The sequence below is a fragment of the Giraffa tippelskirchi genome, chromosome 1, assembly GCF_054371585.1.
Source record: "Giraffa tippelskirchi isolate mGirTip1 chromosome 1, T2T-mGirTip1v1.2.pri, whole genome shotgun sequence".
NCBI classification, from domain to species: Eukaryota; Metazoa; Chordata; class Mammalia; order Artiodactyla; family Giraffidae; genus Giraffa; species Giraffa tippelskirchi.
This window is the reverse complement of record NC_137275.1, coordinates 169,911,085-170,740,870: the sequence shown is the minus strand read 5'-3', so window position 1 is coordinate 170,740,870 and position 829,786 is coordinate 169,911,085. Positions and strand designations below refer to the sequence as shown.

The 829,786-nt window shown below is 39.6% G+C and overlaps 3 protein-coding genes and 1 pseudogene across 9 annotated transcripts; 2 read left to right on the top strand and 2 right to left on the bottom strand.

The window, feature by feature from the left end:
- The first annotated feature begins 34,612 nt into the window (after window positions 1-34,612).
- RFK (riboflavin kinase) lies at window positions 34,613-55,203 on the top strand. Of its 2 annotated transcripts, XR_014058434.1 has the most exons (5): window positions 34,613-35,056; window positions 35,988-36,139; window positions 38,242-38,344; window positions 50,510-50,834; window positions 52,968-55,203. XR_014058434.1 is itself a non-coding variant. In XM_081505865.1 (4 exons), the coding sequence occupies exons 1-4, from the start codon at window positions 34,975-34,977 to the stop codon at window positions 39,235-39,237; spliced, it is 468 nt and encodes a 155-aa protein (XP_081361991.1). In that variant the 5' UTR covers window positions 34,613-34,974; the 3' UTR covers window positions 39,238-41,221. The 2 variants fall into 2 exon arrangements, 1 of the variants encoding a protein (XP_081361991.1); XM_081505865.1 differs by lacking the exons at window positions 50,510-50,834; window positions 52,968-55,203 and adding an exon at window positions 39,107-41,221.
- A 6,687-nt stretch (window positions 55,204-61,890) lies between these two features.
- PCSK5 (proprotein convertase subtilisin/kexin type 5) lies at window positions 61,891-552,446 on the bottom strand. Of its 3 annotated transcripts, XM_081505747.1 has the most exons (38): window positions 551,752-552,446; window positions 507,468-507,572; window positions 459,857-459,970; window positions 418,855-418,998; window positions 413,394-413,470; window positions 377,831-377,919; window positions 373,976-374,148; window positions 339,373-339,585; window positions 325,092-325,192; window positions 288,896-288,999; window positions 264,937-265,054; window positions 256,895-257,083; window positions 244,034-244,170; window positions 232,619-232,762; window positions 228,519-228,621; window positions 226,840-227,033; window positions 214,167-214,251; window positions 209,054-209,151; window positions 207,989-208,118; window positions 207,459-207,574; window positions 158,395-158,497; window positions 153,027-153,163; window positions 148,028-148,234; window positions 146,626-146,694; window positions 109,686-109,728; window positions 106,097-106,233; window positions 104,894-105,094; window positions 99,787-99,867; window positions 96,520-96,603; window positions 95,026-95,221; window positions 89,847-90,064; window positions 88,348-88,584; window positions 85,693-85,923; window positions 83,211-83,388; window positions 80,890-81,107; window positions 71,786-71,886; window positions 69,880-70,066; window positions 61,891-63,916 (listed from the first exon to the last, which is right to left on the bottom strand). In XM_081505747.1, the coding sequence occupies exons 1-38, from the start codon at window positions 551,941-551,943 to the stop codon at window positions 63,516-63,518; spliced, it is 5,655 nt and encodes a 1,884-aa protein (XP_081361873.1). In that variant the 5' UTR covers window positions 551,944-552,446; the 3' UTR covers window positions 61,891-63,515. The 3 variants fall into 3 exon arrangements, with proteins under 3 accessions (XP_081361873.1, XP_081361878.1, XP_081361881.1); XM_081505752.1 differs by lacking the exon at window positions 99,787-99,867; XM_081505755.1 differs by lacking the exons at window positions 61,891-63,916; window positions 69,880-70,066; window positions 71,786-71,886; ... (13 more) ...; window positions 153,027-153,163; window positions 158,395-158,497 and adding an exon at window positions 201,688-204,297.
- LOC145512260 (uncharacterized) lies at window positions 76,877-232,798 on the top strand. Of its 4 annotated transcripts, none has more exons than XR_014058440.1 (12): window positions 110,145-110,322; window positions 110,552-110,619; window positions 214,552-214,729; window positions 214,816-214,866; window positions 215,002-215,061; window positions 219,050-219,089; window positions 225,109-227,085; window positions 227,832-227,903; window positions 228,344-228,492; window positions 229,090-229,194; window positions 230,025-230,245; window positions 232,591-232,798. XR_014058440.1 is itself a non-coding variant. In XM_081505875.1 (11 exons), exon 1 carries the CDS (start codon window positions 77,420-77,422, stop codon window positions 77,873-77,875), a length of 456 nt encoding a protein of 151 aa, XP_081362001.1. In that variant the 5' UTR covers window positions 76,877-77,419; the 3' UTR covers window positions 77,876-78,100; window positions 214,552-214,729; window positions 214,816-214,866; window positions 215,002-215,061; window positions 219,050-219,089; window positions 225,109-227,085; window positions 227,832-227,903; window positions 228,344-228,492; window positions 229,090-229,194; window positions 230,025-230,245; window positions 232,591-232,798. The 4 variants fall into 4 exon arrangements, 1 of the variants encoding a protein (XP_081362001.1); XR_014058445.1 differs by having other exon boundaries at window positions 110,194-110,322; window positions 214,549-214,729; XM_081505875.1 differs by lacking the exons at window positions 110,145-110,322; window positions 110,552-110,619 and adding an exon at window positions 76,877-78,100.
- LOC145521490 (U2 spliceosomal RNA) lies at window positions 381,170-381,299 on the bottom strand (annotated as a pseudogene).
- Window positions 552,447-829,786: the final 277,340 nt, after the last annotated feature.

The following is an 829,786-nucleotide window of genomic DNA, read 5'->3' as shown; positions in this document are numbered from 1 at the left end:
TGATTTTCTGACAAAGAAAAAAATGTGTGGTTTTTTTTTTAGCATAGGGATATAATATTTGGGAAATATTTATACCAAACATTATTCATTATTTATTTGAAATTCAGATTTAACTGGGCATCCTCTGCTTTATCTGTCAAGAAAAAGAGGAAGATAATGTTCACTGCGGAACTCTCAAGATCTTCCATGAGAGGGATGGCATTTTATTCTAAAGTTTGAATTTATGGTAGAAGAATTTCAGGTCTCATCCACAGGCTGGTGGGGAACTCTTCTGTAACAAGTCCTCTAGGAGCATGTTGACCTTCCATTCACGTATTAATAGTTGCAGGGTATTCTATATAATCTCCAGGTGAGACAAATCTTCAGGGAGGTTGATGGAGTTTTGCACTCTGATAATCCAAAATCAAAGGGCTTCTCCTTTCCAGTGACGTTTTCTGTTCTGCTCATCCCAGTGCCGGAGAAGGCACTGGCACCCCACCCCAGTACTCTTGCCTGGAAAATCCCATGGACGGAAGAGCCTGGTAGGCTGCAGTCCATGGGGTCGCGAAGAGTTGGACACGACTGAGCGACTCCACTTTCACTTTTCACTTTCATGCCCTGGAGAAGGAAATGGCAACCCACTCCAGTACTCTTGCCTGGAGAATCCCAGGGACAGGGGAGCCTGGTGGGCTGCCGTCTATGGGGTCGCACAGAGTCGGACACGACTGACGCGACTTAGCAGCAGCAGCAGCAGCAGCAGAGCGACTTCACTTTCACTTTTTCCTTTCATGCACTGGAGAAGGAAATGGCAACCCACTCCAGTGTTCTTGCCTGGAGAATCCCAGGGATGGTGGAGCCTGGTGGGCTGCCATCTATGGGGTTGCACAGAGTCGGACACGACTGAAGCGACTTAGCAGCAGCAGCAGCAGCAGCATCCCAGTGCAGAAATCGTTCATTTCAGGAAAGCAAAATAGAAAAGTGACAGAAGCAGCTGAAACACAGTTCTGCTAAAAGTAATCCTGGCCCCTCTTTTGTCTGATTCAGCTACTGGTTATGATGAGGTTGAGCTGGGAAGATACCCTGGAGAAGGGACCCACTCCAGTATTCTTGCCTGGAGAATCCCATGGACAGAGGAGCCTGACAGGCTACAGTCCATCAGGTTGCAGAGAGCCGGATACAGACTGAACAATTTTCACACTAGACACTAATAATGAGATTAGTAATTTATAACCAGCACTCAATCAGAGAAAAGGATAATTAAAAATATGAAACTAGGGACTTCCCCTGGCAGTCCACCAGTTAAGACTCCACATTTCCACTACAGCGGAGCATGGGTTCAATCCCTGGTTGAGGAATTAAGATCTGCCTGCTGAGGACAAAAAAAAAAAAGAAATGAAATTTAAAACTCTAATTTTCAGAATAAAAGCTCTGTCCCTATCAACTCCTTTCCTCTAATTTTTCCCCCTGCTGCTGCTGCTGCTAAGTTGCTTCAGTCGTGTCCAACTCTGTGTGATCCCATAGACAGCAGCCTACCAGGCTCCGCCGTCCCTGGGATTCTCCAGGCAAGAACACTGGAGTGGGTTATCATTTCCTTCTCCAATGCATGAAAGTGAAAAGTGAAAGTGAAGTCGCTTAGTCGTGTCCGACTCTTAGCGACCCCACGGATTGCAGCCTACCAGGTTCCTCCGTGGATGGGATTTTCCAGGCAAGAGTACTGGAGTGGGTTGCCATTACCTTCTCCAATTTTTCCTCCACTGTAATTTAAATATTCTGTAACCATCCAGGATATGGATTCTGTGGCCTGACACATCTGATATTTTTGACATTTGTTTGAGCCAGAGCTGATGAACAGAAGTATCTCCAGAAACACACAGTGTGAATTGCTATGGAACACAGTTAAAGTATTTTGATGTTGTTTCTGACCACATGTGAGCATTTCCCACAGTTCTTAGTCAGATTTAATATTAAAACCAAAACCATATTATTAATTTTAAAAATTCATGATCACTTAACTTCTTCAGGGTTCTGGTTTCTCACACAGAAAACCTTAATTCAGGAATTAATGCATGAAGATTCCATTCAAATTGTCTGCATCCTTCATGTATTGATAGATTCTCCATACTCTTTTTGGTCCCTGGAAACCTCAATGAGTAATAAGGCATTTACCATGTTTCAGTCCTTGATGAGAGCAGTGACACCTCTATAACCCCTGTAACAGTTCATTTGTGGCTTTCCTTATGAGTCACATTCTCCCTTTATGTATCAAATTTCCCATCTGTGAAACAGCAAGTGACGACAGTATAACTAATTTAGCTATGTGAAGTACTTTGAACAAAATGATTATAATGTCTTAGTGTAGTATATGATTGTGTACACAGTCTGGTCCAGTGGCTCTCAAATTGGCTGCATTTTGGAATTACTCAGGGAGTTTTTTAAAAAATACTGGTACCTAGGTCTGTACCAACGATTCTGATTTAACTGATGTAGAGTATGGCCGGGGTGTCAATATCTATAATGCTCCTCAGGTGATTCTAATGTGCAATAAAGTCTGAAAGCAGGAAACACTGCACCGGAAGCTATAAACTGGCTTCTTTCAGATGTGCACTTGTTAGAGTCCCTCAGTGACACCCTGTGGATACAACCTTCATTCTGCCCACTGGGCTTGGCTCCCTGTAACCAGGAGGGAGGCTGAACAGTGGGGGCAAGACCCGACCCACACTAAGGGGGCCTCACCCAGGTTGGAACAGTCATATGAAAGGAGACTCTGGAGTCTGACTGGAACAAACTGGAAACATGATATGGTTTTAATTCAGGTTTTCTCTGCCAGTGTAGTGAAACATCAAGTGATGTCACCCTTGCTGAGGACAGCTTTAGTGAAGCCTGGGGGCTGAGGAAGCTCTTGTTCACAAGGCAAAGCTTTCAGTCTTAATATAGTTCCTCCAATTTCCTTGAAGATAGTATTAGCTTGCAGGTGGGGGTGAGATAAAGACTTTTGAAACTTTTAGGGGCATTGAACTGAACTTAGAAGAAAATGTCAAAGAGAATGCATGGAGTCAGGAGCTGGAAGAGAAAGACCGCCCAAAAGCTGCCAAGCCAAGAAGAGAGGTATGGGAGAAGAGCTATCTCAAGTAGGGGAGGGGAGGAGACGGAGGTGGGTTGGGGAAGGTGGCAGAATTAGCTTTTTAAAAATGTTTATTTATTTATTTGGCTGTGTCGGGTCTTAGTTGGGGTGCACAGGCTTAATTGCCTTGTAGCATGTGGGATCTTAGCTACCCAGTCAGGGATCAAACCTGGGTCCCCAGCACTGCAAGGTGGATTGTTAACCACTGGACCACCAGGGAAGTCCCCAGGATTAACTTTTTCAAAAGCAAAACCCTGAGACCACGCTATTCAGCCCCTCTCCTGGGGCTCTCCTCTAACATCTTGAGTATGTTTTATATTCCTCACTAATGCACTAGTTCTAGTGCAAAGAGAATACTGTTTTCAAAGAGCTCAGAAAAGACAAGAGAAGATCAGAGTATGAGTCACAATATAAAGAAACAGGCTGTCACCTTTTACAAAACAGTGGTTTGCTCCCGTCTCTACTAAGAACATGCAGACAAATATTTAAAGTCTGTCTCCTGGAAGGACTCAAAGGTATTAGTCTGCTAAGGCACCCACCTGTCTCCATTCTGCACTGGGCGGAAAAATAAAAAGAAGGGTTATAAGGAGGCTTACAGCAGTGGTTTTCAAATCCTAGCAATGCATCAGAGTCCCAAGGAGAGTGGATTAAAACACAGATTGCTGACTCCACCCCCAGAGTTTCTGATTTAGTAGATAAGGACATTTCTAACAAGTTCTCAGGTGATGCTGACACTGCTGGTCTGGGGACCACCCTATGAGAACCTCTGGTTCCTCATGCTCTCATAGAAATTTATTTCCTAGTAAAGTGTTTATTATGATCCGTTTCTTGACATTTTAATGGGTTTTATGAGAGGAGAGTGATAAAGTTGGGTTGGGGAAACACTGGATTGAAGGAGGTTTTTAAAAAAAATTTTTTTTTTATTTGGAGTATAATTGCTTTACAATGTTGTGTTAGTTTCTGATGTACAACAACATGAGTCAGCTATAAGTATACATACAACCCCTCCCTCTTGAGCCTTCCTCCCACCCCCACAATCCCACCCCTCTAGGTCATCACAGAGCACCAAGTTGACTTCCCTGTGCTATACAGCAGCTTCCCACTAGCTATCTATTTTACACACGGTAGTGTATGCATGTCAGTGCTACTTTCCCAGTTCATCCTACCCTCTTCTTCCCCCTCTGTGTCCACAAGTCTGTTCTCTATGTCTGTGTCTCTATTCTTGCCCTACAAATAGGTTCATCAGTATTGTTTTGAAAGATGTTAAAAGAGGTTTAACTTCCTGTCTACACATACACAACTTTATTTGACGTTCCTATTCCAGGAAACTCTTACTCAGAAAAATGAAACGGGAAAAAAAGATTATTGTTTTGTTTGTTCTAAGAACTTCCTGAAAATCCATTAATTGGAACTCTAGACTACTCAGTTTATGCTCATTAAAGTAAATATGCTTTCCCAGGAAAGTATATACACAGAGGAAAAATCATGTGAGAACACAGTAAGAAAATAGCTGTCTACAGTCCAGAAAAAGAGATCTCACCAGAAGCCAACTCTGCCATGACCTTGATCTTGGACACTTCCAGAACTGTGAGGATATAAATTTCTGTTAAGTCACCTAGTTGGTTGTATCTTGCCATGGCATCCCAAGCTGGCTAATATACTTTTCTTAAGGCTGAACTCCAAACCAATGCGTCATGACCATGACCCTGACCTATGGCTCAGAAAACTCCTTCTTGCCCAGCTTATCCCCTGACATTATAGCTGTTTTATTTGTTAATTTATTTCTGGCATTGGAACTTCCTCAATCATGGACTGAACCCATGCCCCCCACATTGGAAGAGTAGAGTCTTAACCTCTGAATCATACAGGATAATCACTGATTTGATATTACTCTACAGATTCTTTCAGAGGCATGAGCTCAGAGGCCCTTCACAACAATTGAGAGATGTAAGGAGTTTTTTTTTCAATTAATTAATTTATTTATTTGACTGTATTAGGTCTTAGTCCTGGCATGCTGGATATTTTATTGTGGTATGCAGGCTTGGTTGCCCTATGGCATGTGGGATCTTAGTTCCCCACGTCCCCTACATTACAAGGTAAATTCTTAACCACTGGACCACCAGACGGAGAAGACAATGGCACCCCACTCCAGTACTCTTGCCTGGGAAACCCCATGGACAGAGGAGCCTGGTAGGCTGCAGCCCATGGGGTCGCTAAGAGTCGGACACGACTGAGCGACTTCACTTTCACACACTGGAGGAGGAAATGGCAACCCACTCCAGTATTCTTGCCTGGAGAATCCCAGGGATGGCGGAGCCTAGTGGGCTGCCGTCTAGGGGGTCGCACAGAGTCGGACACAACTGACGCGACTTAGCAGCAGCAGCAGCAGGACCACCAGAGAAGTCCCAGATGAAAGGAATTTTACTGAAAGCCTGGAAACTAAAGACTTACTTAATAGTCACAGCCACTAGAATATAGAAGGGCCAGAACCCTGTGTTGTTCCAAAATTATCTCAAATCATCCTGTCTGGTAATATTAAACTAACTAGGTAGTGAACATTTCTAAACTCAGTTGCTGGTATTTTCAGTGTGTGTGTGTGTGTGTGTGTGTGTGTGTGTGTGTGTGTGTGTGTGTGTGTGTGTGTGTGTAGTCACTCAGTTGTGTCCAGCTGTTTGTGATCCCATGGAGTGTAGCTCATCAGGCTCCTCTGTCCATGGGATTTCCCAGGCAAGAATACTGGAGTGGGTTGCCATTTCCTTCTCCAGGGGATCTTCCCAACCCAGGGATTGAACCCAAATCTCGTGCATCACCTGCATTGGCAGGTGGATTCTTTACCACTGTGCCAGTTGGGGAGCTCAGTATTTTCAGTAGACCGTTTTAATTGTGATTGCCCACATATTTTTTGGACTAATGTACTGTGTTTTATGTTCCATAATAAAGAATTTATTGGGTCTTCACCTCAGATTTCTGGCACAGAGCTTCTAAAAACCTTGGAATTTTCTCAATGAAAAAGGTATCTTGGTTATGCTAAAGAGATGATTTGTATTGATACTGATCCAACCTCTTGAAGCTTACAGATGGCTGCAGATTGAGTTCACTAATGTAGGCAATGACTAAACAAATCATACCTCCGTATTGAAATCCCAATAAAAATTCCAGACATGAAAGATGATTGGAGCTTCGTATTTGGTGAATAGATGCACACTGATGTGCAGACAGGGTGACATGCCTGTTTCTCCAAGAAGAGGGCAAGGATCTTTGTGTTCCCTCCCAGACCTCACTCTATGTGTATCCTTTATAATAAAACTATAAAAATAAGTGTAGCACTTCCCTGAGTTTTATGAGTCAATCTAGTGAATTATTGAACCTAAGTGAGTCATGGGAACTTCTAAGTCTACAGACAGTAGATCAGAAGTATAGGTGGCTTAGGGACCTTACTTAGGGCTGGCATCTGAAATGAGGGCTGTCTTGTAAACCACAAAGTCTTTAATTGGTGGAGTCTGATGTTACTCTGTGTGGTTAGTGTCAGAACTAAATTGTTGAACACCCAGTTGATGTTAGTTATGTTTGGGATTTTACCAAAATATTTTAACATGATAAGTTATTTCCCTCCTTCTGACTTACTTCACTCTGTATGACAGGCTCTAGGTTCATCCATATCACTAAAACAGACTCAATTTCATTCCTCTCTGTGGCTGGGTAATATTCCATTGTACATATGTACCACATCTTTATCCATTCATCTGTCAGTGGACATCTAGGTGGCTTCCATGTCCTGGCTATTGTAAATAGTGCTGCAGTGAAATTTGGGTTACATGTGTCTTTTTGAGTTATGGTTTTCTTAGGGCATATGCCCAGTAGTGGGATTGCTGGGTCGTATGGTAGTTCAATGTTTAGTTCTTTAAGGAATCTCCATTATGTTCTCCACAGTGGCTATACCAATTTACATTCCCACCAGCAATGTAAGAGGATTCCCTTTTCTCCACACCCTCTGGTATCTAGAAAAATGGTATAGACAAAACTATCTGCAGGGCAGGAATAGAGATGCAGACAGAGAGAACGGACTAGTGAATGCAACAGGGGAAGGAGAGGTAGGACGAACTGATTGAGCAGCATCGACATACACACACTATCATGTGTATAGACAGCTAGCAGGAAGCTGCTCCGTAGCACAGGGAGCTCAGCTTGGTGCTCTGTCATGACCTCGAGAGGTGGAACGAGGGGTGGGAGGAGGGCTCAAGAGGGAGGCGAGGTATGTATACGTGTGACTGATTCACCATGTTGTGTAGCGGAAACTAACACAACTTTGTAATGCAATTATATTCCAAAAATATATATATAATAGGGCTGCCACAACAAAGTACCACAGACTGGGTGGTTTATACAACAGAAATGTATTTTCTCACAGTTCTAAAGGCTGGAAGTCTGAGATAGAAATGTTAGCGTGGTTGGTTTCTTCTGAGGCCTCCCTCCTCTTATAGATGGCTGTCTTCTCCCTGTGTCTTCCTTATGTGTGTGTCTGTGTTCAAGTTTTGTCATATAAGGATATCAGTATCATTGGATGAGGGCTTACTCTAACAACTTCATTTAAAAAAAAAAATTGTTTGGCTGTATTGAGTTGGGGCACATGACCTCAGTAGCTGTGGTACGTAGGCTGAGTTGCTCCACGGCATGTGGGATCTTAGTTCCCCAACCAGGGATCAAACCCCATGCCCCCTGCATTACAAGGCGGATTCTTAACCACTGGACCAGCAGAGAAGTACCTAACAACATCATTTTAACTTATTATCTTTCTAAAGACTTCATCTCCAAATAGTCATATTCTGAGGTATTGAGGCTTAGGTCATCCACACATGAATTTGAGGATAACACAATTCAGTCCATAACAGATAGTGAATGTTTTTTCATAGATTTAGTAGCCAACTGAATTGTTCTATTGAAAATTTTTATACTTCTATCCTTTGTCCTTTTATTGCATCCTCTTATAGGAACTTTTGCTTACTGATTTATAAGAATTTATTATATATTAAACTACTTGTCACAAAAGTTGCATGTTGTTCAAAAAATGATTAGAGAACACAATTTAGGTGATGCAAACAAACTTTACTTAATATTTCCTGAAGTGGATGATCTCCATTTAAAGAACTGCAAGACAGGGCAGAAGATAGGAGCCTTTTTAGGATAAAGAATTAAGAAGAAAGAGGAAAAATGGAAAATATCTGATTGGCAGGGGTCACACAGTCAATCTTGTTTGGACTGAGAAGGAATAAGGAACTAAATAAATAACAACCAAAGTGGTTGACTAGTCATTTCAGGCAAAACATTTACAAGGACAGAAAAGTTATTTAAGTTTCAGCTTGCAGACATGGTACCTCATGCCTAGAAAGTTTTTTCAACTATATTTTTTCCCCAGTTTTTCATCGGTTACTTGACAAGATTTTGTTTCCAGGTAGAAGAATTTTGTTCCCATTCAGAAGTTTTATGTAGTCAAATGAAACAGTCTTTTCTTTTATAGTTTTCTGCATTGAGAGTCCCAAAAAGCTTCATCTTTATACAGTTTTTCCTTGGCATTCACTTAGAATACCATTTCTCAAGAATGGTGGTGGTGGTGGGGATCTCAAAATCTAAGGAAGTTCAACTCTTTTATGTAAAATATCATAATATTTGCAAATAACCTTTGCACATCCTCCCATATGTTTAAAATCATCTCTAAATTACTTATAATACCTAACAAAATGTAAATTACATGTGCATGAGTGCTAAGTCACTTTAGTCATGTCCAACTCTTTGCGACCCTATGGACCTTAGCCCACCAGCCTCCACTGTCCATAGGATTCTCCAGGTAAGAATATTGGAGTGGGCTTCTGTGCCCCCCTCTAGGGAATCTTTCCAACTTAGGGATCGAACCTGGTCTCTTATGTCTCACAGTGGCAGGTGGGTTCTTTACCACTAGCACCACCTGGGAAGCCCAAATTACATGTAAATAGTTGTAAATATAATGTAAATACATAGCATACAGTCGCTAGCAAAGGGCAAGTTCAAGTTTTGCTTTTTAGAAATTTTCAGATTTTTTTTTCCTGAATATTTTCAATCTGAAGTTAACTCTATGGCTACAGAAACTGCAGCTATGGAGAAACGACTATATATTTAATACACATTAAAAAGCTTTTACTTGTAATTCATAGATAAATTTTACCTATAATATACATTACTTTTATGGTTTGTTTTTTACATATAAACACTTAAGCATTTTTTACATGTAAGTATTTAATCCAGATGCGATTCATTTAGGGTACATTATGAAATGTAGAACTAACAATTTTTCCTAAAATAGCCATTTGCCTAAACTCGGTAGTCTTAATTTTTGGTAAATATTAAGTATTTTAAAAGCAAAATAAAAATAAAACTACTGTCTCTTCTTAGCCTTTTGGTAATGCTTTATATGTAAACTTATGTGGTGGGTCAATATGCTTTTTTCAGTGGAAGTTCTAGAAGTGTATCTGACTGTTGATTTTAGTTGTAGGTTGACTAATTTCATTTTTACTGTTGTCTGAGGTGGGGTAAATGAATCATGTTTGCCCTGATGTCAATATATAACTTCTTTCCTTTTCATTTTGAACAGGGAACACAAAAAGAGATTAGCTACTATTCATCTCCTAGTTCTATGTTACTCAGATCAGTGTACAAATGCTTCCATTTATAGGTTCGGTTTAGCTTTTGGAAAAAAAGAAGGAACTCTAAGTATTGAGAGTCTCTTGGACTGCAAGGAGATCCAACCAGTCCATCCTAAAGGAGATCAGTCCTGGGTGTTCATTGGAAGGACTGATGTTGAAGCTGAAACTCCAATACTTTGGCCACCTGATGCAAAGAGCTGACTCATTGGAAAAGACCCTGATGCTGGGAAAGATTGAGGGCAGGAGGAGAAGGGGGCGACAAAGGATGAGATGGCTGGATGACATCACCGACTCAATGGACATGGGTTTGGGTGGACTCAGGGAGTTAGTGATGGACAGGGAGGCCTGGCGTGCTGCGGTTCACGGGGTTGCAAAGAGACGGACACGACTGAGCGACGGAACTGAACTGAACTAAGTATTGAATTACTGAAGACTTCTCATAACACTCAACAAGAGAATAAAGACTGATTTTTTTTTTCTATCAATGAGGATGAATATCCATTTCACTAGGGGAAAACACACTCTTCAATTCTTCCCCTAGCCTTGGTGGCTCCTTAGAAAGTATCACAGTTCAGAAAATGTTTAAATAGTCAACGCTATCACCTTTTATTCAAAGGTAAACCACTCTTTGAAATCTCTACCATGTAGTAGTGAATGCAAGGTAGATAGAAAAATGTCAAAACATAGTTCTGCTGCTGCTGCTAAGTCACCTCAGTCGTGTCCGACTCTGTGCGACCCCATAGACAGCAGCCCATCAGGCTCCCCTGTCCCTGGGATTCTCCAGGCAAGAACACTGGAGTGGGTTGCCATTTCCTTCTCCAATGCATGAAAGTGAAAAGTGAAAGTGAAGTCGCTCAGTCGTGTCCGACTCTTAGCGACCCCATGGACTACAGCCTACCAGGCTCCTCCGTCCATGGAATTTACAGGCAAGAGTACTGGAGTGGGTTGCCATTGCCTTCTCCAAAAACATAGTTCTAATAAGGTAAATTTCACTATGAACCAACTCTGTCCGATTTGAGCAAAAGCCAATATTTGATTTATTTCAGAAATCAAAACAGTATTCTATCTCAGTAAACCCCTTGCGCATTCCACACTGGAAAGTTTAACAACAGTATCACATCGACTCACTTCTGTGGATTTCACTCGACTGTATTATAGTGTATGTTATTCTTAGAAGAGTTGTAGAATTCTCACTTCATGGAGGCATGAAAAGCATCTGTGATATTCTCCATTTCTTTCTTGTTGCAGAACGGCAAGGGACACGTCATTTTGGGGAAAAAATCTAGCCATTCTTTTATCCATAAGGGTTTTTGAAATGGGTTACTGTGGTGACCAGGAAAGAGGAAAACTTTGTGGCTAGAGGCAAGACGGGGAGAGATGGCAGTAGTGGGAACTCACTTCTCATTCTATATCATATATTTGTACCTTTTCAATTCTATACCATGTGCATGTATAATATATTTAAATGAGTTCTCTTTGAAGTTATTTTTAAACAGTAATTTTTATGTTAGGGCCCAATTACATTTGGAATAAATGAAAGTTAGAGTGTAACCATAGGATGTACCACTGCTCCAGATAGAAAAACATTGATTTACATTTTAAACAATTTCTTTTTTCTTTCATTCATTCAACAAATATGTAGATAACAACTCTGCCAATAATCATGTAAATAAGCTGATGAAGATCGTGGTGGGGCCGTAAGGGATTCTGCACAGAGAATGGAGAGGGGGGGATTACTGAGATTATACCTTCTGCACACCAACTAATAAAGCCATCATACAGGTGAAAAGTGAATGAGATTTGCTATAATCTTGCTGAGATTCTATTAGTTGCCAGAAAAGTACACCCTGATAAACACTGAAATGGGTAAAAAAGATGATGACACATTTTGTCAAATATCTGTCAGGCTCTTTCTCTGCTGCTGAGATGACATATTTCATCCATATGCTTCTTGTGCTGTTTTCCTAAATTGTGATCCTTGTCTTAGTCTGAAGAGGGGGAGTCAAGGTAGGATTCCTTGTATTTTACTAGTACTTATCGAAGCAAATAATTTCAGGAACTTCTAAATAACTTTAAAATTGATTCCAAAGAAAATTGTTTCTTATATCATTGTTTAGATATAAAGCAGATAACAGACAAATTTGTGACCATATGTGGTTCATAGCTTCTAAACTGCTAAGTATCATAAAAGAAGCATTCTCATTGTCTTCAACACACAAAAAAATTCTACCTTTGAGTGCAAACAAACAGAAAACAAGCCCTGCAAGGCTTGCTTCAGTTAAATGTGAGGGAGTGGCTGTTGCTCCAGTTCTTACTATTAATTACCAAGATGCAAAGGGTAAGCTTAGCAACAGAGTTCAAAACACTGAATAAACTTGATTTGAGGGCAGAACATAGGAAATCACATAAAAAGATAAATGCAAAATCTTTTAAGTTTTTTTCTGTTTGTCCTTTGTCTTGAGGAGGATGGAAAGAAATACTTTTCTAAAGCACAACTATTAAATTATCTTTCATATCTATTTTCCCCACTCAAATACTGTTAGAGTTACCTTCTACTATTTCTTTTCAAAACCAATATTTCCATTTCATTAAAAACTGCTTGACCTTCTAAGAAAAGCCCAAAGGCTATAAGAGAAATTTAACCACATTCTTCTCATGTTTGTAGTAAACTTCATAAATTCACAGAAGTAAACTTTTTATAATATAAATAAATTTTACATCAAAATGACCTTTTGATATCATTATTTAACACATTTTTTTAAGATACGAGATTTAATAGGGAGCTCTTATTCATTCCAGTAACACAGGGAAGCTAATGCAATTTCCCTATGGATTAGAGTTTTTATTTTGGAACCAATGAGTCACATTATATGCCAAGAGAGGAATGAGAACAGCTTGATGGAACCAAATGAGATAAGAAGGATCAAGTTCTCAAGTAAGCATCTAGTAATAATGTAATGAGTATTTTCAAATCGGAGCTTTCCTAACTATAAAGTAGAAAAACATTGCAAATGGTGCACTGATCTGTGCAATATTGTTTTTCTAAATATAGCACTATTCCAATTTCATTCAAAAAGCTTAGCTCACTTTTGTCAAATGACAAAAACAGCACAATTTAGTAATGAGGTTGATGTCTTTTATTCAAGGGAAAATAATCCATGGATTGTGGGGAATAGGGGAGGGTACAGTGCCTCATAAACAGTGGAATGATTCTGGAGGGATTTTGAGCAAGAGCAAATTTCATAGAACGTTCATAGAGACAATGCAGAAGTGGACATGCGTGACTAGGAGATCTGGGATTTCCTTGCAAGGCTGGCAGATCTTATTTTCTAGGATAAGCTGAGCTGGATGATTTCGATTGGGGGATGTTAGATCTCCTTGATTGGAGTTTCCCATAAAGTGCAGACTGACTTAGGTTTTGATCTGTAACATGGGCCAGGCCACTGGGGTGGCCTGCATTTTGTGGGTCCTGATCCATATATGGGGGGATTGAGATGAATTGGGAGATTGGGATTGACATATATACACTGTTGATAGAAGAAGAAGGAAAAGTCGCTCAGCCATGTCCAACTCATTGCGACCTCATGGACTATACAGTCCGTGGAATTATTAAATAGATAACTAACGAGAAGTTCCTGTATAGGTCAGGGAACTCGACTCAGTGCTCTGTGGTGACCTAAATGGGAAGGGAATCCAAAAATAAGGGAATATATGTATATGTATATATAGAGCTGATTTACTTTGCTCTACAGCAGAAACTAACACAACATTGGGAACAACCATCCAATAAAAATTAATTAAAAAAACAAACGAAAAACCTCTAAAATGTTTCAGGGAATAAGTTTCAGCAGTTCAACTTTATAACAATTATAAATAAACCTGTTACATTTTTTTTCTGGACAATGCAGCATTTGCATTTTTTAAAACAAGTAAATTTATTATTGACTGCAAAGTAGAAACTAAACGAATTAGCTATCACTTCATTGTTTACCGGATAACAACCTACCCTGTGATATTAGCTGTAACATAAAGAGCCAACAGTTTGAGGAACTCACACAAAACTCTGTAACAGTGGCAAAATTTTATATTACGGAATGTTTACTTTCATGTATTATATATTTAAATACATTCTTAGCATAGCTTATTTTTAATGATAAACTTTTAAAAGTAATTAGTTTTTTAAATCAGCTTTGATAAGAAACACATGTTGAGTGAACACTGTCTTTCCCACCTCTATTAACTCCTCCCCACCCCCACCTCAGGTTCTCAGGACAATCAGCTTCTTGAGTAAGGAATTCTATACATATCTAAGCATTATGTATGTATGTGACACCTTGGTTACACAGGGGTGTGATTAAACCTTATGTTTTTTTCTCTTGTCCATTTGACATTAATTCAACAGGCTTTACTTTCCTACTCCTGGATGAACACTCAGCCCAGGTGCAGCTAACACAGGACACATTCTTAGTTCAGTGATTTGTTCAGTCATGCATTAACAAACTCCAAAACTAACTTAAGGCTTCTTACTGCCCCCACTCCATTCTCTTTGGTTTTTTTAATTATTATTAATTAATTTCTACTGTGGTATAGTTGCTTTACACTCTTGTGTTAGCTTCTACTGCATAGGAAAATGAATCAGCTGTACATGTATATACATCCCCTTCCTTTTGGATTTTTCTTCCATTTAGGGCACCGCAGTGCATTAAGTAGAGTTTCCTGTACTATGCAGTATGCTCCCATCAGTCATCTACTTACATAATATGAGTAGTGTATTAATTCTCTCTGAAAGTGGTGGCTTCCCAGAGGACTGCAATAGCCATCTTCAAATAAATCTATTCATAAATCCTCCCTCCTCCCTATACTCTATTTTTAAACCTTGATTTTAAACACATGTGTAGTCATTTGCAGACCCATGTAGAATTTTTCTTACCTGATCATCTTTGGTCCCATCTACTACAATAGACTACTCTGTGTTTTGGAATGAAAGATGCGGCAAGAAGAACTAGACAAGGCTTTGATAAACAAAACTTTTTTCCACATCAGCATCACAATTATACTGGCTAGAGATGGAGGAAAAGTAGATGATGAAATCTTTAAGAGATACTCCCTATAATGTATATTTAGTTCTCTCTTTCCTGCACTGCCTTGCACAGTGATGTTAGCATTCAACACAGTCTTATTATCTGATTAACTCTACTTTAGCCACCAACTGATGAGAACAGAGGAAAGGGACGAAGCAGGTAATTAAACAGTTAATCCCCCTAGGGGATCAGAGAGAAAAAATATGGGAGCCCTAGTATGTTAATGATCATCCAAGAAATTACCCTTACTTAACAACAAAACCAAACAGGCTTGCCTAGCAACAAAACCAAGCAGATTTGCTTAACAACAAAACCATGCAACGGAAGCTGAGACATGCTCCAAACCATAGAACAGTGATGATACCTACCTACATCCTGCCCATTGGAGTCAGCAAGTTAGTGATCCTTTCAGTTCAGTTCAGTTCAGTCACTCAGTCGTATTTGACTCTTTGCGACCCCATGGACTGTGTCACGCCAGGCTTCCCTGTTCTTCACCAGCTCCTGGAGCTTGCTCAAATTCATGTCCACTGAGTCGGTGATGCCATCCAACCATCTCATCCTCTGTTGCCCCCTTCTCCTCCTGCCTTCAATCTTTCACAGCATCAGGGTTTTTCAATGAATCAGTTCTTCATATCAGGTGATTCTTTAGGAGCTTTTTCCACATGTATGAAACAGAAATATGGGGAAAAGGTGACATTATACTGAAACTTGAGATGACTTACTACATTTTAGTATATGTTACTGCCTTTTTGCTTATTTCCATAGCATCATGACAGTTCTGGTTGGGCCACATAGGGTCAAAAACGCCCCTGCCCAACGTGGAGGAAGAACTGATGACAGAAGCTTAGCATCTACTCAAGAAAGAGGAAGAAGGTGGCTTTCTTCCCTCCCTACTCTTCCTTTGATTACAAAAATGTAGCCCACTAAGTTCTCAGCACAGCATTCCCTTACCCACTTGCTTGTATCTCTCACAATTATCCAAAACTAATACGGTTTCTTTCATTTAGTAATATGCATTTAAGTTTCCTCCATGTATTCTCATGACTTGATAGCTTTTTTTTTTTTAATGCTGTACAGTATTCCATTGTCTGGATGTACCATAGTTAATTTATCCATTTTCCTACTAAAGGACACCTTGGTTGCTTCCAAATTTTGGCTATTATGAATAAAGATGCTATAACATCCATGTGCTGTTTTTGGTATGGAAACAAATTTTGAACTCCTTTGGAGTAAATACCAAGGAGTGTGATTGCTGAATCACATGGTAGAAGTAGATTTAGTTTTGTAAGAAACTGACAAACTGTCTTTCAAAGTGGCTGTTCCATTTTGCATTCCCACCAGTGATGAATAAGAAAGTCCTATTGCTCTCATCCCCAGCAGCATTTGATGTTATCAGTGTTTTGGAGTTTGACCATACTAACCGTTGTCTGATAGTATCTCATTTCTTATCTTAACTGCATTTCCCATATGACATACGATGTGAGCATCTTTTTATGTGCTTCTTTGCCACCTATATATATCTTTGATGATGTATCTATTTTGATCTTTTGCCCATTTTTAAAGATAGTTAATTTTCTTATTGTTGCCTTTGAACTCTTTGTATGTTTTAGATAATAGTCCTCTATCAGTTACGTCTTTAGCAAATATTTTCTCCTAGTCTGTGGCTTGCCTTCTTATTCTCTTGACAATATCTTCCAAAGAAAAGAAGTTTTTAATTTTAATGAAGTCTAGCTTATCAATTGTATGTTTTATGAATCACATCTTTGGTGCTGTGTTCAAGTCATCACCATATGCAAGGTCATTTAGATTTTCTCCTCTGTTATAGTAATTTTTTAGTTTTGCTTTGTTACATGTAGGTCTATAGCTCATTTTGAGTTAACATATTTTGTTGGATCTATACCGAAGTCTTTTATTTTCGGTGATGCTAATATAAAGGGTGACATGTTTTTTATTTCAAATTCCACTTTGTTTTTGTATATGCATCATGTATGCTGCAACCTCATTTTAATCACTCAGTTACTTGATTGGTGGACTTTTTTGCTCTCAGCACTTGAAATATTTCATTTCACTCCCTTCCAGGTTGTATGCCTCTGAGGAGAAGCGGGATGTAATTTTTATTTTTTCTCCTCTGTGGGTAAGATGTTTTTCCCTCTGGCTTCTTTGAAATTTCTTCTTTGTCTTTGATTTTCTGCAACTTGAACATGACCTAGTTCTTTTGACATTGACTTTACCTGATGGTCTCAGCTTCCTGGGTCTGTGGTTTGGTGTCTAACATTAATTGGGGGGAAATTCTCAATCATTATTGCTTCATATATTTCTTCTGTTCCTTTCTTTCTTCTCCTCCTGTTAGCCTCATTAGGCACGTATTACACCTTTTTAGTTGTCTCACTTCTCTTGGATGTTCTGTTCCAATTTTTTCAGGCTTTTTTCTCTTTACTTCTCAGTTTTTGAAGCTTCTACATATCTTCAAGCACAGAGATTCTTTCCTCAGCCCATCAAAGGCATTCTTTATTTCTGTTACAGTTTTCTTTGAGCTCTAGCATTTCTTTTTATTTTCAGAATTTCCATCGGTCTGCTTACATTGCCTGCCTATTCTTGCATGCTGTCTACTTTTTCTGTTAGAGCCCCTAGCATATGAATGGTAGTTGTTTTATTGATAGATTCACAGTGAGATGATTCTAACATCTCCGCTTTATCTGGGTCTGGTTCTGATGCTTGGTCTAGTTCTTCAAACTGTGTTTTTTGCCTTTTAGTATACCTTGCAAGTTTTTTGTTGAAAGTTAAGCTTGGTACACTGAATTTTAAAAACTGCTATAAATGAGCCTTTGGGCTTCCCAGGTGGCTCAGTGGTAAAGAACCCACCTGCCAATGCAGGAGATGTGGTCCGATCCCTGGGTCAGGAAGAATCCCTGGAGAAGTAAATGGCAACCCACTCCAGTCTTCTTGCCTGGGAAATCCTATGGTCAGAGGAGCCTGGCAGCTATAGTCCATGGGGTTGCAAAAGAGTCAGACATGATTTAGTGACTACAACAACAACTTAAATGAGCCTTTAGTGATGTGATGGCAAACTGTGGGAAAAGGGAAGCATTCTACAGTCCTATGATTAGGTCTCTGGTCTTTTGATGAGCCAGAACCAATGGGATGTGACCTTCACAGGTGCCTCTTAGTTTTTTCCCAACCTTAGTTGGGACAGGATGTCTGGAGGGGGATGGAACTGAGTATTTTCTTTCACTCAGGTCAGTTAGACTCTGATAAAACTCAATAAGTTAGGCCTTTCATAAAGTAGTTTCTCTGAAGGGCAGACTTTCTTCAGAAGAACGAAATACTATGTTGTATTTACAATGGTTACTTTCCCCTCACCCTGCTGAAAGCCCAAGGAGATTTTCCTCTGATATTTACTGTGAGCACCTTCCTGGTAGAGCTCCAGGCAGACTTGTAAGCATCGAACATCCAGCAATTCACTAATTACACCTCAAATTTTCCTACCCTGGCAATAATTCCATGGAGGTTTCTGCTCCACTAAGTTGTATCTCCCTAATTTCTCTTTCCATTTTTGGGAGCAGTCATTCGCCCTGTGAACTCAGTTTTCTGACCGATCTAAGAAGACTTGTTTATTTTTCAGTTTGTTCACATTTTTACTTGTTGGTAAAATGGAGTGGTGACTTCTAATCTGTTTGCATGCCAGACCAGAACCTAAATTCCCTTTCATGATCCAGTATTCCTATAAACAGAAGGAATATGTGATTTTGGAACCACAGAACACGTCTCAGGACTCAGTAGAGTATGGGTTCTTCTGTCTTGGCATAGAAAGCACTCAATGAGAGGCAGAGTGACAGGTGAGGAAAGAGTTTATAGTAATATAAAGAGACTGCATACTACATAATTTCAACTATTTGACATCTGGAAAAGGCAAGCCATGGAGAGTATTTAAAAAAAAAATCAATTGCAGACCTCTCTGGTGGTCCATTGGTTAAAAATCCATCTGCTGATGCAGTGGACTTGGGTTCGATTTCTGCTCCGGGAAGATTCCACATACCACGGGGCCACTAAGCCTGTGTGCCCCAACTGCTGAGCCCACACTCTAGAGCCCCTTTGCTCTGTGACAAGAGAAGCCACCAGTGAGAAGCCCTTGCACAGGAACTAGAGAGTACCCCGCTGCTCGCTGCTGCTAGAGAAAGCCTGGGCACAGAAACAAAAACCCAGCACAGCCAAAAATAAATAAATTTTTAAAAATTTTGTTTAAAAAGATCAGTTGCCAGGAAGCACAATATAGGGAGGAATGAATAGACAGAGCACAGAGGCTTTTTGGCAGTGAAACTATTCTGTATGACAATAAAATGGTAGATAACACATCATTACACATTTGTCAAAAAGTACAGAATAGAAAATACCAAGAGTGAACCTGAAAGCAATACGAACTTTATGTGAAAATTATGTCAGTGCATGTTCATCCATTTTAAGAAGTGGTCCAGTTGGTGAGGGATGTTGACTGGGGGGAAGCTGTGCACACAGGGAATTAGGGATATATGAAAACTGCTCAAATTTGCTCTGAACCTAAAACTGAAAAAAAAAAAAAAAAAGCCTTTTACAGTCTAACTAAAAGGAAAAAAAAACAATACTGGCAAAAACAGAGTTCACTAGCTGGTTTGGCTATCTATTCCTGCAGAACAAATTACTCAAAACTTAATGGCAAAACAATTTTTTAAAATTTATTTATGGCCACACCAGCACATATGGATCTTAGTTCTCTGACCAGAATCAAGCCTATACCCCCTGCATTGGAACACAGAATCTTAATCACTGGACCATCAGGGAAGTCCCAGCAATTTTTAACTTTTCATTTTTAACTTTGGGTTGACTGGGACTCAACTGGATATTTCTTCTTCTGGGATCTCAGCTGTGGCTGAAATGTCCATGATGTGTTAAGGTCTCTCTTCATACAGCTCTCACTGGCAAGGTGGCTGTACTGTTGATATGGCTAGCTTCTAAGAGAACATTCAAAGCACGTGAAGTGAATGCTGTAGATCTCTTTCGATCTATTCTGTGAAGTTACAGAGCATCACTTCTGCCTAATTCTACTTGTCAAAACAGATTCAGGCCAATTTAATAGGTTCTGGCTCTCCATCAAAGGAGCGGCAAAGAATTTGTGAACATTTAAAAACTACCACGCTACCTTTTATTCAACTGGTGACCACTTTTCAATCTGAATCACCCTGCGTATGTATACTTTTTTCATCCTCAAAGTATAGCCATAGTCCACGATGAAAACAACTCGGTGAAGTAGAGAAATTTTCTGTGTAGAAATTTTTCATACTGGGAAGAAAAAAATGGCCGATTTAGAAATTTCATAGGCAGATTTAGGAATTTCATATCTTAATTGTGAAAAAGGAAATACCAATAATTTTGAAGAAAAACTGAAATAATTAAATATGTAACTAGGTTTCATTACATGGATATTCTTAGCTTGATTGTCACACGGTGAAGCTATCATGAAGTTGAGAGAAATCAAGATGGGGGCTCTCATTGAATATAGAATGTCCATTTTTATGATGAGTAAATCCTGCCTTAAAAAAGGAAGTTTTCTAGGCATTCCCTGGAGGTCCAGTGAAATTAGGATTCCATGCTTCCACTGCCAGGGCTACAGGGAACTAAGATCCCACAATCTGTGCTGCAGAAAAAAGAAAAAAAAGTTTTCTGAAAAAAAGTGAAAATTTATCTCCACAATCTGAGAAGTATTTACTAATTATTCTGAAAATATTCCAGCACCCCGGAAATTTTTTCTTACTTTTATTTTCAGAAATTTTAGCATCTCTTTTACCCCAGGGCTTCTCTGATGGCTCAGATGGTAAAGAATCTGCCTGCAGTGCAGGAGACATGGGTTCGATCCCTGGGTCGGGAAGATCCCCTGGAGGAAGGCTTGGCAACTCACTCCAGTATTCTTGCCTGAAGAATTCCATGGACTGAGGAGCCTGGTGAGCTACAGTCCATGGTGTTGCAAAGACTCGGACATGATTGAGCAACTAACAATTTCACTTTCTCCTGTATCATAGTCACACCAAATATATAATTTAAAACAAATTTTTTTAATGGGAGAGAAGTCTGTATTCTTCCATTGAATAATTCTGGCTTCTCTTCCATATTATTCTTCTTAATGAATTCAAATGGAGCTTCAAACTTATAAACTTTTCAAATTAGAACAATTGATTCCCAAGTACTCTCATGCTTGAGGAGAGATTGAGGGTCCTTCCTTACTAAAGAACCAAATCCAAGTGCAGGGGACAGTGAGTAAGTCAACCTCTTCTGCTGAGGGTAGAATTCTCCTGTGGCTAGTAGTGTCTGAAATGAACACGATTACTTCACTTTTGATTTTCTGCTGGCATGTCTAATTGCAAGTATCAGAGAAATAATAAAAAACAAAGTGGTAATGTGCCACCTTGTGGATGCACATGGAATGGAACGATTTTAGGATTTTTTTTTCTCCGTGATGAGGATTTAACATTGTATTTTTATGCTTTTTCCAATTATATAAACAATAATTGTTCAGTGCGAAAACTCAGAAAAGCATAAAGAAAATGGATACCTGACTATTCAGTTCAGTTCAGTTTAGTGGCTCAGTTGTGTCCGACTCTTGGCGACCCCGTGAACCGCTGCACACCAGGCCTCCCTGTCCATCACCTACTTCGAGTTTACCCAAACTCATGTCCGTTGAGTCTGTGATGCCATCCAACCATCTCATCCTCTGCCGTCCCCTTCTCCTCCTGCCCTCAATCTTTCCCTAGTGAGTATATTTTTTCAAATATATGAACAAAAAATAGTAATTATCCCAATCTTGACTTGGAGGATGCTCTACTGAAGTAGCACAATGAACGATTGAATGAATGAATGAATTTTTAAAAATCTGATTTTTAAGGTCAGCTGCTACCCAGCCTGATGTTAGGATCTTATCTTCCAGAAATATTATTAATGTTCCATTTGGGCAGAAAGTTGATGAAATTTTATTTACATTCTGTATGAAAGTGGAAGTGTTGGTCTCTCAGTTGTGTCCAACTCTTTGCGACTCCGTGGTCCGTGCATGGAATTCTCCAGGCAAGAATACTGGAGTGGGTTGTCATTCCTTTCTCTAGGGGATCTTCCCAACCCAGGGATCAAACCCTGGTCTTCTGCATTGCAGGCAGCTTCTTTACCATCTGAGCTACCAGGGAAGCCATTACATTCTGCAGGTAATAAAAATTATCTGTTAGTACTATTGACAACTCTCTGTCTCCATGTGTGAGCTGCATCACCATCAACCACAACATGTGTTTCACTATGGGTTATTATGGGATAGTTGAATATAGAAGCTGTGGAGACAGTAGACTCCCTCAGAAAGGGTAATCTTAGGTCCACAGCTATAAGAGGTGGATGGCTCCGCATATTCTATACATTCTTCATGTTCTCCTGGATTTAGCAAGTTTCAGGCTCTCGGTCTGTTTCCTTTTTCGCAAAATAATACTGTTAGACAAGACTAGTAACTTTCAAGCTGTGTGTTTTAGTTTTATTATAAATATATATTTTATGAACTTAGTTCATACAATATTTTTCTTATAATATATTGATACTTTCTGGATGTAGTATGTTATAAAAATGTATACAGTAATATGAACCAAATTTGGAGATATTAGAGATTGTCAATGCATTAATGTATCCTCATTGAAAAAACTTATCAGTTCAGTTCAGTCACTCAGTTGTGTCCAACTCTTTGCGACCCCATGAATTGCAGCACGCCAGGCTTCTCTGTCCATCACCAACTCCTGGAGTCTATCCAAACCCATGTCCATTGAGTCGGTGATGCTATCCAACCATCTCATCTTCTGTCGTCCCCTTTTCCTCCTACCCCCAATCCTACCCAGCATCAGGGTCTTTTCCAATGAGTCAACTGTTCGCATGAGGTGGCCAAAGTATTGGAGTTTCAGTTTCAACATCAGTCCTTCCAATGAACACCCAGGATTGATCTCCTTTAGGATGGATTGATTGGATCTCCTTGCAGTCCAAGGGACTCTCAAGAGTCTTCTCCAACACCACAGTTCAAAAGCATCAATTCTGCGGTGCTCAGCTTTCTTCACCATCCAACTCTCACATCCTTATATGACCAGTGGAAAAACCATAGCCTTGACTAGACGGACTTTTGTTGGCAAAGTAATGTCTCTGCTTTTCAATATGCTATCTAGGTTGGCCATAACCTTCCTTCCAAGGAGTAAGTGTCTTTTAATTTCATGGCTGCAATCACCATCAGCAGTGATTTTGGAGCCCCCTAAAATAAAGTCTGACACTGTTTGCACTGTTTCCCCATCTATTTGCCATGAAGTGATGGGACCAGATGCCATGATCTTAGTTTTCTGAATGTTGAGCTTTAAGCCAACTTTTTCACTCTCCTCTTTCACTTTCAACAGAGGCTCTTTATTTCTTCTTTACTTTCTGCCATAAGAAAAAACTTATAGAAGTGGTCAAACAGGAGATGGCAAGAGTGAACGTTGAGATTTTAGGAATCAGCGAATTAAAATGGACTGGAAAGGGTGAATTTAACTCAGATGACCATTATATCTACTACTGTGGGCAAGAATCCCTTAGAAGAAATGAAGTAACCATCACAGTCAACAAAAGAGTGTGAAATGCAGTACTTGAATGCAATCTCAAAAATGACAGAATGATCTCTGTTTGTTTCCAAGGCAAACCATTCAATATCATGGCAATCCAAGTCTATGCCCCAACCAGTAATGCTGAAGAAGCTGAAGTTGAATGGCTCTATGAAGACCTACAAGACCTTTTAGAACTAACACCTAAAAAAGATGTTCTTTTCATTATAGGGGACTGGAATGAAAAAGTAGGAAGTCAAGAGATACCTGGAGTAACAGGCAAATTTGGCCTTGGAGTACAGAATGAAGCAGGGCAAAGGTAGAGTTTTGGACACTATCTACTCATTAGACCTAGCAAACACCCTCTTCTAATAACACAAGAGAAGATTCTACACATGGACATCACCAGATGGTCAACACCAAAATCAGATTGATTATATTCTTTGCAGCCAAAAATGGAGAAGCTCTATACAGTCAGCAAAAACAAGACCAGGAGCTGACTGTGGCACAGATCATAAACTCCTTATTGCCAAATTCTGACTTAAATTGAAGAAAGTAGGGAAAACCACTAGACCATTCAGGTATGACCTAAATCAAATCCCTTACAATTATACAGTGGAAGTCAAAAATAGATTTAAGGGACTAGATCTGATAGACAGAGTGCCTGATGAACTATGGAAGGAGGTTGGTGACATTGTACAGGAGACAGGAATCAAGACCATCCCCAAGAAAAAGAAATGAGAAAAAGCAAAATGGCTGTCTGAGGAGGCCTTACAAATAGCTGTGAAAAGAAGAGAAGCAAAAAGCAAAGGAGAAAAGGAAAGATAGTGAATGCAGAGTTCCAAAGAATAGTAAGGAGATATAAGAAAGCCTTCCTCAGTGATCAGTGCAAAGGAATAGAGGAAAACAATAGAATGGGAAAGACTAGCGATCTCCTCAAAAAAATTTTAGAGATACCAAGGGAATATTTCATGCAAAGATGGGCTCAATAAAGGACAGAAATGATATGGCCCTAAGAGAAGCAGAAAATATTAAGAGGAGGTGGCAAGAATACACAGAAGAACTGTACAAAAAAGATCTTCACAACGTAGATAATCACAATGGTGTGATCACTGACCTACAGCCAGACATCCTGGAATGTGAAGTCAAGTGAGCCTTAGGAAGCATCACTACGAACAAAGTTAGTGGAGGTGATGGAATTCCAGTTGACCTATTTCAAATCCTAGAAGATGATGCTGTGAAAGTGCTGCACTCCATATGCCAGCAAATTTGGAAAACTCAGCAGTGACCACAGGATTGGAAAAGGTCAGTTTTCATTCCAATCCCAAAGAAAGACAATGCCAAAGAATGCTCAAAGTACTGCACAATTGTACTCATCTTACACACTAGCAAAGTAATGCTCAAAATTCTCCAAGCCAGGCTTCAGCAATATGTGAACTGTGAACTTCCAGATGTTCAAGCTGGTTTTAGAAAAGGCAGAGGAAACAGATCAAATTGCCAACATCTGCTGGATCATAGAAAAAACAAGAGAGTTCCAGAAAAACATCTATTTCTGCTTTATTGACTATGCCAAAGCCTTTGACTGTGTGGATCACAATAAACTGTGAAAAATTCTGAAAGAGATGGGAATACCAGACCACCTGACCTACCTCTTGAGAAATCTATATGCAGGTCAGGAAGCAGCAGTCAGAACTGGACATGGAACAACAGACTGGTTCCAAATAGGAAAAGGAGTACGTCAAGGCTGTATATTGTCACCCTGCTTGTTTAACTAATATGCATAGTACATCATGAGAAATGCTGGGCTGGATGAAGCACAAGCTGGAATCAAGATTGCAGGGAGAAATCTCAATAACCTCAGATATGCAGATGACACCACACTTCTGGTAGGAAGTGAAGAACTAAAGAGCCTCTTGATGAAAGTGAAAGAGGAGAGTGAAAAAGTTGGTTTAAATCTCAACATTCAGAAAACTAAGATCATGGCATCTGGTCCTGGCACTTCATGGGAAATAGATGGGGAAACAGTGGAAACAGTGACAGATTTAATTTTGGGGAGCTCCAAAATCACTGCAGATGGTGACTGCAGCCATGAAATTAAAAGACGCTTACTCCTTGGAAGGAAAGTTATGACCAATCTAGAGAGCATATTAAAAAGCAGACCTTACTTTGCCAACAAAGGTCCATCTAGTCAAAGCTGTGGTTTTTCCAATAGTCATGTATGGATGTGAGAGTTGGACTATAAAGAAAGCTGAGCGCCAAAGAATTGATGCTTTTGAACTGTGGTGTTGGAGAAGACTGTTGAGAGTCCCTTGGACTGTAAGCAGATCCAACCAGTCCATCCTAAAGGAAATCAGTCCTCAATATTCATTGGAAGGTCTGATGTTGAAGCTGAAACTCCAATACTTTGGCCACCTGATGCGAAGAACTGACTCATTTGAAAAGACCCTGCTGCTGGGAAAGATTGAGGGTGGGAGGAGAAGGGGATGACAGAGAATGAGATGGTTGGATGGCACCATCAACTCAATGGACATGAGTTTGAGTATACTCCTGGAGTTAGTGATGGACAGGGAAGCCTGGCATTCTGCAGTCCATGGGGTCGCAGAATCAGACAGGCCTGAGTGACTGAACTGAACTGATACTATACAAAGTAAATTTTCTACATTTAAACTACAAAATACACTGGGGTGATACCTTGTTTGCTTCATTTCTCTTTTATATTGGGGTTTCATGTGAAATCTTACATGTCTGTTTTCAAGAATGGCGTTCTGAAGACATTTACACCTCAGCTAGCCCATTTATGTATGATCAGGGCACTCAAGATGGCTGTTCTCTTGGTCTCTGTACATTTCCTGCTCAACCAGTGCCTGCTTCAGTTCAGTTCAGTTCAGTTCAGTTGCTCAGTTGTGTCCGACTCTTTGCAACCCCATGAATTGCAACATGCCAGGCCTCTCTGTCCATCACCAACTCCCGGAGTCTACCCAAACCCATGTCCATCGAGTCGGTGATGCCATCCAACCATCTCATCCTCTGTCATCCCCTTCTCCTCCTGCCCCCAATCCTACCCAGCATTAGGGTCTTTTTCAATGAGTCAACTGTTCGCATGAGGTGGCCAAAGTATTGGAGTTTCAGCTTCAACATCAGTCCTTCCAGTGAACACCCAGGATTGATCTCCTTTAGGATGGATTGATTGGATCTCCTTGCAGTCCAAGGGACTCTCCTGCTTCACGTATACCCTACTCATATGATCGGCCTTCCTACACCCAGGCTCCGGCCAGTGATTGTTTTATTAATAGCTTTAGGTTAGAATATCTCCACTAGGAGATCAAAGGGACAGTGAGGGGTGTGTCCACTGCTGGTTTCCCTGGTAAACAATGAGCCAACTGTTATCAATTCCCCCTATAACTAGTAACCTCCCTCTCCCCACCAGGAGTGAAGGCTGGGGTGCTGGCGGCTCTAGGACCTTGCTTCAGTCATGCAAGTTTTCCCTATCCATTAAACCATTGAGTCTCTGAGGCTGATTCCAGGCTTTTTCTTTGCTCTTGAAGCTGGGCAAATACAGGGCTTGCAGGCCTGTTGGAGGCAGCCCAACACCCAATTATAATAAATTCACTACAGCACATAAACAGGTATAGAGGAGAAATAATAATTTTCTGTTTACATTCAGGTTCTTGGCAGAGACCCCTCTGTGAAAAAAGGCAGATTAAAATGAGAAAAACAAACAGAAGTTTACTAACATCGATAACTCCTGTATACATGGGAGTTCTGGGGGGAAAAGGGGTAGGAGAGTTTCAGAGAAAAGGAGAAATTTGACAAGAGAATCAGTATGGGGGATTTTAGGGTAGAGTCGAGAGGTAGTTGGCATAGACGTGAAGGCAGAAGATGGTTCTAACTACTGGACCACCACCTTGCCTCAGTTAATCTTAAAATCTTATTTTGCAGAGAGTAATTTTAGTTTACTGATAATGTTTGGATGCTTTGAAATAAATGTTCCACTGAACTCTGGAAATTTTTGAGTTATTGTACTCCAGTTCAATTTTAAGAGAATTAAGTTTGGAGATTTCAGAAATTCTCCGTAGTAGTCACTGATACTCTAAATTGCCTTTGGTCAAGTTGCTCCATTTAGTTAGAAATATGCATGAAGAAGGGCCATGGATTTTAAACATAAAATTGGCCTGAGTCCCTATGTGTGGCTGCCCTCAAAATACTTAGATAACTGGAAACCCCCATCCTAGAGATTTTTCCTCTAGAACATAGGACAATTCTCAAATGGCTTAAGGAACTTACAGCATAAATGGCTCAATTTAAACAGCTTGCAAGCTAACCCCAGCCAGTTTTAAGAAGACAGGTTGGTTTGGTGGGAGCCAGGCCAAAGACTTTTTTTCAGCCGTCTCCAGACGACAGCCATTCCAAAGGGATAGGTCAATTCTGAAAAATCCTGGCCATTCTTCAGAAACAGTTTCAGAGAAACAACCCCTGATCTCGATGAATGGCCAGGACTAGCCAGTTTCAGTGAATCAGTCTGATCGCAAAATCAGAGCCAAGTGCCAAATGAATACTCTAATATAGAACAAGGCCTTAACCAGAACAGAGAAACCTTTGAATATAGCCTGAGTAAAGCCTGGAGAGGTAAAACCCGAGTAAAGCAAAGAGGGCGCAAACTCAGATCCAGGAGAAAAACCTCCAACTCCAGGGCCTGTGAGAAAGCAGTGAGTGGCAGTGGCTCAACTGTGGTCAACACAACTGTGTGCTCACCAGCCCCGGAGCTATCAGGAGTCTTCTTTTTTTTTTTTGGCTGCACTGGGTCTTCCTTGCTGTGTGCAGGCTTTCTCTAGTTGTGGCCTGGGCTACTCTTTGTTTTGGTGTGAGGGCTTCTCTTTTTGCACAGCACAGACACACAAGTTTCAATTGCTGCTGCAATGAGCTCACTAGCTGAGTTCAAGGGCTCTAGAGCACAGACTCAGTAGTTGTGATGCATGGGGTTAGTTGCCCTGTGGCACGTGGGATCTTCCCAGACCAGGGATTGAACCTGTGTCCCCTGCATTTGGCAGGCAGATTCTTAACCACTGGATGACCAGAGAAGACCCCATCAAAAGTGTTTTGTGATCTCCTACTAGTCACAAAAATGTTGACTTGAAATGAATAAACTACTAGGTATTTCTTCAGCAAAGATGGGTCTATTTGGGATTAGCAGAGAATTGTATTTGGGGTTAGCAACCATTGTAAATCATGTACAAGTCCCCTACATAGAAAGGGAAGGAGAATGCTTTTATAGAGAGGAAAAGGAATTTTGGAAAAATGAAAGTGTTAGTCACTCAGTCATGTCCGACTCTTTGCGGCCACATGGACTGTAGCTCACCAGACTCCTCTGTCCATGAAATTCTCCAGGCAAGAATACTGGAGTGGGTTGCCATTCCCTTCTCCAGGGGATCTTCCCTACCCAGGGATCGAACTGGGTCTCCTGCATTGCAGACAGATTCTTTACCGTCCAAGCACCAGAGAAGCTATATAGCAAATAAAGAGTCTATGGCTTTTTTTGGCTGAGTTCTTGCCAGGTAAGGAGCCTTCTTCCTGTTGAGCTCTGCTATCCTCCCAGAGACAGAGAGCTCCCCCTTATGGTCTTCCAAATCTATTTGAGGTTTCTGTTTAATTTTTTATATTTCTAAGTTTTGCAATTCTGAATGAAGCTACTATAAGCATATAAACAAAAATGTGCAGGGTTTGTGTGGATATAAGTTTTCAACTCATTGGATAAATACCAAAACTGTTGGATCATACAGGAAGAATATGTTCACCTTTGTAAGAAACTGCCAAACTGTCTTCCAAAGTGGCTGTACAGTTTTGCACTCCCAGCAGCAATGAATGAAAGTTCCTGAAGTTCCACAACCTTGTCAGCATTTAGTATTGTTTGTGTTTGGGATTTTAGCCATTATAATAGGTAGTGGTATCTCGTTGTTTTAATTTGTAAATTCGTTAATGACATATGATGTTGCATGTCTTCATATATGTACTTGACATCTTTATACATTCTTTGGTGAGGTGTCTGTTCAGACTATTTGTCCATTTTTTAAAACTGGGTTGTTTGTTTTCTTATTGTTGAGTTTTAAGAGTTATTTAAATTCATTTTTTTTATTGTTTATTGTTTAATTATGGTGGGTCCTCTCTTTTTTCTTCACAAATCTCCCTAGTTCTGCTTCCCCTTGATTCCCAACTGTGCTCTTTCTTCCTGTTGAAAGTAAACTCAAGAGCAGAGAAGTATGCTGTTTGCCTACTGGCAGAGGAAATGATGCTGCCAGTGCAGCTCATAGGGCAAATCTAAAAGCATATTTCTAATATTTCTTTGGTTAAAAGTTTGGAGCTTCATAAAGATACATAGACACACACACTCTAGATTTATATCTGAAAATGCTGTAGCATATTTTTATAGTCAAAGGAGTGGGACAAGCAATAAATCCATTAAGTCAGGGGTCCCCAACCTCAGTGATCTAATGCCTGATGATCTGAGGTGGAACTTATGTAATGACAATAGAAATAAAGTGCACAGTAAGTGTAATGTGCTTGAATCATCCTGAAACCATCCCCCTATCCCTGGTCTGTGGAAAATGTTTCTTCCACAAAACCAGTCCCTGGTGCCAAAAAGGTTGGGGATCACTGCTTTAGGCTACAGAATCATCACCAGAATTGTTTCAAACATATTCTTTGGCCACTGAAGTGGGGTGGGGGTGTGTCTCTGACTAGACTAGTCTATAAAGTACTTGAGGGGCATCCTTAGAGATAAAACCCAGATGGTAAATTGAAGAGGACCCTTGGAAGGCTATTTTATTCTGTAGTACCAGGGAGCCATTGAGGGCTATTGAGTAGCAGTGGAAAAGAGTCAGGTTTTTGCTTTTCATATCCTGTGCTGATAACACAATATTTAGGCATAGTAATTGACATGTCAACACAGTTTAAAAAATTGGAGCCCAAATGCCTCATCTTAGAAATTCTCCAAGTCTCCCTTTCCCTCTTTTTAAATTGGGGTTAATGCTTTTACTCCAAAGCTGATATGAGGGTTACGTGAAATACTGTCTGAAGTACTTATTATGCATTTCATTCTTAAGACCACTTCTCCTCATTTATCCCAACTCATTTAATTATTTTACTTCATTTAATTGTCACACTTCCTGTAATGTTGAAGGAGTAGGACCCATCATATATGCTTTCTCGGGCTCTGATCTCTAGGTTTTTCTTTTTTTTTTAATTTTTTTATTTTTAATTGAAGGATAATTGCCTTACTACATTGTGCTGGTTTCTACCATACATCAACATGAACCAGCCATAGGCATATACATGTCCCCTCCCTCCTGAACTTCTCTCCCAACTTCCATCCCATCCTATCACTCTAATAATCACAGAGCCCCAGTTTGAGTTTCCGGAGTCATACAGTAAATTCCCACTGGCTATCTATTTTACATACGGTAATGTATCTATTTCCATTCTACTCTCTCCACTTGTCCCACCCTGTCCTTCCTCCACTGTGTCCACAAATCTGTTCTCTATGTCTGTGTCCCCATTGCTGCCCTGCAGATAGGCTCATCAGTACCATCTTTCTAGATTCCATATATGTGTGCTAATATACCATATTTGTTTTCCTCTTTCTGACTTACTGTATTCTGTATACTAGGCTCTAGGTTAACCTACCTCATTAGAACTGACTCAAATGCATTCTTTTATGGTTGAGTAAAAATATCAGTAACCTCAGATATGCAGATGACACAACTCTTATGGCAGAAAGTGAAGAGGAACTAAAGAGCCTCTTGATGAAGGTGAAAGAGGAGAGCGAAAAAGTTGGCTTAAAGCTCAACATTCAGAAAACTAAGATCATGGCATCTGGTCCCATCACTTCATGGCAAATAGATGGGGAAACAGTGGAAACAGTGTCAGACTTTATTTTTCTGGGCTCCAAAAATCGCTGCAGATGGTGATTGCAGCCATGAAATTAAAAGACACTTACTCCTTGGAAAGAAAGTTATGACCAACCTAGATAGCATATTGAAAAGCAGAGACATTACTTTGTCAACAAAGGTCCATCTAGTTAAGGCTATGGTTTTTCCAGTGGTCATGTATGGAAGTGAGAGTTGGACTATAAAGAAAGCTGAGCGCCGAAGAACTGACGCTTTTGAACTGTGGTGTTGGAGAAGACTCTTGAAAGTCCCTTGGACTGTAAGGAGATCCAACCAGCCCATCCTAAAGGAAATTAGTCCTGAATATTCATTGGAAGGACTGATGCTAAAGCTGAAACTCCAATACTTTGGCCACCTGATGCGAAGAGCTGACTCATTTGAAAAGACCCTGATGCTGGGAAAGATTGAGGGCAGGAGGAGAAGAGGACGACAGAGGATGAGGTGGTTGGATGGCATCACTGACTCAATGGACATGGGTTTGGGTAAACTCCGGGAGTTGGTGAAGGACAGGGAGGCCTGGCATGCTGCGGTTCATGGGATCACAAAGAGTCAGACACGACTGAGCAACTGAACTGAACTGAATATTCCATTGTATATATGTACCACTCATATTTATCCATTCATCTGTTGATGGACATCTAGGTTGCCTCCAGGTCCTAGCTATTGTAAATAGTGCTGCAATGAACATTGGGCTACATGTGTCTTTTTCAATTATGGTTTTCTCAGGTTACATGCCCAGTAATGGAATTGTTGGGGCATATGGTAGTTTTATTCCTAGTTTTTAAAGGAATCTCCGTACTGTCTTCCATAGTGGATTTATCAATTTACATTCCCACCAACAGTGCAGGAGGATTCCCTTTTCTCCATACCCTCTCCAGCATTTATTGTTTGCAGGTGTTTTGGTGATGGCCATTTTGACCAACATGAGGTTATATTTCACTGTAGCTTTGACTTGCATTTCTCCGATAATGAGCGATGTTGAGTATCTTTTCATGTGTTTATTAGCCATTTGTATGTCTTCTTTGGAGAAATGTCTGCTTAGGTCTTCTGCCCACTTTTGATTGGGTTATTTGTTTTTCTGGTATTGAGTTGCATGAGTTGCTTGTATATCTAGGCTTTTCTTATTTAGTATATCACTGATAAAGATGCTCCTGCCATTGTTGCTATTAGGTCAGGCAATTTGTTAAGTGCAGTGCATACATTATCTCACTTAAACCCCACAAAATTATTAATATTCCCATTTAGTTGATAAGAACACTGAGACTCAGACAGAGTATTTTGCCCAAAGTCACCCAGCAATTAAATGAGGCAGGGCCTGCATTCAAACCCTGGCTTATCTAGCTCTAGCTCCTATGCACTTCACCATTAACTGCACAAAAGGCCTTTTATGTGCAGGCTTCTCCCTCTAGCAGCTTTCCAAGCACTTTATCAGGACTTCATTGGCCTATTTACAGCATAGAATGCTATGTTATCAGGCTTCCCAATAGGTCTCCCCCACTAAACTGAGTCTTCTGAGGGCCAAGTCTTTGTCTCAGACACCTTTGTTCCCCAAGCACCCTGTACTTGTTCACCCAAGCTTGGTGAACAGTGGGCTCATTAATTCATTCCTTCTGCAGATACTTACAAAGTGTTTGCTATGAACCAGGTGCTATGCAGGAAGAGGAGAAGGGGACAACAGAGGACGAGACGTTTGAATGGCATTACTGACTCAATGGACGTGAGTTTAAGCAAACTCCGGGAGATGATAAAGGACAGGGAAGCCTAGCATGCTGCAGTCCACAGAGTCACAAAGAGTCAGACACAACTGAGTGACTGAACAACAACAAAGGTGCTATGCTAGTGTTAGGTAAATAAAACAGTGATACCAACAAAGACCCCTTTGGTACTGTCAACTTAAAAAACATTCACAACCTAAAACTTGAGTTATGTTTTGTTTGGTGGGAATTTTTAGGACTTCAAGCCCAGAAGGCAGCATCTCAAGTAACCCTGAGAGAACTGCTCTGTGGAAGCGAGGGGTGGGGGAGTCAAGGTTATACAGAAATTTTGCAACAAAGGGCAGTTACTCCAAAGGTCAAAAGATTATTGTTAATTAAGGAAAACCAGGTATTTCAAGTTCATAAATTCAGTGCTTTTCTATGTATGAGACTATGCAAGAGTCTGGGCTCACTGAAATCATTCCTTTGATAAACACTTCAACTATCTGGGGCCAACATGGTATAGTTTCACATCCTGCATTTGGTCAGCGCTCACCAGTGGGTACTGGCTACAGTCTGATGGTTACTAGGTGGCAGGTATTCTTTCCTTCCAGAGTCCCCTCAGGGCTCACCAGCTCACTTTGGAGGGCTATAATCTCTGATGACGTGACACACTTAACTGATTTGGCGGGCGATAGCCCATTTCTCAGTACCAATATAGGGAGAAGATAATTGGAACACTGGGTAAGCACTATCAGTTACATACATGTAAGGTAAAATGAAAATGACTATAAAGTTTGGACAGAATTTCACACACGTTTGTAGAGAAAAGTAGAACAGAAAAATTAAAACTTCGATCTCAAGAACAAGAGGATGTGTCTTGTGAGCAACCCAGAAACTATTTCCAGAATTGCATTTCGGTAGAGATCAATTCTTGTATCAAGCTTTTAAACTTCCTCAGAGATACCAGGAGATAAAGAGGGAGAGTGGGTAGACAGCCCTATCCCTCATCAAAAACTGCATCGCTGTAACCTTCCGCTAGTCTCTGGGATTGCAGGTTTACAGATCAGGGCACGCTCCCTGGAGCTTACATGCTAATATAACTTCAGACCGTGGACAAGTGGTCTAGAGAAGAGGATCACTTCCGGTAGGTAGTCGTGAAAACCTCAATGAAGAGGTGATTTCCGAGTTGAAATCTTTGAGGTTTATTAAATGTTTAAAGAGCAACTGATTGATGAATGAAGAGCAGTCTAGCAGTTGTCAAGGCGCTAAAGAAAGTTTCTCTTTGGCGTCAAATCATAATGAAAAGGAAAAAGGGGGAAGAAACACTCTGGAGTGTCCGAGAATAGTGCTTTTCACAGCCCTCAGGCTGAAAAAAACGCATCTCCGCCTCAGTTCCCAACGCCAGGGATACACCTGAGGAGGGGCAAAGCAGCGACTCCCCAGCTACAGCTAGGGGCGGGGCTACGGCTGGGGGCGGGGCTACGGAAGCCGAAAGGGCGCGCTCAGCCGGGGCAGTGTGCGCAGGCCCGGGGCACTCGGTGGGCTGGGGTGCCTCCCGAGCCGGTCCGCCCCCGCCGCGCTCCCCGCCCATGCCCGCACTTACTTCCGCGGTCGCCGGCTTCCCGGAGCCCAGACGCATCCTCTGAGTCGTCTGGCACCTTTTGTTGGGTCAGCGGGCGTGAGGATCTCGCGGCGGCGTGTAGTCCCCACCGCTCGTCCGTTGTGCGCGCGTCCGCTCGCCCGCTGGGCGGGCCGGCCGAGCTCCCTCACGTGTCCCCCGGCTGGTCCGGGGAGTCCGGGCACCGCCTCCACGGCGGCCCCGCCAGACGCGCGGTCGGGGCCGCAGCCCGAACCTGGAGCGGACGGCGTCATGAGGAACCTGCCGTATTTCTGCCGCGGCCAAGTGGTGCGGGGCTTCGGCCGCGGCTCCAAGCAGTTGGGCATCCCTACAGGTGAGCGCGGGGAGCGCGGAGTCCCCCCACCCACCCTTGGCTGGGTCACGTGGGAGCGGAGCGGGGACGTCAGCCGGGGGAGCTCCAAGCTGGGTCGTGGGACTACTGGCAGAAATGACACTTTCCTCCGCCCCGGTCCCCCTTTGTTGAGGCAGAAGACCTTTGGTCGGGCTGATGGAGCACGTTCTTGCTCGTGGCTCAGAGTTCACCCGGCTTGTGGGGTGGTGACCTCAGAAAGCTGAAGCTGAGTTTCGGGATCCCCCTTTCCCGCCTCCCAGTCCAGCTGTGATCAAGCCGCCTAGCGTGGCGCCTGTTTTGCCCTTTAGAAAATGTAATGTGGGCCAGATAGGCTAAATTCTTAAGCCAGCAATATGGTTTTCTTTCTTTAAATACGTTAGTAAATTGTGTCCAAATGACGACACAGGCACTTGAATGAGAACCAGGTATCATTTTGGTCTTTCTACATTAGTTTTCGTAGTCAGGACCTGAAGATATGCTTAATCACCCTTAAAAGTACATTCCTGGGCTGCCTTTAGAACTGTTAATGTAGTCTTTGAGCTTGGGGCCTAGGCATGTGTATTTCAAATAATAAGAATCTTTTCAAGAGATTCTGAGCCTGTTTAAGAAAGACCAGGGCTAAAAATCCAGCTGTTCATGTATTTGTTTTCTTCTTCTACTGTGAGACTTTACATTTTTTGATACATTTATATAACTAACATGGTACCTTACACACTAATAATCTGGTACTTTTTTCCTAACCAGTTGGTATGAAGAAGAGAAAGAAATCCTAGCCAGAGTATGAAATGATGGTATTAATAGTCTTAGTCAGAGTCCTAGGAATCTTTTGTGATGATTTAGACTAGGCTTGCATGTGACTTTTATAAATATTGAATATGAAACTCTAAACAGCATATTTTCTTCTGTTGTTTAGCTAACTTTCCTGAACAAGTAGTAGATAATCTTCCAGCTGATATATCTACTGGCATTTATTATGGTTGGGCCAGTGTTGGAAATGGAGATGTCCATAAGATGGTGGTGAGCATAGGATGGAACCCATACTACAAGAATACTAAGAAATCCATGGTAAGAATTAAGAATTGTATTTCACTCCATAAATGAGGATGAGATGATGATTTAGAGTAATATGCAGGTAGAACTCATCAGTGGTGATCACAACAGTAATCCAGATTCTAGAATTTTGGCAGTGTATCTGAAGGGTTTAAAGTGAAATATTTAGTTACTATTTGAATGGAATAACTTTTCCATCCTTTCACTTTCAAGCTGTTTGTGTCTTTGGATCTAAAGTGAGTCTCTTAAAAAGAGGGTATAGTTGGATTTTGTATTTTTTAACTATTCTGCTAATCTCATTTTTGGTTGGAGAGTTTAATCCATTTACATTTAAAGTAATTACTAGTAACGAGGGACTTCTGCTGTTTTACTTGTTTTGTTTTCTTATATGCCTTCCAGCTTTTTTGTCCATTGGTTCTTCGATCACTGCTTTGTTTGTTTAGTTGATTTTTTTTTTGTAGTAACATGTTCATTCCTTCTTATTTCATTCTGTTTATTTTCTATAGATATTTTCTTTGTGGTTACCATGGGGACTGCATTTAACATCCTTAAGTTATAAAAATCCATTTTGAATTTATACCAAATTGGTAGTATACCAAAACTCACAGATTACATCATTGTGTACCCAATAGCATAGATTAATAAATTTTATAAATTATGAAGAAAATAGAAAGTGGAATCACAAACCAAAACTACAATAATTAAATTTTATAACTGCCCATGTAGTTATCTTTATTAGAAATAAAAGTGAAATAAAGTTGAGTTTGCCACAGTTAATGTAGGTCATTTACCCTTTAATTATTGCTCACTCTGTTAGGGCTTCCCAGGAGGCACAGTGGTAAAGAATCTGCCTGCAGTGCAGGATACCCGGGTTCAATCCCTGAGTTGGGAAGATTCCCTGGAGAAGGAAATGGCAACCCACTCCAGTATTCTTGCCTGGATAATCCCTTGGACAGAGGAGAATGGCAGGCTACAGTCCATGGGGTCTCAGGGAGTCGGACATGACTTCAGCTACTGAGCAGGCATGCACCCTGTTAAGGTAGAACTGCTTACTCTATGAATGGTGCTTTCTGATAAAATTGCAGAATGATGCTTTTTCTCATCTTTTAACCCCCTTTGAGGGTATACATATTCTCCTGTTCTTACCATCAAATTTACACAGCTTAAGTGCTTAATCTTCTAGATATGGCTGAATCTTTTGGTCATCTAAATTTCATTCTCTTTGAAGGGTTTATAGAAATCTGTCACAGTTGGAAAGCTAGCTGAAAAAGTACTGGTGTAAGCAGTAGAGGTGGTCTAGGACTACTTAACGTTATGCTCAATGGTCCTCTTATTTTTCAGGATTAAGGGTGTGTTGGCGTAGATAAAGAAAAGAATTGATGAAAGAACACAAAATATTTTTCTGTGGAGTGAGGGAGGAAATGAAAGGGAGGGGAGGCTATCCCATGACTAATTTTTTCTTATTTAGCTACTCAGATAACAGAACTGTTATTATAGAGCTAGTTAAGGAGTGCCTTCCGTAGTTAGGAGAAACTCAGTTTTCCATTGGTAGGAGGTTCATTTTAGAATTTTTCTTTTTCCTTTTCTTTGCTGATAACAGATGTACATGATGTACCTGTTGAAGTCTTTATTTACTCCTTTTTTAAAAAATGGGATTGTCTGTCTTACTGACTGAAAGAAGTTCTCAATATATTCTGGATCCAATTCTTTTGTTGGAACTACGTATGACAAATGTCTGTTGTGTTGCTTTTTTTTTTTATTTTTTAATTTGATTAACGGAATGGTGTCTTTTGAGGAAGAGTTTCTTTGCTCATTGCCTCTTTGGTGTATTTGCTCAGTTTTTTCACCTTAATAAGAGTCTTAATTATTTTTTTGCTTGTTAACTTTTTCTAAAAACAGCAAATCACACCGGATTTGTGGGATAGCATCTACCTTCCTCAGTTATAATGTTTACCTGTAAGGTCAGGGTCAAGAACAGGAACAATGGAAGAGTTTAGGAAAAACTGCACTTATATTTTAACCTGTCTTTAAAAATTTAAGGAAGGTTGATTGTTTCATTTCAGTGATCCCACCATAAAAATAAAGATATATTCAATTTTAACATCTTTTAACTGTAGGAAACTCATATCATGCATACTTTCAAAGAGGACTTCTATGGGGAAATCCTCAAAGTGGCCATCGTTGGCTACCTCAGACCAGAAAAGAACTTTGATTCTTTAGGTAAGTTCTTTTTTAGATCTTCTTAGATATTGCTGCAGCTCCTTTTACTGCTTCTCCTAATAATAATCATGGCAGGACAGATTGTATTTGAGCATATAATATGCCAGGCCCTGTTTTAAGAGCCTTACATGAATCAACTCACTTTATCCCCACAACGACCACATGAAGTATTATTTAGTCTATTTTGCAGGTGAGGAAATTGTTAGAGAGGTTAAGTAGTTTGCCTGGGGTAACATAGTAAGTGATGCAGCCTAGATTCAAACTGACTTTCTCTCTCCAACAGTATGAAGTTAGTGAAGTATATTTCCTTTTGTATTTTAAGAACAAGTAAGAATTAATATTGTGAATAATGGGTGATTAGCAGTACTTGAAGTGTAAGAAACAGTAAATCAGAATATTTAAACTAATTGGTGCCGAGTATCTTATTGTAGTGTGATAGTTTTAATTCTAATGTAGAGTTTCTTTTACAAGTGTAAATACTGAAGAGAATTGATAGTGTTTGTTTCTTTCATTTAGTATATGACTTGTACCTTTTTGCTAATGCCTTTCTCTAAGTAATTGCAAGATGATTAGGGACATCTTTTATGTACCATTGACTTTTACTTAAGTCTAGAAGAAAGGATGAAACAAACATTACTGGGCATCTACCCTGTGCCAGGGACACTGCCAGCTTCTGAGATTTAAGGAGAAGCTGAACAAAGGAGTAGTAAAAAGCACAGCAGCAGTTTTTCATTATCTTTACCTGGTATAATCTCTCCGCAGAGTCACTTATTTCAGCAATTCAGGGTGATATCGAAGAAGCTAAGAAACGACTAGATTTACCAGAACATTTGAAACTCAAAGAAGATAAATTCTTCCAGGTTCCTAAAAGCAAGATAATGAATGGCCACTGATGGAAAAATCATCTTATTTATTCATTCACTTTTTCCTAATATTTTACTGCTCATAATTCTGCAGTCTTATCTTGGTTATATTTAAAAAAACAAACATTTTCCTACAGCTGTGAATTAGTTTAAACAATGCAATGTAGTCACCGTATTATGTCCCAACTGTTCAATTAAACCCATCATGTCACAGTACTAAAAAAGTTTATTTTAAAAAAATCAAGATTTTTATGTAATATGTTGATTAAAATATACCACTAGAAAGGTCTTAAGTGTCTTATAATGGAAATGAAATATGTATAAATATGGGTAACAGGCAGGCCATTAGTTTGAGATGAGAACAGTAATTCTCATGGTAAAATTCTAGCACGCATGTAGTTGTATAGCATGCTCTGCTGATCAGAAAGCTTATAAAAGTAACTGTATTAAGCAGAGGTTTGACAGTTTATTATAAACCTAAGGGGAAAATCCAGACTTCACATTTTTTATATTTTGTGCATTTATGTATTATTAAAGACATGAAGACTGGTGAAATTTCATTTTAATTAGTCATTTCCTTTAAGGCCTCAAATCATTGTACTGTGTTCCATTTTTCGTTGCAGCTGCCTCAGTTCTAATTGGTCTAGACTCCTTGCCTTTTATTTGTTTGTTTTTCTTTTAAAACAGTAAAATGAGTGTTTTTCATATCTCTAGGTCTCATTTTTGTGTTGTATAGCACTTCTCTCTTTTTAAGAGTAGATATTCTTCAACATTTTTCTTTAACCTTTGTTTCCTGTAAACAATGGTCAACATCGGTTTTTCATTTACAAAATGTAGAGTTTCATCTGCATCTGTATCTGCCATTCCACCTCTTCACTATATGAACAGTGGTGAAGTTGCATATCTCTTGCATTTAAGAAAAAACACCCCAAAACTTCATCTTTAGGTTTTCTCAAAGTTTAAATGAACACACAGCAGTTCATTTGTATATACCAGTTTCCTAACGTAAGATACTTATTTCCCCCCGCCAGAGAAAAATACTTATTTAAGAGCCAACTAAACTATAAAGTAGAAAGTTACTTATTTTTAATGTGATTATATGTTCCTGAGCAAATACGAACTGTTGTAGTTGTGTGCACACAATGTAATTTAAGGCTATAGAGTGTTTATGGTTGGGGGGAAGGCATAAGTAATCAAGTTTCAGTTAAATAACGTTCATGCTATGCATTTCTTCCTCCTGCTGACTACTGGGAAATGATTCTTAGCCACTCACGACTTCTGTTTATATTGGCAGAACAAAAACAGGTATTTGGGATATTTAGGAAATTGAGACTACAGATTGTTTTGGTTTTTGTAGCACATTGTAATATTGTCCACTTTAACATCAGATTTGGGGAGGGGATTGGAGGCAGAAGTATCTAAATGGTAATTTTAAAGATAACTCATTATAAAATCAATTTCTTCTAATCTGCATAAATGAGAGAACTGATTGGAACAAAGCTGTTTATATAATATTTAGCAAAACATCTAAAGCTAATGTTGGAGAAGGGGGGAAGCATGGGTAAAAGCAGTTGGATTGTTTTTAATTTTGATGTATGAATTTATGGCAAACAATGTAGTCTGTGTCTTTTCCATTTCTTTATAGAAATACTTAGGAGATGTAATTTAATGTTAGAAATCCTATACTTGAAAGAAGCCTTGATTATCAGTGGCTCTCTGAAACACAGTTAAAAACAACATGGAAAGTGTAAAAACATTTGTGTTTGAATAGCTTGCTGCTGGTTATGTCTTCATTAAGTGTGAAAATTGATATTGTTACCTTACGTCTTGTTAAATAACTTGCTTTTGAAAATCATATAATGTGTGGTTTAGAAGTTAGTTAATAGTGTCTACATTTTTTTAAGTTTTATATTAAGTATTTATACATTATAAGAAATTGCAGTAGGGCCTTTTTCGATTAGTCAGTGTTTTCAGGCCTTGAAATAAATCTTGACCAAGTGATGTTTCTTCTTTTTCTCTGTGTCCGTTTGAATCTTTTGCTTTGTTTGTGTGAATTCCTGATTTGTTGGTTGATGGTTACTGTAAGGTTGTTAGAGGCCCTGAATAGTGAGTTACGGGCAACAGTTACAGGGAGAACCTGGCAAGTAGCAGTGGTTCTACAACCAGAGGCCTTGCCTTTAAGGGGCCCTGTAAGTAGGTCTGGATGCTTCCCTGATGGCTCAGAGGTAAAAAATCTACCTTCAGTGCAGGAGACATGAGTTTGATCCTGGGTTGGGAAGATCCCTTGGAAGAGGAAATGGCAACCCACTCCAGTGTTCTTGCCTAGAAAATCCCGTGGACAGGGGAGCCTGGTGGGCTACCGTCTATGGGGTTGGAAAGTCGGACACGACTGAGCACACACACACTCAAGTAGGTCTGCGTATCTTTCCCTATCTCCTGCTTCAAAACGGTTCTGTAACCCTCATGACTTGCCACCAACCCCTCAGCAGTAATTGGGACTCTTGCCTATCTCTACTATATACAGAAATTCACAGATGCTCTTTCAACACTTCATCACCAGTGCTGTCAATTATGGAGGCTTAAAGGCTTGCAATTAGGGCTGTTAACATGGTTCTGATCAGGGAGATGTAAGCAGTAGTCTCCTTGGAATTTATGAGGACAGCTCCGCTTTCCCTGGTGAAAGTGCTAGCCTTTTCCTGTTCTCCTCTTACCTGGAAAACGGGGGCTGATAGAGGAGAACCAATCTGACCTTCAGGGGCTGAACTAGGAAATAAATCTACCTTGTAGAAAGAGATGCCATCATAAGCAAGAGTTTGCAAAAACAAAGTTACAAAATAAGCTCTACAAAGATGATGGATACAGAGATTATCAGATACTGAACTTGAAATCATTGTTAAAGAAGAGTGTCACAAATGGGGAAATAACAAAGTTCTATAAAAACCAGGCAGATTTAAGAATTGTCAAAATAGAATTTATACTGATGAAAAAATAATTGAAATTTAAAGCTCAGCAGACAGATTAAGTACAGCATAGACACTGAGCTATGAGATCTGAATCTGACTGCTCTCATACATTGTATGTGCACTCCAAATTCACCTCTCATGCTCTTTGTGATGTGGCTGGGACTTAACATTTCTTTGAAGTTGGCTTCCTTTTGGGTCAAGTCATACATGGAGGTTGAGCCCAAGCTTGTGTCACAGGTAACTCAGCCCTGGGACCTACACTCTGCTTACCTCCCCTGTTCCTGAGTATGTATTTGGGATAGACATACATACCTGACATACATACCTAACTGAACGAATCCCCATTTTGGTTCCCTGACCATAACGAGGGCCAAGTAGAAGTTGGAATAGTAAACCAAATCTACTACATCTTGGGAAATTGCCAAGTGCCATCATAAAAAATACAGAAAGATTCAAGGTAAAGTCTCCTATCTTCCAGGGACTTCCTGGTGGTCCAGTGAATAAGACCTTGCGGTACCAATGCAGGGGGCCCTGGTTTGATCCCTGGTCAGTGAACAAAGATCCCACATACTGCAACTAAGCCCAAGTGCCACAACTACCGAGTGTGCATACTGCAACTAGAGAAGCCTGCATGCCACAGTGGAAAAACCCAGTGCAGGCAAGAGGTTCATACCTGTTCAGTCTGTGCAGAAACTTGAAGGGTCTTGGGAAATGATTGTATTATCAAAATTGTCAGGTGATGACCTCAGCTGCAGCTATTGTACAAGATATATAAAACATCTCAACATTTCTAAGAATTGGTGAATGAACACATCACAACATAATGGAGAAAAACCAGTATTTAAAAAATATCACAATGGAGAGCTATGTTGAATGATGGTATGCAACGTACAAAAGTTTATAGGATGTAACATGCTATCAAAATATTACAGCTTTAAATACAAAGAAAAGAAAGATCAATGACCTAAGCTTTGATGTGTTAATGCAGTTCATCCTTGGTTTAAAAAAAAAAGTACCACTCTGTTGATAATGGCTACACATGTGAGGGGAGGGAGTATATGGGGAATTTCTGTTCCTTCCTGTCAATTTTGTTGTAAACCTAAAACTGCTTAAAAAACAGGGAGGGGCCTCAAAAAATTAATGTTCAGGATAGCTGTTTCTGGGAAAACTTTTGTTTCACTTTTATATATGTATATATATTATATATGTGTGTATGTTTGTTGGATTGTGAGGCAAAATGTTATTTTCTAGATCAAAAATTTTGCAGATCACTGTAGTTAAATTATACTGGCAAATAAAAACAACAGATTAACGTAAATCCCTGGTCTGGGAAGATTTCACATTGCTTCAGGGCAACTAAGCCCATGCATGCACCACAGCTACTGAGCTTGTGCATTTGAGCCGGTCCATGCTCTGCAACAAGAGAAGCCACTGCAAAGAGAAGCCTGCACACTGCAACTACAAAGTAGCCCCTATTCATCACAACTAGAGAAAGCCCACATGCAATAAGGAAGACCCATTGCAGCCCCCCAAAAAAGAAAAAAAAAGACCCCAGTGAGCTCTCTCACTGTCTTTCCACTATGTGAGAATATAATGAGAAGTGGACAGTCTGCAAACTGGAAGAGGGTCTCACAAGAGGACTGGACCATACTGGCTCTATGATGTCAGACTTCAGAACTGTGAGAAATAAATTTCTGTTGTCCCTGGGTCATCCAGTCTATGATATTTTGCACAGTAGCCTGAACAAACTAAGCCAGAAACCCTGATGTGAAACAAAGTAGATGAACTCTTCCCTCCCCTCTCCCCTTCTTCCTTTACCTCCTGTTCAGGCTCTCCTCCTCTCCCTCCTCTGTTTTCCCCCTTCTCCTCTTCTATCTCTAATGGAAACAGGTGTGAGCAGTTGAATTGAGAGCAGAGAAGATACAAAGGCATCATCTGTAAAGTATTTGTAATATTTCTCTTTGGAACTAGATATGAAAGCCCCCAGAGCTTCCCTGGTGGCTCAGACTGTAAAGAATCCACCTGCAATGCAGGAGGCCAGTGTTCGATCCCTGGGTCAGGAAGATGCCCTGGAGAAGGGAATGGCTACCCACTCCAGTACTGATGCTTGGAGAATCCCAGGGCCAGAGGAACCTGGCGGGCTACAGTCTAGGGGGTTGCAAGGAGTCAGAGATGACTGAACGACTAAGCAAGCACACATGCACACATGAAATGACCCCTAGGGTATTAGTCTTAATAGAAGTTATTAAGGTTAATGCTCTAAACCAGTACTAGTTACCTGGGTTACTCAGGACAATGCGGAGGGCATAGCTGCCGAGGGGTGTGCAGGAAAGGGGTTGTTGCTAGTCCCTGTACATTTAAGAGTCTTGTGTGCTTACCATTGCTGTGCAGAGTGGAGTCTCATCTTAGGAAGAGGTTAGGTTGTAAACTCAGCAAGCATGGTCAAAAGGCAGATACAGAGGTCAAAAGGACCCCAAAATTTTTTTGGCCACCTGGCTTGCAGGATCTTGGTTCCCCGACTAGTGGAACTTGCAGTGGAAGTGTGGGATCTTAACCACTGGACCATCAGGCAAGTCCCAGAAAACTAAACTTACCTTTAAATTTCTAAAACCTACGTTTTTTGGTTATGCAAACCTAATTAAACTCTTTTGTGTCTCTCTGCATTTTGGCCACAGACTCTTTACTCTGGGATAGTAGAGGTTGAGTTTGAACAGGCCCTGGTGGCTCAGACGGTAAAGATTTCCTCCTGTATTGCGAGAGACCTGGGTTGAGAAGATCCCCTGCACGGCAATCCACTCCTGTGTTCTTGCCTGGAGAATCCCCATGGACAGAGGAGGCTGGGAGGCCACAGTCCATGGGGGTCACAAAGAGTTGGACACAACTGAGCAACTAAGCACATCACCGTTTCATCTTTTTTATTTCCCATAGCAGACAGCCTCATAGTTACTGTCTCAGCTAGGAATCTGTTTGTAAGTAGCAAATGGATTCTGGCTGATTTAGGCTAGAAAGGAATTGACTGGAAGGATGATGGGTAGCTCAGGGAATAGATGGGAAAGCTGGAAACTGGGTGGGAAAAGGGGGCCTCTGAGCAAAGGGGACCTCAAAGTGGAGCCAGAATGACCACAAAGAGCCAGTTCACTGAGGGCAGTGCCACTGCTGCTAAGTAGGGAGGTCACAACTTCGCATCAAACGCCAGCAGATCCATGCCCTCCACACTGCTGCCTGGCCCTGTTGCCCTAGAAACCAATGTTTATATGATTAGGATCAGATAGGCCGAGCTTCGGCCACATGCCCATGTGTTAGCTGCAAAAGGGGCTGGAAAACTGAGTACTGGCTATTTCAGCTTCTCTGAGAGGAACTTTTCTAGCAAGGCTCACACAGTGGGAAATAAATTTCCTAATATATTTATCATATATATATATATATATTTATCAGAAGGGGTTCTGATACTGTGCATGTGTGTGCTTAGTCATGTCCAACTCTTTGAAACCCCATGAACTGTAGCCTGTCAGACTCCTCTGTCCATGGGATTCTCCAGGCAAGAATACTGGAGTGGGTTGCCTTGTCCTTCTCCAGGGATCTTCCTGACCCAGGGATTGAACCTGCATCTCCTGCTTTGGCAGGCAGGTTCTTTACCACCAGCGCCACCTGGGAAGCTTCTGATACTGGGCATTAAAAAAAGAAAAAAAAAGACAAATATCCACTACTATTATCTAATTCTGAAGGAAATGATCTTAGTATATGCCATCCATCCTGTCCTTCAGCCACTCTGAACAGCATTCTTTATATTAAATTAGAATGTTTCAGAGAGACTGATGAAAACTTTTGTTTTATTAAAGGAAGAAAAGGTGATCCACAGTATCTCCCTTTTTATCTTGATTTGCAGGCAGCTAGCTCAGGGCTAGTGTTCAATCACAGTACCTATAATTGCCTAGAACCCTAATTTTCAAAATGTCCTCCAAAGAGCTGCAGAGCTGAGTGGAAGTGCCCTGGGTAATGGGCAAGCCAGGGGACCTCTGCCCCTTCCCACTCTCCTTACTTTAAGGCAGCACTCTCAACTGTCTGGTGGAAACTACGGTTGATTAAAGGCCTCCATTGCTAAGAAATATTTAAACTTCTGCTTGGATGGATTAACCTACTCACACCCGCCTCCCTCAGGGTTCACGTCCTCGATTTCCATGTCAACAATTTCATTTGTATGTGTAAAAGACAGCACTGCAAGCACTTTTCTGGAAGCAGATGGATATAAATCCTACAAGAGTTGCTCCTTCTGGGGCTTCAAGAGTATTCCCTGGTGTGGGTTCTGCCTTGGCTCCATGTAAACAAAATACCTGCTTCTAACTAGGAGTCACACATGGGAATTCCAGGTTAATCTCGAGTCTCTTTTAGGCCTCTCTGAGCCTTCAAAATATTTTCTACCGTTGCCCAGGGAGCTGATTTGCTTACAGATTTGCTTATATTTCAAATGAATTAAAGGCTTCCCATCCATGACAGTATTTCTGTCAAATAAAATGTTTTGTTTTGTTTTTTTTTTCAAATCTATCTCCTGAACCTGACAAAATGTAATACTAATATTCTGAGATTTCCACCATATTTCAAAAACAGAATTTCCCCCAACTTTTCGTCTAACCAGCTAGGCCTGTTCTCTGTTGTTTCTTATTGCTTTGGTTTGAATACTTTTTTGAAGTTTTAGAAGATAGAAGGAAGTGTTATCTTGGATCCTCTGCCCCTTTTGAAAGTTTACTTTCTTCATTTCTCTTGAAACAGTCTTTCAAAGGGATGGCTAATGTGAAATATCACTGCAACAGTTTAACTACACGAAGGAGATCGTGTTCTTTGTAAGAATATGAAGGAGATCATGTTCTTTGTAAGAATATACTTTTACAAGTCAAGCATAGATAACTAAGCACACACTGAACATTCAAAAGAAGAGTAAGGTCCCCATGATCCACTATAGAGATTCAAGATGGGAGTGATTACCTTTTCTCCATCTTATCTATTGCCTGGTGGTAAACTGTAGTGATTGTACCACCAGGAGCTTCAATGTATCTTTACTCACATCACTTCATTGTTCCTCACAAGAAGTCTGAGGCATCCTGCTAGGTGTTATTGTAACTACACTTCAGATGAAGAAACAAAGTCAAAAGTAAACTCACACTCACTTGAACTGTGTTGGCAGAAAATTTCAGAGCTGAATGTGGAACCCAGGTCTTCACCCATTACATGTGGGAGTAAGTCTTAGTAGACTCAGGCTTAGCCTCCCAGTCCTGGAGGAGTTGAGTATATGGGAGTCTGGGAGCTATGGATGGTGGAGTGGTAGGTGAGGACAATCCCCAGGCCCATCAGTTAGCAGCTTTACTTTAAAAAAGTTGTTTTTTAAATTGGAGTATAATTGCCTTACAATGTTATGTCAGTTTCTGCAGTACTGCATCATGAATCAGCTATCATGCTCATACTTAGTCATTCAGTTGTATCTGACTCTTTGTGACTGTTTGGAGCCCACAAAGCTCCTTTGTCCATGGGGTTTTTCAGGCAATAATCCTGGAGTGGGTTGCCATTTCCTCCTCCATGGTATCTTCCCAACCCAGGGGTCCAACCCGCATCTCCTGGGTCTACTGCATTGCAGGCAGATTCTTTACTGCTGAGCTATCGGGGAAGCCCCTGAATCAGCTATATGTATACATCTATCCCCTCCCTCTTAAGCCTCCCTCCTACCTCCACTCCCACCCCACTCCTCTAAGTCGTCACAGAGCACTGAGCTGAGCTCCCTGTGAGTTTGCAGTTTTTGCATGACACGGCAGCTTAGCCTTTGCTTGGCTCTTTCCTCTACTAGCTGGAGTGTTTTAGACACAGGATAGAGCTAGCAATGCTAAGATCAACCTTTTAGTTGAGGTAGTAAAAAGGCAGAAAGTTCACAAACACATAAGTCTTCATTCCATCACATATGGACCCTCCACGGCAAGCTCATGTTCCCTAGTAATCCCCAGACTCTGCTTATCCTGGACGCCAAGCCTCTGATCATTCTCTTCCTTTCCCTCCACTTACCCATAGCCCATCCATCTGTAAAATGATGTGAATATGAAGCCTTTCTTTTCATCCTGCTTTTGGAAGAGCTTGCCAAGGAGAAAATCTCTGTAATAGATGATGCTAAATCCCCCATATTTCAATACTAAATCCTAGGAAATCTAGGCCATGCTAAAAGAATGTGAAACTTTTCTGCCCACCACCTATCTTCTACTTATGGGGGAGTGGAGTTGAAAAGGGGAAGAAGGAACATTCCTTTGGAGATAAATAGCAGTGTACTCTGTCTGTAGTCCCTTCAAGTGTATCCAACGGAGAGCTTGTGGGCCTTCAGTTGGGAAATGGGACAATAAAAATTGCATGAGAAGCTGTAGCTGGATTGGCCTTAGCCAACAGGGCAGAGATAAGGGGGCACTTTCATCCTCAATGGAGGGGAGAGTGTAAGGGGCAAAGGTGCCTGCTTCCCATGGACCAGAAATGCAGATATGGCTGGTTGTTGTGTTCAGTCTCTCAGTCATGTCCGACTCTTTGCGATCCCATGGACTGCAGCACACCAGGCTTCCCTGTACTTCACTGTCTGCCGCAGCTTGCTCAAGCTCATGTCCATTGAGTCGGTGGTGCCATCCAACCATCTCATCCTCTGTTGCTCCTTTCTCCTCCTGCCCTCAGTCTTTCCCAGTATCAGGGTCTTTTCCAATGAGTTGGCTCCTCTTCACCTCAGGCAGCCAAAGTATTGGAGCTTCACTTCAGCATCAGTCCTTCCAGTGAATATTCAGGGTTGATTTCCTTTAGGATTGACTGGTTTGATCTCCTTGCTGTCCAACAGACTCTCAAGAATCTTCTCCAGCACCACAATTCAAAAGCATCAGTTCTTCATAACTCAGCCTTCTTTATGGTCCAACTCTCACATCTGTCCATGACTACTGGAAAAACCATAGCCCTGACAATATGGACCTTTGTCGGCTGGAGCCAAATCTAAACGAGACTCTACGCAAGATGGCAGCCTGGAGCAGTGATGTAACACAGAAGATGAGCAGAGGAAGGATTTCCTTCCTTCCTCAGGCTCAGGCTCCAAGGGACCTAAAAGGGGCTTGGATGCACGACAAACATTGCAGTATATTTGGCCCAATAGAGAAATTTCAGAGAATCCATTTTAAGTATAGCAAGCTCATAGTCAGCCAGGTAATCTTGAATTCTTTTCCCTCACCCAGGGTTTTTTAAGCTATGCATTGTGAAATCAAATTAATTGATGGTAGTAAGCTTCAAAAAAACATTAGAATATGATGGAAAAAAATGTAATTTGGATAAGTATCTTTTCTTGAAACTTTTGCTTCAGTTTTATACAGGTATTGGTATAAAAAATTCTTTTTAATGTGGATCATAGTCAAAAGATGTCCCAAAGCCCCTGTTTTAATTTGCTCTTCTTGTGCTTGGTTCTGGAAGGATTAGGCAGCTGTAGTTTTGGAGATTAGAAACAAGGCCTGTGGAGCCAGTTTCTATTCAAACTTGGGCAAGTTATTTTACCTTTTTTTGATTTAGAGTCTTACCCGTAAAATAAGGATAACAAAAGCGCTTACCTCATTGAGTTATTATGACAAAAGGATTAAACAAGTTGATCCATGAGTAGTGGTTCTCAAAGTACCTGAAAAAGTGTTTACTTGATAAATGCTAATTATTGTAAAGTGGTTATTCCCTCCTCTGGCCAAAGATAACATTGTAACTTTAAGGACACTGCAAACTCTTTCCTAGATTATATGCAGAGAGTCTAGTATTGTTCAGCTAAAGACAATGACTTCTGTGAGCAAAGAAGCCCTCCACAAATATTTATGGAGCAATTACTGCATTTTAGCACTCTGTTGTGCGTTACAGATACAAAGTAGAATAAGACAGTTTTTGAGGAACATACAGTTTCCCAAAGAAATTGCATTTTATTTGACTTGAACTCTATCAGCCCCATGTGGTGCCTGGTATATTTTTGGTCCACAGTAGATATACGTGTGTGTGTGCACTAAGTCACCTCAGTCATGTCCGACTATTTGTCACCCTACGGACCGCAGCCCCATCAGGCTCCTCTGTCTGTGGGATTCTCCAGACATGAATACTGGAGTGGGTTGCCATGCCCTCCTCCAGAGGATCTTCCCCACCCAGGGATCGAACCCATGTCTTTTACAACTCCTGCATTGGCAGGTGGGTTCTTTACCACTAGCGCCTCCTGGGAAGCCCATATGTTGAACATATTCTATGATAGGAATCGTGAACTTTCTATCTCACCCAAATGCAGTAAATAAGGGAGTATCACATCCCTTTATTTTTTCCAGTACTTTCAAGATGTGGAGCAAACAACAGCAGCACTGGAGACTTTTCTGCAGATGCCAAAAACCTACCCTTGAGGAAATATGAGTTTGCTCTCCTAGACATCGTCTGTTGTCTATTTCATTGTGTTTATTGAAAAAAGGTTTTCAGAAAAGAAATGAGAAAGGGAACAGATGAAGCTACATGACAGAGAAGAAATTTACAAATTTCATCTCTCTTTGCCGCTCAGAACAGCTGACAAGTCAGCAGAAAAATAAGAGCTGTTGTAGCCTCCTGAATCATCCGTGCAGTCTCCTACCTCCATTCCAACATTCCCAGCCCTTCAACCAGGTAAACAGAGCTCTGATGTCACAACCCAAGGAAGGTCAGGCTGGGTAACTATGTCCAGCCCTTCTTCCCGCCCTAACTGCCCTTTTGAGCAGGGCAAAGACGTCCACGCAGGTTACACATAAAATTAACAAACTGATAGGGTGGTTTGCTTTTCTTTTTAGCCCAGAGGCAGTGGAAACTAGAAAAAAAGAGAGAGACAGACGGAGGGAGAGGCTGATTTGGGAGACTATTAAGTTCTTCCTGGGGCTTCCTAGGTGACGCTAGTGGTAAAGAACCCACCTGCCAATGCAGGAGACATTAGAGGCACAGGTTCAATCCCTGGGTTGGGAAGATCCCCTGAAGCAGGGCATGGAAACCCACTCCAATATTCTTGCCTGAAGAATCCCCAGGGACAGAGGAGCCTGGCGGGCTAGTTCATGGGGTCGCAGAGTCAGACACGACTGAAGCAACTTAGCACACATGCAAAACCCTCTCTATCTGTTGCCTTGGAAGGAGTATACAGCTGCATCTAGGTGGGGACCAACTCAGAATGTGTGTCTGTTTTTTCTAAAAGGACCGAGAACTACCCTTAAAAATGGCAATGGTAAAAGTTTACACTTTGTTTTGCAGTTTACAAGCTCACAATACACAAAGCACAGCCCCTGACATCATCTCCAAAGACTCAATCAGCATCTCATAGAGCTAAGGTGGAAATGAAGTTATCCTGACTGGACAATCAGTTGTCTTTAGATTTAGCTTTTTATCCTGAAAAGAAATCCTTCCTCTTCCAATATCTTGAACTCTTCCTTAATGTTGTCTTTATAGCTACATGTTTTGTAGATCTTAAAGACCTTCTCATCCCCTTTCCCCAAAGTACCACCTTTGGTATCTAAATACTTGGACCCATTTGCATTAGTGGATGCATTTTGCAAACCTCACATTGCTCTGAATATACTGAAGTCATGTTTAGCTTCATGGCTGTACTACCTGAGCAGATGAACAGGGCCTGATGCTTGCAAGGGCCCCAGGCTTAGTTTCAATGCTCTGCTGCTGCCATCTTGAAATTCTCAATTTTTATTCTGGGTCCCACGACTTACATAGCTGCCTCTGACTGACCCAGGTAGTTTCTCTGAGAAACCACACCCAGATGGTTGGCCTGAGAATATTGTTTTTCTGTTTTATTTTTTGGGTTTCTTTCTTTCTTTTTTAAGTGCACTTGGGGGATAACCCATGGCACCCTGAAATGGAAACAGCAGTCCTAACCACTGGACCACCAGGGAATTCCCCAAGAATATTGTTTGATTTCTCCCAGTTTCCACAGTATAAGTGGCATGCCTGCCTAGGATGGACTACAGGTGAACAGGGGAAATAACTTTGGTATAGCTGCTGCTGCTGCTGCTAAATTGCTTCAGTCGTGCCCGACTCTGTGCCACCCCATAGACGGCAGCCCACCAGGCTCCGCCGTCCTTGGGATTCTCTAGGCAAGAACACTGGAGTGGGTTGCCATTTCCTTCTCCAATGCATGAAAGTGAAAAGTGAAAGTGAAGTCGCTCAGTCGTGTCCGACTTGTAGCGACCCCATGGACTACAGCCTACCAGGCTCCTCCGTCCATGGGATTTTCCAGGCAAGAGTACTGGAGTGGGGTGCCGTTGCCTTCTCCACATTGGTATATCACCTTAGGGTTTACTATAGATTTTCACAAGTCTTATCTCCTTTAATGCTCATATGCAAATGTTAGCAGGCAGGTCTATTTAAGACCTATAGAAATTCACCTACAACGGATGAAATTGATTTGACAGGGAAACAGCAAACAGCTGTTTAAAATTGAAAATCAACAGAAAAACAGGACAGAGACATTATCCACATGTTATACAGCTGTGCTGCAAAGCATGTTGCAAAGGCAGTAAAGGACTCATGGAGTTTGGCCAAAGGGATCATGGGGAATAAAAATTTCAATCCCAGGCCAAAAGAGAGGGAGGGAGAGAGAGAGACATTGTTCTTAGATAATCCTGGAGCATCCAGTCACAAGGATCCCTTCTGATCCCTTAAAGCCCAGCGATAAGTATCACCAAGTCTGGCCTTTGTCAAGTCTATCCTTGCCCAGTCACTTCTTGATTTGCAATTTGATTAGGTTTCTGTGTTCTTTTGTTTCAGGAACAGATCGATACTGAAAATATTTCCAAAGCCATCTTTATAAGGCTGCTGGCCTGAGACCGGGGACTCTGGAACCCAGGCCAACCACCACCTTTTGACAATCTTGCAGCACCCAGATGAGGGTTTTACTTCCACCAAGTTGTCTGACTTGCTGATCTCCTGCCTCTGCCTGTCCTGTTTGCACAGCTCGCTCTCCAACCTGATGTCTGAAGTCCAGCCCACTGCTGACCGGCTGAGTGGAGCGGTGTGATGCCTACGTGTTCATCCTCAGCTCAGCCTTTTGGGGCAAAGGAGGCTTTCCTGAGTTTTCACCTCCGCAGTTCAGATGGGTCTGGTTTCCTGACTTTCTTCTCAGGCCATGTTCCAATCCTATATCTAAGGGTTTTTCTACATGGATTCAAAGTGAAAGTGACCTAGAGAGAGGGTCTAAATTCCTGTTGTCTTTCCTTTTCCAATGTTCTCAGCACATGGCTAAGATCACCTGGGGCTTTGTAGCCAAAACCTTTGAGGTTTTTAAGACTTGGGGAGAAAGGAGGGTTTTATTGTAGAAACATGGCTTCTCTTGGACAGACACGGTATAAATAGAATTTCTAATAAGAAACTCTTCTGCTAGTTGCTTTGTAGAGAGTGGTAAGTTGTGTGAGGAGAAACAGGTTTCATTAGAGGTCAAGCACTTGGCCAGTTATGGAATATGTATATGGCCCTTTAACCAGAACACGTATTACTTCAGTGAAGAATGAGTGTTTCCTCAGTATTTCTCCCCAGAAAGGTTTGTAGATGCATCGACTTGCTTTATCTAACAGTCTCTGTGTTCCAATGGTTTTGTTGTGTTTTTTTCCCCCTGGAATTATGGTACTGCTTTCATTCTCCCTCATTTTGTGGTTATTTGTACATGTATTTGTTTTTCCACCTCAGTATTAAGCTCTTTGGGGACAGATAATGTTTATCTTTGCTTTTTACAGTTCAGCTTGAATAATCCACACAGATTTTTAATTTCAGAAATACACACGAAATGGTAGTATACATGAATTTTTATACCTTGCTTATTATGTGTAACTATTATAGGGTATTTTGTATAGTATTTGTAAACTTAGAGTTCTGTAGTTTTACATTATAAACAACAATGATTTTTTTAATGCTTTGGTTCTGTTTATAATATTTCCTAGCAAGGAATTGGTGAATTCAAATAGAACACACATTGAAATGACTAACATATTTTGTTAAATTGATTTGTAAAAGAATTTTATTGGTTATAGTAAGAGGAATCCTAAAATAACACCTCAAGGCCTCAAGATTTCTCACTCTAATCCCCAGGACCTTGAATACAATGAGATATCATGCCTGTGATTATGTTACTGAAGCCAAAGGGAGGTTCTCCAGGTGGGCCTAATTGAGGAATCACAGGAGCCTTTTAAATGCAAAGTTTTCTCCAGCTGGTAATGAGAGGGATCATCGGATTCAGAGCCTGAGAGGATGTTGGCTTTGAAGGGGCCACACCCTGAGGGCAGGCATAAGCCCAGAGAGTCACCTCTGGGAGCCGAGTGACCTCTGGCCGACAGCCAGAAAAGAAAGCAGGAACCTCAATTCTACAGCCACAAGAAACTGGATTCTGTCAGCAATCTGAGTACCTGGGAAAACAGTTTTTTTCCAGAGCCTCCAGGTAAGAGCCAGCCTGGCTGACACCTTGATTTTTGACCTTGTTAGACTCAGGCAGAGAACCCAGTCAAGCCCACCTGGACTTCTGACTTATAAAATTATAAGATAATAAATAGATGCTAATTTAAAAAATTATTTATTTTTGGCTATGCTGGGTCTTCGCTGCTGCACACAGGTTTTTTTTTTTTTTTTTTTTCAGCTGCAGCCAGTGGGGGCTGTTCTCTAGTTGCAGTGCATGGGCTTCTCATTGTAAAGGCTTCCCTTATTACAAAAAACGGGCTCTAGGGCGCATGGGTTTAGTTGCTCCATAGCAGACGGGATCCTCCTGGACCGGGAATTGAACCCATGTCCTGTGCACTTTTAATCACTGCAAGTGTATTCTTAATCACTGGACCACCAGGAAAGTCCTGAATGTTATCTTAAGATGCTAGATTTGTGGGAGTTTGTGATGCAGGAATAAAAAAATGATATATTGGTATACCCTATACCAAGTTATACATGAAATTGTCCATGTCACTATCACTGGCAGTGGACAGAACTTCAGAATTATATGCTATAATTAAAACAGTTTTTGCTGTGACATTATTGATTAAATTTGCTTTTCTTTGATTGCTGGTGGAAATGAGCATAATAATAACAGTTATACTATCACTATTATTACTATTTTTTTTGTCTTCTGAGAGTATTAGTGAGGGAACTTGTGGGAAAAAAAGACAGAAAATTCTTGATGAGATATTTATTATTAAGAAAAAGAAAAAAAAATCATAGAAAAGATTCTACCCAAAAAAGAGTGGAAGAGTGGAATGCTGAAGCTGTCTTGCCCCAGATTAGAAGCCCAGTTGTTAATTTGTCAGGAGTCTTGTGAATCAGTTAGTAGACACTCAGACACAGCTATTACTAAACAAAAATTAAGTCATAAGACTTTCTACTAAAGCTACATTAAAAACTCGGGTAACAAATAAGCAAACCTGATATCTTCCTAATTATTTTACATTCCACTATTAGCTGTGTTCTTGAGGTTATTGCATCTGATGCATCTGCGTGATAGAAATGCTATATAATGCTTCCCCTCTTTATATTTCTTCCAACTGCACATTAATTGACATCACATTTGAAGCTTGAAATTGGCCACAGGTAGAGTATTTATACCTGGAAACTAGCAAATGCCTTTTCCGAGCCAATGAGATAGCACAGTTTTCCTGAGATGTGATCAGAGGTAGGGCCTTTTTCCTACTGGAAGTGGACTGACAAGTCTGATATTGCAGGCCCTCATCCTCTCAGTGTGAGACTTCCACGGAGGATGGAGCCAATATAGCAAAAGACAGGCAAGAGACGGAGAGCAACCTGTACCTGAAGCCATTGTCTGAGGCCCATTTCCAGGAGTACCTGATTTCACCCCTAGCCCTAGACCTTTTTGATTAAATGAGCCGATAAATTCCTTTTGTATTTAGGCCAGTTTGGGTTGACTTTTCTATCATTTAAAACTAAAAGCCTAAAGGATAACGGCAGAATTGATAGTTAACCCTTAAACAACATTAGGGTTTAATCTGGGTATAATTAATAGTTGGGCCTCCAGATCTGTGGTTCCTCTGCAGCTGGGGTTTCAACCAAACATAGCAGTACTATGTATTTACTGTTGAAAAATATCTGCTTGTAAGTGAGCCCAGGCAATTCAAACCCAGATTGTTCAAGGATCAGCTTATCAGGTCCAGAATCACACTCCAGAACAACAAAGAGCCTTCCTGGATAACAATAACTTAGTCAGAGGGATGATAATGCTCCTGACCTCAATCTGGTTCTGCTCTAGTATTAGTTATAATTCTCTGTTGTACAAACATATTTCTTTTTCACTCAATATTTTAGCAAGGCTTATATAATTTCCCTTGCTGGCTAGGATCAGTTCTTATCAATGAACACTTTTGTTAGAAAGGCCTTCTTATCAGGCTACCTAACAGCTACTTGGAGAAGGAAATGGCAACCCACTCCAGTGTTCTTGCCTGGAGAATCCCAGGGATGGGGGAGCCTGGTGGGCTGCCGTCTATGGGGTCGCACAGAGTCGGACACGACTGAAGTGACTTAGCAGCAGCAGCAACAGCTGCTCTGTCCTACCCTTCTCTTTCTGGATGGTGGAAAGCTTTCATTCTGGTGGCAAAGCCCTAGAAGATTAGTCACAATTGTGCTAAACTCATCATGGTAATCTCATATCCTTATACCAAATACTTGTTTTCAAGCCTTCTTTACAGTTAAGCATGGCTGCAGGACCTTGTTCTAGCTTCTGCCCTTAGCTCCAAAGGCATTCATATGCAATGATTTTCATTCCTATAAATAAATGAATGGCCTTTCTACCTAGTGTTGGTAACTGAGACTGCATAAGTGAGTAAAACAGACTTCATTCCTCAACTCTTTCTTTACCCACGACTTTTAAAAACAGGCTTCCTTGTCCATCACCAACTCCTGGAGCTCACTCAAACTCATGTCCATTGAGTCAGTGATGCCATCCAACCATCTCATCCTCTGTCATTCCCTTCTCCTCCCGCCTTCAGTCTTTCCCAGCATCAGGGTCTTTTCCAATGAGTCAGTTCTTCACATCAGGTGGCCAAAGTATTGGAGCTTCAGCATCAGTCCTTCCAATGAATATCCAGGTTGATTTCCTTTAGGATTGACTGCTTTGATCTCCTTGCTGTCCAAGGGACTCTCGAGAGTCTTCTCCAACACCACAGTTCAAAAGCATCAATTTTGCACTCAGCTTTGTTTATGGTCCAACTCTCACATCCATTCATGACTACTGGAAAAACCATAGCTTTGACTAGATGGACCTTTGTTGGCAAATTAATGTCTCTGCTTTTTAATACGCTGTCTAGGTTTGTAATAGCTTTTCTTCCAAGGAGTAAGCATCTTTTAATTTCATGGCTACAGTCACCATCTGTAGTGATTTTGGAGCCCAAGAAAATAAAGTCTGTCACTGTTTCCACTGTTTCCCTATCTATTTGCCATGAAGTAATGGGGCTGAATGCCATGATCTTAGTTTTCTGAATGTTGAGTTGTAGGCCAGGTTTTTCACTCTCCCAAGGTAGACATAGGAGGCTTTAAAAGTGAAATTCCAAATACAGCCTCAAATTTTTATCTCACTTCTTCAGTATCAGATGTTGTTTATGTGTGATAATTAGTTAGACCCAGAGTCTACGCCAAGCATTCACTGATAGAATTCATATATTTCCTTTTGAAACCCAATCTATTTACAGTTCTTACATTTCAGTGTAAAATGCAAGCTACTCTTTATTTCAGTTGATGGCATCTGAACTTCAGTCTTCAACTGGGTAGTAACCTAAGCAGCTTCTTTTTTCATGAGCTCTGAAATAGACCTCCTTAACTCTGAACAGATCTTAAAAGGTCTATTCCAATGTCAAGTGTTTGTGTTCAGCACCTAAAATCTTTATCTCCAGTTTCTCTAAATAGCAGTCTTCTTTCCCCACTTGATGCCCTTCTGATTTCCATGTTTGGAAATTCTTAATGTTTGAAATTTTTTTCTTTTATATGGTAGAATCTCTCATGTATACCTTTAATCTTTTAAAATTGTATTTTATTTTCTCATGAATACTTTTTAATAGTTTGACTTATACACAGTTAATGTGCACAATTACCTAAAATTATTTCTTTCCTCATTACCCCTCAACACTATGCCTCTAGGTGAAATTAGGCACCTGAACTGCAGGATCCTATGGGTGCTTCCCTGGCATCACTTTCTGATGATTCAAATTCCATATAGCTAAAAAAAAAAAATCCCTAAGTGAAATCCAGGAATTACTGACAAAGGCCATATTCTTTCTTCCCTTAGAAGCAGGGTGGTACAGCAGAAGGAAGGTGGACTAAAGTTCTAGATTCACATCCCATTTGGACCACTCACACCCTGTCTGATGGCACTCATCTGTAAAGAGGGAGCACATTTGTACTCTACAGCATTTGTGCTGTAAGGATTAAATGAGGTCATATGAGAAAAGGGCCCAAGACAGTGGCTGGCACGTAGAAGGCATCCAAAAAGGTAGTTGTGTTATTATTTATTTCTCCCCCACTAGACTGCAAATTCCTAAGGTCCAAGATTTGATTGATTTCATTGTTATTTCCAAAACAGTGTCTAGAATGTGGTAAATTCTTAATACACACCTAGTGAATAAACATTATTATAATTACTATAAAGGCCAGGTCAACAACTTATTAACTCCAGTGACTTCCTTGAGGAATACACTCTGCATCCTCTCTTCTTTTTCAAATCAAATCCAAGTATGAGTCCTTTTCCCATGAAGCCACCCCTAACAAGTTCTAGTTTGTGTTTATCTCATACTTCTTGTGTTTAACTGACAGAATCACCTGCACCACCTGCCTTATCATTTACACTCAAGACTAAATAGGAATGGACTGCATGATATATGTCTATATCATTGCCTGATTACTTCATATTTATGAGTCCTGTCTTCTTAACGTTCAAGTCCATCAATATTTCTTGGTTGTTTATCAAGTACTGGACACTGTGCTAGGTTCTGGAAAGGAAATAGTAGTTGCCTCGAGAAGTACCCAGTCTCTTAGTAGATATAGATGTAAATGAAACAGTTATTAACAGAGTATGATATGAAAGCACACTACCATTTGCACATAGTATCTAGGTAGCAGAGAAGTGATAAAGTGATTAACCTTCTTCAAGAAGGTCAGGGAAGGGCTCCCAAGAGAAGTTATAAGGGAATATGATTTTTAAAGAATGGTTAGAAATTTCCCAGGTCAAAGTAGGGGTGGGGGCAGAATATTCCAAGGAGAGTGAACATTGTATGTCCAAGGATGTGAGATAACACGATATACCCCAGAGACCTTAGAAGTCCCAGGTCAAAGTAGGGGTGGGGGCAGAATATTCCAAGGAGAGTGAACATTGTATGTCCAAGGATGTGAGATAACACGATATACCCCAGAGACCTTAGAAGTAATTCAGTACTATTGAGTGTTAAGTGGAGAAGCTAGGAAATGAAGAGGCACCAAGAACTGCTGGATGTTAAGATTAGAGACAGAGGCAGTAGTCACATCTTGCAAAATTTTGAATGTTATAATCAAGGTAGGTGATAGTGAGCCCTGAATGTGATGATCTGATAGAACTTAGAAATGACCACTGATAGTCGGAGAAGGCAATGGCAACCCACTCCAGTACTCTTGCCTGGAAAATCCCATGGATGGAGGAGCCTGGTAGGCTGCAGTCCGTGGGGTTGCTATGAGTCGGACACGACTGAGCGACTTCAGTTTCACTTTTCACTTTCATGCATTGGAGAAGGAAATGGCAACCCACTCCAGTACTCTTGCCTGGAGAATCCCAGGGACGGCAGAGCCTAGTGGGCTGCCATCTATGGGATCACACAGAGTCGGACACGACTGAAGCGAGTTAGCAGCAGCAGCAGGGTAGATAAATTGGGAGAAAGAGACTGAAGTTCAGCAATAAGTCAGGAGAAGTTTTATAGTAAAGGTCCAGATGAGAGAGACTAAGAGCCTAATTGAGCCAGTGATGATGGGACTGACAGATTGGATTTGATTTTTAAGAAGGTTTAACATTGACATGACTAATTCAGTCATTGGAAGTAGAAGGATAAAAGGGAGGGGAAAGAAGCACTTTCATTGCTTTGTACTCTTACTTGGTAAAGCATAATACTAATCACATAAAAAGTACTCAGAAGTAATTCATTAATAAGCTAGCTGCTATAGCATTATCTGGTTTTGATTTCATTTTAAATTTAAAATTACGTTCTATGAACTAGAACTTTCCAAGTTCTTGCCCAGCCTCTTGCTGTATTTCCAGTCTATGAGGATTCTCAATATTTCCAAGTTATTAGCAAACAGAACGGAGAAGGCAATGGCCCCCCACTCCAGTACTCTTGCCTGGAAAATCCCATGGATGGAGGAGCCTGGTAGGCTATAGTCCATGGGGTCATGAAGAGTCGAACATGACTGAGCGACTTCACTTTCACTTTTCACTTTCATGCATTGGAGAAGGAAATGGCAACCCACTCCAATGTCCTTGCCTGGAGAATCCCAAGGACAGGGGAGCCTGGTGGGCTGCTGTCTGTGGGGTCACAGAGAGTCGGACACGACTGAAGCGACTTAACAGCAGCAAGCAGAAAACCAAAAGGTGACTTTGTTTTCCAACCACATATTTATCTCTTTAGATAGTTGTTAGTGGAATATTCAGAAGTCTGAGAATAATATGGCCTAACTGTGAACAAAGAAGGAAAGATGTCAAAGTACCTATATGCAGTTTGAGCCTTCTTTTTAGGATCACATGGAGTAATGACACAATTTTTCTTAGTTTTCAAGGTCATCTTGACCTCATTTAATCCTTAATTGTGTATCCTAAAGACAGAATTTTCTTGGAAAACAATTTCCAGGCTACACAAAGAAAGGTCAGACTCAGCTTATCAGAGTTTTGAATTATCAGGGAAGATGCACAACACAGTATAAACAAAATTACTTATTTCCATAGGCTACACTCCAATTACACAACAAGAGATGAGGAATTCTTCCATTGATAAAATGGCTGGTGCGACATGCTCAGTCACTCAGTCATGTCCTCTGTCCATGAGATTTCCCGAGCAAGAATACTGGAGTAGATTGCCATTTCGTTCTCCATGATGAGATGGCTATCTTATATGCATTTCTATTTGTTTCTAAGATTTGGAAAAGGATCTATAAAGGGTTCAAATAGGTTTTCAGGGGGTGATTTTAAATGATCAAAATTTTTTGGAGTATAGCATGTGTGTCTATGATATACGTGGTCTCTTAAGAATTTTTGTCAGCAAATTACAGTCTCTTGGCCAAATCTGGCCCATCACCTGTTTCTGTACTGCCTTGAGGCAAGAATAGTTTTTCACATTTTTAAGTGGTTGAGGAAAAAAATCAAAAGAAGAATACTATTTTATGACATGTGAAAATTATGTTAAATCCAAATTTCAGTGTCCATAAATAAAGTTTTCTTGGAGCACAGCCCACCCATTTGTTGTGGGTTGGCTGCATGCATGCCACAATGGCAGAGTTGATAGTTGTGCAAAGCCTAAAGTATTTACTATCTGGCTCTTTTCAGAGAAAGTTTGCCAATCTTTGTTTCAAGAGCTTTCCCTTAAAGAAACACAGAGGCCTTCAGTAAACTGAAGACTTCTTTACAAAGATTTCCTGTGTTAGTGATATGTTTTTTTAAAAAAAGAAAATGTACACATTCAGGAAAGATAATAACGTTGCCATATCATAAAATAAGATAGGCCTTTATTAGATTAAGGATGCTTCTTTTTTTACTTCCTGTCAGTGTAGCATAGCCTTTAGGAACACACACTTTAGAGTCATCCTATTTTTCTTAAATCTTGATAAGCTTTCTGTGACCTTGGGCTATTTAACTTTTCATAAGCCTTGGCTTTCCTATTAAAAAAAAAGAGTAATAATGGTACCAACCTCAAGAAGTTACAGTGATATTAAATGGGGTGAGTTTTTAAAAGGAATTATCTAGCTCAGTACCTAGTACATAGTGTGAAATACATTTATTTTTTTGTGTGATTATCTTCATTATCTGAAAATATCTCTTTCTGGTGGTTCACTCCCAAGACTGCCTATCACTTCTGTTTTGACAAGAAAAGCCATAAACCCCTGCTTACTTAATTTCACTTAGCAGGAGCTCTTCTCTGTATTGCCTGCAGAAAAACAGTCCTGTGTGCACAAATCCAAGAGTGTATTTGACAGAAGGATGGGAAAAGGGATGCCTAGGATGTCTAGAAACAAAAATCATAGAGATGAAGAGTATTGGAAGGCTGGTTAGCAGCTGGATTAAGCTGGTGAGCAGGATGTTGGGAATTTCCATGTTAGACTCCATCCTAACTTTTTCTGTGGAGAGCCCACAGTTCTGTGATGGGCTGTTCATAAAAGCTCTTTAATTTAGTAGCTAAAGTCTTTTTTTTTTTTTTAAAGAGTATCTGAAGTTTTTGTCATTTTATCCCATTTTATGTTAGGTTAACATTGCCAATTTTGTTTTATTACTTGATGTTTTAGCTGATGTTTCTAACCAGAAACACCCTTAGAAAAATCATTAGAGTGTAAGACTGACATTCTTAGAAACAGTGATGTCTTTCCTCCTGGGCTTGCTGCCACCAATCTCCTGCTTGAGCTTGCTCTAGAAACATCATGACTATGGACTACTGCAGAGGAACCAGGGCATGGAGGACACATACTTCCTTGGCTATGAAGCAACCTCTCATGTCTTTCTTCCTGTCTATAATTAGATCCTGATCAGCCTCAGTAGAAGCGGTCTCTATTACTCAGGAGTGAGCTGGAGTAATTGGTATAAATGGCATGAGGAGGAGAACTTTTTTAGTGGTCCCTTAAGGAACAAATCTCTGCCCCAAGAGAACTAAAAGGGGAGGAAAATCCCCTAAGACAAACAGTTCTTTTGTCTCTTCATCCCCCAAAATCAATTACAGAAATATCAGAAATCGAAAAGGTAGCAAATATCTCTACCATGCAGCTGAGAAACAGAATTTGTATAGGTCGATTTCTTTTTGTTTAATCACATGAAACAGTTTGCACAAAAATTTCACTTTTTTTTTTAAACTTCCTATGTTTTATGTCTTGAGATATTGTTTTGAGAACAATTCCTCTGAATTTTATCCTTGTCCCTCAATCATGGTTGAATAATTATGGTTAATTGAGTTTAACCATCCAAAAGAAAAACAAAATATTTCAGCATTCTCATATACTCTAGTTGGACTCTTGGTTAAGAAGACAAACACCCTCACATCAGCCTGGTATGTTGGGATAAAATCCAAGACTGTAATGCTCACATGCATGCCCATGAGTGGAATGTGGTGGGGTGGGCATGGCCTCTGTTTATTGGTAGGAGTAGCTCTCATCATCGTATTCCAGGTCATCTTCATTGTCATCATCCAGCAGCCCATACTTAAATTTCCGGTAGACAGTGCCATCTTGGCCCATGTAGACAATGTCATCCTCATCATCCTCATCATAGTCCCGGTCTCTGTACTCAATCACTTGATCCTCTTCAAAGCTTTCACGATGGCTGCTCTTATAGGAGGAGTAAGACATGCTAGGTTCAGCCAGCTTTGCATAGCCGGCTTTTTCTGTTGACTTGGCTCTGCTCTGAGATTTCCTCCAGACAATCACAGCTGCCCCGAGCAGAAGCACCAGCATAACAGAAGAAGTGATCAACAGGGCTGTCTTGGAACGCTCACCTGCAGGCTCAACCTCACTTGCTCGAAGGATACACTCATCTGTTGGAAGATGATCCCAAAGGAAGAGGACAGAGGGGAAGGGTGGCAGAGAAGAAACGGAACGGAGAAAATTAGTTTCTGAAGTAAAGGGTTTCACCTTTATCTTTTGAATCTAAAATAGCAGATCAAAGAACCACTGTCTTTGATTTCCTTAGAGAGCATATCCCTCCACAGAATTGCTGTGTGTACTCCGGGAGAGTTTCAGCCTATCCCAGATGATACCAACAAACTCTTCTAGGGTGAAGGTCAGTCTGAGGACCAAAGGGAGTCCCCCGTCATACCCATACCTCATGGGTCAGTCATCAAGTGTCCAACCTTACCAAATCAATTTTTCTATTTCCTTCTTGAGAGAAATATTCCATTTTGGACCACGTTTCAGTTATTGTTAAATGCTCTATTTCTGTTTCAACTTTAGCTTTTTCTAAGACTGAGTCTTTTCCCCAGCTTTAAATCAGGTTTACATTTAAACCTGATTCAACAGGATTGTCCCATCATTCAAAGACAGGAACAGATTATTTATAAAACCATTGACTCATTGCTGTGTGGGGCCATAGAAATCACAGGTCAGTCTGTTGCTTGATAGTTGAGGAAACTGAGGCCCACAGAGAGAAAGTGAATTATCACATCATCAGAGGTTAGAAGTTGTTTGTGGAGTGATCAGAATTCAAACCCAGGAATCCTTACTTTAGGCTGCTGTCTGGAGACAGTAGGGCAAAACACTGGCAATGCTTTTTTTTTTTACTTTCTGACATCCTGTGGACCTTATCTGGCAGGAAGAAAACTGCTGCTGTTGCTGCTAAGTCACTTTAGTCGTGCCCGACTCTGTGAGACCCCATGGACGGCAGCCAACCAGGCTCTTCTGTCCATAGGATTCTCCAGGCAAGAACACTGGAGTGGGTTGCCATTTCCTTCTCCAATGCATGTATGAATGCTAAGTCGCTTCAGTCGTGTCTGACTCTGTGTGACCCTATGGACAGCAGCCCACCAGGCCACTCTGTCCTGGGGATTCTCTAGGCAAGAATAGTAGAGTGGGTTGCCATTTCATAGAAAACTACCATCTTTAAATTCTTTTCTCCCCTCATCTTTAAATTCTGACTGCCAAATTGAGTGATAGATTTCTTCTATCATAACTAAGATTTCTGAAGTTGAGAGCTCTGCCTCTCTCTCATTCATCATCCTTGGTTTTGATGACTTAATTGAGAACATGGAGCAACCAAAACAGTTTCATAACTCAATGATGAACTCATTTTCACTCATTTATTCAGGTGGTATGATTTAGCTATTTTTTTTTTTTTCTATTCTTTAACCCACCAAATGGGAGTGTGAGAGTATAAAAGAACTAGAAAGAAAAACTAGCAGGCATTATTGGATGTACAAGTTGAAATACAACTGTACATTTTCCATAAATATTTTTTGAACCAACTAGTTCTGCCCTCAGGATGTTTTATGAGATTCTAGGCACATTATGTACACTAGCTTAATGAATATAATACTGTGCCAGTTATTTTAGGGTTAACTGGACTGCAAAGAAAGCTGAGCACCAAAGAATTGATGCTTTTGAACTGTGGTGTTGGAGAAGGCTCTTGAGAGTCCCTTGGACTGCAAGGAGATCAGTCCTGGGTGTTCATTGGAAGGACTGATGTTGAAGCTGAAGCTCCAATACTTTGGCCACTTCATGCAAAGAGTTGACTCATTGGAAAGGACTCTGATTCTGGGAAGGATTGGGGGCAGGAGGAGAAGGGGACGACAGAGGATGAGATGGTTACGTGGCATCACCGACTCGATGGACATGAGTTTGGGTAAACTCCGGGAGGTGGTGATGGACAGGGATGCCTGGCATGCTGCGATTCATGGGATCGCAAAGAGTTGGACATGACTGAGCAACTGAACTGAACTTTTACATAATATGTATTGGCCAATTAGGTGTGAAACACTATGTGTTTCTTTCCTTCTTTTTGCTAATGATAAACAAGTTTTTTAAATTTTATCCTAACTTTCATCCTCGTGGGATTTTGCCCATCAAACAGAATTTCATCTCCTAAAGTAACAATACCATTATGACTACTTTTGTCATTAATATACTAGAACAGAATTTTTCCACTGGAAGAAATAGTAAAGCACTAGAGGGAAGGATAAGCAATAAGGATTGCAATCTGTGTGTGGTGTGTGCATGCTAAGTCGTGTTTGGCTCTTTGTGACCTTATGGATCATAGCCTGCCAGGCTCCTGTGTCCATGGCATTCTCCAGGCAAGAATCCTGGAGTGGGTTACCATGCCCTCCTCCAGGGGATCTTCCTGACCTAGGGATGGAGCCCATGTCTCTTGTGTCTCCTGCATTGGCAGGCAGATTCTTTACCACTGGAGCCACCTGGGAAGCCCTTTGTATGTGGTACTTTGTGATAAACCCTGTCTGAGACAGGAGACTCAATAAAAGACTTTGTGAGGTTGTTTCAATTAATAGGGCATCATATACAATCCTGTCTTACTATCCTCCAGTCTTAGGCCTGGAGAGTTAGGGTCAGCCTCTGTGATATGGGTTCTTCTTTGAAGGAGCAGAGTGTCTCAGTAAAGAACGAGCAGGTTATCAAGAATATTTAGTCTTTTGCAGAGTTGCCCTAGGTGAATCTTCAAGAGCTACAGAAAGCCCAGGAAATATGACTAAGTAGTTCTTAGGTGTAAAAGGCTTGGCAAAACCCTACATCCAACATACACACACTTCTGGTTTCATTTAAAGCCATCAATGTAATGAGGGTTGTTATTCTTAGCTGACACAGCATGAATATTAGGCAATCAGACCCTGAAGGTAGATGTGTGTGAAGAGCTGGGGAAACCAGCTGCTCACAGAGGCAGGATTGCTGCTCACGGAGGCAGGATTGCTGAAAGGAGGAAATAATTAGTTTTTCGAAAGAGGATATTTAGGAGTAAATGAAAAGGTTGATAAAAAATAAAACAGAAAAGGCTAGTAGTGGTTTGGGGTCTGGGATTTACTTTTTTTATAAATGGACAGGCTCCCATAAATATGATGTCTCTTTTTTTGTCAAGCCATGATGTAGCTGAACCCCAAAGAAATGATATGCTTTTGCACTATAGAATGTTTTAAGAATTTATATTTTTCTTTTTAGAAGAATGGAACAGGAGGAATCAACCTGCCTGACTTCAGGCTATACTACAAAGCTACAGTCATCAAGACAGTATGGTACTGGCACAAGGACAGAAATATAGATCAATGGATCAAAATAGAAAGCCCAGAGATAAATCCACACACCTATGGACACCTTATCTTTGACAAAAGAGGCAAGAATATACAATGAGAAAACACAGTCTCTTTAACAAGTGGTGCTGGGAAAACTGGTCAACCACTTGTAAAAGAATGAAACTAGAACACTTTCTAACACCATACACAAAAATAAACTGTAAATGGATTAAAGATCTAAACGTAAGACCAGAAACTATAAAACTCCTAGAGGAAAACATAGGCAAAACACTCAATGACATAAATCACAGCAGGATCCTCTGTGACCCACCTCTCAGAGTAATAGAAATAAAAGCAAAAATAAACAAATGGGACCTAATTAAACTTAAAAGCTTTTGCACAATGAAGGAAACTATAAGCAAAGTGAAAAGACAGCCTTCAGAATGGGAGAAAATAATAGCAAACGAAGCAACTGACAAAGAATTAATCTCAAAAATATACAAGCAACTCCTGCAGCTTAATTCCAGAAAAATAGGTGACCCAATCAAAAAATGGGCCAAAGAACAAAACAGACATTTCTCCAAAGACGACATACAGATGGCTAACAAACAGATGAAAAGATGCTCAACATTACTCATTATCAGAGAAATGCAAATCAAAACCACAATGAGGTACCATCTCACATCGGTCAGAATGGCTGCTATCCAAAAATCTACAAACAATAAATGCTGGAGAGGGTGTGGAGAAAAGGGAACCCTCTTACACTGTTGGTGGGAATGCAAACTAGTACAGCCACTATGGAGAACAGTGTGGAGATTCCTCAAAAAACTGGAAATAGAACTGCCATATGACCCAGCAATCCCACTGCTGGGCATACACACTGAGGAAACCAGAACTGAAAGAGGCACGTGTACCCCAATGTTCATCGCAGCACTGTTTATAATAGCCAGGACATGGGAGCAGCCTAGATGCCCATCAGCGGATGAATGGATAAGAAAGCTGTGGTACATATACACAATGGAATATTACTCAGCCGTTAAAAAAGAATACGTTTGAATCAGTTCTAATGATGTGGATGAAACTGGAGCCTATTATACAGAATGAAGTAAGCCAGAAAGAAAAACACCAATACAGTACACTAATGCATATATATGGAATTTAGAAAGATGGTAATGATAACCCTGTATGCAAGACAGTGAAAGAGACACAGATGTACAGAACAGTCTTTTGGACTCTGTGGGAGAAGGCAAGGGTGGGATGATCTGAGAGAATAGCATTGAAACATGTATATTATCATATGTGAAACAGATTGCCAGTCCAGCTTTGATGCATGAGACAGGGTGCTCAGGGCTGGTACACTGGGATGACCCAGAGGGATGGGATGGGGAGGGAGGTGGGAGGGGGGTTCAGGATGGGGAACACATGTAAACCCATGGCTGATTCATGTCAATGTATGGCAAAAACCACTGCAGTATTGTAAAGTAATTAGCCTCCAATTAAATAAAAAAAACAAGACTTTATATTTTTCTTTTTAAAAGATATCACTCCGTTTGGGGCCTTTCTAAGCTTGTAGCCAATGAGAACCAAGTATCTATACAAGTGGAGTTGGGGTGGGGAGAGAGTTAGGGGGTTGGAATTGGTAAATTGGGTTTTGTAAGAAAGTCTTCAATTAAAACTCATTTATAAAATGTCTTAAGTCTCTAATGGGAGCCCTGGATTTGAACTGACTTCCATAGAATGATTTTTCAACAGAATCAAGATAATATTGGCATCAGTTTCTGTGATAGATGATTCTTTTCCTTTTTTCCTAAGAAAGGAAAAACCAAAAAAAAAACAAAACAAAAAGAATAAAGTTTATAAATTTATAAAGATGAAACTTTAGACCTGCTTGAGTTTGAATCTGGGAGGCAGCACAGGAATGGAGAGAATGCTGGCTTTGAGTTCAAATGATCCACATTCTAATTTCACATGAGCCTCTTAACATTGGTACGGACTTCTCTGTCCGTGGAATTCTCCAGGCAAGAATACTGGAGTGGGTTACCATTCCCTCCTTCAGGGGGATCTTCTCGACCCAGGGATCAAACCGAGATCTCCTTCATTGCAGACATATTCTTTACTGTTTGAGCCACCAGGGAAACACTTGGACACACTAATCAAACCCTTTGAACCCAAGTCTTCTCATCAGTAAAATGGGATTGATAATATCTACTTAAATAGTGGACAGAAAATTCCAAATATTCTAGATACATAGTAAGCACTCAATAAAAAAGTAGCTTTATCTTATAATAAGCCATACTGGAAAAATATGTAAGACTATATATTATACAAAAAATATAAACATATATATCTTCCCCCATGGCTCAGTGGTAAAGAATCTGCCTGCAATGCAGGCGACCTGGGTTCAATCCCTGGGTCAGAATGATCTCCTGGAGGAGGGCGTGGTAACCTGTTCTAGTGTTTTTGCCTGGAAAATCCCATGGACAGAGAAGCCTGGTGGGCTACAGTTTATGGGGTTGCAAAGAGTCGGACATGACTGAACCACCTGAGCACGCAGACACGCATATATATAACTGAATCACTTTGCTGTACACCAGAAACTAACATAAATCAACTATACTTCAATTAAAAAATATATTTAAATAGTCATTAGGAAAAAAGGTAGCTCTATTAATCCTCTGAAACGTCCCATCCCTCTCTCCCTCATGCTCCTGTGAGCATCCTGAGGACATGTCCTTCCTCTGGTTCTGCAAACTCTCTTCCCCTCCCCTCACCTGCGGTGTCGTGGCAGTCACAGCACTCCTGGGCATCGGTGGGATTGGAGGCATTGCAGCAACGCAGGCAGCGGCTGTCGTCCATATGCAGCACCAGGTTGGCAGGGCACACGGTACAGTTCCTGGGGCCAGGTCCCTTGCATTCTATGCAGCTCTCGTGGCACTTTTCACAGTTAAATTTCTCCCCCTGTTAAGAACAATCAGATTCCTTTTGAGTGTGGAAAAATTAACAAGGCACTGAGAGTTCCCAGATGGGGGTTCCCTCTTCTCTGGATAAAGGAAGGAAGCAGGTTGGGGATAGCAGAAAGGTGATTTGTTCTGGGTCCATTTTAACTCTTCTGGTTGAAAGACAGAACCAGCTGTCTGCACTTGATGGAACTAGTGTTGAGCTTTTCCTCTGAGATCTGCTGAGAGAACAAGCTTCTAGAATAGCTCAGGTTACACCTTGATAGCCATGTGCTGTACCTGGTCAAGGATAAGTTTTGTTTGGTCCATACTCAATTGGATTTCATGGTTTGAAAAAATTTGAACTCATTGCCTACATTTCAAAATTGGGATATTTCACACATAAGTCAGTTCCGAGTTTCTCTTTCAAAACTATCAGACTTATCAACACTGGATTCATCACTCCCATATCACAGAAGGAGCTGAGTGGCAGTGGCCCCTTTTTGTGCTCTCCTATTTGATACAATCCTCAGAATGTGCTCTGATGTCACCAACACATAGATGAAATGTCATATTCTGCCTATGGTCAAATTTGCACTGTTTTTTTTGACTCAGCACTCTTCACTCATTTACATGATCTGCCCTGCCTCTGTGGCTATTAAGATTCTTGTGTGCCTCTGCCCTAGGATAATATAAATTGTGACTGTTTAGCTAACATAGTGAAATATCAGTGGAAAGATTGTTGAGACATTAGGTAAAGTGACTTCCTTTCCAATAGGCTGCTTCATTTCACTGGTGCTGAAAATGTGGATGAGGGAACATACCTTCTTATTTCACTTCTGTATTTTGGAAGGCAGAAAGAGAAGGAATGGAAATTGCCACTGTTTGGCAAGTTCCAGGTGCTGATAAGATGCTTTCTCAGCTGAGATTTCATCAAATCCCGGATTAGGAGTCAGAACCCCTGGGTTTAATCCCAACTTTGTTATTTACTACTTGTATAATCTTTATCGGTGTACTGTATTTAACCTCTCATATTCTCAGTTTCTCCAAAGTGTACTCAGGGTTCTTATCTGAATTTAAAGAGAGTGGCATATGTGAATATGCTGGGTCATGTGAGTTTTACCATTTACTTAATTTCTGAAGTTTGGAAACACAATCAAGAAGTTAGTGGACTCAGGTATACCTATGGCTGATTCATGTTGAAGTTTGACAGAAAACAGCAAAATTCTGTAAAGCAATTATCCTTCAGTAATTATAAAAAAAAAAAAAGTGGACTCAGAATCCATGATTTCTACACTAGCAAGTGAAACGTCTCTCTCTTGATAATCTGTGAAGGGAGGAGGTGAAGGACCAACATTGGTTGTGTAGTTCTAACATTTTTCAGATGTTTCAGGTTAGTCAGCAGAGGGGGAGAAGAGAAGACAGTTATTATTTCTGGCATACTATTCCTATGTAGACCTGAAACTTCTAGGGTTGTGAGCAATATATTGTTTTCCTCATTAAATAACTTCCCATTATTTCTCTCAGGTCTTCTCAGCTTCTTTGATTGGAATTAAGGCTACAGATGGGTAGTACCATTATTCCACAATGCAATGGTAGAAGATTTACAAATATTAAACCTGAGCTATAGTGTGTGCAGCAATTTTATGATTTTTTTGGACTTTGCCCAAAATGACAAGCAGAAACTAGCTCACATCCCTCTGCAGCAATGGTTGAAGGCACACCGCACCCAGCTCTGTACCTCTCCCACTCTGTACTCCCCCACAAGACAGTCCGAGCTACAGAGTCCTCCCACCAGGTGGTAACTCCACACACAGGATAAGCAGTCCAATGCTCCTTTTCCTGAAAGAAAAAAAAAAAAAGATTTCAAGTTATGAGACTGACCTTAGATTTCAACCTCTGTCTTGGATCTGAAATAGGAGCAAGGAATATGTCAAATAACTTGAAGTAGAAAGGTGAATTGATTGCTGCTGCTGCTGCTAAGTCGCTTCAGTTGTGTCTGACTCTGTGCGATCCCATAGGTGGCAGCCCACCAGGCTCCGCTGTCCCTGGGATTTTCCAGGCAAGAGTACTGGAGTGGGTTGCCATTGCCTTCTCTGAATTGATTGAGGATATGGAAGAACAAAGTCTATGAGATACCAAGTAAAGACCTAAAAATTATCCAGTTAGTCTAATCAATATAAACTTTCAGTTTGGAAATTATGGGTTAGGAGATGACAGATATTTTATTACAGCAAAAGAAAAGATTTTCAGAGAATGACAAATCATGTAGAAAGTTTGTAATAGTTTTTATTTATCATTCTGCTTATTGTTTAACTAGTAGAGAGGATGAGAATGATTTCGAGGGCTCCAAAACTTGATGAGTAAATCATGAATGGGCAGTTCCTAATTAAGAAACAACACCAGACTCGCAGTTTAAAATACTAGGGCTAAAACAATTAAGCAGATCATTTTGTCCAGTAGTTCTTAATTTTGAGCATTGTCATGATAGGTTCCTTTGAAATTCTCTAGGAAGGTGTAAACTCTCTTCTCAGAAATTTGACATCCTATTTATTTAATTTTTAAATAAATGTAAACGAATGCCCAGACACATGAATTCATCAGTCAAGGTTTACATGGAGAATGGTTTGAGTCAAGAGTTAGACCAGGTTTGTTGACTGACAGTGCAGTGCTCTTTGATCATACTACTTGCCTTCACACATGGACCAAGTAGAGGAAGTCTGCTTCCTGTGGAGGTAATACACTTCTCTCCTAATTCAGAGACCCAAAGAATGACTAACCCAAGCATTTCTTTCTATGCAATTAGCAAGGGATAACTTTTGGAGAGAGTTTGGGAACAGGAGAGCTGAGCTCTAGTTCACTGCATTAGAAAGAGAAGCAGGAGCAGGAAGATAGATGGGGCATGGAATGTACCTGATACCATGCACTGGAATGTGATCTATAGATCTTTCCATTAGAAAAATATTGTAAAGGGTGGTTAGTTGAAGTAGAACCTTGAGTCCTCATCTTAAATTCATTATGGATTTCAATCTACTTTTCATATCTGATCTATGAACTCAATCATTTATAATGTTTCTGTGAAAAAATGAATTTTGACTTCTGAACAACAGCTCAGATAATAGATCTTTATTACCAAACTTCTTAGATTGGGGGTTGCCTATAGTGATATAAATTCAAAGCCATTCTATTTCTATATTCCCTCCAGCTTCACACAGAATTTCCTACATGTTCTGGAACACAGTCGTGGTCTCTGATAAAAGAATCAATCTTCTCCTACTTCTTTCCTTCGCCCTTGCCAGTTTTCTAAAATATAGCTTCAGTGTCTTACTTCAATTTAAAACACAAAAATGTGGGTTTTTTTTCCTTTATGAAGAGAAATTAAAGGTAGGAGAAATTAACAGAGGGGGAAAAAAGGGTGTAAAAGATTAGGTCACAAAAGTTGGGTTGTAAGTTTGCTTACATTTTCTAGGAGGCCAGGAGCAATTTGGCTTGGATCCTGGGAAATTCCCAAAGGTACTACCTGTCACCTCTGGGTGACAAGCCAGGACTCCATTTACATCGCCTACACTGATTTGTTACAAAATCTGCATACTTAGGGTACTCTGTGTCTTTTGCAAAAGGTAGTTTGTTAATTTCCAGAATGTTTTCTATTTTTTTTTTCATGTTAAACACCTTACATTTATCATTGCTTCGAAGGATCTGTAGGAACCTTGGGACCTATAAAGACAGCTTTGGTATTTCCCTGAAATTCAGAACAGCTCACCATCTGCTCTCCCTTGGACTGACCCCCGTGGGATGAATTCAATAATGCAGAGCCACCCCAGGGTCTGTCTGTGGAGTCATTCCACACTGGAAGGAGAGGCAGCTTGAGAGAGTTAGGAGGCTTTGGTTAACCAGCCTGGATTTTTATTTAAAACAGTTTTGTGTGGAGGGTAAATACAAAGTGAAATGCATGAAGGCAAGGAAAGAGCTAATTATAAAGACACCTGGTGCATAAAAGATACATACTGGTCCTTAGTAGGTTGTCCTTCCCCAACCCCTTTAGTTCTTTTAAGTAATTTGTAACAGCCTAATATTATTGGGCAGTCAAATGTGAATGAAACACAATCTACTTGGTAAATTACTTATTTAGGGTGGGAAATTTTCCCTATACCCTTTATGCACCCTCATTTCTTAGTATGACAGCTAATACTTTAAGAAGGAAAGAATTCATCCTTTGTTTTTTCACCTAGTTTATGACCCAGGAGAAAACTTGTCCCCAAATTTTGTAATCTCTATATTGCAAAATCAGAAGGCAGCACAAAGATTCATTAACCAGCAAAGGATGTGTGTGGTAGGTGAAGAAAGGATGGTAGAAGAAATGAACATCAAAGATAGAAAGCATTGACCAGGAATACTCGGGGTTCACGTCAAATACAGAAGAGGAGGCACAAACACTCAGGGTGGCTTTAAGATTCACCCAGCTATGCCCTGTCATCCCTGGAATACAATCTCAGGGAGGCTGTGTTGATGAACTTTATCTTTAAGACTTGACTATTATTATTCATTTAGAGCAGTTGTAGGTTTACAACAAAATCTTTTGACAGAAAGGTACAAGGATTTCCTGTATACCTCCTGCCTTCACACATGCATAGCCTTCCCCATTATTAACATGACTCACCAGAATGGAATTTTTTTTAAACAAAGATAAACCTTCTTTGACATAGCATAATCACCCTAAGTCTGTAGTTTATATTGGGGTTCCCTCTTTGTGTTGACTACTCTATGGGTTTGGACAAGGGTATAATTACATGTATCTATCATTTTAGTATCATACAGAATATTTTCACTACCCTAAAAATCCTCTATGCTCTGCCTATTCATCTCTCCCTATCCCCACCCCTGCCCCCCTGCAACCACACCATTTCCAGAATGTCACATAGTTGAAATCATACAGTATGAAGCCTTTTCAGAGCTGCCTCTTTCACTAATAGGTATTCAAGTTTCCTCTGTGTCGTTTTAAGCCTTGATAGCTCATCTGTCTTTAATACTGACTAGTATTCCATTATCTGAAGGTATTGATGAATTTTTGAGCCTGGGCATGCTTTAAACCATCATCATTAATTCACTCAGGAGATCCCAAATTCAACTAAAGAAATTTATAGATTTTTCAAACTGTGCTGACATCACTAAAAATTTTTCCAATCTCCACAAAATTCTTAAAAAGCTGGTGTTGCCCTGTTTTGATTGACTGATGTTAAGAGACATTAACTTACCTAATGATGGTTGCCTGATCCTGATTAGAAACTATTAACAAATGTTTCTCCTCCCCCAAGTAGCACTGCACTGAACTAGGGAGTTGGGACTGGTGTTTTTATACGTAGGAAATTAAAATACAGTGTTTTATCTGGCAATCCTAGGTGGAATGATAGCCCCACATATCTAGTAACAGTGGCAGCAGAGGTACTACCTTCAACTTTCCAAAAAACCTCACAGAATGTCAATATTTACTATCATAGGGCCAATGACAATGCAAAGTTCCCACTACTCTCCAACCTCACTCCCAATTCACTGTAATCTCGTTTGTTATCTGATCCTGATTAAAAGTTCTGAGCGGCAACTATACATGCCTCTGAAATGGAAAAAAAAGAGAACACGAATGATTATTTAAATGCAGTTTGTTTGGAAGGTAATTCTTTGAAAGATTAAAATCAATTGTAGATGAGTGAAGAATGGGTACCACTGTATGCTATGGATTCATGGAGCTGCCTCAAGAACTGCCTGGAAGTGCTTGGGAAGGGACAAACGGGAGCATCAGATGCGGCTCTGATATCCTGTTCCGCTCCAATCTGATAGCTCTGCCCTGATTATTTACATAATAGGATTCAGCCAAAGGTTTCATCTGAAGAAGATGGCCTACTGCTAAAATACAATCTGAAACCACTGCTGTAAATTAGAAATGAGCTGTCCAATATGGTAGCTCCTAGCCACACAGTTGGAGAAGGAAATGGCAACCCACTCCAGTATTCTTGCGTGGAGAATCCCAGGGACAGAGGAGCCTGGTGGGCTGCCCTCCATGGGGTCGCACAGAGTCGGACATGACTGAAGCGACTTAGCAGCAGCCATACAGTGACTATTGAGCACTTGTAATGTAGCTACTCCAATTTGAGTTGTGCATCAATGTAAAATAAACAATAGATTTTGAGACTCAGTACAAAAAAAGGAAAGTATAATTGAAATAATTTTATATTGCTAATATGTTAAATATTTTTATCTGTTGGTTAATATAGTATTAATTTTACTTGTTTATTTTTAAAAATGTGACTATGAGGGATGGGATGGGGAGGGAGGTGGAAGAGGGGTTCTGGAAGGGGAAATCATGTACACCCATGGTGGATTCATGTCAATGTATGGCAAAACAAATACAATATTGTAAAGTTAAAAAATAGATAAATAAACTAATTTAAACAAAATGTGACTATGAAAAAAACTAAGATATATCTGGCTTGGATTATCTCTCTGTTGATCAGAGGTGACACTCCATGCTGTGAGATACATAAAAGAAATTCTAAGACTACTATGAAAAGCACAGGACCACTCCCAGGATAGTTGAGGTTGTCCACTAGCCTATAAGCACTTTCTAGCTATGAGTAATTTAATGTTTATGTTACTTAGAGTTACTTTAAAACAATACAAAAACTGTATTGAGCCCTCTCACCAAGTTTTTCCCCTCTTCGTGTTAAGACAACTTGGGGGTGTTACGGTTGCAACCAGCGAAGGAGGGAGGCCGTGACTGGGAGTTTCAAAAAAACCCCACAGGTTACATCTTAGCTGGAAGAGGCGGTCCTACGCTGGAGATGGAGACCGTGGGCGCCACGCAGGACGGTACCTTGGCCTGGCTCAGCCGCTCCGCAATTAGCATTATGGGCTGCAGATTCCTCCTGACCTGCTGTGGTTTCCTTTCTCTGTGTTTTTTTTTTTTTTTTTCCCTCGCAGAATTTTGCCCCTTTACTTGCAGCTTCTAGAAAGATTCTGATGGGAATGCCGGCCCCTCTGCTTTCTCTCCAATTCCTCTAGTTCTTTCTGTTTTCCTTTGCTTTGCTTCTCCCGTGCCTCTGCCTCTCTGGCGCTCTTCTGTCTGCTGTTTCAGCTGCAGAAATTTCTGCCGCTTGAGGAACCAGTTCTTAATTGAGGCATCACTCAGGTGTTTGGTTTAATCAAAAGAAACCCGGGGGCCGCAAACCGCGGCTTTGTAAGCCTCGCCTGTGTACGTGAGCGTCACCCCGTGCAAGGCGCCCGCGGCTTGGAAGAAGACCGGTCGTGCTGAAAGGTCCGGTGTCCCCCAGACTGAAGGTGTGCAAGTTCGGGTCGGTAGTCTCCTCCGAGCCGGGGTCACATGCCGTGTTTCCTCAGACTTAGACTCCTCGAGCAGAACCTCCATGCCCAGCTTCTCCGAGCCCTACTCCTTCAGGAGGAGCCATTTTCTGGGCAGCCCCCGCTGCCACGTGAATCGTGTCTGGCCTCTCCCGGCAGCGTTTCGTTCACTCCTTCCATCACAGGTGAAGGAGTCCCAGTCATGGCGGGTGGTGAAATCCATTTTGAACTCGGCCGTGCTTACCTTGAGGACGTCGGCGAAGCTGCTGAGCTGAATGGCCTTGCTCTGGAGGCCGGCCAGGAAGGAACTGACTACTCTTGCCTCCACCTCACCCTTGAAGTGGAGGAGGCCTGTGGTGCTCTTGGAAAGCCGGTGTGCGCCATGCCTTCCAGCTTCTCCATCACTTCCCGGTTGGAGATGGACTTCTTGGCTGCCTCAGCTGCGGGGGGCGGCACGCTGATGGTCATGATGGGTTGAGGTAGAGGCTGTACAGAGCGCAGAGCTCCACTGCCTTCAGTGTGTTGAGGACTGTGGTAGCTGCTACCATAACCCGGGCCTTGGGCAGGCGCGGGGCTCTGCCTGCGAACCAGACCTCTGCTGCCCTGGCCTGAGGTCCCCACCATCGCCCGCAGGAGCCCTTGAAGCAACCCACTGCCCCTGCCACCCGTTCCCATGACCGTGCCAAGTGCTAGAGAAGCCAAGGTAAGCAAGACACATTACTGTGTGCCTTTGAGGATCTTAGTCTAGAGAAAGAGAGACAAAAAAGTAAGCAAGCAATTATAAAATATGCCCTTTCGACTGCAGGGAACCTGTTTTTCCCATTCACAGTTGTATTGACATTATCTGGGTCATAGTGCTCGGTAAGTGTTGAACAAATAACAAGGTGAATGATTGTAGAGTACTTACCAAACACAAGTAAGTGGAGGCGGGTTACAGGAGGCCTTCTAGAGACAGTGCTGACTCGAATGGGTCGAAAAGAGGTAGCCAGACAAAACAGGCCACAGAAGTACTCCACAAGGAGAAGCAGCATGCTTGGCTCAGGTTTACAGTAACTAATTGTGCTTGGATTAGAGGATGGTGGAGGAGGAGGAGGGGTGAGAGGTGACTGTGAGCAGAGTCTCCTTATGAAGAACTTCCTATGCAAAGCTACTAAGTTAAGATTCTACCCTGAAATCAATGGAGAGTCTTATTTCAGCAGAGAGAGACGTCCTTACAGTATTAGTCACGTAGAAAGATCAGTCTGAGAGCTTAACGGAGGACTAGTTGATTACAGAGTGCCTGACGTTTTTTGATTTGCAAAAAGACATTAGAATTTATTTGTTTTCTATTCATTTATCCATTGGGAGAAGGCAATGGCACCCCACTCCAGTACTCTTGCCTGGAAAATCCCATGGATGGAGCAGCCTGGTGGGCTACAGTCCATGGGGTCGATAAGAGTAGGACACAGCTGAGCGACTTCACTTTCACTTTTCACTTTCATGCATTGGAGAAGGAAATGGCAACCCACTCCAGTGTTCTTGCCTGGAGAATCCCAGGGACGGGGGAGACTGATGGGCTGCCGTCTATGGGGTCGCACAGAGTTGGACACGACTGAAGTGACTTAGCAGCAGCAACAGCAGCATTCATCCAATTGGTAAACACTTAATGAAAACTTACTATGTATGATACTCTAGACTAGAAATAGGGGCTACAAAATGAATGTGGTCCAGTCCTTGCTTTGCTGCTGCTGCTGCTAAGTTGCTTCAGTCATGTCCAACTCTGTGCGACTCCATAGAGGGCAGCCCACCAGGCTCCACCATCCCTGGGATTCTCCAGGCAAGAACACTGGAGTGGGTTGCCATTTCCTTCTCCAATGCATGAAAGTGAAAAGTGAAAGTGAAGTTGCTCAGTCGTGTTGGACTCTTAGTGACCCCATGGACTGCAGCCTACCAGGCTCCTCCATCCATGGGATTTTCCAGGCAAGAGTATTGGAGTGGGTTGCCATTGCCTTCTCCAAGTCCTTGCTTTAAGGGTCTTACAGTTAGTAAGAGAGACAGACATGTTTAATTGAAATGTGATGTAAAAACAGCTGTGACTGTAAAATTAGGAAGAAGAAAGATTTCTGGGAAGACTAAGTAAAGCTTCACAGAAAAGACATTCAACCTGGGTCTTTAACTTGAGAGTTAATAGTGTTGTTCTCCAGGAGGAAGAAATGCACAGATAAAAGTCATGGAGGCATGAAAGTGATGATCTATTTGGTGGCTGCTGAGTGGTTCTGGATGGTTCTAGGTTCAAGGTATATGGAAGGAGAGTTGAGACCATAAACTAAGAGGACTGACTGAGGAAAGAATTCAGTTACTTTTTAAAGATAGAAAACATTTCTTTGAAATATCAGGAAAAAGAGTGAATGCATAGATTGGAGAGATAGCTATACCATGTTCATAAGCATAATGACTCTGGATTGTAAAGATGGATTTCAGTGCAATGCTAATTAATATCCAAGGGATTCTTTAAATGATATGTGACTGATTATAAAATTTATATAGAAAAAGAGCTAGTTATAGCCAAGACAATTTTGGAAAGGTTAATGAGAATGTATCCTGCCAGCTATCAATATTAATCTAATACATTTTAAGAATAAAAACGTAATAGGAGGTATTTCTTTCTTCAATGTTGAGAGGAATTCACCATAATATTCTGTGTCAGACTATGGAGAAAAATGAACAAATTTGAATTTTAGAAAGATTGCTCTGGCATTACTTATTGTACAGGATGACCTGAGTATGGAGTAGCAAGACCAGAGTTGGGGTGATGTGCCAACTATTTCAGGAAATCATCTAAGGTGCCAGGAATGAAGAATAAGGATAGTAGGAATGGAGAAAAAAATCTGAGCAGAGAAATATCTAGTGGGGAGAATAAATAGGCCTTGAAATTTACTGTTATTGAGGGGTATGTGAGTGTACAGGAGGCAAATGAAAGATAACTTCAAGATATCAGACCTGGACAATTGGTTGGACAGTGGATCCATTAACAGAAGGAGTAAATATCAGAGGAAACCCGGATTGTGTTTACTCTGGGACATGATGATTTTAAGAATCTCTGAGACAGACAAGTAGGTCTCCGGAGAATAAGATGGAGCTTGGAACAATTTTAGGCCAACATAGTTGTTGAAATAATGAAATTAATTCTGCTTGGCAGATTCCAAGTTAGTCAGGCAGAGAAGGAAGGCAGTAGGTGGAAAACACTTGCTGAAGGGGATATGTCTGTATCTGGGCCTTGAAGGATGGGAGGATCTGATGAGGCAGCAGTGTGGTGCAGGAGCAGTTAGGGGTAGAGGGCTGATGCGCAGAAGCTGAAAGAGAGCACTGAGTGCTGATCTTAGAGAGGATTGGCTATGAGGTTGGCAAGCAAGAGGAACCTCCAAAGGTGATGAAAGGAGAGAAGGACAAGAAAGAAAGAAAAACTTTGCATTTTTCCATTCACATGTGCAAAATGATTAGATGGGCCCTCACCTTTGCATTTATCACAGGTCGGGTGGCATCTCTCACAGGTCTGGGTGCTTTGTTCCACGTAGTGATGCTCTGGACAGGTGCGATGACACTGTCCTTTGGAGCGGAGCAGAAAGAAGAATGGATCGCAGGACAGGCAGTCTGTGGGCTGCGGGCCCTGGCAGGCCTTGCAGCTCCTGCTGCACCTCTTGCACTGTCCTGTGGAGTTTTCTGCATAATATCTGAACCAAGGAGAGAAGCAAAGGATCAGTACTAAGCTTGCTCAGAGGTTGGGTGTGGTGGGAAAAATCATGGTTACAAACTGAGTGCTTTTAGAATCTACTTATTAGATTCATTACCAGTTATATTAATACATCTATTGAGTCTCAGTTACTTATTCATAAATTGGACATTACAATCCCTCCCTGCTATTTGTGGAGATTAAGTTAGATTACACACTTGGAAGGACCTAGCACAGATCACACAAAGTTGTTGTTCAGTTGCTCAGTCAAGTCTGACTCTTTGAGACCTCATGGACTGTAGTCAGCCAGGCTCCTCTATCTATGGAATTCTCCAGGCAAGAATACTGAAGTGGATTGCCATTCCCTTCTCCAGGGAATCTTCCCAATCCAGGGATTGAACCTGGGTGTCTTGCATTGCAGGCAGATTCTTCACCGTCTGAGTCATCAGTGATGCCCTTTTTTTGCATGAGGTGACTATGAGATCACTTGAACCTCATAGCCTGGAAGAGGATCTCATGCATAAGTACAAACAGTAACTGGGCCTTGAAAACGTTCTAAGGTTAAACACCAAAATAATGATGTGCATGGGGTCAGGGTACAGAAGAGTATACACCTGCCTTCCCAAGGGAATTTAACATACAAAGTTTATGCATGTCAATCAGTGATTTTACAAAAGGAACTATTTCAATAAAATAGCCACTTATATCTAATTAATACCCTATTTATTCCCCATTTAAGGGATTTATGGCAACCTGTGCCTCACTTCCAAAAGGGAACTTCAGTTACTATGGAGTAGTTGTTTTCTTAACTGCATGTTCTGCAATATTTTTAGATTTTTTTTGTGTGTGTGTCTGCATAAGAGTATCTAATGACTTGATTTGAGGAAGATGGAGATTCTTTATATGGGATCCAGATTTTTCGAGCACTTTCTAAGATAAAGATGAAGGGCTGAGCCAGGCTGCCCCATCCCCTCTGTAGTCTGGCAGGAACCTTTCTTTATTGATTTATGTGCCTGGTGTTTTCTGAGAGTTGCTAATGTGTGTGGCTCTGTGCTGAGTGTTGTAGAAACTTGTGTGAAAAATAAGATGTTTTTCTTCCAGGAGCTTATAATTTTCTTGGAAAGAGATATATAAGAAGAATAGGCTCTTACAAAGTCTTGGTATTACTCTCCTTAACTCTTTATTAAGCATGTGTTGAATGAATGAGGTGAATCAAAACACAAGACAATGATACAAGCAGTAATTGCTATAGAACTGAAGATAAGAGATGTGCACATTTAGTCAAGAGCATTTGGGGGAAGTCCGAGATTATAGCCCTGCAATTTGGGTCTGGAAACTCTCAATACTTTGGGTTACTGACTGGGAAGGAAGAGTTAACAATAGACCTGTAATCAGTCTTTATCTTTTCTGGGGATGCCTGGTAGTGGAAGAGATGACCCAGTCAAATCCTCTTCCAAATGTGCTGGTAACCAGACCTTCTGATAAACACACTCACAGTGTTTCCTAGCAGGATAAGCATAGGATGGAGAGCTCTTATCTGTGAGATGCTTTTAAAAGGACACATCTGTGTATCTAGGTTGCTTATGGTAGCTAAACCTGCAATTTGTGGGCATGGCAGGTTGGAGAATTAGTGGGGTAAACGTGGAGATATTTAATGGAAATTGTGCCCTTTATAAAAATCAATGCTCCACGTCCATTGCTTAGACCTCATGTATTAAATGTGATCAGAACAGATCCAGAAGAGAAAGAACCTACCTTCATGGTCATGGGCTTCTCTAAGAGAAGAATCACCTCTGCCTTGTAATTATTGTGTCCTTCCAATTGGTGACGTTTGGCACGTGGATCTGACTTGATAGTCTGACTCTGTGTGTTATCTCATTGGGTCCCTCTGCCTTTCCTGTTTACTCTTCCATTACTGTGAACTGGCTGAAATCCTCTAGAGAGCAATTACATTTGGGTTGGACTCTCATCTTTGTTTCTTACTGGCAGTAAGACTTCAGTCTGGCTATCTAAGTGTTCCAAGACTTAGCTTCCTCATATGCAGAATGGGTTTGCTAACAGTGATATCTGGAGTGGTTATGGGATAGTGTGTTGAGCACCTTACCCTTCTCTGCACTGGGTCAGGCACTCCTGTCCCAGCTGGAACCAGCCTGGCTGGCAGGAGAGGCATTGCATGCTGTGTCTTCCTTCACATGTCCTACAAGAGCTGTGGCAGGGGGCACACCGGTGGCTGTCCTCATCAGCGTAGTAGCCTTTGGGGCAGTCCTGCACACAGGTTGTGTCTGCCAAGGGAGGAAAGAGTCTGAGTTGATATCAAGTATGACATGGGTCTTCCAAAGCTCTATATGCTCCCCACTGTTTACCGGGGCAGGGGGTGGTGAGAGGGGATGCAGGAGGAATGAGACAGTGACCCTGTGGGCTGATGGATATCCAAGGAGCTAAGATGAATGTCCAACAATCAACCATAAGGTCATTTGGAGTTGAGGAAAAACAGAGGTCAGAGTGGATGGACTGTGGTGGGCAGGACAGAAACCACCGTCTGTCAAAGTGTGCAGGAGGAAGTTAAGGGTCTCCCAGGATGGGGAGAACATTTGGGGCAGGGGCGCTGGGATAGCAGGAATCCGGGCTCCATTGAAGAAAACAAAGTGCAGGGACAGTGCGATGACAAGTTCTTACAATTTCAACTATTTTTAGCCTAAACTATAAGATTTTACCCTCAGCTTTGCTGTGCTGTCCAGACAGTGTGACTCTTGAAATGCAAATGAATTAAAATGAAATTTTAAACTTTGTTTCCTCAGTGGTAGGAGGACAGACATACAACATTACCATTGAGACACAAAGTTCTCTGGGCAGTGAGACTCTCTTTTTGCCCATGTATTTAAAGAATTAGATTCTAACCATGAATCCTCTGCTCAGCAAGATGAGTTGGAGGTTTGTTGTTCAGCCCCACATAACCCCAGTCCTTCCTCCACCCATCCCAGTGGAATCTTGATTCTTGCCTTTTCACCTTCCTCGACAATATTTAGGGGGTGGAAGGCAAGGGTGGATTCATGATAAAGTTAAAACATGAGATTTTCTGGCTTTACAGTTTAACATGCAGTCTTAGAGGCACCTTCTTCCCTGACTTCTGCTTAACCTCATAGAACAGAAGCCAGGCTCTCCTGCTTTATTAACGTGAGCCACTGGTCACAAACCTCTAGACCAGAAGCCGGTTTGTCTCTGTAACTTCAATCAGCATTTGCACAGGCACTGGTGAGAACAATAAAAAAACCCTAAATGATATTAGAGTTGCTGTTAGTACTGTCGATCCACCCAAACTCTGTCCTGGGAGACTCTGAGCTGCTTAGGGACAGTGGTCATGCCATTCATCTCTGCTTTTCCAGCACCCAGAACAGTGCCAGTTTTGGTTCAGTGGCTATTCTGTTAAAGATGGATGTTGACAGGGGTTTATTGTCTAGCTAATGTTATCTAGTTAACTACAGCGGAGGCCTGAATCCCCCTAAGTTGAAACACCTGTGTATTAGGTTCCTCTTAATGTGTCGGCTTAGAATAGTGCAGATTTATTATTCTGGAAGTCAGAAGTCTAACGTGGGTCTAGGGAATTACTTTCTTTTTAGAGACTCTGAGGGAAGATCTGTTTCTTTGCTTTCTCTAGCTTCTAAAGGTCATCTGCATGCCTTGGCTTGTAGCCTTCTCCTCCAGTTTCTTCTCAATGTTCAATGGCCTGATGTCACATAGACTTCACCTACTGACTCTGTTTTGTCCTGCCTCCCTCTTATAAGGACCCTTGTGATAATACAGAATAGTCCTACTAAATTCATTAATCACATCTGCAAATATTTTTTGCCATGTAAAGTAACATGTTCACAGGGTCTGAGGATTAGGTCCTATACATTTTTGGGGAGAGCCTTATTCAGACTACCACAGCCTCCAGAGGAACTATCTCGTTTATAAGTAGCCTGATCCTGATGGGGTGGCGGTAAGGGGCAGGGTGGGAGAATATGAGAAGACCAGGTCTTTGACATCTTGCATCCAGCTTTGGCGGGGACCACAAGTACTGAAATCTTGGTTCTAGTCTAATTTAGATCTCTAGTTAGAGAGAAGATCACCTTGTAGTGATAAGATAACTTCTGTCTGTATGAAGGCACCTGAGGTGGTCTCTGGTAACATTCTAGATTGGGGATAATTAGAAAAGAAGTTTTGGACATTGGGATGAGACAGGAGATCTGGAATGGTCTCAAGAAGCAGCAACTGCTGGGAAGAAGGTTTACTGAGATATGTGAAAGAGGAGCTAAGACAGATGGATAAGGAAGACTGAAGTCCTCAAATGTTTTCTATAGGGAGATGAGTGAGTGAGCGGAAGCATATGTAAGGCCAGTGGGGGTCAGTTGGTACAGGGCGCGTGTGCAGAGCTCTTTGTACTATTCTCCCTCTTGCATCTTTTGTGTAGGCTTCAAAATTTCCAAATACAGTGTGAAAAATTGAAAAAAAGAAGACACCAATTCCTTCAGGGCACCAGGCATTGTACAAGGTAGTCTCCCAGATGGAGGGAAAGACAAGGTCTCCTCAGAGGAGAAGTTACTCACTGAGCAGAAGGCTGTCCCGAAGGCAGGTCTGACACTGGTTCTCTGAGGGCCCCATGCAGTGGAAGCACTTGGCATGACAGGCCTTGCATGCCAGTGCCTCCTTGTCCCAGTACTCCACGGCGGCGCATTCGGTGTGAGGGACGCAGCCCCCGTGGTTGTTCACCCTCAGGCCTTCCTGACACGTCGTGCAGGCCCCCAAGGACGAGCAGGTGCGGCAGGACTTGTGACAGTCTGCAGGTGGGGTGGGGACAGCACACGAGAGTGGGAGAGAGTCAGGTCACCCCTTGAAAGAATCAGTTCCTTGAAAAGTGTGCTCACTGTCCTTGCTCAGAGATTTCTAGGGCTCTGTATCAAGGGTGTGGGGCCAGGAGTTGGGCTCTAGGGTGGAGCAATCTTGTGGCAAGACGAGAAAAAAAATGTCTGGTTCACTTTCTCTGTAATCCGCAGGCAGTCCCTTCTTGCAGCAGCCACCTCAGAGATGTTAGTAAGAGCTGCCATAATGACCCAAACTGCAGCATGAGAATAACCAGCAGTTCTGTGGCAGCAAAGTCACACACTAGTCTGTGGGCTTCTCACCACTGTAACGCCTCCTCTGTGGTCCTCTGCTGACCTCCCAGTAGTTTGAGCTTATTACTAACATAACAACTGCCAATGTGTGTTGTAAATACCTCTTGATTAAAAAAAAACACAAACCTCTTTTATAGTCATTTAGAAAAGCAGAGTGCACATTAGAGGGCCTGGAATATAACAGGTTAATTCCCAACAGCTGAGCTGGCCTGAGTTCAGTCATCTGTATTTTTTAAAGCTCCCCTGGTGGTTCTAGTGGGCAACCAGGGATGAGAACCAGAGGGCTTTCTCAATAAGAAAATTAAATCAGGAAGATTAAGAACATGTACTCTAAACTTGTAAAGTTATCTATGTGGCAGATTACTTTTATTATTGAACACCAGAGAAAGGCCCAATCGATCCTTGGTTCCTACCCTAGTGCAGGCAGGATGGCCTGTGGGCAGGGGGCCTCTGGCCAAGTCATTAACCTTCTTGTGGAAACTGACCCATAGGTTTGCAGCCTCCGCATGTGCTCACTCCTGGCCCCTTTCCCTCAGTTTTATAGAGATACAAATGACATACAGTATGTGTAAGTTTAAGGTGTACAATGTGATGATTTGATATATGCATATATTGCAAAGTAGTGACCACGATAAGGTTGGCTACACAGGTACAGCTGCTAATCTTCATGTGCCTTCACAAACGGGTGGAACATTGTCACTAGATAGAGCTTTACGTAAAACACACAAAAAACTATATCCAGATCGTAAGATTAGATCAGAAAGGCTGTAGGAATGTACTACATCTTCATGTTTGACCAAACACACTTCCTGAATGCGTTCTAGGATGTGGGTGGCCACGAGGTTCTCCTGCCACATGAGTTCACCCTCGAGCTCTCACTGTGGTTAGGGGGCCTGCCTCTGGATGACTGACTCGTGTTTGCTTAGTGGCAACATAAGGAGCTAAGTTGACTTCCCTGGTGGCTCAGATGGTAAAGAATCTGCCTGCAATGCCGAAGACCCATATTCAATCCTTGAGTTGAGAAGCTCTCCTGGAGAAGGAAATGGCAACTCACTCCATATCCTGAAGACAGGCATGGACAGAGGAGTGTGCTGGGGTCAATGGGGTCACAAAGAGTTAGACTGGACTGAGCGACTAACACTTTCACTTCATTCAAGGAACTAAACTACCACTAACTGCCTCATTGCTAGGAATCCTGTGATTGTAGTTAACAATAGTATGCTGTATACTTGAAAGTTGCTAAGAGTAGAGCTTAAGTGTTCTTACCGGAAAAAAAAAACAACACCTCAAAACTATGGCTATATTAGCTGGTCGACCTTATTGTGGTCACCATTTATCAATATATACATATATCAAATCATCACATCATATACCTTAAACTTATACAAGGCTATATATGTCAATTATATCTCAATAAAACTGGGGGGAAAAGGAAAGTCCTTTCAATCAGAATGCTTCTCTTACTTGCTTGAGAATCCCTCTAGTGGTGGGCAGTTTATTTAATTAATTTTTCTATTTCCTGACAACTAATAGGAAGCAAAGAATTCATGCCTAGTTAAAACATAAGGAGGCATAATTAATAACAGAACCTTTTTTGAATCTGTAGGGGCTGAAATGCCAAATGGGAGGTGGAATAGAGGACTCCAGGCAGTAGAGACTGCCTGTAGGTGATGGTGAGGAGGAGGGGGCTTTAGGGAGACAAAAAGCATGGAGAAAACCCTCTGTGGCGCAGCTTTCCTTACACTGCTATGAACCCCTAATGGATTAACATTTTAAGAAAAAATTTCTATCTTGGATGACTTTCAAAGGCTCATCATTTCTGTTGTAAATCTTCACCTGAGAATCCCTTTTGATCAGCTACCATTGTGAGGAGGGGTCAAAATAATTCAGTGCTAATAAGTTACATCATGAAGCTAAGGAATGATTCATTTAAAAATAAATAATAAACTAAAGCAGGTATAGTGCTGAGACCGCAGCTCTAGGGCTGGAAATGTGCAAACCCCAGACCTGCTTTCTCTCAGCAGAAACCCATCATCCTTATGGGTTCCCTGGAATGTGGTGCTCGGCTACACACCCGGAAATCTTTACCTTTGCAGACCTTAGTCTCTTTTTCAAAGTAAGTTCCTTCTGGACACTCATCTAAACACTGCCCATCGTAGAGAACCAAGGACGCCTCGGCACAGAGGTCGCAGTCATCCGCCGAGGGGCCACTGCACTCCAGACAGTCTTCATGGCAGGGAACACAGTGGCGCCCGTCTGCATAGAAGTGGCTGGGACAGGACTGGTGGCACGCATCCTTGTACAGGAAGAACTCAGGCATGCACTCTGGGGTAGGGGGAAGCAGCAGAAAGGAATTTATTTGTTCTGCAGTGGGCTAGCCCATCCCCTACCACTTTGACCCATTTGACTGCAGGGTACGTTTGCCTCACCCGCATCCTCCCAGGGGCTTCCCAGGTGATGCAAGTGGCAAAGAATTTGCCTGCCAGTGCAGGAGACACAGGAGATACATGGGTTCAATATCTGGGTTAGAAAGATTTCCTGTAGAAGGAAATGGTAAACTGCTCCAGTGTCCTTGCCTGGAGAGTCCCAGGCACAGAGGAATCTGGCTACAGTCCATGGGGTCTCAAAAATCAGATATGACTGAACACATACACACACACACCCACCCCTCTCCCAGGGCATGTCATCCTTGTCTCACAGTCCCTGCCTTGGGAAAGGAGACCACTTATGGTGGCCCAGTTAGATGGTCCTGGGTTCAAATCCTGAAGTGATCTGCTTGGATTGCAAAAAACCACAGGGAAGATGAGTCAGGGCTGAGATGCTGGATGTATTGTCCTGAAAGCCCAGAAAGCATTAACAGATTTTTAAACTTCTATTGAATACTTCTGGCTTTATTTAATACAGAAAGCAATTTCAGAATTAGTGGAATAGTTAATTTTCTATTCACTGATAGAGTAAACTAATGAAATATGCATGGTTAATCCGTATGAAGAATGCATTGTGTGTTTATTTGTGCCTATTCTCTTATTCGTGGGGGAATTCCAGAAAGCACTTAGGTTACACCAAATCCCTTGGATTGGACAGAGCCATTTAAGTGAATCTGTCTTATTCTGCAGTGGAAATTAGACAGCCTTTCTCAGGAGATAATCTCAGGGAAAGTTCCTAGCCAGAGGGCTACTCTCCGAGTCTTACAGTTGCCTGATCCTTGCTTTTGTATCTTTTATAACAGTTGAAATTCTCCAGCCACCTCTGTGTTTTGTTAATATTAGTCTCGCCCATGAGATTTTGTGATCAGAGCAGCAGAAACTTTGGGTTCTTATCTGTATCTCTAGCACTTGGGACAGTGCATGTCACACCCTAACTGCCCAGGACATGTGTGTGGGAGAAATCGTGTAAAAAATGGGCTCTTGTCTGTCTTAATTTGCAGAATCCATCATGGAAAGGCTTTATGTCACCCTCGGTTTTCTCAGTGACCCCCATAGAGGTCAGTTCAGTAAAGGCATGGGGATGGTTTCCCCCAGATCTTGTTGGACATCCCACTCTCAGGTAGGGGCCCCCACCCTCTCCCCTGTGAGGCTCCCGGGTACCTTTGCATGTTTTCTCATGGATGCAGTCCTGACACATCTCTGGGCAGCGCTTGCACACCCCTTCCACGGCCACATGCCTCTCGGGACAGGTTTCCCGGCACACCCCCTGGTCCAGGACAAGGCCTCCTTTGCAGGACTGACAGTTGGTGGCATTTCCTTCACAAGTTCTGCAGGAAGAGCTGCAGTGCTCACAAGTATTGTCATCTGCATAGAAGCCCCTGTGGGGAGAAGAGGGAGCCACTAGAGAAGCTTTCCAACTAGGGAGTTGATTCACACCTGGCAGTCAAGAATTAGGGCTGAAAATGGAAGGACTGTGGCTGTTGTCAACTAAAATGAACTCATCAGATTTCCTGGGGAACGCGCTAAAAAAAAAATCTGGTTTAAAAAAAATTAAATGAAAGGTGTAGGTATTATCCTTGTGAATTTAGGGTGTTTGAAAATAGCTTTTTAATTTGTATATAGTTTAGTCATCTTCTGATTTTCTATTTTATCTCCTAATTTTTGTTCTTTTTTTTTTTTTTGTTAGAGTAGATAATGCTTTTTATCCCATTTAATACGGTTTTCATTTAAAAACAGTTTAAAATGTAACAGTTAAAATATTTTTGAAAGGCTCTAAAGGTTTAATGACATATACAGCTTTTGCATATGAAAAGATGGGGAATGCCCTTGGAGTAATCACCTAGAACACCTCTGACCCCATAGGGTACTGGTAGCCAGCAACTGGGCCCTGTGGAATGGGGATACCCCTCTTGCCTTAGAGTCATTATAGCCACTACCCTTTCAGTTGAGGCCACTGAGAAAATTGTTGTGGAATTCCCTTTAGCCATTTTTGTTCCTCGCGCAGTAGAGATTCTCCTGAATTCTCATCCCATTCAACATTTCTCAGCCAGACAGTTCCTATGAAGTATTTTTGTTAACTGCTCCTCACCTAGTTCTTTTATGTTAGAATAACCTTAACCCCGACTACTCTTCTCCCTTCTGTCACCAATGAAGTATCTCACCTCTGCTTAGTGCTGGTGACCACCTTCTGATTCCTCATACTGATATGCAGGAAACTCCACTGGGCAACACTGACTTCTCATGGTTTACTGATGGTCTCGTTTAACAAGGTGACAATAGTAAATAGGGTACTGGGTATGTTATTACCACTCTTTTTGATGTTGTTGAGGCAGCATCTTTAGCTATGGCTACTTTAACTGAACAGGCTGAATCATATGCTCTTATACAGGTTTGTACTTTAGCCAAGGACAAAACTGCCACTATTTATACTGAGAGTAGAATTGCTTTCAGAATAACTCATGGTTTTGGAATGTTGTAGAAGCAATGGAAAGAAAACTTAAAATGCCCCCTATGTGTAATAATTAGTGAGTATAATACTTTTTGCCCATCACTTTAGCTATTACGGTTTTGGAGCTTCTCACTTGATTCTCTGGAAGCTAAGGGAAACCATCTTGTTGATATTTCTGCAAGGAATGCTGTTCTTAAAGGGACCAGTCACAGCCAAATGATATTTTATAATATCTTTTTCCAAATGATTTAGAAAAACTGGCTAGAAAGGTCTAACAGCTGGCCTCAGAAAAAGAAAAACAAGTTTGGAAATTCAACAGTTGTTAGTTGGATAAAGAGAGAAATCTCTTGTTTGGACTGTATAACAAGCCAGTCCTACTGGAGATTCCAAAATTCCCACTCCCCACCGCTGGTTACATGCATTTACCCTTCAGTCTATGACGAAATAATAGGCTTCATGAATCAATATTAATGGAGAAACATTAACAAGGCCACAGAAAATATTTATCTTACTTGTCCTGCTTATCCAAACTACAACCCAGGGAAGCCTCTTCCTACTGTTCCCTGACATTTTAAACTGCCCAGACCACTTGAGGTCTGGCAAATGGATTACATAGAACTTCCTCTGTCTAATGGATGTAAATAAGCTTTAGCCGTGGTCTGTATGTTTTCACATTGGATTGAAGCCTTCCCTTGCAGGCAGGCTACTGCCTTTTCGGTGACTAAAATAAATCCCTTTGGGAAATATTATCCTTACCTGGAACTTATTGTGATTGAGGAACCTGTTTTATTATTGGCCATGTACTTAGGTCTGCACTGTATGGCCAGTTTTACAACTTGTCACTTGCTTAACTACCCTCAATCCTCTGGTTTAGTCTAATGCACTAATGACATTATTAAGACTCAGTTGGCAAAATTTGTAGAGGCCCTCCCAATACCTTAGGGCTTCCCTGGTGGCTCAGATGGTAAAGAATCTGCTTGCAATGCGGGAGACCCAGATTCGATCCCTGAGCCAGGAGGATTCCATGAAGGGAATGGCTACCCCCTTCATTATTCTTGCCTGGAAAATCCCACGGACAGAGGAGACTGGCAGGCTACAGTCTGTGGGGTTTCAAAGAGTTGGATGTGACTGAGCAACTGACACTTTCCAAATACCTTGGTCAAAAGCATTGCCATTGGTACTTCTGAATCTCATATCCACCCCTTTTGAAACTCATAAACTCTCACCACTTGAGATAGTCATAGGATGCCCATTGCACTTGGCTGCTACTTCTTCTGACCCTCAACTGATAAAAGGAGAGAAACTCCAGTGTTGGAAGGGCCTAATTGCTTCTATTAAAAAAACCCATGCTTTAGTAGAGCAGTCTTTTCATGGTGTGGCCATGGATTACATCCAAACAGACAATTTTGCAGAAAGAGAAACAAAGCTGCCAAGCCAAGCTGGGTATTATATGTTCCTCAGACTTTATCTCCTCTATTTTTTTGGTAAGCATAAAGATGGGGGAATCCCATGATAATCAGACCACCCTACTCAAGACAGGAAAACATATACTTGTGATTCCATAGTCTGCAGGATTTTCAGGTCAGTTTAGTAGCTTCCCTATTGCTCAAAAAAATGAAAAAGGCTGCCATGTATCCATGTGTGTGCATAGTGTCTCATTATTTCACAAGTGTAGCTCAGCCTCCATTTGGAGGGAAAAAATCTCTTCTCCCTGTTGGGTTTTCATACCCTGACCCTTTCACTATTAAGCCTCTTTTCAAATACCCAACTGGGGAGGCAACTTGAAAATATTATGCTGAATAAAATAAGTCAGTTACAAAAAGTCACATTCTGTATTATTTATATAAAATGTTCAATAGGCAAATCTCTAGAGACAAGGTAAATTAGTGGTTGCTTAGGGCTGTGGGAAATTAGGAATAACTGCTGAAAGGGTACAGAGTTTTCTTTTGGGGGTGATGGAAATATTTTAAAGTCAATTGTGGTGATAGTTGCACAAGTCTCTCACTATACTAAAAATCATTGAGTTGTATACTTTATGTGGATAAATGGTGTGGCATGTGCGTTATATCTCAACAAAGCTGTTATAAAGAAAAAAGAAACCCTGATTGAATGAGAAGGTGACATTGTGTAGCGGTTAAGCACATGGATTTCAGTGCTAGAGAGATTTGGTTTGAAATCCTGACCATGCCATGTAGCAGTGTGACTTTGGGCATGCCACCCTTTTTTTCATCTGTGAAGTGAGGGAAATAATGGTATAGTGTCCCTCCATATCTGTAGGAGATTGGTCCAGGACCTGATGTGAGTGCCAAAATCCATGGATTCTCAAGTCCCATAGTTAGCCCTTTGTATCTGTGGTTCTGCATCTGCGGGTTTGGCCAACTGTGGATTGTGTAGTACTGTATTTATTGAAAAAAAATAAAGGGGATGGTGCGTTTGAAACTCTTAGCACTGTGCCTAGATATTGCAAGATCTCAGTAAGTATCTGTTTTTAAATGGTTTCTTTTCCTTTGGAATCTCTTAGCTCTTTGTGTATTAAGGACCTGAGAAGTATGACATTGATTGATGTAAACCTTCCCTACTGGATTATAAGCCTGTTGCAAACTCAGACGCCCTTCACTTGAGCTTATATTAGCTTCCAGTATCAATTCTTAACACCCAAAGGTATCTGTAGAATTGAATTGGATATGTTTGGCTTCTACAGTAGATTGGATGCTTCTTGAGGGTCAGTTCCTTGACTTATATTTGTATGCTATAGGATCAATCTCAGTAATGGATATAAACAGGTCATTAGAAAATAGGAGTTGTTTTTATCATGAAGTTCTTTTAAGCAGCAGGCAAATAAAATTTCTAGTTCCTTTAGATGTTGTTGGCTGCTTCCTCAAACCCATTTCTTGCCTCCCTCTCTCAGCTCTTCCTGGCTGTCAGTGTTGTGATATTTGTGGGTTTTCAGGGGTGAATCTCGTTCAGCCTACGTCAGTCCTTATATTTCCATTCTCCTTGCCAGGGGTCAGTTTAGGAAGGTGTTAATGATGCATTCTGGCTGATGAGCTGTGATGGGAAGTCTGAGGAAGTTTTGTTTCCTCTTAAAAAGAGATAAACAAGAAGAAAGGCACCCTTTTCTGTCTCTGGTTGTTGCAGCGTGGAATGATGATGTTGGGGATGGGCAGGCAACATGAACTCTGGGGAGGACAAGCTATGGAAGATATGAGAGCACAATGGAAAGATTGTGAGTTTCTAATGAAGCATTGGCCACCGAAATAATAAATGCTGCACTTCCAAACTTTGTATCATATGCATAAATAAACCCCATATTTTCTGTCAGGCCCTTTGACATTTTTGTTTCTTGTTACTGAAATTTTCCTGAAGAACTTTTCCATTTGCTATTCCCACTTCCCACTTAGGTAAATCCTGGAGGCAGGACCATTGATAGGAAGAGTAAAGGAATTGTAAACCAGGGGACCAAGGAAGCCATGAGGAATCAATAAATAACTAAGCAGGCATTACTCTCTATTTATTATCTGTGATTCATACCTCTCTTTCAACATGTAGAAGAGGTTCGTGCATTCCACAGCTTATCACAACCTCACTTTTGTCATGGGAAAAAAAAAACCCTGACAACTATTTGATCATAAATACAAGGTGAAATAAAGAACATATTTTCATAAGAGTAAAAATATATACATCTTGTGGTCACAAGGGAGAAGCATGCATCTGGCCTTAAGTAAGCTTTGGCTGCTGTGGCTGAGAGTGATGTCAGCCAGTTAGGCAGGGAGGAGGACATAGGTGCTCTAACTAGGGAAGAGAAGAGGTCTTTGGTGAATAGGAAGGAATTGCCCCCAGTGTTGCAGGAGAATGAACACAGTAGCAAGCAAAAGGAAGAGGAAAACTTACTCAGGGCACCTGGTGGAGCACCTGCCTTGGTGGAGGAAGAGAGGGTGGTCTGGCCGCGTTTGGCACTTTTGGCAAAGATTGACTTCGGAGCAAGAGGCACAGTCCTCTGGGCAGTTCTCGCAGCTGCTGCTCCTCACCGAGGGCCACATGCCTTGGGGACAGGATGGAACACAGGTCTGAGCCAGCAGATAGGTGCCTAGAGTCGCAGGGAAGAAGACAGGTCAGATGATCATCAGGTGTCTGCTCTAACAGTACACGCACCCAAGCAGAGAATTGACACTCCCAACAGCTTTTTTAACTGCTCAGGAGATGCAGGTTTGATCCCTGGGTTGGGAAGATCCCCTAGAGAAGGAAATGACAACCCACTCCAGTATCTTGCCTGGAAAATCCCATGAACAGAAGAACCTGGCGGGCTATAATCCATGGGGTCAGTTACAATTTAGCAACTAAACAGCAACAACAAAGACCCAAGTATCCGGAATACTTATTTCAGGATTACCAAAACATCTTTTAGTGATGACTAAGTCTTCCAAGATGAGTTAAAGCTCTAGAAAGGAAATTGACAATAGAAGACTTTTGGCTTGTTTCTTTGACTTTCCTATTGATATTGCTGCGGGTTACCATGGGGCTTCCCTTTGCCCAAGTGATCTGTCTGTTAAGACCTTTGTCTTCTGGTGTGAGGCAATTATGTATACACAGTTGAATGGAGTTTGCTCTGCATCTCAAAGCGTATCTGTTGGGACACTGACACAGTAGCAACCCTTCCACCCGACTCCGCCTTTAATGGACAGTCCATCTATTTAGTTTTAATTGAAAAAAATCAGATGCATCATCATTAAAACAACCCAGAAATCACCTTGAACTCCAAAATTCCAAGAAAATTGTCAGTTTTTTGTTGTTGTTGACTTTTATATATTGTAGGAGTAGAATTGTGGCAGATTGCACATTCTAACATAATGATCACTTTAATGGGAGTGTAACATTCCTAGTTTCTAATGTGCCATGTTGATAAACTGTCACCTTAATTCAGGGGAGTTTTTTCTGACTTGATTTTATAGATGATGAAGCCATTAATTTGTTGAGCTGTTGTCATGCTTTTTTTTCCCTCCCCTAAATTCAGTACCAAAAATGAAGAAAAATACCAGGTAGACGCTTCATCCCCATGTAGACTCTCTACCTTAGTTCTTTTGTTTCAGCTAATGCACTTTAAAAGAACAAGGGAACCTCTAGAAATGTCAGGCAGCCAGAGACCCTAGCAAACTCTGGCCAAATTGATCACTAACTTCACTGTGCTTTGAATAAGGACCATTTCTTTTCTTTTTTGTTCTGGTCCCTTGAAAACTAGTTTTTATTAGAGGGCAGTGTTTTGGTCCCTGTGTTTCTCCAGAGTTCCTACTGTGACAGCAACATGTGATGGGATTATATCACGAGATGCTTACAAATAACAGTGAATTGGCTTGGCCACCGCTTTCTCCTGTAACATGCCACACTTACCTTTTGGACATGAAGTGCACAGGGTTGCCGATCCATGGCAGGTTTTACAAGAAGAATGACATGACTGGTGTCTTCTCAAAAGGTCTGTATAAGGAAAGAAACAAGAAATCTGCCTCTTTTGAACAGATGCATAGCATTGTTGGGAAAATCTCTTGAGTAATCTCATTTCCCTTTTCACCCTAAATAGACCCTTCAATCTGATAGTAGTTAAATGTTGGCACCACCCATTGCCTACCAAGTGGACTTCATTTATTTTATTTTCCTTACTCCTTCATTGACAATTGATGTCAAGACTTTCTTTGCAAATTTCCAGTGACAGGATAGCCTTAAATATAGGGGGATATTTGAACTAACAGATGTTACTTATTTTATATTTTGTAAATGTGTGGTTGTGTGTATGTGTGCTGGAGTTTTTGTGCCAAAGGTAATCACTTATTTCTCCAAGATTCTTTGATGATCACTTTCCTTTACTCCAAGATGATAACTGAGAATTCATTGTGCCCCTTCTTTTTTTTGTTCTTTAGGACCAGATTTCATAAATTGGTCAGTGTTAGGGTCTCTGTGTTCTTCATAGTAGCCACTGTGGGATGCAGCCTAAATTGATCTTTTAAATTTGTCCAAAATCATCATTAAACATCAGCAGCCATCGGAGAACTTGCTGGCTGGTCAGTGACAGGAAGGTCATCCCAGATTAATAAGCCATTTATCTGAGAAACACGCGAGCTGCTTCTCCTTTCTTCCCCCTACAACCATTCGCTGGGCAGGTTTGTCAGCAGCAACTCAACGGGATAGTTGTGTAACAAAGAAAACAGCCTCAGTGACATCACTCACTCAGTACACATAGAGATCTTGACTAAATTCCAGTAATTGCTCAGGAATCAGCATGACTCATACAGGGGAAATTTAGAAAAAGAAGTTCTAGCTCACAATATGTCACACGAATGACCCTGAAGTTCAGTCAGTGGTTATTGTTGGCGTCTGGCCATTCCCCTCCCTTCCTTCCTCCTGCTTCTCCTCCTTTCCTCCCTCTCTTTCTCTCTCCCTTCCTTCCCCTCTTGCCTATCACTTCCTTCCTTTTCTTCCTGAGAGTCTGGCAGAGTCTAGTCACACCTGCCTTCAGATCCCAGGTGGCTTTTTCTGGGTAGGGTAACCATGGATACAGTAATTAAACTCTTCGGGTCTTACAATACTTTCCACATCTCTAAAATGAGAGCAAGTGATTCTTCCCTTACAGGACTCTTGTGAAACCTGAGTAAGATAACGTGTCAAGTATGCACACAGTGGCTCAGTAAATGGTGGTCCCTTCTGCTTCATTTCTTCGTTTGTTATCATTCCACCCCATTTCTCAGGCTTCTGTTTTATTTCCTGTTCTCTTTCCTCTGTTCCGTACTTGGAGTGGTACCAGGAGCCAGTATTTGGTTCCTCTGATGGCACTCACAGTCGATACACTGCTGAGCCTTGCTGCAGAGAAAGCTCGATAGGTAAGTAGGCAGTAGATAGCCAGAGATAGAGGTCTGTGGACATAAACGATTGTCCATGCTGCCATGCTGAGTGGCAATTTCTTTCCAACTTTGAGAGAAAATTTTGTACTGGTTTTCTAGTAGACCGATTAACTGATGTACTCTGCTGGGGAGTTCTGTTAAGAGTTTAGCTAGCCAGTGCAGAGCAATGCTAGTCCCTGGATTTTCACAAAAGTGATGATGATGGGTGTGTTAACTAACTTAATTGTAATCATTTTGCAGTATACACATGTATCAAGTCATCATTTTATACATGATAAACTTATGTAATGTTGTAAGTCAGTTACATCTCAATTAAGCTGGGAGAAGGGCTTCCCTAGTGGCTCAGAGGGTAAAGCTTTTGCCTGCAATGCGGGAGACCTGGGTTTGATCCCTGGGTCGAAAAGATCCCCTGGAGAAGGAAATAGCAACCCACTCCAGTACTCTTGCCTGGAGAATCCATGGATGGAGGAGCCTGGTAGGCTACAGTCCACGGGGTTGCAAAGAGTCGGACACGACTGAGCGACTTCACTTTCACTTTAAGCTGGGAGAAAAAGACGCTTACTTGATGAGAGCAGTTATTCAAGGAATAATAACTAAATATTCATCTGATATTGAGCACTTTGAATATCTTTATACATCCAGGCCATGGGTTGATTTTGTTTTGATTTTATCATTTTTGAGCTAAAATGTTATGTTTTAAATGCTAGATGTTTTCATTAATTTTCTCACATTTTAAAAATATAATGTATATATTTACACATAGTATATATACGTTTATAATTACACATACATATCTCACGTTCTGGTAGCTTGATATAGCACTCCAATACACTTGGTATAAAATTCTGTAATGTCCTCACATCTCAACTAGAGGGTGCTCTGCACACACCATTAGCAGTCAGGCTTGGGCAATGGATAAAGATTCCCAGCAAGAGCTCTTCTATCAGAAAAGATTAGATCTCAACAAGTAAAATTTTTGACCTTGATCAGTTTCTCTTTTTTCTACTCCAGAAATTCTAGACTGAACAGGACCTCACCCCCTCCCCTGCAAAAAAAAAAAAATCACCTTGACCAAGAAAATATAATGTACATCCTTCAAATATGACTAATTCAACCATGTAAAGTATGGGTTCTTCTTACTTAAATTTTTTAGGTTAAATAAGCAATACTCACAGGTTCAAAATGTAGACAAGGTATATACTGTGAAGTCTTTCTCACCATCCCCCCCCCTTTTTATACAAACTATTCACAGTGTTTATCATGTTGCCTTTTTTTTGTAGTTCTGTGTTTCAGAGCCCATTGTTTATCAGTATATAGACTCTCCTCATTCTTTCTGATGGCTCCGTAGTATCCCACTGTGTGGCTGTGTCATGTTTCATTTTTCTACTCTTGTTGGTAGCTGTTTAGTTTTTTCCAACCTTTGTTATTTCAAACAAGGCTGCAGTGACTAGGAAGGCAAAAGTTGCTTTTCTTCAAGATCTGCAAGGACAGAGGCTTTTCTTGATAGCTTTTCTCAAGAATGACCACTTTGTGCCTCAGGAATGTCCTTACATGTTCTTGAAGTCTCCACTGCTGAAATTCCTCCCAGCCTTTCCCTTTGGATACCCACTTGTATTTTAATCAGAGGTCCCATCCTCTCTCCATTTTTCTCACAATTTCTGCATCCCTGCTTGTTCCTCACTGCCTGATTTCTTGGGTTGGTTTTTACATCGCAGAGACTCTCCTGGTATGCTTGATCATCTTCTCCTCCCTATTTCCCTGTTACCTCTTTTGATTTGAAACTTCCACCTTCGTCGCTCCTGCAGCAGGCTCTTCACCAAAGATGGGCTTGCAGTGGACACAGGTACTTTTTTTATTAAAAAAAAAAAAAAAAAAAGAAATGTTTTGTTTTTTTAAATGCAAAAAGGATGAAGAAGATAAAGTTTGCCCCTTAATCTTACCACTCAGAAATGTCTGCTGTGTATACTTTGGCATTTAGATTTCCCATCTTTGTGTTGAATGCATGAGTATAATTACATATGTGTATATATATGTAATCATTGACATCTCCTGCATATATAGTATTGATCTTACATTTTTCATTAATGAATCTTATAGGAATTTTCTTTAGCCGTGAAAATTTTTGTAAAAATATTTTTTTATTGGTGTTTTTCCATGAATCTTAATTCACTTAATGTTTTTCTTCATTACATTTTTAGATTGCTCTCTCCTTTTTTTAGATTATAACTAAAACTGCTGTCAACATCTTTGTACACATTCTTGGTTAAGTTAGGACTCAACTTGGCTATTAGGCATCCCAGCTGACTATCATTTGCTCTTCCTTCTGGGACTGTTTTTTTTTTTTAAACAGACCTGTATTACTCCTTAGGCCTCCAAATTGCTTTATTTCATAAGCTCAAGAAGGCAGTTTTGAAAGTAAACTAGTGTTTCATGGGTTGAAACTGGATTAGGTTAAAAGGTTAGAGAATAGATTGATGTTTTTTGCGCCATAATATGTGCTGGGGGTTTTGTATGTATTCTTCCATTTAATTTTCCAAATGACCTTGTATGAGACATTTCATATTCTCATTTTATAGGTGAGAAAACTGAGGCTCGGAGAGGATGAGTATCTTGCTCAAGGTCACAGAGCTGGTAAAGAATAGTGCCAGGAATTGAATTCAGGTGTGCTGAATTCTAAACTCTATCTTCCTCAGAGAGATGTTTTAGTAATTCATTTAGTTTCAAAATAGTTTGGTAGAGGTCAAAGCAGTGATGTACTGGTAAAATGGTTCTTTGGAAAACAAAACAGCGACAAAGACTTGATTTGTCATGTTTACCAATTTCAGTGGTGTAAATATTCCCACCATAGCTGATTTCAAGCTGCCAGTTGTTTAATAATCCACTCATAAAATTCCTGGATGTTTAATAATCGACGTAAGCAGATACACATGGCTCCTTCATATCACTAGGCCAAAAGTTCACTTAGCTGCCCAGCCATGATTTTCTGCACTCTGAGTTATGATTGATTAACTAAGTAAAAATTGTGTCCTCAGTTGTAAGTGAGGCAACTATACACAAAGTTCTTTTTAAAAAAAATCAGATTTTTATGGTTTTTTAAAAAAAATTATCTGAAGTTCACTTACTATGAAGTAACATATCTCCCCACTGTTGAGAATTTTTTTTTCACACATGTGTGGCTTCCAGGGTTTGTAGCTGACTCTGGGATTTCGGTCTTTCTCAGAGCATAGGAATTAAAATCAAAAGACAGACTAGTGATAAATTGTTAGGATGTGGTCAAAGATAAAAATTTAATTTACCGTGTCTGCGCTTTGTAGATTAGACTACCATCAGAATATGTAATTAGAACCTGCTACAAATATGGTTTTAATCAATGATGGAAATAGGTGGGTAGGGGAAATGTGCAGGAATTATTCTGAGGACTTTCCAGCACCACCAGGGGGGAAACCACTTAAGAAAACCCAAATGACTTAACAGTAATAAACTGTTTCCATTCCCAACAATGGTTTTAGGAAACGAGCTGAAGCTATCGTTTTCTTTCAAAGCCCATGGCCTGCCACACCTGAGCATTTCCACTAACAGTGGGTCTGCGTGATGCCTGAGGCCCTGCTGATGCCATTGGCAGCAGTATGTTTGACATTGGTCGTTGCCACACAGGGACATTGGACTAAATAGTCCTCACAAATATATTAGTGACTGAGACAGGCAATCTGGGGATGACCTATGCTTTTGTGCAGGGACTTTTTGGTGGCAGGAAGAACCTTTGGAGATGACTTAGTCTTGGCTGAGGATTTCCAGCTGTGGTCTGATGTGTAGGTAAATCTCCATCTTGGACCAGGGTAGGAGGCGTTACTGCTCAGTTGGTAATTTTTTTTAAAGATTTGTTTATTTAACTTTTTTGGGGTGGGGGGCTGTGATGGGTCTGCGTTGCTGCACATGGGCATTCTCTAGTTGGGCTGAGCAGGGGCTACTCTTCATTGTGGTGACCAGACCTCTCTTTGTGGTGGCTTCTCTCATTGTGGAGCACGGGCTTTAGGCACGTGGGCTTCCGTAGTCACAGCGTGTGGGCCCAGTAGTTGTGGCTCACGGGTTTAGTTGCTGTGCAGCATGTGGGATTGTGGGATCTTCCTGGACCAGGGATCGAACCGGTGTCCCTTGCATTGCAAGGTGCATTCTTAAGCACTGGACCAACAGGGAAGCTCTCAAAGGGCTTTGACAAAGGGTGATGACCTGTCGTCATCAGCACTCTCATTATGAGTAGCCACCTTATTAAAAGCGAAGTCCAGTGGACTCTAGTTGGATTTTTATTTCAAGGCATTTCTCTAACACATGCTGACATAGACAGTGGGATGGTTTTAGCTTTTGGATGTAAGCATGATCTTATTGTTTCCACTGGCAGCAGTGTGGGTGAAGAAATGGGATTAAGTTTGTCACATGTGCTCTGTCCTACCCGTATCTGAGTCTGTGTTTGAAACAACAAAAACAACACAACACCTCGCTGGTACCACTTGGGTGGCTCCATTCTCTCATGAGCACTCTGGTTTGTCTGGGCTCCCTCCGAGTTGACCAAGGATGACTGCAGTCTTCTTTCTGTCATCTTAAAGGTGCGGCTAATAGTGCTTGTTCTCTGGAATCCTCTACTCTCCTATTACAACCTCAGCCTTGTTTCTTAAGGAAAAAAAATCAGGAGGAAAATGTAGGCATTGGTTTAAATACACTCAGGGCCTTGTGGAGTACGTTGCCATTTACCGTCCATTTCGGTGGTGCCTAAACCCTGCTGGGGAAGCTGAGCCGTGGCCTCACCTTGCTCAGTGAAAACGAAGTTATTTCTCATTGTTCGTAGTCTGCATGCATGTCTTATTCCCTGGATTATAGGTGTGGAAAAATTCTGCTATGTCATTGACTTTATTGCTCTTGTCCGGCCATGATAAACAGTCTCGTCTGCTTTGTGAATCCCTCATTAGGTGCTATCTCCCCAAATGGACTAATTCCTTTCTCTCTTTACAAATATTGCATTTTGATAGTAGAAAAGGCGGAGGGGTAGATGTGGTGCCTCACAAAGCGGGGAGCAGTGAAACCTTGATTTCTGCTTGCAGAGTGCGTAGTCCAGTTGAAAGGGATGTGTAATCATTTGGGGAATCGAGTCTGCTCTGGCTCTTGGCTCCCTGAACCTTTTCATCATCTGGACGCCAGATAAAATACAGATGTTCTGAGCTAGAAACACAGCACAGACTATTTTCCTCTTGGCTTGCACCGCCTCTTAAATGCCTGCATGCCAGACAAACTCGTTTTCAGCATTTTGGTTCAGCTATAATTCACGGAAGATATCCCAATCTGGAATGAATGATTTTCTTCCCACCTCTGTCTCTGAAATCAGCCCGCATTCTCGGTGGCCTTTGGCCGCTGGGTTTGTGATGGTGTCTGAGCTACTCTTGCATTAACTCACGTAGGCGACACTGTCATTGTAGACAGCAGCTGTGGACATCCTTCCTCTGAGACTTAGCAAGAGGCTTTTCTCCTGCCCCAGATCATCCCTCCCTCCAGCTCTTAAAAGACTCATCCCAAGCAGACCTGCTTTCAGCTGCAGCTGCTTCTGCACTGAAATGACCTTTTTAAACAAATCCTTGCCTTGAAATCAAGACAGAGAGCATCTCTTGTTTTCTTCGGCATCTCTGCATAGAATGTGAGTCAGATTTTTCCAGCAGGAGGAGGATTTTGTTTTTTAACCAACCTCAGACATGGAGAGGCCACTGCAAGGTTGTAATTACCTTACCAGGAAGCCTGTGACCAGGGCTTCAGGGTCTGGCGGCCACTTCTGAAGACTCAGGTGGGAATGAATACATGCAGGTCTTTACTGTTAGACTCCAAGCCCCCACACTTTTTCTCCCTCCTGCCCCCTCTCAAGTCTACCTGCTTCCCACATCTGCAACTAGAGAGGGTAAATTTTAAAAGGTAAGCTTGAATGATGGCAAGTTCTAATAATCCAGCCAGAAAGACCAGCCACTTCAGCTGAAGTTCCCATGCTTTACAGTGATTCTTTTTTGTCTAGGGGCTTCTCAGGTGGCACAGTGATAAGAAATCCACCTGGCAGTGCAGTAGATACAAGAGACCTGGGTTTGATCCCTGGGTCAGGAAGATTCCCTGAAGTAGGAAATAGCAACCCACTCCAGTATTCTTGCCTGGAAAATTCCATGGACAAAGGAGCCTGGTGGGATATAACCCATGGAGTCTCAAAGACTCAGATACGACTTACTGACTAAGCACTTCCTTGTCTAACTGGACAGGCTGTCCCACTAATGATTTTCTTTTTTTAATAAAGAGATATGTGAATGTCATCGAAGCTATTCTGAAATCTTTGAGAAAATGGTAGTCATTTCTCTTTCTCTCTTTGCATGCTCCACAGCCCACTCCACCCAGCTAGAAACACAAGTGGCCAGATCAGTTGTCAGTTGCCCTTTGGTGTTTCCGTCCTGACCAAGGGCTTCCCAAGTGATTCAGTGGTAAAGAATCTGCCTGCAATTCAGGAGACGTGGTTTTGATCCCTGGGTGGGGAAGATTCCGTGGGGGAGGAAATGGCAACCCACTCCAGTATTCTTGCCTGGGAAATCCCACAGAGGAGCCTGGTGGGCTACAGTCCATGGGGTTGCAAAGAGCCAGACATGACTGAACGACTAAACAGCAGCAGCTCCTGACCAAATGCCAGCCACACCCTCCTGCCCTTTCCTGTGGTGAGCATCACAGAGGCTCTGGGATGCCACGCTTTTGTTTCACTGCCTAGCCTGCATCTCTTGGGTATCCTGAAAGCAAGGGTTTGGGAGTAGGGGGAGAGAGAGGAGACAGCTGGACACCTGCGATCCCTCTTGGGGGGCACATACCATTCCAGAAGCTGCCTTCCTCCTGGGTCTGGGTGTGACGCACACATGTCCCCCCCAGCAGCTGCAGGCCTTCTCGGCAGCTGCTGCATTGGTCGTGGCCAAGGCCGGTGCAGGTTTTGCAGGCTCCGTGGCAGGGCTCACAGTCTCCCATCTCGGGGTCACCGTAGAAGCCAGGGCCACAGTTCCTCACGCAGCTGCCCCCTACGGGAGACCACAAGACAGGAAGCCTGAAGTAGAAGCTTGGTTGGCTGAGCCGGGTGCTCTGCACAGGGCCAAGTTCCAAACAGGCCAAAGGGAGGCTGAAGAACATTTTTTAATCTTTAAAGAAACCGTGATGACATTCGCGTATTTCAACCCAAGAATCGTGTCTTAATAAAGCCAACACTTTAAGTCCTCTTTCAACTGAAAATTTAAGTTGGCTATCAAGGGTTGGGAGCATAAAGACTTTTATGTTCTCAAGACCTTGAAAAATTGCAGATAAAATGATCTCCACACATACAGAACCCCTGAAAGTCACTGTGTCTGCCCCGCTCTCTCTCCCAATTGGAAGACTCACAGTGTATTTCCTTCCCAACCATTCATTTCCATCAAAGTCAATGAATTGACTTAAATCTAAGACTAAAAGATCTTATTTAACTTTTACAGTGCAGGGAATGTAGAACATGAATAAAGTCTCAAGGAAAGAGTCATGTTCTGAATGTTCCAGGTGACTTCAGTTCCATAGCATTTATTTCTCTTCAGTGTCTGTCCCTCCCCTCCACTCACTCTGCTTTCCATCAACTTGGAGATGCTTGAGAGTAATTAGTGAAATAGGAATTATGCTTCAGTAATAAGAGCAGAAGGAAGTAGTCCTGACTAACATTTATTTTCAAACCAAAGTAAAATTCCTCCTTGGACAAGAGGCGCAGGAAGACTCTAAAACCTATCAGAAGAGCTCTCTTGTTTCTAAATAGAGCCCTGGGGCCTTGTTCTCACTTTGTACCATGCCTGTTTTCAAGCTTGGGCCTTCCCTGGTGGCTCAGAGGATAAAGAATCTGCCTGCAATGCAGGAGACCTGGGTTCAATCCCTGGTCTGGAGAAGGGAATGGCAACCCACTCCAGTATTTTTGCCTGGAGAATTCCATGGACAGAGGAGCATGGCGGGCTACCATCCATAGGGTCGAAAAGAGTCGGATGTGACTAAGCAACTATTTTCAGGCTTACCCAAGAGGAAGAAGCCCTCTTCACACCAGTAACACTCATTCTGGTCACAGTTGCCACAGTTGGTATCACATGCTTTGCATTCAAATTCTTCCCTGTAGGTCTTCTCAGGACAGGTTTTATAACAGTGGTGTTTGAACCTGGGGCGATAAGATGCAGTTTCTTCCGTGAGCTATGTTAGCATATTAATATTTCTCTTTATCACCATAATTTAATCTCCTTATGTGTCTACACATCATTTCTTTTGAAGTTATAATCTTTTCTCCCTTAATAACTTAAAATATAAGTGACATACACATTACATTAGTTCCAGGTGTACAACATAATAATTCAATATTTGTATATATTGCAAAATGATCACCGCAGTAAGTCTAGTTAACATCTGTTATCATAGTTACAGAATTTTTTTTTTTTGTGATAGGAACTTTCAGGATCTATTTTCTTAGCAATTTTCAAATATTGTGCATTGTTAAATTTTTTATTGAGGAATAGTTGATGTACAATATTATATAAGTTTCAAGTGTACCACATAGTAATTCATAATTTTTAAAGATTATATTGCATTTATAGTTATAAAATATTAGCTATATTTCCCCTGTGTACAATGCATTCTTGTAAATTATTTGTTTTATACATATATTACACATCATTTTTAAATTGAAGTCTAGTTAATTTACTATGTTTTGTTAGTTTCAAGTGTACATCAAAGTGATTCTATATATATATATGCACACACATATCTTCTCCTTTAGATTCAGTTTTATATTTATATTCTTTTTAAGATTCCTTTTCATTATAGGTTATTACAAGATGTTGAGTAGAGTTCCCTTTGCTATATAGTAGGTCCTTGTTTTCTATTTTATATATAGTAGTGTGTGTGTGTGCTCAGTCCCTCAGTCATATCTGACTCTTTGCAGCCCCATGGGACTGTAGCCCGCCAGGCTTCTCTGTCCATGGATTCTGCAGACAAGAATACTGGAGTGAGTTGCCACTTCCTCCTATAGGGGATCTTCCTGACTCAGGGATCAGAACTGTGTCTTTTGCATCTCCTGGATTGGCAGGCAGATTCTTTACCGCTAGCACGACCTGGGAAGCCCCTATATACAGTAATTTGTGTATGTTAATGCAAAACTCCTAATTTATCTCTCCCTCTGTATTACACATTGTTTTTAACAGGTGTCCATATTTGGGTTCAAGGGAGAAAACTTGATCTGTTGTGTGTGTGTGTCATTAACCACCTCCCTCTAATCTTCAAGGACCCTTTATTGGGACCACAGGGAGGGGCCTAGGAAGAAGGAGAAGGGTACATTTATTCATTGAGTACTGATTATGTGTCAGGTATAAGCTCACTTAAACCTCTGCACAATCCCCATATGGTAGCTGTTACGTATCTTTAATTTCCAGATAAGGGAACTGTAATTCCCTTATCTGGGAAGGTTAGTGGTTTTCAGGGTTAAGTGCTCAAAATCACTTAGGTAAGAGAGAGGACTGGGATTCTACCCAAGGTCTGTTTGAACAGACAACTTGTCTGCTTTTGCCACCTGGCACTTGCCAGGTCTGAAACAGGTCAGTGTTGAGTTCAAGTAGCCTACCATGATGTTTACCAGATTATTAATATTACCGGGGAAGTGCCCAAGCTTTTCTGTGTATATCGTTTTATATAGATCATCTCTTATTCTCGTTCTACGGTAAAACGTTGTAATTCAGACTCCATTGAGGATCATTTGAAGGGGGAGTGGAATGAAGTTGACCTTTGCCCTCTGGTGAATTTCACACTGTCAAAAAGATATCACAGGGAAGCTATGTATTTCTTCCTTAACAACATCTATTGTGCAGTGTTTTATTAGCTGTATTAAAAGTGACTGCATATCCTAAAGGGCTATAATATGTATTTCTGGAAACAAATGTCTGATGTTTTACGCTTAGTGATGCTGGCCATGTTCTTTCAGTGTATTTGTGTCTCAAGGAGTTTTATGAAATGTGTTTGTTAGTGTGCAGTGCTGAAGTGGAGAGGTGGGCTCCAAAGTCCAACAGAGGAAACGGCTCTCAGGTGACAGAGGGTGTAGGTGCAGGTGAAGGGGTGTGTTCTGGTATCAAAGTGAAGAAGGCAGGTACGGTAGAGCTAGGCTGGCGGGGTGGTGGTTGTTGTTTAGTCACTAAATTGTGTCCAACTGTTTTGTGACTCCATGGACTGTAGCCCTCTAGACTCCTCTGTCCATGAAATTCTTCCCAGGCAAGAATACTGGAATGGGTTGCTATTTGCTTCAGGGGATCTTCCCTACCCAGGGGTCGAACACGTGTCTCCTGCGTTGCAGGTGGATTCTTTACCGTCTGAGCCACCAGTCAAGACCCAGGGTGCAGGGATGCAGAGCTGTAATAGGGACAAAGAGAATTACTCACCTGTTTCTGCATGGTTGCTATTTTTTTTTTATTTGAGTCTGAGTTCTCCTTCCTTGGCTCCTGGAGGAACATTTTGTACCTCCAACCATGTGACCTTGCCAAAAAATGCTTGCATTTCTGCTCTTCATGTCTGTTGGGGGTTCTTGTGGTGGGCCACATGCCAGCGATGAAAGTGCTGACAAAGGACTGGCTGCTCATTGAGTGTCATCTGGTCTACCTTACAGTAATCAAGTCTAGGGGCCTCTTCTCCACCTCCTCCCCTATTTAAATGGGACACTAATTTAAATCATTCAATCAGGAGGAGGTAGAGACATAGTCAATGTAGAGGATATTAGGCAATTCTGGAAAAGTTTAATTAAAACCATAAGTTTAAGTAATGCTGAGGTTAATAGATCATTTTACAGTATGTCTCAGCTTGTTGGGTTTCCCTTCTCTCCCATTGTCCTCATCCCTTTTAACCTCTTTCTACCCACCACCACATTTTGAGTTCTTGGAATCTGATGGAGGAGAAAGGCCAGGTGTTAACAGAAGGAGTCAGCCCACCAAAGTGGAGGCGACCAAAACATAGACCACCCCAAATAGCCTTGTCTCCCTTCTTCTCTTAGTTTTTCTTCCAAGATAGGCACCAGTGTATCCTGGAAGGGAGACAAGAATCGGAGGGGGAGGTGATACTGAGACATAACATCCTTGATTTGTGGATTTGTATCAGAGAACTTTGGGGGTAATGGTTATCTGCATTTCATTTAACCTAGTGGTCTTTGTCTCTCATTGCCAGTAGGGGGATTAAGAGCTTAACAAACACCTGGCTTCATCCTGGACTGTCTGAATGCCCTTTAGAACGAGGTCTCCATGCAGACATTTGGAAACAACTTGCTTGGGGTCGAGTGTATTATTAAAGTCTGTCCATAAACAGCAAGGTCTGAATCTTGGTAACCCATGGCAAGATTCCTAGACACCAATGTCAGGCTGGGTGACTTCCAGGACCAAGAGAGAGAGGTCCTCCTTTCGAGGCAAGAAAACAGCTGGGCTCTTATTGCTAAATCCAAGAATTGTTCATTAATAGCCTGACAAGGGAGAGTTGCTTCAGGCTGCAGGGCCTCTTTGCTTTAATCACTGGATTTAAGATTAAGTCAGTAATGCTTAAACTGCAGAAAAGTTAGTGCCATGGGAAAAAAAAAAAGACCAGACTTACATGTAGTACCCTGTAGCGCATGATGTGCAGCTTCCTGGATCATCTGGAAAAAAATTATAATAATAAAAATAATAATTGTCGAGTTCATCATTTGAAAAACTGAGTTTTGGAAAAGTTGTGGCTTGAGACACATGCTTGTGGGATGGTTTCACAAAATGTACTGTCTAGAAATGATGTTTGAGTAGATTGCGCCATTTTTAAATTAGTAACAAGATATACGCTACGATTTATCTTTATTAAAGCTAGTAAAATAAGAGTCTCATAAAAACTTGGCCCTGACTTTCAAGGAGGAATAGGTCCAAGCTACTGGGTCTTCAAATTGCTGATCATGAATGATCTACATAAAGAAGCTCCCGACCACAACCTAGATAAAGGCTTCAGGTGTGTCCACACACATATTTGGAAGGGACTGCAAGTTTCCACGGCAACCCACTCCAGTGTTCTTGCCTGGAGAATCCCAGGGACGGGGGAGCCTGGTGGGCTGCCGTCTATGGGGTCGCCCAGAGTCAGACACGACTGAAGCGACTTAGCAGCAGCAGCAAGCTTCCAACCTGAATGGTGGATTTTTCATGAATTACCCCCTAATGCCAATGTGAAGGAGTCTCGTCTAGGCAAGGCTTCTTTGAAATTTGGATAAGTATTTATTTTTTTTCTGATACAGTATCTCCTTTTGTTCTGCACTTCACCACCCTCTTAAAGAAACTGTCCTGGTCTCATTAAGTATAGTGATTCAATGTGTCCCTGTTGGCTCAGAGGACTCTTTCCTACAACTTTCAGGCGACTTAATGAGAAAGAAAGGACTTTGCGAACCACTAACTTAGACTGTTTCTCTCTCCTGTCCCTCCCTGAAACATCTCAACTCCAAGATCCAGTTATGAAGACAATTTGGTGACTTCCTCTGGCCTGGTTCTTGTGAGTGACAGAGTTACTTCCAGTAAGTTCTTTCTGTGATCTAACTTATAGTCTAATTTTGCTCTTTTCACTCTAAAAGGAGATAGAAAACAGTTGCTCCTTTTTGAAATGTTCATTTTGGTATATGAGGGTTTATGTCACCCTTAACTTTATTTAGACTAAATATTGGATTGGCCCAAAAGTTCATTTGAAATGTTATAGAAAAACCCAAACGAACTTTTGGGCCAACCCAAAAATCATAATTTGAACTTTGTGCTTGGTTTTCCTTTCTAATCTAATTTAGGCTTTATTCTGGTTTTTGAGAAGTCTGCTCCTTGATGGCAGAGTCAACTTCATCTGAGTCTTTAGTCAGACTTTCATCTTGGCTCCTCCTAAACACTGCTGTGTATCACGCATGCTGCGACTAATGCATGTGCCAAAAGTTAGTGGAAAAATTCTAGAAGAGGTTCTACCATGTAAGCAGGGATCCCTAGAACCTTCTGGAAACAGCCTAGTGAGGTGATACCATGGAGAGGGCACTGGCCTAGGAACTGGGCTACCTGTGTTTAATTTGAAGTTTTCACCCTGGCTCAATTGTTTTATGAACTTGCATAAGTTTCACTCTACTTTCTGGGCGCTGATTTCTGCAGGTATAAAATGATTCTGTTGGATAAGACTGTTGCTAAGCACCCCCCAAAGTCAAATATTCAGAAGCTAAAAGTCTAGCAGGAGTAGGCAATCTATGGCCTACTTGGGGGCCCCTTTTGTTTGCATATTGTGTGTGAATTCTTCCATGCCAGAGCCTCAGAGTGGTTGAAACAGAGTTAGAAAGTATTTACTGTCTGTCACTTTACATGTGCCGGCCCCTGGCTTATAGTACTGTTGGCTCATGACTTGGTCATGCTCACCTCTGTTAGATAACATGGGTGTAAACATTATTATCTTAACAGCTTGTCCCGAGTTCCTCTAAAGAGCTGTCTATATTTAGGAAAATATCTTGTTAAGCCACTTGGGATACAAGTTTAATCAGAATGATTAAACAAGAGCCAAGACAACCAAGGAGATAGCCAGGCCCTTCTGCAGGAGGCCGTGATTTGCTCATAGGAGGGAAATAGTTTTTATGTCTGGGTCAGGATGGTTTGCTGTAGGGTGACCAGAGCAGGACAGTAAAGTGAACCATAAACCAGGCGAATTGTGTCATCATGGGAAGGAAAAGCTCACTGGAATTTGTAGAATTCTCAGGACTGAGCTTTATGCTTCTACAATCCATTGATTGGGGATCTGAATCCATTTTAAGAGGGTGCAAAGGTCCCAGTGAGCACTAGTGGTTATATTGGGTAAGTTTATTTCCCACTATGAGTCTGTGTTTGCATCTGCATTCTTTTTAGTCCTGCTCCTAAAGAAATTGCTACTACTCGGCTTGCATTTGGGCAGCTTTCCTCTTCCCTGCCTGTCCTCAATGAACATATTTGACTCTGACAGTTTTGCTAATTTGGCAAGGGCTGAGGAAATTCTAATCCTGTTCTCTAATGTTCTGGCCATCCCTCCCATCTAGGAACTTAATGAGTTTGCTCTCTGCTCCCTTAAGCAGGTCACTGATGAAAATGTGAAACAGAACCAAGCCTCAGAAATGTGCATACCAATGTAATCTCCAGTCTAGGGACTTTTCCAGCCCAGTTGCACAGTGAATTTGGTACCTTTAGAACAGTTTGCATAAATGAATAATGCATAGAACAAGAACTCTGTCTTATAACAGCTTATGAATGCCCATTAGTCTTGCTCATTATTACCAGTTCTAAAGCATAAGAATTGTTGAGAAAAAATTTTCTACCCTAGAAGATTCACAAGTCAGACATAAGCTAAATGGATTTAGCTTGACCACTGGGAGGCAGCTGCTATGGGATGAAGGTAAGGTAACAATCCCAAACCTGGAAGTTGACTCTAAATCAAGTTGGCATTTGGATGGTAAGAAGGGCTTAAGGAAGAAAGATAAGTTTTCCTGACTTCCTGTGTGTGTGTGTGTTTGTATGTGTTTGGGTGGTGGTTGAAGAGTCTAAACAAGCTAGAATTGTTAACTGTCTTGGAAGGTGTTGTCCAGAGTAGGGTATTTAAATAGATCTGGTTATTTGATCTCATCAAACTTGAGCTGAGAGAGCATATTTTGAGGAGGGATGGGGCAAGTTCAGACAGAATTCATAGTGAGAGCCTTCTACTTTTGGAAAAAAGTCTTCAGAAACAGCCACTGACTTTCATCTGCTCACATCCCAGCTAAGGAGAATATGTGAGCAGGTGCCTTGTCAAGACGTCCCTTCTTGCAAAAGTTTGTTTTATTGTCTCATTTTTACAGGATGGGCTGGGACAGGTAGGACTACAATGACCACTCCGTCTGGAGAGAGTTTCGTGATTCTCTGCGTCCCTTTTCCATAGTTCCTTGGAGACCAGCAGGGCTGGAACTCAGCTTGAGTGCACTGTCGTCGTGGAGACATTGACTCCTGCTGTCAGTGTCACCTTCAGTGGTCAGCTTACATTCTCTGCCATTTTATTATATTCTCAGTAATACCTATAGCCTTTACCATTGAGTTGGGTGGATCAGGCCACATCAGGAGTTATGTAGTTCTTAATTACCAACTATATTGGAAAAGGGGTATTTTAAACTTGAGATGGAACCGAACATTTAAAAATTTTCAGAGGAAAATAATTTATTTTTATGGTTTACATAAACTTTGAGCCACAGAATTAAAAATACATACAAGTTAAAATGATTCTAGTTTGCTTTTTCTAAACTTGTTTCTTATTGTGTGTTTATTTTTCATTTGAGGGAGGCAGAGGAAACTGGTATTCTAAGAATAGCCTTTTATTAATATCATGTAATATCTAGATATGCCAGAATTAGCCAGGAGTTAGAGAGATTGTTTAGGCAGAACTGACTCTCTGCAGAACAGAAGGGAAAAGTTAATGTCAAGGTGCTCCCAACTTAGTTATGGTTATTTTTCTCAAAATTCATTTTCAGGCTCCTAGAACTTTTATCCATACCTATGCTAGCCAGGCCTCTATCTTATACTGGCTATTGAAACCTATCTGACCCCTGTCCCATCACTGCAAAGACCTACTAGGTTACTCCCTAGGATGCTAGACTAATGGGTGTGTTAAACTCGCAGTCTTGGGAGGCTCCTAATACCTCAGTCTCTTCTCGGGTGTCCTAGATTCATTAGGGTCCTGCTACCGTGGCCTCTTAGACCACGTCCATAAAGGTGCCATAAAACAATGCCCACCTCCTTGTAATTCAACATACCCTGGATGCTTGCTTGCTTTTCTCAGATGATCCCAACTTTTGAACTCAGTCACCTCCTTGGGTCCAGTCACCTATATCCTAGGCTTGAGAAAACCTGGGGCTTTACCTGCCTTCCTAGTGCCTCCTACTCTCAGGCAAAGCATTAGACCAAACTGATGCTCCTCCCATATTTTATAGGTTTCTAGTCCCAATAACTGTCCAAAGCTCCATAACAACACAAATCAAAAGCAGTAATCTCCATATTTTTTGAAATGTGGTTTAAAAAAATTAGCATGTGCCTGCAATGCATATATGTCTGTCTAAATTATTTATATGTACTGGTGCATGAATATTTTACATATGTCAGAAAGGCATGCCAAAGTAGAAGATTTAAGAGGATAACATAATTTTGAATACAAATTCTGTACTTTTCTGTAGCCCTAATGGATTGTCTTACATACTTTAGAGACCGCTCACTCAGGCCACACCTAACCAAAAGCCATATCTGAGCTAATGAATTCATATATCAAACTCCCCAAAATATGTCTTACATGTGGTTCCTTAAAGTTATAATTGGAAGGGATGGCTTTCCGATGGGTTCACTCATATGCATATGTCTAAGGATTGCCTGGTCTTGACTTCCAGCCCCTGTTTATAGACAGACTATATGATTCTAATCAACTTGTTCATCTAGCACTTTTGGGTTGAAGGAAAAGTTGAAAATACAGATGTGAATAAGCATGCTTTAATGATGGGGCTGGGTGCCACTTTCTCTACCTTTCCACCACCCTCTATAGATTTAGCACACAAATTTTGTTTTCTAGATGAAAATAACCAGTTCTCATGTCCCTGCAAAAGATAGCCTAAAAGTTCATCTGTTGGGAACAAGTTAAAAAAATATGGCACATTTGTATAAGATGGGCTAGTACAAAACCATTAAAATTTTGTTTCTCATGAGTGTTTAGAGATATGAAAACATTTTCATGATAAGCTAGGTGAAATAGGATGATAATCCATATCTAGGTACATGTATAATCTATCCATCTATATGTATGTATAGATACAACTTTATAAAAAATCAGAAGAAAAAGCTAAAATGTTAATAGTAGTCATATGTGATTTCATTTGTGTGTCTGTGTATGTTTCTATTTTCCTAATAAGTGTGTGTCATAGAATTTGTTAGAATCAGAAATGCTATTAAGGGAAGAAAGAGAGTGCTTAGGTTATGAGTCTCTGGCGTCCTTTGGGCCATGTGTCTGGAAACACTATCTGCCCACAGATCTCCCCTGAGGAAGCTGGCCTTTTGGTTCTGTTCTTCATTTTTTGTCCCTTTCCTGCCCACTTCTGTTCTTTCATCTTTCCATTTTGCTTCTCAGCATTCTCTAATTCTACATCACTGGGACAGGACTGACGTTCTTCCATAGGGTGCAGTTAAAACAGTGGCAGATGTTTGTACAAACTCCCTTGTAAAAATTCACTTTTAATATGAATTGTTTTTCTGATAGGATTCTGTAAAGGAGGTAGTTGACTAGGAAATGGGGTTGTTCCTGGCTCTGTCTCAGACTCCCTAAGTGGACTAGGGCTGTCCCTTGGGCCAGCCATTTTTTAACCCCCCCTTTATGAGCACCTGCAGCCTTCTCAGAGCAGCAGTAGAATGCCCACCTCCTACTGAGGTGCACTGCTGCTTCATTTGAGGAAACAGATAGCATTATAAGCAGCCAGTACTTAAATTGTTTAGGGAAATAATTAAGCACATTGTCAATAATGCATATTCTCTGAGAGTAAATATGTACTTCATTATTGCACAGTGCTGTACAAATCTGTAGGCAAGTCAGTGACGTTCCTCACCCCACCCCAGGAAAATGAACTGGGTTAAGAGATTTTATATGCCAAAAGAGTGCAACTACTTATAAGCCCCAAATAGCACTAGAAGGTACATAATTCAAATATGCTTTGCACTTATAATTGCTTCAAATAGTGAACACTCAGCTATGAAATGGACTCTCTGACAGCTTTGTCAAAGCAGAAGATTTTTCTGGAAGGTTCAGTGGTGCTGGGATACAAAGTATTTGGTTAGGGGGACTGTTGATGATTTTCAATCGTTTTGTCCTCAGTGGTGTCCAAGGACAATGAATAAATATTTGAATTGGCAGTACCACAAGTAGTGCAGCTGACAGTGGGGCACAACCCACTGGAGGGACACGGTAGTAGAAGAGACATGAATAAATAATCTAAATCATTGTCTACAAATGTTGGCCAAAGAGGGCTCTGTTCTATGGTGGATTTTAGTCTTTACCAAGTCTCCTGATTCCAACAATGGAATAGCATAATAGTTGAGCTGTTTATGGATTTTCATCCTTCTCTAAACCAACTAGCAGGTAAAAGTGATGGCTGAATATACACAGCTGAGTTCATAGGAGGATTGCTCACTACAGCTGCAAGTTCTTTCACTTATTCATTTGTTCTAGGACTTACACTTTAGGGTGAAGACAGATAATAAAAGAAAAATTAGATATTTTTTAGAATCTAAATAAAAATATATGTTTTCAATAAATGTATGAACTAGCCACTAAAATTCAGGCTCCATGAAGACAGCTTGTTTTGTTTGGTTTTATTTTTCTGTTCCTTAATACCAACAGCATTGCCTGACACATAGCAGATACTCCAAAATAGGCATTGAGTGAAGAAAACCATAAATAATACATTCAGATAAAGGGTTAGAAGTGATGAGACTATAATGGAGAAGGGAGGCTTTAACTTAGATAGGTTAGTTGGGAAAGAGCCTTTCAAGAACTGACATTTGAATAGAGATCAGAATGATAACACAGAGTTAGTCCTGTGTTAGAGTTCTGAGGGTAGAATGTTCTAGACAGAGACCAAAAAAGTTTGATCTGTTTATGGAATGTCAAGAAGGCCAGTGGGGCTGAAGAGAATAAAGAGAAAGGGAGAGAGTCAGGATATGAGGCCAGGGTCCAGGGCAGGACCAGATAAAATATAGTCTTATAGACTAAGGTAGCAGGTTTGCATTCTAATCTAAGAGTCATGGGAAGACATGAGGCGCTATATTAGAAAATAACTTATTTTACTGTAGACATGATTACCTTTATTAAATTGTGATCGCAAAACTACTATTGCATGTAACACATTGAGAAACACCCTTTTAAGGAGTATACTAGAGGAAAAATGATTAGGGATAAACTAATACTATAGCTGCAGTCATGAAGAAAAGTCAGATTTAAGAGAAATTGAGAAGATAAAATTGAGGAGAATAGATGTAAGATGTGAGAGACAAGGAAGTCAGATGACTCCCTGACTCTTGCTGGAGCACCTGGATGGATGGAAAAGAAGGAGAATTCAGCAATGAAATAACTTAGGAGCAATAAACACTTAACTGAAAGCAATCCATGCACTGCTTTTCATGTTGTACAGAGTATATGCAGATAAGAAAGGCAACCCCTGCTCTCAAGGAGCTTGCAATCTGGTGAGCGGACAGCAAGTAACAAAGCTGGCTAGAGAAGACATCATGATGTAGTAAAATGTAAAACAGAAGTAAAAACTTTTAATCTAGAGCACCACAGAAATATTTGTTTAGGGCCTGAAAGAAACTAAGTTGTGATTCTCCCCTCTTCTCCCTTAAATAGGCTTTTCTCTCTCTTGTTGAATGGAAAAATTCAGAGCATTCTTATTATTGTTAGGGTTGCCAGATAAAATATAAGACTAAAATGAGAACCTAAGGACTACAATTTCAGTGTAAGGATGAATTAAAAAATAAAGTTGCCTGGAGAAGAGGGCAACAACCACAGAAACCATTCTGGTCCTGGGTTTGGCATTGGGTAGATTAAAACAATGACAACAGCAAACCTCTTCTTGGAATTTGATCTTACATGGGTTTTTAATTATGTTGCATGTTACGTTGGCTTTTACATAGGTTTTTAATCAGAATTCATGTTATCTGTGTGTTCTAAAGTATCTCAAAAGGAAAACTCAATTTAAACTAGACCCAGGTAGGTAGTACCCCAAAGCAGTTGGTAGAGGCAAATGTGAATCCTTTCTGGAGAAATGTAATCTTAACGCAGATCTCAAAGTATTCTCACATTCATCTTTGATGTTAATCTCTCATTTTGATATTAATTTCTCATTTAAATTCTTTCTTTTATGCAGTTACCCTTTGTGTTTTTTCAGTTTTTTAACTTTACTGAGGCTTTTAATGCTAAGTCAAAGATCTCTCTTGGTAAATGTCCCATTGCACTTGAAAATATGAGTGTTGTTTGCAAGATACCTTTTTTCTTTTTTTACATTTTAGTATAACATTTTTAGTACCACCAGTACCTGTAGTATGTTTTCTTTTTTAATTTTAATTTTTTAACATCAAAAACATTTTGTATTGGGGTATAGCTCAAACATCTTTTGACATTGATTTTTAATGTAATTCCATAGTGGTAAGAGAACAGACTCTGTATGATTTCAGTACCTTTAGACCATGAAATTTTTGCACTTTGTGTCCTTGAATATGTTCCAGTGTCTCCTGTTTATAGCGTATGGGAACTTGAATAGAATTTGTACTCTACTGTTGTGTGAAAATTGTATAAATCTCAATTATGTTGAATTGGTTAAAAAAAAAAAAGAAATATTCTGACATTAAAGGAGAATGGTCACAGTTTAAAAACATAAGCCATAAGGAAATCATGTACTCTGAATGAAAGTCAGCAGAAATAATAGACAGCAGAATCAGACCCACAGAGACTACAGATCTTGAAATTATCTGACATAAAAATAAAAATTTAATATTTTAGAGAAATGAAAAAGCATCTTGAGAGAAGAAAAGTAACCAAATTGAAAAGAACCATATGTAACCTCTGTAAGTGAAAGACGTAACAATTCAAATTTAAAACTCAATGGATAGATTAAGTAGATTAGGCATAAGAGGAAGAAAACTAGTAAACTCAAACACAAATACAAAGAAAAGATAGAAAATTCAGTTCAGATAGACAAAAGCAAACAGGAAAGAACAATGAGAGATGGTGGAGGTTAAAGTGAGAAGGTCTAATATATGTTAAAGTTCCAAAAAGAGATGGTAGAATGTGAAAGAGGCAATGTTCAAAGGGAATAGAATACCTGAGAATTTTCCAGAGTTGTTAAAAGATAACTAGACATTAGTGCCAAGAAACAGCATAAACGTATAATTATATCTTTGATCTGAAAGAAGACCTCTCATACTAAAATAGAATAACCGAGAAAATGAACAGCTCTTAGACTGTGGAGAAGAATCAAGAGACTTAATAAAGAGAAGGAAAATACCTTGGGAAGATGTGAAATTTTGGTGGATGAAAGAGTATCAGTCATTTCAGAAAGACACTAAAAGAGTTGCAGGAAGTTCTCTGAAATTGTGATGAAAGACTTGGAATCATAAAATATAAGAGCCAGAAGAGAACTTAGGCTCAAAGCCCAGCTTAAATGTTAGAAGAATATGAGGCATTTTTGTTTGTTTCTTTTGAATACTCTGCTTCTTCCAAAAGAATGAGTCTTTTTTTTTTTTCTGAGTTTCCAGTGAATTTTGTGTTTATGCTGCCACTCTTATCCAGTGGGGGTGCTGAGAATTATTGATGATCTGCTGTATTCAGGGAATATATCTTACTCATCTCTGCAACCCTAGTCCCTAGTGTTATGCCCAGCATTAATTTATTCCTTTTGCAAATATATTTTGGGTTCTACTATATGCTGTGGCTACAATGATGACTAATTCCTGATACAATATGGAGCTATGGTCTATGTATCAATGCAGCAAGTAAAAAGATATTGTAGAATGCTATGTGATCAGTGTTACTAACAGAATTGTGAACAATTTATGAAGAAAAAAGAGTGTGTGTTTGTATGTGTGTGTGTGTGTGTGTGTGGTGGTGGGTTCCTTGAGGAAGTGAAAGCTTAGATGAAATCTGAAAAATGAGTTTGAGGGGGAGAGAGGGTGGAAACCTTTTAATGTGGAAAAGCCTGGAGGTAGAAAGAGCTGAATTTATGGAGATAATTCCTTTAGTAAACAGGCTCATGAGATTCTCCTTGAAGAAACCATAGAGAGAGTGGCAAAAATCTTGTTAGAATACAACATAGATGCCCTCACCTTAAAAACATATAGGTTTTTAAATTAAAGAATGGGAAAAGTACAAAATTGGTTTCCAAAGAATTTGAGGTAGCTCCTGTAGAGTAGATGTTAGGACTCAAGGAAACATGAAGAGATAGGAGAGAGAAAATGGAAGAAACCAGTGGCTGAATCACGAAGTTTTTATGTCATGCTCAGGAATACAGGTTTTACACAGGGCTGTAGGAAATCATTTAAGATTTGTAGGCAGTTGTCACAACAGGTTTAAGTTTTAGAAAGCATGCCATTTTGCAGGATAGAGCATGAGATTCAGAAGTGGAAGAATAGAAAAAGACTAGAATTAGGGAGACCAGTTAACAAGACTGTTGCAGTATCCAGATGAACTATGTTTATGACCTGAACTAGTGGATGTGGGTTGAAGTGGACAGAGTGAACAATGTTTAGAAAGTAGAAATGACTTGGTGACTGTTTGGGTTGAATTATGTCCCCCAAACAGTGTGTTCGTATCCTAACCCCTGGTGCCTGTGAATGTGACCTTTCTTGGAAATAAATTCTTTGCAGATATAACAAAATTAAGATGAGGTCCTACTTGTAGGTCGCTCAGTCCTGTCCGACTCTTTGCAACCCCATGGAATGTAGCCCACCAGGCTCCTCTGTCCATGGAATTCTCCAGGCAAGAATACTGGAGTGGGTTGCCATTCCCTTCTCGGGAGGATCTTCCCAACCCAGGGATCGAACCTGGGTCTCCTGCTTTGTAGGCAGGTTCTTTACCATCTGAGCCTCCAAGGAAGCCTCACGCTAGATTAGGGTGGCCCCAGCCTTTGGATTTAGGGGTCACACACTAGATTAGGCTAGTCCCTAGATCCAGTGATTTATATTTATATAACAAGGCACATGGAGACAGACACACAGTTTTGGAAGGAAGATGTTAATGAGATCACGGAGGAAGAGATTAGAGTAATGTAGTTGTAAGCCAAGGGAGGCAAGGATGACTAGAAACCTCCAGAAGGAGTCACTTGTGCTGACTCCATCATTTTGGACTTTCAGCTTCCAAAACTGTGAGAAACATACATTTCTGTTGTTTTAAGCCAGTTCAATTTGTGATTCTTCGTTATAGCAACCCTTGGAAACGAATGCAGTGATAATAGTGTTTAGTGGCCATCATTTTTTCTCTGTGTTTCTGCCTTCTTTAAAATATTGGAAAGATCGCTACTAGTTTTTCTTTGTAATTCACCTATTTCTTTTTAAGAGGAAGAGGAATGCTCTGTCTTACGTGATTGAGGAGTTTGGGAGAAGGGACTCAGCATGCTTGAGATGGGAAGTTTAATGGGGGTGTTGGAGTGTTAGGAGGCTCACTTTTTATAGAGCTAACCCATATTCTCCACTTCAGCTGTATAAATAATCAAGTTGATCCTTTGATCTGTTCCTGTATTCCACCCCCCACCAAATCTTAATGCTCACCTGGTTCTGAATTGTATGGAGAGGTATTTGTAATAAAGCCCAGAAAGAGGAGGAGAAATGATAGTTTCTGGGAATTTGGGCTTGAGCAGCTGAGTGGTACTCTATTTGGAACCATATACTCAGGAGTAGGGGGTCGTTGAGGACACAGGTGGGAGCTGATGACATGTAGAAGGTGCTTCATATATTGGCTGAATTGAAGGTGGTCCAAGCCCCTAATTTTTTTCCAATTGTTTTAATTTTTTAAAAAATTTTTTTGTTTTTTAATTGAAGGATAATTGCTCTACAGAATTTGTTGTTTTTTGTCAAACATGAAGATGAATCAGCCATAGTTACACATATCAAACCCTTCATTTTAAGGATGAGTAAACTGAGCCCATCCAACAAATCTGGAAAACTCAGCAGTGGCTACAGGACTGGAAAAGGTCAGTTTTCATTCCAATCCCAAAGAAAGGCAATGCCAAAGAATGCTCAAACTACCACACAATTACATTCATCTCACACGCTAGTAAAGTAATGCTCAAAATTCTCCATGCCAGGCTTCAACAATACATGAAACGTGAACTTCTAGATGTTCAAGCTGGTTCTAGAAAAGGCAGAGGAACCAGAGACCAAATTGCCAACATCCGCTGGATCATCGGGAAAGGAAGAGAGTTCCAGAAGAACATCTATTTCTGCTTTATTGACTATGCCAAAGCTTTTGACTGTGTGAATCACAATAAACTGTGGAAAATTCTGAAAGAGATGGGAATACCAGACCATCTGACCTGTCTCTTGAGGAACCTGTATGCAGGTCAGGAAGCAACAGTTAGAACTGGACATGAAACAACAGACTGGTTCCAAATAGGAAAAGGAGTATGTCAAGGCTGTATATTGTCACCCTGCTTATTTAACTTATATGCAGAGTACATCATGAGAAACGCTGGGCTGGAAGAAGCACAAGCTGGAATCAAGATTGCCGGGAGAAATATCAATAACCTCAGATATGCAGATGACACCACCCTTATGGCAGAAAGTGAAGAACTAAAGAGCCTCTTGATGAAAGTGAAAGAAGAGAGTGAAAAAGTTGGCTTAAAGCTCAACATTCAGAAAACTAAGATCATGGCATCTGGTCCCATCACCTCATGGCAAATAGATGGGGAAACAGTGTAAACCGTGTCAGACTTTATTTTTTTGGGCTCCAAAATCACTGCTGATGGTGATTGCAGCCATGAAATTAAAAGACGCTTACTCCTTGGAAGGAAAGTTATGACCAACCTAGATAGCATATTGAAAAGCAGAGACATTACTCTGCCAACAAAGGTCCATCTAGTCAAGGTTATGGTTTTTCCAGTAGTCATGTATGGATGTGAGAGTTGGACGGTGAAGAAAGCTGAGCACCGAAGAATTGATGCTTTTGTACTGTGGTGTTGGAGAAGACTCTTGCGAGTCCCTTGGACTGCAAGGAGATCCAACCAGTCCATCCTAAAGGAGATCAATCCTGGGTGTTCATTGGAAGGACTGATGTTGAAGCTGAAACTCCAATACTTTGGCCACCTCATGCGAAGAGTTGACTCATTGGAAAAGACCTTAATGCTGGGAAGGATTAGGGGCAGGGGGAGAAGGGGACAACAGAGGATGAGATGGCTGGATGGCATCACCGACTCGATGGACATGGGTTTGGGTAGACTCTGGGAGTTAGTGATGGTCAGGGAGGCCTGGCGTGCTGCAATTCATGGGGTCGCAAAGAGTTGGACACGACTGAGTGGCTGAACTGAACTGAACTGAAACTGAGCCCCAAGGAATCTCAGCCACTTGTTCAAGATCATACAGAACAAATGAAGATTTGGAAACTTCTATTCCTATGAATTCCAAGTGACTTTTCTATCTCTTCCACACTGCCTGTATTTAAGATTACATATCCTTGTTTAAAACTATTCCCACACTCACTCTAAAAGATCTTAATATGCAGGCTTACTGTGCTATTCAAGACTGCTGATTCGTCTGTCCATTAGTAAAAGCCCACATCACAGTGTCAGCTAATGAATGTCTGTCCAGGCACAGCCTTGGGACACTTCAGCTGGACTTTGCACTAAGTCTACCCACATCATGTAACTAAGAGCCTTCCGCCCTGTACAGAAGGGGTCCCCAGGATATTTCATCATTGCAGTTTTCATGTCCAGACTTTGCTTGGAATCTCCAATCTACTCAGGATACTCTGCCAAAGTTAAACTGCCTGGAGCAAAACAGAGCAATCCTTTGGAATCCTGAAATAAGTGTCCAGGGCTGCGGGAGCCAAGCTGGAGAAGGCAGAGGGACTGGGTGTGCAGTCCCCCCAAAATGATATGCTTTATTACCTCTCTATTCAGACAAGAGAAGGTTACAGAAAGCATAACCTTTCATTTCCTGACTCTGTTTAGGTGCACTTCACAACCTCAGCATCCACGGAAATTCTCCAGCTAAATATATCGTTAGAAGAAAAGAAAAGCCAAGACAACATACGTTATTCTCCCTTGCTGCCTAAACAGAAACAAAAATGCTGAAAAACAAAATTTATTCTCCAACAGACATATTTTCTGGTCATTACTTTTTGCCCAAATTGCTCGTTTGTGTAAGCAAACTAGAGCTTGTGTAAACAAGTTCTGTTATCTGGAGGAAAAGAAAAAATCTAAGCACCATCCTCCGTGATAGGCTCTTAAAGAAAAAAGCAAAAAGGAGCCTCTTTCATTTCTAAGAAGATATTTTGAACGACTCTGCCTATTCATCATCAGGAATATTTTAAAGAAGTGATGTTTTCTTTTGTGTATCTTCAAGTTGCTATAGCAACTGGATTACTTTCTACTTGTTAATCAGGTGGCACGAGCCAGAGAATCTATCCTTCCCCCTAGGTTTGGAGCCTTTGCTTCTTACTTTACCTTTTGAAAACTTCACAGAATTTGGAAATAGTTTTCTTCAAAAATGTTTCCATTGATCTGCGAGTTTTTCTGTGTTCAATGTCTTCTTCATCACTACACACTTTCTCTCTCATGTTATTTGATGGCTTCTGTGGAGGACTGGGTATGTTTTGATTGCTCCTTTTTTCTGTACTTCTGTGCTTTGATTTCTTACAGCCCTGGGAGGTTTTGCTGAGTCTCTAGAGTTGTGTGGTAGATTATAGAGAGACCTACTTCCTCTCCATTGTGTAGACTGTCAGCCACAAGTACATGTACAGTTAAAAGTGGAGTTTTGTTTCCTTTAATGTTCCTTTTAAACCCCTCCTCCTTCTCAAAAGTCAGCAATCCCATATTGATTTTCATCACAAACACTTGGACCTGCTGAAACAGTGTTGAGTGAGCGATGACCATAGCTCATCATTGTTCAGTGATCTGAGGGATTCAGTGACTGGACTCCCCGGTGTCCATACATTCTTCTGAATACTTGGTTTGCATGTCAGTTGCTGGATGACTCTAAATATTATACAAAATAAGGCCGGAGGACCTTGGAGGACGGGTAGTTCAGAAGCTGCTTAACTGGAGTCTGGTTTGCAGAAATGTTTGGTGGACCAGCACAGGGTTGACCTCTACTCTGTCTAAAGAAATCAAAAGATTTCTCATGACAGTCTGGATTACGCTCAAGTTCTACCTGCAACAACAGATAGCTGAGTAGCAAATGACTCATCTGGATTGTTGGACCCCCAGCCCTAGGCCTGAGGTCCCTAGCTGGCCCACCCAACTGTGGTTCCTGCCTGGCACCTGCAGGAATTTGAAGTTAGGCCCTTGATCTTGTTCAGTTTCCACCCCTCCCCCATTTGTGTGGATTGAAAAACTGAAACCTACATTTTTTAGGACTTGACCTAAGCGAGAAGCTAATTAGTGGCAGTTTGAGCTTTCAATGTGGATTTACTAACCACTAGCCCAGGGCTTCAAGTTCTTTGATGATCAAAACTACATTTTATAGTGTTTCTCGGATAGAATGGAGTTCACAGGAGATACACTTGAAACTATGGCTCTTTAAGAACTACACAAATCCACACACATGATCACCTGCAACTGGCGATGCTGTAACAAATCTTGTCAGCGTGAGCTTTTTGAATAACACTTGGCATGTTATTTAGAGTAAGAAGGGCATTTGTTTGCAGGTGTAGAGGAACAAAGTACTGGAGCTGAGTGTGTGCATGTGTATATGTATGGGATGGGTGGGGTGAGAAGGGAGAGACCCTCTGAGCACATTCTCCAAAAGTGGTAGTTTTTCAAGGTTTCTTAAGTGTACTGGATTGAGGTGAGGACTAGAATTAGAAAAAAAGCAGAAAGAAAGTTAGAAGCAGAACTATGAGCATAGCACTGATTTATCTAGAGAAGGTAGTGAAAGAGCAGAAACATTTTTATGTATTTGCTTCCCCACGTGTTAATGAAGGGCACATGTCCTGTCTCCAGTACAGAGTTAGTCTCTCCACCTGCCAATCATATGTTGGAACACTGATGTGTCTATGGTGTATGGGGGGCGGTGTTCCCCAAGCACACATGTGTGTGTGTATGAATGTACCCACAAGCGTGTATATAGGTTTTATGAGGGTGGGCCATGAATTACTGAACAAAAAGGTAATACTCTTCAGGTTTTTGAGAGCCCTTTCTCCTTGTAGCTGTTCCCAAAGGGAACAAAGATTAATAAATCCTAGTTGTTTCGGTGCTGCAGTAAATAAAATGAAAAGTTGACCATAAAAGAGAACTCAGGCTGTGGCTGTACTTAATCCAAACAGTCCATGGGGAAATGAATCCATTATCATAATAAAAATAAAAACATAGCACCTGCTAATGAGGCAAGCCACGCTGAGATATGATGGCTTGTGGGGCCTTGCAGGGATGGCGATGTGGGACTGCGGAACCACAGTAGCATAACACAGGGGCTTTGTGATGACAGAGAAATGATTCTGTGAAATAGCTGAATGCCCAATCTCTATAAAGCCAAACTCTTCTTAATGAATCTCATGTGACTTCTCTAACAGAATTCCGGTGGCACTTAGGTCTGAAAACAAGAGGGATTTCACAGTGTCATTAATTCTACACAATAACACGTGAAGTAGAGAGCAGGCTAACAATTGTCTGTTGAATTTGCGGAGAGCTTGGCCCCACCATGAAATATCTTTGATTGGCTGTCCATCTTGTAGGATTCTTTGAGGTAATTGCTGGCGGTGTCTTCCCTTCATTTCGTATTTTATGGGCCTGATTATTCTGTGAACGCTCTTCTATTTTCTTTCTCCATGGCATGGGAACACCCCAGGACTAGTTTTCAGGGTTCACTTAGAAAAAGAGCTCTGTTTTATAAGGCAGTCCCTTTTGCAGTCAGCTGAGATTCCTCTCTCAGGCACCACAAAGATTCTGTCTCTAAGGCCATTATTCTTTCTGCCATTCCTCAGCCCTCCAGGGGCCTTCATTCATATTGGCAGGTGATAAGCTATTTTCAAGTCACGGGCAATCATAGTAATTCGGCATTTTTCCTTATTAGCACCTCTGAATGGAGAAAGTGCGTGGAAACTGCTCATCTGTGCTCTTTTCTCTACGCTTGGAGCTTTTATGCTCCAGATGGGCTGTGTTGTTAGACCAAAGGGATTAAATGGAAGAGCATCCCTCAGTCTTTCTAATGGTCACAAATGACATGGATGAGATGCTCAGCGTTTCTTTCTTCACTTTGAGAGAAGCCACCAACTTGGTAGGAGAGCCGTTGCTATTTTCATTCCTGGGTCTTGAGACAGTTTTGAATAAGATGTTGTCAAATAATGGATGCACATGTGGGTGCCTGAGGGCATTCGTGTTTCTTGTCGGTTATGAGAGCAATTTTCCAAAGCTTTGATACATTTTAGGAATCTCCAGTGTTTTCTAAAGAAACTTGGCACTGAGGGAAATGGGGCTGGCTTGACCGCAGAAGGCTGAAAACCTCATATATTTTGGTGTGTGAATAGAAGGGAAGAGGATTCAGTCTCCATCAGCACACCGCCCCAAACACCGATGTTCTTCGCTAACACTGTCAAAGATGAAAGGGCTTATAGTGCAATGAGAATTAAATAGGCAAACATTTAGAATTATTTGGAGGCACCTGTGATTTACCCAACCCACCATGATCCCTCCTGTAGGTGCATTATTGTCGATAATTCTGTCTATGTGCAGTAAGTACATGTAATTATTTTTTATGATGAACTGATTATTTCATTCATCTAACATTTTGGCTGACAGCTGTGCCACCTTTTTGAGGCAGTGCATTTGCTTAGCCTTCTGTATGGATATTTCTAAGCAGGCAGCAAGCACTTTAGAGTCTAAGAACGATTGTGTCTAAAACTAGTGGGTTATTTGAAAATTGTGTTTTCTCTGACTAAGACTTATGTTTAATACATATAATGGAAAGTTTGAGAAAATTTTCTGTCTCAATGCTGGTTTGGGAAGCTGTACATTCTAAATGCCTGGAACATGGACAGGCATGATAAGATGGGGTATCTGATGGAATGACAAATCAGAAGAAAACATGTGGCTTGCCTTTAATGGACACCAGGAGCTACCCATTCCTTCCCTTTACAGGTTTGCAAACTGGGATTGCTTTTCTTTTAACATTTTACAGGCTTACTTCATTTTATTGCACTTCACAGATATTGCGTATTTTACAAATTGAAGGTTGTGGCAACCCTGTATTGAGCAAGACTATTGGCACCATTGTCCCAAAAGCATTTGCTCACTTCATGTCTCTGTGTCATGTTTTGATAATTCTCACACTATTTTCAGCTTTTTCTTTATTATTGTATGTTTGTCCCTGTTTCCTGAGACACAGTATTGAAATAAGGCCAATTTGGGTTGCAAAGAGTTGTACACGACTGAGCAACTGAACAACAACACAACAAATAATCCTACAGTGGCCTCTAAGTGTTCAAGTGAAAGCAAGAGTCACACGTCTTTCACTTTAAATCAAAAGTTAGAAGTGATTATGCTTAGTGAGGAATGCAGGTCAAAAGCTGAGGTAGGCTGAAAGCTAGGCTGTCAGCCAAGTTGTGAATGCAAAGGAAAAGTTCTTGCAGGATATTAAGAGTGCTACACCAGTGAGCACACAAGTGATAAAGTGAAACAGCCTTATTGCTAATGTGGAGAAAGGTTGAGTGGACTGGATAGAAGAGAAAACCAGTCAAAAATTTCCCTTAAGCCAAAGCCTAATCCAGAGCAAGTCTCTTCAGTTCTCCCAAGGCTGAGAGAGGTGAGGAAGCTACAGAGAGAAAAGGTTGATGCTAGCATAGGTTGATTCATGAAGTTTCAGAAGCCATCTTCATAGCATAAAAGTGTGAAGTGAAACAGCAAGTTATCCAGGTTTAATTAAGACAATTTATGAAGGTGGCTTCATTAAACAACAGATTTTCAATGTAGACAAACCAGATTTATGTTGGATGGTACCATTTAGGACTTTCATAGCTAGAAGAGGAGATGTCACTGCCTGGCTTCAGAACGTCAAGGAAAGGCTGACTCTTGTTACGGGCTAATGTAATTGGTGACTCGAAGTTGAAGCCAATACTCATTTACCATTTTGAGAATTTTAGGGGCCTTAAGAATTATGCTAACTCTATTCTGCTTGTTCTCTATAAAATGGAACAACAAAGCCTGGATGACCGCACGTATATTACAACATGGCTTGCTGTGCTTAGTTGCTCAGTCGTGTCTGACTCTGTGCCCCCATGGACTGTAGCCCACCAGGCTCCTCTTTCCATGGGGATTCTGCAGGCAAGAATACTGGAGTAGGTTGCCATGCCCTCCTCCAGGGGGTCTTCCTAACTCAGAAATTGAACCCAGGTCTCTCGCAATGCAGGCGGATTCTTTACTGTCTGAGTATCTTAAGACCACTGTTGAAATCTGATCGCAAAAAAGAGCGTTAGTATTCACAGACAATGTATCTGGTCACTAAAGAGCTCTGATGGAGATGTTCAATAAGATTAATGTTGTTTTCTTGCTTGATAACACAACATCCTTACTGCACCACATTGATAAGGGGGTCATTTTGACTTTCAAGTCTTATTATTTAAGAAATCTCATAAGGCTGTTGCTGCCATAGATAGTGATTCCTCTGAGGATCAGGGTAAAATCAATTGGAAAAGTCAAAAGAAAACTTTCTGGACAGGATTCACCATTTTAGCTGCCATTAAGAACACTTGTGATTCATGAGAAGAGGTCAAAATATAAGCATTTACAGGAGTTTGGAAGAAATTGATTTCAATCTTTATGAATGACTTTGAGGGGTTCAAGACTTCAGTGGAGGATAGGGCTTCCCAGGTGGCTCAGTGGTTAAGAATCTGCCTGCAACTCAGGAGACGTGGGTTTGATCCCTGGGTCAGGAAGATAGCCTGAAGGAGGGCATAGCAACCCACTTCAATATTCTTGCCTGGAGAATCCTGTGGACAGAGAAGTCTCACAGGCTGTAGTCCATAGGGTTGCAAAGAGTCAGACACGACTGAAGCAACTTGGCATGCATGCATGTGGTATAAATAGCAAGAGAACTAGAACTCAAGGTAGAGCCTGAAGATGTGGCTGATTTGCTGCAATGTCTTGATGAAATTTGAACACATGAAGAATTGGTTTTTATGGATGAGCAAAGAAAGTAGTTTCTTGAAATGGAACCTACTCCTGATAGAGACGCTGTGGAAGACTGTTGAAGTAACAGCAAAAGATTTAGAATATTGCATAAACTTAGTTGATAAAGCAGTGGCAGGGTTTTAGAGGATTGACTCCAATTTTGCAAAAAGTTTTACTGTGTTAAAATGCCATCAACACATTGATGGCATTGCCTGCTTCAGAGAAATTTGTGAAAAGAAGAATCATTCGATGTGGCACTCTTTACTGTTGTCTAATTTTAAGAAACTGCCAAAGTCATCCCAACCTTCAGCAATCACCACCCTGATCAGTCAGCTTCCATTAACATTGAAATAAGACCCTCTACCAGCAAAAGATTATGACTTGCTGAAAGCTCAGATGAAAGTTAGCATTTTGTAGTCAAAATGTATTTTGAAATTAGGGTACTTATGTTGTTTTTTTAGGTATACCGTTACACACTTAATAGACTACAGTATAATGTAAACATAGCATTTGTACTGGGTGAGGAGAAACAAATTTTGTTGAGTTGCTTTTTTGTGCTATGTGCTTTACTGTGGTGATCTAGAACTAAACCCACAACATTTCCAGGATATGCCTATAATTTCAAACTTACAAAAAAAGTTGCAAGACTAAAACCATTTATCCTTTACTCTGTTGTTTAGACTCTGATTGCTGTATAATTTGCTCACTTGGTTTTACATATATGTATATATATACATATATATATCTACACATATATACCTTACAAATATACACATACATTACAAACATATATGCGTGTTTGCATGTATGTATATATGGGTTTCCTTGGTGGCTCAGACAGTTAAGAATCTGCACGCAACGTGAGAGACCCAAGTTCAGTCCCTGGGTCGGGAAGATACCCTAGAGAAGGGAATGGTTACGTATATTTTCCCATGAACTACTGAAAATAAAATGCATACATTGTGGCCCTTATCTCTAAATATTTCAGTGTGTATTTCTTTAAGAATAAGTACATTCTCTTATAACCACAGTATAGTCATTAACTTCAAGAAATTTATCATTGATAAATACACTGATCTACCCTCTATATTCCAATTTTTTTCAGTTGACTCTGTCATGTCCAATGGGGATCTGTTCTGGAATTACATATTGCATTTAGTTATCTTGTCTCTTTTATAATATGGAACAACTCCTTGATCTTCTTTGTCCTTTGTGACACATTTTTGAAAGGCAGCAGTTCCTTTTTAATAGCATGTTTCTCATTTGGCTTTTGCCTGATATTTCTTATTGGTTAGATTCAGGTTAAATGTTCTCAGCCAAACTGTTGCATAGGTCATGTGGTGTCCTTCTCAAGCCATCCTATCCAGAAATATACAACATCCATCCATCCGTCTGTCCCCCTTTAGTGATGTTAATTTGCACTATTGTTTTTTTGCATCTCAAGAAATTTCCTTGAGCTGCAATCCAGTATACCACTCAGCTCCTGAAACTGGTAAACAGTTCCTCTAAAATAGCTACAAGGATGATGTTCCAAGAGAGGCAGGACAAGGGGTTTCAGAATTCAGAGTTCAACATCAAGGCAGGAAGAGATTTTTGAGATAATAAAACAATATTAGTAAGTATGCCATTAATAATATCTGTAAGAAATGCCAGCATTTATTGAGCCCTTACCATGTGTGAAGTACTTAATTATATATTTTAAATGGTGTATTAGGTTTCTATCGCTGTCATAACACATTATCGTAGATTTAGCAGCTGAAAACATTACAGACTGATTATTTTACTGTTCTGTGGGTTAGAAGTTGGTATGGGTCTCGGCCAGAATCAGAGTTGTGGCAGGGCTGGCTCCTTTCTGGGGGCTCTACATAGAGAATGCAATTCCTTACTCGTCTGGGTCGTTGGCAGAATTCAGTTCTTCATAGTTGTAGGACTGAGATCCATCTCCTTACTGGCTATCTCTGAGGGTTGTATCCAGCTTTGAGAGACCACCTACATCTCTCAGCTTGAGCGGGGGTGGGGGGTTTCAACTAGCTTCAGAGCCAGCAATGATGGCTCTCTCCTTCTCTCTCATCTCTCTCCGACTGTAGATAGAAAGGTTCTCCACTTTTAAGGACTCATGTGCTTAGGTTTTGCCCATCTGGATAATCTAGGATAATATCCCCATCTTAAAATCTTCAACATTAATCACATCTTCAAAGTCCCCTTTGCTGCAGAAGGCAACATATTCGTAGGATTCAGGGATTAGGGTGTGGATATCTTTGGGGGAGCTGTTACTCCCCGAAAGATGGATTGACGCCCAGCAATGCCGCCAGGTGGGTACCGAAATTGCCCCCAGTATGTACGATGATACCTAAGTTTAGAGAAGTTAAATGCTTTTCCCAGAATCAGACAACTGCTAAAGAGGCTGAGCCTGGATTAATTTCAAGCTGAAGGGTTTATCTAATCTGGAGGATTAACATTTTTATTTTAGCAGCAGAATCCTTCATCAAATGGGAACTTATGAAAAATCAAATCCATAAAAAAAGAGGAAAGCGAAGCTGCTCTGGCTAAATTGGGAGAAGTGGACAGTGAGGGAGAGAAAGGCTTCACAGAATAGGAAGCTGACCACTCACAGTCCAGTCTCTGCTTCCAGACAAGCATGTGCAGCCCAGAGACAAGTGTGTAGTGACTTGGCCTGCACAGTGTGCTTGGGGGCTGGAGTTCGGCTCTTCCACTCCCCACAAGGGCCCTTTCAAACCTGTACCATAGGTTTACTTGTTAGGAATCTGCTCGTCTATTTGTTCTAAAACTGTGGATTGAGCATCTACAGAGGGTGGGCAGGATTTAAAAACTGATGAGAGGACAGCAAAGAGAATAAAATCCCTGCCTGCCTGACTGGCAGTTACATGTTAATGACGAAATACAGCAAACAAGTTTTAAAACTACATACAAAATTGAAATAAGAGATAATTGCATGTGATCTGCCAGCATTAGAAAAAGGTAATTGATGTGCGTATGTGTGTTTGTCGAGGATGAGAATGGAGATGAGGGGTGGGGGCAGGGAGGAGAAAGAGAGAGAGAGAGACAGCGAGAGAGAGAGACAGAAAGAAAGGCTGGCTTTCGGTTGAGTGCTGAAGGGAAGCCTCTTAGAGGTGATATTTAAACTGAGATGTGATGACAGGAAGGAGCCAGCCAGGTTAATATCTTCCAGTCGAGGAAACCACAGCTAGGGCAGGGCCTGGGATCAAGAATGGGCCCGAAACATGAGCAGGAGCCCCCAGTGTAGCTGGCGAGTGAGGATGAGGGGAGAGAGGTAGTGCTGAGGTCAGAGTCATGGAGGAGGCTAAAATTAGTAAGGCTCTTTGGATTTAAACACACATCTGTCAGTTGCCCAGCATTTTCTACTAATTCTAACTTGAATCAGGCATAGAATCCCAAGTACAGTATCCCTGGCTTCTTGGCTGAGCAGAAGTGTTACGCCCTATCAGATGAGGTTTCTGTTCACTGGACAGGGTTCCAATGCTTTTTCCTGATTTCTTGCTAAATTCCCAGGTGGCCCATCCCATTAATGCACACTGGGCACATAATGTGACAGTCAGACAATGGCTCTGGGTAATTGTCATTAGCCATGTGTGCCATGGTCAGGGTAAGCAGTTACTGATTTCATGGTTCTGATTTGCATTTTAACATTCAAGGGGGGTAATTACGATATCCAGCCCCAGAAATAATTGACAGATTTTATGTTTTGAAATCTCAGTAGGTCAAACTTCCCATTTGTAAAACTTTTCAGTTGCTCTTTTGCTGAACACATAAAACAGTTTTACTTCTGAACTGAGACCTTGTATGCCAAATTTTTATAGCCTTAAATATAGTATTTTATCACTACTATAAATGGTTCTTGACTCACCTCCCACAGACCCTCCAGTGCTAAAGGCAATAGCCTCCCTAATTCACTTGTTTCAATTCATAGAAGATTTTTAAGTTGAAGCCAGGTCATTTGGATAATATTTCAGATGTACAGACTGCATTTCTGCTAAACATAATAAATCTGCACTTTTACAATTGATGTGGGCAGCCATCATGATTGTACTAGGCTTTCCAATAAACACACCTTCTAAACGACCTCTTTTCTCTTTTTATGCTCATCTCCAGACCTCACCCAATGGCTCGATGTCATCCTGAAATGCTGGGGACATGGTCATACGGAGACTACATTTTTAGGTTGATTTATTTTTCTAGTGGAGCATCCAAGTTTCTAGCAATTATTTTAGGGCATTAAGTTCCATCATGATGATAAATCAAGCTGTCAGTTCTTTCTGGTCCAAATTAGAGGTTGGAGAGATTGAGAAACTTTTCTGGTCGAATATTTCACCTTTTGCGTCTCCAGATCAGTTTACATTTGTTGCCATTAGTCTGGAGGTAATGCCTTGTGTATCCTAGGATTTGCTCTGATCCTGATGAGCTGATTGGATGGGGACTTCTCAGGCAGAAATGCTCCTCTCCCAGTGCTCTCATGGGCATCCCAGTTCCTGGTGGACATGGAACAAGGAAGGGGCTGGGAGGTAGATATCCCTGGGTTGCTTTCTTAGTTCATACAAAACATTATCTAGTTGTCTCACCTAGGGGTGGATAGTTTATAGACAGAACACACTGTCTTAATGGAAAATATTTGAAAAACAAAAGTTGGCAGCTACAGATGGCCATAGGCACCGGTGGGAGGAAAAAAGGTTTAATTGACCTGATAACATCACCAGTGAGGACAGGACTAATGTTTGGAGATGTCGGCATGGTTATCCCCTGCCTTGTAGTACTTCAACTTTGGGTACTTGGCCAAGGGGTGGGAAATGAGGATCTGTGCTGCCTGGACCCTGTCCCTGCGCCCTTGGCTGTCTTCGGCTTGCTTGGCCATTTTGTCCCCATTCTGCTTCTTGTGCCCTGGGCTGGCCCACTGTGCTGGACGCTGAACTGAGGCTGCGTGTCAGGCTGCAGCCAAGGTTCCTCTGGTGGGAGTTGCAGGGAGACTTCATGGAAAGGATGAGTCTGGACTCCTACCAAATTACCCTCCTGTTGACTGTTGGAAGGCTGGAATTTCAGACCCAGGAGGTGCAGAGGCAATTTACTGACACTCATTGTTGGCCTGAGTCTTAGCTGGAGATCTGCCTGAGGAGCAGCTGGGTATCAACATGCAGATGCTCCTGCCTCACCCACACTCAACTTCTCTCGATTCTGGTGTCTGCTCTGTGACTTCAATCAATTTTTTCCCTCCCCTGCCAGTGGAGCTTAAAGCTCTTCTTACCATCTGGCAAAGGACTGTGAAATGGTGCTGTAGCAGTAGTCCTGGGAGAGGAGCCCTGGGGGTCAGAAGAGGACAGCTCCTGGTAGGCACAAAAATCACAGGTACTTACTGAGTACCTACCTGGTGACAAGCACTATGCTAAGTGCTTATGACATGATGCCACGCAAGTTAGACACATGGCCTCAGGTATAACAACAGGCCTCTTGATGATGGCAGAGATGATAGGAAAGAAAAAGTTTGGAAATGGAGAGAAAGCAAACTGCATTTTATTTTGGTGTTAATAATAGAGCCTCTTGGTTTTACTCCCTTTAGGGAGCCCAAGATATGATCATTTTTCTAGTTTTCATTATAATCTCTAGGGCTGTACTAGAAGGTAGAAGGAAGGCAACTTATGTATGTTTTCCTTTACGAAACGGGATGGAGTTAGGAAATGAAAAATGTACCACAAAGATTTTCATTTGTGGTAGGGGAAGGATGGAGACAGATGCTATGATTATAGACTCCATTTTCCACAATCCCACAAAATCAAATAAGATCTAACCATCCAAGGTTCCAGTCACTATTGGTGGTCTCACTTTTACTTTTGTTTTAAAATTAGCTGATAGACATAAGCTGAACTCTTGGTTACTGAGGGATTTCTGAGTATCAATATTCAGAAATACCTTTCACTACAAAAAGTAATGTGGCAACATTTTTCCAGTTTGTGTTTCCAATACAGAAGAGGTACTCTCATTGGTTTCTAGAGAGCTCTGTTAAAGTGAAATCCATCCCCATCCAGCCCAAGTGTTCTTTGCCCCTGATTCCTGGCAGTTTAATGTTGCAGACACCATGGTGCTTTCAGAAATGGCAGCCAGTCTTCTGAACCCCTCCAGCCTGTGTGTTGTGCTCAACCACACTCTGTGCTTTTGTTTAACTAGGTTTGTTTTGGAAGTAATTGGCTCGGCTCTCTTCTGCAAGCATACGTGATTCAGACAGCCTTGGCTTGCAGCTTGACTTCGCAGATCAGTTACACAACAAGTAGAAGGAGCTTTGATTATACCCGACTCTGGGGGAAAATAGTATAAAGAGCCAATGATGAGCTAGTTGCTCTAGCATTGAACTTAGGATACCTTCCCACTATTTTCTTCTCCCTCATTGCTGTAAGAATGGGAACATGAATGTAGGAGGAGAAGGGGGAAACTTCAGGAAACACAACTAAGTAGCATGAGAGTATAGCCAAGAGTGAAAGAAATATGGCAGATTGACTTAACAACCTTCATTTATATTCTCTAGGGAAATGGTGTATGAGTGCAATCTGCTCTGGAAAAAGAACATATATTTGAATATTCTGTTGGTTTGGAGCCAGAGAGTCCTAAGTTTAAATTTGGTTCTGAAACTTGCTACTTATGTAACTTTGGGCAAGTTGCATACTCTCTGGGCCTTGGTTTTCTCATCTATAAAATGGGGATAAGGATTTTGAACAGAGAGGATTGTACTGGGGAGTAGAGATATGTTTGTAAGGTGCCTACCTAGCTGAGTACCCCATATGGAATGGACCATAAGTTGTAGTTGATAGAATGTATCCGACTTTGCTTTAGCTTCTGTCCTTAACAAAGTATTTTAAATGTGATAATGAAGTTATCTTTTTATATTCTAATCTTAAATTAATTCTAATTTCACATTAGAATCAGTCCAAGAGTTTTGAAAAAATATGTGTGTCTGAGCCTCACTCCAGACCAATGAAATCAGAGACCTTGGAAATGGGTCTCAGCACTGCATTTTTACATTCCCACCGCCTACCCTGACCACCCCGGGTGATTCTCAGAAGCACCTGGGCCCAAGAATCACCAAGCCTTACATTTCCACATGAGCCCTTTGAGAGCAGAGAGCATGTTTTCACTTGTGCATGGTGGGCTACAGTCCATGGGGTCACAAAGAGTTGGACACAACTGAGTGACTAATGCTAACACTGTATCCCCATGCTTAGCCAAATATAGGTGCTCAGTAAATGTTTCTTGAACTAAATTCCAAAAAATGGAGAGAAGTTGTCCAGATTCCCAAGACTGGTCTCATATGGCACATTTCTTGGGCAGCAGATGAAGGCAAGAGATACCAGCATTTTATTATTCTCATAATAGGGATTTGAAAGTGCAAGGTAAAGAAAGATCAAGGTCCTTTCAGCTGACAGTTTACCTATCATGTCATTTATCACTGGTCCTCTTTTTGACTCTTCTGTTGCCAAGGGATCAGAGAAGTGAGATAGTAGAATACTTTGGAAAACTCCATCAGTTGAAAAAAAAATAGCACCTTTTTCAGAAGAGTTTTTTTCTTGAGAGAAGGAAAAAGTCAGACACTGCCAAGGTAGATAGTGGACAGTTATCTTGGGTAAGATTCAGAGCTGCAGAAGAAAGAAATCAGTAACACAGATGGGGTGCAGGTTTGGGACTGTTCCATGCACAAATATATGAGGTGGGACCTCAGCATATACAGTAACAGTCTTAGTCATTACCTTGTAAGGATGTCCTTAGGGAATTCACAGTATTAGTTTCTTTCTTTCATGGGCACCTGGCAAGATTGCATCTCCCCCAGTCTGGAGGCTCAGGCAGAATCATATGACTTGCTTTGACAAAAAAAATATGTGAGCAGGAGTTACAAGTGTTAATCCTGGGGAAACCTTTAGGAGCCAGTGTATCGGGTTGGCCACAAAGTTCATTCAGGCTTCCATATTATCTTAAAACTTTTTGGCCAACCCAATACTTTGCTTCTGCCACAACAAGGTAATTAATGACTGCTCCATCACCCTGGGGCCTGGACTGAGGACCATGAAGAGCAGAGTTTTCAGCTGACCCATGATGGAGATGTAGCATGAGTGGGAAATAAACTTTTGTTGTTTATTAACTTAAGTTCTTGAGATTTGGGGATCATCTGTTATCATAGCACAACCTTGCCTATCAGAGTGTATACTTAGGACAAACAGTTTCAAAGTCAACTGCTTCCTCTGTGAGAAAGAGTAAGCAAAGTTATGTGCAAGATTGCTTGAAACTGACAGCTTAACTCCTCTTTCACTTCCCATATGCATAAAATCGATCAAGTTTTAGCAATTCTTTAGTCCTCAGTTTTTCTATCTGTAAAAACCACTGGATTATAGATGTGAAAACACATCATCTACATTAAGTGTTCAGCGGAGTGCCTGGTGAATGAATGATGATGCTAGATAAATATTAGGCTAAACAGTCCAATTATTTGTGGAATAAATAATGGGAAAGCACAAATGCAATAAATATTTGCTAAGTGGATTCATCAAGAAAGCTAAGATGAATAAGGAACCATGAAACTGCAAAACTTATGCAAATTCTTTCAACAATGGGTTCTCTTTTCTTAAGGTTTCTTTCCTTCTAACCCACCACCTTTGAAATAAGGTAGCACTTAGAAAATGAGGGGAGAAGGAGGCTCTAATAGATGATAAATAAATAAATAAATAAATATATATATATATACACACACACTTTAAGACAGTACAATCTGCGCTGTCTAATGGAGCTTGCTCGTTTCTCTTTTCTTCAGCAAACTGATGACGGTGCATTTAGATTCCAGTCCTTTCTCTGAAGATGGCTTGTATTGGCCTTTTAAAGAAAAGAAGCATTTTGAACTGCCCTTCCCCATCTATCCATGGAAAATGATAGTAGCAAACCACTTGGGTCATGCACTAAGGTTGGTCAGACAGAGAGTAATGCAATAGGTCACTAGAAGACCCTTCGTTTCACTTTTACCGTCAGCAACTTCTTTCCAATTTAAAGGAGACACCAGCCTAGTATACATTTTATTCTGCAATGCCTTTTCTTTGGAAGGCACCAAAACTGTTTGACACTGTTCTTGTTCCCCTGCAACTTTGTGGAAAAGGTCCAAAGGGAGATCTGGGTAAAATTCAAAGAGTGATCTGTGACCACGATGTTTAATTTGAAAAACCCTGTATGTCTGCTCCATTGGAAAACTAAAATGTGAGCTTCATGTCTCAAATGTCTTGATATTATTTCCTCTATGAACGAGGTCTCACTCCTTAATAGAAAACAGAGTAGCAGAAGGAAGTGAGGTTGGTTCTCACAATTCCTAGATCTGAAGCTTGAATTAGACATGGGTCGGGGGAGAGAGCACACCTCATCTTCACGTGGAGAAGAGAGGGATGTCTCTTGTGATGGAACCTATGTTCCAGAAAGCAAGAGAGTTACTGTGAAAGTGAATGAACTGAAGGGATGTCAAGTGACAGAGAGGAATCCAGGGCTAAACAAAAATGTGCCACTTACTCTCAATCTGGCTGTTGAAAGGATTGCCTTGTCTTCTCTACCCCACCTCAGAACATTCCAGATGCAGGTCCTGAAGGCTAACAGCCTTAGGTGAGCTGGGATCCAAGATTAATCTACATGACTATTATGAATAGTTTCATGATTTGGTAGGTTTAGTTATGGCATCTGCATAAAGTTGTAGCCAAACAAAGAATCACTATTGTGTGTAGAACTGAGGAAAGGGGCAGATATAAGGATTAAAAAAAAAATCTTTTTATAATTCCATAAAGCATAAGACTCTTTGCTATAGAATCAGAAGGCAAGAACATTAGATGGTATGGAGAGAGTGGTTGTAAAGCACATGGCTTTTGATCTTGAGTTATCTAGAATCAAGTCCTGGTCCTATGGTCACCAGCCCTGTTATCTTGCATAAGTTGCTTAACTGTTCTGAGCTTAATCTCCTCATCTGAAAAATGAGAATGATAATTACACTTGCTTCTTAGAACACAAGTAAGTGTTCAATAAATGCTAGTAATTAGTTGACTGTCATGATTTTACTATGTGGACGTGGGAAAGAGGGGCCTTGGTAGGCCCATTGTAATGTTATCTTTTTCTTTCTAAGTCGCATGTATTGAAATACAATTTTTATTGTGTAATGCTTGTCCCTTTCAAGTGTACAGTTCTATGAATTTTGACAAACATACAGTCATGTAATCACCCCGACAGTCAAGACAGAGAATATTTCCAACACCCTGGATAGTATCTTATGCCCTTTATGATGAGGACGATGAGATTATTATTAACTGAAATCCATAATAGACTCAGATTTCCCTAGTTTTTACCTAATATCTTTTTCTGTCCCAGAATCCCATCTAGGATACCATATTATATTTAGCTCTCATGTTTCCTTAGGCTCCCCTTGACTATGACAGTTTCCCAGACTTTACTTGTTTTACCACCTTAACAGTGTTGAGGAGTACTAATCAGGTATTTCATGAAATATCCCACTGTTGAGATTTGTTTGATGTTTTCCTCCTGATTATACTGGACTTATGGGTTTTGAGGGGGCTTCCCTGGTAACTCAGCTGGTAAAGAATCCTCCTGCAATGCAGGAGACCCCAGTTCCATTCCTGGGTCAGGAAGATCCCCTCGAGAAGGGATAGGCTACCCACTCCAGTATTTGTGGGCTTCCCTGGTGGCTCAGATGGTAAAGAATCTGCCTGCAATGCAGGAGACCTGGGTTCGATCCTTGGGTTGGGACCCTGGAGGAGGGCATGGCAACCCACTCCAGTATTCTTTCCTGTAGAATCCCCATGTTCAGAGGAGCCTGGTGGGCTACAGTCCATGGGATCACCAAGAGTTGGACACGACTGAGTGACTAAGCACATACACACACATGGGTTCTCGCGTGGAAAAGTGCAGAGGCAAAGTGCCATTCTGATCTTATTACATCAAGGGTACCTGCCTATTAATCTGATATGCCACTGCCGATGTTGACCTTGATCACATGGGTGGGGTAGAACTTGTCAGTTTCCTGCACTGTGAGGCTCTTCTCTATTCCTCCCTTTCATGCTTCCCTGCTGGAGAGAAATCACTACATGTGACCTACACTTCAGGAGAAGGGAGTTATGCTCTGCTTCCTAGAGGAAGGAGTCCTAGGTAGTTATTTGGAATTCTTTTGCACTGAAGGTATGTCTCCTTTCTTTCATTTACTTATTTATTCTACCATTTATTTATTTGTATCTTATGAGCTCATGGATTCTTATTTCTTTAATTTAATTTTTTCCGGCTATGTCTCGAGGCATGTGGTATCTCAGTTCCCCAACCAGGAATCAAACCCACACACCCTACATTGGAAGCACAGTGTCTTAACCACTGGACCTCCAGGGAAGTCCCTTGGATTCTTATTTTATGCTTTAGGCTATAAGCTAATATGACTTTATTTATGTTATTGCTCAAATTGTTCCTGCTTCAGCTACTGGGAGCTCTTTCAGATGTCTCCTACATCCTACCCCATCATGGTGGGGTTTTTCTTTTAGGGCATTCTTACCTTCTGTCACTACAAGAGGCTGCCCCTCATCTTGTGTATTTCCTCTCCCAGTCCTAGAATCAGCCAGTTCTCCAAGGAGCCCTGGTAACTTTTACTGAAGAATGGTGTTAGGAATCAAGATCTGGGCACTAGATGTGCTTGTTGCTACTGAGGTGTTGCTTCTAGGCTGACAGAGCATCAAGTGCTTTTTTCCCCTCCCAACTTTAAAATATTTTTTCACATCTGCAGAAAGCCTGAAATAGTACAAGAAACAATTTTGTATGCTTCACCTCGATCCTTTTTTACCCCTGAACCATTTGAAAATAAGTTGTAAACATGATGACATTTCAATCCTAGCTCCTTAGTCATGAAAATCGAAAGTGTCTCAAAACATTGACAAATGTCCCCTGGGGTCACAGTCACCTCTAGCTGAGAATCGTTTGTCTAGGCACTTTTATTGGGTCTACTGGGTGATATTGTGTACTTGTTCACGTATCATATCAGGAGACACATGATGTTAGGTTACATGGAACTAACGATGGTGATGTTTAGTGCAATAGCTTGGTTAAGTTGGTAACCAGCAAATCTCTCTATTGTGGTTAACTAGTAGTTATGGAAGTACTTTGAATCTGTGTGGTTATTCTGTTTCAGAACAATTTTCCACCTAATAACTTTTAGCATCCACTGATGGTTCTCCCTTGAGTCAGTACAGTATGGGATGTAAAATGATAATTTTCTAATTATTTTCTTGCATATATATCAGGTGAAAATTTACTGTAAAGAAGAGCTTCCTGCCTTATTCAGTTTTTGTCCTCTCTTCGTTGCTGTTTTTAAAATACCATTCTTGATGGATGGATTTTTATTTATTTATTTTTGGCTGTACTGGGTCTCCTTTGCTGCTTGAGCTTTTTGTTGCTGCTTGAGGTTTTCTCTAGTTGTGGTGTGTGGGCTTCTCATTGCAGTGGTTTCTCTTGTTGTGGAGAACAGGCTTTAGGGCATGTGGACTTCAGCGCAGGCTCAGTAGTTGTGGTGTACAGGCTTAGTTGCTCGGCAGCATGTGGGTTCTTCCTGGACCAGGGATTAAACCCTGTGTCTCCTGCATTGGCAGGGAGATTCTTTACCACTGAGCCACCAGGGAAGCCCCTGGATTTTTACTAATTGAATTGTAATTCTTGATCATCATTTTTTTTTAATGTTCAAATTGTCACACATTGGCCAGTGGGAGCCCATTCACACTAATTACTGTATCATTTGTATGAAAATGTAACCCACTTACATGGTTCAAATCAAGAGCATGTAAAAAGGTATAATACTTAGAGAAGTCTCACTCCCATGTCCTTTACCCTTTTCTCTATGGGTAAGCATTTTCGTGGCTTCTCAGATGGTGCAATAGTAAAGAATCTGCCTGCTAATGCAGGAGGTGCAAGAGACATGATTGGATCCCTGGGTCAGGAAGATCCTCTGGTGTGGGAAATGGCAACCCAATCCAGTATTCTTGCCTGGAAAATTCCAGGGACAGAGGAGCCTGGTGGGCTACCATCATGGGATCACAAAGAATTGGACATGACTGAGCATACACACACACAAGCATTTTCATTAGTTTGCGATTTATCTTTTCTGTGTTTCTTATTTTAAACTAAATAAAAAATGTATATATACACACAAATATCTTATTTAACCATCTTTTCTTACCAAAAAGATGGCATGCTATGTACATTCTTTTGTACTCTGCCTTCTACTTAACAGTATATCATAAAATCACTATCAGTTCTTATAGATGTTTGCTCTTTTATGGTTGCATAAAAGAGTATGTGTCATTTAGTTGATTCAATGTCCATTAGTTGATTCAGTTTCCATTAGTATGTGTCCTTAAGTTAATTCAATGAATTTCCTCCACAAAAAGGCATTTATGCCATTTAAAATAGTTTATAAAATGTTTATACCACAAATATAGGCTTCCCTGGTGGTTCAAATGGTAAAGAATTTGCCTGAAATGCAGGAGACCCAGGTTGGATCCTTGGGTCAGGAAGATACCCTGGAGAAAGGAATGGCAACCCACTCTGGTATTCTTGCCTGGAGAATTCTGTCGACAGAGGAGCTTGGTGGGCTACAATTCATGGGGTCGCAGAGTCAGGTACTACTGAGTGACTAACACTAACTATGCCACAAATAATACCACAACAAATAACATTGCGAATATGCTGTTTTGAGTTTGTGGATGCATATCCTCAGGACAAATTGCTGGAAGTGGTGTCATGGGGTCAAGGGATAAATTCATATGTGATTGTGTTATGTACTGCCACCTGTTCTTCAACAGTTACAAGTAAGACTGCTTTCTTATAGCCTTGCTTGTACAGTGTGTTATAAGCTTTTGAAGTCTTGCCAATCTGATAGGTGAGAAATAGTATGTTACAGTAGTTTTAATTTGCATTTCCCACATAATGACCAAAGTTAAGCATCTTTTCTTATGTTAAGGGCCATTTGTTTCATGAGATTTTTAAAACTTGTCTCTCTCTTCATAATTTGCTGGCTCCTGTTAATTCATAGCTGGAATTCTGAAATAGTCATCTAGCTGGTTTCTCTGCCTACAGCCTCACTCCCTGTCAGCTACCTTGAACATATTAATGGTTATTGTAGTTACAAAATTAATCTTCTTAAAACACCTCTTTAAAAAGCATTTTTTTCCCTTTTTTAAAGAACCTTTAATTATTCCCTTTTAGCCACAGAATACTTTTAAACTTATGAGTCCAGAATTCAAGTTATGGTTTTCATCCACTTCTCTAAACTTCTCTTTGCTTATTCCCTTATATTTATAGCCTTATGTTCCTTCTGCAAAATTAGTACACTCAGTGTCTAATCCATGGCAGAAATTCTTCCCTCCAAACCTTTTTTCTTGCAATTGTCTAGTTCTAAAGCCCCTCCATGGTGCAACCTTGTTCTTTTATCTGTCTTAATTCCATGGAAACTCTAACGCTTATGTCAAGTCTCATTTTCTTGGAAGCCTTCCTTAATCACTTGAGTGCCTGGGGGTTTCCTGCTTTGCTAAATTCACTTGGTACATATATTTATCCCCTTAAATGGCACTTAGTTTAAGTAGTCTTTTTTTTTTCTTTTTGCAGTTACTTAAAAATTTTCAGATTCATATATATTTCTCCCCAAGAGTAGGAACTACCACTATTTTAGTAAACAAATATTAATCAGTTTTCATCATCCATTTCTGAGCCAAGATAAAAGCACATTAACCTCTATTTTACTGATAAGGAAGTAAAGAGATCTTATACAACTTGATTAAAATCAATCATTAAGTTAATGGTGATGTAGGTATGGGCCCCAAATCTTAGGTTATAGTTAAGTGTCAAGTGTAAAAATGATCCTACTTGCTCATCCTCTCAATTAATGAAGAGATATAATGTAGGACACTTATGTAGATTTATCTTATTTAAAATTTCCATTTAAGGTATTGGTTAGAAAGACAAAGAATTTGGCATTAAATCCTCTTAGAATAAAATGGTATTATGTAAAATGCTGTTTTCAGCCTGAAGAAAGGCCCATAAACACAATTTGACTAGAGAGAATATATCTAAATCCCTTTGTGTTCTGAGCCATGCATCTCTGTTTTGAATTTGGGAAACTCTCAAGGGTTTGCACATTTATTGTGCTTTTATTATGCCTTAGACATGCTGCTAGTTCTGGTGGGAGCACAGTGTAAAAGTCATAGAGTTTGTTTGCAAGTATTGATAGTTTAACTCTCTAAGCAGAAAGATATGTACACACCAAATATTACACAAATCAGCAGTAAAAGGTATGATCATTGGCCTGCAAACAAGGAGAAGCAAGAAAAAAGAATTCAATTGGAAAGATTAATGAAAGCTTCAGAAACAAGATGATTGATTTCAGCTAAGGCAGTCCCCAAATTAACAAGGTCCAGCATTTAGAGATTTTATAAATTAAGAGAAATTTTCAATTAGAAATTAGCAGATTGTTCTGCGTCACTCTATGTCACCCTCTCCTGTAATCCTCCTGCACTGTGTACCTCTCTCTACTCTGGCAGGTTGACTTGTAAAAGACAGGGTTCCAGGTGTGCCACTTATAGCAGCCAGAGGGCCCTTACAGCAGAATCTCAATCATATTGCCTTTGAATTCCCTCTGCCGTGGCCAACACTCTGCACACAGAAGACAATTAAAGTTTCTTAAAGGAGTGAATGTAGTCTTTTAACAGCACTTTGTCAAGTGAATCAAACTATCTAATCTATCTCTTTTTTTCAGATTGATTCTTTTGGAGTTTGAGTCTCTAGATGGCTGGGATCTTCTATGGAATTTATTTCCCAGGGATCATCTTTAACTGAATCAACTAGGGGAGGGGTGGGTACAATGCAGATCATGGTTGTCACTGTTCCCACCCCCATGCCAGGATTCTCACTGATCCTAAATAAGTCCACACACATTCATCCATCCCTTTTAACTTTTAAGAGTCAAAATCATAGGTTTGAGATTTTACACACATGCACATGCATGTGCACACACAGACACACACACACACACAGCCACACACCCCTCTGTCCATGATGCATAAAAATGTTAGCATGGACACACAATACATGATAGCAAAGGTGTAGAAAGAGACCACAAAATTTAGCTGGGAAAATGAGCAAATGAGCTGGAAATGGGCAAATATGGTCCAAAATTGGCAAAAAAGTGAAATCAAGGTTGTCAAAACATCCTTGCTCCCTGCAAGAAAGACCACCTCTTGTCTCTTCATAAGAAACACTGGGAATTGCTCATCTTTTAGATTTTAATACTTTCATTACTTAGTTTAGATGTGTTTTTGCTTTCTAAAAAATTAGTATTTTATTTTTAAATCTCTTGACTCTAAATGTTACCTCCTTCTTCCGTGACTGTCCTTTCCTAAAGTTGAGTTTCATGAAGACAAGTAACCTATCCATTGCCTCAAAAGGGAGCATCTCTCTCTGTAACCACGTTTGTGTCAGAGTTAGCCTACATAATGGATATTGATGATGACAACAATAAGAGTCCCTGTTGAAGGAATGACAGGAGAGGATGTGTGAAGGACACAGTTGTTTCAACTCTAAGCAAAAGGGAAGATGACATACCTAAGCTGCATCCCAGACACCCTTCTTCACAAGACACACATTCTTCATAGTCTGGGTCTTGGATTTCACCTACACAATATAAAGAGGAATAAAAAAGCACAATTTCACTTTACTTTCACTGAATGGAAACACAAATAATTGCTATAAAAATATGTTGGTGTGTAGCTTATTTTCAAGCAAATTGTAGAGCAGTCACGAAACCCCAAACCATGCTTTGGAGATAAGTATGTCACCCACATTTTTAATCTCCTTCTATTAATTTAATAAATATTTAGTAGATTGGATTAGCTTGATTGGGTACAAGTAGAACAGAGTTAGACTGTATGCCATGCAACTAGTTTTGAAGTCAAGTTGGTGTGCTGTATCTGTTAAAGAAGTAAGTTCTGTTTCGAAAATGTGGTTGGGTATATAAAATGATGAAGCTCTGTCTCCTTATGTCTGTTGTCTTAAATGCTTTTTTTAAAAGTTTTAAATTCTATACTACCTTAGTAGGACTTCCCAGATGACACTAGTGGTAAAGAACCCGCCTTGCAATGCAGTAGACTTAAAAGACGCAGGTTTGATCCCTGGGTTGGGAAGATCTGCTGGAGGAGAGCATGGCAACCCACTCCAGTATTCTTGCTTGGAAAATCCCATGAACAGAGGAGGCTGGTGGGGTACAGTCCATAGGGTCACAAAGAGTTGGACATGACTGAAGTGACTTAGCACACACACACAACCTTAGTAAGCATTAAAAAGAAAAAAGAAAGAGGTCTTCGTTATTCTAGAAATGTGCTAAAGCTCCTTCAGCACCAGACCAGGCATAATTCTTATACAGCAGAGAAAATCTGCAGCATTTTACATGAGCAAGAGCAAAATCTATATGTACTGTTTTTTAATTTCCTTCTTGCAGTGTAAGTAGGAATTGAACAATAACAGTAACACATATATTCCCAGAACATTTTTATATTTCCAGGTCATTTTAAGTAGGCTAATTTTCACTGGCTGCTGCCAGCAAGCAAGCACAGAGCATGCTATGCTCTCCCTCTCACAAATGAAGAAACCAAGGCATGGAGAAATTAGATTGATTTTGCTCAGGGTCTCATAACTAGTGATTGGGAAGGAGAAAATTGTTGGCCAGGACATTTGAATTCTAATCTGATTTTCTCTCCATTATACCTTTCCCATAAACCCTCCACTGGAGTTCACCTTCTATATATGTGATTAGCTGCATTCCTTAGTCCTTGGATTGTGTCTAAGGAAATGCTTGGGGAAAGAGAGCAGGGTAGGTATCACTGTCCCCACTTGTGTAGAGTCGTGGGAAATCATCCAGGTGTGACCATTGCACCAGGTAGATATTCAAGTCTCTGGGGCATCCAGGGTACAGCCCCTTTTATCTGCAGTGGCTCCAAGGCAGCTTTACCTTGTCCACATTCTAACTTCTGGCAGGTGTGATTGGAGGGCACCATGAAGTAGCCGCGCACACATCGTGTGCAGACGTGTGTGCTGTGACAGAGCTCACAGTTGTCTGGGCAGGGCTGGCAGGTGTGGCCCTCGTCAGGGTAGTAGCCTGGGGGGCAGCTCTCTCGACACTCCCCCCAGTACAGGAACCGCTCTCGGCCATGCTTATCTAAAGAGAAAGGAGCAAAATGAAAAGAGGGAAAATGTACAAAATTAGCTATGAAGATAACAATAGCTGAAGACATTTTGTTTAAAAGGTATGACCAAGTACTTTTACTCCCAGCCGATCAAGGAGATAAGAATGGATTGAATGAAAAATGCAGTATCTTTGAACTTTTAGTTGAAAAGATTTCCTTGAACTCCTTTTGGTATCAGTGGAAGCTCTCAGAGTTGGTGACTATAAAGATCCCATGAGAATAAACAAGTGCTTGATGCATTTCTGTGATAGTGCAATCTTTTAGAATGATTTTGAATTCTGTTATCAAAATCACATGCTTGTCTTAATTGTCTAAGGACTGAATTTTTGCACAACTACCAACTCCTGTATTGACAGCCTATTGAAGCTCTCAACCAAACATCCCTCTTTGACTCCTTTGCATGAATTCCTGGAAGTCCTGTCAACATTGGACTCGACAAGGAAAGAATCAGCAGTACCCCCAATATGAGACTGGGAATTTGCTCCTGTGGAGAATCCAATGTTGCCACTGGAGAAATGGGTGCAAACTATCATAATCAATGCAAAAGGATTCTAATCAGTTCTAGTCACACACTTAAATACACAAGATTAATGTAGATGCACCTGAAAGCCTCTACCCCCCCCCACCCCCTGGAGTTTTCACTTGTGGTGCGTGTACCCAGAGCATCTGTCTTCTGTGAATCAGGTCTCCCATGTGCTTCTAGTTTTGAAAATATCTGTGTTCCCTAAAACAACTGGGTCTAGAGCTCACTCATCATGTGATCTACCACATGAAGATTCTGAACCATTGACCTTCGAGAAGCAAGGCTGCCAGATTTCTAAAGATAGCGCTGGCCACATGTTACAAGTGCAAAATCCAAAAGTCAGAATAATATTAAATTGTACCACGTGAAATTGCCAACAATCAGCTGTTTTTTTTTTTACCTGTAAACTAGGCACTTTAAAAGGTTTAACCTAATTTTCTTATTTAATTAAAGTCCTATTTCAAATACAATTTAAAAACTACACCCTTGAATTATGAATTCTGAAGCTCCCTTTTTTTCTGATGGCAGTTTCATGCCAGAAGTCTGCTGGTCCTTACAGGACAAGGAACATAAAGAGAGACTCCAAAGAGGTGGTTAAAAAAGAAAAATGTTTGCAGTCTCCAAGTTAGACCTAGAAGAACATTATCCTCTAAAGGAAGGGAGTGTTTGGGAGGATGCAACGTGCATTTGGTGATTCTACAGCTACAGATCAAGGTTTGGCACACAGAACCCTAATCTGGTGGGACCTGGAATCTTGAGAGACCACACAAAGGTCAACTTTCCAAGTTGTGTTCTTTTTAGTCCACCATGACTCATTGAGAAAAGATCCTGCTTTACAGAGTGCCAGCCTTCCCACATGTAGATAGTAAGATGTGAAGGAAAAAGCCCACCCTATCCTCCATCCTCCTGTCCATCCCCTACACCTTCACTTGATGTCAACTCAGGATCCAGAGGCTTTGGGACAGCTTGGTATATGGTTATGAGTTTTAAATATATATCTATTGAATGATTGAATGAGTGAGTGAGTGAATTAATATTTGTTAACATTCCTGTTTTTCAAACATATCCAACTGGATCAACAATCTTAAAAATGAATGATGATGATTTCAGATATTAGAAGAAATGTTGTTCAATTCCATTTTGATTGTTCAGATATGGCTGTTATTTGAACCTCTTTGGGTATTATAATTTGGGCTTAAAGGACAGAGATTTAAAGGGTCTTGTTTAAAATACATGGACTGTGCAAAAGGAAGTCACTTAGGCACCTTCAAAATGGCAGGCTTTCCCCACCTGCTTGGGTCAGGACTATGCCAAGGTTTGATCATATTTCTAATAGCTTGACAGCATGGCAGCTCACTTAGCTTTGGGTGATAATTTGGATACCTCAGTGATTTTCATATCATCTATAAAGTTTTGGCTACTTGCCCAGAGTCTCAGAATTTAAGTTCCTATAATGATATGTAGGAGAAGCTGGTTCTGATAGTAGAAAGGCTGATATTTTCGTTAGGTGCCAAAACCTTTCATGTGGCAATATGAGATGAAAGTTAAAAAGCAAAGAACTCCCAGAGAGGTTCAGGTTGGCTTTCATTTATACTGAAGAGTAATTAATTGTTTTCAGAGTATTTCTTGGCAGCTGATTTTGTTAGAAGGGAGGGTGGACCAACGTGAAGTCATTGGATGTTTGCCAGAGGAAAGGAAGGTTGAAGGTTGCAGGCAGGATGGGAACAGGATTGCTGGGAAGGAAGAAAGAAAGGTTAAGGACTCTGAAAATAAGCTTTATAAAGTTTACTTCAACATTTTGCTTACTGCAGCTACTGTATAATTGGTAGAATTTAGCTTCAGGTTCAGTTTGGTAGAGGATAAACTGGGGTGAGAGTGTAGAGTGAATTTTCACCAATAGAGCTAGCCTTCTGCCTTTCCAAAAGGATTCAGACCTAAATTTAACAAAGTTACAATTCAGCAAGAGATGAAGTTTCTACAAAGAGTTGGGAGAGGCTTATATGTGTGGATGGGGCTCCCTAGCCAGAGGAATTTCAGCCTTTGAATTAAGCCTCTTGATTCAGAACTGCATCCATTCCATCATCTATCTTCTGTAGCACTGAATCATGGATTATCTGTCGTAATATGTGGACTTGGGATATTACACTGTTAACAGGCAGAAAACCCTGCTAATCAGAACCTGTCCAACCATCCTCTCTTCAGGAAGCCTCTTTTACTGAAAGTCACAGCTGAAACGAGTGACATATGGTAGGGTTACTGCCATTCATTCAGTCTTTATCTAATATCTTCTCATTTTATAATACATGAGGACAAACCTGTTTGTTAGATTGTTAACTTGAATGTGAGTATCATGCTATCATTTACTGTATCTTCCATGGCACCTATGTAGAGTACCTTATACACAGGAGTGGCACAATACATTTAAAAAATTTTTATTGAAGTCTAGTTGATTTAAATGTTGTGTTTATCACATGCATTTGTGAGCCCGACAGTTATTCAGTCCTCAAAAACTTTTCTGATGAGATCAGTGGTGATATTAACAAATATAAAAAAAAAAGTTATATTTAATTTCTGCTGTACAGAAAACTAACTCGGCTAGAAACTGAAATGCCCATAGAAGTAAGTGGGTACAAACAATAACAGTAGTAATAGTAGTAGTAATAATAATCATTACTAATATGTTTTGTGTGCTTCCTGTGCAGTTCACCTTGTTCTAAGTGCTTTATTATTTTATCTCATTTCATTTTCATAATAATCCTAAAAGGCAGCCATCATCACCATCTTATAGGTGAGAAAGGAAACAGACTAAGCAGGCTAGAGGTAAAATTGGACAGATATACTTTGTTTACAAACACAAATAAATCATTTTAATTTATACAAAGATATGTGTTCTCCTCATTTTTCTTCAAATGCATGATACTGTTCATATATTCTTCATTTTTCTTTGTTTTCTGACAAGCAAGAATAAAGCTAAATAATTCTTTCCCACCAGTAAAACCATGTAAATGTCATGATGGTGGTAACTGACAGCCTCAGGATCAGTGAGACAGCTGGGAGGGGTGGGGACTATGGCAAATGGAGAGCAGCCTGGAGGTCTCCAATCATTTGAGGACCAAAGGAGCAGTGTTGCCAAATCTTCCAAGTTTTCAAGAGAAATAAAAAACCTAGGTTTTTGGTGTTTTTTTTTTTTTTTTAATTTCCCAGTTTCATTCAAATTTTTTAAGTGTAGGGCAAATGAAATATAAATCAGTCCCTGAACCTGTTTGCAGGACAGCAGTGGAGACACAGACATAGAGAACAGACTTATGGGGAGTGGGAGGAAGGAGAGAGTGGAATGTATGGAGAGAGTATTCATGGAAACATATTCATTACCATATGTAAAATAGATAGCCAGTGGGAATTTGTCGTATGACTCGGGGAACTCAAACCAGAGCTCTGTAACAACCTAGAGGGGTGGGATGGGGAAGAAGTTGGGAGGGAGGTTCAAGGAGGGAGGGGACATAGATATACCTATGGCTGATTTACATTGATGTTTGGCAGAAACCAACACAATATTGTAAAGCAATTATCCTTCAATTAAAGATAAGTAAATTTCATTATATAAAATATAAATCAGTCCTGCATGAAGTCAAAGTTGGGGACAGGCATATGTAGGGAGGCTAGAGAGCAGTCAAGGGTCAAACTGCAGAGGACCAGAGTGATCACAGAATATAATTTAATGACAGCAGAAACTTTAGAATTGTGAAGGTCTGGGACAGAAAAGGTCATGTGTGTTTGGAAAAGATTACCCTGCCATCCTACAGAGCTCTGACAGCTTCTAAATGGCGTCACTCAGGGCTGAGGGGCCCCTGACATAGCCTGTCTCAGGCTGTTTCTCCTGAAGACTGAATGTGTCTGTCTTAATTTCCTAGCTTTTCACTTCACCTCAGCAAAGCTTAGCTTTGCTGTCTAGCTCATGCCTGTCATCATGTTTGCCTGCCCTTACTTTCTCCTTCTCTGGAAAAACATCTCTTAGCTTCTCTGTCACCTCCTCAGGGGAAGTGGGTTTGTGTCTCTAGCAGTGTGAACTTATGTTCTGACAATAAGCAGAAACTTCAAGGCTGTACATACTCTTTAATGAACAGCTGTCTAATCTCACCTGCCTCTTCCCCAGAGATGAGGCTTCTGAGTCAAACAAAGTAATGTCCAGTGGGAGAGCATGTTGAAGTAGGGGGAAGAAATGAGCAACCAGACTCCCTTACCTACTCCACAGGAGGTGCAGTTGGAAGGCTCATCTCCTTGGCATTCTTGGCAGGTGAAGTGGCATGGATGACATTGGTTCCCAAATTCAAATTTGCCCAAGGAACAGTTCAAAATGCAGCGGCCATCATCAAAAATCCTAGAGGCAAGCAGACTTTAGTTTGTAAGGGTGGCTTTGTGGGATGGCATTAAGTATTAGAACATGTGGTGTTTGTGTTTTGCTGCACAGACTTGCTTTCATTGTTCCAGAAACAAGGATGATGCCTGGGACTGATCATATTAGAACATGGGGAGAATTAGTCACGTACCCATCCTTGGCCAAAGATTTGGACCCAACAGCAGGCATGCCAGGAACCGGCTGTGGATGTAATCTTGATTCTTGTTTCAAACAAATTAACCAGTGCCCTGGGGATTAAACCCACACTGTAGGCTCCAGCCAAACCCAGTCAACACTCAGATGGGGGTCTTTGAGCTTTCAAGGCACTTTAGTGGTCTTTGAATCCAGAGGCTTTGGAGAAAGTATCTTTCTTTAGTTATCAGTGTGCCTACACTTTGCAAGGAAATGTCAAGTCTAAGGGCTCTTGAAGAAGCACTATCCTGTAGTTCAGGTGCTACTTATAAACTTGACCTACACATATGGCAAGTAATCAATGAACTCTGATTTTGAGTGTCATTTTTGCAAGTGTTCCCTGGTGTATAGGGTACCACAGTCTTATTTTCTGACCATGTTTGCCATCACCTACAAAGGCACCACAGATAAGTTAGTATGTGGGCTTCTAAAACCTTTAGTTTTATACACATGCAATATATATATATATCATAATGTCATGGTTAATATGTTCTAAGTTTTCTTTCTTATTTCCCTTGCAAAGTAATCCCATGTGATGAAGTAAATTGTATCCAAGAATTTTGCTCAGAAAAAAAATACACAATGTCTAAGTGCAAGTCAGATGAGTAATGTGAATGGATGAAGTGAGCTGGGGAGCTCCAACCCCAGAGTTTCGGAGTCAGTCATTCCTTGGGAGAGAGAGCCAAGAATCTGCATTTTTGACAAGTTCTTGGATCATGTTCATGGTGCTGGTCTAGGGAATTTACTTCGAAAACGTCTCAGCGGTGGTCTAGGTTACTGTGGAACTTGCTAAATGACTGCTACCTAAGTCATACAGGTGGTGCAAACCAGTGTCTCAGAGACCTTCCTTAGAGCAATAGTTACTGTGCCAGTCGTGAGGGTAACTGAGCGGTAGAATACACCTGCTCCCCTGGAGGGCATGATGCTGGTGTCCACAGCTGGGAGAGCTGAGGGCCTGCAAACACTGCTAGGGTTTCTTCCTCTCTCCACCCAGAATGACGTCACAACTCGTTCCTGGGGTGGCATTGGTTTGTCAGACTTCTTCTGTTTCCATAGCTGGAATCAGCCCTAAATGGAGGACTGGCATTTCAATCCTGGGTTTGGAGGAAACTGGGGTGGGGACAAGGTATCCCGAGTGTGTGTCGCTTGCAGTCTTCCACCTCATCCTGAAAGTCTGTGTCATTTGCATCTGGTTGGCAACAGAATGGAATTCAGGCCAACCACACAAGAAGGCCACCTTGTTCTTCGATCCTCAGCCCCTCAGATTCTGGTCACCCTACCCAGCACAATGGAGTGAATAATACTTTTGGCCCACTGCAGTGTGTGGAGTCCCAGCCCTAAAAAGACATGCACACACTTCTGGCTGTCCATGTCAGAACAGAGCTCCTGCACCACGACCTGTAATGGGGAGACTGTGCTCTTAGGCCAGACGTTCTGCTGATGGCACTAATGCAAGCGGGGAAATCCTGACCCCACCCTGGCTCTCGTTTCTGAGCTAGAGGATTTGTCAAGGAATAATTCGGATGTGGCTGGTTAAAAAAAAAAAGAAACATGACAAAAACCCCCCTTTATGAAAAAACTATATAAGAGCTTTCTGAGGTTTTTAAACAAGTGAACTACTCTGTTCTTCACTAAGGAGAATGGGGCATATTTATTTGTGAAAGTTCGTTTTCTTGCTAAATAGAGAAAAAGATGGAAAGTACATCATCATTTTATTCTTTGTGGGAAGAGGTGACAGATTGGTTTTGGGGGCAATTATTTCTCTTGAGAGAGTGATCTAATACCGTCAATGGTAGGAAGCTTTTAAAACCATTCAGAAACTTGAGTGGGTGTGGCGGTGAAGCAAAGGGTGTAGTGCTGCCATGTTTATGTAGGGGAAGGGCTGTCTATATTTACTTGAGAGCCTGATCATCACAAGAATATTTACTGTAATTTCTTGGTAATGTTGTAACAGAATGAAATCTGACAAAAGGTTTTTTTCCCCCTGAATTCTTGAAACAGATCAAATAAAACATTTGAGGGTGGGTCAGAAAACTTTTACATGTTTTTTATTAGTTCATGAACTCTGCAATTCCTTCAGGACTGGGTTGGGAAATTATCTTGGGCAGTGAGGACCATGACATTATACAGCTATTGACCTGGCCAGAAAGTTCATTCGGATTTTTCCGTAAGATATTACGGAAAAACCCAAACAAACATTTTGGCCAACCTGATACATGTTATATAGTAGTGACAAAGACTATACCCCAAGTTTTTAATCATCTCAAAGGAGCAAAATAAACCCAAAGGTTTGTAGAAGATGTAATGGCAACCCAGTCTAGTATTCTTGCCTGGGAAATCCCATGGACAGAGGATCCTGGTGGACTGTATATGGTCCATGGGGTCACAAAAGTCGGACTCAACAAGTGACTAAACCACCACCACCACCAAAGGGAAAGCTAGAAGATAAAGAGTGGGCTTTTCAATTTCCTGTAAAACAACTTCAGAGTTAAATTATTTAAAAAATTTTTATTATGGAAAAACTTAAACGTGTAAAATAAACAAGACATAACAGAAACCCCCAACGTACTCATCTTTCATCTTCACCAATTATCAGCACATGAGCAATCTTATTTCATCTACATTCCCACCGATTTACTTCTCTCTCATATTAAGAAAACCTCTAAGTTAACATTTCTTTCCCAGATAAAAACTCCTTTAGGGATGACCTTTATTCTGTCAGTACTAGAGATCCCCCAAAAGCGTAAGAATAGAAAGAAACTCAGAGGGCCCAATAGTCCTGTTTGTCCTGTTTGCCCTACCTTACTGCTACCCCATGTCCATTTTCTGCCATTCTCTGACCTGCTGGGCCCTACTAGTGCTCACTAGAGACTGCATTCCTAAGCTCACTTTCCTCACTTGTAAGTGGTGTTTCCCTTTGGGATTCAGATGTTTCATTCAAGGAAACACCAGCAGGAGATCTGAGGATGGGAGAAGAGAGGTTGTGGTAATTATTCCTTCTGGAGCCACAGCTCAGGTTCCTCCTTGCATGGTTCTGGAGTGGTTATTTCCCCTCCAGCTCCAGTTTCTATCAAGCCTCTTTTCTTCTAAGGCTACAGGTTTTGCTTCAGGCCTAGGGTGTAAAAGCTGTCCCAGTGGTCTGGTCCCTGAGTGCATCAGCCCTTGACTTTGACCCACCTCCCCCAAGTCACCTATTTAAAAAAATTCATGGACCTTGCACCTAACTCAGAACTGGACATAAAGCAGGTGCTGAAGACTATCTTGAATAGACCTGATTACAGTCAAGGAAATACTTTGGAGAACACCTAAAGAAAATACCTTGCTGCCCCTTTGAGAACAAACAAGTCAATGACTCTATCCTTCAAAATAGTTTCTGAGATCTACACACTTGCTTTTCTATCTTCAAAAGCTAAACCATGGGCTGCTGAAGCTGAACTATCCAAATGGCCCAGGAGACCTCTGATCTTCTTATACCAATGAGCTTAGATTTTTTAAAATGGCCATTGATGGTAGTTGAACTTTTTCTCACTTCTGGTGAGCCTGGGACAGTCGTGACTTCTGCAGTGTACACTGGATGATGGTAGCTGCCTTACTAAACAACTACTAACAAGTTCCCTTGCTTCAAAGATGTTCAAACATGCTGTAGGGTTTGATTGTTGATATGGTGAGGACTTAAAGGAGAAACAGGAGAAACAGAATGTATTTTCAAAATGGTGTCTGTGTCTAATAATATGCCTTGAAGCTGGCTTAACACAAATTCAAGAGGCATAGGTATCTTAAAGAGACACTTAGAAAATGTTATCACAGCATTAAGAATTCCTAGTAAGACACTTCTTTTGTTTCCTTCTTTTCCTCCTTCCCTCCTTTATTTCTTCCTTTCTTTTTTCCTCTTTTCTTTCTTTTCCTTCCTCCCTCCCTCTTTCTTTTCTTCTTTCTGAGGGAGCTATTTGGAGGGCCAAGTTCATGATGTTAATTATATACTTTATCAGGTTTGGTAAAACATATATTTATTGATTTATTACTGTGTGCTGATCACTAGAGAATAAAGAGACAGATACACAACAGTTCCTGCTCAGGTTAGTAGAGTCCAGATAAAGAATTAGATGAAATAACTCTTGTGCATGGCAGAGGGGATGCCCATGGTAGAGATTTACTTGCCACTGGAGCAGCCTCATTATATTGATCTTGGGAGAGACCCTGCTTCCTTTGCATTTATCAGAACAGTGATGAGACCAACAAATATTACATTCAGAGACCCTGCTTCCTTTGCATTTATCAGAACAGTGATGAGACCAACAAATATTACATTCTAGAATTATTAATAGAGGAGTAGTGATTAAAAAATACAGTGTGCTCCCAACTCTCTTCACTAGAGATTCTCAGTGATTAGCAAAGATGCTCGTCCCATTCAGAGATTTGCTACTTCCTCATTTGTTCAGTTATCAAACATTGACTGAGTGCATACTATTTTCTCAGCACTATGATAGATAATGGAGATACAAAGATGAGTATTTTAAGGGGCTTACAGTCTAACAAATAGATTTGTGAATTAGTGTCTTAAAATGTCACAAGTGCACTTATGGAAGTTTGTACAGAGTATAGGGGACATAGAGGTTAATTCTATTGGAAAGAGTAACAAATGCTTTCATAGAACAGTTCACCCTTGAATTGACTCCAGAAATGTGAGTAGATATTTTATCAGCAGATGGAGATGATGGTTGAAGGATGGGTGTGCAGAAAGGGATGAGATTGTAGGCATCAAAGCCACCACCACCTTCATTGATGAGAAGGCTTATCTAGTGTCCAGGGAACCTATTCTTATGGTGGTTATGGGGTACCATGGCAAGAGGATGCAACAGAAGTGAGCTGTGGCCAGACCACGGTGGTTTTCTATGTCAGGGGAAGGAATGATTCTTCTTTTTGTATGCCAAAGAGGTGGCTCCAGGTGGCAAGCACCTCTTCTCTCCATCCTGCCTCTCATGAGCTTGCAGCCCCAGGAGATACTGAGAAAGGTCACTCACCTTGTGGCAGGGCAGCCTGTGCAGTCTTCCTGGGTTGGTCCTCGGCACCGGGCACACGAGGCTTCGCAGATCTGGCAGTGGCCGTGCTCATCGATGTATTCTCCTAGGGAACAAAATCTAGTTGTTTATCTTATTTCTACATGAGAGCAGCCAGATCCCTCTGTGGCTGTGAAAAAACAATGGAGATAATTCAGAGAGAAGAGACCTTAAATGGCTCAGCAACCAGTCCTAAATCCTGACTTTATGTTGTTGTTCAGTCGCTAAGTCATGTCCGACTCTTTGCAACCCTGTGAACTGCAGCACGCCAGGCTTCCCTGTCCTTCACTATCTCACTGAGTTTGCTCAAACTCATGTCCATTGAGTCAGTGAGGCCATCCAACCATCTCATTCTCTGTTGTCCCCTTCTCCTCCTGCCTTCAGTCTTTCCCAGCATCAGGGTCTTTGCCAATGAGTCAGCTCTTCGCATCAGGTGGCCAAAGTATTGGAGCTTCAACTTCAGCACCAGTCCTTCCAATGAATATTTGGAGTTGATTTCCTTTATAGTTACAACTATTACTCTCCCATGCGTCCCGGAAGTTAGAATGTCAGAAGGTTACGAGGCAGTGACGTAATTCTGAATCTAGTCAACATGTGTTATAGATGTGTTATATAAGTGTTATATGTGTTATATAAGTAGAAAGAAGCTGGGGTGGGGTGTCCCACAGGACCCCTTTACTGAGCTCCTACTAACTTTCCTGTTAAAACCTGAGGGCTCCTGGCCCACAGAGACCCCAGGTATAATCCTGGTTGAGGTCAAGCCACAGGCATGACCTGCTCAGATCTTGTCCCACTGCTCCAGGGTGAGGGGTTGATTGTGATTACTAGTCAGAAATGCCAGTTGAATCTCGGCTGACATTGGACAGATGTGAGTTGCATCTTACCCTGAGAGAGTAACGATAAGGAGATAGCCAGAGAAGTTCATCTTTCCCAAGGAAAAACCCATATGAGGCCTTCCCACATGAACGTTCCACAAAAGTTTCACAAACCTGGGGACATTTAAAATTTTTTTCACATGGCAAAGGCAGTGGAGAGAAGCCAGCCTTATTGCTGGTGATGCTCCAATAATGGGTCTCCATTCATTGAATTCAACCTTTTGGTCACACTACATTGTCATTGTCTTAAAAAGAAAAAAAAAAGTGGAAAAGTCTCTCAGTCAGATCCAGAGACCCACTCTGTATGATTTGGAAACTGATTACACCCAGGAAATATAGTTTCAGATTTCAGTCGAGTCACAACCTTCACTTGCCCCCCTACCTCACTTCCAACTTTCACAGCCCTGTAAGCCTGTTGAATGTTGTCAGTTGGAGATCCATCCAGCCAGAAGAGGGATGGGGCAAGACTTGCCCCTGGTTAAGTCAAATGGTCTTACTCAAACTACAAGGTTCACGGCCTGATTTATTGTAGTTGCCTTGCAAAAAGCCCTGGGAACTTGAACTTGACTGATGAGGAGTGGAGTGAAGTCCACCCCTCTGCCTTTCCCCGTAGCTTTACTGAACTAGCAGAGTTGGGTAAGGCAAACCTTACCTACATAAATCTTCCACTTGCTAGCACTAAACCACAGAAGTAAAAATGAAGAGGCAACTAGAATTTGCCTTTACATAGCAGAAGAAGCCTTTCACAGAGACTGAGTCTATTGGTTTTGTTAATTAATGGGGAAAAGTATATACTCAGAGCAGAGCAAGCATCTAACAGTGGCCCACCCTGCATATCTTGGATTCTTTTCTTCCTTACCTTCTTTTCTTCATGCCAGGATGCAATGTGGATCAGAAAAGTATAATTTTTAGAATAGGACTGTGGTTCTTAGCCCAGGAGTGACTCCCAGAAGTCCTAGCCCCCAAAGAGTGAGGAACCAGGGGGGCAAAGAATGCAGATGTGCAGGTTGCTCACTGTGCTAAAAGTCCAAATCACCTAGTTGAGGCAGAAAACCACCCCCCCAGGTTCATTTCACCAAGCCAGGGACTCTGGTGTGGGCAGCCTCCGCCTCTGTAGGGAGCTGCTGCTGCTGCTGCTGCTAAGTCGCTTCAGTCGTGTCCGATTCTGTGCGACCCCATAGACGGCAGCCCACCAGGCTCCGCCGTCCCTAGGATTCTCCAGGCAAGATACTGGAGTGGGGTGCCATTGCCTTCTCCGGTGCATGAAAGGGAAAAGTGAAAGTGAAGTCGCTTAGTCGTGTCCGACTCTTAGCGACCCCATGGACTGTAGCCTACCAGGCTCCTCCGTCCATGGGATTTTCCAGGCAAGAGTACTGGAGTGGGGTGCCATTGCCTTCTCCGCTGTAGGGAGCACCCTTTACTAATTCAAACAAAGGTGTTAGAATGGACTAGTTGTACTTTTGGTAAGCAGAATCCTGAGGCAGAAAAAAGCTGGAGTTTCTGTCTAGTAGGAGTGGTGGTTTCAAGATGGGACTGTCTCACTCAATTACAATACAGGCATTGTATTTCTGCAGCCTTCTTTTTATTTACTCAGCCTCCCCCATTTCACCTCTTTGTTATTGCCCTTGCTGAAATCTCTTCCATTTTTGCTGAGGGAGGCATAGTCAGTTGAGCAGTGTGATTTTCAGTCCAGGCATCAGCAGGGTAAAGAGCAGAGGAGGACTCAGGGTGGACCAGGTAGGAAGAAGCAGATCATCCCTACAAGGCCAATGAAAATGATCTGTGTTTACAGAGTTAGGTGACAGCTATGTGTCTTTCAAAAGATGTGTGCTGAGTGCAACAGGAATGGGAGATAGTCACAGAGACTCCTAAACCCAAAGAAAGTGTATTCTAGAGAAATGTAGGATCATGGAGAACACAGCTCACTGATTCATTCATTCCATGGATATTTTTTGAACATCTGTGTGCCAGGTACTCGGTGAAATTTAGATACGCAAATTTTAAAAGGCCCTTTTCTTGGGTTTGCAAAGATTTTTGGGTAGAATGATTTGTAAAGAGATAGTTATAATACAAATGCTGGCCACATGCCTTTGACTTCTTGGACAGTCTAGGTTAAAGTCTTAAACAAAAAAGCAAGGGCATATGCTAGACTCTGCTAGACCTAGAGGCAAAGACCATCCCTTTGCCTTGGCACCCATGCCTGTAGGAACTGACACAGTGGTGTGCGTTTCTCAGCTCCTAGTATCCATCTACCTTGACCTCCATGATATATCAGAGTCAATGCTAGGGTAGGATTTTAAACTCAGTACACTTTGCTCTGCTAACTCGAATGCTACTTAGATGGTTCTGAGAGTTATCCCATATCTATACCCAGAATCTCCTTTGTAATTACAGATGATGCATGGCTAGGTCAAGCAAGGGTTATCCAGTTATTACTGTGAAAATTTTAAATTCTACTCTGTATCTGATTTGCCTCCTCTTTGGCTTCCCTAAGCCAGTAGGTGGCACTGACAGCTTGGACTTGTACTTCTTGATCTGCTCACCTATTATAGCCTCTGTTGGTGTTCACAGAATGCCAACTTAGATATAATCATCACTTGGAATTGCCCCATCTCTGAGATTTCAAGTACACACTCCAAACACAACCTTCTTATGCCCTACTATGAATCTAGCTTACCTAGGTGGAACCCTAGGCTGCTTGGTCATCTTTTTCATTCATCTGCATTGCTTATTTGGACTAGGCCAACCTTTCCAAGACCTAGTCGCACCCATTTTATCCCCACTGTTTCTCAGAATGTGATGTCACTACCTAATTTGCTGTTAAGATACTGAGTATCCCCAGCATCTTTTTTTTTTTTCTTTTTCAATGTCAAAATTCCTGTGTTATTGACTGTTCACTTGTCCCCTGTCTTTGAGGAAGTTAATTTTTTTTTTTTTTTCCTGGCCATTGTCAACTCTTTGTCTAATGTTCTTAGTCTTTCCTCAGGGTATTTCCCCACCAGTCTTTCTTCAGTGTTTTCTTCACACCTCCCACCATCCTCTGCTCTGTAAAAGTTCTCCCCGACCTAAAACCTTCCCAAGCATTTTTCTTCCCCAATATGACTCTTCAAGCCTTTTTCCTCCTACCATTTGGAAACTAAATGGAGAAAACCTCATAACCCAGAAGCTTATGTAAGAGAGTCAGCGTAGGACAGCTAAACTGTTCATCTCTCTCCTGTCTGCACGCCTCTTAACTTGAGAGCAAGTTCTGGCTTTAGAACAGATGAGAAGAGAGGAACCTGCCCCATTTTTCATATTTATGTAGATGTCCGATTAGTTACATAAACTACTACCCCCAGCCCTTGGAGGCACAAGAGTTCCACTGCACATTTGAAACCAAAAAAAAAAAAAAACCAAAAACCCAGATTCCAAGAACGTAGTTACTTTTTTTTTTGGTTGTTGGAACAATAAATTCTTGTCATCTGTCTTCATTGCACAGTGAAGCTGAATGTTTATGACAGGCATGATATACAAAATTCTTAGGAAAAACCACTTTTACCACAGACTTCAGGGGTCAGTATTTTTGTTCTCCACCTCATCCTACAAGCTCTTCCTTCTGGTGTCTTCATTCATTATTATCATGTCCAAATTATCTTTCTTCTGTCATCAAAAAAATTTTTCACTCTCCTTTTAGTTTCTTTCTCATCTTTTAATAGTTCAAAGGACACTGAGACAGTAGGGTCTCCTGGTTGGGAATGATGTCTCTGCAGACACAGCTTAAAAATTAATACTTGTAAAACTGGCTTAGTCTGCCCGTTCTACCTCTTGATGACATTGCAGAATGTGTTTGTTTCAACAAGTCTAAGTTATAAATAAACTTTATGAAATCATCCAGAATAGGTGAACATTGATTACATCCTCCAAGATACTAAATTTGGTCAAGACTCACATGACAATATTTTTTAGGCTTATATGGGCCAGAAGAGCTTTATGTCTCCCGTGGAAATGCTATGTTTTCTTTTATACCTTGTAATATTTCTTTAATGATTAGAGCCAAATTTATTGTAATATTTAAGCAGATAAATATATAAACACAGTAAATTAATAAACACTTAAGTAGATTATAATGTGAGTTTAAAACAACTTTTTATCAAGGGTGATTAATTAAAGAAAATCAGGAGGGACATTGGATAAGAAATCAGCCATTTGGTTTTTGATCCAGTTATTTCAGTAAGCAACCTTGGGGTACCTGAATTATCTGTAGACTTCTGTTTAAGTGCCTTAGCACTCAGATACCAGAAACCATAGAATGTGACCTTCCTGAATGTCTCTACAACCAGAAGTACTAATCAAATAATACTGTTTCTCTGCAGGGATGTTAATAACTAGTTACCAGCTTAAGATACCACTGTGTGAAGATAGTTTTCATGAAAAAAGCTATATATTTATTGCATTTCACCAGCTAAAATAAATATGCTCAGTAACACTTTCAACTAGTTGTGAGTTATATACTAATGAAATAGTTCAGGTTTTAAGGCCTCATTAAGTGTGGAGTTTTATAGCAAGACTCAAAATATGAGGCCATCAACTGAGACTATTTCACTTCAAAGTCTACACAATTATTCATCCTTAAAAGGAAGGAAATTTCTTATACATGCTACAACATGGATGAACCTTGAAGACATGTGCTAAGTGAAATAAATCAGTCACAAAAGGACAAATATCACATGATTCCATTTATATGAGGTACCTAGAGTCACCAACTTCAGAGGAACAGAAAGTAAAAGAGAAGTTGCTAGGAACTGGGGAAATAGAATGGGGGAGTTAACTGCCTAAAAGGTACAGAATTTCAGCTGGGGAAGATGAAAAAGTTCTTGTGATGTATCCTTGGTGGTAAGGGTTGCACTACAGTGTGAATAGTAATTAATACTGTAGGACTGTACATTAATAATGGTTAAAAAGGTAAATAAATTTTATTTTTAAACTTTTTATTTTGTACTGGGGTATAGCCAATTAACAATGTTGTGATAGTTTCAGGTGAACAGTGAGGGGACTCAGCCATACAGATACATGTATCCATTCTCCCTAAACTTCCCTCCCCATCCAGGCTGCCACAGAGTTCCCTGTGCTATACAGTACTTTGTTGGTTATTAAAATGGTTAAATTTTATATTATGTTCATTTTGCCACACACATGAAGTCTACACAGTGAGTTTATTTCTTAGCAGAGCAATACTTAATTTTAACCAAAATCTCAGGATTATCAGCCTGTGGAGATGCGTTTGAAAAGCACCAACCATCTTGGGGAGCTAGTTTGTTCCACTGAGTCTTGGGAGACCCCTTATACTAATGGAGATGAATGAGTAAGTGGATAAAGCTTGTGACAGTGAAGAAAGCTGGCAGCTGGCACACTGTTTCCTTTCCATTAGGATTTACAAAGATAGAGTGAACATCAGGCGACTCAAAGGAGAGGTGTTTCCACAGCCTGGAGGTGTCTGGGGGCTACTGCTGCTCTCTCCTGTCCTGCCAATGATTCCCCCTTCTACTCCCCCATAGGCTTTTCTAATTGATGAAATTTATCTTTGCTGATCTCATTGCATTTTCATTCTCAGGCACTAGTGTTCTTCTGTGTGGTTTGTGCAGATGCTCTGAAAGGCCAGTCGGGCACCCACCCCCCCACATATGCTGGCACTCCTGCAAAAAGGATAGATCATAAAATGTGGATCCAACACATTGCAAATGTTTAGTTTCCCTCAACCTGCATGCTGTCTGAAGAGTAAGGAATCAAGAGTTGATCCTTTGAGTTTTTCCACTGTTGTTGTTTGGACCCTGACCACAGGCTTCTTAAAAAAAATGTATCCAGTGTATTCACCCCAGTGTTCATTGCAGCACTATTTACAATAGCCAGGTCATGGAAGCAACCTAAATGTCCATCAACAGAGGAATGGATAAAAAAGATGCGGTACATATATACAATGGAATATTACTCAGCCATGAAAAGGAATGACAGTTGTTCCATTTGCAGAGACATGGATAGACCTAAAGACTGTCATACAGAGTGAAACCAGAAAGGAAAAAACAAGTATCATATAATATCACTTATGTGTAGAATCTAGCAAAATGATACAGATGAACTTGTTTGCAAAGCAGAAATAGAGACACAGATGTAGAGAACAAATATGCAGATACCAAGCAGGGAAGGGGATGGATGGGATGAATTGGGAAATTGGGATTGACGTATATACACTGCTTTGTATTATATAAAATAACTAGTGAGAACCTAAAAAAAAAATATATCCAGTGTGAAGTCTTGGCCAACATACCTGAATAGAGTGCTGATGTAGCAATCACACAAACTCCCATTCACTGACACCTACCATGTTAGAAATAGTGTTCTATATAATGTTTAAGCCAAACAACAGTCTGTTCTATAAATGAGAAACTGAGGCTCAGAGAGTTGAAAATTTTGCATGAATTCACTCAACTAGGTCAGTCACAGTGTTGGGTTGTGACCCAGATGTGTCTGAGTCTGAGCCCATGCTCTTTCTGCAAAATTTCCCTGGTACAAATTCATTTCCACTTTTGGAGTTCCAAGTAGCTCTGCTATTTATGAAAAGAAAGAACTGAGCACATGCCTGCTCTAAACCACTTGATGAGGTAAGGGTATCAAAAAGGAATTCACTATGTAAACAAATGAACTTTGAGCAGGCATGGTGCACTAAGCAGATTTACTCAGTGATTGAAAATACCCTCCAAATTTATTTTCTGTGATACAATGGCCACCATTTATTAAAAGGCAATTCTGTTTATTGAATTGAGATCTTACAAACAGCTTATTCTGTCCACTAGGATAGAAGCTTTTAAGGGAAACCTCCACTTTTTTTTTTAATGAATAAAATAATTGGTTGGAGCTCTGCAAAGGGATTTTTCTATACTTAACTGCTGTCCAAAAGCAAAATAAACTACCTGCTAAGAAATAGCTTACAATCAGAATTATAGTAACCTCTCTCTGGTCCCTCAATTTATATGAAAATTTAGTATAGATGGACTGGTTCCTGTGTATCTTTTTCTCAAGAGAATTTTGCATTGCCTTTATGTTTGTGAAAAATCACTCCTAAGTCTTAGTTAGGGAAGCTGAAATTAAAAAGACACTGAACAGTTGATTCTAAAATCAGGCACAAGAGAACACAAGAGGCATGAGTGTGATTATTATCTGTAATTAAACAAAATAAATGTACAGAGCCTATTGTTAAATCTGTGGATGAGGGAAACTGTGAGCACTTTCCCACAAGCAGGGTTCAGTGGACAGGAACCATTTTTTTGCCCATTGGAGGTGTACAAACTGTTGTAATGTGATCTGCTCTCCCTGTAAGTGAACCTAGACTCACTACAGGTTCTTTTGGGCACTCCATCCCTCTCTTCCTCGGAGGTAAGGTTTTATCCCCCAGTGTTCAGTGTCCCCACTATTTGTACCAGAGAGACCACTCATGGGAGAAACCGTACAGATTCTGATATGTTCATGGTAAGGGGTTATGTGAGGTTCAATATCCAGTGCTGGAAGTAAGTGACCATAATTTGGGAAAATGACTTGTTTACCTTTTGGAAAACATGGCTGATTACCTGAGGCAGGTGACACTTATTGAGAAAATGAGTGGCTTGAAAGGAGAGGTTGTTGACTAGAGCTTCCTGTAAGCCAGTGAGTGATCGTGGGTGCTATGAGGCCTTAAGGACTGTATCATTTGCCTGCACTTCAGACCTGATGAAGATGGCAGGTGAAACTATCAGAGTTGTGGCCCATGGAGCCTTCCTGACACTTTTGAACTAAACAAAGGTCCTAGCCCATGAATTGGTTGAACCCAAAGTCTTTCCCAAGGATCTTAAAATACAATCTAAATGTTTTCTGTGATGATGGCAGTCCTGGACACAAGCACAGATGAGACTTGTTATCATCCACTTTCTTTGCTATAGTGACCCAGAGAGCCTCCCTAAATAACTGCTTTTATTGGTTGTTGGTTATTTTATTGGTTAAAAAACTTGCTCTTTTTTTTTTTTTAAGCATTAAGTTGGTGCAGCCATTGTGGAAAACAGTATGAAGGTTTCTCAAAAAACTGAAATATAGGACTACCATATGACCCCGCAATTTCACTCCTGAAATTTTTTTTCACTATCCAAAAAAAACCCCAAATGCCAATATGAATAGGTAATGCAGCCCAATGTTCATAGCAGCATTGTTTACAATTGCCAAGATATGGAAGTAACCTAAGTGTCCATCAACAGATGATTGGATACATGGTATATATATGTGTGTGTGTATAAAACATTACTACTCTTCTATAAAAAAGAATAAAATTTTACCATTTTCAACAATATGGATGGACCAGGAGGTTATTATACTAAGTGAAATAAGTCGGACAGAAAGACAAGTACTGTATGATAACTCTTGTATGTGGAATCTAAACTAGTGAATATAACAAAAAAGAAACAGACTCATGGATACAGAGAACAAACTAGTGGTTACCAGTGGTAGCAGGAGGGGCAGTACAGTGGTGGGAGAGTGGGTGTTACAAATTACTGGATGCAAGATAGGCTCAAGGATGTATTTTACAACATGGAGACTATAGCCAATATTTTATAATAGCTGTAAATGCAAAGTCACCTTTAAAAATTGTATAAAAGTTTTTAAAAAATTAAAAAATAAAATGAACATAAAACCCCAAACCTATGCTCTTAAGCCCATCAAGGCATCACTACTGTCCCTTCCCCAACACCAGTGCCCCTGGGAAGGAACATCCTCAAATTATCCTTCTACTCTGGCTCTGCAGTAACACATCCAAAGTACTGTCTTTGTCTTTCCTCTTCCTCCCTTAATCTTTCCTCTCCTTTCCTTAATCTTTCCTTTTCCTTCCTTAATCTTTTCCTCTCCCTCCCTTAGTCTTTCTTCAAGCCCTGCCTGCTAATGCTAAGTTGCAGACTAATTGCTAATTAAGAGAAACAAAAGCTCCTGGAAAGAGAAAGAAGTTGCCTTCCAAGGGCCAGGGCTCCATCTGCACCTGAGCTGGTAATTGACAACTTAGTCTTTCACTGGGTCATCATTAACTCTCCCCATCCTCAGGCAGGGGATGCTGCCTTCTAAGAGATGGTTTGGTTTGCCTAGTGACAGGTCTGAGTGGAGCATGGCTCCCAGCACACCCCAGTCCCTTGGTGACTGGGAAAGCATTTGATGAGTCAGGCTGCCATGTTTTGTTGAGAGTAACCAGATTGTGCTTTTGAAAAGACTCAAGTGTGGAAATAAGACAGGGAACCAAAGTTTGCATTGTGCCTACAGTGGAGTGCCAGCCTAGGAGGAAAAATTGTCTTGGGTAAATGCACAAATTTCAGAGTTATCCCCACCACCTGGGTTTGATTTTGGCGTCCTTCTCCAGCTGCCTGACATTAATCAAATCACATATTTCCCTGACATTCCTCTTCTGTGTACTGTGTATTGTGGATAATATTTTCTTTCTCACAGAATGTGGTGGGGATCAAATGAGAAAACAGACCCGAAAGTGCCTTGAATAGTGGATAAAAGAATGGTAGCTGCAGTTATCATGTACTTTGGTGTGTTATCTCATTAAACCTCAAATTAATAAGGTAGGGTAAAGTGAAAGTGTTAGTCACTCAGTTGTGTCTGACTCTGCGACTCCATGGACTGTAGCCTGCCAGGCTCCTCTGTCCATGGCATGCTTCAGGGAAGAATACTGGAGTAGGTAGCCATTCTTTTCTCCAGGGGATTTTCTTGACCCAGAGACTGAACTCGAGTCTGCATTGCAGGCACATTCTTTACCATATGAGCCAGGGCAGGGGCTATGAACTTAATTGGGAATTTAAGCATCAAAATGTTAACTCTCTGATCATCACTCGTATATCCTGGTCTAACTGGATCCCAAATTGTGCCTTCTTCACTACCCTTGAGGGGACTTGAACGTATTGCCTGCATAGGTCCGTGGCAATGAGGCAACTGAAATTAACAACGTGTATATGGAGAACAAGCCCTTCTCAAAGCAGTTTAGCTGCAAGACACAACTTGCACACGTCACGTACCTCATGCAGGCAAGGTCATCTTCATACATAATTAGCAGCCCCTTGGAGCCAGCCTCCCTCTAACAGAGCAGGCAGCTTTCCCTGCATTTAGCTGTGGAGACTTCTGAGGCCGTGACTGTGCCCTTCTCAGGCTGCTGAGGTAAAATTTCGGGAAGACACACGAGGCTTCTTCCAAGCAGAGTCTCACTGAGTCAGGCACAGAGCGTGGGATTCTGCACCGCATGCTGGCCTGGGCACTGCACTTGGACAGCCTGCTTCTCCTTTAGGTGAGAGGCCCAGGACAGGCCCTAGCTTCTTTCCTTGGCTGTCACTGGGACAGATTACAGTCTTCCCTCTCTGTCTCAGTGACGCTGGCACACATAAACAGACGACAGTGGAAGTAGGGGTGGTGTTGTAGGTTGTGAGTGTTGTGTGCTCCGTGTGTGGCCAGGGGGATGAGTAAGGGAGTTCATGTTGTGAGGCAAGGGGCCTCAGACTCCCTGGGCATCAGAGGGAAGAGTCTCAGGTGTGTCCCTGCCCACCAGCCTCCTTATGCATGGTTTGTGTGTCTGATTAGAGCTTTAGGCTCTGCCCAGAGCATGGGATCCAGGACTAGGAGCTCACTTGGCACCACCGTAGAATGCCCTAGCCTCCCTCTCCACTCTTCAGGATTCCTCTCTTTCCCACTGAGCCCCTGGATGACCGTGCGCTGGCCTTTCCTCACTGAGAGAGGAGAGAGGCCGGAACAGGTGAAGTGCTTGTATGTGCTGGAACCAGCTGTCCTAGCTGTGAATCCCAGGGCTCGCTCCTGTGTAAACTTGCACACGTGCTGGAACTTCTCCCCTGGGCCTGACCTCCACTCTTCACAGCCAAGCCCACCTCAAAGCAGACCCTCAGTGTCTCCCCAGGGGCCACTGCATCTTCCTGCTTTACTTACATCACTATCTTGGCTAGGGGAGGGGCTCTTCAGCATCACTGTGGGGGAACAGACCCCATGGTAGGGGGTCCTGGGCCCTCTGGGACAAGCCCCTGGCTTCAAGTCTGCAGCCAGCAGGCAGAGAGGTTGGGCTTGGCATCCAGGACTCCAGAAACCTGGCGCTCCCTATAAACTCCCTGAGATCCGCGCAGGCAGAGCTGATGAGTCAGGCTCTCCTCCCCTTCCCAAACTCCCTCTGGCGGCTGTCTGATCTGCTTTGACTCCTTTTTGCTCTCAAGGCTGCTCTTGATATTCATCTTAACCAGATTTTACACGGTGTGATGTGCCTGAGGCCCCTAGCCCTCCCAGAGCAGGAGAGGGCCGGTTCCTCTCTCTGCCGCTCACTGTTTGCCAAAATGGGCAGGGATGGGCTGTGGAAGAGCTGCTCGTGGGCTCGAGAACTTGATCGGTCTTTTGGTTATGCAATCGTCAAGTGTAATTTAGGTTGTAATTTCCTAAAGATGAATTTGTAAGAGGCCAGCATTTTCTATGGGATAAATACAAGCGCTTACTACGGTAGCATGAATGATGGGCAGGCAGAACTGCTAAGAGGAGCAGAGACAGGAGATGGATGTCATGTGTGTTTTGGGGATTAGAAGTCCAGGTCCTGGATCAGATATAAGGGGACCTTTTCTGGGATAGCTGCTGGGTGCTTTCTCGATGCTTCCACATTTAATTCTCAGAGCCAATTTGCAGAGGTAAGCACTGCTCTCATTTTGAAGATGAGGAAACAGGCTCAGGAAACTTAATCTGTCAAAGATCACTGAATTAATGATAATCCAAATAGCTCACACTTACTCACTGATGGCTGAATGCTCGGAATTGTCCTGAGCACTTGGCATGTATTAAATCAGTCCTTATGATAATAACCCCATGGGGAAAGGAGGACTCTGTATACAGCTGGTATTTTGTTTTTTTTAAAATGATCCTCATTTTTCTGTTGAGAAAGTTGAGGCAATGAAATACCACAGTGACCTATTACAGTCACCCAGCTGGTGGCAGAGCTGGGACTTAAACCCAAGAGGTTAGATTCCAAACTCTGCTTCTTTAATCCTGGTTTTGCAGCACTCCTTTCCCCAGAAGATAGTGGAGATGGTATTTATCCCAGGCCCTGCTGACTTTCAGTGTTATGTGCCTCTTCTGCAATACCGGAAATTCGAATAACTGGTGAGGTGTTTGTGTGTGTGTGTATGGGGATAAGTTCAAATATGCAATCCTAGACACCTCAGTTGTACAACCTGCACTATTCTCTTTTTTTAAATTTATTTTTAAATTGGAGTATAATTGCTGTACAATATTGTGTTCGTTTCTGCTGTACAATAGTGTGAATGAGCTATGCTGCTGCTGCTGTTTAGTTGCTAAGTTGTGTCCAACTCTTTGCGACCCCATGGAGTTTAGCCCTCCACACTCCTCTGTCTGTGGGATTTCCCAAGAATACTGGAGTGGGTTTCCCCTTGCTCAACCAGGACATCCTCCTGACACAGGGATCAAACCCATCTCCTGCTTGACAGGCAGATTCTGAGCCACCTGGGAAGCCCTGAGTCAGCTACACCTACGTGTGTGTGTGTGTGTGTGTGTGTGTGTGTGTACCCTCCTTCTGGAGCCTCCCACCCAACTCCCTATCCCACCCATCCCTCTAGGTATAACTGGTACTATTGCTTGCCTAACATTTTAGGAGTGCTATTTGGCAAGAAGGCTTAGTGTCTACCCTTTGTGAGATAGGCAGAATCAGCTCACTTAAAACACCAAGAACATCAGCCAGTGTAGAGTCAAGTGTTCAAAACCTAATGGTTGCCCAGGGCATCTGGTTCTCATTGTACCCCTCCCTGAAGACAGGGCCATTTCTTGTTCAGTTTTGGGTCCTCATGGCTTTACCGCATGAGCAGAAGATGATTCCTATACTTGTTTTGTGTCTTGGGGGGAGAAATTCAATAAATATTTGTTTGTTGTACTGAAATCAGTGACTTGGGCCTGAAAAATATGGGGGAAATGGAGCATATTTCAGGAGGGGAACCCTTAGAAAGCAAAGGATTGGGAGACTGGACGAGGCATGATGTCTCTGTGACTCAGGAAAATGTTTGGATTGACTGAAGCAAAAACTGAGTTTGGATAGAGGATACAGATCATGGAACATCAGACAGAGGTGTATCAAATGGGTGTGGTTGGCCAAAGCGGGCTGCAGAAGATCTAGGAATAGTGTCACTGATGAGAATAACTTTGGTGGATGATCACCCTGTTCAGGGGAGATTGACTGAACTGGGGGGCACAGTCTGAAAAGTCAGCTCGGAAGTTGCCTCAGAAATCCTGGAGTGAGGGACTTGGAGCTATTGCAACCCAAATCATGACGATAAGGTGGTTCGAGAAAACAGGGTCACAGGCTCTCAGGGAGAGGGGGATTTTGGAGCTTATCTACTCTCACTACTCACCCTCCCTTAGGGATCAGGCTTAATCATCTCAATGGTTTCCAGTCCAGTGACTGCCCAGTGTTTGAAGGAAAAGGAAAAGGGAGAACTCATTCTCCTCCATTTTTGGAAAATCCTGTTAGAAATGTCTTTGTAGTTAGTAGGACAAGATGGCTTCTTAGTAAATTTCACATATCGGTCATTTCCAAAGAAGAAATAGCTGCTATGAAAAAAAAAACATATTTATGAGAATAGTGAAAAGAATCAGATTTGAGTCCAAGACTCAGGCACATGTGGCTTTGAGTAAATCAGGTAAATGCTGAGCTTTAGTTACTTCTGTGACAGTGGGGTTAAAACATATCCTGCCTGGTTCTCTGATTTATTTGGAGGATCAAGTGATCTGCCTTGTGACAATGTTTTGGAAACTTCAAAATGCCTTATAAAGAAGGGGAAGATATGATGATTAATGCTCCACAGGAGGGAATACAGTAGTTTAGTGACAGACAAAGCAGGATCCATATTCTGACTCTACCGCTTTCTAGCTGTGTGATCTGCAGATCTACTTCTAACCTCATTTCCGTAGCTGCAAAATGGAATACAAGTAAACCTACTGTACAGAGTTGTTGGGACAACTATTTGATAAAGGACTCAAAAGCACTTAGCATGGAATCTGCCTGACATATAATAAATATTGAATGAATACGATTACTGATTATTGATAAATGATGGCTCCAGCACACAGGAGATGAGCTGAGAACAAGAAATCAAATCCATGGGCTTGAACTTTAGGGATTAAAGAAGTGGTGGTAGCATTGATAGGGCCTGAGAATGTGAGGGAAGCTGGTTGGGATGAACTGGCAGATGTTTTGAAAATGCACAACTCCCGGGATGGTTCTGTGTGTTTATACAGAGGCCCCGGGCAGGATTTTGACAGCGGTTGTTTTCTGGGTCTGCTCAACACTGAGCAGCTGTGTTCCCTATCCGACACACGTATAACAAGAGTTGATGGAGTAAAATATAGTGCAGGCATTCACAGCCCATTCTGCCAAGAGCCATGCCATAAGCAATCAGGAGCTCAGTGCTTTATTACCAGATAGAATGTCATGTTTGGATGCCAAGATGTGAAAGAAATGTCATCACCTACACATTCCGGTGGAAGGGCCATCCTGTTCTTGGCCAGGATGGCTGTTTGGCAGAAAAGTCAAACATCTGTAGACATTCAAATATAAAACCCATGCAGAAGGAAGGTCAGTTGTTACAAAGGGCTCTTATCATAGTGATTTCAGATGCTTACTTGTGTTTCGTGCCCATCCTATAACATGCTTTTCAATCAGTGATGTGTCTCAGGTAAGTGAACTAGCATTAGTAGGTTAAAGGCGCATCACACTAGCAGAGGCTATGCTTGTGGAAGGTGCAGTGAGCAGTGTCCTTATACCAATCTGGCTAAGTGCCTGGTAAGGTGAGAGCATGAGTTTGCTATTATTTGTGTTCAGGAGAGTGAGCACTTTGAAAAGTCTACATCTCTCAAGAAAGTTTCATCAGTTAACTATCAGGCAAGCTGATGTTCACCTAGGAGATCCCTTTTTTACAGATGAAAAAGCTGATAATGAGAGTTTACACAGTTCGCCCCAAATCACCCAGTTTGCCTGTCATGTGTCCATATTCAGCTATGCTGAGGGGAAAAGAAATAATCATTTGGGAAAACTGTAGAGAGAAATAAAGGCAAAGCAATGCCCAGAGATGATAGAAGCCGTGCTTTTTCTTGATTGGCAAAGAACTTGGTACCAGAAGGCTGTTGATTGTGACATTCAACTTAGCTCACATATTAAACTTCTAGAGCTCCATGGGGTCACAAAGAGTCGAACATGACTCAGTGACTAAACAACGAAAGTCGTCAAAACATTTTGGTAAATCTATTTGGAGTCAGGAATGCCAAAAAGTCACCTGGTAGTAGATAGCTCCATGGAAATGTATCCATTCATTCATTTAACATAATTTTTGATCACCTATTGCAGGCCAGGCACGCTTCCAGGGATTTGGGACACAGTGGTGGGCTAGATACAAGTCTCTTCCCTGGTGAAACACGGAGGTAGAGAGTAAACCACAAGTACAATGAGCTAGTAAACTTTGTCTAGTTAGAAGCTAATCAGTGCTACAGGGAAAACAAGGCAAATAGGGCAAGCAAATTGAGAGTGCTGGCAAGGGATGCAGGTTGCAAATGGAATATAATGAGATCCAGAAACAACAGCTATAGAACCCAAGATGTGAGTGTAGGCATTAAGCTGGAGTTGTTCCGAAAGTTAGTTGACAAGGTTAATTACCAACATGCAGTACAGTAATTTTGCTTCCAGTAGGCTAGACAGTTGCACTTCAGAATACACTATTCATTCCTATTCTATCTAGACTTATAATATCCATAGTTAAAAATGACTGCTTTCCTAGACATGTGGGCCCCAGGCAGATTGGCCGCTGTGAGTCCAATTTTTAATGCAAAATGTCTTTCCAGCGCAGAAATGTACTGCCAATTTATTGAAGTTCGCGAAGAGAATGATACTGGTTGACAAAAGCATGTTCAGTAGGAGTGTTATGTTTCAGGAGGTAAAGTGGAGGGATGAAGCAGACAGGGACCGCACATCCAGGCAAGCAGGTGTTCCCAACTAAATTCACATCACAGTTTTTATCAACCCACTTTTCAGAGAAACCACCTGGGCTGGAAAAAAGAATAACTGCCTGAGCATTCAGAATTACTGTGAGCTACCTAAGGCACTAATAGTTAATATAGTAGGTCTGTCTTTTGGACATCCTCATAAAAAGAACCATAAAGAGTAGGGGGTTAAATGTGATCCAGGGGGTTTAGCAGTATTTTTAAGAGAAAGTACTTTAAAAATGAGATTGACAGAGAGTCTAAGGGAGATGATGGCTTACTATATGAGGAGGCTCTAAAAATAAAAGTCTGAAAGTATAAGTCACAAAGGGTCTCAGTAAGGAAGAAAAGGAAGGAGGTGCTTAAAGAAACCAGTACCACTTCACAGAGAAGTCTGCCAAGTTTGATACTTAGATGTGGATAAGGAGGCCAGAGCATCCACGATTTCCTGCTTGGAACCCTGGTTGCTGTTGGGGGATGGGATGTTGAGGAAGGGCTGCTGAAACTTTTCAGTGGCTCTCCAGAGCACATGATGCTGTCTAGATCCTTTACAGGGCACTTGGGGCCATTCGCAGCTGGGCCCTGGTCTGCACCGTTAGCTCATCTCTCTCTCTGCTCCCCAGCTTATTGAACCCAAGACTCCTGGCACTTCTGAGCCCCTTTCTCCAACTCTGTCCTTCCACTCCTAACCTCCTGCCCAGAGGACTGACAACCCACTCTACTGTATCCATGGACAGTATTTCCTCTCTGGGTTTTTTTTTTTTTTTTTTCTTCATAGTCTATGTTGTTAGGTCAGGTTACTTTCTCTCAATCATTTATCTGTTTCTGGTGGTGGTTTAGTCACTAAGTCATGTCTGACTGTTGCAACCCATGTCCTGTAGCCCACCAGGCTCCTCTGTCCATGGGATTTTGCAGGCAAGAATACTGGAGTGGGTTGCCATTTCCTTCTCCAGGGGATCTTCCCGACCCCAGGATTGAACCCTGGTCTTCAGTACTGCAGGCAGATTCTTTACTGACTGAGCTACCATTGCAGTATAAAAGCCGTAAAGTCAGGGTTCCTCATTCATTATATCCCTTGTTTCTAGACAGTACTTGGCACATAGTATTAATATTTAGTAAAAAGGTGAGTAAATGAATAGTTTAATTAATTAATGTTAGATAAATGCTAATAAGAGAATGAATGTGTATGTTTTAAGCTACCAAGTTGTGGTCATTTGTTATAGCAGCCATAGGAAGTGGATACAGCAAGATTCCAAGGGCACGGTGGTGGTAGAAGTGTCTGATGACGTGTTGTCCAAACTCTGGAGTTCCCCATTAGTGCTGTGTGGCTGGGGATGAATTAATAACCTCTCAGTCTCAGGGCAGCAAGCCATGTAGGATACTGATCTTGCAGAAATGTTAAGACAGTTGCCTGGTTCTCTCTCTGTGAGGTGGGCTGAGGAACCCTTATAGGCAGGAGTAGAGAGGCAGGCAGAGGCTGAATTCACTGTGCCCTGCCCACCGCCCAAATGTCCCACAGCAGCCCTGCCAGGAAGAGTCACAGAGAACATCCTGTATCCTTGAGGGAGAGCAGAGCATGGGACATGGAAAGGTGTTCCTTCTCTTTAGATGAAGGGGGTGGTTTGTATGCACCCTTGTCTATCACCATGCATTATCTTGTGTTATTATTATCTGGTGCTATTATTGCTTTTTTTTTTTTAATAGATGAAGAAAGTGAGGATTAGAGGGATTCAGTAATGCATCCATGGTTACATGATAAATGGTCAAGCTGGGACTTGAATCCAGATCTCTCTGGTCTAATGACTAGGTCTGTGACTAACATCAATGCTCAGGGTGGGACTAGCAGCATCAGCATCGCCTGGTTATTACATCATTAGAAATGTAATTATTATATTATTAGAGATGTTAATTCACAGCTTCCACCTTAGAGCTACTGAATCAGAGACCCTGGGGTGGGGCAGCAGTAATCTGTGTTTGAACAAGCTCCTCAGGTGATTCTGATATCTGTTCAAGTTTGAGAACAGGTGCTCTCTGCTGTTCTTTTTCGAGTCTTTTGGAAGGACAATCACCATCTTGTTTGCTCCTCTGAGTTAGTAGTAAGCACAAGCAGAAGAAAGTGGCCAGTGTGCACAGTACAAGGATATTCCAGACCGTTGTAGAGATTGGTGACTATGGTGTAAAGTCTTCCAGTGGTGGATATAAGAGAGAAGAGGAGGGATCCAGCACAGAGTCAGAAATTCTGTTTACTGCCTGGAGAGTATTTCCTATTTGTAACCGTTGTGAAAATGAAAGTGTAGTCGCTCAGTCATGTCCAATTCTCTGTGACCCCACGGACTATAGCCCACCAGGCTCCTCTGTCCATGGGATTCTCCAGGCAAGAATACTGGAGTCGGTTGACATTCCTTTCTCCAGGGGATTATCCCGACCCTGGGATTGAACCCTGGTCTCCCACTTTGCAGGCAGATTCTTTACCATCTGATCCACAGGGGAAGCCCTCTATAAATATCTGTATAATTAAATAATTATAAATTATAAATAACATATCTGTATAATTAAATACAGATAAATATCTGTATAATTACCCTAAGACAACACCAAGAGACTGATGTTGCTTCTGTTGACATCATCATCAGCATTTTTAAAGCACCTACTTGCATCCGGAATTCTCAGCACTAGATGTGATCCCTGTGTTCTTGGATCTTATGAGACCGAAAGTCCAAACTATAATGATCAGAAGCCCAGAGAACACATGTCACAGAATGGGGCAGGGCCTGAATTAGATTCTGGAGGAAGCCTGACCTTCGTACTCTCCCAGTTTCATGAAGAATTTAGTGAGTTTGCCCATTTCATTTAGTTTATGTTTCCAATTTCTCTCTTTTTTTTTTTTTGTTCTTTCTCAGGCCTTTATTAAGTGTAGTAGAAAAGTTTTTGTATATATATATATATATATAAACTGGGGGCTTCCCCAATGGCTCAGCAGTAAAGAATCTGCCTGCCATGCAGGAGACACAGGAGACATAGGTTGGATCCCTGGATTGGGAAGATCCCCTAGGAGGAAATGGCAACCCACTTGAGTATTCTTGCCTGAAAAATCCCATGGACAGAGGAGCCTGGCAAACTACAGTACAAGGGGTTGCAAAGAGTTGGATATAACTGAGCCTCATATGTAAATGGTATATGTATAATGTAATACATATGTATAATGTCATACATATTTTAAAAACTTACGAATTTTTATGTAGCTAAAAAATTTGACATTTTGGTTCCACTTGTTTGTCTAAGTATGAATAGAATGCTAGAATTCTAATTTATATTCACTCAAAACTTTGATATAGTTCTATTTATTCTGGCATCTAGTATTACTGCTAAAAGTCTAGAAAGCTTATTAGCTTAGTGATTTTTTAAAAAAATTTTTGAATGAGGCTTGAAACTTGTAATCCAATTCTGAGAATATAAAGAAATACCATGTGTTGTTAAAAAAAAACAGAACAAAACCAGAAAACAGGAATTTAACATGTGATACAGTATTATTAACTAAAGTACAGATTTTGTTCAAATTTCACAAAATTTTATGCTAGTGTCCATTATTTGTTTTCATACCTTATTCAAGATTCTACATTGCATTTATTTATTTATTTTATTTTATTTTAATAAATTTATTTATTTTAGTTGGGGGCTAATTACTTTACAATATTGTGGTAGTTTTTGCCATACATTGACATGAATCAGCCATGGGTTTACATGTGTTCCCCTTCCTGGACCCCCCTCCCACCTCCCTCCCCATCCCATCCCTCTGGGTCATCCCATTGCCCCAGCCCTGAGCATTTGTCTCATGCATCGAACATGGAATGGTGTTCTGTTTCACATATGATAATATACATGTTTCAATGCTATTGTCTCAGAACGTCCCACCCTCACCTTCTCCCTCAGAGTCCATAAGACTGTTCTATGCATCTGTGTCTCTTATTCTGTCTCGCATATAGGGTTATCGTTATCATCTTTCAAATTCCATATATATGCATTAGTATACTGTATTGTTGTTTTTCTTTCTGGCTTACTTCACTCTGTATAATGGGCTCCAGTTTCATCCATCTCAGTAGAACCGATTCAAATGTATTTTTTTAATGGCTGAGTAATATTCCATTGTGTATATCTACATTGCATTTAATTGCATCGAGCAGCTTCAGCTGCATGCAACAAATTCTGATAAATTCTCTTCATTTTACTCTGTTGCCAATGTTTTCTAATTTTCCTTGTTATGGCTTCTTGGATACACCTATCATTTAAAAGTAGACATTTAATTTCCAAATACATGATGTTTTTAAAGTATCTTTGATATTAATCTCTCATTTTGATATTAATTTCTCATTTTGAAATGCTTCTCTGCAATCACGCTGTTTTTTTCAGTCTTTTAACTTTATTGAGGCTTTCAATGGCTAAGTCGAAGCTCTCTCTTATGTAGGTTATTTTCAGATATCTTTTGATATTGATGTCTAACATAATCCCACAATAAGACAACAGGCTCTGTATTTTCAATATCTTTAGACCATGAAATTTTTGCCCCTTGTTTTATGTCTCTGGATATGTTCCAGTGTCTCCTGGTTTATATTCTGTGGGAAGTTGAATAGAATTTGTACCCTGATATTGTGTAAAAACTGTATAAGTTGAATTGGTTCATAGCGCTTTTCAGGTCTACTGTATCCTACTTTTCTATCTATTCTATTATTTTTTGAGAGTTTGATATTTAAATGCCAACTAAAAATCTTTATTTATCTACTTAAAAATAATTGCAATGTATAGTAAGACTATATGTAACTTTGTTCTGTATTTGCGAAGTCTCCTGTAAATGTGTTATCATGCTTTCATAATTTAAAAAATAAAATAAAATGACGTTTGCAAGAAAAAGGTAAAAAGAATTTAGTGAGCTTGAACATTCCCAAATGATATACCTATTAGTCGGTTTCCTTTCTGACATAGATATCAAATGGAAAATTGCCAACTCTAAGAAGCCCTCTGTGGTCTGAAAATGTCTGGCCACGTCCTCACACTGTATTCTGTGGGAATAGCATAGGTGAGTCTTTACAGGTCTCGATCATGGGGTTTTACTCCCACAGAGCTGGGGAGGAAATAAGGTTTCACATAGTAGTGGGATAGTAGCAAACTAACATGTATTTTTTTTTTTTGGTGGGGTTAAGATCTTTCTAGAGAGTAGTCCCTAAAGAAATAGTAGGTTTCAAGTAGTGAGAATGTGGAAAGTCTATTTTTCAGCTTCTGTTTTTTATGTAACTCTTAAGACCTGTGTATTTTGAGATGATGGGCTTCCCTGGTAGCTCAGCTGGTAAAGAATCTGCCTGCAATGCAGGAGACCCCAGTTTGATTCCTGGGTCAGGAAGATCCCCTGGAGGAGGGCATGGCAACCCACTTCAGTAGTCTTGCCTGGAGAATCCCCATGGACAGAGGAGCCTGGCGGGCCCCAGTCCACGGGGTCACAGAGAGTCGGACATGACTGAGCGACTAAGCACAGCATATTTTGAGATGATACCTTTGCTGAACCAGCATCTGGTTGTGCCTCTTGTGCTGGCTCAGCTGCTTCAAACGTAGTTTGTGACATGCAGGCAAAGGTTGCATCTACTTAAGTTATCCGGCCAATGACTTGAAGCTTTTTTCTTTTGATGATTTTATTTATTTATGGCTGTGCAGGCTCTTCCTTGCTGCGTGGGCTTTTCTCTAGTTGTGGCAAGCAGGGACTACTCTCTAGTTGTGGTGTGTAGGCTTCTCACTGTGGTGGTTTCTCTTGTTCCAGAGCATGGACTCTAGTGCCCACAGACTTTAGTAGTTGCAGCTCCCAGGCTCTAGAGCACAGGCTCAGGGTTGTGATGAACGGGCTTAGCTGCTCTGTGCCATGTGGGATCTTCCCAGACCAAGGATGGAACTCGCATCCCCTGCATTGGCAGGTGGGGATTCTTTACCACTGAGCCACTAGGAAAGCCCTCAGGCATATTTTAGATTCTAGTTTTCCTTACTCATATCTGGTGAGAGAGGCCAGGATCAAGATGCCTGGGATCTGGGAGTCCTCAACCACAGTTCTGGCTCTGCCATCAAAACCTCTGGGGCCTCGTGAGTGCCTGCTACTTCCTCAGTTTTGTCTGACTCTTTGAGACCCCATGGACTGGAGCCCACCAGGCTCCTCTGTCCATGGGATTTCCCAGGCAAGACAACTGGAGTGGGTTGCCATTTCCTTCTCCAACTTGAAGTTTTGAAGCTAACAAAATTTAATCCTCACCCTCCCTCCCTCCAAGCAGGAGTGAATCCATGAGACACATCAGCCCTTACTGGTCCTGCCTGTACAGTTGTGCCACAGTGTTTTCATTCATTCATTAAAACAAAGTTTATTGAGCAAAATATTACATGCCAGTAACAGTGCTAAGTGCAGAGATGCAATAGTGAGGAAAGGTAAATGCATTTCCTGCTTTCAGAGAGCAACTGGGTTCTGGAATGGTAGATAGCTGTCAGTCAAATAATCACAAAAGCAAATGTGAAATTGTGACTACAGCAGTGCTGAGGGAGGAGGTAATTGGACATGGAGGAGGGGAGTGGGAGACACATCTGGAAAGATTCCATATCAGGGGAAGATTGGCCAGCATGAGGAGCTGAAAGGAGGCCAGAGCTGAAAGGTGGGGAGACAGAGAGACACTGAGACAGGGAGAGAGAGAGAGAAGAAATTGGGGTGGGGGGCAGAACTTTCAGGGTCTTAAAAGACCCCAAAAATACCTAAAAATCAGAAAGTTTCTGCAAGATTTGAATATTTTAAATGTCACTTAGGTTTCTTTGTAAAGCAACAACTGGAGAGGGTGCAGGAGAATAGTTTGCAGATTGCTTTTGGCCAATGATCTTGGTAGCTAACCTCATGTGGTAGTGGTAGAAATGGAGGGAAGAGGACAGACTCAGGAGGTAGTCAGGAGGTAAGTTAACTAGGTTTAGAGATGGGTCAGATGTAGGCAAGAGGCATCAAGGATGTATCCAAAGTTTCTGGCTCAGGTAAAAATAACAACCAACACATATTGTGTCTAATATATATAAGCACAAATGCTTTAACCATTTTAAGTGTTTCAGTCCTCACAACATCCCTAGTGGGGAGAGAGATGATTATTATCCTCATTTTATAAATGGGGAGACAGAGACACAAGAGATTTAAGTGGGTTTTTACTAAGATCTCATACCTAGTTAGTAACAGAGCCAAGGTGTGAATCCAGGCATCTTTCCTTCATATTCTGTGATTGTAATTATGATATTAAACTATCTGTATCCTGAAAAGGATGTATTGGAACTTATTTAGAGATGGATTGTTGTTCAGTTGCTCAGTCATGTCTGATTCTTTGTGACCCCATGGACTGCAGCACACCAGGCTTCTCTGTCTTCCACTATCTCCCAGAGTTTACTCAGGTTCATGCCATAGAGTTGGTGATGCTGTCTAACCATCTTATCCTCTGTCTCCTCCTTCTCCTGCCCTCAGTCTTTCCCAGCATCAGGGTCTTTTCCAGTGAGTCGAGTCTTCACATCAGGTGGCCAAATTATTAGAGCTTCAGCATCAGTTCTTCCAGTGACTATTCAAGGTTGATTTCCTTTAGGATTGACTGGTTTGATCTCTTGGCAGTCCAAGGGACTCTCACGAGTCTTCTGCAGCACCACAGTTCAAAAGCATCAATTCTTTGGCTCTCAGCCTTCTTTATGGTCTGACTCACATCTGTACATGACTACTGGAAAAATCACAGCTTTGACTTATGGACCTTTGTCAGCAAAGTGATGTCTCTGCTTTTGAATATGCTGTCTAGGTTTGTCATAGGTTTCCTTCCAAGGAGCAAGTATCTTTTTAATTTCATGGCTGCCGTCACTGTGATATTTTTGGCGCCCAAGAAAATAAAGTCTGTCATTGCTTCCACTTTTTCCCCTTCTATTTGCCATGAAGTGATGGGACCAGATGCCACGATCTTATTTTTTTAATGTTGAGTTTCAAGATTTTTCACTCTCTTCTTTCACCCTCATCGAGAGGCTCTTTAGTTCCTCTTCACTTTCTGCCATTAGCATGGTATCATCTGCTTATATGAGGTTGTTGATATTTCTTTTGGCAGTCTTGATTCCAGCTTGCAATTCATCCAGCCTGGCATTTCTCATGATGTACTCTGCATGTAAGTTAAATAAGCAGAGTGACAATATACAGCCTTGATGCACTCCTTTCCCAATTTTGAACCAGTCCATTGTTCCATGTCCAGTTCTAACTGTTGCTTTTTGACCTGCATACAGGTTTCTCAGAAGACAGATAAGGTGGTCTGGTATTCCCATCTCTTTAAGAATTTTCCACAGCTTGTTGTGATCCACACAGTCAAAGGCTTTAGCATAGTCAATGAAGCAGAAGTGGATGTTTTTCTGGAGTTCCCTTTCTTTTTCTATGATCCGACAGATGTTGGCAACTTGATGTCTGGTTCCTCTACCTCTTCGGAACCCAGCTTGCACATCTGGAATTTCTCTGTTTCCATACTGATGAATTCTAGCTTGAAAGATTTTGAGCATTACCTTGCTAGCATGTGAAATGAGCACAACTGTATGGTAGTTTGAACATTCTTTGTCATTACCCTTCCTTGTGATTGGAATGAAAATTGACCTTTTCCAGTTCTATGGCCACTGCTGAGTTCTCCAAATTTGCTGACATATTGAGTGCAGGATGTTAACAGCATCATCTTTAGGATTTGAAATAGTTCAGCTGGAATTCCATCACCTCCACTAGCTTTGTTTGTAGTGATGCTTCCTATGGCCCACTTGACTTCACACTGTAGGATGTCTGGCTCTAGGTGAGTGACCACACCATCATGTATCCGAGTCATTAAGATCTTTTTCATATAGTGCTTCTGTGTATTCTTGCTGCCTCTTCTTAATCTCTTCTGCTTCTATTAGGCCCTTACTGTTTGTCCTTTATTGTGCCCATTCTTGCATGAAATGTTGCCTTCATATCTCTAATTTTCTTGAAGAGATCTCTAGTCGGTTCCATTCTATTGTTTTCCTCTATTTCTTAGCAGTGTTCATTGAGGAAGGCCTTCTTATCTCTCCTTGCTGTTCTCTGGAACTCTGCATTCACTTAGGTATATCTTTTCCTTTGTCCCTTGCCTTTCTCTTCTCTTTTCTCAGCTCTTTGTAAAGCCTCCTCAGACAACCACTTTGCCTTCTCGCATTTCTTTTGCTTTGGGATGGTTTTGGTCACTGCCTCCTGTACAATGTTCTGAACCTCTGTCCTAATGCTTCAAGCACTCTGTCTTCCCTATTTAATCCCTTGAATCTATTAATCACCTCCACTGTTTAATCATAAGGGATTTGATTTACATCATACCCCAAAGGCCTAGTGGTTTTCCTTACTTTCTTCAATTTAAGCCTGAATTTTGCAGTAAGGAGCTGATGATCTGAGCCGAAGTCAGCTCCAGGTCCTGTTTTGCTGACTGTGTAGAGCTTCTCCATCTTTGTCTGCAAAAAACATAGCCAGTCTGATTTTGGTGTTGACCATCTGGTGATATCCATGTGTAGAGTCATCGCTTGTGTTGTTGTAAAAGGGTGTTTGCCTTGATTAGTGTGTTCTCTTGACAAAACTCTGTTAGTCTTTGCTCTGCTTTATTTGTACTCCAAGTCCATACTTGCCTGTTACTCAGGATATCTCTTGACTGCTACTTTTGCATCCCAATCCCCTATAATGAAAAGGACTTTTTTTTTGGTATTAGTTCTAGAAGGTGTTGTAGGTCAGCTTCAGCTTCTTCAGCATCAGTGGTTGGGCATAAACTTGGATTACTGTGATGTTGAATGATTTGCCTTGGAAACGAGCCGAGATTATTCTGTCATATTTGAGATTGTACCCAAGTACTACACTTCGGAGTCTTTTGTTGACTATGAGGGCTACTCCATTTCTTCTAAGGGATTTTTGCCCACAGTAGTAGATACAATGGTCATCTGAATTAAATTTGCCCATTCCTGTCCATTTTAATTCACTTATTCCTAAGATGTCAGTGTTCAGTCTTGCCATCTCCTGCTTGACCACATCCAATTTACCTTGATTCATGGACCTAACATTCCAGATCCCTGTGTAATACTGTTCTTTACAGCATCAGACTTGACTTTCACCACCAGACGCAACCACAGCTGAGCCTTGTTTCTACTTTGGCCCAGCCACTTCATTCTTCCTGGAGTTATTAGTTATTGCCCTCTGTTCTTCCCCAGTAGCATGCTGGACACCTTCTGACCTGTGAGGGCTCATCTTCCAATGTCATATCTTTTTGCCTTTTTGTATTGTTCCTGGGGTTCTCCAGACAAGACTACTGGAGTGAGTTGCCGTTTCCTCCTCCAATGGACCATGTTGTGTCAGAACTCTTCACTATGACACATCTGTCTTGGATGCCCCTGTATGGCATGCCTCATAGCTTAGAGATGCTTGGAGATTTAATAGTATAATATATTAGGTTCAACCTAGTAACTACTCAAATGTGCATAAGTGGGTGGAGGTGGTAGAAGATATGCCATCTGAATAGCAGGACTTTGGAAGGCTGGGATGTGGAAAGAAGAGGAACAGATAGGGGTAGCTGTTGGAGAAAGAACACCGGACTAGGAACAGAAGACCTGGCTAATTACATGTCCTTGAGAGAGCAATCAGCCACTTGAATCTTCTGATTCCTCACCTAGAAATGGGGACAACTGCACTGAGTTGCCAAGTAATGGACACAGAAGGCCCTAGTGCTGTGCCTGACAGAAGGCCCTATTTCTGTGCCTGACCTAAAGTAGGTTATCGGTAAGCCGGTGATAATTTTGAACCTGTAGTAAGAGAGTTAGACAAGGATAAGTCTTGCACTTGCCTGTTTGCCAAAAATGTAACTGATCATGCAGTCATTTAAGAGGACAGATGTGGAAAATGGTCACAAGGACAGTCCTTTATCTCCATGAGTACAAATGCTATCAAGGCAGAGCTCACTGGTGAACTGACTGGATTGTTAAAGTAGCTATGGACAGACTTTGTTGCTGCATCAACTGCTGAGACATAGTGTTGGGAACCTGTAAACAAATTTCCAATTCACAGCTCAAATGGCTGAGTCTTTCAGGCTCCCTGATCAGACTGGGGATCAGAACCTTCTAGCTGCCCTCTAGTTGGCTGTTTAACCTAAACTGCTGTTAACTTGCCTCATTTCTGATGATTAATGGTGAGTCAAGGACCAGCTGCCTAATTCCTCAGTGTGCATCCCTTAACACTATGAAGTTTGCAGAAGTGACTCTCAATAAATCAAGGGTACACTTCTCACATTCTGGAAAGAAGTGTCCATCCATGGCAGTGCTTTTTAAGCTTTGTGTTTATAGATTATGTGAGGACTTTGCAAAAATATATATTCGGTTGCGTGGTTTTGTTCTAATTGTATTAGTTTTTCTTTTTTTTTAAATGAAAATTATTCTATTTTTGAGGTATAATTGACATTGAACATTAGTTTCAGGTATACAACATAATGATTTCATATTTCTATATACTGAAAAGTAATCTAAGATCTGTTTTCTCAGCAACTTTCAAATATACAATACAGTATTATTAACTATAGTCACCACACTGTACATAATGTTGCCATAACATATATCTTGTAACTGGTAATTTGTACCTTTTGACCCTGTTAACCTGTTTCACAACCCCCCTCCCTGCCCCGGCCAACTTCTGGCAAGCACTGATCTGTTCTCTGTATATAATCTGTATCAGTTCAGTTCAGTTCAGTCACTCAGTCGTGTCCGACTCTTTGCGACCCCCATGAATCGCAACATGCCAGGCTTCCCTGTCCATCACCAACTCCCAGAGTTTACCAAAACTCATGTCCGTCGAGTCGGTGATGCTATCCAGCCATCTCATCCTCTGTCGTCCCCTTCTCCTCCCAACCCCAATCCTTCCCAGTATCAGGGTCTTTTCCAGTGAGTCAACTCTTCGCATGAGGTGGCCAAAGTATTGGAGTTTCAGCTTCAACATCAGTCCTTCCAACGAACACCCAGGACTAATCTCCTTTAGGATGGACTGGTTGGATCTCCTTGCAGTCCAAGGGACTCTCAAGAGTCTTCTCCAACACTACAGTTCAAAAGCATCAATTCTTCAGCGCTCAGCTTTCTTCACAGTCCAACTCTCACATCCATACATGACTACTGGAAAAAGGATAGCCTTAACTAGATGGACTTTTGTTGGCAAAGTAATGTCTCTGCTTTTAAATATGCTATCTAGGTTGGCCATAACCTTCCTTCCAAGGAGTAAGCGTCTTTTAATTTCACGGCTGCAATCACCATCTGCAGTGATTTTGGAACCCCCCAAAATAAAGTCTGACACTGTTTCCACCATTTCCCCAACTATTTGCCATGAAGTGATGGGACCAGATGCCGTGATCTTAGTTTTCTGAATGTTGAGCTTTAAGCCAACTTTTTCACTCTCCTGTTTCACTTTCATCAAGAGGCTTTTTAGTTCCTCTTCACTTTCTGGTATAAGGGTGGTGGTGTCTGCATATCTGAGGTTATTGATATTTCTCTGTGTGTGTTTGTGTGTGTGTGTGTGTATAAAGATTCTACATATAAATGAGATCATATAGTTTTGTCTTTCTTTGTCTAACTTATTTCACTTAGTGCCCTTAAGGTCCATTCATGTTATTGGCAAATGGCAAGATTTTCTTCTTTTTTATGCGTGAATAATACATCATGGTTCTTTTATCCTTTCATCCATCAGTGGATACTTAGGTTGTTTCTGTATGTTGACTACTGTAAATAATGCTGCAGTGAACACAGGGCTCCACATATGTCTTTGAGATAGTGATTTCATATCCTTCAGTTATATTCCCAGAAGTGGAATTGCTGGATCATATGATGGAAAGTGAAAGTGTTAGTTATTCAGTTGTGTCTGACTATTTGCAACCCCATGGACAGGATCATATGATAATTCTATTTTTAATTTCTTAAGACAACTCCACACTGTTATTCATAATGTCTGCATTCATTTACATTGTCACCAACAGTGTACTAGGGTTCCCCTATATCTGTATTCTCACCAACACTCATAATTTCTTGTCTTTTTGATAAAAATTGCCATTCTAACAGGGGTGAGGTGATAGCTCATTGTGGTTTTGACTTTCATTTCCCTGATAATTAGTGATGTTGAGCACCTTTTGATATGTTTGTTGACTGTCTGTATGTCTTCTTTGGGAAAATGTCTTTTCAGATCTTCTGCTCATTTTTAATCAGATTGTGGGTTTTTTTTTTTTCTTTTTTTTTTTTGCTGTTCAGTTGTGTGAGTTCTTCATATATTTTGGATATTAACTGCTTATCAGATATATGATTTTGCAGAAGGTTCCTTTTTTATTTTGTTGATGGTTTTCTTAGCCATGGAGATCTATTTAGTTTGATGTAGTTTCACTTGTTTTTCCTACCTGACTAAAAAAATTATCAACAAGACAAATGACAAGGAGCTTACCACCTATGCTTTCTTCTGGTAGTTTTATGGTTTCATATCTTATGTTCAAATCTTCTGTACGTTTTAAGTGAGGTTTAATTGTGGTATTAGATAGTGGTCCAGTTTCATTCTTTTGTGCAGCCCAGTTTACCCAAACCATCACTGAAAAGATGGTCGTATATCCTTGGCTTCTTTGTTATAGTTGACCATATATGAATGGGTCTAGTTCTAAGCTCTCTGTTCTGTTCCATTGATCTGTGTGTCTGGTTTTATGCCGATACCACAATATTGTTTTGATTATTGTAGTTTTGTAATATAATTTGAAATGAGAGAGTGATATGCACCTAGCTTTGTTGTTATTTCTCAAGATTACTTTGACTAGTTGGGGTCTTTTGTGGTTCCTACAAATTTTAGGATTGTTTGTTCTGTTTCTGTGAAATTGCTATTGTAACTTTGGGGGATTGCATTGAATCTGTAGATTGCTTTGGTTAGTATGGACATTTAAAAAAATAATTAGTTTTTTCATGATACTGAATCTATCGAGATGATCATATGATTTTTATCTTTCACTTTGTTAATGTTAGGGCTTCCCTGATAGCTCAGTTGGTAAAGAATCTGCTTGCAATGCAGGAGACCCTGGTTTGATTCCTAGGTCAGGAAGATCCGCTGGAGAAGGGATAGGCTACCCACTCCAGTATTCTTGGGCTTCCCTTGTGGCTCAGCTGGTAAAGAATCGGCCTGCAATGCGGGAGACCTGGGTTCTATCTCTGGGTTGGGAAGATCCCCTAGAGAAGGGAAAAGCTACCCACTCCAGTATTCTTGGGCTTTCCTTGTGGCTCAGCTGGTAAAGAATCTGCCTGCAATGCGGGAGACCTGGGTTTGATCTCTGGGTTGGGAAGATCCCCTAGAGAAGGGAAAGGCTACCCACTCCAGTATTCTGGCCTAGAGAATTCCTTGGACTGTATAGTCCATGGAGTCACAAAGAGTTGGACACGACTGAGCAACTTTGACTTTGTTAATGTAGTGACTCAAATTGATAGATTTGTGGATGTTGACACATCTTTGCACTCCTGGAGTAAGTCTTTCTTGATCATGGTGCATTATCCTTTCAATGTATTATTGAATTCAGTTTGCTAATATTTTATTGAGGACCTTTGCATCTATTTTATTAGGAATATTAGCCTGTAATTTTCTTTTCTTGTGATATCCTGGTCTAGTTTTGGTATCAGTGTGATGCTGGTCTCATAAAATTAATTTGGAAGTGTTCCCTCTTTTTCTGTTTTTTTGGAAGTGTTTTAGAAGTATTGTATTAATTTTTCTTTTAATGTTTGTTAGAATTCACCAGTGAAGTCATATGGCCCTGGAGTTTTCTTTGTAGGAAGGTTTTTGATTACTGACTCAATCTCTTTAATAGTAATTGATCTCATATTTTCTCTTTCTTCATTATTTGGTAATGATAGGTTGTGTGTTTCCAAAAAGTTACCCATTTCTTCTAGGTTGTCCAATTTGTTGGCATGTAATTGTTTACAATTGTCTCTTATTGTTCTTTGTATGTCTGTGATATCAGTTGTAAGACCTTCATTAATTTCTGATGTTGAGTCCTCCCTTTTTCCTGGCCAGTCTAAAAGTCAAATTTTTTTTTTAAAAGCTCTTATTGATCCTTTTCACTGTACTTTTATTTTCTATTTCATTTATTTCTGCCTAGATCTTTGTTTTCTTCCTTCTATTAACTTTGGGCTTTGTTTGTTCTCCTTAGTGCTTTGAGGTGTAAAGTTAGGTTGTTTGAGATTTTTCTGTTTCTTGATGAAGGCATTTATCATTATGAACAAATTTCCAAGAACTGCTTTTATGGCATCCCCTAAGTTTTGGCATGTTGTGTTTCCATTTTCATTTGTCTCAAGGTATTTTTAAAAATTTCTCTCTTGCTTTCTTTTTTGACCCATTGATTTTCAGCAGCATGTTGTTCAATCTCTATATATTTGTAAATTTTCCAGTTTTCTTCTTATAGTTGGCTTCTAGTTTTATACCATTGTGATTGAAAATGATACTTGATATGATTTCAGCCTTAATTATTTAAGACTAGTTTTGTGGCCTACCACATGATGTGTCCTGGGGAATGTTCCATGTGTGCTTGAGAAGAATGTGTATTCTGGGTTTTGTTTTGTTTTTGATGAAATGTTCTGTGTATCTGTTATGAAATGTTCTATGTATACGTTAAGTCTATCTGGCCTAATGTGGTGTTTAATGCCAGTGTTTCCTTATTGTTTTCCTGTCTGGATGACCTATACATTGATATAAGTGAGGTATTAAAGTCCCATACTATTATTGTGTTACTGTCTATTTTCTCTCCTCAGATCTGTTTTTTCATTTTCCTTGACTCTCTGTGTTAGTTTCTATGCATAAGATTAAACAGCCACTTTTCCCAGTCTTGAAGGAGTAACTTTGTGTAGGGGATGAACCTTGTCATTCAACCCTGTCTTAGATCTTGGTTGTTTCTCAAATCTTCATGATTTTATTTTAGTGGGTCCCAGTAGTTGAACTGTGCTAAAAACTTTCAGTGTCCCAAAGGGTAAGATCTCAGTCAGCACCTAGATTCAGATTGATTGGAAGCCAGGCCCTCAGGCAGCAGCCTTTAAAATACACAAACACATAGAGTTCTCTGAGACCACAAGTATAAATCCTGCTGGCTGCCAGAGCCAGGTGATCTAGAAGTGTCCCCTGCGAGGTAGTCACAAAAATCAGGGTGCTAGACAAGTGTACAAGATCTTTGCTGGGAGATACCAGCCACCTGAAGTGAGATAGAAGGGGAATGCAAAGATTTCATCCACTGGTTTCTGTCCCAGAAGTGCATTTTAGTAGAACTCTAGAGGGTGCCAAATCAGAAGCCTGCTCTCAGGCCCAAAGCTCCAAGCAAGCATATAGGCTTCTTTCACAAAGAGACTGGGAGTACATTTCAGTCTTCTCTCTGTACAGGTTCCCTTGAGATGATGGTCAGCCACAAACTGTTGGTACAATTCCATAGGACCCAGGAATGCAAGCTTTGCTGGCCACCAGAGCTAGGTAATCAAGAGGTAGTCCCCTGGGTTGCAGCCACAAAAACTGGGGAACCAGACATAAAAGCTCCCCTTTGGGAGATACTGGTGCTTTGTAGCATGGCAAAGGGAAAGTGAAAAGATAGCACCCACTTTTCATCTCTTCAGAAGATTATAGTAGGTCCTTACATATGTATTTAATTAGGAGCCTGCTCTTCAGGTCACAGTTATGAAAATAAGCTAATATGTATTAGTTTCCATTGCTGCTGTAACAAGTAACCATTATCTTTGTGGCTCAACAAAACATTTATCTTCTCAACATTCTGTAGGTTAGTAGTCTGGTTTCAGTATGGCTCAGCTGCTTCTCTGCTCCTAGTTTTACAAGGTTGGAATTAATGTGTCATAGGCTACATTCTTTCTGGAGGCTCTGGGAATGAATTCTGCTCCAAGTTTATTTAGGTTGATGACAGAAGTTCAGAACTGGGGTCTCTGTTTACTTACCAACCTGTAAGTTGGGGATAATTCTCAGTTGCTAGAGACTGCATGCATTTCTTGGCTCATGGCCCTCTTCCTGCTTCTTCAAAGCCAGTTACTGTGGGTCAAACCCTTCTCTTGTCTTGAATCTCTCTCTGTGATCCCCTCTTCTTCCTTATGCCTTCTCTGCCTCCTTCTACTGCATTCCTCTGATGAATACCTTGGACCCATATGGATAATTCAGGAATAATCTCCATATTTTAAAGTCAGTTGATAGTATTTCATCTGTAAAATCTCTTCACAGCAATGAATGGATGGTAATTTTGGGCAGACACTTTAGTGCCACCACACTAACTACCAACTGTACAATTTTAGTGGCAAGATCCTAAAACATTAGCTTTAGTGAGTTTGTTATAAAGGTTTTGTGTGTGGTGTGTTTTAGAGCTAGTGATAGAATCTCTATCACTGAGATTTTCCCTTACATTGAATACATGGGCTTACAAGGTTCATAGATATGACACTGTAGATGGGTGGACACATAAGGGGCTATATTGAAATTATATGGAATCGAGATTACAATTTAGTTGTACTGATATCTGGGCCAGGGCTATTTCTTCCCTGTGATTTATTCAGTTATTTACTTAATTATTCATTTATTAACTTATCTACTGATCAAAGAGGAATCAAGTGTCTATGAGACACATTTTGCTAGAGTCATGAGATGTAAGCTTCCCTCATGGCTCAGGTGGTAAAGAATATGCCTACAGTGTGGCAGACCCAGGTTCAATCCCTTAGTTGGAAAGATCCCCTGGAGAAGGAAATGGCACCCCACTCCAATATTCTTGCCTGGAGAATTCCATGGACAGAGAAGCCTGGCAGGCTACAGTCCATGGAGTCATGAAGAGTTGGACATGACTGAGCAACTAACACTAACACGTGAGATGTAAGACATTTACAGACTTTGTCCTCGTGGAACAAACTTTGTACTGAGAATACATACATCAAATATTCCTTCAACTAAATATATATTAATAGTATAATTGATATGAAAGTAGAGACTTCCATGAAACCTTATAGTAAAGAGATCTAATCTTGTCTGTAAGGATCAGGAAATGAAGTGTCATTTAAACTGAGATCGAAATGATAAGATTTAGCTGGGTATTGATAATTAGGGATAGAATAGTATTAGAGTAGGGGGAGTGTCATGTGGGAAAGTTATAGGGTCAAAGCAGAGTAGAGGAGTCAGGGAAAGTTAGTATTGTTGCAAAATATGAAGGGAGGGAGAGAATGGCATGAGATGAGTTTAGAGATGTGGAGTGGTCAAATTGACCATAGCCTGATGACCATGGAAAGGAATTTCAGCTTTATCTTAGGTGAAATGGGAAGCCACGGAGAGGTTTAAATGGTTGAATCTCATGTGAGCTTTGAATTTTGAGAAATAGCACTCTGGCCAAATCTATTCTGTGTAAAGATTAGAGGAAGAAGGTGAGGGCATGTGGAGTGTGGGCACAAGGGGTGCATTCAGTAAGGAGGTGGGAAGCAGCTTGACCCAGGGTGGTGTTGACAAGGATGGTGGCAGGTGAAGGACAGAAAATGGATCCAAGATATATTTTGGAGGTAGAACTGTCTTGACTTACTGAAGGATCAGATATGGGACTGGTCAAGGGAAGATGATCAAGATGACTCAGTTCAGTTCAGTTCTGTTCAGTCATGTCTGACTCTTTGCGACCCCATGGACTACAGCACGCCAGGCCTCCCTGTCCATCACCAGCTCCTGGAGTATACTCAAACTCATGTCCATTGAGTCAGTGATGCCATCCAACCATCTTATCCTCTATCGTCCCCTTCTCCCGCTTTCAATCTTTCCCAGCATCAGGGTCTTTTCCAGTGAGTCAGTTCTTCACATCAGGTAGCCAAAGTATTGGAGTTTCAGCTTCAGCATCAGACCTTCCAATGAATATTCAAGACTGATTTCCTTTAGGATGGACTGGTTGGATCTCCTTGCAGTCCAAGGGACTCTCAAGAGTCTTCTCCAACACCACAGTTCAAAAGCATCAATTCTTCGGCGCTGAGCTTTCTTTATAGTCCAACACTCATGTCCATACATGACTACTGGAAAAACCATAGCTTTGACAAATGGACCTTTGTTGGCAAAGTAATGTCTCTGCTGTTTAATGTGCTGCCTAGGTTGGTCATAACTTTTCTTCCAAGGAGTAAGCATCTTTTAATTTCATGGCTGCAGTCACCATCTGCAGTGACTTTGGAGCCCAAAAAAATAAAGTCTGTCACTGTTTCCACTGTTTTCCCCATCTATTTCCCATGAAGTGATGGGACCAGATGCCATGATCTTAGTTTTCTGAATGTTGAGTTTTAAGCCAACATTTTCACTCTCCTCTTTCACTTTTATCAAGAGGCTCTTTAGTTCTTCATTTTCTGTCATAAGCGTGGTGTCAGCTGCATATCTGAGGTTATTGATATTTCTCCTGGCAGTCTTGATTCCAGCTTGTGCTTCATCTAATCCAGCGTTTCTCATGATGTACTCAGCATATAAGTTAAATAAGCAGGGTGACAATATACAGCCTTGACGTACTCTTTTCCCAATTTGGAACCAGTCTGTTGTTCCATGTCCAGTTCTAACTGTTGCTTCTTGACTTGCATACAGATTTCTCAGGAAGCAGGTCAGGTGGTCTGGTGTTCCCATCTCTTGAAGAATTTTCCACAGTTTGTTGTGATCCACACAGTCAAAAGCTTTGGCATAGTCAATAAAGCAGAAGAAGATGTTTTTCTGGAGCTCTCTTGCTTTTTCGGTGATCCACCGGATGTTGGCAATTTGATCTCTGGTTCCTCTGCCTTTTCTAAATCCAGCTTCAACATCTGGAAGTTCATGGTTCATGTACTGTTGAAGCTTGGCTTGGAGAATTTTGAGGATTACTTTCCTAGCGTGTGAGATGAATGCAATTGTGTGGTAGTTTGAACATTCTTTGGCATTGCCTTTCTTTGGGATTGGAATGAAAACTGACCTTTTCCAGTCCTGTGGCCACTGCTGAGTTTTCCAAATTTGCTGGCATATTGAGTGCAGCACTTTCACTGCATCATCTTTCAGGATTTGAAATAGCTCAACTGGAATTCCATCACTTCCACTAGCTTTGTTTGTAGTGATGCTTCCAAAGGCCCACTTGACTTCATATTCCAGGATGTCTGGCTCTAGGTGAGTGATCACACCATCGTGATTATCTGGGTTGTGAAGATCTTTTTTGTATAGTTCTTCTGTGTATTCTTTCCACCTCTTCTTGATATCTTATGCTTCTGTTAGGTCCATACCATTTCTGCCCTTTATTGAGCCCATCTTCGCATGAAAAGTTCCCTTTGGATCTCTAATTTTCTTGAAGAGATCTCTAGTCTTTCCCCTTGTATTGTTTTTGCTATTTCTTTGCATTGATCACTGATGAAGGCTTTCTTATCTCTTCTTGCTTCTAATGATACAAGTCAGTTAAAAATTACATTTCTGTACATAATAAAACTTACATTTTCTTTGTAGTTTAGATTTTATTATGTTGCAACAGTTATGGATTTGTGTCAAGAAAATCCTGTTGACTCTCACCTGGAAATAATTTGTTTTAATGGATTTGTCAAAGGAGCTCATGGAATTTGTATTTTGTGATGGTTTTCAGCACTGTAATGTTTCTGTGTTCCCTGTATCTCTGCTCTGTTTCTTCCTCATTTCATTGAGGCTAGAGAATGCAAATGATGACTTCCAAGACAAGGAGAAATTAGCATGAAAGGGACATCACGTGCTCATTTCTTATTAGTCACTGCCTCATTTCCTTTAGGTCCTATCTGATTTCCTTTGCCCACATGGCCCATTGGTCACTACTAATTCTCATAGTGATATTGAAATACACTCCTAGCTTGGTCCCACAAAACACTATGTGGCCTTGCTCAGTAGTCCTGGGTAGAGATTGCTCTATTCACAAGAGACAGCATGGACCTTGGGCCAGACATTGTCAGGTGACCTATATAATCCTGATGTAAGCTTCATGATCACAGCCTGAAGCTTGTTTCAACAGACACCTTCCTTGGCTCTTATATTTTTCTTGGAGACTTGGATATCATCAGATCATCTGGATTTAAATTAATCCCAGATCTTCTATTTAACCACTGGGGTGCTTAAAGCATTTACCTCATCTGCATTCTCATTTGTAGAGAGAATAAAATCAGGCTATTGGCAATATTGAATGAGATAGCTCATATAAAGAACTGAGCACAGTGCTTAGTACATAGGAAGTGTATTCCATATATGGGAGTTACTCTTTCTGTTGTTCCGTTGTTACGAAGGGTAGTTCCTCACATATTAATTCTTTCCTTTTACTCTTCTCTGGTAATGACAGTTTAGAGGGCAAGGGGTTTTCTTTTAGACAGAAGAGAAGATTCTGAGCCAGTCCTTGTCCCCTAGTCTTGCAAACAGGCTTTGCCAGATTTCTTGCTCTAGTCATGGACATCCCAGGGAAGAGAAACTTACCGGCTGCCTCCTCTCATGTGAGCGAATCTGATAGTTGAGCTCTGCTTAGTACCCTGTCCTTTGATTTAGTTGGCTCAATGCAGCCATCAATCCCTTGGGTACTGAAGCAAATACAGCCTCCTCAGCATTCTGTCTGAATGAATGCTTCCTGCATTTGTTGGCAGGAGGCTACGAGTTGACTTCATGGGGTCCTTAAGTAAGTCAGTTAGCCTCTCTGAAAAGAAAGTTGATGATTCAAAAAATAAAGAGGTTGAAGAAGGGGGGCAATGGCCCATCCTAGGCCCTTTGTGAGTTGAACTCCGGGGTCTTCCCATTCCCTTCCTTCACTTGCTCACCTGCCCACTCTCTGCCTCTCAGTCCACAAGCCCTTTGATGGTTTTGTCCCTTTGTACCAGTTCTTTCTCTCAAGAATCCTTCTCCAACATCCTCACCTTCTTTGACTTACAAATTCCTGTTTATCTTTCAAGACTCGTGTCTAATGTAACTTCTCACTGAAGTCTTCTTATTCATTCATTCCACAAATATTTACTAAGCAAGTCACTGTGTTAGACACTGTCCAAGGCACTGTGTTAGACATCTTGTCCACTGTGGACAAGATGGAAAACTCCCAGCTCCTGTGGTGCTGAGGGATAGACTGACAGTAAACAAGTCAATGAACTGTAGAATGTCATGTTTGTGGTGCTAGACCAAAAAGGTCGACAGATGTGGGGTGAATGGTAGAAGGAGCTGCTTTTGAGAAAGCTGTTTTTGAACTAAGATCTGTAGGATGAGAAAGATATCAGCCATGTGAAGAGCAGGGTTCTGGATGCACAAATACGCTAGTTTTGTTTGGAGAACAAAAAGAAGTTTGGTATGATTAGAATATGATGAACAAGGGAGCATGAGAAGGTATCAGAAAGGTCTCAGGTAAGGAGTTCAGATTTTATTCTGAGTGGAATAGGGAGAGGCGAAATCAGATTTTGTGTTTATAATAGCACTCTGCCATCTGTGTGGAGCATGGATGGGGGGAGAAGCAGAGAGCCTGGTTAGGAGGCTCAGGCAGTAGTTTAGGGTAGAGAGGATGGTGCTTTGATCCAGAATTACAGCTACGGAGTGGGAAGAAGTCACTTATAGATATATCATGGAGGTCAGTGGGATTTTGCCAATGGATTGGGTTTGAGGGTAGCAAAAAGAGAAATCCTAGGGTTTAGGTTTGAGCAACCGGTGGATGGATGGATTTTTAGATGTATTTTAATACCATATGCTGAGATGGGAGACAATCTATGATAATGTTTAGGGGGTTGGCAAGTTTAAAGTCTATTTTGGACATGTTAATTTTGAGATGCCTGTTAGTCATCTGGAGGGAAATAGCAGGTAGCTACTTGGATCTACAGGTGGGAATCTTGAGGGAAGACATTAGATATATGTATAAATATATCCTCCCCCTACACGAGGAGTGAATTTGTCCCTCCTTTGCAGGGTTAAATTAGAAACCCAACAGATCCTAGGTTCTCCTGTCTCTGCCAGTACCACATCATATCAAAAATTGAAATTCACCTTTATCCCACATTAATTAGGTGATTCCTTAAGTGTTGAGTTGCAGTTGACTAGTTTGATATGTTGCATTTTATAGATATTTAATTAAAATATCATTTGATTTTGCACATTTTAAAGGCAAATCTGTTTTGAATGTTTCATGTTATTTTTGGATGCCTTTGGAAAGCTTATCATGTGAGACATGGTACATTTAACCCTTAATTAGTTAAAGTGAGCATGCTTGCTCTTTTTGACTCCCAGCAATATTTTGATGCTTAAGGCCTTTCAGTAGCTTCATATTATAACCATGTATTTTGGTTTGTTTACCACTAGACCATAAGCTTGAAGAGGGCACGAAGGACCTCAGTGCTTGGTATATAGACAGAAACTCAAAGTTTGCTTATGGAAGCAATTCACTTGGATTAATAAGGAGAAAAAGCCAAGTCCAGGAATATAGTGTGCTTTCTATCGACACTTGGGAAAAGGCTCTCACCTCCTGTCTTGCAATGTATGTAATATGGACTTGTTTTCTCCTTGGCGCTCATAAAAGGGAGGCAGTGTTGTACAGAAAGTTGATGTTCTGGGCTTGATTTTAATCCATACCCTTGACAGTTGTGAATCTTGCAACAGAAAGTTAGTTTCTGTAGGTTGCTCTGATTTTTGTGGGGGCAAAATTAAATAAAGCCATTGTAGTAAAACTGCCAGCTTAAAAACACTGTATTCTTATAGTATATTCTTTTCTAAAAAGTGTCTTACAATTCAGACCTCAAGGAATGTTTCTGGAAATTTCTAGAAGTGGAGATGCGAAATATCTTTTGTTGCCTGACATCTGACCTGGAAAAAGCCAAGAGTTGCAACAATTGTGGTGAGGGACTCAACAATGGCCCTTTAGAGACGAAATCTTGCAAGAAAATCCTTCAGCAATAAGACAGTTAAACATCTTTCTAAGTCTCTTATAGGAAGAAAGTAGGAAGGAACAGCTGGAGTTCCCAGGTCCCAGGCTTGCCCTAGGAGACTCAGTGATGTTGTACAGCTGTATCCTTCTTGCCCAAGAATTCACTTTGGGCCAGATCTTTGCCTCTCATGATGAAGAGGAGACATGATTTTATGGTTTATAGCCCCAGTGCTATTGCCAAATTGCTCCAATGAACCATAGTGAAATTAAGTCCATCTTGGCTATGCCTTGCTAAATGTGTCAGTGGCTCCAAAATATTCCACCAAGAATTTCAGATTTTATGGGTTTTAACAAAAATAACTTTAGAAATAGACATCAACCAGGGAAGAGAAATGGTTTATACTTTGTCATTGACACATACTGAGTTTGGAGCCCAGGCCCAGCTTGGGACAGGTGAGGTTGAACTGCAGCTGGCCTTTGTGGTCCCCTCCCATTTTGTATTAGAAAATTGCCTCCAGTTTTCTCTAATTGTCAAATTGCTGTCTGTTACTGCCCCTTTTGTGAAGCTGAATAATCATATGAAAGCAGTTAAGAATGCATGCCCACTTACATTTTAGCTGCATGATATTTTTTCTACATGAGGGGGATGTTAAGTACTTACATACTCAGATGTGCCTATAGTGTTGATCATTTGATGGAGAAAATTTAATTTAGTAGTTACTACAACAGTTACTTTCCCTTCTCTATGAAGCACTTAGTTTGCAAATTCCTCAAAATGAAGAAGTAGACTGCTCTGTGGAAATGAAGAGTCTGATAGATGAGTAGCATGATGGTAGAGTTCTAATATTGGCTGAAAGGTGAGAGAGTGCTGATCAGTCCACAGATGGATATTAATGAATAGCAAGGTCTTCCATGGGTATGGAAATTGAAAAAAATGGGCACACTATCCATCTTATGGAAAATGTAAAAATGTCAATTCTTCCTGACTGATCCATCACATCTTAAATTACTGTTCTTTGTAGCAATGGGGTAATAAGTTACAACCATTAGAACATTTGACTTGCTTCCCTGAACAACTCTTTAGCAGCAGATTTGCTGCTAGTGCTCCTCCTGCTTTAGTTCCCTCTGCTTAGTTAAGCCTCAGCCATCCTCCAAAATCCAATACCAGTCTAAACTGCTCTAGGAAATGCCCTGACTAATCCAATTCAAAGGGATTTCTACCTGTCTGAACTTAACTTACTCATCTGAGATTTAGAAGTCACTCCTTAGGATTAATGGTCTTACTGTTGAATTTTATTTTTATTATTGAGTCTGGTTATGCAATCCCAATCAATTTATTTCAAGTCCATACACCTCAGCTTTCTCGTTTATAAACAGAGGATACTACATGTACTTCTGCTCTAGAATTTTTGTGAGACTTAAAAGAGTATATTTATTGGGTTGGCCAAAAAAGCTCTTTCAGGTTTTTCTGTACCATCTTAGGGGAAACTTGAATGAACTTTTTGGCCAACCCAATATATCTACACACACACACACACACACACACACACACACACACACTCTGTATTCCCATATTGTACAGCACATAGTAAATGGTCAATAAAATTAGTTTCTCCCCATCTCCGTAATGGGACTTCATGGCAACAGAAGCTCTTTCTTATACCTTTTTGTCTCCCCAAATCTTTAAACCTAATTAGAGCTCAATATGTGTGTCACTTCTGTTGATTTCTCATTTCTTTTTTGCAAAAGACAGGACATTGAACCTTCAGGGTTAGTGACCATCACAAGCAGGGTTCACAAAGGTCTATGATCCATGGTTGTTTATTTGCTAACTATACAGTTCTACCCTGTGGCATGTACTAGAGACTAGTTTTAGACAAAGTCATCTTCTAGGCATCCAGGGATACAGCCACTGATAATGATGCACAGGATATCAGCCAACTGAACAAGGCCATCTTCTATAACGTCTTTCACACTCCTCACCTCTTTGTGCCCAGCACCATGGTCCCCACCGTTTCATACAACCACAGTTAGGTGTGCAGTAGTCCATGCCCTGGGGTAAGCCAAGGAAAGAGCAGGTCCAGATGGTTCTTTCATTGGACATTGCGTCTGTACAATGCAGTAGCAACTGCACCAAGCTTTTGTAGATTTTTTCACAACCTGCTTACTAAAAATGGGGTTTAACAGTCATTCATGACCAAACCTAAACTGTTCCTTTCTTCTATTGCTGTTACATTCTCCTTTTTTCAGTTCCCACCTCTGTTCACCCTGTCTTCCCAACCTTATTTATATGCTTCATTCACCTCCACCCTTTCTTCCATATTCAGCTTCTGTATGGAAACAGAAGTTTCTCATGACCTCACCCTTTCAGAGATGTTTGCACATGGTTATGAACAGATCAAATAAACAGGAACTTAGGTTAATTTAATAGAAAAAATAAAATATGGAATAACATTGATTTTGGCCAGTATCAATTACAACCATTCTACTATATTTTACAAAAAAACAACTGAACATTTTACACATGTACAGTATTTTTCAGTAAAAGTGAATTTGGATTTAACAATGGATCACTAATGAAAAGACAAAAGAAAACAGAAAGTAGGACTTCTGGCTCTAGGTTAGAGTATTTGTTAAGTCTCCAAACTTTGTACTATCCATTACATATATCTCATTATGAATATATATATTTATACATAATATATAACATTAACTTAAACTTTGAAAGCATTATGTTCTAGTTAATAATATTCTGTAGATAAACGAGGCAGTAACCACTAGTAGTTAAACCAGTATTTCCACAATGTGTGCCTGCATGGTCAATGAGAAATGGAACACATGTTGGTGGACCCCAATGGTTTTGACTGTCAGATTGATGGTTATTTGTCTAAGAACACAGACATCATTTTTATTTTTCCCTTCATAGTAACTTTGTGCCTCAAATATTATGGGCGGGTTCAGTTAAATGGATTCTTCTGCAGGCAGATCTGGTTTCACCATCTACTTGACCTTGCTTTAGGCTCTCACTTTTATCCACTTAAGAGACTGCGACTTTAAATGCAAGACTCTACATGCCATACCCGGGACTAACTTGCTTTCTTCAGGTCAGAAGGGCCTGCAGTGTTATGAAGAGGAAAAATTACTCAAAAAAATCAGTGGATCCCCTAGTTATATATGAATCATTACATGACTTAGTATCACTGCAGTGCTATTAAAAGGGTCATTAGACTTTGTACTCATTATTTACCTTGGGTTAAATGTTAACTTTGATGTCTTGGAATACAAATTTTCAAGTTAGGCTTTTTTACTAGCTTGCTTCTTGGATGGGGACCTTAGTTAGCATCCATTTCCCAGGATAACCTATATGGATATCATTCCTTCTCTCATCTTGGAAGTGAGGCTGTCTGAAGCCTAAAGCCTTCAATATGGCTGGTCACTCTCAAAGCGAATGAGGTCACCAATGGAGCTTTGATATGAAACATGAATAAACTTGATATTAGTCTCTGCTCTCCTAAATAGAGAAACTCAAGAGTTATAAAAAGATCTATCAAGCTTCCTCATTTCTGACCACTGATCCAAAGAGTATTCACATAAGTCAGTCTGCTAGATTCCAGGATGTGTTTGGGGACTCATAGAAAACCAGTGAATATATTTCCAGGAAAACAGATGGTCTCATTGACATTCAGTGGACAGGTGTATCAGCGTGGTTATAGAGAGACAGAGGAGTGGGGAAAGAACAGAACCAGGAGGGTACAATCATGCTGCCCATATTCCATTTCCAGTTTTATTTTCTTAAAATGATAAGATGAAAAACACTTCTAATAAGCACCATTGAAAAATGTTACCCTGCCAACTTGGGCATGGGCTTAAATATTATTTAAATAAATTCCATTTCTTAAAAAATACAGGACCTTTTAGAAGCTTTTGAGTCTAGGAAGAAATTTCCTTCATCATATCCAAAACACTTCCCACTACAACACATGGAATTTCTGATGGCCTTAAAAAATGCTATGGGGTAATGGCTGAGTAGCACCAAGAGCATGTGCAGGGTTTACGAGTGAACACTCTGGATTTGGGGGGAGCTGGATCAGTCTCAGCTATTCTGTGAATCTTTGCATTCGGTCCATCACCAATTTGACTATGCAGAGCAATCCCATTTGACCAGCTGTATGTAAAATAACCGAATCTACCATGGAAAAGCCAGTAGCAGCAAGTCTATCTGATGAAACCAGTGGAGCAGACTTATCAAGTGGGCATAATGCCAAAACCAGCACATAATGCATGAAGTAAATTATGTGTGGAAAGTGTCAATGGTCAGCTGTGAAAAACCAAGACAAATGACACTGAACACAACCACAACTCTCTGGGATGTTCTTAATGCCCTTAGGTCCAGTTTTCTGCCATTTCCCCCAACAGTGGACTCAGGCATGAAAAATGATGGATGCAAGAGCTTTCTGTTTCATTTTGATCTATGTCTGCTCTTGTGATGTTTTTGAAAGGGATTTTTAGGCATCTCAAAGGGGGAAGCAAGCAAGTAAATGCAAAAGAAAAAAAAAAAAACGGACCTTTAAAAACAGGGCAGGAAATCAAATTACTTTAAAGTCAAATTTTGGCATCAGATGCTTTGGTCATACAATACTGTCTCTGTGGTTCTGGCTGTTTAGCACTAAACACCCAGTTATAAAAGGTAGGCTTGTTGTAGGTTTATTTCTTTTTCCATTTAAGTTCTGACAAAACAGTTCACCATCTCCCTGCACAAATTGGAGCGAGAGAGAAAAAGAGAGCAAGAAAGAGAGAGGTGGCTTGCTTTTTTTTTTTTTTTTGCTTGTTTTTTTCTTTTTAATAATAATATGGAGTAATCTATAAGTCTACAGGAACAAAGAAATCTAGGATGGCAGCTCAGCCTTGGAATGTACATGTTTTGCAGCACAGTTGTTGAAGAACCTTCCGTTGGCACAGATTGTTCTTTTTCACTAGCATACAGAAGCCTCCTTCCGCCCAGGACTCTTCCGTTGCTTTTCCAGGAATTCAGCAAGAGACAGGGGAAGTTGAGGACGAGAGCAGCATGATGGACACACATGGAAGAAGGTTGTGATTGGCCAGAGAGGCAGATTGGGGGGATTGGAAGAGATCATTCAGGAGCAGTCAACAGGAGGAAATTTGGTCCACCCAAAGTGATTTCAGTCAACAGCATTGTTTTTCAAGAAGCATTGTTTTGCAGTCCAACGGTAAATGTGATTGGTATCCATTTATGAAAAGGAAAAAAGATTAGAAAAAGAATAAATTAGAAATCAATAATAATACAAGCGAGGATTTTTCTTTCTGGAATTACCTAGAGCAGAGCATATACACTCATTTACACTATATTTCATTGAGTCTAAGACACTGGATTTCAGATACACCGCTTTTTTAAGTGCTGCCAAGAAAAATTCTTATTAAATGGTGACACAATAACCTTTTGTCAATTAGCATATTAGTTTTATGCTTATTAAAGTATTAAACTTGCATAACATGCTGTTTTTTTCTGGGCTTATGTAATAACTCTTCCTTTGAATATTGAGAAATAGTTTAACATTTTGAAGCTATTAGGAAGTGCAATTAAATGCCACGTAAGTGGGAGTGATCATGTGCCGCAGTTGACTAGATATATCTGTGACTAAGTCACAGGTGATGACAACTACATTACATCAACCTGTGGGACAAAGCAGTTGTAAGCTGCCACGAATTAATGCATCTGATTCCAGAGCTACTAAAATATACTAAAAAAGTATGTCTTAGAATCACTGAAATATGACAGTTGAAAGAAAATAATAACACATCCCTAACAGCACATGGCGATTGCCATGTGATTTGAAAACCCTAGTGAGCTGTCAATGATCTCATTCTTTAACCTACCTGAAAATGGACTAATCACAAATCATGGTTCTTCATTTTCCACTTTTGCCCACAATCCTGACACTCCACTTTTACCAAAGTGCCATTGGCATAAATGATCCCATGCTTACCATGGTTTAGGGAAAGCAGTTAAAGATCATAAACCTTGAAATGCCTGTTACCAAGTACTATGGGTGAACCTCTCAAGTAATAGTGCATCTTTTGGGTCAATGGCTTAAAAATCTTCCTTGGTTTTTCACTTACTAACTTACAAAAATTCTGATCATATTCAGATAGAGGGGGATCAGCTTTTAATGTGAGGGTAAGGATCACTGGCTGATAACTAGAAAGTAATACATGGTATCTGGGGTGCCATCACTCCCAGTCTTCTTACCTGAGTGTTGTGTGGTGAGAATTAGCCCTGGCCATGAAAAGTTTGAATGCAGAGCCTGAGCAGGTCTGCCTGTCCCTGCCAGGTCAATCATACATTAGAAGAGCTATGAAGATGCAAAGTCACTTAGACGTTCTGTGGATATGAGAGCATAAATGATTTCCCTATTGGTGCCATCACATGCTCAGATATTTTTGTTCTTTGAGATTCCTAATGGGAAGTTATCAGATAACCATATGAGGGCAATAGTATTATTCTTTTTATTTTTACAGATGAGGGCAGTGAGGCCCCAAAATACTCATAACCTGTCCAAGGTCGGAAGCCTAGATAAGATGATGCATTCTGACTTCTGAATCTACATTCTCCCAACCATAGCACTCTTCTGCCTCTTGTGAAATTTTCAGAAGAGGAACCACTCAAAGGAACACAAAGATTAAACCCAGGGAAATGATTTTATCAGGGAAAACTGTTCCAAATGCATTGTTTTTTATTTTCCTATTTCCCTAACAGTCCAAGATGTTTAGAACAATGATGGTTCAAACATTTTATTTCTACATTGTTGAGATGCACATCTGCATAAAGTCTAGGCACAAGTTTAAGAGTCCTCTCTGCATGAATTATATCTAGAGTCAAAGCTCACAAGAGATTGGAGTTGGAATAATTTAGATTCATTCATTTTATGGATAGGGAAATGGCGGAGGCCAGAAAAGTGAGAGAACTTGGCATTTGCCAAATTATCAGAGGGAATGGCTGCACATTAAAAACACTTGAGAAGCTTCTAAAGCTATTGGTGCTTTACCCCAAGACCAATTTAAATGACTCTTGGGGGAAGGTGTGGGGTCCTGGCCTTTTGGTTGAGAACTACTGGTGCAATGAAAAGAAAAATGGACCAATATTAGCATTAGAACCAATCTGTAATTGGTTTTATCATTAGATATATGCCTATCTATCATGGCTTAATAAAAGATTCAGATGCCATTTGATTGTTATTTACATATCAAAATTATAAACCATCCAAATAAGAGGAGAGTGTCAGTAAACTGTGGCATATCCACAAGACAGACTATTAAGCTGTTATGAAAAGTGAAGTTTCTGAAGATTTTGTAAAAACATAGGGTAGCATTTATCTAATGCTTAGAGCAGAAAGCAAGGTACAAAACTCTACATGGTATTTAAAAAATCTAGCAAAAAGTACATATGACAGAAGACTGGAAAACAATACAATATGTAGCCTTTTCTAATTAGTGGTTGTATGATTCCAACTATATGCCACTCTGGAAAAGTCAAATCTATGATGACAGTGAAAAAAAAATTAGTAGTTTCCAGAGGGAGGGAAGAAGGAAGGGATAGGCAGAACACAGAGGATTTTCAGGGTAGTGAAGGGTGATCTGTATATTACAGTGGTGGATACTTGTCTTTATACATTTGTCCAAACTCAGAGAACACCAAAAGTGGACCCTAATGTAAACTGTAGATTTTGGTGACAATGATGTGTCAGTATTGGTTCATCTACTGTAACAAACATATCACTCTGGTGAGGGATACTGATAGTGAGTGTGTGTGTGTGTATGTATGTAGCATGGTCAGAGGATATATGGGAATTCTCTGTACTTTCTGCTGAATTTTGCTCTGAACTCGAAGCTCTAAAGTTTTCAAGAACAAAGTTTACTAATTAAGAATAATTAACTAGTGCCATCTTGGTCAGTGGATGCTTTAGTTCTTCTTGCAGTTAAAACAACAAGAAAACTAAACTCATTGAGGGTATACGTTCAAGGAACACCAACAAGACATCAGCACGTCCTATCTGAGACATGATTGATAGTTAATATTTTCAAGTGGAAATATATATTAGACCTTAACATGGAAGGATCACGCTGTTCTCAGAAGATCAAAATAAGTAGTTGTACTCACCGTCCTTGCAGATGGCCCCCATCTGACACATTCCTAAGTCTAAGAGATACCCACTGGGACAGCTCGTACAGTTCTTGATCCCTGGACCATTGCATGTCAAACAGCTAGCGTCACATCTATGGGGAGAATGTACAATGTATCATCCTTTCACACATCAGGCGCAGGAAAAGATGTGTTTACTGTCAATCTCTTAACATCTTAAATTTAATTCTCCCTCTGAAGATGCCACAAAAATATTTTCTTAATTGCTTTAATTGACAACATTAAAGAAAACCTAGCAGGTAGACCGATTTTAAAGAGAAGAGAGCGTGCACTTGAAACAGAAATACAACTTTAGAGGTTTTAAAGTGCTCCTGAGGCACACACACACAAATCAGCTGGGTTTAAAGCTGCAGAGTGGTGGTGTCCATAGGTAAATGTCTGCACCTTATTTTTCATTAATAATTGTATGTTTCGTATTATTTATGAAGGCAGTCAAATAAGGAACCCAGTCGCCAAACACTGGGGCTTAAATGGGGGGATCCACTTACTTTTTGCAGGATTTGTATCCGTTTTCTGAAGAGTGGTCAAAGTAGTAGCTGATACTACAGCTCTGCACGCATCTCCGCTCCTCCATGAAGTAGCCCCCTGTGCAGTTAATACACCCGTCAGCACCCGCTCCTTAAAAGCAAGACAAATGCAGGAAACAGAAACAAAACCTCAGAAAAGGTTGCACAGCGGGCTGCTTTTGGCATAATTGGTGAAAATGGCATTAATAGGTTGCAATTTTGAGAACTGTAACATTTGTGCTTTTCCTTATGTTCTCTGGGGGAAAACGCTTCAGTTTTAGATTGAACCCATTTGCCAAAAAACATCAAACCTCTTTTGAAAGCAAAGGAGGTATTGCTGGGATGTTTTAAGTTTTCAGTGAGGTTAGGCTGCTGATGGCTGACTTTTGAGAACGCATGATGATTGTCAGAAGAGCTCCAAGCTTCTCCAGCATTTACACTAAAATTATCAAGAGGTTGCCTGCACACATCTTGCGTCCACCCTTGGCCTCCTTTGAATGTATTTTCAACACAGAAGTTTGAGTACTACTGTTACATTTAAAATCCAACCCAGATAGGAAAAGACAAATACCTCGTGATCTCACATAAATGTGGAATCTAAAAAAGAAGTCAAACTTATGAAAGCAGAAGTAGAAGGGGAGCTGTCAAGGACCTGGGGTGGGGAAATGAGACCTGGATCCACGGGTACAGTTTCAGTTATGCAGGATGAATAAGTTCTGGAAATCTAAAGTACACCATGGTAACTATAGTTAATACTGTATTGTATACTCAAAACGCAACTAAGAGAGTTGATCTTAAGTGTTCTCACCACACACAAACGATGTGAGGTGATGAATATGTTAATTACCTTGTATTATGTATATCAAAACATCACACGTACATCTTAAAGTATATAATTTTTGTCAGTTATGCCTCAGTAAAGCTAGAAAAGTAAGTCTAATTTAAAAAAATTACCAAGAGGGTGTGCATGACTGATGGATAAAGACAGACAAATGAAAGCCAAACCAGAGCTAGAGAAATAAATAAGAGGAGTGGGGGAGGAGGTACCAGCACAGGTGGCGCAGAAGCGGTGGCAGGGCTGGCAGTCTTGGCCGTTGAAGTACCATCCGTCCTCACAGGTGATGGCACACCGGGACCCCTGCAGGCTGAAAACAGACGGCTGTGGTCAGGCAAAGAGGTCATGACTCCCCAAGGCCGTATGTAACATATATAGTTTCCCCCAGAGGCCAGTGGATTTGGGAGAACTTCAAAGCAGAAGAAATAGCCCCTCTACCCTGTTTTTTCTCCTCCCGATGCCTAGAATGCCTCCCTGCGCCTGTAATAAGTCTGTAGCCTATACATGTGCTGCCAGTTTGGAGGACATTCCTCTTAATTATTAGCCTGGCTGACACATTTTTTTCTTTACTCAACATTTTACAACCTGGAGATTTTTAAAAGTATTTTATGGACCAAAACAATCACCTTACCTAACAATATGTCTACCAGTCCCAGACCTCCTAGACCTACTCCACAAGAAACTTAAATGTTGTTCTGTGACTGTATATGTTGTAGGAATACGTGGTAAAATGAATTACACCTGAATAGAAGGGTACAAGGGAAGTTATGACCAACCTAGACAGCATATTAAAAAGCAGAGACATTACTTTGCCAACAAAGGTCCGTCTAGTCAAGGCTATGGTTTTTCCCATGGTCATGTGTGGATGTGAGAGCTGGACTATAAAGAAAGCTGAGTGCCAAAGAATTGATGTTTTTGAACTGTGGTGTTGGAGAAGACTCTTGAGAGTCCCTTGGACTGCAAGAAGATCCAACCAGTCCATCCTAAAGGAGATCAGTCCTGGGTGTTCATTGGAAGGTCTGATGTTGAAGCAGAAACTCCAATACTTTGGCCACCTGATGCAAAGAGCTGATTCATTGGAAAAGACCCTGATGCTGGGAAAGATTGAGGGCAGGAGGAGAAGGGGACGACAGAGGATGAGATGATTGGATGGCATCACCGACTCGATGGACATGGGTTTGGGTGGACTCTGGGAGTTAGTGATGGACAAGGAGGCCTGGTGTGCTGCGGTTCATGGGGTCACAAAGACTCGGACACGACTGAGTGACTGAACTGAACTGAACTGAGAAGGGTATAACTATCCCACCCAACCCTCAGCTCAGACTCCCAGGAATAGCCTTTTTAAAATTTTAAGTGTTTCTGATTTTAGTTCTTCTCTTGGACTGAAACAAGAAAACCCTAACATACTTTTGCTTGTTGCTTCATTTATTAATTTTACATTCTAATGAAATATTTGGCAAAATTATTTACTTATATTGCTGCTTCACTAAACATCTCAACTTTTCTTAGTTACATTATTATTTAGTATTTTTAAGTGTTATCTGTGCCATGTTTTCTCTAAATAGCACTCTTAGGCATTACCTAATATGTTGCTAGAATGTTGAATGAGGAATGTGTATTTTTTTTCTTCTAATTTTTTATCAGCTGTAAGGTTTTTCAGATTGATTCTTAAAAACAAATGTCTAAAATTTACAGCATTTAATATACAAACATTACTCATGGAATAACTTAGGATGAGACTGTTACCATAATCCCATGTCACCCAGTAGACAGTTCTAGAAAATGGGTATCTAAGCAACAGGGTTAAATGCTTTCTGTGTTCTTTTAGAAAATACATTTCTCTACATTGCTGCAATTCACATGTTACTTGACTGTGCTTTGTATATGGATCATACTATTAAAAACTAACATTTAGTTTTCCCTTTATTTTTTATAATTTATGTATATAAATATTTTTATATATTTATTTTTCTCTTTAAAGTAATTTGGAAAGAACAAAATCAAAGTAGATGAAAAAGAATCCCAAACAGTCCTGTTCACGTTTTAATCCATATACTTCTAGTATTTTATGTATAGATATTTTTTCTGTTTGCTTCAGTTCAGTTCAGTCGCTCAGTCGTGTCCGACTCTTTGCGACCCCATGAATTGCAGCACGCCAGGCCTCTCTGTCCATCACCAACTCCCGGAGTCTACCCAAACCCATGTCCATCGAGTCGGTGATGCCATCCAACCATCTCATCCTCTGTCGTCCCCTTCTCCTCCCGCCCCCAATCCGCCCCCAATCCGCCCCCAATCCTACCCAGCATTAGGGTCTTTTCCAATGAGTCAACCCTTCGCATGAGGTGGCCAAAGTATTGGAGTTTCAGCTTCAACATCAGACCTTCCAATGAACACCCAGGATTGATCTCTTTTAGGATGGATTGATTGGATCTCCTTGCAGTCCAAGGGACTCTCAAGAGTCTTCTCCAACACCACAGTTCAAAAGCATCAATTCTTCAGCGCTCAGCTTTCTTCACCGTCCAACTCTCACATCCATACATGACCACTGGAAAAACCATAGCCTTGACTAGACAGACTTTTGTTGGCAAAGTAATGTCTCTGCTTTTCAATATGCTATCTAGGTTGGCCATAACCTTCCTTCCAAGGAGTAAGCGTCTTTTAATTTCATGGCTGCAATCACCATCAGCAGTGATTTTGGAGCCCAAAAAAATAAAGTCTGACACTGTTTCCACTGTTTCCCCATCTATTTGCCATGAAGTGATGGGACCAGATGCCATGATCTTAGTTTTCTGAACGTTGAGCTTTAAGCCAACTTTTTCACTCTCCTCTTTCACCTTCATCAAGAGGCTCTTTATTCTTCTTCACTTTCTGCCATAAGGGTGGTGTCATCCGCATATCTGAGGTTATTGATATTTCTCCCAGCTTAGCCACTATTTAAAAATTTACAGGTCTTTTGAGGCAAAATGGTCAACCCTAGAAGCCCCTAAGAAAAACACAAGGAGCCTCAAGAAGACAGAAAGTGTATTTCATTCATAGATCTTCTCTTCTGGCCAGAGAGGTGTCATTTAAAAAGCTAATAAAAGAAAATCCCTTTCCTTTTGGTAGAGCTGGAAAAAGGGGACAGTGCATCAAATGAATCCGTTTGTGGGAGGAAATAGGACCACCGATAAACTTATCAAAGTTGTTTTTTTTTTTTTTAAACTGCCTTGTTTTTCTAACAAAGGAAATTACTTCTGAGGTTGGCACTTGCTCAGCCGGAGACAGAGGCCAGTGTGTGAGGAGGGAATGCACGAAGTGGGGCGTGCGGCAGAGCAGCACTGCGAACCCTGATGCCCTCTGCTGCTTCCAAACTCCAGGGGTGGCGAGGCAAGTGGACCCGGTACTGGGTTCATGCTGGGATGAGCCAGCTGAGTTAGATGTGTGCCGTCCCATACGCTCTAGCACCTGTGGACTTGAGAGCACTTGAAATGTGGCTAATGTGGCCAAGGCATAGAATTTAACATTTTATTTTCGTTCATTTCACTCTAAATCTTACAAATTGGCACTTGATTCAGTTATCAGAAAACTTTTGAATAAGTGCAGAACAACTTGGCTATCTAAAATCTACTTCAACTAAATTTTTATAAAATCTATATACAGAGCAAGTATTTCTCAAAAAATTACTGTCTTAATTGAGATGTGCTTTAAGGGTGAAATACACACCAGATTTTGAAGACTGGGCACTACAATCAAAATATAGAATATCTCACTGATTATCTTTCATATTGTCTTATATTGATTACATCTTGAAATAATATTTTGGATATATTTGGTTAAAGATTTCATTAAAATAAATTTCACCTGTATCTTTTTACTCCTTTTTATGTGGCTACTCACATAGTTAAAATTAATATATATGGCTCTCATTTCTATTAGAGAACATTTTTTACTCTATAAAATGTTCCCTAAGAAATATAGAAAACGATCTTTTATTTCTCATGGATCAATTCAGTGTCAGATATTGGAGTAAGTGCCTTAGATGTTATCACAATTAATCCATATCATAATCCAGCCATTTTGAGGTTAGTATCACCCTTTTATAGATGAGAAAACTGAAGCTCAGAGGAGCGAATCACACAGCTGATAAATGGTAGAGAAAGATTTAAGCCCACGTTTATCTTCCTTTTTAAAAAATTATAACAGTCTGCTCCTTCTCCAAAAAGTAGTAGGATATTGACTAGATTGATATTTATCAAAACTGAAGTCTTGAGATGAAAGGTGCAAAACAAATGGACACTGAATGCATTTATGGGGGGAAAAAAGAAAGCCACAAATAATCAATTAATCGAAATAAAAATGATGTTCCCCTATGAATTAATGTAAAGGATTGCCTGCCTAGAAGCTGCCTGGACCCTGATTATTGTGCCTTTGATCAAAAGTGGAAATAGAGGTATAAGTGAAGTTGCTCAGTCGTGTCCGACTCTTTGCTACCCGGTGGACTGTAGCCTACCAGGCTCTTCCATCCATGGGATTCTCCAAGCAAGAATACTGGAGTGGGTTGCCATTTCCTTCTCCAGGGGATCTTCCCGGCGCAGGGAGCAAACCCAGGTCTCCTGCATTGCAGGCAGATGCTTTACCCTCTGAGCCATCAGGGAACTCTTAAAAGGGATGGAATGGAGCGGAATTCTAGCTTTATGTAATAAAGCCAGAGTCTAGCCCCTCACTCAGCATGGGGTGATCTGACCGTCTTTAAGGATATCAAGAATACCTGCTTCACTTGGGCTGGGGGTTATTCTCTCAAAGAATCTGTCAACTGTCTGGCTTTGGCAATGAGCAAGCCTCATCCATTCAAGGATGACATCCCCTGGTGTTAAATCTGTGTGCATACCACAGCATAATGGAACCAGCCTGAGGTGCTTAAGATAAGACAATGATTGGCTATATGGAGAGAAATAATAAAGATAAGGGAACAGTTTCAACCATCAAAGGAATGAATCAGGGGGATTAAATATAATTCATTTATGTTACCTAGGCAGTAATCCTTGACTGATACACTGCTGGTCAAAAAGCCCAAAGAAAGCCTCTCAAATGGCCATTTATTTACTTGTAGTTGAGCCATCTTTTCTAAAGAGAATTTTATTTGGCTTATAAACCTTCCAAAGCTAAGATAGCATCCAATTTTTCACATAAAATGATAGAGATAATGCAAATAGCAATCAAGTGTCTGAATGGGAGTCAAACCAAGGGTGACTTATCAGAGAGTTACCTATTTACATTTTTTGTTTTTAAAAATTTATTGAGAAGTCTTTGGGCTATGTTACTTGGTGAAATCTTTCACTTTCTTACCTTAACCCCTCCCTGCATTCTGTACAGTTGTCAGATTCAGTACATGTCTTGCAGTTTTCATTGCACTTTCGGCAAAGATTTTTCTCTGTTAAAAAAGGAACAAGGTTGTAAATCAGTTGATCAGCTGGATTTCATAAAAGCATATGTTCTACTGTTTGCTAATGTATGCTGTAGTGTACATGGCCTTGAGTAGGAAATTGCAGGAAAAGCCCCAGACTCAACATTTGCTATCACTTCTTAGCAAATCAGATACAGGTAGGAATATACAGCATTGGGAAATACCTTAGTGATATCTACCAGTTTGTAGACAAGAAAGCTACGGCCCACTTAATTCTTAAATAGTTTATAGGTTTTTTTTCTTCTTCCTATTCTCTTTCCCAAGCAGAGTTTCCTAACTTCCAACAGTGAAAATCTCACTAATGAAGCTAGGGTACATCACTAAGTAAGTACAGAGAGGCGACATTAGCAGCTGAAGAATGGAATGGTAGACCTCATGCTCACAGCTTTAAGGACTACACCAATAAACTACACTGAAAAGGGGAACCTCCTTTTAAGATTGCAAGGTAAGGGTTGATTATTTCTTGCATTCTTTTATTGTCTTAAAGTTTATAGAAGCTGTGGAATCAATATAAATGTTACTATATTTCAGATAACACTTATATTTCTGGAGAACAGAAACATTTGAATGAACAAATATACTGTGAGTACTGGCTTTCTTGTTTAATACCAATCATTGAGGCGGTGGGGGGGGGGATGTTGAGGGGGGATGGCAAGTACGTTACTGTCCTTTAGTGGAAAATGGTGATGTTAGATTAAGTAAGGCCTTTTACCACAGGTGAAATTTTTCTGGAGACTTTGATCCCTTCTCTGAGATACTGGTGGATCCTAACTTCAGGTATGTATAGAACTGAATGAGGCTTTGTCCATAGGCTTCTGTCTGCTCTTTAAATGTTGGTGTTCTTCAGGGTTCCACAGAGAAGCAGTGCTTCACCAGATCCTTCTAAGGACCTCCTAGAGGTCTAGCTCCTTTCTCAATTCTGAGCTCCTTGACGTGAAATACAAAGTTCTTCACCGTCTATGACCTCCCCATCATAGGGTCATCGAGAATGCTGGACATGGCATAGGACCTGAAGCCAGAGGACCTAGAGTGGCATTCTGCTCTTAGCATTTCTAGTGGACAAGTTCACAATCTCTGTTTATTTGTTAACTAAATATTGCAATGATGACTACCTCTGAGCTGCTCTTGAGGAGTTAATGACCTTATTCGAGGGAACTGTAGATATGTTGGCAGTAATTATTGCTAGTCACATACATATCACTATGCTATATGTAAATGGACTTATTAAAGGAGGAAATTAAAACAAAAGGAAATTGCCTAGAAGGAGACAGATGCACAGACCACTTGTATCAGTGAGCGAAGTGAAAGTTGCTCAGTCGTTTGCGACTCTCTGCAACCCCATGGACTATGCAGTCCGTGGAATTCTCTAGGCCAGAATACTGGAGTGGGTAGCCTTTCCCTTCTGCAGGTGTATCAGTGAAGCAATTGTTTAAATAGCCTTCTTTAATTATCTACCTTCCAGGCTCTGGCAAAAGAACTGATTCTCTCAATTATCATTTTCCTACCATATACCACCTAGATTTCTTTCCCAAGGCTCAGCTTTCTTGATAGAATTTTGATTTTTTTCCTCAAGGAATACTACTTGTTTCTGATCCCTTTAAAATTTTTTTTTAAGTATAGTTGATTTACAGTGTTTATTACTGCTGTACACATAGTGATTCAATTATACATTATATACACATTATTTTTAAAATTTCTTTTTCCACTGTGGTTTATCATAAGATATTGAACATAGTTCTGTGTGCTATACAGTAGGACCTTGTTGTTTATCCATTCTATACATAAAAGCTTACATCTGCTAACCTCAAACTCTGTCTATCTCTTCTCCAACCCCTCCCTCCTTGGTAACCACCAGTCTGTTCTCTTTGTCCATGATTCTGTTTGTTTCATAAATAAGTTCATTTGTGTCTTATTTTAGATTCCACATATAAGTGTTATAATATGGTATTTATCTTTCTCTTTCTGACTTACTTCACTTAGTATGATAATCTTTAGTTGCATTCATGTTGCTATAAATGGCATTATTTCATTTGTTTCTATGACTGAGAACTATTCCATTGTGTGTGTGTGAGTGTATACACACCATATCTTCTTTATCCATTCATCTGTCAATGGACATTTAGGTTGTTTCCATGTCTTTGCTGTTGTGAATAGTGCTATTAACATAGGGGTATATGTATCTTTTTGAATTACAGTTTTGTCTGGATATATGCCCAAGAGTGGGATTGCTGGATCATATATGATAGTTGTATTTTTAGTTTTATAAGGAACCTCTATAATGTTTTTCACAGTGGCTCATCAACTTATATTCCTACCAACAGTGTAGGAGGGTTCTCTTTTCTCCACATCCTCTCCAGCATTTCTTTGGCAGACTTTTTAATGATGGTTATTCTGACCATTGTGAGGTGTACCTCACTGTAGTTTTAACTTGCATTTCTCTAATAACTAGCCATGTTGAGCATCTTTTCATATGCCTATTGGCTATCTGTATTTCTTCTTTGGAGAAATGTGTATTTAGGTCTTTTGGCTATTTTTCAGTTGGGTTTTTTTTGTTGTTGTTGAGTTGTACAAGCTGTTTGTATATTTTGGAAATTAATTCCTTGTTAGTCGGATCATTTGTAGATATTTTCTCCCATTCTGTAGGTTGTTTTTTCATTTTGTTTATGGTTTCCTTTGCTGTGCAAAAGCTTGTAAATTTGATTAGGTCCTGTTTATTTTTGTTTTTATTTCTATTGGGAGCCTAAGGAAACAGTAGTACGATTTATGTCAGAGAATGCTTTGCCTGTGTTCTGTTCTAGGAGCTTTACGGTATTACATCTTATGTTTAAGTTTTCAAGCCATTTTGAGTTTATTTTTGTGTATGATGTAATGGAGTATTCTAACTTCATTGGTTTACATGCGACTGTCCAACTTTCCCAACACCACGTGCTGGAGAGAGTTTCATTCCACTGAAATATGTGTCTCCTCTGAAGATTAATTGATGATAGGTGTGTGGGTTTATTTCTGGGATCTCTATTCTGTTCTGTTGATCCATATGTCTGTTTTGGTGGCAATAACATAATGTTTTGATTACTGTAGCTTTGTAGTATTGTCTGAAGTCTGGAGGGTTATACCTCTTGATTTGTTCTTTTTCTTCAGGATTGTTTTGGCAATTCTGGGTCTTTTATGGTTCCATATGAATTTTAGGATTATCTGTTCTAGTTCTGGGCTTCCCTGGTAGCTCAGTTGGTAAAGAATCTGTCTGCAATGCAGGAGACCTAATGTTATGGGTAATTTGATTTGTTATTCAGTAGCTCAGTCATGTCTGATTCTGTGAGACCCCATGGACTGCAGCACACCAGGCTTTCCTGTCCTTCACTATCTCCCAGAGTTTACTCAAACCCATGTCCATTGAGTCGATGATGCCATCCAACCATCTCATCCTTTGTCTCCCCCTTCTCCTTTTGCCCTCAATCTTTCCCAGTATCAGGGTCTTTTCCAGTGAGTCAGCTGTTCGCATCAGGTGGTCAAAGTATTGGAGCTTTTGGTAATTGAGGGATCACATTAAGCCTATAGATTGCTTTGGTAAGTATGGCCATTTTAACAATATTAATTATTCCAACCCAAGAGCATGAGGTATCTTTCATTTCTTTGAATCATCTTTGGTTTCCTTTATTAATGTTTTATAGTTCTCAGCAAATAAGTCTTTCACCTCCTTGGTCAGGTTTAATCCTAAGCCTTTTATTTTGGGGGTGCAATTTTAAAAAGTATTTTTTTTTACATTCCCTTTCTTATTTCATTGTTGGTATAAAGAAGTGCAATTGATTTTTGTATGTTAATCTTATATCCTGCTACCTTGCTGAATTCATTCATTAGTTCTAGTAGTATTTGTGTGAAGTCTTCAGGGTTTTATATACATAGAGTATCATCATCTGCATATAAGGACAATTTTACCTCTTCCTTTCCAATTTGGATGCCTTTTATTTCTTGTGTGATTGCTGTGACTAGGACTTCCTAGTATGTTGACTAGAAAAGGTAAGAGTAGGCATCCTTGTCTTGTTCCTGAATTTAACAGGAAGGCTTTCAGCTTTTTACCATTGAGTATTATATTGGCTGTAGGTTTGTCATTAAGTAGCTTTTATTATATTGACATATGTTCTCTTTGTACCCACTTTGGTAAGGGTTTTTATCATGAATGGATGTTGAATTTTGTGAGATGCTTTTTCTGCATCTATTCAGATGATCATGTGTTTTTTGTATTTTGTTTATTTGGTGTGTCACACTGATTGATTTGCATATGTGGAACCATCCTTGTGAACTTCAGATGAATCCCACTGGTTGTGGTGTATGATCTTTTTTATGTGTTGTTAGATTCAGCTGCTAATATTTTGTTGAGAATTTTTGCATCTATATTCATCAGAGATACTGGTTTGTAAATTTCTTTTCCAGTGGTGTCTTTGTCTGGTTTTGGTATCAAGGTGATAGCCTCATAGAATGGCTTTGAGAGTGTTCCCTCCTCTTCAGTTTTTTGGAAGAGCTTGAGAAGGATCAGTATAAGTTCCTCTTTGTATGTTTGGTAGAATTCACCTGTAAAGTCATCTGGTTCTAGATTTTTGTTTGTAGAGAGGGTTTTTTTTTTTTTTTTACTTCAGTGGTTACTTAATTTTTTAAAGTTAATTTTTATTATAGTTGCTTTACAATGTAGTGTTAGTTTCTGCTATACAGCAAAGTGAATCAGCTATACATATACATATATCTCCTCTTTTTGGATTTCCTTCCCATTTAGGTCACCACAGAGCATTGAGTAGAGTTCCCCGTGGTATGCCGTAAGTACTCATTAGTTATCTGTTTCATACATAGCAGCATATATATATGTTAATCCCAGTCTCCTAATTTATCCCACTCCCCTCATCCTTCCATTGGTAGCCATACATTGTTGAGAGGTTTTAAATTAGATTCTATTTCAGTTCTAGTGATTGGTCTGTTCAAATTATCTTTCTTTTTTATTCAATTTTAGTAGGATGTGTGTTTCCAGAAATTTGCCCATTTCTTCTGGATTGTCAAATTTGTTGGGATATAAGTGTTCATAGCATTCCCTTATGGTTTTTTGAATTTCTGTATCAGTTGTTATGTTTCCTTTTTCATTTATTTTGTTTATTTGGGTTATCTCTCTCTTCTTTTTGATGAGCCTAGTCTGAGGTTTGTCAATCCTGTTTATACTTTCAAAGAACCAGCTCTTGGTTTTATTGACTTTTTTCTATTTTTTTAAAATAATCTTTTATTTCATCTCTGATCTTTATTATTTCCTTCCTTTGCTTACTTTAGATTTTGTTTGTTCTTTTTCTTTTTTTAAAAAAAATATTATTTTCAGCTGTGCTGGGTCTTTGTTGCTTTGTGTGGGCTTTCTCTAGTTGCAGTAAGTGGATGCTGCTCTTTATTGTGGGGTGCAGGTTTCTCATTGTGGAGCTTCTCTTGTTGCAGAACACAGACTCTAGGCACTTGGGATTCAGCAGTAGTTGCAGCACACAGGCTCAGTAGTTGTGGTGCATGGGCCTCGTTGCTCCCTGGCATGTGGAATCCATCCGGCTCAGGGATCAAACCTGTGTCCTCTGCATTGGTAGGAGGACTCCCATCCACAGTGCCGCCAGGGAAGTCCCTATTCTTCTTTTTCTAATTTTATTAAGTGGTAGATAAAACTGTTTATTTGAGATTTTTCTTGTTGTTTTTTTTTTAAACAGGAAGCTTTTTAAAAATTTTATCTTATATTGGAGCACAGTATTGAAGTTGGTTAAGTCTGTGAGTCTGTTTATGTTGTGTAAATAAGTTCATTTGTATCATTTCTTCTAGATTCTGCATAAAAATGATATCATATATTTGTTTTTGTCTTGCTTCACTTAGTATGATAATCTCTAGGTCTATCCATGTTGGTGAAAATCATATTATTTCATTCCTTTAAATGGCTGAGGAATATTTTATTGTTTATATGTAGCACATCTTCTTTATCCATTCATCTTTTGATTGACATTTAGGTTTCTTCCATATCTTTGTTATTGTAAACAATACTGCAATGAACACTGGGGTGCATGTACTTTCTCAAACCATGTTTTTCTATGAAGATATGCACAAGAGTAGGATTGCTGGATCATATGCAGCTGTAGTGTTAGTTTTTTAAGGAACTGCCATACTATTCTCCATAGAGGCTCTACCAATTTACATTCCCACCAAAAATGTAGGAAAGTTCCCTTTTCTCCACACCCTCTCCAGCATTTATTGTCTATAGGTTTTTTGATCATGGCCATTCTGACTGGTGTGAGGTGATATCTCTTTGTAGTCTTGATTTGTATTTCTCTAATAGTGATGTTAAACATCTTTTCATGTGCCCCTTGGCCATCTATATGTCTTCTTTGGAGAAGTGTCTATTTAGGTCTCCTGCCCATTTGTAAGTTTTGGAGACTAATCCCTTTTTGGTTGCTTTTTTTTTTTTTTTTTTTTTTTTACCATTCTGTGAGCTGTCTTTTCATTTTGTTTAGGTTTCCTTCACTGTGCAAGCGCTTTTGAGTTTAATTAGGTAACATTTGTTGGTTTTTACTTCCATCTGGGAGATGGATCAGAAAAGATATTGCTGTGATTTATGTCCAAGAATGTTCTGCCTATGTTTTCCTCTAAGAGTTTTATATTAATAGTACTCAGTCTTACATTTAGGTCTTTAATCCATTTTGAGTTTATTTTTGTGTATGGAGTTAAAAAATGTTCTGATTTCATTTTTTTGATTTGTTTTTATTTTTTACATATAGCTGTCCAGTATTCCCAGCACCCTTTATTGAAGAGTCTTTTGTCCATTGTATAGTCTTGCCTCCTTTGTTGTAGATTATTTGGCCATAGGTATGTGGGTTTATTTCTGGGCTTTTTATCCTCTTCCATTGATCTACATTTCTGTTTTTGTGTCAGTATTACACTGTTTTGATGACTATAGATGTATTATATAGTCTTAAGTCAAGAAGCCTGATTCCTCCAGCTCCGTTTTCCTTTCTCAAGATTTCTTTGGCTATTCAGGGTCTTCCGTATCTCCAAATAAATGTTACGATTTTTTTTTTTTTGTTCTAGTTCTGTGCAAAATGCCATTGGTAATTTGATTGAATCTGCAGATTGCCTTAGGTAGTACAGTCATTTTGACAATATTGATTCTTCCAATCCAAGAACATGGTATATTTCAATCTGTTTGTCATCTTTGATTTCTTTCATCAATGTCTTATAGTTTAGAGTACTTTCCTTAGGTAGGTTTACTCCTAGGTATTTTATTGTTTTTGATACGTTGGTAAATAGGATTGTTTTCTTAATTTTACTTTTCTGATTTTTGTTGTTAATGTATAGAAATGCAGCAAATCTCTGTGTACTAATTCTGTATCCTGCAACTTACTGAATTTATTGATGAGTTCCAATGGTTTTCTGGTAGCATCTTTAGGATTTTCTATGTATAGTATCATGTCATTTGCAAACAGTGACAGTTTTACTTCTTTTCCACTTCTTTTACTCCCTTTTCTTTTCTGATTGCCATGGCTAGGACTTCCAAAACTATGTTGAATAAAAGTGGCAAAAGTGGACCTATTTGTCTTGTTCCTGATCTAAGGGAAAATGCTTTCAGCTTTTCACTGTTGAGTATGATGTTAGCTGTAGGTCTGTCACATATGGCCTTTATTATGTGGACATATATTCTCTCAGTGCCTACTTTCTGGAGAGTTTTTATCATAAATGGATGTTGAATTTTGTCAGAAGCTGTTTCTACATCTATTGAGATGATCATATGGTTTTTATTAATTTGTTGATGTGGGGTATATAGTATCCTTCTTTATTTTTGTTTATGGCCTTTGTTTTAAAGTTTATGTAGTCTAATTAAGAGTATTATGACTCCTGCTTTCTTTTCATTTGCATCTGCATGAAGTATCTTTTTCCATCCCCTCACTTTCAATCTTTGTGTGTCCTTTGCCCTAAAAATGGGTCTCTTATAAGCAGCATTTTATAGGCTCTTGTATTTTTTTAATCAAGTTGCCACTCTGTATTTTGATTAGAGCATTTAGACCACTGACATTTAAGGTAATTATTGATAGATACATATTTATTGCCATTTTAAACCTTGCTTTCTCATTGATTTTAAATTTCTTCTTTGTCACTTTATCTTTTTTGTTGTTGTGGTTTGATTTTCTTTTGTATTATACTTAATGTTCTCTTCTCTTTGGTTTCTGTGAATCTATTGTATGTTTTTGATTTGTGGTTATCCTGTTTTTCAATTATGTTAACCCCTTCCTATATCTACTTGCCTTAGACTGGTAGTCATATAGGCTCAAACACATTCTAGGAGAAAAAAAATCTACACATTCTTACTCTTCTCCACATTTTATAACTTTGATGTCCTCTTTTATATCTTCATTTTAGGGAAATTAAAATAGAGGTAGTCTTGTTCAGGCTTCAGAAGCAAGAGAGCAGGCCTCTGACTTCTGACCCTGCCAGGAATATGTGCCTGCCTATAAGTACACCACTTATTGCTGGAAAGTTAAGGGGCACTTTACATAAGAAAGTTTAGTGGGTCTTGGAATTTTCTTAAGCCCTTGAGAGCCTGGCCAGCCCCCTCCCCTCTCCAGGGTCTAAGAAGTCTTGTGACTCACAAGGAGAAACAAATAGCATTGTAAAAGTTAAAGGAAAAAACCAGGACTGCCGTTTTGCATACAAAGTGATGAATATATCAGTTTTTGGCCTGGGATTATAAGCAGGAGCTCCCAAAACTGCAATTTCAAGTCTTACCCTGTGGAGTGTATACACTTCCTAGGACCATTTCCCAACTGACTCCGGATAGCTGTCATTCAGGACCTTAAAAGTACTATTTAAGTCTAGATGTAGGCTGTCAGCCCAATTTGGTGATATTGTATGTTGTTACTTCTCTATATTGCTTCTATTTCTTTTGTTTTAATGACTATATAATTGAAACTAAGTCAAATAATCCTCTATTAAAATACTAAAATTGTTCATTGTGTGTGCAATGAATGGTTGCTTTTGTTAACTAATCCTTCGAACTGAAAACGAGGTAAAACTTTCAGCAAAACATTCATGTTCATCCTTTTGCTATTCGTTGTAATTGTCGTTACTTTCATAGACATTTTTTGATTTAATTTTATATCTATGTACTGGCTTATCAGTTTGTGTGCAAAACGGCAGCCCTGGTTTTTTTTCCTGATAGCTCAGTTGATAAAGAATCCACCTGCAATACAGGAGACCCCGGTTTGATGCCTGGGTTGGAAAGATCTGCTGGAGAAGGGATAGGCGACCCACTCCAGTATTCTTGGGCTTCCCTTGTGGCTCAATTGGTAAAGAATCCACCTGCAATGTGGGAGACCTGGGTTCCTGGTCTCCTGGAGAAGGGAAAGGCTACCCACTCCAGTATTCTGGCCTAGAGAATTCCATGGACTGTATAGTCCATGGGATCACAAAGAGTCAGACATGCCTGAGGGACTATCACTTTACTTTCCAACTGTGATTTTCTCTTACCTATAGATTATTTCTTTTCTATTTGGAGAAGACCTTAATATTTCCTTTAGGATAGGTTTAGTATCGTTGTATTCTTTTGATTTTTATCTGAGAAATTCTTTATCTCTCTATTCTAAATGGTAATCTTGCTGGGTAGAGTATCCTAGGTTGCAGGTTTTTCCCTTTCAGGACTTTGACTATATCTTGCCTCTCCCTCCTGGCCTGGAACATTTCTGTAGAGAAATGAGCTGATAGCCTTATGGGGGTTTTCTTGTCATTAACTCTGTTTTTCTCTTGCTGCTTTTAGAATCCTGTCTTTAACTTTTTGCCATTTTTATTATAATATGTCTTGGTATAGATCCATTTGGGTTTACTGTATTTCAAACTCTCTTTGCTTCCTATAGAAGACCTGTTTCCTTTAGGTTTGGGAAGTTTTCTGCCATAATTTCTTAAAATGCATTTTCAATCCCTTTTTCTTTTTCTTCCCCTTCTGGAATCCCTATCATGTGTACATTGGCATGCTTTATACTATCCCGTACGTCTCTTATATTGTTTCCAGTTGTTTTTTTTTTTTCCATTTGGCTTTCTGTCTGCTGTCCTGATAGGATAATGGAAATAATCCAATCTTCCAGATCACGTATTCATTCTTCTGTAACGTTCATTCTGCTGTTCACTGCCATTGGCTCAGCTTGCCTCTCTGTAAATGAGTTTTTCTAATTTTTCTTGATTTCTCTTTATACTTTCTAGTTCCTTTTTACAGTATTCTGCATTTCTGTCAATAGCCTTTCTTAATTCCTTCAGTATTTTCATTATCTCCTTTTAAAAACTGGTTTCTACTAGGCTGAAAAGGTCTGTTTCATTGTTCTTTCAGGGGAATTCTCTTGGTCTTTTAACTGAGAGCAGTTCCTCTCTTCTTCATTTTACTTCTCTTACCTTGTGAGTTTAGGAGAAAGAATTACCTACCGTGGTCTTGGAGGGCTGTTTATATGTGAGGGAGTTCATGTGTAGCTTGTGTGGGTTTAATGTATTTGGTGCAAGGGCTGTTTTAGTACTGATGCCTGTTGCCTCTTTCCTCAGTGTGTGCTGGTCATCATCCTCTTGATACAGGGTGTGCCTGGTCCTGGGGTTCTCGGCAGTGGTGGTGGCTCAGGCGTGCCCCCCAGGGCACATGATGGGAGAAGAGCTGGCTCACAACCACTCCTTGGGGCTGGGCATCTTTTCCAAGGTTCAGCCTTCTTGACAGAATTTTGAATTTTTTCTTCAAGGAATACTACTTACTTCTGATTCCTTAGGTCTTCTCCGCATTCTTTTTCTCCTTTTTCCATCAAGTTGCAGGTCATGTTCCAAACTTGAGGGAAAACAAAAACTACAGCCAGAACCCCTCCGCATTGCTCTAAAGGTAAGTCAAAAGCCCCATCTCTCTCATAGAGAAGTGCTGCCTGTGTTTGAATCAAAAACCTTCTTAAGGAGCAAGGGTATCCACGTCAAAATTCTTGCTGCTTTTTTTAAAAAAACAACTCTTGTTCCTTTAAAGTTGGGTTTTCTTTTTTCTTAGGTTGGGTAGAAACAAGAAATTTTCACTGTCATACTGTGGTGTGACACTCTCATTCAGATAAATTATCCAGGGCTCAGAAATAAAGCAAAAAATTCCTGCAGTCCTTACCAGGGCTATACTAGAACACTGTCTAAAAAGAGGTGTGCCCGAGGATTACTGAATTCTCTATAGGGAGGGTGCCTTGTCTGTTCACTAATGACACTTGATTAGAGCCCACATTCGGTGAAGTTACATGTTAATTTGTAAATTTTTGTTTGATAAAAGTTGCAAGTGAGGTCTGCCCGTTTGAAAAAATAACTCTCCAAGATTCTAATTGTATTCCCATGTATGAAATTTATTCAGTTTTTTTCTCTAACTCAGCAAATGGAGTTCATTTGCCTTTCCTGGTGGACTGTGATACCTGATAGTCTTTGAACCCACTTATCACCTATAGGTTCCTTTATTGATGGGTTAAATAACTCTCTGATAAATTTTCAGTCTCTATTTACATGCAAGTTTTTAACCTTACTCATATCATAAAGGTCTGTTTCCTTTGCTTAGTGTGCAGAAAAAAGCAGGCCTGGCTGCTCTCCTTGTAAGGCTGGCCCACGGCTGACATCTGGGAAGTTGAATTTCGTGAGGTTTCCCACTACCCTGACTAGAGTGGCTCATGGTGCCTAAACTGTTTGTAGAAACAATGTGGTTTGTATTGAATACCTGATTTCCTTTGCAGAGTCTAGAATTTTGGTATGTTACAGGCACAGGTTGCCTTCATGTTTTTGTTCAGTCACTAAGTCAGGTCTGACTCTTTTGAGACCCCATGGACTGTAGCCCACCAGGCTCCTCTGTCCATGGGATTTCCCAGGTAAGAATACTGGAGTGGATTGCCATTTCCTTCTCCAGGGGATCTTCACAACCCAGGGATCGAACCCATGTCTCCTGCATTGGCAAGTGGATTTGTTACCACTGAGCCACCAGAGGAGCTTTCATGACTAGATCCCAGTTACAACTCTGGGTGCTGAAACTCCAGGGAGGTTCCCTGGTAGCTGACATTCACACATAGTCACAGATTTTTGATGGGGAATGGGATATATCCTGGGTCACTCCATGGGAAGAAAACTCTTGGAAGCTTGCACCTAGTTTCCTCCAGACTTTGTCCCGAATGCCTTTCCCCTTTGCTGATTCTACTCTGTATCTCTTTACTATAGTAAGTTATAACCATGAGTTCTTGAGTACAATTATATACTGAGTCTTGTGGGTCCTCCTAGCAAGTCAGTGAATCTGAGGGTGAGGCAGAGCACCCCTTGAAGGAGTCAGTTACAGGCATTTTTACACAAAATATTTTTTGCAAAATTTTCTGCAAATTCATGTTTACAAAATATTTAATGTTCTCCTAAAAATTGACTAGCTCCTTTTTGATATTAAGAAAAGGCCTAGATTTCATGAGGGGGATGATCCCTCCCAAGGTCATTCAAGTGAAAGCCTTATATTTCCTCTCTAAAAACCAAATTTGGGAATCAACTCACTGGTGTCCTGATATGATCCATCAGGGCAGTGAGTGACACAGCTGTTGGTTTCTTCATTCAGGAAGTATCCATATTTACAGGACAGGCACTGGTCCCCGTGGCTTCCAAAGCAGGACTCGCAGTTGGGGGCACACTTTCTGCATCGCTTCTTATCAGCGTGGTAGTGGCCAGGAGGGCAGCTGGAGACACAGATTCTGCATCGTGGAATGATAAAGAAGAGCAGTGTCACCAGAAATTCAGTCCTGAGTGAGTAAGGTGCTGAGCACACAGCAGTCCTCATTCTCAAAATCCTTTTTAAACCGTGATGGTAATACCATATCCAAAGGGCCAAATTCTGTTGGTTAAAGCCTTCTCGTGTATAGGGTGCTGACGGAGCACTGCAGTTACATAATACCGAGTCCACCAAGCGAGGAATGTCTTGGTCCAAACCGTCTTCCAGTTCGGGTCTAGCTCTTTAAAGGGGATGATGGTTAGAAACTGAGTCTCAACAAGGAGGCTGTCTGTTGGGTTGAAGGGAAGACGTGTGAACCATGATTTTATGCAAAAATCCCTATATAAGGGATTAACTTCTATTGTTGTGTATTGTTATATGAATTCTGGGGTGTGTATGCTATTGTCTAAATTAATATATATAGGGAGTTCCCTACTGGCTTAGTGGTTAGGATTCTGGGCTTTCACTGATGTGGCCTGGGTTCAGTCCCTGGTTCGGGTACTGAGATCCTGCAAGCTGTGTGGCATAGCCAAGAAAAAAAATGTATTTGAAAATTTATGCTGTTCATGATAAAAAGAATAACTTCTTTGTTTGCCCATAACTGAAGGTCTGGGCTTTATTTATTCATCTAACAAGTACTTACTGAGTACTAATTAAATGTCAGGCATTTGCAAGTCTAGGAGATAATGAAAGGGGCTGGGGTAGCCAACGACTTTTCCTTTTAAGAAATTTATTTTTAATTAAAAATTCTTTTTAACTTTTGCACTATATTCCCTTTAAGGAACTGAAATTCCAGCATGGATGTAACAGGAATGGGACCCTCCTGGGTGACTGGAGTGTGGATACCGTGCAGGTTGGCTTCCCAGAGTGAGGTTCCTTCTGAAACAGGAGGGAGAGGTGTTAGGGATGTGGGAAAGAGCCTGGAAGAACATGGCTTCTGATGGGCAGTGTGTTCCACAGCCTTCCCTGTGGATACATATCCGCTCGAGGCGGAAGCCAGGGGCTCAGAAGCATGGGTTCAAGCAGGCCCACCTTACTGTCCAGAGCAGAGTAGTGAGAATGCACAGGGACCAGCAGCTTTGCCACATGGAAAGCTTACACTTTGAGGAATTCATCCATTTCCTGGAGGGAAAGTGCAGCTGTGGGGCATCAAACATCAGTGGGATGGAAAGGTCTAGAAGGGAAGATCAGGCATGTGCATAACTAGTCCCTCCCCATCATCCTTTGAAGTGTGAGAAAAGACCTCTGCAGTTTCCTAGCCTACAGATCAAAACTGGGTGTTTTGTAATTCAGTATCAGTTTCACTATTGGAATGACGCAGCGAGGTGTAGGGGCCTGTGCAGCATCATCTGGACTTTGATTCTGGTGGAAGACCATGGAACACCCTGCCCCTGGTGAACTGTGGGAGCTCCCAGGAACTGCCACCAGGGAGCGTGCTTCAGGTACCCTGATGGGGCATCTCTCTTACCTGGTGTTATTTTTCAGCTTGTAGTAGTAGTGCAAACAGTCATTGCAGTGGTCGGGTCCTGGCCCATCACAGCCCACCTCACTGCACTCAGGGTCACAGGGACCTCCAAAAGAAACCAGAACAACACTTGGAAAAAGTGATTTTAAGCAGGTAAGTAAGTGTTATCTTGAATTTGGGATAAAAATAGGCTTTTTCTCTCCCTTATACAGTGAGAGTTTTCCTTAAGAGTTTCTAATGCAGTGAGATGGAATAATGTTTAATGTGGCTATAAGCCCAGAGATGAATTCTTGCTTTTCTTGTGGGGGGGGAACCTCAATTACCTAAGTATCAAGCATGTAACACCTAGTTGGGACCTTGTCTTCAAAGTACACATATAGTTGGCTTTGTGGGAAATGGCAAATAATCCAGAATTCAAAAGAACAAAACCACTGCGGCAACTAGAAAAAAAAAATACTGATTGCAATTAAATACGCATAATAATAAAAATGTTGGATTTATAGAAAAATGAGACGGTTGGCAGAAAAGAGGGCTGCTATTCAATGTCCTGACCAGACTGCCTCTCTCATCCAAGGTCATTAAAGCCACTGAGTACCTCTGAGATTCTGGAGCCAGAAAGAAACATCATTATGGTATCTGGCACAATTTTATCAGCATCTCGTCTTGGATTACAAAGCAGGTACTTCAGGCACAGATAATAGATTTAAAATTGCATCCTACCTGTAGGCCAGTGGGCAACTCAACAAAAGAAGACTACTCATAAGTTTTAAAAGATGCGAGCAAGCTTAAAGAATTCCAGACCAAGGATGAAGGTTCCTCATCTATCCTGCTGTGTATTCTTTGGTGAAGGACTAGAAAGAATGCACAGGCAGGAAAAAAAATGCTACAAAGAGCTATTTTGTGATTGATGAAGAGATTTTCTAATGACATGGGCTAGTTATAGATAACTTCTTTGACTGACTCCCTTTTTTTCTTGTTTTCCGTCCTTCAAGCTATTTCCCATTGAAAACTCATATGATTTTAACTAGTGATTTACATGGTGCATGAAATGCACAAAAAGTCAGTCAAGGGTACCAGATACCAGAATTGTCTTGAGCCACACTTATTTTAATCAAAAGGTGTTACTTTTTTTGAAATTTGGTTTCCTTTAGTCATTGTAGGACTATGTTCTACAGTTACTAAATTGAAACATAAAATGGTAGAAGTAGGGGAGAAATGACCTGGAGAAAAATCTAGTAGCCATACACCCTCATTTTACAGATAAAAATGATTTTCCAAGAGTTATAGTGGCTTGCCTAGTTGATCATACAGCTAGGAGAGTTGGGGTCAACAGAGGTCCTGCTTCTTAGTTCAGGTCTCCTACTTAGGGGTAAGTCATGCTCTTTGGATCTGAATAGAAATGAGTCATTTTAAAATGCTACAAACTTGACGTATATTTCTGCTTAATCATTTGACAGCACTGTTTATCTCTATTTTCCCAAAAGCCTTAAAACTGATCTTGAAATTAAGTTCCACAGCTATTGCAACTTGGAACATTTTAGCTGACTACTGTAGTCCATGAGGAGAGAGTGCTTCTGCTGTGCAAGAGCTGAAGTTCAGCCAGCTATGGGTCCCACAGTGCCCGGAATTCGATGAAGCAGTACAGGGACCTGGTTATGAGAATGCCATCTGACCCTCTCAAAGGCTGACTTCTTAATGAAAGTGAAAATCACAGCTCCAAAGAAAAGGAGGTATGGGTGGCCCTAAAGTTTCACCAGATGATTTCTACAATTAAATGGTTTGGTTTTTTTTTTTTTTTTTTACTCTTGTTATGTGCCAAAGGACTCTGTATGGCAGGGCCACAAGCAGTGCTGTTTCTTTCATAATCCTAAACTATCCCAGATGCAGTTTAGCATTTTAGGTTGCTGGGTAATATTGAAATAATTGTCTTTGTTTTCTCACAAGTGCTAATGTGGACACTTTGGAGATGCAGTGAGAAAAACCACAAAATGTATATAAATGTTTAGAATTTTAACATTACCAAAATGTGAATGGCAAACATACCATAAGACACATAGTAATATATTACTATTATGCTTCATTTATGTTTTTAGATATACTTTCTCCTATCAGAGAAGACAAAATAAATGGTTTGCTGGTTGTAACATGAATAGTAATGTTACAAACTCAAAGCAAAAATTGAACACAGTCTAGCTCTGGTTAGTTCAATTGGTCTGAATTCTCTAAGCTGCTTATTGACACTGGGATACTACCTGTTCAGAATAAAAGGAACCAAATGCATATTTTAAATACTTTGTTAAAGTGATTAATGAAAAAGAATCTCAGAGAGCTTAGCTGCAGGAAGACAAGATGGTTCCTTCTGGTCTAAAGGTACAATAAATTGCTATTTAAAAACAGTTATCCATTAGGGAAAGTCTTTTTCATTAAGTGTTACATCCCAGAAGAACTGAATGCTGCTGCAAGTGGTAAACAATACAATATGACAGGGCTCAGAAATATACTGGGAAAGAGAAAAGATAATTTGCAGATGATATGGCTACAGTACCTAACTGCTCCAGAAAATCAACTCTAAAATACACAAATTAATAAAGTTAAGCGAAATGGTCAGATGTAAGGTAAACATACAATAGCCAATAGATATCTCTGATACCAGAATACAGTAGTTAGAAAATATGGAATATTTTCCATTACAGTAGTAACTAGACCCAAAATATGTAGAAATAACACTACCAAGAAAAACACTTCATAAAATGAAAGGATTTCAGTAAAAAAATCTGTTTTGGATGGAAAGACTGTAAACTGTAAAAACAATTCTTCCCATGAGATTGCATGTAAATTCAAACTAAATTTCAATGAGATTTTTAAAGGGGGACTTAAGAATTGCTATGAGAATAAGTAGATGTTTAGCATATGAAAATATAGTGTGGGTGCTACTGGATTAAGTATTATTAGATTGATAAATCAGAAAAGGTGGTACCGGAAGAGACCCTGGTATAAGAACTTACTGTACTGTTATAAAGGAAACAATCTAATAAAAGTAGGGATGGCAACTTAGTCGTTAGTCTGTTTGGAAGATAAAGACAGACCTTCACTTTACACTGTATATTCTAAATCAAAGTAAGTTCTAGATGAGTTAATGGCCAAATGTAAAATCAGATTACAAAAATATGCATGTGGATATTTATTTTTAAAGAATAAACATTCTGTATAAAAGAAATTATAAATGTTATATGAAACTATAAACTCTGCCCTCCAAACAAAAACTGCATTTTGGAAGCAGGTGATAACAGAGAAATGGTTTTAAGCAAATATGAGACAATGTGAGAGTCAATAACATACAAAGAGTTTTTATATATAAGAAAAGTGCTGCCACTTTGAATTGAAAAGTGAGTAAAAGACACCATTCAGACACCTTTGTAGTTACAAAGGAAAAAAGGAAAAAAATGTTTAGCTTTACTAAATGTTTAGATTTACTAGCAGTCAAAGGTATAAAAATTTAAATCTGTTCTGCCTTTTTCTTTCCACTCGAGGCTGGCAGGAATAAGGGCAGAAACACTCATGCACTGGTCAAGGTGTAGACTGTACATCTTGTCTGGAAAGCAACATATCCAAGCCCTAAAACTGATGATTCCCTCTGATGTGATAATTCTTAGAACTCTATTCTAAAGAAATAGTCAAAGATGGTATAGTCAAAAACTGATAATAATATTCATTGAGCTCTTATTTAAAATAGTGTAAAAAATAATGTAAAGCAAACTACATATCCCAGATTATGGATTAAATATAATACAATCACAGGATGGACGATTATGCTGTCTTTTAAATATGTGTTCTAAGGATATTTGACAACAGGGAAATATGCTATTAATAATACCTTTAATGGGAAAAAAGGATATGAACGTTCTATATACAGTGTGATTTTAGTTTTGAAGAAAAAAACATTGATATTTGAATATATGTATGTACACATCCAAATTTGTTTAAGAGATAGAAAGGAAGATAGATTAAAATAGATCACAATATGAGTAGAAGTGTGTCTCCTTGGGGGAATGACGCATGAGTTTTTTTTCCTTAGCCTGCCTTCTCACTGGAAGCCAGCTCACCTGCATAATCCTCCGTCCCATAGTCATCGGTGGGGTCTTCAACTCGGCTATACCGGACACGTTCCACTTTAGGAAACTCATTGGTGGGTGAGTATGGCTGCACAGAGGTGCCATAGAGGACCAGAGACCATTCTTTCAATTTACCTTGGGAAACAATAATAAAAGTACATCATGAGCAAACATTCTCTCTTGAGCTTTACAATTTCTTTCATTCCTTCTAACTGAAGAAAAAGCAGTAGAAGAATAGAACTGTAGGAAACAGATTCATATGAATCATTGCATCACATACAAGGCTAGAAATGCATTTTCCACTGCTTGCAGAATTAACTGTTTAATAATTCACATACCATGTATTTCCTGAGTAACAATTGCAGGATACATCCTAATTTAATCAGGTTTTTTGGTGAGAAACAACCATCTCAGATTGCTGGATCAAGGGCTGAATTTCAAATTATGAGTATTTAAGAGAATCCTAGAATCTTACAGAAGGCTTTCTTTTTCTAGGTATAAAGGCCTTATTTACATTTAAAAGCAGGATTGACATTCTCTGACTTATCAAAAATAAAAGGATTACAACAACTACTTGGTTTCACCTGATTCAAGTGATCAGTCAGTCTTAAGAATACATCACTATATTAACTGATGGACCTGTGCTGTCCAATGACAGCCATTAGACCCATTTGGCTGTTTCCGTTTAACTAAAATTTAAAACCTCAGTTCTTCAGTCAGACCACATTTCAAGTGCTCAGTAACCATATATGACCAGTGGCACTAGGTGGACAGCACAGCTATAGGAAACATTTCCACCACTGGCAGCATGTTTTACTGGGTGGTGCTGTCAGAGCATTTCCTGGCCGAGGGCACCTCGGGACACGAGGGAAGTGCTTTACCTCCTTTGGATGGTAGGCTCTCAAGGAACATTTGCTTCATCCTTATTTAGTCATTCATTTCTCAGCTTTATAAAACTAAAATCTTTAATGCAAAAAGTAAACAGAAAACATGTTTCCCTGACTTAAGATTCTTATTAAAAAGAACTATATTAAGTAAAAGTGATCAAGACAGAATCATTAAAAACATGGAAATATGCTGGCAGGAAGGCAGGATACTTCTCCCCCCAACACCTTAGATCTCCTGCTCACCTTGGTATAATACAGAGAATCTAGGCAAGGTTGGGGTTGGGCTCTGTCACAGTCCAGAGAGTGATGAACTTCAGATGTCTGATAATTTATCTGTTAGCATCTATTATCCCCATCAATTTGATGCTTATTTTTTATAAGTGCTTACTATATGCTAAGTACATATTAGTCTATTCAGTGGTCACAAGTGGGAAATAGATATTTTCACTATATAGATGAGAAGACAGAGGCACAGAGGCTGATAAAGTTCCCAAAAGTAGTAAGAGGACAGACGACTGATATTAAAACCCATCTGGGGGTTCTGATTTAAGAGTAAATATAGGAAGGTCCTGAACTCACTGCTTCTCATACACTCAGTGAATCTACAGCCACATGTGGGATAGTTTCCTCCAGAAAAAAAATAAAAAACCAAAGCAGCTGAGTGGCTCCTGTGTGTGTGTGCTCAGTTGTGTCTGACTCTGCAACACCATGGACTGTAGCCCGCCAGGCTCCTCTGCCCATGGGATTCTCCAGGCCAGAATACGGGAGTGGGTTGCCATTTCCTCCTCCAGGGGTTCTTCCTGACCCAGGGATTGAACCCAGGTCTCCTGCATTGCAGGCAGATTCTTTACCACTGCACCACCTGGGAGTGGCTCCTGCTCATCAGGAAAACAAGGAAACCCCATGTCAAAACGGGTAGGAGAGGCTTAGACACATCTCACCATAAACTTCACCTTCCATGCTGCAACCAACAATCAGGAGGGGACACAGTACCCCCAGCTTCTCCCCCAAGGAGTGAAGAGTTTGACCCCCACATTGGGTATCACAACTTTTAAGACCTGCACTCGAGCCCCCAAACCACGTAGCTTTTGAAAGCCAGTGGGGCTCGGGTCCACTAAAGAGTTGACCAGCGTAGACTCTCACCCTTGGGTATTGTACCGAGGCGGTTGACTGCAAAGCGCCCAGACTTTCTGTGAAATAGGCTTATTTGCGTATCTTAAAGCACTGGCTGAGGGGCAGACATGGAATTTAACATACAGATGAGGACCTACTGAATACTCTCCAAAGATGGAGGCTCATGGGAGCCATCTGTGTGTTCTCCCTTGGCCTCTCCATCTTGTTGGTACCAAAAAGAAAGGGGCTTGTACCCTCAGCTGGCACCCAGGGGACACCTCTAGGTTGCTGGCTCTGCTGGTCAGTGGGGCTTAGGCTCACACATCCCCTAAGACTGTGAATAAAATTGATAAACCTTTAGGCAGATTCACCAAGAAGAGAGAAAAAACTCAAACCAGAAATTAAAAAGGCTCATAAAACTACTATCAGCAATTATATACTAACAAATTGGAAGACCCACAAGAAATGAATGAATTCCTCGAAATACATATTCTACTAAAATTGAATCATGAAGAAATTGAAATCTGAATAGACCAATGACTGTAAGGAGATTGAATCAGTAATCAAGAACTTCCTAACAAAGGAATGTCCAGGATTAGATACCTTCACTAGTGGATTCTACCAAGCAGTTAAATAAAAATTAATACCAATCCTTCTTGTGCATGCATGCAAAGTTGCTTTAATTATGTCTAACTCTGTGTGACCCTATGGACTGTAGCCTGCCAGTCTCCTCTATCCATGGGATTCACCAGGCAAGAATACTGGAGTGGGTTGCCATGCTCTCCTCCCATGGATCTTCCCGATTCAGGGATCGAACCTGTGTCTCTTAGGTCTCCTGCATTGGCAAGCAAGTTCTTTACCACTAGCGCCACCTGGGGAGCCCGATCCTTCTCAAATTCTTTCAAAAAATAGAAGAGGAAGGAATACTTCAAAACTCATTTTATGAGGTCAGTATTATTACTATGATGGGTTCCCAGGGGGCACAGTTGTAAAGAATCTGCCTGCCAAGCGTTTGATCGCTGGGTTGGGAAGATTCCGTAGAGTAGAAAATGGCAATCCACTCCAGTATTCTTGCCTGAAAAATTCTATGGCCAGAGGAGCCTGGTGGGCTATAGTCCATATGGTTGCAAAGAATAGGATGTGACTGAGCTGAGCATACATATTACTCTGATATCAAAACCAGATGTAAACATAGATGCAAAAATCCTTAACAAAATATTAGCAAACTGAATACATCAATACATTAGAAGGATCATAATCAAATGGGATTTCAAGGATGAAAGCTTGTTTCAACATCTGAAAATCAATCACTCTCATTTTCCACAGTAACAAAATGAAGGCTTAAAACTCATAATTATCTCAATAGATGCAAAAAAGCATTGACAGAATTCAACATCCATTTATGAAAAAGACTTTCAACAAAGTGGTTATAGAAGGAACATTTGTCAACATAATAAACATCAGGAACAAGGATGTAGGCAAGAAAAAGAAATAAAAGGCATATAAGTTATAAAGGAAGATGTAAAACATTGGTAGATGACATATAACATATAGAAACCCCTAAAGACTCTACCAAAAAACTTAGAACTAAGCAACAAAGAAGTTTCAAGATACAAAATTAATGTACAAAAATCTGTTGCATTTCTTTACACAAATGATAGACTATCAGAGAAAGCAATCCTATTTACAATTGTATCAAAAGAACAAAATACCTAGGAATAAATTTAACCAAGATGGTGAGATATCTGTACATTGGAAACTGTAAGAAATTGATGAAATAAGTTGATGACATGAATAAATGGAAAGACATTCCATGTTCATGAATTACAGGAATATTATAAAAATGTCCCTACTACCTAAAGCAATCTACAGATTCAATGTAATCCTTAGGAAAATTCCAAAGGCATTTTTCACAGAAATAGAACAAAGAATCCTAAAATTTTTATGGAACCAAAAGACCCAAAATAGCCAAAGCCATCTTGAGAAAGAACAAAGCTGGAGTTATCATGCTCCCTGATTTCAAACTATATTACAAAGGTATAATAATCAAATAGTAATGGTATTGACATAAAAACAGATACATGAATGAAACAGAGACATACATGCATATAGTCAATTTATGACAAAGCAGCCAAGAATATATTGATGTAATGGAGAAAAGGCAGTCTTCAACAAATGGTGTTAGAAAAACTGGACCACTAACACCATGCACAAAAACTAACTTGTAATGGCCTAAAGATCTGAATGTAAGACCTGAAACCATAAAACTTCTAGAAGAAAACCAGTGGCACACTCCTTGACACTGATCTTGGGAATGATTTTTTGTATTTGACAACAAAAGCAAAGGGAACAAATGCAAAAATAAACACATGGGACTATATCAAACTATAGAGCTTCTGCACAGCAAAGGAAATCATAAATTAAATGAAAATGTAACTTATGGAAAATATCTGCAAATCATATATCTGATAAGGGGCAAAGATCCAAAACATATAAAGATCTCATACAACTCAACAGCAGAAAAGCAATCTGATTAAAACATGGGAAGAGGATCTAAATAAACATTTTTCAAAAGAGTACATACAGCTGGCCAGCATGAAGAGGTGCTCAACATCACTAATCATCCAAGAAATGCAAATTAAAACCACAATGAGCTATTACTTTACACCTGTTAGAATAGCTATTATCAAAAAGACAAGAAATAGCAAATATTGGTGAGGAAGTGGAGAAAAGGGAATCCTTATGTGCTGTTGCTGGGAATGTAAATTTTCAGTTATTCTGGAAAAATTATGGGATTTCCTCAAAAAATTAAAAATAGAACTACCATGTGGTCCAGAAATTCCACTTCTAGAAGAAAAAAAAACACTCTTAAAAGTTTTATGTACCCACATGTTCACTGCAGCATTATTTAGATAGCCTAAAAAAGAAGGCAGCCCACATGTCCAATGATGGATGAATGGATATACACACACACACATATATAGACATACACATATAAATGTATATAGATAATATTTGGCCATAAAAGGGAATCTTGCCACTTGGAAAACATGGATGGACCTTGCTAAGTGAAGTCAGATAGAAAATGACAGATACTATATGATCTCTTATATGTGGAGTTGTAAAAAAATTTAAAAAGTAGAATATTGAACGCATAGATACACAGAACAGATTGGTGGTTGCTAGAGGCAGGAGGTGTGTAGCAGTGGATGAAATAGATGAAGGGGATCAAATGGCACAAACTTCCAGTTAAAAATTATTAAGTCCTGGGAATATAACGTACAGATTGGTGAGTATATTTAATAATAGTGTATTGTATACAACAAAGTCATTAAAACAGTGTATCTTAAAAGGTCTCATCACAAGAAAAAAATTATGTGAGATGATGGATGTTCACTAGACTTATTGTGGTTATTGTTTTGCAATATATACAAATATAAAATTGTACAATTGTACAACTAAAACTAATATGTCAATTATCCCTCAATTAAAAAAAATTCTGTATCCAAATCTTACATTCTTAAACTGTTATATAATTCTGTCTTCCTGGTCATTTCTATGAGTATAAGAACATGAAGTTTAAAAATAAACGTATTCTGGGCCACATTCATTGTTTTCTGACATTTGCACTGGGCCAGCAGGCTGGTTTATATTTGGTTTGCCCTCTGCCAGCTTTTCTTTGGACTCACTTGTTAATGACTATGCTAATCTTAATTAGGGTGTTATTCAGTCTCAGGATTTCAAGTCGTAGACATTAAGTGCTGTCAAGAAATGAATGACTACCTGAAATTAATGACCTATCTGACTGCCTTTAGGTGGCAATGCAAAAAGAGAACCTCTTTTCCTTATGGCATCTCTCAAGTGCATAATTGGAGCACATGATACAAAGACAGTATGGGAAACCCAATCCATCAGTCACTCTAAAACCTGGTCCATTTAACTTAAGATCATCTTGGATCTAAAAATTTACCCTTGTACATGTTTACAGAGTGCTGACTCATAACTGATTATTTCCCTTGATGCCATTTCTGAAGTACATCATAAGCCCTCTGGGGATACCTTTGCTGGGCAATTTATCTTTTCATTTTTCACTTATTACGTAGTTTTATTTCCTTAGGATCTCTGCCACAATTCACATCAAATGCTGCCATATTTGGGCTGTCACTTTTTTCCTCCCCTACTACTTTTTCCATTTGCTAAATTCTGTAGGAGATTTTGTAGTAGAAATGGCAATATCTTGTGAAGAAATAGCAGTATAAATGCAGAATAACATAAAATCCATTCTGTTTGCTAATACTCAAATGCAATCTGCCCAAGGTAAAAATCAAAGATAGATTTAATATGCAATGGAACAAGAATAAGAAAAAAATCCTCCAAAAACCTTATTATGTTTTAATAATAATCAAGTGGGAAGAAATAATAAATAAATGTAAACTCAATTTGGAGCCATATACATATATTTGGGAATGATTCAACTATTTAATTGGGCTAGAAGATTCTACATCTGCAACTGAATTACTAAAGAAATCCCACATTAATTGGAGGACTGTATGCCATAGTAACAATGACAGAAACAGAAAAAAGTGAAAGTCCCTTTTCAAAGTTGTATCTAATCCTGACCTGAAAGGTTAGTTGAAGAAAGGATACTTGAAGACCATGTGTTTCTATTAAAGCCTTCTGACCAGGTTGTATAGCATTAGGGTATCTCTTCTGGCACTAAGGAACATCTCTTAAGATGACTGGAGGTGACTGGGGTTAAACATTTAAACAGTATAAGAAGTCAATGATACGAAATAGACAACTCTAGATGATCAGAGCTACTGCAGAGACCTTTTAACACAGATAATCACAATAAACTCTGGATAGACTCTGAACTCCTTGAGGGCAGAGGGAGAGATTAATAGCCTCACACCCGTGCATGCAAACCCCGGTCTGTCATCAGTGTGCCCCTAGGGGCAGTCTGCTTTTGGGTTGGAGTATTTTATCACTGAGATGCATTAGAATGGTGATATTAAAGAGTTACTTTTATAACTGTCTCAAATTCTCAATAGATAATGCACCCCTTATGTCTGTAGGCTGCACATTTCTTGGTACACAACTGCCACATCTAGACAGTGTTTATTTCACTTAGATCTCTTGAGATGTAAGAGTGACACATGCTGATAGACCTAGTGGGAGCTGCCCTTTGGTTAGGGCAGCTCAGTCCAGCCACTATGCCTGCTATTGCCCCTGAGTGCCTTGACACAGTGCATCTCCATGGCATGAGCAAGAAGCATGGTTTGAAGAGAAGAGGGAAGGAGAGGGGAAGGTCCTGGGAACTGAGATTAGGAACAAGTGAAAGCTTTCCAGTAACTAGGATCTAGTTTATTCAGATGTTTTCTATCAACCCTGCCTTGTTGACAAACATCTGATTTCTGAGTAAGACCTTGGCAATTATTATATATATGGTGGCTGCTGGAGGTGTGCTGGGCTCAGATATGCTTTCACAAAACTTTTATCCTGATTCATTGTGACCTTGCTACCATGATGGTTTTGATTCCCCTGAGTCTGGAACCACTGTGACAACACAGATGAACCACATCATGGAATAAAGGAAAAGAGATGGCTGAACTGTGTGCGCTAAAAATGGATCTCTCAGAATGAATAACTTCCCCTGACTGCTGGGCAAAACTGTGGCAAATGTATGTGTCAGGGGGACTTCCTTGGTGGTCCAGTGGCTAAAATTCTGTGCTCTCAATGCAGGGTGCCTGGATTTGATTCCATATGCCACAACTAAAGATCTTGCATGCTGCACTAAGACCCAACACAGCAAAATAAATAATAAATTAAAAATATATTTTTTAAATGTATGCTTCACTCTTCACTTTACCGTTTGCTTCTTTTGCCTGATACAACCCACAGTATACAAATGATACATACCATTACAGTTAACTACAGAATGTTTGGGTTAATCTATTCTGATCAAAAGAGGACTTAGAATCGTACACCAGTCTTATAATGGCCCTCAAGCTTTGCTCTTCTGCAGATGGACTAGACAAAGGATTAAGAAGCAACAACTTATTAGATGATGGAAGATGTGGCCACAGCTGGGTGGGAATGTGGGTAGTTATCAAACAGAGAGAGCATTTGTTACTGAGCCAAATACTACTCAGGGCTCCACCACAGGCAACAAAGTTCAGTTCAGTCACTCAGTCCTGTCTGACTCTTTGCGATCCCATGGACTGCACACACCAGGCTTCCCTGTCCATCACCAATTTCCAGAGGTTACTCAAACTCATGTCCATTGAGTCAGTGATGCCATCCAACCATCTCATTCTCTGTCGTCCCCTTCTCCTCCTGCCTTCAATCTTTCCTAGCATGAGGGTCTTTTCAAATGAGTCAGCTCTTCGCATCAGGTGGCCAGAGTATTGGAGTCTCAGCTTCAGCATCAGTCCTTCCAATGAATATTCAGGACTGATTTCCTTTAAGATGGACTGGTTGGATCTCTTTGCAGTCCAGGGGACTCTCTAGAGTCTTCTCCAACACCGCAGTTCAAAAGCATCAATTCTTCGACATTCAGCTTTCTTTATAGTCCAACTATCACATTCATACATGACTACTGGAAAAACCATAGCTTTGACTAGACGGACCTTTGTTGGCAAAGTAATGTCTCTGCTTTTTAGTATGTTGTCTAGGTTGGTCATAGCGTTTCTTCCAAGGAGAGCGTGTCTTTTAATTTCATGGCGCAGTCACCATCTGCAGTGATTTTGGAGCCCAAGAAAATAAAGTCTCTCACTGTTTCCATTGTTTCCCATCTATTTGCCATGAAGAGATGGGACCAGATGCCATGATCTTAGCTTTCTGAATGTTGAGCTTTAAGCGAGCTTTTTCACTCTCTTCTTTCACTTTCATCAAGAAGCTCTTTAGTTCTTTGCTTTCTGCTATAAGGATGGTGTCATCTGCATATCTGAGGTTATTGATATTTCTCCCGGCAATCTTGATTCCAGCTTGTGCTTCATCCAGCCTGGCATTTCTCATGATGTACTCTGCATATAAGTTAAATAAGCAGAGTGACAATATACAGCCTTGACGTACTCCTTTCCTGATTTGGAACCAGTCTGTTGTTCCATATCCAGTTCTAACTGTTGCCTCTTGACCTGGTTACAGGTTTTGCAGGAGGCAGGTCAGGTGGTCTGGTATTCCCATCCCTTTAAGAATTTTAGTTTGTCGTGATCCACACAGTCAAAGGTTTTGGTGCAGTCAATAAAGCAGAATTTGATGTTTTTCTGGTACTCTCTTGCTTTTTCGATGATCCAACAGATGTTGGCAATTTGATCTCTGGTTCCTCTGCCTTTTTGAAAACCAGCTTGAACATCTGGAAGTTCACGCACTGTTGAAGCCTGGCTTGGAGAATTACTTTGCTAGCATGTGAGATGAATGCAATTGTGCAGTAGTTTGAACATTCTTTGGCATTGCCTTTCTTTGGGATTGGAATGAAAACTGACCTTTTCCAGTCCTGTGGCCACTGCTGAGTTTTCCAAATTTGCTGGCATATCGAGTGCAGCACTTTCACAGCATCATCTTTTAGGATTTGAAATAGCTCAACTGGAATTCCATCACCTCCACTAGCTTTGTTCATAGTGATGCTTCCTAAGGCCCACTTGACTTTGCATTCCAGGATGTCTGGCTCTAGGTGAGTGATCACACTATTGTGATTATCTGGGTCGTGAAGATCTTTTTTGTATAGTTCTTCTGTGTATTCTTACCACCTCTTAATATCTTCTGCTTCTGTTAGGTCCATACTATTTCTGTCCTTTATCGTGCTCATCTTTGCATGAAATGTTCCCTTGGTATCTCTAATTTTCTTGGAGAGATCTCTAGTCTTTTCCATTCTGTTGTTTTCCTCTATTTCTTTGTGTTGATCACTGAGGAAGGCTTTCTTATCTCTCCTTGCTATTCTTTGGAATTCTGCATTCAAATGGGTATATCTTTCCTTTTCTTCTTTGCCTCCTTTTGCTTCTCTTCTTTTCTCAGCTATTTGTAAGGCCTCCTCAGACAACTACTTTGCCTTTTTGCATTTCTTTTTCTTGGGGATGGTCTTGAACACTGCCTCCTGTACAATGTCACTAACCTCAATCCATAGTTCTTCAAGCACTCTGTCTATCAGATCTAATCCCTTGAATCTATTTGTCACTTCCACCGTATAATCGTAAGGGATTTGATTTAGGTCATATGTGAATGGTCTAGTGGTTTTCCCTACTTTCTTCAATTTAAGTCTGAATTTGGCAATAAGGAGTTCATTGTCTGAGCCACAGTAAGCTCCTAGTGTTGTTTTTGCTGACTGTATAGAGCTTCTCCATCTTTGGCTGCAAAAAATATAATCAATCTGATTTGGTATTGACCATCTGGTGATGTCCATGTGTTGTGTTTTCTCTTGTGTTGTTGGAAGAGGGTGTTTGCTATGACCAGTGCGTTCTCTTAGCACAACTCTGTTAGCCTTTGCCCTGATTCATTTTGTACTACAAGGCCAAATTTGCCTGTTAGTCCAGGTATCTCTTGACTTTCTACTTTTGCATTCCAGTCCCTGTAATGAAAAGGACATCTTTTTTGGGTGTTAGTTCTAGAAGGTCTTGTAGGTCTTCATAGAACCATTCAACTTCAGCTTCTTCAGCATTACTGGTTGGTGCATAGACTTGGATTACTGATATTGAGCACAGGGTGCTGCAACAAACTGTTCAGTCTCCTATCTCATGCTGCATTTGTACTTTTTTGTATATTTGTACTTATGTTACAAATAAGGTTCATACATTAGCAGGAAGAGGGAAACAGGCCATGTGTGGCAACACAGTCTGAGATGACCTGAAAAGAACTCTGTTGCCATCATTTATTACCATGTTTCACATATCAGGAAAGTTTACTCTTTACTTAGCTCTTGGTCTCATGCAGGGCAGAATGCTATCACTCATTTTCTTTAGTGGCAACCAGTTTAGCTGGCATAGGCCAAGCTCAAGGTCTTGTCTGCACTGATAATTAAATTTAAAACAAACTCAGAAAAAAAGATATCAAAGGAAACCTGTCTGCTTTTATGACTATGCGATTTAACCCATTGCATGTGGACAAAGCTGGCTTGTTTTCTGATAAAGCAATGGAAGGTGGTTAGAGACATGGATCATAATTCTGAAATATCAATCAATAGCTGTCATGTTTCATCTCGTCTTTATATTTAAAGGTCTTTTCTTGAATTCTTATCCTAAATTATTACTTTTCTAATGGTAATCTCAAGAATTGGAGTACAGGAGGACAACTTGAAGCACAGAATCACATGATAAAGGATAAAATTGATATATAAATGTGAAACACATTTATCGGCCAGAATATACACCGTTTTTCTATACAATAAATCAAATTATAGAAAGAGAGTTCTGACCTGGAGTCTTGAAGTTCCTCAGCTGAGACGGAGTGTCATAAACTTCCAGGATCCAGTCACCGGCAGCTCGTTCTCCCCAGCAGTGAATGGTCATGAACTCCCAGTTTTTAAATCCTTCCATGGAATGATCAAAAAGCCTGAGAGAGAGACATAAAACATTGCTTTTGTGTGTTGTTTAAAATCTAGTGAGGGTCCAGTCAAGACCATGATCAATGACCTCTCTGTATCCATCACATGTTCAGTTCAGCACTGGAGATTGTCTTCATCCTAGGCATCACTGGTTAGTAGATCCAAATACACACACACATACATATACACACATAATTGTTGGGAAACAGGCATGGGACTCGCCATGCAGTAGCAAATCTGGGAGGGATAATGACGTGGGTATCAGGGAACAAAGGCTAAAACTCTACCCACAAGCCTGGTAGTACTAAGAGTTGGAGATGTGGAGCAACTGAAGCTTGCTTACACTGCTGATAGATATGTAAAATGGTGTAGCTGCTCTGAACAACAGTTAGACAGTTCTTACCATATGACTAAGCTATCCCCCCACCACCAGATATTTATTTACCCAAGAGGAGTAAAGACGTGTCCACACAAAGAACTCCACATGAATGTTCACAGCAGCATTATTCATAATTGTCAAAAACTGTCAGCATCTCAGATGTCCATCATCTGGTGAATGGATAAATAAATTATGCTATATTCATACAAGGAAACACTACCTAGTAATACAAACTTGAATGATTAATAACTGCAACAACATGAATGAATTTCAAAGGCATTAAGCTAGGTGGAAAAAGTCAGACACAAAAGATTATGCATTATCTGATTCAATTTCATATGACATTCTAGAAAACACTACTTAAACAGAAATAGATCAGTGGTTGCCACAGGCCAGGAGGGAGGAGGCAGGGGCATGATGGAAGTTTTGGGAGGAACAGTTTTATATCTTGAAACTAATGTATAGTTATGCAAGTATATATTTATCAAAACGTACACAATTATTTACATTAAAAGTGAATTATATGTAAATTATCCCAAATGAAAAGACCATGCCCATTAATATTGTCCAGTTCAGGAAGTGATGCCTGGAACTGCAGCCTAGATTCTGTCCTTCCAGTCTGTCCAATACTTTTCTAAGTTCCTAATTCCCTGTATGAAATCTTTTTCTGCTTGAACCATATCCAGTTACATTGGATATTATCTATCCTTGAGAGCAGATAAACACAAAGGTCACAAAAACTGGATGTTGATAGCTATTTATGACATGCAGTCAACTCTCCTTGCCTTAATTTCATGTTCACCAAGGAAACTGATGGCTATAATTTGAACTTCTGTGTGGTTCTTCCCATTGGGAGAAAAATATGCCCTTCTAAAAACAAAACCAGTTTAATCTCATTGTAACTAATACATAACAACTCTGATTTTTGTGTGTGTGTTATATAAATGTGTTTGAGGCTCCGTCTAAAATACCAGCTGGCTTCTCAAGCTGAAGGGTTGGATGGTGTAACTAGGGACTGTGTAAGGTAAGTGGCTGACACTTGGAGAAAAACAATAAACAGGAAAATCACCTGTTACATGTTCCTGAGCTCTTGAAAGAAGAAAAAAGTATTTTTATCAGCATTCTCAGTGTCCCATGTCCAGAAAATTGAGAAGGCTTAGTTAAAGTTGAACAGATCTCTTTACTAGAGAACACTGCAGATCTTTGGAATATTCATATATGTTTTGTGACTTTTTCATATAAGTTTTGAAAATCACTGCCTCTATTCATAACGAAGGAGGCTTTTTTTTGTTTTTTGTTTGGAATATCTATACACAATCTGTAAAACGTTACTTCTGAACAGAAGGGTGTGGTATTTCAACGAGGACCATGTTGGATCAGGCAGCTTTCCCTCATGCTAACTGAGATGGAAATGGTAGCTCCTTACATGAATGTCTTTCCATTGTAAATGATTTTCAATAGATCATGGGTGGTACACATACAGGAGATCCTACAATGCATGCATTATCACCGTAGGGCTTGTGTCACAAGTTAAAACTTGAAACTGGACTTGGCCAGGAAGAAATTGCTGGGCCATTAAACAACTGACTTACATATTGAGTCCTTCATGCAAAACCCAGAAAGTGTGTGTTGGCTGAAATGGAGACACAGAGGTAGAGAAGAAGGAATGTTTTCAAATAACCCTTCCTGCCAGAGAGACGTTACTGAAGCGAACATGTTGACACAGAAATGGATGGAGGCAGAAAATTGGTCTAGAACCACTTCTCAGCCCTTCTCAGTTCTAATTTAGGTCCCAGTTCATTGAGGCTGTTGTGCCATTTGAGAGCACTGAAACAACGTGTCACGGAATACCTTTCCAAGCGTGCTGAACTCAAAAGCAATTCCCAAACAGTTTAGACAGAACGCTTGGCTCACTGCCTCAGGTCCAGAAACTACAAAGGAGACTTGAGGCTGCCATCACATGAGGGGCAGTCTGGTTTCCACAACCTCAGCCAACTCTTAATTACTCACGGGTCGGTTATTTGACGCTGGGTTAGCAGACCCTATGCTTCCTCCCTTACACCCTTTCCTCTCCAACTCTGAACATCATTCCACTGCTATCAATCATTTTAAAATCACCTTTGGAATGAAAATTAAATGTAAACTAGTACCCAGAAGAGCTATCCATAATTCACTACTCACAAAAGTGTCTTAAAGCCCAAATATAAACGGGCTTTGTCTCTCTGGCTAAATGGTTCCCACCCTGGTCTCTTCATTTTATGCAGGGCTGGAATGCTCATTAATTTCATGTGGACATAAAAGTTGAGGAGAGGAATTAAAATGCAGCCAAACACGATCACTGCATTTTGCTAAAAGAGTTGATGAGGAGAGAAATAGACACTGATTGTTGTTGTTTCAACTAGCTGGGCATTGACTTTTCTAATCCCACCCTTTTATTTTTATTCCAATTCAATACTTAATCTATTCCCTATCTTTAGTACTGTACTGTTTAAAAACCTTGTGTTGTCTGCATGTAACAAAAGGTAACATAGGTAGCAGATGAGATTCGTGTTGCAAAGAATCTCAAACCAAGTGTCAAACCACTGGACACCACTATAGAGATTCTAATTGTGTGGTTGTTTATCAGCTAAGAGGTCCAGTGCTCTCTCTGAATGTCTGTGCTCTGCCAACAGTGAAGAAAACAGACACATGTCAGCATTATTAGTGTGGATCAGATGTTAATGAAGCAAGGCCAGTGTGCTGAAAGCTGGAGTAGATTAACTCCATGCCCGTGTCCATATCTCCTATTGCAGTGAAACCTTGTTCTGTCAATTTGACTTCATAATCGTGTGCTCACTGAAATGATATATGCATGCGGTGGCACAAATTATGCAGCCAGTTATTAAAATGGTGCCCCACAGCCCTATCCCTGTGAGCGGTTTTCAAATAAATTGCTTGGATGAAACCTGGTAGAAAGGACTGCCATTGAATGTAGTACATCCTTTTGAGGATTACTTAACTCAGGAAATAACTCATATAATTACTGTAAGCTTTTTTCCTCCCCTTTCACTTAAAGAGTCAGTCAAGGTGTCAGGGCTACCACGTGCTTCTATGATGTTATGGCAACTAAATAATAAGACATTTTATAACTACTGACAGCTATGTGTTATCATATTATTATTTCTCAAATGTAAATGGATATTAATTTCAGAATCATCCATGAGTTCCTAGACAGTATTTGTGTTCACCACAGAATTAGACATTAATCGAATATTTTGGGAAGTTCTCTTTTTTCTGTTTTCTTTTTTTAGTGCTTCATCACAATTTAACATAAAGCTGATAGAATGCGTAAAGCACTCATTTGGCTCAGTTGAAACTGAGCTTTTGATTTTCTTTAGATGTTTGCCTTTTGTAAGTTTTAAATAATTTGCTTCTGAAATAGGGTATTTAAAACATACTATTAAGTTTTTTGCTCTCTCCTAAATCATTTCTTTAAGAAATGTTGAGAGAGAGGTACTGGTTCTAGAAGTTTGGAATACCTAAAAACACGAGTTTCAAAATAAACTTTCAACTTTTATACTATTACTAACTTACCAACCCCCAAAGGCATTCATGCTTGTGGGTACATGATATAAGTACTTACTTAATCATCTTGAAGATTTATTCTTTAATAGCAGGCTTTATCTAAATATCTGGTTTACATTAGAAATGCCTTTGTAAGTGACTTTCACAGCACCCAGCAACATATTGCTCACAAGTCTTTTGGTGACATGAAAAGAAGAAGAATGTGTTTGAAAAAGTTGGGTGATCTTTTAAATCAGTGCTATTTAAAAATGTGATCTGCGGACAGGTCAGGAAGCTTCAGCGTCACCTGTGAGCTTATGAGAAATTCAGATCCATAGGCCTCTCCCAGACCTTTAGAATCAGCCTCTATGGGAGAAGGATCCAGTCATCTCTGTGTGATAGTCATTTGCAAGGTGTTTTGAAAACCACTGTGTGAATAAGGGTTAGAACTTACAAGTGCTTACTATACTCGGAGCTTACTGTATTATCTTATTTACTAGTAACAAACTTGTGAGGCAGATACAACTACGTCTGTTTTCTAGATGAAAAAAATCACTTTTCCAAAGCTGAACATAAAAACGGGTGACATCAAGACAACCACAGCTCTAACTCCAAAGGCTGTACTGTCTTGTGAATACAGAAAGAAGCTTTTTCTCAAGACTTCCCCTCATGTGATGGTGAGGCCTTGCTGGAACGTGAAAGTTCCACAGCAAAAGTGTAATTTTGACAAGTCATACCTGGATTTATATAGCAGGACTTTGCAAAATGTCAGTAGTCTGTCACTGAACATTTGGGCAGTGACAAAAATATTCAGGTAGAAACACGACAGTTAAACACAGTTAATTACAGAAACTATAGGTTGTACAGATGAGAAAGTATACCTTCTTTCCACTTAAGACCATAATTAGAACCAGAGATACACATCTGTAATCAAATTTAGAAAGAGAGGCAAAGTTTCAGCTTTCAGTCAGAGGCCAAAATCTAGAACAGAGAGCCAATATAGCTAAACTAAATCTAAAACTCAATGAGTTGATGAAAGTATGCGGGTATTTAGGGAAGAAAAAAAGCCAGGTTTTCATAATTCTAACAAATGCACTTGAAGGAAGAATGTGGTGGGACAGGCTTTCTGTAGGAAAATTTGTAGGCAGGATTTGAACATGTGGTCATATAAGGGGTTACATCTAAAGGTGCTTTAGGAATGGACTTGTGGACACAGTGGGGGAAGGAGAGGGTGGGATTAATTGAGAGAGTAGCACTGACATATATACATTACCATGTGCAAAAGAGATAACTAGTGGGAAGCAGCTGTATAGCATAGGGAGCTCAGCTCAGTGCTCTGTGATGATCCAGAGGGATGTGATGGGGGTGGTGGGAGGGAGGCTCAAGAAGGAGGGCATATATGTATACACGTGGCTGATTCACACTGCTGTACAGCAGAAATCAACACAACGTTGTAAAGCAATTATCCTCCAATTAAAAATAAATTTAAAAAATAAAAAGAAGCTCACTGCAACAACAATGATGAAATACACTTGCTCTTGTATCTATCATAAAGGGATCTAAGCCCACCTGGGTTCCCCTACCGCATTCCAGATCCCCACGGTCTCCCTAGAAGTAAAGCATTTGTGCTGATTATTTGGTTTGATTTTTTGTTAGGCAGGGTGGACAGGCCAGGAGGAGGAGCGGAAGGGTGGGAGGGCAGGAGAAAACAAAGGGAAGAGAAGGCACTAACTGTCCATTCCAGGATGGCTCTGTTTACCCACTAAATCCTCAACCTGACCTGCTAAGGGTGGTGCTGGGGCTTGCCTGCTGGGCTGATGGGGCACGCAGCTCGAGCTGGACTAGCTGTGAAGGCTGACGAGTGCCTTCCAGGGCTCAGCACCTGCAGATGCTCGGGTAAACCCTGCTTCCTGGAACAGCTGTTCTCCACAGGAGCTCTAGCAAGTGCCCAGCAGCCAGGATGGGGAGGCACTGAGGGGCTCCAGACGGCCCACATGGGCAACGTGTTCAGCGACTTTGCAAAAAAATCTGTTCCTGAGGAATTTCCATGGTGAAGGGCTGAGCAACACTGAAGACACTCCTTCCTGAAATGTCGAGGAAAATAAGGACTTTCGGAAAGCTAACTGTGGCCCCTTTGTTTCTGGAATTTACCGTTATGGATAGCATTTTCTGGCCCCAAGACTAGGACACAGGTTTTGTCAATACCAAAATGAAGATAATAAGGGAGGAGGGTTGCTGTCCTCTCAGCTTCCTTCCTAGCTTATTCTCCTCGTCTGCATGTCTAGTTAAGGGGAGATGCGTGTCATCATTAAGGGGAGATGACACCGAGTGAGCCTTGGATTCTGAGTCTGAGCTGGATTCAGTATCCTTCCTTCTCACAGAGGCCAATGCCTAGTCCATTGTCAAGAGTCGTGCCTCATGGAGAAACAGGAGAGGTCAAATAGGGATGACTCTGCCACCAGAGCTCGAACTCTTCATCTCAGATGACCCCACGAGGAAAACTTTGTGTTTTAAGCCTTTCAGAATTCCTGTCTTTTAACTGCACAGTGTTCTTTGTTTTACATGGTCCTCCTCAGAAATACTGACTTCTCTGAAAGAAAGATAAGTGTCCAATAGGGGAACTATTTATTGTCCTCGATAATAATCTCTGACACACAAATAAAATACTTAGGAATAAATTTGACCAAGGAGGTGAAAGACTTATACACTGAAAATTATAAAACATTAATAAAGGAAACTGAAGATGATTCAAAGAAATAGAAAGATATCTCATCTTTTGGATTAGAAGAATTAATATTGTTAAAATGACCATATTCTCCAAAGCAATCTACAGGTTTTATATGGTCCCAATCAAATGGTGGCTCAGACAGTAAAGAACCTGCCTGCAATGCAGGAGACCTGGGTTTGAACCCTGAGTTGGGAAGATTCCCCTGGAGAATGGAATGGCTACCCACTTCAGTATTCTTGCCTGGAGAATTCCATGGACAGAGGAGCCTGGTGGGCTATAGTCCATGGGTCTGCAAAGACTCATACACAACTGAATGACTAACACTTTCTATCAAATTACCCATGACATTTTTTTCACAGAACCAGAACAAATAACCCTAAAGTTTATATGGAACCGTAAAAGGCCCTGAATTGCCAAAGCAGTCCTAAGGAAAAAGAACAAGGCAGAAGGCATAACCCTTCCAGACTTCAGACAATACTACAAAGCTACAGTAATCAAAACAGTGTAGTATGGGCATAAAAACAAGCATATGTATCAACAGACTAGAACAGAGAGCCCCCAAAATAAACCCACACATCTACTGTCAATTAATCTTTGACAAAAGAGGCAAAAATATACAATGGAAAAAAATCTCTTCAGCAAGTGGGGTTAGAAAAGCTGGACAACTGCATGTAAAAATCAATGAAGTTATAACACACCCTCTCATCATACACAAAAATAAACTCAAAATGTCCTAAAGACTTAAACATAAGATGTGACATCATAAAATTCCTATAAGAGAACATAGGCAAAACATTCTCTGACATAAATCATTCCAATGTTTTCTTAGGTCAGTCTCCCTCGGCAGTAGAAATAACAATAAACAAATGGGACCTAATCAAATTTACAAGCTTTTGCACAGCAAAGGAAACCATAAACAAAATGAAAAGACAACCTACAGAATGGGAGAAAATATTTGCAAATGATGTGACCAAAAGGGCTTAATTTCCAAAATATGTTAACAGCTCATAAATTCAACAAAAAAACCAACCCAATTGAAAAATGAGCAGAAGACCTAAATAGACATTTCTCCAAAGAAGACATACAGATGGCCAATAGGCAGATGAAAAGATGGTCAACATCACTAATAGAGAAATGCAAAGCAAAACAACAATGAGGTATCACTTCATATCATTCAGAATGGCTATCATTAAAAAGTCTAAAATAAATGCTACAAAGAGTGTGGAGAAAAGGGAACCCTCCTACACTATTGGTGGGAATGCAAGTTGGTGCAGCCACTGTGGAAAACAGTATGGAGGTTCCTTAAACTAAAAATACAATTAACCATATGATCCAGCAATTTCATGCCTGGGCATATATCCAGAAAAAACTATAATTCAAAAAGATCATGCATCCCTGTTTGTAGCACCACTATCCACAATTGCCAAGACATGGAAAAAACCTATATGTCCATTGACAGATGAATGAATCAAGAAGATGTGGTACATATATACAGTGGAACCCTAGTCAGCCATGAAGAAGAACAAAATAATGTCATTTGCAGCAACATGGATGGACCTAGAGATTATCATACTAAGTGAAGTTGAGTCACAAAGAGAAAGGCAAATGCCGTATGAGATCACTTATATGTGGAGTCTAAAATATGACATAAATGAACCTATCTATGAAACAGAAACAGACATAGACTGCCCAGTAGACAGGAGGGTGGGGGACAGATGGACTGGGGATTTGGGATTAGCAGATGCAAACTATTACATATGGAATGGATAAACAACAAAGTCCTACTGTATAGCATAAAGAACTATATGCAATAGCCTATGATAAAACATAATGGAAAAGAATATAAAAAAGAATTTGTACATGTATGTGTGTGTGTGTGCATATATAACTGAATCATTGTTCTGTACAGCAGAAATTAACACAACATTGTGAATCAACTATACTTCAATTTAAAAAAATTAAAAGAATCTCTGACATACAAATTCCTTCTAAACCCTGACCTGGTCACCTTTTCCTTGAGGAAAGGTATTAGTGCCCAGCCCAGCAGGCCAACTTGAAGGCCACCAGGAGCAAAGCAGACCTTCCCCTCACCACCTGCCCATCCCTTGTTGATGCTTCTTGCCCTCAGCTCCCAGTCCTGGGCGTGTGCTTTGAAATAGGGCCAAGGTGAGAGGATACAGAGGCCTCTTTGCCAGGAGGTCAGAGACTGGGAAGTTCTGAAGAGAGATTTCCTCTTATAAAATTAGTTTTGGATATGCCAGAAAGAAAAACAATGCCAAAAGAAACCGTCTTGCCTTAGCTACCTCGGTAGGAGGGATTCTACTAGTGTCAAGTACAACAAGGATGGGGGAGCCCTGGAAGGTGGCCAGACTGGTTTGGGGACCAAGTGCAGCTGTTTTACATTTAAAAGGTCAGATGTTCATAGCAGTGTTTTGGGGAACTGTGGGCAAATGAATTCATAACATCCTTTTACATCCCTTATCTCCAGTCCCCTCCCTCCACTCCATTTTGTCTACCATTTTTTGGGGGGTGGCTACTTATCTTCAGCGCTGAGATGGAAGATAGACAAAAGAGCAACACTTCAAGAAATGCTCCAGCCCAAGAATATGTACTCTGCACGCAGACCTTATTCCCAGGGGGTCCCTATGGGACAGACTAAAGTGAACAATAAGATGGGTCACCGAGCGTCGAAAATGCCGGTTACTTTTCTTTGACACAAGTCAGGCATCACTTGGGGGTTCAGCACTTTGCAAAGAGCAAAGCGGATGCCTGCTGTTGAAGAATGCAGGAGGAACTGGAGCCAGTGACACTGTAATTCACCAAATGCCTGTCTTGGAATCTTTTGCTTCTCTGCTCACAAGTTTCCTCACTGAAGTCATTTCCAGGGAAGCCAACAAGAAATATTGAAATACGCAGGAGAGCCCAGAAAGGCTGAAGAGACTGAGTTTTCCAAGCAAACAACTGTGGGTAGACCGTTTTCCTACAATGAAGGGGGCTCCAGGGAGAAGAGTTGCACATGTGTGAAGCCAACCTTTGTACTTCACTGGGGTCACCTGGATACTCCCAATTCAATGCAAATGAACAGCTGTCAAGAAAAGAAAAAAGAAATCAAGAACAAGGTCTTCCCTGGCTTAGATAACAACAGCTGGTGTGACCTCCCTTAATCATAGAATTGTGCATCTGAAGGCCTTGTTGCTGAAGGGAAGCCTCAGGCAGGTAGTAGCAAGACCTGGCAGCAGCTGAGATCCCTGACTGCACAGGGAGGAGGGTGTGTCCAGTGACTGGACGCCAAAGCATCCTTCAGTTTCTCACAGCTGCATATGCTGATCCTGGCAAAGTTTCACTTCATAGAACACGAAGCCCAGGTTACCTCATGCCCTAATGAAAGATGTTAGGTTTTAGGGACGAACACAAGAAAATCTCCAAGAACAGAAATAAAATGCAATGAGAGCCTCTAGAAATGCTCTTGCTTTCTCTTTTTCTTACAGTCCTACAGCAGATGAATTTGGAGATTTTGAAAAGCCACTGAGAGTTCCTCAGTCTCACTTTCAGCTCTGCAGGCCTGCATTGGACTTGGCCCCTCAACTCGTCTGGGCTGTTGTCAGTGTCCTACCAGAGATCACCACTGTTGTGGACACCTGACATGTGGACAGGTGGTCCTGTCGACATAAAAGTTTGGCTTTCATTTGGACTGTATAGGCCTTTGACAGTAAGGTTTTTGCTCCTATTAAATGTTCCTCTTGGAGAAAAACATCAAATAAAGAAACTTTTAGGCTTCTGACTGTGGCTTGTAGTTTGGAACCATAATGGGAATGGAGTGTATAAGAAAACCTGGCCTTTCCCCATCTGGTCCCACTTGCTGACAAGTATCGCCCACCCATGATCCCAACCACTCGAAAAGCCAATGGAGCAAAAGAAAACTTGTGCTAGAATATTCTGGCCTTTCAGCAGGATCCTGGAAATACAATTACCTGCTGGAGAAATGTTTGAAGGGAGTGGAGAGAATAGAAGAGGCTACAAAGAGAAAGTGAGTGTTCCCTTGGCCAAAAAAGACTAAAGGGTCAACCTTTAAATAGTGGTTAGGAAACTACTGCCAGCCCTCAAACTAAATCCGGCCCTTGTCCTGTTTGTATAAATAAAGTTTTATTGGAACAGAGCCATGCACATTCATTTATGTTGTTTACAATGACTTTTGTACTCTAACGGCAGAATTGAGGAGTGGTAACAGATGCATGACCTGCAAAGCTTGAAACATTTACTAACTGAATCTTTGTAGGAAAAAATATGCCAAATTCTTTTTTAAAACAGATAGAATTTCCTTTAACTTTGGAAAGTGCTCAGGCAAGTGAAAGTGAAGTCGCCCAGTCGTGTCTGACTCCTAGCGACCCATGGACTGCAGCCCACCAGGCTCCCCCGTCCCTGGGATTCTCCAGGCAAGAACACTGGAGTGGGTTGCCATTTCCTTCTCCAATGCATGAATGTGAAAAGTGAAAGTGAAGTCGCCCAGTCGACTTGTAGCGACCCCATGGACTGCAGCCTACCAGGCTCCTCCATCCACGGGATTCTCCAGGCAGGAGTACTGAAGTGGGTTGCCATTGCGCATTCAGTTAATCTGCAACAAATGCCAGCAGACATTTAGGGGCCAGGAAGACCATCTCAGAGGCCTAAAGAGTCAGTGTTCTGCATTTCTTGTATAGGATAAAGAACAACAGGTGGCCTTTAACTTTTCTGTGGCATCCTTTTAATATTACACAAATCCTAAGTGTTACACTGTTTCATGCCAATAAATTCTAGGCAGCTCCATACTTTGTTTATGTGTGAGCAGTGAGAGCTATGCCCATCTCATCATGACATCTAAGTGGCACCCCTCACTGAAGTTCTTAGGGTAGTAAGAAATTAAAGAACAGCTGTATATTTTTAATTAATGTTTTTTTTTTAATCTACACCCAGGAGTGGAATTGCTAGGTCATATGGTAGTTCTATTTTTAGTTTTTTGAAGAACTTTCATACTATTTTCTAGTTGCTGCACCAATTGAGATTCCCACCAACAGTGTACAAGAATTTCTTTTACCCCACATCCTCACCAACATTTGTTATTTGTATTCTTTTTGATGATAGCAATTCTGACAGGTGTGAAGTGATATTCATTGTGGTTTTGATTTGCACTTCTCCTGATGATTAGTGATGTTGAGCACCTTTTCATGTACCTGTTGGCCATCTACATTTCCTCTTTGGAAAAATGTTTATTTAGTTCTTCTGCCTATTTTTTAATCATGTTGTTATTCAAGAAAATAAGTAGACCCCAATGTTCATAGCAGATTATTTACAATAGCTGAGATATGGAAGCAACCTAAGTGTCCACTGAAAGATGAATGAATAAAGAAGCTGTGGTATAAGTGTGTGTGTGTGTATATATGTATATATTGGAGAAGGAAATGGCAACCCACTCCAATATTCTTGCTTGGAAAATTCCATGGACAGAGGAGTCTGGTGGGCTACAGTCCATGGGGATGCAAAGAGTCAGCTGTGACTGAGCATATATATGTATACATACATACATCTCTATATAGATACACACACACATACATACATACATGGAATACTACTCAGGCATAAAAAATTTTGTCATTTGCAGCAACATGGATGAACTTGGAGAGCATTATACTAAGTGAAATAAGTCAGAGAAAGACAAACACTGTATATCTTACATGTGGAATCTAAAACTACAATAAACTAGTGAATATAGGAAAAAAGTAGAGACATATATAGAGAACAAATTAGTGGATGGGGTTGGGAGTGGTAATATATAGGTGGGGGAGTGGGAGGTACAAATTATTGGGTATAAGACAGGCTCATGGATGTATTGTACCACACAGGGAATATAGCCCATATTTTGTAAAAACTGTTAATGGAAAGTAATCTTTAAAAATTGTATTAAAAATCATGATTTTGTAATATTTGTACATGCCCAATCTTCAACTTCATAAAAAGTGTAAAAAAAAAAAGAAGAACTGCTGATTTTTCTTTTTCCAGCTTAATGAGTAGCTGAGTGCACACTGACGGTCAGGGGCCATGACCGTACCTGTTGGCCAAAAGCTGGGACCTGGTTCCTGAGGGCGAGGTTAGGTAGATGGCCAGGTCTCCCCTCCTGGGGTGGGTGATGGTGATGCGCACGACTACATGCTCCAGGTAGTTGACGTGATGATTGGGGTTGTCAGAGCAGCCTGAAGCTTTGTAGATGGAGCGCACTGCACTGTTGGGGCGAATCGTCCTGCAACAGAGAAGAAGTTTGAGCAAAGTGCACAGCAGAGCTCGACTGAGTGAACCTGCATGCCTGGCAGGACTACATGATGTAAGATAAGCAGTGGGTGCTGAATACTAAAGGACCAGTCCCTTACCCACATGATTAGGTTGCTTAAAGGAGTAATCCTGCTTGGACTGTGAGAAAGATGTAAATGAGAGGAAAGGGGAATTTAAGGTGTCTTTGATCTTCATGAAGGCAGTGGATATCGACCTTGTTAAAACAGATTACTAGGCTCTGGAACTGGAATTCCTGGGGTGGGTCATGAATGAGCATTTCCAGTAAGTTCTCCAGTGACAGTGATGTTGCTGATCTATGGAATCCACTTTGTGTACCACCAGTATAGGGGACTTGTGGACTACTATGACCTTGGTTCAAATCCCTGGTCTACCATTTTCTTGCTCTATAAACTAAGAAGAGCCCACTCTTCCTCTTGCCTACAAGGTCCTGTCTCCTTCCCAAACTTCTTCCTGTACCTCTGTGCCCTCTGAAGACTGGGTTCCAGCCACACCAGCACTGGCTGAGTTCTGGGATAATTCAAGTTTCCCAGCTCAGGGACCCTGCATCTGCTACTCTGCCTCTAGTGCTTTTTTATTGCTGTTGCTATGGCTGACTCGTCTTTCATGATCAAAGCTCAAATTTCACTCTCTAAGGCCATCATTGAACCATAGAAAAATCATGTTCCCTACCTTTCATTTTCTACCCTTTTTACTTTTATAATTTGTAATTATCTATTTATTGTATTATTTTGGTTTGACTTTCCCAATAGACTGTAAGTTCCATAAATGTGCAAGCATTTCTTATTCCTGTTTCTATCCCTAATATCTAGCCCCGTTCCTTTTTTTAATTTATGTTGTATCAAAGGATAATTGCTTTAAAGAATTTTGCTGTATTCTGTCAAACCTCAACATGAATCAACTACAGACATACATATATCCCCTCTCTTTTGAAACTCCCTCCCATCTCCCTCACCATCCCACCCCTCAAGGTTGATACAGAGTCTGTGTTTGAGTTTCCTGAGCCATACAGCAAATTCCCGTTGGCTATCTATTTTATAGATGGTAATATAAGTTTCCATGTTACTCTTTCCATAAATCTCACCCTCTCCTCCCCTCTCCCCATGTCCATATGTCTATTCTCTATGTCTGTTTCTCCAATGTTTCTCTGTAAATAAATTCTTCACTACCATTTTTCTAGATTCTGTATATATGCATTAGAATACAGTATTTATCTTTCTCTTTCTGACTCACTTCACTCTGTATAATAGGTTCTAGGTTCATCCATCTCATTAGAACTGACTCAAATGCATTCCTTTTTATGGCTGAGTAATATTCCATTGTGTATATGTACCACAACTTCTTTATCCATTCATCTGTCAGTGGACATCTAGGTTGCTTCCATGTTCTAGCTATTGTATTAGTGCTGCAATGAACAGTGGGACATGTGTGTCTCTTTCAATTTTGGTTTTCCCAGGGTATATGCCTAGGAGTGGGATTGCTAGGTCATATGGTGGTTTTATGCCTAGTTTTTAAAGTAATCTCCATACCATCTTCCATAGTGGCTGTATCAATTTACATTCCACCAACAGTGCAAGAGAGTTCCCTTTTCTCCACACCCTCTCCAGAATTTATTGTTTGTAGACTTTTTGATGATGGCCATTCTGACCGGTGTGAGTGATATCTCATTGTAGTTTTGATTTGCATGTCCTTAATAATGAGCAATGTTGAACATCTTTTCATGTGTTTGTTAGCCATCTGTATATCTTCTTTGGAGAAATGTCTGTTAGGTCTTTTTTCCACTTTTTGATTGGGTTGTTTGTATTTCTGGTATTGAGTTGAATGAACTGCTTGTATATTTTAGAAATTAATCCTTTGTCAGTTGTTTCATTTGCTATTATTTTCTCCCATTCTGAGGATTGTCTTTTCACCTTGCTTATAGTTTCCTTTGCTGTGCAAAAACTTTTAAGTTTAATCAGGTCCCACTTGTTTACTTTTGTTTTTATTTCCATTACTCTAGGAGGTGGGTCATAGGGGATCTTGCTTTGATTTAAGTCATCGAGTATTCTGTCAATGTTTTCCTCTAAGAGTTTTATAGTTTCTGGTCTTACATTTAGGTCTTTAATCCATTTTGAGTTTATCTTTGTGTATGGTGTTAGGAAGTGTTCTAAATTCATCTTTTTACATGTAGTTGTCTAGCTTTCCCAGCACCACTTATTGAAGAGGCTGTCTTTGTCCCCTTGTATATTCTTGCCTCCTTTGTCAAAAATAAGGTGCCCATAGGTCCATGGGTTTATTTCTGGGCTTTCTATCTTTTTCCATTGGTCTATATTTCTGTTTTTGTGCCAGTACCAAACTGTCTTGATGACTATAGCTTTGTAGTATAATATGAAGTCAGGAAGGTTGATTCCTCCAGCTCCATTCTTCTTTCTCAAGACTGCTTTGGCTATTTGGGATCTTTTGTGTTTCCATATGAATTGTGAAATTTTTTGTTCTAGTTCTGTGAAAAATGCCCTTGGTAATTTGATAGGGGTTGCATTAAATCTGGAGATTGCATTTGGTAGTATAGTCATTTTCACAATATTGATTCTTCCTACCCAGGAACATGGAATATCTCTCCATCTGTTTATGTCGTCTTTGATTTCTTTTATTAGTGTCTTACAATTTTCTGTGTACAGTTCTTTTGTCTCCTTAGGTAAGTTTATTCCTAGATATTTAATTCTTTTTGCTGCAATGATGAATGGGATTGATTCCTTAATTTCTCTTTCTGAATTTTCATTGTTAGTGTATAGAAATGCAAGTGATTTCGGTGTATTGATTGCGTATCCTGCAAATTTTCTAAATTCAATGATTAGCTCTAGTAATATTCTTATACTATCTTTAGGGTTTTCTATGCACAGTATCATGTCATCTGCAAACAGTGAGAGCATTACTTCTTCATTTCCAATCTGGATTCCATTTATTTCTTTTTCTTCTCTGATTGCTGTAGCTAGGACTTCCAGAACTATGTTGAATAATAGTGATGAAAGTGGACACCCTTGTTTTGTTCCTGATCTTAGGGGGAATGCTTTCAGTTTTCACCATTGAGAATAATGTTTGCTGTAGGCTTATTATATATACCTTTACTATGTTGAGGTAGGTTCCTTCTATGCCCATTTTTTGAAGAGTTTTCATCTTAAATGGGTGCTGAATTTTGTAAAAGGCTTTTTTCTGCATCTATTGAGATGATCATATGGTTTTTATCTTTCAATTTGTTAATATGGTGTATCACATTGATTGATTTGCATATATTGAAGAATCCTTGCATCCTGTAAATAAACCCAACTTGATCATGGTGTATGAGCTTTTTGATGTGTTGCTGAATTCTGTTTGCTAAAATTTTGTTGAGGATTTTTGTATCTATGTTCATCAGTGATATTGGCCTGTAGTTTTCTTTTTTTGTATTGTCTTTGTCTGGTTTTGGTATCAGGGTGATGGTGGCCTTGTAGAATGAGTTTGGAAGTGTTCCTTCCTCTGCAATTTTTTGAAAGAGTTTTAGGATAGGCATTATTTCTTCTCTAAATGTTTGACAGAATTCTCCTGTGAAGCCATCTGGTTCTGGGCTTTTGTTTTTTAAGAATTTTTGGATCACAACTTCAATTTCAGTGCTTGTAATTGGGTTGTTCATAATTTCTATTTCTTCCTGGTTCAGTCTTGGAAGACTTAACTTTTCTAAGAATCTGTCCATTTCTTCCAGGTTATCTGTTTTATTGCCAGATAGTTGTTTATAATAGTCTCTTATAATCCTTTGTCTTTCTGCATTGTCTGTTGTAACCTCTCCTTTTTCATTTCTACTTTGTTGATTTAATTCTTCTCTCTTTTTCTTGATAAGTCTGGCTAAAGGTTTGTCACTTTTGTTTATCTTCTCAAAGAATCAGCTTTTAGTTTTATTAATCTTTACTATTGTTTCTTTTTCATTTATTTCTGCTCGGATCTTTATGATTTCTTTCCTTCTACTAATTTTTGGGGTTTTTTATTCTTTTTTCAGTTATTTTAGTTGTAAAGTTAGGTTGTCTACTTGATGTTTTTCTTGTTTCTTGAGGTAGGATTGTATTGCTATAAACTTCCCTCTTAGAACTGCTTTTGCTGCATCCCATAGGTTTTGAGTTGTCATCTTTTCATTGTCATTTGTTTCTAGAAATGTTTTCATTTCCTTTTGATTTCTTCAGTAACCTGTTGGTTATTTAGAAATGTGTTGTTTAATCTCCATGTGTTTGTGTTTCTTACACTTTTCTTCTTGTAATCAATATCTAGTCTTATAGCATTGTGGTCAAAGAAGATGCTTGATACAATGCCAGTTTTCTTAAATTTACTGAGGTTTGATTTGTGACCCAAATATGATCTATCCTGGAGAATGTTCCATGTGCACTTGAGAAGAAGGTGTATTCTTCTGCATTTGGATGGAATGTCCTGAAGATATCAATGAGATCCATCTCATCTGATATATCATTTAAGACTTTTGTTTCCTTATTAATTTTCTGTTTTGATGATCTGTCCATTGGTGTGAGTGGGGTGTTAAAGTCTCCTACTATTACTGTGTTACTGTCAATTTCTCCTTTTATGTCTGTTAGTGTTTCTCTTATGTATTGAGGTGCTCCCATGTTGGATGCATAGATATTTACAATTGTTATGTCTTCCTCTTGGATTGATCCCTTGATCATTATTTCGTGTCCTTTCTTATCTCTTGTAATCTTCTTTATTTTGAGATCTATTTCGTCTGATATAAGGATTGCTACTCCAGCTTTCTTTTGCTTCCCATTTCCATGGAATATATTTTTCCATCCTCTCACTTTCAGTCTATACGTGTCTTGAGGTCTGAAGTGGGTTTCTTGTAGACAGCATATATATGGGTCTTGTTTTTGTATCCATTCAGCTAGTCTGTATCTTTTGGTTGGAGCATTTACATTTAAAGTAATTATCGATATATATGTTCCTATTGCCATTTTCTTAGTTGTTTGGGGTTGATTTTGTAGATCTTTTGTTTTCTCTTGTATTTCTTGACTATATAAGTATTTAACATTTGTTGTAAAGCTGGTTTGGTGGTACTGAATTCTCTTTTGCTTGTCTGAAAAGCTTTTTATTTCTCCATCATTTTTGAATGAGATCCTTGCCAGGTCCAGTAATCTTGGTTGTATATTTTACCCTTTCAGTACGTTAAATATATCCTGCCATTCCCTTCTGGCCTGCAGCGTCTCCGCTGAAAGATCAGCTGTTAAGCATATGGGGTTTCCCTTGTATGTTACTTGTTGCTTCTTCCTTGCTGCTTTTAATAATCTTTCTTTGTGTTTAGTCTTTGTTAGTTTGATTAGTATGTGCCTTGACATGTTTCTCCTTGGGTTTATCCTGTATGGGACTCTTCGTGCCTCTTGGACTTGATTGGCTATTTCCTTTTCCATGTTGGGGAAATTTTCAACTATAATCTCTTCAAAAATGTTCTCATACCCTTTTTTTTTCTCTTCTTCTTCTGGAACCCCTATAATTCGAATGTTGGTGCGTTTTGATATGGTCCCAGAGGTCTCTGAGACTGTCCTCAGCTCTTTTCATTCTTTTTACTTTAGTCTGTTCTTCAGAAGTTATTTCCACCAATTTATCTTCCAGTTCACTGATTTGTTCTTCTGCTTCAGATACTCTGCTATTGATTCCTTCTAGAGCATTTTTACTTTCAGTAATTGTGTTGTTTGTCTCTATATGCTTATTCCTTAATTCTTTTAGGTCTTTGTTAATTAATTCTTGCATTTTCTCCATTTTGTTCTCAAGGTTTTTGATCATCTTTACTATCATTATTCTGAATTCTTTTTCAGGTAGTTTGCCTATTTCTTCTACATTTATTTGGACTTCTGTGTTTCTAGTTTGTTCCTTCATTTCTGCAGTATTTCTCTGCCTTTCCATTATTTTTTTTTAAGTTATTGTGCTTGAAGTCTCCTTTCCCAGGCTTCAAGGAAATTTGAATTCTTTCCTTGATGAAGGTTGAATTCTTTCTTTTGGTCTCTGCCCTCCTAAAATTGGTCCAGTCGTTGTGTGAGCTTCGTATAGGGTAACATTTGTGCAGAGATTTTGTTTTTTTGTTTGTTTTTCCTCTGATGGGCAAGGCTGAGTGAGGTGGTAATCCTGTCTGCTGATGACTGGGTTTGTATTTTTGTTTTGTTTGTTGTTTAGATGAGGCATCCTGCACAGGGTGCTACAGGTGTTTGGGTGATGCAGGGTCTTGTATTCAAGTGGTTTCCTTTGTCTGAGTTCTCACTATTTGATACTCCCTAGTCTTGGAGTCTGGAGAAGGAAACGGCAACCCACTCCGGTGTTCTTGCCTGGAGAACCCCAGGGACCGGAGGAGGCTGGTGGACTGCCGTCTTTGGGGTCACACAGAGTGAGACATGCCTGAAGCAACTTAGCAGCAGCAGCAGCAGCAGCAGTCTCGGAGTCAGTGCTCCTATTCCAAAAGCTCAGGCCTTGATCTCTGGGGCACATGTTCCGTGCCGAACAGCCTCAGAAGCTTCAGGCTCAGCATCTTGAAGTTGGGCCTGGAAGACTGGTGGGTGACAGCTGGTCCTTGTCACCAGGCCTTGCTCAAAGCTCTGACATGGCTCTGGGTGCCTCTGGCCAGCCGGGTCTGAGCCGCTTCACTGGGCTCTGAGGGTCCCAGGCATCTGGCATAAAGGGCGCAGGGATGCAGCACATGCAGGAGGAGATCTGCACTCCTCCTGGCTGCGTGTGCCACAGTCCCATTCTTGATATCCAATAAATGCAAGAAAAATAGATGCTGAATTGGTAAATGAAATTTGTGTAAAAATAAACAATTATTCCATTTGATCTCATTTCTTCATTTGTCAAAAAGGAATAAAACCCAAGTTGTTATCAACTTTTAAGAAGAAAACACACATTAAGTTGCTAGGGCTTGACCTGTAGTAAGAACTCAATAAATACTGGTTAACTTTTTACTCCTTTATGTATTTTTTCATATTCTTTGCTACAAATGGGTAGAATGAGAAAATAATTTAGTCCATTTATTTCTGCTTCCTAACAGTTTCCTCAAGAATTATAATGGCTCTGTTCTTATTACAAACCAAAGTTCATAAGTACTTTTCTGAGCTAACTCTCTATAAAAAGAAAGCCAAAAGCAAAATACTAATAAAATCACTATAATAAATCCTAATTCTTCAAATTCAGTGCCTAGGAGAGACTTCACTATCACTTGGTAAATCCTGTTGAACAGCCTCCAGGTATGTGTGCCTGAAACAGGACAGTAGGCCCTGGAATCTGAGTAAAGTGCAATCTCATTTACTGTGCATCCTGCATCACTCTCAGAAAACTACATGGTAAGTAGCTAAGTTTTCAGAACATAAGGTTTAGTTCTGGGGGTATAACAACTTATGGGAAATACTTCTACCAACAAACAGAAATACTGACAGAGTAGAAACTTGAAGAATATCCACCTGTAAGGAAGGGTTCTCTCATCCCCTTATAAAATATGCTTTTCTTTTAAGGATCCTTGGCTTATACTAGTGGGCTTTCCAGGTGGCTCAGATGATGAAAAATCCACCTGCAATGTGGGAGACCTGGGTTCCATCCTTAGGTTGGAAAGATCCTCTGGAGGAGGGCATGGCAGGTTATACTACTAGGGATTTAACAGTTTAGGGTCTTAGACATTCTATTAAGATTTTATAATCACATTAGAAAAAAACTACACAAACTACTAGTTTTCATGTGCAACACAGGGCTGTCTCGAGACATCTGCATGGGCCAGCTCTCTTTTAGGGAATGGTCACACTGTCTGCTTGCAGAAAGCATTACTTGATTTGTCGGTCTGTGCTCTCCACACACACGTGCTGCTGGGGAACAGTGGTCCACTTCTCCGCCTCCATCACCATGGCTTCTGCATCCATCAGTCCAAATCCATAGAGATGGCTCACTACAGAAGGCAAGAAGTTGGTCAGCTTTACCATGGTTGGTAGCAACCTATGCTATATATGTTGACTTATAATTTCACTCTGTAGAAAAGCCAGACACAACCCAATGGGAGCCAAGCTTTCCTTCTAGCAACAATTAAAAAACAAATAAAACAAGTAAATAATCAAAAGAAGAAAATAAGATGAATGCATATTATTCACTGAATATGTATTATAACTAGTAACAGAACTACCATTTATGAATCGTTGCTACATGGCAGGTACTAGTCCATATTTTTACATTTAATCCTCCTAACAATCTTAAGATGTTAGTGCCATTACTATTATCACTCATGGATGAGGAGAAAGAAATTTGGCTGAGACTGACTAGCAGCTCAGTGGTTGAGCCAAATTCTAACCCACAAAGATTTACTCCCAGGCTCCATTGTTAACCACTTGTATTCAAGTGATAACACCATCCCATTTGTAAATAATTAGTAGGTTTAAAGAGTACATAACTTCTCTTAGTGCAGTCAGAACTAACATGCAAGAAATATAAATTTTCTGACATATCTAGTTTTTTGGTTGAAAATCCTAGAAGACATAAACCATTACCTTTCCTTTAGCATATGAAAAATTTATTAAAGTTTATGCATGAAATATTTGGAGGCTTCTAAACTTTCATGACACCTTCTTATCCTCGGATGTTGTAAACTTTTAGTTCTCAATGAGAATATCTATTGATCTAAAGCTAAATTTGACTTAACTTTCTCAGAAACTTTACTTATATATAGGAAAATTTAATGGTGATACAGTGATACCTACATTTGCAACTCTTTCTAAAAATACTTTAAAATCCCAGTTGAATACATAAAATCTCCACCTTGCATTAAACTTTTATATCTTTATATTTAACACAAAGTCATACTTTGGCCTGTAGTTCCCTCACTGATCCTCTCTGCAAAGTCAAACTCTATTCTTTTAAGTTCCTGAAGCCTTAGCTAGTCTATCTTCTTCTTGAAATAGTCTCTGGCCAGTAAGAGTCAATTCATATTTACTGAATTTCAACCATCTGTGATGAGTGAACTTTTCCTCTTTCTAAACCTATAACTTTGTCAGTCCACCTGCCCTTCTGCCCATAGCCATCCATCCATCCATTTATCTATGCATCCATCCATCTGTCCAACATTTCTTGAGTGTCTTCTATATATGAGGCATTGTACTATGCACTGCACTTTTTACCTATGTCATCAATTGAATTGCTAATTAACTCTGTCAGTATGTCTTTTTTTAACCCCAAATGTATTACAAACTGCTTGATGGTGGCAACTAGGATTTATATTTCTTTATATGTTTCATGGAAGTTATCAGAACTTTATATACATGAGAGGAAGTTATAGCATATAAGATAGGAAAACTGTGCTAGGATTCAGAAATACTGTTCCATTTTCTGCTATTTGCTAATCATATAACTCTTGGCAAACAAGATAAAATGTCTAACCGACAATTTTCTTGTTTGGGGATATTATCTATCCCATCACCATTACTAAATTGATTATTACTATATATCCCACATGAGGAAATCTGTGTAAAGAACTATACAAATGGAAGGGCTCATTATTATATCAGGTACTCAGCTAGGCAGGACATGCTGAATAAAACAGAATAAAAGTACTCTGCTATGGCAAAGATACATGTAGAATCTACACATGTATATGTAGAATATACATGTACTTTTGCAACTATTATAAATGATATTTTTCTTAATTAAAAAATAATGTATGTTCATTGTAAAAACTTGTAAATACATCCAGAAAAGAATAAATAAAATAAAACTCATCAATGACCTATCACAAATTGGTAACTGCTATTCACAAGTCTATTTAGTTTTAGTTACATAATATTACATGAGGCAAGTTTGCCTCCTTAATTTGAAAAGATACAGAGTAACACACATATAATAGAGGAGAAATGTCAAATTTGGGATTAAGGAAACCAAGTTGTGGAGCTCTTTTGTTAAAGTTCATTGAAATCTTATGTTGTCACTTATCACTTAACGACAGTCTATATCATTTCACCATGAATATTCAAAAGTATTTTCTTGCCCCGGAGGAATCAAAATTATTGACAAAGACACAATGCGAGGCTCTCTAATTCTGCATGGTACCCACATATCCCCAAGTCAGTGTCAAGTGATTTTAAACCAGTATAATTTATAATTTAATCTCAGTTTAGGGAAATAAGATGAGAGATTTGATTGGTATGAAGGGGGTGGGGAAGAGGGTGAGGGGGTGGGTTTGGGGAGGGTAAGGACTTTGAATAGTCTGCAAAATGGGTGTCTCGGCCCCAGCTCAGCTTTGCACACTGCCCTTCCCCACCTCTCCACCCCCAATAATTGTCAACTTAACAACCTTTAGGACATAAATTAACACAGAGCTGTCAAATACAACAAACACTTCATGCCTGTTAAACAACCACTTGAGTTAAGTAGAAAAGCACCTTGAGTCTTTATGAAGGCTGTAAATTGTTTCCTTTTCCGACTCAATTCCTACTCTCCAGAGACAAGGTCTGTTCATGCAATCCTCAAAGGAGGTGTTCAGAACAGAGGCTGAGTAGCTCCAGTTAAACTACAGACTGGCGAGTCAACAGAAAAAAATGTTTATTAATAGAATATTAATAAACAGGGAAATTAGATCAGTGAAGGCCACCGAATCACTAATGGAGACTTGCAGCATTTTAAAATATCTTAATATACTTGAAATTGAGACTCTGTCCACAATCATGATACACAGCTGAAGGAAAAAAAATGAAATAAATTTTTTTTCTTTTTTGGGGGGGAGGAGACGCAGTGCCAGCAATGTATCAACTCTCTTCTGAATGCAGTTAGTTTTTGGTTTTTGGTAAATACTAAAGAGAAAATAATTACACAATAAATGTGTTGGGCAGATAAACTCCTTCAAAACATGGTGTTAACAGGGAAAATAGCCATTAAATGGTTTGAAAGCTCTAGTAGTTTTATGAGATATAAGTGACATGTAATAATTTTTTATATGACATGAAGTTTCACACTCTAAAATTAACTTATAAATTCAGAACATGTGTTTTTTTGTTTGTTTCTGTTTTGGTGACCATCTGAATCACATCTCGCTCATCACACTGTTACCATTGTTACCGTGCCACATGGGGTATGATTTCTCTTCCCTGACTGCAGAGCTTCTGGCTTAGAGAAGAGGTTCCAAATGTATTTGTGAAGTAAATGAATGTAACGGATCTGAGAAACTGTATTTAATTCACCAAGTGGCATAAAGTGTTTACAGGAGAATTGTAAGGGGGAATTAGGAGGCCTGTTCTTTTTGTTACAGACTCCTATAAACTCATCATTAATAACTAAAAATGCATCCTAGTATAGAGCCAATATTCCCACTTTAAAAAATTTTTACAATTACCTGTATATAATATGCCATGCAAACAACTGGTTGTGATATGACCATCCCATAACTAAAATAGTTTTATCTATGCACATTTCTCATGCCACGACCTGAGCCTGAAAATAACTTTATGATGATCAAGTGGAATCTCTCCTTGAAAGCACTGTGCCAAATGCAAAATTTTATGGATTCAGTATTTAGAAAGACATTGAGGGAACAAAGCATGTATACAGACTAAATATCTTGAAGCACAGCTATGAAATACCTATCATAGCTTGGACTAGTCAGGTGGACAAGCAAAGAGAGGAAGATAGATGATGTTCCCGGGAGGTATATTTTCATTTTCTGATGAGACTAGAAGTGCCGAGAGGAGCTAGTCATTAAATACACAAGTAAATAATGGCATAGTTCAAAAGCAGATACAGTTGATTTAGACAGGAGTACTAGCTATGAGACCTAAAAAAGTCAATTCTAAAGAAAAGTTAGAAAACTTAGTAGAAAAATAAAAATTGGAATTTTCGGGCACAGGAAGTTATAACCAGGGAATTTGATGTATCCTTACTGATGCCAGCTATTTTAAACCCTTTAAAAAGAAATATCACACTGATTGGCTATTTCATGATAACTCTAAATGGGTATTAGTAAAGCCCTGTCTAACATAATAAAGGAATTGATTGGAACAAAGTTTGTTTGTTTTTTAACTTTTTTGAGCTCCCTGGAGTAATAAGGCTTTGTGCTACTAGCTGTTGGATATACAGACAATGCTATGTAGCAACCAGAAGGGCAAATGACAACAAAAAAGACTATGAGAGATTTAAAATTTTGCCCGTGACTGCAAAAAATACAACTAAGTGACAGCTATCCATTCCTGAGCACTTAGTATAAAAGTATAGTCAGTTTCTTCCATTGGGGAAATCATTTCTTATGACTAGTTTGACTAAACGTCTAGGTTTACCCAATGTTGTCCTGGTTTGAGCACAGAATTCCTATGTCCTGGAGAAACTCCTTATTCACAGGCAAACCAGGTGAGTAGCCACCCCATGTGGAACTGAGGGAGTATGGAGAGGCACTGAACTCACATCTTTTAATATTAACAGCCTAGTAACTAGGAGGTAGCTGTACAGGCATACTGAACTTTGTATTTGTTGAGATGCATTCAATCATCAAAATATAAAATGTGGTTGATAAATTAGGTTCGATTACTCAATTGTTAGAAAGGGACAGTTTCAATACACTTCACCGATATAAGCTAAGAATTTATCCCATTAATTATGATATCACTTGTGTGGTTTGGAGTACCTTCTATGGTCAACACAATGAGGCTCCGAAAGAAACAGAAAATGCTATGAGTTCTCAGACTGCCAGGGGATGAGATAAGAATAGCTCTATGATTTCACTAAGAAACCAAAGTGGTAACTGTGTATGAAAGACTTCAAAAGTCAAGAAAAGAAATCAGTAAAAAAAAAAAAAAAAAGATAATGGATAAAAAGCTACCAATAGAGCCTGCTCTATACAAAGTACTCAATGAATGTCAGCTGAAATTTGGAGTCGGGAAGATGACATAGAGGGTAAGGTGATATCTGGACTGGGCTTTGGGGCCCTTGTCGGATTCAGCGAGGTGCAGATGCAGGGAGGACAGCTGGGGCCAGAACGGAGCCTCCTGATTAAAGAATCATCAGGTCTGTGTACCGTTCTTTGGGGCAGTGAGCAAAATGGCAGCCCTGGCATGTGGGGAGAGTGGTCAGCAGGGTATGGGCATTAGCAGTCTATGGCTGGAAGTAAGGGTGAGAGAGTGGACTGTGGGGGAACTGGATGCCAACCGTGACCGTGGGGTGTCTTCCGCCATCAGTCAGGCTGCTGTTCTTCTACCTAAGGGGAAACCACCAGACTGAGAGTTAGGCAAATGCAAATTCCTGTCTTGAGGGGGGCTGCTGATCTGCAGGGTGGGGTTGAAACTTCGACTGAGATCAAAGAGCTCCTGCAGCTGCTGGGGTCCTCGCACCTTTGGGTTCTTTGATCCTCAATGTGCTGAACCACCTGTTCTGAAATAACTGCTCCCATCAGGGACCCTGCACCTCCCGCACCTACTAATCAAACCAGACCAAATGTTCGGAATAGGCAGAGGGCGTGAAACGCACCCCATTGCACATGAATAATGTAAATGCTTAAGTACTGCTTCTTTTAAAGTAGAAGTAAACAGCTAAATAGGAAAACATAAAATGTAAGATTCATAAGCATGAAGAAGCAGAAGTAATACTCTTCCTTCTCCTATGTCAGCATTTCTACACCCAAACATCTTGACAAATGAAAACAGGATGCTTGCAGAATTAGCCTTTTCTTCCTTTTTCTTACTCCCTTTCTCAGACATCTATCTCTTTATTATGTACCCTTTAAATTTCAGCGTGAAAAGCACATAAGCTTCTTAGAGAAATCAGAACTAGAGCTGCAGTGCTTTCTTCTGCCTCCTCCTGCAAAATGCAGACTCCCTGGGGGCAGGAAAAACCCCTCAGCCAGCACCTGCCTTATTGCCTTACTTTGCATGGTTTGTTTTTAGTTTTCCTTTGCTTTTCCTAAAATTGTAGGCTCTACTAACAACTGCAGCCAGATCCAAAGATGCCAGCCATCACCAGCACTATCAAGGAATTGCATGTGGAAGGTTTCCAGACACTGATACTTGGCTGTCTGCGGGCTCTGCACTTCAAAGCGCCCCTCGGGATATGTTTGGTCAGCAGCTGTAGGTAGTCAGACAGGCTCATCATTACAGAGATGAAGTAAAAAGAGTTTAGGAAACCACTGCTGAATTCGTCTCCTCCATGTACAATGTACTTCATTATACTTGGTGCATATGCACGCAATTTATTATATATGCATATTTAAGATACATATTTACTGTAATCTTTTAAAATTTACAGAGTTAAGAAGATATGCCTGCCTTCTCTTAAGTGGATTTAAGAAAAGATAAATATGTCAAATTATTTTCTCTTCTTCTCTGGCCATTCTTCCTTTGTTTGCTTCCAAAGTGACTATAATAGGAAAGTAATTTGTTTAAGGTACTTGACTAGTATTTCTTGACTGGAGGTAGGAAAACTATTTTACCACCTTGGGGAAACTTAGCCATGTATTCCTAGGCATACATAGATCACAACTGGGCTTGTTTTTAGGAAACTATGATTGCTTAGACAGAGATGAGAACAAAATAAAAAATGCCCCACAAGGGCTTTTGGGTGAAAGCTAATTGAAGATTAGATTGACCACATGTCAGCTCCCCAGCCTATATCTTCTTGGCATATAACCTGTACAAACAATTGCCAGACTGGGATCTTAATGAGCCAGCAGTCAAAAATTCTTATTTCTGAATTATTCACATATTACTTATAGATAACTCTTCATTTAACTTTCCTTTATGTTTGCCTTTTCCTTTAATTTGCATAAAGGAATAGAAAATCTGACTGACGTTTATATTTCAAGTGAGTATATTTTCATACTCAGTAGTTAACAGAAGTTGCAAAGATATGATTATTTTACCCAACTACACCAAACATCCATGGCTCACCTGATATGATGCCATTACCTACTGTTGATATGATGGATGGCAAACCACAAAGAGTGATACACAGAAGAACTTATTCCTTGCAGCTAGGAATGTCACCTTCTGACTGGGAAGAAAGCTAACACTTATCTTTTTAAATTTCAAGTGCTATGTAAGACTTCTCGTGAAAATTCCTTTTCATTTACATAAAACTCAAATAAGGAACAATAATAAGGAAATTTCTGTAAAACTCAGAAAAATAGGCCATTATAGAAGACTGCATATTCTCTTAAAAGAAAAATACTTGAGATGGTTCTTATGTCCTGGAGTAAGATTTGGATTCATGGAGGTATAATTCATGGAGTAAGTAATGAGACAGGGATATTTGGAATGGTGTCATCCTCAAGAAAGCTATGCCGGCCTGGAATCCCATGGATGGATTTAATCTATAGGTAATGAAGTAGCCAGCAATCAAAAAATGACATCACTTATTTACTTAATATTTTAGAAAGACTGATCTGGCATTGATGTGTGGGGTGTGAAATGGCAGAAGGACTGAGGCAGGGAAATGGTGCAGGCACAGGATACCATAAAGAAGGTTATGGAAGAGGTGAATGAAATAAGAAATCACATAAGAAAAGAGCAAAGAAATTTCACATCTCACACTGTAGGATGCTCAGTCAGATGAACAGGATCAGAGTGAATGGGGTGATCTAGAGAAGGATATTCCCTGAGGATAGAGGTAACCTTGGGGAAGAAATTGCTTCATTAAAGATGACTGATAGTTCTATTCTGGAAGTTCTGTGTTTTAAATGACACAGGAGATCCTTGTGCAGAGATTCTAGGTCGGTAATGGATGAAGTCAATGTGGAAGATGGTAGAACTGGGAATCATTAGTCAGGAGGTGGTCCTTGTCACTGAACGGAAGGCAGGGATGTGAATGTGGAATTAAGAGAATGTGAAAGGGAGGAAAGGAAGAAGGCAGAGAGGAGTGGAGAAGGAAAGAGAGCCAACGTGTTCTCCCTCCAGAGCACTCAAAGCAACGGTCCTTAGGGAATGGCCCAGGGAAAGGGAGAGAAGGGACTCAGGAAAGTATCAAAGAAGAACGGGGCTGTATCTCTGCAGCATGAAAGGTAAGGAAAAGTAGTTCTGGACTGTGTAGATAAAAGCATGAAACCCTGGAAAAAAGCAAGGATCCTTCTGATCTGGCAAGCAGGAAATGGTTGAACATCTTAAAGAGTAACTGCACTTCAAAGGCGCAAGTGGAAACAAGACTGAAGGAGAATTAAAAGACAGCACAGTAAGGAAATGGAAGCAGCTAAATCAGACTGATGTGTGTGTTAGTTACTCAGCTGTGTCCGATCTTTGTGATCCCATGGACTGTGTGTCCATGGGATTCTCCAGGCAAGAGTACTAGAGTGGGTTGCCAGTCCCTTCCCTATGGGATCTTCCCAACACAGAGATACAATCCTGGTCTCCTGCATGACAGGTGGGCTCCTGACTATCTGAGCCACCAGAGAAGCCCCTAAATTAGACTACTTGTTGGGAATTTTTAATCATGTAAGGAAGCACAGAACTAATGCAGGAGGATAATGTAAAAGTCCCCCCCACCCCCTGAAATGGGAGATACAAAGTTTGAAAAGAGAATGTGATCATCCAATTGACCAAAAGGAGAATGCATGCAGCTGGGAGTACATGGCTAAGAGACTGACAAGAGATGAGATTTTTTTTTTTCAGAGCATCTTTCACCATAGGATTCCTTATCTAAGCTACAGAAAAAAATCACCTGAGAGAAATTTTTTTTCATTTCTTCTAAGGATACTATTTCAATTAGCAACACTCAAATTTGACTAGGAGAGAAATTAATTCATTACATATAGTGGATAACTTGGGTCGGTGTTTCCCAAACCTACATGTGCGTCACCCAGAGGACTTGTTAGGGCACACATTGTGAAACCCCACCAATTAGTAGTTTCAAGGCAAGGCTCAGATTTGCGTTTCTACCAAGTTCCTGGGTGATGCTGATACTGTTGGTTCAGGGACCCCACTTTCAGAACCACTTCTAGAAGGTACTACAGTTAGTATCGTTCTTGGAAACCTAGTTTACCAATGATAAAGCCTGGTTAATTAGGCTAATATCTCCAACATAGGGCTTGAGTCTCTGCAGGCATGGTTTACAAATATCCTGCCCTCATGCCAAAGCGCTGGAAGTAAGCTGCTTACACAGAAGATCATGCCAATATCTTTTCATGTGGGCTACCTACCAGAAACGTTTTTGCTTCTCTTATAAAACTCAGTTTAGTTCAGTCGCTCAGTCGTGTCCGACTCTTTGCGACCCCATGAATTGCAGCACGCCAGGCCTCTCTGTCCATCACCAACTCCCGGAGTCTACCCAAACCCATGTCCATCGAGTCGGTGATGCCATCCAACCATCTCATCCTCTGTCGTCCCCTTCTCCTCCCGCCCTCAATCCTACCCAGCATTAGGGTCTTTTCCAATGAGTCAACCCTTCGCATGAGGTGCCCAAAGTATTGGAGTTTCAGCTTCAACATCAGACCTTTCAATGAACACCCAGGATTGATCTCTTTTAGGATGGATTGATTGGATCTCCTTGCAGTCCAAGGGACTCTCAAGAGTCTTCTCCAACACCACAGTTCAAAAGCATCAATTCTTCAGCGCTCAGCTTTCTTCACCGTCCAACTCTCACATCCATACATGACCACTGGAAAAACCATAGCCTTGACTAGACAGACTTTTGTTGGCAAAGTAATGTCTCTGCTTTTAAATATGCTATCTAGGTTGGCCATAACCTTCCTTCCAAGGAGTAAGCGTCTTTTAATTTCATGGCTGCAATCACCATCAGCAGTGATTTTGGAGCCCAAAAAAATAAAGTCTGACACTGTTTCCACTGTTTCTCCATCTATTTCCCATGAAGTGATGGGACCAGATGCCATGATCTTAGTTTTCTGAACGTTGAGCTTTAAGCCAACTTTTTCACTCTCCTCTTGCACCTTCATCAAGAGGCTCTTTAGTTCTTCTTCACTTTCTGCCATAAGGGTGGTGTCATCTGCATATCTGAGGTTATTGATATTTCTCCCGGCAATCTTGATTCCAGCTTGTGTTTCTTCCAGCCCAGCGTTTCTCATGATGTACTCTGCATAGAAGTTAAATAAGCAGGGTGACAATATACAGCCTTGACGGACTCCTTTTCCTATTTGGAACCAGTCTGTTGTTCCATGTCCAGTTCTAACTGTTGCTTCCTGACCTGCATACAGGTTTCTCAAGAGACAGGTCAGATGGTCTGGTATTCCCATCTCTTTCAGAATTTTCCACAGTTTATTGTGATCCACACAGTCAAAGGCTTTGGCAAAGTCAATAAAGCAGAAATAGATGTTTTTCTGGAACTCTCTTGCTTTTTCGATGATCCAGCGGATATTGGCAATTTGATCTCTGGTTCCTCTGCCTTTTCTAAAACCACTTTCAGACAATAAAGTTCTCCTAATTAATCTATAGATGCAGATCGCTCATTGTTCAAGCACAGGTTTGTCTAGGCATTTTCTTCTTTGGATGCACATCACTTGAAGACTTAAGTTCTCTGCATTGTTAGGATAGAATCAGTGTTTGATTGAGATACAAAATCATGGTCAATCACAATGTTGAAAATAGTAAATGCACTGAGATAGCTATCTCTTAACCCTACCGCCTCTATAACTGAAGTGCACTTACCAAGCATGTTTCAAGTATGCTTCCCCAAAGAAGAGGCCCACAAGTTTCATATGGGTGGTAAACATATCTCATACATGCACCTTTTTAATACATAAGCTGATGAAATCTTTAAAATAATCCTATTAGCAAGATAGTATTATTCACAATTTATAGTTGAAAATACTAAGTCTCATGAACATTAAAAAAAAAAACTCTGTTAAACTCACTGGGACTTGATCCCAAGTATTCAAAATCTTCATCTATTATATACATACTCAGTGATCACCACCATACAAAAGACACATAGTATTTCTTTCAACTAAAGTACTCAAATCAATCATAAATTCTCAGAATAATTAAGACAGCAAAGGTGGGGGGGGGTATTTGGGGATTTATCTATGCATCATAAATGAACACCAGAACATTTTTATCCTCTCTGCTTTCTGCAAATCAACTGCATTAAAAGCTGCTCTCTTCTTCAAAACTCATTAAAATAGTATGAGCAGAAAAAGATATATGTGAAATTTGGAAGAAAAGTTAACTGGCCCAGAGCCCTTATTCTTGCTGAGAAATGACCTTCTTCAGTCATTTCTATCAGGAGTTTTCCCTGAGTGAGAAAATATTATTAATATGGCAAAGATACTTTATTTTATATTCATGCTGAGGCCATTTTATGTTTTTATTACAGCTAACTAGGCATGCACAGATGGACGAATGGCACTGAATGGCAAAGAGCAGCTTCCTATTTGTTAACATCCAGCAGTGATCACAATACCCTCTTATTTTGGCTCTTTCAAAGATGACTCTGGAAACTTCAGGGTGTACCATGGCTTCTGGTAAAACGTCATAAAATGAAGCCTGTTGAAACTATTACTGGGATGTGTGATGGAAGTTTAATTGCTTTGAAATGCCTAAGGCTAGCAAGATGTGAACATGTGTAAAGAGTTGAATTGAGATTCTAAGAAAAAGAAAAGTCTGGATCTATTTATGTCACAGAAGATGTATCCAGATGGATTCCACAAAGTGATCACCTGGTGTGTGTAACTGTACCTTCCTAGATGCAGTGGCCTTAGGAAGTTAAGCATAAAACTAGGGAGGGATTAATTTTCAGGATTTCTTTTTGAATCCTTGGATCTGGTTTATATTGTAGACACTGGTGTGAATATAAAGATCTCCATGAGTAGAAAAAAAAGGATAGGCTAAACCATCTTTACTAAAGTTTAAAAAGATGTAATAAGGCCCCCTTTCCTCTCATTCATTTGGCTTATCTTATTGATCTTGAGGGCTTCCTATGTAGCCCATGTGGTAAAGAACCCGCCTGCCAATGCAGAAGACTTAAGAGATGTGGGTTCAATCCTTGGGTCAGGAAGATCCTCTGGAGGAGGGCATGGCAATCCACTCCAGTATTCTTGCTTGGAGAATCCCACGGACAGAGGAATCTGGTGGGCTACAGTCCATAGAGCCTCACAGAGTCACACACAATGGAAGCAACTTAGCTTGGCACAGCATGTACACTGATCTTGAACCGATTTTCACAGCTGGAACACTGCCCATTTGGTATGGTCTCAGCATGGTCACAGCAAGTTAGAGCCCCCTGTCCCTTATGGGGAACAGGGAATTGGTGCCACAGTCTGTTCTGGGAAAGCTGATGCCAGAGTCCAAAACTGATAGGCAAGGACTAATTTCAATGACCGAGTTCCTCCCATACACCTCAATCACATTTCTCTCTTTCACATTTAAAGCTCTATTCCTTTGTAGAAAAGAAGGTCTGTTGGGAGTACCTTCACAAGACAGCTTGTTGATAATTATGAAAGCATCTTATACAGCTTTTTCACCACTGCCTTATGCTTGTGCTCATGAATCCTGAAAATGTCAATTTTTAATTACCCCACATAAGAATCTTCTACTGACTCCACATGAAATAAGCATACATTTGAATGCATAAAGCTTCAATCATTTTTGGTCAAAAAATCAGGCAGAATGGAGAAAGAATAGGAAGAGAAAAATAGATTTGTGCTTAAACTCATTCACTCAAAATTCTAAGATTTTACATCAAACTATGTCTAGAAGCTGGGGATGATGAAAAAGATATTGGAAAACTCTATTTGACTGCAATAACTTTGCAAATGAAGGTCCTGTGAATGTCAAGGTTGAAGCAATAGATGAAGGCTAAAATGATCAAAACCATCTCTAGAGAGATACCTTTTAAAAGATACCCATGCCTTTTGACAATTGTGGAGGAAATTACAACCAAATTCCATGCAACATGGTTGCCTACATGGGACCCATGTGAATTAGATGCCTCTTGCTTTAGGGGAACGTCATCCCACTCTGGGGCTTTCCCATTAGCTCAGTGGTAAAGGATCCACCTGTCGATGCAGGAGACACAGGTTTGATCCCTGGATCAGAAAGGTCCCCTGGAGAAGGAAGTGAAAAACCACTTCAGTATTCTTGCCTGGAGAATCCCATGGACAGTGGAGCCTGGTGGGATACAACTCATGGGATCACAAGAGTCAGATATACCTTAGCAACTAAACAACAACATCCCACTCTGGGGCACATGACTTGTTGAGTCAATCACAGACTAGATTTCAGTCTCCACTCAATTTCCTTATTTGATTCCCTAGTTCAGTTAATAATCTGTGCAAAAAACTATGGTACATCCTAACATGTAATCATAGACATTTCATGCATTTTTAGGTATATACTCTGATTGTTTAATCATATATAGCTGGAATTTAGTGCAAGTTTTAGGCTTGTAAGATGCACAATATTGAACTCTGGAACAAAGCTGGACACATATCGTTTACCTTGGTTCTAAAGACAATTCTGAGGGCAAAACATATAAAGAAAACAAAGGATTTCCAGACAAAACCATCCCCTACAGTATATTAAGAAAGCATAGATGCTGTAGCCTCTGGCAGGTTCAAAAAAATTATGCAGCTTCCTAGGACTACAGATGATTCTAAGTTTGCTTCACAGCTAAGAAAAAGAATACTAATGTAAAACTTAAGGGAAAAAGTCACTTATAAACTGTAAATGAATCTGTCATTCTACCTGCAAGAGTCTCACAGTGACTCCAGAAGCTAACCAGAATTGTGTCACTCGCTTTCTTTAAATCTCTGCAAACTGACATGGCAAATTCAAAGACCACAGTTGTATGTGAAAATAATTCAAATATTGGAAGTTAAGTGGTTTTCTGAAGGTCATGGTGAACAATAATAAGCAACAAAAAGATTGGTTGAAAGAAATTTGTGAAGTCTTCTCAAAGTACAGGTTCTGGCCTGACACTTTTCAAGAAGCAATCTCTTCACCACACCCTTTGCCCTGGGTTTATTAAAGAGCCATTTCTAAAAGCATTTCTTGTCTTCCCTTTTTTTAAGAAAAGAATTTAGCAAAGATGATTATATATACCAACTCTATAACTCTCATTTAGAAGGAGACCAAGAGATGATAAAAAATTCCACTGAATTGTCACAATCTTTGAGGTCAGGAATATACAATTGCATGCTAAGAAGACAGAAAACATCACTGTAAGAGCATTTTCACCCATTTTAGCAAGTCAATTTCTTCTATCATTTTGTAGCACATATCATAGGACCCATGGATTTACAATCAGCTTAAAAAAGAAAACTTTGACATCAAAGTAACTGGAATTGACTTTCTTGAAAGTCATTACTGTTATCCAGCTCACTTTCTCAAATCACTGTAGTGGCTCCAAAATGTTTTTCAAATCAAATAAGAACTTTTTACTCTAAGATTCAGGTAGCTTTGTTCTCAGTTTCTTTTAAATTACTTCACTCATCACATGACACCTACCCCTTTTGCATACTGGACTCTCTCTCCTCCCTTATCCTGACCAATGCTTTTAGTACAGCTGTTTCCTCCAGTTTTAATCCCCAAATCCTCCAAGAGGTACGAAGAAAAAATAATGCATCTATTTAAACTAACTGCTTTATAAACTATTTCATACAAGTTTTGGTTCCCAGGAGTAGCTCTCAAACACCTTCAACAGTCTCATTATACTCATTTATGCCTCTCATCTAGGTTATATACATACCATTAACTCAAATCACTCATGATCAGCAGATTATGCTTTTTTTTTCAAAACTTCCTAGTCTACCTATTGTTTCTTGAAATCCAAGTAGTCTTCCAGAAAAGCAGAGAACACAAACAAGGAAATTAATCCTTCACCCAGAACCATCAACTAAAATCTTGGCAAACAGACACAAGAACCCAAATCAGATAAAATAGACTACAGAGAGGGGGACAGAAGTGTTACAAGAAATAGGTGAATATAAAGTAGTGAAAGGCATATTTGCAAGGGAGAGTGGAGCTAGTTTCATTCCTAAGCTGCATTCTATGTGTGTGTGTGTATATATATATGTGTGTGTGTGTGTGTGTGTGTGTGTATAATGCGTGCTCCATTTTTATCATGTAAAATTCTAACAATATTAACTGTTTATTAATTCAATATTAAATGTTGTATGAGAAAGATGCATATCATGTAGATGATCAAGTTCCCTGAGTGTCTACTATGAAGGAAGAACTGTGCTCAACTCTGTATATGATACTGTTTTCCTTCTTCTTCCCTTTGCCACACACTCCAGCTAGGATGAATGGCCTTCCAGCTTTTCCTTGATTGAGTCTTAGTATGTGCTATATACCTGGCCTGAAATGTTCTTTACATCTGGTTAGTCTTCTGGGCCATCCCCTTACTCCTCAAAGTGTCTCCTTAAATTAGGCCTTTTGTCTAGTGTGTAAAGTTTAAAAAGTTGTAATTTGTCCACACAGAGGCTTGTCCATGAATATTCATACTAGCTTTACTCACAACACCCCCAAATTAGAGACAGTAAAATTATCCATGGAAAGGGGAATCTTTGTGCACTGTTGGTGGAAATGTAAATCGGCATAGCCACTATGGAGAAGAGTATGGAGGTTTCTCAAAAAACTGAAGCTAGAACCATATGATCCAGTAATTCCACCCTTGAGTACATATCCAAAGAAACTAAACCACTAATTTGGAAAGGTACATGCACCCCAATGTTCATAGTAACATTATTTATAATTGGTAAGATATGGAAGCAACCTAAGGGTCCATCAACAGATGAACAGATTAAGTAGACGTGGTATATATACACAACAGAACACTACTCAGCCATAAAAAAGTATAAAATTTTGCATTTGCAACAACATGGATGGACCAGGAGGGTATTATGCTAAGTAGAATAAGTTAGATAGAGAAAGACAAATATGGTATGATACCACATATATGTAGAACCTAAAAACTAAAACAAACTAGTGGATATAACAAAAAAGAAACAGATTCACAGATACAGAGAACAAACTTATAGCTATCAGTGGGTAGAGCGAAACAGGAAGAGGTAAGATAATATATACAAAATAAATAAGCTATATTGTACAACACAGGGCATATAGCCAATATTTTATAATAACTATGTATAGAATACAGCTTTTAAAAGTTGTGAATCACTATGTCATATACCTGGTACTTGCATAATATTATAGATCAACTATACCTCAATAAAAAATAAAAATTAAAATCATCTATGAAATAGTGAATGATAATACAAATTGTGGTACATTCTTACAATAGAATACAAGTCAGTAATAAATAGAATAAACTCCTCATATACTTAATGATATGGATGAACCTCAAAAACTATATGGAGAGAAAGAAGCCAGTTTCAAATAATCCTATCCCGTATGAAGGTCTACAAAAGACAATCTAATCTATAGTAATAGCAAATACATCTGGTTGTACAGGGCGAGATTGAGGGGGTAGGGTGAGGGATAAGAAAGAATGCAAAAGAACTTTTTGGTGTGATGGGAATATTTTACACCTTGGCTGCGGTGATGGTTATATAGATGTGTACATCTGTACATTTAAAATAGTACTTCTTATAATATGTAAACTCACTCCAATAAAGTTAAGAATGTATGAGGATTATTTGTTTATAAAGCTGGGATTCGATCCCAGGTTATTTGACTTTGGAGCCCATGCTCCAAACTACTACGCTAAGTGAGATTTTTTGTTTTAAATTAACATAAGAAAATCACTGTTGAATTTTAAAAGTCTCTGTAAGAGAATGTGCATGTACGTGTAGGTAAGTGTTTTCTGATAAGAGCCTTGGCTTAAGTCTTTCAGGCACCTTATTTTAGAACTGGATTCAGAATCCAATTATTAGTGATTCACATAAATCCATTTCCTTACTTCATGGTTAACAACACACTTCTGGTCTGAAATAGCACTGGCCCTGGTTGATCACTCCTTGTAATTATCAAGTTTACAGCTTGATGATTTTTATCTTTGTCTAAAATATCAATTGTAACCACAAAATATTAAGCTTTGTTAACATGAAGGATAGCCAAACTCATTTGCTGAAAGAAGAATTTTAAAAATACCTAAGGAAGTCCAGCCTCATTAGAATTAGCAAAATTGAGTTTCATCAGGTGATAACACAAAAAGAGACATTAACTCTCTCTTAAGTAGACAAATTTTGCATATTGTTAAAAAATCAAATTTTATGCTTGTAGCTTTTATACTGTACATTAATGACTAAAAAGTTGACAAGACATTGATACCTACAATCAGTTCAGATTTCTGTCATTAGTTCCTATGCTGAAACAAATTTTCAAGATTTAGTAGGTTGAAGTCAAGGTGATATTTAAACCTTAAAATTAATTTGCAAAACAGTAGAGCTGTGTTTATATATTATTATATATAGTCATTGATATGCAATTATGGAATAAAAGGAAGACCTATTGTGCTAATTTCATTACAAAGGCTTTAATGCATTTTCTCTTGCTCACTCAGATAATTTAATTAATTTCACCCCCAAAACAGCATTCTAATTCACAAAATAGTTCCGTATCTTTATCCTCATTTTGCAGTAGAAAGCTGTGACATATGAAAATACACTTTAAGAGTCTTATCTTTGTCAAGACTCTTTTTATGTTTGGTATTTTCCAATTTCAAAGCACTTTTCATTCAACTCAGCCTTCTCATTATGTTTGGTATTTTGTTGCCCACATTCTAAAAACCCAAGATACAAAAACTTTAATTGGTTTCTTCAAAGGCCAAAGAAAATATCAATAACAGACTCTCTACTAGAAGGTTCTTAAGACTGTGGCAAAACCACAAAACTCCTCTAAACATAATTCCCTTCATTAACTAATTATATCTGGTAAAGAGGTAATAGTCATGTAGTACAACCATCATTTTAATTCTATTTTGAAGATGGATTTTAAGTGTGAAACCACATACATTTAAAACTTCTGTGTGTAGGGGTATAAAACAAAATTACCCCCAAAGTCAAACAACCCTAACACTACCATTCAAAGACCAGCAATGAGAAAACAACATTTTGTTTGCATTTTCATTAGCAGAAAATATTTTTAAATCTCACATATTTAGTATGTATGAATAGAACACTCTGATGGGGCAAGTGAGCACTGTGAATACAAGACTCCAGATTGAGCAGTGATCAGGCAGATGGTTGTCAGGGGTCCTATATTGATGTTTCCAGGTAGATATTTAGGTACATCATCCGAGAGACAAAAGAATAAAAGTAAACTCCCTAAATTATGTGTTATTCATATCTTTTTTTATAAATGAGCAAGAAGGTAAGCTCATATATTCAATGATCAATAAATGCAAAATGAAAGGTTTTAAGTTAATATATTAAATAAATATGAGTTTGTAGAGTACAATGTAATAAAACTCAGCATCTTGAAAGAAAATCAGGTGGCATTTCTAGGGAGCAAATTTTATTAGGTAGGATCAAATGTATTTATATACCTCTCTGCATTTTAAAAGAACTAAATGCTTTATTTCTGAAAACAGGATTGGGACCAAAGTCAAGCATCTGATTCGAATACCCACTCTGACACTGACCAGATGAATAACATTTCCCTTTGACCTTTTTTTGAAAACTTGATGTGCACATTTCCAATTAAGGTACATTATGGACTTTAATCATAGCTACCAACATCACATCAGAATGCTAGGTGGCAAAGATAAAATATTTGTACAGTAAAATAATATGATTAACAATATAGCTTTACTCTTTCAAATGGTAACACATCAGATATCACTTTATATACGCAAAAAAGCCCCACACATTTCAAAATCTCTAGTTTCAATTCAACACATGGCATGCTTAATGGTTTCAGCACTTCTAAATTCTTTTTTAATAAGTGTTACAAACTGAAAGCAAGACAAGTAGGTATTAAAAATATATTGGAACATCTTAAAATTACCAGCCTTACCAGTGGAAATAAAATGATGGCAATTAAAAGTAATAAAGGTTATTAAAAGTTAAGGGCCTTTGAGGCTAAGAAGTCATGTTAGACTGTCAATTGTTTTCCCCACAGTGGGAAATCAGTTAGAGATAAAAATTTAAAAATCTAGTAGTTTAGTTGTGGTCAAAGAAAGAGTCAGTGGGGGGTGGGGAGGTTTCAGCAACATGCTGGTAGAAAAAAAGAGACTTACATAGTCTGGGAGGGCAGTGAAATGGAAGGCGTGGTAACCTCGCTCACTTAGTTGTCATTTTGATTTTCAATGACATTTTTTTCTTTCTTTCGCCTAGTAAAGATGACAGAAGTTCCTAATTTATTATCTGATGTCTATTCCTGTTCCTAGATTTAAGAGAGTTTAACTGTATAATATCAAGTTATCATATCCAAATACAGACACTTTGAAAAAAAAACTATAGCATCGATGTTGCATGCATTCAGTTAGACTTCTCATAGCTGCATCAGCAAACCAGGGCTAAGGATGTGGGGGAAAGATTCAATGAGCACAGCCCAGGAGACTGGGGGAAGAGATGGGTAGGAAATAGGCAGGGTCCTCCAATTAAAGCAGAAAGAGGGAGGGGTTCTTCCTGAAAGGCTCTGAGCCATGGATTCTAGAAAAATGCAGAATTCAAGCAAGCCCTCTGCAGGGCCCTAGGATCCATACACCTATGCAAAAACAGAACTCATCAAAATGTACGTGGCATGCCACAGGAGAGATTCTCTCATTAGCTGCCTTCTGCTGCTCAGGCTGGGCTGCATTTTAGATGGTGAGAGAAGGATCAGTGACACTTTTATAAACATGAACCTGAAAGACTGACTGGGTTTGACTGGAGGGAGAAAAAAGTACAGCGTAAACTTCTGTTTCTGTAGGTAAATTACAGTGTAGCCAGATCACAGGAGGCAAAGTCATAGGACCTGGACATTTCCTTCTGCTTCTGCTCTTTGGGTGTGCTTCATCATGTGTTGGGCTGGCCTGCTGATGGTGTGCAGGAAATATTTGTGAATAAGTAAATCAGGAGACTATGTAAATTAAATTCCTTGAAGAAAACCACCCAGATGGCAAAACTCTCACTTTTATGGTAGATTTGCACATTTTAAGGAACACAAGAGGTTTATTAAAAAGAGCAGAGAGGAAAAAATAGAAAAGACATTTCATAAGAGCAAAGGAAAAAAAGGAAAAAGAAATACTAAAGAAACTCCCAAACAAACAATTGAATGCCAAAGTTGTCTCCAGGCATTGCAAATGTTGGTCAGTAGCAAAAATACTGGAATTTGGATTTTAGTTCTCTAGCGGCGGATAACACATCAGTTGATGTGGTTTCATGCAAATACTTTCCTATTTTTATGCATAATTTCAGATTATTTGATAGATGCATCATATTTATTCCATTTATTATTAAAGAAACTATCTTGGAAGAGGTTTAAAATCAAAAGGTGTTGTCTGAAACTTAGCTAGGATTATTTATAGGATGAACATATCAAAATAACATCCAGTTAGTTTTCATAGGTATGTATTCATTGAATTATGTTTATTTTAAAAAACAGATCTTCTACAAAAGGTATTTTATCTATATTAGATTATTATTATAAAGAAGCAGCAAAATAGAATCATGTTAGTTCAGTTAACAATGTTAAAAGTTAAGCTACCATAACATAAAAATGTTGAAGAGTGGCTTCCAGCTTTGGGGCTGCCTTCACTGTGAACGGGTCTCACTACTGTTTATAAATTGATCTCATTGTAAGGAGAGCACAGAGAAAGGGGAAGAAAGTTCTCTGCATCCAGCTCATCTGTAACTCTGCTCTCAGAGAAACGCACAGAGGAGTCAGTCCTCCCTGGGCAACTTCCTTGCCTGAATGCAATCTGTCCATGCCAGTTAACAGAAGCCAGCAGTTGCTTCTGGAAGGAATGTCCTTCCAGGGGCCAGGAATCCAGGCCCATAACACATGTAGGAAGAGTGGATCAAGTCCGCCTTGAATGGAGACCCACATCAGTCTAGATCTGATAGCATCTGGGTCTGTTCTCTAACTTAGATGAACCACACGTGGGTAGGTTCAAAGACATGTAAGGACGCTGTATGAAAGGCACTTGGCAGGGTTTGGGGAAAGACTGATCTGTAGGGTGCTGGCTTCTTCCAAGTTATCAGTGAGAACTAAGACTATCAAGTCTATTGATGGCAAGACCCCCAAATCTAACTGGTTGCTACACTGAGCTGTCTGCTTTACCAGGTGAGAAAGAGGAAATCTGGACATTAATACTGACAGCCCCATTGCAGAAGAGTACCTGCCAACCAGTTTATGAAATTCTAGTGATTTAAAAAAAAAACCCAACACCCCACTCTTCATACAAGTTAAATCACTCAACATGAGGCCATAGGAGCAAGCCTAGGGAAGCACAGCTGTTTTCAGATTTGTTTCGTACCTACATCTCACTCAGCATTAGGCCCAAGCCCAGTGGTAAGGGCGCGCACCCAAAGTTGCAGGCTTCTGTTTGCAGGCAACTTCTGTTGCCTAAGGAGAAACACTTGGCCATGTGTTCCCACTAAGTAAGGCCTGCAAAAGCTGGCTGACCTAATTTAAAATATGAACTCTCATTGCATGAACATTTTCCAAGCCTTCACTATTTTTTGTTCATTCAGTTCTTATTCCATAAAGTCAGCCCATCTTTCTCCAGTCCTAGTGACCTGCATTCCCCACCCCCCGCCTGCCAGAGCATGACTCCTCTTCCTGCTAGCCTCTTCCTTCATCGCTTTTATTTGTGGGATGCTAGGGAGGGGATGGTAATGCTTAGAGAAGGGAAGAAAACTTCAAAAATTCTTCTTATTATGATCATGTTTAGATGAAATATGGGGCTTGCCATCAACAAAATTACAAAACAATTCCGCTGGGAGTCCAGACCATTCAGGGTAATTCATCTATGAAAAAGCGAACTTTAATTGTTACTCTTGGCAGTAATCTAAGAGAAGAGTGAAATATTATACTAAATATTGCCACGTGCAATAGTAAAACGCTCTTTGCCCCCTGCCAGAAGCAGTGGACAGCCCCCTTCAGACTCAGGTTTGGATCTGGCGAGATTCAGTCTAAAGCCTCTGCTTCCCCCTTTCCAAAACCAACAGAGGTTTTCAAAAGAGTTGCGTTTTTTATTAGAACCATTTGCTCTTTTTAAGTTGCCAAAAAGGAATAAGTAAAACTAAGACTTTTATTTGGGTTAAAGTTGACTCCTCAGCTTCATGGAGGTCAATGTACTTAGTCTATGAACCTTCTACTAAGAAGTTCACTGCAGTGTTGAACCAACCAAGGTTATGCTTTCATCCCTTCCACCACCCCCTCTTGCTCCCCAAACTCAACCCCTTGACTGCCTGAATTTATAGTAGGGGTTGGAAGCATGTGGAAGCTAATCAAGAGGAAACATACATATGGCAAATTACATCCTGGATTTTCTCGAACAACTGAACTTTCAAATGTTTTTGATGCTGCACACAGCATTTACTATTTTGGGACTGTGTCTTGATTTGGGCTTCAGAAAATGTGATCCCAGCTCTGGTATTTACAATGCTTTCGATTAAAAGCTCATTGATCACTGCTGCATTATATAGTTTACAAGCATGGAAAGGTGTTTGATAATACTCAAAAGCAGAGGGCTATTCTTTATCTTTTCTAAAAGTGAAGTCTTCAGTGAAGATGTTAATCAAAGAACTCTTTTATATGGCACTGGTTAACTGGCATATTGAAAGGTTTTGGCAAAGCATGAGACTCTAATAAGCTACTTGCAAATAATTTTTAAAATTACACGCTACATTTTCAGCATGAATATTTATATACATTGGGTATAATACGCTATGGATATATGGAAATCATATATAAGATATTCTTTGTAGTTAATATTATTCAGCTTCAAAACTAAGTTGGGGAAGTTAGGGCCCAGAAAAATTAAATGACTTGCCCAGGATTATTCAGCTTATTACCAATGATCTGAGGACCAGAATTGCAATCTGTAACTAGATATTCCTTCTGTTATGGAATACTGTTTTTCATCTATAGGGGTATATAATGATACAAATATTATTTGGGAATAAATGTAAGTCTGCAGATATGACAAAAAGTAGTCTTTGTTATAACTTAATGGTTTAAAATTTAGGTTATCTGAAACCTGAGTAAAGATACTAAACTGTAGGACACCCACTTTATATAATTATTTTCTTTTGATTATAGCATGTTATGGATGACAACAAACAAAATAGTTACTGTAAGTAAGATAGTTTGAGGGAACTATAATCCTTATCAGCCGTGGGAAAAATGGTTAGCGCTTATTATAGCCTGTGTACACTGTATAAGACTGAATTATGAAGCTTCATAAGAATTATTAGTTTATATAAAGTAATGTCATAGAATTAGGCCTGTTTTCCTATTTGTGGAAGTTTGGGGAAAACAAAAACAAAATATATAGAAAGCATAGCCTACCAACTAACAGTGCTACTCTCAAAGGGACAAAAGATACCAGCTGTTATTAATTGGAAGTGATCACTCCAGAAGGTAAGGAATTTTTAAATTCATTGTTACAAATATCACTCAGATAATCAAGGACAGCAAATAGTAAGCTAATGAGGAGCCTCATAGGTCGACAATACTTGGGAGATGGTTACCTTTAAAGAAACTGACCTATGATATTGGAAGCCAGGGAAATCTGCCATAAATATGTTGTTTTAATTTTTTAAAAAGAGGAATCTGCCTTTTTTTTTTTTTTTTTTTAACTAAGAGATCAACCTCTTCCTGTGTCAGTACAAAATTTAAAGTTTCTGTGGAGGGGTTCTGTTTCCTGCTCTCCATTTAAAATGGGGGAAAATAAAAATATTTTGCCTGTGACAGAAGATGAAAGAAGTTCTCACCCTTAAAACCAGCAGCATTGGTTTTCCAGTCATTAGCGTTCAAATGTCCTGCACGGGAAGTCCTGACAATAACATGCTGCACGTCTCTCCAGGTCAGAAACGGACTGGGGAAAGACAAGGTAAGAATCATTGTACCAAAAAAAAAAAAAGATGGGGGAAGCAGAGAGTCACAAGCAAATTAAAAAAGCAAAAGCAAAAGGGCAAAGTACTAAAAACAAAGGGTCAGTGATTTGGGTTTGGGATAAACGAATGCCAAATGCCGCTCTTCACTTGGAGAGGTGATGTTAGTCTTAGGGAGGCAGAAAATGTAACCTTTAACTTGAGAAATAATGTGACACTAGTGGATATAAGGTTTTAAAAGGGTGAGGATTTTCAGTTTCCTCAAAAAGGCTCCCGATTCTGGCCCTGTCATCCTGTGTGTAGAATCTTGCATCATCATTAGAGAATTACAACAAGTTAAAGTCAAAACTGAAGGGCTCTTGAACATTTCTTGTTCACTTGTTTAGCCAGGCAGTAGACTTGTAATTTAACAAAGAACTTAGCAATGTTAACCATTCTGGATGGATGTGTGGGATACAAAAAAAGTCTGAGCTGAAACTGAGTCTCCATTTTTAGTGTTCTCAAGGGAAGAGGATGTGGTACAGAGCCCAACACTGGGCACCTAGGCACAGACAGCTATGGGAGTGATGCTAATTTGCAACAAACTGTTATTAAATTATTGAATATCTATTTCTTATGACTGCTGGCACTGAAGATCACAGACACTACTGAATGGAAGATACTTTCATCAGAGAACTGGAAAACTAATAAACACACAGAAAACAAATCCGAGTACATATTCAGTCTTTCGTTCTCTTTCAAAGAACGTGTTATTTTCTAGACAGCATTTGACTCAAAAATTCTAATCAGGATACTTATTCAATTCAATCTTGAATGTGAGCTATGACTTTTTTCTTTTACTTAACTTGGAAATATGACAACTTATCATGCAACTTGTGTCGTTATTTTCTTTGCTTCTCGTCTACCACCTTCATTTTAGAAGGATATTTGCAAAGGATGGGTCAGAACATTTGGAGGAGGAGAGAGAATGACTTGCTATCTCCCTTGAGGTATGATAGGGGCAGGTCGTAATCTCTGCACCCCCTCATATGGGCACGTATGTACTCTGGTGTGTCTCCACGCAGACAGATAACCCACTATCTTTATAGCTAACTTTCAGTGATGAAACTGCACACTGCTTCACTTGATACTACATTTTCTTATCATACTCACCATATCCATGTTTTTGAGGGTGGCCTGTTAATGAGAGGGGGCCCAGCAATCATTTTCTGGCTCCTTCATTTTCTATCTATGTGAAATTGACTTTTCAAGAGTCAGTTTCCCTACTTAGAATGTGGATACTAATATCTACTTTAATTTGTTGTATCAACTGAATCAAAGTATGGTTGCCCTTTGAACAGTGTGGAGGTTAGGGGTACAGGTCCCTGAACAGTCAAAAGTCTGAATATAACTTATAGCTGGGTCTCCATACCCATGGTTCTGCATCCATATATCCAACCAACAGCAGGCTGTGTAGTACACTATTAGTGAAAAAAAATCTGCATATAAATGGAACTGTGCAGTTCAAATCTATGTTGTTCTAGAGTCAACTGTCATGCCAAGTATTTAACCTAGTTCTTGGTGCATAATAAGCCATTAGAAGTGGTAGACAGTACATCATTTTCTAAAATTAATAGCCATAGTTCCTATTTAATGATCTGAAAATGAAGGAGATGGGGATAGAAAAGTACTACAGAGTTCTTATACCTTTTTGTTATGTTCTCAGATGAAAAATAAGAGAGAGAGATTACTGTCATTTTCAATGTTTCCATAGGGAACAAGATAGGATCCTGACTATTTTGTAAGACTGCGTTAACAAAAGAACTTACACTAAGGAATTAAAACCCAGGCATATGATTTTAAAGATATGAGAACAATGAAAGCAGAATTATTTTTGCTTTGTCTTGATACAATACTTGTTATGAACCAATTTTAGAACCAGACAAGGTACAGCAACTCTCAAGAAAGGGAGGGCGGTTGTGTGACGGATCCCAGGAAGCAGAAGAGTTCCGGTTCTAAAACAATTAGCATATTTGGTTCTTAGCTAACTAATACTGAATCCACAAAAACAAAACAACAGCAACAAAAAAATCCTTGGTAGATTCAATGCGTTACAGTCAGGAAAATTAGAAGAATGAGTCCATGGATAATTCTGAACACTACTGTCAACATAAGATGTTTTAGTTCTGCCTAAAATGCAATGCTTTCCTCCTTTCCCTTTTCCAGTCTAGTTACTTGGGTGAGGGGCGAAAAGAACAACACAAAGGTCAGTGTGGAAAGACATTCTAGTCACTTATTTATGGGAAATCAAAATCCACTCAAGTGAACATGTATGCTTTTATTTTTTTCATGAGCAAACAGTAAGATACCTAAAAGTACACTTGGATTTGATACATATGTCTAAATCAACCTTGTAATTTTAAAATAACATTTAACACAGAGTTGAAACTTTCATGTAAATGTTACCCTTACGGGAAAAAAAAGAAATCACACAAGTTTTCCTGTTACCTATCACCAGGGCAAAATTCCTTTAGAAATATCAAGCACGCAGTTCTGACCATTGGGAGATCATTTCCCCAGTGACCCTTAGCATTAAAAATAGAATAAAAATAACAGAACAGGAAACACTTATCTTGTACCTTAGGCACTTGTACTCAGGCAGATTCAGGAAGTCTCCTGCATTCAACTCAGCCTGAAGAAATAAGAGTTACTTGCTCTCACGCTGAGTTGCAAAAACTAATTCTTCTTGGAGTGCTCATAATTAGAAAGGAGAAATTAGCTTCAGGAAATTGAAACTACACGTGGAAAGAAGGAGGCATTCATATAATTTTACTGTGACATTTGATAACGCACAATTTCAGAAATGATTTAATTTCAAAATGTCCTGAATTTCACCAAAATAAAGTGAGAAAGATAACATGGGAAACCAATGTGTTTTTGAAGCAGCGGTGTTCCTACCTAGGAGGTACCAGCTCAGGAAATAGCCATAGGTTAAGTGACTGGTATCCTGAGAGAACTCTTATTTATGAGAAAGTCTGAGTCACATTTTATGACCTACTTGTTTCATGCTCACAAGGATGAGGTAGGAGTGAAGAAGTCATCAAACATGGAATAAGCCACATACAGAGTGAAAGCAGGCTGCCCTGTACCGTGAAGGCCACCGTAGCTGACAGTAACAGAGGACCCCCTGAAACTTACCCTATTCTGCCAGTTACCCTGGACTCACACTCCACTGGCCTCTGACAAGTATGCCTCTCACCACCAAAGCCTCAAAAGCTTTAGGGCAAATAACAATCAAAAAAGCCCAAAGTCTAACCAACCTGGAGAAAAAGAGTGGTACCTCTCAACTCTGAGCTCCGTGACCACCAATCTCATAATTAGCCAACAGGAAAAAAAAGAAATAACACCAGGAGTTACGCCACATACCCCTTGGGTTTCTTCTTAGAATCATTAACAATTACCCTTGGCCAACAATACACACATAAAAGTCACATGTATAAATGTCTGCAAAATGTGGCTACCTAGTGATGACCTTTCAAGACAGTACATGATTTTCTGAGGAGTCCTGTATGTGTCATTTTTCCCCGTAAGGGATTTTTGCATCCTTTGATGACTTCAAAACAGTAATCAACATTTACTGAACACTTGGCCAGGGGCAGGTACTGAATGCTGTATGTGTACCTGTACTGTGTAATCTTAAAAAAGCATATGATAGAGGTTAAGTTTTGATTCCCATTTTACAGATGACAAAAGTAAGACTGAGTTCCACATAGTAACTCAAGGACATACATATAGGTAGGTCGTGGTAGAGCTACAATTCCAACCAGGGGCACTCGGCTGCAGAGTGTACAATCAATTGCTATTTAATACCATCTACAGATAGATCCATGAAGCTAAAACCAAAGTACACACAGTGGTTTGTCAGGTGGTTCTCTAACAGCTGGGTAAGGAAGCCAAAGATGGCACATCCTGTCCTCAGGGCCACACAGTTTTGTGCCCACTCTGTCAATCTCAACCCAGTTGGCTAAGTTTTATCTGCCACAGAATTCAGGAGATTCTTGAGCTTTCATTCAGTTTTCAGGTTCCAAAGGCCTAACTCTGGCACACTCTATCAAAGGCAAACAGAAAGATACTCAGCTAGGGAAAGCCATACTCCTTTTCTAAAATAATATTTTATACTAGATGGCATAACATCCTATCATCCCTCAACATTTGTTATGAACTGGTTGCCTTGCCTGACACGCTCACACTTTGATGTGGTTTACAGCCTGATTAGGTAACTCCTCTCCAGTTAGGGAGCCTCAGCTGAACCTTATCCCAAATACTTCCAGTCGCCAGCTGCAAAAACAGGCTAGGGAACAACAGTATCACTACCTGGTGTTTGTGCTGCATTTTTTTCTGAGCTGTTCAAAGTATTTCGTGGGCCCAACAACAGGTTTAGAAGAAGTAGGACAAATCCCGGGAGAGACATTCTGTCTAGTGTTTCTCGTTGGACGTCTAAGTGCAACTGCTAGCATTTAAATTAAAAACATTTAAATTAAAAAAAAAAAAATCTCTCTCCAAGAGTTTTCCCAGATAATTCTGCAAACGTGAATAAATCTGTACTTGGTGGTCCTTAAAAATAAGAACTAATTTTAAATCCCGAATGACTGATTCATCTGCATTTATTAAAAAGAAAAATCAACTCACCTTCCCCTCAAACCCCCAGATGGATCTATCATTAGAGGCAGTTGAAGGACAACTGATAAAAGGAACAACAAATGCACATCTTATTACAGAAAGAGACTAGATCAATAAGAGGAGCAACAGCAAATGCAAAAAATGAAAACCATTTCCTAAACACGACATGCTTGTGTGTGCTAAGTTGCTTCAGTCGTATCTGACTCTTTGCAACCCCATGGACTGTAGTCCGCCAGGTTCTTCTGTCCATGGGATTCTCCAGAAAGAATGCTGGCACAGATTGCCATGCCCTCTTCCAGGAGATCTTTCCAATGCAGGGATCGAACCCGTATCTCTTATGTCTCCTGCATTGGCATGCAGGTTTTTTACTACTAGCACCACCTGGGAAGCCCCTAAACAGGCCAGTCTTCTTTAACCACAAGAGTGAGTCCATCTACTGCAATGATGAGAGATCACGTGGACCAGACCTATAGGGAAACAGCATGAGCAATCACCATCATCAAATATCTAACTTACTAAATAGTCAACCCAAAGTCTGAGACCAAAGCAGTCTCTGTTTATGTTTCCTAAGATAGTGTAAAAGAAAAATGGGAATAAGTAGCCAAAACTGAATGTCATTGTACAGATGCTAAATAAGTCAGAAATTATGCAAAAGGATTCATTGTGAGTTGGAATAACCAAGATGTGGCAGAAGTGTTTAAAGCATGCAGAGATTGGGAAAAACATTACTCTGACTGCAGCCTGTGTGTGCCAACAATGATTCAGCAGAACTTTCAACAAAGGACAGCAATCTTCTTTTGTCAGGTAATGAAGACTCCAAGGGGATCACCAGGTGGTGAGTCCCACTGTGAGCAGGAGTATATCACTAAAGGGCTTGTATTTGTTTTGTGTTCTAAATTTATTCAAAAGTTCTAGGCCTAATGTTGGGTTGTAGTAACGGAAAACACAGTTAATAATACGTCCAGATTTAGAAATATGACTTGTATTGATATCACTTGGACCCCTGCTTCTGATCCATCCACACCTGAACCAAAGCAGAAAAGATAAAAGAAAAAAAAAAAAAAACTGGTGTGAGATCAACTAAGTAAAATTTTTATTTTACTCTTTTGTGAAACTACTCACTGATTCCCTGAATTTAGTCTAAACCAAAGGTATGGAAACTTGGTGTCTAAACATATTTAAGACAGCCCCTAATTTACAAAGAAAAATTCTGTCATTTAAACTGAAGTGCCTTCTTTCCATTTTAAATCCTGGCTTATCTGTAGGATTTGTCATTACACCTAAAAGACATTGATTAAGTTTCCTGTAGCATTACAAATGATGTTTTGTTTGTAAGCTCAATAATCATTTCTTTGAAGCGCTTTGCTATGTAAATGCTTATGGAATAAAATCTGATGAGAGGTCAGACACAGGTACTCTAAGCTGAGATCACAGGCACCGAAATCAATTCATAGTCATGGAACTTTCTTTCCACCTGCTCTGTGGTACCCTCAATTTTCTCCGAAAATATTACACTGAGATTACAAATTCTGGCCATTCTAAAGGCCTCTCTCCTAAAAGGAACCATCTTACCCTGTTGGTGGAAATGTAAATTGGTACAGCCACTATGGAAAATAATAAGGAAGCTCCTTAAAAAACTAAAAATAGAGTTGCCATACAATCTAGTAACTCCACTCATGGACATATATCTGGTGAAAACACAAATTCAAAAAGATAAATGTACCCCTACATTCATAGCAGCACTAGTCACAACAGCCAAAACATGGAAGCAACCTAAGTGTCCTCTGACCAAAGAAAATGTATATATGTGCACACATACACACACAATGAAATATTACATGTCCTTAAAAAAGAATGAAATAAATAATGCCATTTTGCAGTGACACTGATGGACCTAGAGATTATCATACTAAGTGAAGTCAGATAGAGAAAGACAAATATCATATAATATCATTTATATACAAGAATCTAAAAAAAAAAATGATGCAAATGAACTTGCAAAACAGAAAAAGACCCACAGACAGAGAAAACAAACTTATGGTTACCAAAGGGGAAAGGCGTGGAGGAGGCAATAAATTAGGAGTTTGAGATTAACATATACACACTATTATAACTGAATCACTTTGCTGTACACCTGAAACTAATACAACGTTGTTAAATCAACTATACTTCAATAAAAAAAAAGAAAAAAAAGGCCTCTCTATGCAACCACAATCAGGAATATAAATATGACTCTCATTTTTGTCATAAAACTTTGAAATTGTTTGAAGTGGACAGAATATATTGGTATGAGGGCTTCCTCCCTAAGTTTATCCTGGTTAAGCTAGGAGAAACTCTAGTTTGGGACAGAAGCTGGAGGACACAGCTTACTCCTACCTATCTGCTAATTTTGTAGGCTGTCTAGCACTGGGCATAAATAAATACATGAATTCTAAGCTAACTGATCCTGTCCCATTGGAAGACACTATGACTCCCATTATGTATTTCTCATTTAAATTTGTTCTCAAAATAATATGAACATAGCTTCCAATCACATGAGATTTATACCAATCTCAATACTGACACGTGTTTTGGAGTCAGAAAGACTTGTAATTAATGATGACCTACTGCTTAATAGGTCTGTCACCCTAGATTATTTACTAAAACCTTCTGGACTCAGTTTCCCACCTGAAATGCAGAAACAAATTCACCACATCAAATTCTTGGTTGCAAGAATCTGAAGTAATGAATATGAAGTGCCTGGCATATACTGGGCTCTCAAAAACTGTAGTCATTATGATTATTTGAGAGGAACAACTTATCATCTTAGAAAAATTTAGAAGGACCACTTTTTGAATTTATACTAACATTTGATGAACTTCCATTCAATTAAGCCATTTTCCTCTATTCATGGGGTTGCAAAGAGTTGGACATGACTGAGCAACTAACACTTTCCTCTATGCTCCTAAATTTTAATATTATGTTTTTAGTTTCTATAATAGTTGAGGAAAATAGCATTTTCAACACCTTGACATATTTCTGTTTAGTGAAATAATAATGCTACTAAGATGTGACAAAAGTTCTGGTTTTAAAAACTGATGTTGGAGGCAGCAAGCTGACTGGTTGGGAAAGAACTGCCTGTACCTACTGTGATTGTAAAGAATCCTATTTGTGGAAAGCTCTCTTTTGATGGCTGGACACTGATGTGACATTGTAGAAGATGGTAAAAATGTTCTTTGATTTGATATCCTAGTGCTTTTTAAGTACCAGATGTTAGAATGAAGACTGAACATACTTATTTCCTTAACTGAACTGCTAGACTGAAGTGTTTTTGAAACTTTTCTGCACAGTTCAAGGATTTGCAGAGTTCTCAACTCAAAAGCCAGCAGGTGAATCCATGGACAGGCAGCAAAAATATTTATTGCATCTCTGTTATTACTATTATTTTAAATTATAGAATTTTTCTTTCATTATCTTTTCCTGTTAAACACAAAATTAAAATGATCATTTTTTACATGCTTTTTTGACAAAGTATGTTTTTAAATGGAGGCTTTCAACATTCAGCTTTAATTTTAAACTTAAAATGACTAAGCATTTTGGATTCTAGAATTTTAAGTAAATGTTATTCTGTCTATTTTAGACACTCTTGGTTTATTATGTCAACTCCTAACAATTTTTCTAATTATTAGACTTCAATAGGAACAAAAAATATTTTTCAAAAATTTTATGCTACACACACACACACCAAGGAAAAGATCAACTAAGATGAACAGAAATCTATTAAAATAATTTTTGAGGTATTTCAAATAACACTATGGCAGACGTGACTGGACTAACTGAAAAAAATAATGTTTTAACTTTCCCATACTTCACATTAAGAAAACAAAGCTGACTTGTCACCTAAAGGAAAGTAGATGAGCAAAAAGTAACAAATTCCCCAAACCTCAGCCCTGTCTTGCTGTCTGTCTCCCAAATTAAAGAGCCAAGATATGAATGGACTGAAAAATCAGGTAGGTAATTCCCTACCATACAAGTACTCTTTTTTAAATTTTAAAGCAGTCCATGTACTAACTCTGATATCTCTCCTGTCTTTACTATCAGTGTCTCAAATTCCCAGAAACTATGACAGAAAATAGAGGATGAATTTCAACTTTCTTTTTTATTGCTTTCTCTACTCTATATGGTGGGATGCCAAAATCTTTCCAGTGAGGAAAGACAGAGCTCTGGCTAATAAAACATAAGTGGGAGTGTACTGAGCATTACTGAGACAGTCTCTGCTTTCCTGCTGCAGGCAATGCCTGATCCTCCTTCTTTCTTTCCTCTTTTTACCTGAATGCAGACATGGTGGCTGGCACTGCAGCAGTTATTAAGGGAAGGTCAAGAGATAACACAGATTTGGCCTTGGTAGCCTTGAGCTTCTGAACCAACATCTTGACTTGAGGATATCCTGTTGTACTAGCCACACTTAGCTACTAAATAAAATTCCTAAAATACGTATCTCCAAAACTATGGAATATTATACAGCATTTATTGCGTACTCACTATGCACCAGGAACATTGTGAAAAGTACTCAATATTTATTATTCATTTCTTTCTCACAGGTACCATTATGAGACAGGTACTATTTTTATTATTGAAATAAAGGCATCCAAATAGAAAAAGTTTAACAGTCCTGTTCAGGGTCACACGGTTAGCAAGAACTGAAATTGGCTACAGGCAGTCTAACTCCAGAGCTCTAGATCTGACCTATTCCACCACCATGTCTTGTACTGGATGAGGGGCCATAAGGGGTAGAGTCAGGGTAACAATGCTTGTAGAGACTGGCTAGCAAGCCTCCAGTTTGATAGTAGGGGTAGGAAATGATCCTGTGCTCAGTCAGCATCCTTACTTTGGATGGATCTCTGCCAGTATCTCAGAACTGACTGAGGATTTTGTCCCTCATCCCACAATTTAATGGCAGATTGGATTAGATCCATGCCTGGATGCTAGCCAGAGCAGTTCAGCATAATACTCTTTTTGAAGCCAGAGTTTCTCATTGAGAAAAAAAAATTTTTAAAGCAAAGAATGGTAACAAAGAAAGTAAGGAAGGAAAAAATCTACAGGTAAAAGAAACATAAGAGAATTCTGCAAAGGACAGGAAAGAAAAGGAAGAGAGAGGAGAAAGTCATAGAAGAAAAACAATAATATGGAGCCCACGGAAAAGATAGTGCAGAAAAAAGGAATCAGTCAAGCAAGCAAGCTGAGATGTCAAAACAGAAGCTGAGAGAAAAATTACAAAAGAGTATAAAGTGGTATTAGCAAAAGCAGAGTTTGCATTTGAGGGAATAACTTGATACAGATATGGATATTGGGGAGCTGATGTGGAGAACAGAAATAATGATGTGGGATACAAATGTAAGAATTTTCCACAATTCTTTTTTTTTTAAGGAAAATAGTGAAGAGATGACAAGGAAAGAAAAAACTGATAGATTCAAAAGTCAGAAAACAGAAACCTATACCAGGATACTAGCTGTGTCTTCCTCCGAGGACTGACACCTACTAAGTCTTTACTATTTATTCATCAGATGTTCTATTGTGTACTTTGTATACATTACTTCACTTAATGCATACATAACAACTCCAGGAGGTAGATAGTATCATTTCTCCATTTTTACAGATGTTACTGAAAAACCCAAATGTTGTAGCTAACCTATAGGAATTAAGGTTTCAAATAGTTGAATATCTTACTCAAAATCGTAACAGTGACAACCAGATGGGACTTTGAAGCCAGGTCTCTTAGAATGCAATCTTTGAAGGCCTATGGCAGACTCTATCAGGAATCAAAATCACACTTGATTAAAGATGTCTGAGGGAAGCTGAAAGGACACAATATGTTTCAGGAAATATTAAGAGTTGTATCTCCTAGACTCCCACCAAATAAAACATAACTCTCAACTTCTAGGTTGTGACTACTATTTTATATCAACACACTTCAGAATTCATGGATCACCCAAGGAGTTTTGGAAGAAAAGCTGAAGATACACTAGGCCATCTCAACAACTGCCCTAATGGAAAAACAATACTTCTTAAAACACTGCCATTGCTTATCTGACTTTATTATCTGACCACAATGCAGTGAAAAAAAAAAAAAGTCAATAATAAATCTCAATAGAAACAGTTTGTTAAACGATTAACACTACTATTCTCAACTGTCATTCTATCAAACAGGAAGACATTCTTAGAAAATAATGACATGCAGCCACAAGTATGTTCAGAGGTAAGTGTCCATTTCTAAAACTTGTATTAATGTAAAAGGAAAAATAAATGAACCATGATTCAACCAGCAAGATTCATAAAAGAAAAAAGAATGATCTTAAGGAAAACAAGAAACAACAACAAAGTAAAAATGGGAAAAAGGAAAAACAGCATTACTGAAAAGTAAATCTAAGAACTGACCTTTTAAAAAACAAGAACACAAACATCTAATAAAATTATATGTATATGCATATTAATATAACTATACTATATAATAAATATCTTCTATTGCGAGAACACCAAAATCACAACTAGCTGTTGAATACCACTGACAGGAGGATGTTGGAAAACAACAAAAAAAATAACCCACATGCAAGGACAAAGGGGAAGCTGCAAGGAGATGGCTTTCTGTATGCAGGACAAGAAGCAACAGTTTGAATTCAACATGGAACAATGGACTGGTTCAAAATTGGAAAGGGAGTACCTCAAGGCTGTATATTGTCACTCTGCTTATTTAACTTCTATGCAGAGTTCAGTTCAGTCGCTCAGTCGTGTCTGACTCTTTGAGATCCTATGGACTGTAGAACAACAGGCGTCCTTGTCCATCACCAACTCCCAGAGTTTACTCAGACTCGTGTCCATTGAGTTGGTGATGCCATGCAACCATCTCATCCTCTGTCATCCCCTTCTCCTCTTGCCTTCAATCTTTCCCAGCATCAGGGTCTTTTCAAATGAGTCAGTTCTTCGCATCAGGTGGCCAAAGTATTGAAGTTTGAGCTTCAGCATCAGTCCTTCCAATGAATATTAGAGGACTGATTTCCTTTAGGATGGACTGGTTGGTTCTCCTTGCAGTCTAAGGGACTCTCAAGAGTCTTCTCCAACACCACAGTTCAAAAGCATCAGTTCTTCCATGCTCAGCTTTCTTTATAGTCCAATTCTCACATCCATACATGACTACTGGAAAAACCATAGCCTTGACTAGACAGACCTCTGTTGGCAAAGTAATGTCTCTACATTTTAATATGCTGTCTAGGTTGGTCATAACTTTTAACTAGAGCATATACATAACTATAACATAATATGCAGAGTACATCATGAGAAATGCTGAGTTTGATGGCTCACAAGCTGGACTCAAGATTGCCAGAACAAATATCAACAACTTCAGATTTGCAGATGATACCACTCTAATGGCAGAAAGTGACGAGGAACTAAAGAGTCTATTGGTGAGGGTGAAAGAGGAGAGTGAAAAAGCTGGCTTGAAACTCAACATTCAAAAAACTAAGATCATGGCATCCAGTCACATCAGTTCATGGCAAATAAATGGGGAAAAAGTGGAAACAGTGACAGATTTTATTTTCCTGGGCTCCAAAATCACTGTGGACAGTAACTGCAGCCATGAAATTAAAAGACACTTGCTCCTTGGAAGAAAAGCTATGACAAACCTAGACAGTGTATTAAAAAGCAGAGACATCACTTTGACGACAAAGGTCCATCTAGTCAAAGTTATGGTTTTTCCAGTAGTCATGTACAGATGTGAGAGTTGGACTATAAAGAAAGCTGAGCACTGAAGTATTGATGCTTTTGCATTGTGGTGCTAGAGAAGACGACTCTTGAGAGTCCCTTGGACAGCAAAAATATCAATCCAGTCAATCCCAAAGGAAATCAGTACTGAATATTCCTTGGAAGGACTGAAGCTGAAGCTCCAATACTTTGGCCACCTGATGTAAAGAGCAACTCAGTGGGAAAAACCCCAATGCTGGGAAAGATTGAGGGCAAGAGAAGAGGGTGACATAGGATGAGATAGTTGGATGGCATCACTAACTTAATTAACATGAGTTTGAGCAAACTCTGGGAAATAGTAAAGGACAGGAAGCCTGGAATGCTGTAGTTGATGGGGGTCACAAACATCAGACATGACTTAGTGGCTGAACAACAAATATAATAATGTTGTGAACAAAAAATATGGCCTGCCATATCAGTCAGTAATCACAGGCTTCTCTCATGGCTCAGTGGTAAAGAATCCACTTGTCAATGCAGGAGACGCAGGTTCAATCCCTGGGTTGGGAAGATTCCCTGGAGAAGGAAATGGCAATCCACTCTAGTATTCTTGCCTGGGAAATCCAATGGACAGAGGAGCCTGGGAGGCTACAGTCCATAGTGCATGCAGCAGAAGAGTCATACAGGATTTAATGACTAAACTACAACAAATCAGTAATCAAAGGATATTGCAGCCATCAACCCATCACATTACAGCCACCCCCATGGTGAGCCCTGAGGGATCTCAGGACAGAAACACAATGTCCATCATCAACAGACACTGCACTGAACTCCCACCCCTTTCTGCCCCCAGGGAGCTGAGGTACACATCAAAGGAATGATTTCAGTGAGCCCAGACTCTTGCATCTTCTCATATATAGAAAAGCACTAAATTCCTTAACTTGAAATATCTGATTTTCTTTAATTAGTAATAATTGTTTGATGTTCCAACTACTTGGTCTTTGTTGCAAAAACTCCTATATCCTGGCTCTCCACCTTGCCTCTTTGGAGCACTCTTTCAGAGCTATCTGAGATAGCTCTGTCCTGCGCTTATGTCCTCAGTTTTGTCCAATGAATAAAACATTAACTCTCAACTTTTAGACTATGCTTTTTCAGTCGACAATATATAATCTGTCTACCTATATACATACACATAATGGTATCACATACAATTGCATTACAGTTATATATATATAATATATACACACACACACACACATATATATATACGCATATATATATGTGCATGTGTGCATGCATGCTCAGTCCCTTCAGTTGTGTCTGACTGTGCAGTCCTATGTACTGTAGCCCACCAGGCTCCTCTGTTCATAGGATTCTCCAGGCAAGAATGCCGGAGTGGGTTGTCATGCCCTGCTCCAGGGGATTGTCTCGATATACATCTATCTATCTGTCTATATATCATTGGCTAAAATTTTTAAAAACTCATATAAAATGGACATCACTTTGGAGAATATAAATGAAGAAATTAAAATTGAGAAAAGTTACCAGAGACATGCCTTTCAAAGAGGCTTTAGAGCCAGATGATTTCCTCTAAACTTATAAGGACAGCAATCCTAAGTGTCTCCAGAGGAAAAAATAAATTGCAAAATTTCACAACTTATTTTGTGAATTTTACATTGCTTAGTATCAAAAACTGGCAGAGACAGAGGCCAGCTTCAAGGTCAAATAAATCTGGGTTAGGAAGCGTGGCTCTTCATTTATTACCTGTGCTACCTTTAACAAGAGGAATGGAAAAAAAAAAAGAACACTTTAAAATCTGCCACAAGTACACAATTATTATTACCAAGCTGCTACCAAGAACACATACACATTATTCATTTAAAGAAATTATAAATTTCTACTAAGAAAACTACACACAAAAAGCATAAAATATTGTAAAGCCAAACCGATAGCATATTAAAGAACTAAATTTAATTCATGAATATAAGAATAAAATATATTAAGAAATCTATTATCCTAGTAAGTCACATGAACAATTCTAGATGAGACACTATATATTAATCTCAACAGATACTGAGAAAAAAATCCAAATTCTATTCTTAACAAAATCTTTATAACGTTGTGTTGCTATACAATTTGCTTTCTTTTTCTGACTTATCACAAAGAAACATGAATAAAAAGTGAAAAAAAAGGTAAGTAAAAATACCCCCCCAAATCTAGTGAAAATCAGGACCAAGATATGAAAGACCACTGTCATTCTTGATATTTAACATTTTAGATGGTTAGTTAATAAAAATACTGTCATGGTATCAGCTTCCATATACCTAAATTTATTTAATTCTAGTCACAATCTGGTGATTCTAGGTTATTAACCCAAGTTTCAGATGAAGAAACTAAAACTACAACTGAAGGTTAAGAAACTTAGTTTTCACTTATTCAAGGCTACACAGGTAAAACTGGTATAGGGACTGGTTTGGAACCGAAATCAACCTGACTCCAAGAACTGAACTTACAGTGAGCAGTTTATACAAAAGAACAAACATTAAAAATACTTAAATGAACAGAGGTAATTATTACTATCAGATGCTATGTATTAAAAAAAAAACCTCAAGGTAATCAGTTACAATGTAATGTAATTAAAGAGGCAAGAGATAAGAAACATAGAAAAATAATGGCTCTGTATGCAACAATCAATTAAAGGCATAATAAGAGTGAGAGTGAAGTCATTCAGTCGTGTCCGACTCTTTGTGACCCCATGGACTGTACCTACCAGGCTCCTCTATCCATGGGATTTTCCAGGCAAGAATACTGGAGTGGGTTGCCATTTCCTTCTCCAGCATATGGTAATAACAAAAACAATCACTATTCTAAAAATATCTAATTCTCAAAGTATGGAACTAAAGACAAGTCTAAAACTTTGAAAAATCAACTTCTATAGAGAGATCAGGCTTCATATAACTGTCATAAATCGTCACTGGTATTGTTTTTGGAACATAGCAAAATGATGCTAAATTTTATCTGGAAAGATAAACAGAGTAAGAATATTCAAAAAGTAGGGTGACAGACACTATGGAGAACAGTATGGAAATTTCCTAAAAAGCGAGGAATAAAACTACCATATGGCCCCAAAATTCCACTACTGGGCATATACCCTAAGGAAAGCATAACTGAAAAAGACACATGTACCACAATGTTCATTATAGCACTATTTACAATAGTTAGGACATGGAAGCAACCGAGATGTTTACTGACAGATGAATGGATAAAAAAGTTGTGGTATGTATACACAATGGAATGTTACTCAACCACGAAAAGAACACATTTGAGTCAGTTCTAATGAGGTGGATGAGCCTAGAGCCTATTATACAGAGTGAAATAAGTCAGAAAGAGAAAGACAATATTGTATATTAATGCATATATATGGAATCTAGAAAGACGGTACTGATGAACTGTCTGCAAGGCAGTGATGGAGATGGAGATATAGAGAATGGACTGGTGGACACAGGAAAGGAAGGAGAGGGTGGGAAGAATTGCGAGTAGCATTGAAACATATGCATTCTCATGTGTAAAATTAGACAGCTGGTGGGAATTTGCTACATGACGCAGGGAGCTTAAATCTGATGCTCTGTGAACCTAGAGGGTTGGTGGGATGGCATGGGAGGTGAGAGGGAGGTTCAAGAGGGAGGGTACATGTGTACACCTATAGCTGACTCATGCTGATACATGGCAGAAACCAAGACAATATTATAGAGATATTATCCTCTAATTAAAAATAAATAATTTTTAAAAATAGGGTAAAAATAAAAGGTGATTGGAAAATTTTTGTAGGTTGATACAATTCAGCTATAAACTTGTGAAACTTAAAAAAAATGTAAGGTGATACTATAATGTCAAAAAAATTATCAGAATAATAGAACAGGAAACTCTAAAACAGGCCTTCATAAACGCAGCAATATGAATGGAAAACAAATGTTTTGAGAGGAGGTAGATTACTTAACAAATGACATTGGGCAAATGGAGAAGTCTATAAAAATTCAATCTAGATGCTCACACTGAACACCAAAATAAGCTCTAGTTGATTAGATACTGACATTGAAAAATGAAAAAATTGATTAGATTTTAACATTGAACTGCATCAAGAAAACAATAGATGCAAATGGAAATTGGTAATTAATAGATTTTGAGATGAGAAAGGACTAACCTAAGAGTTATTAACCTGGGGTACACAGATGAACCTGTACGACAGCAAATCCCCCGCTATGTATGTTTGCGCTTATTCTAGTGGGAAAGCATGCATAGCTTTCATCAGCATACAGAAAATTCTCCAGGAGGTACCAAAAGATGAGGTGTGATGAACTGAAGAACTTATAGAGAACACAAATATTTGACTAAATAATAACTAAAAAATAAAGATATAAACTCTCTGTGTCAAAACACTATGAAGAAAACTTGAAAGCAAATGACAAATCAATAAAATATTAGTAATAACTATGGTCAGGGGGTAATATATTGAGTAGATAACTATCAGAAGAGTATTAATAACATGAAGAATTAGATGATATATAGAGAATTCATAGCATTCCTACCCTCCTGAGTGAAAATGAAATACGTTTTTGAAATTCAATTTGAATATTAATTCTTACAATTTAGAAATTTCTAATACCCAGTTTCCACCAGGAGAAGACACAACCCACAAAAACTTGAAATCTTCTTTAATATTCCTTGATTGCACAATAAAGAAAGCATTATTTGGTTAAAAAGTATGATAAAAAAGCCAATGAAGAGATGACAAAATACACAACAAAATCTGAAGAGAAAGCAACATACAGATTTATATTCTTTTTTTAACAAAGGGTATGTATTATTTTAGTGATAATCTAGTTATAAAAATAGTCCTACTGCTGATAATATTAGTGGCTATGGTGTTGCTCTTCCTAGCATCTTTAAATATTAAATATTTATTTGCTTCTAAGAAGTTAGTGGCAGAGGAATCAGTGGATGATTGGTAACTTCTAATTTTGTCAAATAAGGATAGCCTTACTTCACATAATCAAGAAAATTTTATATCAAAATAGTATATAATTTCCTAATAAATCACTTAAACATTTTTTAACTAAAAAAATACAACTTTATTTTAAAAATAAGCTACATTACATTATTAGTCTTCTCCTTTGCCTAGTGATCTTCAAACACTCTCACTAAATAGCATCTCTACAGACCAGATGGTCTCTGGGCAACCTTCCAATGTTATGATGTCTCACACAAACTGATAACAATTATTTTATGTTCCAGGTATGGTATCACATGTAATTGAGAGTTTTAGCACAATGAAAATTATAAAATTGAATACATCTGTTATGGAAAATGAGGCTATGAGATGTCAACTCCAATGGCACCAAAATTCAGAGCAATGAATAAAAATTCAGTGTGACTAATATTATCACTTCCATAACGTGCTCTCTCCAGGAAGCTCTCTACAACATTCTTTCAAGTCAGCTGTAAAGGTTTCCAACAGCTAAATAACAAGCAGACTCTTCTGAAAGCCTATCTTGAATTTCACTCAAATTCTCCTTTCTCTTCCCCAAATTCCTCAATTGTGGACCAAATTTTTCAGATGTACTGGTGGTGCACACCAAAGACAGAATATTAAGGTTTTTGCTGTATTCTTTCTGACTGGATGAACAATTGTAATCTCTGAAGTGATACTCACCAGTTTCATATACAGGCATGTTTTTAAGTTTGGTTGTAGGAATTTTAAAAAATTATAGATCATACAGGCTTTTCTCCCTTTTATTTGGCCTTCTGTTGCCTTCTTGGTCATGACTGCAGCACCATTGCACGAAAAAAGGTGAAACCCGGTTAATTTTGCAATCAAACAATAACTCATTAAAACTCACAAAACCCAGGCATAAGTTGGATCACTTTAAAGACCTCTGTCATTGATGGCTTTGCCTTATCTTTATTTGCTATTACTAATGCTCTTCTTCTACTCTTACTCTATTTTCTGTCACAGTATTATGTTTTATTTTTTTTTCATAGCACTTAATGTTAGTGTAATTGTCTTTAATCTATGGACTGTATGCTTTACTGGAGCCAGGTCCAAAGGATCCCATACACTTGTACTCAAATCTGCTCCACCATGCCTGGAATCTCTGGCATGGAACATACATGTTTTGCTCATAGGTATCTTCTAGTTCCAAGCATATTGCCAGGCACATATTGTAACTATGGTGCTAAAGATTATAACTATGACTGTAAGATGCAATACAGTTTCAGAAATGTGGAAAAATGCTTATTTCAAAATAAAGAAATGATGATAACAAGTATGACTCAATAAACATTTCTTCTTTTTTTGCTGTCAAAGTGAGGAAAAACAAGGTAATAACTAGGGGAAAGGTAGAGATTGAGAAAGATCTTAAAAATGGAAGAGGCTTGGACACATTTAAAATATTGATGAAAAAACTCAGGAGAGAGACAGGGACTTGAGATACAGAGATGAGGTCAACAATAGAGCAAAATTCCTGAGAGCAGGGAGGAGTTGGGAGCAAGATAAGAAGCTAAGGAATTCGTCAATAAATGGATCTACGACAACCCACAAGACCTTCCAGAATTAACACCAAAAAAAGATGTCCTTTTCATCATAGGGGAGTGGAATGCAATAGTAGGAAGTCAAGAGACACCTGGAGTAACAGGCAAATTTGGCCTTGGAGTACAGAATGAAGCAGGGCAAAGGCTAACAGAATTTTGCCAAGAGAATGCACTAGTCATAGCAAACACCCTCTTCCAACAACACAAGAGATGACTCTACACATGGACATCACCAGATGGTCAATACCAAATCAGATTGATTATATCCTTTGCAGCCAAAGATGGAGAAGATCTATACAGTCAGCAAAAACACCACCAGGAGCTGACTGTGGCTCAGATCATCAACTCTTTATTGCCAAATTCAGACTTAAACTGAAGAAAGTAGGGGAAACAAACTAGGGCAATCAGGTTTGACTGAAATCAAATCCTTTATGATTATACAGTGGAAGTGACAAATAAGATTCAAGGGAATAGATCTGATAGAGTGCCTGAAGAACTATGGACAGAGGTTCGTGACATTGTAAAGGAGGTGGTGATCAAGACCATCCCCAAGAAAAAGAAATGCAAAAAGGCAAAATGGTTGTCTGAGGAGCCCTTACAAATAGCTGAGAAATGAAGAGAAGCTAAAGGCAAAGGAGAAAAGGAAAGATATACCCAATTCAATGCAGAGTTCCAAAGAATAGCAAGGAGAGATAAGAAAGCCTTCTTAAGTGAACAATGCAAAGAAATAGAGGAAAGTAACAGAATGGGAAGGACTAGAGATTTCTTCAAGAAATTTAGATACCAGTGAACATTTCATGCAAAGATGGACAGAATAAAGGACAGAAATGGTATGGACCAAACAGAAGCAGAAGATATTAAGAAGAGGTGGCAAGAATACACAGAAGAACTGTACAAAAAAGTTCTTAATGACCAGATAACCACGATGGTGTGATCATTCACCTAGGGCCAGATATCCTGGAGTGTGAAGTCAAGTCGACCTTAGGAAGCATTACCATGAACAAAGCTAGTGGAAGTGACAGAATTCTAGGTGAGCTATTTCAAATCCTAAAAGATGATGCTGTGAAAGTGTTCCACTCAATATCCCAACAAGTTTGGAAAACTCAGCAGTGGCCACAGAACTGGAAAAAGTCAGTTTTCATTCCAATCTCAAAGAGCAGCAAAGCCAAAGAATGTTCATACTACTGCACAACTGCACTCATTTCACATGCTAGCAAAATCCTTCAGACTAGATTTCAACAGTACATGAACAGAGAACTTCAAGATGTTCAAGCTGGATTTAGAAAAGGTAGAGGAACCAGAGACCAAATTGCAACATCCATTGGGTCACAGAAAAAGCAAGAGAATTCCACAAAAACATCTACTTCTGCTTTATTGACTACACTAAAGCCTTTGACTGTGTGGATCAGAACAAACTGTGGAAAATTCTTAAAGAGATGGGAATACCAAACCACCTTACCTGCCTCCTGAGAAATCTGTATGCAGGTCAAGAAGCAACAGTTAGAACCAGTCATGGAACAATGAACTGGCTCAAAACTGGGAAAGTAGTATGTCAAAGCTGTATATTGTCACCCTGCTTATTTAATTTATATGCAGAGTACATCATGCGAAATGCTAGGCTGGATGAAGCACAAGATGAAATCAAGATTGCTGGGAGAAATATCAATAACCTCAGATATGCAGATGACACCACCCTTATGGCAGAAAATGAACAGGAACTCAAGAGTCTCTTGATGAGGGTAAAAGAAGAAAGTGAAAAAGCTGGCTTAAAACTCAACATTCAAAAAACTACGACCACGGCATCCAGTCCCATTACTTCATGGCCAATAGATGGGGTAAAATGGAAACAGTAACAGATTTTATTTTCTTGGGGTCCACAATCACTGCAGATGGTGAATGCAGCAATGAAATTAAAAGACATTTGCTCCTTGGAGGAAAAGCTATGACAAAACTAGACAGCATATTGAAAAGCAGAGACATTACTTTAACGACAAAGGTATGTATAGTCCAAGCTATGGTTTTTTTAGTAGTCATGTATGTATGTGAGAGTTGGACCATAAAGAAGGCTGAGCACCAAAGAACTGATGCTTTCAAACTGTGGTACTGGAGAAGACTCTTGAGAGTCCTCTGGATAGCAAAGAGATCAAACCAGTCAATCCTAAAGGAAATCAATCCAGAATTTTCATTGGAAGGATTGATGCTGAAGCTAAAGCTCCAATATTTCTCTACCTGATGCAAAGAGCTGACTCACTGGAAAAGATCCTGATATTGGGGAAGATTGAGAAGCGGGAGACAGAGGATGACATGGGTGGATGGCATCATTGACTCAATGGACGTGAGTCTGAGCAAACTCTGGGAAACAATGAAGGACAGGAAAGCCTGGTGTGTTGCACTCAGCGGGGTTGCAGAATCAGACATTACTGAGGGACTGAACAACAAAAATCTTCTTAAATGAATTAATCAATACTTAGAGTTAAGAATGGGGCTTCCAAGGTAACTCAGTGATAAAGAATCCGCTTGCCAATGCAGGATATGTGGGTTCCATCCCTGGGTCAAGAAGATCCCTTGGAGAAGGAAATGGCAACCCACTCCAGTATTCTTGTCTGGGAAATCCCATGGACAGAGGAACTCACTGGACTACACTCCATGGGCTCAGAAAGAGTTGGACACGACTAAACCACAACAAGACGAGAGTTAAGGCTAAACTTGTTGTCATTACACCCCACTGACTCCAGCTACTTGAATATATATCTTTCTATACTTTTGAAAAACCAAAGGGAGAGGTTCTGCCTAGCCTGCTTCCTTCATTCCCTCCCTTCATTTCTTCATTATACAAGTATTTGATTGCCTACCATGTGTCAGACACTGATCTTCTTGCTGGGGCTATAGTAGCATACCCAGTTTCACGAGAGCTTATAGGCAGGTGGAGGTGTTCTTGTGATCTATGGATCACTTGAAATTGAATCACCCAAAGTATTTTGAGGACTTCGAAATCTGCATTTATAGCATTGGGAACTATATTCAATATCCTGTGACAAACCATAATAGAAAATAATATGAAAAATGCATATATATGTATAACTGAATCACTCAGCTGTATAGCAGGAATCAGCACAACACTGTGAATCCACTATACTTAAAAAAAAAATCTTTTTTTCAAAGTATAGATCAAGTCCCTCTTCTTTTGTAAAGTCTTCCTAAATTATCCATGTTCAAAATTTCATCACCCTTCTCCATACTCTCAGCCCTAATACTTCAGAGCAGCCATTTATAAATCATGTCTTATTATAGCTCTTAAAATAGATAGATGATGTAATGTAATGCTGGCCTCTGATGTCACACTACTTTGAGTTCAACTTCTTACCTGTGTAAATTTCTAGGTCTCAGTTTCCACATCTGAAATACTGTGATATTGCCTACCTTATAAGCACTGCTTTGAGGATTAAACGAGATGACCAATGACAATACTGAGCTCAATATTTGGCACAGAGTAAGAATCCAGTAAAAGCTGACAGCTATTTTTATTTTACCTTCTTGTATTTGTATGCACTACTTTCACACTCAGTTGGGGCCAGTGGCAAGAAGAATCTTTTGCCTATACACAGTATGTCACAGTCAGATGTGCTATGACCTTTATCAGTTACAATGGCAGTACCAACTTTTGCAGGCATACTGGGGTTTTTTCCTATAATATGCAAAAACATAAAACTTTACTTCATCTCACACATATGGTTACTCACCAACAGTCAGAATCAGAATGAAGAGAGAAATGAAAATTTAATCCAAGATGATAAGAAACTAATCTTCTAAAAACAAAATGTCTTTCTGTTTTCTTGCATGCTCTATTTCAGGTACCATAGTTTATTTCACTACAAACTTGTTGCTTTGAAATTTTGACATATCAAATGACACAAATGACTTGTTGATGTCACGATGAATAAATCTTATATGTTAGTGAAATGACATGCCTTTCAATCTGTCATGTGTATTTCTCTTATTTATTTTTCTCTCATATTGATGATGGTAAAATGTATTATAATTAAAATTCTTTACAAAGAGAGAAAGTCTGCTGAAATCAGTTCAGTTGCTCATTTGTGTCTGACTCTTTGCGACCCCATAGGCCACAGCATGCCAGGCCTCTCTGTCCATCACCAACTCCTGGAGTTTACTCAAGCTCGTGTCCATTGAGTCGGTGATGTCATCCAACCATCTTATCCTCTGTTGTCCCCTTCTCCTCCCGCCTTCAATCTTTCCCAGCATCAGGGTCTTTTCAAATGAGTCAGTTCTTCGCATCAGGTCGCCAAAGTGTTGGGAGTTTCAGCTTCAACATCAGTCCTTCCAATGAACACTCAGGACTGGTCTCCTTTAGGATGGACTGGTTGGATCTCCTTGCAGTCCAAGGGACTCTCAAGAGTTTTCTCCAACACCACAGTTCAAAAGCATCAGTTCTTCTGTACTCAGCTTTCTTTATAGTCCAACTCTCACATCCATACATGACTACTGGAAAAACCATAGCCTTGACTAGATGGATCTTTGCTGGCCGAGTAATGTCTCTGCATTTTAATATGCTGTCTAGGTTGGTCATAACTTTCCTTCCAAGGAGTAAGTGTCTTTTAATTTCATGGCCGCAATCACCATCTGCAGTTATCACTTAAATACAAAAACTAGATGCTAATGTCACTAGGAACGAGTATGCTCTTCTGAAAAAAATGACACTAAAATGTCCGAGAAATAAAAAATTGTAGGTCAACACAATGTGGGCATACGCAAGATTGATTCAAAATGCAGCCCAAGAACACTTGGTATAAAAATAGATTTGAATTTTAACTGGGTTTCAATATAGAGCTGAGAAACTTCAAATACAAAGATAGTGGTATTTGAGGAAGCCATAAAGACAGTAAGTCATTTTGCAGAATGTACTGAAATATGCTTTGATTTAAGTGATTAAGTACCAGATTATGATGTGAAACTATAATGAACCCTAGAAAAAAGTCTGCTTCTCTTATTCCTAGCAAGTTAAATTATATTTGCTAGTATTTGGAGTGTTACCATAGACACTATCAAGAACAAAAATTTCCTGGCAATGAATATAATCCACAAACCCTCATGAGACTAAATATAAATACTAAATTTTACATACTTCTTATAAACCTAATAATACATCAGTAGATTTCCTAAGCAATTTTATGAGGTAAATGCATAAAAATTAATTTGCTATTAACACTCTACTTATATTAAAGAATATGGCAGCAGATGAGCAATTTATAATGTAAATAAATCTATTCTCTGTTTTCTTTCTCTTTTTTAAAATGTAAATTTTCTTCGGCATTTATAGCCATCATGGTTTCAGTGAAGTATTTCCTGAGGATTAATTAACTTTGAGGGAGCTGATACACCAAAGCACAGTCAGTAATTGCAGGAGAAATTTGCTACAGCTCTTGTCACAAGACCTGTAAAGCTAGGAATCTTATTCCATTGGGCATTTGTGCTTCTTCTAATTCTCAGGATCCTTATGAAGAATAAAGGGTATTTATTTCAGTAAATGGTATATAATCCACTCAAGAGCTCAGCTGAGAAACTAGAACTCAGACTTGAGTTTTTCCTTTCCCCAGAACACGTGATCTAATTCCCTCTTTGTTTGCTGTACCTGCAAAATGTGCAGCACATCTATCCACTTCTCTCTGTCTGCATTACCATCACCTAGACCAGGCTATCCTAACCTCTCCTGAACTATGGCCCTAACTTCCAAAATGGTTTATCTGTCTTGTTCCCACATTAGGACTTCTCCAAGGAGAATCTGGAACGATCTTTAAAAAATTTAATCAAAGTAAGTGTGCTTCCTTAGAAGACTCCATAGATCTCTATCATGGTTACCTACTATGATGCCATATGTAAACTGGACTTTTCCAACCCTCTCCTCAAACTAGCCATATAGATCTTACAGACTTTTATGGCAAAGTAATGTCTCTGCTTTTTAATATGCTCTCTAGGTTGGTCATAACTTTCCTTCCAAGGAGTAAGCACCTTTTAATTTCATGGCTGCAGTCACCATCTGCAGTGATTTTGAGGCTCCCAAAAATAAAGTCAGTCACTGTTTCCACTGTTTCCCCATCTACTTGCTATGAAGTGAAGGGACTGGATGCTATGATCTTAGTTTTCTGAATGTTGAGCTTTAAGCCAACTTTTTCACTCTCCCCTCTCATTTTCATCAAGAGACTCTTTAGTTCTTTGCTTTCTGCCATAAGGGTGGTGTCATCAGCATATCTGAAGTTATTGATATTTCTCCTGGCAATCTTGATTCTAGCTTGTACTTCCTCCAGCCCAGCGTTTCTCATGATGTACTCTGCATATAAGTTAAATAAGCAGAGTGACAATATACAGCCTTGATGTACTCCTTTCCCAATTTGGAACCAGTCTGTTGTTCCATTTCCAGTTCTAACTGTTGCTTCCTGCCCTGCAAACAGATATCTCAGGAGGCAGGTCAGGTGATCTGGCATTCCCATCTCTTTCAGAATTTTCCACAGTTTATTGTGATCCACACAGTCAAAAGCTTTGGCATAGTCAATAAAGCAGAAATAGATGTTTTTTTGGAACTCTCTTGCTTTTTTGATGATCCAGCAGATGTTGGCAATTTGATCTCTGGTTCCTCTGCCTTTTAGAAAACCAGCTTGAACACCTGGAAGTTCATGGCTCACATATTGCTGAAGCCTGGTTTGGAGAATTTTGAGCATTACTTTGCTAGCGTGTGAGATGAGTACAATTGTGTGGTAGGTTGATCATTCTTTGGCATTGCCTTTCTTTGGGATTGGAATGAAAACTGACCTTTTCCAGTCCTGTGGTCACTGCTGAGTTTTCCAAATTTGCTGGCATATTGAGTACAGCACTTTCACAGCATCATCTTTTAGGATTTGAAATAGCTCAACTGGAATTCTATCACCTCCACTAGCTTTGTTCATAGTGATGTTTCCTAAGCCCCACTTGACTTCACATTCCAGGATGTCTGGCTCTAGGTGAGTGATCACACCATCGTGATTATCTGGGTTGTGAAGATCTTTTTTGTACAGTTCTTCTGTGTATTCTTGCCACCTCTTCTTAATATCTTCTGCTTCTGTTAGGTCCATACCATTTCTATCCTTTACTGTGCCCATCTTTGCATGAAAAGTTCCTTTGGTATCTCTAATTTTCTTGAAGAGATCTCTAGTCTTTCCCATTCTGTTGTTTTCCTCTATTTCTTTGCACTGATCACTGAGGAAGGCTTTCTTATCTCTCCTTGCTATTCTTTAGAACTCTGCATTCAAATGGGTATATCTTTCCTTTTCTCCTTTGCTGTTCGCTTCTCTCCTTTTCACAGCTATTTGTAAGGCCTCCTCAGACAGCCATTTTGCCTTTTTTCATTTCTTTTTCTTGGGGATGGTCTTGATCCCTGTCTCCTGTACAATGTCACAAACCTCTGTCCATAGTTCATCAGGCACTCTGTCTATCAGATGTAGTCCCTTAAATATATTTCTCACTTCCACTGTATAATCGTAAGGGATTTGATTTAGGTCATACCTAAATGGCCTAGTGGTTTTCCCTACTTTCTTCAATTTAAGTCTGAATTTGGCAATAAGGAGTTCACGATCTGAGCCACAATCAGTTCCCAGTCTTGTTTGTGCTGACTGTATAGAGCTTCTCCATCTTTGGCTGCAAAGAATATAATCAATCTGATTTCAGTGTTGGCCATCTGGTGATGTCCATGTGTAGAGTTACCAATACCTGTCGTCTCTTCATACAACTTTCAGAGATAAGAAAAATGAGAAATTTCCTTCCGAACTCCTTTCTTCTATACCTGCTCTTTTTTTGTGTGGACTTAAACTGGGAGAAACTTTCTACCATGAATTTTTTCAGAGTGGTGTCATTACTTATAGAATTCTCAGATATAGTGTCCTTTCAGATTTCTGTCAAGGTGGTGGAGAGGATGGCATATCACAGACAATGATATCAGTGCTATCAAATCAGTCAAATCCCAGAGGACACTGTAAAGCCCTTTCCCACCCTCAATCTTTCAGCATTACTGTTTAGGTTAAATCACAATTTGAATATTTAGAACATGAGACATTTCTAACATATGACACTTGAAAATGACATTTGACCAGCTATATGGGAAAAACTCTGGGGATTGCAAGAAGACTGAGAGCTATTGTTCTTAAGAAATCATTTTTATTATAAGAAATAATCTTTATTATTACAGTATTAAGAGCAACATACTTTCAGTGAATAATAACCTGATAGCTTCTCTGTTCTCAGTTGAGTCTCTGAGCAACTCAATCATCCATCAAGTTTTTTAGTTTCCTTATCTTAGGAAGGAGATGGAAAACACTGGCTAAATCTCAAGAGAATACAAGGTGAATGAGCCTAATGACCAGGACCTTTCTAGCAGTAAAGAATAACTTTGGAAGGTCCATTGTTTTAAACCACTGACCATCAGTTAAGGTATAAAGTTAGTTCAATGAAAATTGGCTCTACATAATTTGAACTTGAAAAGTGCGAGAGGACAGTGTATTGTCTGTGTGTGTGTAGACATAACAAAGCTATTTTCAAGCGCAGTCCTGGCAGAAGGCCCGTGGTAACTGCTCTGTGGGTCTGGTTACAATTATTTCACTATAGGGAACAACCCAGCGCAGTACATCCCTTTTCTGTCTGCTCAGCCTCATATGGAAATATGTGCTGTTTTTACCTCACAAACCCCTTTTTCAGCCCTCCTCCTTGACTACGTTTTAATTTTCTGTCCCCTTCTTGCAGAATATAGCCCAGCCATTCATGCCAAAAATCTCAGCTCAGTTCTAAGTCAGAACTACAACACTGCAATACATGAGAAACACTAAGCACATGTGAAAGGAAGGGCGTGTGTAATACCTCCTTCTTTACCCTGTAAGTATACAGACCCTGGGCATACAGGCCTGTATACTCACTATCTGTGCATGTGCTAAGTTCTGGCTGAAATACATAAAACTCTCCTAAAAGGAAAGAACTGGTATATCCACTGCTATTTTACCTCAATCACCAAATGCATTCATGCTCTCCACCCACTGCAACATTTCATACCGCTGAATATGGCCCTTAGGAGAATTGTTAATGGAACATTTTATACTGAAATGTGGTTCTAATTAAAACAAAACAAAGAAGATAAGAACAGTTTATAAGGTATCAGGCCTAAGATGCTAACACCAATATTTAGAAATGTTTATGCCTATCACATACTTCCTATGTGGTCTCCCTTCAAGACGGTTGGTTTGAGAACTTTGAACCACTCAATGAGTTACTTCAACTTGTTTGTTAAAAACTCCAGGCTCCCTTTCAATTGTCTTATGTATTAACTTCTCAAAATAATTGCATTTAAAATTTTTTTGGCAGTGGCCTATATTTTTCCTGCATTGGAAGTATACATGAGTAAGAGAGAGATTACAATGAAAGGTAAAACAGACCCGAAGTGGTTGATGAATGGGAACTGCATAAAATTTATACAGATAGACATTTGGGGCTTATAAGAAATGCAGATGGTAGGTTTAATTACCTAAGAAAAGAATGCTGGGGATAGTATTTTGAAACCAACAGCATATGGTGTGAATCATCCTGTGGCCCAACATGTCTTTAATTCTTCTCATGTAGATCTTTCTATGTCTCACATTATCCCTTTCACTGCAGGTCTAAGGTAAAGGAACTTCTTTTAGAAATTAAAAGAGGGCATAACATCATGTCTTTATTTCACCCAGATTAAGCCGAGTTCTAAGGAATCATAAGTAAACTGGGTAGGATGAACTGGAGCAGTGCATGGGAGAAGTTGCTAGGCAGTATCAACAAGAGAAACTGAAAAGTAAAAATATATGAAATTGAGCAATTCCGTTAACTTCGTTTCCTTTGTACAAAAAAACAAGAATGTTGAAATACATGGATATTTAATGTTTATTTAGAATTGACCTTGTTCAAAACATTGTACTTAAGGTGTCACAACACCAAGGTTCCAATCTGGATCATCGAGTCTGATATAGATTTTCATCTAAATCCTGCACCCTCCACCACTTTTCCACCAAAACTACTTCAATGACTTTCTTAAACTGTTTAGACATGAATGTTAGTGTCCATTTGCACCCCTAATGAGGTTAAAAGATCCTCTGAAGACAAGTGACATATTTTACAAATGTTTAAATTATGCCCTGCCTAATTCACTTAGCTCCTATCATGATGCTTTAAAAATTATTTTCAGTAGACAATAGATATTGATTACATATACATTAATAAAGACTGTAAGGTACAATCTTTACTCTCAAGGAATTTAAGCCTTGTTTGGAAGCTAATACATACAAAAGCATCTTCCGTACAAGAACAGAAACTAAGTTATCTAGAACTATATTCTTCCTATATATATTCTACAATCTTGTTCTAGATATACCTATATGGTATATTCTATAAACCAAAGGTCATAGGACATTTGAAATTAGAGAGAACAGACAGATAAGAAAAAGAAAGATGAGGCTACCTAGGAATGTGTGTGTATGTATGCATGCATATATGTAGCATACCAAGGACAGCAGGCTTCCCAGGTGGTTCTAATAGTGAAGAACCCACCTGCCAATGCAGGAGACATAAGATACCCTGGGTTGTGAAGATCCTCTGGAGGAAGGCATAGCAACCCACTCCAGTATTCTTGCCTGGAGAATCCCATGGACAGAGGAGCCTGGTGAGCTATGATCCATGGGGTCACAAAGAGTTAGACAGGAAAGAAGCGAATTAGCATGTACCAAGGACAGCTATCATTCAATGTACCAGGTCTATTTCTAGTATACACAGAATACATACATGCAGATACTGAATAGATATATGTATAGAATGGAATAGATATTATAGAATACAGAGTAGAACAGAATAGTAGCTACCACCCCAATTTATTTATTTAGATTTAGATATATGTTCTCAAAGGGCACTCTCCCTCTGGTCCCTGAGATATGAAATCTGAGGAAAAGGCTTTGGGTCAGTTAAAACAAGAATTTATGGCAGATTCCTTGTATCAGTCCTAAATAATTTCAGATGTTTCTACCCAACTCAGTCCTTTTTATTTACCATTCACTGTGCAACATTTGTAGTTTGCTGAGTTCATATTATTCAAATTTCCAATGAGAGACTACTTGCAATTCAAGGCAAAAAGGTTTCTTTGGTGAACTTAAATTTTGAATTTTTTGAGCTAATGCTGAGAATTTAACATATAAAACATTATACGAAAATGGCTTTCCTCTGCTAATAGTTGTAGACTCAAGGCAGGAACACTTTCAGTAAAACAGAGTTTATGATTGTGAATACTATGTTTTTATGAATGTCAGTTATTTCAACTCTATTTTATAAACCATTTTATATAAAACATCATTTGCTAGCAACATATTTTTCTTTCTACTTGTCTGGAATACTGGTAATATATACTAGCACTGTGATACAAAGTACCTTACAAATGTGATTTGATGTTTTTCTAGGTTGTTCACTCAAAACTATTAGTCATGTTTCACTACTTTCTTGATTTAAGAAATCTTCTCCCAGGTTCCTCAGAAAACTAAAAACAGAATGACCATATGATCCAGCAATCTCACTCCTGGGCATATATCCAAACAAAACTCTAAACCAAAAAGATACATGTACCTTTATGTTCAGAGCAGCACTATGCACAACAGTTAAGACATGGAAACAACCTAAATATCCATCAACAAATGAATGGATCAGGAAGAGGTGGTATACATACATATACAATGAAATACTACTCAGCCATAAAAAAGAACAAAATAAAGTTATTTGCAGTGACACTGATACAACTAGAGATTATTATTCTAAGTGAAGTAAGTCAGAAAGAGAAAGACAAGTACCATATGATATCACTTACATGTGGAATCTAAAATATGGCACAAATGAACTTATCTATGAAACAGAAACAGACTCAACAGTCAGAGAAAAGACTAGTGGTCGCCAAGGTGTAGGGGTTTGGGGGAGGGATGAGTGGGAGGTTGGGGTTAGCAAATGTAAGTTATTGTACATGGAATGGATAAACAAGATCCTACTGTACAGCACAGAAAACAACTATGCTCAGTATCCTATGATAAGCCATAATGGAAAATAATATTTCAAAAATAATGTGTGTGTTTATATATAAAACTGAGCCACTTTGTTGTACAGCAGCAATTAACACAACATTGTAAATCAACTACACTTCAATAACAGAGAAGGCAATGGCACCCCACTCCAGTACTTTTTCCTGGAAAATCCCATGGACAGAGGAGCCTGGTAGGTTACAGTCCATGGGGTCGCTAAGAGTCGGACACGACTAAGCGACTTCACTTTCACTTTTCCCTTTCATGCACTGGAGAAGGAAATGGCAACCCACTCCAGTATTCTTGCCTGGAGAATCCCAGGGATGGTGGAGCCTGGTGGGCTGCCGTCTATGGGGTCGCACAGAGTCGGACACAACTGAAGCGATTTAGCAGCAGCAGCAGCAGCACACTTCAATAAAAAATAAAGAAACCTGCTTCCAGGACACATTTTACTTAAATGTTTTCAGTTACACTATTTAAAAAGACATCATTTTAAGTAGTGGTAGCCCAAATGATAATTAGTTTATTTGTAATCACTGATTACATATTCCCTATTCACTCAGAAAAAAAACAAAAAAAACCCCAGAAAATTACTCCCAAATCCATAAAATCCAAATTAGAGAAATACTATAAATCTCTGAATCAGTACATATGTGATGAGGGTACCGCAACACAGAAACAGTTTTCTCTCCTTTTTTTTTAAGATACCAGTATTTTCTCTTATTCTGCACTTGCTCATAATTTTTAGCAGGGAAAATATTTAGAGCTTCTTTTACCCAGGGAGCATCCTTGGGAACAGGAGGAAGTTGCCTAGTAATTAGAAAGGTAAAGTTATGATCAGACTGTCAGAGGTGGCTGTAGAGCTTAAAGAGGCTCAGACTCAGGGCAAAAAAGGAAGGGAATCAGCTTTTTGGAGGAACTGAGAATCCTTCCAGTCTGGGGAGTGGTACACTTTTACCGCAGGGTCCAGGGGTGTGTTACAGTGGAGACTGTTGCAACATATGTTCTTACAAACCCTATAGGATAAGGATGGCCTACAAGTCCTATTACAGCAGAGTTAATGATCAAACTTTTTTTTTGCATTCAGATAAGAGATCAGAACACTTTTAGCTTATTTGTCTCTATGTCTTATATTTATTTTCTCTTCCCTTAGTTTCCTAAGAAGATTTTTCAGAAAAGCTCCAACCTTAGGGCAACAAGAAGACTCGGAAGGCAGAGGGGTCAATGGTTGGGGTTGCATCCAGAGTAAGACCCACAGTCCTACTGATCCAGGCAATCTGCTGATGCAGTCACGCACTTGCGGATGTAAAGCAAGCAGGCTGTAGGAGGCTGGGAGGTGAGAGTTTTCCCCAAGTAAATACTACTGGAAGCTAGTGATACTGTGAGAAATGATGCATTTCTCCTCGTCGGACAGGAAGAGCTAGGACATGCAGCTGAATGGGGACTGGCAGTCTAAGCCTGCAGTTTTTCACCAGAACACCCAGCCTCATCCAGGGACTCATCAGACCCAAGCAGGGGGTGTGTATCTGAAGTGTTGGCCAGAGTTCTGGGCCAGGATTCTGCCCAGCTCTGGGTCTCTCTCTTCCCTCCTTTTATAAGGCAGTATAGTGGTCCACCTCCCCACCCCAATCCTTGTTTTCTCTTTCTGTGGTTTCAATTACCCATCAAGCCTGGTCGAAAAATATTAAGTGGAAAATTCCAGAAACAATTCGTAAGTTTAAATTGCACACCATTCTGAGTAGTGTGATGAAATTTCATACAGTCCAGCTCCGTCCCACCTGGGATCCCTAACCATGGCGTGATGATCCCGATCACTCAAAGATGACCCCGCTTCTTATGCACCATCAGAAGGTCAACAGTAACCTAACACTGCATCACAATGCCTATGTCATTCACTTAACTTCCTCTCAACATGATGGCATTTCATCATCTCACATCATCACAAGAAAAGTAAGTACAGTTCTATGGTTCTATAAAATACTTTGAAAGAGACCACATTCATATAACTGTTAGTACCGTGTTTTATTATAATTGTTCTATTTTCAGTTATTGTTGTTTACTTCTTACTGTGCCTAATTTATATATTAAACTTTGTTACAGGTATGTACTTATGGGAAAAAACATAGTACGATAGGACTTGGTACTATCTGTAGTTAAAGGCACCTACTGTGGGTCTTGGAACATGGGTAAGGGGGAACTATTATCAGGCTCTTCAACATATGATAGAAAAGGCTGAATCTCAAAAAATTACCAATGTTGAAGTGTTGCTAAGAAGTACTAGTGGTAGAGGCTGAGTGACTGGGTGACGTACACTTACCAGGGTTAAACTTAGCTTTAGAACAACTGCAACCATGGTACACTGTTACTTGAGTTCCTCACTACAATTTCTTAGTTTCAGATCCTTTGTCTCCTGTGGGAGGCCTATTGCTTACTGAAGCTAGTTTATCCACGTTTGACCCACTCTTTAGGTACTCAGACCTCTTTCTCCTAACGTTCAGCTTCACTTACAAGCAAAGATTGGCCTGTAGAACAAACTGATGGAGATGTATGGAAAGATTTATTCTTTCTCATATGATCAGGTTGTTTACTATATACTGTGGCCAAATCATTGGACTAGACGGTTAAAAATCTTAAAATATAGTGGATTTTCTACCTAAGCTGTATTTTACGAACTTCCTTCCATCCATCAGTTTTGGCAAAAATCAACCTTAAAAAATACTCAAAATTTGCTCAAAATGCAAGGGAAAAGAAAACAGGCAGCTTTCCAGTGTGTTCCCTGGACCCAAAGCAACCTTATCCAACTGAGCGTGTTGTTTGAGGCATAAAATTAAGGATTTTTCATTTGAGCTTGAATAGCGGTTAAAGGAATTATTGCTGAAAATATTAGTGTTATAGTAATATTTTAAGTAACTAAGTAGCATGTGGTTCTATAGCCACAGTTATAGTACTTGGTTGCCACATGAGATTATTTATCTCTTTTTGGTGGGGGTACAGGTGGAACAGGGTGATGCAGGAAGAATTCCTGATTTTCTTTCAGTATTTTGTGGACAGAAAAATATTCCAGAGAAACAACCCAGGATTTCAGAATGAAGATGATATATTCTTCAAAATCCAATTTAGTCACCAACTTAGAAACACAGACACTTAATCTGCTGTCACAACAGTCCAGAGAAAGGTTATAAAGTGAGAACAGGGTAAGTGCCAGTTCCTTGCTAAACTTTAAACACTTTACAAGATATAATACGTTGAGATGATTTAACACTTAGTTAACCCTGTCCAAAAACCCAAACATTCAATGTCAATGCTAAGGGGCAGGAGGCCACCCAAAGATAGGGTACCTGCTATGGTCTGAATATCTGTGTCCCCTCAAAATCCATATGTTGACACCTAACACCCAATGTGATAGGATTAGGAGGTGGGGCCTTTGGGAGGTGATCAGGTCATGAGGTTGGAGCCCTCTTGAATGGGACCAGTGCCCTTATAAGAGATTTCAGAGATCTCCCTTGCCCTCTCCTTCTACCATGTAAGGCCAAATAGGAAGTTGGTCCTTGCCAGACGCTGAATCTGCTGGCACCTTCATCTTGGATGTTCCAGCTTCTAGAGCTGTGAGACATAAGTGCTGTTCACAAGCTACTCAGCTTACGGTATTCCGTCACAGCAGCTCAAACGGGCTAAGAGAGCACCATCCCCAGAGTGTGTTCTTCTGCCTGTCTCAGTCCAAGGAATTACACATGACTTAGCAATTGACCGAATCCACATTACATTGAGGCCCAACTGCCTTACAGAGGCTGTCTGCCTTACAAGGAATCAGCTATAAATGTTGGGAAGCCATCTGTGTACTGAGAATGAAACTGGACTGTTCTTATGAATGCCCAAGTCTCGTCATGATTCTTATATTCTTCTCCTGTCACCTGCTATTGTTCTACATCAGATTTAGATGAGAGAATCTTTCCAGTCCTCCCTAGGGCAGTGGTGCAAAGCTATTTTCAGAAAAACACTTAACGTCTTTACTTCAGTTCTTATTTGTCATGACCCTCTTGTACGATGGCCTCAGCATTCAGGTTCACAATCCCTTCTACAAAATTCTTGGACCAGATGTGTTTGGAATTCAAGATTTTTTCAGGTACGGTGTCCTTAGCATGTAGTACACAAAACTTCCAGTGAGGTCCAAGCCACCACCTCATAATCAAATACATTAACGTTTCTGTAGGGAAATGTATAATTTTCACAATAAATAAAAACCATAAATAGCCTCAAATTAGTTTAGGGCAAGCTTTGCCATCAAATGAGTTTTGGTGTCAGATTTGCAAAAACAACTGTCAGCTTTGGGGGCATTTTGGCTTTTGAAATTGAGGATAAGAAAGTGTCCATCTCTACTGGGTTTTCAAAGAGTTAAGACAAACTGAACTACTGGTGCTTAGAGAAAGAAGAGATGAAAACTACCACCATACAAATCTAATCCAAGAACCTAAAATAACCTGAGGGGGCCTTTCAAAGCGGTCTTTGAAACACCAGATTTGACTACATTAAACAGGGCTTTAGGCTAAGTGGGTTGCCTTTCTTCCTGGGCTCCCATCATATGACTCTTGTTATTCCCCAGAGTGAGTCTGTGATGATTCTATTGTCATGGAATCTGAGCTGCATTGCTGACCTGCAGGGAAAGGGCCCAGAAGTAGGCAGACCTAAGTGTTCTGAGACTTAGAGAACATTCCCAGACTAGAATAAAAACCTCAACAAGGCAAGAAGAGTGTTGCAGCCAACTGGCATGCTTACACTATGACTCCACAATAAAGTAATTACACTGTTTGATTTTTTAAGAAGATAACCCCAAAAGTTGTCTTTTCCCTTAATATAGGGGAACCGTTTGCTAAGCCCTATTCTTTGAAGTTTAAAGGTGGAATTGTGAAGATTATATTCTGGGTTGTGCTAGGGATTATATATCAACAAAAGGGTAAAGTGTCCTTGAGCTGAGGGGCTGTCACCAGTGGAGACAAATGGAGGTAAAGGCTTACTTGGCTTCCAGGGCCAATGCGATGATGCCTGCAGCCATGGGGGCTGAGGCTGATGTCCCTGTGTGGTTGTCCGTGCAACGCTGCCTCAGATCCGTAGTGATCTAGAAGACAGAAGTGGAAAATTTAGGGCTCTGGAGTCAATGTGAGTCACATGCAAGTAGAAAGAAATTTAGTCATAAAACTGGAAGGGAGGGGTGTTGAAATAGTCGTTTTAAATTCCTGGTTCCTGTGCTCCTGTGACCGTATCACTTCCAGAGAATTGCCTGTGTAAATCAACTTTGCAAAGGGAAGGGTCTGGAAATTGGATTCCACTTGTGTTACAACCGGGGTCAAGACTAAGGAGAGCCTTTGGCCTGAAACACACAGGTTGTGCAAGTTTATCCTTACAATCTACACTTAGCCACCTCATTTGCCTCACTCTGGTCCCAGTCTTAGCTAACATCAATGTACTTTTATTACCCCAACATTTTAAATAATCAAACATGTTGAGCCAATCACCAGACACTGAATTAAGCATGATCAGCGTAAGGAGTAAAAGTACAGGGTCTTGTTCCTGCCCTCCTAGAACTATCACCTTGGAAAAGCTGCAGGTGCAAGCAAAAGATTTGTTCTGGTTTAGAAGGAACATTTGCTTACAGACTCATTTTTAGGATACACAGAAATGTGACGTGGATGAACCAAGATTTAAATCCTGACACATTTAACACAAACACTAAAAACAAGGTTGAAGCCAGTGCACTTGATGTGAAATTAACAGCCCTAAGTACATGCTTGAACACTACAGGAGATAAGCCATTTTCCATTTTTTTGAAAACCAAAATGTAAGAACCAGATCATTGTATTCTCTTGGTTTGAAGCCAGTTCACTTTAGCTGTGGTTGAATAACATGCCCACCAGCAAGGGCAGCGTTTCTCAACCTGTGTTTCATAATCATTTCCTGAAGGAAGAAAAATAAAATGCAGATTCTTCATAACCAGAGAAAGGAACCACCAGGGTAAGAGATTCTGCAAACCATTATACAAGCTAAGATTTAAAAATCCTTCCTCCCTGATAAGAACCCATTTTTGCGTTCCCCCCTTGGGACTAACAGCCCTCCTGTTGGGAAGGTATAAGGCTTATGAGATGAACTTACTAGGACTCACATTGTAGCTATTGAAAGACATTGGTAAAGCTTTCTCAGGCATCAAGATAAGTACATTGCCCATATTTTACAGATAAGAAAACTGAAGTGAGGACATACCTGGTGGCTCAGTGGTAAAGAATCTGCCTGCCAATGCAGGAGACACGGGTTCCATCCCTGATCTGGGAAGATTCCACATGCTGCAGAGCAACTAAGCCTGTGCTCTAGAGCCCAGGAGCCGCAAATACTGAGTCCTTGTGTCACAACTACTGAAGACCACGCACCTTAGAGCCTGTGCTCCACAACAAGTGAGCCACCATAATGAGAAGCCTGGGCATTGAAACTAGAGATAGCTCTGCTCGCTGCAACTAGAGAAAAGCCCGCACACAACTAGAGATAGCTCTGCTCGCTGCAACTAGAGAAAAGCCCGCACACAATGAAGACCCAGCACAGCTATAAATAAACAAATAAAATTGTAAGAAAAATTAAAAAGGAAAACAGGTGAAAGATCAGCAGAAAGATGCAGGGGGACACAGGTGGCAAAAACAAAGCCCTGCTTTTCTAAGGTGCATGCTTCAAGAGAAGTATGCAGATAAGCTGGTTTGGAAAGAAATTTGATCATCACCAAAAGAAACTAACGCGTAACTCCTTAGAAATGAATCCTCCCCTAAAAGTTTCCTTGGTGTGGTGTGAGGATGTCTGAAGGGACTCTTTAATTATCAGTTATAAAACGAGATGGACATCTTGGTGATTTCATTTCACACGACACCATCAGTGCTCACTGTCTGTTCCTAATGCCTTTTGACACCTCTAATATTACCAGCTTGGGCTTCCAAGGTGGCGATAGTGGTAAAGAACCCGCCTGCCAATGCAGGAGACTTAAGAGACACAGGTTCAATCCCTGGGTCGGGAAGATACCCTGGAGGAGGAAATGGCAACCCACTCCAGTATTCTTGCCTGGAGAATTCCATGGACAGAGAAGCCTAGCGGGCTACAGTCCATAGCATCACACAGAGTCGAACACGACTGAAGTGACTTAGCACGCACACACACAATGTTACCAGCTTAGCCACAGTAGAGAGGTGCTGATACAAAAGTAGGAGAAGAACAAAAATATAGATAACCACATAGACATGGTGGCAGTAGAGAAGAGTCTTGTACTCATCTCTGGACTAACTGATTGCTGGGCAAGAGTCCAACAGCGTGTTTGGCAAGCAGAGAGAGTTGTTTCTAGATTCACAGATTTGATTAGCCAGCCATCCATGGAGCCTCCGCATTGTGGATATTCAAGAGATATCTGGGTAAAGAGAGCCCTACCTGTTTCTCCATTAAGAAATCCTCTTGGCAGTTCTATTCCCGGTTTTTTAAGGAATCTCCACACTGTTCTCCATAGTGGCTGTACTAGTTTGCATTCCCACCAACAGTGTAAGAGGGTTCCCTTTTCTCCACACCCTCTCCAGCATTTATTGCTTGTAGACTTTTGGACAGCAGCCATTCTGACTGGTGTGAAATGGTACCTCATTGTGGTTTTGATTTGCATTTCTCTAATAATGAGTGATATTGAGCATCTTTTCATGTGTTTGTAAGCCATCTGTATGTCTTCTTTGGAGAAATGTCTGTTTAGTTCTTTGGCCCATTTTTTGATTGGGTCATTTATTTTTCTGGAATTCAGCTGCCATATGACTCAGCAATCCCACTGCTGGGCATATACACTGAGGAAACCAGAATTGAAAGAGACGCGTGTACCCCAATGTTCATTGCAGCACTGTTTACAATAGCCAGGACGTGGAAGCAACCTAGATGTCCATCAGCAGACGAATGGATAAGGAAGCTGTGGTACATATACACAATGGAATATTACTCAGCCATTAAAAAGAATACATTTGAATCAGTTCTATTGAGATGGATGAAACTGGAGCCCATTATACAGAGTGAAGTAAGCCAGAAAGAAAAACACCAATAGAGTATACTAATGCATATATATGGAATTTGAAGGATGGTAACGATAACCCTATATGCGAGACAGAATAAGAGACACAGACGCATAGAACAGTCTTATGGACTCTGAGGGAGAAGGTGAGGGTGGGACGTTCTGAGAGAATAGCATTGAAACATGTGTATTTATCATATGTGAAACAGAACACCATTCCAGGTTCGATGCATGAGATAAATGTTCAGGGATGGGGCAATGGGATGACCCAGAGGGATGGGATGGGGAGGGAGGTGGGAGGGGGGTTCAGGATGGGGAACACATGTAAATCCATGGCTGATTCATGTCAATGTATGGCAAAAACCACTACAATATTGTAAAGTAAGTAGCCCCCAACTAAAATAAATAAATTTATTAAAAAAAAAAAAAAAAAAAAGAAACCCTCTTGCACTGTTGGTGGGAAGGTAAATTGATGCTGCCACTATGAGAACAGTATGAAGGTTCCTGAAAAATCTAAAACTAGAACTACCATATGAGCCAGCAATCCCACTACTTGGGATATAACCTCAGAAAGTCACAATTCAAAGAGACACATGTACACTAATATTCACTGCAGAGCTATTTACAATAGCCAGGACACGGAAGAACCTAAATGTTCATCGACAGGTGAATGGGTAAAGAAGATGTGGTATATGTATGCAATGGAATATTACTTAGCCACAAAAATGAATGAAATTGGTTCATTTGTAGTGATGTGGATGGACCTAATAAAGTCTGTCATACACAGTGAAGTAAGTCAAAAAGAGAAAAAAATACTATATACTAATGCATACACTTTAAAAATACTGTATACATTATGCATAATGTATAATACATGGATGTGAGAGTTGGACTATAAGGAAAGCTGAGCGCTGAAGAATTGATGCTTTTGAACTGTGGTGTTGGAGAAGATTCTTGAGAGTCCCTTGGACTGCAAGGAGATCCAACCAGTCCATCCTAAAGGAAGTCAGTCCTGAATATTCATTGGAAGGACTGATGCTGAAGCTGAAGCTCCAATACTTTGGCCACCTGATGCAAAGAACTGACTCATTTAAAAAGACCCTGATGCTGGGAAAGACTGAAGGCAGGAGGAGAAGGGGACAACAAAGGATGAGGTGGTTGGATGGCATCACCGACTTGATGGACATGAGTTTGAGCAAGCTCCAGGAGTTGGTGATGGACAGGGAGGCCTGCCGTGCTGCAGTCCATGGGGTCACAAAGAGTTGGACACGACTGAGTGACTGAACTGAGCTGAATGCATAGACATGAAATCTAGCAACATGGTACAGTTGAACCTGTTTGCAGGGAAGGAAAAGAGATGTGATGTAGAGGAGGGATACGGGAACATGATGTAGGGAGAGGAGGGTGGGATGAATTGGGAGAGAAGCATTAAAATATATACACTAACGTGTAAAATAGATAGCTAGTGGAAAGCTGCTGCATAGCACAGGAGGCTCAGTCCAGTGCTGTGATGACCTAGGAGGGTAGTTTGCCGGTAGGGTGGGAGGGAGGCTGAAGAGGGAGGGGTTATATGTAACTTATGGCTGATTCACTTTGCTGTACAGCAAAAACCAACACAACATTATAAAGCAACTATGTTGTTATTTGTTTAGTTCCAAGTTACATCTGACTTATTTGAGACGCCATGGACTGTAGCCCTTCAGGCTCCTTTGTCTATGACATTTTCCAGGAAAGAGTACTGGATTGGGTTGCTATTTTCTTTTCCAGGGGATCTTACTAATCCAAGGATCAAATCCATGTCTCCTGCATTGTCAGGAGGATTCTTTACCACTGAACCACCTGGGAAGCCCTTGAAGCTATGATACGCCAATAATAAAATTTTTAAAAATTAAAAAAAAAAACTTCTGAGATATTCAATTGTTGACTTTAAAAAGGTATTTCTTTTTGTGGGGGGTGTGGGTAAAAAAAAAACCCCACAGATTTACCGTTTTAACAATTTTTAAAAACGTACTGTACAGTATTACTAATTACATGCACAGTGTTGTGCAATTCTAGAGCCCTATGATATTTTCATCTTGCAGGACTGAAGGTTTGTTTCTGTGCATTAAACAACTCCCCACCCCCTCTCCCTGGCAACCACCATTTACTGTCTGCTTCTGTGACTGTCAGTGCTCTAGGTATCTCATGTCAGTGGAATTACACAGCATTTTTTGTGTGAGTGTGTGTGTGACTGGCTTATTTCACTTAGAATAATGTCCTCAAGGCTCATCCATGTTGTAGACTATGGCAGGATTTCCTTCTTTTTAGGCTGCATAATATTCCACTGTCTGAGCGACTTCACTTTCACTTTTCACTTTCATGCATCAGAGAAGGAAATGGCAACCCACTCCAGTGTTCTTGCCTGGAGAATCCCAGGGATGGTGGAGCCTAGTGGGCTGCCGTCTATGGGGTCGCACAGAGTAGGACACAACTGAAGTGACTTAGCAGCAGCAGCAGCAATATTCCACTGTATTACTCCATTGTGTTGTATATTTTCTTTACTGATTTATCTGTCAATGAGCAAATGACAGATGAATGGATGTGTTGCTTCCACCTCTTGCTTATTGTGAATAACGCTGCAATAAACATGGGTGTGCAAATGTCTCTGCCAGATCCTGTTTTCAATTCTTTTGGATATATACCCAGAAGTGGGACAGATGGACTATCAAAAGGTGATTTCTATTTGATTTAAATATTTGGGTGAATCTGCAGCCTTATTTTCCAAGGGCCTGGTCCCTAAGTCCATGCATAAACACCACAGACGCAGCCTTTTTCCAGGTCTCTAGATACACTGTTGTTGAGAGATGGCCTTGCCTGCATTCTTCTCATTTTACCTCACCCTCATGGCCACATTCCTTTGCCAAGTTTTATTTTTTTTTTCAATGACTTGTGCCTGAATTCAAGATTTTTCATGATGTTTTCCCACTTGGCTCACTTTGCTTATTCTTCAGCTGCACCAAAATGCACCACTTTCAATGCACAGAAACAAATCCAGAATAAACACTCCAAGTGTGTGTATGTAGTATTTTTGAATCTAATAAATAACCACCTCCAGCCAACCTCAAATGTGAACAATAAAAATTTTATAATGTTGGATTTGCCATATGCCCCATCCAAACAGAGTCAACAGGCATAGACACACATGATATGTACTTAAATAAAAAGCTACTCAGTACCTTTATATATAAACACCAACTTACTGTTAAATGCTATTAATATAGACAAGCTTGTAGAATTCAGCAACATCATTGTTGTGCTTTTATATTTTTCTCCCAATCAATTTCACTAAAAGACACTTGAGCAGTGAGTAGCGGTGTTAAGGGATTAGAACAGGAAGGTGATGGAAAGAAGGGAGTTTAAAAAGAATGAAGAAAAAAGAAACAAAAACATCCTCACTCCCTTCTCATCCTGCTTGAAGTGAAAATTCCAGCTGGGTCATTTCTAGAGGAAGTTACTGTCAGTGGTGGAGATATTTAGGTGTAAATTACCGAAAAGATCTAAGGCAGGGTTTTCATCATTAAGAGAAGCCACGGTATCAGGAAATTTTTATGTCCATCTTTAGAAAGAAAAGGCAAAGACCACCAAGAAGCAATCCTGAAGAAAAACGATGTTCCCCAAACTGGAACCACATGGGGTAACCCCATTAATCACAATGCATACATACAAGTTCTGACAGTGTAATTTCAAGGAGAAGCTGCATTCAAGGGTCAGCCCACATCATGGGGCTGGGAGTTCAGAGATTTGATATGTGAAAATGGAACAACAAAGCACTTTAAGTTTCGATTCCATTTCAGAGAGCGTCTCAGAATTTGGTTTTGGTCCCGCTGGTGCATCTTGCATGCTCCAAATTCCCTAAATTCACTACCCAAATCAGAAACAGAATTTTTCTCCACAGAACTTCTCATATTGCTCAAGAAAATATCATTTCTGTCCATCAGAGTGAAGGAAACAGGAGATGACACCAGGCCCCACGCCAGATCAAAGCTGTCTTGATCAGCAAATTAGATTTTCAGCCTGTCCCAGGATGGGTAGCAGATGGCTTTTGGAATCTGCAAAGTTAGGGATGTCGTCCTGATCTGGTTAGAAGGGGTGGGTATTGTTCAGACCGAGTCAGGCTCCCTCTGAGAAGAACCATCCCTTTTTCTCATCCTAAGCTCTTATTTCCTAATATTTCACATTTCATTACTTGGGCTGATTGGATCTTTTATTCTAGCCTGTTGATGTAATTCTCCAGGGAATCTCAGTTCAGATTGAGTCTGGCCATAAATGACAAGTCTTTATAGCAACCCTACAGTTAAGAGTTTCTATCTCCCTGCGACCCTGTGATCTGTTTTATTTTGAAGGTGCCATATTGTCTCATATCTGTTAAAAGAACAGCTGAAGAGAAATTTTTAAAACATGAAATGATTCTGTCTGTTAGGTTGAATTTATTTCTGGTGTTGATTTGGATTTAGATTAGAAATGTGCTCCAAGGACAGGAACGAAATCTTAAATGTGCTAATGAATAAAATAGGAGATGCTGATTTATTAAGCCAGCAAAATAAAAAGGAACTGAAGATCAACTAAAAGCTTTCTGTGTTCACTGAAGTCACAAAGACTGGTGTAGAATTCATTCATAACTGACAAGGCCACACAAAATTCCACTCCCATGCTGCAATGAGAATCTGTAACTGTAGAGTGCAAATGTAAGGTTTTGCTTATATATGTGAGATTGCTGTAACTAAAGAAGGATGCCATCTTACATAATTTTTTTTTTAATGTTCAGTTCAGTGCTGAGTACAGAGCAAAGGTGCAGTATTGGCTACGCTGAATTACTAGTGTCAAGCTACTTTATACTCATTTTGTTCTATATTTTAAACTCTCCCACTTGTTAGGAAAGACTTCAAGGTTATTTCTTTATCGATTCTCTAAATAAGACTCATATAAACTTATAAGCAGCCTACAAAAATTATGTGTGTATGTGTATATATACAGTTCAGGGGCTAAAGCAGAACCTTTCCTCTTACTAGATGCATTGCTAACACTAGATGCACTGCTTTGAAAATGACTAACACAGCAAGTGCAGAGAGTGAGGGCAATGAACAACAGGTGTGTAGGTGTATGCACACATCGGTGTATGTAAAATTACCTTTGATCCCTCAAGAACTCTACAAGGGAGATATACTATTTATTAACTAAGGAAATGGAAGCTTAGAAAGACACATGAGCCCAAGCACATGCAGTCACTAAAGAGCTAGTAAGGGGTGAAGTATTAAATTCTGAAATGGCAGCAAAATAAACAGTTGAGCTATGGAGTATAGTCACCCATCAGAGCAAAGGTGGCAGTTTCAGACTATCACTGGCAATCTCAGGGAAACCACCCTTGGGCTCCTTCCCCGTCAGCAGGTGGTATCTCCATTCTCCCTCAGGCCACAGTCAAAATTAGAACTTTTCAGGAATAAATTTTCTTTCCTTCTATTTAACATTCTTGAGAGAATATGGATCAAATGTCCATACAAACTAAACACGTCTGGGTTTGCTAGCTTTTACTCATGAAAAATCATGACATTTCCCAAATCAAAAGGAGAAACAGAAAGATGATAGTAATGACTGCTTCTGAATAATGAATTGGGTAGTGAGAGAGGGTACTTTCTGCAAAAGGAAATGTGTAGCTGCTTAGGAATATTAAAAGCAATAAGATAATTCTTCCACGTGGAATTGGTCTTTCAGGCCAACCCTGAGATACCCCAGGCAGCAAGTTTGAAATGAACACAAATGAATAAAATGACATCAGAAGAGGGCTGAGCAGAGCATACATTCTCAAAACCTTGGCTCACAAAAGCCCTCTGAGGAGGAATACAATGGCCTCCATATTCCAAACACTGAGACAAATTACTAGAGGAAAAAAAAGGTAAAAGGCTGAACTAGTTCCAAAAGCAGCAGATAATTTAATGATGGAATGACTGGGGGAAGAGGAAAGCTTTATCTCTAACAAAGAACTTGGGAGAAATTCAGGAGGTGGTGAAGGGTTATATAAAGACAGGACCTTTAACGCTCCTTGACACTAAGAATGGTTGGATGTACAGTTTTATGTAGCAGGATTCCTGCAGGCAATTTCCTGTGTGAAATATATTGTCAAATACCCTTTGCCTTTCACCAACCTTTCTACCAGTAGGAGATTCTCTGAAAGAGAGAGAATACCCACCTGTCTCCTGTCACAATATGAACCCCCTGTGATGCTTCTATCTTTGCCAATGTCTGAGAGTCAGTTATGCCTGAACATTTATTGAGCTCAGGTTCTGGGAAGGTACAAAATAAAGTCTCCAACCTCAAGTGGTTTCCAGTCTAGTATAGAAAATGGATAGTCAATAAGCAAATGTGTAACATCACATTAAGCAGCTCTAAGGACACTAGAAAGAAAATGGAACAGGATAAAAGAGTAGAGTGTAGGGGAGGGGAGCACCATTCTTTCAAGGGAAGGTGAGGAGGAACAGTCCTCCTGAAGAAAAATTTGAGAAGAGTCATACAAGAAGTGGTTTCTGGGGAAATAGTATTCCTGCCAGATGACATGTCTCACATGAGAGGGTCCTGGTTTGAAATCACACAAAAGGCATAGTAACTTTGGGGAGCTCAACGCCAGGCCATAGGAATTAGCAACTCAGACTGGCAAAGGGCTTAGGTGTTTTGCAAGAGGACTGATTGAGGCAGTTAAGAAGAGGTCAAAGGCATGAAATTCAAAATTAGTAAGCCATAAAAATAAAAATATGCTGTTTGATATAATTACCACTAGTCCCATGTGGATATTTAATTTTAAATCAGTTAAAACTTAACAAATTAAAATTCCTCCATTGGACTGGCCACATTTCACAGTAACTACATATGTCTAGTGACTACTATTTTGGCAGCACAAAAGGAGAACCTTTCCATTATAGCAGAAAGTTCTACTGGACAACGCTGATATAAAGGACTATAAAACAAATTGTTCATTGTATTCAGAGTGTATAAAACTTGAATATACTGTTGCCAAGAATATAAATGAAAGTAAATGTACTAAATTTAAAAATTAAAATTACTTTCCATATTAAAAAAAAATAGTGGGCCAAGTAGTGAAAAACAATGGATGCCCTATATATTCCACAAACTTTTTCATTTTTTTGATCACTGTGAACAGAATCTCAAATAGGCAAGAAAAATGCCATTCTTTCATACAGCCCCATGCTGGACGTCCTTGAACTGGACATGACAGCACATTGGTCACAAGGTGGGCTGGGGGTTCAACCCAAATTTGGTTGGAATTCAGACTCCACCACTTACTAGCTGTGTTTCTTTTAACCTTTACTTTCCTCATCAGTAAAATGGGTACAATACCTGATTTCCTACATAGGGTTTTGAGGATACAAAGAGATGGTACATTGAATGTACACAGCATGCTGCCAGGTATACATTAGAAGGGCAAAAAATGTTACATTTACAACATGTCAATATAATTATAAGAGTACTACATGCCCAGCATGGAATAAAATGGATATGGTGTTATTAAGAAAAAGATATTATTTCATGATAACCAGTCATTTCCACTGATTTCTATTTAGCTTATAGGGGAGCTTCTTATCATAGTAATCTTGATACTTTGGATGCTTCACTTGCTGTAATAAGGTTCAAGGCCAACACTGATCTCAATCTATTAAAGCATGAGTGGAATACTAAGGTCCACAACTGTATCGATAGTGATGGCAGGAAAACAAGGGATGCAGACTGGGCTACATTCTGAAACTCAGGGCAAGGTTTTCCTGCTTGAACACCATTAAAAAGACAAGTAAAATTTATTTAACAAAAGTGCTTTCCCAGAAGCACTGAGACCTTTCCTCTCTCCTGGATCCTCAGCATCTGCCTCAGTTCAACTCACAAAGGTGCTCTATGAATGAAGAATGGCAACTCTGCTCTTCTCGAGAAGGTACAAATTACAAAAGGAAATGGATGGCCTGGGGAGGGGAGCCCCAGAACAAAGGGAGACACTGTTCCTATAACACTCAATCACAGATGCCACTAACAGGATGTGGGCATCTCTGAGGGACCTATAGGCAACTTGTTCAAAGCCTGGTGAAGAAAAGGTCCCAAGTGCAGAGCTGGATTATCTGTCATTCTGACATCTAGAAGGGAAAGGGGTAGCTGGACCATAAAAGGCTGACGTTGCTGCCAACTCATGTTCAAACTGTTAGTTAACATGTTCACCTCCAAAGCGCCTTTCTTTACGGGATAGATGGAAAAGATAGTGGTTCTACAGAATGGAAAAATGAAGCAACTCCACTAACAACATCTGGAAAAATGACCGGCCTAAGCTCCCATGATGCAGAAAGCTACACTGACTTAGGGAACAAGGATACCAGCCACTTACTAGATGGCTCGCTGCCATAGGCTGTGTAAGTATCTTACGCTCAGTATCTTGTTATCTTCATGAAAATCCATGAGGTTGGTACTGGCTCTACCTCCATTTTACAGATGAGGAAACCAAGATTCCAGGAAAGTTACTTAGCCACTGAGTGGTCTGTCTGCAGGAGAGATTATAATTTGAAACAGCTAAAGCACTCCTGTCCAATGAAGAGTAATTTGGAGATTCAGGCAAAATAAGAGATTCTGAGAACTGGCTACAGAAGAATTACTAACAAATGGCTGTCATGAGAATGGGAGAGGTTAAACAAAAGGTCGCCAAGGAAAAGTTACATAGATAACTTTATACATTGAGCGAGTCAGTAAAGGTTTTGATATCAGTAGCAGCAACTAGGGAAAAGTGAAATATGACCTGAATCAAGGATATTGACATTATTTCATGGTGTCCATTTTTTCTCTCAAGCCCCATCTTTCATCACAGAATGATCCATTTGTCCATCCGTGGGAGAATCCTAAATGACCACCCAGTCAATGGGGGACATAGCAGCTGCCACACAATCACAGGAGATAGGGATGAAAGGCCCTAGGAGGTCAAGTGTAAGCAGTAAATCTCTGGGCAGTGATTCCGAGGTCCCTTTATCTGTACTGTGCTCTTTCACCTGGACCCACGCAACCCTTCCTTCTTCCTGGATATTTTCCCCACTGGACTATAAGATTCTCTTAAGGAAGTTATTTATGGAACTTAAAAACACCTTTCTCACAACTTTCCCACAGGAAATAATAGCACTAGATAGGCATGTTTACTTTGAGGCAATGGTGAGATACCTTAACATGCATTCAGATTCTAGAAGTTTGAGAAGACAATTCTTATTCCAGAGAGTTTCATCAGGATTTTCATGATGCAGAACTGATAGATGCCACTCAGTATTAGTGGGCCTTTACCATGAGTTCTGAGAGATAAGCAAATTTGGAAGCCAAAGAAACATTCCCAGATGAAAGCATTTCCATTATGAAGGTAAAACATCATAGAGCATCATTTCCCATGAAAAAAGCCATGATACTTCAAACCTTGTCATCTCTATATTTTCTCCTTTCATATTTTACTTTGTATTGTGGAATACGTTTACTGATGAATGATGGAAGTACTTCCAGGGGAATTTATATGAATATGTTTAATCCAATTGTTTTGAAGGTATTAGAGAAAGAAGGTATTATATGCATATTGGTAGGTGGTTTTTATTTAAATCAATCTGAAAATGTAACTAAAGCAGACAGTAAAAGGGGACTCCCCTGGTTGTCCTGTGGTTAAGAACCCACCTTGCAATGTAGGCGACGTGGGTTTGATCCCTGATTGGGGAACTGAGATCCCATATGCCACAGGGAAACTAGGCCTGTGTGCCACAACCAGTGAGTCCATGTGCCACAAGGAAACATCCTGTATGATGCAATGAAGACCCTTCATGCCACAAATAAGATCCAACTCAACCAAACAAATAAATAAAATAAGAGGATAGGAGAAGGTAGCTGAGAAATCAAATGTGAAGCCTATAATAATCAGGAATCAAGAGGAACCAAATGAATATGGAGGAAGAATTACATGAGGACATGGTACCTTATCACCTCTATTCCAGTACTGTATAAAGCCAGAGGGAGCATCACAGAGTGACCCAAACCTATATGAATCCTGCGATCTAAAGGTAGGGTGTTGGCTAAATGCTAAAAAGATTCAGATATAGCAGCTCAGCTCCACTTTAAAAAACAAATCTGAGACATTTTGCAAAATTATGATCGGGAAAAGAAGAAAGTGCAAAGGTGTCTGAAATTCAGAGTCGGCTGCACTAAGTGGGGGCATCCCAAAAGTCAGATCTTTCTTGAGCACCAATGGATCAGGTAGTGTACAAAGTACTTTTTATCTACTTCCTCATGATCACTGAAATAACTCTTGTGAACTACGTATTATTAAATGTCCCCATTTGACAGTTAAGGATGCTGAGACAAAAAAATTAAGTAATTTGTCCAAAGGTACCAGCTAGCAAATGGTTCAAGAGTGAATGAAACCTAAGCAGGCTGGTTCTGCAAACATGAACTCGTAACCATTTTACCACATCTGCATAATGAGGAGGGCATTTTGGTAAGCAGATCACACAGGATTACTGTGCTTCTTGTTCAGGCAAACTTTGTGCTGGTGTTAGAGAAACACTTTTGATATAGGTTTAGGTCACACTGAATTCGTTGTACCTACTTTGAAACCAAAGATCTGAAGCTGAAATTCAGACAGTATGGGGACAGAGTAATAGGGAACTGGGCTGAGAATTCCACCCAGTCTCTTCTCTACCACTAACTCACAGGGTGAATGTGGTCCATTCATTTGTCTTTGAGAAAACTGAGGCTTACTCATGCCTAAGGCCACATTCAATGCTGGAATGTAAATGACCCAGACAGGGTTTTCAACGACTTGGTAACAGAATGGTTACATTTACAAATACTTGTATTGAAAAACAGTGAAAGTGAAGTCACTCAGTCGAATCTGATTCTGCGACCCCATGTACTATAGTCCACCAGGCTCCTCCATCCATGGGATTTTCTAGGCAAGAATACTGGAGTGGGTCGCCATTTCCTTCTCCAGGGGGTCTTCCTTACCCAGGGATTGAACCTGGGTCTCCTGCATTGCAGGCAGACTCTTTACCGTCTGATCCACCAGGGAAGTAATTAGCTAATCTAACATTCTATTTCCATATATTACTTGTGCATATAAATGTATGCATTCTCCCTTTGTGTTTCAAGATAAATAAACCAATCGTGCCAGAGAAGCAAATGGTACATACTATTTTCTTATCATAGGACTCTCCACTGCTGTAGGTTGTGGCCAGTGTGGATGAACACTCTTCCAGGTACCAAGGCTTCTTTCCACTTTCAGCTGTGCTGCTGATGGAGATAGTATAGATGCTGTTGGTGTAGCCATCACAGGAGCAGTGGTCTTTGCTCCTTCCACCATTTCCTGATGCCCAGACAAAAACTGAGCCGAGGCCTCTCCGCCCCTGTGTGCAAACAGAAATAGGTCACAGACTCCGCATGAAGACAAGATCAATATTAACAAAGCAGAATCAAGCATTTGAAGGAGGGGTATGATACTTCCCAGGTGGCTCAGTGGATAAAGAACCTGCCTGCAATACAGACGATGCCAGAGATATGGGTTCAATTCCTGGGTCGGGAAGATCCCCTGGAAGTGGGCACTCCAGTATTTTTGCCTGGAGGATCCCATGGACAGAGGAGCTTCGCTGGCTACAGTCCATAGGTCGCAAACTGTTGGACATGACTGAAGCAACTGAGCACATCACAAGATGCTATATTAATCATATGCTGGATCTGAGCTGCTTTCTGAGGTTAAAGGGATTGCTTTTAAAAATGAAAATAATCCAAATGCAACGTACAGCATGATGACTATGGTTCATACTATTATATTCTACATTTGAAAGTTGCGAAGAAAGTATAAAAGCTGGTTTTAGAAAAAGCTGGTTTTAGAAAAGACAGAGGAACCAGAGATCAAATTGCCAACATCTGCTGGATCATCAAAAAAGCAAGAGAGCTCCAGAAAAACATTTGTTTCTGCTTTATTGACTATGCCAAAGCCTTTGACTGTGTGGATCACAATAAACTGTGGAAAATTCTGAAAGAGATGGGAATACCAGACCACTTGACCTGCCTTTTGAGAAATCTGTATGCAGGTCAGGAAGCAACAGTTAGAACTGGACATGGAACAACAGACGGGTTCCAAATAGGAAAAGGAGTCCGTCAAGGCTGTATATTGTCACCCTGCTTATTTAACTTATATGCAGAGTACATCATGAGAAACGCTGGGCTGGAGGAAGCACAAGCTGGAATCAAGATTGCCGAGAGAAATATCAATAACCTCAGATATGCAGATGACACCACCCTTATGGCAGAAAGTGAAGAAGAACTAAAGAGCCTCTTGATGAAAGTGAAAGAGGAGAGTGAAAAAGTTGGCTTAAAGCTCAACATTCAGAAAACTAAGATTGTGGCATCCGGTCCCATCACTTCATGGCAAATAGATGGGGAAACAGTGGGAACAGTGTCAGATTTTATTTTTGGGGGCTCCAAAATCACTGCAGATGGTGATTGCAGCCATGAAATTAAAAGACGCTTACTCCTTGGAAGGAAAATAATGACCAACCTAGACAGCATATTAAAAAACAGAGACATTACTTTGCCGACAAAGGTCCGTCTAGTCAAGGCTATGGTTTTTCCAGTAGTCATGTATGGATGTGAGAGTTAGACTATAAAGAAAACTGAGCACTGAAGAATTGATGCTTTTGAAGTGTGGTGTTGGAGAAGACTCTTGAGAGTCCCTTGATCCAACCAGTCCATCCTAAAGGAGATCAGTCCTGAATGTTCATTGGAAGGACTGATGTTGAAACTGAAACTCCAGTACTTTGGCCACCTGATGCGAAGAGCTGACTCCCTGGAAAAGTTCCTGATGCTGGGAAAGATTGAGGGCAGGAGAAGAACGGGATGACAGAGGATGAGATGGCTGGATGGCATCACCAACTCAATGGACGTGGGTTTGGGTAGACTTCGGGAGCTGGTGATGGACAGGGAGGCCTGGCGTGCTGCGGTTCATGGGGTCACAAAGAGTCGGACACGACTGAGTGATTGAACTGATTGAATCATTAATGTTGCATACTTGAAACTAATGTCAAATATATCCAAATTAAACAAAGAAACAAAAATAATCCCTTTCACCTTATACAGTCATAGAATTAACAAGAGCACCAACAATGACAATAATAAGGGCTAACATTTGCTAGATACCTACTGTGGGCCAAGCACCATTCTAAATATTTTACCTGAATTGGACTGAATTCCTCCAGTGACTGTGAGGATGGTACAAAGTTTGTCCCCCTCATCCAGATAAAGAATTGAGATACAGAAATAATGTTAAGGTCACAAGCCAGTAAATGGTAGGACAAAACTTAAACCCAGAGAGCCAGACCTCAGAGATGGCATATTATTAGTCACAACGATCACAGTCATATGATATTCCTATAAATCTACATCCACATGAAGTGGGTGCTATTATGTACCCTCATTTGATATATGAGCAATGTGAGGTGTACAGAAGTAATGTAATGTATTTACTCTGAGACCACACTGTCAATAAAGGGCAGAATTTGGGACAATGTCTTTCATTCTAGAGCTGTGTCTCCTCTATGTATGGCAGGGACATTAATTATGAGGGATGTTAATACCAGAAATATAAGGATTTCAAGATCAAATATGTTTGGGAAACTGAACTAAGCAAATTAAATAGGTTCCCTTTTTGCAGAACTTCTAAGAGTCTTTAGGTGAGTGACCATTCATTGCAAAACCCTCACAGGGTCTGGAGGAACCTAGGCCAAATCTATCATTTTGTAATTAGGAATACAATAGTGTGTGCTAAGTTGTGTCTGACTCTTTGTGACTCCATGGACTCTAGCCTGCCTGCTTCCTCTGTCCATGGCGTTTCCTAGGCAAGAATATTGGAGTGGGTGGCCATTTCCTCCTCCAGGGGATCTTCCCAACCCAGGGATCAAACCTGCATCTCTTGTGTTTCCTGCATTGGCAGGCAGATTATTTACCACTAGTGACCTGGGAAGCTAGTTTGTAATTAGGAAGTGAGAACCAAAGTCACAAAGCTAGTGATGGTTAAATTTCTTTCCAGGCCCCAAGTCTTCTGGTCTCAGACTATTTAGTTTGTTGTCCTGGAATTTCTAGAAAAAGAGCCAAAGAAAGAGAGATGACAAAGAATCTGGAGTATCTTTGATAAACTCTCCCTGACCTTGAATTTTCAAGGAATAGAATATGCATGACAGGATTTGACTTGACCTGAACATAGATTTCTTTCTGTCCTTCAATGTGGAAAAATGCAATATGACCACACAGGAATGGGAAAAATTCATGAAGAGAGAGGAGGAGAAACTTCTGGATGTTACTGCCACTAGACAGCTGGGTCTGGTTTACCATCCTTCAATTTCCCATCCAAATATTCATGAAACATAGAGAAAGATGTGAAAATCACCCAGATATCATAAACTAAGGATTTTGTTCAATGCTTCAAATTCTCTAAAGGGAATTACTCCTCACTATGATATGGATGGCAAGATTGAGAAACTCTGGTGACTGACCCGTATCTGTATCTCAGAGATATTACATCACAGCCAGAGAAGAATAAGAAGGTCCCGTTTCATCACCAACATCTGTCCTTTCCATCACACACTGAGGAGCTCTGTCATCAGGAAAAAGCATGGTCATGTGGGAGCTTTACCTGACCAGTCAACAGAATGCTTGAGATGATGCCAAAACTTACCTGGTTTAAAGAGCCCCATAACAGATGATGGCTTAAACCCACAAAATTATGTAAAAGCACATATGGCACAATAACATTTATGTATCTATATAAAATTATGACTGTGTGCTTATGTATAAACTTCAATGAAAACATCTTTAAAAACATATTTGATTTACTACAATGTAAAAGAACTAATAAAATAAAAAGCACTGTTATTATGTGACTCAAAAAATAAAAAAAATATTTTGTAAGACAATATTTGGAAGATACTTTTGTGTTGTAATATCACTACAAATGTAGGATACAAAATGATATAGTACAACCTCAGTTTAGAAGTATACGTGCTTGTGTATACAATGAAGTTAATGTGCAATACAGTGATATGCTTAAAGTTACCATCAGGTGACAATGTAATAGAATTTCTCCTGCTCAATAAGATAAGAAAGGAATTTTATTTTATTAATACCATCCTACTGTGACCATGTAGGATTTTTATAAACAGAAACAAACACATTTATTTCTCCATTAAGACTGAAAATCCAGGGCTAATTCTTAAGAGATAATTTCTGTTTTATGATCAAGAGGAATTTTACACATAGAAGGTTCACTGTGCCCTAAAAAACATAGAGGCTTCCTATACATCAAGCACTGTACAAACATTTTTCTGTTTGTACACAATCAGTTCAGTTACTCAGTCGTGTTCAACTCTTTTCGATTCCATGGACTGCAGCACTCCAGGCCTCCCTGTCCATCACCAACTCCTAGAGTTTACTCAAACTCATGTCCGTCGAGTTGGTGATGCCATCCAACCATCTCATCTTCTGTCGTCCCCTTCTCCTCCTGCCTTCAATCTTTCCCAGCATTAGGGTCTTTTCAAATGATCAGTTCTTTGCATCAGGTGGCCAAAGTATTGGAGTTTCAGTTTCAACATCAGTCCTTCCAATGAAGATTCAGGACTGATTTCCTTTAGGATGGACTGGCTGGATCTCCTTGCTGTCCAGGGACTCTCTAGAGTCTTCTCCAACACCACAGCTCAAAAGCATCAATCCTTTGGTGCTCAGCTTTCTTTATAGTACAACTCTCACAGCCATACATGACTACTGGAAAAACCATAGCTTTGACTAGATGGACCTTTGCTGGCAGAATAATGTCTCTGCTTTTTATTATTGTACACAATAATTCTGCACAATTCCAGTATCAATTTTTTTTTTAACAGATGAGCAAACTGGGACTCAGAAATGCTCACTAATGCCAGACCCAAAGCTTAAATCCAACTGAGCATGGTAAAGGCAAACTCCAGAGGAGGAGGGTGTGGAGTCTGTAATCACCCCCGGGCCTGAAGGGAGCCAGAGAGAGGGAGTTACAGAAACTGGAGATTGTGGGGCTAAATGGAGCTGAAAACTGGTCAGGGGATGTGCCAGTCCATGTTGGTCCTGCAGGGAAGGAGCCCAGGGGACTATGCACTGAGCAAGACCCCGTCTCTTCCTCCCTCTCCCCCATTTTTCACTGATGTACCCATTGGCTGGACGCCACCAGAAGCCAGAGGACCTGGAGCCCGTAGAGATCAGTATCCCAGAGCAGGAAGCTTGTGGAAAGAAGGGGAGAGGAGAGCTGGAGGGTCTATCGGAAGATGTAGCTTCCTCATTAGCTGTGCTAGGATCTGAATTGTGTCCTCTCAAATTCATTTGTTGATGTCCTAACCCCTGAGGAGACTGTATTTGAAATAAGAGTCTTTAAAGAGGTAATTAATGTTAAATGAGGTCATAAGAGTGGGCCACAATCAGATAGGATGGTGTCCTTTTAAGAAGATGAGACAACCAAAGTGTGTGAACAGAGGAAAGACCTCCTATCAACACAGCAAGAAGGTAGCTGTTTGCAAGCTGAGGAGAGAAGCATTCCCAGAACTGAACTCTGCCAGCACCCTGATCATGGACTTCCAGATTTCTAGCCTCCAGACTGTGAGAACATCCATTTGTGCTGTTTCAGCCACTCAGGCTGTGGCATTCTTTGCTGGCAGTCTGGTAGCCTGAGCTGAATGACACAAGGTGAGAGGAGGAGATAAAGGATGAGTAGAGCCCCCTCCCTGGCCCCAGGCTACAGCACATACAGATGCTGCCACCACTTTGTCTACAAGGCAACCAGACCTCGCTGCCTGTGTATATGGCCGATGATTAAAGTCCCAGAAATAAACAGACTGAATTTGTGTGCTGAAAATGCCATAAAGACAGCTGCTAAAGATCTAGGGGGCTAATCTGAAACAATTAGTAATTCAAAGGTTTATTTACTACAGATGCACAGGGAATTTTCATTAGTGTGCAATATTTGCAAAACCAAAACATATGGGGTTAAAAAGAAATCTGGACATTTCTCCGAAATTCAGAGTAATTTAAGAATTAAATCTTAATGTGGGATGTAAGGAGAAGGGAAGGTGGGCAGAAGATTTTAAAGAGAAAAAAATATTGAGACATATTTTCCGAAAGTGTAGGAAATAACATTATTTTATACTGTGGTAAAGTATTATGATTACAACGATAACTCTGAATGAGAGAAAAAAAAAGTCCTCCAATTTGAGTGCCAAGTCAAAAGACAGTAAATTTACAGTGAAATATACTGTGAAATCCATGCAGGACCCATTTGACCAAATGTTAAATATTCTCTTTCATTGTGTATCTAATTGTGTATGTGTTTCTGGATCAAATCTGGGTCTCTTTACCATCTAGTATTTACATCAGTAAATATTTACTGATGTAAATACTACAGTATTTACTATTGAAAAAACATCCATGTCAAAGTGGACCTGTGTTGTCCAAGGGTCAACTGCATTCTTCAGGAGCATGACTTAATGACCAGAGGCTTCCAGCAATACAGAAGACATGGCTGGACACTGTGCTGGATGCTTTCACATCTATCAGTTAATTTCAAGCCAATTAGATATGCATGTTTACAGATAAAAAAGTGAGTAACATTAAGTAATGGGCACACTATAATGTAAGGAGAGTAGAATGGAGACAGGTAAGGGAGACTAACAAGCCTGATCAGAACCTACACATGTGTATGTGTTGACAGGAAGAGACATAGACATGATAAAACAACTGTAGGAGGAGGAACTCTCATTTAAGTGCCATGTCTTCCAAGTACAGCCTGATACCCAATTTTACCAAAGCCCCTCAGTGCTCTGCTCCCTGCCTTTTTCTGATCTTTGTACATCAGTGAGAGAAGACTGCAGCCCTCTACGGAAGCTCTTCCATACGTGATTCCCCAGGAAGGGGTTTCAGGTTGGAAGAGGCTGGAGAAAGACAAGGACACCTATGACTAAGATACGAAGAGAGAACTGTTCATCTTTTTGACAGCTCAAAAGTATTCTAACAAACATTTCCAAAATAAATCCTGTTCCTTAACAGAGCTGCTGTTGCTGCTGCTAAGTCACTTCAGTCATGTCTGACTCTGTGCGACCCCACAGACAGCAGCCCACCAGGCTCCTCCGACCCTGGGATTCTCCAGGCAAGAATACTGGAGTGAGTTGCCATTTCCTCCTCCAGTGCATGAAAGGGAAAAGTGAAAGTGAAGTTGCTCAGTCGTGTCCGACTCTTAGCGACCCCATGGACTGTAGCCTACAGGCTCCTCCATCCATGGGATTTTCCAGGCAAGAGTACTGGATGGAGTGGGGTGCCATTGCCTTCTCCGTTAACAGAGCTAGGTTCACTGAAAAAATTAGTTTTGGTCTAGAATCATGATGTAAAGGCAAAATAGTAGCAACAACAAAGAAGATGCTTCTTTCAGAATTTAAAATATATACATATTGCATTTTAAAGTGATACTTAATAAATCTTTGAGTCACGATCATCACTAGGACAGATGAGTCACATGAAAATGAAGTTTTCTTAAATGTTTCTTGAATAGAAATCTAATCCACAACTCAAAACAAATCAGGAGAACACAGCTTCTGGTGCCTTGGAGACTACATTGATGTAACTTGGTGGGAGGAAGCCTTCTTTGGGAAGACACCAAGAGAACGTAGTCATGGGACAGATATGTGATTAGATGTTTTTGGGAAAGACTAAAGCCCGAGACTTGTTTATTCAATCAGTGAATTTGGGCAAGATGAGGATGGGGAAATTAATTATATGAGATGGAATAAGACCCAGGGAATAAAGTGGGTCAAGCCCCACAAATGCCCAAGGGAACTGAATGAGGCAGACAAATATGAGATGTTTTTAAATGAGTAAAAGAAGGAGATGTGGCCTCTGACAGTGAGGAATCTAGGGATTAAGTGCTGCTTTTGTTGGGAACAATGCTATGCTGAGGTACTACCTTTGTCAGCTACAGCATCCTCACCTGGAAAATAAGCACACCTGACTCTGACTTTATGATCTACTCCATAATGTTGGAGTGCCCGATGTGCAAAGTATACAGGTTTCACTTGATTCTGGTTCTGTTTTCAGAATGTTTAGTTATCACGTTATCAGGATTATTAAGGTAAACAGAGGAATGACTCGAAGCATTTTAAAACCAAACTTGTCAGACGTCCCTGGCGATCCAGTGACTAAGACGGTATTCTTCCACTCCAGGGGTGCAGGTTTGATCCCTGGTCAAGGAACTAACAATGGCACCCCACTCCAGTACTCTTGCTTGGGAAACCCCATGGACGGAGGGAGGGGCCTGGTAGGCTGCAGCCCATGGGGTCGCGAATAGTCGGACATGACTGAGCGACTTCACTTTCACTTTTCACTTTCATGCACTGGAGGAGGAAATGGCAACCCACTCCAGTATTCTTGCCTGGAGAATCCTAGGGACGGCGGAGCCTGGTGGGCTGCAGTCTATGGGGTCGCACAGAGTCGGACACGACTGACGCAACTTAGCAGCAGCAGTAGCAGCGGCAGCAAGGAACTAAAATCCCACATACCATGAGTTGCAGACAAAAAACAAAATAAAACACTGTCATTAATTGTGGTTTACCTGGTGATTCTGAGGGCAGTCTCAGCAAGACTCAGGCTATTACCCACTTGTTTCCAAGCAAAAATTCTAGGATTAAAAAAGCTTAAAAATGGACAGCAACAGTTTCCCAAAGACAATTTCAACAGGCAGCCAACAAACAACAGAGTGTTCTCCACCAGCACCTGCGGGGGTTCAGCCCTCCGTGGCTCCAGAGGCTGCTCCTGCCACTGTTCTCAGTCTTTCCATCCCTGCTTTCATGTGTCCACTTTCAGAACTGCTCCTGTAGCAGGAAAGTGGATTTGGTCGAAGGACTGTCTAAATATTCACAGACGGACTTACAAAAAACACTCTGTGGGAGTGTCTTTTCCAATCTCATTTTATGCTACTTAGCCTATCAAAGAATGGTTGATGAGAGAAAAAGTCTGACAATACAAATGCAGTTAAAGAAGGCTTTTGTGAATGATAACCTATTTCTCTGCAATTCTGTCTTTTCTCCCTTTTCTCAAGTGATAGTACCTCATTGTCCTCTCTTCCTCTCCATCTCAACCTTACCCATCTTTTCTGCCCCACATCAGTTTTCCATATTCTGATTTGCTGTATACTTAATAGGTCACTAAGCCACATATATTAAACATTTTTAAATGTCCTATTGACTCTTTAATAACTGAAAATATCAGATGCAGTTTTTGTTGCTGCTGTTTAGTCACTTAATCGCTAAGTCATGCGTGACTCTTTTGTGACCCTTGGGCTGTTCATGGGATTTTCCAGGCAAGAATACTGGAGTGGGTTGCCATTTCCTGTTTCAGGGGATCTTCCCCACCCAGGAATTAAACCTGAGCTTAGTTGTAAAGAACCCACCTGCAGTGCAGGAGACAAAGCAGGAACCACGGGTTCAATTCCTGGGTGTGGAAGATCCCCTAGGGAAGGAAATGGCAACCCACTCCAGTATTCTTGCCTGGAAAATCCCTTGGACAGCCCAGTGGTCTCACAAGAGTCGGCATGACTTAGCGACTAAACAACAGATGTAGTTATTAGCGATCATATACATTTTTACCACGTACAAAAGAAAATCCATTTTATATGTTACCTGAGCATACCACATGCAGTTGACTTTCCTTTCAAAGAAATAGAAAGCCTGATGATGATGACTGTAGTATCAGATGCTGGTGACGAGAACTGCAAGCATGTCTGGTAAAATGCCACCATTTTAAATTCTACTTGAGTATCTACATTTAGGGTCTTTCCACCATATTCTTTGTGTTCAAGTACATGAAGGAGCAGCATGATGCACTGAGTTCAGGGAACCTCAAGGGGACTTTAGCTCCGTTTTCTAAAAGGACACTTGCAGTTATATAGTCAAAGACTAGTGTAAAGAATAATCAATCAATGCTGCAAATACAGAATTCTTCCAGTCTCAGGTTCCTGATAAAAAGCTACTATTATATTTACCAAGTGCATATAAAAGAAAAAAGCAAAACAAACTGAGTTGCTTATTCACCATATCTGCCAGAATATAAATTCAGTAAAGCATCAGCTCACCAAAGACGTGTAGAACCAATCCTGTTATCAGAGCTGCCCTTTCTTCGAAGGGGTGACCGAGGACTTGGACACACATACAGCTTCTGCACTTTATCACCAAGTGCACAACGGTGGGACCCTTGGGTCCCGAGAACAGTATGACATCAGGGGAGATTTAGTTAACCTTGTTTATTTTTAACTGGAAGAAGAAAATCAGTCTTTCAGGGAGAAAGGATAGTAGAAGATCTAGGAGTAAATAAAAACCAGGTGTGTTTACTAATGGAAATAAGTATGCTTTCAAACGAGGAATTCTATTCCTGTTAACCTGTGGATTTTCTGTGCATTTAAAAACTCCACATAATTAAAATGTGGAGCCCAAGAATGTGCTATGAATATTATTTAAAACTGGACACATAAGGTTCATACAGTGAATTTTTACATTTCTACATAAGGATATTAAGGGAATAAAGTGAGCAGAGCCAATCAGTGGCAGGACGAGGACCAGGTAATCCAGTCCCACCTCAACCACTGCTGTCCGGCACTGACTCTTACAGACACTAGGTATTGCTAAAAATGCTTAACAACATGGTTTAGAGAAACACTGCTTAGCAATGGTGCATTAGAGGAGAGGGAAAAAAAAAACAGAAACAAACCCCCAAATCCTTCCTTTCCTTATCTCATTTACTAAGTCAACAATCTCCAAGTCTGCTTTTCATGTTTTCAGTCCAGTTCAGTCGCTCAGTCGTGTCCGACTCTTTGTGACTCCATGAATCACAGCACACCAGACCTCCCTGTCCATCACCAACTACCGGAGTTTACCTAAACCCATGTCCTTCGAGTTAGTGATGCAATCCAACCATCTCATCCTCTGTTGTCCCCTTCTCCTTCTGCCCCCAATCCTTCCCAGCATTAGGGTCTTTTCCAATGAGTCAATTCTTTGCATGAGGTGGCCAAAGTATTGGACTTTCAGCTTCAACATCAGTCCTTCCAATGAACAGCCAGGACTGATCTCCTTTAGGATGGACTGGTTGGATCTTCTTGCAGTCCAAGGGACTCTCAAGAGTCTTCCCCAACACCACAGTTCAAAAGCATCAATTCTTCGGCGCTCAGCTTTCTTCACCGTGAGATAGCGTGAGATATTAAGAAGAGGTGGCAAGAATACACAGAAGAACTGTACAAAAAAGATCTTCACGACCCAGATAATCATGATAGTGTGATAACTCACCTAGAGCCAGACATCCTGGAATGTGAAGTCAAGCGGGCCTTAGAAAGCATCACTATGAACAAAGCTAGTGGAGGTGATGGAATTCCAGTTGAGCTATTTCAAATCCTCAAAGGTGATGTTGTGCAAGTGCTGCACTCCTTATGCCAGCAAATTTGGAAAACTCAGCAGTGGCCACAGGACTGGAAAAGGTCAGTTTTCATTCCAATCCCAAAGAAAGGCAATGCCAGAGAATGCTCAAACTACCGCACAATTGCACTCATCTCACATGCTAGTAAAGTAATGCTCAAAATTCTCCAAGCCAGGCTTCAGCAATACGTGAACTGTGAACTTCCAGATGTTCAAGCTGGTTTTAGAAAAGGCAGAGGAACCAGAGATCAAATTGCCAATATCCACTGGATCATCAAAAAAGCAAGAGAGTTCCAGAAAAACATCTATTTCAGCTTTATTGACTATGCCAAAGCCTTTGACTGTGTGGATCACAATAAACTGTGGAAAATTCTGAAAGAGATGGGAATATCAGACCATCTGACCTGTCTCTTGAGAAACCTGTATGCAGGTCAGGAAGCAACAGTTAGAACTGGACATGGAACAACAGACTGGTTCCAAATAGGAAAAGGAGTATGTCAAGGCTGTATATTGTCACCCTGTTTCTTTAACTTATATGCAGAGTACATCATGAGAAATGCTGGGCTGGAAGAAACACAAGCTGGAATCAAGATGGTCGGGAGAAATATCAATAACCTCAGATATGCGGATGACACCACCCTTATGGCAGAAAGTGAAGAAGAACTAAAGAACCTCTTGATGAAGGTGAAGGAGGAGAGTGAAAAAGTTGGCTTAAAGCTCAACATTCAGAAAACTAAGATCATGGCATCTGGTCCCATCACTCCATGGGAAATAGATGGGGAAACAGTGGAAACAGTGTCCGACTTTATTTTTTTGGGCTCCAGAATCACTGCTGATGGTGACTGCAGCCATGAAATTAAAAGACGCTTACTCCTTGGAAGGAAGGCTATGGCCAACCTAGATAGCATATTTAAAAGCAGAGACATTACTTTGCCAACAAAAGTCCGTCTAGTCAAGGCTATGGTTTTTCCAGTGGTCATGCATGGATGTGAGAGTTGGACGGTGAAGAAAGCTGAGCGCCACAGAATTGATGCTTTTGAACTGTGGTGTTGGAGAAGACTCTTGAGAGTCCCTTGGACTGCAAGGAGATCCAATCAATCCATCCTAAAAGAGATCAATCCTGGGTGTTCATTGGAAGGTCTGATGTTGAAGCTGAAACTCCAATACTTTGGCCACCTCATGCGAAGGGTTGACTCACTGGAAAAGACCCTAATGCTGGGTAGGATTGGGGGCGGGAGGAGAAGGGGACGACAGAGGATGAGATGGTTGGATGGCATCACCGACTCGATGGACATGGGTTTGGGTAGACTCCGGGAGTTGGTGATGGACAGGGAGGCCTGGCGTGCTGCAATTCATGGGGTCGCAGAGAGTCGGACACGACTGAGCGACTGAACTGAAGTGAACTGAACTTACTAGCGTGTGAGATGAGTGCAACTGTGTGGTAGTTTGAGCATTCTTTGGCATTGCCTTTCTTTGGGATTCGAACGAAAACTGACCTTTTCCAGTCCTCTGGCCACTGCTGAGTTTTCCAGATTTGCTGGCATATCGAGTGCAGCACTTTCACAGCATCATCTTTTAGGATTTGAAATAGCTCAACTGGAATTCCATCACCTCCACTAGCTTTGTTCATAGTGATGCTTTCTAAGGCCCGCTTGACTTCACATTCCAGGATGTCTGGTTCTAGGTGAGTGATCACACCATCGTGATTATATGGGTCATGAAGATCTTTTTTGTACAGTTCTTCTGTGTATTCTTGCCACCTCTTCTTAATATCTTCTGCTTCTGTTAGGTCCATACCATTTCTGTCCTTTATCAAGCCCATCTTTGCATGAAATGTTCCCTTGGTATCTCTAATTTTCTTGAAGAGATCTCTAGTCTTTCCCAATCTGTTGTTTTCCTCTATTTCTTTGCATTGATCGCTGAGGAAGGCTTTCTTATCTCTCCTTACTATTCCTTGGAACTCTGCATTTAGATGGGGATATCTTTTCTTTTCTCCTTTGCTTTTTGCTTCTCTTCCTTTCACAGCTATCTGTAAGGCCTCCTCAGAAAGCCATTTTGCTTTTTTGCATTTCTTTTCCATGGGGATGGTCTTGATTCCTGTCTCCTGTACAGTGTCACTAACCTCAATCCATAGTTCATCAGGCACTCTGTCTATCAGATCTAGTCCCTTAAATCTATTTGTCACTTCCACTGTATAATCATAAGGGATTTGATTTAGGTCATACATGAATGGTCTAGTGGTTTTCCCTGCTTTCTTCAATTTAAGTCTGAATTTGGCAACAAGGAGTTCATGATCTGAGCCACAGTCTGCTCCCTGTCTTGTTTTTGCTGACTGTATAGAGCTTCTCCATCTTTGGCTGCAAAGAATATAATCAATCTGATTTCGATGTTGACCATCTGGTGATGTCCATGTGTAGAATCTTCTCTTGTGTTGTTGGAAGAGGGTGTTTTAACTATGGTCAACTCAGACTGATCAATGCCCCATTGTTTTTTTTTTTCTCAGCTCCTCTCTTCCTCATTTGACTCATGGAAGCCTAAGTGATACTCAGGTTTATTACCAACATTACCAACTGTCACTCCCACAGTCCTGCAAGCTCTAAGCACTATTCCAATGGTTCTCTCAGGGCCTGGGGAAGGCTAACACTGGTCATGGGGGAGGAGTAGGCAATTTGGGTTTGTCAATTTCTCATTCCAAGCAATTGAAAAAGTACATGTGAATTTCATCTGCCTGCAGAAATAATCACAAGAATGAACAGCACCAACATAGCTATTCTGGGTACATTCACCATCCTAGCACTCCCCTTTTGAGGGAAAAAGAGACACATCTCCCAACGGTTTCTCCATCCTGGGTCACCACAAAGCAAATGCAGTGTCATGCTCAGACTTTGAGGAGAGCCAGATTTATGAAATGGAGAAGGATATTTTCAATATTAACGTTAATTCTCTATTTTGAAACTGCCCAGAAAGATGCCATCACCTTTCAATTATACTGAAGGAGTAGAACTTGAAAACTTCCTTTCACAGAGAATGAAAACATTTATTATCAACAGGAATTGTGGTGCTGGAAAAGCCTCTTTAGAGTCCCTTGGAATACAATATCAAACCAGTCAATCTTAAAAGGAAATCAACCTTGAAGATTCATTGAAAGGACTGATGCTGAAGCTGAAGCTCTAATACTTAGGCCACCTGATGTGAAGAGCTGACTCATTGGTAAAGACCCTGATGCTGGGGAAAATGGAGGGCAGGAGGAGAAGGGGACGACAGAGGATGAGATGGTTGGATTGCATTATCGACTCAATGGACTCAAGTTTGAGAAAACTTCAGGAGATAGTGGAAGACAAGGGCGCCTGGTGTGCTGCAGTCCATGGAGTTGCAAAGATTCGGACATAACTTAGTGACCCAGCAACAAAAATGAAAGGAATTTATTTTAAATGTTTGAAAAGGCATTTGGAAAGAAGGATAGAGGATGATCCAGTAATAATGAAAAACCGATCACCTTCTCTCAGGTAGCTCTGGAGAAGTGAATATCTCCTGCAGGCTAGTTCCAATGCCCAGTTCAGCTTTGAAGGGGTGAGCAAAGCTGCCCTTCTGTGAAGCCCACCATGGGGCTTGATGTCACAGGCCTGTTCTCCATGAAGCAATAACTTTGACCTTCTGTGGGATAGCTGATAACATTACTGAAAGGGTGTAAATCGGTCCTTTACATTTTCTTCCCATAATAATACTGATTGAAATGAAAGCAAATCACACTTTTGAAAAAAATTATGATTGCTATTACACCTATATTATTCACAAGATTGTGAAAGATACTCTAGGGTCCTTAAAGATGAACCGAATGTTGGCCTTCCTCTCAGGAGAAGATCAGCAATTGGTCTGACAGGTGTGTATGTGGGACCTCAGTCAGTTTTCATGATGGCTCCATAAAGTGAGTGTCATCATAGCTTTGCCTCAGGGAAATGGAAACTCTGATAACTTAGTAACTTTTCAAAACTCTAGAGAGAAACCAAACTGAGGTTTCAACTCTGGTCTTTGTGACTTTAAAGCCAATACTTTCTACATCATCATGGGCTGCATCCAGGGATGAAGGGAAGAGACAGTATACTGAAGTTTAGAATATGGCAAATCAGTTGCCTAGATGATAAATTCGCCAGGAATTCAGAGGAGAGAGATCCCTGTTGCAGTGTTCACTTTCACAACCAGAATTAAAGCTACTGTTCACTGAGAGCTGGGTATGCAGCGACAGGCCCAGGAGACGCGTTTCATAAAAGCAGACATCACACAGAGCATGGGGACCAAGAGAACCGGATCTGTGGCTTGAGTCTGACTCACGGTCGTGCTTCTTAATGACCAGGTTACCTGCTTTGCCAAGACTTAGTTTCCAAATCTATAAACTGGGGGAGGTTCCATGAGGATTATCCCTATGCCTAACTCAAGAAGCCATCAGATGTAATAATCATAATAATGTTTACAATCCTGAATATTAAATTTGGCTGTTTTCATCTTAAAGATGAGGAATATGGGCTCAGGGAAAGTGAAAAAAAGTCTTCAGTGGAAGTCACATATACTTCTAAATCATTTGATATTATCAACTCAGTTCAATTTATCCTGGTTTGTTACATGGTGGCCTGTCTTTTCTGATTGCTGACATGTTTTGTTGAAGGAAATTGATGTATCTTTCCTCCCCATCAGCTTTCTCAAATCTATGTTTAGAATCACAGAAGCTCAGAATTGGTATGAACCTGAACTTGATCCAATCTAATCCTTGTATGATGTTGTCTCTTCCCTATAACACAGACATCCAGACTATACTAGAATGACTTCTGTGATAAGGACTTCATTTATTCCCCAGGAGGCCCAGTAGTCACTAAAAATAGAACAAAACAAACTAAAAGAGGACTATTCTTGATATCTGGTTAATCCATGAGAAGAATGAAGGGAATTAGAATGGCATTTGCAAAAGTTAATCAAAACTACTCACAGTGTTAATAACAAATCTCTCAACTAAAAACAAGGTGACAAAAGACACTTGACATGTGCATTATACAAGGCAGGATAAACATGTGCTCCTTTCAGTAGAAATGCAGCACAATTCACAATGATATAGCAATCTGAATCTGATACTCAGATACCAGATAATTTTCAACTACAGAATGTGAAACCACCTATATATCTATGAAAACATATTTCTTTGTTTCTAAAATGGATAATGATCTTCTGGGTCCATTTGGCAAGTCACTTCTTAGCTCTGTTAATGTTCTAAAAACACAGAATTCCATCAGGACATAGTTCAATTCTAGGGGAGGATTTTTAAAACAAACTCCAGTTAAAGTCAATTTTCCTGAAGTGGAACCGATAAAAAAACTCCCCTGTCTATCTTTGCCTACCCATATTTTATTTCAAAGTTTTACATCATTTGCCCACTAATTTCACAGCAATCTGTCATTTATTAAAATGCAAACTGGTACCAAGTCTGCTACAGCTGGATGTGTATTGGATAAAAACATATCCTTTCCAAGAGGAATTGGTTAATTTTATTATGATTATCGGGCTTCCCTGGTGGCTCAGCTGCTAAAGAATCCACCTGCAATGCAGGAGACCTGGGTTCAATCCCTGGGTTGGGAAGATCCCCTGGAGAAGGGAACAGCTACCCACTCCAGTATTCTGGCCTGGAGAATTCCATGGACTGTATAGTCCATGGGGTCACAAAGAGTCAGACACAACTGAGCAATTATAACTGCTTTATTATATAAGCTCATTATATCTATTCTCTCCTGTTTTGGTGAACATATTCCTTTAAGGGTGAAGAAATGTGTGTGTGTGTGTCTGTGCATGTGCACATGTGTGTAAATGAGACAATGCGTGGTAATAAAGCAAGCTTGTGCTTTCAGCAAGTATTCCAAATATTCAATCAGTTGTAAAATCTGGTGAATTGAAAAGAAAACTGATGATAGAAAGGAGATATCCTAATCAGAGACTTCACAAAAGACTCAACAGCCTGACATATACCAATGCTGCTAAGTCGCTTCAGTCGTGTCCGACTCTGGGTGACCCCATAGATGGCAGCCCACCAGGCTCCTCCGTCCCTGGGATTCTCCAGGCAAGTACACTGGAGTGGGTTGCCATTTCCTTCTCCAATGCATGAAAGTGAAAAGTGAAAGTGAAGTCGCTCAGTCGTGTCCAACTCTTCATGACCCCATGGACTGCAGCCTACCAGGCTCCTCTGTCCATGGGATTTTCCAGGCAAGAGTACTGGAGTGGATTGCCATATGCCAATAGATGTTCATCAAATGTCCTGGTTTCCCTCTGGACACCTGAGAGCAGAGTGAGGATGGGATGAAGGCCACTGTTCCAACAAGGAGACTAGAGACCACCGATGCTGATTTCACCTACTTGTGTTCCCCATCCTTGACACTGGTTCTGTATGAAATCATTGGAATGTTTTAATTGATAATCCCAAAGCCTAAAAAGCTCAAATAAAAAGAACCTGGAAATCAAAGTATACTTGTGTAGATAAAATGGCAAAGCAAACACTGTAAGCCACGCCTCCACAATATCTACAGTGAACTACATGATTTCTCCAGATGAAAGATTAAGCTAAACGTCAAATCAGTGCTTGATACATAGTGAACAATGAAAAAACAGTTCTTGAGTAAAATAATCAGGGAAGTACTGGTAACCCCAATATAGGGTTTTCTGATTATGGGAAAAGAAAAAGATTTAATTCTAGGCTTTCTTGCTTGTTTTCTAAACGATATTATTACAAACACTTGTCATGAAATTGCAAAACTGTCAATGCATTAGATGCCTGCTGATGAATATCAAATGTGTTATTATAGTTTAATAACCCAAATAGAGCAAAAAAGATGACTTCAAGGCAGTAAGTTTTGTTATTGGGTGTTTTTATCTTGTCCTTATTGTTTAATAGATCTGGGAGTCTGTCTGCACTTAATTTAGAACTTTTATTCATCATTATATGGTGAGTTCCCCAAAGACAAGTCCTGACTGTTATTCACCTTTCATTAGCACCTAGCAAAGTGCTTGGAGCCAAAGCACCAGTGAGTGTTTCCTGAATACAGTAAGAAATAAATAAATGAATAGAGTCAATTGAAGACAACTTTAGGCAATTAGCTTCTTATTCTGACACAAATCTCAGGTCACCTATCCCTGAAACACTGTCAATCAACTCACTCATTTTATAAAATCATTTCTTACTTAGAACTGTCTGGGCAGATGAAGCCAAGAGTTTTCCCTGAGAGGAGTCTTTGTCAGTCATACCAAGGAGCCAAATCAAAGGATCCCATGGTAAGTGCAATAGTATCCATTTGAATGAGAGCAACTTTTTAAAACTATCCTTTCTCAAGATTTTGATTCTGGGACTCCTGCAAAAATTGAAAGAGACCCTATGTGCCCTCCTAAGAAGCTTAGAATGTTCCTTGTCGGTCACAGGGAGAAGTGATGAGTTTTATAAAGAAAAGACAAATGTCAAGATGTACATGTAAAAGTACTTTGGCTTTGGTGTTCATGCTGAATTGAAAGTTGATGCTCAAGCTGAGAGGATGGAAGTTTTGAAATCATGCTATTGCCAAAGCCTATATGAGAAATGTTGGTTCTAAGGACAAGAGGCCAGATTCCATGGACTTTTCAAAAGTAGGACAAGAAAGAAAGACTTATTATATGACTAGAATGAAGGAAAGAAGAAATGACAAGTTTCAGGAAGGAGAGTGGATGAATGGCAGTAACATAAAGTAAATACATACATAAATGTTGGTAAAAACAACTCAATCACTAAAATTATTTCCATTCTAACATTCTGACTCTAAATGTCTAATAAGATTAGTTGAATTTTCACAAAGCAGTTCTAAAGAATTTAAAATGAAATTTAATAGCAAGTCAAAAGAGGTCATGAAAAGAAAAGCTTCCTTGTGGTTAAAGAGTTTAGAACACTGATTAAATAAACAAATATATTTTTCTATTGGAGGACTTCTCAAAGCTTTTAGTACGCTTTTAAATTTACAAAGGAAGCATATAGTAAGTGGTATTTCTCAAGTGTATTTGATAGCAAAATCCCTCTATTTGTCCCCCTTTTTAGCATTTTATTAGTGTTTTTTGGAAAAGCTTTAGAAAATACCCTCCCATTTTCTTCCATTTATTTTGGTCACTCCCTAATAACAATCTCAGGATTATATATTTACCTTCCCTAAGGATCATTCAGCAATATGAAATTGATTAAACCCAGAAATCTGGAACAATAAAACCTTTTTATAATATTTCACATGATTAATTGGTATTTTACTTTTATTACTCTTGCCATTTTACTAATGATAACGATTAAGATTCATAACATAATTTAGAGACTCTTATGTTCCAGGAACTCTGCTGAGTAGTTTACAGGCATTAATCCTATAATCCTCATAATAGTCCTACAAAGTAATTACTAGCATTTAGCTCCATTGTATAGAGGAACAAACTGATACTCAGAGAGGCTGATTGACTTGAAAAGGGCAAGGTATCAGAACTCATTAGAGAGTGTGAATGCAGAGTCTGGGTCCAGTAATCACTAGACTATACCATGTATAATAACTCACTTCCAAAATATTAACCAAAAACAATGCAAATGTTACCCTTAAGCAAATTAACTCAATATATGCAGCAAGTGGGCATGGAAGTCATTCATACATTTATTCATTAAACACTTACTTAGTGAGTGTAAGACACTCTTTTGGGTACTTGAGATATATTACAGAACAAAACAGTCAAACTCTGGATCTTTATGGAAGAGACAATCAACATGGTAAGTAAATCTATTACACAGAAGGAAGAATAAAAATTGCCAAGAAGGAGTTCTGATGGGTTGGAATGCATGTGTGTTATACTGTGGATGCAAAGAACAAGGCAGGCCTCCTTGTCAGGACATTAGATAAGAATTCAGGGAAGAGTACGGAGTTTCACTGTGACCTTGACAAGGAGAGTGAAAAAGCTGTCTCAACATTAAAAAAATGAAGATCATGGCATATGGTCCCATCACTCCATGGCAAATAGATGGAGAAACAGTGGAAACAGTGACAGACTTTAATGTCTTGGGCTCCAAAATCACTGCAGATGGTGACTGCAGCCATGAAATTAAAAGACGCTTGCTGCTTGGAAGGAAAGCTATGACAAACCTAGAGAGCATATTAAAAAGCAGAGACATTACTTTGCCGACAAAGGTTTGCCTAGTCAAAGCTATGTTTTCTCCAGTACTCATGTATGGATGTGACAGTTGGACTATAAAGAAAGTTGAGTGCCAAAGAATTGATGCTTTTGACCTATGGTGTTGGAGAAGATTCTTGGGAGTCCCTTGGACAGCAAGGAGATCAAACCAGTTCATCCTAAAGGAAATCAGTCCTGAATATTCATTGGAAGGACTGATGCTGAAGCTGAAACTCCAATACTTTGGCCACCTGATGCGAAGAACTGACTCATTTAAAAAGACCCTGATGCTGGGAAAGCTTGGAGGCAAGTGGAGAAGGGGACAACAGAGGATGAGATGGTTGGATGGCATCAATGGCTCGACGGACATGAGTTTGAGCAAACTCCAGGAGTTGGTGATGGACAGGGAGGCCTGGTGTGCTGCAGTTCATGGGGTCACAAAGAGTTGGACACAATACAGTGACTGAACCGACTTGACAAGAACAGGTTTAGTGGAAGGATGGGGCAGAGTCCAGATGCCATGGCTTCCCAGATAACAGGAAAAATGAGGTTGTAGAGGGCAAGTATGGACTACAGTTTCAAGGAAATTTGTTTTAAAGTGAAAAAAAAGGGAGTAATTGGAAGGGTTTCCTTGGTGGCTTAGACAGTAAAGAATCCACCTGCAATGCAGGAGACATGGGTTTGATCTCCAGGTTGGGAAGATTCCCTGAAGAAAGGAATTGCTACCCACTCCAGTATTATTGTCTGTAGAATTCCATGGACAGAGGAGCCTGATGGGCTACAGTACATGGGGTCTTAGAGTCGGAACAACTGAGCGACTGAACACGCATGCATGCACAGAGACCAGAGATGGCTTTTCCTCTCTTTCCTTTTAGCAGTATGAATGAATGCGGATGGCAATAATAAAGTTGAGAGAGAAGTTCTGAAGATGAAATAAAAGATAATTGATTGAGCCATGTCACTGATGAGGTGGGAAGGAATGGGGTTCCGTGAAGAAATAGAGGAAGTAGACTAAGGTAGAAGAGCAGTTAATTTGCCATGGTAACAGGAGAAAAGCTTGAATATGTGGTCACAGATGAAGGGAGGTTAGATGCGCCAAACAGTATAAAAGTGACACAAAAAAATATTAGTTTGTTGAGGCCCACATTCTAACTTCTTTGTTGTTGTTCAGTCGCTAAGTTGCATCCAACTCTTTGTGACCCCATGAACTGCAGCATGCCAGGCTTTCTTGTCCTTTACTATCTCCCAGAATTTGCTCAAATTCATGTCCAAGTCAGCGATGCTATCTAACCATCTCATCCTCTGCTGCTCCCTTATCCTTTTGCCGTCAATCTTTCCAGCTTCAGAGTCTTTTCCAATGATTCAGCTCTTTGCATCAGGTGGCCAAAGTATTGGAGCTTTAGCATCTATCTTTCCAATGAATATTAAGGGTTGATTTCCTTTAGGATTGACTGGTTTAATCTCCTTGGAGTCCATGGAGCAAAGCCATGTCTCTGCTTTTTAATACTTTGTCTAGGTTTGTCATAGCTTTCTTTCCAAGGAACAAATGTCTTTAATTTCATGGCTGCAGTCACCATAAACAGTGATTTTGCAGCCCAAGAAAAGAAAATGTGCCATTGTTTCCACTTTTCCCCCTTTTATTTGCCATGAACTGCTGGGACTGGATGCCATGATCTTAGTTTTTTGAATGTTCAGTTTTAAGCCCACTTTTTCACTCTCCTTTCACCCCAGCAAGAGGCTCTTTAGTTCCTCTTAGCTTTCTGCCATTAGCAGTATTATCTGCATATCTAAGGTTGTTGATATTTCTCCCACCAATCTTGGGTCCAGCTTGTGATTTATCCAGCCTGGTATTTTGCATGATATACTCTGCATATAAGTTAAAAAGCAGGGTGACAATACATAGCCTTGACATTCTCCACTTTCATTCTTGAACCAGTCCACTGTTGCATGTTCAGTTCTAACTGTTACTTCTTGACATGCATATAAGTGTCTCAGGAGACAGGTAAGGTGGTCTGGTACCCCCATCTCTTTAAGAATTTTCCACAGTTTGTTGTGATCCACACAGTCAAAGACTTTAGTGCAGTCAATGAAAGAGCAGTAGATGTTTCCTGGAATTCCCTGGCTTTCTCTATGATCCAAAGAAAGCTGGCGATTTGATCTCTGGTTCCTCTGCCTTTTCTAAATCCAGCTTGTATATCTGGAAGTTCTCAGTTCAGATACTGCTGAAGCCTATGTTGATGGATTTTGAACATAACCTTGCTAACATGTGAAATGAATGCAACTGTATGGTAGTTTGTACATTCTTTGGCATTTGCCCTTCTTTGGGGTTGGAATGAAAACTGACCTTTCCCTGTCCTGTGGCCATTGCTGAGTTTTCCAAATTTGCTGACATATTGAGTGTAGCACTTTAACAGCAAAATTATTAGTTCATCGAAGACTGCATTCTGACTTCTTTAGCTATGCTATGTTCTAAAATATTGAGAAGAATAGATATCTTATGAGATTATTGTGAAGATTAAAAACTATTTTAGGGCTTAGGAGAGTGTGTAAGGTATAATAGACTGTCAAATGTTAAACATATTACTATTATTATTATTTTCATGCAGCCCAAATTATATAACTCTAATTCTTAAATTTAATTTTATGGCCCCTTAGCATCAAGTAAAGTGTTATTAACATCTTTAAGAGAAAGAGTAAGTTGTCAATTGTGACATAGTTACTCTTAAGCAATTCTGGAACGTTAATTCTAAAGGGGCAATAAATTGAATCAATTCTGATTTTGTTAAAGTCTTTGAAAATAGTGTTCCATTTTACCAGGTCAAAAACTTAGAGTAAACAAACAGAGAGTACTTTGAAATTCAATATTTGCTATGTTTTTTGATTAGCAGGCAGAAGTAAAGAATGTAGTCAATACTTGGACTCCCTGAGCAAAATTTATTTCCTTTGTGAAAAATCTTTCTTGATCCTTAGTCTTCTCTCTCTTGCCACCAGTCTCTCCAGATGTCTTGGTATTGCTGTCATCCTAGTCCACCTCATTAACAGCTCCTTCTTGGACCATTTCAACCTTCCTCTCTTGCCTTCCCATCCCTCACCCCACCTGCAGTCCATTCTCTACACGGCAGTGATGTTTTCAAATTGTGTATTCTATCAGGCTGCTACTCTGCTGAAAACCTCCACTGGCTTTCTCTATGGGATTAAAAAAAAGGCAAACTCCCTGCATGGTTTAGGAGGCCCTGTTGAGCTAGCCTCCCGCCTACATCTGTGGCCACCTCCTACTGCCTGCTTTCTGTTCCTGTTGCTCCCAACACCCAAACAGACATTCTGTTATGGAAATACATCCTAATCATTCTCCACTCAGGGTGCTTTTTTGCTCTTGCTGTCCCTTCTGCAGAGAACATTCCTTTTACATTTACTGACCTGACTGGCTTCTTATCATGTAGGTGTCAATTCATATATTGCCTCCTCCTCAAAGATGACTCCCTGTCCTCCCTAACTAAAACATTCTTCCCAAGCCCCCCACCCCTAGTCATCAGTTTAACTTCATTCATAACTCTTAGCCTTAGCTCAACAGTCTTGATAGTTTCTATGTTTGTTTTGTCTTCTTGCTAGGATGGGGAAACTTTTAGGCATTACATAAAAAACTTAGATGTCTTCTCTCTTTTATCTACAGTGTGGAAGTTCACTAAGCTTAATAAAAAGAAGAAATTCCAATTCCTGTACTTTGTAGATGATGTAGGTAAAACTGTAATAAGTCACAGTGACTTTAAATTGCCACATGGGTTTTCAACTGGTTCCTTGAAGGAATTATTTTATTACTCATTTATTCCCTCATTCCTTAAATCACTCAGCCAATATATCACTTATTTCTTTTGTTATTGTGCTCTCTAATTTTACATAAAGTAATTATCCAATTATTTTCCATATATTTGACAATGTTATATAAAGAGCACAAATTAAAATAATCTCAAAGAATATAAATTTTACTATTTCATTTGATGCCTGATAATGTAAGAATGCAAGAGTTCTTTTACTTGGAAAAGACGGTCTAGTATACGACTTTCAAAGTAATAAATTATATAGTCACAGATATTTAGAAAAACAGCCTTTGGGAAATAATTCAAGCCACAGTCATATATAACTGAAATGAATCTGTATACTGATAGGCTATCTTAATGAAATTAAAGATGAGCTATTATAAGGCAAGTAAAATTGAAGGTGAGTATAGACATAGGAAGAACAAAATAAATGACATTACAGAGCTCAGAAAGTCTATACTGACTTTTATCATATTATTTTAATCTACCACTATAAGTAACTGTACAGAATCATCTAGAACTCCACAGTGTGGAAATGGTATGGGAGAGAAGAATGGGGGATTGACAATATATACAAAGTTTTATGGAAGGACAAGATCTCCTTCCTGAAAAAAAAGAAAAACATATATATGGTATTTCTTGAGCACCTGTTATGTTCCAGGCATTGTGTGAATTGCTCTATATGCATTATCACCTCACTTAGTACTCATAACATCTTTGTAAGTAAATGCCATTATTGCCCTACTGTAGATGAGGAAATGGAAGCAGAGAGGTAATTTGATGTAAATCAGGTCAGAGAGCAGTAAATGACGAATCTTAGATTCAACTCTACCCTAAGTCCCAAACCCCATGCGTATTAAACACATGAAAACCCTTTCATGCTGATCTTATCACATTTAGATTAGTCACCACTGCCTTTCCATAATTAGATATGCAATGCTGAGAGTTAGAATAATTTGTTCTCTATAAGAATTTTTTATTTTGTTACTATCTTAACTCTAAAAGTATAATAAATGGTTTTTTTAAAACTAAACTCCTTGTTTTTCCAGATTAAAACCCTGAAAGATCCTCTACGGAAAGTTGAATAAACTATGGGATTTTCATACTCTAAAAATTTTGAAAAAAGAAAATAAATGAGTCCTATCCTATGGAATGTCCCAGATGGATACCCATGCTACACTGTTAGGTGAAGACAGCAACATGTACAGACATATGACCCCCATTTGGCATATGAATGTGGATAGAGTATGGAAAGATGCAGCCCACATTCTTAGCAATGGTGTTCTAGTTGGATAGGAAATCTGTTTTAATTTGGTTGTTACAGTAATGATCATTGTAACAGGCATGGGTTACTTTTATAAGTAATGATGGGTATAGAATAATTTTTTCAAATTATTCATTTCTGAATGTAATCTTTCCTATATTTTTTGCTAGTTTTCTCAGATCATCTTGTTTATAATCTTAGCTCTTTTCTTCTTCAATCAATGTACCACATTTGTGTTTGTTTTTTATATTAGACTTCCAGTTAAGACTTTCAATGAAAGAAAGATTCACTAGCAAAAATAAAATTGAAAACTATGGGGCCACACCATGTGATTCAATGATAGCTACTGAACACAGGACATTCCCTCTATACATGGACATATTCATGAGGCTCTGTGTATTACTGACATAAGTAGTTCCATTTTAATGAGAAATTTCAGATTGTTCTTTATTGTGTTAAATGCTAGATACAAACAGTTGAAAATGAAATATGAACTAAACATGACTTATTTAACTTGAATAATCATTCCATTAATGATACATGATACACACAGAGAATAATAATGTGTAGTCCAGCACTTTAGTAATAATATCACCAGATTACTTAGAGTACATTTATTTGGTGTTCAGGCAAACCTGAAAGGAAAAGTCTATGTAACAACTTAGAACATTATCCTATTGTTTCAAAGGGTTCTAATGTAGCTGAAAATTGACAGAGCTAGGAAAGTCTGAACCAAACCTAAACTACAGTTAGAAAGTGCATACAGAACAAGTACAGAAGCTTTTCCTCCAGGTTCTTTCAGAATAACCAGGAGATGGCTTAGTCCAGTCTTCCAATTAAAACCCTAACACCAATCCCACAAAGGCAAAAGAATGATAATTATTTGTACTCCAGTGGCAACATTAACTGCATGCACTTCACTGCTTCAAATTAGTGCTGGATTTATAACAACCCTATGGTTAACATAATTCTCAGTGATTAAATTAGATTCAACAAACATTCACTGAGTATTCACTAGAATTCAATGTACTTTATGGGAAATGGCAACCCACTCCAGTATTCTTGCCTGGAAAATCCCATGGATGGAGGAACCTGGTAGGCTACAGTCCATGGGGTCTCAAAGAGTCGGACACGACTGAGCGACTTCACTTTCTTTCTTATGGATTTGGAAAGCCCATAAAGGTACATAGAGTACAAGCTCTGCTCTTCAAGAACTTACTATTTACTGAGAAAGATACATGCAAAACTAACTGATACAGAGTGCAATACGATAAAGACTATACATACCACCAGGAAGAATACAAAGTACAGGGAAAACAGGGTAGAGATCACATACACTTAATTCTAGTTTGGGCAGTGAGAAGGCTTCTGGGAAGAGGTAACAGTTTAGCTGCAGTTCGATGGTCAGATAGGATTTGTCTGTATAGCTGTAGGTCATCAGAGAGAGGGAAGGACCACATACCGCAGAGAAAGCACTATGTGCTACTGGGTAGTGAGAGTGGAGTATGCTTCAAGGACACAGAAAGCAAACCTATGGTAACCAACAGGGAAAGGGAGGGGGAGGGATAAATCAGGAGCACGAGATAAATAGATTTGTTGTTGTTGTTTCGTTGCTAAGTCATATCTGACTCTTCTGTGACCCCGTGGACTGTAGCCTGCTTGGCTGCTCTGGCCATGGGATTTCCCAGGCAACAATACTGGAGTGGGTTGCCATTTCCTTCTCCAGGGGACCTTCCTGACCCAGAGATTGAACTCACATCTCCTGCACTGGCAGGTGGCTTTTTTACCACTCTACCACCAGGGAAGCCCATTAGTAGACTACTATGTATAAAATAGGTAAGCAATAAGGATTTACTATATAGCATGGGAAACTATGTTCAATATCTTATAATAATCTATAACAGAAAATAAACTAAAAAATATATATGTAGTTCAGTCACTTTGCTGTACACCTGAATAACACAGTATGGTAAATCAAATATATTTAAATAATAGTAATAAAAGAGTGGTGAATGATTAAATTCCAAAAAAGTAAACAGAGATGAGGAAGCAAAAAGAGGTCAGGCCCAGGTCAACAATGGCCTAACATGAACATGATTAAAATGTGCACTTTAAACTCACACATATAGAGAACAAACTAGTGGTTACCAGTCAGGAGAGGGAAGAGGGGAGGGGCAATATAGGGGAAAGGAATTAAGAGGTGCAAACTATTAAGCATAAAATAAGCTACAAAGATATATTGCACAACATGGGGAAGAGAGCCAATATTTTGCAATAGCCATAAATGAATATAACCTTTAAAAACTGTGCATCACTATACTATATACTTGCAACTTATATAATATTATTTATCAACTATACTTCAATATTTTTTTTTTAAATAAAGTAAAAAAATGTATGCTTTAAGTTACCCAATGGTCCATTCACAAGTGAGAAAGAGAAAGGAGTTGCTTTTGATGGAATATTACAAGTATCTATCCCTTAATCTTTATTTAATTTAAATAAGACAGTATTTCTTAAGATCTATAATTTGAAACAGATATTGTATTATATTAAATTTTATGGTTCTAGTTACATTAGAATTAGGGGAGGCATGGTCAGTGAATTCTTTAGTGAAATCAGGAAAATGATGATGAGTTAAGCTGCCCGATTAGGGAATGTGGGAACAGCATAAAAATAATTTTGTTCTGGGAAAGAGGTAAAGATCTGTCTTGGGACAAAGGGAGAGGACTACACAAGGGAAATGCCCAGAAGGGTGTTGTGGGACAATCCATCAACACCAGCCGGAGGGTTTCAACATCTCTAATTCTCAATCTCATGGTTTCAAGAATTTATCCAAATTAAAAATTAACATATTGATGAGTACTACTACACAGTCAGAAAAAACAAGACCTGATGCTGATTGTGGCTCAGAAGATGAGCTCCTTAGCGCAAAATTCAGGATTAAATTGAAGAAAGTAGGGAAAACAACCAGGCCATTCAAATCCAATATGATTATACAGTGGAGGTGATGAATTGATTCCAAGTGATTAGATCTGATAGACAGAGTGCCTGAAGAACTATGGACAGAGGTTCATAACATTGTTCAGGAGGTGGTGACCAAAACCATCCCCAAGGGAAAAAAAAATGCAAGAAGGCAAAGTGGTTGTCTGAGGAGGCCTTACAAATAGCTGAGAAGAGAAGCTAAAGGCAAAGGCGGCAGGGAAAGATATACCCAACTGAATGCAGAGTTCCAGAGAATAATAAGATGAGATAAAAAAGCTCTCTAAGTGAACAATATAAACAAAGAGAGGAAAACAATAGCATGGGAAAGACTAAAGATCTCTTCAAGAAAATTGGAGATACCAGGGAACATTTCAGACTAAGATGGGCACAATAAAGAAGAGAAATGGCAAGGACCTAACAGAAGCGGAAGATATCAAGAAGAGATGGCAAGAATACACAGAAGAACTACACAAAAAAGTCTTAGTGATCCAGATAACCACGATGGTATGGTCACTCACCTAGAGCCAGTCATCCTGGAGTGTGAAGTCAATTGGGCCTTAGGAAGCATTGCTACAAACAAAGCTAGTGGAGGTGATGGAATTCCAGTTGAGCTATCTCAAATCCTAAAAGATGATGCTTTGAAAGTGCTGCACTCAATATACCAACAAATATGGAAAACTCAGCAGTGGCCACAGGACTGGAAAAATGTTTTCATTCTAATCCCAAAGGAAGGCAATGCCAAAGAATGTTCAAACTACCACACAATTGCACTCATTTCACATGCTAGCAATATTATGCTAAAAATCCTTCAAGCTAGGCTTCAGCAGTATGTGAATCAAGAACTACCAGATGTACAAGATAGATTTAGAAAAGGCAGAGGAACCAGCAATCAAAATGCTGACATCTACTGGATCATAGAGAAAGCAAGAGAATTCCAAAAACACGTCTACTTCTGCTTCACTGTCTATGCTAAAGCCTTTGACTGTGCGGATCTCAACAATCTGTGAAAAATTCTTATAGAGATGGGAATACCAACCAAATTACCTGCCTCCTGAGAAACATGCACGTGGGTCAAGAAGCAACAAGTTAGAACTGGACATGGAACAATGTACTGTTTCAAAATTGGCAAAGGAGTATGTCAAGGCTGTATATTGTCACTGTGCTTATTTAACTTCTTTGCAGAGTACACCATGCAGAATGCCAAACTGGATGACTCACAAGCTGGAATCAAGATTGCCAGGAGAAATATCATCAACCTCAAATATTCAGATGATGCCACTCTAATGGCAGAAAGTAAAGAGAAATTAGAGTCTCTTGATGAAAGTCAAAGAGGAGAGTCAAAAAACTGCCTTAAAATTCAACATTCAAAAATGAAGATCATAGCATCTTGTCCCATCACTTCATTGCAAATAGATGGGGCAAAAGTGGAAACAGTGACAGATTTTATTTTCTTGGGCTCCAGAATCACTGCATACGGTGACTACAGCCACAGTATTACAAGACCCTTGCTCCTTGGAAGAAAAGCTATGACAAACCTAGACAGTGTATGAAAAAGCAGAGACATCACTTTACCAACAATGGTCTGTATAGTCAAAACTATGGTGTTTGAAGTAGTCAAGTACGGATAAGAGGGTTGGACCATAAAGAAGGCTGAGTGCTGAAGAATTGAGGCTTTCGGACTGTGGTGCTGGAGAAGACTCTTGAGAGTCTCTTGGATAGCAAAGAGAGCAAACCAGTCAATCCTAAAGGAAATCAACCCTGAATATTCATTGGAAGGACTGATCCTGAAGCTGAAGCTCCAATACTTTGGCCACCCGATATAAAGAGATGACTCAAGTCTCTGATGCTGGGAAAGACTGAGGGGAAAAGTAGAAGGGGGCAACAGAGGATGAGATAGTTGGATGGCATCACTGATTCAATGGACATTAACCCAAGCAAATTGCAGGAGATAAAGAAGGACAAGGAAGCCTGGTGTGCTGCAATCCATGGGGTCACCGAGAGTCATACATGACTTAAACAACTGAACAACAACAACGATGTTAATATTCATATTAATAAATATTTCCTTTGAACAAATCTAAGCATCCAAATGTACCTCTGTTCTTATCAGAGGCAACTCTTTAACCCTTAGCTTATTTGCAGGACAGATATGACACACATTCCTGTCTACTGACAGCCTAGAGCTCCATCCATTCCTCTAGTTGGGAGAACTGGAAACCCATTTCAGAGGTGGCTTCATGATCACCAAGCAACACAGTTTGAACTGAGGTATTTAAAATACACAAAGAGCTCAGGCAGCTCTTCGTCAAAAAAACACAAACAACCCAATCAAAAACTGAGCAGAAGATCTAAAGAAGACATTTCTCCAAAGAAGACATACAGATGGCCAAAAAGCACATCAAAAGATGCTCAACATCACTAATTGTCAGAGAACGAGGCATCACCTCATACCAGTCACAATGCCATCACTAAAAAGTCTACAAACAGGAGAACAAGATGGCAGAGGAGTAGGTGAACATGGAGTACATCTCTCTCCACAGATACATCAGGAATACACTTACAGACACAGAAGTGCATGCAGAACACCAGTTGAGAACGGACAGGAGTACCTGACTGGTGGAAAGGAATATATAGAACCATGCAAAACTCAGTAGGACAAAGGAACTAGGGGGAAGAACAGGAGTGTTAGTAGGACTGGACCGGCCCTTGGCGGGTGGGGGAACTGAAACAGGGGTCTGATCCCCCCATCAGGGCAACTGTCCGAGTCAGAGGAGAAACATTTAAGGCTGAAAGTGAAACAGCTGATCTGTGGCAGCCTAAATGGAATGAGAATCAGCCGCAGCCATACATATCCTGGACAGGGATGTGGGTCCTCTGGAAGGCACAGGGCCTAGGAGTTGGAACTTAGGGATTGTGGAGCAATCCCAGGGCAAGGACTGCTGTTGACTGCGGAGAGACAAATTGAGGGGATGTGAGGGAGGAGACTGTGGTGGGAAATACCTGTGGAGGAAAGCCAGGCAGCCATGGAAGCAAGGTGATACTGAGTCAATAGGGGGTGGAGCCATCACCATAGCCTCTCTCCCGACTCAACAGCATCCCCAGCTGAACAACTGAGAGGCTGGCCCATCAAATGCCTGATGTACTGAACTAGAGTAGGACCTCACCCCAGGGTACTCCTTTAAGTGACTGATGCACCAAACTACAGAGTAGGACCCCACCCTGGGTGCACCTTTAAGTGACTGACGCACCGACCTACAGAGGAGGACTCCAGCCACGGGGGCCCCTCTATGTGCCTGAGGCTCTGAACAACAGAGAAAGACCCCAGGAAAGGGAGCTCTCTAAGTGCCTGAATGGGCAGAGCATTCCCAGCTAATTCCCAAGAGGCTGATTCCCAGCTACAAGAGGCTCGAAAAAAGACTCAGATAGGGCCATAATTCTTGGGACAGAGGCAGTCCGTGTCCCTGCACACTCTGCGTTGCCAGGGTCCCCGCAAGCCAAGCAGCTGCGCCACCTTCATGCTCAACTCTCACTGGGGCAGAGCTGCCACAGGCAAAAAAAAATAACACACAGGAGTAGGATCAGATTAGAGTCTGAGCTGCCCCCACAGCAGGTCCAGAGATCAGCACAGTGTTGGAGGGCATCCTAGGGAGGTGAGATGGACTGTGACTCCCAGTGAGGGAAAGGACTCTGACAGTAGTGACCCAAGAAAAACATTTGTTATTCCTATGTTTTCACTTGTTCTGTAGATTCCTTTGGATATTTTTTTTCTGTTTCTTTCCTTTTCTTTCCCCCCCCTCTGTTGTAGTTGTCAATTTTAATGGCATTATAAAGTCTAATTAAGCTTTTGAGCTTTTTCTTTTTTCTCAGTCACATTTTTAATTGTTGTCATAAACCTCTGCCTCTACGTTGGGCTTTTGCAGTTCTGTGGCGTTTTCCCTTTTTTTTCTTTTCTCTTTTTTAATTTTAATATTTTTAAACCTATTATTTTGTTCTACATTTATTCCTTCATTTGCTTTTTCTTTCTGTTCTTTTCCCCTTGCAGCTAATCTTTAATGTATATAAATATTCTTTATCTACCTCTATTAAACTTCGCATATCTGTTCTTTCTTTTCTTTCTTTCCTTTCCTCTGAACATATTTGTTAGTTTTATTTTCATTGCTTTATTCCCCAATTGGCACCTTGCTTTAGTTTTGTTTTCCAGTTTGTGCTTTAGTTAGTTTTGTTCTTAACTGGTAGATATAATTTTTGGTTTCCTTTGTTAACTGGGTCAATCTATTGTACTTTACTTTTGTTAGACTGTTTTGACTTGGTTATGGGTGTATATGTATATGTGTATATTCAGTCACACTTTTTATTGTTGTCATAAACCTCTGCCTCTATGTTGGGCTTCTGCAGTTGTGGAGTTTCCCTCCCCTTTTTTTTTCTTTTTTTTTTCTCTTTTTTATAATTTTAACTTTTAATTTTTTTAAACCTATTTTATTTTTTCTACATTTATTCCTTTGTTTGCCTTTCCTACTGTTCTTTTCTCCTTGCAGTTAATCTTTAATGTATATAAATCTTCTTTATCTATCTCTCTTTAACTTTGCATATCTATTCCTTCTTTCTTTTCTTTCCTAGGAATAAAACCACCATATGACCATATGCAGTTCACCATACGAATAACACTAGGAATAAAACCACCATATTACCCAGCAATCCCACTCCTAGGCATATACCCTGAAGAAACCAAAATTGAAAAAGATACATGCATCCCATTGTTCATTGCAGCACTATTAACAATAGCTAGAACATGGAAGCAACCTAGATGTCCACTGACAGATGAAAGGATAAAGAAGTTGTGGTAAACATACACAATGGAATATTACTCAGCCATAAAAAGGAATGCCTTTGAGTCAGTTCTAATGAGGTGGATGAACCTAGAACCTATTATACAGAGTGAAATCAGAAAGAGAATGATAAATATAATAAAATCTAGAAAATGGTACTGAAGAATTTACTTACAGAGTAGCAATGGAGAAATAGACATAGAGAATAGACTTGTGAACATGCGGAGAGGGGAGGAGATGGTGAGAGGTATGGAAAAAGCAACATGGAAACTTACATTACTACATGTAAACTAGAGAGCCAACAGGAATTTGTTGTATGGCTAAGGAAACTGAAACAGGGGCTCTGTATCAACCTAGATGGTTGGGATGGGGAGGGAGATGGGAAGGAGGTTCAAAAGGGAGGGGATATATGTATACCTATGGCTGATTCATGTTGAGGTTTGACAGAAAACAACAAAATTCTGTAAAGCAATTATCCTTCAATAAAAATAAATTAATTTTTTAAAAGTCTACAAACAATAAATTACAGAGAGGGTGTGGAAAAGAGAGAACCCCCCCACCCTGTGGGTGGGAATATAAATTGACACAACCACTGTGGATAAGATTCTGGAGGTTCCCAAAACAACTAAATACTGAACTATCATATGATCCAGCAATCCTACTCCTGGACATGTATCTGGAGAAAAACATAATCTGAAAGGATACGTGGCTCCCAGTATTCACTGCAGCACTGTTTACAATAGCCAAGACACAGAAACAAGCTAAATGTCCACCAACGAAGGTAAGGATAAAGAAAATGTGGTACATATATATAATAGGATATTACTGAACCATCAGAAAAATGAAATAATGCCATTTGCAACAACAGGGATAGACCTGGAGATTATCATACTAAATAAAACAAGTCAGAGAAAGACAAGTATCATATAATCTCACTCATATGTGGAATCTAATTTTTTTTTAAAAATGAAACAAATGAGCTTATTGACAAAACAGAAACAAACTTATAGATACTGAAAACAAACTTATGGTTACCAGGGAACTCGACTCAGTATTCTGGGATAACTTACATGAGAAAAGAATCTAAAAAGAATGAATATATGTACATGTATAACTGAATCACTTTGCTGTACACCTAGAACTAACATAACATTGTAAATAAACAATACTCCAATAAAATTAAAATGAACAAAACCTACCATTCTAACACCGTTTTCGAAGGCTTGCCGGGTAAGTGGAGCTGGTCCATCCACAGTCTTGCCATCATCATCTGGACCCCAGCTTGCACTATAAATGTGCACATGCTGGGGATTGAAGCTCACTGATTTTGCTTCAACCATATCTGTGACATCTCCATCTAGCATTCGAACTCCTTCAAGACAGAAAGGAGAAGCAACTCTGTTAGAAGCTTTACCCAAACAGACCAAGATCTATTTCAACTGCAGCATTTTTAAATGGAAACTATTTTGTATGTAAAACATCAAAACTTCTTTACCAATTGTTCTCTTTTTCTAAGTTTCCACATTCTCTCCCTTCTCTTTATCCCTGTCTTAAATGAGTACTTGACAAAGAGAGCCTCAAGCAATCCATCTTCCCTAAACTTCTCTTCGTTAGGTTCCTTGTACTCATAACTGGTATAAAACATTCTAACCTAAGCAGTCTTCAAAAATTTGGAAAGCTGCCAAGTTGGAATGCTCCAATTTCCTCCATACTTCATATTATCTCCTAATCTGAAATACTGATGTAAACTTAATATATTACTTCTTTGCCAAGTTATTTATTAAGTCAAATAATAAATGAGAATGCCCTCTGTGCATGTAACACATCAAATAATTCTCAAAGGGTTTTGGCAATGTTTAGTCATTAATCTTCATGTAAGTATTCCCACTAGACAGATAGGAATTTGTTATTAACCTTAATTTGGTAAAATAGACTAAAATCTTAAACATAAATTTTATGTCAAAGCTTTCTTTCTTTTAATTTTATAGACTCACAATAGCAATGAAACATCTAATTGTTAAGTAAACATATCTTTACTTCAGCTGAAGTTATATACCATCACTGAGACATCATAGTATTTTAAAATTGTATCTTTATAGCCCCAAATTTACTCCTTAGGAAAATGTTGTTATCTAGTAGGATTTCAAGTTTTATCGGTTACCAATAAATGAGAATTAAATAATAAAACTCTAAATCAGGCAGCTTTAGAGGCAATGTGGCTTGAGGTGGGAACTCTGGTAGAATATAAAAAATATTCTTGAAGGACATATATATTTTTTGTGCTTTAAAAAATGTTTAACTTAAAATTATGAACATAGAAAAACACAAAGAATGACAATGAACCCAGAAGGGCTCAACAACTGTTAACATTTTGCCACATTTTCTTCATCTAAAAATATAAATATTAAGCTAAACCATTTAAAATTACATGACAGATACGACACTATCCTTTAATATTGTTTCCAAAAACAGGGAAGAAATAAACACCCACTCAACTTTAAATCTTTCCAAAGCATCCCTAAAGATTTTGGCTACTATATCTCATGACTATCTTCTCCTCTAGACTTGCATATTTTTAATGGAGATATATTATATATAAACAGGTGGGTTTCCCAGGGGCTCTGTGGTAAAGAATTCACCTGCCAATACAGGAGATACAGGAGACAGGGGTTCAATCCCTGGGTCAGGAAGATCCCTTGGGAGAGGAAATGGCAACCCATTCCAGTATTGTTGCCTGGAAAATCCCATGGACAGAGGAGTCTGGCGGGCTACAGATCATCCAGTCACAAAGAGTTGGACCCAACTGAGCACACGTGCATAAAAAATAGGTGATGTGAAAAACAAAGGTTTTGAACATACCCCTTTAAAAATTACCGGAATGGAAAAGATACTTTGAAAACTCGTCAGCATTCTGTGGGAGAAAATTACCCAGCAGGATGCTCTGCACACACTGGGTCCTCAGCAGCTATCAGTTTGTTTTGATTTTACATGAATATTCAAAACTCGTCTGCATGGTTTTCACCAAGTAAGATGAACTACTTCATATTCTTACTTTCTATTTAAAAGCATAAAACCAAACTATTTCACCACTACAGGGAGGTCTGAAATAATCTAACCAGTATGTCTAAACATGGGAGTGTCTACACATCTGAATTTGGTTTTTACATCATGAAATTCATGTGAAGTCCATGAAAACATGCTTGATAAAATTGTAACTACAGGGTAATATTAATTTTCTGACCAAAAATTGATAAGAATTTTATTTTTGCAAGTTTAAAGATGAATGGCTACTTATTCTTCATTTAACTAAGTGTCAGACTTCATGCCTTGGATCTGGAGGGGTTAAATTTATAATTTGGAAGGTTCTTGTTTTCAGGATGACTGAACATTTGTCAGGCATTGCCATACATTCATTTTTTTAGAGGTCTTGTCAGCTAGGTGAGCAGCTTATCTGTGAGGTTCAGAAGTTCATGCCTTCATTCCTTCAAGGTCAGAAGTGCTGGGTTAGCACTGAAGAGTAACGACAGGGACCTGAGAGGAAATGGCAACCCACTCCAGTATGTTTGGCTAGAGAATCCCATGGACAGAGGAGCCAGGCGGGCTACAGTCCACGGGGTTGCAAAAACTTGGACACGACTGAGCGACTCATACTGAGAATGTCTCTGTATGTATGAGTGCGTGTGTGCTGGACTGCAAGGAGGGTTGACTGGACAGCCATTGTAGTTATCTGATTATACTGAAGAGAGCAGGGGCCTCTAGCACCCTCACGATTCTTCAGAGCATGTTTGTCTCCTTTCCATAACTCCTCTAGGAACATTTCACTTGACACACAGCAGATGCTCTCAGGGTACAGCTAATTACTGGTTAACAAGCTGCCATACTCTAAGAAACCCAGGTGAAATAAAGAGAAGAAAGAGGTTGAATTTACTGACAACTGACATACAAGACAGTCGCAGAAAACCTTTTCTCAGCACCATTATCATATATCTCAATTATTTCATGTTATGAGATGTCTACATTTACTTTAGCAAGGTCTATCACTTTTATTTTTTTAGATCTGGTGGCTCAGGTGGTAAAGAATCCGCCTGTAGTGCTGGTTCAATCCTTGAGTCGGGAAGATCCCCTGAGGAAGGCAACAGCAACCCACTCCGGTATATTTGCCTCAAGAATTCCATGAACAGAGGAGCCTGGTGGGCTACAGTCCATAGGGTCACCAAGAGTTGGACATGACTGAGAAACTAATACTTTCACTTTCACCATTTGGAGACAAATATTATGTTGGAAATGAGGATGTCAGCCTAATTCCAGGAATCTCATCTTAAGAAATTGTTCAGGAGATGCCTAGGGGAACACTTCCAAAGCCAACAGGATCTACACATCTCTTACCATGTTTTCTTCCCATTTGTGTATGGCTGTGGCACCAGGCTATACTAACAAAGATGATTCTATATGGGAAAGTGAGAGCTTGCTTCTATTAATATCTGAATTTATACTGCTTGGGTTGGGTCCCTGTAGTAAGTATAGGTATATTTGAGTTTGTGTGTATGTGTATACACTATCTATAATCTGCAATTACTAATGGTACTAGTATTACCATACTCTTTCAAAAGGAGATCTTACTATTTAAACTGAAATTAAAAGAAACTTTTTGTAAAGCCTAAGGGAAAGAAAAAAAAATATTTTCTGTTTGACAGAATTTCAAAGTGCTTTTTTCTGTAGAGATATTCTGGCCTGGTGTTTATCTTTTTAGTTCTTTCTGACCTACGTACCAATTTTACAGTTCCATATAGATGCCAATGACCCCATTTTTGCTATTGGACAAGCTTCTTTCATTTTTATTTAAAGAAATATTTCTGTGTTTGCAACACTTCAGGGGGCTGCTTCAAAGTCTTTGTTTTAATAACACAGGTTAACACAGTCATTTTGCTGTCAGCAGTAGTTGAACACTGTTATGCAAACATATGTCTGTCTTTAGTTCAAAAAGGGTTCTGAAAACGAGTTAGCAGGAGAACTCTTGGCTCATTTCTACATCCACAGGAGTCTGGGTCCCATACCTCCGATCTTGGCGTTGAAAGCAATGCCGACTGTACAGTGAGAGTTGTTTGCTGCGGCGGCCACTTCTCCAGCACAGCGGGTCCCGTGCCTGCAGGGAGAACACACACACTTTCTAAAGGAAGACACCTCATTCTCCCAACATCAGCAAGTCCTTGCCACCACTCAGACCTCAAAGTGGTGAAGAATGTAGCAAGCTGTGTGGGTGTTTCTGGAACTTCCTACCCATGTAGCACTTAGTCTGTCCATAGCAAACTTTTAGCACTTAATTATATTCTATTTTGGGTCATATTTTTATATGCTTATTTTTTGATATTTTGCTTTCTCAACTAGAAAATCCCCTTGAAGGCTAAAATCAAATTGTACGTTTCTTTGTATTTTCTGAACTTTCAACATCCAACATGATAACCACTAGCCACATAAGGCTAATGGATACCTGAAATGTGGCAAGTGTGACTGCATATTAATTTTAGTTAAATTTAAAAACTAGTACTCAGTTATTAGACATCTCAAGAATGTGAATATAAGAAGTACTTTGTAAACTGGAAATTTAAATACACATCAAGGATCTCCAATGAAAATTTATCATCTAAAATGGGACTGCTGTAAATACACACAGAATTTCAAAGACCTTGAGTGAAAAGACACCATAAAATAATGCATTAGCACTTATTTCATATCAACTACATGTCAAAATATCGTACTCAATACTATATATTATCAAAACCTATTTCACCTGTTTGTTTTCACCTTTTTCCTGCTCTTTCAAGATGTGACTGACAGTAAAGTACTAAATTTTTCTGAAAGATATTCTGTTAATTCTTACCACGATAACAGTTCTTTGATCAGAAAAATCATTTAGCTGAAAGGACTTCTAAGATCTTATCCAAGGATTGCAAAGAAGTGTCAAGTGCAAAGGAGAAGCTCTTTAAAAATGGTTGCCTAATACAGTGTGTGCTGAGAATAATTCTAAGGCATGGTTGAGCCTAGAGAAAGAAGGTGGGGACTGATGACTAATGCCTGCCCTGGGTGCAGGAAGCAGGTGACAGCCATTGTGGTGTAGTTCTATGATGATGAAATCCAAAGCTCACCTTCTTTCCTACATTTTGAGAGATGAGTTAAGGAGGCCCTGAGATGTAAAGAGATCTGTAAAAAATAGCTCAACAGTGACTAAAACTCAGGACCCAAAATTCTGTTTTAGTACTATTTATTTTACAGTATATTCTACATAGTTATCATGGGATATAACTACTGTCTGTGCAACTATAAACAAGTTGCTGCTTACAACTGATAGGTACACATCAGTTTATACAAGAGATATACTGCTTTTACCACTTAGTAATGTCATATATCTCTTTCTACATAAATATTAATCTATATATCATTTAAATGGTTACAATTATTCTTTACAATCTTTTAAATTTATATAAAATGGCATAAACCTATATACATATACCTATATATATGTGTGTGTACATATACACACACATGCATCATAATTTTATTCCTAGAAATTTACCCATTTTCCACTAGTATTAATGAAACATAAAAATAATAGCTTGCATATACATTTTAAATATCTTGGGATAAATTTCTAGAAGTGGAATTACTGGATCAAAGAGTACAGAATATACTGTCATAATGTCAACAGAAGATGAAAGTAGTATAACTGAACCTCATAAAAATATTACTACAAAATACCAAATTGTTATGCATGACAAAAAGAAAAGATAGGCCATAAGCCAAGTTGGATGACAAGAGGAAGAATGGAGAAAATGTCTAGACAAACCTCTGTGTACATAAACCCCTATATATGAGTTTTTCACTCTTTTTCATCCTTGCCAAACTGAGTTGAAAAATATTATATCATTGTCACTTCCCTCTTTATCCCTTATGATTACATTTGTTGCTATGCATCTTTTCAAATATTTATAGCTATTTCTGTATCTTGCCTTGTGAATAACCTCTTCATGCTTTTTGCCCAAATCACTCATTGCCTTTCCATCATATCTGTTATAAATATGTTTCCAAATGTTTTATTTGGAACATGAAAATCTTGTTTATGGCATTTTTAGGTTGTCACACATAATATTTAATCTTGATATACCCATAATTATCTTGCCCCCTGATACTTGGTTATACCACTTAAATCATTAGAAAAAAGGATCTCTTTTTCGAAAAAATACTTCTTCTGGAAGCCCCAAGTTAAACTACTAATCTTCCCCTGAGAATAGCAATTATTTACTATGATTTTTTATTAGCCTCTTGTTGCATATTACTTCCTGGTATAGGTTATTTTTATTCAAATGCCAAATTCCCTTTACGAGTTTACTGTTTTTATACTACATTGCATCTATTATTAATTAATGCAAGTTCTACAGGAGCATAAGGACATCTGTTTTTAATTCTGCCCTGGTTCATTCTTAGGCCCATGGGTTATTAAAAAGTATGATTTAGATTTTTTGAATGTTTGCAGCTGTTATGTTTTTTATAATCAATAACTTAATTAACTTATGATAAAATAATTTTTATGAAGTAATTGTTTGAAATTTTGTGAGCACACAAAATGGTGAAGTATGTGATCAATTTTTATAAACCTTCTATGTGGTTGAAAAGATGTATATTTTCCAATTGTTCTAGATAAGTCCATCATGTCAAGCTTGTTCATTATTTTGTGGATTTGTTAATGTTCTTTGTGGTTCTATCGATTTTTATTGCCTTTAGAATGGAACTATCAAATCTTTCTAGTGAAACAAATTGTTTATAAATATGTAATAACACTTTATGTTTCTAAATAAAATTAAAGATATCTGGTTAGTATTTAAATTATAAACCACTTGGTCCTTTTACTTTCAAATATTCTATTAGTTATACCTCATAAATAGAATATAATTTTTTTAAACCCTGGCTATCTTTGTTTTTGACTCAAGAGTTAGTCCATTTATATTATCTAAATATTCACATACACATAATCATTTCTGTATTTTTCCCCTGTACTAGTTTGGATGTTATACATTCTATTATTTAGTGCTTATCCTAGATATTTGATCATGGATACCTAAGATCACAAAGTTACTGATACTTTTTTCAACTTTTCCCATACAGTACAGATGTCAGAATGTTTTAAGTCTGATTATCCAGCTCTTGACATGATCCTCCCATAATTATAGTTACACATTGGTTTTTTTTTTAACACTAGAAATCACCCACTACTGTTCTACTTTAAACAATCAATGTTTGTTTAGATTTACATTTCTTGCTTTGTTTATTTTTGTAGCACTTATTTCCTTCTGGGATCACTGATTTCTTTCTGAAGAACATTCTATAAATGTACCCATCAGAGAGGCTTTTGATAGCCTCAGAAAATGACTTTATTTTACTGCTATTCTTAAAAACTAATTACAATGGATATAGTTAAAATAGTAAGAACAGATACTACACTCGATCTTAGCCAAAAGGTAGAGAAGCATTTTTTAATGGGGATAGAATTCTAGACTAATAGCACTTCAAGGATGCCATCCCACCATTTTTTAGCTTCCCTTGTTTCTGGTGAGAAGCCAGCCATCTGGCAATCTAATTCTCTGGATGCTTTTCAGATCTTTGCCTTTTCTATTCTGCAGGTTCATTAAGATATTGTATGTGTGGATTTTAAAAACCTCTTTCTTGGAATTCCTAAACCTGTAGTTTAACATTTAAATTTTCAGAAGTCTCAGCTAATACCTTTGTAAGCTAGTACCTTGATGTATGCCTTTATATCATTCTATGGTTCTTCTTATCAGAATCCCAATTAAGCATACATTAGACCTTTTCACACTTTTTAAATCTTTATCTCACCTTCAGGCTTCCCAAATACATTGCTCTCTTGGCTGTGTTCTCTGTAACTTGCTCAGTTCTGTATTTCACTTATCTTGTCTTTAGCCATGACTAACCTGATATTTAATCCATTCACTGAATTATTCTTTTCAGGTACTATACACTTTATTTTTGAAGTTCTTTTTTCAAATCCACCTAGTTAATTTGGATAGTCAATTTTTCTTAAAAATGCTTTTCAATATTTATTTCTGATACAAATAAATTATATATAAATAATAATTCTAAGTAGGTGAATCTATTTCTACTATTTGTGTTTTTTACTGGCTTGTCTTCATAGCAATGTTTACTCCATGCAGTTGGTGAATTGTCCATTCAGAAGATCGTGCTGTTTAGGCTTTTATCTTTGTGAATTCTTTGAGGATGGTATGGAAAACTCATTTAAAACTCATCTAAATTCACTTCTAACACATACCTTGGGCCACACCAACCAGGACCTGTTCCACCAAATTAAAAATGTGGGCCATACAAGTAATGCGGATTACAGGTACAAATTCCACAAGAACTGTGAGTTATTCTCAAAAGTAGTTAGTTATTTATCCCTTTGTCCCATCTATTAACCAGGGAGAGAAAGTCAAATACATCCTTTCCCTTCCCATGTAGGATTTCTTTTTCTATGTTTATTGCACTGAAGACAGTACCTCAGGGGTTCCACTTTATGCAGGAAGCTTCTCTCAGCCCTTTGGACGAAAAGCTTGTCTCCTGCTATCTCTGAACTTTTAAAATTCAGCTCCAGGCTGGTTGGGATTGGTTAGTCACCCTGGGAAATGCCTGGTGTTGCCCTCCTAGTTTATAGATTTGAGGTTTCTCAGAGAAATACCCTAGCACCCCATTAGCTCAACCATGCACTAAGAAGTTCTTTAATATTTTCCCATGAGTTTTAGATATACTGTGGGAAGAGAGATTTAATTGAATATCTGTTCTACCATAGTACTAAAAAAATAGAAGTAACTTGGTTCTCTATTTCTAAAAGCCCTGTACATATTATGTGCATCATTCATGTACAGTGAATGTTTGTAAGTAAAGAACACAGTGAATATTTTCCTTATAAAAACAATTTTTCTGTACAGGGCTCTACATCACGATATGTGGACTATTTTGAGGAGACAGGCAAGTTATACTCTACTGCTGACACATACATTTTAAATATCAGTTAAATCATATATTTCAGTATACTGTAATTGAGGGTCCAAATTGCAGCTCAACTACATTTAAACAGCCCACTCTTCAGATGACAATGATCATTATTCCAAGTAAAGTACTAGTCATCTTTTTTATTTTTATATCTTAGTTAGACTCTGTTTTGACATGGATTTTAAATAGATCATAGAACAATGGACATATCATCATGACCTATTCAAGTATGTGATCATGACTCAATTTCTTCCTTCTCCCAAAAAACAAAGGGTGGTCAACGAAAAGTATATTCATGATGTCAGTAAATAAGAAAGTCACAAAACAAACAAAACTCTGTTTTTCAGATGTAGTTTTCTTCAGAGATGACTGAGTGTGAGCATTTAAAGTATTTTTAGCATTAGAAGAAAGACTTAGTAGATTTTAGTCTAGAAAATAATATACTCATTAGATTAAGCTCTGACCCACATGTACCTAAATAAAAACTTTTACTATCCAAGTGCCATACAATATTCTTTGGAAAGAAAATGAGTCACCTGTTTAACTTTCTTACATATGTTCACAATATTACTAAGAAACATATTTTCTGAGACCACTAAAAGATAACCCAATTATGTAAATTATAAGGATATATTAATCAAGGACTTAAATTGAGTAGCATCTAAAATAAAGTACATGCAGAGAAACTAGGAATTAAAAATGCATCAGTTCTCTGAATCCCTTAAGTGTATTGTTATATCTGCCCTAGTAAGTATAAAATATTGTGTTATGTAACATTATGTATTACACAATTTTTACCTGAATAAACGATTTTGGCTCTTAAGGAGCATCTTGATTTAAAAATCACATCTGTCTTTGTCCTTTCCCTTTTTCTTACTCAGAAAAATAAGTTTTCTCATCTGCTACATTACCTATTCCCAACAAGAAACCACTGTAATTATAGGTCTCAAGAAGTTTTACCTTGGCTATCTGATTGAAAAGATGGAAAATCAGATCAGAGAGTGCCTGTTAACTCATTTCTATAATATTTTGAACTCATACAAGTGAAGTGAGGCTAGAATATAAATTTGTGGGGTCCATTACATCTTGCTACATAATAAAATACCGTCTTCACTCCTTCGTTTGTTTCTCCTACTCCAGTCACACTGCTTTATAAACTTTTTTTTAAATTTCATGAGTTAGTAGGGATGGAAATATTAACTCATTTGAGATTTACCATGAATCTGAAGGTAAGATGTGAATAAGCTCAGCTATGAATCAGAAACATTAGGACACGTGCAAGAGGTCTCCGGTTAGTGATCACTACATTGCTTGAAATTATACTTGTATGGAATCAAGCAATGGCAAGTTGGAGAAAGACTACTTTCTATGTCTTTTCTTTCTTGGAACAAACATCTTCGGCTGTTCATAGATTCTGTCTCCAGGCTTCCGCCCCCACTGTTTCTAGCCCCTTTGACATCTGATGTGTCCATTCTCCTTGGCATGTTTTGATTTTGTTTAAATCTGAGTGAAAACCTTCCATCTGAGCCTACTTCAAAAGCCCCCTTAGAAAGGGACAAGAGAGCAAGAACAGTGATATGTTTGAGGTATTCTCCAATATATCATGTAGAGCCTTTCTTTCTGATTGCTTGTGTAGCTCTTGATAATATTACCACTTTGTTTATATCACACTCTCCACTTCTCAAAGTATTTTAACCTCATCTGGTTCTCACTTTAACTCTGCAAAGTAAGCAAAACCCACACCACTTCTCTTATTTACAAGTGAGAAATGTAGTCAGTCATATAGTGATTAGTAGGTATAAACTGTGATGGGGCAATGACTAGATCTGGGACTCCTGGCCATAGATAAAGTAATGCTTTCACTCTTGCAGCAAGACTCACAGGGGCCCATATTCCTAAGTCTTTGAATGATGGCCAAGATTTCCTGACTTCTTTGCCACTACCCTGCTTATTCTGTGAGGTAGAGGCAACTATTTCCTCATTACTATTGATGACAACATATTTGACAATATATTTTATAGAATCTCCAAACTAAATTGTTCAACTTGAGTTATAAGGAGCAAATGCTGAGAATCTTAAAAATGAAAATTTCAGAAGAATGGGAAATAGCTGAAAATAGATTTTCACTCTATTTCCAGCGAAAAGCTTAAGGAACATATTGGCAGCAGGGAGGTGGGGGGTGAGTGGGAGGGGGAAGGGTAAATGAAAATTTTTAGGGAGGAAAAAAACCACACAGTTAACTTTCTGATGATTAGTTTTTGTGAGACTATTAAGATAATAGTTTCTGATGTGATGACAATTAAACATAGTCACTGGGGCTTCCATAATACTAAATTTTTTTTTAATACACTAGGAAGAAATTCAGGAAAATTCATTCACAATAACTTCTATGGATTGAATGTTTCTGTCCATCCTAACCCAAGCCACATATGGAAACCCTAATCCCAGTGTGGTGATATTTGGAGATGAGGCCCTGGGGAGACAACTAGGTGATGAATGGGAGTATCACGATGGAAGGAGTGCCTGTATAGGAAAAGACACAAGAGCTGACTTCTCTCCCTCTGCCAGGGAAGAAGGCAGCCATCTACAAGCCAAAAGCCAACTCTGCCAGCACCTTAATATCAGAATTCCCAGCCTCCAGAACTGTGAAAAATAAATGTTTGTTGTCTAAGCCACCCAGCCTACTCTGCTAGAGTAGCCTGAATTAAGACAGTGAAGGGCACATCAGATATGATTGTGTTCACAAGCCTTTTGATAGCCTAATATTGAAAGAAATTTAAACATGAACTTAAATTATGACAGTTTTTATACCTAGCAATGCACATTATGAATCCTCCTTTTGGCTCTCAGGAGTAATATATACAATATTTGAAGAGATTAATAAAGCATTCATCAATTGCTCCAAAGCCTAACAGATACATTGCAGGCAAGGAAAGAAAATGAAAAAATACAGTATTAGAGCATCACGTAGTAACAGAATACTACTAAGAATTAGCATCAGAAATATAATATGCAAATGACTAGCAAGTATTTTAAAAAAGGTGCAGAATATTTCTCTTGGATGGTTAAAATTATTGTCAATCTGACACACACACACACACACACACACACACACACACAAGAATACACCTAAAAACTTGGAAAACATGAATAAGGTGTGTCAGTTCAGTTCAGTCGCTCAGTCGTGTCCAACTCTTTGCAGCCCCATGAATCGCAGCACGCCAGGCCTCCCTGTCTATCACCAACTCCCGGAGTCCACCCAAACCCATGTCCATCGAGTCGGTGATGCCATCCAACCATCTCATCCTCTGTCATCCCCTTCTCCTCCTGCCCCCAATCCTTCCCAGCATTAGGGTCTTTTCCAATGAGTCAACTCTTCACATGAGGTGGCCAAAGTATTGGAGTTTCAGCTTCAACATCAGACCTTCCAATGAACACCCAGGATTGATCTCCTTTAGGATGGACTAGTTGGATCTTCTTGCAGTCCAAGGGACTCTCAAGAGTCTTCTACAACACCACAGTTCAAAAGCATCAATTCTGCGGCGCTCAGCTTTCTTCACCGTCCAACTCTCATATATCCATACATGACCACTGGAAAAACCATAGCCTTGACTAGATGGACCTTTGTTGGCAAAATAATGTCTCTGCTTTTCAATATGCTATCTAGGTTGGTCGTAACTTTCCTTCCAAGGAGTAAGCGTCTTTTAATTTCATGGCTGCAATCACCATCTGCAGTGATTTTGGAGCCCCCCAAAATAAAGTCTCACACTGTTTCCACTGTTTCCCCATCTATTTCCCATGAGGTGATGGGACCAGATGCCATGATCTTAGTTTTCTGAACATTGAGCTTTAAGCCAACTCTTTCACTCTCCTCTTTCACTTTCATCAAGAGGCTCTTTAGTTCTTCTTCACTTAATAAGGTGTGTAAATTGCATTAATGTCATTTTCCTGGCTTTGATATTTTGCTATAATTACACATGTTGCTACCACTGGGGGAATTTAGGTGAAGGATATGGAGACCTCTACTATTTTTTAAACTCGCTGTGAGTTTATAATTTAAAGTTTAAAAATCATTGTAGGTTTGAAGAATATGTACAGTTATTTATAATACTGATTGTAATCCAGGAAGAATATTTCAGTCAGAACCTAGAATACTGAAAATAAATAAATCTCAAGTGGTCAAACTGTTTTAGAATTTTTTAGAATTTTTTTCTCACCTCTGCCATTTTCCTTCCTCCTTAGCTTCCCCAAAGGAATTTTCCCCTAGGAAAATTACTTATTCATTGTTAAATAAATTCCCTGTTAAACATACTAGCTCACGTTTAAAGGAAAGAATAAATAGCTTAGTTTATCAGAAAACCTAGTTCTTTACCTCACTTCTGTTGCTTTCCCAACTATAACATTGCATGGAATGATGAAGTACATCAAATCCACAGCAGGTTAACTCCCACACACTTCTATATATATAAAAGATAACCTTATTGTACAGCAAAGGGAACTATTTTCAGTATTTTGCAATAATCTATAAGGGGAAAGACTTTGCAACACAGACACACTACATGGAGTAAAAATTTGTTTGTGTATACATATGTGGGGTTTTCTGGTGGCTCAGACTGTAAAGAATCTGCTTGCAATGCAGGAGACACAGGTTTGATCCCTGGGTCAGGAGGATCTCCTTGAGAAGAGAATGGCTACTCACTCCAGCATTCTTGCCTTGAGAATTCCATGACAGGAGAGCCTGGTGGGCTACAGTCCATGACAGGAGAGCCTGGTGGGCTACAGTCCATGGGGTTACAAAGAGTTGTAACCCTGATACGACTCAGGGACCAACACTACATATGTATGTATGTATGTATGTATGTATGTATGTGTGTGTGTATGAGTCACTTTGCTGTATACCTGAAACTAACATAACATTGTAAATCAACCATTGTTTCTTTGTTGTTTAGTTAGTAAGTCATGTCTGACTTTTTTGTGATCCCATGGACTGCAGTCCACCAGGCTCCCCGTCCATGGGATTTCCCAGGCAAGAATACTGGAGTGGGCTGCTATTTCCTCCCGGCCCAGGGATCAAACCCACATCTCCCACTTGGCAGGCAGAATCTTTACCACTGAGCCACCTGGGAAGTCCAAAAACAACAATACTTCAATTTTTAAAAAAAGCCTACAGTAGGCATTTTTATACATGTTTTTGTATATAGTGGCTGACCAAGAGGTAGGCTTTTCATCAGCCTACCTCTCTTCCTACCCTTATCTTATAGATCAACGACAATGTCAAAGCACTGGGTATGAGAGATCCCTTTGATGAAATACATTAATCGTGATGATTAAATTAGGCCCTTTTACTTGGCTCCCTGGTTGATATTCTAAATTTACCCCACCATGCTTTTCAACTCTTTTTTGCTTTACTGATTAATTTTCCACATGTTACTTGAGCTTATTTCTATGGATTCACATTGCCATGCCTATCTATATCCCCTAGTAATTCTGTGATGCTATTCCTTCCTCACTGGATCTATTAAGAGGCACAACCCTGCTCTTCCAGCTCCTTAAGCTCTTATCAGAGGGTCTTTTCGGTCTCTGAAAATTACACAAACTAGTTGTTACTCCATGTAGTCAAAGTTTTGGGAACAGTCTGATCTCATTTTTCACCACAAATGGGGGCCTGAGACATTATCTCCCTTACCCCTTGACTACAAATATTCAGAAATTAGTCATTCTTGTTGATTCTTTTTAGATGTGTTTTTAGTGAGCTGAGAGTCAAGTGTCTTCTCTTGAAAGTTCATAAATGTGGATCTGGAGGCTCCAACTCATCCCTGGAGCTGGAGGGACAACATGATGCCCATCTTTTCTACTGGACATCTGTCTGCTTTACTAGGATAATTACTATAAACAACTCCAGCACAGAGAAATGTAAAGTTTCTTTTTAGGTAAGCAATGAACTCTGTCAGGAATGCTATTTTATTTTTTTGAAAATTATTAAAGTACTTACCAAGAATTCTTTTAGTTAACAATATTACTCCCTCCCAGCTCTTCCTTCCTCCCTCCTTCCATTTGTCCCTTCTCCCTTTCTCAAGTCCAGATCATCTACATCCTACATGTCCCAGGCGTCTTCTTAACAAGGGGCAAATAGAGTTGAAGTATCCAAAGCTATGGCACTCACAGTCCTGGTGGGGAAAAGTCTAAGTAAAAGATTAACAAAAGATTTTCTCCTTATCTATAGAATAATTACTTTAAGATTCTAGCGCTATTTCCCTTGGTATCTGAAAAAGGTGGAATGTCAGCTACCAAACAACACCATTTATGGTTTAAAAAAAAAAAAAATCACTGAACTTTAATTAGTGAGTGACCATGAACTGGGAAGTCTGTGGCCAGAACAATAAATACATAGTGAGGAGTCGTGGCTTTGGGCTTCTGAGAGAGGACACTGGAAACTGAGTGTGTCTTTCCCTGTGTGGCCCTGGAAGCTCTGTTCACAGGCAACTGCAAGAAATATTGTTCCTAAGAGCATGAGGCTTCTAGGGCAAAGGGACTCTCATACCTTTCTAGCACACCAGCAGTGCCACTTGGGTCGTGGTCAGGGGACAGGGGAAGAGTAAAAAATAGTCCTGGAGCTGGTGAGCACTCCTCCTGAAGAAATATAGCCGATACTGCCTTACTAAAACATTATATTTCTATCCATCTAATTACCACTTGTGGCCTAAAGAGTCCCGTGATTTCAACTAACCAATGAGCTAAGATCACTGACAGGGGTGTTGTAAGATGTATGCAAATAATTACCAAGTATTGAGGTACACACTAATCAAGGTTTATGTATAAAGTGTTACAGAAATTTCGGCTCCAAGAGTTCTGACTTCAGGTTGGTGTTTATGAAAATGCTTGGTATGCAGCCTAAACAACTGTCTCATCCTTACACCTGAACTGATTTTTCTTGTAATTCTGCATCCTCACAATTATAAGAAAATTTCATAATTAGAACTCATGAAAGCACGAAATATGAAGAATATACTGAGTGTGTATACCAAGAGACTGGAAAAAGATCTTTAAAGATAATGAAAGAAATAATGACCTGTATCAAATTATAATTTTGATTTTTCTGGCCTATTTCTTTCCATACATATTTCTCTTCTACAAATGTATACTGAAAACCACTTCATATAAATATTTCTGAAGTAGCAAAAATAAGAGACCAGGATGCTAGAATGTACTTTACACAGAGAATATTTCTATTTTAGCCATGGTCCTGTATATAGGTAAATTCTCATTTTATAAATATTATAATGACCTAGTTAAGTGTGTGTAATGAGACAACTCCCATGTTCTGGTTCATAATTAATTAACTTTTCTGTATCATTCATTCAGCAAATATTGAGTACCTAATACATCCTAAGGAATGTATTAGTCACTAAGGATTCAAATAGTGGGAAAAATAGCCATGATATAATGTACTTTCAATGAATTCTGTTGGCTTAGAAATTCTGAATCAGTTCAGTTCAGTTCAGTTCAGTCGCTCAGTCGTGTCCGACTCTTTGCGACCCCATGAATTGCAGCACGCCAGGCCTCTCTGTCCATCACCAACTCCCGGAGTCCACCCAAACCCATGCCCATCGAGTCGGTGATGCCATCCAACCATCTCATCCTCTTTCGTCCCCTTCTCCTCCCGCCCCCAATCCTACCCAGCATTAGGGTCTTTTCCAATGGAGTTTCAGCTTCAACATCAGACCTTCCAATGAACACCCAGGATTGATCTCTTTTAGGGTGGATTGATTGGATCTCCTTGCAGTCCAAGGGACTCTCAAGAGTCTTCTCCAACACCACAGTTCAAAAGCATCAATTTTTCGGCGCTCAGCTTTCTTCACCGTCCAATTCTCACAACCATACATGACCACTGGAAAAACCATAGCCTTGACTAGATGGACTTTTGTTGGCAAAGTAATGTCTCTGCTTTTAAATATGCTACCTAGGTTGGCCATAACCTTCCTTCCAAGGAGTAAGCGTCTTTTAATTTCATGGCTGCAGTCACCATCAGCAGTGATTCTGGAGCCCAAAAAAATAAAGTCTGACACTGTTTCCACTGTTTCCTCATCTATTTCCCATGAAGTGATGGGACCAGATGCCATGATCTTAGTTTTCTGAACGTTGAGCTTCAAGCCAACTTTTTCACTCTCCTCTTGCACCTTCATCAAGAGGCTCTTTAGTTTTTCTTCACTTTCTGCCATAAGGGTGGTGTCATCTGCATAGCTGAGGTTATTGATATTTCTCCCGACAATCTTGATTCCAGCTTGTGTTTCTTCTAGCCCAGCGTTTCTCATGATGTACTCTGTATATAAGTTAAATAAGCAGGGTGACAATATACAGCCTTGATGTACTTCTTTTCCTATTTGGAACCAGTCTGTTGTTCCATGTCCAGTTCGAACTGTTGCTTCCTGACCTGCATACAGGTTTCTCAAGAGACAGGTCAGATGGTCTGGTATTCCCATCTCTTTCAGAATTTCCCACAGTTTATTGTGATCCACACAGTCAAAGGCTTTGGCATAGTCAATAAAGTAGAAATAGATGTTTTTCTTGAACTCTGTTGCTTTTTCGATGATCCAGCAGATATTGGCAATTTGATCTCTGGTTCCTCTACCTTTTCTAAAACCAGCTTGAACATCTGGAAGTTCACGGTCCACGTATTGCTGAAGCCTAGTTTGGAGAATTTTGAGCATTACTTTACTAGCATGTGAGATGAGTGCAATTGTGCGGTAGTTTGAGCATTCTTTGGCATTGCCTTTCTTTGGGATTGGAACGAAGACTGACCTCTTCCAGTCCTGTGGCCACTGCTGAGTTTTCCAAATTTGCTGGCATATCGAGTGCAGCACTTTCACAGCATCACCTTTGAGGATTTGAAATAGCTCGAATAATAAGTAATAATTCACAAGTCTCTGTTCATTTAGCAGTGAACTATTTAACATTCTGCTTCTATTTGCTTTTGCTAAAATATTCAGGTAAAGATACCATTCAATGTCTATACATCGTGAAATAGGCTAAAAATATTTGTTTTGCTCAAAATCTATTAACGATTGACTGATGGAGAAATGTGATCTTTTAAATATTTGACTTCAATTTGCTTGAAACTGCTTCAATATCATGAATGAACTGTCAAAACACTTTTAAAGATGTGAGTTGTACTTTGCAGGGAATAATAATCTAAAATAGGTGACTATTACAGAATCCTATTTGTTTGCGATACAGTAGGTAAACCGTGGCCCCAAGGTCTGAGGAGCTGGGTGGTGCTTAGTCCCAGGATCCCTCTGAACTCAAGAAAGAGGTCCTAAAGTATAGATAAGTAACTCAAACACCTTCTATTCACTGGGCAATCATCACTTCAGCTCAGCTCCGCCAAGCAACTGCCAGCCCTTCTGTTTGACAGCTACTCTTGGTTTTCTCTATAGAGTCCATCAGAATCATTTCCTTACATATTGGAAAGTTCTCAACATTACGGAGGTATGAAACCAACAATTAAGAAATGCCTCCCTCCAAAACATATAATTTATCATAATGCCTAATTATCAGTTCAGCATTTTAGCATAGAAATAATATTTCATTTAGAAACAACATAAGGAATGGGTCTTTATTACGATGGTATTTGCATGAGTTTATGAGCAGGGGTTGGCAAACATTTTCTGTAATGGGCCAAATAGTAAATATCTCAGGCTTTATAGGGCCACATATAGTCTCTGTCACATATCCTTTTTTTTTAACCCTTTGAAAATGTAAAAAATATTCTTAGCTAGAAAATTAACAGATTTACCTGCATTGTACAGTTTGATAAATTTCTGGTTTCTAGGTATGCAGGGTAAACACAGCCATAGCCATTTATGTCTTTTTGGTAACCAAAAACACATGCTTCTATGTTTTCTACCTCCACTTCCTATGACTTGATACTAATACTGAATATTTTTTAATGTAAATTCATCAACTCAATAGCTATTATGTATCATTCATATCCAATGGTTAATTTCCATTCGAAAGAATGCTTAATGTAATTTGCAGTTTAGACATCAAATCAACAAACGGTAAGGTTCACTTATTTATTATTAGATAATCTCACCTAAGTTCTCATAAATTTAATTTAAGTTGATCTCTCCGATAATCTTGCACTGCATGTACTTTTATCCCTCTTATAGCGAAGGAAATGGAGATTGCTATGGGCTAAGTGACTTCACCAAGGTAATCCAGCCAGTTTACTGCAAAAGAGCTTGAACCCACTTGATCTCCTGACATCAAGTCCTTGTGTTTCCACAACAGCAAATGCATAATCAATTTATGGAAAAACATGCATCTATCTTCAGGCACACACACTTTATTGGCAGAGCCAATAAAGTCATGATGACTTGAAACTTTTTCTGAGAGGAACACTCACAAGTACACCTTTGAAGCTATTTGGATCACTGCCCACAGGTTTTTTTTAAAATTGGGTATCATAATGATTAGGATTCCTAACTAAGCAAGTAAAAATGATATTCATGAATGATCCTACCTCTAATAAAATCAGCAGCCCCACCCTTTTCAGTGCTAGAAACTTTTTATCTCTGCGTAAATATAAAATGCAAACAATACAAGGCAAATCAAGCAAACAACTGCCTAATGAACTTGCAAAAGACACAGGATTTTATACAATCAATGAAAATAATATTCGAGAGTAGCTTTAATCACTCTGAAAGCTTTTGTTGAAAAAGAATCCAGAAGAACGAGATTTAGTGAAAATGAAACAAGGCTGGCGACGTGACAGTGGCTTTAAATGAGAATGATTTGTCAATAAAATGATTCCAAATGGCCCTTGGAAAAACCGATAAAGATTTTTATAAACTGAGTCTGCTTATTACTCTACTAAAATTCAAATTTCATAATATTGCATAAAAACTACAACTTTAAACATGATTCATTTTTGTTTGATGTAAGAATGGCTATAGCTGCCTGTTCTGTTAGATAATAAACTACATGTATTTTCATCATTTTAGTTTTATTGTTTAAAATAAAACACCATTTGTATCATTCATTACAAGACTCTGGCCCCAATTTAAGGTGATTCATTTTTAACATTTTCTCCTCCCAACACCCATTTATCCCAGTAATGAGTCCCTCATGCACAGCTTCTCCAAACCAGGAAGGTTGTAGATTAAGTAAGAGAGTAAGGAACTTGCTGTCCTCTCTTGAGAGTGCAGAAGCAGTCACAGAGTTTGAGTCACTGCCACATCCAGAACTGGCTTGTTATCTTGACCTTCACTGTAAATTCTATGCAAGTCCCTTTCCATAGCCGAAGTGCTTTTTTCTTGTCCCTGGAATGCACAAGCTGTTTACACCAAAACAATCATGAGAAGGCTACTCCCCCATGAATACAATGTGATGATAGGAAATGTCAGGCCCTAAATGCATGATCAGCAGCAGTAAGATTTCCCTTGAAGTAGTCATGTAGTTTCTCAAGTTTGGGGTGAGGTTCTTATTTCCTTAGTTCACACCTTGCTTGCTTTGGCTTAGGTGTGAGACCACACTGAGGGACACAGGGAAGGTCTGTGGCTGGATGTCATTATGTCTGGTTTTCTTTATTAAAATTAGACACTGTGACACTCTTTATGTCCCACAAGAAATGAGTTCATAGAACTCCACTGGGTGATATTTAAGAACTTCTTGGTCTAGTATCTAAACATCTTAGAATATAAAAGAAAACAGCATGTGTTAATGTTACTACTAGGTTCTTTTCTAGCATTCAGATCTATTCAAGTCTTTAGACTCCAAAAAAACAAGATAAAAGAAAACAACTGTATTGAGAAAGATATTTGGGGTTAAAGCATTTATTTAGAGTATTCTTCATTATCTTCCCTACATAATAGTTCTAGAAAATGTAGTAGCTGGAGGTGACAATCTCAGAAATAGGAAATCTTTGTGGCAAAATTAACAAACATTCTCTCATGAGTGATCATTTTCTAACTTGCCCCCACGTACTCCCTTTTTCAACAGATTTTTCTTCCTCTTCAAGTCTCAGGTCATTGAAATCACTAAACTGTCTCCTTCCAACATTTCTGACAACATTTTTCTCTTCAGTGACCATCACTGGGACAGCAGGTGGACAACCAGGAAGGCAATCACAGGCCAGTTAAATCTCAATGAGGTAAGAAACTTTGTGAAGGGTGGAAAAGAGATTTAAACAGATTAGTCAGAAGAGGCACTCTTGGACATAGTATGTGTTCGATAACCATCAGTCAATAGCTCAGACAGTCATAAAACTGTGTCCTTTTCAAAGGGAGAAAAGCAAAATGACTTGGCAAACATTTTCTATTCCTCTCTCTCTGCCACTTTAAAATGGAAGAATTCTGGATCCTTGCTGTTAACCAAATGGCATTTACAGCTCTCAGTTGGCATGGGGCAGCTGAGAATCTAAAACGAGGAATGCTTATTCCATTTCCATTTCCATGGAAACCAGTCACCAACTGGTGAAAACAAGGTAGATCAAATTTTTGAACAAGAATGTTGAAATAATCACTGTTTTAAAACTTTTCTCTTGCCTTGGGATGGAGAGCATATTGTAATCTCAGGAATACACCAAGATGCGTGTTCACCACTGTTTTGTCATAATTCTTTTCATAATCACAGTAATGACTGTATTCACAGGAGTTTTTTGGGTCATTCTTTGAAGGACAGATTGCTGTAAATCCAATAAATAAATCATATAATAAAATGAAAAATTAAATGATCTTTTAAGGGCTTTTTAAAAAATCAAGATAACCTTACAGCGATTAAGTAAACCTAAGAATGCCTTTCAAAATTTATGATCATGTTCCTCTTCTTCTATGTCCTGTTAGCAAATGCATGAGAAAAGAAATGTGGTAATTTCCATAGAATGGCTTGACTCTCATCAGTTTTCTTGAACAGATTCAGAAGGGATATTCAATCTTTTGACACTTGACTATGAAAATCTGACTTTGAACAGACTCTTGAAACAACCAATTGTTAGAGTATAGGTGAACTCCCTAAGCTCTGGGATTCATTTAGTTTTTTTAAGAGAATTTCAGACTTGCACCCTCCCCCTGGTCCCACCAAAATCCATATACCACTCCCACTGTTTCTACTTTTAGAATATAAACATTCCAAACTGGGTAGAAGTGATTTCCCCAGGAGAAATAACAGGAGGAAAAGTGTCAATGATTCATTTCATTCACAGCTACATTGCTAAGTGTTTCTGATGATAAATCCTCTAAAGCAGCGCTAATACCCTGCATTATCACAAGGGCTAGTAGGGCCTATAGTATCCTGAATATTAAGAATGCATTATCTGTAATTCTCACAGCAAACTTCAAGGAGCTATTTTTGTCTCCACTGTATAAATAGGAGACAATTAAGTCCCCCAGTGGCAAAAAGACTTGCCCCAAGTTATTCCTATAACCATTTAGTGTGTCTCCTCATGTCAGACTTTTATATTCACAGTCACACTGCTCAGACACCCTTCCCTAATTCCAGCTTGTATTCCTAGTTCAAAAACATCACCACGTCTTAATTCCTAATCTCTTCATTAATTCTAATCTCCTCATATCAGTAAAATATAAACATAATTGGAAATGTCTGACCTCAATCATTATTATTTTTGAGTACCAAGAACTCTTGTATGATTATTATTTTTAATTTTTCAGCTAAATTCTAAATCTGAAGCTGTTCCTTAAGTTGGTCCAATAATTTCTGATTTGCTTCTTTCCAAGGTATGCTAAATATTTAAGCAGTTTGACATTAATTTTTAAGATCAACATTGTATTTAATAAATGAGAACACAATAAGAAGAAAGATATTTAAGTGTAATGAGATGGAAAGATAGATTTTCACTAGATTTCAAATCTCTAAAGGAATTATCTCAAAAGTTCCATTAATCAATAATAAATATGCATGGTATATTTTTACCATTTCATACTAAAATTACTTTGTGAAAACAATTTTTTAGGCTTATACTACTTGATTTACCTCCTTGTTTAAAGAAAAGCCAGCACATAATATCTAAAAGAAAAAAAAAACTTAAGTCAAAGTTTAATTAATTCATAATTTTTCTGATGGCTAAGAATTAATGATCAATTGATATTAATGAACATGGCTCCACATAACTTGCAATATTTTCTTTCCATGTAAATTTTACTCTGCTATTCAGAGTTGAAATGAAGCTCCTTAATTTTATCTAAGGAAAATACTAACAAGTACCCATATAAACGGAAGATTTCCTCCTGTTACTGAAACTGTTAGTTATTTATAGTCACTTAAGGCAGGAGAAGATTGAGGGCAGGAGGAGAAGGGGGTGACATAGGATGAGATGGTTGGATGGCATCACTGACTCCATGGACATGAGTTTGAGCAAACTCCAGGAGATAGCGAAAGACAGGGAAATCTGGCATGCCTGGGGTAAACGGGGTCACAAAGAGTTGGACAGGACTTAGCAACTGAACAATAAAGACAAATAGAAACAAAAATGGTTGTTAGGGCAATTTTACTCAATAACTTGGAATATTAGAATAAGGACAAATTAAAAAATATTTAAATCTTTTATTTCTGACACTGGTTTTAAATTCTTCACCACATTTCATGGTGTTTTTTCCTCCCCTGGTTTTCTCAAAGAAAAAAGGGGCAATGATCTTGCCACAGAGCAGAGATATAGGGAAACTCAGCTTTTAATTGTGTTAAATTAGTAATAATCATAATGCATACGAAGATTACACCTTATAGTTAACAACTGCAAAGCATGGCAGAATGATAATCACTTACTGCATGTCTATTATTCACCAGTGTCCAACACAAATGAAGCATGCTATTTTCAGAGAGCTGTAAACAAATTTAGTTAAAACTAGAGTATAATGCAATATAAGCTAAAAATAGAGGACACATTATGAATTCTTTGCATGTATCTAAAGAGTTTGGACTTGGTCACAAAGGGCTTGAAGACAGAGCAAAAACATGTTCAGATTTGTAATTTAGATAAGAGGCTCTAAGAAAAATAAGAAATTTATGACTTCTCTTAACAAAAAAGAAAAAAACAAAATAGGTAAACAGGAAGATGCTTTTTATTCCAAAGCTTGCAAGGAGCTCACTAATACTAAGGCATTTCCAGCCACCACACATTCTCTTTGTAATGATTATTCCCTCTCGCAGTCATTTTTCAAGACTCAGGTCAAATGCCATAACTCTAGAAGACTTCACTATAATGTTTACCTACCTCCAGTGACAGCTCTTCTAAACCTTATTCCTCTGGTCTGTAGCACTGGTTTACAATGGTTTATTTGGTTCTCTATGGACAGAAGTCTTTATTTCAAATCTGATTTTAGAAGGAATGCTGTTGTTTAGTTGCTAAGTTGTCTCCTACTCTTTTGCCGCTCCATGGACTGCAGCTCGTCAGGCTCCTCCGTCCATGGGATTTCCCAGGCAAGAATACTGGAGTGGCTTGCCATTTCCTTCGCCAGGGGAACTTCCTGACCCAGGGATCGAATCTGTGTCTCCTGCATTGACAGGTGGATTCTTTACCGCTGAGCCACCAGGGAAGCCCTTTAGGAGTAAAACTACCAGTAAAATAGATTTTAATGAGGTTTTTAAAAAGCAGAGTGGTTTAGTTGAGGAAGAAGGAACTTACCCATTCCACACAGCCTCCTGACTGACAGACAGCCTATTAAGATTGATCAACCGACTCCAGGCTTCCATGAAACACAAAAACCAAAAGGTCTCCAAATGGTATCTTGCCTAATGGCTTGTTTTTACTGTATCAGTTTAGTAACCAATCACTGTATTAGTTAAATGGTGGATTAAATCTTAAATTTCTACATACTCTAAGTACATCACTAGTTTGATTTTTAAGTTCTCTTCTCCTAGTAAGTATTCAGAAGGTCTTTTCTGAATGAAACTATATGTCATAATATAAGCACTAGATTCTCAAAAATAACTACAATTACTGCCATGAATTAAAAGTGTTCATTATTTATCAACACTGTATTCAAAAATAGCACCTAGTATCATGTTCCAAATTAGAGCGCATGATGTGATACAAAGAGCACAGATTTGGAAGATTCACTTTCATAAGCTATGTGAACCTGCCTTGAATTTTATTTTCCTCCCCTAGAAAAACAGGGACACCAGTCTTTCTTCCCTGGTAGCTCAGACAGTAAAGCGTCTGCTTACAATGTGGGAGATCCGGGTTCGATCCCTGGGTTGGGAAGATCCCCTGGAGAAGGAAATGGCAACCCACTCCAGTACTCTTGCCTGGAAAATCTCATGGACCAAGGAGCCTGACAGGCTACAGTCCATGGGTCGCAAAGAGTCGGACACGACTGAGGGACTTCACTTCACTTCAGTGTTGCTTCATTTCAGTTTCTAGTTGCTGCAACTGAGTTAAGAAAAGCAGTTTGTTCAAAAGACACTGTGAAGCTGAGAATCAGAATGGTTGGGAGCACAGAATTAACAAGATGGAGGCGAAGGATCAAGAAAAACACCTGGCTGTTCTATGAGGAAGGATCTGCTGGGAGAAAGAGGGGCTGCGGAGAAAGAACACAAGCAAGTGAGGGAGAGCTTACTTGGCCTTTTCTTTCACCAGCTTGCACATGTGCTACTGATCTTTAGCATCTAGTCTACATGGCCCCTGACCAAGATTAGAGCAGGGGAGGATAAGCATGTCACTGTTGAATCTGGCAATTCTAGCCACTATACTGGAGAGCAGTCTTGGCTCTCCATCAAGACTCAAAAGACAGAACATTCCTTACACATAAAAATAACGTCGATACTGGGGCCCCAAAACACTACCTCCTACCTATCTGATATGAAGTTTTACAAGTGAGAATATATGTAAAAATGCTCTGTGAACTGTAAAGTTCTAAATACATTATTATCCTTGGTAGATGGTGCCTCTATATTTCCGAAGATGAAATATGAGATGTCTTGGAAGGACTAATACCAGGTGAGGGAATCAGAAAATCTGCTCTTTTTTTTCGTATCTATCTTGGAAAACATATACTGACCTTGATGAACTCTATTTAGACTTTGCTGAGTTTATAGCCCAAGGGAAATACAGCCAAGGTTTCTTTACAGGACAAAGTTGTTCTCTGCTCCCCCACCTAAATCATGTACCAAGCTCATCAAAGCTATAGAACTGTTCACAGGAAAACCAAATAGGCAGGTTGTGTATACTGGGCTTCAAAAATTATCGTAGCCGTGAATTTTCAAGTATGAGCAACATGTAGTGTTTGTCCACGTATCAGCACAGGTATGATTTTGGAGGGTATGTCTCAAAACAGCCTCTCAGTGTATAAAAGGATCATTCAGTTTTATTTAACAACTTATCTAACAGTTATTTGTGCCTCTCTCCTCCATTCACATTGTCCTGGCTTACTACAAATACATGTGTGGGAAATCTATGTGTATTATATTCATAAAGATTTCAGAAGCTTATGCATTTAAAAATATGTGAATTTAAGATGAGTACCATTGTTAACAAGGTCTATTTTCTCAGCATCAGAAAAAACATTTCCCTAATAAGAAACAAGGGAAAAACATTAACAGATATGAAGTTGTTGTGGGTATTTTGTTTCAACCAGGATGAATTAGACAAGGGTTAGTAGACCTTCCAGTTGAAGTAAGTTTTACAATGGAGATTCTAACAGAAGCTCATAGAAACATTATTAGGAAATTGGATGATAATAAATGGCATCAACTGATATAAAAACAGTACATACGATCATAAAATCTGAAAGAAAGAATATCCATACAACTTGTAATGGCAGACCTGAATAACTGCTCAGATTTGCATTTGAGTTACAAAAATTTCAACAAATGTGAACAAACACTCCTAAACATGAATGAACACCAGCAAAATGGGTCTCGTCTCCATACTTTCATGTTGTAGAATGTGGTTCTACCATTATAATGCCACCAGCATTACTCTCTGTAGAGCAATTTGACACAAAAATTAAGCCCCAGTTGCTATGGCACCTCTGTATCAGGGAGAGCTACTGTCACAATAACTGGGGCCTCTATTGTCCCATAAATGGTAATGCTTCGAAGTGCAGATGATGAGATGAGGCAAATGCATGGTCGTTTACGGAGCTACTTCTGAGATTGTCCTTCACTTTGGGACTCCTTTTGCTCCCTTTGAATTAAATTTCAATCAAATTAAGACCTCTAATTCTTTTCCATTCAAATCCCAGTTCTTTCTCAGATGCTCCATTACCCAATCTCCCACAACACTCCCTATGTGATGTGTGAGATAGGTGGATAAGAGAAATAAAAAAACAATCAAGGGTTTTTGTTTCAAATATTCCTTTCTCCTTTGAGAAGCATGAAAGGGATCTGTCATTCCTTTAGGAAGGAATTAAATTGTATGAAAGAGTCAGCCAATGAAATTAACAACACAAGTCACAATTAAAACTGCTGAATCACTCAAGTTCTAGCCAGATTCACCCAGTACAAACCATATAAACCGGTGCCAAGACCAGGAGATTGTGAGTGACAAATGTGTTCTTCTGCATAATGGCAATGTAATGCCAGCGCCTATGGGAAGGTTAAGCAACCAGAATGAGGGGGTTGGGGGGGGCAGGAGGAGAGGGATCTGTATTATGGGGAGGGGAGATGCTAGAGGGTTGGGGAGAAAATAAAAGTCTATATTTGGTAATCAGGACAGGTGTGGGAGGGAGTGTGATTGAGTGAAAATCAACCTCAGAAAGAGGGAAAATCAACCAAGAGCATAAAGGTCATACAAAATCTTTAGTAGTCAGCTACTCTCAGCCCAGGATCTAGCCACAGGTACTTAATCTGCAATTCATGCAAATTCAAATGCATTTACTAGCATATGTAAATGATATGCAGATGGTGTAAGGATATCTAAATATAGGAAGAGGTAAACTCTTCTAGCAAAGGTCAGTCTTTTCTCAAATTCATGAGATGGCAGCTTGTGATGAGAACATGAGGCAGAGAAAGTGGGAATTCAGGGAAATCTGCTGGAAAATCACGAGTAGTCAACTGTTTTTCTCAATTTCTTTAAGTTATTTTAGGTGTTCTATAGGCAAGATAATTCACAATTTTCCAAAGCAGGACACATCTTTAAGACTCTATACCCTTCTCCGGCAGGACAGGGTTTCTGATTCCCACTGGCTCTTATTGGTCTCAGTTTCTTCCTCCTACAGAGATTCTTTCACAACCCCCATTTCCAGAGCACTCTCAGGGGCTGTCAATTACATGTAACAACATTGAGAAAGTGTCTCTTAGGTATGTGATTCCAACTTCATACAGTCCCTATATCCATACAGAGAAAATTAACTACCTGCCACCTGAGAATCAGACTAAAACTTTATCTTATTACTCTTTTATCAACCTTAATAATATTAACAGAATCCATGTCTGTGGCAATTTTATATAGTTTATCAAAACATTTATTTATGTTAACAATATGACCAAACTGATAATCATTCAAATTTTTTAAAAGCTATTAATATATACTAGTAGAATTATTTAAGAGCAGAGATCCAAGCTCTAGCTTCCACATGGCACGCTCTGATCAGACCATAGCTGAAGCCATCCTTTAAAAAGAAAAATCAAAATCTATAAAGCTTTTCAGAGTATCATTTGGGTGGCCTTCATTGATTTCCACAGAATAAATGCCACTGTGAAGTCAGACCTGTCCAGTCATTTTCTGTAATAAGGGACTTTTTGTTATTTGGTCAAAGTCATGTGTCTGTAAGGTGTTGGCAATCTTTGTGGACCAACCTCCTCTCTCTAGAGAAGCAGGGCTCTAAGCACCAGCACTTGGTAAAGCCAGGCTCTTGGTTCTTTACTGAATACAGCAGTAAAACATTCTGGTAACTGCAGTTCTTTCAAGGTAGTAAACTTACTGAAGCATGTGATCAGTATAGGAATTAATTTCTCATCTACTTGACCACAGGTTAATTAACTATGCAGGTGAATAGATGACATGGGAACAAATGAGCTCAAACTGTGATTCTGCCACATGGTGACAATAGCCACTTTACTTCACCTCTCCAGTCTCTGTCTCCGATAGTGGGTTGTTGTGAGCAGTAAATGAGAGGACCCACTGACATGCTCACTGTATTAGCAGCTGTTTATACTGCATTCAAATGCAGCTGAGTAGCAACCCCACAGACATACAGATTATTTGTTGTTGTTTAAGTCAAACAGGGTCACAGAGATATTGATGTGGCAGGGGGAGGCTTTGCCAAGAACGCTTCTCCCCAAAGTCACAGATAAAATGAACAGCAAGGTGGTGACTGTTAACCAGGTCTCACCCAAACTCAGGACAGTTTTTTCTCTATCACCTTGCCTTCTTTGGTGACCTATTTTATGAGAAGAGAAATCAGCATGTATGTCCTGATCTAAGACATATTTTCTACCTTTCCACCTTTTATTAAGGATTATAATCGAAAAGGACAGCTACATGGATATTACACACACACACACATTTATCTTCAGTACATTGGAACAATAGGCTTCTACTGTAATTAACTGAATTGCTAAAACAAAAAAATCATAACATCTCCTTTAGCTTGTAGAAACAAAATTCTAACTTCAGTCCCTTATCTTAGAAGGCATTTGACTTGAATAAGAAAGCAACCAATATCTAAATATTAATAATATCTTAATATTAAAATAAGCCCTTAGTCAGTTTGCAGTTTGATTATATTTTAAGCATATTCTTCTTCAGGTATCTATATACGGAGTGAAATAAACAAAACAACAGTGTTTTTCTCCTCAGTTTGCTTCCTGCTCAGCCTGTGCCACTGGCTGATCACACATGAATGGTGTTGGACGCCTTCTCCATCGCTCCGTAATAATAATACAAATAACACAGTGCTGGCACTGACCTCTCAAGGTCTCTGTGCTCTCAATTGTACATATTTCTGGATATAAGGAAACAAGAGAAATAGAAGGATCCAAGGTGGAGGTTAGAGGAGAAGATGAAAAGAGAAAGATAAATAAATATACCTGTCTGGAAACCCTACTCAAATGCTTAATCCATTATTTAAAAAGGATACTTATCTCTTTCTCTTACTGCAATTTCCATATGCTTTAGAGGCTTTAGGAATTTGTGAGTTTGTTTTTACATAAGAAATTTAAATGGAAGCCACTATCAATTATTCATGTCAACAGTGCACTGTTAAGTATAAACCCAAACTTCATTGTAACCTATAGCATCAATCAGACCCTTTATCGGAACTGGTACTGTGAGCCCCAAGAGACTATGTCCCCAAGTCCTTGAAGAGAATACACTGAAACTGACAGAGGGAACAACAAAGGGCCTGAAAACTGTGCAGTTTAATCATGATTATGAGCCCTGGAGTCATTCATACAGTAGTTTATAAAAAGAAATACATTTCAGGTGGTAGGCTTGTAGGAATTTGAGGTTAGACAACCACTTTCTATATTTCTATATTTCCTAAAATATTTCTATATTTACTCAGCTCTCATTAAAGAATAAATAAATGGCCACCAAGACAACTCTTATGGGCATAGTTATTTTCTTTCTTAGAGGTATCTGAGCTCTTTAATATTGGGTATAAACATTTATTCCAGGGACTTATATCTCAGTGTTAAAAAGTATATTCAAGGGACTTATATAGAGAAGCAGACAGGATTTGGGAAAATTAGTGAGGAAGAATACAACATTCTAGACTAGCAACAGGGGGAAATCCCTGGATCTAAGAAGTTTGGGGAAGTGGTCACTGAACCCACCAAAGGCAGTTCTTAGGAAGTCAGCCTTAGGGCCACCTAAGGGGAAATACGATCATCCGGGACACAGCTAACTCCCAAGGGCTTGGCAAGGAGGGAGCAGAAAGTAAATACCCTTTCTTTACTCTTCTGCATCCCACTGATGTCCTGCTTGAATGTTCCCCTGGCCAAACCCAGTGGAAAGCCAGAGGCCAAGGGAGTCCCTTAATGCAGTCCTCAGAGGTCAGCTTTCTGGGTGGAGGGTAAAAGCTATCCAGTGTGAGTTTCATTTTATATAATACCCTTTACTAGTTACTACTTTGGGATACACTTTGCTAATTCATCTAGATGAGCCAGTCAAGGTTGATACTCTTGCAACTTTTGTATGACCAAGCAGACATTTCATATCCCAAACTAAATTGGAACTCATCTCAGAATCTGTTTTTGCCTCTCTATTCCCCATCTCAGTATGTGTGACCCCATTTACAATAGCAAAGGTTTTATTCACTAAAAGAAGTAAGTTCACAGATGCTGTGAAAACTCACTGGAGGGCATCCAACTCTGATGCAGGAGGTGAGAGAAGGCTTCCCAGGAGAAGCGATGCGAGTGGAAGGGACAGGAGGAATTGCACGGATGCAGATGGTGGAAGGATGAATCAGTGTGGCATCTTCAGGGAACTATGCAAGTCCTGCATGGTTGATACATAAAGTGGGGGGAGTGGTGGACATACCAAGCAGAACAGACTTAATAACGAGGGAAGAGGCGGGTCATGAAGGATCTTGCATTTTAATAAATTTCAAGGTATTAAATCTCCCTGGTGGCTCAGATGGTAAAGAACCTGCCTACAATGTAGGACACCCAGTTAGATCCCTGAGTCAAGAAGATCCCCTGGAGAAGGGAATGGCTAACCACTCCAGTGTTCTTGCCTGGAGAATTCCACAGACAGTGGAGCCTGGTGGGCCACAGTCCAGGGGGTCGCAAAGAGTTGGACGTGACTGAGTGACTGTCTTTGATTGAGTATCTAAAAGATTTTTTAGTATTCTTATTTTGGTTCTAAAATATCACTTGGGCATCAGGATGAGGTGAGACTGGAGACAGGGAGACCATCTAGGAGATTTTCCAAGGATGCAGGTGAGAAGAAGGGATTAGACTAACAGAAGACTAGTGTGGATGGATGGACAGGGGAGACGAGCATCAGGATTTGGAGAGCTATAAAGAGGTGGACTTAAATGGTGAGGATGGTCAGGGCTTGCGACTAATGGCTGGTGAGGGAAGGGACAGGAAGGTTGGCTTCTGGTCTGAGAGCAGACTTTTTCTACTGTTAATCAGTTTTCTGTGAGGCCCCAGACATGGACCACTTACCAGAATCTAGAAGATGGTCCCAAATGTTACTTATATCAACATACTGCATCATGAACCTATATGATAGAAACAAATTTTCTACAATGTTTGTTGCAGGTTCTTTCATGGACAAAAAATCTATAGATGTATATGGAAAGTATCAGATTATTTTTCACAACCATCTCTTTTGAAGACATTTGGCCTCTGGTATATACATTTGTAGTCAACATTACATAAATTCATGTGCTAATCATTGATCAAGTATATAGTAGGATTGTTGTGATTTTTGTTGTTTAGTCTCTAAGTCATGTCCGACTCTTTTGTGACCTTGTGGACTGTAGCCCACCAGTCTCCTCTGTCCATGGGATTTCCTAGGCAAGAATATTGGAATAGGTTGCCATTTCCTTCTCCATATAGTAGTATGAAAGTGAAAGTTGCTCAGTCGTGTCTGACTCTTTGCAACCCCATGGACTGTATAGCTCATGGAATTCTCCAGGTCAGAATGCTGGAGTGGGTAGCTGTTACCTTCTCCAGGGGATCTTCCCAACCCAGGGATCAAACCTAGGTCTCCCACATTGCAGGCAGATTCTTTACCAGCTGAGCCACCAGGGAAACCCAAGAATATTGGAGTGGGTACCCTATCCCTCCTCCAGTGGATCTTCCTGACCCAGGAATCGAACTGGGGCCTCCTGCATTGCAGGTGGATTCTTTACCAGCTGAGCTACCAGGGAATCCCACATAGGAGTATATCACAGTGTTATTCTGTGAAAGGATGAGAGGAAATTTTTCAAAAATATTTGGAAAAAAACAATCAGCCTCTGTTAGTGGCCCCACTTCCCTTGGGTGGGTTTTTGTCTGACCTACTTAGCTATAGGATAATTTTATCTGAACATGTGTGGCTAAATCCTGGATATCAAGAAACGATGCTTCTACAGACTAAGATTGTAGATTTCAAGTGTGGTCTTCTCTCCAGTGCTGAGATAAAATAGTTGCTGTAACGGTAGACAGCATGGCCTACATTCACTAGGTCTGCTTTTGAATACCATCTCCTGACAACAGTCCTCATCTGCAGGGATGAGAACGAAAAGGCCATACAACATGGTGACATTCTTAAAACCAGAAATGATGCGTGAAAAGGACACTAAAGAACCAGAAGAAATGTACTTCCAGCCACCCTGGCTAAACCTTCCTGGGGATAGAGATAAGGGACAAAGATGAAAACTCCATTCCTTTTGGAAAATGAGTCTTTAACCTATGAGTTGGTTTGTTTTGAAAGGGAATTAGATTCTGGGCTCACAAAGCACATATTCAAGATACAAAGTGTGGTCTCATCTCCCACTAAATACGTTGCTATGACACTTAAGCAGAGGGAACATTTAAAAAGAAGCAACCCAGGGGAGGAAAAATCTAACTCAGACATCAATAATTCATTTATCAGAAATGGGAGTAGTGGCATGAAATGCCAGGAGACTGTTTCATTTATAGGGAGGCATTTTCTATTTTAAGCCTAGAACAATGCAGTCAGCTTTATTCTGCAAGTTAATATGAATGGAGGGAAAGTGAAATGGGAGAACAGGTTTTATGGTCTCTCTCAATCATGCTATTTCTTTAGTATCTGTTATTTAGGTTTGACACACCACTGTTTGGGGACTTGAAAAAAGTGATAAGAAAAGGACTTTGATAACTTTTTTGCTTCAGAGGTGATTTTCTTTACCGCAAAGCTTTAGTGCTAGAAATGTAATCAGGTAAATCTGAGAGAGATGATTTGCATATAGTTTCGAGGGTACATTGTCTGTTAGTACAGTGATCCCTCGGTTTCCTCTGGACATTGGTTTCAGGGACTCCCTGCAGATACCAAACCCCAAGGATGCTCAAGTCTTTTATATAAAATGACACAGTACAGTCAGTCCTCCACACCCTCAGGCTCCACAGCACAGTTAGGAAGAGCCAATGATAGGACTAAAACTCTTCAGGTTACAGATTCTAAGTCATTTCCTAATTAGTTAGTAGCTTATATTACTGCATCATTGTATCCCCTAAGCATGTAACAGAGCCACTCAACAGGTAGTGTTTCAATGATAATCTACTGAATGAATGAACACAGCTAGGTGTCAAATAATTCCAAATATTCTCCGAAGCCTGCCAGTCAGACTGTACAGTGAGAAGGTACTTGCACAACATATGCCTCAACTGCATTCAGCTGATGTTCAGAATTCCTGCCCCTCACTCAGTTCAGCTCAGTTGTGCCCATCTCTTTGCGACTCCCGTGGACTGCAGCACACCAGGTCTCCCTGTCCATCACCAACTCCCAGAGTTTATTCACACTCATGTCTATTCAGTCGGTGATGCCATCCAACCATCTCATCCTCTGTCATCCCCTTCTCCTCCTGCCTTCATTCTTTCCCAGCATCAGGGTCTTTTCCAAGGAGTCAGCTCTTTGCATCAGGTGGCCAAAGTATTAAGAGTTTCAGCTTCAGTATCAGCCCTTCCAATGAACATTCAGGACTGATTTCCTTTAGGATGAACTGGTTGGATCTCCTTGCAGTCCAAGGGACTCTCAAGAGTCTTCTCCAACACTACAGTTCAAAAGCATCAATTCTTTGGTGCTCAGCTTTCTTTATAGTCCAACTCTCACATCCATACATGACTACTGGAAAAACCATAGCTTCACTTTAAATTTAAGGCATTGTGATCCAGTAAAGGGAGACGAAATATTGGATGGAATTAAAGAAAAGTAGATTTGGCGACTTCTGTGGTCCCAGGTGGCTCAGTGGTAAAGAATCTGTCTGTCAACACAGGAGATGCAGGAGATGCGGGTTCAATCCCTGGGTTGGGATGATCCCCTGGAAGAGGAAATGGCAACCCACTCCAGTATTCTTGCCTGGGAAATTCCATGGACAGGGGAGCCTGGCTGGTTACAATCCATGGGGTCACAAAAGAGTCACACATGACTTAGGGACCAAGCATGCACATACAAGCTCTCTACTATAATGCTCACCATCAGCAAATAGTTCATGGACCTGCACCCATCCATGGACCACACTGAGTAGCACTGCCCTAGATTAACACTCCTCCTAACTGGTGGTCGAGTGGCTAAGATTCTGTGCTCCCAATATAGGGAGCCCAGGTTCATTCACTGGACAGAGAGCTAGATCCCACATGCCTCAACTAAAGATTCCACATGCTGCAATGAAGAAAAGACTCAGCACAGCCAAATAAATATTATTTTTTCAAAAAAGCAGATTTACTGTCTACCAAATGAATCACAGTTCCCAGCCCTGATAGAAGCATAAAGCACATCTAAACCTCTAACCATGGAAACAAACAAAGGCTTCCAAGTCTTAATTGAAATTTGTAATGTTCATATGCACACGTATTTTGAGACAATTATAATTTTAACTGATTATTTATTGAGAACTGGATGTAGGAACTGAATACATAATTATAAGTTATAATTATCTAGCACCTATTATACAGTCAGCCCTATGCCTGCTGTTTTACATATTTTCTTGCTAATCTTTGGAAGTATTATTATGCCCATTTCAGAGATTTCTAAAAATACTAAAGCTCAGAATACTGGAGTATTAACACTCAGTTAATACTCACTTAATACTCAGTTAAGCCTAAAGACCATAAAGCTATTAAGGTGAACCAAAGCTAAAAGTCAACTCTCAAACTACAAACCACTCTTTATTTCCTGATGTCAAGTGACTTCTACTGATACAGAATTATCTATCTAAGGACCCACTCTTCAAGACAGATCTATCAATTCTATTTATAATTATGGTCTAATGAACAGAGATGACATTTTAACCCTAAATGCCTAAATTTGGCCAAAAAGTTCACTTGGATTTGGCCAGCCCAATACATGCTTGTGATTAGCCAAGAAAAAATTGGGCAGCACTAGTGACCTTCCCAAGTGGGCAGTGATAGAGAATATGCCTGCCAATGTAGGAGACACAAGACACGTGGGTTCGATCCCTGGATCAGGAAGATCCCCTGGAATAAGAATTGACAATCCATTCCAGTACTCTTGCCTGGAAAATTCCATGGACAAAGGAGCCTCACAGGCTACAGTCCATGGGGTCGCAAAAGAGTCAGACACGACCAAGCATGCACACGTGTCTTGGATGTGCATGGACTGACAGGGCCATCTGATGCCCCAGGTGACTGCTGATTTTCATAAAACAGTGGTAGGAGTGCTGGTGCTGCACTCTGGAAAATGTCATATTTCACTGTCAAGGTTACAAACCTAAGCACACATCCAGAAGATGCCTGTGTCCTCTAACACTCATACCCACACTACACTCAATGAACCAGAGCACTATTTAGAACTGGTCAAAACAGCACACACTAGGATATGCCAGTGTGACCAGGAAGATAGCTACTCTTCTTGAACAAAGGTCTTGGCAAGCAGCCAAGTTTGAAAGGTGTTCTCACAAAGGGTACAGTCTTTAAAAGATGGCCAGTAAAAAAGGCCATCAAAGCCAACACTCAGAGAATTGTCTTCACACGCATGCTTTGTGGTCAGCACTGTTAGTCACAGGACAGATACACCTTAGAATAGCCATTACCACGGAGTTTTGATACAAAACTCACCACATCTAGATTCAGACAGAACTGGCTACAGGGCACTACACATTTGCAGTTCCCACCTAGAGCACCCCGTCCCTTCACACTCTGTACAAGGATACTTTGGGTGTTAACTTGATCTTGACTTTTCTCGAGCTCTCCTGTTTCTCTTTTCCCTATACACACAAATGTGGATGAGATAACGTTAGCCAATGGATATGGTATAATCAGTTCTACTATAATGCTTGCCTTGAAAACAAAAAAAAATTTTCAGTAACATTGACATATTACGGAATGATCTGAATATAATGTGAAATTTGCATTTGTTTATGAACAATTTTGTATCAGAAACTCTAGGTGAATGTAGAAAACATACCAAGCTGCAACGAGCACTGTAGGAATATACAAAACACACAGAACGACACATCTCAGGAGCACAATGTGTCTACATCTGATGCTGTTTTTTCCTCTTTGACCTCGGATAACCCTCCTTCCACTTCATAGTAACTTGCAGGCTTCCACGCTTCCAAAGACCATCCTAGAGGGTATCCTCCACTCTGCTGAATTGTACTCCTTCCTCCCAGCCTATTTCGTTATTTTCCTATTTTCTGTTTTTCAAATTTTTCATCTTTATCTCATTTTTTCTTCCTCTTTTTCTCTTGCACACTGAGTGGCAAGCATGTGAGTAGAAGCAGATGCAATGGGCACACACTTCCATAAGCCAATTTCAGGTCTTATTCTAGATAAAGTGACAGGAGGGGCAGTATAGTGGTGAGGGAGTGGGAGGTTCAAACTACTGGGTGTAAAATAGCTACAGAGATGTTTTATATAACACAGGAAATACTTCATAATAAATATTTTGTAACAGCTGTAAATGGAGTATAACTTTTATAAATTGTATAAAAATAGTGCAGCTTCAGAAGTCAGTGTCACAATAGAATTGTATTATAAACAAACTAGTTAGAATTTAATTTCATAATGATAAGACACAGATTAAGTATAAAACTGATGGAAAGGGACTCTGAACCCAACCTAGCTCTCTGAATTATATTCTTTCTGTTTTGAAGTACCAGACTGGCACACACTTTTTAGCCTTCTTTATGACAAGATGTCAAAGGTCAGCTCAGCACTCTGTATTATCAAACTATTTTTGGTCAATAATTCAACCTTTCATTCTCTCAAACTTACTGTGATTGAAACCAATTATCTCTAGTCACAACTCATTTAAATGAAAGGTACTTGGATCATTTTCCTTTTCATTACCTTAAGAACTTAGCCTTGTGTATAATATATAGAGCAAGAGCTTGTAAACAAACCCCTTGAGTTGGATTCTTTGCTTCCTAACATCTCCATTTCTTACTACCTGTTTAACCCTTGTCCACCTGACCTGAGCCTTTTTTTTTTTTTTACGTCACATCTAAGGACTGCTGGGAGAATTTTTATATAAGATAAAGTGCCACACTGATTAGTTTTATATATTTCTTAATCACTTAACATGAATAAAACTGGGCTATTATTTTTAATAGGTGCCTACCATTTGTCTGTGCGTGTCATTGATGAAGTTTCTGAGTGTGAGCTCCAACTACATTTTCCTATTACTCTGCGGTTTTAGACTTTGCAGAGTGCGAGTATTTTTAGGAGCATATATGTTGCACTAGAGGAGACTGCACTAGAGAGTGAAATTTATCACAGGTGGCCTTTTAAGTATGTAAGCTTCACGTTTCTCTTTCAGTGTTTCATGTTAAGTAAATTAGCTCACGTTGTCTCAAATTATTGATTATAACTTTAAACAGTGTAATCTGGACAATAATGACCAGGCTTGATGGAAAACTATCTGGTTTACTTCAGGGCCCTTTCTTTTTTTTGTCTCAAAAGTTCTGGAAAATTCTATCTACATCAATTTGTATATTAATGCTTTCACCACTGAATCTGATTTATAACATTGATTCAATTGCTAATATTATCAAATAGCATATTTTTCATGGTAACTTTTTCAAGGTTTCTTTGTAAATGGCTAAGAAGAGGTAGGGGAACATCCCATGCACAGTCACAATTATCCAGGCTGCATGGTTTTATCTAAATTTATTGACTTACTTAATCAAATAATACCAGGTGAGAAAATTTTCCCTTAGGAAAAATGCACAGTAGAAACTGTACATAATAAATGAACAAAACACCTCTCTTTACAATTTCTGTGATTCCAAACAAAAACAGGTAAGTAAAAATTCAGATGATAGTATCTAAATCACAACATTATCCTGAAAAAACTTTGAAGTAAAAGCCCAAAATTTAATGTGATCTAGAGATCAGAAATATTCTACTAATCTTTGAAAAATACCTGGGTCATCATAAGCAAGAAATGATTGTGCATTTCATTTGCTTTCCAAAAAACTACTGTACTAACTGGAAAGTGTAAATGTGGCTACATGGGCTTCTAAGGCTCTTGACTTGGAGGATAAGAGTGATAATGTATTCCATACATGAAAAACCATATAGGTATGCAGGCGTGTTAGTAAAGAATACAATCACTGCAGAGTAGAAGAGAGAAAAATGCAAAAAGCCCTGGCAGAGACCTCAAGTACAACATTCAATCCAATATGTTGAACTGGACAGAGTAAAGTTCAGGGGACGCTTTGTTTTGCCTCTCCCTTGAGCATCCCTATTCCTAAACAAGTGAGTCACAGGCCAGTGACCACATGAGGAGCAATAATCCCCAGTCACATCCTCAAGTTATTCCCCTGGGTTCTCTCTGCAACCATTCTTACTGTGGGGACCACCTGTTTTTATATCCAGAAGCTTTAGCAGAAAGACACTTTTTTATCTTACAGCAAATTAGGGATCATTTGTTACCAAAGATTTCCAAGAAAAGATTTCCCTTGGCAAGAGCAGAAAACAAAGCTCTGTGCGGGCCACACACTAGCCACCCCACCGGGGTCTTACTTGTTCTCGTTGCTTGCGTCGTAACGGGGCATGGGGTCTAGGTCATTCCCATTCACGTCACAGCTTGCCAGAGCATCCTGTGGTCACAGAGGAGAGAGAGAAAGGATACAGATGTTCATTAATTAGCCATGGACCTGAAGGCTCATGACTCCTTAAACACATTTCTGCAAGAGAGTAATTAGATTAAATAAAACACTCATGGTCCAGTGGTGTCAGAATGCCTTGTTCGATAACAATCAGTGTCATATTTTGTCCCATGAAGGTGAAAAAATACTCTCTACAGACCAAAGATGTGCTCAGTCCATCCTTGCCAGCACTGTTCCCTCATACCTCGCGTTGACCCTTCACCCCAATAACCACCTACTCTGCAAAGTACTGCTAGACCACCTAGAAGCAAAGTGATTTATTCTTCATAGACTATCTCTCTATTCCTTGCTTCATTTCTTGAATGTGCAAATACATTATCACAATTCAGAGATTTCTGAAGACAAAGATCACTCACAAATAACTGGCAAGTAAATTAAAAATGAGTGTTAGAAATCTACTGTATCAGGTTATCTTGGGACCTCTATGAGGCAATATTTGTCTGGTTTCAGATGTTTTATCTACTATGAAAGGGCCTACAATTCAAGACTTCTTATTTATACCCAATGGGCTTTTGCCCCAACCAAAATAATAAAGTTTTACTTTATGTCAAGGTTTCAAATGAAACAGAAGTTTCTCTGAAACCAAAACTGCATTTATTTGCTTTTTTAAATAATTGTGAAAAATATTCAAATTTCTAAGAAAAAAAAATAGTGGATTATTCCATCATTCAAATTTATATCACGGTAGACAGAACTAATTTAAGGTGTTTTGAATTTTCTTATGCTTTATGATTCCTGTTATCAGTTTTAGTGAAAGTAAATGCTCTTTTCTTTCTGCTTTCTTATCAAAGACTCTCATTTCTGAAAATAATTTATAGGTACAGGGAGCCTGAAATGTTTGGGGGAAGTAAGTAAAATACACATGACATATAAAGGTAGTAAGTCCTGCTTCCCATACAGAGAAACATACAAAGCAGCCCAACTTAGTGTTCATTCAAGCATGAAGGGTGATATCACCTAATTTTACTCATAAGGAAACAGAGGCCTGAGACAGGTTATATAACTTGTGCAAAGGCATGAAATGAATTGCCTATGGAATGAAGATTGGAACCCAGGCATCCCATCCAATCCAATGTGCTCTTCTCTACTTTCACCAGCTCTAACTTTAGAAGAACTAAGAGGGCACCAGTACTGCTAACTGCACAGGTAAATTCTAGAGAACTTTCTTCCAAGGGAGGAAAAAAAATGAAAAAGGTAAAGAATGCAATCACATTTAGGTTAAGGCTCTTTTTATTTAATCAGATGCATTTCAATGCAGTGGAGAATAGGAATGCTCTATAAAAACTGCATTGCATATGATAAGAAGTCTTTCTTATCATGGACAGCCATAGTTCTGTTCTTTATATGACCTGGGCTAACTCATTTTAGTGTTCAGGCCTCAGTGTCTACCCTGTAAATGAGGAGTCTGAACTGAAGTTCCCTTGTGAGTTCTAAAAGTCTGTTCTGTAAAGAGATAGAAGTTTACACAAGTGTGTGCTTGGAGGCAGGGTGAGGGCAGCCACTCAAATGTTTGGTTCAGATGAGAACTAAATGAATTTGCAGTTTCTCTCTCTCTCTTTTTCAACCTTAGGGAGAATCATCTAATCTAGGAGAAACTGTTTCAATATTTCATTATAAAAATTGATTTGTGAAGTTTCTTGGCTGAATTTTTGAAATGAAAAGGGCAACAGGATTGAATACTGAGACGAAAAGTAGTTAAAGTTGATAAAGTATCAGGTGATATTGGGTGATCCTGAGAGAAGGAAGGTCTTCACAGATTAGGAGTTGGGGTGGCTGTGTGAGCCAGTGGTAGTTTCTGATGTGTTAAGGAAGTGACGTGGAAGTATCTTATCTGCAAAGATAAAGAGGATCTTTTCAGGGTTGACTGACAAAAGGAAAACTAATTTGAGATTAAGGGTCATGCAATAAGTGATATTAAGCAAATGAGAAAGAAACCCTGGGGAAAATATAAGGACATTTCTACCTAAATGGTTTCATGTGAAGCTGAAGTAGTATTTGAGAGAGAGGGCAGAGGAGAGATGGTAACAGAGACAAACAGAGCTTCTACTGTGAGGGGAAACCAAGCCTTCCCAGGCTGAAGATAAACGGTGAGAGCGAGCAAGAGAGAAATAGCAGATTTCAAGAGGACATTATATTCTTTTCTTGGAATCTCAGCCTTAAAGAAAAGGCCATGTCCATTCTGAGTGCATCTACTACAAGGTTCCTCAGGGCCACTGCTGTGTCCACCAGTTCCTGAGGAGCAATGAGGAGTGAAAGGCAGCAGGCCTGTGAGAATGGTGAATCCTCTGTACTGATGTGTTTAGGGAGCCTATGGGCCAGGCCTCTCTCAGGACTCCCAGCAGCTCAGGGCACAGTGAGATAGGCTGCGCTTGCCGACGTTGCTCCTTTAATGACCATGAATGTATTGGGTTGACCCAAAAGTTTGTTCAGGTCTTTCAACATTACAGGAAAACCTGAAGAAAGTTTTGGCCAACCCACTAGGAGAGAAGAAAAAAATCTGAGGAGGTGTAGTCCTCTGAGTTATAGCTTAGAATTTTCTGTGGGGCTCTTCTGTAAACACAGGGCAAACCCTGGCCCCTGACTTTCCTTCTTTAGGGTCAATATGAGTCCTGATTTCATCATGATTTAGAGTTGCTTGTCTTTTCAAGTCTGTGAAAGGAAATTTGTAAGCTGATAGAAAATCACAAATTAAATTTTTTTTTTTCAATAACAACATGAAAAACAATATAGGGAGACGCACACAACCAAAGTTTTGGAATTAAAAGAAGTCGTGAAGGACAGAGAGGGACATGGGTAAAAGTGACTGAAGTCTTGATGGGTTTGCAGCAATACCAGTGTTCTAGTGGAAATAGTCGTCAACAGGAAAGAGGTCAGAAGGCAATGTGGAAGGCACTGGTGTGAGTGGGCTCCACCAGGAGTTTCTGCAGGGTCATGACAGGAATCAGAGAGCTACATTTGCAGATACTAGGGAGTCACTGGAGGGTCTTCAGTAACAAAATAAATATTTTAGGGAGAACACTGGGGTATCAGGAAACGCATTTGGAGCAGAGAATGGCATATTAGGAGATACTTACGGATGGACTTCTAACCAAACTTAGGGAGGAGAAGCTGGTGGAAGGGATATGTTTGGAGAGTAGGGGACAGAGGGGTCACTGACCTATTTCCAGGCAGGAAATATCACAGTGGTAAAGGGGATTGAGAGGCCCCTGTGTCCAGTGAGCACTGGGCATTAGGACTGTGGTTTTCAGTGAAAGTACAAAGTCTTAGCCCTTTCACTTGCTCTGTGATCTCAGGCTCGCCATATGTTCTGAATCCTGGAATCATGGTTCTTTCTTAAACAAGGCAATTGACTGATTCCTGAGGACTGTGCCAAAGAATGCTCGAACTACCGCACAATTACACTCATCTCACACACTAGTAAAGTAATGCTCAAAATTCTCCAAGCCAGGCTTCAGCAATACATGAACCATGAACTTCCAGATGTTCAAGCTGGTTTTAGAAAAGGTAGAGGAACCAGAGATCAAATTGCCAACATCCACTGGATCATGGAAAAACAAGAGAGTTCTAGAAAAACATCTATTTCTGCTTTATTGACTATGACAAAGTCTTTGACTGTGTGGATCACAATAAACTGTGGAAAATTCTGAAAGAGATGGGAATACCAGACCATCTGACCTGTCTCTTGAGAAACCTGTATGCAGGTCAGGGAGCAACAGTTAGAACTGGACATGGAACAACAGACTGGTTCCAAATAGGAAAAGGAGTATGTCAAGGCTGTATATTGTCATCCTGCTTATTTAACTTATATGCCGAGTACATCATGTGAAATGCTGGGCTGGAAGAAGCACAAGCTGGAATCAAGATTGCTGGGAAAGTATCAATAACCTCAAATATGCAGATGACACCAGCCTTATGAGAAAGTGAAGAAGAACTAAAGAGCCTCTTGATGAAAGTGAAAGAGAGTGAAAAGTTGGCTTAAAGCTCAACATTCAGAAAACTAAGATCATGGCATCTGGTCCCATCACGTCATGGCAAATAGATGGGGAAACAGTGGAAACAGTGTCAGACTTTATTTTTTGGGGCTCTAAAATCACTGCAGATGGTGACTGCAGCCATGAAATTAAAAGTCACTTGCTCCTTGGAAGGAAAGTTATGACCAACCTAGACAGCATATTAAAAAGCAGAGACATTACTTTGCCAACAAAGGTCCATCTAGTCAAGGCTATGGTTTTTCCAGTAGTCATATATGGATGTGAGAGCTAGACGGTGAAGAAAGCTGAGCGCCGCAGAATTGATGCTTTTGAAGTGTGGTGTTGGAGAAGACTCTTGAGAGTCCCTTGGACTGCAAGAAGATCCAACCAGTCCATCCTAAAGGAGATCAGTCCTAGGTGTTCATTGGAAGGACTGATGTTGAAGCTGAAACTCCAAAACCTTGGCCACCTCATGCGAAGAGTTGACTCATTGGAAAAGACCCTAATGCTGGGAAGGATTGGGGGCAGGAGGAGAAGGGGACGACAGAGGATGAGATGGCTGGATGGCATCACCGACTCGATGGACATGTGTTTGGGTGGACTCTGGGAGTTGGTGATGGACAGGGAGGCCTGTCGTGCTGCAATTCATGGGGTCGCAAAGAGTTGGACACAACTGAGCGACTGAACTGAACTGAACTGAGGACTATGGGGAGGATATTCATTATTGCCCTTTAAAAGGGGAGAGGCAGAGAGAGAAAGAGACCTACAGAATAACTTGAGAAGAGTTATAAGTACACTTTCTCCCTAAAGGAAAGTAGGAGTGTTATCTGGCTGCATGGATGAATTGTTGAGAGGAGCAGCTGTTGTCAGCAGCCACTGGGGTTTCTGCTACCTTATCACCTGCTTTTTGTCATCACAACATCAAGGCGCACAAAAGTGCATAGCATTATCTCCTGATTCCTGTCCTCTGAGAGTGAATCTTCTGTAAGATGGGAGCAATACACAACAGCTATTTTTCAGTGACTTTCCTCCTTTTGTTGTTGTTTAGTCACTAAGTTGTGTCCGACCCTTTTGTGACCCCATGGACTTTAGATGGACTGTGGACTGTCAGGCTCCTCTGTCCATGGGACTTCCCAGGCAAGAATACTGGAGTCAGTTACCATTTCCTTCTCTAGGGGATCTTCCTGACCCAGGGATGGCACCTGCATCTCCTGCATTGGCAGGTGGAATATTTACCACTGAGCCACCTGGGAAACCTCCATGCTTTCCCCCATTTTGATCATCCGCACATGAGTTCCATCGTTTCCCAGGAGGGAAGGCATTCTGACCACAGTAAACACTCACATAGTTTTGCATCAGATCCGGATGGGTCCTCTCAATGCCATCGTCCAGGATAGTGACCACGATGTTCTTTCCTGTGTAGCCTCTCTTCCAGGCTCCTTCAATGTTCATGTCTGACTGGCAGGGATGTGTGTTGTCACTGCAGTGCTACAGGAGGGAGAGGAAGAATTGGACATTGCAGATTACAAAAACGGAGAGGAGATGGGAGAATTACCTACTTAAGACAATAGATTAAATTAACGAATTTGGTGGATTGTCTGTTCAAGTAGAAGCACAGATCTCCAACATGACAGCAGGGGAAGGGAGGAAGGAGAGATGTGGGTAAGGCAAGTGAAACAGAAATCTCTTCTGCCAGTTCTGCCCTGCTCTAATACCATAGATCCTTTGGAAAAACATGATAAAGTATCTCAACAGCAGAGCAATGAGTGCACCATTTTATTGTTAGCGTGTATTAATGACACATAAAAAAGGCCTTGTAGCATTTCATTTATAAACCCAAACTAGATTACTGAAGAACATTATAATTTCTTAACCAGGCACCTAGGAAAGCCTGGCTACAAATGAGAAAAACCTCAGCAGCTTCTGTACAGTGTCAGCCAGAGGTGTGCCACTGCTGTGAGAAACCCATAAAAGAGAAAAAAATAACAATCTCCTCAAACTTCTTTCAGTAAATTAACAATGAGTATTGCACCATAATTTGCAGGGGGTGAACAGAGTCATTCAGCACTACTTTGAGAAGCGAGGGAAGAAGAGTGCACAGTCCAGACGGGGGACGGACACAGCAAAATGCGTGTGAGGGCTTTGAAGGGCAGGCTGGAGAGCCAGTCAACCTCAGCTCATTATGTGTAGTGATTTCATTCCACAATGGCTACAACATACAAACACATCAAGAGATGAATTAAACCAGCAGTTCTTCCCAATATAATCGACTAGCATTCATCCAACCCACACAATTATTCCTTCAAAGTCCATCTCTGTGAAATATCCCTCTGAGTGGTATTGTTTTCCAGGTTCTTAAGGCTCAGTTAGAGAACAAAGGAAAAGGGATGTGCCACTCTAGCCTACTGCCATGGCAACGCAAGCCACCCCAGGTCCACAGCATTCACTATCTTCCTCCTGCTTTGTAACCGCTCAGCACTTCAGGAGGGGAGGAGAACGTGTGCTCTGTAGGCTCTAGGCATAACGGCGACCCCACTGACACTGATTCATCTAACACATACTTTACTGAGCACTTATTACAAGCTGGGGAGTGGCAGTGAACAAGGACAACAAGGTCCCCTGTCCTCATGACCTCTCTAAATGGGAAATGCAGATGATAAAGAAAACAAAGAAGACTATTTGTAGCATTCCTTATGTTTTAAAAGAATTAAAGAGGGTAATATGGCAGTCAATACTGAGGGGACTGAGTACACACCTCTCTTGGAAGGATGGTCGAAAAAAGACCCCAGCTTTTGAGAAAGAGTGAGAAAGAGTTGAGAAATGGCTGAAGAGAAAGAGCTGGCTTGCCCAAGAGCTCAGAGCTCGTCTTGGTATAGTGCTTGTGCTTAGTAGCTCAGTCGTGCCCGACTCTTTGCAACCCCATAGACTGCAGTTTGCCAGGCTCCTCTGTGCATGGGATTTTCTAGGCAAGATTAGTGGATGTGAGGGGAAATGGCACAGAAAGTAGCAGGTTAGAAGGGATAGCAGAAGTCAGGTCACCCTGAGCTTTGTAGCCATGACTTGACTTCTATTTAAAATACAACCTAAATGAAAGTTCTTGAGAGTCCCTTAGACAGCAAGGAGATCAAACCAGTCGATCCTAAAGGAAATCAACCCTGAATATTCACTGGAAGGACTAATGCTGAAGCTTCAATACTTTGGCCACCTGAGGCAAAGAGCCAACTCATTGGAAAAGACCCTGATGCTGGTAAAGACTGAAGGCAGGAGGAGAAGGGGGCGACAGAGGATGAAATGGCATCATCAACTCAATGGACATGAGTTTGAGCAAACTCTGGGAGCTAGCGAAGGACAGGGAAGCCCGGTGTACTGCAATCCATGGGGTGGCAAACAGTAGGACATGACTCAGTGACTGAACAACAACAAAATGGAAGCTCACCTCTTTCCAAATTTCATCCCTCAATGTCACATGGTAACAAGTGGCAGATACCTCTAGTATCTCCTGACGCAAATTTGTTAATTTGTTCTCCAAAGGAGATTGCCTTTTGTTGAACATTATAAACACACTTGAGTAGTTTTATGGATTCATTTTAACAAATGGTATACCCATCTTTCAACACAGATAATATCAATTTTGTTGAAAATAGAGGCTTATATATTTTATGAACATTTGCAACTTTCTGTTACTCTCTTGATTCCTTCCGGCACTTGAGGCCCTGCACACACTGATCCAAATTCTATTCTGCCCCTGCTCCCCAGTTTTTGGAGTACAGCTTGGGAACAACTTCCTCCCACAAAGCTTTGCCTCATTCTTCAGCCTAGTTGGCTATCTCTTCCCTTAGGAGTGGAGACAGACAGACACACACAATCCACACTGAACTCTGCTGCTCTATGGTTGACTGTTGAAACTTGTATGTAAATTTTGTCTCCTTTGACTGTAAGCCCCTAGAAGACTATGCATTAAACCAATTCTAATCTAGGATTTCAGTCAATATTTGCTGACCGATTACACCCCAAAAGTGAGGGCATATTCTCACTTTATATCCAAGTTCACAACTGCCAAATGCTTGCTCCTCTGACCTCGTCAGAGATAGCCCGGCCAGCTAATGCTTGGTTAATAGATCACGAAAGAAACAGGGCAGGTTTCCAAAATGCCCATGTTTTTCGGAAGTCTCCTTCTGGCCAACAGTTTGGGCCGCACCTCATCAAATATTTTAATTTAACAGAAAGCAACTCTGACAGGTTTCCATTTCATTTTTTCCTTTTTCAAAACCTGTTCTGGCCACCTGTGGTATCATTTGTGACATGAAGTAATGTTAACGTGGCCAAGAAGTGGGCCGGAGGAAGGAAGTGCACAGGAAATGGGTCACCCACACATGGGATGACCGTTCTGGAGTGGAAGGATGCTGCCTGAAATTGTAATTACGAAAATTGAAGAAAACCAGCCGTGTATGGAAAACATGTGTGTTCAAAGTGGAGCAATTAGGTTTCTTTCTTCCACCTCTGCTTCTGTTGAATCTGACTTCACCATTAAATATTTTTGCACCACTTCTTCTTTTCATCTGCCAACATGATACAAGAAGGAGGGGAAATATCCAACTGATACTTTCATATGGATAATTTACTATTTCAGGTGGGTGAAATGTCAAACAAAAAAAGATAATGAGAGCCAGGGGTGTTTCTGCAAGTTGTAAGATTAGTGGACCCTTAAATCAGGACCCTTTAACCTGAATGTGATCTTTAGATTTTTAATACCTATTTCAAGTGGTCCAGGCTTCCGAATATGTTTCTAATGTTGTTTCATATGCCCAAGGTACCCAAAGAGCAAAGACTGAAGAGAATATCGATGCCAGTCAACATGGCCCAAGTGAAAAGGAATTAATCATTTCCTTAACACCCTGATCAAAATGGTCTTTAAATTGGACTCTATTTATTTGACAGCAATCTATGTTATAGCATCACCCAAAGGCAAAAGGAACGCATATTAACTATGACTTCCTCATACTCAGTCTGACATGTTGAGAACTGGAGGAACTAATAAAACTAGTTTCTGGAATTCTGTTACCACATATGCAGTCCGTAGGCTGGTATTCACAAAAGGGACGGGCCAGAAACTTCCAGCTTATTTGAAGCTGATGAAAACCACATATTTGCACTGTATAGGTACGATAAATATTTACAGTAAATTTATGTACCTTCAGCTTTGAAAAATGTCTTTTGTTTCAATGATGGTCTACGCATAGATGACAAAGTATTTAGAAAGGACACAAAGCAGCAAATATCTGCAGAAACAATGGTTACTACCTAGGTCTTGTGTCCTTATCCATAAAACCTTTTATTCTTTTCAGGAATGAAATTATAGAGAGATTGTTCTGTGAGTTCTAGAAACAGCCTCTTCCATACCAGGGCTATGAGCTATTTTGCTTATAAACCACTCTGGGTGTGTCCACTTCTCTTGTGTCTTTATAAACATGTCACAGTGTTTGCTCAATGAAAGAACACTTTGTACCCAAAATAAACACCTTTGTTATGCTCTCACCATCATTTTCTTCAGACTAGGGGGTGGAGAGGAACCCTCAATGTCATTGTTTTTAAACTTTTCCAGGTTCTTAAGGTCTCCAATGAACTGCCAATTTATATGCTGCCAATAGCCTGTTAACATTGAAAACATCTGTTGTTCATTGTCATTGATACGGTGGTTCATAAGACTGCATCTCTGACTATACAATGATAATAAGAGAGTAGAATTAAATATAAAAATCTGCTTTAAGAAACAGACTCAAAGACCCAGGAAATAAATTTATGGTTACCAAATGGGGGAAGCGAGGGAGGCATAAATTAGGATCTTGGGATTAACAGATACACACTAATTTATATAAAATAGATAAACAACAAGGTCCTACTGTATAGCATAGGACACAATGTTCAATGTCTTACAATAATCTATAATGGAAAATTATCTGAAAAAAAGAAAATATATATCCTGAATACCAGAAACTAACACAACATTGTAAATCAACTATACTTCAATAAAAATAATTAAAATTTAAAAATCTATTTTATAGACAAACTCAGAAACATATCTAGTTAACTTATTAAGGTGTAACTATGCCTGGAATTCTTTGTAAAATCTGGAGTCTAAGAGTTCTAAGAAATGGAAAAAAATAGAATCGTTACTCCCTTAAGTGGACATAGAACTGACATCTAGATTCTTACCATAGCCAAGCATTGTACTAATCCCTTTATATGAACTAGCTTTATGTAAGACTCAGAACAGCTGGAGAGAGGTACTTTTATTATTTCCTTTTAACTGCTAAAGAACACAGGACTTAATCAGCCTTTAACCTTCCAGAAGTCAAACAGCTGGTCAATAGTAGAATTAGGATTCAAAACCAAGCAGTCCTATGGTCTAAGGAGAAATAGATTACTATGAAATGATGATTCTCTTCATTATTTTGAGATTTAGGTTAGGCAAACTTGAAAGGGCAATTGATCCTTGTAAGGATAACTAAGATGATCTGAATAGTTTTTATTTGTGGCTGGGGCCTCAGCTGGTGGTTGGAGATTACAGATGGGGTGTAGGAAGAGAGGATGGTGTCCAACTATTTTCTAGTACATTGGTCAAATGACCCCCTATGAATCATCATGTTTTATTTCACACATTTAATACTAGTATGCCAATTCTGCTGGAACCATGAATTATATCTACCACAACACGGGTTGGGGCTTCCCTGGTGGCTTAGACAGTAATGAATCTGCCTGCAATGTGGGAGACCTGGATTTGATCCCTGGGTTGGGAAGATCCCCTGGAGAAGGGAACAGCTACCCACTCCAGTATTCTGGCCTGGAGAATTCCAAGGACAGAGGAGCCTGGCAGGCTATAGTCCATGGGGTTGCAAAGAGTTGGACATGACTTAGTGACTAAGCACACATAATATGGGTTGACCAAATGAACTTTTTGGCCAACACAATGTAACTGGTGGAAAATTATATCTCACTTACAAAATTTTAAGAGTATCCCACTTAATAGCAAAAAAAAAAATTTTAATAGAAAAAATTAGAAGAAATGTTGTATAAAATATGCCAAATAGAGGATAATGAGAATAAACCTAGTTCCTAAAATTCCACTCATAAATGAGAATCAAAAAACTGAGGCAGCATAGTCAGTGGATCTTTGACAAAGGAGCGAAGGCAATATAATGGACCTAAGATAGTCCCTTCAACAAATGGTGATGGAACAACTAGACATCCATATGCAAAAAAACAAAAGTGGGGGGACTTCCCTGGTCGTCCACGGGTTAAGAATCCACCTGCCAATGCAGGGGACATGGGTTCAAGCTCTGGTCTGGGAAGATCCCACATGCCACAAAGCAACTAAGCCCGAATGCCAACTGCTACTGAGCCCATGTTCTAGATTCCATGTGTCACAAGTACTGAAGCCTGGGCACCTTAGAACCAGTGGTCTGCAACAAGAGAAGGCACCACAATGAATGGCCCACATGTTTCAGAAGACACAGAAAGCCTGTGAGCAGTAACGAAGACCCACCACATCCAAATAAATGAACAAATAAAATTTAAAAAAAAAGAATCACATCTTTTGCAAGAATTAACTCAAAATAGCTCATAGACTTTAATATGAAATGCAAAACTAAAACGAAATCCTAGAAGATAACATAGGAGAAAAATCTAGATGATCTTGTGTATGTTGATGACTTTTTAGATACAACACTAAGGACATAATGCATGAAAGAAATTACTGAAAAGCTGGACGTCATTAAAATTTAAAACTTCTGCTCCATGAAAGACAATGTCAAGACAAGGAGAGGATAAGCCACAGGATGGGAAAAAACAGTTGTGAAAGGACTGTTGTTCAAAATGTACAAAGTACTCTCAAATTCAACAGCAAGAAAAAAAGACTCAATTAAAAAATGAGCCAGGGACCTTCACAGACACCTCACTGAAAAAGATGATACACATAATGTAAATAAGCACATGAAAAGATGTTCCCAATCATATGTCAGCAGAGAAATGCAGATTACAACACCTATTAGAATGGCTAAAATTCAGAACACTGACACCACCAAATGCTGGTGAAGACATAAAGCAACAGGAACTCTCTCATTCATTGCTGGTAGAAATTAAAATCATATAGTCACCTCAGAAGATTGCTTGGAAGTTTCTTAGAAAACTAAACATACTCTTAACCATATGGATCCAGTAATTGTGTTCCTTGGCATTTACCTAGAGTAGCTGAAAATTTAGTTCCACATCAAAACCTGCAAAGGGATAATATAGCAGCTTTATTCACAACTGCCCAAACTTGGAAGCAAGCAAGATGTCTGAGGATGAATAGATAGATAAACTGTGGTACCATAGAAAATGAAATATTATTTGGTGCTTAAAAAAGAAATGTGCTAGCAAGCCATGAAAAGACTGGGAGGAAACTTAAATGCATATTACTGAGTAAAAGAAGTCAATCTGAAAAGGCTAAAAAAAATGTATGTTTCCAACTATATGGCATTCTGGAAAAGGCAAAACTATGGAGGAAGTAAAAAGATCAGTGTTTGATAGGGACTGAGGATCAGGGGACAAATAGGAGAGCACAAAGGATTTTTAGGGCAGTGGAAGTGTTCTGTATGAAACTATAATGATGAATACATGTCACTGTACATTTGTCTAAACTCACAGAATGAACAACACTAAGACTGAATCTTAATGTAAACTACAGATCTAGGGTAACTGATGTGTCAAAGCAGGTTCATCAACTGTAACAAATGTACCACTCTAGAGGGAGATGTTGATATTGAGGGAGGCTGTGTATGTGTCGGGGTAGGTGGTATATGGGAAACCTCTGTACCTTCCTCTCCATTTGCTGTGAAGTTAAAACTTCTCTTTAAAAATTAGTCTTTTAGAAGAAAAGAAAATGAATTTCACAGAGCAGCCAAAGGGTAACTGGATGATCTATGAATTTAGTTTAATGGACAAGCTTTCTCTCATTTGTAAATTTTGTGATCCTCTGAATCTTTCAAAGCCTGACACATCTTGAATTAGAAACTTTCAGTACTAAAAACATTTAAGAAAGCAAAAACAATAAGCCAACAACAACAACAAATCTTGTTTTCTTTAAGGAATTCCAACATGTCTTGTCTTAGTGTTTGGAGAACTGGTTTCAGCTACATTACCTGACCATGATGATAAAGGTAACCAGTCTCTGAAACCTACTGGATATTTTTGCAACACTAAGACCAAGCTTACCTTCACATATGTGGCCCTCTGCATGTGCTACGGTTCTCACTATTCTCAAATAACTCAGATTAAAAAACCGGATCCAGATTTCAGATCTGGAAACCTGGATCTTAAACCACACCTCCTTCTCTCCTGTTTCCTTTGATTTTCACAGCACCTTGCAGTTCAGGTCACTGGTTCTGATCCACTACTTTTAATCTTTAACCCAGTGTAGATTTTCAATCTATCCTCCTGGCATTAAAACAGTTTTATCAATCACCTACTACATTCTGGCCACTATGTGGCCAAAGCAATGTTACTATACTCAAGTCCTTGAAGTCCAGTTTGTATGACAGACAAGCAAGGAGCTTACTTTTCTTTCTTTTTTTTTTTTTTTTAACAAAAACACAAGTATTTTGTAACAGGAGTTCTCAAGGTATTGTGGGAACATGGAACCCAGTCAGGGGAATGTGCGGGAAGGCTGAGACCACTTCTGAGAGAAAATGACATTTAAGCCCCAAAATATGAGTTGACTAGCCAGAGGGCAAGCAAGGGACAAAGAGAAAGTGTTCATGGAGCTCAACCTGATGCTCTGTGACAATCTAGAGGGGTAGGAAGGGAGGGAGGTTCAAGAGGGAGGGAACATGTATATACTTATGGCTACTTCACATTGTATGGCAGAAACCAGCACCACTTCGTAAAGCAATCATCCTCCAATTACAAACAAATTTTAAAAGTGGATATGTTTATTTTTTATAAGGGTATAGAATAATCAAAGAGAGACGGGAATGCTCAAAGAATGGGGAAAAAAAAATCAGTACAGCTGAAGGATAGAGATGTGAGAGGTGTGGGGAAGATGAAAAAAATGGAAAGAGATGAGACTGCAGAGGCCAGACTGTAAACATTCCTAACAAGCCACGTTTTTTTCTCCCCCCTAATTTTTGAACTTTATCATAATATGGTGAAAAGACCATTCAAGAGTTGTAAGATAGGGATTGACATAGTTTGGATGCCTAAAGTGCATCTCAAACTTAATTCTCAAGAAAAACACTTGATCTCCACCCTCTCTGACCTCTCCAAAGCTGCTCAGGCCCAGGCTTCTCATTGTCCCCCACACCAGGGCATAGCATCTACAGCTGCTCTCCTTCTCTATAAACACCCATCAGCAAATCTTTCCCAACAGCTACTGAACCCAATCTCTTCCCACCATTTTCATGGCTACAAACGAACTTTAGCTACTATCATCTCTTATTCTTCTCTAAGGTCTATTTTGCATACAGTAGTAATAGTGATCGTTATAAACTGTGTCAGAGTTATTCTCAATAAATATTCCAATAATTCCCAGTGACTTTACCTCACACTTCCAATATACTCCCTGTCTACTCTACAGCCTATAAAGTGCTCATGACCTGATCTGGAGCCGTCTCCCTGACCTTCTGGCCCACCCCTCTCGTTCCCATTCACTCCACTCCACCACACTATCCTCTCCCTCTCCAACCCTACTCCCATCTCAAGGCCTTGACACTTACTATTCTCCCACATGCTGATGTTCTTCCTCAGACATCTGCAAGGCTCCCTCTCTTACGCCCAAATGTCACCTCCTAAGAGAGGCTCTTCCTAGTAAACCTATCTGAGATAGCATTCTATGTCATTCTCTGCCCTTGACTCTGATTTCCTTTTCTTCATAGCACTCCTGACTACCATCTTATCTATCAATTTGTCTCTTTTCTGTTTGTCTCCCACACTGGATTGTAAACTCCATGAAGGCAGTCACTTTGCCTTATTTCTGTATTCGCATTGTCTAACACACAGAAGTTCAATAATTATATACCAACTGAAAGAACAAATTGAGTTTTAAGAAGTCATTGTGGGTCTTCTCGAACATATAGGAAAGCATGGAGACAAAACCTGGAGAGAGAACTAGTGATTGAGAGATGACAGAGGTCTAGATTAGTGGGACCATAGAAACCATAGTATTTGATATACAGCAGGCATTCTACAGATTTGTTGATAACAACAGTGAATGAATATGGTGAGAGACGAGAGAGGAATCAAGAAAGATCAAATATCTGGCTTGGACTACAGAGCAAATGATGACTTATTGAGAAAAGAAACACAGGAAGAGGGAAAAATTTGGCTGGAGAATGAAAATACTGAGTTCAGTTTTAGAAACATGGAAATTTAAATAACATTCAAACAGGAGTAGTCTATAGTGATTGGATATATGGATCTACAGTTTCTTTCTGCCCAGATCCACAAGTGAATTCTTCCTAAAATATTGGCATCGTACTGTCATTTCCCTCCTCAAATCTATTTCACATTTATAAAGCACTAACATCTTGGCCTCTGAGCCGCTTCACAAGTTGGCAAAGAACATACACTGTCTAGTGCCATTTGTTGCCTCAAAGTACAAATTGCCTAAGGGCCATATATAGTGTATAAATTTGATGGTCTTAGCAAATTCAAGGTCATTATCACCTGTGGCTGACAGCAAACATGGACCCAATTGCCACTACTCCCTTTGTCTATAGCACGTGTTCTCCTTCCCATGAAGCAAGAGGGTTTTTCTTCACCTTTTGATTCTGGGTGGGATTGGTGACTTGCTTTGGCCAAAAGAGTGTAGCAGAAGTAACAGTGCTCCATTTCCACACTTCCTACACCCTTTCACTTGTAATTCTTCCTGGTTGCCATGTGTACAAGCCAAGGTAGCCTGCTAGAAGCTGGGAGACAATATGGAACAGATAAAACTGTCCCGGCTAAACTCATGCCAGATGAGCTAGCCCCCAGCTGACCCAGAATGGCTCACAGATGCATCCGCGAGTCAAATTCAGCCCAAATTTCAGACAGGCAGAATCATAAATCTAACAAACAGCTGTTGTCTTAAACTACAAAATTTTGGGAGTGGTCTTTATACAGCAAAAACTAACACATGAAGTTATAAATCTGGGGGAAGTAAGTCAAGCCATAAAGAAAGGGGGAGAAATCAGCAAATCAAGGTGAACTATTGACAGCTTATGCAGAAGGGAAAAAGAATTTGTTTTGTAATTGAGGAGGAAGCACAATAAGAACACTTAATGTATCAAATATACAATTTGAAAGCAAATTCCAAGTTCCCTGGGATTCATACCCTTCACGGGAAGCTTAGTGTTTTCCTGCTCATCCCACGCAGCCCTCATATCAGCAATTTCTGATTTTATATAGGTTTTATCTTCTCAATGAAATTTCAAGCTACTTATATCATTATTACAAATTTTAACAACCTCTAGAGTTCATAGTAAAAATACTCAACAATTTATAAATTGATATTCATTTAAGGGAGAAGGCAGAAGTAAATTCTGAGATAAAATGCAGAAGAAAATTTACATAGTTAAGACATAAATGGAAGTAATAGAAAAGGTTCAAATAAGATCTAGAAATCTTCTTTTGCTCATGGCCCATAATAGGGCATCTGCTTATTCAACTTTATCAACAAAAGATTAAAAAAATACCAAAAGATTCAAGAAATAATAGGAAATGTGCAAGGACTAAAGCCTTCACCAGGAATTATACGAGAAAAAAGGACCATCAATGAAATATTTCCTTATTCATAAAAAGCAACAAAATTGAGTCACCCATGATGTGGCTGAACCTAGAACCTGTCATACAGAGTGAAGTAAGTCAGAAAGAGAAAAACAAATATTGTATATGGAAGTGAAAGTTGCTCAGTCATGTCGGACTTTTTGTGACCCCATGGACTATACAGTCCATGGAATTCTCCAGGCCAGAATGCTGGAATCCCTTCTCCAGGGGATCTTCCCAACCCAGGGATCAAACCCAGGTCTCCTGAATTGCAGGTGGATTCTTTACCATCTGAGCCACCAGGGAAGCCCTTGGGATAAATTAATATATATTAACACATATATATGAAATCTAGAAAAATGGTACTGATGAGCCTATTTGCAGAGCAGGAATAGAGATGCAGATGGAGAGAACAGATTTGTGGACTCAGGGATGGGGGAAAGGAGGGAGTGGGACGAATTGAGATAGTAGCATTGACATATGTACACTACCATGTGTAAAACAGCTAGCTAATGGGAAGCTGCAGTATAGCACAGGGAGCTCAGCTCAGTGCTCTGTGATGACTTAGAGGGATAGGATAGGGGTGGTGGGAGGGAGATTTAAGAGGGAGGGGATATATGTATGCATATGACTGATTCACACTGTTGTACAGCAGAAACTAACAATTACATTCAATAAAAAAGGACATTCATTTGGGGGTACTGAGTATACTAATGCCCCGCTAATGATGTTCAACACTTTTGGCAGATGTCAGAAGAGACGCAACACTATGACACATGAGCCATCATCCCCTTACGTGCTGTTTGGAAGTTTCTCCTGGCTGGAGAGAAATTTGAGGATGCAAGTCTGTTTCCTCTGGAACAGTACAGGGTATGATGCTTTGAAGTAAACACTTCTTGACCCTTCTCTGGTATCCGGTCAATGGCTTAATTTTAATACTATTTTTCTTCTACGTCATGCAGTAAATTCTTCCATGAGTTGAGGAAACATTTGGTGTTACCAAATGACTTTTCCTGATTATGAATCAAGCACCAAATATTCATAATATACTATTCTTTGTCCAAACTGTGCAATTAGTAAATTAGTAAGTTTTGTTTGCTTAGGGATGATATCAATTGAAATGTTTCCCTCAAGAGCCTATAAAGCCAAGAAATAATTTCTACACTGGCGTTCAAGAAAATGAATTTGAGAAGCAACTCAGCATTATTTAATAATTATGCAAATATTAGCAAGAAACAAACCTCATTCGTTTCTAAAATGTAACTTCTTTGTTTACATAGTTTACAAAATTCTGCTTGTGTAGAACTCTTTTACTCTCTTGTCTCCTTTATGTAGAAGTCTGACTCAGAAACTCCTGTTTCTTCTGTTTTCAAGATCTCAGGAAGAAAAGCCGATAGATTGGAGGACTTTGCCTTTTCTTTACAATGAGTAGGATACAGCATGCTTCAGATAAGCGTAACCAACTGACTTTAGAACTCAGTTGCTCCCCACTATTTCTATTTTTTCCAAGTCACAGAAGTTTTGAAAAGAAATGACAAATAACATTTTTAAAAATAATATTAGAGACCTTTAAGGTCAAGGAGGAAAAATCTGAATATCATTTGAAGATATGGGAAAACACCCTAACTAATATGTCATATTTCTGCATTAGTATTGTTTCATAAATGGCAATATTCTTCTGAAACATAATAGTAGAGGCAGCTATTTTTCAGGCAAGGAAAAAATTCACTTTACAGTTAGAAAAATAATGAAGAACTACTACACACCTATTCAAGAACTTCCCCTCTTCAAGCATTCTGCCATCAGGTTTTGACCACATAATCATTTTCTCTTAGATGGATGGATGGACAGATGAATGGACAAACAGACAGAGGGACAAGAATGGATAGACAGGGAAGCAAACAGACAACACATGCAGGCTACTTTCCAAGGTCTATTATATTTTAATGTTCTTTTTTTTCTCAAATTTCTTTTGAAGGAGGTGTACCTTTCCAGGATCCTGCAGAACTTATGAACACTTCCACGTCCCTAAGTCAATTCTTCAAAAGGTTATTTTCAATCAAGACCAAGTCACAAAATGAAACGTATGTATAAGGGGGAGGATACAGAAGGATGGAATAGGAAGAGAGGGTCAAATCTGCATGACAGGGAAGTTATGCATAGTCAAGTGATGTCCAGAGCTATTAGACAGCTCATCCCTTTCCAGAATAAGAACCACTTGAACTTTCCTAATAGAACATAAACTTTAGTTTCTCTATGTATTTAAAGTTAACATAGAGAGCAGCATAAATTTGGTCTTAAATATTAACAGTGGTTTCCTTAATTTTTGCCTCAAGAAAGGAGATGAAAGTTGATACTTGAGAAAGGACAAAAAAGATGTGTTAGTCTGTTGGACTTACATATAAAAATTAATGGCTATGGAATTTCAAAGTCTTTTAAGATTTTAGATTTGCTTCTCTCTGGATATATGAGATTACTGACTCAACTTCCTGAAGGTTTTGAAGGGTTTTCACTATGCTGTTTAACACGTCATTATCTCAAATATATTAGTTCTATAAGGAATTTCTAATAATTGTGGTATAGAAACACTGAGAAGAGGGAGTAATATTGTCAGTGTGTCAAAGTTTTTATTCTTAAAATTAAGTGATTACGTCATGAGAGGCAGGGTAGTCAAAGCTCACATGATCGTGATTAGTTATAGACAAAATTTGAGTTCACTTTTGCTTTCCTGTCAATACAATAGCCCACTTGGGCACCCATGAATCTTTCCTTTTTCCTGGTAACATTAATTCTTCAGATATAATCTAGTCTTTATGTTTCTATAGAGTCAAAGAAGAGATCTGATATTTATAATGCATCAAAAAATAATTGTACTGCTTGGAGAGAAATTCCTTAGTATCCACAAATGTGGTTTATATTGTTAACTTTTTCTTTTTCCTGTATAGTACAAACCAACAATCCCAAAATTGAGTGGCTGAAAAAATTATTATGGCGCATAGTTCTATGGGTTGGCAGGGCTCAGCTGGGTGGCTCTCCCATGGGGTCTCCATGTGGTTGCAGTCAGATGTTCACTGAGGCTACATGCATCTGAAGGCTTGACTGACATGGAAGTTTAACGTGGCTCATTCATTCACATGAACAGCTGGAGAATTTTCAACCTTCTGTGTAAGATTCAGTAATTAATACACACTTGTTCCAGTTGAGTTATCTGCAAGTCCTTCTGAAGGACATCTATCTATTATATAATGATTTTGTCCCATAATAGCTAGATGAATGGCAGGTTAACATTTCTTTACATCTGTTAACTGTCAAAACATTTCATTCATTCACTTATGTTTTATTAGTTTGTTTTTAATTTTCCATTGCTAATTAAATGAGTTCTAGATGCTGAGCTTACATCAGGGAACGAGAAAACACATGGTGTGGGCTTCAAAAAGTTTACATTCAAGTTAGAGTAGACAGATAATAGACAAATGAGATAAACAATATAATTAGAGATTATGGTAATAGATGTGAAGAGTCGACTCATTAGAAAAGACTCTGATGTTGGGAAAAGTTGAAGGCAGGAGGAGAAGGGGACGACAGAGGGTGAGATGATTGGATGGCATCACCGACTCAACGGACATGAGTTTGAGCAAGCTCTGGGAGATGGTGAAGGATAGGGAAGCCTGGTAAGCTGCAGTCCATGGGGTTGCAAAAAGTTGGACACTACTGAGCGACTGAACAACAACATAAAGAAAATAAAAAAGAGAACTTGGATAGCAACAAATGAAATGTGTTATTAAATTTATACCTTAAGTTCTTTACAATTTTACAGTTAATAGGTATCAGACAGTAAATCCTAGCCTTAGAAAAGCAAGTTAGAGCAAAATTGAAATTTCAGGCCTATTATCATTTAAAGTTTAAAAAGTAAAACAAAAAATATTTTCACATTTCAAAAACAAAGTAAAATCAAAACATTTTCTAAGACAAACTTATAACAATAAAGAGTGTGACACATGCTACTACTGTGATGCATCTCCAGAAAAATAAATCTATGTTGCAAAGCAAATAAAAAATAAAATCTCACCTCTGACAATCAGCCAAATCAATTCAGATTGCTACTAAAAAGCCTGCTTTAATATTGGTTCTTCTAGACTAAGTGAAAGTAATCATCTGAATCTTCCTGACATCTTTGTTTTCATTGTCCACTTGAAGATGTAAACGAGTATAAAATCTACAACGTGGCTTGAAAGGACAATGAAACATTTTGCTTGGACAGACCAATAATACGTCTAGTGCTTTTTCTCCTGTGACAAGTGTAGATGCTTCAGAAAAGATTAAGGATCCATAATGCATTTGATTAGCTACTCAATAAAGGAAACTACAGAGAAGATTGCCTCTTTGACTGGTGAGACTCTCCCCAGAGCCTAAAGTATAATGAGTAAGAAAATCAAGTCATTTGAAGTCATTTGTATCCTATACTAGTAAGTGTAATTGCTAACGTTTTTCTTATTAATATAAAATGCTGACTCCTTTAAAGAATTTAACCAAGCAACTAGCTTTAAAAGTGTCCTACAGAATTCCTTCTGTTAGAGAAAAACAACAATTCCAGAAAAGTAGCTATTCAAACATAGCTGAACTTTATAGTAGCTCTTATAATGGCATATTCAAGGTAAACTGGAATAGAACTCTTGTAACCCAAGTCACATTGTTTTCCATTCGCTAATGAAAGCAGTAATGTTAACACAATTAAATCCAACACTAATGTTTCAGCATTCCACAGACACATTCACCAGGACTACATACATATTTTAGAACATAGTTTTCCAGGCATCTGTGGTCCTTCCTATCTAATTAGCAAGCTCTTCATGGGTAACTAATATAAATACTTCACAGACAATCATGGCCACAAACATTCCCACATCTGACAGTGGTATGTTTACACCTTTGGATAGGAATTTCCAAAGTGAAAAAAGTAGAGAAAGATGTTGAAAGATGGAGAACTCATGTTGAACAGATCCAAAGAGCTGCTCATCCACCATGTCAGGAAAACCTACCCACTTTCCATTCATTCAGCAGCAGGTTACTTTCAGTAAAAGGGAAGAAAGCACACAATGAACTACAAAGTGACAGATCACTGTATCCAAAAGACTAACTAGAGCAAACAGGCAAAAAAGGAAACTTCCTTTAAAAAGATGGGTTTAATCTATAAATCCTAAAGTTACTTTTCAGTGAGAAAGGGTCTGTGTTGGTTTGGGATGTTTTTAGCTACCGAAAAGAAAGCCCAGTGAACCAGTCACAAAGCTAATTAATTATCACTTAAGAAATCAGGAAGCAGGGATTTCCAGTTTGGTGCAGTAGCTAAACAACATCATTAAGGAACCAGATTCTTTGTATTTGCTCAGCCACCATGCTTTGCTGACCTCTGTCCTCTGAAAGTGCCTCTTGGTTGCAAGATAATTGCCACCACTGCCCTTATTATATTCCTCACCAGTATCCCAACTGGGAAGGAAGGAAGAAGTCACAAAAGGCTTTTCCTCACAGAGGAAGAAGCCCCTCGATATTAGTAGATGTTTACTTGACATACAGTGAAAAGTTATTCATTGTTTATCTGAAATTCAAATTTAACTGGACATTTTGTATTTTTATTTACTAACTCTGGCAATCCTTAGTACCACTTATCTAACAAAAGGTAATTTTATCAAGCAAAGAGGAACTAAAGAGCTTCTTGATGAAGGTGAAGGAGAGGGCAAGAGCCGGTTTAAGACTAAATATTAAAAATACTAAGATCATGGCTACTGCTGCTGCTGCCGCTGCTAAGTTGCTTCAGTCATGTCCGACCCTATGCGACCCCATGGATGGCAGCCTACCAGGTTCCTCCGTCCATGGGATTCTCCAGGCAAGAACACTGGAGTGGGTTGCCATTGCTTCCTCCAAAGATCATGGCATCCAGCCCCATTACTGCATGGCAAATAGAAGGGGGAAAGGTGGAAGTAGTGACAGATTTCCTCTTCTTGGACTCTAAAATCACTGTGGACCATGACTGCAGCCATGAAGTCAGAAGACTATTGTTTCTTGGCAGGAAAGCAATGACAAACCTAGACAGTGTGTTGAAAAGCAGAGACACTACTCTGCCAACAAAGGTTCATGTAGTCAAGGGTATGGTTCTTCCCAATGGTCACTGAGAGGTGGACTGTAAAGAAGGCAGAATGCCAAAGAATTGATACCTTCAAACTGTGGTGCAGAAGACTCCTGAAAGTCCCTTGGACAGCAAGGAGATCAAGCCAATCAATATTAAGGGAGATCAACCCTCAATATTCACTGGAAAGACTGATGCTGAAGCGGAGTTACAGTATTTTGGTCCATCTGATGTGAACAGACAACTCATTGGAAAAATCCCTCATGCTAGGAAAGACTGAGGGCAGAAGGAGAAAAGGGCATCAGAGGATGAGATAGCTGGACGGCATCACTGATGCAATGAACATGAGCTTGGGCAAACTCCAAGAGATGGTGAGGGACAGGGAGGCCTGGCATGCTGCTGTCCACGGTGTTGCAAAGAGCTGGACACAACTGGGCAACAGAACAACAACAACTTCTTTATAAAATGACAATAATTTGTCTTGTAGTTTAGCCGACTGCATCTGTGTTTCTTAAGGAAGAATTAAGATTCCTATAGTAGAGATTTATTAAAGAGAAAGATATATGCAGTGTTCCTGGTTCTTCATATCCAGTATAGACTCTGAAGAATCTAACCCTGGCTCCAGCAGGATAATGAAAACCACATAAATCTCAATCTCTGCCAAACACACACACACATATATAGATCAAATAGGAGAAAATATTAAAATACTGATAATATATCTATATCATAGCTGGGAGAAAAAGAATATAACAAACCTCAAGTTACACATTAATGGGAGAAAAACACACAAATTCTACAGAAGCAGCTCTGGAGATGACATGGGGCAAAAAAAGAGTCAGGTGAAGACTGAGCAGAGATAAAGAGAGCAGAATCCCAGTGGTGATAGAACAGATAAAATAATCACATAGTGCAAAGGAGCAGAGATTCTGGGGAAAGGGGGCAACTTGAAATGAACACTCCTTGAAGATGTGATGGAGAAGGAGATAAGAAAGAGATAAATGGCAGAAGTAAAGAAACAAAATAAAAAGAAAATCACAAAATCAAGACAAACTCTCTTCCTTCAACTCCCTCCAAAAACATTGATCAAAACAAATAAACTTTACCAAAATACTAGCACTACTGAACTCTGGAACTTATTAACAAGTCATCCAAATTCCCACAGCTTTCTATATACAACCTCTACTAATGGGCTAAGAAAATAAAACATTTCAAAGTGAATGGAAACCCGTATAAAAATATTCATTCAATATTTCTACAAAAATAAAATATACAGTGAATCTAAGTACTCCAGTTTATAGAAATTCTGCTCAAAAATGCAAGAGGAAAAAACTTGCAACATAACACCTGAAGCAACGTGAAATACACTAAAATCAAATCTGTAGATATGAAACTATAGCTCATATAAAACATTTAAAAATATATATGGACAGAAAAAATAGATGTGAAACTAGAGTTGACTAAATCTTGCAAATAAAGAAGAAATTAAAAATTGAGAGAGTTGATTCAACTGAAAGTATAATCAGGAACACTGAGAAAAGGCATAAATATATGAAAAGGACAAAAAAAAAGTAGAAGTCAAAATGACCCAAGAGCAAGTAACTAATAAAGAAAATAGGCATAAAGATCTAATTTTTAACAATACTCTTTAAAGAAAATTGAATGAAAAAAAAAGAAGAGTCACTTTCAAGGAAAGAAAAATCAACCAAGTTGATTTTTCAAGTATCCTTCAAGTATCGAGGCTTTACAATTATATTAATGCAATTAAGATCTCAGTTCAGTTCAGTTGCTCAGTCATGTCTGACTCTTTGTGACCCCATGGACTGCAGCACTCCAGGCTTCCCTGTCCATCACCAACTCCCAGAGCTTACTCAAGCTCATGTCCATTGAGTCAGTGATGCCATCCAACCATCTCATCCTCTGTTGTCCCCTTCTCCTCCTGCCTTCAATCTTTCCCAGCATCAGGGTCTTTTAAAATGAGTCAGCTCTTCAAATCAGAAGATCTCAGGGAAAACCACTATTGCAAGCCCCCCTCCTAGGTAGTCTGGTAGAGAATGTGCTTTATTCAATCAAGATGTGGCTTGGTCACTAGGTCGTGTCTGACTCTTGTGACCCCATAAGCTGTAGCCCTCCAGCCTCTTCTGTCCATGGGATTTCCTAGACAAGAATATTGGAGTGAGTTGCCATTTCCTTCTCCAGGGGATCTTCCTGACCCAGAGATTGAACCTGGGTCTCCTGAACTGCAGATGGATTCTTTACTGACTTAGCCACCAGGGAAGCCTATCCAATCAAGACATGACCTGCAAAATAACTGAGAGTGCACATGAAACATATATTTAATTGTAAGTCTAAGAATAAAAGGAAAGGTGGGACCATGGATGGAAGAAGAGTAAGTATAAGGTATGTGTTCTGACAAAGTAGGAAAAATGAACTTAAAATGGAAGGGGAAAAGAAATAGAAATGATAAAACTGAATAAGCTAATGAATGAATAGTCAGTGAGGTTAAGAGTTAAAGGATATGGTTTAAAGTTGATATACCAAATATAGAAGCCTAAGTGAGAAAAAGGAAACTGAGAGGATTTAAGTTATTTTTAATGATCATTCAAATAATGATATAAATCCTCCCAAAAGCCAGAAGAAATTATTTTAATAGAGCCAAAACAGACCACATAATGAAACACAGTAAATGTAACACAATACAGATCATATGTACCATAATGTGACAATAACATGACAAAGTTGAGACTTTTTAATTATATCTATAAATGTAAATAATCTTAAGTCTCTACTAAAAAATGCATTAAAACTAGCTCACAAGGCAGAATCTAACTCCTAAAATAGAGTAATTCAAATGCCCAAGAATAAAGGGTTATTTGAATGCCAATGATACAAAAGCAGGCACTGTGATTCTGACATCAGCTAAAACACACAGAAATACAATTTCTCACATATCAAACTAGCCAAAAATGAAGCAACTGACGACAAGCAAGGTGAGGGGAGCAGGTCCTCTTGAGTGTGGCTAATGGGAATATAAACTGGTCTAGCCCCTACAGAGGGGGATCTAATATTAAAAATATATATGCATCTACCTTTTGACTGAGCAATCCCACAGTTAGGAATTTACTCTAAAAATACACCTTCAACAACATAAAAACATAGCACAAGGTTATTCAATGCAAAGTTATTTGTAAAAACAAAATACTGAAAACAACTGTGCATTCACTGATGTCTAATCAAATAAATCATGGTAAGGCTACCAGAACACAGCTGTAAACAAAGAATAAGGATCTCTATGAACTGCTGCTGCTGCTGCTAAGTCACTTCAGTTGTGTCTGATTCTGTGCAACCCCATAGATGGCAGCTCACCAGGCTCCTCTGTCCCTGGGATTCTCCAGGCAAGAATACTGGAGTGGGTTGCCATTTCCTTCTTCAACCTCTATGAACTAACAAGGAGTAATTTCCAGGGTATATTAAGTGATAAAAGCAAAAAAGAAAAAATGAATTTATAGTATTTTATGTATCTCACTTTGATATATATGTTTTACATATTCCAAAATAAAATTAAATAACAGAGTTAAATATATAATGATGGGAGAGGGAGCTCTAAAACTGAACAGAACAGAAACAAACTAATCTGTGTGTTGATAATGACATAATCATAGAAGAAAAATGCATTTATTTAAGCAACTTTTGATTCAAGTAGTCTGACTGTATTGCCTCAGTGGGATACATTTTAAAAATAAAAAGAAACCTCGAATTTCACCACATTAGGTTTGTGGATGGTGGTGGTATTGGTATAGTAATTCCAATACATTTTTGCAAGTGCAGTACTACATTAGTGATATTGATGAGAAACAAGGTTCTCACTGGTGGTGGGGGAGGGGGTAGAGAAATATGAAATGGGCTAAGAGGAGGAATCAGTGAACTAACATGGATGGGAATGGGCAAATTTAATTCAGATGACTATTATATCTACTACTGTGGGCAAGAATCCCTTAGAAGAAATAGAGTAGCCCTCATAGCCAACAAAAGAGTCCGAAATGCAGTACTGGGAACAATCTCAAAAATGACAGAATGATCTCGGTTCATTTCCAAGGCAAACCATTCAACCTCATGATAATCAAGTCTCTGCCTCAACTATTGATGCCGAAGAAACTAAAGTCAAACAGTTCTTGAAGACCTACAAGATCTTTTAGAACCAACACCAAAAAAAAAAGATGCACTTTTCATCATAGGAGATTGGGATGCAAAATTAGGCAGTCAGGCAATATCTGGAATAACAGACAAGTTTGGTCTTGGTATACAAAATGAAGCAGGACAAAGGCTAACAGATTTTTGCCAAGAGAACACTCTAGTCTTAGCAAACACCTCTTTCAGTAACATAAGAGATGACTCTACACATGGACATCACGAGATGGTCAATAACAAAATCAGACTGATTATATTCTTTGCAGCCAAAGATGGAAAAGCTCTATAGAGTCAGCAAAAACAAGACCGAGAGCTGACTATGGCTCAGATCATGAACACAGTATTGCAAAATTTCAGGCTTAAATTGAAGAAAGTAGGGAAAATCACTAGACCATTCAGGTATGCCCTAAATAAATTCGCTTTGATTATACAGTGGAGGCGATGAATAGATTCAAGGAATGAGCTCTGGTAGACAATGTCTGAAGAACTATGGATGGAGGTACATAACATTGTACATGAGGCAATGACCAAAACCATCCTAAAGTAAAAGAAATGCAAGAAGGCAAAGTGCTTGTCTGAGGTGGCTTTACAAAGAGCTGAGGAAAGAAGAGAAGCAAGAGGCAAGGGAGAAAGGGAAAGACATACCCAATGAATGCAGAATTTCAGAGAATAGCAAGAAGAGATAAGAAAGCCTTCTTAAATGAACAGTGCAAAGAAGGAGAGGAAAACAATAGAATGGGAAAGATTAGAGATCTCTTCAAGAAAATTAGAGATAACAAAGGAACATTTCATGAAAGGATGGGCATGATATACAACAGAAATGGTAAGGACCTAACAGAAGCAGAAGAGATTAAAAAGAGATAGCAAGAATATGCAGAACTGTGCAAAAAAGGTCTTAATGACCCAGATAATCACAATACTGTGGTCAGTCTCCTAGAGCCTGACATCCTGGAGTGTGAAGTCAAGTGAACCTCAGGAAGAATTACTACAAACAAGGCTAGTGAAGGTGATGCAATTCCAGCTAAGCTATTTCGAATTCTAAAAGATGATGCTGTTAAAGTGCTGCACTCAATACATTCAGCAAATCTGGAAAACTCAGCAGTGGCCACAGGACTGGAAAAGGACAGTTTTCATTCCAATCCTAAAGACAGGCAGTGCCAAAGAACATACAAACTACCATACAATTACACTCATTTCATATGCTAGTAAGGTTATGCTCAAAATCCTTCAAGCTAGGCTTCAGCAATACACAAACTGAAAAATTCCAGCAGAATACATCATGTGAAATATCAGGCTGGAAGAATCACAACCTGGAATCAAGATGGCCTGGAGAAATAGCAACAGCTTCAGATAAGCAGATGATACTACCCTAATGGCAGTAAGCAAAGAGAACTAAAGAGCCTCTTGATGCGGGTGAAAGAAGAGAGTGAAAAAGCTGACTTAAAACTCAACATTCAAAAAACTAAGATCATGGCATCTGCTCCCATCACTTCATGGCAAATGGATGGTGAAAAAGTAGAAACAGTGACTGATTTTATTTTCTTGGGCTCCAAAATCAATGTGGATGGTGACTGCAGCCATGAAATTAAAAGATGCTTGCTCCTTAGAAGGAAAGCTATGACAAACCAAGACAGTTTATTAAAAAGCAGAGACATCACTTTGCCAACCAAGGTCCATATAATCAAAGCTATAGTTTTTCCAGTAGTCATGTGTGGATGTGAGAGTTGGACCATAAAGAAGGTTGAGTGCCGAAAAATTGATGTCTTCAAATTATGGTTCTGGAGTATACTCTCTAGATTCCCTTGGACTGCAAGGAGATCAAACTAGTCAATCCTAAGGGAAATCAGTCCTGAAGATCCATTGGAAGGACTGATGTTGAAGCTGAAGCTCCGATATTTTGGCCACCTGATGCAGAGAGCCAACTCATTGGAAAAGATCCTGATGCTGGGAAAGATGGAAGGCCAAAGGAGAAGAAGGTGGCAGAAGATGAGCTGGTGAGATAGCATCACTGAGTCAATGGACATGCATCTGAGCAAACTCCAGGAGATGGTGAAGGACAGGGAAGCCTGGCAGGTTGCAGTCCATGGGGTTGCAAAGAGACATGACTTAGCAACTCAAGAACAACAACAGGAAGATGAAGCTATATTATGGGATTAGAATTGGAGGTAACACTAATAATTCTAGATACACAACCGTCGTCACCGTCCACTGAAATAGCGCCTACAACCAAGGATGTCCTTGCTATCAGAATCCTGACTTTTAAGTATCACTCCTCCATAAAAGAAACCATCTACCTGGAGAAATAGATTATTTCCAGGTCTAAGGTAGAGAAAATACAATGTGAACACTTTGTTGTGCCATTGAGGAGGAGGCCCTAAGCACTAAAAAAGTGATTGCAGTCTTCTCAAAAGGACTCAGGGGCAATGTGAAAAGTTGCCCACTGACCGAACTTGGGGCAATGTAAGAATCAAAAAAAAATAATGTCAGTAATGAATCATAACATTTTAAAAGAATTCATGAGCTTATAATGGTATTAAAAAGTAAGAGGAGTGAAGAAGGGATTGCAGAATTAGACAATCATCATCTTGTAATCACTGATCTAATGATTAATTTAGGCAAGCATCATCAATAGATGCCAAAACCTTGGGCGAGAGTTGACAGGAAACAAGGTAATTCACGAGACTTAAATTATTACATCTCAAATTTCTTATTAATTAGAAAGCTAATTAATTCTCCTTTACAATGAAGAAATCTAGTAGATACCTCAACCAACCAAGGGAAAAAAAATTAACATCACTTAAAATGAGACTTCTAACAATCTACCTCTTAATATGAATCACTGAAAATGTAAAATCTCATCTGGGTAGTTCTTGCACCAGAAATTTTTAATCCCTCTAAAGTCCTGAAAAACCATCAAACAAAACCAAAGAGTGAGTTATTTTACTAACTACCAGCCTGGACTCATCAAAATCATCAACATGAAAAACCACTCCTCACAACTCTTCCCCCGACCCCCATCCCACCACCCTACCCCCAGTAGGGAGACTCTTTCAAATTAAAGGAGATAAAAAGATGGAACAAATGTCAATGTAGGATTCTAGGTTCTGAATCAAAAGACACAAATCTATTAAAAATATTTTTGTGACCAGTATGGAAGTTTGAATATGGACAGTAAATTGGATAAGACCATTGTTAACTTTCTTAGAAGTGAGAATGGTACTTTGGTTATATAGAAAAATACCATTCTTAGGAGAGGCATCCTGAAATACTTAGGGGTGTATTTTTACAGTGTCTGTGATTTTCTTTCAATATTCAGGGGGTAAACTGTGGGTGTGCAAAGAGGCAAAATATTAATTTTGGTTAAATCCAGGTGAATGGAATTTATGTGTTCCTACTATTCTTTCCATGTGTCTATAGATTTCAAATTTATCAAAACAAAACACTGGGGGTGAAAACATTTCTTGCACAATTAAAAAAAAAAAAAATCAAAATGTTAGTTTCCCAAGGGCATAGAGCACAGAGCTCATGCCATAATGACAGACTTCAAGAGGATCCAGCAAGAGGCAGTTGCCATCTAATCACACTAGAAGCCAAGTGGAAGCCAAGCCAGTGTCTACAGACCACCCACTACCTTGGCCTTGGGCACCGCACATTGCCCTTGCTGAAGCGGTGAGCCAACCACCTCTTCTTCAGGCTATCTGGTGAGGGCTTCTCAACAGCTGTCTTCACTCACTCTGCCAAGGAACCTGCATGACAAGGATGCTCACCCATACCCTTGGATTTCTGTTGGGGTGGGGTGACCTCTATTCCCAAGCCTATGCTGTTCTATGGATTCCAGCTACCTCTAAGTATACACTCCCCCTAAAAATCACTTCATTCCAAACTTATTCGACAGGCAGATGAGGTTCAGTGTTCAGAAAACAAGAATAGACTAGGGAAGGAAGTGAGCAGAGATGGAAAAGGTATAGTTTCCCAGGGATTTTTCTCAGCATACTAAAGGAAAGGCTTTTTTTTTTTTTTTTTTAACCCATTAGATTTCAACTAGAAACTACTGCCGGCTGTTACCTTGCAACCATGAATAGAAAACTTGTTTGAGAATGAAGCCACTATTTGGAGACATCAGAGCTACCCTGAGCAGCAGAAAGAACTGCGTTCATGGAGACCTGCTGTACTTCCTAGATCAAGTCTGGCATGCCCATCTGGAGTTACATGAGCCAATCAAGTCCCTCCATTTGCCCACTGTTTACTTTTCCTTCTTCCACTTTGGATTGAATTTTCTGATCACTTACAACTCAATGTCAGTTGAAACAGTATTTCACTTAAAGATGTATTCTCTTGGAGAAATAGATCAACTATTAGTTTCCATTTACATCCCCACTCCTATCAAACCACAAAGATAATAAAGGCTCTGAAAAGTCCTGCAATTAAAAAAAAAAAAAAAAACCTTTTTAAAGTCTGTTCATATCAGCATGTCCCAAACCACTTGACTTTGGAGATGCCTATGAACAATCCTTGGAAGTAATGTTCCATGGGAAACAAATTTTGTAATAACTGTGTGGAAATCATTCATTTTCCTGCCAAGAAATCCTGTCATATATCATTTAATTTCAATATCACTTCAATTTCCATGTTAGGAATTTGAGGTCCAGGTACTCAAACCAAAGATTATAACTCAACATCAAAATTCTTAAATACACTATTAGATATTATAGAAAGTTAGCTATTTCCTAGCTTGCCTATGACACAATCTTTTTATATTTGTATCTCCAGCAGTTTGAATTATGCCTGATACGTAGGAGGAGCTCAATACATGTTGCTGAATAAATAAAATCATTACCAATTTACTTTTTTTCTGTGGAAATTACATTCCCTGTTGCTTTCTGACATTTTCCCTCCTGTTACATGTTGAATTAACGCTTTTATTGAGCAATCTGTGGTAACTCCTAGTTCTTAAGTCCTGGGAGGATAGAACTAATTCAATGTTCATTAGTGTGTATAACTAGTTTAAATGATTTGCTCACTGCACATTTCTTTTATGTGTCCAGAGTTTATCAGGTTTGATCATTACAGATGTCTTTAATCTTTCATTTTCTTGAACAAATTTTCACAGTTAGAAATGTTTCTAGTCCTGCTTTATCTCATCTTTTGTATCAATAAAGAATGGCACATTTAACACATTCTTTTCTAAACTGGCACAGTAGGAGAAATGATCATGTGCTATTCTGCACAGACCTAGCAACATTAATGTCATCCCTCCCAAATAGAATATGAATTTCCAGGTTGCTAGCACAGATGATTTGGCTCCTCCGCATCTATATATTCCTACACAAGCTAGAAGAATGCTTATCTCTGTAATGTCTTTTATCTGTCATCAACAGCACAGAATGTGAAATAAACTAAAACATGCTGATAAAACGGCAACTATGATGGTAGAATTGACTTGAAACCACATAACATGTAATATAAGGATTTTATTTTTAAGAAATTGAGGATGGTTAACCTTGAGAAGATTCTGGATCACCATAAGAGTCACTTAAACTTTTCAAAGAAAGAGAAATATTTCAAAGTAATGTCAAACAAGTAATCTGATCATGTGACATGTGTGCAGTTTTCATTGTCTGTAGTGACCATAGTCCTGGTGGTAGTACTGTTAATCTGAGCTACTGTTGCATATAGTGGGAGATAAAACCAAGGAGGAATTCTGTTGGCATAACTGAGATTTTCAGCATGGAAAAAGATACAGATATAAGACTGATGAAGGTAAATAACTCTGCTGAATTTATTCTAAACTGGAAATATCTATATAAGTTCATTGTGCATTTTCTATGTAAAATGCATATTTCCAACAATGTTCAATAAAAAGGCCTGAAGAATAACCCAATAGTAATAAGAGTCCCAGCATTAATATAGTAGTCTTTCAATATCAACTTTTAAAAAAGGAAACTAGGGGGTCTTTGGGGAAATGGTTGATTCCATATCTGGAACAGAAAATATACAAGAGTAGGGAATAGCTTGTCAAGCCAGAAAAAAAGAATGCTGAAGTTATATCAAAAGACCTATGAGCTAAATTGAATGATTTCTCACTGACCAAAGATGGGTCAATTTAAGAATAAGATTTATAATTTCAATGAAATAAAATACATCAAATATATTTAAATCCACAAACTTGTAATGAAGCAAGGGGAAAAAAACTCGTTGGCAGCATTCAGTGAATGCTAGAGAAGTAACCCCTAGTAAACATCCTTCCAGTAGGGACTGTACCTCACTGTACCAAGTAATGTACAGCAAAGTTTCTCTCTATTCAAGTATTTCTGCCAGTAAGTGAAGAAGACATCACAGAAGGAGAAGATTACTACTTTGCAAATCCCAATGAATAATTAAAGGATCTATACAATGGTGGGCTTCCCTTGTAGTTCAGATAGTAAAGAATCTGCCTGCAATGCAGGAAACCCTGGTTCGATTTCTGGGTTGGGAAGATCTCCTGGAAAAGGGATAGACTACCCATTCCAGTATTCTTGGGCTTCCCTCATGGCTCAGACGGTAAACAATCCACCTGTAATGCAGGAGGCCTACGTTCAATCCCTGGGTTGGGAAGATTCCCGGAGAAGGGCATGACAACCCATTCCACTTTGGGCTTCCCTCATAGCTCAGTTGGTAAAGAATCTGCCTGCAATGCAGGATACCCTGGTTTGGGATCCACTGGAAAAGGGATAGGCTACCCGCTCCAGTATTCTTGGGCTTACCTTGTGGCTCAGCTGGTAAAGAATTCACCTGTAATGTGAGAGACCTGGGTTGGGAAGATCCCTTGGAAAAGGGAAAAGCTACCCACTGCAGTATTCTGGCCTAGAGAATTCCATAGACTGTACAGTCCATGGGGTCGCAAAGAGTCGGACATGACTGAACGACTTTCACACAATGGTAGATCTTTCGTAATGGTAATACCACAGAGTGACAAGCAGATATGTTGTACCTCCTGATACAACATATCTGCATACACATAACAACTAGATAGTAAGTGGTCACACACTTAGCAAAATAAAAATTGAACTTGAATCTGATCATGCCTCTAGTTTTTACTACCTACTAATTTATTGATAATATCGGGACTAGAATGCAGTTAGTAAAATCTAGACCACATGAAGCTCTAAATAACCTAGATTCTTAAACTAAACATTTTCAAAGGAAAAAATAAAGATCTGTAGGATAAAAGAGATTGAAGCGGTATACAACCAATCAACATACAAGACTTATTTGGATCTTGACTCAAATTACAAAGAAAAGATTATGAGCCAATAGGGAAAATTTGAAAATGTACTGGATATTTGATAATATAAAGAAGCTATCATTATTTTTTTCTATGTGATAATTATATTATGGCTTTCTTGTTAAATTTTTTCCTTACAGAGATACATATTGGGTTGACTAGAATGTTCATTTGGGTTTTTCTGTAATATCTTATGGAAAAACCCAAACAAACATTTTGACCAACCCAATACTATAATACTCAAGGCTGAAATGAAATCAAATGTGTGATTTGCCTTGAGGTAATAAGAGTGAGGGGGCAATAAATGAATGAATACTGGCCTTGAGTTGGTAACCATTTGAAGTTGGTAATGGGAAAAGAGTGTTTGTTCTATTTTCTCTCTACTTTTGTTTCAAATTTTCAAAAAGTTTCTGTAATATCTGTAGTGAGAGCTGGTGAAACAGAGATCAGATGTAATCCTCAATCTGGAATCTAAACCATTGGGTGTGTGTGGAATGACAAGGACCCACGTTTCTGATAAACTGCAAGGAGGTGTTTTTGAACTGAACTGTTCATTATGGAAAGAAAGGGCTGCCCAAGTAGCATATTTTTCTGGTAACTGAAAATGCACAAGGTGGGGACTGATCATGAGCTGAGGGCTTGAATGAAGTTATTTAGGCCCATCCCAATCTGGTGGTCTACGAGAGAGGGTTTCTTTTTCTTTTTAATATCTTCTTCTTAAAGCCACCTGATTCAAGGTGCTAATTGCAGAAACATACACAGCACTGTTACTGGGTGCTTGCGTATAGTTCATGGATGTGAAGCAGAAGGGCCTGGGATACAGAGCAGAGGCATGAAAGCAAAATGAGAATGGCCGTATAAAACATTTTAGCAGAAGAGGCATGATTTAAAAAAATACATATACCTGCTATGTTTAACCTACTACTGCTGAATTTAAGTTCACTAAAACATAAGAATGGTTTCTCTATCACTAGGTAACAAACCCAGACATCAAGTTTTTAAGACACTAATTTAACTAATCTTCAGGAAACCATGCAAAGAGATCATTAGGAGAACACAGTCTTGTTACCTGGGCATAATTTTCTTTTCTTTGCTTCAGACATGCTAATTTGGTATGTCTGGATCAGAACGTCTGTCCTGGGAGGCTTTTATAAGAGACAAAATTCACCTCACCAGAAAATTGAGAGAGAAAAGAAAGCCCTCCAAAGCTACATTTCTTCCAAGCAGTCTTTGAGATTATTCCGTAAATGTTGTACTGAATATCTGAATAGATACCATCCAAATGGAATAGTTTTTTATTTTTTTCCTTAACATAAGGGAAGAAATTAGGTTTCTTATCAGGTTCTTCTCCTTTTAATCAAGGAAAGAATAATCAGTGAATGCATTTTGTACTTTGTCCACATTGTCTACCACCAAGAATAGCATTCTTGCATTATGAACCCAATCTGATTCTGATCTATTCAATTAAGTAATCAATTTCTGGAACTTTAAGTTTTATCCTACTTGCCTCAGTATAATTTCACTTCATGCCCATACGATTTGCATACCAGATTATCTATCACTGGCCTGCAATCCCATACCCAAGGCTAAGATAGTCTACAAAGGAATTTTTTTTTTTTTTTACATTTGAGAAATTGGAAAAAAACACACCGAAGTGCATTCAATAAAAGATGACTATTTCTCCTCCCCAGACGATTTAGGAGTTTTCTTCTTTCTTATTCTTCTCATCATTGGATTGCTAAGAATTATTTCTTTTACTCCATTAATTTCCCAGTCAAGCTCACTGCCAACCAAAACTAAGGAAAAAACAGCATTCCAGATGCCGCTGTCTCAGACAACTTTAGAATTTGAATTCTCAACACAGGATACTTGAAGGTACCATCACTTTTCAGGAAGAGCCAGCTCAGTTCTGTGAATCTGGAAAATGAAGATGTCTAAATGACCAACTCTCTCATTTTATATCTGTAAATATTTATGAAGTACTTACTAAGAGAACCCTACTCATTGGCAGAGAAATGTATAAAAAATAAGTCAAAAAATGTGTCTTGATCACTAGAACTAATCCCAATACTGGGTGAGAAGTAAATAAGAAATGAGGAATTCAGAGAAACTTTGATAAAGGAACTTGAATCAACATGTTAAGAAGACAATGACAGATTAAGTGAGCTCAAGGGTCAATCCTATCTGCTCTCCAACAGAAAATGAGTTACTAATTAAAGAAAAATTTTACTAAAATCTTGATAAAAACAACTCTGTTTCTGTTAACAGACCTTCATCATGTTAGTCAGGCCCAAAGGACCAGACTATGGACATACTTTTACTCTCTGTAAGTAAAGCTGAGAAGATGAACTACCAGTATGGAATAAGTTATATTTTGCTCAAGGAAATTAATAAAGGTTGTAATAATTTGTCCCAGGCAAGAATGAATATTATCAGAAGTGACTTTTTACTGGCCTCTTCTAAAAGTACTTTGACTAGTTAATTACAGGTTAACTTAATACCTCTAATGTCTTTCCTGGTGGCTCAGACAGTAAAGAATCTTTGTGCAATGCAGGAGACCAAGATTTGATCCCTGGATAGGGAAGATCTCCTGGAGAAGGGAATGGTTACCCACTCTAGTATTCTTGCCTGGAGAATTCCATAGACAGAGGAGCCTGGTGGGCTACAGTCCATGGGGTCACAAAGAGTCAGACACGATTGAGTGACTAACACTAATACCTCTAATATACTGACTTCCACCACAACCATCTCATGGTCAGTATGTCTAGTCAGTTGAGGGTAGTCCACTGAGGGTACCAATAGCAGAACTATAACTGGAACTTACTAATTAGCTCATGATAATAATGATGATTTCATGTGATTTCATTATCCTTCATGATGGGATTTTTCAGGCTGTAAAACAAATATGGACTTACACTTAGGATTCAAGTTTGCTTTTTCTTGGAATTATCACTTATGAGCATTTTCCTTTGGTGTTAATTTATTCATTCAGTGAACACAAAGTTCTAATAAAGGAGGAGCATAATTCCAACTCAGTCATTCATGTGTCTGGCTCCCCAAATACTCTTGGCGGGCATCTGGGAATTTGGGTTTGGGGAGAGTTTTCACCATTCCTTCATTAAACTGTCTCACTGTGTCTAAGCTGGTTACACAAACAATATGGTTGTGCTGAATGCCTCCAAGAGAATGGAATCTGGGTACATAGAAGGCCCTGGGTACCGACACGACCAACTCTCAGTAAAAACCCTGAGCACCAAGTCCCTCACGAGCTCCCTGGCAGCCAACATGTCACATACAGCACAATTCGTGCTGGAGGAGTTAAGTGCTTTCCCTGTAACTCCACTGAGAGAAGTCTCCTGGAAGCTTCAGCCTGGTTTCCCCTGGACTTTGCCCCATGTGGCTTTTCATTTTGCTGATTTCACATTATATCCTTTCACTGAAATAAATCATAGCTGTATGACTCTTTGCTGAATAATGTGACTCCTCCCAGTGAATCATCAAATCTAGGGGTGGTCTCAGGGACCCCAACAAGGGGACACGCTGAGATTGAAGCAGTAATGAAACAAAAGCATGGGATACAGCAGTCAGGAACAGGGTAGGTCTGAGCTGGAAATCAAGATGTAGTGGTATACCTCTCCCTAAGATTCAATCTCTAGTTCAACTTGCCATGTGGACCTAGAGAAGGTTCGAGTGGGAATGACCTCAAGAAAGCACCTAGTCTAGATTCCTCATTTGTTCAGACGAGCTAAGGGTGAGAGAGCTAAAATACCTTTCCACAGGCCAAAGAGCTAGTCTGAAGCAAAACATCAGTGCACCAAAACCACATCTCAACCCCCAGTAGTTCTTACCAGGAAATCATTTGCTGCCTGGCTGGAGTCCGTCCTTTCTCAGAAGGCCTCCTGCTTGCGTCAAGATGGGCCACATGGCTGCAGATTTACACCATGTTGCATTTTCAATTAAAACAGCTAAATGGGGTGCCATAAAAGGATGATCTCCAAGCTGCCAGGACAATAATGCCACAAACCCCACCAGATTTTATTAGAGTCAAATGACAGTATAAGTCATTAGGAAAATGTGTGCCAACCACAGAAACAGCAATGCCTCACACTCTTGGAGAACTGAATACCATCCAGTTGGCTGAGAAAGAACCATGTGGCTTACAATCATTTTTCACAATTACTATCCTAGCTAGTTCATAGTTTCTGGCAGATATGCCTCACACACACAGCCGAACTCAGTTAATTCTGCTGATCGACAAATATGATTTTTTTCCCTTAAAAAAAAAAAAAAAAAACCACCCAGAGAGTTTTCATGAAATTTGAGGTAGTGCATCAAAAAGTGAGCCCATTTGTTAAATCCTGGCTTTAAAAATGCATATTAAGTAGGCCACCCAATATTCATCACAAAAAATTATGTGTTAAGGATGCCAGTCATACTCAACTACTCCAGTCTGAGAGTCAAATAGCAAGATTTCACAGGGCCTTCTTTACTCTTCCCTTTGGAATTGAGCTTGCCTTCTATAAGGCAGGAAAAAAAAATTTTTTTTAAATACTTCACTATGGGCTTCTTCAAAATCAGTATTAGTTCTTAACAGTTACACAAGAAATACTGTACAATGCTATAACATGTTCCTAAGGAAATAAAATATTTACATGACTAAAGGAATAAAAGAGCTATTTGGCTAAACTCATAGCTTCCTCCAAGTTTCACTTCCAAGTTGCCTTCTTGGGACTCGTCAATAGCCTGAGTATAAATTTCATGTATAAATGCTTTAGGATGATTTCAGAAAATATAACATCTACTATAAATTGAACAATCCCTCCCATAAAGAGAACCATCCTGCCAACAAAGGAGAATTCCCCTCTCCTCCTGTATTTCAAATGCAGCATCTGCCATAACTCTGTAAGGGATCAACAGACACTATAAAGCCATGGCTCACGAGGGACTTCACCTGTATAGATAACACTCTATTCTTTAGACTGGGAGTGGGTGGACTGGCATTGATGGTTCTCTTTCAAATTTTTGTATGTCTTAAATATTTTGTAATAAAAATATTTAACTCCCTGAATTTGCTCAACTGGCATTCCCAGAACCTTGAAGGGGCATCTTACTTAGTCATGCTGTTTCTAGAATCAAAGTGAATTTTCTTCAGGGGATCAAAATGACCCATTATACCAGCTTGTACATTCAAAAAATTTCTATTACACCAAGTTCATGAAGACTTGGCCAGGTTTTCACAATCTTTCCCATCAGATATCCTTTGTCTGTGGAACATCTTGAAAGACTGTTTTAGGCAAGGGCATTTTTCAATCAGTGCCAGTAAAGTGAAAATATCTTTTTATATTAAAGCTGTCGGCTTCCCAGATAGAAAATTTTGTCAGTAAGAAAAATGTGTAAGACCAAGAGAAACAAGCTAAATTGACCAAGTGAACTTTAAAGTGTCTCTAAGTTTTTTGAAAGCTCTTCTTCCTCCAACTGATAATGGGGAGGTGGAGGCCAGCTGTGTTCACATAAACCCCGTGGTGAAAATGTGCTAGAGCAAGGAGATCTCTAAGTGGTCCTGAGAGTCAAATAACATCAGCATCAATGGGAACTTGTTCAGTTCAGTTGCTCAGTCCTTTCCAACTCTTTGTGATCCTATGGACTGCAGCATGCCAGGCTTCCCTGTCCATCACCAGCTCCCGAAACCTACTCAAACTCACGTCCATTGAGTCAGTGATGCCATCCAACCATTGTGTCCTCTGTTTTCCCTTTCTCCTCCTGCCTTCAACCTTTCCCAACATCAGGGTATTTTCTAATGAGTCAGTTCTTCCCATCAGATAGCCAAAGTACTGGAGTTTCAGCTTCAGCATCAGTCCCTCCAATGAACATTCAGGGCTGATTTTCTTTAGGATGGACTAGTTGGATCTCCTTGGAATCCAAGGGACTCTCAAGAGTCTTCTCCAACACCATAGTTCAAAAGCATCAATTCTTCAGTGCTCAGCTTTCTTTATAGTCCAACTCTCACATCCATACATGACTAATGGAAAAATCATAGCTTTGATTAGACAGATCTTTGTTGGCAAAGTAACATTTCTGCTTTTTAATATGCTGTGAAGGTTGGTCATAGTGTTTCTTCCAAGGAGTAAGCGTCTTTTAATTTCATGGCTGCAGTCACCATCTGCAGTGATTTTGGAGCCCAAGAAGATAAAGTCTCTCATTATTTCCACTGTTTCCCCATCTATTTGCCATGAAGTGATGGGACCGGATGTCATGGTCTTAGTTTTCTGAATGATGAGTTTTAAGCCAACTTTTTCACTTTCTTTCACTTTCATCAAGAGGCTCTTTAGTTCTTCTTTGCTTTTTGCCATAAAGGTGGTGCCATCTGCATATCTGAGGTTATTGATATTTCTCCCGGAAATTTTGATTCCAGCTTGTGCTTCACCCAGCTCGGCATTTTGCATGATGTACTCTGCAAATATAAATAAGCAGCGTGACAATATAGAGCCCTGATGTACTCCTTTCCCAATTTGGAACCAGTCTGTTGTTCCATGTCCAGTTCTAACTGTTGCTTCCTGACCTGCATACAGATTTCTCAAGAGGCAGGTAAGGTGGTCTGGTATTCCCATCTCTTTAAGAATTTTCCATAGTTTGTTGTGACTCACACAGTCAAAGGCTTTGGCATAGTCAACAAAGCAGAAGTAGATGTTTTTCTGGAACTCTCTTGCTTTTTCAATGATCCAGTGGATGTTGGCAATTTGATCTCTGGTTCCTCTGCCTTTTCTAAATCCAGCTTGAACATCTGGAAGTTCACAGTTCACGTGCTGTTGAAGTCTGGCTTGGAGAGTTTTGAGTGTTACTTTGCTAGTGTGTGAGATGAGGGCAATTGTACGGTAGTTTAAACATTCTTTGGCATTGCCTTTCTTTGGGATTGGAATGAAAACTGACCTTTTTCAGTCCTGTGGCCCCTGCTGAGCTTTCCAGATTTGCTGGCATACTGAGTGCAGCACTTTCACAGCAATATCTTTTAGGATTTGAAATAGCTCAACTGAAATTCCATCACTTGCACTAGCTTGTTAGAAATGCCAATTCCCAAATTCCCACTGGGCGGGTATGACAGGGGTGGGCAGTAATCCTTCCAGGTGATTTGTAATGCCATTAGTATGAAGTTCAGAGTGACTGGAATAACAGGATCTGCCCACTGGTAAACAGTGTGACTCTGGACAAGTTACTTGTCTCTTCTGAAATTTCTTCAGTGTAAAATGAAGACAATGCATGTGTGTGTGCGAAGTCACTTCAGTTATGTCTGACTCTATGCGAGCCTGTGGACTGTAGCCTGCCAGGCTCCCCTATCCATGGATTTCTCCAGGAAGAATACTGGAGTAGGTTGTTATGCCCTCCTCCAGGGGATCTTCCCGACCCAAGGATCAAACCTACATCTCTTGCGTCACCTGCATTAGCAGGCAGGTTCTCCACCTCTTGTGCCACCCGGGAAGCCCTAAAATGAAGACAATAATAGGTCCCAACTCACTGGAATACTGGCAATAAGATAATACACACGAAAGTTTGGCAAAATGTTTGACAGAGACAATTATTTTCTCAACTATGAAGATGATCATTGATATCCAGTTTACTCATCTATTTATTTCATTAGCATTCATTGAGCATTTATCACAGATGTGAGCAGTGAATAAATAACTCAGGATTCCTGGCTGCCTGCTAGACTTACCAGGGGATTCTTATGGAATCTTGCTGCCTGAGCCTTCCTCTATACCAAAAATAACAATCTCTTAGAGGGGGACCCAAGCTTGGGCATCCATTACTACTCAGGACATTTTAATAGAAGAAGCAAATCTATAAGCATAAATTAGAACCCAAAGCCCATGGAGCTGAGTATATGCACACGATCCCAGAGACACTTTCAGGGCAGAATTGTTGGTCCAGCAAACTCATTGGCACTTATATATTCCTCTTCTACTTTACTGATCTTCGAAGGAAGTACAGATCATGTTTTCCTAAATCCTCAGCACTTGCCACCATGCTCACAAAGAGGAGATGCTGGAGTCTGTCAATGCAATGAGAAGCGAGTTCTGTTTCTAGGACTGGACCCTGCCAGCTCCTGGAAGCCCAAGCATAGTGTTTCAGGTCAGAAGAGTAATTAGCCAGTCATCATCTCCATAACAAACTCTTGTAAATGCACCTTTCCCTGAATATACTGCCCAGGCCTCAAGGCTGGACATAATGGTTTCACATACCAGTTTCCAAGGGGAGGAGCGACAGGGGCAAAGCTTTTAAATTAATTAAAAGAGACACTCAGGCACACTTCATGCCATCCTTTAATCTCTGTTCTGTGATAAATATAGACTGACAGGACCAGGCCTAGGCTAACGAGCTGAAGGCAGGACCCTATGGAGGTTCACCAAGTAACCCTCAAAAAACACTGCAGCAGGGCCCAGGGCTCAGAAGAAGGAAGGAGGAAATCAGCACTGCATCTCAACAGTGTCAATGACATTCACTGAGCGCTCTGAAGGATGTCCACTGCACATATGATCATATCCTTCTTCCACTAGTAGCAATGAACACAGATAAAAGGAAGATAGCATGTATTGTAATTCAAAAGAAGAACAACAACAATTATAATTTATTTTAAAGAGTTTTCTACTGCCAGGCACTGTGCTAAAGGTTTCCCATGTAGTATTTCATTTAATTGTGGTAACCAGCTTCCTAACCATTCTCGCCTCATAGTACACACACCCTTATGTATGTAGTCCCCTCATACACTGAAATAGAGTTCAAACATGTGGTCAACAGAAAATTACAGAAGTAACTTCTGAGATGTCAGAAAAGACATCACCACCTCTGCCACAACCTCGTAAATCATTTGCCCTGGGGGAGGATAGAGCCATGTCAAGGGGTCACTCAAGCTGCCCTCTAGTGAGGCCCAGGTGGAGAAGAGCCAGCCATGTGACCTTGTCAGTGGATCCTCCAACTCCAGTCACAACTTTGAGTCTTCCAACTGAAGCCCCAGACATCACTGAACAGAGAAGTCATCAGCACTGGGCCCTCTCTGCATGCCTGACCCACAGAACTCAGGAGATCTCTGTCTTAAAAACTAAATTCTGTGATTTGTTACACAGCAGTCACTAACTCATACGTAAGAGGTAGATACTCTTATTTTCTAGTTGACAAGAGTTTAAGTGATTCAATCATGGGCATATAAGCGAAGTAATGGGGAACTGAATCCATGTTTGCAGACTTGAAGTTCTGACTCCAATTCTGTCATTACTACTGACATAAACATAGGTGTGTAACCAATTTCCCATTGCTTTCATTAAGGAAAAAGTATGTATTTAATAGGAAGCTTTGAAGTGCTTTGGCTGCTCCCAAGACACTTTGCCCATCCTACATGGCACCCATGATTCTTCCTTGAACTTCAGTCATTTCTCCATGGACAGATTAGAGGTTCCTGGAGGGCTGGAGAGGGTCTCGCTTACAGTTGTTTGTGAACAGTAGAAGGGTGGGGATAGAAGGCCATGTTCATCCTGTGGACTCCTGTCAACCTGCCTGGTTTGGCATCTCTGTTTCATCACTTTCAGGTTGGGTGATCTTAGGCAAATGATCTAAATTTTATGAGCCTCAGATTTCTAATTCTTATAACACAGGGCCAATATTAAACACACATCTCTGTTTAAACTACACTAGAAAAACATTAGAATAAAGTATAAGCACCTTGCCTGGCACGTGGTAAGTGCTCAATGAACGTGATCTATTTGAATTATTACCATCAAGTATGTGTTGAAAAACATCCAGTATTTTAAATGGCCAAACAAAAGCTCTTCCCTCTTAACCTTTCTTCACATTAAAAAGAGAATTTCCAAAGAAATGGCAGAGGTTCTTGGGTGTAAGGACATCTTCCCCTATATATCTTTGGAGTCACCTTGACCATGGCTCCTACAACAGTCCAACCTGCCCTGCTGGAGTGAAGAAAGGGTCGGGGAGAGCTGCTGTTCACTTGCCCTGTCCAGTGGGACATGTGCAGAGAGCAATGTGGTTCTTTCTTGCAAAAAAGAAATGCAAGTCAAAGAGGGTCTCACTGCCCCCGGGCCTTAAGAAGAGAGGTGTAAGGGGATGTTGTTTCTATTCTACTTCTTAATCCTATTATATCCTTATCATCTTGTCAGCATAGACAAATGCTCCTGAGCTCCTGCTAACATTCCCTCTAATGCCTTCCCTTGTGGTTCATTCTTTCTTGGTCTTGGAGCTAATAAGCTGGCAAGTATCTCACTGTCTCCTCATTGTCGTTGTTTAGTCACTAAGCCAGGTCTGACTCTTTGCGACCCCGCGGATCGTAGCACGCCAGGCTCCCCTGTCCTCCACTATCTCCCCGAGTTTGCTCAGACTCACGTCTATTGAGTGGGTAATGCTGTCTAACCATCTCATCTTCTGCCGCCCCCTTCTCCCTTGGCCTTCTTTCCCAACATCAGGATCCCCTCAGGTGATTTCTACTCAAATGCTGTTTTGAGTCTCATCTCCCTTTGAACTTAGCTTTATGGCTCCTTTATTTCCCCTTGTGCATGAAAGAGTTTTCTGTGTAAAACTCTGGTTGGGGTCCAAAATCTTTCCACAACCTTCCACTTCTGGGTAAGACTAAGAGGGAAACTGGGAGAAATGCCGGCCACACTCACCCATCTCCAAACGAACACAGATTCCTAGTGTCGCTAGGTGCTAGGCTACATTCTCAGATGGGAGGATATGAGTGACCCCATACACAAAGTAACAGAGGAGATTTAAAAATACAATAAAAACTATAAAACAAAGCGCCAAGGGGAGGATATCAGGAGTGGCAGAGACAGCAGGCCCTGGAGAGCAGAGGAAGGACAAATAGTGACCGATGAGGACACAGGAGACATGAAACAGTCAGCCTCAGGTGTGGGCTCTGAGGGATGGAGAAATCTGACCTGAGGACGCAGGACAGGACAGAAGGCCACTCTGGGAAGAAGGAATGGAATGCAAGGAGGCAGAAAAGCATGAGACAAGTATTTGGTATGCAATGGATGTATAGAGAAGCAGGGTCAGGGACTGCAAAAAACAAGGTAGACTGGGGGAAATGATTCTGGCAATAATTTACAATAAAGATGTTCAAAAACAAATAAAAAAGAAAAGTTAAGGTCTTTTTGCAGATTACAGAGCAAATTGATAACATATAAATTTCATGATAAGGTATCATATTGTAATCAATTTTTCAGGGATCACAAACATAAAACCCTAACACTAGAGAAGTATACTTTCAAAGGAGGCAACATCAAGTGAATTTCTGGATCATTCTTCCCAACACATTAAGTTTCTCTTGCTGAAAGTTTTTGCTTGAACCACTGTGTGCATGCTCAGTCACATACGATTCTTTGTGACCCTTTGGACTGTAGTCCATCAGGTAGGTTCCCCTGCCCATGGGATTTTTCAGGCAAGAATACTGGAGTGGGCTTGAACCACTGAACTAGCTACACGTCAAACACTTTTCAACTATTTTTTTCCTAGTCTAGTTTTTAAAAAATTGTTACCCAAAGTGAGAAGGTACATTTAGATAACTCAAGTTAGGAATCTGTTACCTATCAGCAGAGTCTTTTCAATGATTTCCAAGAGCCAGTATCCATTAACCAGACTGGTTTCAGGGTGGAGTTGATGTGTACCAGAGGTGAACACAACTATTGCTAAGTCTCAGGGTGTCTGCCCTTTATATTATTTTCCCATCTTCTGACCCAAACTTTTAAAGCTACTACACAGAGTAAGATCTCAAATAGAAACACCTTCAGAATCAGAATTTCCCTCTTTTTCCTTAGAACTAGAGAGTTAACTTCAAAAAAGATCCAGAAAATAGCACGGACGATTAACCCACCTCCCATGGTGGGTCCTGAAACAGGAAAAAGTCCCTGCTCACTGTTTCTCTGTCTTCCTGGTCCCAACATCCCTGAACAACACACAAAAGGATGCCATAGGCCCTGGCCAGCCAAACTCACCATATACCACATGCTTGGCCACTTGGGATCATTGAAGTAAGTAGACTGGGCGCGGCTGAAGTCATAATCCCTTTTGGTCCGTTTTTTTACCACTTGCTGTTGGATCCACTCCACCTGCCAAGAAGGACACTTGGTGAGTGTTCAAGTTCCATCCGGGTTAGCACAACATCAATGACAGTCTGAGACAGTTCCCATCCTGTGTCAGTCACAGGTTTCATTCCGGGGACAAGAATCTAAGTCCAGGAGCTTCAAGAGTCGCTAGAAACCCTGGTTCTATTTTTAAGACAGGTAGGTTTTGCATTCTTTTATGAAAGATCATTCATATCTCTCAACCATGTGCCAACCCCTTAAAGCCTTTTCAGAAAGCACATTTAACTCCCAATTTATTTTAAATCGATAGTGTTAGTTTTAAAAGCTAATTTATTCATCCTCACCTTATACTAAGGGCTGGCAAACTTCTTCTCTGAAGCTCTAGATAATAAATATCTTCAGCTCTGCAGGTCATACAACCTCTGCTATAAATACTCATTCTGCCATTGTAGCACCATAGACAGTAAAAAAATAAATGGGTGTAACTATGTTCCAATAAAACATTGAATAAAAACACATGGGAGGCTGGATTTGGCCCACAGGCCAAAATTTATATAAAAATTTTCAATGTTCTAGGATGGATCAAATGCTCTAGGGTCACAGATTTTTAAAAAAATGGCTATCCACAACAAAATGGTGGGAAATGCACTATTTGGGTAATCAGAAAATCAAAGTCCTACTAGACCTGTTTCTGGCATAAAATGGGAATAGTCACTCAATTTCCTGAGCCATAGGTTCTCTGCCAGCTCCAAAATTTAAAGCCTCTACATTTGAGAAGGTCGTAACATTTAGCCTCAACTTATGTTTAAACAAAGGGGAACTTCTGAGTTTGATACAGATTTGTAACCTAAATGATATGGGTATGAATGGTGGTATATTTAAAAACAGGAAATCATTATGGTAACATAAAAATAAGCGTATTTCATTTTGAACAGAGCATCTCGAATGTAATATCAGCCCAGGTGGCATTCTACAATTTGTTCCTAAATTCTCTTTTGTTGATTTCTTCTTTCCATAGCTAATTTAGACATACTATTCTAAAATGCTTCCTTCCACCATTTATCTGCATTCTCCATAAAGAAATTAAAAACTGAGAGTGACGGAGATGTTATTGTCCACTCCTGTGATTCTATCCCATACCATTCAATAAAGACTTCAAAACCTCTCCTTCCTATTTCAAAGATTACTGGAGGAGAAGAAATATTAAAGGAGCAATGAATAAGCTCAAAATGCATGGCTATAAACAAGGTTTGTTGTTGTTGTCTAGTCATTAAGTTGTGTCCAACTCTTTTGTGACCCCATGGACTGTAGCCCACCAGGCTCTCTCCATGGGATTTTCCAGGCAAGAATACTGGACTTGGCTGCCATTTCCTCCTCCAGGGGATCTTCCCAACCCAGGCATACTAGGGCCAAAAGCCCAACTAATACATTTCTACAATTCTCATACTGGAAAATATTATTCAACAAAATATTGGAGGGTTTCCCTGGTGGCTCAGTGGTAAAGAATCCACCTGTTAATGCAGGAGACGCAGGGGATGTGGGTTCGATCTCTGGGTTGGGAAGATCCCCTGGAGAAGGAAATAGTAACCCACTCCATCATTCTTGCCTGAAAAACTCCATGAACAGAGAAGCCTGGCAGGCTACATACAGTCCATTGGGTTGCAAAGGGTCAGACATGACTTAGTGACTGAACAACAATTTGGTGTGCAAGATGAATTTAAATAGTGAATTCTTAGTTATATCACTAACAAGGCAAACAGAATCACATAGCCTACCAAATAAATATAAGATCTATTTATGATTAGGATCAACAGCTAAACATCATATAAGTGCCTTCTCTGATAGGTTATTTAAGCAAAATTATGAGTACAAAGTCAACAAATGAAAATAATATTCTGGAAAATGAAAGTTTTCTGTTACTGTTAATTAATCTAGACCAAGTGACTCTCTGGCATTGAATCATTCTACATCACTTACACACATGCACATACACACACACACACACACACACACGTGTATACACTAAATAAAAGATGTGTTGTGTTAGTTGCTCAGTCATGTATGATTCTTTGCAACTTGAGCTGCAGCCCGGTAGGCTCCTCTGTCCCCGGAATTTTTCCAGGCAAGAATACTGGAGTGGATTGCTGTTCTCTTCTCCAGGGGATCTTCCTGACCCAGGGATCGAACCCAGGTCTCCTGGATTGCAGACAGATTCTTTACAATCTGAGCCACCAGGGAAGCCCAAATAAAAGGTATTACAAATTATTTCTTTAAACTATTGAACAATAGTTCTAAGGCAAGCTAACAGGGATTTTGTTTTTGCTTTATTTCAAGAGACTGCAGTTTAGAAATCACATTGAAACTAATGTGTCATTAAAAATGTGTATAATTTTTTTAATGAAGAGACTAATTTCTAAAGTGACCATGTTTCTAAAAACACACAACAATATCAACTTCCTTCTTAAAGTAGAGCAGCAAGCATGGGCATACATGTATTTCGTCTATTTCAAGGAAACATTTTAATCTATTTCAGACAATCTAAGAAATGAGTTTCTTTCACTCATTTATTCATTCAATATGCAGTAAGTGCCTGTTCAATACCAGACATTGGGCTGGGAATACAAAGATGACTAATAACCATTGCCTGTGAAGGACTTAATTTTACCAAAGAATATTTAGCAAGTATTCTACAGTTCTTCACTTCATAAAAATGTTATCTTCATAAATGACATCTGATGCAGGATCTATCACTATACTAAATAGATCATTCATGAAAATTTTGACTATGCAAATTTTGTTTATAATTCTTATAGTACTGTCTATAAGATTTACCTCAACAAGATTGAACTAGTTCATATTTGAACACTTGGTAAGATAGTTTGGACAGAATGGTTTTCAAACTAACCCTATATTGGTGGTGGTCATTCCTAAGAGAGCCTTCATAAATTCTGAACTGCCAATGTCTATGTATTTACGAATCAGACATTAAATCTTGTGTGGACCCAACAGTGAGACGACTCAAGCTCAGGACAAGTCTACAGTGGGGTAGGGGTGAATAACCATCTCTATAATGACACTATAAGTATGTATTTCTCCTTATGTATACACACACAGAGAAATGGATAAATGGGATAAGTATGTGAGAAAAGCAAGTGACAGTCATTTTCCTAGTGAACTATAGGTACGAAAATAGAACAAAATATCTCACCAAGCACCATCTCCTGTAATTTTACCAAACAAAAATGCTTAGTTACAGGGCTCAGTGGCTAGAAGGTAACACAGCAAGTTGACATCTACATTTGACTATAAGTCACTCTGCTTGATCACAGGGCTGCAAAACTCAAGAAAAGCACAGTTGGGTTTTTTTTGTGTTTTTTTTTTTTTTTTAGTGTCAAATACCATGTATTTTGCTTTGGTGCTTTATGAGTCCTGAGCCCTACATTTTTGGGAAAGCGGGAAAAGCACCTCTTGGGGCAGAAGATTTCTATGACTGGAAAGACCATATTTATATTTTTAAACCATTATCCATATGTCTGTCCTTGAGACCTTAAAAAAAAAAAAAAAAAACACAACTCAGATGTAATGCATTATACAGGTTTCACCTCTTGACAAGAAGCCCAACGCAAACAAAAGCCACTTAGGAATTCATTTTCATAAAACTACGGCCAGCCCAGGAAAAAAGGAAAACAGTGTGCTTTCCCTCACTGGTTTAGCTTCAAAATGTTCTATTTCCTATATATTATGAATCTTCATTAAATTCAGAGTTAAAAAAAACTTCAGTCCTGTGAAATCAGTCTAGCTTCCACTAATTTCACCACATGTGTGGTACATGGTGTTAAGGACACTCCTTCCCTCTATTCAGAGCTTACTGCTGACATGGTCCACATGAATAGTGGACATTTGCCACTCCAAGATCTTTGTTGAAACATGTTTGCTTTTGTTAGTTTTACATGTCAAGTGAAGCATGCTAATGGATGATTATGGGAAGCCTACCTACACAGTCTCAGCTCAACTCATATCTCATGATTTTGGAGTTTACCAACTTTGTGATACTATATTCATGAGAAAGGAAATCTGTCACCAATCAGAGAAAAGCATGTTATCCTATGAATCTGTATTACCTAAGTATGGACAATATGTGTGTGCTCAGTCATGTCCAACTCTGTGAGCCCATGGACTGTAGCCCGCCTGGCTGCTCTGTCCATGGAATTTTCCAGGCAAGAATACTGGAGTGGGGTACCATTTCCTACTCCAGGTTACCTTCCTGACCCAGGGATTAAATCCATGTCTCTTGCATCTCCTGCATTGGCAGGTGGATTTTTTTACCACTAGTGCCACCTGGGAAACCCATTATATAGCTAATCACAAAATATAAACAGAAAATCAACGGTGGAATTACAAGAAAGACAAATACCACATGTACTACATGTGGAATCTAAAAAAAAAGTCAAACTCATAAAAGATATAGAAAAAGTGGCTGCCAGGGGCTGGGGGTGATGGGGGAAATAGGAAGAAGCTGGTAAAAGATATAAAATTTCAGTTGTAAGATGAATAAGGTCTGAGGATCTAAGGAATAATGTGGTGACTATTGCTGATAACACTATATTGTACAATAGAAATTTGTTAAGAGAGAATACAACTTAAATGTTCTCACCAAAAAAAGATAAATATGGGCAGTGATGGATGTGTTAATTATTAATAACTAGAAGGGAGAAATACTTTCAATAGATTAAATATATCAAATCACAATGATGTACAATTTTATAGTTTTAAAAGTCAATTATACCTCAATAAAACTGAAATTGAAAAAATATGTAGTGTCACTTTAAAAATGCATCCCACAGTGAGGAGAAATTTTCCCTTTAGATATTAAAGCTATTGACTGAAATAAATACTGACAGTAAATGTCTATATCAATTGAATGGGATGGAAAGTCAACAAACTGACCGAAAATATGCAAGACTAGACTATGTCATAAGGTTGCTATCATAAATCAATGGGGAAAAAGAGTACTTTATAAATGATGTTGAAACACCAAACAACTGGGGGAAAAATAAGATTTAAACCATTCCCACATCTTAATCATTAGGATCAATTCCAAATGAATCATATTAAAAGTATACAAATAAACCCATAAAAGTACCATAAGAAACACAGATTTTTTTTTAGGGGATTCTGAGAAATAACCTAAGAGTGAATGATGTTTAAGTATAGTACAAATCAAAAAAAAATGATTTGGAAAAATTGATAAATTCAGCTATATAAAGCATAAATATGGCATGGCAAAAATTACTTCATAAAGAAGGTAAAGACAAATTAGAGAAACATGTAGCAAAGAGGAACTAAAGAGCCTCTTGATGAAGGTTAAAGAGGAGTGGAAAAGCTGACTTAAAACTCAACATTTGGGCTTCCCTGGTGGCTCCATGGTAAAGACTACACCAGCCAGTGCAGGAGACGAGGGTTTGATTCCTGGTCGGGAAGATCCCAATTGCCACAGAGCAACTAAGCCCATGCATCACAACTACTGAGCCCATGCGCTGCAACTACTGAGGCCCCCATGCCCTAGAGCCTGTGCTCCACAACAAAAGAAGCCACCACAATTAAAAGCCCATGCATCACAACTAGAGAGTAGCCCCTGTTCACGGCACCTAGAGCAATGAGACCCAGCACAGCCAAAAATAAATACTAAAACAAAAAAGCCACAGAAAAACTCAACGTTCAAAAAACTAAGATCATGGCATCTGGTCCCATCACTTCAAGGCAAATAGATGGAGGAACAGTGGAAACAGCGACAGACTTTACTTTCTTGGACTCCAAAATAACTGCAGATGCTGACTGCAGCCATGAAATTAAAAGATGCTTGCTCCTTGGAAGAAAAACTATGACAAACCTAGACAGCATATTAAACAGCAGAGATGTTAATTTGCTGACAAAGGTCCATCTAGTCAAAGCTATTGTTTTTCAGTAGTCATGTATGGATGTGAGAGTTAGACCATAAAGAAGGCTGATCATCAAAGGATTGATGCCTTTGAACTGTGGTGCTGGAGAAGACTGTTGAGACTGCAAGAGATCAAACCAGCCAATCCTAAAGGAAATCAACTCTGAATATTCACTGGAAGGACTGATGCTGAAGCTGAAGCTCCAATACTTTGGCCACTTGTTTGGAAAAGCCAACTCTTTAGAAAAGACCCTGATGCTGGGAAAGACTGAAGGCAGGCAGAGAAGGAGATGACAGATGATGAGATGGTTGGATGGCATCACTGACTCAACGGACATGAGTTTGAGCAAGCTCCAGGAGATGGTAAAGGACAGGGAAGCCTGGCGTGCTGCAGTCCATGGGGTCACAAAGAGTCGTACACAACTGAGTGACTGAACAACAGCAACAACAACCATAGATAAAATGCTCTTTCCCTTGGATATAACGAGTTCCTACATTCAGTAAGAGAAAAAAGCAATAGGAAAACAGGTAAAGAGAATAGCTGAAAATGTAAAGCAAGTTTCTTTAACATATAAAAACATGCCTAACCTTATGAATATAAATACAAAAAAGCAAATCAAACCCACATCAAGATAAAGCTTTTCACATCTCACCTTTTGGATATAAACATTCTAAATACCGTAGACTTTTTACCAGTGAGGAACATAAAACGGTCATCCTCACATAATGGGATGGGAATGTAAATCTATCCAACTCTGTGGAGAGTAACTGGACATGACCTACAAAAATCCTAAGAAGACGTCATTCAACTTTTAGAAATTTACCTTACATTTAAAAAAATATTTTATTTAAGTATAGTTCATTTACAATGTTATATTAATTTCTGCTGTCCTCCCTTTTTATTAACACATGTCAAAACCCAAGGCTATTTACTGAAGCACTTCTAGTAATAACTGAAGTAGTGAACAACCTGAATATATACTGATAGAGATTAATTAACTAAACTACAACACATCAACGTAGTGGAGTACAATGCAACCATAAAAGATAATGAAATGGGCTTTTATGTCTTGATGGAGAATAGTCTCCATGATGTAGCCTAAGATGGAAAAAAAAAAAAAGGAAAGTACAACAGACTATAAAAGATACAATTTTTGCACCTCTCTGAGGTCATTGCTGTACACAGAGAACTCTTATAACACTGGCTGCTTTCTTGGCTGGTTGGGGCTCGGGCGGGGCCGGGGTGGGGGGGTTGAACTAGGTGGTTGCGTTGAGATCCAGGAACAGGAGGGAAACCTGTTACTGCTGACCGCTTAATATCTTCTTACTTTTGAACTGTGTAAGCATGTTATCTATACAAACGATTTTAAATTTCCTTTAACATGTTCCATTGGTTACTATTATATAATCCTATAATATCAAATGTGACAAATGCTTAAATTATAACATTTTAAAAGCAATAATGATAAACATAGTATATAAAAAGTACTTAGGTGGTTTTAATGTATAACACAGTCAATATTGAGAAAAGATGGGTAAATAATCAAGAGAAGTGGTTGGAATTTGGGGAACTTGGTTTATAACCTCAGATTCACCACTAGCCACCTGTGTGACCTTGCAAAATCTTTGTGGGCCTCTTTTATCTGTGAGATAAAAGACTAAATATGACTAAAAATAAGACTAAATATGCTAGATATGCTCTCTACTCTCTTTCTTCTGGCTTTGAAATGTTTATCTGCGTATGTGGTCTACCTCTGATTTGACTGGGAATGAAAAGTTTGTGTTAAATGCAATACAGAGGTGAGGTAGGTGCTCCTGTGGACAGATGACCTTAAGTCATTCTGTGCAGATGCAAGATGAATATTTAGCAAGGAACACAGTAAATTATATTACTACTTTTATGACTCGATGAAGCAGATGCCAGGAAATAAATATGTGTGCTTCCATATTTCACAATTTTTATTAGCTTTGACAAAACAGGGAAACGGAGCACAAAGGGACTTCTCTTCTCGGTTTTCTTCTGACTTTGAAAACAAACAAAAAGTCCTACTTAAGGGCATATTGGCTATGCACTTTTTTCCTTTGGAAATAAGGGACTGATGGAGATGATTTAGCACTGACAAGCTACTTCCAAACCTTAAAATCTGAAGCCAAAATATACCCCAAAGTTTTCTAAAATACCGATCAAGAAATCAGAGTTAATTAGTGAAAGAATCAGAGAATCCAGTGAAAGTCTGCATTCAGGTAAGGATGCTCCAGTCTTTAAATCTTCCTCTATCTAGTCACTAACAAATAATCAAGGAGTTACTAAATACTGGCACTGTTATTTGATGTGAGTCACTCTTTTTGTCGAAAAAACCATAATCAAATTCTGCTATTTAAAAGAACTGTATTTGTGAACAAAATAAACATTACTGTTGATCTGCAGGAGAATTTTCACTTGATTTCCTTGAGATAGGCACACTGACTCCTAGTTAATGACTGTAGGCATCAGAGGCTTATATTAGAGAATAGTCCAGTCAGGACTACGAGGAATCATACAATTTTGAAAGGTAACTGAGAAGAAAGTTGTGAAGTAAACATTGCACATATGTTTAGGACAGGGTAAAAGAAGACAACACAAGCCACAGTACAAAGCCTCAACCGTCCTAAAACGCTATAATTAGCTGGCTTTCTCCAAGAGAATCCCAAATTTTTAAATGTGTCACTAATTTAATTATGCTTTATTTTGCTTTGTGAAAAACTCATGGCATTATGTTTGTAACTGTATCACTTACTTTGAGAGAATTAAAGTCATGTTTATGCCCTCAAATTATTCCACTCTTATTTGCACACTTTTAATTTCTTAAACTGTTGTCTGTTTTTTTCCCTCCTCATTCCTGGTAAAACGACATGTGAGAGGGGAAAATGAAAATGGTTACATCCAATTAAAGCAGTAAAATTTATTCCCCACCTTCAAGGCCATTTCTCTCATCTATTCACTCCAAAAATATTACACTGAGTACCTACTATGTGGCAGACATTGTTTTGAATGCTACAGAATGGCAGTGAGCAAAATAACCAATTTCCTGCCTTCAGGTACTTTCCATTCTACTGGAAGTTAGGCCATAATAATGTAAATAAATAAAAGATTATGCAATAGATTTTCATAATGTTAAATGGTGCAAAAAGTAAATAACATAAGGTAGTCCAGAGTGATTATGGAAGAGGGAGCTATTTTAGGTAAGACAGTCAAGAAAGGTCTCTCTGAAAGATGTGATATTTTAACAGAATCCTGAATAAGAAGTCAGTCATATAAACGTTTCAAGGAAGGTATTATAGGCAATGTGAATAACTAATGTAAAGGTCCTAAAACACTATGCATCTCTATTTTGGCTTACAGATCATCCACAGGCCACAGATGCCTATGGCAATACCTCAAGGCCTACAGGTGGGTATACCAGGAGTGCATTTCCCCCTCCAGTGGATGGATAAGGAAAGAAATTGATATAAGTCATGCAAACTGGTTCCCAGTCATCTGGTCAACTAACTCTGGGCTCCAGAGTACCAGGGAAAATGGTCTAGAAGAAGACACAGGTTCAGGGTGGGCATGTTTCCCAGACGCCAAAAACTCCTCAGCTGATAGGGACAAAAACTCAGCTGAAAAAATTGTTGAACGAGGCCCTCTAGAGCATAAGGCCCTCTAAAGCATGAGGCCTTGGGCAGAAGACCATCTTGATAGTACTCTTGCGATGCTAGCCACTACAAACTTGTCCTGTAAGGAGTTTTGAGGCAGACTCTGTTCTTTCAATTATACTGATATAAAAACCACAGGTTCAATGTCATCTAAATAGAGGAGAAATTATAAAATGACTCCTAGGATAGAAAGGAAACCAAGAATGAAGCATTCAAGCATAATAAAAGGGTAATGACATAAAAGACACTTGCTCCTTGGAAGAAAAGCTATGACAAACCTAAAAGCAGAGACTTAAAAAACTTAAAAAGCAGACATCACTTTGCCAACAAAAGTCCATATAGTCAAAGCTATGGTTTTACCATAGTCATGTACAGATGTGTTGGACCACAAAGAATGCTGAGCACTGAAGAATTGATGCTTTCAAACTGTGGTGCTGGAGAAGACTCTTGAGAGTCCCTTGGACAGCAAGGAGATCAAACCAGTCAATCCTAAAGGAAATTAACTCTGAATATTCACTGCAAGGACCGATGCTGAAACTCCAATACTTTGGCCACCTGATGTGAAAAGCTGACTCATTGAAAAGATTCTGATGCTGGGAAAGATTGACGGCAGGAGAAGAGGCGACAGAGAATGAGATGGCTGGATGGCATCACCGAATCAATGGACATGAATTTGAGCAAACTCGGCAAGATAGTGAAGGACAGGGAAGTCTGACATGCTGCAGTCCATGGGGTTCCAAAGAGTCAGATACAACTTAGTGACTGAACAACAGCAATAAAGGGCATAAAACGGTATTTAGTGTAACAGCAGGTGTGGAACACTCTATTTGAAGACAGAAGATATAGTTAATCCAGCTATCCAGGACATATTAATTACCATCTCTGCAACTCCATGAAAAAAAGGATAACATATTGGAACAAATTTTGCAGAACAATTTCAGGTTAAATTAGTTTATATTTAAAAAGCAAGGAGGCTATTTCTGGAGCTATATGTAAAAGTATCTAGCATGTACTCTTCATACAAGCAAATAGACAGAGTTAGGCTAGCCTATGTTACAGACAGGCAGTGCAGAATAATGAGCTGGGAAAGTGTGCCGCCTGAGCTCTTGGTAGAATGTCACCAATCACTAGCCTGGCCACCTTGAGCAAACCATGTACATCTTAACTTCCTATATTCTCATCTGTAAATAACATTATTGCTGTGAAGCTCCAAATATATTGTGCTATATAAATGCATGCAGGTTCATACAGGACTTAATACCTTGTATTTGAATTGCATGTTTTTCCCCATTTTCTTGAAAGAAAGAAACTAAGTTTTAGTATTCCTAGTATCAAGGGCAATGCTTGACAATAGGCCCTCAATAAATAGGTGTAGAGGGATAGATAATATTTTTACATTGAATTAATACATTTTCTATTAGGTATGTTTAGGTCTTCTAGCTATTAAAAAAATTGCAGGAAATTTTAAACAGGAGAGAGTGCTAAGAAGGGAATATCCTTAACTCTATCAAACATAATGCGATATTTCACAGTTCAACAAAAGGAAGATGATAGCACAAGAGTTTTTACTTTACTAGCAATGAATAGGATGGTTCTTTCTATATAATAATCCTAATTTAATGTACCATGGAACCCTTCTTGGTTTAATTCCCGACTTGAAATCTATTGCTGTACAGACTTTTATCTTCTGAGATGGGACCATTTCTTCCACAATACCAATCTAAGTCTTAGAAGGAACAAAAGAACAAGAACCTGGAATATTATTATTGCAGAAACTAGCAGTCTTTCATAAACTACAAGGGCCCAGGGTTAAAGAAAGTCAACAAATCCCACAATGCTAAAGGATGCATTCTCCCAGATTAATAAAGAGCATCTCCAATATTTAAATGGTCAACAACTTGTCCACAAGCAAAGCACACAGTAGAAGCATGATTTTAAAAGCAATTACAAAGGGGGAATATAAGAACAAGAAAATGATTGAAACCAACTCAAAGCAAAATGAGAAAAGGTGCCAAACTGATAAGAAAAAAACAAGCTGGGGCATATGCCTTTAAGGATCTTCTAAACTCAAGACTGCCCAGCCTAGGCATTAGTAATAATACCCACAAGCAATAGTTTTTTCCCCTTATGTTCAATAACAACATATATTGATACATTAGGTTGGCCAAAAAGGAAAAACTCGAATGAAATTTTTGGCCAACCCAATATATATTTTGCTTTACCTTTCCAGGAAAGATAATCTCAGAAGATTTTAGGTTCTTTTTCCCATTGATGTGTCACTTCCTAAACTTTCTTAAAGTCCCTTGAGGGCATGACACATTATATTTGATTCAAATGTAAAATATCTGTCTTTTGAGACCAGTGTAATTTGTCCTCTTAGGAAAAAAATAACTCCCTATTCCTAGGCATGCCAAATTGCTTTCCAGTACATAAAAACAGAATTCAATTTTTATTAAAAAAAGAAGTGTGTGTGTGTGTGTGTGTGCGTGTGTGTATGCAAGCACACAGATGCACCTAGCACATGGACTAGAGGTGATAGAGAGAAAAGCCAGTGATATAAATTCATTAGATACTTCAATGGCAAAGAATCTTACATTTTTTAAGTTGGGTTTCAGGTTCTTCTATTTTAAACTTTAGAACAATTAGTGCAAGCAATGAGAGGAAATTCGAAAACAGTTTTGATTGCTTAAAAGTATTAAAAGGAAATGGAATTCTAAAGTACCTAAAACTAATTCTACTGTCTGCATGCCACCTGGAGTTAAATTCACACTTTTGATTAAATGCAATCTTAAGGCAGGGATTAAATTGGGACAGCGCAGAATTCCCTCCAGCTTCACTCTGGGATCAAGATTATCACAGTATTAAAAACATAGTGGCATGACTTCATTCTACATGTATTTGCCTTTTGAATAACTGTCCTCTTAGCAATTTGAAAGCCAAGGCAAGATAATTAATAAAATCCATTGAGCATTTAAAATTACACCTCATTCTGCCCTTAATAGAGCTGAAGTTTTTGATAACTACCAAAATGACAATTTTACCTTAAAACAAAGTGTTAATCACTTAATAGATTCTGATTCTCTTTTACCAATCCTGCAACTCTATGTATAAATCATTCAAGATATTCCCAGATCTGTATTTGCAAAAATTGGATGCCCTCAAGTTGTATATCAAGTGAATACAAAGACAAGCATTATTTTGTACAGAGTGGAGAAATTGTTCAATTCAGCTGAGATTAATATAAAAAGAGGCAAAGGCTGGCAAAGGAAAGGGCAGTCATTCTCATTATTTCTTAAAGCAGAGGACATGGGCTGATATGCTAAATATCAAAAGTGTGTCAGCATCTTACTTCTTTATATAACGTACCACTTAATTCCACAGCTCATGAGCAATGATTGTGAAAGTTATAGTCATACGGGGAGAAACACTTCTCCAGTGACTAATTCAGCTCCACTGCACACATTGTCTTATTCTCTAAGCTATTTAAATATAAATGGTAATAGCTTTTGTTTCTAATTTCCATGGACCCTAATGTTATGAGTTGATCACAGTGGAAAAAACCTGAGGGGGAGGGGTGAGTACATAAAAATTCAGAATTGGGTACGCGAAGTTTTAATTTCATCCGTTTTATTCTTTTTTCAATTTGAGGTCTTCTCAATACTCTGGTAGCTTCTGTTTTTTAATCTTTCCAGGATCTGTAAACCTCTTTATTGTCAAGGTCTCAAATCCTGAAAATTAAGAAACTACTGCTTGTTAGGTTGGTAAGCTTGAGCACTATGAATCAAATGGGGTTGGGCTAAAAATCAATGTCTTCTCTTCCTCCTGTTGCCAAAAGATAAATGTACAGCTTCCGGAGTGAATGCATGAAGTTTGCATGAGTGTTCTATGCTCTTTTGAGGCTACCTGACCTTTTTAAACCTAAAATGAGCTCAAAATGTGTTAAGTAAGTGAGCAGCAGGACATCTCTGATAAGGTGAGGTCTGGATGAAGACCCCCCTTGCTGGGTCCCCAAAAGGTCGAGAGAAATGAGAAAGGTGGACCTTTGGGGAAGGTGTCTGACTTGGGTTTCCACTCTTTTCCCTTTTTCTCCCTGAACTCTAACCTTACATTTGGCAGGGAGGGCAGGGATGTTTTGCAACAAAAACACTGGGATTGCGGCAGCTCTTAAACACCATCATCACCCTCTGAAATATTCAGCAAACAGCTGCTCTGGTCAGGATGGGGGAAAAGCATGCTTTCAGCCTCTGGGAAAAATATGGTCCAAAATCCCTGGGCCAGCGGGAATGGGACTGGCATTTTCTCACCTAAATCCAGTTGCCTGAGGCAAACCAAATGTTTTCTCAATTTCACTGCTGTTCTTTCACCTCAGAAACCACTGACGAGGCTTCCAGCAAGGTGGTACTTGACCAGACTTGCAGGTCAGAGCACATAAAAGTCTGGAGCGGGGCCTGATGAGTGAGCGCACCCGATCGAGCTTCCGCCTGCCCTCCATGAAGGCCAGGCAGTGCCCGGCTCCGCGGACTGGGCCTCCCTCTCCCTGAACTCGTAACTCATACCCACCACAGTCAATTACGGGAGCCCTGGGGCTGAGGCTCAGGGAAGGAGAGAGAAAGCATGTTCTCATCACTGTCATCAAATCTGACACTTGTTCAGTGGGAAGACCCAGGAGCCGCAGCTCTCCCCCATCAAGCTTCCTTTTTCCCTGCTGTGTCTTTTGGATAGCTTACCCTGGAGTCTGATGTCAGTGTTCATGGGGTTGTGATGCCCTTACTGCACCCGGGCACGGTCAGCAATTCTATGCCCCACTCTCCTCCTCCAGCGTGTCCCACACTCTGGCACATTCGGGCTCTCAGCAATGGAGTGAGAGCCTGGCCTGGACCATAGCTCCCACTGAGTCTTGGCTACTTGAGAAAGGGCCGTCAAAACTGTAGCACCTGCTGAGTCTACTTCCTAGAGACTTGGTTCATTATAACACTTGGTAGCACAGAATCTAGGGGAGGGAAGGCAGAGGAGGAAAACCAAAGCAACAGGCTTAAAGATGATAGCTATAATTCATGAAGGTTCTGGGGGCTGAAAGCAGCATCTCAGGCTTTCTCAGCCCCCATAGCAGCCATGCCATGCCTTGTCTGGAGCAGGCACCCCGAAAGGGTTTACAGAATGAATGACCGTTTCAATTACTCTTTCAGTAAAGGAATAAAGAGGAGGTCAGTCACTTTTCAGCCCCCGGTGTGTTCGAGAAAGCCAAAAAGCAAGTTCTCGTAGAACAGGAGTCCTCAGTCTCTCGCAAGAGGAGGGGAAATGATCTTCTGTCATTTTCAGATTGGAGCCTCTGGATTTAGGCTCAAAATAGACCAATGAGATCACTGCTGTTGGGCGAAGGAAGAAATCACATAGGTGGTGGTGTGGTGGTTTTTTCCGGTACTTGGATTTCCAATGGGTAAAGAACTCACTGGTTACTGCTTTTGAAAATAAAACTGAATTTTTTCATGTTTTGTGCAAAATCAAATCTGCCTATTGTTTTTTTAACACCATCAAACTGTCCCATGATCATCCTTTCCCCAGTGGGGAGCCCCTGGCACAAGGAGATTAAGTGACTTGATCAAGTCACAGAACTGTAAGGCACCTGAAACAAGAATCCTGATCAGGTAAATCTATGCCCAGGTTTCTTTCTATAGAACACGGTGGCTCCCTTCTGCAGTCTCTTCTCAGCTGATGGAGTGGGCTAAGGGAACATACCTTTTTCCTCCCCTTTGTGTCATTATAATATTTCTATGCCTGGAGACTAGTCAAATCTGATCACTTTATTAGAAGTTTTAGTGGGTGAAAGGTGAGAGAAAGAAGAAAGTAAGACGGGAAATGGCATAATGCTGGCACTTTTTATTATCAATGTAAGGAATTTTGCAGAGGTCCTCCATTACTCAGCTGGAAGCATTTTAAGACAGTTAAGACACTCAGTCTGCAAACGGCAGGAGAGAATTGTCTGATGAATGAAAAATAAAAATCTCAATCAGGAAAAGAATTCTCAGCACAGCCTTGGCAGTGATGACAGAAATCCTTTTTCCCCTCAAGGGCACCTTCTGACTTGTAACTTAAGAGTCCATGAAGTTCAACGTCTAAATATTTCCCAAATTAAAAAACAAAACAACAACAACAGAAATAAAAACCCACTAATTCACTGTAACCAAATCCTTGGTTACCCAGCTCCTCTGAACTACACTGAATGGACAAGATGAGACAAAAGAAGACATGATGGTCACTAATTAAAAGTGAGGTTTCTGAAGTCCAGGCAACCTGCGTTTGAGAGTGCTTGTCCATCCACTGAAAAGCACGCTGACCTCAGACAAGTTACTTAACCTCTGAACGTGAAATAGGGCAGACAAATGAAACTGAAGACTAAAGGAGGTGATTCATGTCAGATACTTAGCACAGTTCCTGCCACCAGACTGCCCACCACGCAGCCATGGCAATGTGCTGGTGTGCCCAACTCGCCCACCAAGGAGTTTACTGCTCTCATTAGCTCAAAGGCTGCAAGCTTGAGTTCAGTCCCAGTAGACCCGAATGTGACACTGAAGGTCAAAATTTTATACAGGCACACTGGACTGGAAATCAGGAGATCTGTAGTCCAGCCCTGCCACCTCTTTGGTTTCAACTTCTCTCTCTACAAGCTCAAGGGGTTAGGCCGGAAGAGTGAGCCGGCCTTAGGGGTTCAGAGAGTAACCTCCAAGGCAAAGGAGGTGGGGTTCAACAATAGGGCCAATGGATATCCCTTCCTCCCACCCTCCCCAGTAGGCCATTTCCTGAATGAAGTTATTTACTTCACACCAGAAAAGAGACCCTCACCGGTTCCAAGATACCACCTGGTGAGTAAAATTCCATTGAACCTCTAAAATTTTTAGACCTACTTTTTGTCTAGCACGAGGACAATCTGCATTAACCTCTGAGAATTAAGATTTTTCTTTCTTTTTTTTGTCTGTGTGTGCACACAAACTTTCCAACTGTTTTTTCCTTATGGACTAATCAGCAGTGGCCTGGGATTGAAGACTAAAACCAAGCAAAGCTACGTTGATGCCAGAATTCCACTGAGGGCAGTCATGATGTTTCCCCATTCAAGTGGGTTTCCAGACCTTCCAAGCAACAATTCTAATGAACGCATATGTCTTAGAGTTTACCAAAGTTTAGAAAAGAAGTAAGGTATATGATGATTTCTAAGATAATATAAATAATTAAATAAGCTCACGATAAAGAAGGTCACAAAAAGATCCCACAAACTGTATCAAATGTTCCTCACCATTGGTGGAGCAGATCTGACCACTTTTCAGCATTTTCACAGCCATTACCCTAACTCAGATCCTCATTTTCTCATATCTTTCTCACTGAACTCCCTAATAATTTCCTAGTTGGATTTCTATAACGTTTGGTTCTCATTTCTTTCCTCTTCCAAACTCTTGCCAGAGGACCCCAGTAGGTAAATTCTTTTATCCTAACATCTTCTTGGTGAAGGTGTCTTTCCTCCTCTGGTGTATTCTGAGAAACCTACGTTTATCTCTACTACAACCATTATTACAAGCCTTTGAACTATTGATTTGTTGGGTTTCCTGATGAAAGCTTACATTCCTAGAAGGAAGGGACTGTTCTTCTCATGTCAGTGTCCTTGGTATTTAGCAGATTACCTGGCTGACAAAGGACTTACCGAAAGTGATTGCTAAATGAATCAATTTGCCTATCAACACAGAAAGAATAGAACAGAACTTTATAACAGACTTGCACTGGCATTCAAGGCTTTGACTCAGCTGGCCTAGTTCCTGAGACTGACTGCATGTTTGTTTGACACAGGTGGTCCTTGCTAATAAGTTTTCATATCAACCCAATTGGAGACCCCTTTCTGAGCACCTACCAGGTGCCAGACATTGGTGTTTCAGTGAATCCACCCACAGGCCTCTGACCTCCCAGAGTAGGCAAGACAATTTAGGTAATTGCTGGCAATTAAGGATCAGACTGGTCTGCCCTCTAGGAGATTACAGCCCAGGAGGTGCAGTTATTACAACACCAAGTAGTGTATGTCTTAACAAAAGAGCATTCTCCTTGGTCCCTTCTTGTTCTAAAATGTTCTATGTTGCCACCTTTGGAAAGCTGCAGTACACTCTTCCTGCTACACCATGTCTTGTGAAGTGGACCAACGACAGAGAAAATAGGAACCCTCACCCAAAGGGGTGTTGGTGAAAGTTGAACATCTAAAGCACATCATGGCTCCTTCCAGGCCCTGGCTAAAAACTATCACCTTGTATTGGCAGTGAGGCTCCAGAGGCATGGATTACCTCCTTCCCCTTGGACGCTCTCTGTTTACTGAGGCTGACTGTGCCCTCCATGGAGAGAACCAGAAGCCATGAAGAGGCAGAAGTAGTTTTCCAAAACTAAATGGCTCTAGATTTAATTCTAGAGAGCAACACTTCCTATACATCCTTGCCCAAGTGAGCTGACCTATCTAATTTAGGTTACCTTGGCTTGCAGCGAGCCAAGGCACACAGCAGTAGGTATTTGTAGAAAATAGTACCTTTCCAATCCCCTCACCATCTTGAGACCAAACTGTCAAATATGTTTATTGACATACTAGCAGGACACTCTGGGGGTTCAAACATAGAGTCACTTAATTTAATTGAAGTTCGTAGGACTATATAACAAGAAGAGAGATTTTTTTCAAGAGCACATTCCCACAGGTTGGGGTGGTAAGTTGCTCTCTTTTGGGGTGGAATATCCAATAAATACTCTATTTGTAAGTGGCTACTAAAAGAAATTGACAAGGGAAGCACTGCAGCTGACAACCATGTAGTCATTTTTCACTCTCAAGCTACCTCACATCAAGAATAGGATGAAACTGCCAGAGTTTTGATTTCCCAATCACCAGTCTAAGCAATCTCTGAGCGGCATTTTGGTCAGTTCCTAGCCAACAAACAACGCGCTGAAACTGACTCTTGTCAGGCCTTTTGCAGAGATTTCCCCTTTCTCTGACCTACCTCCAGGGCTCCTTCCAGCCCTGCCTCAGTACAAGCTGATATGCATCTGAGGCATTAACTCTGGAGTAACTGTCGGACACGACTGAGCGACTTCACTTTCACTTTTCACTCTCATGCGTTGGAGAAGGAAATGGCAACCCACTCCAGTATTCTTGCCTGGAGAATCCTAGGGACGGCGGAGCCTGGTGAGCTGCCATCTATGGGGTCGCACAGAGTCGGACACGACTGAAGCGACTTAGCATAGCATAGCATAGCAACTTCTAGAAGCACTGACTGATACGGGGCTGAGAGGCAAGAGCAGTCAAGATGGCATTACAGGGCAAACCTCCTTGTGGGCAGGGACGGGCTCCTTGTTTGTACATCTGCACACTGTACCATGCAGGTCATCCATGCCCTGCTGCCTTTCTCTAACGTGCTCACCACAGCTCAGAGGCTGGAGTCCACTTCCTAACTACAAACCCCATCACTGCTGGGAACCTGTGGCCCCAGGGTGGCAGGTGCAGAGTGCAGGATGTTGTTGTTCCCAAGAATCCCCTCCTATTCTGGAATCAGTGACTAAACAAGCAAAACGCTAGCTTTCTGCATCTATTAGTCTTTGCTTCATACACCTAAAAAAGGGGGACACACCCTCACCAAAAAAGTCACCAATGAACATGGGATCCAGGCCCATGGCATGATTAGTCAGCACACACATGTTCGGCCATGGATTCTTTGCCTTTTGGCTAGGGATTTTAGAGGTTATCTAGCTCAAACCTTTCATTTTACAAATGAGGAACTTGAATCCAAGTGAGGTTAGAGTTTATTTGTGATAAGGAAGGTCTTTCTTCCTCCTCTGAGGCCTGCCCTTTGACCACCATTATTACACAGTCCAATACTTGATACTTGGCTTTACCTGCAACTGTATCAATATGGATAATGACCCCTCTTCACGGGCAGAAAGAGACAAAGGTGCTATTTAGAACAAACTTGGCTTTCTAAATTTTGAAAATAAACTGATTTAAAATATGAGCCTAGAAAAAAAAAACAAAATGTGAGCCTAAGCCTGGATGGGAGGGGAGTTTGAGGGAGAATGGATACATGTATATGTGCGGCTGAGTCTCTTCACTGTTCACCTGAAACTATCACAACATTGTTTGTTAATCAGCTATAACCCAATACAAAATAAAAAGTTTACAGAAAAAATGTGAGCCTACAAGGAAATAGCCTTGTAAACAAATAGAGCAGATATGTAGGGAGAACTTAATACGTGAATTGGAAATCAACCATGAATTAATAATAGCACTCATCACACTGAAATTATGCTGTTATTAGTCATGCATTGGCATTTGTGGACTTTATTCCCTCAGTCAAACGTAAAACATGCAAAACACACACCTAGTAACCATCAAATATACGACAGACAAACAACCCAGGTATGAAGGAAGCCCTGCTTGGTGGAAGCAGCTCCTCTCTGGTGAGGTTGAGCTAACTACCCCATAACTCATCCCACTGTTGGCATTTTTTACAACTGTGTTTTAAACACAAGTTTTGTTTCATTGATTCTAAGCCAAGATGTGTGTAAAAATATTCAAGTACACTGAGATAATGTCAAGAAGAGAGTTCTGAGAATACTCTCAAAGTTCCAAACATTAGTCAAGTAATGTAAATATTCACTGTCTTGAGGTAAAAATTAAAAAAAGAAGAAGAAAGAAAAAATGGTGATATAAGAAACTCTTGGAACACTCACTTGTTGGTATTCTGGCCAAAGAACTTTTACCTTGTTACAATATGACCTACCTAAGTGTGGAATTTACATTTTCCCATTATCCTGGCCTGAGCCAGCTCAACCCTCCACGTGTAAATGCGCTCTCTTGAGACAGGAGAACAATTCAGCCACCAGTGCCAACAGCTCCGCTCACCAAGAACCACACTATCAGTCCCAGGTACTCTACCTAGACCGTCTCTAATCTCCAACAAAAGGTTGGATGTTCTCTCCATTTCCCAGATAAAGAAACCGAGATTCAAAAGCTAAGCAAAGTCCACCGTTACCCATGAGACCACGAAGAGCTGGGATGCAAACCCACAGCTCTGTCCACGCTTTTCCGCTACATTGTAAGCCATCATTCAATTATTCTTTAGCCAAAAGCAAAAATGAACTCTAATAAACACTCTGATGCTACCTGCTCTTCCTTGCCTGGCACGGAGTCCACGACTCTCTGAATTGGCTGAGAACCTCACGAACACTAAATGTCAGAACGCAGCGGGGCAATCATTGCCAACAAAATGATTCAGGTGAAGATGCCTCCCTGTAATTCTACTTCCAAGTTGCTTATTTTAGACACAAAAGCTCCTTAGATTTTCACTGTAAATTGTTAGAACTGGAAATGTGAGAATAATGTCAGAGGAAAGCTGTGATTTCCATAGGTTTGCCAGAGCCTGCAGCCCATGAAAGCCAAGACTATGTTATTTGCCCCCAGAGTGGTGTTAGTAGTGATCTCTTTTGATTGTGTCAGATAAAGTATCCCCAAAAGACTAACCAGTGAGCCATGGGCCTAAGCTGATCCTTTAACTCCGCTGTTATATGGTATTTTAAATGAATAAAAGAAAGAAAAAAGGGAATAATGAAAACGATACCAATAATAATAATAGCTATAATTTATCAGGCACTTTCTATAAGCGAGACTCTGTGTACATATCTTATTGCTCAATCCCCATACCGGTCCTAGGAGGTCGGTTAGCAGTATGTAAAGGATGTGATCAGCAAAGAGAAAGCTGGGACTTTGATAGTTTAGCTTTCAGGCTTTTTTCAGGTTTAGCTTCTAGCTTTTTTAGGTTTAGCTTTCTGCCCATGTTCTCACAGCTAGTGACTGGCAAGGCAGGATTAAGACAAAACCTGCCTCAAGAACCCATGCAATTGATCATTACACACATCATTTCTTAAGAAGCAAGACAGGACCAGTGCTGAGTCCCTGAAGAGGCCCGTTAAGGACTCTGTCATCACTCAACATTTTTGTTGGTCCCATTTCAATCTGAACTACCCAGTTGGGGGTGATGTCTTACCAGTTCCGTGGCACCTGCTGGCACGGCCACTCTTTACAGATGGGCCTATTATGTGTGTCCATCACAAACGCTGGTTCTCAGTCCACTTCCCAATCTCTGCCGAGACGTCAGGGAGCAGAGGACAATAACTATCAACCCCAGTGCGTTCCACCCCTTTCCAAGGTTAGGCAGAACGACTGAGCCAGGCACACAAACCACAGTTTTAAAATCTACTGCGTATTCTGCTGTGAATACCCGGCTGTCAAAACTGAAAGCGTTTGGAGTCTTATGGAAGGGCCACCCTGTCACATTCCTAGCTTGAACATCCCGCTGGCTGCAGGAGGGTGAATCTGCCAACAGACTCTCTCATGTGCTGGCTGATGGCCTGGCCCCTGGCCCAGCTGGAGCTGAGCCTTCCGAGTTGCCAAGCCTGGTCTCAAGCCAGGCGCTTTCTCTACATCCTCCTTTTGACCCAATAGCCCAAGAAGTCTTTCTGAATGAATTAAAGAAGCACAGTTTACCCACCCTTCAGGGCTCAGCTCAAAGATCTTCTCGTCCAAGAAACCTTCTGTGGTCCCCCCAGCAATTCCTCATCCTCCGAGATCTCAGGCCAATTCATCCCTTTATTCCAGGAGGCTTTCCCCGACCACACTCTCTAAACATGGCCTCTCTCCACCAATCAGTCCAGCATCATCCTGCATAACTGCTTTGCAGCACTTACCACAATCTGAATCATGCTGCTTATTTGTGTGTATCTGTTTATTTTCCACACTCCCTACAGGGAGGCTCTACCAGGGCAGGAACCTCACTGCTTCCAAGCCTGTTTGTGGTAAGCTCAGAGCTGGAGACACTGCAGGTAATCAACACCTGAATCAGAGCTACCCATTAAAAGGAGAAGGCAATCATGTGCGTCATTTTAAATTTGCTAGAGGCCCCACCCACTAAAAAAGCAAAAAGAAACAGGTGAAATTAATTTTAATAATTTTTAACACTACTCCAACATATTACCATTTCATCATGTAAGCAATATAAGAAATTATTAATGAGCTATTTTAATATACTAATGAGATACATTCTGTTTTCTGGTTCTAAGACTCTAAAATTCAGGTATGTACTTCACTCTTACAACAAATCTCAATTAGGACATCAAATTTTCATTGGTAACACTTGGTCTGTATTTAGATGCCATAAAATTGGCAGTGGAAATAGATTCACATACACAAATTGTATCAAAGATACTTATATCCAGTTTCCAATAACTGGATCAAGGATAAGTTTTAAAATTTAAAGTTCAGTTCAGTTTAGCCTCTCAGTCGTGTCCAACTCTTTGCGACCCCATGAATTGCAGCACGCCAGGCCTCCCTGTCCGTCACCAACTCCTGGAGTCTACCCAAACCCATGTCCATCGAGTCGGTGATGCCATCGAACCATCTCATCCTCTGTCGTCCCCTTCTCCTCCTGCCCCCAATTCTACCCAGCATCAAGGTCTTTTCCAATGAGTCAACTCTTTGCATGAGGTGGCCAAAGTATTGGAGTTTCAGCTTCAACATCAGTCCTTCCAATGAACACCCAGGATTGATCTCCTTTCGGATGGACTGGTTGGATCTCCTTGCAGTCCAAGGGACTCTCAAGAGTCTTCTCCAACACCACAGTTCAAAAGCATCAATTCTGCGGCACTCAGCTTTCTTCACCATCCAACTCTCACATCCATACATGACCACTGGAAAAACCATAGCCTTGACTAGATGGACTTTTGTTGGCAAAGTAATGTCTCTGCTTTTAAATATGCTATCTAGGTTGGCCATAACCTTCCTTCCAAGGAGTAAGCGTCTTTTAATTTCATGGCTGCAATCACCATCAGCAGTGATTTTGGAGCCCCAAAAAATAAAGTCTGACACTGTTTCCACTGTTTGCCCATCTATTTCCCATGAAGTGATGGGACCAGAAAAAATTGAGGTCCACAGATGTACTAGCTATGGGCTTCCCAGGTGGTGCTAGTGATAAAGAACCTGCTTGCAAATGCAAGAGACTTAAGAGATGTGGGTTCGATCCCTGGGTTGGGAAGATCCTCTGGAGAAGGGCTTGGCAACCCACTCCAGTATTCTTTCCTAGAGAACCCCTTGGACAGAGGAGCCTGGCAGGCTATAGTCTATGGAATTGCAAAGAGCTGGACATGACTGAGCAACTTAGCACGCACACCACTGTACTAGCTACATGCCAAGTACACAATGGCCACCTGGCTGCCATTTTGGAGACTCATTTAAATGATTTAATGAGAGAATGAATTATAAAATATCAATCAATTGCTCAATTCAACTGTTAAGAAAATGTTGTCACTAGTTGACTGAAAAGCTCTAAATTTCTTGGATGTTCTCTGGAGCTAAGTCACTTTGTATCAAGTCAGTGCAACGCTGAATCACTTCCCTGCAGGGGTACATCAGCCCCACCATCTGTGCCTTGCCAGGGACATAAGGCTACATAGTAACAGAAACCTGAACTTCAGGTTCAGTCCAATCACATAAGACTCAGTTCAGTTTCGGAGAAGGCCATGGCACCCCACTCCAGTACTCTTGCCTGGAAAATCCAGGCAGACGGAGGAGCCTGGCAGGAGGAGGAGCCTGGCAGGCTGCAGACCATGGGGTTGCGAAGAGTCGGACACAACTGAGCGATTTCACTTTCACTTTTCACTTTCATGCATTGGAGAAGGAAATGGCAACCCACTCCAGTGTTCTTGCCTGGAGAATCCCAGGAACGAGGGAGCCTGGTGGGCTGCCGTCTATGGGGTCGCACAGAGTTGGACACGACTGAAGCGACTTAGCAGCAACAGCAGCAGTTCAGTTTGGGACGAAAGTTACTGGTGGAATCAGGGACTAAGACAGAGCTCTGCTCTTAGATTAGCAAGAAACTGTCCTTGCTGGTACTTGCTGCCTGAGCCAGTCCTTCAGCACTCTGCTGCTAAGTCGCTTCAGTCGTGTCTGACTCTGTGTGACCCAGAGACGGCCGCCCACCAGGCTCCCCCCGTCCCTGGGATTCTCCAGGCAAGAGTACTGGAGTGGGTTGCCATTTCCTTCTCCAAGGCATGAAAGTGAAAAGTGAAAGTGAAGTTGCTCAGTCGTGTCCGACTCCTAGCGACCCCATGGACTGCAGCCTACCAGGCTCCTCCATCCATGGGATTTTCCAGGCAAGAGGACTGGAGTGGGTTGCCATTACCTTCTCCTTCAGCACTCTACCCCTCCACTTTTCATTGTGATTGGATGCAGACTGCAGTTTGCTTTATAAGGCAGTCAATAACGTAAGCCTGTGGAGAGCCTTAATCATCATGGACAGAGTGATCAGATGTCCCTGTTGGGCCAGGACATCTGCAGTTTAAGCCTGTCGTCCTGGTGTCATCTGCACCCCTTTTCACTCTCAAAATTCTGGAAGATTAGAATTCATCATGGAACCTCGCGGAGATCTGAGGTGCTAGCATGCACTTGGCAAACAGCTGTTAGATATAAGCAAACAGCATGACGGGAGTCCTGAGGATGCCCGATGTTCACTCTGTCCTTCCTCTCTTCTACACACGTGATTTGGGAGAGTAATAAACAAAGGCAAACTTGTGATAAATAAAACGAATAAACCTGACTTTAGACCAACAAGATCGAATTTGCAATCTTCAGTATTTTAAATATCCTTTTGCTCTCTCCTTAATTATGCCCTTTCCCCATGATCACATGCCTTGTTTTCCCTGAATATTAAAAATTAGTTTTTTCTCTGACAGTTTCTCTGTCTTTGCTCCCCCCACCCCCACTTCCTTTCAATGATTAGCTGCCCACAGAGCTTTCTCAGACTTCTCACTTCTTCCAAAGTCCAGCCTGTTGAGTTTCTCTTATCTTTGGTTCTTTCAAACTAATCTTATTCCTCCCCATTCTTTCATTTCTCCTTCAATTCATAAGCCTGCTAGAATCTGACATCTGCCCTGATTGATTCTTCTGACTTACTATTTAAGAAATGTAGGCAAAAGAAATATTTTTTTTTATTTTTGTGTTTTATTTAATATCCTGTAATAAACATTTTGTTTTCATTTCCCAGTTGAAAAAGGAACCTAATTCTAGTCTACATTATTTGCTACAATTTCCTTTACTCTCAAGTCTCCATCTTCCATTCATTTAGTCATGTATACATCTGTCTCCATCACATGCCACAAGCAGGCACTGGAGCATGGACTCTTGGTCCTGGGCACCTGAGTCTGGGAGCCCAGCTCCCCTACAGAGTAGCAACACTGCTCATTCTGAGCTATGAGGAAAAGGGATTGCAACACCATCTCAGAGGGGCGTTTAAAGCAGTTAACCCAAGTAGAAAACATACAGCCATGCCAAAGCCACCCCGAGGGCTTGATGAGAGGCAGCTACTGTCATTGCTTGTCTTTATTTCTCCCTTGCACCTAGCACAGTGTTGTGCACAGTAGTGCCCAGTAAATACTTTTTCAATTTGAATGTTTATTGTTGCAGATGAGACCAGTGTGAGTTGATTCTCAGGTTTCTTAAGCTTAACCTGGCAAATATCTCTACTTTTGCCAGAGCCCCACAGTTGGCCCCAAGCCCAGCCACCCTGGAATGTGGTAGACTGCTTAGGTAAGAAGCTCACCGGGTTAGTGAAAATCCTTGTCTCATCTTGGAAGGGTGATGAGGAGTATCAGACTGCAGGTGCAGCTCACGGTAGCCCTGCAGCATCCTCTTTTAATAAGTACATGGTATTTTGTAGTCTCACATGTAGGACATGACACTCCAACACACGCAAGCTGAACCCTACATGCCTGGGTATGGCATAGGTAGCGCATCAAGACCTGGTTCCTAGGGTTCCTCCTTATCAGACTTTTCTTCTGTACCTCCCCATCTTACCTGCCTCCTGGCCCACATACACCCCTAAGCTCCAGCCAAAAGGAATGTACCATCATTTCTTGTCACAGGCCAGAAAGCCTCGCCAGTCTTCTCCTTTAGAAATCCTTGTGCCATGTCAGTTTTCTTGCCTGCAGCCCAACTTCTATTCCATAAAGTTTGGGTTATGGGTCACCACTCCTCTGGGAAGATATTCCAGATTCCTCAAACAATTACACTTTTTTTCTCAACATTCCCCTCCATGTCATGGGCACACTTCCATCACGGGCTCACTTCCATTGTGCTGTAATTGTCAGTTTCTCTGTCTGTCTGCCTCTAGATTGCTAATTCTTTATGGGCAAAAATTCAAAGTAGATGTGTAGTGTTGACTGAATGAATAAATGAACGAATACACTGTTTTCAATTTTATAACATGTCTTCTGCATAAATCAACCTCTGTAACCTTTATATGAATTCTTACCATAATTTCCATTTCATAGAGAAGGAAACCTTTGCTCATAGAGCTAAAAATCATTTGCCCAAATATTCACTGTCAATGAAGAATAAAAACAGAAATGTTTTTTCTGACTTCAAATCAAGGGCCTAGTCTTCCATGGAAAGAAAATTTCATGTGCATTATCTCAATTAACCTCTAAAACAACCCTGCCACACAGAATAAACTGAGTCCCAAAGTGTCTTAACTTCATGAATCTTGCATAGGTCGTGGTCTTGTTCCTGCACACAGTTTTTTGGCTTTTTTTAAGCCTCTACAGCTCAAGCCTTTCCCCCTGAACTCCAAGCTGCACAATCCATGGATACACATGGGGATTCAGCAGAATGTCTTCCAGCTGCTGTTTGCAGTCAGGTTGGACAAACCACTGTGAATACACAGAGTAGAATGTCCTAATAAACTTGCTTCATTCTCCACTCCTGAACTCCACTCTATTCCAACTGGGACAGGAGCTCAAAAAGTCAAGTCCTGACCATGATTGAGCCTGAACTGGGTCAAAGGCTGAGTTTATTCTTGGCTCAATAAACTCAGGGGCCGTTCTCACCCAGGTATCACAACAAGTTAGCTAGGTTTACCCCAATTTTGATCTTACACTTGCTATCACTAATGTGTTACTTTTACAGATCTTTACAAGTTTACAAAGCATCTTCAAATGTCATTGGAGCTTCAAAACGACTAGTTAGATAGACAAGACAGATATTATTACCACCAATAAATGATGGCACACTGCATGGGACAAATCTAAGATATGGGATTCAGGGCACAAAGTTGCTGTCTTTTTCTCTGTTTCTTAAACTATCACTCTCAGGTGAGAAAGGAGGATCTGTTTGCCCACTTATGGACCCTTGGGGGGTGGGGGAGGGATGTGAGATGGAAACAGAATCTCTCAGAACAGAATCACCTAAAACAGTAAAGCCATTCAACCACCAGCAAGCATCACTCTCTATATGTGTGCGATTGTCTCCATAAGGAAGCTATAGACTATCACAACGGAGACATTCTCATCTCTTTGTGACTAACAGGAAATGTCAGTCTTAATACAACAACATATTTCAACAGGATATTTTAGATTAAAAAATATGAGATTTGTAAAAATCAGAAAACCAAAAAGCTAGCGACACAGGTTAGAACGCTTGAGGCAGACCTCAACAAGCCAGCTCATTAAGAGAATGCTAGACTCCACTGCAGCCTCCATTCCAGCCTTCCACTGGGAGAGGCAGAACTGAGTCTCTCAACAGATGGTAGCCAAAATCCTCAAATTCTGTTTTTGTCAGAAAATAGGAGGAAGGAATTTTTTTTTTCCTAGTGACAATTTCTGATTCTTTGGTCCGCCCACAAGTCCTCAAGTGTAGGAAATTTAAGCTAGAGTCACTAATTTGCTATTTATTGTAACAACATTGCCTTGTGTTTACACAGCACATTCCGTTCTGCGATCTCCTAGAATGTTAAGATCCTTTCCACTAAAACAGATGGAGAAACTAAGGCAAGCAAGACCACCCACATGGCCACCGGGAGGAGCCAAGAGCCGAGGCCGGCTCACTCATCACTGGGCCCATAGCCTTCTCTCAGAACCGAGTCAAGACATTGTTTCATAACAAGACACAATAGCCAGGCGAAGGTGGGCTTCACTTAGCATGGAGTTCACATCTTGGAAAAGGTGGATACATAGGAAATCCCATGAAACCAACACTCAATTCAATTTGGAACCTGAGAAACAGGCCTATGGGTGAGTCTGTAGTCTACAACCATCTGGGGAGGCTTCCAGGAGCGCATCAGTAAAGCCCTCCTGTGAATTTCCTCACCCTGAATTGAAATTGTTACCCTTCATGTCTAAGATTCAATTTCTGCCAAATTGCAAATCCTCTGGGAAGGAATAATAATTGAAGCTATTATTGGTCTTTTATAACTTGTTGTGAATTAAAAGCTTTGAGAGTCAGTCTCAGAACTGCTGAGGAAGAGAATATTGAGGATGCTGAGAACAAAAAATGTAAAGATACAGGGGAGAGAGAAGACTTCAGTGAGAGGCAAGTCACCAAGGAAAAACTGCATCTGTTTTATAATCCTGCCCAAGTTCCAAAATATTTTATCTTCGTCTCTAATTGACCCTCAGGCAACAGTGCCTTGCAGCTATCATTTCAATATTTCTGTCTAGTTTGCATCTTAAGTTACATACAAATCTTTCTATTAATCTCAGGTTTCGTAGAAGGTGGTACATCTGACTCACTGTTTTGTCCATGAATCTAGAATTACTTCAAAGAAACATTTAAATGATATTAATACATTTTCAAAAATGTGATGAGATGTTGAAAGCCCACCCAGAATTTATGCTGCCATGGGAGATTATCTGGGGAGTGACTCAGGACATGCACGCACTTTGGAATATATGAATTGCTTGCTGAGTTCAGTAGTAGGTTATCTAAAGGATTAAAGTTGATAAAAGAGTGAAGTGTTGAGACAGGGGACAGAATAAAAGGCTCAGGCTGCGACCTACAAAGTATGCCAAGGCCAGAACTCAAATGTATGTTAACCAGGAGGTAACAAACAGGACTGACTCAGACAGACTCAGCCACATTGCTAACAAAGATTACTGTTTGAGACAGTGTAAAATGTATTTATAGAAAGGTATCCACTGGTATGAATGACTAAAGAGTCAGAGGCAACGCAGTACAGTGGTTAAGACAGTACAGCCTGGAAACTTTAGCTACTTAAACAATTCACTTAACCTCTCAAGGTCTTGTTTTCTCATCTGTAAAGTGGGTAGACTAATCACAGGACCTCCCTCTTAGGGTTAGCATCAAATGATTTGAATTAGTATACGTATTCTCACCAAGAGTGCTATCGTTGGAGGATGAAAATATATCTTAGACATTAGAACGGTTTGTGGTGCTCTCAGCTCAACTCTGCGTGACAAAAACTTATTCCTTACTTATTTAATGTTTTAAAAAAACTTATTTAATGTTTTCAAAAAACTTATTTAATGTTTCTCATTATAGTAAAATTGAAGTTAATTCAAATTCAAATTAATAAAGTTAGTTGAATTTCACCCCTGAGGACAATAACAAGAAAAAAAATTTGTAAAGCACCAAGTTAGTATATATTAATATAAAGCTACTACTACAGAGCCTGACACATAATAAGCAGGCTATCAGTATTTATGATGATGATGTTTTTTCTTACTTTTAGACATAACAGTAGTCTCCCGACTTCAGTTAAGTGTAACTGAATTAATTGGAAGTTACTGTTTAAAACTGAAGTTTAAGTGTTTTAAGCTATTTAAAATTACTTAAATCATTAGAAGTGACTAAAGTGTTGGTGAGAGGGGAGTTAAAGAGTTGGGAGAAGGGAAGCTGATTTTTCAGCCTAAGTAATGTTAAACTTTCTTAACTGCTATTTCTTACCCTCCTGCTTTTTATCTTTGTCAAAGGCAGGAGTAAGCATGGTGGAGTGAAAACAGCACACGCTTTGACAAAACCACCTAACCTCTCTGAGTCTTTCTCCTGGAAAGAAATGCCCCTTCTTCCAAAGTTTGTCTAAAACATTAAATGACAACATTCATGAATTGCATAGCACAGGGATTTAGCATATAGTAGGAGCTTGATGAATGATAGTTTTTCTTTCAAAGTATCTATTTTGAATGACTGTGAGCCACACAAATGGAGTTTTTATTAGGATGCAGTCAATATTTAGTGTCAATCAGAAAACATTTCCAAAACAGTTTTTGAGAAAGATGTGTATTCAAGAAAAGAAAGATGCTTCATAGTTCAGATAGAATGTCAACAGACAGCATTACAGAGACCTGTATGCCACCACTAGTAAGGAAGGTCTTAGCATGCTTTTTTATCATTTTCCTTTCTCCCTGGCAAGCGCTGCACAGACTTGGTCTCCTGTTGAGAAAGCCTGACAGCGAAAGAGTAAAACAGTATTTCAGGCCATGCTCCTGTCAGCTGACTTGAGGGGTTGGAGGCTTCCATGGGATATGTATGTATTTATTTCCCTTTGGTTTTCCTCAGGTCTAAATCCACTTGATCCAGGCAGCCAAACTCCCTCTTCACTCGCCTTAATAGTGATGTTCCGGAGAGCCAAGCAGTTTAAGTGTAACAAATTGCCATTGTAACAGCTGCAATTATGAATAAATTTGATCTTGAAAGAAGCCATGGCACTGTAACTCAATAACTTTGTAACACAGCTATCGTTATAATAAGGATAAAGTACCACAGGGTCTTCTTGGCGAGACATCAGCTTTCTTGAGCAGGAGAAGGAGGAGAGGGAGCTAGACAAGGATGCGCTTCCCCTACCTCCCTCCCTCCTGGGGGAACTTAACCAACTTGTGCACTTGTAAATTCATAAGCTGCATCCAGGTCTACAAACACAAAGATACATTACTGATGTTCCTTGAGTGTTAAAGTGACTGATGAACCTAATCTTAACGATAATATACCTATACAGAAAAAATGCTTCCCTGATGCCAGTCTTAGAAATCATGAACAAACTACACAGGGGCCGGAGGTGGGGTGTGGGGTATGAACATGCCTGCATCTAGAAAAAAAATTCCAAGTATGTTCAAAATCACCCGGTTTTCTCTGTTTCCATGTACTGTTTAGTCACACAATTTCCAATTATTAATCTTATTAATTATTAATATTGTTAATTATTAATTTAGATGGCCTCCTGTCCTTTTATTCTTATTTGAAGTTTATCCATTTAGCACCTTTTGGTGCAATGCTAAGTCCAAAGTTTTCTATAACACTGTTTCCTTCTTGATTCTTAGCTCAGAGAAAAGACGGAAGCTTATCATCCCCACAGGATTTTACTGAGGCAAATAAGTCTAATTTCATTTCTACTTTAATTCTTACAATAATGACAAAACTACATAGAAATCTTTTTTCTTTTACTAAGGTCTCATTATTCTGACTTAAAATTTCAAAAGTGTGGGGATTTGATAGCTGCTTAATACGTTTCTATTGAATATTGAGCAAATGAACAAAGCAAGCCCTTTGTTTTGCTATTTCCAACTCTATTACGAATGCACACACACATGCATGTAAGTAAAACGACCAAATTGTTTCTGCTTTCACAGAAAATGCAAGAAGCAAGAAGAGACAAGCGGGTTTCATCCCAGTAGGCACCTGGCAGCTTCTCACATTTGGCACTGGATGTCTGACCAAAACAAAAGCACAATCTTATGGTGAAATTTATCCCTTCATCAGTCTCTCAGCTCACTAAAAACCGGCATCAAGCGGACTTACTGTTAGGCAACTTGACCTGGTGTAACCGCTGCCACATAGCAACCCAATGAAATATTTATTGGTGGTTGTTACTGCTCTGTGGAGCCCTCCCCTCTCCCAATCTCACTTTTCTTGCTCCTTTACCATCAAATCTTTGCCCTTGGTACTCAGTACATCAGGGTGAATTATACATACTTGCTTCTGAAATGAGACTAGAAAATCAAAATATTTGTCCTGCCAAGGAGAGAAAAATGCTCCAAACCCAACTGAAAAAAATCACCCATAAGACAGACACTTTAAACTATGAAATTCAAACAGTTAATAATATTTTTTTCAGGCTTCCAAAGTCAAAATGAAAAATGTCATGTAACACATACTGACAACTTGTATTTACAAGCTGCAAATTTCATATGAGTGAAATAACTAAACATTTTTTTTCCAAATCATATAATTCACACTTCTAGCAACTCCTGACCATGCATTTGTCCCATGCCTGATAGAGGACTGGGAATTTACAAATAAACACCAAAACCTAAGTAGGGCAAATCTACCTCATAGCAGACTTAAAAATCTATTACACTTGGTATATAGCAGCTTTATACATAATTGCCAAAACCTGATATGATCCAAATGTCCTTCAACCAGTGAATGGATAAACTGTGGTCTAGCCACACAATAGAACACTACTCAACAATATAAGAGTTTCCCTGGTGGCTCAGATGGGAAAGAATCTGCTTGCAATGTAGGAGACCCAGGTTTGAGCCCTGGTTTGAGAATATCTCCTTGGGAAGGAAATGGCAACACATTCCAGTATTCTTGCCTTGAGAATTACATGGGACAGAGGAGCCCCATTACAGTCCATGGGGTCCCAAAGAGTTGGACACGACTGAGCAACTAACACTATTCTTTCAGCAATAAAAAGGAACAAACCACTGAAACACACAACCTTGTGCATGAAATCTCAGATGCATTATACTAGGTGAAAGAATCCAGACTCAAAAGGCTACAAACTACATTAATCCATTCATATGACATTCTAGAAAAGGCAAAACTGTAGGGATGGAAAACAGATCCATGGTTGCCAGAAGCTGGGTGTAGAGGAAGGGGATGACTATAAAGGATGCAGAAGAATTTCCAGTGGTGATGGGACTGATCTATATATTGTGGTAGTGGTTATACAGCTGTCTACATTTATCAAAATTAACAGAACTGTACACTAAAAAGGACAAATTTTACTATGTAAATTAGACCTTAATTTAAGAAAAATCAATTTATGGTAAGAAAAAATTAAACTGATTTTCTTCAGGAGGGAGACTAGGGACTGGGGAAGAGGCTTGGGGGGTGATGGGAACAATCTATATCCTGAAAGGGTTTTAGGCTGCACATATGTATGCGTTTGTCAGATCTCCAAGACTATACATTTAACATTTGTGAATTTCAATGTACATGAAGTTTACATTAAAAAAAAACAGAAAAAATTATATTAATGACATGAATGATGAAGTACTTGAAAGGGAATGGACTGATGCTTGCAATTTATTTTTAAATACATCAAAAATCAGACGGATAAATGGATAAATGATCATAGATAGACAGGTGCATAGATATGCAAATTAAATGGACTAATAGATGAGTAAAGATGGATAGGTACATAGATAGGAGATAAAGAAAGCATGTAAGTGCTAATGGTGGACTCTAGACAGCAAGTATAATGGTGATCACTTTAAATTCTTTAACGTTGCTGTATGTTTGAAAATCATAATGAAATGGGGAAAAACCAATTATAAAGAATTAAAATATATACATAACACAGTGAAGATTTTAAAGGATTTAATAAAAACATATCCCATTAGCTCTTAAAAAGCTGTTAGGTACCATTTTTCCCATGACTATCCTTTCTAGTCATGTAACATATCAGATTCAAAGCTTGTAAATTATGCCACAAATGCAGAGAGCTGTGCTTGTCACTTCACAGAGTTTGCTCAAATATAAATTTGAATTAGACACACAAGGCTAAACATAGGCTCTACTTACACTTCTGATAAGAGAAAATTGACTCTTAAAGAATGGCTTCCTAATTCCCTACCACTGTTATTAACTCATATACAGGATGCTAGAACTGATGCAAAAGGGAGAAACACTCTAAATTTTATTCCGAATGAGATAATTGCGATGCCCCCCAAAGGTGGAGCTGGAGAGTCAAGGAAGTGGAAAAGTCCAGCTCTCTGTACTAGTGATTCATCTTGTTATCTTCATTTACAGCCACACGGAAGCCTTTGCCCTCTCACAGGTAATTTAGCAGTCTCAGGTTCTGTTCCAGACTGGACTTCCAACCTGTTCCTATCAGTTAACAACAACTACTGTTTAGAACTCATGTCTAAGGAGTTGGAACTTTCTCTTGTGAAGGGGCATTGTTACAATGACACTGCTTTAAAATCTCCAAAATCTACAAATCTGCACAGCTGATCAGAAGGCTGATAAATAGATGCTTTCATTTCAAATGCCCTTGTTGTGGCAGCTCTCAGGTTAGCTGTAGTGACCGCACACACACACACACACACACACACACACATACACACACACACACAGGTCAGGTATACAGAGCTCAGCCACAGAGAAAATTGGCTTTGTCTCTTGGAATCAAGAAGACTAGTTTGCAAAATGTTTTACTAGGGGCTGAAAGAGATTTTCTACCAAACAACAAAGAAGCAATTATCATGGGTGGGGACAGGGGAACTTTAATGGCATTACTATAAGCTAGGGAATCAATCTAAATGTCCCAGCATACATATATGGTAAATAAATAATGGTTACTCTAAGCAGGTTCTTATATGATGATAACGAACACTTCATGACATAGGAAACATGGGAAATCTCCTGACTTACTGTGGTCATGGTAGAAGGCGGTTTTGATCCATTTTTACCCTTAGCTGTGCCTTACGGTAGTTACATGTACTAATGTCTCAGTATCAGTATGCTTTTTCATAACTGTAATCTCAAAACGATTTCCCTATAAATTAGAATTGTCAGACATACAAAATAATAACAGAGAACACTCAGTTAACTTTCCATTTCAAGTGAAAACATATTATTTTAATAGAAGTATGGCCCATACAATATTTGGGACATGCTGCTATTAAGAATATATTCTGTTATTTGGAAGCCTAAATATAAATAAAAACTTCAAAGTGTTCGTGAAAAGCTTTTACAACTTTATTAAGGGGAACTTCCCTGGTGGTTCAGTGGTGAAGACGTTGTGCTCCCAATGTAGGGGGGACAGGTTTGAGCCCTGGCCAGGTAACAAGGATCCCACACGGAGCTAGGGTCCGACATGCCACACAGTGTGGCCAAAAAAACCAAAACCCAAACCCAGAAAGTATTAATTGATGCTTTCAAAAGTCTCAGTTTTCCAGTGTTGTCGGAATTGTACTTGAGGATAGGAACTAATGCTGGAACTGGGTTTTCTGGCTTCTGGCCTGGACTTCAGGTTTACCAGGTGGTGAGCTCCATGGGTGAGCTCCACAGGGAAAACGCTCTGGTGTCTAGCCCACTATTTTGCACAGGATAAGCTCTCAAAATTATACCTGGAGAAAGTAAATGAAAGAATGGCTGAACTCCAGACAGTCCTCGCATGCTATCTCATTTCTGGGAGAATTCAGTTTTCCCTGTATTGAGTAATGATCCCATTTTTTCCCCCAAGTCTCCATGGAGTCTCCATCTTTCTCATTTTCTCTCTGTGAATAGATGGATCTGAAAAGGGGCTTCCTGCTGGTCCAAAGAGTAAGTCTGCAAAGCTTGTCCATATCTTGAGGGACATTACTGGAACATTCTGTCTAGAGCAAAGGCTGACCTTGAGCTGGGGCCAAGTAAATTTGCACTAAGACACAGTCCTGCCCTTCATGTGCTCACTCTGCTTGACTTTTGCCCTTTTTATTTCTGGGGTGTGGGATCACTGCCTAAGCTTGAAAACTCAAACCTGAAAACACTTGCTTAGCTTTGCCAACAGATTTAAGAAGAATCTACATTCCACCAACAATTTCCGTGAATTGTGCCCACCCTTGATTCAATCTGATTTTATTTTTGGCCTCTTCTATTTCTACTTCCTACCTACCATTCTCACTACCCTCCCAATATATTTCTAATTTCCATGGCAAGCTTTAAAAAATTTGTTCCATTGTTGTTGTCCATTCAGAAGGTATTCCATTTCTCCAAAAACCACATAAAATATTAAATTCCTTAGAAGAACTTGTGTTAACTATGTCTTGCTATACAAAACTGCCTTTTGGAATTCATGAGCATCAGTAATAATCACTACCATTCTTTTTATCATACTTTTGTATCGGTGAGAGACATGTACTGTGAAAACAAAGAAGCAATGTTACTTGTTCCTCATTTATTATATGCATTGGTGAGTAGGTAAGGTCTGTATCTGTCTCAAGACTAACCAGATTATTCTCAAGTCTAATTGAAAAATTCACTCTTTCAGGTAGAACAGGGTCCAGGGGGAGAGCTGAATGTGCCAAGAAATATTCTAAGTACTGGGAGAAAAGAAGGAGGAAGTTTGGAAAGACATTAGAAAAAGGAATATGAAAACGGAACATTTGATGGGCAATGTGGACCAACAGCAAAATCACAAGTGACATTGGTTCAAGATGGTAATTAATGGCTCAGAATGAAAGTGTCAGAAAATAGCTCACCTGTTCCATGATATTACAAGTGAAATAAGCCCAGTGAGGAGTGACCTGCTAATAGCAAGTTGAGCTAGGAGAATTGCTAAGACCAGAATCCAAATATCCCAACCCTATTCAATACTTCTTTCATTTTATGAAACAGTCTCTCCAACTGGCTGCCCCAAAATGAGATAATACTGTGTATGTCACCATAAAACAATGAGTTCTAAGCAAATTGAGAGAAAGTTATAGCCCCTACGTTTATTATTTCCCCTATCATTTATTTTCCTGTAAAAGTTAATTTGTAAATATCATTTATTCTCCTATTGATGGTCCTTATGTGACAGATATTACTCCAGGTCAAGGGTATACCGCAGTTAATTAGATGGGGCTCCTACCCTTACTGAGTCTTATCCTAGAAGGGAAAACCCAAAATAATCAAATAAAGAAACAATATGGTTTCAAATTCAGATAGGTATCAAAGAGGAAATTAATATGTAAAGCTAGACGGGAGTTAGGCAGATGAGATTAAGGGTGTCCATTAGCAAGGATGACTCCTGAAGGTCCTTCAAAGTAGGTGACATTTGCTTTGATATGTGAATGGTGAGAAGAAACCTTTATGCAAAGACCAAAGGAAATTTGTTCCAGCCAAGGGAAAGAGTTTGGTATTTACAGAAAGAGGTCAATGTGACTGCAAGTGATAAACAAGAAAGAGGCATTTCAAAGCCTAGCTCATGGAGGTAGGAAGAGGCCAGATCATGATGGCCCTGAAAGATCATTAAGAAAAAGTATTTGACTCCAAAGTCCATGGAAAGTCTTTACAAGACTTGATCTCTATACAGTTTAAGAAGTTTACTCTCTGTGGAGAGTGACTGCAGAAGAACAAGAGTGGAAGCGGAAACAATTGCTGTGGTCCAAGTCAAAGACAAGGGTGGGTTAACCAGGGTGGTGGCAGTGCAGGAGAGGAAAGCCCGCAGATTCACAGCTTCAAGATAAATTTTATTGGTGGAGCCAGCAGGATCTCTTACTGGTTCCATGAGGGAAAATGAGGAAAGGGGAGAATCAAGAATAGATTGCTCTATTTTTGGCTCGGATATCTAGATAAATTACAGTGCCATTTACTTGAAAGGAAAAGATTTGAGTGCCATGGTGATAAATGGAAATTAAAAGTATTGTATATGTCATATAGTGGTTTTGATGCTTACTAGATATCTAATTGGAGATGTCAGGGAGGTGAGAGAAGGAGATATAAATTAGAAGCAAGGACACCAGCATAAAGCTGAGCCCTGAGCTCTCTAAAATTTATAGGTGAGGTGGTGGAGAACCATCCACAAAGACTGAAGGTGCAGGACAGGCAAGGAAAAAAAATGGGAGACGTGATCTCAAGAAACAGAAAGAATTGTTTTTCAAGAAGGAGCAAATGATCAATCACTACATCAAGTGAAAGATACAGGCAGATGAGAAAAGAGATGAACTCACCAGATATGAAATATCAAAGCATTGTTGATATCAACAAAAACAGGGTCAGTAGAAACAGTTTTTTAAAAGTCATACAGTGTGGAAAGGTAATTATTAAGAGTTATTTTTATGTGTTTGTGTTTCCTTCCAAACCTGTGCTGCATATAACTATACACACATATACACAGGTCTTTTTGTTTGTTTTTAAACATAAAACATAAACAGGATAGGCTCTTCTATACTGTTATTTTTTTTTTACTTTACATATTATTTTCAAGATTTTTCCTTACCAGTATGTATAGATTTATAACACCATTTTAATGGAGAACTTATTATTTTATTATAAGAATTTAACCTATGCTTTTGATCTTTTCCTATATGTACAAATCGTTATACTGTACTATAAATCAATATTTCCCTGAGAACATGCATGAACAATGATGAGTCTTCAAATGAGGGGAGAATCAATGGTCAGAGGAAATTAACTGCTCACTCCCCAGAGATCAGAGCAAGAATAAGGATCCAAAGGTTCTTTCTGCTATACCATATTGCCTCTTTTTTATAAGAATTGATTGACATTTGGTAGAATTGAGCACAGAAACAAAATTCACAAGCGCTTTTTAACAAATCATGCCTTTTCAATGGTGATGTTTTAATTGGATCTCTTATTTACTCTCACATTCATTAAAATAAATACATAAATCAGTATGTTTCTCTTCAAAGTCAGACAAATTAAACAGCTTTGAGTTTTGCTGTTGTTGCTAGCTTTTGCTGTTTTTTTGCTGTTTTCACTTATTGCTTACTTATTACATCCTAACTTGCCCAAGAGTTCAACAGAACCTGTGGCTCTAAAGTTCCTTTCTTAAGACACGTTACAGACCAAATGTTTGTGTTTCTGCAAAATTCATATGTTGAAACCTAATACTCAACATGATGGCATCTAGAGGTCTGGCCTTTGGAAGGTAATTAGGTCATGAGGGTGGAGCTCCTATAAATGGGATTAGTGCCATTATAAAAGAGATCCCAGAGTGCTCCCTTGCCTCTTCGGCCAGGTGATATTACAGTTAGAGGATGACTGTCTATGAACCAGGAAGTGGGCTCTCACCAGACACGAAATTTGCCAGCACTTTGATCTTGAACTTGATCAAGTTCATCACCTTGAACTTCCCAGCCTCTAGGACAAGAAGAAATAAATTTCTGTTGTTTACAAGCTACCTAGTCTATGATATCTTGTCCTAAGCAACCTGAACTAAGACCAGACCTATCTAGAAATTCAGAATGTTGTTATTACCTACATTTTCATTTCATCACCCCCTGTTGTAGAAGCTGATACCTTAGAAATACTACATAAACTAAGAAAATAATAAAGATTTTACATCTGATCTTTCCTTCAAGTGACTGAAGTGGCAAAAATCCATAATCTACCCTCCCCCGTCCTATCTAATTTCTCTTCCTATTTTTACATGGTCATTACTTGATTTGTTGTTTGTTCTTTTCTTCAACTTATCCTGTTTCCTCCAGGCTTCATTTCCTGTTGAGACTGTTGTCAGTGGAAAACTGGTCAAAAATACAAGAAGAGCTAGAATGAACATTCCACACACCCACCACCACCACTGTGTCCTCACCTGCAGCAGCCTCTTCCTCAAAACTCAAGGGCCCAGAGCCTATTATTTATACTTAAAAATTTTGATATTTTGGTTTAAAGACTAAGACATAGAGAAAAATCATGCTTGATCCACCCAGAGGAGTGTGACTGACACACTGAAACCAGTGTTCAGGTCAGGGTAAGACCGAGACCAAGTTATGAAGGTGCTGACACCAGCCTTCCCACCTTGCCCATCTCAGGGATCACAACCTGGGGTGCCCTTTGGATGTATTTTTGTTGGCCCCATGCATATGTTTAAACTTTTGAATTACTGGCCAACATTTCAAGTTGAGAAATGTCCTGTGCAAGTCCAGACTTGCCGGTTCTGAAGTGACAAGCCCAGGCCAGCTCGCCAACATGATGCTGCTGGGCAGTGGCTACTCCCGCACACATGGCAGGGGCTCTCCCCTCTGTTCTACGCCCAGTGATTTTCCATCCGGCCCATCGTACTTTTTTCTTATCTCCAATCCACTGTGGGCATGTGAGTTTATAACCTTTCAAAATGAAATGCTGCCAAGTACTCTCTAATAAAGATTTGGCAACTTTTCCAAAGTAGCTTAAAAAACTACTTTTTGAATTCACTCCTGTCTATAAGGGATTTGGGTCATGACCGAAACTTTCCCATCAGAGAATCTAGCAGTGTACAATCAGACTGTCTGGTTTCTGATCATTCAGACATCTAGGACATGTGAAAACAAGACAGAAAAGGGAAGGTGGAGGACTTGGTGACATTTGTACCCACACACTCCTTGCGTCTCTCCTACACTCCCAGCCATCCTGCCATTATACTTGCATCACAGGTTGCAAACTTACAGCTGAAATGCTTCTCCCAGGAGTCTACACAGTCTAGTGGGGTTTGCAAAGGCATAGAAATGCTATCAAAAGCTGAAGCCAGGAATTTGCTATAGCAGTCACATTTCATAACTGGTGAAAGGTGGTTAAAGAAGGTCATCCAGAACAAGAGAGCCCCCCAACACGCCTGTTGAGCACTACATCCACATCCTCTCTGCTTATCATCAGACCCAAGTCCACATTGCTTCCAGAAGAACACAAGGCATTCTCAAGATATCTGGTAACTACTTTCATTCACTGGTGAGATCCTGTGAGGCAAGTGTGCAGTCATCAGGGTTATGAAACATGCTGAGAACACACAGCCTCAGGTTTCTGCCCCAGAGGAGACTGTCCCTCTCGTCCAACTGAACATACCCAGGATCTGTCCACACAGTCGCTGAGCACAAGCCCAGGAATGTTGTTATAAAACTGCACTTCACAGAACAAAGTGAAATCATGAAGTTAGCATCAATTTAAGAACAGAGAGCAGAAAACTAACCTACCAGAGGAAACAGTACAGAGGAGCCCCAATTGCAATGAGGGCATGTGAGGTGAGGGGAAGTGGGGCAGCACTCAGAACAGGAAGCAGTTGTACTCAGGGTAAAGGGAATGTGGAAGCTGCACCAGGACATGAGGAATCTTGTCACTGAAGAGGCAAGGCTGCGGTTCATGCCTGGGAATCGGGCAAGATGGAGCGCAGACACTCCTGAGCATCTATTTCTAACTGAATAAGGTTTCTTTACCTTCAAAGGTCCCCTGGGCAGATCAGGTATGTGCAAACAACTTATAAATAGTTTGTTTCAGAGTTAAGAAAAAGAGTAAACTAATGCGCTGGTTGTCTCCATAGATCAGTGACATATCAATCTACAGTGAAGATACACTGATTCTGAAATTATAAAGTGAATCCATGGGAAATGGGGTTTGCCTGATAAATAGATGTATACAACTTTTCAGGAACATGACCACTATGTACAACAAAGTACTCCTATACTCTCACTTTAATCCATCACATGGTCTTTTTAAAATTAGTTTTTATTGGAATATAGCACATACACATGCAGAGTTGCTTTACAATGTTGTATTCATTTCTGCTGTACAGCAAAGTGCATCAGCTATATGTATACATGTGCAAAAGTGCTAAGTTGCTTAACTGCATCCAACTCTTTGCAACCCCATGGACTGTAGCCCAAAAGGCTCCTCTATCCATGGACTCTCCAAGCAAGGATACTGGAGGGGGTTGCCATGCCCTCATCTAGGGGATCTTCCCGATCCAGGGATCAAACCTGCATCTCTTATGTCTCTTGCATTGGCAAGTGGGTTCTTTACCACTAGTGCCACCTGGGAAGGCCACGTATACATAAATCCCCTCTTTTCTGGATTTCCTTCCCATTTAGGTCACCAGAGAGCACTGCATACAGCTCCCTGAGCTAGACAGTAGGTTCTCATTAGCTATCTGTTTTATACATGGTATCAACAGTGTATCTATATATATATATATATATATATACATACACACACATATATACATCAATCCCAAGTGTGTATATATATATATAGATAGATACACACACAATGCAATATTACTCAGCCATAAGAAGGAACAAAATTGGATCATTTGCAAAGATGTGGATGGACCTAGAAACTGTCATACAGAGTGAAATAAGTCAGAAAGAGCAAAACAAATATCGTATATTAATGCATATATGTGGAATCTAGAAGAATGGTATAGATGATCTGGTCTGCAAAACAGAAATAGAGATACAGACCCAGAGAACAAACATATAGACACTAAGAGGGGAAGAGGGTAGTGAGATGAACTGGGACATCACGTGGTCTTCACCCTTATGGCAAAAAGAAAAATTCCTGTCATCTGAAAATCAAATCCTGGATACAACAGGTGCCAACCAGGATTAGCAAGGAATTTGAATGTACTTTTCTTCCTTCACAGGTTTGATTTCATCTGATCTTGCCAACTATCTCTAATTCATTCTCCCTTCTTGTCTTTTTCCTACACTCCTTTAGCTGTCATTGTACAAAGTTTGAATGCCCTGCTTTAAAATTCCCTTCAGAGGAAACGGCTTATGTATAAATGTAACAAATAAGCAATTTCTCTGTAAGCTAAAGCTTTGAACTTAATTCTGGGCCACACTGACAGAGGAGCAATTGCAGTTCTAGAGGTCTAAGTGAGGGGCTCCAACTATATAAAGAGCTGTTGTGTATGAATCTAGAAGGTAAAAGTAGATCCTACAGGTAGAAGTTACAGGCAAGCAGATTTTAGCTCAACATGTTAAAATGTTTGCCTTGTCCATTACTCAGCTTTCTGTCACTGGGCATGTTTAAAAGATCTGAAAATGATCCTCATAGGAATATGAGGGAGGGTATGCCAGCTATTGAATAAGAAAGAGAGAAGTCTTACTCTAAGGAGCCTATGACTGCACAATAAATAAAACAATGTTAATAGTTTTTCCATATTTGAGATATACAGCCATACAACACCCATGCAACACCATGGGTTGATAAGATGAACTTTAGGAAAAAATAAGACAGGATAAGTTGCTCATCCCTGAGACCAGAGCAGAAGGTAATACTATCCTAGATTTGGATAAAAATTGATCTTTATATTTGAAGACAGAAAAGGGATTAGAAAAGATTAGAGATTGAAAGGCCAATATCTTCAAGACAAAATCTAATGGGCAAAGGCAGAAGTTGTGCTTGTATATTAACCACACATGGAGAGGTCATGGGGGCTCACTGAGTAACAGTTTATATTTTTTGTTTTTAAAAGCCTGCTCTAATGGGAAATGTAGGATTCTGATTTTCTGTTCTGGGGAAGAAGGAGAAGAATGAAAGAAAAGTATCTCCTCTGCCCCTGCCTGTATCTGCATGGGCAGCTAAAGAGCTGTAAAGAACTTTATTCCCAAGAGCTCCTGTAGATAACGCCCTCTTTGACCAAAATGCCACAGGGCTGGCAAAGATTTCTAAGTAGATTAATGAGAGGCTTCTGGGAATGTTAACTCAAGACGGCTGTTTCTCAAATTTAACCTAGGTCTCTTGGAGAAAAGTTGGTGAGTCAAGAACATTATAAGACTCACCCTTCCAACTGCTGTAACACTGTACCAACACTTTTCACCAAACTGTGTTATTATTGTAGAGCGATGCTATCTTAGAAGTCTGTGGATCCCTGTCATTTGAAAGCTAATCATAACATACTGTTAACATATGGGAATCCAGTCTATTCTTGTTCTCTGGGCTCATGTGCCACAACTGACCACAGCATTTTCTTAGCACCAAGAGGGTTATTCTTACAACATTGCTACTTTTGCATATCCTTCTTTAGAACCCTCTAAGTAAAAACAATAGCAGGGAGAAGAAGGAGCCATGCAATTTACTCCAGCAAGTAAAAGCTAGGATCTGTTGAGTGTATGTATTCCTTGCAATTCACCCATGTGTGTTTTCCTATTCTGGAGATGATGATGAACAAAAATAACTTCACGCATCACCAATGTTTTCCACTAAGCCATTTCACATTGTCCATCCCCTAATCATAAAGTGCCTCCAACTCTGGCACACGAAGCACCTACCACACACACACCCAAGATTAAAGAAAAGGAGATCTGCCTAGAAACCAAGTCACACTGACACTTTATACTCCCCATGAGGTCTGCTGGGAGTGAAAAAATATAAAGTCAGCCAATAGAAATTTACATAGTCTCCAAGTCTTTCCCCACAAAACAGTTATTAATTAGGTGGGAAGAAAGCTTTATTTTTAAAATAAAAAAACTGGCAGACACCACCTTCACCAAGTGACCAAAGTTAAAATCAAGGGTAATGAAACACATTAATGCCATGTACCTCCTGATCTGATACACTGGGAAGAACACAGCACTTCTTGGGTTCTTGCCAAGCCTGAATCTAATCACAAACAATCAGACAGGCCCAACTTGAGAGATTCGCCAAAATAATTGGTCAGTACTCTGCAAAAGTTCTAGATTGTGAAAGAAAAGAGAAGGGAAGAGAAGGGAAAGGAATGAAAAAGAAAACAAAAAGAAGATGAAAGTATGACAGCATTTATACCAAGGGAGCTTGGGGAACATGACAACTGATGTGCTCCTGGCTCAGAAAAGAGGCAACTGGCAAGCTATGAATAAAATCTGTAAATTAGATAGTAATACTGAATCAATGTTAATATCCAGATTTTACTAAAATGTGAGCCAATGTATATCCAGTTATGTGTCAAAAATGTCCTTGGTTTTAGTAAATACACAGTGAAGTATTTAAAGGGGCACTGTGTCTGCAATTTGCACCCAAATTTTCAAAAAGAAACATACATACCTGTGCGTGCATGTGTATAGAGAGGAGAGAGAGAAAATGATCAAGTAAGCATGATAAAATTTAAAAAATGTTAACATTTGGGGAATCTGGAAAGCAAACACAGGAATTCTTCATAATGCTTTTGCAACTTCTCTGTAATAAAGATTTTTTTTTTTTAATTAAAAAGGAAACTTAACCTAAGCAGGCCTGAGCTTTTTGAGGAGGAAACTGAGAAGGAGGAAGAAGGTAGTAGACCCCAGCTCCTTTGTTCCTCCATCTCCAACACTGAGAAGCACTGTAACATCTTGTCACTATAAAAAGCTACATCTGAAAGCTACTGTGGGAGGTGCAGCAAGCTCGCTAAGGGGACCAACCTACCCACAAATCCTCAGAGCCTAACACAGGGGCTGGCATACCCCAAAGGCTCAAGAAATGGCCTATTGAAGGAATGATTGGACTTTTAAGAAATATCTGAAAAAACTGCAGGCAATTGCCCATTCAAGGCCCTCCATCTGCAAAGTTGGTAGAATTTTGGCATCTCTTGTATAAACAGCTGGGTGGGAAAGAGGGGCAGGCGTCTCAGAATGAGGGGGAAGGTATAGTCCTACCCTGGGCTAATCCTTGCACTGAGGAGAAAGAGGAACTGAGCATGTACCCTGGGGCTGGCATGAACCAGCCCTGCTTCTCTGTGCTGAGTGGGGAAGGATGAACACGCCGAGCACTGTGTGTCCCAGCATCGGAGGTCTCGGTTGGGTCCTGCATGCACAGTCTGATACATTGAGATAAGAAGGGAAGGCTCAGTATCTCCAAGAAAACATTAAGGAGTGAAACAGCTCTACGTTTTCTTCTATTCTAACCTCCCAAACCAATTAGTACTCGGATTTTCAAATTCACGTTGACTATGCACATGAAGTCTGAAATTAAAATCATTTAAATTACTGAAGTTCAAGAAAGCTTTGGAAAAGTTAACAGATGAAAAACGTGACTCCGCTTCAAAAACTTTGCTAATTCAAGAACGTCCTAACAGATTGCTTTTCCAGTAACATTTAATTCTGAATAGAGATGAAGGGGAAATATATATATATTTATATAATCCACAGGCTGCCACAGTATTAAGTATCAGGGGATGTTCCTCTATCCAATGGAAAATTGGGCCCTATGACAAAAGTGTTTTTTCTAACCACCAAGATATAATTTTACAATTATGAACACTGTGTGATAATATTCCAGAAAAAAATCAAACAAGGCGAACTGCGGCACATAACCGAGGGCAGGACTCCAAACTGCAAACCTGATTTGCATATTAATTCAAATAGGGGCCTTGTTGCTTTAATAAGGAATATAATTTTCAAGGAATCTCTAGGTGAGATTGTTATGCTCACTGGTAGGGACTTGCTGACCAATTTATTTGAAAATGAGCTCATACAGTAAGCCCTAATCATAACGAGGAAAAAGCAACACTTCCTAATGAGTAAGTAACAAACATGAACCCACAGATGACCAGGTTGGTACCCCTGCCCTCTCTTCCTCCTTACTTGCCATATCTGGGAGGCCAACTGGTTCTCTGTCAGAGACAATCCCTTCCTCCAACTTAATAAGGACAGACAGTTAACTCATCCCCAGAGCATTAGTTGCCAGTTAACTAGCCTGTTTGTCTCTAATACAACCCCACTACTTACTATCTCTCATTTCAAAGCTGAACTGCTACCAACATGGACTGGGAGAATCTAGACATAGACACAGATGTCCTGCTAGGTTCTCCTAGGAGTTTGCTTTCTGTACAGCCCAAAAGGACTGGGGTCAAGACAACATGTAAGAAAGATCTCTGATGAGCCCCCAAGAGAAGTAGCCAGCTTCTATCCATTCTGTGCTCAGAATTCCTCCTGTCTCAGACATGGTCTAGGCAATGGTCTGGTCTTTGGGCTCCCAGTGGACTGGCTCTATTAATGCCAACTGAAACAGCAGGATCACTGTGACCTGACGCTTCGGGAAGAGACCCCTCCATGGAGCTCAGATAGAACCTCAGATTTGTATGTAAATACTCAGAAGGTATGGTCTCCTTAACACTTCACTATTTCTGAATACATCCCTATCTGCCCTCACATATACTCCCTTTTCATTTCTCTATGACAACTCCTACTTCTGACTGCCCTGGGCTGTTCTACAACTAGGATGATACAGGCACTTCAATAGGAAATCATACCATTGCCTATTTTTGGTCTGAAAAGGAAACAAAGATACTGGACCAAAGGGTAGTATGATCGCTCTTGAAATTTAAGCCTTCGTGCTAGTTACCAGCTCCTAGTGTGAGGTTACCAATGAAAAATGAAGACGATCTATCTCTTGGTCCCCACCCAACTGGTTCTTCTTACCTTTGGTTCCATTGAAATGAAACTGTGGGTTCCTCTGCTTGAGAGAACTGACCTTTTAATCGTCCTGCTGTGATAGAAGTGGTAGTAATCCTTCAGGGCCCCGATCTGTAAAGGTAGGAGGGAAGGAACAAAAGAGAGTTTATGTATGAAAAGTCTTCATTTTCCTGGTTTTTCATTAAAATAAGAACACTAAACCCACCCACCTCCCAAAAAAATCCATAAATTATGCAGTTGCTGGCCATGCTTAAATGTTACTTGAACCTTGGTGATCACTTTTCAAAAGGACATATGATATGAAATGAGTGTCCTTGAGGCAGTGACTGCAGAACTAAAGATTATAATGGAGAAGCCTAGGCTCTCCCTATCTCCTTTTTAATGTTTAATTTATATGCAGCATTTTAAGTAATTCTATATCAATCTATATCCAAATGTGGGAAAGAGAAAAAAAATCGAATAGCTATCTGGTTATAAAAACACATTGCATTTTGTTTGCTCTGATAAATGTACAATGAAAGACCTTGTTAGATTACTTCTATCATTAATTTGAAACAAGTCCTAAGCAGTTTATCATTTGCAAAGAAAACACTACCTAGTTTGTTTCCTGACTTTAGTAGACAGTATAAATACATAGCCCTTATTCATGTGTTGCAAAACTAAAAGCAGAATTTCTAAAACAAAAGATTACATGTCTTATCAGCTATGCTTCCTGTGTGAAAATAGCTTAATTGCCTTTATCTTAACCATTTCTTTAACAAATTAGTCTTCTCATTTATGTACCCCTTTCTTTAGTTAAAAACAATTAGGTTTAGGATAGCTTAAAAATAAATCCCTGTACATTCTAAGACAACAAACACAATCCCAAACAATCATGTTCTTTCAGTAGATTATGAAATACGGATCACATAATGGACATTAAATCATGCAACGAGCTAATGCAGGAGAGCTTGGTTCTAGATTTGGCTTATGGTCACCAAAAATGTCTTGACTAAATTGCATATACTTACTATGCCTCAGTTTCATTGTCTATAAAATTGGACTTCAGGCTAGTTCATGTCCAACATCACTGCAGCTCTCAGATTCCATTCTTTAAAACTTACACTTTCCTTGCTTTGGGCAAATATATTAAGGGTCTATTTCTCCACTGCTAGAACCCCACTGCTCTATTGTAAAAGAATGACCATGATCAGGATATTTGCCAATTAGGACAATTCCAAAGTTAGGTCTTCTTAATTTAAAAAAACAGAAGTCACTGGCTCAGCTTACTTTTTTCAGATAAAGGGTTTATTTTTATTCCCATCTTTTCATCACGTTCTCAAACATCGTCCCACCCTTCCAATAGGGATGATCAATCAAATTTCTGTGCCATTTAAGAGTCATCTCCTCACTGGGACTTCATGCTTTAATTGAATGTTTCTTATCTTCATTAAATATGAATGTCTGCAGTCTCCCACTTCTGATTCAAGTGGAAACTGCCCAGATGTACACAGAAGAGATCCTCGACTCTGCAAACAACTGGGAAATGAGGAAATTCTAGCTAAAACTTCTAATGTCAGTGATCCTGAACTCTGAAATAATAGAAAACAATAAGGAAGAGGGCACAGGTGCCAGTCCCAGTCTCTAAGAGTGTTTTAAGAAGGATTTACAGGCCAATTTTAAAATTCCAAAGGACTAAGGGTAGAATTCAGGAGGGGCTGCTTAATCCTTTATCAGAAAATCTTAAAATCCCAAGAAGCTTAGAGCTTTCATCTCATGGAGCTTCTGTCAACAATGCTCCTTGGGTAAATACAGTAGTTTTTGTGAAAAGGAACAGAGAATCTCTGAGGAAGAATATATTACTAACATGAAAAATATTAGTGTGTTTAAGATCATGTCCACTCAACTATTACAGAATTTCTTCTACTATAGGAAACGATTGAATTCAACTCAACTATTAAACCGTGGATGAAATACACCCTGAAAATATATTCAGATCTTTTGTAGCTTCAATGGTACAGGCCAGAATCCTGGCCTAATGCAGTGTACATGGAGCTGGAAAGTGGAACCCTTACCCTGACTTGACTTCGCTGAAATCTGGGATACATCACTTAACCTCTTTGGGCCTTAGTTTCCTCAACTGTGAAATAAGGACACAGGAAGTGTAGTGGACAGAGACTGGGCATCAGAGTGAAATGGGAGATGACAGTGTTTATGAGTTCACATGGCTATAAAGATCAAATGTAACAGTAGGTACGTTGCCTCGTCAGGTCACTGCCTGTCACACAGTAAGTCGCAGAAGGATATGAGTTTTCTTTCTAAATTTATATTTAAATCCTACCTTCTCTCACCTCTTATCTTCGAATTAATCCCTCACCTCTGTCTCTTGGTCAGGATTCCTCTTGATCTATTCTGGTATCACCTCCCTTATTTCACTGGCAAAAATCAAAAGGGTTGATGATACACTGTTGACAAGGATGTAGGCACAAATGCAGCTTATACAGGATCGGTAAAGCCCTGGTACAAGTGTTTGGAGAGTCATTTGGTCATATCAATAAAATTATACACAGTACTTAACCTTTGACTTAGCCTTTCTACCTCTTGAAATTAATTCTACAGATATAATAGTCACTTATGAACACGAATGGATGTTTGGCAGAGCAGATTTTGTAAAAGCAAAAGAAGGCAAACAACTGGCTGCCATCAATGGGTGACTGGTTTTACATGCACTGGAATGGATTGATCTTCAAGGTAGTGGGTAAATAAATAAATATAGGTGCAGAGAGGCATATATTATGACCCAATTTTTGCAAGAGAAAAAGGAAGACTCTAGAGGACATATATGTGTGTTTACATGCACGGGGTATTTCAAGAAGGAAACTTGACAAACTGGAGAAGATGGATTTTCTTTTCATTATTTATGTGGATGCATTATTTTTTTAAACTTAACACAAACAAATATCTGAAACAGTACACAACCAAATCCCATCTACTTTTCCAGGGGAAAATTTGCTCTTCCAATCCCATAGGACTGATACAAGGGCCACATCTATTTGGGCTATTAAGTCTTTTTAACAGTAGTCTTTATTTAATATCCATCTTTAAGGGATTCCATTTCCTCAATAGCAGGGGTCCTCAATCTTTGGGATCTAATGCCTAATGATCTGAGGTGGAGCTGATGTAATAATAGAAACAAAGTGTACAGTAAATACAATGCTCTTGAATCATTCTGAAACCATCACCACCCCCTAGTCCATGGAAAAATTGTCTTCCACGAAACCAGGCCCTGTTGCCATCAAGGTTGGGGACCACTGCTCTATAGGTTGCAGAATGGTGTTCCCTGATTGGCTGATGCTTCAATTACTGAATGCCTGTCATGTCATGTTATTTAACTTCATCTCCCCAAGAAACTTTGAAGACAATTATCATTATCTCCAATTTGGTAAAGGAGGCTGTTGAGGCTCTAGTAGTGTTCAAATGCACACAGCTGGTATTGTGAGGTGATAAAATGTATACCTTTGTTGACTGTCTCACGTCAGGGGGAATTTAGTTAAGTTTCATCTTGCATCTCATGGATGGGCTCACAAGATGCATTCCAACATCCTTCTAGTGAGTCTTCCTATACTGCAGAGCTAAATTCTATGCAACCAGGGTTCTGAATGTGATTAACGTTCTACCCAAAAAAGGCAGACTATGGCACTGTGAGGCATGCTCTTGGAGACATTTATGTTTCTTAACAATAGTGGCGGTAAAGGTCTTAGTACCTGGTTGCTAGCTTTCTGGGCATTGATTTGCACATCCTGTTTTGTCAGTCAGTTGGAAAGAGATTTGAGAAGAACTACAGGGGTATCATAGGGTAGCTTCCTCCCTCCTCACTGAAGCAGAAGCAGCTGCTCTGGTGGGGGCCCATTCTGTAGTGGCTTTGGGGGCCTTTTCTGAAACTTGGCCTTCCTGATGAATTCTCCAAGCTATTTAATAGTCAATAGTGAATATCTTCCAAAACAGACCAAGCACTGGATTCAGCAGTTGGCTCCACTGAACATTCCAAATTGGATAGACGACAACTTCTGAAAAAGTAATTTTACACGTATACAACCTGACGTGACTTAGAGACCCTCCAAGTTATGTACCTCTGAAGTCATGGGCTACAGGCAAAACCAAGCTCCAGGCTATGGAGGAGCCACAGTGTCTGCTCTGATATCCTGTCTGTTAAATAGCTACCCTGGCTTCTAGGCTTCTCACAGCTGCTTGCACCAACCTCTCTCCAGTCTTTCTATACAGTGGCCAGAGTTAGGTATAAAATGTACATTTGGCTGTCATATGTCACACCCCTGCTCCAAATCCCTGAGTGGCTTCCCTTTGCTCTTAAAATAAATAGTAAGATTTAATATTATTTAATAATGCAGTTTTTAAAGTAAATAATAATAATATCATATCAACATTTATGCTGTACCAGGAACCCGTCTACATGCTTTACCTAACTCATGGAGTAAAGAGCACAATCCACCTTTGACCTGCAGGGCCTGCGGGATCGGGTGCTGCCTCCCTCTTGCCTCGCGTCAAGTCACATCTGCGGGCACTTCCTTCAGTTCCTGGACCATGTGGTGCCGATACACACCCTCTCCCTGTAGCACCCTTCCCTACCAGCAGCCCCCACCTGCTTTCTCTTCCTTACCCTTTAGGTATCAACACAAGGAGGAAGCCTGCAAACTCCCAGACCTGGTCAGCTTCCTTTATTACATTATCTCACAGAATCCTAAGATTATATACCTTTAGTCATACCTGGATGAGTGCAATTATTCTTTGAATGTCTGTGTCCCCACCTGCATGCCTATAAGTTCCTACAAGGCAGAGGCGCCTCTGTTTGTTCCCAATTCCTGGTACATGGCTCAACACACAGTGTGTTCTCAGGAGGGAAAAGACTCTTGAATGAATGATGTGAAAATCAGAATACTTATATTGCTAAAGCTACAGATGTTAGAGCTATATCTGATTCAAAATCTCCAGTATGAGAATCAAAGAGCTATTAAATTAAGGCCCCAAAAAAAGAAAAAGAAAAAAAAAAAAAAAGTTTATTTCTACCTTAACTGAAGTAACAAGTCTGCTGGGATTATGGTTCTGAAGGTGGTAGGTGAGACATCTCTATAGTTTTTGGCAAGCCAAGAGCTAAGGAGCAGTGTGCATTAGTTCGATTATTCTACCTCATCCAAACAAAGTAATCTATAGTAAATATTTTTGTATCTTTCTTATATGTTTAAGATAAATATAAAAACAATATCTATATATGAAAACATCTAAAAGCATCATTATGCCTCTCATCTAGTAATATGTACGTCTCTTATTGGCAAGAATTGTGTCTTTTATATTCTTTCAATAGCACTGTGCATGTTGAGGGCATTTACTACACACTAAGAAGAAATATGTCATAACATGTTGGAAGTGATTCAAAAGAAAGACAGTGTATGAAAACACAGCAGTAATATCTATAAGCAGGAATTTCATTTAGCTCCTCTGGGGTAATGTAAAACAAAACATGGCTGTGTTTATATGTTATGCAAGAGCAACAAGGGCTAAAACAAGGAACAATACATAACTAACACTGGGACATCTTATAAATAAATCAAGAGCTAAAGGAGTAGATGAAGTATATGATCAATAGCAGATCAAAGTTCACACTTTTCCTTAACACCACATAAAGGAACGGGAATAATTTCTTCCCATTTGATCTTTTTAAACTCTTTAATATAGCTACACTCTTCCTTGTCTAGCAACACAACTCTTATAGACAACACTAAGTCAATGAATTTCATCTCTCATTCTCAATTCTGTCAAGCATTTGTGCTTTTTCTTCCTTAGTCGTAGCCCTTCATCCTTGCACCCAGAATTTTCCTATCACTACTTTTACTCAAACTAGATTGTGTTCTTGGAGAAGGCAATGGCACCCCACTCCAGTACTCTTGCCTGGAAAATCCCATGGATGGAGGAGACTGGTAGGCTGCAGTCCATGGGGTCACGAAGAGTCGGACATGACTGAGCGACTTTACTTTCACTTTTCACTTTCGTGCATTGGAGAAGGAAATGGCAACTCACTCCAGTATTCTTGCCTGGAGAATCCAGGGACAGGGGAGCCTGATGGGCTGCCGTCTATGGGGTCGAACAGAGTCTGACACGACTGAAGCAACTTAGCAGCAGCAGCAGATTGTGTTCTTAGGAAAGGCTTTTTATAAACTCTTATACTAAGGTGTAAATGTCTAGTAAGACACTGTCTTAGTTCTTCCATGGACAAGTGCATTTGATCAGAAAATTAAAACATAAGCCAAATAAGTGAGTTCAAGGTGCTTGCAATTAAAAAACAAAAATCACTGTCAAATAAAGAATCATTGGATCTTTTTTTCCCCTCTTTTTCTGGTAGTAGGAGAGAACTTTCCCAGTGTTCCTAAATTCCTATGTCACAGGTGAGCTATTAACTTCTGAGCAGAGAGCTGGAAGCCAGAAGACCCATATAATACACTGGTTTTACCCCTGATGAGGAGCTTGTGGCCTGTCAGAATTCATTCACCACTAACAGACTCATTTGTGCTGGCAGCTAAAACCCTCACCAGCCTAATGACTTATAGTCATTACACATAGAGTTTGCAAATTTCTTATAGATAGTTCCATAGGGTGCCCAATCATGCTGTTTGCTCAGTACGGACATGTTTCTAGGGACACAGGAATCTTCAGTGCTTAAATTGGATCAGTCCCAGACAAACTGGGAGAGTTGGTCACCTTGGTTATGAAGTGCCGAGATCATGGGCACTGTATCCACCTCGATGAACCGGGAGCTCTCTTAGGCTGCTTGTCTGCCTTATTTTCCTTCCCATCCTCTCCAACTTACATATATCCCAAAATTCTGTACTTTTTTGTGTGATTTTTTTTTTTTACCACCAGTCTACAATTAGATTTTTTTTTTAATGAGCAAAAGTTTGAACATTTCACAAAAGATATACAAATGGCCACTCAGCATGTGAAAAGATGCTCAAATGAAAATTAAAATAATAGCAGCACTATACGCATACTAAAATGTCTAAAATTTAAAAGGCAGACAATATCAATTTTTAATGAGATTGCGGAGCATCAGAACTCTTATAAATTGCTAGTGGGAGTAGAAAATGGTTCAACATCTTTGGAAAATCATGTGGTAATTTCTTATGAAACATATATCATCCTATTGATCCAGCTATTTCATTTATAGTATTTACGCAAGAGAAATGAAGACCTATTCCAGACAAAAAATCACACACAGATGTTTATAGCAGCTTTCTTAATAACAGCCCCAAACTGGAAACAATGCAAATATCCATCAACAGGTGAATGGATAAATAAACTATGGTATATCTATAGAATGGAATGCCCAGCAATAAGAAGGAACAAACCTCTGATGATGCATGCAGCAACATGGATGAAGGTCAAAACAGCATGCTGACTGAAAGAGTACATACTGTATGATTCCACTGGTAAGAAATTCTAGGACAGTTACTCTATCATGACAACAAACAGATCAGTGATAACTTTGGGGAAAGCCTGGAGAAACTTCTGAGTCTGGGGAATTTCTATATCATGACTGTGGTGGTAATTCCATCAGTGATAAGTGCTCAGGCATGCTGGAACTAGCTCAAGGAAGGTTTGCAAAATTCAAATGCATCTTTTTCCAACACATTCTTCAGGGACATCACATTGATGACCTGACATCAACTATGGCAGAAGTTTTTAGCACATAAGGAAAAATTGGCAAAGGTTACAATTAAGGTTTCTTTTTCTCTCGGAAAGTCACTTGTTAAGTGTTTATCAGCACACCTCGGGGTATGTAAGTTTGTCAAAGCTCATCTAATCTTACCTAAAAATGGCTGCCTTAGGGGATATTTAAATTAAGCCTCAATAATGGTGAATTCAAAGGTTGTAGCTCCTCTAATGACTTCTGGTTCTCTTTCCCATCTGTAGTATGATTCAGAGGCTGGTAAATGCAAGAACCCAGTGACATGGGGCTCTTCAGTCCAGATTTTCTCCCATCCTCTCAGGTGAGGTGGGGAGAAATCAAGTCAGCAAGATTATTATTCTTGCAGGTCAACATCTTTCTAATGCCCACAATTAACGTTTGAAACTTCTGCTTGCTAAATTCCATTCAGACAGAAAGCTCCAGAAGCCGTGCCAGGGTACACTGATTTCCCTTCATTAAAATGTTGACTGTGGTGCCTCCTTTGTACTTTCCTGAAAGTATTCAAACCATTGTTATTATTTGCCTTCTGTGTTTCAGACTCTGTAACATTCAAAGGAGACTCAAAGAGAGGGTGGCCATGATTGCTTTCTCCAAAGTCACCAAGAACTCTCCAACTTTAGGGCCTTTACATCTGCTTTTCCTCTGCCAAAAAATGCTCTTCTAGAAATCTCTATGACTGACATCTTCTCTTCTTTCAAGTGTTTGCTCAAATGCCTGCTTCACAGGGAGGATTTCTGAGACCACTCCACTTGAAATTACCATCTCCCTCTTTAGCATACCCCATTGCCCCTTCCCTGATTTAATTTTCCCCTTCACACTTATCACCTCTTAACATTATATAGTCTCTGTATTTGTCCCACTTATTGTTGGTCTTCCTCTACTAGAATGTTAGCTTCACAGAACGCGAATTTTCGTTTTACTCACTGCTGGATCAGCCCTAGCTCTTATTAACAGTGTCAGGTATCCCAATAAATAATTGAATGAATGAATGGCCCATGCTCTTGAGGTAATCAAAGCAACACTGAGCACGTCTCTAAACCTTCTTGCAAATATCTTTATAACCCTTTCTGTGATATAACATTAACATATAACATAACACACACTTAACTCTTATTAAATGTTGAATGAATGAATGACATTATCACATGCAAACACCGAAAATTAAGAATTTATTATGAACAACTACATGATCATCAAAATCTACCTTTATATTTCCCTCTTATTTTATCATAATCAATGACCTCTTAGAATCACTGAACCAAAGTGGTATGTATAACAAGGCTGTTGAATTCATTAAATGTTAAATTAGAAGGCAAGTAACTGCAGAAATCTGATGAACTGCTAATATTTATGAAGTACAAACGAACTGCCCAGCATCACTGCCCTGTGGCCTCACAACCGTATGAGGTAGGTATCACGGTTTCCATTTCATATGCACAAAAGCAGAAGCTCATAAAATTTAAGAACTTGCCTAGAGCCACACAGTTAGGAAAGGGCCAAGCTCAGGTTGACTCCAGATAGCCTAACTCCATGGCATATGGGCATATGTTAACTGCTCTAAAAGATGTTTAAAATAAAAGATTTCTAAGGGTGAATTTAAAACAATTACCTATAAGACTGTGCTCCTAAGAGTTGTATGCAGAGGGGATGTTTTTAGGGACATTTCTGTCTACTTTGAGCAGATATAGAAAAGAAAGTGTTGAAAAGCATCCCTGAGAGTAATGGGAGCCCATCCCTGTCCTCTATGGGGACAGGAAACCTGGTCTCTATTTCCTATTCTACCACTGACCCCGATACACTTACAACAGTGTCTTCATGTAGGTGAGAAAGTATCTTTAAGGCACACTTTCACCTAGAAGTTCAAGGGGCATTCTAAGTTTAATAAGTATAATTCCTGGTACCAAGCACCTCAGATGCTATTTCACTGGGCCATGAAATGCCACAAAATGATATGAAAAATGTCTTCCTTAGACTTGAAGTTTCAAGTCAGTCACTTAGATCTTCAGAGAACCGCATTAGAATACATGAAATCAGAGCAAAAGCGTTACAATCATTTTTTAAAAATCAGGATACTCAAGCGAAAATGTATTACCTCTATGATTTTAGAGCAACTTTCTAAAACATGCATACATGTGACAGGCTCAATAATGGTCCCCTAAAAATGTTCATATCTTAATCCTCAGAACCGGTGGCTATGTCACCCTCTATGGCAAAAAGGACAATGCAGCTGTGATTTAATTAAGAGTTTTGAGATAGGGAGATTTTCCTGGATTATTTGGGTGGGCCCAGTGAGATCACAAGGGTTCTTATAAGAGAAGGAAGTGGCAAAGTCAGAGAGAAGTGATGGCAGAAACATAGGTCAGAGAGAGAGAGATGGAAACAGAGATCAGAGATGGCGAGACAGGGAGAAAGAAAAAGAGGTCAAAGAGAGAGACCTAGAGATTTGAAGATGCTATGTTGCCGGCTCTGATAATGAAGGAAGAGGTGACAGACAAGTCAAGGAATTCAAGTGGCTTATAGAAGGAAAAGGCAAGGAGATGAGTCTAGAATCTCATCTTGTCTAGAATCTCCAGAAGGAAGACAACTCTGATGACATTCTCACTTTAGGTTAGGACCTCTGACCTTAAGAACTGAAAGATAATAATTTTGTGTTGTTTTAAGCCATTAAGTTTGTGATCATTTGTTACAGCAGCAGTAAGAAACTAATACAATGTAGAACTAGTATCTCAGTAGACATGCATGAGAAGCAAAGAAAATGAAACTAGATTATTTGTATTTCGAGTTTGTTTTTTTTTTATAATTTTCAGGGCTCTCTGGGTATTCAGTTATCAATTTCTATGTAGCTGTGAAAATGAAAGTGAAGTCATTCAGTCGTGTCTGACTCTTTGCGATCCCATGGACTATAGCCTACCAGTCTCCTCTGTCCATGGAATTTTCCAGGGAAGAGTATTGGAGTGGGTTGCCATTTCCTTCTCGAGGAGATCTTCCTGACCCAGCGATCGAACCCGGGTCTCCTGCATTGCAGGCAGATGCTTTATCATCTGAGCCATCAGGGAAGCCATATAGTGATGAGTATCAGCCCTGTACTCTGTTCAGCACCTTTGTTAGCACTCTCTTGCTTAATCTTCAAAACAAACTGAAAAGGAAGATAAAGCAACTGGCCCAGCAAAAGAGGAGTACGTCACTTGTTTTTTCAAAGCCATTATGTAATTAATACTACTAACAACAATAGCTACCACTTGCTGATGCCTTCCTACATAATATCCAATCTTTCCAATAGCCCTGCAAAAGGAGAATTATTCTAATTTTATGGAGAAGAAAACAGTCCAAACCTGGGAGGAGCTAAGTAACGTGCTCGAGTGAGAAAATGTCTGAGTCTGATCTCAAAAAATGTAAGCTTTTCCTAGTCACAGCGCTTTGATTTTTATTTAAAATTTATTCAAAGGGTTTTCTATCACCACATTCGATTTAATGTGCACACTCAAATACCCACTCCTTATCCTACCCTTTTGCCCTCACCAAGATGAGGCCTCATTATTTTATTCTAAAGCTACCTGATCAGCAGAGCATAGCAGAATCTATGTCCCTATAGTTCATCATAAAAGTGGGTGATCAAAAACATTTTGACTACAAATACCAAGCAAGCAAGAAACAGGTATGAGAATTTCACCGGGGAAACGTAAGACAGAGAAAATAGAGTAAGCAGCAGATTTTCCCAGGTTCAAGTGAGAAACCTACAATCTACCCCACTATTCACACAGGACAGGAGATCTGCCTCAAAACAAATCAGAGAGTAACACAGTTGGAAAAAACTTATACAGAATTTTGATCTGCCTTTCCTCCACTGAGTGCAGGAATCTCTTCTTCAACCTTTAAACATAGAGCACTGCATTTTCTGGGGCAACACATTTGTTACAAAGTTATTCCAGATAATCAGTCTAAATCCACTTCTCATTCCTGGTTCTAGCTTGTGATGGCAACCCATAGGGTCATCCTTCTTGTGTGTGCCAGACAACCAACACATCCCAACTGAGTCTTCCCTGTTTTTGGCTGAACATCCGAGTTTTTCCATTTTTTCCCTCACGAGACATGCCGTCGCAAAGTTGCTTCCCCTAGACATGCCAACATCTGCTATGCTTCCCCAGAAAACTTGGAGCCCATAACATCACACATCTCAACTCTAGGTATGGTGGAGCCAGAATGGAATCATGATCCTATGACCTCCCTAAGTGATTTCCTGCTATTAGAAGTAGCTTAGAATTGAAATATTTTTAGCAGAATGCACTTGGCCAACTAAAAAATCCTCAGATGCCCTTTTTAATTTGGTTCTCCTCCAGTCTATATTTTAACTTCTTAAGTGTAAATGATAGAAATTTACATTTCTGTTGAATATAGAATGTCATTTTCTATATTTGGCTCTATATATTCACAGCGTGCCTAAACATCTGGTTCTTTACTGAGAGGACACTCTAGGTCAAGCACTGATCCAAAGATATTGGAGTTAGAGTGAACAAAACAAAGACCCTGTTAAAATGCAGGTAACATTCTGACCTGACTCTGACAACCGCACTGTGTCAATTGGAAGTTTGAAATTTACATCTTCTCTATTGATCAGAACATTTCTCCCAAGAGCACTGAAATAATTTTTCATATTAGTCTATTATAGATAAGAATGGGATTTCACATTCAATGTATAATATGTTTGTAACAGTTATGTAAGAATGAACTGTAAATTGTGTTAGGCTTTTACTTTCTTCTAACCATTTTTTTCCAAAATGAAGAATTATGCCCTTAATGTAATATAATCCTTGTACTATATTCCTCAGATAAAAACATGTATGACTGCTATTTATAGTCAGCTATTCTTTTAAAAAGTTTTTCAAAACGCATATGTAAGTAATTTCTGGAGAAACTAAAAGAAATTATTGTTTGGTATTTAATCTATTCCACCTGCTTGTAATACACATATCACACAAATAAACACACACACACACACAAAGCAGAGAGTCTAAGAGAGGCTGAAAGAGAAAGGGCGCACATAGCTTACATTATTCTTTTCATTACTGATCACCTTTGCAACTTGAAAGCATTTCCACATACTACATGGAAACAAACACATTCTGATAGGTGGCCACATTTCTAGAATTACGCCAGGAACACTAAATTTTCTCTTTATATTCAATGACTCTCAACCCTTGCTATACATTAGAATTATATGGAGGCTAAAAAAGATACTAAATATTAGTTTCCCTCCACATCCAGCCCAGAGATTCTGATGTAAGGATACAAGTTAACGCCAGGGCACAAGTATTTTCTTTGAAAAAGCATTTTAAATGATTCTACCGGTGAACAACCACTGTTCTAATCTATCCATCTAATTCTGCAGAAATAGAACAATTTACTCTGAATTCTATGATCTTTGTTCAATTATTCCTATCTAATTAATTAAAGTAAGTTTAAATGAGAAAGTATCTAATCAATTTGATTTTAGCATTAATGTAACTGGTATGTTTTGTTCTTTTATTCATCCTTTTAATTATTTCAAAAGCCATCTTCCCCCAAAAAAATTTTTTTAGAAAAATGTATTTAGTATAACCAGATTCAGAATTTCCTATATTTTATCATACTGGTAAACAGAAGCTTGAGCTTTACAGAATTTTAAATGATACATTTTATTCGTAAAAGGGAAGACTCTGAGGGAAAAGCTGTGAGCATTAAGAACACGTGACAGAAACAATGTGTGCTTAAGACAGTTGATGGTCTCATCACCCTCAGTTAAAAAACCTTCTTAGGAGGAGAAGCTCTGTCTCTTTCTAATGGCTGTTCAGAGATGCCCTGTACTTTTGTCCCTATCTTGGTCCTTCCTGGAGACTGGCCATGTTAACACTTGCAGGAAAGTGACTTTAAACACAGAACCCAGAGCAGGGGATAAGCAATAGCATCTGTGGCACAATGACAGATGAGAGGTGGGAGAGGTGTCCAGTCAGGTGTTCAGTTCTCCATCTAGGCAGATATGAGGTTGGGTCCCATTTTTACAGCTCTTGAGGCTCTGCCACTGGACGCAGCTATTGGCCACTTGTATTAAAGATGTCACAGATACACAGCTATTGGTGGTGGTGGTTTAGTCGCTAAGTCGTGTCCGACTCTTGCAACCCCATGGACTATAGCCCACCAGGCTCCTCTGTCCATGAGATTCTCCAGGCAAGAATACTGGAATCGGTTGCCCTTTCCTTCTCCAGGGGATCTTCCTGACTTAGGAATCAAACCCAGGTCTCCTGCATTGCAGGCAGATTCTTTCCCAACTGAGCTATAAGGGAAGCCCTATTAGAATGTATTAAATAAAAGAAAATAACAGCAAAACCAAATGATGGTGAGGATGCAAGTAAATGGAAGGTCACACAGCGCTGTTGGGAATATTTGGAAAATTGTTTGGCAGTTTCCTATAAAAGTAAATATTCATGTACGATATGACCCAAAAATCCCCCTCCTAAATATGTTCTCCAAGAAAAATAAGAATTTACGTTCATACAAAAACTTACACATGAGTATTTATAGCAGCTTTACTCATAATCACCAACAACTGGAAACAACCCATTGTTCTACAACTGGTGAATGAATACACAAACTGGTATACCCACAATGGAATACTACTCCATGATTGAAAGGAACGCGTTTACTCATTAATTAATTAGGAATGAATCTCACATGCATTATAACAAGGGAAAGAAATCAGGTTCAAAATGTTGTATAAAAATGCATATTCCACTAATATGACATTGTGAAAGAGGCAATATCAACCAGAAAAATACATTAGCTGTTGCCAAGAATTGGAGTGCAGCAAGGGACTGATTGGCTTCCCTGGTAGCTCAGCTGGTAAAGAATACGTCTGCAAGGCAGGAAACTTTGGTTCGATTCCTGGGTCAGGAGGATCCCCTGGAGAAGGGACAGGATATCCACTCCACTATTCTTGGGCTTCCCTGGTGGCTCAGATGGTAAAGAATCTGCCTGCAATGCACTGGGTTTGATCCCTGGGCTGGGAAGATCCCCTGGAAGAGGGCATGGCAACCCACTCTAGTATTCTTGACTGGAGAATCCCCATGGACAGAGGAGCCTGGTGGGCTGCAGTCCATGCGGTTGCAAAGAGTCTGATAGAACTGAGCGACCAAGCACAGCAGCAGCAAGAGGCTGATTATAGAGGAGCACTAGAGAGTTCTTTTGAGGTGACAGAATTGTTCTGAACCTTTATTTTGAAGGTGGTCACATGACTATGTGCATTTGTCAAAACCTACAGAACTATATAGAGATTTTTAATCTATGCAAATAATACCTCAAATAAACCTGATCCCCAAAAATGTGTATAGGGAAAGGTCCAGGAATAAAAGTGAATTAGTTGGAAAAGTGGTGTAAATGGAAAACCAAAAAGTTAAGGAGTTGTTTGGATTAAAATATATTACCAAATTGGCTTTATTCAATTAAAGAGCTTCCCTAAAGCCATAGCAACCACTTCAACATTTGGAATTACACAGTGCAAACAGAAACCCTGAGAACCATTCACAATATGTAAAGCTTTCTTTTTATCAAAGGAATGAAGTCTTGCAACATCTCTTAGTAAAGGACTGTTTTCCCCGAACATGACCACCTGCGTCACAACAAAATACGACTGATTATGCTAAAGGATGGGGGTCACATGAAGCTACTGTAAACTATCAAAATATGGCTGGTGATTTTGAAACAAAAATGAAAAAGCATAAATGACTCAGTCTCCTAAATGTTGTTAGCTACATCTAACATAACTGCCTTGAAAATAAGTAAAAATCTATAAATTTGTGGTTCTCAAAGTATGGCCCCAGGATTAGAGGCATCAGACCAGCAGTACTGACAGCACCCAGGAGATTAGCAGAAATGCACACTCCCGTGCCCAACTGCAACCTGAATCAGAATCTAGTCATTTCTCTGCTTGGCCAACTCTAAGTTCAAGAGGTGAGGACATGGCCATCATGAATGACAAGGACGTGAATATGTTGCTATCTTTACCTGTGCAGCCAAGGTGAAGTACAAACCTACCCCCACCATATTCCCATACAATCTATATAGTTTTAGGGTTTTAATTATAGGCTTTGCCCTTTTAAAATGCTATGAGCCCAATCTATATTTAAAATAAAATTGGATTTCAAGTAGAATTTTATGCAAACTCAATTCTAGGAGATAATTAAAAACATTAATAATGTTCATAGTACTAAGAGAGGTATAGTTATCTGTGATGGATCAGTTCATTCCATAACCAAGTGAATAAAGTTTCAGAACTAAAACTTCACAAGTGATATATATACTAATAATTGAAACTATTAAAAATTAAAAGTTGTCTCACAATAACCATTAGGTCTTGCCATATTCTACTTAATGTGGACTATATCTTCTTAGTTTCTGCTTTCTGTGTAGAGGATCAATAATGATTTCTAAATTTTCAATAACTATCTCAACCCGTAATGATCAGAACATGTTTTTCTTCCTCTTTTCAAGTAAACTGTTTTGATATTTCAACAGATGTCTTAGTAGAAAAATGTTATTTTCATCCATCTGAGAGTTTATCAAGCACTGAGAAGATGTATAAAGTAGCCCCAAATATCATCATAATTATACCATCAGATATACAAGGCTTTATTTGCATTATCAATATCTCCTCTGGAGTCCTGCTTTATTGACACTATCTGTCCACGATAGCCAAGGGCTATGACTTCATGACTGTGCACAAATGGACTACCTACTCTTTCAATCATTGGGGGCAGATGTTTAATCCAATGACAGTTCCCAGGTGACATCTAGTTCTGTGGATAAATTCCCTTCTCCAGGGGATCTTTCCAACCCAGGGATCAAATCCAGGACTCTTGTATTGCAGGCAGATTCTTTACCATCTGAGCCACCAGGGAAGCTCCTGTGGATAAATACTCAGAGGCAACAACATCTGAACATCACTTTAAGCAAAATACCAACAAGGCAGATCTGTTGCCCCTCACATCCATGCATAAACTTGGTCCAAAACACTTGCAAGAAATACCAGTGTTCACAGACTTAGAGAACAAATTTATGGTTGCCAGGAGGGAAGAATGGGAGAAAGAGATAGTTAGGGAGTTTGGGATCGATATGTACACACTGCTATATTTAAAATGGATAACCAACAAGGACCTATTGTATACCACAGGGAACTCTGCTCAATGTTATGTGGTAGCCTGGATGGGAAGGGAGTCTGGGGAAGAATGGATACACATGAATGTATGGCTAAATCCCTTCACTCTTCACCTGAAACTATCACAACATTGTTAATCAGCTATATTCCAATATAACTTAAAAAAAATGCCAGTGTTTTGGATGATCTGCATGTTTTAGCACCATTGCCCAATTTAAGAATTTTGCACTTTTGTAAACAGGATTAATAATTCATCAGGTTTTTGTCTTGTTTTATCCTAGAAAATGGCAATATTAATTTCTATCTTTTCTTTACATTGTTCTACATGAGTAATTAAGATAATATCATGCTCCTTTGTAAAACTAGCAACCTACTTCCTGTTACTTTTATAATAAAATTAAAAATTGGTAATCTGGCCCATAAGGAGACCTGGCTTACCAGATCTGGCTCCTATGTATCTTTCTATTGTCATCTTCTAACACTTTTCCCTTTCATTCACTATGCTCCAACCCCACTGGCCACCCTTCTCAGGACCTTTGCACTTGTGGTCCCATTTGAATTAGCATTCCCTTTTTTTCCAGTTTCCCATTGCCTAATTCCTTCTCATCTTTTAGATCTTAATTCAACTATCACTTCCTCAGAAAAAGTGTTCTCTAATCTTCTTCAGTCACTCTCTATCTGATCAAGCTGTTTTCTTACTGTTTTTAAATATTGCTCCATTGGCTGCACCTGGCACAGAGTGGTTGCCCATTAAGCATTTATAAAATGAATAAATGAATGAGTACTATGAAATAAGTGAAGAATTATTACCCCAATTTTCCAAATAATAAAACTGAAGCCCAGCTAAATCCAGCAATGTACCCAACTGTATACTATGAGTGGTAACAGAAACAAGATTTTTCTGACACTAAGCTCAGGGCTAGTTTCACTATTCAATATAAATCCTAAATAGATTAAAAAAAAAATCATAATCTGTGCTTGGAGCCCTATTTTCAATTATTTTTAAAGCTTCAACTCCTACCTGATTAACTTTAGGATTAATATCTTTATCTCAGCAATTCCTGAGCCAGCTGAAGTTTTAATTTTTTTTTCTTAACATAAAAAGTCCATTGACCTTTATCTCAGCAGCTTGTTTGATCTTAAATATATGTCAAATAAACCCAAAATGAGAGTTTAAATAACCATTATGCCTACCAGGTAAATGTTTGTATCTATAAAACAGAAAGTCAAAAGTGATGTTTAAGAAAATGTTCTCGAGAGATAAGTATTTCCCTTCTGTCAGTCCTAAGTACTTACTGTTGACATAAAAGATAAACCCAATACAGTGTTTTACCAAAAGAATCATTGCCATGTTTACAGTTTTTTGCAGTAACTGAAGACACAGACTTACCTGGACAAATACCTCATATCTGGATAAATTTAAAAAAGTAAGGGAATTTAATACATATTAATTTTCTCAGGTGTTCACAAGACTAAAAATTAACCAATGAATTATTTTAATACTCCAAACACTAGATATTGCCTGACTGCTATGTTTGCATCATTCAGATAGAGGCAGGCAATTTAGCAGAAAAACAGGGCTTCACAAGTTTTCCTCCCTCTTGGTTCAAACATGCCAACATTCTGTAGCTAAATTGTGAAATAGGTTTAAAGCTGCAATAAACTAAAGTGATAAGGACCCAGGGCGGAGAATGGTTTGGGCAGTCACAAGCATTTACTCCCATATCTCAAATGTATCATATTAATTTGAATTCTTACAGTGATATGCTGAAATGTCTCTATTCTGTTATTTTAGTTACTGCCTAACTTCCACAGACCCATAAAGGGAATGTGTATGTGCTCAATGTAATGGCTATAACAATTTACCCCTCATCATTCAGATTAACAAACCCAAGGAAAACAGAGTTCAGGTTACAGTCATGAGAGCAAGCACCCCCATTATAACATGGTCATATTCCTATTTGTAAAAGTGATCACTACTCCTACCTCTCCAAAAGTGGGCCTTGTGACCTTTCCCAGAAAACAGCTCTCTGGTTCAAGAGATCAAGCAAGGTACACATGCTTCACCCATTAGATCAATCATTTGCATCATTACTAAACAGCCACCATCATAAAAACGACCTTTCGATGTACCAAAATCAGGAAAAAAAAAAAATCTAACATTTCTTTTCAAGGTAGTTTAACAACAGAAGGTATAAATGTGAGATTTTTCACAGAAATAGGGAAAAGAATATTGCCTCCAAAATAGAGATACTTTTTCATACACCACATACCTATCCATGGAAATGCCTTTGACAAATTTTCCCCACTCACAGATCTCCTGAAGTAACATAGGTCTTGATAAATACAAAAATTATTAGCAATACTTATTAAAGAAATATATGTCCTTCCTATAAAGGATTAAGATGACCAAAAAAGCTTCTCTATATTATTAAAAGACAGTTCTCAGGAGACACTTTTAAAATCGAGCTTAAAGATACTGTAACTCAGGTCTGCTAAATGCCCATTCATTGCTCTAACTATACCTCTTCTCTTGAGGTCTCAGGTTCTTGATCTTTATAACAAAGATCTAGGTGACACAATTGCTAGCAACACTGAAACCTGATGAGTCTTGCTACCTAATGGGGCATTTACATTTTAGGACACATTATTAGGAATCTTCCAGAGCCACAGATTGTTGGAAGTGGCATTTGTCTTTCAAGACAAATTACCACTAATTAAAACATCCACACACACACCCTTTCTTTCCAACAATAAGGAATAGCCAAATCCGATGTGATAATGCACAAGGTGGTGCCTTAATGAAATGCTGGAGCCAGCAAAACTCAAGCCATAAATGTTATGGAACTTGATCATGCTCTCACATCACAAAGCCCTTTATGATAACACTTGAGTAAACCCATCTGGTTGAGTTAATAATTAGTGCAAATCTGTTACATGTTAATAACGCACAGACAAGTCTTCGGGTACATGATGATACAGCAAATTTGTGATACAAGTTTCAGATAATATTTTGCACTAGCCTTTCATTTTTCTTTATTTCCTACTCTGATTATAAAACAAAAAGCCATTAAAGAATAAGACCTTCAAATAAGACCTATACACTTACAGACTAGATGAAAAGGAAAAAGATAAAAGCACTTTCCTAAGGAATTTTTTCAGAAGGACCTCTCAAAGGTTGAGACAGACTCCAGGCCACTTCTATATTGTGCACTGCCTGGTGGATTGTAAAATAAAGAAATGTTTAAGTAAGCAGCATATTTATTTAAGTGCTTATGTGTAATACAAAAATATAACTGCTGTCCACCAGTGTTTCAGAATGTACAATGTATATTCATTTCTAGTGTACTTTTTATAAATAGTTAAATGTAGTAATGAGACATGAGATGAAAGTAAGCAGACCTGAATACCCATCGTATTCAGGGTATGAAACTACATCTATAAGCAACTTGGGAGATATTTCATAAACATGAAACCAGGAGCCAAATGATTTTCAGCCCGTGCTCCTGGTATTCCATCCGCTGGGTAAAGATACTGGAGTTCACTTAAAGATTTATTATGTGGCCAGGGCCTTTAAACAGAAATTGCACCAAAAAGCAGAAATCTGTGAACCTCAACATCAACAAATATTTATATACGTGTAGCTATCCAAAGATGACCACCACCACACTCCAAAAGCAAATAGATTGTAATTTAGCAAAACTTGACTACTGAGGCTGGAATTGTCAAAGTGCAACAGAATTGAAAATCAGCTAATAATTCCTGTGTTTTGATGGTAATGAAAAGAGAGAAGGCTGAGACCAGAGTAGAGGGCAGGTGGCCTCCTTGGGGAGAGAGAAGCTCTGAGCTCTGGGGACACAGCCAGCCCATCAGGTGCTGAGGAAGAACTGAGCACAGTGGTGGCTGTCAACCCTGGCTGCATATTTAAGATGACTGATGCCCACATCCCACTCAAGGTCCATTCATCAGAAGCACTGAAGGTATCGTTAAAGGCTCTCAGGTGGCTGGAATGTGAGCAAGAGACTGACAGCCACTTAGTAAGGGTCCCTGAGGCTGGGGGAAAGCAAAGGCTGAGTCCAGCCTAGCTCTATTAATCAGGACTTGGGTGACTGCAAGGAGACGGAGCCAGTTTATTCTAAAGCAAATCCCATATGGGAGGGGGGCTGGGGAGAGGATGTCCAGAGACAGGTCTCTTTCATGTTCACCAACAAAGAAGAAAACAGCCTTGTAGAGGAAAGGACATTCAGATGACTAAAGTCTCAGCAGGCTAAATCCAGACCAAGTTCCACTCCACGTCAGATGGCATGATGTTTCCACCTCGTGTACTTTGTGGATGTCAACATTCTAAACAATTAACATCTCAGCACATAACAGAGACCAGGTCACACCTCTGCTCAAAACCATCAAATGGCCTTCCTCTTCCCTCAGAGAAAGTCAGTCCTTACTGGGCATGGCCTACAGAGACCTACAGGCTTGCGCCAAAGTGTGGTCCCAGGACCAGCAGTAGTGGTGTCCCTGGAGAGCTTGTTGGAACCACAGAAACTTTGGCCCCATTGACCTAATCAGAATCTCCATTTTGACACAGTTCCCCAAGTGACTCTGTGCATATTAAAATGTGATAAGTCATAAAATAAACAACAAGGTCCTACTGTTATATAGCACAGATAACTGTATATTCAATACTTTGTAAAAACCTACAGTGAAAAGAATCTGAAAAAGAATATACATAGGCATAACTGAATCACTTTGAGATACACCTGAAACACCATAAATCAAATGCACTTCAAATATTTTTTAAAATGTGAGAAACACTGATTTACAGAATCTCCCTCACGTCTCTTTCCCATCCCCATTGCCTCTCCAGCCCCTCTGTTACCTGACTTGTTCCCTCAACATCTTACCATTCCTTCATTCTATCAAGCCCTCTCCTGTTCAGGACCTTAACACTGGCTGCTTCTGCTACTAGAATGTGTCTCCTCCACATTTCTGGAAGGTCCATTTCTTTAGCTCACCTTCTTCAGATCTTTACCCATGTCACTTCCTCCATGAAAACTTCTCCAGTCCTGTTTACAACTGAAAAACTGTTCCAGACATTCCCCCTTCCCTGCTTTCTGTCCACTGGATTTACCACCAGTTGACACACTTTTTGTTCGTCATTCAATTATTTATTAACAGTCTCCCTGTGCTAGATTGCAAAATAGACCACAAACTCTTTGCCTCTCTTCTTATGGAGCTGTGAAGTTTATGTCACTGCCTCTTGAAGCTGGGCTTGGTCATGTGACTTGCTTTGACTTAGGTGATGTTCATATATGTTGCTGTTGTTCAGTCGCTCAGTCTTGTCTGACTCTGATACCCCATGGACTGCAGCACAGCAGGCTTCCCTGTCCTTCACTATCTCCCAGACTTGTTCAAACTCATGTCCACTGAGTCAGTGATGCCATCCAACCATCTCCTGTCATCCCCTTCGCCTCCTGCCTTCAATCTTACCCAGTATCAGTTCAGTTCAGTTGCTCAGTCGTATCCGACTCTTGTGACCCTATGGACTGCAGCATGCCAGGCCTCCCTGTCCATCATCAACTCCTGGAGTTCACCCAAACTCATGTCCATTGAGTCGGTGATGCCATCCAACCATCTCATCCTCTGTCATCCCATTCTCCTCCCACCTTCAATCTCTCCCAGCATCAGGGTCTTTTCTAATGAGTCAGTTCTTCGCATTAGGTGACCAAAGTATTGGAGTTTCAGCTTCAACATCAGTCCTTCCAGTGAACACTCAGGACTGATCTCCTTTAGGATGGACTGGTTGGATCTCCTTGATGACTAAGGGACTCTCAAGAGTCTTCTCCAACACCACAGTTCAAAAGCATCAATTCTTCAGTGCTCAGCCTTCTTTATAGTCCAACTCTCACATCCATACATGACTACTGGAAAAACCATAGCCTTGACTAGGTGGACTTTTGTTGGCAGAGTAATGTCTCTGCTTTTTAATATGCTGTCTAGGTTGGTCATAACAAGGAGTAAGTGTCTTCTAATTTCATGGCTGCAATCACCATCTACAGTGATTTTGGAGCCCAAAAAAATAACGTCTGACACTGTTTCCACTGTTTCCCCATCTATTTCCCATGAAGTGATGGGACCAGATGCCATGATCTTAGTTTTTGGAATGTTGAGTTTTAAGCCAACATTTTCACTATCCTCTTTCACTTTCATCAAGAGGCTCCTTAGTTCTTCTTTGCTTTCTGCCATAAGGATGGTGTCATCTGCATATCTGAGGTTATTGATATTTCTCCCAGCAATCTTGATTCCAGCTTGTGCTTCTTCCAGCCCAGTGTTTCTCATGATGTACTCTGCATGTAAGTTAAATAAGCAGGGTGACAATATACAGCCTTGACGTACTCCTTTCCCAATTTGGAACTAGTCTGTTGTTCCATGTCCAATTCTAACTGTAGCTTCCTGACTTGCATACAGGTTTCTCAAGAGACAGGTCAGATGGTCTGATATTCCCATCTCTTTCAGAATTTTCCACAGTTTATTGTGATCCACACAGTCAAAGGCTTTGGCATAGTCAATAAAGCAGAAATAGATGTTTTTCTGGAACTCTCTGGCTTTTTTTGATGATCCAGCGGATGTTGGCAATTTGATCTCTGGTTCCTCTGCCTTTTCTAAATCCAGCTTGAACATCTGGAAGTTCATGGTTCACGTATTGCTGAAGCCTGGCTTGGAGAATTTTGAGCATTCCTTTACTAGCATGTGAGATGAGTGCAATTGTGCAGTAGTTTGAGCATTCTTTGGCATTGCCTTTCTTTGGGATTGGAATGAAAACTGACCTTTTCCAGTCCTTTGGCCACTGCTGAGTTTTCCAAACTTGCTGGTATATGGAGTGCAGCACTTTCACAGCATTATCTTTCAGGATTTGAAATAGCTCAACTGGAATTCCATCACCTCCACTAGCTTTGTTCATAGTGATGCTTCCTAAGGCCCACTTGATTTTGCATTCCAGTATGTCTGGCTCTAGGTGAGTGATCACACTATCGTGATTATCTGGGTCATGAAGATCTTTTTTGTACAGTTCTTCTGTGTGTTCTTGCCACCTCTTCTTATTATCTTCTGCTTCTGTTAGGTCCATACCATTTGTCTTTTATTGAGCCCATCTTTGCATGAAATGTTCCCTTGGTATCTCTAATTTTCTTGAAGAGATCTCTAGTCTTTCCCATTCTATTGTTTTCCTCTATTTTTTTGCTCTGATCACTGAGGAAGGCTTTCTTATCTCTCCTTGCTTTTCTTTGGAACTCTGCATTCAAATGGGTATATCTTTCCTTTCTCCTTTGCTTTTCGCTTCTCTTTTCACAGCTATTTGTAAGGCCTCCTCAGACAGCCATCTTGTTTTTTTGCATTTCTTTTTCTTGGGGATAGTCTTGATCCCTATCTCCTGTACAATGTCACCAACCTCTGTCCATAGCTCATCAGGCACTCTGTCTATCAGATCTAGTCCCTTAAATATATTTCTCACTTCCACTGTATAACTAACTGTAAGGGATTTGATTTAGGTCATACCTGAATGGTCTAGTGGTTTTCTCCACTTTCTTCAATTTCAGTTTGAATTTGGCAATAAGAAGTTCATGATCTGAGCCACAGTCAGCTCCTGGTCTTGTTTTTGCTAACTGTATAGAGATTTTCCATCTTTGGCTGCAAAGAATATAATCAGTCTGATTTTGGTGTTGACCATCTGGTGATGTCCATGTGTAGAGTTTCTCTTGTGTTGTTGGGAGTGGGTGTTTGCTATGACCAGTGCAAAGACCCAGTGTCAGGATCTTTGCTAATGAGTCATCTCTTCCCAACAGGTGGCCAAAGTATTGGAGCTTCAGCAGCAGTCCTTCCAATGAATATTCAGGATTGATTTCCTTTAAGATTGACTGGTTTGATCTCCTTGAAATCCAAGGGACTCTCAAGAGTCTTCTCTAACACCACAGCTCAAAAGCATCAATTCTTTAGCATTCAGCCTCCTTTATGGTCCAACTCTCATATCCATACATGACTAGTGAAAAAACCACAGCTTTAACTAGATGATCCTTTGTTGGCAAAGTAATGTCTCTGGTTTTCAATACACTGTCTAGGTTCATAATAGGACACAAACAAAAACTTAAGAAGAGTTTGCACATTGAGGATTTCTCTCTGGTCACTGAGATACCTTCTTGTCATTATGGGAAGAAGCCCAACCAGCTTGCTGGAAGATGAGAGACCTATGGCCAATTAACCCCATATCTAAGCCAGCAGCCAGCACCAACCACTGGAACCTGAGTGAAGGCATCCCAGACCAGCCAGGCCCTAGTTGACCCAACAGTTGGCTGAAGAATCTAACAGTCGACTCACAGCCTCATAGTAGTTAATGACTGTCATGTTAAGCCATAGGGTTTTGGGTGATTTATTTTGAAGCAAGCTTGTAAATCCTTGTAAGTTCAAAGAAGGTAGAGATTTTTGTGCTCTGTTGCATTTTCAGGGTTTAGTAGTGTACTTAGCATTGGGTAAATATTTTAAGATGTTTGCAGTGAATGTTGAAGGACAGAGTGATGGCAAAGGGAAAAAAAAAAGCCACAAGTAAAAAGAAAAAAAGGCCAGAAATGTCTCCATTGCTGCAGGACTAAAAGGCAGAATCAGGACCTCCTTGGGTTCATTGGGACCTTTGTCTCTTCAGATTTTCAGATTTAGGGTGAACTAAATAAGATTTTGACTACTTTGGTAACAATATTTTAGCAGAGAAAAAATATCCACATGTTCATTCACATGCAGTTTCAAATTTATTCAAAATAGTTCTAGTTTCATGGTGCTTAACTTGTCTAAGGCTGCACAGCCATGTGACCTTTAGAATATTTTTCACATTATGCAGCGTTTACTCTCCTCATTTTAAGTTATTCCGATTTTTAACAGCTCACAAATTGGCGAACCAAATCACTGCATGTTGCTTCAATTCTGTCTTGCCAAAGAAGAAAAATCTGCTGCTTTGGATTCATGTCAACAGTTGGAAATTCAGGCCATAACATTTTAAATCTCAGATGTTCTCCACTATGTCCACCTCACATAAATCAGTAAGAACATGGATAGCCACATGTTTGGCAGGCCAGTTCACTAATGATGGAGACACGATGACCCATGGAATACAGCGGCAAATTTAAGTGGATTCTGTAGCAGTGGGTTTATTATCTGAGAGTATGGTGTGGTCCTTAGCAAAGGCAGAAACAAACAAGTGCAGTGGGCAAGCAGAAAGCAGGTTCACTATTAAACAATTAATTGAGGTACAAAGCTAACATTTATCTTCATTTGATGGGAAAAAAATAAGACAAACTGTAATACATGGTTTCTGTCTCCTTGGAAAAGGAAATAACCCTCAATTTTCCCTAGTCTTTTGACATGTATATTTGAACTCAGGAAACAAATCTCTAGTTGGCTGGCAAGGCTGGAGAGAAGCAATGAGGTGCAATTAAGCTCTGGGATCTTCAGGGTTTCTTTCAGGAAATGCAAATCTCTAAGCAATAGAATCCTATACACACATTGGGAAATACCTAATATCTGGTTTCCGATTTTTTTTAACACATATAATTATCACTTGCATAATGAGCAAAATGCATACCCGAGATCCCTGAGGTCTTCCTATTAAGTCACAGGGTTCTTACCCAGAATATCACATAATCTTTCTCCCTCTTCAATAACAAATCTCCATCTATACTGTGTGCAAGGCTAAGGAGAAAGCTATTGTACTTTTGTATTAGTGGGAACTGGCCAGGTTCCCCAGCAGAAACAAATGAACCCATGAATCTCAGTGACTGAAAACAACAAAAGCGTGTTTCTAGCTCATGTTACACATCCATTGCGTTGGCTGGGAGCACCGCTCAGCATGACCCGCAAGGACCCAGGCCAAAGGAGCACTCTCCACCTGGAGCTTGCAGATCACAGTGGGACAGATGGAGAGCACAGTAAATCATGCACAGACAATTAAAGAGGGGATGTGTGTCACTTCTGCTCACATTTCATTGGCCCACAGAAGTTACAGGAGCACACTTACACCCCAAATGGGGAAATACAATCCCAACACGTGGCGAGGAGGTGAACTTAAAATATTCAGGGGCCAGTACTAACGATGCTGTGGTTTCTGTTTCCTTCTCACCTTCACTTACTCACAGCCATTTCTCCATTTCAGAATATTTTTCTGAGGCCCTCTGAATGGCAGAGCACACTCTTCTAGTTACCATATGTGATACAAAGATGAACCAGACAGAAAATCCTGTCTTTAGGGGGATTAGTATCTATTAAAGGAGAGAAGATAGACAAGTAAACGGAATACAAACTGAAAACGTCAAATGCCAAGAAAAAGAAGCTTATAAGTTCAATGAGAGTTTAAACAAAAAAGGTTTTATCCATAGGCAGTCTCATCTGAGGAAATGATATCTGAGAAGGACTTTGATGAACAAGTAAGAACTGGACATCAGGATGTCCAGGCAGTGGGAGCCACATGATCAGGGGCAGGAAAGCAGGGCATGGCAGTGCATGTGCAAAGAATGGCAAAAGCTTTAGGCTGAATGATATTTAGAATAGACGGTGGGGGGAGGGGGGTGCGGTAGGGGGGTAGGGGAGGCGGAGGTGGGAAGAGGGATGAAAAGCAGAGGAGGAAGACGAATAAGTCTCTTTGACCAGAGTGGTTTCTGAAAAAATTAAACTGCCTTATGTGACATGTTTTGCATGGGAAGACATAGGGACAGGGTAGGACAGGTACAACAGTCCACACAAGAAGTAACAGGGGACTAACATACAGCAGGGGCTTCTCAGGTGGAACTATTGGTAAGGACCCCACCTGCCAATGCAAGAGACGTAAGAGATGTGGGTTTGGTCCCTGGGTCAGGAAGATCCCCTAGAGGAGGGCATGGTAGCCCATTTTAGTATTCTTGCCTGGAGAATCCCATGGACAGAAGAGCCTGGCCGGCTACAGTCCAAAAGGTCACAAAGAGTCGGACAGGACTGAAGCGACTTAGCACACATGCACGCAGGCACAGCAGATCCATCACAATAGAGAGAAAGGAACAGCTCTGCTCCAGAACCGTATACAGCACAAGAACACTCAGCTTTCCCATCTCCCTTTCATCTGACCCAGAAAATATAACTCACCTTCCTCTATCTGCCAGAACCTGAAGGGACTGGTTATTTGAGGCTTAAATCTGATCAAAGTGAAAAGGTCAGATAGGGAGACCCATCTTGATTGAGAGACTGGCTTCTGGCCACGTCACCCAACTAAGAGAGCATTCCATTCATAATTAAGTGGAGCTAACTCCCAATGGATAGTTTCTCTATTTGTCCTGAGTTTATTTCCTATCTCCAAGGATATTTCTGAAGCTACTCCTTAAGGACTGGCTGCAGGGCTTAATTTATGTCTGTTTGTCCTGGAGCCTTAATTCCTCCTCTCATGCAGATTTAACTTGAGAACTTCGGCCTTTCAAAATGGCCCATCCAGGAAAGCTCCGCCATGGCTGATGCAGGTAGGCCAGCCATGGGTCTCTGACTATCACAAGACTCTCCGGCTTATATTATACAGAGCTTTAAGATCCATCACGTGCACCAAATCTGCTTATTTTTGCTACTCCCACGATTCCACACAGACTAAAATTTGCCTGCCATCTGAAACCTCCTCTGACCAATTCCATCACTGAGGGGACCCTCTGTGCTGTTACTCCTCCCGGTCCAAAAGACACAAAGCTTGCACTGTTATCCCCAGAGAGATGAGCACAGACAGTAGAGCCCTCAGGGTTCCCTGGGATCCTTGGAAAAGCCATCCCAGTGCTAGGATGATCTGGGACTTGGCTCTCAGGTTGGAAGATGTCACACTGTGTACTCTGACTCTCCCACTAAGAATTCTCATGAAGTCAAAGCCAGAAAGAACAACCCTGCTGACGATGCCAAGATTTGAAATAATCAAAGATAAGGATTAGGCTATTTCCCAGGAATCCCTGGACTTTAGAATACACACACACACATGACTCATCAATCCTGGATGTCTCCTTTATATCACACTCCCCTACAGAACGTACTATGCACTCTTAGCCTTCCTTATTGACTGGGTAGTAGAAATTTTTGTCATTCTTCTCCAGAGTCCAGATTTAATTTTATATACATTGTTGGCTCATAATATACTTTAGGATTTGGTCAATATTTAATGATTATTTATATAGAGCCAACACCATGCTATGTGCTACAGAATAATTAAGCCTTTTACAAGGAGAAAAAAGAAGGAAAAACTTAACTACACTCAGCCTCTTAGGATTTGGGGCAAAATACAATTGGAGTCAACAAACTGAAATATCAGAGTGACTATGCCTATACCTGTACTTTACCTGTATTTCCCGAGTGAGGTATTGGGCACGTGACATCTGAGATGTACCTTGAAGAAGAGAATTTCCAGAAGAGCAAGGAGTCAGGTGAATATTCCAGGTGGAAAGACTGGCACAGAAACAGGAAAGGATTGCATATAGGATCTGGGGAATAATGGGAAGTCCAGTTTGGCTTTGTTAAGGGACAGAGCAAAAAGCAAACAAAAAAAAGCGATGGGAAAAGTATTTTGAGACAAGTAGATAGGAGCCTTTAAAAGCCCAGACGAGGAATCTGGTTTTACGTGTACCCCAATGTTCATCGCAGCACTGTTTACAATAGCCAGGACATGCAAGCAACCTAGATGTCCATCAGCAGACGAATGGATAAGGAAGCTGTGGTACATATACTCAATGGAATATTACTCAGCCATTAAAAAGAATACATTTGAATCAGTTCTATTGAGATGGATGAAACTGGAGCCCATTATACAGAGTGAAGTAAGCCAGAAAGAAAAACACCAATACAGTATACTAATGCATATATATGGAATTTGAAAGACGGTAACAATAACCCTATATGTGAGACAGAATAAGCGACACAGATGCATAGAACAGTCTTATGGACTCTGAGGGAGAAGGTGAGGGTGGAACATTCTGAGAGAATAGCATTGAAACATGTATATTATCATATGTGAAACAGAACACCATTCCAGGTTCGATGCATGAGACAAATGCTCAGGGCTGGGGCAATGGGATGACCCAGAGGGATGGGATGGGGAGGGAAGTGGGAGGGGGGTTCAGGATGGGGAACACATGTAAACCCAGGGCTGATTCATGTCAATGTATGGCAAAAACCACTACAATATTGTAAAGTAATTAGCCCCCAACTAAAATAAATAAATTTATTAAAAAAAAAAAAAACAAAAAAAACCTAACTTTTCATTCAAGGGAAAAAAAATGCAGAAGGTAAATGGGGGCTAATAGTGATGTCTGAACAGGTAAATGGCATCATCAAAATTAAGCTTTAAGACCATCCTCTTTGATCTCAAGCTCAACCCCTTCATCCTTGGTAACTAGACTTCATTTACATCAGCTAGTTTCTGTTCCTCTAGGGACTTTGCAGTGTTGTCTCCTCTGCATGGACCTCACCCCACCCCAGACCTCCAGGTAGCCAGCTCCTTATTCAGATCTCTGCTCAAGTGCTCCCTACTTAGTGAGGCTCCCTAAGTAGCCTATCTAAAGGAGTCCTCCCATCCTCAGGGACTTTAGACTCTACTAATGTATCCTGCTTTCCAATAGCAACTTATCATCTGAAATTATTTTATGTCATAACTGCCTCATAGGTTGGCTCCTTCTACTAAATATAAGCTCCATGTGAGCAGACATCTTACTAAAGAGATATAGTAGGACTGGATCTGTTAAAATGGCTGTTAAACAACAGGTACTCAATAACTACTTTTTAGCAACTTTACAGGGATAAAATTCAAATACCATACATTTATCAAAGTACACTATTCAATGATTTTTAGTACAGTTACACAGCTGTGTAAAAATCACATCCAATTTTAGAACATTTTCCTCACCCCAAAAGAAACCCCATACCCATTTGAGTAGTCCCCCCACCGCCACCAAGTCCTCACTGCTCCAGTCTTAGGTAACCACTAATCTACCTTCTGTCTCTGTAGATTTGTCCACTCTGGACACTTCATATGAACAGAATCCTACATGCATAATCTTTTGTGACTGGCTCTTTTCACTTAGCCAGGTAAAATGTTTTCAAGGTTCATCCATGTTGTAGCTGTATTAGAGCTTAGTCGCTCAATCGTATCAGACTCCTTGCTAAGCCCACCAGGCTTCTCTGTCCATGGGGTTTCCCGGGCAAGAATACTGGAGTGGGTTGCCATTTCTAACTCCACGGGATCTTCCAGTTTCAGGGATCGAACCTGTGTCTCCTGTGTCTCCTACTTTGCAGGTGGATTCTTTACCCAATGAGCCAACAGGGAATCTGTATTAGACCTTCATTTTTATTGCAGAATATTCCATGTAAGGAAACACTACATTTTGTTTGTCCATTCATCAGTCGATAGACATTTGGACTGTTTCCATTTCTCTGGCTCCAATGAATAATGCTGCCATGGACTTTTGTCTACAAGTTTTCGTGTGAACAAATGTTTCATTTTCCCTGAATGTATACTTAGGGGTGGCATTGTTGGCTCATATGGTACTTCTACTAATACATTCAACCTTTTAAGGAACTGCCAAATTGTCTTCCTACAGTGGTTGCAACACTTTGCATTTCCACCAATAGCATATGAGAGTTCCAATTTTTCCATTTCCTTGCCAACACTTGTGATTATCTGTCTTTCTGATTACAGCAGTCCAATTGAGTATGATGTGAATTAGTATCTCATTGTGGTTTTGATTTGCATTTCCCTAATGACTAATGATTCTGAGCATTTTCTTCTGTGCTTATTGGAGACATGTCTATTTAGATCCTTTGTGCCTATTTTTAACTGGGTTATTTGTCTTTTAATATTGAGTGTAGGTGTTCCTTATATATTCTGGATACAAGTCTCTCATCAGATGTGATTTGCCAATATTTTCTCCCATTCTGTGGGTTGTCTTTTGACTTTCTTGATGGTATCCTTCAATAACTATTTTTAAAATAAAGCAATGAATAAAACTAATCCTTTAAGACAGGGGGAAAAAAAAACAAACTGTGACCAGTTCATAAGTATGTGGAAAATTTGTGGCAGGGCAGGACCTAGAGGAGAATTCAAGTCACCTGTTTTCATCTCTGAGTTTTGTTTACCGATTCTCAGCATTGTCCAACCAGCCCAGAAGCAATGACATCATCTTATCATGAGTCAAACAATGCAGTATTTGGTAAACTGGCTCATGAGCACCAAACAAGTGGAAAGACGCCCCAAGGCTAAAAAAATAAAGAAAAAGGGTTTTGCTGGAAACTATGCTATGCTAAGTCGCTTCAGTCGTGTCCGACTCTGTGCAACCCCATAGACGGCAGCTCACCAGGCTCCGCCGTCCCTAGGATTCTCCAGGTTTGCTGGAAACTAGGCTATACTAAATCTTAAATGGTCTACAATTTAGTTTTCTCTTAAAAAACTGAAATTGATGAATGGGTCCCACACACATACATGGAAAAAAATATATATGTATTAGTTAAAGGCACCTAGAATAGGCCCGGGATGAGTAAGCAGCAAGCTTCTAAACTTGTAGTTATGGATACATACTTACAAGATTAAAGGTCCTGAAACTGTCTTCCCCGCCTGTGCTGCATTCAAACTCAAACTCGTGAGCACTGCCCAGTTTTATTATGGTTGAGAAACTTCAACTAGTGAAAACAAGGTACAAGCCTGGGAACACTGATACGGAGAGAACTGGTATATTTTTACAGCTGTAAGAGCTTCTCAGAGTAGAAAAATACCAGGCCATAAGTACTTATTACAAAAATATCAGCCCTTAAGTACTCAGGGAAAATATATATGAGATATATATTTGTGTGTGTGTACACATACATGCACACTGGGAAAGGCAGCAGGGAAGGACTTGTTTTTAAAATCTTAACCAATTTCGATGATGGCAGGGTATCCACAAAGTAATTTGCCCAGGACAGAATTAACCCCTTAGATAATGCACAGACAGGGCTTCCCAGGTGGCTCAGCAGTAAAGAATTTGCCTGCCAATGCAAAAGCCACAGGAGACATGTGTTCAATCCCTGAGTTAGGAATATCTCCTGGAGGAGGAAATAGCAACCCACTTAGGTATTCTTGCTGGGATAATTCCATGGACAGAGGAGCCTGGTGGGCTACAGTCCTTGGGGTCACAGAATCAGACACAACTGAGCATGCATGTATAATGCACAGAACATTCAATTAGAAACTTCATGCTTCTTGTATGATGCTAACCCTAACCTACAATCAGATTCACATATAAATGCAAACAAGATTAATCTAATATTGTAGAGAGCAATCTAAAAATATTATACATTATACAGAGAGCAAATTATAAATAAGTTTAAAAACACATTTCAAAATATATTCATATTCTTATAAGGCAGTAAAGTTAAACTAAGAATACATAAAAGATACATAGCTTCATTATACTATATAATTATGTAAAGGGAAGAATACATGATGTGAATAAATTATAGGTATAATTATTTATTATAATGGAAAGTAGTCTACATGACAACTAAAAGGTAGAGGCAAACATAAAATGTGACATTGTATAAAACATTTTAAAATCACCCTTAAATATTATTCCTGGCTTCACATTTTCTGTTTACAACCTTCCCTCCATATTCAGTGCTCAACACAATCTTCAGTTTTTAAATCAAATATGGGAAGGTTCATTTCAGAGTTGAAAGCAATCTCTCATGTGTCTGTCTTTATCCCTTAAGTTGATACAGGACCTGCAGTGCAAATAATAATGCACAGATGTGTAAAGTAGAGATAATACCTAAATTTACCAAAGGAGAACTGAAGTATGGGGCAGACTTCATGTTTACCTGCCTAGTGGATACACCAGCACGAAATACTTGGAAACCTTATCTTAACCAAGCTGATAACCCTGTTAATATCACAGTCTCACAGTTTCCTGATTCCATCCAATTCACTGGCCTTCACCTGTTCTCTATCTGGTCATACCACCTTGGACCTTAACTTTATGCAGAATAGCTCTAATCTATACAAACAAAATTACCCTCTGGGATGGCTTCCATCTTTCCACTTCTATTCCTCTTACCAAACTGGTTTTCCATTTTCATTTTGAACTATAGCCTTTATAACTGCCCTGCCTTTATAACTGCCCTGCCTTTATAACTGCCCTATTCCTTTGGTTCACCAGTCCTATTTTGGTCTTCTCAAAACCTGGACACTGTGGTCTATCATTTCAAAGATGGAATCCTTTGCATTCAAGAACCGTTCATCCTCATCACCCCCAGCTTCCCACAATCTCTTGTTCCTTTCTCTCTCACCTTGACACATTCTAACTCCTTGTTTTGTCCTTATCTAATCTCAGGTTCCTGAGTATTAGTGACAAAAGCACAAAACAATGGAGGCTGGTTCATTTTCTCACTCTTTCTGTTAACCACTGCTTACTGAGTAGTAACTACATAAAAGCAGCTATTGCCATTGCTATTTGGCAAATCTCCTCACTGGCATTGGTCATTATCTCTTATCAGAATTTCCTAACAATGTTCCCAAACACTGAAGCACTGGGCCACTAATTTCACCCAGTTCCCCCTCTCTCTGCCGGTGGCCTTCACCTCTGAACTTATAATGAGATCCAGGCCATTGTCCACACATGCTTGCTTCCTTTCCTCCCCAACATGAACTCCCTAAACCTCCATTCACCCTCATTCCTCTTTAGTCTCAAGGCACCCATGTTCCTCTTCCTTTCCAAATCCATTCCTCTCTAGGTATACCCATTATGCTTGCTGCCCCAAGTGCCCACTGTGCTTCTCCTATGCCACCCACTGTGCTTGGTGCTGGGGACACAAACAGGAATGAGGCACAGCCCGGCTTTCCCAGCTAGTGGAAGAACAGATATGCAATTACACACCCACACACAAACACAACTTTCAATCAGGCTGACCATATCATTTCTCTGCCGAACTCAGATATGTTTGAAAGTGAAGGGGATATTAAAAAAAAATACTGAATGGAGGTGAACTGATTTACTGTAGGCATAAACCAGTGCTCTCCCTTGCAAAGTAAGGTATCAGTTCAGTCACTCAGTCGTATCCAACTCTTTGCGACCCCATGAACTGCAGCACGCCAGGCTTCCCTGTCCATCACCAACTCCTGGAGCTTACTCAAACTCATGTCCCTCGAGTTGGTGATGCCATCCAATCATCTCATCCTCTGTCATCCCCTTCTCCTCCTGCCTCAATCTTTCCCAGCATCAGGGTCTTTTCAAATGAGTCAGTTCTTTCAATCAGGTGGCCAAAGCATTGGAGTTTCAGCTTCAGCATCAGTCCTTCCAATGAATTTTCAGGACTGATTTCCTTTAGGACTGACTGGTGTATGGTCACACTAATTGCGACTTAGTATGGTACCTTCAATTATGCAGCCATTAAAGTGTGTCTAAAAGTATTCAGTAACATTGGAAAAGCCTCACAATATAATGGTAAAGGTATAGAAACTGAACATAACTTGGCTTAAAAAATCAAGATAAAACAATTGAGATTTACTGGATATGCAATATGTGCCAGGCACCATTCTAACTACTTTTAACTAATCCTCATAACAATTCTAGGAGGGAAATACTATTAGATCTTTTTCACACATGAAGAAAGTAAGACAGATGGGTGCTTCTTTCAGCATCTTTAAGATGCTTGCCTAGGGTGCCCCAGCTAGGAAGTGGCAGTATTAGGATTCAAACCCTTTTAGTTCTATACCTATGATCCTAAATACACCAGGACATTGATGAGAAAGAGATGAAGGGAGATAACATAGGAGGGCAGGCCAATGTGCAAGGAAACTTCCCCTCACTATTCAATCAAGCATTGGTGTTAAGAGCACAGGCACCATGGTTCAGTTCTCATCACCTAGATTCTCTCTAGGGAAACCCTCTGTGGCTTTATGACTGTGTCTTCAGGGCCTCCCCACCCTCTTCATCTACTCCCTATAGTCCTTGCCTTCTACATGGAGACATTCCTTTGGGTTGTATTCTCAGCCCTCCTATCTTTTTTGCTTCACATCTTAGCATCCTGCGTCCTTCCACAGCTGTACTTATACTGAGATGGCTGAGCAGCAGCCCTCACTTCTTTCCTGCCCTAAATCCTCTCCTGGCTACTGTACATTTCCATCTGCATGACTCTCTACCTGCCAACAACACTACAGCTGGAGCTCCCATGTTGTTCCCCAAAATGCTCCTGCAGGCTGTCCTCATTCCACAGATGACCCCCATGTTCCTGGTCCCAAGCTATAAACCCTTTTCATCTTCTCGCTCTTTCTCATTGTTCACTTCCACTGGATTACTGAGCCATATTGAATCCACCTGTACTAGAGCTTCCAAATCTATTCTTTCAGTTGTCACAAGTTCTGTGTTTGTAACAATAACTTTGCTCAACACAATACCCTCTCTGCCTCCTCCAGTTCATTATGCACACAGCTACCAGTGAATTCCCCATCAAGCAGGGCTGAACCATACTGCATTGCCTGAGACTCCATCAGTCCTTGCCTTCCTTAACAGTGGTTATGGATAAAAACATCCTAGGTCCCTGAGAGCAGAGAGTATATTTGTGGATTACATTGTAGATTCTTATGTGTTTTGAATCAATAGGTCGTTGCCTCCTTCTCGGGGATCTTCAATGCAATTCCTTATCTTCCTTGATCATGTTGAAACTCCCTAACCTAGGCATCTAAGGCTTTATATAATCTGATTTGTAGTGGGTATTTTTCTTGTCCTACATCTCCTTTCCTTCATTCTAGTAGTGGCATCCTCTTCTCTTTTAAGAAACTGTCCTTCCTCAGTTGGTAGGGTACCCACCCAATGTCAACATCTCCCTCACTTCAAGGGTGGACAAGTGACCCAAGCTAACTCACCAAAACACCACCACCCCCACGAACAAAGTGACTGGCCTGAAAATAGGGATATGAGCCCAAAATTGGGAAGAACTGGAATCTTTTCCAGGGGTTAATTTCAAGACTGGGTAAGAGAGGTACTAAATTCAAAAGAGCTCTACTGCTCATGGAAAGGGCCTGATTGAAAATGAAGCAAATACAGGGAACAGATAAGAATCCGATGTTAGTACTACCTCTGACTTTTCAGCTGTATAGACCCACAATCACTTTTCTGAAACTTGAATCTATAGGTGTTTCAGAAATTCATAATTCTTCAGATTAGAAAAGTATAGTGGAGTGTAATATACACTCTATGTGGATCAAGGACAACATCCTCAAAATCAAACTCAGTAACAGATTTCTGCAATCAAACACATTAATGTCCTAATTGATGTCAGTTTAGGTCAGGATAGATTTTTGCCATGAAGAAAGTACAGATAAGGTTTGGCTGCAAAAAGTTTCAGCTTCTGCCTTCAGAACTGCACATAAAGGCATGTGGATCTGTTTAAACCTACAGATTCCCTGTTCCCTTATCTGCCTGTTTATCGGTTTTATTTGAGCAGTATGAGTTGGGTTTTTGACACATGTACTCAAAAGAGTCCCATCTGTATTCTTTATGGGCCTGTCTATATTTCAGTTTTATTTCCCACTACTCTCCTACACATAACTCATATTTGAGTCAAATTTAAAAGACTATGTTTGATTGTCTATATAAAAATAAAAAATCATGCAACCTCCACATCACATATGCCTTATAAACCAAAGCTGTTCAACCAAGAGACGGGGAGCCTTGGCTGCTTGATGCTCTGGTCAGCTGTCCAGCCCTACACCACCCTCCAAGGCTCTCAGGGGAAATGTGAGACTTTCCATGCAAAATGCTGGGCTGGATGAAGCACAAGCTGGAAACAAGATTGCCGAAAGAAATATCAATAACATCAGATATGCAGGTGACACCACCGTTATGGCAGAAAGCAAAGAAGAATTAAGAGCCTCTTGATGAAGGTGAAAGAGGAGAATGAAAGAGCTGGCTTAAAACTCAACATTCAAAAAATGAAGATCATGGCATATGGTCCCATCACTTCATGGCAAATAGATGGGGAAACAATGGAAACAGTGAGAGACTTTATTTTCTTGGGCTCCAAAATCACTGCAGATGGTGACTGCAGTCATGAAATTAAAAGACACTTGTTCCTTGGAAGAAAAGCTATGACAAACCTAGACAGTGTATTAAAAAGCAGAGACATTCCAACAAAGGCCCATCTAGTCAAGGCTGTGGTTTTTCCAGTAGTCATGTATGGATGTGAGAATTGGACCATAAAGAAGGAGACGACTCTTGAGAGTCCCTGAACTGCAAGGAGATCAAACCAGTCAATCCTAAAGGAAATCAATCCTGAATATTCATTGGAAGGACTGATGCTGAAGCTCCAATACTTTGGCCACCTGTTGCGAAGAGCCAACTCATTAGAAAAGACCCTGATGCTGGGAAAGATTGAAGGCAGGAGGAGAAGGGGATGACAGAGGACAAGATGGTTGGATGGCATCACTGACTCAATGGACATGAGTTTGAGCAAGCTCCAGGAGATGGTGGAGGACAGGGAAGCCTGGCGTGCTGCAGTCCACGGGGTCGCAAAGAGTTGGACGTGACTGAGAGACTGAACAACAATGGGAGAGTCAGATGCCACAATGACTCCTCCCCATTTCTGTTTCCAGTAGACCCCCAGGGGCAATTACGAGAACCTGGAAATTCACCAGTGCTCCACTAGAGGAACCCCTAGTAACTCCTGCATTCTCTTACTTTTCCTCTGGAGCAGCCTCCATCTCCTTGGAGCCCTTATAGATCATATAATTCTTCCTGTGTCTGTCTTTATTTATATGTTCATGTTTGTTCTTAGGGTACTCGATAACACAGCAATCCTTAGAGGTAGATGGGGCAGGTGCTCAGGTCCCCAACTTGAGGGTCAGGTTGATAAATAAAAAGGAAAACCCTAGAATTTCACTCAAACCTTCTGACTTAGTTTAGTTTTCTTTCTAGTCTCTTTTTCCTCCTAGGGTTAACTCAAATGGAAGAGTTTATTGGCCTGGATAGTTCCTTCTTGGTACACTTAGGTGGAGAGATGTAATCTGTTGAACTAGTGAGAATGTTGCATGCGCTACTACACTCTAGTCAGTTCAGTCGCTCAGTCATGTCTGACTCTTTGCAACCCTAAACTATGTGCTAATTTAATCCTGATAAAAATAAAAATTCATATACGTGCATATTCATAACATGAGCATCTATACTCATTCATTTTTACCACCCAGGAAGCCAAAGTCAGATTCTTTGTCATTTAATCCAACCTGAATTAGCCAAGTGATCAAATCCCGAGATGTCTGCAGATACTTCAGCCTTGGGGAAAACCCAGACACTGCTTTGCATAACTTGAACGGACAACACAAATACCCCTCCCTGCCCAGGGGATGTTTCTGGGTCAGGACTCCCTCCCTTAACCAAAGAGTCAGACATGGCTGGACACTTTCCCAGTGCACTACCCTGCTTCTCTGGCTGACCTTTAAGGTTAGGACCTCTGGATATAAACTCATGAAAGATAGTCATAAGGCAAATTCCACTGCCTTGGGGCTCACAAAAATGCAGTGTTTCATTTCAAATAGACCCCGAAAATCCCAATGGCCACATACAAGCCATTCCTAGCCTATGAGGTTAAAGCAACAGACCCACCATCAGCAGGCCAAGCACTCTACTGCTTTTTTCTCCTGAAAGGTTCCCCCACTCATGAGAACTACGCATGTGAGGGTGGCTAGCAGAGGTCAGAGCTAAGGTTCTTGGGTGTGGAAATCAGAGCCGAGGTTCTTGCCTGGTGCAAAGCCAGATGCATCACACAGGTATCAATCTGGGACTCCCACATCCATTTACAAAGGCCTAAGGATTTAACTAGGGGAGCACACTGCACTCCCATACAACCCACCAGACTAGCCCTGTCCCCTATTTCTGATGCCATCCATGAGCACTGGGCACTCACTCTCCACTGTTTACCAGCACTTCAAGCATCCCAGGTCAAAACTAACCAAGAAAGTGAGAGACCTTCAGGACGTTGCTGAACAAGGTTCTTTCTGCTAAAGCATCCTGTCCTGCTGATTTGGAAAATGGTTCTTGTCACCTTTCTCATGCAAACCACATTCAGAATTAAGTGAAATAGGAATTCATATATGATCTCTCATAATGTACCACGGCAAGGTGCTTTATAAAATAATCAGTCTTCAGATTATTTTTTGTCCCTTTCTTCCATGTTCAGTGAGCTTATCCTACATTATTTAATGGATTACAGCAAAGATCAACCAGGGAGGGGAGCAGTGCCATGGGAAACCAGCCAGAATTGTTTAGAACCCAGCGGAAAACTATTTTTAAACTATTTCAAATTGTTAGTTGAAATGGAAAACCTGTTTCCCTGTCTACAGAGCTCTGATTTAGCTTTTTTGACTCAGTCATCAAACATATTTTCCTGATCTTCAGTGTGTTGCATTTTCCATTATAAAAATGTCTTCGTTTTATCATACCTAAATAAAGTCTGAATCTCACTTATTTCAGATTTGGATTCAACAAACCTTCCAAAGCTACTTAACTATGTGCTGAGCAGTACAGAGCCGACTCCCTCTATTATCTGATTTATTCTTTTACAGATGAAGGAATAGGGGCTCCATTAAGTTCACTGACTTTTCTGCTTTCCTAGACCTTGCAAGTGGCATCTGTAGAGTTTCCAAGTCTCTGCTCCCAATGCGAGTGCCAGGTACAACATTCTCCCCAGTATTACTCTCAGCTGGGTTTATCTTTCTGGAATCTTGCCCAAGATAAGTCACAAAGTTTTTTTTTGGGGGGGTAATCTGGTAATCTCAGTTTGGAATCAAAGATTAAAAGCACCTCACAGAAGGATAAATGCAGCTGGTGCACAGAGCAAACAATCTTTACAGAGGACCTTCTCTCTGGGTTTGAATACCCAGAAGTTAATTCCTCCAGGTTTGTAGACTGCAGCCAAACAAAGGTTCACAACTAACGTCACATTGGGTCTTATTCCTTCATGTCTTTTTTATCCTCTCACCACTACACTGCTAGCTAAAAAGCAGGCCTCTTCTTTCCACCCCCATGTGGGCCAACAGATGGATGTACCTACCCTCAGTCAGCCTCACAGTAATAATTATGCTAAATATTGAGATGGCTTGGAGTTGGGTCTTATAGGGGAAGAAATGCAGGACTTTCTAAAGCTGATGGTAATGCCAAGCAAAATATGATATATAATGACATGAAGACTACTATTAGTTACAGCATCATTTTAGAGTTTCGAGGCATAATCATTCACAAAATACAAACATTATGTGAAAACCTACCAAAACTGCTATCTCTATACCCAAAGCCAAGAAAAGCTTCATTATTGTTCCCTTCCAGGATGTGAAGCATGTTCTTTTTGCCTGTTTGCTTACTTCTCTTGTGTTACTCTCCACATACTATCTTTCTTGAACACAACAGGCCAGGTTTTCTGTAGAAATCTCCAGGCCAGAAATTTAGCTATGGTGGCTTTTAAATGCTAACATCCTACACAAACCATGACACTGAAACTCTGAACAGATATTCAAAACCAGATTTTTACTGTGGTACAAAGTCACTACCGTATTCACCTAAAATATTACACAGAAGGACCTCAAAAATACTACCAGGATATTAAATGACTATAGAAACAATAAAAGGCCTCAGTTCCAATCTGTGACACATGAGGTGGGACCCCAAGCCCAAATGGGTAAAAACAGGGGCACATTCTAGAGACATTTGCAAATTAGTTACTGCCCTCAACTGAACCACAGCTGGCTTACTGATATAAAGAACAAAAGGATGGCCCTTACAGTGCAATGATATTGCATGTGTGAACTCAATTTACCACCTTCAAAACTTAGCCCTTTGATCTACAGAGGAAATGCTTTTCACTGTAAGAATTCTTTTTTACAGTGGTTAGGGCATCAGTTCAAGGAGTCCTCTGTCACCCCTGTAAGCTCTCAATTTCCTCATTGGCATTGTAAAAACCACAATAAACCACATTTGGTATTACTTGAATGTAAATTTTCTTAGTATTACCTTTTAAATGAAAATCCAGGGATCTTCACTATAAAGTCCTTTGTAAAAAGTCAGGCAAGGTTTCAGGATACTGCAATGTTTGCTTATTCAAAAATGAGTTCTGTGACAATTTCTTCTCCCCCATTCTGCCAGGTTCCAAATGTATAAGTTCTATTTAATGAGTTTATTTTGATACAGATCTTTCCACTTTCATAATTCCTGAAGCTGCTTAGGTTCAAGAAGTCCAGGTCAGTTGGAATTAAATATCTGTGAATTAAGCCTGGACATTTGCTTCCCATCTACTGAGTCACTAAATCAGAATTCAGGGAAATGGGGATTTTACTTTCTTCTGCCTTCCTTTCATCCTTATAGGCAGGCATAGGCCTGGACCACACAGTCCTAGGTCTGATTCACACCCTTGTACTGTCTAGATAGGTGACCTGTGTGGGTAACTTCTCCAGAATATTGGTTTCCCTGTTGCTGTAAGTGAAGTAACATCCAACAAAAATGGTTGTTCTGTGGATTATGAAGTAAGTGTATGGTTAAGAACTATTCTTCCAAATATGCCTCTTTTATGGGAGATGCCCAGTGTTAGCTGAACCTGAAAGAAGCATCTGGAAAGATTATTAACATGACTACTTTTATTATTAGCCTTTCCTTTTACATTCCCCAGGTCACATGCAGCACCCCCCCCAACTTCAAGCTCATGTAAAAAAGATTTGAATATACTTAATGTTTTCTTCCAGAAGAAGAAGATAGAAGAAGCAGGTAGAATCCTAACAAGCCATTAGAATGAAACGCCTGAAAATGACAAAACACTCAGACAAAAAAATCTGGCTGGCTGTGGCTTCCTTTCCGGTGTGTGTTAGACTCGGAGACGAGAAATACAGACCATGCCCCTTGCCTTGGTCTCAGCCCTCCACCAGACTGGTTTCTCCAGAACATGTCCACTCTCTGGCCCCTCAAACAGCAGCAAGATCCCCCTACCTGGCCCCCTCATGCTCTTCTGAAGCCCCAGTGCTCCTGCTACATGCAGTAACAGCAGCTCTGCCTGCTCTGGATGCTGCGTCCCTCAGGCAGCCTAGAGTACCCATGCTGGAGGACGTGTTCCTGGACATGGAGTTCCACAGCATCAGAAACCAACAGTCTGTGCTCTCCTGCTCCAGTGGCCTCAGCCGGCATCTTCCTCTCCCCTCATCCAGGCAGAGCACGCGGGGCGCGTGCATCCAGAGCAGTCCCAGCAGCGCGTCTGCTGTGACGGCGCCCCTATCACCCTCGCCTCCCTCCCCCATTAGTCTCATCAGAGTCAGACCAGCGCCACTCCTCGGGCCAGGCCAGGGGAAGCGAGTGGGAGGGGTGTAAGGATGGGGGAGCACTTTCTGGGACCTGCTTCCACTGCCCCTTCCACCCATTTCTTGCAGGAAAGCGAGGAAGCCAAGCCCGGAGGTACCTCCAAATCTGTAGTGCTTCTAATCATTCCCATAACATCCCTCAATTCACAGTCCCCCCGGCCGGGCAACTCCGCCCCGCGGCACCTCACGGAAACCCCGCGCCACCGCCGCCTCCGGGTCCCGCACGTAACTCCCAGAGGGAAGACCCGCTGTTTTCCAAAGTAGAACCAGGTCAGTGGTCTCGGAAGTTTGACACCTCCCACTCCGGCTCTCCATCTAGAAGCCCCCACGCTTATCCAGTTTGAGAGGGGAAGCCAGGAGGTCCCCCCACAAGTCTTCGCTCACACCGGGTCTGGCCGCCTCCTTTCTCCCCTTCCTCGAGTCTAGCTCCAGCCCTCCGCGCCTCTGGCGCCTTCACTGAGTGACCAGAGGTTCTCTCGCTCCTAAAAGAGGAAAGTTCTTTTCAGGCTAAATTCAGGTCCGAGCAGGAAAGGCTTTCCCTTCCATGCCTCCCCCCTTATCCCAGCTCTCAGAAACCACGGGGAGCCGGCACCAGGGGCGTGCTTACCTTCTAACCCCTAAAAGAGTCCACTGCTCCCCGACTTTCCACTGCAAAAGGTCCGTTCGGGTCTGAAACTACCAGGGGGGTATGTACACTCGTGATTCTTCCAGAGACCCTACCTGTCCCTCCTGATTTGCAAGAAACAAGTAAACAAAACACAAATCGTAGCAACTTTGGAGAGCGAGTGTGTGTGTGTGTGTATGAGTGAGTGAGAAAGAGGAGAGAGAGAGAGCATCGCAAAAGAGTTAGGGCAACAGCTGCAAGAACACATCTGGAAGAGGGGGAGGGGACAGACGAGGAGGGGACAAGCGCGAGGTCATGGGGGACTCCCCCCACTCCCCCGCCCTCGCAGCGTCAGGGCCAAGAACCCGGCCAGCCAGTGATTACCTGTCCTATGTTGATGAATCCGTACTTGCTGGCTATGCGGTTGGCCTCCGGGAAGCCGCCGGCGATTTTGACTGCCCAGTGGTTGGTGTAAACGCGCGTCCGGCACACGGGGAGCAGGCAGCCCCCGAGCAGCGCCAGTACGCAGAGCAGGTCCAGCCGTCCCGGGCAGCAGCAGCGGCTCCCCCAGCCCATGGCCCCGGCGCTTGGCGGCTGCTTCGATCGCTCGCTTGCTCCGCTCACTAAGCTGAGCGCACAACTAACTTCTTCGGCCTGGGCCGCCCGAGCGCGCAGCCCCCGGCCGCCGCGGCTCGCAGCCCTGGGAGATCGGCAGGAGGCGGCGAGCCCCGGCAGGGAGCTGAGCAGCGAGCTTCGCACCCACTCCTAGACCATCCCTGGGGCTCCGGGGACCTGTGCTCCCAGCTCTACGGCCCGCGGGGCGGTCGGCCGGCGCTCCCCGGCTCCGGCGCAGGAGGCGGCTGAGTGGGGCGGGCGCCCTCCCGCAGTTGGGTCTCGCCGGGCTCGGCTCCCGGACTCTCCGACTCGCCCTCGCTCCTCCCGGGGCCCCCGAGCGCGGCGGAGGCGGCGGTACAGGCAGCGGCTGGGCGCCCCCTCTGCTGGCCCGGGCTCCGAGCGCTCGCTAGCTCGCTCCCCGCGTTCCCTCCGGCTCCGAGCAGCGCGCTGGGAGTGTAAGTGGCAATGGCAGCAGCGCCTGCTCTGCATAAATTACTCCCCCCGCCCCCCTCTACACCCCTCCTTTCTCACATCCCCCTCCTCCTCTCCCTCCTCCGCCCGCCCGAAAGCGGCCACGGTGAGGCGCCAACAGGTCCTAGCGCCGCTGGGTTCTTCGGGCTGTAACCTACAGGGTCCAGAGCAGCAAAAGCGAGTCTTTCCAAACGGCTGAGAGCAGAGCTCCGGTGTGGGGGTTTTACCCTCTTCTCTCCTTTCCCTTCTGGATTTGTATTAATTTACCGCCACTTCTCGAAAGACTAAAGAGATTTACAAGCTGGTTCTGGTCAAGCGCCCCCAAGATTCATTCATCCTAGCTCTGAACCTCCTTAAACAAGTATTTAAGGAGGTCACTTGCGTGTCAATTGCCGAACAAATAGCCCGAGATTTTCACTTCGTTAATTCTTCATGCTTTTCAACAACTGTTTATTTCACACAATCTGCTCCCGGGAGAAGCTACCACACAGGACGGTAAGGCGCATCGACTCTTGCAAAAGCCAATCACTGGCAATTCCAAAGCCGAGTGTGTTGCCTGCTGACTTTCGAAATCCGTGCTTCCAATACTAGGCAACACCACGGGAGAGTAAAATTCCAGTCGCGGAATTGGGAAAAGATGTTTCTGTGACTATTTGGTATGAAAGTGGATGGAGCTATTGGGCCAAGGGAATAACTTCATTCATTCGTTCCACTGAGTCTGATGAGGACTTCTTTTTCTCCACCAAGGGAAAAGTTTTGCAACTTTTCCAAGCACGGCCCTGTAACAGTGCTGAGTTCGATATAAACAGGACCACAGAGGAATTTCGAATGAAATAAATGCGTGGCTGAGCCGCCTTCATTACAGTATCTTGCACTGTAACTGCAGCAGGCAGGAAGAAGCTCGGATTTACCCACTTCTGCTGAAGAACCTCCCCGCCTTTTCTGGCACAGAACGATTTCTTGTGAAAAGAAAATATACCCCTTATGAAATAATTCAATTGACCTTTAAAGTATTCATCATACCTCTAACCCGCCCCCCCCCGTCCTTCCCCCCCACCCCCGCTTGCTCTCTCCTCTTCCCATCCCCCATTGTCTTTCTTACCAGGCTTTGGTTAACTGTATCTGAAGGTAATTAACACATCACACTTTGGTTAATGATTCTTTTATCTGCCTAGGGCAGGTTCCTCCCCTCAGCGGAACCAAGGTGCAGAATCAAAACATGCAAATTTTATAAAATTCATAGTTAAATTCATAAAATTATCATTTTATGATTTTACACATCGTATAAAGTATGCCATATTAAATATTTAATCTTGAAAATAAACCCACCAAATAATTTTATTCCCACTCTACTGAAGAAGAAGTGGAAAATCAGAAGAACTAAATCATTTGCAGAAAGGCATGTGTTTTAGTTATTTACTTATTTGACTGGTTAGACACATATCTTTTCAACACCTAGAATGTGCCAGGCATTGTGCTGGGAACTGGAGAAAGAGGAGGAAGGGGAAGATGCGGAGGCAACAAGGACTAGTGGATTTCAGACTCTGAATAACTCTAGAGTAAATGTGGTTTATTGCTGTTGTTTGTAGATGGTAAAGCATAAGTACTATGCTTGGGCTTTGGAGTTTTGATACAGCCTCATTACTGGCTAGTCCCTTTGTACATTCCCTCTTCAACCTGGAGCCTAGAAAGTTTACAATCTGTTAGGTCACTGTTAATTGCCACCCAGACCACCTGTATCTATTCATAAGGACATTGGATTATTCCTCTAGAAAACTCTGATGGGTTTCACATGGGATGGGAAGACCTCAGTCAAAATCCAATATATGCCAGTCAGCCTTTCTTTGCTTCAGAAAGGAAGGCATTTGATGTTGGATGGGAAGGAGAGCCTGTCTGGTGATGACCCAGAGGAGGGTGGCCACTGTGTGGACTATATAAACTACTTCAGGACTTAAGTTTGCAGCATGGGCTGTAGGTTTCTCTGGGACTCTGGTGCCATTATTGTTTAGAACAGCAAAGGCAGCCCCCAAATGCTTCTCTTTGTAAGTTGTGTTGCCTCTGGGCTTCACCTTCTGAAGATAATGGGGAGCCGCCTCTGCACCAAGTCTCCTGAGGCCTGGAGGTTGTTTCTTAAGAGGGGCAAGTTACTCATCGACATTTTTTTCTCCATGGTGTCTTTCTCTTTTTCTTTCTTTCCACTAACACCCTTGCCTTCTGTGAGTGTGCCCTGCCTGGCACACACACACAGCATTCACTGCATCAAGCATGAGAGAGAATTGGAAAGTCAGGTAGGAAACGGGTAAACCACTTTTCTGCTTTGTAAACCAATCCCTGGGCCAGCAGTTAGCTTACTCAGAGGGTATATTCTTCCATTTGGATGCATATATACTTAGAAGGGAAAAATCTAGCTCTGTTGAAAAAAAAAAAGACTTGGAGCCCCCATTCATCTGTCAAATCAAGCGTATGAATGTAGATTCATTCATCTTGTTGTCCATGGCTTTCATGGTTATGTTCCACTTCAGTTATGTGCATTTTCTCAGAGAGTAGGATTCTCAAACCTAAATAATAGCGAAGAAGCCCCCTCCTACTGGTGCACAAGCACATACTGCTTCCTGCTTTGGGGTCTACCTTAATGAACTCATTAGCTTCCTTGATTAGAGCCAGTTGGCCAGAATGAAGCTTCCAGATAAGGATCAATAGCCGCAGCAAAAAAGAAAACCACCTTCTTCGATGACCTTCAGCTCTGCTGGTTATCCAACTCAGCCCTGTTTTCAGTGTCTCAGTAGCCAAAAGAACAAGGTACCGACAAAATAGTAGTGGTTAGAGTACAACCAGCACTAACACTGGAAAAAAAGCTGAAATCCAAGTCTTCCCCAAATGCTTCCTTTTTGAATGCTGAGAGCAGCACTCAGGATCTGACCTCCTCTCTCCCTCTGTATCATGCCATATGGCAGGAAACCCAGCAGTTTTAAGTTCTACTCTGCCTGATACTTAGCAACATATTACTTGATAATGAGGCCCCACTAGTGTTTGGCCTCTCTGCCAAGGTCCTTCACAGTTCTTAACAAAAAAATTCAGTGAAATGTGATGAAGAGAAACCCAGGCAGTTTAGTACAAGGAGAAGTGAAAGAGTACTCTATGGGACTCATCTTGAAACTCTACAAATGAGAATTATTTTGAGAGGAGTCTGCCTTCTGAGACATCTCATTTCTTCCTCTGCTACCTCTTTTGTTGGAAAATGACCTTTAAGATCTCTTCCAACCTGAGATTCTGTGAATCAATGATAAATTGGTAATGGGCAGTTTGGAGCTGCCAAGAGGAAAAACTGCCCCTAGAAATTTCACTGTCCAGTAGAGGAGTCAGTAATTTATGGGGATTCTAATCACTTTTCTAGTCGATCAAATTCAGAATCAGCAGTGAAAATTTGTCAAATTTCATAATGATAATAATAATAAATGGTAGTTATTACTACCATTTATTAAGAACTAGTTATATGCCAGGCACTGAGCCAAATACATTTCAGGCCTTAATCTAATTCACAGAATATCAAAACTGAAAGAGACCTTAGGTATTGTAGACTCTAACTTTTTTATATAGTAGAGAAGAAAACTGAAGCCAATACTCTAACCTATGTGGGGAAAGAATCTGAAAAAGAATAGATAATATGAATATATATGTAACTAAATCACTTTCCTGTACATCTGAACTAACACAACACTGTAAATCGACTGTGTGTGTGTGTGCGTGTGTGTGCGCGCGCTCAGTTGCTCAGTCATGTCTAACACTTTGCACTCCCAAGGACTGTAGCCTGCCAGGCTGCTCTGTTCATGGAATTTTCCAGGCAAGAATACTGGAGTGTGTTGCCATTTCCTACTCCAGGGGATCTTCTTGATCTAGGAATCAAACCCGCGTCTCCTGCATTGGCAGGCAGATTCTTTATCACTGCCCCACCTGGGAAGCCAGGATAATCAACTCTACTCCAATATAAAATAAAAAAAATTTTAATTACATTGGCTTTCATGTTTAAAAAACTAATCTGGAAGACATTAATCCTATCATGAAAAAATAAGAAATAGGTGAATAATATAAATAAAGGAAGGGCTACATGGTGCACTATGAACCTAGGATTAACACCAATCTAATTTGCAAATTTATGTTAATAAATTCAATCAGAACAATGGAAACTTGACTTAACATTTCAGATTCTTTGGATGTTTAACCCCCACCATTTAAAAATATGACCTGTGACACATATGAGCCCAGGAAAAAAGTTAATTCAAGGCTTGATATTACTTTTATTGTATAATATTTAAATAGTGGGATACAGACAGGTGACTTACATCTTGTAGATTTCGGGAAGCTTTAGCTCCTTTGAGCTGCTTGAAGTTGACTTAGATTGACATAACCCCTTCATCTGTGGACATTCAAATCCTACACTGACAGGCTAGTTCTCAGAAAGCTTTCCAGTTGGAAGCGAAGTGTAAAGGTTGTGGGTGACCTCCTTCAGTGAAGTGAAGAAGTGACACCAACTATCTGTTCTATCCCTCAGCTCAGAGCAGTATACCCAACAGGATAGATATGGTGAACGGATGTGATGTTCTCCTCTCCCTAGCTTAGACTCTAATTCAGGGAAAAGCAGCTAGAGAAGAAGTGGGAGAAATCAAAGCAATAAACTTGGGTCTTGGAGCTTCACCCACCAAAAGGAATGAATCCTATGACAATGGCAGCAGCCCTTCCCCAGGAGTCAAGTCTCGCTCTTTTTGTAATGGCATTGGAGCCTTTCTTCAAGACTTTTGGTAATGCCACTGGACACTTTCTTCAAGACTCTTAAGCCTCTCAGAGAATCAGGGGTTTAATAACTACTGACTCTACTTGATCTTGTTTAGAAAGACCAAGATGAACTGACACTTGGAATTAAAATATTTTTGAGTTTAGGCTGTGTAGATCGGATTCAGTAATGCCAAATGATACACTGTAATTCAAAATATATCTGGAAAGACTTTAACTTGTTTATCTGAAGCAAGATAAATTATGACAAAACAGGCTTCCCTGGTGGTCAAGTGGTTAACAATCTGTCTTGCAATGCAGGAGACACCAATTCGATACCTGGTCTGGGAAGATCCACATGCTGTGGGGCAAGCAAGCCCATGGGCCACAACTACTGAGCCCAGGCACCACAACTTCTGAGGCCCAGCCCATATACCCTAGTGCCTGTGTTCCACAAAAGAAGCCACTGCAACAAGAAGCCTTAGCACTGTAACTAGAGAATAAGCCGCTGCTTGCCACAGCTAGAGAAAGGCCACACATAGCAATGAAGACCCAGCATAGCCAAAAATAAATAAATAAATGAAAAAAAATTTTTAAAGTATGACAAAATTATTTCACAGATACCTGGTGTGAGTACATCCTTTACATTTGTTACATTTCACCATTTCCAGAAATGGTGTATCTAGATCACTCAGCACCCACATGCATGATGTTACTTCATTCTTCCGATAGTGTATTCTGGGTGTGTAGTTATTACACAACTGTAAACCTTCTGCTCCCTACCATCCTTCTCTAAACCCACTTCAGATTTTAGGAATGCATGAAACAAAGGTTCATCTTTTGTTGCACTTTAAACACATGGTAACAGTATTTCTCAGTAAGGTACTCCAGAGCTGAACCTCACTGCAATAGTTTGCCTGGAAGAAAAAATGTTTAAACATCATGGCAATGAGCAGCTACTATTCTTTACTGTTCTGTATAGAGAATGGCAGCAATGTTCTATTTTCAAAAAGGTATCCCATGCTTACAAATAATTCATTGATAAAATTTTGTCTAAAGGCAGTGGAAATAGAATTCAACAGGAAGCTTTTTCAGGGCTTTCCAACTTTTAAAAAGTATAATATTTCCCTGGCTTTTTATTTACAAGTTTCCTGTGATGGCGTAAAACCAGATACTGAATGAAAAAAAGAAAACTGACTATGATTTGCACTCTGGCAGAGCCACCCTTTTAAGACCTGTGATTTAGTTGGCTCCCCGAGAATATCAAGGACTGAGAGTTCCCTAAACCACTGGAGACCCTGAGGAAGGCTTCTCTCTTCAATTTTCTCCAAGTACAAACAGGGAAACCAGATTCATAGACGTGCTAAATAAAGCTATAATATAAATAGGCTTACAAATGCTAAACACTGCCTTCTGTGAGTGAAGATGAGACTTAGTTTTATGAAAATACTGTGCATTGTAATCAGAGTATGGATAAGGAGGACATCTTTCTCTAGTACTGCTGTTCATTTATTTAAAAAATAATTAGAGCATTGTTTTGAGATGTGGTGGCATAGTGAGCCATGAGAGGTGAACACAGATTAAATCTTGTGCAGGAAAAACAGGCAATATAGTTGGTATCATTAATCATTTCTTATTCTAGTCTTTGTCGTACATTTTTTGTATGTGTCCATACAGATACAAGTTGGCAAACTCATAGGATATTTGCATGTTGACATTTTGGCAGTGAAATGAAAAATGAAAAGAATTTTGCATAAAATGTCAGCAATGCAAAACTTAGTGACATTCTATAAAACTGGGCTAAGCATTATTAGGGAAAAAAAATCCTAAGGGATGTTGGAAGTTAAGATTTCTAGGCTCAAAGGAGCTGGATGCTAGATGTTAGACGAAAAACTTAACAACTATAAAGCTGATCACCTAAAGGTCAGCAAAATATTCAAGGCCACACTGTTGACTAGATGAAAGAATTGGATGCACATGGAATTGATTTTGCATTTAATACCCTGGACATTTTGGAAAACACTTCTGCCCAACTGCGTTGTGTGGAGGTGAGCTCTGGGTTGAGCAGATGGAGTCTCATGATTTGAAAGATGTGAGGCTCCAGAAGTGGTTCATTTATGTGTGGAAACTAATGACTCTGAAACAAATGATCTAATCAATATTCTATTATCCAATAGCCTTTTGACTTACATCAGGCCTGGAATGCTGCAATTTCTCCTGTGTTAGTCATGCCTTCTGTATGTTTAATGATAAACTCTCTGCCAAATGGAATCTCAGTGGGAACAGGCCTTTTCCATTCTACAAATTCAAAGTAAAATTCCCTGAAAACATCTGGATCAAAGTAAAGAGAGGAAACTGAAATCTCTATAGCCAAGGTGAAAGTCAACCCTTCCTCCTTGGTTGGATAAATAATGACCCCAAGTGCTCTTGAGGACTATTTCTGATAGAGCACTCAGAGAGCATTTCTCTAGACTTTTCAACATAATTTCAGGTTATTATCATATTTACTCCTCACAGTGATATGCCAAACTTCGTCATTATTTTAACACTGTCACAACCATCAGGGTTACTTTACAGATATGAAAAGAGGGTGCTGAAATGATGTTTTCAGCTGCACACAGCTAGTGAGTGATAGGACTTGGCCTGGAACTTGTGTTTTCTGAATCCTGTGTTTGTACTAATTCCACCATACCAGAGTTGCAACAAAGTCTCTACAAAGATAAGCCCCCTAAAATATATACTTCCATCCTATTCCTGTGCCTTTACCAAGTCACTCACTGTATAAAGTTTTTGTATTGTTGGTTGAGGAGAGAGACTGGAGCACTCACAGCTAAGGGCCTTCCTTCAGGGGTTTCCAAGTCGGTCATCAAGTAGCAGCTACCCCTCCCCTCATCTTTCTTCACCTCAAAGTCCAATCATTTCTCAGCTCTGTCCCCAGATGAATATCCAAATCAACACCCTTTCAAAAGTTTCTAGGAAGAAAGCAGATGTGGGATTCATTGTGTCTCAAGTGTTTTTTCTCCTTTCTGATTGAATTCAGAGCTTTCCTTTTCATTTGTTAAGTTTCCAGGTCCTGCAAACTCAGAATGTGATTAACTGCAATGTGCCCATTTGATGAAACTCCACTAGTTTTAGGAGAAGCGATTGTGAAATCTCGTTGAAATTCATTACAATGGACACTCTCCATAAAGAATGGTTTTAAGGTTCTCAGTTGCAGGTGTCTTTTATAGGTGATCCAATTATCACAGCTGTTCTTACTTGGTGGCCCAGGTACATTTGTAAAGTTGGATTTTCTCCTTATATCAATTATACCTCAATAGAGCTATTTTAAAAACTGTGTTCTCCCATAACACACACACACACACTCCACATAATTATCAGTAGAACTTTGAGAACAACAGAAAAAGGTTCACACAAAAGTGTACAGGTAACTAGCAGATGTCACAAGTAAGCTTTATCAGGAATGAGGTAGCATTAACTAAATCTCCTTCCCTTTATAGTAAATTTAACTCCTTTACCCTATATCCCCATTTTCTTCCCATATCTTCCTTGTTCCAAGTTTCCTATCAATTTGTCTATTTATCACATGTTGTCCTTCATCACCCTGATCTTCATAAATAATAAGAGAATATGTTTAGAACATTTTGAAAAAAAAAGAAAATATCTAATAATATGTCCACTACTGAAACATAGCTATTTTCATATTTATGTACTCTCTCCTAGTACTGGTATGAAATCGACTATATCTTTATTAAGTTCTGGGCTTCCCTGGTGGCACAGAGGGTAAAGCATCTATCTGCAATGCAGGGGACCCGGGTTCAATTCCTGGGTTGGGAAGATCCCCTGGAGAAGGAAATGGAAACCCATTCTAGTACCCTTGCCTGGAAAATCCCATGGATGGAGAAACCTGGTAGGCTACAGTCCATCGAGTCGTACACGACTGAGCGATTCCACTTTTATTAAGTTATAAACACAACACACATACACTTTTATATTCCTCATTTTTTACATAATATATACTATAAAAATGTCTGTGTGGTCTTTGTAATTATCATTTTAATGACCATACTCTATTGGGTTGATGTATTATAATTTACTAAGCTCTGCTGTACGACATTTAAATTGTTTCCAATTTTTTCATCACTGTAAATAATACCACAGAGAATATCTTCATGAATAAAGGCTGTATATATTTTAGATTTTTTTCCCTTAGATGCATTAATGCATTTTCTTTAGATCCTCTTAAGAATTAGAGAGACTTTACAGGGACTAGGTATGTGTAATTTAAATAAGAGAAGTGGGACAATAAATATGGTAAATGAATCAGCTCTTATCTCAATTCTGATAGCATTCCCCAAACCTACTTCCCTGACTACCAGTATTACTACATCCATCCATCCGTCAATCAAAACTAGTACTAAAGACAACAGGCCCAAAATGGAGTCTATTATGCCAAGCCCCACATCAACAGACTGAGACTTCACTTCTACAGTTTTGACTTTCCCAGAAATGGACTCTTAAAGCAGCCAATCAGGAATCACCTAATCCCAGCAAGTGGGCAATCAACCTGATAAGCCCCTCCCATTCCCTAGATGTAAAGTAACTCTGCAATAATCAATCTTTTTTTTTTTTTTTTTTGGTCTAATATAACTTCCTTTTACTTGCTCATTTTTGCCTATAAATATCTTTCATTTTGTACAGCTCCTCAGAGCTCCTTTTAATCTGCTAGATTGGATGCTTCCTAATTCATTAATTGTTGAATAGTCAACAAGATCTTTAAAATTATTATTTATTAACCCTGGACTAAGTGCCATGATCAATGACTAAAACAGAAGTCACAGTTGCATAAGGCTTTAAGCCATCTGGTGAAACTCTTGAATTGTTATATTGTTATTTAATGTGTCTAATTGTAATGCTAAGTGATGACACTAAGAAAGAAGGTGGGGGATGAAGATACTGCTCAAGCGGTCTAGGCAACAATTTTCATGGAGAAAATAGAGCTTGGAATAAATTTTAAAAGATGAGTTGGGGGTTGAATTTAAATAGAATGAAAATATCATATGATTTTAATATTTGGTACACTTCTCAGTGCCAAATCTTAGGGACCTTAAAATTTTAAGAATTTTTTTTTTAAATAGTTTTAATCAAAGTTCTCTAACTCTTCAGGATGAAAAATATGAAGGAATTCCTCTTCAACCAATGAAAATCTTTATGACTCTGTTTTCCTTTAAGATTTAAAGTCAATTTCTGAGCAAAGTAGGAGGATTTGAGCTCTTGATTAGATTAGGGGAAAGTGCTCTGTTCTCTGAGATATTTAAAATCCTTCAAAATAATCTCCTAGCCTTCAACATATGGAGAAAACCAGGCAGGGGCAGGAAAGTGGAATATCATTAACCTTCCCCATAAAGGTTGCCAGTCTGCTAACATGATCCACAAAATGCAGCTTTTGACTTCTCCAGTAACCAGAGCACAGAGGCTTGTTTCCAATAAGTTCAAGCATTGTGAAGGATGCTTGATGGGTCTATAAAGTAATTTAAAATTTACCTGAAACTCTGCAATCTAATCAATAACACTAGAGGCCTTACTCAAATGAGACCATCAACAAAAATCACCAATTTCCTGTTCTAACAAAGAATGAATGGCCATTTCCCCTCTCCCTCCAGGTCTCAATCATGTGGGTTTTCTCATTAAATATCAGATATATTAAGGGTTCAAGTATTTTCTCTAAAAATGTTCATGTTTTTCCTTTCACTCTTCCCCCCTTTTCTGCTTAAAGTCTTTAATAATTAATTTTAATTATTTAATTTCTTTACTGCATTATTTAAAAAAAGACAACTCTGAGCATGCAGTATTTATGAAAGAAGTATGACTCCATGTAAAATTGAAGAAAATTGTGAAACACCACACTGCAGTAGGTTATTTAGTACATAATATTTTGCAAACTCTTATTATCTTTTTCCTTAATGTATCCTCTTGCAAATATGGACTGAATGACCATTTTGCTTACTGTGTCAGATAAATACCAGTGAAGAAAAAGATTTTCAGGGGCTTGAAGAAAGGTGATAAGTAAAGGTATATCCCTCTTTTCTGTTAAAAGCATTTAGAATTGGGTCAAGATAAAGATCTGGTCAAGAATCCACCTGCAATGTGGGAGACTTGGGTTCAACCTCCGGGTTGGGAAGATCCCCTGGAGAAGGGTAAGGCTACCCACTCCAGTATTCTGCCCTGGAGAATTCCATGGACTATCCATGGGGTCGCAAAGAGTCTGACATGACTGAGAGACTTTCACTTTCAAAGATAAGACTAGAAATACTCATTACAGTATTTAACTATAGTTTTCATTGAATCTTTCTCCCAACAAAATAAAATGGGATAGCAGTAGCATTGGAAACAAGTACAATTGTAAAACAGTATGGTTAGCTTACAGCTATGACACATTCTTTAACTAAAAGTTTAATTTCCTCAAAGCTCAAGATAGCTGTACTCTAAAAACAAACAAACAAAAAAAGTTCTTTTTTGATTGAATGAGTATAAATGACTGCAGAAAACAATAAAATAGATAAAGATATTTCATAACTTCCCCTAATACTTTTAACCTCTAATCATTATCTGGGCTTTTATTTTTAATCCCCTCTATTCTCTCTTCTTCCATTCTCTCTCTTTTATTATACATTAAGCAAATTAAACATATGTGTATATGAATAATGTATGTACATGTACATATGTATTTTTTATCCTAATTTAATATTTCATTTTCATTTATATATTCCAAATAGACTCTATTTCCCTACTTATTTTTTAAATATGTCTTTTCATGGCTGCAAGAGAGTGTATCAAATGGATATACTACACACGCACACATTGTATAGACGCATATATGAAAGTGAAAAAGTGTTAGTTGTTCAGCTGTGTCCGACTCTTTGTGATCCCATGTGCTGTAGCCCACCAGGCTCCTCTATCCCTGGAATTTTCCAGGCAAGAAAACTGGAGTGGGTAGCCATTCCCTTCTCCAGGGGATCTTCCCAACCCAGGGATTGAACCAGGGTCTCCTGCATTGCAGGCAGATTCTTTACCATCTGAGCCACCAGGGAAGCCCATACATATATAACCATTATTCTATTGTGGACAATACAAGCCATTTCCAGCTTGGGGGGAGTATGTTATAGATTATAGATAATACTGTACTGACATCTGCATAGAGGCCCATCTTCTTGGTTCAATGATTTTCACAAAGCAAGGTTCATAGTCTCAAAATAACATATGACATAGCCTGACTATACATGGGAGTCACAAAATATCAAAAACTCTATAAATTAAGCTACACTACAGGGTGTAAATACTGCAGAGACCTGGGTTTAAACACCAGATTTAGCACTTGTAGGATACTGGGAAAGTTCCTTAAACCGTTTTTTGTGTATATCTTTGTCTGTAAAGGGTATAATTCTAGGGCCTACTTCATAAATCTGTAGTGAAGATTCAATAAAATAATTTCTGAAAAGAGATTTAATACATTACTCCACATAGTAGTTTCTTACTAAGAACTAGCAGTGAATATTATAAACAGTCTATGCACTATGTATTACAAAATACTTCTGAATGCTCTAAAGTGGTATTTCAATTTCTCCCTGCAAACATTTTAACAGTTTTTCAATGGAACACATGTGAGAAAAGAACAACTCAACTTTCAGAGTTGATTTCATTGATTTTGTTAGCATACTGGCTATATCATTTATCTACTTTTTCATTTTGTGCTGCAAACACTCAAATCCAACAGCCTTGTGGGTAGCACAGAGAAAGGATGTCACAAAGTCACCCTCTGTAGAAGATGCCTTCTGATTCCCCCAGATCCATATACATCTCCTTCCATGCTGGACCAAACTTTTCCAGGTGGGTCAGGGGATGCAGGGACTTCCCTGGTGGCTCAGTAGTAAAGAATCCACCTGCCAATGCCGGAGATGCAGGTCTGATACCTGGGTCAGGAAGATCCCCTGGAGAAGGGAATGGCAGCTCACTCCAGTATTCTTGCCTGGAGAATCCCATGTACAGAGTAGCCAAGCGGGCTATAGTCCATGGGGTCTCAAAGAGTCGGACATGATTTAGCGACTAAACAACAACAGGAGATCCAAGGCAAAAATGCTGGTACAAGCTATCAAAGCAGTCATAGATGAATAGATCTGCTCTCTCTTAGTGACTAGATTCATTTTGGAGGTTCTGTCTGGAATAAGAATCTGACCGTGAGCAAGCATCTAAGTGATGCTAAATGACTCCTCTGGGAAAACTGATCGGACAGAGCAATTTCAATGCTGGGCAGATAGGCACTTAACAGACAGCAGAGGTGGGGAGCTTCAGATGGTTTTTTCCACTGCCTGGAACATCTTTTAACCTTCACGTCATCATTTGGTGATGAATCTTCAAATATTCACTCAACACATTGGCAAAGAACTCTTCCCATAGCTTGTACCTCTCTGTCTACAACGATCACAAATTGCACTGTTGCCAACTTTATTCATTTCTTTCCTGCCTCCCCCTCCAAATACCTACCTACCTACACAAACACACACACACACACTCCTCTACATACGCACCACACACACAAAGAACTTAAAACTCCTGAAGGCAAACACCATTTCCAATACTATTTTCTGTTCCAAGTAACAAGCATGTAATAGGGTGCCTAATCTGTCTGTTGAATGAATAATTCTGGAGCCTTCCATCTTTGATCTAGACTGATGGCTCACATCAATACCAGGAGATATGCTGATAAATTAGTAATATTGATAGGGACTAAAGAGCATGTCTCTTCTGAATTATCTGTGAGTGGAATGATATATCTGGAGTTTGCCTAAAACAAATCAGGTTTTATTAGAGTGGGAACGGAGAAGGGGGTGGCAGAAATTATAGGTATTAATGGAAAAATTGGCCACAATATTGATAACTATTGAAGCTAGGTAATAAATAAAGAGGAATCAAATATGTCATACTTTCTACATTTCTATTTGAAAATTTCCATTGCTATATTTGAAAATTCTCATACTACAAATAAATGTATATATACACACAACACAAACACAAAACACAACATATAAAAGCACAACATCAGAAGAGTGACTTTATAATGACAGCATCTTAGAGAAGGGCATCTTTGATGGGAATGTTGATTTTACATCACATGTCTATTATGTTTTAGGGGACATGATTTGAATGAGGCTCATGGATAGTTTGGTCTTCTCTGAAAGGCAACAACTACTGTACCTCAGCCCAAACTGGTGGGACTGTAAGAGCTAGATGGATAAAAGTCTCTTTTATACAAAGACCCAAAGGCAGACATTGAACCAAAAATAAGAAGAAAGAGAAACAAACTACAAGCTAGAAAAAGAAAAAGAAACAAACTATAAGCTCTAAACATCGAAAATCTAGCCAATAAAACTCATCTGCAAAGTCCTGGGAGGCAGCAGCATGACTGAGGTGGTGGTGTATATGTTTATGTTGGCTGTTTCATTCCCCTAAATGCATTCGACATCTCTAATTAATCCCTTTGGAGCAGTGGTTGCTGGAATTCTCAGCTCAGAACCTTGGCTCATGCCCGCCAAATGGAATCCTGAGATGCTGCACGTACGTGGTAAGAGATATTATCGTCTTTCAAATTCAAGAATAACTATCTGATCTATTAGATAGAGAGATATCAAGCCTGGCTGCACAGTGAAATTGATTCAATCAGAGAGCAGGAATTGGGTGTTGATACTTTTAAAAGTTGCCCCAGATGATTCTAGTTTGTTAGACAAATACTCCCAAACTGAAAGCCAGCAGCCCCAAGACGTCAATGGTATAGAGGAGCAAGAAGAGAAAATTGTGCAATTGGTCACTGAAGTGGCTGCTATGGTTTGGTACCCAGATGGTTCCCCTCCACTCTATGGAGACAAAGGCTCTCATTCCCTGAGTGTCCTTTCTAAGACCGTTGACAGCTGTAGGCTCCCTTCATACCTGATTCCTGCCTGAGACTTGCCTCAACCCAAAGAAGAGCCTCATCCAAGCTTGCACTCCTCCCAGGAGCAGTCTCTATCCAATGACTGCACAGGTAAAAATGCATGGCCCCCAGCTTCAACCTGGGGCCTGTCCAATGACTGCAAAGGTAAAGATGCATGGCCCCCAGCTTCAACCTGGGTCCTGTCTGAATGGTGTGCCTAATTCAGAGTTCCCCATGGGATCTGCTGAGCATTGTAGATCAATTTTCCCTCTAGCCAATCCTTTCTGGAAAAAACAGCTTCCTCACAGATATGGTTCTGCATCATGCTCCCCAGTAAACCAGCTTCCTGGAAATCTCCAATTCAGAGGCTGTTTCTCAGCCAGTTAGTTTGGAGGCTCACTAGAATGCTGCTTGGGCTCAGTACTTACCCATCTGTATCAAGTGGGGACATGAAATCTTCATATTTGCTTCACTGAGTGATTATTTATAAAATCAATTCCAAACTGGACTAGAGCTGCTTTTCCAAAAGTCTCATCATTTCTACTAGTCATAATAGACAGGAAACTTGAGGCTATGATGCATAATTAATGTACCCAAAATATTACACCTATGAGAAACATTTATCTATGTGCTACAAATCAGTCAAAGTAATCATGAACAACCGTCAGTGTTATTTTTCTCAGATGTCACCAGAATCACTGTGCAATTGGGGTATTTTTTAGACGGTTCAGCTTCTTCGTTCCCCAGTTCAGTTTAGTTCAGTCGCTCGGTCGTGTCGAACTCTTTGCGATCCCATGGACTGTAGCACGCCAGGCTCCCCTGTCCATCACCAACTCCCAGAGTTTATTCAAACTCATGTCCATAGAGTCAGTGATATCATCCAGTCATCTCATCCTCTGTCGTCCCCTTCTCCTCCTGCCTTCTATCTTTCCCAGCATCAGGGTCTTTTCCAAGGAGTCAGTTCTTTGCATCAGGTGGCCAAAGTATTGGAGTTTCAGCTTCAGCATCAGTCCTTCCAATGAATATTCAGGTTGATTTCTTTTAGGGTTGACTGGTTTGATCGCCTTGCAGTCCAAGGGACGCTCAAGAGTCTTCTACAACACAACAGTTCACAAGCATCAGTTCTTTGACTGTCAGCTCTCTTTATGGTCCAACTCTCACATCCATACATGACTACTGGAAAAACCATAGCCTTGACTAGACAGACTTCTGTTGGCAAGGTAATGTCTCTGCTTTTTAATACTACCCCTATGCTATGCTAAGTCGCTTCAGTCGTGTCCGACTCTGTGCGACCCCATAGACGACAGCCCACCAGGCTCCGCCATCCCTAGGATTCTCCAGGCAAGAATACTGAAGTGGGTTGCCATTTCCTTCTCCAGTGCATGAAAGGGAAAAGTGAAAGTGAAGCCGCTCAGTCGTGTCCGACTCTTAGTGACCCCATGGACTGTAGCCTACCAGGCTCCTCCGTCCACGGGATTTTCCAGGCAAGAGTACTGGAGTGGGGTGCCATTGCCTTCCCCCCACCCCCCTCCAAATCAGGCATCCCCTAAGGCTCTCTGATGCTGCTTTGTTCTTTTTCCAAATGCCCTCACTTCCTTGCTTTTCCTTGCCTCATGGTCAAAGCAGGCAAAGACAGATGTATGTTTCTATGGGAAGGTTCGTTAGGAATAGATCTTTTGGTTCATAGAAATCCACTGAGTTATTCATGGATAGCAGAGGCTCCGTGTGTGGATCTGCTGGACTTGGGTCATATTCTACACAGAAACTCTCTATTTGAAGTTCTATGATAGACTTAGAGGTAAGAAGCCTGAACAGTCTAAGAAGTATTCTGGCAATCCAAGAAGGAACGTCTTTCTTTCTACTCTCTGGTGATTAAACTCGATGTGCAGTGGAGCACAGCAGTGGTTGCTCCCTTCACAAGCTTATGAGATTAAGAGCTTGTAATTGTCTTCACTTTGATAAGTAACTTTCAAGTTATAAACAGTTACAGAACAAACAGAACTGTGCAATATGGTAACTTAAATTTACTCTTGATCCTTGCCTGTCAATGTATGGTTTACGAACCAGCAGTATTGACATCACCTGAGAGCTTGTGAGAAATGCAGAATTTCAGCCCCTAGATCTACTAAATCAGATTATGCTTTTTAACAACACAATTCCGTATTTCTGGAAGATGATATTGATGCTACTGGATCACAGAATCCATTTTGAGGATCAAGGCTCTAGAGAGTTCCATCATATTTCGAGTACTTAAAATTTTTCCTCCTTATAGGAAGCCAATTGTCAGTGTCTTTCTAGGCAGAGGAACCAGAGATCAAACATCAGAGATTGCCAACATCCGCTGGATCATCAAAAAAGCAAGAGAGTTCCAGAAAAACATCTATTTCCGCTTTATTGATGAAGCCAAAGCCTTTGACTGTGTGGATCACATTAAACTGTGGAAAATTCTAAAAGAGATGGGAATACCAGACCACCTGACCTGCCTCTTGAGAAACCTGTATGCAGGTCAGGAAGCAACAGTTAGAACTGGACATGGAACAACAGACTGGTTTCAAATAGGAAAAGGAGTCCGTCAAGGCTGTATATTGTCACCCTGCTTATTTAACTTCTATGCAGAGTACATCATGAGAAACGCTGGGCTGGAAGAAGCACAAGCTGGAATCAAGATTGCCAAGAGAAATATCAATAACTTCAGATATGCAGATGACACCACCCTTATGGCAGAAAGTGAAGAAGAACTTAAGAGCCTCTTGATGAAAGTCAGAGAGGAGAGAGAAAAAGTTGGCTTAAAGCTCAATGTTCAGAAAACTAAGATCATGGCATCTGGTCCCATCACTTCATGGCAAATAGATGGGGAAAAAGTGGAAACAGTGTCAGACTTTATTTTTGGGGGCTCCAAAATCACTGCAGATGGTGATTGTAGCCATGAAAATAAAAGATGCTTACTCCTTGGAAGGAAAGTTATGACCAACCTAGATAGCATATTAAAAAGCAGAGACATTACTTTGCCAACAAAGATCCGTCTAGTCAAGGCTATGGTTTTTCCAGTGGTCATGTATGGATGTGAGAGTTGGACTATAAAGAAAGCTGAGCACTTATGAATTGATGCTTTTGAACTGTGGTGCTGGAGAAGACTCTTGAGAGTCCCTTGGACTGCAAGGAGATCCAACCAGTCCATCCTAAAGGAAATCAGTCCTGGTTGTTCACTGGAAGGACTGATATTGAAGCTGAAACTCCAATACTTTGGCCACCTCATGCGAAGAGCTGACTCATAAAGACCCTGATGCTGTGAAGGATTGGGGGCAGGAGGAGAAGGGGATGATAGAGGATGAGATGTCTGGATGGCATCACCGACTCCATGGACATGAGTCTGGGTAAACTCCGGGCATTGGTGATGGACAGGGAGGCCTGGCATGCTGTGATTCATGGGGTCGCAAAGAGTCGGACAAGACTGAGTGACTGAACTGAACTGAATAGGAAGCCAATTGTCAGTGTGTCCTTCTATATCTCAGTACTGTGTTTGGCCTTACCCATTTGGGTTGGGAAGATCCCCTGGAGGAGGGCATGGCAACCCACTCCAGTTTTCTTGCCTGGAGAATTCCCATGGACAGAGAAGCCGGGAGGGCTACAGTCCATGGGGTTGCAAAGAGTCAGACACAACGGAGAGACTAAGCACAGCACAGCATTGCCCCAATAAACCAAAACCTATGAAAGATAATTAGACAGGAAGCAACATCTAAGTGATGCTAGATAGTGGTTATCCCCAAAGAGATGAAGAGAATCCTTGTCTTCTGGGCCAAACTGCTCTCAGGCATAAGGCATGCAGCTTATAGCCCAGTGTTGAGAAATGGTTAATTGTGTCATAGGGAAAGCTCACTGAGAATCAGCTTTCACGTGGAAAAGAATATTGCCTATTCAGAGTGAGGACATCTCTATCAGTTCTGTTCAGTGGCAACAGAAAGCAGGACCTTGGGGAAAAATAATCACATCAGTGAGATTTCTGAAATATAGAGAAACAGCACTTGACTAGTAGACAGCAAACCTGGGTACTGAATCTGGCTCAGTCACCAACCAGATATAAACACTGAGAACTTACTTCTTGTCCTCTTTGGTTTTCAGTTACCTCCTTTGTAAAACAAGGGGATTTCTAAGATCTTACCCAGTTCTTTAGCATCAGGAACTCAGATGCTCTAGAATTAGCTGCAAAAACTGCTCTTGCCACAAGAGGGAGTTCTCTTTCTGAAATCATAGAAATTCTGTGCATTGTCTTAATGAAAAGACTTAGGTAAACCGTAACATTTGAGCATCCGGAACTAAATGGTCTTTCATAAATAGCTAAAACAAGTTCGAGGGCTCATTAACATTTTTAAACTTAGATTAAATTGTGACTAATTCCTTGCTTGAACAAAGCAGAAAAGGAGATTAATTAGACTGATGGGCGACAGTAAACAAAAACAAAGATTGAGAATTTATAAGTTTAATGAAGGTGAATGGTTCTAACTTTCCTCCTCAGCTTTGTTAAGAATTTCAGGCCTATTTAGTGCTTTTCTCCTTCTTCACAAATCAGCAAATCTATATTAGAATTTTGTGTGTCTGCGTATTAAATACAGGACTCAAGGTGTGTAAATGACAACAAATAATTCTGCCAAAATTATTTGCATGAAAAGAGACATATCCCATCAAGATTCGACATATTGCCTCCCTAAGAGATGTTTTCAAATACACTGATGTCAGGTGATCTGGGGATTCCCAGATGGCACTAGTGGTAAAGAATCTGCCTGTCAATGCAGGAGACCTAAGAGATAAGGGTTTTATCCCTGGGTTGGGAAGATCCCCTGGAGGAGGGCACAGCGGCCTCCTCCATTATTCTTGCCTGGAGAAACCCATGGACAGAGGAGCCTGGAGGGCTATGGTCCATAGGGTCACAAAGAGTAGGACATGACTGAAGTGACTTAGCTCAGCACAGCAGGTGACATGTGGGTACACACTTGGCTGAGGAGCTAAGAGTTTCCTCCATTCGTCCTGGATCACCCCAATGCCTAGTTCTGTAGCTGATCTACCTTTTTTCCTTTCCTCTATTTTGCTGTGCTGTTAAAGAGAGATTTCCAGGCTGAAGTCATTTGACTTGCCTCCAACAGGTGGAGGGCAGAAAATGGGACGTGATATTTCGGCTAGGGCTGGGAGAAGGGGAAGCACTGGCTGACTCTTGGTGGGCTTCAAATGGCATCTCTCCTTGTGCCCCAACAAAGCATGTGTCTCAGAGTGTGATGCCGTTCAGCATCGGCCATCTAGTCCAGTGTTTCCCAAAGTGTAGAGAGTCTTCCATTTCTAGAACAGTATGTGATTTTCACTTATGCATGGGCATGATAATTATGCCAGATCACACATTGAGAAATGTTATTCCCTTTTCAGTTCTCAGCCATCCCTTCTCACAGTTTCAAGGAGATGCCTCATTCTCATAGTGGAATGTCTCTAAAACCCCTCTAACAGTTGTCAATTTCTCTTTTTAACAAAAAGAGAGAAGACCTCAAAAACCAGAGCCTTTAGCAGACAGTATTATCTAGCTCTAATACAATAGTATTGCTTGATTTATTGTATTGATTTTCAGGGCTGTGTTCTATTTACGGCAATTATACTGGTTTTTCCATCCAGGTGACATCAAATTTGCTTTTGAAGTAAAAGAATGAGTCAACATAAAGAAAAACAGTGTGTAAGTAACAGTACAGGTGGCACACAGGTAAGTCAAAGACTGTGCAGAGGGTAGCAGGAAGTAGAGTGACTTGACAATAAACACCAGTTCTATCTTCTGATTTTGTGATAAATTCTCACACATGTTGTGTCTCTGGTTCTATGATGGAATTGACCATTAATGAGTGACTTGAGTCGGGCCGACAGAAAAACAAACGTGCCCCAATTTTCCTGCAACTAGTCAAGTTTTTACTTTATTACATACATTAAATACCTCATATTGTTCCTTGGAGACAAACAGGGGAAAGAGGAAAATTCCTTTTGTGCCACATAATACAGTTCTATGTGAAATGCCACCATGGCCCATAGGCAAAATCCCAGAGCTGCCAATGCCATTTCAAAGGAAGTTCTCTATTTCCATACCCCTGCAGCTCAGAGTTAATAGTACTTCGTTTACCTAATTACAACAAATTCTTTCCAATAATAATCCTTACAACTAGTGCTTTTTCTGGCCCTGAGCCAGTGACTCAATAAAGCAAAACCCTGTTATTTCCTTTAGGCAGGAAATCCTTTTGCTATTACCTTGGATATATTTTATAAATTATAATTTTATTTGTATGTTTACCGCCAATCGGTACAATCACACTTCTTGACCTGTGTGAGCTCCTTGAAGGCAGGGCTCTCTTGTGTTGTTCCCTGCTGTATTCTCAGTGCTTGGAACAGTGCCTGCTCTTCAATAAACATTTGTTGATTAACTGGTAGATTCATTAACTGTACTGGTGGGAACAAGTCTTGACTCAGGGGAATGGCTCATTTATGTAAAGCCAACTGGAACATCTGTTCAGTGGAGAGGCATGTCACAGAAGCCGCTTTCGTCTTCAAGAGGGAGATAAAGAAAGATGCTAGCAGTGCAGGGTATACTCAGCTTGGGAAATCACCTCTTCCAAAAAGTTCCAGAGATTATTCATCATATTGAAGAGTGGAATCATCCTAGATGGGAAAATGACAAGTGATTATCCAAGGCCATCAGGGAAGCAGACTGGTTGACCACTCAGTGTACACTACCCACAGCAAAGGGTACTTCTTGAGAAAGAATACAGATTTACATAGTCTTCTGAGGTTATTTTGATTTGGGCTTACATTTTGTTTTAGCTAAACATTCTGCTGGTTTCATGTATACTTTGGATTTCATACTGCCAACAAAAATAGCTTCCTTTAATTCAGTGGGAAATATAAAATCAACAGGAAATTTCAGGATCACAGAATTGTTAGCTTAGAAGAGACTGATCCCTCGAATCCTACCTGTTGTCACAATATTTTGTTTTCTCAATAGGTGTTTATTTCCATGTTGGAGAGCATCAGTGATACAGTGTGCAGGCCTTTCTCTCAAGAACTGTAATCACAGCTGTGTGGAGAAGACAGACAGGCAAGCCAGTAACCACAATTCACATGTGCTGTAGATCCTGTAAGAGGAGAAAGTACCTGGTCCTGTTGGAGCATGTGGGAGAGGCATGCACCCCATCTCTATGTGCAGAGTGGGGGCCAGTAGGAGCCTTTCAGTTCAGTTCAGTTCAGTCGCTCAGTCGTGTCCGACTCTTTGCGACCCCATGAATTGCAGCACGCCAGGCCTCTCTGTCCATCACCAACTCCCGGAGTCTACCCAAACCCATGACCATCGAGTCGGTTATGCCATCCAACCATCTCATCCTCTGCCGTGCCCTTCTCCTCCTGCTCCCAATCCTACCCAGCATTAGGGTCTTTTCCAGTGAGTCAACCCTTCGCATGAGGTGCCCAAAGTATTGGAGTTTCAGCTTCAACATCAGACCTTCCAATGAACACCCAGGATTGATCTCTTTTAGGATGGATTGATTGGATCTCCTTGCAGTCCAAGGGACTCTCAAGAGTCTTCTCCAACACCACAGTTCAAAAGCATCAATTATGCGGCGCTCAGCTTTCTTCACCGTCCAACTCTCACATCCATACATGACCACTGGAAAAACCATAGCCTTGACTAGACGGACCTTTGTTGGCAAAGTAATGTCTCTGCTTTTAAATATGCTATCTAGGTTGGCCATAACCTTCCTTCCAAGGAGTAAGCGTCTTTTAATTTCATGGCTGCAATCACCATCAGCAGTGATTTTGGAGCCCCAAAAAATAAAGTCTGACACTGTTTCCACTGTTTCCCCATCTATTTGCCATGAAGTGATGGGACCAGATGCCATGATCTTAGTTTTCTGAACGTTGAGCTTTAAGCCAACTTTTTCTCTCTCCTCTCTGACTTTCATCAAGAGGCTCTTTAGTTCTTCACTTTCTGCCATAAGGGTGGTGTCATCCGCATATTTGAGGTTATTGATATTTCTCCCGGCAATCTTGATTCCAGCTTGTGTTTCTTCCAGCCCAGTGTTTCTCATGATGTACTCTGCATAGAAGTTAAATAAGCAGGGTGACAATATACAGCCTTGACAGACTCCTTTTCCTATTTGGAACCAGTCTGTTGTTCCATGTCCAGTTCTAACTGTTGCTTCTTGACCTGCATACAGGTTTCTCAAGAGACAGGTCAGATGGTCTGGTATTCCCATCTCTTTCAGAATTTTCCACAGTTTATTGTGATCCACACAGTCAAAGGCTTTGGCATAGTCAATAAAGCAGAAATAGATGTTTTTCTGGAACTCTGTTGCTTTTGTGATGATCCAGTGGATATCAGCAATTTGATCTCTGGTTCCTCTGCCTTTTCTAAAACCAGCTTGAACATCTGGAAGTTCACGGTTCACGTATTGCTGAAGCCTGGCTTGGAGAATTTTGAGCATTACTTTACTAGCATGTGAGATGAGTGCAATTGTGCGGTAGTTTGAGCATTCTTTGGCATTGCCTTTCTTTGGGATTGGAACGAAGACTGACCTCTTCCAGTCCTGTGGCCACTGCTGAGTTTTCCAAATTTGCTGGCATATCGAGTGCAGCACTTTCACAGCATCACCTTTGAAGATTTGAAATAGCTCAACTGGAATTCCATCACCTCCACTAGCTTTGTTCGTAGTGATGCTTTCTAAGGCCCACTTGACTTCACATTCCAGGATGTCTGGCTCTAGGTGAGTGATCACACCATCGTGATTATCTGGGTCATGAAGATCTTTTTTGTACAGTTCTTCTGTGTATTCTTGCCATCTTCTTAATATCTTCTGCTTCTGTTAGGTCCATATCATTTCTGTCCTTTATCAAGTCTATCTTTGCATGAAATGTTCCTTTGGTATCTCTAATTTTCTTGAAGAGATCTCTAGTCTTTCCCAATCTGTTGTTTTCCTTTATCTCCTTGCACTGATCGCTGAGGAAGGCTTTCTTATCTCTCCTTGCTATTCTTTGGAACTCTGCATTCGCTTTGGGATGATACTAATAACCTCAGTACCAGTACTTAGCCAGTTCAGTTCAGTTCAGTCGCTCAGTCATGTCTGACTCTTTGTGACCTCAGGGACTGCAGCATGCCAGGCCTCCCTGTCCATCACCAATTCCCGGAGCTTACCCAAACTCATCTCTATTGAGTTGGTGATGCCATCCAACCATCTCATCCTCTGTCGTCCCCTTCTCCTCCCACCTTCAATCTTTCCTAGCATCAGGGTCTTTTCCAAGGAGTTAGCTCTTCGCATCAGGTGGCCAAAGTATTGGAGTTTCAGCTTCAGCATCAGTCCTTCCAATGTATATTCAGGACTGATAGCAAGAAGACAACCATCTGCAAACTAAGAAGCAGGCCTTCACTAGATATTGAAGCTGCAGGCATCTTGATCTTGGACTTCCCAGCCTCCAGAACTATGAGAAAGGAATGTCTGTGATTTCACCTACCCATTCTATGGTATTTGTTGTAGCAGCCCAAGCTAAGACAATGATGACAAACTTCAGCCCATTACCACGTAAGTAAAATCTGACCTGCTGCTTCCAGCCTAAAAGAGTCAGAGTGCCTTCTCTGTTATCCCAATAAAACCTTTTCAAACCCAAAGTAAAGTCTGGCCAGGGACCCTGATGCAGTGCTTGGGCCAGACACTGAGTGATAGAAAGAAAAATTGCAAATATTCCCCTCCTCTAGATAGCATCAGAGTTCATGCTGCTGTCAACTGTTTGCACAGCATATTGCAATGATCAGTGTTTAGAGTTCACATACTTTTTAAACCTGGTTCTTATTCTCAGATGAAAAGAGAGAGAAGTCTTTTTGTATCACAGGCTGTCATTGAACAAAACACTGGTAGTGGGGAGGGGAGGAGAAGGAGACAGTAACCAAAATATGCCTTCTGCGTTTTCCTAAGAAATTCTTGGAGGATACCATCCATTCTTCTTTAGGAGAAAACAGAACAACTGATTTTAATTTTTCAGAAGCATGTTGATTTTTGAATAATTTATAGGAAATTAATTGCTACATGGATTTGTTCTTTTCCTTAGATTAAAAAAATACTTTATATTTCAAATAGTGTAAGACTCACAGGATGCTGCAAAAATAATACAAAGGATTCCCACATACCCTTCACTCAGCTTCCCCAATGACATTATGTACACAACTATACAACACTGTCAAAACTAGTTTTCCTTAGATTTTAATAGGTAACTTTACAAATGAGAAAAGTTTCTTTATTGTACATTTGTTCATTTCTAAATGCATTAATTTCCCAGGCTTAGTGATTGACAGTTGGCTGAAACATGGTTCATTCCCTCAAGGAATTCATTATCTGGTGGGGAAAACAGACCAGGATGCCATGTAAGTTCTAGGACACAGAAGCATAGTTCTGCCAGAAACCGGAGGACATGTCCAAAGACTCTGTGATCACACACACTCCTTAAAGATGAGCCTGCGTTGACCTGAATTACACAGAAAGACCAAAGAATATTTCAGGCCCAGGAACTGCATAAGCTCATTCCCACCAATATAAGACAGCAGGACTCCTCCAGAGAACCAAACTAAATCAGTTTGGAAGGATCAAAGAGCAAAGAGCATGTGTGTGCTTTGGGGAAGAGGAGGAGGGGAAGGGAAAAAAAGGACAGCAGATAAGGCGAGAAAGGCTCAAGCAGGAGTTGATATAATTATGGCTGATTTGCAGTGTTGTATGGTAGAAACCAACACATTGTATACCGATTTCCCCCAGTTAAATTAAAAATAAAAAAACACAATTTTTTTTTTTTAAAGTTACAACAGGCTGTCGGGGGCCATAAAATGAAAGGTTCTGCTTGCTACTACCTTTGAAAGTTAACCTAAAATTCAAGGTGAGCCACTTGGGGCTTTGAGCAGAGAAGTAATATTATTATATCTGCATTTTAGAATGATTGCTCTGACAGCATTGTGGAAGATGGAGTGAGAAAGAGATCCAAAGGCAGGGAGATGAGAGGGGAGATTTGGGAGGAAATTTAGTCTTAAATACATTAAAATAAGGTGGAGTTATTCAGTTGACAATATAAAGATATACATATACACACACACAAATATATGACAGCAAAGAGATCAAACCAGTTAATCCTAAAAGAAATTAACCCTGAATATTCATTGGAAGAACTGATGCTGAAGCTGAATCTCCAATATTTTGGCCACCTGACATAAAGAGCCAACTCATTGGAAAAGACCCTGAAGTTGGGAAAGATTGAAGGCAGGAAGAGAAGCGGGCAACAGAGGATGAGATGGTTGGATGGCATCATCGACTCAAGGAACACGAGTTTGATCAAACTCTGGGACATAGAAGAGGACAAGGAAGCTTGGCATGCTGCAGTCCATCGGGTTGCAAAGATTTGAACACAACTGAGCAACTGAACAACAAAACATGTATATACATACATGTAGCTGGGCTTCCCAGGTGGCTCAGTGCTAAAGAATCTGCCTGTCAGTGCAAAAAGCACAAGATAAGAGGGTTCAATCCCTGTTGGGAATGACAACTTGCTCCAGTATTTTTGCCTGAAAAATTCCACAGACAGAGGAACCTGGTGGGCTACAGTCCATGAAGTAGCAAAGAATCAGACATGACTGAGGGACTGAGCATACACACATACATATAGCTAATTATAGTGATAAAATTATTAATTATTAATTTATTAATAATAGTTAATAATATAATATATATAATAGTTTGTACTTCCATACCTGGTTAGAGCTGCAACTTTGTTTGATATGAGAAAACCAAGCTAAGGTAAGTTCTTATCTTTCAATTCATTTTGTTCCTTTGACAACAAGAAGTCTCCACCAAAACATCAACTTGGGTGATCACCTTTGCTCCCCCAGAGTCACGCAGATAGTAGGGGCTCAGTATTTCCTAAATGAATGCATGACCGCTCTGTTAGTTTCCTAGGTTATTTAAGTTTTTCGCATTTTGATCTCTTTCTTCTCACTAGCTGATGTCCCATCTATATGACCCCAACCCCCATTTATTTCCTTTTCCTCTTCATTCTTGGTCATGTGACAACACCCATTTGAGTAGCTTGGCAGAGAGAGCCCTCCTCATCCAGCAAAAGTTAGAATGGCAGGGGACATCCAGCACCCAACTTGGCTGCTGAGAGAAGAGGGAGGCAGTGTTTCCTGGAGGCAAAGCACACAGTTGTCAGCCCATGGATGCTGCCTTTGCACCTCAGAAGCAAGAAACATCACATCTCTGGCCTCTGACTGTTCCCCCATAGATGGGAACACAGTATTTGTCTTTACTCACCATTTCTAGCTTTATGTAGTTTCTAAGATATTACATAATATCTCTACTCCAATAAAAACAGAATATGACAAACAGTAATTTTTGAAAAGTGCACTCAAAGAAATTGAGTTATACAACTGCCTGGAGAATCCCATCGACAGAAGAGCCTGGCAGGCTATAATCCATAGGGTTGCAGAGTTGGACATGATTGAAGTGACTTAGCGTGCGCGCACACACGCGCACACACACACACACACACACACACACACACACACACACACACACACACACACACAAGGTTTTTCAACTGAAGTTTGGTAAGGATTTTGGCTAATGAAATTCCTTTATGTTATTGTTATCTAATAATAAGCAAACACACAAAACTTGGCAGCATACATGAACCATTAATTCATTCTTCCATTTATTAAACAAATACTCCTTGAGTACCTGGTGATACTACAGCAAAATAAAGAGCTTGCTTTTCTGGAACTTACACTCTGATAGAGTGAGGAGTTTTGGAAACAAACATACCTTGTAAGAGGGTGCTAAGCTCCAAGGGGGTGAAGTGTCTGGAGCCACACGCTAGTAGTAATCACTATCATTGTCCTCATCCCCATGTTTGCAGCACGCTTGACAGCTCCCAAAGTGTTCTCTCACTCGTTATTTCATTCTTCACATCAGAGCGAGGGCAGATGTTTTGGTAGAAAGGAAAACGAAGTTCAGAGCACGCACCATCATGTGGCCAGGGTATCTAGTGATTAAACTCTAGAGTTTGGCTTTAGAAACACTCTTAATCCAAGAAAAAGCTTAACCCAAGACAACCCAAGGAGATGTCTTGATCACTTGTGGGCTGACAAACTGATTGCATTTAAAGTAATACCCATGCAACCATCAAACAACTATTTGCATTTTTTCCAAACTGATAAGAAGGACTTTGTTCACAATGAAAGGAGCTGTAGGAATGAAAAGCAGGTAAAGACAGGATGGCCACAAACTTGGCCTCTGAGCCTAGAGGGACACTCCCAAGTACATTCTCAGGGGTGGGGTGGCCCAGAGAGATGCATAGGTGGGCTTCTCACTCTATATCCCCAAGCTCCTTCCCTACCTTGGGAAGCTCCTTACCTACCTTGGGAAGCCCCCTTAAAAGGGCTGCCATTTGATTCTGAAACTTCTAGATTTGGAAGAGCCTGTATTACCCTTCAGACAGGGTTAAGTGGTAGATGAATATTCATTAACCAGCTAAATAAAGGGATGTTTTTAATAATCTAAAAATCATTTTGCTTTAGGATGCAACCCTATGCTGTCTGTATTATTTTTGCACTCATTTGCTAGGTTTCTGTCAATAGAAAGGTGTTTCATTAGAGCACATCCTTTTTGTTAACAGAAAGTTACCCCTTTATTTTTGGAAGCAAATAGAGCTTGGTGACTGCGGGGAAGCTCCTTGCTACTGACTAATTTATGTATGTGCCCAACTGTTCACTGAGGTAGATAATGCAACTCCTTGAAAATGCTGACACGGGAACTCCGCTGGCCCCTTGTACTTCTTTGGTTTAACAAGAGAGCAGAGTTATTGAGTTTAAAGGTGACACTTTCTGACCCCCAAAGTCTGTCTGAAGTCCAGAACCAGATGTGCTATAATACCAATAAACTCTATTTCCTGCAAATGTAACAAATACATTTCAGCTTGAGTCAGGTAATAGTATCTCTACATGTCAGGCTTGTTGGAAAAGTTGGCTTTGTTTGGAAACGTAATCCTGGAAGTTTCTGTGAGGACGAGTCTCACAATGAGAAAACAAATGAGGATCTCGACACTCAGGCCATCTTTGCTTTTCTTTAGTCACGTGATATGAGAAGGAGCGTGGCTCCCCGGGTAGCTGTTATACTACTTTGCACTTGTAAAATGTTGAGTTTTCTGCTGCTTATGTTTTGTACTGTTTGAGTCAGTAAAAAATAAACACAGGAAGAAAATTAAATTGGCAAAGGGATCCCAGCAAGAGGATGCAGAGGCACTATCTGCTGTTGTCTCTTTAATACAGAGCTGTGTCAAGGATGAAGAAAAACTGTCTCCTCTGACACACATCTATGCTTATTTTTATTGTGGCAAATATGATTATAATTACGACATGCTTCTATCTTTTCAGACATGTCTCAAGGAGATGACAATGTATTTTGCATAGTTTTAGAGCAGCTGAGCCATGGTTTAGGAAAATGATTTTCTCAGGGGACTGAGGGCATGATTGAATGGATGGTCGTGGGGCTACTGATTTTTAGAAGTTGGCCTTACCCTTCCAGCTGGCATGTTTCAGACTGGTTATTATCAAGAGAAACCCATTCATTCAATGAAAGAGTGAGGTCATTGAGATGTCCCCACCCTTCCTACGCTTACAATGCTGAGACCTTTTCTACCAGTATCAGATGCCAAAAGCTGGCAATGGGTAGAGTCTCCCAACCAAATTGAACCAGGAGACTTGTCTTCTGGAGAAAGTTGATTTCATGCTCTGCATGCAAAGAACTAAAGACAGTATGTAGAAGACAGGCTTGGATAAGGGAAATTGCAGATGCATAGAATTTTCAAATAATTGAGAAAATCAGGGATCACTTAAATCAACCAAATTGTGTACCAGTGGAAAAAACCTTTGAAATTACATCCCCTTTTTTTCCCCACCCATACTCCACAATGGTGAAAATTAGATTGTTTTAAGGAAGCATTGCATGCAATAATCTTGAGCATTATCTGATACAGCAATTTCCTATTCTGGCTCAAATTCTATAAGCAAGTGCTTTTCTCAAATTCTAATTCCCAAATCCTGCTTTTTATATCTCTAAAAAGAGAAAAAATAAATTTAAGGTCAGTATTTTTCCCCTGTTCCTATTTAGTGTTAACAGTTCCTGGTGTATTACTCATGATAGAATAGTATTTGGTGATCAAAGCAAGTGATCAATACATGGTTTTGCATGAATGAATGAATTATAGTTGATGTCTTCTTTGTGCTAGGTGTTTGAGTACCATTGAAATTAACCCACCAGAGTATTTATTTCCAATGAAGCTACAGGTAAAACGAAGAAACAATGTACGAAAATAAATTAGAAGCATAAAAAGTAGGAAGTAACTTATGCTTATATATCAGCTCATTTAAGCTGCACAACAATCAAGTAGGTAAATATTATTATTATTCCTATTTTACAGACACAAGCAAAAACTAACCAGCACATCTTTACGAAGAAGAGATATTTGAAGTATACTTAAAGATAAACAAAATCTTAGTTTCTTAGGGATAAAAAAGTGCGAGGAACTGTTAGGGTTTGAGATTTTCCCTACATGCAAGCTAACAACTTAACCTGCTCTAGTATAGATTCTGGTAGAAGACATGAGACTCTGGGGGTGAGAAACAAAGAACAGTTTATTATTCACACTGATAGCTTGCTTTCATGGCAGGATCCCAGTTATTAGCTGTCACCTATTTCCGGGGTGCCATCTGCAGGTGTCAGTGGTGAAAATGTACAACTTCATTTGCCTTGCACAGATCTTTTTATTTTTCACAGTTGTCTCCAAACAGGAAAGCCAGAAAAATGGATCTAGTTATATGTCACGGTGGCACTTGGAAGAAAGTATGCTAGCGGAAGTATGTTTCTAGTGGTGAGGAAAATACTTTGGGTTAATTCTAAGATAGTCCAGAAGTGAGTTAAATTCCTAATAATTTTAATGTTCTCTTTATTTGAATAGGGGAGAAAAGCAAAGGAGAAAGAGAATGTTTTTAAAGCCCTAGCAGGGTTTTGCACACATTTCATTATGATATTGTATTAGTCTGATATGTTGGGCCACCATAACAGAATACCAAAGACTGGGTAGCTTAAGCAACGGAAGTTTATTTTCTCATTGTTCTGGAGACTGGAAATAAAAAATCAATGCATGAGCAGGGTTGATGTCTGGTGAGAGCTCTCCCCTTGGGTTGCATATGGCTGCCTCCTGTCTGTTCATAGGGGTTTTTCCTTGGTGCAAATGCACAGAGGAAAGGGAGGGAAAGAGAGAGCAAGAGAGAGACAGCATGCTTTCTATTATCTATTCTTATAATGACACTAATCCTATTGGGTCAGGGCCCCAACTTTATGATCTCATTTAACTTTACCTACTAAAAATTTAACTTTACTCCAGAGAGTTCCCTGGTGGTCCAGGGCCTCAGACTCCATGCTCCCCATGCAGGGGGCCTGAGTTCCACCCATAATCAGGGAACAGGATCCCACATCCCACAACTAAAGATCCCATATACCATAAAGAAGATCAAAGATTCTGCCTGCTGCAGCTGAAACCCAGGGCAGCCAAATAAATAAATGAATAAATAAATATTGTTTTAAAAAGACTCTACCTCCAAGGTCAGTCACCTCAGGGGTAAGGGCTTAAACATATGAACTAGAGGTAGGGAGTGGGTGGAGGCACACAAAATTTGGTCCAGGGCAATATCATGTAATCCTTAGTCAGTTCCAGAAGGTCTTGGTTTCCATTATACAGATGGGGAAACTGGCTCAGAAAGGTTCAGTGAATTGTGCAGGGTCATGAAACTGATAAGTGGAACAGCTAAGAATGAAACATTGTTCTCGTTTAAGTTCATTTGGTTTTCAGCGTCACAGGCTACCTTGCAGTGGTCATTTGCTAATATCTCCAATATATTAAACACTCACAAGTGTCAGCAAATTTGCCATAGACTTTACAAGGCAAAAATTTTGATCTCTCAACAGCAAACACAGAGAAGTTAAATGACTTGCCAAAAAACAGTTAGAAAATAGAATAGTCAGAAACTTAAATCCAGGTTAATTGTACTCTAAAGCTAACATTTTTGTTCTGTTCCTCTACTGTGTACTTCTAGGGTTTGTCAGTTACTTAATAATGAATATTTTAATTAGAATGTATTATAAACCAGCATAATTCAAACTTTCTATAACCATGTTAATTTCATAACATGAAAAAAAATTCACAGAACATTGGTCAGGCTGTGACGTTTCAATATATATAAAAGGCAAAAGATATCAAAATCAAATTTATATTAGTTTGTGCCTGAAATTCTGTGTTAAAGGGAAGTCAGTATGAATTGCAATCATATGGAAGAAACATTAATTGGTATTGGTGCTGCAGGCCATGAGTCTCAGTATAATATTTTTCATTTCAAAGTTTTGTCTGGTCCAGTTAAAGTTATGTTTTCCACCCAAAGGTGGCAGCACATGTACTATAGCTTTTTGGTGTGCTTTTGACTGCATTTAACACAGCAGAGTCTTTGTGAGCTTCAAGGACCTTAAAGATCATCTAGAACAGCCCCATCATTTTGAAGCAGAGGAACCTGAGGCTGAGAAAGATCTTATGACCTGCTGAACACCCCACAACGTTTAGAACCATACCCCAAACTAGAATGCAAGTTACCCAACCTTAGACCTGTCTTCACTATACTAAGCTCTCCTTAGCTCTGTAACACATTCACAGCTGACAGGTAAAGATGAGAGAGTGAACTTGAGTTTGAAAGAGGAAAGGAAGAAAGGAAGGAAAGAGGAAGAAAAGCAAGAAAAATAGATATTGGATTCAGGAAAAAAATATTTGACACAAACTTAAAGTCTTTAAGCAAGCTATAACTTCACAGCAACTTCAGAAGCTTACTTTCATTTGTAAAATAGGTCTCCTGTTCTAGGAAACAGTTTGGAATCCCTTATTGTACACAACATCAAACATACATGGGCCAGATATACTGAACTGGCAACACCTGGGAGCCTGTTGGATACACAGGGCTTCAGCCCTCTTTCTTCCAGAATTGGTGAATCAGAATCTGCATTTTACAAGATCTCCAAGAGATTCACAGACACATCAAAGTTGGAGAAATACTGCCTCAGAGTCTAGCATGGTTCTCAAGTGTGGTCACTGGACCAGTGGCATCAGCATCACCAACTAAATCAGAAACTCCGTGGAGCCCAGCAATCTGTTTATTGCAGGCCCTCCCAGTGATTCAGATGCGTGATGAAATTTGGGAACCCCTGCTCTGAACTTTCTGACTCCTTTGCCCTCAAAAGTCCTACACCTCTGTAACTACAACTGTTGGACTTGCTCTACATTGTTTTTTATCCAGATACCATCTCTCGTGTTCCTCCCTTCTGCTTGAGTGCTTATAACAGTCCTACTCAAATAAATGGCTTAGCTTCTGTTTGTTGGCTTAATTATGTGTGTGTGTGTGTGCACGTGCACACACACACACACACACACAGATCTATATAATTGCTGCTAAGTAACTAATTTCCTGGTTAAGGTACCAGTAGGAGCCATTAACTAGTTAGGCAGAATGACAGTGCCTAAAATGGGAACATTCAGACTTTCAGGATTTGCTGAAAAGGAGATTGCGATGAAACTTGTCATTACTTTGTTCTGGCCCCAGTCCACAGGGATGAATGCATGGAGACTTTTGGATTCCCTTCAGGAACCCATGAAATGACCAAAAGTCAGAAACCTTCTGTAACAAAATATTGAATTGGGGTGCATTTATAGAAGCACATGAAAGAACACAGCAATACTTAACTCTCCCGATAGAAGAATATTGAGATGCAGATGTTACAAAGGTCTTCACAACCCTGTTTTTATGCTGCAAGTATTTTCTGCAGCAAAGGCAGTGCTCTCTCAGACTATGGGGCTCAGAAAAATTTAAATGCAGTTAAACTCTATCTGTATAATAGAACCATGGTGCCTCCAGCATGGGGAGTTTTATGAAGCAGCATTCTTCAAAGCTCAATGCTGGACATTTTCGGGCACCAGCTTAGTGGTAAAAGAGGAATAAGGTTATAAGGTGAAATTATTATTGTTTTGTTGTTGTTCAACGACTGGGTATTAGGGAAAGACCCAAGTGGAAATCAAATTTTTAAAAACAATTTATCCCCCAGAGCAAGTAGTTTATTTCCTCATTTGTAAAACAAGGATATAATTTCCCTGTCTACCTCATCTAAATGTTAATAGAATCAAATGAGATTACATATATAAAATAATTTTATAAATGTGTTTTACATATGTAGATATGTAATGTATAGCCATTATCATAAAACTAGCATTAAATATCATTATTTTCTTTACTGGGGAATTTTCAAGGCTTCTTTTCCTGTTCATAACTAATACACAAGAGATACTATGGTTTTGTAATTTAAATGCACAAGGGTTGGCAAGCTTTTCCTCTGAACTGCCAGATAGGAAAGGTTTTTGGCTTTATAGGCCATATGATTGCAACTGCTCAACTCTGTCATAGTTGCTGGAGAATAGTAGCTATAGGTACACACTCATGGGCATGGCTGTGTTTCTGTAAAATTTTATTTAAAAAAACCAGTGGCAGGTGGAATTTGACACTATAGTCTGCCTACTCCTCACCTAGAGTGTTGGCTTGAGTCTTAACATTCTGATAAATTTCTGTCACACTTGGAAGTCCAGAAACAAATGAAAGAAAAAGTAAAGTTCCTTTACTTTTGATTGAAAGTTCCTTTCAATGTGGTGTTTTGGAAGGAGAAAAGAAAGCTTTAAGTAAAGGTAACGGTGATAATTCTATTCAAATTAACAATTTTTCATTGCATGTCTGCTGTATCAAGCACTCTCCTGGGCTATGGGATTGTAATGTTGAATGAGCCTGCCCCTAACCCCTTCACTTGCATGCTAAATCACTTCAGTCATGTCTGACTCTTTGTGACCCTGTGGACTGTAGCCCTCCAGGCTCCTCCGTCCGTGGGATTCTCCAGGCAAGAACTGAATACTGGAGTGAGTTGCCATGCCCTCTTCCAGGGGATCTCTTGACTCGAGTCTCTTGCGTCTCCTGACTTCCTCACAGTGTTTGTCATCTAGACCATAGCAGAGATTCCACAGGTGGAGATATGTGGGTTGGGCTGAGAAAGGGCATAGTTTTGAACAATAAGCTGTGAGGTCAGAATAGATCAGCTTTGAGTACTTACTATAGGTTCAGGGCTGTGCTGGTCACCATGGGGAGAGACATGATCGTGTTACCCATGGTGATCAACACAGCCCATAATCTACAGCTTACTAGTTGTTTGAATTAATAAGCAATGCAGACCAAATATTAAAGACAATAAATAAGGACTAGACTGAGTGTGAGACAGAGAAGGCTTCATCAAGGAGGAGGGACTAACTTGGAGGGTCTGGGAAAGGCTCAGGTTGACCTTCCTCTGAAGATTGGCAGTTTGGAGGAAGAATGGATCTTGCAGCATATCCAGCTCCACCTGGTATCAGAGTTCTTGGCCAATAAGCAGAGAGAAACCATGCAACTCCTTTTTGATCTGCCAATTTTCACAAAGAAAGATAGACTGAATACTATCCTCCCCACCCCCCACCCCCCCTCCCCCTGCAAAGAGTAATCTAGGAATTGTTGAAAACTTTCTGGTTTGGCAATTTTTTTGGGCAAAAGAAAAATCCATTCCAACCATTTTGAGACTCAAGACAAAGCCAACTTCACATGGCCTTAAGTCTGTTACAGCAACAGTAAAACCAGATTTCTTATAGCTGGAAAGCTAAAGTCATTGACAGATGGTGCTGGGCCACCTTACTTTGTGAGAGAAACAATAGCCTTTCTTCAGATGCCTGTGGTACCACTGAAAAAACTAAGGTTACAAATAGAACCCTGACATCCTAAAGAACCGATCACCCATCTGTGCTCTGTAGTACAGAATACATTCTTACGTGGTCCAATTCAACCATCAAGGTGGCAAATGTGACAAGTAACAGACACGTTTCCTGAAACCCTGCCCAACAAATACACACTTAAGTATTTTAAAGTTAGAAACAAAAATGTTACCTCATATTCCTAACACATTGGTCAAGCTGTGAGACTATTAATAAAGTCATAAGAAAAGAGAAATTACAAGAAATACTTTGGATAAATAATATTAATCATAGTGAAGTGAAGTGAAGTCGCTCAGTCGTGTCTGACTTTTTGCGACCCCGTGGACTGTAGCCTACCAGGCTCCTCTCTCCATGGGATTCTCCAGGCAAGAATACTGGAGTGGGTTGCCATTTCCTTCTCTAGGGGATCTTCCCGACCCAGGGATCGAACCTGGGTCTCCCACATTGCAGGCAGATGCTTTAACCTCTGAGCCACCAGGGAAGCCCATATTAATCATAAATAATAGCTAATATTTATTTACTATTTGCCGTGCATTAGGTAGGGCTTGGGCTTCCCTGGTGGCTCAGACAGTAAAGAATCTGCCTGAAATGCAGGAGACCTGGGTTGAATTTGTGGGTTGGGAAGATCCCCTGGAGGAGAGCATGGCAACCCACTCCAGTATTCTTGCCTGGAGAAGCCCCATGGACAGAGGAGCCTGGTGGGCTACAGTCCGTGGGGTTGCAAAGAGCTGGACACGACTGAATGACTAAGCACAACACAGGTAGGGCTTTATATTAACTAACTTATTAAACATTATACTACCTCTGTGAACTCTATGATCCTATGTTACAGGTGATATTATTCTTGCTATATTAGAGGTGATAAAACAGACTAAGAAGGACTACATAATTTTCCAAGGTCTCCCAGATGGTAATTCCTTTCCAAGCCAAAGTTTAAATCATAGAATAAGACTTCCTTGGGTGTAATCAAGAGAAGATATGAGAAGGACTCTCCAAAGAGAGAATTTTTAAAGGGAATGATGAAAACAGGATCTACCTATCTTTGAATCTACAAGTTGGAGAGTTCTTATTGTCATGGCTAGTTAAGAAAATTGTGGCCCAGTGAAACATAACATGTCAATGTCCACCACCTGGGTCTCCTGACCCCATTTACTGGTTTCACATTTCCTTAATTGACTACGCTAAAGCCTTTGACTGTGTGGATCACAACAAACTGTGGAATAGTCTTAAAGTGATGGGAATTCCAGACCACCTTACCTGCCTCCTGTGAAACCTGTATGCAGGTCAAGAAGCAACTGATATAACAGGACATGGAACAACAGACTGGTTCAAAATTGGGAAAGGAGTATGAAAAGGCTGTATCTTGTCACCCTGCTTATTTACCTTATATGAAGAGTAACTCATGCAAAATTCCAGGCTGGATGAAGCACAAGCTGGAATTAAGACTGCTGGGAGAAATATCAATAACCTCAGATATGCAGATGACACCACCCTTATGGCAGAAAGCCAAGAGGAACTAAAGAGCCTCTTGATGAAGGTGAAAGAGGAGAGTGAAAAGGCTGACTTAAAGCTCAACATTCAAAAAACTAAGATCATGGCATCTGGTCCCATCACCTCATGGCAAATAGATGGGGAAACGATGGGAACAGTGTCAGACTTTATTTTCTTGGGCTCCAAAATCACTGCAGATGGTGACTGCAGCCATGAAATTAAAAGATGCTTCCTCCTTGGAAGAAAAGCTATGACAAACCTAGATAGCTCATTAAAAAGCAGAGACGTTGCTTTGCCAACAAAGGTCTGTCTAGTCAAGGCTATGGTTTTTGCAGGAGTCATGTATGGATGTGAGAGTTGGACTATAAGGAAAGTTGAGCGTGGAAGAATTGATGCTTTTGAACTGTGGTGTTGGAGAAGACTCTTGAGAGTCCCTTGGACTGCAAGGAGATCCAACCAGTCCATCCTAAAGGAGATCAGTCCTGGGTATTCATTGGAAGGACTGATGTTGAAGCTGCAACTCCAATACTTTGGCCACCTGATGTGAACAGCTGACTCATTTGAAAAGATCCTGATGCTGGAAAAGATTGAGGGTAGGAGGAGAAGGGGACAACAGAGGATGAGATGGTTGGATGGCATCACCAACTCAATGGACATGAGTTTCAGTAAACTCCAGGAGTTGGTGATGGACAGGGAAGCCTGTCGTGCTGCAGTCCAAGGGGTCGCAAAGAGTCAGACACGACTGAGTGACTGAACTGAACTGAACTGAATGCGAAGAGCTGACTCATTAGAAGAGACCATGATGTTGGGAAAGATTGAAGGCAGAAGGAGAAGGGGACAACAGAGGACAAGATGGTTGGATGGCATCACAGACTCAATAGACATGAGTTTGAGCAAGCTCCGGGAGACAGTGAAGGACAAAGAAGCCTGGCATGCTGCAGTCCATGAGGTCGCAGAGTTGGACACAGCTAAGTGACTGAACAATAACAGCAATGTTTCCTTAAACGATCTGCAAGATCTGAGAAGAAATATACATACTAGCTGGCAATGCCTACTAGGCTCATTCATTCTACGTTTGACAAATACTGATATGATTTGGGGTGGTAAGAGGGAAAGCTCCCAATTCCTTTTTTTTTTTTTTTTTTAATATTTCTACTTCTTTTAAAATCTTTCTTAGTCCCCATATTGGAGATGTATAGATTTTTCTTCTAAAAGAATGAACCCAGTATTTGTTTACTGCATATTTTAAAGGAGAGTCACAGTTGCACATAATTAAACTAAGGGAGATAGAGTGCTTTGTCCAAAAGGGAAAAGCCTTCTTGAAAGCTGTTAATGCTGTGCTCCATAACATCTCCCATCCTTCATCATTCTAGCTTGCATTCAGCACACTGAATGCTGCTCTGAAGCCACTGTTGCAACACGTTTGTTTTTCTGACTATTTTAAGAAGCTCCCAGAGTCATTTGTGCTTTTTTGAGGGTGAGATCAAATTCTTAAGCAGGGAAGGAAAGAAACATTTTCTAGGTTCTGACTGCATTTTACACTTTCTTGCCACATGAATCTTTAAAATGCCACTCTAACATGGGTGCTGTGATTCAGGGTGAGTTGTCTAGAGCTACCTAATCTGACAAAACAAGGATTTGAACCCAAAGCCTTTCAGCTCCCAAATTGCACTCTCTTCCTACTGCACTGGATAGCAGCCTATATTGTTGGTGGCAGATTAAGGGATAAAACATAATATCTTCAAAAAATTTTAACTTAATTTTATCTTATTCCAAAGAAAAAGCATATGAATATCAGGCTTAGGTTAAAAAGTTCCATAGAGAATAACAAAATTTAAAACAATTACAACCACAGTGAGTGGGAAATGAGGTTAACATTCATTTTTAACACATTACAGAATTCTTCAGTATGTGCAGTATGACTCAGCTACTTGATCCTATTCATTTCCCTTTAACAGATGTGTAAGGAAAGAAGGAGAGGTAGACTGGTTTGGTCTAAATCCACAAAGCTTAGTGGAGCCTAGAAATCTCTCACTCCACCTCCATCTCATCCCGCCCAGGTTTTCCGACCCCCCCTCCCCATGCTTTCCTTATTAGAATGATTATGATCTGTAAGTTGACTATAAACTGACTGAATTCCAACATGAATTGACTGCATTGAGGTTAGAAGGTAAGTTGTAGTTCTTGCATTGCTTTTGACTCTGTAGGGGTCAATGCTGACCTTTTATTTCCTTCTTTGGTGGACACAACATATCAGTCTCTTGAATGGAATAAACCTACCTCAGTTTGGTTTAGTCGCTCAGTCGTGTCTGACTCTTTGCGACCCCATGGACTGCATCACGACAGGCCTCCCTGTCCATCACCAACTCCCAGAGTTTACTCAAACTCATGTCCATTGAGTTGGTGATGCCATCCAACCATCTTGTCCTCTGTTGTCCCCTTCTCCTCCTGCCTTCAATCTTTCCCAACATCATGGTCTTTTCTAATAAGTCAGTTCTTTGCAACAGGTGGCCAAAGTATTGGAGTTTCAGCTTCAACATCAGTCCTTCCGATGAACACCCAGGACTGATCTCCTTTAGGATGGACTGGTTGGATCTCCTTGCAGTCCAAGGGACTCTCAAGAGTCTTCTCCAACACCACAGTTCAAAAGCATCAATTCTTTGGTGCTCAGCCTTCTTTACAGTCCAACTCTCACATCCATACATGACTACTGGAAAAACCATAGCCTTGACTAGCTGGAATCAAGACTGCCGGGAGTAATAGCCACCACCTCAGATATGCAGTTGACACCAGCTTGTGCTTCATCCAGCCCAGCATTTCTCATGATGTTCTGCATATAAGTTAAATAAGCAGGGTGACAATATACAGCCTTGATGTGCTCCTTTTCCTATTTAGAACCAGTCTGTTGTTCCATGGCCAGTTCTAACTGTTGCTTTCTGACCTGCATACAGGTTTCTCAAGAGGCAGGTCAGGTGGTCTGGTATTCCCTTCTCTAAGAATTTTCCACAGTTTGTGGTGACCCACACAGTCAAAGGCTTTGGTATAGTCAATAAAGCAGAAATAGATGTTTTTCTGGAACTCTCTTGCTTTTTCAATAATCCAACAAATGTTGACAATTTGATCTCTGGTTCCTCTGCCTTTTCTAAAACCAGCTTGAACATCTGGATGTTTATCATTCACATACTGTTGAAGGCTGTCTTGGAGAATTTTGAGCATTAAAACCTACCTATGGATCTCTAATCTGAAAACTGTAAGATACTGATGAACAAAATTCATGACACAAATAGATGGAGGATATACCATGTTCTTGGATTAGAAGAATCATTACTGTTGAAATGACTATACTGCCCAACGCAATCTACAGATTCAATGCAATCCCTATCAAATTACCAATGGCATTTTTCACAGAAGTAGAAAAAAACAAATCCCAGAACTTACATGGAAACAAAAAAGATCCCAAATAGCCAAAGCAATCCTGAGAAAGAAAACTGGAGCTGGTGTAATCAGGTTCCCTGACTTCAGACTATACTACAAAGTTACTGTCATCAAAACAGTAACAGTTCAGTTCAGTTCAGTCACTCAGTTGTGTCATGACTCTTTGTGACCTCATGGACAGCAGCACACCAGGCTTCCCTGTCCATCACCAACTCCTGGAGCTTGCTCAAACTCATGTCCATTGAGTCAGTAATGCCATCCAACCATCTCATCCTCTGTTGCCCGCTTCTCTTCCTGCCTTCAATCTTTCCCAGTATCAGGGTCTTTTCCAATGAGTTAGCTCTTTGCATCAGGTGGTCAAAGTATTGGAGTTTCAGCTTCAGCATCAGTCCTTCCAATGAATATTCAGGACTGATTTCCTTTAGGATTGACTGCTTTGATCTCTCTGCAGTCCAAGGGACTCTCAAGAGTCTTCTCTAACACCACAGCTCAAAAGCATCAATTCTTTGGCACTCAGCCTCTTTATGGTCCAACTCACACACTTATACATGACTACTGGAAAAACTGTAGATTTGACTATGCAGACCTTTGTCGGCAAAGTAAAGTCTCTGCTTTTTAATGCTCTGTCAGTATGGTACCAAAACAGCTGGCATAAAAATAGAAATATAGGTCAATGGAACAGGACAGAAAGGCAGAAGTAAACTCATGCACTCTGGTCAATTAATCTAAAATAAAGGAGGCAAGAATGTACAACAGGAAAAATATACTTTCTTCAATAAGTGGTGCTAGGAAAACTGAACAGAAACATGTAAAAGAATGAAATTAGAATCCTCTTTAACACCATACACAAAAATTAACTCAAAATGGATCAAAAACGTAAGTGTAAGACTGGACGCTATAAAATTTCAGAGGAAGACATTGGCAGAACACTCTTTGACATAAATCACAGCAATATTTTTTTGATCCACCTCCTAATGAAAATAAAAACAAAGCTGAAAAAATGGGCCCTTATTAAATTTAAAAGCTTCTGCACAGCGAAGGACACTATAAACAAAATGAAAAGATAACCCACAGAATCAGAGAAAATATTTGCAAATGGCTGACAAGGGAGTAATCTCCAAAATATACAAACAGTTCATGCAGTTCTATGTAAAAAAAAAACACAACAAACAAATCAAAAAATGGGCAGAAGGGTTGGGAGGTTGGAGGTAGGTTCGAGAGGGAGGGAACATAAGTATATCTATGATTGATTCATGTTGATGTATGAAAGAAACCAACATAATATTGTAAAGCAATTATCCTCCAATTAAAAATAAATAAATTAAAAAAATTTTAAATGGGCGGAATATCTAAATAGACATTTTTTCAGAGAAGACATACAGATGGCCAAAGAGCACATGAAAAGATGCTCAACATCATTAATTATCAGAGAAGTGCAAGTCAAAACTACAATGAGATATCACCTCATACCAGCCAGAATGACCATTATCAAAAAGTCTACAAATGATAAATGCTGAAGAGGGTGTGGAGAAAAAGGAACCCTTCTGCACTGTTGGTGGGAATATAAATTGGTACAACCACTATGGGGAACAGTACAGAGGTTCCTTAAAAAACTAAAAATAGAACTACCATATGATCTAGCAAACCCACTCCCATGGGCATATATCTGGAGAAAACCATAATCAGAAAGGATACATGTACCCCAATATTCACTGAGGCACTATGTACAATAGCTAAGACATGGAAGCAACCTAAATGTCCATTGCCAGAGAAATGGGTAAAGAAGATGTGGCACATATATACAATATTACTAAGCCATTAAAAAGAATGAAATAATGCCATTTGCAGCAACATGGATGGACCTGGAAACTATCACACCAAGTGACATAAGTCAGACAGAGAAAGACAAATATCATGATATCATTCGTATATGGAGTCTAATTAAAAAAAAAGGGAAAGAAAAGAAACAAATGAATTTATTTACAAAACAGAAACATACTTACAGATGTCAAAAACAAACTTACAGTTACCGAAGGGGAAATGTGGTGGTGGGGGCGGGGGAGAGTAGGATAAATCTGGAGCTGAGCATGAATGCACTGCTGCTGCTGCTAAGTCGCTTCAGTCGTGTCCGACTCTGTGCGACCCCATAGACGGCAGCCCACCAGGCTCCACCGTCCCTGGGATTCTCCAGGCAAGAATACTGGAGTGGGTTGCCATTTCCTTCTCCAGTGCATGAAAGGGAAAAGTGAAAGTGAAGTCGCTCTGTCGTGTCCGACTCTTAGCGACCCCATGGACTATAGCCTACCAGGCTCCTCCGTCCATGGGATTTTCCAGGCAAGAGTACTGGAGTGGGGTGCCACTGCCTTCTCCGGCATGAATGCACACACACTACTATATACAAGATAGATAACCAACAAGGACCTGTGTGTAGTACAGGGAACTCTACTCAATATTCTGTGATAACCTATATGAGAAAAGAATCTAAAAAAGAATGAATATACTGAATCACTTTGTTGTACACCTGAAACTAATACATTGTAAATCAACTATACTCCAATAAAATTTTAAAAGAAATAAAAATAACACTTAGAATGAATAACAATAAAATGAAGTAAAATAAAATAAATGCCTCTCTTCCAGAATATACTGCCTGAAGTCAACAAAAAGTTCACTATATTATAATGTTATATTATATTTCATGTAATGTAATATTATATCCTATGTAATATATGCTATAGTTACCTTGTGAAGTTAAGAATCTTACAATTATATCTTATATATTTTAATTATATATGTATAGATAAGATATATCCCATAGTTCTCCCATGAAAATAAGAATATTACAACCCTTTTAAAAATATTAAGCCATTACTTTGATGTCAGCCTATAGGATATCCTACAATTTTTGTGATTCTGCTTTCAGAGCTCTTCATTTATTAGTAAACCAGGAGCCTCAAGAAATGCAGATTGCCTCTACAAAGCACTGGCTTGGGAAGCAGACTGTGGCTCTGCTTTTGGTAGTGATGCTATGGACTAGCAAACGAGACCCAGGCCCATCACAGAGGGAAGTGTCTCTGATCTCGTTTTTAGAAGGAGGTGGCTGATTGTCAAAGTTCACACTTGATCGAAAGTACTGGCCAGGACCAGTGACAGACTTGACCAGGCTGCCGTTCTCTCCTTGGCCAGGGTGCTCTTCCCTCCACTCCCCGTGGTCTGTCTGCTGCCTGCCCTCCTTTCCTCTACAGGAGTCAGGGTACGTGTGAAGGAGGACAGTGCAGGTGATAACATGGTGGAAGTGTGTGAGAGAGCTTACATTGGAGGCACCTAAGGGGGATGGTTATTATAGGCAAAATCTCCAATCTAAACAGCAAAATAACCTGCTCATTTCTATAGTTGCACGTCTAACCATATATCACATTTCCAAAAGTTTAAAAATACCCAAGGGGCTTTTATAGGTCTGTGATCTTAGACCACTTTCTGCACTTTGGTTTCTTCATCTATAAAATGAGAGACTAGAATCATTAGAAAACTTTTGAGTCACACACTTCTCCCCAGTTTTACATGAAACAAATATTTATTGCTTGCCTGTTATGTTCAAAGCCATGGCATACTTTATATTCAGGCAGTTGCAAGCTTCTTTCCTAGTCATCTGCTAAAGTTTGCCTGAGTCAATGTTATCTAAACATTATCTAAAACATCTCAAATGGCATGACATTTCTCAACTTGCAAAATTATCCAATTTATTAAGATAATTTGCACCTTTTTACTAACAAAAAGTCATTTCACCCACAAATGAGGATAATTGGCTGCATTTTGCAAGAGAAAGAATGACAGCTTTTGCCACCTTGCCTGGTTGATGAAAAATTAAACCCCAGTACATGAGAAAATTAGATTACTCCTGGAAAAAAATATTATTTGCTCTGGAAACTGTCCATGCCACTAGTTTCAAATTCTGTCAAATTGCCACCTTCTCTATATAGCACAGAGAGAAATGGATCAACAACTGTATCATCAAATGGGAAGTTAGAAGCTATGTAATAATATCCATTAAATTGGTGACATTTTGGGGTGGTATTTATTTGTGGCAGGCTGAAAAATGGCTCCCAGAGAGTTGTTGTTTAGTTGCTAACTCATGACTGACGTACTCTTTTATGACCCCATGGAATGTAGCTCACCAGGCTCCTCTGTCCATGGGATTTCCCAGGCAAGAATATAGAGTGGGTTGCCATTTCCTTCTTCAGGGGATCTTCCTGACCCAGGGATTGAACCTGTGTTTCATGCATTGGCGGGTGTATTCTTTACCACTGAGCCCCCAGGAAAGTCTAGAGTATCCAGATCCTAGTCCCCAGAATCCATCAATGTTACCTTATATGGCAAATGGTATTTTGCAGATGTGATTAATCTTGTGATGGCGAGATTTTCTTGAATGATCCAGGTAGTCCCAAGTGTCCTTATAAGAGGTGGGCAGAGGAGGTTTGACTACAGAAGTAGGAGGTGTAATGATGGAAGTGAGAGGTTAAAGTTACATGGCTGCAAGCCCAGGAAAGATAAGTAATACCAAGGAATGCAGGCAACCTCCAGAAGCTGGAATAGGTAAGGAACATACTCCAGAAGGAACTAACCCTGCCAGCACCTTGATTTTAATCCTATAAAACTAATTTTGGACACCTGACATGTAAGAATAAATTTGTGTTGTTTTAAGTACTTAGTTTGTGGTAGTTTGTTACAGCAGAAAGAACAAACAAATAGATTCTTTTTCAGGGTTACTTATTTACTTAACAGTTTGATTTCAGGAGAAAGAGTGACAAGAATATTTAGGAGCAAAAGTAGCCATCTGCCTGAATATTCTTGGAATTCCTTTGGTTGGCAAGGTTTGTAGTGGAAATCTCTTTCTGATACAGCACAGAAGGAAACAAGGATGATGATTACCCACTCATAGAAACAGGAAGAAGAAGAGGATGGAGAGACCAATAAGATTCCATTGGCTGAGTGACTTAAACAACAGAAACTTATTTTCTCCAGTTTTGAAGGCTATGAAGTCCAGTATCAGGGGTCTGACCAATTCAATTCCTGGGGAGGACTCTTCCTGGCTTGAAGTTGGCTGCCATCTTTCTGCATGTTTCCATGACCTCGTCTCTATGAATATAGGGAGTGACACTCTCTCTGGGTCTTTTCTTAAAAGGACACTCACGTCATGTGAAGAATCCCACCCTTATGATGTTATCTAAGCCCACTTTCCAAAGTCCCCATCTCCAAATACCACTGCATTGCTGTTAGGGCTTCAACATATGAATTTCGGAGTGGGCGCTCACAATTTAATCTGTAGCAACAGGTAACCGTAATAACTATGAAGTTCTCTCTTTTTGGAAATGTTTATAATGTGGACTGGAAAATATTAAGTAGTTAACACTAATGAATGATTGGAAACTAAAATATAGCATCTGAGTTTGAGAAGTCTTCCCTCCAAAGATGAAAAATGAAAAATATTTCTTTGTATTTAGACAGTGCATTTAGAGATACAGCACTACTTGACCCACAACCCTTGTCCACTTAACATCAACACGTTAGGAGTGTGAATGCATAACTTCTCTTTGTAAATGAAATTGGTTTGGTGACTGCCTTCTGTAAATGCATGAGTTCTTCTTTGGACATAACACATAAATGTGAAAATGTACATAGAGTGCTATGTTCCAAAATGATTAACTTGGTCACTGAAGTAGTTCTTTAGAACTCAAGAATCCTATGGTTAAAGAAAAGATTATGTTAGTAGCTCCTGATTAAAGAATCATCTATCCCATAAGCACATGAGTAAAGGTGGTAAGAAGGCTTGGATCATTGCTTCCTGCACAATGGTCATTGTTAGCAGTATCTCCAGTCAGTTTATAGACATATATGAATATAGAATGTTGTCAGATGAGAGTAAACACATGAGGCTGTCTTCAAAAACCAGGAGTCCCAGAGATCCTTTCTTTTATCTAATGATCTCCAGTCACAAGGCCTTTCACTGGAGTTGAAACCTCCTGAGAGAAGACAAAATTGTATGTAGATTCTTACAGGAACAAGCAAGCAAGAAAGAAGTGTCAAGTATTCCCTAAGGCTTGCTTTTTCCCAAATGGTCTATAAATTAAGGCTATGCAATCTGTGTGAGTTGCATGTGTGAATACATACATTTCAAGTATAAAGATAATATGTATGTGTGTGTGTATATATATGTTTCAATGGATCAAAGAAACTGTCTAGCCTTAGGGGAAGGGACATTAGGAAAGATGCCATTTCACAGATTATAGGGAATCTAGTCAAGCTGGAAAGACTTAACTGAGAGGGTTCTTTTGCAGCAAGAATATACTTCTTCATGAAATGCGGGTCTTTTGATGGCATTTATTAAATCTCTTCTCATAGAGCCTCCACTTGACAACTCCTGCTGCAGATATTTTTCAGGGCTCATCCTTCTCCTCACAGGTATATCGGTACCCAATGCTATGTGCAAATATTCACAGTAAGAGTTCAGGCGAGCCTCAGACCACTCTCAGCTGGGTTGACTCCAAGTCAATACTACTCAATAGAAATAAAATGTGAGAGATATATATATTATATATAATTGTAATTTTTCCATAGCATATGGCTAAAAAGGTAAAAAGAAACAGGTGGAATTAATTTCGGTAATATAATTAATGCAGTATATTGAAAATGTTACTTCACCATGTAATCAATATTAAAAAATATTAAGGTGGTATATTACATGATCTTTTGTACTAAATCTTTGCAACTGAGTATGTGTCTCATACTTTAGCTGCATTTCAGAAGGTCAGTAGCCACATTTCAGTTCAGCAGCTACCCTTCCATATCGGGCAACTTCTCTGGATAAAATACTGTAAGATTTTTCCTTACTGGATTATTGGGGTATGAGCAGGACATGGATCTTTGTTTTATTGATCCATGCAGTTCAAGTGTACAGTAAGTACTCACTGAAATGAAAGTGCACATTTTTTCAGGTGTGAGAGCTCCGCTTTAGTTTCTTGGTATTCCAGGTTTCTAACATTGTCACTAACCTTCCACGTACCCAGTCTGCCTCTGTTTCGCCACTTGGCTCCACACCAAATTTCCTTCATTGCTGCTCCACCTCTTATAACTATCACACTAGCCCCAGCCCAGGTTGTTTCCACCCCACACTCCTTTCCCTCTTCCCTTTCCTTGTGTAACATGCTGCTGTGAGGTTTCTGAAGGGGTCCTTCTCTATTCCCAGAAATTGGCAATCAGATCCCATAGCTAACCATAGGGCACAGAATACCTCTCGTTAAAATTTTAGAGAACTTCCAGCTGCAGGGTCAGCTCCCTTCTCAAAATATGCTGAGAAGTATACCACTTCAGAAGAATCTGAACTCACATTCCTTCCCTTCCCACGTTTAAAAGAAGGATTCCAAGAAGCAAGAGGTCATCATGTAGGAAAGACATAATTTATAAAATGGCAAACATCATTTTGCCCTCTCTTCCTATGTATGTGCTTGTCTGCCTATCTATCTGTCTATCTATTGTCTATCATACCATGTAGTACTTACTGTATTAAAATGTCTTGCATTAGTAGAGGATTCTATTTTTACCATCACTGTGTACTTTCACATTTCTTATCTCTTTTGATCCTCATAAAAATCTTGTGACTTAACAGATTAGTTTACTTTCATTTTTCAGGTTATGAAACTGAAGTCCTTGCATAAGAGAAAGAGACATCATTGGTTTAACTATCCATTCTAGGACGGCATTCCATAGCTCAGGGTTACACTGTCCAAATTGATAGCTACTACCCTCATGTGACTATTTAATTAATATTAGAGAAATGCAAATCAAAACTACAGTGAGGTACCACAGCCTACGAGTCAGAACCAGTTCAGTTCAGTTCAGTTCAGTTGCTCAGTCATGTCTGACTTTTTGCGACCCCATGAATCGCAGAACGCCAGGCCTCCCTGTCCATTACCAACTCCCAGAGTTTACCCAAACTCATGTCCATCAAGTCGGTGATGTCATCCAGCCATCTCATCCTCTGTTGTCCCCTTCTCCTCCTGCCCCCAATCCTTCCAAGCACCAGGGTCTTTTCCAATGAGTCAACTCTTCGCATCAGGTGGCCAAAGTATTGGAGTTTCAGCTTCAATATCAGTCCTTCCGATGAACACCTAGGACTGATCTCCTTTAGGATGGACTGGTTAGATCTCCTTGCAGCCCAAGGGACTCTCAAGAGTCTTCTCCAACACCACAGTTCAAAAGCATCAATTCTTTGGTGCTCAGCTTTCTTCACCGTCCAACTCTCACATCCATACATGACTACTGGAAAAACCATAGCCTTGACTAGACGGACCTTTGTTGGCAAAGGAATGTCTCTGCTTTTTAATATGCTATCTAGATTGGTCATAACTTTCCTTCCAAGGGGTAAGTGTCTTTTAATTTCATGGCTGCAATCATCATCAGCAGTGATTTTGGAGCCCTAAAAAATAAAGTCAGCCACTGTTTCCACTGTTTCCCCATCTATTTGCCATGACGTGATGGGACCAGATGCCATGATCTTAGTTTTCTGAATGTTGAGCTTTAAGCCAACTTTTTCACTCTCCTCTTTCACTTTCATCAAGAGGCTCTTTCGCTCTTCTTCACTTTCTGCCAGAAGGGTGGCGTCATCTGCATATCTGAGGTTATTGATATTTTTCCCAGCAATCTTGATTGCAGCTTGTGCTTCCTCAAGTCCAGCATTTCTCATGATGTACTCAGCATATAAGTTAAATAAGCAAGGTGACAATATACAGCCTTGACGGACTCCTTTTCCTATTTGGAACCAGTCTGTTGTTCTATGTCCAGTTCTAACTGTTGCTTCCTGACCTGCATACAAGTTTCTCAAGAGACAGGTCAGGTGGTCTGGTAGTCCCATCTCTTTCAGAACTTTCCACAGTTTATTGTGATCCACACAGTCAAAGGCTTTGGCATAGTCAATAAAGCAGAAATAGATGTTTTTCTGGAACTCTCTTGCTTTTTCGATGATCCAGAAGATGTTGGCAATTTGATCTCTGGTTCCTCTGCCTTTTCTAAAACCAGCTTGAACATCTGAAAGTTCACGGTTCACGTATTGCTGAAGCTTGGCTTGGAGGATTTTGAGCATTACTTTACTAGCATGTGAGATGAGTGCAATTGTGCGGTAGTTTGAGCATTCTTTGGCATTGCCTTTCTTTGGGATTGGGATGAAAACTGACCTTTTCCAGTCCTGTGGCCACTGCTGAGTTTTCCAAATTTGCTGACATATTGAATGCAGCACTTTCACAGCATCATCTTTCAGGATTTGAAATAGCTCAACTGGAATTCCATCACCTCCATTAGCTTTGCTCATAGTGATGCTTTCTAAGGCCCACTTAACTTCACATTCCAGGATGTCTAGTTCTAGGTTAGTGATCACACCATTGTGATTAAATGGCAACCCACTCCAGTATTCTTGCCTGGAGAATCCCGGGGACGACGGAGCCTGGTGGGCTGCCGTCTATGGGGTCGCACAGAGTCGGACACGACTGAAGCGACTTAGCAGCAGCAGCAGCAGCCATGATTAAAAAGTCTACAAATAACAAATACTGGAGAAAGTGTAGAGAAAAGGGAACTCTCTTGCATTGTTGGTGGGAATGTAAATTGGTTCAATCACTATGGAGAACAGTATGGAGGTTCCGCAAAATACTAAAAATAGAGTTGCCATATGATCCAGCAAGGCCACTCCTGAAACCATAGTTCAAAAAAAAATGCACCCCAATGTTCATAGCAGCACTATTTACAATAGCCAGGACATTTGTTGTTATTCAGTCACTCAGTTGTGTCGCACTCTTTGTGACCCCATGAACTGCAGCTCGCCAGGTTTCCCAGATGCCCTTCACCATCTCGCAGAGCTTGGTCAAACTCATGTCAGTTGAGTCGGTGATGCCACCCAACCATCTTGTCCTATGTTGTCCCCTTTTCCTCCTGCCTTCAATCTTTCCCAACATCAGGGTCTTTTCTAATGAGCTGGCTCTTCGCATCAGGTGGCCAAAGTATTGCAACTTTAGCTTCAGCATCAATCCTTCAATGAATATTCAGGATTGATTTCCTTTAGGATTGACTGGTTTGATCTCTCTGCAGTCTGAGGGACTCTCAAGAGTCTTTTCCAACACCATAGCTCAAAAGTGTCAATTCTTTGGCACTCAGCCTTCTTTATGGTCCAACTCTTGCATCCAAACATGACTACTGGGAAAACCATAGCTTTGACTATACAGACTTTGTTGGCAAAGTGAGGTCTCTGCTTTTTAATATGCTGTCTAGGTTTGTCATTGCTTTTCTTCCAAAGAGCAAGTGTCTTTTAATTTCATGGCTACGGTCACCATCTGCAGTGACTTTGGAGCCCAAGAACGTAAAGTCTGTCACTGTTTCCATTGTTTCCCCATCTATTTGCCATGAAGTGATGGGACTGGATGCCATGATCTTAGTTTTTTGAATGTTGAGGTTTAAGCCAGCTTTTTCACTCTCTCTTTCACTTTCATCAAGAGGCTCTTTCAGTTCTTCTTCACTTTCTGCCTTAAGGGTGGTGTCATCTGCATATCTGAGGTTTTCATTTTTCTCCCGGCAATCTTGATTCAAAGCTTGAGCATCATCCAGCCTGGCCTTTCTCATGATGTACTCTGCATATAAGCTAGGATACTAAACTAACCTAAATATCCATCAACAGATGAATGACTAAAGAAGATGCAGTATATATGCACAATGGAATATTTGCATGCATGCTAAGTCACTTCAGTTGTGTCTGATTCTTTGCAACCCAATGGACTGCAGCCTGCCAGGCTCCTCTGTCTGTGGAACTCTCCAGGCAAGAATACTGGAATGGGTTGCCAAGCCCTCCTCCAGGGGATCTTCCCAATCCAGGGATCAAACATGTGTCTCTTAAGTCTCCTGCATTGGCAGGCAGGTTCTTTACCAATAGCGCCACCTGGGAAGTCCCACGGAATATTCCCCAGAGGAATGTTACTCAGCCATAAAAAATAACAAAATAAGGCCATTTGTATCAACATGGTTGGACCTAGAGATTATTATATTAAGCAAAGTAAGCCAGAGAAAGAAAGACAAATACCATATGGTATCACTTATATGTAGAATCTAAAATATGACACAAATGAACACATCTTCAAAACAGAAACAGACTCATAGATACAGAGTACAGATTTGTGATTGCCACATTGGGGGTGGTGAGAAAGGAAGGATTGAGAGTTTGGAATTAGCAGATACAAACTATCACATATAGAATCTATAAACAACAAGGTCCTATGATAAATCACAGGCAATTCTATTTAATGTTCCGTGATAAACCACAATGGAAAAGAATATGAAAAATATCTGTATAACTGAATCATTTTGCTTTATGGAAGAAATCAACACAACATTGCAAATCAACTATACTTCAAAAATTTTTTTAAATAAATAAAGTTAATTAATAAGAAATAAAATGAAAAGTTTCGTTCTTCAGTTGTAATAGTCACATGTAGATAGTGGCTACTCTATCGTACGGCACAGATATACAGCATTTCTATCACTGCAAAATATTCTACTGGATAGTGCTGGTTTAAAGAGTTAAGGAGAGAGTTTCCTAGCCCTAACCTATTTCAAAGGATCAGACTTCTCTTGTGCCATCCCAGTCCCTGTACTCCCAGCTTTACAACTGAGCTGGCTGACAGACAGTAGGCTTGCCCTGGGCTCCACAGTTGGATTGTGATTTTCATGCCAATCAGATGACATATTATTGTCAAGACATCACTCACCAGTGAGGAAAAGTAGCCTGGAGAAGTACCAGTCCTCTTTGGATGATGCTGGAGTTGAAATTGTTTCACTGAAACTCCATCCAGGCACTAACTTCAAGTTTATGTTACAATGCAAACAAATAGGTTGGTTTCTAAGGAGCTGTCTGATGCAGTTTTGGAATTGCTCTTCCAAGACAGTAGCCATAACTAAGAGGAATTTTCAAACTCTGCTTCTTCTGCATCCTTTGGGGTGGTTTTTCAGAGGAATTTGTATTAAGAATAACAAATGTTTACTTCACATTACAATGATTTCTTTAGCTGAACGGGATCCAAGGAACATAAGGCCATCGACTGGCAAAAATACCTGTGAAGTAAGCAACCTCATTTCTTCAATAAATATTTATTAAGCCAACTATGAGCCAGACGCTATGCTAATTGCTCGGAGGATACACAGAAACATAAGACTTGGTCCCTGACCTAACGGTGCTTAAAGGTAATTAGGGAGATTAAAATAATCAGTCATAATAATAGTTCCCCTTTATGGAGCACTTATTCCATCCCACAAACTATGCAAACTCCTTCATTTCACTTAAGGCTCCTCAAAGTCCTGGAGGTAAATAACCAGACAGCTGTCAAGGCAGAGATTAAATAGGATTTAAGAAGACACAGAATGCCAGCCTCTCCCGTGTTGAAGGGTGGAAACAGCAGGTCACAGGGCAGACCTCACTATTCAGAACAGAACCACCAAAGTACCCACTCAGTTTTACAAACTACAGTGTTAAAACTGTTTTTACTTGATCAATACTCCCACTCTTCTTGGTCCTTGGGATGCAAAGCTGGCCCTAGGAAGAGATGGCCCAATTCACATAAGTTTAAAGTTCTTCCAAAGAGGAAGGCACAAATAGCAGGCTCACTTCCCATATCTTCTCTCTGATACTTGGAATGATGGTGGCTCATCAATGTGGACTGAGGCGGTGCCAGCCAAGACCCTGTGGTTGGTGGCCTGGACCAGAGATAGTCATCTATGTATCTGGTCAGAGTAAGAGGCTAAAAGTTACATACAGTTGTTAAAGGAAATGCCAGGGAAATACCCTCACTTTGGGGCCCAAAATGTCAGTTTCTAAAACAGGGGAAAGCAGATAAGTGAAGAGATTTTTAATAGATATTAACTGAATAGAGTCTCTGGGGCATTGACAAGTAAGAGATTTTTGTCTACAGATTTTGTTGAACTCAATATTTCCCAAAGTTATTTAGTTATTAGATGGAGAGATGTAGATAGCCCCAAGATATTTTTTGAAGGCAAAATCTATAGGACTGTAGTACATTCTTGGGTACGGGAAGTGACAGAAAGAGAAATGACAACAATGATACCCAAGGTTCTCATTTGTGGAACAGGTTACATGGGCATGAAATGCGCTGAGGTAACCACATTGGAAGAGGACCAAGTTTGGAGGGGCAGGAAAGAAAGAAGAACATGAGGTCAGTTTTAGAAAGATTTTACTGAAACCTCCAACAGAAGTGTCAAGTAGGCAACTGGCTAGTTGGGTAGAACTGGGAGAGGTGTGACTTGAAATAGAATCTTAGAGGACAGTTACATATCGGTGGAGACAGAAGCTGTGGAAGTAGGTGGGAGGGCTCAGGGAAAGAATATAACATAAGAAGAAAAGAGGGGCTAGAGATGAGCCTGGAGGAACTCTGATATTAAAAAGCCTGAACTTGGAGGGTGTGCAGGCAATGAAGCCTGACGAAGAATGGTCAGAACAGTAGGAAGAACATCAAGAGAGGGTATCTTGGAGGCAAAGAGTGGGGGAATATTTTCAAATAGTTAAGATAGCAAACTCTATGACATCAAAGATGGTTTCTAGCTCTGAAATTTTATGCTTCTGTATTTTAGAAAAGAGTATGAAATTTTCTTTTCTACAGTTGTTTTGAATATCACTCAGCACAATGAACGTAACCGAAAGAAACAACTTGACACTTGACATTAGTCATTTGACATTTGCATAGCGCTTCCACATATACTGCTTTCTTAGCCCTCACACATCTGAGGAAGAATGAGGACTATATCTTTCAGTGATTTTCCAGTAAGAAACTTAAGTTCAGAAAATTAAGTGTTTTGCCTAAGATTATGTAACTAGGAGAGATTTTCTGATTTCTTGGCCAATTAATTTTCTGTATCTTCTACTACTTTTCTTCATATATAGTGTAATATGAAATTTTAGCCAGTCTCGCTTTAAATTTAAGAAATTCTGTTTGACATGTATAGATTTGTATATATTTCCAAAGCTCACAGCTTTTGAAGCTGTATTGGAGTGTGGTTAAAAATAACTTTTAAAAAAATCATTACCTAAAATCAAGAAATTCACCTAGATTAAAATAACTATTTCTTTTATAGAATAGTCTCTTTCTACATACATTACTAATCAGTTCAGTACTTTCAGTCTGTTACTTTATTGCCATGGAAATATGTGCGGTTACAACATTTTATGACCAAATCTACAGTTGTTACCTGGTGAGTTCCCCACTAAAGACAATTGCAATCAATGTAACTAACTGAAATTTTCATTTATGACAGTAATTTAGTAACTAATTTTGAACTCAAAGCCCATCTCATAGGTTAATAAAAGAGTAGAACAAGTTTTTCTTATAGAAAAAAATGCTTGCTAAGATTGGCAATAAAAGTGAATGCAGCATACACAAAAATCAATAGTGGTTTAAGAAACAAGTCTCTTGGCTTTAATCATTATCTGTTATGGGCATTGTAAGAAACTCTACTCAGAGACGTATTGAGGAGGATAATTTAGTCAAGAGAATAATAAGTCACCACTTACATTAAATGTTGTATATACTGTCTTGGAAGCCAGGTCAGTTCATTAAAATGATAAGCTGCCATCTTTATTTCAGAAATTAATGATTAAATAAAGTTATCAAATTTTACTCATGTTCCATATTGTATAACAATGGCCTGATAGTTCAAAATATTTTAAAATCTCATATCTTGAAATTTAGTTTTCTTTAGTTTTCCTTGGGTGACTTTATAGTGATATTCCCTCCCCTCTGGCCTGATAGCATAGAATCTCTGCCCACTCTTCCCTTCTCCTTCCATTCTAACACACACAGTTGCCTTGTTGCCAATACATTGCTTTTAGGATTTAGCATTACCTTATTACGCTGTTTGCTTCCTTCTGACTAGAAGTAATCTCCTCTTTTTTGAATCTACCTGGACTGGCAATATTTTATGTTCTTACTTGTTTATTTTCTCAGGAGCTTTTCTTCCCCTCTGACTACTAAATAACATCCTTTACACAAAATCCAAATAAACACAGAAATGTGAAAATCAGAAGTGATAATGCCTTATACCCTCACCATCATAGCCACTGTTCTATAAGTATACAAAAATATGCATTTTGTTTTGTGAGTGTATTTATATTTTATATGACTTTAGGCTACATTTTCTCTTCCAAAACTTACTTTTTTTCAATTGAATCATAGATTTATTTCTTTCATTCTCTATTTCATATAGAAGTTATACAAAATTTTGTTAACATCTGTAGAGAACTCTGCTGCATGATGAACTCAATATATTAATAACTCGCAAGTTATGCTTATGATACCTGAGAGGGAATATAAACACAGTGACAGAAAGAAAGCCACACAGTCCAAAGTCAATGTAAAATAGGGGTCAGGAAACTTTTTTGTAAAGTCCAGTGAATATTTTAGGCTTTGTGGACCATACTGTCTCAGTTACAATTACAATGGTCCCTTGGTATCCTAGGTGGATTGGTTCCAGGACACCATGCAGATAATAAAATTCTCGGATTCTCAAGTCCCTTATATAAAATAGTTTAGTATTTGCATGTAATCTAAGCACATCCTCCCATATACTTTAGCATCTCTGGATTACTTATAAGATCTAATAAATATAGATGCAATGCAGATAGTTGTTGGTACATAGCAGATTCAAGTTTTGCTTCTCAGAGCTTTCTGGATTTTTTTTAAAAGATATTTTCAATTCAAGGTTGTTTGAATCCAAGGATACGGATTCAAACCTATGGATATCTAAGATACCTGAGAGCCAACTGTACATATCTCTGCTGTAGTGGTGCTAATACAGGCGTAGACAATACATAAATGAACAGATGGAGCTGTGTTCCAAAAAAACTTTATTTACAAAAGCTAGCAGTGGGTCAGATTTGCTCCTGAGTCATATTTTGCCAACTCTAATGTAAAATCATTGCTTTTTCTACTGTGTCAGTATTTTCAGAGTCCACTTCTGCTGGGCATGTGGGAATCACCCTCTTTCTGTTCTCCCTTCTTTTCTTTCTCCTCCATATTCCTCATAAACTTGTATATCCCTTTGCTCTGTTGCTAGGGCCTCCAGTTTCATCCTAAAATAGTAGATTCAGATCTGGAGGTTCTGTCATAGCTGTAAAAGTCCTTCAAGTTTTTCAAAGTGAACCATCTACAAGATAAACACTTTTTCGTGCTAATATTGATTGTTTCTCCAAGCGTAACTTCCTTAAAATATTGACTCTCTGGCCCTTTAAGAAAAAATTTGTCAGCGTCTTTTTTTCATCCACCTTTGGACTCAGAACTGTTCCATTACCACAGAGGAACTCTCCTGTGTTACCCCTTTTTAGTGGCATGCACCTCCTTGCCCTGTCCGTGTCCCCTGGAAACCACTGATCTATTCTCCACCTCTATAGTTTACAATCCTGTCTTTTTTCATCTTTGCATCCACTTCACTTACTATAATTACCTGGCACACAAGTATTGAATAGATATTTGCTGAATGAATGAATGGAAACATGTTAAATGTTCCTGTTGAAAATTGAAGACATAAAATATAGGATATTTCATTAATGAAATTCTGATTGTTTGAAAATTATGATCAAGATTACAAAATAATTAAAACAACTTACACTAACACTATTAAAAATAATCTTTTCTGATTATATAAATGAAGTCCACAGAATAGTGAACAAGATGAGGTTAAAACATTGCAATGATCTCCCCTGAGGGTTTGCTAATTGTGTTACACAGGAAGTGTTATCCTGGCACTTCACAATGGGCAATTTTTCAGCTCATGCACTAATCAGGAAGTGGCTGTGACCAAAGGAGCTTAAATGGCCCACCCTTTCCTGTACCACTGTAGAGACTGGAGCAGGTATTTGAAGAGAGATTAGACCAAGTCTGAAAACCTAGCTGTTCACTGTCATTTCTGGAGTCAAACCTTCCCCGGTTCCTCTGGGATAGAGATCTCATAGAGGAATCCTTGGGCAAGTTAATAAGTATATCACACTCATACAAACCGCAAAAGTCACACAGACGACCATTAGCTGAACCTAAACACTGCAAGGAAAAAATGGATTAGGCCAGCATTCCTCAAATTGGGGAAAACAAAGACTTTCCAAGGGTTTTTCAGGCACAGATTTAGACATTCAATTTTTAGATTTTCAACATCCATATACGCACCTTCCTGAAACTTCAATAGCTGAAATTGAGTCTAAGGTCACAATAGTTTTTCTCTAAGTTGTCAAAACAAAGGTGTTTCTTTTCATTCACTGAAAAATCTTTCCTGGTGGGTAGAAATCTCAACAGTGCCATCTAAAGGAGAAGGCTTGCTAATGATGGATCGAGCCCCCATTACCTGGTAGGACAGCCTTTCTTTTACACACTGAACTGCTGTTTGGGGTGAAGCTTATTCTTGAAAAGTGGGTACGTTTGTTCTTGCTGGCATATTCAGAATTCACATATGTGATAGAATATGTCAGTAATGACAGGTTTATTTAAGTCCCTGACTATGGAGGCTTTATAACACTGAGGGAAGTTCCCACAAGAGCAAAGCAAAGAAGTAAAAATTCTGAACACGGAAACAGTTTCAAAAGTTATCAAAATACAAATTCATTTCAGCTACTCAGCAAACTTATTCTTACATACAGCTAGCTGAGAACAAAAAACATCTTTCAACAACTGAAGCAGTATAGATAGGTGGTGCTGTTTAGTTGCTAAGTTGTGTCCCTCTCTTTGCAACCCCATGGACTGCAGCACACCAGCTTCCCTGTCCTTCACCATCTCCTGGAACTTGCTCAAACTCACGTCCATTGAGTTGGTGGTGCCATTCGACCATCTCAGGTTCTGTTATCTCCTTCTCCTCCTGCCGTCAATCTTTCCCAGCATCAGGGTCTTTTCCAATGAGTCCGCTCTTCACTTCAGGTGGCCAAAGTATTGGAGCTCCAGCTTCAGCATCAGTCCTTCCAATGAGTATTCAGGACTGATTTCCTTTAGGATTGACTGGTTTGATCTCATTGCAGTCCAAGGGACTCTCAAGAGTCTTCTCTAGCACCACAGTTTGGAAAGCATTAATTCTTCAGCGCTCAGCCTTCTTTATGGTCTAACTCTCATATCCATACATAACTACTGGAAAAACCATAGTTTTGACTATATGGATCTTTGTTGGCAAAGTAATTGGCTTTTTATATTTTTAATACACTGTCTAGGTTTGTTAGAGGTTTTCTTCCAAGGAGCAAATGTCTTTTAATTTCATGGCTGCAGTCACCATCTGCAGTGATTTTGGAACCCAAGAAATTAAAGTCTGTCACTGTTACCATGGTTTCGCCATCTATTTGTCATGAGCTGATGGGACAGATGCCATGACCTTAGTTTTTTGAATGCTGAGTTTTAAGCCAGCTTTTTCACTCTCCTCTTTGACTTTCATCAAGAAGCTCTTTAGTTCTTTGCTTTCTGCCATAAGGGTGATGTCATCTGCATATCTGAAGTTATTGATATTTCTCCCTGCAATCTAGATTCCAGCTTGTGCTTCATCCAGCCCAGTATTTCACATGATATACTCTGCATATGAGTTAAATGAGCAAGGTGACAATATACAGCCTTGATTTACTCCTTCCCCTATTTGGAACAAGTCTGTTGTTCCATGTCCTGTACTAATTGTTGCTTCTTGACCAGCATACAGGTTTTTTCAGGAGGCAGGTAAGGTGATCTGGTATTCCCATCTCTAAGAATTTTCCACAGCTTGTTGTGATCCACACAAAGGCTTTAGCATCATCAGTGAATCAGAAGTATATATTTTTCTGGAAATCTCTTGCTTTTTCTATGATCCAGCAGATGTTGGCAACTTGATCTCTGGCTCCTCTGTCTTTTCTAAATCGTGCTTGTATATATGGAATTTTTCAGTTCATATACTGTTGAAGCTTAGATTGAAGGATTTTGAGCATTGCCTTGCTAGCATGTGAAATGAGAGCAATTGTACTGTAGTTTGAACATTCTTTGGCATTGCCCTTCTTTGGCATTAGAATGAAAACTGACCTTTTCCAGTCCTGAGGTCACTGCTGAGTTTTCAAATTTGCTGGCATATTGAGTATAGATTGGTGTGGTAGATCCTTTTAAGTAAAACATAAGGCCTTGCCTGGCAGTCCAGTGGTTAAGACTCTTGTTTCCAATGGAGGGAGTATGGGTTGGATCCCTGGTTGGGGAATTAAGATTCTGCATGTCATGTGGTACGATCAAAAAATTTTTAATAAATAAATAAATAAATAAATAAAACTAGGATATTTCTCAGTACTATCTGAATGTTTCAGACACAGTGGGTAAAACCCATGGATGAAACTTGTGTGTGATTACTCTAAAATCCTAATTTATCATTTAATAGTAATTACTATTTTATAAAAAATATGTTTCAAAATAATTATTTCAAAAATAATAAATATTTTATCTTATAAAATACTTAGTATTTTCATTTTGGATTAACAAAAAATGCTAGCCAATTATTCAATTTTTAGCAGAATATGTTTTCATTAAGTGCCTAAGTAAAGTTTGACTGTAATATTTCATGAATATGTAGTTATTTCTGATATTTAAAATGTGATTATTACTCCTAAAAGCCAAGCATCAAAATATATTTACTAAGTTTCATGCCTTTTTAAGTATACTTCTTGCTTCATAAAAACTGAATCTTAGAAACATTTATATTTTCATTAGGTAGAAAATGAGTAATAGGGCATTGATTTATTATCTTAAAAACATATTGTAGAATGGATGTATTAATTATATTAGATTTATAATAATTTAATCCTGAATATTTTTAATAATGTATTTTGCAAGATGTGGTCTATTATTTTATATGTACTAGAAAAATATTCTCTGAACTATATAATAATATGCTTATTTCAAGTGAAAAATAGAATTAGACTTTTTTTGATGGAAAATAAATTCTATATGGCTGATGGGTAGAAAATAAGAATCAGCTTTCCTAACTAAGTTATATGGTAGAGAATTCTCATAACTGGAATAAGCAAAATCTGTAGCTCTAGGGTTTTGATGAATGTATATTTAATTGTGATTAAATAACAGTATTTTATCAGAAAATAATACAACTGCCAAATATACTATGGTTCACAATATTATGCTCTTCCTCAATTCTTTGTTATGCTAAGCATGATGCCTTTAAATTGAACAGTAGCAAGTATAATTAATAACAACTTTCTAAGCTTGGATAAAGACTATATTTCCTAAAATATAAAAAGTTAATGACTCAAATGTCTAACTCATAAAAAAATGTTTGTGATTCAAGTTGTCTTCCAATTTTTCACATTCCACAAAATCAGGGAAGAATCCAATTAAATTGTCAACTGATACATCATATATATCACTTTAAAAAAAAATTGACGATAGAGCACTATGTGGATTTCAGTTTATATACAGGAAGGAATTTTAAAAAATCAAGTGACATTGATTTTTAAAAGAAAAAATAATATTCATACCATACTGTGTGCACATGGTTTCTCAGGGCTTACACTTATAGAATTAATGGATAATCAGTGATGACTCTTATTTGATTTTGGCAATAAGCCATTTTCATCCATAGATGCATGTACCAATTGAAAAAAAAAAAAAAAACAATTTATCTCATTGAAAGGCACTTGCACTAAAATTCTACTTCCTATGTTTTAATTACTTACTAAATTTTATAAAATAGTTAAGATCAAATATTTACCAATAATAGCTCCAATGACAGCTTACTCCAGAAATAATTTGATCACATTAAGACTGCAGGTCATAGGAAATTAAACCAATTTAAAAATTTTATGTATAGATTTTGTTTTGCAGTTGTTTGGTACAATGATTAGTAAAGGACTCTCAACATTACATTTATATAAAAGCATGTCAAGGAAGTAGAATACAAATTTGAAAAACCCAAAGGGGAAAGAAAGCAATGATTAAAATTTTCAATTGATAAAGTAAAGCTTTTTCATATATTCTTTTAAAAAGGATGATGGAGAAATCATTTGTTACTGATTTAGAGTCCCAAGATGAGAGCTAGGGCCATGGAAAGAAGTGTTAGTCTAGCTTGGGAGAGAGAAACCATGGAGAAGAGGCAACCACTGTCAGAGATCTTTCTAGCTGCACAGGAAAATTGGAGAAGGGACGCCCTAGCTTCTTTCTTCATCCCGCTGCCTTTCATCGGCTAAGCCTAGCCCTGAGCTAGCTGGCAAGAGAGTTTGAGAAATTTAGTTTGCAAGGGAATGGCACTGAAGAGATCAAGTGCAACAAGCAAAATCTGGCATGTTAGTCTTCAGCATTATGTGAACCAAGGACTTCCAGACGTCCAAGCTGGGTTTTAGAAAAGGAAGAGGAACCAGAGATCAAATTGCCAACATTCACTGGAGCACAGAGAAAGCCAGGAAATTCCAGAAAAACATATACCTCTGTTTCACCGACTATGCCAAAGCCTTTGACGATGTGGATCATAATAAACTGTGGAAAGCTCTTAAAGTGATGAGAATACCAGAACATCTTACCTGTCTCCTGAGAAACCTGTATGCAGGTCAAGAAGCAACAGTCAGAACCTTGTATGGAACAACTGATTGGTTCAAGACTGAAAAAGGAGTACTACAGGGCTGTCTGCTGTCACCCTATTTGTTTAATCTACACACTGAGCACATCATGAGAAATGCCAGGCTGGATGAGTTACAAGCTGGAATCAGGATAGAAGGGAGAACAACAACCTCAGATATGCAGATGATACCACTCTAATGACAGAAAGTGAAAAGGAACCTAAAGAGTCTCTTGATGAGGGTGAAGGAGGAGAGTGAAAGAGCCAGCTTAAAACTAAATACCAAAAAACCCAAGATTATGGCATTTGGCCCCATTATTTCAAGGCAAACAGGGGGAAAAGGTGGAGTAGTGACAGATTTCCCCTCCTTGGGCTCTAAAATCACCGAGGATGGTGACTGCAGCCATGAAATCAGAAGATGGTTGCTTCTTGGGAGGAAAGCTATGACAAATCGAAACAATGTGTTGAAAAGCAGAGACGTTACTCTGCCAACAAAGGTCCGTATAGTCAAGGTTATGGTCTTGCCAGTGGTCACATACGGTTGTGAGAGCTGGACTGTAAAGCAGGTGTAGCACCAAACTGTGGTGGAGAAGATTCCTGAAAGTCCCTTGGACAGCAAGGAGATCAAACCAGTCAATCTTCAGGAAATCAACCCTGAATGCTCATTAGAAGGACTGATGCTGATGATGAAACTCCAGTATTTCGGTCATCTGATCCGAACAGCTAACTCTTTGGAAAAATCCCTGATGCCGGGAAAGATTGAGGGCAGAAGGAGAAGAGGGCATCAAAGGATGAGATGGCTGGAAGACATCACTGATGCAATGAACATAAACTTGGGCAAACTTCGGGAGATAGTGATTCTCACGGGAGATGGTGAGGGACAGGGTTCTCAAAGAGTTGGACATGACTTGGCAACTGAACAACAAGCAAATGACATTAAACAAGTTAAAATTTAAAGACAACTGATTGAACCCTATCCCCACCCCCACCCTGAAGATTAAGAATTCTCTGCTTTTTCTGAGTCACTCTTTCTGCTCTTCATTTTCTCCCTTCCCCAATAAGGTTATATAATTTTGATCATATCAACAGCCAACACTAACAGTACTATGTTTAATAAATGCTTTACACTTGAGCCATACAGTTTACTGAACACAGTATCAATTCAGTTCAGTTCAGTCAGTCAGTCGTGTCCAACTCTTTGTGACCCCACAGACTGCAGCATGCCAGGCTTCCCTGTCCATAACAAACTTCCAGAGCTTGCTCAAACTCATGTCCATCGTGTCAGTAATTCCATCCAACTATCTCATTCTCTGTTGTCCCCTTCTCCTCCTGCCTTCAATCTTCCCCAGCATCAGGGTCTTTTCCAAGGAGTCAGTTCTTTGCATCAGGTGGCCAAAGTACTGGAGTTTCTGCTTTAGCATCAGTCCTTCCAATGAATATTCAGGACTGATTTCCTTTAGGATGGACTGGTTGGATCACCTTGCAGTCCAAGGGACTCTCAAAAGTCTTCTCCAACACCACACTTCAAAAGCATCAATACTTCGACACACAGCTTTCTTTATAGATCAGCTCTCACATCCATACATGACTATTGGGAAAACCATAGCTTTGACTATATGGACTTTTGTTGGCAAAGTAATGTCTCTGCTTTTTAATATGCTGTCTTGGTTGGTCATAGCTTTTCTTCCAAGGAGCAAGTGTCTTTTAATTTCATGGCAGTAGTCACCATCTGTAGGGATTTTGGAGCCCAAGAAAATAGTCTCTCACTGTTCCCATTGTTTCCCCATCTATTTGCCATGAAGTGATGGGAATGGATGTCATGATCTTAGTTTTCTGAATGTTGAGTTTTAAGCCAACTTTTTCACTCTCCTCTTTCACTTTCATCAAGAGGCACTTTAGTTCCTCTTCGCCTTCTGCCATAAGGGTGGTGTCATCTGTGTATCTGAGGTTACTGATATTTCTCCCAGAAATCTTGATTCCAGCTTGTGCTTCATCCAGCCCAGCATTTCACATGATATACTCTGAAAATTAGTTAAATAAGCAGGGTGACAATATACAACCTTGATGTATTCCTTTCCCTATTTGGAACAAGTCTTTGTTCCATGTCCAGTTCTAACTGTTGTTTCTTGACCTGTATACAGATTTCCCAGGAGGCAGGTAAGGTGGTCTGGTATTTGCTATGATTCACACAGTCAAAGGCTTTGGCGTAGTCAATAAAGCAGAAGTAGATGTTTTTCTGGAACTCTCTTGCTTCTTCAATGATCCAACAGATGTTGGCAATTTGATCTCTGGTTCCTCTGCCTTTTCTAAATCTCACTTGAACATCTGGAAGTTCATGGTTCATGTACTGTTGAAGCCTGGCTTGGAGAATTTTGAGCATTACTTTGCTAGTGTGTGAGATGAGTGCAATTGTGTGGTAGTTTGAACATTCTTTGGCATTGCCTTTCTTTGGGACTGGGATGAAAACTGACCTTTTCCAGTCCTGTGGCCACTGCTGAGTTTTCCAAATTTGCGGGCATATTGAGTGCAGCACTTTCACAGCATCATCTTTTTGGATTTGAAATAGCTCAACTGGAATTCCATCACCTCCACTAGCTTTGTTAATAGTGATGCTTCCTAAGGCCCACTTGACTTCCCATTCCAGGGTGTCTGGTTCTAGGTGAGTGATCACATCATGGTTATCTGGGTCATGAAGATCTTTTTTGTATAGTTCTTTGTATTCTTGCCACTTCTTCTTAATATCTTCTGCTTTGGTTACATCCATAACATTTCTGTCCTTTATTCTGCCCATCTTTGCATGAAATGTTAACTTGGTATCTCTAACTTTCTTGAAGAGATCTCTAGTCTTTCCCATTTTATTGTTTTCCTCTATTTTTTTGCACTGATCACTGAGGAAGGCTTTCTTATCTCTCCTTGCTATTCTTTGGAATTCTGCATTCAAATGGGTATATCCTTCCTTTTCTCCTTGCCTTTCACTTCTCTTCTTTTCTCAGCTATTTGTAAGGCCTCCTAAGACAACCATTTTGCCCTTTTGCATTTCTTTTTCTTGGGGATGGTCTTGATCACTGCCCCCTGTACTATCTCACAAACCTCCATCCATAGTTCTTTAGGCACTCTGTCACATCTAATCCCTTGAATCTATTTGTCACTTCCACTGTATAATCATAGGGGATTTGATTTAGGTTGTACCTGGATGGTCTAATGGTTTCCCTACTTTCTTCAATTTAAGTCTGAATTTGGCAATAAGGAGTTCATGGTCTGAGTCACAGTCAGCTCCTGGTCTTGTTTTTTCTGACTGTATAGAGCTTCTCCAAGAAGAAGCAAAAAAAATAATCAATCTGATTTTGCTATTGACCATCTGGTGATGTCCATGTGTACAGTCTTCTCTTATGCTGTTGGAAAAGGGTGTTTGCTATGACCAGTGAGTTCTCTTGGCAAAACTCTGTTAGCTTTTGCCCTACTTCATTTTGTACTCCAAGGGCAAATTTGCCTGCTCTAACATTAAAAACAAAAAAACTCAGACATACATGATACACTTCTAGGTACCCAGTGCCCAACTACAATATCACAAACTCATGGCCATTTTTATTTTATCTATGTTCCACTTCATATATATATATTGGTGGTGAGGGGGGGAAGTTTTGGACTGGTAATTGTCTTCTGTTAATTTTTTATTGTTTATCATTAATTCATCCCAAACTCTCCACCAGTTCTTCAAATTCCTTCTCAAGACGTTCAGATATACTGATTATTCTAGCAGTTTCGTCTTAAAGAAGACTTTCATAGGACCTTTTCACGTGCTCTAATCTGGACAGATTTCTCTCTCTGTCTGCTCTCTCTGTCTGGTATACATTTGCTATTCTGGGATCTTTCTTAAACTTCTCCTTACCATGTTCTCTGAATTTTAAGTCTTCCTTTTTTATGTATATATGAGTATGCATAAATTTGAGTTTCCAATTAATTTTGATAGCACTCATCTTTCAGATGCCTGATAGAAAAAGAGGCAGGTATGTTAAGTTTTTTGAGGCACTGTGTACTTGAAATGTCATTTAACCCTCAATCTCACCTAGAAAATTGAAGGTTAAATGACAGCTTATAAATTGAGGGTTAAATCTCAACTAGTAAATGGCTTTCCAGGTGGTGCAGTGGTAAAGAATCTGCCTGCCACTGAAGGAGAACTCAAGAGACGTGGATTCGATCCCTGGGTCAGGAACATACCCTGGAGGAGGAAATGGCAACCCACTCCAGTATTCTTGCCTAGAAATTTCTATGCACAGAGGAGCCTGGTGGGCTACAGTCAATGGGTTTGCAAAGAGTTGGACACAACTGAGCTCAACACACACACAAGTAATAAACAGAATGATTAAATATACATATATAGAATTCGGGGTTGGAAATCATTCCCCATATCTTTTTTTGGGCTCCAAATTCACTGCAGATGGTGATTGCAGCCATGAAATTAAAAGACACTTACTCCTTGGAAGGAAAGTTATGACCAACCTAGAGAGCATATTAAAAAAGCAGAGACATTACTTTGTCCACAAAGTCCATCTAGTCAAGGCTATGGTTTTTCCAGTAGTCACGTATGGATGTGAGAGTTGGACTAAAAAGAAAGCTGAGCGCCGAAGAATTGGTGCTTTTGAACTGTAGTGTTGGAGAAGACTGTTTAGAGTCCCTTGGACTGCAAGGAGATCCAACCAGTCCATCCTAAAGGAAATCAGCCCTGGGTGTTCATTGGAAGGACTGATGTTGAAGCAGAAACTCCAATACTTTGGCCACCTCATGCGAAGAGTTGACTCATTGGAAAAGACCCTAATGCTGGGAAGGATTGGGGGCAGGAGGAGAAGGGGACGACAGAGGATGAGATGGCTGGATGGCATCACCGACTCAATGGACATGGGTTTGGGTAGACTCCAGGAGTTGGTGATGGACAGGGAGGCCTGGCATGCTGCGATTCATGGGGTCGCAAAGAGTCGGACACGACTGAGCAACTGAACTGATCTGAACTGAACTGAGGCACCTCAGGGATACCTAAGTGTTTAGGGTAAGAGAAGGATGCAAAATAAAACAACTAGAACTCGACATTCAGATGCTCACATGACTGCACTGAAAGACCCCCTTCTCTTACTTTTCAAACAGCAAGACACAAGGCAGCAAGCAGTTTTCCCCATCAGCTGGAGACATGAGGTGCAGAGGTGAAAAGCAAGTCAGCAACAGTACAGGAGTGGTCTGACAATCTGGGCAGCAGAGAGAATCATGGCAGGTGACACGTGGTGATAGAGATTCATGGTCAGACAGTTACAGAGCTCCAGGTGGAGGTGGCAGCGGCAGTAACAGTACAGCATTCCAGGGCACAGGAATAAAGGTCAGGTCGGTGATTCCTCATACGGAGCCACAGGAGAATGCAGGATGTGCTTGACGTCAAATGATCAGAAAACAGAAGAGAGGGATGGCAAGAGTCTGGCTGGAACATGAGGATGAGCAGAGGGAGAGGCAACAGGGAAAATTACATGTGAATCCATAACCCCTCTATTTTGGGCCTCTCAGCAAAACATAATAAAGGGAAAAGGAAGTTTTCTGAGTGCTTGCTCGTTGGAAAGTAAGAGGTTATTATCCAGAAGGACCTAGGGATGAACTGTCACTGTGGTCTTAACCTTTGGTTCATAAACTGATAAGAACTAAGGTTATATGCACATTGTCTGAGAAACAACATTGCAGAGTGCCAAAAGCTCCAAGCGAAATTTAATATTTATGACTCATTGCAGAGCTCGTAATCACTAGTGGATGGACTTTCCTATTTACAACAAAAACAATTGTACATAACCATTTCCTTCAGATGTAAAAAGAAAACACACACACATACCCATGCATACACAGAAATGCCTTATTAAAAACACTAGAGGGCAATAGGGTGGAAGAGCATTAAAAAATTGAAAATGACAATTACGACTTCCCCACGAGAGACCCACATTTTAAAGTGTGTTGTCTATTTGCAGTGCTGCTCTCACCTCTGTTCATTGTTCATGATCCTTTGGCAAATTAAGTCACTGGAAAATATAACGGTCTTGCGTTTATTTCAGCTTATTTGTAGAGACTCAAGATACTTGCCTGTGGTTGTGGAGGCTTTGTTTCCTATATGAACGCATTTTCCAGGATGTCTATGTGGGAATCACAGTGTCCTTGTTTTTTGTTGAACTGATAAATCCCAAACAACCAACCCATCTGGAGAGTCTTCATAGCCCACAGACAGCTTCTGTCGTACAATTTGGACTTGGGAGTTGTGTGTGTGAGGGGTGATATTTCATAAATCAGAGAACGAGTTGATTCAGACTCCCATCAAAGGAGGGTTGAGATGTTATCAAAAACAACAAGCAGAGGAAGAAGTTAGATGTTTATCAAGTCAAGAAGATCAACTTCAAGAGGAGTAAGATCAGGTCCATGGGGAGGTGCAGAATTTGAGTCCACAGGGCAGAGTTAGGGCATTGAGTCAGATGCAGATGCTGGTAGTATTGAGCAAGGCTAACCACTTCCCAGGTATGTCCCCTTGGTCTAGTCACTTAATCCCTCTGTAGCATAACTTTCTGAATTTTAAAACCTGGAGATGATAATATTTAATAACCACAGAAATTTAATACAGAATAAATGAATTACTGTTTGTAAAATTATTAAAGTGGTTTGAAACTAACCTTCAAAAATGATAAGAGATGAGCACTGGATTTTAATAAATGAACCATAATTCAACATCACCAGCCTTATGTCTTAGCTAAGTCTGTATTTCCATGCATAGCAGAGTATGTGGTGCACTCTAAGTACTCAGCCAATACTTCATGAACCACTCTGACCCCACACCATGGTCTGCAAGCTGGTACAGACACTTGCCTGACACAGCCCAGTCTGGCAAGAACTTTGAAATGCTTGGTCTCCAGTAGTATGTTGCTCATCCTGGACTCAGCCTTTGCATTTGGTCAATGCTACTACAGACTGGCCCATCCAAGTGAATGGGGCTTTCTCTCAGGCACCAGCTGCTTTCTTGTCATAGTAGGCTCACCACGTGACCAGCAATTTAGGGATGTGTTGAGTTTATTTCCTTAATCATAATATCAACTATAATAATATATTAGGATGTCATTATTAGCGACCCAACACCTTTTAAGTGGCAAATCTGCTTTAAATACATTAATAGTCTCTGTCTCCATGGTGACAGAAGAAACTGTCAAAATGTTCAATATCCTTTTTAGTAATCTCATCTGGGCATATACCTTGTGTGGGGTTTATATTTCAGAGATGATAAAAATATGAACAAAAATTTTAAATAAAATACACACTAGATAATCACAGATAAAGCACTATGATTAAAACACAGTGGTGTAAGGGGAAATATATGATATTAGTCATCACTCAAGATACTCTGAAACAGTGATTCTTAAGCTGGGACTTGAAATGACCAGAATGTTTCAGACATGCAACTGTCTAAAGTGTGGGTGAACTTGGCCTGTGAGAGGAAAGGAAGACTGTGGTCTAGTGAGTGAAGCAAGAGTAGGAGGAGGTCAGTGGGGGAGGTAGGGGTCTGAGAGAACAGGGCTTTGTAAGTGGCTTGGATTTTATTTTACATCCAGTGGGATACTTGTCAGGAGATGGGTTTGTATAGGAGAATGAACTTCCTGCTGAGACCAATCTAGTAGCTCAGGAGAGAGTGGCTTGCAGTAGGGTGACTGTGGAGCACAGAAGATCAGTTATGAGGCTATGCAGTGGTCCTCATTAGGGAAAAGAATGTCTGGACTTGGATAGTAGCAGTGGGTTTAGAGAGAAGTAAATGAGTTAAAGAAATGTTTTGGAGTTACAGAGCCAATAAGACTTGATGATGGGTTGGATGATGAAGGTGAAAAGGAGAGAAGAATAAGGAAGTCTCCTGGGTTTTGAGCTCAAGTAGTTAGATGGTTTATGATGCCATTTACTGAGATGAAGAGAACTAGGGGAAGAACAGGTTTGGAAGGGTTAGAAATCAATGATTCTGTTTGGGGTATCTTACATTCAAGATCTAATACTGTTTCCACAGTTTTTAATTTTTATCTCAGTGAGCTACATGGCAATTCACTGGGGAAGGCTTATCTGTTAAATCTGTAGTGGAAAAAAGCAATTATTGGAGAAACTGAAAGAAATGGTTTATATCTCAAAGAGCACAGGTAGGAGGCTGCAGGAATCCCTCCATCCCAATGATCCCTGGGGCTCCCCATAGGAGAAGTTGAAAAGCAGCTCCCAGGATTCTCTCTAACTTATTGAAGTTTTCTCAGAACCATTCTCTTCAAGAAAAGGAAAACAAGAAATGTGCTTACACCATATTGCATTCTTTTCCTAGAAAAATCAATCAAAGCTGTGTTTATTTCCCTGGCTTGCTATATATGGAAATGAGAATTCTCAAGTACTATGAATGATATCTATGTGCCTCAGTACATAGGTGCCCTGAACCTTAACATGTCTCTTTAGAATTAGTTCTGTAATAGTTTTCATAGACTTAAAGAAAGGAAAATTTCTTAGTCTTTGCATAAATATTCTTTCCAAGTGAGTGATATTCTTTTTCCCTACCTCCTATGGAATGTGTTTTTCTTGGAGGGTATATTCAGACCAGGAGTTCTCAAATTTCCAATACTGAAATATGCCACTTAAACTACAAAGTTGCCTACTGGGAGAAGAATGATATGCCCAGTAGAGAGACAGGGTTTGTAATTTAATGAATGGTAAATAATGCATATTTGTCTCTAGTATGTTCACAAAGTTGTATAATCATCATCAGCATCTAATTCTAGTATGTTTGCATCACCTGCAAAAGAAAATTATTTATGGTCTTTCCTCATTTGCCCCAAACTTCCTCTCTCCTGACCCTTTAGCCTACTTTTTGTGTCTATGAATGTGCTTACTTCGGACTTTTCATAAAAATGGAGTCATACAATATGTGATCTTTTGCATCTGCCTTTTTTGACTTAGCATCAGGTATTAAAAGTTGATTTATATGTAAAGTACAGAACTAACAGAAGCAGAAGATATAAGAAGAGGTAGAAAGAATATACAGAAGAACTATACCCAAAAGGTCTTAATGACCCAGATAACCACAATAGTGTGGTCACTCAGCTAGAGTCAGATATCCTCGAGTGTGAAGTCAAGTGGGCCTTAGGAAGCATTACTACAAACAAAGCTAGTGGAGGTGATGGAATACCAGCAGAGTTATTCCAAATTCTAAAAGATGATGCTGTTAAAGCACTGCACACAGTATGTCAGCAAATTTAGAAAACTCAGCAGTGACCAGAGGACAGGAAAAGTCAATTTTCATTCCAATCTCAAAGAAGAGCAATGCCAAAGAATGTTCAAACTACTGTACAAGTGTGCCCATTTCACATGCTAGCAAGGTAATGCTCAAAATCCTTCAAGCCAGGCTTCAGTAGTATGTGAACCAAGAAATCCTAGATGTAAAGGCTGGGTTTAGAAAAATAGACGAAACAGAGATCAAATTGCCAACATTAGTTGGATCATAGAGAAAGCAAGGTAATTCTAGAAAAACATCTACTTCTGCTTCATTGACTACACTAAAGCCTTTGACTGTGTGGATCACAACAAACTGTGGAAAAGTCTTACAGAGATGGGAATCCCAGATCACCTTATCTGTCTCCTGAGAAACCTGCATGCAGGTCAAGAAGCAAAAGAACCCAACATGAAACAATGAACTGGTTCAAAGTCAGGAAAGGAGTACATCAAGGCTGTATATTGTTATCCTGCTTATTTAACTTATATGCAGAGTACATCATGTGAAGCGCCAGGCTGGATGAATCACAAGCTGGGATCAAGATTGCTGAGAGAAATATCATAGCCTCAGATATGCAGATAATACAGCTCTAATGGCAGAAAGCAAAGAAGAACTCAAGAGCCTCTTGATGAGGGTGAAAGAGGAGAGTGGAAAAGCTGGCTTAAAACTCAACATTCAAAACACAAAGATCATGGCATCTGATCCCATCACTTCATGGCAAAGAGAAGGGGAAAAAGTGGAAACAGTGACAGATTTTATTTTCTTGGGCTCCAAAATCACTGCAGACAGTGACTGCAGTCATAAAGTTAAGACGCTTGCTCCTGGAAAGAAAAGCTATGACAAACCTAGATTGCATATTACTGTCTACAAGAGACCCACCTCAAAACAAGGGACACATACAGACTGAAAGTGAAGGGCTGGAAAAAGATATTTCACGCAAATGGAGACCAAAAGAAAGCAGGAGTAGCAATACTCACATCAGATAAAATAGACTTTTAAATAAAGGCTGTGAAAAGAGACAAAGAAGGACACTATGTAATGATCAAAGGATCAATCCAAGAAGAAGATATAACAATTATAAACATATATGCACCCAACATAGGAGGGAGCACCACAATGTGCAAGGCAAATGCTAACAAGTATGAAAGGGGAAATTAACAGAAACGCAATAATAGTGGGAGACTTTAATATCCCACTCACACCTATGGATATATCAGCTAAGCAGAAAATTAGCAAGGAAACACAAACTTTAAATGATAAAATGGACCAGTTAGACCTAATTGATATCTATAGGACATTTCACTCCAAAACAATGAATTTCACCTTTTTCTCAAGTGCACACAGAACTTTCTCCAGGATAGATCACATCCTGGGCTATAAATCTAGCCTTGGTAAATTCAAGAAAATTGAAATCATCTCAAGCATCTTTTCTGATCACAATGCGGTAAGATTAGATGTCAACTACAGAAAAAAAAAAAAAAAACAACTATTAAAAATACAAATATATGGAGGCCAAACAACACACTTCTGAATAACCAACAAATCACAGAAGAAATCAAAACAGAAGTCAAAATATGCATAGAAACAAATGAAAATGAAAACACAACAACCCCAAACCTATGGGATTCAGTAAAAGCAGTGCTAAGGGGAAGGTTCATAGCAATACAAGCCTACCTCAAGAAACAGGAGAAAAACCAAATAAATAACCTAACTCTAGACCTAAAGCAACTAGAAAAAGAAGAAATGAAGAACCCCAGGATTAGTAGAAGGAAAGAAATCATAAAAATTAGGGCAGAAATAAATTCAAAAGAAACGAGACCATAGCAAAAATCAACAAAGCTAAAAGCTGGTTCTTTGAGAAGATAAATAAAATAGACAAACCATTAGCCAGACTCATCAGGAAAAAAAGAATGAAGAATCAAATCAACAAAATAAGAAATGAAAATGGAGAAATCACAACAGACAACACAGAAATACAAAGGATCATAAGAGACTACTATCAGCAACTATATGCCAATAAAATGGACAACTTGCAAGAAATGGACAAATTCTTAGAAAAGTATAACTTTCCAAAACTGAACCAGGAAGAAATAGACAATCTTAACAGACCCATCACAAGCACAGAAATCGAAACTGTAATCAGAAATCTTCCAGCAAACAAACGCCCAGGACCAGATGGCTTCACAGCTGAATTCTACCAAAAATTTAGAGCAGAGCTAACACCTATCCTGCTCAAACTCTTCCAGAAATTGCAGAGAAAGGTAAACTTCCAAACTCATTCTATGAGGGCACCATTGCCCTAATACCAAAACCAGTCAAAGATGCCATGAAAAAAAACAAAACTACAGGCCAATATCACTGATGAACATAGATACAAAAATCCTTAACAAAATTCTAGCAAACAGAATCCAACAACATATTAGAAAGATCATACATCATGACCAAGTGGGCTTTATTCTAGGGATGCAAGGATTCTTCAATATTCACAAATCAATCAATGTGATACATCACGTTAACAAATTGAAAAATAAAAACCATATAATTATCTCAATAGATGCAGAGAAAGCCTTTGACAAAATTCAACATCGATTTGTGATAAAAACCCTCCAGAAAGCAGGCATAGATGGAACATACCTCAACATAATAAAAGCCATATATGATAAACCCATAGCAAACATTATCCTAAATGGTGAAAAACTGAAAGCATTTCCCCTAAAGTCAGGAACAAGACAAGGATGCCCACTCTCACCACTACTATTCAACATAGTTTTGGAAGTTTTAGCCACAGCAATCAGAAAAGAAAAAGAAATAAAAGGAATCCAGTTTGGAAAAGAAGTAAAACTTTCACTGTTTGCAGATGACATGGTCCTCTACATAGAAAATCCTAAAGATTCTACCAGAAAATTACTAGACCTAATCAATGAATATAGTAAAGTTGCAAGATATAAAATTAATACACAGAAATCCCTTGCATTCCTAATCACTAACAATGAGAAAACAGAAAGAGAAATTAAGGAAACAATTCCATTCACCATTGCAATGAAAAGAATAAAATACTTAGGAATAAAGCTACCTAAAGAAACAAAAGACCTATATATATAAAACTATAAAACACGGATGAAGGAAATCAAAGATGACACAAATAGATGGAGAAAGGTACCATGTTCATGGATCAGAATAATCAATATAGTGAAAATGAGTATACTACCCAAAGCAATCTATAGATTCAATGGAATCCGTATCAAGCTACCAACGGTATTTTTCAGAGAACTAGAACAAATAATTTCACAATTTGTAAGCAAATACAAAAAAAACCTTGAATAGCCAAAGCAATCTTGAGAAAGAAAAATGGACCTGGAGGAATCAACCTGCCTGACTTCAGGCTATACTACAAACCTACAGCCATCAAGACAGTATGGTACTGGCACAAAGATAGAAATATAGATCAATGGAACAAAATAGAAAGCCCAGAGATAAATCTATGCGCCTATGGACACCTTATCTTTGACAAAGGAAGCAAGAATATACAATGGAGAAAAGACAATCTCTTTAACAAGTGGTGCTGGGAAAACTGGTCAACCACTTGTAAAAGAATGAAACTCAAACACTTTTTAACACTATACACAAAAATAAACTCAAAATGGATTAAAGAGCTAAATGTAACACCAGAAACTATAAAACTCCTAGAGGAAAACATAGCAAAACACTCTCCGACATAAATCACAGCAGGATCCTCTATGGCCCACCTCCCAGAGTAATGGAAATAAAAGCAAAAATAAACAAATGGGACCTAATTAAACTTAAAAGCTTTTGCACAACAAAGGAAACTATAATCAAGGTGAAAAGACAGTCTTCAGAATGGGAGAAAATAATAGCAAACGAAGCAACTGACTAAGAATTAATCTAAAAAATATACAAGCACCTCCTGTATACAAGCTCAATTCCAGAAAAATAAGCGACCCAATCAAAAAATGGGCCAAAGAACTAAACAGACATTTCGCCAAAGAAGACAGACAGATGGCTAACAAACACATGAAAAGATGTTCAACATCACTCATTATCAGAAAAGTGCAAATCAAAACCACAATGAGGTACCATTTCACGTCCATCAGAATGGCTGCTATCCAAAAGACTACAAGCAATAAATGCTGGAGAGGGTGTGGAGAAAAGGGAACTCTCTTACACTGTTGGTGGGAATGCGAACTAGTACAGCCACTATGCAGAACAGTGTGGGGATTCCTTAAAAAACTAGAAATAGAACTGCTATACTACACAGCAATCCCACTGCTGGGCATACACACCAAGGAAACCAGTATTGAAAGAGACATGTGTACTCCAATGTTCATTGCAGCACTATTTACAATAGCTAGGACATAGAAGCCACCTAGATGTCCATTGGCAGATGAATGGATAAGAAAACAGTGGTACATATATACAATGGAATATTATTCAGCTATTAAAAAGAATTCATTTGAATCACTTCTAATGAGGTGGATGAAACTGGAGTCTATTATACAGAGCGAACTAAGTCAGAAAGAAAAACACCAATACAGTATATATGGGATTTAGAAAGATGGTAACGATAACCCTATATGCGAGACAGCAAAAAAGACACAGATGTAAAGAACAGACTTTTGGACTCTGGGAGAATGCAAGGGTGGGATGATTTGAGAGAATAGCATTGAAACATGTACATTACCATATGTGAAATAGTTTGCCAGTTCAGGTTCGATGCATGAGACAGGGTGCTCAGGGCTGGTGCACTGGGATGACCCTGAGGGATGCGATGGGGAGGGAGGGGGGAGGGGGGTTCAGAATGGGGAACACATGTACACCCATGGCTGATTCATGTGAATGTAGGGCAAAAACCACCACAATATTGTAAAGCAATTAGCCTTCAATAAAAATAAATTAAACAAACAAAAAAAACCCCCAAAAACCTAGAAAGCATATTAAAAAGCAGAAACATCACATTGTTGACAAAAGTCTGTATAGTCAAAGCTATGGTTTCTCCAGTAGTCATGTACGGATATGAGAGTTGGACCATAAAGAAGGCTGAGCATCAAAGATTTGATGCTTTCAAATTGTGGTGCTGGAGAAGACTCTTGAGAGTCTCATGGACAGGTTAGTTCAGTTCAGTTCAGTCGCTCAGTCGTGTCTGACTCTGTAACCCCACGGACTGCAGCAGGCCTCCCTGTCCATCACCAACTCACAAAGTTTATTCAAACTCATGTCCATTGAGTCAGTGATGCCATCTAACCATCTCATCCTCTGTCATCCCCTTCTCCTCCTGCCTTCAATCTTTCCCAACATCAGGATCTTTTCCAATGAGTCAATTCTTTGCATAAGGTGGCCAAAGTATTGGAGTTTATGCTTCAACATCAGACCTTCCAATGAACACCCAGGACTGATCTCCTTTAGGATGGACTGGTTGGATCTCCTTGCAGTCCAAGGGACTCTCAACAGTCTTCTCCAACACTACAGTTCAAAAGCATCAATTCTTTGGCGCTCAGCTTTCTTGACTGTCCAACTCTCACATCCATACATGACCACTGGAAAAACCATAGCCTTGACTAGACGGACCTTTGTTGGCAAAGTAATGTCTCTGCTTTTTAATATGCTATCTAGGTTGGTCATAACTTTCCTTCCAAGGAGTAAGCGTTTTTTAATTTCATGGCTGTAATCATTATCTGTGATTTTGGAGCCCAGAAAAATAAAGTCAGGCAGTGTTTCCACTGTTTCCCCATCTATTTGCCATGAAGTGATGGGACCTGATGCCATGATCTTAGTTTTCTGAATGTTGAGCTTTAAGCCAACTTTTTCACTCTCCTCTTTCACTTTTGTCAAGTGGCTCTTTAGTTCTTCTTCACTTTCTGCCATAAGGATGGTGTCATCTGCATATCTGAGGTTGTTGATGTTTCTCCTGGCAATCTTTATTTCAGCTTGTACCTTATCCAGCCCAGCGTTTCTCATGATGTACTCTGCATATAAGTTAAATAAGCAGGGTGACAATATACAGCCTTGATGTACTCCTTTACCTATCTGGAACCAGTCTGTTGTTCCATGTCCAGTTCTAACAGTTGCTTCCTGATCTGCATACCGATTTCTCAAGAGGCAGGTCAGGTGGTCTGGTATTCCCATCTCTTTCAGAATTTTCCACAGTTTATTGTGATCCACACAGTCAAAGTCTTTGGCATAGTCAATAAAGGAGAAACAGATATTTTTCTGGAATTCTCTTCTTTTTTTGATAATCCATTGGATGTTGGCAATTTGATCTATGGTCCCTCTGCCTTTCCTAAAACCAGGTTGAACATCTGGAGTTCATGGTTCATGCACTGTTGAAGCCTGGCTTGGAGAATTTTGAGTATTACTTTACTAGCGTGTGAGATGAATGCAACTGTGCACTAGTTTGAGCATTCATTGGCATTGCCATTCTTTGGGATTGGAATGAAAACTGGCTTTTTCCAGTCTTGTGGCCACTGCTGAGTTTTCCAAATTTACTGCCATATTGAGTGGTACAGCATTTTTATCACATCATCTTTTCAGATTTGAAATAGCTCAACTGGAATTCCATCACCTCCACTAGCTTTGTTCATAGTGATGCTTCCTAAGGCCCACTTGACTTTGCATTCCAAGATGTCTGGCTCTAGGTGAGTGATCATACCATCGTGATCATCTGGGTCATGAAGATCTTTTTTGTATAGTTCTTCCATGTATTCTTGCCACCTCTTCTTAGTATCTTCTGCTTTGGTTAGGTCCATACCATTTCTGTCCTTTATAGTGCCCATCTTTGCATGAAATGTTCCTTTGGTAGCTCTAATTTTCCTGAAGAGATCTCTAGTCTTTCCCATTCTATTGTCTTCTTCTATTTCTTTGCACTGATCACTGAGGAAGTCTTTCTTATCTCTTGTGCTATTCTTTGGAATTCTGCATTCAAATGGATATATCTTTCCTTTTCTCCTTTGGTTTTTGCTTCTCTTCTTTTCTCAGCTATTTGTAAGGCCTCTTCAGACAGCCATTTTTCTTTTTTGCATTTCTTTTTCTTGGGGATGGTCTTGATTCCTGTCTCCTGTACAATGTCATGAACCTTCGTTTATAGTTCTTCAGGCACTCTGTCTGTCACATCTAATCCCTTGAATCTATTTGTCACTTCCACTGTATAAGGTATTTGATTTAGGTCATACCTGAATGGTCTAGTGGTTTTCCCTACTTTCTTCAATTTAATTCTGAATTTGGCAATAAGGAGTTCATGATCTGAGCCACAGTCAGCTCTCGGTCTTGTTTTTGCTGACTGCATAGAGCTTCTCCATCTTTAGCTGCAAAGAATATAATCAATCTTATTTTGGTGTTGACCATCTGGTGATGTCTGTGTGTAGAGTCTTCTCTTGTGTTGCTGGAAGAGGGTGTTTGCTATGACCAGTATGTTCTTTTGGCAAAACTCTATTTGCCTTTGCTCGGCTTCATTCTGTACTCCAAGGCCAAATTTGCCTGTTACTCCAAGTGTTTCTTGACTTTCTTCTTTTGCATTTCAGTCCCCTATAATAAAAAGGACATCTTTTTTGGGTGTTAGTTCTAGAAGGTCTTGTAGGTCTTCATAGAACCATTCAACTTCAGCTTCTTCAGCATTACTAGTTGGGGCATAGACTTGGATTACTGTGATATTGAATGGTTTTGGACTCTTTTGTTGACTATGATGGCTACTCCATTTCTTCTAAGGGATTCTTGCCCACAGTAGTAGATACAATGGTCATCTGAGTTAAATTCACCCATTCCAGTCTATTTTAGTTCGCTGATTCCTAAAATATAGACATTGACTCTTGCCATCTCCTGTTTGACCACTTTTAATTTGCCTTAATTCATGGACCTAATATTCCAGGTTCCTATGCAATATTGCTCTTGGACAGCAAGAAGATGAAACCAGTCAATCCTAACAGAAATAAATCCTGAATATTCATTGAAAGACTGATGCCGAAGCTGGAGCTCCAATACTTTGGCCACCTGATGTGAAGTGTGGACTCATTGGAAAGTACCCTGACACTGGGAAAGATTGAGGGAAAGAGGAGAATGGGATGGCAGAGGATGAGATGGTTGGATAGCATCACAGAGTCAACGGACATGAATATGAGCAAATTCCAGGAGATGGTGAAGGGCAGGAAAGCCTGGCTTGCTGCAGTCCATGTGGTTGCAAAGAGTTGGACACAACTTAGCCACTGAACAACAACAACTAATAACATTGTGCATTTTTCTTGTGCTTTTTAGCGATTTATATATCTTTTTGGTAACAATGTCTATTCAGATCCTTTGTTCGTTTTCAATTGGATTGACTTTTTATCATAGAGGTACAAATATTCTTTGTATATTCTGGATCTGAATCCCTTATCAAATGGGATAAGGGACTTGCAAATCTTTTTTGTTTTTCTTTCTTCAGTTCCATAGGCTATATTTTCACTTCCTTGATAATGTCTTTTGAGGCACAAAATTTTTCAACTTTGATAAAACCTAACTTATTTTTTCTTTTGTTGCTTGTACTTTCAGTGTCATGTCTAAGAAACCACTACCTAACCCAAAGCTATAAAGACTTATGGCTATGTTTTTTCCTAATAGCTTTAGAGTTTGGGCACAGACATTTAGCCTTATGATCCATTTTGAACTAATTTTTGTGTATGGTATGAGACTGGGATCCATTTCAAATTTGCACAGCACCATTTGTTAACGAGACTGTCTTTTCTCCATTGAATAGTCATGGCACTTTTATAAAAAAAAATCTTTTGATTGTATATGTGAGGGTTTATATACAAGCTATTTCATTGGTCTGCGTGTCTGTCTTCATTACAGTACCGTATTGTTTCGATTACTGTAGCTCTATAATAAGTTTTAAAATCAGGAAGTGAGAGACCTCTAGTTTCATTCTTTTTCATGACTATTTCAACTCTCTGGGATCCCTTCAGATTCCATATGAATTTTAGGATGAGTTTTTCTATTACTATTTTAGCAAAAAAGTTCCTGGAATTTTGACGTATTGCACTAAATCTGTAGATCAATTTGGGGTAGTATTGCCATTTTAAGAATATTAAGTCCTTCAAACCATGAACACAGGATGTCTTTCAACATATGGAGGTCTTTTAAATTTCTTTCAATGATGTTTTGTGTATTTCAGTACACAAGTCTTGCACTCTTCTTGTTAAAATTATTCCTAAATATTTTATTCTTTTTGATGGTATAAGTGAAATTACTTTCTTAATTTCACTTTCAGCCTGTTCATTGCCAGTGTACAGAAATACAAATAGGTGTTCCATATTGATCTTGCCATGTTGCTATTAGTTTTAAGCATTTTTTGGAGTTCCTTACAATTTCCTATACAGGATCACGTCATTTGCAGAGATACATTTTCCTGTCCCATTTTGATACATTTTATTTCTTTTTCTTGCCTGATTCCGCTGCCTAGGACCTCCAGTAAAATGATGACTAGAAGTGGCAAGATTGGACATCCTTGACCTGTTCTTGATCTTAGAGAAAAAATTTTCATTATTTCACCATTAAGTATATAATGCTAGCTCTGGGTTTTTTAGATTTCTCAGTTTGAAAATTCCTTTCTATTCCTAATTTTTTGAGTGTTTTCATCATGAAAAGCTGTTGGATTTTATCAAATTTTTTTCAGCATCAATTGAGACGACCATGTAGTTTTGTTCCTTCTTCCATTAATATGGTGTATTATACTGATTTTTGTATGTAAAACCCATATTTCATTCCTGAAATAAATCCCACTTGGTCCTGGTGTATAATTCTTTTTCAATGTTGCTGGATTTGGTTTGCCTATGTTTTTCTGAGATTTATGTCTATATTTGCAAGGAATATTGATCTGTACTTTTCTCGTGATTTCTTTTGCTTGGGTGCCAGGGTAACCCTCGCCTTGTAGAATGAGTTGGGAAATACTTCCTCCTTGTATTATTTTATTACTATGAATGGCTTATTTCACATAGATAATATCTTCACAGTTCATTTATATTGTAGCATGTATCAGAACATGATTTCTTTTAAAGGCTGAATAATGCTTCATTTGGATGCATACACCACATTTTGTTTATTCATCTGTCAGTGGAGACATGGGTTATTTCTACCTTTTGGCCACTGTAAACAGCATTGTAAACAAATGGCATACAAGCATTTGTTTGAACTCTTGCCTTCAATTCCTATGAGTATATACATAGGATTGGAAAATCTCAGTCATATGATAATTTTGTGTTTAGATTTTTGAGGAAGTGAATGTTCATTCTTTTCAAACATAAATTTACAAGTGAAGTCATATGAGACTGAACTCTTTGTAGAGAATTTTTTTCATCTTCGGTGTGTAAATGACAAATACAATTATAAGATATTTAAATTGTACACTGTGGTGATTTCATACATACTGGGGAAGGATTCTCAACATCTAGTTGGTTAACACACCCATTGTCTCACTTTTTTTAAATGGGAACATTTAAATTCTGCTGTTGTCAAGCTTCAATTATGTAACAGTGTTATCAGTGATAGCCACATGTTTTACATTAGATCCTCAGAATTTATTCATAAATTTGTACTCTTTTATCAACTTCTCCCTATTCCCCCCCCCCCCTCCATCCCAAGCAACCACTTTCCTATTCTGTTTTGATGAGTTTGACTTTTTTTTTCAGAGTTCACATAGAGGTGATAACATGTAGTATTTGTCTTTGTTTGGCTTATTTCACTTAGCATAATGCCCTGAAGGTCCATCCAATGGTGTCACAAATGGCAGGGTTTCCTTATTTCTCATAGCTGAATGAAATTCCCTAGTGTGTGTGCGTATGCGTGCATGGATTCCTTGGTCGTTTCCATGTTGGGGGATTGTATTATTGCTGCAATGAACATGGAGATGCATTCAACTTTAGTGCTTTCATTTCCTTCAGATAAATAACTTAGAAATGGAATTGACTGACTGTATGGTAGTTTTATTTTAAGCTTTTGAGGAACTACCATACTGTTTTCCATAGTGACTTTATCAAATTACACTCCCACCAAAAGTGCTCGAGGGTCTCCTTTTCTCCACATCCTTGCCAACACTTGTTATCTTTTGTTTTTTTGATGATAGCCATTCCAACAGGTGTGAGGTGATACCTCACTGTGGTTTTGATTTGCAGTTCCCTGATGATTAGTAATGTTGAAGATCTTTTCAAATACCTGTTGGCCATTTGCATGTCTTCTTTGGGAAATGTCTATTCAGTTCTTCTGTCCATTTTTTATTTGGATTGCTTGTTTTTTTGCTATTGAGTTGTATGAGTTCCTTATATATTTTGAGTATTAAACCCTTATGACTTGCAAACATTTTCTCCCATTGTGTAGGCTGTTGTAGAACATTTTTTGACTATAAACCAATTTAAAATAGAACAAAAAGGTTGACCCTCCCTGATTGCTTTGATCCTTTCCTGCCTTTGGACTCACGCTAAAACAATAGCTATTTCTAGGTCTTGAACCGTCTAGAATTTGGACACTGTTGCTTTTCCTGGTTCTTAAGCCTTCAGACTTGGACCAGAATTATATCACTGGATCTCCTGGTCTCTAGATTGTGACTACAGATCTTGGGACTTGTCGGCCTGATTGTGTGGGACACACACACACACAAACTAGTATTCCCTTATAATAGTTTTTATTTCTGTAAAGTCATAGGGATGTTCCTTCTTCCATTCCTAGTTTTTCAGTTCAGTTCAGTCGCTTAGTCATGTCCGACTCTTTGCAACCCCATGAATTGCAGCACGCCAGGCCTCTCTGTACATCACCAACTCCCAGAGTTTACTCAAACTCATGTCCATTGAGTCAGTGATGCCATCCAACCATCTCATCCTCTGTCATCCCCTTCTCCTCCTGCCCCCAATGCTTCCCAGAATTAGGGCCTTTTCCAATGAGTCAACTCTTCACATGAGGTGGCCAAATTATTGGAGTTTCAGCTTCAACATCAGTCCTTCCAATGAACACCCAGGACTGATCTCCTTTAGGATGGACTGGTTGGATCTCCTTGCAGTCCAAGGGACTGTCAAGAGTCTTCTCGAACACCACAGTCCAAAAGTATCAATTCTTCAGCGCTCAGCTTTCTTCACCGTCCAACTCTCACATTCATACATGACCACTGGAAAAACCATAGCCTTGACTAGACAGACCTTTGTTGGCAAAGTAATGTCTCTGCTTTTAAATATGCTATCTAGGTTGGTCATAACCTTCCTTCCAAGGAGTAAGCGTCTTTTAATTTCATGGCTGCAATCACCATCAGCAGTGATTTTGAAGCCCCCCAAAATAAAGTCTGACACTGTTTCCACTGTTTCTCCATCTATTTGCCATGAAGTGATGGGACCTGATGCCATGATCTTAGTTTTCTGAATGTTGAGCTTTAAGCCAACTTTTTCACTCTCCTCTTTCACTTTCATCAAGAGGCTCTTTAGTTCTTCTTCACTTTCTGCCATAAGGGTGGTGTCATCTGCATATCTGAGGTTATTGATATTTCTCCTGGCAATCTTGATTCCAGCTTGTGTTTCTTCCAGCCCAGCGTTTCTCATGATGTACTCTGCATAGAAGTTAAATAAGCAGGATGACAATATACAACCTTGACGTACTCCTTTTCCTATTTGGAACCAGTCTGTTGTTCCATGTCCAGTTCTAACTGTTGCTTTTTGACCTGCATACAGGTTTCTCAAGAGACAGGTCAGATGGTCTAGTAGTCCCATCTCTTTCAGAATTTTCCACAGTTTATTGTGATCCACACAGTCAAAGGCTTTGGCATAGTCAATAAAGCAGAAATAGATGTTTTTCTGGAACTCTCTTGCTTTTTTGATGATCCAGCGGATGTTGGCAATTTGATCTCTGGTTCCTCTGCCTTTTCTAAAACCAGCTTGAACATATGGAAGTTCACGGTTCACATATTGCTGAAGCCTGGCTTGGAGAATTTTGAGCATTACTTTACTAGCATGTGAGATGAGTGCAATTGTGCAGTAGTTTGAGCATTCTTTGGCATTGCCTTTCTTTGGGATTGGAATGAAAACTGACCTTTTCCAGTCCTTTGGCCACTGCTGAGTTTTCCAGATTTGCTGGCATATTGAGTTAGTAATGTGTAATTTTTCGCTTGATAAGACTAAAGGTATATTAATTTTGCTCATATTTTTGAAGACAAATTTTTGCTTTATCAATATTCTCTACTGTTTTCCTATTCTGTTTCATGAATTTCCAGTCTAATCTTTATTATTTCCTTCATTCTGGTTAATTTGTGTTTAGAATAGTCTTTGTTTCTTCAGGTAGAATGCTACTGGTATCTTTTAAAAATATATAGGTGTTTACAGGTATAAAATTTTCTCTAAACACTATTTTAGAGTATCCTCTAAGCTTTGTTGAGTTTTAGTTTTAATTCATCTTGAGATATTTCAAAATGCCCCTTGTGATTTCTTTGATGTATTATTGGGAGTGTGTTGTTTAATATCCGTATGTTTGTGAATATACCAAATATTCTTCTATTTGATTTCTAATTTTATTCTACTGTGATTGGAGAATAAGCTTTTTATGCTATCCATCCTTTAAAATTTAGTAAGATTCATTTTATGGGCCACCATTTAGACTTACTTTGAGAATATCTTAATTTGGCTATCTTTGATAAAAATGAAAATGATTTTTAGAGAAAAACTATGTTTGAATAATATACTTTTGTGAATATTAAGTTCTAGTGTTGTTAATTGTCTTTGAGGTGTTGCTGCCTAAGACTCACTTCCTTAGATGGCTCTTTGTTGCTATGTTACATTATTGCAAAAGTTCAATTAAATTATTAAACAGACATTCTAAGCTTGTTTCTGCAGCTTATCACAGTATTCTATCTTTGGATGAAGATCAGATGCCCCATGACCTACAACCAGGAGATTACATATGCTGAAAACGACCCATTTAAAGCATTCTCTCCTGCACAGATGGCAGGGCCCTTATTGCACATGTGTGCTCAGTCACTTCAGTCATGTCTGACTATTTTCAATCCTATGGATTGCAGCCCACCAGGCTCCTCTGTTCATGGGATTCTCCAGGCAAGAATGCTGGGGCTGAACCTGTCTCTCCTGTGTTTCCTGCATTGCAGGTATATTCTTTACTGCTGAGCCACTGGTGAAGCCCCAAGGGCCCTTATTAAGTACTCCTAACTAGCTCATACAAAGGTCTGTAATAGTCAAAGCTATGGTTTTTTCAGTAGTCATGTAAGAATGTGAGAGTTGTGTCATAAAGAAGGCTGAGGGCCAAGAATTAATGCCTCAAATTGTGGTACTGGAGAAGACTCTTGAGAGTCCCTTGGACAGCAAGGAGATAAAACCAGACAATTCTAAAGGAAAACAACACTGAATATTCACTGGAAGGACTGACGTTAAAGCTACAATACTTTGGCCACCTGATGCAAAGAGCTGACTCATTGGAAAAGCCCCCGATGCTAGGAAAGATTGAAGGCAGGAGGAGAAGGGGATGACAGGGGATGAGATGGTTGGGTGGCATCACCAATTCAATGGACATGAATTTGAGCAAACTCCAGGAGACAGTGAAGGACAGGAAATCCTGGCATGCTGTAGTCCATGGGATTACAAAGAGTTGGACATGACTGAGCAACTGAACAACAATCTTAAAAAGCCCCCTGCACCAGACTGATCTATAGAGAGAATTGTGGACTTCAAACTTACTTTAAAACAATGCTCAGAGGACAAACAATACTCACACCAGAACAAAATGACAACAGAAATATTAATAGATAGCTACCCCAAGATGCTGGACCTGACCTGAATGATTATTTATGTTTTCTTGATTTCTTGGACTTTTGTATATAAAGCATATATTTTTCTATCATAGGCATGATCCTATACAGGTTTTTTAAATTAACTCAATTTGTTAGTTTGTGGTCAATTACCTACATTCAGTACTTCTGGTTTACCTTGGTCGATTTCTCTTCTCCAAGCCTCTGATTAGACGACTGTTAGAAAATTTATTTTAGAGAAGGGGAGTTACAGTTCTGTTCAAACCACTATTGATATTACTAGGTGAGATTGTCTCATTTGGCCAGCCAATCATATTTTCTCTGACCCTGGCCATAAAAATAAATTTTCTTTAAAAGTTGCTGAAGCTTGTTCAGAGCAATGAGCTAAATTTTGGTAAAAACAAAAATCATAACTTCCCAATTATCAGGAGGGACTCTCCCTCAGTTATGGGATGAATTTATACAGGTAACACCAAACTCCAGTTATTTAAATTTAAAGGCCCCCTTATGTTGGAAACGATTAAGTCATACTAAGGAATATAATGCATTTAATGACTCACATTAAAAAAAATCAGATTTCTGCCTTAAGTGATCATAATTTCTAGCCTTAGTGATCCTTTAAGGATATGGTTTGTTTCTGAAGTTCTTGACTTAAACTCTTACTTATGACCTATTAATGTAACTATTACTTGTATTTTGCCTATTTTGCAAGATTGTTGTTTCTTATATTACCTAAGGTGTAACTGAGCATTCAACAAAAATAATGATTAAGTGACCTGAAAGATTCTCTAAATATACCGTGCTATATAAGTGTTAAATGACTATAAGGGTATGAATCTAGATATGAGAAGATACAACAAGGGAGAATCACTTCCTGGACCATAGCAGAATAGTAGGAGTAGCAGTGGCCCATTAGAAGAAGCCAGTCCAGTCGCAGCACATACATATATACATACACAAGAACTAAAGTCATTAACTTGAGATAGCTGTTCTTTGTGACTAGCAGCCATCTTTTACTCAAGATGTTTGCTTGTCAGCATGTATTCTCTAGCCAAACATCATACATACACTGCCTTCTCCCCTAACTCTGGGGAGCAGTTCCCTCAAAGCCACTGAGAGGCTATCTTCCAAGGTGTAGTCCTTAGAAAGGTCCCAGAATAAAAGTTAAACCCACCACTCTCATACTGTGCATTTTTTTCTTTAAGTGGACAGTTTGTATGTCTCAAAATTTGTTGTTGGAAATGGATATTTTTAATAACATAGTGTGGCAATTCTGGAAATTCTTCTTCTTCCCCAGAGTTTGTTACCATTGTTGTTGCTGATGTTGCTGTTTAGTGACTTTTCTAGGCTAGTTATTGTCCTTTGCAGCCACCAAAATCTCTACTGGGTTACTTCAGTGGTCAGCTAATGTTTGGACAGAGATTTCCTAAAATGTCTGCAACCAGTAAGTCTCCCAGCCATTGCTGAGATGTCCTGGGTGTGTGTTGTGTGCCTTCAGCATTCAGTGTGCCTCTCTGCCTTTTCCTTCACTTATAACTGAGATTATAAGTCATGGTCCCATGGTCAGCCATATATATGTGTACTTAAGGCTTTCTCAGGTCTTTCCTAAGTATACACACAGCCCTGGGCGTGCATACATCCCTACACATGCGTGGTCTTCTAGATTCCCCAGAATATGTGGGAGCTCTAAAAACCTCTTTATAGATATCTCATCTTGCAGCTTTTAACTGTTTTTGTCAGCTTACCATTTGCCCCAACTGTTTTCACTACCTCAGGCAGTTTCATCATTAAACTATTGACACATATCATTTTTTCTGCAAATACCACTGGAGGAAAATCTGTTAATGAGCAGAGCTCTGAAATAAAGGCAAGCCATTCAAGTGAAGTTTTCCAGGGAATTGCTAGATAGAACAAATAATGACAGTTCTCTGGAAGAAGGGCTTTGGAGGATCTTCAACCCCTTTCTGTCATTTCCAGAGGCTGCTAAGTTGCTGGTTTTCATGTGATTGTGGACATGTTGGTTTCCAAGGCTGCTGTGAAACCATGGAGTGGGGAATGAGAATAGAGCAAGTTAAAATGCCGCAAAGCTCGTTGCTGTTACTGCTATTTGGCTGTCTCTCTCAAACTATCCCTGGATTGTTACAATACTTTGGCTAATTTCTAGAGTTCTGAAAATGTTGATATGACAATTTTTTTTTTTTTGCCAGTGTTGGTCATAGAAGTTTGAGGTAATAGTTGATTCAGATAAATAAATGTTAATACAATGTGAAATAGTCAACGATTTTCCCAAGATGAATGGACTGTCTTAGAAGATCTGTTTACTGTCATCTTGCATCCTTTAGAATGGAGGTCTGCAAACTTTTTCTTAACCAGACTGTAACTGTTCTAGTCTTGTGGACCTTAAGTCTCTGTCCTGATCTTATGATTTTTAAGCAGAAGCTCAACAACAAACACATGGCCAGGAGTATTAAGGAAAAATTCTAACATCGGAAGAATGGCTAGACTAGATCATGTTGTTTTGTATCATTAAGATGTGCTGCTATTGCTAAAAATTTTAAATATCCACAAAATCAGAGAAAATAGAACAGCACATCTTTATATACTGATTACATAGACCTTATCACATTAACTTCATTAATACCCTTATTGTTTTTCTCTACTGAAGGATTTAAGGCAAATCTCACACATCGTGTAATTTTATCCTAATATAATTCAGCCTATGTCTCTAAAACAAATGGATTATTTTTTAACATAAATGATTTCTAAAAGCTACTTTGTGAGACCTGGAGTCCATCATAGGAAACTGGGAATTTACAAAGAAATTGAAGAGGCAGTTTATTCTGAATGAGTTGAGGATAAAAATCAGGGGATGCAGATGATACATAATTTCAAAAAATATACAACAACATTCTGATAAAGACTGTGGTGAAGGTTTAAATTCATCATCAAGTCAACACATCACGATGGAAAATGCCTTTGGCTTTATCAGCTGCTTTGTATATTCCCAAAGTATTATCTCAAGGGAATAACCCATGTTTTGTTACACTTTAAGCCAACTTCAACTCAGCTATAAATTTTAATGCTTTAAAAAATAAACAGTGCCAAGTTCTAGATAAAATATTATCTTTGCTAATATTTAAGTTTGAACTCAAATTCCCACTTACTGCAGAAAGAATCCTATAAAAACTGTGTTGTTTGGTCATGGAAGAGGAGTGTCAGGAGACCTAGAGAGAGCAAGCTGTGTTTTCCTGGCGATTGTAGGTCTGGTCTCTTTCAAGTCACTTTTCTCCACACCAAGGCCTCTCACAGGCTGGGCCAGTGTTGACCATGGGACCGTCTGCTTACATACATTTTGGTAGAATAAAAGAGTTGAATTCTCCACTGAGTAGACATTATCTTTTATAGCTATTATTATGTAAAAAAAGAGGCAAGTCTCTTAATGTTTGTGCAGATATTTGCTAAATATCCCCCTTCTCTCTGAAAACTGCCTGTGAGTGACAAATGTTGTCTGCCCTATCAGTAAACAAAGGGTGTTGCAGCCATCAGGCCACTGCAGCCAACCCAGTGAGCCCTGAGGGGACTCAGGATAGAGACAAACAGGCTGCCTGCCGCCATGCCATGGCCACTGCAGCTGCCCCCAGTGGTGCACCCTGAGGGGACTCAGGATGGGAGAGAACAGGCCCTGGGCCCCAGGCAGCCAAGGTGCCTATCAAAGGAATGATTTCAATGAGCCCAGACTCTTGCTTCTTCCATACTCAGAAAAGTGCTAAATTTACTAACTTGAGATGTCTGGTTTTCTTTAGTAGTAATCTTTTGAAGTTCCAACTACCCGGTCCTTGTGGCGAAACCTCCTATGCATCCTGGCTCCTCCCTTACCTTCAGAGCAGTCCCTCAGAGTTATCTGACAGGCCATGTCCCAGGTTTAAGTCCTCAGTTTTGTCCACAAAATAGAACACAATTCTCAACTTTTAGGTTGTGTATTGTTTTTTTCAGTCAATGGCCCCTAACTCCTTATAGAAATGGAAAGCAGATATCCGTGTCTGTGTCACATGTCATCCTATCTACCACACTGTGTGCCCACACTGACTGTGCCTATTAGACCACCAGAGGACATCCCATCTGAGCTCACTGAGAAAGTTTGGCTCCTAGTAACTCAGAGTAACTCTTGAGACACCCTTGGACTACTAGGAGATCAAACCTGGCAATCGTAAATGAAATATTCAGTCCTGAATATTCATTGGAAGGACTGATGTTGAAGCTGAAGCTCCAATCCTTTGGCCACCTGATGCGAAGAGCCCACTCATTGGAAATGACCCTGATGCTAGGAAAGGTGGAAGGCAGGAGAAGGGGATGACAGAGGATGAGATGGTTGGATGGCATTACCGACTCTTTGGACATGAGTTTGAGCAAGCTCTGGAAGTTGGTGATAGACAGGGAAGCCTGGCATGCTGCAGTCCATGGAGTCACAAAGAGTTGGACACGACTGAGTGACTGAACTGAACTGAACACAGAGTTGGGAGTCAGAGATAACCCATTCATTTCAGCCTGTGGACATGACCAAATGAATGTAACTAAGGGAACCATAGGCTGGACACCTTCTCCTGTGAGAGGAGATGGTGAAAAACTGCACAGTAAATAACAGTATGGAGGCTGATGAAACTAAAAACAGAGTTACCAGGTGATCCAGCAAGCCCATTCCTGGGCATATTTCCAGAAAAGACAACAACCAATTAGAAATTATACATGCACTTCAATGTTCATAGTAGCACTATTTACAACAGCCAAGACATGAAAGCAACTTAAGTGTCCATTGACGGATGAATGGATAAAGAAAATGTGGTACATATATACAATTGAGTATTAAATCAGCTTTGAAAAAGAATGAAATAACGCCATTTGCAGCAACATGGATGGACTTAGAAATGATCATATTAAGTGTATTAAGTCAGAGAAAAATTAATAGCATATTTTTGTTGTTCAGTCACTCAGTCGTATTTGACTCTTTGTGATCTCCATGGACTGCAGCATGCCAAGCTTACCTGTCTGTCACTACCTCCCAGAGTTTGCTCAAATCTATGTCTATTGAGTCAGTGACATCATCCAACCATCTCATCCTCTGTTGCCCCCTTCTCCTCCTGCCCTCAATATCATATCACTTATATGTGGAATCTAAAATATAATACAAATGAACTTACTTAAAACACAGAAACAGACTCACAGACATAGAAAACAAACTTATGGTTACCAAAGGAGAAGGTAAGGAGGAATAAATGAGGAGTTTGGGATTAGCAGATACACACTGCTATAATAAACAGATAACCAACAAGGACCTACTGTATAGCACAGAAAACTATACTCAATATCTTGTAGCAAACTGTAATGGAGAAGAATCTGAAAATTATATATATATATATATATATATGTATATATATATATATATATATGCACACACACATATATATACGTACACACACACACATATATATATATATATAACTAAATCACTTTGTTGTACTCCTTAAACTAACACAACATTATAAATCCACTCTAGTTCAATGAAAAAATTAAGTATAATAAAAAAAAAAAAAAAAACAAAATTTCTCAGGAGACAGAGAAGAACACAGATGCACAGAGAAGCAGAGACAAAGAGCTGGGAGAGAGATGGCTGGATTCCTGTTCCCTTTCAGGTTCTGGCTGCAGGTACTTGGAAAGCCCAGTTCCTCCTGAATTCTGTAAGGGAACTCAGGAACGTTCCAATAAGTGCATTTTCCCCCTCAAGTAAACCTCAGTTGCTGTCAATTACTTGCAACCAAAAGAAACTTGACTAAGACAGTTTGCCTATACTTTAGGGGAAGATGGAATAACTCCAAGTGTCCATTGTATACAGTCATGAGCAGTCAGTTTCAAACAGGCATTTTTGAAAGTAAAGTCATTTGTATTTCACCAGGAAAGGCACTAATCTTCTCTCATTTACATGTTGTCTATAATGCACTTACTTTCATTCCTCCAAGAAGAGATTCTCCATGTTGTAAGTAAAATCAGTGGGAGGCAAGATGTAGATTCAGACCTCTTTGCCCCATGACGATATAAAATGACACAAGTTAAAAATGATACCCTGAGCAAGGTCTTACTGAATTAGACCCTGGTCTTTTTAAGATAAAAAGACTTTATTAAGATGCCAAATCAATCAAAGCAAGATGGATCTTAGTTAAAGAATGATGGACAGATCTCCTTTAAGGGAATTGTCAATTATTTTTTCTTGTGCAAAGAGTGATGTTGATTCTCTTTTATCTGTGTGTTTGTTTATGTGGGACTTTTTACCCTAATGGATGAATACTGACTGAGAATGCAAATCAAACCTACAATTCTGAAGCTCACAAGAGCTGGCAGGGACAAAAGTGATTATAAAAGTTCTGGGGACAGTATTTTATTCTTTATTTTGGCATTAAAATTATAGTTTAAAAATTTTTTTCTACTCTTTAGGGGAAAAAGAGAAGTCTTTTTATCAAAAGGTTCTTCTATTTTTAAACATATGGTGGTTTCAGAAATAGATGATTTTTTTAGGAGATCCTAACTGAAACTAGATTCTCCCTGGTCTTGCAGTTTACCTCCCCAAGGAGATGCTTGGTTCTATCCTTTACACAGCACTTTCTCTACCCAGGGAGCCTGGAGCAGGGTTCGCAGGTTGGGAAGTTACAGATGCAACTTGGGGATGAGGACATCATTTTAGTGCTGGCACACTAGCTATTTTCAGGCACTATTATATCTTATAGCCATCACCTCATTTAACTCTCACATCACTATAGGTAGGATGGTTTTAATCCTGTCCTACCAATGAGAAAACCAAGGTACAGAGAGCTTAAGTAACCTGCTAGAGATTCCCTAAGTGGCCAAGCTGAGCTTAAGATACAGGCTCTTCCTGAGCCTTTGTTAAGAATCACCATGATGACGCAGCACTGTTTACAATAGCCAGGACATGGAAGCAACCTAGATGTCCATCAGCAGACGAATGGATAAGGAAGCTGTGGTACATATACACAATGGAATATTACTCAGCCATTAAAAAAAATACATTTGAATCGGTTCTACTGAGATGGATGAAACTGGAGCCCATTATACAGAGTGAAGTAAGCCAGAAAGAAAAACAACAATACAGTATACTAATGCATATATATGGAATTTGAAAGATGGTAACGATAACCCTATATGCGAGACAGAATAAGAGACACAGATGCATGGAACAATTTTTATGGACTCTGAGGGAGAAGGTGAGGGTGGGACGTTCTGGGAGAATGGCATTGAGACATGTGTATTGTCATATGTGAAACAGAGCACCATTCCATGTTCGATGCATGTGACAAGGGCTCAGGGTCGGGGCAATGGGATGATCCAGAAGGATGGGATGGGGAGGGAGGTGGGTGGGGGGTCCGGGAAGGGGAACACATGTAAACCCATGGCTGATTCATGTCAATGTATGGCAAAAACTATTACAATATTGTAAAGTAATTAGCCCCCAACTAAAATAAATAAATTTATTAAAAAAAAAAAAAAAAAAAAAGAATCACCATGATGAGACTTCTCAGGTGGTGCAATGGCTAAGAATCTGCAGTCCCAATGTAGGGGGCTTGGGTTCGATTCCTGGTCAGGGAACTAGATCCTGCACACTACAACTCAGAACTTGTGTGCCACAACTCAAAGACGCCACAGCAAAGATGGAAGATTCTGTGGGCCACAACTAAGATCTGGCACAGTCAAATATATAAATAAATAAATACTTAAAAAAAAACCAATCACTGTGTCATGGGGGTCTTAAAAACATGTTGTTTGCTTTACACACCTGCCCTACCATTAAAAAAAAAAGTCAAGACAGATATTATACCCATTTTACAAATGAAAGAAAACTGAGGACCAGCAACTAAAAGCAGAATACTCAAGACTCTTTATCATTGGTTTTCTACAATTTGATTTTAATATTAGATAGGTTTTGCATGTGTGTGCTTATCCTGCTTAGGTTCATTGAGATTCTTGGAATGGTGAGTTAGTTTTCTTCAAATGTGGAAAACTGTCAAACCATTATTTCCTCAACTTTGCCTCCTTCCTTCCTTCTGGAACTCAAGATACAGGTATGGATTGGGCTGCTGAATATTGTCCCACAGCCTACTGAGGCTTTGCTCATGCTTCTTCTCCATCTTAAAACTTATAGTTCTGGAATCACAAGACAGCTAAATTACACGCAGAAAACAGATCCAGGACATCGGAAAAAATTTCACCATCACAAAAATATTGTGCATTATCCAATAAACTAAGATTTCTTTACTTTTTAGGCTATTTCTTAGAATTTAAAATTTACAAAATTTAGTGTACATTTTTTCAGAACTCACCTATTTCATAGAATAAACTATATATGCAAATATACAGGTACCATAATGTATTCGAGGTGCTATTATCTCTTCCTATAGTGAATTATACTGATTAATAAACAATCACTTATTAAGCACCCACTATGTACAAGACATTGCTCCGGCCCTACTAGGGAGATGAACAGAAGGGAGATACTCTGCTAAAGGATTAGACACAATCCCAACTCTCAATCTGCTTACAACAGGAACAGGAGATACGACATGAATACATATGTGAAAAGGTCAGTAGCAATGAGACTGCATCTTGTCGTATCATGACACACAAACTGATCTCTCTGAAGTCACGTCTCTTTATCCCTCATGACCATCCCTACCCCTCCTCCACCACATCCCACTCTTTTGTCAGGACAATCTTCTTCAGGATGCTCATTCTGATCCTCTTAGTTCAAGACAGACCAGTTCAAGACAACCGAAACCAGTTCTGGGTTCCCTAGACTCTCGTGCATCTCTCTCCATATTAAGTACCTGATTCAAATAACAAGTATTTTTTTGATAATTCACAAGGGATATTCAAAAAAAGTAGCTCCCTGACCTCATAGAGCTTATATTTTAGTGATTACACCATTGCTTTTAACTATGACTGTTAATGTGAATGCCTTACCAACAAGGCTATATAAGTTCTCTAAAATCAAATTTTATGTGGGGTCAAGAGTGCAGTAGCTATTTAGCAAATGTTTGTTTTTTTAAAAATGATGAATAAAGTAGGTAACAGAGGAAGTAGTAAACCATGTAAACCAGGGTTACTCAACTTCAGTACCACTGATATTCTGGGCAGATAATTGTTTTTTGTAGGATGTTCAGCAATATCTCTGGCCAGAGAGCCTAAGATAAAATTTCTTTGGATGGAGGCGGTTAGTATGAGTGGACTGTGTGTGCTGTTAAGCTTTACCGAGTATGGTCAGGACTTCATCCCACAGTCTGGAAACTCAGGCTTATGGAGTAAGCCAATGAATTAACTCACTAACTGTGGATGAGCTACAGGAGGGCAAACCACAGAGGGCAAAGAGGAAAGGTTTGCAAGAGAGATCCAAGGTAGCCACTGTGGATCAGAAAACCAGGAGCAGGTAGTTTTCAACTTCCTACAAAGCCAACGACCCAACACTAGCATTCATCAGAGGTTTCTAAACTCCCCCCTCCAAAAAAAAAAAAGACCATGAATTTATACTTCTAAAAATCACACTGTAGAGCTGAATACATGAATTGAATGACAAAGTTGAGTGTTTTAAAAAATTCTACAAGGTTTGGCTATGAAATCAGACAAATATCTGTATTAAAAGAACATGATTACTTTTCGTTCCTGACTCTTAGTTTTCCACTGCTCCTGTAACAAATCACCATCAACTTAGTGGCTTAAAATAATACCAATTAATTACCTTACGGTTCTGGAGGTCAGAAGTCTGAAACAGGTCTCAGTGGGCTGAAATCAGGGTGTTGGCTAGTCAGGTTTCTTTCTGGAGGCTTCAGAGGAGAGGAGTCTGTTTCCTTAGATTTCCCAGTTTCCAGAAGCCATCCACATCTCTTGCCTCGTGGTCCCTCCCTCCATCTTCAAAGCCAGCAGTGTGGCATCTTCAAACCTCACTCAGCCTCTGACTGCCTCTCCTGCTTCTTTTCTCTTTCGCTGTGAAGGACAACGTGATCTCATTAGGCCCACCTGTGTTATTCAGACTACTCTTCCCATCTCAAGGTCACCTAATTAACAACCTTAATTTTCCTCTGCCACAAAACCCAACATTTTCACAGGTTGGGATTAGGATGTGACACCTTTGGAGGACCATTATTCTGTCCACAACAATCAGTAGAGCCTTTTAAAATTTAATTCATATCTTTGTTTGGTGCCACATCAGGAATTTGGAAGAAAACATCTCAACTGAGTCAAATCTGCAAAATAAAGAGGGGTGCAGGAGTCAGTGCAGCAGTGCAGAAACCCACTCATCAACCAGCAGCTGGGCACATAGTGTCCAGCTCTGCGCTAAATGCCGTGAGGACTACAACCGAGTATCAGGCACAGTCTCTACCCACAAAGAGATAACATGCAAACAAGTGTTGCCATGCCCAGGCAGAAGGTAGGGGCATATCCAGTGTGAGAGATGCCTCTGAGAGGGGATGGAAAGGAGAGGGGATATGGCTTCTGAATAGGGTCATGAGAGTAGCCTCATTCATTGTAATGCTGCTGCTGTTGCTGCTGCTAAGTCGCTTCAGTCGTGTCCGACTCTGTGCGACCCCAGAGATGGCAGCCTACTGGGCTCCTCTGTCCCTGGGATTCTCCAGGCAAGAACACTGGAGTGGGTTGCCATTTCCTTCTCCAATACATTTAAGTGAAAAGTGAAAGTGAAGTCGCTCAGTCGTGTCCGACTCTTCGCGACCCCATGGACTGAAGCCTACCAGGCTCCTCCACCCGTGGGATTTTCCAGGCAAGAGTACTGGAGTGGGATGCCATTGCCTTCTCCGTCATTGTGATGACAGAAATAGAATTCAGTCTTGATAGTTCACATAGAAATGTTCATGAAAGGAAGGTGAGGGTGTGGGCAGGGCTTAGGGAATGAACAAAGGGGAGTGCGGCACCTAGATTCCAGCTGCAGATCAAAAAGGTGAGGTAAGGAAATGCAATTACTAGAACCCAAAGAGACACGACACAGGGAAGCATGGAGGCGAGTTCCCCTGACAAGAGCTGTGGTTGTGGAAGGACGCAGGCACTCAGAGACATGGTGCCCCAGTAGAGAGGAGTAGGTGGGGTGGCTGGGTGGACCAGTGTGCCTGCAACTGAAGGGTTTCCCAGGATGGGGGACTCTGCTGAAACCGGAAAGTTCCAGGCAAATTGGGGTGATTGGTCACCCTAGGGGTAGAGAAGAACTGCTCTGAGCCCTCTCCTCCCACCCTCTCTGCACTCGCGGAGCCCAGTCACAGGCACTTGCAGCAGCCAGGAAGTGAACACAGCCTGCAGGGGCCCAGCAGAGAAGGGAGAACCATGGAGCTGGGCGAGTGATGACACCTGAAGACAATCAGCACATAGGTTTTCGTTAAAATTTGAAGAAGAGACAGAAGTTGCTAGGGTGGGAGAGAAAGGGATTCTAAATCACCTATAAAAAGCTTCAGTATTTCAGAAAGTTTTTTCTTTCTCCATGTTTGTTCACCTCTCCCCATCCCTCAACTCCAAGGCGCATTCCTTTCTGCTCCTTACTCTTTACCCCTCTTCCCTCACTCTGATTGCCACGAGTCTCCCACCAAGCTTCCGTGCAGGCCAAGTGTCTGAGGGAGAGCAGTAGCAGCAATTAAGAAGAATTTGCCACGGCCCTTCATCCACAGGGCCCACTATTGCTTCAGAGCTAGTCTGATCTAAATCTGCCCTAAATTGAAGTACTTTAAATTTCAGAGCCCAAACATATAGAGCAGCACCTTTAACCACAGTATCCTCCAGCATCTGATGCCATGACTGCCAGTGGAATCTCTTCAGTTCAAACATTTCCAGTATTATTCGCCACCCTCAAGCAGGCGTGTATCCTTTTGAAAATAATGTTTTTGAGGCATTCCATCTGAGTTCTGGATCAAAATGCATCTTGCTGCCTTCCCCTCTCCATACAGCCTAAATTCACATGTTGATGAGCCTGACTCAGCAGGCAGCCCGGGTTAAATCCCCACTCTTCTGAGTCCTGCCTGCCTGCCTGTGGTCAGGTCACTAAGCTTCCCTGTGTCTGTTTCCTCAGATATTACATGGACAAGGAATTGTTCCTGCTTCACAGGTTGTTTTAAGGATTTTTTTGAAATAATTTGTATAAAGGATTTAAAACAGTGCCTAGAACCATAGCAAACACTCAGTAAATGTTTTATATTTTTTTTGTTTCTATCCCTGCTCATCTTATATAAAAATGTTCTGAGGATGAGAAGCGTCATATATAACGTTTTCTTATCAGTTACTTGTTCTTATGTATTGAAAAAATGTTTTAAATTACATTTGACAAAATACAATCAATTCTTGCTGTTTGTGGTAGTTAGGTTCTATAAAGTTGTCCTGAACACTGAGTTGGCACAAACTGAAGCATTGCTCATAGGAGAAAGGCAGCACATGATTTGTGTGAGCCTCTGGTCACAACACTTTTGTCCATCAATCAACACTTAGCCTTGTTTCATATGTGTCGCTATTTAAGGACACCTTATTTAAGATATGTGCTTCCCAGGTGGTGCTAGTGGTAAAGAACACATCTTCTGATGCAGGAGACAAAAGAGACAGGTGTTCGATCCCTGGTTGGGAAGATACCCTAGGGTAGGAAATGGCAATCCTGGAGAATCCCAAGGACAGAAGAGCCTGGCAGGCTACAGTCCATGGAATCACAAAGAGTTGGACATGACTGAAGCAACTTAGCATGCACATATTTAAGATATATTATTGGCCCATTACCACTATATGTATGCATATTATATGTATATACACACACATACACAAGCTTATATATTGGCCATCAACACTATAACTCATCTCTGAATTATCTGACACACATATTTTCTCTGTAGGCACATCACAGCCTTCTTGGTCTTAGGAACACTAGACCACACTTCAGCACTGCACATGGGGCTATTTTAATCAGCCAACTCGTCAAAAAAAAAAAAAATGTGGAACTCAATGTACTGCGAAAAAGCCACTTGTTTCCAGTATGAGAGCTGAAAGGAGAAGGCAGAGCCTTGCCTTTCTCCCCTCAGTTGTGAACACACGCAATGAGAGACAATTTTTTTGCCTCTCTGCATATGTCTGCAAATGATCACAAAAGCAACATGAGTATCGACTTGGAAGTTACAAGTCAATTTTGGCAAATAGGCAGATTTGTGAATACAGATCTGCAAAAAGAGAGAACTGACTGTCTATAATTAATTCAAACTTCCCATATAGCTAAGGGCTTTATGACTGGGGTGGGGAGGGCAGTGAAAGAGGATTATTAGTGTCCATGTAAGCATTAACCTGATAAGGTAAAGATGTGATGTTCTGAATTTCTGCATAAGTTAATATTTCCCTCAAATGTATTTAAGTATATTGAATAATATCCAACCTGTCACTGTATTACAGAAACCTTCAAATTCTTTGATATGCTAATATACATTGTAAATGTCTACAAAGCATAGTATTTCCTAAATTTGATCATTATACCCTCTGGGAAATGCTGCTCTAAGGTCTTTCTGACAAAATTATCTAGAATTTAATCCTAGTGCTCAGAAAATTTCTATTTGAATAGAAAAGTAATTTGCAGTGTAAAGGCCGTCATTCCTATAGCCAAATGACCATTCTCTGGAATATTTCTTAGGGTCAGTGGGTGGATTCATCCTATTTCCAGATCTTAGGTGTACTGTCCATTTCTCCCTCTGTGTTCTGTTCGATAAAGTTTGATCTCCATGGGCACGGAACTTGCTGGGTGATTTCCCAGAAGAGAGGCTCTTAACGGAACATTTGTATTCTTCTTGCTTTTCATGGTTGTACATTTCCAATTTTAATAAGCAATTAAAACAATTTATATCAAGAGCAAAGCCTACGCACGTCCATTGAAACTTTGCTAGGAGAGAAAAGATTGAGAGCATGATGGCTGAAGATTGACGACTAAGCCATAACTCTCCAGGCGCCACCTTGGAAGGGAACTACTGTCTTAATGATAGACAGTGATTTAACCCATGGAAATGAAAGAGGTTTTCATTTGTTTGCAGTTTATTCCTCATGAGCCCACTGCAAGACAGATTTGCAGCCTATTAGTTTAGGATTGTGTTTAAAACTTTCATGTGTTTCTCAGAGAAAAAAATATGAGTAATTTCTTTCTGGAAGAATTTGCTCTATTTTAAGCCTGAATCCTGGGAAGCCTGTCATGGACACTGACTTTGTCTTTTTCTTTGTTGGAATCAGGGAAGTAGGACGACTGGTGTAGAGTTTGAAGAATGTACAAAGGTCCCCAGGATCTGTAGGAACCAAACTGAGAGAGAGAGGGAGGGAAAGAGGGTTCACATTCAGATCAGGATGCTGGAAGCAAAGGTCCAGGAGCCACTGGCTTGCGCTTATCCAAGTCCCTCCACTTCCTGCCTGGCAGACCTTGGCCAAGCTACCAAATCTCTTTGTGCCTTGTCTTCTCACTAGAAACATAGGGATTTAAATAGTCCCTACCTCTACTAGTGGAGACTAAATTCAGCTGCACAAAACAAATGTGAGTTCAACGGCTTATTCAAATATTGGTTATTTTTCTAGAGTAACAAAAAGTCAGGAGTAGGCAGTCCAGGGCTGGAACAATGGCTCCAAGAGGCCATCAAACTTCTTCCTTAGCTTTGTGTCATCATCCATTATGTATGGAACAAATACATAACTTTTATTCTCAAGGTCTCAGGATGGTTTCTGTACCTACAGATATTCATGTCCTAGGCAGAATGTGAAAGAGGGGAAAACAGATGAAAAGCAAAAAAGTCTTCTCTTGGTTTATTCTATCTTATTTGATGATGCAAGTCTATTTCAAAATTCTATCTCATTGGGCAGAACTGCATCACATTTATCATGTAAGGAAGGTTGGGGATTTTACTAATTTAACTGGCCACACTGTCCCCTCAACAAAATTATGGTATTATTTACATGGAAGAAAGGGAGTAAATGGATATTGGCTAAGCAAATAATAGTATCATGGGACAGTTGTAATAATGTTGTATGAATCAAATGAGTTAATACTTATAAAGAACAAAGAACCACAGAGGAATAATGGAAGTATCCAATGTATTAATCACAGACTTGAAGTGGAGCAAAAACTACACATGGATGCCTTTGAAAGGAAGCATAAACTCCCCCCATCCCCCATCTCCATGTCCTACCTTGACTCCCTGTCCTATACCAAGTGAAAACTGTTTTTCTAATATGTCCTTATCTCCTGATTTTCAAATGCTTGCAGAGCATTTATGCAATGGTGACTTTTTGCCCAAGGCTCTTTTGAACAATGGTAAGTCATTATGATCTCTGTCTGGTGTGCTTTTTCAATCTGTGGACTGTGTTACCAGGTGAGAACACAGGGCAAATGAAAACAGAATGGCTCTGATGCAGCCAAACACCTGGATGCAAGAGAACGACATTTCTCAATATCTGAGTGGATTCTGACAGCCAAATATGGGTTGAGATTTACAAAACCCTCCACAGGCAAACATTTTATTTAGACATTTCTGTGAATATTTTGGTATAAGGCAACAGAGACTCAGAATCCAATGCCAAATGTATTACTCTCTTAAAATAACAAACATGCTGGTGGTCGCTGACGTCTGTGATTTCCTTTGGAGCAATATTCCTCTCCTGGATGTCTTAAAAGAACTTTTCAGCTTGCCTCAGAGTTCTACCAGAGGCGTTCTTTCCCTCTTTCCTTCCGCTTTTCTTCACCAAAAATTTACTGAGTGTCTACCCTGAATTTAATAATAGCATCCATGGCGGTGAGACAGAGGCTTAGTAGGCTATAAATCATTAATTAACTCATTCCACAGACACATATCTGCATGGACTGTGTGTAGTGCTTCACTTTGGAAAGTGGCAGAATGTAATGGTGTGCAAAGCAGAGGAACAGGATAAGGTCTGGACCCTGAATTCTACTTGGGAGAGAGATGAGTAAACAATATTGTAACAAACTGAGAAAAGTGATATGAACAAACAGGATGCCAAGGTCAACCACAGGCTGGCTGGATTTGGTTTAAGCTGAGAACACCCAGCCTCACTGTCTTCCTTTAGAAAAGGGGAATGTTTAATTGGAATGATGCTTAAAAATAACAGGGAAACTGAAAAATCCTTTCCTTTTTAGATTTGTTTGATACAACATATCCAAAATTGCATATTTAGATACTTTCTTGGATGTGATGTTTTGAAGCTCTAAAAGTATGAGCTATAATAATTTGCCTTCAAGTTATTCATAAAAATCTTGGCTTTTCTATCAAGTTTTGCCCTAAGTAAAACACAACATTTAGTGGGGGAAAAAAAAGATACGATATGCATGCTATTATTCGTTGCCTGAGGGATCCTTCAATTTTGTCTTGTCTTACAAAAATAAATGAGATTTCAAAAGTATTCATTGGGGGATAGTGGAACAGTGGTTGGAGAAGTGACGGGGTGTTTTTTGTTTTTTGTTTTTTTTTTTTTTGAGAAAGAAGTCTTTAAGTTGGGAGAAATCAGGATTTCCAGGCTGAAAGAGCTTTAAGGCACCTGGCATGCAATGTGCAATGCAGGATGTAGAAATGATGAAGTCAACTGGGACTAAAGAATCCAGCATTCTGTACAATTTTCAATGCTACATTTTCAAGTCAAGAGGACTTTGATGTGAATACTGATGAAGCCAAATGAGATCATCTCATATATTGTTGAATGCATTACTCCAAACACCAGGTTCTGGTGATGAGAAAGGAAGACATAGCAAACGAACTCTACCCAGAATTTAAAATTTTAGCATGACTTAAGGAGCACTTTTTAGATTTAGCTTTTACTATGTGAACTACTATAGCAAAATACATAAACAAAAAAGAGCTTGTTTTGTGTTCATATAAATGCATATGCTAGTAGGAATTGTGAACCATGTAACATTAAAATATATGCTACAATATGTAACATAAAAGATTCTATAGTGTAAATGAGTTTCAGGAAATACACTTGCATACTGAGGTTTAGCTAGAATTGCTATGACAACCATAACTTTTTCATTTCCCTTTTTTTCAGTTTGAATTTGCAACTTAAATGTCATATTACCATAGGTTTTGGCTTTCTCTTTTCTATGTAGTTCAAAAAGGAAAATTACACACCACTGTCCCTGTTAAATCCTCACTTAATGAAGCATACCTCTCGAACATATCACAGTTGTTCAGGGATCAAACGTTTGGGTGGGTATGATTACAGTTAAGAAAAAAATAGGGGAAGGAAAGACTACAGCGAAGTCTTAGAGTAGAATTTTCAAAAGATTTATAACATGTATAATATTCAATCAATGTACCACATTCTCCTATTAGAGATTTCACTCTTCTTGGTTATTCACCGGAAGTAGAAAGATACAAGAAAAAGGGGACATGATTTGACTCTTAAGACATGAAATCTATCTATATATGAAACACACATAAAATACATTTCTAGATTATTTGGAAAACATGTAAAGGATAATCTTTCATAATAATTGTTGTTTGGCTTAATCATATCCCACATTAGCTTTGTAAGGTCTGAGTCACTCTGTGCTTTTATTTAAATTTTTTTAAGGTCTGAGTCACCCTGTGATTTTATTTAAATTTATAGTATTTAGCTGTATTCCCTTGGGACTCAACTATGTAGCATAAAAGTCTACAAACTGTCCCTTCTATCTCTTTATCAGGATTCATCATTATTTCTGATTCTTCCATAGCCATTTTGAAAATTAACAAATACTAGTTTAGAACTGTAAAAGATACTTAAAGAGCCATTAGATGTAGTCCTCGATCTTAGGGATCAAACAATCTTATAGGGGAATTAAATAAATACATATATTTACATTCACTTATTAATTTAACAAGCATTTATTGGGTACCTATTCTATGCCAGGTCTGTCTGTCTCTCTCTCTGTCTTTCTCTCTCTCTCTCTCACACACACAAGATAAGCTGGAGATAGTGCATGTATATCTTGACTTTGTCAAAATGTGAGAGGAACTGGGGAAACAAAGGTCTGGAAAGGGGCAGTTGGGCTATTAGACATTGAGTCTCTCTCTAATCAGTTCACCTAGACATTGGCATGTGTGAACAATCTGGAGCTTGCAGGGAAATCCAACAAGTTGAGCAAAGGGGAGCATCATCACCTCTGTATGGAGCATCTGGGGCTGTTCTGTTCAGCAGCCTGCCCAGCACGGGCAGGAAGTGACTGCATGTGGAGCAAAGTAGACTCGAGACAGGCTAGGACTGCTGGGCTTCACTGCATCCTTCCAAAACAGTGTCTGATGTGAAAAAAACTTATTGAGAATAATAACTGCTGCTTCAATTTGCCTCCCAAATCTCATCCAAGTTCCTGCTTTGACCAACTCTAACCAGCTACCAAGACAGAAGAGATCTAGCTTCTCACCTAACCAAGGTGACAATAGCACTGTCCAGCACAACGGGCAATACAGAAATAGTTGCTACTTCTCAAAAGTTTAAGGACTTACAGCACACACATGCAATGAGGTTATAAGAGGAAAAGATGAAGAAGTGAATCTAAGTGAAAGGACAGAGCTGTATAGAATTAAGAGGGAAAGATGGAGAGACTCATGGACCTGTAGCTAAAAAAAAAAAGGGAATAATAAGAGATGAAGAATATAATCATTCATGTAAAATATATGTTGTATCAAACACTGAAGTTACATGAATTAGATGACTTTATTCCTATTTCTATTAAGAGAATCAAGGGTAAGAAGGCAAAGTAACTTGTCTAAGATCATATAGCCATCAAACACCAGAGCCAGAGTTTTAACTCGGTTTTCCTGATCAAAGTTCTCTGCCCTTTCCCCTGTACTGCTGCATTCTGAGTGGCCTCTTGATTAAAGACCTTCCTTATGCAATAAGCACTTTTTAAAGGGTTACTCTGAACAACCTGGTAGTCAGTTCTGTGAATGGAAGAAACCAGAACATTCTCTACCCTGGGGGACATAGAACCTTGAGGAGGAGACACACACTAAATTAACATGTAAGAAAGTCAATCTCCTTTAAACACCACGGTAGCAGGACAAAGATGGTTCAGTGGGAGCTCAGAGAAGGAAGAGGACAATTCTGAGTACTGGCACGAGAGGGCTTTGCAAGGGCATGGTGGAGTAGCACTTGACAGCAGGGTTATCAGAATCAGCCTACTTGGGTCCAAACCTCAGCGCCACCACTTAATAGCTGTTTCTTCTTGAATGGTTTAATTACTTTCTTTTCCTCTGTTGCTGCTGCTGCTGCTAAGTCGCTTCGGTCGTGTCCGACTCTGTGCGACCCCGTAGATGGCAGCCCACCAGGCTCCCCCGTCCCTGGGATTCTCCAGGCAAGAACACTGGAATGGGTTGCCATTTCCTTCTCCAATGCATGAAAGTGAAAAGTGAAAGTGAAGTCGCTCAGTCGTGTCTGGCTCTTAGCAACCCCATGGACCGAAGCCTACCAGGCTCCTCCATCCATGGGATTTTCCAGGCAAGAGTTAAAATGATGGTAATAATAATAGACTCTATCCCTCAGTAGTAATAAATATTAGCTAAATTACAATTTTTAAAGTGCTTAAGTAGTGCTTAGGATATCCTAATAGTAAGAACTAGAATTTTTTTAAAAGTTAAGATAATAGAATTTATTATATGATGCAGGGAAACCAAATCTGGTGCTCTGTGACAACCCAGAGGGTTGGGATGGGATGGGAGGGTGGAAGGAGGGGACATATGCATACCTATGGCTGATTCATGTTACTGTGTGGTAGAAACCAACACAATATTGTAATTATCCTCCAATTAAAACTAAAATTAAAAAATATTATAGCATTTAGTTTCCATTTACAATAAAGGAATAGAAATGAAAGCAAAAATAAGAATAAAGGATTGTGGGTATGGAGAACTGCAAGGAACAAAGTGTGGAAACCTAGGATCAAGGCTAAAGATAGAGACACAGAAAGCATGTGGCGTGAGCAGCCATGGACAATCAGCTAAACTGAAAAGCATGTATGTGTGGAGGGATAAGAGAGGGGTAGAGAAGTGGGGAAGCAAAGGGGTGAGTGGGCACTTCAAACAGTCTATGAAACTAGCATGGGGGAAGTTAGGTTGAGCTAATTAGGACCCAAGGCAGGAAGCCATGCTAGGAGAATGGAAAAAATTACAACCGGATGAAAAACTTTGCAAAACATAAAATGATTGGAGGTACAATCCATTAAGGTTGATACTCATCAGGATTAAGCCCAAGGATTTTTAGGCAGGGCTCTGTCCTGTCACCTTTGACTGTGACGGAGATACTGGCCAGTGGAGGAAAGCTCAGAGACTGTGTGAGGACCTCAAGACATTTGGTGACAGATGCTCTCAAGAATGAGATGGGGACTAGAGAAGCCAGAAGTAGAGTGGTGTGTGAATTTCATCCGGTCAATGAGTGATAGAAAAAGCCAGGGAAAGCAGCACTGAAGAAGAAGTGCACACATGCATGCTGTCGTGTCCAACTGTTTGTGACCCATGGACCGTAGCTACCAGGCTCCTCTGTCCATAGGATTCTCCAGGCAAGAATACTGGAGGCCATTGCCATCCTCTCCTCTAGGGGATCTTCCCAACCCAGCGACTGAGCCCATGTCTCTTACATTTCCTGCACTGGCAGGCAGGTTCTTTACCGCTAGCACGACCCAGGAAGCCCTGAGGCAGAAGACGAGAGATCTTTAAGGGCAAAAGAAATTAATTTCCTACAAGGTTATCCTTGATGAGTGATTAGAAAGATAGCTTTCTTTGAATGCAAAAGATTTTCAGAGCAAATCAACTTTAAAAACCTTTTGTGATGAGAAAATTTTTAAATGAATCACAATGGAAGATAAAAAAATTATCAAAAGTGAGTACTATGAAAATAACACAAACAATTTGAAGGATGTTAAGCAGAACTTAAAAATAAATTTATAGTCTTAAATGCTTACATTAGAAAATAAGTAAGGCTGAAAATTAATCAGCCAAGTATTCAACTTAGGAAATAAGAATAACAAAGCTAACACCAAAAAGGTAGAATAAAGAAGATAATAAATATAAGAGCATAAATTAATGAAGTAGAGAAGACAGACTAAAGAAGATCAGTACAGCTAATAAATATTTGAAAAAGAATAGATTTTTTGGAAAAGTACAGTAAGGCTGACTAACACCTAATAAAAATAATCAAGATAAAAAGGGAATACAAAACAATAGTAATAATAAGAATGAAAAGGATCACAACCTCATATGAACACAACATAAGAGAGAGAAAAAGAAATAAAATGTATAAGGATTGAAAAGGAAAAGTGAATTTAAGGCTAGATGCCATGATTGTTTACCAAGAAAACCAAAACAGACTGATTAGTAGAATCAATAAGGGAGTTTAGCAAAGTTAATAGATAAAAATCAATGTGTAAAAATCAATGACATTCTTAACTTTAACCAGAGTTAGAATATGGACTAAAAAAGGTACAACTTGGAAAAAGAATAGAAACAAAAATTGTTTATGAAGAAATAATACAAATATTTGTAAATGCAGAAAAATAAAACTTAAAACTTTACTAAATTATGTTTTTATTATGTTAGTTGGGAAACATATTCATATGTAGGAAGATTCAATTATCCCAAACTTTAATATAAAGAGTCAAAGCAATTTGAATCATAACTTAAGAGGATTTTTTTGGAATATGACAACATGATTTTATAATTTATAAAAATCTCATTTGGATAGCTAAATCAATTTTAAAGAAGAACCAGAGGAACTTATCCTGCAAGATTATCAAGACTTTACTAAAAAGCTATAATAATTCATATAGTATTATATTGGTTTAAGGATAGACAAATATGCCAATTGGGTATGATAAGTGAGTAAAAGAGTGATATTGAATAACTTGTACTAAGAAAACTGACTATTCATAAAGAGAAACATAAAGCAAACATGCAAACAAAAAAAGAAATTAATTCCTAACTCACACCATGTCCAAAAAATAATTCTGGATGGCTTAAGGATTTTAATGTGAAAGCCAAATGTTAAAGCTTATATTTGAGAAGCAAATGTGTGAGCACATATTTGTTACCTTGGGGTAGGAAAGGATTTCTTAAATGAGACTTCCAAACTGGAAAACACAAATCAATAAACCCAAATAATCCAATAGAAAAATAAATTATGAGTATTTAGATATAAAAACAGAAATGAAAGCTAATTACAATAAAGGTATAAATAAATACTTAACTTCAGTAGTATTCAAATATGTAAAATAAAATTATAACAGAATACCACTTCATACCCAACACATTGGTAAAATTTAGAACTGACAACCGTTGGGAAAATCAGTAATGTCAAGAACTCTCACTACCGCAACTTAAGTTGAGTACTATGACATTACCCAATGAAATTGTATGTACCCAAGAACTAGTAAGGGTGTATATAACCTAAAGAACTCTTGGTGCTGCCAGAACCCCCGTGACCCAAGCAGCAGCACCACTTCCACATCTGGCCCTCACAGGGGCAAACCCAGGTCCTCCAGAGCAGCCTCAGGAGCTAAACCCCAGCAGACGACCTACATGTGGAGGAGGAAATAAAATCACAATGGAAACCCAGGGACAGTGTGGCTAAGGAAGAAGACCCCAAACCTTCCCACCAGCTGTACAAGCTGTAGATTAAATCCACATGATCAACTAAGCAGACTCCGTGTCTGTGGAATATATAAAAGGACATTGAGAGCTCCCACAAAAGAAAGTGCACTAGCTCTGATAGCTGTGGACATTGGAGGCAAGAACACACAGGAGTAGGACCAGATTAGCATCTGAGCAGCCCCCACAGTAGGTCCAGAAATCAGTACAGTGTTGGAGGACATCCTAGAGAGGTTAGGTGGACTGTGAAAGGACACTGACAGCAGAGACTCAAGAAAAACACTTATTATTCTTATTTTTTGACTTGTTCTGTAGATTCTTTTGGATTTTTTCTCTCTTTCTCTCTTTTTTTTTTCTTTTTCCTCAGTCACATTTTTTATTCTTGTCATAAATCTCTGCCTCTATGTTGGGGCTTTGGAGTTCTGTGGAGTTTTGCTTTTTTTTCTCTTTTCTCTTTTTTTAATTTTAGTTTTTAATTTTTTAAACCTATTATTTTTTCTACATTTATTCCCTTGTTTGCTTTTCCTACTGTTCTTTTCACCTTGAAGTTAATGTTTAATGTATATAAATCTTCTTTATCTACCTCTATTTAACTTTGCATATCTATTCTTTCTTTGTTTTCTTTCTCTTCTTTCCTCTCAACATATTTCTTAGTTTTGTTTTCATTGCTTTATTCCCTACTTGGTACTTTGCTTTAGTTTTGTTTTCCAGTTTGTGCTTAAGTTACTTTTGTTCTTAACTGGTATAAATATAAGTTTTGATTTCCTTTGTTCGCTGGATCAATCTACTGTACTTTATTTTTTTTGGACTGTTTTCACTTTGCTCATGGGTATATATGTATATGTGTATATTTCATTATTTTAATTATTATTTCCCTGATTTTGTAATTGCCATTTGTCTGGGGTTCATCTTTGGTTTCTCGTTTTTGGATATTTACTTTACTCTACCTTAATGCCATAATAAACCCCTTGTGGAATCTTCGTTCCTGACCAGAGATCAAATCCTGAACCTTTGGAGTAGGAGCACTGACTCCAAGACCCTGGACTACCAGAGAACTAACCCTAGGGAGTATCAAATAGTGAGAACTCACACAAAGGAAACCACTCGAATACAAGACCCTGCATCACCCAACCACCAGTAGCACCCTGTGTAGGATGCCTCATCTAAACAACAAACAAAACAAAAATACAAACCCAATCATCAGCAGACAGGATTACCACCTCACTCAGCCTTGCCCATCAGAGGAAAAACAAACAAACAAACAAACAAACAAAAACTCAGCAAAAATCTAACCCTATACGAAGCTCACACAAACAACTGGACCAACTTTGGGGGAAGGAAACCAAAAGGAAGAAAGAATTCAACTTTCTTCAAGGAAAGAATTCAACTTTCCTTGAAGCTTGGGAAAAGGAGACCTCAAACAGAATAACTTAAAAAAAAAAATGAAATGGCAGAGAAATACTGCACAAATGAAAGAACAAACTAGAAACACAGAAGTTCAAATAAATGAAGAGGAAATAGGAAAATTACCTGAAAAAGAATTCAGAATAATGAGAATAAAGGTGATCAAAAATCTTGAAAACAAAATGGAGAAAATGCAAGAATTAATTAACAAAGACCTAGAAGAATTAAAGAATAAGCATACAGAGACAAGCAACACAATTACTGAAATTAAAAATACTCTAGAAGGAATTAATAGCAGAATATCTGAAGCAGTAGAACAAATCAGTAAGCTGGAAGATAAAATGGTGGAAATACATTCTGAAGAGCAGAATAAAGTGAAAAGAATGAAAACAACTGAGGACAGTCTCAGAGAACCCTGGGACCATATCGAATGCATCAACATTCGAATTATAGGGGTCGCAGAAGAAGAAGAGAAAACGAAAAGGTATGAGAAAATTTTTGAAGAGATTATAGTTGAAAATTTCCCCAACATGGAAAAGGAAATAGTCAATCAAGTCCAAGAGGCACAAAGAGTCCCATACAGGATAAACCCAAGGAGAAACACACCAAGACACATACTAATCAAACAAAGACTAAACACAAAGAAAGAATATTAAAAGCAGCAAGGGAGAAGCAACAAGTAACATACAAGGGAAACCCCACATGCTTAACAGCTGATCTTGCTGCAGAAACTCTGAAGGCCAGAAGGGAATGGCAGGATATATTTAAAGTACTGAAAGGGAAAAATCTACAATCAAGATTACTGGACCCAGAAAGGATCTCATTCAAAATTGATTGAGAAATAGAAAGCTTTTCAGACAAGGAGAAGGCAATGGCAACCAGCTCCAGTAGTCTTGCCTGGAAAATCCCATGGACAGAGGAGCCTGGTGGGCTACAGTCCATCAGGTCTTGAAGAGTTAGACACAACTGAGCACCTTCACTTTCAATTTTCACTTTCATGCTTTGGAGAAGGAAATGGCAACCCACTCCAGTATTATTGCCTGGAGAATCACAGGGACAGAGGAGCCTGGTGGGCTGCCGTCCATGGGGTCACACAGAGTCGGACACAACTGAAGCGACTTAGCAGCAGCAGCAGCAGACAAGCAAAGGTTAAGAGAATTCATTACCACCAAACCAGCTTTGCAACAAATGTTAAACAGGCTTATGTACTCAAGAAATATAAGAAAAAAGATCTACAAAATCAACCCCAAACAATTAGAAAATTGCAATAGGAACATATATATCAATAATTATTTTAAATGTAAATGGATTAAATGCTCCAATCAAAAGACACAGACTGGCTGAATGGATACAAAAACAAGATCCATGTATATGCTGTCTGCAAGAAACCCATTTCAGACCTCAAGACACATACAGAGTGAAAGTGAGAAGATGGAAAAATATATTCCATGGAAATGGGAAGCAAAAGAAAGCCGGAGTAGCAATCCTCATATCAGACAAAATAAACCTTAAAATAAAGAAGATTACTAGAGATAAGGAAGGACACTACATAATGATCAAAGGATCAACCCAAAAGGAAGACATAACAATTGTAAATATCTGTGCACACAACATATGAGCACCTCAATATATAAGACAAACACTAGCAGACATAAAAGGAGAAATTGACAGTAACACAATAATAGTAGGAGACTTTAACACTCCATTCACACCAATGGACAAACCATCAAAACAGAAAATTAATAAGGAAATATGTCTTAAATTATACATTAGATGAGCTGGATCTCATTGATATCTTCAGGACATTCCATCCAAATGCAGAAGAATACAACTTCTCAAGTGCATGTGGAACATTCCCCAGGATAGACCACATCTTGGGTCTCAAATCAAACCTCAGTAAATTTAAAAAAATTGAAATCATATCAAGCTTCTTCTCCAACCACAATGTTATGAGACTAGATATCAATTACAGGAAAAATACTGTAAGAAACACAAATATATGGAGATTAAACTACAGGTTTCTAAATAACCAACAGGTTACTGAAGAAATCAAAAAGGAAGTCAAAAAATGTCTAGAAACAAATGACAATGAAAACACAAAAACTCAAAACCTGTGGGATGCAGCAAAAGCAGTCCTAAGAGGGAAGTTTATAGCAATACAATCCTACCTCAAGAAATAAGGAAAACATCGAATAGACAACCTAACTTTACACCTAAAACAACTGGAAAAAGAAGAACAAAAGAACCCCAAAATTAGTAGAAGGAAAGAAACATAAAGATCTGAGCAGAAATAAATGAAAAAGAAATGAAAGAAACAATAGTAAAGATTAACAAAACTAAAAGCAGTTTCCTTGAGAAGATAAACAAAATTGACAAACCTTTAGCCAGAGTCATCAAGAATAAAAGAGAGAAGAATCAAATTAACAAAATTAGAAATGAAAAAGGAGGAGTTACAACAGACAATGCAGAAATACAAAGGATATAAGAGACTATTATAAACAGCTATATGGCAATAAAATGGATAAGCTGGAAGAAACGGACAGATTCTTATCTTCCAAGACTGAACCAGGAAGAAATAGAAATTATGAACAACCTAATTACAAGCACTGAAATTGAAACTGTGATCAAAATCTCCCCAAAAACAAAAGCCCAGGACCAGATAGCTTCACAGGGAGAATTCTATCAAACATTTGGAGAAGAGCTAATGCCTATGTTTCTAAAACTCTTTCAAAAAACCGCTCAGGAAGGAACACTTCCAAACTCATTCTATGAGGTTACCATCACCCTGATACCAAAACCAGACAAAGACAACACAAAAAAAGAAAACTATAGGTCAATATCACTAACGAACATAGATGCACAAATCCTCAACAAAATTTTAGCAAACAGAATTCAGCAACACATCAAAAAGCTCAGACACCATGATCAAGTTGGGTTTATTCCTGAAATGCAAGGATTTTTCAATATATGCAAATCAGTCAATGTGATACACCCTATTAACAAATTGAAAGATAAAAATCATATGATCATCTCAGTAGATGTAGAAAAAGCCTTTGACAAAATTCAGCACCTATTTATGGTTAAAACTCTTCAAAAAATGGGCATAGAAGGAACCTAACTCAACATAGTAAAGGTCATATTTGATAAGCCTACAGCAAACATTATTCCCAATGGTGAAAAATTGAAAGCATTCCCCCTAAGATTAGGAACAAGACAAGGGTGTCCATTTTACCACTATTATTCAACATAGTTCTGGAAGTCCTAGCTACAGCTATCAGAGAAGAAAAAGAAATAAAAGGAATCTAGGTCAGAAAAGAAGTAAAGCTCTCACTGTTTGCAGATGACATGACACTGTATGTAGAAACCCTAAAGATAGTATAAGAAAATTACTAGAGCCAATCAGTGAATTTAGCAAAGTTGTAGGATACAAAATCAATACACAGAAATCACTTGCATTTCTCTATACTAAAAATGAAAAGTCAGAAAGAGAAATTAAGGAATCAATCCCATTCACCATTGCAACAAAAAGAATTAAATATCTAAGAATAAACTTATCTAAGGAGACAAAAGAACTGTACACAGAAAATTATAAGACACTAATGAAAGAAATCAAAGACCACATAAACAGATGGAGAGATATTCCATTTCTGGGTAGGAAGAATCAATATTTTGAAAATGACTATGCTACCAAATGCAATCTACAGATTCAATGTGATCCCTATCAAATTACCAATGACATTTTTCACAGAACTAGAACAAAAAATTTCACAATTCATATGGAAACACAAAAGACCCCAAATAGCCAAAGCAGTCTTGAGAAAGAAGAATAGAGCTGGAGGAATCAACCTTCCTGACTTCAGACTATACTACAAAGCTACAGTCATCAAGACAGTATGGTACTGGCATAAAAGCAGAAATACAGACCAATGGAAAACAATAGAAAGCCCAGAAATAAACCCATGCACCTATGGGTACCTTATTTTTGACAAAGGAGGCAAGAATATACAATGGGGCAAAGACAGCCTCTTCAACAAAAGGTGCTGGGAAAACTGGACAGCTACATGTAAAAGAATGAAATTAGAACATGTCCTATCACCATACACAAAGATAAACTCAAAATGGATTAAATACCTAAATGTAAGACCAGAAAGTATAAAACTCTTAGAGGAAAACATAGGCAGAACACTCGATGACCTAAAACAAAGCAAGATCCTCTATGACTCATCTCCTACAGTAATGGAAATAAAAACAAAAGTAAACAAGTGGGACCTGATTAAACTTAAAAGCTTTTGCACAGCAAAGGAAACTATAAGCAAGGTGAAAAGACAACCTTTAGAATGGGAAAAAATAATAGCAACTGACAAAGGATTAATTTCAAAAAAGCAGCTCATACAACTCAATACCAGAAAAACAAACAAGCCAATCAAAAAGTGGGAAAAAGACCTAAATAGACATTTCTCCAAAGAAGACATACAAATGGCTAACAAACACATAAAAACATGCTCAACATCACTCATTATTAGAGAAATGCAAATCAAAACTACAATGAGATATCACCTCACACCAGTCAGAATGGCCCTCATCAGAAAGTCTACAAAAAATAAATGCTGGAGAGGGTGTGGAGAAAAGGAAATGCTCTTGCACTGATGGTAGGAATGTAAATTGATACAGTCACTATGGAAGACGGTGTGGAGATTCCTTAAATAATTAGGAATAAAACCACCAAATGACCCAGCAATCCCGCTCCTAGGCATATACCCTGAGGAAACCAAAATTGAAAGAGACACATGTACCCCATTGTTCATTGCAGCACTATTTACAATAGCTAGAACATGGAAGCAACCTAGATGTCCATCAACAGATGAATGGATAAAGAAGTGGGGTATATATACACAATGGAATATCACTCAGCCACAAAAAGGAACACATTTGAGTCAGTTCTAATGAGGTGGATGAACCTAAACCCTATTATACAGAGTGAAGTCAGTCAGAGAGAGAAAGATAAGTATCGTATTCTAACACATATATACGGAATCTAGAAAAATGGTACTGAAGAATTTACTTACAGGGCAACAATGGAGAAACAGACATAGAGAATAGACTTATGGACATGGGGAGAGGGGAGGAGAGGGTGAGATGTATGGAAAGAGTAACATGGAAACTTACGTTACCCTATGTAAAATAGATAGCCAATGGGACTTTGCTGTATGGCTCAGGGAACTCAAACAGGGGCTCTGTATCAACCTAGAGAGGGGTGGGATGGGGAGGGAGATGGGAGGGAGGTTCAAAAGGGAGGGGATATATGTATACCTATGGCTGATTCACTTTGAGGTTTGACAGAAAACAGCAAAATTCTGTAAAGCAATTATCCTTCAATAAAAAATAAATTAATTTAAAAAAGAACTCTTACACATTTGTTTCAATAGTTAATGAACAGAAAATTCTCTATATCTAAGACAACTGGAAACAAATCAAATACATACAGAGTAGAAAACAATGTTTTAGTATGTTATTTATACAATGTAATACTATATGACAATAGGAAAGAATGAAATGAAATCTTTCACAATGACAGAATAAGGAGTTTGGTGGACCATATCCCTGGCAAAATAACAATTTAACTATTGAAAATTTAAATATATAAAAATTTTAAGTCCTTGGAAATTGTCTTTGTACATCAATCCCTGGCTTTCCAGTGGTTGACTTTGACTTCCAATGCAGGAGGTATGGGTTGGATCCCTGGTTGGGGAGCTAAGATCCCACATGCATCAGAGCCAAAACAGAAGCAATATTGTAACAAATTCAATAAAGATTTGAAAATGGTTCACACCAAAAAATTTTTTAAAAGTGGGCAATAATTTGAGTAAATATTTTTCCAAAGAACATATTAAAATGGCCTAACAAGCACATAAAAAGATATTAAACATCATGTCATTACGGAAATGTGAATCAAAAGTACAATGAGGTATTACTTTACATCCACTAGAATGGCTATACTAATAACATAAAAAAGCAAAATAGGTATTGCTAAGTATATGGAGAAACTGGAACCTTCTGTGCATTACTGGTGAAGATGGTCTTTTACTTCTGACTTTTATTTATACTGATGGAAAGACTGCTGTCCTTCTGATTATTATATTTCTTCAGATAATGGGCCTTTTACTTGTGATAGCTTTTATGAGTCTTCCCTTTTATATTTTATAGTTTTTGTTATGATTTGGATTTGGCTTTATGGATCTGTTGTAGCTTTCCAAAAATTATGTTCTTCTTTGAGCTAGCTTTCTGTCAGTTATAATGTTATCTCTTCACTAGTGCCTCTCCAGCTTTTTTCTTTTTGGAAACTCAGATATATGTTAAAGCTTGTTATTAGTTACTCTATAGTCTTCCATAATTTCTGTATCTTTACCTCTTCTGACTTCTTTGTTCAACTCATTGTTGATTTTTTTTAAGTTTCAAAGCCCATGGTCTTCATTTATAGATGCTCTAGTTGTAAAAAAATTTACCATAAAATTTCTACTTCTTCTCTCTCTTTGAATATTTTATATATAAACACATATAAACTTTCTTCTTAATTTTTAAATTGAAGTATGGTTGATTTACAATGTTATATTGGTTTCAGGTATACAATACTGTGATTAATTTTTTTATAGATTATACTTCATTTAAAGTTATTATCAAATATTGGCTATATTCTCTATGTTATATTAAAGGCCTCACAGTTTTTGGAAAATTGTGCTTTTATTTTCATTTGTCTCAACATATTTTTTGATCTCCTCTTTAATTTTTCATCAACCCATTTGCTCTTTAGCAGCATGTTGTTTAGTCTTCATGTATTTGTTTTTTACCCCATTTTTCTTCCTGTAGTTGATTTCTAGTTTCATCCTGTGGTAGTCAGAAAAAATGCTTCATATAATTTCTATCCTCTTAAATTTGTTGAGACTTATTTTGTAGCCCGGCATGTGATCTATCCCAGAGAATGTTTTATGTGCACTTGGATATGTTTTCTGCTGTTTTTGGAAGAAATGTCATATAATAGACACGTATTAACCTAACTGGTCTAATATATCATTTAAGACTGCTGCTGCTGCTGCTGCTAAGTCACTTCAGTCATGTCCGACTCTGTGTGACCCCATAGACGGCAGCTGACCAGGCTCCCCCATCCCTGGGATTCTCTAGGCAAGAACACTGGAGTAGGTTGCCGTTGCCTTCTCCAATGCATGAAAGTGAAAAGTGAAAGTGAAGTTGCTCAGTCGTGTCTTAGTGACCCCATGGACTGCAGCCTACCAGGCTCCTCTGTCCATGGGATTTTCCAGGCAAGAGTACTGCTGTTTCCTTATTGATTTTCTGTCTGGATGATCTGTCCATTGGTATAAATGAAGTGTTAAAGTCCCCTACTATTATTTTATTATTATCAATTTCTCCCTTCCTGTCTGTTAATATTTGCTTTATATATTAATGTCTGCCTATGTTAGGTGCATCTATGTTAATGGGTACTATAGCCTCTTCTTATATTGATCCTTTTATCATTATCATTATATAATACTCTCTTTTGTCTTTTGTTATAATCCCCTGTGGTTATACAGTGGAGATGACAAGTAGATTCAAGGGACTAGATCTGGTAGACAGAGTGCCTGAAGAACTATGGATGAAAGTTTATAACACTATACAGGAGGTAGTGACCCACACCATCCCAAAGAAAAAGAAATGCAAGAAGGCAAAGTGGTTGTCTGAGAAGGCTTTATAAATAGCTGAGAAAAGAAGAAGAGCAAAGGCAAGGGAGAAAGGGAAAGATACACGCAACTGAATGCAGGGTTCCAGAGAATAGCAAGGAGAAATAAGAAGGTATGATTAAATAAACATTGCAAAGAAATAGAGGAAAACAATAGAGTGGGTAAAGCTAGAGATCTCTTCAAGAAAATTGGAGATATCAAGGAATATTTCATGCAAGGACAGGCATGATAAAGGACAGAAACCATAGGGACCCAACAGAAGCAGAAGAAATTAAGAAGAAGTGACAAGAAAACACAGAAGAACTATATAAAAAAGGTCTTAATGACACAGATAACCACAATGGTGTGGTCACTCATTTAGAACCAGACATTCTGGAATGTGAAGTTAATGGGCCTTAGGAAGCATTAGTACAAACAAAGTTAGTGGAGGTGATGGAATTCCAGCTGAGCCATTTCAAATCCTAAAAGATAATGCTGTTAAAGTGCTGCACTTGATATGTCAGCAAATTGGAAAACTCAGCAGTGGCCACAGGACTGAAAGAGGGCAGTTTTCATTCCAATCCCAAAGAAGAGCAATGCCAAAGAATGTTCCAACTACTGTACAATTGTGCTCATTTCACATGCTAGAAGGTAATGCTCAAAATCTTCAAGCTAGGCTTCAGCAGATCATAAACCAAGAACTTCCAGATGTATTTCCAGAGAATAACATGGATTTCGAAGAGGCAGAGGAACCAGAGATCAAATTGCCAACATTCACTGGATCATAGAGAAAGCAAGGGAGTTCTAGAAAAGCATCTACTTCTGCTTCATTGACTACCCTAAAGTCTTTGACTTTGTGGATCACAACAAGCTGTGGAAAATTCTTAAACAGATGAAAATACCAGGTCACCTTACCTGCCCCCTGAGAAACCTGTATGCCAGTCAAGAAGCAACACGTAGAACTGGACATGAAACAATGGACTGGTTCCAAATTGGGAAAGGAGTACAACAAAGCTATATATTGTCACCTTGTTTATTTAATGTATATAAGAGTACATCATGTGAAATGCCAAGCTGGATGAAACACAAGCTGGAATCAAGATTGCAGGAGAAATATCTACAACCTCAGATATGCAGATGATACCACTCTAATGGCCAAAAGTGAAGAGAAGGTAAAGAACCTCTTGATGAGTGTGAAAGAGGAGAGTGCAAAAGCTAGCTTAAAGCTCAACATTCAAAAAATGAAGATCATGGCATCCAGTCCCATCACTTCATGGCAAATAGGAGGGGAAAAGTGGAAGCAGTGACAGATTTTCTTTTCTTGGGTTCCAAAATCACTGTGGATGGTGACTGCAGCCATGAAATGAAAAGACACTTGCTCCTTGGAAGAAAAACTATGACAAAACTAGATAGCATATTAAAAAGCAGAGACATCACTTTGCCATAGAGTCAAAACTATGGTTTTTCCAGTAGTCATGTATGCCTATGAGAAGTGGACCATACAGAAGGGTGAGTGCCAAAAAATTGATGCCATTGAATTGTGGTGCTGGAGAAGACTCTTGAGAGTCCCTTGGACTTCACGGAGATCAAACCAGTCAGTCCTAAAGGAAGTCAACCCTGAATATTCACTGGAAGGGCTCATGCTGAAGCTGAAGTTCCAATACTGTGCCCACCTGATGCAAAGAGTCAACTAATTGGAAATGACTCTGGTGCCAAGAAAGATTGAAGGCAAAGGGAATAGGGAATAGCAGAGGATGAAATGGTTAGACAGCATCACTGAACATGAATTTGAGCGAGCTCAGGGAGATAGTGGAGGACAGAGGGGCCTGGCATGCTGCAGGCCATGGGGTCACATAGAGTTGGATATGACTTAGCGACTGAACAACAATAGACTTTGTATTAATATTAAACTATTTTGTCTGATGTATTATTACTTTCACTTTCTTGTCATTTCCATTTGCATGAAATAGCTTTTCTATCCCCTAACTTTCAGTCTTTATGTGTCATTAGCTCTTAAGTGAGTCTCTGGTAAGCAACCTATAGATGTGTCTTATTTTTTTTTAAATCCAGTTATCCACCTTATGTCTGTTGACTGGAACATTCAGTCCACTAACATTGAAAGCCATAAATAAATATAGATTTTTTAAAAAGTTCATCATGACAGAGTGATAACTATACTAACACTGATGATTAATCGTGCTAAGTGAGGAAGAGACAGTTTTTTACCATGTCTTGCTGTACGGGAGAAGAGAGAAATGAGATTATAATTAAAGGGGAATATGAATCAAATAAGTTAAAGAAAGCTTTTATTTTTTAATGGGGAGGTATTGTAGCTTGTTTGCATATTGATGAACATATGTAGAAGAGAGGGAGAAACTGATGATGCAGGAGATATGGGGCCTAATTGCTATAGGGGATTGGAATCCACTGCACTTTCCACACAAACAGAAGCAGAATATTTGGGGAAAGGTGCAGGTGGGCTGGGAGATGCATCAGGGGAAGCAGTATAGAAACTCTGTGCTCATTCATTCTGTTTTTTTAGTGAAATGGGAACCAAATCTTTGGCAGAGAAGACACAGTGAGATGAGGTGTCCAAAGTTAGAGGAGTTTGACTGGACATAGCACATTTGTCTAGGAGAGTGAGAGTGAATGAACCAGAGAAATGTAGTAAAACTGCGAGAGGTAAAAGCCCTCTTGAAGCTGGTGGATATAAAGTGAGACAGACTGGCATGATTGTGTGCTTTTCATCAGCCACATTTAGTCACCTAAGTCCGGATTTAATCATGGCAGTATTTTGTCTTGTTAGTAAAATATGACATAGCAGGGAGGACAAGCCACTTGGAAGAATACAAGTTGAAAAACTGAGAGTACTGGCTACTGAAATTTTCACTCGTGTCTGTGCTGCCACAATGGTAGCCACTAGCACATGTGGTTATTTAAATTAATCAAAATTAAATGAAAGTAAAACTTCAGTTCCTCAGTTGCACTAGTCACATTTCAAATGCTTAATAGCACTTGTATCTAATGGTTACCATATGAGCTAAGGCAGAGATAGAACATTTACTGAAGAACAGTCTGTTGGTTTCATTTACACGGATATTGATATCGATACACCGATTATCATGACAAGATGAATTTTGGAAAAAGTGACAGTGAGCCAGCTTATAAAATCTTCAAGGAATGAGTACTAATGAGGATATCTGCCCTAACTCTAGTGGCCCTGACAGGCGGTGAAGAGAAAACAGTTACTTTGGGGACAGATGACAGGAAACAATGTGCAGAGGAGAGAATCAGGTCTTACACTAAAAAGATAAAAGAATCATTCAGAAAAGAGCTGAATATATTGGGACTGGCAGACAGTGCAAGGTTTTGTGAAGCTGGGGAGAATAGGAGATTGGATCAGAGCAAGGAATTTACAGGTGGAGATGAGAGTCAAGGTAAAGAAAGATCTCAAAGTGTTGAGCTTCTGTTCAAAGTGACTCAGATGAAAAATGGAGTTTAATAAGGTCATTTCTTACAGTCTCTTAGGCAGGTCATGTTCCTGAGGTTGTCTGTACTGGCAGAGAGGGACCAGTAGGGTTCTAGTCAGTGGTGGTATCAGGGCTGGCAGAAGGGAGGCTTCCTAGGAGCCACTGATATGTATGTGTTTGTATATGTTGGTTTTAAGATCTAGATAATACTTGTGAAATTAGTTCTATACATTATATATCTTTTCATAATTATCTTCTGTTTCCCCATTCCATTTTAAAACAGCTTTAAAATACTATTGAAATATTTTAAATATGAATATTGTTCAGCCCTTTTATGATTTTTCAAGTCCTGGAGTACTTAGTACTGCTTCATCTCAGTTCCTTGAAGTAAGACATATATTTTTCCAAGATGGGGATGTGGACAGCCTATTTCCTGGGATTTTTAATACCTGAGAATGTCTTTCTATTACCTTTGTATAGGATGGCATTTTTAAATTATATACTTATTAGGCCATAGTATTTCTCCTAGAACTCCAAGTGTTGCTCCATGATTTGTGTGAAATGTGATATTACAGAAAAGGATTCTGTGGTAAATTGATTACTGCTTCTTTGTTAGAAATGTTTTCTTTTATTTGGTTTGAGTACCAGTAAGATACTGTGTCTCTTTTCCTGTCTGTATCTAGAAGTAGGTCTCTTAATTAGTTTTGCCCGGAGTGAGCTTGTTCAATATATAGCTGCTCCCTCAATACAAGAGAGTATTTTCTGCTAGTACCTTCATTCCAGGCTCTAAGCTCTTCATTTCTCTACAGTAGCCCTTCCTTCCCCCTCAGTTTCACTTTCTGTAGTTTCAGTTACCTGTGGCCAAGAGCAGTCTGAAAATATTAAATGGAAAATTCCAGATATAGACAATTCATCAGTTCTAACTTGTTCATCATTTCCAGTATCGTGATGAAACCTCATGCCATCCTGCTTCATCCTGCCTAAGACATGAAATCATCGCTTTGCTCCGCCTGTCTGGTGTGTTAGTCAGTTAGTGGCTATCAGATCAACTATCTCAGCATCTCAGCGCTTGTGTCCAAGTCACCCTTATTTTACTTAATAACAGTCCCAAGTGCAAGAATAGTGATGCTGGTCATTCAAATATGCCAAAGAGAAGCCACAAAGTGGCTTCAGTAGAGGTTAGCCTGATCTTGAATTCTGTGTTTACTATTCTTCTGATTTTTTAACTAAACATTTTATTTTAGAACAGTTGTATATTTACAGAAAAAATGTGAAGATAGTACAGAGAGTTCCCACATAGCCCTGTGCTATTTTCTTTAACATGCAGCAATTTGGATTCTCTTTACCTAGTTTAGTTAATTTTTCTTTTAATAGAGTTTATATCTATTCGTATTTTACAAAGGATGCTAGACAATTTACCAAAATTTTCTTTTCTTTTTTTTTTTTTTTCCAAAATTTTCATCTGTGTCTTTCAGCAAATTATTTTTGGAGCATGTTTTTCTTCTGAGCCCTCTGGATGGTGACGTTTTCTTTTAAACATGGTAATGGCATGAGTAAGCTTTTCTTTTTGAAACTTGCTCTTTAGAGTTTATACTTTGCATTTTAATATTGTTAATAATTTGAGAACTAAGATATTTTTCTTTTAAACAGCTGTCAATTGGGAAAACGAATTAGCACTATTAATGTCTTGTAATAAATGATCACAAACTGGGTGACTTAAAACAGCACAAATTAATTCTCTCACAGTTCTGAAGGCCAGCAGTCTGAAATCAGTACCACTGGGCTGGGAGCAAGGTGCTGGCAGGGTTGTGCTCCCTCTGGAGGCTCTGGGCGAGAACAGTCCTTGCCTCGTCCAACCCATTCTTTGCCTTGTGGTGGCGTCATGCCAGTTCTCTGCTTCTGTCTTCACATCTCCTTTTCCTGTGTGTGTGTGACGTCTCCCTCTGCCTCCCTCTTGTAAGGAAGCTTGTCATTACATTTAGGACCTGCAGGATAACTCCCCCATTTCAAGATCCTTAACAATCATATAAGCAAAGATCCTTTTTCTTATAAGGTAAAATTCAGAGGTTCCAGGATGCAGGACCTGATATCTTTGGGGGGAGGGTGGCTTTATTCTACTTACCACAGGCACAGTCTAATGACGCAGCAATTCTATATACACATACGCACACACTCATTTTTTTTTCTACCAGAAGACATGTTAAAAAAAAAGTTCATAGTAGCATGACATGTAATGGTCAGAAACTAGAACAAACTACAGGCAACAACACAATGACTCTTGCACATATAATGGGGCTGCAAGAAAGCAGATAGAAAAGAGTAAGCTCTAGAAGAGTCTACTTATGTAATGCTAAAAATGCGCAAGACTGTACTTTCCTAGTGGCCCAGTGGTTAAGAATCTACCTGCCAATGTAGGCGGCACAGGCTCAAGCCTGGTCCAGGAAGATTCCAGATGCCACGGGGTTAACTAAGCCCATGCGCAACTACTGAAGCCTGCATGCGAGAGTTCAAGCTCCACAACAAGAGAAGCCACCTCGAAGAGAAGCCCACACACTGTAACTAGAGAGCAACCTCTACTCGCCACACCTAGAGAAAGCCTTTACACAGCAATGAAGACCCAGTGCTGCCAAAAATAAAATACTTTTTAAAAAATATGGGCAAAATTAATCTTTGTGTTAGAAATTAGTATAGTAGTTATCTTGAAGGGGGTGATGACTATAAGAAGGTGAAAGAGGGCTTTTGGGATGTTAGTAGGATTTTCTGATCTGAATTCTGAGTGAGAATCCACTGGGCTGTCTACTTATGATTTGTAAACATTACCAGAAAAGGATAATTCAGTGAAAGGCAAGTGAACAATTTTCTCAGGGCCATGCAGAATCTCCAGAAGACAGAAGAGGAAGGGGTCTGGACTTCAGGTCAAAATCAAGGTTTCAAAGTTTGAGATGATAATAACTTACAGACTGGTAGGTGAGGTTGATGATATTAAGAGGAATGTTAGCTCTCTCACGTTCTTGTGTAAATGAATACTGTATAAATAAATCAATTGATAGAGAGATGAGACAGATGTATCAATAGGTCTAAAGTAGACATCTGGTCTGAATTCAAGGCATTGGGTCAGTTAAGCCAAGTCATTTACTATCAAAAACTACACTGTTCAGTATGTGTCTATCAATCACCTGAAACATGGCTGGTCCAAACTGAGACATTCTATACATCATATTTCAGATATGGTACCAAAGAGAATATCATTTCTTAATATACTGATCATACTTTAAAATGATAACCTTTGAATTATTGGGTTAAATAAAATCTATTATTAAATTCCATCTGTTTCTTCTTAAAATGTGGCTACTAGAAATTTTTAAATTATATTATGGGACTTACATTTGTGACTTGCATTCTATTCTTATTGGACAGTAGTGATCTAGATCATGACAAATCTGATAGGCAGTTACTAGGCATGCAAGCTATCAGTTACTTTCTTTTCTTGCACGTGTAGGACTTGAACAGGGCCTGATTAAGTTTGGCCTCATGATGGAAGGACTGAAGTTATAACTGAACTATTTTAATTGAACTATTATTTCTGAGTTTTCTTATCTATGGGAAACCTAATTGTTCTAAACAATGAGTTCAAAACTAAGGCACCACTGCTCATTTGGTGGTTATATAATCTCTTAACAGATCCAGTGTCTAGCACCATGTAAGCAGTTTTTTGGGAGATGGTGATATGACAGATGCCAACAAAGGTCTAGTCAAGGCTATGGTTTTTCCAGTGGTCATGCATGGATGTGAGAGTTGGACTATAAAGAAAGCTGAGCGCGAAAGAATTGATGCTTTTGAACTGTGGTGTTGGAGAAGACTCTTGAGAGTTCCTTGGACTTCAAGGAGATCCAACCAGTCCATCCTAAAGATCAGTCCTGAGTGTTCATTGGAAGGACTGATGTTGAAGCTGAAACTCCAACACTTTGGCCACCTGATGTGAAGAGCTGACTCATTTGAAAAGACCCTGATGATGGGAAAGACTGAAGGCCAGAGGAGAAGGGGATGATAGAGGATGAGATGGTTGGATGGCATCACCGACTCAATGGACATGAGTTTGAGTAAACTCCAGGAGTTGGTGATGGGCAGGGAGCCTGTCATGCTGCACTCCATGGGGTTGCAAAGAGTCGGATATGACTGAGCGACTCAACTGAACTGATACGACAGAATGGGCAGAGAATAGTCATTGGAGCCTGACATTCCTGAACTCAAGCAGGAAGCCTGTGACTTACAGGCTGAGTGGCTTCAGTCCAAAGACATAGCTTCTCTGGACCTCAAGTCCCACAGGTATATAGAGGGCTTAGCAATATTCACTTGCTAGGGTAAGTGTTAGAGCTGAAATAATGCACAAAATATACAGGGTATAAATGACTCTCAAAATGTGGTAGCTGCTGTTATTCTTGAGTTCATTAAAAAGCATGAGGAAAATGCAATAAACATAAGCTTTGATGAGAAAAATTCTAAAGGCATTTCTTTGCAGATTCTTGGGATACTTTAGACCAATCTTGGGCCATTTCAAACCTTTGGTTTCTCTAGCAAATAATGAGGATAGGCTCATACACATAGAAAGCCAATCCACAGGGAGTCACTTCCTTCTCATTGTGTACACTGAGCTTCGAGGATGTAACACCAGGATCACAAAGCATTACTCTGCATTCAAAACGCTCAGTGATGGCAACCCGCTCCTTCCAGTCCCAGATGCTAGCGGCCACCCCATCAATCACTCTCGCAGGCACCCATCAGCGTGTCATCGCCGTGTCAGAGATCTGTTTTGGCAGGCTCGCTGCAGGGTACACGTAATCAGCAGAGACGCCACACTTAACTGTGATTGATGCCCATCTTCTGACAATTTCTCCTGCCAGACCCCTCCATCATTCCATGGCAATGTTTTCCTGAGTGCTAAATAATTTCTCTGAATTATCACAGACGCTTTATTCATTGACTTGCAGAGATGTCTTTTTGTCACCGCCGCATTTGGAAGGATTTTATCTTGTATGCCCCCCCACACCTTTTTTTTAACCTCTGATGATCTGTCCCATGTTTCTATCACTTTCTTCATTCATCACAGCAGGACATTTTTTGGAGGTAAATAATAAGGATATTATGATCAGTCTAGTTGGGCAGATGTCTGAAATCCATTTCAAATTCTTCACTTGGCTGGCAGCATGACCTTGAAAATCTAATTATTACTATGACTTTGTTTAAACTATGCTTTTGTTATTATGATGTCTCTTTTCTTAGAGGTTATGATTCTTAAGAATATGAGAGGTCAGACAAATCCAAATAAGAAGCTGCAGTTGAACGGTTCTATGAAGACCTACAAGACCTTCTAGAACTAACACCCAAAACAGATGTCCTTTTCATTATAGGAGACTGGAATGCAAAAGTAGGAAGTCAAGAAACACCTGGTGTAACAGGCAAATTTGGCCTTAGAGTACAGAATGAAGCAGGGCAAAGGCTAATAGAGTTTTGCCAAGAGAACACACTGGTAATAGCAAACACCCTCTTCCAACAACACAAAAGACTCTACACATGGACATCACCATATGGTCAACACCAAAATCAGACTGATTATATTCTTTGCAGCCAAAGATGGAGAAGCTCTATACAGTCAGCACAAACAAGACCAGGAGCAGACTGTGGCTCAGATCATGAACTGCTTATTGCCAAATTCAGACTTAAATTGAAGAAAGTAGGGAAAACCACTAGTCCATTCAGGTATGACCTAGATCAAATCCCTTATGAGTATATAGTGGAAGTAACAAATAGATTTAAGGGACTAGATCTGATAGACAGAGTGCCTGATGAACTATGGACAGAGGTTCGTGACATTGTACACAAAACAGGGATCAAGACAATCCCCATGGAAAAGAAATGCAAAAAAGCAAAATGGCTGTCTGAGGAGGCCTTACAGATAGCTGGGAAGAGAAGAGAAGCGAAAAGCAAAGGAGAAAAGGAAAGATATTCCCATCTCAATGCAGAGTTCCAAAGAATAGCAAGGAAAGATAAGAAAGCCTTCCTCAGCGATCAGTGCAAAGAAAGAGGAAAACAACAGATTGGGAAAGACTAGAGATCTCTTCAAGAAAATTAGAGATACCAAAGGAACATTTCATGCAAAGATAGGCTTGATAAAGGACAGAAATGGTATGGACCTAACAGAAGCAGAAGATATTAAGAAGAGGTGGCAAGAATACACAGAAGAACGGTACAAAAAAGATCTTCATGACCTAGATAATCACAATGATGTGATCACTCACCTAGAGCCAGACATCCTGGAATGTGAAGTCAAGTGGGCCTTAGAAAGTATCACTACGAACAAAGCTAGTGGAGGTGATGGAATACCAGTTGAGCTATTTCAAATCCTCAAAGGTGATGCTGTGAAAGTGCTGCACTCAATATGCCAGCAAATTTGGAAAACTCAGCAGTGGCCACAGGACTGGAAAAGGTCAGTTTTCATTCCAATTCCAAAGAAAGGCAATGCCAAAGAATGCTCAAACTACCGCACAATTGCACTCATCTCACATGCTAGTAAAGTAATGCTCAAAATTCTCCAAGCCAGGCTTCAGAAATACGTGAACTGTGAACTTCCAGATGTTCAAGCTGGTTTTAGAAAAGGCAGAGGAACCAGAGACCAAATTGCCAATATCTACTGGATCATCGAAAAAGCAAGAGAGTTTCAGAAAAACATCTATTTCTGCTTTATTGACTATGCCAAAGCCTTTGACTGTGTGGATCACAATAAACTGTGGAAAATTCTGAAAGAGATAGGAATACCAGACCACCTGACCTGTCTCTTGAGAAACCTGTATGCAGGTCAGGAAGCAACAGTTAGAACTGGACATGGAACAACAGACTGGTTCCAAATAGGAAAAGGAGTACATCAAGGCTGTATATTGTCACCTTGCTTATTTAACTTCTATGCAGAGTACATCATGAGAAACGCTGGGCTGGAAGAAACACAAGCTGGAATCAAGATTGCCGGGAGAAATATCAATAACCTCAGATATGCAGATGACACCACCCTTATGGCAGAAAGTGAAGAAGAACTAAAGAGCCTCTTGATGAAAGTGAAAGAGGAGAGTGAAAAAGTTGGCTTAAAGCTCAACGTTCAGAAAACTAAGATCATGGCATCTGGTCCCATCACTTCATGGGAAATAGATAGGGAAACAGTGGAAACAGTGTCAGACTTTATTTTTTTGGGCTCCAAAATCACTGCAGATGGTGATTGCAGCCATGAAATTAAAAGACGCTTACTCCTTGGAAGGAAGGTTATGGCCAACCTAGATAGCATATTCAAAAGAAAAGACATTACTTTGTCAACAAAAGTCCGTCTAGTCAAGGCTATGGTTTTTCCAATGGTCATGTATGGATGTGAGAGTTGGACGGTGAAGAAAGCTGAGCGCCACAGAATTGATGCTTTTGAACTGTGGTGTTGGAGAAGACTTTTGAGAGTCCCTTGGACTTTAAGGAGATCCAATCAATCCATCCTAAAAGAGATCAATCCTGGGTGTTCATTGGAAGGACTGATGTTGAAGCTGAAACTCCAATACTTTGGCCACCTCATGCGAAGAGTTGACTCATTGGAAAAGACCCTAATGCTGGGTAGGACTGGGGGCAGGAGGAGAAGGGGATGACAGATGATGAGATGGTTGGATGACATCACTGACTCGATGAACATGGATTTGGGTAGACTCCAGGAGTTGGTGATGGACAGAGAGGCCTGGCGTGCTGCAATTCATGGGGTCGCAAAGAGTCGGACACGACTGAGCGACTGAACTGAACTGAACTGAACTGAACCCCCCTTTATATTCTGCCATTTGATGTTAGCCAGAGAGGTGTTCCATATCGGCACTTGGGTGAGGGACCTCATTGCTCCCTGTCCTCCTTCTTCTTCCATCAAGCCCTAGTTATAACCCAGATGCATAAATGTCATGAAATCATTAGTAGATGACAGATTCAGGTGGCCCAAGAATCTCCTCTCTTACAAAAAGACACCTGTAACCGAAAGCTAAAGATATGTCAAATGAAACACTTACTTGATCCTCTTTAATGAAAATGAACAGCACTTACATTTGATGATATCCAAAGATTCACTGCAGAAAAATATATTTAAAATTCCAGATGTAATATATGAATATAAAATTTTGAGGCAGGTCCTATCTCCAAATGCAGCCACACTGAATGTTAAGGATTCAACGTATGAATTGTGGGGAACACAATCGAGTCCTTCACACCACTCCCCCCAAAATTATGTTCTCGAGAAGTATAAAAGATAAATCTGTTTTCCTTCCAGAATTGGAGCCATAGAGGGCTGATGAGCCTGGAGGCTACAGGGTACTCAGAACCTCCATAGCACAGTAAACAGAAGTAAGTAAAAGTTAAAAGAGGTCATGAGAGTGGGTCTTTATGAAGAGGAAGAGACAGTAGGGATGCGCATGCAAACAGAAAAGGCTGCGTGAGGACACAGAAAGAAGGAAGTCCTCTGCAAGCCAAGGAGAGAGACCTCAGGAGAAACCCACCTTGCTGATATCCTGACCTTGGGCTTTTGGACTCCAGAAATGTGAGAAAATATGTTTTTGTTGCTTAAGTCACCAGTCTGCAGCATTTTTTTATAGAAGCCCAAGAATACTATGGCAGGTAGTATTGCTTCCTCATTTTCTGTCCATACTACCATTCCACACCCCGTAGTGGTCTTTGCACTGCTCTGGGAATGGTTACCAGTCCTACTAGTAAGGAAGACACACCATCACGGAGTAAGAATGTACTCCTTCCATGAAGCAACTATCAAACTTTAAAATCAGTTATCCTGTATGTCCTTTTCCTTATCTTCAAGGTGGTGTGTGTATGTGGGGTGGGGGTGGGGAGCAGTGGTTATTGAGAATTCTTGCACATTTTGTGGGAAGAAGAAGAGAGGAGACACTGTACTTTCTCCCAAAGCTGTTTTACCTCCCCAGCCATTCTGCATACTGACTGGATTGTTGGCTGTGGTTGTGGTGGGAGTGCTCTTTCTGGCAAAATGACATCTCTTGATAAAACCTGTGAAATGATCTCTCATTGCCAAAACTTGAGGAATTATCTCGAATTATCATGAGGCGTTCAGTCCCCTTTGTATTCAGCTATAGGACTGAGTCATTTTCTAAAACAATAGCGATGTTCTTTCTCATCTACTAACATATCACCTGACTTTGCAAAATTCCTAGCATTTCCCTAGAAACAGAGTAATAAATCTATCAAAATTATTGAACGCTGTTTAAGTATAAAACACATATGATAGAAATTATCTCTGTTGTCTGATTAATCATTAATCAAAGCAACAAGGCAGAGTCCTTTGATAGCCTGATAAAACATCTAAGGTAATATAATTCAGTGAGTGAACTGAGCTGAGCAAATCTCCCTGTTAACCATTTGGTAAAGATTTCTTGTCATCTGATTAGGAAACAGGTTGTTTTCATAGCACTGACTGGTTCCATATCACTGTTCACTCCTCTGCCCTGGACCAATTATTTTGCTCCCAGTCACCTCAGGAATTTTCAACCTGTCAATTTTTCCTTGAACAGCAGGCACAATAATGGTTTAAGAAAAGACGGAGTTAAGAAATGGAAGTGAGGGTAAGAAAACCGCTTTTGTCTTCATCAACATGCTAAGCACAGACACAGCTAGTTCCATACTATGCTGCCCAAACCAGGCCAAAACCTTTAGCGAACTTTACTGAAAACTGGGGTATAGCAAGAGGGAATTACATTTCATAGATGCTCAAGCTCAAATACTAGATATAACGGATCTCATACTCACAAGGGCCCAACTCCTTACCTTATGATCCCCTGGATGTGTCACAGTCTAGCTCTGAGCCTGCTTCCACATGGAGAAAGTCTGCCATACTCACTGGAAGAGAGAGGGTAGGGGTGGAGAGAGAGAGAGAAGAAAACATGAGCTCCATGCCTGCTCCCTATGGTGTCACAAGCCACAGACACCTGCTCCAAGTCTGCTTCCCAGAGTCTTCACTTTGTATCCCAGATCCCTCACCTTCTGAGATGATTGGCTTTTGCAATGCTCAATACTTCCATTGCAAAAAAAAAAAAGCATTTCCTATTGTTGGTAGTTACTCTTGGCTTTGCCCTACAATCTTGTTCAGGATTTTATGTCAGTCACAAATAATTACTAACAATTACTAGTGATAGTATTTTCATCAATATCTAGGAAATTCAGTCCATGGCTGCAACCAACAACCTTAATATGGGGTTCTTGTTGGGTGTCAGCAATCAAATCTGGTGTCTTTATGCATCTTCTACCAGCATGAGCTAAGATCATGTCCCAGAACTCTTCCTATCATTTTCTGGTTTCCAATCCTATTTATGTGTGGGTAACTGCTTGAATGAGAAAATCATACACATGCACACATTTTTAAAAGCAAGTTTTAGGGGAGAGAAATCTTAATCTACAATTTGGGAAAAAATAATCCTAAAAGAAGTGCTATCTAGAGATCAAACTTACCACAAATAAGATAAATTTGACATTTTAATGGATTCATTTCTTTGCTTTTTTTCTTTGCTTTCCTTTTTACCAACAAAAGTCAATAGAAATAGACTTTTCAGAAAGAACTATTTGTCCTCAAGAGCAAATCCAAGCCCCCAACTTCTTGAAAATTTGAGATTACATTTTTTTCTATTAAGGTTTCAAAACTCCAATTCATAAAAATACAATTTTTAAAAATGCCCTTATCTTTGGAAGTCGCTATAAGAAGAAAGCTTCCCAAATGTAAGAACACAGTTCTAAGATGCAGACAGTAGATCAGCCTCCACTTCCACAGCAAACCCTAGGGGACAGAGTCCTCCACTGGTAGCCTCAATAGAAGCAAGATCTCTGTAGCTAGAGACGGATTCTTCTGCCACCTTCAATCTTCAAACCTAAGAGAAGTGGCCAGCATAGAATGATCCAGCCCCTTACTCCTAAACGTAATAAAACTATAATTGCTAACCCTGTAAACCAGGCTTGCACAGAGAAATACAATCTAGTACATGAAATATTACTCTAACTACAACACCATCACTTTAAAAAATAACTTAAACTCCAAAGACTGAGATATTTTAATGAAATGAGGTGAGGCAAGCCTTTTTTTCCAAGACTGGTCAGCCTAGCATCAAGCTCCGAGTCTGACAGTACCGAGCTACATGACTCTCCAGGGACCTCAATGACTGACTGAGCCTCCCAGTGGGCCTTACCAACTCCCAAGGCTCAGGCCCCGGGTATAAGAGCCCATTACTCTAAATCTGCATAATCACATTTTTTCCCTTAAACCCTTGGCCTCAGGGGACTACCTTGCAAAAGGAAATGCCAATTTACCATTAAACATTTAATAAAGAAAAGACATCAAAGAAAATCCTCTTTTAATCACACTGTATGTTTGAGACACAAACACCTTTCATGATGAGAAATGCTAAACTGAAATCACAGAGAGGGATGTCTTAAAATTTTTCTTTCTGGAAACAAGGGATTTGTCCACTTCTGCCCAGGAAGCATAAATTTGCACTCTTCACCAGGCATTGGGCAAGGCTATGGGGCTAGAGTTAGGGAAGAGCCTTGCTCTCTGCAAGCAATGTGCATTCTTCTGGAGGAAACACACTGGAGCTTCCACCAGTATCAGGCAGAAGAAAACATACATCAAACATAAAGCATAGGCAAAATACTATGGGCACTCAGAAGCAATAATGATAATGATGATGATGCTACAGGTGATGATAAAATATCAATAATAGAATACTTGCATTTTCAAAGGACAGGTACTCTGCTAAGCAATTTATATACACTGTAGTAGAGTCTTCATGATACTTCTATGTGATGGGTTCTATTATTACCTCCATTTCACAAACATGGAAACTGAGGCACGCAGAGGAAGGAATGCCTCAGTGGGTTTCAAGCAGACAGAACGTTCTCATTGAGGATGTTAGTGAAGCCATAGCCTAGGAGGATGAATGGGACTTAAATAGATGGAGTAGGAAGAGGGGAAAGACAGAAGGATGTTCAGACCGAGAAAAGAAAGTACAAGATATAAAGAACCAAGCTAAGCAAAATTAAAGGGACAATTGTGCTGAAAATGGAAGGAAGGCAGTGTTAAAAATGACATAGAGCGTTTAAAACAGTTGCAACAGTACCACACACCTAACAGACCCTCAACAAATTTGATGTTGTGAAGTGAGGTAATGACTATTTCTCAGCACCAGTCTCCCTTTCACTTCTACTGGGCTGTATTAGTTGATATTTGCTTCTTCCTCATGCTTCAGACACTTTTATTATTTTTTCTTATTCTTTAACCTGTATTATAACTCCTTTCTCCTATAAACTGAAGGGTAATGCAATCACAGCTGAGCAATGGGCTGGGATACCAAACAAAAGTTTTAAATGTGAAATAGGAAAAAAAAAAAAATCTACCCTGTCAACACATCAGCAAAATTGAATGAAAGTTGCCCCTTGGTGACAGGAAAAGAATGTAGAGGGTAAATGAAAGACATAAACTATCACTCCAGTGACAGGAGAAATAAACTAATCTCTGGTGAACACCTACTTCACGCCAGCACTTTCTCTATGTTGTCTCTCCAAACTCTACCAGCAAGGCACTATTATTTGTATTTTACAGATGAGAATACTGATACTTACAGATGTGAAATCTTGCCTGAAATCACTGCAGTTAGAAATGGCAGATTCCACTTTCAAAACCTTGTCTATCTGACTCTCAATCCTGTGTTCTTTCTACTATGATGTATTGTATCCATGAGAACTAAGAGTCAATCAGGGTATTATTTTTATCTCAATCTCTCTCTCCCCTGCCCCAACCTATATGTTATATAATATGACATATTTGATAAATGTTTTTTTACTTACTCAATACCATGAATAGATATTGAGTCAGTCAAGCTTTAGGATCCCAGAGCAAGTTTTCATGCATAAGAACTTGAGAAACAGTCATGAGTAAAACAGAGCTATAAGAATGGCTCTATTCGTCAATGTGTGAAAGTGAAAGTGAAAGTGAAGTCACTCAGTCCTGTGTGACTCTTTGCGACCCCCAGGGACTGTAGCCTATCAGGCTCCTCCCTCCACAGGATTCTCCAGGCAAGAATACTGGAGTGGGTTGCCATTTCCTTCTCCAGGGGATCCTCCCGACCCAGGGATAGAACTCGGGTCTCCCACATTGCAGACAGACGCTTTTAACCTCTGAGCCACCAGGGAAGCCCTAAATGTGTTGTCAATGTGTTGATATATTAAATAAAAAAATATGAAAACAATTGTAAACACTACTCAAATAATTAAATAATTTCAGTATTTTAAAAGACTGTCTTTAAGTTAAAATGGTAAATCTTTCAAAAAACTGGAAAAGCTGTTTGAGAGAGTTGGGAAAAGAACCACATCAAATCTGTGAAAAACAGAATTTCCTGACTGCATGCAAACCTGTCTCTGACCATCTTCTAAACACTGCCTTTATGAGCTGTCGCTCCTCCTGCAGATTCTAGTGATTAGCCAAAATGTTATTTTCATAAGATAGAGAAAACTGAGACTTTATCTAAATAGAAAGCTTTGCCACTGTTTGATTTAAAATTTCACTCAAAATCACCTAGAATTGGTTTAACTTTGTAACTGGAAAAGAAGCAAAAGTGTGATGCTATTGATTAAACCATACACATAGGAATGATAAATTTGCGCCCTTCATCTGATACTAATCAAACCTATGTCAGTGTAGGGCTGTGTAAATTTCAAAGCAGTTATATATATTTATCTTGGCATTGAATTTGGTCAACATTCCTCTGGAGTAAATAGCATAGCAAAAAGAATCAGTGTTTCATGTTAAGAAAACTTTAGGCCTGGAGACATTAAATAGCTTTCTTACAGTCTCAGAGTTTGGGAAACGTTAGTGAAGACTAAACTTCTTGTCTCAGTAACTCCTAGTCTGGTGTTTGCTCTACTGCTCTAGCATCTCATGACACAAGCAAAGGCACTAGAGATATCACATCCCTTGTTGGGCTCCCAGGAGGCGCTAGTAGTAAAGAACCTGTTTGCCAATGCAGGAGAGACATAAGAGATGCAGGTTCGATCCCTGGGTCAGGAAGATCCCCTGGAGGAGGGCATGGCAATCCACTCCAGTATTCTTGTCTGGAAAATCCCATGGACAGAGGAGCCAGGTGAGCTACAGTCCATAGGGTTGCAGAGTCAGACACAACTGAGATACTTTCACTTTCACTGTGAGGATTCTATAGCAAGAGAAGGGATCTGAGACTCTGATGCCTTAAAAAGTGCCAGGGCATTCCTGATCAGAAAATCTGGGAAACTATCCATTTGGTAAAAATCCCAGCTGAGAGCAATATACTGCAAAATACTTTTCTTTGGAAATTTAAGCTCATATTAATTGCAGTTAAAATTTCTTTAATATTCCTAGAGATAATTTTAACAACTGAATCAAAATATGAGTTACTTCAGCTCATGGTTCATTAAAATGTTGTTTATGAATAATGCTTTTAAAAACAACAGTGTGATCACAACTGCAATAGGTATACAAACAAAACGAGATAAGTATTATTTTGGGTGAATGGATTAATATTTTATGTACAGTGATTATGAATATAATTAAAAATAGAGTTATCTTTAAATACCATCAAGAAAGAGAAAAAGTAGAAAGAAAAGATAACTACAGAATTGTAAATTCTTCTAGAACTACACTTAGAAACTCAGTTTCCATCCTAGGCACCTCTTGACTTGATTCTATTGTTGACTGCCTAGATGCTTATTTGATAATGATGGAAGTAGGAGAGTCATGAATGGTGTATAAAGGCTTCCCATGATTCATTTATTCATTCATTCAACAAATATTTGTTGAACTCTGATCACATAGTAGGTACTGTGCTAGAAGCTAGTTTTACAAGGTGATGCAAACTCAGGATCTTTTCTCCCAGGATTTATAATCTATTGGGAGTTGAAGAAGAGTAAAGTGATAACTATAAATAAAAGAGCTATGAGTACACAGGAAAAGAAATTACTCAAATCTGAGTGCCAGATTTTAACTACCATTTAAACTGAGAAGCAAAGATGAATAGAAGTTGGTCAGGTGAAGAGTGGTGGGGGAATGCTCCAGGTAGAGGAGATATTTGTGCAACATCCTACAAGTGAAACAGAGCCTGAATCACTCATGGAACTGAAAGAAATTTAGTGTCCAAACAGCAGGTTGTCAGAGGGAGAGTGGGATGAAAAGAGGCTTAAGAGATAAGCAACGCCAGATCCTCAGAATTCTGGACACTGAAGGATTATAAGCAGCATAGAGAGAGGTTTGTGTCCTTGAGATGCATCATACTGGCTATAATATGAAGAATGATTGAAGGAAGGAATGTCTAGAGTTTCATTAGAAAGCCTTTTCATAGATCAGATGAGATATGGACTAGAATAGAACAGTAGCAGTGGGGATGGAGAGAGGTAGGTTTATTCAATAGAAACACCTGACTTGGTGAGTGATTACACATAGGAGTAAGGGGAAGGGAAGCTCCAAGGAAAATGTTAAAGTTTCTGACTTGAGGAACTGAGTAAGTGATTATTGCATTTCCTATTTTTTGAGTAGGAAACATAGAATAAAAGCATATTTTAGGAAGTTGACAGTGATTTTGAGGGGCTCAAGTTATATCCAAGTAGAATATTCAACAGGTAGCTTTATATATATATACGTATATATATATATATATGTATATATACGTATATATATATATATATACATACACACACACACACACACACACACATATGTATATACATATATATATATCTGAGTCTCTGAGCTGGAACCATACATTTAAGAGGCATCACCAGAATTCTATGCTGCAACTAATAAGAGACGTTTCATCTTTTTAAAAAACTGCAGAATCAAATGAAAGATGCTATAGTAGTAGTACAGTTTTTACATCTAAAAACAGGCCATCTCACTCTCAAATTTAACTCATCATCTAGAAAGGGGAAGTTTCATTTGAATAGCTAGACTTAATCACAAGGTCCATGCTGATGGAAGAAGAGCTGGTCCTGAGTATATTTTCTGGGTCTCTCCCGGTCCCATTTACCAGGGCACTTTGGGTGTGTCTCTAGGGAAAGAGCTGCATAGGAGTTTGAAATGGCATTGTTGGTTATTAAAAGCTGAAAAATGAACCAGGCCTACATATGCATTAGGCTCCTGACACTAAGTATAATGTTAGGAAAAGTAAAAACAATCATCAAATTATAAGAGAAGAGAAAAAAAAAAAAACAAAGAACTACAAAACAACCAGAAAACAGTTAACAAAATGGCAATAGGTACATCAGTTCAGTTCAGTCGCTCAGTCATGTCTGACTCTTTGCAACCCCACAAACCACAGCATGCCAGGCCTCCCTGTCCATCACCACCTCCCAGAGTTTACTCAAACTCATGTCCATTGAGTCGGTGATGCCATCCAACCATCTCATCCTCTATCGTCCCCTTCTCCTCCTGCCCTCAATCTTTCCCAGCATCAGGGTCTTCTCAAATGAGTCAGCTCTTCCCATCAGGTGGCCAAAGTATTGGAGTTTCAGCTTCAACATCAGTTCTTCCAATGAACACCCAGAACTGATCTCCCTTAGGATGGACTGGCTGGATCTCCTTGCAGTCCAAGGGACTCTTAAGAGTCTTCTCCAACACCACAGTTCAAAAGCATCAATTCTTGGGTGCTCAGCTTTCCTTATAGTCTGACTCTCACATCCATACATGACTACTGGAAAACAGGTACAAACTCATCAGTAATTATTTTAAGTGAAAAAGGACTCAACACTTCAACTCAAAAGACACAGAATGGCTGAATGGATTTAAAAATGTATATATGATGCCACAAGAGATTCACTTCACATCTAAAGTTAAGAAGTTGACAATGAAAAATGGAAAAAGGTACTCCATTCAAATGGGAATAAAGGAAAGCTGTGATAGCAATACTTAGACAAAACAGACTAAAAAACAATGACTGTAACAAGAGACATAAAAAGGACATTATATAATGATGAATTGATCCAACAAAAAGTACAATTGTACATATATATGCATGCAACATAGGAGCATCTAAATACATAAAGCAAATATTAACAAGCATAAAGGGAGAAATTGACAGTAACACAATACTAGTAGGAGATTTTAACATCCCACTTACATCAATGAATCCTTCATCCAGACTGAAAACCAATAAAAAAATGCTGGTCTTAAATGACACATTAAAGCAGATGAACTCTCTCTCTCTCGATATATATATGTAAGTGGGGGGAGAAGGAGAGAGAGAAAATATTCCACTCTAAAACAGTAGAATACACATTCTTTTCAAGTGCACATGGAATATTCTCCAGGATAGATCATATACTACATTACAAAATAAACCTTGGTAAACTTAAATTAAAATCATGTCAAGCATCTTTTCTGACCACAATCCCATGAGACTACAAATCAACTACAAGAAAAAACAAAAAAAAACTGAAAAAAAAACACAAACGTGTGGAGTCTAGATAGTATGCTACTAACCAGCCAATGAGTCACTGAAGAAAGCAAAGAAATAATCAAAAAATACTTGGAAGACAAATGAAAATGAAAACACAACAATTCAAAATCTATGGGACACAGCAAATACTATTGTAAGAGGGAATTTTATAGCAATCAAGTCTACCTTAGGAAATAAGAAAAACCGCAAATAAATAACCAAATATGGAGCTTCCTTAGTGGCTCAGCGGTAAAGAATCTGGCTGCTAATGTAGGAGATGCGGGTTCGATCCATGGACCAGGAAGATTCCCTGGAGAAGAAAATGGCAAGCCACTTCAGTTTCTTGCCTGGAAAATCCCACGGCCAGAGGAGCCTGGCAGGCTGTAGTCCATGGGGTGGCAAAAAGAGTCAGAGAGAACTTAGCAGCTAAACAACAAACCAAACTTACATCTAACAGAACTAGTAAAAGAAGAGCAAACAAAACCCCAAACTGATAGAAGGAAATACATCATAAAGATCAGAGCAGAAATAAATAAGACAGAGACTAAGAAAACAATATGAAAGATCAATAAAACTAAGAACTAGCTCTTTGAAAAGATAAACGAAAGTAATAAACTTTTCACTAGGGCCATCAAAAAAAAAAAAGAGAAAGGGCCTAAAACAATAAAACCAAAAATGAAAGAGGAGATGTTATAACTGATATCACAAAAAAAAACCCGGGGCAATGGGATGATCCAGAAGGATGGGATGGGGAGGGAGGTGGGTGGGGGGTCCAGGAAGGGGAACACATGTAAACCCATGGCTGATTCATGTCAATGTATGGCAAAAACTATTACAATATTGTAAAGTAATTAGCCCCCAACTAAAATAAATAAATTTATAAAAAAAAAAACAACCCAAAGGATCATAACAGATTACTACAAATAATTAAACACCAATAAATTGGACAACCTAGCAGAAGTCCATAAATTTCTAAAAGCATACAATCTCCCAAGACTGAGTCAGGAAGAAATAGAAAATATGAACAGATCAATTGAATCAGCCATCAAAAAACTCTCAATGAACAAAATTCCAGACCAAAGGCTTCACAAGTGAATTCTACCAAACTTTTACAGAAGAATAAACACCTATTCTTTTCAAACTATTTCAAAAAATTGAAGAAGAAGGAATGCTTCCAAACTCATTCTACAAGGCCAGCATCATTCTGATACCAAAGCCAAACAATGACACCTTAAAAAAGAACATTACAGGCCAGTATCACTGATGAACATAGACATAAACATCCTCAACATAATATTAGCATCAAATTCAATAATACATTAAAAGGGTCATACACTATGATCAAGCGGAATTTATTCCAGTGACACAAGAATGGTTCAACATCCACAAAGAAATCAATGTGATTCACCACATTAACACACTGAAGAATAAAAATCATCATTATGATCATGTACCTATATGTTGGCTTCAGTGTCTACTTTCAGGTGAACTCAAACTGGGCAGAACCCAAGAAGTCTTTAGCACGTATTCAAATTTTATATTTTTCTCTATGAAAATTACCTGGGAGGTATCTATTCTATGGTGCCAATAAGAAATATAATAATAATAATAATGACTTGTATTTGTAAGAAGTACTCTATACCAAGCACTGAGTCAGATGCCTTACACAGATTTGGCCCCAAGACAAACCATATGAGATAAGAGCTATCATTACCTCTTCTTTACTGATGACAAAACTGAGATTTAGAGTCATGACCCTATGTGTCTGAAGTTATGACGTTAGCAAGAGGCAGAGCAATTTATATACAGGCAAGTTTTACCCTGTATCTTAGGAAAATGCATAAGATTAGCACCCACTTAAGAAACAGAAGTCTGGGGGCAGCCAGGGAATAGTCAGTTAGGTAGGAGGCAAACTCCTTGCTTGACAGTTGGTTGAATGAGTGGCCAAGCCTGCCAAGAAGGAAGGAATACCAGGTTATGGTTCGCTATCCTGGCCTGCATTAAAAGCAACACTCCTCCCAGGGAGTCTGTGTTTAACATATAAACAAGTAATCCAAATGTAAACTGCAATCCCTACAGTGCCTTTGTCCTTTTTTTTTCCATTTGGGATATAAAAAGCATCTACAAACATATGCTCCTGCCGGATTTTTCTTTGTGGCCTGCTCCAAAAAGACACTTCAAAAACAACTGCCCACAGTCTTTCTCAGAGCCTGCATCTCTGGTGTGTCACTTGCAAAGGACAGAAATATTCCATGCGTGGTTAAAGGTGGTGCCAAGAGAAAGCATGGAAGATTTATTTTTTGGCTGATCAGGTTACATATTAACGAGGGACTGCAGTGCAAAAAAGGAGCTCACAGCTCTTCACATTAGAGGTGTCCCCTTCGGCTCAGTGTTGAATTAAACTCAATTGTAGCCACAAGGGAGGAGTGTAACAGGTCACTTTTAACAAGTGACACTTTTAACACTGTGCTTCCCCCCACACCACCTCCTGGCTCTTGGACTGTAGCCATTATAATTAATGTTAATTATAAGGCTGTGGCACTTTAAATGTCAATTTCAGTCTGTGACTTAAAGAAAAGCAAAATGATAAAACCCGACATTAAAGCAGTCAGGACAATTTTTAATTTGGTTAAGGAGAAAGCCCTCTCTTTGAGGTTCCAAATCTCTGCTGCAATTGCCACTACAGCAGGAAACAAGCAAACGAATGAATAAAAATCCAGGACGGTTCCTTTCCTCCTTGGCAATCTTTATACCAAGAAGTAAGGAGTAGCATTTTGGATACAGCTGAGGTACTGGGTTATAAAATGAATCCTTTTGGGGGGCTATTTTGTGAATTCCATATCAAAATCTAAACAGACAGCAATATTATGATCTGAATACAGAAGAGTTTATGCCAGTTAGAGCTGCAGCATAAGGTTTCTGAATGTGTGAATGACATTCCAGCAGCTTCCTGCCTCTCAGCACGTCTTCTGAATATGAACTCTTAAAGCCTAGGAAGAATTTCCCAGATAACTAAACCATGTTTGCATATTTGAGAAGGAAAATGCTAATAACTGAACTGAACTGAACTGAGAGTTAAATATTAAGTCTAACTGGTAGCAGTAAATGATTATATTCCAATGTTTTTCAAAGATTAATGTATGACTTCACAACTTTTTTTGTAGTGGACTCAAATAACCTCTAAAAAAATATGGTAATCACAGTTCTCTTCCTGAAGACACCTGCATTCCTGAGAAGAAAATGGTTTCTCTCCCCCTTTTTTATGTTGTGATCAGTAGGGCACTCAATGAAAAAAAGGAAAAAATGTGCCTGGATTTATGGGGGACAAAATTTAAAATTCACTCATATACTTTGTTCTTTCCTTATCATCTTCTTTATTCAGAAATATTTAGTTAAGAAACAGATGCTGGACTTCCCTGGTGGTCCAGGGCCTGGGAGTTTGCCTGCCAATGAAGGGGACATGGGTTTGATCACTGGTCTGGGAAGATTCCACATGCTTTGGAACAACTAAGCCTGTGTGCAGCAATTACTGAGCCTGCACTCCAGAGCCCATGATCTGCAACAAGAGAAGCCTCTGCAATGAGAAGCCTGCGCACTGCAACTAGAGAGCAGCCTCCACTTGCCACAACTACAGAAAGGCCACATGCAGCAGTGAGGAGCCAGTGCAGCCAAAATAAATGAATTAATTGAAAAAAAGAAACAGATGTTGTCAGGGTTGGCCAGGGCCAGTGCTATGTGAGATGAGTAAGGCAGTTGGTAGGGTGCAAAATTTAAGGAGGTTCTCCCTTTCAGAATCATGCAATGCTTGACACAACCACAGGGACCCACCTCACTTCAGTACAGCTCAGTGAAACCAGAATGGAGCTTTTGCTCTGGCCTGTGACCACTAGCACACTGTACTGCACTTCATTCTTTCATCTATTTATTCACTCAATAAATATTTATTGAGCATCTGATATGTACCAGGTAATACTCTTGGTGTTTGATAAACAAAATCAACAAAATTTCCTGCACTCACATTCCCAAAAAGGAACACAAACAACAAAAAACAAACATAATAAATAAGACAAAAAATGGTATGTCAGAACGGGCTAAGTACTCTGGCTAAATAAAGAGAGAAAGGATAAGGGAAACCAGGAGTGCCAGAAGGAGCTACAGGTTTAGATGGAGGTTTCTATATTTACGAGAATCAGTGGACATGGGCCTCCCAGGTGGCTCAGTGGTAAAGAATCCGCCTACCAAAGCAAGAGACCTGGGTTTGAACCCTGGGTTGGGAAGATCCCCTGGAGAAGCAAATGGCAACCCACTCCAGTATCCTTGCCTGGGAAATCCCATGGATAGAGGAGCCTGGCGGGCTATAGTACATGGGGTCACAAAGAATCAGACATGATTGAGTGACTAAAAAACAATTGGATATCAGCAAGAACACACTTAAGCAATTACTTGAGGTACATGTGGAGTAAGCCAGGCAGATATTGGGTGGGAAGGCATTCCGAACATTAGGAACAGTCTGTGCAAAGGCCCTGAACAAGAATGTGCCTAATATGTTTAAAAAACAGCAAATAGGTAAGGAAATGCAGTCAGAGAGGTGAGAGAGTACAAGGGGACTTGCTGTACATTGTAAGGACCATGGATTAAATCCTGAAAGAAATAAGGAGCCACTGTGAAATTTCAAAATAATCTGTGCCAAGTTTAGCAGGACTACGCTGGCTGTCTTGTTGATAGCAACCATAGCAAGGAGTAAATGTGAAAGCAGGGAGACAGTTTAGGCTACCATAATACACTAAGCCAAAGATGATGGTAGACTGGCTCACGCTGGTGATGGAAAGTGGTTGTATTCTTGAATCTATTTTAAAGGGAGCTACCAGAATTTCCTAATGGGTTGGATACAGGGTGAGATAGAGGGGAGTCAGAAGTAACTTTAAGATATTTGGTCTGAGTGAATGGAAAGAGGGTATTTCCATTTTTTGAGATGAGAATGAATACAGATGTGGGCAATTTTAGGATAAGGAACCCAATTTTGATTTTGGATAAATGTGAGATGGTATAAGACTTCTAACTGAAGATCTTGAGGCTTCCCTTGTGGCTCAGCTGGTAAAGAATCTGCCTGCAATGCAGGAGACCTGGGTTCGATCCCTGGGTTGGGAAGATCCCCTGGAGAAGGGAAAGGCTACTCACTCCAGTATTCTGGCCTGGAGAATTCCATGGATTGTATAGTCCATGGGGTCACAAAGAGTCGGACATGACTGAGCAACTTTCACTTTCACTTTCAGAAGGTGACTAAATATATGAGTCTAGAGGCAGGGGAGAATCCAGGTTGAATATACATATTTGGACATCAACATAAAGAAGTTATATGAAATTATTATAGATAAGATCACCAAAAGGAGAGAGAAGAGATCTAAGGATTAAAGCTTGGAGCATTCCAATAACAAGAGATGAAGAAGAGGAGGAACCCACAAAAGAAAATCAAGGAAATGTGCTATCAAAGAGTCAAGTAAAAGAGTTTCCAGGAGGCGTGATCAGATACCAAATGTTTCTAATGATCAAATTAGAGGAAGACTGAGAGTCCCTTAGACAGTGGTCCCCAACCTTTTTGGCACCAGTGACTGGTTTTGTAGAAGACAGTTTTCCCACAAATCAGGGAGGTGGTAGTTTCAGGATGATTCAGAGTTTGAGGACCCCTGCCTTAGGACATTAAATGATGTGGAGACCATCAGTGACTTTTGGTAAGAACAGTTTGAGTGGAGTCAGGTGAGAGGTAAAAGCCAGATGGGAGTGGAATTAAGAAAGAAACCAGAATGGGAAATAACAATAGACAAAATTTTAAAGGAGATTTGAAGGAAAGGAAAGTTAGAGAAATGGTACTATGGCTTTTAGCCAAAACAAGGTCACAAACATAGTTTAAAATAAGATCAGAGAAATAAAGGCTGGAAAAAATAGTAGTGTGTTTCTGTGCTGATGGGAACTGGCTCTTGTCAATGGGCTTACTCTGCATTGGCACTCTGCTATTAACATCCTATCTTACCAGGGATAACTTCATCTACACAGCAAATAGTTTAATGCTTTATAAAGAATAAAAGAATTTGGGATTATTTAATAGTAAAAGAGGGTTTCTCAGGTGGCTCAGTGGATAAAGAATATGCCTGCAATGCAGGAGACACAGGAGATACGGGTTCAGTCCCTGGGTAGGGAAGATCCCCTGAAGGAGGAAATGGTAATCCACTCCAGTATTCTTGCCTAGAGAATCCCATGGACAAAGGAGCACAGAGTCACAAAGAATCAGACACAACTGAGGTGACTGAGCACGCACAATAGTAAAAGAACCCAGAGGATACAATCCAAGTTTCAAGTAAAAAAGCAACCCCCTGGATGAGGAAAGTTGGGTGGATATAGGTCAACAATTCAAAGAACTCTGAAGAAGTAGATGAGATAAAGATATCAGCCAACAAAGCAGTAATTGTATGTTAATCATACAGAAGTAATAAATATCCGTGTTAGAAATTCATCACCATAGGGATTATACCATAAAGGTCCCTAATTCAGTTATTGCTTCAATATTTAGGAAACATATTTGCTAAAGTAATCATGTGTTTCAAAAGAAGCTCCTAACACAAGCAAACAAAGTAGGCTTAAACTCATGACTACCACAACTGTACACAAAATATATCTCAAGTTTCTAATCTTGTAAGGGTGATGAGAAATTCAGTTTCAGGCATTCCTAGGCTCCCAGTCCCATTGAGGCTGGGCTACATTCCCAGGGTGGGGGCTTACATAGTCCAGATCTTTCAGGGAGACCCTATCAGCTTTAGATTCATGGTGAAAGTGTTAGTCAGTTGTGTCCGACGTGGCCCCATGGACCACCAGGCTCCTCTGTCCATGAAATTATCCAGGCAAGAATACTGGAGTAGGTAGGCATTCCCTTCTCCAGAGGATCTTCCCAACCCAGGGATCAAACCTGGATCTCCTGAATTGGAGGCAGATCCTTTACCGTCTGAGTCACCAGGGAAGCCCAAATTTATGGTGGTCCTTATGATGTGCTCACAGAGAAAAGTCAGCATGGTTGAACCCTTTAAGATGTGTATTCAAGAGCATTTTTGAGGAGGCTAGAAGCTCATATAACTAACATTTCTTCCCACTTAAATGCATTAAGCTGTTTGTTTTTCTCAGATCAGTCTTCTCTTCTAGGCAGAAAAGTAGCAGGGTAGGGAAAGTAGGTGTGGGTCCCTGGGAACATACTCTTTTCTGGTGTTGGACAACTTCTCCCTTCCCCAGATTGACAGTTTCTGCCTCTACTACCCGAACTAAAACACTTCTCCGCCTCCCTTGTATAGTTTATGTAAGTTATACTGCAGAAATAAACTCTTAAGGGACTTACATAAAGGTTTATTTAAACCTTACACAAAGGTTTATTACTGCCCATATTCATGTCAGCTGCAAACTGGAGATGACTCTAATTCATAACTTCTTCATTAGTGGATTCAGGTTGTTGGAGGTGCCCTTAACAGCCCTCATGGGAAGAAAGCAAGACCATACTGTGAAATGATCCTTAGGTTTTTGTTTGGGAGTGGCATATATCAACTCTGCTCAAAATATATCATCCAAAACGCATCACATGGCCAAACTGATGGGCAGGGAAGTAAACTACTCACTGGGAGAAACACCAAAGAATTGGGAACATTAACACAAACTACAGAACTCTAGATCCTGGGGCATTTTAGAGAAACAAAATGTCAAGTGTCTTTCCTGGAGGTAAAGTAGCAATGAGAAAATCAAACCAGTTAGCATTTTATTTCTCATTAACTCAGTTTGCTGTGTTGGCAAGCACATTGTGGTTACACCGAGTTGCTAGAGGAAATTTGGGATAGTGGGGTCTATCAATTCTATAAAATTATCTATCAGGCTCTGATCAAGCATTTAACACATATTAATTCATCTAACCCTTAAAAGAAATCCATGAGGCACATACTATTTTTTACTTTCTCTCCTCATTTGTACAGATAAAGGAATTTAGGCATAAAAATACAGTCACTTAAGAAAAAAACAGTGATAAATTGTGGCTGGAGGATTAGGTGTTTCACTCCAGGATCTGAGTTCTTAACTATGTCCTAAAAATATATTGAGAATTAGACTGAGTCACAGTACTTAGGGTGCCCTAGTAAGAGAATCAGTGGCAATTATCCAGTTTCATTTTATATAATATCCTTCTATAAAAGTCTGGAAAAGGATTTTTTTCCTCTGTGTTTCCTTTGAAACATGAAGTCTTGCTGTGCCATTTTCAGATTAAAGCCCAATTAAGGGGAAAAAAAAATACTTAAGCTGTTGCTCTTTCAGTAGGGAAGTTACAGTCATAATCATGTATTCTTAGGAACCAGTTATCTTTCCAGATGTTCAGCTGTGACCTTTCATTCATCTATAGGGATTCCAAGTCCACAGTCCAGGCCCTGACCTGTCTTGCTGTGTGCCAAGAATTACTCACAAATTTTTAAGGCTGTACACGCAAATATCACCGCAGAAGTTTCTGCCGTTTTCCCACTTCCTTCCTGCTTCCCTTCTTTTTCCTACACCTGATAAGAGTAAGAGAGGTGACTGGCTAAACTAGTGAGTTTATAAAAGCAACAACTCCAGCCCGTGTTGTTACCAGGACTCTTCCTCTCTCTGCCACCTTTCATTGTCTGTACTTGGGGGAGGGTACATTATTCAGGACGAAATGCCACACTACCACTGCTGTGTTTTTCCCTTACTTCACACATATGCAAACATGCAAATCCCAACACAAACATACAAAGACACATAAGTATGCATAAGCATTCCCCCTGATCTCATGTTTTCTAGAAGTTTCACTTGCTGAATGTTAAGGGCCAAGTTGCTGGACCTAGTGCTAGGTAGGACTACCTCAAGAAATAGCATTCGAAACACATAGAGATGACTGACAATTCTATAATCCCATTTCTTCCTTTGTAAGGAATTTAAAATTTGAAAATTTACGCAAAATTGGCCAGTTTTAATTTTCTTTAGAAAATACTTAGCATAAACTAGAAAAGTTGGACACTACTAAGCGACTTCACTTTCACTTTTCACTTTCATGTATTGGAGAAGGAAATGGCAACCCACTCCAGTGTTCTTGCCTGGAGAATCCCAGGGATGGTGGAGCCTGGTGGGCTGCCGTCTATGGGGTCACACAGAGTCGGACACGACTGATGAGACTTAGCAGCAGCAGCAGCAAACTAGAAAAATGCCTTCTTTATTCCTCCACACCACAAATCCTAGCAACTTCTACACAGAGACCATCAGGATCTTCTCTTTTTGTTAAGCAAATTCTTAACAGTTTTTGCTAAGATTTTTGTTAAATCAATTTTTGTTAATTCAAATTCCAAATTCTATCATTAGGAAATACAGTATTATGTAATTAAAATATCCTACAACAAAAGGATTGTAAAGAATTGTTTCAGCCCATATGAAAAAAAAACACTGAATACCCAACTAAGTCAATTGTAAATGTTCAAAAGCTTAAATTTAAATGGCAAAACTTTAAAGCTTTTAGGAAGAAATACAAAAGTATATCCCAATGACCTGGGAGGTAGAGAATCTGACTGCTTCAGAAACAAAAAACACAATCTACCTAGGAAAAGACTGCTCAACTTGACTCATTAAAATTAAGAACATTACTCATTGAATGACTCTGTTAAGGAAGCCAAAAGGTAAGTCCCAAATTGGGGAACATATTTGCAATATCCAGAACTGAAAAAGGATTAACATACAAAGTAAACAAAGAGCAGAACTTACTTTGATAAATTCACCGTGGGAACCCTCTGTGCAGCACAGACACGAAGGCCTAAGTCACAGGATGAAAAAGAAGTGAAGGGTGGAAAAGCATTCTAGCAAGAAGAGAGAATTCAAAGAGCAGTGTGGCTGGAAAACACAGGAGAGAGGCTGGAAGAGGTAGGCCTAGATTAGAACCAGCGGGACTGTAGAAAAAAGACGCCAATTGGGGTTTAATTGAGCGCACCTGCTAGGTGAAGCGCGCATGCGTGGCTGAGATGACGGCGGTGGGGATTCGGGCATGCCTGTAGTCTAGTGGAGGAGCCTTCATAGGCTCTCAGACAGGCAGCGACAGGGGCTTGGTTAGAAGCGTGAACTCTGGAGCCAGATTACCTGGGTTCCTATCCTAGAACTGTGCCTTATAAACTCTGATCTTGGGCAAGTTGCTTAGTTTTCTTTGTCTCAGTCTCCCAATATATGAAGTGGGTAATAGTGCCTGTTGTGTGCTCAGTCGTGTCCAATTCTTTGTGACCCCATTGGCTGAAGCCTACCTGGCTCCTCTGTCCATGGAATTCTCCAGGCAAGAACACTGGAGTGGTTTGCCATTTTCTCCTCCACGGAATCTTCCCCACCCAAGGACTGAACCTACCTCTCTGGCATCTCCTGCATTGGCAGGCAGATTCTTTACCACTAGCACCACCTGGGAAGTCCAATAGTGCCCGTTAAGTGTTCTTAATCTTTTCTATGCCTTGAACCCCTAGCAGTCTGATTAAGCCTATGGATCCCTTCTCAAAAAAAAAAATTTTTTTTAACACATAAAATATAACAGGATTCCAAAAGGCGTGATATATTTTTCAATAGTTATAAAATATTTTAAAAGATACAGTTGTTATATGCATTTGTATATATATTATTAGATAATAAGAACTAGTAAGTGGTGTGCTGTGCTGTGCTTAGTTGCTTAGTCGTGTTCGACTCTTGCGACCCCATAGACTGTAGCCTGCCAGGCTCTTCTGTCCATGGGATTCTTCAGACAAGAATACTGGAGTGGATTGCCATTTCCTTCTCCTTTAAGTGGTGTTTCATTTTATATAATATCATAATTTTGAAGCTGTGATGAGTGTAAATATTTCAAGGTATCTACAATTATTATAATGTGACACAAAAAATAATTTTTACAGGTCATAAAATGACAGGTATTGTCAATTCTACTGTGTGGTTTGTTACCTACACTCTCAATTGAAGGATGTATTAAATTTCAGTTAGAGGTTACTGAAATTAAAAAACATATATATCTTTAGATATCTATATCTGTGTCTATCTAGATCTATCTATCTATCGCCAAGCTGAATTCTCTGAATTCTAATCACTAACTCTTTGGTCCCCCATGATTTCTAGGATAAAAAGTCCTTGTCTTACTCTGTCTTGGCTGTCTAACAGAATTCCTTATTCTGGGTCCTTATAAACAACAGAAATAAATTTTTTAAAAGAGTTTCAAGTTTCCCAAAAGTAGAATGAGGGATCATCAGCTCTCTGCTGGGATAAAATGTATTTCTTGATTTGCTTATAGTTCTTTATTTCATAAATATGAAAAAGTTCCTCTGATCTGTGATAAAAGCAAATAATGACACTGACGGTAACCCAATGCATCAAAGCTTCTATCCTCAAACTCTGTTCCTTTCAGAAACACTGGATTCTCTCAAGCTGGTGTTTTGGGTTGGCTTCTTAGGAGCACCAGTAAGGAGTGGGGAAGTGAGACAAGAAAAGATTGAAAGTCAAGAAATTCAAGTGTCATAAAGCAGGTGGACAACTGGAGTTTGGTCCCACTGGGGCCCTCTGAGAGATACTAGAGGACGCGGTTTCCACTCAGAAGCTGTTTCACCCAGGTAGCAAGAACACTGTGGTTCTCATTCATCAGTGATTAAGGGCTGCTCCCAAGGGCTTTAAATCCCTAGCACTTCCAGCTTTCCTCTCACCTATGGATCAAGCAAAAGCACTTAGCTGCTTGTAGTTATGGGCCCATACTAGAATTTTTGTGTTTTGGGGGGACATGGACAGGGCATCAATAATGTCACTGCAATTAGTGAAACATTATAAATAGACATCTGGTTAAATCATTTTGAAGTATATAAAAATGACAGCTAGGTTGCTTAGCTGCACATCTTTTCATGTCCTTTTAAGTATTTATATAGTAAATCTAAGAAAAGATTCAACTAGTCCAATAGACTTTACTCAAGAATTATTATTTTAACAAGTAAGGACTTTTCCCTGTTGTCACTATCTGTTCTTTATACCTAAACATAAAATATAAAGTGAAAAGGAAGCCACACTCACATATTTGGAGATTGAAATTCTCACTTCTCAAAGGAAGAAATCATAATGGAAATTTGAAATTTTAGAAGTAAGTAACAGTGAAAACACTATGTATTAATATTCATGGAATGTAGCAATACATAGGAAATTTACAGCATATAATATACATATGTATACTTGAAAACAGAAATTTTGAAAACTGAAAAATGAGATAAGGCTCCAACTCAAAAATAAGTTGAAAAAATAATATAATGGTTATTTTTCTTCCCCGTATTGTACATGAATTATGAAATATTCACATCCCATGAAAACTGATGTGATAATTCTGATGCTTAGTGTATCCCAGCTGCTGCCCACATGGTCTTTGCCCTTAGGCCATGTTTAACTGAAGGTATTAAGCATTACTCACTATAATAACATTTGCTTAGTATTTGACTGGTTTATGTTTTCCATCCTTTTGTTTTTTCTTTTTGTCATATGTTTTTAGATGTCTTCTCTAAATAGAATAAAGCAGTACTTGTTTAAAAAGGAAGTTGAGACTCTGTCTTTGAATTGGTAAGTTTAGCCATTGGCATTTATTGTGATTAACTGCATACTTGAATTTATTTCTTCCATATTACTTTGTATTTTCTTTGAATAATGTTTTTTCTTAGGTTTATTTACTGTTTTCTCTTGTTTGAGTTTTCCTCCCTTCCATCTATACCTGTTCACTGAGGAGCTAGAAAACTTGTAATTGTTTATGAATTTTGTTAATTTTTCTCAGAAATGTGTGGTCTTCCTGGGAAAAGCACTAGCTGGATTGTGTCCACAAAGCTTTACCAAAGACAAACTTCTCTTGGCAGTTCTGCATGGATGAAAGTAGGAAACAATTGAAAGATACAGATGTCAACCACAGAAGACTATGAAACTATAAAAGTAACATTTAGAGACAATGAGAATAATATCTGATGATTAGTTATTTTGAGTAGAGATAAATAGATTTGTTGAAAAAACATTTTATTAATGACTTTTTTTTTGATTTCTGCACTTTTTATTTATTGCCTTACAAAAGATAACTGTACAATTGATTTGAATATTGGCATAGAAGACAGAGTCTGTCAAAACTTTGGCCAAATAAACTCTTTGAGACTCGCATGCATTCCACTTGAAAAGATATGTCTTTTGCTTGTTCTAGAAATGGCATCGATCACTGAATATTGTATTATATTGAACACTGCCAACAACCATTTTCTTTTCTCTCCTTCCGAACTCCTATCAGATAATGTTTAATCTTCTTACCATACCCTCAATGGCACTTAGACTCTGTTTTTATTTGTTTCATTTCTTCAGATCTCTAAGCTACTGTCTGGAAAATTGCTCAGATTTCTCTTTAATTATACCAGTTCTCTCTGCCACCAGGTCTGATCTGCTAATTAGCTTATAGATTGAGGTTTTAAATTGCTATCTTTTTCATTTTCATAAATTCGAGTTTGATTTTTCTTTTATTGACATCTGTCTATAATTTTTTTCAGTGTCATGTTATTTTCCAATGGGTTCTATCTCTGACATTATTTCAGATATGTGTCTTATACATATATGCATGTATATATGTGTGTGTGTGTATATATATATATATATGTATTTATGTGTATATAGGTATGTATATGGGGCTTCCCAGGTGGCTCAGTGGTAAAGAATCCACCTGACAATACAGGAGACGCATGTTTGATCCCTGAGTTGGGAAGATCCCCTGGAGAAGGAAATGGCGACCCACTCCAGTATTCTTGGCTAGGAAATCCAATGGACAGAGGAGCTGGGCAGGCTACAGTCCATGGGGTCACAAAGAGTTGGACACAAATTAGCAACTAAACAACAACAACAACAATATGTGTGTGTGTATGTGTGTGTGTGTATAAAAAGTATTGTTCAATTATCCCAAGTTTTGGGAGCCATTAAACTGCTATTTGTTGTGCTTGATAACTGACACAAGTGGAGTTTTTCAAATATATTTTGTAATTTTGAATGAGAATTAAATTTCAACAAGGTTCCTTTTCCAAATACAAATCCTTCATCTTTCCTTGTAGCTATACGTTTTTTCTGTGTGTGTATGTGTGTGCAATATGTGTGTGCATGAACATACATGTGTATATATGATTTCCTGCTAAGTGCCTCAAGGATATCACTTTGAAAATAATTCATCCCGCTCTCCAAGTAATTGTTACATGAGAGCTTCTGAATAGTTTAGTTTGCCAAGTTACCAGAATTAGAAGTCAAATTAAACTATTGTCTTTGCATTTTTTAGTTCAACTCCCTTAGTATCAACAGTCTGTATTTCATGACAGGCATCACTTGGAGCTCTTCCATGGACAGTTCAATTCTTTACCTTGGCCAATAAAAATACGTGGTTACAGCACAGTGGTTTAAAAAAAAAACAAGCCGTGGAGTTAGATTGTCCCAAGTTGGACTCCTCATTCTTTTATTCACTAGCTTGATAATTTTGGCTGTGTTACTTAATCTCCCTGATCCTTGGCTTCTTTGTGTGAAGAAACAAGAAGGACAAAAGATATACCTGTTTGAACAGTAAAAATAATATGTATGTAAAGCACTTAGCATAAAGCTTGGCACGTAGTATAAATTAAAGAAATGTTAGTTCTCCTTCTCAACCAGAGATGACTTAATGAGCTATCTTCAGCATCTGTAAAGTGATAAGTCATCTTTGTTGCATTATGAGCTAGAGCATACTCCAATTCAATTAAATTCAGCTAAAACTGATTGAGTAGCTATTCTATATCATATATTGTGCAAAGTTCCAATTCAGGGTTTTCTACTGACTAACTGGCAGGTTATGCCACCTACTGTGGCCAGAATTTCCTTACAGCAAAGATGATCTTTCAGGCCTCATTGAATCATTTTCTGATTCAATGTATTATCACTAAAGTGTAATATTAACATTCTACTTAGAATGGTCACAGCTATTTCATAAATGGATTTAGGAAGACATAAAAAGCCATGCCTTCTCTTTTTGGGTGAGTTCCAAAGACTCGGTGTTGGACAGAATTGGTGTTGAGAACACAGAGGAAGGCTGGGGAGCAACTATGCAATTGAGCAATAGCAGAGTGTCCAGCGCAATCTGACAGGGACATTTCACAAATCCATTCAATGATTCTCATCCATCCTTTATCTCCAGGGAGGTGTACTTCTTGTCTGTTTTTGCTTTTCAAGAAGGTATTGCTCAGATTTTTATAAAAAGAATGAGATACATTTGAATTGTCATGACTGAAAGAGCTTGGATCAACTGGCACTTCACTGTAACGGGAGTTAATTCAAAATAGACATTCATCACCTTTATCACTTTGCTCAAGAGAATTGCAAAGCTACAAAACATGCTGGCAAAATCCTGACCCAAAGAAACATCTGTTCTGCAACCACTGAATTATTTGCTGATGTTTTATGTGTAGAACACAGACATATTATTCTACTTTCAATATCTCCTGGACTGAAATATGTATTATTTGATTTTAATGTAGCAAACCTAATTTACAGGCATCTGACAAGAGGATAAACCTCCCCCTGAGCAGAGTTGTCTTTGGTTTCTTTGAACCATTTGTGTTATTTTTACACTTGTATGTCTGCACAGCAGACTAATATTTGCTTTCATTCTACTCCCCCCAAATTTTAATTGTTTTTTTTAAGTCTTTTAAGGGAGGAAGTAATAATAATAATACAGATAATCAAAACATGAAACAAAGTTCAATTTCACTATCGTTCGTCAAGACTGTTTCCTATGTAATATGTACCAAGAGGGACTAATTCAGTAGGTAAACTCAGCAACTATATGGTATTAGACACATCAAAACAACATTAGTTTGCAAATTACTCCTGAATTGTTTTTAGTAACAAAACACAGACCTTTCAGTGACTTGTTAGAAGAGTATGACTTTTGTCTGTTCAGATTAAAATATTTCCCTAGTTGTCAGAGAGAATTAATTTATAATGAGTGTTATATAAAGAAAGGTAAATACCTCCTTAGAGAAGACTATTTCATGGATTTGTAACCAGAGCTCAACAATTCAAGGGCTTTGCTAATGTATCAGATTTATAATAAAAGGCAAGTGACAGTCTTTAGGTTCCTAGTATTTTTCAGCTATGATTGGAAACGTATTTCTGTGCAGGACTCTTTTAACTCTGCTGGCACTTGTGTTCCTTTCTAAATCAGGGCTACACACAAATTGAATTTTTCTGTGTACAGAAAACTTTTTCTGTGCAGCAGTGACCAAACTAAACAAGTACAAATCCTCCGTCAGCTACATGAATGAATCAAAATAGGCAGGCTTACCATCAACCTTAGGGTCACATGGTCCCATTGCAAATTTCTGTTCACCTAAGGGAGTGTATATGTGTTGGGGTGGGAAGACAGGAGATGGAAGTATTTCAGGCAGATATAATGACAAATACAAAGTTTTGGATGCAAAGGAACTAATGGTGTATTTTAAAAATTGAAAAACTATTAACTAGAGTAAGGCAAAACACAGTTTGTTAAAGGGGTAAAGCAACGCTGGGGAGAAATAAATTTGTGCTAGTCTCTGGACAGGTTATGTATCTCTAATTTTAGCAAATGGCTGTTTACTTCTGCTGAGGATTGAGGGTTATCTATTCTCAGTTACCTTTTTGTGATCATTTCCTCTAGGAGTTATGGAGTATTCATAGTCCAGAAAAGCTGATGAGAAGCTGTAATGTTTCCTCTATCCTATCTGCTGCTCCAGTGTACCCTGGCTAGGGCTTCCCTCCATCTGAAAGCCAGCAGCATCACTCCATCCATGAGGAACAGTGCAGAGACATCCATTTTCCATGGATTCCAAAATGTAGGCCTTAAGGCCTAGCATCCCAGAATGTATGTATATCTGAGGTCCTGCTACCTACTACGGCCAAAAATATAAGCAGAGTCCTGGTCCCACCACTCATGAAACCCACAACTCACCTGTATTTCTGGTTTCACAGGAACCAAGAATTGGTTCTCCCTCTAGGACTGGGTCACATGACTTTCCTTATCAAAGTATCTTTTTCTATCCTTCTTAGGCCTTCTAAACAAAGGCATTCACTAGTGATATTATGTAAAAACAAAGGAATTATTAATCCCCACTATTCCACTGGGGCTTCCCCAATGACTCAGCAGGTAAAGAATCCACCTGCAGTGCAGGAGACACAGGAGATGCAGGTTCAATCCCTGGGTCAGGAAGATCCCCTAGAGGAGGAAAATGGCAACCAACCCACTCCAGTATTCTTCCCGAAAAATCTCATGGACAGAGGAGCCTGACAGGCTACAGTCTAAAGGCTAACAAAGAGTCAGACATGATGGAGAGACCAAGTACAAGCACATTACTAGGGCAAGGAGTCCAGGAGAAAGAGGCTTGGTTGTCCTTCCAGGATACAAGTGGAAAGAATATTTAGTTCTTCATTCTTTGAGCCTCCTACAGTAGACTTAACATAAGACAATAAAGTGATATCTAAAAGAATTTTGTGGTACATAAACCATGTTAATGAGTTTAGACTTTATCTCTCATCTCACATGCTATAGTAAAGTAATGCTCAAAATTCTCCAAGCCAGGCTTCAGCAATACGTGACCCGTGAACTTCCAGATGTTCAAGCTGGTTTTAGAAAAGGCAGAGGAACCAGAGATCAAATTGCCAGTATCCGCTGGATCATCGAAAAAGCAAGAGAGTTCCAGAAAAACATCTATTTCTGCTTTATTGACTATGCCAAAGCCTTTGACTGTGTGGATCACAATAAACTGTGGAAAATTCTGAAAGAGATGGGAATACCAGACCATCTGACCTGTCTCTTGAGAAACCTGTATGCAGGTCAGGAAGCAACAGTTAGAACTGGACATGGAACAACAGACTGGTTCCAAATAGGAAAAAGAGTACGTCAAGGCTGTATATTGTCACCCTGCTTATTTAACTTCTATACAGAGTACATCATGAGAAACGCTGGGCTGGAAGAAACACAAGCTGGAATCAAGATTGCCGGGAGAAATATCAATAACCTCAGATATGCGGATGACACCACCCTTATGGCAGAAAGTGACGAAGAACTAAAGAGCCTCTTGATGAAGGTGAAAGAGGAGAGTGAAAAAGTTGGCTTAAAGCTCAACGTTCAGAAAACTAAGATCATAGCATCTGGTCCCATCACTTCATGGGAAATAGATGGGGAAACAGTGGAAACAGTGTCAGATTTTATTTTTTTGGGCTCCAAAATCACTGCTGATGGTGATTGCAGCCATGAAATTAAAAGACGCTTACTCCTTGGAAGGAAGGTTATGGCCAACCTAGATAGCATATTCAAAAGTAGAGACATTACTTTGCCAACAAAAGTCCGTCTAGTCAAGGCTATGGTTTTTCCAGTGGTCATGTATGGATGTGAGAGTTGGACGGGGAAGAAAGCTGAGCGCCGTAGAATTAATGCTTTTGAACTGTGGTGTTGGAGAAGACTCTTGAGAGTCCCTTGGACTGCAAGGAGATCCAATCAATCCATCCTAAAAGAGATCAATCCTGGGTGTTCATTGGAAGGACTGATGTTGAAGCTGAAACTCCAATACTTTGGCCACCTCATGCGAAGAGTTGACTCATTGGAAAAGACCCTAATGCTGGGTAGGATTAGGAGCGGGAGGAAAAGGGGATGACAGGATGAGATGGTTGGATGGCATCACCGACTCGATGGACATGGGTTTGGGTGGACTCCGGGAGTTGGTGACGGACAGAGAGGCCTGGTGTGCTGCAATTTATGGGGTCGCAAAAAGTTGGACACGACTGAGCTACTGAACTGAACTGATTCTGAATAGTTTACTGTCAAATGAAATGAGAGGAAGGAGCAAAACTCTTGACACTAGACCATCCTTCCCAGGGTCATATACGAGGGCTTTCAGAAAACTCCATTTGGAAGGTAAAGGATGGTCCAGAGAAATGACAAATGGAAACCAGAGCAAGAAGCCTACATCAGTACCCAAAGGAGAAGCAGGATCCAACAGAGGAGGACGGAGCCCAGAAAGGAGGGATATGAGGAAAGGCAACAAAACGGCATGCCGACAAGGAGTAGGGAAGAACAAGGAGAGTTCCAACCCTTTAAACTGTTGCAGATGCTAGACAAGTTATTTAGGAATAAGCAGGCATTACCTTTTAACCCAGGTTAGGAAAGACAGAATCACACCACTTCAGTGCTCCACTCCAAGGTGGGCAAGAGCTGGCAGCTCTTTCTGTACTTTCTGCTTCAATCCAACGATGTTTCTCAGCTCCAAGAGAGATCCTGAACCTGTCTATGTCAAGTGGGGATAATAAGCTTACACCACAGAGTATTCATTAAAAATAAGAAATAAGGCATGAAAGCAATCTAAATGTCCACTGACTGGTGAATGGATAAAGAAGATGTGGTGCATATATACAATGGAATATTACTCAATTACAAAAAAGAATGAAATAATGCCATTTGCAGTAACATGGATGGATCTAGAGATTATCCTGCTAAGTGATAACAGGCAGAAAGAGAAAGGCAAATACCATATGACATCACTTATGTGTGGAATCTAAAATATGATAGAAATGAACTTATGTCCAAAACAAAAACAACTAACAAACATAGAAAACAAACTTACAGTTATCAAAGGGGGAAAAGGGCAGGAGATAAATTAGGAGTGTGGGATTAGCATATACACACTACTATACATAAAACAGGTAACAACAAGGTCTTTCTGTAGAGCACAGGGAACTACATTCAATGTTTTATAATAAACTATAATGGAAAAGAATATGAAAAAGAATATACAGATGTATAACTGAATCAGAAACTGACACAACACTGTAAATCAACTATACTTCAACAAAAAAGAGATACTGTGTCTAAAATGCCTAGTAGGCATTTAATAAATGATAGATAATCTTATTTTGCTGTCTCAGCAACTCTCAAAACCCTGAATACATATATACACAACCACTCCAACTGCCACGTAAAACACAATTGCCTTTTTCTTGTTTTTCTTGTTTTACTAATATGCTTTTCACTTAAATAGATTGGTCAGTAATACATTTCTTCATGTTAAATACACCTGCTACCATCTTCCACTATGAAGGGTAGGTGTTTCCACACTCCAAGTTAAGATATAAGAAAATTTTGCATCCAGCTAAAACTAGAGTATCCAGCTCCACATTCAACACTAGCATGATGAATGATTTTGGGATTTTAAACTTTTCCATGAATGAGTCATTAGTATATTTAAAAAAGGAAAAAAAAAAACGAGTGAACTGAATTTACTTCCCTTGACACTCAATTCAGTGATCTCCTGTGTGTTTTCTTCTGACTATTTGTCTTTTTCAGGGAATAAGTGTTTTCTTCTTTGGGATAATCTGAGTGGAATTAACCAATGAAGTATAGAACCAAATTAGGGGAGGGGTGTGTTTCCAATACCTGCCTCTTTGTGGGTGTCACATGATCTCAGTGTGTGCGTGGGCACAAAGTGGTGTCCCAGTGAGCTTCCAGGGGCTCTGGACTCGGGCACTTAAAAAGCGACTGATCTTTTCTTGCCTTTGTCAATTGCATATTGAGAAAGAGGTATCTATTTGGAAGTCCTTCACGTGATCCGTAAGTGAATGTTAGTTATAGACCCAGAAGTCCTGACAGGAACAATCAGTGACGTCTCCCCTGATCAGCCTTCTGTATGTACCCATGGACAGTTTCACCTCTTTCACAGCACTCTCAAAGTTGCAACTTTTTTTTTAATTAAAAAAAATGTGTTTTCATTTTTTTCTGTGAAACATCCCATATAAAAAGAATATACGATAAAAATACATTTGAAAGGCTAATAAAGTGAACATCCATGAAGTTCATCACTCCGGATGAAGCGAAAGAGTATCGTCATGAACACTCGGGTCTCCTGTGTGTCCCCTTCTGAATGGATTTTCCTCCCTGTCCCTAACAGATGTGACCACTGCCTTCAATTTGTTATGCTTTATTTTTTCAAACAGTTGTATAAGGTTCTATAGCGATAAGAAACAATTTAAATTTTAAACAATTTTTTAAAATTTTAAGAATTTAAAAAATGTTTATTTATTTTTGACTGTGCTGGGTCTTTGGTGTTGGGTGCAGGCTTTTCTCTAGTTGTGGCAAGCAGGGGTTACTCTCTAGTTGAGGTGTGTGGGCTTCTCACTGCAATGGTTTCTCTTGTTGTAAAGCACGGGCTCTAGGGTGAACAGGCTTCAGTAGTTTTGACACATGGGCTCAGTGGTTGCAGCTCCTGGGCTCTAGAGCACAGGCTCAATAATTGTGACACATGGGCTCAGTTGCTCTACAGCATGCAGGATCTTTCTAGATCAGGGATGGAACCTGTGTCTCCTGCATTGGCAGGCAGATTCCTCACCACTGAGCCACCAGGGAAGCCTGGGAAAATGATTTATTGTAACGAAATGGCTCATGTGATTATGGACACTGGTAAGGCACAAGATCCACAGGCTGAGTCGGAGACCTGGAGACCCAGGAGAGGCTTGGTGGAGTTCTAGTCCAAGGCTGAAGGCCAATGGTGTAGTTCCTGCCTGAAGGCCAGTAGGTTTGAGACCCAGTGTTCCAGTTTGAGTCTGAAGACAGTAAAAAAGCAAATATCCCATTTTAAACATCATCACACAGATAGAATTTCCTCTTACTAGAGACAGAGTTGGGGCTTCCTAGGTGGTGCTAGTGGTAAAGAACCCACCTGCTAAAGCCAGAGACTTAAGAGAGATAGGTTCAATCCCTGAGTTGGAAAGATCCCCTGGAGGAGGGAAAGGCAACCCACTCCAGTATTCTTGCCTGGAGAATCCCATGGACAGAGAAGCCTGGAAGACTACAGTTCATAGGGTTGCAAAGAGCTGGACACAACTAAAGTGACTTAGCACGCATGTTGAGGGAGAGTTAGTCTATTTTGTTCTACTCAGGCCTTCAACTGATTAGATAAGGTCCACACACATTAGGAAGAGAAATATGCTTTACTGATTCACAGTTCAATCTCATCCAAGAACACTCTCACTGAAATACCCAGAAGAATATCTGAACAAAAATCTGGGCATCCTGTGGCCCAGTCATATTGACACACAAAATCAGCCACCATAATGAATATACCACCTATGAATGTATACCTAAACAATAAGTCTCTAATTTTATATCATTTAAAACTTTACATAAATGAAATCATTCTGTCTGCATTTTTCTGTGATTTTTTTTCTTTAAACATCATGTATGTGATGGTTGATTCATGCTTATTCCTATTTTTTTCCTCCACTATTTTATATTCTACTGTCTGACAAATTACAATTTATTTATCTTTTCTGTTCTTGATGGATATTTGAATTGTTTCAGGTTTGTTTTTTTTTAACAATTCTAAAAGTAGCTTCTAGGATTATGCTTATGCATGTTTCCTTCTGCTTTTTTGGTTGTGCTTTCAAATCTACTCTGTCCCTCTAGTAGTTAGCTATATGCCAGTGGTTAAGATATATTACTAGCACAGGCCCAACAAGTCTGTGACTTAAGGGAGAAGTATATTTTTCTCCCAAAGCAGTCTGAGCATAAGCAATTCTGGGCTGTTATGATAATTATTATGCCTATCCACCCTGCCAGTGTATACTTCTCACTACACATAATGCAACCTTTCCTCCCTAGATAACAATCTGTCCCTGTAAACCCCTGCAGAAGTGCAGAATTGCTGGGAGAGGCCCTAGTCACTCCATCAGGCCTGCCTCTGTAGGACCCAGCCATCTACAATGAAGGCTGTTTATATGCTTGCCCTTGTCTGCCTCCTACACAGTTGTGGAGTATGAATAGAATATTGGCAATAAAAACTCCTCACTGAGAAAAGGGGACTTTAGTCACACCCAGGAATCATTCCTTCACAGGAAAATTTCAATGATACTGGGCAAGTGAAGATTTGCTGTCCTGACAGTGGGGGCAAATTCTTGCTTAGCCCATGTTGCAGTGTCCTTTCAGGTCTGGCAGGAACCCCTTTGTCCTCTGGATTTGCCATTAGAAGGAGTTTTCCTTCCTCTTACCTGTCCTGTGGCACATTGAAGAGGTTGTTAGAAGGTGCACCTCTTTTGTGAGGCAATGGTATTAATATTACAGGCATTTCCAGCCTCTTCAGACTTGGGGGCTTGAGAACTACTTTAAGAGGTCAACAAGGATAGATCTTTTAAGTTAGACTTGAAACTTCCTTGGGCTTCTTAGGTGGCTTGCTTCTGGTAGGTTCCATGTTGGAGTGGCCGTAGCCTAAGACCGTATGTAAAACAGAACTCTTCAAGCAACTGGGCATACTATGTAGCCACAAATAGGTCACAAATACATCCAGAATATTGTTCCCTTTGGGATCTACTTGGGATGACCAGAGCAGGCAGCTTGGTCATCACCGGCTATGAGTAGCCTCACTGACGTATTGATGTACCCCTATGGTCTACATAAATATTAAAGAATATTTTGAGTGCTTGAGTGAACAGGTTAAAAGCACTAATCTCAGCAGTTTTTCACTTCTGGAGTCTTATTAATGATCTCTGTGCTCTGCCAATCCTATTCTGCTTCAACTCATTGGCAGCTGCCTTGAAGTCATTCAAAATAAAGGAGTTGAGAAGGAAGGCTGTGTCAGCATGTGAAAGACCTGCCAAAGTATCAGAGGAGACAGATTCACCAAGTGATTTGTGCAGGCCTCCAGATTTCCAGCTTGCCCCGTCTGCATTCTCGGAGCCTGTAGGTTGTCTTCCAAACAAATGTCACCCAGACTCTGTTCTTGTAGCTCCATCTACAGGGACTAACTTTGTATTTGCTGTGATGTAGCTATTGTATCAAAGACCCACAAACACTGTGCTTAAGATAGACAGGGGTCTACTTCCCTCTTACACAGCAGTTATGACATAAGCCATGCAAGCATTTACAGTGTCCAGGGCCCACACTCCTCTTGTTCTGTTGCTCTTCCCCCTCAACACACGACCTCCACCTCCTGGTCCATCTCTAGCTCTTACCTTCATATTTCCTGTCTAGCCAGTTTCTTTAAAAGGGCATGATCCAAACAGTGTACTTGTCACTTTCATATTTTTTCCTTTAGCAAGAACTATAGTTTACTCCTTGGAAGGAAGGTTATGGCCAACCTAGATAGCATATTTAAAAGCAGAGACATTACTTTGCCAACAAAAGTCCGTCTAGTCAAGGCTATGGTTTTTCCAGTGGTCATGTATGGATGTGAGAGTTGGATGGTGAAGAAAGCTGAGTGCCGCAGAATTGATGCTTTTAAACTGTGGTGTTGGAGAAGACTCTTGAGAGTCCCTTGGACTGCAAGGAGATCCAATCAATCCATCCTAAAAGAGATCAATCCTGGGTGTTCATTGGAAGGACTGATGTTGAAGCTGAAACTCCAATACTTTGGCCACCTCATGCGAAGGGTTGACTCATTGGAAAAGACCCTAATGCTGGGTAGGATTGGGGGTGGGAGGAGAAGGGGACGACAGAGGATGAGATGGTTGGATGGCATCACTGACTCGATGGACATGGGTTTGGGTAGACTCCGGGAGTTGGTGATGGACATGGAGGCCTGGCGTGCTGCAATTCATGGGGTCGCAAAGAGTCGCACACGACTGAGCGACTGAACTGAACTGAACTGATACCTGGGTGTCAGGGAAGTTGGGAAATATAGTCTTTACTTTGGATGTGAAGTACGTTTTTTTAAAAAAGGGAAATAACCCCAGATATTGGAGGAAAGTAGCTCTCGCTATAATCCTTATGATTTTTCTCTCCTCGACTAGCAATTACAAATCTTAAAAATCTTCTATTAAGCTAGTGGATTTGTCAATATCTTCTTGGGTTCTGTTAAGTTTTGCTTTATATATTTCTAAGCTATAGCACAGGTATAGACAAAGTTAGAAATATATCTTTCTGATGAAATTACTGCTTACTAATATGCTGTGATCTTCTTTCTCTCTTATAATAACTTGTCAAATGCTATTTTGTCTAAAATAAACTTTTTTACCCCCTCCCCACTTCTTGTGGTTTACATTTGCTTTATATATATTTTTCTGTCATTTTGCTTTCAATCATTTTAAGTTCCTTTATTTCTGAAATATATCTCACAAACAGTATACAACAGAGTGTTTTATTGAAAATCAACTTAGTTTATTACAGTAATTTATTCATCTCCTGCTCTATGAGCATTTGCATTGTTTCGAGCTTTTTGCTGTTACAAATAGAGCTGCAATTTTTAGCCACTTGCTGATATCAACTTGTGATTTTTTTTGGCAGATAGTTGGGACAGATCCTTAGAAACAGGAACCTGCGTACAAGGGTGGTGTATATGTGATTTTACTAGTCTCCTCCATGGAAATGGGAGCATTTTGTAAGACTCGTCAGTAGTTAATGAGAATGCCTTCCTCCGCAATCGCCCAACAACAGAAAACAAGACACTTTGGTATTTTTACCAATTTGGTAGCTGCAAAGTATTATCTGGGTGTATTTTTATTATGACTGAAGTTTATCATCTTGCTCTATGTTAAATAGTCATCTGCATTAATTTTCCCTATGAACTATCAGGAACAACTTAAATTACATTTTTGGCCTCAAGCTCTTTGGTCTTCACATTTAAATTCAAGCCTGAATATCAGGTGATTGAAGGCTGTAGTAATGGAGTCTCAGAGGAGCCTGTTTTTCTTTTATTTCATTCTGCTCCACCCAGAGATGAGGGTGAGACTGAAATGAACTCATCTGTGGGAAGGAGTTTGGCTGCCTCACTACCGTATGATTACTCCCTAGGGTGAGCCCTCAGTAGGGTTTCTGACCTGATCTCTCTTCCGTAGCTCCTGGTTTGCTTCCTCTCACTCGTGGCTTGTTGTAAACAAGTCTTGAGGACCCCACAGATATGGACCTTGATGTCCATTTTAGGTTATTTTGAAGCAATTACACTATTTTTATATCAAACCAATCGCTTCTTCCCCTCTATATCTGCTACTCAGGTACAGTTTTCTAAAGAATGTTTGAAAAACAAATTTATCCATCATTTTCATGGCTCCTGAGTTGTATTCTCACAAATATGAATATTTGATTGACATATATTCCCTCTATTAGGGGATCAAGTTCACCAAGACTGGAGCCATGGTTCCCTGTTCACCATTGCTCTCCCAGAGTCCAACACTAGTCCAGGACTAGACTAATGGATGCTCCACAACAATTTTTGAATGAACATGAGCATCATGAAAACCTTGGAGATGAATGGAACAGTGGAGACACAAGGGGTGGTGTCTAGAGTGAATTCAAATGTTGGGAACCCAGCTCAGACAGGTCGGCAGCTCAGGAGTGGGGTGTTTGTGCCAGGAATCAATACTAAACTGAAGCAGTGGCTGATGCAGCAATTTGTAAGCAACAGAGATTGATCAAAAAAGTGAGCTAGCCATGGTTATTGCCTAGAAATAAAATAATAAAGTTATTCCCATTGCCTATTTACTTACAAACTAGAGACAATGTGACAAGGAAGGAAATCTGAATCAGGCATTGTTAAGGGACCAAAGAAGAAGACATTGAAAGAGCCACCTCATGAGTGACTGAACAAGAGGAAATCAGAGAGACCAACAGCTTGCTTCCTGCCAAGGTGGTACAGTGAGGACTGGATCCCCTAAAACACATTCTTAAAGAAATAGGTAACCAGAAAATAATGATAAAAAATTTTTTTCAGGCAGTTGACAACAGACAGTATAGGGCAATGGCCTGAGAGAGGGGACACAATAAGAAGAGGTCTGCAGTCACCCCACTTCCTGCTTGCAGAGTGTTCCCAGGCCTCATCATGGGAAAGGGAAACCCAGGCAAGTCCTCCAGGTCTCCCTGAGTTTGGGAGATGGAGTTGGGAGCTTTTGAAGGCCCAGGCAGCTAGAGCAGAGAGAAGTACACAGAGCAGGAGCTTCAGAGATAGGAGCTCCAGAGATCGGCACAGTAACCACCTCATAAACGTGTGGAGAAACTAGCCAAGGCCAGGGAGGGAACTGCCAGAAAAGGAGCAGGTGGAGACATCACCAGGGCTCACACAGGCCTGGGATAGTTCCTATTCCTGCCCACAAGCAGGCAAACCCTGTAGCCCATGGGGGTTGGGCCAAGGACTCAGCAGGCTGTCAGTTTCATTGTGGGGCCAAGTTAACACTACCATAAGGCCCCTCTAATCCCACTTTACAAAATCAAAAGAAGGCCTTAAAAAGGCCCTAGAATTTCCAAGCAACCTACCTGGATCCTACCACAAAGTTCACTGAAAGAATACCCAGCACCCAGCAAGGAAAAATTCAAGACATCTGGCATCCAATCAAAAATTATCAGACATAAAAGAAGCAGGAAAATATGGTGCACAATGAATAGAAGAATCAACTTATCAAAAACGACCCCTAAGTAACAGAGAAAATGGAATTCAGTTCAGTTCAGTCGCTCAGTCGTGTCCGACTCTTTGCGACCCCATGAATTGCAGCACGCCAGGCCTCCCTGTCCATCACCAACTCCCAGAGTTTACCCAAACTCATGTCCATAGTCGGTGATGCCATCCAACCATCTCATCTTCTGTTGTCCCCTTCTCCTCTGGCCTTCAATCTTTTCCAGCATCAAGGTCTTTTCAAATGAGTCAGCTGTTCGCATCAGGTGGCCAAAATATTGGAGTTTCAGCTTCAACATCAGTCCTTCCAATGAACACCCAGGACTGATCTCCTTTAGGATGGACTGGTTGGATCTCCTTGCAGTCCAAGGGACTCTCAAGAGTCTTCTCCAACACCACAGTTCAAAAGCATCAATTCTTTGGCACTCAGCTTTCTTTATAGTCCAACTCTCACATCCATACATGACTACTGGAAAAACCATAGCCTTGAGTAGACAGACCTTTGTCGGCAAAGTAATGTCTCTGCTTTTTAATATGCTATCTAGGTTGGTCATAACTTTCCTTCCAAGGAGTAATAGTCTTTTAATTTCATGGCTGCAATCACCATCAGCAGTGATTTTGGAGCCCCTCAAAATAAAGTCTGCCACTGTTCCCATCGTTTCCCCATCTATTTGCCATGAAGTGATGGGACTAGATGCCAGTATCTTATTTTTCTGAATGTTGAGTTTTAAGCAAACTTTTCCACTCTCCTCTTTCACTTTCATCAAGAGGCTCTTTGTTTTCTGCTATAAGGGTGGTGTCATCTGCATGTCTGAGGTTATTGATATTTCTCCCAGAAATCTTGATTCTAGTTTGTGCTTCCTCCAGCCCAGCAATTCTTATGATGTACTCTGCATATAAGTTGAATAAGCAGGGTGGCTATATACAGCCTTGATGTACTCCTTTTCCTATTTGGAAACTATCTGTTGTTCCATGTCCAGTTCTAACTGTTGTTTCCTGACCTGCATACAGATTTCTCAGGAGGCAGGTCAGATGGTCTGGTATTCCCATCTCTTTCAGAATTTTCCACAGTTTATTAACCTCTTTGGGACTCAGTTTACTCATCTTGAAAATAGGGATAACACTGATTCACTCACTCATGCATTTAGTCCTGCACTTAACAATACTTATTGAGTGCTGACCACATGCCAGCCACTGTGCACTGGACAAAAGGGATATAATGTTTGCCTTCAAGGTGCTTCATCACAAAAAATCACAGAATAAATGAGAGCAACAGAAATACTCAGAAGTCATCTGGTCTCACATTAGGAAACTGATGTCCAGAAAATAACTTACTGGAGAGTTTTGAGCTCATCGGTGGCAGAGTTGTGAATAAAACCCAAGTCTCCTTATGTAAAAATGCAGACATATTTTAAAAAATATGGCTGGTGATATAAATTTCTTCATTTCTTTTTCCATAAAAAATGGTATTTCCTCTTTAATCTTGTGGTGGAAACTTTAAATCAGTGTATACTTGCAGAAGCCAGGCTTCTTCAATGATAATGATGATGATAACAATGATTTTACTTGAACTGGGTGCTCAAAACAATTTAACCAGTCATCTACATTTTTTAAAAGTAGGAAGTTACATTAAATTTGGGATGTTTTGTTTTCCTTAAATAATTTTATAATGTCTGGCTGTATTGCTATTGAAATTCACCTTCTAAGGGAGCAACAGTCACTGAAGTATCTGCTTCTCCCCGTAGCAGGGGCCTCACTCTTCAATGGTTGCAGCCCTCGCCCAGATAACCTCTTTTATTTATATTACCTTCTTGGCCTTTAGGAAATTACATATATGGGGTTCCCAAGTGGTAAGCCCACCTGGTAAAGAGCCCACCTGCCAATGCAGGAGATGTAAGGAGATGTGGGTTTGATCCCTGGGTCAGGAAGATCCCCTGGAGTAAGAAATGCCAACCCACTCCAGTATTCTTGCCTGGAGATCCCATGGACAGAGGAGCCTGGTGAGCTACAGCCCATAGGGTCACAAAGAGTCAGACATGATTGAAGCAACTTTGCATGCACGTATGTGTGTGTGTGTGTGTGTATACTTATATATATCTTAAATTTTATAAAATTACTTCCTAATGATTAGTTTTAGTTATCACCCAGCACAGATTATACTGGGCATCTCAATCTTCCAGCGGTTTTGCAAAGCAGCCATAGACACAGAGTATCAATAATTTGGGCCCCAAGCCAGGCCATAATAATACTCAGTGGTTAAGGAGTCTCACAGCAACAACTAGAGGCCTCTCTGACCACAGGCCATAGATACAGGATGTGAATCTTTACATATGTTAATAAATAAATGCTAAGGGTATTGCTCTAGTTTTTAGATTTTTAAATTAATTTTCAAAACTTGGATTTTACTTGCACTTCCCAATTCAGGAGTTCATATTGCAAGAGGTAATTTCTTTTGCCCTTTGCTGGCTTCCTCTTTGTGGCTTTGACTTGGAGTTCATTCTAGTTCCATAAATCTGCATTACAAGGCAGCCCATAAACACAGAAAGATACCAATAAGTCAAAGTGACTCTCAAGAACTAGGCTCTGCCTTTATTGGCACTAGAGAAATGTTTAAACATTGTAAAAAAATCTGTCCCCGTTCTCTGAAGTGTTTTGTGAAAGGATAAACCGGATTGTGCATTCGAGTTGACGTGCCTTGTCTGGATAGCTAGCTACACTCAGTGAGCTTCAAACTCCATCATTGCAACCAAATCAAATTGTTGAAGCTCCATGCCAAAACATGTCCCCACAGCCTATGGGGTGAATTCCTTTCTGGAAAAGGGACAGCTGAAGTGTCAGAGCAAGCTGAATGCCCAAGGTTGCATTTTCATAGCTGCAACCCACAGGGTTGGGATGCGAATCTAAGTCCAGTGTTTAGCCCTGGTCACAGACTCGACTGGCAGTCTAAGGTTGGTGTGATGCCTTGGGTGAAGTGGAGAGGAAGTGCTTGTTGCACGGCCTTTAGAGGAAGTGCTTGTTGCATGGCCTTTAATTGTGTACTGGCTTGAATAGTGCCCTCCCAAATTCACATCCACCTGGAAACCTGGATGTAATGAGTAAAGTTAAAATAAAGTCATACTGGATTTATGTGTGTGCATGTGTGCATGCTCAGTTGTTCAGTCACGTCTGACTCTTTGCAACCCCATAGACTGTAGCCTGTTATGGTCCTTTAATGGACCGGGACTTGGGGGTACAGAGTCGACCGATAAGAAAGTGAAAGAAGGAAGAAAAGAGGCTGATATTCCCTGGTTTACACAGCATATCAATATAACTCTAGACAAAGAGTTAGCTCCATCTACGTAGGCACAGGGCGTCCTCTCAAAGAGGTCTTGAAAGCCTGGGCGAGTAAGTAGGCATAGAGGATATCTGTGCTCCGTGGAAGCAGCCCGAAAGGGAGATGGAGAGAGAGAGAGAGAGAAAACGAAATGAGGAAAGACACGGGGACCAGTGTTCTGATGGAACAAAAGTGTTTATTCAACATATTGTGGACATATATATACTCTCTCACAAGATAGTCTTTTCAGCAGAAATAAGGATAAAAAAATCTTACAAGTTATTTAGGAAGCTTGAGGCTAGAATCATTTTCAAGAGAGGGGATTGTAAAAGTTACTTTCCATATCAGAAGGGAAGAGAGTTGTAAATCGCTATTCTTCACCATATGGAAAGACTACTTTCCATATGAACAGGATACACAAATTCCCATTATTTCCGAGAGCTCGCTTGCCAGCCCTTCTCACACTTGCATTCAGGGGCTGTTAAGGAACAAAAGGATTTATGCAAGACTGAAAACAGCGTATAGGAAGCCTCCTGTTAAATGCTACCTTACAGTAGCCCAGCAAGCTCCTCTGTCCATGGGATTCTCCAGACAAGAATACTGGAGTGGGTTGCCATTTCCTTCTCTGAGAATCTTCCTGGCCCAGGGATCAAATCTGAGTCTCCTGCATCTCCTCATTGGCAGGTGGATTCTTTACTACCCTACTAACTGGGAAGCTCATACTGGATTGTGGTGGACACTAAATCCAATGACAGTTGATGAACAACACAGGTTTGAACTTTGTGAGTTCCCTTATACATGGATTTCTTTCACTAAACTCATACTACAATACTACACAACCTTTTGTAGGTTGAATCAATGCAGAATCATGGATGTAGAGGGTTGACTGTAAAGTTATATGTGGATTTTCACCTGTACAGAGGTCTCTGCTCCTAGCCCTACCTTGTTCAAGGGTCAGCTGTAGTGGTGTCCTTATAATAGGAGAGACACAGACATACAAAGGAGACACAACAGAGGAGAGAAGGCCATGTGCAGGTGGAGGCATGGAGTGACGCAGCTACAAGCCAGGGAACACCAAGGATTGCGGGCAATGACCAGAAGCTAGGAAGAGGTAGGAAGCTTTCTTCCCCAAAGCCTTTAGAGGGAGCACGGCCCTGCTGGCACCTTGATTTTAGATTTCTAGCCTCCAGAACTTTGGAAGACAAAGTTTCTATTGTTGAAATCACCCAGTTTGTAATGACTTTTAAGGCCAACCTAGGAAACAAATACGAATAGAAATGAAGGCTGCAGTCTAAAAGAGAAGGGTTGCAACACTGGGCTGGAGACAAGTTCAGGACAAAATCAGGCCCTTAGAGCTTATGGGCTCATGACAGAAAGAATGAGGTAGAATCAAAAAAGATTTAGCAACACTCATTAGGACTGTGGGATTCCCAGGTGGTGCGGTGATAAAGAATCCGCCTGCCAATGCAGGAGACGCGGGAGACGTGGGTTCAATCTCTGGGTCAGGAAGATCCCCTGGAGTGGGAAATGGCAACCCACTCCAGTATTCTTGCCTGGAAAATTCCATAGACAGAGAAGCCAGGCAGGATACAATCCGTGGGGTCACAAAGAGTTGGACACGACTGAGCAATTGAGCACATTAGGACTGTAACATACAGCACAGAATAAATGACATATAATATTATTCAAAAGCCAAAAACTGAAGATCAAGTATCTGAGATCATGATTTTCTTTTTATCACCATGGTGGTCTAAATTTGTGGGTAGGATAATAACTCAGCCTTTATAGCCCATAAATCTATAAACCCACTTTATACAGCTGATAAGGAGAGAGAAAGAAGGGGAGAGGTTAGGAGGAGAGAGAACGGAGAAAGGAGAGAGTGGCAGGGACATACTTTCAGGGAACAATATGAATGATTATTTAATGTGAGTCACATGCCTCAGTCCCAGAGAAAAGTCACAGTTAAAAGAACATGGTCCTTGTAATCAGAAGCAATTTAAAAATAACTCAAGTCTATTATGTATCTCTTGAACACCGATAGGTACATATACATAACACCTGTAATACTTGTTTAAAGCTCCCATGTTTTTTTTCCCTGCTCTGAACACTGCCCTCACATGCCACAGTTGCTTTCCTCACTTGAGATTCCTCCCAAGCCCTTCCTATTCTTCCATTTCTATGCCTCTTTCCATGCTCCTCTTTTCTCCTTTCTCCAGATTCTCAACTAGGGCAATTTCAGAATCAGTTTATCACCCTACCTTCGTTGGGGAAGGAGGTGGAGGGTGCTATGGGGAAGCGAACAGATTGAGAAGGTGAAGCCAACATCCTCTTGAGTAAGCAATGCCTTGTGGTAAGTTTGGGATATCCAAAAATGAATAATTTTTACCACTCAATACTGGGTTGTGGGGGGAGGCGGCGGGCAGATTATGTTTTGAAATTTTAACCTATACTTTTTGCTGCCATATTCTGCTACTCCAATTCTTTTTTCCCCACATTCCCAGTTCAGGGCAGAGTTGTTATAGCAGAAATACAAGGAGAAATAAATACACAATGTTCAGCTTTTGAGTTTCAAAATATAGGTTATAAATTGTGATAGAGACATTAGTTTAAAAGAAAAGGTTTTAATCTTTGCCATAGAAAAGTAGATATTCAAATGCATGACATAATAGTGTGTCTGATCCTATCTCCAAGGTGATAAAGGTCTGGACTTGATGGGATGGGGGTGGGAGAGTCAAAAGGAAAGCAAAGGAGTAGGATACTGGGGACTGTGTCTCAGTGCTCCTCCCCCTAGGACTTGTCCTGTGTAGCCTTGGGGCATGGGGTCAGGTCCCTTCAGCTAACCTTTGCCTGCAGGAGCTGTTCTAGTGAGTGGGCACAGACTCGTCTTACACTGGTGGCGTCCTGTGACAAATGACAAGCTTCCTCTGCTAGTCTTCCCACTTTCTGCCTCAAGGCTATATGTATTGACATAAGAGGACCAGAGTTATACGGAAATCAAACCTCCAGGGTCCATGTTCGCCCACTGAGGTGTAAATGTGGCAGAGGTGAAGGGGCAGAGCCAGAGAAGGGACCCTGAGAGTTTCTCTTTCAATTTTGCAGCTTAAGCATCTCACTTGCCCCACCCTCATCCTGGTCATACTTAGCTCTGTCTCTAGATCCCCATCTTTTTATATCTAGCAGTAGTAAAGGTGCTCCAGTGTCCTCAGCTTCAAGGTACCATGCTTTCTCTCATTTCCCTGACATTCTGCCCACACCTATGGAAATAAGTCATCTTCAGTATTATTTTGATGGGAGAATCTGCCCCCATGAATGGCCCTGTGTTCCTATCATTTTTAAAAAGTGCTATTCAAATGATGACCTTTCCCAGCATATGTCTTGATATACTGAGATGCACTACTGCTGTCCTTCATGAAAGGTTGATGCGTGTATTGTCTCTAAGTTCTATCTTGAAGAATTCATATCCTATTGTAGGACAGACAATCATAAAAATTACTAAGCACAGCATCAGTTCAGCAAATTAAGGAATGTTCAATCTTCCCAAATCAAGGTTGTTTTTTTTTTCTCTACCACAGAGTATAAACTTCTGTCTTAATCTTAGGCAAATACTTTTAAAAGCAAGCTATATTTGATTAGGGTGAGAAAAAGAAAGAAAAGAAATTAACATTAGCCACTGTGGGATCCATTTTCTGTACTTGCTCTTATTAGTAAGCAGTCCAAGTAATTCCTTCCAAGGATGATTGATTTTAATTTTATTCATAAAGTTTGGGCTTTTATTATGATTCCTTATGAAGCTTTTTTTAATGGAGAAATAGCACTGTAAAGTTCATAGTCCCTAAATGAGACATCACTCCAAATATGAAACAAGATTAAACTTGACAAGCTTCTCCCCCAAAGTGGTTTGTTCTTGTTTTCATACAGATGTAAAAATTATGTTTTGGGAATCGCACACAAACATCAATAGAGCAAGTTCCATGATGTGATGATTAGAATAAAGTTAAGGATTCTATTCGCTTTCAATCTTAAATATACTGTAAGCAATTTAGAAGCGCCAGATTAGCTTATATGAATTTTGACTCTCACTCACTGGAAAAAGAAACCCAAATAATGAACAGATTATAAACTGAAGTAGGTAAAGATGATAACACTTAATTGAAAAAGAGACAGTCTCTCTGGGCGGCCACTGATCTTGTGACAGTAGCAGGCAGGTCCTCCAGTTCCTAGAGGTAATACAGGATGAGGACGGAGCCCAAACCCACTGATCCTAGCTTTCTTCTGCTTCTTCTCCTTCTTAAGCTTCTTAATAATTGCCTTCCTCAGCTTTCCATAGTTGGCTCTAGCAGTAAATGAATTCGTTAATTTTGATCAGGAATATATCTGAACCCTAGCCTTTCAAGTAGTAGGAACAGAAATTGTCTTGCGATATCCTGCAAATCAGGCTGTAAGCTACTCTGGGGCTGAATCGCTAAGTGCTGACAACCATCCTCAGAGGGAGTAAGACTGGCACGAGTGATGGGGAGTGAGAGCCTGGCAACATGATGCTCTGGGTTCCTGCATCATTGATGACACAAACCCCAACCTTGGACATTTTCAGAGCTAACAATTCTCCTACTGACCTAAGCCATTGTCGTCACTTTTCTGTAACTTCCAAGTGGTAGAATCCTGACTATCTCAAAGGAGATTTTAGTTGTAAATTAGCTTATTCACTCAATGGTAGAGATATGGCTCAAGTATGCCTACTTCTCCCAAGTACACCATTGAGGCTATTGGGTTCAATGGCAGGCCCTGTTTTCAGAGAGTTTTTTTCTATGGGTACAATAGTAAGTTCACTTCAGTTCAGTCGCTCAGTTGTGTCTGACTCTTTGCAACCGTAGCCCCCAAAATATGACATGAAGGTATTCCCTTGAGACTAAGATATAAACTCAAAACACAGTGGGCCAGAAGAGAAAAGAGTTTATATTTGAGATTATTTTCAATACTGAATTGGAGTTAACTCAACTGTAAAGGCAAAAGCAGAAAGACAGAGATGGAAGGAGAGGTAGGGATGGGAAGTGCATTCTAAAATTTAATGTGCATCAAAATCCCTGAGGACCTTACTAAAATACACAATCTCATTCAGTGGGTATGGTGTAGGGCCCAAGATTTTGCATGTCTAACAAGCTTCTCACAAAGGACAGAAATGGTATGGACCTAACAGAAGCAGAAGATATTAAGAAAAAGCAGCAAGAATACACAGAAGAACTATATAAAAAAGATCTTAATGACCTGGATAATCACGATGGTGTGATCACGCACCTAGAGCCAGACATACTGGAGTCTGAAGTCAAGTGGGCCTTAGAAAGTATCACTACAAACAAAGCTAGTGGAGGTGATAGAATTCCAGCTGAGCAATTTCAAAACCTAAAAGCTGATGCTGTGAAAGTGCTGCACTCAATATGCCAGCAAATTTGGAAGACTCAGCAGTGGCCACAGGACTGGAAAAGGTCAGTTTTCATTCCAATCCCAAAGAAAGGCAATGCCAAAGAATGTTCAAACTACCACACAATTGTACTCATCTCACAGGCTAGCAAAGTAATGCTCAAAATTCTCCAAGTGAGGCTTCAACAGTACGTGAACTGAAAACTTCCAGATGTTCAATCTGGATTTAGAAAAGGCAAACCACTAACATCCATTGGATCATAGAAAAAGCAAGAGAGTTCCAGAAAAACATCTACTGGGAAAGGAGTATGTCAAGGCTGTATGTTGTCAGCCTGCTTATTTAACTTATATGCAGAGTACATCACACAAAATCCTGGGCTGGATGAAGCATAATCTGGAATCAAGATTGCCAGGAGAAATATCAATAACCTTAGATATGCAGATGACACCACCCTTATGGCAGAAAGCGAAGAGGAACTAAAGAGCCTCCTGATGAAGATGAAAGAGGAAAGTGAAAAAGTTGGCTTAAAACTCAACAGAAAACTAAGATCATGGCATCCAGTCCCATCACTTCACGGCAAATGGAGGGGTAACAATGGAAATGGTGACAGACTTTGTTTTCTTGGGCTCCAAAATTACTGCAGATGATGAATGCAGCTATGAAATTAAAAGATGCTTGTTCCTTGGAAGAAAAGCTATGACCAACCTAGACAGCATATTCAAAAGCAGAGACAATATTTTGCCAACAAAGGTCTGTCTAGTCAAAGCTGTGGTTTTTCCAGTAGTCATGTATGGATGTGAGAGTTGGACCATAAAGAAAGCTGAGAACCGAAGAATTGGTGTTGGAGTAGACTGTTGAGAGTCCCTTGGACTGCAAGGAGATCCAACCAGATAAGTGTAAAGGAAATCAGTTCTGAATATTCATTTGAAGGAGAGATGTTGAAGCTGAAGCTCCAATATTTTGGCCACCTTATGCGAAGAACTGACTCATTGGAAAAGACCCTGCTGCTGGAAAAGATTAAGGGCAGGAGGAGAAGGGGATGACAGAGGATGAGATGGTTGGATGGCATCACTGACTTGATGGAAATGAGTTTGAGCAAGCTCGGGGAGTTGGTGATAGACAGGGAAGACTGGCATGCTACCTACCGTCCATGAGGTTGCAAAGAGCTGGACACAACTGAGCGACTGAACTGAACTGAACCGAACAAGCTTCCAGGCAACACCCATGGTGCTGGTCCCTAAACCACACTTTGAGTGATGAGTTGCTTCAGCATACTTCAAAAAATGATACTAGTCTAAAGAACAGACTAACAATGATGATAACAAAAGTAATAATCCCTCATTGATGTTATTATCACATCTAAAGAAAGAATATATCAATCAGAAGGATAGGGAGGAAATTCAGCAGGAATAATATAGAGACAAAAGAGACTCAGAAAAGAAAAAAGTCAGAATAGCAATGTCTAAAAAAGTACAGCATCTTGGCAAGAAGAGATCCACTTTGCAGTTAATCCCTGTTGTGAATACAGATGTACCGGGCTCTAAATTTTTAATGACATTAAATTTTTTCATTCCATATTTGTGAAGCAACCTTTTGAATTTTATTTGCCTCTTTGTATGACTTTTCTATAGGAAGAAAATAGACTCTCCAGGTTAAGATGAAATAATAATAATAATAATAATAATAATAATCTACTCCTCATGTGAGTTATGTTATTCCTTGTAAAATATTAAGTTTTCATTATGTTATAAATAGGACTTCCCTGGTGGCTCAGATGGTAAAGAATCTGCCTGCAAAGCAGGAAATCTGGGTTTGATCCCTGGGTTGGGAAGAGCCCCTGGAGGAGGGCATGGCAACCCATTCCAGTGTTCTTGCCTGGAGAAACCCATGGACAGAGGAGCCTGGTGGGCTACAGTCCATGGAGTTGCAAAGAGACTGACACAACTGAGTGACTAAAACACAGCACATGTTATAAAAGCCTATGTGAGTTTAGTTTGTGTGACTCAGCATCACTACATCCCGTTGTATTTTCAGCATTGATGAGCTGGAGTTTCTGATACTCCAACTGAATAAAATAAACAAAACTGAGGGTGTTTAAATTATCACGTTGAAATGCCACCACTTGAGGTCTATTGGCAAGAACATCCACTCCCCATCCACATCAGAGATTGTCGGGTACTTTGTTGAAATTTAACACATGCCATAAGATAGTGTGTCAGAGTATTGATCTTTAATTTGTTAACTGGTGTCATTCTGTGATTTTCTCTTCTTTTAATATAATTATTTGTTGTGTTTTTTTTTAATCATCAAGTAGAACCTGATATTGGAAATAGCCCTTGTCCGTCTTCTCTATTGTCTCTTGACAGCTTGGAGTAGAAATAGCCCTTATCCATATTCCCTATTCTCTCTTGATGGCTTGGAGTGCGGGGGTGGGGCAGTCACTGCTTTATTTGCATTTGCTTTTCTTTAGTTTCAGGACATTGTCTTATTCACTATCCCACTGTACTTTATCCCCCAATTATTATTTTCATTCTTCCTTTTCTATTCTCAACAAAACAGGAGTGTTGTTTGAATACATTTCTATATAATTGGGTATGTGTATTATATTAGGAGGCCAGTCAAATTCACCTTTCCCATTAATAAACCTCATATCAGCATGTCACACACAATTAGGAACTGTTAGAAATGAATGTGTTCACTGTTTGAAAAGCAGACACACTTTGGCTGATAGCGGTTTCTGAGCTTCTTGGTTTTGTGTCCACACTAATGTTGTTCTTTAAACTGAGCTGCCTTGGTGGCATCTTGTCAAATGATTCACCAACGAATGCAAAAGGGGATGGGATGGCCTTCAACTCACTCTTATGTTAGTTGACTATTTAATCTTCTATGCAACCACAAAACCAAATTAGTTTAGACACCAATGATACGTTCCTCTATTAATTTACGAAAATAAGAGGAGCAGAAATTGGGAAGATGGGTGGAAAAAATAATGGTTTGTTATAGGGTCTCTCAGGAGAAAACAAGAAAGGATCAACAATTTATTTTCATTTTTGTAGGATTATTGGTTTTTGACTTTGATGTGGTTCAGCAGTTTAATTTCAGGTATACAGACCTGCCATCTTGTGAAAATGTAACTCAGCTTTCATCACATGCACACCATTGAGGCATCTGCTGTTGACTTCATTCCTCCCCAAACACTATAGAAGCTAAACATGAGTTATCTGAATTTTCTGTGTCTCTTAGGAACTAAGCCAAGTTTGTATAAAACATTTCAGACATCTGAATTTTTGTCCACAAACCAAAATTTGGAGCTGCATTTTAAATATGTCATTCTTTCTTATTCCACATCTACTTCTCACTTCAATTTTTTCTACATGCATGAATAATCCCTTTTAAAATAAGATTTATTCTGGTTTATGACATTCTTAATTTAACAGGATATTAATTGTTAAACATTACTGTCTACTAACTGTATCTTTAAAAAGGACAAAGAAAAATATTTCATTAAATGACTAAATACATTTCTCATGCTTGTTAAGTTCTTACTAGAATCAGACCTTCTTCACTGGAAGGTCTTAGAGAGGTATTATAGTAACTGAATTTCCATTTCAACACCTCAAGTGATTGCCAAGTGCCCAAACCAATGACCCCGAATGAAGGGATTTGGAAACACCAGTTTCTATTCCTCAAGGATGGCAAAGTTCAGAATAAAAATCTCCACCAACAAAGCAGGGAGTTTCCTCCTATAAACTTCCTGTGGGTTCTTCCTACTTTAGGTAAAGAGTTAACCTAACTTTAAGACCTATACCAACTCTTGACTACTAAAACCTTTAATTAGTTTTTATCCCTCAGTCTTGTCCTTGGGTGTCCTCTTTGTGTCCACTGCTCATGTACCTCAAGGCCTGTTTCATTTATTCCCCATGTCCACTTGCTCAGTGCAACCCTCCTTAGCTCTGAAGTGGTAGATTCCCTAAAGGAAGGCTAAGATTTCTATTTTGTTCCTGATCCTGCAGGGCAAAGTGACACTGTGGTCTCTCCTGCTTACATGGTCACAAGTGAGAAGTGAACAAAAGCTTCTCTCATCTTGGATTTCCCCTGGATTTATCTATACCACCTCCCTGCTATAGAACTGAGGCCAACATGTCTCACAATCTGTTTCACTACCTCCAATTTTTTCTTCCCATATTTCATTGAGACTGGTAGTAACTAGAAGTGTCCCTTTACCTTACTTTACACCTGGAATTTTCTGGGTTCAATCCCTGGGTTGGGAAGATCCCCTGGAGGAGGGCATGGCAACCCACTTCAGTATTCTTGCTTGGAGAATCCCCATGAACAGAGGAGCCTGGCAAGCTACAGTCCATAGGGCTGCAAAGAGTCTAATATGACTGAGTGACTAAGCACATAGCTTATAAAAGGGCTCCATGATTAAGCTAGCCTCGGGTGCTAATGAGAACATAAAGGAATTTAGAAAATCCAACTGGTCATCTTGCAATGCTCACAGAAAATATTCTAATTTTCTAGCAAAAGAGGAATCCACCTTTCTTATACATCACTAAAGCTGACTATTTTAACTGGTGTAGAGACCCCAGGGCAATTTAACTTGGGTGGGCAAATACACCTGGAAACTTAAAAGAATGCTATCCTATTATATTACTATCCTTGAAGCCAAGCTCAGTGCCTCACTGCATGTTTGTTGAGTGACTATATGACAGTGAACCATTAGCCATTGTGAGCATGGCACTGGAGATACAAATTGCTAGACCCCACATCTCTTCATGAACTTGGGATCTATTTGGGGAAACAGCTGATAAAATGCCACGTGAACTAGGCAATAGGTGTTTCTTAATATTCATATGAATTTCCTGGGGTTCTTTCAGACTGCAGCATCTGATTCAGTAGATCTGGAGCGAGGACAGAGAATCTGCACTTGTAACAAAGCTTCCACATAATAGTGATGCTGTGAGCATGTGGACCTCATCTGGGGAAACAGAGTTAAAGAGGGGGAGGGAAAGAAAGGCTTCACAAGGAAAGACAGAATCAAGCTAAGACCTAAGGAGTAAATACAGCAGAAAGAAGCAGAGGACATACAGAGAGAAGGGAGGAGAGGGAGAGAGACAGCATCAGAGACTGAGAAGCAGAAATAAAGACAGAAGAGAATGAAAAAGGCAGCCTAGATAGGAGTGATGTTGTGAACAACTGTTTGCTGGCAAGACTACCTCCAACATGTCTAAGGGTTGGTGAACAGATTAATGGAGAAGAGGGTTGGTGATGGGACTAGGAGAGAAGGTGGGAAAACAGGTAGAAATCAGATTCCACACAACTCGTGAACTGGTTGAATGTCACAAGCTGACTCTGCCAGCAGTGTCATCCTCAGACTGAAGGCCATCAGTAGGTTTGGAGGCCTTAACAATATTTGGATAAAGAACATATTGACCTGATACAGACAGAATCCTTACTGGGAAACCTAGTTATTAACAATTTTCTCCTCGGCCAAGCTAAGGAGATAGGTTTCCATCAGTCCCATAAAAAAAAAAAAAAAGGAAACAAGGTTGCTATGGTTCTTCAGCACTGACCAGCCTTTCCCACTCCCAGGCGACCACAGGGCTTCAATAAATTAATTGCATCTTGAAGTCACAGTGATAGCCAGCCCCATAAATCCATTGGTGCTTCTACGTATCTCTTCATTTGAAACACAGAGAAGACAGACAGGAGGGAAGGGAGAAGCGAGCCTGGAGTAGAGTTCTCTGTAGGGAAGTAAGCATACAGTACTGAACTTGAAAATCTAAATTCAGGCCATTTTGATCAAAACACAGGAAGCACAAGTCACTTTTCTTACCTAGTCTTTCTCACTAAATAAATGGCAGGCAGCTGGTCATGGGGCTCTAGGAGGTAGTTGTAGTTTTACTTTTATCTCAGCACAGAAGGGGAAAAGAGCCAATCTCTTGACACCAGAGGGGCTTTGCTTGCAAAGCCCTGGGGACTGCTACCCTGCTCTCGTGGCTTTGCCACTTCCCACACACGTAGACAAGATGACAGAGGTCTTCACCTGCTCCTGGCTTTACCACTGAGGAGGACTGGAGGGCATGCCATTTCTTTGGTAAAGCTGAAAATCAATATTACTTACTAGCAGGATATTTAGTTGCCAAGATTTGCTGTCTAAAACAATGCTTGTTACTGATCTGTTGAAAAATCTGAATATCCAAGAGTTTCTCTCTTCTACTTTTATGACCCTTTCTTGGTTTTCCAAGAACCCTTCCCAGACTCATTCTCTTTTTCTCTCCTCCTACCCTTCTCTTACTGGTTTTCCAATGTTATAGAGAAAATAAATCAATAGTATGGGCAACCAGATGTGCTGCTACCTCCAGGTGGATAAGCTTTGTTTGGAATCTAGGGTTTGCCTTTATCAGCTTTAGATCTTGTGTGCTGATGTTCGAGCTGTGTTTTGCAGCTCTTAGGACACACACATGGTTCATGGGTCCCCTCCGCCACCACACCCACTGTCAATACCACTCAGAAGAGGGCATCCTTGGCAAGTCAGATCCTTCCCTTACCCATCCCCTGGACAGCACTGTTATTTGGGACAGTTCAAAAGAAGCAGCGGTGGGCAGAGAAGGTGTACACTCCTCAAATTGGCACCTAAAAGTAGGCAGGAGCAGCAACTGCCCACGCAATGCAATCAAGGCTCCTCAGAGGGCTTCCAAATGCCTCCCTCAGTGACCTGACCTTCAAAGAGCAGAGAGAAGAGAATAAGACCTGTTCCTGGGAGGCCAACATGCTTCCTGAGAAAGGATGCTACGGTAACTATACATATCCATTGCTAAGACAATTTGCCAAAATAGCTAACATGTGACATAAGGATTATAAAGGAACAGGACACAGGATATGTAAATTTTGTCAATAAATAAAGCCAGACAACCAGGAAGCAGCTCGGGAGCTGTCAGTGTCTGTACAAAGGTGGCAAACGGAAGGTCAGAAGAAATCTTGCAGAAGTCAACTACTTTCATGCAGAAGACAAATTCCTCCCTTTTCACTAAATTTACTGATACGTAGTTACAAGATCCTGGTGCTCCATTTGCTATGCTATGCTATGCTAAGTCGCTTCAGTCGTGTCCGACTCTGTGCAACCCCATAGACGGCAGCCCACCAGGCTCCGCCGTCCCTAGGATTCTCCAGGCAAGAATACTGGAGTGGGTTTGCCATTTCTTTCTCCAATGCATGAAAGGGAAAAGTGAAAGTGAAGTCGCTCAGTCATGTCCAACTCTTAGCGACCCCATGGACTGTAGCCTACCAGGATCCTCCGTCCATGGGATTTTCCAGGCAAGAGTACTGGAGTGGGGTGCCATTGCCTTCTCCGGGTGCTCCATTTAGAGCCTTTCTAATCTCATTTTGATTAGTCCAATACACTTTGAAGTTAAAAGAGGCTACTTCTATTTACTGCTCCCCTCCTATGTCCCTCACTTTCTGCTGCTTCTGCTGGTCATTTCTGGATTTGTTTGTCCATCATGGGGCTTGAGCAGGAGACTTAAAGCACTAGACATGAAAGGGAGAGCAAGGGACAGATGATCAAATATTCCCAGTGACAAAGACAACCAGACATGAAGAACAGAGGTGTTGGGGGTAGAGGACATAGAAGGCAGCAGAGAAATAAACATTCATAGTGTAATGGTGCAAATGTACATGTTGCAGTCAGGCAAATTTGGAATTAACATTCATTTAGTTTTTTAATTTTATAATTTGAGTGAGCCGCCAGAAATACTGAGGTCTAAAATCCTACAACCTTCTCTCATACCCTTAAATAGCTGGTAAATCGTAACAATGTCCACATTTGGATACCTCATAATGTAAGAAAGTTCTTCTTCATGCTTCCATTGTGTAAACATACATAATATGATGCACATGTGGTTAAAAAGCTGGCTTAAAACTCAACATTCAAAAAACTAAGATCCTGGCATCCAGTTCCATCACTTCATGGCAAATAGATGGGAAAACAATGGAACCAGTGACAGACTTTATTTTGGGGGGCTCTAAAATCACTGCAGATAGTGACTGCAGGCATGAAATTAAAAGACGCTTGCTCCTTGGAAGAAAAGCTATGACCAACCTAGATAGCCTATTAAAAAGCAGAGACATTATTTTGCCAACAAAGGTCCATCTAGTCAAAGCTACGGTTTTCCCAGTAGTCACATATGGATGTGACAGTTGGACCATAAAGATGGCTAAGCGCTGAAGAATTGATGCTTTTGAACTCTAGTGTTGGAGAAGACTGTTGAGAGTCCCTTGGACTGTAAGGAGATCAAACCAGTCAATCCCAAAGGAAATCAACCCTGAATTTTCATCAGAAGAACTGATGTTGAAGCTGGAGCTCCAATATTTTGGCTACCTGATGCGAAGATCTGACTCATTAGAAAAGACCCTGATGTTGGGAAAGATTGAAGGCCAGAGGAGAAGGGGACAACAGAGGATGAGATGGTTGGATGGCATCACCGATTCAATAGACATGAGTTCGAGCAAGCTCTGGGAGATGGTGAAGGATGGGGAAGCCTGGGGTGCCGCAGTCCATGGGGTAGCAAAGAGTCAGACACAGCTGAGCAACTGAACAACAGAATGTTATGCACATGTGGTTTTAATTTTGTATCTAATATTAAATTTAAAATCCCAAAACAAATTACAGTATATCAGGATGTTTTTCTAACTCAAAGTGTGGGTCTGCAGTTACTAAATAAAGACACTCACTTTATCTTTCTTATGCTGATGTCCAGGAGTGTTGTTAAGGTTTATATTTAGAACCTTGTAAATCAGAATGTAAAGACAGGAAAACTCTTTCTCCAAACCACTTTATCACCTCAAAATATTAGATAGTTATTCAACTCCATTTTCCTCAAATAAAATTAAAAATGTATAGATAACAAAGAAGAAATCCTTTTAGTCCCACATTTAAAAAAATTCTGCTCTGGGGGATACTTCACAAAGACTTCATAAATAAACTTTATAGATCTGGGGCAAATATCTAAAACAAAATAGAATTACATGTATCCTGCTATTAAAGAATCTTTCAAAATTATTAATAAATAAATATTTTTCTCTGGTTTTCTAGGCATTTTATTACAGTGCTCTCAATTTTTAGAAAGTTTCAACATGTATTTTCCTTTTAAAACCAACAGCTGGTTTATGAAAAAGGAGGAAATCAGCCATGAGACAGAAGGAAACTCTGCTATTTGTGACAACATGGATGGACCTTGGTGGCATTAGTAAATGAGATTATTAATAAATCCTTTAAATTTTACTTATTATCAGAGTTGCAACTCTGTATTTTTTAGTAGTCTTTTCAGTGATAATAGTATACATCCTTAACTTCTCACAGTCTACATAAAGTTAATATTGTAATACTTTACTTAATACATAGAAACTTTGAAATCATATAGGTTTCTTTAATTTTGGCAAGCTTGGTGCTATAATTGATATATATATATATGTTAAATTTAAATACATTTTGAAGTTACAGGATAATGTTCTGCTATTTTCTTTTAAATAGTCCATCTGTTTTTTGAAATTAAATAAACAATATTTTACATTTACCAAGATATCTACCATTTCTTTGTTGTTGTTGTTCAGTCACTAAGTCAGGTCCGACTCTTTGTGACCCCATGGGCTGTAGCCTGCCAGGCTCCTTTGTCCATGGAATTTCCCAGGCAATAATAATGGAGTGTGTTGCCATTTCTTTCTTCAGGAGATTTTCCTGACTCAGGGATTGATCCTGCATCTCCTGTATTGGGAGGCGGATTCTTTACCACTGAGCTACCTGGTAAGCCCTCTGATATTCTTTACTCCTTCTCAAAGATACACATTTTCTTATATCATTGTGCTTCAGACTAAAGAAGTTCTCTTAGCATCTTATATTGAAGTTCTGTTAGCAATGAATTCTCTTAGATTTGTGAGGTACCAGTTTTTGTTTGTCTCTTGCCACTATTTTTGTAAAATATCATAAAAAATCAATGAGTATTTCATGACAATGTCAACTTGCTGTAAGGGTCTATAAATGTTTGATGTCTTTTGGATTTATCTCATTGTTAACTGGTAACAAATAGTTCATGAAGGGTTCTACAGGTTGCTCACTGTAATAACTGGTTTCATAAGCATACACTTTACTGGCTTTAATTCCTTCTCTGTCTCAGTTCTGTACCTCTCTACTCGTGTGTTTTGGGATCACCTCCCAAATAAACTACTTGAGCTCAAATGCTTCCTCCAGTCTGCTTCTGGGCGAATCCAGTATAGGACACAAGGAAATCCAGCTAAAGTATCAAATATAACACTAATTGGAGTGGTTAGTACCATCAATAAACAAATTAAAATGTTCTCTTTTACTCAATGAAAAAGAAACTCATAAACTTTAGATGTTAAACCGCTGACTAGAATGTTTGAAGTTGAAAGACGAAACTAAAAACAAATGTGACTCAGACTTATAATATCATTCCAAAGTAGAGAAAAATCTGATTTCAGAATTCTGATTATATGCTGCTACCATCCATTTGGTAAAAGAATGTCATTTTCTTTGTGAGTCATGTGATTTGATGATTTCCTTCATAATGTCACAGTAAGCCATCAAAACAATAACTATTTTTTCCCCTTTGGCTTAAATAGTGGTTTATAATTGGACATGAAATGTTTCTACATCAGTTAAAATAAACACAGTCCCTGTCTTTTTGTCCTAAGATGACCTCCTTTATCCTAGGGCTTGACAACAATCCTACAGTTGGGAATAGAATGAGTGCAAGGACCAGAATGCAAAAATATAATTTGAGTTTGAGCTTTTAAAGGTAGAGTGCCCAGGATGAGTTATTGGTATAGAAAATATCTTCTTTTTCATTAACAGTATGTATGAAATAGGGAAACTCAGCAAGATTTTAGCATCATGTAATGAAAGTATATAACTTTTGAGTTTCATTCCTGACAGCTCCAGCTTGAATTCTAATCTTGCCAGTTACTACATATATGATATATGTAAGTTTCTGTAATGAATTTAGTGATTGTATCTATCGCTTAGGAATATTGAAATTTAAATAACCTAATGATGTATTTGAAAATATCTAGCTCAGTCGAAGAGAGAAAGAAATTAAAAAAAAATATATAGTTGTCTGATTTCTACAAGTGTGGAAAAAAAGCATGTGGGAGAAAAAGTATCATGTGATATTGGGAGTTAAGGAGTATTCCAGTAAAGGCAATAATTGTCTAGTGTTGTTTATCATTGTTCTACCAGATAAAATTTGCCAGTCCAATTCCCTCTTCTCTGTCAACAGGAAGGGAGCTAGCTTAAATGGAGTACAGTGCATTGAACAGATGCCTCTCTGGCTTTCTTTGATTGTGCTCTGTGGAATGAAATGAAGCTCAAAAAAAAGAAAATCAAAGTCAAGTCTGCTGCATATGAGGCCACAAGGACACTCAATGTAACCATATCATAAATCATCAAAGAGAAATGCCAGGGAAGATCTATGCTTCTAGGACAGCTCACTTCATTTAATATATCTAATGCCACCCTAATAGCGACTCTTCAGTTCCCTTTTCCCTTTGTTCAATGGTAATTGTCCTTCTGCTGGACCATTCATCGTTCACAGATTTGTCTCCTGACTGGGAGATGTGTACAACTGGTTGTGAGTTATGGGTTCTTAGCCTGGAAAACCTTGTTTCAGTTTGGTACTTTCAGAGTTGAAGTGAAAAGCAACCAAAATCACAGGGGGAAAAAATGACCTGTGGAAAAGCTGGCTGAATAAAAGAGGGATGTTTGATAAAAATTCCTTCACTTTCTGCTGTGTTTCTTTAATAAAGAACAAATAATGAAAGAAACTAGTTTTGGAGAATAATTAGGAGTATGGCAATAGTGATATAAAATGTCACAAGGATGCCAATTTAAGAGCCCAAATGCGGTGTGTCACAGTCTTTTACAATCATAAATGGGTCATGATGAAATTTTCATAGTGCAGTTTGAAGCCCGTGAGTTAAATGATCAAGTATATCTTCACTTGAAATCAGTGTCCTAAAAACAGTCTGGGGCTTCTCTGGTGGCTGAGCTGGTGAAGAATCCGCCTGTAATGTGGGAGACCCAGGTTCAATCACTGGGTTGGGAAGATTCCCTGGAGAAGGGAATGACTATTCACTCCAGTATTCTTACCTGGAGAATTCCATGGACAGAGGAGTGTGATGAGCTACAGTCTATGCAATATAAAACTACAAAAGTTCCTTAGGATTTGACAAATCCACTAGGACTACTCATAGCTATGAAACATGAAGTACCGAAAGTTTCAAAGATTTCATCCTTCTCAAGTTTGTAGCTACATCTCCCACTAGAGAGCTATTCATGCACAAAAGAGATGAATAGATTTAGCTGAGAATTTGAAAGCAAAAATTGATCAACATATAAAGGCTCAGTCCAAAAGAAAATTATGAGTGAGTAAAAATAGAATAAGTAGCATTAGTATTCTGATTTTACTTCACACACTACTTATGAATCCTTTAGAAATAAACACAAAAAGAAACATTCCAATAACACAAGAGATCCTACATAAGGCTACAAAAGGAAAAAATTAAAAGCTGAGAACAGAAAGCATTATAAGAGGGTAAGGTAAGCACCCAGGGTAGCTGGCTAGAAGCAGCTGGTATAATAAATACATATTATATATATTTCTTGATGAGGTGCATAGTCCAACATTTTTCTTGATTTGTAGCCACAAAATCAAGATAGATTTCCTTATTTTCATTCACAGCAGTATGCAATACAAAGATAAAACTCAGATTTTAAGGGACTAGAACACATGCAGCCTAACCAAAGCATTCACTTTATCTTCCAAAGGACCACGACGACAACAGCAGAAAGCAAAGCAACGCTCTGAGGATATTAGCATTCAAATTCCCTTTAAAATTCATATAGAAGCTCCTGAAATTTTTACTGTTTAAATGATTTCAACTAAATTCTCTTTTCCTGTCTGGTTGAGTCCATTTAAATTGATCGCCAGTGGAGTTAATCATCACAAGTCAGAACCTGCACTTTGAAAGGGGTGCGACTTTAACATGATTTAATGCTTATTCTTGACCTCTTCTTTCTTTCTGATAAAGGACATACCTGATAGATGGAAAGCTGGTGAGGATTCTTTTTGTCCCTTGAAGAGGAAGCAGAGCAATGAGCCTTGTTCCCAGTAGCTCGCAGCCAGTCTTTCCTGACCTGCTATAGGATGCTGGGGGACCAAAATCAACAAAGCTAGAAATCCTTGCTCAGGTGGCAGGGGTGAAGCTTGCCCTTTAGCCTTGTGTGAAACTAAAATCTCTTTAGTACATTCACTCGCATGCATTACCTTCATGCCACAGGTTGGCATTTGCTTTATTGGAGGAGCCTGGTGGGCCACAGTCCATGGGGTCGCGAAGAGTCGGACACGACTGAGCTACTTCACTTTCACTTTTCACTTTCGTGCATTGGAGAAGGAAATGGCAACCCACTCCAGTGTTCTTGCCTGGAGAATCCCAGGGATGGAGGAGCCTGGTGGGCTGCCGTGTATGGGGTCACACAGAGTCGGACACGACTGAAGCGACTTAGCAGCAGCAGCAGCAGCTGAAAATACAGCAAGTCCAACTCTACATAGAATATACCATCTTATAGGTTACATTTTTGGCATATCCTAGATTAGTGACGTTTACATAGAAGTAAGATTTTAGAGAAGCTCAATTTATGGCAGGAAACAAAGCCCATGCCTGAGTGGTCTGCTGTTTAATTCACAGTCCCCAGTTAGTACTGAAGCCTCAGTTGCATTCTCAGAAAGATCTGCAAAGAAGTTGACTGTTCCCTGTAACAGTCATGGGAACGTAATGCATTATAAAGACCTTCCTTCTGGTCTCCAGTCCCATGTTGCTCTATAATTCAGGGAAGCTAGATGAATTATAGAATATTTTCATATGCTATATAAAAATGCCACATATTTAGCTATGACAGGTGATTTCCACCAGACAGAAAATTTGGTTCAGCACTTCAGCATTTTCACCTCACAAGAACCCTGTTTGAACTTATTAATCTTAGCCATTGAGTTTAGCAGGAGTCTTCTTGCTGAGTGTTCAGGAAAAAAAAAAAAAGAGCTGAAAGCCTAATGCTAATCATTTGGTCATGTCCCTCCACCCCAAGTGCTAATCCAGACAACTATGACAATTAAAAGAAAGATACACCAGTCTCCACCATATAAGGGACTACATGATTGAGGAGATTATAATAAGAACAGCAAACCATCCAACACAGAAAAAAAAAGACAACATAAGACTATGGCCTCAGAGGATTAGCAAAGAGGAAGACGGACTAGTCAAGAAAACCTGGGGAAGTTCAAACAGTTTGTATAATCTGGGTCCAAGTTTTGGTTAGACCATGTCTTAGCTATGTCATTTTTAATAAATTACTTAACTTCTCTAAAACTAAATTTCTTAATCTTAAAATTGGGGTGATAATACCTACTGCATAGTGTGCACAGAGCAATAAGATAGAGGAATAAAGTGATGATGCATAAATGTTAGCTAGGGTGACATAAATGTTACCAGAGCAGGGGTAATTAAGACCTAAACAGAAGCCACATGTTAATCTAATGGGGTTAAGGGATACAACCCTGAGAGATGACCTTAAAAATGTATTCAGTTCAGTCACTCAGTCGTGTCTGACTCTTTGTGACAAAACGTGTAGTGACAATTCCAAAATGTGTAATGAGGCCTATTAACAGTGAGCCTCAGATATTCAGCTCAAGAGTTTGGGTTTAGAGTATGGACTAACCAAGATTCACAATCACGTGGAAAATATAAAAGAAGAAATGTTTTTGATGGTTAGGCTGGAGATGATGACTAACATTAACTTTCATGACACTTACTATGTACCAGACACTGTGTTAAGTGCACTAAGCATTATCTCAGTTAATGATGCTACAGAGGAAGTACAGGGAAAGCTGAGAGGCAAAGGCAGGAAGGCAGTAGTGAGAACATAAGAAGCCTGAGTATCGTGGTGGCTATAGAGAGAGAGATGGAGGAATATGGTAGACACATGGAATGAGGACAAATGAGAGAAAAGGGTCACAGTAGTTGACACCAGAAGGCTAGAGCATATCATTCCTCAATTAAGATGAAAAGTGATGAACAGCAGTTGTAAGAGAACTTTCCACTGACAATTCCCTTTTCTTGTCAACCTTGATTTAGTTCTTCAGCTCCCTCTACCCTTTAGCAGTTCACACTTTTTGTGTGACCGTTAGATAGAATCCAGTTGAGCCTTTTACATTTCTTGACAGTGTGCACATGCTTCAAGACCCTTCGTTGTTTTTTCAGTTGTTGCTTTCCTCCACTCATCCTTAAAACTGACACAGCTGCTCTTTTGATTTTTCAATTTGAACCACATCTTCAGGTACTAATTCTACAAAGTACACGTGAAAAACTCCAAAGTGGCAAAAATGCTATAGAATCCATATGTGACTTATTGAATAAACCATTAAATAAAGATCATTCTCAACTTCCCAGAAGGAGAAATAATTAAAAATTGATACTACAGTTTAGAAAGAGAGTGGGGAAAAATGTCTCTGAGATGAGAGATGTTCTGAGCTTCTCAATCCACAATAATTCCTTTATAGAAAAGTCATAAAGTACCCAAAATAGAGGTTTGTTCCTAGATATGTGACAGGCCCTTTCTAAGTGACAAGATGGGTCATAATTTTAATGAACATTGTGACACACCCATCAATTATCTTTGAATGTGACTGTGACCATGTGAGGGTACAAACGCTGAAGAGTAGGTAATTTCAGTCAGCACATCCCTGCACATCTGTCAACAGTTGTCAAGAACCTAAATGACCCACACTAGATAAAGTTAAATTTGTGTCTACAAAGAACCTCACCTGCATATTCAAAACACCTTTGGCTTAAAACCATGCAGAAAAAAATTACACAGCAACCCACAGTAAAATATTGTGCTCAAGTACAGTAATGAGGAAAGCGGGGCAGGGAACAACTTGGAATTCAGAGCTAAAGAAGTTAAAACTATCAATGGAAGCTAAGGTTGTCATGGAAACCTAATGCAATCGAGGAGCCAGGAAAGCCACTGCTTAGCTATATCACACTGAAAAGTACAGATGCTGTTCAGAACAATTGGAATTGGCTGAGAAGGTAACTCTCAGAAACCAGTAAATGAGTTAGTGATGGGTCTAAAAATGACAAATAAAGGATTGGAATGATGAAGGTAAGGAATAGAGAATTCAGGTGATCCCAAGTAGAAAACAAGAAAATCCCTTCAGGCACACGTAGAGTTGAATAGGAAAAGAAGAAATGAGAAAAAAGTAAATAGGATTGGTTGGATATTCTAATAAAATTAAGGATGACATTGAAGTTGCATAATAAAGGAGGAAAATTGGAAAGCAAGAACATGCTTGCGTTATAGTATTAATCATACTATCATGTATGAATTGCTAATATATGATCTTTCTGTAGACTATGAGCTTCTTCATTACTTCTCCAGCTCTCCACTCTCAGGGGGCCCAGCACAGGGTAGGCACTCAACCAAGGTTTGTTGAACAGTAATAATTGCTATTATTTGTTTAAAAGTGGACTGTGGTACAGTTACTGTAAAAGCTGCATTAGTTTGCTATGACTGCCATAACAGAATAACACAGACTGGGTGGCTCTGCCAACAGAAACTTATTTCCTCACAGCTGTGGAGCTTGAAGTCCAGGATCAAGGTGTTAACAGATTTGTTTCATTCTGGGGCCCCTCTCCTTGGCTGACAAATGGCTGTTTTCTTGCTGTGTCCTTGTGGCCCTTTCCTTGGTGTCTCTTACTCTTCATATAAGGACACTAGTCATATCGTATTAAGGTCCCACCACAAGAACCCTGTTTGGACTTATTAATCTCTTTTTATCTCCAAACATGGTTACACTCTGAGGTATAGGGTGTTAGAACTTTCACATATGAATTTTAGGTTAAATTCAGTCTACAACACAGTATACTTGACTCTTAAAAACATGAGTTTGAACTCTCGGGTCCACTTATGCACAGATATTCTTCAATAAGTACCACGTGACTACACCAGTAGAGGTTGGCTGAATCCATGGATGCAGAATCACAAATATGGTAACTGAACATCATGGAGTTTGGTATCCAAGGCAGGTCTGGAACTAATCTCCTGAGGATGTTACAAGATGACCATATATAGCTCATTTTGTTCAATCATCACCCCAATATTAGTATTTCTATTTTGCAGAAGAGGCAACTTGAATCTCAGAAAGATTACATAACTCATTAGTGGTCATACAGCTAGCAAAGAGCCAAATGAGGATTTAAATATAGGTTTACCGACTTCAAAGCCCACATTCTTTACAATGTACTCCAATGAAAGAATAAAATGGAAGTTAAAGGTGAATTGGGAAAGTCAAACTAATAGGTGTAGTTCTATCATCATCATTAGGCTTAGAATATAAAGATCATCTAGTAATACTGTATGATTCTTCAGTCTCATAAATGAGGAAACCGAGCTTCAGGGAGGGGAAGCTTGGCCCTTAAAGATTCATTTTGTGTCTAAAATTTCTGGTTTTGCTTCATAAGAATCGCTCCCTCAGTCACCATCAGGTAAATTTTTCAAGTCTCCAGGTAAAAGACTAGAGACAAGGGCTTCTGAGAAAATAAACAAAGAATACACTGAAGCTAGCCTCATGCAGTACAAAGCATGACATGGAAATCTGTACAAAGACTGGATTATCCTTTACCTGTAGGAACTAATGGTACTAAAAACATATTTTGTTGTGGTTTTTGCTTTCTTTGAAAAGTTTTTAAAACCAAAGCTGATCTTTTTCTATTAAACTCTGCTTATTTCTTCCCGTTCATTTAAATAGGATATCTCTAGAATTAAGTGGCAAATTTGCCCTATGTTTTCCTGAAAAGAAAAAGAAAGAAAATGACTTTAAACATTCCAATCAGTCCACTTGATTCTCCTACTAAGGAAGTGGTGATTTATTTTTCCAATTTTAGAGACTTAGGAGAATCCCACAAAATCAGCCACTTTTCAGGTCTCTCCCATTTGATGAGGACTAATGATGGCTAGTCCTCATCAAATGGGAGAGACCTGGAAAGTGGCTGATGCAGAGAGAAAAGGCGGCAGCTGACAAATTCTATTTCAGCCTCTAACTGTTACTCGCTCTCCATTATCTTTGTAAATTTTCAACTATAACAAGCCTACTTGTGGAATCCTCCTCATGAGGAACAAGAGGTCTCTAAGAAGAAAATTTATCCTGCAGGCTCACAGGCAACTAAGATTAATAGATTGACTGGGAGGTCCACCATATTGGGCTATATGTAATCCCATAGTCCTCTGCATTGCCCTTGGCTCAGATCTTACCAATGAACAGGATATGTTCCAGGGTTTTGTGTGCTTCTTGTTGGGGCTCTTTACTTTCTGTAGCCCCACTATTCCTCCCCTCCTCAACCCAATAGACTATTTCATGAGCTCTAAGAGTTTGCTTCCTGAAGCAGAACTAGGAAGATTTTGAAGAATTTTCCTCAAATTAATAGCTCTACAGCTAGATGGAACTGATTTAACCCTTTGGGGATGGATATAACCCTTCTCCCAGCAAAAGAGTTTGAAAAACTGGTAAATTCTAGCCATTCCTAAAAAGTGATTTTGCTGCCTCACGACGCATAGCACACAGTGCTCAATGAAATGCAGTGAGGCCCTGTTATAAGGTATCCTGCCATGGAGGAGGTTATGTAGAGACAAGGCCACACAAGGCAAGACTTGCAACACTTGGAGAATCCTGATTTGAGATGGATGGAAACAAGAGGGAGGTGCCCAAAGGGAAGTAGGGAAGCTATCCAGGTGAATCTGTAAACTCCAGCATTTACTGAGCACCAGCTATATTCCAGGTATTGTGCTGCACTTTGGGCTTAGTGCAAGCATAAACAATTTCCTGGTGGCCCAGCTGGTAAAGAAACTGCCTGCAATCTGGGAGACTGGGGTTCAACCCCTGGTTAGGGAAGATGCCCTGGAGAAGGGAAAGGTTACTCACTCCAGTATTCTGGCCTGGAGACTTCCAGTCCATGGAAGTCTCAAAGAGTCAGATACAACTGAGTGACTTTCACACACACACAAACAATGCACAATCCCTCCCTGGGAGGTGCTCAGGACTGAAATCAAACTTTTTTTATGTTTTTTGTTTTTTTTTCTCAGATGAAATTTCAATCATGAATACAGCGGCATTTATTATAAACTTAGAAAATCCATAATCATTCTTTGATATAACTAGTACAATCATGAGAATCAACTTTTCTCCCTACTTACTGCTCTGCTTCATAGTCTTTCAAATGATATTGGTCACCTTAGATGTTTAGAATTCCTAACAAATGACTCTCAATTAATGAGTTACATGAGAAATTTATCTACTTATCTACTATCTATTATCATGTAAGTGTTTCTATACATTATATACAAGCCAAATTTTTTTAAAAGATCATACTTTTTTTAAAGAGTTCAGATTTTATGGTTAAGGAATAGAGGGTGGAAACCAGAGAGTTTTTGACCTTTCCCATTTTGTAAGAGAACGAGAGGACTGTGCACATTTCCAGAGAGAAGCTCTGGGGCACAGAGAGCTCTTCCTTTCCTTTCTGCAGGTTCAACCCTGGCTTCAGTAGAGCTCAAACCCTGCCTATGACAGATAGAGCTGGAGCAATTAAATAATTACTGTGTCTGCAAGCTCTATAGAGAAAAGGCAAAATGCCAGGCATCAACAGACACCAAATCAGAATTTAAAACTGCTTTCACTGCAATTATAAGGTGCATCCTGCTTCTTGTCATCTCATCCCAGCTGAGAGAAGAGACTCTAACTAACCTCAGAGAAAAAGCAAAATGAATGACACTCATGGTGGCCAGGCCTAGACAGAGTGTCTTGAGAACAAGCAAAGAAGCCACTTGGTGGAGAAATTAAAGCTCCTCTTGACAGCGTATAAAGAGGAACTATTAATGTTTTTTTGTCTTACTGACACACTTGTTCTCTTCTCAAGAGTTCATTTCAATCCTTACAGCTACTGTCATCATTTTTGTTCTTAGCCAAGAAATCTAGGTAGTTTAAAAGTAATTTCAGACTGAAGTTAAAGATCTGTCTTATCCCCAGTTTTTCTTCCCTTGTATTCTATTTTCTCTCTAGGAAGGTGTAAGTGGTGAACACAACAAAAAAGAATTAGAATTATTATAGTTAGGCTTTTATTGTAAATGAATATCAACTTTAAAAGACTAGACTTACATTTCAAAAGTATGAAAATTGGACTGCTGGTATTAGAATCATCTGGGGATTATTACTTTGTATAACAGCTTTATTGAGAAACAATTCCCTTTTCACCTGCTTAAAGTGTGCAATTCAATGATTCTTGCCATATTCACAGTTACACAACCATCAACACAATCAATTGGGGAGATTTCCATCATTCCCAGAACAAACCATACACCCATTAGGAGTCACTCTCCTTTTCCCTCCAGCCTCCTCAGCTCTAGGCGACAACCAATCTACTTTTTGTCTCTATGGATTTACTTATTTGGTGTATTTTATATAAATGGTATTATAAAATATGTGGCCTTTTGTGACTCAGTTCTTCCATTTATCAAGATGTTTTCAAGGTTTATCTTCACTGTAGCATGTATCAGCACTGCATTTCTTTTTACTACTGAACTGTGCTTCACATTTAAAAAAAATCCATTTATCAGTTGACAGACATTTGGGTTGTTTTCACTTTGGGACTATTATGAATAATGCTGCCATAAACATTTGTGCACAATATTTTTTATAGACATGTGTTTTCAGTTCTCTTGGTACATATCTAGGAATGGAATTGCTGGCTCATCTGGCAAGTCTATGTTAACACTTGAGGAACTTCCAGACTGTTCCCAAAGTGGTTACACCATTTTCCATCCCACCAGCAGTGTGTGAAGATTCTAATTCCTATGCATCCTTGCCAACACTTGTTTTTATCTATCTTTTTGAATACAGCCAGCTTAGTGGGTGTGAATTGGTATCTCATTGTGGTTTTGATTTGTACTTCCCTGATGGTTGTGATTATTATTAAAATTCATATTCCTGGCTTATGACCTGACCCTGAATTAGAATCAATGAGTATGCATTTTACTGAGACTCGTATATCCATTATCTGTTCCTGTGTAACAAATATTTATTCTCTCACACAGTTCTTGCAGGTCAGGTATTCAGGAGAAGCTTAGTTGAGTATTTCTGGTTTGTTATCACATAACGTTCTATTAGATATCAGTCAGAGCTGCAGAAATGTGAATACTTGACTTTAACAGGAAGATCAACTTTCAGGTCTGCTTTGGGGGCATACAGTTTGTACAGTCTTACAAGCAGCGTGCTCAGAAGGGTTTCACACACTTGATTTAATACACTGCTGTTGCCATCTTGATCTTCTTATATAACTTGTTATCTTTGAACTTGTGCTTTGTAAGTAAAGTCTGATAAAACAGGGAGCATGTGTGAGCAGAGGAGATATGTACAACGTATGTGGCTGTGTTCCTTGGTTCTCCATTTGCATTTGATGATTACATATCAACATAGAATTCTGGGGAAACTATCATGAGTGAGTTCAGTGAGATTCAAAGTCAGTGCAAAGTAGGCATTTACATTTAGGACTCTGTGAATGGAGGTGCTGAGTCCAGAGAGGTGATTCTTTTTGTTAGAACTAGAATTTGCTATGAACATAGTAAAGACTGCCTGTGGCCTTGGAGGTGAAGAAGGAGAAGAGAAGAGGGATAAAGCTGCAGAGACAACCAAAGTCCTACAGTGCACCATGGGCCCCCTCCATGTTCCCATTCAAACTCCTAGGAAAGTTACAAAACCCACTAGATGCTTTGCAGGAGTGAGTCTGTTTTGTGTGAAAACCAATATAAGGTTTTAGTTTGGAGTATAGATGGATATGGGAGAAGGGAGACACAGCACAGATGGGTACAGATAAAAGGGTTATAATAGTCATGTATGGATGTGAGAGTTGAACCATAAAGAAGGCAGAGCATGAAAGAACTGATGCTTTCAAACTGTGGTGCTGGAGAAGACTCCTGAGAGTCCCTTGGACTACAAGGAGATCAAACCAGTCAATCCTATAGGAAACCAACCCTGAGTATTCACTGAAAGAACTGATGCTGAAGCTGAAGCTCCAATACTTTGGCCACCTGATGTGACGAGCTGACTCATTAGAAAAGAACTTTATGTTGGGGAAGACTGAGGGCAAGAGGAGAAGGGAGTGACAAGATAGTTGGATGGCATCATTGCCTCAACGGACACGAGTTTGAGTAAACTCTGGGAGACAGTGAAGTACAGGGAAGCATGGTGTGCTGCAGTCCACGGGGTCACAAAGAGTCAGACACAACTTAGCGACTGAACAACATCATAAAGGATAGAGGGGATCAAGAAGCATTTTAATTTTTTAGAACTAACTGAAATCATGAAGGAAGACTTTGGGCTGTCACCAGTCATAGAATGGGGGGATTTGAGTTTGAATCAATTCTGAGATCTTCAAGGGTCATGGAAACCTCAGTTTACATCTGAGTTTTATTTATAAATTCTGCACATGGACATAATGTATAGCTTCTTGATTCCAAAGGAGTCATGTATACTTATCATTGATCTCATATATTTAAACATCCTTGTGATTACAAATACTTGAGATATATATCTTTGGATCTTTAAGAGGCATGAAAAAATGATGCTCACTTTCTAGATAGGAAGAACTAGACTATCCCATATTCTGAATTAAGTGAGTCCCATTGCTTGGGTATTCCCAAGATCTCAAGTTTTGGCTGTTGTTTGGGGGCAGATTTGGGCTAGAGACCACAATGCTAGCCTAACTTAAACCTGTGGTCCCTCCCACAACCATAGTGTCAGCTAAAACCAAGAGACAGGAGGAAGAAGGAAGGCCTTGCTGGGCTGTGAGAGAGCTGCTGGGGACTTACAACCACATGAAACATTGGTATCTGAGGAACGTGAGGCAAAGGGGAAGAGAAAATGGGATGTTCTGGTCTCTAGGTACAATTGCTGCTAAGTCTTGGCATGGCTTCCCTGCAGCCCATAGTCATTCACTAATTGGTAGAATGTCCTCCTTGTTATACTACCTCCATTGAAAACCCACTGAAGGAGCAAACCTGCTTGTCAAAGCACTGGCTTCTGTAGCTCTTCAACCTGCATGGCCTTCATGCCTGAAAAATGCTGGGTGCAGCATGACGCTGCACACAACCAGGTCAGCAAGCACCAGACTAGTGAGAACAAAGGACCTCGCCTCTGCTCAGTTGAGCCTTATTGACAAGCCCCTGCTTTGCTGTTTCAAATGACCAGTAGAAAGATGATAGACCACAACTCTGAATCAGAAGCTTTTCTTGGACACAAATTGAAAGAGTAAATTTCTCAGGAAGAAAACTATTCTTGTGATTTATTTTACATTTCAAAATCAGTGCACTATGTTAGGAAGGAATGTTTAGTATTATTTTAACCTGTATTACTACCTGTTTTTAATATAATTGCATATGTGCTTTGACCTGCAGTCCCATATAACTCAACATGTACTTTGGCTTCTAGACTCATCTACCCAGTTGTTTACTCAGCCCTTCAGTTTGGAGGCTTAAAGAACATCTCAAGCTAAACACAACTAAAACTAAACTGTTAATTTCCCATAGGCTCCTGTCCCTCCCATCCGGCCAAAGCTGTCTTTACCTCATTAAATGTCACCTCCTTTCATTCTGTTGCTCAGGCCAACACTTATGATCAATCCATGTACCCTGTTCTTGACCAACCTTTGTCTAGAAGGATCCCTGCCAAAATAGTCACATACATTGCTCCCTCAGGTCACCAATGTCTTATAGCAATTTTTTTTTTTTGCATTTATCTTCTAAAATAAAGGAAATAAAAGCAAAAACAAATGAATGGGACCTAATTAAACTTACAAGCTTTTGCACAGCAAAGGGAAGCATTGACAAAATAAAAAAACAACCTACTGAATGGGAGAAAATATTTGTAAATGATGTGACCAATATGGGGTTAACATCAAACATACAGAACAATTCATACAACTCAACATTACAAGAACAAAAACCTGATTAAAAAGATGGGCAGAAGACCTGAACAGATATTTTTCCGAAGAGGAAATGCAGATGTAATAGGCACATGAAAAGGTGCTCAACATCACTAGTCATCAGGGAAATGCAAATCAAAACAACAATGTGATATCACCTGATACCTGCCAGATTGGCTAGCATCAAAACAAACATAAATAACAAGTTTGAGAAATAGCATGGAGAAAAGGGAACCTCTGTACACTGTTGGTGGGAATGTAAATTGGTGCAACCACTATGGAGGACAGTATGGAGGTTTCTCAAAAGAACTAAAAATAGAACTGCTATGGGTGCATGTTGTTCAAGTGTTCAGTTGCTCAGCTGTGTCCAACTCTTTGCAACCCCATGGACTGTACCCGCCATTGTCCTCTGTCCATGGAATTCTCCAGGCAAGAATACTCCAGGCAAGATCTTCCCAACCCTGGGATCAAACCCAGGTCTCCCATATCGCAGGCAGACTCTTTACCCTCTGAGCCACCAGGGAAGCCCCTATGAACTGCTATATGACCCAGCAATTCCACTCCTAGGTATATGTCTGAAAAGAACAAAAACTATTTGGAAAGGTACTTGTACCCCAGTGTTCATAAAGATACATCCTGTTTTTTCACTATTGGGTTTTTAAGATTCATCCATTTTGTTGCATAACGTCTTATTGTATGAATATGACCTAATTCCATTGTCCCATAGACAGGCACTTGGGATGGTTCCAGTTTATCCTATTACAGACTGTGCTGCAATAGCACACCTTTGTTTCTATCATGGTGCATACCTGCAGGAGTTTCTCTGAGAATATAACTACAAGTGGAATTGTTGGATTTCAGGTCCTGTGAACATTTGTTTTATAAGATAATGACACATGGTTTTGTAAAGAATTTTTGCTTGTTTGCATTCTGTTAGCATACATAAGGGGCTTTCCTGGTGGCTCAGTGGTAAAGAATCCTCCTGCAATGCAGGAGACTCAGGAGAAGTGGGTTGGATTCCTGGGCCGGGAAGATCCTCTGGACAAGGAAATAGAAACCCACTCCAGTATTCTTGCTGGGGAAATCCTATGATTAGAGGAGCCTGGTGGCTACAGTCCAGGGGCTGCAAAGAGTTGGACACGACTGAGCACACATGCATAAGAAGTAGTATATAAAGAATCTGTTTAGCCATATTCTTGTCAACAAGTGGTATTTCGGACTTCTTTTTGATAGTTAATAGATGGAAAATAATACTTGACTGGGGTCTCAACTCACATTTTCCTGGTTGCTAATGAGGCTGGGTACCTTCTCAAATGTTTGTTGGCCATTCAGGGCCAACACGTGTGTGTGCGTGTGCGTGCGTGTGCGTGTATGTGTTTGCTTAGTCACTCAGTTGTGTCTAACTCTTTGCAACCCCATGGACTGTAGCCTGCCAGGCTCCTCTGTCCATGGGGATTCTCAAGGCAAGAATACTAGAGTGGGTTGTCCTGACCTCCTCCAGGCAATCTTCCCAACCCAGGGATCAAACCCAGGTCTCCTGTTTTGCAGGCAGATTCTTCACCAGCTGAGCTACCAGGGAAGCCCCAGGTTTCTTCTAGGAAATACCTATTCATACCATTTATCCTTTTATTTGTTTTGTTCTTTTTCTTTATTTTTTAATACATGGATCTTATATACTTGTTATATTTGTTGCAAATATTTTCTCACCTTTTTTGGGGAAGGGGTTAGTTTTTTCACTTTTTATATTGTACTATATGAAAGACAGAAGTTCTTAACTTTAATATAAGCCAACATTAATCTTTTCTTTGATGTTTAGTGCCTCTTGATTGAAGAAATTTTTTCCTTATTCCACTGTCAAAAAGATATTCTTCTGTCATTTCTTCTAAATGCTCTAAAGTTTTGCCTTTCACATATAAGCCTTTAATCCATGATTATGGCAAGAGGTAGGGACATAATTTAATTTTTTCCCACATAGGTAACTAATTGTCTGAGACACATTATAAGACAGTGACTCTGTAATATATCATGTATTGATAAATGTATGTGCCTGTTTTATTGAGTTTCCTCTTCTGTTTTTAACAGAGGCCATACCAACACCACACTGTCACAGTTAGTAAAGCTTTATAATAAATATTGATGTGGGTGGGACATATCCTACTATCCCATTGTCTATTCTTAGCATTTTATTCTTTGATATACATTTTAGAAGCAACTTTTCAAGTGTCTCTAAAAATTCTATTGAGGTTGTTTTGTTTTTTACTGGAATACATTAGATCTATACATCATATTGGGAAGAATTAAAATCTTTAGGATATTGTATCTTCCTATATGTATACCTGATAAATTTCACAATTTAAGTATTCTTTAATGTTTCTCCATGACATTTTATAATATCTCCAAACAGGTTCTGCACAATTTTTGTTAGATCTACTTTCAAGGCTCTTATATTTTTATTGCTATTTTAAATATCATGCAGTTTTAAAAATAACAAAGTTTAGTTAGTACTTTAAAATGAAATTAATGTTGGTATATTGATTTAATCTATGTTCAATTTGCTTTATTCTCTTATTTATTCTAGTAAATAACATAAATCAGCAATCTTCAAATAATGAACATTTTATTACTCCCTTGCTAATCTCCATGCCTTTAGTTTGTGTGTGTGTGTGTGTGTGTGTGTGTCTTATGGAATTGACAAGAGCCTTCAATAAAAGTTGACTGTATGCAGTAAAGTGAGCACCTTGTCTTAATTTTATCATTAAAGAGAATACTTTCAATAGTTTTCCATTAAGAATAAAGTTTTCTCTAGATATTTTAAAATAATATTTATCAAGATAAAACATTTTCTTCTATTCATAGATTACTAAGTTATTTTTAATTTGAATGGGTGTTGTATTTTATCAAATGATTTTTCTGTTTAAATGGAATTGGTACATGGCTTTAAAAATTTCATTAATATGATGAATTACATTCATAATTTTTTTCCAATGTGAAACCAACTCTTGGCATCCCTGAGATAAACTTAATTGTATCTGTGATGCAACAGCTTCTGTATATGCTGCTGATTTTGGATTGAGAGTATTTTGTATAGGCTTTTTATTTCTGTGTTCACACAAGAAAGTAATATGGTTATAAACAATGTACCAGGCTGTATTTTTCAGTTAGAATACATTGTTGGTTCACTACAGCGTATTTATGGTGACAAATACTTACTAGCCACTTAGCAGATACTTTTGATATTGATGATGAATGTACAAGAGTTGACAGAGTGCATTTCTATGTTAGGAAACTGCCTATCTGAGAGTGAACAGAGTGTATTTCTATGTTAGGAAAATGTCCATTTAAGACTATAGTTTAGAAGATAAAGAAAGTCTCTGATTACAGAGTCCATCATAGACACTGTAACACAGCAAGTCCACAGATCTCCAAATAACACTGAAATGGCCAACAGAGAGTAAAAATATTTTCAAAGCAGGATAATATTTCTAAGCTTCTGAAGCATACAAGTGAAAATTGTTTTGGGGAATGAGATGTCTTTGTTCACAGGGTAGAATTTCTTGACTTTAAATAGACTAGCCTGTCTCTCCAAGAACACATTTCACTGAGAGTCCCTAATGCTGAATGGAAATTCAAAGGGACAAGGTAACTGACTGTTCCGACAATTCACTGTGTCACTTGTTACTATAATAATTACACTCACTGTCCTCTTTATATACCTTGCCTTTCACCTTGCTTCAAACATCAGAATTTATGTGTGTTTCTCAAATTGATTTTATATATGAAGTACAACAGGAATCATCTCATTTTAAGACCTTGATTATAGTGCTTACTATCACACCAGTCTTTCTTCATCTTTCTTTGATTTAATCATTATTTCAGAACTCCATATTACTGTTCTGTTATCAGTTTTTGTACTGTGTTATGATATTCCTTTATGACTTGTTTTCATATACCAAAAGACATGCAATGAATCAAAAGTCAATACTATAAAATGATAAAGCAACTCCAAAATAGATAAGCAACCAAAAAACAAATAAAATATGTAAGGTAGAAAAAGAAATACACATCTACTGATGGCATGGTAATATATTCTAAGGACTCAGGTTATTTTACAAGCAACGCTGACCCCGGGATTAAGAAATGGCAAGAAAAATCAAAAGAACAATTGGGTCATGAAATTTTATCTCCTAAAAGGAGACAATTTCTCATACTAGTGGCCTCCCAATGTATTATTTTTATCCTTCAGCTTATATGAGAATTATAGAGGCTAACAAGAGGATTGCTTTTGCTATGATAAAAATAGAAGGAGAGTTGTATGGCAGGAATGTGTCTTAGGCTGTTACTTTGATGAGGTAGCCTAAACCTGGAGATACCACTGAACACAGAACGTGATGAAAGTCATTTAAATTTTAGTACTGAAATAAAGGCTAAGAAACAAAGGGAAAAATATCAAATGAGAGGTAATATAAGGATCGATTTTGTTCATTTCTGAGGCATACCATGTGGTGGGACATGCCACCTTGCAGCATCTGTCCTGATGGACTGTCATAGGTAATTTCTTTTAAAGAATCTTGCCCCTAAGTATGTGATTCACTAGATGGCAACTCTAGTCCAGAATGCTAATAATCCACATTCCATCACTGACATGTTTTATTAGTCATTTATTCAACACACTCACTTCTATCTGACTGGAGGAGAGAGCCATGACAGCTATTCCAAAGAGTTGCAGGTTAAAAAAAAAAAAAAAAATGATCTTACAATATTGAATACAGTTTGAGGCATCCAGTATAAAGCTCCCCAAATGATCATTCACTTTAAAGAATCAAGCAATGTCGACGTAGCTTCTTTTACTTTCTGCCCTTCCAGGAGAGCTTTCAAGTATTAAAACTACATGGATAACGTATGACACAGAGAAAAGGAAAGGACTTTCAAAGGACTTTCCTGTTAGCTCAGCTGGCAAAGAATCCACCTGCAATGCAGGAGACCCCGGTTCGATTCCTGGGTCAGGAAGATTCCTTGCAGAAAGGCTAGGCTACCCACTCCAGTTATTCTTGGACTTCACTTGTGGCTCAGCTGTTAAAGAATCTGCCTGCAATGTGGGAGACTGGGTTCAACCCCTGGGTTGGGAAGATGCCCTGGAGAAGGGAAAGGCTACCCACTCCAGTATTCTGGCCTGAAGAATTCTATGGACTGTATAGTCCATGGGGTTGCAAAGAGTCGGACAGGACTGAATGACTTTCACTTTCACACATTCAAATTAACATTGGCCTTCTACCTCCACAATAAGCCATAGAATTTTAAGGTGAGACTTTATCATTTTTTCCTGTATCTTATCAATTCCCTTGGATTGTAATGAAATATCAGAGATGATAAAACCGGGAAAAACATTTGACCTAGAAAGAATACTGAAAAGTCCACCTTTATAATACATCACCTATTAGTCCATTAATATTCTAGTGGATAGCACTGAGGACATTTGCAAAGACAAGGGATAAGACATCCATACATACTTTTAATACTATGACACCAGGTAAGTTATTTTCCTCTGATCATAGGTGCTACTCCTAGCCAGATGGGGTAGTGAGGAAAAATCCTGAATTACCTGTGTTAAAATCTGAAGTTACTAAATTACTTCAGAATGGGTAAAGTTTATTTTTCCCATAATCAGATATGATTAAGTTTAAAATGGAGATTATGTTGAGTTACAGAAAAATAAAGAACATTATTTTCTTTCTTACACATGAGTAAGAAGCCATTACATTTTTCTTTTGACTTGCATATTAGTTATTTATTGCTGAGTAACAAGTGACCCTCATAAAACAGCTTTACTGTCTGAGCCACCAGGGAAGCCCCAACAAGTGGCAGCTTAAAACAACTCTAAACATTTAGTTAACATAGTTCTTGTGGTTCAAGAATTCCAGAGTGGCTTAGCTGGCCCTGGGTGGTTCTGGATCAGGGTGTCTCATGGCTGCTGTAAATATGATGATTGGAAGAGCAATCATCTGAAGGATGGACTGAAATTGGAGGATCTGATTCCAAGATGGCTCATTCAATCACTGGCAAGTTGGAGCTGGCTGTTGGCAGGAAGCGGCAATTCCTCACCATGTGTAATTTTATATAAAGTTGCTGGAGTGTTTTCATGACACAGTGGCTGACTTCCTTCCAAGAAAATAATTCCAAAGAACACAAGGTGGGAGCCATATGTCTTTCATTATCTACACTATCTTCCCTCAGAAGTCACATGCCATTATTTACACAATACCCTATTAGTTATAAGTGGTCAACCCTATTTAACAGGGGAGGTGAGGATCACTGGGGGACTGTGTAGAGGATGGCTACCACAATGTGCAAACTAGAAATACATCTTGCTTAGAAGGCTTTCCAGCAGTAACTATAAACCTGGAAATGATATTTCAAAGTATATACGTTCAGATAAGCAAACCCAGCCAAACAGTCTGAGAACTCAGTTTTGTATTGTTTTCTGGTTGGCACAACATTGTCTGATAGAAATAACAGGATTTTCCATAATACATAGTTTCTTTTTTCTACTCCATGGTGTAGTGCAAATGTCATGTTATCAGCCCTTGTGTGTGCTAAGTCGTTTCAGTCATGTCAAAGTCTTTGAGACTCTATGGACTGTAGTCCACCAGGCTTCACTGTCCATGGGATTCTCCAGACAAGAATATTGGAGTGGGTTGTCATTTCCTTCTCAAGGGGATCTTCCCAATCCAGGGAGCAAATCTGTGTTTCCTGCATTGTCAGGAAACACATTCTTTACCACTGAGCCATCAGGGAAGCCTGTACACAATGCTAAAGCACCGATTCCTTGTTAAAAGTCATACAGCATGTTAGAGAGGAATAAGGCTCCAGCTGAAGTTATTTCATACACATGAAGCATTTTGTCTATATCTCTTTGTTCCTACAAATAGAAGCAATAAAATAAGAGGGTTGGAAATAAATGTCTGAGTAAAATGCAATAGTTGTAACTGGTTGGCAGTATTATAAAATACAGACTTCTCTTCCCAGGTAGAATAAGTGGTGAAAGGAAGGTAAGGAAAGAGGAATAAAACAGAGAGACCGCCATTGTGGTCTTCTAACTTACTCCCTTAATTCTACAAATAAGGAAATTAAGGCCCAGAAAATTTAATTCACTTATCCAAAATCACAAAGTAGATTAACCAGTTAAATATTCAGAGGCCATTTCACAGGCCTGACCTCGTTTCTCTTAATTTTGGATTTATACAACATCACATAATGGGCCAAAAGAATTGAGTTGAATCAGTTACTGATTATCACCTTGACAAAAACCAAAAGTAATTTCTCCATAGATTTCAACTATCCACAATTCTTAAGAAACATAAATTTAGCTAAGCAACTTTGCATTGTGAAGACAATGCAAATCACCAGAAGAAATTTTTCTCTCTAGCTCTAAAATTTAACTCAAGGTATTATTTTAAAGAAACATTTTATCACTCTTTGGAAGACACTGCCACAGAAAGAAATATTTCTGTTTCTTTTTAAAAATGCTTTTATTTTTGATACTTGTTGTTCAGTGGCTCAGTTGTGTCTGACTCTTTGCGACCCTATGGACAGGAGCATGCCAGGCTTCCCTGTCCTTCAGGAGCTTGCTCAAACTTGTGTCCATTGAGTCAATGATGCCATCCAACCATCTCATCCTCTGTCATTCCCTTCCCCTCCTGCCTTCGATCTTTCCCAGCATCAGGGCCTTTTCTAATGAGTTGACTCTTTGCATCATTTTTAATATAATTTTGGATATAAAGGATACTTCTGTCATGTAGGAAGCACTAATCATAGAACATAATTTCATATCATGCCAAAAATTCTGATTAGATGAAACTGTTATCCCTTAGCTGAATGTCTCTTTAGCTGGCATTTCACAAGTGTTTTAGGAATTGTTTTCCAACCTACAGTGTGACTCATTGCCTCCTTTCAATTCTACATTGTCTGCTCCTCTTTAGTGTGCAAAACTTTGTGATTGTAGTAATTTTATTTTCATGCCACATTACCCTAGAAAACATTCTTCCAAACAAACAATTGCTGTCAAAAACCATAAGATGCACTGTTTGTCTTGGATGCTAGTGAATGAAAATAACTCATAATAGTCTATGGCTTCATTTAGAAATGTCACTGCCTCATATGGAAACTTATTTAGCATAGGCTAAATGGCAGCTCTTAGTTGCTAGGACAAGGTAGAAAAGGTCCTTTGACTAATTGATTAGAAAATGTGAAAATATTTTCTGTGATGAAGCACACTAATGATGCACAGGCACTTGATTTCTCTATAAAATTAAACATTTACTGAGCACCTATCACTGACTGGTACCTATCACTGATCATGGACAAAGCTGTTGCGGTGGGTTCAAGGTGAAATTTGGGTTTTAGGGGTCAAATTTTGTTTCTCACTTCCTTTATTGTCCAGGTTATATGCTAAAAGTATTAAACACAGAACACAGAAGTGAGAAAGGTCAAACCTCTTAGAAAATACTCAATAATCAAGACCCCTCTAGAAAAGGCTCTGTAGCATGGCTAAGATCAAGAGGTTTAAGTAAGTCTCAGTCTCTTAACACCTAGTAACTTCCACCACATTGGAAAGTCAATTCAAAACACACTCACCAGTGCCAGTAATAAGGAAACAAGAAAGAACTTTTAAAAAAATCATGTAGTTATCACAAATGCATACTGTTGAGCTGCCTAGGCTCCCAAGACTCCACTATCTGGGTTGTCAAACTGATAGGAAGCTGTTAGATGAGACGAAAGAGAGCAAAGGAAAGAGGCCTTGACTTCCTCTGGGGAGAAAGGGCCCTGGTAGAGCCTGCCGCTGCGAGGCGGGTCAAGAGTTCCGCCCAACTGGCCCTCCTGTGTGAGAACAGAAGGCCCAAGGGAAGAATGCAGGAAGCAGAAGTATGAGCTAAGGGTCTGCTCTGAGAAAACTGCCATTGTGCGCAGAAGATGCTTGTCTGGTCTCAATGTGATGATCCCACCCGTTAGTGAACTGTGACCAAATGAAAGTCAGGCTTGGACAAAAAGAGGAAATCCTTCTCTCAGGTAAGGAAATCTGGTTGCAACCACTAACATTTCCTTCTGGAGTCCTCTAACTGGGGAAGAGACACATGGGAGGAATCATTTTCCTTTGTGCAGAGACTAAGCCAGGGGAGAAGGACTCTCCGTTCCTATTAGGTTGTCAACATGCCCCTCAGGGACTTTGGAAACAGAAAGCTTGGATTCAAGGCAAAGGCTGTCACCTTCACCACCCCCTAGCTGGATAAATGTTGGCAGTTCTTTATCACCTAGAAATCTCAATTCCCTCTGAAAAATGTGGGTGTCATACCCCACTAGCTGTGATAAAGGCCTTCTCCTTGTTGGTTTATCCAAAGAATTCCCTGGGCCAATCCTGAGTAGGTCAGGGAATCTCTTAGAGGTCTCTTATCCCTGGAAGGAAGAGGCAGGATACAGAGAAAAGAGTGTAGAATAAGTCTTACAGCAAGAAGTCTGTGTGCCTGAGGTGAGCTATTGAGTTCAGAAGCCCATTGAACAACATTTCTCTCTAAATCTTCCTGTGATTTCCCAAGACTGGCTTCTACCCCTGATCCTGTAAGCACGTTCCAGTTTTCCCAGGTTGAAACCTCTATAACTGGAGTGTGACTCCTTCCCTGGCTCGACAGAAGAACCTATTTTTCCATTGCAGTAGTTGATTGGATCTTACTGCAAAGACAACATTGCCAGCTGGCTAGTCATAACAGTGTTGTCTGCCAGGAAATGCTAGGATCATCTCTTGAGTGTCAGCCTCAAGTTGACCACAGCCCTGGTTTAGTGTCATGCGTACTATGGGTTAGCCTCTTTGGGGCCAGCTGCACACCTGGGTTAGCCCGTTGGCTCTGGCCCACATGTTTCCAACCTCCTCTCCAATTTCTACTAGTGTGCTACTGAAGTTACAGCACACCTCCTGTCTAAGGCTACAGCTCTCCAATCCTGAGAGGCCCATGGAGTGATAGGCATTTACACCGTAAACAACCCAACAGCACCAGTCAGAGGTGGACAGCAGTGCTTTTCATTTGACAACACTCTCTGCTTGAGTGTAGTATGGCTAAGAAATGTGTGAGGCTATTTTGGGGACCAGAAATGCCCCTGCTCCATCTAAACAGTAGGTCTAGGTCTGTTCAGCCTTCCCTAGCAAAGAAGTTTGTTTGTTTATTTTTTTGTAACAAGGACCTACTATATATTTCTGTTGCTTCACGAATTGTATCATATTGTAACTATTGGGTTTAAGTCTATTTCTGAATTTTGCTGCAAGTTTCTTAAGGTTCCGGACCCTACTGTATTAATTATCATTGTATTGTCAGCATCAAGCATTATGCCTGGCCTTCAATAAATGTATTGTATGACTGAGTACATGGATGGAAGGATGGGTGTATAGTTGAATAAATGAATGAATCCTACAACTGGACTGGGATATCATGGCATATAAATGTAAAAGATCATTACATGTCCATCCCAAAGTATCATGTGTACTCAGAAGACCTCCAACAAACTCCAATTTGTAGGGCGAGGTGTCAGTTCTACACCACAGATTTTTTTTCCTGCATGTTTTACATCTCTGCAACAGTGAGGCATCTCCTAAGCCCTGTTGGACAGGCAGAGTCAGGATATGGTTGTCACAATGTGTTGTTACAAGACATCCAAAGTAGTATCAGTGGGTATCAGTGGGTATTAGTATAAGGTGGGTATCAGTGGTTTTGAAGGAATTCATGGAAAAGATGAAGGATGGTTTTAAAGAAATATGACATCACCAATGCTCCTGACACCACAGAAGATAACAGTGAGACATGCTGGGACCTGAGACCTGGAACCCTTTGCTGCAGTGCTTGTATCTGGACAAACATCTCCTCAAGCAACAGAATACAAAGAAGCTATCAGGGGCTAGGGTTTCCCTAGTAGCTCAGACGGTAAAGCATGTGCCTGCAATGCAAGAGACCTGGGTTCGATCCCTGGGTCGGGAAGATCCCTTGGAGAAGGAAATGGCAACCCACTCCAGTATTCTTGCCTGGAGAGTTTCATGGACAGAGGAGCCTGGAGGGCTAAAGTCCATGGGGTCGCAAAGAGTCAGACACGACTGAGTGACTAACACACACACATATCAGGGGCTAAACACAAATGCACACATGGGCAGTTAGGGCAAATTATGAACAACATGATGCAAAAAGACCAAAAGTCCAACTGCCACTTCTGATATGTTGGGAGCAAAACAGAGTACTGCACATGATCCCTGCATGCAGCATCACCAAGGGAGTGGGAAGACCACCCAAGCCACCCCTCCAACCCAACCCACAGACTCACCCCTACACTCACCCCATTCAAGGAAAAGCTCGTCCCTGCTTAGGGAGTGAGCAAGGGCACCTGTCATTTATTTTCACACTGTGTTGCAGCACCAATCCTAATAAAGCCTTGCCTGAACCTCTCATCTGACCTCTTACCAATTTCTATTGATTAAAGAGTCTAAGACCCAGGTCAGTAGCAATAGTACGTGGAAAATCACAGTATTTACTGCTTTGAGTGAAAAAGTTTGTAGAAGAGACAACATCTAAATGTGAAGAAGTTTTTGGAATATCTCAACCAATTTAATTTGCTTGTTTTTCTTTTTAAGAAAAGCCTAAGAGTGCTATATTATAATAATCTATGTCTAAATAACTCTAAAACAGCTCATTCAATAAGAAGGAGATAAAAACTCTGAGAGAAAAATGTTATGTAAATTTAATTGATAGTATTTTTTTCTTTCTTCAGCAATCTGTAAAACAACAGTGGTTCTTGCAGTCAGTGACATTATATTCCATGAAATATGGGATACTTGCTGTAAAATTAGTGATTTTTTCCCTCTTTTGGGAAACAAATGGGATTAGCAAATTGTAACTGTTATCTCTTTTACTAAAGTAAAAGCACATGGAGATCTTCATGTACCTTTCTCAAAAAGATAAATTTTACACTGTTGCAATAAACAGAACACATGATGCTTACAGATTCCCCTAGAGAAGTTTTTCTATTCACACTAAGATTTTGTTATTGTTTAATGTTGCCCAGGGAAGCCACATTAAAAAGAGTCAGTATGCTTTTGACAGCACTGCCAATCAATTCCGGCTTCCACACTCCCCACCCCAAAAAGATATAAGCATATAAAATATAAGCATACAAGCCTCTGTTTTTACTCACCCTCACTTTGAAGCAAACATGAGTTTGCTGAAAAAAAATCCTCTCTTGCCTCAAAAGAAGGTTGTTGGCCCACATCTTAGACAATCAAAAATAAAAGGAAAATAACAGTACCAAAGAAAAGAATCTTGTGAGCACAGAGATAAACCATTAAAGAGAAGTAGGTAACTCTCTGGATAGTCACAGGGTCTCTGCTAAGGTTCTCCATGTCCTGAACTTTCTATTTTGTTGCTTATTTTAAAGAACCAAAATTAGATCTCACCCAAGTGGACACCAAGCCTGATATTTTGGCAAAGGACAAAAATACACATAAAAGTGCCAATATTAGGTCTACCATCTCTACATTTTCTTCATTGTTCCCACCCAAGTGAGCTCATCTCTCCATGGCTTCTAAATTCTTCTCATCCTCCACTTCCCTATCAAGCAAACAATGAGAAGCAGGACCAATGAGGGGTATAAATGATAGCCTTTGACCTCACTCCATGGATGGTACTTTTGAGAGCATCAGTCCTGGATGTTGTACAGGCAGCACACAGCCCAGTTTTCCAGCCCAACCAACCAGAGGAAAGATGACTAGAAGAATAAATAAAAACTTCCCTCCCATATGTATGTGCCCCAGTGTGCAATTATAGCAGAGTCTGTAATTCCCAGCAGTGTCATTTAAGTTCTTGTTTTTCAAACTCTCATGGTAGATTGTAATAATGCTGATTTACCACCTTTCTTGGCAGGTTGTCTCTGGAAATGCTGACCTTACTCCACCCAACACTTAATAAAAAACTGATGTCCAAAGGGTTATAGGTTCATCTCTAAATTCCATATTTGTTCCAAGAAGAAAAAAAAAGTTGTTGTTTTGGGGGTCCAAAAAAAGGAAAGCAAGAAAGAGAAAATATTTGATATCCCAGGAGTGGCAAGTCACAAAGCTTCACAACTCTCTCTAGCAGCATTCTTCAAAAAACCTGTAGTCCCCGGAGCACTGGTGGCTTTTGCCCAGGTCCCTAGTACTCTCCATAACTGCATAAACATGCAACTTTGTGATTTTAGAGTGAAGTAGCTACATATACCTCTTAAAAAAAAATTTAACTGTCGTATCTCTTCTCTAGAAACATGCCATGTTCCACGGGAGAAGGCTGGACAGCCCTCTGGGCAGGTTACACACAGAAAGCAGCTGCTGGGAGCCAAGGGGAGGCCGTGTGGAGGCCGTGAGGTAGTGTCTCGTCTGAAGGAAATGAAATACTGCATGCAGAGGGCTTATTAAAAGCTTCATGCTTGAAAAATCCCTAGTAAAGTCAAGTCCTGGAAGCGGACAGTTTCCCTTTTGCTGGTCATGTTAACTTTATAGTTGGAAATGCGAATGCAATTTTGACATTTGTATGGACTTAGAAAAAAAAAAAAGATAGTGGAGCATGCAGCCAGTTTTTATTGAAAAAACATGACGGAGAACAAAACTTCTCAAGTCAGCACTTTGCCAGTGACTAAGGTGCAGGCTTCTCTTCTGGGGCTCTGCACACCACCTCGTCACAACTACAGTAAATAAAAAAGCAAAACAGTACAGTGACCATGGAGGCCATGGCCCTCCTTCTGAACTACTCAGACAAAACGACTCTAGAAATTCGGCCAGGATATTTCAGGACATTGTATTCCAAGCAGCAGCAAGACAGCTCCTTGTGTTCTCCAAATTTAACTTGTAAAAACTAGAATGCTTTTATTTTTTAAAAGCAAATTTTATGCTTAAAGCTTTTAAATGGTAATTTACGCACATGGTACAAAATTCAAAAGCTGCAAAAAGTTTGTGCTGAAATGTAGAACTCGCCAACATTCTCTCCAGTCTACTCCCCCTCCTAGAGGCAGTTCTTGTTACCTTTTTCTTGCAGACTCTTCCAGAATCCTAAGGCATATACAAGCATACGCTATACAAACCTTTTCTTTTGCTTCTTATATGGTCTTTTTTTTGGTTCACCTAAAAAGGATTAATTAAAAAAGATAATACATTTGATGAAATGAATAATTTTTCCACAACCTGATGAAATGGATTATTTTACTAGATTCACCCAGACATTTAAAAAGTAGTAGCATGTTATTAAATGACTCCCCAAACTAAAAATGATTTAAGAAACAATGTATGTATCCAATATTCACACCAGATGAATTCCAATGGGAGATTTCTCTTGTTCCTTTTACTGTTCATGGGATTGTGTCTTTCATCAAGGGAAGTTTCCCTCTTACTCCAGTTTATTATGATCTTTAAACATTCTCACTGATGCTCATTTATCTCAGCCATTCCTTAAAATTCTAAAAACAATTTTTCAAGGTTTTCTAGTTGGAGATGGCAAAAGCCATGATTTTTAAAATTAGCCAACAGAAATCAAACGTCTTATTGCTGGCCATGGATGGCCGATCACTGGCAAGAATAAGAGAAGTAGTATTACACTGTAGGAAGACACTGGCTGAGATTTAAGTGGATTCTGATCTTTCTCTCTAACCATATTAGCTTCCAGATCTCAATTAAGTCTTAACATCTCTCAAAAATCCTATTTCCTTTTTCTTCTATAAATGAAAGGAAATCACAACTAGAGATTTCCTGTCGGGAGCCATGTTAGGCATTACTGACAAAATGGAGGCATTGCCCCAATTTCCTCTCCTCATCCCGCAGGCATGGTCCCGGGATGAAGGAGTTAGGTCTTGTGATTCTGACTTGTTCTTTTCTTCCTTCGGTTGAGTTGGCTTATTGTTCTTGCATGAGAAAGCACAAAGACTTCTGCAGTTATGCGCAGGAAATAATCCATAAAGTTACATTTGTTACAGGACCTTTACAAAGAATGTTCCAGGATGAACACATAGGCCGCAGCTTGAGGCCATGGGAAAGATTGTTATTGAGACATGCTTGTGAGGGAAATGTTTATGGCAAAAGAAGTTTGCTGAGTTTAGGGTTTAGGAATAATTAAGAATAGTTAGAAGCTAAAAGTTTAAGGTATGTAGTAGTGTTGGCATATTTTACTATAGCTTATAGAGGAACCAGAGATCAAATTGCCAATATCCGCTGGATCATCGAAAAAGAAAGAGAGTTCCAGAAAAACATCTATTTCTGCTTTATTGACTATGACAAAGCCTTTGACTGTGTGGATCACAATGAACTGTGGAAAATTCTGAAAGAGATGGGAATACCAGACCATCTGACCTGTCTCTTGAGAAACCTGTATGCAGGTCAGGAAGCAACAGTTAGAACTGGACATGGAACAGACTGGTTCCACATAGGAAAAGGAGTACGTCAAGGCTGTATATTGTCACCCTGCTTATTTAACTTATATGAAGAATACATCATGAGAAACGCTGGGCTGGAAGAAACACAAGCTGGAATCAAGATTGCCGGGAGAAATATCAATAACCTCAGATATGCGGATGACACCACCCTTATGGCAGAAAGTGAAGAACTAAAGAGCCTCTTGATGAAAGTGAAAGAGGAGAGTGAAAAAGTTGGCTTAAAGCTCAACGTTCAGAACACTAAGATCATGGCATCTGGTCCCATCACTTCATGGGAAATAGATGGGGAAACAGTGTGAGACTTTATTTTTTGGGGCTCCAAAATCACTGCTGATGGTGATTGCAGCCATGAAATTAAAAGACGCTTACTCCTTGAAAGGAAGGTTATGGCCAACCTAGATAGCATATTTAAAAGCAGAGACATTACTTTGCCAACAAAAGTCTGTCTAGTCAAGGCTATGGTTTTTCCAGTAGTCATGTATGGATGTGAGAGTTGGACGGTGAAGAAAGCTGAGCGCCACAGAATTGATGCTTTTGAACTGTGGTGTTGGAGAAGACTCTTGAGAGTCCCTTGGACTGCAAGGAGATCCAATCAATCCATCCTAAAAGAGATCAATCCTGGGTGTTCATTGGAAGGACTGATGTTGAAGCTGAAACTCCAATACTTTGGCCACCTCATGCGAAGGGTTGACTCATTGGAAAAGACCCTAATGCTGGGTAGGATTGGGGGCAGGAGGAGAAGGGGACGACAGAGGATGAGATGGTTGGATGGCATCACCAACTCGATGGACATGGGTTTGGGTAGACATGGGTTTGGGAGTTGGTGATGAACAGGGAGGCCTGGCATGCTGCGATTCATGGGGTCGCAAAGAGTGGAACACGACTGAAGGACTGAACTGATAGAAACTAAGATTTTAGAGATACTAATAGGTAGAAGCCTTTTTAGGAGATAATGAGCTTAGGATACTAGGGGCTGGCAGGATTTAGAAAGATAAGAAATAAACTGAGGAATGTGGTATGCAGCCCAGAGATAAGCATGAGTTACAATGTAATCACAAGGACACTTTCTGGAGACAATGAATCTGGGTGGGGGGGAACTGAAGATGTCAAACCTCTGACCTAATGCTTTTGTAAAAGAAAACCTGATGCTTGAAATAAACATGCAGTCCCGTAGTTTGAGTCAGAGGCTGCATCATTCTCCGCTGACATGCTCATCCCTTCAGGCCGACTCCCTGGCTGCTGGAGCTGGACTCCGGCAATTTCCTGCCTAAACGTTGTATTTCTCATCTGACACTTTCCAGTGTTTTGTCCATATGTATCTAGTCCTTAAAGTCCCAAATTGATCAGTGTAACAAACTTCCTTTTCTCAAGTTAAAATAAAAACTGAAGAGCACCAAAAACCAAATCAAACTGAAATTTACTAGGTGTTATGGCCTGAATGTCTGTGTTCCTCTAAAAAGTCCTGTGTTTAAGTCCTAACCTCCAAAGATGATGGTATTTGGAGCTGATGCCTTTGGGAGGTTTAGATGAGGTCATGAGTGTGGGACCTCCAAGGTGGGATTAGTACCCCTTAAAAGAAGAGCTCTCTTTTAACAGAGAATGCTGTTGTTTAAGCCACTCAGTCTACGGTATTTTGTTAAGGCAATCAAAAATTTGTACAAATCAAAAATGTGTATTTTGAAACATTAATAACCTCAAATACACAGATGAAACCACCCTTATGACAGAAAGTAAAGAGGAACTAAAGAGCCTCTTGATGAAAATGAAAGAGGAGAGTGAAAAAGTTGGTTTAAAACTCAATATTCATAAAACTAAGATCATGGCATCTGGTCCCATCACTTCATGGCAAATAGATGGGGAAACAATGGAAACAGTGAGAGACTTTATTTTCTTGGGCTCCAAAATCACTGCGGATGGTGACTGCAGCCATGAAATTAAAAGACGCTTGTTCCTTGGAAGAAAAGCTATGACAAACCTCGACAGCATATTAAAAAGCACAGACATTACTTTACCAACAAAGGTTTGTATAGTCAAAGCTATGGTTTTTCCAGTAGTCATGTATGGATGTGAGAACTGGACCATAAAGATGACTGAGTGCCGAAGAATTGATGCTTTTGAACTGTGGTGTTGGAAAAGACTCTTGAGACTCCCTTGGAATGTAAGATCTAACTAGTCAATCCTCAAGGAAGTCAGTCCTGAATATTCATTGTAAGGTCTGATGCTGAAGTTGAAACTCCAATACTTTGGCCACCTGATGCAAAGAACTGACTCATTGGAAAAACCCTGATGCTGGGAAAGATTGAAGGCAGGAGGAGAAGGGGACGATAGAAGATAAGATGATTGGATGGCATCAGCGATTCAATGGACATGAGTTTAAGCAAGCTCTGGGAGTTGGTGATGGACAGTGAAGCCTGGAGTGCTGCAGTCAATGGGGTTGCAAAATGTCAGACACGACTGAGCAACTAAACTGAAGGCAATCCAATTTAATATGCTAGATATTTCCTAACTTTTGACAGCAAATAGTTTGGCCCCTCAAAGATATGCGTTTAACTGATATTGTCTTCTTTGTTTCATTCAGTCATGTAAACCCTTTCAGCATTAGTGCATTAGAAGTGTATGTTCCATCCTGCATACACATGGCAGGCCCCTATTCTCCTGTGCTTGCCACTGGGCATATTTCCAGCCCCTGGATCCTGCCCCTGAACCCATTGGAAACAGAACTGGAGTAGGCCAGTGAATCTGTCCAGGTTTTGCTTACGAACCAGCCTGAATTGAACTGGGCTGTATGTGAGAACCTAAGATAGAAAGGACAGTGGGCTGCAGTGACTGAAACTAAGAGACATGTGAAATATTATTTCCAGGGGTGAGACCAAGGTCAGGAACCACAAAATTGGCCTTCTTAAGGAAGGAATTAAGAGGTGGAAATCAAGTAGCAGGCTGCATAGATTTTGCTCTTCTAACTGTTACACTGAATATGTATTTTACTCAACAAATTTATGCTAAGGGCAAATTATATGCTGAGCGTTGTTCTAGGTGCCAGCAACACAACAGTAAAGAGACCACCCTACTGAAAAAAAAAAAAACCTTTGTCCTCAAAGAATTCACATTCTTGCATTATGTCTCCTACTTCTGCTCCATCACCTAATTAGTGTCTCAACTGAATATCTTTTAAAAAATTTTATTATCTATTTATTTTTGGCTACACTGGGTCTTCATCGCTGCTTGAGGACTTTCTCTAGGTGTGGGTAGCATGATCTACTCTTTAGTACAGTGCACAGGCTTTTCATTGTTCAGCTAACTCCTTATTTTTAACATGAGGCTAATGGTGCCCAATTCTTTTATAACTGAACTTATATTTTGCATATTATCAGGATTTTTAATGTTTCCATTCTGTTTTTCAAACATAAATAAGTTGATTCTAAAAGTCAAAAATCTATTACCAGATTTACATTATCATAACTATGTACATGTGAATGACTGCAAAGACAAGTAATAAGCTAGAATTATATATTTTTTCTAAAAGGTCTAATGACATAACCCTGAGCAATTTAAAGGAGAATATTTATATCTTAATAACTCAAATCAAATAAATTTCCCACTCTTATGACAAATCAATTAAATGCTAAAAATCATGGCATCCCACATCCAAAAAAAATCGTGACACATTTTACTTTATTTCATAATATCTGACCTGGAATTTCCTACATAGATTTTTGTTTTTCCTGAAGTTAATAATTGCTTTCTCTTTTCTTATTCATAGAAGAATAATTCACCTTCACCTTATCCTCAGACTTATCTAGACTATCAGTCATGCTGTTCAGTGTATGGAGTTCACCTTTTCCCATAGAACTCCCTCATCTCTGCATTCTCCTGCTCCACTCAGGAGTATTGCTGCTTAAGCCCATTGTATAGCTTTTATCCTCATTTTTTTCTTGGATCTACTGTGTCTTGGATCTTATCTATTCCTCTTTATTTTTCACCCCTGTCTGCTTAGAGGATATCCCAAAATAACTTACTAAGAAAGGCTATTAGGAGATCCTGGGACATGTATACCTAAAAAAAGTCTTTATTTTTACTCTCACACTCAGTGGACAATTTGACCAAGTGCAGAATTCTAGGATAAATAAAGAAGTAAAAAGGCAAGCCACAGACTAGGAGAAAATATTTGCAACACATACCTGAAAAAAGCCAGGATCTAGAATTTATAAAGAATTTCTAAAAGTCAATAAGAAAAAATAAACAACCCATTTTTAAATGGGCCAATACCTGCATACTGCTACTGCTGCTGCTGCTAAGTTGCATCAGTCGTGTCAGACTCTGTGTGACCCCATAGACGGCAGCCTACCAGGCTCCCCCGTCCCTGGGATTCTCCAGGCAAGAGCACTGGAGTGGGTTGCCATTTCCTTCTCCAATGCATGAAAGTGAAAAGTGAAAGTGAAGTCGCTCAGTCGTGTCCGATTCTTAGCGACCCCATGGACTGCAGCCCAGCAAACTCCTCCGTCCATGGGATTTTCCAGGCAAGAGTACTGAAGTGGGTTGGCATTGCCTTCTCCGAATACCTGCATAGGAGCTTTGCAAAAGAAAATAGAGGACAGAACAAAATGGCGGAGTAGGTGGACGTGGAGTACATCTCTCTCCATGGATATATCAGGAATACACCTTCAGACACAGAAGTGCATGCAGAATACCAGCTGAGAGCGGACAGGAGTACCTGACCAGTGGAAAAGAATACACAGACCTGAGTAAAACTCGGTAGGAGGAAGGAACTAGGGGGAAAAACAGGAGTGTTAGTAGGACTGGACCTGCCCTCAGCAGGTGAGGGAACTGAAATAGCGTCCGATCACCACATTGGGGCAACTGGCTGAGTTAGAGGAGAAACATTTAAGGCTAACAGTGAAACAGCTGATCTGTGGCAGCCTAAATGGAATAAGAATCAGACAGTCCTTGCCACAGCCATACATACCCCAAACTGTGAAGCAGCTGGGAGCAGGAGTTTAGGGATTGTGGAGCAATTGCCTGGTGAGGGCTGCAGTTGACTGCAGAGAGACGGATTGAGGGGATGTGAGGGAGGAGATTGTGGTGGGAAATGCCTGTGGAGGAAAGCCAGGCAATCACGGAAGCAAGGTGATACTGCTGAGTCAGGCGTAGGGGGTAGAGCCATCACCATAGTCTCTCTCCCCCCACACACATGCCAGCATTGGCATCTGAACAATAGGCCCATCAAACGCCTGATGCACTGAACAACAGAGTAGGACCCCATCAGGGCAGCCCCTCTTTGTGCCTGAGGCGCCAAACAACAGAGAAGGCCCCCAGGCAAGGGATCCCTGTAAGTGCCTGGACAGGCGGAGCTACGGGGAAAGACTGGCCAAAGAGGCCTTCTGATCGCCGGCTACAAGAGGCTTGAAAAAAGACTCTGATAGGGCCATAACTCCTGCGGTAGAGGCAGTCCGTGTCCCTGAACACTTGGTGCCACCAGGGTCCCCACAAGCCAAGCAGCTGCGCCACCTTCATGCTCAACTCTCACTGGGGCAGAGCTGCCACAGGCAAAAAGTCTTGCGCCTGTGCACACAGGGTCTCTTCCGTAGTGTCCAACTCTGCGACCCTGTAGACTGTGGCCTGCCAGGCTTCTCTGTCAGGGACAGGGGTTCTCTAGGCAAGAATATTGCAGCATAGAGGCCAATACTTGTTGCCATACCCTTCTAGAGCACTATATTTCCTGCTGCCCTAGCCGCCAACTCCCCTGAGTACCTGGTGCTGCCAGAACCCCTGCGACGCTGCACCACCTCCACACCTGGCCCTCATAGGGGCAAACCCAAGTCCTCAGGAGCAAACCCCAGTGGACAACCCACATGCAGAGCTGGAAATAAAACCACAATTGAAACCCAGGAGCAGTGTGACTAAGGAAGAAGACCCAACACCTTCCCACCAGCTGTACAAGCACCAGATTAAATCCACATGATCAACTAGGCAGACTCTGTGTCTATGGAATATATAAAAGGTTACTGAGAATTCCCACAAAAGAAAACTCTAGTTGTGATAGCTGTGGACATTGGGGGCAAGAACACACAGGAGTAGGACCAGATTAGAATCCGAGCTACCCCCACAGCAGGTCCAGAGATCAGCACAGTGTTATGGGGCATCCTAAGGAGGTGAGGTCAGCTGTGACTCTCAGCAAGGGAAAGAATGCTGGCAGCAGTGACTCAAGAAAAACAATTATTATTCTTTTGTTTTGACTTGTTCTGTGGATTCTTTTGGATTTTTTTTTTCTTTTTTTCTCCCCTCTGTTGTAGTTGTCGATTTTATTGACACTATGAAATCTAATTACGCTTTCGAGCTTTTTTTCTTTTTTTCTCAGTCACATTTTTTATTGTTATAAACCCCTGCCTCTATGTTGGGCTTTTGCCGTTCTGGGGAGTTTTCCTTTTTCTTTTTCTTTTTTCTTATTTTAATTTTTAATTTTTTATACCTATTATTATTTTTCTACATTTATTCCTTTGCTTGCTTTTCCTACTCTTCTTTCCCCCTTGCAGTTAAACTTTAATATATATAAATCTTCTTTATCTACCTCTATTTAACTTTGCATATCTATTCTTTCCTTCTTTTCTTTCTTTCCTTTTGTCTCAACATATTTGTTAGTTTCAATTTCATTGCTTTATTCTCCACTTGGCACCTTGCTTTATTTTTGTTTTCAAGTTTGAGCTTTAATTAGTTTTGTTCTGGTAGACATAATTTTTGTTTTCCTATGTTCACTGGGTCAATCTATCGTACTTTACTTTTGTTGGACTGTTTTTATTTTGCTTATGGGTGTATACGTATATGTGTACATTCAGTAACACTTTTTATTGTTGTTATAAACCTCTGCCTCTACGTTGGCCCTTTGCAGTTCTGTAGAGTTTTCCCTTTTTTCTTTCTTCTGTTTTCTTTCTTTTCTCTTTTTTATAATTTTAATTTTTAATTTTTTTAAACTTATAATATTTTTTCTACTTATTCCTTTGTTTGCCTTTCCTACTGTTCTTTTCCCCTTGCAGCTAATCTTTAATATATATAAATCTTCATTTACCTCTATTTAACTTTGCACATCTATTCTTTCTTTTCTTTATTTCCTTTCCTCTCAACATATTTGTTAGTTTTATTTTCATTGCTTTATTCCCTAATTGGCACCTTGATTTAGTTTTGTTTTCCAGTTTGTGTTTTAGACTAGTTTTATTCTGGTAGATAGAGTTTTTGGTTTTCTTTGTTTGCTGGGTCAATCTATTGTACTTTACTTTTGTTGGACTGTTTTGATTTTGCTTATGGGTATATATGTATATGTGTATATCCAGTCACACTTTTTATTGTTGTTATAAACCTCTGCATTTGCGTTGGGCTTTTGCAGTTCTGTGGAGTTTTGCTTTTTTTTTTTTTCCTTTTGTCTTCCACTTTTTCTTTTTCAAATTTTTAACATTTAATTTTTTTATATCTATTATATTTTTCTACATTTTATTCCTTTGTTTGCCTTTCCTACTGCTCTTTTGACCTTGCAGTTAATCTTTAATGTATATAAATCTTCTTCATTTACCTCTATTTAACTCTGCATATCTATTCTTTCTTTTTCTTTCTTTCCTTTCCTCTCAACATATTTGTTAGTTTTGTTTTCGTTACTTTATTCCCCACTTTGCACCTTGCTTTAGTTTTGTTTTCTAGTTTGTGCTTTAGTTAGTTTTGCTCTTAACAGGTAAATATAATTTTTGATTTCCTTTGTTAGCTAGGCCAATCAATTGTAATTTATTTTTGTTGGACTGTTTTGACTTTGTTCATGGGTGTATATGTATATGTGTATATTTCACTATTTTAATTATTATTTGCCTGATTTTGTAACTGCCATTAGTCTGGGGATCATCACTGGTTTCTCATTTTTGGATATTTGTTTTAATCTCACTTAATGCCATAACAAACCATTTGTGGAATCTTCATTCCGGACCAGAGATCAAGCCCTGAGCCTTTGGAGTGGGAGCACTGACTCCAAGACCCTAGACTACCAGAGAACTAACCCTAGGGAGTATCAAATTGTGACAACTCACACAAAGGAAAGCACTAGAATAGAAGACATGGCATCACCTAACCACTAGTAGCACCCTGTGCAGGACACCTCATCTAAACAACAAACAAAACAAAATACAGACTCAATCATCAGCAGACGGGATTACCATCTCACTCAGCTTGCCCATCAGGGGAAAAACAAACAAACAAAAACTCAGCATAAATCTCACCTTACATGAAGCTCACACAAACCACTGGACAAACCATAGGAGGGCAGAAATCAAAAGGAAGAAAGAATTCAACCTTGAAGCCTGGGAAAAGGAGACCTCAAACACAATAAGTTTAAAAAAAAATAATGTAAAGGCAGAGAAATACTGCACAAATGAAGGAACAAACTAGAAACACAGAAGTCCAAATAAATGAAGAGGAAATAGGCAAACTACCTGAAAAAGAATTCATAATAATGATAGAAAAGATGATCAAAAACCTTGAAAACAAAATGGAGTAAATGCAAGAATCAATTAACAAAGACCTAGAAGAATTAAAGAATAAGCATACAGACAAACAACACAATTACAGAAACGAAAAACACTCTAGAAGGAATCAATAGCAGAATATCTGAAGCAGCAGAACAGATCAGTGAGCTGGAAGATAAAATGGTGGAAATAACTTCTGAAGAGTAGAATAAAGTAAAAAGAATGAAAAGAACTGAGGATTATCTCAGAGACCTCTGGGACAGTTTCAAACATACCAACATTCAAATTATAGGCATCCCAGAAGAAGAAGAAAAAAAAAGAAAGGGTATGAGAAGAGATTATAGTTGAAAATTTCCCCAACATGGAAAAGGAAACAGCCAATCAAGTCCAAGAGGCACAAAGAGTCCCATACAGGATAAACCCAAAGAGAAACATGTCAAGACACATACTAATCAAATTAACAAAGACTAAACATAAAGAAAGAATATTAAAAGCAGCAGGGGAGAAGCAACAAGTAACATACAAGGGAAACCCCATATGCTTAACAGCTGATCTTTCAGCAGAAACTCTTCAGGCCACAAGGGAATGGCAGGATACATTTAAAGTACTAAAAGGGAAAAATCTACAACCAAGATTACTGGACCCAGAAAGGATCTCATTCAAAATTGATGGAGAAATGAAAAACTTTCCAGACAAGCAAAAGATAAGAGAATTCAGTATCACCAAACCAGCTTTACAATAAATGTTAAATACTTATATAGTCAAGAAATACAAGAGAAGACAAAAGATATACAAAATCAACTCCAAACAACTAAGAAAATGGCAATAGGAACATATATATCGATAATTACTTTAAATGTAAATGGATTAAATGCTCCAACCAAAAGACACAAACTGGCTAATGGATACAAAAACAAGACCCATATATATGCTCTCTACAAGAAACCCACTTCAGATCTAAACACAAATGCTGAAACTGAGAGGATAGACAAATATATTCCATGCAAATGGGAAGCAAAAGAAAGCTGGAGTAGCAATCCTCATATCACACAAAATAGACCTTAAAATGAAGAAAATTACAAGAGATAAGGACACCACAAAATGATAAAGGGATCAATCCAAGAGGAAGACATAACAACTGTAAATATCTATGCACCCAACATAGGAGCACCTCAATAGATAAAACAAATACTAGCAGACATAAAAGGAGAAATTGACAGTAACACAATAATAGTAGGAGACTTTAACAACCCACTCACACCAATGGACAGATCATCAAAACAGAAAATTAATAAGGAAACACAAGTCTTAACTGATACATTAGATGAGATGGATCTCATTGGTATCTTCAGGACATTCCATCCAAATGCAGAAGAATACACCTTCTCAAGTGCACGTAGAACATTCTCCAGGATAGACCACATCTTGGGTCACAAATCAAACCTCAGTAAGTTTGAAAAATTTGAATCATATCAAGCATCTTCTCCAACCACAATATTATGAGACTAGATATCAATTACAAGAAAAATACTGTAAGAAACACGAACATATGGAGATTAAACTACAGGTTTATAAATAACCAACAGGTTACTGAAGAAATCAAAAGGGAAGTCAAAAAATTTCTAGAAACAAATGACAATGAAAACACAACAACTCAAAACCTGTGGGATGCAGCAAAAGCAGTCCTAAGAGGGAAGTTTATAACAATACAATCCTACCTCAAGAAACAAGAAAAACATCGAATAGACAACCTAAATTTACACCTAAAACAACTGGAAAAAGAAGGACAAAAATACCCCAAAATTAGTAGAAGGAAGGAAACATAAAGATCTGAGCAGAAATAAATGAAAAAGAAATTAAAGAAACAATACTAAAGATTAATAAACTAAAAACTGGTTCTTTGAGAAGATAAACAAAATTGACAAACCTTTAGCCAGATTCATCAAGAAAGAAAGAGAGAAGAATCAAATCAACAAAATTAGAAATGAAAAAGGAGAGCTTACAGCAGACAATGCAGAAATACAAAGGATTACAAGAGACTGTTATGAACAACTATCTGGCAATAAAATGGATAACCTGGAAGAAATGGACAGATTCTTAGAAAAGTTCAATCTTCTAAGACTGAACCAGGAAGAAATAGAAATTATGAACAACCCAATTATAAGCATGAAATTGAAGCTGTGACAAAAAAACTCCCAAAAAACAAAAGCCCAAGACCAGATGGCTTCACAGGAGAATTCTATCAAACATTTAGAGAAGAGCTAATGCCTATCCTTCTAAAACTCTTTCAAAAAACTGCAGAGGAAGGAATACTTCAAAACTCATTCTACAAGGCCATCATCGCCCTGATACCAAAACCAGACAAAGACAACACCAAAAAAGAAAACTATAGGCCAATATCACTGATGAACATAGATGCAAAAATCCTCAACAAAATTTAAGCAAACAGAATTCAGCAACACATCAAAAAGCTCATATACCATGATCAAGTTGGGTTTATTCCAGGGATGCAAGGATTCTTCAATATATGGAAATCATTCAATGTGATACACCATATTAACAAACTGAAAGATAAAAACCATATGATCATCTCAATAGATGCAGAAAAAGCCTTTGACAAATTTCAACACCTATTTATGATTAAAACTCTTCAAAAAATGGGCATAGTTGGAACATACCTCAACATATTAAAGGTCATATATGATAAACCTACAGCAAACATTATTCTGAATGGTGAAAAACTGAAAGCATCCCCCCTAAGATCAGTAACAAGACAAGGGTGTCCACTTTCATCACTGTTATTCAACATAGTTCTGGAAGTCCTAGCTACAGCAATCAGAGAAGAAAAAGAAATAAAAGGAATCCTGATCGGAAAAGAAGTAAAGCTCTCACTGTTTGCAGATGACATGATACTGTACATAGAAAACCCTAAAGATATTATCAGAAAATTACTAAAGCTAATCAGTGAATGTACGAAAGATGCAGGAAACATAATTAATACACAGAAATCACTTGCCTTTCTCTATACTAACAATGAAAAATCTGAAAGAGAAATTAAGGAATCAATCCCTTTAATCACTGCAACAAAAAGAATTAAATATCTAGGAATAAACTTACCTAAGGAGACAAAAGAACTGTACTCAGAAAATTATAAGACACCAATGAAAGAAATCAAGGATCACATAAACAGATGAAGAGATATTCCTTGTTCCTGGGTCTGAAGAATCAATATTGTGAAAAAGACTATACTATCAAATGCAATCTACAGATTCAATGAGATTCCTATCAAATTATCAATGGCATTTTTTCACAGAACTAGAACAAAAACTTCACAATTCACATGGAAACACAAAAGACCCTCAATAGCCAAAGCAGTCTTGAGAAAGAAGAATGGAGTTGGAGGAATCAACCTTCCTGACTTCAGCTTATACTACAAAGGTACAGTCATCAAGACAGTATGGTACTGGCACTAAAGCAGAAAGATAGACCAATGGAACAAGATATAAAGCCTAGAAATAAACCCATGCACCTATGGGTACCTTATTTTTGACAAAGGAGGCAAGAATATACAATGGGGCAAAGACAGCCTCTTCAACAAATGGTGCTGGGAAAACTGGACAGCTCCATGTAAAAGAATGAAATTAGAACACGTCCTAACACCATACACAAAGATAAACTCAAAATGGATTAAAGACCAAAGTGTAAGACCAGAAACTATAAAACTCTTAGAGGAAAACATAGGCAGAACACTTGATGACATAAACCAAAGTAAGATCCCCTATGACCCACCTCCTAGAGTAATGGAAATAAAAACAAAAGTAAACAAGTGGAACCTGATTAAACTTAAAAGCTTTTGCATAGCAAACAAAACCATAAGCAAGGTGAAAAGACAACCCTCAGAATGGGAGAAAATAATAGCAAATAAAACAACTGACGAAGGATTAATTTTCAAAATATACAAGCAGATCATATGACTCAATGCCAGAAAAACAGACAACCCAATCAAAAAGTGGAAAAAAGACCTAAACAGACATTTCTCCAAAGAAGACATACAGATGGCTAACAAACACATGAAAAGATGCTCAACCTTGGTCTTTACTAGAGAAATGCAAATCAAAACCAGAATGAGATATCACCTCACACTTGTCAGAATGGCCATCATCAAAAAATCTACAAACAATAAATGCTAGACAGGATGTGAAGAAAAGGGAACATCCTTGCACTGTTGGTGGGAATGTAAATGGATACAGCTACTATGGAAGACGGTGTGGAGATTCCTTAAAAACTAGGAATAAAACCACCATATGACCCAGCAATTCCACTCCTAGGCATATACCCCGAGGAAACCAAAATTGAAAAAGACACATGTATCCCCTTGTTCATTGCAGCACTATTTACAATAGCTAGAACATGGAAGCAAGCTAGATGTCCACTGACAGATGAATGGATAAAGAAGTAGTGGTACATATACACAATGGATTATTACTCAGCCATAAAAGGGAATGCATTTGATTCTGTTCTGATGAGGTGGATGAATCTAGAACGTATCATACAGAGTGAAATGAGTCAGAGAGAGAAAGATAAATGTATTCTAACACATATATATGAAATCTAGAAAAATGGTACGGAAGAATTTATTTACAGGGCAGCAGTGGAGAAGCAGACATAGAGAATAGACTTATGGACAGGGGGAGAGGGGAGGAGAGGGTGAGATGTATGGAAAGAGTAACATGGAAATTTACATTGCCATATGCAAAATAGATAGCCAATGGGAATTTGCTGTATGTCTCAGGAAACTCAAACAGGGACTCTGTATCAACCTAGAGGGGTGGGATGGGGAGGTAGATGGGAGGAAGTTTCAATAGGGAGGGGATATATATATTCCTATGGTGATTCTTACTGAGGTTTGACAGAAAACAACAAAATTCTATAAAGCAATTATCCTTCAATAAAAAAATAAATTAAAAAAAAGAAAATAACCAAGTGGCTAAAAGTATGTGAGAAATTGCTGCATATTTAATGCTCATCTGGGAAAATCAAATTAAACTCATAGTGAGATATCACTTTGCATTGACCAAAATGGCTTAATTTAAAAAGATTTATAATCCCAAGTACTGGCTAAGATGTAGAGAAACTACAGAATACATTGAATAGAAATAAATAAATATAAATAAAATAATAAAATTTTAATAATAATTATTATTGAATAATAATAATAGAAATAAACAGGAATTTCAGAATGCATTGCTTATCAGAGGGTACAACTCTTTGAAATACTTTATAGCAGTTTCTAATAAATTAAACACACATTACCAATCCAGCAATTCAAATCCACCCAAAAGAAATTGTCAAACAATTCACAAAAACTTGTGTAAGAATGACTGCAGTAGCTGTAATCAAAATAGCTTCAAATTAGAAACAACTCCATGCCTACCAAAAGGAGAATGGAGAAAGAAACCATACCATGACAATGCAATAGAAGACTTCTCAGGAATAGAAAAGAACGAACCACTATCACACCCAACAACTTGGACAATATTAAAACAACTATATCAAGCAAAAGAAGCTAGACATACCTATATATACTCTATGACTAAATTCATAGAAAGCTCAGAAACAAATATACAGGACTAGAATTCAAATATCGATTATTTGAGAGAGAAGGTAATGCATATTGACTGAGAGAAGACATGAGGGAGCTTTCTGGGGTGAAGGAAATAGTCTACATCTTGAGCTGGATGGTGCACAGTTATTCATCAGACTCTACACCTGGACTTCCCAGGTGGCGCTAGTGGTAAAGAACCTGCCTGCCAATTCAGGAGACATAAGATATGCAGGTTTGATTCATGGGTTAGGAAGATCCCCTGCAGGAGGGCACAGCAACCCATTCCAGTACCCTTGCCTAGAGAATCCAATGGACAAAAGAGCCTGATGGGCTGCAGTCCATAGGGTCACAAAGAGTCGGACACGACTGAAACGACTTAGCACACATGAACTACACTTAAGATCTGTGCGTCTCACCATGGGTACTATACCTCAACTATTTTAAAAAAAGAAAAATATCTAGGTTGAAAGCCACCTTCCTTTAGTACTTTGAAAACTTTTCCTCATTATCTGCTAACATCCACAGGTAATGATAAGACGTCTTCTGCCAGTCTGATTCTCACTCCTTTGAAGTTTAAATTTATTTTCTCTGGAAGTTTTAAGAACTTTTTTTTAACCTTCACTTTCTGAAGTTCCATGAGGATGTCTCCAGATAGGAGTCCTTTTTGTATTCATCCCATATGCCCCTCAGTATGACTTTTCAATTTGAATACTCGTGTCTGTTTTTATCTGTGGGGCATTTTTCTATTAATTTTTAAGAGAATTTTCACCTCTTCCTTTTATTAAAATCTACTGTTCTTGAACCTCAGTGAGTCAGCAGATGGACTTCTTAAATTTAGCTGCAGTGTCTCTTACTTTCATTTGTTTATAATTTCTTTGTCCTTTTGCTTTGTTTTATAGATTTCTGTCTGCTTTATCTTATAGCAATTATGTTTAATTTCTGAGCACTCTTACTTATCCTGTGTTCCTGTTTCATAACAATTTGATTTGATTTTAGGATAAAATAGCTTCTCATATCTCTTTGAGGATACCAGAGGATTTTGAACAAGTCCCTCTCTATTTTCTGAATTATAGCTATTTTCTCTGATAATTGTGGTCTTTCTTTTTCAGGCTACTTGTTTTCCTTGTGTTTGATCCTCCTGAGAAGATATTATTATTAATATAATAATGAAGGTGTATGTTTCCTCCTCTGTTCAGTAGAAATAGTTTTTTTTCTTGCTTGGGGGTCTTCTTAGAAGATCTGTGCAGAAGGGAAGGGGAGGTGGAAAGACCAACTGTATGGTAAGTAGGTAAGGAGCTCCCTGACAGTTCAGTGGTATCCAAAGACCAGAAGGAAGAATGTCTTTGGTTGAACAGTCAAAACTCTCAAAAGAGGTCATGGCTTTCCCTGGCTTAGTATCTTTGGAGAAGGATCCTGGAGACAATGGCCAGGTGGCCTGCAGCTCTGCTGTGGTGGTCAGGTAGCAAGCAGAGCTGCCAGACACAGACTTTCAAACAACCTTCCCCTGTTTACAGGTTCTGTTCACCCCGTCTTTCTTATCATTCCTGTGGCTCCAAGTCTTTAGCCCATCCACACAGGTGAGTCCTCTTCTGTACTGCAGACTATCATAGCACATTCTAGGATATGGTTTTTCTACTCTTGTTTCATCTGCCTAAATACTTCAACCACTTCAACCACTATTGTCTACAAGTTTCTTGAAGTCCCTCATCTACTCATTTCCTCCTCTGCACACTCTTTCCATTCCTTTAAAAACTTTTATTATCATTGCAATGTAGTCTCTATAGGAAGAGAGGTAAATATGTATGTTCAATGTGTCTTGACTTAGAATATACATTCTTTCCTTTTTTCCCCCAAAGTACATTAATCTATTTAGAAAAACACGATAAGATGTTAAACATAATGAGTTAAAGATATTACCAAAGCAAACTCATTTTTTAAGGCATCAAGTGACCCTTCAGTGCAGATAATTCTCAAGTCTACACTCAGCATCTTTCCATATATCCATGTGCTCGCTGATCATTCCCACTTCTTTGTCTTCCTTTACCTAATTTATACCAATCCAAGCCTATTCTTACTGCCTCCTCCCCCATGAAGACCTGCTTTCCCAACAGTACAGGCCCACTTGATCATTCTGCAGGCTCTTTCCACATCCTGAACATTTCACGTAAGTCTTCGACCTTTCTTTGCTTGTTTCTTCATTGTTAATGAACACTCAAATCCTCTCTGTTCTTCCTTTCTGTTTTATTCTTTGTTTGGAGTGCATTCTCTCCTTTAGCTTACCTTGTGCCTAGAAAATAAAGGAGACTAAAAGCAGTAATGGGTACATTGGCTGCATCATTGCCAGGAGAAAGGCAAAGGAGCCATCACTTAACACCAAGCACTATCTTTTCCTTCACACAGATGTGCACAGTTGATACTGCAACTGAGCATAAAAAAGTGTACCTAGAAAACATTTAAAGAAAATAAATTGTATTTGTCACAGAGAAGAATTTATAAACATTTTCTAAGAGTTGGGTGCCAAATGCACATATTCTTAGACCCAAAATTAGTTTCAAGTCCAGCAGACCAATTTCAGTCTCTCCTACTTTGCAGTCATTTTGATAAAGTCCCAGCCCCATCTCATCTCTTTCCTTCCTTTATGTAAATAAGACACTACAAGTGCAAATATTATCTGAATGATTACATTAGCTAAAGTCCAGATCTTCTGAAAGCTGTAGTATATGTGGGTAGAAATCCCCTTCATATTCCCTCAAATACTATTGAACTTACATATTTTTAGTGTTAGTCTGATGCTTGCATCATCAGCTATAATTAGAAACATAAAATTGTTATCAGGCTGAACTGCTGATAAACCTAGTTTAGGAATTTAATGTTTTTATGCTTTAGTTCATGCTCATATCACTACTGATAAATGACTGTAAGGTTTACACTAAGACATTTGGAAAATTCATCTTGCCATTATGTTGTAACTTGTGTGCCTCTTTCACTGAAATAAACTGATTAGACAGCAAGCAGCTCTGAAATCTATTGGGAGGATTTGGTGGTGGTTGGGGCAGGCAGAGAGAGGCATGGTGATGGGAGGAAGGAGGGTATTTATATTTGGTGAGATTTTGATATTAAACAGAGAGGAAATCACAGATGGTGTCTGATTACTATTGGATTACTGCCAACAACTTATAAGTAGATTTTGAAGGAAAAACCAAACATGGCACCCATGGGAACCCCATTCTCAAACCTCAATGCCCTTCAAGGGCTCAGGATTATGTTCTGTGTCATTGTTGCTGATTATATACACATCTACACACACATACATAATTTCATCTTTAGAAATCTCACCATACCAAAACTTAATGAACACATACATTAACCTGAATATTTCCATCACAGAAGAGGCCTTCATTTCATGAAATGGTTTTAAAAAAATAGTACATTTCCTATTTATCTAAAATTTGTTTATAAAATTTATTCCCCATGTAATTTTTTTTTTTGCAGCTCAACTTTCTATTTTAATAAAATCAGAATCTGCACAATACATGCAGTGCTAGTGTGCATGCATGCTAAGTTGCTTAGTTGTGTCTGACTCTTTGCAACCCCTTGGACTGTAGCCCGCAAGGCTCCTTTGGACATGGAATTTTCCAGGCAAAAATACTGGAGTGGGTTGCCATTTCCTACTCCAAGGGATCTTCCCAATCAGGGATTGAACCCATGTCTCTTGCAACTCCTGCACTGGCCACCTGGGAAGTTGACCTGAGGTTAACTCAATCAGTTATAAAAATGTCTATTGATGACTTCCATATTCACATTAACAAAAACACATCAATTAATGTAGAACAAGACTAATATATAAATCAGGACAGGCCAAGATCCAGATTTAACATGGTATCCTTTTGTTTTCATATATAAAATTGACAGTGACTCATTTTTGCTAAGTAAAGCCTACTGATTGGCAATTGATGTCTAAGTTTATTATCAACATCATAACTTTAGGATTGCATCTTGATGGTCTGGATTCTCCAGCTTAATACCATCTCCACAATTCCCTGACAACCTGATGAAAATTAAAACTACCTAAACACCCAGTCGCTTGTCTGTTGTACATCATTGTAACTGAATCAGTAGGTTTCTCTTGGAACATCATAGGCTTAAATTGAATAGTCTCAATGTGACATGTACTGGATTTCTTAAACAGTGAAAAGAGAGGCCATTCACTGCAAAAAAGAAATGCAAAGTCCTACTATGCTCTCTCAAATTCATGGGAGCCATGTCTAAACAAAAATAACAGAAACAAAATTCCATTTTATTTATGTGGAAAGAAAATCCACACTATTACTATGGTTGTTGTTGTTGTTGAGCTCTAAGTTGTTCCTGACTCTTTGCCACCCCATGGATTGTAGTCTGCCAGGCTCCTCTGTCCATGGGATTTCCCAGGTAAGAATACTGGAGTGGGTTGTCATTTCCTTCTCCAGGGAATCTTCCTGACCCAGGGATCAAACCCACGTCTCCTGCATTGGCAAGTGGATTTTTTACCACTGAGCATCAGGGAAGCCCATACTATGGGTGGGGGGACATTAACATTAATCCATATAAGGCTCTTCTAAAGTGAAGAGCACAAGTCTAGAGATTAAGAACCATGATCAGATTGCCTGGGTTTGTATCTTATAAGCAAATGTATGTTTTAGGGCAAGTTACTTAAAATTGCTATGCCTCAATTTCTTTACCTGTAAAATGGAGATAAAGTTGTATCTAATGGGGTGCTGGGAAAACTGGTCACCTACACATAAAAGAATGAAACTAGAACACCTTTCTAACATCATGCACAAAGATAAACTGAAATGGATTAAAGACCTAAATGAAGGCCAGAAACTATAAAACTCTTAGAGGAAAACATAGGGAGAACACTTTGACATAAATCACAGCAAGATCCTCTATGATCCACCTCCCAGAGTAATGGAAATAAAAATAAACAAATGGAACCTAAGTAAACTTAAAAGCTTTTGCACAATGAAGGGAACTATAAGCAAAGTGAAAAGACAGTCCTCAGAATGGGATAAAACAATAGCAAATGAAACAACTGACAAAGAATTAATCTCCAAAATATATAAGCAGCTCATGTAGCTCAATACCAAAAAAGATGAACAACCCAATCAAAAAGTGGGCAGAAGACCTAAACAAACATTTCTCCAAAGAAGACATACAGATGGCTAATAAACATTTGAAAAGATGCTCAACATTATTCATTAATAGAGAAATGCAAAACAAAACCACAATGAGATATCATCTCACACCAGTCAGAATGGCCATCATCAAAAAGTCTACAAACAACAAATGCAGGAGATGGTATGGAGAAAAGAGAACCCTCTTACACTGTTGGTGGGAATGCAAACTGATACAACCACTATGGAGAACAGTATGGAGATTACTTAAAAAACTAGGAATAAAACTACCATACAACATAGCAGTCCCAGTACTGGGCATATACTCTGAGGAAACCAGAATTGAAAAAGGCACATGTACCCCAATATTCATTGCAGCACTATTTACAATAGCTAAGACATGGAAGTAACCACCGGTATAGATGTCCACTGGCAGATGAATGGATAAGGAAGTTGTGGCACATATACACAATGGAATATTACTCAACTGTAAAAAGAAATACATTTGAGTTAGTTCTAATGAGGTGGATGAATCTGGAGTCTATTATACAGAGTGAAGTAAGTCAGAAAGAGAAAGACAAATACTGTATATTAATATATATATACAGAATTTAGAAATATGGCAACAACAATCCTACATGCTGGGCAGCAGAGGAGATACAGACTGAAGAACAGACTTTTGGACTCGTTGGGAGGACAGCATGGGATGATTTGAGAAAACAGCATTGAAATATTACCATATGTAAAATAGATAACCAGTGTGAGTTTTATGCATGACACAGGGCATCCAAAGTCGGTGCTCTGTGACAACCTGGAGGGATGGGGTGGGGAGGGAGGTGGAAGGGGGTTCAGGATGGAGGGGACACCTATCACCAAGTTATACTGATGTATGACAAAAATCATCACAGTATTGTAAAGTAATTATCCTCCAATTAAAATTTTTTTTTTTTTAAAAAGTTGTATCTATACAACTTTTGTACCTATATCATTCAGATGTTATAGGATTAAATGAGCTAACCTATAAAGAGCTTGAGAGAGAGCCTGGCACAGGAACAGTGCTGTGTAAGTGTCGGCTACCACGACTGTGGTAAATTCCTACTCTAGTCCAGGTGCTTTACATTAGTGATTGCAATCGATTCCTCCAGGTAGGTGGTATACATTGTCTCTCTTTTCCTTGAAAAGAAAATGGACTTCTGAGGACATAAGTAATTTTTCCAAGATCAGGTAGTGAGTAAATGGTTGAGTTACAAGTCCGAAACAACTCTTTCTCATTCCAGGCCATCTCTTCCCACTTGTGAATAGGAAGCAGTTGATGAGCTAGCCAGCCAACATTCTTACTTTTCAATTAGTTGTTCTAGTGTTCCACTAGTGGGTCTTGGCTGTGCTTGGACAGCCACCTCAAAGATGCCCTATCTGTTTCTGTCCCCATTATGGCCAGGAAGAAGCCAGTGTTGTCACCCAGCATGGGGCAGCCTGCTCTGCAGAAAGCTGGGGAACAGAGGCAAGGATCAGAGGACCCTGGTGCCAACCACTTTCTCTCCCCTATTGTCAGGGAGGCTCCCTGCAGTGGTTGCCAGTCAAGGGTATGCGATTTGCTTGCTCTTTCCCTTTCAAAATGGTTTAATTTTTTATACCATATTTAATATTTCATTGTTTCTTGTGGATGAAAGGAGAAAACCTTGTTCTGAAAAATACATAACTCCTCCTTCCACAGAAGAGATCCATCTTGGAGCAGTGCTCACAGCTGATGCTGCCAACTTCAAAAATAAATGGTTCTGATATCTTCAGAAACCAGATTTTCATATTTGTTCTCTGAAGAACAGAGGGTACCTTTTAAATAAAACTCTCATTGTGATAAATCGCTGGTTCAAAAATAGCAGGCAGAGGCTCGGCAAGTGCAGTGGACTAGGAATCATGGGGGTGGGTAATTTGCCTATAGAAACAGGAGCATCAGGAAATCTGTTGTAAGGCTCAACACATTTTAGCTGGGTGACTTCATTTCCATTATCAGGTCTGATCTCAGCAAAGGTGATTTGCTTGCAGTCTCGATCGGGACAGCTCTGGCACAGACCCATCCAATCTGCCCTCAAATCTAAAGCAGAAGGGTAGATACTCATCTTCCTCATTCTATTACAGGGTGTTTAAGCATGGAATTAACATAGCTTGCACATATTTATTTGCGACAAGGCTCAGACCTAGGAAAATCTTCTGGTTTAACTTACACACAATGACTGAACACAGATTAACTTTTATGCCTAATACATGCTTAATATCAAAAGCAATTTCTTGCTACAACAGTTGGCTTTGTTTAAATGTGATCTGAAGTAAGGAAGAGCTAGGAGGAGTGAAGTCAGCTACGTAGGAAAGTATGGCAAATGGTCATCATACCTCTCTCTGAACTCATCTGTTGTGCATTCAGCCCAGCTCTCCACTGCAGGTGACAGGAAGAAGTGATCTCAACGAGGGTCCTTAGGTAATTAATTTTTGATTAACTCCTGGCTTAAGTCTTCTAAACCATGAGAGATGTCCTCTGGGTTATTTGTTCATGTAGAGGAATAGAGATGTCTCCAAAAACTGAGAATGGAGTTAAGGAAAAGGGACATATGATGTAGCCACAGAATGTCCACCACAGGGTGCTATTTGAGCAGGCACATGAGGGGAAAGGTGTGAGGTTGCTGCCTCCCTCTTAGGGGCATTACTGATAGAATGCTGAGCTCTTTTCCAGCTAGAGGACCTGATGTACAGCAGAATACAGAAGAGGGGTCCTAGTCCACTCCAATCTGCTCCGCCTGCCCCGCCTCTCGAGGCCACACATACACATTAAATGACTGGAACTCTGGGTGTGCCATGGAGATCGTATTCCAATGGAGTAAAAAAAAAATGCTAAAAGATCCTTCTCGGTTCCCAGCTCTGAAAAAGGAGGACATTTTCTTTTGGCTTCTAGATCTACTCTCCACCGTATCCCCTCTGCCTTGGGTCCTGGGAGGTTGAAATTTTTTATGGATTGTATCAATGGGCTCCCTTACTCTCTTCCTTCCAATTGGATTCAGTCAATGGGAAGCACCAGCAAGAGAAAAAGACAGAAAGTAAGTGAGACCGAGGTATTTCTTTCCTGAGTCCTTCCCTGTGGGGTCACTGGAATTTGGCTACATCCTTCAACTAGGGGCACAGCTTCTGTCTGTTTCATCTTGTAAGCACAGGGATTAGCTTTAGAAAGGACACTTCCTGACTCAGGCTCTGTGATCTGAGAGGAGGAAGCAAAGCTACTTTTGAATGCAGCCATGGGGTGGAGTGACAGGAAGTTGGGAGTTCTCACCAGAGGGCATCCTTTAATTGTATGTGTGTGAGGAAGGAGGTAAATGCATTCCTGATGCACAGGAGAAGAAAGGAGTGGAGGAGTGGGCTCCAGGGGTGTGGGAAAAGCTGGAGAGAGATGACTCACAAAATGTATAAATTCAAGACATCTTTGAAGACTGCACAGAATTAGAGAAGGTGAATTTGTAGGAGCACCAAGCTTTATGTGTATCACTGAGAAGCCTGTGAGTAGAGGCAGAAAAGGCAACAACTGGAGATATGTAAAATTAGGAGTTTGCTGGATATAGGAGATGAAAGGAAGACAGAATTGAAGACTTTGGCAAGAGGGTGACTTAGGAAACTTGCTTTATAGTCATGATGGGACTGAAGATGATGTGAGAGCAGCTGAAGGAACAAGGGAGTAGAGATCACAAAGAGACTGGAAAGCAGACATAGTGATATTGAGGGAACTGGAAGAACATGTGACTGTGTCAAGAAATGTGAGATGTGGATGGAGGGAAGGAGTTCCTGGTAATGACAAGTTTTAGGGTCTGATCATGAAAATGGAGTAGAAGTCATTGAAGTTTAAAAACTCAGGTAATGGAAAGTATTTTTAATCCAGAATGATATTATTTCTTGTTAACACAACTAATTTTTTTTTCATAAAAATTAATTTGTTGAGAAAATTTTATTTCAATGTGAAACCTATGTACTGTGTAGAAGACATCCTTTGCGGGTTACCAAACTTTAAACTTGTCCTTTTTTTTGAGCCATTTTATAATTCTATAATTATAGATGACTAATAGATTTGCAAATTTTTTTTTAGACTTGCAAATTATATCCTGTCTGATAAAGGTTAGACTGGAAAACCCATTTTGCCTTCATTTACAATAACTAATATACCTTCACTCCATATAAATTTGAATTTAACTTATTTTTTTGAACTGTTTATAGTATCTGCCTAGTTCCCTTACCAGTTAGCAAGTAGAGTAAAATCTTTAAACTGTGTTCATTTTTATGCCTGTATGAAAGTCATGATTTCACTTGCACTTTAAAAAAAAACTATGTTTTGACAAAGTGTATTTTTTTATAACAAACTGGTAAGAGTTGTTTTGCACTTTTGCAAATCTTTTAAATGTCTAGAATAATAGAAGACAGCTGGTTTCTCATATCTACCTTCAATCTCCTGTAGTTATGTTGTTTTAGTTGAAGTATATGAAGAAAATGTGACCTCACAGAGATATGTACTTGGAAGAGGGAGGAGTATTTTAATATCCTTTTCAGATAATTGCATATATTCTTATTAATACTGTATCAAAACTTGCCCAGTTGTAGCTTCTTAAAGTTAGTTGCAATGTGGGATCTAAAACCACTACAATGAACTTTACATACTCTGTTAAATTATAAATTTATTGATCTGCCTTTCACTTTGAAAGGATCTTTTATTTATGCATGACTTTCTAACATCAGGCATTGGTCATTGGGAAAACATTGATTCACGAAGTCATGCAGATCTTCCAAATGTTGACACATCCCATAATACATATTTTTAAAAATTACATTGCTAATATCACAGTCAATCTCAAAAAAACCTTAAATATGAGGAAGCTTTCAAATTTTACAGGTGGATATGTTTTCCAAAATCCTAATTTTCACCTGTAAGCTTGAATTTTACCATTAGCAAGAGATACACTCAGTTATTTCCTGTGACAGGCTCACTCCCTCATTTTTAGGAAATATTTGCCAAATACTTAAGTCTATATCTGGCTTCCCTGGTGCAGCCTGTTCATCAGTAATTCCAGTAAAAATGGCATTTCATAAACAGCAACTAGTCTAGCTTACAGTTCAACAATTACACAGCAAAGTGTGACCATGATGGTGGAGTGGAAAGACCCCGAGCTCATCTTCACTAATGAGAACACCAAAATCACAACTATCTGCAGAACAACCATCAGTGAAAAGACCAGAACTTACCAGAAAAGATCTACAACTAAAGACATAAGAAAGGAACCACAATGAGATGGGTTATAGGGGAAGACTGGAGATATAATCAAATCCCATATTTCTGGGTGGGCAACTCACAAACTGAACAATTGTAATGCAGAGGTTCACCCACAGGAGTGAGAGTTCTGAGTCCCTTTTCAGGCTCTCCAGGCTGGGTGTCCTACACTGGGAAGTTGAGTCCCCAGAGCACTTGGCTTTGAGTGCAGGAGGGCTTAATTTTGGGAGCCCCAAAGGACTATGGGAAAAAGACTTCTTGTTGGTCAGTCATAAGTCATGTCTGACTCTTTGTGATCCCATGGGCTGCAGCTCACCAGGCTCCTCTGTCCTCTACCATCTCCTGGAGTTTGCTCAGATTCATGTCCATTGAGTCAGTGATGCTATCTAACCATCTCATCCTCTGCCATCCCCTTCTCCTTTTGCCCTCAATCTTTCCCAGTATGAGGGTCTTTTCCAGTGAGGAGGTTCTTTGCAACAGGTGGCCAAAGTATTGGAGCATCAATTTCAGCACCAGTCCTTCCAATGAATATTTAGGGTTGATTTCCTTTAGGATTGACTAGTTTGATCTCTTTCCAATCCAAGAGATCTCAAGAGTCTTCTCCAGAACCACAATTAGAAAGCATCAATTTTTCAGTGCTCAGCCTTCTTTATGGTCCAACTCTCACATCCGTACATGACTATTGGAAAAACCGTAGCTTTGATTATGCTGACTTGTCAGCAAAGTGATGTCTCTGCTTTTTAATATGCTAAGTTTGTCATAGCTTTCCTTCCAAGGAGCAAGTGTCTTTTAATTTCATGGCTGCAGTCACTGTCAGCAGTGATTTTGGAACCCCCCAAAATAAAATCCATCACTTCAACTTTTTCCCCTTCTACTTGCCATGAAGTAATGGGACTGGATGCCATAATTTTAGTTTTTTCAACGTTGAGTTTCAAGCCAGCTTGAGAAAAAAGAGACTTCACTTTTAAAGGGCACACACAAAATCTCACATGCACTGGGACCCAGGGCAAAAGCAATAATCTGATAGAAACCTGGGCCAGACCTACCTGCTGGTCTTGGACAGTCTCCTGGAGAGATGAGGGGCAACTGTAGCTTACTCTGGGGAAACAGACACTGGTTTCAGACATATTTGGGAACATTCTACTTTGTCAACACTGAGACTGGTGGCTGCCATCTTGGCTCATTAGCACCAAGACCTGGCCCCACCCAACAGCCTGTAGGCACCAGTGCTGGGATGCCTCTGGCCAAACAATTAACTGGACGGGGACATAGGTCCACCCAACATCAGACAGACTACCTAAAGACTTCCTGAGCACTCAGCCACCTCTAGACACTCCCCAAGGCACAATCTTGCCCACCAGAGGGCGGAGACCGACTTCTATCACCAGTGGGCAGGCAGTGACCTCTCCTTCCAGGAAGCGTGCACTAACCTCTAGACCAGCCTCATCCAACATGGGGGAAGATACCAAAAGCAAGGAAACTATGATCCCACAGCCTGCAGACCAAGTCCACAGATAGCAAGCCAGACTCTACCCTGGGACCACTTGGCCCTGGCCCTGGCCCTGTCCACTACCAGGTCAACACAAGCTTCAAAATACCCAGAACCCCATATCCAACTGTGCCAGGAACCAGCCTCCCCACCAGTGATCTAAAATGAGCTCTAGGATACCTGGACCCTGCACCCAGGTTCCAGGACCCAGACCTGTCTACCAGTAGTCCAGCACTAACCCCAAGACCTCACTTCACCTGCCAGTGGGTGGGCAGCAGCTCCAGAGTCTTTGGGACCCTGACTCCACCCACCAATGAGCCAGTGGTAACCCCAGATCCCCTTGGGGTTGTGCAGCCAGCCACCACATGACTAGGCCCCATGAAACAGCAGCCAGCAGCATCCACACAAGGCAGAGCCTGGCAACCAGCTACCAGACTGGAGGACAAACCAAGCCTACCAGACTGCCCACGTAGTTAGTCCACCACAACAGAAGGACCCATGCAGCCTTCTTAGGGGGAACCCTAAGACCTTAAAACTTGGGTGATGAGAAGGGAAGACATTGCTGGGACACAGGGCATCTCCTACAGAAAGCTACTTCTCCAAGGTCAAGAAATGTAACTAACCTACCACATACATAAACATGCAAACAGAAACTTAGACAAAGTGAGGCTGCAGAAGAACATATTTCAGATGAAGGAACAAGATAAAATCCCAGTAGAACTAAGTGACATGGAGACAGGCAATCTACTTGAGAAGGAGTTCAGATGATCACAAAACTTGGGAGAAGAATCTTGCACAGAGCAAGATGACAGAAGTTTTTAACAGAGTTAGAAAATATAAAGAGCAACCAAATAGAGATGAAGAATAACATAACTGAAATGAAAAAAAACACTAGAAGGAATCAATAGTATACTAAATGATTCAGAAGAATGAATCAGTGAGCTGGAAGACAGAGTAATGGAAATCACTACTGCTGAACGGAAAGAAAAAGAATGAAAAGAAAGAAGGACAGTTTAAGAGACCTCTGGGACAACATCAAGTGCACTACTATTTGCATTACAGGGGTTCAGGAAGGAGAAGAGTCAGGGTGAGAAAATATTTGTCCAGGAAGCACAGAGAGTCCCATACAAGATGAACCCAAATGACAAAAATTAAAGATGAAGAGAGAATATTAAAAGCAAGAAAGGAAAAGCAACAAACAGAAAACAAGGGAACTCCCATAAAGCTATCAGCTGATTTTTCAGCAGAAACTCTGCAAGCCAGAAATGCATGGCATGATATATTTAAAGTGGTTAAAGAGAAAAACCTACAACCAAGAATACCCTACCCAACAAGGCTCTCATTCAGATTTTGATGGAGAAATCAAAAGCTTTACAGACAAACAAAATCTAAAGGAATTCGGCACCCAATCAGATTTACAATAAATGCTAATGGAAATTCTCCAGATGAAAAAGAAAAGGCTAGAACTAGAAACAAGACAATTACAAAGTGAAAAAAGCTCACTGGCAAAGGCAAACATATAGTAAAGGTAGGAGATCATCCACACACAAAGTTAGTTGGGAGGTTAAAAGACAAAAGTGGTAAAATCACCAGTATCTACAATAAGTACTTAAGAGATACACAAAACAATTAGATGTAAGATACAACATCAAGAATACTAATGATGAGGGGAGTAGAGTACAAATGCTGGGTTTTAAAAATGCGTTTGAAGCTAAGAGACCAGCAACTTAAAACAATCATGCGTATGTGTGTGCTAAGTTGCTTCAGTCATGTCTGACTCTTTGCAACTCTATGGACTGTAGCCCACGAGGCTCCTCTGTCCACGGAATTTTCCCAGCAAGAATATTGGAGTGGGTTGCCAGTTCCTCCCCCAGAGGATCAAATCCAGGGATCAAACCCATGTCTCCTGTGTTTCCTGCACTGCAGGCAGATTCTTTATCTCTGAGCCACCAGGGAAGCCCCCTAACAGACACAAAAGGAGAAATCACACAATAATTATACAATTTCCTAAAGATAAAAACTATATTTCAGTACTTTATGTTTACTTCTCATGTGGTCACACAGACTATTAAAAAGATCTACACTGAAGGACTGAGATTTAAAGCTAATAATTTTTATTATTTCAAAAAGGACATTCTCAAGGATCTTGACATTTTCTTTTACTGTGAACAGGAGGAAGTGAAGAATCCAACAAGAACCAGTTTAGTGTCACTGTCTTGATTCATTTTAAAGCATCAAGATGTTTGTCCACTATTGCTTTTGCATCATCAGTGCAAATATCAATGTTAGAAAAACAAATAATGCTTTAATGTTATTATGAAAGTATGTTTGCTCTTATGGACACCCTGGGAGAGTCTCAGGGACTCCCATGGGGCCACAAACCACACTGAAAACTACGGCCTTACCAGATTCTCTTGCATTTTTTTTTTTTAACTGAAGCAGATCTTTTTAACAGAGGTAGATATGAAGAAAGCTTTGTGAAACACTGCAGGACAGTCCAGGGAAGGAGTGAGAATGGAGAAGAATTTTTCCAGTAGCTGCTATCTCTACTGGTCAAAGTTTTGCCCCAGAAAGTATCAAGTCTGCACGGCTAGTTTTCTAATATCTGGGTGCCTTGCGTTTTCTCAGGGAAGCCCCAGGATGGAAGGTGAGTTACTGTGCCCACATGCAGATAGTAGGTGAAGCTCTATTTGGAAAGAGCCCATGTAGAGCAGGTCACTATAGTGCATCTGGGGCAGAGTTAATGGTTGGAAAAGGTAAGGCCAAGAGGCTCTGGCCTTATGTGGAAAACGTACCTGAAATAGGAAGTTAACTTGCCAATAATAGACTTTAAAAGTCATCGGCTCCCTAAGAATTTGAGCAGCATGGAAGACATATTGGAAACCAATATTCTTACTGGCAATAATTTACAAAGTCATGTTATATTATTCTCCAACAACATTCAGTGGTCCTAATATGAGAAGGATGTAACTACATTGCAGATATGACTAAAGATTTCTGGGATAGGATTAGTGGAAGGTGAAAGGAGGTGAGGTATAGGTGAGAAATGAAGTGACTAATCATAACATTTGGACATAGCAAACAAGGAATCATATTTCAGGGTGGGCCCAAAATAACCAGAGAAATGAACTGGCAGCCCTAACATATTTGAAATCTCATTGAGTGGGAAAGAATAAAAGAATAAAAGTGGAAGGATACAAAATTGAGATCACAGGACAGTATATATTTTGGTAGGGAAATACTCTGGCAAAATGAAGAATCATTCTTGAGTCATGGAAGTGAATTTATGAAGCAGAATCTAAATGAAAATTCCATTTGACTTAATATTAAAGATGAATATACTGACCACAGAGAAGTCTCTCAGGGTGATAGTAAGAGTTGAGGGAGTGGAGTGAAGTGAATAAGAGATACAAGATGGTAAAACTGTCAATGAATATAGGAAAGTGAACTAGAAGTTGGTAGACCCAGCGATAAGAAGGAATGGCGGGGGCGGGGTGGTGGTGGCATTCACTAATTCTGTTCTCTAGCTGGACTGAGTATCAGTTGTTCACCAGGCACTACACTAGGTTCAGGGAACACAAAGATGAGCAAGACAGTCCCATAACCTAACAGGGAAACAAATAGGAAAATAAACATTATAATACAGTAAAGTATGTGTGTTAATTAATGTTTAATACAACAAGCTTAGGAAGTCATAGTAGCAGGTACTGAAGTTAAGTCTTGAAATTGAATTGATTTAGAGTTTTGCAGGTGAAAACAGAAGGAAAAGAACTCAAAGTAGAAGGGAGAACACAATCATAGCCAATCACTGAGAAAGAGATTCAGCAAAGAGAGACTAAGAACAGTGGAGGAACTTGATTACTTTGATAACTTTTAAAATACATTTAGCATGTGTTGTGTGTTGTTTAGAAGTTCCTTCAAGGTTTTTCATTTTTGTTGCAATGTACAAATATATATACATGAATGTATAATTTAATTATAAAGATAATTCACACTTTCAGTTTGTTTATTTTCTTGGCATTCACATTTTTTAGCTCTCAGGAGTTCTGAAAAAGGATTACAGAAGCTAGTCATTACAGGATCATCCATCTCACCTCAAACCTGGGGATGTGATGGGAGATCACAGGTCTCTTCAAGACAAGGACTGAGCATTCTGTTACAGGATCAACAGTTACAAATGCTCACTCAAGAGTACTGAGCATTTGTAAGCATATTATGCATGAAAATCAGAGTATTATCTTTAGAATCGTCTGCTTACTTTAAAGGATATATTCCGGTTGCTTCCCCCTTCTTTTATGAGTTTTGAAGGAAGATTACTCATTTTATTTTTATGGCATTGGTTTCACTTCCAATTTTTAGAGAAGCAACAAAAAAAGGAAAATAGCCTCGTAAACTATCATTAGTCCTTTAAAATGGTCCTGTGGATAAATGATCAGATGGTAAAGGCCTTGAAGACTTTTGCTCTGCCTATAAATGGTCACTAGCAGATGTGCTTCTCAACATCATTCTCCTACATTCAGTTTTAGAGCAAATAGTGGAGACAGCACAGGATGGGTGATAGAGCACAGAGACCTGAGTTAATATCCTGAGTTCCATTCTGGCTGCATGACTAAGTTAGGTACTAGCTACAGGCAGATTTCTGTCTTTCCAGAAATTCATTTTCTTCTTCTATAAAATTAGGCTTGAGTGTAGTTTTCATGGGGTAGACCTGAACTCCTGAAGATCATAGGACTCAGTCAGCAGGGATGACTTGACAGAGCTGTGACATTCTTAGCGTGCCCTCGGGAGCTATAACCAGTGCCACAAGGACCTTCCCAGGCTGCTCCCTGACTACGGTTTGCCTGATCCTGGATCCTCTGCTTAGTTCCCACATCACCTGCCTGTGTGTCCCTCAACATCCTCTTCCCCCGAGAGGCTCTGTGTCTTTCATTAAATTCTCAAAGTGACCATAATCCAGAAAAAATGTGGGGGGAAAACCTTGTTCTGCCAGATCTACAGGATCGATGCAACCAGCTTCCAGTGGGAAGCGTGGAATAGGCAGGTGAGGAAGAAGTCTATTCAGTCAGTCAGACACAGCTCCTTTGGAGGAACCTGAGGAGGCTTCTTGATGTCAAGTTAGGGGTCTTGTTCATCACATTTTACCATGTACACAAGCAAACACTATAATGAAGAATGTTAAAGAGCACAATCTTGAACATAGATTTGTTAAAGATTTTGTTATATCATCTGTCTCTCAGTAAATGTTTCTTAATTTGAGGAAAGGCCTGGAAATAACCAGCCTGTAACCCAGAAGAAAATCCAAAGGATTTTCATAACCTGCAATAACATGCCTGTAACCCAGAAGAAAATCCAGAGGACTTTCATACACTGGATCTCATACCACTGATCAAGTGAATCCAAAATATGGAGAGTACTTTAAATGAGTGTTAAGGTGCTTCCTCAGGGACCCAATCTCTCATCACAGGGAGGTCAAGGAAAATGGACTCAGGGAGGTCTCTCCAGGGACAGAATTCCAATGGTTCATCAGTAATATTTCACTTCAGACAAGGCATTTACATTTACACCTGTTTCCTCATCAATGAAATGAAGTTCAGAAGAAACGAGTGCTTCTCAAAGTATGACCATGAAACTCCCTTCACAGAATCATCTAGAGTTTCTAGTTAAACTTAAAACCTTTCCAGATGAGCCTCAAATACTTTATACTAAAGGAGAAAGTTAAACACAAAAGGTGCCATGCTACATTTATATGACATTGAAGAAAAGGCAAAGTTACAGAAAGAAAGCAGATTGATGGTTGCCTGGAAGCTGTGGGTGAGGGAGGAGAAAGATGGATTTCAAAGGGGGTACAACAAAACTTCGTGGGAGTGATGCAACTGTTTTATATTGTGATTTCAGTGGAGGTGACATAACTGTGTATAATTACCAAAATTCATCAAAGTGTACATTTCATGTGAATGAATTTTACTGTAGGAAACTTACACTTTATCCAAAAATTTCCAAATTCCTGGACCTTATTAAAATCTGAATTTCTAATAAGCTCCTATGGTGAATGTTTTATTCGCTAAAATTTGGGAACTACTGAGTTTAATCATTTATTCATCCCTTACAAATTTAGGATTCCATAAAACTCCAATTTGGCTGACAGTGGCAAAACGTTACTTAATGTCAAAGATAGATGACAAAGGATATTTTTAGCTGTTCTAAAGACTATGAAAAATATGAAAGACTAAGAACTCTAAAAAGTTAAAAGAAAAAAAATTTTTTAAGCTTGGCAAACCTTTGTGTAGAGAACAAATTTAGAAGAACGAGTCAGTGTGTGGGTTAGGACGACTTCGAGCATTGGTTGTGATACCTGGGCCATGCCTGGAAAGAGAGTTCCTTTGCCTCTCTGTTGAATACATCTACATCTGCTGTCTAGAAGAATGCAGGCTTTGAGAGCAAGATGAGCCAAAACAGGCACTAGTATGATTTTGCTCTGCCTACTAGCATCATTCTCATTCCTGCTAGTCTGAGTTTTAAATAATTTTAATAAGTGAACTCTTTTCCAAGTCTCCAAGGCCTATTTTATTGTTAGAGAAACACAACACAATGGCTTTCTGAAGGTCTTGGAACAGAGCTAATCACCCCAGAAGAGCTCAGCAAGGAAAGGGCTGGAATTCCAACTCTTCTGCCACTCGTGGATTATGACATCATCCAAGTTAATTGATCGCATTCCTCTCTACCTTTCCATTTGGGACCATGCATTGTTCAGAATATTTTTTTTTTGTTTGTTAATCCAAAACAAAAAGTACTCACCCTCTGGAGTGGTGCCCTGGCGTGTGAGATCACGTTATTGATGGCTAACTGCTGTCAACTACTGGAGAGGGACCACAAGCTGCCAGCTGTTGCCTGGTAACGGCCTCAAAGTGGGCAGACGAGACCATGAGAAGGTCCAAAAACCAAAGAGGATTTCAACACTTGGAGTATAATAAATGAGTGGTTCCTTAACAAACAAAAATATGGAAAGAAAGAATGCACGAAGGCCCAAATGGGAAGCAATGAACTTGGAATGAACAGCCTTAAGTATATAAACTCATCATAGTCCTCTTTGGTCAACAGAAGAAAGGTGGACCATGCAGTCACTCTCTCCTGCCTCCCTGGCTACCTAGCTACTTGCTTTTGTCCTCTTTCCCTCTCTGTCCCTCTCTTCCTGCTACCTTCACTCTCTTCCCTTATTCAACAAAAGTCAGCGCCCTATAAACAGAACCAAAAGAGCACTGGAAAAATACAATGGATACAAAAGACAGTTCTTAAGAGGAGCTTGTAATCTAGTGGGAGAAACCAATAGCTAAACAGTGACAATTAAATATAAAAAGTGCTTAGTGAACCTAAGTGTCCAGGAGCCCAAGGGAGCAAGTGCTTTGCTCTCCTTAGGGAAGCTTTCTCACTTTCTAACAGTAGTTCTCAACCAGTGGACATTTGATGGTATCTGGAGACATGTATGGCAAAAGGACAAGACAGCAGAGAGAATTCAAATGATGATATAGGTCTGACAATTGTGAAAAAAGGAGAGGGAAGGAAGGCGGATTGAGCAGAATGAGCCTCAGACGTAAGGCAGCTCTGGAAAAGTTGTGGTCAGGCTGGTGAAGAGCCCCTGTGCACATCCTGCTCCTCTGAGTCCTGTATCAGGTGGGAATGGCCCTTCTCTAGTCTTCCCACCATGCCCATCCACAGAGGTGTGACAGCAGAAGCTGTCAGCTGACAATGCTCTCAAGAGCTTTCTTCTAGAAGAGACTGAATGGTACACTTCTGTGCCACCACAAACAGACTATGACTGTTGTTAAGCAGAGTTTATTAAAGGTCTCCATTTTCCTTCCAAATAGCTAAGTTGCACATCTGCATGGAATGAGGAGAATGTACAATTGAAATTTTTCTTCCCAAAGCCTTTCTGTTCATAAAGCAACTGACCTGACTTTTTGTTACATGTGTCCATACAACACTGGAAGAGAGACTTGTCCTACTGTGTCACAAATTAAGTCAAGAAAAGTTGTGATTATGTGCCACCGCTACTGCTGCTAAGTCGCCTCCATCGTGTGTGACTCTCTGACTACAGACTGTAGCCTGCCAGGCTCCTCCTCTGTCCATGGGATTCTCCAGGCAGGAGTACTGGAGTGGGTTGCCATGCCCTCCTCCTGTATGTGCCACTATGAGACCACAATTTCTGCCCCTGGAATGTCAGTTAACAAGAGGGATCAGAACACACACATACACATTTTTCTATAATGATTACCTATTATCTCCACAGCATATTGGCTGTAGGCTGCTGAAGCCACCCTGCTCTGTATAGCCCATCACCAAGGAAGCAGCTTCAACTCCAGGATCCTAGATCTTTCAGATGTATAAAGAATCCTCTCTTGCCAAATAATGAAAAGCCATACAGGAAATACTTAATATTTTGTGTCATTTTATTTGGAAGAATACAATGGGACAGTGAAACTCCTTGACCACTTTCAGTCTCCTTGGCATCTTGATTTTGGCAGGTCTAAAACAACGTCACCTGGGGAGCCACCTGACTTCTGTGCTTGCCCCTTAAAGGAAAACATAGTTCTCCTGTTGTGTTGTTGATTGCACTGCAGCCTGCTGTGTTCCTCAGGAAATGATGTGACCATATTCCAAACAGAAACCTTGGCCCCTGCCATCAGTCAGAACATGCTGTCCATGAGATTACTGCAAACTGTACTCAGTCACAAAGAAGACCCCTATTGTTGGCAGCTGGCGTTTGGACCCATTGACTGTTGAACCATAGGAGCCACTCCAGTGTTGTGGATTTAAGAATAAGATGTGGAATGTGATACAGTCCTGGGTGGAACTTCATAAATCCCAACTGTCAAGAGTAACTCTGATAAAATAGAAGGGAGAAAGTAAAAGAAAGGAAGAAAGAGGGAGATCCTGTGTTTATGTGTGCTGGTTTGCTTACTTCTCATCCTCTTTGTGATGTTTTGAGGAAAGTAACTAGCATTAAAGCTCACAGTGAGAGTCTCTAGTTCACATCCAGCTTCAGGAAATTGGAAAAGAACAGAATGCAGTTCTGCCAGCAAGCTCAGCTCCTGGCACTTATGAAATCCTATCACATGAATCCATGAAATTCCCAAAGGGAAGTGACCCCATATCAGGTGCTCTCCTTTGGGGCACATCACACGCAGGGTAGTTTATAGGAAAAATCCTAAGTTTCCAGCTCTCATGTATCAGAAATAGCTAGGGAGCTGAGGAAGTGGGAGCTTCTTATAGTATTATTTTTCCAGAGGACTCAGCATATTTATTTTATCTGGAAATGATTTCCGGGAAAGAAAAGCTACTGCACTCTGCCTTGTCAATGTCAGAAGACTTATCATACACAAGCACTCAATAATGACTTTAAAAAGTGATTATGAGTGGTGCATTGCTTGATGCAGCACACACTACAGTAATAATCCAAATTGCCTGTGACTTATGAGTATATTTGGCAACAACCACTAGTTCCCACTGTAGTGTGAAATTAACACCACAGACTGTAGCTGTGGCATTTATTGAGCACAAGGGAGCTGATTATAGCCTCATAAATTCAAAGGCAACCTCTGCTATTACTTAATTAGAATCAGTATCTGTGCATAAATTACAGTAGCAATAACTAGTACTGTTAGAGTTAAAGATTTGTCAGCTTCCTTATTATACAACAGCCCCCTATTTTTCCACATAAACCTATAATTTAGGGAGGTTGTAAGTTGTCTGTAAAAATGGTTCAGAGGGGAAAATTGGCACAGGGTATCTTGGAGGCCACTAGTGTTTTGTTTCTAAGTAAATTTTTAAAATATTAATCTTGTGCTATTGCTTTTTTTAAAGACTAAAATACTATATCTCTAATCCATCCCTAGTAATAAATTATCTTGGCTACACATGCATGTTTTAATAGTACAAAACTTTATTTTAAAGCTAGTGTTGCCTTGGCACTTTTCCTTCTAGGATGCTTTGTATTTTCTTAAGTATTATAAATCAAACTTTATACACACACTCCTAGTGAACTTTAGATTATTACCCTCCAAATCTGCTTTTATTCTTTGCTAATGTGTATAATACTTTTACATAGTTATAATCAATATGTGCATTTTCTTTTGGATCCAGCTTTTAAATTTTTGACTTAATGCTTTTTTATATACACGTGAGCCCCAACAATACAGTCCATGTATGGCTCAGTATTCTATCAGTTAATCTAGAACATGTTAGAAAGATAAAATCAGAGTCGCATAATATCTTTGCATCATGCAAATATGTGTTCCAGCTTAAAAGGTAATTTTTAGCTATAGGAGAGCCAGTTGTGAGTCATCCGGAAAACAGTTGATAAAGAATACGCTACAAGTCCACGAAATAACATGAAACCATTAGTTTTTTGGCACTAAACTGTATTTTTAAATATCACTGGGCTAAATTAACAATTTTTCAACTGGGTGTTTTTTCACTCTGTACACGCTACCTGTTTCATTTACAAAGTTAGAGGCACATCATTGATAAAATGAGAAACTGCATATAAAGAGGCAGGATAGCTTTCTTTTAACCTTTTTTTATCCTCCAAGTGTATATGATCAAGCTTTGAGTAGTACAATATTTTTAATTTTTTAAACATTATTTTACTTATTTATTTGGCTGTGTTGGGTCTTAGTCATGGCACACAGGATCTTCCTTGCATCATGTGGGATCTTTACTTGTGGTGCATGTACTCTCTAGTGATTCCAGGGCTTCAGTACTTGTTGCACATAGGCTTAGTTGCTCTGCAGCATGTGGGATCTTAGTTCCCTGAGCAGGGATCAAACCCACACCCCCTGCATTGCAGAGCAGATTGTTAACCACTGGAGTACCAGGGAAGTTCCAGTACAATAGTTTTTAAAATCACACTTTGAAACTGTCTTTATACAAATGCATCAGGCAGATAATTTGAAATACAGAATATACTATTGCTAATAATGGGCTTCCAGGTGACTCAGTGGTAAAGAATCTGCCGGCAATGCAGGAGATGAAGGAAACAAAGGTTCAATCCCTGGGTTGGGAGGATCCCTTGGAGGAGGGTATGGCAACCCACTTCAGTATTCTTGCCTGGAGGAGCCTGGCAGGCTGCAGTCCACAGGGTCACAAAGAGTCAGACATGACTAAAGCAACTGAACACGCATTGCTAATATTAAATTATTATCATTGTTGTTATTATTATTGTTATTTTTCTTTCCCAGAAATGCTTTTCCAGTTACATTTCCCTGGTGGTTGTTGGGGTCTGGGTGTCCTAGTGTTAGCAAGATAAAGTAAACAAATACTTTTTTTATCCATACCAAGAAATCAGTTCAGTTCAATTCAGTTCAGTTGCTCAGTCGTGTCCGACTCTTTGCGACCCCATGAATTGCAGCACGCCAGGCCTCTGTGTCCATCACCAACTCCCGGAGTCCATCCAAACCCATGTCCATCGAGTTGGTGATGCCATCCAACCATCTCATCCTCTGTCGTCCCCTTCTCCTCCTGCCCCCAATTCTACCCAGCATCAGGGTCTTTTCCAATTTATTCTGGGCAAGTGAAAAGGTAAACAGTTGTTTTCAAGCATGCACTTGATTGTTCCCAAGGACTGAGTATACAAAACTTTAAAAATTCAGGGGAAGATTTTAGCAAAGCGATTCAACTATTATATAGCCTGGTGGCTCAGTGGTTCAGCTGATTCAACTATTAATATCACAATTTGCCTGCTTTGCTATATAGGTTATCTACCTGACCACAAAACTTAAAACCAGGCTGACCCACCCACACACCGTACAGATGATGATCAGCAAGAATGGGTTTCTGGACATTGTATCACCATATATCAATGACTGGGCTCATGAATTTGGCTGCTTAAGTGACAGAATTAGGTTGGCTCTGTTTAATCCCATCAATTACTTATAAACTGTTATGATGATGAGTGGGGAAAAATATTGCCAGATGATGGCAGCTGTAATAAGTGTGTGGGTATGGAAATGCAGAGAAATTACTGCAGACAAGCTCAATTTATCCAGAGAGGGGGCAGAATATGGAATTCTGCCTGCCTGGAATAATTTTCTGGGCTTCTTCTATGACCTTGCTAGCTAAAAAAGAAGAAAAAGGGCATTGTTATTTTATATTTTATGCTAGAAGTCATCACTTAAAACATTGAAGGATGATATAATTGCAAACAATGCTGAGGGGGGTCTATTTTAAGAAATTTAGACCATCTTAGTTTTGGAAGAAAAGTTAGAGGAAGATTAAATTTAATCCAACTCAATCCAAGTCAATAAGATATTTACAAGTATCTCATCTATAGTAGTTTTTACCCATGGCATTTCCTCTTTTTACCTCTGCCTTTATCCAATAGAGAAGGACAGGGAAGTCTGGAGTGCTGCAGTTCATGGGGTCTCAGAGAGGTGGACACGACTTGGTGACTGAACAACAACTCCTTCAATCTGCTGGGGTATGAGTGTGAATGCAAACGGCTGAAGCCTGAGGAAGATCAGGTAACTGAACATAATGGAGGGTGGGAGTAGAGAGGGGATTTTGATAAAGAAGTTGGGGAGAAAAGAAAGTGAGAGTGGAAAAAAATTCCTCACATAGTAAGACTTTGGAGAAAGACTGGGAAAGGAGACCTTCTCTAAGACGATATATTGATGTGCTTTATAACCTCGAGGGACTATCAGGAAAGATTTGCCTCCAATAAAGGCTAATTTTGAGTCAGATTAATGCTTCTACTGGGTATATCAGCAAGCTAAGATGGACCATGAGGGTTGCCTACAGGTTTATATCTTAGAAAAATGAGCTTGGGATCCTTTGCCTTGTGCATATTTTAGCAGGAAGACAATAAAAAACGATAGAAGGGCACTCAATCATGGAGGAAAGAGTCAACTAATGCATTTTTGGGTAAGGTTGACAAACATAGCAAATAAAAAAATCTAGGTTGTCCAGTTAGATTTGCGTTTCAGATACATAACAAATAATTTTTAGCATAAGTATATCCCAAGTATTGCATGGGACATACTTATACTAAAATTGCTTATCTGAAATTCAAATTTAACTGGACACCCTAGATTTTTATTTGCTAAATCTGGTGATCCTAACACAGGGTAGAGTCAAACAAAGACAGGCAAGAGGGGTGTCAAATGCGCAATATCTATTCCATTTCTGAAATCAGAACATAATTTTGGTAGTGTTACTGGTTCTCATTCTGCTTTGAAAAAATTAGGTTTTTTAGTAAGGAATATGAATGCTACCAAGTACTAGATGTCTGGTAAGAAGGATAGCATGTTAATATGACATGATGAAGGCCCAAATGCATGCAGTTTAGAATTCATAAAACTCTATTTCTTCCAAAGCTGATTTAATATAGTTTATCACCAAAAGCCACAAAGCCCCAAATGACTTTCTAATTTATATAAAGTAGAAATTCTATAATGTGCTTTTTGAATTTGCCTAAGTATACATCTGCATTTGTTGAATTTCCAAATCCACAATATACTAAGAGAACTGGTTGTCACATTACCGTCATGTGCTATACTCAGAATATTTTACTTTTTCTTAATTTTTAATAAAGGCAATTACAGAATAAAGTCAAATAAATATTGCTGCAGAAAATAGGGAAATATATTTAGCATGTTTTCTAATGTACATGGAATAATCCTAACCAACCACAGCTGTAAATACCCCTGTGTGTGTGTGTGTGTGTGTGTGTGTGTGTGTATGCGCACGCACGCACGTGCGCGCGCTCAGTCACTTCAGTCATGTCCGACTCTTTGCAACCTCATGGACCATAGCTCACCAGGCTCCTCTGTCCATGAGATTTTCCAGGCAAGAATACTGGAGTGGGTTGTCATTTCCTTTTCTAGCAAATATCCCTGTTGGCACCTTATTACCAAAGATGTGACATGCAGGAAATAACTATTAAAAGATACTGCCTTTGCTCCCCTGGTTCAAGAATCACATTGAATTTATATTCATCAAAAAGCCACAAAGTACACTAGGCTGTATTACAGGGATGTGTCTTTTGGGTGAGAACACTGTTTCTAGGAGGACTTGATCCACAAAATTTCTGCATATCTAAAACTTATTTTCAACTCCTACTGACACTAATATTTTAAATAGACAATATGTAACTATAAATTAGGAATTAGAGTTTTTCCTCTTAATAAGGAAATACCACCCATACATGCTGTTGCCAGAGATGGCAGGTCAATTTTACTGTCAAAGGACCTTTTACTACATTCATCTCCCTTTGCTTTCAAAGGTCCTATGAATATCAGTCTGACAGTGAATCACTGTTACATATACACTTCCTGCAAGAGTAATAATGATGGTGATTAGTAATATGAGAATGAAGGTGATGATGATGATATCATAGCAGACATTTACTGATTTGGCTTACTCAAGCATTCCTTCGCACCATTCTTTTGTAGTTATACCTCCTTTTCCTTTAGGAATTGCTGTCTCCCTATCCAAATGGTTTTGGTGAAAATGTCAATTACATAGTACAACACACTCATCCATTCATGCATATACATGTATATCTCAGAGATGGTTTCAGCAATGGTCAAGTGATTCAAGTCAGACCAACATGAGTTTTAGGAACTTATGCTTTGGGGAAGTTGCCTTCAAAGACACTATAAGATACTTCATAGACACTGAATGAATAGATATCTTCTCTTTCCTCAGGAGTTACTCAACTGAAGTTATGAAGACCTAAAGTTATCTCTGGTCGTGTCCTTGTTCCCATTTAATAACTCATTTACAGTAGTGGTCATAAAGCCAATGGCTACCAGGGAAGCAGAGGTAATACTCTCAAACTTCCTGGAGCCTCTAAGGCCAGTTGTTTACCTCAATACCCCATTTTAGCTCCATGACACATGAACCAAAAAATTCCATTTTTTCTTAAGCTAATCTAAGGATGAAATAAAATAGCTACCATTTATCAAGAACTATTTTAATCCTCTAAACCATATATTGATATGAAATACATATGTAGAGTTGGAACTTTTATGCATATGACAACTCTAGATGACAAGCAGAAGAACCCTGTTGTAACCATTCTTCTCAAAATACACAATACACTGGATACAAATAATTTAAAAGATAGTTTTTTTCCTCCTACTGTCTATTCAAAATTTACTCATGAAAGGAGACTACCTCTTTGTAGACTGTTTCAGCAAATTCTCAAGGAAGATACTAACTGGCTAGACTTGGGTCATATTCTTATATCAGCACCAACCACTGCGGCCAAGTACTCTGGTCCTCTGTGTCATGGGAGCATTCCTATTTCCAAACCATGCAAAATAAAAATAGGAAAGGGTGGTTCTCTAAAGAGATGCTGCGCAGACCAAGAAAATAAACAGATCACAATAATAGCATCATTTCATTTATTCCTCTTTCTCATTCTTAGGAAGTAATATCTACCTTTATTTTGCAGATGAAAATATACCCTTATGAGTCAGTCATTTGTTCAAGTTACTTGGTTAGTAAAGAGAAGTTGGCTTTCAAGCCCAGGTCTGTCTCATTCCATAGCTCCCTCTCTCTTCTACCACGATGCTGTCTGGGAGGATAACGGCAGGAGGTTCTGGGCTTCACTGCTACCTGATTGCCTCTGGTGGCGGCAGCAGAGAAGTTGGCACATGGCTGCATGGGGCTATGGAGTGAACATTTGGGAAGAAACTGTTCATCAGATTTGGAACCAACCAGTTCCTGTCCAGAAAAACAGCGAGGTGATTATAAGAAGAAAAAGAGTTTCAAGTAGTGCTTAATGCAGATAGCAGGCTCCAAGGAACCTGCTCCATGGATGGGGGACAGAGGAAAAGGAAGACTAAGTCATCAGACAGTCAAATACCAAGTCAGTAAGGAGAATGGTTGAAGCAAAAGGATTTGGATGAATCCAGGCAGCCCTGAGGAAGGTAACTCAGGAGGTGTTAAAAACACAGTACTTCCTAGGATGATCCTAAAAAATTATTTCCTTTTTTTTGGTTCCTAAAGAAGCTCCAAACATTAAATTCCTCCCAGAGTCAAGAGTTATCGTCCAGGAATGTTTTTTTTTTTTTCTACAACATTTAATCAGGGGGTGAGTCCAGGATCCACAAATTAAAGTGTTAGCCTCTTTGTTGCTGGATGCATGAGAAGAACCTGTGAGGGCAGTCTGGCCGCCAGAGCAAAGAAAGGAGTAGGTGGGAGATGTGTGCAGAGGCTGGTTACCAATTAATAGAGTAGCATTCCCATATTTTAACAACCAATATGACTATTGTGGGTGTTCACATACCGACTAGAAGCTCCAACTTCTCTCCTTTCCTCATGAGAGTCAGGAGCTGGCAGCTCCTTTTCACTATAGCCCCCTACATCCTGCCACCAAGCCTCTTGGAAGTCTGATCCATTCCAGGTACACCAGAAAATAAAGAGGCTGAAATCCAGACACACAACTGTTCAAATGTGGCCAAAGCAGGTTCTGAACATTTTCTAGACATGAAGGCATTTCTCTGATGTTTGTTCTCATTAATCTTGCCTCTTTCTCTTTTGTTCAGGGTCTCTATCTGTCTCCATATTTCACTAGGGGCTGAATTTGAACAAAAGGCTCACACCAGATGCTCATGCATATTTCTGCATGTGTACTTGAAAGGGAACCCTTTGAAAGGAAGTAGTCTCTACTAGGCCAAGCTGTGGGACAAGAAAATGAAGCCTGATAGATTGGAATGAAGGACAGAGGGACAGACAGGCACAGGAAAAAGAGGGGGAGAGTTGGGAGGGAGTTGGAATGTCAGTTATGTCTGCTAGACACAAACGCAACAGGTCAGGACCAAATAAATTAGAAAAACCAAAAGCGAATGACAAATGGGAAATACAGAAGAGACAGAATCCAAGATGCAGAAAAGTGTCTAGAAACCATATTTCTAGGTCCTCAGTGGAAGCAGAGCTGTATAGATACTACACCAGAGTCAAGACATTTCATGAACTGAGCTGCAGACAACCTGATGTATCAGCCCTCAAGGCACTTAAATTCTTTATGTATATACAGGTCTCCCCCAAAGAAAGACAGATGAAGTTGAACTGGATTAGATTGGATTGGACTGGGTTGGACTGGACTGAATTGAAGTGAATTGACCTCCAGTGGCTGAAGAGATAGGCAGTTCTCAATAACTACAACCAGAGAGTCAGAGAAGAAAAATCACATAACTTTCCACAGTCTGAGAACAGGTTGGAAGGAGAAAAAGAAAACATTTGATTTCTTAATCACAATTTTTGGCCCCAAGCATCTTGTGTTTAATGTCTGAAAAGACTATCTGGTCTGCCAACTTTCTGTTTTGCACGACTGCCCAAATGGGTTACAGCTGTTCAGTTTAAAAGTTCCTGATTCTAAACCAACTACTTATCTTGTTCTTATGATCTGAATGCCATATGAACCTTTATGTTCTTTTTTGGAGGAACTTCACATCTTACCTTTCAGAAATCAATTCTTCTTTATTAAGCCCGAGTTTCACATGTCCCTAAATTCAGTCTATTACTACAGGAGTAAGTCATCATAGAATCCTTTGAGGCTTTCACTTCTAGTGCCTGGAGACACGTTTTCCCCAAGATCTCAGAGTATGTCTACACAAGTACCATCCAACAATATGTCCAGGAATAAGTTGAGGTTCACCAGAAACATAGTAAAAAAGGCCTTTATGGTTGAATAAAGGTTCCTTTTTGCATTTATTCTTTTATTTTTTTTCCTTCTTTGTCCTTATATAGAGAAACCTTCTGTGATTTCCTTATAATAAGTCTTAGGAAACTGAGATGACTATATATTGACTATCTACCATATATACAATGTTAGAACTCCGTTGGACATGAGACAGGAAGTATTACGGGTCACATACAACCAAATATAGGTAGAAAGAAAGGAAGACTAGAGCTGGGACTTTATATAAGTTCAGTTCCAGGGCTAGGAACTGAAGGATTTCTGTATAGGGGTTATCTTCAGTGGAATGTAGGAAGAATTCTACTCTAGAAGTTCTTTCTTTTCGGTTTTTCTTTGGTTTGTTTGCTGCTTTGTTTGCGTTTCTTAACTTTTTATTTTGTATTGGAGTGAAGTTGGTCAACAACGTTGTGCCAGTCTCAGGTGTACAACAAAATGCTTCAGTTATACATATACAGGTTTCCTCGGTGGCTCAGACGGTAAAGAATTTGCCTGCGATGCATAAGACCCAGGTTTGATCCCTGGATCAGGAAGATTCCCTGGAGAAGGGAATGGCAACCCACTCCAGTATTCTCGCCTGGGGAATTCCCTGGAGAGAGGAGCCTGAGGGGCTATAGTCCACAGAATCACAAAGAGTCAGACATGACGGAGTGACTTTCACTTTCATTCTTTTTCAAATTCTTTTCCTAATTAGGCTGTTACAGAATATTGAGCAGAGTCTTGTTCCATACAGTAAGTCCTTGTTGGTTATCCATTTTACACTGTTGTTCTTGAACATATGTTCCAACCAGAGACTTGTTAAGAAGCCTTTGTTTAAATCTCAGGACCCAGATGGCCTTTTATAGTCTAGGCTAGATTAGACTAGTCTAGAAAGTAATCTAGAAAGTTCTTCAGACTGAAAGTCTGTGTGAGTCTAAGTTGGATGAGCCCTTGCGTTTTATTTATTTTAAACTTTTTATTTTGTATGGGAGTATAGCTGATTAACAATGTGATAGTTTCAGGTGGAGAGCAAAGGGACTAAGCCGTATTGGAAATTATTTTAATGGCCATCAGTCCATTCCAGAAGCCTGGTGTACCAATAAAATCGAAAAGACACAGAAAGTTCATATACATGGAAAAGCCAGTACCAGCAGAACCAATTGGGTAGCATCATCATCCAGTTGTACATATGGATTTAGCATTCTAGACACGTTTTTGAAAAACAGAGTAAGCAAGGAAGGCCAATTGCCCTTACAGTCGCTCTTTTGGATTCAGAGGAGGGTTCTAAATAAAATTAGCAACAGAAACTGAAGGAGAAAACCATGAGAGGGAGAAGGCAGGAGCAAGATCTGAGTGTTAATTCAGATGCCTGATCTAAAGAATAAATAAACAAACAGGATTAGCATACCAAAATTTGTCCTGGATATGGTTTTCAGCAAAAGACGCTGGATACTAGCAACATTCAGATCGCACTCGAGAAGGGTCAAGGCTGTTTCCAATTAGAATCAAGACAGGAATTGGCCCTTCCGGTTTTAGGAATTAGGGCACCAACGCTGAGTAATTAAAGAAGTCAGTGGTAGTAAAACAAGGCAAGGGCTGCCACATGGCTCACTCCAAATACCATGATGTAGATCAGCATCATTCAAGAAACAGTTCAGTATTAAGGAAGCAGTGAACAGCAGACTTTAATAGTGTGTATCTTTTAAATTTGTGATTCTCAATATTTAACATGCGCAAGAATCATCCAAGAATCTTGTTAAACTGCAGATTCTGACTCAGCAAGTCTGGTGAAAGACGTGAGGCTCTGAATTTCTAAGAAGTTCTCAGGGGATAATCTTGCTGCTGGTTCACAGAAGACACTGAATAGGAAGGGTCTAGGGCAATGGTTATGACCAACCTGCTGCTGCTGCTGCTAAGTCGCTTCAGTTGTGTCCGACTCTGTGTGACCCCATAGACGACAGCCCATCAGGCTCCGCCGTCCCTGGGATTCTCCAGGCAGAACACTGGAGTGGGTTGCCATTTCCTTCTCCAATGCATGAAAGTGAAAAGTGAAAGTGAAGTCGCTCAGTCATGTCCGACTCTTAGCGACACCATGGACTGCAGCCTGCCAGGCTCCTCCGTCCTTGGGATTTTTCAGGCAAGAGTACTGGAGTGGGGTGCCATTGCCTTCTCCGTGACCAATCTAGATAGCATATTAAAAAGCAGAGACATTACTTTGCCAACAAAGGTCCGTCTAGTCAAGGCTATGGTTTTTCTAGTGGTCATGTATGGAAGTGAGAGTTGGACTATAAAGAAAGCTGAGCGCCGAAGAATTGATGCTTTTGAAGTGTGGTGTTGGAGAAGACTCTTGAGAGTCCCTTGGACTGCAAGGAGGTCCAACCAGTCCATCCTAAAGGAGATCAGTCCTGGGTGTTCATTGGAAGGACTGATGTTGAAGCTGAAACTCCAATGCTTTGGCCACCTCATGCAAAGACTTGACTCATTGGAAAAGACCCTGATGCTGGGAAGGATTGGGGGCAGGAGGAGAAGGGGACGACAGAGGATGAGATGGTTGGATGGCATCACTGACTCAATGGACATGAGTTTGGGTAAACTCCGGGAGTTGGTGATGGACAGGGAGGCCTGGTGTGCTGCAGTTCATGGGGTCGCAGAGTAGGACACGACTGAGTGATTGAACTGAACTGCACTGAATGGAGAGCAATGGTTCTCAACTTTGGCTGCATATTAGCTTTCAACAGTGCTAATGCCTGGGTCTCATTCCCAGATACTGATTTAGCTGGTCTGGGCCGGGCTGTGTTTTCTGATGCTCTCAAAGCTCTCCCAGGTAGTTCCATTTGGGAATCCACTGAGGGTCATTTCAGTTGGTTTGCCAATGGATTTCAGGACAATGTTTTTATTTTTAAAAAAATTTAATCACACCAATAAATTCTCTATTGATAGCTTTGGGTGTTCTAAGTGTTTAGAATCCTAGGCATTCTGGGTATTTTTTCAATCATTTAACACATTTCTGGATAATAAATCTTGTTTAATTTTTTGCTTTGTAATTTGATTTGGAAGTGATAACACTGCGTAACTCAGAGATATTTTTGTTTCAATTGTCTTTAACTATTTTTTTTAACTTACTGTAAAAAGTACCTTTTAAAATATTTCCTTAGAGTAATAGGAAAACTGGAAATTTTTATTTTCCCTTTTTAAAAAAAATAGCATTTCTTGTCTTCAGCAGTCTTCCCACAGCTCTTTGCTATTGTGTTCATTTTCTTGAGTTGCTTGGATTGCACCCTAATGATGTGTTTGTTCTCTCATTATCCTCACAGACTCGAGCCAACTCCAATAGCACATTCTTAGGAAGTTGATGCCTTTGTTTAATTCCACACATTTTTTCTCTTAGAGAGAAAAGGCAAATGAGGACAGTTATCAGTTACAAGATGTGTGGAACACATAGATAATCTAGTACTCTATTGGGAAGATCATCTGTGTGAAGATGATCCAGTAACTTTCCACTTACATCATCTGTTCTCTCAAATCTTGCTCCTTCCTAGCCTCCCTGCCTCCTCTATTCCCATTCAGCCCTCCTTTCTATCATCCCAGAACAGAAGACTTACATCAACTAAAAGGCTGGCTTATGAGGCCTTTGATTCTCTATTAAGCTGTTTTTTTTCTTTTTTCTTATTTACTGCTATTCTGTAGCACTTCAGAAACTACTTTATTCCAGGCACAGTGCCTACAATTGGAGTTGGCTGCCACCGAAGGAATCATGGTTTTACCCTTTGCATACAAACAGCTTGGTTTTCCTAAGCAGAGATGAATTCAATATAAGTGCTTTTCTTTAAAAGATTGTTTAAAAATAAACATTTAATACAATGACATAATGTTGTTTTTCAGAGGACCTTATAGATTTTCAGACTACAGATATTTCTGAATATTCATTGGAAGGACTGATGCTGAAGCTGAAACTTGAATACTTTGTCCACCTGATGTGAAAAACTGACTCGTTTGAAAAGACCCTGATGCTGGGAAAGACAAAGCAGGAGAAGGGGACAACAGAGGATGAGGTGGCTGGAAGACATCACTAACTCAATGGATGTGAGTTTGAATAAACTCTGGGAGTTGGTGATGGACAGGGAGGCCTGGCGTGCTGCAGTCCATGGGGTCACAAAGAGTCAGACACGACTGAATGACTGAACTGCACTGAACTATAGCAGTGATTTTCAGACTAACAGATCATTACTCATAAGTGGGTTGTGAAATAAATTTGGTGATTCTTGACCAGCACTGTCTTTAGTAGACAAGAAAAACAGAGGACAGAAGAGAAAATATCAGGGACTATCTCACATTGTAAGGGTAAGTATGATTTTTTTTGACAGAACTCTCATTTCAGTTATATAGATGTAAATTGTATTTTCCTGTGAGTTTTACTGTAAGTTATATTTAAAAGGAATAAAAGGCACTGTCCCCAAAACAATCATCTGTCAGTCTACCTTTACTCAAAGTCTTCCAAAACTATTATAAGGCAATGGTAATTTATTATGATTTCAAGATCTTCAGATAATATATAAGCCTGTTGTTTTGGCACAGAAAGGTGATAGGCATGTGTGTGTGTATAGGTAAATCCTTAGTGATTACATCTATAAAAGTAAAAATGAGAATAAAAAATACACTGAACTTTTTCTCATTCTGGAAATGAGAAATACTTATTCATGGTAAGGTGAATTTTTAAAAAATGGCTATATCCATCTCAGTAAAAGATTAATTTTCAATACACTTCCACATTTTATAATTAACACATTTCAAAATTTTTGATACATTTATACTGTTTTGAGTTAACTAGCTGTTACTAATGATTATAATGATAAATCAATAAAAATAAATTTAACCCTTAGAGCCTCGGAGTTGCAGGAAATACATTGCTATTTCAATTTACTTTCATATATATTTTTACATAGAATTAATCAATAAAGACAATCAAGGACTTTCCAGACAGGGAATTCCCTGGTGGCTCAGTGGTTATGACTCTGCACTCTCACTGCCAAGGGTACTGGTTTGATCCCTGGTCAGGGAACTAAGATCCCGCACGCTGAGCAGAGTGGCCAAAAATTAAAAAAAAAAAAACAAAAAACCAATGATATTATTTTTAAAAAAGGATGTTAAGCCTAAATATATATTACATTAGGATAAAATTCAGAGGGGGAAATGTAATGAAAATATACTACTAAAGATAGCTTGCTCATGTGATTTTAAATGGGTAATAATAGGTACAAATTCATATTATATTTAGATTCTACTGGGTAAATTTTTAAAGTGTTGTAATAGTTTAATTTTACATGTGATACTTGTACTTTTTGCAGTTATTTAATCTTTTGATAGGTCACTCTCAATTTCTGAGATGGCCTGCTTTCTGTCTATACATTGTGTATCTCTAAATAAACTTGCTCTCTCTTTTGACAAATAACATTGCATACTTAAAATATAAAAAAGAGGTATTTATCAAAAATAAGTTTTCAAATCTTTTTAGAAGTTTCACAAACAAAAATTTAACATCGCTGATTTAGCCCTCTCACTGTCTATCATTGTCAGAAATCTGCAAAGTCATCCCAATATAAAAATATTTATTTCTTTCACAAAATACTTTTAGGAATATTCTATGCTATAATTTTCTTAAGAGTAAAGTACATGCTGAATACAGTCACTCATCACCTAGACTAATCTTAGTTGGCATGCTAAAACTGGCTGGAGTAGTAACTAGCAACAGTGACCAGAATAAACAACACAAAATGAACTTTATGACTTCATAATTCAGGATGCATTTAATAGATGGAGATGATTAACTTTATGGGACATTTGATATTATAATATTTTAATCAATTCTTGATAACTAGGCAGTCTCTTTGGGGAAGTAGATGCAACTTCAACCAGTAAATGAAATGAAAAATATTTCAAAAAAGTTGAAAGATGAAATTTGTTTCACTATTCAAGATGTTGAATGGAACACATATTGTCTTCTCTCAGATATCCCTTAAAATGATGGCAGAGATACATAAAGATATTTTTCGTAATAACAAAGGAAATAGATGTGGGGCAACACTAATGGATGAGAGTTTTTAAAACCTTCTGAAGAAACAAAAACCAGTGGAAACAAATAGAGGAAGTAATATTTTCAGAGGGAACTTCAGCCAAAGAGGGAGTCAGGCAAAAATCCCAAAGAGGCCATGGATTCAAAAGCGAAAAAGTGCAGCAAAAGGGAAGATTATATTGAAAATCTATGCAATGAACTGCGACCCTGTTGTCTTTCTCCAGGTAGAGCTAAATAAAAGGGTATTTCTTCAAGAAAGTGCTGGGATAGAAGAAACTTTCCTCTACTTTTATGTTCTTCTGGCTGGTCTAAGAATTAAATTGACAAGACCCAAATTAACAGGAGAAAATAAAAATTAATTTTGTATGTATGGGAACCCTACATACACAAGAGGGTCAGAGAGTCCATACACATGAGAGGCTCAAAATCAGAAAGGTAAAATGATGTCTCTGTGCCATACTGAGCTAAGGAATGGAGTAGGGCCCTGAGGCTTCCAAGGACAGAACGATACAAAGGGCAGATGTTTGGTAATTAGAAGCTTACCCTGACATATAGATGGGACCACTCAGATAAAATTTCCCTCTAGTAATGACTCTTTTTCTGGGAAAAATTTCCAACTTAAATTCTTCTAGATAGTTAAGGGAGGGGCAGTAGTTTCTCTTAACCCCACAGGGGCTCCATTGCTTTTTGCTCAAAATAATTCACATGCCAAAGTGACACATCTTAAAGCCTCTTCTGAACCTCTACAAAAAAATTAATTTTTTATAGTTTTTATTTTTGTGTTCTTTTGATTTTAGAACTCTCTCTTTTCATTGGAATCAAATCTTCTGATAGTTTACCTGAGTTTAACTTTAGGTAGCTTATTTACATTTCATGCTGCAGGCTTTCTATGAATGCTTGATGATTCTTGATTATCTGTTCTTAGTAAAGAATAAATGAGCTTTTGCTGAGCAAAGGAAATCAACAAAACAAAAAAAAACAGCCTATTAAATGGGAGTAAAAATACTTGCAAATGATACGACCAACAAGGGGTTAAAATCCAACCTATGTAAACAGCTCACACAATGCAATATCAAAAGAAACAACTCAATCAAAAAATGGGTAGAAGACTTGAATAGACATTTTTCCAAAGAGGAAATGCAGACGCCCAACAGTCACACGAGAAGATGCTCAACAGCACTAATCATTAGGGAAAGGCAAATCAAAACAACAATGAGATATCACCTCAAATCTGTCAGAATAGCTATCATCAAAAAGAATACAAATAAGAAACATTGGTGAGGACGTGGAGAATAGGGAATCCCAGTATACTGTTGCTTCAGTTCAGTTCAGTCGCTCAGTTGTGTCTGACTGTTTGTGACCCTATGGACCGTAGCACGCCAAGCCTCCCTGTTCATCACCAACTCCTGGAGTTTACCCAAACTCATGTCCATTGAGTCAGTGATGCCATCCAACCATCTCATCCTCTGTGGTACCCTTTTCCTCCTGCCTTCAATCTTTCCCAGCATCAGGGTCTTTTCAAATGAGTTAGCTCTTCGCATCAGGTGGTCAAAGTATTGGAGTTTCAGCTTCAACATCAGTCCTTCCAATGAACACCCAGAACTGATCTCCTTTAGGATGAACTGGTTGGACCTCCTTGCAGTCCAAGGGACTCTCAAGAGTCTTCTCCAACACCACACTTCAAAAGCATCAATTCTTCAGCGCTCAGCTTTCTTTATAGTCTTGGTGCAGCCATTATGGAAAACAGTATGGAAGTTTCTCAAAAAATTAAAAATAGAGCTTCCTTGGTGGTCCAGTGGTTACGAGTCCACCCTGCAATGCAGGGTCACAGGTTCAGCCCCTGGTCTGGGTAGATCCCACATGCCACGGGGCAATTGGGGCCAGGTACCACAACTCCTGAGCCAGTGCTCCAGAGCCCACAAGCCACAACTACTGAGCCCGCATGCCACAACTCCTGAAGCCTGCATGCCTACAGCCCCTGCTCCATAACGAGAGAAGCCACCATAGTGAAAAGCTGGCACACCACAACAAAGAGTAGCCCCCGCTCACCACAACTAGAGAAAGCCCACATACCGCAATGAAGACCCATCTCAGCCAAAAATTAAAAAAACAAACAAACAAAACACACACAACTAAAAATAGAACTGCCATATGACCCGGCAATTCCATGCCTGGGTACATAGCTGAAAATACCAAAAACACTAATTCAGAAAGATACATGAACCTCAATGTTCAGAACAGCATTATTTACAATTGCTGAGATATGGAAACGACCTAAGAGTCCATCAACAGATGAATGGATAAAAGAAAATGCAGTGTTGAGATACACACACAGTAGAATACTACTCAGCCTTTAAAAAAAAAAAAAGAATGAAATTTTGCGATTGCCAATGACCTGGATAGACTTGAAGGGTATTACGCTTAGTGAAATAAGACAGTGGAAGATAAATACTGTACAATATCACTTCTATGTGTAATCTAAATAATACCACAAAGTACTGAATATAACAGAAAAGCAGCAGACTCACAGAAATAGATAACAAACTAGTGGTTACCAGTGGGGAAGGGGGAATTTTGGAGGAGGGAGTTAAGAGGTACAAACTATTATGTATAAAATAAGCTACAAGGACATATTGTTCAATACAGAAAATACAGCCAATACTTTATAATAACTATAAATGGAATATAATCTTTTAAAAACTGTGAATCACTACACTGTACACCTGTAAAATATATTATACATCAACTATAGCTCAATTAAAAAATAATCAAAATACCATTCAGGAAAATCAAAAAAACAAACAAGAAAAATAGGTGATAGAAAGGCTGAGCAAAAGCTGTTTGTATGTGAGTGGGGTTTGCCAATTAGAAGGTTTTGCTTTAGGCTGAACAAATAAGGAAACAGGTTTTACACGTGAACAGTCCCAAATTTCAGAGTAAGGAAGACTTTGCTCTGGGGTTTTAATAGCCATGTTTGAATAAAAATTGAGGAAACTTCCAAAAATATAGGCCAAAGAGATGAAGAAACAGAAAAATATTATTGTTGCTCATTCACTAAGTTGTATCTGACTCTTTGCAACCCCATGAAGCATGCCAGGCTTCCCTGTCCCTCACTATGTCCTTCACTAAACCCCAAGAACAGCATGAAAAGAAAAATATAAGAGTAAAGAAAGATGAAAGTGAAGATTTATTTAGGAGGCCTGATATCGACCTGATTTAAAATTTAGGAAGACAGAATAGAGAAAACAGAAGAGAAAATTTCAGAAAAACAGAAGTAAATTTTCTGGACCTAAAGAAGAACATGGATATTTATATCAATTGGTCTCTTGAGTGCCCAACTGAATGAATGGATATGGCTCTACAGACACCCCACTGTGATATTTCAAAAGATCAAGGATAAACCAAAGACCCTAAAAGCTTTCAGGTTATGTACCAGAAAATAGAACAGTGGAACCAGTTTTTCATCAATTACTGAATGCTAGAAAACTAAGCAGTGTTGTCAAAATTATGAGTAGACTATCTTCAGCCAAACTATCAATCCTGTGTGAAGGCAGAATAAAGATATTTAGAGAAATGGAAGACTCAGAACGCTTGTCTCCAAGTATAATTTCTAGGAAGTCATTTGAAGATAGACTTGTAATATTGTGATTTAAAGCAGTACACACTTGGCCTCCTTCCCTGTTCCTGGCACAGAGCTCCTAAAAACCTTCCTAAGTGATGAAAGCAAAAAGGTGTCTTGTTATGTGAATGGACTGATTCTGGGAAGCCACTTTAGGATGGGTGCTGGTGGCCAGGAAAGCTAACCTTGTAGAGGGCTGGAACTTTCAGTTTGAGCAAACTGGGGGAGATGGTGAAAGACAGGGAAGCCTGGCATGCTGCAGTCCGTGGGTTCGTAAAGAGTTGGACACAACTGAGCGACTGAACAACACTTTCAGTCCCACCTCCACCTCCAAAATCTGGGAAGAAAAGAGGAGGTGGGAAGTTGAACCAGCGTAAAGGCCAGTGATGTAATCAATCATATCCATGAAACAAAGCCTCTATAAAAAACCAAAAGGTTGTTGGGAATTTCTGAATTATACAGTGTGGTTAAAAGCTTGGAATAACTTGATAATATAAGATAATTGGTGGCTTATTTTTTTAAAAGAGAGAAAGAAAAAAATCCAATCTAACTTGTGACAGGATTTATTTCTTTGGTATGAATCATGGAGGAAAAAATGTAATCTGGGCACACTATTTGACTCTGCACAGAAAATATTTACATAATCATAATATGATATTGTTGCACAACTTTCTAAATTTACTGCAAATCATTGATTGTTTCATATTGAAGTTGATGAATTTTATGGCATGTAAATTAAACCACAATAAAGCTATTAAAAATTAAAACAAAAAACCATAGCTTATTTCCTAACTTTAGCACAGACTTTTTATTTATAAAATTAACTATGACAATGAGATTAAAAGATTAAAAATGCAGATTTCTGTACCACACTTTGGTAGCACTATAATAACAAATATATTTAGAAACTTTAAAATTAAAAATGTAAAAGCCTTGTTAAAAAAGTACAGTATTGATTTTCGTCTTTTAGAGTCAATAAGGGTAAATCAAGGGAGAAGATATAAAATGTAAATATTCTTAGTATTGATAATATTAAAAGAAAGATTATATTGGGTTGGCCAAAAAGTTTGAGTTTTTCCCTCAGGTGTTACAGAAACACCTAAATGGCCAACCCAATAGCTGATAAAGATTAAGAGGTAAAAAGAGGATTAGGATTGTGGAGGGAGGACTAAGTGACCTTATCTTACAATTTGGGAACCAAGAGACACTGTCTATAAACTGAGAGCCTTCCCTCAGATTTTTGCCATTGCCCTCAGCTACTGAATTCCCAAAGAAATTGAGTATCAAGTCTCACTCTCTGAGGTCTGTGACTGAGAGAGAAGCAATATGAAAAGGAGTACCACCTCCAAGGCATCAAAAGGTGGAAAATAAAAGCAACTGAAAATGCCATTGAAATATTTTCCAAGAAAGGAAAATATAGAAGAAAGATTTCACATTTGTGTTGCTGAAGTGCCTTTTGCTAAGTGTTGAGGGTTGGGGGAGAGGTTGTCTGTGATTTATGAAATAAGAAACAGCTTTAAAAATCCTATTTGAAGATTCACTGAGGGACTACGAGAGTAGGAGTGACATAGAGGATGTCAGTAGTGATACAAGATAGCTAAATTCTCATGATTCATGACAAGAACTCGATAGGCAACATCTAGTTTTGATATATCAAGAAACTGTATCATAAGCACACAATTTGGACATACGGAGTAACCACCAGGAGTAAAAATTGAAGAACTTTCTTACTGTGTCCCCAGTACCTAGAACAGCAACTGACTGATTGTATATGCTCAATAAATATTGGCTGAAAGAATGAATTTGTTGAATACTGTGCAGGAATGGGAGAGGAGCTGAGGGAATTTGACATTGCTTTTTACATTCATTATAAACCTGCAATGGTTCTGTCTGCCCCTATTTCCTTACAAACACAATTTAGATTTCTACTCCACAGGGAATTCGACCATCTCTAACCAAGGAGTAAATCCTAATTACTCTAATGAGTCATGGTAATGCTATGATCTCTAGTCAGTGACTGGGTTAAAGGATATCTTATGGTCCAGTTCTGTCCATTGAGATATGAAAGGAGATTCTTGGAAGATTGCCTTCCTCTTCTTTCTCTCGAAACTAACTTGTTGGAATTTGATGCTTGGACTGAGACAACCAACAAGAAGCTAGACTGAGGAAAAAATGAACATCCACAGAATGCAGCACATGGAAAGAACCTGAAACTTTCCTGACATCACTGAGCTCTCAGTTAACAACTCTATCTCAACATGTCTTGTACGTGAGATAAATTTTCCTTTTTGTTCCAACTCATTGAGTTAAGTGCTACTGTTATTTGTTCTTGGAGAAAAACAACAGATAAAGGTCCTTGTGTATTTGAGGATATAAATAAACATTTGCTTGTGTTAATGTTTATGAAAACTAAAATAAAATAAAGCTGTACATAATTTCATCCTATTACAATAGAGGAGTATTTCTAAAATCTGTGTTTAAATAATTGTGTCCTCTAAATTTTGGTGGCCAGGTTTCAAGCCCCAGTTATTCTCTCCTTTATTTTCACTTTGATTCTTGTCTTCCAAGACAAGTTTTACACAAGTTCTTGCCCTCAAGTCTGATAACCTCAGAAATTTCACCACAATAAACTCTAGTTTAAAGGGGTACCTATTATTGGAAACAAAAAAGGAAATTAGAGAATATAGCTACATCTGCCTATTTAGTTTCCTTATCACAATATTTGTTCTTTCACAAAGTGTGAGACAAAGTCAACAGCTGAGAGGAAATGAAAGAAAATGAGTACCAGATATGAAGAGAAAGAAGAAGCCATAAAATAGTCATCTCAAAGACTAAAAGAAAGAAATTACAGATGTAAAAGAATTTTGAATGTGATATTTTCAGAATTTCAGTTAGAGCCCAAGAGCTGACAGGTTGTATGAAGGATCTACAAAAATATAGCAAAATGGCCTAGTAATCATCACATTCTATACTCTATAAAGAAAGAAATAGCAACCCACTCCAGTATTCTTGATAGGATAATCCCATAGACAGATGAGTCTGGTGGGCCACAGTCCATGGGGCCGCAAAGAGTCAGAAACGACTAAGCATACAGACACTAGAACTCAGAGGGAAATTGTTTGAAAAGGAGTTTTGAGGAAAGATAGAGTTCTGAATGATAATTTTACTGCCTTCCCCATAGACAGTAGAAGGTTGGTATGGCTCCAAGGGAGCCATTAGAGGGAGTCTCAAGGGAAAAAAAAATGTAGAGCTACAGACACTTGATCCCTGTTTTCACCTGATCATCATAAGAGAACAAGAAAAGAGTCCAGATCAAGGTGTTGATCCACTAGACCTAGGATGTGTACTGTTTATTGTAGGATACAAGTAGTCGCCGTAGAGGGGAGTCAGATATGAATATTCCTATAGCATCTTTGTCCAAGAAATTTTTTGTCTTTAAGGTTGAAGGAACTCCAAATTTAAAAGGCTGTTGGTGCATATCTTGTCATAGCATTGGTGGAGCTGGTAGGGTACAGAAACTGAAGTGGTGGGTCATAAGAGTTTGATAACTCTAATAAAGCAAACATTTCCTCTGCTGGGGGTGGAGGTCACTAAAAACTCTGTTAGGGAGTCCCTAAAGACAACACAAGAGCCAGCATTTGCATACCTGAACTGACAGAGGTTAATTGACAGACAAAACAGAGTTTTTACTAGCCTTAGTTCAGTAAAAAGGTCTTTCTCCATTTTTACTCATCCTTTTCTGATCTTGATCCTCCAGGATCCAACAGAAACATTACAAGGGGGTGGGGTTAAAGAAGTGGAAGAGCAAGGTGAGGAAACACTGAAAATATAGACTGTGCTCTACTGCTCCACTGAAAATCTTCAAACCATGGGTCAACCCAGAGCTTGGGAATGGGAGAAACTTTTAACTGAATGATAAGCCCAAGGTGTAATTGAGACTGGACTATACCATTTTCCTTGATCTGAGTATGTGATTTAAGGCTGAAAGTGGTCAGAAAGCATGAAATATGCTTGAGAGGCCATTAGTAGCTGAGGAAGAGAACTCCTACTTATTGGGTTGGAAAGCAGTGACTGAAGAAAAGGAAACAGCTTTCCTGCTTTGTCCCTATGGAGAAGAGCCCATTTGTTAAGTTTTCCATATTTGCAAAAGCACTGTAATGGGACTGTTAGGCAGTATTTATTTTGGATTTCTTATTATAAATAGGAAAAGGAGTACATCAAGGCTGTATATTGTCACTCTGCTTATTTAACTTCTATGCAGAGTACAACATGAGAAACGCTGGACTGGATGAAGCACAAGCTGGAATCAAGATTGCCGGGAGAAATATCAATAACCTCAGATATGCAGATGACACCACCCTTATGGCAGAAAGTGAAGAAGAACTAAAAAGCCTCTTGATGAAAGTGAAAGAAGAGAGTGAAAAAGTTGGCTTAAAGCTCAACATTCAGAAAACTAAGATCATAGCATCTGGTCCCATCACTTCATGGCAAATAAATGGGGAAACAGTGGCTGCCTTTATTTTTGGGGGCTGCAGCCATGAAATTAAAAGACACTTACTTTTGGAAGGAAAGTTATGACCAACCTAGACAGCATATTGAAAAGCAGAGACATTACTTTGCCAACAAAGTTCCATCTAATCAAGACTGGTTTTTCCAGTAGTCACGTATGGTTGTGAGAGTTGGACTATAAAGAAAGCTGAGCACTGAAGAATTGATGCTTTTGAACCGCGGCGTTGGAGAAGACTCTTGAAAGTCCCTTGGACTGAAAGGAGATCCAACCAGTCCATCCTAAAGGAGATCAGTCCGAGTGTTCATTGGAAGGACTGATGTTGAAGCTGAAACTTCAATACTTTGACCACCTGATGTGAAGAGCTGACTCATTTGAAAAGACCCTGATGTTGAGAAAGATTGAGGTCAGGAGGAGAAGGGGACAACAGAGGATGAGATGGTTGGATGGCATCACTGACTCAATGGACATGAGTTTGGGTAAGCTCTGGGAGTTGGTGATGGACAGGGAGGCCTGGCATGCTGCCGTTCATGGGGTCCCAAAGAGTCGAAAGCGACTGAGCAACTGAACTGAACTGATTATAGATTTCAAGTGAAGCCAGTCAGCTACATTGTGATAGTTCCCCCACGTATTCTGCTCCTCCAGAATAGGAACAGAAGTGAATGATTTTATTTGACTAATTTTAGAATTTTGCTGTACAAATACATAAAAAGGGAGTGAGAAGTGAACTATTGCTATTTTCAAGGAAGCAACTACAATGATGGATTATGAATGGAATCCAAGTTGAGTGAGGAGGAAAACAGAGACAGCAGAGGGATGAAGAGTGTAAAGGGAGTAGAATTATGGAGCAAAAACTCACTGAGGCAAGAACTGGTATAGTTAAGAAGCTACAGGAAGCAACCAGAAGAACAAACTGCAATGGTTCAAGAGTGATTTATTACTTGAAACAAAAATTTCAGAGGTTATGCAACTTCTGATGAGGGCAAGATTTCAGGTAAGATTGACTGGGTGAAAATTTTGTGAAAGGTGAGGTAGTTAAGTAACTGAGCAGGTTAAAAATATCATCTTGAGGACTGGTTAGAACTAGTTTGAGTTAGTTTAAATGAGTTGGGCCAATTTTTTTTTCAGTTTAAACCAGTTTGATTCATGCTGAACGAATAAATCTATCAGTTTCTAACTTTATACCTCATTGATTTCACCCACCATGAACTACACTTGAACTGGTTTTACCTAATTTAAAATTATTTATATTGGTGTACCTGTTATGGAAAGCAGTATGGAGGTTCCTCAAAAAACTAAAAATAGAGTTGCCAAATGATCAACAATCCCACTTTCTGGGTGTATATCAAGAGAAAACTATAATTTGAAAAAATACATGCATCCCAACATATGTTGCAGCACTTTTTTACAATAGCTAAGACATGGAAGCAACCTGAATGTCCATCAATAGATGAATAGATAAAGAAGATGTGGTTCTATATATAGTGGAATACTACTCAGCCATAAAAAGAATGAAATAATGCTATTTGCAGCAACATGGATGATTATAATACTAAGTAAAGTAAGTCAGAGAAAGACAAATACTGTATGATACTGATTTTATATGGAATCTAAAATACAACACAAAGGAACATATCTACTAAACAAAACTGATTCACAGACTAGAAAAAAGACTTCTGGTTGCCAAGTGGGAGGGGCTCAAGGGAGGGGTGGATTGGGAATATGAGATCAATAGATGCACACTACTATATATATAGAATGGATAAACAACAGAGTCCTACTGTATAGCACAGGGAACAATATTCAATATCCTGTGATAGACCATAATGAAAAGAATATATATGTATAACAGAATCACTTTGATCAACAGCAGAAATGAACACATTGAAAATAAACAATACTTCAACAAAATAAAAGAATCATACACTATGAAAAAAACAAAATAAAATAATTTACATTAAATTACACAGTATTAAGTATTATTTTTTACTTTGATTAGTGGCTTAGAAGGTTAATTTTGATTTATAGTGACTTATATTTACATTGACTTCATATAGAAAATCCATACTAAAGTTGAGGAATATTCCCACTAGAGATTCCTTCTGAACAGAATATAAAGTTTTATTAAGTGGATGAACACATTGTAAGGATTGTAAAAATTATAGGAATCCATAGGGCTTTCTTCTCTTCCAAAATATAAAAATCATCCCATGGTTTGAATTGACCTCTGCAAATTTTGGTTATTCTTCTGAGTAGGAGAAAAGTAAAGAGATTTCCTGCTTCATCTTTATGGAAGAAAGTCTGTTCATTAAGCTTGTCATAGTTGGTGAAAGGATTGTAACAGGATTACCAGAGAGTAACCATTTTGGGTTTCTAGTCATGGATTTCAAATGAAGCCCTAGTCAGCTACATAATACTCTGCTCCTCCTACTCAGACTATATCTTATAAACCTAACATCCCATTTCTGAGTATTAATTCTGTCAACATAATTCTACTGTTTCTCAGCCATTGCCTATAAATTTGTGACTACCTTCACATAGACAAGAAATGTTCTCCTTACAACTAGATGCACTTATTTGTAAATAGACTGAAGCAATGTCTACCAATAAAACCATATTTCTACCAACACTCTGAGACTGATTTCACCATGTCAGTGTTTGCTGCTGTTGTTTAGTCACTCAATCGTGTCTAACTCTTTGAGACACCCCATGAACTATAGCGCGCCAGGCTTCCCTGCCCTTCACCATCTCCTGGCGCTTGCTCAAACTCATGTCCATTGAGTTGGTGATGCCATCCAACCATCTCATCCTCTGTCATCCCCTTCTCCTCCTGCCTTCAATCTTTCCCAGCATCAGGGTCTTTTCCAATGAGTCAGTTATTCGTATTAGGTGGCCAAATATTGGAGTTTCTGCTTCAGCATCAGTCCTTCCAATGAATATTCAGGATTGGTTTCATCATGAGAAACACTTGGCTGGAAGAAGCACAAGCTGGAATCAAGATTACTGGGAGAAATATCAATAACCTCAGATATGCTGATGACACCACTCTTATGGCAGAAAGTGAAGAAGAAATAAAGAGCCTCTTGATGAAAGTGAAAGAAGAGAGTGCAAAAGTTGGCTTAAAGCTCAACATTCAGGAAACTAAGATCATGGATGGCATCTGGTCCCATCACTTCATGGCAAATAGATGGGGAAACAGTGGAAACAGTGAGAGACTTTATTTTTTGGGGCTCCCAAATCACTGCAGATGGTGATTGCAGCCATGAAATTAAAAGACGCTTACTCCTTGGAAGGAAAGTTATGACCAACCTAGAAAGCATACTGAAAAGCAGAGACATTACTTTGCCAACAAAGGTCCGTCTGGTCAAGGCTATGGTTTTTCCAGTGGTCATGTATGGATGTGAGAGTTGGACTATAAAGAAAGCTGAGCACCGAAGAACTGATGCTTTTGAACTGTGGTGTTGGAGAAGACTCTTGAGGGTCCCTTGGACTGCAAGGAGGTCCAACCTGTCCATCCTAAAGGAGATCAATCCTGGGTGTTCATTGGTAGGACTGATGTTGAAGCTGAAACTCCAATACTTTGGCCACCTGATGCAAAGAACTGACTCATTTGAAAAGACCCTGATGCTGAGAAGGATTGAGGGCAGGAGGAGAAGGGGACGACAGAGGATGAGATGGTTGGATGGCATCACCGACTCAATGGACATGGGTTTGGGTGGACTCTGGGAGTTGGTGATGGACAAGGAGGCCTGGCATGCTATGGTTCATGGGGTCACAAAGAGTCGGACACGACTGAGTGGCTGAACTGTACTGAACTTCCTTTAGGACTGACTGGTTTGATATCCTTGAAAGTTCAAGGGAGTCTCAAGAGTCTTTTCCAACACCACAGTTCAAAAGCATCAGTTCTTTGGCACTCAGCCTTCTTTAGAATGTGAAAAAGACCAAAAGGGATATAGTTGGAGTCCTCCTTTTCCCCCTTTCAGGAGAGGTGGACCACAGCTCTCTGACCCTACTTTGATTTGTTCTTCATATCCATTCAAACATAAACACTATGTTTGAAGATCCATCACTCCTCCCTGAGAATTATAATCAAATGGTATTAGAACATCCTCTGCTTTATTTTACCATATCCATGAATATAGGCTATCTAACAATCAAATTATAAAGACCAAAGATGAATTGCAAAATATACCAATTTGTCTGACTCTTTGAGACCCTATGGATTGTAGCCCGCCAGGCTCCTCTGTCCATGGGATTTCCCAGGCAAGAATACTGGAATGGGTTGCCATTTCCTCCTTCAGGGGATCTTCTCAACCCAGGGGTCAAACCTGTAGCTCTTGCAGTTTCTGCATTGGCAGAGAAATTCTTTACCACTGAGTCATCCGGGAAGAATGTTTAACGATACTTTACATCTAGATGTTTCACTAATCATATTATTGACATTATTACACAAACCAATATTTTTTAAAGTTTAGTTTTAGGATCCTACATCTGAATCTCTTAGGATTATATTCAAAGTGCTGAGTCCAGGATGAAACCACCACCCAAATGACATAGATTGAGGTGGG

Excerpts from the sequence above, each read along its gene's own strand:
- RFK (XM_081505865.1), top strand. The coding sequence starts at position 34,975 with ATGAGGAACCTGCCGTATTTCTGCCGCGGCCAAGTGGTGCGGGGCTTC. Across the intron at positions 35,057-35,987 it reads GCAGTTGGGCATCCCTACAG|CTAACTTTCCTGAACAAGTA; the intron begins GTGAGCGCGGGG and ends TCTGTTGTTTAG. Across the intron at positions 36,140-38,241 it reads AGAATACTAAGAAATCCATG|GAAACTCATATCATGCATAC; the intron begins GTAAGAATTAAG and ends TTTTAACTGTAG.
- LOC145512260 (XM_081505875.1), top strand. The coding sequence starts at position 77,420 with ATGCCGTGTTTCCTCAGACTTAGACTCCTCGAGCAGAACCTCCATGCC.
- PCSK5 (XM_081505747.1), bottom strand. The coding sequence starts at position 551,943 with ATGGGCTGGGGGAGCCGCTGCTGCTGCCCGGGACGGCTGGACCTGCTC. Across the intron at positions 459,971-507,467 it reads TCATTTCAATGGAACCAAAG|GTGGAGTGGATCCAACAGCA; the intron begins GTAAGAAGAACC and ends CCTTCTTGGCAG. Across the intron at positions 96,604-99,786 it reads GAAGTTTCAAATCAAAAGAG|ACCTTTTGAGAAGACACCAG; the intron begins GTAACAGGGAAA and ends TTCCTTATACAG.